Genomic DNA, 1153433 nt, shown 5'->3' on the forward strand with positions numbered 1-1153433 from the left:
GATGAAATTCATGAGCAGAGGTAGGGAGTTGGGTAGTGGCTACAGCCCTCACCATCACTCTATCAGCTCACCCAGCGAGAGAACAAAACCAAAGCTTAATTTCTCAGACCTATTTTGGCCCTCACCAGTAGAAGCTGCATGTCTGGTATTCAAATCATCTTTCTACATAGCATACTAATTTTAGCTGAGCTATTTCTTTGAAAATGTGCTTTAAAAAATTAAAGCTTCTATACAAAGACATGGGAGTGAGATGGGGGGAAAAAAAGGCTGTGGTTGATGAAATGCAAATGAAGCTTGGCTCAGACAGCTGGCTGCTTTGGGATGACATGGGTGATAAATGGTTCTTAAAACATGAGCAGGCATCAGCCTCCTGATTCTGTGTCAGCCCAGCAAAAACAGCAGTATTACTAGATGCTTCCTTTAATTAATGCAACACGGCTGCATTAGTCCGGACACTGCCGATAAATGGGAAAGAACTGATATCAAAGGTAATATCAGAAATCTTTCAACCTTGAAGCTGGGCTCTGTTGGCCAAAAGCTGATGTATCGTAAGAGGCTTAATTGTATTTGTAATGTACCAGTGCACCATGACAAAAATGGGGAGATAGTGTAGTCGGGACCGGGAAAGGCTGTGATAAATGAGAAAGAATGAGTGATTACACAGCTTGTAGGAGTGCAAAAACAGACAAAGAACAAGCAAATGGTTTGGGGAAGCAGCCACCACTGTCATCTGAATGGCAACAACTAGACAAACTTTGAAACGAGGACAGCAATTACTTGGTTCTTTGAGATGTGCCAGGACTGGAGAATGCACACAACAGATAATAAATGCTTTATAGTAATGTATGTACTCTATTCTAGATCGAAACCTATTAGCTATTGGGACAAAGGCTAAGAAATACTTTTAAATATGCACGTGCGCATGTGCATGTGCACACACACACACACACACACACACACAATGGGAGCAGTGAAAAGGGTCTTTAAACACACACACATACAATGGGATCAGTGAAAAGGGTCTTTAAACACACAGAGAGTATACAGACTAGCATGTATATTATCTACATCTATCTATCATCTGTCTATCTATCTATCTATCTATCTATCTATCTATCTATCTATCATCTATCTATCTACCTATCTACATTATCTATATATAGACATTGTCTAATTATCTATTGGGAGAACAATAAATATCTTTAAAAATACATGCTGACATTCACATACCAGGCATTTTACACAAAATAAATTCAGGCTTGGCTAACTTTCAAGAATGCCCCATTTTTCTTGTCTCAAATTTCTACCTACAAATCAAGTTAAAAATTTTCAGATGGCATTAATTTTATAAAATATCATGTGTCAAAATCAGGTTTGATCAAGTCAAGGTAGCTATTAAACAGTATTCTGAGGCTAGCAAATGACAGAATCAATGGCCTCAACTTTCAAATGGGATGGGAGTGAAAATCCCCAGATGTCGTGTTTCCTTTCCCATTTTAATCTACAAATACAACCCAAACTGCAATGCAACCTTCATTCCACCTTCTCTTGATACAGCTGTATGTTCCTACTCCTTTCTAATCCTAATTCATAGGCCACACCCCTATTCACAGCATTTAGACCAGTGCTTCTCAACTTTCCTAATACTGCAACCCTTTAATACAGTTCCTCAGGTTGTGGTGACCCTTAACCATAAAATTATTTTTGTTTCTACTTCATAACTGTAATTATGTTATTGTCATGAATCATATGTAATAATGTATATATGTGTTTTCTGATGGTTTTAGGAGACCACCCCTGCCCCCACAAAATGGAAATTATCCCGTAAGCGGTTGCAACCCACAGGTTGAGAACCACCACTGATTTCAAGCAAGGATTAGCAAACATTTTCTAGATAGGGGTGTTTATGTTTATAAGATCTTTCTTATAAGATGTTTATAATGTATTTCATCTCTGTACATGACTAACTGTAGAGCCAAAGAAGCAATCTACAGTGCGTGATGAATAGATATGTGTTCAGTTATTTGCAACAATATAATAAACAGTTGACTAAATTTGGTCATAGGAAGGTACTCACCAATTCTTATTGGAACATTCACACTTCCCATGGTTGAGTCCAGCCCATCATTATGCCTCTTTCAGCTTCTTTCAGTGCTTACAAAAGAGGGACAGACTAAAGAGTATGATGAGATAGCCATATTCATCAGTGTATCAATGAGTCAATGTGTTAAGAAAGGACTTCAGACTGCACTCTTCCCTTCAGCTCTGTTCTCAAACTAACATAGAGCAGAAAGTACTGTTTTCAGATGCAGAAATCATTAAACCACCTTCATACAGCCAATCTTGCCTCTCAAGATAAGTATTGAACTTCTTATATCCCCAAATAGCAGACACATCAACCTGCCTTAAGTTCCTCTTATATGCATTTTGGATGCAGGGGAATGAGCTAGTTTTGTCTTGATTATTAATTGCAAGCACATCAAAATACTCCACCCTATAAAGCATCATTCATTTATCCTTTCATCCCACACATCTATAAACATCTCACACACAGTTGGTCTAGGCTGAACTTGGGTGAACTTGAGTGAATTTGTTCATCTGTAGTTTGCTGGCAGGTAGACATGTTGTTCTTTACCTCCTTACTTTGGACAGCAGATCTGGCAATGACAGAAGGAAAACAGTCCAGATCCCACTGTGCAAACTCAATTCTGGCCTTGATGGTGTCACATCTTCAAAAACTCCATTGATTGAAGCAAGTCCCATGTGAAAAGGAAGGTCACTTTATTAACTACTTTTTCAATCACTATAATAAAACACCATGACCAGGGCAACTTACAGAAGGAAGAGTTTATTTGGGCTTTTGATACCAGAGGAATAAGAGTCCATCATGGCAGCAGGAGGAGAAGCTGAAAAGTGCACATCTTCAAATGCAATCAAAAAGCACGAGAGCAGACTAAAGAGGAGGGGCCTTAAGCTCTCCAAACTCACTGCCCAGTGATATACTTCCTCTAACAATGCCTCTTAACCCTCCCTCAAATAGCACCACTTACCTGACTGGGAGACTAGGTATTCAAAAATATGAATCTATAGAAGACATTCTCATTCAAATTAAAAAGTGATAGTAGGAAGGCACTTGACAAGTTAAATCTCAAGAAGTATGAAGACTGTAATCTAAATATGCAACCAAAGATTGTGAATTAGACAAAATTGGTTTTAAGTATCAGCCTAACCCAATACCACCTATAAACTCTTGAGCTCTCTGATTTTCAGCGATAAAATTTGTGAGGGGATGGCCACTATGTAAGATTATTGTGCACACTTAGCACACTGAATGGAGATAACATGAAATGTATAACATTGAACAGTAAATTAATGTTCTTATAGCAGTTTTGCCTTATAGGAAGTTTGGCTTTCTCCACCTTCAGTTATTCATAATCAACTGATAACACCCAAATGTATTGTCACATGTCAATAAAGCCTAATGCTATGTTCACTGCCAGTGCCACTTAGCTCACTTCAGGATACTGTCATTGTCTCATGTCACATGCACACATGGAGAGAGAAGATGAGGATGATATAAAGAGACAAAGGGGGAAGGGGGCTACATTTATAGAATTTTCAGTATCAAAAATGCTATTATAATTCCGTTTTTGATTAGTTATATCATTAGTATGCTACTGTATTTAGTGTATGAACTAAACATAATCATAAGTAAGTATGTCCAGAAAAAATTAGTATGCATGGGGTTAAGTACAATGTGCAGTTTCAAGTATCCACTGGGCACTTGGAACACAGCACCCACTCACACGTGTTCTTTCATTAGTAAAATGTGTGATCAGAAACATATCATTTCTAATATAATGAAGACTGTAGATATGCAATTCTTAAAACTATAATAAAAATATGCACATTTTGGCGAGCCTGTCGCTATTCATCAGGATACAGTAGACTTGAATGCCATGCCCTATGTAATAGAAATTTATGCCAATTTAATCTGCATAAAGTTCAGAATAACTGATCTTCTGTAGCAGGTTAAGTTTAGGGATTGATAGTTTACATATTACTCTTTTGTGGAAATAACAATTGAACTTGGCCATCTATTCAGGAATCCATTAGCTTAAAAAGTAATTTTGTGGTCTTTAATAAAACAGTGATCAATTTTTGTTCAACCAACAATTGATTCTTTCCCAACAACTTTTAATTGGTAGCCTTACACTTCAATGGTAAAGTTCTTCCTTAGTGATCTGGAATGAAATGTCTGAATTCTCATATAGATTTTATGTAACTGTGAAGTGTTCAATGGGTCCAGACACATAATGCATTATCCTTAATTCTTTGCCTTCTAATGACCATGATTAATTAAATACATAGAAAAAAATTATTAACTCTCTTTCCATGAGTTTAAGACTCACATCTATTGCTTAGATTTCAATTAACAACCCTGATTTTAGAGTTAAATGCCTTATTCCTGACATGGAGTCATTATGGGTCTCTAGCTTACAGCTAGCTGTTTCATACACTCATGCTGCCAGGATCAGGCAAAGATCACTATTTCTTGAGAACATTTCTGTGAAGCTTTAAAACTTATTTCAGGGTGTTGGAAGGCTTGCACTGCCCCACCACCTTCTTTAGATGGCTCTTCAAGGAAGACAGATTGGACAAGGATAGGTAATGATTCTTTGCTCTACAATGTCCATGACATGCACTAATGAAAATTTTCACCTTTATGTTCCTCTTGATTATAACCAAGAGCTTTGATGCTACATAGACATAAATTTTTGCTTCCTGATTGGAAAAGGGCAGAATGGTTGTGGGTGTAACTGCTGAAAGATGGTTTGAAGAACTAAAGGTCATTACAAAGTTATAATTTTCTCCCATATCTTTACAAATAGCTAAAATGTCACTTTTTAAATGAGAAGTTAAACTTTATTTTCTGAGGTTACCTCATCCATTCAGATTTTCTGGAATGCTCAAACCATCATGAATTGAGCACACAGGTGAAAGGTAAACAATGAACACCCTGGGCAGGAATAAGGTCACCAACAAAAAAATACAATTCTACTCTTTAGGAAAAACAAAATCGAGCAAGTGTTTTCACTCTTCTGCTCTTGAAAATGATGCAGTAACAGCAGAAGATACCAGCAAGATGGTTAGAGACTCAGAAAAACCACCAGTCCTGAGAGTTAGTTTTGACTGTCAGCCTTATGTGAGTGGGAATCTCCGTGAATATATACCTCTCAGTGTGTCTATGATGTGTTTCCAGAAAGGTTTAATGGAGCAGAAAGCCCCACCCTGAATGTGAGCAATTCTATCCCATGCACTGGTGTCACAGTTAATACAAAGGAAAACACAAGGTGAGCAACATTTTTCCTCTCTCTGCTCTTGATTGCAGATGCTTCTGCCCCTGCAACAGTGACTTCCATGCCATAATGGACTGTATCCTCAAACTTGGGGCTGAAATAAGTCTTCTGCTTTCTTTAAAGAATTTAATTTATAAACTAAACTTTATCATGCATGTGTTTCTTTCTTTCTGTCTGTCTTTCTTTCTTTCATTCTTTCTTTTTCTTTTTCGTTTTTTGAGACATGGTTTCACTGTGTAGTTTTGGTGCCTGTCCTGGATCTCATTCTGTAGACCAGGCTGGCCTTGAACTCACAGAGACCTGCCTGGCTCTGTCTCCCGAGTGCTGGGATTAAAGGCATGTACCACCGCCACCTGGCATGTGCTTCTTTCTTTCTTTCTTTCTTTATTTTAGTCAGATATTTTGTCAAAATAACTAGAAAAATAAATGATCAGCCAGTATTTACTTATTTACTCTTGTCAAAATAAAACATTGCTGCAAACATTCAGATCATTTGTAATTACAATCAAGATGGAATCAATTGTATAAAAAGCCAGAATTATAATAGCTATATAATAGCCATTTATCCTCTAATGGTGTGTGTGTCTCTGTGTGTGTGTGTGTGTGTGTGTGTGTGTGTGTGTGTGTGTGTGTGTACATACATAATGCTATTGATTGGTGATCCCAGCCTAAGTCTTAATTCGCCATGTTTAAAAATCTTTAAATGAGTTTCTTTATGAGTGTCTCTAATGTAAGGAATAAAAGTTTTCTTCTGAAGACTGGATCAAAATACAATGTTTATTACATTCATCTCCTATGACAAGGAAGGTGACATAGGATGTAGTTGACTCACCTCTTAGAAGTGGAGAGTGCTGTCCCAGCATTCTTACTTCCCTGTCGTATTCTATGATGTTACAGAGACTGTGAGAGGTAACATTTTTCTGTAACTGGAGAGATCACAGATGTCAGACAGAGGGAAGATTTTTGGTCATTTTAATGATACAATTGAAAGGTCACTGTTTCTCTGATTTAATAAATCTCAGTGACTTCAAACACAAAATGAAGAGGGAAATGAAGATATATTTGGATTTGAGATATTTGCAAATTATCTAGTACCTTTCCTGGGATAAGATACAGGCCCACTAAGTTATAACTATCCTTACTATCAATATTTGAAAATGGAAGATTTGATCTAACTAAAGAGTCATAATATAAGGAATTTCTAGATACAGACAATATTCAAAAATAAGACAAGTTCCCATAAGATTACCATGTTTCTTATTTTGAAGTAGAAATCTAGGCAGCTACTAGATATAAAGGGAAAGGAATGTGAGAGAGATTTGGGGAATATATGGGAAGCCTATTTTTTTCTTAATTCTTTATTTATCCATCAGGCCAGTCAGAGTACAAATAATAGGAAACAAGCTGAACAGTCTGGTGATGACTGCATAGACACTACCAAGGTGTGGAGGGAGGGGCTGATGCTGTGGGCAGGCACACTCCTGTGGCTCAGTCTAGGACCACCAGTATCCAATAAAGGAATAAATCCACCCCATGTCGATAACATGTGATTTTATATAATTTTATAAAGAAATGTTATGGACATTTAGTACCTCAAGACACACATGCAATATGTTTAAATATTATATCAACATTTAAAGCTCTGAGTATAGATGCAGCCCAATATCAGCATTATCACTCATTACTTGTTTTTTATGAGTCATGCTTTTACTATTGCCATCCCTTGGGATTAAATATCTTTCTTAAAATATTTGTTCAGCTCTGGTCACTTTTTCAAACCTCAACTCAAACTTAGTTCTTTTATGAAATTTTTTCAGTGTTCTCCATCACTTCAGTCATCTTTTCCTCTGAGCCTCCATGGAGCTTACACTGTAACACTCAATTGAGCACCCACCCCATCTTTAATCTTGTCAAATTGTGTTAACCTTGTCGTTCCATTAAGCTTATGAGCACAGACTACAATGAATAGTAGAATTGTACCTCAGCCTTCACTCTATGTCTTTCCAAACTGAACATATTCACAAACCTATAAATGTCCTTACCTCTTTGTGAAGAACTCTAGGTGAAGAATCAGAAGGCTAAGATTCTTCTAAGTAGACTTCCTTGCCCTAGGTCTTCAGAGTAATACTAAAGCAGAGGCCAGTTTCTTGAGTCTGGCACCTCAGCCATCCTGACACTTCAGAGGCCAGTTTCTTGCACCGTCCTAGCTATGCTGATAAACATGTAGCCATGTGGCATTTTCTGGCATTTATATGTCTGCTCCCATTCTCCACCTTTCCAGGTGTTTGGACCCACCAGTAACAAAAGCAGCAGTGTGAATTTTTCCCCCTCAGTCTCTCCCATCGATCTGTAGAACTATTTTAATTCACAGTAGTGGTGATGATCTCCAAGTCTACAGTCCCATAAAGGCCCATTCTGGGCAGTGCACTTGGGTTTCCCAATATATATTTAAGCATCAATTTCCAATAATGAAAACTCCCCTAGCTAATTTTTTCCTGTAGCACTTTCTATTTTGATGAATGAGTCTCAACTGATTCAGAGGTTAGGTTGTAATTGTATACTCTGTCATTATCTCTGTCCAAATCTTATAGAAAGAAGAAAATCTGGTGAAAAATTGATGAGTACTTGGTGATTGTATTAGTTGTTAAATGCCATGTAACAAATAATTCAAAACTTACAACCTAAAAGAAGACACATTTATGATATCAAGCAATATACAATGATCAGGGATCAGTGTGTTTTACCTAGACAGTTTATGCTCCAAATAGCCAAAAAGGCCACACAATTTGGAGAGGTCAGGAGAGCTTGAATGTAACAGAAGGACCCATTTCTGGATGTACTTGTAGTATACTTATTTCCTAGAACCTGCAAATCACATGGATTCATTCCTCCATACTAAGTTCTCTCTGGGTTAAGTCTCTTATGACAGAAGAGCTGGCTGTCTCTGGAGTAAATGATAGGAAGAAACCAGAGAAGAAGGGAAAGAGGGAGAAAGAGAGAAGAGGAAAGGGTCCAAGCATCAAAGTGAAAGTCACACTGTCATTTATAATCTGTCTCAGAAATGCAATACCATCTTTTCTAATCTATGCTATTTGTCACAGAGGCTATCCCAGTTAAAACATAGGGAGGAGGGCCATAAAATAATCCAAATTTCAAGACACTTCACTAGTGGCAACCAAATTAAAGCCTAATGACTATTATCTACCCTCTTCCCAGCAATAAAATCTGCTTGCGTGTGAATGTCTCCCCTATACACAAATACTCCTAAAGCTCATCCCCATCCAACTGCAGTGTGCTAGTCATAATTTCCCTACCCACACTAAATCTGGGTGGATGGAAATATGTGTAGAGTTACCATAGAGAAAATCCCTCAGGGGCAGAGCTTCTTATTCTGAAAACTTTGGAGCAAAAGAGACAAGTGCTGGTTGCCCAGACAATTTCACCTAAATGCACAAAACGAATGATGAGGCAAGGTAAGGCTTTCTGTTTGAGTAGAAATGCCTATAAAAAGTGGGGAACTAAGAGGTGCACCCAGGACTGAAATACTTTCAGGCTCACATTGAAACTTCCGTTATTAGGACTGAGTCCCATTCCTGGCTGCAAACGTCTTATGGTTTGGACTTCTCTCTCTAGGATCTTTGTTCCGTCCTGAGTCATCTTTTCTTTTTCAGAGCAGTCTGAGATCAAATCAGATACATTGTCTAGTGAGCCCATTTTCTGGTTCATAAAAGGTACTTTAGAGCTTTTTCCTCATATGATCTAGCTAATAATTCTCAGGGATCTCTTTTGGAAAGGGACTAATCCCTTCTATGAAGTCCCTGCCATCATAGCTTACTAATTACCATAAAGTTATATAAAGTTCCTAATGTCATTACTTTGAGGTGAGTTATATAGATTGTATGCTATAGTGTATGCATTGGGAGAGGGGTGCAATTATTTAGACCATCACCCTCAGGAAAGAGTCAATGCTATATGTCACGTCTTAAGGCTATCTACTGTAAGATTTGTCTTGCTTCAAGGAGATCAGTTTTGTGTTCTGTTGACCTTACTAGTGACCCCAACAATATACACTGTGTTAGGGCAATGTGCTTTATTTAAAATGTACCAGTTTAAATATAAATCTAACATTTAAAGACCTTCACATAAACAGCTAAAATGTTTGGCTAAAGTTTACACATCATGCCCAGAAAACCTGACATATTAGATATCCTGTCAGATCATATGTGTTTATGTTCATATTTAAGAAGCTGAGATATGACATTTTGACATGATGAGTAAAAGATTTTCCCATACTCATATCTGTCCATATAAACAGATTTTCCTTTCATCAGGGCTCAGTCTAATTTCAGAGATGCTTGAAAGGGCAATTGTCAATCATGTTCAAATTATGGAAAGTTAGTATATAGTTGTGAGTACTGTGTGAACACAACCATTTATTTTATCACAGATTGAGGAAAGTAAAGAGAAGCAAGATTTTAAGAAAGTCAGGAAGACCTCAAAAATAATTTTCATAAGAGAAAAAAGATTTTAGACTATCTGCCCTCTTACCTACAATATGTAGCCACACATCAGAGAGTAGCATATTCATAAACAGTGGTATGTTGTACAGACATAACAATGCACTGCCCTCTGAACCTCTAAAGTTAGGTCTAAACACTGAGGAGAAAAAAAACTGGATAAATGAAGACAAAGAGCTCTTTCAGTTTAGAATCATAGGAGCACTATGTCTAGAATACAAGTAACCAGAGAAATGTTTCCCTTTTGCAAGTGACTACTATCTTCACTGAAACTGAGAAGTAAAGAATCTAGTATCCTATGTAATATATTAAGCAAATAATTTCATTCAATTTTCATGACAGAAAGTTTCTGCAGACAAAATGATTTTATTAGTCCTATCTTTGAAATATAAATTCAAAGAATTATATGAAAGTATAAAATCATGCCTGGTACTGGTATCCTAGCCAACTACCTAGGCTTAGTGTAGTCATGGATCTTGGAGGAGCCTCTACAACCACCACTAACCAAGCACAATCCCTAATTCCTTTTTAAGTATCTATCCTTCTATCCACACACAAATGTAGCTCTCAACCCACACCAAGGAACAGGAAGCTTGCTGTAATATTGAGTCCCCTACACTTGTCAAAAGCTACTCCCATGAAATCTCAACAACATGGCTGTTAACATGACGTGAACAAGTGTGACATCAATGGACATGGGAAATGAGGAGGAACTCGTGAGGTATTCTCAGCCTTAGATAAAATCTACAGGCAACCAAGGAATACTGATAGCAGGAGAAATAATGTTCTCCAGGGAAGAACACACTAATTGGTTATCCAATACTAAATGATCATCCCTGATAAAACACATATACAAGTGATATTACATATAATACGGATTGAGCAGGTTGTATTTTTGTATTTAGGAGTGTGTGTATGTGTGTGTGTGTGTGTGTGTGTGTGTGTGTGTGTGTGTGTGTGTGTGTGTGTTTTAACAACAATAAAAGAAAAAGAGGGCATGATTTTTCAAAATAGCAACTTAGGGTATGTGAAAGGGTTTGGAAAGAGGAAAAGGGAGGGGGAAATGCTGCAATTATACTATAATATCAGAAAATACTTTTAAAAATTAGGTAAAGCCTCTGTGTGATATGGTGTTGAAGGGGGATTTCAGTGGGTAGCTAAACTCAAGTCAAAAGCCAAACTCAGTGTTGCCCTTCAGTTTATAACTTAGAAGTGGGACAGTCTGGGGCTGAGTACAAGGACACACCTGCAGTTTCATGACACTATCTATTATGTTTAGTGAGGCCCTGGGGTTGTTTATTTGCCAGTTCTGCTTTTTTTCACTTATGGCACATATTTAGGATGTGGATTCTTAATGCATAAATATAGCCTGCTCTAATGAGGTAAATTTCCTAAGCAAAAAAGGAGAAAAGGGATCGATTAATAAATATTTAGCCTTTTTGCACACATTGCTCTGTTGTAATGATTACTCTGACATTTTGTCAGAAAAGTAGCAGAAATTACACTAACCATGGGTGTTTTCCAATGGAAACTTGTTACATTAGCCATCATAGAGCAGTATTTGTCACCCATATGTTACCAATCCCTGATTTAAGCTATTAAAAAAATACTTTGTTGAGAATGACTAAATTGTGTAAAGAAGCCTCCTTTTTGACATTTTATGACAATTTCTTTTACAAGTAAAAACATATCAATCTATGTAGATAGGTAAATAGAGACAGAAATTACATTGTGTCTCATTTTTCACCATGAATGTCATTAGTATTTTTCACCTTATATATTATGGTTCTATGTTAAAAATACAAGAATACACATTGAATAAAGATGCATTATCTATACTGCCCCTCAATGAAATAATTGTGAATTTGCCGGGCAGTAGTGGTGCACGCCTTTAATCCCAGCACTCAGGAGGCTGAGCCAAGTGGATTTCTGAGAGTTCAAGGCCTGCCTGGTCTACAGAGCGAGATCCAGGACAGGCACAAAACAACACAGAGAAACCCTGTCTCAAAAAAAAAAAAAAGAAATAATTGTAAATTTAACATACCTTTTACTTTAATATAATTTAAATGCATGGCTACAGGAATATAATCACACCACAACACACACACACACACACACACACACACACACACACACACACACACACACACACATACACACACACACACATTATGGTGTGTATATGAAATAACCTTATTGGCTCACATTTTGGATGCCAACTGATAAGCTCTTGAGAAGACATTAGAACTTCAGGGCTCTAACCTAATCAATGCATCAATCCCTTGATGGACTTTTGCTTTAAGAAACTTATTGGGAAGTGGTGAAATATAAGCATGGGGCCTACAGCAGAAAGGAGTTCACTGATGATGTGTCCCTGGGAACCATCTTGTTCCTGACCCTTTCCTGCCTCTCAGACTTCTGCTTTTGTTATCATGCTGTGAGAAGACATTGTGACATTCTCCTGGCCCCAGGATGGCCTGCCTTACCTCAGACCTTGGTGGAGCTGAGATCTATGCACTGAAGTCTATGAAACCATGACCAAAATAAATGTCATTGTCATCTTGAGTAGTTTCTAGTAGTTATTTTTTCACAATAATGGAAAGTCTAAGTTTATGCATATATAGTGATTTTACTTGTCATATGGACATAGTCATCTTCCATTCATTTTGGTTTTTGCTATACTAAGCATGCTTCCACCAGTAGTTTATAAAGGCACTTGTTTCTCCACATTTCTAGTAAATATTTAACATTGTCTTTACCATTTCAATGAGTAAAATAAATTCATTTTTAAGCTTTGCCCATTCAGTGGTTTTTCTTCATTCAATTCTAATTTAAGTTAATCAACATTTTATGGTTATAGATGAGTTTAAACTAATTATGCTAAGTTTATTAGTTATGATAGGCAGGCATAATATGGTCTGGTCCCCAAATATATCCATAACTTATATTAAAGAAACTATGTGCATGTTATCTTACATTAAAGAAAAAAATGTAGAGGTGTCACTAGTATCAAAGCCCTCCTGATTATCTTTGTTTTCCATCTAGTCACAGGGACTCTTACAAAAAATCAAAATTTCCATAAGAATCAGAGATATCCAATGCAAGAAAGTTCACCTCTATTTCTGATGGCTTTGAGGGGGATTGAAGGAGAATGCATATAACCAGAGGAATGTGGACCTTTGAATCTGAGACTCTGTTTATAATCTACAATAAAAAATATCTACCCCTATCATTTATTTCTTGATTTGCTTACAGTTCTCTTGATATATTGATGTCTATAATTTAATGGCATGAAGTTGGCTATAATATCTTCTTTACAGTTCATGCTTTAGTCATCTTAAGAAAACACTTTATTGGTGTGCAACATAGAGCCTTGATTATCCCATAGGGCCAGAGAAAGCTTTTAAAATGTTACAAAAAATGCTAACATGGAGCCAGACATGGCTTCCTTGTCCCACAGTCTCTTGGGCGGGCAGCAGCATACAGACACACAGCTCCTGTCCATCTCCTGCGGGCTTGAGCCAGCCGGCACCATTGCTAAGCTGAGCTGCTGACATGACAGTTTAAGATTTGTCTCAGGCAGTCAGAGGATGCTGAAGGCACAGCATTCCTAGAAAACCTTTAAACAAATACAGTAAAAAAAAAATAGGTATAGACAGTCATAGAAAAAAATAGTTTAAAAATAATAAAGTCTTTAAGGAAAGAATGAAGTAATATAAAAAGAATAAGCCACGTAAAGATGGGAAATGCACAGGGAATCTGGATCCTGTATGGTACTTTGTCGACTTTGAATTTTTTAAATGCTAATATGCCAAAAACAATAGCTGCTGAGAGATATGGGTTAATGAAAACTGCTAAAATAAATCAACCTATATACTTTAAGAATGTCCTAACTTAAAAATAAAAGTCAACAGACATGGTGCATTGGGGGAGGAAACAAAGATATGGTTCTATTCAAAATTAATGAAGACAAAATTTAATTGGAGAAGACCTCTTGAAAATCTTGGCTATAAACATGAAGAAAGAAATGAACTGTTGTTGATATATATATATATATATATCTATATATATTTGACTCAATTGCCCTTTGGGGACCTGCCATCCAGCTCCAAAATAAATAGTATTATTTATGAATGCCCAGCCTTAGCTTGGCTTGTTTCTAGTCACCTTTTCTTAACTTAAATTATCCCATCTATCTTTTGCCTCTGGGCTTTTACCTTTCTCTATTTCTGTATACCTTCTTTTCTTCTTATTCCTTGTCTGGATATTTGGCTGGGTGGCTGGCCCCTTCTTTTCTTGCTCCTCCATCTCTCTTCCTAGATTTCTCCTTCTGTTTATTTCCTTCACCTGCCAGGCTGCTTCTCCTTTCACTATTGGCTAGTCAGCTCTTTATTAGACCAATCAGTTGTTTTAAACAGGCACAGTAACACAGCATCATAGAGTTAAACAAATGCAACATAAAAGAATACAACACATTTTTGCATCATTAAACAAAAATCCCACAGAATAAACAAATGTAACACATTTTAAAATAATATTCCACAACAACAAAGAAAGACTACAGGACAGGTGATGTATATTCTGACCCTCTGCTATGGGAAAAGCTCTGAGACTAGATGAGACATGATAAATCTTGTTGGCTACAGGATCCTCATGTATTATTATTACATATCATCCTTTTATATGGCGTGGATAGAGGTTTAGTTACACAGTCCAAACAAACTTATAAAGTCAGCATATGCCTTTTACATGCTCAAACATAAAACAAAAAAAATAACCTTTACTGACTTGTGTATACCACAATTCCATATTTGTGTTAATATATATATATAACCTTTATGAGTTTATGTGTTTTCAGAACAAAAGGACCAGACACCAATGAAGACAAGTAACCCAGGTGACCCAGCCTCTCAGAATGCCTCTGTTGCAATTTCCTCAACATTCTACATCCAGAACAACTTCAAAGCTGCTACCTGAGATGGTCCAGCCTCACACACTGTTCCAGACAGGACTTCAGTTAAGCCCTGAACTTCCCCATTACACAGAGACTAGAGAGAAATGATACAGCTATTTTTCCCAGGACTTGACCACTATCTTAATTTTCTCAGTGTTCCCTAAAGGTGCCATTGCCCCCAGGCAACGGGAAGTAATTTTAAGAACATGATGCCCACATTCCCAAGAGGTGGAGTGGGTAATTTTTGGTTATTTGGTAGGATATAGATGTTTGTCACAATTTAGGGGGGTTCATTGCAAATTGTTACTGGTCATGGTTAGGAAAGAAGCTAAACAAGGGAGGTTGGATTCAAGGATCATTTTCTGAAAAGAAAAAAGGGGATATGTGAATGATAGGATAAAAGGGTAGATAATTGAATTGAATTTTAGGCTAAAAAGTAGCTACTAGTCTATTTTTACATTGGTATGGATTTTTGTATATTAATACAAAATTAAGGTTATTTTTGTTATAACATACTGTATATATGTTTCTATTCTTGTTTAAGGTATTGTACCTATGCAACTCATTTAAAAAATATAATATAAAGTTCTAGTCCTTGAAAACTATTATTATAAACCATTTAGGATAATTAAGAAACACAGGTTAGTAGTTAGTCATCTGTAACAATCAAATTTGTAGTTATGTCAGGTATATTTTCAAGGTCATACAAAGATTTATTTAAGAAAGATATGATCTTCAAACACTTCAGAGAGACCTACAGAATATAGCAATTAAGGTGTTTTAATAACATAAGGTTTTTCATGACCATGAGACATGCTGCTTATAGCAGCATCAATCTACCTAAAAACCAATGATGGACATTGAAGAACCTCCATATGTAGTTTGCTTTAATTGTGACAAAGTTAGCCACTGGGCAAGAAACTACCCTTGCCTTGATTGCTGATAGTATGCTGTTCAAATTGGACATGGAGGATACAAAAAAATTGACTACTAAACTTCGTCAAGACAAAGTAGGACAGTCCTTCAAAATGCTGCTTCACAGAAAAGTATGTCAAATATTCTAGTTCTTTAGGCCAAAGATGGATGCTCCATTTTTGCAGAGGAAACTTGGGTGATTCTTCAGACAGTTAGCTGTTTCTGCTGTTTGTATAGTTTTGGAACTTGCTTGCTCTGCATTTCCTGTATACTTGGGTAATATATCTTTCTTGGATCTTTGATGGTATTAAAGACTAGATAGTTATAATTTTACAGTTACTATCTAGTTTTATAGTTTTTCTTGTTACCAAATTTAGAAAAGAAGTTTACATAAGAGATGTAATGTGTTTAAGGTTGAGAGACATAAAAGCTTAAATTGTTTATCTAAGAAAGTGTTTTGAGATCTAAAAAAATAGTTTTAGGATGGTAAAACAAGTTATGATAAAAGACGGTTTAGGTATAGAACTTTAAGTTCATCAATGTAAGATGGATAATAGAATATTTTCTTCAAATATGCCAAATACAAATGGACTGGACTTTCTGAATGTAATTCTTAACTGACAATTGCTATTATTGTATATAGTTTTACTATGTTAGAGTTAAAACTTTTCCTTTTTATTTAGACAAAAAGGGAGAAATGTGGGATGTTTGTACACTATGTGAGGATACATTGCTCTGATTGGTTTAATTGTATATAGTTTATTGTATATTGTTTATTGTATATAGTTTTACTATGTTAGAGATAAAACTTTTCCTTTTTATTTAGACAAAAAGGGGGAAATGTGGGATATTTGTCCACTATGTAAAGATACATTGCTATGATTGATTTAATAAAGAGCTGAACAGTCAATAGTTAGGCAGGAGGTATAGATGGTACTTCTCCGCAGGAGGAGTGGGGAGATGGATGCAAAGAGATATGGGGGAAGCAGGATGGATGGTAAGTGACAGAACCTAGATTAATAAAAATGGGTTAATTTAGGTTATAAGAGCTAGTTAAAAACAAGCCTAAGCTAAGGCTAAGCTCTCATAATTAACAAGTCTCTGTGTCATTATATGGGGGTTGGCTGGTGGGACAGAGAAAGAGTTACTACATTCTCTCTTTGATTATGAAGTAAAGACCAGACCACATGCTGAATTGATCAGTAAGGAGATTTTTATAATTTCAGGGCTGATAATGTTAATTGTTTACTTTTAGTCAAGTATAGTAATAGTCAGAAAAAAGAGATAAACAAAAGCTTACATTTTAGATTGTACAGTTCCCATTATAACATAGCTTCTATTTTATTATTATAAAGAAAAATGATATGCTTTGCTCAAAGCACCAGAATATTTTCATGATTCCACATGTATAACCTGTGACAAATTGTCTCAATTGCTTGATAGACTTTGTCAGTGTCCATACCTTTTACAAAGGATAGCCTATAATTAGAATTCTTACATTACAGTTTAACCGTTTCAAAACTTATTAGAAAAATTACAAAAATAAGTTGTAAAATTACCATAAAAGGTTTGCGGGAAAAATGCACACCACTATAACATGACTGAAAGACGTGTGCATTTCTTCCTTGACCTTGCATTTCAGAACCCTGAAGCAGACTAGACTTCATAGAAGGAGAAAAGCACTCTGCTTTGCTCAGCTTTCTCTCTTAAATCACATTTACGTATTACTACCATTACACAATTTTTGTAGTTTTTCCATAACAACTCACTGAGGGTCCTACTATATTCCTCAGCATATGACTCTTTATGATAGTTTTTGCTTGACGGTCTTGCAAGGTATCACAAGATCTCTGGAGTTCATGTTAGGGTAGCATTTAATGGCATCATCTTTTTTCTCTTGTATAGGACGCCAGCTGTCTTTACTTGAAAACTGACTTTGAAATGTTTTCCTATATTTCTTGATTCTGCTCAGTTCCTTCCATAATTGAAATCAGGCAAAGAGAGGAGCTAAATCCAAACAATAAACTTTGTCAACAATCCAGTAGAGATGACTTCAAGTTTCGTTTGAATATTACGCAATGTAATTGTGAGTTTGAAAATGTAAATATAATTTCTGTACCTAGTACAAGCTTTTCTATATTAAACCAGTGGGAGGTGAGGCTACAGAGGGCTTTCTGTATTTAATGAAGTTCTTCAATGTCTAGGGATGTGATATAGGAAACACCTAATGCATTTTCTTTAAAACTCAAATATTGTGGTGGCATATGGGATTAGTCAAGGAATACCCAGAAGCCAATTTCTTTCTAAAGAAATAATAATGATGATGAATATTGTTATTATAATGATTTATTTCATCATAACTTTAAGTATTTTACAAACAACAGTTACAACTTGGTATAATTTCAGTGTAGAAATGAATCTATTTTCCCCCCTATGGAAAGACAAGGATTTCTATTTCAAGAATAAAGATGATATTAATAATCCATTTCTTCCATAATTTGGAAAAAAGAAAAGTAAAGCAGAATGTACACAGAAACCAGAGTATGAGCCTTTTATTTAAGATAGTTTAACATCAGTCTAGCTGAATACAATTTCATGTATTCACTGGTGAATATCAGTGCCTCATGAAAGCCTTGAAACCTCATGAGTAAATTGAGAAACATGTACATTTTTATCATACTGCATGTTCTGTAGAAACTTACTCTTAAGGATCCTGAAGGAAAAAGAAATCACATAATTGCATATTTTGAATCTTTGAATCTCTCTGTCTCTCTCTTTACCCTCACATGACACATATAGAGACATACTACATTACTATTTTAAAGATATTGAGAATTGTGGTAAATAAATCAGTCTGGGTTTGGGGTGTAGCTGGCTGGTAGAGTGTATAGTACATGTGTTTAAAGGTCCCAGAATTCAATTGCTAACACAAAGAAGGAGGCAAAAGAGGAAGAAGTGGAGATAGAGGGGAAAGGGGGAAAGAGAAGAAAGAGGAAGGAAGGAAGAAATGAAGAGCAGGAGGAGAAAGAAAGAAAGATGATCATGTGTTTTTTTTTTCTTTGAGTTTGTTTATACGGAGGCATTCAGGCAGTGGGACCGGGTCCTGTGCTCAGCGCATGAGTTGGCTGTTTGAAACCTGGGGCTTATGCAGGGATGCTTGGCTCAGCCTGGGAGGAGGGGACTGGACCTGCCTGGACTGAGTCTACCAGGTTGATCTCAATCCTCGGGGGAGGCTTTGCCCTGGAGGAGATGGGAATGGGGGGTGGGCTGGGGGGAAGGGGAGGGGGGCAGGAGGGGGGAGAACAAGGGAATCTGTGGCTGATATGTAGAACTAAATTATATTGTAAAATAAAATAAAATAATAAAAAAAGAAAATAATTCACTACAAAAAAGAGAAAGAAAGAAAAAGAAGAAACAAAAATTCATTTGGATCACAAAGATCCAAATAACATCTTCCTTCTTAAAAAGAAAAAGAAATAGGGAGGGTGCAATATTCCTCACCTCTTTATGAATTATGCATAGCAGTGAGTCATTCTTTTCCTGTAAACAACAGAATTAATAATATATAAAACAATATATTTCTGCTTTTAATTAGGCATCTGTACTCTGCCAGAATATTCTTAAGTTTATTTTTATTAATGTTATGATCAGGTTTCCTAAGTCATTATATATATATATATATATATATATATATATATATATATATATATATATATATATATACATACATACATATATATATACACACACACATATATATATTGCTATCTATTTTTTTTGGTAAAATCAGATTTGAAAATCTATTTGAGTGGATGCCAGATACTTAAAAAGGACTTTTTATATATGCAACTATCATTATCAACATTCAGTAACCAGCCTGTCTTCAGATTACAGAGTTAAATTGTGGAAGAAACTGATTCAGTCTTTTTCAATGAATGAAGTCATATTTTCAAAGAGTTCAAAAGCATAACACATAAGGAATTAATAAAGAAAATTTTTTTATTCATTCAAAAACTACTTATTAAAGTATAAGCACAAAAATGCTTGTTTCAAGGTTTAGATAAAAGTCCAATTTTATACAAAGAGTAGCCAAATCCTAGATTTTAATATCAATATGCAGCTATAAAGATGTGGGTTGTATCCAAAGAGTGTCCTTAATATGGAAGACTCTTTAGGGGAATCTTAAAGATGGACCCTGACATTTGCTTAGATTTTTTTTCTCTTACAATCTAAACTTAATCAATCATGACTTCAGTTGAAAGTTAGAAAAAGACTAGCATGCACATTTAAAATATCATCTTGGTCCTTAAAATATATCTTTAAGTTGACAGGAGAATTGGCTCAGCAGTTGAGAGTATGTGTAGTTTTTTTTCAGAAGACTCTAGTTCAATTGCTCACATTCACATGGTAGTTCACAGCCATCTATGTCTCCAGTTCCATAGCATCTGACATGCTCTTGTGATCTCTGTGAGCACATCACATAAGTGGTGCATATACATACGTGCAAGCAAAAGACATGCAAAGGAAATAAAATAAATGCATCTTTAAAAATTAAATTAAAATTACCCTTTAAGAGGTAGTAGATTTAGTCAATTTTTTTTAAGCACAAGTGTAGCATGAATCTTAAAAAAAAAAAAAAAAAAAAAAAAAAAAAAAACATGGAGCCAGAAATAGGGTTGAAAATCTGACAGAGATCAGAGAAATCAGAACAGCCACCAGCTAACCTTACCTCACCATGCCACAGCTTCCAAAGTGCCTTCTACTTCCTGTCTTGCCCGCGACTTTATTGCCTTGCTTTTCTTCCCTCTCCTTGGCTATCTTAGCCCAGCTACCTCACTTCCTTGCCACTTACTGCCTGTACAGACCTTCAGGTCTCTGGGATAAAAGGCGTGTGTCCCCACACTTGGCTCTGTTCCCTAGTACGGCCTTGAACACACAGGATCCAGACAGATTAAGGGCATGTGCTAATATTGTATGACTTCTGTTTTTACTAATAGTGGCTGACCTTTATCCTCTGATCCTCAGATAAATTTTATTGGGAGACACAGATAAATTATCACCACATTTCCCCTTTTTGTCTAATAAAAATTAAAAAAATAAAGAAAAAATATATACAATTAGTACAATAACTATATACAATGTATACAAGCAATAAATACATCAACAATGTCTAGTCCATTTGCATTTGACAAATTTAGAGAAAATATTCCATTATCTATCCTATTTTGGTAAGTCCAAAATGTACCTAATTCACTTTCTGTCCTAACTTGTATTACCAACAGAAAACTATCTTATGATGTCTTTCAAACTTATACACACTTAACACCTCTTAGTGAGTTTCTTTTCTGAATTTCTTAAGAAGGAAAACTGTAACTATAACTATCTATTCTTCAACTCCCTCAATGACACAAGAGGGAAATAATATTACCTAGTAAAACATGAAGTGCAAACAAGCAACTTCCAAAAAAATAAATGTGAGTTGACAGAAATAGCCAGCTACCTGGACAGTCACCCTTGATTTCTCCGCAATGTTGGGGCATCATCTTTAGCCTACAGGCTTAGCATATGTGACAGACTCATTTGTGAAGCAGGATGTATGCAAGATCTACAGATAGACCTCACATTTGGTGGGAATATTCCATGTACCAGATAAACTTGAATTCCACCAGTGTCCTGTCATGATTCAGGATTTTAAATTCTGAAAATTGCTATCTCTGGTGATAAAAAAATAATAGTAATTTACCATCTGAGGTAGGCAGGCATGTTTGATACTAATAACATTCTTATAAACTTAGCTTTCTGTATTAAGTATTCATTTAAGTCTTTAATCTTGGAAGTCAATTATCCTTATTAAAAACCCTTACATTATTACAGAAGTCTCATTTATATTTCCGTAGATACACTTAAAATTTAGAATTGTAATGGCAATGCACAAAATACATATGGGTTAATATAAGTCATAGACAATTCCCTTAGCCTTTTCCCATATCCACGTGAACAAAAACCCATTACTAATCTAGACCTTTTTATGTTCAAAATAATTGGTATCTTCTTAAAATTTCTGACACTAGAGATCTCTCGATTGCAATCAAGAAACAGTTAAAGATACTTGACAATTCTGAGATTTAATTTTATAGTACTTACTCCAGTACACAGAATATGAATTATCCTCAAATGTCAAGTAGATAAACTGTCTGTATCAAGGAAGTATGCTAACGGGACAAGAGCCTAAGTAAATCTTAGTATATTTTCACAAGTTGTTGGGTAGTTAATTAACACAAACCAAGCCAAGAATCTAGACAGTAAGTGTAAGGATAAAGTTAAAAACAAGAACCTACTGATGAATGGGGTTTCTGTAAGTACTGGGATGGATATATGGAAGGAAAAATATTATAATTCACTCAGTATAAAACATCTAATTAGCATAACATACTTTCTTTCCTAATTAATGGTCTCTGATTGTTCAATATTAGCCCTAGTTCTTATCGATTTGGCAGAGTCAAAGCAAACATCTAGATGATAAAATAAAAGGCATTTCCTTTCCCTAATCTGCCTCTCTCCACAACATCTACACTTTAAAATGCCTATATACTAGAGAGAGCAATAGAGGAGTGTGTGTGTAGAGAGGCCAACTCTGGAGGATATTATCGACTGAACTGATAATTTCAAAGCATTTTTATTTTCTAATGTTGAATGAGGAAAGAACCTATGAACCACAGAACTTAACCATTCAGAAATAATGCAAATAGACTAGCTTGTTTATCTCTTAGCTTACACTTTTAAGGCATCACTGTAAATCTAAGTTTGCTACTATACACAGTTGATATGGGAAGAAATTATACCTTCTACAGGGGACATTTCTCCAATGTTGACACCATTATATGAATCCATGTCATGCTTCTGAGTTGAAAACCACATTTCTTTTTACTCAGATTTAAGTGACAGTATTTTCTGAGCATTGTGGTACCCTCTGTGTAATTCATGTGACAATTTTTAATAGAAAAATAAAGTAGTGCACATAGTTCACATGGAAAGAAAGTTGGCAAGAGCTGCCCTGGGAACCTGGTCCACTGGTGATTCAAAACTGGAGCAAGATCACAGATGTTTGCTCTCTGATAAGAACAAGGTGCCCGTTATAATTTGCCTGTGGTGACCTTTTAAATAATGTCAAGTCCCAAAGATCTACCACCATCTGGTTGGTTGCTGGCTCTAAGACAGGGCAGAGAGAGGAAAACAGTTATTTTAAACAGTGAAAACTGATACTAATTTTTCATAATCATTTGTTGTGTCTGATTTAGCCCCATTACTCACTCTCTCCATGTGGTTCCTAGTTTTCTGAGTCATAGTAAACATATAGTTACTTTCATCACAAACCAACTTACAGAAAACAAGTAGAATAAGGCTCTCCCTAGTTTCTAGCCAAAAATCTTTTTGAGGAAATAATTCTGTCTGTGGAATGACTATTGCATGTCATGTAAAATAGAAAATCACATGATTAATTTTCTGCTATACCTAGAACACATGGCTCAAACACATGGGCTTAAAGAACCACTTTATACATAATAATACCACCTACAATACTGTTCCTGATTCAGAACTGGCTGCAGACCCTGTTGTTCTACAACTATGCATTCCTGCATTTCTTTTGCTTGTTCTATTTCAGTTTTATTGCTTTACAGAGTGGTACCTGAATTCACAATATAAGAAATATATTGGACTTGTGAGCCTGACTAAAATTTCAAGCCTTATTAGATAAACTCACATTGTGTTCTTGACTCACCTCCCTACATCAGTCCTAAACACAAACAGAAGTCAAGACATGCCCAGTTCTTCCCATTTCTACCTGATTCTTTCCTCATACTTGCTTGCACACCAACATTCTTATTTTATTCTTTTGTGTATTGACAATCCATTTCATAGATAGAGATTACTTCAATCTTTTCTGCCTTTTGTAAGTAAAATCAATGAGATCATCTCAAAACATATTCAGTTATAAGCAGGGTGGTAGTGGTTCATACCTTTAATTCCAGCACTTGGTAGGCAGAGGCAGATGGAACTCTGAGTTCAAGGCCATCCTTCTCTCTTGAGCAAGTTCCAGGACATCCAAGGCTACACAAAGAAATATTGTTTTGAAAGATTACATATATATATATATATATATATATATATGTATATAAATTAATATATATTAGAATTAATTTAGTCTTTAAATATTAGTAATTTTTGTTGTCATGTTAATGTTCTGAAACACACAATTGAATATAAAGTAGACTATAAATTATCAGGGATATATTCCATAATTGAATCAGACTATTTCCTCAAAGCATAGTGACTACTCAGCTACTGAAATCTGTGTAATTTAAAAATGTAGACTCGAGGACAAAGTAGTGTTACTACGATTATGTACCATATATAAATACATTAACTTCATTTCCCAAGTGATTGACTTAGTACTTGGGTTCTCCTTGTTGCCTTTGACCTTTCACCCATATCCCTTTCAATACCTAAATGTAGAATTCATTGCTTTGCGGCCACACTGCTACATGGAGAGATATAGATTCCAAAAGATTTATTTACTGAAAGAGTTAAAGGAAAGTATACCTGTGCTCTACAGATAATAATACAGCATTATGATGGACATTATTCTTATCTTAGGGAGTCACTCTCTCTGAGCATAGAGAGGATTGAGAAAAATGCTAAAATGAAAACATGGTGCTGTTAATACCTGTGAACACACACACACACACACACACACACACACACACACACACACACATACACACACAACTTTCCCCTCCTCAAAGGAGAAAAGAAATAGTTGATTCTCTTGACATTAAAGTCAAATATGAGTGACTATGGCCAAAGGAAGACATATTTAGGTTATTTCAGATTCTTAGGTGGAAGCCATTTCAAGAAGGATTTATAGTAACAACAATTAAAATCTCAAGTAAAGACACTGTCCAAGTGCAATAGTGGAAACATTAGGTAGGTGGGATAAAGCAAAGTGGGAGACCTATATTACCTATATTATAGGTCTCAGAAGCTATCTGATAGTATTCATACCGTTTGTTTGTTTGAGAAACCAGTGCTCTATTTGTAAGGATGAAATTCCAAAGGAAAATCAGTGCAGTGTTTATACATTGCCAAAGATTTTCTCAATGGTAGCACAGATGGTAGGTGAGGTACAAAGGAGAGCAATAAGTAACTATTAAGAGGACTTAAGATAGTCCATGATAATCTGACTGAGTATTTGTAAACTCCCACATATCCACAATCATCAGAATGCTAGTAAGTTAGTTGGCCTTGGAGAAGTTTCAGCTGAACGTGTAGCTTCTTTCCAGAATATATATATGGACATACATGCTATATATGTATCTATGTATACATAGATAGATACATATACTCATTTATATGTAAAAGAATAAAGGTAGATCTATCTCTTCCCCCAACACAAAACTCAACTCAAGATTGATAAAGATCCTTATCCTAAGACTGGATATTTTGAAACAGGAAACAGCAGGAGTGTACTGCAACATGTAGGCAGAGGCATGGACTTTTGGACAACACTCTAGTAGCGCAAGAGTTAAGACCAAGACATAACAAATGAGATCTCACACACGAGGAATTTCTGAAAAGCAAAGGTAACACTTGATCAAGTGTCAGAGCAGCACAAAGGAAAGGACATGTTTGTGAGTTTTAGTGCCAACAGAAGATGTCTAGAATACACAAAGAACTCAAAAAACTAAAACATCAAGAAAACAAACAACTCAATCAAAATAGGTTATGGATCTGAACAGAGCATCCTCAAAAGAAAAAATACAAATGTCTCATCCACCCTTTAAAACATGCTCAATATCATTAGCTATAAGAGAGAACAAATTATCATATTCTGTCTCATCAGAATGAGAAAAGGTGTTATCAAGGAATTAAAGGGCAGGAAATACTGATGAGAATGTGGGCAAAGGGGAATCCTTATTCACTGCTGATGGGAGTACAAAGTGGTACACGGTGGATATCTTTGAGGAGGTTCCTCAAAAAGCTGGAAATAGAACTTCTACTTGACTTAACTATACAATTCCTGAACATACCCTCAGAGGTGAGTCTATCCTATGACAGAGGTACTTGCTCCTCCATATTCATTCCTGCTTTATTCACAATAGCTAGGAAATGGAATCAGTTAGATGTTCACCAACTGATGAATAGATAATGAAAATGTGGTGCATATAAGCAATGAAATTCTATTCAGCTGCAAAGGAAAATGAAATCAAGAAATTATTAGGAAAATGAATAGGACTAAAAAAAAAAAATGTACTGCGTGAGGTGACCAGATCAAGAAAGACAACCACATTTTTCTTTCATAGGTGAATCTTGTCACCAGACTATTGGATGAGGAGTCCACGGAACAAATTCATTCATTTTTGCTCAACTCCTGAACACTGATGGATTCTGGGGGAGGGTTGATTATTTTGATCAATTATAAACCCACTGAGGATCCCTCCTGCTACAATGTGTGGCTTCAAAAACATTGTTACACAAATAGACCTACTTAAACTCAATTGGCCTCACAACAACAAAAAGATATGATTTTGGAAAAGGACTAATAGGGAAATTGGGGGTATTAGGAATGTAACATATTCATATATAAAATAACTAAATAAATTTAATAGAAGTCTAAAAATAAATAATTTCTTAAAAGAAGTAACTATTCATAGACATTAGTACTCTGTTGATAAGTTGGGGCATCCAGAATATGATTTATTTTCAGTATAGTTCCACAAATATAGACATTAAAAGTGGCTGGGAAAACTCATTCTATGAGTCACAGCATTTGTGATTTGTACCTTGAACTTTTTCTCAATTAAAACTGTGGTCATTTGGGTATGTTATAAATCAGCCTTTAACGGCTGCCAATCGATTGGGTATTGTTGGGACAAAGAAAACAAAAAACAACAACAACAAAAAAGAATGAGCAGTTATTGGAAATTGCTTGCAACGGTGACAATCCCCAAATAGCGAACTATGATAAGTGTTAAGAAGTCCAGAGGGGAAAACAAAAAAAAAAAATTTTTTTATGTGAAGGTGACCAGAAAAATGGGATCTAAAAATAAATAACAAGCCCCATTATGAAGTCAGTAGATAGTGAGTTAAAGAGTTTGGTCTTAAACTTAAGCTTATTGCATAAGATTTTGATAAGCTTTGATAATTTAGATGATGGTTCTGATTAGATTAGCAATAGGAAAAAATCATTTGGGCCAGAAGGAGGACATGAATTTGAAGTGACAGTGTCATAAAAGGGAATGTTAACTAACTAGAAAACTACCGAATATCTTATTTATTTATTTTTATGGGTAGGAGTGTTTTGCCTATATATATGTCTGTGTATGACCTGTGTGTCTGGTTTCCCCTAACTGATTCCAGATCTGTGGAAGAGAAACAAGTGTTCTTAAACTGCTGAGGCATCTTTCCAGCACACTCCTACTGAAGAGTTATGAATAGTAAATTCATAGAATTAATTAGTTTACTGGTAGTGGGAAAGGATGGAACAAAAATTAGATGCCAATTAGCTTTAACAATGCAGTATCAAAGTTTGATGGCAAGGATACCAGTTTATTAGTTGTCTGTTTTTAGTCTCAACAAAATTAAGCATTAAATTAAAATTAAGCATACTTTTGATGGTGGTGAAACTCCATTCAGGACAGAAGTGAGACTAGCTAGCTTAAGTACCAAGATTCTAAGAAGAGCTAAAATCAACATTCAACTGTTCCTTATGAAGTCAGAATCATTAACTTTATGAACTCGTTTGCTTTGAGGCTGGTATCAATTGTGCATTTTAACTACCTGTTGACAACTTGTGTAGATTTCCTAAAATTTTCTGACTACTGCCCATAGGAGTTGTCATAGTGTCTTTTCTCTCAGTAGAAGCAAACATATAGTATGTGCATCCTGTTTCCTCAAAATTAAGATGGTATCTTTCTTAGTTAATTAAGATGGTATCTGTTAGAATCCTGCCCTCACTCCAGCTGCATGACTGCACATGAACAGTTCAGGAGTTAAGCAAAGGGTCTTGCATCTTATGTCATCAATGTGCACTGGTGACTACCTGTGAGTGGCATGGTCATGCAATCAGCCCATGCATGGTGTAGCTCCATAAGCCTGCCTATGCATGTGCACTAGGAACCCATAAAAAGCTGGACACAGGCCAGGCAGTGGTGGCGCATGCCTTTAATCCCAGCACTTGGGAGGCAGAGCCAGCTGGATCTCTGTGAGTTCCAGGCCAGCCTGTTCTACAGAGCAAGATCCAAAGACAGGCATCAAAACTACACAGAGAAACCCTGTCTCGAAAAACAAAACAAAACAAAACAAACAAACAAAAAGCCAGACACAGGCAACACCCTCTCTCTGTTCTGCTCCTTCTTCCCCCCACCATCTTTCCCTCTCTCTGCATGTGCTCCTTTCCCAGGCCTGGTTCTTCTCCACCCCCTCCACTTCCTCCTAATAAAGCTCTCTGCTACTAGGTAGTTGTGGCTGTGCCTCATGACCTTTCCACATGGTAACCAGCACCGATAACCAGTGCCGTTTATCATTCATTTCAGTATCTTTCTTAGTTAATAGCAAGTAATCAGAAAAACAACTAATCTCAAAGGTCCATTATGTTGAACTCATAGTTCTTCTCCCTTATCTAACTAAGCATAATATATTCTTGCAGATTGCACTGGAAATACAAGCATAGGAAATCATCTTTAATTTGATATTACATATTGGCTCTTCAAAAATATTTTCAGCACGATCCTGCTGCCATAGTCTCTCTAAATCCCAAGTCATTACTATAATGCATCATTTCATCATATTACAAAAAACGAAACAAAAACACCAAATTTAGATAAAGTGTCAGTAATCTAGACACAATATTAAGTTTGTAGATAATTAAGATATAATTGAATTTCACAGTTGACTAGAATCTGAAGACAAAAATTAATGAAGGTTAATATCAAGACTTGTTAGACAGAATTATAGCCTCCAAGGATGGTTTTGTACTCATGTTGCTTAATGATGGAGATTCAGAGAAATATGGCATTAGGTGATGATCATTTTGTAAACAGTAAGCTTACACAAACCTAACTGGAAGGGATCGATCAGTTAACATGGTTTCTTAAAGCAGTCTACAGATTCATGTATGAGAGTGCTGATAGCACAATGTGTCATGATGCTACACAGTAAACTATTGTGTGATATTTTGTTTCTGTTCTGACACATAAAGCTTGCTTGGAGTCAGAGGGTGGAGATAGCCACTAGTTAACCATAGAGGTCTGGAGGTCTATACAGACAGGAGACAGGAAATGATAAGATGGGGCAGAGAAAGGAAGTGATAAGGTGAGGCAGAGACAGGATCTGAACCCTTTTGGTTGGAGGTTCCAGAGAGGTAAGAAGTGACTGTGGCTGCTCCCTTGCTTCTCAGATCTTTCAGGTTTTACCCTGATTTCTGATTCCTGGTTTTCATTGAAAAGATTAACTAGATTTATGCTTCAATAAACCATTTTTGTGCATAATTAGGAGGATCCAATACTAAATATAAAAACACACTGTAGGCCGGGTGGCGGTGGCCCACGCCATTAATTGCAGCACTCAGGAGGCAGAGCCAGGTGAATCTCTTTGAGTTCAAGGGCCAGCCTGGTCTACAGAGTGAGCTCCAGGACAGGCAACAAAATAACACAGAGAAACCCTGTTTCAAAAACCAAACAAAAATCAACAACAAAAAACACTGTAGTAAATAAATAAAATAATACTGTTCATTATTATGATATACATAATTGTGTTTCATATAATTATTTGTACTATATATTTGTGTGATTGTTGTACAGTAGACTGGTCCCTACTGATATCACCATGAATATGTGAATAAAGTATTATACACAACATAATGCATTGGAATGGCTATGGCATCACCAAGCCTTTTTGATGTCTTGGAACTCCAGTCTTCTGCATAGTTCATTATTGATTAAAATGTCCTTGTAAAGACCAAATTTATATTTGCATCCTCAGAAATCATAAATGTTATTTTACACAAAGTAAAATAGATTTTTTTTTTTGTATGTGACTGAAGGATTTTGAGACAGCAAAATTTTTTATTTTTTTAATTTAATTTAATTTTATTTTACAATACAATTCAGTTCTACATATCAGTCACGGATTCCTTTGTTCTCCCCCCTCCCACCCCCCTCCCCTTCCCCCCAGCCTACCCCCTATTCCCACCTCCTCCAGTTCAAAGCCTCCCCTGAGGACTGAGATCAACCTGGTAGACTCAGTCCAGGCAGGTCCAGTCCCCTCCTCCCAGGCTGAGCCAAGCGACCCTGTATAAGCCCCAGGTTTCAAACAGCCAACTCATGCAATGAGCACAGGACCCAGTCCCACTGCCAGGCCCTCTGAATGGGTGAGATAGTCGATTGGCTTGATTTTTTATTTTTGCCATTTGAGTGTGACTAATACAATCACAAATGTCTTAATGACCTCTTGAGTAGAGGAAAAAGAGGAATTTGATGCAGCACAGAAGGATGGCTGCAGACGTGATATGAATGATATGATTCTGGAGCTTAGAAGTGGCAAAGAATCAACCCTTCCTGGAGTCTGTGGAAAGAATCACACATTCTAATTTACTGATGTTAGGAAAATACTTACTTGGAACTTCTGACATTCAGAACTCCCAGAAAATACATATTGTCTCTTTCAAGCTACAGATTCTGTGGTAATTCCTTAGGATCATCAAGGGGAAATACCACATATATTGATAACTGGACATGAAGTGCTACTATAGCAAATACCCAAAACTGTGTAAATAGATTTGTGATTTAGTAATAGAAAAATAATGGAAGAAAGATTTATAAAATACATAACTGAAAAAAATCCATTGTTCTGTTCAAATTATTAGTACAAATATATTTGCTAATTATTCTGGAGTGAGAAATCATTTAAGTAGGAGGAATTTCTATATATTTAGAGTAGTCATACTGAAGCTGTGAAGCTTCACATTGGAATTTACACTTTGCTCATCAAAAATGTATTTTTATACACTACTCATTGAGAAGTATAGATTTTGGTCTGGTTTATTTCAGCATGCAATTTTTTTATTTGCAAGTTATTTATATGCTAGCATGAATTCCTTCACAGCCTGAGATTTTTAAAAAGGGTTTAGCTGTGTACAACCTTATAACACAGGCTCTGTGGGAGGAGGCAAGAGGGCCTCAGGAACTTGCTGGATATCCACCTAGATCTAGATTCAGTGAGAGACCTTGTTTCAAAAGAATAAAGTGGAGAGTGATTGAGCATGATATCTATGCCATCGTCTGGTATCCAAGAATGCACACTCAAACAAATATACATATACCACACAGGTGCACACACACACACACACACACACACACACACACACACAACATACATTTACACATTCATAGACAGTCAGCCAGGGGGAGTGAGAAAGAAAGAAAGAAAGAAAGAAAGAAAGAAAGAAAGAAAGAAAGGAAAGGAAGGAAGGAAGGAAGGAAGGAAGGAAGGAAGGAAGGAAGAAAGAAAGAAAGAAAGAAAGAAAGAAAGAAAGAAAGAAAGAAAGAAAGAAAGAAAGGAAGGAAGAAAGGAAGAAAGAAAGAAAGAATCTCCCATAAATTCCATAAACTCAAAATATGTGATTAAAATCACCCAATTAGGGATTAGTAATGCTATTGCTATCCCACAGGAAGTTTCCTTTCCATTTGTGGACATTCACGTTAATTTAGGCTTCACATTTCTTTTTAAACTTTTAATCAGGTAACTTGGTAGTGATGTTTTGTAACAGCATTTAGAAATTAATAAACAAGCTTTAAAATATTTTAAAATTTTGATGTTATCATGTGATGATCTGTCCAAATGTTTCAAAGGTAGGTATTAGTTATAAGGGAGATTTACCCAAAATTGTTATTGATATTTTTGCAGGTTAATTTTTATGGCAATACAGTTGAAATTCTCATAGGTTGGTAGGAAGTAAGAAAAGTCATTTTGTCTGGTATAATATATTTTCATCCTTGTTTGAATGAAAAATTAGGTTATCCTTTTAATTCTAATCACACTATATTCATTTAGATCAAAAGCCTTAGGCATGTTGCTTAAATTCTTTGATGCTTAAGTTATAAATGTACATAGGAAGTATGGTGATGGCACCTGACTTATGACTTAACTATGTACCCAAAATGATGTTTGAAAATTCTAAAATAATAATAATGTTAATACTTTATCAAATGGACCTTAATTTTATATTTTCATTATTTTAATATGTGTTTAAATCTTTTTATGATAAGATGTAAGAAAGGAAAAAAACTTCATTTTTATATCAGGATTTGTTTATTCTAGATATAAAGTAAATAGGTGAAATATTTTCGTCTTCCAAAATTGTTTTAAATTTTAATGAATAAAGATGAAACTATTTACATATGAATTGACAATTGAGGTTAGATTTTCAAGTATTTCTTATTTTAAGAAAATCTCCTTTTTTGATATCATATATCTACATATTTTATTACACAGAGTTTTTTGTTTTTGTTTTGTTTTGTTTAAGAAAGGAATTGAACAAGGTCACCTTTGAATTATGAAAATAAAAATTTTTCATTTAAATATAACATGTCTATAACATGATACTTACAGATATTTAATCTAGAAAGATAATCCTCTGGAATAGAATTTATTTTCTCTCTATATATGAATTTTTTAACTTTAAGAATGGTCTGTAAAGTGTACAGCAGTTATATTTAGCTCATAATGAATATTCATAAGGATGCATGCATGTTATTAATAATCTCGGAGTTTGCTTTATATTTCTGAAGTTTCTTTATTTATAGCATTAACAATTTCAGCACCCATTTTTATAAATTTCTTACCTTAAATTAGAGAGAATATGTTTAAGATTATTCATTTTCATTTTATTTTCAATTTAAAGCAAATCTATTAAATAAATTATATATGATGAACTTTCACAGATTCTAGCAGCCCTATCTCAAATAATGACATGGTTGTAGTAAAATTAAAGTTCTCTCTCAGTTAAGTTACTGCTTCATGATTATTAATGCATAGTTCGGAAAATGCCAGAATATTGCAAACACAGGGTCATGTAGATGAGATTAAGGCTACAAAAATGTATGCTTTTTGATGAGGTCATAATCAGTTAAAGTTTTTACTTACTTTAATCATTCATGTGGTATATGAATTTGTCTTAACACATCTAGTTTATATATTTAAAAGGCACATTTATAAAATTCTAAGTATTCACTTCTCGAAAACATACCAAACTGGGGAAGTGGCATTTATATTTTCCTTTCATAGACAGTATGACCTTCCTTCCTTCCCACAATTTGGTTTTTGTTTTTTTTTTTCGAGGTAAGAGTCAGACATGTACACACATGTGCTCATGTGCGTGAACACAGACACACATACACATGCGCACACACACACACTTAACTTCAGATTTATTTTTCATGAATTCAAGCATCCACAGTCAAAAATACTTAAATAAAGAAAAGGAGGGCACAGTAACAACTTTAGGACAATGTATTGTCATTATTATTTAATTTTACCATATACATTGTTGTTAACTTACTATGCCTAATTTATTTATTAAATATCCCAAAGTTATTTATGTAAATGAAAAACATACGTCAGGGATTTGGGATGTGGTGGTTGGTTGGTTGGTTGTTTTTTTCAAAACGGGATCTCACTATGTAGCTGTAACTGTCCTGAAACTCATTATGTAGACCTGTCTGGCTTCGAACCTTGAACTCACAGAGATCTGCCCAACTCTACCTCCCAAGTGTTAGGATTAAAGGTGTGTTCCACTGAGCTGGCTCTTATGTAAAGCTTTAATGGTTAACTTGTTAACTTGACTGAATCTAGAATCCCCTGGGAGACAACTCTCTGACCATGCCTATAAGAGATTATCTTAATTGGGCTGAGTCTGGAAGACCTAGCCAAAATTAGGAAGCATCATTTCTTGGGCTGCTGTAGAATAAAAAGTGGAAAGCTAACTGAGCATGCGCAGTAGTGACTCCTAGTTGCCAAGTGTGGATACAATGTGATTATCCAGCCTCGTGGCATGTGCATGCCTTCACTGCCTGCTGCACATTCCTGGCATCATGAACTGTGTTCTGTCTTCCTGGAAGAACAAGCTAAAGCAAACTTTCTTCATGAAGTTGCTTTGGCAGAGTGTTTTATTACAGCCATGATAAACTAAATAAGATGAAGTTTGGGTGCTATTTGTAGTTTTAGAGTCTGTCTTCCATGGATAAAGGGAAATACCTTTGTATATGCAACCAAAGTATAGCACTCACTGCAATATTAGAATGGATATAGTATTGACATTCAACAGGATCTGACATTATCAAGATAATGTCACCACATCTGACTAACTTTATTTTTAAAGTTATTTAAAGTTAACAAATCACTTGACTTTGAAAAAATTCCTAAAAGCATTCTAACTTTTTTTTTGTAAATTATGAACTTGGAAGTCTTTCCTTGTCATCTTCATTAATTATATATAATTTTATCACTACTGAATGTTAAGTAATATTAACATAATAAACCACCCTATATTTAGTCTTGCTGTGTCCTCATTTTTATTCATGGTTATGATAGAACATCTGCTTGGTTGACATTTTAAAGGTGCTTTCACTGAAATAGGCTAACAAATGTTACTCAAAACTGCATATAACTGAAATTAATAAATCTCAAAATGTATAACAACAAAGGGTGATATTTACATCACTACATAAATTCCCTAAGTGATATGAATATAATTCATCATTAAAGATCTTTATAAATCTTTACATATGACATGTAAATACTTTTAGCCAATCACAGAACTGGGATATAAAAATGATCCATCCTTAGTGTACATGGCAAAATACATTATTTCAGAAAAGGTGCATTACAAGATATAACAAGAATTTTCCCAATAAATAAAAGATGATGGTTCTTCTGGATAGTATAAATTACTTAAATTCCACTTTTCTATTAAGTGACAAAATTTGTGTACACAAGAACAATTTCATTTTTAAAGTCTCTCTCCCTTCCTTCTTTTTAATTTTGGTTTTTGTTTTTGAGAGAGAATTTGGCTTTGTATCCCAGGCTGGCTGTGAATTTACTGTGAAGTCCAGGCTGTTCTTTTACTCATAACAATCCTACTGCCCCAACTTCCTTATTACTGAAGAACTATAAGTATTGGCCACTCTGCTCTGCTAATGTCATGCTATATCAAAGTAAAGTAACTATATACATAGACTTAATACATTATTGACAGACTTTTGTGATGTGTTTTATGCTTGGTAATACATTGTCACATAGATTTTATTCTACCTGCTTTTATCTGCCCAGGCACATCATAAGACAGATTTTTTTTGTACTATATGTTATAAGTTCAAAGGTTTTGTATTCTGGAAGGTTCTCATGTATGAAGAAGAGGAAGCTTGAAATTGATTTTGATATTTTGGGGGCCAAGTTCCCCATTTTAGATCTTTGAGACAATTGTTCAGTAATATTGCAACACATTTACACACAATCACAAAGCAACAACACGATTCTTGTCAGAATACGTTTTCTCAAGAAGGTAAGCCATGTTTAGATTCAAAGGTATTCTAATGAAATGGTACCATGCTGACAAAGTATGAATTGAGAGGGAAGGTATAGCATCCCACAGATGGAGCTTTTACTGAAAGTCAAAATGGAGACCATTGCTTGATTAGTGCCCATATACTTCCTACAACTGACTCCTGAATCAGAAAGACATAACTCCAGAGATTTCTGAAGCCCTTGACCACTGCCAGCCTTCCTCCATTGCCAGAGCCTCTGCTTGTAACTTGGTGGCATGGCTTTGCTGAATAGCGTATTCTATAAAAGACAGAAGTGTCAGGGTTTCCAGATTTTTCCAATGCAAAAAATTAGATGAATGAGAAGGAAAAGTGTGTGTTAAGAGCATTAACTATTGGAGTTCTGCACTAAATGGGGGAAACTTATTGAGGAAGAAATGTTTCTTCTCTACAAAACTCAGTAGGTTCAGTGAGTGGCACTCACATGTTTGTGGAAACCAGTAACTGTCTAATTGTACTCAAGGCCTACTCAAAAGAAGGAGGATCATGCCTTGTACTTGAAACTAGCTTCCTGGGGCTAGTGAGGTCATGGACCTTAGAAAAGAATCTGCTACTGCCACTTTGTTAGACCAGCATAATTCTGTACTATAATTACAAATCTTCCCCTTATACCCACAGGTAAGTGTAGCTAATGCCCCTTGTCAAAGAAGCCTCTCTAGGCAGCAAATGGAGACCATCACAGAAAACACAACCAGACACAACGCAGAGATGAACCAATGATTGGGATCCCCAAACTCTAACTCATTGATACATATCACATTTCCTGAATCTGTGACTCAGGGAACGTTGCGGAAGAGAGGGAAGAAATTTTGTATGAGCAAGGAAACTGGGAAGTTTGCTGTGAAACAGAATGCCTTAAAATGGCTGCATTAACAAGACCAGAAAAAAATAGGAGAAAAACTCACCCTCGGAAGTTTTCTCCTGACACAGAGAAAGGGTGTGCAATTATACTGATCTGTCACTACTGAGGGTGCGATCTACAAGCTGGCTGAGCAGTTTTGGACTCTACTCCAACTAAACTGAATTAGCATCTGTAGTGCAATTCAGATGCACGTGAATTGAAGAAGCACATTAATTAATCCCCAAATACACAGGTTTGGTATGCATTTGATATCCACACCATGCCAAAATCAGAAAGAAACGTTAAAGGAATTCAGAAAATAATTCTTTTATATTGTTTTAAACAGTGCAGAATCCACACCTGGGACATGAGATACAGTTATTCTTGATTCACCTCAGCAAATATTGGAACTGATGGAGGTCTAAATAACCGAAAATGACAACAATAGCAACAATCTATCTGAAGGAAAGAAGAGAGAAGGGGCTAAAGGCCCTGTCGACCTGCAGACGGCAAGTGGGAGATAAAGCTACAGTGATCAAAGTGTATAAAATTCTGCAAGCTGGAATACGCGCTCACATCAGCATCACAGAACCGCCTATGCTGGAGGGAATACGTCTGCCCTCCACTCTGACATATGGAAATTCAGTGTCTGCCACTGAGACAGAAAACCACCTGTTTGTTGTGATCAAGGGCTTTCCTCCAAGTGGGATTCGGTCAGAACTGAACCCGGCGCAAGCTGGAGGACAGTGAAGGCGAAGAATATATTGCCAAGACAGTGAGTGACCTGGCTCTGGGTCAAGCTCTCCTTAAACAATCTCTCCACACGAACCATCTTTCCTCTTTATCCCTCCAGTCTGACTCCTCACATTATTTTTGCTACCTGGCGGCAGTGTCAAATTATTTAGCTAGACTTTGTGCAAGCTTTCTCCATTTGCCCACTGGAGTGGATGTTTGCCTGATGCCTTTTGCTTATCTGATCTGTGACGGACAACTGCCTGAACTCCCTCAGCTTATCAGCAGCTCACATTCCCTCAGGTCACCTCAACTCTTGCTACCAGGTGACCCAGGGTTATTACTTAGAAGGAACTCCTTGGACTTTGAAGCACTGGCCTCACTTGATTATTTTTTTAAGGGAGTATTTTTTCATATAATAGTAAATTTTGACGATGGGAGACTACAGAGCTATAAATAGATTCAGGAAGGTTATTTGGCTTTATGCCTGTCCTTTAGGTGCTAAAATTCATGGAAAAACATCAAGAATCAGAGAAGACTTAAAGCACTCCTGATTAATATAGTGGGGGACCTTCTGTGAAACAGCAGTCAGCTGTCAGACAGAACCCTGGAAAGATGGACCATTCTTCCATCCGAGGTGGTGTCTTTCTGCTGGACTTAGAAGTCAACAATTTCTACTTATGGTCTATGACTAAGATTGAGGAAGAGGGACAGAGTGAAATTCCATGCTAATGTTATATTTTTTTCTCATTTATTTCTAAAAGTTTAGGGTAAAATTTTACTTTGCCATTTATTCCTTATTTCAGCATTCTTTAATGCTGTCTACTAAAATGAAAATCCTTCTGTATTTTTCAACATATAGGAAACAGATGGATTGACAAACCTACGTAGACATCTGCAATACAGTGTGGTTATACAACAGGACATTTATAGAATTGAATTTACAGGCAATCAAGGAATATAGTTCAGACTGGTATAAAAAAGAGAAAAGGGGGGAGCAAAGAAGGTTAGCATTTGCTGGATATCTGTTACTGTATTCATGCCTTAAAATATTAGATCCCTAAACAACACAGGCTGATGTTAGGACAGAAGGTCGCTGTCTGAAAAGTGACAGCAAAACTGAGGACAGCATCCACACAGCTCAGTGAGCTAGAGAGGTAGAGTCAGTGCCTGCATGAAGCCTTCACCCCTACATTCTAGTCTCTTTGGTGCAATAAGGTACTCTGCAGGCTATGGAAAGAGAAACCTGGACACCGACCCAGCCACAAAACCTTCCACCTACAGTCGGTCCTGTCTGCAAGATGTGCTGGAGCAATGGTGGCATAGAACTTGTGGGAGTGGGCAAACAATGTTTAGTTTAACTTGAGGCCCACACTGTGAGAGGGAGTTCATGCCCTCCACCACTTGGATGGCCAGGAACTGCAGACTGGATAGCCCAGAGATCTAGGGTAGAAACAAACACAACTGCCCCCCATCCCCCTAAAAAAGAAAATCAATGAAATGATTCCTAATGATATTCTACTATACTCATAGATCGGTGCCTTGTCTTCAAATTTTCTAGCCTATGGAAGGCCCAGCTGATTGAAATATTACTTGGGGAATTTTGAATTTTAACATGATAATGCATGATACTTTTTAAAACAAGATAAAAAGGATATCTACTTATTATCTGAGACTATTAAAACACTGGCCTCTGGGTGTCTTCACATGGAGGAATAAAAAAGAAAACAAGAGTGTTATTGTTCTCTTTAGTCCTGGGGAGCCTAACTCATTAACTAGGTTGCATGCTATCTCTAAGCCAACCAACAGTAAATTTATGCCAATCACCAGGCATCCAGTAACTGTGTTTTCTTATTACACAAAACGTGTGCTTTCTAATGAATCTATTACAAACCCCCACCCCAATTTTTTGCCTAAATTCCTCACTGGTTCTCCCATATAGAACTTTAGTCAACTAATAATGAGCTACACATACAAAATTACTCTTTTGCATTATTTTCCTTTTTGATTGCTTGATTGTTTTAGTCTTATTGGAGATTAAACCCAGAGCCTTGCACATACTAGACAGGCACTCTACCAACTGACCCACAGGCCTGGCCCACAACTGTCTTGAATCTTAATTTGACCACCAGAATATACTGCCTATTTTATATCTAGTCATCTAGATGAACATAACATTTTATGACTGTTAGTAAATATAAAAAGTTTAGGATGTTAGAGAAAAGAACCAGTGTTTCTCACTACAATGAGTATACTCAAAGGAAGCAACAGCTAGTTCCATATTGTGCAAAACTGTGTTAGCATCTTCACACTGTGATTATGTAGCTAAGTGTAAGAAGGAAGAGGTTTTTTTTTATTGTATTTTAGAGTTTTTCAGTTCATGATCACTTGGCTTAATTGTTTTTGTTCAGTTACAAGACAGTATATTGTCATGGGAATGTATGGCAGATGAACCTTCTCACTTCTTCTCATCTGAAGTCCCAATAATGCTTTCAAGAGTGTGGACCCAATAACATGACTATGTCTCACTAGACCTATTGGATTGATGTTGTACCACTGCCCAATAGACATAGATGTATTAAACTCATTTAACACAGAGGGCATTCAATATCCAAAATTTAGCAGGAGAAACAAGCAAGGTGGCTATTTTATGTAGAAGGCTCAGTGTGCACAGAGCACATGAATTTTCAAAGTCTATCTATGGAATAACAAGTTCATCTAGTGGAGAATGAGAAGAATATCTCAAACAGCTCTTTGTGGTTGAGGTAAGTAAAATAACTGGGAAAGTAAGGTAAGAAACATTGCTCTTGGACTAATGAACTCACAGCAGCTATGAATACCAACACAAGAACTGCCAAGACTAGAGTTTGGGACCATCAACACTCCATCATAGGTAGGGCAGTAGTTCGTGAAGCTACACCTCTCCCTGAGAAGTTGTTGGCACTTAATGGTTTGGGAAGGTGGTTAGACATCATTGTCTTCAGTGGTGTAGCCATGGGTATGTTGCACATCCTCCAATAAACGATTCCACTCAACGCTTAGTCAATGACCCTAATTAAACTGAGCAAGTAACAAAAATAAACTACAAGTCAGGAAAGTAGAAAGGATACTTATTGGGAAGAAGGGGCACAGGAAGAGTAAAAGGAAGGTAAGAAGAGAAATGGGGGTGAACATAATCAAAACACATTCTATACATCCATAAAGTTATCAATGAATAAATTCAAAGCAATTAATAAAAAGAAACATTGAGCTAGAGGAACTGGTGAGAACCACACAGACTTCTATCTGCATTGTCACTTTGAACTAATTTTAGAATTACAAAAAAACTTGCAAAAATGGTATGAAGAGTTTGTGTGTATCCCACACCCAATATTGTCTAAAACTACATTGAACATAAATATATTAAAATGAGGGACACCAGACAGTTACACTGACAAGACATTATTAATTAAAAACTTCATTTAATTTCACAAGTTTTGACATAAGTGCCCTTTATCTAGAATCACACACTTAATTATTTCACCTAATCTCCTTAGCCTAGGATGAGTTTACTCCCTAGAACAACTGGTCAACATCTATAGATATTGGTCATGACAACTGGTAAATGTAACTAGTATATGTTGGATAATGGCTGGAGATCCATCAAAAAACCATACTGTGCAAAGGCCTGTGCCATACAGTAGTGAATGATTAATTGCATCATGTAAGTATTATGAGATGAGAAAGAGTTATCTGCACATAGGTGTGAAAGGCATGCAGCCGGGTTTAACAGAATGCTTATTTGACCAGGGTAAGAATTAGAGCTGATTTGTTGGAGGAAGATGCCCCAGAAAATAGTGGTCTTAGAAATGTATTATGAAGACATCTAGAGAAAGAGTTTGAGTGTAGTCCTCTCAGGTTGAAGCCTTCTTTGAATAATGATGTAATGTGTATAATAATAGTAGTTGTACTGTTGTGGTGTGGCCTTTTCTCTGGAGTGATAGTGAAGCATCACTCTTCATTGCTATCCCTGTGATGCACTGCATCTTCTCATGCTAGAGAAGCCAAATGGAAGTATCCCTTTCTCATCTTGTACTAATGGTGCCCTGCAGCACCAATAGCAATATCCTAGACAATACATTCCTGCTAAAATACAGTTATTGTACTTGCAGGAAAGCCTTCTTTACTGACCTTCCCCCATGCATCTTTCAAATCGAGTACTCCAGACTTACATTAAGTCTGAAATTACATTCAATTTTCCTTGCTGGAAAACTAGGATTGATTTCTGAGCCTGCAGTCAAGAGCCCAGACTCATATGGTGGGGTCAAGACCTAAGATTTACCAGAAAAAGACAGACACCATTGTAACTCAACATTAGGCCATTCACTTTGGCTTCAATTTGTAGCATGGATAGAGAAAAAAAAAAAGATGGTAGGACTAGAGGTTGCAAAAGAAATATACTAGGATGGTTTTGACAAATCGTAATGAATTCTGTGTTTGAATCACAATGGGGGTGGAGAAGGAAATAAACACAATATGGTTGTGGAGATATAACTGACGAATGTCTATGGTTTGGAGATTGCATATGCTGTATGCAAGGGAGGAGTGATAGGGAAGAGGAAACAGTCAGTGACCTTTCAGACAGGAAGATGAATGAAACAGTGGTTCTACTACAGCACAGCAATGCTGTGGTCTAGAATGGGACATGGTGATACTACATTTCAAAAAGTGCGAGTTTGGGGAAAGACATTTGGATCTGTTTTGGAAACACTGTATCTAAGAAATCAGCATACCTCTGCTTAATATACTTACCTGTCTTTTGTTTACTATCAGTATCAATTTCAAGCCCCAAAATAGTAATAATCCATATAATACTAATTTCAAAAATAAATGCATAAAATAATTTTCAATTATTGAAACATTAGAGAATTTGAAGTAATCATGTCAAAAGTTGTAAATACATATGGAAAAAGTTGACTATACAAAGCAGTTCTGATCAGAATTTCTACTAAATTCAGAATATTGGTAATAGGTTATCATTTTAAGTAATAGGTCAGTGACTATCTCAGTATACTTTAATATATTAATAATGTAAGCTGCAGTAAATGTAATTTAATGAAACCAAGTTAGATAGATAAAAATATACCATTTTATAGTCTGTCTCTGTCTCTGTCTCTGTCTCTCTCTCTCTCTCTCTCTTTCTTTCTTTTGGTTTTTTGAGGCAGGGTTTCACAGTACATCCCTGGATGTCCTGGAACTCAGTCTGTAGATCAGGCTGGCTTTGAACTCACAAAGATCTGCCGGCCTCTGCCACCCAGGTATTGAGATGAAAGACATGTGCCTCCATAACCTGGAAGATTATTCTTGTATTAAACAAATCATGTACCTCATTTGCTAAGACATAAACATATTTCCTTTAACCTAAACTTCTTCCTTTGGTTATATTCCTTTCTCATCCTCACCCAATGGAGAGGGCATTAATGAACAAAAAAGCATCTGGGAAATCACTGAACTAAGACAAAATATTTGTAAAAATAAATTGATCATTCACATGAATAATTTCACTATTCTACAAATAAAGCAAAATATATCCTCAGGTTGAGATAAAGTCATTATAGTAAAAATTTATTTTATATGAATCTGGGTTTTTTTTCAAACTAAGTATATCATTCTAAGGAGAGAACAGTAGCTCTAAAAATTGTATCAAGGAAAATATTGTTCTGATTATATAAACTATTAAATAATGAATGCCAGTGCTTAATGACTCTCAGACTCATTTAATAAAGTGGACTTTTGCTTATTATTTTCTCTTGGAGCTTGTAATTCCTCTTTCTCTCATTCCATCATAAGAAATCTGCAAAGTCTATAAAGCTCATCATTTCAAAATGAGCAAGTCAAAATAAGCATGAACAACATAGGTACAAATGATTTTTAATTTTCCTTCCATTTTCTTCTCCGTTCCATTCTTAATCAGAGCTGATAGAAATCGAGCCTGTGTATGATTCTCATAGTGAGAAAGGAAACAATTTCTTGATTTAATAACATCTCTGACATATCTATATTGTGGATAAGATACATGTAGAGAATATTTTATGCTGCAAATGTTAAACTCTTTCTGTAGACACCCTGTTGGACTGCTCCAATTTCCATCACCATCAAATTCTCCCAACATCCTTGGACTTTTCTGGAGCTTCTCTCTACTCTCATCCCTATTGAGAAGCAGACATGAACGAGACAGCAAATGCATGATAACCTAAGTCAGAGACTAAGCAAAAAAAAAAAAAAAAAGAAGAAATTTAGAGCAAAGTATAAATAAGAGAAACAAAGGAGAAAGAAACAGTGTTTGGGGCGGGCAAAGAATGAGACCCAAATGAATGCAGTCTTTTGAATACAAGCCATCTGCACAGTAGCATTGTTTCCAAGAGTAAAACTGATGTGCAAGTGGCTAGTGACTAAGGCCCTGGGACTGACAGAAGGCCCACCACACCACCACACCACAGAACTTACTGTGAGACTTATAATATTAAGAAGATATCCTTGAAGAAAAGTAATGTTTTTGTTTTACAATTTCATTCTTATAATGAAAGTATTTCTCATAGACTCCCTTGACTAAGACTACATTTTGTGGATGACAGTCTGATATTTTAATGGGTGGTACAATATTTAACTGTGTTTTCATCAACCTGTGTCATAGAACCAAACCTAGTAATGTTCCTGAACTTGGGGTCTCAGTGTGTACGCCAAAAGCCAAATTCAAAAGCCTGTCATCTACAAGCCAATTAAACAGCCAGAGTAAGAGTAAAAAGCAGAAAAAAAAAAAGACTTATCGAGTGTGACCACATTAGGAAGAGGTGCAAAGAGATCCAGTGACCACCTCACCAAATCTGTGGAGGCCTGAAGTGGAGGTACCACATGTAGGAGGCAAGTTATGAACATCTAGGCAGCCAAGGTCATGGCATAGAGCTGTGCACTATTGATCAATCACTTTCTGGGTGCCAGTATCTGTAGCAAGATGATCAGACAAGATGTCTGCAGTGGGAGAACTCTCTTTGGAGAAGATATTTCCACCACTACCACCCTCAACACCTTTGGTTAGTACTGTTTCAGCCTTTTCCTTCTCTCAGTGTGAGATTCCTGGGGAGCAGGGATATTCTATCTTCCTGGGGTCCATTTTCCAAAAGTTTGCTAATCAGATTGAGTGATGCACATAGCTCTTTAGAATATATTCATTTCTACAAGGCTAGTTACAGTAATACATTACCATGACAACTAAAATGTTAGTGTAAAGAGTATAGAAGTTGACCTAGATTTTGCTGTGTGTTTATTAAACATTTACAACACACCAAATATTTGCCCAGATATCCTAAGCATTTTGACAGAAATAACAGTGGGCAGTAAAACTTGGTACTATATTATAGTTTCATAGTTTTCTGTGCATGACAATGGGCAATAAGGGGCAATGACAGAGCTTAACATATCACACTGTGGTGATCAAGAAGCAGAAAGAGAGAGAGAGAGAGAGAGAGACAGACAGAGAGAGAGAGAGAGAGAGAGAGAGAGAGAGAGAGAGAGAGAGACAGAGAGAGACAGAGAGAGACAGAGAGACAGAGAGACAGAGAGAGAAGAGAGACTGTTTTGGGTCATACTCCTCCTTTGCCTACACAACTTTTATGGTGTAGTGGGGTAGTATCACCCTCATTTAGGGTTAGTCTTCTCTTCATAGTTAATTCTCTCTGAAAATGCCCTTGCTGATAGATCTGGACATGTGCTCTACAAATCTCTTAGATGCTTCACAATGGAGTCAAGTGGACAATCTGAATGAACTACTCATGAGTGAGAAAGAGGAAATTCAACTTGATCTTCAACCACAGAATAATACAACAGTTAGAACAAGAGATCTGCATCTCAAGGAAATTGACAAAAGTAGTCCCCATGCCAGTCCTGGAGAAAGAAGAAGAGGAAGAAAGGTTCTGTAAAACCACAGCTAGGACCAAATTTTTAAATGGAATTTTGAATGAAGTTACATCGCTTCTTGGGGAAAGAGAGCAGCTCCACAGAGAAAATTTCTTCAAGAAACCTAGCATATGCCCATCTCTATTAGGAGCTATTTAATCAATTCTGTACGCATTATCAAAGCACCATGGACTGGCTGGTTTATAAACAACATTATTTTATCTTTACCTCTCTCTCTTGTGGTAGGTAGGTGGCCTATGATAAGCACTGTAACATGATCAGGTTTTGATGAGACTTCATGTCTGGGTATCAAGTGACAACTTATTTTATACTTACAAAATAAAAAAAGAAAACTTTCTAGGGCCACCTTTATATAAAAGCTACACCTCCGTAATCTAATCAACTCCTAAACATCCAGTCTTTTAATATGCTCATTTTTGGAATTTAGGCTTCTACATGTAAAAGTTAAGGCTATACAAAAACCGAGGCTATAGTAGTGTCTAGACCAATGGTCAGAGACTGACAAGATAGAGCCTCTTGTTTGGGGGTATAACAGTGTTCTACAAGTGTGATGGTCAGCTTTTTTTTATCAATATCATAAAATTCTTAAAATAAACAAATTAATCAGAGTAAAGCTTTATTATGGCTCATGGTTTCTGAAGGTGTGATCTATGGTTTGTCGATCTATGGGGAGACAGAGTCATAGCAGGGAAAAGAAACTGGAACATGTTGCTCACTTCATGGTAGCTTGGAAGTAGAGAAGGATAGACCAGAAGGACCTAGGGAAAGGTGTAACTTCCAAAGTTATCCCAATAGTGGTCTACTCTCTTATATACATCCAGTCGGCCCAGTACGAATTCATCAATGCATTAAACACTGAAGAAGTTACTGACCTTTTGATATACTCACCACTCAATAGCACCACAACCTGAGGACTGGGTTTTCAATACATGAGCTCTTAAGGGGCTTCTCATACTTAAACCACAATAATGATGTGAGACCTGTACCAAAAGTTCATAAAAGAGCAAAGTAGTTGCAGAACTTAAAATTCCCTGCCCAAATCCATGCCCCACTTTTGCTGGTAATCACTGAATTCAATCAATGCTGCTCAAATGCACTTGATTTGGACAAAAGATGGTTCCCAGCTGTTTGTTCTTGGTCACTGGCAGGCCTCTTAATAACCACAGTATATCCCATAAAACATATAAATTCTCCACTTGTGAATAAAGCAGAATATTTTCCATTGGCTTTTGAATGTCCCAGTCTATCTAAATTTTGAGCAAAAGAAACATTGAAAGTTGTTTACTGTGTGGAAATGCTTCATTTGGTAAGTATGAAAGGGTGCTAGTCAGCTACTGATCCCCCAAAAAAACAACTAGAAAGATTAAATTGAACAATGAAAATATGTTGAACAACAGTGCTCATAGAAGAAAACTAGCATGGATTTTCCTAGTCTGTATCCACTAGGCACCTAAATGTAATACTCTATTTACTTCACTCTGCAAATCTTGGTGCTGAGGTAGGAGTTCCTGTTCACATTTAAATGTCTGTTTATAGAGGGAAAATTTCAATCAAAACTGAGCAGTTAGAACAAAATTAATAGAAAATATGATTTTTAAACATTCATCATCCAGCATTTTTAAAAGCCAGAATTTATTTAATTACCATTTGATATTTATGATGAATAACATTTACCATCAAGCAGCATTTTTCCTTGAAGATAAATGCTAAAAATAAAAACAGTGAGAATATCTCATAAGCAGAATATATTAATCAAATAATTTAAAAATATTCCTATCTAAAATTCCAAACTAAAATTATACCCACCAGCACTGTACATATGTTGGTTATCAAGATGCTAAATGTGAAGTGCTAAATAATAGATACATGAAATACAGACAGAAACTAAACAGAAATGAATTTAGGGATATGTGTCTTTGAATGTTGGCTTTAACTTATAATAAAGTAACTGTCTTGGACATGCCAAGCAGTAAAAATGTCTAGGATGTATCACTACCTCTGCAACAAATCTTCCTCTACTTGAAGAGAAGGACCAGAAGATCCTTCCTTTGCATGTACACAACCAGTCTAGGGAGAATCAACATGATCCTCTTATTCCAAAACAGTTGACAGATGCCTATTAGTCAAGAAGGGAAACCTGAAAACTAAATTGGAGTGGAGATAATTGATTCTGTTTAGTTATACAAATATGGGTGTACTGATAGCCACACAACATTCTGAAAAAGTGGGAAGTTTGATTTTATGTATATGGGGTGTTGTGGATAGAGCTTAGGACTTTGTGCAATAGAAACAAACATTCTACCACTGAGCTATAACCCAGGTTGTCAACCTGAAATAAATACCTGAAGTGGAATTTTGATATCTTTACTTGTAGAGGTAACCGTCTTATTCAATAAGAAACACAGAATTACTTCTACATTTACTTTTGATTATCTGGAAAACTGCAGCTGTTTGGTGGGGAGTTGTCTTTTCACTATGACTTCCCTTGTGTATTGAATTAATGCCTGTGTGCAGGGAAAGGAAATCACATCATACACTGAGAGCAAAACAAAACTCTGAGGGCTAAGAAAGGCATTCCTCATGACATTGCATCTACAGAAGACTGGGAAAATCCAGACACACTGCTGGTACCCATAATCCAGGCTGGTTCTCCACTCTCCCTAGGTTTTAACAATATGGTGATAAAGAAATGTAATCCTTGGTGACATTTTATTTGTGAACCCCAATAAAGCTTATCTGAAAATCAGAGGAAAAAACACTATATTACACATAAAAGCCAGGCAATGGTAGCACATGCATTTAATCCTAGCATTCGGGAGGCAGACATCCATCTAGATCTCTGTGAGTTCAAGGCCACACTGGGAACAGAGCCAGGCAAGGTGGCACATGCCTTTAATCCCAGCACTAACCATGGAGGTCTGGAGGTCTGTACAGACAGACAGGAAGTGATGTAGCTGGGCAGAGAGAGGAAGTAAAAGGGCGGGGACAGAAAGACATATAGGTCTGGGTATACAGGAACTAGGTCTCCTTCAGGCTGAAGGTTTCTTAGGCTAAGAGCTTGTGGCTCTGGCTTGCTCTGCTCCTTGACTTTCACCCCAATATCTGGCTCCAGGTTTTTTTTTTATTAATAAGACCATTTAGCGATTTGTCTTACAGTAATCTTCTAATGACTTGCAAGACTTTACAAGGACAGGCAAAGGGACTGATTTGCTCAAAATAAACTCTAAGGGACATTTGAGAGTATGCCAGGGAGAGAAGCCCAGGGCCAGATGAGATTCTGTCAATTCCCCAGATGGTGACTATAAGCCATAGTGCCTTTATATGAAACGGTACATGATTCTATAAGGACTCTGAAGCTGGCAAAGCCAGACACATTAGTTCTCACAAAATCTTTTGTAAATCGCAACCGCTTAGTCATGAGCTCTCTCCCTGATTCTGATCATAGGGCTTTGAGGGCCCTAATTTTATTGCACCTTGCCTGCAGAAGAAAAGGAGCAAGCAAAGCCTATGTATTACTTTTAAGACTTACTTGAACAAACATGGTATTTTTCTCCTTCAAAATGGCATTCTAAGTACGTTCTGAACTGGGCCTGACACTTAGGTAATCCCTTACAAGCCCACCAGGCCTATTATAAAGGAATCTTGCTCTATCATAAGGAGATAGTTTTGCCAGAGGGAGGCAGTTTGGCCACTTAGCTTCAAAGCCAACTTACTTACACTCCACTAGTTCTAATTCTTAGTATATTGTAGCCTTTGGCAAAAAAGCTTTAGCAAGAAATAAGGAAATGAAATAAAGAACAAAATCATGAGGGGTAAGGAAAACAGCCTTTTGAACTGTCATTTATGGTTTTTTTCCTCAGACTAAAAAAATTATAACCCTTACCAGTCTATTCTCCCGATCAGTTTCCATTCAACTAGTTAATAGCATGAAAGAGACGCAATGGAGCTCATCACCATCAAACACAGGTTTCCTATTACATGTGTAAGTATCTTTTTTTTTTGCTTCAATATTCAATACATAAAGTGAGCCAGTTGACAAGTCCAGCTGTATTTGTTGTCATAAGTAAGGCTGGAGTGCATTTTCCCAGGATCTTGTCATATCATTAACTTAGAGTATAAGGTGGCAGATATGGCTTACTGTTAAAAAGTAATGTCATAGCAATATTGATTCTTAGACCAACCATGATAAAAAGAGTCAGAACAAGTTCTCACTTCTCATTAAACAGAAAAGATAGAGGACTTGCTAGTGAACTCCAGCAAATAGACAGGCTCAATCAAGTGGGCGCTTGCTGGCCTTTTTATCCTATTTAGCACTGCATGTTGAGATTTATCTGTTAGTTTTCCACCTTTGAAAAATGTTGTTCAGCTGCAATATTCTACAATTTTAGTCAGATGATCTCAGTAATAGGGCCAACCATCATAGAAAATAGTATACAATGTAGTCGGAGTCTCTCCTATTTAAATGATTCTGTATTCTCTATCAGGTCTAGCTAACTGCTGAATTTATTTTCTGGAAAGGCAATCATTGTTATTCAGATGTACTTTTAAGAGAATATATATATATATATATATATATGCATATATATACATATATAAGTGTGTGTGTGTGTGTGTGTGTGTGTGTGTGTGTGTGTGTATACTTTGTAAGGAAGAATTACCAAGAAGTGTAGAAAGTAAGAGTTCCTGTTATAGGCAGTTTAATAAATTGCTTGAGCTCAGAAATGCAGAAGACTTTCCATCAACTGGAGAATTGTGGTTATTAAAATGATCTGTCAATAGAAACAAAGGAGTGTTGAGGTGATGAATCGCTAGGAGCTGCACCCTTACTGTGTAGTCAGGAATTTATAATGAGTTTAGGTACTTTCCTCTTCTTTTTACTCTTTTTCAGTAAACAGGGAATGCTTAAAGAAAATTCGTGATGAGACTCTGTAATGGATTTCATTACAGGGTTAGAAAATGACATAAACATATTTACTCTCATAGGGAAATTTCTAGAGTATATTAATATATTAATATCTCCTCTGTCCACATTGTCTGTACCACAACACCACTAAAAGCAGTCCAAGAAGCGTAAGGAAACTTACAACAGATGGAAATAGTGTCCATGGGTCAAGAAAGGCTTTTTAGAACAAGAATTATATGTAATGAATTCTAATTCATAGACTAAACCAATGACATATTTTGAAAGCAGATAAGGCATAAAAATTTCCCTTTCATCCTCCCCTTCTCTGTCCCCATACACACACACACACACACACACACACACACACACACACACACACACACACACACACAGACACACTGTGTGTGTGTATTTTATCACAGAATTGACATTAGAATAAAATATACAAGCAAATGTAACATGATTTCTAGATCATTCATTTTTCAAAGACCATTTTAATCTTAATTCTCTATCACTACAGGGTAAATGAACTAACCAAGTAAAGCACTCCTGCTTTTTACACTTCTTAGTAATTGGATACATTTCCTACTTGCCTACAGTTATCTTTCTCGCTTCCTGTCCTCCGGCTTTCAGAACACTGCACATAAGGCTGTTTAACTTCAGGATTCACTCTTCGGAAGGCTCTTGAACAAAGGCTAATTCAGTCATGTTTAACATCTGCCACGATCACAGCAGCAGTGCAGTTCATTTGTTCAAGCATGCTCCTTCTCCGAATTGTTCTTGTTAGTCGTGAAGCCCATTGTCCAACACTGACAGGGAACGTAAATGTCACGTAACAGAGTTGGAATTATTAGTCTCCTGAAAGTTGGGATTTCACAGCTACTGAGGGAGCACTTGGGCACAGGGAGGTAGGAGAAGAGGGTTTGTTGTGTAGTGTAGGTTCTTGCTGGCTGTTTCTGAGAGGAACGTGAAAGTGAGTGCTCCTTTGGGAGATGTGTGTATTAAAAAGTCTGCAGATGAGTACTTCAGGAGTACAAAACAAACAAACCAACCAATACCAATACTTTTTCATATTGCTGTGGCCTCGGGCATGATTTCATCAGAACTTTTTTTTTTCCTGATTCAGCATCCTCAAGTTCATTGGAAAGTGTTTAGTATTCCTTTAACAACATAGAAGTCCCATCAACATTAGGAATAGTTTTGATTTTCACAGGCTGTCTTTCTAAGGAAGTCCCTTCTACAAATCTCAAGGTCTTTCTAGGGCTCACAGGCTTCCCCAACCTCCTTTTCTGATCAGTTGTACTATTCTTCTGGGACGCTTTGACATCTCAATCCACACTGCCAAGGAACCTGCCAAGGCTTTGGGAGTTCTGAAACAAGCTCTGTCTTACTCGGGTCTACATGGGCTTCTGCTGCCCAGCTGTGTCACTTGCTAGGTCATCAGGCTGCAGTCACTTCCCTTGCAGCACATTATGATGGGCAACTCTGCCTCAGGTGCCTGCTTCAGGGACTGGTCCCCAATTTGCTCCTTTGTCATCTCCTTGGGTTGATGTTTCTCTCTTGTGAAACCACAAACACTAGAGCACAAAGGATGGGGAGGGAGAGGAGGGGAGGGGAGGAGGTGGGAGGAGAGAAGAGGGAAAGGCAGGAAAAGAGGCAGACTGCAGGGGAAGGAAGGGAAAGAGGGAAGAGAAAGAGAAGAAAGAGGAGAGGGAAAGGGAAGGGTTGAAAGGAAAAGGAGGTAATAAATACAGGAAAAGAGAAGAAATTGAAGGGGAGGGGAGTAGAGGAAAGGAGACAGAAAGTTGAAAAATGTTCAAAACCAACTTTTCTTTTGGCTTCTGCAGATTAAAAATACATGCTACAATAAATGACAGTTTATAATTATTTGTTTTCTTTAAATAAGGAAATCAACCTGAAGTAATTATGACAATGGAAGAATTTCTTATTTCAAAATGAAACCAATATAGTTTGTGTCTTGATGTTCTATTGCTGTGAAGAGACACTATGGCAACTCTAACAAAAGGAAGCTTTTAAATGCAGCCTTGCTTACAGTTTCAGAGGCTTGGTCAATTATCATCTAGGTAGAGATCATGGAGACACACAGGCCAGCATGGTCCTGGAGAAGTAGCAGAGAGCAGTAGAGTACAGCCTATAGTACAGCAGGAGAGAGAGACAGAGAGAGACAAAGACAGAGAGACTGGGCATGCCATAGGCTTTCGAAACCTCAAAGTCCTCCATCAGTGACTCACCTATTCCAATAAGGACAAACCTATTCCTTCCCAATAGTTCACCAATTGGGACCCAAGCATTCAAATGGATGAGCCTATGGGGGCCATTCTCATTCAACTACCACAGGTTGTATTTGAGCTCTGTTGTGTGATTAACAATACGATACAAGAAAGTAATATCCTTTTTGTTTCTTGATTTGTTTTGAATACATAAACAAATGTAAATAATTCGAACTCATAAGACTGTTGATGTGTTAAGTTTATATTTTAGCACAAAATACTTTGCCTTTGGACCCTTTTTAAAAGATTTTTTAAATTTATGTTTAATAGTATCAGCTTTCATGAGTATATGTGAACCATGTATGTGCCTAGTGCCCACAGAGACTGAAAGAGATTAGAGGAACTCCTGGAATGGGAGCTATAGGTAGTTGAGTTGAAAGCCACCACCAAGTGAGTTCTGAGAACCAAGCCCAGGTTCTTTACAGTGGCTTTAAACACTTAGTGGTTGAATCATTTCTCCAGGCCTCTCTTGTTTATTTTTAAATGAAAGAAATAACGTCCCCTTAGCAAAAAAAAAAAAAAAAAAAAAAAACTGAAGCCAGTATAAATTTTTTACTAGAGCCAGGCGGTGGTGGCACACGCCTTTAATCCCAGCACTGGAAGGCAGAGGCAGGAGGATCTCTATGAGTTCGAGGCCAGCCTGGTCTACAAAGTGAGTTCCAGGAAAGGTGCAAAACTACATAGAGAAACCCTGTGTCGAAAAAAAAAAAAATTATTACGAGAGAGTTTTCTAGAAAAAAACAGTGTAAAACTTTTAAGATTTACTGTTAAATGGATTTTAAGTTAATGCAATTGAACTGGAATATATGATGACAAGAATGAGAATAATTCAGTATCGTCATTTCTGAGGTAACATAACTAGTCTGCAGATATGAGTCACAGTGAGAGTGTGGTGTTGATGCTATTCCTAAGTGCCATTGTTACTTAGGCCATTGTTTAAATCATTTGTGATATTGCAATTTACATGTGCCTAGAGGCCTTAAATTTAAGTGCACATTATAAATCAAAGAGATAAAAAAGAAAGGCCTCACTCATTATTACCAAATATGACTATTATCTTACTAACTTTTAAGCCTGTGCATATATAAAATACGTTATTATTTCACTTTCCTGAGACATTTCCTATAACCCTGCATTTTAAATCACTCACTGTTGCTTAATGTATGTCATAAAAATACTGGAATATATTGTCACCATACACAGCAGTGATTTAAATGAGGCATTTTCTATCTACTCCACATATACATATACATTTATGTATATATGTAGGTATGTAAATATATATATTTCTAGTTGCAAACATATAAAATGTCACTTCCTTGGGTAGATAAGGTGACAGTTTTCTGAGCTCTGCTAAGCAAGTCCTCAGCAGGCCTGAACTCCTTCATGTTGACTTCAATTTGTTTACACAATTTCATTTTCTTATCGGCCAATTCACCCCGTCCCTAAGCATCCAAACAGATGCCTTCTATTGTGTGTCGTGCCTTTATCAAATTCCAGCATGCATTCTCCACCTAACATTCTTTAAAATTAACTTTAAATCTTTGCCTAAGGGGATTTTTTTTTCTGCCTTCCAATTTTCCACTTCTGTGGTCTTCTCTTTGCATCCACATATTCAGAAACGTGTGCAGCTGATAGGAACACATTGGAATGGCGGTGCCAAGGAACAGTCCTCACACTGAGTTTCCAGGTGACTGCTCCGCTTTCATGTGGGAAGGAGTCTGCCTTGGTGACTTCTGTCTAAAAAGGCAGTGCCTTAGCCTGTATTTCAGGTATCTCTCCATTCCAAAGGAGAGTCCTTCCTTTGTTTTTTAACACCGAGACTTGTCGCAGGGGAAATGAATTTTAAATAACAGTCACAAAATCTCTTCAACATGGATGACATAAAAGGCACTTACGAAAGTAAATCATATCTTGGCAACTTAATGTCTTGTAGTAATGAGAAAATTTGAAGTCATTCCTGGGGACAATAGATCATGTGGCTATGTTCTCAACAGAAGCTTAAGATAAAATGAAGGGGGAAAAAAAGCAATATCCATTAATATAAGAAACAGCTATGAAAATAAAACACACATGAAGGAATACTAAATCAAAGATTTATACAGCTTAAAATTGCACTCTTAAAAAATGGAAAGCATTTTTCGGCATAGCAAAAGTCTTTTTGAAAAGGGATTGTGGTTCAGTAATCTTCAAACTCAGCTTTGTCCCAAGCAAGGCCAGTGGCAGGCAGTGAGCCTGTATGAAGCTGCTCAGGCAGAGGAGCCTGACCCGAAAGAGACTCTGAAAATTGCTTTCTCTGGTTAGTAGTTCTTCCAGTGAAAGACAGGAGTCAGCATAGTCATCAGTAAATGCTTTGGAAGTGACTTGGTCACCCCTAGATGTTATCAAGTCACAAGATACAACCAGACTCAAAGGCCTGATTAAACATAACAAATTTCTAGGAGACTGGAAATTAAAGTTGGAGGCCGATTTATTAATTCCATACATGCATGGGAAGAAAGTAATAATTTTCCATTTCTCCCTCTTAATTTCAGCGTATAATTTTTCTTCATGTGGAAAACCTAGGAAATACAGGGAAGCCAAAAAATGAAAAAAAAAAAACAAAACACTGTTACATTCCAGCTTCTTAAAAAGTAATATTTTTATTTTTGATATTATAATTACCTTATTTCTGTCTTCCCAATCCTCTCTCTAAGCCCTCCCATGTAATTACCAACTCTTAACTTATAAATTCATGGCCTATTTTCATATACATAAAATTTCTATGTATATCACATATATATTATGTATTTAGGTATAGATATCTCTATATTCCTGTGCACATAAATACAGCCTACTCTGTCCTTCTATGTTGTTTGTGTGTATATATTAAGGGTTGACCATTTGGTGTTAGGTAACCAATTGGTGTGTTCTCCCCTGAGGAAGTCTATTTCTCCCTCAGCATTTCTTAGTTGCCTGTATTTTTTTGTTTAATTATTTCTTATATTTGAGACTGTAATTTAATTACAAAATTTCTCCCTTCTCTTTCCTCTCTTAAAACCTTCCCATATACCCCTCTCTGCTCTCCTTCAAATTCATTACCTCTTTTCCATCGATTGTTATTGCATGCATATATATAATCCTAAATATAACCAGTTGAGTCTATATGTTACTTGTATGTATGTTTTCAGGGCTGACCATTTGGCATTGGACAGCCAATTGATGTCCTCTTCTCTGGGGAGGACCACCTCTCCTGTTTTGACCTTTATTTAGTTGCCTATGATTCTTTGCCTAGGGTTCAGGTCTCATGAGCTTTCCACCTTCCATGTTAGCATGTCTGTTAGCATCATCCTTCTTCAGGCAATGTTTAGGCACTCATGCTGTTGATACTTCATGAGTGTAGCTTCTGACATATCTAGAAAAAAATCACAATCTCAGAGCAAACACCCTATTCCTCTGACGCTTACAATCTTTCTGCTTCCTTTTCTGCATATTCCTTGAGTTGTGTTGTAGATGTATCAGTTGGGACTGGGCTCCACTACTCTGGGTTTTCAATGGTTTTGTTTTTATCTAATGTTTTCCATCTGTTCCAAAGAGACATTTCCTTGATGTAACCTGAAGAACTACACTTATCAGTGTGTTTAAGAATAAATATTTAGAATATATTTAAGGACTATGCTACTTCTGTAAAGTGGCTATTATAGGTTTTGCTATAAGACCCATGAATTCACTAACCCTGTCTATTAAGTACTAGCCCTTACTATTACCTGTCATTACTACCCTTCCCTCAAAGTGTGGAAAGTAAGTCCTTATTGCTGAAGATGCTGTGCACTTCAGACACAGGATCCAGACCAGCGTAGATCTGACCTGAAAGCTTCTTCATTGAGGGAAAGTTAAACTCAGTGTTGTAGTGGTAGGTTTTAATTGTCAACATGGTGTAATCTAGAATGAGCTTGGAAGAGTCTCAATGGATAGCTGTCAAAATTAGGTTGGATTTGGGCATTCCTGTGAATGATTTTCTTAACTGCAATAATAAAGTGTAAGTACTTGCCCTGAGTGTGGGCAGCAATATTTGATAAACTGGGTCATGGACTGAATGAAAAGGAGAAGGAGCTGGACACTATGTATAATTAGTTCTTTCCTCTCTGCTTCTCAGTTATGGATGTGACATGACCATCTGTCTCGATTTCCAAGTGCAGTGACTTCCCAGCAACCATGAACTATAACCTGGAATTGTAAGCTAAAATAAACTGTTCCCCGGCAAAATGCTTATATCAGGGTATTTTATCAAAGCAAATGGAAATCAAACTAAGATAGTACTTGGTTGTACATTAGAGGCTAGGTAGTCTTTCTGTCTCTGTCTTGCATTCTCACTAAATCTGGCCCTTGCTTGTGGAGTACCTTGGTGCAAAGATATGCAAATTGATACTGTTGAGTGGGGAACAAGTGTCATGTTCTGGGTTCAATATAATCTGACTATAGTTTCTGATGCTATCACGGTCTTTGCAAAGACACATCAGTGTCCTGTGGCTTTTAGAATTTCCCTAGCTCTTATTTTTTGGGGGAAGTTTGTAGTTGGAGGGCTTCTGTGAGAATAAAGTGCTGAATTCGAAAGACATTTTATGTCTCATTCTGAGAAGCATGGCTGAATGGCCTCCTGCTCTTGTGCATCAATTTCAGGTTCCAAATTCTTTGTGGGTTATCTTTTCTGACATCCTACAATTGTCAGTGGGAAAGGAGAAGGTGACTTCCAGACTCTTCTATCGCCCCCCCCCCTTTAATTGAAAATAGATGGCTTTAAATAAAATCTCTCCTGACTAAGGTTGCCCTCCCTCTACTCCTCCCAATTCTTCCCTACCTCTTCTCTTATCTAGATCCACCCCCTTTTTGTGTCTCATAAGAAAATAATCAGGTTTCTAAGGGAAAATAATAAAATAAAATAAACTATAGCAAGATAAAAGCAAAACTGGAACATCAAAACAGGACAAAACAAAAAAGAAGAACATAGCCCACGAAAAGGCAAAAGAAACAAATACAGATGCAGAGACCCACTCATTCTCACACTCAGAAATTCCACAAAAACACAAAACAGGAAGCCATGATTTATATGCAAAGAAGCTGTAGAGCAGGAGAAAGTCAGAGGTGACTCTCTCTATATATGTGGAGAGAGAGAGAGAAAGAAATCCCCTCACATTTCAGGGAGCCCTGTAGAAGAGGAGACAGAGTGTAAAAGCCAAAGGGGATAGATAACACCAAGGAAACAAGGCCCTCAATATCAACAGGATGGATTGATATGTGAACTCACAAAGAGTAAGGCGGTATGCACAGGGTCTCCTAGAACTGAAACTGGCCTCCCTTCTGGTCTCCTGTCTTGGTAGGTGTCTGTGTATATTGTATATGTATGCAATTGATCATTACAATTTTTATTATATTTCATAGGTTCAATTATTAAATGTTGAGGACAAAAAGAAAATATTCTCTCTCTTTAAAAATACTCAGAGTCAATTATTTGCTTTGTATTTTTATATAAACATTTTTCTGTTTGTAATAGCTAGATTGGCTTCCTATTATTGTGATAAAGATTACTGAACTAGAAAATATAAAATTAGCTTTTCAAGGCCAGCACTTAATATGTCATGTAGTTTCAAGTTTAGAATAATTACTGTGCAGCTTGAAATTTTAAGCTGGTAGAGCGTATTTTCCTTAAACATATTTGCCCATGTATTTATGCCGAGGAAAGCTATGCAAGACTCATGTTCCATGGAAGACTGAGAGAGGTTTTCGTGTTTCTCCAATGCTCCTGCCACCAGAAACGTGGGATTTTACATGTTCTTCATTTTCTGAAAATCATTAGTGATGTTTTTCTGGACTTCAAGGGAAAAACCTAAACAATTTGATATAAAGTAAGATAGATTTTTAACATCTCGTTGCTGCCTTTGAACATCTCACAGCCCTCCATTCCCCACTAGTTAATTCCACATTATTTGAACTCTTTGTAGATGCCAGAGGATCCCTGGTTCCTCTACTCTCTTTTTTCAATACACTGTCCAAGATTCTCTTCTCTTGAGTGAAAAACTTTAAAACTCTCAAATCAAATACTATACTCTGTGACTTTAAACTTGACACCTCCAGGCAAATTTAGATGCCTCTTCTCTCTTAGTGGCACTTACTAAAGACATAATCAAAGCAATTACAGTTACCATGGCTTACTGAAAGTGTCCCTCTGCAATGGTCTGTAGCTCCTTGAGGGCTTCACTGGCATTTTGCTACTTATATATGTCATTAATGCCAGAAGAAACCCTGAGTACATTTCTTTGCAAAATCATCTCTTCTGACTCCATTAGCCTTTGAATGAAGTGTCCAGATTCAACCTGAGGGACAGAGTTGTTTACTGTGTTCAAAGTCTTCAGCATATGGGCTCAATGTCAAGAAAGGATAGGAAAAAACTGATTAGCACTACTTAACTTCTGCTACCCTGTGGCACTGCTACCCAGTGCTCTTGGGAGCTTTTCTTTAGTTTAATTATTTATCCTTTCATGTATTTCTGGAGTCTATCTGAGTCCCTTGAAGAAGTTTGTTCTTCAGTTCCTATCTCTTTTTTCTCTAATTTCATCCTCCATTGTCCAGCTTTTCCTTTGGTCTACTTTATTTTCTTAGAAGATAGTTGGAAAGCCTTAAATCTTTGTGAGTCAAGAACATATTGAAGACAATTATGATTAGAGTCCAAATCAACATCACTAGACTATGAGCCATTCTTTTTGCTAGGAGAAATCTTTTCCTAGCAAAATTACTGTGTTGTCGATCAGGAAGAGACTTTCTTTGTCCTCTCTTCCTCTGGGATAAGGGAATACAGTTTTATTTTCTATTCATATTATGATGGTTTGAAAGAAAATGGCCCCCAAAGGGAGTGGCATTAATGAGAGGTGTAGTCTTTTTGGAGGAAGTGTGTCACTGAGAGGGTAGGCTTTGAGGTTTCCTATGCTCAAGCTATACACAGTGAAACAGACCACTTTCTTTTGCCTGTTGATCAAGATGTAGGACTCTTAACTGCTTCTCCAGCTCCGTGTTTGCCTACATGCCACTATGTTAGACCATAATGATAATGGACTAAACTTCTGAAAATGTAAGCCACCCCAATTAAATGTTTTTCATTTTAAGAATTGCCGTGGTCATGGTGTCTCTTCATAGCAATAGAAACCCTAACTAAGACAGAATGTTGGTACCAGGGAGTGGAGTATAGTTGTGGTAGGCCTGATTATGCTTTTGTTCAGAGGAATTTAGACTTTGGTGCTTTGGGTTAGCAAAGCAGTGGAATGCTTTAAGCACTGCTTAATAGGCCATACTAGGAGAAGCATGGAAGACTATGGTGCTGAGAATGGTCTGAACTGTGGGAGATTGGCTCAAGAGGATTCAGAAGAAAGAATTTTAAATATATTGCCTAGAGATCATTCTTGTGATACTTTGGTGAAGAAGTAACTGTTTTTTGCCCTTGTCCAAAGAGTCTGCCTGAGGCTAAAGTGAAGAGATTTGGATTAATCCCCTTGGCAGGGGAAATCTCATAACAACTTAGTATAGACTCTGTTGTGTGGTTACTAGTGTTTATCATTACAAAGATTTATAATGAAAAGGAGCAAGCTGAGGAGAAAAGGAGCACCAGGAAATGGAATGGAGCTAAGTCCTGTGTTCAAGGAGATACACAGATTAAGAAATGGAATAAAGGGAGTGGTGACCTCAGGATAAGATCTCACCCACCTAAATTTTAAACTTGAGAAAAGGAATTAAAGAAAAACTTAGAGCTAGGTGCTGGTGGTACATGCCTTTAATCAAGGCAGAGGCTTATGGATCTCTGAGTTTGAAGCCAGCCTGGTCAACAGAGCAAGTTCAAGGACAGTCAGGCTTAAGTAGTGAAGGAAACAATGGAAGACAGAAAGCTAGTGAGGATGTCATTGAACAAGGGTCCTTGTTCCATCCCCAGCAAGCAGCAGAACTTGGCAGCTTCAGCTGATTCTGGCTTTAAAGTTAAGGAAAGAAGAAAGGGACTATGGAATTTGCCTCTGTGACGAAGGAAAACAGCTCAAGTCAGGCACATGTCAGAGGTGTCCCTGAATGTAGGCTTAGAGAGACCATTTCATGAAGCTCTGAAATTGCAGCCTGGATTGCCTTGAAGATCCCAATATGCTAGAGATGCCAGAGTCATGGAATACCTGCCAAGGGAAGCTAACAGGGAGTGGAATCAGTCCAAGAGAAAGAAGTGTGTTGCAGTCAACAAAGCTGAAATGAGTTGGAAATCTGAAGAGCATTTTGACATCAACCATGGAGATGCAGAGTTTGGAGTTTGCCCAGCTGGTTTTTAGTCTTGCTTTGGTCCAGTATTTCTTCACTATGCTTCCTTCCCTATGTTTTGGAATGGTAATGTATATTCTGTGCCATTACATGTTAGAAGTATGTGATATGCATTTTGATTTTAATTTTACAGGGAATTACAGTTAAGAGATTGCATGAATATCAGAAGAGACTTTGAACTTCAGACTTTTAACTAAGAGAACTTGAGACTGTTATAGTCTATGGAGACTTTTGAAATTAGACTGAACACATTTTTTCATTATGATATGGCTACAAGCTTTTTGGGGCCAGGGAGTGGAATGTTGTGGTTTGAAAGAAAATGTCCCTGAAAGGGAGTGAAACTAATGGGAGATGTGGCCTTGTTAGAGGAAATGTGTCACTGTGGGGGTGGCCTTTGAGGTCTCCTATGCTCAAGCTACACCCTCCTGTTGCCTGCTCATCAAGGTGTAGGACTCTCAGCCACTTCTCCAGTTCCATGTTTACCTGCATGTCACCATATCACACCATTATGATACTGGACTAAACCTCTGAAAGTGTGAGTAACCCCAATTAAATGTTTTTCCTTTAGAAGAGTGGCCATGGTCATGGGGTCTCTTCACAGCAATAGAAACCCTAATTAAGACACATATACATACTAGAAGGAAAGGGTCAGTTTTATTCAGAATGTTTGTTACTATTAAAGAATAGACCATCTTCTGTAAAATTTGAATCCTCGTCATCTCCTAGAGTGAAGACAATACTGCATACATAAAAGCATGCAAATGTATATATGTATATGTCATTTCAGTTACCAAAAACATAAACAAATGGCTGGCACTCTTAAATGAGGAATTTAAGCTTATTAACAAAGTCTGAACCAACAGAGAAATGATTATAAAGTCTAGCAATTTCCCAGAGCAAACGTGTGGGTCATTCTGGCTCACTGCTTTGTTCTCCAAGGAATAGAAAATGGGAAAGAAATGAATGCTATTGCCTTGATTTGGTTTTTATTTTGAAAATTAAAAAGGCAGACATGACAGTGTAGTGATGGAAAAGTCTCTTTGGTGAGCAAATACCAAGAGTCTGGAAAGAAAGGGTGTTAGTGACTAAGGAAAACAGCCCCCTGAAGGGCAAGCACTTTATTAAATTAACTCACAGTCAAGAGTCATTTATTACTTTGTTTGGTTTTAGCTAACATGTTGTAGACAAAACTGAGCATGCCAACAACTTTTTTCTCTTCACCGTCTTTATGATCCAAGCAAAGAAAGCCCGAAGATGTCTGTTTTGTTACGTCTTGACTGGTGAACTTAAACTAAGTATGCTTAGGAGTATGGTTAGTTGAACTGCGCCTGTTCTCTGGAGTGCTTTCCTGACTGAATATGCATATATTCTCTGAATAAGATCCCTAGGCCTCTTCTTTTTGAAGAAGGCACTGTTTTAGAAATAACTCCCATGTTCTTTTTTCTTACTGTAGTTAGTAATATTTTTTTTCCTATTCATATGTCTGTCTATGTCTTAGGCCTTGTATTCACCAAGATATAAACTTGCTATATTTCATTAGAAAGGAACCTATTATAAAACCATATTCCTGATGAATGTAAAAGTAAACTCATTTTGAGTAATCATAAAATGATTCAGTTTGTGTAAGAGGCCACTTCTGTCTTTAAGATGTAGACACAGGTGTTAGAGAGGCAGAAAGGAGAAAAACAGGTTTGAGAGGGAGGTTAATACAAAGAGAGAAGAAGGCAGAAAAGACAAGGATAACTGAAGAAACCATAGGAGAAAATATTTCAGCCAACAAAGATAATTTATACGTGTGTGTGTGTGTGTGTGTGTGTGTATGTATGTGTGTAAGTGTGTGTGTGTGTGTATTTTAAATGAAGCTATGACATGTGGTGTGCTAATGCTCCCCCAACTCCCTAAGAGCAGTAGACTACCTAATAAGAACCTCAGTGACAGACGTGAGAATCATCCCTGCAAGTTGCTGGTCAGTGGGATCCAAGAGATGCACAAAATCATGTAGACTATTTCTATGGCCCTTGGTTCCTTCCCAGAAATCTGGATTCAAACCCAATTGCTGAAGACACCACACACTTTTGACACAGAACTTTGAGAAATTGTCTGGATTTGAATTGGAAGCCTCCTTCCTGAGGAATAACTCTCACATATTATCAGGTTCTAATGCAATCAGCCAAGGGAGAAAAAACAATCAATGGTACTACCCAGATGTGAAGTTTATGAACTCCAACAACGACTGAACAGGGATAACCAACTACCATCTAATTAAACATAAGGCCTCTTTAATAAGAGAGAATGTATAGGTGGTACTGTAAACCTACTCAACTTCCTTTTGCTGTAGAAGTAATAGATCTCAGCAGAGACCTTCCTATTGCCGTTTTCCTAAGACAATATAATTTCTAACAGTAGTCTAAATAATAATCCTTACATGCACAGGTAAGTGTATTTCTGACCCTTCATCAAAGAAGCTTTTTTTTGCGGTGGATAGTGGTCACTACCGAGAGAGACAATTTGTCAATTTGCAGATGATAAGTGACCAGCATTTCCTAGGCCCAATCGGTACATCTACAACATGACCGCCACACCTAAGACTCGAAGGAATATCACAGAGGGGAAGAAAGATCTTAAGAGCCAGAGGATCAAGATGCCTGTTGCTAAATAGTGTTGTCTAGACATGACAGAGATTCTGTATCCATGGAATCTCAACAATATGGTTGCCCAAATAAGATCTGCACAATAACACTAGTCAACACGCCAGTATAGATAGGAGAAATTTCATAAGGCCTCACCTAGGATGAAGAGCTATAGGCAATGACTAGGGGCTGAGAAGGAAGAATCCGTTTTCTAGGAGGAGCCCCTGAAGAAGTTACCTAATCCCAAGTGGTCAGCCTTAAACACAGTTACATAAAAACAACAATAATTGGGCTCAGTAGGTTTCATGATGTGTGTGTTTATTAAATAAAAATAACTATAAAAAAGAGATCAATGAGGAGGGAGTGAGAGGGAATGTGATGAGGTAGAATGGGTAGAGGAGGGTACAGATGATGGAAATAGATTTATATGCACATATACAATGTATTATGAAATTATCTGCTCTCACTACCTCCTTCCAACTTCCCCAGGACCACCAACCCACTCCATTATTTTTTATTATTATTATTATTATTATTATTATTATTATTATTATTATTATTACTATTACTATTATCATCATCATCATCACCATTATTGGTGGCAGCAGTGGCAGTGGGCCCTAAGTCCAATTAGTCCTGACCATATAGGAATAGGCATGGCGTCATTCAATGGGGCATGGGGAACCTATTAGTGGCTACATCCTGCCCCAAAGTGACTTTTTCTCCTTCAGCAGTCATCCACTACCAAAAGCTGCTCAACTAAGAAAATTTAAAATTTCAAATCTCCCCAGTGAATATACTAAATGGCCTCTTGATTTCCTTCCTCCTCCCTCATTATTAGAGCAAAAAAGACATTAAATTTAAAAAACTCTGGCTCCAACAAATAATCCCACTATTTAAAATCTTTCCACGTGGGCCCTCTTGTTGAAAGCATTCAAATGATTAACATTTTTATATTCATATATTAGATACACACACAAACCATCAATAGCATGAATTTTAAATAAATACACAGACGTTGTTTTCTGACTCTGATGCATGCCTATCATTCTAAAAATAAAATATGAAAATTTAGAGCTGCTTCTATTTTGGGGAATCACAATGTGATTAATATTCAAGTGATATAGTTTGTTTCTATTTTTTATTACCATACTAATTATCTGACTTCTACACATGCCAGATCCTCAGTAGCACTGAGCACATAATAAATGAGAATCAGTCCATCCCCCCCTGTGCGTGAGTCTTGTGTCTTCCTTTGTCTTCAACACTACTCGCCAATGTTCAAGTCACTGTAAAACGAGCTGGTCCTGAATTGTTCTTATGCATGTCCTGGGTCTTACATGGAACCAGTTAGAAGTGGTAACTGGGACTCAGGACATATTTCATCAATAGATAGCACCTTGGCATATGAGAAAACAGAAGCATATTAATGGCTATCTTCTGCCTTTCTCTTATTTATTTCTCTAAAATAAATCATAAGACCTCCATTCCAGAGTGCCTCAGAAGATGCAGACATAATTGGCACAAGGAGTCCTTGTGAAGCTCCCATCAGGTGCATGTCTATAGATTAGGGACTCTTTGACCAACCATTCTTAGCCAGACTCTCCATGCTTCATCATAACTAAGCATTAAATTACTGTCCTAGCTTGCTTTGCTGTTGCTGTTATAAAATACGACCAAGGAAACATGAGGAGGAAAGGATTGATTTCCTTCTATAATTCCCAGGTCACCATCTGTCACTGAAGGCAATCAGGGAGAGAACTCAAGGCAGGAAACTGAAGGGGCAACAAGTACATACTGGCTTGCTTCCTCTGGTTGGCTCAGTTTTTTTTTTCTTTTTCTAATTTAAAGTTTGATTTTTAGTTTTTGAGAGTTATATACATTGTACTGTGTTTATATCATTTCAACTCTTGCCTCTCTTTTCCTCCAATTCCTCCTGTGCTCCTCCCTCATCAAATTCATGACCTCTTTTTCTTTAATTATTATTGTTACATATGTCTACATATGTATATGCAGCTCTGGCTCAGCTATCCAGGGATGGCACTGTGCAGAGTGGGCAGGGCCCTCCTGCATCAATTAGAAATAAAAAATAAAAAACATGCCCAGAGGCTGGTATCAAGGAGGCAATTCCTCAATTGAGATTCCCTTTTCCAAGTAATGAGCACAAGCACACTGCATTATTTTTCTTTATTTTTGTAACTTTTGGTTTTCCTGAGTCTTTATTTGTGAATGCTCAGATGTCATGAAAATGTTCCATGAAATAGATATGTGGGATTTTTGTGGTTGTTAATCTTTTAAAAAAAAATCAATGTATTTATTTATTTTACTTTCTAGACACAGTTTGCTCTCCCTTCTCTCCTCCCAGTTCCTCCTCACACTCCATCTTTGTTCCCACTTCTCCATTTCTGTTTCAGAAAGGGCAGATCTCCCAAGAGCATCAACAAAGCATGGCATGTCAACTTGCAGTAAGACTAAGTACCCCCCCCCCCCCGATAAAGACTGGGCAAGGCAACCCAGTCTGAGGAGTAGGGCCCCCAAATCCAGTAAAAGACTGGGAGACAGTCCCTGTTCCCATGTTCCCACTGTTAGGAGTCCCACAAGAGGACCAAGCTACACAACTATAATATATACACAGAGGGCCTAGGTCAGTATCATGCAGGTTCCCTGGTTGTCGATTGAGTCTCTGTGGGGCCAGGTTAGTTGATTCTGTGAGTATTCTTGGAACCTCACCCATGGGCACAGTGATAGAAGAGAAAAAAAAAACATCATTTAACTCTTATAACCTTTCCTCAGTAACTGGAATCCCATAGTTAAAGCCTGTGGACATTATTCTTTCAAAGTTCTAGTAGAGATCACGGTTATGAGTAAATCACAAAGGAAGTCATTCCAGTCACCAGAGGACTGCTGAATTGAGTGGCTTGCTAGCTAACTTGATCTGCTGCTTAGAGACCTGAGCTGAGGAGCTGAGTGTAAACGTCACATTCAGTCTCTCGTTTCTCAGTAGTACCAATGAGTGTGGTTCAGGGAGCCTGGGTAACAAAGGAAGAAATGTTGCAGGAACTCAAAGTCCATTTAGAATGATTGCTACCCAAACACTTTGAAAATAATAATTAATAAATGAATGTCAGCCCCCTTTGTCACTTATCTGCCAGGAGAGCTGGAGGGAGAGGCCATTAAAAGAAGGAAGTCTCTATTGTTTATCAGTGGTGTATAGAAAACAAAGTCAAGTACTTGATAGAAAACCTCCCTTTGCTTTTCTAACAGGGAACCTTAGTCTTTTTTAGGCACATTTCTTATAGCTGGGTGCTAGTTTCCCTTCTTGGCCATTCTTTTTCCCCATCATGCTTTGCCTTGGCTCCTTTGGATCTTTCCATACCTTCCAGAAGGGTCCTGTTTCTAGGCAGAGATGTTAATAAATGGCTGGCAGCCATCACATGTAAAAGCTACTTCTCCAGATTCCTGAAATGGAGTAACTCTTTCTCGACTAGGATACTTCTATACTAAGATATACCCATGTCAACCTGTCATGACTGTGGTTTTTAACTGCCTCCTGATCTGACAGCTCTGCCCTGAATCTCTGGATGGGTTGCTGCCTCCCCATTGGCTCTGTATAGCTGCTGGAAAGATATCCAGTAGAGCAAACAGCCTCTAAGCCCAGCATCCCTTCTTGAAGGAAAGAAATGTACAAAGCTTCCTGTGGGAGAGAAAGTAACCACTCTGGGAGAAGCTTAGTCTGTTTTACCTGCACTATGTTATTATTGATGCCTTCTATAAATTACTGCTCAGATCTTAAAGCCTTTCAGAGAGTAACAAACATAGAAGTAAGCATTTTGATAATCCACCCACCCCCCCACTGGGAATTCTGGCTTGACAGTAATCAGATGTATTTACTTTTAAGGGACTCAGAAGGGCCCCTTTGTATTTTCCCCTTTTTTTCTGCTTTTGGTAAGTGCTTTACGAAATTAATTTACATACCAGTTTAAACAAATCATATCTACAAGAGCCTCCCCTACATTTACTCTCCCCTTTGGAGACAGTACTATCTGGCCCAGTGAGCTAGTCACTAAACACCACAACTTCAGATGTCCAGTTCCTTCAAAATGCCTGTCCCTCCTCTGTTGTCTTCATGTCCCTGATAGTCACGAGGATCTCAGCCAGTGAAAATCAAGTGTCTCAAATGGTCTATATGAGTCTATCCATCAAGGCTTGAGTTCCCTCATTTTGCCTCAGATTATTCAGTCTTTGTCTTAGGAGAAAGTGTGTATCTTATTCAGTTCTTTGCTGCCATAGCACTCAGCCTGATTCCATCCATCTTTAAGTCTCACGATCTCATAAACGGCCCTATGAGAGGTTCTTTCATTCTTATTTAAAAGTCATTTCCAGCCGGGCGGTGGTGGCGCACGCCTTTAATCCCAGCACTCGGGAGGCAGAGCCAGGCGGATCTCTGTGAGTTCGAGGCCAGCCTGGACTACCAAGTGAGTTCCAGGAAAGGCGCAAAGCTACACAGAGAAACCCTGTCTCGAAAAACCAAAAAAAAAAAAAAAAAAAAAAAAAAAAAAAAAGTCATTTCCAATTCTAGTAGCTCCAAGTCCTCTGTAATATAGTTTTCCATACTGTGCCATTCTATCAGGCCTCATCTGCATATTTTCTCATGGGTTCCCTCCCCCCTTTATACTAAAGGTCAGACATAAGGAGTGTCTTGTATCCCTTCTACCTCACTCTAATCCTCCTCCCCGCCTGATTCTTTCCATCAGTCCTAAATTTTGGCATCCCAGGAAGAGCTCTTTAGCAGAAATCCAATTTGTCTACTCTTCCTCTTCCTCTCCCCAACTACAAGAAATGACAAGCTACCACTTACATCTCATTTATTCTCCATTTTTTCTGCCCACTTTGCCTGACAGCTTAGTGGCTAGCGAGTAGGACAGTGTCTTTTTCTCATAATTCCTCCAGGCAAGTTCTTTCTGGGCAGACAGCTGAGCATCAATTGAATGTCTTATTGCACAAAGTTAAGGGCCAAGTAACTGATGCCACAGCCTGCTTCTAATCAATCTTATACCATGTGGTGCTATTTTCAAGGACTGTAATGATATTCTCTATTCTCTCGGCTATTTTAAGGATGTCCCCTCAGTCAAACGGCAGATCAAGGAGATGTGCCAATTCATACCACAGAATGGAGGACAGCATCTCTGAAACTGTCTCCATAGTACCTTCAGAGTTGTCTTAGTCACATGTCCTTTTACCCATAACAAATGCAATGCAGCTGCCAATGCAGCAAGAAGACATACCGTTCCATCCCACATAAGGAACACTAGCCATACCTCTTGTCTTAGTTAGGGTTTCTATTGTGTGACGAGATACCATGACCATGGCAATTCTTCTGAAGGAAAACATTTTAATTGGGACTGGCTTACAGTTCACAGGTTTAGTACGTTATGGTCCTGGCAGAAGCATAGCATCATGAAGACAGACATTGATGCTGGAGAGGGAACTAAGTGTTCTACATCTAGATTAGCAGGCAGCAGGAAGAGAGAGATACTGGGTCTGGCTTGAGCATTTGAAACCTCCAAGCCCACCCCCACACTTACTCCTACAAAAACACACCTACTCCAACAAGGCCAGACCTCCGTAGAGTGCTACTCACTATGAGCCCACTGGGGCCATTTTCATTTAAGCCACCACATCTGTAGTTCCCCTGTGGATACACTACCTTCAGACAGCTTAGCTTCAGATGCATGTCTTGTACCTCACAGCAGAAACAATGCACGTAGTCTTTTCAAACTCATCTGTGATTCTGTTGAGCTCCAAGTGTAATAGGAATGACTCTTGGGTGTATAAAGAAGCATATGTTCACCCCAAATAAGGGCCCCATAACAACTGAAAAAAAGATGTAAAAAAAAAAAAGTCAGAAGTTTTTCTGTGTCCTGCCCGGTCCCACAGTCACTGGTCCCACAGGCACCAGTTCAAGTAAACACATAGAAACATATATTACTTAGAAACTGTATGGCCTATGAGTCAGTCTTCTTGCTAGCTAGCTCTTATAACTTAACTCAACCCATTGCTGTTAATCTGTATGTTGCCACATGGCCATGGCATTACTGGTCTGCTGGCATCTTGTTGCTCCTTGGGAGGCAGGCTGACTTCCACCTCGACTCCACCCTTTTTGTCTTCAATTTAAATGTGCCACTTAACCTTATCATGCCCTGCCATAGGCCAACGCAGCTTTATTTATTGTCCAATAAGAGCCACACATATTCACAGCATACAGAAAGATATCCCCCAGCAAACAAATCTAGCCATTGATGAAGTGATGAGATAATTAGGGTCGCTGATAGGAGCCACGGCAGAGAAATGCTCTACAGTATTGTGGGAAACTTCAAGGTGAGTAAACCACTAAAGAAAATTCCTGTCAGAAACTGTTCCTTTGTGGAGGAGTGGGACTATCTGAGCCCCTTGCCTTGCCCAGGAAGGATCATTAATGGGATCTTGGGTGAGTCTACTGAAGGTAATCATAGCTCCTAAGAGTTCAAAAGGGAAATGGCAATGTATTACCCCCAAAATGTCATTCTATAAATAATAGCATTTCTTAAGGAATCTAATGATTTCTTGTAGAAACTTACCTTGAGGAATTAGATTATATGTTTGCTGTGGGATGTCTTTCTATATGCTGTGAATATGTGTTGCTCTGATGTTTAGGATCTAATTCCTAAAAGAATATAAAATAATACCCATGCATCATTGATGCAGTTGTATAATACCTGTCCCTTGAAAAATCATGCACCATATTCTGCTTCTGAACGTGTTGTATGTGAACTATCAAGGATAATCCTCTCCAAGAAATAGTTTTCTGGCTCAAGGAAGTGTTGTAGCCAGTTACTGATGCTAAACTCAAATATGTTCAGGGGTGACGTAGTGACAGGGCTGGAGGTGACACTTGGTTGTCTACACTGAAAATCGAGGGGACGTTGAGTCTAAGTTCAATTCTCCAGTGGATGTTAGAAGAACTCCAAGATGTCAATCTAAGAAATGAGAACAGATGATAAGTACTCATTCTAGGTCAGGCCCACAACTGAGAAGAACCCAGTGTCCATAGTCACAGAGCCCTTCTTCCAGACAGCAGTTTGCTCTAGGCTTTGGCTATGTGTCTGTCTGTCTTTCTATAAGGCACAAACTGTCTAGGAAAGGAGGCAGGTTTTGTGTGTGTGTGTGCGTGTGCGTGTGTGTGTGTGTTTCTATATTGAATTCAGTCTGTAAGTCAGACAAAAACAGACAACAAAAATTTCAGATGTATTAACTAAGGAAAGTTGGTTTTGTGGTGTGTGTGTGTGTGTGTGTGTGTGTGTGTGTGTGTGTGTGTGTGTGAGTTTCTGTAAAACAATGACCAGAAAAATTGATTTTATGTTGAAAATGTTTTCAGATTGATAGATTGTGTTATAACTTAGAACATTATTTAGGATTAAACTTATAAACGGAAGTTAAAGGATATTGATCATAGATAAGCATGAGACTTATTATCTTCCTAAAAATGGGGCATATTTGGTGCTTTTTGTTTCATCATTTTAGGTGGCAATCCTTTTCTACACATTAGAATCCATTTCTATGATGGCCACCATCTATATGCTTAATCATATCATTGTTCTGATAAAGTATTTATTTTCATAGGTTTCCTATTAGTTCATTTTTTACTACAAAAATAAAAATAGTATGACAGAGCATGTGAATTCTGCTTTGCATATTAGGCCACTAAAACTCAAGAAATGGAATGGACTGAGTCATACAGTGAATTAGAAATTATACAGCAGCTCTAACTTCACTACTGTGACCCTAAACTTCATAGTTATACTTTTTACTTTTTGTTTTAGTTTAGGTATACGAAGGTCCTTTCATATTGCTTTATGTTATTTATTGGTAAAGTAAAAAAAAAAGAAAGAAAGCTTACCAAAATTGTGTCTCTAATAGTATGTTTGAGATCCAGTGTGTGAATCATGGAATCATGTAGTAGCCTGCTGTACTGGTTGGTTTTGTGTCTCAACTTAACACAAGCTATACTCATCAGAAGAAGGAGCCTCAGATGAGGAAATGCCTCCATGAAATCCAGCTGTTGTAGTATGAATCTTAAAAAGTCTTATTAATAAAAACAAACCTGGAGCCAGGTATTGGGGTGAATGCTGGAAGATCAGAGAAGCAGAGCAAGTCACAGCCACCTCACCACGCCGGTTCCTCAGCTGATCCTGTTTCCTCAGACTGGAAGCCTCTGAGTCCTCATCCAAATGGATCTCAGCTGAACTGCTGCTCAAAAGCCTAAAAGCTTAAAAAGGCCTCTAGTTCCTGGTCCTCATGCCTTATATACCTTTCTGCTTCCTGCCATCACTTCCTGGGATTAAAGTCATGTGTCACCATGTCTGGCTGTTTCCAGTGTGCATTTGAACTCACAGAGATCCAGATGGATCTCTGCCTTCAGAATGCTAGGGTTAAAGGTGTGAGTGCCACCATTTTCTGGTCTCTATATCTAGTGGCTGTTCTGTTCTCTGACCCCAGATAAGTTTATTAGTGTGCACAATATATTAGGGAACACAATAGCACCACTCTTGAGGAGCTCCTGGGTTTGGTTTCCAGCCCCCATATCTGCTGGTTCACAACTATACACAACTCCAGTTCCAGTGATATCTGTTTTCCAATGTCTTTGTCTTCTTTAGGTACCTTCACTCATGTGCACATCCACTCTCTCATTCACGTGCACATACACGTAATGAAAAATAACTTCTAAAAGAAATGCTTATTATGAATTGGATTTGTTAATAGCATATGAGTGATAATGAACAGGTGAAACAGAATGTGAAGAACACTTCCTCTCCATAGCATCATCTCTGCCATAAAAAGTAGGGAATTCTTCATGACTCATTCACTCATTCAGCCACTATTTTTCGAGTGTCTAATTTGTATGACACATTGTTCTGACTTCTGATAACAAGTATTGGCATCAGTAAAATATATGCCTGCCTCTAAAGATACTGTGTCTACCAAGATCTGACTTTTAGCCTGTACCAAATAACCATTCATGCCAGTAGAATGTTCAGTGTTTCTCATCTTCTTAGTGTTTGTGTCATGATTCCACATAGCCCTCTCCATCATACCTTCAAAGCATTATCAACATTACTCAAGGACATATACATACACTTTAGTATTTAACTCCTTTACACACATACTGTCATTGCTGATGCTTAATGCAGTAATTATTTCTATTTGATAGTTACAACTATCTTTCATTAGAGAGACTATTACTTTATCTCTTCAATACTGTAAAAAACTAACCTTCCCCAAAATGCACTTGCATTTATTAATGTCACATATCATCTAGTTTCCTATAATTATGACTGGAACCACATGCAGAAAAAAACACATAAAAAAGCAAAGACTTGCCTACCTCAGCTGTCCAAATTCAACCAACAATTAATATTTGCAGATGCTAGGGAATTTACTCAGCCAGTTGCTGCCAGGGCACACCTTGATCTACCCTTGGGGCATGCATGGCATTAGGCCTCCAAGTACATAATTCAGCAAGGAATTAAGCAGGTGTGAAAAGAACCCACAGATGAACAGCCAAATGTCTAGTTTTAAACTTTTTTGATTCTGAAAACAATGTTCGATCTGGCTTGCAATAACTTTTGATGAGATCTTGGTTAGAAATAAACACTAAAATATATTATGGAAGCCAGGGACATTTAACAAAACTGACACAGTCTCGAAAGAACATGAATTGTCATGCTGTCTTTACCTCACCTAGAAGCACTCTCTCCCCTACTCATGCAAAGATGATATATTAAATACTAATAATGACATATATGGGTACAAAAACAAGTAAATTTTTTCTGGAATATTCTTTCTATTTAAGTAGTGGTTGTGGAGCTTGGATGCCTACAAGTGGTGGAATGTTCAAGAATTTTAATTCCTCTTAAAATGCGGCTTGCAGAGCCATCTCGTTGACAGCAACTTTAGTAGCTGCGTATATAACAATAATTCCTTCACAGTAAGGTCATAAAATAAGCTATAACCCCCAGAGTTAAGACTGCTTTAGAGCAGCTTAAAGAATGTAATTTGGAAAAAGAAGGACCTATTTTTGTAAATTTCTTCCAATTTTTACATTGAACTTCAAGGACACTGGGAGGAGATGATAGAAGTGACCTGGGTGTGAACAAGGCCTGAGCCCTCACTGTTTTACAGCAGTGATGGACTGGTGGTTTTGCGTTCTTATTTTCCATGCAATTATTTGAATCTTCCTTCCTTCCTTCCTTCCTTCCTTCCTTCCTTCCTTCCTTCCTTCCTTCCTTCCTTCCTTCTTTCCTTCCTTCCTTCCTTCTTTCCTCCCTCCCTCCCTCCCTCCCTCCCTCTCTCCCTCCCTCCCTTCCTTCCTTCCTTCCCTCCCTCCTTCCTTCCTTCCTTTCTTCCTTCCTTCCTCCCTTTCTTTCTTTTTTGTCTGTTTGTTTCACTAGTCCCCAAACTTGCTCTGGGCTATGAACCACCTTGCTAACATTGACCAGTATTAGACCTATGAAAGTAAAAGTGGGGTTTCTTTTAGTGTACCCCTACTTTAGAGCTGCAGTGTGTTATAGCCCAGTATATGCACTATATATGAACATTGCACATTACTGCTTCTGTGAGAATTTTCTCCATCACATGAGGTTCATAATTTTCCCACCAAGTCTGAAATACTTTAGAATAGAACTTTAAGAATTAGTTGTGTCAGGTGGTGGTGGTACACACCTTTAATCCCAGCACTTGGGAGGCAGAGGCAGGCGGATCTCTGTGAGTTCGAGGCCAGCCTGGACTACAGAGTGAGTTCTAGGAAAGGCACAAAGCTACACAAAAGAAACCCTGTCTTGAAAAACCAAAAAAAAAAAAAAAAGAATTAGTTGTGTCTTGTTGGTAGATGTGTTCTTAAAGATAAAAACAGTACTTATCATCCCTGTTTTTTGTTGATAAAGAAAGGTGCAAATTGTGCTAAATTCTGAAACAAAGAACATGTCTAATATAGCAAGGAATTAAGATAAAAGGCAACAATGACTTGCTTATGGACCTGGTACATTTTTCCGTAACACAATACTGATAAATTTAAAATAAAATCAATTCTAGATCATAAGCCAATGTTTCCATAGTGCTGAACTGGATGAATCTGTAGGGATCTATTTATTGCTCTTCCTGACAGAGATGTAGGCTCATCTCTTGGAGTTTTGATCCTGTGCATTAGAAAAAGGGTCCCAGAATCTGTACTTATTAACAACTAGTTCCTAGGGAGAAAAACTTGCCATGCTTGACAGCCCTGCCTCCAGTGTGGTTTCTTGGATCATTCCACAAAGGCTGGTTACCAACTCTCCACACATTTTAATTCAACTCAACAAAATATCTCCAATTTAAATACTACTCTTGAAGCTTTGATGTAGGATGGATTGGTAGAAGAGTCTATATCATAAGTAGGACTTATCTAAACTAGGAAGGAAGTTTTAGATGCAGCATAGCGTATAGGAATACAAGCCTGGGAATGAGGCTGAGTTGGTAGAGTGCTTGCCTACCATGCAAAAAGGCCTGTGATTTAATTCCCCAGCATTGCCTAAACTGGGCTGGTGCATGCCTGTTATTTCAACACTCTGGAAGTGAATGGAATTCCATAAGGAGTTCACCACCATTTTGGCCCATACAAAGGAATTCTGACCCAGTCTGAGCAATATGAGACCCTGCCCAGGAAAAAAAAAAAACCAAAAAAACAAAACAACTATTTTGTTGGTGTTGGTGTTTTTGTTTTTGTTTTTATATTCTTTTTGGTTACACAAATAATTTTCATCTTTTTGTTTTCTTTTTTCTTTGAGTTGTGGTCTCACTGGATCCCCAGCTGTTTTTGGAACTTGCTATGGAAACCAGGCTTGTCTTGAACACACAGAGATCTCTCTCTGTCTCCCAAGTGCCAGGATTAAAGGCATATGCCTTCAAGCCTGGAGACTTTCATTTTACAAATGACACATACCTAGTCAAAATCAAAATTAACTGTGGTATTTTCTTCCTTTAGGAAAGCTGGCAACAGCCTTTAATGGATGGGGCAGACATGTTTCTCTTAGCTGAAAGCTATAAGGGGAGAGGGAGAGCAGGTCCTCAGGGAATGTCCTGCCAGCAACACTGGATCATGTGCAGCGCCATATCAGAATTCTGCCTAAGGATCACAAAACGCACCGTCAGCCATCAAAACGACACTCCCGAGCTTCAATATTGATAGTATTAGGATCGTGAGGGATAGATTAGCACACTTTTTATGAATATTATGATTACAGTTCTCAACTGTCCACGTTCAGCAAGAATGAAGATCATATTTTCGTGTCAGCTTGTTTTGTGTTTAAGAGACTGGTTCTCGGAGAGGACCGATCGACGCGTAGTATTGAAGTTTGATTGACAAAAACAAAGTGCTCGTGTCTGTCTACATGCAAGCCGAGGCCTAAGTTTTCTCATTTCAAGCCTGAGTAATTTAGATCATCTTGAAGGCTCCTGGGCTACAAGGCCACACATTCAAGTCAGTGTCAGTTGCCTCTGTACAGTAGACAATCAAGCAAGGCACACTGTAATTTTTCTTTTATGTTTCAAAGAGTTGTGGTTTTTTTTTTTTTTTCAAAGATTGTATTCTTGCCTTATATTTCCATTGCCACAGCTGGCGGCTCACTTCTCAATGGTACATTAGGGCCCTCAAGCACTTGATGTCTATCTTCTCTCCCTTGACTGACACAGTGTGTGTCAGATGTAAATAGTCTAATGCGGAAAGCACATGGGTTCAAGGAGAAACTCCCAAACTGTTTCAGGAATGGCTCTGAGGGGCTGTATTTTTGAGTGTCTTCAGCATGTGACCTTGCAGCCGTCTGTAATGCTAAGCTGCTGCATTTAGAAAGCTGTGCTAATGACCATGCTGATCTGAAACCACAGACGATGCAGAGCTGCTCTGTTTCCTCTGCTTGAACACACAGCACTTTTCTGTGCTGATCTAAAGCAGACTGTTCACAGCTTGCTGCAGAGCCCTGCAATTCCTTAAAGTCAAATTAAATTAAACTCACTTCGGATTCTTTCCTCTGATTATTAAGGAATGGCGGGACTCATTTTTAGCACCCTACCCTAATGAGAATTCTGTTAATGGAATTGTTAGACATCGATAATCCCATCTGCATTTAACCTCTGCACTCAGATACGGTCTTGGAATGTTAGAGATGGTTGAGACTTAAAGGTTTGGGGACTGTTTAGTTCTACATCTCCTTCACTTGTGATAGATATGGCCTTCAGAGTCTGAGTCACACATGGCTAATTCTGTACCTAGGCCATGGTTTGCATTTTCAAATTCTGTTCCTAGCTGCCACAAAGTTACTTCCCCACAAAGAAAGATATAGATCCTTCTGTGTGTCCTGGAGAGGGAGTGAGCTGGCCTCCATGGATGAAATGCCAGCCCCAGGTTTGGGATTCACTCTTTCCTCTCCTCTTCACTTCCCATATTTATTGAGAGCCAGTCTTTCCAAGTACTGAGCTAAGAACAGAGGTTTGGAGGTGAGAAAATGATTGGGTTCGACAAATTAACAACTAGATAATTGTAATCATGCATGGGTCAATCATAAGGTAATGGGAAAGAAAAAATTATCAGTTTCTTCAAATCTTCACAGAAATGGAGCTTGTCCTGTAGCTGGAGTTTTCCTGCCTGGCCCACAGTCAGGACAAATCTCTCTCACCCGCCAGTCCCAAGCCGCTCAAACCCGATCAAGTAAACACAGAAACTTATATTGGTTACAAACTGTATGGCCATGGCAGGCTTCTTGCTAACTCTTCTTACAGCTTAAATTAATCCATTTCTATTAATCTATACCTTGCCACGTGGCTTGTGGCTTACCGGTACTTTACATCTTCCTTATCCTGATGGTGGCTGGCAGTGTCTCTCTGACTCAGCCTTCCACTTCCCAGGTTTATTCTCCTCCTTGTCCCACCTACACTTCCTGCCTAGCCAATGGCCAATCAGTATTTTATTTATTGACTAATCAGCAACACATTTGCCATACAGAACATCCCACAGCACTTCCCCCATTTTTTTTTTTTTCAAAAAGGAAGGTTTTAACCTTAGCAAAGTAAAGCAACATGTAATTTGGGAATTTGGGCGTAGCTTCTCTTACTACTTCCTGCTGGAGGGGGGCGCTGTATCTTATGGGGACATAAAGAAAATTTTAGGATTATGGAATAGTCCATGAGGGTGTATTGTCTGAGCCAGTTGCCTTGAAACAGTTCTGGATGTTGGATCATCTGGGCCATGGTGTCATTGGAGACTTTTCAGGTGGTCTTGGCTGGTCAAACCTGATGTGTCTTAATCTGGAACAAATCCATAGCCTCTGGCTTTCTGTGGAAACAAAAGCAGAGTCTCCTTTCCAAAGTAATATATCCTTATATCTAAATTTTGAAGTCAAGGTACCTTTAAAATATGCATATTGGTTTAACTCAGCTTCCTTTACAATCAAATATCTCTCTGTAGTTAAGAATTCCAAAGACAACACAATCCAGATTCACTGTGTAATATCCATTTTTACATGGCTTATTTTTTATACTACCTTTACTGTCTCTTTAAAGACTTTATTTTTTAAAACTATGTATTTGTTTCTATAACTCTATATATCACCTTTTTTTGTCTCTTTCAAGCCTACGTATCTTTTACACACACTGTAAACTATTACATCTGAATCTGTCTTATTGTGAATCTATTGCCTTAAACTGCAGCAGCTGTGGCTGCTGGCTCCGCCCACCTCAGCTTCCCAACATGGTGGTGGTTTACCACCAGCTCTGGGAGCTATCGTGGGTCTAGGCTTTTAGCCAAGCAGCGTGTAGCCCAGAAACCTCTTTTTTTGTTTTGTACTAGCAAAGTCTAAATCCACCATGCAGCTTAATGTGCCACTTGCAGAGGTCTTATTCCCGCCATACTACAGGTTGAGCGCACACTCCAGGAACCCACCAGTAGCTCAAACTGGCAGCTGCCGCTCATTTGAGAGAGACAATTAGGAAGCTGTGTTTAGTTCCATTTTAGAATCTTTTCTCAGGTTTTAGGTGGAAACTCTTGCCACCACGTTGGACGCCATTGTCCCAGATGGCAGACTGAAGAAATGGAAAGTGAATAAAAATGTATGAATACACACACACACACACACACACACACACACACACACACACACACACACACATATGCTGAGAGAGACACACAGGAGACACTTAGAAGGTAAAGAATTCTCAGAGGGTTGCTTAGAATTCTGACTGATAAGACATCTTCAGCAAAGACCGGAAGTGTTTTAGAGAGATGGCAAGACCAAAGAAAAGGTATTTGAATTGTTGGCAAACAATCTGTGGGGAGGCAGATAAAGATTCCTTAGTCAAGTTGGCTGATGCAGATTTCTCCCGGCATGTTTAGGCAATCGTCTAGAGTTGTCTCTGGTGTTTATGTTTCGTCTTTGTGAATCTATGTGCTTTAAGCACATAGAGGGCAGGTAGCTTTTCTTTTTCTGCTGTTTTAAAATTACCTGTGATCTCAGCAGTTTCTTATATTTGGAGGAAGGCATAGTCAATGCTCCCATAAAAATAAGTACTAAATTGTTAGGATGGAAAAGGAAGACTGACTCGTAGAATGACGAAATCCCTTAGCTTGCTTCTCCAGCCAGGTGAAATGGAGCCCCTTTCTTCTTGGAGCATTCCTGGAAAACCTCCCAGAGGCCATGGGTCTCTCCACCTCTCACCCCTTCCCTGTTTCATGATTGTAAATATAATAAACAAAAAGATTGGCAACATGCTCTGCCTTTGTCCTCCTCTCCCTCTTCCTAGTCCTCTCCCTGTCCCTCTAATTAAATGCTCCTTCTGCAGAATTACAGTATATACATTGCATGAATAATAAAGACCACACTGTACAGGATGTAGTTTTTCTTCTTTTTCCTTCAGGTTTGAGTCTCACGTTTTTTTCAAGTAGGTTTCATGACAACTTAAGCCCACTTCAAATGATAAATATGGTTCAGGTTCACAAAGGAGAGGGCTATCTGCTTACATCGCTGTTCTGTAGACACATTCTTATACGGAACATACAAGTTTCTAAATCATGTGGTTATAATTGTCTTCTGCTAAAGCCTACGTACTTCTACTTATGTTTCAATTTGGTTTTGTTTTTTATGTTTGCATAGAGTGTGTGTTTGTTTCCAAGCAAAGGGAATCAGTTACACTACAAAATCAGAACAAAATATTCACAAGGAAAGTCCTTAGATTGAGCTTACTATTCATTGTTTCCTTTTGGTTGGGGCAATGGCATTGATGGCAGATTTTGATCATTTTGTATCAACTCTTCTTACTATTGTTCTTAAAACTTTAACCTCATTTACAGTTCTGGGATCTATTGTTGGAACAATGGAAATGAAAAATATACTGGTAGGATCCAATAGTAAGCAGTCACTTCATCATTTCATAGAACTTGGTTGTTTCTTAGTTTGGTAGTTTAATACACTCATTTCCACATCAACAATATGAAAAAATAATTTGTTTTTATTTGTATAGCATTTTGACTGTCAAGCCATTTGAATTATTTCATCCCCACTCTCCATGAGAAGGTGCAATTAAGAATGGGTACAAAATTGTCATAACCACAAAATGATACATCATTAGTGTTTCTCAGGTAGCAGCAATGCAAAGCCTACTTTATAAACATGCTCAATAAGAATCTGTGGAATGTAAGTTATATGGTCCTTCTGAACACTGAACTAACAGCAGAGCCCAGCTATGTCACATGGAATGATCAACACTCAGGAAATCAATACGTATGCAAGGCTATTTTCATGTATGTGCCTGACACCTAGTTTTTGCCAGCCAAGAGTGCGGAGTGCGCATGAGTGATGGACATTCATAGATAATAACAGACTTCTGCCCCTGGAAGGGTTTGCCCTTTATCCCTAAGGAAGCTTTTGCCCTGATCGCTACCTAGAAGGGGAAATTGGCTGCTCTTTCTTCTTGGTCTTTAACTCCCATCTCAGCATGTGGCCACGAGGCTCCCCTCCAGGAGTTTGTGTAGCATCTCCACTGGAGGTCATCTTTTTTTCATCACCATCTGGAGGTCTTTTCTGAGGCCCTTTCGTTCCTTCTCCACCTGATTACAATATCCCACTGATCCTGTTTTGCACTCTCTGCTTCTTAACAGGATCTCTCTTTGGTGTCCCAACACCAGAGAGAACTTAATAATGTATAATGAGCCCGGACATCAATAGTTTGAACTGTAGTGGACAAAAAAATCACTTCTCTTTCATGGCACCATGAAGCAGGGTCTGATCATAGGGTCCCTGAATTCCCATGTCATCAACACAAACTGACACGTGAATACAATGCGAACATTCACAGTAAGAACATGAGCATCCGCACCAGCAAACGCGCCTCTCTCCCTCATCCTATTCATCTGGGGGGGAAAATGATAGTTTTACATCTGTCCTTGCAAAACTGGCAACTAATAGTCTGGAAAAAAACTACCTTTGTCATGTAAAATGTGCAATATGATCTTTGTCATTTTCACATAAATCTAGGTTGTCTTTCATCGCACTTGGTTTTGTGTTCCTTACTAAAATTATGATTAGCATGCCTAACCACACTTAAAAGAAATATCTATTTCTCTTCTGAATACAGGAGAGGTATGATTAGGTATGTCAAAAGCTTCTGAAGTGATACATTCTTTTTCTTCCCCTTTAGTCCATTAATAGAAAGAAATCAGCTCTATGAAGTGTTTGGAAAAAATAAAACACATACATACACAAAATACTCTTTGTTAAAATGGAAATGCCAGTGAAAGAACCATTTAAAAACAACCTGGAAATATGGACAAAACGGTTGATTTGGGGAGAGAACAAGAAGTTGAGGCAATTTGGGATCAGTGTTTGCTCCAATGAGTGTAATTATTGTGTAAATTGTAGCTCTTGACAAAAAATCTCTGAGTCCTGTTGAGATGTTGTTAATGCCCCAGGAAGAAGCCTGCCTTCTGTAGTGTGATTGCTTACAAAGATGCCGCCGCCTCCTTCCTGCTTTTCCCACAGGAGATGGGCAATTTGCCAGTATTTCATTTTCAAGTGCCATTGTTCACCTAGAGGTTTAGGACAAGCTCTTTCCTTTCCATTGTTAATCCGATCCTAAGTGATGATCTTTTTTCTTTTTAATCCTCTAATATTTTATAACAAATTTATTAGCCACTAACATTCACCACTGTGGCACAAATAACTGTCACTATTTTTAAAAACTTAAAAAAATTAAGTAATGTATACAAACCTCAGAATCATTTTATTAGTATGTGGAATCTGTTTTTAATGAGTTATCTATGGGATGAAATATAAACCTAGACCTGTTTCTATTTTACCTTTTCAACATCCAGGCATTAGTTATAATTCTCCCAGCAAAGTAGCATGATGAAGTTTATATATTATGGGATACATTCCTTTAGCAGCATATCGCACAATGCTGAAAATGAAAGGTCCAATTGTCCCATAAAGGCATAAGACGCATTTATTCATTAAATACATTAAGGAATAGGTTAAAGATGTTAATGGTTATCAAATGTGAGCTCGTGCTGGGACCTTCTGTGAATCAGGTTTGGCAGGCTTGGATTAATTCTTCATTTTTAGCATATACCATACAGTCAAGGGGAAGAGTAATTTCCTGAGTTTTATCAGAAAAATGGAAGCATGTTCAAAATGTATGCCAGAATTTGAAATAGTTATATGCAAAAATGCAAAGCAGACAATCTTTGCAATTATCATCTCTTCTAATGGTGCTTTTAGACTGCTTTCCTAGAAGTCTCGGTTGTCAGGTCCTGTCCAACGCTCAGTCCTTGTGATCTGTCACTTGTCCAAGGCCCTCATTGTGACAGCATCCTTACACTCACAAACTTACCCATTTTCAGTTCCAGAGTCCCTTCAGTCTCACGATCTTGTAGAGTCCCGTCTAGTCTGGAGAACAAGAACATTGATTTGTGTTTAGGAGTTAATAGCTGGTACTAGCTATTAATGTGCTGCCTTTTCCAAGATAATTTGCATTTAAACAGCTGCCTTACAGAAAAGAGCTGTAGAATGCTGAGGGTTTCAGAATCTGAGGCAGGGCCAAGGAGATTTATTTTGGTTATCAAGTCATTGCCAGTCCTCCTCAGGTGCTGAGTTTGACTATGAGACAGGAGGAGGGAGAAAAGCCAACAAGGTTTTGATTTTGTTCTGTGCTCTGACAATTAGTAGCTGTGTGTCCTTGGGCTAAATCTTTGGTATCCTCAACAATAACATAGGACTAACAAGATTTTATGAGGGGTAAATGAGTAGGATGTCTGCAACTCTAAAAAGGTCAGGTATTATAAGAATGCCAGTGGCAAGTCACTGGGGTAGAGGTGACAGAAATTGACAGATACTCTGATACAGTGTGGAGATATGCATTTTTTTAGCAAGTAAATCAAAGAATTCTGAAAATTGAATCAAACTTTGGGAAAATCATAAGTCTCAGAGTCCAAGCAGTACTCTATAGGCATAAAAAATGAAAGGCAGGAGATGAAAGAATATGTAATGTCCCAGATATAAAATAATCAAAGGGCCAAGCAGCGGTGGCTCATGCCTTTAATCCCAGCACTAGGGAGGCAGAGCCAGGAGGATCTCGGTGAGTTCGAGACTAGCCTGGTGTACAGAGTGAGATCCAGGACAGACACCAAAACTACACAAAGAAACCCTGTCTCAAAACCCTCCCCACCTCCAAAAACAAAAACAAAAACAAAAACAAAACAACAACAACATAAAGGTAAAGATGGTATTCCCTGTAAGCCAAGGAGAGTAGAGACTGAAATCACAAAAGTCATACCTCAAGTAAATACAAAATTATTCAATGAACTTTCATGTACTCAGAATAATCATTGAAATTGGAATGAGGTTTAAAATGAATATTTAAAAAAACCAGGTGAAATATTTGTACCACTCATTAGTAACTTGAAATATAAAAGATTATAAAGTCTGGACATTGAAAAGCAATGGAAAATTGTTGTCCCTGGTAAAGTACTTGCTGTACAAGCATAAGGACCCGAGTTGTAATGCTAATTACTCATAGAAGATGGGTGGAGGGCAAGACAGGTAGCCCTTGTTGTTCACTGCAGTCAGTCCAGCCAAATCAATCAACTCCATTGACTCTTTGAGATCCAGTCAATGAGCTCCAGGTTCAGTGAGACAACTTGTCTCAAAAATAAGGTAAAGAGAGGAGAAAGGCATTAAGCTGTACACACACACACACACACACACACACACACACACACACACACACACACACACAACACACACAACACACACACACAGGTATACCACAAACACTCCCCTCCCATACAAACACAATGTTGTCTCATGTTTTTAAAGAACTACAATGTGAATTCTTTCAAGTATCGAGTAATGAGCATTCATTCCAATCTCAAGAGGTATAGAAAGAATGTTGATTGAAAGATTTTTAAGGACATAATGGTATTAATATCACATGTAACTCACAGAGAACAAATATTAGTTTAGTAGGTTAGATTCCACTTATTGTTGATAGTATTATCATATTGATAAGTTTTAAATAACAAGATAAAATTGAGCATACAATTTCAAATCTCTATGAATTTACTATGAAAAAGGATAAAGAGAATAAGTAATTGTTAGAGAGAAAAAGCTCCTCATTTTTAAGTTGATTTATTGGAGTCTATGGGTTAACCCAACGAAAGTAGATCATCCAAAGAAACAGATGTCTGAAAGTCTCAGAAGTACCTAGACTTAGGGTTATATAAAGCATTTTATTAAAATGGAGGACTGAATTTCATGAGTGATAAAACATTGGCAAGTGTCTAAGCATTTGTAGCTAGAGTTTTCCTGCCTGGCCCACAGTCAGGACAAATCTCTGTCACCCACCAGTTCCACAGCCACTCAGACACAACCAAGTAAACACAGGGACTTATATTGCTTACAAACTTTATGGTCATGGCAGGCTTCTTGCTAACTGTTCTTATAGCTTAAATTAATCCATTTCCATAAATCTATACCTTGCCACATGGCTTGTGGCTTACTGGCATCTTCACATGCTGCTTGTCATGGCGGCGGCTGGCAGTCTCTACCTCCGCCTTCCTGTTCTCTCTTTTCTCCTTTCTGTTAGTCCTGCCTATACTTCCTGCCTGGCCACTGGCCAATCAGTGTTTTATTTATTGACCAATCAGAGCAATTTGACATACAGATCATCCCACAGAACTTCCCCTTTTCTTTTTCTTTTTCTTTTCTTTCTTTTTTTTTTTTTTTTTAAGAGGAAGGTTTTAACTTTTACACATTTCCAAAGCCAGCTTGGTATATTTGGGAATTTGGGCATAGCTTCTCTTACTACTTCCTGCTGGAGGGGGGTGCTGTATCTTATGGGGACACAAAGAAAATTTTAGAATTATGGAGTAGTCCATGAGGGTGTATCGTCTGAGCCAGTTGCCTTGAAACAGTTCTGGATGTTGGATCATCTGAGCCTTGGTGTCATTGGAGACCTTTCAGGGGGTCTTGGCTGGTCAAACCTGATGTATCTTAATCTGGAACAAATCCATAACCTCTGGCTTTCTGTGGAAACGAAAACAGAGCCTCCTTTCCAAAGCAACATATCCTTACATGCAAATTTTGAAGTCAAGGTACCTTTAAAATATACATTTTGGCAAAACTCAACAGCTTTTGCAATCAAATGTTTTTCTTCAGTTACTAATATCAAAGAGAACATAATCCAGATTCTCTGTGTGGTAGCCATCTTTATGTGGCTTATTTTTTATATTACCTTGAGCCTATTGCTTTAAACTGCAGCATTCTAAGACTGAAACGGAGCTGTGGCTGCTGCCTCTGCCCACTTCAGCTTCCCAACATGGCAGTGGTACATTTTCTGCCAGCTCTGGGAGCCATCAACACTCAGAAATAGTGGGTCTATGCTTCTATCAAAGCAGCGTGTAGCCCAGAAACCTCTTTTTGTTTTGTACTAGCAAAGGCTAAATCCACCATGCAACTTAATGTGCCACTTTCAGAGGCCTCATTCCCACCATACTGTAGGTCGAGCGTGCATGCAGGAACCCACCATAGTAGATAGTCTGCTGCTAACTTGAAAGAGACAACTAGGAACTGTTTTTAGCTCCATTTTAGAATCTTTTTAGTCAGGTTTTAGGTGGAAACTCTTGCCCCATGCTGGGCGCCAAATGTAAAAGTAACCATCTTATTAAATAAGAAACACAGAGCCAATGCAAAGATGAAAGCCCAAGAGGTCAGAGATAAGAGCCTCCCCCTTCACTGCTGCAGCTATCCTCTTCAGCCAAGAGACCTAATTCCTGTGTGTTTGTCTTTATATAGACTTTCTGTTCTGCCTTCTCATTGGTTGTAAACCCAACCACACGACCTCTTCGTCACTGCCCGTCTGTACAGACCTCCAGGTCTTCTATGGTTGGTATTGAGATTAAAGGCATGTGTCTCCATGCTGGCTGTATCCTTGAACATACAGAGATCCGCCCAGCTCTGCCTCCCAAGAGCTGGGATTAAAGGTGTGTGCCACCACTGCCTGGTTCTCTTTTCTGTCCTAGACTAAGTCAATCTCATATAGTCCAGGGTGGGTTTGAACTCACAGAGATCCAGATGGACCTCTGCCTCCCAAGTGCTAGAATTAAAGGTGTGTGCCACCACTGCCTGGCCTCTATGTTTAATCAAGTGTCTTGTTCTGTTCTCTGATATTTTTGCAAATTTTCTTAGGGTACACAACATATCACTACATTTCATGAATTCAAATGTTAAAGAAATTAATAAAAACATGAAAGAGGACATCTTTCTCACTAATTTCTTATTATGTTTCTTTATGGTGATATTTTATTTGTACTGAAAAGTGATTTTATTTGTATGTTAATAAAAAAGTTGCCTGGGGTCAGAGCTAAGAGCAAGTCATAGCAGACCCAGGCACATGGTGGCACATGCCTTTAATCCCAGGAAGTGATGGCTGGGTGGAGAAAGGTATATAAGGAGTGAGGAGACAGGAACTAGAGGCTTTTTCAGCTTCCCTTTCAGCTACAGGCTTTTTCAACTGGAGCCTTTTGGGTAAGGACTCAGAGGATTTCAGTCAGAGGATTCATAAAATTGGTGAAGTGAGACGTGGCAGTGACTTGTTCCTTTGTCTCTCTGATATTTCATCATTTACCCCAGTATCTGGTACCAGGTTTTTTTTTTTTTTTATTATAAGACAGATTTAAGATTTGAGCAACAATGGAGCATGTCTGCATTCTCACATCAGCTCTATTCTGATGTCATTTTGACATTAAAGCTTCCATGTAACCATGTAACCCAATGTCTGTATAACATTTTTCTCTCTTAGCAGATTTGGATTTTGAGTCATTTTATCAGTCCTTGGATAGTTGCAGGTAGCTGAAAGATGTGCAAATTCTATCTTTTTTTGATAGAAGTTCCAATGTCTTCCCCTGCACTCTGTGGAATAAAACGGATTTGTCATCATTTGCCATTCATATCTACATTTCTTTTTTCCGTATAAATAAACTTTTTTGACTCATTTTTTAAGCCAACCCTGTTCATGCCTACTGTCTCATTTAATGACTAGCAGAAGATCAAAAATTCATCACCATTTCAGACCCAAAGGGAAGCCATAGTCTTACCTCTAAACTATTTTGTACAATGGTATTGATTCAACTTGACTGTATATACCTGGAAGAATGAAGAACAAAGAGGAAAATGCTGACTCCTTTCCCCTGTTCCCTGCCCCTTCTCTCTCTGTGTCTCCTGTCTTTGTCTCTTATTCCCTGATTTCTGTCCATCTGGAGCAAATACATCTCCTTTGTGATGAGAACTTGGTCTTGAGGTGTCTTGAGCCGACTTTGAGGTTCTCTACATTGAGCAGAGCAAATCAAGTACATTGTGCCAGTTGAAAAAAAAGTCTAATTCTAAATTTTCATTAGGTTCATAGCATTGCATATTACTCATATTTTAAATTGCCTGAATATAGAGGTTTCGTTTACTGCAAAATAGAAATATAGATTTCTTGATGTTTGTATAATTAGCCTGTCTTCGGAATACCATCTGTTAAATCATCCATATACAAAATTAGCTCTGTCACATACCTAGTATCTCTATAGAAGGGTCTTTAGGTTTTTAAATGTGATCTGTTCATCTATTTCTATTTCTTTTCACATGACTTTTTAGTTTAAACAATTACTTCTGCTTTCATTTATGTGTATGTGTTGTGTGTGTTTGTGTGAGTATATGCTACGTGTGTGTGTATGCCCAAATTTGCCAAAAAGATGGTGTTGGATCCTCTGGAACTGGGGTTATAGCTAGTTATGAGCCACCCATCATGGATGTTTGAACTGAACATGCAGAGCTTCCAGAAAAGTATTCTTAACAGCTGAGCCATCTCTCCAGCACTGTATGCCATTTTATTTTTGCAAATTTTCAGTAATAGCCATTCTTTAATGAATAATAGATATCAGTTATTATGTATTATTATGGAAAGTGTCATGACAGACATTCCTTAGAAGCAACAAGCACATGATGTGTAAGGGTGAAGTCACTGAGGAGTGAGGGAAGGAAAGAAGAACATAGAAGGTGGCAGGAAAGAGCAAACAGCCATACTCAAAAGCTTACTAATTCTCAAAGTAAAATTATCGTTATCATTTTAAGACAGTTCTCCATGAGGCTGACCACACATGATATTCAGAGAGCTAGTATAACCCATTGCTAATCTATGTTACATATTAGTGTCCATTAGCAATGTACAACGTGATCGTTCATAACAAACCCCAAGGAATTAGACATCACAACATGAACATTTTCAACGTGGCCGGGATGCCCCAGTGTCACACTGGCAGATGGAATATGCAGACTGTGTCACCCTCACCTTTCCCCAGCTTGGTTGTAGAGCAGCGATAAGAAACGGTGAATGAAGACTTGGACAAAAGAAACTAAATCACTCCAAAAATGTAAATAAGCTGGGATCAGCTTTAGAGGTGACACAATTCTGTATCTGCACTGTTATCTCTAGACAACATTTCGGAAATGTATCTCCCTCTGTCTGCTTCTCATAGTGAAATTGTTCGTTACCCTGGATTTTCATAAGAATCCTGGAGGATTTGTGGAAGGCCAATTAATCAATGCCATAGTGGATAATGATTTATGACCAGACTGCAAATAGGAATGCATACCTTTCATTGTGATCTCTTCTCTCCATTGACCAGATTTCCCCCTTTTTCTTGTCTTTCCTCTTTTTCTCTCTCTTTTTTTTTTCATTTTTCTTGGAATGTTTCCAAACATCTTGCTGTCAAAGAGGGTGTATTTTTTTTTTTGAGATATCAAAGTTGTTCGCAGAGCGACTGAGTTCAGTTGGCTTTAGTAGCTCTGACAGTCCAAGGAAAATAGGACAGAAAACCTCAGTGTAAATCTTTGAATATGGAGCAATGCATTAGCTAGTTGGACAATCAGAGAATGAGCCTTGGAGTGCACACACTGTATATAAGGCATATGTCTATCTGTCTGCCCTAATATGTGTGGATAGTCTCTCCCAATCAAAGCACTTGCTCTATGTGGTCACATTTGCACCTAGGAATTTTGACAGGATTGCTGACTTCCCCTCCCCATCAAAACAAAATAGCTGGATTGTTTTCCTCCTTGCCTTTTACTTTTATCTTTCCAGATGTCTGGTTTAAATATTCAATCGGATTTTATCATGTTTTGTTTCTAAGTCATAAAATGCTTAACAAACAACGTACTGCTGTTGGGACTCATCACAGGATGAGATACTATCTGTTACGAGTGGCTATAGTATAGTACTTTGATAATGCTCGGATTGATGTTAGTGATTTCAATAGTAGTTTCTGTGGGATGGTGAAAGGCACAATAATAATGCTGGCAAGCTGTGTCTAATGTCTGAAACAGAAGTCTGCCTTATGCAAACAGACATTGACTGTGAGTCTTGTAATTCTGGAATCCAAACACTAGTATGTGTCCTCTACATGACCCAATGTGATTAGTAAGATTGAGTGAAGACCACGGGTAGAGAGGGCAAGGACTAGGAAGGAAAACAGTATTGTTGCATGTAGATGTTTGTTAAAGGTCATTGCCTATTAATGAAAGGAATCGAGGAATGAAACTCCTGCTAAATTATAATCTCAGTAATAAAAGAGGAGAGAATTCTTGTTATTATTGTCTCTTTTGCAACAATGGGGGTTAATTAACATCTAACACTGTGATTGGTGCAGAGTAAACAGATGGTTTCCTTTTATTCTGCTGTAAATATGGAAAGTGCCTCTTTTGTGGGAAAGGATAGCAAACATCTTTAAGAGAACTATGCTTTACAGGCTTGACCTGTTTACACACCCTGCTTCCATGTGAGTACCAGGGCCCAAGGTTGATTATGAACCATATGGAAGAAGTTACTGGTTTTGTATTGAAACCAGCATAATCAAGTTTTGGTTATCTATGGTTTGGTTTGTCTAATTAGCTTCTAGAATTTCTTCTATTTATAATTTTCTCTAGAGTGGTCATGTTAGGGGACCCACTTTCTAAGCACTATTGGTGCAGGTGTGAGAACATGGACCAACATGATAAAATAGTACATATATATATATATATATATATATATATATATATATATATATATATACACACACACACACACACATGTATACACACAAACAGAAACAATAGAGAAAGACAGAGACAGACAGACACACAGACAGACACACAGACAGTCAGATAGACATGGATGATTCCAGTTTCACAACTTGACCATACTAGATTAATCAAGATGAACTCATTAAAAATAGTTAAAATTTTAAGATGAGAACCAGAGTAATGATTCTGCTATATAGAAAAAGCTTTATAACATATATTGGAAGACATAATGTGAGTTAATAACTGAAAACTTAATACATATTCAGTGAAAGTCTGAGTCTTCCATGTATTGTTTTTAGATTTTTCCTTACCCTAATCTCACCTCTGTCTTTCCTAGGATATTCCTCAGTTCTTTGTATTCCTTGAGTTGAAATACTCTCTGGTTTATCTCATTAATTCAAATGAGTTTTTTGTTACTTGCAACCAGAAGTCCGAATTATTATAACTTCTGAAACTAGTGATAATCAGGTACTCTGGAAATAATCACTATTGTACAGGACAATAATGTTTGCAAAAACTACAAGGCAAACTTTATGTCTAGAATTGTCCTAAATATCTTTTCATTAATGAGATCACTTAAAAAGGTAAATAATCTCTGAGGCTACCATACAGTTAATGTTACATAAATGAGAACAAATATAATGTAATCCTATTAAATATGATTATGTCAAATAGATTATACGTAATCATTACTACTTTGTTCTAGCTTACCCCACAAAGTGCAGATTTTCCAAACACAGATGAGTGCAAACTTGGCTGGATGAACACTAATTAAAAAATAAACATGTCAAATTAAAATTGGACAGAGAGGAATTGTTTACTTCTTTGCAAAACAAGATCTAAGTTCTCTCCAGCTTAAATCCGTCCACATTTAGAGGACTGCTACTATGTTGGAGGCACGACAAAGGGACCTGCAATTGCAGGAGAGGACAACACAATGCAGTTGATTGCAAATGGCAGACTCAACGGCAGACAGACCAACTGTGAGCTTCTTCAGTCCTGAGTTACAAAGCTGTACTTTGAGTGAGGCTTGCGCAATGGTAGATTCAGTCCTAGGGCTAGATGTATGACCCTTGAACACCTATTTTCAACAGTTTACACTGAACCACAGTTGACTAATAGACACTCTGTGACTGGCATGTGCATACAACATTCCTTTACTTGGAGTTTTGGGATGGTATATTACTTGGCCTGGGAGACAGTCAGCAAATATTGACTATACTGTTGTTGACTAGTTGTTTTTAACCATAGCAATTGCTACAAAGAGATTGAATATGATGCTGAGAAGAGAGCTGCCACCCTCCAAAGTCTACCAAAGAAGTTAAACACAAGTAAGTAGATTTTATACACATGAAAAATATCCAAGAAATAATCATATGCTACTAATGTATCTAGTAAAGAAATAAGGGAGAGATTCATTAACTTGAAGCAAGAAAAATAAAATCATTGAATTTGTTTACATATTGTAAGATTATTATGGCTGGTACTAGAAATCAAACCCCAGGCCTTATGCATGCTAAGTAAGTTACTTAGCAAGCATATGAGATACTGCTGAGTAATATCCCAAATGACAATTACCCAAGATTTTAAATGCTGTTTCAGGAAAAGTATAATAAGCAGTGACAATTTCCAAACCTTCTTCTGAGCAGAAGTCAAAATATGAATGTAATTTTTCTCTTTCTTTATGGTACTAAGTGGATTCTGCTCATTTTCAACTCTGATTTTTAATTACTAATCTTCCATTTCAACCATATTTCTTACTCATTACATATGTTTTAAGCTTACCCAACTCATAGATCTGGAAAAAAAAAACCCTCCATTTTCCATAAGGAGCAAGAGTGGTAGGAATATTTATATCAGAGACTTTGGATTTAACTTTGTCTCTGTGACCCCTAAAGACACAGAGGAGGAAAGAGGTTACAGGAGAAAAGTTGTAAGGGAGTGGAAGAGGAATGGGGGTGGGGAAGAGGGAGAGAAGTAAAAAGAGCTGTTGGAATTATCCAGTAAAATGAATGGAAGAGAAATCCGGACAAGTCTCTTATAAGGGAATGGTCTACTCCTTGCATGTTGGGTGTGGATGTGGTATTTCCTCATGCTAGGCCATTCTTCACATTCATGTTGCTGTGGCTCTTCATGCATATCAACCTTGACTACATCCTCTCCACCTTTCTCAGCTCTATAAATGCATCCACAGATTTCCTTCCTGTGCAGACTCAGTTTACCCAACTTTCCTAAATTAATTCCAGTTGAACTCAAATATTTCCCAGCAACAAGTCTCTCAGTATCTTGCTAATTCTAATCTAACTGGGGGTGGGGTTGAGGGGCTTAGAATTGTTGTGCATGCATGCTTATCACTTAGGGTTCAAGCATTATTTCTTCCTCAAGTGTCCCTTACTATATTTTCTGTTCAGCAGAAATAACACAAACCATGGGACTGCTGTAAATGGAAAATTAAAAGGGAAGAGTCAGTATTAGGAGATGCCCTTCAGAGCACATATACAGACATACATTTCCTCCAACAAAGTACTGCTTTCCACAGTTTTACTACCCTAAACTGTATATTGTAGTTTCAATTTTGTCAGTGGGTTAAATTATTTATTCATTTAGGCTCCAACTTCTTGCTCTCATTGGTCTAGAAAAGCCCTCACAAACAACCCCAAAAGTATGCTTGCTAACTAGGCATGTTTGTAGCTAGAGTTTTCCTGCCTGGCCCACAGTCAGGGCAAATCTCTCTCACCTGCCAGTCCCACAGCCGTCAGACCCGACCAAGTAAACACAGAGACTTGTATTGGTTTCAAACTGTATGGCCATGGCAGGCTTCTTGCTAACTGTTCTTTCAGCTTAAATTAATCCATTTTTATAAATCTATACCTTGCCACATGGCTCGTGGCTTACCGGCATCTTCACATGCTGTTTCTCATCCTGGCGGCTGGCAGTGTCTCTCTCACCAGCTTCCTGTTCTCTCAATTTTCCTCTCTGTTAGTCCCGCCTATACTTCCTGCCTGGCCACTGCCAATCAGTGATTTATTCATTGACCAATCAGCAGCACATTTGACATACAGACCATCCCACAGCACCTCCCCTTTTCTTTTCTTAAAAAGGAAGGTTTTAACCTTTACACATCTCCAAAGTCAGCTTGGTATATTTGGGAATTTGGGCGTAGCTTCTCTTACTACTTCCTGCTGGAGGGGGGCGCTGTATCTTCTGGGGAAACAAAGAAAATTTTAGGATCATGGAGTAGTCCGTGAGGCTGTATCGTCTGAGCCAGTTGCCTTGAAACGGTTCTGGATGTTGGATCATCTGGGCCATGGTGTCATCGGAGACCTTTCAGGGGGTCTTGGCTGGTCAAACCTGATGTATCTTACTCTGGAACAAATCCATAGCCTCTTGCTTTCTGTGGAAACAAAAGAGACTCTTTTCCAAAGCAACATATCCTTACATCCAAATTTTGAAGTCAAAGTATCCTTAAAATATACGTACTGGTTTAACTCAGCTTCCTTTACAATCAAACATCTCTCTGTAGTTAAGAATCCCAAAGACAACACAATCCAGACTCTCTGTGTAATAGTCATCTCTACGTGGCTTATTTTTTATATTAATTTTACTGTCTCTTTAAAGACTTTATTTTTTAAAACCATGTATTTGTTTCTATACTGTATATATCACCTTTTTTTGTCTCTTTCAAGCCTACGTATATTTTACACACATTTTAAACTATTACATCTGAATCTGTCTTATTGTGAATCTATTGCCTTAAGCTGCAGCAGCTGTGGCTGCTGGCTCCGCCCACCGCAGCTTCCCAACATGGCGTGGTACTTTACCACCAGCTCTGGGAGCTATCGTGGGTCTATGCTTTTATCCAAGCAGCGTGTAGCCCAGAAACCTCTTTTTTTTTTTTTTTGTACTAGCAAAGGCTAAATCCACAATGTAGCTTAATGTGTCACTTGCAGAGGCCTCATTCCCGCCATACTGCAGGTCGAGCGCACACGCTAGGAACCCGCCAGTAGCTCAAACCGGCAGCTGCCGCTCATTTGAGAGAGACAATTAGGAAGCTGTTTTTCGCTCCGTTTTAGAATCTTTTTTCTCAGGTTTTAGGTGGAAACTCTTGCCACCACGTTGGACGCCATTTGTTGCTTGAGTTTTCCTGCCTGGCCCACAGTCAGGGCAAATCTCTCTCACCTGCCAGTCCCACAGCCGTCAGACCCGACCAAGTAAACACAGAGACTTGTATTGGTTTCAAACTGTATGGCCATGGCAGGCTTCTTGCTAACTGTTCTTTCAGCTTAAATTAATCCATTTTTATAAATCTATACCTTGCCACATGGCTCGTGGCTTACCGGCATCTTCACATGCTGTTTCTCATCCTGGCGGCTGGCAGTGTCTCTCTCACCAGCTTCCTGTTCTCTCAATTTTCCTCTCTGTTAGTCCCGCCTATACTTCCTGCCTGGCCACTGCCAATCAGTGATTTATTCATTGACCAATCAGCAACACATTTGACATACAGACCATCCCACAGCACATGTTTTAGTTCTCTCAGGTTAACAATTAAGATGAATTATCACTGTGCGTAATAATGTGGAATTAAGTCTTGGGTGTTTAGAGTTGAAATGGCATTTACAAGTAATATCACTTACCCCCCAAAAGAAGTAAGGCTGTCTTGTTAGGTTTTTCAAGTCGAGTGGTAACAATCCCCATTGTTAAGAATTATACAGTAGGGGAAAAGACTGACACACAATTCAGAGAATAAAGTTATAAAGTGATGCATATCATTCGCGTGTGTGCGTGTGCATGTGTGTATGTGTGTGCGTGTGTGACTGATGAAGAATATTTATGATCATACATCATATAGGACACTCTGGCAGATATGGTAACATACTATCTGCACACAAAAGACATATGGACATACATTATCAAGTGTAGCATATTCTGGAACTTCACAGTGCAGTAAAATGGACCCATGTTTAGAAGTCTAGAAATCTGGCTATTAAGTGCTCCAACACAGAACTCTAAATCCTCTTATGCTATTATCTTATTTCATCTAATGACATAGGTACAGTTACTAGTCCCATTATACACGAGTTGTTTCAAAGGTACTGAGATTTACTCAAATGAATTAATGATATACTCCAAATTTCAACTCAATCTAATTCCATAATATGAACTCTAAGATGGAAATAATGGCTATGCCAAGAATAAGAAGTGCCATTTCAGAATGGCTGAACACAATGATGGGATCTTTCCTAAGAGTGGCTTCACAAAGAGAGAACAGAAATTCGGTTTGAATGGAGATGGTAAAGCACAGTCGTGATATGGGGAACCGTGGGAGGTGGAGGCGCCAGTCTGAATTTCACTTGATGGGAACAAGGAAGAGGAAAGAGATGCACTTCACGTTCTTTTCCATTATTCAAATTGTTTGTTTTTAGCCTACTTCCAGTTGCATTATTATGTGTTTTTATTATGTTTTTACTGCATTGCTATTTTCTGAATAAATGGTACCCCCCCCCAATAATACAAGCTGAAGTCTAAGGAGATCTTGACATCTTCCATTCAGTCATAGGACCTTTAAATTTTTCAGTGGGTCTGAGGTCTATCATCAATTCATCCTTAGTCTGTCCATGATTGGTCAAATTCTGATGCCTTCACCCTCACATGAATTATCACCATTGTTTACCTTCAGTGGCCTCCTCTCTTCTGAATTTGTCCTTCCACATCTGTACCCAGGAGCTCCTTCTTCCAAAATATCTCATGAAGTATAATGCTAAAATCTCTTCAATGGTGTTCTGCCTCTTTCAGAATAAACTCTCAAATACTCAACATGGGAGAGATGATTGACCTTGAGCATGAAAGAGAGAAAAGAATTGTCTAATGGAGTCACTGGAAACAATGGACAACTCCACTTCAGCCTTCATCCTACCATGACTGCAAACCCACTCTAGCTATGGGAAATGTTGTAAAAAGCTATTGATCAAATGCACATAGCACAGCTGAGGCAATCTTCTAAACTAGTAAGTGTTATGTAACTTTACTGGGCTTATCAGTTGCCATTGCACTATTCTTTCTGTTTGCCAGGCTTTGGGTGACACACAAAATAGTACAGCTGATAATTTCTTAAGTACATGTTCAATGTTACCCTCACTTTTCTCTAAACTGTGTCCTTTGGTCTAAAGAATGTTACATAGGATAAAATGACATTCAGGCATATGGTAAGCATTACATAATACACCAAGACAATATTAGATAAGGAAAACCCGTATGAGCATATCTATAAATTACCTTCCATTCCAGGGAAGAGGGGATCCAGTGTAATCAACTTGCCACCAAGTAGCTGATTCCCCTGGAGAGTTGATAACAGAGCAAAGACACAACATCTATCTGTGCTGCTGACAAGTCAAATATTTTGCAATGATAGTCACTGTATCAGCATTGTTAGAATGAAACCATGCTTTTCAATCTATGCTTAGGCAGCATTTTTTTCTTTACCATGAATACTCAATTGCTCTCTCTGAACACTGGCATTGATGAGTGCCAGGGATGGAGACTTATACTAGTGAGGCATCTTGTCTCCTTATTTTTTCAGTAATTCCTAGGCAGTACACTTTCTTTAGGTTGGAAGCAATATAAAATACCAAGATCTGCAAATTGAACATCAGTCTCAGGTGTTATTACCACTTTGTCCTTTACAACCCAACAATGAAATCACCAGTCCACTTTCCATTGGCCAGAAATATTCTTTCTTGACTTGAACTGTAGGATACTATTCAAAGCCTATAGTTCCTGCTGGCAAATTATCTATGTCCTCTCCCTGTGATCATACTTTACAGGAGAATATCTTAAGATTTGACACTAGATATTAGTATCTTTGAGAGGGAGAGTGCCCTTCAGGGAAGATTCACCGTAATCTATAAGCAAAGATTTAGGAAACAGGATGTGGCTATGCTCAAGCAGAGTTAATTGGTCACTTTTTAAATGACAGCGAACTGACTGTCAACAATCTTCAATTCAATGGATTCAAGCCCGTTCACCCAAGCATCCCCATGTGTGGTATCAGAATGTCATTCTTTTCTTGGTTTAATTTTAGAGACTGCCTCTCTGAATTAGCATTCTTCTCACTCTGATAGATTCATCGCCTCATTCTCAGTCTGTTTCTCCATGTGTTCTAATCTCTGGTTGTAAGTCTCTGTGTGTGTCGCCAGAAACACCATCTCACTTTCACATCATGACCTCAGCTCGTCATTTTCTTGCTTCAGCACAGTGATACTTACCATAAATCAATCATCCTCACGACTCTAAAGTAAGCCACTTCCCTGTATTGCTCAAGTGGAAGAGACATTACATGAGCTAAACTACCACTTCCTGTCTTCATACAAAACCAGTTTGCCACAGGGAAAGACTGTACACATACTACACAAGGAATTATTATCTAATGTTCATAAACAATTCTGCTCACACTGACACCAGGCAGCTAAATGACCCCACTCCAGGATTCTATCCCATCTGTCAATTTTCTAGAACCACCTTTGTTAACTCAGATTGAATTCCTTTAAATAAAATTTACAGAAGAACGCGTATGACATGGCTTTATGAGACTATGCCCCTTTGCAGGATGGGGGAGATATAGAAATGGGGAGATCTGAATTGGAGAGAATAGAAGTTGTGATGGTCTGAATCATTTCTCTTGAAAATGTAACTGTTACCCATATACTGTTAGTAAAATGTAAGGTTGTTAAGAAGTGATTAAGGCATAAGCATTTCTCCTTTATGAGCAGTATTAAGTTTCTCATAAAGATGCCAGCTCTTCCATAATTACATGGCCTTACACATGATTACAAATTGTTCTTTCCTCTAGAGGATGCACTTTCTATAGACAACTATACAAGCCTCAAACCTGGGCTTGCAGGCCTCTAGTTTTGTGGAAAATACATCTTTATTCTTTATAAATCACCCAGTCAGTAATCTTTTGACATGGCAACACAGACAAATACAAAGGCTGAGAAGAACGTAAGATCATGAAAAGTCCCACAGACATATTGGTTCAGTTGATATGTAACTAATTATCACATTTAGTAACAAAAAGTACTCATTTTTGAGCTCAACTTTATGAGTTAAGAATCCAGGAAATTTAAGCTGTATCTCTGGTTATATATCACACAGTCAAAATGAACTATCACACACTGAGTGAATATCTTCAAAGTCCATTCAAAGGGCTGATAGGATACAGTGTCTTGGAATTGTAGGACTGGAGCCCCTGTTGGATGCTGCCCTGAAGTTACTCACAGCTATTCAAAGTCATCAGTGAAGCTTCACATGCCTCCTCTATCATCAAAGTCAAGTGTGGCTCCTTGAATCATTTGTATGCTTTTTATCTTTCTGGCTTTCTCTTCTACTACTCACCAGAGAAAATCCCCTGGTTTTAAAAGGCTTGATTAGGTTAGGCCCACCTAGATAATCTCCCTATATTGAGGTCAACTAATTAGAAACCTTAATTAAATCTACAAAATCCTTTTGTCATGTAACAGTCAGGGGAGGGACAATGTGGGTCAGAGATCACAAGGGCTGTCTTAGAATTCTAACCACTGCTTTGGCTACAATGCTGCTATGTGGTAATACAAGTGAATTAATTTATTAGAGCTTCCCATCTATAAAATAACTCAGTGGATTGTTACAATGATTAAAAGTGAAAGTCTAAAGAAAATAAAGGTGCCTACCATTTGTGATGGCTTGACTTAAAAGTCTCTAGTTTATGAATATGTGAAATCAAGATATAGTCATTAGAATATAGAGTTAAATGTTGGATTTTGATCTTTCCCTGGGTTATTCTCCTGTAATATTTGGCAGGGACCTGGAGTCACATCTTTCCAGAAACCACATGACCACAAAGGTATACAACCTGTGCTCCATAGTGCACTGGGCACTGCTGGCTTGCTTTCGATATCCTGTAGTGTTTCTGCAAATTCTGTATCCATATTCATCTATCACATATTATCCCTTTGTTATAAAACAGATATTAGCTAGGCGATGTTTGCCCAAATGTAGGATAATGGAAGTGTTATGAGCACATTTAAGGTTGACTAGGTGCTGTGGGATGGTCTGTATGTCAAATGTGTTGCTGATTGGTCAATGAATAAATCACTGATTGGCAGTGGCCAGGCAGGAAGTATAGGCGGGACTAACAGAGAGGAGAATTGGGAGAACAGGAAGCTGGGTGAGAGAGAGACACTACGAGCCGCCATCAGGATAAGGAAGATGTAAAGTACCGGTAAGCCACAAGCCACGTGGCAAGGTATAGATTAATAGAAATGGATTAATTTAAGCTGTAAGAAGAGTTGCAAGAAGCCTGCCATGGCCATACAGTTTGTAACCAATATAAGTCTCTGTGTTTACTTGATCGGGTTTGAGCGGCTTGGGACTGGCGGGTGAGAGAGATTTGTCCTGACTGTGGGCCAGGCAGGAAAACTTTAGCTACAACTAGTTAAAACTTTTTTTTTATTATTTTGTAGGATCAGGAGTTAAGTGCATTCTTAATCAATAATGTTATTGACTTCCAGCCAATTTATTAGGACACAATCGCATCATATCTGAAGAAGCTTCTGATGTAAAATGGTACCTAGCTCACAGTGCACTGCTAGACTTCCTTCGGCTATAGTACTAGCAAGACTCTTAGAGCTCTTCTGTACGGTGGACCTCAGACCATCATGTTTCCCAATATCGGTGTCCTTGTATAATTCTCTTGCCTTCATTCCAGTTTGAAACTATATTGTATTGGCAATAAAGTTTATGAGATCAGTAATGATAACTGATATTTGATGGGCTATCGTGAGAACTCTTACAGTGTCTCCCTTAGTGTCTTGGAAACCCTTGCTACAGGGAAATCCAGCATGTTGAAAAAGTCTAACTAGCCACGTGATGTGGTAAGCGTGGGGATGCCCAGGGAGCCAGGGACTGTTTCATCTTAGGTGGATGTTTGTCAGATGATGAAAGGAGATATCTTGCAGGCTAAGCTAGTTAAATCATGAAACTTCTGTCTTCAGATCTTGTTTATACCTTATGGGAGACTCACTGAATCAGTAGAGATGATCAGTTACACTTCCAAACTAATTTGAAAGCCTTTTAGGCAATAACTGAAAGAGGAGTTTTGATGAAGTTATTAAACTCTCATGGTAGGATGTGCTCCTGGTACCAACTCACATCCTTTTCCAAGTTCTTACATGATTTTGAGGCTTGATATAAAGCCTCTCGCCAATCGGTATGGGGGATACCAGCCCTTCATTTAGTTTAAGAGGCCTTATTTATGGAATATTCTCCCATTCCTTGACCATCTGTAGTAAATATTAGTATCTGTGCACAGTCAAACTGCAAATGAAATCTGGCATAGATACCAAGTGGTTGGAGTTCATTTGTTCTCCCTTGGCTCCCACTTACTATAGAAGGACTTGCTCATTTAAGGCTTTCAAACACACATTGCTATAGTTGGAAACCATTACATGTTGATAGTTATCTGTGCTGACATTCACTAGTCTTGATGTGCCAGGGAATTTTAAATGGAACTGAGAAACAAAGGAAATGCAGTTATGCAGACACTGGAATGTGAAATAACACTCTGGTGGCTTTAAGAAATGGGATCAACATAGCCCTAATAAAATATGAAGGCTTTCCAGTCCCAGATCCTATTATCTCCAGCAATAGTCTAGTTGCCTGTCTGTTCAATGTGCAGATGCAATCCAGTTAGAGAAATGTCACAGCTATACAGTATCAACAGCTTGCTCTACTCTCACAGTAATAAAGATTTCCTTCTTCAGTGAGCATTCTTGTCTATAGTCCCCAGAGCTGAGAAGTATTTCCCAAATTCACAGAATCGGTACACTTGACAAGTAGTTTGTTCTCACTTGCAATAGAAGTAAATATATTCTTTAACTTTAGTAATTTAACGAAGTGAAATAAAGAAGATTGTCCAAGAAGAGCCTTCCACAGCATTGTCTGAATGCCAGTGGAATGGCCTGGCTTGACATTTCTGTCCAGTAGAGTGTTGACATGAACCATCATTCGGGGCTTATTGATGATAAATGACAGCAAGGTCATCATTTCCCTGAACCCAATTGCAAAAACCTCCTCAATCTTATACGCACAGTCATGCCTGAATGGCATTTAAAGATATTTGTGACTGTCTAGAAACATGAAGGCCATAGCTTCAAGCTTAATGAACAGCCATGTCCTCTGAAAGAAACAAGGGAATTACCCAACAACCTAAGACTTCAAAAATTTTGACAGTGAAATAAGAGACAGAATTCACAGTGGTTTAGGAATTGTAATGGGCCAGGGAAAGGTTATCCAATAGGTTCCATTATGGTTATGTTGCTGCATGTAACAAAGACTATAAATCTAGCCAAGGTAGAGATCTATATATCTAATAAAGGAAGGCTTGTTTTTGCCTTGATTTTTTTCCTCATTAAATGTCACTCTGTCAATCTTTGAAAATATGGCTGTGGTGGATGTGCATGCTGAGAGGGAGAGATGGAAATAAATCAATCAGTAATCACAGGACTACAAGGGACTCCATAATTTTGGTAGCTCAACACTATTTTTCTGCTGGTTCTAAATGATATTAACCTATGCAAGGAGTAGAATGAGACCACAGAATCTCTCTGAGAGTTAGGACTTGTAAAGGAGTCCTGTCTTATGTTCCTCCCAAGGCTGCTCCTTGATGCTAGGTAAAAAAAAGGGTGAGGTCTTTCTTGTATAGCACTTTCTGTGCATTACACGTGTCTTGAAGGGACGGCAGTCACAACAGAAACTGAGGAAAGAGAAGAAAAAGCTCCACGTACATTGAGTTCCAGGGGATACATGGTTAAGCAAGCAGTTTGTAATCCTGAAAAGTATTCTAACAAGTGAAGACATTATATATAATTTTATTGATTGCTAACAAGGGACTACAAAGGATATTACGTTTTTTTTAAAAAAAAAAAAAAAAAAAAAACTCAAATCAAAAGACAAGAACTCAAAGCCTGAAGAGATCATGGCTCAGTGACTAAAAGAATCATCCATTGCTCCTAGAGAACACTACACTGGGTTATGTTCCCAGCACCCACATGGTGGCTTGCAACTACCTGTAACTACAGTTCTGGTGTGTGGTCCTGATACCCCTTCTAAATGTCTGCAGGCACCAGGCACATGCAAGGCACACACACACACACACACACACACACACACACACACATTTGCAGATAAAACATACATACACTCAGGGAAAACACTCATACATGTAAAAGAAATGAAGAACCTAAAGACTAATGTCAAGGTCATTGCCTGACTTTTCAACTCATTTTTGATGTTCCTTCCTTCCATATCGATATCCACAGACTGACTGTACATAGTTGCACATGTTATTTCTTCCTAGTTTCTGTTGAGGCATCCATTAATTGTTAGCAGGATTCTCTGTGGGGGTTTAGCAATTTATCAGCATTTCTCAGTTACATGTTTGTCCACTTCCTTATGCTGGAGAGCAGAGGGTAGCTGGAGCATGACCACATATACCTCTACCAGTGTAAGCTCTTATGGAAGTCATGGGAGATGACTCTAGAAAAACCTTACCTTTCCAGATGAAACACTATGTCTGTCATGGGCTTTGTGTGTTTTTCTCTTCCTTCGACTTGAAGTATATGTATAGTGTCTGAAGCTATGGCAGTCATCACATTACCAGGAAGTGGTTGATGATTCTAGGACACATTTCCAATAGTAACTTTTTGTGGGCCTTTTTCTTATGTAAAAAAAATGATACTCTTCAGTGTTTAAGTTACTGTCTTCAGGTCTTCTGTTTTTTGCAATTGGCTATATTTTTTTTATTTTGCCATGTTTTTTTCATGTTCTAACTAATGGCAATTAACATCTCTTTCCCTATAAGTCTTTTACTTTGCCTCCAAGGAAGTATTTAATCTACATTTTAAGTTATTAATCCCACATGTTTATGCATTCTCCAAGCTATTTGCATGACATTCAGTAGATTTATTTTATCTTTTATTTACACTTGATGATATAATGCATATGTCCCTATTCAGGCTCCATAGGCTCAGGTTTTTAATAATCCTGACATTAATTTCTCTGCCTTAGCTTTCTCTATATTCATAGAGATGACTTCTGGAAAGTCAGTCTTCTATCACATCCACCAAGCTAATAGTTTAGGCACGATACATTTAAAAGAGCTTGTCTGTAGGTATGGCCACCCTAGCTTCATGCCACTACTGCTGACAGGCAGAGTCTTCTGGTCATTTATTGAATTATCTTGCTTGTTGCCTCTGCTTGCCATAAATCTCTGTCTTCTAGGGAAAATAATGTTTTGTTTGCTCTTGGATCAGATAACTAGGGCAGCCCAAAACGAAAAGAGCTCTAAAACAAAAATAATTTCATTCCACTCCCAAGAGAAAGCATCAAAATGGGCTGTGGAATGTCCTCTGGTTGCCTTGCGAATACAGTCATGCAGTTGTTGGGGAAGGGAGATGTCATTACAGCATAGCTCTTCCTCCATATTCCTGTCATCTCCTGGCCACAGATTTTCTTTTCACTGTGGTTGTATCCTTGATGCTTTCTTGAGATAGACTCTGTCCACATGCCCTGGGTGGCCTGGAATTTACCAGGCCTCATTTGTAAGCCTCAAATCCACAGTGATTCTTCTGTCTCTGCATGTAGAATGCTGGTTACAGAAATGATACACTACTTCCTGATCCTTTCATAAGTCATGTGACCCCCTTCTTGATTATTAATGAAGAATGAGCAAGGTGTGTATACCTGTAGTACTAGCCACCCACCACACACTTCATATATAGGCAGGCTGTGAGCTCCAGGTTTAAGGCCACCCAAGACATTAATATTTTTATCTTTTGTCTTTTCCTTTCACAAAGTTATAATTTCTTCTGGAATATGGAATTGAATTCTCTTGATTTTTGTGTTGGCTTATTTGTTAGTTTTCATTTTCTATCTGTCTGTACAACATTTGGATATAGTGTATCTTTTATATGATAAATCTGTAGGATATTTATAGGCTTGAGAGGCCATATGATACTATCCCATGCTGTCCAAATAGTTAGTGTCAGAGAGAACCTGAAGTTTCTTTGGATTCTAACTCCACACTCTTTATTCTTCAGTGAAATGTTAATGAAAATTTTTGTAACACAAGTGGGTTTGATTCTTTCTAAATGACAATGTCTCTGTGCAGCTAAATCTCGGACTTGTATTTTTAAAGAGGAGTGTGTCGTTGCCTGTGTGTGGTTTGTGCTTTGTTTCCTAGATCTAGATGAGTGCACGGACCTCTGAAAATGATCCTAGAAAACACTACTCATCATAGCTCTGCTTCTGTTGAAACTATAATGTACAAGAGAAGTTAGTGGTTTGTTATGTTCACCAGGATGAGGAAAACAGATAAACAAGCAAGCAAGGAGAGGTTAAGTGTAGAGCACAGAAAATTATTTCATGCTCCTATGTGCACCTCAACTACCTCCCTGCCCCCCGCAAGCACGTACATTTTACTTCCCTATAAATACATCTTAGCAAACTCAGGAGATAAAGGAAGCTAACAGAAGCAAAATGACAGCAATCAATACTTGGGTTACCCTGGCAACTGGTGGTTGGGAAGTATGCTACTGCCAAATGATGCGTATGGTGACAATAGTCTTCACTGAGCGTCCTGCAATGGCACCATTAGCCATCTGGCCTGAAAAACAGGAGTGAACAGCAGTGCCAAAGCAATGCACTATTTTATTCATGATTCTTCCTACTCTCCAAGCCTGGCTTCTGACCTAAGCTGATAACAGAGACAATAACAAAAAATAAAAAATAAAAACCAAAACCCACCTTGAGTGGGTGAAGCATAAGGAAGTAAGATTTGTTCTTCTCTGCCCATCCTCTAAGTTTTAAAATGCAACTTTGATTATTAACTCAAACCATCAGGACAAAAGCAATAAGCAAATAAGCAGAAACTGACTCCATACGTGAAACCATAGGAATCTGGTCCCAGAGAGGAGTCTCAGATCAAATTCTGCAGGGCCATTTCTGAGGAGAAGCCCCATTCTGGTTTCTCCTCGCTGCCTTGATGCTCTCTCATACGGACTCTGATTATTTGCCATAAACATAGGAACAAAAGATTCTTCTTCCCCCCCCCCATATAATTTTTGAGGATTTCAATACCAAACCCAGGCCCCTGTGCCAGACAAACAAGAACTCTCCCTGTCAACTACATTCCCGGCTGTCTCCTCCTCCTCTTATAATAAGTTTATCTAATTAGTGCTCCATCTGCCTTGCCTCATTGAACCCTCATTGTCTCCTGGAGTTTAGTCTCCACATACAGGAGCATTGATTCTTGCAGCTTCAACGTGTGAATTTCTGGGAGACATAATTTAGCGTATAGCATTATGCTTCTTTTGTGTGTGTGTGTGTGTGTGTGTGTGTGTGTGTGTGTGTGTGTGTGCATGTGTGACACATGGAGGCAATCGGTAGCAAGAGGATAACCTTGATTGCTTTTCCTCAGCGTATGTCTAACTTTTTTTTTTTGGAGGGGGGTGTTTGTTTTTGTTGTTTAATTGAGACGGAATCTCTCATTGGCCTGGAACTCACTGAGTCAGCTAAGAAGCTAAGACAGCTAAGAGTCCCCCACAGACCCTCTCATTTCCATTTCTTTCTCCAACTCTACCTCCCTTCCCCCACAGTCTTTAGGATTAAAAATACAAACCACCATGCCTGGATTTGGATATTTATTGTTGTTTGTTTGTTTGTTTTTCTTATTGAAGATCAAACTCAGGTTCCCCTCACATCTTACTGATATGGAAAGTGTATTTATTTTAAAGTGGCAGCCACCAAATTCCAGCTCCACTCTGGGATCAATTGACTCAAATTTAAAGTCTCATCAAATATCAGTTAAATATCCTAAGGTGCAATTCCTCTCTAGTCATGAAATGGTGAAATCAGAGAAGCTGTCTTTCCAGACTACATTATCTGGATAAGCATCCATCAGACACTCATGTTCTGAAAGGAAGAAAGCCAAAAGAAGGGCACTGAGTACTCAGCAAGTCTGAAGACTGTTGGACCATCTCCCATTCCATTTTATTTATTTAATGTTGTTTATTTCATTTGCCTATTTATTTTATTCAATGGGACTCTGCAGGTTAAAGTGTCACTCTGTGTAGAGTGTTGTGGAACCTCCTGCCCCACTAAAATAGAGGCAGAAACTCTCTTGCTCTCGGGCATAAGACTCCTGCTGAATTCCAAACCACTTTTTAGGGTGATGTCTAACAGGCTCAAAGCCTTTCTATACCCCACCTTACATTCTCTGCTTGTCCCTTTTAGTCTGGCTGAGACAATCCCAGGTAATTCAACAGATGTATTATATCACACATTCATAAGTACCTGGATGGAAAGTCTTAGATGCACTCATTCCACTGACAAGTTGTTTTGTCCTTTTTACTGTATGTTGGATAACATCCGGTGAGTTCAACAGATTTTTGAAACACTTGGTGCATAGCATGACTGCAATTTGTGTGGTTGGTTGGTTTATTTGGAAAATGCTGAGAAATGATCTTACCATGGAGGTGATAATGGCCTCAACTCTCTGATTCTTTTACTTCAGTCTCATGAGGGCTGGCAGACACAAGTGTGTGATACCCACATCTGATTTGGTATTGTTTTGGAAGGAATTCTTCAGTGCCAGCCCATGCAGGAACAATTTTAAAGTGAAAGGTTAATTCCCCCGTTAAACAAAGAATTCAGCCAAGAGAGTGTCTAAAGAGCTTCACAAGAAAGTCTTGACTCTGTGCTCCTTTCTTTAAAAAATCAACCTCCAGAGGTAAAATATATCAATATATTAAGTTTTCAATCCTATCAAAACATTGCATTGGATACAGTAATGTATACTGAGACTGCACTCTTAGTTTTTACAAAGGATCAATATTCTTAAGTTATTCTATTTGAAAAATGAAGTCTAATTTTGGCAACACTGTAGATGATGATGCTATTTTCTTACCCATTATTTATTTATAAAAAAATCACCTGTTAAAAATTATTTGCTTTGAAGATGACTAGACTGTTACTCACAACTCCAGGGAGGCTACCTAGAAAACAGGACTCCAAGAAAGACACAGGGATCGCCCAATGACAGAGAAATGGATGAGATCTACATGAACAACATGGACATGAGTCGGGGTAATGAAGGGCAAGGGTCAAGGGAAAAAGAGCTTAGGGGAGCAGGAGATCCCAGCTGGATCAAGAACAGAGAGGGAGAACAAGGAATAGGAGACCATGATAAATGAAGACCACGTGAGAATAGGAAGAAGCAAAGTGCTAGAGGGGCCCACAGAAATCCACAAAGATATCCCCACAATAGACTACTGGCAATGGTCGAGAGACAGCCCGAACTGACCTACTCTGGTGTTAGGATGGCCAAACACCCTAATTGTCGTACTAGAAACCCCATCCAATGACTGAGGGAACTGGATGCAGAGATCCACGACCAGGCCCCAGGTGGAGCTCCAGGAGTCCAATTGGCGAGAAAGAGGAGGTTTTGTATGAGTGAGAATTGTTGAGACCAAGGTTGGATAAAGCACAAGGACAAATAGGCAAAGGAATGGAAACACATGAACTATGAAGCAATAGCTGAGGAGGCCCTAACTGGATCAGGCCCTCTGGATAAGTAGGACAGTTGATTAGCTTGATCTGTTTGGGAGGCATCCAGGCAGTGGGACTGGGTCCTATATTCAGTGCATGAGTTGGCTGTTTGAAACCTGGCACTTATACAGGGACGCTTTGCTCAGCCTGGGAAGAGGGGACTGGACCTGCCTGGACTGAATCTACCAGGTTGAACTCAATCCTCAGGGGAGTCTTTGCCCTGGAGGAGATGGGAATGGGGGTTGGGCTGGGTGGAAGTTGTGGGGAGAACAAGGGAATCCACGGCTGATATGTAAAATTAAATTAAATTATAAAATTAAAAAAAATTGCTTTGAATTTCATAACATTTGCTTCCTCAAATGAATTCATATGCACTTGAGAATATGAAGTAAAATAATGTTTTAAGATTATTTGCACAGTTTATATTAATTAAAGCCCCAAATGCGGTCTTCATCAACCAATTGACTCGGAGCTGCTGAAGGTATTTGATGTGCACTATTCTGTTTCTGATATTAATTTGATTGTCCAGCAATCTGCTCATACTGGAAACTCTTACATAGGATGTTTTGTGAATGCCAGAACAGACACTTTGACAAATGGGGTCACCATTTTAGGCAACTCCATTTAGTAAAAGTATTCAGCGGGTACTAGTATTTTCAAATCAACTCAGTATTTACACAGCCCCATGATTCAGTATTTTGCCAGAAGCTGCCTGTTGAAAAGGTAGGAAAAGACTTGGCATTTTAGTGCCTGTGATGGTTTGAAAGAAAAGTGGTTTCCATGGGCTCACAGGGAGTGACACTATTAGGAGGAGTGGCCTTGCTGGAGTAGGTGTGGCTTCGTTGGAGGAAGTGTGTCACTGAGAGTGGCCTTTGAGGGCTCAGATGCTCAAGGCAACTGGTGGCTCATAGTCTCTTCCTGCTGCCTGTGGATCCAGATGTAGAACTCCCAGTTCCTTCTCCAGCACCTTGTCTGGTTGTACACCACCATGGTAATGACTAAACCTCTAAAACTGTAATCCAGCCCCAAAATGAAATGTTTTCATTTATAAGAGTTGCCATGGTCATGGTGTCTCTTTGCAGCAATAAAATCCTAACTAGAACAGGACTGCACATTTTTAATAATCCACCATCTTTACTTATAATGCCTTTCCAAACCTACAGTGGCTGGGAAAATAAACTGACATGACTTTAAAGAAAAAAACAAACAAACAAGTAACCCTCTTTTTTTTTAACAACACAGAATTTCAACATGGTAAACATGAAGTTTCCAATAATAAACTATAGTGAAAGAAAAAAGAGAGGAGAGAGAAAGAGAGAGAGAGAGAGAGAGAGAGAGAGAGAGAGAGAGAGAGAGAGAGAGAGAGAGAGAGGAGGAGGAGGAGGAGGAGGAGGAGGAGGAGGAGGAGGAGGAGGAGGAGGAAAGAGAGCAAGCAAATAAAGAGTGAACAGGTACATTTTTTACCTGGAGAACTATTCTAACAAACCCACGTCCAAATGTGTGTTGATTATTTCCCTAAGATTTATAGGAAGTTTCTACTGCTAGACAGTAGGGTTTTTTTTTTTATGTGTGTGTGTGTGTGTGTGTGTGTGTGGTGTTCATGCATGTGAGTGTGTAAGGACATCATAAAACTAAATTTCTCCTGCATTTTATAACTGTAGAGTCCTTTTAGAAAAGATATTTTCAGGGAATGGATGATTAATTGTATCTTGCCACTTCATAATTACCCATAGTTAGTCCTATACTCTAATTATTTTTCCTGTTTCCAAGTCTTTCTGTTGCTGGTCTTTAATAAGAGATAATCAACAACTCATTATGGTCTTGGAGGAGGATGTGACAGGAGGGAGGTAAAGAGAAAGACCACATTTTGTTTTCCATTCCATTTTTCTCTTGAAGTTTTATTGCCCACCATTATCTCTGCTGTCACTCATCAGGTCTTTCCAGGCTATAGCTTTATTTGTCTGTCTTCCTTTTGTGGTTGATCCTCAGGCAGATTACTGCAAGATTTATCTTCATTGTCTTTTGTTCTTAATTTTCTCTAATGAAGTTCCTAGTTGAGCCTTGGGGTCTGTTTTGCTTCTGCTTCATTCAACAGCGCATGTGTAAAAAGTCACTCTGACTCTATCTGTGCTCATCAGAGTCAGTCCCACGATGCTTTTGTCAGGCATTTCCTGCTGATGTTTCTATGCAAGTGTCCTAAATACAAATATCGCAGAAACCATTTTATTTATGCTACATATTTTGTTGACAGATTTAGGCTTTCCTAGTACTTTGCCTTTTGAGTCCTACCACATGAATAGCAAGTTTGACTACATAGGAGTTGAAGATGAAATTGACTCTTTGTTTTCCAAAAGCTAGAAAATCTCTTCTGAGCATTGAGGATGGGGTGTCTTTCTCTCCCCAGACAGAGAAAACAAGGAAGTGAAGTGGACAGGCCAGACTCTATGTGCACCCTCTCAGGTGTTCAGTGATTCCAGACACTAATGTTACCCTCTCAGTAGCCCATTTACCACTGACTCCCGCTACATCACCTAGCTATATTCCGCTGTTATCTGACAACTGTGCTGTACCATTAGCTTTCTCTTTTACTATTTTCTATCCTACATTTATTCTGTATTTAACATCCTAGGCGACCTCATGGATTGGGGCTTTTACATTGGGAAAATGAAGCCCCCATTAAGTCTCTTGTTCTAAGAAAGAGAGCTCCAGAGGGCATTAGTCCATCTGAGATCCTTGGCTTGACTCCTGGTGCCTAAAGAAGATGTTTCTTTTCCTTGCTCTGTGGAGCACCCTATTATGTATTTACCATAGATTAGAGTCCACCAAGTGCACATGCTGGCACCTATAACTTGTTCCCTCCCTAGAGTGCGTTTCCTATCGCTTAACGCAGTGTGCTGTTTGCTTCCTCTCCCCTGAGATACCTCCTGTCAGTTCTGTCCACTCAGTGCTAAGCTCAGGTTACATCCAGTTGGATCACAGCTGTTTCACCTGGTACACCAACCCTCCTTCTTTCCTGGACTCCCTGTTCACCTTTACTATCACTTATTGACGTACAAATATTAGTTCAGCCTCATTTGTCATCTTAGATGTTTTACTTCACTCTCTCCTTCTATGCCAGTGGTAGTACCATGTCTGTATCATGATATCATTATATGTTTAACTGCACTATTAAAAGTCTCTAAGCACAAAACTTTGTGCAGAATATTTGTTTATTCATTTAAAATAATGTTTTGTCATTTAAGCATCAACTATCTTTACTTCATATGCATGATATATATGAGAGGGATATTTGTGTAAATAAGTACATGTATGTATGTATGTAAGTATGTATGTATGTATGTGTGTGTGTCTTTATGATGAACAGATTATTTAAAGCATGACTTGTCCTGTTGTCTTAACCACCATAGGATTTGGATTTAGGCCTTTTGTCATCCCCTTGAGTATCTCCATCCTCACTTGGGTTTGAATGACTTAAAGTTCTTCTCTTTATTTCATCAAAAATTTATTTCATCATATATTTTGATCATATTCTTTCCCCTTCCCCAAGTCCTACAAAATTCTTCTCACCTGCCTCTCCATCCAGCTTTGTGTTCTTTCTCCTTCTCACTCTCCCCCAAACAAATGAAGCAGTGACCCCCCCCAAACAAAAGAAAAGTTAAAAAGACAAAAACACAAATCCACAACCTCCATACACACACACACACACACACACACACACACACACACACACACACACACACACACACACATGAAATCTGTTGCTCAACTACTGAGTATGAGGCCTGCCTGGAGTGTGGCTGATATATTCTGAATCACTCTATTGGAAAAATAACTGATTTTTTTGCTCTCCCAGAACGTATTAATTACACTTATTTTCTTGATTGTAAATAGAAACTTGTGTGCACTTTCCCATCTCTGTGTGGAGATTTTTTTGGCTTCATTTTTTTACAGGTTTTTTGTGCATGTTATTACAGTTCCTGGGAGTTCACATGTGCATCAATCCTGTAATGTCCAGAAGGTACTATTTCCCTGAAGTCATCTACCACTTCTGCTCTGAAAATGTTTTTGCCCCATCTTCCTATAGTATTGTGCACATATATATTTATGTATATATGTATATATTTGTGTTTTTACTTCATTCATTGACTATGCCATACATTTTAGGGATTATGTTTACTTTACATGAAATATTGGAAATAAACACCATATTTTCAATTTGATTATCATTGAAGAAAATGACTCTTTATCCTCATTGTGCATTTTCAACTTTCCTCTGAATTCTGGAAACTAAAAAGAAGTAGCTCTCTTGAACACTACAAACATGCTCTAACTCTAATTTATGTAAAATTTATACGGCATGTAAAATTTAAACACATTCATAATGGACTCAAGTAAAATTTGAATTCCTTGCCATTTTCTTTTTTTCTCTAAAAATTTTTTTTTATTAATTTTACATATCAACCACAAATCCCCCTCTCATCTCGGTTCCCCCACCAATCTTCCCCCCAACCCACCACCCATCCCCTCCTCCAAAAGAGTAAATCCTCCCATGGGGGACCAGCAAAGCCTGGTACATTCAGTTGAGGCAGGACCAAGCTCCTCCCTTCTGCATCAAGGGTGAGCAAGGTGTCCGACCATAGGTAATGGGATCCAGAAAGCCAGCTCATGCACCAGGGATAGATCCTGATCCCATTGCCAGGGGCCCCTCAAACAGACCCAGCTACACAACTGTCTCCCGTATGCAGAGGGTTTAGTCCAGTCCCATGCAGGTTCCACAGCTATTGGTCTAAGGCTCGTGAGTTCCTATGAGCTTGTTTCAGTTGTCTCTGTAGATTTCCCCTGTCATGATCTTGACTCCCCTTAGTTCATATAATCCCTCTTCCCTCTCTTCGACTGGATTCCCTGAGCTCAGCATGGTGCTAGACTGTGGATGGCTGCATCTGCTTCTATCAGTTACTAGATGAAGACTCTATCATGACAGGGTATTCACTGATCCGGTTACTGGGGTAAGCCAGTTGAGGCACCCTCTCCACTATTGCTAGTAATCTAATCTGGGGTCGTCCTTGTGGATTTCTGGGAATTTCCCTAGCACCAGGTTTCTCCCTTACCCCATAATAACTCTAGATATCTTTTTTATTGCTCTTTCACTCCGTCCCTCCCCCAGCTCGACCATCCCATTCCCATCTCATGTTCTCCAGCTCATGTTCTCATCCTTCATCCCCTCCCCTCTATTGCCTACCACACCCTCACACAATGGAGTATTACTCAGGTGTAAAAAACAATGGCATCATGAAATTTGCAGGCAAATGGTTAGAACTAGAAAATATCATCCTGAGTGAGGTGACCCAAACTCAGAAAGACAAACATGGTATGTACTCACTCATAAGTGGATACTAGGTGTTAAGCAAAGAATTATTAGACTACAACCATAGCTCCAGAGAAGCTAGGAAACAAGGAGGACCCTATGAAGGACTCATGGATTGCCTTGGGAAGAGGAAACAGAGATCTCCTTTTCATTTTCAACCATGGATCTTCACTCTGTTATCTTATTTCATTTTAAATTGTCTGCTAGCATTTCGTAGGCTTTTTTTTTCTCCTTCTGGAAAGTGGGTAAGAATGTAATGCTTTCACAGTTACCGAAACATTCTTAGTCTCTTTTTTCTTATGTTCATGACTCATTACTCTCATGCATCTTCCCCACCCCTCCACCCCGAGGCTGTTTTCATTTCCCTTACCCATACTCTCATCAGAATAATAGTTACCTAATAGCATCTATTTTTTCCAAATCATATTCATTTGAATATTTTAATCTATTTGTTGCACTGATCTGTTGCTTTCTAAATTGGGTAAATTCACATAAATATACTCACAATTCTACTTTTATTTAGTATGCTGTCATTTTGTACTCATGGCCAAAGTCCATAATAGTCAATTTTCTCTTCTGTGCTTCTGTGTTTGCACATTTCTTAGTATTTCAATTTCTGTCATTACTAGCTTATTCTTTTACAAATTTTGCTGAGACTTAGCTGTGTTTATCTTGCTGAGATAAACATCATGGCCCTAAATTTTATGCTGCCTACTATTATTTTTAGCAAAGTTCCACTTGACACATAGCCTGGGAATGAAAAAAACATATCCTGTTGGGGGAACTCTGATTTGAACTTTGTGAAAGATAATGGATGTACTTCAATGATTGAACAGCAGCCTAATGATTTCGAAGGTCCAGAGCATTCAAAGGCATTTTGGACATCTAAAGAACACTGTGCCATCATTAAACCAAAGGTGGGAGAACAGCAGTTTCAGTTCTGGAAACAACTTAAAGAATTCCTTTCCCACTGAATATGATTTTCTGTCATCTCCACATAACAGCTGGTATTTGCATGGTTTTATACTCTCATGTCTTAATGTTTGCTATAAAATAAAAAAAAGGGCAAGGGATGGCATGCAATGGGTGACTTTGGCACTCGAAGGTAAAGTCCGTGGTCATGAACAATAGGCAATTCCTAGATTATTTTTTCAAGGTGGGTTTCACATACACCAGTGTCATAAGATACTCATGGAAAAAGAGTCCTTTGTCATGGAAGATTCGAATAGCATCACTGGGGAGACTGCTTCTTTGGAAATGGGTACTCTGACAATCCAGGTTTCTTCCACGGAGCTACATGGTAGAAAGAGAGAAGTGGCCACCTCCAGTTGTCTTCTGTCCTTTACATACATTTTGTGGTGTGTATACACACATACACACACACATACACACACACACACACACACACACACACACACACACACACACAAACTAAATAAATGCAATTTCAAAATATCTTTTAAAAGATTTAAATGCCTTTGTAAAGAAGTCAAGTAGTATAGAAATATTTATACCTTGTGTTCTGTATTTTTAAGTATTCACGAATATTCCATAGACTATTTTGAGAATGACTAGGAACATGGTTCATATGAGGGTAGTGGGAGATGTGAATAAAGCTGGCATAGAGTTTATTGCCTAGGAATGTAGTTGAAAGCTTTGTTTATTGGTCTTTCCTCTTAGCACAAACCATTAATCAAATGATGCTTTCCTAGAAACCAGGGCAAGATTTAACCGAAGATATTAATCTATTTCTGAAGATAAAGGTTACTTTTCTTTCAAGTACTCAGTATGTTTAATTTAAGTTCAGAATCACTATTCTTGCTTTCAAGTGGAATTTGTGAACAAACAGTAAATGAATCAGATTAGTCAGATGCAAACTACTGAAAAATATTGCCTAGAAAAACATCAGAATAAATTGTCTAGAAAAATGTCATCTTTTACTTAAAGAGTAGATCTAGCTAGGCATTCAGTTTAGGTAAAGGGTATGGTGGTGTTATTGTTTCAGGGAGAGGACAGTTGCAATGGCCTGAGATAAATGTAGTCTTAGCTCAAAGTTGTAGTATTTGAATGCAATGTATCTTTGATGGTGATTATAATGCACTCATTCAAATATATAACATACAAATAAGGCATATATATATATATATATATATATATATATATATATATATATATAATAGCACATGCCTGAGTATATAATCAAATACCTTGGTAACATAATATATCCTGGAAATATACAATACTGTATGTCTATTCACACACACACACACACACACACACACACACACACACACACACACACATTTTCCCATAGTTTTCTACTGCAAAACCAAAATGTGTTGACTAGATAATGCAAAGGTAAGCTACCCTCCTAATTCTTTTTAAATAATACATATAGTTATAGAACTAAATAGAGCTATGACAGACCCATCCTCCAATTCCTTGCATGTTTCTATGAGGCTGAAGACTAAGCTCTATAGTGCACATGTGTGTATCTGTGTGTGCTTTGACCCTACTAGCTAAACTTTTTAATTTGTCTTTCCTTTTTAACTCTTAAAATCTTCTTGTTGTTAGTATCTGGTATTATTTCACATTTCTTCTGGTAAGTAATTTTAGCCTGCTGCTCTCTTATCTGAACAAAATAAAGTACGTTTTCATAAGCTGAAGGTACACAGTATTACATTTTGCATGAGCTTTCTTGTAACCATGACATAGCTTTTCTTGAGCTTGTATATGCAATAATTAAGAAAGCATGTATGAACTGTTTTGATACTTTTGCACATTTTCCTTGTCTTGGTGTTTCCACAATAGAGATTCAATAAAGCAGCGATGGTTTTCTCATTCCCCTATCATTTGACACACAGGTAACTGATATATTTCATTTTTAATTTATATGTATATATATATATATTTTCATTGTACTGTGTACATTATTTATAATTAGTCTCATAGTATCTTATTCCCTCCTAATTTAGTTAAAATAAATGGAAGTGAATTGCACAGTCCTTTTACTATATGCTCCTTAAGATATTTTTAAATGAACACTTCAGTGTTAAATTATTCTCCCATTTTTTCTCTTCATTTTTATTGTTACTGTCATTATTAAGAAACACAAATACTTTTTTTTTATTTTTGGCAAGAATCAAGCCCTATAATTGTACTTTTTAATTAAAAAGAATGAAATATTCATGAAGTACAACAAAAGAGATTAGTTTTCTTTTCTACTCATTCTCTGAGTTGATGCATCAATCTTCCATGTCCTCACAGAGATGCATCATTAACTTTCTAAAACAAACAAACAAACAAAAAGGACCACTTGCTTCCAGTTTCATTTACTTACCTTTCAAAATAACAGTACAGTAATTCTGCTGATCAAATCATTTTGTTCAGTTTACTGCCTATCTAAACATCATTATTGGGGAGTCAATAGATCTGGAAATTAGTGCTAACAGAGAAGGATGTAGAATTCTAAATACTTGTAGTCTTTATTGGTGTCTTTTAATTATGACTACCTAGTCAACACTGTTTCCTACTTGGCACTTCTGATCTCTCTCTGAATTACAAAAAGAAATATAAATAGGGCCACAAAATATTCATAGAGTTCTAAAAGTGAGACAATGATCTATTTTTGGTTTGTCCACAGACAAATTTCTTTTACATAAATGGCTTTTTTTACAAAATTGAAATGTGAATATATTTTTATTTTTCCCAGTGAATACACAATACACAATTTTTTGACAATACTATGAATCAATTTATGCCAATTTCTTTGCTGATCTAACAATATCAAATGAAACACAATAAGGTTTGGGATATTGTTTGTTGACTCAAATAAACTACAATGAAAAAAATCCATCTATAAAACAAAGTATAAAAAGTCTACCCACGGCCACAAAATCCCTTGTCTTGTAACACTTTAAAATCACAATGAACATTTTTAAAATTATGAGAGTAAAAAATATTTGTAAATTGCATGTCATTTAAAAAATGTATGGTGTTTCATTTGAAGTACGCATTATGACAAAGCAAAGTAAAAAATCATTTCACCTCTCAGGTAATGTGTAAAGACAGGTTCATTTTTTTTTTTTGCACAATATACAGAAGTAGATGAATAAACTAACAGTAGTGAATGTTATGTTTCTGCATATCTTCAATACTGACAAGATCACTTCTCAGGGGAAGTGATCTGCAGTTGGGAGCTCATTGATGTGGTAATTGTATTGTCATCAATGAAAATTGCATAATTTCATTAAGTAGAACTTGGTTGTATTCCATGAAATCACATACAAACTTGCAACTTAAATCCCATTAAAAATGTATTTAAATATGTAGAGCATTATACTATAACATAGAATATACTAAATCTGTTTTCTTAGTCAGAGTAAGTAAATTTGGAAGGTTTTACTTCACTTTGGTTGTGTGATGCCTTACCCATTGGTCTTGACTTTCCTATATACTTCCTTGAGCTGCTCCAAATCCTATGATGGAGTTCATTGTTTCCATAGTTCTGTCCTCACCTAAGTTACTTTTGTAAAATGACATGAAAAGGGTAGGCAGACTCTACTGCTTATACTTGCATACCTGAGTTTGGGTACTGATATTGCATTCCCTAAGGAGACTTTGCCTGTTCTGAAAGAAGCTGTGCTTGGGTCTGGCCTGACTACACAGCAGTATTGCTGATGATCAAAAAATGAGGTTTCATTCCCACCCAGATTTCCTTCTGATGGCTTATGCAGGTTTCTGTTCAGACTCACAGAAAAGTGAGCTCAGTAGATTTCCCATCACATTCAATCAGCTACAAAAGGGGAAGACATGGGACTCTCAGGAGGTATGTGTTCCTCAGTCGACAATCCGAATGTTAACGGTGAATGGATTTGTATAAATACCTAGATGATGAAGGTTTTCTGTTGTTGATAGTATGCCTGAATTCAAATCACCATAGCATGTTATCTTGTCTTCATGGCAGATATTGGGTACAAGATTTTGTAGTAATCACGGTCTGTAATCTGTATGGATCACAATCTAACTGCTTATGATTCTATACTGAAGGCAATTGGGACGATATGGTGCTATAATCCCAAATCATTCTTCAAGTTATCATGTGATCTGCAGATATCATTTCTTGTGACTTGGGTTGATAATAATCTGCAAATGTCAGTTACCATACATATGATATACTATTTTACACTAAATTATATTATTCATGAACATAAAGTGATAATTGAACTAAATATATTTCTTAAAAGGTCTTATGCTTTTAAATAGAGGACATGGAATAAGGAACTGTGTAAATGCAAAATTAAATTCATCGCATCTTGGAATTGACAATAATTACATAATCCATTTTGTTTTTCACAGAAACTGTTCAACTTTTCCCATTTCCTTGTACCAGAGACATCAAATTTCAGTAAAACTCAGGCACTGATGCTAAGAAGTTGTTAAACGGTGTGTCAGAATTTTTTGTCCCTTCAGTGAAGAAAGTTAACTATATGGCACTAAGAAAATTTTGAGACCCATGAATAACATCACACTCTATGCTTGCCTGTGGTACAGTAGCCTTGGAACCATGTACTAATGTATTTTATATAATAAGGTCATAAAAGTTGGCATCTGAGCCAATAATACACAGTGTGTTATGTCAATCAAAATGTCCGCTACTTGAAAATTGAATATTTTGACCATCACATTGAATATTTTTCAAGATACCATCTATTGAACATATCATAAGAAAAAGATAATACAAAATATTGTTTGGACTAGAATTTAAGATTGTGTAGATAGCACATGGGAAAATGTCATCAGTGGTAATTTCAGGAAGGCTATCATCTACTTGACTTACATACATGTACAGTATCTAACATACATTTCAAAGTCACATTTATCTTGAGCATACATAATTGATGTCCAGAAACTCCTTGTTCTCAAGGTCGTTAAAACAAATGAGGCAGGACACTGTTATTAATGTCCACTTACAAGATTTGGTTTTATTTAAAAAGTGTATAAACATGCATTTTTCTCCCTTTGACTGTTCTTTCCAATTTACTCATTCAAAATGGGTCAAACAGATTTTCGTTGGTAGCCAATTTCTGAGAATGTACCAGAAAATATTTAGTCCAATATATCTACTAATTGTAAACTGAACATACTGTGAGCACTGCCTTTAAGCACTTACAACTTGGCTATACATTTGGTGGCATCAATTTCACTTTTTAATCAAATGAAACACAAAATTGTATGTAGAATGCATTAGGTTTTTTTTTTAAGTAATGAACTTAAGTGATGTGGCTACATCCTCTAGTATGTACTGTACATGTATTAGAAAGATGAGCAAGATATCGCAATATTCAAGAGTAGCCCGAGTATGCCCTAATAATAAGTTGCTTCTTTAACTATTTGCTAGATTTCTAGAGTTCATTTTCTTTGTTTCCTTGGGGAACTTCATTTTATACTCTGACTTAATGAGTTGGAAAGATTAATTATGGTAATTCAAAAATGCTGTTTTTTAAAAGCTGTAATATAAATACAGATCTCTTCAAACAACCTTGATTTCATTTTTCTCATTGTAATTCTCAGTTGGGTCAATTACAATGGCAAGTAAAGTTGCTTCTAAATAAAATTTTAATTATATTTTTAAAGCAAGTTAGTACATCTTTGCTACCAGCATACGTTAACCCATATTCTGTGTAGACTTAAGCTTCCTTCTTTTGACCCCTGCTTTTTTCAATAGTAAAAGCCATCTTTCTGCTTCTTAAAATGACTTAATATCTGATTTTTCAAGAAGACTTTGCCAACACCATCATTCCTTCCAATCTTCCTATTTCTACACCCCCAAATGAAAACCATCTCACAGGATTGGTTACACCAGCATTACTCAACCTAACTTACAGTACAGAAAACTCCCTTCACATTCAATCTTTTCTTCATGTCATGAGGAGTAGAGATTTGTGCTTATCACCAAATAAAATTGCAGTGCAAAATTTAAACATAAAAAGTTACACAATTAAAAGTTAATATATGGCACCACAGCCCATTAATTCACATATAGTACAACAGACCAATAAGGACAGACAATAATATGAACAGAGCTAAAAAGAGTGAGCTTGCATAGCAATGCAAAAAAAGAAATTATATACAGAGGAAAATCCTTTTTTTTCCTGGAGGGTGAGTTTACGTTCTTTCTTTTTCTTATATACTCCTGACAAGAAAGAGTTAAGGTAGGTGGTGTAATTAAGAGGAGAACACAAGAAAATAACTGTGGGATATGTGTGGCTGTGTGTTTTTACATTGCATTTACAGTTTTGTTAATAGTACATAAATAAAGAAATTGTTCATTGCACTGTTAAATGTTATCACTTCCATGAGTTCAGACCTGATGGTCTTCAGAGCATCTTTGTATGTCCCCTCTCAGTTACTCTGAAAAACAAACAAAAAAATCATAAATATAACGTTCTAATATGTTCAATAGTCTTCTATCCCAACTAGTGATAAAAATCAAAGCAATCAGAGAATAACTAAAGATTTTTAGCTAAGTATTGCATTTATGAGTTAAAGTCACTTCCTTTGAAGATTGACAGGGGACAGGGAAGTACCAGGAAGCTTGAAGATTTGTGATGCACATGGAGGTTTTCTTGCAGTACGTATCAGACTGCAGATATCATAAAGCAAGTTAAAAAACAATCCATGCATATGTGAGTCAAAACAAAAGCTATAAAGGAACCAGGAACCATGATAACAAACTTGGAATTAGCTGGTGTCATAACTCAGATTCCTACTTCACAGTTGTTTTATCAGGTTTTGCTTGCATCCCGGGATGAACTATCTCCCAACCTGATGCAAAACTACTAGAAAACCAATATTTCACCTGAGGAAGAAGTCAGTTTAGAAAGAATTTATGTTCTTTTTATTTTTAAGAATAAAGTAGAGACCAACTCAAGTAATGGGAACTGCTAAAAAGGTTCATGAAATCTACCAAGAGGAGTAAGATCATCTCAGTGCTAAAAAGTAGACATGACAGTCAGCTCCCATCACAATAAACAAACACAATACCAAGTGGGCAATTTGCTTCCTTTCCTTTATTGTATTCCAAATTGTACTCAAAAAGGGCAAAGCAGCCCCTGCCAAGTGGATTATATTTAACTTGTAAGTATTAAGATTAATTATCAGCATTAAAAACAAAAGGTATACAGTTTAAATAAACTTGAACTATCAATGAAATGTTTGCATCACTGACTACTACTGTAAACAGTTATTCTTGAATGTATTGCCAATCCTGAAGGAAATAATGGAATTTGGTTATTTTTTTATTTAGCAGAGGAAATTTTCTATCATTCAGAAATTTGTTTAATGTAGCGATTCCATCAGGCCAATATTCTTCCCAGATTATAATGGCCTTTAAAATAACCCCAAAGACTTACACAATTCACCTGTAAACTGTCCTTGACTATTTGAGCCCACATATCCAATGTCCAGAAGGTCACTGGCATTCCGCTGGTGGCCGCCCCTCAATACTTCGGCCTTCCGAGGGCCAGTAGACCCTTTAGAGGAGGATGTTCCCGAAGAGCTGTGCCCACCTGGAGATGGGAAGCTGGGCTTGCTGTAGGGGACCAAGGACTCCTCTAAAAAAGAAAACAAAGCATAAGAGACTAAATTGAACTATTACATGGGGCCAAACACAAACCCAATCATTTTTTCATTTTTGAGCAAAATTAAAATTATGAAGTTTAATCAGTCCCAGATAGTAAACGTATTTCCACATACAGGCAACATTTCCTACAACAGACACTGAAAGGGGTTAAATTAAAAGATCTTGGGATAAGTTCAGAACAGTGTTTTCAAGGTTTAAATTCATTGCAATAGAACATTGCTTAAAAGAGCCCTTGTTTTGCCTAACAAAAATAATAACTGAGAACAATTTCTGGAGTTCAGTGAAGCCCAATTTAATTTTTCCCAGTAAGACTGGAAAAAGATGGGTTTTGTTTTAGTTTAAATTATGGCAATATTCTCTCAATCAGTTGAGAAATGGAACTATGTATTAGTGACTTAAAACAGCATCTTAAATTTCTGTTTATTTCTTGAGCCAGAAATCCATTGTTTGAAAGGTTCTATGTTTCATTAAAAGAGAACAAAACATTAATTATAATATATTAATGCTCTTTTTAGATATTGACTCTCCAAAAATAAATTAGGTGTTACAATCAGTATGTTGATGCTTAGAACTCCTCTTCTCATTATTCCAATCATTTCCCATTTCCCATCCCTTCCAATCCCACTGTTATTTCTTTGAGTTTTCTGGGTATATGTCATTATTAAGTGAATGAAAACTGCTGGTTGAATTTACCAGTTCACCGCTTAGCTAGTCTCTAATAAGAAGGGGCAGGTAGTATTTCTTTTACAGATGGTAACCTTCTAAAATGTTTCATTAAATCTAAATATTGCAATTGTCATTTTCTGGCCCTTTCACCAAAGAACTTTCCAAGACTTGAGCATCACATGATGACAAAATATAATTATGGAAAATGCATGGGCAAACACATACTTAGACAAGACTGAGTACAAATTAATATTGAATAGCTAAAGGGATGCTTTTTTTGAAGTGTGTGTTTGTGTGTTCATTCCTAGTAGATACTAAGCACAGTGGATGCTCCCCCCAAACATATATTTGTGTAACAAATTTACCTCCCCCCAAATAATATCCATGCAGTAATTATGAGGTTTATGATGTGTGAAACATTCAGGAATTTTTTTTTCTCATAAGCAAGACTCTTCCCATCCAGATGTTAACACTGAACTTCATTTAGTCTGTTGGAGAGTGTATGAGTTTGGTTCCACCTTTTCTGACTTTATGATACCTGATGGGGCAGCTACTTGCAGTGCTGTGAGCTGAGTTAAATCTCCATTTTGAAACATGAGCTCCCTCTCAAATGAATGACTACCTCAATCAATCAGTTGAAGGTAGAGATGAAGTTGACCCAAAAGAAGAAATTTAGTGTTCTTAAAACTACTCACTATAGACATTAAAGGATATCAACATTAAACTATTTTCTGAGCACTCCACATGAAACCTGGAGCTTTCTAAGTTCAAAGACCTTATACAGGGTTAACTTGTGTAATACGCCCCACTGAATGTGTGCTGTTAAGCTCTGCTGAAGAACCAGTTTGAACAGATTTAAGGCAAATGTGTTCCAGATGCCATTCCTAAAGTACCTGGTAGGGGGAGAAAGTGGTAACAGTCACACTTTCTTGGGACTGTGCAGCACACACCTGATCCAACCCCTTGTTTGTGTGGGGCTTTCCGTGTATCTTCTTGGCGGTCTGTAGAGTTTATCCAGTCCTGGGTTGGACGCTGCCACTCTAGGGCGGTTTTAGCTGGACAATCCAGTGAGCTCTTTGTGTCTTCTAAGTTGGCAGCCTGTTGTCTCTCTAGGGAGCTTCCTTTTCTCTCTGTTGAATTTTCCACGTGACCAGAATGCTGGCTCAGGCCTATCTGCTGTCTTAAACCCTGACTTGGTGGGGGATCTGGTGCTGGGGGAAGATCTAAAAATTTTGAATAATGTTTAGAAAGAACTATGATTTAATGAAAATACAAGTTTAAGTTCAAGTTGAAAAATGGAAAAAAAATCCAAAAACAAAAACCCCTTGCCCTCTTACAAGTATTAATCATGCAAAGATATTTATGGAAAATAAAAGTCAATTAATGGCTATTCAAAATGCATGCTATTGATCTATCTTCTATCTTCTTGCCATAGCATCTTCGAGATAAAAATTGATCCTTTTCATCCTTTCATCAACTCATTCACGTGTTCAACAGGGAACATATTTTCAACAACATACTATGGGCTAACATTCAAAGTAAAGGATGGTTTGTGGTTTACATTCAATTTCCCTCTCTTCAAGACAGAAATACTATGAGGGAAAAATCACTATAGATTCTAACAGCTGTCCTAGTAAAAGTCCCTGAGCAAAAAAAGCTCTTTGAATAAACTCCACTGGAAAGATCATGCTCCAGAAGTTAGGGACTACAGGCTGTATCATATGCAGCCTATGACTGCCTCTGAGCAAGTGTGTGCCATGTTGAGCAAGAGTCAAAGGGTTAAACTAACTTTATTAAATGCAATTAACATTCTGCCTAACAACTGATCCTGCCTGTTCGTTTCATGAGTTAGCTAATGAGTTACAACTAATACACTCTAATCTTCCCTTGTATTAATTTTAATAAGTAATAACTGATATTCAGAGCACAGATTGAATATGCTAAATGGTGAGTAGGGTAGACAATGTATTGTAGAAATTAGTGATGGAGTGGAAAAGATAAGTTTTTGAAAGAACTTTTTAGAGGAGTTTGGATATACCCAGGGTTGTTTGACTGTACACTGAAAGAGCTTTTAAATTAAACTTTGGAAATGAAGAAAAACTAAAAGTTGAGTATGAGCTAATTTTTCATTTTCCTTTGCTATCTCTTCAGATTTTCATCTTTATATTTTGAATGTTTTCAATTATAAAATTACATTTCTCTTTATATCTTTCTAGTATTATGTCTGAAATGACATGATTAAGGATTTTGAAATCTTTTAAACATTCATTTGTATCTGGATCTTCCTATTTTTCTTATATACTATTGTAAATTTCTTGGCTCAATTTAAGATTAGGCAATTATGTTGCTTATTTATAAAACTTATATATCATACAATATACAGTTATTACATGAATAAATGATATTCCACTTAGTGTGAGCCATTATTTTTCATTCCTTTTTTTTCATAAATACGTTTTTGCTTCTAATGATACTTTATGAAATCAAAATGGTAAAACCAAATGCCTTATACACAAGAAGCCCCTCTCTTAAAAAGTGCTCAAATGTCCACTCCAAGGCCTTCTTTAAAAGCTTTACTCTGTTTTATGAGAAAACTTTAGTATCTTCCATTGGAAAGATAATAATGGTTTATTGAGCATTTGTTCTTGAGGTTTGAAGATTAAGTAGCATTCTCAGCTCTCATGAATGTCTTCATGTCAGATTACAAGCTACTAATAATTAATGAGAAAAGGGATGCTGTCTGGGTGAATAGAATTGCATTTTGAACATTTCTTCCAAAATGAAGAGCTAATGCAATAATGCACTATCTGTTTGCATGATAAACTAATGAGTTTTGTGTTTCCTTTACATTCAATACTAGCTTCCTTTGCTGTATGTTATTATGAATGCAAATTAATTATTTCATTTGAGTTATTAGACTTAGTCTGTCACTGAGGGGAAAGGATTGTATTGGCTTCTAAAATAACATATCTTGTCATTGATTTTTATTCTCCATCTGAGCTGTTTAATTTCTAAAATGGCCAAAATGGCATTTGCTTATGGCAGCTAAAATTCTGATGCCTATTTAATTTGACTTGAAATTATAGAGCTTTGTAATTATATAATATCCTTGGAGATTTTATCTTCTAAGAATAAAGGACATTGCATGCACATTGAAATAAACTGGAAAGAGATGGAATTACAGATGATTGTGAAAAAATAAAGGTATATAATACAATACATTTACTTAAATTAAATTCATTATTCAATTCTTTGTGGAATTATTTCAAGTAAGTCAATTCACTAGAGTATCTCGCTGGCCCACTGTGGGTTAGCTATTGTCAAGCAATGACAGTCCAATGACATAGGTACCTTATTATTCTCATTTATTTTTCAGGTAAATGGATGGGGGTGGAACACAAAGAAATCAAGCATCTCCAGCCTTAATCTCTCTTTTCATAAGATCCAACTCGTGAAATTGCGTTCATAGGGTACAGCTCAGCTCAGATGTCTGCAAAGTACCTCAAACTTAATACTTCAACACAGCTTTGCATCATCCAAACATAAAGACATAGGTTTCTGCTAGTGCGTTTCTCCTCTCAGTCAGTTACAGTTCCATTCTGCTCATTCCCCAAACCATGAAATAGTCTTTGAATCCCCTTCTACTCAAAATGGTGGCCTATATTATTTTATATTTACAAATCCCATTAGTTCCATCTCCAATATCTTACCTTTTTTATGCTTTCACTGATCTCATCTTGGCATGAACCGCCCTTAGTTACTGCTTCTATGGTCTCTAATTATCTCTAGTTTTACACTTTTGGGCCATTTAATTCTTTGCTATACAAAATTCAGACTGACTTTTTAATATTAAAATATATATTATCTTTTTATATTAAAAACATAAAATTATGCCACCATCTTACCTTAAATATATAAACATGCATTTATGGGGACACACACACACACACACACACACACACACACACACACACAAACACACACACACACACACACACAACCTTCCAGGAATTTCCCATTGAAAATATTATAAAAATCCATGAAAGTTCCTAAACAAACAGGTCCTTAAACATTGCCCCTTGCTCGCATACCTGGCATCAAATTCTTTCTTATTTGCTCCAGTTATACTACTTGCCTTCCTTAAAAATATAATCAAATACGCACCAGGATTTCAATTGCTGTATCAACTTCTAAGGAGGACCTTTCCTTGAATATAAGCATTGTTCTTTTCCTGATATTTTTCCTGTCTTTTCTCATATGTCAAGCTGTTGTTGAGGCTTTCCCCAAAGACCCCCTATATTAAAATACTTCCCCCTAAAAACTTCACAATTTCCTGTTGTTTCTTTCTCCATGGCAACAGCCACCATTTACACACTTCATACATTTATATTGGTCTGACCCTCTGTTTGTTAGTTTTACTAGATATAAGGTGAGGGAGATTAAGGAATCATATCTATAATATATGCTCACTAAATGTTTAAATGGAAGGACCAATGAGCTCATTTATATGCAGAAAGCCACATTGTGGCAGATACAGGGAAGAACTCTTTTTCTTTTTTTTTTTAATTTTTTTTTTATTTTGCAATACAATTCAGTTCTACATATCAGCCACGGATTCCCTTGTTCTCCCACCTCCCGCCCCCCTCACCTTCCCCCCAGTCCACCCCCCATTCCCACCTCCTCCAGGGCAAAGCCTCCCCCGCAGACTGAGATCAACCTGGTAGACTCAGTCCAGGTAGGTCTTACCTGGGAATTGAAGACTAGGGGAAAGACAGAACAGTTTGAGAGAAAATAATCTCAGGAGAACACATTGATGGGGAACCAACCATCTACCATCATTGGGCCAGAATTGGTCAGGATATTTCCTTCAAGCGACAGAAGACTTATATGCAACAACCCTTGCTTAGAAGAGACATTCCACAAGAGAAACAAGCATGTCCATAACTGTGTATGGGCTTTTACATAGCCTTTGGGACAGAAACTGACATTTCTTATTATTCCAAATTCCTCTCACTGGACCCAGAGAAAATGACTTCCTTTCCTCAGAAGGTAATTTGACACAGGGAGACAGCAATCTTGACAATGACATATGAATAGTGGGATGTGCCTCTTGCTATTAGGACATTCTACTATCAACAACAATCTGTCATTCTATCTTCAAAATCCACAAAGTCCAACTCTAAAATTGGTATTACTGAAGACTGGAGAGATGGGTGAGTGGGTAATATGCCTGCTCTGTATGAAGAGCTTATTTCAGTCCTCCAGTATCCATATTAAAAAAAAAAAAAAAAGCCAGGTGCTATGATGGGCTCCCAGTGCTGGGGAGGAACAGACAAGAGTATCCTCGGAGCTTGCTAGCCAACCAGTATGGACAAGGTTTGAACTCCAAAAACAGTGAACTACCCTATCTCGAAAAGAAAAAAACATAGAGTTGTTTAAAAAGATATCCATCATTAGCTTCTACTTTAAACATGCATGCGGCAAGCTCATATCCCTCAAAATATACACATGAACATAAACACACACACACACACACACACACACACACACACACACACACACACACACACACGCACGCACACACACACACACACACACACAGAGGGAGAGAGAGAGAGAGGTGATATCTCAGTCTCTCCAAATCCTAAAGCCTATGTAACTGTTTAAAGGAAAGTCACTTGACCTTGAAAGATAACTGTGTCAATGAGAATAAGATTGTTATTGTGCTAAGATGCTGAAGGTTAAATATTTGAGAAAACAGCCAACAATAATTACCTCAATTTATGTGCTCATAAAGACTATTATAAAATCTATAATTCAAAAGTTTCAGTGTGAAACGCTTATACAGTAAATGCTACTAAGCAATGACCTTCTGCAACAGAATGATTTGATCAGAAATACTTATTAATTTTGGGATTTAAAATGAGCATATCAGTGAAAGAAGTTCATATGTTGAGAGAATGAGATCAATGTGACACACAAAGCGATCAACAAATCCCCCAGAGAATCAGAAACAGAAAGGAAATGGTGATCGTTTTTTTGTTTGTACATCTTGGGACAGCAAATCACACACATGTGATTACAGCTGTGTTCTTAACTTTCATATTCCAGGACAACACTTCCCCAAGAAACACAGTGAGGCATTGAAACAGACACGCTTGGTGTTCTAAGTCTTAGCATGATAAGATTCAAAGAAAGTATAGTGGTGGCTGCTGGTTTCCTCGCCCACAACCATAAAGAACAAAACCATTATTCTTTTCAGGCTAAGGTTTAACCCCATACTTGTAAGTCTGAGGCCTAATGACTGGGTCTGGTTAGTGTGGGATAACCAATCTAGGGCTTCATGCTCATGCTAGGCAAGCATTCTACAAACTGAGCCATCCCACAGTTACATTTTAAAATTTATTTTTCGGTAGGTAAACTCACTCAACAAGGAGAGGATTTAGAACATAAAACCCCTGCTCCACAAAGCCAAAAGTATTTACTATTTACACATTAACAGAAAACAAAACAAATATTGAGCCTTTATTATGGGTGGAATCATTATCCTCTAAAATTCATATATTGAAGTTAATCCTATTATTTGTTGGTATGGTATTAGGAATTGAGACCTCTGTGAGGTCGTTTGATATGAAGTTGGCTCAGGGCCCTTATCAAAAACACCAGAGAGGCTCCTTCTTTCATGTGAGGTCACAATGAGAAGGCATCATCTACAACCATAAAAGAGTCTCTCAACTGGCACCAACAGTTGGACATTCCAGACTTGAAAACTGAGAAACAAATTTCCATTTTTCATCTTTTCTACTATTTATGAGATTGTGATCACATACTGCAGCACCACCACCAAAGAAAGTCTTCATATCCATGGCCTATGGCTGCCTTCTAGTCCTGAAACTGATGAACCCCAAACCTTAGTAAATCACTCCACAGACTGATCTAAAGGAAAAGGAGGCCCCAAAAGAGACTAATGTAGGATTGTAGGTGTCCTGATCCAGTAACAATGTACATGCTGCTGACAGTCTCCTTCCTACACTTAAAAATGAGATGCTGGAAATTTCCAGAAGTGCTGAAACTTTGAAAAGGAGCATTCTAGATCTTTCTTGAGGCATGATAAAAGTAATAATAATAATGATAATAATAATAATAATAATAATAATAATAATAATAATAATAATAATAGATTCCACATGATTGTAAAAGAGTGTGTTTTATTTAAACACGGCATGTTGCCAAGTGGTTCCTATAGTGGCAACACCTAAGTTACAATAGCTTCTTTGCTGAAAGTTAATGATAACATCAAGCACACTTCTTCATGAGGAAATGAAACTTAAGACAAGAAACCTACCATCTGGCATCCCTTCTCTCCGATGAGGTAACACTGGCTGTGTGTCCATCCGCCCTCCCTTATGTTTTTTGGTGGGCCGAGGCCGCTGGCTTGGATTCAGGGCAGCGCTGGTGTTACTGTCGGTAGAAAATGGGCTGGTGGGCCGCGGCCTTTGAGAGGAGGTAAAGGCTTTTCCTGAAACGAAAACCAAGGGAGTGGACATAGAGAACTCTACTATAACACTCTATTTTTGTCTTGCCTTGTGTCTCTGCTCTTACTAGACTACCTAGTGAATGTACCTACAGATGTTCAAAGACACAAAACCCACAACTTATCTGCACAAGATGCATGAACTGCTGCTTATAATTCATCCAATTGTTAATAAGCTAAGAACACCCTACCCAACAAAAACACACTTCAAGCAAATGAACCTGAAATAAATCCACCAACGAAAAGCTTCACATTGCTTGATCATAGTTTTATGTAATCTTAACAATCTTCATAATATTTTCTAAAAACTGCATGCCACATTTACTTCTCAAAATAAGAAAGAGGGTTTTTTTAAATTAATTGTCGACTGTTTTATTTGATTAGTCATGTTTTACTCTTAGCATCTTAAACACTGTCTTAGAATTACAATTGAAATTTTACATGAAGGGTCTGTTGAGATGTATGTGTAACCTTACCACTTAATGTTCATACACAATGACTTCTACCTCTTTTAGCAGAATTAAATAAGATCAATGTAGAAGCTAGCAAGTTATAGTCTTGGTGTCTATCCAAAATGTGATAGCTGTATTCTGAGCATATTATTATATCTAAACAGACCCTACACTTTAATTTTTAAATGAATTGCACTATTTTCTTTTTGATAGTTTAGAATATATGAATGCAATTTTTCTGGGAAAAAGGTCAGCTAATATATTTTCTACAACAAATTATTTTAGTACTGAGTATATTATATAAGAGAGGACTGGTTTATGTGCACATATTTATTCTCTTGTGCATATTTTCATTTTTATAACATTATCATGTGTAGTCGCACTGTCCTAAGTCATTGTGACTTGATATTGCTTAATGCTTTATTAGCGATTAGCATACATGCTGCTAGTGCACTAATGCCTTCTAATTTATTAGCTCCCTGGCACCTTCTCTCTTCTCTCCCTATAGCAAATGCCACAAAAAGCACTCAGGCAACATAAAGATTCTGACATACCTTATGAAGCAAGAAAATCCAAATAACAGTTATATTGCGACCTATTTTAGTTTGGATGCTATATAAAAATAAACCTTTGCAATGCCTAAGAAATTCTCCCATTTTGTTTGAAGAATGCTTAATGCACACTTGAAAGAAATATTGACGGTAAAACTTAAAGACAATGTCCACGACATAATTTTATGACCTGAAAGTGTAGCAAAGGTTCAAAGTAATTTTTCTTTACTATTTGAGCACCATTAAATTTAAGAGTGCATTTGATATTTCTTGAGTTTATTTTGTTAAGGCAGCATAGGAAATGCACATATTATATTCCTAGTATGCAGCTTAGAAGTATATATATGTGTTTAAGGGCTGTTTTTCAAAAAAACTCATGGTTACAAATTACTGATAAATTACCAGAGTTAATCTTACATAACTCCCCCCCCCCCCACCGGCATGAGACACACCTAACAATTATATAATTTGACTTTGATGCTATTATTTATTGCTCTTTGAAATCAAAAAGAATTTTCATAAAAGAGCGATACACATGTACATATTATCTTATTGAACTCACAAATGCATTGGGTGTATCTTTAGTTAGCATCCTCTAAAACAAATAATAAATTACTGTATTAAAATCTTAGTCAAACAATTAGGACCATCAGCCAAGTGAACTATTAGATAGTAGTCTTAGACCCTTCACCCCATGCTGAGGAAGCCTTCCCAGAAAGTGCCTCTGTAGAAGGAAATGGGGCAAGGTAACGTAGTGGAGATAAAAGCAGAATAATTTTAATCACCAGGTTTGTTATTGATTTTGTGAGGACTTTGCAATGTGTGAGTTACTGAAAGTTTAATGACAATCTTAGTTTTGGCTTTGTTGTAATATGAAAAGGAAGCACACTGCAATTAGCCAGCAGAGCCGTGAAGAGAAAGGATGGATGAGATGCAACGTAGTGAGTAGGAGCTTATTTTTGGCTCTGCAATATTAGCATCAAAGGAGAATTCTGGTAACATAGCATCCATCCAACTGTGTTCATGCATATTTTAAAAAGGCCGTGGTTAGATTCACTGAGAAGAACAGAAGGAAAGGTCAGTGTCCAGAAGACAGGATTCTCTCATGCAAAGAGTGTTGACTTGGAGTCTACCAACCTGTTCTTGTAAGACTGGTTCCATCCAGCCTAAAACCAGCTTTATCTGCTGCTGCCACCAAGGCTTGTGCAAAGCTGACGCTGGCAAAGATGGAGCCATCTGAGGAGCTACCTACACTAGATCTATGACTAGAAAAGTTACGATCCTCATCAGATGCAGAGCCCCATCCATTTACCATTGAACCTAAAAACAAATGTAGTGGTCCAGTAAGTTGGATATATCAGATAGTTCATCTGCTGTAACACAGTGTATAATGAGCAAGCTGGCTATTTCATTTCCTCACCGCTCCTTTAAAGTTTCATTGTGAGTTCTTTACCCCCACTATCATCCATGTCTCCCACATTCTAAGTACTGAAGAACGAAGGTCATTTAAAATCTGTATCTGTTTGTAGCCCATTGACAAAACACAATCAAATAAGTTCAATGCTTACATTGATTAAATTATCACATGATCATTTCTTCATAAGGATTGCTATGTATATCTAACTTCCTATGCATCAAGAAAGAACAGTCTGACTGAAACAACTTAGTGGATTGCATCAGAAGAAATAGGTTGAAAAAAGTAGTGTGAATATAATTTAAAGTTAGTTCAGACTCCATCAACTATAGCAAGAATTTAAAATAAAAGTTACCCCTAAAAATAATAAAAACTCATACACAAAGTATCTAAACAATGTCAAATCAATATAGAACATAAGGAAAATTATGTTTTACTCAATTTCTATTTATGACAATGTTTGTTATGTATTCTTTAATTTTTAATTATCTTAATAACTCCAGTTTCTTTCGAATGATAATAGTTCCTTTAAAAAATAATCATAAGAATGTCATGAACATTAGTGTTGGTTTTTCTGCAAAATGAAACACAGTGTTAGTGGAAAAATTGCGACTTTATGTGTTAATAATATTAAGTACTTTGAAGATACTACAAGTAACATTTTCTTAAGGTTCTAGAAAAAAGTCAGTTTTCATTTTGTTTCCTCAAATAAAATCACAGTGGGAATTTAACCAACTATTTACTGTAATTAATATGATATTTATTTAAGTTGTTATACAATTAGTTCATAACACAATAAACTACCAAGTAGTGCTTACCCTAATATATTTAGAAAGAAACACAAACATGTGTTTATAAAATCCATGTTAGGTTTTCTAATGGACACAATAATATTTACAACAAATTGGTAAAATCTAATATTGTAGTGTTTTTCTTTTTTCTCCTCTTTTCAGGACAATAGTGTAGTTAAGAGCTTGAAGTACTTGAATTGTTAATGAAAGGGCCCAGCAACAGAGCACACCCATTTTCAACAGAGAGAAAACAGAACTGGAAAGGTGTAAAATAATCTGAGAAGTTAAAATAGTGTTAGGTGGAGCAGAGTAAGACATCTTGGGCAAAAGCACCCAGACATACTGGTTACATTCCAAGCAAATCCCCTGCAGCAGGCCACTGTAAGGAAGCTAAGATAACACCAGCAACTCAGCCTCCTCTGAAAGATTCATTTCTGGGCAGAGGATCATTGTCAAGGACCACTAGGCCACAAGCGAAGAAGGAACTATGCAAAGGACTGTGTGGTGTAATGCCATAGGAGATAAGGAAAAATTCCACAGTTGGTCAGTGAGGGGTCACCAAAGACTGTGGAATCACAGCTGAGAGTAGGCTTACAGAATCTGAGACCTCACATCTGTCCCTTCCTGAGGATATTGCTTTCACTGTCAAAATAGGTATGACCTTATTCTCTCACTCACATTTCATCTTTTAACTCTCTCCAACTGATACCTCCTGTTTTCCTTATGGTTGTCTAAATGGTCTTTCTCAAGAACTTACCCACTTTGATGTCTCAGTTGAAAGATCTCTAGACTACCTACATCAGAGCCATATCCTTACTAGGCTTCTGAGTCACTGGGTCCTTTGAACATGGAGTCCTGCCTATCTCTGCACTGTCTGTAGTCATACATTTCCCTCCGCCACTTAAGGATACCTCAGCATTGCTGCCACCTCTATTTTCCAGTGCCTAAGTGAAACACTAGCCCTTGGGTGACCTGGTTCTGTTCCATCTTCAGGCTTGTATTAGAATCAGTCCCAGCTCCTTGGTTGCCTAAGTACCATGCATATAAGTGTGCATTGGTGCCTCCCTTGATGGTTGCTGTTGCATAGACATTCACTAGGAAGCAGAGTTTTAGAGATAAAGAGCTACCTGTTATTCATTCCCATATATGTTATACAGAGATATTGAAGATCAGAAATTCAATAAAGATGGACATATTGCATAAAATGCATTGGGCATTTTCATTCTTCATGGTAAATTCCATGCGTGAGTCAATGTGATGTATAATGTCTTCTTTTTTGTTTGTTTATTTGTTTGTTTGTTTCTCAAGACAGGGTTTCTCTGTGTAGCCCTGGTTATCCTGGAACTTGCTCTGTAGAACAGTATGGCCTCAAACTCAGATCTGCTTGCTTCTGCCTCCCAAGTGCTGGGGTTAAAGGCGTGCACTGCAACTGCCCAGCTAACGTCTTAGCAATTACTTTATTTTACTTGCAAAAAAAGTCTCTATAAGCATTCCTAGAAAATTTAGTAACTTAATGCTTTCTAAATAAAATACTCGTGAATTCTTGTTGATTATTTAGAGACATGGAAAATAATATGTAATTGTCTAAAATAGCAACACAAAATGCTAACATATATGATTTTAATTACATAATAGCATGCATATTATGTAATAAGATGCATCTTATACATATATATACATACATATGTGTGTTGGTTATGCTTTGCTACCTTATGAAGTGGTAATTCATGGTGTTTTTAGTTAATGTAAAGTGATAGATTTACTTCAAGTCACAATTTACTTTTTGACTGTGACTTAGTCAAATTCATACATATTAATACATTTTATCTGGCAGTTTGTTTTTCCAAATCTTTTCCCCAATCCAAGCAACCCAAACTGCGTGTGTCTATTGTGTTTGTGTCTGCTCTGTGGTTCTACAACTGGTTCTCAGACACTCTGAAACGCCGAGGGGAAAGTCCCATGTCCCAGCAGCATCACTCGTGGCATTCTGGCTAGCCTCCTAACAGAAAGTCAACCCTTTGCTTTCCTCCAAAATGACCCCGGTTTATTTCTTCAGAGCAGTGAGTCCTCCATGTGAATTTCTGTGCCTATATGTGCCACACCCTAAAAACAAAGACTGCCTTTAACCTCCCCCCTTTCCCCACAAAGTTCTTCCTTGATCTATTTCCCCCTTTCTCTGGGAAGAGTGAGGAGCAGAACGACAGGGCTTCCCATGCTTGTCAGACAGCAGAGAGGCACTGGAGCTGATGGATCTGCATAGATGACTTCAGAGCTGAAGAGACACACACCATGGTCATGACCCCTCATTAGGCCTTGAGAAGCCTGATGATATAAAATGAAGTCTATGGAAGCCAGTTTGCTGTCTTTGCCCCTTGACAATGTAGAAAAAGGAGCATAAAGCATAGAAAAGTAAGACTTGCCCATCATACCTTTTCTCTAACAAACACTACCCTGGACCAGGGGTAAGATCAATAATATGGATATACATAGGTGGGGCTTTAATCACACTGTGTGTTATATTTTTTTCCATGGAATTCTGAAAATGTATTTGTTAGGTATTGGTTTTGAGCCTCAGTGGCTACTGTTCTCCCTTAGATATAAACATTAAGCAATTATTTACTTAAATAATTGCAAAGGGGCAAAGGTCTGTGTGTGTATATGTGTGTGCATGAGAAAGAGACAGAGACAGACAGACAGACAGAGATTAAAAGAAAAGCATTAAGCCAGGCAGTGGTGGCGCACGCCTTTAATCCCAGTACTTGGGAGGCAGAGGCAGGCAGATCTCTGTGAGTTCCAGGAAAGACACAAAGCTACATGGAGAAACCCTGTCTCGAAAAACAAAACAAAACAAAAAAAAAAAAAAAAGAAAGAAAAGAAAAGCATTAACTGGTAGACTAAAGAGTATGCCATTTTTATGATAACTGTGTCTTTTATACCTATGGACACAAGTGTGAAAATTCGAGATCACCAGATAAGAAGAACTTGGCTGGAGAATCTTTACAAATTGCAAGCAATACATACTCATCTGACACATTATAGTCACAAATATAATCAATACATATTTAAGCATTTAATGAAAAATGAATTTATGCCACAAAGCCAAATTTATTAGTGTTTACAGCTTCAATCTTTCCAAACTCTTCAGCATAAAAACCATGAAAGGCCAGGGGAAAAAAATGAAATTAATTCAGGCTGATGAAGAAGAATCTCACATAGGACATTAAGTTGCTTAAATGTTACTGAGCATAAAATGCCATGATAAAGTGGCATCTTGCTGTGTCTCTATTACATCTTCAGCACTAAAATTAATTTATGATCAGTCGTCAATTCATTTACATGTCAATTTATGCTAAATCCTTCCTTGCTGACAAATGCTTATCCTTAGATCCATTAAGCTGGAGTAAAGTCTGTGCTCTCTAATACGACCCTGCTAATTGGTGCATTACCATTTTTATGAGCTACAAAAACTTATGGCCACCCATTTTTTGAGCCAATATTTAATCCAGGAACTCTATTAGATAGCAGGGTTTGTCTAACTACTTGCTAAGTCAAATCTTCTACTATAATTGTCTTTGGTCAAATTATTCCAAATATTGACCTTTTCTAGATGCAGAAAAAAAAGGGAAGATATGTGGAAAATGCTTCTGATACTCTAAGATTTGGATGCGCAACAAATCAACTTCTCCAGGTATGTGAATATTGTGTGTGTGTGTGTGTGTGTGTGTGTGTGTGTGTGTGTGTGTGTGTGTAAAACATACAGGAAAACCAAAAGGAATAATTAGATAGTCTTTTCCTTAAGTTGCATAACATCTGTTAACTTGTTTCACTCAGATTAAAATCATATATAGATATAAAACATCTACCCTTTCATCTGCCAAATTTTGGCATCTAATTTGTCTTAAAGGTCCTAGAGCTGTTGAAGTAGCCTACGGCAATAAATTTGTCACTTGTAGGATTTATCAGAAATGTTCCTTCATACTAAAAAAAAACAAACAAAAAAATTGTAAAGAATTTTTGCAGCAGAGGGAAAACCTCAGGCGAAATATTTTAATGGCCAACTTCTCCAAAAACACGAGCAGCAAATTAGATGTGGGGGCTGTCAAGTGCTGTGTTTTCACACTGCTCTGGTAAGCAAGTTCTCGAAAACAAAAATTAAACTCTCCCAAAACAAGAAAAAAAGCAGTGCCAGAATTTCCGTTTAGTCACCCTGTGCATGTGGGCTCCAACATTCAGGGCAGTCTCTACATCGCTTAACAGCACTCATCATTGACCTTCATTCTGTCACTGGGCAGTTAGAACCTCAACTGTACGTTAAGGACACCCCTTTCCATCCCTCTCCCCTTCTGCCTTTTATAATTTTCTTTTCCTGGTGGAATTAAATCTAGGAAATGTTTTGCCCTGCCTTCTACCATGCCTGTTGGAAAAGAAATGCTGAATTCTGACTCCCTCTAGTACCCTAACATGATGGGTTGATGTTTAGGTGGAAATCTCACTAGCTTATTTCTGAAAATGGAAGCTTTTCAGTGTTTCTTTCCCAACCTACAACAAGGACACACTGCAACACAAAACTATTTTTGTGCTTTGTGACAATCAAATAGATGTGCAGGAAAAGTTAGATGCACAGATTACTAAAAAATGATAAAAATGATAATTCCTTTAAAAATGCTGACAGAGCCGGGCGGTGGTGGCGCACGCCTTTAATCCCAGCACTCGGGAGGCAGAGCCAGGCGGATGTCTGTGAGTTCGAGGCCAGCCTGGGCTACCGAGTGAGTTCCAGGAAAGGCGCAAAGCTACACAGAGAAACCCTGTCTCAAAAACCAAAAAAAAAAAAAAAAAAAAAAAAAAAAAAATGCTGACAGATAAATGTTGACAGTCTGCTGTAACTGAATATAGAACCAAACATGAGAAAAATAAATGTTTCATCTGAAAACTCACATCATGATCTTGATCAAGTAAGCACACAGTTAGGGTTAGTGTGTCCATATAACTTTATGTGGTTTCTTTTTTAGAAATACATATTTATCCACCTATATCTATACAGAATAAAAAGCCTCATGTTGGGTAACAAACCAGTCATCATTTTCTTATTACATAAGATTAAGTTCAGAGATAAATGTTAGGCACTCCCAAAGCAGGGGTGACAGTCATTTTAATGAGCAAAAGACTGATTTTTGTATATATTTGTTAACCACTTAAGGTAGATGAAGTGTTGTGATTTATCTGTGACCTGGTTTCCTTATTATAAAATTATAACATCAGCAATCATACAGTCTTGAGAGTTAAGTGAACTGCAACCTAGGATAGATCTGAGAACAGGGGTCAGGACACATCTTCCAAGTTCCAGATACTCAGTACTCCAGACTTCTAAAACACAGTCATCCATTCTTTTCTGTCTTTGTGGTTCTTTCCTTCCTCTGAAGATTCTTTCTCTCTTTATCTCTTGTTTATCTCTTGTTTCCTTGCTATGCTTTTAAAATGTGAAAAAACAAGTCTGCCTGTGGTAGTGCACACATTTAATTCTTGCATGCAAAAATCATCCTGGTCTATACAGTAAGTTCCAAGACAGCAGTGCTACATAGTAAGAACCTGTCACAAGAAGAAAAAAATAGTAGAGAATCATTCTTAAATCTATGGGCCATTCAAAAAGCAGCCACTTCTGTGCTTAGAAGAATGTTCTGCATTTATTATGGTGCTTTTTCTTCTTCCTCTTCTTATTATTATTATTACAATTATTATTATTGAATCTAAATTCCTGATCTAATGTTTATAAGTAAGGGACACAGAATAAATGCTTGTTTGGGCAATAATTATATGAAGTCATAGGTTTGTCAATACATGCTTTTTGTTACCAAGTTCAGATAATTTGGAACCATTGATAATTTCTGCTCCTGACTTTTTCTCAAATGAATGTTCATTTCAGAATTTAAGGAGCTCCACGGGTTATTCAATTGTTCTGAACATATTCTGAACTAATGTACTTCTTTACAAAGGAGAACTCTGATTTTATAATAATTTTATTTATTTGTTTGTTTTTATAGGCATTTTGCCTGAATGTATGTCTGTGCACTATTTGGGCATTGTGCTTGCAAAAGGTTGAGAGGATATCATGATTAACATATACGTGGACCTCAGGGAATATCCTCAAAATGCATGTACGTTTGCAGCATTCTCCCATGCACTCCCCTCTGCTAGCTCACAAAAGAATCTACACATATACATTCACATATTCTTTCTATATATACTCACTCATTTTATACACTCACATAAATTTATGTACTCACAATCTCTATATACATGCCTATGTATATTCTAATGTATGCACTCCCCCAATATATTCACCCACACTCCCTGTGCATGCACACTCTCTACATGACTCATGTACTCTCCATATACACTCAAAATCTAATCTACATTCACACACATTTTATACTTCCACATTCAACTGCAGATGAAATTCTAAACAGTCTTATTAAATAAGAAACACAGAGCCAAATACAGAGGTAATAGCCAAAGAGATCAGAGAGCCATGACTACCTTATCTTACCACCTCTCTGCCATCACTTCCCCAGAGAGAGCTTCTTCCTGTCTGACTTGTGTTTTTATTGCCTTTATGTTCTGCTTTCTCATTGGCGCTAAGCCCAGCCACATGACTTCCTCATCACTGCCTGTCTATACAGACCTCCAGGTCTATATGGTTGGTACTGGGATTAAAGGCTCGTGTCACCACGCTTGGCTGTGTCCTTGACCTCACAGAGACTCTGTCTGCCATGTGATTGGATTAAGGGTGTGTGCTACCACTGCTGGACTTCTGCTTAATGGCTATTTGACCTCTGATCTTCAGGCAATTTTGTTTATTAACATGCAAATAAAATATCACATTTCATCACAAATAAAATATCACCACATTCAACACAATAAGTACATTCAACACAATAAGTACACTCTATTATGCTCATATACAACTTTTGTCAAACACATATTTGTGCTTGTATGTGCATGTATGCACACACACACACACACACACACACACACACACACACACACACACACACAACCTAGAAGGTAAATTAAACTTCTGATTAAACTTTCTCCTCTGAGTTACAGGTACAAGAAAGAACAAAACAATAGAAGTTCTTATTTAGCTAGTGTAGTGAAAGGCACATTACTCGGGAGATGGATTTTCATGGGATATATTCACTATGGAGAAATACATATCTAGATGTCCCGAGGTTTTTATATAGGGCAACAATTAAGCAATGAATTCAAGTATCAAAGGAAACTTTGTTTTCTTGGCCATGAAAGTTTTCTCTGGCATGAACATGGAATTAGTTCCAGGAAAAGTGCAGATTGTTCAACTATCCTCACCTAAAACTGCCTAACTAGATACTAGCAGTTGAGTATGTAAAGGGTAAAACGGGGTTCTGCTAACTTAGGGAGGTACATATTGTCTCTGGCATTATAACATTTAATAAGGAACTTCCGCAGCTCTAGTTGACTTTTGCCATTATTCTTGGAACTTTCATTGCATTCTTAATGGGAAACAGTGTGGTATTACTAGTAAAATATGCAAAGATATTCAGAATTTTGCCCTAAAGTAGATTATGCTAGAAATCCAGGCAAAGGGGCTTAACATAATAGTGTACTAATAAGTCAGGTCTCACAGCATTCAAAAATTTTAACTTTTGCTCTGTCCTCTTCAATTCGATCTATGTTTCCAATCCCAGGAATATATTTCTGGTTTTAAAATCTTAATTAGCTTCGTAAGGAGCTCAGCCTCCAGGCAAAGAGACAAACTGAAAATTCGATCCAAGCCTCAGATGCTGAGAATCACAAAAAGGAAGACAGAGGTTCTGATGTGTCCTCTGTACTATCGCATACCAAGGTCCACCAGTGCTTGCAGATCTGCCGGGCAGCCCCAGTTCTACAGAGCATAAAGAAGTCAGGGAGATTGATCAAAGCCTTTTTAGGATGAGAGGAGTCATCCAAGTGAACATAGATATAGGTGGTCTGAGATGACTCAACAGAAAGCAGAAACCAGAATTAGGTTTGGAGTAGCTATGTCCTCATTATCCAGTAAGGAGCACGTTTGTGAGTCAAGGGGTAGAAAACTCAGGGAAAGACAGAAATTCGACTCTTGCTGCTTCCTTTGTGTGTATATGAGATTTCAATTGTACAATTTTAAATCATTGGAAAATGGGCTGTTTCTCAGTCCTAGAGTCATCATAGGCATGCACCAACTGAAGCCTTTGCTTATTGAACATGAAAAAAAATGGGGAGGGGCTAAGCAATAAACAGTCAAAATAACTACACTTCTTGGCAGAAGACTAGTGATTAGATTCAGCAATGTGAAATGCATAAATGTATTGCTTATCTCCCTATACACGTTTCCACTCCAAAAATAGTACCATGTGCAACCTAAGAGAGAGGCTCCTTCTGAAGACTTGCTTATTTTCATCAGTGAATGATTTTACAGAGTAAAATATCAAGAAGTATTTTTAAGATCTCATTCACTTTGTATGTTGCTCCCGATATACAAATTATGTCATTTCGAAAAGGAAAGGTTTTTCATATAATAGACTTGGTTCCCTAGCAGAGTGAACTTTTCATGAAAGCCTGGGATATAATTGAGTTTTCTTTCATGTCTTTAAAGCTTTTTAAAATTCATGAATTTCCTTATCATTTTAGCAGCAAAGCCAAAGTATTTCTAAATCCTTTTTGAATTTGGTGTTTAACATTAACATATTTAAAATGTTACAAAAATAGATGGAGTGGAATACATCTTACATAAGGAAGCATTTGATTTCTGATACATTTTAATGTTACAAATAGGTCACTTATTCTCTCTCATTCTATCCGTTTCGTTACCTGTCACAGAGCTGTCTAGATTGTCCATACTGGATCCAGGAGTCTGGTCTAGTGCTCTGAGGGGCCTGGGGATTTCTATCGGTTCCTCTTCATCATCAGCATCCTCATCTGGAACATCTGTTTCCAAATCAGAAATCAAGGCCCCGGACACATAACCTAATGGTGGGACTGGGGGCTGTGGAGGTGGAGTATTGCTTTGAATGTGCCTGGAATTTAAATGGAAAGAAACGAAACACGAGAAGCAATTCATTAACATTCAACAAAACTGTAGTTCATGTCAAATGGTATGTTATGGTAATTCATACTGTCTTCCATATTTACTAATGCACAGAACTTTCTTTCACTTCAGTAAAGACACTGTGATATGGATGCATGCCTTACCAAATAGCATAAACTACCAAAGTTCTTGTTTGGATGTTTATAAGGCAACACACAGAGATGAAAATGTATACCAAGTATTTTTATATCAACAAATTATTCATAAGAGAATAGAGAAATTTGTTACCAATCATTTTTACACCCCCTCCCCAATAACCAAAGTTATTTGATTTCCAGGTTAGTTTTAACCTATGCAGCATGTTTGAAGGAAGTTTGTCAGGTGGGGGCCTGATTGCCCTGACCCTGCCTCTGGCACACTTCCTGTCCTGTGAGGATTGCTTTTGGTATGATTCCCATCACATCAGGCTGAACAGCTGTTCCATTATCCCAATGTAGATTAGATACAAATACTTTGTGCTCTCTAGGTATTTGCAATGTATCTCAAGAACTAAGTCTTAAGGGGAGGGACTGAATTTATAACATAAGGCATGTTCAGTAACTTCTTTTGGAATGAGTGAAGAAGTCTAATCCCAACATTATAAAATTAACAGACCATGCAGGGCCATTTGCTGATTAGAAAATATTTAAGGAAAGCCTGAGTGACTTGGTTCTCATTTTATGATTAACACAATGTGGAACTGGATCCTGAGGTCCACTTGCTGTGCTGTGAGACCATTAAATATTTCCTCCTAACCTATAAAATGCTCAGTTTGAGGCAACTCATGATTATTTGTAACTGTCAATAAAGAGTGAATGTGTTCCAAGTCTGAACATTTTTTATTGACTTCCTACAGAAGTATTCGAAAGGCCCCTCCCATGTAAGAGTTGTTGCAGATAAGTACAATACATTTTCTTTTTTTGCCACTGGCTTTTAAAAAAGTTGAAGGATTATTTCTGTTCTCATTTGCAATCTTTTGAGAAAATGTTTCCTTTTCTAAAATTTGTTTAATATTCCCCTGTGAATTACATCTGTGAATTTACAAATAATTGTAAAATTAACAGTATTCTAAATCCTTCAATGATAAAAAGTCCAAGAATGTTACTTCTGGACATCACTTCAATGTGGCCAGATTTAATCTCTAATGTTACAGAACAGGTATTTGAGCCAGCATGCAACCCCTTGGCGTACATCACAACCCACTCATCTATACTTAGGAAAGAAAAGCAAGTTTTACTAAACTCTGTTAGACTGAATATTGAGCTTTGACAGGCTCACTTTGCTATACATGTGGTATCACATTCAGTTTGTAAATTGAGGAAAGAGATCACTACATGACAAATAAGAGGATATCAAGCAGAGTGACATATGTTGTTCATTTCACTATAATGCTATAGATTTGGGGGATGGGTTGGGATAGAACAGACCAACACTGTAATCCTATATATAGCTGTTGGAATGTCTTGATGGGAAAAATTACAAAGGAATGAAAAAATGTATTCATCAATTTAAGCAGAATTAGAAGTTAATCTGAAATATGAGATTAAAGTATACAGGATTTTTAACTATCTTCTAGTAATAGGAATTGTTTTGAACATTTCATCAGTTAGTATGAAGAGCATCCCTGGAGATGAAGCTGGGAGCTTTTATATTTAGAGTTCTGTGAATGTGATATGTAACCTAAAGTAGGAGGCACTTCCAAATCACAAGAGCAAGCAAGGTACTTTTTGGGTAAATAATGAATTACTACCCTCATATGCATATCTGCATCATTCAGAATATTGTAGATTGTGTAGGAACATTCTCAAGGCAAGAAACACGGTCTAGTGTATAGGTATGTTGAAGATATGGAAATGACTTAGTTCATTCACCCATTCAGGAGATACCTATGAAGCAATTAGTCAATGGAAGATTTTAAGTGTGACAAGACATCAGGAACCAATTCAGGTAAAAGTCCAACCCCTTCTAAACGTTTTCAGAAATTAGAATAGAGACAGGTAGTTTGCTAAGGGCCATGAAATGTGCAAACATTTAAATCTTAAACCAAACATAAGCCGGATAGCTTCACCATAACTAAAAAGGTGTAGACTTTGTTTTCTAAAACCTAGTTGTCGTCTCTACTCTCCTAAGCGTGTTCTTTCTGGTACAAGAGTCTGTGGACTTGGAAACCTTGGTTTACACAATATTTAACAGGAGAAGTCATCAGAGGGCTTCTACTCACAAAGAAGTAGCTTCATCTCTCAGTGATCGGACTACTGAGGTCAGCCATGAGAGAAGACAACTTCAATAGACCCAAGGCCATGTCTCTAGCTCTGCTCCCATGTGCTTCTTGGCTTAGTAATACTCCCTGCATTTTGCTAGTGCTGGGTAAACAGGGCTACCTGAAACTCCAATGAGAGATCTCTGCCTTTCAAATTCTTCAGAATTTTGTACCACATCTCTTCTCTTGGCTTATTTGAATTCATTGTATTTTATGAGAATAATTTGTAACTTTGATTATAGAAGATCCAGTGAATTCTTAAAACTGTTTTAGCGTGTTCTAAAACTTCAGAGTGATTTTGGGGACTTTGTGATCATATACTTAATCATAATTTAGGGTATTATTAGGAAGGTCCCTTCCAAATTCATATGGAAGCTAGTTATTAGCATCACTATCATTTTATATATAGCAGAAGTATACATATACATGACATATTTACCCAAGTCATACATCTGTAAGACCCATCGGTCTTTATGGAAGTGGGTCTAGACTTGGCTCTCCTCCATGGAATTCCATACTAAGCAATCAAAATCCACTTGGAGGTAGGATCTAGGTATTATTGTATATTAATTTGTCCAGGTGATTCTAATATGAATCAGAGCCGTGTTTAAAGTATAAGTAACAAGATTGCATGACTTCATAAGTCAACATAAGGAAATCCTATGTCTCATCAATCAATTGTTTTAAACTTAGTTGTATTTTGTACAAAGGAGCCTTATGTAAAACAATATTGTTTAAGAATAAGCATGTTTGACTATTGAGAATATATCTGTTGATTATGAAAAAATAAAGGGCTTCTGCTCCTCAGCCAAAAACATGTTTGTGACAGCATGGAGTGTTTTTCCCTATTTGGGTATCTTCTCAAATATATACTTAGGTGTATTTTAAAAATAAGCTGCTCATAAACACCAAAAATGATGAATATTTCACTATGAATACGTCTCAGTAAATAGAGCTAGCCAAAAAACGGAAAATCTTCCATCTCACCTTCAAGTATAATATAAATCAACAGAATATACTTTTTGATAGGTCATATACACTGACATGTAGATCAGTATTGAAGAAAAACAAAAATTCTCTAAAAATCATGATGCTTAGTCCTGTTTCTGTTTCTGCCGTATTTTCACAGAACGCCTAACAGACTTCCATCTGTGATTCATGGATTTGCAGTTTTATTAGGAAAAAAATTTAAAGTGTTCCTGCATTTCTGTTGAAGCATTTACTGTTTTTATTTTTATTATTTTTCTAATCCACTTAATTCAGTTCAAACAGGGTCTTTTAATAACTGACACTGTCCATAGTAATTTTCAGAAGCATGCATTTACATAGTCACAACCACATACAGAATTAACCACAGGCACTTTAAAGAATGTGAAAGGAGTCCTTTATTGTGGCATTCAAAACAAGTTCAAGGATAAAATAATTGGAGCTGGTTTGTGAGTGAGAAAGGATTCTGTCATTGTCAAAAGCACTTCAGTCTGAATCCCTACTTCATTCATTCTCTAACTAGCCTAGTGATGTTGGTCAGGTTATTTAAATTTCTGTCACCAGTTTCTGTATATAGATAACTAATACATATTCTAAACCACTTTTCATCCCACCCACATAGATTTATGAGCATCTCTGCTTAATATACTTCCCAAAACATTTACATATGTAGAAAGTATGGGGCCTGTGGCTAACAAGGAATATTTACCATGTTTGTTTTGCTATATCAAACTGATAGGCCCTTGTTAACTCATCCAAGTGAGCCTGAAGCATGGGTTGCATCTCTTCCCGTGGGGATGGAGTAAGAGTGGCAGTGGACTGCTGTCCAAAGGAGATAGCAGGTGAAGAGGCCACACCGCGAACAGGAGGTGTTGGGACCCTATCATCATCTTCTTCCAGCTCATCTTCCATACCCTGGTGCAGATATGTTTGCACTGGTAACGGTGGGCACCAGCTGTCACTGTCATAGCTGAAATTAAACAAGGAAATATGTTCACTGACACACACACCCATAAATGTACAATTATAATAGCAATAAATAACAACCAAATGGTGTCTAAAAGGTTTCAAAAGTCTTTGTCTTCCTTATCACATTAGTGAGGCTATCATAGTAAATCACCTGACTATTGTTTTAGTTCTTATTCTCAATTATATCTACTATCTCAAAATGTCTCAACTTATTCTTAAAAATACCTTATTAGCTAATTGTTACCACACAGTTAAAATTGGCAATCACTTCCCACCAAAGTTACTCATGTGGAAACACCGATTTGCTAATTAAAGACAATTAATGAAGACAATGCTTGGAGATGCATCCACCTCCTTTTCTTGGGCATCGTTGTGCACAAACAGAATATGCCAATGATGCTGACTGACCATCTAACACATGTTTAGGAATTATATTTACTCTTCCACACCTATGGCAATCTATCATTCCATATAATATACCTGTCATCAATGCTTGGTGATAAAACCATCAATAATCTTTTATTTCATTAAATTTATCAATAGAAACTCACATCATGTTTATCTCAACATATAGTTCCAAAAATTTTGTAAAAAAAGTATTTATCTAATTTCAATAAAAATTATTTGGCACAAAATCTATCATTTTATACATTTTCAGTTTATAAAATTTACTTTGAAGAGTTAGATGGCATATCAAAGCTATTTCAGAAGGTATTCTGGGTCAAGAATATAGACTAGTAATACATTAAATTCTAAATAACAGTTCTATTTACGCCAACTCCATAGTCCTAGTATTTCCAGCAAACAAATAAATCATAAGATACTTAAAAAAATAAAAGACTTTTCAAAAGCTGTGCTTGCCAAAAGGCTAAACCAGTAATTATAGTTTAGATGAAAGAGAGGCTCACGGAGCCATGCTTGGCACAAGGGAGCTGTGGCTTCTAGAAGACAGGAAGCTGTTGTCTTCAGTGATGTAGCTACAGGGGAGTTATTCAGGCACCAGTGGACAGACTCACGCCATGCCCATGTTAAAATTCTGGTTAAACACAAGCAAAAGTCAAACAGAAAGACATATGAATAAGAATAACTCGCCATAGGCTCATAGATTTGAATGTTTGGTCACCAGGTAAGGGCTATTAGGAGGTGTGCCCTTCTTGGAAGAAGTGTGTCACTGGAGGTGAACTTTGAGGTTTTAGAATGCTCAAGCCAGAACCAGTGTCTCTCTCTGTCTTTCTCTGTCTCTCTCTCGGTGTCTCTCTCTCTGTCTCTCTCTGTCTCTGTCTCTCTCTCTCTCTCTCTCTCTCTCTCTCTCTCTCTCTCTCTCTCTCCCCTGACAATCTGGATATAGAATTCTCAGCTACTTCTCTAGTCTGCCTATATATCATCATGCTTCCTACCATCACCATCCTGATAACTGACTAAACCTCTGAACTGTAAGCCAGCCCCAATTAAATGCTTTCCTATATAAGAGCTGCTGGGGTCATAGTGTCTTTTCACAGCAATAGAACATTGGATAAGACAACATGGAAGGGGGTAGAACCTTGGTAAGAGGAATGGAGGAAGTTGGTAAGTGTATGATAAGATAAGAGGATGGAAGGATGACTGTGCAAAGTAGAATCAGCTGATGCGACTCACCAGCAAAAGAGACCACTGTAGAAATAGAAACCTGGAGAGCTCAAAATGTCTGGGGTCTGGCAAGGCTCTGTTGGCCAATAGCAACAGGAATATGTTAAGTTACATATGTGCCAACCCAGAGGCAGGTACTGAAGAGCTCAGTTTCCAAAAGAGATAAGGAGAGAAAAATATTAGGCATAAGTAAGAAGAGGAAGGAATGTGTCAGTTCCATAGGACCTCATCACTTCCAGGGAGCTTGGAACAGTGTCACCTCTACCTGTCCAGTCTCATTGGATCCCTAAAATCTTATTTCCACAAACAAAATATTCTCCATGTAAAGTTAGTTTTACCTATGGCTCCTTTGTTTTGTGTCTGTGGTCACTTACTTTTTCCTTGCTGAGGCTACATCAATGCTTTTATGTTTCAGGGAGCTGAAACTGAAAGGCCCGCTTTGGGAGCACAGTTTGGAAGGGATGGCTGTCCCTAAATGTCTTTTATACTATTGTGAACAGCAGACACATTGCAGTGTGTTATCTCTCCAAGAAAATGCTATGGGCTAAATCTGTATTCCTATTTATTAATTATAAATATGTGCCAGTCTGTACTGAAAAAAAAATACATTTCCTAGCACATTGTCATTTTAATTTGTTTTATGGAGATCACAGTTTTCATTTGAAGAAAGAGTTCCATTGCTCTAAAGTCTGTAGCCAGCATCCTTTGTTGCACTTAATGCTCTAAGGTTTTCAAATCCAATCAATCCTGCTGACTATTTACAAATTTATCTATGAAGACATCAGAACAGTGTAAGGGGGCCATTTACTTCTCTTCATTCTATTATGTTCATTTAACATAGTTAAGCTTCAACGTATTTTTTAGTCTGAGTACATCATTTGTCAGCAAGACTCTCAAACTGAAACTAAATGGCTTTGTTTCCTTTTTTCTTTACAATTTTGTAGCCTGGTATATTTGGCCATAGAAACAAACCTATTTCAAACAAGCTTCCCCTCTCCAGGTTCTCTATTCTAATCTTACAAGCCTTCAAGCTAAATTCTAAATTTATAATTTGTAAAACTTACTGACAGCGCTAATCAGTGCTCGAGTAGTATATCACAGATTTGGGACTGGCAATCTTATTGAACATTGATCTGAAAATGGATTTTAGAATTCCATTGTTGATTCTTTTACTCATTCAGTTTAATATTTAGCTTTTCATATGTTTATAGTATCTTTTCTTCAAGGAGATTTAGTTCCCTTATAGCTGGCCAAAATCATATTTATTGACATGGAAAGAGCTTCATTAAAAGAAAGTTTAAGTTTCTTTACATGACTTATTTATTTGAGTTTGAGTGCTACATTGAGGTAAGAAATACATATTTAGATCCTAATAAAATTATTGCCCGTTTTCAGTATAGAACGTGTTTACTGTTAACCATTACTAATAGTGAAAATCAAGTTTACTCTGAAAAGTTTGTTAAAAAAAACCAATACATTTTGTAGCAGAAATTAATAGTTGTATTTTCAGTATTTACCTTGGCACAATTCCAAAGCCATTATACAAAGTACTATATATTTAGTATTTCAAATAGGAATAGCCCATTAGTATTAAAAGTATTCCTGCCGGGCGGTGGTGGTGCACGCCTTTAATCCCAGCACTCGGGAGGCAGAGCCAGGCGGATCTCTGTGAGTTCGAGGCCAGCCTGGTCTCCAAAGCGAGTTCCAGGAAAGGCGTAAAGCTACGTATTCCTACTTGATGAACAATAGGCAATTCTTTAAACAATCTAAATGATGTATAAATTTAGAATATACCATGAGTAAGACAAGTGAGAGAAGCATGTGCTATATACATTATTTGCAATGATAAAGTGAAAAGCTTTAGAGTAAATTATACTTGATTCATTTTTTTATTCAAGTAATACTGGACAAAGGAGAGGCTATTTAAAAACTTTGATATTATGGAAAACTGTAATAGTAGGTAAATAAATTACATAGTATGCTATGTTACTTAAACCAATTTTATTAATCTTTCATTAAAGTAGGGTGGATGCTATCATCAATATTCCTCTATATTCTCTGCAAAGACAATTGGAACCACAGTGAATAAACTTGATCACCCTTCATGGACAAGGAAGTCTGGAAAAAAGTGCATTATTCAATGTGGTTTCTACCAATGGAAGAAAAAATAAAAAGTGGAAAAAAATATCCCAAAGAGTTGGAGACTAACAAGAGTGAATGAAGGAAGCCAAGTCAGGATGTAGTTCATATCATGTTATGCAGAGAACTTCTCATCACCTCCCTGGTATTCATATCTGAATCCACTCCTGAGGGCTAGATGGAAAGTTTTAGTGCTGTTACCAAAGAAAGAAGAGAAGGGAGCAGGTGACTATGGATATATATATATAATCTCTGTTTAATGGTTTCCTTCATATTTTATACCATCCACTTGGTTCAGGTGGATAATGCTGGGAATGTTCCAGCAAAATGGCCAATATGAAAATGAAAAGGGATGAAAACAAGGCAGTGATGGTGGGCATAAGGAAGAAGGCTAGAGTCAGGAGAAAGCCCTGGTTGGGAACAGCAATAATGTTGAAAAATATAGTCTCTGGTTACTAATAGCAATTTGTAGGATTGCATGTCTTATTTAAGCCATACGCTTCTGATATTTTTTGCAGTAACCTACAAAGTTTACAAAAATACTCCCAACGGACAATCAGAGCTCTTTTGTCCAACGTTCCCAAGGCAAGTCCTTGTTGCCTGACATTCTGATAGCCAAGTATGAAGCATCCTATTATCTGTCTTTCCTAATGAGTAATGATCAAAATGACAGCAAATCAATGCAGCATGTGAACTAACTTATTAAAGGCCAGATATAAATACCAAATTACTAATAAAAATACAATAACGTTCAACTCCGGCAGAAGCTTGCCAATCTCTAATTGCAAGAACAAAGCAAAGTGCCTATTTAATTACTATTGAATTCTTCCATGCAGCCTATGACTATAATAAATATATTGCAGTCAGAGCTAGGCCCTAATACATTTTAACACATTGCCTTTTTCAAACAGAAGAAGCATATTAAGAAGGCAAAACATTTGCACCATGGCTACATGATTGAATTAACATTCAAATATCATTTCATTTGAACAATGATTGAATAACTCCTGTTATTTTGTGCTGTGAAGAAAGAAACTGGCCATGGAAGGCTTAGAAGGCCCTTAAGAAGCAATACTACAAATCATAATTAGTAACTAGATACTATATTTTCAACATTATTGTTAATCCCAGCTAAGACTCTCTCCTGACTATCCTTCTTCCTCATGCCCACCATCACTTGCTTTTAACCTATTCCATTTCCATGTTTTCTGGCTACAATTGTCAACTAATAATCCTGTAATAACCCTTTTGATGAAATATGTAGCTCTTGTTTTTTCATGAGATTGTGAGATATTTATATCACTGGTGTGAATTAAGATCATAGTCACAATTTAATTTTTAAGCCAGGATAAGAAAGGGTGGGCTCTTGACTGCTAATTTCAAATGGAAACATTTTGATTAGTTAAATAATCATTATTTGCATATATATGAGCACTATTTCCCAGAGAAACAAATGAAGTCTATTGGAGAGATAGAGAGATGGAGGAAAGATTTGTTTGTTTTGGTATATGAGAAGACAATATACATATATATGCTATATTATGTACATATATACAAAGACAAAAAAATAAGCAAATGCATATGATATTTACATGATTTGAACAAATATAAACCATAATCCACTATGTAATTAAATTACATTTAATATGTTAATACTTCTGTGTAAAACAAAATTTCTGAAGAAAAAATTCTCCATATATTTTGTATTCTTGGTTTGCATACAAGCCTAGTCAAAATACTAATTTGCAAATTGAAAGCAATACACAGCATTTAGAAATATTAATTTAGGTAAAATATTTCATTTGATTTTGTTTTTGTAATAAAAACATTATCCATGCCTTTGTGTTTCAAATCAATCACCACTCAAACTAACAGGAAACTAACTCATGGGATATTTGAGAAAGAATAGAGAAACATCACATTTAAGGACCATCAAAAGAAATTGTCTAACTTAAAAAGACTTTGCTATAGAGTGTGCATTGACTTGAATCTCTTATTGTTCTGTTCCCTAAATTCCCATCAAAGCTGATGATTAAAGTTCTACCCACTGGTCAGGTCCCCACAATTATCCCATTGTGATGCTGCTCTCCTGGTGGCGCCCTGCTACGGCCAGACATCAAGTCATTAGGAAGCTGCACGGGATGATGAAGAAGGTTACTTTAATTCCCTTTCAGCCCTTCTCCGGAGTGCCTCTTTCGTTCACAGAGCTGTGGGTCCTTGCTTTCAAACTAACAAGCAATATTATAAATGGAGGCTGATTATCATGATTGCAGACAATCTAAAGCACTTGAGGGCCAAGGATTCTCACTCCTCAATACGGGCTGTTTTATATTTATCAGCTGAAAATATAGAGAGAGTGCAAACAGTAAGGGAGAATGCAATGAGCATGGAGGGAGGGGGCCAGTCAAATGATTAAGAAGTACACAGCAAAAATGGACAGAGATGCAAGTGCAGCCTTGGCCATGTTGTCAGAATACCCCACCTTCTTACCCATTTTCCTGCTGTTCTGCAGCATAGTGCCCCAGCTCTGTCCCAGGAAGGGGCTGGACTGGAGGAGGAGGTAGAGGGACATTAGCCCAAGTCGATCCGTTGTTTTTCTGTCCTTTAGAAGAATTCTTGTTTTTCTTCTTTTTTCCACCTTTCCCACCTGAAAGCAATAAACACATGTATTCAGAGAGGCTGATTATCCAAAGAAACAGAGTGTATCAGCTGCCAGGATGTGTTAATGTTTTCAAAACCAGAATCAGTATGTTAGACACGATTTAAAAAAAAAAAATCTAAGCAATGAAATGAGACGATCAGGAAGAGAAAAACATTTTTCTATGGATTCCACCAGTGGCGTTGTTTCTCCTAATTCATTATCTGCAGAAGTGAATGAACCAAAAAACATGGCCACTGTATTAAGAGCACATTTATTGATTTATTCACCTCTGCTACTTCCACATTTCTATTGTTAGACAAAATAATGGTTCATAGCAAATTCTTTTAAATGACACATTTTACTGTGTTTATAATGCTCCTTTACATAATCTGTCTCAATGGACAATTCAGTGTCTAAGGATACAAGCTAAACTTTTCCATTAGAATTTATTCAATTTAATTAATCCAGAGGAGTAATGTTCTCTCAAAAGCCACGGGTAAAAAAAAAAAAATCAATCAACTACAATCTGGAGAATATCTATAAATGCCTCACCAAGGTACATTTCATAGACTTTTTGTTTAATGAATAGCAGCATTATTTGTGTATATCATGTTAAAAACTCTCAACCATTTTAATTTTAATATTTCATAAAATTCAAAATGAATGGAATATCATGGAAATAGAATAATTAGGTTCTGTACATAATTTTTGTAATACAAATGAACTCATGCACAAATATAAGTAAGCCAGCAGTGTATGAACCATATTTGAGAGTACATGAAAATTAATGAACTATGAAAAGAAAACATCATTTGAATTATGCTATATATTTCATTTTTCCAATATTAAATAAATATAACTTCTTCATTAACAAGGATGGTACCAAGGTTGATTCAAGGATGAATATTCTTTGAGCAAAGAAGCAAAAGATGTTTCAAGCGTACCTAAGCATCTTATATGACTCCTATATCAGCTTATATGCATGTGCCAACAGTGGTATTGACTCCTTGCACTGAATCTTTATTAAAGTAAATGTTGTGAGTGTAAGGTATTTATAGCATTGCTATCTAGTCATACAGATGAAGCTCATCCATTTTTCTTTCTCCTATCTATTACTAATCTGAGTTAGCAAAGTCAGATTATATACTATATTAATAATATATTGGAAGCCTAGCAACAGATAACACTGTTACACTAGATATGCACATTATTGCACATTTTCTACATGCCATGCATGCCTACATTCCTATCCATTATATAGTCCCAGTACACAGTATTTTCACTTTTTGTTTTAATTCTCTGATGGAAGAAAAGGCCTGACAGGGAATGAGAACAGGCATCTTCTACACTCAGCCTGTATGGGTAAGAGCTTGATTTCTGGACTTGAGGGTTAATTCCTTTATGATGTCATAGGTCAGTCAGTAGGTGTCATCTCAATTTCCATCTACAGAAAATGGATGTTTCTAGTTCCTTGAACTATCTTTAGAAATACAAAAGACATTGCATGAAAAATATTAAGTACAGAGTACCAGTCATCATTACTCTCTTCCATCTCCTCTCTCATTTAAGAAGAAGAAGAAGAAGAAGAAGAAGAAGAAGAAGAAGAAGAAGAAGAAGAAGAAGAAGAAAAGAATCCATTTTCTAGCCACCTCTGCAATATTATCCAACTTTTCCAGGCTCAGTGAGTATGCCAGAAACAGACTGAGTTTCTAATAAAGCAAAGAGTTTACTGCTGAATAGATCTTTATTTTTTCATTGTGAAATGAATCTTTGAATCCTTAAGCCGCTGAAATCATACACAAAGACCAAAGACTACATCATTTTTCATAAAATTGGAATGCAAATTTACTATTTCAAAAGGAATAGCTTGAGCAACTCATCTTTCCTTGCTACCCCCTAGCTGTACTTTGCCTTTTGTCTTTGATGAGGACCGTCTGCACGAATTCCCACAGTCCTTTTTGAATTGTCATGTGGACACCAAGAGAACTGAGTGATGAAAGTGGGGAAGATTTTATGTGTCCATTTTAAAGGTGAGATACTGTGGTTCTCAGGGAGTGCTCCAGGGTCAACTCTCAGATTCTCGTAGAGAGAAATCTGCATTCACCGGGCAGCAGCTTGCCAAGGGCCAGCGGTTTGCCTGGTGTCTAACCCAACTGTCCTTCAGTCCTTACATAAATCCAAAGTGAAATTCTTACTAAAATTCCAGAAAGCAATTCAGCACCTACTGTTGTAAACAACAGGCATTAAAATGTGCTTTGGAAGTAGCTGATTCTTGAAGGGAATTTCCAAGGGCCTACCACAAAACATCTGTTTCCTCCTTTTCTAGAAATGTACAGTTATCTCTTTTCTCATTTTGAATAATCAGGAGTCCTCATCAACATGACTGTGTGTGTGTTAGTTCTGAGCTAAGTGATGTGATTCTATGACAGTGGCGAGCATATGACCTAACCTAGTAATTAAAGTTGTTTCTGAGTTCTGGATCTATAGTGGAATGAACCACCACCTACTGCCACAACCTGCAAATAAAAGCTCCATCATTTTGAGTGAGAATTTCTTTCACTATGTTTTTGAGGCTTTGCCCAAATATTTGACCTCTCTCTTCAAGTCAAACTGTAAATATTTATATTATTTGTATATCTAACAAATGATCACTATGGAAGGAAAACTATGAAAACAATTTATTTTAGAAATAAATGAATAAAGAGAGGGAAGGAAATGAGTAGTAGAACAGTTGCCGAGGATGCATGAGGTCCTGACTTTGACCTCATCACCACCCCAAAATATATTGTATATAAATTATAATATATATTAAATTGAATGTATACTCTTTTTTTTTTTTTTTTTTTTGGTTTTTCGAGACAGGGTTTCTCTGTGTAGCTTTGCGCCTTTCCTGGAACTCACTTGGTAGTCCAGGCTGGCCTCGAACTCACAGAGATCCGCCTGGCTCTGCCTCCCAAGTGCTGGGATTAAAGGCGTGCGCCACCACCGCCCGGCTGAATGTATACTCTTTTTGAAAGTTGGTACATTGAAAAAATTCAGTAATTTTCACATATATATTATACATACAGGATTATTATTTCTGTTATTTTTTTTTTACAAAACATCTCAGTATTACATTTTTAATAATAAGACTTTTTTTTCTTGGTTTTTTTTTTTTTTTTGGTTTTTCGAGACAGGGTTTCTCTGTATAGCTTTGCGCCTTTCCTGGAACTCTCTTTGGAGACCAGGCTGGCCTCGAACTCACAGAGATCCGCCTGGCTCTGCCTCCCGAGTGCTGGGATTAAAGGCGTGCGCCACCACCGCCCGGCTTAATAATAAGACTTTTAACAGAAGTTTTAGAACTTCTAAAAGGGACATATTGTAAATTATTTTAAAGAATGAAATGTATTCACTCAAATAAGTCAGAAATGAAAGTTTCTTAATCTTTGTGATTTTAAAAACATATTAACATCATTATGAACAGATCATTTACAAATGCTAAATCATGATAGGATCAGCTAGTCATAGGGCAGTTTAGTCTTACATCTGAATATTAGGAAACACCCTTATGAAGCAGAACAGAAACACTGAACTCCATTTGAGTTTTAACTGAACAGTAACCTAAAAAAGGGATAATCAAAATTTCAATCTCAGCTACTGAAAGTGCTCTCTGTCTCTAATTTAAGTAATTTTATATTCAAATGTAGATGAAGTATTTATCATAACTCCTAGACCTGTACATTCATGTCATATGGGATGTTACAGGGCTCAACAATGCAGCAAGCACTACTGCTTAGAATTACTTAAGAAATAACTTTTAAAAGCTGGTGACAATTGACCTATACCAAATATGTGCTGGCTCCCATGTCTATAGACCCCATGGCTTATGGTATGCAGTGTTCTTTATATACAGTGCTTGATATTTACATATCTTTAATGAACTGAAAAGGAAGCTTCAGCAAAATTACTTTTTAATTATACAGAACAATTGTGGAACTAATTATACAGAAATGACAGCAAAAATGACATATAAGGTCATTCCTAAAGTTCCCCTGTATTATTCAGTCACTTTAAATTCATAACAGATGTTTAATTTTTTTCATATTCTATAACGTATCTAATCCTACCAATAAGCAAGAAGAGCAATAACTCTTTTTGGAGGAAAAAGAGGGCATTAACATTTCGGTCTAAGAGGATTCTATTTCCTGAGGAAAAGTAATTTGGTAAATGTAATCCTAGTGGTAGTGAAAGTTAACTATTCATGCTCTTGAAGTCCATGGGAACTTCAACACTCTATAATCCTTTACTATTTATATGTATTTGAAAGACTTCATGTAAATGGCATATCATTGATCTGAAGAGATAAAACAAGTTGGGTGGCATGATCAATTAGAAATATATAGATAAAATCAACAGTCACATGGTGTGAATAAAATTGAAAAGTAACATATGTCTACCACAATGTCTTCCTGCTACGGGTGAAGAGTCTCATGGTAGAACTATCACTGTTACATGTTAGGGTAGAAACGCATTTTACCATAACAAAATGTATTTCCACCTCTGTGTTGGATTGTCTGCATCACAATTAGTTCAGCCCATTTCTTTCAAATACATGCTCAAATTTACAATATAAAAACAAGAAGCCACATAAAATATTATATGCACAGCTTTTAAATTGAGTGTTGATAATTTACCATGTTAATATTTCATATTTAGTACAGAGTCACATTGACAGACAAAAAAGCCTCTCATTTGATATTTTAAAAAAACTGATACAAAATTATGAGACTGCATTGTTCAAACATTAGTATAAGGCTCTACAATAATTTTATTTCCATCATGTCTATTTTCTAGAATCAATGACCTGGAACTGAATAACATGTATAACCTTTTCATTATAAAGTTCTCTTGACTCATAAATAGGGCTCAGGACAGACAAAATGCATCTGTTCTTCATGAGTTGTCTTTATGAAGATGGCTCTATTTTGCCTCAAGTACATCACTGTACAGTTCACAAAAGGGTGACAGCAATTCTATCCCTCCTCCTCCCACAATCAAAGTACAACTTCACTATGATCAACGACTATCATTTGATAGATAAATGCCTGCTACTGGGTTGTGATTCAATATTTCTTCAATGGTAGCTAGGAACACAGGTCATATGCTCTTGACAAACAAATATTTCTCCTTACTGTGATCAGACCAACCTGAGAGACTGCCACTCCTTTCTGAGCTGTTGTGAGAGCTGGTGGTGCTGAAATCCTGTGACTGGTTGTGTGGCATTCTATTAGACAATCCCTCAGCCAATCGGTAGTCAGGGATGTAAAGTAAGGCTAAGGGTTAAAGGGCAGAGGTCATAGTGGCATCATGTGATTAGTTCACAGCACAAGCCCATGCAGAACATGCAGTTAGCAACTCAGAAGCAGATGTTGTGGGAGAGAAGAGGAATGCTTTATCTATCCTTTCCTAATGGAAGTAGAGATGGATTGCTGGATATTATACTGAAAAATGCTAAAAGAATGAAACCAGTTGGTGTTGGTGTGTGATGGTGAATTCAGCAGTAGTGGTGGCAGTGGTAGTGATTATTTAAGGTGCTGGATACATACATGCCAGGAGAACATTTTAGCTTAGTTAGTAAACCTTGTAATGGATCACGAAATTGAACATTGAACAATAAATACAAATTTCTATCTCATGCATAAATGATGTGAAATTAATTTCTCAAGGTACAAGAAACTGACTCACCATTGTTACCCTTGTTCTGATCAGGTAGTGAATAGCCAAAGCCCATCAGGTCTGTCTTTTGTTGAATTGAGCTTTTCCACTGTGGATCAGGAAGATCAACTGCCAGTTCGTGGATGCTGTTGGAATGCAGGATCTGGGTCGTGGCATATGGGGTGGCCTGTGTTATTTGGCTGGAACTGTTGTAAGTGGTTTTGGTAGTGAAGTCAATGCTGCTGTAAATGGCTCCATCTGAAAGCATCGTTGCGGTTTTATCCCCTTGGCCTGGAACTGGAGGCAGCACGTCTGCAATGAACAGAGGGAGACGAAACTATTGAATGATGCACGGGAACCCAAACTATTGGGATGGAAGATGAAAAATAAATGTGTCACACTGCACGTCTGCACTGTGCAGAGATGGGCTTCATGAGCCAATGAAGGGGAGATGATATACAACCATCGTCAGACCATCAACCCCAGTGACAGGCGGGCTCAACTCACATCCTTCACGTCTCACTGCTTACTACATCTCTTCCCCATTTTCTTCGAGCACGAATTAGAAATTTGAGATGTTCCACTCCTGAGAAACACACTCAGTTGTTCACTTGCTTTTACAAGCAAAGAAACTGTTAGCATTTTATGGAAATGTTTCTAAGAGGGAATATACAAACTAGAGATGAAAACATCTCTTTGCACTTTATCACAAGAGACAAAAATTGTAGCTGTGGTACAGTTAAAAATGGTCCAAAATAATACTATCCTCACTATGAAATTAACACTTTTTCTGAAGTTTTAACTTGCCATTTATATTGCTTTATTTCACAGTATTGGAAATGGAGAATAAATGAAAGAAAACGGATTTCTTTTTGGTGGATAACAAAGGAAAGTTTCCACGTATAAGTTATTTTCACAATACAGAGGATTCAACTCAGAAAAAAAGGAGTCTTGGTGATCAGTGGGTGTAATAATGTATGCTAGCAGCTTTGAGAAGCAGAGGATTAGAGTTTCACACCGTACAACAGCAAAAGTAAAATTAAACTGTAGGAACAACAATGAATATCAGTCAGCCCATTCATCATTGGGGGATGTGAACTATCTTGGCATGATGCATTATTTTCAGACCTGTCATCTCTCTCCTGAGCTCATTTTCTTTTTTCCAAAGGACTCGACTCGGCTAGCACTGGTTTTAGATATTTAGAATTAATATCAATCTGATTATATACCCCCCGATAACATGTGCTCTACAAACCTTGCACCCTAGGACTTGACGTCATCATACCACTTGATTTGTTCATTACACAAAACTTTCCAACGGCTTAAAACTTAGACTTGACAACTCTCAACAGCTCAGCCTGGGAGGAGGGGACTGGACCTGCCTGGACTGAATCTACCAGGTTGAACTCAATCCTCAGGGGAGTCTTTGCCCTGGAGGAGATGGAAATGGGGGGTGGGCTGGGGGGAAGGAGGGGAAGGTGCGGGAGGGGGAGAACAAGGGAATCCACGGCTGATATGTAAAATTAAATTAAATTATAAAATTAAAAAAAGAATTAGTTTTGCCTTTGTAACTTATGATAGCTAGAGAATTTGTCTTCATAACATAAAATTTATAACTTTGTACACCAAAAAGTTTTCAGTTTCAAAAGATTCTGAGTCCAGAACTCCTCCAATCTGTTTACAATGAAGTAGATTTTACTTTGCTAAAGTAAATATCTCAAATGAAGATCAGTGTGATCATTAATTATATTCAAGCTTATAACATTTCATTGGGTCATATAAGCAAGTAAATTTTTTTTTTCGGTTTTTTGAGACAGGGTTTCTCTGTGTAGCTTTGTGTCTTTCCTGGAACTCACTTTGGAGACCAGGCTGGCCTCGAACTCACAGAGATCCTCCTGCCTTTGCTTCCCGAGTGCTGGGATTAAAGGCGTGAGCCACCACCACTCAGCCAAATTTTTTTTCAGATTACAGAATTGCCCTACTTTCTTATCCTTAGTTTTTAACTGTAAACTAATTAAAATTTAAATGCTAGTATACTTTTACTCTTAAAAATCTTCATGTTTGATAATATTAGTTAGTGAAAATATTCCCATCAATGAGTTTTCAGACTTTTTTCTGCTTTCTCTTCCCTGCCATTCATTTAGGAACATTAGTTAGGTAGAATATCTCACCATCATGGACTTAGTTTTCCATATCTTGCATCTAAACTTCTCCAATGTTTTAGACTTAGATTATAGGACAGTTTATTTGTAAACACTTGAAATGTTTTTATGGGGAAGTCCAAAAGGTTAAATGGGGGAGGAGAAGAGTAATCAAAAACATAACCATAGGTAACAATACGCTGTTACCACACTGACTATGACTTCGGACACAAACTTGCTCCCTGCTCGGTTAAATTATAGTCAGTCTACAAGTGAAATTGTACCTATATTGATTTTGGCAGCTGCATATTGTCTTGATCACTATCACATTTCAATAGTAAATAGAATCATACCCTAATTTTGAAACATTGGAAGATTATTCACGAATATTTGTATGTGGAAGGGAGTCTAGTACTATGAGATGGTTGGGAGCTCTGTGCCAGCTCGGTTCCCAACAGACTGCATCTGAAGGGGCATCACCATAGTGAGGCTGCACTTCCCACTTTCCATTTCTCCTGATTCCCAACAACCACTCCTTAATGATTTAGTCTGTATGGAGCTTGTTAATATTGTGTTTGAAATCGATGAATTAAAGGATGACTACTCTGCAGTTTGCATTTGCAATGCAGCTTAGGACATCTTGGTTGTACTTGGATTTATGAATTCACTTAGATTTTGCTTCATTATTTGTGTGAATGACTCTCTTCTTCACTGCATCTTCAGTTACTTATGGAAAAGTTATTTTTTTTGAGATTTATGTCTTCATTTCAGTAATTCCACAATCCAATGACATGAAAAGAGAAAACATTTGTTAATGAAATAGCCTAATAAATTTTTATTTTTGTCTTGACAAAAGGGCAAATTATTTGCTAGTGGTTCACTTTATTATTTGAATTACTCATTCATCTATATATCAAATGTGTTGTCATCACATTATTGATGGGAAAATCTTAGTGTCTGTGGTAGTTCTTGTACATACTATGATTATATAGTCATACATGTAAATCCACTTGAAGAAAAGAACATAGTGTAGATAAAACATTGAAGGCTTTAAAACTTGATTGGAACTGCTTTCTCCAACCAGATCCCAAGTTACTCATCTTGATTAAACTTATTTTCTTAACTTTCTAAACTATAAATATTGTTACCTATTTTATAACTTTATAAAATATTAATAATTATGAAAAGTGCCATGTGCTCCTTTTCATGCATAAATAGTGAATGCTTAAAATCTAACATGCTGAAAAGAAATACAGAAAAACCTGCAAACTCTTTGTATTGACCTCAATATGCATCTGTGAAGCATTCCAATTCACAAAAATGAAATAGTCATAAAGAAAACCTTTGCAAATCTACATGTATATATTTTGGTTAAACAGGAATAAGACATCTGAGAAGTTAATGTAGCTTGCCTAACAAAGTCATGATAGTCTTTATGTATGTATTTATTGAACATAGCATGTTGTGGTGTTCTGATACAAATACAAGTAAAAGAGAAAGCTAATCCTGGTTGGGTGAGAGCTTTGGAAACCAAATTTATTTTTACAAAGTGGGTTGTGGAATAGCGGAGAGGACAGACTGGGGAGAGGGTATTTGGATAATGTTCAGCACAAACATTTCCTATGCTACTTTACATGGTATCCCCTGGAGCTGAAGTTATAGGTGGCTGTGCAATGTGAGTATTGGTAACTAAACTTGGGTCCTCTGAGAGACCATTACGCCATTTTTCCCACTGAGTCACCCACCCGGTCCTGAAAGAGATATTTTTAACGTGTTATTTTAAAATTCTGAAGTCGGCAAGGTGGCTCAGAGGGTACTGGCCCTTCCACCAAGCTTGATGACTTGAGTTTGATCTCTGGGGCCCATACAGTCGAGGAAGAGAACTGCATTGTGCAAGCTTCCCTCTAGCTTTCCCATGTGTGTTTGTAACCCCATATTTGGTGATCTACATACAACACATAAATGTAAAATGCTTAGAAGAAAACTAAGCTAAAATTAAAATTCCAGAACACCAAACTAAAAATAGACACCCAAATAACAGATAATATTATTTTGAAACACAGAACTTACCTCCGCGCCCAAAATTTCCAATTTCATTTGGGCCACTATTGCTATTGTTTACTGGCAAACTCGTGGCTGGCCATGAATCAGCAAGCCATGGATAATTGGGATCCCCAGCATTTAGAAGACCTGGACGGCTGAAACAGAAATGAAATGGAGATTAGCCTGTGGGGCTCAGTGAGGGAATTTGACATCTTCCTTACACTCGATAAAGGGTAAGGAGATATAAGATTTTAATTGACTTCAAATTAAATTGCAAGTGCTCTTAAGAAATAAAGGAACTTTAGTAGTTCATTAAAGCTATACATAGATCTTCTCTGTCAGTGGAAGCAAAAAGGCTTTGCCTGGGATTCTGCCCACATGCAAATGACATCAGTTGTCCACCCTGAAACTGTTGGGAAACAGGGGGCATAGCAGCATCATGAGACCAAGTTTTATGGTAAGTTGACATCTCAAGGGAACAATTTCTCTGAGTAGCTGCTCCATATCTGCCATTTCCAAAGAACTAAAGTATTCAGTCCTCATTTTTTGTACTCCCTAACTGGATCTGTTTTCTCTAGGTTGTCACCCTTACACAGAGCCCTAAGACTTGATTGGAGGCATATAGCTTGAGACAAATTAATGAACATTTCTTATACTTTTCTACCAATAGTACATTTCCAGGCTCCTCACATTGCCAAATAAAAGGGCTAGTTAAGGGTTTAAGGCAGTAAAAGATCCAGTTATATGACTCAACATCTACCAAAGCCTATGAAGAAAACTTCTTTCCTATCACATTAATAAGGAGTTTCATTATTTAATGTAAAGATGTGATTTTGATTCCTTTTCAGAATATTAGCATACTTACAAAGAAATAGATCACCTATAATTGTTGTACTTTTTTTTTGATAGACCCCTTCTGGTATAATCCCTAAGAGAAACGTGTGTTTCTATGGAAACTGCAATAAGAAGATTCAATTGCTTCTTGGTGTATCTGCTAGCTCTCATTAGACTTAATCTCTTTTTGCTAAAATATTGATTAAATGGGAGATTGGAAGTTATTACCAGAGCCTAATTACAATCTCCATATTGGCAAAGGGAAAAATAGATGAGGATATATGGGTTTGTTATCAGCTTTTATCAATTTCAATTGAGTATCCAAAGTTGTGGAATCCAGTCCTATCAATCTAAAGCCTATTCATCATCCATGAATCATTTACTTTGTGATCGATTATGTGTAATTGTTCACTCACAGCAATTTAGTGAGAGCCAATAAGGAGTCTTAAACAACAGCAACTTCATTTGCTAATGTCTAATTAATGCAATAAACATCCTGCTAACAAATGAACACATTCCTTGTGATATTTACTACTAATTTCTTCAGGGGCATCTGGGAGATATGAAACATCTGGACTTGATTCCTCTAAAGTGCACAACAGATAGATCATTAAACCTTGTGGTAAGCCATTCAATTCCTCCTAGAATTCTCAGACTTATAAGTGATCATTTATTACAATAATAGCTGCTCACTACAGAATTTCCCCAGTACTGATTAAAAATAATAATAAAAGAAACTCCTTAGCATACCTCCCATTGCTCATTAGTCCTCCATCTCCTCTTTGAAATGTTACTGTAATAAAGGAAAGACATACACACATAGTAGTCAGTATTAATCACAATTAATAACAGCTACCTATTGGGCCTCAGTTTAGAGATGAAGACTGGGAATTCCAACACAGTATAATTAATGGAATTATATAGGTAGTGACAAGCAATGGCTTGGTTCAGTGCAAAGTCATCATTTGCTCTGAATTAAATAAGTTGCTTCAAGTTTCTTCAAGCAAAATGAACCATTAGAGTAGTCACATGTATTTAAATCTCAAAACTGTTACAAGTAATGTATATGCAGTATTACTAGTAGGATGATACAGAATTAATGTGGAATTACCAAATGTAGTCATTTATTCATAACAAGAAAATGTCTAATTTGAAGGAATAATACAAAAACACACATTGAAGAGAACTAGCATTATTCCATATGGTAATATGCTTCCAATAGAGTAACAGCAAGTATTGATTATGTACTTCTCACCATCAAAGATCATTCATACTTAAAAGCATTATGCATTGAATGGTTACAATTACAGTAGACATATACTACTATTAATATGGAATACTATTCTCATGACAATATAGTTTGTGAATAGTTGATACTGAATGGATTCCAGTTATGTGTAAACATCTGAAATTTTCTCTAATACTAGGGAGCTTATTAAAGAAAACTCCAAGAAATGTCTAGTAAAAACAACTGTATGATTCTACTTTTCCAATATCTTGTTTCCACTTCACAAACCAGAAACATGAAAGTAGACCAATGGACCTTCCAACGAATTTAAACATCAGTTCAGATCCAGCATCCCTTTCCAAAATCTATTAGGTAAAATTTATTTGAGCTTCTCAGTGGTTTGTACCTAAGGGGTGTTACATTCCTCACAAAGGATGAAAGGGATCTAAGGCTGAGTGTACTCAATACTACCTACTATTTCTGCAACAAAAATGAATAGGCAAGCATAGTGGAATAGCATACATACATAGTTGCAAGTTTATTTGGATAAAATTTTGTCACTAAATTATCACACTCAATTTTTATGTAAAAGATATCTGATATTTAAAAGTTCCAGAATGCAGAATTGTTAGGATCTTACAGTTTGGACCCAAATCATTACAAATCAGCTAAAGTGATTACAGGGAATGATAGGGTTAAAATGAACACCATATTCTGTCTTTAGATGACAGCAAATTAAGTGTTCTATGATTTGTTTGTTACAGATAAATGTAAAAATAAATAAATTGTTTAAAGAACTAACTCATTTTAAATAAGATACATTCTCCAAATGTTCAGATAACTATTAATTTGAACATTTTCCATGACTCATCATTTGTTTGTTTCAGATACCAAGGCTAAATACTCTTGAAATTTGGCAATTTCCTAATACAGTGCATCAGTCTCTTCATTATCTAGTAGTTAAATTTTCTCTATAACATCATCATTAGGTAATACATCCTTAATTCCAAGGGTCTACAGCACTTAAAGACCAATATGCAGCTCCCAGAAATGTCGTGTAGGGACCCCACATATACTGCCATCACAACGTTTCAATAGCCTCTCAAATGTGCTATCAAACAATCCTGACACAACATTTACATCTGCCCATAACTAGTTATAGACATCTACTCAAAGAAGATGATACCAATCATTGCTCCACTTAAGGGCTTAAAATTTGGTATCAGTAGTGCAACTCTGTCCTACTGTGCCCATTTGATAACTGGTTTTTAACATAAATGAATTAAACTGTAACAATCAATGTAAACAAATGAGCAGTGATTAGTGGGGGTATTAGATAAAAGGCTAACACATACAAACATATGTGAGCACACTCAAGCACACAGACAGAAAACGGGAACACAGTACAGATGATTACTAGCCACTCATCTCATGGATCTTACTAGCTATGTGTTTCTAATAGAACACTAAGTGCTAAAATAAAGTCAAGACAATGCTGCAACACTGTAAGTATTCAAAAAGGCAGTCTTTGATGGGCTACACTTCAAAACCTGATGCTTAAGAGATGGGTATGATGTATTAAGCATCTTCTTAATACAGATGCTCTTTCTTCTCATCCAAACTTTTGTTATTACCAGATCATAAATATAAGAGAAAAAAGCGACAGCCGAATCAGAGGCACTAAAATTGGCCAATGGCAAATTTGTAGTAAAATACAAAGTATTATGATATACCACTTAAATTTTAACCAGAAAGATACCATTAATTAAAGCTAATATTCAGTGTTTGAATGCTGTTTATATTTTAATTATAACATTTAACATTATAAATGTTTATATTTTCTAATAGGGAATCAAAGGTTAAAGTATGAAAGGATTTGACATTCCAGGTGACTTAGAGGGTATATTCAGAAAATGTTTATTTTCTCTTTGTATCTCAATCCTCATTCAAATCTTTCTAAAATTGGTCTAGATTGACAGCAGGCTGTCAAAGATTTCACAAAGGCATGCGTCTCTGTCTTTGTCTAGCAACTACAAAAAAAAAATAAAAATCCACAGCACATTATGTAATTATTTATGTAACGTAAAATGTCCACCATACACAAAATCTGGTAGACATGAGACTCTTTCAATTGTGAATCCTCCTTTCAAAAGAATGAAGAAGAAAGGAAGAGGAAATGGAGACAGATACACCTACCCCTCTTATCGTAGCAATATTGATTACTTGTCCTGTTGGCACAGAAGCCTGCCTCATTGTGTAGACCAGGCTGACCTCTGCTCAGACATCAGCCTGGCTCTGCCTCCCGAGTGCTGGGATTAAAGGCGTGCGCCACCACCGCCCGGCCCCTGGTTGTTCTTTTTAAAGGACGGTGGAAAGAGAACAATAAATTTCTTTTATACCCTGCGCTGAAACTTGAAAGTAGAACAAAAGTACAAGCTCTAGTCGAACCACCAAATAAAAGCAAATGACAAATTATGAACAATTAGAATTTATACAAAGGAAATTGTGTCTGATCTTTCAATAGAATTTTTAGGAGTCATTCAGAGAGAATTGCAGAAAAATAATGACATTGCCAGCCGAGAGCTGTTTTGAGGCAGCTCTCATTTCAAAGAAATATTTGCCTTGATGTGGAAAGAACCTGGGATCAGGAAGGAGAATTCATGATGATCTCCATGTCACTGGTTTTCTAAGCACAGGCCAGTGACTTTGTGTTTATCAGAGATAAAACTGAAAGGACCTTGACTTTGAATCAGTAATTTCCTCTAGCATCTCAGCATAAGAACTTCTGGGAGCAATCCATAGAAGCTTCAGACATGAACATCTAAAATGTAGAATTGCATTAAATATTTGAACTTATTTTGCTTTTTATGAAAGTCAGGAGGGAAAGAGATTTTCCCAGTTTGTCCCAGATACAGAGTAATTCTATGCATCTAATATCACCTGTCAGAATTAATCCTGTGGCCTGTCTGCTAGAACGGGAGGGCAGAGGGAAGAAATGTAACTATGAAGCAAATTGACATTTTGAAGTAAAGAAGCTTCCAGAGTGTCTATCTCTAGTTGGTCACATTTTTCTACTCCAAATGGAAACTTTAATGTGGCAGCCAAGGCTTCTTCCCTTTCTGATAAGCTCTTACTGAAATATGAATGTATTAATTCCTTTTTAATAAGTACTAACCAAGCCCAGATTATCAGACTCTAAAAATTCCATCAAATCACTGAGCTGCCTTTACATACTTCTGTCAAATGATTTCGATTTCACCAACATTTTTAAAAATCCATGCATGGAGTATTTTCCATGTTATAATGCCCACAATCAAGTTAAATTATTGATGTGTGCCAAGCTTCCTAAAATATTGTCCTTATCGATAATAGTTACATAATATAACCACCCCTTTAAAAGTAAACAGAAGCTCACTTTCATCAAAATTTGATTATTCCAACAATTACAAATTAAAAAAAAAAAAGTAGATTCTGGAGAGGTGGCTCCATGGTTAAGAACACTGGCTGTTCTTCCAAAGATCACTAGTTCAATTTCTAGCACCTACATGGCAGCTCACAACTATCTGTAACTCCAGTCACAGAGAATCTCAGGCCCTATTTGGCTTCCACAGGAGCCCATGACACATATGAAGAACAGACATCCATACAGACAATAAATACCCATACACTAATATAAATAAATAAAAAATTACAAAAAATGAAAAAATAATACTGAAGTTATATGTAATATTGACAAACATTATCCAGTTATATATGTACAAATAATATATGATATATTTAAATCTAATTCTAATGGAACTACTTAGATTTGTTTCAAATTTTAATTGTGCACAATTTAGCTATGAAAACTATTATAATTGTGACCATATATTTACTTTGTATTATAAAATAAAAAAATACTTTCTTTGTAAATCTCTTCTCAAATCTCTCTCACTTTCTAGCACCTGAAGTTGTGAATTTTTCCTGTAATCAGAACCCCCCAACAAAAGGACAAGGAAATTGTTCTCCTCAGTGAAAATGAAGGTAAATGCAATTACCTGTTCTACAGACATGAAAAGCCACTCCACATAGAATGTGAGATAGAAGGATCTATTGAACAACAATTGTCACTTGTGGGTTTACATTACACAGAGAGCCATGGGCAAAACTATGCTGTGTATTTGTATCTGAGAATTTAAGTATGAGAAAAATATGGAAAGAAAGTTGACAAAATGAGGATCAATTCTGCCCCTGCTTTTGGCTGTGAACAGTGACAAAAACCTGTTAAGGCCAGATTCTCCTCCAAGACGATTTGAATGCATTAACTTGTATTTGATTCTGGATATGTGCTTCTACAATGGAGGTTTTTGTCCATTAGTTTACTCTGGTAAACATGTTAATTTTGCTGGTGCCCAAAGAAAATTATCAGCACCAACTAACAGAGTTTTGTTTTTTGTTTGGTTTTTCTCTTTTCAAATTTTACCAATACTGTTTTTGTAATAAAAATAAGTTTCATTTTAGATATAATGAGACACAGTGGGTGTTTTGCCTATATAGTGTGAATGGAAGGCATCCTGTCAGACTTACTGTCTCACCCTGCAAGCTATTTCTGTCTCTCCACTAATTAATATCTTCCTATTTCTTACTTCTAGACACTAAGAATAGACTTGGGACAAGGGTGTAGGGAGAGTGCTTCAGTCAAACTTAACTTGCTCTATAATCCTATTTCTTATCAATTTAGCTTTATTCAAAATCTATATGCTTAACAGAGGGATTACATCAAACTTTTAACTGTATTTTAGTTGGAATTTTTAAAATTTTTATATAATGATCTAATTAGTGGTTCTAAATTGACTTGACTTATTGAAGCTCATGACTTCCATCATAAGCAAATTATTAGAGATTAGAAAAACATAAACCTGAAAGATTACAGCATCAGCGTCGCATAGTGGTGAAACAATAGAAACTTCAGAAACATCATCTTGTTATTGAAGTTACATTGCTTTAATTCTACCTGATCTTGTATTTATAATGGTAAAATAACAAATTTCTAAGAGAATTTTTGATGAAAAATATAAAAAAAGATCAAGACAGCCTATTTACTCTATAATTATTTTAAAATACTTTCAAAAAAAATAGTCCATCATTAACTCTGTGCTTTTACAATGGGACATCAGCCCAGTCATAGGAACTGTAACTATAAACTTCTAAGAAGATGTGCATCATTGTCCATTCCTAATTAACATTCCATATCCCCCAGCTTCTGTAGAGGCAAAAATGTTAAAATCCAAGGTAGAAGGTAGGTAAGTAGGAAAGAAAATACAGAGACACTATCACAACCCAGATAGAAAAGGCTGCTTTCCTGGGGTTTGGCAACATTTTCATCTGCTTCCCACCTAGGAGAGCACAGAGAGAAGGCTAGTGACAAGGAGAAAAGACATCTATCCTCAGAGTCAGCCATCTATCAATTAAGTATTAGAGTTTTGAAAGGCTTCTCTCTGGCTTGGCCTTCTTCCAAATATCTGAAGGGCAAAGCACATTCTGAGTTAGCAACCCTTCTCCAAGCTCACGGACATCAATCATAATGAGTCATGACAGTACCAAATGGACAATCCTTGTCAAGCTCCAAGACCACCAGATATTTTCAAGTTAAGTGCATAGGTTTTTGCAAAGAATTGCTGTGAGAGACAGGAAGAGATGTCTGTCTGTCTGTCTGATATAACTACACTAAAAGGGCAAACTACAGGCTGTCAGAGCTATTGTACTACTCAGGCACGAGTGAATAAAGAAAGATGGAGGTTTCAAAGGTACCATTCCACAAGTGAATTTATTGGGACTTTTCATTAAAGTGACTTCCGTGCTTTATCTTCCACTATTATCACTAAGTCAATTGAAGTAATAAGCCTAAAATTGTCCTTGAGCTAAATTGGGCTTGCCTTATGTTTCCTATGATTGGTATGAGCATGTCACAGGGAAGACATATGGATTAGTAACTGATGAAATCAATCGGCCGATTGACAATATCTACAGGGGTGAAGGTACAGAGGGCTGGGCTCCAAAAACGTCGTTGAAATACTGTTGAAGTTCAAGACTTTGCCACCCACTAGTTGTCATCAACCACCCCTTTCTGGGAAGGATCTCTAATTGGTGCAGTGATTTAACACCTAGATGACAAAGAATAGGGAAGCAGACAGCGGTGACCACTGTAAAGTGAGAATGGGAAACTTCTTGTCAATGGATATGATAGGCTTCTTTTTCTAAACCCATTAGTAATTAATACTATGCATTTCAAGTGCTACAGACATAAGGACAATGCTAGAGTCAAGTTACCATATTTAACGCTGTAACATAACAAGCAAGACAACCAAGTGGATGCCATTGTTTGCATTTTTTTTTTTTTACTGTTAAGACACTGTATTCAATTTCCATTTAGAGCAGACATGTTCTAATAACTGATTTAGACAGACAATTTATTAGTTATTAGAAGATTAAACACAATATCTCAAAACATTTCAAGTGTTCATAGGATGGAATTAAAATTGCTCTTTAAAATTCTACTGAGCACGTGCTATTGGGAGTTAGTATCCTTTCACCGCTGTTAGGGAAATAATTAAAAGTAACTGCAATTTAAACTGTAATAGAATATAGCTTCAGTACTGACATCCTTCCTTCAGTCACTATGATTTTAGTGTCTCTCCCCCACTTCCAGACTCTATCTCTCTTTTCCTTTCAGTCTCAGTCCCCAACCCATCTATCTTTCTTTCTCTTTTGCAGATGTTTAAATGTATAACGTCTGACACCCTTGAGATGCTCTCTTTCGTTTTACAAGGACACTAATTTTGGAAATGCTGTAGATCATCTCTGGTCTCTTTCATTTCTCCTGCAGCTATTTCTGCTTCTTTCCTCTTCCTTTTGCTTCCTTCTGTCCCTCCTTCTGAAAATGCTGCTTGTTCACACTGAAATAGGCACCCATTTAAGTGAACAGTAAACCAGTTCATTCATGCCTCATCAGTTTTATTAATTCTGGTGAGATTTTTTGCTTGTTTGTCTTTTTCTTTCCATCTGGGACATTTCCCAGTGTAATCTTCATTGTGACATACTAAAAGCTGATTTTTCAAAGCTTTCCTTCTTTTCTGAGCATTTTAATAACTTTCTGGCCTAAACACACTTCTCAAAAGATGTCTTTATAGCAGGCAAGCTCTGCGTGTGTGGTTTTGAAGAACTAGTTGAGAAAAATAGTTGAGCATTTTATCAGTGTCTACTCTTGCTATGCTTCACTGGAGATACAAGCAGAAAGATTGCCTGTGGTCATAAAACGATATGGTCAAGAGCAATGCACTGAAGCATGTTGCTTATAATTGCATTTTACAGAGCGGGTTTTTATAACAAGCCCAAATCATCCATTTGTTATTCCATTCCATTTCTTCCTCTCATCGCATTACATTCCAAAAGATAAGAGGTTTTTATAGCTGAAAATAGTCTCTTACCAGCATAATTGCTGAGTCCCTTTCTCTTCTTTCTTCTCCAATACAACCAGATGCTAAAACCCATCAAAATTACCCAGCAGGCACCACCAATGCCAGCAATAAACGCTGGTTGCTTCACAACATCAGTTATTTGCTCAGTTATGCTGTTATTGTTTTCAGTAATAACAACTTCGTTACGTCCCCCTATGGAAGGAACAATGGTGTCAGTAAACATAAAGACAAATAATAGCAGAAATACAAACACATTATACCATAGGCACAGACATGTCCTTTTAAAGCTCAGCTGATATTTGTTTTGTCCTGAGGTTGTCAAAATTACTGATAAGAACATTTTAAGTTTAAAAAGAAGTACTGAATCATGTGTTTATAAGTGTCATTCAGAAGGTTATTCTCTTTTAGTTTGTCAGGGACAGCTTCTAAGCCACTTACAGATTGATAATATTGTAAATAATCAGTTGAACAACTACTAGGAACTGAAATGACAAATTCTTTTCTCAAACCAGCTAAAGTGATTCTTTATCAAAGTTTCCATAACATAAGTATTTGTGCATTACTTTCCTGCTACTGTCTTGCCTATTTTCCAGTGAACATAATTCACAAGATTATATAATTTCATATGGCCATCAATATTCTCCCAAGAAGTTATGTATAGATACACTTTGATTTTTGATGAAGCATGAAATTCTCTGCATAGAACAATAGCAATTATGATAACATTAATTCATGGATATCAGTATGTATAATTATAACATTAAGAGATTCTAAAACTTATGCACTCCCTATGAGCAGTTAAAAGTAATTTTACAATTGAACATTGAATCAAGATGTTTTATGTTGAGAAATTTTAGTCCTCTGAAAATCAGTTAAGCAAACCCCAATCCATACTTAATAGGTGGTGGCCCTGGAGAATCATAATGACATTGGACAACAAAGACTTAAGATGTATTTAAAAGATTTAAAAACTTAGAAAATGAGAATCAAGTGAATCTAATGTCAATATCATTTCTAGTCAGTATTTAATTAAGGACATTTGAAAGGCAAATTGCAAGCAAAATGTAAAAGGGGCGGTCCAGTAGACCACATCACAGGAATGCTTTTCATTGCTTTAGTGAATGCAGCACTGGTGTATGTTAGAGAGAGCATGGCCTTTGACATCCTGAATAGGTACACTCTCTCTATCACTTATTAGACAGTAAATTCTAGGCTTGTGTCAGGAACTTAATCTGTTTGCCCCTGACTCAGATTGTTGACAATGTTACTGTCTTTTTCATGTATTTTGGATTCATTGTGGTGATCTTTCCTTCTTTATTCCTTCCTTCCCTCCTCCCTTCCTTCCTTCCTTCCTCTCTCCCTCCCTTCCTTCCTTCCTTTATTCATTCCTCCCTTCCTTCCTTCTTTTTATGAGAATGTTGTCTTTATTACTCTAAAATGCAGTTGCATATTCAACCCTTAGACAAGTAATTTTTAAAGGAATCTTCCTTCTCTTAGAGACATATGTCAAATCTCGAGATATCTGGGGTTGTCTTAATTGACCTGTGTTAGAAAATGGGAGTGTTGCTGGTATCTAGCAAGTGGAAACCATTGACTGTACAACTCCCCATGCATAGAACCATTACCAATCCAAGTATGGTCAAAAATCCAAAATTGCAGAAATTGAGACATTTGCTAGAATGAGAACACAAGAGCCTATGGGATGCTTCTAAAGAAACTAAGATTTTGTCCCATGTGATATAAAGAGTTACGTTATGGAATGTGACCTAGCATGTGTAAGATGAAATAAAACCATTCCTCCCCTGCCCTCCCCCCCCAAAAAAATAGAGCTCCGTTAAGAGTCTTTCAGTGGTTTTTCAGACTGTCACGTGAATTGCTTAGGTTTGGGGATCCTGGAAATGTCAAGGACCCATTATCAACCCTGCTTATCTTTGCTTCCAGGACAGAAAATTAACACACATTCCTGAGCTTTCTCTGCCATCCAGTGACTGAATGTGAGCCCATGGTCTGTAGACAGGAATGACTCCATTTTCTTTGGCTCTGCCCCCAACACTCTGTGACAGGTCTCAATCTTTTTTCTCTTTTCTTGTGTATTAGAAACCAATATGTGTTGGAGGACATCATGTCTTTAAAAGATAGAAAAGCTCTTGCTTGGAAAAATATAAATTGCTGAATGACTATGTAATAGAAATCCCAGGCACCATTCTTCTAATGCTTGTTAAACTGAACTATGAATAAGAAACAAAACATTTTTTTATTAAATAAACCAAACTCTGCAGGCTTATATATTATAACTGATAGAATTTTCTTACACACACACACATACACACACACACACACACACACACACACACACACACACACACACACACAAACATATATGAACACACACACATTACTGAAAAGCATTTTGTGCTTTTTCAGATTTAAAATAATTTATGCAATAAATCTTTCTTGTCTGAAATATATGCACCTTTAGATGCTATTTGTATAAAAGTAAAAAAGTGTATTTTGTTGACATATTTTCAATACGTTATTTAGTGACTCTTTTCACTACTAGTAGTTATTAAAAGACCCCGCAATATAAAATAAGCAAACAAAACAACAACAACAAACCTGAAACCCCTGATTGATTATAGAGCAAAGAGTAAGAGAAGATTTGCAATATTTTAATGGGAGTTCTTAAAATGTTTTATTTAATATTGCACAACATTTTTGTGAGCCATGGTGTATTATTTCTTCTTATGCTTATAATTTTTGCAACAATGTTGCCAATTGTCCTGAAAAGAACACAGACAAGTGTGGTGTGACCTACCATGCTCTATTGTTCTTGCAGACAAAAAAATGTAATGAAATGTAGTATCTTCCTCCCATTGGAGAGTAATGAAGAACAAAAGCAATTTGTTGGAAAAAAATTTAATTAGACACATCAGATTCAATTGTATCTATTTCTGTGAAAGTTTGTAGTTGTACTGAAGATCATCAACTCTCCAGGTTAGACTATGAAATATGAATAATTTTAAAAATACTTCTATTATAAAGAAGATTATTGTTATTTGATATACTGTTTGGTATGGTTAAATTTCTTTCATGCTTTTGTCTGTTGGCTTTACTCCACAGTTTCATGTGAAACCCACTTTCACATAGAAAATTAATTAAAAAAAACCCTCAAATTTCAATCTGTATAAGGTTATGCATCCCATTTTACAGTATTTAAGTCACTTGTTTCTTCACAACATTAAGATAGAATAATTGAAACTTTACACAGCCTGGCATAACAGCAATATAAAATTATGAACCATAAACTGCATCAAATGCCAAGGCATGACTTAATTAGCAAAGGGAAAAGCAGGTAAGCTTGAGTCACTTTTCATGCCGTTTCCAGTATGGACTATACAATAGGGAAGCATAAATTGAAACAGAAAAGGAGATTAGCCATCATTAAGTCACTATTCAACTGAGAAGTCGCAGTTGTGTACAAAGCCTTATCAGACAAGATGTGAAGCTTGATACGGAAGGATAATTAAAGAAACAATTAGGAAGTGTCTCAGGACAGCAGTAGATATTAAAAAGAAAAGGATCTCTGGAGGACACTTCTTTTCTGGGTCAAACTGGACTTACACATGTGCATGTCCTCATTTCTGTTTCTACAGTGCCGTGTTCGTGATTACCTTTTAAACATGGCATATTCTAATTACCTGAGTAGGATACAGGAAAGGCATTGATTTCATTGTTTTGTTTCTAGAAAAATTTGAACACTTGTATGATATACTAAGATAGAGTAATAGGTGCTCAAAATCCAGTTAGAGACTCAGTCTTCTAGAAATAATAGAGTTTGGTAAAACTTTGCAATTTATTTAAAATCATCTAAATGAAATCCATTATGTTGCCACACTGTCACTGCTCTGAGAAGAACTGTGCTTGTCATAGCATAGCATTGATTTCTTGTTCCAGGAGAATCAGATCTCCAAAATACTGTGAGACAGACAACCTCTAGGAAAAGAGAAGAAAATGTCCATTGCTTTAAATAACATTTTATTTACTAACTATAATAGAAAAACAAGACACAAGAGGGGAATGCAGTTATTTGGCAATCCTACTTATCTTCAGTAAGAAATACTACATTCAGTAAATCCAGTTCATATGCATTTCCTTTTTAGGAGTTTTCAGGGAGCATTGTCCTTCTCGTTTCTTTTAAAGCAAAGTATTCTCATCGGTCAACAATAATGAATTAGAATTAAAATATACAGTGAGCAGAAATATGCTTATATATATTTTTGCTTTATTTTGTCTGTTTTGAGACAGAGTCTCCACATGTAGCTCCAGCTGGCCTTGAGTTCATGGTGCTAGCCTCAAACTCTTTACTATTTTCTGCAGCCTCCCTGACACTGAGATTGCAGTGTACATGCATGGGGCACGACACCTGGACCCTCATAGTCTTAAAGAAAAAAAATTAAGTAAAAGGCTTATGTCTAAATTTAAATACTTTAAATAAAATGTGTATTTGTACATACACATGTATGTGAATATATATTTAAATCATTTTGGGTACACCTATATTTCTTCCTTATTCCAATTTATTTCAGAAAAATCTCAGAAGGGTAAGATTGTAGGTTTCCCTCAGGTTAAGGAATTAATTCAGTCTGAACAACTAATTAAGAAGGGAAAGGCAATTTAGATAAAAGATAATACTTTAACTTTTTTCTTCAATGCTATTCATTTAGCAAACAAAGAAAAGTTGGGAAGTCTAAAACATTTAACATTATGACCAAATATAAAGTCTGTCTCTATGCAGAAGAAGAAATGATCACCAAGGAATTGGTGATATCCTGTCTGCATATCATTTCATCATATTGGAAAATAGAGACAAAATGGAGTTTTATGAACTTTGATGAATATTTTTGATATATGTATACTCTTTTTTTTTTAATTTGTCGTCACTATGATGCCAAGAAGAGTGAAGAGAAGGGTTTAATGACAAGATCTATAGAGAAGAGAAATCTTTATTGACAAGCTTTGGCTTCCTTTAGTGAGATCCTCAAACCATGCAGTATAAGCAAGTTGGTGCCGCACTGATAAACCCCAATGTCATTTATATGATATGTCAGCGTTCACAGCTTAGGGATGCTTGAATGATAGAGAACTTAAGGGAAATCCACAACTACAGGGAGTCATTTGATAGTAATGTTCACTAAGTAGCAAGCAATCACCCCTGGTATCCTAGGGTGAACACTCAACTTTGCATTGAGGACTAATGCAAAGATCTGGTGTGAAGCAAAGGATGAAAGACAAGAGAGGAGAGGATGTCCAGCTAATACCCAGTTCAGAGAAGTGAACTCTTGATATTTGAGTTCCGTTCAGTTAGGGGCACCACAGAGACATCCTAATATTTTTATTGAAATTTCCCAATGGACTTACCTTAGATTGAACATCAAACTGAGGTTGTAGTCCAAGAAAAAGGACAAGACCAAAAACCTCCCATACAAACACCATGAAAAGGAGTAAGACATGGTCAATTCAAGGTAAAAATCCAGTAGGACAAACACAAACATTCTTTCAATGACCACAAGCCTTTATAATATGTCATCACAAAGTCCAGGATCGAGTAAAATATAACCAGCCATATAAAGATAGACAAGTAGATAAAAAAAAAACAAAACAAAACAACAGTCAACACAATATGAACAAAGGACAAGAAAAGAAAAGCAATTAGTGGAAGTAGACCATTCAACAACACAGGTTTTGGAATCAGAAAGAAAATATTTTATATATTGTATTTTAGATAAATTTGTTACATTTATATGTAACTTTACTTTTACTTAGTGTGTGGCCGGGACACACTCATACACATGTGTGAAAGTTAAGAACAGCTTGTGGTAGTTGGTTCTCTCTACTAGGTGAGTCTCGGGGATGAAATGCAGGTTATGGCTCCTTACAGACTGAGGGATGGAGAGATGGCTCCATAAAGACTGAGCAACGGGGAGATGGCTCCCTACAGATTAAGGGATGCGGAGATGGCTCCTTACAGACTGAGGGCTGTGGAAATAGATGGCTCCTTATAGACTAATGACTGGGGAGATGGCTCCTTACAGACTAAGGGATGAAGAGATGGCTCCTTACAGACTGATGGATGAAGAGATGGTTCTTTACAGACTGAGGGCTGATGAGATGGCTCCTTACAGGCTGAGGGCTGGGAAGATGGTTTCTTACAGACTGAGGGATGTGGAGATGGTTCCTTACAGACAGGGATGTGGAGATGGCTCCTTACAGATTGAGGGATGGAGAGTTGGTTCTACAGGTAATGATCTTTCTGCACAAGAGAGAAGACTAGAGTTCGGATCCTGAGAACCAATATAAATGTTGGGTGAACATGGAAACCACTCTGTAATTCTAGCACAAAGAAGGTGCAGACAGGGTAGCCCCAGAGACTATCCTTATCGTACTGGCATATTTTGGATATGATTGAGAGATCATACTTCAAAGAATAAGAAAGAAGAGTTATTAAGAATTCTGAACATCAATCTCAGGACTACACACAGAGAGACCTGTACAAAACACACAAATATGTACCACTTACACTTATCTATAAAGAAGAAAAGACCAAAAAAAGAGTAAAAAAATGGAGTTCTAAACTTAAAAGGAGATGTATAATTCCATAATTATCACCTATTTCTAGATTCATTTTTTGCTTGACATTTGTAGAAGAGAATCTTATTTTTAATTTCATATGCATAAACCACCATTCACTAAAATTAAATCTCCACACTTTCTCTTTGCATGGATATCACTGCTAAGTTAATAAATAATTAAGGAAGAGACAACATGAGTACTATCAAAACTCCTGAAGAATAAATATAGAGAAGAAAGGAAGAAAGGAAGACTTCCCATCGATGTTGAAAAGCCATTCACCCTCATCCCAAAACCTGACCAAGAGATAAAGAGATAGAAAGACATGAGAAGGAAAAGAATAACCAATCAGCATCCTTCATGAACGTAAATTCAAAATTCTTTACTACATGATACTAAACTAAATCCAGCAACAGACACAAAGAACACAATAATGACCAAGTAGAATGCACAACCAGGAATGGAAAGATGATTTACCTCTTAAAACTATTCAGTAGAATCTAACATGTCAACAACAACAACAAAACAGAGAAAGAAAATTTAAGATTGAGTTCACATATAATATAAATCAATAAGAAAAACAGATTCCAAATAACAAGTCAAACAATTCAACAACAGTGTGAAACCCATATCAAACACTCAGGAAGTATATCAGCAAAACACATAAAAGATCACACACTGAAAACTACAAAATACTGTTGCAGAGTAGTAAAGAAGATTTCTATAATGAAAACATGTATTATGTTCCTGGGAAAGACTCACTGTTATCCTTACTCAGTTTGACAAAGAGATTCACTGCCTTTTCAATTGCAATTCCTTGACACTTTTGTACAAACTGACAATCTGATTTGAAAAGTATGTGAAAAGTGAAAATAGCCACAACAATTTTGTAGAAGAAAATGATGACATTTTCACATTACCCAATTTTAAAGACCACTGTAAACCACAGTAATGAAAACATTGTAGTTTGGCACATAACAAAATACAGACATTAGGAACTCTGAAAGGGATTCACATACATTTATTTTATTAGGGGAGGGTTCAACAGATGCTCAACAATTCAATTTGATAAATTTATAGAATATGTACATCTCAGCCTTTCAACTTCATGCAATTACCTGAAGATGAATTATAGACTTAGGTATAAAGGCCAAAATTATAAAGTTTCCAGAATAAATTTAAAATGTCCTTCATGTAGATATAACACAATTTCTCCTAAAACAATATATATATATAAAAGAAAAAATATTAAATTGTATTTCATTAAAATTTAGCACTTATTAAAAGACACTATTAAAATAAAGAGAGAACTCATGGACTAGAAGAAAATTCTCTCATTGCCCCACTCTCCTGTGTGTGTGTGTGTGTGTGTGTGTGTGTGTGTGTGTGTGTATAACCAAGAACTTCATACAATATGCAAAAGGACAAGAAATTAGCATAGATAAAGTTGTTTTACATCATTAACATGCAAGAAATTTGAATCTAAAATCATAAAGATACACAGTTTACATCCACTGGAATGTCTCCTGTTACAGACCGGCAATACCAAATGGTGGTGGTGATGCAAAGAAACTGGAAGTCCTTTTTCTGGTTTCTAGGAATCCTAAATTTTACAATTTGCAAATTGTTTAGAAGCTTCAAGTAATGTTAAAAATACATAATCCTATTATCTGTAAATTCTACCTCCAAGAACTTCTTCAAAGAAATGCAGGCATGTGTTCTTGCAAAGGCTTAAAGAAGAATGCACATTCTCTAAAGAGAAAATCAGGTAAACAAAATAGAGCATATTCATAGGATTCAATACCATTCGGTAACCAAGCATTTAAATTGCGTTAAAATACATGAAGGAATCTCAGGAAATGTTGCTTGAGTCAAAAGGCAGACACAAAATTACCATGTTCTAGATAATTCCATTCATATACTTTTCAAGAACAGACAAACTTCACCAACAGTAAAAGAAACACTTTTATTAAATTATGTGAGTAGATTTAGCATGAATTTCTTCTCTCATATGCGTTATCAAGTTCTTTCGGGCTGCTTCTCATTTTGACATATTCTAGCTCAAATGAGGCATATAGCTTATACTCTCCAGTGATTACCTTATTTTTCTATATTTTCATTGAACCACAATTATTAGTAGATCTATTGAGTACCAATAATTTTCTAGTCATGTAGCCAACTTTTAATAATAAAACTCAATGGTTATAGCTATTAGATATAGGACACATATACAACTATTTGTGTGAACTATTTGTAAGAACTGTCAATTTACCTACATGCCTGTATACCCATACAGGGTGTACTATAGGCGTCTCTCAAAATAAGTGGCCATGGTCAAGATGAACACTCAAAAACACAATCTACCTTGCTGGAGAGATACTGAAGTCCAGGCTGTTACTCACCAATTATTATTGGCTGTGGTTCACTTTTTACTCCAACCCCTGCACTTGTGCTGGCGGCCACTTCTACCCGGTATTGAATTCCAGGGAATAAGCCACCTATTACCACAGAACGGATGGCTGCATCCACAGTTTTGTTAATATGGAATCGTGTTTCATTTCCCAGACACCAGATCTATAGAAAAGGGAGAGTAAAAAGAGGTAATATGATGTCTCCATTCTGGCAATTCAACTATTATAATTGAATGCATACACAAAACAGACTAATCTATTTTTGTAGTTATATAAAATTGTTTATAAATGACATTTATAGCCATCCCTTGTGCTTTATGTATATTCACGTGCATTTGAGAGTGAGCAATATGACAAGCTGAAACTCTGTCATGTTTCTTCACATCTCACTATTGTCATGTGAGTTTACACTGAGCAATTTAGAAGGCACGGTGACCCTTGAAATAACAGGTAAGTGATGGGCATTTTAAATTTGATATTTGTGTACATAAAATCTTATCATTTTCTCTGCTTAATTTATCAAAAAAAATCTTTTATACATAATCCAATATAAATTTGGTGACTGTGTATTGTGTTATGTCAATGGTCTTTAAGTATACAGCTGAATAATTCATATTTCATTCAATAAAATATCACTTTAGGAAGTAGTTAACAGGATTAATTGATCTCAGTTACAGGAATTGATCAAAATGAAATTAAAGTCAATATATACAAAGATATAAATAAATCTTAGTGTTGATCAAAATATATCCACACATTACACATGCTTGAAACAAAATGGCAAGAAGGGTTCAGACACAAATGTTGAAGTAGCTGGGTTGTTATTTCAATATAAATTAAACTCTATGGCATGTTTTCATTGGAGATACAGAAATTGTTACTGTAAAATGGTTATGAAAGTTCTCAAGTATCTACATTTTTTTCTTATTATACAATGTTTCATAAAAAATGTGTATGAATACATAACATTTGTTTCTGAAACAGGGAAGCTCTTGGAACATTTTTAGCAAGAGAAATCCTGTAAATGGTATATTTCATTTAAATAAGATATCTGTTTTACTGATGGAGGTATATTTAGCCCTTATCTGAATGTATACCACTCTACCTAAATATGATAAATATATAATAGGTGAGAAATATCATGCTGTAACCTATTATTGCTATTTAATTAAGCTCAAGTTTAGAGTTTTTAGCCTTGGATGGCATAAAAACAAATCTTTATCTTCATTTACAAACATGTAAGGAGTGCTTAACTTTGTAATATTAGTACTGTCAGTCACACTGTATGACTTTAGAATTGACTTAGTTCTGTTACTATAAGGACTTTTATCCTTCTTAAGCATGTTTGCTTAAAATATGATGGGGTGATTAAACAAAAATATCTAATTAGCATATCCGTTTGCTTCAGTGAGTTGACCAGTAATGTGACAAAGGTTTAGTTTTTACTATCTTTTAGGAATAAAGCCGGGCGGTGGTGGCGCACGCCTTTAATCCCAGCACTCGGGAGGCAGAGCCAGGCGGATCTCTGTGAGTTCGAGGCCAGCCTGGGCTACCAAGTGAGTTCCAGGAAAGGTGCAAAGCTACACAGAGAAACCCTGTCTCGAAAAACAAAACAAAACAAAACAAAAATGAATAAAATTCAATCTGCATAGTTTAGCATGAAATTATTCTTCTATTTTTCCATTCTGCCTATTTTTCCACACCAGGATTGAATTTCTGAAGTAAGGTGAAATCTCTAGTTACTGATACTCGCTCTACCTGGCATGCTACATTCCAAATCCTAGAAATATATGCAAATATAAAAAAAAAAACATTGCTTTGAAAGAAATTGAATGAAAAAATAAATTCCAAAGTTTAATATATAATCATATCATGATTCAGCCAAATTTATTATAAAAAGTTAGACACACTTAGTGTCTTGAACATCAGCGATAGTCATGGAACAACAAGAAAGTGTTTTTTTTTCCCTTTAGATTCCATCAATTCAAATATGAGATAATTATTTCTTGCTATGCTATCAAAAATTTGTTTCAATGGTCATCCCAAGGGAAACTTCAATGTGAGTTGGTACAGCAGTCTTGTTCCCTCCCCATCCATTTTAACTTTCCTAGTCGTCAGTTCATCTCTCCTTGACAATTCGGGTGAACTTGGTTTCAGTATAATCCTTACTTCTACCTCAAGCCCCTCCTTCCATCATTCCTGAATCTCATTATACTGAAAACCATTCCACTCTCCATTGTCCAACTGAGTTCTACATCTCCGACCTTGATGCTAGGTTCTCGTTCGCTATGCTTTCTCACCCTTTCCTATTACACATCTCACTTTCCAATTGAGCATTTAGAGAAAGGCTCTGTTGAAGTAGTACTCAGATCTCCTGGGGTAGCTTGTCTGTGGGCCTCCCTTTGTTAGCCGGGCTTACCTTATATTCCTGAATAATTCCGTTCTGGTGGTCTGGGGGTGGAGGATCCCAGGATACACTAATGCTTGTGCTGTTGTGGCTTCCAACCGTCAGCACAGTCACAGACTGGGGAGGGGCACTGGGGGCTGCAGAGGAAATAGACTGAGTATAAACAGCAAGTTCTTGGTATGCACATGCTTACAACACATGAAAGCAAAGACATGACCTTTAAGGTTCTATGTTGCAGAGAAACCTCAGGTGACTGTCCAGGAAGCTGGCTGTTTCTGTCATAACTCACATTTTTGGAAGTCGCTTGTTTGCACTTTCTGTTTTACTAGGTAATATTATTTCCTTCTGGGGTGTCTGAGAGAGTTGAAGATTAGATAGTTGTAGTTACAGTTTTCCTCGTTAAGAAATTCAGAAAAGAAGCTCATTAAGAGGTGTTAAGTGTGGAAGTTTGTAAGACATCATGAGATAGTTTTCTGTTGGTAATACAAGATAGGATAGAAAGTGAATTAGGTACATTTTGGACTAACCAAGATAGGATAGATAATGGAATATTTTCTCTGAATTTGTCAAACACAAATGGACTAGATATTGTTGATATATTTATTGCTTGTATATATTGTATATAGTTATTTTACTAATTGTATATAGTTTTTCTTATATTAGTTTTAATTTTTTATTATTTTTTATTAGACAAAAGGGGAAATGTTGTGGTACTTTATTTGTGCTTTAATAAATAAAGATTGCCTAATAAATAAATAAAGCCATTGTAAGTAAACACAAAAGTCATGCCATGTTAGCACACAGCTTTAATCCTATCACTTGGCAGATAGGGATCTGTCTGTATCTCTGTGAGTTCAAAGCCACACTGGAAACAGAGCCAGGTGTGGTGGCACAAGCCTTAAATTCCAACACTAGTCAACCATGGAGGTCTGGAGATCTGTACAGACAGACAGGAAGTGACAGAGCTGGACAGGAAGAGGAACTGATATAGTTGGACAGAGAGCAAATCAGATGGCAGAACAGCAAGGCATACAGGTGTGGATAGACAGGAAGTATCTCACATTTGTTAGCTGCAGATTTGGTGAGTTAAGGTTAGCTGTGGCTTTCCCTATTTTCCTGATCTCTCAGGTTCTCACTCCTATATCTGGCTCTGTGTTTTTTATTTAATAAGACCATTTAGAAATTTGCCCGGGCGGTGGTGGCGCATGCCTTTAATCCCAGCACTCGGGAGGCAGAGACAGGCGGATCTCTGTGAGTTCGAGGCTAGCCTGGGCTGCCAAGTGAGTTCCAGGAAAGGCACAAAGCTACACAGAGAAACCCTGTCTCGAAAAACCAAAAAAAAAAAAAAAAAAAAAAAAAAAAGAAAAGAAAAAAAAGAAATTCGTCTGAAGTTCTGCCTTCTAGTCACCCAGAATCTGCATATAGTATTTGACCAGTGACAGCTTGTTCAAAATCAGGCTTTGAATTTAATGTGTATTTTAAAGTGGTGTAATCAGTGCGAGTACTATACAGTCAATAACAAACTAAACAGCTATACTCAGGGTGTTTTTCTATGTTAGCTATTCGGTGTGCTGCTAGTTTCCAATCTTTCCAAGGACCTCAGAAAGTGGAAACAACTCCTAGCTCAGTTTTGAGTAAGGGGGCCATATTGGAAGATTTTACTGAGGTCAACCTGTAAGTCAGAATTTAAAACCAGAATATTTTATTCTAAGAAGTTTGCATTCTTTTATCTTTAATGCTTTTTTTGATTTGTTTTTTGTTTTGTTTTGTTTTTTTGAGACAGGGTTTCTCTGTGTAGTTTTGGTGCCTGTCCTGGATCTCGCTCTGTAGACCAGGCTGGCCTCAAACTCACAGAGATTCATCTGGCTCTGCCTCCCGAGTGCTGGGATCAAAGGCACGTGCCACCACTGCCCGGCCTCTTTAATACTTTCTAATGGCTATGTTTCTAGAAGAATTCATAATAATACTTGAACCAAAAGTATTTTCAGATGATTTATCCCAAAATGCAAACAAGCATTATTTTCTAAACCGAGGGTTTTTTGGTATTGTTTGAGAAAAGTAAAATAGAAACGCAATTATAAATCTCAACAACGAAAACAATGCTTTTCTTTCCATACTGGGAAAATTAATTGACTATTCGGAACTGTCTTATAATTTAAAATTTAAAACATATTTTATGTGGCAGGGTAAGAGACTCTGCTAATAAAATTGAAAATGGGCTCATGTTGGGTCACACGTGAAATGGAGGTTTTTTTGAGTTCTGGGAGTCATTTCCTTCCTTTATAGCTTCTTCTATAACTAACTACAGCCATGCTGAGAAGCGATGAGTGAGAAACAGTTCCTGAATTTAGATTGCAGGGTCTCCCATTCAGGGGTTCCCAGAGCTAGGAAACACTAACTGTGCAGAACTCAGTCATTTTCAGCGACCCTCACAACTTAACTCAACAGTAGGAAGAGAAACGTTGGAACATTTAGATGATGCTAAAAATCTGTCTAGAGATTTAAAACAAAGAATTGGGGACCACGAAAAGATTTCTATAAAACCATACATGCTTCATAGAGCCACAATTTACACTCCTTACAAATATCCTAAACCACCTTTCACAGGCCAGCTAAGGTGTCCCATATTTGGTAAATTTGTCATGGCCTATTTCATTGGCATGACGTATTTGCATTGAGATACAAGACACGGAGAGACAGCTGCTAATACAGTTTGCTCCTGAATGTCCCCCTGTGTGACAGTACTGCTCCAGAATGTGGCACCGTGACATAAATCTGACCACTTGTCTACCAGCCTTGCAGTTATTAAGTAAGTAGACTGCACTGGAAACTAGCGCTTGGAAGCCGGCTTTCCCTTCTTGTTGCTGGCTAGGCGAGAACTCCAGGCCTGCTCCCTGACAGCTCAATTATTCTGCTACTCCACTCGCCTTTCTGCAGATTTGAAAGAACTTGAATCTCTGCTCATTGCTCCCAGACTTAGTCCAGCTGAGTCCATTTGTTACATTTACCAGGCCCCAGAAAACTGAGATAAATGTAGACTGAATGCTGACAAATGCCTAATCCACTGGAAAAGGAAAAGTCCACTGTAGTGAAAGTGATTTTTGGAACAAGGCTTAAAGTTATCCTAAATTATAATTACTTGTGCCATTCACTGGTGGGACAAGTTTTTAGCATACATCAAGTAAGAGAGAAAAAAAATATTAATGTTAGTATTTTTCTTGTTTTTATATTTACTGAAAGTAGTACGGTTTCAAATATATTCAATTTTGTCCATGTTGATGGACTGATCTCACTGCAAATCAATGTGAAGTTAATATTTTTATTTTGTATTAAATTATAGGAAATGTGTGACTTCAAAGCTATTTGGTTGAGCACAGACATATGCCTGTTAGTATTTGTAGTTTGTTTTCAAAAGGCTGTTTCTTGTATCATTTGACACAAACCATTTTTAGAAAAAAGACTTATATAGGAAGTGTGGCCACAAAGTCCATACACAAGCTGAATTGGGGTGGGGGCTCAGAGTACTGTAGTCTCGCCTTTTTACTCTAAGGGCAGCATGTACTAAAAGCCTTTCATTTACTGAAAGTAAAAAGACTGGCGAAAATCTACATTCATCTCAGGGTCACCAAAGGTTGACTTTAAAGTATCTGTGGGTAAAAAATGTTCCAAATATGGGGGAAGGGGATGAAACTCTTTGAGAGAAGTTGGCTATAGCAAGTGTGCAAACGGCATTCCAAAGGAGAAATCATGGCTCTGACTGACAGTCCCTACAAAGAAAAAGAACTGATAGATGTCAGGCTTGGCTATGTCCCCAAACAGTGGTCACCTCAAATAAGCCTGTTCTGTGTGCTTGAGTATCTTAGAGAATGGCTTCTGAAGCTAAATGAGCTAGAGATCCTCATTAAAATACAGAAATACATTATAATCAGTTCAAATGTACTGAAACAAGGTTTAGGACAAAGTGTAAGAAAAGATTAGATTCTGATTTTTTTCTTCTTTTTCTTTATTTCCCTTTGTTCTTCTTGTCAGATATACATTCTGACTTCACACACACACACACACACACACACACACACACACACACACACAAACACACATGCTCATACACCTCACACAATCCTTACACACACATCTCTCATTTACATGTTTCCACCTTTTTACATATATATGTGTGTGTATACATATTATATATATTCTTCCTATATTCTCAGAATATAAGGAGAAAATTACCCTCCCTAGATTCAACTCTTAGATGATCTTTTTTCTGGTCTTCCAATTAATAGAAGTAAGAACTATATAGAAAACGGCTTAAATAAAATTTTTGTTTACATTAGAAACCTTTACTGACCTTCCTCAGTAGTACGGACCGTTTTTGATTCACTGTCCATTCCTTGGAACTCATTAAAATATGGTCTGACTTTAATTTCGTAAGTCACCCCCTTTTTCAGATTTGCTAGGACAGCACTCCTCTCAGTGGGGACTTTGGCATCTAGATTTTGCCATGCAGTTGAAGCTTGTAGGCCAGAAGTCTGACGATACATCACTCTGTAGCCCTGAATAAACTGGGGTTGCCGATCCACCTGAAAAACAGCATGGGATAATTGATGGAAAAAGGGATGAAGTCACTGAGGAACTGGCCCATCTTTGCCCTCATCATAGCCACCTGATTGATGCTAGGGCCTTCTCATTCATTTCCCTTCCTCTAATAATGTCCTTCAATTGCAAGTACACATTGCTACTTTAAAATCTTTCTTAAATGATGAGTAGACCAAACGTCTCCTTGTCTGAAAATATCTCACACTAAGCTAGCCACACATGCTCTACCAACGTCAGAGTTTATCAAGTTTCATTTCTCATTTGCTTTCTATTTTCCCATATTCAACAACTCCCATTTTCCTGGTTTTCATAAGTAATATGCCATTTGTTAACATCAATTCATTAATAACTTCTCCTCTATAACCTCTGTTGTTGTTCTTACTGATAGGTGCCAAGAACTTTGCTGACTTCTGAGTGTGAAAATGGACAATGAAGGTGGATCCTTATTCTTTTTACATTCCATGTGGAATTCGGCCTGGGAGGAGGGGACTAGACCTACCTGGACTGAGTCTACCAGGTTGACCTCAGTCTGTGGGGAAGGCTTTGCCCTGGAGGAGATGGGAATGGGGGGGGGTGTTGAGGGGAAGGTGAGGGGGACGGGAGGGGGGGGAGAACAAGGGAATCCGTGGCTGATATGTAGAACTGAATTGTATTGCAAAATAAATTAATAAAAAAAAAAAAAAAAAAGAAATGAAAGTTAGTAGTTAGACATTACAATAGAAGTTGTAGTCATATTAGATATGTTTTAAAAATTGAGCAGATATATTTTAGACAGGTCATCTTCAAACCCTTCGGAGATCTACAGAATATGGCATTTAAAATGTTTTAATAACTTAGAAAATTTTTCTTTTTTGTTATGATTATGAGACATGTCGGCTCCTGGCAGTACCAATCTACTTCAGAGAAAATATGGGCATTGAAGAAACTGCATATGGAGTTAACTTTCATTGTGGCAAAAGTTAGCCACTGGACAACAAAGTATCCTTGAATCAACTGCTGACAAAATGGACAGACAGGACATGAAACAAAGGACTACTGATTCTTGCCAAAACGAGTGTGGTTATGGCTTTATCAAAAGGCATCTTCTGAGGCCAGGACAATATGGCACCATCCCTGAAGTGGCCTTCGCAATTTGGAAAAGGTACAGTGCCCTTTTCTTCGAAGGCAGCTGAATAGGCAGTGGGCCGATGGCTTCTGATGTGCAATGGAACAGCAGCTGAAACAGTTATTCTTGAAGAGTAACTAAGCTCACGCCTCGCAATAGTAAACTGGCATTTGACAGAGGGATGTGGAGAAGAACGGGATGTTAAGATGAAGCCATATATACACAGCCAAGAATGGACAGCTGAATTAAAAAATCAACAACAATTTCCAGAATTTAAAATCCTGAATCATGACATGACACTAGTGGAATTCAGGTGTTTCTGGTACATGGACTGCTCTCACCCAATGTGAGGTTGAACTGTCGACCTTGTGTACATCCTACTTCACAAATGAGTCTGTCAGATATGCTAAGCCTATAGGCTGAAGATGATGCCCCAACACTGTGGAGAAACCTCAGGTGACTGTCCAGGCAGCTGGCTGTTTCTGTCAACTCACAAATTTTTTGGAAGTTGCTTGCATGCACTTTCTGTTTTTATTTTTGTTAGCTAATATTATTTCCTTCTTGGGTCTCTGAGGGAGTTGAAGATTAGTTAGTTATAGTTGAAGGTTAGTTAGTTATAGTTGAAGATTAATTAGGATAGAAAGTGAATTAGATACATTTTGGACTTAACAAAATAGGATAGATAATGAAATTATTTTCTCTGAATTTGTCAAATACAAATGGACTAGAAAAAAAAAAAAAAAAAAAAAAATAATTATTCAAATAATTTTAAAGTTGCCATAACACATAACCATAAGCAAAGGCTCTGAATGTGATGCCCTGGGAATTAAAATGTCTCGTGGGGAGAGGAAGCACAGTTAGAGGGCAGATAATCTGAATGAAAGAGTGGAGGTCACCCAAGAGATAAAGCAAAGGATAAGATTGCTTACACCCCCGTGTCTGGATAAGCTGCAGGAGAAATGGAAGCTGTGATCCCATCATGTTTAAAGTATATGATCACTTATCCCTGTTAACAGTATCTAACTCTAAGTACATCATTTCAGCAGCCTCTTCTTCCTCTAATGGTCTACAGGTTTTGACAGCTTCCATGTCTCTTCCTGTATTAAATAGAAGTTTTTTTTTTTTAAACTAGAAGTCTGAGATTTTGAATGTGACTATCAAAATCTTCTTTTTAATTTATGACACCTGGGAGAAGGCTCAGTTGGAAAACTGCCAGCCTTCTGAGCTTAAAAACCCTGAGTTAAGAGTCTAGAACCCACATTAACACAACTACAAGACAAGACAAGTTTTGCTGATGTATTCTTAGCTTTGGAGAGGGGAGACCGTGGGCTCATTGGCCAGTCAGCCATAGCCCATTTGGCAAATTCCAGAGCACTGACAGATACTAAGGGGTGCTAAGAATAATGCCAGATGGATATCAACTGATACATAGGCTTTCCCTCATTCCTTCTCTCTAAAAATCCCAAAGGTTGTTTTTTTTTTTCTTTTTTTTCTTTTGAAGAGAAACATTTAAAAATGTTTATTAGTTCTTCAAGAGTTTCATTCTATGTGTTTTGATTATATTCATACCTCCCCCAACTCTTTCTGGATTAACATCTCTTCCCTTCCTACCCAACATGATATACTTTTCTATTTTTAAATCCTTTAAGACAAATTTGTACTGCCCAAATATTCTTGGATGTATGGTCTTGTACCAGAGAGTGGTCAACTTATCAATGGCTACCTACATACACTCATATAGAAAACTCTTTCTCCTTCCCAGCTGCTAGCAATTGCCAATAACACCACGGTTTGGGGTGGGATTGTGTGCCCAATTCCTGTCTCCATGCTGGAATTTGTTTTGGCTTGGGTTTGCACAGGATTGGTACAAGCTGTCTCAACTGCTCCTCTTCTTAAGAGGTTTTATAGTTGCCTAAGTTACAGGGGAAAATGCCTTTTAGGTTTTAACAAAAATAACAAAAAGATGTCAAATCATTTTACTAGTTTACCTTGCTTCATAAATGAACAATTTGAACATAAACTACTGCAGCTGCTTCTCCAATCAATACCCCAGATTACAGCTTGGTAGCCATAGGCTCAGAAATGCAAAGCCAGCCATTTCATTATGAAAGTGTAATGATTAGTGAACAAGAAATGAAACGACCTCATTTTAAGACAGCCACGGAGAAATAAAATAAGAATATGAGGTTTTACTAGGGCTTAAAATTTCAATTATCAGAATGCTATAAACAAAAGGGTTTTCTTGTATATATTAACTTCTAATCTTTATTGTTTAGTTGTAGTATGACATATTTTTGAGAGAAAGAAACAAATGGATGAATAACAGATCACATTATTGTTTTCACAAAGTAAAAAAAAAATGCAAAATTTCAGTTAAAACAGAATAAACAAAGGAACTGTTTCTCTTTAGAATGCTCTAGCTAGAAGCTTTGAAAATTCATGGATTTCTTACAAGTAAACCTTCAGCTGATAAATGAGTCTCAAAAACTAGAAATTCCTTCTTTTAGTTGACAGATTTTAACCCCTAAAGATTCTCTGGAATTAGAGTCACACTTTTATGAGGCTATATCAAGAAAAATTAAGCTCAAGCCTAACGTGGAACCTCATGCATGACCTTAGAATGCTCAGCCATGCTACCAATTTGTGTTTGTAACAGACTGACGTAATTTTTGAAAGCAGAAGTTGCACTAACATAAAATTAAGCAACCAAGGAACAAAATTTAAATTCATGAGAACCAGAGAGAATTGCCTTTCATCAAAACTGCCAGAGTTTACAAAAAAAATCCTTGCTGCGTATGTTAAAACAACATTAAGCTTACGTTTTATAAACTTCTCTGAATTCCCTTTAAGTGAATTTATATACTGAAAGAAAGACATAACTCACAATAATAGCTTGTTAATACTGAAAGAAGCAAGCTGTGTTTTTAAGAAGAACATTAAACAGCTGTTTGGAGATGAAGGGAGTCTGTAAATCAGGGCAAATTGGTTTTATCCATGTTTGGATTTCATTAATTAAGTGTTTTAGGTACTTTATGAAGCTAATGTTTACTACACAGCATTGCTCTCTCACTCCAGTGAGCACTGCCATCAACCAGTGGCTAGTAATGGTCTCCTTAATAACAAGAGTTTAACTTAATCTTGTGCAGTTGGGAGGCACTGCTTAGAGGGAGGGAAAATGTTATTACAGGTGACAGCAGAAAGGGAAATGCCGAAAGTGGACCTGAAAAACCGATGAGCATTGAGTGAGCAGAGGCTCTATCCTATTCACTCTAGCTCATCTTGACAGGTGATCATTTCCAACCTATGTCTTATGCTTGCTTCTAATGTTATTAATAGACAGGTTAGTCTATGGATGCTCTGTTAGTATTTATTCTAATCAATGTCTAGTCACACATTCTTGTGGTTTAAAGCCCTAAGCTAAAAAAATGGCACTTATGACAGATTAACAAAGCATTTGTGTTCAGGAGGAAATAGAGAGCCATAGAGAACGCCTGTCGCCCAGCTGTGTCACCTGATGATGTCCACCTTCACCTGTTTGACTCTCTGAGCTTAAGAATGCTTCCTTTCTTCAGCTAGCACATGGCACGGGGGCAGGAAAGAGTGAAATCATGAATGGAAGTGAATGAACCCTGGAGTTTGTGGAGATGAGCATTTACAGAGCATTTTTGTCAAAAAAAAAAAAAGACATGCTAAAAAAGGAAAGAATCCACATTTTTACTGAACTGCTAAAAGCTATGTTCACTATATATAGCTTCACTTGAGAGAGAGAGAGAGAGAGAGAGAGAGAGAGAGAGAGAGAGAGAGAGAGAACAGCATTCTCCATCCTCCACCTGAATAGGAAATCCAAAAGAGTTTTCTTTGGTGAGCCAGTTGGTAAGCGGGTAAGCGCTCTAGCTTGTTTTAGTGGGGTTCTGGAAAGCAACTTTGACAATCACTCATTGCAGGCCAAGTATCATGGTGCTAAACAAGGGGTCTTTAATTCTTCCTTTCCTTGAACCACAACACCACCACCATAAAATCATCCTTTTTTCAAAGCAAGTATTTTTTTTCTACTTCCTCTGTAGAACAGTTTTTAAAATTAATTTCATCTACCCTTATTATATCACCGGTCAATTTTAGCAAAAGGTCCCTGCTAATTATTTGGCATTCACATTAGCCTTCGGTATAGCTTGGGAGGTGAATGGATTTTTCCAGCACAAAAGTCATGTACATTTTTTTTATTGATACCTGAAGGCCGTTGTGAGCCACTTCAGGTGGCCTTACCACTAAACAGGAACTAAAATATTCTTGGCCTCACACCCTAGCACACCTGACTCTAAAATACTGTAAGTACAGTAACTTAAGTAAGCTATACAAACTCTCTCTGTGTTCTTTTATAATAAATTGCTGCTTGACTAAATAGTATTTAAATATTATTTCAGTGGCTCCTGTGCTAATATATAATGCCTCTACAGTTCCCAATCTAGATGTATATTAAATTAATGCTATGATATTTTTTGGTGTATAATATACTTAAACAACTCTTTGACTGAATTTTTGGTGAATTTCAACTGGCTTTGTTCCCCTACAGTGGCACTCAAGGTCTGGAATACACTTTGTACTGAAAAAATGGACTTGAATTGGACTTGTTCAGTGTAATTAATATTAACAGGGAAACCAAACAACTTTTATTTTGTTTTACATTCTCAAATAATTCTACTAAGTAATTAATAAAAATAAATATTTTTTGTCTCAACCTGATTAGTTGAAAAAGTTAGTCTAAGGTGTGATAAAATTGTTTCTCTCGAATGATCTGGAAGCCAAGAGGTGAAATACTAGTTTAGTTTTTAAAACTTATTTAGTTAATTCCGAAACAATGACCGCAGATGCATACAGTTAAATATATCCTAAGTAGTAATTAAAAAAATGAAAGTTGGAATCATAATGATGCGTCCCTGAATAGCCACTAGAATGTCAAGTTTTGATGAATGGGAGAAAAACTGGAAAGAATTTGGAAGAGACCAGTACACCCTGACTTTACTAGCTGGAATATACCAACGTTTAGAAAATATTCAGCAAGTTCGCTAGAATGTTTAGTGTCAAGTTGACACATTGTTCAAAAATCCATAGGAATAAGCCAAAGGTAAGTGAAAATGTCTGCATTAAAAACTATCCACAAAGAGCTGTGAAAACATTATTCATAGTAGCCAACAAAATGAAACATTTCAAAGGTTTACCAAGTAAACCTATACTTATACCCAGGATAAGAGGAGAATATGGACTGTGCATAAAAGAAAATATTATTTATGACTACTTCACATGGAAACAATTAGATATAATAGATTTTTATATAGGTACACTGCCAGGAATAAAGTAATAATACTTATCATAATATGAGAGCAACTCAACAACAAGGTGCTGGATGAAGCCAGATACAAAATGATCTCTATGATTCCTTACACAGTAACACTCCATGATGCGTAAATCTATAGGAATGTAGCATTTATTGGGTGAAGAGGGGTAAGGATGAGTGTGGAAGGGAATGGTCACTAATGGTCACAGGGTTTCATTCTGGGATGATTTCACCATTCTAAAAATTAGTTTTGGTGATGATCTCAGAACACTCATCATGCGAGAAGTATTCACTTATACCCTACAACTTTGGTATGTTAACTTCAGTTCTGTAAAGCTCTTAGAAGTAAGGATAGGGAAGGTCTTATTTCTATTACAATGTACTTATTACTCTTCATACAGTTTCATCTACTGAATATTTTCTTTGTTTTCCTTGATTGCATCTTGATTTAAAATGGTGAGTGTTTTAAATTTTGTTTTAGGTTTATCTGCCTTCTTTTTTTCCTTGAAAAAAATTCCAAATACGTTTTGTGGCGGTACATAGAGACTAATCTAATTTCTGAATACTTACCGTCCATGTGACTTGAACAGTTGTAGGTGTCAGAACAACTGGAGTATGGAGACGAACGATGACATCCCCTAGTTCTTTCTGTACTTGTCTGTGGTCCACTCCCTGTGCTGGGGGGCTGATATCTGTAGTTAGAGGAGAAAACCATTCCTAATTTCAAAATTCATTATTAAACTCCAGTGCATTTGCTATAATCCAATTTAGAACTAACTGCCAGATGGATTAAAATATCTCATGACAGTGGGGCAGCAGTAGCGCACACCTTTAATCCCAGCACCCGGGAGGTAGAGCCAGGAAGATGTCTGTGAGTTCGAGGCCAGCCTGATCTACAGAGTGAGATTCAGGAAAGGCGCAAAGCTACACAGAGAAACCCTGTCTTAAAAACTAAAAAGTCTCATGACAAGTCAATTTAAGTCAATTTGGCATACAAATATAAACACGTGTATATAAAAGTGAATGGATGTGTGTGTGTGTGTGTGTGTGTGTGTGTGTGTGTGTGTGTGTGTATGTGTGTGTGTATTTCATGTTGGTATGGAATATTTGTTATGTTTATCTTTATCAAAAATTTCTATTTACAAAAGAATCTTTGTAACTCTGCATTCCCACATAGATGTATTGTTTTTGGAAGATCACTAGATTATGGGTTAGACTCAAGTCTGTGCCCTAATAACCTGTCTAGAAAGATCATTTCTATACAGATGTTAGGGCACTGAAGTATTTTCAAGTTGTATTTTAAAACATATCTGAAACTGCATATCAGAGGCTTTTTTTTCATTTCTTGGCCTGATCGGCAGGTTGTGTTTTCTTACCTATTGTGACCTATTTTCATTTGAGTCATAGATTGAAAAAACTGAGAGCCTGAGGAAGTGAATTCAGTCATTAATGGAACAGAGTGAGATTGAGAATAAAACAAATGGATATTTTGCAATACTGAAAAACTTATACTGGTAAAATATTCCCCAAATATCAGTTTGGGCCAGAATTCCATCACCTAGAAAGAGATCCTACAGCTGCTTTGGTGGAGCAAGAGAGAAAAATAATATGCTCCCATGAATGACACATACTCAGCCCTAAATTACTATTTTCTTATACCCCCTTTACCTAAAAAGCATCCTATTACTGCATTCAATGATAAAATATACATCCTAAAGTCTTTATGAAAATAATTAAAAATTACATGCATTCAAACCCATCAATTTGATCTCAAACATTAAAAGTTACTCATATGCAAATAAGCTCTTTAACCAACACACTTCAATGTCAAGGTAACGTTTTCCCTAAAACTATTTGATTTCAATAAGGATGTCCAATTCTAAATGATTTATTTAAGAAATTATTCCTTAATTTCTTCTGTCTTTTCCTCAGTTTATAATGCAACATTCTCGAAAAAGTGCAAGGTGTAACTTAAGTTGAGTGCACTAACTTTCACTGGGACATAAATAATTAGGAACCACATAATGTGCTTTTCTTTATTTTCTACATTTTTTCATCTTCAGCATTAACAACAAAGTAAAACATGAATTGATTTAGAACAATACGTTCCTTTATCTGAATGCTATTAACCTTTGCTGATGTATGTATGGCCTACTGTGATATTTACCTAAAAGTATTTAGGAGGTTTAATGAAGTAAATGATTTTCAAAGTACATGGTCATGAAAGCCTTTGAAAACTCAGACCTCAAAAGCCAATACGTTCTTTGAAAAGGAGTGCTGTGCAGATTTCCAAACAGCTGAATGTGTGACATCAAAAATGAGGCTGACATTCAGACACAAGACATGGGTTTTCCTATTAAGTATCTGTTAAGAGAATATAGGTCTTCATCTCTTTGAAGTTTCTCAGCTGGAACAAGCAAGCTCACAAAAGAACTTCATTAATCTTTGTTGATCTTTTCACTGAGAGTTTTATTTTGAATCAAGTTTTAGTGACTGGTACAGTTACTGAATATCATGAGGGTGTGCTGCCCTCTGTCACACCAGAGGTTTCCCAACCTTGTTCCTCTTCTACCTCCAACTGCAGCTGCACACACAATGACCACAATGACCGCTAACCACATAGGTGGCGCTAACGGACATTCTCAAATTTCTTGACTTAAAAAAATCACACATCTCTTCTCTTTCACAATCAGTCATTTAATTTACTCATTCAATCCAGACACATTAAAAAGCGGTTGCATAGGGATGAGGCAAAATGTAACGACTTTCAGGCCTTCAAAGTCTTTGTTGTGCTTTTTCTCTCTCTGGAGACAGGTTCTTTACCTACACACCCTTCATCATCATGGAAAATTAAGCACACTATGGTGGGAAGAACAAAAGCAAAGTATCATCCCCTCCTCCCTCAACTGTCATTATGTCAGCCACGTTACCATCACGTGGTGACTTTATTTGACTTCATTCCTTTACTGCACCCTTCTCTGTGATAATGGCATGCTCGTCACTACCTCTGAACTACATTGTAATTATAATAATATTTTATGGCGGCATGGTGCTTTTCATAGCATAAAAATACTACTTTGAATTATATCTCGTTCAAAAGCTCTTACAAATAAGAAATAATTAACCCTCTCAAGAACCCTGTAGGGAGTTGGTTGTGACATACAATAAAGGTCCCCTTTTCTATTGTACTAATGCCTTCTTTTAGTCGTAGGATAGGAAAGGATAATATAGTATTCTGGATTAAACCCACACTTTACTGACTCAGTAGCAAAGGACAGGTTACAAAAAAGGAGAAGAAAACTTCCATTTTGAAATTAATCATTTTAATATTCTAGGAGATGTAGTGGCATGTTAGTAAGAAAAATCACCTGTACTAAGAAAAAAGGTTTATTTATTCTTTTCTGAAATAAAAATCTCCTTGAAATGACTGATGTTAAAAAAATCAAAGACAATATGGGGTGGTTGTTAAACATTGGCACCATACCACATAGAAGGCATGCTAACCTAACTCAGGGCCTGGAGTGCCTCCCCTCTTTGGACTTGAAGCCTGAAAATCTGTGTCTAACAGATTCAGGGTCATTGGTACTCCTACTAAAAATCTACACTGCAAAAGCCATTTTCCTGTTAAAACAAAACAAACAAACACAGAACCCAGAAACAGGAAAAGGAATTCTGGCACTCTTGTTCGGCATCTGTTTTTTAAAGGGTTTATTATTTTTTCTATTGTATAATAGAGAATGAGGAACTTTTTCTTCTTCATTCAGAGACTCTCATTTACTACCCATGTATCCAACTGTTTGTTTTACTTACATAGAAACTGAGAGCTCTGAAAGGATACCTCATAGTAATGCAGGGACAGACCCCAGAGAATCATGCACAAATTAGCATGTACACATTCTCTTTGCTCATGCAATCTCCATTGTCCTAAGTTGATATACCATCCCAATGCCATCATTTTTAGCAGCTACTGAAATTACCTTGTGTACGTACAGGATCCGACATAGGGCTTGGGTCACTGAGACCTTGGGGGTTGATTGCTCTGACCATGAACAAGTAGATTGTATTGGGCCTCAGCCCTCTTACAGTATAGAGAGTTGTCTTGACGTGGTTTGCCACTGTCTGCCAGCTATTGCTCACTGACTGGCTGAAATAGGAACAGAAACTGATTTTAAAAACTATTCATAATACTGTAACAAATGGAGTTGAGTGTCAATGACAAAGGTCAATGGCTGAAAATTAAACACATACACACACAACACTTGAAGTGTTCAGCCCAATAATGAAACATTTGGATGAATTCATTTTTATTCAACAACAAAGCCGAGCCCACCTAACGGAGTGCCATGCACAACAAAATTAAACTCAGCCCAGAAGATGTGACAGCCCTTTGCTAAATGCACAGCAGCCCACTAAATGAATACCTGTAAAAGGAACAGAGGCCAAAATCACAACATCAAATTTATACAATAAATATGGTCCTCATAGATGCATATGTATATACCTTGCAAAGAATTAACCTGCAGAAAGAATAAATGGGCTACAGAGTAATTTATGCCAATACATTTTCCTGTAACAAGGTGTGTTTTCTTTTGCATCAATTCCACATGCAATTTTATAATAGAGCCTTCTAAAACTACATATCTGTAAAAGAAGAAAGGAAGCATATAATGAATATTTTCCCTTGGTTACATTTTTAATAAAATTGTACATTACACGGTATTGTGATCTCTCATCTCTAAATGATGAAGTATCAGATTCTGTGTATGGACCCTTCTACAACTTGCTATAATGGATGCCATGTTAGATGCACTGTACCTAAGGTCAAGTGCTATTTTGCTAAAATTAATAAGAAAATGTGATTTTTTAGGTCCTTTTATTTTAGCATCAAACAATATCTTTAGGCATCAAACATAAAGAATAATGAAAATTACAATTTGAAAATATGTATCTGCCATTAACTTAAAAATGGAACAGAAAAGCTTAACACAAAAAGATATCATTTGTCCTGATAGTGATAAAAGACAGTGGCTGTCTTTCAAACTGTGGAAAATCAAACAAAATCATAGTGAAACTGAATATAAAAATACAGTTTATACAGTTTGTACATTTTTCTATTTGTACTTTATCGAGTTTAGATCAAACAATGTAGTAAAAGGCAATGATTTATCAACCATACCTCTGTAGTCAAGAAAACTATTTCACATATCACATTGAAGTGTTTTTTCATTCAATAACTAGAAGCACAAGGAATTGATTTCTTAACAAGTATAGAGAAAAATGAAATTACGAAATCACCAGAAAGTAGATGGATCTAGAAAGAATATTATTAAGCAAGGTGACTCACACTGAGAAAAAAAATACCTACAATTTTCCCTCAAATATGGAGCCTATCCTCTAATGTGTGTGTGTGTGTGTGTGTGTGTGTGTGTGTGTGTGTGTGTGTGTGTGTGTGTGTGTGTACAATGGTCAGGTGAAAAAATGATGGAGCAAATGTTACAAAATACCTCTTTATAGACATAAGAATAGACAATGAATTTTATTTTTAATCTTATTATTAAATGATTAATGAAAATTTATATCCAATTTTTAATAAAGTCAAAAAAATAAGTGAATTTCTTTAAGTACATGAACTTGTTCTTGTCATAAAGCATCAGGGTTGATCAGGTGAAATTGGAGATACCGTAACTAAGACAAAAGTCTAATGGAGTAATGAAACAGGAATTGTCTCATACCTGAAAGCTTCAATGATATATGCACTTGCTGGAAGAACTCCAGGTGTACCTGGTTGCCAGGATAAGGTAACACTGTTCTTAGTAACATCAGTGACCTGTGGTTTGGATGGTGGCCCCGGCAGGTCATTTATATCATAATTTTTACTGATTGTTGCTCCAGATTCTGTAGAGGACAAACAGGGTAGACTTTGTTCCTGATTTTGTAAGCAGACAAGAATGCTTGAAAGAAGGAAACATTAAAGAAATTGACTTGACAGTGTGCAATTCATCTTCATAAATCAGATGGTTGTAAGCTATTAGCTGGTTTTCCAACATGCTAATAAATATAGTCTTCCCTTTCATGGATAATCAGTGTAATCACTTGCATTTCAGAAGAAATCAAGCAACAAGGTTATGAGTTACAAATGCAGGGAGCTCTCCAGATGCCATGCTATGTGCCAACTAATGTTCAAATCTAAAATTGACATTGAATGTGACGAATTAGATTTACATCCAGTGCATGTAAAATCGTGATCTATCATTACATTAAATATGACTCTCATTAAGCACTCACCTGTTACATCCAGCACTGCACTCCAGGAAGTCTCTCCACTTGAACTTGTAGCCACACAAGTGTAAGTGCCAGTATCAGAGATCTAGCACACATGGAAAGAAAGAATTCAATTGTGATCAACTTGTAATCACTCAGTCTTGATGAGGCATTAGAGTCAATCGTGTGTGTGTGTGTGTGTGTGTGTGTGTGTGTGTGTGTGTGTGTGTGTGCATGTTTGGCACTAAAGCAACCTTTTGTTACAACATTGATGAAAAGTTTTTCAAAGTGATATGTATGCAACTAAATGTAATTTGTCTGATAAACTTTATTAAGTTCCCTGCCTCCATGGTAATATGTGCATTTTAACTTCATTTTCTTGTGGGACTTCATTGTGATAGCATCAGATATAAATAAGCCAAAATAGAATAATTCATGCAGAATTCTACATAGATGCAACGATTCATGAATGCAATGCTGGCTTTTCTTTCTTAAGAAATTATATTTCAACAGATAAAAGTACCTAGGACTAAATAGATAATGAGACTTTCACACCTCTGAGAAGCCAAATGCTTTTTAAAATATTTTTTTTCATTTAAGGAATGCATTCTCTACTTATAAATAAATGCCATCAGGGTGGTGTCCAATAACAAAGTGGTATAATCTTCAAACCAAAAAAAAAAGCCTAAAAGGAAAAAATGCCTATGGAGCCTTGTCATTTTGAAATAAACACAATCAGAAATAGAACTAAATATGCAGAACTTTCTTTAAACACATTTAAAACATCCAAATTTATAGATCATTTAAAATGTCTTTGTTGCTCATTGAAGAATGGACAAGGACTTTAAAATAGTTGAAAATATGATCAAAAGTTGTCTTTTACAAATGTAAACGTGAAAAAAGAGAAAGAAAGAAAAGAAAATCTTGACCAAAAAATACCTTGAAGATCAATAAAATATATTCAACGATCCTCCTGGTGTTTGGGTTCTAGGAGTTTGCAGTACTGACATTGACTGCCAATGAACTTGTCTGGTAGGCAAAGTGGATGTAAGTAAAAACCAATGAACAGAGTTTAAGGCAAGCAAAAGATGCAGTTCTATGTTAAGCATGGGTCTTTTCATGAAATGTGGGAAGATTATAGAATACTATACCTTCAGGTTCAAAATTAATCCATGACTGAAAGAGTCATTATTGATTCTCAGATAAATCATTAGGATATGAAGTTACCGCCACGTTACCATTTTAATTGATTTTAAAGTCATTATGTATTTAACTAAAGTTTGAAATTGCTCTAGCCTGTCACTCTTTTCTGTATTATCTCGGTACAATTGTCTTCTGTCTTGCAGGGATGATGGGAGTAGCCATTGTGGAATAAGCTATCTTTTCAAATGTGGCTGCTAGTGCATTATAGTCATTAGGAATCTTTGCATTTAAGAAGCATCACTCAGAAGCTAAATATAATGAGCTGAAGTTGGATTTTAATGGGATATTCATTTGAATATGGACTGTGAACGTGTAAAAGAATTTGCATTTTATTATAGCTGTTGAACTAAAATGTAGCACTTGTTATTCTGTGTAAAAAGAAGAGTATGTAGGTAATGTGTCTTAACTGCATCCCCCTGACATTGTGCGGAGATATGAGCCTGACATTAACTGTGGTAGGTAGGTTTTAATGAGTATTGGAATATTCAACTTCTCAAAAGATACAGATTCAGATACCAATTAGCTGGACCAGGAAAACTTAGCATCCATCATGTTATTTTGTTCTCTTGCCTTATGCATTGAAAAAAGAAATCATGAGACACAAAGGATCTGACCTATAGGAAACCTCTCGACTATACCAGTGAAGTGGTAAAGCCTGACTTAATCCTCCTTTAGCAGCATCCATTGTACAGAAAAAGAACAATGTGCTCAATTTGGAACCGATCAAAAGCCCAAATAGCTTCTGAGCCTCACTTTTGTGTTGCTATGATCACCATCACTGTGTTCTTTCTTTGGGCTTTAACTTTAGATAGGACGTTTTCTGATCAAGAGTGCTTCACTTTCTTTCTCTCCTTATCCTTTCATCCTTGACTGATTTCTTTAAAAGGAAATGAATAGGGTTAGCACTCTATGTCCCCCCTTTTCTCCTTGGACCGTTAGCTACAAACAAGCCTCCTGGGGATGGCATCTCAGAGATGCTACTCAAAGACCTGTGCAAGGAGTGAGTCAAAGCTTGCTTGACATCACCAAGCATCTACCTTTAATTACTTCTCTCTTCCATTCCTAGAGATCTTGACTATCCATGCACACACATCCTTTAATGCAACAATACAGTGAAAAAGCATTAACCTTCATGGCCCAAGTCTGCCTTTATCTCAGAATGAGGTTAAAATGTTTATGCAAGGAGAGCTGTTATGAATTTTTTTTAATAACTTCCATTTGGTTCAAAGAAAGTTAGCTAATTCATGGAGAATTTTAAAAAGCATATTAAAAAGAGCCCATGTTAATTTATTTTCCTTTGACAGAACTTGGCAATATTTTTCACCTACACAACTATATCCACCTAATCTTTAATAAATGTGTCAAAAACATACATTGGAGAAAGGACAGCCTCTTTAAAATTATGGAAATCATTGCAGTAAGCAAAATAAGCCAGACTCAGACAATTACTCCATATTTTCTTTCATATGTGGAACCTAGATTTAAATTTGTCTATATGTGTGTGTATGTGTGAGGGGGAAAAGAGATTTTAAGGGAGGAGTAATTACTTTTTTGTTAATAACATTAAGATTATATATATAAATGTATTAAAGTTTATGATTATTCTACCATTTTGCAAATATATGTATAAGTACACTGATAACTTACCATATAGATGTGTAATTGGAAATACCTTGCATCCTAAGAAAAGGATCCCCTTCACTTGAAAATGTGCAGCAAAATATTTTACCTTTTGCCCTGGCTTCTGAACATGGATTTTCAAGATTCAGCAAATTTGTATCATCTTCATTCTATCTGTCTATCTATCTATCTATCTATCTATCTATCTATCTATCTATCTATCTATCTACCTACCTACCTACATATGAGTGTGTGTGTATGTATATCACCTATCTATATATCATCTATTTAACTATCTAATTACCATCAACCAATCTATCTATCTATCTATCATCTATCCATCTATCATCTATCTACTATCTATTTATTATCTATCCATCTATCATCTATCTAAGTATCTATCATCCATCTCTTTTATGTATATGATATATGTATGCCCAGGCTCTTGTTGGGAGGTCATAGGAAACTTACCAGCTTCAGTTCTTTCCTCTTCTTTATCTATGTGGGTCTTAGGGACTGAACTCGAGTCATCAGTCATGGTGGTAGGTGTTTTCACCCACGGAATCATCTCACCTGCTGGCTCTGTTACATTTTCTGTTTGTTTGTTGGTTTTTCATTGTCTTGATTTCTGAGTTCTTGACCAAGTGCCAAATTTTACTAATTGTTCTTCCACTAAATGATTATCTATATTTTTATATATTGCCTTTTTACCTATCTCACATCTGGCTTCCATCACCAGGACTGTGATTATTTTAAAAGGTTGCTCTACTACCACCTCTGCTAACTGTGGCAGTGGGAGTGGGTGGCTTTACTATACGTAGTTGAGTGAGTGGGCTTTGTTAGCAGTGGACAGGTAACCCTCCTAATAACAGATCCCAGGGTATCACTTTTTATGTAATCCTTCACCTCACTAATGTGGAGATGAGACCTGCGGACTGGTTTCTGGTCAGTCGCATATCTGAAGGTTTCAGATATCATGTCTGAGATTTAGTGCCATGAAATTCACCTTCGTTGGCAGCTTTCATGCTTCCTACGAAGATACAAGCACTCACATCAGGAAGACCCAGAAAGCAAGAGCCTAGAGGCTCCCATCAGACAATGCTCAAAGAAGGTGGATAGTTAATCTATTCATCCCAAGCAACTCTAGGCAACCAACAGTCACACCACATTGCTTGGAAGTAAATCAATCTTCCCTTGGTATCCTGGCAAGCCCCTAATCCTAATTGACTATCACAGAACTATAACACTTGGAGCAGAAGTGCTAGCTAAGTCATGCCATTCTTTTAATTCATTTTTTATCAGAAATTGTGAGAAAATAACTGTGGATTGCTTTAAACCACTGCTTTTGCGAAAATGCTGTTAAATATTAGAAATTCAAACAACATTTAGAATCACAGACTGTTTTCGGTCACCTTTGATGTAGATCCAACTTAGCTCACTTTGAGGAACTGTCATTCTTTTCATGGACATTCAGTGAAAATACCAGTGACTCATTTTCATCTAGAGGTGTAAATGTAAAATCTGTAGCAACCTAAATAAAAACTAAGGACTTTGTTCAACTATCCAAATATCTCTTATTAAACAGTCTCATTCTTTTATTCCTTTCTTGAAATTATTGGCTGAGCCAATTTACCCATACAATCTCACAGTCTTCCTTGATAGTGAGAGTAAACTTAGCAGCATTACTTACTGTCAAATGATTTCAGTTACCTGCTACTATCCTGAACTTTCTGTTCAAGATTTGTAGCCCTGGCTGGAGAGATGGCTTAGAGGTTAAGAGCACTGGCTGCTCTTCCAGAGGTCTTGAGTTCAATTCCGAGCAACCACAGGGTGACTCACAATGGTCGACAGTGGGATCTGATGCATTTTTCTGCTGTAAAGTTGTACATGTAGACAGAGCACTCATGTGTACATAAAATAAATAAATAAATCTTTAAAAAAATGTAGTCCTGGCTGGGCGACGGTGGCATATGCCTTTAATCCCAGCACTTGGGAGGCAGAGACAGGCAGGTCTCTGTGAGTTGGAGGCCAGCCTTGTCTATAGAGAAAGATCCAAGACAGGCACCAAAACTACCCAGAAAAAACCTGTCTCTAAAAAAAAAAATTGTAGTCCCAATATTGGAAAGAGTGCTAAGTCAATAAGTGCTTGCTTTGCAGGCATGAATATCTGAGTTGTACTCCCAAAACCACTTAAAAATCTAGAAATGGTGTTGTGCATCTGTAATCCCAGCATTGAGAAGATGGAGAAGAGCAGTTACCTGGGGCTCTTCTCTACTAACTAAGTTCAAGTCCCAAGAGAGACCCTATCCATTCCCCACACTCTCTGTCCAAAGGAATACCATGGTGGGAGTGTTTTGAAGAAGGCACAAAGTTGTCCTCTAACTTCTAAGTGCACACATAAAGATATGCACACATTCAAACACACATATAGCAAGAGTTAAAGTAATACATAGAATTTTTAATTTCACTGAGGACATGCATATGGATGCACAAGTGAAAGGTTTCTAGGTATAATGTGAAATGGTTAATAACAGAAGGACAACGATTTCAACTAATCATTGTTAAGCCAAGAAATAATATGACCTATCATAAAATGTACAGCAATCATGTAGGGATGTCAGAATTTTTTCAGTAGACTGTGCAAGTTTTCTTGAGAGCAAAGCTGTTGATAAGATGAAGAGTCAATAAGAAGCCAAATCCTACGTACCCGTAAATTCTTAATCTGCAGTGTTCCTTGTTCCAGGATTGTTGCTCTTGGATCTCTACCCAGGAAAGTAAAGCCCTCCTTTAGCCAGCTAATTACAGGAAGAGGGTCTCCAGTGGCTTTACATTTCAGTAGCGCTGTACCATCTACTGCAAGTGTTTGGTTGATTGGTCCTTGCAGGATTATGGGTGGAGGTCTATCTGTCAAAACTAAAAGGTAAACACATATTCAGGAAATTTAGAGTTCTATGACACTCAGTAGTCTTGATATGTTGACATTGGATAGTAATAATAAATACCTAAAGCATTTTACTGTTATTTATAATATATTTTACCTTGTAAATATCTAGTTTATTTTCCATCTATATACATTGAACATACACCTACATATACTGCACAAAGACCATACTATTATTTTAACTTGCTGTGCATTCATTATAATTAAAATGACTTGAGGATATATTTTGACATTTTAGAAAGGTTGAATTGTATTGAAGAGCTTAGTCACATTGAAATTAAAATAAAAATACAGATAGCTTCTAGCTGTTAATCATAAATTGTTCATTTATTGCTCATAGAGATATATTTTTTTAAAAAAATCTGTGATGTAGTGCATGTAAAGCTAACCTCCATCTTTGCCCTTTGCTTTAAATACATGTGGATTATATAACTTACTACTTACTCATAGAAGCTATTGGATGCTCTGTTTACATAGGCTGATGTGTTTTTGTCCATGAAAAATATTAAACCTTAAATAATTTATATATAAAACTGTGACATTCAATCTTTAAACTACAGCCATGCCATTTCAATGAGTTTATTGAGTAGGTGAACACAGCTAAGAAAAATGAACTAGTCAACTAGAATACACAGCATGACTAAATTCAAATTTTACTCACAATCAGTGTTTACATTCAAGATAATTTCACAAAGTTCTAGCACAGTATGCCTTTTTGCTTATGGAACACCATCCTATATCAAAGTAGTCCATGTTTTAAGAAATATTTTAAATGATTTAAAAAATATAATGATTTAAAATGACATTATATAAATGATTCGAAGAAAAAAAATAGTTGAATATTGTGTTTCATTAAGAATTCACCAGATTACCCCAAAATCAAACTGATAAGCTCAAGTTAAAAAAATTAACTTTTAACAAGAAAGTACTTTGGTTGTGAGCCTATCCTTTAACGGCTGAGTCATCTCTCCAGCCATTTTTTTTTGGGGGGGGGGGGTTTCGAGACAGGGTTTCTCTGTGCAGCTTTGCGCCTTTCCTGGAACTAGCTTTGTAGACCAGGCTGGCCTCGAACTCACAGAGATCCGCCTGCCTCTGCCTTCCGAGTGCTGGGATTAAAGGCGTGTGCCACCATCCAGGAAAGGTACAAAGCTACACAGAGAAGTCCTGTCTCAAAATCCCCCCCCCAAAAAAAAACAAGGAAATGTCTATAGTAGGGTAGACATCAAAGATTTTTGTTTAATTGTGAAAAGTTTGTATACTTTATTTTTCTATATTGTACATGTAAACATGCATGTGTATCTAGATGTATATAAAATATATGTATGTAATGCATGTATCTTACTTAAATTATACTAAATACATTATATATGTAAGTACTTGATAAGAATCAAACAGTTGTAATTTAACTAAAGGCAGGACATAGGTCCCTGCAAATGAGGATGCTCTGACCCCTGAGCAACTGAATCTATGATTCCAATTACTAAAATCCTACTAGAAATCAGAACACAATGTTCTGCTTGGCACAAACCAAAATTACAACATCTTGTTTTAGTATTTTTTCTTATGTTTAGAAGTAAATAAAATAATTTAATTGAATAAGGGTGTAGAGCATTATAGATATTGTAACAAATCTGGCAATAACTGGACAAATGAAAGCTTAAAGGAAAGGCTTATGGGTTTTCAAGATAAATCCAAGCCATAAAACATTATAAATAATTTTATAATTGCGGGAGAAAATGTGTCCTCATTACCTGAGTAAAAATGTGTTCATCTAATTTGTAATGTTGTGGCATATATGTTTCAAGTAAAACAGCTATGTAGAATTCCAGTAATTTCTTATAACCTGCTTTTATTGTCCTATGTCTACCATCATTAGACACAACTAAAGGTCAACTAATTAGAATTTACCCCCTCCCTTTGTTTCACTACCTAAATAAGTAGCTCATTGCCTTTTGAATGACTCCAATCAATAAGGTAATTGAAAAGCTCCTGGCTAGAAGGCATTTCAGTTCTGGGGATGTTATGTCTGGAAGATGACCACAGCTTTCCATGACACTGAAGTCAAAGGTTAAATGAACATTTAGGATTTTCACTGATCTGTGAACAAGTCTGTGGTCTTCTTTAACTACATGTTATAAATCCTTAATAAAACATTCAGATAAGACCACAGGGTGGCATTTATTGTCAACATAAGGTGCAAAATATGTTTTATTTCTATAGGCTTTTTAAATGCTATTGTCTCTTCTCATTGAGTGGTCATTACATTTTTTTTTTAATTTTGAGGAAAAAAGTTGGAGAATCAGAGAAAAAATGAACTTTGTGTACATTAATGACATTTTTAAAGATATAAATATATTTAGTATATATTTTTAAAAGAATATATTGAATAATCTGGTCCAAATATCTTATTTACCAAAAATATGTGTGTAGACATTTACTCTGGTACAAAACATGAGAACTTTAAAAATCATTATCTTTTATTCTGCTAAAGAACTATGGGGGCCCAGAGAATCAACGTTCTTGCCAACTAGGGAAGCCTTGCTCATAATCGTTACCCTTGAATTGGGCTTCTCCTTCAGTTTGATAGCAGCAAATTCTCTGCAGCACCAGCAGGTATGCAGCCCATAGCCTCAGCATCTCCTTAGACAGTGTCTGTCTGTGCTACCCAGACATACACCATTCCTGACACAGTGCTAAACTGAGCCTTGCCATAGACAGATATTAAAAGATATTATCTTTCTATTCATCTCAAATGGCCTTTTAATCGTCATGTGAATCTGGAATATAGGAAAGGACAGTGACTTTCACCAGTAAAAAAGTAAGAAAATCTGAGAGCATGTAGATCAAAGACCCTGTATCTCAGAAACTATGCTTAAGAAGAAAAAAGACCAAAAAGAAAGTTAAAACTCACAAAAATACAACAAAAATGAATAATTCTTAATTGAAGACCTCAAAAACAGGGGAAAAAATTCATGCTCACAGATCACACATTATCTAAATCCCCCAAGCTGTGAAGTGCAATAAATAAACTACTGATGAAAAAAAAATCAGACCCTTTTCAACTGTTACTAGAAATTAAAATTCAAAGTACATATGTGCAAGTAAAAAAATAATAATTTTAGCATTCATCACTACTTCAGAATGTACTTAATTAATTTAACTTAGTGAATATATAATTAAAGTTGGAAGAATGTCATAATGTGATTAGCTAACTAAAATCTCATTTCTGTTTCAGTGATGATATTTAAAGATGATATTTCCTACTCCTCTAGTCAAATAAAATATTAATATCTATTAGAAGCAGTCATGCCAGGAAAACACTCACTGAAAACATACAGATTACATTTGTAAACACAATGATTTATATCATTTGTTTAAAATAATGCACAACTGTAAATTTAATGATCTAAATAGCTGTCTTTGAGGTTCTATTTTGCAGGGGATGGGTGGTCTGAAATCAGAGAGAATTAGAAACTATTAACACATATTGCTTTCCTTATGCAAATGCAATATATTTACTTAGGCAAAGGTATTATATAGGCATTGATGCAAATGATTCAACAAATCAAAAATTTCCCCAAACCTGATGTGTGTATGGAAATAAAATTTATTATTTTCATGAAAGAACTCAAGTGATGAAATCTCACCATCGGTAACCTCCAACTGCGCTTTAGCTAAGATGCTCCCTGCCACCGTTAAGGCCTGGCAGATGTAGTACCCCGCATCTGAACGCTGGATGTTGGTGATGGTCAGGTCCCCGGAGGGAGACACCGAACACCGGCTAGTGGGTTGCTGAGGTTGGTTTGGAAAAAGTAGGTTCTGTGGAGGAAAAAATGATAATACAGTCTCCTCAGTGTTTTTCCATCCACAAGGAAAATCGCATTAACAACAACTATAACCACTATGGGAATATGGTTGGAAAAATAAAATCTATAGATTTAAAAACACATGGTATTGAAATGATTATATGCATCACAGTGGGTTTGACTGGGAAATATTTTCCTAGTCATAGTTTGTGAGCTACAAAGTCAGCATGTTCTAGCTGGAGGAACAATTGTCTGTACTTCTTAAAATTCAGCACTTTTTACATTTAAATTTGGATTTGGACATAATTCTTACAGATTTATAGTTCCACAGTATCATATTTTAACACACAGATCTTCAAGATATTGACCAAATCGGGGTCATGAACATAACTATATATATATCAACCATTTACTCCCTAATGTTGACTAATTATATATTTCAGCTTTGAAATTTAGCTACCATTTCTTTAAAATAAACAGGTAAAATACTACTCCTGTGACCGGGCCCCCAGGCACTGTAAGGACATTGACTGTAATGGTAAGTAGAGAGATAGCTTAAGCTAGACAGTGACAAGCAATGCCACTGGTCATTGGTGTTGACCAACTTGAATATTTCAGGACAAGTCCCAAACAGTGTATAATGCAGACTGATCAAGGCTAACTTCATTTTTTTTATTATAAGTTCTCTGTGTAAGCCATAGCAGCTTCAAAAGAGCTATGAAAAAAGGATACAACTTAAGCAAGGTTAAGTAAGTTGTTTAAAATAATAGATGCTATAGCATGACTCTGAAAGTACACATGAACCTCTAAGACCTTCACAGTATTACTTTCTTTTAAAAACAGTTTACTACGCTCTCCATTAAAGCCTGTCACACACCTCAGACAACCCAAACACAAGTCCTTAAGGTTCTTCTATGAGAACAGGATCATTAATTTGGATGACCTATGATGTTTTACTGTTGTTCAATTAAGAAAAACATGTGGATACAATAAATCATACTGAGGTATGTTACTAGTTGCATTATAAACAAGGACATATCAATTTTTGTGTTGTATTTACTTACAAAAAAGAACATTCGAATGCTCTGGGATCTGTTTTGCAATATAGTAATTAATTTTCCAGGTTTGTAATTAAACAATTTCAATAAGTTGAAATCAGGAGGTAATAACATTCAATTAAAGGCACAAGACACATTTTCACCTTAAAATATTTTTACCCTTGAAGTAATGCCAGTAGAAGAGGATAAAATAGGGCATTAACACTTTTCAATGACGCTAAATGACTTTAATCCAGCAAATGATGTCCTACTTTAATTAGAAGCTCTTCTCTTTATTGCAACATGATGGATGTCCACTTTATTAGATTCAAGTGTGACACTATACGCCCACTTTACATAAACATTACCATGCTATTAAATGCTGTCTAAAAGGAGCAATGTTTGCTAGCATGTCAGCAATATAATTTCAAAATGCTATTGCCCTCTTCCCAAAGTTATATTACTACACAACACTAGGCATTTTCATACACTTGAAAGGTAATCTGAGAATAAACCAAATCTCCTGTGGAATCCAAATATATTGCAGATATAAAACATATACAAGAGAAGGGCCTAAAATTTAAGGGCAATTGAAAATGATCCAATGTGCACTTTCCCACAATTAGCCATTAGACTACTAATTTACATTGCACTAATCCATCAGATGGGCTAATTGTCCCCAGGATCTCTTCCTCTTCAGTGTAATATCATTCCACCTTCTAAATGATTCATTGACATGAAAAGTGGCATTTGATTGAGTTTAATCCATCATCTATATTCCCAGGTTATATGACATAGACAAAAGAAATGGATTACAAGCCAAGCCCAGGAACTCTGCAGAGCCCTGGAAATGTTTGAGCATCCTATTAATACTTATTGGCATTACCAGCATATATTGAGGAATATGGACCATTAAGTCTAGGCTCTTGGCTCTTTCTATGGACGGATAGAGACAGATCACCGTAAAAGTCGGATACTAGAAGGAGGAAAATGGAACTATTTTAATATATCTCAATTCATTGAATAGAAATTTACGGTTTGAGCCAGGCGGTGGTGGTGCACGCCTTTAATCCCAGCACTCGGGAGGCAGAGCCAGGCGGATCTCTGTGAGTTCAAGGCCAGCCTGGGCTACCAAGTGAGTTCCAGGAAAAGGCGCAAAGCTACACAGAGAAACCCTGTCTCGAAAAACCAAAAAAAAAAAAAAAAAAAGAAATTTAAGGTTTGTTCAAATATTTCACTGTTATTATTAATCTTTTATTCTCTCTTTCTTCACTCCCATGGAAGAGATATTGGTGAAAGAAATAAAATTATATCTAATACTATAAGCAAATCAATATACCTAAAAAGAAATTTATGTAACATTATTAACAATCTCTGGAACAACATTTCACTTTGTCAAACAATATAGGAGGAATACTGAAATTCTCTCAATAATTACTTTTCAAAACCATTGATGATTGTGTTAAATACTCTCTGTTCATGGACCAGACTACCAGTGTATATTTTGACTCGTCCTGGAGCTATATTATAGAATATATATAGAGAATGTATGTGTGTGAAATTATCTTAACTTATAGTTATCTTTAATCAATAAAAAGACATGTTTTCTTATACTATGCTTTATAATTCAACCTGAAATAAACTTTTTTTATTTCTGAATAACTGAAATAAAATAAAAAATAAATAAAATATAAATATAAAAATAAAAAACAAACTGAAATGAACTCCTAGGAGAAATTCACCTCTTGCAGCTTTCAGAAAGCATGTCAATATCAACTGTTGACATTTAGATATCTTCCATTACCTATCCACCCCCCGAATTTCTTTTAGAAGTTGGAGTAGCAAGAGAACATGCTGAGGAAAGGAACTCAATGCTTCTTTTTGAGAAGTGCGTGCCTTGTTATTTGTAGAGCCTTCAGAATGAACACATAGCTCATTTCACAAGGTATGTGCAGACATGTTGTTAGTTAAGTTTCCTAATTTCCCATATACTTCAAGATGGAAATTCGTATTGTCTCAACCTAGAAGCGAAGCACTTGTCCACATTGATCCAAGGTTTACTTGAGAAAATTAATGTGTCCAGTTGAGTTTTCAGAAACACCTTGAGAGATGTTTCTGCCCAGAAGGGTCACAGCCAAAACAAGATAGTTGTTTCCTGTATAAAATGTCCTTTTTCCTGTCCAATCTTATTATGAAGCAATCCAGAAGGGGAAAGGGGAAGAAAAGAGTTCCTCCACCTTTAAATGGAAGTGTGCATAAGTTTATGATCTTTTTATACTGCCCAAGACAGGGGGGCTTGAAATTGTATTCTGTGACCACTAATACAGAATTTTCAAAAAGCCATTTCATTTCTTATGTGCCAAGGATGATGCTGGGCACTTTAGATGAGATACTTCATTTAATCATACCATACAACCAAATGCAAGAAAGCAACATGACCTTTGCCATCAGAAATCTTAAATACCAGTGTAGGTTGGGGTTCAAACTATTTTATTTCTACTTTATGTTAGATACAGGGTTTTAAAAATAACACTGGCAAATAAAGAGTGCTGTGTTGGAACACTTGACATCCAGTTATTTTAGAATCATTTCTTTCTCAGAAATAACATACAGTGAGCACTGATAGCAGGGGAGATGAGGCATGCTCTGAGGGTCACTGAGAAGCCAGGTTCAGAGCTGTCAGAAAAGCAGTTATGCCCCTACTCACCTGGCTGCCTTCTTTCTGCCAAAAAACAGCTGGCTGTGGGTTTCCTTTAGTTTCACAGGGGAATGTCACTGTCCGGCCCTGAGCAACAATCTGATCTCTTGGCCTAACCACAAACTGTGGAGGAGCTAGAATTTGAAAGGAGAGAAAGTGTAAATATCAACCTTTGACAACAATGAAAAAGATATCAAAGAGAAAATCTGGTCCTGGGTGGGAAGTTCAGAGGTGGAGCAAGGCTCCATGTCTTTACTTACTTTAACGGATTTCTCACAACATAAAGGAAAAGAAAGAGCACACTCTCAAACATGAGGAAAGAAGTGAGGTTATTAGCAGACATACTTTAAATACTGTGCATCAATATCCTATGTCTTAAATACTTGCTTAGGAAAATAGCTTCTTCATATTCTAACATTCTCAAGATAAAATGTAGCTTCCCATTTAGATCTGCATTTTGAATAGGTCAAGATGAAACAGGGTCAGTATCTTAAGCAACTATTTCCTTCCTCAAAAGTCAATGTATCAGCACACACAAATTTATCTATAATGTTTTTAGGATATTGTATGAGACACTGAAATAACTAGAAGGTACACAATGTGATCCTGATTTTCATCAAGCATTTTAACAATCAAGTCTTGTAACATTAAAAGCATTGAAATACTCGAGAAATGGGGATTACATATGAAGTTAACTACTAATATGAATAAACGCTTCACTGTTTGTCCACTCTGATTAACTTCAGTTCAGTAAACAGTGGTCAGGCAATTGGTATGTTCTCCTACTGGGCACTATAAAGTAAGAAATGAAAGGCACAAGAAGCTCATGGCCTTGTGGAAAAAAAATAACAATAAATATAGTAATGATGATACAAACAAAACACACCTAACAATGATGAAGAATGTGGTGAATACAGAAGGGGGCTTCTCAGAGCACCATAGAAGAACACTTCAATCACACTGAATATGGCAAATATGCATACTGCATATAGCAAACCTAAGAGTGGAGTCTCCTGTAGTAGGGCAGCTTCGAATGGGAAATGAACACTATAAGAATTTTGATCGAAGAGCAGCATTTGAACAGTGGAATGATGAACACTTTCCAAGTCAAGTGCTCACTGAAGAAGGTTGAAGCAAAATCAGATCTACCCCAACAATGTGTAGTAAGGGAAGAAAGAAAGGTTAAAATTATTAACATAGTGTAGAAATGAAGGAGCACGAAATGCTGCCAACTTTACTGTGGATATTTCTAATCTGCATGACAGCTGCAAAGTAAACTCTCCAGAGGCTTCAGCATTTGTATGAAGATGGTAATGTTGGCATGGGGGAACATTTACTCAGTAGAATAATGCATATGGTAAGAGGCTAGTAGAATGGTATAGGTAAAGATAGATAATAATCCAAAGAATGAGTGACTCCATTAGAAAAGAAAGGGATGGGAATAAAAATCCTAATGATGCTCAGAATTAAAAGGGGTCTAATGACAGGAAACTGAGTAGCAGTAGAGAATATCCAGACACCTCCACAAGGGCATCTTCACACCATGCACTTTCAGGGAAAATATTGTCCTTATCCAAGGACTTATAGAATAACTACTTTAAATAGTTCTTTAGGTTAGAAACTTAAAACCAATAAAACAGTTTTAAACCAGCTTTAATTTGTAGAATCTGGTACATACAGAAAAAAAAATCCTAAAAACTGAAGTCTGGAGAGTTATAACAAAATGAAATGTCTAATAAGCACAACATCCAAAGGGGTGTTAGAACATGATAGCCCCACATAAACATACAGCCTAGTATATACCTAACACAAATTCTACCACTGTATAAACAGCATCATTTCCTCAAAGGGGAAAAAAAATTAATGATATTTGTTTGGGCTTAAATTTTTGTATTCTATTATAGTTCCTCTCTATTCAACCCATCTAACACTTTGTTTGGAGACTGAAGGAAATAAATTTCCTAAGTTAGATATCTCTTTATAATTATAGACAGTGGAAGACTCATTCCCACAGCATGGAGAAATTAGATCTATAGACCTATCTGAGTAGTGTGGTTGATGTTGCCTTCTAGTTTTCTGGAGATTACCTGATTCTTAAAATTTCTTGTAATTTCTACACAATTATACTGAATTGGCAGATGCTTTGAAAAGGAAAAATAGCATAAATCAATATTACATAATTATGGCAGGAAAACATTAAAAACACAGCAGTGCCCACTTTTATTTTATTTTTTTTTTTTTCGTTTTTTCGAGACAGGGTTTCTCTGTGTAGCTTTGCGCCTTTCCTGGGACTCGCTTGGTAGCCCAGGCTGGCCTCGACTCACAGAGATCCACCTGGCTCTGCCTCCCGAGTGCTGGGATTAAAGGCGTGCGCCACCACCGCCCGGCATCCCACTTTTATTTTTTGATTTTTGTTTTTGTGTTTTTGAGAAAGGGTTTCTTTCTGTAGCTTCAGCTGTCCTAGAACTCATTTTGTAGATCAGACTGGGCTCGAACTCAGAGATCCACCTGCCTCTGCCTCCCAAGTGCTGGGATTAAAGGTGTGTGTTACCACACCTGGCTTCAGAAGTGTCTAGTTTTTGGTAGATATGAAATTACAAGATGTTTTCTGTGAAAAAAATAACATTGTTCTGGATTTTCTATGTTTTGCAATTTTCTATAATAAATATATATTTTAAGAAATATGTAATAATCAGTCTACACATATTTGCCTCTGTCAACCCAAGAAGGAAAAAAATAGTCCAACAAGCATATTACCTTCATGAGAAGTGTAATGTAATTTAGCCTGCACATTCTCCTCAAACTTTAAAAACTCATTTCAATCAAAATCAGTAACTTAACACTCAAACAAAAGCCACATATTCAGCACATTGGGTCATGTGACTTGATAGATGTGAGAAAGACTAAATACTAGAAGATAAGTCCTAGAAGCTTGCTGCTGTAGGAGTTCTAACTAGTACTGCTTTATTTAGTTTTTAAATTAAAATAACCAATATAATATATAATAGTATTATCAAATAAGAATATCCAAAAGCATATTCTATTGTATAATTTACTTATTTTGATAAAATTACTATATGTACTTGAGGTATTTTTATAAATTTCACTTCCCAAATTTTTAAAAATCTTTCTTTTTTCAAGACAGGGCTTCCCTGTGTAAGAGTTCTGGCTGTCCTAGAACTCGATTTTTAGACCAAGCTGGTCTCAAATTCACAGAGATCTACCTGCCTTTGCCTCCCAGGTGCTGAGATTAAAGGCATATATGCCACCACCACACAACTTAAAAATCTTTTTAAAGATGTATTTTATTTTATTTTTGTGCATATGCATGTGCTGCTTAAATTTTTATGAATATGTATTCATATATCCATGGAAGGTGCAGGCCAGAGAGGATATCAGGTCCTTTCCAACTAGAGTTACAGATAATTTTAAGCCACCAGATGTGGGTGCAGGGGACAAATTGGGTTCTTTTGTTTGTTTGCTTGTTTGTTTGATGAATGATTTTCTAAAATATTTTAACTCTATATCCTACAACTTGGTCACAGCTTCTTAAACTTAATTTCCCAAATAAGGGCAAGCAAATGACCATACCATACATTTACTTTCTGAAAACATATGAGCTACATTTTTATTCATTCTACCTCTTTGACTGGCTACAAATTATAAGATATCCTGCTTAGTACACAGGATGGGAAGTAAATCATAAAATGACCCTTGGACAATGGCCTTGACACTAAGTAAACATACAAATAAACATTGCAGACTATGATTCATGAAGCAGTTGTTGTTTAGCTTTGCCTTGTTTGTTTTGTTTTGTTTTGTTTTGTTTTGTTTTATGCTGTACTTAGGAGGTGGAGGCACATTGATGTCTGTAAGTTTGAGGACAGCCTGGTCTATATAGAGAGTTCCAGGACAGTCAAGGTGACATAGTGAGACTCTGTCTAAAAACCAAAAACACAGACGATACTTGGAGAAAAGATCAGAGAAGAACCAAAGGAGAACATGTAAGTAGGAAAGAAGAGTCGTGCCACAGGCGATCCTGTGAGCTGTGTTCCAGGCCTGATGGGCAGCAGTGAGGTCACTGGGCATGGAGCGAATCATCATTGCAGGCAGGGAACTGTGGAATTACAATTTTTGGAGGAGACAGGGCTTTAAGAAACAGACACAGCATACTGATTTGAATACAGATATGACTAGATTCTTTATGCTAAAGTAGTTTAATATTTTGCCCTGAAAAAAAGACCTACTCAAAAATATTTTTACAAGGAATAAATCGGATTTGCCTTTCAGAATGACTGTTCTGGAAGCAATATGAATGATAATTGGAGACACTGATTGGAAAAGCAGAGAGAGACAAAGGACTAGAAAACCGGAGAAAGTGGGGACAGAACCTCTAGGTGGGAATCGCACTGTATGGAGGCACCTAAGGAGAACACGCTATCACTTAAACAGAAATATCCTCCCGCACTAGAGCACAATAGTTATTCCTGATGCTGTGATCTAAAAAGAACAGGAAATGATAATTTCCTGAACTTTTATTCTAACTCTATAAAAGATGAATACCAAGTGATTTATTGGTACTATTTATAAAACATGCCTTGCATGAGATATTTACTCATGATGCATTTTTCCTTCTCAGTCACTATGTAAGTATGCTACGTTTCTAAAGATTCGAATCACTTCTTGTTGCTAGAATTCGATTCATTGCTTTCAGTAGATATGCCATTGTCTTAATGGATCTGCCATTGTCTTAGCATTATCTTATCTTATAAAATGTTAAAGCATTCAACACAGCAAGATTCAAGGAATTCTTGAGTCTTTGAAAATGTCTGACCTACTGTCACCTGAAGTCTGGACAACAGGGAAAATGAGAACAATCACTTTTTCTTTGGTAGACTTCCTGCCAAAGATCTATATTGCAATCTCTGTGAGGGAAGATTGGTTGCAGAAATTTATTTGGGGGGTGGGGGGCGCTAAAATGAAAAACGACATCAATAATTCTTCTGGTAACACTACAGTATCAGTATTTCTGCCAGGTGGTATTGAAAATGGTTTGAAAAAAGTGCTTGGGTGATGGTACCAATGGGAGGGAGCAGCTAGAGGAGGCATTCCATCAACAGAGCACAATAGTGCAAAGTGTGCTGTATATGAAATGGATTCCTGAGAGGGCTCTCATTAAATATAGGAAACAGACTTAGGCTCTCAAGATGGCCATTCAAAACCTACATTTAAACCCAAAGCAAATTAGAAAAATTGAGTTGTATACTCCAGAAGAATTGGCTCATTAGAGAAATGGCAATTCTGCTATATGTCTCTAAGACAAAAACTATAAACTACATATTTGTAATCTCTAAAACCTGGAAACATTTGACAAATCACTTGCAATTATGATGTACTAATCTACTTGCTCAAACTACCAGGTGATTATATCTTATTGCGGTGTCTGTAAGAGGAGCTATAAGGAAGCCCAGTTCAACAATTCAGTGTTTAATCAGAACATGTTAAAAAAAAAAAAAATAGCTCTCTAAGAAAAGTACATTGTATGAATTCCAGAGAAGCACACTCTCATATCAAAAGGTCAATTAAAATTGCAGGTCTGGGATAGTTCAGTTGAAACTGTGTTTTGAGAATTTAAATAAAACGCACAGTAAATTAGATTTGATTTCCGCTAATTTATGCTTCAATACTGCAGTCAGCCCAAGCTTGCTTCAATCAAAGTCATGGTACAGCACTCTTATGCTAATGCCTGCTGGTGAGCCAGAGTGGGTGGAATGGAAATCAGAAGCTGAACATGAGTAGGAAGCATAGGCCATGCTCGAGGTGGGCTTCGAGACGAGGGGAGGGGGACCTTAAAGGTTAATCACATCATGTTCAAGTTGTTTCTACAGGAAAATATGACTTTCTATGGCAACCATTAACATGGAGATAGTCATGCAGCAGTTAGGTACATTTTAGATGGGAAATGCAGTGGTTACAGTCACACTCAGCTACTCTTTCTATTATAATTTTGTACCTGAATGAATCAACTTTGGATTCTGAAATAAACACTTTGAACTTACTAACTCAAGTGGAAAACACTTTTTTGTGATTTAATGTATTTTGCTTATTAAATGTGTATATATTCTGTAAGGATATTTTAAAAGCAATCTCCTCCATCAGTTGCTTGAGTTACAGATTTGTGTGGTCACAACTTCCTTAACACAATGGCAAAATTAACAAAAACTGAGTACTAACCAATTGGCAAGGATGAAGTTAAACTATCCACAGGCATTAGTTTATTTCAAATGCAAAATTTTGCATGTCTATTTTTATATAGAGACCAGTGAGTTGAACCTTTTGAAGAATGCATCAATTATTATGTAAAAATGTTATACTGGGGAATAAATTTGATATTTGGTTTATTTCAATGTTCTATTAAATGGACCAATTAGATATTAAACTCCTAATTTAAATTGATTCACATCAGATAATGACACAATTAAACATATAATTTTTCATGCTTGTAATCAACCAAAACACTAAGAATTTAAGGTTATAATTTCTATTATGGTATAATATGTGAAAGATTACATGATGCTTTCATTGAATAATTGTTATTACTAATGTAGCATAAAACCATAATCTTATTCTTGTGAATTACCAGCCAATATAACCCTCCTTAGGTATACTTCCCACAATTCTCTGTTGATACAACCATTCAAGGCTTTTTAATCTGTGGCAATGAAGTCTTACAGTGTTTATTTCTGTAATGTGTGCAAATTATTCTCTTCCATGTAGCATTGTGGCTTCTGTAAGGCAACTGAGGGTTGTATCTCTCTGCCCTTCATATCTGTCAACTAGCTGTAGAAATTCAAAATGCTTGTACTCCTTGTCACTTGCATGGTTAGGTGTCTGTTCTTGTGTTCACCAGGCCCTGGTATCCATTATCCTAACCTTATTGACATGGGTGAACCTGAACATTTTTTGACTATGCACTTGCTATGCCATCTCAGTATAAGGAACATGCTTTGACTCAATGTGTGATGTTTCTTTATTTTTCCCCCTATGTATGTGTTTTGTCTCCTGAAATAAGTTGTAACTTCTCTGCATTGAAATGTTGTCCTTTTTTCGCTCTAGGACATTTTCAAGTTGTGAATTCTAAACGAACGCCTAGAAGGTTTTTTAAATGACTATAAAGAAAATATTCAACATTTTCCCACTTCATTATATTTTAAGCTTCTGATACATTCTTTCCACTGACTGTAATAGTTTGGGGAAGGAAAGTCAAACAGAAAACGAACTTTGAAAAAAGGACAATATCCTGGGCCATTCTGAAATTCCTACACAGAATGCAGTAGAGAGTGCTCTACACCAAAGTAACAAGACCACAACACTCACGATCTCAGAGAAACCAAAACACAGGAACAAATATAGACATTTTGTAGCACAGAAGCCTGGTATTTCCTGAATATCAGTTAAGTTTAGCCAACCAAGGAAAACAGTGAGAACTGACTTCGGTACAGTAGGACAGATGCCAGCAGCAAGACATGGATGCTCATTTAAATGATAAATGAATTCTAATTCATAAATGATTAGTTCTTCAGCTCATTTAATTGTATTTTTTCCACTGTTTGACATTTTACTTGATTTCACAATAAGTTGTTAGTACTGGAATTGAATACATAATGTCTTAAAATATATTTGACTTTGAAGCACATCAAGACATAATTTATCTACAAAGATGAAATTTATTTGTAAGGGAAAACACAAATCAATGATACAGGATGCATTATAATGACTTTTGTAAACCCTGTGTAACTAATTTTTTTCATTTTTACCATTTCCAAGGAATTATAAATTATCAAATTGCTAAATTATATAACTTGTGTATTAAATTTTTTGTGTCCACAGAAATTATTCTTCCAGAGGAGATATATGGTTTATTTCCAAGCCTGCAACTCTGTTAATATTTAAAACTTCTTATTCCATGTAAAATATTCATATCATTACCTTTCTTTCAACAAATATCAATTACCTCTATCTGCTTTTTCAGTGTTAAAATATTTTTTAAAAAGGAAAGTACTAAATAGGTCACTGTTCCTCATAAATGTGAAGTATATGAAATAGTCAAGGGAATAGTACAGTTACGGTTAATCAATGCCCATAGACTCTACATCTATTTATATTTTATATTCTACTATTTTTGACCAGAGATCTTATATACATATACAACTGCATCAATCATTGTATGACTAAAGTGTTGTTGCCAAGCAGTATCTCTCTATAGAGTTTTGAATCACCATTATATAATGCACTGATTGCAAGAAGACTAATTTTAGAGGTGTGTGTAATACTTGAGATCTTCCCTAATTATTGTCTAAAACTTAAAATCTTAGGGCTAGTAACAGGAAATAAAGTTGGCCAGTGATTTTTTTTTTATCAAGTATGACCACAAAATAAGAAAGGTGATTTCTAAATTGCTACAGAGAGCAAGAGTGGATGTGATTCTGGGAAGAGCGAAAGGAGGGAAGGCTTGACCTGGAAAAAGGAAAGGTGAAGGCAATCCTCACACAGTGAGCAATGCCCACTGTCAATACACCCATCCATAGCCACACATGCTTTCTTTGTTGCCAATGGCAGTTTATTTCATTCTCTCCTTTTTGTGGTTTTGATAAACTGAAAGATTATGTGAGTGGGGTTGTACAATTTTCTAAGTAAATGGTCTTTATTTAGGAAATTTCCATTAATTTTCTAATGTCATTAAATATTTCTACATTATGATGAATATAATAATTAACTCAAAACCAAGACAGACATGTTTATGGAAAACTTAAAACTTTATTAGATTTCAGCTTCCTAAAGCAGATTTACTGTCAATTATAGGTAAGCAGAGGAAGTCATGTAAGCAAAATAAATTATTCTGTGTTTTAATAGGCAAGTGTCACAGAACTTCTGATAATATAAAAGTCACAAGATGAAAACTCCTGTGAAAAATATGCCAATATTTTTAACATACCATTTTAAATCTCATTTTTCCATGTTGTTTTGTCTTATAAAAATATGTACCTTTGTCCTTTTAAAAAATATATTATTTTTGGATTCATTGGCTTTAAAATTTTTTCCACATAATATGTTTTTATCATATTATCTCCTCATTATCTGTTTTCTTGATTAAGATAGTGGTAATAAAACAGTGAGATTTTGATTTTTAATGATACTGATAATTTGCAAGGGAAATTATTTTATTTTTAAAAACATATTTATTTAATGAAAGCCTAACCACATTAATTCTAAGGACAATGTCATTTTTAAGCCAACAAAAAGAAGAATAAAGGGGGCTAGAAAGTAAACCCTAAATTGGCCTAAAAACTCTTAAGTTGGGAAGGGTGCAGTCCTCATATGTGGAGCAGAAGGCATTGGAATATTGGGAAAGTGGAGGGGGAAAACAAAGCTTAGAGGTAATTCTTCAAGTAAACGGTAAGACAAGACATCCATTTTTACTCACTTAACCTGTCAACTTGCCATAACTGTCACGTCAGCAGTCTAGCTACACCAAGAAGGCTGCTCACGTCCCATTATCTCATTTTTTGAGAAAGATTGCACAAGATGCCAATCAGAAAAAGCAGGAGCAAAAGCAAAAAAAAGAAAAAGAAAAAAATCTTGCAACCAAGGAACAAATGTCCTGAAACAGAAGGGTTGCTTAGTTAGCAGAATTTTAATATGCAATTGCAATGTTTCTTAATAACATTAATTACACGCTTAGTAAGGCACCATCCTAATTCATTACTGCTTTCTTTCTGTTGCATTTTATCTCCTACCAACAGAATGGGTGGGGGATATAAAACTGGCCTGTTACTATAAATATTGCTTGATCTTTTTATAGCACTATTTAAAGCTGCTTGCATAAACCATTACATATATGTGCATATGTGCATATCTAGTAACTGTACCAACACTTGACATGCTCCTAGAACATGCTCAGTGTTATGCTACAATTGGAGACAGCAGAAAGATGACAATAAGGACTTTCTGGTAAAGCACTAAGATTTCTGTACAGTATATGAAAATCACATTAACCATAAGTTTCAGAAATAATACTGGCCGAAAGAGTTTAAAATATGCTCAGAACTATTTAATTCGAAATTTAATTAATTTTACTAGTTTATATATTTAAAGAATATAATTATGGACCAGTCACCTGAGCAACCTAAAGTATGTAAATAAGTTCTGTAGTAATTCAAATGCCACATGTAATATTTATGTGCAATGTGCATTATAGAATTGTTAATGTCACTATCTCCTGACAATACTGTCTGAAATTACCATTATTTCTGAAAATAAAATTTTTATGCTTTTATAAGGTATACCTCATATGGTAATATGATATATTCATCTTATAGCAGTTTGGAAATGATCACTTAAACTTTAAGAGATCTGATATAGTTCTTTAAGTACAAAATTAAAACATATTGCTTTTATTCATATTATTCATATATGGAGATACTACAAAAATTTAAACTTTTGATATCTAGTGTCTATAATGGAATAAAGCTTGTTCTTCCATTTCCTGCTATCTTGTTATTGCACAGATGAAAGGAAGTTAATAATATGAGAATTCTCCCATAACCCCAAACCACAAATTTTAAAATATTCTGCTTAGCAGTCAAGTGTAGTCAAAAATGAGAATCCATTCTGGATACCTTTATATCACAGCTCTGTCCTCTTTCAAGTCTGACTTTACAGAAATATCTTTCAGTATCACAAAAGGCTATTCTTTGATTCTTGGATTGTGACCTGCAGTCAAGTGTGACACCTAGCAAATAAGTCACCACTGTGCAGGACAGTAATTAAGATTCAGGAGGCAGACAAGAACTTACAGAAAGAGGCACGTCTACTGTGATTGACTGGGTAGTAAATGGTCCACATAACCTTCACTTCCTGATGCTCTTTCCAGGAATATGGTATGGCACACGATGTGTTTTCTAAAGATGTTATTAAAGTTACTAATTAGTTGACTTTAACAACATTATACTAATCAGGTGAGCCTAAATGATCATGTAAGATTTTTAAAGGACACTGCTTCTAAACAAGTAGCTGTTCCCAGTTGGTCAAATCAGAGAAGTATTATATAACATGTTTGTGGTAGTTTGAATAAGATTGGCCCCCATAGTATCTCATGTATGAATGCTTGGTTCCCTGTAAGCGAAACTCTTTGGGAAGGATTAAAAGGCATGGCTTTGTTGGATGTATGAACTGAGGGTGGGTGTTGTAGTTTCAAAAGCTCACATCCTTCCCAGTTAGTGCTCTCTGCCTTGCGCTTGTAGATCATGATGCAAGCTCTCAGCTACTACTTCAGACTCATGCCAGCTACTACACTCCTCTCCACAATATCCAGTCATATACTGCAATCCTCAGAAATCATGAGTCAAATTAAACACTTGCTTTTATGAGTCACCTTGATCATAGTGTCTTATCACAACAGAAAAGTCTCTAATACAACACAGTAAGGATCTGAGGTCCAGGCATTAAAGTGTAGTGGATGGCCTCTAAAACTAGCCAGCATCTATGCCAATAAACACTTCAGAAATACACACCCCAAAATTCTGAGAATATACACAAATAAGCCTGGAAGTAGGGTATCACTCCTCCCCTCAATTGTGTGTCCATTTGGAAGTTGTATTTACAAAACTTTCTCATAAGAAATGGATGTCATTCTAAATCATCAAATTTGTGGCAATTGTTTGTGCAGCAACAGAACCGCATATATCTGAAGGTCATCTTGCTCATGAAGCAGGGGATCAAATGAAAATGGGTGGGCGTTCTCATGTGAAAATCCCTGTATCTCATCAGTTCTACTGCTTACGTACAGGTACTAAGCACAACAAAGGATGGGTTCTGATAGAAAGATAAGAAAACTTTCTAAGTAGGGATACTGAATGACCCTGATACAAATTCCATTTTTCAAAATAAGGAAGCCTTATTCTTCTTCATTTAACTAGATAGTTAAACAGTGAGAGACGAAAACAGGATCTAAGTTAATTAGAGCAGTATATCAACCAATTACCCATTTAATTAATGACAAAAGGAATATAGTAATAAATGTGAAATAATGAACCCATAACTTCCAAAACTACCTAAGGAAAAAAAACCACAATTTAGAAATCTGCCCATTGTCTAAATGAGCAGCTATATACAGAACAAATCTCTGTAAAAGTATGCCCATCAAAAATATAATAAATAAGCAAATTGGCCAAGTGCCACAAAGAAATAGGTGATTGAAACGTGAAGTTTAATAGGGAATGGCACTATTGAGAGGTTTGGCTTTGTTGGAGTAGGCATGGCCTTGTTGGAGGAAGTGTGTCACTGAGGAGGCAGGCTTTGAGGTCTCAAGACATGCCCCGTGTTTGAGAGCACTTCTGCCTGCCTATCAAGATGTAGAACTCTCAGCTCTAGTACCAGCTCTGCCTGTATGCCACAATGTTGCACCATGATGATAATAGCCTAAACCTCTGAAAATGTAAGCCACCCCAATTAAATGCTTTTCCTTAAAAAATAAAAGCTGTTAGACCACTAGCAAATCTTTTATTATATTGATAATGGAATCTATTTCTAAACCATAGGTTTGTTTATTTTGCTGATGACTTTATTTTAGTAAAATTTGGTTTCTTTTGTCAAAAAAAAATGTGAAGTTTAACAAGGAAATGAGGGAAACAGAAAAAATAAAGAAGTAAAATATATTTAAATAACAAGAAATACTTCATAACTGTAACTGAAAGGGGGAAGTTGTCAGGTGACATTAAAACACATGTTAAAATGTATTATAAAACTGATGTCTTAGATAGTATTGCAGAGAAGTTGGTAAATCTGGAATGTTGAGAGAGAGAAGCCAACAAAACTAATGCATTTGAGGAAATGAAAATATTAGAGAAGAAAATATTCTTAAAACAAAGCTAATAAGTCATGATCTTTAGATTCAGGGGTTTTATTGTATCTCAGAAAAGCTAGACATCAGATACATCAAAACCATAGGAAGAAAGAACATGAACAATCTTGCAGTAATATAAAACCTCTCAAAGGTGAAAATTTTTCTGGAAGCTTCATAATTCAGTAAGGTGCTATTCAATAAAATGGCCAAAGAATCTCTTTCCCAGATTCAAGGAATAATGAAAAAGGATTTGTATAATAAGTTTAAAAGCAATTTTTGCTTTAGTAGAGGTAATGTACATACAGCAACTTACACAAGCTGAAATCAATGCAGTATGAGAAAGAACACATGATTGCATTTCACATTAAAAATTAGCCTAGCTAAAGATATTCCAAATGTTTCACATGATGAAAACAGAATTGAAATTTTAAGATGTAATGATTTTTAATGTAATCAATACATTAGGGAAAATGTGCACAGTAATAATTAATGGGAACTCTACAAAAACCAGCATCTAAGTGCCTGGTACAGAAAACATAGCTCTTATAAGCAGAAGATAACCACCTCGGGTCATGTGAGGAACGGCTTTTCTGAGGGAGGAGTAATGCTGTGACTCAAACCACAGATCTGCTTGCAAAACACACTCAAGAAATCTTTAGGAGATATTTCAAGACGAAGTGTAAGAATTATGCATTTTCTTATTTTAAAAGTAACTGAAACAGACACCGTATTAAGTTATGTACAAACATTCAATTTTAAGCTTGATTTTTGGAATGTGAAGGAGTTAGGACTATTTGACATCTTATGCTCTAAGTCAGGTCTGAATTATAATTTTCCCTAAAGAAAATTTTCATTCATTGTCTCTTTCATTAAAATTTTTGCTGACTTCAAGAATAAAATTATTTAGATCATGCTATAATTAAATTCTATGCCAATGTGTAAATAGAACTAGCTAATGTGTGGATATAAATATGCCAATAAAGATTTGTTTAAAATAATGGCTCTTTCTTTCTTCTTTAGAAAAGTATAATTTATATATATATATATATATATATATATATATATATATATATATACACACACACACCTATATAATTTTTTTTAGTTCTTCAGGTGTGTATAGTGCCCATGGAGGTCAGAAATGGATGTGGATCCCCATAAATTGGAGTTACAGATGGTTGTGAACGGCCATGTGGGTGCTGCAAGTGCTCTTAACCACTGAGACATTTCTTTAGCACTGTTTCTTTAAAAATAAATCATTTAATATTGCTTTTGCAATAACCTGTCATTCTGAAGTACTTATAAGTACTTGCACTGGCACATTCTATCAAAATATAACAAACATTTTTGTAACTAAATTGGTTAAATGCCTATGAAGTTACATATGGAGTCTGCTGTTGATGATTTCCAGAAGTTTCACCTGATCCACTCAGCTTTTCCTCTCTATGGTTGAGGCAATCAGCAGCTAGCATATGGTACATAAGACACAAAACGGAAGAGAGCTCAACTTCACAGGCAAGGCAGCTGGTAGATTTGACAGTTCTTTTCCAAATTGCTCATCATGTTTTGAATTACTGCTACGAAAAAAAAAATGTGTTGCCCATCTCCAAAATAGATGTTCATTTTTATTTTTATGCTGGAGAAAGGCTTCCAATAGGAAAATAAACCAGATGGTTATAGGAACAGGGGGAGGTTCCCTACTGTGATCGTTTTCTTATTGTCAGGTCTCTGGTTAGAAGATATTTCCATAAACAAATTAATACTTCACTAGTCACAGCTAGCTTTGCCCTCAGATGCATTTTTGCCTTTTCCTATGAATGATGCCTTTGGAACAATGTCAAAAGTAAAGCAGGAAAGCCTGGTGAGTTCATTATAAAGAAGCATGGATCTAGATTTAGTGCTAACCCAAAATATAACAGACAGACAAGTGGGCTCCTTCTGCGACACTGGTGACATTACAAATGAGAAACAGTAACATGGAAAATACTTTCCTCAAATGAGGATAAAATTGATGACTTTCAAAATTATTTTCTACAGCAGAAATCTAATCAAATTTATATTGAATCTCAAAATACAGTTAAGAGTGTGTGTAATTCCAATTGTGACCTGCATGGTGTAGTAAATTTGTCTCTTTTAAATTCAGCTGAATCTTCTAAGTTGTCTGTTTGGACAAATTTCACTATGAAGTTTGCAATAATTTCCAAATTTAGCTTTCTACACAGACCACAGAAAAGCTTCGTATGGAATAACAAAGTGATTGTTTTCTGAATCTTTAAGTACTCCAAAATCTCAATTTGATTTATACTGTTCTTTTAAAATCCTTTCATAGGAAAAATCCAGAAACTTTTTTCTAAACTATGTATTAGTTTGAAAATATGTTCCCTTATTTAGACTAGAATTAGAAAGAAATTTTCTCACCTCTTTATGATTAGCTTTTAGAATACTCTTTATGATAGTTCTAAGATCTTCAAAGTTGAAAATACTTGTGTTTGAATCCCCTAAAAAACTGAGTTTTTCAATGATGTGTTTAATTGATTATTTCAACTGGTGTCTTCCTTTTAGCCTTATAAAAGTTTCAATGTCTATATTTAATGTATCAAAAGTCATTTTAAGAGCTAATTCAGGGGCACAGCAGTCTAATCTCTTCTTTGTCAGCCTTTTCTTTACTAATCCAATGAAAACGTATCTAACTTTCAATTTCCCAAGTTCACGGCAGTTGTCACATTTGAAGTATAGTTCTTCATACTTCTGAGCACTGTCATAAGTCATTCAAGACAGATTTATGAAATGACAGACTTTCTAAGATAAAGTATAATGTGTCAAAAAGCTATTCTTTATTTCCAGTTCAATGGGAATTTAAGAAATTGTTTCAAACAAGGATAAATTTGGAAATAACTTTTGAAATTCACTGCTGGTGACAGCTACATCTCAGGGCACCGAACACACCATGTTGTTTTAACCAGTGCTCTAATACATTCTATAAATGTATTAGACATTATTAACATTGTCATATAATCTAAAAACTTATTAAATGAGGTGTATACATAAGAGGTGCATGAACATTTTGTTTCTAGCTACCAAAATCTGTAAATTGAATCTGTTTATTTTCTGTTTACTTGAAATGTGTTTGTTATAATTACAATATCTGAAGAGTTCTTTCTGAAATTTTTTTTCATTGACAAGTGTTCTCATCTAATCATATATTTTAACATCAACAATGAGAATCATAGATTTACTCCCTTAAAATAAATTAAAATTTATAAATTTGTAAAGTTGTTGCTGCCTAAGACTTCCAAAAAGGTTAGATTTTTTTCTTTCCAATTACTATGTCTTGAGTTTTATTATATGTAATTTTTGCATACATATCTTTACTAATACATTTTAGTACATAATAAGTTTCAATAATGAATTTAATATTTGTTACATAAATAGGTCTCTCTACCTAGTTAAGAGATGATGAGAGAGGAACTCTAATGAAATGGTCATCTATCAGATGCTGTGGAACAATCTTTTTGTACACTGTGAATATTTGTTGTTCTCATTGGTTTAATAAAGGGCTAACTGGCAAGTAGCTAGGCAGGTAGAGGTTAGGAGGGATTTTTAGACAAAAAGAGAGTGTTGGATAGAAGAAGGGGAATCACCAGAAGATCTGGAGAGAAACAAGATGAACATGGCATGCTGAAAAAAGGTACTATGGAAAAAGCAGAGCATAAATAAGAAATATGGATTAAGTTGTAAGATCTTGTTAGTATCAAGCCTAAGCTATCGGCCAAGTACTTGCAATGAATATTAAGTCTCTGAATGTTTATTTTGGGAGTGTGCTGGTGGGACAGAGCTGACTGGTGGGATGGAGAAACTCCACCTACAACCAGAGCATTAGTTCTTGAATGGTCAGAAGAGACCATCAGTCCTCAAATGAATTTAGAGCAAAGTGATGTATCTAGAGTGATCAGATAATAGACTATCAGCTCTAGAATGATGTTAGAACAAAGCACGGTTCTAAAATGACAAGGAATATAGTTCCAGGTGTAGAACAGTGATGTTACAGGAAAGCAGCTCTCTTTTCCTAGTCTATGCCATTTTATTCTTCCTCATTCTCTTATTTTTAAGACGCCCTCAATTGTAATGTAGTTGTTATTAAATGAATTATTGAAAATTCAAACAATGAGCTTTAAAATTATAGTATTACTGTCCTCAAATTTAAAAAATCAATCCTGAAAAGTATGATTGGTTAAATTATTATGCTTCAAGAAAAAAAATTGCAACTTATATTTAAATTATTTAAGTCTTAAGTACATTTCAAAATGTTACTATGCTAAACAATAAGTGTATTAAAACTAGACCCAGAAGTTAGACAACAGATGTTTTGTTTTGTTTTGTTTTGTTTTTCAAGACAAGGTTTCTCTGTGTAGCTTTGCACCTTTCCTGTAACTCACTCTGTTGCCCAGGCTGGCCTCGAACTCACAGAGATCCACCTGGCTCTGCCTCCCAAGTGCTGGATTAAAAGTGTGTACCACCACTTTTCTGAGACAATAGAGGTTTACAGAAACATTGTATGCATGGCCCAATGACCCACTTATGCTCAGGTCATTCATGCAGACCTCCTGCACTTATTTGACACAGAGGAGTAAGAATATTAACATGTGAATAAAAAAAAGAGTGCTAATATAATGCATATGAGAACTCCTAATTTTGAAACCAAATTTTATTGACTATACTTGCTATTGACATAAGAACAAACTATATGATAAGAGTATGTGTGTATCACAAACAAGGAAGAAAAAATAATATGAGTTTAGGTCAATTCACATCAAATGGCAAAATGTCAGGTCAGTATATTAAGAAGAGTTTTCAAGCTAGATGAACAATTTCTGAAACAGTGAAAGCTGAATAAGTTATTAAAATAGTTTGAGGTTTATTTTTTTAAAAAATGTACTGGAACAATTCATTTATCCTCATATTTATGCATCCATATATTCATCTCACAAAATTTCTTCTATCTAAACATACTCATGGGTAAGTTATTCTAAACTTGATGTTACTAATTAAGTGAATTTAAAAATATTTCATCCTTAAAATAGTCACAAATAATCAGCAGTTAAATTTCTATAAGCGCATGCTATTCATTTTTTGCAAAGCCAAAGCAATGATGAGATATTAAGCCACAAACACTGTTTTCATGCCAAAGTATCTCCCAACTCTCCCAAACTAATGTTAAGAATCCACTTAACACAACATATAGCAGATTCCTATTAAATTTTCCCTATGTAGAAATGCAGATGAGCAGGAAGAGAGAAATATCCCTAAAAAACGAGGAGTCTGACTGGCTTAAAATGAAGCAGGTGAATAAGAAATAAACATCTTAATTTAATGCATAGACTTCTCTCTTGAGTAATATCAAACATAGCCTATTATTTTATACATATAATACAAAATAAAGTATTGTATCATCCTACTTAGGAAAAGTTAGGGGTTTATAACATTAACAATATGTTATTTTATCTGAAAATTGACACCAACTCCTTGCTGTGTTGAGAAAGTAAATACTAAAATTGTTTACCAAAGCAATTGAAAAGCCGTGAGCAACTATTATAGCAGATAGTTCCTCGAGAAGCATTTTAACATGGGCAAATAAATATACTTAATTCTGCAAAGGCTACTATGCATGAATTATGAAGTACTGTGCAAAGCCATGCCAAATGGATAGAATGATGACTACTTACCAACAGGGCGAACTGTAGACATTACAATGGTGTGGTGAGAACATAAAAAAGAAATTAAAAAAAAAGAAAAGAAAAATTATCAGAATGCATGATGTGTAATGCTACATTTAAGTATGGACAATAGAGTGATTTCTATTCTCATAATTCAATTATGAACAGGGTGCCTAAGTCTGAGACAACTGAAAGATATAAACATAATTCTACGGAAAAAGTTCTTTTGAACCATAAGACTAACTCCAAGGATTTGAAGGTACACTGTAGGTTTAGTCTTATCATCAGTACTTACTTCAGTTTTTACTTCAAAGACATCAAGTTAAAGAGCCTTATGCTACTCCCAAGTTAAGAACAGACTGATCAACTACTCAAGTCAATATGTAGCAAACATAATGTCTGCAAATAAGGCCTCACTACCTAAACTAAACAGCAATTGGATTTTAAGCATGGCTTCTCAGAACCATCTCAAGGAATATAAACAAGCTCCTAATGCAGCTTTTCAGTAGGCAATAATTTAGGTCTACTTTGCTTTCATCCATGGAAATCATCTATGTGTTTCATGTAACAATATAGGTTGAGTTATGCCTGCAGATCTCAACTCTGTAGCTCCCTAACCATTATTGAACCTATTGCTTCTTCTGGCATAGGTGATGAACCAGTGACTGGCGTGTTGATTCCTTCTCTCACTGAGCATAGCTTCAAATTGATGCTTCAGCAAAGATAACATTTTTTATGTTACCATAACATTTGGTTACTAAGATCCATAGTAGTAGGCTGACATTCTCTTAATGACTGAAATTTTAAGATACATACATAAGCTAAATATTTTCTTTAAAAATAGTTTCAAATCATTATGGATAAACAACCATTTAAAAGCAAAAAATAAGCAATATAAAACATAGTTTTCCTTTTTCCAGAAGAAGAAACCTGTTTAGAAGAGCTAACTATATAAAACTGAACAATTAAAATATAAATTTTTCCATCCAATAGGTCTATATCCATCCATATCCCAGCGTATATAACCCTAGTGAATAATAATGCATTTCTAAAACAAGGTATGAATAGTTCTTGCTGATGTTGATCATGATGTTGATCTTGATGTTGGGCTTGAAAAGATAAATACAACATTTGGAACATGCTTTATACTTGAGCATTTAATCAGCCTGTCCATTATTATTCTGAATTTGTGTAATCCCTAAAACTAAGAGTATAGTTAGATATATCTGAAAGAGAGTTGTCTTTTATAATAGTAGTATTTATAATTAGGATAATAAAACTATGATGATTGTAGTAACAGTAGGAAAATTCTGTGTCACTGGCATAAGTACTTTATGGTATGTTTATTGTAGAAAAGCATTGAGAAGTTGCCTGATGACCCATTTTATCCTTTTTGTAAAGGGATGAATAGAAAGACCCAAGACTAATAACCAAGTAAAGATGTAAGATTGACATCATAAATTCTTTCTTTACTCTCACTAACAATTTCTCTCAGTTGTTTCAGTTTCTAATAGGAAAAAGAAATCAATATTGAAATTCGTGCTAATTTAGCTGCAACATAATATTGGTTTTCAAATATACTTCCCTAAGAAATATTACATCTTCTAAGGTTGTGACATGAAGGAGAAAGAAGAGACTATAGTTTATAATTAGGATAATAAAACTATGATGATTGTAGTAACAGTAGGAAAATCATGTTGAAATAAATAATATATTTTGCATTCACTTTATACTAGTTGAAAAAATTGTTTAATATACTGCCTTGGAAGACAGCACTTCCAATGAGATACTTCTATATCAAGAGAATGAAAAACACTGGGAATGAGGAAAATTGTTTGCATAAATGAAGCTGCTGTTTTGATATCTCTTTCAAGAATCATTTTACAGATTACTTAATAAGTTTTTTGATTTGATTATTATGGATGCAGTTCTTTTAGTAGTTTTTTTCTTTTTTAATTTTGTTTGCCAAGGCAGATAATAAATCTCCTTGATGGCAAGCTTCACTTGATAACCTTGTTTGTTGCCATGCTTTTGAAATTAAAAAACAATCAAACAAAAAATATACCGAAGAGACTTTGGTTTCAAGTGTTGATTATAAAACTCCGTAAAGTATCCCCAATGTGCTAACATTCACATAATGATACAATTTCTGTATAAATATCACAATAAAACTGCGTGTCTTTGTTCCATAGCAACATTTCATCATGAAAATCAGCAGGTGGATGTTTTCAAAATCAGCAAATTAAACTCAACTGTGTTCCAGAATTAAATGGACTAAAATGGACATAACCTCTTGGGTCAGTTGACCTCATTCTAATAAAACAACCAAGAGAAAGGCTGAACCTTTCATTTATGTGCATAATGAGATAGACACAGAAAATAAAAGTCATAATTTTACCCCCATTAACCTTATAATGTGAGCTATCCCAACTGCATGTCTAAATGGTAAAACATGTTTTTCAATAATAATTTACTGTACATTACATCATTCTACAGAGATTTATTAATAATATTTAACCCTTATTTTGAAGTTGCAATCTTAGATGAATGACAAATTCATACCATGGGGACACAAACACTCTAATTCATCTGCATGCTACAAATCAGAGAAGAAACAATTTAAGGTTTACTGGTTTTTTTACATATATAATATTTTATTATATTATATAATAAATATATAATAATTTATATTATTATAAAAAGAAAAAAGAATAAATGTATCTAAATAAAAAGAATAAATGTATCTAATATATTTTATTATATTCTATATATTTATTATATATATATATAATTTTTTTAAACAATGCTTTGTAAGTTTTTGTAGGTTTGCTTCCAATAAAATGCTGAACCTGAAACTTTTGACAAATTATGAAAACAATTAGCTGAGAATGTTCTCAAAGCAAACAGAACACTCCATGTCTCCTTGGGTCAAGCACTCAAGTGTAAACACAAATCTGTTTTCTCTACAAACAAACAGCTCCTCACATGTTGTTAACGTTTGTTTAGTCAGCAAACAGTTTTTGAATGGAATATTTTGGGGTTGGTTATATAATTTTTGTCTCATTCATTTCAATCCCCCCAACATAACTTAGAGATGATTTGGTCTAGCTGAATTACCTATTTAAGAATAAATCTTCTGCATATATGCTACATTGTTGGCTTGGTATTTTGGGGGTACTCCTGACAGTGGGAGTGGGGGGGTGTCTCTGACTCCTTCCCTTGTTCTTGGGATCCTCTTCCTCCTACTGCATTGCCTCGACCTGTCTTGATGTGAGGGTTTATGCCTGGTCTTAAAGAATCTTGTACCTTGTGTGGTTGATATCCCTGGGAAGCCTGCTCTTTTCTGGGAGGAGAGGGGGAAGGAGTGAATCTGGGGGAGAAGGGAGATGTTTGGGACGGGAACTGGACGGAAAAAAAAAGAATAAATGTATCTAAAACTATCTTCGGTGTATGTAGGTGAGAGTGCACAGTTTTATTTGCATGAGTTGCTCTATTTTTGTCATATACAATCAATAAATATATTTGGGTGGTAAATAATCAAAGCCATTTATGACTTAATAATGAAGCATGTCAATGCTGATAAGCAAGTGCTACCAACTTGGTCTAAATTGTTTTGATCTATGTTTACATGAAAATGAATGTAAGAGAAAACAAATGGGTTGGGAGAATAAGAACAGGGTCATTGGGGAAAAAAAGAGAAAGCACCTTCACTCTCAGAGGTACAGATGCTTGCTTCCTGCTAGCTACCTGGAGACAAATGAGTGTTGTGGCATAATTTCTTTTTTATCAGATCAAAGATTCACCTAAGGATCCCTGACTTATTTCCTTCAACTTCAAACTCCTTCAAACCCTTTTCCTAACTTATAAATTCTTGTGGGAGCAAAGCTGTGCAAGGGTAAAGGTGAGGTGCAATTGAGCCACTGCCAGCATCCTTCTATGGAGAGATGAGAGGAAGCATCTCATCTCAGGCATGGTGGGCAGGAAGTTCAAGACTGGTGAGTTTCAACAGTACTATAACAATGTCTACTCAGGAAGCAAAAATGTCCTGTATCTTTGTGACTCTATTCTGTACCTGGGAATACATAACTTAAGCTCTTAGGATAACCATATTCCAGCAGGAACACTGCTAATTCACTCTAGAGAACCTTAGGTTTAGTAGTGCTTTCTGTTACTATAAACAATTCTACTGAGTCTAGAAATAAACATGATTCCATAACTGGGAGAGTACATAACTCTCAGAAAGCTCATGTTATAAAAGAATGTCCCTGTCTACCTCTATTATTTAAGGCCAGAGAACTTCATGAACTGTTCTCCAAATCAGTTTATCGGGAGATTGGCTTTTCTGTTAACACCTTTGAAACATGACTAGTTATTCCCTTCCCTTAAATTGGTGTTTTGAATATGGAAACAAACAAACAGATTTCCATAATTTTAAACAGAGTTCTACCAGTACAAAGGGGTATGCTAGCAGAAAGCAAACATTTCAAAGCTGACAGCATTTAACAGCAGTAAGTCACTGAAAGAAACAGAAACAGAAAAACTGATTTATATCCTCACAATTTTTTGGGGATGAACTCTTCAGCTATGTGAACTAGTTAGTCAACCTGTTACTGTTAATTATATAAGAAAACTGGACTGGAGAGATGGCTCAGCAGTTAAGTGCACTGGCTGCACTTCTAGAGGTCCTGAGTTCAATTCCCAACAAACACATGTTGTCTCACAACCATCTATAATGGGGTCTGATGCCTTCTGGTGTGTGCAGATGAGCATGCAGAGTACTCATATACATGAAAGAGTAAATAAATATATAAGTAGTAATATCATATTTTACAACCTCCATCTACTCCACCCTTACCATTTGAATTATTATATATTAGAATCAGTGATACTCAAAAACAGCAATGTTTGTTTGCTTCGTTGATTGGGTTTTGCTTGTTTTAAAACACAGTTTCACTATGTAGCCTGCACTGGCCTGAAATTCAATGTAACTCAGGCTGGCCTCCAATTCACTACAGTCCCTCTGTCTCAGTGTCTCACATGCTAAAATTACAGGCACAGATCTTTATGTCCCTCTTGGGATGACAATATTAATGTCACTGAAAAGATACAAACAACAATTTTAAACCCTTATTTTGAGCTGTTGAACTTTCTATTGTCCCGTGATTACTCTCAACAGTTTTATGAACGAGATACTTTCTTAGCCTGAGATGTCTTAAATGTACATGTAAAAGGACAGTGTTGAATATAGAAGAATTTGAAAGCTTCCATAAACTTTCAGAGACCACATATATACCAGTGAGTAGAATGTTCAAGTTATTTCAAAAATATGTTTTGACTAGACTTATCACCTGAAATTAGATTACAGAAGGTATGAGTGAAGGTATGATAAAAATTTGCTAGCTATCCAAGGCTCTCATAGATGAAGATCTTTAACTTATTGTGGCTGTGTTTGTCAGTATATGAACTAACTACAAATTCAAAGAACATTGTACAAACAGGAGATTCAGAGTGAGGAGTCCCTTAAACAGTTAAACCAACCCTACTGCTTCATGGCAGCCCATGTCCAGGACTATTTTTAAGGGAATGTCCTTGCTGTAGAGAAGGACAAACGCCAGGCATACTCAGTGTACTTTTAGAAAACAGCCAAGACTGGGAAGAATCCTGGAAACTGGATTGTACCAGGGGAGGCCTCTCCAGTTTGGGTTCATTCACCATTAGCCGATAATGCATGTAACTCTATAAAATGATTTTACCTACATGACAAGGCCAGAGCGTTGCCCCATGATGGGAGAAAAGTGAATGCTTGCTTTCATTTCTCCACAGATCAGTAGTATGACCCTAGACAGTGCCCTTCACCTTGTTCTACTTGCTCTGTCTGTTAAATGAGTAGGTAGCACCAGGCAAATGCTTAGGCGCCGCCTGGTATTGGATCCTCACAACACAGCCCTGAGACAAATGGGATATCTTTTAATATCTTCTGTTGTAAAAACTTCAGAGACAGAGATCATAGACAGCTTGATATATTTAAATGATGGAGATCTCGAAGAGCTACAACTAAATGTGAATCTTGAAAAAAAAAAAGCAGTAATTGTTGGTCTTAGCAAACTGAAAGATACTCTCATGTACAAAGGTACTGAACTCCTTAATCCTGCAATGTAGGGGGATGAGATTCACACAGTCTCCCATGGAGCCATTGGTTTCAATAGCACCTGCAGGCAAGTGGATAGAGAAGCATCAAACTGAGAAGTAATTGCTTAAAACCTCCCTAGCAACCATAAGCCCGAAGTGAAGACAAGTTGAGACAATGCAGCTTGAAAACAGGCACATGCATATGTTATTTGTGGTTAGAGAATGGATCCTTTGTATTCCCAAGTTCAAACTGACATGTGAAGAGAAATGTAAGTCAGTCTCTACCAGCAGTTTTGGCAACCATCTCCAAGCAAGAAGGGAAAAGCGAGGTTGCCCCGGGTCTGAGGCAATTGTTGGCATTTTCTATCTGGAAGTGTGTCTATCACCTGTGAGGAAGGTCACTCATGTTCACTGTTTATCAGAGGTAGTAAACCATCTAGCAGACTGAACTGGCTACTGTCTGAATTAGTTTATTATCATATTAACTGAGATTAAACTGAACACTAGTTCAGAGCTGGTCAGTGCATTTGGAAATCAAATTCTTTTATGTATTCTGTGAAAAAAAAAGAAAGGAAAAAAGGAAAGAGAGAGAGAGAGAGAGAGAGAGAGAGAGAGAGAGAGAGAGAGAACCATTTAAGCAACTATTTTATTTCAATTAATGATTTGGAAGGCAAAAACACCGGAGTTATTTATTATAATACTAAAACTGTATAATATATTCCTTTACTCTGAAACATTTTGCTATAAAGACCAGCCTGGCTTCCCATTTGTGATCCCTCTGTGACTGCTTCTTGTGTGTTAGGATAACAGGTGTGGGCTACCATGCCCAGCAGTTCCTACTAATTTGAGCAGTCATGAACTTACCAACTGATCAAAATATTAGGCTCCTGGTTCAATTTTCTTTGACGCTTCAAGTCTCTTACCTCGGACAGTGAGAGTAGCAGAGGCTTCCACTTTCCCTACCCGATTCTCAGCGATACACATATAGGTACCTTCATCTGTACTCAAGGCCTTTTTAATTCTCAGGGTATAGTCATCTTTGATATCGTACCTGTGTAGAATAGGAACCAGCATTATTAAACAGCATCAGTCATATAGCTATTGCATATAGATAGTGATCCTCATTCATCCCTTTTTATACTGCATTTTATATACACAAACATCTAGATACATATTACACTCATTCAGACTAAAATTACTAAAAATAAGATCACTAATTTTATAACTGATCACTAGTTGCTTGTCAGTTACCCATTCATTTTACATTGTGCAATTTTTTATGCTTTGAAACTATCAAAGACAGGCTTTCCAATTTGTCCTATCCTTGATGACTCTCCACAAATAAGGAAAATATTATACATTTTTGCTTTGGGTCACTTGTGTTTTATTATTAGGTAAGTTAATCATACCATATTTAATATGATTTTTAGGCATTATGAATATAAGAAACTTAAAATATATTAAAAGAGGAAATATTTGTCTTCTATACTGAGAAGTTGACAAAGTGAACATTAATTAAAAGAATAAATAAGTGAAGTGTTAATTTGTATTTTCGGGGTTTTTTTTTCCAACTCCCTATATGGACATTTGAAATGAACTTGAAGCAGCTTTTGGAATGTGTAGCCCAAGTTCATTCACAATGATTCATTTCTTAAATTTAGAGAATAAAAAACAATTTCAAAATAAGTTTACAAAATACAACATTAACATGATTTACCAGAGTTGGTGCCTTGCAATGGGACGATATTCCTGTACAACTCTAAGTTTTCAATTAGACAAACCAGAAAATAATACTATCACATTTCCACTCTTATGACCTTTCCTCTCAATTTTCACTAATGTTTTCCAAACAGTTTTTTCTGGTAGTTTATGATAGTTTACACTGCTTTCCTTTTTTCACATGCTGCACAGTTATTTCAATGTTCCCGAAAAATTGTTTTAGATGATTCTGCATGTTGGATCCTCATTGGAACACTTTGTTGTTTTAAGAATTGATCCAGATTTCTAGCCTTGATCTCTCTCCTTCCCTTGGTTTTTTGTTTGTTTGTTTGATTGGTTGATTGATTCCTTTTTGACAGGCTCTCATGTAGCCCAGGCTCTCAAACTCACTGAGTCACTGGGGGTGACTGGACTCCTGATAATTCTTCTTGAGCTTCTTAAGTGTTAAATGACCCCCCCAACCCTGTCCAGCTGGTTTCAAAGAGCTCTGTAATTAGTTGTGTTCTACTTCTAACATTAGTTTTAAAAACAAAACAAATAAAAAATAATAACAGCAACAACAAAAATGCCTTGTCTCTACCGTGACAGTTCTATTTTATATATACACTGGCATGACCAAAAGCAATGTCTGTCTACCAAGCATGTCAGTGGCTTGGGCCTCCCAAGCTCCTCTGTCTTTAATCATGGTATTGACTTCTCTGATTATATATTCACCTTGATTTTTTTTTTCTATTCACCATGGTTTAAGACTTAAGAAGGCCTTATTCACTATCTGTGTTTGAAACCTTCCATAACTGCACCAAAAAGAAATATAGCTACTCCCCTCTTGGAATGCAGACACATGTTAATGATTCTGTACTACTTAGAACTATTAGAGTTTTAGAGTTTTCATGGTTGTCTTTTTCCAAGAAGGTGGTCATCTTGTCTGTTTCACCAAATGCCCTCAGCATACTATTAGTAGCAGAACTTCTAAAATTTATACAAGTCACTTAAAGCACAGACTTAGGAACCTATTAGCCAAATTTTAACAACAAGGTCACCCTGTTTCTAACAGTGGACAAGTGTTTAAATCCTTTGGGTATGAATTATCCCATTAACAAAATTGTTCTAATCACAATGTCGGTTCAATAGAAGGAATGCCAGCTATAGCTGTGAAATAAGTAAAAACAGCACAGTCAGAAGAAAGCATAATTCATAATGGCTATTTATGATACATACAAAGAACTCAAGAGATGAACAATCAATGCCTTGTTTCCTGCTAATATGAGTTCTATGTAAATGTGAATGGCTTCAGGGATGGTAGATTACCATGTTTATCTATAAGGATGGCTTATGTTTACAGTTTAAGATAAGTCCCAAGCTAAGAAAGTATGAAAGAGTAATGATATTGGGGAAGAGTTGCTGATTAAATGTATTGTATAATAATTTAAAAATTAATGTATAAATATAGAGAACTCTAAATCTCAGAAGTATCCTTCTGCTACATTATTGAGCAAAATCATACATCACAGATAATCTCACGTGCAAAAGAAATTAGTTATGTTTTCTGCTAAGCATTCACTTTATGTAGGCAATAATATAAAGTGTTTATTTTGACTCAAAATTTCAGGCTACGGTCCATCAGCATCATAGGAAGGCAGTCACAGAAGCAGGAGAGGAACTGGTCATGTTACACCCATAGTCAGAAGAGAGCCATTGCTGTAAGCATGCCAAAGATCAGTTTGTCACTCCTTTGCATTTACGCCACAAATGATGATTGGGCAGTTCTTCCTACTTCAGTTAACGTAAAATCAAACAATCCCCACTACAAGCCCACAGGCCAACCTGGTGAAGACCATCCTTCAGTGAGGGTTTCTTCCCAGGTGATTCTCAACTGTATCAAGCTGACGATAAAAACCTAACTATCATACTTCCATTTAAGTTCTTTACAGTGTATAATGTGATTCCACATGTGACATCAAAATGATAAACAACCTGTAGAAAATGCCTATTTCCTGATGCAATTTTAAATAAAAAGCTGATTATATAGTTGTCTGGGTATATAAAGGGACTATAAGCCACTATCAGTACATTTCTTTATTATAATAGAAAAGGCCCACCTTTATGTTGGATATGTTTGCTGTTTCTTACACATGTCTATCAGGTAAAGTATTGTGTTGATTATTCTGTATCCATACTTTTTGACAATCAGAACGATAGGAGCCTCATGACTATTTATCAATCTACATATAAGTTAATTATATGTAATTAATTTCTTTTATCACAGCTAATTCAATTTGTTTTTAACTGTCTTTACTTAGTCTAAAGTAAATTATAAATGAGTAGAGCATGCTTTTATACAAAATCACTTATCAGCATAGTGAAATTTTATATATGTGTGGCATATAGTAGCACTGCTTATTTTAATTAAAAACAGAAAATGAAACAGAGGAAGAATATTTCTGATGGGGCAATTTTACTACAAACGAGATGATTTTCATTGTGAAATCTCCTTGACTTGGACTTGTACGAAGGAAGCCATTGTTGCCAGGTTTGATTAATGACAGTTGTGTTATCCCGGGCTGTCAGTTGCTACCCTCGGTGTACCTTCTTTCTTTTGATGTGAACCACCGCCGAAAAATACAGCCCAATCAGATTTGGCCCCTGGACAACATGTGCGATCATCACTGTACCATGAATTCAGATTGATTGGTGACCAGCTGTGACGATGTAGGCCCAGAAACTGTTTTACTGTATTATTTTTACCCCAAAGGTGGGGGTGGGGGAGTTAAAAAAAAGGGAAGAGCAATTCAATTGTGTCAAAACCATTACCATCTGTTCAGCTAAACAATAAACAAAACAAAGTGAATTTACTTTAAAAATTATAATAACAGCTTGTCTAGAAGGTACTGTCCATGTGTTTTGATATTTGATGAATAATACTAAAAATGTCTCAAAAGAGAAATATTACTACTGATTATTTTAGGAAATAAAATGCTACATTCTAAAAATCATTTCTCACTTTATATAAGGAAATTTATTATATTTCTTTATATAGTCCTGCTATACATAGCAAACTTGCTATCATACATAGTAGGAAGAAAATTTCTATAAATCAAAATTAATTGAAATATCAGGCAATACTTGAAAATTTTGTAACATTACCTAGTTTTCTCAATTCCTATTGTGCAAATTTCAAATTGGATCCATATGATAGAAAGTTACTACAGTTTTCTGACTCTTCTGAATATATTAAAATAGGGGCTTCATGCCTTTGATGATGGGTATAGAATTGCAGAGGACCAATAAAAGGAATATAAACTAAATTTTATGATAATCTAGAAATTTCCCATGTTGAAAGCCTGTGTCTCTCCTCAACTTGTTTGGATTATATAAGGATTCCATAAAACTTCCTGAATGATAATTCCCATCATAAAAGCATCTGTTTTCATAGAAGAAAACTTATTTCTTCAACGTCTTTTACTTTTTAAAAACCATTTACAACTTAATCTAAGATTTCTGGCTGATTTTCTAGAGCAAGTGTTTGTATTAACACTCACAACTTTTAGTATGCATCTGCTTTACTGAAAGTTAAGATAGTCAGTCATGAAACTATGCATTGCAATGAACTAAACATTATTATGAACTCTGCATTACTAAGAACTATGAATTATTATGAGGCAGGAATTATTCAATGTCTATGAAAGTAAATATTATTAGTTTAAAGTCTGTTTATTTTCCATTATGTATAAGTTTCTGAGCATATAGTGGGTATGTATATGTGATTATGGTGTCCAAGGAGATGAGAGGTATCTGACTCTTGTGGAGTTAGAGTTATAGGATGTTATAAGCCACCCAAGGCGGATGTTAGGACCCAAATTCTGGTTGCTGGCAAGAGCAGTATGTGCCTCTCTCCAGCCCTGGGTTTTTTTGTTTTTTGTAATTAAGAAAATTTGAAAGTTTTTTTCAAGTTGTATTATATTTCCATGAATCCAAAGAACTAAAAATAGCCTTATTTATTTTGGATTGTTTTAAAATTGAAAAGCCTGTAATAATAGGTCTTTCACCTTCAGTAAAATTTCACTATGGACCTTTATAAACTAAAAACCTACCAAATGGCCTAATGGTCTATTGCCTGGCTCTCAACACAAGGATATTTTTATTATATAAATCCTTTATTAATCTTATGAGATTATTAACTGATTAATATGACTCATTCAAAAACATGTCTTTGTAGAGTGTATATGTCACAGACATAGAAAACAACTATTTAAAAATAAGGGGCAGGGCTGGAGGATACTTGTATGTCCAAGGTCCAGAGTTTGATTACCCACAGTACTGCCCCTTTTTCTCCTAAAAGAAAAAAAAAAACATAAACCTCTCAATAAGGTTATCAACTCCCTACAAACTATAGTCGTAGCATTTATCTTCACCACTCTTTCCTGGAAAAAGTTACCCCCTTATTAATCTTGAATGAAAAACAGATTGTGTACTTTTCCTAAATTAATACTATTAATAGCTAAATTAGTAATATTTCCTAAATTCTTTCATGGATAAGACTTGAACATATTAAAATCATGTAATTATTTCTAGAAAACTAAATCCTGAGCAATACTTAATCTGTAATATCCAAGGTGTATCTTAAAGGCAATATCTTAGATCACATGACTAACACAGAACTTCTATTTGGTGGCCAAAGATTGAGCCACTTTCTATAAGGCAAATGATGTCATGGACATTTGATTTACAATTATTATTCATGCTTTGTTTAGAATTTGGGTAAGTGAATCTTGCTATTCATTCAGGAATTATCACAATCAATTCTGGACAAATAACCCATGAAAATATGAAGAATGGCTACTCTTACCATAGAATTAATTGCAAAAGGTAATTCAAACTGCAGTTTTACTCAAATACATAGTGAAATTTTAAAATACAAAGTCACTCATGATTGAACTTTCTATTTTGTTCTCAAATCTCCAGCAGGGGTATCTAATCTTCAGCCTACAGGCCATGTGTTCCTCAGAATAGCTATTAATCTGCTTCAACAAAAAAATGGCAACCTTTGAATATTATGAGATTTCTTAGCTCTTAAAGGACTTTGTGGTTCTCAAATATAAACTTGGTAGAATACAACATGGTGTCACTATGTCCCGAGGCTGGATATGCAGACACAGAAATGCCTATGAAACACAAAACTTAAAATCTTACTTATCCAATTAACCAAGTTATATTTTAACTAACATTTAAAGCTAGGAAATTTTTCTAAAAGCTACCTTTGTCTCTTCCTACCTTTGCCACTTACAAATCTAGGCTTGGCTGATTTCCTCTATCAACATTAACCAGGGATGGAGGATCCCTATTTAAAAAGTACCCTTTATTCATGGCTTCCACTTTCACAGTTTCATTTATGATGATCCTTGGCCTGAAACGTATTGTTTATTTTTAATCAGAAGGATGTAGAAAGGATGAAGATAGATAGATAGATAGATAGATGATAGATAGATAGATAGATAGATAGATAGATAGATAGATAAATGATAGATAGGTAGATAGACAGACAGACAGACAGACAGATAGATAGAGAGAGAGAGAGAGAGAGAGAGAGAGGGATAGATAGATTGATAGATGGGGATGGATAGATAGATGATAGATACATAGATGGATGATAGATAGATAGATGATAGATAGATAGATAGATAGATAAGAGAAGAGAAAAAGAAGAGAGAAAAGTAAATCACTTTTATTAGCTTGTGTTATGGTAGTTCTTTTTATTATTAGTAGTTTTTAATCTCTTACTGTTCCTTATTCCTAAATTTAACTTTACCAAGAGTGTACTTGCATAGACAAACACAGTGCACGAAGAATTCCTTGTTACTTATGTTTTCAGACATACAAATAAGGGAGGCCTCTAATACTGCGTTCTCTTTTGCACAGCCAGGAGAAGCAAGGCATTTTCAAACTACAAAGCTGGGAGAAAATAAACAAGACACAATGTTTAAAACATCCATTCTGAGAAACTACAGTTGACTATCTGACAAAGAGCAGATTTCAGCTCGCAGTCTAACAAGGTCAAATAGAGCAGGCATTGTGCAACTGTCAAGGATCCTGGGTTTGGACCACTTACAAGATGCATTCTCTCTCTCTCTCTCTCTCTCTCTCTCTCTCTCTCTCTCTCTCTCTCTCTCTCTCTCTCTCTCTCTCTCTCTGCAATTAAGCTATATCACAGCTGGGACTTTCCCAATGGCCAAACCATGCGGTCAGCCTAAACAAGAACTCCCTAAACATTTTGTTTTCTCTGGTGAGAATTGAACTCAGAGATTCAAGCATGCTAGGGAAGTATCTCCAATGGAACTAATCCCAAATCCTCTTGCTGGACATCTTAATCTGTGTAGTCTGTGGCTGCATTCCGGGTCCTTGCCTCTCAGTGTTCTGATACAACAATAGATGCTGAAGAGTCTTCTAGGCATCAATTTTCAGTGTAAGTTTGTGGTTAACTACTAGGTTCACAGCCTGCAGTTCTCAGCAATCACTGTCCATCTTCTTGTCATCTTGCTCTTATTTTTGACCACCTCTAAAAGATGTAACACCACTGTAAAAACTCCTCTGATTTCTAAGCACCCTCCAACCCTGTCTATAAAACTTATTTCTCTCCCACTTACCCAGATATTTATTCCCAATGCCATACAGGAAGTCTAGCTCTTTCTTAATGGCTGGCTCTCTGGCAAGGGGTAGATAAGAAAAGTGAAGAGTGACCCACCTCAGACATTCCAGACAACCTCAGTGTCTGACACAAAGTACTAACAAATATTTTTTAATGAAATACTGTACTGCATCATATAAAATAACAAAGTAGAACAAAACATAATTTGATTTCATTGAAGCTCATGTTACCCAGTTTTCTAAATGACTGTGGATTTTCGTCCTCTTTAGGATAATTAATACAATAATTAACAGTGCCTATTTCACAGGACTATTGAAATTTTACTGTAAAAAATGACAAATATTTCACAATTAGGAAAGCATGTTGAAACAAAGTTGTGGAAGCGGGTTCAATTATCCTTTCATTTAGAAATAATTATTCAATTGGCTTAGGTTCTCGCAAGGTAATTTGATTTTACAATAAGACTAGAATTGAAATATCATACTTGGAACATTGGATATATCTCACAGTCAGATATTTGGCAAGAAATTAACCTTGACTCTCAAATCTTTTAGAAGAGGATCTCAGGTATTAATTCCACAAGAATCCATAGGCTCACACATCTGTTTTGATATTCAGGTTCTATGCTTGCAGTCTCTGAGATGGGAGTAATAGATAAGCTTTACAAGTGAGCATAGCTGAGCTAAAGAGGGTGTGGCATTGTCACTTGGGGATGTTTAGTCTGAGAAATGCTCTGGAAAACCAAAGAGGCTCTCTTAACTTTTTCTTTTGTCCTAGAAATACCTTCATAAAATATGACTGTGGAATACTTTGGAACTTTAATGCATCCTAAAGGGGGTACTTCTGACAACTAGTTGTATCAAGTAACTTGTTGCTTAGCAAATCTGATTGAAAAATGCAGGTTTAGAGCTGCATCTACATAGGGTGACTAGTTTCATCAACTCAGCAATAATTCAATGAACAGAGAAAAACTTTGCCTTATGTATTCTAGAAAATATTCCAAATACATTTGTTTCATAGCATTAGTGAAGCAACGTACTTGCTAGTAGATAGTGTTTTCTAGTCATGAAAAGGAAGCTGTATCCATGAGCTATCAACAATATGGCTTCCTGAACAAGACCTGTATCATGACAGCATTGTCTGATGGGCCAATATGGAAGATGAAAATTTCATGAGATCCCACCCTAGAGGAACTAAACTGCTGAAAGAGGGGAAATTAGTTTTCTCTAGAGACAAGAACCCTAACAATTTATTCAATTCCAAGTGGTAACCCTTAAGCATGTACATGTAAGCAACAATAAATGAGCTCAGTAAGTTGTAGGTATATATTTATCATATATGTATGTATATATAAACATACATATAAACACATACATATATACATAACAATAATAATGAAGTCATGAATTTGAAAGGGTGTTAGAAAGTACATGGGAAAAAGTGAAGGGAATAAAGGAGGAATGATAATTGTACAAATATATTAATCATGCCTAATATTCTCAAAACATTAAAAAAAAGCAATTAAGGAAAACAAAATATGCAAAAATCCATTCATTCTTTAGCATTAGCGAACCAAAACGTCTTCATGTGTTAAGTAGCGATATGTTTAGGTTAAATCCTACAATAGTTTTATTTGTCCATCTCAAATGACACAGGCTTCATATGTAAGGAAGAGAGAAAAGATCATTATGTTTGGAATATGCTCACTTGAATTATAGTACATCATTTCTGCCCTAAATATAAAATAGAAGTCAACTCAGCATGGTGGCATAAACTGTAATCCCAAGAATTCACAAGTTGAGATGAATTATGAGTTAAAGGTTACTCTCAGCTTCACAATAAACTACAGGCCAAGCTATTCTGTTTTTGAGACTCTGCCTCAAATACAAAACAAAACAAATATTTAAATAATATCATTTGATCAATGCCTATTTCATATTTCCCACTATCTTAGATTTCCTTGACTTTAGAACTATTGGTATTTTAGCTTATCCTTTGCAGTGGTATTCCCTGTTCCTAGAAGACATTTTCAAAGCACTCTTGGCCTCTACTCATGAAATGCTGAGAGCAACCAATGGAAGTTCATCCTAAAGCATTATGCAATGGCACCTGGGGAGTGGGAGAAACAAATTTCCCCCAGTTGAGAAACTGCTGCACTGAAATGTAGAGCTAAATATCAGCTGTCAGTCATCGGCTAGGATACTCATGATTTCTGATGAATATATCAAAGTTAGTTGGGCACATAGAGAAAAAAGATATAGTGTAACACGAATTCTAATAGGTCTTTCAATACAAACCTGGAGCCAGAATATTGGGGTAAATGATGAAAGATCAGAGAGACAAAGGAACAAGCCACTGCCATGTCTCACCTCACCAATTCCACAAATCCACTGACTGAAATTCTCTGAGTCCTCACCCGAAAGTCTCCAGCCGAAAAAGCCTCTAGCTGAAAAGGACACTTCAGCCAAAAAGCCTTTAGTTCCTGTCTCCTCACGCCTTATATACCTTTCTCTGTCCAGCCATCACTTCCTGGGATTAAAAGGCATGTGTGCTTCCCAGTACTGGGATTAAATGCGTGTGCCACCACTACCTGGCTCTGTTTTCTCTCCTAGGCTGAGTCAATCTCATGTAGTCCAGGGTGGCTTTGAACTCACAAAGACACAGATGGATCTCTGCCTCCTGAGTGCTAGGATTAGAGGTGTGTGCCACCACTGCCTGGCCTCCATGTTTAATCTAGTGGCTTGTTCTGTTCTCTGATCTTCAGGAAAAGTTTATTAGGGTACACAATATATCACCACAATACAGTAATGAGTTCAACCTTATTTCCTTTTAGTAATAAGTGAAAGTCAAAACTAAAGAACATCAGCAGCTGCTGATTGAAGCGTGGAATGCACATTCTTCCACTTACCAAGTGAAGAATGAGTACATGTTTTTATCATCAGAGATAACAGGGCCTTTTCAACTTGGCCACATGTTGGACCTGCAACCTTGAGCATATTTTTCACTGTCTCTAAGCTTCGGGGCTTTCTTCGTCAAGGCTGTTCAAAGCATTAATTCTATGCTTCACAATTCTCAGTGCAAAACCAGTAGGCCCTCAAAAACTTTAATTTTAATTAGTAGGTTCTTTGATTTTAAAATTATGTATGCTCCATAATATATTACTGTATATAGTGGTTAAGAGAGTGGACTTTGGAACTGATGATTCTGCATTCCAGATCTCTTACTATCAATTAATTTTACACCTCCATTTTTCATTTGTAAATTATGGATGGCAACACATACTTGCTGCTTGAGGTAATTCTGAAAGATAAATGAACTACTCCTATGTAAAGCACTTGTAAATATTAAGTAATACTCCTATAGTTAGTAAATTACAAGATGTCTATTTGTCACATTCTAACTTCTCTGAAATTAAGAAGTCATCTCACCAAGTATGACATACCATGATCAAGTTGCTACATTTTTCTTCCTTAATAAAGCAACTATTTCCAACTCAAGTCAACTCCACCATGAATTTTAAAACATATATTACTGCTATAGGGTTAAAAATGGTTAGACTAAAAGTTATAATGGTTAATTATGATTGCCCAATTGACTGGACTTCAAATCACTAAAGAGTCCAAGGCCATGTCTGGGGAGAACTTGCCAGATTAGTTTAACAGAAGTGAGAACCCCATTCTAAATGTTGGGAGCAGCATGCCATGGGTTGATGTCCAGAATAAACAGTAGGAAGTGATCTATGGGCCAGCATTCCTCTCTCTTCACTTCCTGACTGTAAGTGTAATGTGATTGGCTGCCTTACACTCCCACTGCTGAGACTTCTCCCCATGATGGGCCAGATCCTCAAACTCTGAGCCCAAATCAACACTTCCTTCTTACGTTGCTTTTGTTCAATAGTTTGTCAGAACAACAACAACTGTAATTAATCCAACAGTCATTTGGCCTCTCTGTTTAAACATAAAAATTGGACTCAGTTACACATACATAAATAAAAGTGGTTTTCTTAAAAGCAGATCAAAATGCATTTCACTATGTATGGTTTTCATTAAAACTCATCAAGGAAATATCAAAAAATACTTTCAAAAAATTCAAAGGTGTCTTGAGTACTATGTTGGAACGTGAAGAAGGAAGGAGGAACTGTAAACTCTTAATGTTCAATCTCTCAGACTTTGTGATTCTTTTAGTTATTATTTCTTTGACACCTAATGGTTTCTGGTGATTTCTTTTGTCTATTTCTGGAAACAATGTTGGAAAGAACAAATAATCATATTAGCAAAAAAAAAATTAAAAGGATAAATTTATTCTAAATTGTGCACATAACAATTTTAGAAGATGTGTGTTTATCATAGACTGATGATATATCATTACTGTAGGAGCAAAATTATATCCAGTGAATGCTTTGTTACCCACAGATTTTTGTGACTCTCTGACAAGCAGTATACATCAAGGCCAAGAAGTTCTACATTGTGTCTTCCTAGTCTTTAAGACCAAATAAGAAATGGAAAAGACTCAACACCTCCAGATACTGTTCAAATGTGTGGACTTAGGAATAAAAAATCCAAAGTCTCTTATAGCAGTATGTTTTAGAAAATTTATTGTCATTGTGTCTATGTTATCACATTTATACAGATAGTAATATTTATTGCATAGAATTATGATGAGAATAATCAAGTCAAATCAAGTAAATCTGTGTTTAAGCAATAACAGTGCAAGCAAAATTTATCATCATCATTATATACATATGTATATTGGTTTTTTGAGACAGGGTTTCTCTGTGTAGCTTTATGCCTTTCCTGGAACTCACTTGGTAGCCCAGGCTGGCCTCAAACTCACAGAGATCTGCCTGCCTCTGCCTCCCGAGTGCTGGGATTAAAGGCGTGCACCACCACCGCCTGGCTTTATTATTATATTTTATGGGAAAGAAAAATGTAATAAAAATGGTTTTGATCTTTATTGGGATTTTTCTATAGAAGACTATGTAAACAGTAAGTAGCAAGAAAAATTCTTTATGTTCCTTATTGCTACTTGCACAGGACCTGCACACATACAACAAAACAAACACGAAAATAGGAAGTAAACTAGTTGGCAGGAGGCAGAGGATGAGTAGGATTGAAAAAAGGGAAAGAGAGGATAGTGGGGGTGAATATGATATCTATATCTTATATACATATATGAAATTTGTAAAATAAAAAATTAATAATAAAAAGAAACAAACAATAGAAAGACCAATTCTGAATTTAAATTATTTAAAAACATAGAAATTGGGAAAGTTGTATATAAGACATAAATACTGGTAGCCATTGGATGGTAGATGTGCAAGTAACTTAATTTTTGCATACTTATTCATTTCACCTTTCTTATTTTTTGTTTTTTTTTAATTGAAGAAAAAAGCAGCACCCTACTTTCCTAATTATTTTTAGCTTTTGCCATGGAATTAGGCTATTTATGGATTTAAACATATCACAGAAAATGTCCCATTTAACGTACATATTTCAAGAGATGGCTGCTTGCATTTATTATTACAAGTTATCATCTCCCAAAAATCTACACTTTAGATTCATGTCATAATTCAAATTATATAAAACAATAACAGAAATAAGAAATATATCTTAAGAAAAGCCCTAGGGATATTTATTACAAGTCATTCAAGTGATTCTAACCATAAATTACCTTTGGAGGATTTGTGTTAAAAATATCTTTTTTTAATTCAACAATGTTTTTTTCTTTTAATGTTGTTTACAGTTAAGAAAATAACACAAGAACCTGGGAAAGCATCTCTACCAGAAAAGAGCAATTCACCTGTAGTACTAAGTATTTCCTGATAAACTGCAGTCACTATCGAGCCTTGGCTATGGTCCTTGTCTTGTTACCCCCAACCCCATGTCAGACAGTCTGAAGGCTCTGAAGGCTCTGATGCTTTGATGGAAGAAGCACACCTACTGTGGCTTCCATGATGGGTAATATACACATGCCAATGACAGGTGGCACTCAGACAGATCCTTTTGCCCTGAGAACTGGCACCTGGTCTTGGCTCAACCCACACACAGCACAAGAGCTGCCAGTTAATGGGCGTCAGAGTTTCTCTTGACTTCAGTGCACTTCATATCCTGAGTTTGTTCCGGATTGAGAGTTGACAGCTGGCCAAAGCAAAGATTGGATGCCAGGTCCAGCGTTGGTCCTATGCTGAGATTCTCAACAGATGGGCCAGTGTGGTCATAGGACCAGCCACCATGATCTCCCACCCTAGGTGGCAATTAGTTTTATGTTGACACTAACTATTAGCACCTATTTGATGAAAACACAGGAAAAGTTCCATCCTGGCAACAATGGAAGCTTCCAATTAGTCCAGTATGTAAACAAAATATCGAGCTTCAGTTCCCAAAATCATGTGCACTATTCCAAGTTTGAGTTTTCCATGGAGCCAAATATTTATTTGTAGCTTTATAAACTTCTCTAAAAATCACCTCAAGTGTTTCACTATATATCTACATATCTACTACATCAATATATATTTATATATGAAATTTAAACCAATTACCTAATTTTATACACAATATAAAATTTTAATTGGGTTGAGTTCATAAACAATTACTAATCCAAAAAATATGAAAACTAGTTTAGAATACTGATCTCATGTTGGGAAGATTGTAAACTTATTTCTGTCACTAATATGAATGCATGATGTTGGAAACTAAATTACCATAAATACGTGTCTCTATATCTCTCAAATGAGAGTCATATTATGCTGTGACAACATCCCTTAACATGACATCATTGTGGTAAGAAAGGAGGTTTAGTAGTGCTTATGGCAACTGGCAAGTTCTCTTAAGTATTCTTAATGGGGTGTCACCATTCTCATTACAGGCAAAAAAACAGCAATTCACTGGAACACCTGGGAGATTGTGATCCCACCTTAAAATCTGATGGCACTGGGGCTGGGACCTAGTACTGGAGGAGGTACAATTTCCCAGACAGAGAAAAAACAGGTAGTGATTTCCAGATCTGACAAACTGGCTGGTAATATTTACCAATGAGTCTATATTAATTCAAAGCAAAGGTGGTATCTGTTAAATAAGCAATACTTAATATTTCTATAGATACTGTTTAGCCAGATAAAAAAGAATGTGAAATTAACCCAAATTGAATGTTCCTTATTTTTCATCATTAATCCTCTACTCCTGAACTCAGTAAATGGTATTAATAGCACTTTCCGTGTTTACTGACTGACTGCATAGTGTTCATGGTGCTTTGAAATAATTATATCATTTCATAACCTCTCAGTTAGAACCTGCCAAAGCAGAGGGTAGTCACTAACCACATCACACTCTTGTTCTATATCTTCAGGATGTAAAACACACAGAGTTTAAATAGTTTCTCCAGGGTCATAGTCCTTCTTACTGGTAAAGAAATCTGTCAAACATCCTTGTTAGAAGATAGAGGTCGAAGCAGACACACACAATCAAACAGTGTCAGAACAAGGCCTCCACACCAACAACCTGAACAATAGGCTACATACTTATGCTGCTGGCATTGGCACAAAATTATTCCCTACTAATTGCCCTTGCGGTTTCTAAGGTTTTTTTTTTTTTTTTTTCCTAGAAAGAAATAGGTAAAATACTTATTTAACATCTAAGACAATTTTGATTTATACTTTTCCTTGTTTGGCTCATGGGGATAGAAGCCTTTTTGGACAATGTTTGAAATATATTGCTTTTCCCATGTTCTTAGTAGTCCTTGTCTTTTTCTAAAATTGTTTTAATTGACCCATCTCCACTAGCCAATCTAATCAAAGTGGGTATTTATCAGGAGCACAAATTACCACGTCCTTGAGGCGCACACTGAACATGAGGACAGCAGTTCTCTGCAGCAGGGTAGCTGAGCGCCTGTTCAGCATCCCCTGCATCCGAGGGGCACACGTTCTAAACAATAGAGCTTCCAGACAATTAACACAGGAACATTTTTCCAGGGCTAACTGTAAAGAGCCACTTTGTTCAAAATTGCACACAAAGGGGGCTCTAAGTGGTTCTATTCAGGTTCTCTTCTGAGAGAATCATCTATTTCTGTGAAACTCCTATTCCATGGAACTGAGAACCTTGGAAAGTCTCACTTAAAATAGACTTCAGAAAAGGAACTTGTCAGTGGGCTGAGGAAAATTGATAGAATTTTGCACTGTATTTCATAAAATGCTTATTCTCTAGGCCCTTTTCTGTTTTATGAAATATTCATGAATTACCTACACTATATGGAAGCCATCAACTGCATTTAGAAGTGGCAGTCATATATAAGAATGTAAATGGCATATTTTATTTCTTTTCTCCCCCCACAGAAAAGCTATTATGAACATTCTACTCTACTATAGATCCTTATTGAGGAAGTTAGTGTCACTTTAGAGTTAGTTTAGAAAACAAAATAAATAAAAATGAAACAAAATTTGTGGCACTAACTCCTGGTGACATCGTGAAAAATCAAATGAATGATGAAATATACTGAATGTTCAATTTACATTTGTTTGCTAACAACTTGAAACACAGACTGTACTTTAATGTTTAGAGATGAGATCATAATTAGAATAATCTTCCATCCTTTTACCCAAGTTTTAAGGAGCTTTTTAAATTCTCCATCCCACTGTTAGATTGAATAGAATATTGTAGTAAATGCTAGTCAGTTTTGATCTTATTGCTTTGTACATAATCATGTAATATTTGCTCCTTTGTTGGCTTATAATATACTAATAGAGTTTGCAGCATATGAATTTTTGATGTACTCTTTTTGATAATCTCTTTATCTTATGGCACAAGATGACACAGAATAATGTACTGCCCTCTTCATTACAATGTCTAGCAATTTCTATCACATGAAATACTGTGTGAAAACATATATTAAATCATCTGATCATCAAAGAATACTAATAAGAACAAGGTCTAAGGTCACCTGACATTCGGGGAGGATACAGCACTGAGAAGAAAGAGTTCTACCTCAGCTTTTTGTCTTTGATGTATTCAGTATGTAAATGGTTATCTATATTCTTGTCTCGTTAACCTACAATTCAAAGAAGACAAAAGGCACCACTTGTACTTTGCTTTAAATAATTACTTTTGAAACTGGTGAAGAGAACTGAGAACTTACAATAAATTGTTGCTTCTATATAAACTACATAGCTAAAAATGGGTTATTAAGAAATGAAAACCCTTACATAGTCTGACGTACCTTCCTTTTTTTAACCTTCTCATTTCTTTTTTTTTTTTTTTGTATTTATGTATAAATTTTTTTTCTTGACCAGGCTGGCTTCGAACTCACAGAGATCTACCTGGCTCTGCCTCTCGAGTGCTGGGATTAAAGGCATGTGCCACCACCACTCAGCCAAATTTTGTCAATAAAATAAAAGAAAGTACTCAGGTGTATTGGTACATGCCTGTAACACCAGCCCTGGAGAGGTAAAGGCAGGATGGTTACAAGTTCAAGGCCGGCCTTTGCTAACTGGTGAATTTTAAAAAGTCAACGTGGGCTGTATGAGACTTTTCTTTAAAAATACTATTTTTACTCTTTATTTGTGTGTGTGTGTGTGTGTGTGTGTGTGTGTGTGTGTGTGTGTGTGTAAATGTCTGTGGAAGCCAGAGATATTTTCAGATCCCTTGAAGCTAGAGTTACAATTGGTTATCATCCAGTGTGGGTGACTGAACCGAGGCCATCTGGAAAAGCAATCACCAAAGCCATCTTTCTGGCCTTATGGTATTGTTTTCTTTCAACTCATTATTGTAACCCTCTTGAAAAACATACACTGTTGATTTTTATAGTCACAAAAAAGCAGTGGAATTCTTTTCTTCTGATTTTCAGTCATGATCTAGTTTCTTTAGACGCTTCTCCAAGAAATTACTACACTCTGCTTAACAGACACAATGTAAGTCATCTTTTCATTTTGACTCTGTGGAAAATGATAGCATTAAATAGCATTTCTCTGTTTGGGCATAGGATTGTTGTTAGACTTTCCATGTCTTCTGTCTCAATCAGACATTCTAGTTGTAAAAAATAATAAGAATAATAATTCAGCTCCACAAAAAGAGAAAGCTTAGGAGGCTAAAACTAAACAAAATAAATGGACACACTGTTACTATTTTAAAATTACGTTCACTAGGATGAATGAAGCTAAGGAAAAGACCCTCCCTGACTTCATCTTTTCCACTGAAAGGTTGGCACAAACAGCTTCTTCTGTGTTGAAGGTTCCAGTAGCTATCACAGCATTTTGTCAATTTAAACATGAATTGAAAAGCTTCCCTAACCTCCAAAAGAAAAATAGTCACATATTACTTACATAGTAATTACAGGCTATGCAGCTGCCCTACAAAGCTTTACTATAAATGTTAAGCCTGAACCACTACACAAACTACATTCAGATTTCATTAAACATTAAGCCAAATAAATGTCATTCTCCACACCAATTACATATAAAAGAACAATGGTCATCTTCCTTGTCTGAGACATAAAAACAAAATGGAATCGATGTTGTTGATCTAGTGTGTGGCTTGCTGAAAAGCATTACTGTTATCCTTCCCCAAGTAGAGAGGTCTCTTTGCCTTTCATGTTCAAGTAAGACTTATGCTAATAGGCACAAATCAAGACTGAATTAGCTTCTTTGAAACATCATTGGAGTCTAAGAAGTGAAGAAAAAGTGCCTGGCTTCCATCAGGATAAAAGTATTCATCAATTTGCATACTTAGCCTCTCTAACATTATGATTTAACGCCAACACTTCCATTTGGCTAATGGATTAAAAATATTTAACTAGTCCAACAAGTAATGTAATAGTATAATCCCGGTAGCAAAAGACTAGAGGCCAAAAATATGGAAACATTTTGCAAAAAGTACTATGAGTTTTTTTCATATTTAACTGTACCCCCTGCAAATGTAGTTTATATAGCACTTTTGATTTTTCACAAGTAACCTGAACTTTAAAGCAAATGACTTTTACAAAACTTGGGAAATAGTGGAGAAGCTAATGTTGTCACATTTATCACTTAACATGTAATAAAATGGGAAAATAAAAGCAGTCTTAAATTATACATTAGGTTTTTTTCATTCAAATAAAGGCACATTAAAATTGAATATTGTCTCATAACTTTCTAGCATGTATTTTTTTATCTCAACTTGATTTTACTTAACAATTAGAGTACACACGTAGGAAAGCAAAAGAATAAATTGAATATATAAAGTTAACATATGAAGTAAAAATAAAATTTAACAAAACTCAACAAGACCAAGGCAGGCATAGTGTCTACCACAGTCTATCTTCTCAGCCCTTGAATGGACTGGGAGATTTATAATGCTCATCAAAAACGTCTCTGTTATGCCCAGATCATGGGCACCCCCCAAAAGACCACCACAGAGAATACCATATGTAAAAGCAAGGAGCCTTTATTTATCTTGATAGAGCTTGGTCTCTCTATCTGTCCAACGCAGTGGTGAGAGCAGAGAGCCCCGAGCTCAGGTGGGGTGGGTTTTTTTGTCATAGCAAAGGTTGGGGTGAGGGGATTTTCAGGGTTCAGGATCCTGATTGGGGGACAATTGTCTAGGAGTTGTCTATAAAACAAAAACAGGTGTGTGCTAGACTCAGGGACATCTTATTTACTGGTTGGAATGTTTGGGATGTCAGGTACTTCCTCAGCCCTGGGTGGATCCCTGGGTGGTATCAGCTTAAGGCTTTTCTTGGATCTGGGTGTTGCCTGACAGTAAGCCTGTCACAGAAGCTGTGTCTGGGCCCTTAAGCCTGTCATGGCTGCTGTGTGGTCAAGCTGTTCTGGGGTGCTCTACAGTCTCAACAAACAATGGAGCAGGCTAATAGTCTGTGTCCTTGACTCATGAGCCTCTGATACAGTGTAAGCGATGCTGGCCACCTCTGAGGTCTTCTCCGCACCCCCCCCCCACAAAACCCCTAAAAACCAAAAACATACAACTACTCTACACACACCCATGTGAAAAAGACATGTAAACATAGGGTCAGATATCCTGTGGCATATCTGGCTAGTATTCCTCTTCAAGAATACAAGGCCAGCAATACTAAAGAGCACAGTGAACCTGTCAAAGACCAAAGATGATTGGAAAACATTCAACTGAACCCCAAAGTCTACAATTCCCAACTAAATACATTTCTTGGATTGCTCTCTTGAGCAGAAAAAGACACTAGTAAAAATGGATTAAATCCAAAAAAATATTTATCTTGTATTTTAATTATTTCAACATTTTTCATCACCTGTGACAAATATTTCATAGATGTTAGAAATAAGTGAAAGTGGGTTCAAGATGTACAGGCAACCCTGTATACATTTTGTTATTTTTATAAATCAAAATATCCCCAAATTAAAACTCAATTTTTAAAATTACAGAATCTTTATAGTCTCAGCAATTTTGTTGTTGTTATTGTTGTTGTTTTGAGACAAGGTCCTTCTATGCAGTAGTGGCTTTCCTAAGCCTCACTATGTAGACCAGGCTGGCCTCAAAATCACAGAGACCTGTCTGCCTCTGCCTTCAAGGTGCTGGGATTAAAGGTGCGAAGCACCAAATCCAGTTTACAGTCTCGGTAATTTAAAACTAACCATTGCCAGTATTTCTTTAACTTCTGTTAACATTTAAAAAAATGTATGTAATTTGGCCGGGCGGTGGTGGCGCACGCCTTTAATCCCAGCACTCGGGAGGCAGAGCCAGGCGGATCTCTGTGAGTTCGAGGCCAGCCTGGGCTACCAAGTGAGTTCCAGGAGAGGCGCAAAGCTACACAGAGAAACCCTGTCTCGAAAAACCAAAAAAAAAAAAAAAAAGTATGTAATTTGGTCTCTAATTGGATGAAAAATCTAATTATACATATTGATGTAGGTACCAACAATCAAATTATCTAACCCCACCTGTGTGTGGTGTGTGTGTGTGTGTGTGTGTGTGGTGGAGTAGGGATGGGGTTTCTGGTGCAAGGTTATGTGAGTATCCATGGGCCATAGGAAAACCTTGGCTATAATCCTCAGGTGTTGTCTAACTTTAACTTTCTTGCTTGCTTGAAACTCACCCTGCAGTGTAGGCTGGTTGGTTACGCAGGGAGCCCAAGAAATGCACCTATTTCCACTTCTCTGTGATTAGGGGATAAATGTGCATGTGTTACCATACCCAGCTTTTTCACTTGCATTCTTAAAGGGAACTCAGTTCCTTGTGTTTTCAGGGCAAGTTCTTTCTCTAGCCCTCTGGAATTTTAACTTGATTCTCTAATGAACAAGCATGAGGACTCTCACAGTTACAAGACCCTTCTGATAGTGACATTTATTTATAGGCAGATAAATATCAGATGATAGCAAAGCGACAAAAACCAAACAAAGAGTTGACTTCCTGGGCTATTTAGTTATTTGATTTGAGTGTATTTAGCCAGTTTGTTGAGTAACTACTTCAGTTGAGATTTACATCGGATGCATAACTATAGATTACCAAGAGGCTCTCAATACTCTTTAAATGCCTGGTCCCTTTAAACCCAGTGTTATTGAGGATATGAATTTAGAAAGAAGGCACATTTTTATAGCCCCACAGAGTTCAAAAATTGAGATTTTTTTTAAAGTTAACGTGCAAATTTCACAGAGTTTCTTTAGTGGCAGAGACTATGTATAAAAACATTCAGCTTCTGTAAAAGCCTGTTCAACTTCAAGCTGTTGAGTGAAATCAAGCACCTCTAGACGGAGACCCTTGAGAAACTACACACTGTGCAATTGTATGCAGACAATGATTGCATAGGTGTGTGTCAGTGGGTAGAAATGAGGGGAAGGCAAGGGAAACAAAAGCAGAGCTAGTGCTGTATAAGGAGAGAAAAGTAGAATAGCTTCTTTGATAACAGATAGAAAGGTATTTGTTTATTTATTTACTTATTTATTTATTTATTTACTTACTTACTTACTTATTTTATGTCTCCCTATCATTGAGATGAAGGCTTGGCCTACCACACCTGCCTGGAAAGATCTTCAACTAACAGAAAAATTTAGAAAATGCCAACAATCCAGTTGTTCATATAAAATATGGGCCGGGCGGTGGTGGCGCACGCCTTTAATCCCAGCACTCGGGAGGCAGAGCCAGGCGGATCTCTTTGAGTTCGAGGCCAGCCTGGACTACCAAGTGAGTTCCAGGAAAGGCGCAAAGCTACACAGAGAAACCCTGTCTCGAAAAACCAAAAAAAAAAAAAATAAATAAATAAATAAAATAAAATATGATAAGAACTTTTGGAGATTTGGGAAATGGTGTGGTGGAGAAACTGTGATTGGTAAAAGAAAAATGATACTAATGGAGGAGAACCTGTCTCCAAGGGAGTGAGTGCCAGGAACTCCCTGAGGACAACCCACCTGGGAGGTCATCTTTCTAATGCAGACTCAGCTTGTGGCTCTCTGGCTTACATAAGTCCCTAATGTCAACTGTACCAGCAGTCCTTTGTTATAGATACTCTGGGCATTCAAGGAAGGCATTTCAGGTTAAATACCATAAAAACAGGGCACACAATGGGGGACAATGGTGCACAGGTGGCCATGAATTCAGGGAGCCATTAACAAACATACAAATAGCCCTGAGAAAGATAATACCTCAGGAATGTGCGGTATTTGGCCATGATAGGTAGAGTGAAGGATTAGGCATTATTGTGGATTTCCATTGAATGAGTGACATGGTAAGTCTAAAAGACTGTGATATGCACACAGTAGGCATGACCCCCAAAATAAAAATCACATGTCTGAAAGCTATCCAAGATGAAAGAGTTTTTGATGGTGGAACCATGAATGTTGGTGATCCAAACACTCTTTCAGGTGATAAACTTACCTTCCTCTTGGCAAGTCTGCATCATCCTTTTTCCACCTCACAGTTGGCTGTGGATCTCCCTGGACCTGACAACGGAATTCTACCGCCTCTTCTTCTAGCACCACCTGGTTAATTGGCCTCCTGAGAAATGTGGGTCGTTCTTGGGGAGGAAAAAAAGGAAAAAGACACAAAGTAGTAAATCAGATGAGGCATGCATGATTTATGAAAAAAAATTGAAAAAATTCAAAAGATATATAGTTTATTCATAGAACACACAGACTGAACTGTTTATCACCCATATATTGATAAGGACTTATCAATCTAATATAATTAAACTGAAAGACTTGTTTGAACATAAGAATCAATATGGTTTCTGTATAAGACTGTTTAACTTCCTGGGAAAGATATAAAGTTGATATTCAATGAATCCCTGAACCAAAATAGGTGAAATTACCATTAAAAACAACCAAACAAACACTAAATTACAAACAGAGTTTAAATGATTACTCTTTCTCAACTGTGAGTCTGTAGTCATCGATAGTACTGCAAAAGTAGCTTCTGTTAGGTACAGTTTCTTAATCCAATCCAGGTGTCAAGGCTATGGCTAATCTTGCTCCAGTCTCTGACTTTCATTGCTAGAATTAAAGAAGAGACTCAGTCTCCATGTACATGGGCATATATGTGAATCTGGGGACTTCTAAGCACTGAGCCATCTCCCTAGCCCCAACTTTTTCCTTTTAAATGGTGGGAACAATGTGTCTCAGCTCTGTATTTTAAGCATAATGATGCTGTGTTATTGTTTCTGCAGTAATTAGACAATAGGATTAGTATATCTTTATAAGTGTTCCAAATGTTAATACTACATTAGCATAGGAAGTGAGATGGGCATTTCCTATGCTGTTGGATGCATTCATCCAGAGCCTGTATTAACCCCCTGCCAACAGAGAGGAAACCACTAATAACATCACTTGAGACTGAAAAGTGATATTTCAAGAGGAGACCTCTTCTGTTCCTCTGATGTTAATGGGGGCATTGTACCATAACCTGGCCGATAGAGGAACAAACTACAGCACTATTTTCAATCATTAGGCAAATGTGAATGTGGCCTCTACTACCCCAGGCTCCAAGCTTAATGGCTTGTAAATAACAGGCAGCTTTGTTTCATGAAGAAAATGGTGGGGAATGAAGCTAGCCATAGAGTCAGGGCCATGGCTGTGAAGGGCATGTGGAACAGCTCGAAGAGGATGACAAGCTGACAGAAGGAGAACTGTTGATGGACTCTTATGTGCCCTAGCAGAACCCTTCAAAAAGCAAAGGACAAGGATTGCATTGGCAGATCCACGATAGGTCAAACAGAAGGAAAAAATGAAATACGTCCAAGGGTTACTGAGTAAAATTATTTCATTACAAACTGGCAGAGATTCTGAAGTTTTAATAAAGACAGTAGACTTAAGAGATCCAAAATGAATTTTCCATCAGATGAGCAGGAGGGAATATAAAGTATAGAAGGATTTTTAACCAATTGAACATATTGGTAAATAGGGTGTGTTTGTCAGTATAAATTCTTATGAGAAAATAATCCTCGCGTTAAGTAGGGTTTATGTTCCTTGAAGTCAAACTAACTTTGAATCAATTGTTAAAGGACGTAGCATATGCAATAGTAAAAGAAAATAAACACAAATATGGTAATTTAGTCTGTAGCTACAGCACTTAAGCTAAAACAATAGCTAAATAAGGAACCAAAAGTACAATTTTATGCATGATAAAGATTCCCGTCAAAAATCAAATGCAGCTGGGTGGTGGTGGCACACACCGTTAATCCCAGCACTTGGGAGGAAGAGCCAGGCAGATCTCTGTGAGTTCAAGGCCAGCCTGGTCTACAGAGCGAGAGCCAGGACAGGCACCAAAACTACAGAGAAACCCTGTCTCGAAAAAAAAAAAAAATTAAATGCCAGTTCATTTTAGAAGGTAAGATGTTAACATCATGTTCACTGACATTGGATAGAGGGTCTTCTCCACATGAATAGTCAGAAAGAATGAGAAAGTGAGGACATAACCTAATGAAGAAGAGTCAACACTCCTAATACTGGAAGATATCCTTAAATTCATCAGAAGACAGAATGATATAAAAAAAATATTTACAAAGATGGCAGCATTGCTAGCAACACTGCAAAGTAAGAGGGTTTATGGTGATATTTTATTTGTATTAAAATGTTATTTGTATGTTAATAAATAAAGTTGCCCGGGGGTCAGAGCTATTAGCAAGCCATAGGAAAGCAGGGCAGTGGTAGCGTACGCTTGTAATTCCAGCACTTGGTAGGCAGAGCTGGGTAAGTCTCTGTGTGTTCAGGGATACAGCCATTATTGGATACACATGCCTTTAATCTTAATACCAATCATGGAAAACCTGGAGGCCTATACAGACAGGCTGTGAGGAGGCGGTCATGTGGTTGGGTTTACAACCAATGAGAAGGCAGGACAGGAACTCTATATAAAGACTTTAACACAGGGGTAGCTCTGGTTCGGAGAGGTAGGACCACCGCAGGAGGAAGGGTAAGGTTTTAGCTCTTAGCTCTGACCTCTTGGCTTTCTTCTTTGCATTGGTTCTGTGTTTATTATTTAATAAGAAGGTTGGATACATCTACAAGGGTTTGTATAAATTATTATAAATTAATATGCTAAAAATCCATTGACACTGGAATCAGCTATAGTGCTAGAGAATGCTAGAATATGTTGTAAAGACAGCTAGGCACCTCATGTCAGATTTTTATAACATTATGCTGAGTATGAATTACAAAGCAGTTCCACACATGTTTATTAGAACACGACACTAGTTCTATTAAGGAACATAAATATTCCTCCCAGGCAAATCTTTGAATGTTTTCCTTAACAGGTTCCAATCACAGCATTGTAATATATATTTAATATAAAAGGCAGAGTTTATATTATAAACATTTCTATTATTAGTTTATATTATATCACAGAACATGGGACATAGGTTTCTTAAATACTTTTGGTTACCATACATGGAGGAAAACCCGTCATTTTTTATGGTGATGTGGGGAAGCACCTGAGTTATAATTTCAAGGAGAAGGCCAGATAGGTATCCCCTGATGCTTTTCTGATTTACCTCACAGGAGTAGATACCTTCATACAGATCTCCCTCTTTACTTCTGCCTTCAAGCGGAGTCCAGCTGCTATGTAAATAGATAATCACAGGAAAGCAAGTTGCATACAAATTTGAAAAGTCTGATATTGGACACTGATACACTACAATTCAATTGACAGGGGAAAAAATGGAGGCCAAGAATAACTAAGATGAAAGTCACTTGCCTATCTATAACATAGCCAGATGGGTTTTTTGCTTCAGTATCTCAGTTTACCTGCCTTCCTACAATATAATGCAACAATTTATTGATATATTGGACTTTGTTCATAAATTTATAAAAATTTATTACTCTGAGAATTCCCATAGCAATATTCAAATAAGCGCTTCTAATCTGTATTATTCATCATTATAATTGTATTATATTAATTTTTCTGTACCTACTTTCTGATTTGTGGTACATATAATTGTCTATGGAAATAATGATTAAAAATTGCAGGTTTCATTAGCATAGCATATATTTAAAGAAAATTTGGGGAAGAAATACTTCTCTTTTCCATTAACTAAGTTTTATTTTTCTGGATATATATGAAACAGAAACATCAATATTAAAGACTAAAAAATTGCATTCAAAATGAAAATTCATTTTTAGACATTTTACATTGCTTTTTTGCTATTATTATCAAAGTAACTCCTCTTTAGATACAAACTACAAAGCCAAATAGACGTGTCTAAGGTTTCTCTTTTTGCACTAAAATAATCTGAGGGGGATTAAAAAAAAAAAAAAAAGGAAAGCCAGGGGAGTAAGGGTGAGTTGATAATAGTATAATCTAGTGAGAAATAAGGATAACATTTGATATCCACTAATGTCCACAGAGATTTTACCCATGAAACTCTGAACAATTAAAATAAACATGTGTGGAAATCTTGATCTATTGAACAAGCCAACTTAATTTTAAGACATGTCAAAATGAGGCTACTGATTTTTCCATGGTATCCCCTTACGTCTGACCACATATTGAAAAAGCAGGGGGAGAAACCTCTAGAGCCATCTGTGGACTGCTTATCAATTAGATTCAAGTCCTCCTATGTCCGCTGATCCCTAATTATATAACTATGCCATGATCAGAGGCAACTTCTTTGCCAATGCAATTAACTTTTCTTTTTTTTTTTTTTCTGTGAGATTAACTGGATTTGAATCACCTGCATAACTTGCTTGCAAGGTTAATCTCTCTGGAGATAACAGTGTTGTTTGCCAGTGTGTTACTCTGTAGAATACAGCTCTCAAATAGCCCTGTTAACCTAGTTCCAAATCGGCATTGTAGAAAACCCAACTTTACATGCAGCTATAATTAAATCTAATGTCTAGTCTCACTGCAGTCATGCCAACATTATTCAGAGAGAAAAATATTCAACTTTACACAAAATACCTTGAATCCAATAGGCCTTTGAATAATCTTTTCTTGTTTTTATGCTACAGCAAAGAAGAAATTAAGTATCCAGGTAACACATTCTCCATTTCAGCTGTACGTAGTCATTGAGAGTGGCTGTAAAGTTCCCAATGACTGTGCCATGACAGTTATTTCCTGGATGACCTTAGCAATTTTAAGCTAAAATTCACTTGACATTGTAAAAGCAGTACTGTGGCTATAATTGCATAGGTGAGGTTGTTTAAGTCCTGGAAGAAGAAAACTATGTAATAAAAGGACATTAGAGCTAACTACTGCTTGTAAACCTTGCCTTGACTTTATCTGCCCTAGCAAGAACTGCCTCGGAACAGTGCCTGTAAAGTATAAGGAAGTCATCAGATGGTTAGCTTCACAGGCCTCCTTTGACTTAACAGTGTATGTCTAATGGGAGGGAAGCTCGATAACCATTGGATGCTATTACTGTGCCCTTCCACAAAACTTGGTGATAACCCTCAGGCTCCCTGGATGTGATAATATAAATTCTGACCAAATTCATTTATTTTTGACAATAATTTTCACTCTCGGAAGCAAAAACCAAAAATAGATAAAATTTGGAGGAGAAAATTCTTGCGTTTTAAAAACAATTATTTCATGTTATTCTTGATATAGAATGTGAGGGGCCATTATAGAATATGCTTCCTGTGAGCAAATTTCATCACTGTCCTGAAGCACAAGAAAGTACTACATTGCTTCTATCAATCAGGATAGTTTGAACCATATAGTTTGAATTCTTACATGAAATCTGCAGCATATATATATATATATATATATATATTTTAAGTTTTTGTTTTAATAAGTGTAAGTGTTTTTCCTGCATGCATGTCAGTGTACCATGTGTACCTGGTTACCTGAGGAGGTCAGGGGAGGAGATCCCCTGGGACTGGAGTTACAGACAATTGTAAAGTGCCATATGGGTACTGGAAATCAAACCCAGGTCCTCTAGAAGAACAATCAGTATTCTTAAGCCCTGAGCCATCTCTCCAGCCCCAAGATATAGATATTTCCTAAGGTTTTTGAGATAGCATTATTATTAACTTTATCTCTTGTGTTTCAGCTCCTTTCAACATATGAGCCAATTTTCTCATCTTTTAATGGTTGGATGTCAATACATGATATGCTATTTGAAGAAAGCCTTCTTTGTCAAATCAGAGGCATGGAGAGAAGAAGAAGAGGAATGTGGAGAGGAATTATGAGTAAAGAGAGGTAAATTAATACCACAAAGAAACATCTATAATTCAAGTGGTGTTATTTAGAATTGTGGCAGGCAAAGCCAGCATAGTGGTGTCTGCCTGCCATCCCCAAAATGGAAGACAGGGATGGGAGGATCGTGACTTTGAAGACACCTTGAGCCACGGAGTAAGACCTTGTCTCAGAAAGAAAAAGAAGCAAACTTTGTGTCAGACAGAAAGAAACACATGGAGCAAGCACAGATTACTATCAACAGGATAAACAGAAAAGGAAAGATCCAGAATTTTAACATGTACATCGTAAATACATGCTTCACAGAAACCAAACAAAGTCCAAAAAATTGAATAGAGTTATTTTGGTTGAGAGATTTCTGATTTAGACTTTTTTTGACTAGCATATAAATAAATGAGGTTGTGGAGGAACGTCAAATCAAAGCATACCCTTGCAATGTGTCAGAACAGTGATCTAAGGACACACTGCTAAGAGTTTGGGGGAAAAATAAGTAAATCCAAAGACCCTGACTAGATGCAAAAGTATGCCAACACAGTCACAATAGACTAAACAGCTTTGGAAAGGCACTTTCATCAGAAAATTAAACAATTTTGACACTACGATTTTGCAACTTAAATTTCACATAGAGTAAAGGCATATGGATTTGGGATGTGTCCTGAGCTCCAGTCAAGCAGAAAGCAATAGAGAATTACTTCTGTAAACAGGAAGTAAAGAAACAGATACAGGATGCTTGGCATACAGAATCTAGCATCAAAGCAGAGGAGGCAAAAATCAAGTTGGAGATTCTGGAGCAGAAAGGAATGGACAGGGAGTCTAGGATGTCCAGGACAGCTATTATGGGAGAGTACATATTGTTGAGTTGTGAAAAATAGAATGTAGTCTTTACCATTTCGAAACAACCAGAGGAGAAAATGAATCACAATGCAGTAATATTTAGTTCACAGGTCATAATATCTACATGGTTAAAAATAACTGTGTATAACAAGTGTTTATGTATGTGCATGTACATGTTGGTATTTGGGGCACCAGGGTACCCATGGCACACACATAGAATTCAGAGGATAACTTTGGGTGTCAGTTCTCACAACCCATCTTGTTTGATACAAGATAGATCAGGCCAGCTGGCCTGGATGCTTCAGTGGATTCTGTCTCCTTTCCATCTTGCTATAGAGAGATTGGAGATATGAGCTACTCTGCCTGTTTTTCATGCATTTGGGGGATTTGAAATCAGATCCTTATGTTTGCATGATAAACGCATTATTCACTGAGGCATCTCTCTAGCTATCCAAATTTCAACATTAGTAGCATGAATGATTCTAAAGAGAATATACTAGAAAGAGGTAGATAAAAAGAAGGGTTGTAAGGGAGTTATAAATTGATCAAATTCTTATTTTCTAAAATAGAATATAGAGCAATGTCATAAATAATATATAAGACATATACTAGAAAAATACTAAATAAAAAATATTAAAATGAGTACCCAAAGGGGGAAGGGAATAAAAGAAACTTGCAAAAGTAATCAAAGATGAAAAATGTGTATGTACTTCTTTGTGTGTGTGTTTGTGTGTGTGTGTGTGTGTGTGTGTGTGTGTGTGTGTGTGTGTGTGTGTGTGTATGCATACATGTATTCATGTACATCCACGTGCATGTGAAGGATTCTTAAGGAAGCTGTAAATCAAAACATTTCAGCATATTATTTTGGTTTGTAATACCTATGATACATAGTAAAATTGTAATACTCAAAACTTATTTTGTATATTATTTTGATACATTTAAAAATCATTTAGAAAACATATGCTTTACTATTAGCTATTTTTTAATAAATCATTTTCAGCTTATAGGTTGTATGCTTCCATTCTAGTTTCTCTGAGCATGTTTAGGATCTTCAGGGCTTAACATAAGCATTAATGATCTACAGAATGGGGAGTAGGGATGTTCTTTATGAAACGCCTAGAGTTTGTCATAGAGGACAGTGTCATTTCAGATCTGATTTTTAGATTTGATAATGGGCACATTCTGACATTTAGACTTGATAAAGTGCACTTGAGGAGGAGGTTAAGTCATAAACAAAAAAATGATTGCTGATGAACAAATAGAATAGACCACTCATCTGGTACTTAAAATCAGTTTACTGTGATCACACCTTTGTGAAAACAGCACACATTAAAATGAAATGCCCAAACTACATTTCCTAGAACAAGTCCAGTCATTGAAGAATAAAAACACTGAAAATTTAATAGATACTTTTTGCAGTAATGTTGATGACTATTGAATAAGAAAAGAACCTTTATATTTTCTTTGCTCTCCTTGTAAGTTATAAGTGAATGATATTTCTTGAACAGTCAACATCACCAATTACTTTTTCTGTAGAACCTCTTGAGTAGAGCTAGCATTCCATAGCTGGAGAAGGACAATGGTAGCCAAAGACCTCAAGGTGATCATGCAGCTACGCGAAAACTGAGCAGGTGGACTGGGTAATGTAAGCCAGGTTTACAAACTTAATTCCAAAATTAAAATATTCAATAATGTTGAAATAAAAGGCAGTTCATGTTTTAATGTTCTTGAGGTAAGGGATTCAAATGTAATAAATGAGATAGGTTCCACTGTTTACTTTTTTTTCTCTAAAATTAGGAGTCATGGCACGGCAAAGATCTCTCACACAGGACTCACAGCTTTGATCAGTCCAACATTTCCCTATTCTATTTTTTTCTTTCTTTTCCTCAATCATTTAAAAATTATATATAAAATTTCCCCTTTGCCAACTTCCTCCAGATAACCCCCTCCCCCAATAGTTTCAGTCTCTGTCTGTCTGTCTGTCTGTCTGTCTGTCTCTCTCTCTCTCTCTGTGTCTGTCTGTCTTTCTTTGTCTCTTTGGTTTGTCTGTCTCTCTCTTTCCTGTGTTTCTTGATTTGTGGTGTTGTTTCGTTGTACATAATGGGATTTCAGTTTTCCTTTAACTTATTGTATATAAAACCCCTCAGGTCAGTTTACACCATCAGATAACTGTTTCTCAGCTCCCTAAATCAATTCTTCCACAGGAACTGCCTCTAGATAAATTTAATCTCTTGGGTTGATAGCTATTTTTAAAATAATTTAGAATTTGTACCACAATTCTTGACAGGCTTAGAGGTCTCTTGCAGTTCCCATAATGTCTTTTGGGAAAGTAGGGTAAATATTTCATAATACAGACACATTACTGGTAGATCTAATTGCTCGGGTAATGACATTGAACCCTTTCAATTTTCCTCTGAAGACAGTCTATACTGCTATAATGCAATGTTTTTCTACTCAAGAGCTTGTGGTAGCTACAAAAAAAAAAATAGCAATGAGTGTTTCTTTAAATAGAAGAGCTATACTTGTGGGCTTTCAATGCTGATGATAATCAGTGGCCACTAATTTTATATCTTACCAGACAAAACTGTATTTTTTTTTTGATTATAATTTCTTTTTTTTTTTTTTATTAATTTATTTTGCAATACAATTCAGTTCTACATATCAGCCACGGATTCCCTTGTTCTCCCCCCCCTCCCGTCCCCCTCACCTTCCCCCCAACCCCCCCCCCCCCCCCCATTCCCATCTCCTCCAGGGCAAAGCCTTCCCCACAGACTGAGGTCAACCTGGTAGACTCAGTCCAGGTAGGTCTAGTCCCCTCCTCCCAGGCCGAGCCCCACAACAGACTGCTGGCAGTGGTCGAGAGACAGCCCGAACTGACCTACTCTGGTGATGGGATGGCCAAACACCCTAATTGTTGTGCTAGAAACCTCATCCAACTACTGAGGGATCTGGATGCAGAGATCCATGACTAGGCCCCGGGTGGATCTCTGGGAGTCCAATTAGCGAGAATGAGGAGGGTTTATATGAGCGAGAATTGTTGAGACCAAGGTTGGATAAAGCACAGGGACAAATAGCCAAATGAATGGAAACACATGAACTATGAACCAATGGCTGAGGGGTCCCCACTGGATCAGGCCCTCTGAATGGATGAGACAGTTGATTGGCTTGATCTGTTTGGGAGGCATCCAGGCAGTGGGACCAGATCTTGTGTTCAAAACTGTATTTTTTTCATTACTGTGTAGAGGGAGTTTTGAGACTCTGAGAGATGACTGCATACAATTTAGATACAAACTTAGATTTATCTGGACTAGGTGAATGGAAGTCTACAAACCTACATTGAGCAGAGTTATATTTACTCATTTCTTTAATGAATTATGGGATATTTCCTGCCTTTCTCATTTGAGACTTCATGTGGGAGAGTTATCAAAGGGAGTATTATCAGAGATTATTTAGCATGCAAAATGTTTAAAAAGAGGCCTTGAGCCTCCGTTGAAAAAATATAGCAAAAGGGGCATCATAATATCTGTTTCTATCATGATGCGCCTATTCTAAGACTGGATGGTACCTCTCAAGCTGCAGAAGATGCTCCATTGGAGACCTATGTCAGACTTCAACAGTGTGCTTGGGCATGTCCTAGAATAATGACCATAAGTAGGGACCTTGCCATAACATGCAAAGAATTAGAAGAGATATTTTACTGTCAGAGAAAAATAATTTAACAATTTACATATTCTCTTAAATTTTAGGGTATTATGATATCAGAATGAGTAAAAATATCTGTTAATATGTATTTAAATCCATGTACAAGTACACATTGTATGTATATTATATAACATATATAAATGTATCTAACACCTGATAAATATATCAAAAGAATGAATGATGAGCACTGGACAGGTTTATTATTTCAAATTGTCTTAGAAATAGTGTAGCTTTTAACATTTTGATGACAGACAATATCTTAAATGCATAAATAAAGTAGATATATTGATGTTTCCTTTTAAATTTGACATTAAAGTTTTCATCATAAAGCCCCCCCAAATCCCAATTCTAATCTCTGTTAACTATTCCAGTTAATGAGTAATTGTTAGTATATGTCCTATATTTCAGTGTTTACAAAATTGTAGCTATTAACAGTTTGTGAGGACTAATATTGTCAGTCTTACAGGATGTAGAGTTATTGATAAGACCAACTTTGAGCTTGCTCGTGAGGGAGCTTTCAGATTAGGTTAACTGAGGTAGGAAGACCTCCCCTAAATATGTAAAATATCATCTTATGGAGTGTGGTCCTGGGCTGAGTTTAAAGGAAACATGGTAACCAAACAGCAGTGTTCATGTCTCCTTACTTCCTGACTTTAGATGCAATATAAGCAACCAGCTGCACTACAGTATTGCAAGTAGGACTTCTCTGCCACTGTCGTGTGCTGTGCGGCCCCCGGAAAAATGCTCCTTTGTTCAGCTGCTTCTTGTCAAGTATTTGGCCACAGAAACAGGAAAAGTAACTAATAATTTAGAAGAGGGTTTTACCAAAGACAGTCAGCTCTGCGGGGTCGCTGTCTCTTTCTCCCACCATATTGGTTCCCACACAGGTATACATCCCTGCATCGCTTTTCCTGGTATTTGAGATCATCAGTTTCCCACCACGGATCTATACAAAATAAACAAAAGAAAAGGAAACAAAAAAGAAAGAGGCTCTACTTAATCATTTTGAATATTTAAGATCAGCCAAATTTATTGCTGAAAAAAAAATAGAAGTTTTATTTTTCATAGAATTTAGATTATAAGTAAAATGGCTTGTATAAACCATTGAATTTTGAGATGGTTTGATAAGTAGCAAAGGTCAAAGGATATATTTTCAAAAGAACGTACTCAACACAAAACCTTTAACTAAAGACCAAATTCTCATTGGTGTGGTAACCCTTCATAATAATGATAAAGGCAGAAACATGAGTATATATTGCAGTCTCTACCTGCCATTTATATTTTGTGAAATATTGTCATCTCAATGTTTACATGGCATGAATTCACATTTATAAAAAGTATATACTTAAATATAATAGATAACACATATGATTTTTTTGGTTGAAATGATGTTGTGGGATAATCTTTTTGAACACTGTGAAGATGTGTCTTTGCCAAAGTGCCTTCTGATTGGTTTAATAAAGAGCTAAATGGGCATCATCTAGGCAGGAGAGGATAGGCAGCATTTCTGGGAAGAGAGAGGAAGAGGAGATGAATCTAGGTGCAATGTGACACCAGCAATACATGGACCAAGTTGGTTGTACACAATGCTGCAGAGGTAAAAAAGCCATGTAGTAGAATGTAGATTGATAGAAGCAGGTTAATTTAAGTTATTAGAGCTAGTTGGGGACAAGCCTATACTAAAGGCCAAGCTTTCATAATTAATAAGAAGTCTCTGTGTCATTATTTGTGAGCTGGTGGTCCTAAAAGAAAGTCAAACAAAATAACATTTGTCCAGTCAAATGAAACATTTATTTTTAACACAATTCATTAATTCTCAGTCACTGTATTTTATCTAAATGAGGAATTACTGAATAATATCAAATGTAAATTTTATTTCAGTGAAGTTGTCCTCATCTCCTTTTTTTTTTTTTTTTTTTTTTGTTTGTTTGTTTTTTGAGACAGGGTTTCTCTGTGTAGCTTTGCGCCTTTCCTGGAACTCACTTGGTAGCCCAGGCTGGCCTCGAACTCACAGAGATCCGCCTGGCTCTGCCTCCCGAGTGCTGGGATTAGAGGCGTGCGCCACCACCGCCCGGCTTCTCATCTCCTTTTATAATACTGAATCTAGTATAAAATGAGAGGTAGCTAATAAGCTTAATGGCTACCATGTATATTTATATATCAATGTATAAAGCATAAATGACTGGTAGAAATCTCTAGAGAAAGAATATATTACTATTACACTATATAATCACAATTACATATTCAAATTGGTGCAATTATTAGTATAACATAAACATTTATGATTGTCTTATGGAGTGTCATCCAAAATTCAGTATGTTATATATGGGAAGTTAGCATTTAGATCCAATTTTGTTATTAAGATGTTAACAGAATTCGTTCAGATGTGAAACGCAGTATTTCTAGACCTTTCTTGCAAATGGACTCACACTAATTCTTTCTTCCTTGTCATCAATTCGGACTTTGTCTTTCTTCCAGTAGATGGTGGGTTCTGGGTGTCCCCGCGGGGGCTGGCACTCCAGGATTGCAGGCTCTCCAGCAGCCACTACCACATCTGTGGGGTTTTGCCGGAAGTCATCTCGCAATACTGAAGAAAAATTAAAACAGTTAAAAATACTCTTAATAATAATATTCTATTTTGTCTTGCCAAAATTAACTTTAAGCCTTACCCACATGATAGATGCTAGGTATTTCCAGTGCACATAGTCACACCCATCAGAAAAATAGGTCAAACCCAACCTAAGTGTCCACTGATGGAGAAAGAGCTATTAGTTACATATATATAGGTTCTAAAATCCAGGTTTAAAAATGAGATGTCAAAGAGCAATGAAATAAGACATTTATGATATAGCTCTGAGCTATAATAAGCAAGCAAGGTATGGAACATTTCACATAATGTGGATCTATCTACTTTCTATTAAGAAAAGCATATATGCATATGTGTTCATAAGTGCATTATAAGATAAACCAAACCCTGAAGCAAGCTGTACACATGCAGCTTATGAGCCTGTGTACACATGGGTCTATGATAGATGTGAAGTGAGAACTCTGAGAAGCTGTCTTTCTTGGGACATGAATGTGGACACACCACACAGCTATCCACACTTCAGTAAGCAGACTCAGTTGTTGACTTTCGCAATGCACTAGCACCCACGTACAACGGTTTCATTTTTATTCTCTCTGTATCCCCACCTGCCAAGTGACATCTGGGTAGCGTGACATGCGCAGCAGAGATACCCTTTACAGCCCTGTTGCAGCCTGAATCATCCCTCTTTTCATTAGTAAGGAGAACAGCAGGTTGGACCTCTGATACAACCTCCAAAAATCTGGCATGTGTCAGATGTCCAAATGTCACATATCTATCAGTACGATCATTTCTTCTGCTGGCAAGATGGGAATCTACATGCCCTATCAGATTGAAGAGAAGTGAGTGTATTTGGCAAATAGTGGCCATAACTATTTTAGTAAAAACATTCAAAATAGGAGTTGAGATTGGCTGACATGATGTTTACCTTCACTGTCTTTTGTTTCCCAACTATGTTCATTTTCCTTTTCTTTGACATCCCAACCCTCACAAGCTTTATTTTGTCTTATACAATTAGTTTTGTGTTCTTTGAGACAGCCTCACTATGTAGCCTAGGCTGGCCTCAAACCAATGATCTTATGATCCTTCTGCTTGTCAATTATTGAGATTTCAGGCATATAGTATAATCTAGCAAACAAGGTTTAATTTAAAGTATGTAAAGGTAAAATTTCTATCTATCTATGTATCATCTATCTATCTATCTATCTATCTATCTGCATACACTGTTCCCTTATATATAATACATGTATACATGTGGAGGTATGTCTGTTTCTATATGAATGTGAATGTCCATACAGATGCATAAATGTGTCTAAATATATATATATATATATATATATATATATATATATATAATGGACTACATACATATAGTCACTAAATAGCCTCATATAGTCTGTTAGATAAAACAACTATTGGCAATGTGGATTATTTTGAGTCAGTTGCCTTCCCTATCCTATTATGAGACCCATCTCAGCCTCTGTATCTTTCTTTGTTCTGTAGAGTCTCTAGGTTCATTTTCATTCTGCAAATAAATAAATAAAAAAATTTCTACCCTGAAAATAGCCCCAGAGAAACAAGTGAGTAACTTTTCAGGTTTTTCTTCTCTTCTTTTCTCATAACACATCTTTTAACACAGCTTCTCATCTTAATGAAGTCATTGCCATGTAAGAGAGAACCTTGTTTCCTATTGAAGGAGCAGTAGCAAAAGATTCTCCTCCAAACTGTTCACTGTCAACTTAGAAACAGATTTATTTAGTGCTTTTCTGTTAAGGACAGGTATTACACATTAGCTCTGAGAAGTGCACAGGTTTTTTATTTATTTATTTATTTTTGTTGTTGTTTGTTTTTTCCTTTTCTAACTGGCAAAGGACACGTGATATTTATGCATAAGAACTAGCTTCTGAACGAGGAGAGGGAGGTGTACATTTTAACATTCATGCAAGGGATGAGAAGGGTTAACCCTGGGGTTCCCTCTTGTAGGTATATCCTCCAGGGAGAGCAAGCTGGTGACTAATTTATATTCAAAATAGAGAACAGCTGCCTATTTATGCAATGCTAAGAAGTGCAAAAATATGGTAACAGGGTGATGAATACCCTATGATATCCGGTCCTGGCAACAAATGGTATTTTGGCAGACCCTCAATCTGTTCCAAAATGGCACATCTGGCCATTTGAGGGCCCTTCACCAGATCTTGTCTCCTAACAAATGGCATGCCAAGGAGCCTTAGCTCAAATGGTCCTAAAGGCCATCGCAAATCATTCTGAGAATCAATCTTACATGGATTTGCAACAATCTAAATTTTGTAAAACAGTCCTTTGACATGGTGAACAAAATGAAGAAAATATCATAACAAACTATAAGGACTGCTCCTCTGAAACAATATAACATGTGTTTATGCATTCAAAAAAAAAAAAAGGAAAATGACTCCCATTTGCACATGAAGCCAAGAAATCTAACATCATCTGTAATTTTAGGCTTTCAGACTGTTCACTCAGAGAGTAGGGTGAGATAATGGTATAATTGGTACTGTACCCTCTTCAACTTGTAATCTGCTCTTTGGGGTTTCCCTATAATGCAGCTAACTGGTGTGCTCCCGGTCACACCAGTTCATTTGCACTGAGTTGTGGGGTAAAAATGGGGTAAAACGTGTCTCCTCTATCTCACTCAAAACTTAAAGTGGCTGCATATTAACATCTGACAGAGCATCCTAACAGACTGAAATTTTCATTTTTTCCCTTCTTTCTCTGTCAGTGGAGGTGTGCTTTGCAAAGCTGTTCCACCAACATGTTCTATGCTGGAGGAGGACTCCTTAAGTCTTTTTTTCTTTGGAAATGAATAAAACTCACAAGGTTCATGAAGTAAGTAATTTTTTTTAATACTTTTGTTATTTTTTTGAGATTATAATTACATTATTTCCTGCTTCCTTTTCCACCTTCCAAACCCTGTCATATATCCCTCTTTGATCTTTTTCAAATGTGTGGCCTCTTTTTATTTAATTGTTGTTTTACACACACACACACACACACACACACACACACACACACACACACACACACACAAAGTAAAACCTGCTCAGTCTGTATTATATTTCTTGTATGCTTTTTTCATGGCTGACCATTTGGTATTAAAAACCAATTGGATGTGGTTAAAAATAGGTGGCCTCAATCCTACACAAAGAACTAAGGAATGCTGAAAAAAGGAAAAAAAAACCCTCTAACTCACAAATTTTTAAGAAATGCTTGAAAATTGTAAGATTCACAAGGCTCCCTCTAATTTTATAAAATCTGGGGAAAGAAGATGCTCCAGGATGCTGATCTACCTCATATAAGGAGCTCCAGGGATGCAGCTTTCTTGAATATTTAACCATGCTGGGGTGAACTTTTTGGTGATGTAGCTTTTTTAAATTTTATTTTATAATTTTTATGTAAAAATAAATTCTTTTCTTTTACATACCCACCCCCTGTTCCCCCTTCCTCCTCTCCTCCCACCCCCCTACACCTGCCCCATTCCCACTCCCATCCCCTCCTCATAGAGAGAAGGCTTCCCTTAGGTAGTCAACATGGGCTGGCATACCAAGTTGGGGCTGGACCTTAGTCACTCACACTCCTGTAAGAAACCCTATAATCTCACTGGTTCACTAAGATAGACTTGAGCAGACTCTTTTCTTTTATCTATTGTCAATGTGCCATCTGGGGTGATTTACATCTCCCCAGTACAAGTCTATCAATAGTTTGTTTGCCTCCATTTTTCTCTTTTCATACACTCCACATTCACTGGTGGTCAGAGTTGCTTAAAGCAGGCAGAGGACAGCTTCTTTCCATTCATCAGCAAGAAAAGAGATTCTCAGTCTTACAACACTTGAAGACTCAAATTGCTATTAAATTCTGTTGTAATTTGTATACAATAGTAGGTTACCCTTATAATACCTTATACATGTTTTGTGGTCAGTTTATAATTTCAATTTTCTTTCTTTCTTTCTTTCTTTCTTTCTTTCTTTCTTTCTTTCTTTCTTTCTTTCTTTCTTTCTTTCTTTCTTTTTTTTTAAAGATTTATTTTATTAAGTATACAGTGTTCTGCCTACATGTATTCCTGCAGGTCAGAAGAGGGCGCCAGATCTCATTACAGATGGCTGTGAGCCACCACGTGGTTGCTAGGAATTGAACTCAGGACCTCGACCAACTAGTGTTCTTAACCTCTGAGGCATCTCTCCAGCCCAGTTTATAATTTTAGATATTGCATATTTGACTTCTCTGTCTCACATCTCCATTTTTTTTCCACTAATCACCTCTTTTCCCTTTTGTCTTAAGTAATCAGTTCTCTGGTCTTTATTTTATAACCCCAGTTAGAGCAAATCATCACTTAAATATTTCTATCTTAGGTCATTAAAATAAGTTAGCAATAATAATGTGAACCTAAACAATAAATGGACTTTTGAGAGATACATTAATGAAACAGTGCACTGAGGATCCCCAGTGAGGTCATTAGCAATGTAAAGCCTGAAAACATCATTGATAGAAGTAGTCATGCACAGCAGTGAATAAAGAAAACCACTGCAAACAAACAAAATTGCTCATGAGAAAGGTAATCTAAAATGGAATTATAATGATAAGCTTGAATAATGGCGGTCTCAAGCTAAAGGCAAGTAAGAGAACACTTAACCTGTGGTCCAGGCACGTAGAACGTCACTTGGTGTGTGCATTTTACAAGAGCTGTGAGACTTGTGCCACAGCCATCCCTAATTTCTCTATAGAAACCTGAACTCAAGTTCCAAGCACACAGTTGAAATTTCCAATAGGAAATCTCAGTGAACCATAACACTTTGAAAGACAGAGCTTTCTGTCTTGCATAGAACCAAACAGGAAATGATGGGTTGTTTTGCCATTTTTAATGCTGGGAATGGAACTCAGGACCTCACACATGCTAATGATAACTCAGCTACAACTCCAGCCTCTAGGATATTCTTTAGTGTAAAAACATTATATTTTACTAGCATATGTTCATTATATATAGTTGTGCCTGCATTCCTGCTGAGCTGCACCTGGCCTGGCTCCAGAAAGCAGCACCTAGCTCTAATCCATCTTTTGTTTCCCTTGTTGCCCTCTATGTGAATCTTGTCTCAGAGTTTCCCAAGGATACAAAGGCCTATGCAAAATTTGGTTCAGGAAACCCAGAGAAATTGAGGAATTTGCACTTGGCATTGCATTGTTGGGAACTCCTTTCAGGTTGTTTTGAGCATATGGAATTTAACTGGCTAAAACTGTAGTGGAGAGAAATAAATACATGCTAGGTGAAGGGATAGGGCTTCAGTCCTTCGGAGGCTGGACCCCCTGCAGACACAAAAGGCTATATTCATTCTTAAGATGCCTCTGAGTCTTCTTTCCATAGACCTGCATGAACCCACACACCTGTGTCGCGACACACAGCAACATATAATAATGGGCTTCATTAGAATATTTTAGTATCTGTACTTAATGTATTCACTTTGTCCATTACCCTGTCTCTTCCATTTCCTTCTCCCAATAATCCCCTTCCATTACTCAACTAGTTCCCCTCCTGCTTTCATGTCTTTGGGTGTAGGTTTGCCTGGGAGTGCATATGCAAAGTCTGTGTGTGTGTGTGTGTGTGTGTGTGTGTGTGTGTGTGTGTGTGAGAGAGAGAGAGAGAGAGAGAGAGAGAGAGAGAGAGAGAGAGAGAGAGAATGTATGTGTGCATGAACATGTGCATGGCACCCAATGACCTTCATTATTGTTATTTACAATTTACAATTATTGTTTGTTCACAGAAGTATTGGTACCTCACCGGTGGCTACAACATTGCAGAAATTCTCTTCCTTCCACCACCCATTGACTATGTATAAATCTTCAGTGAATTGTGAGCCCCATCCCCTATGGGACAGCTCTTCTGTAACTGGATGCTGGTGGAACCAATCTTGTGCAGACTATTGCAGTCAGTCACACCGGGATAAGTGTTCAACAACCACGATTTGCTCAGAATTCAGTGTTCTGTACTGCTACCACTTTTGTGGATTAGGGAAAAGAACCACAGGAAGATAATTTATATTTTCATATTGCTTATTTTAAAGATAGCTCACCAACAGTAATAGCTACAATTTGTTGAAGACAATTTACCATGGCATTCTATTTTCCTTTAGGTCATGTGAACATGTGTTAAATATGTGCAGGGTTCACATCTAGTGTGTCTGATACTAGAATTTTGACAGTCATCAGAGTAACTAATTTCTCACACCATATGCTCTACTTCTAGTATCCCCATTACTGTCATTCAGAAGGCCTTATATCTTCCTTAATTCACCACAAACATATCTGATGTCTTTAAATTCTTCATTGTAGCTATTACAGGTTTTCTAAAATGAAAAGGTCACATCAACGTTTGTTCACTTTTTAGAGGTTTTTCTTCATCACTGTTCTATTGACGCAAAGAGACACCATGACCAAGGCCACTCTTAGAAGACAAAGTATTTAACTGGGGGCTGGCTTGCCGTTTCAGGGGCTTAGTTCATTATCATCATGGCAGGGAGCATAACAGCACATAAATATATGCAGGAGCAGTATCTGAGATCTTTCCATTGTGATCACAGGCAGAGAGAGAGAGAGATCTTGGTCTGGTGAGAGCTTTTTCAAAGCCCACTCCCACTGATACAATTCCTCTAACCAGGCCACGCCTCTCAATCCTTCCAATCCTTTCAAACAGTTCCTCTCCCTGGTGACTAAACACTCAAATATATGAACTTATGAGATTGATTCTGATTCAAACCACCATAAGGTTAAAGTAAAATTCTCTCCTTAATACAATTTCAGGTATTACTTAGAACTATGTTTCTAATTATATCTCTAGGCATGCAGCAAATGTATCTATAACTCTCCTACCCTAGATATACAGAGGAACAACTAAGTATCAGTTTACATTAGAGCACGAAGCTCTTTCTGCCAGAAGTATCTCTTGGCTACCTCTTGGTTCTCTGACTTTTGCTTATTCATTTTTCATGAATGTAAGTGATCTGTGATTGTCAGTTTCCAACTCATTCACAAGAAAATTATTTTTATACTTATAAATTGGAGAAGGTATTCTTCCAAAACTCCCTTCTTCAAGGGCCACACAAGAATTAATAAAGTATCATTCATTGGTTCAATGACTCATGAATCCCCAGATGAATACTGCAGTCTTTTTTTACTATTTAGCATAGACCACAATGTTTTCATTTTAATTTTAAAGTGGCATTTCAAAGAAAAGCTTTAGTTGCTTGGATTTAATGGATGGTGTTTTTGTTTCGACTCCTCACTTGTCTAATATAAAATCCAGACAGTTTGAGATGTTAAGAAGACAGTAGATTTTGTACAAGTACCAAAAATGGTGACATAGATTATCGTATAGAACAGCAAACCTCAATCAACTATAGAAAACATAAGGAATAGCCACTAGTAAAATGAGGCATACTCTTTCCTTAATCCTGCCAACACCATATTCCCACCAAAGTATCAGGGTTACTTCCAATACGTGTGAAACACTGGGTTCTCCTTACATCTGTGAGGAAAGCATGCTGTTTCTCCGTGGTCACTGCTGGCAGCCATGCTGTGAGCCTGGTTCGGAAGCTCCACATAGGACGAAGCTTGTGCAGAAGCTAGGAAGATAGTGCTGCTTGATGGCATGCCTGGGCAAATCAACCCTGAACAGAGCACCAACACCGAACTCTCTGGTTAAGTTTCCTTTCATGTTAAAGCCAGTTTTCCTTTACAACAGAAAGCTTCCCACTATAATACAGCACACAGTGATTCTTTTTCTTATGCTTGACTGTATTAAAAACAAACCTTCAAAGGAATTGTCATTTTAAACGTATTTCATTATATTCAACATAGTAATATAAAATATGACTGGAAAGGACAAGTCAGCTACCAGCTATATACAGAATGCAAACTTATATTTGGGGAACAAATTATAAGTGGCTTCTCATGCACAGAAGGGGAATGGGAAAGAAATTGCTCAGTAGGGAAACATCCTGTTACTGCTGTGCAAGCTGATGCCCTGGCACCCCTGGAGCAAGCTAACAATTCCAGCTCCCCCCCACCCCCCAGAAATACGCCTTGTATAAGCAAATTCACTCAGCAAATGATGCAGATAAAGCAGCAATATGAATTGGAGCATGTTGAATAAACAAGGATGCCCTGTGACTTGCTCATTTTCAAGTCCTAGCACTTTGTGAAGCCTGGAATTCTACTGGGAATAAAATACACAAACACACAATTCACGCAAGAGGAATGGCCAGCTCCAAGCTTCTAGCCAAGTCTTTATTCTCAAGTCCTTTTTTTAGCCCTGCTCTGTCCTCACCCACAGTATAATTTGAAGTCTTGCTAAGAGTGCCAAGTCTTCCTTAATGTTTTCCATTAATGTTTAAAACTTGCTGAAGGATTCTTAGAAATTGCATGGAAACATTGTGCTCTCTGTAATTTGTATCCGTAACCTCTGTAATGCATATGTTCTCCTTGGGGACCAAGTGTTGAGATCATTCATAAACTCTTGGATCACATGTGGCACTGCAAACTGGTGACATCTGACCATGGCAGACTCCAGGCCTGTCTCTGGCAATCATTTCCTTTGCTGTGCTGTGAAGGAGCCAGCACTTGGCATACCTTCAACACTTGGAAGTCCTATTTTTGGAAAAGCCTAGCATCTGATATTTGACAAGGATCTGCATACCCTACCCATGAGCTTATGAGGAAGTTGTGGCTTGATGCTAATTAACATTTAATCAGTTTTTCTCCTTTTCTTCATTAGAGAACCTGTGTCTAAAAAATTGTTCATGAGGTATGGATGTTCACATATCACAGGAAGTTCTAAATAAAAAAAATGACACATTAGAAATTATGCTAGATACATTGTGTTGAGAGGAATATAACATATAGAGGTATTGGTTTTAAGCAAAATGGATTTGTGATGATACATTTCTTCAGAACAAAATTTACATCCTATTAAAATATCTGTTCTCCTCCCAGAGTGACTGTGTCTGAGCACTTCTCCACAGAGGACTGTGTGCAACAAAAATACCAATAGCTCTGAGCACTACAAAATAAGAGTTTTTCTTAATTGAAAATCTATAACTACACAGACATTCTGAGCATCAAATAAGACTGCTCAATATGGTCCCCAAAGGAGAGTCCAGCTTTTTTGGCACTTCTTACAGTGCCTATCACTTTTATAAGATGTGGGATTGGGAAGAAATAAATAAATGAGGAAGGAAACAAACTAGTTTTTTATGGAATTTACATTGACAGGGTTATTACAAGTGGCCATCTGTCTGATATGAGTCTTTCAACCTGGTTTCTAGCCCATGAGCCTCAAGTCTTCTGCCAATGCAGAGAAGAAGTGGGTGCCAGAATGACTGCTTGCAGGCTGATGGTAGGCTCTATTCTATGCCCACTACTTCTGCATTTCTCTCTACCACTCCCCATTTACCCTTTGACCACAGAAAATAAAACAAAAAAAAAAAATATGAGGGACTCAATTATCATGTATGCATATTTATAAAAATTTAACTCAATAGAGTTTTTTAAATATGACTTTAAGTTTCAAATGTACATAAGTAATATGTTTAAATTTGAAGTTCAGGATTCTTTTGTCTCCTCTCATCTGTCCCCTTTGAATGAAGGGAAGGCAGAGCAGTGTCAAGTAAATATTAATGGGCTGTTTTATGCAGGATACCAATAGGTCATGTCTGCCCTCCCACATTGTTGGTCCTAACTGAAAGCATTAGCTTTTACAGCATCCCGACATTGCTCAGTTCACAGAGGTACACAGCCTTGGTAGCATCTCCCTGTCATTCTAGCCTATCTCGGCAGCATCAAGACATTATTGCTCTGATATTTCTCTCTCCTGGTGCATTCTGATGTGCATGATCTCCATGAATTACAATGCCAAGTAACTGCCAGATGTCATGAGTTATAAACTCAATAGTCTAAGGATTATTACACATTAGGGCACCCTACAGTGCAAGGGTGTCCTGGAATTTATGTGTTATTTATCACCTATTGGCAGGGTCTCAAAGTAATCTCGCCCCTGCTGATGAAATGAGGGTTGAAAAGAGAAGGTCAAGGTTAACCTTCTTTGTCAAGAACCCATGTTACTTTAAACTACTCTTGCTTTATCTTTTCACCTGCACAGGAGACTTAACTGATTTTGAATAAGAGAGACAATGCTATAATGCCTCTTTGCACTTTCAGCTTGAATATTCCTGATTGATAACATCTATTGCTTCATGAGTTTTTAACAAAGTATTTTATAATAACTGTCTCAAAGTCTGCTAATGAGAAGTCACATGAGGAACATTATTATCCTTTTATTTGAAAGTACAAATTTTGGGAGTAGACTGGCTAGTTTTGTCTTTTATACAAAAAAAAGGAACTACATCAAACTGTATTGGATTAGGTTTGAATTTTTAATACTTTAAGAATCAAGTGCCACATGTCTGCAGTCTTGAGTATGACCCATCCAATATTGAGATTTGCATAAGTCCACACTGGAAAATAGCATTACTCTCCACTCTCATGGCTCTCATGAATGTTGCTGAAACAGATGTAATCTGACATCTCAGATTCTTCAGGAAATGTACAATTTGACGACTACATGACAAGGAGCTGGACGTGTTTCCTAACTCAGAATGTACCATGTTTATTTTTAAATTGGCTGGTGAAAAAAAAAAAGAAAAAAGCTCTTACACAGCTCAACTATATACCAACGACTTACAGACCCTCTTTTTTTTTTCCCTCTACCAAATGATTTCTGAATGCCACAGTTAACACTCAGGAGTCTCACTCCTCATCTGCTGCAAATCCCCCAAAGCATCACCGTGTTTTGACAGCTAAACAGGAAAAGTGAAGAACGGAGCATAGCTCAGCACTTTCTATGAATGCAGATGTCTAGAAGACCACACTCTAATTACTACAGAACACTGATATTACCTCGCCACAGTGACTGAAACACAATGTGCTTGACAACTTTTGTTTACCTATGAAAAGCAGAATTTCTCCCTGTGTTGATGGTGAGTCCACCCTCCCCACAAGCCTCTCCCTTTATTCTGTGAAAACAAACTGATACTAGATGCAAATATTATCTTCTCAAAGCATAATGTATATGGAGTACACCAATGAAAGTGTCATGTGTTTTTACAAAAGTCAGTAAGTATTTTTTTAAAGTAAATGTGTGTTTTAATTAAAAAAGCTGTATTTTTTTTCTGAATATGAGATTTATTACTGAACATAATTTGGTGAGGTACAGGACAGCAGAGTAGAACCCCTCACGAGTTCAGGTCAAGTATTTGCCCAGGGGACCACAAGTGGAGATCTATTTGCCTCCCTCAGCCATCAGGGATATGCCACTTCTCAGCTACCACATTTTCAAATTCCCCTATATTAAACTTGGTGAAGCTCACTTCTTTGAGACATGGATTGTCTGGTGGTTCTAAGTAGGGCTCAATCATATTTTCCTTATTTTGCAGTTTAGTGTGGATAAAAATGACGATCTGAGACATGTGATAGCATTTACCCTTGAAAGTAGGTACTTTTTAAAGTGAGAAGGAGGTCCTTAGCCATTACAGGTTGAACATTGGAACAAAGAGCTCAAAGATGAAGTGGTAGACATGTCTAAAGCATAGAGTTACTTAGATCGGTCAGTGGATACTGTTCGGGTTGAGTTTCTCCAAATGCCATGCAATTACTAACAGAAGATAATAATTATTACAAATAACTCTTATGAGAACTTGCATTGATCTGTGAAATATAATTTAGGTCAAGACATTCACATGATTATTTACATTGCAAGGTACTAAAGAAACAGAATTTCAGTAGTTCCTTAAACCAAAAGTATATCTTTTTCTCAACAGGTTACAAACAGGTTAATTTCTAAAAAATGATTTTTGTATAATATTTAATTTAACTTTGGTTAATTGGATACCAAATAGATAGTATATTCATTATCTTATTTTCAAACAGTTCGAGTTGTAGTCTTTATGTTAGATAAGAGAAATATTTTATTATTTAATCATTTACTTTCGTTATTCAACAGCTATAGACTGCACATTCTATTGATTCTAAACACCTTATAGCATATTTGGGGATATGAAATATTTTTAAAAGATATTGTCTTTTTACCATGTTTATGATGTACAGAAAAATTTCTATCTAGAACTCAGAAAGCACAACCAGAAAAAAGTTTGAATTATCTGAGAACAAATACAAAGAAGAGAAATGCTGCCAGACACAACTCTTTAGAAGTGGGGGGAACTCAGTGTGGGGTGTGAAATTGTGTTAATAAAGGGCAAGAAGAAAATAAACATGCTGGAATGTGCTTGCATGTACATAAAACTTAGGAAGACACAGAAGAATCTAGTAATAACACATTCCTTCATAGAAATAAAAATACTGGGAAACAAAGAATGAGAGCGAAAGATTTCACCACATCTGCTTTGCCTTTTCTTCTTCCTTTTAAGCCTTGCAAGTGCATTTATTAATTATAAATATGTGTTGTTGATGTTGTATAAATACAATTAAGTGGAAAAAAGTATATTGACTAAGGGTGTTTTAAAGTCATTTATCCCAGCTGGATTTAAGCCATACGGCTATGACAAGGGTGTGGAAACCCAACTTCTTACAAGAGTCACTTGGTAGGACAAAATGTAACTTTACAGAACAGTTGGTCCACTCACTATAGAGGTCAATACAACATATTTGCGATGATGCACACAACCTTTCCACAAGCCTGATCATGATGAACTTTATTTGATCATTATAAGACAGAATGCAAATTCACATGGTTTCTTGATAAGTTCTTTTCATGTAACATCAGTAAAGGGCCTCTGTGGGTAGACAACAGAAGAAGGCAGCATACTGAGATGGCCAGGATTACCATATTACTAAAATACTAAAACATTTTCATGGAGCATTTCTCTTTAAATACCTTAACAATAACATTAAAGTTGAATTAGACTCCCACACAGTACAAGAGAGTTGCATCAGTGATTATCCTAGATCTCTTTTACCACAACTACAATTATTTGTGAGATTCAGGAGTCTGTTGGCAATTGAAATTATCTATGACTGATTTACCATGCAGGCATAATTATTTCACATATTTCTTCTCTCATGCCTGAGTCCTGTAATCTCCTGGCCACTGGAATTATCACGCCCAAACTTTCTATCATCCATTTTGTCTTCCCATCACACAGTCTTCCATGCTAAAATCATTACCATTAAAGCACTGGATAAAATATACCTTTTTAAAGCTGTGCATTTCTTACTGTGTCTTCTAGAATACTTTCTATATTTTATTCCCACTAGCCATTACTCAGTGGTATACAGCACCTGAAACTTCCTAGTCTCAAGACATAGTCAATTCACTCAAAATGAGTATCCCAGGTATACATTTTTCTTTTCACTTAATGACTTCTACCTCTGCCTTCATACTGATAATCCAAGAAAGACATGCTCCAGCACCAAGCCCTTCCAGGACTTTAGCCCTGCATTTACATTCCTACCTCATACTGATGCTTTCATATCTTAGATTTAATATGACTAATATTAAGGTCTTATTTTTGTCACAAAAGTCTCCTTGTCTTTAATCTTTCATGACATCATATAAAAATTCTTCAAGGAGTCATTTTTCGTCCATTTCTAACACACGCGCGTGTGCGCGCGCGCGCGCACACAAACACACCCCCCCCCCCCCCTACTTATATCAGATAGTGCACTAGCAAGGACCTCTAATGGTGACATGCATCCTGATTCCACTCTTTGCCTCCATTCGTTTTATATTGTTTAAGACACCATCACATCTGCTGGACGGCAGTTGACTTAAGACCCTTCCTTTGGATCTGGGTCATCCTATATTCATTCCATTCTCCACTCAGCAGATGTTAAACAAAGCTAGTTACTCTGCTTTGCAAAACTTTGCAAAGCATTCCTCAGCACATTTTAAAGAAAATTAGAATCTGTGCTGCCCTAGAGTTCATTTTGAGATGTGCCCTCTCATTTATAGTAACTCTCTCCCCTGCTTCATTCTCCAGTGCACAGAATTTTCTCTTCTAGCAAGACAAGTGACTTTTTGGATCTGCTTTCTAGTCTCTTCATTCAGCCTAGCAAATAGTTGGTCCCGCCAATCTTTACATTACTTTCTTTCAGTAAAATCTCACGTTTACCGCTGATTACCCTTTCAAAACTCCCAAATCTGAAGATGATGAAAGAACAATGTGTTGCATCCATGCTTTCTCCCTCAGCTGCATACAACTTGTTTCTCTGTGAACTTATTAATATTTTTGGCTCATAACCTACCTGCTTTAAATGAAATAAAAGCTAGTTCCAGAAATAGAGGAAGAAATTTCAATTTTTACTGTTAAATTCCCAAACTTGAGATAGCCATCCTTGGCATATAACAGGTACAAAGCACATTTTTATTGAATAAAGAGATGAATAACCAATTTCAATTTTTCTTATTAAATGTGATAGAGTTATTATGCATCCATAGCAGAAAGTTTCCCTGTAGTTCCAAGTTTCATTCACTCAATACATGAGAAATATCTGTTTTATCAATGAAAATAGTGTTCATAAAAAGGGATAATTATGGAAGAGTCTTCCATGGAATGTCAGTAGTTTCTTATTTTAATTTAATACCTAATTATATAAAATTTTAAATAATTCACATAGTCCTGGAAATTTAGGATCTCTTACTGCTTATCATATTAAAAAGAAAAAATTTTAAAGACTACTTACTCACCCTCTATTTTAAATATTTTGGTTTTCTAGTGAATGAAGTAGACACACGCCTATTACATGACTAAGTTGTCCCACCTAAAATGTGAAGGGAATATAATAATGATCTTGTAAGGAAGAAAACTTTATGAATGAAAAGACATAAATTTCAAGAGTCCTAATTTTATTTTGTTAATATGAATGAAGAGGAGGCAGGACTAAAAATAGATCATTTTTATTCTAGAAAACACTTTAAAAATATTGTGATGGAAAATTAGATGAAATGGATATATTTTATGAATCTGTAACCTAATAATCAAAGTGCATTAAAGATAATTTAACTTGGTGACTAAGGTCTTCATTATAATCAGTATTGTATCATACTATGAGATGGTGATTTTGAACATTAGGCTAAGTCTATTTTTAATTCAAAATTTATGATGAACATTCCTATGTGAATAAATTTCTAATATGAGTTTGATTCGGTAGAGTGCATTTCTTCGTAAGAAAAAAAATAACAAAAGCCAAAGTAGAATATGTTGATGGTCATAATGATACTGCTCTCTTTCCTTGTAATAAGTACTGCTGCAATATTAATGTATGATCCTTTAACCCACAAAACTGAGGTCTTCTCTCTTCTTTCCCTACTTAAACTAATTTCTTCTTTTGGCTACTGTAAACCTTCAAATCATTTTAATTTTTTTCTCTCTCTCTTTTCATTTGCAATTATTACAAATCTAGAAAGTATGTATAGCCACACTGGAACTGGTTCACACACAAAGTAAATTTTTATAGGTTTTTGCAATTACAAATAAGGAAAGAATATTGCCTGTTCACCTATTCTTATCTCTTTGTAATTTATTCTTTCACAATTTCCTACATGTATAGAATATATTTACATTAAATCTATCTTTCACTCATCCTTTATCTCATCTAGAATACCTCTCCTGACACAGACACACATCTTCCTCCCAAATTAATGTCATTTTCTTCTTCCTTTTTTGAAAAATAGTTTACTGAGCTTAATTAATGCTGCCCATCCATGCATGGGTATAGACCTGTTCATTGGAGCACAGGTAACCTTCCATAGGCCACACCTCTGAAGAAAACTGTCTCTCCTCTCTCCAGGAACTATCAACTGCTAAAACCTCCTGCAGCTAGGATGGGACTCATGAGTGCCCTCCAATAAACACGTTGGATATTTGACTGGCTTAGTCTTGCTCAGGTCTTGAGCAGGTAATCACAGCTTCTGTCAAATTATATGTGCAACAATTGTGCTGTTCTTTTTCCTCTAAAGATAAGCCTAAATACTATCATGATGAAAGTATTCTATTTTCTGGGCATGGTGGCTCATGCCTTTAATACCAGCATTCAGAAAGCAGAGAGAGGAGGATCTCTTTGAATTTGTGGTCAGACTGGTCAACATAGTGATTTTTAGGTCAGTCAGGGCTATACAGTGAGACCCTGTTTCAAAGAAAATTAATTAATCAATGAATCAGTTAACTAATTAATAATATAGTTTAAAACTGGCATCATTTGTCTTCTCAAAGTTTCTACCTCTTCGTCTTCAAAATAGGAATTATTTTATCTAGTGTTTAAGATGTCAAAAAGTACTTTTGGGATTTATGGCACACTGTGCCAAGAGCAAATATCCATTCATTCTCATGGTTTTGCCTAATCAAACAGAAGGAGATGAATAAAATTTTTATATCATTTCTTATAAAGTATATTTCTTTCCACAATAATAATTCTATTGATTGACTATATAAATATATAGGAACATTCTTAGATTGACCACATTAAAATGGAAATATTGTCATGGTTCAATACTTTGCTGATACAATAATATTCATGGTTTGCACCAGAAAAATAAGTAGACTTGACTAATATAGCTAAAACATGTTTAAATAAGTTTATAAAGTATTTGGTACATTAATTTTGATTTTGATTAATTTAGAAAAATAACCTAGTCATCTATTTTTGATAGAATTTCTCAGTAATAACATGTGAAACAAGAGGGTTAAGCGTCTTAAACAAAAAACTAGTCATTGGAGCTGAAGAGATGGCTTAGTGATTAAGAGCACTGGCTGCTCTTCCAGAGAATCCAGAATCAATATCCAGCATCCATATGACAGCTCACAACTGTCTGTAACTCCAGTTCCAGAAGATCTGACACTCTCACACAGACAGACATGCAAGTAAAACAACAACAAAATAAATAAATACTTAAAAAATTTTGTCAATGATACAAATGTAAAAAAATAACTTTAATCTAACAATAAGCCACATTGTACCTAATTCTTATGTAACAGTAAGTATTTTGTACAATTTATAGACTCTAATACTAACAATAGTTGTTCCCAACTCTTAGTGAACATTTTATCTTTTATTGAATACAGATAGTTTTGAAAACAATCTTATTTTTAAATTATTTTATTGATGTATCTTGCCTGCATGTATGTATGTGCACCACATGCATGCTTGGTGACCATGGAGGCCAGAAGATGTTGGGTCCTCTGAAACCAATGTTACAGAGTTACAGATGGTTGGGAGCTAAGGTGTTGGCACTGGGAATGGAACCCAGGTCCTTTGGAAGCACATCCCATGCTGTTAAGAACTGATATGTCTCTTGAGCCCCTATACATTTTCTTAATGCATCATTTTATTCTGCCTAGTCTTACATGGTTTTTTTTTTTTCTCCTTGGAGTTTTAACTTACTAAAGGAATATTTACATAGCTTACAATGCTTAGCTGTGTAACATTGTTGTGAGAATCTGAAAAAAAAAATGTTTAAGATAATAGAAAGAACAATTACAAAAAAAGGTGAAATAATGTGAAGGAAAAAAATAAAAGTAAGTCATGGACCTACTGGTTTTTAGAGAACCATAATTAACCTGTTAATGACAGTTTTGTTGTTTCATCATCAAATGACTGTTAGTTAAAAAAAAAAAAAAAAAAAAAAAAAAAAGAATCAGTCCAGCCCACCCTCTGCCATCTTTAATTGATTTCCTGGAGAGTGTCATCAAGGGCTATTCAAGCAGGGCTAATAGAGCCTACAGACTGCACACACATGGCAAAGCAGGGTGTAATGGACTCCACCAAGAGTAGAGGGCAATGCGATCTCTACTCAGTGTGGGAGCAAGTACCAAGGGTTATCTGGAAAGCAACAAACATCTGTCAACACTCTTGACACAGAACCATGTGTAATGGGGAAGTAGGGAGTTCAATGCTCAGACACAGAGTTTCCCAGCATGCCTTCTGTCACCACATTTCAGTGGTAACCCAGACTTTTGTGTGCTGATGAGACAAGAAAAGACACCTGCCTACAGAACCTTATTCGAACAGTTCATGTTTATTCTTCAGGGAGCACACTCCTCCATGATGAGCTCTCTCATGTGAAGATGAAGAAGGATGGTCTGGACAAATTAAAGCCAGCCCAGTCATTTTAGCTATGTTCCAAACATCACCCCGCCCTCTTAGGAAGAGCCCCACATCTGGTGCCTAAGATCTGCTTGGATTGCTGCCTTGGATCATTGAGATGAGGTTGACTTTCTCTCTCTCTCTCTCTCTCTCTCTCTCTCTCTCTCTCTCTCTCTCTCTCTCTCTCTCTCTCTCTCTCTCTCTCTCTCTCTTTTGCATTTGCCACCGAATTTCTCACTTTGGCCCATTACAAAACGGCATTGAATCAGAACAGAATGAAAATTCTGCACACTGCTTTCAGCAATTGCATATCTTTCTTGATTTTGTGGAAACATCCTAGAAATATTATCATGCAGATGAGTGTTAATCGAGCCCAAGACTGTACACACACCCTATCAGCAAAACATAAATAACCATGTTTCAGGTCTACAGGCTGCATGTCTTCTTCAGCTTTAGTTTTGGATCTTCAATTTCTGTCTTTTATTTGCCTTCTGTCCTAAACTATGAAAAAGTTCACAAGTAAAACACTGACAGAGTTTCCAACAGGATTGCATTGTAGTAGTTGGTATCCAGTCACATTCTATTTAATAGTACCTGTAGTATTATATACATTATTCTGTAATATTATGATATGATTTTACCCTAGGGTACTGAAATTGGGTGCTCAGAATTCAGAGGAAGAAAGAAAACGTTCTCTGCATAATTTATCTCCCCATGACAAGAAGTCACAGCCTCGTTACCCATGTTTGCTTTAACTTGAATAAGAGGAAAGTAAACACAAATTTGTTTTCCCATTGTATGCTCCTTCTCCACCTATGAGCAGTTCATTAAAGAAGTGTCTCAGTTTTACGAAGCTTAAGGACACTTACTATAAAGAGAAGCAAGAAAATTGGCAAATAGGATCGTATATGCGTGCATATATTTACATAAGTGCATTTAATGATGGACTTTGGGACTTATTTTCTATTTCTTTGCATCAAGTTTTTCTTTTTCCTTCTCCTCCTCCTCCTCCTCTTCTTCTTCTTCTTTATCTTCTCACTACGAACCTCAAGTTGGCCTCAAACTTAGGATCTTCTTGCTGGGACTACAGTGTGCACCATCATTATTGACTCACACTGTTATTTATTAAATGAATGACACAAGTTTATCAACTATCATTTCTACTGGTTTTTTTAAGAAAAACTTGTATTTAAGTTTCAGGCACAACCACTTTCCCTTTCAGTATGTTCACAATGTCCGCTTTTTTTTTTTTTTTTTTTTAGTTGTTCCTACACATTCTTTCCCTCTGGTGTAACTGCAAAAGGAAAAATTTCTATAGTAATTATAACTGTTTCCTACAATTTTTCACAGTTGCTTTAATGATCCAGTGTCCCCTTTTCAACAAACTGAGAAAACGCTCTGTCATTAATCATGTATGTAAGCTTTGCTAATTACGGTGGTGACTGCCTTATTGGAACAGCAGGTAAATTGGCTCCTTCTTCTAGAAACATTAGAGGCTCATCCTTCTTTCTGGTCTCCTTAGATTACTTTACCTTTCAGAGAAGGCAGTGAATAAGAATATCTCCTTTACATCAGCAACAGTGAATTACTCATCCATTTTCTCTTGCCACCTCCCAGCTTTAAGTCACTTTTGCTCAATCAGGGCATGGCAGACTAAATTACGGATGGAGCCTCGGCCTAGGAATGCGTGTCTTATCAAGAGAAGGTAACTGCTCCAAACTAGGATGAAGTATACGCTTCCCCTTTCAGTGTATTTAGCAGTAGATCAACATCCACTGCAAATGAATGGATAGGGGGGAAGAGGGAATATAAATAATTAGAAAAGGAGGCATATAAAGCTCAAATTAAGTGAAATCAACTGTAGTGAAAATCATAGTCTCAAGAGTTCATGAAGAATAAACTTCAGAGTAAATGAAACATTGAAAGGAAATGCCTCTCATATTTCCAGGCTGTGAAATGTTACAAGTCAGATATGCTATGGATGAATGTATGTCTTTATATACACAAAGCAATAATATGTTTGAAGCAATATCACACAATAAATAGGAAATTAAATATTTACAGTTTCCTGCCTCACTATATATTGGAATAAGTAAACAGAAAGGCCTCAGTCTCCTGGCTTGTAAGCAAGGGAGGCTGAGTTCTAAGGAAGCTTGTGGCTTAGTCTAGGAGCATGACCCATGTGATGACAATGGACAAATATGGAAAGTGATGATGCATGCCAGAGAAAGCTACATTTAGCAAGGTCAAAGCCCAGAAAATACAAAGACAAAAACCCTAATTGAATGCTTACCTTCTTTTTTTCAAAGACAATTATGTTTATATTGGTAAGCAACAGAGGACAAGTGGACATACACATCAATGTGACAGACAAGGCTAAAAACACAAAAGGAATGTACCAGTGTGTATTTATACCATAAAGGGGCAACATTCTGAAATTATATTATTGAAAAGGCCTAATTAAGATTTTTCACATTCTTTCCTCCTCCTCCTCCTCCTCCTCCTCCTCCTCCTCCTCCTCCTCCTCTTCCTCCTCCCCTTTTTTCATTTGAGTGAGGGGAGCTTGTCTAGTTGCAACCACTGAAGGGAAAGGAAGGTCTAGAGTGAATGCACTGATTGGATAGACCATCCAAAAGAAAGGCATGCATTTGTGAGATACGTTCACAATTTGCTTTCTAGTGACTACAATTTTCTTCATGAAGGCTCATATTACGAAAAGCTGAGTTTGATTTTAGCCTTTCATTTGAATAGATAATGGCTCAAAACTAATCAAAGTGATTGCTAAAATACTATTCCATGCCACATACACAAAAGGACCGTAAGAAGTAATGGCTAATGTTTCAATGTAAAGGCTAAGTTTTTACCTTCTAGGATCTGGAAGTCTAGTGTGAACTATGACTAAAATGAAAATATTTATTGATTTTCAGAATTAATGGAGAATATTAATACATTTTAGAACTAATCAGGGATATCAACTAAAGTTTATACACTTCACTATAATGATTCCTTGGTAATAGGAAGTCTCTAATTACTTAAAACTCAACTCACGTTCATAAATTATGGCAAGATTGAGTTATCTGCAATTCTTTCTAATACTTGCATCCTCTAATAGAAATAAAATAACAATGGAAAAAAAACATGAATGCTGAATAACAAAGTGTAATTGTGGGTATGGCATGTAATTTCAATTACAGTAAATTAAAGATTGCAGCCCATACATTAGGAAGTTAGCCCATTACATGAGGGGACACTGGGCTGTATTCAATTATCCACCCTTAAAATAAAAAACAGTGAACAGGAAGGTGCTTAGTAAATACTCACTACATGATAGATGACAGAGAATATCTTTTTTTTTTTTTTTTTTGGCTAGGGCAAGTATACTATTTTTAATTTCTTTCTAAAGTTGAGCAGTGTAATAGATAAAGTACTAAATCACCCAAGGCAAATGAGAAGATAAAGTAAGCTGTCTTCAAGACTTCTAGGTGATAAAATTGTCTAAGTGGTAATATAAGTATGATCTGTATGCACATAAGTATGCCTACATATTTTATACATCTTCAGTGTCCAAGCTACAGATGTGTTTTAGAAATGTCAGGAACAGGAGTAATGGGGAGGCACAAGATTAGGAGATATCATCCAAGGAGCTTGCAGAGGTCCTGAAGACTAAAGCACCAATTTTGAGGCTAAGCCAAAAATAAAACAAAAGGAAAACTGTCAAACTCTGTCTCTGTCTCTCTCTGTCTCTCTCTCTCTCTGTAGTGGATGTTCCCCTAAAAATTTACCTCTGGAAATGATGTAAATTTTGAACTGATTTCTATAGTTTTTTTTTTTTTTTTTTTTGAGGGCAGTGTGGGGATATAGGAAAGTGGAAAGGAAAAGTCTAAGAAGAAAATGTGTGTAAGGGTAAAATGAGAAGGAATTTTAGTAGGCTTCATAATGGCTAATGCCAGAAGAATATTTAAATTTCAAAGCATGAGATCCTACAATTATCTGCTCACTTCTTCATTTAATAAACATTCAGTGCATCCAACTTTAAGCAGTAGTTACCCTCATAGCTGAGGATGCAGTGCTGATCCCAACACACAGGACCCCAAGGGATTCTGTCTTGTTTCTAACACTGTGAGAAAATTAAGACAAAAGTCTATGATCTGAGGAGTTCAAAGGAAAGAGTTATGAGATCATAATAACTCAGGAAAGAGCAGGGATAATAAGGACATGGAAGAATATTTCAGAAAAAGAAAGAAAATTAATACAGTTTAGAGAGAGAGAAAGCATCTCTAGGTGGTTTGGAGACTTTAGAATACATCAACTAACAATCTTGGCTTTACATTAATTGGGTCACATTTAGGACCCTAAAATAAGTTTATAGGAAGACCTAGGCGTTGTTAATGTTACTTAGTGCAAATTGCCTGTACTGAATTTTAAGCTATCGACGATTTTTTTTAATAACTGAATAGAAAACATTTATGTAACACCTGTTCTGAGTTCTTTTGAGACTTATGAGCATTCTCAATGGACTGACGGCTCTGAATATATATATATATGAATAGATGAGACAATCTATTCCCTATCGTTAACAAAGGATATATATATATATATATATATATATATATATATGGCTCTGAGTATATATATATATATATGTATATATATATATATATCAGTTTAAATGAATATAGCTACTGACACTGACTAATGAATGTAATATACCATGAAAGAATATTGTGGTATGGGGGGCATGTTTCTCAGTTTAGTAAGGGTTCAAACCTGAGTTAAAAGAATGTCTCACTCAGCATTCCAATAAAGGCTTCATTTTAGTTCTCTTGTGCCTAGGCTTACATGTGTCTGACTATTTAAAAAACTGGTTTTAAATATAGCATAAAGCAACAATATTAGCCTTTCTCTGCTTGTGAATTTACCTTGTCTCAGCTTGTTAATACCACAGACAAATGTCCAATATTTCTGAAGAGCAAAGACTTTAGAATTATTCTAAAGATTCTATAGTCCTGATATTCACAAGGCAAAAGTGTCAGGTACAAGTAACTGAGAACAGTAGTATTTTTAAAAATGTATTAACTAATTGTATTTAATGAAGAAAAATATTTATTAAATGTGTAAGTTCTAATAATAGTGATTATTGCACTTGGGGACACTGTCACTCTGTGGGTACTACAGTGAACATATACTCTCTAAAACTCATCACTTTTCAAAAGGTTATTATGCATTTTAAAGATGTATGTTTTTGATTTCGGAAAGTGAATTTCCAGAGATCAGATAGCCTAGAGATGAAAATCCAGGGATCTTTGTTTCATAAACCATGCCCTCTTTTCACATCCCTTAGAAAGTGGCTTCTCTTAGTGCCAGTAGCATCCTCCATATTCTTTGTTAACGATAGGGAATAGATTGTCTCATCTTATTCACAGCAAACTGAACAAAGATTTAAACAGCTTAACAACTGCACACTCAAGTCTAGATAAGAAACTACAAACTTTATAATGTAAGCATTGAGAAAATCTCCCAGAGGAGTACAGAGAGTACCTCAATGTTCAAAATTCAGGCATACAGAGAACTCTAGACATTTTTTTCTGTTTACAGAAGTTTGGTAACTTTTATTTTACCTAGAACTGAAACGGTAGGCTTAAACAGAATAAAGCTTTACAAAATGCTGAGCTTCATTATTTTTATTTTAGGATCGGTTACATATGAGGAGCCTGTAATGCTTCCCGCAAAGGTTTCTGCAGTGATGTTAATACAGTCCAGTTCTCCTGCTATTAATTGGTAGCTGATCCCCCACTCCCCCTCCAATGACTGACTTTGCTCACTGGGAGACACACCACCTTTTTTTTTTTCACTTGAATAATTTTGTATAAATAAACTCAGATTTTGCTAGCTAAGCACGTGGAAGTCATATAAAGCACACCTAATCACACAGTTGAAGCATTCAAAATGTACCCTATTGCAAAAGCTGCAGCGCCGTTTCTGTCAAAACCTGTCACCTGGTGCATAAAATGGCTGGTTTTATGAGTCTTTTCTCAGTGAACTCTAATGGAAACATGGCTAGATGGAGATCTGAATGAAAGACACAGGTTTCTTTCTTCCCTTTGTTGAACAAAACTCAATCCCCCCAAAAGGACCTCTTTATGATTAAAATTAACACGTTTTGTTAAATAGGGAACATTTCTGTAATGTATTTCACACTTTACAGATTGACAGCATGTTACACTACCCCTTCATAGCCCGAAAAACATTTGCCAACTGCATGTCTGTCTACCTGGCCGACTTTCATTTGTGTGGCTGTAATGCAACCCTTGACCAAAAGGCACCCAGGTGAAGGATTTATCCAGCTTAGCGTTCCAAGTTACAGGAAATCATTGAAGGTTTAATTTTCATTTGATAACTTAAAGTTTGTAGACCTTAGCTATTTGCTATTACACTTATTTATTTATTTATTTATTTATTTATTTATTTATTTATTTATTGTGTGTGTGTGTGTGTATGTGTGTGTTTGTATGTGTGTGTGTGTGTGGTGTTTATGCATGAGTGCCATTGTGTGCAAGTGGAGATCTGGGAACAATATGGGAGAATCAATTCTCGTCTTCTACCATGTAGGTCCTAGGAATCAAACTCAAGACTTTATCCCTGGAGCCCACACATATTGAATGGGGGCACACTGTGGAGAGGGAGTAATTAAACGCTTATGAGCAGGGCTGTGGATGTAGCTCAGCAGTACAGAATGGGATTATCATGTACAAGTCTTAATTCCCAGCGTAAGTGCACACACAGACATCACATAGGCGCGCGCGCACGCGCACACACACACACACACACACACACACACACACGCCCACACACATACACATACAGAAGCCTAGTGTACTAATTTTTAATACAGTGTATGATATAATTTTTTCCAGGTATGGTCACTCCCACATATAATCCCAGAACTTGGGAGGCTGAGGCAGGATGGCTTACATAATAAATTCCAGGACAATCTGAGTTTCTGCATGAGACAGTCTTAAAATATAAACCTTTCAGTCTTTAAAGTTCCCCTAATGTTCTTAGGATAGGCATTTACAATCCAATAGTGACACAGAAGAGAAACTGCTTCATTATTAGTGGACAGAAAAAAAAATGAACCTAAGAAATGGATGCTCTAACATATGGCATGTTATTTGTTAATTTTTGTGGCTTCAGTGATTGAACTTAAGCTCAACTTGAGTTGAAGTGGACTTGTTTTATGAAGATGTTCTTGGTGTGGGATGTCCACGGACTTAGCCTCAGCCTCAGCTTGTCTCTAGCAAAGGCCCTAGGTGGATGGCATCATAATGGTAAGTGATTTCACAAGAAGAGCATTACGAGGAAGGGAGCCAAAGAAGCTGGGGAGGGTCCAGCTGGTTTCTTTTTTAACAATCCTTTTCAAACAAACAACAAACAAAAGTAATAACTAACCAAGGGAATCCTATAAGAATAAATTTAATCTTTCCCAAGGGCACACTCTCAAACCTACAGACTCTTCAATAGACTCCAACTCTATTTAAATTTTTTTTTATTTAAGAATTTTTTTTAATTCATTTTACATACCAACCACAGACCCCTGTCTCATCCCTCCTCCTGCTCCCCATAGCTTTCCCATTTCCCTCATTCCCTCCTCCAGAAAGGTAAGGCCACCCATGGGGAGTCAGCAAAGCCTGGTATAGTCAGTTGAGGCAGGTCCAAGCCCCTCACTCCTGCATCAAGGCAGAGCAAGACATCCCACCATAGATAATGGGCTTCAAACAGCCAGCTCATGAACCAGGGACAGATCTTGATCCCCCTGCCAGGGGTTCCTCAAGCAGACCAAGCTACACAACTGTCTCCCGTAAGCAGAGGGCCTAGTCCGGTTCCATGCAGGCTCCACAGCTGTCGTTCTAAAGTTCATGAGTTCCTACAAGCTCAGTTCAGTTACCTCTGTAGATTTCCCCATCATGATCTTGACCCCCCCCTTGCTCATAGAATTCCCTCTTCTCTCTCTGACTGGACTCCTGGAGCTTGACCTGGTACTTGGCTGTGGATCTCTACATCTGTTTCCATCAGTTACAAGATGAAGGTTCTATGATGACAGTTAGGGTATTCCCTAATCTAATTACTGGGATAGGCCAGTTGAGGTTCCCTCTCCACTATTGTTCGTATAGACTCCAGCTCTTAACATCACCTTTTGGGTATCAAGTCTGAAACACAAGTTCCCTTGGGCGTGTGGGGGTTAATAAAAAATCCCATTGATACCACAGCACATAGACATATGAATACCATGTTTCTCAATGCATTGAGTTTAGTCCTGCTAATGTTGCCTTGTTGCTGTGCATATGGAGCACATATTCATGGCCTAGCAGTTTACAAAGCATCTTGCTACTATTAGCTGCTGCTATGAAACATTGTTGGACATAGTATCAAGTGACTCAATATACATCTAAGAATACTGCCTAAATAGTGGCAGTTTATAAGTAAAATTTCCTTTCTCAGACTTTGATGTCATGCTTCCTTAAAGAAACTTGACTTTCCAGGAAAGTAAATTGTAGCATAAATCTTAGAAGGTCTTATTAATAAAAATAAACCTGGAGCCAGGTATTGTGGTGAACACCAAAAGATCAGAGGAACAGAACAGGCCACAGCTAACCTCACCTCGCCATCTTCTCAGCTGATCCTGTTTCTTCAAACTGGAAGCCTCTGTGTCCTCATCTGGAATGAATCTCAGCTGAACTGCTGCTAAAAGCCTAAAAGCTTAACAGGCTCTAGTTCCTGGTCCTCATGCCTTATATACCTTTCCGATTCCTGCCATCACTTCCTGGAATTAAAGGCATGTGTCACCAGGCCTGGCTATTTCCAGTGTGACATTGAACTCACAGAGAGCCAAGTGGATCTCTGCCTCCGGAATGCTAGGATTAAAGGTGTGTGCGCCACCATTTTCTGGCCTCTATATCTAGTGGCTGTTCTGTTCTCTGACCCCAGATAAGTTTATTAGGGTGCACAATATATTGGGGAACACAATATCACCACAGTAAATGGCAGCTGATTGACTTGCTTTCACTTCCTCATTTCCCCCAAACAGTTTTGCTTCATTGGCTGCATTCTGTCACAGGGTAAATGATATGGGGATTCATTCTGCTCTAACAGATGTCAAAGATGAGGTACATTGGTTTAACAACTATTTAGAGGCCATGAGAGGAATGAATTTTACCATGTAAAATCCTATTGTGTATATGCGAAAGATTCTTGTTTGTTTGCCCCCCCCCTCCCCGCACAGCTATATTTCAATAAATTCAGTAAAGCCCAACTATTGAGCAACAGTTTTGGGCATGAGTGCAGAGAAATGACTGACATCTTTCATTTAAAATACTCTGATAGTGCATTGTAGAAGTTGATACATTGGAAACATTTACTTTACTAGAAATAGCATGTAAGCTTTGAATTTCTATATACATAAGGTTGAGTGTGAAGATGGATAGGTGCAGTTTGAATACGGGTAGGTGCCCATTTTTGTTGTACATTTTATAGTATAATGCCTGGAGTGCCATGCTTAGCATCTAAATCAGGCACAGATAGATCTATGACACAGTACCATTAATATCCTTTCAAATTATTATTGGTTTCAAGTTATGTGATATACATTTTAAGATGTTACCATGTGAAGTGAGGAAGTGTGAATGAGAATGTTAATAACTACCTATGCCATCATATCATCTGTGCTTGGACCTGGATGTGCAACTTTGATGCTACAATTTCACCTAAGTAAGTGAATCTTTTTGACAATTAGATGGTGCTAGAAACTATTTAGTGACCTGAAGTATGGTGCTATTAACATCAGGTAGAGAGAGAAGAAAAATCAATACAAATTTTGCTCACAATTAGCAAATAATTCAATGATTTCTTGCAGGCTCTCTACAGGGAAGAGGTGTGGAATCCTTATATTCAAAGCAAGATACTCTGGATTTAATTCTACAGAAAACTTATCTCACAACCTTGATGAATAAAGGCATAAGTCTAAATGAGTCGATGCCTCAGCGTAATTGGAGTTACAGACCCAATTACTGCATGTCATCCTTGGTAATTATTTCACCTATGCAGTACATCAGACATAGTTTCAAATAGCTTTCATATTTTGCTTATTTTAAATAAAAGCTCTTCTTGATATTGAAAATTAGCAAAACCATTGGCAATTGTTAAGAAACACTATTTCTTTTCAGGATAGTATAGAAAATTTTATAAAGGACATATTTTTTATTATTTTAAATGACCTAGGAATTTCTGAATTTCATGAAATCTTTAACATTGAAAATAAAGCTATTTGTAATTTCAATTATCATTTCATTCAGCTCAAATCTCAAAAAGAAAAGTCAATGCATTTAAACAGACGTAGTCACTGGTGTGCTTCAAAATACACACACACACACACACACACACACACACACACACACACACACACACACGCAGGTTCCCCAGCTGTCAGTCCAGAGTCCGTGAGCTCCAAGTAGCTCAGGTCAGCTGTCTCTGAGGGTTTCCCCATCATGATCTTGACCCCTTTGCTTATATAATCGCTCCTCCCTCTCTTAGACTGGACTCTAGGAACTCCACCCAGTGCTTAGCTGTCTGAGGAGTGGATGGGGGTGGAGTGGGGTAGGAGGAAGGTGGGCAGTGAGTGGGAAAAGGGGTGAGAGGAGGAACTGTGGTTGTATGTAAAATGGAAACAAAAAACTTTTAAAGAAAAAAATATGTGATACACTAAAAATATTAGAGCTGTTTGAAGTCGCTATAAAGCACATATTCTTGTTCCTCTACTCCAATATTCTATTGATTATCATATTTTCTTACTTGGAAATTTATGAAATAAACCACCGTTTGATACCACATGGTCATCGTTGAATGTATATTTATCGTGGGTAGCTGTTCCAGCTTTGACCTGGAAGTATTACCCCCATTGAGGCTTCGGTAACTATCACGCCTACAAGGCAGGGCCGAGACTGAAGCCCTTGAGACCCGAGATCTGGATGTGCCAGCTCTCTTGGTTCCTGGATCCTGGACGCTGGAGGTAGATTGAGCAGAGTTTTCCAGAGAACACTGTTGGACTGTACTACACCTTTCCTGGACACTGTAACCTATCCCTTTACTTGTAAGTTACCCCACAAAATAAACCTCCCTTTTAACTACGTGGAGTTGCCTTAATACTACAACCAATGTATTTTTAAGGATTTAGGGGCAAAGGAGTATAATCATTGGAGTAGGGCATCTTTTGCAAGAACATGTTTTAGTGTATATCCCACTGAATTAGAGATTGGTGAAAATTATTAAACATCACATCTTAACTCATTGTAAGCAATTGATAGTCTTGATGTTCTTTCCAACATTTCCTTTCAGTTAGTAAAAAGTTAATTATTTATACTGTATCTTTGTACTCTTAGTGGCTATGGCTGCTAGTGTATTGGTCATCTCCCCAAAACAGTGAATTATTTGAACCTTCCAAGGGCTGCATGAGAGAAAGCAGCAGACTGTATCAGCAATATGCAAGGCATATTGGTGGAGGTATACACCAGTTACTTTCTAATTTAAAAAAAAAAAGCAACAACAACAACAAAAAAATCACCACACACACAATATGCCATGTAAAGAATGAATGAGAATAATAAAGCAATTCAGATTTGTGGACTGGAAAAGTATGAATACAATTGTCAACCTGGATCAGCTTAATATATGGTAGAGGTGTCTCCTGACATTGCAAACATACATGACACCTTTGAGTGTCTGCTGGCTACACTAACAGGAGCTTGGCTTGATCTTGCACAGGTCTTCTGTAGGAAGACACAGCTGCTGTGAGTTCAAGAGTGCAATTGTTTTGTCGTGCTCAGAAGATACTGCTTTAGTCTGGTGCTCCCTGACCTCTGGCTCTTAAAACCTTCCCATCTCCCTTTCCATGATGGTCCCTGAGTCTTCAAGGGTCGGGGGTTAGATGTCTCCTTTCAGCCAGGCACTTTATTGACACTGCTTCTCCTCGCTTTGATCAATTGTGAGCTTAGGTATTACACATCACTATGTTTGTCTAAAGAGAGAAAGGAATGGAGAGAGGGAAGACAGGAAACAGGGAAAGAAAGAAGGCAGAGAGGAGAGAGAGAAATGAGCAGAGCGAAGAGAAGCAGAAAGAGGAAGAGAGTATCCCTGTATATCACGAGCCAATCAGGGCTGGTAGGTCATACGGTTTGGGTCAAAAACTGAGTGTACAAAGGAGGAGTGAGGCATACTGAGTGCACTCAAATCTCAAACAGAAAAGTCATTCAATTAAACCAAAGCAGTGACTGGGTTATTGCAAAGTACATACATACAATAAACTTGTTTTTTTGTTTGTTTGTTTGTTTGCTTGCTTTTTTTTTTTCGTTTTTCGAGACAGGGTTTCTCTGTATAGTTTTGGTGCCTGTCCTGGATCTCGCTCTGAAGACCAGGCTGACCTTGAACTCACAGAGATCCTCCTGGCTCTGCCTCCCAAGTTCTGGGATTAAAGGCATGCGCCACCAGCTCCTGGCTCATACAATAAACTTAATGCTAACAATGTTTTAAGTTGCTAAAAAACATGAATCCTTATCGCTCTACTGTAATACTGTACCAATCATCAAAGTTTCACATACTTTAGTAACTGAGCTGAGGACAAATTCAACCCTGGCCTGCAATTATTTAAGTATTCAGAATAGGCATGGCCTGACCAGAGCAGTATGTATTTCATTTACACAGGCCTGTCATGATTTACTACAAGCAGTTTTTCAAGAGCTTTTTATTTTGTTGTTGTTGTTTTGTAGTTTTTTAGGAAGAAATTTGAGAAAGTAGTTATAATTATTAATTCAAAACAACAGCCAGTTTCTATGCTACATTGTAACAACAATATCCATTTGTAAAGTTTATCTCTAAAGTTGTAGTGAATGATATAACAAATAAAGGACAATTCTAGTTTTATTTCACTTAGAAAGTTATTTTTCATCTGTATAAAATTGTTTTAGCAGTAAGTACAAGAAAGAAACTCTCTAAAATTAGAACATTTAGAAGGTGGTGCTTAAAATCTGTTAACTTATAAATAATGTGATTAATATTCTTTATTTTATCACTACTTCTATTTAAATAACCTGTCCCTTCTAATACTATTTAAGATTGCAACTATATGAACCAAGGGACATAGAAATTTCAGCCTCTGAGTATGGGCTTTATTATAAAACACAAACATTTTGAACTTATTTCAAGTGGTACAGATTCTTTTTATAATGTATTTTGAATGAAAATTTAAAATGTGAAAAAATCAATACATTATTAAATAGTGATTTCACTGATGACTGAGTGAATATCGAATCAAGCTTATGATATTACATAGACAGTGCTACTTCAGTGGTTTAGAAAGAATCATCTTTCAAGGAAAGATTATAAATGGCAATGTTTGGATTCTGCCAGGCATTCAGGAACATATTTTCTTCTCCTACATGAAGTTGCCGTGTAATAATCTCTTTGTTGGCCTGAGTCAGGTAAGGTACGCACAATAGAAAACCATGTATGTACAAATGCCCCAGTTGCTGTTTACCAGGGTTCACATCTATCAACAATGAGCTCTGTTGTATAAACAAAGTCAGAATGTGCAGGCTATTTCTCCCATAGCTACTGAGCTTTTAGGCTGTCAGATATATCCTCTGGACATAAGTCACTATGGTTTCTTTGTTTTTCTTTTAATCATGTGTTCAAGTAGAAATCCCAATTGGTTTCAAAACAACCAACATCTAACTAAAGATTCTATCTCTCTCTGTAAATAAGTGTGTGCATGGATATATAGGAAATAATATTTTGATTTTTGACATTATTTTTAAACACAATTTTATTTGAATCCAGCAATTCTATACATAAATTAGTTTCTCTTCCTTTCATCTCATTGCAGAAGGTCACATCTGACCATATTAGAATCCTCAAAAATCCCCCAAAGACATGCTAACTTGAATAATTCATAAAACAGAGTATTTTTTACAGTAGCAATGTTGACATAGGCCAGCACTTAGGTTTCCTCCTAAAATGTAACAAGTTCCAGAAAATGAAACCTGGAGAGAAGAAAAAATAAATGAAGAAAACTGTTGATAGACGATTTCTCCCACACTGTAATGGCACAATTAACCTCCTCTGGTATTCAATGCTATAGATATGATCATACAAAGGGATTTTTTATATGCATATATTTTAGTATAGCTTGTTAATTTTTATTCCATAGGGTGGAGAAGCTGACAACCTGATGAATTACTATTTTGTGATTATGCCAGGAAATATTTCTCCCGTCTCAAAACCTCTCATCAGCTCAGCATGATACATCTGAGTTTTAAATCTAAAGTGTAAGAAAATCTGCAAATGATGTAAAACATGGATTGGAGAACCTAAGAAGTAACTATGTTTTAAATCATACACCTTCAGCTCTGATGCACTAGGCAAGGCTGCAGGTAATATTAGTCTGAGAATTAAACCCAAACTTAAGAGTTCATACACTATGCTCAAATTAACAAAAGAAAAAAAAACAGGATTCAAAAATGAAAATTTGTAAAGGGCTAATCAAATTATGAACTAAACTATTCTGTCTGGAAATGGGTCAATCCAATGGAAGCAAAATCCATGAAATCACAACTAATCATGTCATTATATGGTTCCTGTTAATTGTGGTTTTTAATTTGAGTGAGCATATTATTATTCAAGTCAAAATCTGAAAATAACCGAAAGGCAAACATACCCCCTTCTCCCCAAAGGATTATATAGGTTAGCCACTGGGTTCTAAACCAAGCCCAAGAGGCAGGTGTAGAGAAATATGGACTTTGGGACATTTGAGTTCTGATAAGTATTTGATAGAGGAGAATGTAATGGAAATAAGCCTCAAACAGAGAAGACATCACATGTTAAATAAGAGAAGGACTGAGACCATCCCATGTCTTCATTTTCTAAATTCACTAAAAAAGTTATTCTTAAACAGATGAGTAGTAATTTCTTCATCGTTTCTCCCAAGACTCTAAGGTAGTAGTACTTCCCCCATTAAATATTTAAGTGGTGGTCTTTTTTATGCATTTGATTATAGAATTCCTTGATGAGTGCCTCTCAGGGAAGCTTCAAGTGAGGCTCCTTTCATAGTCTTCCTTAATCTTGGCTACCATGTTCCTCTCAAGACCCGTGTCTGCCCTGTTTGATTCTTCCAGCTTTGGGCTGCACACGCACACAGATGTGTAGACACAGCACGGGCAGGGGAAATCAATAGAGCATTCCTTTGGCGTTGAGACTGGTTCTTGCTTAGTTTACTTTCATTTTTTTTTTTTTTTTTAGTAGATCAATAGTGCTAAACGAATGCACTACAAATTGGGGGTACAATTAGTGTCTGTCTTTTGGCTGGTTGATGTGGGAATAGAGCTTGATAGGTAGAAGTTGTGTGGGAAACTCTGTTGAAATTGTATGTATTCAGACTTGCTCCTAGAATATGGATGTTTTAAATATAAATTTCTCCAGAAAAACAGCCTCTTCTTACATTTCTTAGTACTTGGTTTAAAAAAGAGCATCTTAATTATATTAGCTTCTTAATGTGAAATGATATAAAACTTGCCATTATATCAGGTAGAGTTTTTTATCTACAATGTCTAATATAAGAAGAAAAATAAGCTCAACACACGTAGATATATTAATTTAAAACTAATTTTGTAGAACACACAGACTTACTTGATTATTTCTGAGAAAATGTGCATATCTAGTCTAAAATCTTTAAAGAATGTTCAATGAAGATTTTATACATACACAGTTGCTTGGGCACTGTCTCTTGCTGATTCTGAGTTACAATTGTCACATCTCATGGCGACGAAAGTCCAGTCAGAATATTGATTATTTGAGTAATTAGAGGCCAATATTAAACAATAGACCTTGTCTTTCGAGAGATCCCATTCTAGTAATGCTCAAAGAATTCTCACATATTCATTTTCTTGGCTATGGTCATGACAGGTGAAGTACGAGCTTCTCATCTAGTCAGGTCATCCCTGAAAGGTTTAATGTGAAGGATATGAGGTAACTTCAGCCGATTAGGAAGTTGTTCAGTGATAAAGAAACCAAAGGAACATGTTCAAATACAGGGAGAATTCCATTCTGACGGAAGAACAGCCAGAATGGGAGCTATGCCATAGTCATGCAGGGCTTTGCAGAGAGCAACCGCTTCAGATAGCAATGTGAAATGAAGGCTGAGAATGGTCCTGGATGGACTATGCAAGGAGGGAGGTATTTGGTATTCCAAGGAAGAGATGTGGTAACTTTGGTTGGGATAGTGACAGCATTAGCAGGAAACAGAAAATGGATCTGCAGTGGTAATTAGGAGAGAGAACGCTGGAGTGAGTGATTACTCACAGAAGATAAGAGAAAAAGGGGGAATGAGATTGTCACAAGAGTCAGTGAACTGAGAATTTCATGAAAGGCAGATATATTTGCAAAGATAGGCTCTGATGAAGCAGTAGGATAAGCAGACCCTGCATGAGCAGAGTGGAAATGTCGTCAAGTAGGCAGAGTGATATACAGATCCGAAGCTCTGAAATTGGGTTCTAGAGAAGATTATACATTTGAAGCCATGTGGTGGCTGTGATTTTCAAGGGAGATAAAATAGAAAAGTGATTAAGAGAAAGCACAGCTAGGTCTAGAGGAACTCAATTATGTGAAGATTGGGTGAAAGAGGGTTACATCTGAGTAAATGGAGGAATTGTCAACAGAGAAAGGGGAAGATCTTGAGTGCGTGACATGGGGAATGTTGATCATCTTGCCTGTTTCACAATAAACACCATATAAGTAACATTTAGCAGTGATAACAATAGAGCACAATACAGATTAATTTTAGTATATAATGCTTGGCACACACACATATCACATATGTGTGTGTTGTATTAAATATTAAACTATTTCAAATATCACGTAGTTAGAAAGTCTGTTTTCCACCTGTATATTTTTCTCTCTCTTCTTCTTGTTCCATTGGCTCCTGCCTGCAATTAAAGCCTTTAAAATGTATTTTATTTTAGAGATTTACTTAATTACATCATTTTTTCCTTGTCTTTCTTCCCTCTAAGTCCTTTAACTTTTAACTCCTATCCATAACTTGAGCTGAGGTCAAGGTGCAGAGAGGCTAGTGGTGTGATCAGTAGGACAAAAAAGAGAGATGGAAGAGACAAAAATCTGTGAGTGATTCCTTCAATACAGCCCTCAAAGAAAAGCAATGTCCCCAAGTCAAATCAGAGGTCCTCCAGTGGATTTGCAAAAAAAACAGAGGCAATCACCCGACACTTAGAGACCGGCCCCCAGCTCCCATCCTGCCCCCGGACTTCCCTTCTGGCCAAGAGGTGAGTGTCTGGGCTCAGCCTAGATCCCATACCTGGGCACCAGCCACTCCAGGGAAGACCTGCCCAACTTGGCCCCAGGTTCTGGCCACAAGGCAGGATCCCTTCTAGCCCTACCGGGAAGGTTCCCCTTCTCCAAGACCCCCAGCAGACCCTGCAATCTCCATGCTGTGCCCCCACGCCCATCTGCCCGAGACCCCAGCCACTTCCTGAGACTTAGAGACCGGCCCCCAGCTCCCATCCTGCCCTTGGACTTCCCTTCTGGACAAGAACGCCCATCCTGCCCCAGACTTCCTGTCTGGCAAGAGCTCCCATCCTGCCCCGGAGTTCCCATTTGGACAAGAGAGCTCCCATCTGGATAAGAGAGAGACTTCCTGAATCTGTCAGCTCTGTCTGGACCAAGTGCTCTGATAAGACCAAAAACGAACCACAAGGAGATGGGCAGACGTCAAGGCAGAAGTACATAAAACAAAACAGAGGCAATCATCCAGCTGCACTCATATCTCTAGCCCATCCTACAGGGTGCAAAGTGGCTGCAGCCATCATTTTCTGAAGGTGCAGGTTAATTTGAGAAGTAGAGACACAATAAACTGTTTGAGGGGATAAGATGCATCTTCAAATGATAGCCTGGCAAAACTCTTCAAGAATTTCCCTGCGTGTCGTTCATTTTTGTGACCTTCAAGAAGTGCTGAAGAATAAGCGGCTTTTTTTTTCTATAAAAGTTTAGTTTTATAGACCAGAAGGTCTGTGTTGTAAAACACTTGGGTTTTGTTGTTTGTTTATTTTGTATTTCCATGGTGATTTGAAGTCAGCCAAGGAGAATATACTGATGCATAAGCAAATTTGTACGTCAAGAACACTTTTTCTTACAAAATCAAGAGTGGGTCACATTTGCCAAACTCTAAACGGAAATCTCATTAGTTCCTTCATAGACTCCTGGCTGCTGAGATAAATCAGTTTGTGGACTGACAAGAGGATAACTAGGAACTACATTCAACATGGCTTCCTTGAGAACACTATTTCATGTTTCAAACAATTGCATAAAAATGAATTTTGGGATCAGAGTCAATTCACAAATGATATTCTGCATTACTCAGGCAAAACTCATTTTATGAATACAAGAGTATTTAAAAACCTGCATATAAACTGTCATTTCCTATAAACCAACTGTGTTGCTGCTTCTACAGAAGATTTTCCATTTCTAATCATCTCTTTGGTTTTATTCTTACTGGGTTTATTAAGAAAGCATGAATCTAAACAAATCCTCCCAAATTTTATTCCAAACTTAACGTGTATGTCAGAGACACATGGTACATGCATTGTATAGTATACCAGAGACTGTCTTGCTTCATTTTACTAAATATTTACTGATAAATAAATGCCCAATGCTAGTTTTTTTATCCTCATCCTTGGTTCCAGGAAATCATATCCCTATGTACATGATTTTGGAAAGCATCATGTTCCTATGTACATGAGTGCTGGACTTTTCACCCTGGAGACAGGGAAATACCAATGTCATGAAACATAATTTTTTGTTGACTCTTCTTCCTAGACTTCCTTATGACTGAGAGTCTGCCCTGGGATTTCAAAAGATCCAAAAATAGCCTCCCCAAATTAATTGCTGGTCAACACCTTCTCTGGGCCTGACAAAGTCTAAAGACTGTCCCTTTTCATCACTGACTAGCCTTCTCTTTTATGACACCAACCACAGATCACTGACTCTAACTCAACCCATATTTATTGAACAGTGTGAGCCAAACATGAAGCTAGATTCTGGGAATGCTGGAGGGGAAATGTAACAGATTCTGGTTGGGAGGCCTCAGAATCCAAGGAAAGAAGCATTTCAGGAAGAGTGTGCAGTGGGGTCATCACTAAAAGCTGAAGAGAGATGCTTCATTTAGCAGAAATCAATAATTATTTACATCTATTTTTCAACTGTGGGTCACTTCAACAATTAATTAGAAAATTATGTTATGAACCATACAGAAGGATTAGCTTTGCTTCAGACATATTTTTCTTCCATAAATATCACTGAATGGGTGATACCTATGTCCTTTCTCTATTTTATGTATTTATAAAGGATTTTCCCAAATATAAATTATTGAGGCATTCTTTAGCTTTCATTCTCAGTCAAATCCCAGGAGTTATTTTGCAGATTATCCCAGACGCAACCTTATTTTGAGTTGGCATTGGAAGTGGTTGTCCTCATCTTTTTCACACAGAGCACCCCATGCAGGAGCCAGGACACACTAGGTCACAAAAGCCACTTGCTAGCCTTTCTGGTATTTGTGCGTCTATTGATGAAGGATTCTAACTTGGAATTGATACTGTTGCTGGAAAAGTTAATAGCGTAAACAATGTAACTTAAAGGAGGGTGAGAAAGACTATAATAGGAGATGGGGACTTGATTGAATGAAAGTTTACCAATCAAGAAAAGAGCGAGCAAGTTTGGGGGCAATTCTTACAAAATCATGGTTGAACCATAGGTTGTCCACAGACACAAACATGTCTGACATGTATGACAATATTCTGAGATAATCAACTAGCTCCAGAAAATGCAGGATGGATACATATGCATATCTTAATCTGGGATAGTACATCAAAATACCCAATGTAGTATAACTTAGAGATTGTTTTCTACAATCCCAGAAACCTGGTAAGTCCCAGAGCAAGAGGCTAGCATATCAGTGAAGGCCTATCATCTCACAGAGTTCTTCTAGCCTTGTCCTCTAATGAAAGAGTGTTCAGGGCACCATTCAGAGCTCTGTTTACACTGGCCTTTGTGAGGACTTTCCTTCAGCATCTCTGGGGAAAAGTCCCACCTATACCCTAATATGATATCACCTTCAGGGTTAGGATTTCAGTGTATCTATTTTAGGGACACAACATTCAGTCCTGGACAATCTATTTCATGATTATTTGTATAGAGAGTTTCTACTTACAGTAAGGAAAATTTTAATAACTCAATATATGGACACATAGTTCTATGGCAAAGGAGTTTTTTCACAGGAAACAATCCTCTGCCATTTATCCATCTCCAAAAGCCTTCCCTCAGGCCTTCCACGCAGGCTTCTCTAACCAACTCATTGACTCCAGACACCCCTCTTCCTCCCAGTTACCACTTACCGATGTTTTCTAAACTCCGTCCTCTGTTCATTTGATCCCCTTAATCTGTTACTCTTTCTTCCTTTATGTCCATCTCTTTCTGCTCTGTACCTCACTGCCCCCACAGATTGCTCCAGAGTAGAATCAATTGATGGGTTAATTGCATAATGGGGGAACTTTCCTTTGAGTTTGAAGAAAGAAAAATAGAATTCTACTTCATTACAATCAGGTTTTCAGAAAAGCTGTGTAACAGTTGAGGCTTAACATGTGTGTCAAAAAGTAGATAAACAAATCTGGGGCACCTAAGGAATGGTGATAAAATGTAGTTTCTAACCCTTTCCCAGAATAAATGAAAGGAAATATAAAATATAAAAGAGAGATTAGGCTGTAGCCTTCCATTTTTTCCCCCATTCAAGAACGGTCACTGATCTACTTAATTTCAAACTTTGCATATGAATATCTGCTTTGCTTCATGCTATTTTATAATTCTAAAGCAGATGTTTCTAATATTTACAGATTATGCAAAGAAAATATTTTGTAGATAGAACTTTCTTAACTTGTACAACTTTAGAATGACATTAATCATTCATTTAGTTACAATCTAAAATAAATCAAATGCTACAGTGTTGTTCTGGCTTTCTCTTCAGCAGCTAGTTTTGATGTAATATATCATTCTCACACTGTTCCTGTAAAAATAGTCAATTTAAACCTTCTTGAGGCCATGCATATATGCATTATGCAATATAATTCTATTGCAATAGATCACTATGACCACAGACAACAGAATTTCTTCTTGTAACAACTTTGTCTAACCATAGCAGAAGTGTAAACATGAATTAAGAGGTATGAAGACTGGACACTGTTCTGACGCCCATTCAAATGAACATTACAGCTAACCTAGCAGCTGAGCTTTGACAAAAGGCCTCAAATATAAAGTGTTCCCATTGTTACACACCACAAATCATCCGTGTTTATACTACTGCCAATGTTTTACTCCTGCCGATAAAAGTAAATCACATACTTTCCATAGTTGTAAAGGAAAAAGAGACTGAGCTTCAAATTAATAGACATGAAGAGTGCTTGCATCTTGGTTGAAGATTTGGGTGGTGTGTGTATTTGTGATTGTGTGTGTATGCACACATATGAGTGTGTGATTGTGTGTGTATGCACACATATGAGTGTGTGCTTGTGGAGGTCAGAGGTTAACATCTAAATCTTTTTTTTGCTCACCACTTTTTTTTTTTTTTTTAAAGACAAGTTCTCTCACTGGATCTGGAGCTCACGGATTAGCAAACCCTAGGCATCCCTCTTGTCCCTACCTCCCCAGTGCTGGAACAAGGAGCCCATCTTTTAAAATAGGTGCCAAGTCCGAACTCACATCGTCGTGTTTGCACACCCAGGAGTTTACAGCCTGCGCAATCCCTCCAGCCTTAGTATTTCCATAATGGCACCGAAGCTGCTTGCTTCAGAGTTCTGTTGCACTGACTTTCGCTAAAAGGTGCCATTTGTCTTGTTGTGCTTTCTTGGTAAGTCACAATATTTTTCTGTCCCGGGAAGAAGATATCACAGTAAGAATTCGATGAGAAGATGAATGCTGTTTTTAAAGGAAAAAAAAAAAACCAGCTCAGCTCAACTCTACAAAAAAAATATGTAACATAGCAGTGCCTGCAAGCTTAAAAATAGAATATAAAATTAATCTTTTTATATGAAGGATCAATGTGAGCTGAGTCGTCAAAATGACTTCTCCTATTAACCACATCTCTAATGATTGATCGCATCCCTTATTGATGCTTTAAATTGTTCTAGTGAGAGGCAATTAGCAGTCCTTGCAAACACAATGAAGCTGACTGAATGATTCAGGTGAGGTGAGTCAGCAACGCAGCAGGTGCAGGAACTGCGAGCCTTGCACTTGAGATCACGCTTTATGAAGTAATGGCTGATTCCTTTTCACCTCTTTCTCTTCTTGCTAGGGAGAGCCAGCAGGCTGTTCATTCCATGTGATAGCCAGATTTCCCACCCTCTCTGCTGGGAATCCCTTTTCTCCCTAACCATTCATCCCGCCCTATAAATGTTTGCAATGTCGATTTTTACTGAATAGGGGCTCAAGTCCTATGTGTCTTTCGAGCTGTTTAAATGTACACAAATATTTAAGCTCACAAAGCTCATATCAATACTTCATTTATAATATAGATAAAAATAACGTAATCAGTTTAAGAATATTTCTGGTATTTCAGTTGGATAATATATAAGTGCCTACTACAGTGACAGGAACAATGTAAGTAAAACACATACTACATAGAAGTCTGGCAATACTTCCATCAGAGAGTAGCAATAGCTACTCTGAAATCCAGAAGTTTTAATATTACATTCACCCTTTTTTCCAATGTCTCTATATATCCATAAGTCAATCCCCATATGCTTCATATATCCTCACCAGGAAAATTTCCATGTCCCTGTGGCATTTCTAGAGAGTTTAGATCAGTAGAAACTTTGGAAATTTTCCATTCACCAACAGCAAAGGAAATGGGGCTCTTACAAGATAAAATACATTTATATATATTTGGATTTTCAAAACACATCCTACCTCTACATAAACTGTGGAGAATGAGTAATTTTTATTCATACTTTAATTACTTTCTTTATACATAATCTGTTGAGGAATAAAATAAGCTCAGTTATTTAATGATCTTGTCTTTCTTCCCTCTTTTCCTCCCTTTGTTTCTATTACTCATATTACAACTTTTACACTCTTCATTTTAAATGTGCATATCTACATGAGTATATGAATACTTATATTTTATATAGAAATATTTGTGTTATTCACAACATTTTCAAGTAGGGAATTTTTTTTCTTCAGTGATTAAGAACATAATAATTTTATAACTTTGATTACTGATATTTTTCCTTTGTCTAAGTCCCTGCCTTCACCTAAATGTTATCCCTGATTTCTGAGCAGTCAGAACATCCCAAATGCCATAAAAAAGATGCCTTGAACTAAGCATACAAAGCTGAGATCATCCCATCTCTATGAAAGTCTCCCCCAACCCATCTATCCATTAAAATCATAAACTCTCTCTGAACACGTTCTTTCCATCAAATCACAAAACTGTCCCTCAAATCTTTTAGACTATATCTCCAAAGTACTTCTATATTCGCTTCACTTGATTTTCACCTTGTTATGATTTGAGTCCTAAATGTTCCAGAAAAGTCATGTGTTGAAGGTCCAGTGGCCAGCCTAAGTGCCTATGGGAAATGCTGGAACCTTTAACAGGTGGAACCACGTGGAATGAGTCAGTTCCCACAGAGAGTGTGCCTGAAGGGGACATTGGCACTTTTGACTCTTTCTACCTCTTCTTTTCAACCCTCTTCTCACTGCCCACTACTTCTCCTCTGTCTCCACACCTTGAGGTTTTCAGATTTGGTCTACCAGCCACTTCCAATGTGATACTCTTCAATGGTCTTAAAATAATGAAGCCACAGAATAGTGAACTGGGCCCCCCACCCCAGGCTATAAACCAGAGTGAAGCCTTTCTGTTTCTTTGTTTGCCTTGGGTCTTTTTACAGCAATGGAAACCTGACTAAAATGACTCCCACCACCTGGTTGAGTCCACCTCATTTCTACTCTGTGTAAATGAGTAACTGCTTATCTCTCTCTTCCCGGGTCAGCTTCTCCTCAACATAGTGATGACAGGGCTATTTGAAGGCTATGCCAAGGAGTCAAGCCACCTTGAACACTTTCCTGTTTTGTACTTCCAACTAAAATAGGCGTTGAATCCTCAGCTCAATGTACATCTGTCTGGATAGTCTCACTGCTCCTGGTTAGCTTTCTGGCCTTCTTCCTCACATTCTACAATTTCTCATACTTAGAATCTCCTTCTACTTGTCTCAACCACAGCTTTCTCTTCCTCTGGGCTACAAGGTCTGTTTCATGACCTCTATACACCCAATTTCTCCTTTCCATCTGACACTTTCTTCCTGGATTTTATGTAGCTGACTCCATTATTTCTTCAAGCCTCAAGACTCACTTTATATGGATCCACTACTGCCTACTCTGGGGGTATATCTCTGGCCACACTCAACAAAGTGAGACTTGTAAAAACCTAGATTTTTATCAGTCACCTATTTATTTTCCTCACAATGCCTTTGGAAATTTGTAATTCTTGCATTTGCTCTTTAATTATCAACCTTATTCAGAGCTCTGAAGAGCAGAGACCACATCTATCTTTATTTACCATTGTGTCAAAGGGAAGTGGTACAATGTTAGACTCAGTAAGAATTCAATAAGAAGTTGTTGAATGACTGGATAGTGATTTCTCCAGATTCATAAATATATCCTTTGTTCCAACTCAGAATAATTAGAAGAAAGAGAATCAAGGTAAACTATAGTGTGGTGATATTTTGTTTGTGCTCTAACAAATAAAGCTTGCCAGGAGATCAGAGTGTCATGCTAGCCACTGGAGGTCAGGCAGTGGTGGCACACACCTTTAATCCCAGCACTTGGGATCTCATGCCTTTCATCCTAGTCGTTGGAAGGAGGAAACAGGAAGTGATATGGCTGGGTAGAGAGAGGAAGTGATAAGGTGGAGTGGAGACAGGAGCTCCACCCCCTTTTGGTCTGAGGATTTGGTAGAGGTAAAAAGTGGCTGTGGCTTGCTCCTTTCAGCATTGACTCCTATTTCTGACTCTGGGTTTTTATTATTAAGACCAATTAGAATTTGTGCTACACTATACGAATAAATATTTATATTATTTATAGATATCATACCATGCAGAGATAAAATATAGAAAAGAATGCCCAGAACCCTAGATGATGTGGGCACAGGGATTATTTCCACTACTTTACCCACAACCCTCCTCTTTATGACTTCACTATAAATACACACAGATACAGTATTTATATATAAAAAGAGAGGCAGGCACTACAACTAAATTTCTTCATTTTTTAAGTGTATGGAAATAACTTAGTAGATTTAAAAAGCCAAAAAATAAGGAGATTAAAAAAATTAAACATTTGTATTACTAAATATGTGAACTCTGCTGTTAGCAAACTAGATTATATTTATATATAAAGAAGATTTCAAAGTTTGAGATTATAATTAATATTCAATAGTGTTATAACATATAGAATAATTTTTAATTTTTAATTTTTATTTGTTCTTCTCTCATATATTACATCCCCATTGTAGTTTCCCCTTCTCCTTCTCCTCCCAGTACCTCCCCCACATCCTGCCTGTTCCCAACCACCCCCCATCCACTCCTTAGTTTCTCTTTAGGATAGGGCCGGTTTTCCATTAATATCAACAAAACGTGGCATATCAAGTTGCAGTAAGACTAAGCACCTCTCCATGTATTAATGCTGGACAAGGCCACCCAGTATGAGAGTGGGGTCTCAAAAGCCAGTAAAAGAGTCAGAGCCAGCCCCTGCTCCCATTGTTAGGAGTCCCACAAGAGGAACAAACCACACAACAGTAACATATATGCAGAGGGCCTAGGTCAGTCCCATGCAGGCTCCCTGGTTGTCAGTTCAGCCTTTATGAGCCCCTATGAGCCCAGGTTAGTTGATTCTGTGAGGGTTTTTTTTTTTTATGGTGTCCTTAGCCCCTCTGTCTCCTACAATCCTTTCTTCCCCTCTTCTTCAGGATTCCCTGAGGTCCACCTAGTGTTTGCCTGTGGGTCTCTGCATCTGTTTACAGTGACTGAATGAAGCCTCTCTGATGACAATTGGACTAGGGACCAATCTGTGAGTATAGTGGAATATCATTAGGAATCATTATATGGGCTTCCCCACCCCCCAGTTATGTTTGGTTCTATCCTAAGTCTCTGGGATATCTAGCCTCTTGTTCCTGACCCTCCAGGCAGTGTCAGGCATGGGCTATGCCTACATGGAACAACCAACTCTTGAATTCCACACACAAAGTATCTTCAGAATCATAATGCCCAAGTATATATCTCATGTTCCTATGGCTAAAGCCATGTACCTGGAAAGATATCACAATTGCTGATGCTTTAACATTCTCTTTGCTCACTTAACTCTGAATATTCTAGGCTTTTCTCCCTCAGTTTCTGGCTTGTTATCTCACTCATGTCTCATTTTCTGTGCCTACCCGAATATCGTCTTCAAGATCCAATAAAAATCCATTCTTCTGCATAGCATTCTCCAATCTTAGTTGCTTCAAGTTACCTCACAGCTGTGCTATTTCTTTGATAGAATACCTGTGCCAATTGTTACCCATAATAACTTTAGATGCTTTTAAATACTTTTATACTGTCCTCTAATAACATTTACAAAGCAATAGTAACCCAAGTCTTTGCTGCCTCATTTACCAAATGAAGAGATAAAAGTGGGAACATCCAAGATCTCTTGTAATGCAAAATAATTTAGTGGCTTATTAATATGTTCATTAATTCAGGACTCACTTAGCTCTTGTCATATCCCAGTCACCCTAATAAGCTCAGTATATACAGATATAGTATGCCAATACCATCAAAGACACAAATAAGTCGTGGCATGGTCCTGGAGGAATTATTCTTCCTAGAGCACTAGAATAGAGCTAAGGGTTTATAAGATCACACAGTAAAGATGGTCACATCCTGAAAATATTCAATGTAAAAAAAAACATATACTAGCCCTAATATCAAGGAAAACCCTGAATACATACAGGGCTCCAACTGAGACTGAACAGGGGAAAGTATTCATTTCAGACTAAGCTAGACAGGGCATTTCAGTTAATGGATGAATAATAAAAACCTAGGGAATGAAGTTGAACAAGTACAAGATGCTAAGTAAAATTATAATAAAATTGCATATTAAGTCAAAATTCATGAAAGTTGACAGTTTTCTGGATTTCTATCATGCTACTATATTAAAAGTTGTTTGAAATCTCTTCCTTGATTTTGTTTTGTTATTTGAGATAAGGTCTTACTTACCCCAACTGGCCTAGAACGCAGGCCTATAGCCCAGGGCAGCCTTACACTTGTTTTCCTTCTGCCTCTGCCACAAAAGTGCTGCGACTTTCGGCAGGTACCCCCATGCCAGGCATGAAATATTTACTTATATTTGTTGTTCCCTATTTTACACTTATGCCAGGAATCTTAGATTACTTTGAAAATGCAATGCAGAAAGAACTATTATTGATATAAGCATGACATTAAATGGAACCCAGAGGGCACCTCATAAAGACTAGATATTAAGAACTAATAATACCTAATATTTAATAATTGTACACCATGAGGAATTATTTGGTTCTTTAAAGTGCTTCTGAATATCATCTTAGGGACCAAATAGTAATATTTTAAGGTTTATTTTTATTAATATGTGTGAGTGTGTGTCTACGTATATGTAAGAAGAAGCATGTGCTAATGCTCAGACTCCCAAAGAGGGTAGATGATCTCCTGGAGTTGAAATTTTAAGAGGCTGTGAACAACTGGACATGGTTGCTGGGATTTGAATCTATGTCTCTGGAAGGACAGCAAGTTCTCTTAAACACCAACTGTCTAGCCATCTCTTCAGCCCACAAATAACAATTTTTTTTTTAAAAAAAGGAAATGTTTCCTTTATATGCTGGCTAAAAGTATCAGATTTTCATTTCTATAACCATTATATATTTTAGTGTGTTGTGTCTAATAAGTAGTGAGAATTCAAACAGCAGTTATTTATATCTGCATAGTAATACATTGCCTCTAATCTAAAAAAATCTTCCTTTTAAGAGCATTTAACTCCTAGACTCTACAACCTTGACTGCCATGGAGAATATGCTAACACTGTATATGGGCCAACTGGGAATTGGTAAATAATGAGAAATAGTAATTTACATAAAAGACCCAATGATTGCCTCTTGGTACTATAGCATATCTCAGAGGCCCAGCAAAGTGCTTTATTCAAAGGTGCTTGAGTATTCATAAAATGAGGGGTACATTATTTCCTAAGCATTCTATGCCTTTATAAAAAGTCATATAATTATATAAACACAGTCTGACACATCCATAAAAACTAGGTGCAAACCATTGCATCCATCCAGGCAGTGGTGCTGCTGTAAGCAATAAAGATAGATCATTTCGGCTATGAGAGGTCATTAAATGTAAAGAGATATATTAATTTTGTTTTTTAAGCAAAACACTTAGTAACTTTAAAATCCACGCTTGGAATGCAGCTCTCTTTAAATAATTCTATGGTTCACTATCACTGAATCGTTTCTATTTGAGAAAACTGCAACACTGGAAAAGAGTAATCCCACAGACATGCTTACATCTCAAGAGGGCATGGGAAAGACATGTTTTTCAGAATGTCTATTGGATGGTCACTGTTTGCAACAATTTGTGCCAGGAGCAATGCGGAGTGGAAAGATAACCAAACTATATTGTTATGTAGGGCAGAAAGTTACATGGAAGCTTCTTAGCAATCATGTCTGTAGTGAAGAAGATTCTTTGGACAGCAAAAATACATCACTTAATGTAGGGCTATAAAATAAGGAAAATTTAGGGAAGTTAAATATGAAAAATAACATCAAAACCAGTTATTTTTTTTTCCTTCCACACTGACTGGATTTTCTCATTCAGGTACCAGTACCATGAACTCTGGGGCTGCTTATGCAGTCAGACTGACACTGTAATTAGGTGAATGGCTTCATGACTAATATGCCAGTGTTGGCATTTTCTATGGTGCTGCCTCAGCACTCAAACTTACCAGAAGAGAATAAAGCAGATAGTCCATTAGTGTAAGAATGCACATCAGCACATGAATTGAATTTTTCATATTACTTCTAATTCATTTGAATAAATTTTGATGAACTTCAAATTAAAGGAGTCAAGTTAATTACACTACATTGTGGGAGATAGCATTTTGAATTCTTTAATCAAAATTACTTAAGGACTGTATACTTTCTACTGCACTAAAAAAAATCAATCTATGGATTGAAAATAAGAGAATCAGTGAATGACTAAGTCCTATTCATGCATTCTTGTCTTTATAATTTGTCTGTGTTCCCTTTTAATCTACTTCAGTTAAATTCTTTCTATGGGGGCTTTTAACAGTATTTAGTTCATTGACAGTGGTCCCTGGCTCAAGGATTTTGTCCATTAAGGTCTCTTGGGGGAAAAAGCAATGCTACAAATAGTCAGATTGATCAAGCAGCAGGAAAAAAAAAAAAAAAAACAAAAAAAAAACAACCAACAAACAAAAAAAAAACTTCCCTTGGTGCTTCTCAGGAAGCAGTGACTGGTAGAATAATCAGTTACTCAAATCAAATTCAAATATATCAAAATATTTTAAAAACTGGACGTTCCTAGATTATATTAAAAACAGACTCTTTGAGAACATTTCTAGATGCTTTCCATCCATAAATAATTATATTTCACAAATTAAAGAATTATTGAGGTTTCAGGTCATGCCTGAAAGGAGAGCCATGGTCAAAGCTATCCCTCTCTCCCAATGTGATTTTTCCCGTGTTACCATTTTGGTACATTTTACTCAGTCCTGACTTCAAAAAAATTTAAAGGGTTACAGAGAAAATGAGCTGGGGACAGGGATGAGCTGAAAACTGCTGTAGAATTGAATATATAATTAGTAGGGTTGCTAGAACATATAATCACATGTTACAGCAAATTGTCAACGTAGACAAAAATGTGCCTGAGTGAGCTCATCTTAGAAAGTTCAATCAAATAGCATGTGATAAAAGAAATAGTCTAGAATGTTTTATTTTCTCATTTATGTCTCATGAACTGTCCACGTCCAATTCCACAGACCCGGTCACCTGAGAGGAACTTCAGACACCACAGGAGGTAACCACTGACACATATTTTCTCTATGAATGTATGACAAGTTTGATTCCCTTTAAGAAACTGAATCAGAGTGACAGACTCCACATTTGGTAAGGCTTCAGCCCTGTCTGCTTGGCTGGAATCATTAGAGGAGCAGGTGGCTTTCATTCTGTTGAACGCTTCCCAGTTGTACAGCTGCTAAGTGGGAAGTAAAGAGAGCAGCCACTCCCAAAAGGATAGATGCCCAGGAAATTTGGCCCAGTTGGTAAAGCCAGATTCACTGAATATGAAAACAAGCTTCCTTTTGAATGGGAGGAGACAGCACAAAATCTACTCTATCATTTTATTATTTTATGAGACCCAAGAATACATAGCATTTGGATAAATATATCCAGGTTTATTACCAACAATTTACCAATGGATAATGGCTTCCCAAAACATACATGTTTGATTAAGAACAAAGTGACCTATATATATATATATAACTATATAACTCAAATAACTATTTACAAATATGAAACTTCTTTGGAGTGGGAATGTATAAAACTACTGTAGAGTAATTCACACATTCATTTTCTGATCTTCTCTTTTAATACAGTCATTTTATACAAAGTTTAAGTTCAAGAAAATGATTGGAGAGAAGAATGTTATTTAAACCTAGATCAAAGATTCTTGGGTGTTTACTATTATAGAACTATCCAACAAACCATACACATGGTCAAGCAATCCTCTAATGCAGCTTTGCTGGATAAAGCAAGCTCAGATCTCACTAGGAAACCTTTGTGGGCCTCCAGACCTGTTTGGAAGTTAAAATGACTCACCTCTTTCCCAAGACCTGCTTTCAGAAAGTATGGGTTTGGTAGGCATGGCCAGATGACTTATTGGGTTGGATGCATTTGCAGCCAAGTCCAAGGACCTGAGTTCAATGCCCAGAGTCTGCATGGTAGAAGTAAACTAACTCCTGCAAATTGTTGTCTGATCTCCATATGCATATCATGGCATGAGCATGTGTGCACACACACACACACACACACACACACAGAGAGAGAGAGAGAGAGAGAGAGAGAGAGAGAGAGAGAGAGAGAGAGAGAGAGAGTGAATAAAATAAAAAAGAAATATGGATGTGCATACAATAATCCTAGTTTTTAAATATTCCCACATTCCCACACCCATTCTCAGGAATTCCACATGATGACTTTGCTTGGGAATCACATCCCTGAGAAGTTGAATCAAAGACTTCATGCTCTTCCAGTATAGGAATAAAGTCACTTTATAGAAGTTATTGGGGTTTGCTTGCTTTTAATCAAATATCCATATGTATAATAACACTTTGTAGTAAATTTTACTTTATTGGAGAAAGTTTATATCTCCAACATTCAAAGCTATGTGAATGTATCTTTTATTTTTATTGTCACTTTCAATAATCACATAACATTTTTATGCTACATAAATAATTTTGCTGCAGGAGGCAGAAGCAATATAATGGAAATTAAAGTACTTGAAAATTTGAGGTCAATTTTTCATATATCATGCTATATCATAATTTTACTATTTATGCTTTTGTACTTTTTCAATATTTATAGAAAGGCATGATCCCTTGTTCAATTTATCTTGTAATTACTCTGCTTATCACACAGAAATATGTACAGATACTAGAGTACACTCACATCTTTAAGCCTTGTTTTTCTTATCTCTACCAAGAACATGCAGGTATTTCTATTAAGGTAAATGTTAAATGGCATATGCAGGTAAAATGCTTTTCTGTGTTCTATACATAATAGCCACTATTAACATTCTTATTCTTATTCTTATTCTATCAGATAGACCAATGTATTTCTGTAAACTGATAACATGATTCAAGACTTTTATAGTAGAATTTTCCTAAAAGCATGAATATAAATTTATGATTAGGGACACCTTTATGTATATTTCAATATAGATAAATACCAGTGATATTTTTGTGTGTGTTTGAGTAGACATGGGATGGTCTTCCCCATTCTTCCATAAGGAATTAGACTTAGGAGAGTGGTACATTTCTATTGACAGCTCCCCAGTTTAATCTTGTTTTTATGACAGTCCCATCAAACAAAGCACCCGTTATCTGTTTCTTCCCCCTGCATTCTGTAAACAGCTCTCTTCTTGTTTCTATGCCCGGGAAGTGCCAGCCTCAGCCAGGCTTCCTTGATTTCCTCTGAATTTCCTTTTAGTTCCTGAAAGTGTTAATATACAAATTTTTAAAGTTCAATAATATCTTGATACACCAGAGGGGAACAAATAAATAGGTCCCTTGTGGATTGGTCAAATGAGCATGATGATATTGGTGTTTAATTAACAACTTAGTGTAATAGGGAGAATAGTGCATTTACTATATGGCTTATTGAATGTTCTGAATATCATAAAATTATACCCCAAAGTGTCTTCAAGTGGACATTTATGTATGAAATATGTATAAAAGGAGTGTCTTCAACAGAGTCAGTCCATTTCTCTATAGCATATAGTTCCTTCAAATAAATTTTCTGGGTTTGTGGATAGGTTTTTTTTTCCTTTGTCAAGAAATTAATTTAATGTTACCATGTATACAAGAAAACAAACAAACAAACAAACAAAAATTTCTTATAACTCACACCACCCAAAATTACTTTGAGTCAAAAATCATGTTACTGAGAACACACGGTCTTTCTAAGTATTTCACTATGTATTAATATTGTCTGTTAGCATTCAGTATTATTTGTACCATTTTAATTGCACTTCATCCTCCCAGTTTCTATTTTCTTCTGCTTCTTTTAAGTTTAGGTGATAAATGCCTTGTCCCTTAAAGGAAGGAGAAGATACCTATTGAAAACAAAAGAGGTCCAGCCCCATTTGTTTTCTCCCAGGGTCCTTGGAAGAATCTAACAACCAGCTGAGGATCTAAACTTAATAATGAAAGAATCTAAGTTCTTTAGTCCATTTACTTTATTCTTCTAAAGCAATTCTATGTACACAGCTTCTTCTCTGTTCTCATACTTAGCTTCTTTCTGTCCCTTCTGCTGTTCTGTCATTATTCTACCTAGTTCTTTCCATCTTTGTTCCTCTCTTTGTTCCCCCAAGCATATATATATATATGTGTGTGTGTGTGTGTGTGTGTGTGTGTGTGTGTGTGTGTTCATATATATATATATGTTCATATATATATGTGTGTATATATATATATATATATATATATATATATATATATATATATATTCATTAACAACTTGTTAGTAAAAACTACAAAGTAAACTCCCAGGGACAAGTATTCTGATAAGAGTCATACTTGGCAAAGACTTGGTCATCTTAATTGGTGACTGACAACAGCTGTAGGTTGTAAAAAGTTCTGGCTATCTCTTAAAGGATAGCTACAAGGGTTACAAGGAAAGAAATTACACCAATGAGAGATTTAAGGAAAGGCAAAGAATACATATACTATTACTATTTTATGTGATTAATAATATTCAGATATGATTAGTCAGTTAACTTCCTTTTTCTGATAATCACCTGAATCTCAGGACATATACGTAATTAGTCTACTGAGCCTAAAATCTTGTACTGAAAACTGGCGTAGAAATAAATACAAAGTGTTAATTGTTTTTTGAATCAGAGTGGGGAGGTTCCTGTGGAAGAAGCTTAGGGCAGCATAGGTGCTATTGATCTCTTGAAGGACCAAGGCCAAACACCTGCACTATCACTTCTATTTTGCTATAATTCTGAGCAGTTTTGATCCAACAAGGCCAGGCACCTGAAATTCTGCTCTTTGAAAGTCCTATGAGGACACTTAGTCTGGCCAATTTTGCTTTGTCAGTCACTAAGGATGGAAAACAAGACCTCTAAGTGTCTACAGTCCACATGGAACAATAGACCTAGTATGAAGCATATTTTGGTACATTTCCATTCATAAAAAAATGTACAGTTAAATAAGAAACCAACTTCTAGACTATCCACAATTATCTGTGCCCATAAGACTGTGATGTAATCATGAGATTACATGTACACATTAATGGGAAATGCACGGTAAATGGGGGAGATATCACAGCTGTTATTGCACAACAAGTTTACAAGAAACAGCTAATTCATTCAAAGGCAGTAATTTCATAATGCCTTGCGTGATGATTTTCTCCAACAGAATCCTTGGTTCTGATAGGTTGACCTTCTGAACACTAGTTGTCACCTGCTGTATACTCCCATGGTCTTTTGCTACCAGCAGGTCTCAACAGATGTAAAAGAAACAAACCCCAGATTTCCCAGCTGCCTCAACTGACCTCACCCTGAACATGCATATACCAAGGTCACTATATCTGCTCTCCTCCTGGCCAGCAGCATTCACCTTGGGCATCATCATCTTGACAAATGATATAAAAGTGTGCCTTTTCCCACAAACAAAACGATAGAATGCTCATTGTTATGGCTACATTTTCTTCTGCTAGCCAGTGACTATCAAAATCCTATTTACCTCTCCAAAAACAAACATATTGAGGATCAATTTCTACTACTGAGAGCTACTGCTCTTGACACATCCTGGTTAGACTTCTCAGTTTACAAGTAGAGGAAAGCTAATACTTCTTGTTCTGCAAATGGCTAGTATCTTACACAGACCCGCCAAATTTATCTTCCTAAAATACATATATATTATGTGATCCTTAACATTGATAGGACACTGTCTATGCTGCTTTGATAATTTTCATTCAATAAAAGCCCTCATCTACCTACGCAGTCTTTGCTTGTTTCTCTCATTGGCTCTCAGCAGTTTTGAAGTCTTAACATTGTCTCCCATACCTTTAAGGCAAAGCTGAACATTCATTCTTCACTCTCCTACAACACTGTTTCTCTACTTCAGCACATTCAAACATCTGACACTAATTACACTAATGCAGAACACATGCCATGTGCATTCCTAGATGGCCTCAGTGCTAAATAACCTCTCTCATTGGAAGACTGGAGATGAGCAACCTTGATTTTACCTAGAAAATATAATGTACTTCTGAGCTTGCCCCACCAGATAGGCAGCTTCCTGAAGGGAAGGGTGGAGTCTTCATGTCCATGAGCAAACATATCTTCATTGTTCCATTAAATCAAACTGGAGAAGGGATTCTTTATTTGTACAAACTGGTTATAAAAGGAGCCACATGTAAAAGATTAGCTGAGACCTCAACACTGTCTGGAAATCTGTTCCCTTTCAACACATTTCACTGTTCTACTAAACAATGAAAGCTAGTGTTCCTATTTAAAAGGGAGAAAAATGTGAATGTGAAAAACACAAGCATGTTGTGAGTTGCATCTGAGGAAGGCTAAAGATATGTGAGTGTCTACCCTTTCCTCGTGGCTCACTGTCTACAGCCTCTCATGCAATGATCTCACTTTGCCGACATCACTTCCATCCCGTGTCGAGCTGTAATCCCCATGTATCAACTCAAGCACTTTGCTGCAGCAATTTTCCCTTCTCTGCTGTGTCTTCGATGAGTCCCATAAGCATACTGGCAAGCCTTTATGGACTCCACTTAAGGCAAAACTAAAGCACACTGTATTGTCCTCATATTCCTTTGCAGATCATCTCTGTTTCTTTTCTGGCCTACAGGAAACTAGAAATGCCATTATTACTTGCTATCTCTAATTTCTCCTTTCTATTTTCTCTTGAACTTTGTGTAATAAAGACTTTCCCCTTTCTACTCCAACAAAATTACCTTCATAACAGAGTTCAGAGGTCTCCAAATTACTCTTTCCAATGGTCAGTTCATATTGGTAGCATCTGATGAAATGGAACTTTAAATATAGACTGCATTTGGCCTACATAACAATACTTTTCTTGTATTTTTTTTGTCTGCCATCAAAGTTTTCTCTGCAGTCTTTGCTAGGATTTCATCATTTTAATGAAGCAGTTTAAAGATATCTTCTTCCTCCATATAGCTGCTTGTGCTCTCATCAAATCTCACAAGTTCACTGTATGTATCCTAAGATTTCAAATTAACCTGTTGAAGCTCTTCCTGGGACTCATATACTCTACCACTATCAATATTGTGAAATATTAAATAAAAACTGCACACTTGATTTAGCCAAAATATCTGGCACCTTTCACAATCTGTTAATGTCAATGATAATAAACATTTTTTCCAGTTAGACCAAAACTATTGAGTTTCCCATTATTCTACTCCTTCTATCCTAACCTCACAGAAAATAATCCAATGCAGATGACACTGATTTTAAAATACACCTAGGTCCTAGGGAGTTCTCACCACCTCTGCTGCCTCATGGAACAAAAAAAACCTCTCTCTTTTTGTTTGGTCTTGTCACCATTTTGGAAGCAATCGCCAAAGAGCTAGAGCACTTTAATATAGCAGATCATCTCTTTTACAACTCCCCAACGGATTCATATTTCCCTCTGCATTAGAGATAAGTGCTGCATGAACACATGGTCTGGCCTCCACTCACTCTTCTTACCTTGTCTCATCCTATGCCTAAGCCTTGAGCGCACACACACACACACACACACACACACACACACACACACACACACTATTCTATCCATGTTGGACTCCTGGCTCTTCCTAACTTGGCCTTATTTATATTCATTCTCTATTGTCCCAGAACACTTTTCTTTTCAATTCTCATATTTATTACCAAATAGCTAGCTAAATATTTGATTTTCATTACCTCCCTCAATTTTCACTTTTTCAAGAGGGCCTTCCTTAGTAACAATTTTTAATCTCTGTCTCTCTCTGTCTCTCTGTTTCTCTCATACACACACACACACACACACACACACACACACACACACACACACACACACCATAGACACACACACATACTTGTGCTCTCTATGCTCCCTAACTACCCACACATTATTTTTATTCCCATTCCATATGTCTTCTCTTGCTGATACTTTATTACTCAATTAATCAGAGTTGTCTTATTAGTTCTCTGACTCCATTTCCAGGATGGAAGCTTCATGGGATATTTTAGTGTCTTTTGTTCTTTTCTGAATCTCCAGGGTCCAAAAAGTGTCAGGCTCAAAGTCTGTGTTCAATAGCTACTTTCAAAAGAATAAATGGATTGAGTTGAGCAAATCCACTACATTGACTCATCCCAAACGCTAAGAGCCATTAGTTAGGGTGGGACAGGGACACAGTTAGTAGCCCAGTGCCTTAGGGCAGACCCACACTGTCACTGTAAAACAGGATGTGTGGGCTGACTTCACAGTAAGCAGAGAGCCCCAGGAAACGTATTAGGAAAACATTTTAGGGATCCATCCTGGCAGGATGGAGCTCTGCAGCACTTAGTAAAGTCTTTCAGATCTTTAACTCAGAGAACCCTGTCCTTGGCAGCTATAGAGATTGCCGAAGGCTTGGGTGTTCCATGAACAAAATTGGCCTGGATTGAGTTCCCACTCTAACCAGATGCTCTGATCAAAGAAGCAGCCCTATGAGGAGTGTTGATCATGGAGTGGCCCTGCTCAAACTGGGGGTCTTTTTCCATGTCTGAAGGGAGAGACAGCCCTAGCATCTTATTCTTTTTAGTAGATGTTCCAAAAAAATATCACATACAATGTGAGACTTTTATGGCATACACATCATAATCACACTTTGTGATATACTGGCTTGGAGTTCACCTTGCAGGTTTCAACAGGCCATTTTCCCTGGAGCACCCTAGGCATCAATTCCAGCTAGAATCTGCTGTAAAGTGACAGTGACTCCTTGGTCCTTTTGTCAGGATGTATAGAAATGGGTCACTTTGGCCTGTTGGCCTCTCTTTTGCCAAATGACTCTGAGAGCAGTGTTTGGGAAGTCCATTAAGAACTGCCTACTATTAACCTAGGAGATTTCATTTGAGATCCTAACACCCCTGTTCTAAATGGGAAGCCTATCTGGGAGGTATGAGAATCCCTCTCACGTGACTATTTCATATAGACTGTCCTAAACTTATAATACGAACAACTGTAGTAATGGAAGTCTTATAGTAAGGACAATGTTTTAAATACTTACATGCATATGAAAAACTTGAATTCAAGAAAACATATTCCACAGACAAATGTACTAACACACCTGTCATTTCTCAAGAATTGAAAAGTTCTTCATGTTGCTATTAACTCAAAATTTCAATTTACTACTAGCTGATTTAAAGTGATCAAACAGTTAACTTTTCAAAAGGGTATGAAAATTAGTTATTGCATACAATGTACTGATGATTCAGAAGATAACCCAATTGAGAAAGTGAACATTAGCAGATACTAATCTAAATGGCATCATTGTTTCCATTTTACTGACTGTGTGCTCCTCTAAAGGTGAACACCGCTGAACTTGAACTTATTCTGAATAAAAGACAGTTCTGTTATGAAAATCAGTGCTTGAGAACTTGTGTTTATTCCTTGCTATTTATTCTGATCATTCATTTGGCCTGAGAATTGGGAAAACTAACTACAGACATTTTGGAGTGGGCTCTGTGGCTTTATCCAAATCAATTGAGCTGCCAGGACATTTTTAATGCTACTTGAGCCCACTAATGGCAAAGAGTCATTTGCTTACTCACGGTCCAGTCTTTCTTCTGTGAAAATTACTGGTCGTGAATCTGGTGAACATTTACAGGAATCTGCAAATGAAACAGCTAAATCCTTCATGACAGGGAGCCTCATAAAGGCGGCTCATTTATTCTCCCGGGGCACTCATCCCTGCCACTGGGATCAATAGAAAATCTCATCTGATATATTTGTAAATGCCAGGGTGCAAATGTTCTCCTTGCAATTTTGCAGGAGAAAAGCCCTACTTTCATTCTGAGAAACTGACCCCAAACTCACTAAATAACCACAAACAATTCTGCCCTAGGTTTCCTCTCATTTTTAAACCTTCAGAATAAATTGATTTTTTTCTCTCATTATCCAAAAATGAAAGACTCAGATGTTTGAAGGTCTTCAAGATGACTGTGAAATAATTGTTTTGATATGGCCACACGTGCATCCTGGTAAATATTAACGACTTCAGATTCTTAGACAGAAGGAATGGTGAACAATGATGAGTTGACTTTTCATTTTTCTATAGTCTTCATTGGTTTACTATGTAAAAGTAATTTATCCCCAATAAAATATATTATACAACGTATGTCTGTACATCTAGGATATGTAAGCATTAACACTTTTTTTTCTAAAAGCATATTTAAAGAGATGGGAAAGAGGAAATCTGTAGGCTAAATAGAATAGAGATAAAACTCGTCATCAGTAGAAAACAAGCAAAAACTCAAACTTGTAATGATATGAGTCTTAGCCTTGGGCTTGAGAGGATGTTGCAAAATATAATGGAAGAGGTATTAATTTCCTAAATCTCCTCTTTTATGAATGACAGGACTGCATACCTGGGTAATAAATTACCAGGGAGTGTCCTCAGCTCTAAAATATAGTAATATCCTAATGAAATAGTTTTTGGAAAGGGGGCCAATTCTATGTCCTTGGTAAATTAGAAAGCTACAGATTCTTGGATGAGGTTTCTAGCATGATTGAGGGAACCGGATGCAGAGATCCACAGCCAGGCCCCAGGTGGAGCTCCAGGAGTCCAATTGGTGAGAAAGAGGAGAGTTTGTATGAGTGAGAATTGTTGAGACCAAGCTTGGAAAAAGCACAGGGACAAATAGCCAAACTAATGGAAACACATGAACTATGAACCAATAGCTGAGGAGCCCCCAACTGGATCAGGCCCTCTAAATAAGTGAGACAGTTGATTAGTTTGATCTGTTTGGGAGGCATCCAGGCAGTGGGACCAGGTCCTGTACTCAGTGCATGTGCTGGCTGTTTGGAACCTGGGGCTTATGCAGGGACACTTGCCTCAGCCTGGGAGGAGGGGACTGGACTTGCCTGGACTGAATCTACCAAGTTGAACTCAATCCCCAGGGAAGTCTTTGCCATGGAGGAATGGGAATGGGGGGTGGGATGGGGGGAAGGCGGGGAGGGGGAGGGGGGAGAACAAGGGAATCCGTGGCTGATATGTAAAATTAAATTAAATTGTAAAATAAAATTAAAAAAAGAAAGCTACAGATTTCGTAAGGATCACATGACTTTTACTCAACTTAAATAACTTTTCCAATGATAGCAACTTGTAGTAGTTTTTTCTGCCATCTTGAAAGCCAAAACAAAACAAAACAAGACAGTACACACACACATACACATACACAAAACAGAACAGTCCTAGATGCATGTACTCTAAATTCAACAAGTCATTTACTACATAACAGAGACATTGTTTGCAGTGTTGATTGAGGAATATACCCAAAGTATAAAACAGTGACAAAGATTTCAGGGAAGATTTGTTTTTTCATTTCTCCCTCCTTTCAATCACTATTGTACAATTATAGACAAATCCATAATGAATGCAGCACTCTTGTGAGGGACATTGTCTTCTAGTACACTGAAATTGGAAGATTTATATTAATACAAATTACATTTGACTTGTTATGAAATGAGCAACTGTAAACCCTGTTATCCTGTCCTTGGTCAACTGTGTATTAAAATAAGTCTTGCTTTTTGTTTTAACTGAAACTCAAGGAGAAGTTGATGAAAACATGTTGGTTTGTTTTATGTGAAGATCCTATTTAAAAGAAACAGTAACAGCCATGAAGAGTTAGGAATATGGATGAAATACTCTTGGGTGTCACTTCTTGAAAGCTGATGAAAATAGTTTGGTTTAGCCAATGGCCTAGGAGGCAACAGGCCAGCAGGAGACCATGAGGATTAGCCCTAATTACCTCATGTTTCACCTGAATTAACTCCGGATACAAAAAGTAATCGCTGCAGAAATGGTGGGGAGACCTTAGACTGGTACTGAGCTATCTAAGCTCTTTGTTTGCCCATGATAATCGTTCTTTTGAATTTCCCCTAATTCTACAAGCTCAACTGATGGGCACTGACTGCACCATGATTAGCTGTACTACAGGGATATACTGCTCCTTGCCAGATTTGTCTTGCAACAGAAACCACATTCTCAACAGTAAAAATATGTCCAATACTGGACAATCTTGAGTATATTTGATTATAAAAGTCTATGAATAAGTAAAGAAGCTATTCTGAATGAAGGGAAAAACTAGGCAGTGGTGATTTACTTCAGAAAATTTTAACCAGTCTGCTAATAAATTATTTAATTCACCAAAAGAACTATTTCACATAACTTTGCATCAAGCATTCATTAAAATCATGAACAGGACCTGGAAGTTGGTTTAGCTATTGAGGCTGTTTGCCACACAATCATTGAGGAATGGAGTTCAGATCCCCAGTACACCTTTTTGTGCGTTGTTGGAGTGGATTCACACAGAATCCCAAACATTACAGACTTAAAGTACTTTTGAATATGGATGTATCTTGGAAGCCTCTAGAGAAGTAGGTCTCCATATACATTTTGCAAAAGGTCTTTAGTGTTAGCTATCCTTCCCCATATACCTTCCTCTACCCTTCCTCCCCCATCTCCTACCCCATTTAATACTTCTTGGTTTATTGTTCACCTTCCTTATTTATAATACTATATTCTTTCCATTGGGGCTCTTTAAAGAAGTGGGGTCAGAAGTATTTTAAGAGCTAGAGACGGCAGATCACTTCAAGGAAACAGTGTTTTCTAGATCATGGAAATTGTACATATGAACTCAGAGTAATTGTGATATTATGCATATAAGTATGACTTAAACCAAACAAAATCCCATCATGGAAGCAGGAAGATAGGCATGATATCCTACCTAAGTATAAGGGCTATCGGATTCTAATAGTTTCTGGAAGAGGGATAGTTTTTTTTGTTTGTTTGTTTTATTAATTGTGTGACCCCTGGTATATACACTGCACTCAAGGTCAGATTTCACAGCCCAAAGTAGTTAGACAACACAAACTGTACTTCAATCGATTTATAAATAAACCAATAAATAAAACAGGGCATGATGCTGGGTGGATAGGGATGGAAGGTGGTTATAGGGGGAGGTAGGATTGAAGGAGTGAAAATGATCAAATCATATTTTTATTAAACTTCTTAATATGGAGAGCAACCAAAGCAAACCACATGACCCTTGTCTACCACATCCACGTACATGCGCATCCGACACACCAAGATAAGCACACACAGAGACAAGCACACACACTATCACCACCACCACCATCACCACTACCGCATCACACAAATGGCATCCCAAGGTTCTGGATGAAAACCTCATGACTTTAAACATCTACTTTTTTGTCATTCTTGGTACACGAAAGCTAGTAAGCTTAATGTAAACAACAAGACAGTAAATGCTTTGCTGAATTTCACCCTTGAAATATGCCTGCTGACTTCTGAACCATTAAGTCATATTTCCTACATTCCAGTGTTACCATTTTCTTCCATTCCTATTAAAAACTGACTAAGAATCTTTACTTTATAGGCTGACCTGATAAAATTGAAAAATTCCACAAGTGCAAATTATTTATAATGATATGTGTACCTACATTTAAAACTAAGACATGCTAGACTGAATAATTATAATTCTGACTGCATTACATTCAAAGTTAACTTTTACTTACAGTAGAACATGGCTGCACACTCACTGAACTGCTCTTTAAGGCTTAATCAAAAATAGAATGTGAAGAAATAAATGTTAGTTACTGTGGCAATTCAGACCTTCTGTAAATGAAACACATCTCCATTTACTGATTCAACTTAAATACTTCATACAGAGAAAGGTGGAAGAGTCTATTTTTTTTATTTTCATGAAAAGAATAAGTTTGACATTCTCTTGTAATTAAAAAGGAAAATCTCAAAGTCAGTAAACATCTGCACAACATATATACACTAACATATTCATCATTCAACTATTTTTTTTTCATAGTCTTATTGTTCATATGCTGTGACCTTTCTGGCCTGATATACCACAGTAAGAAACTAGGCATTCTGTGATATAGAAACCTCTACTGGTGATGCAAAAGCATGTGAACAAAAACCTCCCAGCTAGGTAGGACAGGTGGTAAGCAAGTGATTCTGGGCAGTTTGCTCTTGGAGAAGTCTGTGCCTGCACATGAGTTACAAAGTACACCAGGGTGAGGAGCTTCACCCAGGGAGATTACAAATAAATTTCTAGGAAAAAAGATGGCACCCCTCAAGTGTTCCTCCGCACACACTGAAATATGTACTCAAAAGTCAGTTCCCAAACCCAGGGTGTGTCTTCTTTCATGTTATTAGTTGAATGCAGCTAATTTCTATTGATGGAAATTACTGACATTTTATTTGTGGGCTTTTTTAAAACTTGAAACAAATACAATTTAAACAAAAGACAGTAAATGAATATTTCACTTCCATTTTGCCAAATTTCTCATAATTGATTCCAGGTAAGTCTCCCTTCCCCCAATAAATTTAAGAGTATCCATATGTTCGCTGCAAAATGTTACACTAATCGTTTGGAGATAATTTTCTTTCTTTCACATTTCATTTGAACATATGCAAAGAATGACATGCTTTGAACTGCAAAAGGCACTTTTTCATTTTATTAAAAGCAAGCAGGATTGCTTGCTGATGCTGTGCCATTTTTTTCTGACCTTTACGTTTTCTTGTTATTTATATGTTGATTTCTACACTGATTACTAAGTTTAATTATGGCATCTGTATGCTCTTAAAATGTCTGGGCTTGTTGTCCAACAACTGCAAGAAAAAAAAATGTTGTAAATGACACAGAATAAGAAATGTAATCACAAAATTATCTGTTCCACATAAACAACCAAAGTAGGGTTTGTCTACTTACATATTATACATACACACTTCATGTTTATACAGTGGGACTATGCACATAAGCTAGCTTACTTATGAGATATTATACTACATAAGGCTTTTCTCCATTTTAATGATTTCCCTATGTCTATTGCTTATTTTAAAATCAAGTTCCCATTAGGAATGATATTCTATATAGAAACTGTATTTGTTTCAATCTCAGTATACTAAAGTATTTATTTTATTTTATTAGTTCTTTGTTTATAGTCATGAGGGGGTTCTGTTAACTTTGCTTTTTAATTGGATTCATCTGCTTGCTAGAGTTTTTTTTTTTCATTCTAACAAATGTCAATTTTAAAAGTCAACCATTTTGAAACTGTAGTGCCAACACGGAATCCTTAACTTCTACAGGTAATCTAAGAAAGAAGTAAAAAATCCTTATTCACTCAGTCTGATTTAAACTCTAGTCTTTCTCAAATTCATTGTAAAACAGAAATCTTTGGTACCATACTGAACTGGATCATACCCTAACAAAAGCAGTCAGTAGTTGAAAAGGTATTTCATCTCATATTCAGTTGTAGTCTATTTGTAATGGGCAAAAGGTGAATATATAGATATGTAATAATCATTGGATGAATAAAGGAAATGTGATATCTGTGCTAGTGTGTTTCTCTCTCTCTCTCTCTCTCTCTCTCTCTCTCTCTCTCTCTCTCTCTCTCTCTCTCTCTCTCTGTGTGTGTGTGTGTGTGTGTGTGTGTGTGTGTGTGTGTGTGTGTGTGTGTAATTCAGCTTTGAAAAAGGAAGGAGTTCTATTTTTTGTGGTAGCATGCATGAATAGATGAACCCGGTGGTTGCATTGTAGGCTAAATGAAGAAATCTAGGCACACAACCACCAATATGGCATGATCTTGCTTATATGAAGGATTTAGAGAGTCAAACTCATACAATGACAGTAGAATAGGCTATGTTGTGGGAAGGATCACAAAACTGTTGGCCAGATGCTACCAAATTTCTCCGAGATAGCTGAAATTTGTTTCAGAGATCTTTTTGTACAACATGGTGACGCTAGTTAATGTATTGCATACTTTAAAACATTTGAAGTAGACTTGTGTACTTACTACAGAAAATAAGTATCTGCAACTCATTTAATTGTTCTACAATGTGTACATTTTCAAAACTTCATGTTACTTTCTAGAATATGTTCAATTTTTATTTGTCACTTTTTGTTTAGTATTTTAAGAACATTTGTTCTACCATTGCCTAGTAATTGCACAGACTGTCCTTAAGCACTCTCACCCCATAACGCAAACTTCTCTGATGGCTTCAAGGCTCAAGTGCACACCCCTCTATGTGGCCAGTGAATTCACATCTTCCTGCTTGCAGGGATATGGTCGTTTTCAAAATGGATGATGTGTGAAATCTAATTTACTCAGCCTTTGGTAAAGTTCTGAATTGTATACAGCATATGCATAAAGCAATATAAATATATATTGCCTCTGTTTTGAAAATGTTTAAAGTCTCGCCTTGGATTTATGAAAAAAGATATACTGCGTAAAGGCAACAAAAAGAAGGTATTTTTTCCCTGTGAGTGGTTAGAATCTTCTCCTTGGATTAAACAGTGCAAATACCTCTGAAACAGCATATAACCAAAAGAAATTAAGTGAAATATAAAACTCACAATCCATTCAAAGTTGGATTTTTTTTCAATAAACTACAGAGTTTGATGCAACAATCTAAGCAAAGACATGAAGTGTCTAGAACAGTTTACTCACTTCTAAAATACATGTATTTCTGTCATGTGCTTGGCTTATATGAAAAAAAAATGGCTAAGAATTGATATTGTTGCACAGACTCTTCTGTGAGAGACAAGAAAACTTCTAAACTGTCCAAGCATGTTAACAATCTGGACAGAAAACAAACCTTATAGATTAACAGTAGAGACTTTGCAATTAGGAAAACAGTCTAACTTAATTAGGATATCAGGAAACAGAGGATGTGAGCACTCAGTTAAAGTCTCCTTTTTTTTTTTTTCATGTATAAAAAGAAGATCTCAATACATTCTTCCTAGAGTTTGGAGAAGGATTAAAAACATGCATTCAGCTGACTTATCCATGCACTCTCAGTCTTCTAACTACCAGGAAAATGTTCTTAAACTGCAAAAAAAGCAAGCACTATATCAAACAAACATTCTTCCCACTAAAAGTTAAAGATAATTTTTGCTTAAAAACAGACATGCATTTTAAACATTTTCATTATTACTCTTATTGTAGAGTAGATCCCCTTATCCTTGGAAGATGCATTCTAAGGTCCCAAGGGATTATTTGAAACCTTAAAGAGTAACAAGCTCTCAATACTGTAATTCTGTAATAGTCAGTCAGATAACATGGCTGCTAATGGCTAGCATTGTATGCTGCAGGATACTTTGGACACCGGATAATTTATGAACAAAGAGCAAGGTGTGATATCATTGGGCTACTTGGAACAGTGTGTAGCCTCAAACATATAAAATGTTCATTTCTGGATCTTTACCTTGTATTATTTGGAGCCACATTTGACTAAGTTCAACAAAAAGCACAGGAAAAAAAAAAACACAGCTAAAGGGCAGATGCAATATGTTTAAAGCAATACATTACAAAGAACAAACTCCACAGGGTGATTCATAGTCTTCAAAGTGAATTTATTGACCTATTTTTAAGCATTATGTGCCCCAATATTTGATTTATTTAATGAGGCCTTCTCTAGGACTCAAGAAGAATGCCTGGTTGAGTTGATACTATTAATCATTTATAAGAGCTATGGACAAGACACAAACAGCTCATTAATTTCATCTATAATTATTCAAGATGTATTTAGAGTAATGGAATCATTTTAATAATTTTGGTTGACTAGTTAGAAGTTGCCATATCAGATAATTCTCAAAATGCATTGAAATACCTTTAAGTAAAGACTATCATTTTGGAAAAGAAGGAATATTTTTAAAAGCCAGGCTGTATCATTACAGTGACCACAAATAAAAATACTAGGAAACAGACATTAAAAATCAATTTCAAGGGGTTGGAGAGATGGCTCCCTGATTAACAGTGCTTGCTGCTTTCTAAAGGACACAAGGTAGGCTTTCAGCATCCACACATCTCCAGAGCATCCAACATCCTCTTCTGGTTTCTACCAGCATAAACACACAAAAGTAAAAATACAAAATCAACCTTTGTAATAGTATATTTCAGTACTTCAAGCCTCGTTACATCATTTTGGTACCTACATAGCCACTTCCCCTCTGACATGAACATACACTCTCGCTTCTCCCTGTCTTGCTATCCAATCCACACACACACAGGCCACTACCAGACCCAAAAGCAGTTAACCACCAGTTTGAAGACATCCTCATTGCAATCCCTAGAGATATGGGATTGTGGCAGGCTACCTTGGGCTTCTGAGCCTTGGATTTGGGGGAACAACATAGATACACAGACATATGAAGTACTTTTAATGATGACAGTGTTCATGACTAAACATTTGTACTTTTTTTTTTTTTTTTTTAGGAAAAGCAAGGGAGACTGAGATACACATGCTTCCAGCATGTATAGTCTTATTCTTAAAGGAATGTATGGACTCTATTTAGAATCATTACATGCTCTATAAATGTCACTCACTGCCATGGCCATTTAAATCAATCCATATGTGGATAAGTGGTCTGAATCTCATGAAAGACTGACTAACTTATACTCAAAGATCTTGAGAAACTTAACATTTGCTTGGACTGAAGTGTTAATAGGCAAAACTTGAAATTAATGCTAGAAAAGCAGATTTCAGATTTTGATATTGAAATTGAAATGAATTGTGAATTGAAAGAATCAAAAAAAATTATTTCTTTGTTCATATGTTATATATAGAAATTTCCAGAAAACTTCCATAAAGTGTTTCCTGACTACAAGGGCAAGATAAAAATAATCAATCATGGAATAATATGTCCTTTGGGGCACTGCACGGGCTGAGATTTTCCAGAGAATGTTAAGTACTAAGCAAATCAATGTACTCAAAATAAATGTATATCAGCATCATTCACTTAAAGGATGTAGCTGCATCATTTTAAGTTAACCATTTTACCTGATTTCTAAAAACCCTGAATACTGTTAAGTCACATACCCTTTTCATTTGCCCTCCCTCCTACCCTCTTCATCCACTTCCATTCCTTCTTTTCACATTTCTGTTTTTATTTTCTTTATTTTTGGTCTCACCAAGTATCTCAGCTAGACCATGAAATCATTATCCCCCAACCTTAGCCTCTTGAGTGCTGGGATTCTAGACTTGCACACAACTTCAAGCATTTCCTTGCTGTCTATATCTAATGAGAGCTTAAAGAACAGAAATACAGAAAAAGAATCAAACTAGTGATTTATGTTCTCAAGGAAGCCCTTGAGCAATGTTTAAACACTCAACTCCAAAGAGGCTGTAAATAGGTTTTGTTAATTTCTGAAACAAGACCTTGAATAATATTAATTTTTCCAAGGGAAAAAAAAACTTTTATTAATTCTAGCTACTTTTGCAAGAGCTGTCTTTAATAAGAGTCATTAGAAAGAGGTCTAATGAAAATAAACACCTGCAAATTTGGCACAAGGAAATCAAGGGAAGTTCTTTGTAAAGGTAATGTTTTTTCAGTAAGTAATTTTAAACTAGAAAAATATAAATTACACAATAAATGTGCACACTCTATCATTTTCTCTTCTTCTCCCCCGTCTCTCTCTCTTCACACTAAATTTATGGTACAAAATACATTCATTGTCAAATGAATACAATAAGGACTTAGGTCCTCAGCCTGGCATAACTCTCAGAATATACTGATTGTACTAAAACTCAGTTCTTTCCATTCAACATCCTGGACTTCCTAACTCATCTGTCTTCCTGGAAAATCCTGTGTTGTAGTTTACCCCACCTTAATGCAAAGGTCATGCAGTTCATTTAAGAATTTATCCTTATCCCATTTTTAGAATTAATAATAATTTGTACCTAAAATATATTACATGTGTGATGATGGCACACACTCATACATTACAGTTCTCATATTATGAAGCATATAGACTACTTTAGTCTTTCCCTAACTGTTAAAGACTTCCTATTCAATATTAGGATTAAAATTATTAGAACTTTCTCTTTTTTTTTCATCTTCTATGTCTCATTCAGTCTCTCGGCCCCATCCATTTGTTATTTAGCACTAATTTTGATGAAAGTATTATGTACTATAAAATGAAACAGATCTTTAAGAAGGATTATGAGCCCAAAGTATGTAACAGCTCTTTTTCCTATTCTAAAATAGCATAGAATTCCATAACACTAGAACTAGAATTATGGAAGTGAAAAGAAGAAAAGAAAGGAGGAAAACGAGGAAGAGGATAGAGAAAGATGGGTGGTTGGGAAAAATAGTAAGATTTTGAATACTTTTACAAACTACAATTTATTATAACAGGTATTTTTTTACAAGTACTAAATATCCACAGCAACTTGTTTTAAGCAAGAGTCATACATTTACAAATGGAAGTCATCTATATTTTCTAGGTGACATACTAATAAAGAAATACTTAGGTGGGCATGAAAAAATTCTCTTATTCAGAATTTATTTAAGTCAAAATAACTACCTATATTCCCACAAACCAAATCCCACTTCCCCACTGAGCCGATAAACAGGTAATGGACATCTCTCTCTAGGTCAGTGTGGACATGATGATGGAGCTCACAAAGATGAGTCTATTACAGAGAATCCCTCCTCTACAGAAATTACCACCTCTGGTTATTATGACCATATGGATAACTTAAATGCATTCTTTGAAGATTGCTACATAGTTTTATTCTCAGAATCTCTTCATCAATTAGGGTACTACAGATGCATATATAAATATGTATAATACACACACACACATATACGTTTAAGACAGGGGCTTATTACGTACTACTGATTGGCCTAGAATTCCTTATGCAATGAAGTCATAGAAATCTACCTGCTTCTTCCTCTGAGTACTGGCATTAAAGGCATGTGCCTTCATGCCCTGCCTAAAACCAGTGCATTTTTCACAAAAAATTATATTCATTCTAAGCCTGTCAGTTTTTTTTTAACATGCATTCACTTTTCATGTTGAACTCAAAAGATGAACTCATCAACTGTTACTCAGAGAAAACTAATAAACTTTCCAGTATAATGGAACATGTTGACCAAATAAGCATACTTCTTTGTTTGCCCAATAATATAAAATGAAATTGACAAGATAAAACATAACATATTTTGTTGACGAATAATAAGACTTAAATGCTCCATCCTCATTGGGAGTTGATAGATTAAGATAAGTGATACCCTCAATGCCAGTTACCTAACTAAAGCAAATCTGAGATGGTTGTCTCTAAAAAATTTTTAGTACTGTAGCAAAAGTATTAACAACACTAACCTAGAAAGAGATGCAAGATCTAAGTGCAAGAAACTGAGGATCAGCCGGACAGTGGTGGCGCACACCTTTAATCCCAGCACTCGGGAGGCTGAGGCAGGCGGATCTTTGTGAGTTCAAGGCCAGCCTGGTCTACAGAGTGAGATCCAGGAAAGGCACAAAGCTACACAGAGAAACCCTGTCTCGAAAAAACACAAAAAAAAAAAAAGAAAAAAAAAAAAAGAAAGAAACTGAGGATCAATGGTTCTGCATAATTGCCCCCAATTAGACTCTGGATGCTCTAGATGCAACTATAACAATAATACAAGTAAAGTTGCCAATAATTTTGAAGATCAGTGTTTCATGTATTCAGTCTTTTGTCACAACATTGTGGTTGAAAGTTAATTAGGAGGCTTTGAGTAATCTGATTAATTAAGAGATGAAAGAAATTAAACCTAGTAAGGAATAACAATAGTAAAATGAACAGCAGACTGTATATTCTTGAACTTTCAATTTGTGTTTTAGAATTTTCCCATACATTAAGACTTGTTTAATTAAGACACGAAAATATATACAACCACACAGAAGGTAATCCTGATAGCAAATGAGAAAATATTCCAGCTTTATAGTGAGGAGATGGATGAATTAAAATAAAAATGGCTGACAGGTTTCTCTTTAACTTTCTCTGGTTTCACTTTAAAATTTATTGTTAGATTTGAAAATATTATTGATCACTTATATCACAAATATTTTGCTTTAATAAGGAATGATTTATTACTGATTTAAAATGTCAGCATTTTTTCAAAATGAATTGAAAAAAAGAATTCAAAACTTTGCCAAAAACTCAATAATTTCAAAGCTATGGATTATATATATCTCAGAAACTATGAAACATATTTGGTGTCCATAAAGAAACCTGAAAGAATCTATACAACATATAATGCACAAACCTTAAAATGATATAAACAAATACTAGATAAGTTTTCATGTATCATAGACTAAATTTCTTTAAAATGCTACTAATAATTAAGTAATCTAGTCATCAGAATCATCTATACACTTACAAGGAACAGTAATATGTTATTGTAAGTATGTTACATTTAAACACTACAAAAATTTAAACAGGTGCCTTTGGATGCAAAGACTAGAAAAAAACTTGTTGAATGCATTATGGAATGTAGCAATTATTTTATATGTAAATGGTCTTTAAGTATTTCATGAGTCCAGACACACCTAAAATTTGACTTAAATAAATACTAGTTATAAACACCAGCAAAGCTTGATTCTGAATGGTGAACCTGCCCAACTCAAATTCTCACTCTTTCAAATTTCTACTTACAATCTAAAGGATCATTCTCCTCCTACTCCGTCCAAAATGTTCAATTTTTAATAAAGTAACATCTGGTTTGGGAATGGGGCTATGCTACCTGCTGTTCCTCACCCCTCCGGGAAAGGGGAAAAGCAAGCAGTTATTCAATATCATTTTTGTTATCCTAGCAACAGCTGCGGTTTTTAACAGAAATAAAGCAGGAGAAATGAAAAGTGTACTTGAACGCTGTGGATGGAATTCACTATGATACACACACAGTTTTATTAAAGTCAATGTATCTTAATGGAAAATTAGACTATGGGAATATTATATAGAGAAAACAGAATGCAAGACACCAAAAAAAAAAAAAATCCGGATTACAGCATAAAAAACTTACTATTTCCATATGTAAGTCTATGAAAGTTACAATGGCACATTATTGAAAGTGTTAACAATCCCGTGTTTAAGAGAGACAGAGAAGTAAAGAAAGATATTAGTGTAAAGGGGTGGTCAGAATAAAAAGCAGATGAAACCAATATGAAAAGAGGTAGAGTCATTTTCTCTTGCATCTTTGAAAGGCTATTTCTAAAATGCTGCCAAAAGAAAAAAAGAAATGGAGAAGCAAAACTCCACGAAGCACTAATGGGAACCAGTGAAGTCGGCTCCATTGTTTTCCTAAGACTCAGCATATATGTTTTCATTGGTGTTTTTAACAGTGGTTCCACACTTTGCACATCTTTTAACTGGTGTTTCTTCTTTCCTTTATTATCTTTAATATATTCCACTGAGACTTTTCTTTCACTTCAAGAATAGGGATGCGACCAGCCAACAGCAGCTCCCTCCCAGAAGCCACTATGGTGAAAACCTGCACACTAATCAGAAGTGGGTCAAATGGTCTTCACATGAAAGCATCTAACAAGGTCCCCAAGGAAGCCCTTCTAAGTGGCAGAAGGGAAAAGCAAGATTGCTTTTTTATGGAAGACGGAAGGCAGCCTCTATTGGCTCATCTTAAAGTGCAGATGCTTGCTGCTTTGAAGTTACAATAATCACAATTGCTTTTGAAACACTAGTACTGTGTTGGAAAGAAATTCTCTCAGAGTTAGGATTCAACGAAGCTATGAGGGTTTACTATATGGTTCAAAACTGTAGCTGTGATGTTTTTTCCACCGTTTGTGAAATACACACTTGCAACTTTCCATTTCTCAGGTTCTAACTGTAAGTATTTATATTAAGTATAAGGTTTTCAAAATCAATGACTTAGATAGAAATAAACCAACAGGTATTTATCTAAGATTTGGTAACCATGGGGTAGTAAAAAAGAAACTCCAAATTCAGTTACAAGTGGTGACCAAAATGTTTCTATTACATTCTGAACAGTTAGTAATTCTGCAGTAAGTGAAGTTATATGGAACGACAATATGTGATATTTGATCAGGCTACAGACAATGCAAAAATTATAATAAATTTCCCCAAATATGAAATATTATGAAATACTTGAAGTCCTGGCAAATGGGCAGCCATCAACACAGATGTATGCCTTGGAACATGATATTGAAGTTATTTATAAACCAGCTTACATAAACTAGTTCAATAATTCGAGTTATTTTTCATTTCACAGTTACTCTTGCCATGAAGCAATTTTTTTCTTCTTCTATCTTTGAGAAACAATCTGCATAGTCAGGATAAAACAGTATTTACACTTATGGCCTATCATCTGGCCATATAGCTTATTTTGCTTGCCAGTGTTTGGAGGTCTAATATTTGCTTTTACAAAAATGTCATTTTAGATAAACCTTGTCATCCTGCTTAGCATGGCTTTGACTGTCAGGAGAGAGTGAGAAGAGAGACTGACATATCAATCAATGTCTATAGGTCAACCAAATGAAGATTTGTTAACTGATAGCATGTCAATGAACAAAGTAAAATTAAAAGGAGATTTCACTTGGAAAATTTGAAAAAATTCAAATGTATTATTGGCCTTTGTTTGACATAGAACTATACAAAGTTCTTTTCAACACAGACAATATGAAAATGAAATTAATAAAAAGGTACTTTAATTTACATTAAAGTTTGTATTAAAACCTATTATTTAGGCATACTTAATATCAGAACAAAATGAGGTCAAATTTTAGTTACAACACAAAGTTGTTTCGCCCAAGATTTGCTTTGTGTGTATAACATGAAACAGACCAAAGTTACTGATGCTTCAGCAAATTCAGAAGCAAGAAGACAAAGGGGTAGGCTCCTTTAGGAATAAAAAAAACAGAATGATGTTTAAATCCCACAAAATTAATGTTTAGCTCAAGGATTTGCTCTTCATCTCAGAACCCTTCAAGCCCGAGGCGGGATTAGGTCGGACTCATGTTCGAACAACTGGAGGAAATCAATGGATTTCACTTTATTAATAATTAAAAAGCTAATACAGACTGGCAAGTGATTAAAAATTTGCAGAACACATATTTATTACTGCAATGCCACATACCTCTGCAATATATAATTTTTAATTGGGTCATCCTAGAAAGAAAGAGATTATAGTTGAGTCAGAACAATGAAAGAAAGACGAGGCGAGCACTCTTGCATGTCTTGTAGAGTCAGCAAAGTTTGTGCCTGAAGCAGGAGAAGCAAAGCGCATAACTAGTTTGGATCCATGGCAGAATGCAGGCTGCGGCTGCAGCTTCTTCTGTCACCCATAACTAAATTAATCCCAATTAGGATCTGTCAAGGGTGACAGCAACCGAATTGGCACAGGGAAGGACATTAAAGCCCTTCTGACAGAGTCAAATACATGTTGAGCTGCGGTGGCACTACCTCATTTCTGTAATCCCTGAGAACTGCATTATTATAGCCACAACTGGTTTAGATATGATTAATGCAGTCAAAGAAGAGAGGACTAAGTTTCTAAACTCAAACACCAACTTCAGTGTGACATCAAGGTTCCTGACCTCTTGCTGTTTATCTTTTGACAGCTCTGATTTCAGATGCTAGTTTGTTCTGTAGGAGTCAAAACTGTGTTATTCATGGCCCAGCTACAATTAATATTATGAAAACTTTGCTGTGGGGTCGAAGCAACATAGAAAGTGTTCTCAGAAATATCCAATAGTATCTCAGAATATCCAATAGTATCTAAGGTGCCTGTGAGTCTCACTTTATCAAAAAAGGGGGGGTGTTTTTGTTTTAACATCTAAAACTTGTGTTATAATGTAAATTATTATGAATGGTATGCTAGAAATTTTTTTGTGTTATCCCTCACCATTTAATTTCTACTAAGACCTCTGTCACTACAAATGAATTAATTTACAGTTCTCCTTTATAAGCTTAGACCCTCTGTGTTCAATATAGAGGAAAACTCTGGAAGTAAGACCAATGCTTTATACTGGGACACTGCCTCAGGATTATGGGATTCAGAATGGTGAGGATCTGTATGTCTAGAGATGCCTGGGACAAAAAGTAACTTGACATCCCAGAACATCCCAGAAGAGAAGAAAAATATATTCATTTTTCTAGTTATAAGAGGTTCCAATGAGAGGCAGAAACTGAAGCCATGTTTCTCTCAATTTCTATTCTCCAGGATGAGACAAAAGCTTTTGCAACGCCTCATGCTTCACACTATGATAACCTTCCTCAAAGTAGTCTCGGTGGGGTCTACTGATCATGGACTGCAAAGTTCACAACATGAGCCTCAGTAAACATTTCCTTTTCAGAAACAGATTTCTCAGATATTTAGTATAGTAATGGGAAATACCATTATATTCTATTATTTTTAAAAAACAATAACTTTCTCATGTGCTGTGTATGCTGTGTATGTGCATGTGTGCGTGTGCGTGTGCGTGTGTGTGTGTGTGTGTGTGTGTGTGTACAGTTCTGGCAGCTTATACTTGTAAGAGTTATAAGTAATTAAGAAATAAACAGATGAACATGTGGCATACGTAGTTATTAGGACAAATTATTAACATTTGTTATAACAAAACTTAAAAAATACACTTCATTTGACCTTGAAGTTTTCCCAATTCCATTACACAAAGCTAATTTACAAAAGATGTATCTATCTAAAAGAACCTGTTTCTGCATCTGATAGTCCACACACTAAATTGAATAAACTATCCTATCATTCGAAAACACTACTAAAACAGGCTGATGTATCACTAACAGAAATGCTGCTCTGCTGCCATGGCTCCGTAGCTGGACTTTCTGTGGTGCCAACTGTAATCAAACAAATTATATCATGTGCTTAAAAGTTCTAAAACTATTAATAGTTTCATGTACTTTGAAAATTAAGAGCCATCGCCATGTGCACACTTTCTCTTTCTTTTCTTCCCTCCCTTGTCAAAGAGGAGGAAATATGTTGGTACACATCTGTTACTGTTTAAGTTAGTCTTGAAGACACTATAAATTGGAATTATTCAGATTATGAGAACAAGCACTGAAGTTAGATTTGAATCATTTCAGTTAGGTCATCCACAAGCTAACAAAGTATTTAACTTTTATAAAGTCTTATTTATATAATTTCCAAAATGGAGATAATATTAATACATACTTCTGAGATATCCTATAAAGGTAGCAAAATAAAATACAAGTACAATGCTTTTCACAAATTACAGTGTTTGTCACTAAGACATACTTACCGAACCTTAGCTATTGATGGAGTAATAAATTAATATTGTCATCACAGTTTCACTTTACAGGAAAAAGTTTTCTTCATTAGACTTGACATTTAAAGTCAGGATTCAAAGTGAAATTATAAGAGTCAATGGACGGGACCTCATCACTTGAGTCCTTGGTTGGCTCTGTACTCACTTAAATGAGGGTTTTCTAAGTTATGTAACTCTCCAACAAAATGTTAAGGCTTAGAGGAGACCATCAAGGCCTTTCCCAGGGTATAGAACTTCAGGTAAGATAGAGCTAGATTTACCTAACCACATCTGGGCAATTCCCTCTGACCACCCTACAGATGAAAGTCATGGACAAAGGTGTTGGACACAGGCATGAACATTATCTGTGGGCGGTCTTGGAACACACCTAGTAGACTTCAGGGCACCTCATAAATACTAAATTTCATCTCAAAAATTATTTATCTCTGCACACACCTTCTACAATCTTGTACTGTCATAAAAGTTACATGAATAACATTACAATGTGGTAGTGAAAATACTCTTAATTGTAACAATAATGGATCCATTCAAACAACAAAACAATTCTAATGGAAGTGATAAAGATTCTTAGATAGATATTAAAACAAACAAACAAAAACAATAAAACAAACTTCATACTTGAAACCACAAAGCCAGGATACTAACATGGTAGGTTTTTCTACTTTCCATAGAACTAATTACCTCCAAGAAAGACACAGAGTTTGAAATTGTTGAAAAGGGAAGAAGGGAAGGAAGGAAGGAAAAAAAAACAAAGGAAGGAAGGATGGAAGCAAGACCATAAGTAAGGAAGGAGAAGGAAGAAGGCTTAGACTTGTAAATTTTTGCTTATAAATGAAATCTATAGTCATTTCCTCAGGTCAGTATTTCTAATCTGTACTATTCAAATAATATATAGTGATTCTGCAATATGGAAAATGTGATATAGATGTTTTCAGTGGGGTATGTTTGCTCATTTTTGGTTGTGAGCCTAGCCTTTAACGGCTGAGCCATCTCTCCAGCCCATTTGCTCATTTTTAAAATGATGATATTTATTGCATATACCTTTTGTTTCAGGCAAAGTATTTAGACCTATGAGTCATAGCATATGACTTAAGGAAGCTTGTAGCCTTCTATGTAATGGGGACAAAAAGACAATCAGTAAATTGTTTCTGTAAGTTGAAGAGTACAATGCATTCATTCATTTTCTTGTTCAAATAAAAGACCACCAAAGAGATAGGTCTAAGAAACCCTTCTAGTATTGATCTTTTTTTCTTAAGAAAATCTCTGAATAAAAGTGGTTGAAGCAAAGCCCCATGGATTGCAACATGGGACTAGAGACCACTGATGTGTCAAGACACTTAGGTTAACAACTTTAGTGCAAACCAATGCACTGTCAGCAAGACCAATGTTTAGCTGAGTATGTAGGAGATACTCAATAAAACCCTCATATTGCCTTACTAAGCAACCTATTAACTGTGTCAAGGAAATCATCATTTTGCTGACTAAATGTTTAAAGAGCATATATTAAAAGTAAGAACAATATTCCACACTTAGCCATAGTTTTGCTATACATGATTACAATTTCCCATAGCCAAGGAGTAAATAAAACATTACAGAAACAAATAATTTGTGTTTAAAGTGATATCTATTGCAGTAGTTTATTTTAATTTTCTAATTTTATTATATTTGCCATTATTCTAGTGAATAATTTATTTATCTCTATCATACAGCAAGAATAGATGTACATGAGTATACACACACACAGAGACATAAATATATATATATATATATATACATATATATATTCACATATATGTATAAAACTTGATTCCTTCCATATTGCCAGAGCATATTGAAATGAACACTCTGCAGGTAAAGAAGGAATATTGTACAATTCTTGTTCACTTTATGGAAAAAAATGTTGTGCAAGTGTTCACATGGGAAATTTTCCAGTCATCATGTATTATTTTTGTCAATTTGTCATCAATTTTGAGTACTTCTCATGTTTTTCATAGGACTCTTTGCATGTTCTAAACGTCGTGCCTTTCCTTTCATACAAGTAAATCTCTACATTGAGTGATTTATGTAGAGCCATCTTTGTAAGTTTGCTGAAACTAACATAATAGAACGCCTGTGAAACAGGCTGAGGTAACATTAGGGAAGAAGATACAACAAGGAGTCTAAGATCCACGGGTCAGAGAGAAGGAGAGGAAAAAAAGTGTCTTACAGATGAGATGGGGCCACTGCTCTCTCGTGAACTCACAGCAGTCACGGCAGCTTGAACAAAGTCTGAGCAAGATCAATCCAGTCAACATTCCAGCTTGGAGGGGGAAGAGCATTTTAATGCCTGGCCCTCTAACTGAGGCACCAAGGACAGCTGATGACTTCTGGGGACTGGGATTCAGTTTTTCTTTTTTCTGTCTTTTTTTTTTCAAGGCCCAGGGAACATTTCAAAGGAAGGGGCAGAAAGATTGAAAGAGCAGTGATGTTTCTGTGGGGTTGTGTCTCCTAGCTAGTAATATCGGAAGCTACACCCATCATGACTGCCCAAATGTGAGCTGAACCAGGATGACACCAATGAACCTGCCAAACTGGACTGGCAGAAGGCCATAAGGTCTCAAATCTACACAGAATTATAGGCAGCTGCTAAAAGTTGAGAGTGAAAAATTGCCTTTCCTACTGGACACCAGTTGGCTGCCCAGTGCCCCGTGGTAAGTCCTGAAAACATACATACAGGTAGCATGATATAGACTCAACAGGTTATATTTAGTAATACACACACACACACACACACACACACACACACACACACACACACACACACATATGTATGCAATAACAGTTAACAGTTGATGAATAAAGAGGCATGGATTTGAAAGACATTGGGGAGGGATATATAGCAGAGTTTGGAGGGAGGAAAGGAAAGGGAGAAATGTAATTCAATTACAACCTCAAAAATAAACAACAAAAAAGCCTTATTTCATGTATTTTTGTGGGTAAGTTTACTGAGTGAGTCGCTAAAATATCCAACCCCCTCCAGGCATTTTGAATTTTCTGCCAAGCATCCAGAACAGACTTTTCTTGAGAAGTCCCCACATGTTACTGGGGGAGAGGGGGTGAACTTAAAATATTCACTCTCCTAGACTCTCCTCACATTTCTCTCTAGAAACATAGAACTTTATGTCCAATTTTTATTCAGTGTTCAGTAACATTAACTGTCACCCTTCTTCACCCTTCATCACAACAGAAAATCTTTATGATGAATTTCTTCCAATTCTAAAACAAAAATGAAAAGGAACATCCAAATTAACACTGAAGGAAAGGCATGTGAGTGAAAAGCAATCGCTTCCACATGCAGATATGTGCAGGGTTGGTTGCTGAGATTGTTTACGATATGTTGACAAGTGCTCTTGCTTATAGTCATTTTTCTTCTCCTGAGCCCAAGTCCTCACAAATATCTAAACTTGTGATTATCTAAGCATGGGTAATGTGTGTACTATAATATATGCCCCAAGGGAAATGCGAATGTCAGGAGATGGAAAAATAGCCAGAGTGTGAAATCATCAAAGGGATACTGAAAGTTTAGAAGCTGTAAGATTTAAAAAGCCCTTCATGCAGAGTTCTTCTGTTAAAAATGGTCCTGCATTGCATCTCTGAAGATCTAAGCTAGGCTCCAGAGACCCAGAATCTGATAATGGTTTCATGGGCTAACAGGGTATCCTCGGTACTTTAGACTTTCTATAGATTCCATGGAAACAGGAAAGGTATAAACATTGTCTTGATGATTATAAATGTGAACATTAGGAAAAAAGCACGGGGAAGCCTCAGTCTCTTCAAGGGGAAAAGGGAAAGGAACACTGTGGCTGTACCCCCTTTTATCTGGTGCTAGGGTGTGGGGCAGGAAGGACATCAAAGATTGAGGTTTTTAACTGGTCATTTGACACTGTACTCGTCAATGGAGAAAATTAAAGGAATGCACAGATACAAGGATTCACCACTGAAATAGTCTCCAGAAAACTCATGTGATAAAAATGAGACAAAGGGAAGGAGGGAGGGAAGAAGAAAAGAAGGGAGATGAGAAGGAGGGGAGGAGGGGAAGGGGGCAGGAGGGGAGTGAGGGAACTTCGAGAAAACACTACCAATTCTGTTCACTTGTGAATTCTAAAGTGATCCACCAGCTACCATTTTTATCATTACCTTTTGATTTTCATTTTTCGTCTTTTAGATTTATTCTTACTCATTGAAACAATGCTTGAATACGATGATTCACTTTGGTTGTCTTTTTAATCTTTCCCTATGTCTTTCCATTCTCCATATTCCCTGCCACCACCAGCAGAAATAATGAGCCTGCATTCTACAAAGTCAGTACAAGTAGGCCAATGCTGATATTTCCAGCAGGAGACAGAATCAGCAAGATGTTTAACAGCACATTTTGCTAGTGTGTTTGATCTCCCATAGGAAATTTATATATATATATATATATATATATATATATATATATATATATATATATATATATATATATATATATAATTTTTATTTCTTTCAAATGTACATTATCTTTTTGAAATGGAGCTGGTTACAAAAAACGAAGGAAATACAAGTAGCTCATTGATGATATTAATTCTGATGAGTTCCTTGTTCTATACATACACTCACTTTTCTAACTACAGAGGTATAAAGGGAAACTGTTGAAATAGAGTATTTGAGAAGTGACTATCCATTAAGTCCTTCCTGAGTGTTTTAGGGCAACCCAAATATCTTTGCTCCTCCTTAGGGGATAAAAAGACAGATGATCTGCCACTATTCAGTGAGCTGAGAGGTAGAGGGTGAAAGCTAACAACTGAATTGACACAGGAATGAGATGCTCTCCAGGGACTCAGAAAGGCCAACAGAGGCCAGAGCTGGCTGTCAGTTAAGAGATTAGTTGAGAGCATTGGTGCTGGGAAAGGGCTGTGAGCTGGAACACCGAGAACCTGCTAAAGCCAAGAGTGGCATCTGCCTATGTGAAGAGAGTGAAGGCCCGGAGCTGCAACAAATGAGTGTCATAGATCATGTAATAGCACACAAAGGTGGTTTTCAGGAGCAATTGTTAACTTGATTTCTGCCATATGCTAAGTGGGAAGGTGTGGCTTGGGAATGCATCATTGAAGGCATAAAAGTTAAACAAATCTTAAATACACATTTTTTCAAACATCTATGTAAACTACAACTGCAAGTACAAATGGCAACCACAGTGTCCACCAGGACATGGAAATATACAAAGTTCAATGAGTCCAATATCGCTTCAGTGAAGGCTTCAGAAATGTCACTTATCTCAATAAAACACAACAAATTTCAAATACTTTATCTATATGTCTTTGTGTGTGTGTGTGTGTGTGTGCATGTGTTTCCAACTGTATTTCCATCTCTTTACTGATAACCTACCTATCGTGTGTCTATCATCTATATATCATCTATCTATAAATAACCATATATCAATGTAGATGAGAATTGTGTTCAAATTCTATACTTCTATGTAGCATATTTTTGGCTTAATTTTTTTAAACATGAGTTTTATCTTTCAGGAGCTACATAAGTTCAGTAGAAGAAAGTAGTGTCACTGGAGACCAAATTTCTCTCTTTTTTTTTTTTTTTTCTCAATTCTGGCTTCTCTGTGTCCTACTTCCACGGTTGACCTGAGTAACTTTATAAGTTCTCAATTTATTTTTTTCTATAGACTAAGAACAATTAAGGGATCTACCTCATAGGTACTCAAACCATTAGCATGCACGAATTTCTTAAATTAGTAGCTGGTGAAAAGAAAATTCTCATTCAGTACTAATGCATGCAAACCAGGGAGACTTATACCAGGTATGGTTCTGTGATAAGAGATTTGTGATTTTCAGAAATGTTACTTCCCTTCTAACTTAGAATAAAGACTAAGTCTTGCCTATGCTATCATCGAAAACAAGCACACAGTTTACTTTCATCTTTCCAACAATCTATTTTTAAGTACTGGATATACCTGGTGCTACCATGTAAAGAATACAACAGATAAATCCTTTTAATGTAGCCATGACCTAAGTTATTGTAAAGAGGAAAATTCCAGGCAGCCCCACCAGAGAAAATAATTCTCCCTCACCAACAGAATACACTTGATTGTATCTCACTGATTAGTTCTGAATTTCTTTATTTTGCTGCAACACTAGAGAACTGTTGCCATTAGTCACTGGTATTAAGTGTTGTTACGTTCAAACTAATGGCAAGTAGCAGGGGTAAGATACATAAAGGATTAAACTCCAAAACTCTCAGGCTTTTGTTTGAAATGGATATGACCAACTGAATCAGATACCAGACTCCCATTACAGTAAGTTAATAACCTTCAGTCACTTAAACAACATAGTATGATGGCCAGACATGACTAACATAGATCATGGCCTGACAGCTTTCATATGGTCTTGGGAACATTATTGACTTGTGTATAAATGTCTGTTGGAATTTTATTCCACTAGTGAAATGTAGCAAACAATATTCAGGTTGTATACAGTATATAATTGAATACTTATCTATCCATAAAACTGAATGAGGATGCTCTCTGCAGCAAATAGAGATGCATCATTATAAAATATCAATTGAAAAGGTCTCCAAAACTCACCTAAATTATAATCATGTTAGTTTAAAAGGAGTAGTTCTAACATACATCTTATATTTGTGACAGTTGTGCTAATTAAGTAAAAAGAATTACTGAGAATCACCCCTCTACCATGGGAGAAGTGACTTCACCCATGTTGGTCCATTTTCTCCCTCCAGTTTGTACCTCCTTTACTCTCAATATGTTTCTTCTTTTTTCTTTCCCTTACTTTTGCTTTTGTTTAGTTTGTTTTTGTTGTCACGTTGTTTTGTTTTTAGACAGAGTCTTGCTATCTAGCCCAGGCTGCCTCAGAACCTTAGATTCTCCTGTATCACTCTCCCTGAGTGCTGGCATTAGAGGTATATACCATCATGCCTGGATTTCCATGACATGTTTAAAATCTACACCCCACATAGGAAAGAAGATAAAATGGTAGGTGTCTTTCTGAATCTGGCTTATTTGGTCCATCATGGTGTTATTTCCTTCCATAAAATGACCTCACTTTGCCCTCTTTAAGGATGAGTAGATCCTGGTCTGAGTATATGCCATATTTATTTCCTCCCTTCATATGTTGTTGGTTGCTGTGGGATGGTCTGTATGTCAAATATATTGCTGATTGGTCAATAAATAAATCACTGATTGGCCCGTGGCCAGGCAGGAAGTATAGACGGGACAAGGAGGAGAATAGAGCTGGGAAGTGGAAGGCTGAGTCAGAGAGACACCGCCAGCCGCCATGATGAGAAACAGCATGTGAAGATGCCGGTAAGCCACGAGCCATGTGGCAAGGTATAGATTAATAGAAATGGATTAATTTAAGCTGTAAGAACAGTTAACAAAAAGCCTGCCACGGCCATACAGTTTGTAAGCTATATAAGTCTCTGTGTTTACTTGAACGGGTTTGAGCGGCTTGGGACTGGCAGGTGAGAGAGATTTGTCCTGACTGTGGGCCAGACAGGAAAACTTTAGCAACAGTTGGTAGACATTTATTATTCTATAACTTGGCTATAGTAAACAGTCCCATAACAAAAATAGGTCCAAAGGTTAAAAGATGTATTATTCTTTTTATATATTTATATTTTGACTCACTATCTTATGTTTAACAATAAAAATAAACAAAGATATCATTTTCTGAAATAATAGAGAGAATATTTTTAGTAAATAAAAACTTTATCATATATCATATATGTATATATATATATATATATATATATATATATATATATATATATATATATATATATATGCCAGGATGATTTTAGACAGCATATGTAATATATATTAGCTTAGAAGTAAAAACAATTGGATTTAGGCTTTAGTTCTCAATAGCAATGAGAAAATAATTTTGGGTGACATTTTTGCCTAAATACAGGAAGATTCATTATAGGAAGAGATGACATTTAAGTTAAAATAATTCAGTCAAGTAGAATGGTATTAATTGAATGACAGAAGTGGCTGTTATGTGAACAGGAGTTGGCAATTTTGGTATCCAAAGGCAAGATTTGTCTACAGAGATTAAGGTAGATTACTGTTGAGTATTGCTCAGGAAACTGTCCTGTGGGCAGTGGCACAATGAAAGGGATGTAAAATACATAGATTATTTAACTTCAGTAAGATGAGACAATTAAGCTTCTGGCTTTTCCATGTGCATCCAGGAGAATCATGGCAGCCAGCCATGGGCAACAGGAACGATTCTGCTGGGAAGTCACCATTCCATGGGCTTCCAGGCCTGAGTGGGTGGGCCACTTTAATAAAGCCTTGTTGTCTTAACTCTGATGTAAATCATGAGGAGTTTGTCATGTGCACATAACTTTTACAAAACAGAAGTTAAATTATGTCTATTGACATTGTTTGTCTAATACAGTAAGATTGATAACACAATCGGCTGTCAGTGGCTGCAAGGAAAATTTCCTAGGAGAACTGTATTTGCCCATCCCAATTCAACAGAATTTTAAGGAGTCTTTCCTCAGAGGGGTCAGTTGCAGCTGGCCCTTCAGGACTTTGTGACTCCTAATACAAAGTCTGAGCTGATGGAGCACCTCAGAACTGCCACTGCTTTTGTTTGTTTGTTTTCGTTGCTGTTATTGTTTGGCTTACGACAGGGTCTCACTATATGACAAGGCTGGTCTTAATTTGAGAGATCCACCTACCTCTGCTTCCCAAGTACTGGCATTAGAGGCATGTGCCACACACACACCATATTTGTACATGTGCCCAATAATGCCACAAGAGGGTGTAGGAGTCCTTGGATATCGAGTTGCTGGAGAATATTAGCAGCGTAACGTGGTGCTGGGTACTGAACTTGGGTCATATGAAAGAGCAGCAAGTGCTCTGGACTGCTGAGACATGTCTCCAGAACCTCTTAAATGCTGATGAAATACTATTTTGCTGGCTAAAAATGGAGCTTACTGATAGAAAGATTGCGCAGTATGTTTAAGGCCTAAGCTCAATAAACAGCACCACAAGAAATAACCAAGTAATTGTACATGAATAAAGAAAATATTCTTTAATATTGAGTTCTAAGGAATGAAACAAGAAATTACTGTGTCAAAGATTGTTGCTTACTCTTAGCTTAGAAAAAGAAGTTTATAGCCAGCACACTCATCATGAAAAAGTTCAAAGATACTAGTAGTAATTAATGTGGTAAATAAATAATATATTCAATTTTCAGCAAGGTATATTCAAAAAATCTTATGTCAAACACTTAAAAGTAATCAATAATAAAGAATGAATTGAATATTAGGAAAAATTGAAAACCTCAACTAAGTAAACCCAGAGCAAAGGAAAGGTGGCAACTGTTCCAGTGAACACAGTACTTTGACCCTGAAAAGCAACAGCACCTTTGTAGTGGGTAGCTGTTCCAGCTTTGACCTGGAAGTACCACCCCTAGTGAGGCTTCTGGTAACTGCCACGCCTACCTATGACCTGTACCCGGGGCAGTGCCAAGACAGGAGCCCTTAAGACCCAGGATCTGGACATACTGGGGCTCGTGATCCTGGATGTTGGATGGCAGAGCGAGTCAGAGTTCCCTCTCCTGGATCCTGTAACCAACCCCTTCACTGGCTGTAAGTTACCCCCAAATAAACCTCCTTTTTAACTACATGGAGTTGCCTTGATAAGTCCCCACATTACACCTTAATCAAAAACTAGTAAGTTGCTTAAATTGTAATCAACTGCATTTTAAGCACAGTGTCCTTCTTAAGCACAATATATTTCCTAAGGAAAATCCATTTCTTCCCTTCACTAAAACTGTTTGGTCCTTCCAACTCCCTAGTTTATCATTCATTTAAACCCAGATTTCTAGACTTCTGTGTTTCTTAAAACCTCAAGAAGTAGAAGACATAATAAAATAAAATAAAGAGTTCTCCAGTTCATCAACACATAGCCCCTATCATTTCCAGATTCTTTGGTGGAAGGTGGCTGCAGAATCAATTCCGGGAAAGGGGATGAGGGAAGGACAAGGCAGGTGCATAAGCCTGTCTCCTGTCTTTGGATAAACCTGCACTGTGGAATTTGTAGAGAGCACTGCTGTCAGCCACAACTCTCTTACCCACAAAATCACAATGTGTGTTTTCTTCCATTCCCCTTCACACCATCAGGCAGCTGTCCCAGAGAAAACTAACTCACTAGATGTGGTTCTCACTGTGATACCATGATGCTGATATTAACACTTATTTTTAAGAAGTTTAACCACTATATATGTGAGGAAATGCTTCCAATGAAAATATGATATTAATTCTAGGGGGCAGGGAGAACTAAGCCTTTTTCATATAAGTAAAATTAAGTCAAATACTAGCTAGGAGCTGGGTAGCTAGGCAGAGTTATACATGCATGTAGTTGCGCAGAACTATTTCAGTTCAATAGAGGCTAAAATTCACCCAGAAGCAGTCTCATTTCTACCTGTTTGCTTCATTGCAAATATATATAGAGATAGATAGATAGATAGATAGATAGATAGATAGATAGATAGAGATAGATAGATAGATAGATCAACAGATAGACAGATAGATCTTTAAGATGGGCTAATACACAAGGAAAGATGTAATTAAAAATGTCTTGGTAACAACTACAATTTTTCCTATAATCCATACTATCCTATTTTAAGAAATCTAAAATTGAAAGACTTTGCTTCAATTATAAGTTTGTTATATTAAACTCATATAAGCCATGGTTTTATCATAGTTCTGTAGGTTGAACACATACATGCTAGCTCCACTTCCATTAAACACAGAGTTTTAATAGTTCTTACTAAAGTACACATACATTTTGAGCTGACACCTGTCAAAAACACCATTAATAAATAAGAGAGCAGGCATTATTCATGAGAAAGAGAGGCTTAGCTTAAAGCCCCTTTAGTAATATGACCTTAATCCCTGCCAATCATATGACCATAAGGAGACGTTCATTTAAACAAATCCAAAGATAAGAACTTTTGCCCAAACTACTAGCACCCAGGAGGAGATTTCCACTATGCATTTCCATTTTATGCAGAAAATAGTCAAGTTTAAATTATGTTTTATGAAAGAATGATATATTGCCCTTTGTGTGAATAAACACATTTTATAAATTCACTAATAATAGTTATATTTTAGGTACTGAGACAGGATTATCTATTTTCCAAGAGAATACAAATTGTTCTCTTTAATATGGGACCACAATACTTCTTTTCTCCTTTCCAAGGACTTTGATAAAAATGAAAGTATAGTTGAAATTTCATATAGAAAAAACATACAGAACATTAACATGCTTGAAAATTTTAAGCTAAGTCCCTAAATCTTGTGAACAGAATACACACAATAGAAAAACACTTGATACACGAACAGTTAACCCTCTAAGAAATGTTTAAATGAAATGAAAATTGTGTCAAGACAGATAATACCAAGCTATGCGCTTAAAATGTACAGTTCCTCTATAATCACATTGAGTATTGTTCTTGGGTATAAGAAAAGCTAACTTTCTGTAAACTAAACTATAAGGTTTAAACTAATTAGCTAACTATCAACATAAAGGCCAAATGGATGCATGAGACACAAGGAAGGTTCAGTTTTCTAAGACAATGAGAATACAATTCCTAGGAGTGGGTGAATGGATGAACAGAATAAATGTCTAGAAGCTGGAGGTAATATTTCAACCACAAGTTTATTACATGCAGTTTCATTGCTACACACGATACATCCCACAGACCCAGAGTAAATTACTATTGCCTGTTCCTGAGGATTGAGACACTTCATCTGCCCCTATCTCTCTATGGTTAAGTGACTATGTCTCTTGCCATCTTCACAACACTGTTAAATTTTCATGCTGAGTTCCTTCTTTATTACATTTCTACAAGGAAAAAAAAAACTATCAAGGGCTCAACTATCAACCTTACTGAGTCAGAATTATTTCTGAAGTATAAAAGTTTCTCAGTAAGTTCTAGAAAATAACAATTAAACAGGTGAGAGAGAAGGATCAGAAAGGCTGCATGCCAAGGATGCTTAAATACAGAATACTGATCCAGTTATCTCCTTCCTCCACCTCCCTTTGTGCATGAGCAACATTTCACTTTAGTTAATTGCCATTTCAGCAGGATTTAGACTTCTTGCTCTCATTGTTATGGTACAGATTCACAGATGAAGACAATCATACTGGCCTTAGTATTCCTTCAGTTCCAAAATCTAATGTGTACAATAGTGAGTGCTAGGGTTGTGTAGGAAGTAGAAGAAGCAGTGCTTCAAGGCAGGGTTCTGCATCTCTTTAAACTTCTATAGCAAAATACTATACACTGGACAGTTTTAATCAACAATTGGAACAGAGAGATGGCCCCCTTGACAAAGTGCTTGCCACACAAGCATGAGGTCCTTAGTTTCATCCCCAACATCCATATTAAAAGCTCACGTGATAGTGATTATTTATAGGTCTAGGGTTGAGAAGGCAGAGACAAGAGAAGCAGGCTTTTTATGTGAAGTACATTTTACATGCATGCATGCCTCTTCAGCATGTGCAGGCCCAAAGACCACACAGGCCAGAAAAGTGCATCCAATCTTCTAAAAATAGAGTTGGAGCCAGTTGTGAGCCAGCAATGTGGGTAGTGGGAATCAACCCTGGTCCCTCTAGGTGAGCAGCCACTGTTTACAATCCTTGGGCCAACTCTTGAACCCCAACATTCTGTTTGTTTTTATGCTGAAACATCTGGGCAGTGGCTTGTTACTTGTGACTGAATCTCTTGCCCTCAACAGAGTTCCTCTGCGTAGACCACATTATAAGTTTGTCATGGACACCTCTACAGAAGTTGGTGTCAACACAGTTAAAATCCCCAAATACTAACTGATGCCTACTCCAAGAAGAAGCAACTGCACAAGCCCAGGTACCAGGAGGGCGGGATCTGATCAGAAAACTGTGGCCTGTCAGATTTTAACAACAATCAAAGCTGTTCCTTGGCTCGAGAGCTACCTGTGTGATCTAAGTTCTTTCTGATGAATGGGATGTATCCTCACAAACTGGTTTTCTAAATTGCTAACAACCTAATTAAACAGCTTCATATGTTAAAACAAACAAACAAACAAAAAATACATTGCCTAAAATTTAGTGTGCAGTTTCCACCCATACCCCATTCCCTGGAACACACTATAATAAAGGTATTTTATTTGACTATGAGCAATATTATGGGATCATCCACAGATCACACAGAAACATTAGAATAATTCACTTTGATTTTTGTAACTGTCCTTATAAATAGGTTGCTCATAGTCAGGAAATCTAAAATGGCCCCATCCAGTACACCTTCACTGATCATACACAAAAGGAGTGTACACAGAGCGATGGGTCCTGAGAACAAGAGGTAATCCACTCCACCCGAGTGGTAGTGATGAGACAGCTACCTAGACAAAGACATATTATAGTCACTGAGAGGAACAACATCCAGTGGATTTCTATAAAGCTCAATTTAAACTGAAAACATTTTAATGAGGTACATTTGCAGAAAGAAAACAGCAAACATAATACCCTTATCCAAACTTCAGCTGAGTCCCTAATCCCACTTGAAAACACAGAGGTCTTGTCCCATTCGTTTATCTGTAGCTAGTTTATCTACACTCCCTGACTACTTAGTCTAAATTAGTAGGAAAATTGTCTTTCCAATGACACATTTGAAATTACAAATGTTGTCTCTTCAAACAGTCTCAAAAACATCAAGTCCATATTTTCAACATTCCTTGTCTGATGATCACTAAGTTGAAGCTTATTGTCTGATTCTCATGACCAGCTCAATGGTAGAACCACTTTTCTGATCACAAATGACTCCTTTGCCAATATTCTTTCCCATGCCCAGGTAGACTCACTTCATTCTTATGACTCCTACTTTCTGTTTATCAGCCCTGCCAAGGAAAATGCAAGAGGCTACACTACGAGAGACCAGAGAAGCCCCTGGCAGCTCTAAATGACAACTGTGGCCAGCTGTCCAAAGCCCCATCAAACTTCTGTATGGTGATATTTTATTTGTATTAAAATGTTATTTGTATGTTAATAAATAAAGTTGCCTGGGGGTCAGAGCTATTAGCAAGCCATAGGAAAGCAGGGCAGTGGTGGCGTACGCTTGTAATACCAGCACTTGGTAGGCAGAGCTAGGTAAGTCTCTGTGTGTTCAGGGATACAGCCATTATTGGATACACATGCCTTTAATCTCAATACCAATCATGGAAAACCTGGAGGTCTATACAGACAGGCCATGACGAGGCGGTCATGTGGTTGGGTTTACAACCAATGAGAAGGCAGAACAGAAATTCTATATAAGGACTTTAACACAGAAAGTAGCTCTGGTTCGGAGAGGTGGGACCACCGCAGGAGGAAGGGTAAAGTTTTAGCTCTTAGCTCTGACCTCTTGGCTTTCTTCTTTGCATTGGTTCTGTGTTTCTTATTTAATAAGAAGGTTGGATACATCTACACTTCTGCCCGTTATTTTAAGTCTTTTTTTTTTTTTTTTTTTTTTTTTTTTTTTTTTTTTTTTGGTTTTTCGAGACAGGGTTTCTCTGTGTAGCTTTGCGCCTTTTTCCTGGAACTCACTTGGTAGCCCAGGCTGGCCTCGAACTCACAGAGATCCGCCTGGCTCTGCCTCCCGAGTGCTGGGATTAAAGGCGTGCGCCACCACCGCCCGGCCTATTTTAAGTCTTAATGTGACCTCTCTGAAAGTTCATGTATCCTGGCAAGGACACTCTGCTGTACATGAATATCACAAAGCTCAGAGCTCACTTGGTGATGGTCAACACAATATGGACAATCATCATGTAAACACACACACACACACACACACACACACACACACACATAAATGCACACACTATAAAATGAATTTGAATATTTAAGATGTGAAGAAATTTATAAAACCTACCCAAACAAAAAGGTTCTGTATCTGTAGCACGAATCTTGAAAGGTCTTATTAATAAAATCAAACCCAGAGCCAGGTATTGGATTAAAGTTGGAAGATCAGAGAAGCAGAACAAGCCAATCACCTTGCCAGTTTCTCAGGTGATCCTGTTTCCTCAGACTGGAAGCCTCTGTGTCCTCATCCAAAATGGATCTCAGCTGAACTGCTGTTAAAAGCCTAAAAGCTTAACCAGGCTCTAAATTCCTGGTCCTCATGCCTTATATACCTTTCTGCTTCCTGCCATCACTTACTGGGATTAAAGGCATGTGTCACCAAGCCTGGCTGTTTCCAGTGTGGCTTTGAACTCACAGAGATCCAGATGGATCTCTGTCTTCGGAATGCTAGAGTTAAAGGCATGTGTGCCACCATTTTCTGGCCTCTATATCTAGTGGCTGTTCTGTTCTCTGACCCCAGGTAAGTTTATTAGGGTGCACGATATTTTGGGGAATACAATATCACCACATGTATCCACTTTGGGAAAAAGTTATAGACATTAGCCATTATATCTTTTAGATACTGAATAATGTATGACTGAATAGACATGACTATTAGTTTTAAGATTATATTTATTCTTATTTTATGTGTATGACTGTTTTGTCTGTCTGTCTGTCTGTATGTATGTATGTATGTATGCCATGTACGTGCAGCCCCCAAGGAGGCCAGAAGAAGTTATTGGATTGCCTGGAACTGGAGTTACAGATGGCTGTACACTGCCTGAAGGTGCTAAGAACCAAATTTGGATTTTCTACAAGAGCATAGAGGCTTTTAACCCCTGTGCTGTCTGTTCAGTCCCAGGCTCTCACTTTGGGTTTGAGCTCAGAGATTTCCTAATTGCTATTCAATATCACCACACATATGTCTCAGTAATATACTAAAATCCAGTATCTCCTAACTCATGATTTCTTCTTCAAATTCTGTCTCAGAGAATTTTAAAAGCATCAATCTGCCCACTTTTCTAATCAGAAACTGAGACAGTTATCCCTTTACCCTTTGTGAACACTTCTCTTTCTCTTTAGAATTGCAATAGGAAGTGATCTGAGACTCTGGGCATGGCTTAGGCATATATGAGACTTCAAAGCCTGCCTCCACAGTGACATACTTCCTCCAACAAAGCCACACTGCCTAATAGTGCCACTCCTAATGAGCTTATGGGAGCCAATTACATTCAAACTACCACAGGTAGCTAGAGAGATATTAGCTGGTATAGAGGCCAGTAAGGATAGAACATTCCTTTCTGGTTTTTTGGTAACAGTAGATGGAAGTACCACAATTCTCCCCTTTACACTACCATGCATGTGATGAGAGAGTCAGAAACTTGCTGAGGCCCATTAGCACAAACCTGCTTCTTCCTGACTGGAAAATAGAATCTTAGCTCTACCTCTCTGGCCTTGGGTGGAGATCTGACATTCTACCACACACAAAACACTACATATTATACAGTCCCCTCCTTTTTAACAGTTAATCCAACTGGGCCTGTCAATCAACACCCCAGGGAATCTGGTTCACCTAAAGACATGCTAAGGAGAGGGGAGGACTAATTATCCCCTAATGAAATGTGAATTTACCCTTTCACAGAATACACGTTCCTGATGCTACTGCTTGCAATAATTTATCAGGTGGCTTTGTGAAGTCGGTCTACTTTTCTGATTCTTAGCTCAAACAAATGCAGCTTTTTCTTTTCTTGAATCTGCCCCTTTCTCTTTTTGATACTAGCCCCAAACCCTGGGTATTAAACTCCTGACATTCTAGACTCTCTCAACCCTTCTACAAGAGAATCCCCATTTCCCTCCCCTTCCACCATGAGTCTGCACACTGAGCTCCCCTGCAAAAGCACAAGGCTTTCCTTTATCCTCTTCTCCACCTCCTGACCACTCCTGAGACTTTAAGTTGCCTGTCTTGTTTCTCTCCAGAACAAATAAAATCATCCTTAAGCATTCTGGGTCTGCTCCTAAATTATTTTATTAATGAGGCTAAGAACTCAAAAAGGATCCCAGCTTCAACTTAGATTTAACTGTAGCTCTATTTAGATTATGTGCTCCTCTAGTAAAATAAAGCCTAGGTTTGATCCCTCAACAACCAATATAAAATAACAAAAAATGAAGAAACAAAAGGCCCCGCAAATATTCAATACTCCAAACTCATCCAACAATTAAAACATGAGTGGCCATTATCATAGAAAAAAATCCCCACACTAAAACTTTTTACATTTTGAATATATTTTAATAAAAATATTCCTATATTATGTCATATGACATGATAATACAGTAAAGGTTTTGGTAGTAATAATATTGCATTGGATCACAACAACACTTAGTCATTTACATTCAGCCTACTTGGGAGGTGCTTTTGTGTTACAGGACAGAGTTATGCAAGAAATCTATGGCCCCCAAATCCTCAGACTTTGACTATCTAGCCCTGCACCCATGCCAACTATGGATTTATACAGATACACATGATCTTCAGCTACAGCAATGTACAGACCACCCAGAAAAGGTCCCATAAACCTCTATGGTCATTAATCCATGTTCTTTTAAGTTTCCAGATTCATCTTTTCAAATGCAAATCTTGTCCCTCTTTGAACTCTTCCTACTATTATTTTTTGTTAATGCACATCACCATGCCCTGTGGGTCCAGCTTTCTGTTGTAAACTTTCTTTAGAGAGGACTTTTAGTCCTGAGCTGGGGTCAACTTTCAGTTCTTTTTGCTCCCAATGCTCCATCTTTATGCAAATCCTCCACCAGCTCCTTGTCTAACTTTGTCAACTTTAGGATTTGGGTTCAATCCAAAGAGTCTTTGTGTTACCAAACTTTAGATTCCTTTTCCTGGACTGATGCCTTCACTTTCTTATAAAATTCAGTGTTAGCTTGAGTCTCTATCCTTGGTGCCTATTCCCCTGAGAATTTTATCAGGGACCCCATTGTCCACCATGCCCCCAGATACTATCTAATCACTCCAAGCTGTTTTCAGTAAAAATCCTGTTGGGTTGGTTTAGGTAGAATCCTCTTCGCACCCTACATTTCCTCTGAGCAATTTGCCATCTACTGATCCTGCTTTGCTCCTTGGTTGCAAATTCCTACTTGCCCAGACTGTGCTGAGAGTTGATTTCAACATATCCCCACATTGCCATGATCTTTACCTACAGTGACTGTCCTGTGTAAAGTCTCCGTCACAAACTTTAAAGGATGCCACTGTGTGCTTTTGTTGTTGGTACTGTTTAATAGTTCAAATTGCAGTCCCTTCAGGCAATTTGAACGGAATCTCCAGCCTTAACACACTGTTGCCCCACCAGTGTGTCTAACAGTATACTTTTCTGGTTTTCTAATTACAGGGCACCACGTATTTGTTGAGATTGCTTGATTAATGTTCTTTTTTAAGTTCAAAATTCCATTAAGGCAAGGATTGTGCTCCTTTTGCTCATCCATTAAGGACAAACATTTTAGGCATTCAGCAAATATTTGTGAAATAAATGAATGAGTCATTACTAAGATCTTAAACTTGCATTTACCCTCCCAACAAGCACTAAAGAGGAATCTTCTAATGAGCTCCACGGAAAATTGTCTTCTGCTCCCCTTCTTCGTCACCTTGCCACTTACTCCTAACCCTTTAAAAAGCCCCACCTAGCTAGTTCAAAGGAAAACTATATTTGTGCAAACTACCATGGAACATGTTTATTACCCTACAGAGAAGCCATCAGTTGGTCTGAAAAGCAAATGTAGGTGCTGGCCCTGGGTGGTGGAGATCCGTTGCTATGGTCTACAGAGGAAAACCAATGTCTGCAAGTACACAGATGAGGACAACCCCACTCAGCTTCCCTGCCCATTGTGATGCTGCACTCTCTTTTCTTCCTCCTACTCTTTCTTGTCCCCCGACTCCATGCACTCACAGATTTAAAAGTACGTTCCAATATCTTAGTATAGTGTGTCTGAATCAACCCGATTCCTACTATTGCTTATCTCAAAAGGATTGTTACTTCAGTGTTGTGAAGTCCAGAAATTTGATTCAGTAACCATTTGAGAAATTGTTCGCGTTTCCAAAGGTAGTGGTTTGGAGTGAAGGCTTACTGTTTCCTCCTGCGTTATTATATTGCATACAACCCCCAACACTACCAAGTTAAGAGGTATGCTCAGTGAGTTCCCTGAAAAAGCCATACCTATATTGTAGATTCTGCAGACTGGCTTATAAGTGAGGTGTTCAAGATTGTGGAGAGTTGGCATGTGGCAAAGTGAGAGTCAAATGTTCTTTGGTTATCTTTAGTCTTGCAATAGACGATCATTTTTTAACTTTGTTGCTGATCTGTCATTTGATTTACTATCAGCTTAAAAAATATAATATATTCACTTAGAGGATCAATAGTACCCACCGCCCGGAGGCCAAGAACATCCTTGGATAGCATCTGAAGCCTGTAGCAGAGACTTGACTACTTTCCTGTAGCAACCTCCCTGCTATCCACACCAATGTGTGTGAAAACGCACTGATTTATGACTGCTTTGTTCTGTGACTGTGAAAGTTTGGGTAATCACTCAGCAATAGAACATGTCATTCAAAGCAACCTGAATCTGTCTTTCTGGGCCATAGTAACAGAGATTGGATTCAGAATTAATTACCTCTTATTCCTTTTTTTTTTTTTTTTGTAAGTGTTGTGTGCTATGTCCACAGAGGTACAGCCTTCAAGAAGCGATTAGCTCACTTTCAGAGACATGACTAGGAGTATTGAAAATTAAACCCCTACCTCTTGGTCTCTCCAGACTCACTCTCCTTCCTTTCCCCTGGGAAGACCAGAGAAGTTGGACTGACTTTGTCACTGCTGGATTTGAAATGCCACAGGAAAAGGTGGTAATGTTAGGATTTTTTGAAGCCCCTTAAGGGGGAGCTGTGTCCTGGCTGCTGAGATGGCTCGGCAGGTAAAGGCCCTAGCTGTCAAACCTGACGATCTGAGTTCGAATGCTGGGACACAGATGGTGGAAGGACAGAATCAGCTCCTGAACGCTGTTCTCTGAAGACTACATGCCTATCACAGCTTGAGCCTCATGTGCCCCCCACCACCTCTCTCTCTCTCTCTCTCTCTCTCTCTCTCTCTCTCTCTCTCTCTCTCTCTCTCTCTCTCTCTCACACACACACACACACACACACACACACACACACACACACCCATGAGTAAGTAAGGTAATATTATTTTTAAAGATAACTACTTCTTCCTGGTTCAAAAGAACAAAGTCTACCTTTAGCTGTAGACAGAGACCTGACATTCTAATCTGCTCCAAAAATCATAACATTATATACTATTGTCTCCTCCATTAAGAGTTAATCTGTCTGACCTGCCAATCACCTGGCCAGAAAGGCTGATTTACCTGGTGACTTGCTTAGAAAACAGGGCGAATACTTATCCCTTGAGTGAGAAAATACATTTACTCTTCCAGGAAGTCCCTCCCCAGTGTACTCACAGATTTTCTATAGTGTAGAACTGGAAATAAAAAAAAAATGGTTTTATTTTTATTTCTAACTCAAAACAAGCATTTTTTTTCTTTTTTTCCTCCTTTTAATCTCAGTTCAGATACTAACCAAAAGACTTGGCATGCTTTTCCTGACAGTCTGAGTTTGCTCTGTCTGGAGGCCTCCTTCCCTATCAACTTATGGATGCTTGCCAACCTCCATTGCTGAACACAACGGGAGTCTCAAATCCTAACTTTCAAAGGTATAGCTTTTTCTCTTCCTTTTCTCCATGTTCTTTCTCCTGCTAGCTGCTGAGACCTACAGCTTGCCTCTTCAGTAGTTTCATTTCAAATTTGAATAAAATGGGACATCCTTCAGACTCTACTTCTAAATTCTTTTATTAATGTAACTAGAACCCCAAAGGGAACTCCTACTTCCCTGTAACATCATCATAGCTGTACCTCATAAAAGAGGTCCCAGGGAGCTTGTTCTTCCTACCTGTGCCACGTGAGGATGTGAGGAAGCCACCACCTTTGTGACAGATAATACTAGGTAGGCACCAAATCTGCTATTGTGTTGGTACTATCTGTTAAGCTTCTATTTTGATTGTAAATTATTCATTTTGAGATATTTTGGTATTTTAGCTCAACTGCAATGCAATAGATGTTTTCATCTACAGCTTATGTTTATCTCATAACTTTCCACATATTTACTTCTTTTCATGGAGCTTTTTAGCCGGTAAATGGATTTCAGATGAACAAAAAATTCTTTCCAGTACAGGTATATTCTATGCAAAGAATTATATCCTAATACAAAAGAAAATATCTTTGTCTGAAGTGCAAATTTAATTGGGTGTCCCATAACCTGCTTTTAATCTGAAGGCCTAGCAAAAAGTGATTTCTAATAAAAATACATTAACACATTTGATGAGGTTAGAGAGGTCTCATTAGTTATTAGCATTAATGTTTATAAAGTTATCAAAGAAGATGGCTGACAGAGATTGACAAATGTCATCTTTTAAGCTGTGTGTGCATATGGGTGTGTGCTGGGGGCGGGGTGGTGGTGAGGATATGTCACAGCGTGTGGAGCACCTTAGTGAGCCAACTCTCTCCTTCCACCTTTACAGGGTTTTGAGGATTTAAGTCAGGCTGCTCTTTTACCCACTGAGCGATGATGCAGTATTAAAAACTGATGGTGCTTTTCTTTTAATAGAATCATAAAGAAAGTCATATTCTTAGAAATAAGACACACATCTGAATTTTAAAATCCTACAATAATCAACACACTAGTCTAAAGCTGGGAGGGGGAGGAATAAGGGAGGGGCAGGACAGGAGGACACGCTGATGAAATGCCTACAGACTTGCAGACTGAGGGCTTTGATTTCCCCACAAGCTTCAGCTTCTGCGTCTCAGTGAACTTTCCCTGGAGGAGGGGAGAAAGCTCGGGTCCTCCTCTCCTTTTCATCTTTTTTTACCCCCAAGATCACAGCAGGAGCACAGAATCCCTACGGAAACATTTGGCTCCTCCCCAAATTATACAATGTGGTAAGATAAAAGTGCAAGGCATTCATCTGAGAACCAGGGTGGGGCCACAGGCTCAACAATTTGGTTGGAAAACGGAAGAGGGGAAGAGGGTGAGGCTACTGAATTCGGCACACAGAGTCACTTTGTTTCTTAGGATATGTGCAGAGATTTCAGTTAAAGCTAATAGAAGACCACAGGTGCTAGTGTTTAGTCTCCACTAAAAAAAAAAAAAAAAAAAGGTCAGTCAGTAACAAACAAATGGAATCTTCCAGAATCCCCCATGCTGTTGCAAGGCTAATGATAAACTATCACCCTATCATGGAGGAATTTATTGATGAAACACTGACACTTGCTATTGTCTGGGTGAGTCAAAGTTAGCACAGTGTGTGTGTGTGTGTGTGTGTGTGTGTGTGTGTGTGTGTGTGTGTCTATGGTTGCCTGTGTGGGTGTGCACATGTGTGTACAGATGAAAGTGTATACATATGTGTGCTTGCTGAGGTCAGAGGACAACATTAGGTGTACATAGGCATCTCCCACGTCTTATTAAGGACAGAGTCATTGTCCTGGGATTTCACAAGCAAGCTTGGTAGCTGGCCAGGGTCTGCCTCCCTTATCACCACTGTCTCTGGGAAAAGGAATGCACCTTGGTGCTGGCCTTTTAATGTGAGTTCTCGGGACTGGCTGTAAGGCCAGCAAGCACTTCACTGATGGAGCTCCAAACTTCACAGGTAACAAGGAATGATGAGGGATTTTTGATCAGTTTTACCAATTTTCAATCACCGCTATGGATTCACTCTGTACTTCCTGCCTCTTTATTCTCTGTATCACACACATAAAACGTTATAATGAAAATTTAACACAAAATCATTTTCGTTTTTAATATTAACTTTTTTCTTTCTTTTTTTTTTAAGTCTCTTTTTTAGTTTTCTCTTTTGAGGCACAGTCTGGTCTAGAACTGTATGGACCAGGCTCACCAACTCATAGACAACCACACTCTTATGCCCCACAAGTACAGGCATTAAAGGCCTATGCCACCATTGTCTGATTTATTATTAACTTATTTACTTACTATAGAAAATAATGAATTTATTATGACATTTTCATATATTAATATACACTTCATACATATTGATGTATGTGGTACAAATTTACCCTTGAACTGTTTTTCATTTCCTATTCTCCACATCTCTTGCTGGTCCCTTCTTCCTATGGAGAGTCCCTTACTGACTTAATGCCGAGTGACTCTGTGCGTGCATGCGTGCGTGTGTGTGTGTGTGTGTGTGTGTGTGTGTGTGTGTGTGTGTGTGTGCAGAGGCGGGGGGGGGGTGAAGGATATGGATGTGGGTGTGTATAAACAATTTGTTGCTGTTATAAAGTTTATAGATATTTATGAGTAAAATTAACTATGCTGGGGCATCGATCATCATATCTTGTTAGGAATCCTGGCAAATCAGTGTGTCTGTAAGCAGCTCAGTGCTCTACTCCCTGCAGATGATAATGGAGTAGAGGTCAGGCTGCAGGATCCTCAAAATCATGACCAGAAGCACTCATTTAGGAACTCCAAGGGTTCTGTCCCTGGCAGTGTGAGGGCAGCTGAGATTCAGGACTTGAGGAACATGCTGAATAACAATGTAGTTCCGCATTGCTCAGATGAAGAAACTCTTTTCTGAACAGTATATAGGTGCCTTTATACAATCTAATGCAGGGAGCAACAAGACCCATTACTCAATCATACTGCTAATAGTGGTCTTTGATTTTTAAAGGTTTGCTATATTGCAAAAAAATCTGAGTAGATACACAAGGCACATTCTGCTGCCCCTACATCAGCACAGGGCAATTTTCTATCTGAAAATAGATACTTTCTACCCAATAGGACAGACACAGGTTCATCTGCCTTTCTACCTATTATTTCTATGCTCTATGGTCCTGAAATAATCTTCCTCTTTTGAATTTCCCTCGATCACACTTGAACCACTTTGTATAATACTCCCAGCCCCCTAAGCTGATGCAGACATGCATGCCCATTACGGCTCACATGCCTGCTTGCCCAGGCCGATTTTCCAAGGTGCCTCGGCTTTTGCAGTTCATTGACTGTGTCCCGGAGAAGCCAATGAATTCCGTTTGTTTTCTTGTTTCCTTTGCATCATTTTCTAAGAACAGTTGATTCCTTTTTAGATATTCCTGCCTTGCTTTCTATTCAAGAAAGAGGCACACAGTCAGGCCAAGAGATGGTGCTTATTGTTTCACAAAGGAAAAGCCATCCTACTTCCATTTAAACTTGTAGCCAGAAAGGAAAGCAAAACAAGAAGAAGCATGTTTCTGTTTGCTTGTTTGTTTGTTTTTGTTGTTGTTGTTGCTTTAAAAGAGAAATATAAAACATAGTAAGCTTAGGCTTCAGATTTTCCTATAATGATTTTGCTTCTTGTGCAACTAATACAACAGTTTACCTTTTTAAAAATAGGGCATTTGGACACTAACTTGTTTTACTTGAATACTATGTAAGTTACAACAAGGATTTCAGAAAAGAGAATGTTATTTTATATGGTAATTGTTTCTATATTGAAGTGATATTTTAAAATCTTTCAAAGACATTATGATCCAAATATCAAATATGAACATATAAAATAAATACCAATCACATAGTCCATGGGCTATTTAGAAATTAATGAGATACATGGACATATGTAGATATCTATGCATAGTATTTATATATTTAACATAATTTTAACTTAAAAATATTCAATATTTATCAAATCTAAGAATGCACTCAAATTCATAATGACAGAATCATATTGTTTCTCTGGTAGTCTGGGTCAAACTGTGTCCCAAAGAGAGTTACACAAAGTCTTCACCTTGGTAGTTCAGATTGTGATTTATCTGAAAGTTTACTCCAGGTAGGATAATGACATACTCAAGTGGAGAGAGCACTATATAAAGATCAATGTCATTATAGAATCAGAACTTGATACATAAGGAAAGAACATAGTGGAACACATTGATGTTAAGAGCTAGACTCCAAGGAATTCTGGGATTGATAGTGACTTATCTCAAATAAGGTGAGACGAGAAAGCAATTTACCCAGTATCAGAAGGGTGTGCCTCTGTTGTGACCCTGACTTCAGTATTCAATACTTCCACTGGGGATAGAGCTTCTATAATCTAATGACCTTATAACTGCCCCCATGATCTAATGACCTTATAAAGTGCCCTCCTCAGTCCTCTTCTTCTTTTTATAATTAGGTGTGTGTTGTGGTATGTACATGTGAGTATGGATGTCTCAGAATTCCAGAGTTGTTGGGTCCCCTAGATCTGGAGTTACAAGTAATTCTGAGCTCCCCAACATGGGTGCTGGGAAGTCAGGACCTCTGCCAGAGCAGCATATACCCTTAAACTCGGGGCCACCTCTCTACCCAAAGGCTCACTTATTAATGTACCTACAATGACAAATTTCTAATGGGATGGTCAATGAGGAGAAGATTCAATTGGTGAACTGATTGCTCTGGCAACATAAGGTTCTGAGTTCACATTCCTAGCACTCAGGTACAAGGCAGGCGTGACAGTACTTGCCTGTGAACCAGCACTGGGCAGGTGAAGATGGGAGCATGCTGGAGGTTTGCTGGTCAGTTTAGTCTAGTCAATTGCTGGGATCCAGGATCAGTGAGATAGCTCAGTCTAAATAGGGGATAAGTGATCAAGTATGTAGACCTACATGGAATACGAATCTTAAAAAGTCTTATTAATAAAAATAAACCTGGAGTCAGGTATTGGGGTGAATGCTGGAAGATCAGAGAAGCAGAACAAGCCACATTCAATTTCACCTCACCAATTCCTCAGCTGATCCTGTTTCCTCAGACTGGAAGCCTCTGTGTCTTCATATGAATGGATCTCAGCTGAACTGCTGCTAAAAGCCTAAAAGCTTGACAAGCCTACTTCCTGATCCTCAGGAAACTTATATACCTTTCTGCTTCCTGCCATCACTTTATGGGATTAAAGGTATGTGTCTTTGCCAAGCAATCCATGAGATCTTGAGTCCTGGGATTAAAGGTGTGTGTCACCATTCCTGGCTCTGTTTCCAGTGTGGCCTTGAACTCACAGAGATCCAGATAGATCTCTGCCTCCCAAGTGATACGATTAAAGGTGTGTGTGCCACCATTTTCTTGCCTCTATGTCTGTCTAGTGACTGTTCTGTTCTCTGACCCCAGATAAGTTTATTAGGGTACACAATATATTAGGGGACACAACATCACCACACCTACATCCACACATGCACACACGTGCACATTCATCTATACATGCATATGTACATGAACACAAACACACACACACACACACACACACACACACACACACACACACACACACACATTCTACCTTACTTTTTGAGTGGGCAAGCATTCAAAGCATAACAGATAAACAGATAGATGCCTGAACAAACTATATCTATTGTTCTAAGACTATGAGCATATAAACACCAATAATTACAGCAATGTGTGGGAAAACATTATTTTAAATTTTAAAAGTAGTCATTTTATAAAGCGGATAAATGAAAAAAAAGTGGAAGACTTTCTTTAAAATCATACCTGATGGGGTATTAGGTGGACTACTCCCAGGTATTTTTAGCTAGAGACATTTGAGAAAATCATATGGACCAACTGTCCTTCAGACCCTTTACTCAACCCTTCTCCCCTAATGGAACTCATAGACCTGGGATGGCGAATCTCTGACTTTCTCTGTGTCAGCACATCATAAGAAATCCACAGAGTAGGTGTCCCCCAACACACACACTGGAAAGAAAACATTTTGCTTGTTTGTTCTTTGGTCTCCACAGGAGCAGGAGCACAGGGGAAAACCTGAGCAAGCAGCTTTTGATCCTGCCCTCCATTAGATCATCTTTGCATTCCTACCTTCCCATGACTGGCCCTTCATCACTCCTAAGCATAAAGACACACAGGTCTCTCTGCAGGGAGGGTTTATTTTTCGGAAGTCCTCATTACTGTATAAACTTAAATAAACTAAGTTGGTATGGTTTTTATCTTATTCTCATTGTCTATATGTGCTTGACTTGTAAAGCAGCACTCTGTGGAGGCTAGCATTTCTTTCTGCTCCATACTCAGCCCAAACTCATTATCACCTGTGGGTATGAACTGCTATTCATTCTTTTGTTGTTGTTGTTGTTTGGTACACAGCCAAATGGATTCACATTACTTCTCCCTCTTCTCCACATCTCCCTATCTCTTCCATACTGTCCCCTCTCCTCCATGTCTCACTGTTTTCTTCATTTTCTATGTATCTTAGCTTCTCATTTGTTTCGTTCATTTCCCCAATTGTTCTCTCTCATCCATACATAGCTGCAAACTTCTTGGGTCGAATTAACCATCAGTTGAATCCTGCTGAGCAAACTGCTTTGCAATTTTGTCATTTAGCATAGAACTTTACGTGATCTAGGCTCATTCATTTTTAATGAGATCTAGCTCATTCTTTTGTTACAGATCTAGCTCATTATTTTTAATGGCTGCATAATATTTGATCGTGCCAATGAAGTAAAATTTACATATTTATTTCCCCATTGATGCAAAACAATCCATGCCTACATACATAAGTATTCCTTACTATAGAATGGATTCCCAGATGTAGAACTGCTGAACGAAATACCAATTCCAATGAGCATCTTTTTATATGGATATTGGACATTTGTATTTCTTCAGCAAAATTGTGTCTTTTGCTTTGCCTATTTTTCTTCAGGCTGGTTGTCACAGAATTTTATATCTACTCACAGTGTCTGTATCCATATTCAATTATATATGCTACAAATGTCTCACCCTTGCTAGAATTAGTTATACAATTTTGAGACTGGTAACACTCTACTTTAAATTTTTTTCCAATTCTTAAGATCTACTATGCTCAAATTTTCTTAAGTTATCCTTCCTTCTAAACTTATATTAAAGACTCCTAGAACTCATTTAACATTTTCATTGTTTTTAATATTTAACTCTTTGACTTATTTGAAATAATCTTTTTGTAAGTGGATATTCCTCATTAACATTCATATCTAAGCTCTCTTTTCTGCTCAGTTTCCCACTGTTTCTTCTATCAACCACACTCATACTTCTACTGCTCTGTATGAATCACCAGCAACCCTGTAGGCATCTTTACGCTGTACTCATGTCTTCTCAAGCATGGTATAGTTCTCATCACAAAAATAAGCATGTGGTTCCACCCAAAACCTTTGACTTACACACATAGCATAAATGAATAGCAAAAATATTTTTGCTCAGTGATAGAGGTTTAACTCAAAGGTTGCAAGGTTTCATAGTGTCTCTTCTTATTTTAGTTTTTAAAAAGGCAACAGCACATGGCCAGAGAACCCAGTCACAGCTGCAGGGAACAGATGTAGGAGGATGAGTTGGGGGACCTTCACGGAGTGACCGAAATGTTTGATGTGTGAGTGTGGACATAATTCTAGCACTCCGTGTGCTTGTCAGACTCAGGAAACACTCACTAAAAGGAAATTTTATTCTTTGCTCATTTTTCTAAATCTTACTTAAAGAGCCTGGTGGCCTTCTTATTGTAGCTTTTTGGGGAAAAAAATCCAAAATCTTATCGCTATTTAGAAAGTGCTTATGCATACCCTTTTCTTTTACCTCATTCCGAGATGGCCATGCTTGGATAATTGCCCTCTCAGAGCTGTGCTGAGCCTGAATCCTTTCCGAGCACTGACACTCACACTTTGCTCGACCTGCAGTGCTATCTGTTCTTTGGTAACACACATTACAACGACCTTCTTCTGCCAAGTACCCATGCTAGGGGTATTATCATGAGTGTCTGAATTCATTCAACAGACCTTTTCATCTCTGGGGACTTCATGGCTTTACCAGGCCATTTTAATGACAATCTTCAACATTACTTAAGGCCAGACCTTTGTCTTACAAGAGGTAAACTAATTTTAATAATTAAGTTTCTTTGCTTTTTCATTCTCTGCCTTTTCCTAAAGACTTTCCATATAACAAAGCAAACAAAATTAAGTCAACAGATTCAATGCAAGGTAGTGAATTAGTATACAAAAGATCAGAAGAACTATGAAGTGATGAAAGAGACAACAATCAGAGCCTGTAACACTCCAACCTAGGAATGATGTCCTCAGTTCCTAGTATATGCTAATCCAGGTAGTCATGGAAAAAACAGGCCATTCTATCCTTGTGTATGTCCATAGGACCAACAAGCACTTGTTCTGGAACCAGAAGACTATTCCTGGCATTGCCTCATGAGAAATTTTTCTCCTGGGAGTTTTCCCACAGGGCCATGCAGACAACAACATCCTCCACAAAATTCTAACAGTAAATAAAGTAATGAGTTTCTTTGGGCTGTTTCTTCTAATGATCCTCAATGTGACCCAAGGGTGTGCTTCGCAAGGAGAGTTCTGTAAAAACAACTCAGGGCAAGCAGTTACATGTGAAATGGTGGTGGGAACAGGCAGTAATTAATGGTATTCATTTACACTTTTAGAGTTTAATCCATGAAGAGATTTTATAATACCTAGAGAAATATGCCCTGTCTTCTGATTAGAATTAATCATACTTGATTCTTTTAAAGACACTCTGAATAAGTGATATTTTAATGGGACACCATAGAATTCAACGTCAAACACTATCTATTAATATTTTTGTTTCAGAAATATTATTTATTCAGATAAAATAAATGTGCACAAAAATGAATACACTATTATGCTAGCCATATTTCCACCACTAAAACAAAAAGCTGGATAATCAACTTATAGAGAGTAAAAGTTTGCTTCCATGCACAATCTGGGAAGTTATAGACCAAAATTGGTTATCCCATTGTTCTTAGGCCTATGGTGAAGAAGTACATCAGGGTGACAACTTATACTGAAACAAACTTACCACCTTGTGCTGGAAAAAACAAAGGAAATGAAAGTCTGGGATTCCTCAACCCTTTTTGAAGGCTTCCTCAGTGGTAAAAAGATCCCCTATGGGAAGCTCTGTCTTAATTTTCCACCAGCTTCCAAAAGCACCAAGTCAGGGACTAAGCCTCTGACATGTAGGTCTTCAGGGTACACCCTCAGTTTTCGTCAAAGTAGTGATGCTGTCTGGTCTTCATTCGTCTTCATAAATATTATCTCCTTAGGTCATACCTTCTCTAGAATGTGATCCTGCCATCTTTTTACAGGCAGTGAGCACTTTAATATCATTAACACAGATTTCTGTGTACAGATTCTACAGCACTGTGTCATCTGGGTTAATTGATGGCAAGAGGACATCTTAGAGAAGGGGCTACAAATTTTAGGTGTGATCTAAGCCCAGAGATCATAAAAGTTATTTTTTCTAGCAGCAACAAAATTGAATGTTGACAATGCCCTGTGACAAGCCTGAGCCAGTTACAATTGGCTCCTTCATTGGAGTATTTAAACAATCTAAAAGAAGTCTACTATGAGAGTTAATGAAACAAAAGCAATGATCCAGATTAATAGGTCTCTTGAGATAAATATAAACTACTTGGATTTTGTGAGGAACAATCTGCAAAATCGATTAAAGCAAGAAAATTCATCCTAGGCATTTTACTGATCTAGCTGTACAGCCGCCACCTTGGCATAGAAAGAACATTTCCCACACAGACTACTTCAACAAAAAGATTTATGCCTAATGGAGACTTGATGGCTGATGGCTCCAGTGCAACTAAAGATAAACTCTCAAACAAGTGGAATAAAGGCAAACATCAATGATAGCAGAAACAAGTTTTTAGCATTTCTGGTATCACTCAGCCTTTACCACACTTTTTTTCCCCATAAAAATATCATGAGGACTGAGAAGATGATTCAGTGGATAGAGCGTACAACTCACAAGGATGATCACTAGAGTTACGATGCCAGCAGCCATGTAAATACCTCAGCACTCAGAGGTGTGGGCTCCATAGGAAGCTAATGTACAAGCTAATGTACAAGCTCTGGATTCAAGTCAGAGACCCTTTATCAATGTATAAGGTGGAGAGTGTTTGAGGAAGATAATCAACTTAACTTCTGGCCCCCACAATCATACATAGGCACATGTGCCCTTGTAACTGCACATACATAGGGATACATATGCGCGGGAACAGATATACATGTGTACACCACAAACATGCATGAAAAAGGAAAGAAATAATATAACATAACATAATGTAACATAACCTATTTTTTTTTCAATAGCTTATCCAAAGTGCAAAGAAAACAATTTAATGGCCTTGCAGTTAGTACTATCAGAATGTACTACCATTAGAATGTCACTAATTTTCAGTGGTACTATTTTTATCATTGATGTATCTCATTTTGGTGGCATTGTTATGTGCAGGTACATGATGACAGGCATCTAACTTGAGAATATCTATAAAGAGCGTGAAAGATTCTTGCAGCCCTTGACATTACCTTGGGAGGCACAAAGATGGTAGCATCTTTTTGTTAGTCCTGTGTGTTCAAATTCCATAATTTTCCATGTCTTTTGCAGGAAATAAAAAGACTATGTTTTTCTTTACACAGCTTTGAAGTTATTTGCACTAAGTTTGGAATGTAAATTTAAATGCTGATGCCTGCCTGGTCTGATGCTAAAGTCCCACACACCATGTTGTAATCTCTTCCCTTACCATGTTAACAGTCTATGTTCTTTCTGGTTCACTTCTAGCAACTTTAGGCAGGTTATAAACCATAGAGAATTATTGACTTGGTTTTACTGGGTACTTGTATGAGCTCCTGATGTATAAGGCAGTGATTGGCTCTGTATTTCAACTTCTCTCATCATGTTAAGGTAAATACTCATGGTGGCAATAAGGTTGTATGTGTGTGGGGGGGAGGGGTATGAGTGTGTGTGTTTATGTGAATTTGTGTTTGGGCTGCATGTATGTCTGTGTGAGAGTGTCAGATCTTGGAGTTCCAGACAGTTGTGAGCTGCCATGTGGGTGCTGTAAATTGAACCTGGGTCCTTTGAAATAGCAGTCAGTGATCTTCACCACTGAGCTATCATCTTTAGCCCCCACCTTAATTTTCTTAACTACTGAACCTTTTATCTCAGGTTGTTCCCTGGTTCTTGCTAGTCCTCCATTCCTAGATTTGAGGACCTTCCTTTTCCTCATAATCAATCAACTCAGCTGTCTTTGTAGTTTTTTCATAAAAATAATGGAATCCTTTTCCTTCATACTTTCAATCATTCATTCTTCATTTCTGTTATAACCACATGCTTTCTTGATTTGCAAGAGTAATTTTTGGCTATTGAACTAAAAATTCATGTATCATTGGATTAAAATTCCAGGACAGTTTGATATGTTCATGTTGTTCCTTGTTCCCTGAAATTAAATATTCAGATCTAGCTTTGCCACAATAGAAATTTGAAGTTGTCATAATAGTCCTTTACTATCTAATGTGAAATAAATTTAAAAGACAAATCATAAGAAGAAAGAAAATTTTTTTGTAAGAGAATATTTGCCTTGAATGATTTGTTCCTTATTACTCAGTTATTTAAAAAGGAGAAACCACTAGAATGTCATTTACCAAAGCATAAATGATTTATAAATGCAGGCATTTGCTGTGGATATCACTCTGCATGCTGTGAATGTGTTGCTCTGATTTGTTAATGTGCTGATTGACCAGTAGCCAGGCAGGAAGTATAAGTGGGACAAAGAGAGAGGAGAATTCTGGGAACAGGAAGGCTGAGTCAGGAGTCGCCAGCCAGACACAGAGGAAGCAAGATGTGAAGGCAGAACTGGGAAAAGGTACCAAGCCACGTGGCTAAACATAAATAAGAATTATGGGTTAATTTAAGATGTAAGATCTAGCTAGCAAGAAGCCTGAGCCATTAGGTCATACAGTTTTAATTAATACAAGCCTCTGGGTGTTTATTTGGATCTGAGCGGCTGCTGGCCCCTGGTGGGCTGGAAAAAACTCCAGCTACAGGCGTTAAAACTATTTTTTGGTGCCAGCAGTGGTGGCACATGCCTTTAATCCCAGTACACAGGAGGCAGAAGCAGGTGGATCTCTGTGAGTCTGAGGCCAGTCTGGTCTACAGAGTGAGATCCAGGATAGCCAGTGTTACACAGAGAAACCCTGTGTCATTATATCTATGCAACAGTGGCTTGGTATATCAAAAAGTGAGCAAATATATGTTCACTTCCTACTCTGACTAAGAAACTTGATTTGTTTTGTTGCAAGTCAACAAAACTGACAAATCCCCCCCCCCAGGGTTTCTCTGTGCCCTTTCCCAAGCAGCTGCTCCTCAAGACGCATTCCAGTGCTTGACCCCGCAGGCCCCCAGGCTTTCCCCAGTGTCTGGACAAAACTCCAAACTGCAAAGCAACAACCAACACAGAAACAAAGGCCTACAATGCTGAACTCAGCTCACACTTCCTTCTAGAGTCATGCTCAGAAAAAAGGTCTGCTCTGTCTTTGTATTGGGTGGGGTTTGTCCCAGCAGGTTTATGTACTTGAAGTATGAACCCCTTAAAGGTGGATCCGTTAAGAGTAAGGACTGTTGAAGATAATTAAGCAATGGAATATCTGTCTAGGAAATGATTAATGTCTGTCTTGCCAGATGGGTTAAATACATATATACATACATATACATATATATGTAAAATATTAACATTAAATATATAAAAGTATATATTAAAATTAGATATTAAATATATTAATTTCAAAATTAAATATACATGTGAATGTGTGTGTGTGTGTGTGTGTGTGTGTGTGAGTGTGTGTGTATGTATCTGCCTGTCTGTCTGTCTGTCTGTCTGTGTGTTAGTTAACAGGAGAGGGCATTTTATTAATAAAGTGAGTCTACCATAGGTATGTTTGACCTATCTCCTCTATTCGTTCAGCTCTTCATTTTCTCTGCCATGGAATGCAGGTCCTTGCTAGATGCTGCTACTATGCTGATTGCACTCATGATTCTCATGAGTCAAAGCACTTCTTTACATGGAACCTACCATCAGATACTCTGCTGTAATTCAGAATGAAATTTAACCCCACAAAATTGCCGTGTATCTGAACTCTCCCAGAGCCTTCTCACACCTAGATTTTCAAGTAGAAACTGATCTTAGAAGCTTTGGCTTCTTTTCCTTCTGTATTCTGTGTAAATGGAGTGAAGTGTGGAATATACTCACACCTAGTTTACTAACTTGGGGAAGTTCCTGCAGAAAATGACAAGTCAGTAGATTTAAAAAATCTTCAGAATATAATAATCAAAAAGACTGGAATACACTTCTTAGCGAAATCAGTATTTCTGCTCTTCTACTGCGTGCTTTATAGAGGGCAAGTCATAATCAGAAATGTGTTCATTTTCAATTAAATTGGCTAACATCAATAAGAAATGACTCATATCAGATAGAGTATACACTGTCTGGACCTGTAATGAAATCAATTATCAACCATAAGAGGTTTGTTTATCATGGAATCAGAAAAAAAATGATTTAGTTAGATGAAATGCGTCAATTGTTTATTGGCAAGGGCTGTGCAAGACTGATATATTAATGGACAAAAGTTCTGGAGTTCTTGAATGTCACTGACCACTAGAAATATCTGTCTAGCTTTGGTTTGGTTTGATGCGCTTCTCAGTCTCCCTTTTCTTATTAACATTTTCTTTCTTTGGAAATCTTTAGCTATTTAATCAGTAATGGTCCCTTCGGTTTAAAAGTGATTCTAGTTCTTTCCAGTGACTGATTCATTATCTGTCGATTTCATAGTAGAATTCTCAGAAGGCATCTTATTTCTTTATCTACAGGTTCTTGGGGGACTCGGCACTGAAGCTCCCAAGAACAGACAACATTATATTTTTAGCACCTATTGTAGTGGGATAAAAACCAGGTTAGGAATCAAGAGAGTTGAGTTTGGGTTTAATATCTGACACTTAACTAGTTTTGTGACCTTGGGTGAGACCTCTAATTGTGTTCATTTGAAAAATTAAGAAAATAACACCTGTGCTGTCTAAGCCAAAGAGTTACATTATCACAGAGTTATACTATGTATCAATGCACTTCCTTATGTTCCTCCTACATTTCCTTATCATTAAATACTTACTACTTACTGTATTATAGAGTCTGAAATTGGTATGACTGAGGCGGGGGGGGGGGGGGGGAAATGCAAGTGAAAGCTATCTACCCATACAGACTGTAGAATCTAGGTGAAAAGAAAGATAAAATGGGAGAGGCTAAGAATGGGAGACAGAACACATTAGGGTAGAGATAGAGGGACTGCAGTTTAAACAGGTCTGAACAGGAGAGAGTGTCCCTGATAAAAATCTTTGAGAAGAAAAAAATTGAATGAAATCAAATTATTTTAGGCTCTCTCTAGGCTTCTTCTGTCCTTACTCCATATATCTAACATCTTGGTGACCATTAGTAAAATCCTTTGGAATGTACAGACGGACACATAGCTCCCACCAACCTATAATAAAGACTAACAATTTTTTCAACAGATAACATTGCAGACCTAAAATAGAGGTTTCTCAACTTTGATTAAATCCACCTACATAATGCTTCCATGTAAATATTTAAAACATGGCTTGATTTATGACTTTGTTCTGTTACTACAAAACTGTCAACAAACTATTAAAACATTGCAGTCTAAAATTTGCTATAGCCTAATTCTGTGTTCCTAAGCTATCAGCATTCATTACTGGCTCCAGAGCAAACGCTCTTCTCCCCTTTAAGTCAAGGCAAGAGCTGTACTTTGGTATTGACATATGGGACATATGGGTAAATAGCAGAGGTGTTGGGGGAAAAGATGGCACTGTCAACTCCATCAGGGAATAGCCGGGAACAAAGGCAAGGTGGAGTTCTGCAAGTCTAGTGAAGGCAGTATATAAGAAGGGTCAGGGTCCAGTGGACAGTACAAAAGTTAAGTAAGGGAATACTGAGAAAACATGCATGATGTGATGGTAAATTGTTATTGTCCACTTAATAGATGGAGAAACAGACATAATATTTAGCAAAGTACACCTCTAATGTACCTTAAGCACTTAATTACACAGCCTGAAAGTATGGCTGAACGCAGTACAGGGTGGCTGGTTTAGTTTTAGTGAATCAGGATATGATGAAGTTGGTAATAAAATTATCACAATATTAACAAAGTACATTAATATACACTGGCCAGAGAAACAACCAACAATTTGTGCAATTTCAGTGTACCAACTCTCAGCCACTGTTAGAATGGTGTAATTAACATTTAACCCTCATTAACAGGCAAATAATATGACTAACATCTTAACATAACTAAACAAATTGACTGTTAATTGGATGAAAAGATTATTACTGTAATAAATGGGACAGTATACTGGAAAATAATCACCATCAATTATGCTGGACAGAGTCTTGATAATTTATTCTAGGAATATATTTTCACCTTTTGATATATGAATTTCTTTAACATCATTATTCCATTAAATATAGGTAATTTAAAAACAGATTGGAAGATATCATTATATAAATGTGTACTTTGAGAAACTAAATACAGATATTAATGTTCAAAAACAACCATGTCAACTGCTAATTGGAAGCATTAAATTAATACAGATTTTAAAACATTAACTTAGTGGGTAATATAATGTGACTATTGGTTTAATTACTAAATAAATTATTTTTTCTATAGTAGCTAGTCACCAAAGTGTCAATAAATTAGTTCGACTTCCTGGTATTCATGTGTGATACACTTTCCCATATTTGATAGGACTTAACTCTGAGACCAAAATATAGGACAGAGTGTATGACTGTCTTATTTACACTTTCCTTTCTTATTGAAGAACCCTGAGGCAAACTTTGAGGATGTACAAGCAGTTCCATGGATAGACCATGGACAGACAACTTCAACAGGGATGAACCAGCACCTGCAAGAAGCATCAACTTTCCATGTAAATCAACTATTTGGCTATTGATTTGCATGGCTTAGATATGATTTGAAAGTGTCAGTGAAAGGCCAAGTGCTGGGAACTCAGTGTGGTAACATAAAGGTCAAGCTTAAAAAGGTAGAGATTGCTAGTATGTTACTAGGATTTCTGCCCACAAAGGACAAAGGTATTCTCCATGGGAACTTGAGCTAGTTTTCATGGGAGTTTTATAAAGAGGTAAAACATGGTCCATCCACCCCCCTTTTATTCTAACTCTCCTGTGATAAAATTTCCCCTTCTTTCTACATATTCCTTCTATGGTTATTATGATGTCAACTGTTACGAGGCCCTCACAACCACCCCACAAAAACTAATAATATGCCCCAAAGTCTTCAAAACCATGAGTATGCTCAAAGTCTTTCTTTATAAAGTGATAGAGACTCAGGAATTCCATTATAGTAACAGAAAACAGAGTAATCATATGTGTTCCACCTAAACGAGCTAGTTCATAAGTTGACTAAAATCTCTAGAGTTCTTTTTTTATTCTTTCTTGTTTTGTTATATTTATTTATTTATTTTGATAAAACAGCCTTAACCTAGAACCCCAAATTCATAACCTACTTAAACTTTGGTAGATATGGAATGTTTTATGTTGTAGCTTCTAAGCTTTGGATACTGCAAAAGATACTGATTTTCTCCCCCATCAAATATAACACTTCATGTTAACCTAATAAGAAAGGAAAAAAAGCACCAAAAAAGATGTATAGTAAAAATAAGGAGGGAAAATAGTTTTATGCTAGTGAATATAGTATTGGAAAAATATTTAAATCTTTAAATATGTGCATTGTGATATGTTCATGAAATTAAAGAAGTCTTTATCAATTCCCAAGAACCTCTCACCCCTTTATAACAATTGTCCAATGCCTTAATGATATACCTCCATCTCCCATCTCATTTTATGAGGTCATTTCTTTCATTTGGATTTGAGACTCTCTCCTACTCCTTGGCTCTAGATCAGCATCTCTCAGCCTGTAGGGCGCAACCCCTTTGTGTGTGTGTGTGTGTGTGTGTGTGTGTGTGTGTGTGTGTGTGTGTGTGTGTGTGTGTGTAGGCGTGGGGGGGGGACACAAATGACCCTTTCACAGGGGTTGCCTAAGGCTGTTGGAAAACACAGATATCTACATCATGATTCCTAACAGTAGCAAAACTACAGCTATGAAGTAGCAATGAAATAATGTTATGGTTGCGGTCACCACCACAAGAGGAACGATATTAAAGGGTTGCAGCATTAGGAAGGTTGAGAACCACTGCTCTAGATGGTTTCAACTATCTAAAATCAAAGGATCCTCCCACCACAGTTACCTTTGTCAGGAATGCAGGAGTGAAGCAGCTGGAGATTTTGTTTGCCCATCTTACTCTGTCTGCACTACTATAACAACGGTATTCTAGGCTAGTAGGATTTCAGTTGCATCCATTTATTTCTAGCAGGTCGGGAGGCTGCAAAATTGAACATCAAAGCGATAGACAGTGTGGAATGTGATGAAGGCCTTTTACGGCATTCATAGACAACATATCCTCAACGTCTTCGCACAACAGAGGGGACTAGGGAACTTTTTTTGACCACTTGTATTAAGACATTAATCTCCTAGTCTAGTCAGCTTCCATTGGGCCCTCCTCCTACTGCTATCACTGGGAAGCAGTATTTCAGTGTACGGTTTTGGAGGGCATAAATATCCATCATAGTCTCTCAACTTTTAAATGCATGTTTTAAAACAAAGTCCATTTCTAATTTCATCACTTTAAAAAAAAAATCGCCGGGCGGTGGTGGCGCACGCCTTTAATCCCAGCACTCGGGAGGCAGAGCCAGGCGGATCTCTGTGAGTTCGAGGCCAGCCTGGGCTACCAAGTGAGTCCCAGGAAAGGCACAAAGCTACACAGAGAAACCCTGTCTCGAAAAACCAAAAAAAAAAAAAAAAAAAAAAAAAAATGATTTCTGATACACTAAGGAAAATGTGCCTCTCACTTGGAGCTTTTCCTAACTGGTTCCTGTAACACAATTTTAACTCACTATCACCTTCTAGTCACCTTCTTGGGTGACCTCTGTAGTCACTAAAGAATGGATACTATTTCTTACTCTGCCATCTCATGGCAGATATTATATTTATACATAATTAAATATTATATTTAATATACTTTTTTACATTCTAAGATTTAGGTAATATATTTACTTAACTGTTAATTAACTCTATTCTCAGCCTAAGAATGTCAGCTTAAAAACAGTGATTTTATTTCAGTTTACCTATCTATAAAACTTGGAACCTGACTCATTCCAGGAGCTCAACAAAAACAAGTAAAAATACAAAACTCAAATATATTCTGTTTTCCTCATTTTCCCCATCAGATATAATTTATAGACTTACTCACCCTAGTGTTTACTTTCTAATCTACCCCTTGCCTGGAATTGATTCTCTTTTATCCTGACAAACACCGTCTCACAACCACATGTTACCCACCATTGAAAATGCCATAATTTACAAACAGCTGTAATAATAAAACAAAATAATGAAAGTTCTTTATTTTTAATTCAATAGCAAACCTTGTTATGCACTGTGAACCCATCTTTTTCTCTTATTATGAACCCATACAGACTAGAATGTTTCCTGAGTGTGACTTAGGTCCAGTGTGTCTCAGGTTCTGTGTAAGGCTAGGTACTTTATTATTGTGAAGTATAGTTGAGCAAATTCATAAATGATTACTGTAATGAGTGTTGAAAAATATAGTGGGATTTTAAGATTATCTTTAAAAGAAGGGACGAGAACTAGAACACAGGCCACTTTCTGATATTTGAAGCACACTTCATAATTATCCAGATTTAGTACAAACATAAGACACACAAAGCTCTAATCCATGCAAAATGATACAGGTCTCCAAGCCTTCAGAGACTGTTTACAGCTCCATATGAGGATAACGTGCATCTGTTTTGCTCACCTATCATAATTCAATTGTTATGAAAAGGCACTAGGGACTCAACCTTGTTTTTTTGTTTTTGTTTCCAAATTCATATGTTAACACCTTAGCCTACAGTGTAACCATACCTAGAGATAGGACCTGTAGTTGGTAGTCAAGATTAAATAAAGTCATAAAGGTAGAGCCCATAGTCAATAATACAGGGGCCATAAGAGTAGACTCTCTTATTCTTTCTCTTTCATGCACACCTCTCTCAGTCTGTTTCTCTCTGTCATTGCAAGACACACACAGAGAAAAAAAGTCATGTGTCAGTCTAAATCTACTTCTTGCAGCAGTGGAAATTAACCCAGAGACCCACAACGGAAAAATGTGCAGAGAGTGAGAGACTTAGAAGCACGAAGTCCTAAATGGGATGTTTTCATCAACTCCCCCCCTCAGGGCTCAGGCATCTATGTGGAAGAGGAAGAGGGCAGACTCTAAGAGCCAGAGGTGGTAGATAACTTCTAGAAAACAACATCTTCCAGAAACAACAGGACTGGGGCACATATGAACTCACAGAAACAGACAGCACACATAAGAGCTGATAGGTTCAAGCATGTTGGGGTCCCAACAATGAGACAGAGAAGTGGAAGTTACAGTCCCACCCCTAACCAAGGAGCTATTTCCAATTCATGCCTGCTTACAAAGGGGAAGTCAGATTTTTCCAATACAGTATCCGTATATCAAGTACATGGGCCCCATGCCCAGGAGTAGTTGGCCAACACAAAATAAACTCCATGTTCATTTTGTTTTGTTTTGCATGTGTACCTTTTTTTTTTCATTGTTTGTCTTTTTTTGTTTTGTTGGTTTTTCGAGACAGTGTTTCTCTGTGTAGCTTTGCACCTTTCTTGGGACTCGCTTTGTAGACCAGGCTAGCCTCAAACTCACAGAGATCTGCCTGCCTCTGCCTCTAGAGTGCTGGGATTAAAGGCGTGCACCACCACCACCCAGGTCATTGTTTTTCTTACTGGTCATTTGTTTGCTTGTTTTAATTTTAATTTTGGTTTTGGTTTTAGTTTAGTTTTGAGAGATAGATAGATCAAGTTGGATGGAGAGGGACGTGAAGAGGTCCATTGAGGAGATGGAGAGGGGAAAACATGATCAAAATAGATTACATGAAAAATAATTAAATAATAACTTAAAAAAGAACCCGGAATAGAGGAATATGGTACACATCTACAATTCCAGAATTCTGGAGACAGACACAGTGGGTCTTGATTCTGAAGGATAGCCATCATTACACAGCAAATCATTTTCTCAACAACAGAAAAAAAAAAGAATCAAATTGTGAAGATATAATAATACTATATCTCAGACATCTGTCATTCAGAACAGTGAGAATATGAATTTCTATTGCTACACAATCTAGCCATTTTGTTAAGGTAGTCAGAGGATACTAACAAGGCATTTTAAGGCACTAACAATGGAGAGACAGCGATGGGATTTGGTGGAGTATAAGAAGATCTACACTAGAATGGACTACAAAGAGGAACAAAATGATTATACCAATTTGAAAATGTATGTGAGAAATGTTAAGTAAAAATGGTTCATCAAAGAGGGTAAACAGGTAGCCTTCGTGTGTGTTATGAATGGGACAACAGGTCCAGTGAAGGGTATCAAGGGTATCAAGCCTAATGACCAGCGTTCAACCCTGAGGATCCACCTGGTGGAAATAGAGAACCAACTCCAGCAAATTGTCCTCCGACTTCCATACCCGCATGTGTCGCTAATTCCCCCTGCCCTGCACACTCACCTATACACACAAAACAAATGCATAAATGCAATTCTTAAAGAAGTGTGACACCGTAAGAGCCAGGAAGTGGATAGCTTTCTTGGTCTTTGTCAAGCGGGCACCTCCTTAGTGCCACCTAAGGCACAGGAGAAAAGGTAGAGAGCTGCAATATTACAGAACACATATTCACATAGATATATATGTCCATGTCCACCCATGCAACTGTCTCATAACAAAGAATCACCAGCCCTACAACAATTATGGGCGATTTTATTTTGAAATTGAACTGCTATATTCCAAGCAGAGCAGGCATTCTGTTCTCAGTGACCTCTCAGTGAGCTATCCATCCAGGTGTTGAGAGAAAGGCACTGACACTTCCTAGGCATTCGAGACTTGAATGATGCTCAGAGCTTTCATATCCTTTTACACACTGACAATGGCAAACATGGGCTCCGTATGTACAACATAAAACCTAATAAAATATCCAGCTGTTCCTTCCCTGGTGACTGCTGCTGTTTCTGTCTGAGGTGCTGTAATGTCAAATTTTCATGAAAATGCTTAGAAAACATACAGTATAAATGTACGAGGCTAGAAGATCCATGGTATGTTTGCCTTTTTCTTTGTGCCTGTCATCATATATCAAGTGCAGGCGAGGAAGCTTTATTTCCCAGTGGTCTAAACCTAGAGGATAATGCATATTCTTAATAACCAGTCATTTCTACATTGCTGTCTCCTGCAATATTCCAAGAATACACTTTCTTTGTTCTCTCTCTTTCTCTTTCTAACCCCAATTGAGAATGTATCCATTTCTGGAAAATGTAGATGCAGAAAAAAAATAGAAATGCATCTGTAGTTAAGTTTGATTTTCTTAATTAAAGTGCATAGAATCACCCCAATTCCATGTTGGCTCCTGAAAATTCTGCAAAATCAATTTCATAAAGCACAACCTTGCTTACTTGGGGCATCAGAGGTACTAAACTAGGTAACAATATTCAGCATCGAACTTTTATGTGTAGATTTGTATGCAATTCAGAATAGCCACTGTCTACAGGATTTTCCTATTTTCTTATGTTATACAGAACCTCAAGAGTTTTATAAGAATGTTTAAGGAAATGCTTTTCATTACAGTTGCAATTCCACCAGCCACAAAATGCCACTTCCCTACTTGCCATAAACCACTTGATTTTGAATGTGCATAGACAAACTCAGAAACAGATCAGGATAAAATTAATTAGATTCAATGGGTTGAATACTAAGTGATAAAGTGATATGAGAAATACAGCTATGTAAAAGAATGTTCCAGGAACATTTAAATCTGATGTCAAGATTTGCTCTTCCATGTGACTTGATATGGTCATTTTTGATATGGTAGGGTCCCACATGACCTTGTGGAAGAGGCCAGGTGTATGATGATCTCACTGCTGTTCTTATCAGTAGATATAAAGTGAGTAGTTTTTAGCAATTAACCTCTTAAATCCTAGCACTCAAAGTAGTCCCAGAAGACTTACTCCCATATGGGTCAGAACACAGATACCAGAGGATTTGGGGGCCTAATGGTTACCACATGAAAGTACAAACAATGTAAGAGGACCAAACATGATGCTGTTACAACAAAATCTGTGTTCCAGACATTAACATTGAAAGTTTGCATATGATTCCATTGCAAAGCATAATTCCTTTTATATTTGTCAAGCACCAAGACATGTAAATTACATTCTGTAAATCATAGCGGGCCAGATTTGGCCTCCAAACTGTAGTTTTCTAATTTTACCTCTATAATGAACAACACCCTCAAATCTAAGGCTGGAATTCTGTTTTAACATATATACCATTGGGATTGCCAAAATTGTTAGCTATGGCCTGATGGCCATACTGTCACCATCTGCTGGAAAGTCTACATTTTTATATCTAAATAAGCAAGATTAGGATTAGGAATTTATTTCTGGAAGAGATCTAAGAGAGTATTTTCAAAAGACTAGGCAACAAAGCAGGTTTCATCTGAATTTCGAACATGTGGATCCTATAAACAGCAATACCACTGAATATTCATGTTAATCCATGCCCTATGCCCATTATTGTTAAAGCACCTCAGGCATGCATCTGTCTTCCTATACTTAATTTTTACCTCATTTTGCAAGAATACTCAAGAAGATAAATTAGCACCAAGAAATGATTGTAAACTACAACCATGGATGTTTAAGAATATGGAAGAATGAGAAACACTTACCTGAAGGAGAAACCAAGGGCCAAGTCATTAGGAATCAAGCAGCAATCATCATTTCCCAATTCATGTGAGGAGGCATGAAAAAGAGCAGAGAAGAAAAAGAAACAAAATGATTCACTTGTATATTCAGAGAGGTGAGTCTATATAATCATAAGGCTAATTCTATTGCTAAGAATCTGCAAAGGTTTGGAAATCCCACTGGAGGCATTTCTTTGTTATTCCCTTTACCACTCATTACAAAGAAATGCTGCTGGCAATATGAAAACCTGCGAGGCACGTGTGTGATAGCTAATACACAGTGAACAATCTGACCACTTAGGATAGTCGGCAACCCAGGACAGTTTTGAAAATGATTTGAATGAAGTCTTTATCTGAATATCAGCAGGCAAGGGGCCAGGGCGGAAATTATACAATGAGAACAGAATTGAACAATTCAGATATGTTTATAGAAAGCTTGCAACTTGGGGCATCTCATTTGCCATCAAATAAAGTTGTTATTCATGATGTGCACCAACAATAAAAACTAGCTGTCATGTATACAATTTTGCTGGCAGGGCACATTCAGGCAAATAAACATTTTCCAAATAAATGCATTGAAGTAGAAAGGGAAAAAAATCTCTATAAAATGTTTGCATGTCACTTTTCTGCCTCTTCAACGCCTCCTTTAGTATATATTATGATGCCTAGAGCCAGTAATTTATGAAAATATCATCATTTTCCATAAATATGTATTTTAGTTCTAAGAAAAAGCCATAGCAATAAAGGCATCCAAAACACAAAGCCATCCGAAGTTAAAAATGACATAGATTTCAAAAAGCTACTCAAAGATCCAGGGGAGACAAGCAAAGTTTTTGTTTGTTTGGTCTTGTTGTTGCTATTGGTTTGTTTTTCTTCATATGAGTTGGCTACTTTAATCATCTACTGGAGCAGATCTGTCCCAGGGCTGGAGGCCCATTAATGTGATTCACAGATTGAAGCTTTAGTTGACTTCTTTTTAGCACATCAATCCTCTTCCCAAGTGGTCTTTTTGAGCAGTGTGAGATTCAATTACTTAAAACATGTTTCCACATGACAATATGTTGAACCTTTCATTCACATAACCCTTCATTATCTCAGATTCTCAAAATCTTATTGGCACAGCCAAATAAAACAAAATGGGCTCATGCTCAGACTCCTTATATCACCTTCAACATTTCCCAGGCTGATAGCAGATAACACCTATTTCTAAGTTGATCTTGACTATGGCTGCATTAACAATAAAATCCCTCTCCATGTTTTAAAATCTGTTTATTTTTAAAGATATTGAATGTTTTTTATTTGTATTTTTATTATTTGCTAAAGAATAAAAAAAAAGAAAACTTGTTTTCATGTCCTCATTCTGTCCAGAAAATCAACAACAATGGAAAAGAGGAAATTAATTTGAAAGAGAGCAGGGAGAGGTATACGTAAAGGCTTGGCGACAGGGGTATGTATGATGTCATTTTAGTATAATCTCAAAAAATAAAAAGTAATAAACTATTACATCATAAGAAATGAAGTAACCACATCGAAAACAATTTGAATAAAGTACTTTTTATCTGAAGAAGTGATTTGTTAGTCATTCTTCCAGGACACTCTAACATAGAAAATTAACCAAGCATCTGTGGATGGTATCCGGAACTCACTTACAGAGCTGTTGGCATCATTAGGTACGCAATTCCAAAACCAACCAATTCTGCATACAAATTGGCACTTACTTTAGTCTCACACATCCAACATGGAATCAGCTAAGTATTTAAACAATTTACTCAAAACCAAGGTCAACAGCACACTATTATCTTCTTGTTCATCTGCCGTGCTCACATGGCTTGTTGTCTACATATTATTTTTTAGAGTAATTTGTCATAAAACCAGGGTTCCTAGTCTTTATGACCCTCATCTGCTCCTCAGTCAACTGCTCTCTGGTGAGATCATGGCTGACAAGTCTGAGATCACATGAACAATTCCAGAGCACCCAGATATGAATGTGTGATGAAGAAAACTAGGGTGGGGCAGATGTCATCATAAAAATTTACAAAGTACATGTTCCATAACAATATGTAAATTAGTAAGGGAAAAAAAAGCTCATTCCAGAGACTCTAAAATTTAAAAAAAATTCTCAAAAAATTATTTTAAGGTTTTCCAGTTCCTCTAACTACCACAAAAAAAAAAAAAAAATACAAGCTCCAACTTAAACTGGATGTCAAGGTCTGTGATGCCCTTCTCTGATACTCAATTTCTACACATCAGTTTTTGAAATAGTAAAGGGCCATGTATATCTCAGTAGTATATATGTCTATCATATCCAAGGCTCCTGATTCAACTCATAGTCTGTCAAATCCAAATAAAAATCAGAAAGAGTATGACTTGTCTCATTTGCTGGGAGCAAGCATAATATTACTAACCATAATTGTTTACCAGAAGTATTAAAGTTCAGTACAAAATTTTAGAGATAGTGGGGTTTAACTTCAATCATATTGACTAGTTCACTATGTGGTTTAAAGAAAATTGGATATGATTGTACCATGGAGCCAGGGTTGAATGATTTCTGCCAAAGGAACCAAAATTTTACTTATTATTTGTGATAAACCATTTTCACTGATTATGCATACATTAAAACACTACTAGACTTCATAGAATAAAGTAATAAAATACACCTGTTCCTTAACTTCTTATATTTTTGGTTGTGAGCCTAGCCTTTAACGGCTGAGCCATCTCTCCAGCCCTTCCTTAACTTCTTAAAGGTATTAATAAAAAAAATGCCAAGGTTAATGAATGCTTATAGGATAATAGAAGCTAATCTTATTAATGTTTTATGTGTGAGTAAAGAAAAAACTTATTAACTATCAAATCCAGATAAACCAGCAATATAGGAAATCTGTATAATTCCCCCTCAGATAAATATTTTGTTGTTGTACTACTGTTTTAGAAAATGTGAAACTCAAGTTCAGATAGCATATTCAATATAAAACTGAATATTTCAAGAAGAGATTTAAAGCATTTTGAACTTGAGTAGCCTTTAAAGAAAACAAATCCCTATTTTCCTTGTAGCTAACAACCATGAGCAGAATTAGCTGTCTCTTATTGGCTTAATATTTTGGAGTCTAGTCTTGGAAAGAGATATTATGCTTTTAGAGGAAATTTTACCTTCTAGTGAAGGAAGTCATAAGTCCATTGTCAACTGTCCTTGGCCAATGGATGGGAAAGCCAACAGCAGCAAACACAACAAAACATTTGAAACTTCCAAACTGATCTCCATGACAAGTATCACTTTAGATATACTAGATGACTTTGTAATAGTTGCAGATTGTTGGTATTTATTCAGAAAGGAAATCATTAATTCCTTACTGATATGCAACGTAAACATCTTTTGGAAACCTTCTCTCTTACCTAACTCTAGAAGAATATTTCTAAATATTTATTGAGTGCGGACATAACCTCATTTGGTGGCACATCAAATTAGCAGAAGGCAAAATGGAATTTGTTTATTGCAATGTTTTTCCTTTACAATCTTCCCACACACCCTTCCTTTTTGACCTTGTTAAAAGAGAAAACATCAGGAACTGATTCAAATTGAAAGAAGAAAGCATGCTTTCATTTACTGGTACTGTTTTTCAAACAGCATTTCACAGTTGGATTCCTTGGTCCTGGAATGAGTTTCATTCACTGGGTATGATGGGGGGAAAGGGCCCTCTTTGCTCTTTAAGGTGTGAGTGTGAAGAACACACACACACACACACACACACACACACACACGCACGCACACACCCCACACACACCTTTTGCAGATATCTTTAAATTGTCTCTGAAAGTTTGATCTCCTTTTTATCTGTGACTGGTCCCTTTGAAGTAGGTCCAGTTTCTCACCTTGTGCCATCAAGTTGACAGTGTCAAATGTCCTGAGGGAGACGACCTTAAAAAACAGTTATCTTCTTGCCTCTATGGTCTACAGGGAATTCCCTTATGGGCCGAATAGATTTCAGGACTGTGAGTTAAGCTGAGTTATAGGACCTAATAATTGCCATATTAGCTTCAGGTTTGTGTCTCACTAGAACACACACCATCAAAAACCAATTTCTGAAAAATAGCTTGTGCTTTTTTTTTTTTTTCCGTTCTTTCTTTCAGGCATAAAAGCATCTCTGTCTGCTCTGAGCACAAGATCTATTGCCATGTCCTCTGCTAGAGAAACTGTTGCAAAGTAAGCAGGACTCCAGAGCTGGGGATGTACCTTTACAAGCAGGGAAAGAGAAAGAGAGGTAAAACAGAAGTGTAAACCTAAAGGGTGGGTAAGAACAGCCAATGGTTCATCTTACCCTGGGTCTGAGAAAAAAAAAATTTTCCTTCAGGCCTAGAAAACTTAGGTAGACATTTAATGGATTGTATCAGACAAAGAAAAATATTATTTCCCAAGGCTAAGCACAATAAGTAAACAAAACAAAAACACCAAAACTGCCCCTGAAGACTATACTCAGTTTCACATATGAGATGGGGGGACACAGACAGAATGACACAGATGATGTGGTTTCCATCTTCTCTAACTTTCTGAGGGTCCTCTGTGTCCTCATGACTCCCACATACAGTCTTTCTCCTTTGCTACTCATAGACTCACAGTACACTTGGAGGTTCTGAAATCACCACTTGCTCTTATCTATCAAAACTTCCACTCCTCCAAGATGGCTGGAGTTCTTCTAGGCATTACAAAGAAAAGCCTTGTTGATTTGGATTAAAATAATTTATCCTAATGTGTTGGTGTGCACAGGGAAATGCACATTATGCTTTTGTCCTTATTCTTCAGGTGCTTACAAAATCCAGATGAATATAACAGTATAGCACTTGGGAACAATATTCTCATCAGAAAATCTTCTTGGCCCACTAGCCTGTGCAGACTTAATTCCCTTTCCATCAGCATTCCAGAAAGAAATCATGCCTACCCTGTCTCAGCCACAGGTAATTACTCTACAAAACACAACGTGATGCTTTTCATTAGGTAAGCAAGTAAATGACTACAGAAATTAGTCTTTGTTTTACATAGCATATTTGATTACAGATGGTTATAATAACACAGTGGACACATTTTTCTAAAAATCAAGGCATATATGTGATTGATTGAGATACAGCTCAGTTCCAGGTTTGTTCCTGAGTGGTGTGAGCAAAGGCTTCTTGCTGATTATCTTAACAAACTGCACTTCTCTTATAAACAAACGTGGCTCAAGTTCAATCACTTAAAACAAACATGGGGGGATGTTTTAATTCACACCTATCTTTCCTATAACAGCCTCGATACTTTCATTCTCTTCATGGTGATCATTCTAATAAACTAAAGCCTAGGGCTTTTACCGTTTCAATTACACTAGAGCAGAAAGTGATCCTTCTAAGGGTAAAATGATAAGAATGGGTTGGGGGAGGCCGCAGAAATTTAGGAAGAGCCAGGTTTAATTAAGGTCCCAGGGATACTGTCTTACTAATGTGTGATTGAATCAACACATCTAGAGCCACTCTTAATAAAATGGCTGAAGCTGGAATATAATCAAGCCTCAGTGGAATCCATGATAATAAACTGGCTTAAGCTAGCATAACAGAATCGCAGGCATTGTATCCTGTCCAATACCTTTTGTTCTTCCCTAGGAGAAGGAAGGTGTCTGAACAGACTGGGGAGAAGAAGAGCCAGAGAGCAAGGATTTAGGAGATTCCTATGACTGTCAAGTACAGCCAGGGAAGAGTCAATCATCAGAAACTCATTCCTTGTTAAAGTGGAGAAAGGTGCTCAAGTTACTCATTGTCTGTATGACTCTGTACTAAGATTCTCCATCAGGCATTTTCTGTTTTGAGATAGTTTCCAATAAGCATGTTCAGATGACAAAGCTCTATTAAGACTAACACTCATACAGTCATCTGGTAAGGGTCACTAGTCCTGTGTCTTCAATGGAAGCCAAGAGAATTACAAATATTGTATATTTTCATTATCATAAAATCTCAAGAAGTTGTATATGGAGAGAAATCTGGGGAGCTGACTCAGTAGGCAAAGGGCATGACATACAAGCCTGAGGGTCTGAGTTCAATCCCCAATGCCCAGATAAAAACCTGGTTAAGGCATATATGATTATAGTCCCCGAACTAAGGAAGCAGAGATGATATCCAGAGCTTGGTTGCCATTCAGTGTAGCCAAAGCTACAAATGAGCTCCAAGTTCTCTGAGAGGCCCAAGAGAGAGAGAGAGAGAGAGAGAAGAGAGAGAGAGAGAGAGAGAGAGAGAGAGAGAGAGAGAGAGAGAGAGAGAGAGAGAGAGAGAGAAATCCTAGGTGGAGAGCAATTAAGGAAGATACCTCTGGCCTCCACACATATATGCAGTTATTTGCATGCATGCTTACACACTGCATACATGCACACATACACACACACACACACACACACACACACACACACACACACACACACACACAGAGAGAGAGAGAGAGAGAGAGAGAGAGAGAGAGAGAGAGAATTCAATCGGATTTAATTTACAGCTAAGACCCAATGTATAAATATGTCTTGGACTACACTAAGAAACTCATAAGGATGCATTCAAGGCTAGTGCTACCAATGCTAGAACTAATAAGCACCCATTCTATTACAGAATATCATGAAGAGGTATTCCTATAGCTGAGTGTCAGTCCAGACCTGGAAGTTACAGTGACACTTGTTCACACAGACACACAAGGTTGCCTACTTCCTATCACATCTTTGGCCACTCTTTTTTTTAATCAATTCTATGACTACAAGGGGCTCACAAAAACTTCCAAGTGGAAATAGCAGCACAAGAAAATATATTATCTTTTCCTTTCCTTTTAAAAGTATGGGGTAAAATTCATAATGTCTGTGAATACAATATGCCACAAATAAATCTATATGAGAATAGCACTGCCAATTCGAAGCCTTTCTACAAGTTCTAAATACAGTCAACAAACAGTATGCAGTCACATCAATTTTATGTCTCCCCAGAAAAGTGAATGAGTGTTACTAACCTTCAGCTTAACTGAGTCAATGGTAAAATTAATAGTCCTTGATCCTAAGAAAGATTCCAATCTCAGACATGCAAATTATACTATCTTTCAAAGAGATAAATGAATCCATTTGTTAGATTTTGCTTATTGTATTTGAACATTTCCTTATTATAAGTAGAAATTGATAAGATAAAATTGGATATAACATATGGCCATGTATAAAGCACCTTCAAGGAAACACCCGGTGGTATTGTGTTTCAGTCTACCCAAGTGCAAGTGTCCTCAAAATGTCATCAACAATAAACTGTAAAAGGCTTCACATCTACTCATTAAACAGCCTCCCTAAGGCACTGGCATGCAAACAGAAATTGGCTTCTCTCTAAAACAACAACTCTTACGAATTCAGACATAGACAGCATTTTTACTAGACATGAAAGTTTATGCTTCGAGTCTTGTTTATGTTATAATCAGTACAGGGGGTGGAACCAAAGAAATCGCCTAGGTAATTTCCATATTAATAGATTTAATATTTTCCTGCCCTACCCCAAGTGTCTGGTGCACATTTTAGAATCTAGTTTAGAGAATGTGTATTTTGGATGCCCTGGAGCTCTTTCGTTAGATTCAAAAATGAACTATCAAATGATGAAACAAAAAGCAAACATCTTGACACTGAGAATGTCACAATCAACATGATACAAGTTACTCTGTGAATTAGCTTTACTCCCCCCAAATCATATACATACAAATAACACTGAGTGGACGGAGAAGGGGGTGTTCATATATGTATATGTGTGTGCACGTCTGTCTGTAAAAGACAATGAAAGAAAGAGAGACAATGAATTTGAGAGGGAGAAGAGGGGAGCATAGCAGGGGTTAGAGAGAGGAAAGAGAAAGAATAATTGATATGAGCATGTTTTAATTAAAAAAAAACTATTTTTTAAATGGGTGAATCACCTTAATCAAATATTGACAAACATAGTTACTGAGATGTTTACTTTTTATTGGCATTTAGATTTGTATGACAATTTGCCAAATAAAGAAAAGAGATAAAAAACATATTCTTTGAAAAATAAAATGTAAGATTTGTGCTTTTATGGACAACATTTCAACACCTTCTTTGATTTTCTTTTCTCTCCAGCCTGAGGGACTCTACTCTAGAACATTCTACGCTAACTGATCCTTGGAAAACCCCAAACAGGTCCCAGGAACACCCATGTTTGTTCACTATCTAGATAGGCTTTTCAACTACACATTTATAATGGCTATTCAAATATAAATATGATCCTAAATAGCATGCTGTGATTATAAGGTAAAGTACATACAGTGTTCTAACTCTTTCTCTAATGTATATTAGACCACAAATAATAATTAACAGTACTCAGTGCTATGCTTTACAATTGACCTTTGAATTAAAGAGGAAGAACCAATAGCTTAATTTGCATAGGGTGGTTTAAAAAGATTGCAAACATAGCCAAATTACTAAATTTGCATTTGTTTAATGCAAAGTTCATACATTTTGGCCTCCTGAATATCTATCACCTCTAGGAATTAGGATTAGGATTCTAAATTTAGAACTATGGATACTGAATAAGAAAATATTTTGTATAAAATGCAGTAAAGGCCCACATCATATACTAGCTGTTATCGCTTCTGTTATTGCAACTCCCCTCAAAAAAGACTGAATGTATGGACAGTTTCTAATCAGGTTGATATCATCACTGAACAGCACCAAACTCTGTGTTCTCTTGAGCACTCAGCTCGACCACACAATGTACATGAAAGTAGACCTCGAAGGCTTTCAGAAAGTGCACATGCTGTGCAAGGTGCAGAGCTGCAGAGCATCACAAAGCCAGGACCCTAGCAAAACTGGGTCAGAACATTGTGTCATCTCAACTACATTGAGCTTGCTTTTTCAATTGCTCTTCACTCTAATTGTTGGCAAAAGTAGCCAGGAAAATGCTAATGATTTGCACATGCCACAGAATCCCTTGTATAAAGGGATCCTGATCAATAAGCTTAACTGTTACTCCATTGGTATGATAATGAGAACAGGAGCATGTGTGTGGTCATTTGAAAAACAATGGCCCCCATAGACTTACTTATTTGAATGCTTAGTCATCAGTGAGTAGTGCTTTTTTTGAGAAGGATTAGGTGTGGCCATGTTGGAGGAGGTGTGGCCTTGGAGGATGTGTCACTGGCTTTGGGCTTTGAGGTTTCAAAAGCCCAGGCCAGACCCAGGGTCCTTTTCTCTTCCCACTGCCTGCAGACATGGATGTAGAATTGCCAGCTACTTCTCCAGCACCATGTCTTCCTGTGTACCACCATGCTCCCCATAAGGATGATTATGGATTAAACTTCTAAAACTGTAAGCAAGCCCCAATTAAATACTTTCTTTTATAAGAGTTGTTGTGGCTATGGTGTCTCTTCACAGCAATAGAACAGTGACTAAGATAATGTGTTAAGTTTTACTATGCAGCGAGGAGTAGATCTTAAATTCTTAAGGAAAAAAATAGACATTCCAAAAGGTTTTGTAGTCTCTCTTCAATACTATGTTATACAACTGGTTCAGATTATTTTTATCCTTAAAAGAAAGATGCTACAAGGCCATCAACATCAGGTCATTAAGGAGTCGGGGAAATGCCACTGTCCATCTCTGGTTAGATACTAACAGGTATGTCTTAGGGAAGAGTGGTTCAACACATAAGAAAGCTATACAGCGTCAGGATTCTAGCAGGTTTGACAGGAGAAGAAAAGAAAAGGAAAAAAAAATAATAAAGTAGAGTTCCGCCATTGTTCCTGCAATTACTGCCAGACTCTCGCAGATTTCAGCAGTTTATGAAAACAGTATTTTGTGTTTTCAAATATGCACTTACATTTTTCACGGGATGGATCAGATGGGATGCATTCTTGTCATTTTTGGAAAATGTGGAGCAAACAGGCATGCCAAGCCTAAGCACAGCATGTGGGAATAACACTTTATATGTTATTTTTATGCCACTTTCTAGTTTTTTCCCCCTCCAGAAGTTAAAGTGTTGTGAAATATTAACAGGGACAATGAAATGTTAAAAGGTTTTAAACTATATATCTATCTCCTTTATTGCAGTGAGATACCCTGTTACATTTTTAGCATATGCCATTATTATGAATGCCAGCCCATAACCATTACTATAAATTAAATAGCAGATCAATTGCCACATAACAGTGCAGCAAAGGGATATAGAGAAATGATGAAATGCTGGCAGGTGATCCATATAAAAGCTCCAGATTAAAACTTTAGATTTGTACAGAGTCTGGCAGTCAATAAATTCCAGCCTGCTAGGAGTGCCTTACAGAATATTAGCTTGTATACTGTTGTTCAAGCTTCTAAAAATTTACATAGAAAAATGTATTCTGTGCATTAAAATATTAATTCCCTTCCGATTATAGCCTGGATTTTATTAGTAAACTCAATGGTGCATTGGGTTAATTCTTAAGCTTAGTAAGTCCCTATAATAGCCTAGTATGAGCCCCCTACCATCGAAGTATTATGGGTGTATCAGAGAGGAATATACTTGCTGCAATTTTGGCAGGGATAGGGAAGTGTGGGAGACAGAGACATTTTGAAGCAGTGGGGAAGGAAGAGAGTGGGATGGATGCAACAGGAATACTTTCAAGCTTTTACATTTTGGCACAATGGCTAAGGAAAGCTATTTAGGGTTACTTCATGGCTCTGTGTGCATCTGAAACTCAGGAGCCTGGATTCTGCTTGATCTTGTCAAGCTAGTACTTTTCTTTCTTTGTGTATTATTTCAAGTATGTCTTTCCATTCCCTCTCTTGCCTTGACACATGGTGAGCACTTACTCTTCTCTTTTACCATCCTGTGCCCTGCTCTAAAGGCATGCTTTCAAACTGCACAACAGGATTGTGGTCATAAGGATTACATGGGGAAATAAGGAATATCTTAACCTCTATCTCTTTGTATATCTAGTTCTCTCTCTTTCTTCTGTGTCAAACATTTGACCCCCAGAGGGTACAAAAGTCCCTGTCTGCCTGATCTCATAGGCTGAAGGAAATGTATCTGTGGGCATTATCAAGGAAGGAAAAATGTTTTGCTTGCAAACACTAGTCCAGATCACAGAGAGTAGTCTCAAAGCTCTGCTATGACAAGAAAAGGGATGTCTTTCCCATAGTACTACTTATAAGACATTCAGTAATGTTATTTATCAAACTGGCCTTGGAGGACTCAGGAGGAAATCTCAGCTTTTGTAAGTTTCCACCACATGTCAAGAAAACTGGCTTCTTGCAAGTTCCTATGGAACAGTGCTTTTATGGGAGAATACCTTTTATGACTGATTTACCAGGCATCTAGAAAAGCATTCAATTGTAAATTCTCAATCCCTTGTATTCTCTTCCTGTATAGCAAATGTACATTTTACAGAATCAGTTAAAACAAAGGTTAAACATTGGGTCTTGGGGAAGAAAATGAGTATGAAATTTTTGAAAGCTGGATTCACATTGAAGAGGAGTTTGAGTAGCATCTAATAAGCAGGGAAACAGCAGATGAGGGTGTGTCCCTCAGTACAGCCAGGGAGACTTTGCAGGAATTAGCTTGTGTTGTGTTAGCTCTTATCCCCAAAGAGGCTCTGCTAAGTAAGTAAGCTCTTTGAAGCTGCTTTCTCAGAGGGATTATCTCCTTCAATCTGTTTTAATCACAACTAAATGCTTTCAATTGGTATATACTGAAAAAGAATTAGAAAGTCAGAGTTCCCCTAGATCTTTGTGATTTGGTTGGGAAGAAATGAAAGACACAGACATAAAAAAATGCTTTCGAGAAACTGTATTTTTACCTGCCATTGTTTGCATTAATCATGAAATATAAAGGGATTACGTCTTCTATTCCACCTCAAATATAAAACACTAAAGTGAATATTCTTTAGAGAGTGAGTGTGATTCCCAGAAACAAGGAAATACACTCATTAGAATGCAGCTAACACGTCAAAAATCGGTATCCTTAAACACATCATCCCACCGAGCCAGATAATTATTTCTTCCTTTGCAAGCTTTTCAGGTTCTTTATTACTAAGGTGTTTTAAATTATTCCTCACAGAATTCCTACTTTTATTTTCTAACTTACACATTTTCAATGAATTCTCTCAAAACATGTTAATTTAATTTTCACAACAAGAGTCATGTAACCAATTCTATTTGTACTATTATTCTCCCATTACAGCCATTCTTACTCAAAATAGTTACCAGGATGATAAAGAAAAGTCCATCATTCACACAGTATTGGTTGGATCATACAAGCTCTTAATTGCTATCTTCTTTTTCTTAAATTAAAATTAGTAAGACTCAATGGTGTCAAGGTGAAAGAATTCCATCAATCTAGAATCTTTCATGAAAGGGGGGAAAAAGTAACTCAAAGAGTACTACGGACCTTGGAAGTAGAGTGCTTGCACTTGAATCCTAATTCAACCATCTTCCAGGAATTCAATCTACTTTATCAAATAAGGATCAAACAAATCCTATTTATCTTAAAACTGTTCCTAGGATTTGATGATAGTGCTGTCTAATGAGTGTTGCCAGTATGCACCCTGTAAAGGGTGATGACTCATACACATGTGGATCAATTTCAAACAAAGGCCACAAAGTAACAAACCGAGTGAATTTTTATTTTTAATTATCTCCAAACCCAATTCTGAGCCTTTGGTTGTTATTTTATAGACATCAATAGATTCACATTTTGCCCAAGATGTAGACCTATCAAATATTTTTATGCTGACATCAGTTGCCTCCTGACAGCTCCAAGATAAGAAATAACAAGCAGTCACTGGGAGCCCTCCTAAATCATGCCCAAGGGCCCCCATTGCACCAGACAGCAGCAGCTTGTTACTGCTAAGGAAATGTCAGTCCAGTCAAAGTGTGGCAGGGCTGTCAAGTCCCCTGTTGCCTCTGCCCCTTGTAACTAACACACTATGAGGTAGCATCCATAAAGATGTTGTTATTTTGCCCCAACCCTCAAGCAGAACAACAAAGGTAGCTCTCAGAGTTCAAGAAGTTGTTTGACCTCCTCCATCACAGAGATTAATGTGCCTCCAGCAGACAGATTCATTGTCTTGCCTCTGTGTCTGGGCACAACTGAGGATCAGAGAATGTCTGTTCACTCTCAGAATGCTCTAAGTATTTCTATAGTGACAGACATCATCTGACTTGATAACTGACTTTAAATCATATTCACAAAGAAGGGCATATGAACACCTCTTTGTAAACACCCTTGTTTACAAAGTTCCATCCACCACTTTATATCACAACTGAACTATAATTCCTTCTCAGCAATTACTCTGATGTTCTTATTACCACCCTTACACACAACAGCTTTACAGTGCCATGTATCTCTTGCTTTTAACATTTTGTTTTGTTTTGTTTTGTTTTTTGTTTTTCATCAACTTGACACAAACTTGGGAAGGGGAAATCTCAACTTAAAAAATCCCTCCAAGATACTGGCCTGCAGCAAGTGTGTGTGGGCATTTTCTTGATTAATGATTGATAATGTCACAGGGCCGGGTTTACTGTGGGCAGAACCACTCCTGAGAAGGTGGTTCCTGAGTATATAACAAAGCAAACTGAACAAGCTATTGAGGAGAAAGGCAGTAAGTGGCATTCCTCTCTGGTTTCTGCTTCAGTTCCTGTTGCCAGCTTCCTCCCCTAAGTTTCCGCTTTGGCTTCCTTCCCTTGAAGGTGGATAACTTTAAGCTGAAATAAACCTTTTCTTCCAAAAGTTGCTTTTGGTCATGTTTTTGTTTTTCGGTCATAAAAACACAACTAAGAGAGTGTTGATCATGATTTTGTATTTGTATTTAATGTGGACAGTAATTTCCAGATGGCATATATTCTGATTTAAAGGATTCATTTTGTGTTCTCCTTGTAAAGTGTGGTAGTGATTAAACTTATGTTTCAACTTTCTGAATAGCTATCCTACTTCTGTACTCTCAATCACACAGGCATACACACACACACACACACACACACACACACACACACACACACACACACGCACACACAGTGTGTGTTGTCAGTTGTCAGTCATATGCTGGTAGTATCATTGCTATGGTCCAAGATTTCACCACAGTTATCAAATACTTCTATCAGCATTGAAGGGCTTCCTTCCACAGTGCTGTGCAACTACCAGTAGACAGACAGACATTCCACCTTTTGATCTCATGCCAGGAACATACTTCCTTCATCATATTGTAGCACTCAGACAAGTCCTTTGCTGACACTGATAGACAACCCGTGTGACTTTCTTTCTCATGAAGCCAGTATTGGGGTTAGGACTGGGGTGTGGTCCGTGATGTCTCATTAATCTGAAGTCTCACCTCAGAACAAATTATGAGTCACTCACACCCTGTTCACACAGCAGTCTCAAAGGAAAACTTACATTTTTGTATATAAATCAATGTGAATATATAGTCACAGAAATGAACATATGGGTTAAATTTCCTTAAAATTACACATGGTTATAAAAATTGACCAGAAAAAAAAGGACTTGGAAAAACACGTTTGGGGTTTGATTGGACAAAAATATTTTAAAGTATCTCAGCTGTTTGGCAAAGCTCAAGAAATACCAAGTGATTGCCAAGCCTACTCTCAATGCTTTGTCTGACACATGAGCTTTTCTAAGTATAAAAGTGTGTGTATGTGTGTGTGTGTGTGTAATGATTTTGTATTTGTATTTAATACAAATTTAATTTATATTGAATTATTAATTTTTATAATAGAATTTTTATAAATAATTAAATTTAATTTAATACTATAAACCTAGTAATCAATATCAAAAAGTTCCCTCTAAAATATTTAAAAAAAATGATGCTAGCTCAATTGTCTGAAAAATGTATCAGTATTACAAACATTTATCAGTTACTGTTTTAGCTCTGTTAACAAGCAGGACTCCAAGGCAGGTACTTTACCAGATTAAATAAAGCCAACATTACTTAACAGGTATGCTCCTAATCAAATGGCACCATTTTTCGGAGCAATTTATCCCTTCTAATTAATTTTATTTTTGAAGAAGGCAAAGACACAATGAGAATGTAGCACTCTAATAGTGTGGAGTATTTCCTCCTAGTATATACTTTGCCTCAGGTAATTGAGAAAGCAATGGCTAAGACAGAGTCAGTCTCCACTCATCAGAGCAGGTTGAAAAATCAGCATCCTGCTACTTGTGTATATAGTCTTGAACAATTAAGAGATTCTGGAGCAGATGACTGTGGGAGGAAGTATGAGTGATATCCAGGGTAGGGAATATGCTCATGTGTGGTGGAATATTATTGTAACAGGGCAAAGATGTGTTACATTTGTTTATGCTGCATTTGTTTAATTATGTAAAGATGTGTTGCATTTGTTTCACCTTGCCTGTCTAAGGCACCTGAGTGGTCTAATAAAGAGCTGAAAGGCCAATAGCTAGGTAGGAGAAAGGATAGGCAGGACTGGCAAAAAAAGAGAATAAACAGAAGGAGAAATCTAGCCTCAAGGAAGGAACAAGACAAGGGGAAAGGAGAATGAGAGAGAAAGAGAGGGGTGTACCCTGGACAAGAAGCCAGGCAGCTGCCAGCCAGCCAGATGCCAGAAGCAATGAAAGTATGATATACTGAAGGGAAGGAAAGGAAAAAGCAGTGTGGCAAAAGGTAGACAAACAGATTAATTGAAATTAAAAGAGCTAGTCAGAAAACGTGCCTAAGCTAGGCTGAGAATTCAAACTAATAAGACGTCTCCATGTCATGATTTGGGAGCTGGTTGGTGGCCCCAAAGCAAAAGCCTGGTACACTTATGGACATGGGGAATGAAATATCATTCAATGCAAGTAGCTATACTTAACTATAACTCTAAAGACATGTTTTCTATCAAAAACTTATGATTTATTAAGCATATTTTATATATCAATCATATATTAACCCTTACATTTATGACTAGGCCTGACTCATAATAAATATATTTGAGATTCTATAATATTTAAATTTTAAGATATCTAAAATATGTATTTAATATAACCCACCTGCAGAGACATACATGTTGAATCATATTGCCTATATATGGAATTTAAAGCAGTCCTCTTCACAGTGATTGCCAGGGTCGGTGGGATGAGGATGGAGAGGGGATACAGGCCTTTGACAATGGGCAAACATTTCGTCACATGTAAGATAAATTCTTGTGTTCTATTGCACAGAAAGACTACTGTAGCTAATAGCATTGTAGTATATGATTTAAAAACATCTAAAAGATTTTAAACTTTCTCACCACAAAGAAATGATCATTGATAGGATAGGTACAAAGAACTTTGATTTGATCATTTTTTAATTTTTGAATGCATCCTATGCCTCATAAACTATACAATGACTAATTGTGAACAAAGATGAAAAAACTAAAAATATTTGCTATATAATAAATTAAATATTATTCAAGTAACTTAATTATTTTGCAATTTTAAACATACTTATTTTTTAGTTACATTGTGTAAATGTTTTGTTTGTATTGTATGTGTGCTATGAGCATGCTTGGCACCCATGGGGGACAAAAGAGGATGTCATATCCCCTGGAAATAAAATTGCATATGGGTGTGTATGTTACTATGTGGGTGCTGGGAACAGAACCCCATGCTCTATAAAATTGATAAGTGTTTTTAACTGCTGAGCCATCTCCAGCCTCTCTGCTCATCGTGTTCTGTGATATTTTTAAAACTCTGATGGCCAATTTGCTGCTTCTGTATTTGTCTTTGGGGTTCAATTCTTCATTTAGATAATTAATGCAAAATTTAGACACACTCTCACATGCAATCATATATATAGATATAGATATACACACACATACATGTATATATATATACACACATACATATGTACACACATATATACATACATAACATGTATATATACACACACATAGTGGATGTACACACACACACGCACGCACGCACGCACAGTAGATGGCTAAAATTACTATTCCAATCTATAAGTGAAGTACCATTTCTCACCACTAGAGGGAAGCTACTTTCAAACTCAGACCTTCAGGTTTGTGATTCAGGTCATAACCCTCCCTTGTCCAGATAGGCATCTGGTCAACACACTAGTCAAGCCTCCTCTTGAACAATAAACATAATGACAATATTTAATTAAACAAGATCGTTCTTTTTCCTTAAGAGCTACAAAGACTTCCCCCAGTAACTGGCAGCTGTAATTTGTATCCCTCTAGAGGCAAAAGAAAATCTATAAAGTGCCTTGAGAACAGAGATCAAGAGGCAAAGCCAGAAGCCGAGCACCAAAGTGCAGTCTTATCCCTTTACCATCTGTCACAATTGCTGTCATTCCCCAAAGGCCATGTTTAAAACTGAGACAGGAAAAAGCCACTTAGAACTTGAAAGATGGTAAGAGTTCTGAATCACACTGAAGTATTAAAACTCGACAATTGGGGATGCTAACTGCTCGAGAGATCAAGAGGGAAAGGGCCTTCAGAATATACTTATGGCAAGATTCAACAGAGGGGGAAAAAAGAATGGATCTGAAATATGTTTGCGGACATAAGTTTCATAGAAGATGGTGTCATGTATGTACTGAGGTATAGTAACTGGTGTTTTGAATAAAATGTATAGACACATTTGTAATAGTTATTATACTATCAGTTTTGAATAAAATCATTGGCCTGTGATAACTCGTAGGACTTAGCATTTATGACCATGGGACAATTGCTACACATCACAGGCATACTGCTTAAGCAGTTTCTTTTTCCTGTGTTATCTTACTTAGTAATTGAGTGTCTGAAGTAGATGCTACTATTATTTTAAAGTTGAGAATAGTCAGGTTTAAATATATTGACTGATTTACTCAGATGAAGGTGTTCTGTTTTGAATCTAATTTAGTTTTACATCCATTAATTAATTTTTTTATTTACTTTAAAAGTAAGATCTCATTTTGGAGTACACACTGTACTGGGATTTATTATGTATACCAGGGTGAACTCAAACCCATGGTAATTCTCCTGCCTCAGGCTCCTGAGAACAAGAGATACAGGCATGAGCCTCCTCACTCAGCACTCAGTTTTACTTTAGAGTGTATAATTTTAGCTTACTGGTCTAATAGCTATAATTCTGGTTTACTGATAATAAAAAATATAAGTAAGACAAATTCTTTATCCATAAAGAATTTAAAATTTGTTGAATTGGCCTTTAAGGCATGTTTGATTGTTGTAATATTTCTATCGTCCATTTTTTTCTCTTTTAACAATGCAAGTCTAGATTAGGGATGCATGATACAATAAGCCACAAAATACATTGCATAACCTTCCATAAAACATGGAGCCTTGTGATAAAATACCAGATAAAAAGTTACAGACTAGAAATACTGTTCTTTGTAAAAGAGGGGACAAACTAGGAGCCGTTTCTCTTTCACTCTCTCCCTCTTCCCCCATCTCTCTCTCTCTCTCTCTCTCTCTCTCTCTCTCTCTCTCTCTCTCTCTCTCTCTCTCTCTGTGTGTGTGTGTGTGTGTGTGTGTGTGTGTGTGTATGTGTGTACACTTGAGTGTTTGAATATGTGTATTTGAATGTATGCTGTACTAATGTGCCTGAGTACAAAGGCCAGGGGAAGACATCATCTGTCCTGCTCCATAACCTAAGCATCTGTTTTCTTTTCTTGAAATTTGGTTTCTCAATGAGCCTGGAGTTCACTGTTGCGCAGTTCATCTGAGTCCAGCAAGCCCCAGCAGTCTTCCATGTGAGTGCTCCATTGCCCCAGCACCAGAGTTATAGGCATGTGAGGCCACATCTAGTTTTTCATTGGAGTGCCACAGATCTAAACTAAGAGTCTCATGCTTGTGACACCAGCGTTTTTATCCACCAAGTGATCTTCCCAGCTTCATATTTTACTTTTATCATTCTCATTATTTTATGAATAAGATACTGTCTAAACATTCTTGGAAAACATGGAGGCAATTATGAGAGGAAGGCCAAGGGAATTATCAAAAACATTGGATGCATAAATCCATAATTTGTATATGGCATTAGCTAGAGGTGAACAGAGTCCCTAACTGATATCAACCCAGTTTTATAAAATGTATATGAAGGGATATGAAGATATAAGTTCAAAGCCATTTCTAGCTCTAAATTTTATTATTTTATTTGATTAAGCATTTCAAAGATAAGACAAAAAGTACAAATCAACTTCACAAACTTTTACTGTATGGTCCAGCACTGTCAAATTTGATTAAGTAAAGCCCAGGGTTGTTGGAATCCACCCCAGAATGCCATTCTCCACAAGATCCTGTAACTTCTATACCCGAGCAGCCTGATCAGATAAAGCAATGGAGTTAGAATTACAAAGTTTAATTTCCATAGAAAATCATGTGGCGGTTTATAAACAGCCATATATATCACACTTCTCTTCATGCAGTATGTTAACTGTGGTCTGTAAACAAGACCTTTGTGTGCTCACAGTTCGTTTTATTAGTATAGGAAAGGTTGATTTGGTTTACTCTATTCCACAGAAGGAGATAGTGAGTGAACTTTGGGAATCACACTGATGCACCCCAGAACACTTCTCCTACTTTACAGTGTCTTATCCATATTCAGATTAACCAGAAAAATGCAAACACATTGAATTGGCCAACCAGATAAATATAATGTTTCCACATTGATTCATTTAAAAGTTGTTGTAAGAGATAAAATACACTACTGAAATTTAATCGAAAAGACTCCCATATTGGCTTATTTTTAATAAACAAACCCCAGGTGCATTCCTTACAGCAGTGTTATATGTTAGCCTTGCTCTCCAAAGTATGGAAAACAACTTTGAGAAAGCCTTTTTTTTTTGGTTTTTTTCGAGACAGGGTTTCTCTGTGTAGCTTTGTGCCTTTCCTGGATCTCGCTCTGTAGACCAGGCTGGCCTCGAACTCACAGAGATCCGCCTGCCTCTGCCTCCCGAGTGCTGGGATTAAAGGCGTGCGCCACCACCACCCGGCTTTGAGAAAGCCTTTTCTGTGTCTGTTTCAGTGAGCCTGTTTCATTCTGGCTAGGCATGGGCATGACCTATCATGGAGCAGAGATTATATTGGTGGCCCCAAGAATACCTAGGATCACAGTCCTGATAACTAAGCAAAGTGAGGTGAGGCCTATGGTGATGGTAATGAGGATGTTAACACTCTCTCACAGAAGGGGTATGAAATGATCTCCATCCACCATTTTGGATTCCTTCCACCAATCCCTCCTGCCATCAGGTACTCATAATCCTGGGGCGCTAGAGCATATAGGAAGTGGAGGGTTGACTTAGGGGTGGGACTGCAGAGAGGCAGCTTTCCTGAGTCATCACCCATGATGGGGAACAACCTTGAATTGACAAAACCCTTATAATGAACTCCAGCAAACATATTTGTCCATCAAGATGGACTTCAGTGAAGTCATTTCTCTGATCTGTTCAAGCTCATCTAGGTAAATAGATATTTTCTTCACATATCCTCACTAAAGGTAATATAACATTATGTCTGTTGCTATTACAGGTTTATGTCGATATGGCAACCGCTGTCTCTCCCGTCTCTCTGTTATTATCCCCAGAACGATGCTTTGGCATGATTGCAGTAGGTCTGCAGACCATGGACAGATCATCATCTTCCTTTATTTTTTCAATTTGAAAACCTTGAAAATTCTGAGTCAGTTTGCAGTCTCTAATTCAGTGGTTCCCAACCTTCCTAGTGCTGTGATTCTTTAGTACAGTTCCTCATGTTGTGGTAACTTACAATCATAAAATTCATTTTTGTTGCTACTTTATAACTGTACTTTTGCTGCTGATATGAATCATAACATAAATATCTGATATGCAGGATATCTGATATGTAACTCCTGTGAAAGGGCTGTTTGACCCCCAGGTGGAGAATTACTGCTCAACTATCATAGTTGATGTTATAAAAAGTTGTTCCTGAAGTAATACACATATACTATGTACACCTGTCTTTTTGTGCTTCTTTAATCTTCATAAGATGGAGGGTGGAGTAGGAGGCATCATTTTCATAGAAGAGGCACTTTTCCTTTTGAATAGCAGCTGTTGGTTTCAATTAGACACTTTTCTTTTTAAGATGAAGATGAGCCTTGTACTGTCAGCTGTGAAATTAAGCATGACTCTGAAAGCCATTGGGCAAGGTGGATAAATGTCAGAGATTTATAGATTTGATGATAATTAAGATTTCTGAATTTTAAAAATGTGTGTGCTGACTGATTTAAATGAGCAACTTCACATTTGATTCTGATGTGCGTTTTTCTATTGACGCCTCACGGTAGAGGAAGGGATGTTTTTGTTTCTTCAAGGTAGAGATTTTTTATTCATCAACTCTGCAACAATTTATGTTCCTTTTCCACTAAAGACTATGAAGGTTTAAGCTAAGAAAATAAGCAATCATTTAAATTCTCAGTGTGTACAAGAAATCTATGCTCCTTTATGGCCAGAGAACAAAACAAAATGATGAATTATTTGACTGCTTAAATCATACTCAAATATCTTAGATAAATTTCTACCACACCCTGTAATATATTAGTAATTCTGGGTTAGCACAGCAAAAACAAACAAACAAACAAACCAAAACCAAAACCACCCCTCCCCTAAAAAAAAAAAAAACTTTCTCTTATTTCCTGGGCTAGAGGCAAGCGTTGGAGTTTATCCCCACTCCAAAAGCATCTATAGAACTGTATTGATATAACCTTTCAAGACAATATAGGTGAAGTTCACCACCTGCCCAGCATACATGCATAATAGGGCACACAATGGAGATCAAAATGACTAGTCAGTTGTTTTTAAAAAAATCATTTGCCTATGGAATAACAAAAATTCAATAAATACAACATTCAATGGCTTGATTTTTTTCTTCTTGTTGAGTGCCAATTATTGTATAAAGAATCAAAAAGAGCAGCAATATGCCAGCCCTTCCTTTATGTGAATAATTGTCCAAGTAGGAGCAGACATTTACAAACTTTAAAAGTTTTCTCATCATAAAAGATAACTATGGGAGATGACTGGAATTGGGGAGCGTTTGTGGGGGTGATGTAGAAACCTAGTGTAGTGGAAACTCCCTGGAATCCATGAGAGTGACCCTAGTGAAGTCTCCTAATCATGACGGATACAGAGCCTGAACTGGCCATTTTCTATAACCAGGCAAGGCTCCTAGCAGCGAAACTGGGACATCAACCCAGCTACAAAACTCCACCTAAAATCCATCCCATCTGCAAGATGTGCTGGGGCAATGCCAATGCAGAACTTCTGGGACTGGCCAACCCATAACTGGCCCAACTTGAGACCCATACCATGAGAGGGAACCCAACCCTGACACTGCCTGGAATGTCAAGATCCAGAGGCTGGCCAGCCCTGAGACCCAGGAACAACCAAACATGACTGGCAAAATAGATAGGTAGATAGGTAGGTAGATAGACAGATAGACAGATAGACAGATAGACAGATAGACAGATAGACAGATAGACAGATAGATAGATAGATAGATAGATAGATAGATAGATAGATAGATAGATAGATAATGTCAATGTAATGATTCCCAATGATATTCTGCTATAGTCATGGATCTATGCCTAGCCCAGTTGTCATCAGAAGGGTGCCATCTAGTAACCAATGGGAACAAATAAGAGAAACACAGCCAAACACTTGGTGGAGCCAGGGGAATCACACAAAAGAGGGGGAGAAGGATTGTAGGAGCCAGAGGGTAAGAGGATACCAGGAGAACACAGCCCACAGAAATAACTGGGCTCATAGGAGCTCACAGAAATGCAAGTGACAAACACGGACCCTTTATAGGTCTGAGCTGGGTCCTCTGCATATAGCTTATGGTTGTGTAGCTATGTGTTCTTGTAGGACTTCTAACAATGGGAGTTGGGGGTGGCTCTGACTCTTACCTGCCTTTGGGACTCATTTCCTCTCACAGTGATGTGGTGTGTGCCGGTCTCATTACATCTTGTTAGGCTATGTTCAGCCTATATCCCTAGGAGACATGCTCTCCACTCCCCCCCCCCGCACCTTTTTTTTCTTTTGAAGGGAAACAGGAAGAGTTGATCTGGGGGAGAAAGAAGGTGGGGGAGGAACTAGAAGGCGTGGTGGGAGGGGAAAACAGTCGTGACATCACGTATGAGAGAAGAATAAGTTAAAAAATAAAAAAGGTAACTGCAGAGGTCAGAAATAGTTGTTTGTAGAAAACGAATGTAAAAGCAAAATAGTTTGTGGTCTCAATAAAGCCTATCTTATTATCTAACGTAGACCATGAGCTCTGAGGAACTGAGAAGTTAAATGGTTTTACTGAAGGAAACTACAGGAAGTCTCACTTATTATAGCCAATAACGATGGCCATGATGTTTGCTGTTTGGTGGTTTTTTTATTAAATACCAGAATCATTTTGTTAATGATAACTGACCAAATGCCTTCAAATTGTAGTAATTATACTCTTACCAAAACATCATGATTATTTTCCCCAGGGGAATGGTGAGGAGGCAGGGTCTAGCTATGTGGATCTCATTGTCCTATAAAGCTTTGATTTCGCTAGAACTGACAATGATACCACTTTTTAGTCTCCCAAGTACTGGAATTACAGTTGTAAACTAACACAATCTAGTCATTACAAGCTTAGCTGATAGCATAGATGAGTTAACAACAAACAGTAAAATTCCATTTACTTAGCCACATGTATTTCTCTTTCTTTCTTATAAAATTCAGTTGCATAAAAACTAAATTCTCATTTGTGAATTAACTAATCATTTCAAAGTAATGATCAGAGTTAATACCTAACAGTTAGTAACAGCACTGGGATAATTCTATTGTCTGAACAGTAGCTGTTGGGCCTACCAGAAACACAATACTTGTGTTACCTCTGCCACACCCAAAAGACAAACTTACAAAGAATAATTGTGCTAATCATAGGTCAGTAAACCAATGAAAAAAGAAAGAACATTTCAAATGAATATACATATTGGAGTAGATTTTCATAATACCAATTGATTTTTTAATGCATCTTAAATTTTGTTTTGATTAAATAAATTAGATGAGTCAGAAAATGAATTTAAGTCTATCCCCAAAAATTTCATAATAAAATGTATAGTGAATTGCTTCTGCTATGACATTTCAATTCACTCATCAGAAGACATCTGATTACTCATGAGTGCTTCTATTACATTAGCCTCTTCACTCATGAGAAAGACTATACCAGACCTAATCCATTATGGGTGGGACTTTCTATTTTTACCCTTTGACTGGAAGCTCACCATGTCTAACTACATAGAATCTCTTATTTAAATGGGATATTGAATTGGTAAATATTGCTCATAAATTATTTTCTCTCCAAAGTAATTGGTTAACTATTCTGAAATACAGAGCTTGCCTCTTTCATGAAACAAGATTGTATATACACTTATATAACATTGAAATGTAAGACATATCGACTGGGAAGAAATGCATAATTGTTCAGAAAGATGCTATCGATTTCTTTGGAAATTAGTATTTTAATAAATTTTATTTAATTCACAATTTAACTTTACTTTTTTATAAAACAATATTAGAATCGATAAGTAAGTCAAACCTGTGAGAAATCCTTCTCCTATATTCTCCACTCTAGAAATTTCATATTCTAAATAGAATGAGTCATGTTTTGCTATTGTATCTGCTTCAGTTCTCAAGACACAAAATAGATTTATTTCTTCTAAAAGCAATCTCAAAAATAATTTCTCAGTTTTTCATATGTTACCATCAAATGCTATCACTTGGAGAGAGTTTGCTTTAAATCTTGTATTTGTTTTCTTTTCTGTGATCCATTTGGACAATTTTACAAAAGTAAACACTTTCTTCTCTTAGTTACATGAATCTCAGGAAAAGCTGCCTTCCCTAATGAAGAATATCTAGATGGCTAATACTTAGATTAGTGCTTACTAAGACTTATGCTAGTGTTTTCTAATACTTCAATTAGTACTTACAAGTACTAAGACTAGACTAGTACTTACTAATACTTAGACTAGTGTTTATTAATACCTAGACTAGTACTTACTAATACTTAGGATAGTGCTTACTAATACTTAGTATAGTACTTATCAATATTTAGACTAGTATTTACTAATACTTAGACTAGTTCTTACTAATACTTAAGATAGTACTTACTAATACTTAGAAGACAAACATGAAATCTTAAGATCTAGTGCTAAAATATAACTTTTCCTTCATTTTGATATATTCAAAATAGTCAGCAGAACATTATTCTATAAAAGAATGAAGGAAATAACTTTTGTTACTAACTCCCTTCAAGTTTCAGGGAAGCTTCAGAAATCAGTCATTTTCCTGTAGAAACTTCAGTGGAATTATGGACACAAATGTGCTCATCACTGGTATAGTTGTTTAATGGCTCCTGAATTGAAGCCAAAGTCTGTAGAGATGAGAAAACTGCTATTTTATATTTACACAGAGTGTGGTGGACTTCTGTCCTTGGAGGAGGAAGGCTAAAACACTGGTTCACTCAGTTGAAAGCAAAGAGTTTAGCAGTATGGCTTCAGGTATTTAATACTAATATTTGTCCTTTTTAGACTTAGTGGTGCTAAACTTCCTTCACTAGCCAGTGGCTTCCATTGAGTACATATGAAAGAAGCATATTGCAATAAGCATGAAGACACACTACAATCTGTAGAAGTTCTTTTCTTTAATCTTTTCTAGATTAAAACACAAATATCCAGCAGGGGAAAAAAAAACAACTAAAAAAAGAAACTTCCCTCCCACATTTTCTTCTAATCAGCACCACATTTTGACTTTCCTCTGGATTCCATAAATTTGTTTTGAGGATGGATAAATAAGTACAGAAATTGCATTCATGTGAATAATGAATATGTAAATGTGTGGCTTAATACCACTAAGCCTTCATTAAGGCATATATGAAAGCCATATGAAAGACTATTAAATTTTGACTTTTCACACTCAAAGCCATCCGTTACCAGTTCTAGCAACAAATTGGTGTTACTTAGGACAACATAAAAACACAAGCAAAGAACAACAAACAGAAACAGCATACTATAGAATTATACTGTAGGTATCTATATTCACAGTAGAAAAGAAAGAATTAGGACCCATTGTTAATTTATTCTCATATTTATGATGGAAAAACATATCAAACCCAAAGCCTAGAGAACAGAGAAAAAATTGTAGATGAAATATTCTGCATAAATAGCCACAGGATTAGTATTTAAATATCTCTAGATCTGAGAACTATAAAATTTCAAAATTACACACCAGTTTTCAACAGAAAGAAGAGAAATGATGCATTAATTTGTAAACATAGACATTTTAATTAACACCATTTTAGAAGTTCATGGTCCTAACAACTTACTGTGGTTGATTGTATACAAATTTTGTATTAGACTCACCAAAATAGGATAAATAATGAAATTTTTGTCTGAATTTGTCAAGTGTTAATAGACTGGACGTTGTTAATTTATATAGTAGAGTTTTTTGTCTGAATCTGTCAAATGTGAATGGACTAGACAGTGTTAATGTAATTCTTGACTATATATATTATACATACTTATTGTATATACCTTTTTCTTATATTTTTATAACTTTTTTATTCTAAACAAAAAAGGGGAAATGTGGTTGATATATTGTACACCCCAATAAACTTATCTGGGGGTCAGAGAACAGAACATCCACAATATTAAAAATAGAGGTTATACAGTGGTAGCACAAGCCTTTAATCCCAGTACCAACCATAGAGACCTAGAGGTCTGTACAGACAGGCAATGACAAGGAAGTGAGATAGCTGGGCTAAGAGCCAATGAGGGGGTAGAACAGCAAGGCAATAAAGGCGCAAGTTAGACAGGAAGTCGTGGCATTTGGAAGCTATAGAGTTGGTGAGTTATGGTTGCCTGGTGGCTATTCTTGTTTCCCTGATCTCCAGGGCTTTCGCCCCTATATTTGGCTCCATATTTTTTATTTAATAAGACCACTTAGAAATTTGGCTACAACTTACATAAATGGACAAAGAGTAATAATCTTTATGTGTTTCTAAAAGCTCCCTACAGTTACAAACCATCACCACCTCACACACATGAACACAAAGACACACTCACACAAATATTACTAGAGTTAGTCCTCTGTATCCACACCTTCAACATCTATGACACAACTAAATGTAGCCTGAAATTTTCTGAAAAACCAAAACCTCCAGAGAGTTAGAAAGATCAAAACTAGATGTTTATTTGTTCTAAATACTACATGAACATTATGTAGATTAAAAATGTTTAGGCACCTTTCTACATATTTAGTAATTGGTAATTGACCTAATAAATTACCTACAAGGATGTATGTAAATGCATGTAAGTTACCTGCCAAAAGGATATCACTTTTTATACATGAGACTTAGGAAACTGTACATGTGTATTTATAGAATCCTATAATGAAGCCACTAAGGAGATTAAAGAATGACTGTATTTAAATCCTGCTTCATACACTTTAGTAACTATATCTAGCATGTAGTATGTAGATGGTTTTCTTTCTCTCCCTCAGGTTCTCAGAGACTGGCCAGTTTGATGTTTTCAGTATTGATAGAACTGCTTTAGATACCGAGAGCCTTTTTAGATTCATTTTCCCCCTCAAAGAAGTTTCCAGTCTCTTCTGAACTCTGTACTATGTCCTGCTGTTTAGGTTTTACTGTATTTGAGTTCCTATTTTACCACAAGGATAAAGATGACAATGTGAATCAGAATTCAAAGGAAACTGTGAATTTTAAAATTTCATAGCTACATAGAAAATATTTGGTTTAGATTTCTTACCTGTCACATTATATTTTCCAAAAATTTTCAAATTCATATTTAACTTTTTAAATCTGCACAATGAATATATTTATACTTAATAAAGTATAATTTAATCAAACACCGAAAAAGCTTCCTTTTCATCAAGTTAAAAGTGTATCCACCCAACTCATACAGTTTCAGTAGTTTTGAAATTATATGAGTTGGGTGGAGTTTTTAAAAAAAAGAGATTCATAATTTTTAGATTGGACAAAAATATTTCCAGTTCATTTTTTTAAAAAAGCCTAATAAGTATTTTAAGGAGTGATTAGACTCTGATGAAATAAATCAGAAGTGGGAGTCTTGGGTAAGGTTCCGAGTAGTGTTTACTGAAAAGACATCTTCAGTGTTGGCCTGACTACATGAACGTCTTTAGTTCTTTCCTGTATGCTTTGGGTTTTACCATCCCTTCGCCAATATATTAAGTTCTTTTCTGAAGCAGCTGGCTCAACTCTAGAGAAATTTTTCTACTTTATAATTTCATAATATTAAAGAGTACTATTAGAGTTGGGTTACACTGTTTCAATAATATTATTAACTTTACTTGGAGAAAAAGAGCTCATCTGCTTAGCATCACCCCATCATCCTTTCACACCACCTCTCAATCCAATGGACTGGATTCACTAAGCTGGAGTAATCTTACTCACCCACTGAAGTTTTTTGATCATAATTGAGAGGAGTACATGCTTTGGAGACAGCTAGATTATGGACATTGATGGTCGCAAATTTTTGTAAAACAATCTAAAAGTGATAAATTATCTGTATTTCTATGGGAGTGACTTGAATGCACTATTGAACATTTAAAAAAAAAAACCTAGGATGTAAGTAGCATTTTATACCATCAATTATAGAGATAATGTATTTTATACATGCTTTATGATTGTATATACCTTAAAGCCTAATCATCAATGTGTCATTTTATTTACTAGCTTTCCAAACAGTGAGGTGATTTTCATAAGAAAGGCTCTAGAATGATATGAGCCCCTGGATTCAACACTAGGCTGTGAGATACCAATGAGTGTGTGTGTGTGTGTGTGTGTGTGTGTGTGGTACTTTGGTGATATATTGGCATACTTGTAGCTGTCTTTACTATTAGCATATTAATAATCATACTTTACATATTTAAGCATACACACACATATATACATATCATGAGATACAAAATGCATGAGATATTATTGACTTAAATTCACTTTGGAGCAAATTTCAAAACGAATCTTAAAAATACCTTTGTTTCAATTCAATTTGTATATGATGCAGCTATTTGTATTGCTAGCATGTAAGTGAAAGAATAAAATAGACTATCCTGATTATTTTCTCATAGGAAAAAAAAACCACTTTCATGTCCTGTGAATTTAATTTTTCTTTAACAAGAATAAAAACATCACTGAAGTTAAATATGTACATATAAAATCAAGAGCAAAAACTCCCATTCACATACACTGTTCCTTGTACAGATGTTCAGGCACATCTTATGCAAATGTTATCAAGCTAACGTCATATTCCAGGTGACAAACGTTGCAGAATTTTAGTTTTTGAGGATGGTTTTAACATAAAAGAACTATAATGGTCCTTAAAACTCAAAATAATTTTTTTTATAGTTATTGTTCCTTTCCCCCTTTTTTTTTTCACTTCTTGAGCTCTTGGCAAAAGATGTAAGAGGGGCTAAACTTGGAGCAAAGGCATTATTCTTTAAACTGGGAAGGGTTATCTTCAAACAGCATTAACTTAAGTTTGATATTACCCATCCTAACATGAGCAGTATCTCAGATTTCAATGTAATGTTTCTGAGTGGAAGACAAAGGGAGACACAGACAACATCTGCTGAACCCCATGGGTTTCACTCTCTTACCCTTTTTACACCCCACCTGAGAATACCATCTCGAGTTGTAGCTTCTAGTCCTGATGTATGGCTGTGCATTGCACATTCTGGGATTTGGTGTGTAGGCAACCTACAGCTTTACAGTCTCATACTAAACAAACAAACAAACAAAAAAAAACAAACAAACAAAGGGTGATTTACTAGATAACCAAGTGAAAAATGCTACCAAAATAGAAATCACTTCCTTCATCATTTTTATGAATGTAACTACAGTATTCTGAAAAAATCCGTATCAGTAATGTAATGTTTTAAAAATACATCTTCACAGAAAAATTAAAGATTATTTATGTTTTACAAATATTGAAATGAAATAAACCAAAACCATAGTCATCTTATGGATCATCTTTAAAAATGTTAGTGTGCTTCTATTAACTCGTTGCTGAAGAGAGACTACCAGCAACCTCACTGAAGGGGTCAGAGAGCTAGAAAGGTAGACCCTTAAACAGCAGGAACAACCAAATCTAAGAAAATGGATAATGTAATGTAGAGAATGACATATCATCACTGGAGTGTGGAACAGTGCCGTTTCACAAATGCATTTAACCCAAACCACAGTTTACCTATGTATCCTCTTTGTGTATGACATATTATAAGCCAATTTCTTCCTCTCAAGGAGCAATCTGCTGAGCACCGTACACAGGCAAACACACTATATTTATCACACTGTTACTCGATGAGAAAGCATCAGATTTTCTGGTACAAATGAAGTGAAAATGGTTCTTTCAATTTAAGGTCCATAAAACACTTATTAAAGATAAAAGCAGGTTATTTAGCAATATTGAACTTGGTGACTTCCAGTATGTGCAAGACGATGAAATAGAAATTTTAGTGATGGCAAACCATCCTCCTTTCCACTCCCCAGTATAATAACATTTTAAATCATGTTTGACATTTGTAAGTAGAGTGATATGGCAGCCCTGTAAAGCTTATGTGGTGAAGCGTGTCTGTGTGTGTGTGTGTATGTGTGTCTGTGTACTATACATATATGCATACATACATACATACATACACACACACACACACACTATATATATACACATATATATATATATATACCCCTTTCTGGAGCAGAAATCTCACTGCTGTGTCTTAACTGCTCTCACTTCATGGTGCTGGCAGGACCCCAAGAGACTTATTTGGCTCTGCCTTTCCCAAGTCACCGGTTGCTAATGTTCCTTATTATGAGGAAATCAGAAATGTGCCTTCAGGCAATGGCCACTGGGCTAGAGGTCCTATGCCAGCCAACCTTCTGCTGAGTTGTATTGTTCTCACTGTTACATATGCACATGTATTGTGTAAGGCAGGTTCTTTGTGCTCCATCATACAAAAATGATAGCGCTATTTGCTTGGCTCCAATTGCTAATCTGACAGGCTCCAGCTGGTGAGCAGACCCTTATCTTCTCATCACCCCACTCTCTAAGGAAAGTGGACACTAGTGGCATATGTCTGTGGCTGGCCTTTGTGCTTAACGAGGTAGTATATGTATAGGTGGAATCTTTGAGGACACCAAAGAAATGGGTTTCTTGGTGTCAGAGTAAAACTCTGTTACAAGGTCCATTTTCTGTTTCCTGGAAACAAAGTCCCAAAATAAAAACTTCTTACGAAAGCCAGTCCAAATTGAGTTCTTAGACACTTAGTGACAGTGAAGTGTCATGTTACTGACTTTGGAGAAATGTCTAAAGTGCCTGTATATTTCTAACACATCTCTATGTGTCAGTGAGTGTGTGTGTGTGTGTGTGTGTGTGTATGTATGTGTGTGTGCGTGTGTGCATGCGTGTGTGTGTGTGTACATGCACACAGAGAGACAGCACATGTGTACATATATACATTGATATACACAGAAGTATATACAGTGTACACACACACACACACACACACACACACACACACACACACATACACACACACACAGACACACACATTTCTATGATAGGAATGGAGACAGCATCTCATCCTGTAGCTCAGTTGGTCTTAGAGTTTGTTATTTAGCCCAGACTGGCCTGAAACTCACAATAATTCTTCTGCCTTAACTTGTAGAATTACAGGGATAAACTACCATATTCTGCTCTGCATACATTTACTTGGAATATTTAGCCAAAATAAAGAGTGAATATTTTAAAGATACAAAACATAACTTGATATGTGTTTGTGATAATTAACATCATCAAATTAATTAACACAACCACAACTGCCCATCTTAAAAATATGGCCACAGGGTATAAGCTATTAGTTATAAGATATCTAAGATGTCTGCCCTTATAGTTCAACCAATTTTTTTACTTCTCTTTTCCCATATTATCATCATAAAGGCCAGAATTGTAGACTATATAATTTGGTATGGCAGATTATTTATAGCATTAGCTGCATGAATAAATGTATACATATACATTTGGATGGAAACACAGAGTATTTATATTTACCATTGGAATACATATGCTATCAAAAGCAATCTGATCTTACTGTGTACTCCATATGCATGCAGGTCCTCACCAATGCCAGAGAGTGGCATATCCACAGAGGTGGAGATATAGGTGGTAGTGAGCCAACTGATATCTGTGCTGGGATCTGATGTGTAGCCAGTCCTCTTAACTGCTGAGCAAATTTACCAAGTTCAGGATTGGTTAGTTTTACCTTTCACAGTTTATGAAAGAGAATTAAAAATTCCAGATTAATATTAAATTAATACAGTGTGATTTCTAGAGCATTGGATCTATGTGCAAAGAATGTGGCATGGAAGTACACTGGCATGTTCATGTGCAGAAGCAAATATGTTCTTTTAGGGAGCTAGCCAGGTTTGTCTTTGATTTGGTGGGACATAAAGCCTTATCAAGCACAATTATATAGGGATTATAATTATTAATGATTTCCTCTTTTAAAGAAATACGTGTGTGTGTGTTTCTATCCGAAGCTGTTAAAAATTATGAGCAGCAAAAGGAAAACACCCCCTTCCCCAATTTGTATTTTATATACAACCTAAAGCCAACTTTATCCTATGAGATTTAAAGGCATCCGAGACTTTGGTTGAGAAGCGGGAAGAAATAAATGATGAAATTTCCGTGGCCATTTTCTGGGTCACTTTCTCAATAAAAAGGTCACAGCCAGCTGGTGCTGCTGCATTCCAAGTACATATTTCAGATATATTAATGTATTCTTCTGCCTTTTATCACTGAGAAATTAGTTAATTTATTTTCCAATAGTTATCTGAAATTATGGATGACTGTAAAATTGCACACAATAGGAGAATAAATGGGAATATGGTAGAGAAGAGATTTCAATATTTGGTATTAGTGCCTAAATTTTATACCAAAAAAAATCGTACATTTTATACATTTCTAGTCTAAAATGTAAATTAAATATACAGAATTGATTATATGTGTTTATCTAGTATGGGCCACAATTATTTAGTGGGAATACTGAAATAAAAATTTCAAATCTGATGCTCATATAAACTCAGTAAAAAGAAGTTATGAATTAGTCAGAAGTACAATAGTTAAGCTAATATTAGAAGCTTACTACTAATCAAGCACTGTTCTAAGTAATGTAGAACATTAATAATGCAATTAATTTCTAAAATTGCACTATGAGGTAGACACTATTATTATCGTAATTTTATTAATAGGGCAACTGTGATGAAGAGAGGTCAAGTAACTTGCATGGTTATATGGACTATGCCACAAAATTGGGCACTTTAACTCTTTAGGCATGTATCAAATGACCGTTCCATGTCTCCAGAGAGAGAACTATAATACTTTAAGATCCCTCCCCCGTCATAAAAACTTTACTGACTATAATACCTGTAATAATACCTTTCATTCTTTAGAAACTCTATGGAAAGGATGAATAGAGTTGTTCTCAGAAATGTTTGCTACTCTTTGAAATCACTCCCACATCACGGTAATATTAAAAAGCCATTTGTCAGGATCAGGGAGTTGGCTGTGAGATTGAGTCTCCTCCTAATGTCAGAAGCTACACTTTTAAAGTGTCACCCGTATGATTGCCTAGACATGAACTGAAAAAAGATGACACCAACAAATAGGTTAAGCTGGACTAGCCAGAGCCCATGAGGTCACAACCCCCCACAAAGAACTACAGGAAACTAAGTAACACTGGGAATAGGAGAGGTGACCCTTCCCAGGGAAGAGGACACCGAAATACATAGAATTAAGTTTTATGAACGAAACATGTTATATTTGGGAATATATATGTACACACATATGCAAACACACACATATGCATGCAAGAACACTTAATGGAAAAAGAGGCCATGGATTTGAAAGAGAGCAGGGAGGCTTATGGGGAAAAATTTGGAGGGAGGAAAGAGAAGGGAGAAATATTGTAATTAAATTATAATCTCAAAAATAAACAAAAAATACACTACTTAAAATGCCATGTATTATTGCAACTTAATACAGTTCCCCTCAATAATCCCATCTTAGCCATATTTTACTCCTTAATCCTCGCTATAAAGGGATTTTCATTATTTGCAATGTAAAGATTTTAACAAACAAAACGAAGCAAAGTAAGTAAAAATTAACATGGTTTATTTCGACTGGAGCATCATGAAAACAAATTTCACACGTAGATGGAATTCCTCCTAAGCAGGAACACAGCAGGGTCTGTTATTACATCGAATTTTCCAATGCTCGGATCAACAAAACTATTTTCTTCTTCTTTCAGCCTGCTGCTGTCATTAGTTTTGTAACATGATAGAGACGGAAGTAAAATTTGCAAAAAAACAAACACAAAAATAACACGTTCAAAATTAGCAGAGAGAACAGATGGGTTGGGCTACTACATTTATGCACTCTCCATTGTACTAAATCAAGTCAGAAAAAAATACAAATATGTCTCTGGGTCCCTGCTTAACCATCCACTGAGAACTTAAATTGAAAGCCACTATTGATTCTATTGGCTCTAAGACTAAATCAACTTTCTCAGAATATATATATATATATATATATAATATATATATATTATATATTATATATTATATATTATATATTATATATATTGCAACTTACCAAAAGGCATTACAAATGAAAAATAAAATTCTAGGCAACTAATGTTGTGTGCTGATATATCAACTGTAAAGTTTATTCAGTTTGATCAATTTTTTTTTACTCTGCACCTTTGAAACTAAAGTGGCGTCATTTGCATGGTTCTATTTTTTCCATATTCAGTGCATTATGTGTCTTGCAAATTTGTATATTTAGAGGGGACAAAAAATAGGCATTGCTTTTTAAATATAAGAATGTGGTGAGTATTCAGGAAAGAGTTACAATCTGTATTTATTTTCATTATTCTAGTCTTCACATGCCCAGGTTCAGAGACCCTGAAGATTAAATTGCTGTCTCATTTCCTTCTTTATGCTTTCTGTCTCTTAGGCAGAACTTGTCAATCATTTTCTACTATACCTTCCATCTGTGTTATAATCTTTATTCATATGGCCTTTTCTCTAAGCTCCATTTGCAGTTAGTCTGACCTAACTGAAGCTCTCATTTGTATGTCATGTTAAATATATTAAGCTAAATATTTCAGACTTAATGTTTTAAGATACAAGAAGAATGCCATCTTCCCAGTTTTCCTTGCAAACATGTTTTCTATCCAAACAACAGTCATTCTGTTTATTTGGACCTTTCTTGTCTTGCTTCCTTAGTTATTTTCTTCATATTGTTCATTATATATAGTCTACTTATCATGTGGCATATAGAACATATCCTATTTTTCCCAGAAAATACCCTTGATTTTAGCAATTCAATCTTCTCAAGAGATGAAGGTAACTTCTCCATCTACAGATATCCCCTGATGCTGACTTGTAATAGATTTCATTATACTTTTTTTTTTTTTTTTTTTTTTGGTTTTTCGATACAGGGTTTCTCTGTGTAGCTTTGCGCCTTTCCTGGAACTCGCTTTGGAGACCAGGCTGGCCTCGAACTCACAGAGATCCGCCTGGCTCTGCCTCCCGAGTGCTGGGATTAAAGGCGTGCGCCACCACCGCCCGGCTTCATTACACTTTTTATAATCAAAGTTTCCTTACAATCATATGCTCATCTTTATACCAAGAATATGCACTTTAAGGACACAGTCTACTCTATTATTTCTAACAGAGTGCTAAGCATATGTGGGAGGTATCCATAAAAGGATGAATGAATAGTGAATATTTCTCCAGTAGAGGAATTTGAACATGAGTCTGAAATCCCAACAAAATGGTTCTATTTATTCACTCTTCTACTTGTGGCAGATGATGTTAGTCAGTAGAGACTGCTAGGGGACACCTAGGACAAGACTGCATACTACCACTATCAATAACCCTCCTGGCTCGTTTTTTGACTGAGTTCTCTACCTTGCCACACCTCTAATTCAACCTCCTAATATTTTGCCTTGCTCTGTGGGCATCATACCCAAACGAGAAGACAGGACGCTTGTCAGGAAGAAGATCTCTATCCAAGGCTCAGCTTGAAAACATTTTCTCGGTTTGGCAAATCACTTTGCTTAAATTTCCTTGTTTACTAAATTTGATATTTGAATTGGATCACCTGGGGATCTTTTCCAGTTCAGAAATTTAGTGGAAATGAAAAATAAAATCTGTGAATTTTGGCCTAATCAGTAAAATCATTTCATCCATGTCAGAGCCCTCTGAATTCCCATGGAATTCTACACCTAAGAGGTCTCATTTCCCTATGGAACGCTCTGATGCTCCTAATGCCATTCATTATTTGGTTGAAGAAGCTTTACTGAATAATGACTTAATGCCCTGCCTCCTTAGGTAGCTTGTCCATTGACAGATTCATTCATTTGCTACATGGTTTGTAAGTTCCTTGGCATTTGTCCAACGCCTCTTCTCATTCTTCCTAATTTCCATAACCAAGCCTCTTCCTGTTACTGAACCTGCTCTCCAGGTCATGGTCAGATGTTCTCCTTTTATCCCCACGTTGAGGGTCTGCATCCCTCTCTTTTTATTATGTACAAACTTCTATCACATCCTTCTTTTGTTTGTTGATTCCATTGTCTTCCCTTAAATGTATAGACTGTGTACGCTATCTGACACCTACAATTAAAGAAGTGTTGAAAAGATGTGTGGACTGGGCTCAAATGATGAAGACAACAGATCCTAAACACAGAAGAGCAATTTTCCAAATTCAGATCCTAGATGGCAGACTATTCCAACACAAGATGACAAAAGAGACACTGTCTATGACACACCTCCAAAAGAGGCAGGGCATTCTATCATTTTATGACCTACCTTCAGGAGGCTGCTTCCTCTGACATGCTGTGCCTGGAAAAGGCTTCCTCCAAGTGTAAGTTGATACACTGAGATTGCTCAATTTAACTTCCCTTTCTTTCCAAATGAAGAGATTGCAAATTGATCCTAGGATTAATGTCGCCAAATTTAACTGCCTCTTAAGAGCTTTGCCAAGTAGATATGTGATTATTAAGTCTGGCTGGACATGAGAGTCACAAACTATGTTTAGGCATCATCCCTAAATTGAATATGTTTTAGCCTGGATACTACTATGCACAAAACACTCCTAGGTGATTATGTACAGTTGAGGTGAAAACGCATTGTGTCTTGAACAACTGAGGGACCCAAAGGTCTATGGGTCATTTATTTTGTGACATTCAAAGAACTATCTTAATATTTTACACATCTGCCAACTTTGTGATAATTCCAGTGTGTGTGTGTGTGAGAGGGTATTATTGAAGGATTTGGAGCTTGATCTAAAAAGACTCCTATTCATTTAAGAGATAAATACAGGTCATCACATCGAAATATGCAAGAAATTTAATGGCATTTATATTTTCTATGAAAAATGATCATGTGGGGATATCCTGTTCATGAAAGCCTTCAACAGCTCCCTGGTATTATTCAGCAAATCCCCAAATCCATCCTAGGCCTCCTGGCACTTAGGTCTCATGTTGCACAGGCATCTTTCCAGCTCCATCCTATTTTTACCTCAGGGGAGCAGCAACTAACCTTTAGCTTTAAGATTTAGCCATGGTTCACCTCATCACAAGTCTTTTCCCATCTGTTCAGACTATGACTTTCTCTTTCCAATCTGAGCAGTAAAGTGTCTAGGGATATTCTAACACCCCTCAAGCTGAAATTCCTAAGCTGAAATAGAGCCTGAGCCATTAACAGTAAATTTCTAGTGTTAAGACCCATATAATTATATAGGAAACAAACATAAAATCTCTGATAGCAAAATATGTATGTAATCCAGTGTCCTAAGCCTCATAAGTTCACTTGTGTGTTTGCTGAGATCAGCCTATGCTCTACCTTAAATTATTTCATGGTATATGAAACAGTGGTTTTTTGAAGTTGTGCTTTGCCCTTGAAGACTTTATTTATAAGTAGCTTTTGACTCCATTTTGAGGGAGCAAGATGAATTCAACCCCTAGGTAGATCCAGCAACTGCACCATCTGTCAATCATCACCCATCCAGCACAGACTGATCAATGATTTATCCCTGGAAAGAGAAAGGGACTCATTTTCCCATACACTTGCTGTGTTGAAGTGAAATCAGAGGTACATGCATGTATTATAATCACATCAAAGAAACCAGGAACTAACTAGACATGCCAGACCACAGAAAGTATATCTCCCTCAATGGATTCCACAAAGTGATAGACATCGTGTGATGGATGGCCCCACTTGAACCTATCATTGGGTAATGGTGTGTGCAGTAATGACCTGGGACTCATCATTCTCCCTTTCTTTTAATACAACCGACTCAACTTCCCTTCTGTCCACCTGTTAACCCATATGGACTTGGATCTGAACCATTATTTCCTACTTCTAACCCATTCCATGCTCCTCACTCAGTTCAGCCTTTGACCTTGCAGATAAACACTGACTCCAGTACCTGTTCCAATTCCAGCTCTCTCCCAGTACTGGTCCAGTTTGTTACGTTATCAATACAGACTCTTTCTCAGTCTGCTTTTGAAACCTCTTGAACTCTGCTGCAGCCCTTTAACTTACATTCATTCTGTAATCCATATATATATATATATATATATATATATATATATATATATATATATATATGGAGACATATAGATATATTTGCTGTGGGATATAACAGTTAATGTTAGCAGCAAAGATGGTTTTTATGACAAATTGCTGCCATTAAAATTATTAAACCCACTGAATTTATTGTTATTCAATAAATTCTGACGTTGTATAAGATAAAAACGTATTTATCATTTCTAGTATAGAACACTCATTTAGTTTGTTTTTTTCTCAATATTCATTCTGTAAACAAGCTTTTATTTAATTTATATTACAATCACATAACATACCTCTACTGACAACCGCATATGATCAGCTGTCTTTCCTCTATATCCTATTGTTAACTGTCTATCAATCTGCAGAGCCTGTACTGTCTTCCCCTAACTTCAGCAATTTGACAATACAACCCATCATCCAAATGGGCTATGATCATGTCTGGTTTTGTAAGCACACTATCCCTATCCAACTCAAGGAAAAACAAAGCAAGCAAAAAATCACCAATGACCAGACTCTTCAATTTATAACATGTGCATGTTAAATAATTAGTCAACACACAGGTTCATAATGATGATATAGATATATTGACAACTTTGTTTTGAACTTTCAATGATCATACTTTACTATATCTGATTACCTTGGCAAATGATATTTTCTCTGTGGGAATACATTACAATTAGCCCTCTAAATCCTTGACCCACGGTATAATCATTTGCATGCATATGCTTGCATAGTCTCCAGTCTCCTTTATTTTCTCAACCAGTACAAATTAATGCAAACCACTAATTGTAGAGCACTATAACACATTCTGTTCTTGCAGTTGTTCAGAAAAGTGTGATTACATTTCTGTTTGGGTGTGTTTTGTTAAAAAAAAAAAATCTGCCATGTTGAAAATTTCCTCAGCTGTTGGCTCACAGAGGGTGTCAGACCTGTGGGCTGTCACATGATCCCATAAGAAAGGCAGTACAACAGGCATGTTAATTAGTATTGCATAAGCACAGCCATAATGAAGTCTAATTGCTTGGCAGTAGCAGTTACTAGGAGACACAAAACCTACAGCACTCTTCCAAGTTTATGTCCAAAAAAAAAAAAAAATCAGAAAAATCATGGGTTTCTTTTTCCAAATGTGCACTTTCCGACACACCAGCATAACAGATAGAAATGCTTCACAGGGATGTACCTGTCAGTGATTTTTCTTTATCAATACTGCAGTGTCTTCATTACTGTCCATTACCAGTATCCTTTCCATGCACAATTTTACTAACAACTTTTTCTCTGATTCTTGCAATCTGGACTAGCTCACTCAATTTCTAAAAGCAATTTTACGCTTACTCAGTTTTGCAGTCTGTATTAGATCTTAGTATAAAAAGAGAAAGTACAAAATTCATCACTACCCACAGCACAAAGATAGGCTCTCCTAAAACAAAAAACAAGAAGTAAGTCAGGCAGCGAAGAGTTTTTCATGAACTTGAATTACTGTACACTGAGATAGCCACCTTTAATCCACCTGGGAGTCATTCAGTAAGGATCTAATAGCCAAACAATGGTTCTACACATAATATTGTTGCTGAGCTTAAGTGGGGGGCATATATATGGTTATTTTTTTCATTTCCATTCATGCTTATATTCTTTTAATTCAAATTTTTCTTAGAATAATGGCCATTAATTCTATTAAGTACTATTCTATGGACAATCCTTCAACACAAAAATAAAAATAAAATGAATTAAAATAAAATAATGTTAAATAGCCGGGCGGTGGTGGCGCACGCCTTTAATCCCAGCACTCGGGAGGCAGAGCCAGGCGGATCTCTGTGAGTTCGAGGCCAGTCTGGTCTCCAAAGCGAGTTCCAGGAAAGGCGCAAAGCTACACAGAGAAACCCTGTCTCGAAAAACCAAAAAAAAAAAAAAAAAAAAAAAAAAAAAAAAATAATGTTAAATAAAAAATTAAATTTAAAAAATTTTCAATTTAAAATCTAAAAAAGAAAATAAAAATAAATAAGGCAACAAATCACATCAGTGACCCTAACAGCTAAAGTTGTTAAATGTCATCTTAAGGAAGGTGGAGAGCATTGGAATCTATGACAATCTTCAGCTACTCAAAATGCAGTCAAGTCTATCACCCTGGTATACAGCATTGGATGGATTGCTCCTTGCAATTTATTCTCACATTCATGAACAGTTTGAAATGTGATGGTCTGGAGATGTGAAATAAATATCATACCTTGATATTTGTGGAAGGAAAATAAATATAAGTATTTATTCTTATTATTTATAGGGATGATATGCTTCAAACATTATTCAAGTGTTTTTCACATTTTTATGCAAAAATTATACCATATCATGAGACCATTGTGAATTAAAAAATATAGGTATAAGCTTGAAGAACTATCAGCAGTTTAGTCAGAAATCTGCAAAAGACAGCAAATCTTAAAATAATCATTGATTTCAGTAGTTGTAAAAGTTTGCTGCAATTCCATTGAAAGGGTACTAGTCTCTAATGGGAGCATGTATACACATGACACACATACACACACACAGAGTGTGTGTGTGTATAAGCTAGCACGTGTACTAGTGTGCGTGTGTAATCCTCTGTAACAAATTCTCATGGGTTTATTTAAGAGTAGAAGGGATTGTATGATGGATCAGTTTCATAAAACAATGGCTTATGAACTCCAAGCATAGGCTTTTGCACTTTATCTAATAAGCAGAGGGATTTGTCATAGAGAACCTTCCTTTTGAAAGCGGCCTAAGATGGCAACCTCCACTTTTAATCTCTTTAGAATTTCAAGTTGTCTTTCATGTGTACAAAGGATTCAAGGGTGAAGCCTTCTGTGTGGACATCTCAGCAGTGTATGACTCAACACCAGGCCTAAGTTCTGAAATACAAAGTTTCCAATCCCAAGCCCGGAGTGTAGCAAACACAGGAAAAGTGGGAATGCTTTGCATATTTTTTTCAAAGCAGACTTCAAGAACAACAGACTAAATATTTATTCAATACAGTTATGTGAAGGATAAAGAAAGCCTTAGCAGACAAATCGGAAAACAGTTTTCAGTATAGGCCAAAACATAAATATAGATGAAAAGAAATCTCTCTTGAGGTTATAAAAATGACTAACAAATCAGCTCATCCTGAAGATACGGAGGAGACGTTCTTCACAGTGTCTGGAAAGCTATTTAGAAAAAGGGTTGCTCCGTTGTCTCCTGTTTCTGCTGCTGTCACTTCTGTGAGCATTTCTAATCCATTTTATTACTCAGCATGGAAGATGTTCGAGATGTATGGTTAGTGTGAGGAAATAGAAGAGAATATTGGTGACAAGGCACCATTTTATAGAGCACAAAGCTATACACACATGAGCATATTATTCACAGTTTTGAATAACCATTGTTAGATAAAGTCAGAAGGGGTAGGGGAAAGTTTTGTTTGTTTTCATGGGAGTTAGAGTTTGGAGGAAGTTTAATTTTCTACTTCTAACTTTGATTCATTTTGGTCTTGTACTATATAGAACATGATCTAAAAGAGAAAAGTTAAAATTTAAAATGTAATACATTTTAAAATTTCAATGGAAGGACATTTCCCACTTCCCTTTCCTCTCTCTAAACTTTCTCATGCAGTTCCTCTCAAATTTATGACCTCTTTCTTTAACTATTGTTACAAACACACACACACACACACACACACACACACACACACACACACACACACACATATATATATATACATTACAGATATGTATATGTATACTACTAAAAACAGAAATACAACATGCTTAGTCTGTCAGGTGTCACTGTCTATTGTCACATGTATATATTAGGGCTAACTACTTGGTATTGGACAATCAATTTGGAATCTCCTCCTCCTATCCCTCCTGCTCTCAGCATTCCTCTCTTGCTGGTATGTAGTTCTTTGACAAGGGTTGAGGCCCCACACTTGATAGTAAAGCCAGTTCACTAAGACAGTTTTTCCCTTATGTTCATTCTGCATGCAAAATGCCCAGGAAAACAGTGATGCACACGTGAAAGACAAACTACACTCTCTTCACAGCAATGAGTGCCTCTAATGTTATGGATATGATCTGTGTGTCCGAAGATGGTAAAAAAATACTTGAACACCCAAGAAAAGACCTCATGTAAAAATGAAAAGAGATGGTATTTTTTTTCTTTTCAATATGCGAGGTCTTCATTTATGTAACAGCAACCACTGGTGAGATATGTTTCCCTAGTTCCAAACACCTGCTAGTTTGCAAGGACAGTAAGAAAACAGACTGGTCATGGAATCCCACAGGACTGTCAGGATTGCATGGAACCTTCCCATGACCACTGCTGACAGTGAACAAAGGGAGGGGAGGGAACAGCATACCAAGGGAAGAAAGTGGGAGGACCAAGATTCTTTAATTAAAACAAACAAACAATACTTCTTCAAAAAAAAAAGGTGGGTTGACCCACCTGAGTCCCATATTCATTAAAGAATGAATTTATATATATTCGGTCATATGTGTATACAAGGGTATAGTCAATTGTATACTGCTGAGGGGAGATGTGAGTTTAAGTGTAAGAGTGATGTGTATGAGTCAGAGAAGAGGGATTTTATGTATGATTTTGAGAGCAAGATACACACAAGATACATGGTTGAAATGATTTGCTTTTCTAATTTTCTTTCCTTCTCTCTTTTTCCTTTCATTGTGGCTCTCTCTCTCTCTCTCTGTCTCTCTCTCTCTCTCTCTCTCTCTCTCTCTCTCTCTCTCTCTCTCTCTCTCTCTCTCTCTGTGTGTGTATGTGTGTGTGTGTGTGTGTGTGTGTGTGTGTGTGTGTGTGTGTGTGTGTGTGTGTGTGTGCAGTTGTTCTCTTGAGTGAGTGTGTGGAAATAAGCATGCATCTGTGTGTGACATCACAGGTGGTTGCCTCAATTACTCTCCACCTTACTTTTTAAAAATCTTATTATTATTATTTCTTGAGACAGTCTCTCACTGCACCTCCATCTAGCAGCTAGATTCTAGATGATTTGGCTAGACCAGCTATCCAGCAAGCCCTAGGGATTTATAAGCATCAATGGACATAAGGCACATATAGTGATACTTGACTTTTTGTGTGTGTGCTAGAGACCCATATTCAAATCCTCGTGCTTAGGTGGTAAGCAGTATATTGACTGAGTGATCTCCCCATCCTACTAAAGTCATTTTTAAGATACCATAGAGATAGACCTATAGTGAACTTTACAAAGCTTAAGTGCTCAGGTGAGTAAATCTGCATGAAGTGAAGAGATGCATGTAACCCTAGATGTATGGGTCCCCTGCTGTAAAATGATCTTTTTATTGTCCTACTCAGCAACATACCCACAAGAGATAACTACTTTTATTTTTCTCCTATAAAAATTATATTTCAGGTGGAAGAAATATAAGGGAAGCCACTGTTCTGCCCTTCAGTCACTGTGCCTGGAAGAGTCATCCATGATAATACATGGTAGAAATACTTGATGTAAAGGGGAAATTTTGATACCTCAAGGCTAAGTAATTTCACATGTCTATGACACAAACTTGGAAGAATCGTAGTGAAGTATTTTGAATAATGTATGAAAGCCTTTGATTTACACTTTCAATTTTTTCCTATTTCTCTTTAATTGGCCCTTTAAAGTGATGCAAGCTAAATTGAGTATATTTTCACATTAACATTATTAATGTTACCTTTTCAGATAAAGAATGGAAGATGAAAGGCTGAGAGTTACCACTGTTCACTAAATGTGTTCTTTCTATAGGAACTAAGAAAGGAAAATGTCCTTTATCATAGTCTGTGGGCATCTAGCCTCAAAGTTCACCACCATCAGGATCCCCAAACCACAAAAATCCATTTCTCAGTTTATTAGTTACCTGTTTTATTGCTGTAAATAAGGGACTATGGCAAAGCAACTTTAAGAAGGAAGAGGATTTTGGTTTTGGGTTTTTGTTGGTTTGGTTTGTGTGTGTTGTTTGTATTTTGGCTCCCAGTTTGAAGGTATAGTCCATCATGGCAGTACACTTGTGGACAGTCCGGGTGGCAGGGACTTAAGGCAGCTGGTCACATTGAATTTCTAGTGAGGAAGTGGAGAGTTATAAATGCTCTCACAGCTACCTTTCTCCTTGTATTTATTCTGGGTCCTAGCCCTTCTAAAAATGCCAGTCACAGTTAATGTGGGTGCCCCCATCACAGGTAACCTAATCTAGATAATTCCTCAAGAGTCTCCTCTTAAATTTGCCTGTAGTTGAATCTAGATACTGTCCAGTTGACAATATGAACCATGACTTAGCTATACCTTAGAAAATAAGGGAACTGATGGTAATGTTGGATAATGCTTGTATTGCCCTATTTTGAGCCAGAGTTTTAGAGACTGTATTAACACACTTAACACAAAGTCATGTACCTACATTGTAACTGTCACCTTGAATAATGATCATCTCTGTTCATCATATATACATATTTATGGATAGGAATAATCATTATGCCTACTTTATAGAATAAACTAATGCTCAGAAAGTTAAGAACACTTGCTCAAGTTCATATAATACCACTATTTCAAGATTGGATAATTTTTGTAAAGACCCAGTAGTAAATAATTTAGTATTTATAATCCATATTGTCTTTTGTGATTATTTAGGTTTATCATTTTGGTATAAAGCATCCATAGATAACAAATACATAAATGAGCAAAAGTATCCAGTCACTAAGTCAGACTTTGCCCTTTAATTGTAGTTTCCCGTTTTGTGGCATGTATATGGAGAGAGAGAGAGAGAGAGAGAGAGAGAGAGAGAGAGAGAGAGAGAGAGAGAGAAAGGAATAAAATACTGAAAATTCCAAATAAAATACACATCATAGGTGAAGTTGTAGAACCATCTAGAGCATATAAAAGTGAAGATATCTTGATATATATATATATATATATATATATATATATATATATATATATCTCACAGAATATCTATTAATCAAGAAGACTCTATGTATGAGAACTAGCTATTCTATAGTAGTGACCTGGACATCTCAATGAGAAAACAAAATTTGATCTGAATTGAACGACAAGTGAAAATTTTCTAAACACAAAGATAACCTCAACATTTTTTATTTGAAATTTGTTATGCATATGGAGCAAGTCGTATTCAAGGACTTGAAAGATCAGAGTTCAGAAAATTCTTACACTGGGTGAAGACTAGATTTTCTTCATTTATTGGGGGCAGTCAGGTAGGTACAAAAGCTGCAAATGAATGCAGCAAAATTAAAATATATGCAGATTGTGATCATGAGTAAAATAATTTATAGATTAGCTGACGTTTATATTTCCATCTTAGAGACAAAGATTTGTGTTTGCTAGTATTTTTAAATATAAAAAAGCTTTTCAAGTTGTAGACTTTGCTTGTCCTTTGCTCAGAAGCCAGCCTATTTTTGAAACAAACCTTCTGAAAGTCATTGATATCCCATTCAGCAATCCATCTGCTCCAATGCAAATGCTTCAGAGGTGGCTTGTGATGTTGTGTGAGAGCAATTAATGAAGTTTTGAATTTCTTTTGCTCTTTCATGCTCTGCTAAATGGTAAAAGGGGGTTATCATCTTCAATTCCCTTGCTTAACCATATACACAATTAGATATTTTCATGCATTTTTCATTTCCTATTCACATACATATATTATAGATGTTTTTCTGGTTGTTCCAGGTACAGCTCAAAACTCACCATTGATTTTCAGCAGGGATCAATAAATTCATATATAGTAGATATTATATGAATACCACTTTAAAACTGAAAATTATAAAAAGAAATCACTTCAACCTGCCCTAATTATAATCTAAAATATCTTGAGTTTAAAGCAACAACTTAAAGAAACAAAGACAGAGAACCTCCCCACTACAACACAGTTTAATGGTAAGTCTTTACTTACTAAATATTTATTCTGTTTTATTTAAGATTTTCCAAAGCTTTTAGTTGTACACTAGTAGTCATTTTTATTAGTTAAATGACATTTCACGGGACGTTTATAAATTAATTGCTATCTAGGTTTCCAATATTTCTGATTACCACATCATACTTTAAAGTTAAGGATGACTCAGATCAAATTATGCTATAATAAAGTATTGGATTTAGGTTTATTCTTTGCCAGCACTGATATATGCTGCTTTTCCTAAGTGCATTATGGATTTACTTGTTTGGCACCAAAGATATTTGTATGAAGTATGGATATTTTAGGATAGTTGTATGACCATCACATTTGTTTTCCCTAACCTTTCAAATTTTGTAAGCGTAAACCACAGAAAGAAATTTGTTATCATTATTAATACACATTTGTATCTGAAATAAGAATTTTGAAAGCCTGGACAAAGTTGGAGACCAAATAATAAACTCTCTGCAAAAAGAGTACATAGAATAACCTTTGTCAGTCAAACAACTTACTGAAATTTCATCTCCATTGCTACTTAGTTATCAGCCAACAACTCTCTTACAGTCTAAAGAACATAAGATGTTACTGAAAATCATATTGGCATGGATTAACTAAATTACTTAAAAATAATTTAGGCAAAAATAGTTAAAGAGAATGACTGGAAATAATGAACAGTTGACTTTAAGATCCTACAAAATTTAAATAGATGCACTTCTAAAGTGATTTTGATATGTATTTTCCTTTGTACTCATATTTAATACAAAGTAAACATTAATATAGAGACTTAGAAAATATATGAGCTCACCAGAATCTTACTGCATTTCCGTCAGAACAAAATTATTCTAAAATAAAATATGATAGAATATTGGTCCTATTGCTTATATGAAACTACTATTTTCTGAGACATCAAAGATTGAAGATGACAAATCAAGCAAGATTGACATTTTGTTGTTGTTGTTGTTTGTTTTTTGTTTTTGGAGAGAGGGTTTCTCTGTGTAGCTTTGGAGCCTGTCCTGGAACTCACTTTGTAGACCAGGCTGGCCTCAAACTCACAGAGATTAGCCTGGCTCTGCCTCCCGAGTGCTGGAATTGGGCATGCGCCACCACGCCTGGCTCAAGATTGACAGTTTTTAAGGCAGCCAAACTAAAGTAGCAAACGAATCTAATATTGATAACATAAGCCACTCATATCACTGCCTTATAGTGAAAACAGTTATTTAGGAGAATGAGTAATTGTAATTATCTTCAAGGAGGGTTGGCTATGCAGCTACTGGCCCACCACTTTTTCTCATTGGAAACTGTCAGCATGGACTGAGGGCTGCTCTGACACCTGCTAGTCCAGCCAACAGCCTTCCCAGCAGCCGATAATCTCAGCATTCCTCCTGAGTTCCTCACTGGCACAAATTCTTCTCTGCTTTGGCATACTTTGTGCCATGTATCTCAGTCTTCTCATCAACTGCATTCCACTCTGTCCACAGTGTTCATCAGTTAACCCTGTGGTATTTGGAAATGCTCTTGGGTATCACCCTTCTTGGTGCTTGAATGCTTTGTTTACCAATTAATTTTAAAAAAAATTATTTTACTATTTTTTTGACTTATTTTTATTCTCTCTCTCTCTCTCTCTCTCTCTCTCTGTGTGTGTGTGTGTGTGTGCGTTTGTCTGTGTCTGTGTGTGTGTGCATGTGTGTATGTACCCTAGGAGTCTAGAATAGGGCATGAGATCCCCTGGAGCTGGAATTACAGGAAGTTGAGTCACCCAGCGTGGGTGCTAGAAACCAAATTTCAGTCTTCATAAGAACAGTAAGTGGCCTTAACTGCTGAACCATCTCTCCATTCTTTTATCTTCTCTTTTTCTCTCTTTCTTTCTTTCTTTCTTTTTCTTTCTTTCTTTCTTTCTTTCTTTCTCTCTCTCTCTCTCTCTCTCTCTCTCTCTCTCTCTCTTTTCTTTCTTTCCTTCCTTCTTTCTTTCTTAATTTTTAAGCAGAGTGAATGTAGACTTCTTAAGGAAAAGCAACAATAAAAACCTCTGAGAATGGGAATGGCTCCAAAGGAGAAATATTTTCAAAATTGTATTCAATTGTGTTTGAGCCAAAGTACTGTCAACAAATTAAAAAGAAAGACAGACAGACAGACAAATAGAAAGATGCAAACACACCAAAAGGAAATGAACAACACATAAATTTTAAGTTATTATCTGACTATGATGATGGCAAAGTGTGGGAACCTTATAAACATAAAATCATAGGATTTGTGAGGTTCTTCATTGTATTACTTCATTATCTTCTATTATACAACATGGTTATAACCAAACTAGTGTGGAAAATATTTACCACTCTGTCAGAACTATAGGTCTGATCATTGCTTTTGTCGACTTGGTAAAGGGGCCTTTGCTCCCAGAAATGAAGTCTAGCCACGTACTCTGTTCTTGGCTGCTTCATGGGTCTTGTAGGCTGAAGGAACAATAGACTATCTGGTTTCTCTTCCCTAGGTGAAAAGACAATGATTCAAAGATTTATCTACTATCCATCGATTTAACTTGGCTAGAACCTGTGGACAGCTGTTTGGTAGGGAATGTAACCAACTAGAAATAAAGCATGAACTCAACCATGGAAAACTCTATGTGACCTGAATGAGTCAATTAATGTCATATGGCTAAAGTACTGTTCATCTAAGCATTTGGATGGTGTTTGAGAAGAGTTTAATCATCATGAAGCTATATAGATCAGATGAGAATTGGAACTCATGACTAGTGAGAGAAATGTTCTCAATTGGAGACTTAAGATCATATATGGTAATTAACCAAGACTTTGTAAATTCCTTAGAGAGGGAAAGGGCATGATCTACATGAAGAAACAGTCAAAAAAATATACTTCACATTGAACAAAATACATAACAGTTTTCTTTAAGTAATCATAGTTATTTTTGAACAGTTTAGTGTCTGCATGTGTACTTCTATAGAGCAAGTTCATATAAATGTTAACAAAGTATCAACTCCAAAATTCTGACACCCAGTATATATTCCAATAGAAAAAATGTTGATATTCTGATTATTTTTTCTGTGTTTTGTTTAAAATCATACTGAAATAATGATAAATAGATATATATAATTTTGTGTTCTTAAGAATACTTAGGAAGATACTTCATCAGAGCAAAGAGGGCTCCACTGCAAATATTGATATGTATATTCAGGAAAATTACACATAATTTTAGTACTTTACTAAAGCTATATATATAGTTTTAGTAAATATATATGGTTTCAGTAAAGAGAGAGAGAACTGGCTAGAACTAGGCTAGACCATGAAGTCTTCAAATATTTACATGTTAATAGATGTGTATGCCTGAGTTCTGAAATAATCATTTTGAACACACCCCACAAGTTAAGCAGAATTTTCTACTATACATATTCAAAATATCTTTTTCAAATGCTAATTTGCTAATTACAAACTTTTCTCAAGCTTAAGGAAGCTCATAGGCTTCATTTGAATCATTTGCATAAATTGCTTCTCATATAGGCACTGCCATCATTAAGTCCCTAAAACATATTCAAAGAAAGAGGTAGATTTTCTTAAACTTATCACAATTAAATTCATTGATTTAGAAAGTTATATTAGAAAATATATAAACTTTTGAAAAATTAAGCCCTTAAAAAATAAATGGCATGCTCATTTTACCTTGTGATAATTATTTACATGAATAAAAGGTCTCCAGTTTTCATAGGACACAATTTAATTATCCTTCACACATCTCACACCAACAAATAATCAAAAGCATCACAAATAAAACATCCGAGTCTAGAGTCTAGCAAATGTGATTAGCATTCTGACCCTTTGTCTCCTCTCCAGTGAAATAATAGTGGTTCTCTGAAGGTGATGATGATTTAGTAAGCAGTTAACTAATGCCAGCTGTTATGGCAATTACAATTATGACAGTTGGTAGGCTTGAAACAGCCAATTTGAGCGTTCCAAGTTTGCCATGTTTCTTGTTTGTCTTTTTTAATCCTGGTGGCTATTTTCTATATTAACTACTTCCACTTCCACAAGAGAAGTAGAAAGGAAAAGACATTTAAAATGCAAAATGCAAATAAGTCAATGCTTACTTTTATAAGGATATAGTCATCCTCAATACTTGCTTTAAATCCAATCTTTAATACGCAGTTTAGCAATATTCTATCTGCACTCTATTTATTGGCACAGGTAGAATTAAAATGTCTGTGCAAAGTTCATAGCTATATTTATTTTAGTAAACACATAACCATTTATGTTATTATTGCCACTCATTCATCCCTATCCACATAAATTAGCCTACATTGTAAAATTATTGTATATTTTATTATATTTATTTCATAATAATTCTAGCCATGAGATCAAGATAATGAGTTAGGGACAGCAGTGGATGAATGTAGAAAACTCAGGCTATCATTAACTTAGTGGATGTCCACAGGAACTACTGGAGTTGATAAAGACTAGGGCAATTTTATGATATACATGCATGGTCTTTTATGCAAGCAACCAATGTTATCTATAACTATGGCAATGATAAGAACCCAAATGGAAATCCTCTGTCTAGAAGGGAAAAGGCTAACTTCTTCTTGTCACTTCTCATCCTCCATGCTCTATCTGGAAAGGACAGAGAAGGCTAGTTCGCCTGCGTGATAAAGAATCATTTGTTAAAACTCTCAGGTGGAGGTTGTAAGGGGAAATACAGAACAGGAGAGAGGTAGAAAAGAGAGGGAGAATCAGAGGCAACAGGGGAGGAAAAGAAGAAGAAGAATGGAGGGGAGGAGGGAAAGAAGGAAGGAGGGAGGGGGATTCCTGTGAATGGAAATCTCACTATATTTACATTCTGTATGGTCACAACTTGCATTCTCAGTGGAATGCAAAGGTATCAGCTACAAGGGGGTCAAACCAGACCAAAATAAGGACCTGAGGAAAAGAGAAAATAGTGAGAAAAACATGGAGAGAGAGAGAGAAAGAGAGAGAGAGAGAGAGAGAGAGAGAGAGAGAGAGAGAGAGAGAGAGAGAGAGAGAGAGAGAGAGAGAGAGAGGGAAATGAGAAGTAATTAAGAATGCTACATGACTGCTACCAGGAAAGAATTTTAAAAATTAATCTATTTATTAAATTTCAATAACACACCAAGAAAGGAGGTATAAAAATGAAATGTCCACAAGAGTAGAGTAGAGTCTACACATATGTTACATAAGAGGGTTAGAAATGTCATCATCTCTCATGAACTTTGAAAGGCACCCAAACTGCATAATGGATAAACAATAAAAAAATACATCTGTAAATTTCTCAAACTATTCCCATAATGTAGTATAAAATAGGAAAGCAACTTTATTTCAGGAGTTTGGAATTGTGAGTTTTAATTTAACAGGATGATGTAGAAAGAGGGAAACATTCCGTGGTAGGAAGATAATCCTACCCCCTTCTGATCAACATCTCTTCTACCACTTCATCAATAGTTAATGAAAAATAATTTAGGACATATTTGATATTTCAAGGCCCCAAAATGACTTTGAAAATCTCTCGTAAGTGTTTTTGGTACTTCACAGTATTAAACTCCACCTATTCCTCCCATATATACTTAAGAACTATAATTTCAGTACGTAACCATGGGAGGGTTGCTAATGTTTAATAAAACAGGAATAATATAGAAAAAGAGAAACATGAAAACAGTGAAACTTGCAGGCATAGCCAATAATATATAGCCAATTAGATTTTTCTTCAGCACTGCCTTTCTTCCTATTAGACACATTAGAAAGATAAACTGAGAGGCAGGGTCCAGAGCTGTCATGTTACAGAGGCACATAGGACAAATACGTTGCTCCACACAAAGTAACTGTTTTTCAGACCCATGCTTAGTATAGTTTGTAGACGATCTGCACAGATTCCCATTTCCCAGGAGCTGCTAGAGTTCTGTTGAAGTTTTACCTACAGGGGTAGAGTGCTGACTAGTACATGTGAGGATACCGTAAGTTCAATTCCCCAAATGAGAGAAAACAGGAACAAGTGAATGACAACACAGTTGCACCTAAAATTTTTGGATGTGTAACAGTTTTGAATGCCAGACGGTTCAATTTCAACTTTATTTTTATAACCTGTGTCTTTGAAACTAGGACTAAAAGACTGACTTTCAATATCAAGCAAGGTCTCAGAATATATTATGCATATATGCTGATTTATTTCTACACTTGTTCCCACTTAAACTCATGCATTGAGTGATGCGATATATTTTCACATTTCAGATAAAACACTCAGTATGTCAAAATGTTCCTTATAAGATGAATCATAATCACCTCCCTGTCTGCAAACACAAACCTAAGTGATGCAGCAGGAATTCAGATAGCTAAAAAGTATGCTTGTCTCATCGAAATGATTTAAAACATGTAAATATTACCATTCTTTATTTCTCTAGATTCCTAATATCAATTTCTCATGGATAAATACATATATACAATTTTTAAATAGCTCTTTATTTTTGATATTATAATATCATTACATCATGTCCCCTTTCATTTTCCTTCTTTCAAGACCTCCAATGTACCCATTCCCTTGCTTTTTTATATTCATGGCTTCTTTTTCTTTAATTGTTGTTACATATAGGTATTGGACGTAACCTATGAAGTGTCTAATTGACCCTTTCGATGCATGTATCTGGCTCAGTTTACTAATGCAAAAACTGATGCTTGAAGAGTAGCCACAAGCACAGATAGATATTCAAAGGATTTTTTTGTTAAATTTTTATTTTTTCTGTTTACTGGTGGTTTGCCTGCTAGTGTGGCTATGCAACAAGTGCAAAAGGGGGTCACGGAAGGGTGTAGGGTCCCCTGAAATGGGAGGTACAAATGGTTGAGAGCCAGCCACCATGTGCGTGCTGGGGATCCAGGACAGACCCTCTGGAAGAGCAGTCACTGTCCTTAGCTGCCTAGCCAGATCCACAGCCCTCTACAAGAACTTATTTTTAAACTGGTTATGGATATATATATATATATATATATATATATAGATATATATATAGATATAGATATAGATATAGATATATATTTACAAATTTGATTTTTACCCAGTTAGGAAAAGATGGCCAAACCTCACATTCTCCTCTCCATTTCAGTAAGTCCTTACATTGAGGCTCTACTTTCTAAGATGTAGAACTTATCAAAGCATCCTTAAAAATCCTGAGTATCAGAATATTCACCAGGCAGACATCCATGCTGCCACAAATTTCAAAGTGATTTTGAAGTGACAGGTACAGTTGTTACTCAACTCTGTGACAGATAGATTTTTGTTGATTTTAAATGCCAATTCTCAAAATTTTATTTTCATGAATAAATATAAACCATTCTAACAACATATACAAGTGTAATTTTAATAAATGGCTAGAAGCTCCCATCTACCTGACAGTAAAAGCCACTAAAAAGAGTCAAACTAAAAGAATCATGCCAGGTTATTTGGATTTAGCATTTCTTAGACAATAAAAAAGGAAAAGACCATACGGTTTCTAATTTCCCCACAGCACTTTATATGCAAATTTGTACACGAGACACATGTATTTTATGTGCACTTGTGTGATGAATGTTTCTTGGGGAAAAAAAGATTTTTAGTTTCGGTTAAATTTTTCTCTTCAATTTATTGTGCTTAGATGCTTACATAGCATCTGCAGATAAAGTGAACTCCAATGAGGAATATATTAGTGTTTTAAGTGGTTCTCCTGACAATTTCATTAATTTTCTTCTTTAACTCACAGAAAAAAAAATTAGGAAAAGAATTGATTTTGATAAGCTTCATATAAAAATGAAACAAAAGATAAATCTTTGGGGGGTAATTTTTTTATGCAATAAGCTTCAGAAATTAATAAACGACGAGGTGAGTTTTGAAATATGGAAGTAGTAATAGCCACATTACTATGTCAAGTATTCATGACACAGATAGAGCACACTTCTTTTGCACGAGAGAGTTCTTTCTGTTCTCAGCCGCTAATCAGTTCTGTCAGCCTCAGTCCACAGGAACCACTGATCAATTATTATCCACTGAGTCAGTGTTACCTCTTCTAAAGACCTGGTAAATCAGTTGTCCATTGCCAGTTGATATAGCTACAACACAAGTTCCTCACCTAAGGCTCAGGGAACGTCTCAAAGGAGGGATAGGGCAAGATAGTGAACCAGGATCTGTGCTTACAGGTTGTGTCATCTAGATGGGAAAAGAGAGGTACACTCATGATTTTAACAGTTCAGTTGTTAAACAAAATCTGAACGATGACAATGTGGTCGGGGGAAATCTCACAGAACCCTGAGTAACATGAAGAGCCATGGACTATCAATGTCTGCTAGGAGGGAGAATCAGTCTTTTCCAAGGAAAATCCCAAGTGCTCATCCCTAAACACATATACATACCAGTATCACAAAATGGACTCAGCAGGTTATAGTTATATAAGTTAATTTATATATACATATGCACAAATATACATATAAAATAATAATAAATTTTAAAAAGAGGCTGTGGATTTTAGAGGGAGTAGAGAGCATGTGGAAGATTTAGAGATGAGAGGGAAATGGGAAATGATGTAAATACAGAACACATGTGAAACTTATCAAAAGGCATATGGGTTTGAAATTGCTTTCTATTAAATAATGTTAAAAAACTTCCATGTTACTATACTGTACTGGTGCATTCTGTTTATTGTTGTGTATTATTTCATTGCAAATATATGCCCTGATTTATTTGTGTTTTAGCATTTATAGTCATATTTAAATTATTGCTAGTTTTATTTTCCCCTATGATTTATTATGTCTCTTATGACAATATTACTAAAATACTTGTATATGTATAATTTTACTTCATATAGTCCAATAGGCAACGATCTAAGGGTGCATTGTTCCATCATATGAAATGTGTGCAACTTTATATGAGTTTACAAATTCTTTAATTGAATATACCATTATGCCTTTGCATTAACAAAGGGTTAGATATAAAGTTGTTCCAAATTCTCATCAATGATTAAAATAATCATCTTTTTAATTTTATACTAGTCAAGTTACTAAATATTTCAATGCAATTTAATTACATTTCTTTTGCCCAAAAAAAGACAATGAAACTCTTTCATTTGCTCATGATATCTTCAGTGGAATTTAATTTTAATTTTTAAAATTTTGAGGTTGAGTGACACATTTTCTTATTTGGCTACAGCAATCATTTGCATATTCTGCATACACCCTTTATTGGACATGATTTTAAAACTACTGAAGAGTAAAATAACTTAATACATGAAGATTAATTTATATGTTGTTTTAAAATGATTTCTAAGGACTCTTTGCTGTTAGTTGATTTATTATATCTGCTTTTTGAAATATTATAAAGTTAACTTCTTTTACTGAAATATAATTTAGGTTGGATAACAAAAGTGAAGGCACCTGCTTAGAGTTCATATTCATTCATTCATTTGCCTTTACAACATTATTTATTTAAAAAATGTGTTTCTTACATTGAATTGCCATTAAGTAGATGCAAAAATATTAATTGATTTGTGGGTATAAATCTGTTTCTCAATTTTATTCCATTTTCTTTATGGCTATCAGTACATTACTGCTTCACAGGTCTATTCAAGTATTAGAATGTCTGAAATCCTGAAATATAAGTTTCAATCAGTTGATTTCCAAATGGGTAGATATAGAATTCTTTGATGGCCTTACAAATATCATCAACCTAGAGAGTGGGTCAGCAGGAAAAAAAAGTGTTTGCCATGCAAGCCTGGCGACTGGAAATCCATTCCCAGAAATGACACAAAGGTAGAAGAAGGGAATAGAAACCACAGATGTCTCCATCCTCCACATGGCATGCTCACTCCCACTCCACTCCACAGATCCTATGCACATGCAATAATAATAATAATAATAAAACAATATTCTACAAGAACAAACTCTGACTTAAAATTGACAAAGAATACATCTTAAGTAGGAACTGCTTTTTAGAAACACAATTCCTTCCTCCAGTAATCAAACTGACAGACTAAGATAAAGATCTACTTGCAACAGATAATAGTGGACAGTGTTGCCACTTGTACGTGAACTTGACTCCTGTGTTTAGGAACTGCTTGTCTTCACTAACAATTTTACATGTTGATTACACACAATTTAGACTGGCTTTTGCAGAGACCTTAAAGCTGGTGATCATTTTAAGCATCACATGCTCCAACTCCCCGTTTTACAGGTTGAAAACATCCAAACAAGCAGGAAAGGAAAACAGTCTTTTTCTTCACGTGGTGTAAAATTGTGGCCACCTGTGTTATGTTTGCAGAGCTCCTAACGCAAATGAAAGGCCCAAGAGTAAGTGCTTCCTTTTATACTCTGCAGGGAAGTATGTCCAGACAGCAGGCAAAAATCCCCAGTCATTCTCCACTCACAGAGGCATGCTAAAAATAACCGCCGAAGCCACTTGCTGTAAGAACTTGTGTGGAAGATGAAAAGGCGGTTGGTTAACCGTAAGAAAAAATAATCTTAAAATGATAAAACAACATAACAAGGTAAAGTCAGGGCCTATGGGGAGGGACATCTAACTTTGCTTCTAATGGCTTATCAGTAATAGACAGTCTTAGGTCTCTCCAATACCAGGGAAGACCACCACAGTACACTTCAGTAGCACTCAGAAGTGCATAGTTCTTATAGTTAGTTGTATTTCCTTTTACTTTGTTATCTGTTGTACAGGAAAAATTATTATCAGTGTCATTAAGAAGTCTACCTGTGACTGACTTTGTGGTGGGTAAGTAGATAGGAAAGCACACTATGGAAGATCCTGTCAGTTATTCAAATCATCTTCATCAGTGTTGAAGATATTTTAGTCCTTCAGCTCTTTCTTCTAAATACTTTTTATTAATGCCTGAAAAACTCACTTCTCTCAGGGCATGCAATGTTACGAAATAATCTTTTGGTGCACTGTGAAGATATGTCTTTGCCAAGGCGCCTTCTGATTGGTTTAATAAAAGAGCTGACTGGCCAGTATGCCAGGCAGGAGGTATAGGTGTGAGAGTAATACAGAGGATGCTAGGAAGAAGGGCAGAGTCTCAGAAGTCATAAACAGACATAAAAAGAAGAAGGCCAGGCGGTGGTGGCGCACGCCTTTAATCCCAGCACTCGGGAGGCAGAGCCAGGCGGATCTCTGTGAGTTCGAGGCCAGCCTGGGCTACCAAGTGAGTTCCAGGAAAAGGCGCAAAGCTACACAGAGAAACCCTGTCTCGAAAAACAAAAACAAAAACAAACAAAAAAAAAAAAAAAAAAAAAAAAAAGAAGCAAGATGAAGATGCTGTGTTGAAAGAAGGTACCACTACGTGGCAGAGAGTAGATAAGCAATATGGGTTAATTTAAAATGTAAGAGTTAGCTAGTAAAAAGCTGGAGCTATAAGTTGAGCATTTATAATTAATATTGACTCTCCATGTAGTTTATTTGAGACCTGGTAGGCAGGGAAAAAATGTCTGCCTACAATGCTGGCATGTTTTTAAAGTATTATAAAGACCTGCTTGGTGGTGTATGTCTTTCATCCTAGTGCTTTAGAGGTAGAGATAGAAACAGGTCTGTGAGTAAGAGATCAGCCTCATTTACATAAGAAGTTCCAGTCCCATGGGGCCACATGTGAGACCCCCATCTAAAAAATATATATCACATAAAACAAATAGGATCATGTAAACTTTTTTGTGTTCCCCAATTATTTTATACCATCTAGTTTGGTTTTAGCAATGTATTTCTTTCTCTTTTTAGAAATTTTCCCATGATGGGTTTTTTTTTTTGGGGGGGGGGGGGGACTAGTAGAGAAATATTGAAGATGTTCAATAAAATATTTCAGTATACATACCCTAGGATTATTCAAGGCAGAAAACATAATTTGGCTCAATGTTGTTGCTCCAACATCTATGCAAAGCAGGTGTTCAGAAAATATCTGATGAGTTATTGTGTCAAATAAAGGACCAATATTACTACTACATTACAGAGCACTGGCTCAAAGAATACAAAATTCTGAAAAATAAAAAAATCTGTTTGTGTTTATGTGTGTCTATGTGTGTAAAAAAAAAACAAAATCATTGCATTCAATAATGACCAAAAAACTATTTTAAGAAATTATTTTTCATTTCATGCAGATCTTAAATTACTACTCTGCATTTTCTGGAACTTTTGTCATATTCACAAAATAAATATTATACTTATTTACTATAAAAATCAATAGCAATCTTCATATGTCAGTTAATGACTATGTCTTATCTGCATCCCCTGTTGTTTAAACTCTTGAAACTAACACTGAAGAATTATAATTAACGTGTTGAATACTATAACTCAATGGAAAGTCAGGAAAATATTGAATGGGAAGATGCAAACCGTACTGCCTAGAAAGGGGCAAACACTGAAGACTTCACTATTTTCTTATTGACAGTTATACTGCCAAATGCATCAGCATACCACACTGGTGGTAACTAGCTAGCTGGTAGTTTTTAGGTCACACAGTAGAAAACATTGACCTACTGACATGTACCTGTTTAATTTGAGCCAAGGAATTTCATTAATAACATGCGACTGAGGTGAACTACATTTTCTTACATGAAAAGTTAGTGTGTTGGCTGCTTCTAAGGGATGCATGAACACAACCTGAAGAACTAGTTAAGGGCAAATGATCTGAAGCTTGTATCAAAGGGAGAAAAGAGATTTCTTAATCTTCATTTCTTTCAAGTCAAGTTGATAAATGCAACAGATGTATTATTTCCTATTTTGAAATGTTTCAGGTATCAATGACTGTTAAATTTAAATTTTAAATAGAGTACTTTTTAAAACAAACAATAATTTTTTCCATGTAGCTTATTTTTTAAGAAGAAACAATTTAGGCTGCTGAATTTAATTTTGGAAACAAACATCATATCCTTCTAGGATATGTGTGTTCTGAAAATTATCACATCTTTCTCTTGATCAACCCAGAGTCAAGATACCATCAATTCAGTCTAGGTTGTTATCTACTCCAGATACACATATTGTACATGGTTGTCTCTTGCACTTTCTACAGTCATTCAAACTAGCACTTTATGGTTTAAACTGTTCTTTTTATTAGCATATATACTGACCCCTTATCTTAGAAAAGCCTTTGTCATCCAAGGTTTCATTGGATTCCTAAAATTAAGGAACAGTTACCTCAAAGTATTGTGTTAGAGATTTCTGGGCACTCTGTTTTCTTGTGACTTGCAGATGACTTCTCAATGAATGCTTGAGTGCCCAATGTCAAAGAAAAGCCCATGTGGTAAGTGATGTATCAAAGCCTAAAGGATTCATGTTTAAATTACTGCCACTCATTTGTGAATGCATGGTTTGTTTGTGCTGGTTTCCTCTGGCTGCCTTGTATGGGCTAAATTTATTGGGTTTAAGAAGTGAAAAGAGGATTTCACCTTTTGCATATTTTCAATATTAGTTGTCCTTGTTGATAAGACCAGTGATTCAAAAAGGAAAAATGTTAACACAGATTATGTGTAAGCCAACCTTCCTGTCACTTCTTTTTAATGGCCCCCAAAAGCTGGGGCTTTATTATAATAGGTGGAAATTATCATTAATTAGAAGAAAAAAATTGAAATCTATTTTTTTATATTTTATTATTAAGAAAAATTTTATTCGGTTTACACACCAAAGATCCCTTTCTTCCCTCCTCCTGCCCCTCCAGCCTCCCCCTCCCAACACACACCCCATTCCCTCCTACAAGAAGGTAAGGCCTCCCGTGGGGAGGTACATTTAGTAGAGGCAAGTCCAAGTCCCCCTGGCTCAAGGCTGTACAAGGTCTGCTCATGCACCAGGGATGGATTCTGATCCTACTGCCAGGGGACCCCTTAAACAGATCATCATACACAACTGTCTCACTATGCAGAGGGCCTAGTCCAGTCCCATGCCGGCTGTACAGCTGTTGATCTAAATTTCACAAAGCCACAAAAGTCGTACCACAAAATGTCTAGGAAATCTGACATCTATTTTATACAAATGAAATAGAATGAAAACTGGTTAAAATGAAGTATTTAAAACATGCTAAAAATGATCATCAAGGCTACTATATGAAATAAAACATGGATTCATAATTGAATTCCACCAGTGACTGTTATTCCCAGCCCACAATAAATAGTAGAGAAGCATGCTATACAGAAGATGATTTTTTTTTTTTTTAAAATGGGAAGCTGGCAAACACAAAGCATAAAAAATACACATCTCTTACTTCTATTTGTGCCTGTGTGTTATGCCTGGAAAAACCAAGTCCCAGCCTAGGGTGTGCCACTCTTAAATTTTCTATACAAATTGATACACCTTTGACTATTGTCAAACCTTCCAAGTACCCAAAAACAGAGAAAAGAAAGGGACAAGAAAGTGGTTACTCAACAGATATTAAGTGACAGACAGGAGAGTTCTTGTGCACAACCACACAGGGCGGCCAATTAACATATGAAAACATTATATGTTGAAAAATTTAACAGAAAAGCATTGTTTCACAATAAGAAGACACAAGTGTTTGATGACACACCATATGTGCATTAATTTAAACATGGCATATAGTATACTTGTGTCAATAGTATGTAATACTCTATAGATACGTATTATTTTTTAAATACCCAAGTAACTCTACTCTTAATGCCATAACTACTATTTCAGGTGGCTTATAGGACTCAGCCTACCTGACAAGGTGACCTCAGTGTTGCAGTTGATAATTACTTCTCTCTCTCTCTCTCTCTCTCTCTCTCTCTATATATATATATATATATATATATATATATATATATGTTATTTATTTTACATCCAAGCCACAGTTTCCTCTCCCTTCTCTGCTCCTAGTCCCTCCACTCCACTCCCCTGTTCCCACCCCTCAATCCACTCTTCCTCCATTTAGGAAGGGGCAGGTCTCCCTTGAGTAACAACAAAACATGGCATATCAAGTTGCAGTAAAACTAAGCACCTCCCCATGTATTAAGGCTGGACAAGGTGACCCAGTATGAGGAGTAGGATTCAAAAGCCAGTAAAAGAGTCAGAGACAGCCCCTGTTCTTACTGTTAGGACTCCCACAAGAGGAACAAGTTCTCCAATTGTAACATGTCAGCAGAGGGCCTAGGTCAGTCCCATATATGCTCCCTGGTTCTTAGTTCAGTTTCTTTGAGCTCCTATATCTCCAGGTGAGTTGATTCTGTGAGTTTTGTTGTGGTGTCCCTGACCCCTCTGGCTCCTAATGCAAAGCCTTTGTGTGCAATTCACTGTTGGAAAATCAGGGTGCAGTGGGTATTTAAAATAAATTGTTTTTATATATTCTTCTATAGAAATGCCCTAATACTTCTATCTTCTATAAATAATGTCTACATAAAACAGAAATATATGTTTTTGGTTTTTTGTGTTTTTTTTTTGAGACAGGGTTTCTCTGTGTAGCTTTGCACCTTTCCTGGAACTTGCTTTGTAGACCAGGCTGGCCTCGAACTCACAGAGATCCACCTGCCTCTGCCTCCCAAGTGCTGGGATTAAAGGTGTGCACCACCACCGCCCGGCTGAAATATATGTATTTCTATTGAGTGTGTGCTTTCTATTGCATGAATAAAAGAAGAACCCCACAAAAAAATCTTGTGAAAAAGCACTAAATGTTTTCCCAGTATGGTGTACTAACAACGTTTAATGATTATGTTATAAGAGTAAACTCTCATTTTAACTTGGTGCAATAATGACAATATAATTCACCAACCCCAAAGCCACCTTACTATGCCCAAATCCAGTGACTACCCAGTGGGATTTACAACAATTTGCTTGCCTATTCTATAAGGCCATATCATATGTATCTTTTTATTTTAGTGAATGTGATCATGATGCAAAATCATGTGCTCTGTTGTGTAGAAAGGGTTAAGTTGTGGCCTCTGTGAGCCATTAGTTGGAGATTTATTGGGGGAGTTAGGAAGTCTATAGTTCAATATGTGGTGATTGAACAAGGCCCATAGGTGCAGAGACAGAGAGAGGAAGAGAGCTGAGGCAAATGACCCCCCTAGGGCTTTACAACATATGGCCCATCAGTCAAGGGTCAAGCCCCCTCACAAATTGCATGCACTTTACATAGCCATCTGCATCAATAAATTACTACTCTCTTGTAGCCAAGCACTAATGCACGAGCTAGAGGGATCAGTCCCACTTACAAATAAACTGTCTTATTTATCCTTGTTCACTTCTGCCCCAGAAGGCGACCCATCTTTTCCACACTAGAATTTCCTCCCACAGTTGGGCCAACCCACTCATAAAAATGCTAATTCTTGCAAATATGCATTTCTCTTTTTTTTCTGAACTGAACTATGTTCTAGATACAAATCGAAGCATAAGTGGGGCTCCTCAGAGTGCTCATGAGAAACGGAACTGGGAACATAAAACTTTGAAAGCATTTTAAGAATTCGTCGTTTCTGTTACATTTCCCTTTGATGCCCTAGCAGCGGGTTTGCTAGAAAAAAAATGTTCTAGAATATTCTTTTTGGGGATCTTTAAATGTTCTTCATTTATTAACTAGGACTCTAGGCACCAAAGCATTGGTATTCTTTTAACCCCCATGAGGATAAATAGAGAATTTTTAAAATGAATTCCAAGACACATTTGAGCTGTATACAAAACTGACTCCGGTTCATATGCTTTGTGTTTCAGCTTCATCGTCATAGTCAGTGTATAATTTCTTAGGTTTACACATCAGTGTCCTTGCAGGAAACTCTAAAGCACGGCGAATTTAACAAAGAAGTTCCTAAAAGGTGACAGACAATATGTGCAACAATATGTTATATAACAAGAAGTATCCTCATTAGAGAGAAAAAAATAACTATGGAAAAATACAACAGCTTTTAACCATATGATTGGCTAATGGAACACTTAAACAATTAAAAATATTTGCTCAAAGGTAGGCTTTGGTTAAAGGAGAAACAAGCAGAAAAAGGCATAATACGTTGTTAATGAGTACATTAAGTTAATAAAATGTTTGAATGTGTACTTTAGACAGGGTACTGTGACCTTTCCCTACATCACTTCATTGATTTCTTAGAGTAATCTTCTGATGCAGGTCACCATTATCAGTATTTTATGGAAATAAAAATTAAGGATTAGGCAAGATAATTAGGGATTTATCGATGAAAAACAATGAGAAAAGGAGGAATGGCAACTTCTACACAACTTATGCCTGGTCTAAAGTTTACCATCACTCAACATTTCTAGAAAGATGATGTGGAGAGGAAAGAAAACTGTAAGATCGTAGGGCAGATGCACAGTCTTGGAATTGACAGTGGAGAACGTTCTTCACTGTGGGCTTGGATAGAGCCCTCTCAGCCACCCCAGCTTCATCTGTACCGGCAAGTCCTTGCCAGCAGGTTTGGTGATGCAGGGGCAGACAGAGCAGTAGTATAGTTCAAAAAGAAAAAGAATATACATGTGTAAGAAAAGGGTTGCAGAGATAAAGACACTCCTGAAGTTTGGAATGGCAGAGTCTTTGAGGATCCATGCCAAGGAGAGTTTTCTACCAACATGCTGTCTAGGTATCAAGAATAGCAACATTCCACAGATGAGTGGAGAAGGCGATGGTAAAAGAAATCCGTGTGTCTAAGGAGTTGTCCTTTGATTTGTCTGGAAAACTGGCTGAAACTTCAGCATTTTGCACAGTGTATGAGACTAAATCGGGTAGATTTTGGACAATATCCTGATTATGCAAATCTTGTTGAAGGTAGAAAAAAAAGCTAAATATGAAGAAATTTCTCTTTGGAGTTGATATGCAGTGAAAGGGCAAACACAGATTCCCATAAATCCTGTGTGTTTCTTTAAATACTCTAAAGTAGCCTATCGATGTAAAACTTAATTAGTTACCTTTTAAATTGAGAGCAAATAGGCACCCACATGATTTAGTATGAGAAACACAGATGCGTACTTCACTTCTGAGATTGGACTCCAGTTCCTGAAACTTATTAGACTGGACACAAGACTGAATTCTTTTGATTTAGATGGAAAGCATACAGTAAGATTTGCATTGTAATGGATCTGTTGACCCCTGGTCACGATGGAATTGTCAATAGAAGTGTCTTATGTATAGTATGAATCATATCTAATGGTTCTATTAACATCATATTGAGATTGAAGTCTCCAGGAGCATGACTTAGAATAATGGAAATGGAAGTAGGCTTTATTTATTATTTTCATTTCATTTATGTAAGTGTATTTTTCTACTTTTATATCTTCTCTCACAATGAAAAGCAAGGAATGATACACTTATTAAAATTATATCAGAGCACATGAACTTGTAAAAAGCATCCAATATTAAAACGGATGATATTTTTTCTACAAGATCAATTCCCTAATGGCCTACACCTCATGGAGTCAGGAGACTGGAGACTAATGGAAAGAAGAGTGGATGTGAGCAAACAGTCCTGTTTGTCTACTTCTCTCATACTGTGCAGTCTAGGCAAAGGACTTTTATTTTCTCACTCAGAATATACAACTGTAGAACACATTGTCTACCCTTTTTCATGCCAAAGATAAAGAAGGAATCATAAATAAATTTTTGGAACACATTAGAAGAAATTGATTTTTGAGTTACAATAGTTAGTGATACCTTAGTCCAACACCATCAGAATAAGTAGTCATATTCAACATGTAAGTGGAAACATGGACAATCATCAATCTAGATGATTTTCTATTGGTTCAAGATATTCCTTGAAGAACAGGAATAAACAGATTTTACAGTTGTATACCTGAAGAAATAGTGTAACTTCTCAGCCATTTTAGTATAAGATATGCTGACCATTTAAAACTCTTCATTTATTAATATTTAACTGGGCAGGGTATTTTCTATTCCTACCTCTCAAATGTGCTAACCAAGTTAAAAAACATATCAAAGACACATAGAGTATTAGAGGAGTAAAGGATAAAATTCTTTTCTATTATTGTATATGTAACTATATGTTGAAAATAACTAGAGTAAAAATATGTGATTCTAAAAGACTATCCATGATGATGGAAAATCTTGACCACACAAACACACATTCTTCTGCCAGGATCCGTTTGAGCGACCTGAAGAATATTTCTCTTCCCATTTGACACAGGCCTTCTCAAAATGGGAAAATCTAAAGTACAAAGTTAGCATTCTTTTGATGGATGAGGGCAATTCTGAATGAGATCAGATGACTCTATAAGGACATTACTGCTATTTTCAAAATACATACAAGCAAACAGTGGGATGTACTCAGTTGTTCTTGGGAAAGAGCAGTTGCACAGAATGGATTTGGTATGGATGAGAACACTTTTCTCTTTATAACAACATTTAAGAATTTTGGAAATTTGTTGAGGGAAATAAATTAGTAGACTAATTCTGCTAGTTACAAGGACTGAATTTTAGCTTCGTGACATCTAATCTCAGGAACAGGCTTAAAAGTTTGAGATGAGGCTCTTTAAGCCTTGCCTATTTGGTGTGGTACATTTTTATAACACTATGGTCCACATTTTTAAAATCATACATGATCTGATGACTGCATAAGCCATTTTTCAACTTCTCCCACTGAGTTCCATGGAATTCCACTATAATTTTGAAAAGAGAATCTTCCATTTAGTTGAAGTACTATCTTAGACAAGTTAGTCTTCGCTTTGTATATAAAGTGGGGATAATGAACAAGTGATGTGAGGTTTCAATGAATGAATCACTGGAATACAGAGAGCACCACTTGATTCAGAGCTAAGACAAAAGAAAGGCTAGCTATCACCTTCATCATCATCATCATTGGCAATGTGACCACCATCCACCTCACCTCATCTCCAAAGATTTATTAAGATCCCTGGGAGCTGAAGACAGACCAGAACTATTTATTTTATGATCTCCTAACTGTGATTTATTGTGCTAAATCACAATGATTAACATATGTATGAGGTTCCACATTGCTTTTAAGGATTTTCAACAATATTTTTGTCTGAATATTTTAATATACTTTAGATAGTGTGTGTTTTTATGGAGGGGGCATACTTAATCTACTTCCAGTGTGTGTGTTATGCTTACACTGTCTCCAGGTTCAACTTAAAGCTAGCTTCTCCATAAGTGTCCTGAGGGATCTCTTATATAGCAATATATTACTTACAGGGATGCACAGCCAAGGTCCATGTAAAAATTCTCCTGAAGAGAATGCACTCTTGCTATGAATGCAGAACTCCCAGAACAGCTATCAACAGAAGCACCCATTTGTAAGTACTTTATGCAATAAAAAAAACTGACTCCAATTGATCATTTAACTCACTACTTGTATCTTCCCTTGTAAGTCTCGAGCAATTTAAGCCCCTCAATAGTGCTATTTTCTCAATCTGCAAAACATAGATTTGAAAACACAGCAAAATAGAAGCATCTCATATGTTTTTCAGTTTTCATCTTTTCTAGTTTAACCTATGGTTTCACTCGAAAGACATATGTTTGAGCCTCATCTCAAGGACACCCTCTGGTTACCATATAGAGTGACAGAGTTGGCATTATATTTGTGCCTACCTTCAGCACTGTTTAGAATATTTGTTTTTCAAAAAGAAAACACTTATATAAACTCAAAGTTCAATAATCCCTAAGTGGGCTGCTCTAAGCTAGTGCTTTCCAAGGGATTTAAGAACAAGTCCCCAATTTTCAGGTCATTTCATAGTACGTTAAACTTCCTCTTTTCTTATTTTCCTAAGTGATAAAATCAGAAATGTCTTCTTTTACCTATGAAAGAGGCAAACACTTTTACTACAGTTATATGGACTTTCTTCCCAAAGTAATAAGTTCATGAAAACCACACACACAGCACACATAGAGATGCATGAGCACATACATGCTTGTACTTTTGATCACACATGTTTGTATATTTAGGTATTCAACTGTCAGCATATGAATAATAATTGTATCATGCGTCTTAATTAAACTATATCTTCATATATAAAACACAAGCTTGGGGCTATAGAGATGAGAGAGATCTCTCAGCCACTAATGGCAATTTTGACTCTTGGAGAGGACCCATGTTCAAGTCTCTATACCCAGTTAGGCTGTTTACAACCTGTAACTCCAGTTCCTGGGGGGCTGAAGCTCTCTTCTGTCTTTCCTGTATACAGACACACACCTGGTACATAGACTTATGGAGAGTCACACATAAACATATACACTGGAAATAAAAATAAGTAAGTCCTTTAAGAAAAAAAAGGCATGAAACCACAATAATGGAGATATACAACAAAACGTCATTTTTGTGTTATTTCCTTAGAGAACCAACAACAGATTATAGGAATATATTTTGTTCTGCCCAAGACAAAACATTAATTAAGGGCCTACTGTACATAAAATCTGTAAGTACCTCCTTCCTACTTAAAATGTTGTTGTATTTGTGTCTCCTAGGAATGTCTGAAGTTAAAGTCTCGCCAACATAACTGCCTAAGCATGAGCCCAAAAAGGACAATATCAACAGACATGCTAGAATGGGTTGAGCAAAGAACTACAGGTAACCAAGACATGCTTAGAGCAAGAGAAATAGTCTTCCCAAGGGAAGAACACATCAATTGGCTATCCAACACCAAGGGGTCAGCTGGGAAAACATATTTACAAGTAATATTATGCAGACTGAGAAGAATATATTTATGAATATATATGCATATATACATATATGTATGTACCAAAAGTTAATGAGAAAAGTCCATGATTGTGAAAGAGATCAAGGAAAGGTCTTTGAGAAGGCTTGGAGGGAGAAAACGGAGGGAGAAATGATGCAATTATATTATAATATAAAAAAATGACTTTGGAAAGAATATTGTCTTTTCCTTGGATCTAACTGTGGCTGTCTTTTAAGTCACCGGACAACCTGGCCCACAGCTTCTCCAGACCCCCGTGGCATTTCCTACTCTGGCACTGGCACCCATCACAGCCGCTTCACCTGTCTCTTTACCAGCACTTGCCGTAAAGCAAGGCATCTCAGTTCTACCGCTGACCTACAAAACAAAGTGAGGAGATGAAGGGAACTGCCTTCCCAGAGGCTCTCTTAATTCTGAAATATCACCCTGTAGATGCGATAGGCCTAGTAGGAACACTGTGCCTGGGAGCACCTCATGCTGTCACTAGTTCTGAGCTGGTCATATCTTATATCTCATCATCTCAGCCAACAAGGAGACACCTCTCTCAGTCATACTTGACTGCAGTCCTGCCCCACACCCCTACCCAAAGCCATCCCCAAAGGGTGAGAACATTGTCGAGGCACGGAGTCTACTCAATTCTTATATCATTCCATTTATCTAGGAACTCAATTCTCAGGGCTGACTCTCCTATCATGAGCATAAGTCACCAAATAATCACATAAAACTCATTTCCCTTTGACTCCGAAGCTGTGTGCTCGGTGACCTTGGAAAAGCCAATAAAACTCCCAGAGCCATTTCTCCTTTCTGGATCTAACAGGCTAAATTATTGATTGATCTGAACCTGAATTCTTTGTGCTACATTGCTTCATTAATAAAAAGCGGCCTATTGCAGTTCAAAGTAGTAAAACTCCTTGACTTGCTTTTGTAAAATGTCTTAAATCATGGTTCTAAAGATCACAAATGCTCTATCCTAAGTTGTGAGTGAATCTTCAAACAACTTAGCCCATTGATTGCCTAGACTACCCCCCTTCGACCCCCAGGCTTTACAGTTTCACAGGAACTTGCTATTTGTGATGTGGAGAATTATAACCTTAATTATAGATCAGTATGCTATTTTGATATGTTGGGTAGAAAATAGGGTATTACTTCTATTCCAATGATGCATATGCAAAACAGTAGAAAGTATAAAGCATTCATATTTCCTCTAAATCCACAGATGGAGTGCTTAATGACATCCTAACCATCAGTGTGAAAACAGCTCTCCTTTTTTCCCCTGGTTTCAATGGCCACCTCTTTTATTGCCTTTGCAGGACACTGCAGATGTATCAGAAGGAAAAAGTTAATAGCAGGCAAGTCATTTCAAGGCGAGTTTTAACCAGAACAAGAGGATCTCATAAAGAGCCCGACCCTCTGCATGTCCCACAGGTAGTACCAAGGCCCAGCAAAGCTATTAGTGTAAACATTCAAGAGACAATAAAGAAGGCTGGCCAGAGCCCCAGATGGTGCTGCCGTAAAAACACATTCCAAGGCTTGGCATCTGGATGTTGCAGCTGCCATGCATGGCCCATATGTGGCAATAAATATTGGTTCTGGGGTTGGAATCGCTGGAGGTTGGGGTCAAATGGAACCATCTGAAACATCACAACGGAGCAACCAGACAGAGCAGGGAAGTGATTGTGGAACGGCATGTGATTTTTCATACCTCTTAGTCCTTTTATTATTCTCGGCTGCTGAAATGCTAAGGTAAACTTTCAGAGGACAGAGTCATTTGTAGAAGCAAGCAGCCAGTGTGCAAGCACCTATTTTTGGTGTTCCTTCTCTTTAGTTTATTTGCTTCTCAATACTAACCTTTAGTTATTCTCTATTTTTTGTTATCAGCTAAAATTTTAATCCTTCCATTCAGCTACAGGTATCATCTGTACACAGTCTTTAGCAACTACTTTCATTTAAAATGCATTCCATTTTTTAGTCAACCAGCACTTTCTTAAATCTTTATTGAAGACTAGGCATTGTCCCAGAAATAGGAGACATACAAAATATAGTCCATGTTTACATTCTATGAGAGGGGCAATCCTATATTTATTCATGAATATTTGCTGAGCCCTGACGACATATAATTCTCATTTCAAAAAAGGTGAGGCTGGTCAAGGGAACAGGCAAAAGTGCAGGAGATAAGTGTGGAGACTGCTGACCAGAAGAACAGAGAGTTTATGATAACTCCGAGAAGAATCGTGAAATCGTATGTGAATATGAAGAGAGTGTCAGTGATCTCCTTTGGAAGGAAGTAAAGTCCCCATTGAGAACTGAAGGCTTATCAGAAACTACCCAAGGGAATAAACAGGTTAGCGGAGCTGGAGTGTAAAGTGGGGGTGAACTAGGGAACGAGAGAGAGAGAGAGAGAGAGAGAGAGAGAGAGAGAGAGAGAGAGAGAGAGAGAGAATGGGCATTAAGATCCCTTTGTTCAGAGCAATGCGCATAAGGGAACCCCTTACACTTTGGATTAATAGAAAATTTGTCCTGAAAGCAATTTGATCAAAGTAATTAGATAACTGACTAAATGCAGACGCTCACAAACAACCAGCCTTGGACATTGAGAAGAGAGCGTGAGCTTATTCATATAGATTGAAGGTCATTGAAAAATCCCCTGATATATTTTGATGACAAATAGAATTTTAAAGAAGTTCATGGTCGATTCACCAAAGGAGAAACCCAAAATGCTTAACATTCTTGCTTGTGCATTTAAAATGTCCTCTGAGAAAAGTGATTACCAAGTCTCAACTTCTAAGGTTCAGAAAACCAAGAAACATTTTAGTGCATAAAAGCTAACCAACTTAAGCTTCTGTGGGGACATTGCCCCCTCTCTCCAGCTCCTTCACACATCGCTTTGCTCATATCACACCCCAGCAGTAATTCTGCTTCCAACTTCAAGGTTAAGCTAAAATTCCCTGCTACGCTTCCACTTGAACACACACCAGGGAAGCTGACCTACATCCCTCTTTCTGCTCACTTACAGAAACTTTCTGTGGCAGTTTCTCTATGACATGCTGGGACACTGTCATTCACAGGTGCTATATCACATACAGGTCATCACATCAATGCCATTTTCCAAAGGCTACACTATAAGACATTATACACAGTGATATTTCCCCCAGATTCTTCTCAAGACATTTTAACAAAATAAATGCCTAAAAGGAAGAACAGGAAAGCATTTTATTTATTAGAATAATTCACATCATTTTCCTGTATCCTGACATAAAATCCAAAGCATTTTATGGCATCATTATTTATTAGCACCTATTATTTTTCATACATCTTACTGGTCTTAGCTCATAATATCACTGATGAATACTGAAAACAATAAACCAAGATGTATATCTATTCTTTTATCCTGTAAGCGGGAATTAGAAAAAAAAATCTTGAATTTGTATAAATAATTAGAGTAGTTGGACAGTCTTTCTTCTCCTGGGCTAGCATTAATGAAAAATCCCAGTATTATCAATTGTATGCTATTTACATATAGACTACACTGACTCCATGTTTTTAATGAGCACTTATAGGTCTTTTGCTGACACTGGGGACTGAACTTATAGACACACACACACACACACACACACACACACACACACACACACACACACACACAGGAAGAGCACCACCATGGAGCTCCATCTATAGTCTAAGAGCTACCATTATTTTAATTTCATATTTCTTCTTTCTCAACATATAGTGATTTCTTCCTCTGTCTAGCAATCATCACATTTGAAACAGAGTTCTAGTTCCCAGCTAATGTCTGAAACACATGCCTGTTTTCATGCTTTCTACATTTGATTACAACAGCTTGCCAATTAAATCATGCCAGGTCCCCTCATCTTGGTGTTCAAAAGAACTTCTAAAAGCTCCACCTGCTCTGTGAAGCATCCCAGGCGTAAAGGCCATTCCCAGGCCCACACCTGCTCTGCCTGGCTCATGCCTGCTGTGCTAGCTCCTAAGCATTTGGGCTACACCCTGCTTGATGAAAATCCAGGCTTTGCCAGATAGGGTCTGCTTAGGCCCTTGCTTTTGCACCTTGTCTTTCTAAATAATAAAACAGAAGCTGGGATCACAGGGCCCCTCATTTCAGATTACCAAGTGTAAATTATCCAAGTGTTTTGATAGCTCTTAATTATCGACAACAGACAGTCTCCAAGAGGAGTGTGCAGAAACAACACACCTAAGTAATATGAACCCTCCCTCTGGTCCTTGGCAGGCACGTCTCTGCTGCAATATGGGGGATGGGGGTGGAGAGGGTGAACTGCCAGGTGTCCAGCAAGAAGGATAGAAATGGTGGATTAGCACAAACCATGAGGGCTAGTGAGTGGCTCTTTTAGGAAGGGTTTCGTTTTGAGAGCTGTGTTAAAGCATGTATCAGTTATCATATCTCAAAGCAGGCTCTGAAATTTGCCTAGGAAATCATCAAGTCTACCATGCAAACGATTCAGATAAAAATCTCTGGTTTATTCTGCCCTCCCCAGAGTTGGTTGCTTTTGCCGTTCTCTGGAGTCTTGCCTCCATCCTCTCAGTTGACAGCTCTGGTAACTTTAGTTTCCCCCCTTTGCAACTTTGTCCACTGATATTCTCCATATGCACAGCACTCTATTAGACTAATGGTAATGCCTCCTACCATCTTTAATGTAAATGAGATGTAAGATGTCAAGATGTTTCTGCTGAACAGAATAAATACTTTGTCTATTTTCACACAGAGCGTTATTGAGAAGGACATGCAGCCTTGACTGCTGTTATCCGTTTTTATTCTTCCTGATGTTGCCATCATGCTCATCACGCAAAACAAGACTACAAATTCTTCACCAGTTACCTACCTGTCTTTGGTAGACATATGGTTGTAGCACAATATGTGTCATAAACATTCTGGGTTATTAAAAACCAGTTCCTAAATACCATTTTAAATAGTAGCATGCTGATTCAATATGCACCATTTCCCTCTGCCTGTTGTCATTATGGTAGGACTGGCATCTGTCTGCCCCACCTCTGATAGTAGAATTAATACAGCATGGCTACCGGTACCTAGAGACCAACAGCCTAAAAACAGAGTTCTGATCAGCTGTGCCCATTGGATGACTTCCTCTAAATGAGCTGATAGACAGAGAACTTTATGCACATGCAGAACTTCAGTAACAGATCAAGTTGGAAACATAAACATGAGTTAACGTGACCATCTAACCTGAATCTCAATGCTGACAACAATGCTGATTTACAACATAAAATACTTCTATTCTTTCTAGGAAAAAAAAAAACTGTTTGTGATGAGGTTTACAAAAGTGTCACAAATTAAACGGAAGCTATGGCTCTCTCCCACTTTAGGGCTTCCTTTAGCAAAGCTATCTATATCTCTTGGTGGTAAGGATCCCTTTCAACCCAGCTTGTCTTCTGTCATTAACACAAAGGATTCTGGGATGAGATTCAGTTCTACTCTTATTCAGTTATCAACTTGGGTTGTCTGTGTAATGACTTTGGTTTCCAAATATGAGGAATCCATGAATTAATAACATAAGAACTTTAAAGGATGTGAAGAAGATGGATATCATGTTCCTCAAACATATCTAGTACTTAAGTTCAGAAATTAAGAGTTTAACCATCAACAGATCATCTTTTGTCCAGTAATTCACAGGTTAATTTTCTCAGCGTCTGTGTCCAAATTATGTATATCCCCACAAGGTGGCAGTAGAGATTTGTGGTCACATGGTCAGGGGGCACCCCTCCTCCCCCAGCTAGACCATGGGGATTAAATATATTCATTGTCTAAAATGTCTATCTACTTGTCAAATTGTTTTTAAGATATGTAATGTTTTGGAAGTCTTGCTTTACAAAAAAAAATTAATAAATAAAAAATACTCCCTTAATGTTGTCAATTCTTGGCTTTCTCAACTCTTTAGATTCTTATAAAGTAGATTTGATTCCAAATATCCATATTTTCTGTGATCCTAGATTTATATTCCACTGTGAGAAATTTCCATTCCTGTTTCCTTATGAACAGAAAACTCCAAACTTCCAGTGTTGATTGTAACCTAAATGTGACTTCCCTGCACCCTTGGAAATGTTTTCTCTTTAATGGTGCACTTTAAACTTTGCATTTCAGCATACTTTAATTAACACACACACATTAATCTGCATATTATGTGTACAATATTGACAGTTGACATTTAGTGGAAAGTTATAGACATTCTGAGTGAAGATAGGGGACTATGTTCTTATTCTGTCATTATTTATTTATTTATTTATGGCAATTAAGACACTTAACACTTTAACCTTCAGTTTCCTCTCTGGTCAAAGGGTAATATTAGTAACATAGGGAACCAGGGGACAAATATTAAAAGCAAGTAAGTTTCTAGAACAGAGTGGTATACAACTGTTAAGCTGGGGTTCCTTTAATTTTTACTGCTTGGCAATGGACAAGGAAATGATTAAGAATTAAAAACTATTTCTCACAAAACTAAATGTTTAAATGTAGAACAGTACTCTTGTCTTTTGTAACAACTCTAAAGGCTATTCAATATCAACATCATGTATAAGCCTACACTCAAAGCTTTGAGGCTTTAGTTTTCAGATTTCAAGTGATCAGGAATTCAAAAAGGCAAAATAGACAAGTTTTAATGTCTTAGTCCATCGAAGACTTAGTCCCCTTTTTACTTACTGGAAAAATATCTATTATATTAGATGAATTAAGCTTCGTATTGAACCAAATAAAATATGAATATATCGATTGATGGTAGCAGCCACTGCTCACTACAGGAACTAAAGTTTCTCTTTTAGGCAGTAAGTAATGGAATACTTTCATAATGAATAGCAACAAGATCAAAAAAGGACTATCTGGCTGGAGTTTCCTGAAGTATGGTAACTTGGCAATATACAAAAGCAAAGGATCATGCTCCAATGAAATATTTTAAATATTTCAGAGTAGAGGTTTTCAAATAGTCAATTTGTACTCATGGTTCTGATTCATTCCTTTATTATTTCCAGTTTATTTCATCATCTAGATCTCAGGGTTTCCTCTGTCTGTGAAAATCCCAATCTTTCTTCATGGAAACAGTAGGAATATTTATTTAGACGGAAAAGTGTGTTATCATCAGTCTAGTGACATCTGTTGGTTTTTCTCATTGGCAAACAAGAGTGTCTTCAAGATCAGTTTCAACAGACGCAGACATGCTGCTCACACTGTGTGATCTTCATGGCCCAACTAAGTCTAGATTCCGTCTAGCTGCAGAGAACTCTGGGTTCATATTTGGATACTCATCTCTTAATGAAAAATTCTAAAGACAAAATTTAAAGAAAAAAATTTCTGGAATGGAGCTGTTCACTGAACACTAAATTTGTCTCTACAGTTTATATAATGTGTTTTTTAGGTGAATTATTTCCCAAAGAGTTTATTTTCTTCAGTCCATTGGATTTTAAATACCCATTGTACATATATATGAAACCTCAACTTATAGAAATATTTGGTTGGCCTCCTTGTGAGTTTTTAGCATTGATTTCTAAATTTCCCATGATAAAATATTCCCCGGGGATAACCTTTTAAATATTTTCATTAAAGTCAGAATTTTAGCATGAGGACTATGGGCTTCAGGTGCACTACACTTTGGACAGGATGCAATGTACGCATCTGTTGTCCACCTGGAGGACCTTTGAGAGGTGCCCTCTGAGGACTTGGAGCCTGGACTTACTACCCACAAGGCTGTTTTCTGCACTTCCAAGTTGTAAACTTGGATCATAGGATGCTTGTGCACACTAACATCACCAACATGATTAGATGTCCCCTCTGTTGAATATAATAGTCATCTTGGTCAAGTTCTTTAACATGGTTGATCTCTGTGTCTCCTTAAACACTGCATGTTTCTAAGAAAAGACAGGAATATAGTTCTGCTTTTAAAAAGAACTTATTAAATATTCATGCAATAAAAATTCCCTTTCATCTTATTTTTAAATAAAATAGAAAATGTTTATCTTTCAAAAGAAGAGTATTTAAAGTGAATTAATTGGTATGCTTGACCTTAAACTTTTAATCTTTAGTTTATTATGAAGTTCTCTTTGTGTTATTGTTGTTAACATTATTTTAAGAACAATTTTAGATTTATAGAAAACTTATCAGAAAAGACAGTATTCCCAAGTAACCCTTCTCTCTTTGTGCCTGGGACCTCAGCTTCCTCATGATGAGCTGCATACAGAAGTGACAACATTATTATTAACAAAAGACTCCCTGGTTTACACGAGAGTTCACTGTCTGGGTTGTGCATTCTATGGCTTTGACTGATGTATGCTGGCATATCCACAGTTACAGTATTATGCAGAACAGTTTTACCCTCCTGAACAGCCATGCTGTTCCACCTACTCATTTCTACTCTCCCCCTTCAACCCCAGACAGCCACTTATCTTTTCGCTGTCTTTAGAGTCTTGTCTTTCCAGAACGCTGTAAAGTTGAGATCACTGACTACTTAAGTCATGGATGTTTCAAGCTGTTCTGGACAGACAGGGTGGAGGCCTTCCTGATCCACTTCTTAGTGATAGATAATGTGATACCAAGTTCCATAATATCTTTCCATAGATCATTCTTTAGTGCCCACTATATGGACATGAAATAGTTTGATGAAAATTGATTTAATTTTATTTATTTAAGATTTTTAGGACAGGGTCTCACTACCCACCCCAGGATGGCCTGGTATACCTATGCAGAACAAGCAGGCTTTAAAGTCAGAGATCTGCCTGCCCCTGTCTCCCAAGTCCTGGGATTAAGGGCCAGCTTTATGATAAATTAATTTTAAGTAAACCTTACACATATGTGTTACTCTTTGAATCTTGGACTTTTCCTGTATTGCTTTTCCTTTGTTTTTGAGACATGTCAGACTATGCAGGAGGACCTTGAACCCTAGAACATTCTGTCAAAGCCTCCAAATATAACTGGAAAGGACCTTACACTCCATAGTCAGTATCTGGACAGTTGACTATTGCTTTCTGGGGTGAGAGACAGAGGCCTTCAAATAATAACAATGCAGAGCAGCTGCCCTCTATTTTCTATAATGGAAGAGAGAATTTTAGGGCTCATGAGATGGCCCATCAGGGGAAACTGCCTGCTGTGAAGGCCTACCTCCAGAATTGTTACAGGAACTCATGATGGAAAATGCAGCCCTCAAGTTTTGTTCCCTAACTTCTGCACACACACAGAGACTACACACATACCCTGGCATACACATATCTGCATCCACACACACATACACACACACACACACACACACACACACACACTCCACTCACATCATATATATATATATATATATATATATATATATATATATGTATGTATGTATGTATCTGTAGTTTCTAAAAGGAAAAATTAAGAAAAAGTTTACTGTTGATATTTACATGTAAATATGGATTGAGAAGTGTATAATGAGATTTACCTTTCAAATGTTTATGCCCCTCCTCAGTGTGAAAATTTTCAATATAATAGAAATTAAATGATATAACTTTTAAATTCACATTAATGAGATTATTTTAATGAGATGGATACTATTCAGCTGAAACTAAAGGACCACTTTCAACACAGAGAGGAGACTAAATGTAAGGAAGAGCTGAGCATGTTTTCCAGCTACAGGCAGTTCCCCTGTGATAACTGAGCACTCTACAATGACAATTCCTGCAAACACTTTGCTTCCATAGAACACCAGGGTGTTACAGCTTTCGAGCTTTTCAGTATTAGGTAGGTGTGAATCTTTGCCTCTTTCTCATTACACCACAAAGTTAAAGAAATATTATCTGGAACAAAAGCCATCATAAATACATGTTGACAAAATATTTCATCCTAAGTTAGTTTCTGGGTAATTCAGGAAAAGGTATTAGTTTCTACTTCTTTTAATTTTTATGGATGATTTAGCTTTTACATAAAATATAAAAAAATGTGTGTATTAATAATGCAATACAATCCAGGAAGTGGTGGCACACACCTTTATCCCAGCGCTCAGAAGGCAGAGGCAGACAGATCTCTGTGAGTTTGAGGCCAGTATGTTCTAGAGTGTTTTCCAGGACAGTCAAGGCTACACAGAGAAACCCTCTCTTAAAAACAAAAATAAAATGCAATACAATGTTTAACACATTAAACATTATGTAATGTTCAATAAGCAATTGTTTCTATTTTCTCAAATATTTAACATGTCTTCATGCAGAAAACTATTTTTTTTTAAATCTTGGAAAGAACATTTATATATAAGAAAACAATGCTAATCTTAAGTTCTAGAAACATACATAATCAAGTGTTTTTCCAAATCCATAGTATTGAGTACTTTTTTCTCTTAAGATTCTTAACAAAGTGATATCACTAATAGAATATCATGCCTTTACTCACTTAATTTAAGTCAGTCAGATGCATTAGATGCTGAGAGAGAAGGCCTAAAATATTGAAAATCTCAAAGGCCAGCAATAAAGCCTGTAATTTTTCAGATTCTTCTATATACCATCTTTCTGTCAGGATGATACAGGTTCTTAGAATTCCTGACAGTAGGAAAACTGTGCAATCAGTAGCACACTTCCTCTTAGTAAAGAGAGAAAGAGATCTAAGTATTTGGGAATAAATAATTGAAAGGGATGGCAACTGATTTCTGATTTGAGATTAAAATATGGAAATGCTTAAAATCACTATTAAACAATGCATAGAACCTGTGTGTCTAGTGAACAAGGGTGAAGCAAAGTCTGCCCACAGTGCAGGTTAATTCTAAATGTTTACAGGACTGAGACCATCTTATTTCTCTTTAGACAGAAACAGAATGACAGTTCTCCAACAGCTCCATGACAACCTACTCATGCCACTACGCGGAAAAAAGATGAGACTCCAAGCTTGGGAACTATTCCATGCCGTTCATGAGAATACATAAATTCCATACCGGGATCCATTGTGAAACATTTAAGATGAACACAGCATTTATCAGCACAGAATACTTACAGACTTGAACTGAAGCTTTTGGTCTGTTTGGAATACTTTATCACTTGGTAGACAACCACTAACTAATGAATACATTTCCTTTAAAGGGTGGTATATTTTAAAAGTTGCTCTGATCTATTTTTTTCTTTGAAAAATTTATCTATATCTTTCTTTAAATTTAATATGGTCTATCTACCCCAACACTGGATGTCAATAACCAGTTAAGTAATAAAGTGTCTAGGAATCAAACATTTCGATTAAACACCTGAAAACTCTGCCTACATCTTTGACTGAAGAATTTATCCTCCTAGCAGATAACCTGTGAAAACTCAGAGGAAGTTCAGCTGTAATCAAAAAGTGCATTATCTTTAAGGAATGGTGTTTGTTTAAATTAAATTCATTTTCTACAAAAAAACATTGTTTCTTGATAAACTAAGAATATTTTAAGAGACTTAAAATATGGAGTTTCATGAGAAAGTAAAGTAAAATGTACACTGTTGATTGTGAAAAAAAAAAAAAAAAAAACCAGCTGAGTTCCCATGATGCATGTTTACTCAGGAATGCTGAAGCTTATGACACTTTGAAATAGTTCCCGATACTTACCTGTTAAAATTTTCTACTCTTATAAAAGTATCTTTCACACAACCCAGGAATGAGCCAGCCAATACACTATGTTTTATTGTGCATGTGGTCATACAATCTCAGAATGAAGTTTCCTATAATCATTTTCTCTATCCTTACCTACCAACACACACACACACACACACACACACACACACACACACACACACACACACACACACACACACATACACACACACACATTTCAGACCAAAATCAACCCTCAGTCCTATTTTTTTTTTTTTTTTTTTTTTTTTTTTTGGTTTTTCGAGACAGGGTTTCTCTGTGTAGCTTTGCGCCTTTCCTGGAACTCGCTTTGGAGACCAGGCTGGCCTCGAACTCACAGAGCTCCGCCTGCCTCTGCCTCCCGAGTGCTGGGACTAAAGGCGTGTGCCACCACCGCCCCCCTCAGTCCTATTTTAAAGGTGTGACATTAAAAAAAAAAATATGATTATATTCTTTGTACCTAAGAAGAAACAAAATCATTAAAAAGTTTAATTTTTGTTTTTTTTTCTTTAATCCAAGAGACAGGAGATCCCAAGTATTAAAGGTAGGAGCTTTCTACATACACATTATTACTCTTTGCATTTACTAATAGGATAGCATTATTAACTGGTTAGTTTTAATTGTCAATTTTACACAAACTGGAGTTGTCTGGGAAATAAAGCCCCTTCCTCCTCAAGTTGTTCTTGGCCATTGCATTTAGCACAGAAACAGAAAGCAAACTGCTAAGAATCTTCCAAGTTTAACTCACTTCTTACCAGTCATTAAAGAAAAATAGCTCTAAATTATCCTTTAATAGTAAAATGTTTGAAATGGCAATCCCAGTTAGCCTAGTGGCTTATTAATTTAAAGGAATACAATGTATTTTTACATATCAGAGCTGTTGGTTTACCAAGTTTCTAATTTTTTTAATAACTAAAAAAAAAAAAAATAGCAAGATTATTCTGTGATACCACTCCAGGGTTACTTAAAATTCCTTAAAGTACTGGGGTTCCATTTAAACTGTGAACATATAAATGTAATCATACATACGTATGCATGTTCACAGCTGCAATCACATGTATATGGTTCATCTCTTGGTAGTCGATCAGTAACATAGTAATTGTTAGAAAAAGGATATTCCTGTTTAAACTAGTTACATGGTTAAACATCCACCCAAAGAAAGCAGCAGAAAATGGCAGTGTCTCCTGCTCATGGCTGAGAACCGAAGCCATTATGCTTGGCGGTGTCTCTGAATCTCCATTGTGTTCGCACACCCTCATCCTATGGAGGGTTGAGCTAAATGAGCCAGTATGTTAATTATGTGCTCAGGGAGCACAAAGAAGAAATAAAGCAGTTATTACCTTCCCGAGATCCTCAGGTAATGAGACCTGCTTCTGGAAATATGTGGCACGGTACCAGAATCTATCATGACAACGAGCTTTGCGGAAAAGCACCCAGAATTAATTTGTTAATGAAAATCCTCCACTGGTTCTCTGCGTCACATCCACCTGACACATGTCACTGGGCAATGTCATTACCAGTTAACCAGCACAAGGTCTTTGGAACAGATGGTATAGCCATGTCTTTTCAGAACCGAGACCGGCTAATTTCAGCCACCCCCTCACCCCAAACCATGAAAAGGAAATAAAATAAAATTGGTTCCATGTCACTCAAACATGACAGTACTTTGGATTTTCCCCCATGATGTTTTTTAGCCTTGAGGCAGATATGACAGGTGCCTTATTAAATTCCAAAAATAAATGTGGAACAAGAAGGCAGTGCATTCCAATGAGACACCCAACTTGTTAAAAATGCAAGACACATAAAACTTGGCTCATTTTATTTTTAGTTATCATCCTCATCATTTAAATCAAAATGGAAATTCAATAATTTTTAGCATGAGCCAAGTAAAAATAGTTCAAAGACACCTGCCTTTGTTTGATAAAAAATTAGCTATTCAATTGTTTACACATACTTAAGCACGGATTTTCTAAGACATTTCCATCAATGCCTTGATGTTAGGTTAAGGTATATAGACAAAATTCATACAGCTCTTCTCACTCTACACTCATGCTACAATGTAGCACCTTCCATCCAACTCTTAATAGTTCCTTAGATAAACCCACTGATATTTAGGGATCCCTCCCACATGCATCCCAATCATGTCCTGTTTTCTTGGGATGTGTTGTCTCTCAAATTAACATGTTACCTAGTCCCTTGGTTTGATTTCTAACATATTTCCTGGCACTTAACCCTCATCATTCACGCCTTCTTCAGCAGCCAATTTTATAATATATCTTGAACATCATATGCTAATACCTCAAATAGAAACATGTTTTTATTAAATAGTAGTTTATTTAGAAAAAAAAAAGGAGTTTCTATTTACCCTCACTTAATCCATAGCACCCAGACTAAGACTTTGCACATTTCTGTAACTGGATTAAGATGTTAAAAAGAACATAGCCAATGGCACATGTTAAAATTTTGCAGTTGATACTGTTCCTTCACTGTCTTACCACAGTCATACATTAGTTATTTTCTTTTCTCATTGCAGAACCACAATATCTGACCAAAACAACTTAAGTGGGGAAGTTCTGATCTGTCTCACACTTTGGGGGTGGGCCAGCAGAAGCATAAGGCCGTTGAACACCTTGCACCTACAGTCAGTGAGTACAAAGCAATCAATGCTTAGCTTTTCTTTTTTTCCTTTCTATTCTGTCTAGAACTCTAGCCCATGGAATGATGCCACCCATATCCAGGGTGCATCCCTCCACTTCAGTTCAACTTTCTGGCAATATTTTCACTGACACCCTCCGAGGTTTACTTCCCATGGGCTTCCAAGTCCCATCAAGGTGACAAACAATATCAAGTGCTCGGAGTGTCCTGGTTTTGATTGGGAATGCCCCCTCCCCCCATAGGCTCTTATATTTGAATGTTTGGTTCCCGGTGGTAAACTGTTAAGGAAGGGTTAGGAGGTGTGGCCTTGATCTGAGTGTTTGGTTCTGAATGTTTGGTAGATGGTTAAGGAGGGATTAGGAGGTGTGGCCTTGATGGCAGAGGTATGTCAATGTGAATAGGCTTTGAGGTTTGAAAAAGCCACACCCCTCCCTGCCTCACATGCTCTCATTATGCTTGCTGCTTGCATCCATGCTCGACTGCTTGCCTGCTGCCATCACAATCCCAACCATGGACATGGACAAACCCTCTCAAACTATAAGAAGCCCCCAATTAAATATTTTATTTTAAAAGTTGCCTCTCGATCAGGGTGTTTGGTCATAGTGACAGTAATCTAACTAAAAAAGGCAAACTTCAGGGAACTTTGATACAAAGTATCAAAAGATAGTCAACACTGGAGTTTCAAAATGTATATATTGTATACTATAAAAAACATAAAATTTCAGAACCTGATCATTTTCTTCAAGGAGCACAGCCCTGGTGTTTGATCTAGTTTCAGGGACAGTGCTAGATAAACTTACACACCCCACACCCAAAAGTAGTGAAAGAGTCATCTTTGGGTGGATAGTATGTAGAGTACCTTAAAAAAAATACTTCATATAAAGAATTACAGGCAAATAAAGAGTACTGAGAGTTGGAGAAATAGTCACCCACACTAATTTGTTAACCAATGCCAAATGGTCAGCTCTGAAAAACTACATACAGGTAAGAGCACAACAGACTGAACTGCTAAATATCTAGAAATACATATATGAATGTAGTAACAAGTAATGAAAAAAGAGACTGAATTTGAAAGAGAACAGGGGTGGGTACATAGGAAGCCCTAGCGGGAAGAAAGGATGTTTGTAATTATATTTCAAAAGGAAGAGAAAGCAATTACGCTAACTTATCTCTTAAATGCATTTACACGCATGTGTGTGCTCACGCGCACTCCGAAGAAGATAACCTGTGGGAGTCAGCTCTCCCCGCTGTGTGGGGCCTGGAAAGAGTTTACAGGCTTGGTGGCAATTACCTTACTGATTAGATGAGCCATCTTACCAAGCCTGGAGTATTTTTCACACAAAGTTAGTGCACATACCTATCAAGGAGGCAGCATTAATTTTAGAGAGGTTATAAAACTTCTGTAAGATCCCACACATACACAAATACACACACACACATATATATGTGTGTATATATATATATGTATATATATGTATATATACATATATATATACATATATACATATATACATATATATATGTGTGTGTGTATATATATATATATACTAGTGTTTGACCTCTTGTATTTTGCCGCCAAGGCCCAGGACCACAATTCTTCACTTATTCCACGGTTTCACAAAGTTGTGACATGCCCGACATAGAAAGTAGACGAGTCTGAAATAGCAAAATTCGGGCCATGCACACAGTATGCTGCAACATGTTGGAACAATTGCTCCTAAAACTTTCCCATCTAAGAGAGACAATGGTGTAGGGCTTTAAGCAGTAGCAGGGTACTATCGGCAATTATAATCTAAACAATGATTCTGAAGACTAGCGTTAGCTCACTTTGTTTTTGCCTAGGGCTGTTGTCCTGAACAAAGTTTCTCACAAAAGGAGCAAATTAATATTTTGCAATAAATGGTCAGGTAAGTTCTGAAATGTGTTGTGCAAACTATTGTTATTTCTAGCAAAAAGAAATATGGTTGAAATCAGATGAGAGAGACAAGGAAGGAGTTGCTAGCTGTAACTGTAATTTCTTCACTGTGACTATTGCAACATCCAAGATCAGTCAGTTGAAAAAGACAGGTTGGATCAGGCATTAAGGGTCTCCTTCTGCCTTCCCAGCCTACCCTGTCTACTTCTCTCCTCCTCCCTGTCATCTCCTCTCCCTCCTCCTTTCTTAGTAGTATTTTTTCCTGTTAAATAAATCTGAAACAAGGAGACGACTTCTGCTCAGGACACGCCGATAAACAACCTTCCACGAAAAGACCACCCACAGGTCAGAGGCTCTTCATTAGACATGAAGAAGAAAGCGCTAGGCTTGTACATCAAAGCAAAATGAACACTAAGCATCTTGACACATCAGCTAGTCAGGGCATCATTGTTCATAACTTTCCTCCCAGTGCTCAAGTAGGCAGAGACAGGCAGCTCTCCTTCAATTCGAGGCCAGCCTGACCCCACATTGTGAATTTCAGAGCTAGAAGACACCATCAATAGCGGCTCTTTTGCTCTTTTGTCAGCCGAACTCAACATGTGACAGATTATCTCCGCCCCTTCCTCTACACTTCCTCGTTTTGCTGTTTAAGTTCAACAAGAAAGCCGTGTTAGGAAGAACATGTGTTGTTTATCCTACCCTCAAAGCCAAGTCACTGTTGAAGCCATGTCATGTTCAGAAAATGGCAAAGGGAATATATAGAGCAGCATCTCTTTTACACCCATTCAAATTGCTCTATATCATTACTCTTCTCCTTCTGGAGAATACATCCAAATAGAATATTCCCCAAAACACTGTTTGGCAAGATTTGGTTGAGTTTACTTTTTGAAAATGTTAAACACTAAACAAACGAATAAATAAATAGTATCTCCAGTGAAGGGTGTTGCTCTCCATTCCTCCACATACCTTAATTTTGCCTTTTTGGTTACATTCTCCAGTTTTGAATTCTATTATTTCACTTTCTGAGATAGATATAAATATACCAAATTTTGTTTGAAATGTGTGAATCCTTAACACCAGCAGCCTATGCCAATGTGATTCATAAGGCAGCACACCCTTCCACACAGATCCAGTGCTTTCTTAGCAGGACAAAAATAAAAGAGAGTCAAAGTAAATTGCTGTAAGAAAGGGTCGATTTTCCCACGTGTTGACAAAACACACACAAAGTGTGGTATTTCACACTTTGAGCTCGGTAAATTCTCTTGTTTTTTTCATCAAATCAAATAATAAGAGAAAAATCTGTTCACCAGTCACTGAGATTGCCATCGTTTCTGATCCTCATTCAGTATGCACTTGGTGTTTGAGATTCTAGCCACATAAGGGAAAGACAGATACAAATGGGTGATCTTCGCCTGATACTTGGTTGGCTTCCTGGTATTGATTAATCATAGCACAGTGGTGGGAAAGCCCTGGATTGCAGGTCAGAAGACTGATGATTTTATTCCAGCTCAGCATCTCTCTATTTCCTTTAGGAGCCTGCCAACCTGATTTAACTTGTCTGTTCTCCAATTCTCTCCTTTGTCATTAGGGATCTGCAATGATGTGCATCTGTCCTATTTGAAAGCCGGGGTAGCTCTCTCTACTTTTGAATATTAGTGCCGTCCTTTCAAAAAAAGTGAATGCCATAAAGATACTTAATGTGTAAAATTTTATTGAAGATAGGGTTATCATTAAGCACTAGAGACTAAATCTAAATGAAGTCATATAAAATTAGCATTGGCTGTCTTAAAAAACTATAATTAGCTCAATTCTCTGTGCACTCTGGATGATTTGAGTCAAAACTCTGTAAGGAGGTCTGAGAAAAACTGTAAATTATGAGGCCATTCTCAAAAGTGTAAGTTTCCAGGGTGCTTTACGTTCATCGGATAGAGGCAATAGTGCAGCTAGAACTTGATTTGTAAGAATGGAGAATTTTTAGAGTAATTTTTCACATGTAGCATTGGGGAATTTTTAAAATTTAATTAATTTATTTTACATCCCACTTCAGTTTCCTCTCCCTCCTCTCCTCCCATTCCCTCCCCCGCCACTTCCCCTCTGGCCCTCGCCCAATCCACTCCTCCTCTATGTCTGTTCAGAAAGGGACAGACTTACTATGGGCATCAACGAAGTATGGCATATCAAGTTGTGGTAAGAATAAGCATCTCCTCTTGTATCAAAGCTGGACAAGACAATCGAGTGTGAGGAATAGGTTCCCAAGAGCCAGCCAAAGTGTTAGGGACAGCCCCTGCTCCTATAGGTAGGAGTTGCATTGAGGATTTTTTAAAGAAAGATTTATTCTAGTCTTTTAACTGTGTGTATTCTGTATGTCTGTGGGTAGGTGTGTGCATGTGGGTGTAGGTGTTTGTAGAAGCCAGAGGCATTGGCTTACATTAGAGCTGGACTTACAGGCTACTGAGAGTGACTCAACATGGGTGCTGGGAACCCTGGAACCCTCCAAAGGAACAGTAACTGCTCTTAACTGCTGAGCCATCTCCGAAGCCCTACCTTACACATGAAGGTATCTACTTTGCTCTACAGCAACCTGCCATGTTGGTATCTAATCCAGTTCCACAGGAGTAAGAAATTACCCTAAGAGAATTAACCCAGTTTTACAAGAAAGCAATACAATATTTTAATTATTTTAATTTTACTTTTATTTATGTGTATGGGCTGCAAAGGCCAAAAGAGGGTCAGGTCCCTGGATTTTGAGTTAGTGGCATTTGTCTGTTAGTTGACCAATGTGGGTTCTGCAAACTGAACAAGTCCTAGAAAGAGCAGCACACATATTCAATTGAGCCATCTCTCCACCTCACCTTTGACACTTTGATAATATTATCTTGTTAACTATGAATAAATTTGGTCAATTTATCTCCTTATAGACTGTCAAGAGATGAACAATGATCAAGCAGATAAAAAATACAGAGACTGTGTATATATGTGTGTGTGTGTGTGTGTGTGTGTATATATATATATGTATATATATACATATACATATATATATATATAAAACTTCATTTACTCATCAAAACTGTTTATCAAGAGACATTTAGGTGGAGTTGTTTTCAATTGAATACTCAAATCTGTCAGTCATTCCCAATCAATCAGCTATTCATCAGGGAAAAATAAAAGTCAAAGAAAAGTTGTAAATACATATGTTGCTGTAATTCTAAATGACTAGATTTCGGTGGTGTGTAGTGGGGCATGCCTGTAATTCCAGCTCCTCTGGAAGCCCAGTTAGAAGATCAAGAGACCCAAGCCAATCCAGAGAAGCCCCATCTTAGAAAAACTCAAATGTAGGAGAATATAAACCATGAAGCTTTTTTCTTGACTGGCTATAATGTACATTTTAATGGTGACTTGTTATATTTTAAATTTGTAGAAAGTCAACTTTGAGAGTAAGAAGGTCCTTCCTGAAACAGATTCCTACTTGTTTATTTCAAGTATTTTCCAAAATGTCCTCTGAAACAGCACTTCTTGGTCTAGGCTGCTCTCCCAATTCTGTGATGTGAAAAAAAATAAAAAGAGCAAACAGCCCAACAGTAAAAACATGGTGCCCTTGAGAGCAGCTAGAAGGTAAAGTATTCCTATCCAAGGTTATCATTGTTTATCTCATAACATTAAACTGTCTGCAGTGGCAAAGAGAAGTCAGGGTTTCATGGGCAGACAATGGTCTGCTCAGAAGTTTTGATGAGGAACTCCAGTGGAGTTGAGAATGGCTTCCTCCTTCTATGTCTGTAGGCTGATTGCAAGAGCCTGATTAAATGTGTTGTCTGTCTTCTGCTATCCGTTCTTTTCCTCAGAAGGCTCATTCAAGGGCTTCCTCTATTCTACATGGGCTTCTCAGTTGGGAACTCCAGCTGGCCACCTCAGTGTACCTTTCCCAGCTACTTTCTGTTCTGTGTTTGTAAGCCCCTGAGTTGAGGATGATTCCTCATGTTTACTCCCTCAATTGGGATGCTCCAGCTGTCTCTGAGGAATGTTGTGAGCACTTGTTGTATAGTATTTTGCTATTTGCTGCTTCTATCTATCTGGTAATTACTACATATTCTTTCACTAGCTACATGCTGCGTAAACTAATCTCACTCATTCAAAACTGAAAGTAAGCCAGGACTTGTGTAACCCCATCACTCAAGACACAGAAACGAGTAGATCTCTGAGAATTCAAGGTTAGTTGCATCTACAGAGGAAGTTCAAGGCTCAATCAAGGTCAGTCATGGCTACATAGTGAGACCATCCTTCAAAACCAAGGCAACAGAAAACAACAAAAAAATCTGACTTTCTTGAATCATTCTCTGAACTGTACATATATTGACTCCTTAAAGAGTTTCAAAATCTAATAAAATGGCCAGTCTAATGTTAATTTGGATTTCTTTGTTTTTAAGTTCATGTGAGGCAAAGGTAGCCCGCACCATTAGACTGTGCATTTCCCTTTACATGTCCATCCATGTCAACTCCTGTTACATGTGCACAGCTTCCAGCTGTTGGTCACCACCACTAAGCATGTCTGTCTTTCCTAAGCCTGTAAATGCACATAAAATACAATCAAATAATTGAACCTTTATGAACATTGAGAAAAATCATGGAAATGTTTGGAATATCAGCTCATTCCTCTATCAGAAGGCAGAAGGGAAAATAAAATACATTCATGGAAAAAAATTGTCATCCTGGAGACAGACTTCAGTCGGTACAGTGTTTGATCAAACCATAAAACATGAAGCTTTTGCCTATAAAAGTTGAGGACACATAATCATAGTAAAACATGCACATAAATTGTTACAGTAGCTTTTTTCAGAATTGTCCAAAATTTAGGAGCAACCAAAGTGTCCTTCAAGAGATGAATAGTTAAATGGGTATATCCAGAAAATGAGGTATTTTTCAGAACTAAAAAGAAACAATCTATCAAAACATGCAACAATATTGATGGAACTTAAATCCATCACACAAACTGAAAGAAACCAATCTAAAAAGGCACATAGTATATGATCCCATAATTCAAGTCTATGGATAAAATAGAAAGATGAATGCTTGCCAAGGGTTAAAGGAGAGGAAGGAATGAGGGGAAGAAGATGAGGGAATTTTCTTGACAGTGGATTTACTCTTCAGGCCACCAGTGTGCTATGTACACATCATTGCATATTGTTCATATCCATAGGATATTCACTACCAAGAGAGAACCTGACAAAAACTGTATCTTTTGGTGACGACGATGATGTATGAGTTTATCAGTTGAAACAAATATACAAACTTGTTTGTATGATGGTGAGAGAGGCATCAGTAAAATCACTACACTGTATTAATATGGCTGTGAGCCTAAAATTGTTCTAAATATAGTCTACTATTTTAGATAAAGGTATGGAATGCTGTATCACATTATTGTAGCAGAAGAAATGAAATTAGTTGAATGCTTTCAGATCACATTTTGCTTTTGGCAGAAGGCACGATAGAAACATTTGAAAATAAATATTCAAAATTCTCTGAGACTTTTGCTTTATCATATTCCTGAACTGATTACTCTGCTGAAGCCTCATATCACAAATTTGGGCATTGCATATCAGCAACTGTAAGAGCATATATAAAATTGTCCCTAATCCACATTCATAGTTTATGGTTAAATAGGTTGTATACCAATTTTTGTTATCTTTTTGCTCATTTTACAGAAGTCAAGTATTTTACAGTTTAATGAGAAATTTTGAATTACATAATATTTATTTGATTTTACAAATTAAAAAAATAGAGTTTAAGCTGGGTGGTGGTGGTAGCACATGCCTTTAAATCCCAGCACTTGAGAGGCAGAGGCAGGCGAATCTCAGTGAGTTCGAAGCCAGCCTGGGCTACAAAGTGAGTTCCAGGACTGTTATACAGAGAACCTTGTTTTGAAAAAAATAAAAAAAAATAAATTTTAGTCTTATCTTCCTTTGACGATTATGCAGCATTCTGTGCATATTTTCTCCCAAATACACTTTATGTTTTAATAAATGGTATTCATAATAGTTTATATACTTTAAATAAATGTAAAAGTCACTGTTTCTCTATTCTTTACTTTTTATAGGAAAGTAGAATATCTATTATCATTTGCCTGATTGAGATATTGAGCCTTTTCTAATTCATATTTAAATCTTATAGAGGGCGGTATTACAATGTATACATAGACATACAAAATATATACATACACACACACACAATATTTAAGTATGATGCAACCACTAGAAACCCCCAGAATTAAAGCTACATGATTGCCTCCCTTGACACTGACATCACTCACCTTGGCATTAATGAACCAATCTCAAAAATCCCCGACCAATAACCACAAAAGCCAAAACCCTGAGAAGATAAGCCCCAAAGAGACACTATTTGAATTCCTGTCATTGCATTTTTCATTCTGTTTCCTTTTCAATAAACTCCTCTCATCTGATGCCCCAGAAAGAGTGAGTGCTCCATGGACAAGGCACTTACACAGGTCAACACGAAAAATACAAAGGGAGGGAGGATAAAGAGATTGCAATTTAATTGTAAAATATTAATAAAAGTCCTTCCTTTTAAGTAGTTCCCTTCCCTCCTTGGGGGATAAGTGTCTCTTTCATGTATCAGAAAGCTTTAAATAGGTGCATCTTTCATTTCACAGAATGCCATAGTGTGTCTCTGCGATTCGCCTAATTGTATTCTTTCCTGTCTACTTTCATATGAAGTGATTGCAGTCTGTAATTCCTGACGTCTGAAGAAATTCACTGCCTGAAAAGTAATAAAAGGCATCCAGGCATGATTAGTGTTCAAATATTTGACTTCTCTCTCCTAGAACCCTAATCTCACTTCATTTTAATAGGAACAACCAGCCTAGGGTGCCCTGAGATGGTAATGATGTCACCATCCCAAGGGCAGGCTTGTGTGTGGATCGGTGTGTGAAGGGGAAGAGTCAGGTTTGATTTCAATAGACAATATGACTCGTTGCTCTTCTGTGAATTTTGACATTGCCCTGGAATGAAGAAAAGATCCTGTTTTAAGCCAGCCTAGACAAAGCAATATTAAATATTTAATTTCCAAAGGCAAAGCCTGAGGTCCCTAAGTGCCAGCATGGCTAATGGCCTACTCTCTAGTTAGGCTTCATGGAGCAAATGCCACACTCAGAACTAATTTGGCTATAAAATAGAAGGAATCTCTTCAGGAATATTTATAAATGCAAGGTTATACAAACGCAATATGTGCAGTTTTTAAAATGTGGAAATATTCACATACATGTATTTATATGCTATGATGATTGACTAGTGGGTGTCTTGCTGTTAATATAGATGATATGAATCAAATCAATCATAGTTTCATGTGCTTTTGCTCCAAAGAGCAAGGTAAATAAGTTAAGTAGAAGGAATTCATTGTTCACATTTTCTTTTCTAACTATAATCTGTCTCTATATCTAGGTATCTATCTAGTCAGATAGAATATTCATTCATGAGAATTATGCAAGTATATATTAAATTAAAAAACATTTTTAAAATCTACACTAGTTTCAACATGATAATATAGGCAGTCTCTACCTAATAAAAGTCCGTGTGCACATAGAAAAGTCCTCGTTTTTTAATCCTTCAAGGCAGATGTCATTTTTGTCCCTGTCATCTGAACTAAGTCGTGTAATTTTATGATCTACACTGGCTTTCCCAATGCACATGTTACCTACATGCCACAGAACCACGGAAGACAAAAAAAAAAGTGCAATTAATTCTTTCACATTCTACGAACCACAGCCTAAAAATAATATAAACACACTACTTTAGTGACATTGTGAAAGTATGCATAGTTTAGTAATGAGAAATTATCAGAAATGTTAATAGCTAAGACAGCAACCTTCCTGTTAGGTATGCAGAGATCAAAACTGATCAAGAGAGTGTGTGGAAGACTATTATACGATCGTGTAGTTGTTTCTCATTTATGAATGGAATGAATGCATTCTGCTTGTTTATACACCCAAACCAAGCTCAGGTATAACAACCCAGATTCATAATGAGTTCAGCATGGGTCAGATGAAACAGGTGTTGGTCATTTAAAGGGCATTCTTTAAATCAAAGAAAACATGTCGTTTGAGAATAGCATGGACCTAGAAGCATTTTGCAAAGAATGAGATGATGCAGACACACTAGAGCCCTGTTTTGCTGGGAAAGGAGCTGACTACTGAGACAAAGAAGGTAAGAGATTAGCCTTAGTCCATCACCCTGGATGTGCCTCATCTCAGAAGAAGAAAGAAGGTATTTGGCATTCATGATCAATCATCAGTCATAGACACACACAGAATTCACCAAGTTACAATTAAGATAGACCTGTCACATTATGCAAAGGGAAAAAAAATAATTTGAAAAAAAATGAGAAGTTCAAAAAAATATGATCATAAAGGAAAGGATATGAGGTAAAATCTAGAAAGCGTGAAGAAAGAGAATGAGGCAAATACTAAAGAGAAATTTCTGGCGGACTCTGTGACCAGACTGACAAATGAGAAACCAGAGTCACCCAAGCTATAAAGATATTTATGGATATCCTGAATGTCAGATAATGAAACTTATCTTGCCTGGTAAGTTTTGAAATTAGACATTGATAGATGATGAAGAAAAGGGCAGATATTAAAAACTCATAAAAAGTAAAATAGATCAAATTTAACAATTAATTCCAGAGACATGACTATGAATGAATCTTCTAGTTTAGATTTCAGAAGGGATGGAAATGTCTTTGATTGAATTGGTTTGTATGTAAGTAATAGCGATAAAAGAATGGCTAAATGTTTCTACCCTACACCACAATGGACTGAGTGGGGTCAAAAGACACCCACACAGGCTCAGGGTGGACCACCCTGGGCTCTGAGGAGATAGCATATTCCTATCCAGCATCATGAATGAGCAAGGCCAAGAGACCCCACACACAGGCCTCCCTGGGTTTCACGGAGAAAACACAGGCCTGGGTGGCAGGCAGACAGGGCACTATTATGGTGAGCAATGTATGGTGTATTATGGGAGAGCGTGAGTGAGTGACTGACAGAATGGTTCTGTTCATCTGGACAGAGACATACCTGAAGAGGTGAAAGTGGTGAGGAGCAGGCCGAGGTGGGTGGCTTGCTTGCCACTCCGGGCCATGGTAATGTCTGGGCCTGAGCTGCTGCTACCACACATGTCTAGGTTTCTAGGTTCATGGCCCTGATGTAGCCATGGTCTGTGTTGACGTCCAAGGCTCTTGATACCAAAGGCAAAGAGGTTAGGACTGTACAGAGTTGGCCTCGCCCCTCACTGTCTGCAACACTAGGCAGAACAACAGGTCCTGCCCCTCACCAGCTGAAACACTCAGGAGAGAGGGTCCTGTACCTCACTTGGGCAGCACAACAGAGCTGACCCTATTGACAAGGGTGTGGGTGAACTGTCCAAAGAACACGAGCATCGGAGATCTGGCCTCCATCCTCATCAGCCATATGGTAGTGTGGGCGGGGGAGAGATACCCACTTATCCCCATAACCCCAAGCCCCACCCCCACCCACTGCTGCCAGTAGCAGGTAAGAGAGCTGGCCCTGAGGTCATAAGAGCAGGAGACTGGTCCTTGCCCCTCACAGCTGTAGTAGCACTTGGGAGAGGGGCCCCTATACCTTGCCAGGGCAACACAGGAGACCTAGCCCTGAAGGTTTTAGTGTGGGAGAGCCAACTTTATGACTATGAAAGCAGGAGACCTAGCCCCACCCCTTGCTCATCACCCTGCAAGGGGTGAACTAGCCAGGGCAATGCTGGAGAGCTCACTCTGGTGGTGAAGGCAGTGGAGAGTTGGTGTGCTGCCCAAGCCTGCAACTACCCAAGCACAGACCCAGGGTTATGATTTGGTCCACCTCAACATCCACCCTATCTGTGATCAGCATGTGAAGGGACTGGTCCTGCTGATCTAAAGCTGCAGGATTTCCACAACACAGGGCAAGAAGAGGATATCCGAGAGAAGTCCCAGTGAGAGTCCAGCATTGATAGTGTAGGAGAAACCAGAGGCCTTGAACCAGATCCTGACTCTTTGCAATGAACACTTACACATAAAGACATATGGATGGGTAAATGTGTTTGGATATGGGTTGCAAGGGCAGAGGGTGAATTTGAAGGGATGGGAAATGAATGGTATTGAGATGCATTTGGTGAAAGACACAAAGAATAACTAAAAGAAAATTAAAAAAAAAGAATGGCTAAAAAAAATGGCTGAATCACCTGATGGTTAATTATCTATAACATGTATATATTAGGATACTCACATGAAAGTGCAGATGTGTATACTGAATTCCCAGATAAAGATAGCTAAGTTACAGGGGCTAATTAACATGACATAATCATCAAATACTACATCCAGTTTGTGATCTTCTTACTTAGGGCATTTTTTTAAAAAGATGTTTTATGGAATCTACCCTTAAGAAAATAAATGAGAAAAACTAAATTATAACCCAAAATAAAATAAAAGGAAGAAAATGTTGCATAGTAAGATAATATACTATGTCACTGAAAATAATAGAATTCATAAAATTAGGAAACAGCAACATTGAGATGCAGGGAAATAAGAATTGTTTATATTAGCTTGCATCAAACTTCTGAAGTATGGTACAAAGTTCAGTTATAGCCACAGATTGTGAGAAAAGGCCTTGAAAGGAATTCATCTCCAGGACAGGGAGACAATGTTTTAGTCTCCTGCCAATGTAAAGTTGGGAAATCTGTTTTATGAAGTTATCCAGTGTAGGCACATAGATGGATCGAAGGAATGAAGGCAGGAACAATGAAAATGATCTGCGCAGCAGTGCAGATCAGAACTTATGAATGCACAATCAAAGAAAGAGTCCACAGGAGAGAAGACAGAGGTGAAGCAAATCATCAAGACCTTGGCTTGTAGGCTTTGGACAGCACAGGAAGTATAAATGGGTGTTGATAAAAAAAAAAAAAAAAATCAGTGGCTAGGCTGGAGAGAAAGTTCAGCAAGCAGAAATCCTTGCTGTGGAAGCCTGATGACCCGAGTTCAATTCTCAGGAATCTAAGGTGAACACTGAGAACTGATGTTGGAAGGTTGTTCACTGACATCCACACATGGACTGTTGTATACTTGTGCTGTGCTCACACCCACATATCTACACACACACACACACACACACACACACACACACACTCCCCTCATTTTTTTTAAAAATGAAAAACCTGAATCTTCTTAAAGAGTCTGGATCACAAATAGAAGAAGATTGGTGGTTCTGTTAAACAGAATCAACAGAATGGAAAATATTAGGAAGGGGAGGCGGAATGGACAGAACAACGGTGTCAATGGGACCTTAAGTTCACGTTTTAGAAACTTAATCCTTAAAGTGACAACATTAGGAGGTAGGGCTAACAGTCATGAAGGCTCTGACCTCATGCAAATCTTTTAATAGCAGAGACTCAAGAGATCATGGCAGCTGCTCTCTAGACTCGTGGCCCTTTTGCCTTCCACCATGTGATGATACATCATGTGTGGCTTCAGCTTATACAAAACATACTCATCACACAGAACCTCTTAGGGCCTTGAGTATAGATGTCTCAGCCATTAACCTAAAACTCAAAATATTACCCAGTCTGTGGTTTTTGCTTATCTTAAAATGGACTAAGATACAACAACCTCAACAGAAACTCATTGGAAACATTGGATCAAATGTGAAAAAGAGATCGCTTATGCACATACCAGGACACAAGAGTTAGATATGGGACTTTAGGACACTGGTAAGCATATTATTTAAGATGAGAAACCAAAGACCCCTTGCCTAGCTGTCATTCCGGCCAACAATTACCATTCCTCTTCTTCACACTCAAACCTAAATAAGTCTAGATTGAATATAGATACATTACACCATCCTGTTAAAAAAGAAATCTCATGGCCGGGCGGTGGTGGCACACGCCTTTAATCCCAGCACTCGGGAGGCAGAGCCAGGCGGATCTCTGTGAGTTCGAGGCCAGCCTGGGCTACCAAGTGAGTCCCAGGAAAGGCGCAAAGCTACACAGAGAAACCCTGTCTCGAAAAACCAAAAAAAAAAAAAAAAAAAAAAGAAATCTCATATCTTTGTTCATCAGAGCCAATTTTTGGGAGACATTTATGGTAATTTTCTTCACTTGTACATTTGCCAGTGCCCCAAACCCTTTCTTTTTAAAATTTGGTTTCTGGTTTTGTATTTATTTGTAAATATAGGTGGGTGTTTTGTCTCCATGTATTTATATTGCATGCATTGTCTGATGCCCACAGTAGCAGAAGAGGACATTGATCTCCTAGAACTGAAGGTACAGACAATTGTGAGCCACTATATGGGTGCTGAGGATCAAACCGAGGTTCTCTGGAAGAGCAGACAGTGAGCTGAACCACTGTGCCGTCTCTCCAGCCCTCACCAACACGCTCTTAACATCATAGGAACATCATAGAAACTACTTTTCTTAATTCACCACTCTTAACTCTGGTCCTTTTTCCTTGTTTTTTTCCCCTCTTCTTCAAGTCCTATTAGACTCTTGTCTTTGTTGAGCACGCTCTAGAAAAAGGTCTCTGTTTGACTGTCACCTGCTAAAAAGAACATTCCAAGTGTGGCCAGCTAAAAGGCTCTCCCTGCTGCAGCCGCTGCATAAGCTGCTCCACTGGGCTTTCCCTCAGGATTTAGCCATCAATTTACCTTCTATTATTTATGTGCTCTCTAATTTATTTCCTCTGTTTGACCACAAGCATGTGCCTTCATAACAACTGAGATTTCTTTTCCACCCCACCCCCCCCTGCTTGCCATCACTTTTATGTTCTCACTTGCTCAAAAAGAGCATGGCTCATACAAGCATGTCATACAGAATAATTTTAAAAGTACATAGTGCGTATGTTCACAGAGCTCCGGTCTCTTCCTCTTAGTGCTGTGGGCCTGGAGGTCTGTGTGGAGTGGTGATTGTAGGGTTTTGGTTTGTAGAATGGGGTTTGTGAATGTTGTCAAGTATGAGGCCCACTAAGAGAGAGAAAGAGGCGATGAAAGGGAAAAATGGACAAGTATGCTTGGAAACGAAGGGTGATCCAGGATGACAAAGGTCAGATCGCTCATCTCCATTTAGAAGGGGATACGATAGTTTGCACAGCATATGCACATAAATACCAAAATAAGAGAAAGTTGGCCTGACAAATTATGTTACAGACCATTGTACCAGCCTGTTATGGCCTGAAGGTTTCTCAATCAGTTTGGTATGCACAAGGTCCTACTCTAGGGCTGAGTTAGGAGGATTTCATAGACCTTGAGTTCAAGACTAGCTTGTGCAATATGGCGCAATGTTCAGGTCTGTAATTGTAATGAATCAGTAAGATAAAAAAATGTGATCATGAATCTACTTAGCTTGCTTTTGTTGACAGAAAATTAATTAGCACAGCAAATATGTTAGAAGTTTGTTACAAATAAAACTTTAAATCTAAATCTAGATACTGTTCCCCTACAAATGGCCACTTTAGTAAAGGTAAGAACATGACACTTTTGCATTCAAAATTCTAATTTTAAGAAAAAAAAATAGAGAAGTATTCTATTTTCAGTATTTTTATAATCAACCTTTTAAAGTTCTTCATGATTTAAAACCTGGCCTGTTCATGTTCATCCTCACTACCACAAATCAAAAACCATGTACTTTAGAGTGAGAGTGAGTTAACTTTCTCTTTAGAGTTCACGAAGTAGCCAGTGTTCCATTCTTTCAGAAAGTAAATTAGCAAAAGAAGCCAGAGTTACACAAGTACATTAGGATTCGCTTAAAAGACTCTAATAGAAAAGTAACATAATGTAAATACAATGTATTCTAAAAACTAGTTTCCATTTATTATGCATACATGGCCAGGTCTAGTGACAATATGCTTTTAATTTTTTCTCCTTTTCCCTTTGACACATCCTATTATTTTCATTTATTTTCCTCAAAGAGATTTAGGTTATTATTACATTTCTAGAGCACATTCTGTTTATCTTCTCTTGGCTATGAAAGAGCAGTCTAGTATAGATAACTGAAGGGACATGCCTAATATTCTTTGAGAGTCATAAGAAAATACTACCCACATCGGGGTGATGGCATCCATTAAGTTCAAGTATTTTAATCACCAGATTTAAAAATTACTTTTATGTAAACTATCTTATATTTTCACCATTAAGCCTAAATAAACCAAGTTGAACTGTTTTATATTTTTAGTGCCTCTACAGTGTCAATGTTACCTCAGAGAGTGAGTGCTGAGCACAAACTGTTAGGGAAAATAACAGCCTCCTGGTTCAAGTGGGCTGAAATGGATGTCTCTGAAGAGGAACAATACTATACCAGAAAAGAGACTAAGCCAATAATGATAATTGTATTTCTGATGAGCTAATCCAAAAGTGGTTCCTTATTTTCTCTGCTAAGTTACCAGTTCTTTATCTACTCAGAAGCTCTAGTGATGTCTATGGTGCTTATCTCGGGGGACAGTTCTGAAGATCAAACTAGGTAATGTACATAAAACAATAGTGCAATTATATACATCTTTATGGCATAAATTGGTATTGAATCTCACTTTGTTTCCAATAGCTGGTAGGCACAACCATGTTATCATCTGTTATTTGTGAGGCTGATGGTATTGAATCCATGGTACAGACTAAGAAATGAACAGTCAGCTCTTATTGATGAAAATAGCCCCTTAAAGATTAAGTTCATTGATTTGGCAGGTATCTTACTAACTAAACATGCCAAATAGTCTAGCAGTCTGGATGTGGAGCCTCAGAGGGAAGTTTCCATATGACTAAAGCTGAGTAATACAGCTGCTTTGCCTTTTCCTGTCTCTTTATCATTTATTCTGGCATACTTGATCTCAAAGTCATGCCAAGAGAGTAGCTTCCTCAAAAGACTAGGGAATTCTGTGTCTCCTTATAGATGTGGTAGAGTGATATTGGGATTTGTGAAATTTGTAGTAAATTTAAAATTAGACATATGTTTGCTGGTGTGAAGTAAATATTTAATGCAAGCCTAATAATTTCTCAAAATATTGTTAGCTTGGATCCAAAATTAGAGGGAATATACTGCTGAGGGTTTATGTAAAGATGTGTATTTATGTATGCTTCCCAGTTATTTGAATATTTCAAGTAATGACTTCAATATTAGATATACAATATTGGATTGAATTTGTCTCCTTCTTTATCAATCCACACCTGTAAATATTTGTGACATTTGTATCTAGTTTTCAGCACACAGATCATAGTATTTGTTATGTCTGTGTTTGTAAAGGCGAAGTAAGCACATTCAAAACACAAAGCTCTGTGTATATGTAAATACTAGTTTCATTATTTGGATTGGCTTGACAGCCAATGACAGGGTGAGGCAGTTGAAAGAACCACTGGGTAATCTGATTGATCAGAGTGTATGGCAGAACTTGCTCACTCCCACTCATCCATGGCAGTCTCCCACATCAACTATATCTAACCTGTCAGTCAAAGCCATCACGCACAGACAAGTTTGGACTTGCAGACATTAGCTCTGGGAGAGTTACTGAGTGCCTTTTTAAAGGAAAAAAGAATCAACATGATAGAAACTCAACCTCACTTTATATTATCATTCATTATCATCTTTCCTTAGAAATAGACTGTATGCCGATATTACTTTCAGAGCACTTGGAATTCTAATATCAAATTTTAATTGTTTTATCAGAATTTCAATGTTGTGGATCAAAGTATCTTACAGTCAAGTGTATATTTCCCCAAAACTCTTCTCCAAACTCATATATGTCAGAAAATTAATCTGTTTGAAGTGGTATTCCTTAACTGTCACAGATGGCATTAGAGAAATAAGAAAAATTGATGAAGTTCATGATGATACGTCTGAAATTTATATGGATATTTTAAAGACCTCCTTTAACTGAATATTATGCCCCCAAATGTCATGTTTATCAATAATTCCTGATAAAGTAGCAAAATATGCTTATTGTTTCTTCCATTTTTACTTCCATTGTGAGAGTGGTAAATACTTTTCTGGAAAGACTACCTTTCCGCACCTCAAAAGTCATTCAGGGTCTACATTTGCCACTATTATGGAAAATCATCAATCTAAATTTTGTTTTTCAGAAAAACAAAAATACAGGATAGAAGTTTTTCCATTATATAGAAGGTCAAGGGTGTGTTGATGAAACTAATATTTACCATAATGCAACTGGAGCTAAGTCAGTTTGGTTAGTATCTATCATTCTACTTTAACTGAGTAATCATGTCCCTCCTGGTCAAGTCCTGTAAGGACTCAAAATAGCACTAATGGAGCGATTCTATTTCATTTTGTAGCTCCTTGGTGATGTCTGTGCAGGAATGTGTATGCCAAAATCCACAAGGCTTTCTAAGCTGTAGAGGTGGGGTGAAGATCACACAGACAGTTGAAAGAAAGGAAAAGAAGGGGCTAAGGGAAGTGAGGAACTGGAGAATGAGAAAACTACTACAATCTAGTGAAATCCAGCACGATTTCACAAGCACGACAGGGAAAATAAGTAAAACAAAGAGAAAGAAAACAGATTTAATGCTCCTTTATAACTGTCATTGTTTTCCTAGTGGTAGTCCCTAGCTAGTATGTCGGCAGGCTCATGTGTTCTAAATTAAAACAAATGCTTCTAGTCAAAAATGCTTTAATGGGATGTTTTTTGCCGTTTTAAAAACATATTTCAATGTTTTCTTGAATACAACAACTAAAACATTTCTATTTTTACTTGCATGGAACAGAATTGTCACCATTTTTTCCCATCTATTCCCCAGATGGTCAGGAACACAGAAATATATCCTGGGTACTTAAATGAGACTCAAGATGTGCTCTGAATCATATTGTCCAGAGTTGTGAGTACATGAGAAATACTACTCTAACTCACACATCTTGAAGAGCTTCTCTTGATGACATTGCACAGTGTGAACTCATATGGAAACATGTCTCTGGCCAAACATGAAGGACTTTGCTTCAGTGTTTCTTGTTTTTGAATGCTACCATATGCTTACAAGTATTAATTGATTTCAATGGGTTGTTTTTTTTACATTGTTTTGTGAATCTTAATACAATATTTTTGATGGCAAATATACTTATACTTGTCCTAGAAGCATGTAGTATATCCAATTTATATCTCCTTAGTAAATCAGGTTGTTCTTTTTTTTTTTTTTTTTTTTGGTTTTTCGAGACAGGGTTTCTCTGTGTAGCTTTGCGCCTTTTCCTGGAACTCACTTGGGTAGCCCAGGCTGGCCTCGAACTCACAGAGATCCGCCTGCCTCTGCCTCCCGAGCGCTGGGATTAAAGGCGTGCGCCACCACCGCCCGGCAGGTTGTTCTTAAATCAGAGTAATCAAAACTTTCTGCTTACTATTGAGTTTATAAAATAAAATCTCACGCAATGCCTGGTGACGTGTATTCATAGTGAAGAGAGGTGGTGAAAGTAATCAGAGTATATTACACACACACACACACACACACACACACACACACACACACACACACGCGCACACACACACACACACACACAAACATACATGCATGAAAGTGCCAAAAGATAAAAGTTATAAAAATAAGAATAATCTGAACTTGAACTTGGACTCTACAAGTCTACATACTACTTTTGCATGTTGTTGCTACAGAAGTCCTCTTGTCAATAAATCCATAGGCTGTTGAAGGGAGAGGGAGCTTCATAGAAAATAGCTGCATGAGAGTGAGTGGATGATAGCAAAGGGGGAAATATCCTTAAAAAAAAAAAAAACAAAAAAACCTCTTCTCTGTTTTCCATACAATGAAAAACATGAAGTTAGTAGCCCCAGTTACTTGATATTTAAGTGTATAATAAACTGCATTATCTTTACAAAGGGACATTTATCTTTATTTTTAGAGAATTTGGTGAAGTATCTAGTGGTGAAATGAAATACTTTAATATTGTTCAGAGTGAAGAGAAAAGTGAAGACATTATGTCAAAACATTTATTATGTCCTGGTTTTATAGATTGTCATTATACTCTCTCCTATTTATACATACTTGAACTACTTCACAACAAAGACTAAAATCAGAAAGTTGTATAGTATCACATTAGGCTGTTGTGTTAAATTTGTCATAAAAATGAAAAGTTTCCACATACTTGATAAACAGTTTTAAAACCAAATATTCCTAATCAGTCTATGTATCCTATCGGGAATATCCCCGATGGAAAAATAAATATCCAATGCCATGAAATGTAATTTATCTTTAATCAATAAAGCTATGCATATCACACCAATAGGAATTTTCTTTCCCCTTCCTGAAAATGGTCCTTCTAATCATGATAGGTGAAACATAAATGTAAATATAAGTAAATTCATACCAGGAGTTTATTTTAAAGATATACTTCTCCTGATTGACTAAATGATAAAACAAAATTTGAGATAATTCCATGGGAATATATTTATCTAATTCTATAATACAGCATATACAGAGAGAGAGATCACTAATTGCCAAAGTATTAAACACTATCTATATTTTTAATGCACTTTTGTATGAAAAATGGTGTTTCATTACTAACTGCTAAGCTAAGAATGCCATTCAGTACAGTCTGAAATTGGCTCCTTTTCCCAAAGTAATCCAAGAATATTGTGAAACACAGAAATTCATGGGGTTGGAGAGATGGCTCAGGGGTTAAGAGCACTGGCTGCTCGTCCAGAGGACTGGGGTTCCAATCCAAGCATCTACATGGCAGTTCACAACAGCCTATAACTCCAGTTCTAGGGGACCTGATACCCTCTGCTAAGGCCTTTGCACTCACCAAGCATACATGTGGTGCAAATACATACATGTGAACAAAACACTCACACACGTAAAAAATTTTTCAAAAATTCAGAAATCCTACAGCTTTGTTCTTGAACCATGTCTTTTGTAAAAATAAAAAAAATGTTCAGAATCTGTGGATTGGGATTATAAAATGCATAAATTCAGGGCTCACACTCACCTAACTTTTCTCCAGTGAACAGTATTCTCCTAGATGTCACTGTGGTTGGAAGTGCACTTACCAAGGTCAGAGAAATGCTTTATAATTAGTGCTCAAACTGAGCCCTGTTACTTTCACCATCATGTGTTACTAACACTCTAAGTACAACAGAATATCTTAAGACATAAAAGAAACACAGCTTCTTTTATACACTTTTAGAAGAATAGCACTTCTAATAACAAAAGTAGACATTTCCCTCCCTGAAAATAATTGAACAGAATTTTAGGTTGATATGAGCAGATATGGTATATGTGAAATATGAGAGATCCACTTATTCACAAAACAAGAATAGAAGAAAATCATATATATATGTATATATATATATATATACACTTATAATGTCACAATGATATAATTATACTGAAGTAAACAGGAAATCAAAACTAGAAGGAGTTTCCTCACTGTCCCTGTCTTATACATTGCCCTTTCTTTTCTTTGACCATATGCTCTGCACATGAACAAGTTTAGTCCCCTTTCCTCAATGTGATCACTTTTTAAATATTCAAGGTTATAAACACCAGGGTAGTTCAATAACACCAAGATGAGACAGGCACCTTACCATATTCTTTGGCAGCTAATATGCAAATTTCATTCATGAATCTACAGGGGAAGGCAGCCTTTGACCACCAATGGCTTTTGAATAGAACAGAGAGAGTGGGAATGAAAAATCAGGATGACAAAGAATTTAATCCTAGGAAATGTGGTTTGAAATATCTGGGAAGTGAACTGACAATGTTAATTCAACATCCGAAGAAAATCACAAACCTTCAATCTTTCTTCAACTCTTGTGAAAACAAGGTAACACTGGGCAGACATTCATACCCCTTTAAGTATCACTGTTTTGCACATAGAATTATCAAAATAACTGTTTAAAAACCACATAAGCTCTATCTGGTATCAAGTGTCACTGAAGGTAGTAATACTATTTTTATATTTAAACTTATTCTTAATGATTCACAGATTCACAGTTCACAGAGACATTCTTATTTTTAAGTCAAACATGGTAGCCATCAATGGAATAGATTCTGCTCAACATCCGGCTTCCATAATGGTAGGAGCTTGGATAGCAAATAAAATGGAAAGTGAAAGGTTCGGAATATCCTTCACCTCAATGTTCTTGGAACTCATTTTCCCAGGGTAGAAGGCGAAGAGGTCACACATACATTCTATTTGATTCTATTTTGACAGGGTGAAGTGGATTACCAAAACAACGTTAGTTCATACATATTTAAAGAGGAAAGAAAGCACTCCTTGGGAGCCACAGCTTTAAGTGCTGTGTATACCAGATGTCTTCGTTTTAATGGGGCTCCTTATTTAGGAAATGAAAGTGAAATTAGTAGTAGACCACATTTTCCCACAGACAAAATGATGCCTCTCACATGAAGCAAATGGACATATTGTCATTCTTTCTTATCACCAGCTTATAATGAAACAAGTTCTGCTGGGAAGAAATGGTTGAAAAAAAAAAACCTTGAAGAAAAGTTACATAGTATGTGTCACATATTAAGATAATAATTTCAAATCTGAAAAAGAAAATTTGAGAGTAATAAACCAAGAAAAATGTAGGGAAGGGAAAGCAGAATTTTTTTCACAAACCAGTTCACTTTTACTTACAGGTTCTGATACATACATACATATATATATAGTCATTAGTCTATAATTCTTATACAAACATCTCTTTTTTTCTGTCCAGTCATTGGTGCATTGACAGAAACTGAACAGAAGCTATCCCCTTTCCCCCCTCGATTGTCAATTTGTAAGCTAAATCATAAAAAGATAGATAGGGTTGTTACTTGGAGTATGAGTGGACAAAAACGAAGGCAAAATGATAGACATAAGAGCCCCCTCCCCCAAGAAAAAATAAGACTCAGTAAAGCTAGAACCAGGCTGAGGCTTAAATTTCTGGTATGTACAAGTCAGTGACTCATCTGACTAGGTATTTATTAAGACTACAAAATAATGCAAAGTAATTGCATTGAGTGTATGTTGGAGTGGAAATACAATTCGGTCTATCTTGAAACTGTTTAGACTGATGACATTTCAGATGCTAAAGACTATGGACCTAACACAGCACTGACAAAATAAGCGGCTCACAGGAAGGACTCTGCCAGGGAAATCCAAATAGTTTCCTGTTCTATTAGCTCTGAAACATTGTAATTGAAGGTTCCTTTCCAAACATGTTTAGAAGATATTACTTATGGCACACGGGAATACTCTACAATCACAGTCATGAAGACCACTGAAAATAGTGTTTAATGTTCTTTGGACCAATCATTCAGACTATATTTTTCATGATCTTACTTCGCTTTCTTACTTTTAGAGTGAAAAACCTCTGATTTCTACTCTTCTACAATATAGTGACACTTAGGAGGCAAGTTAAACAATAATCAATCTTTTTTTCCAAAAGATGAATGGGTAAATCTGCCGTGTAAGACTGCAACTTCATTAATGTCTAAATGATAAAAGAGATACTAATCTCTCTTCATTAGTCAGGCAATGTTAGTTACACCTACCATGGAAGTTTATTCATAACTTACATGATTTTAAACAGTCTTCATTGGAAGATTCAATGATTTAACTAGAAGATTAGTAAAAATATTCATTTAATCATTTTGACAGAATAATGTCCCCTTTTTAAAAGAATCATTTATAATTTTTACATAGAATCTAATTGAACTATACTAAAGTAGTGGAGACACGGATTTTTTAATATTTTATGCTTATAGAAAAATGACAGGTAAAAATTAGCAGTGTTTTAATGTATTAAAGTATTGAGTTAAAATGATTAATCCTGCACTAAATAATAGAACATGGCATATTCTTACATATTAAAACTTTTAGGACAAAGTACATCTGTAATTTAAATTTAAATTTAAAGATAATTTTGGTGTATTGTGTTATTGTCAATTTGCGAATCATATTATGCATATTTATTTAAATCATATATTATATATGATTTAAATAAAATGATGCCATTTGGCCATAATTAGAGTGATAAATATACACCAAAGAGTCATATACTATCTAACAAAATCCACAGTACAAAGTATAAAAAAATAAATAAATAAAAACACCCTCTGCTTGAGTTGTTGATCAAGGAGAAAACTGAAATAAAGGTCCTATTGTGGTGATAACACACACTTTAGACATAGGACTTGAAGGAAATGAGCCTGATCTGGCCTGGAAACCTCACCATTGTCCCTGGCTCTCATAGTATATGAAGGTTCTATGTAAGCTGCCAAGGATAAAAGCAATTAGTAGTCTTACCCAGTAGTAATATCTACAGATCTCAACAATTACCAGAATGGCAAAATATCCCCAAATGGGGAATACTTGCACTCACATGTTATGGAATAATCTTTTTGAACACTGTAACAATGTATCTCTGCCTAAAGCACCTTCTGATTGGTTTAATAAAGAACTGAATGGCCAATAGCCAGGCAGGAGAGAATAGGTGTGATTTCTGGGGAGAGAGGGGAATGCTGGGAAGAAGAGAAGTGGGAGAGACAGCAGGGAGACATGGAACAAGTCAGATGTACAGAATGGGAGTGAGGGAAAAGACAGGTGGCAGAATGTAGATTAATAGAAACAAGGTTAAATTAAGTTACAAGAGCTGGTTGGGGACAAGCCTAAGCTAAAGGCCAAGTTTTCATAATTAATAAGAATTCTCTGTGATGTTAATTTTGAGCTGGCAGTCTGAAAAGGAAGTCAGACAACACATATTTTTGAGGTACCCTATAGTCAACTCATTAGTACAATCTAAAATCACTGGCATATAAACAAAAAAGAACATGATGTTATAATAACTGAGAACATTTTGTTTCTATCAGAAAACAGAATTTCCATGAAGCCCTCAAAGATGTGTCAGAAGTAGACAATGAGAAACTAGGCCAGAGACAAAATTCAATGTAGAAGTAAGCTCATAAGGTAGATTTTAGCAAATTAAAGATGCAAGGCAGGTGGACACAGTGAAAACACTTAATGAAACTGAGATTTAAACTCCTTTGGAGAGAAAATCACTACAGCAAGTAATACTTCATTGATTTTTCTTTTTAATAAAACAAGGGTTAAGTCACATCCTCAGGTTTCCAACATAAATCCCCAAAGTTGCATAGCATAATCAAATTAATTAAAGAGAGTTCATCCAGGTTTCTAGCTCATGTGAGTGAATATCCACGAACCTGTCTCCTCCAGTTTTTGTACTACAGCTTTCCTTAAGTACCATGCTAATGAGTTCGGATCAATTATTAACTATAATTGAAGTTGAGTATAATTTAGCATTTAAATTTCAGCTCTTCAGGTATAATTCCATTAACTGCATCATGAAACTAGGACAAAATTAAGAATTATTGACAGAAGGTGACCAGAAGGAGGAAAACTTTCCATGATTTTGATCAGCCACATTGCACATTCCTAAATTATGCCCAAAGACATACTAAATATGTTTATATTGACAGAGAATCCAGGGCTACATGTTTAAACATTGGACTACAAGTTTACTTTTCTAGTTTTTCTTTGGAAAGCTTACTCCACTTGAAACTCTATGATAAATTACATCATGTACTTACTGTAGTAGACCTTTAGATCTTTAGGCTGAACATAAAAGCATCTGTTATGTGACTTCTCCTGGGGAGATATGAAAAATGTTTTTCCCTCGATAGTGCACTGATACAGACCTAAGGGAGTATAATACCCCAGTCTCACTTGGTGAGCCAGTATTATTGTTGTTCTTTACAGAGTATGGATAACTAAAAGGCAGCAAGCAGCATTACTAGAAAGCTCTCTCCACCATAGGTAAAGTCTTATGAAAACTATGTTACTGGGGTTCTCTGCACAAGCTATAGGCAGTTCAGTCAGTAGAAGAATCTTCTCTGCTCAGCAAGTTATAACACTGTACAGAAGCCTCTTGTGAATGAGGGAGGAGTTGTCTTCTGAATCTTGTAAGTTTCATTAGCTTCCTGAGTATTGCAAGTTGCCTCTTCTTCCTGGGTATTGTAATTTGATACTTTCTGAGACTTAAGACTCTTTTCTCCCTTATATTGGGAATGTTTCAATTTGGAGAAAATAGTTACACATAAGAAATCTGCAGTCAATCTTGATCATTTGATAAAGGTGACCATCTCATTAAAAATTATTAGCCTATTTTAAAGAAAATATATCAGTTGGTGTAGGGAGCACTGGAAGTCCTGAGTAGGTGTGTGCTGTTGACATGGGCACTGTCATGTCAAGGACCAGTGTCTCTGCCCAATGGGAGTAGCAAAGCTATCAACAGTTGAGGCTCATGCAAAAGCTTTCCTTCAGTCAAAGTCCAAAGTTGACCTTGTGTGCAGGAAACAGACACAGTATCTTTCTTCTCCTGCCATGTTATAGCCTGAAGACTATTTACCTACAGATACTGCCCCTACCAAGCCTGGCTAAACCTGCTTCTGAACTGACCTGGTTTAAAGGTATGTAATAAAAACAGTGAGTCTGCAGGGTCTTGCAGCCTCTCCAAGACCACTCAATCCCAGCTTTATAGTTTACATGTGTTTGCCTGTCATTTCTTTATGCCAATGTTGCCCCAGTTAGGTCAATCCCTACAGCCACACAGAGTGAGCCAAGTCTAAATAAAATATCAGTTGACATTTATTTTTCCATTGCTTTATAGACAGAAATAAAAATTGAATATTGATATATTGTATGCTAGAACCTTTAATCTCTGTTCATGTAAACCTCCATTTTGCTTCTTTTGCTTGTTTATAAACATATGATGATATCACTTGGTAATTTGTTTTCTTTACTGAATACCATATACTGAATTTTTCTGTGAGAAGGACCAAATTTTTTAATGGAAATTTTAATCATTACAAAGAGGAATATTACACATTGTTATGCCAAATTGCTTTAGATAATACTACACTTTTGGGAATAGTCAGTTTTTTGTTTCTTTTTTTTTTTTTAACTAATTCATGTTTTAAAATACACTTCATAGAACATCCTCATGGATGCAGTTTTAAATATAACTTAGAACCAACATCTAAAAGAAAATGATCCAGGGAAGCATGGAGCTAGTCTGGCCTAGCTGCCTTGAAAAGCATGGGTCATAGGCTTTTCAGATTACAGTCCATGGCTCCTCGGGTACAATGTGCCTTCCATTTCCTGAGAGACAGTTAAGCTACCTCAAGCAGTGAAGTGTTCAGGCTGCTTTGTTTTTCTCTGTATGTTCCCTTAGAAAGCAAGGAAACACGGAAGCTTGACAACTTGTCTAATTGGTCTTAGATATCAATCTGTGTACCTGTACAGCTTGCAAATTTCATTGTAACCTGGCAACTACAATTGTATTGATCTTGGCAATTGCTGTTATATTCTGTTTCTGATGAAGGTATAAAAATTCTGATTGCTCTCAATAAAATTGTCACAGCCTCAGTCTTGCTGTGGCCCCTCTAATCTGAGCCTGATTTCATTCCTTGAAGCCATATCAGGTGACCTTGGCCTGGTAAGTAAGTATGGATACTTATAAAATGTTAAGCTACAGTATATCAGAATTTTAAGGCCATTTTTCCAATCCAAATGGGAAAGCTTATATTTTAGTTACAGTAAATTGAAGTCCCATTAAGGAAAAGGTGTTATTTCCTAGTTTAAAAAAATGTAATCTACCTTTAGGTAGAGATATATAATTGTTTCTTCTCTTAAGAGCTAATCCAGATGGGCCATCCAATCAACTAAGAGACAACATCTCAGGAAAGTAGGCTCACATTACTATGCTAAAGAGATAGGAGGAATAAATAATTAGTCCTTCTGTGGGATAATATACTTTTCCTTCCTAGAATTCTGAAGCTATTCAATATAAACATGCTGTAGGTAAGTTCAGAGTGTAGTTGTAAATTGGCTTCAATTCAGTCTTTATGTTTTTAAAGATAAAAAAAACAAGAATTTGTAATAGGTAGAATTAATGAATGCATCTATAGATAATCATAGAAACTGATGAATCATACTGAAAAAATAAATTATCTGAAAAGCTAGCTTACTCAAAGAAAAATGTACTTTTATAAGTAAAGAGAAAAATATTGAAGATTTTAAATTCATAGTTATCTTTGAGTTCAAGTTGAATTAATGTTGAAGATCTTTAAGTGAATAGGCAAAGACATAGAATGAATTTATTGTCTTTTTTGCTTTTTTTTTCCTACCTGGTTTATTCATAAGGTAGGGCCTTTTCATGGTTTAGAATCATAACGAACACTAGGAATTAAACTTAGCATCACCTAATTTTAATGCACAAATCTCATACTTTACAATACAGCTGAAAGCTTAAGATAGACTCTTTCAGTCCATCTCTGCCCTCAGATATTCACAGACAATTCCCACAGTGGGAGCGAATCCATCACAAGCTCCTGGTGTGTATGAAATCAATTTTCAAGAGTCCAAAGGCATCGTTAGTGCCCACACTCATTGAAAAGCAGCATGGATCTTAAAATGTCAGCTGCATGGAAGGCATATCATTAGTAGACTTCACTTAGAGTACTAGGATGTTTAAACACAGATCCAATGAATCTGCAATGGCCTCCCATTAACCAAGGACACTCTTAACACTGTTGCACACTGACAGCCCAGGACTGCCCTTTTGTGATCACTGAAACTTTATCCCTAATTCTCTTTTGGTGAGCTGTGGATTATCCCTACTGGGTATTGAAACAGCCTTGGATATTGCACAGGCGCAGCATAAAAATGCCAAATATGAACAACAGGGGCTTTTTTTAACCTCTTTATTTGAAATTATCCCTGAGACCATAGTCCACTTAGGTATATTTCTAGATGTTTATAAGCTAAATTGTTGGTGAGGGTGAACAAATGGCAAAAACTGTCATAAAAGCACAAATTAAAGATGTGAGTTTTATTTAATTACTCTAGCATAAAATTCAGGTCAAAACAATTCTGACTAATACAAAGATTAGAGTCAGGGGAAATTTATTCTTATAATGAACCATGGGATTGTCTGAGTAGATTTTAGATCATGAAAAGTTTATAGTTTAGAGTCATTATTAGTAATGCAGTTAGGAAAGGTAATAATAATTGTTCCATTAAATCTTCTCAACTTTCAAACTAATTCTAAATTTTGAGCAAAATACATATATAAAGATATTCCTGATATTCTTTGTAACTAAAATGTTTTACTAACTACATTAAATTCTTATATACTATGTATTCTAAAATAACACTGCAAAATAGATTCTGCTTTGGTTTTATCAGTGAAAAGTATCAGTTACATCAAGGTTGAAGTACTAAAGGTCCCCAACCCAGTGATGATGACAAGAAGAACATATACCCAGCCAAGTTCTATCAATCATTCTAGGCCAACGAGTGAACATAGTACTATCATGCAACAAGATTATTGAAATGTATTTGAAAGGTATATTTTTAAAAGTGCTAAATGATAATTTATAACAAGAATACTCTGCTATAATTATTATCATGCAAGGAAGGCCAAAAATAAATGGAATCATCTCATTCCAAAATGAGTATATATTTGGTCTTTAATAACATTTAACTGTACTTCTAAAAACACTATGTTGTCTTAAAAACAAATATCTATAAACATGATCTCAGTAGTGTACACTTATAGACACAATCACATTCAATTTAATCCATTCTAGAGTAAGTTGTGTCTCTCATCCAAGCAACTCGAATCCTTCAAGGAAGAAAGAGATACTTAGTAAGACACAGATATGAAGGAAAAATGGTCATGTGAAGACAAGGCAGAGACTGGATTGAACCCTTAAACCCAGGAGAGCAGGGCAGGTTCAGGGGGAATGTCACAATGCAACTCCTAAATTTAATTTGGTCATGAAAATGGAAAAGGAAAGAACTTACAATGGATTTAACTACATATTCGGCTAAAATTAAGACAGTTGCCCTTGTTTGGATATGGAATGGTGTAGTTGGTTGTTCTTTTACTCTTTTCTCTTTGGGGGGCCTGCCACCCAGCTCCCAAATAAATACACACAGAGGGACTTATTCTTACTTACAAATGCCCAGCCTTAGGTTGGCTTGTTTCTAGCCAACTTTTCTTAAATTATCCCATCTACCTTTTGCCTCTGGGGTTTTATCTTTCTCTGTTTCTATATATCTTTCTTTACCTCTTACTCTGTGGCTTGCTGTGAGGCTGGTGGTTGGCCCTTGATGTCCTCCTCTCTTTCTTTTCTCACTCCTCTGATCTTCTCTTTTCCTTCTATTTATTTCCCCTGCCTGCCAGCCCTTCCTATCCCTCTCCTGATTAGCTATTGGTCATCCAGCTCTTTATTTGACCAATAAGGTGTTTCAGACAGGCAAAGTAACACATCTTCACAGAGTTAAACAAATGCAACATAAATGAATGCAACACATCTTTGCCTCATTAAACAAATATTTCGCATCATGAACAAATATAGCACATTTTAAAATAATATTCCACAACAGAATGACCATAAAACATTCTGTTCTAAAGGCTTACCAGCCTAAGGTGCTATGGGGAGGTGGTACAACTAACATGAGACAAGGCCCAATGGCCAAAAAGTGGGAGAATGTTTGGAGACCTTAAGTAGGTATGGGAATTTAAAGAAGTATGGCCTCAAAAGCCCATATGTTTTTGGTTTTTGGTTTTTTTTTTTTTTTTTTTTTTTTTTTTTTTTGGTTTTTCGAGACAGGGTTTCTCTGTGTAACTTTGCGCCTTTCCTGGAACTCACTGTTTTTGGTTTTGATTCCCAGTTGGTGGACTGTTTAGGAAAGATTAAGAGTGGCAGTCTTGTTGGAGAAGGTATGTCACTGGGTGTGGGTTTTAAGGTTTCATGAGCCCATGGCAGGTCTAGACTTTCTCTATCTGCCTCTATCTTCTAGATATGATGTGAGCTCTCAGCTACTGCTCTAGTACCATGTGTCTGCCTGACATCATGCTCCCAGCCATGATGGCTATGGACTAACCATTAGAGACTCTACGCCACCTCTCAATTCACTGCTTCCTTCTATATGCTGCCATGGTTATAGTGTTTCATCACAGCTAGAGAACAGTAACTATTACAGCGGGACACTGGGAACCTAACCTATTCCTCCCCCTCTTACTACCTGGTGCCATGATAGCACCTGCATAGCATTCTCCCTTCCCACAGGTTCCCAAACAATAGAGCCAATTGATCTTGGGTGGATACTTCTAAAATGGAGTCAGAAAACCTTTTCCTGTTTGAAGCTGTTTTTCTGAGGTATAAATGCATTTATAATGCTCAAGGGAAAATGTACTCATTCCTCACAGTATTGGTGTTATTATCTTCTACATCTGAGGACCCTTTTCTACAATTTATTGCAGTTTGTCTTCGCTTTAAAGTGAAGTTTACAGTAGTATTTATTTTGCTTGCATAATGAAATTGCAAAAATAATTCTTCCAGTAGCACACTTTAGTAAACTAAATAAAGAGTATATATGAATTTACTGTCTGTATGAGATATGACACATTTCTCGTGACTACCTAAAATATTTGGTTCATTAGACTAGCCAGTATTAGACATTTTAAGGAAGAAAAATAAAGATAATCTATCTTGGTTCCTATATTTTTCTCAACTTATTTACATTATGGAAAAATATTAAGTTACATGAAGTAATATCTCACAAAGCAATAAATAGTACTTTAATTTTCAAGGGGAAAAAAGAACAATTATATATCTTAGAAAAATGAACAACATTTGAATAAAATTTCAAGATACAATTTAAAACTGTGTTTTTAATGTACTTCTTTATTTGTGTATGGATATATGTGGGGTTTGCATGATTCATGTTTGTTGGGTGAAGGAATGAACATGCCACAGATGTCAGAAGACAACTTTGTGGGTTATTCCATATTTGAGGTCCATGAATTGAACTCAGGTCATCTGTCTTGAGCAGCAACTGCATCATCTCCACCTGAACCAATGTGCTGCCCCCCACCCATTTTTTACCCTTTTTCCCCCCTTTTGAAACAGAGTCAATATATGTGTCTCAAGTTTATCTCAAAATTCAAATCCTTCTGCCAACCTCCTGGGTGCTGGACTTATAGATTTGTCTTTTCATATCTTGCTTTTTAAAAGATTTCTTTTTGTTGCTAAACTATACAACAAAAAATATGGCACTTAAAGGTACAGACCCACTATCATACATGTATCCTGTAATCTATTCCCCATTTCTGTTTGGTGAAAAACTTTGCTCTAAATGCTGCATTATCTTTTACACTGAACCACAAAAACTGTATTTGAAATAAAAATAAATATCTTTGAATATGGGTATGAAATGTTTTTCTCATTAAAATATGATATACTTTGATCTATCTACTAAATAAAATTTTAAAGTTAAAATGGGAATTAATATTGAACAGTTATGGATGAGGACCAAGAGTCAAAACAGCAATTCATTTACTACTTCTCAGTTTCTAGGTACTGTCTAAAATCCTGCAGGAGCCAGATTTGGATGGGTGCCCCAACTCAGCATAGATACCCCATCTATTTTACAGATGGTATTTTGTTCAAAGAGACAGAATGGCCAAAAGATAATCTCTCTGCTTATTTAAGGTCCCTTTTCATTATAGAGGCAACCTTGTAGCATGGTTAAATGTGCAGGTTTTGGAAGCTGTTTGGCCTCGAAGACATGATTAATCCATTTATACTTTAGTCTGCTAATTCACAACACAGCAATGATTGCAGGTCCTTTCTCATATTTGGGGTGCTATGAACACTAAATGACATATACAGGTTTATCCATTCCAAGGTGGGAGCTACAGCTGCTACTACCAGCTGTCACAAAAGTACCAGAAAAGATACCTTTAATTCTCTTTCAATAGAATCTTGAGGCAGCAAAAGAAATGAAATCTATCTAAATAATAAATTGATTTTAGTTTCTTTAAAAAAGGAAACTTTGAATTAGTAACTTTTCTACAGAATGTGTACTCAAACATACAAAGCTGACATATGAAATGTCAGCACATCAGAGAATCCACACCTTAGTTACTCATTAATCTTACCCCTGTTTCCTCTTCCAAAGAGATGTGAAAGATGATTTATTTTTACCCTGTAACATCCTAGGGAAAAACTACATTCTAATGTGTTTGTGAATTCTCAAAATGCCACAGAGACTGTCACATTCTCAAGAATCAGAGGTAAGTGATTATTTCCATGATGCATTTGCACAAAGATTACTAAATCTTTTAAGTAAAGGCAGAACAGTGAGATGAGCCTCTATCAAAGAAAAATTGTTCAAATTGTATGAATCCTTCCTAGTCTAGCAGAGCATATTTATGTGCAATTGTTCTGGATTTCAGCTTGTGTGGAACTGGAGAAACTGTGGTGTGCTTTAGATGACTCTCTGGAAACAACAGGACACACACAGCACCACAAACTACAGTGTCTCAAAAGTACAGCATATCTCTCTCCAATTCTCTACTAACTTTCCAACATGCCTTGGAATTCAGGTTTCTCTGTGCCCAACCAGTTCACTGAGATTCCCATCAACAGATGAGATAGGACATTCCAAAAGGCGGTAGTGATGAAGGTAGGTCTGTTGGGAAAGGTTCAAAGGTAGAAACCATACTTGCTGAGTATGTTTTTTCCCATGCCTTGAAAGTGAGAGTAACCTGGTTTTAAGGATCTGTTATAGTCTCACAAGGGAGGAGTGGTCACTGATAGGCACTGAAGTAATTCTTTAGTGAGCAATTTATAATAATTTATAATAAATTGAGGGTTATCTTAAATATTTATTCCATTATTAATACTAAGAAAAATTAAATAATCATCAAAGAACAATTTTAAATCAGTCATGAACTTTTAAGGACAAGGATAACTTAACTTCATAATATGGTCCCCCCAAAATGATCTAAGACCTACACTAAAAACATAAAATATAGTAGTTGATGCTATTATTATCTCTTCTGAAATAGCGGTAATTTGTCTTTCTTCAAGTCATTTATTCTTTCTATATTATTCTAAATCACATATGTATCAAGATGGAATAAACTGTGATAAAAGTGTTATGAAGGAGAAATTCTTTGTACCACAGAAATAAGTCTAATGCAATTTATAGTATTTGGTCAAAACCCAGAGAAGTCCAGTGACCAGTGACTTTGCAGCCTGTCTGGTCTTTAGATGTACTATTATTCTTGACTGTTTCTATGGTATTTAAAGATGTAAATAGTTAGCTAAATGTGGAAGAATGACAGCTATTCTCTTAATTAAAAATATGATTATGCAAGAGTCCTACATGTTCCCTAGCACTATGTAGCTTGTTTTAGCCCTAGAAATCTGTGCATCATCATGATTTAAAATTTTATGCTGGTGAATTCCATTAAGCTTTACAAATTTGCTATCACTTAAGATCAAGGCCCAATTGAAAGAGAAACAGTGTATGTGAAGTTGACTGTTGACAGTTACTCCTGCTGATCCATTCACATATATTCTAGAATACTGAAGGTTTTCTTCTACGAAATATTACTAGAGACTTCTAAACCAAGATGTAGCTGCTACATTTCAGACAACTGATCCATTGGATATCCAGAGTTCAAAGCAGTACTCAGAAGGAAGACACGCAAAAAGATCTTGCAAAGGTGAACACAGATGAAACAAACTATGTGTGGTTAGATTTTAAACATAGGAAAAAGGAAAGCATTCCTTATCTTTATAAAATGTGACTTTACAAAGTTCCTTCACCCTACCCCTCAGAAGTCTCAAAGTTTAGAGTCATTATTAAACTAATTTCAGAAGCACACAAAATACTACATAAAATATAACCTTAAAACTTAGAAAAAAATAGGTAGGAACTGTCATTATATGCTCAAGCGCAAGGTAGGCAGTGAATGCTGTGATGGGGTTCTTTCCCTTGGTGATGAATCCTCCTTTCATAATATCATAATATACAAAATAAGTCTTCATGATGACATCCTGAGTCCCTGACTCACCACTTGGCCCTTATACTCCACAGTAGAACATGAGTATCTTGCCATATTAATACATGCATTTCTAAAGCACACCATTCGCATGAAATATTAAAAGTGATCTAACCCATTGGAAATGAGCCTGAACCAGACTAGGGTATAAACAGATGCATTAACTGGCCAGCAAGAGGACAATGGTCATTTTTGGCCAAGGAATCCTTAACTTAACCTTAATAAAACAGCTGAGTTGGATGTCATCATGTTTTTGGTCCCCCTGAAAGCCTAATGTTTGCTTCTTGGACATCAGCATTTCACAGTCTGCGAATGGTGTTGGCAACATCAGCAATTCACTTCACACCTCTAGCTTCCGAAGTAGGAACCAGTCAGGTTTTCTGCCTCAATTTCCCAGGGAGAAAAGTGAGACTCCCAGGGTTCAACTTTACAGTACTAAAAGCCCTCACATTAAAACACAAAAAGGAAAAGAATCCCATTTAAGACTGACAGAAGGAGCGAGAGCACCATAACAAAGAGCTGAAAACCTAGGCTCGAACCCTACAGAAGATGATAAACATAAAATACTTTTCACCAGAGGGGCTAACACTGCACTTTACCCACCACTGGATATTACCCTGCTGGGAATCATTACTATTGATTATCATGTCGTTTATATGTACTATGTTGTATTGTAATTATCTTTTACACATCTCCCTTGAGCCTGACTTACTTGAGAGTATTACCTTTAAGGTTTATTATCAGCCAAGCATTTACCATACTGTATGACTTTATACATTTCATGGTAAAAAACAGAGTGCCTTTCTCAGGCATACTGTGGGACCTGAACAAAGGGACCAGATACATCATGAACTTTTTTATTATCTTCAAACATCCTGCACAGGGTAACCATGCCCTCCCCCTCGATTACACTCCTCTAGCTCAGTTCACTCAGTCCTCTCTCAGTCCTGGGAGTCAGCTGAGTGGTTGAAGTTCCATCAGGAACTTCCAACAGCCAGAACATTTTCCTCCTGGCGACATTGTCCTTCTTATACTCACATTTCAATTTACACATTCTCCCTAGGTGCCACACACCCTAGCCAGCCTTCTGTGATACCTTCTATCAATACTTACTTTGAGCTTCTCCCCACACTAAACTCTTCTGAGGATAAATTGCTATTGTTTCACAATTCCCCCCAGAAGAATGCAAGGAACCATAAATGAGTGGGCCTTCTTGGCCTCATCTGCCCAAGAGTCACAAGCAAGGTGAGCCTAGACTAAAAACTTCCAGCCATGGGGCTTACCTCAACCTAAGGAGAAGAGATGGATTCTTCAGGCACAGGGATATATCTTCCTCACTTCATCTCTTTCTCTCACTTATCTAGATTTGTGGTGATATTGTGTTCCCCAATATATTGTGCACCTTAATAAGCAGCTCGTCCAAACCAGAATCCGTATGCAAACCAGCCTTCAAGGAACATAATCGTCTGATTAGTCTCTTCGACCCCAGCAAGGTGCTTTATAACGAGCTGCTTTTGGCACAGGTCAGATGGCCTTCAGATTGCAAATGTTCATCACATGGTAAGACAGTCAGTCTGTCCAGTACTCCTTAATAAAAAGTCCCACACATTTCAGCCAAAATTAGAATCAGTAGACATACTCATACGTGGTCCTCCTTAAAACTTTCAAACATGAAAAGCGTGAAACTGCGACCCTGGAACTTGGAGAAAACACCCTTTCTAAATGGATATGATGACACTGGTCCAGAGAAATTCTGGCCAAGAAGAATTTTCTCATAACACCACCAAGTATTTTCAGGGTCAACCCTTTGTTGAATGGAGGCTTCCACTATGCATCTGCTCTGTCTTTTTCTTCTCTTGATTCCATCTCTGTATTATCCCTTATGCATTAGGCCATTCTTTATTGACTTCTTCCAAATTTTGCTTTTATTTTTATCCTATCATTTATAGTTAGTTTACTTAATGCGTAAGTTAAATTTACCCATTAATTAGTCTAATCATTTAAATTTATTTCAGGCTTCCACCTGGCTTTGCTTAATGAAGTGCACACAGGAAATAACAGGTTTTCCTGTGTTTGCCTAAGGCATAAAACTTACCTCACCATAACTTTTAGTAGCCCTAGCTATGAATTAACTTGAACAATTTTTGTCAATATAAATTAAGGTAATAAAAAGTTCACTTATAATAGATATGCATGCCTATATGATAAATGAAATGCTAACATTAAATTTATGAATATGTTCCATTAAATTAATTCAACATATTTAAGTATATCATGATAACATATGTAATAAATTAATTTTGTACAATAATAAACACAGAAGAAGCCACATTTTCTACAGCGGGAAGAAGGATAGATAACCCTCCCATCAGATTTCTCTAACATAATACAATAAATGTTAAGTTACCTTCCCAAAGCAAAAATTTATAATTGTGCAGAACCACAAAACCAAGTTAATGATACCAAAGAGATTTGGGTTTGAAAATTGTGTTCCTTGTAACTAATTCCTTAGATTTTTTTTCCAAACAAAAGAATTGCATTTCTCCACTACACTTTAATGAAACATTCAAGTGTAGCCCTGTTTGATAAATCCAAGTACACATTTGTACCTCAGTGTATAGCAGCTGAAATTGCCCACTAGGCTTCCAAATGGATTTCCCGCGTTCCCACACAAGCAAGCCAATCTTCACGCTACCTGCCGGTGGCTCCCGTTAGCTTGCCACTGATGCTCTCCCAGCACGTTGCCAGGGAAGGCTCTAAATATATTTGATTAGTTTTAGGCTCTCATTTTTAGCGAGTCATCACCCTCTTAACAGCAGATGATGCCCCCTAGTTCGAATCAATGTGAGTGGCCCCGGTTACAATAGACTGAATTAATGATGAAAAATGTGTCGTCAGCTTAGAGGTCCTCGGACATTTATCACCCAATGGGTCTGCCAATTGGTGGGCTGGGCCTGGCTCATCACCACAGCACTTTCCCAGCCTTAAAGAGATAGCAGTCCTTTCAGATTAATTTAATGAGGTTTGGTGGGTGGAGAAGAGGGCCAGGAAGACAGCTCAGTTGGCAGGTCTGGGTTCTACATTTTTTTCTGCATTTCTATAGCAAGTGTGTTTCTTTTGTAATATATTTTTGCAAGGCAAGCATGGGCAGTTGCTCTAAGCTCTGTCTTGAAGCCTAAAACTGGTTATATTCTATTCCAAAAAAAGGTTTTATAGGAAAAGAGATAGATGTGTTATGGATACAGATATTTCAAATTGAAAAGGTCTGCTGTGAATTATATTTTCAGAAAATTCAAATGCTTGCTGGTCCACTTGATATCTATTCTTAAAAAATAATTTATGTTCTCTGTTTCTTTCCCTAGATTTCATTTTATCTCACTGTCGACTGGGAGGGGTTTTTCTTTGCTTTGAACTTGGTCATTAGTGCTTTTACTTTCATTCAGAAAATTGAAAACCAAACAAAAATTCACAGAAATACTTACAGAAATTATCCCATGTAAAAGCTTACACATCCTTCATATTCATTGATGTTTGAAATACTTCACTCTTTGTCTTTTCCTGTGTCTCTGCATCTCATCAAAATAATGGACATAGAAATCAAAATTCAAATTGTCCTGTTGTTTCAAATAAGTCCAATATAAGGACTGAAATTACAAATTGCTTGCTTGAAAAATGTAAAAGGACTGCAAGTATCATAAGAATTGTGTGCATTCTATTTGAAATTAACAAAATTCAGGTTAAAAAAAACTTGTTACTTAAATTTTTTCTTTCCTTTTACATACCAACCCCTGTTCTGCCTCCCTCCCCTTCTCCCACTCCCTTCCCACCTACGCCCATCCAACCCCCATCCCCTCCTCATAGAGAACAAGGCTTCTGTTGGGTAGTCAACACAGGCTAGCATACCAAGTTGGGACTGGACCTAGCCCCTCCTCCTTGCATCAAGGTCTGTTAGGGACTGAAAGGAAAGGGGAAAAGATGTTCACAGATTTCATTGACAGCAACAGGGCTCCTATATTTGGGACTCATTCTCCCAGGCACTATCTGAAATTTGATTTGTAAGAAATTGTAATAATTAGCATAAAAAACTCCTGTGTTACAAATGGATCCTTGTGAGTCAAAGCCTGGACTGTAATCCCTCCTTCATCTAGCATCATCTTTCTCATTTCCTAACAATGTGCTTTTACTTTTCCTATTGTCTCCTAAAACAAATCTCTCAGTTCATGGAACATGATAAAGAATACAACACATCGCAGACTTTATAAATTAATAATTATAGTTAACATTGCTTTCCAAAAATGGAGGGATTTCACTTTTCAGGTTATTTTTTAAAAACCATAAAAACAAATAATGTTTAATCAAATAATGACCTTTTGACTTGGCAGTTAGTGAATTCTCAGTAAATACTAGTTGAGTTGAATGGATTCATTCAACTTTCTGCACCCAATCACCAAAAGGTATCTTAAATATAAATGTGTCATACCTAATGAGGACATTGTAAGATATGCAGGGGATCAGAAAATACAAATGAGAGTAAGACACATCCTTAGAAAGACCTCCAAACAGGAACTAAGGAATATATTAACATTGGTACAGGAACAGTAACATTAGTACTGACATAATTAGTACGAGGCTCAGGGACCCAGGACAGCAGAACCTCAACAGTGAAAGGAACAATGTTTGGAACAGTGTTTAATTGGAGAGTCCCCCAGACAATTTAGAGTCAAGCTGTGATAACCAACTGCATTAAGCTGATGCCAAGACCACAGTCAAGTGTAACTGTAAGAACTACTATTATATCCAGGATGAATATTATCTGGATTGCTTATGAAAAAATATCCAATAAATACTCCACATCTGCATGGGATTCTCCTAAACCATCATTATACACATTATATCTTATTTTACTTTCTGTTATAATTTACTTTTGATTTTCAAAACCAGATAAGAAAATATAAGATTAACTAAATATCTGAAAATTGGAAATTCTTAAATTTCCCATTAAGAAACAAGCAAATAAACCACAAGTCAAATGTAATCAGAACTTTAGGAAAGAGCAAGAGGGGGCATACTTTATTTTACTTTTATTTTTTCTGTACTTACATATTTCTATATATTTTTTTAAAAATACAAAAGATTTTTGCAAGAGTCAAAACAAGAGCTTCTTCAAGGAAGAGCCCCTGTGGTACCAACACTCAGGCTAGGTGATGATAGAGTTGTGTGGGTCCCACTTGCTGACTAGGTCATGACCTATTTTCACCTTTTGTTACTGCAAGGTCATGGCCTAATTAATTAAATGAAGTACATTGGTATATAAGATTATTCAGTTAGACTAAGTAAATGGGTCATTCCAAAGCTCCACAAGTTAATCAAGTTCTTTAAGCTGGCTACTTCAGGCTGAGAAGAATGTCTCCCATGCAATTTCTTTGTAGAATTGCAGAACACACTTCTGAGGACATGAGTGTTTCCCTTAAAGCCAAGAAATTAACTACAATATCTATCACACGTTTCTTTGCTGAGAATCCTGTCCACTGCTTCTCTAATCTAGGTAATTCTCTCACAGTAAAAGCACAAAATCAACTTAAAGGCTCTACATCTTTTCGTTTTGGCATGCCACTCACAGATCAGGTGTCTCAGTGACTATGTTGGAGAAACATACAAAAACTCTACAGTATTTGTCAAGTTTAATGCCTGTCAGAATTGGAAAGGTATTCTTTCACAAAGAGAAGAAAACTTTAGAAGAAACTTATTCTAGAAATCCATATTTTAATCTATATAAGGAATAGAAAAAATATTTTTAAATTATCAGCAAAGAAAATTTAACCAGGAGTTCAAATTAGCGGCCAGGTTCATTGCAACACTCAGTTTCCAAAGATGACCTATCCCAAGAGCTTCTCTCACAATTTAAAGTTCCATTGACTTCACAGAATGTTCCCTGAGAGATGTGTATAGGAAAAAGAAATCATCACCAAGTTGTCAAGTTTTTAGTAATGGGAACATACATTCTCTATGAAATGAATGAAGTACATTTTAAATTTTTAGAAAAATATACTTTTCTTTGGAAAAATTTGAACCAGTATGTAAAAATATATCCATTAAGCAGAACATGCTTGTTTTTTTTTAATAACACAAGAGAGTATAGTTCAAATGATGATATGGTGGCATTAAAACTTTCTTTAAAATAATGCAACCAAGTGACACATCTTCTTGCTATTCATCAAAAATACCTTGAACAACCTTGCTAAATAATACTAAATGGTTTACTCATTCAATAAATAGTTTTTTGCTCTGTGCAGGCATTACAACTCATCCTCTCAATTGCTTCTCCAAACAGAATCTTATCCATTTTATGACCACACTGTGTACAATCTCCAATCAACTTACATTTAAAGGAAAAGTGTTATTTATAATGTTTATCATTCTTGCCAGTATACTTTTACAAGTCTTTGACATGTCAATGTGAAAAATTTATAGATATACAATAAAGCTTCATTGTAAGGATTTTCAAATAAACTAAGATGCATTTTGTGTTTGTCTAAAAGGCTCAGTAATGAAACCCGAGGGACTTGTTTATGCACCGTGTTTTCCCAGCAGGAGAACCAATATTGGTCAGTCCTCTGTCCACAGAGGCCTTTCTCACTAAATGGAACAGCATTTGCTTTGTTCTTTAACTCTAATTAACAACCAAATCATAAATTTAGTCTTTGCCCAATTAGATTAAGCTTTCCGCTGTGTTTTTACTTTTTGAAAAGTCCTGCTGTCTTGAGTTTTATTTGGTAAAAGGAAAACAAGAACAAAGTGGTAAATTCTGAAAGCAAGATGGGGGACAAGCTTAATGCATTAGCCTCTTCTCCCAAGACAGCCTGCTTCCTATCAGTCTTAGGTCACAATTTTAAAGAGTTGAATGATCAGGCTAAATCCCTCTGGAGTATTTAGGCCTTCAGCTGTGTCCCTGAACAATTCCGACTCTCTGCTCAGTTTATGGCTCTCAGCTGGACCATGCAGTGGTACAACAGGTCAAAGTGTCTGCTGCAATGGCCAACCTGTTCTCCTAGTAAATTTAATTGACCTACTAGGGCATTTCAGGACTAAGGAAAATAATACATTCAAGGCAAGGTACAAGCATTGTCACAGAGCACATCAGGAGTCCATGTAGCTAGCATGAAGACACTTATCGCCAATATTGAGACAACATCCTTCATATGTTTAAGGTGCATGTTTTCATTTTAATAACAGTGTATAGTTGGAAGGTAAGGTTATAGGTTTGGTGTAACTCTTTGTTTGCATTTGGACTTTTTCTTTCTAATGTTTGTTTGAACTATTTTCAAAGTAATCTATAGACTAACTCTACACTGATGGCTTTTTTTTTTATTGTGCACATGGAGGCCAAAGGACCATCTCTATTGTCATTCCTGAGGTGCCGTTTGGATGAAAATGAGGGTATGATAGCTCCTAGATATAGCTGAGAAGGTTTTTTATGACAGATATGAGTGAGAGAACAGCTGGAGGCATCTGGAAGAGTCAAGACTGAACATGGCCAGAAGAATAGACCAAGCCATGAGAGGAGAGAGATCAAGAGAGGAAGAGGAAAGAGAAGGATGAGAGGGGGGCCTAGGAGAGGGAGAAGAACGAAGAGAATAAGAAGGAGAGAGCCAAGAGCAGAGCCAAGGGAAGCTGGGGGGAGGGAGTGAAGCTGGGCGGGGGGGGGGGGGGGGGGTTGGGGTGGGGGTGGGGGTGAGAGGTTTAGGATACCAGTGGGTGCTGAGAGGAGCCAGGATTCTGTAACAGGAACTTGCTATGTTGAGAGAGCCTGGCACCCTTCATGGGCTTTGATATGTTAAATAGGCACCACAGTTAGCCATGTGTTTTGAGGTTCTTTGGGATCTTTCACTCACTTGGAAAATCTCACTGTGACAAGGTCTCCTGTCATTCATATGTCTCTGCCACCCCCCCCACCCCCCACCCCCCCACCCCCGCCCCGCGTCCCTGGCCCAGTCAAGTATTATTTACATGAGTTCTGAGGATCACACTCATGTCCATGTCCTAATGCTTGCAAAGCAGGCATTTTACTGACTGAGTTATCTCCCCATCTCTAATGTCTGTCTTCCAAGGGCTAAGTTTACATTATTTGCTACTGCGGCTGTCCATTTCAAGAGGATCTCAGTGTTATATCTTTCTTGTCTTGATCCTTATCTTCCACTACCTCACTTCCTCTCCCTTCATTGTTTTATTTGTTTTGTGTGTGTGTGTGTGTGTGTGTGTGTGTGTATGTGTGTGTGTGAGAGAGAGAGAGAGAGAGAGAGAGAGAGAGAGAGAGAGAGAGAGAGAGAAGAGAGGAGAGAGAGAGAAGAGAGGAGAGAGACAGAGAGAGAGAGAGAGAGAGAGAGAGAGAGAGAGAGAGAGAGAGAGAGAGAGATGTGTGTGTGTGTGTGTGTGTGTGTGTGTGTGTGTGTGTGTGTGTGTGTGTGTGTACGTACTCACGCAGCACTGGGAATTAAACTCTGGGCCTCACTCATGTCTTGTAAGAGCTCTGAGTTACACCGCAGCCTAACCATTCTGGATATCATACAGAGAACACAGACTTGTTATCATTAAAGAAGTTTGACAGATTCAGCAATATAGTGTTTTTGGATCGAGATCTCACATTCTTCACAATCTCACAATCTAATCACTGAAGAGGTGGGAAGAAAATGAAAAAAAAAAGAAATGCTTCTTTTCAAAATCTAATATTAAACAGAAAAAAAAAACAAGAAAAAGAAAAAGAAAAGAAAAAGAGAAATCATGTACTACACTAAGGACTTTAGTCAAGATTAAAGTCCGAAGTGTGTTCAACTGAAACATAGCTTTCCTTTCTGTTCCCTTCCTGCCAAGACCCCATGTGTTTTTCACAGATTATAACGCAGCATTTCAATGCTTTCTCCAAGAGGAAGTTAAATAGGTTTTATCTGTAATGAAAGTAGAGTTCATTCTTATCTGATAAACCTGAGGAATGCCGAGGGGAGGCACTCAGCTCGGGTTTGTTTATGGAGCTCTCAGAGACAAAATCTCTTACATTGAGAAACATCTGGCACAGCAGTTAGGAGTAGAGGTCAAGATTCTTGTTGGCCATTTGACACAGATAATGCCACTCTGCAGCTGGAAGTGACCACAGAACAAGAACATACTCTAAACAGCTAAACAATTCCAATAGGCATGGTAACTGTGGGGCATGAGCTGTAATCTGGTCTCTCATGAATGTTTGCCATATGATCACTGTTTCATATAGATAAGGATCTGCTTTGTAGAAATTTCATGCATCCTTCAGAAAGGAGGTCAAATTTTCCACAAGCAAAAACAGTGCCTGACTACAGAAGCAAAGCTATATCTCTGCAAATTCAATGTTGCATTCTGCAGAACTACTGTCTTTTCTTTGTAGGGATGTACAGTGCTGAGTTCAAAAGCGTGGACGAAAATGCTAACGTCCATCAAGAGCCAAGACTGAATTTTTGCTATCATAAAATTAAAAGAAAACAATTGTTTAAAAGCACCCTTATTTTCTACGTAAGATATCATTGTGGTGTAGGGCTGTAGCTATATGGCACTTTCCTGTTATGTAGAATGTCCTGGGTTTCATCCCCAGAACTTAGCGTCGCAAGTGAGAGCAAGAAGGGAAAATGGAGAGAAAAAGGACAGGAGAAGGAGTAGGCGAGAGAAGAAGGAGAAAGAGAGGGAGGGAAGGAGACATGGGCAGAAATATATCTCATGATGAGTTACCACTAGATCTGGATATCTATCACTATGCCTCACTTTTGTTTAACCTACAAGTTAGGAATAATTGCAGCCTCATCCTGAGTTAGTACTTAACAAAGCCTCTGGCTCACAGAGCATACAATCAATGTGAACAATATGTAAATGGCATAACCACATGTCCCTGTGGTATCTACATTTTTTACTCTAATATATATTTTATTTTAAATTCAAATATGCTGCACATATTCACATGCCCATTCATTTGCTAATTAAAAATTTATAGGAAAATTAACATCTCTTAAGGACCACACATATTGGGATGCAGCATTGAGAAAAGTCAGTATTTGTGGAGAAGGCGATTGGACTGAAGCTGTTTTGACACTCTCAAGGTTTGCTATTTCTTTATGTCATGGTGATGGAGTGCTTGGGAATGATGCATTTCCCAGATCCCTGATAAAGAAGGGCTCGGACATCTGCTTTAAGAACAGTTATGATGACATGTGAGGTAAATACCATCTATCATCTTTCCATGGCCACTTCTCTGAGAGTCCCTTACAAATACCATCTTCAGTGGTCTTATCTCAGCAAACTGCAGCTTCTTCACTTTCCACATAATATGCAAGAACTTAACTCTATCATTACTCTACTCTAGTTCAAACACACGGAAACAAACTACGGGATGAACATTTTATAAAACTCTCTCTTTCTCTCTATATCTCATACAAACACTACATGGATTCTTAGACACTTTATTAGGCCTGGATGAGTGTGAGAAATAAAGATTTTTTATTCAGCTAAAATGATCTGTGTCATTTTTAAACGTAATAAAATGTTTTCTTTAAATGTATGTATGGAGGGGCCAACTTGAACAACACAATCTCTAGACAAAAATACATATTTTTTATATAAAGAAAATTGCTGTGGATGATTGTTTGATAAATAAAATGCCAATTGGCTAGTAGCCAGGCAGGAAGTATAGGTGGGACAAAGAGAGAGGAGAATTGTGGGAAGTGGAAGGCTGAGGCACAGAGACGCTGCCCGCCGCCAAGAGGAGAAGCATGATGTAAGATATTGGTAAACCACGAGCCACGTGGCAAGGTATAGATTTATAGAAATGTGTTAATTTAAGATATAAGAACAGGATGGTGAGCATTTCTTTAAATGTCTTTCAGCCATTTGTGTTTCTCTTCTTTTGAGAATTCTCTGTTTAGCTCTCTAGCCCACTTTTTAATTGGATTGTTCAGTATTTTGATTCTAGTTTCTTGAGTTCTTTATATACTTTGGGGGGGACTGAATGCCTAGCATCATTCAAAAGATAAACTAACAGTAGTAATATGCAGCATTATTCATGAGACAGTGAGTGTGAGGAGACGCACTCCACAGCACACTAAAGTACAGCATACAGTCTAGCAAGTCAAAATTTTTCCCATAATTCTGACAGGTCATTTTGCACATAAAACATACCCAGATATGATTAATATTATACTTGTCCCATTTGAAAATAATATTCAACATCTCATGGTAGAAAAAAAAACAAAGGTTAGAAATTATTGAATTTTTAGCATACATTTGATGAAGCTGAATCCACGTGACCAAATGGGGGAATCCTCATGGTTTTTTATTACTTACTCTATTATTTACTTCATTTCAAATTGAAGTTGTCAACCTCTGATACTTTAACTGTCTACTAGGAAAGAAACATAATCCTATTTTTTATGACTTTGCTTTTCAGTTTAACATCAATTTAGATGTGATATACTTTATTTTCAATTACTGAAACAATTGGAAGTTTGGGATCTTTAACATCACAGAGATGATATATATTAATATATATTAATTGCTATTTATATATAATATATTAATATATATATAAATAGAAAGACTCCAAGTGCAGAAACCTGGAGGGGGGAACTGAATGTCTAGCATCATTCAAAACAAAAACTAACAGTAGTAATATGCAGCATTATTCATGAGACAGTGAGTGTGAGGAGACGCACTCCACAGCACACTGAAGTATGGCATACAGTCTAGCAAGTCATTACATTCCATCTGTCTGTCAAAACAAGATGAAAAACAACTGTACAGAGAGCTAGTGTCATTCATGTGAGAACTTTTTACCAATTACTTTCAAACCGACTTTGCTTATTTTAAAAACATTTATTTTTAAGTGGTATTTAGAGCTTTGGGGTATAATTTAGCTTTTGAATGCATGAGTCCTTTGGACATCAACCAGAACTTTTGAATGCCTAACAATGCCCAAACACAAACCTTATGCATATTTCATCTTAAACTGAAGGAAAAGGAAATTCTGTTTACACTTTGCAGAATGGCCAACAATACAAGTACATTTACATAAACACGCTTGCTTAACAATATCAAATAATAAGTTTAGATTCATCTCTTAACCTAGCTACTTTATGAAATAAATATTTTAATAGACATAGTTTAGTTAAACCCCGTTGCTAGTTTTCGCTTTTTTATAATAAAGGATGAGTCTTTTTGTTTTTACTTCATTTACCTCAAAGAGAATTTTCGTAGGGGAAACAATTGCTGTGATTACAGTTGTCACAACAATTACAGGCTACTTTCAGCCTTTCCTTCCTGCTTTGTGAATACTAAAAGTTTGGGTTTAAAATCAGCTGGTGCTGATAGATTTTCTTACAACGCATGAGTATAGAACACCACTGGATAGGAGAATAAATAAGTAAACAAACGAATGAACAAATAAATAAATAAGACAAGAGAAAAGCGTCACAAATAGACCCTAGACAAGCCAAGCTTTGAATTCTAACTCAGCACAAATAGTTGCATAGTTTGCATCACATTAGTTAATCTTACAGATGTGTGGCCTGAAAAGTCTGTACTATGGGACCAACAATATCTGCCCCAAAATACTAAAAACAGGTTGGAAGAATATCCATTAAATGCAGTTTTTCCATTGCAGGACAAAATAAAACTCTCTTTTCTCTTCCTATGATTCTTCCCTGTGCTCTGGGGAAAAGACAATTAATTGCATTGGACTCAGCAGCCACTGCTTCTGTTCAGCTTCCCACATGTCAATATGTTGGTATTGCTTGCATTTCCTCTTTCATGCTAAAGGTCCCTCTTTTCATCTTGTTGTTCCTCCCTTGTCTGTAGTATACCCACCCATTTACACCTTTCCCCTTAGAAAGTTAGAATCAAATCATTTCCCTGTAACCCTTGTTTTTTATACCACCCCAGGTAGTGTCTGCGGCAGGGCTGTCCACACTTAACTTCACGCTGAACTGTTGTCCACTTGGATGTCCTTCACCCCGATACTGACCTTAGGTGTCCATTCTATTTCCCAGACCATTTCCTTGTTCCCTTCCCTGATGCCCTGAATGGTCTCTAATGAGAACACCCATTCCCCAGAAAGCTGTTTTTAGCATCATCTACACCTTTGTACAATTTCCCCATTAGCAATTTCCCTCACCTACCACTGTAAGCAAATAACTCTTCCACTTCCTCTACATCTGCATCAAGAATGCCTGTCAGAAATTTCTGATGGTGTCTCCCAGTGTGCACATACTCTTAGGACAAACTTCATCCTGTCCCCAGTCTTCGTGGTTAGATTGTCTTATATCTCCTCACCTCCCAGTTCTAAGTCACATTTGACAGTAGTACCTATGAAAACTAACCCAACAAAAGAATATGTGGAATCGTACACTATCTGTATTCAAACATACCTTCTGGTCACAGGCTCTATGTCTATGACTACTTAGTTATTTCAGGCTGTGATCAAAATTATTTTACCAACAAGTTCTCTCGACTACTCCATACATTGTGTTGGTATCCAAAGATGTACAAATAAGCATTATATTCTTTCAGTCTTGTTTTTCCAATTACAGATACTGATATCATCGTCAGTTTTTCCTCTTTTCATGACATATACAAAAGAAGCAAAAAAAAATCTCATAGGAACTTTGTACTAAAAAATGCTAATAGTATTTCTATGTCCTATAAAATAATTTCTTTAAGCCAATCGTTAGGAATACCTAATGGAAAAATCAACTTCTGTCAATATGTTTTTGCACTCTAGTTATATGGAAGAGACATATTTCCTCACTTGTGTTTTTATTCTTCAGCTAGAAATATTGCTCACCCTACTCGCCCCATCCAAGGATGCTTAAACTTTATGACCACCCCATTTCTAGGCAGGCTACAATTACTCCTGGTTATTTGACTGAGAAATGTCTCTTACTGAATCCAATGTTTGAACACTTGTTCCTAAATTGGGTCACTGTTTAGTGAGGCTGAAGTACTTTTAGGATGAGAACCTTGCTTGAGTAAGTACCTCTCTAGTAGAGGGCTTTGAGAGTTTATAGTCTCGATCCCAATTAGTTTCTCTCTTCCTCTCTTCTTCCTTTTTCTCTCTCCTTCTCTCCATATTCCCTTTCTGCCCCCCCCCCCTCTCTCTGTGTGTGTGTGTGTGTGTGTGTGTGTGTGTGTGTGTGTGTGTGTGTGTGTGTGTGTCTGGTTAATATCTGTAGTTGAATTGTGGTCTCTCAGCTTTCTTTTCAGTCTGCCTGCTGCCTTGATTCTTGTGCCATTGTTGACTATACCTCTGAAAAACTGAGCCAAAAAAGTTTTGTCCTTGGGCTAGGACATTTTATCCCAGCAATAAAAAAGTGACTAACACAACTAACTCTCTTCCCAAGAATCACTTTCATCCCTAATGCAGAAAAGATCCTTTGAACTTGTAGCAATTTATCTGTGTCACTTCTGTACTAATATTTCTCCACCTTATCAGAGTTCATACAGCATTCCCCACTTCTAATTTATCTATTGCCTAAAATGATGTGTGGGTACAGTAACTTTTCCCCCATTGAATGTTTTCATTTAGTTAGAATTTCTGATTAAAAGACACAGTACTTCAAGAATCTTTGAACTTAAAAACTAAGGTGACGCAAAGTTTATAGGATGGAAACACACACGCTTTATAATGAGCTGAAGCCAGCTCTGGAGATTCCAGTTTGTGTTGTCCAGCACTAAGGAAATCTCCAGAGCCTTCATCACACCAATCTGATGAGCACGTTCGTCATTCAGTGGCTGTACCTATAAATATTTTTATACTAGAGCTTCAGTTGGTGTTTAATGGGCTCTAATGATGACCATGACCTGAAGGGAATAGATACTAACACTCAGTTGTAACTTGCTGTGGCAGTCATGCTGTGGAAAACACCCCTTTATACTAAAGAGATATATAGCACAGGAAGATTCAGCGGTGATAGCATAGCATAGCAGAGGGGCTTCTATGAACTGTGACACATCATGGAAAAGTACCAAAGAGTAAACATAACAGTATTTTACCTGTTGTTTATTATGTGAACATTGATATTGATCATTCTGGAGTTGAATGCGAAGTTCTAGTTGATAGGAAATATTCACACAATTGAACTAAGTATACAAACATAATCTCTATTCCCACTGTTCGCTGCGTTATTATTCTGGAGTTGTTATAACAAAATACCCTGTTCTGGATAGCTTACTGAACAAAAATGTATTGTCTCATATTTCTCAAGGCTGAAAATTCATGAATAGGTTTAAGCAGGATTGGTCCCTTTGGTGGTTTTCTTTTCTAATGGACATCTTTTCTATGTGTCTTTATGGTGAGTTTTACCTTGTGAATGTGTTGTCCTAGTTTCTTCTATGAGGAAAGGAGTCATATGAATGTTGTGCCCACCCCAATGATCTCATTTTAGCTAAACTACCTCCATATAGACCCTATCCATACACAGATGCTCCCACTTACAATAGTTCATATTTACTGCAGTGTGAAAGCAATATTCTCACAGTAGAAACTGAACCTTACATCTTAAGTTTTTCTTTTTTTTCCCCAAGCTAGCCATATGATTCCATGATATTGGGCAGTGGCAGTGAATAGCAACTCTGGTCAGATAAGCAAACATGAGCACCGACTGAAGCTCCTTCGGAAACACTGCAGTTCCATGTTACCAGTATTTGTACATACACATGCTCAATATATCACAGGAGCTATTCAACACTTGATTGCTAAACAGGCTTTACTGACTTTGTCTATAGTAGTGGTTGTCAACCTTCCAAATTCTGCAGTACTTTAATACAGTTCCTCATGTTGTGGCAATTTCCAACCATCAAATTAGTTTCATTGCTACTTCATAATTTTGCTACTATTATGATCTGTAATGCAAATACTTTTGAAGATAGAGGTTTGCCAAAGGGGTCACAGCCCACAGTATGAGAACCATTGGTCTACATGTTGGCTAGTTAAGTGTTTTGAACATATTTCACGTAGGCCCAGTTGAGCCATGATTTTCAGCACTGTGTGTGTGTGTGTGTGTGTGTGTGTGTGTGTGTGTGTGTGTGTGTGCCCGCGCGTGTAAGCACGTGCATGTGCACATACCTGTTTGTGCATGTGTATGTGTGTGCACATGCTTATGTGTGTGTGTGTGTGTGTGTGTGTGTGTGTGTATAATATTGACAAGATATTTCTCATTTATGATGACATTGTTGTTTGACTATGAAGTTCCCCTGCCATTGGCTCAAATGCAGAATGCTTAATGCCTAGCTGGTGCCATTTTGGGGGAGCTTCTGGAAACTTAGGAAATATTGTTTAACTAAAGACCCCAGGGCACTGAGTGTGTGCTCAAGGGAACTGTGCTCTGTTATTGGTTGCTTCTTCCCCCCTCTGCTTCTGTCCACCATGAGGTAAACAGATGTCGTTCCCATAGACTCTTGATGCTGTGAGTTGCTACTCAACGACATCCTAAGCCTGCACAACAACAAACCGAACTCCTTAAAACAGTGAGCCTACATATATATGTAAATTATGAATAAATAAATATTTATTTATATATATATGATTTCTTCTTATATATAAATATAATATATACATATTGTGTATATATATATATATATATATATATATATTTCTTCTTTTAACTTATGTTAGGAATTGTCACATAGTGAAAAAATTGACACCAAAGTTCATGGGATATAAGGTGATTGTAATGGGATGTGTAAGGGGTACATTCAGACTTTCTAGATCAAGAACTTCAACATATGAGTTTTTAGTTTTGATAAAGGCATTGCTTTAGGAACACATGATGGTTAATCTTAATGAACATGATGGGATTTATAATCACCCTGGAAACAAACCTGTGGGCATATCTGCGAGGAATTATCAAGAGAGGTTAACTAGGGCGAGACGACCCATCCTACACTGAGCTCACCATCCCGTAGCTCCGGACTGCCTAAGAAGCAGGTGAGTTGGCAATTCACAAGTCATCTCTCCCCTTCCTGACTGTGGATGCAATGTGAACTGCTGCCTCACTTTCCTGTCGCCACAACTTCTTCTCCATGATAGGCTGTATCCTTGAATGGTAAACCAAGAAAAAACCCACCCTCTTCTTTAAGATGCCATTGTTGGGTATTTGCTCACAGCAAAGAAGAAAGTACCTGACATAGAAAAATTAGTAAGAGGAGGCATCCATGAAATACAGTGTGAGGCAAGGACAGTCTGGAATCTATGCATAGACCATGGCTTAACATGGGAGCACAAGCAATTGGGTTTTTGTTTGAAAATTGCTTTTACATGCTGTTAATCACTCGACTCCTGAAGACTGGGGTATCGCCTCACAGAACATCTTATTTTCCTCTCCCTTTTTAAAGTATCCTTGCATTCCTGTCTTAAAGTCATGTATAGCCTAGCCATTTGCATTTCTACAAGCTTTCTTCAGCTGTAGGGCCACTTAGGGATGCTCTGCATATCAGCTCAGTGTAGTTTCAGAGATGAAGCTACCAATGGCACTGAGCCCTGATCCTGTCAGCTCGCTCTTCATTTAAGCCTGCTGGCTTTAAGTTCTGTCTTCTAGTCAGCTGATCGATAGGTTGGCAGCTCGCTGGCTAAACTACTCAATTTAGGAGGATGCACTGGTGTTGTCTCATGTATTATTCAAAAGAATGGGCTCAAACACAATCTCTTCTCTACCTAACCTCAGACAGAATTAATCACTCCTTCCGTGAGAATTACTGGTCAGGCTTGTATATATCTCGATTACAGAGCTGATCACACTGTACTCGGCCACGTTGTAATCATTTACTCACATGTTGTTCTCTCCTCCTGGGCTAGAAGTGCCTCCAAAAACTCAGACTACGTACATCTTTGTTTTCCCAAATCCAGTGCTAAGCATGGTCCTCAAAAAGTTAACCCTTGAGAGGTGGAGATGTGGCCCAGTGGGTAATTGCTTTCTACATCAGCACACAGATCTAAGTCCACATCCCAAGTCCTCACATAACAAGCTGGCCATAGTATTGAGTGTCTACTACTCCAGTGCTGGAAACAAAGAGAAAAAAAGGTAGTCCTGGGAGCTGGCTGGACAGACCTAGAATAAATAACGAGCGGCATATTCAGTGACAGACCCTGTCTGAAAAAATAATGTGGAGAGAGACAGAGGCGTACACTTGACACCAAATTCCACAGGTATATGAGTGTGTGAGTGCACAAGTGAACACATGCACATAAATGCATACATACACACACATACATGTGCACAACAGCCCTCCATGTTAAAATGTTTTATGAATGGATGAATGAATTCTGAATTGTTTGGCATTTTTCACCACCATAAATATCACTAGGAATTGCACATAGGTTTGTTTATACCTGCTACAAATTTCTAGATGTACAATACTTTAACCTCAATTATTTATGCTAAACAAGGTTTCAAAACCTGACAGATACAAATTAAGACTTCTCAACTGTATGAAACAAACCAGTATGCATGAAATAACTATCCCTACAGAATCAAGAAATGACCGACAATTTCACAGCAGTAGGATAATCCTGGAAATACTATGGTAATTTTCATGCAACATAAACAACTCAAGGGTCTACAAAGTAAATTCAATACTAGTTATATGGATGTTAATAGCAGTAACCCTCTTAATAAACCAGGTGAACTAACTTTATTAGACTTGAGAAATAGGTCATAAATTTGCATGACTTTGAATTTTATTATATTTGTATTATAATTAGATATCCAGCCAGGCGGTGGTGATGCACGCCTTTAATCCCAGCACTTGGGAGGCAGAGCCAGGTGGATCTTTGTGAGTTCAAGGCCAGCCTGGTCTACAGAGCGAGATCCAGGAAAGGCACAAAGCTACACAGAGAAACTGTCTCAAAAAACAAAAACAAAAACAAAAACAAAAAAATAGGTATCCAACAATTAATGTAACAAAGATATTTGGGCCTAACATCATTAATACATATTGAAAGGTTCAAACTCCCAATACTTTATGTATGATTCTTCTCAGAGAATGCTGTTTTCAACCTGTGTGTACTATGAGTTATTTTGTTAAGTCATATTCTTTTTTCTCTTTATTTTCTGTAAAATTTTAGGAAGAGGGTTATACTTACACACAATTAGTAAATAATAAACTTTTCTTTAGTTTTCCACCATTGTCTATGGTTGAATTTATTTACTGAGAATTCTTCAAGTAGCAAAGCAGGTCTGAGACAGGCATACCATTGTGGAAAAAAGTATGTAGAACTAAGTAATTGTCCTTCTATGTGTTTATCATATCCACAATATGTCAAACAGCCTGGTTAGGTGATTAATTGAGATTAATGGTCACTATAAACCACTTAGCTGTTAAAATGTTCCTGGCCTTACCAAAAAGACAATTCAGCTCATACTAACACAGTCTCTATAAAAGTAGATGGGAAATATTAAACATTGGCAATCAAGAGATATTTAAATAATCTATTTTTAAAAGCTATATTCATTTGGTCACATGTTTAGGGGGTAGTTTGAATTTGTGCTAGTAAGTACAAAAAAATTTAACAGGATTCCTGCTGAGTTAAAGTTTTGTAGATTTTAGACCATGAGCAACTCCTTCAAAAGTCCTTTCACTTGAATTATCACAGTTAGTATTAAAATTAAGGTGACTGTGTGATGTTTACCTTAGAGCATTTTTTATGCAGTAAGTTTCAAGGATATGTGGGAAGCATTTAGGAGGAATATTTTACTTTAGACAGAAGCATAAGGTAAGATTCTTAAAATGATAGGACTATTATATCCTTTGTGTGTTTATAAACATTCTGGTATTCCTTTGAAGTTGATTCCTTTTTTTCACTAAAGATGGCATATAGAACACATAGAAAGGATTCCTGAGGATGGACTTTTTTATTCAACATTTTTTTCTCCAACAATTATTGTTATTTGCTAAACTTTTTCTTCCAAACTTTGTTGGGTGATTCAAATGAGGTTGACTTTTCTAGGTTTAAGCATCAGCTTGGAGTGCAAAAACTCATACTCCTGTGTCTTCTCTCCTCTGTGTGGCACCACAGACCCCTTCTCAGCTTTTAGTGTTTTCAGTGGTAAACAGAAGATTAAGCTATGTGCTAGATTACGTCAACACTAAATATGGGGAGAAGGACTATGGCTCTTTTCCAGGTGGTAAATTGAAGCATCGCTCTCACTGTTACTTCAAACAATCCCTGATGTTTTTATCGACTCCCTCACTGTCTCAAACACAGTCCAGAGTCCAGTCAATACCTGTCAGTCCATGGGAGCCTTGAGCCCCACTGCGGCTGTCACTCACCCTTATCTGGTTACAAATGGACTCCTTGGGAGCCTGTCTCTTGACAGCAGACCCAGGACCTCAACCTCTTAGAGACAGTTTAACCCAACAGTAGCAGTCTAGAATCTCTTGGCCTGGAATCCTTCATAGCCTCCATCACTTCTTTATTTAATGTTTATACTTGCTTATTCACAGAGTAGTGGAAAAGCAACTACAGTTTCGCAGATTTAAATATCGGCACATGTTTTCTAAAGGGGCACTGGGAATAACTCATGTTAGATCACACTCTGCTCCTTGCCTAAGGCCCTGAGTTCAATCCCCAATGTTCAATATGCTAAATCAAACACATAAACACATAGTCACAGTTTGCTTTATGTCCCCAAACTTGGGGACTGAACATGGCATTATACACTGCTAATTTATACCCCAGTCCCTTTATTTAAATTATTTACATATTTCACTTTTGAAAGCATTCATGCTAGTTGCCTAAGCTAGCTGCAATATGCTGTCCCATTCTTTTTAATGACCTTTGTTATTATCTTGTGAGTTACAGATTTCATGTGTGACTTTCATGATGAGCTATATTGCTGATCCTAATATTTCCTTATGAATAATACTTAATATTGTCCTTATCTACCTCAGTCTTTTTAAAATATAAATCTTATCAAATAATCATGCACCTATGGACATTATTTCATAAACTATGTGAAAAATAAAATATACTTGCATGAAAATGTAGAAAATAGTTGAAAAGGAGGCATGTGCTCAAGCCTTCTACTTAACACTTTTCTTTTTCATTCCACAGGCTTGCTTAGTAAACTTTCCCACAGCAATTCAACCTCCTGAGAGGTGAAGAGCCATTAGCGAGTGACCAGAAGGCTTGAAACTTATGTTAAGGACCTAGACAAACTATATCTAAAGGCAAGTATGCAGGTGGTGACTAAATATTAAAGCTCTTTGGGTTTTGATTATGCAAGATTTTATAAAAGAGCTTTTTATTTTCAATGCTTGTAAGTAAAACACTGAGGACAGGAACCATAAAAACAACTAATTTAGAAATAAAAGAACACTCACAGTTAGTAGGCTCATATGTATGGTAATACATACCTAAGATATATTAATTATATCACAATGAATTACTTTGGAAACATTGGCAGATATCCAACTTCTCTGCCTTCATATCAGGAGTCCATAGCTATGCCGTAGTATGGAATCTAAACACAAGTAAATATTAGAGAGAAACTAGTTTCTCATCCATTTTCAAACTCACACTTGACATTGTGAAAATAGAATTCTTAGTCATAACAGGGGTCACCTTCCCTTTTTCTAAGATATTGAGGGAAAGCACTAAGTAAAATGGAAAAAGCTATGCCTCAGAGAGTGTAATCATAAGAGAACATGATTTATGTAGAACAACATGAAATATATAGTAATATGTAATTGTTTACATGATGAAGAGGGTAAACAAATATTTAAAAATATTAAAATGGCATCTATATGAAATGCTATCATTTTTAGATGCTTTTTTTTTATTTTGTTGTTTTGAGGGATTTCTCTAGTCTATTGATTAATTGGTAGTTCTGAATTCTACGTATTAGTATATGTTTGGGGTAAATGTATTTTGAAGATTTTGTTTATTTTTAGTATTACATTTATTGATTGATAATGTGAATTGGTATGTATAGGTAATCATTGGTCTAGAATAAATAATTATTTCAGTGTGTATGTTCAATAATATTCAATCCTAAGTAAAGTTTATGGTTATTTGGTAGTTTGACCCAGTGTTCAAATGTGTTTGTTATGATGAAGTAAGGAACACTATTTTTCTGTTTTAAAGAAGAAAAAAACTATGGGATTCAGAGGAGAGACATCTGAAGGTACAGTGTGAAAGTAAGAAGAAAGTAGAAAGTTAGTCTTAGGTATGAATATCAAAACAGAATCAAAAGAAAGTAAGGAAAAGGGATTTGAAAAAATCTTGAGGTAAATGGTAAACCAAATAATTTCACCAAGGAAAACCAAATAATTTCAGCAAAGAAATCCATGTTAAAGCTATAAACTAGGTATCAAATATGAATATTGCATAGAAATATGAATGATTGAGTGGAGATAAATTAACAAATAAACAGGAACCACAGCAAGTGGTGTACAAAAGCCAGCTAAAATGTACTATGCTAAATGTTTTTAATAGTAAAAATGTTTTGTAAAGACTCTTTTTCTTAGATGAGTATAACTTATATCTCCTAAATTAAAAAAAATATATTAATTATACTCTGCTTGGGGCGATGTTAATCAAAACCTAAGGTATTCATTTAAAAATCCTGACCGGCGGTATTTTTTTTTTTAATCCAACAAAACTATGGGAATGGGGTATCTATGACCCAGTTAATATCTTGGTTAAAAGGTGTTATTACTTCACCAGCTTCCCAGCCTAGGAAAACTAATTTGGGGATAGAATTACACTCTAGGGGAGACAGAGAGTGAATGGGAACAGAAGGGCTTGCAAAGCGACTCCCAGTCTTAGGGTTCTGCTGCGTTTTCATTCTTTCTTGTATTTTTGAGAAGATAAATGAAGAAGCATTTAGAGCGTCCAGGAGTCATCAAAGGTTTACCTTTTAGGAAGCCTAAAACACCGCGTGTGGCAATGCTAAGGCAGAATGTGCCAGATGGTAGGTGTTTGGAGTCAAGAGCAATTTCCCTGATGGTTAATTCTAAGAAAACAAAGGTTGCAGTTTCTAACCTCAAGGGACTAGCAGAAGATAATATTGCCTCTTCATAATTACTGGGCCTCTCAATACTTTTAGCTATAATATCTTCAGAAACAAGATATCCATTTCTAATTTATTAGATTTAATCTTCAGAAACAAGATATGATGGTTTTTAAAAAATATTTAAATATGAAAAATTAGAATTTATATAATATGCACATACATGCATTCTATGAAAAATGACACTGTCAGCTTATTTTATATCTGAAGAAATTAAGGGGCATAAAAGGTGAAGTAACTTTCACAAGATTACTCACATGATTTTTAAGTAGTTAAGTGAAAGTTACCACATGGGCTTCTAAGATTTGGAAAGTGGAAGTCTGCATTTATTATAAGTGAACTGACAAATGCATAGGAAAGACTACTATACCATTGAGAGCACTTCCTGTTTTTGAAACTATATACTTGACAGATCCTTCATTTGAGAAAGAATAATGACACAGGAAAATTTCAAGAAATAGAAGGGCTTTCCTAAGTTTGAAAAATTAAATCCACAAAGCTCTTAAAAACAAATATTTGATATCCAATCCGAACTTCTTAATGACATATTCTTAGCCTGGAGGCATAAATATACATAAAGAGTGTGACTTCTCTATCCACTCTTAAAATCCATCCACACTTTTGCAATAAGCAATTTTTCTTTCTTTAAAATTGCTCTTGCCTTCCAAAATCTTCAGTGTGATATCTGATGCCTTCTAAACTAGAGGAGGCTGTTTCTCGTGATTGATTCTGCCTTGTTGATTTACCTTGTCTATCTACCTAACATCGCCACTCCATTTAGAGTTCATTGAACACAAGCATTCTTCTGATTAATGCCTAATTTATTATTTGCCTTGCAAATGTTTATCTGCTGAGAAACGGGATAAATACTTCAGTCTTGACAAGGAGGAGGGTCACTATTCCAGGCCTGATGCAATGGTCAGTTGATGGCATCCCAGAGGACCTGGCCATGCTTTGGGTTTCTGAGACAACCTTCTGAAAATTTAAGTATCTATTTTTAATGAGTTAAATGGAAAAGCAATTAATCCTTGGTTTATGGGAAGAAATTAATGATAACTTTTGGATAGGCATCCTAGTAGCTGAATTAGAAATCCCTTCACAGGCTATCACTTGACAGTATTGGGTCCTACTTACTTAAAATAAAAAAAAAAATCAAAATCATTAGATGTATAAATTAAGATAGAAATTACCACTATTAGAAATGCTTAAATAATAGTTGTTCTTATAAACTCTTGAAACGTTACCAAAAAAAGCCAAAATAGACAACTTCGAAAATGATATTGATTTTCTTTAAACAGTAGTGCAATATGCAACTTATCATACCACTCTTCATACTTAGTCATGTTTGTCAAGCTTTAATAGTTATATACTTCTTTTTAAATTGTGTGAATTGGATTTAAAAATTATTTCTCCCAAAGGGGAAAAAACATGTAAATTGCATGATGTGACATGCAGAGTGCACAGAGAAAGATGGCCATCCATCCATTATTACTTTAATCTTTAGAGTACTCAGAGTTCCAGAAGTAAATCATCTTCAGGCAAATGAGTATCAATTTAAGCAATGCTTTCCATCAGTACTACTTCTCAGGTAGTTGACAACTTTGTTACTTTGCTTTTCTTTTTCCCCCAAGCATATTGATAACTACTATCATCTTGATGTTCTGAAAGTTGGTGGGGAGAGGCTTTTGTTTCCTGCAAAATTAAAATGTTGAAGTCTGACTATACAAACCTATCCTTGTTGTGGATTTTAGCAAATAGTGAAGTTCCAGTAGGGTGTAATGATACAAAGACTCTGCTGGATGGGAAGAGTGAGTGAAACTACCTCCCATTTGTTAACGAACACAAAGAATAGTTTCTTGCAGAGAAAGAAGATGCGGCTGTCCGGCAGTTCTGGTGTTGTAGGGGGGTCTGACTCATTCAGTTGTGAGTCTGCCTGCCTGTCAATGCAGTCATTGGAAGTCCTCGCACTTCATACTTCAACTTATTTGGCATTATTAAGCATTGAAGTAGAAAGAAATGGCTAGCACGGGACAGAAAGAAGCTTTCTAGAAAGCCAGATATATACACAGAGGACACTCCCTGCCTACACAGAGCCAACTGCAGAATTTCAAAGTTCTGTTTGGAGCAGTTCTCTTGTTATTTGTGCATTGCACATAAGCCAGTAATATGAGCCCAGGAGGAAAACTCATGGAAGTTAACTCAAGAAGAAGCATAGCACACATAACCATTCTGTGCAGCAAAAGTATCTACGTTCGAACCCAGTATCATTTCAGAAATCTCTCTTTCTTAAAAAAAAAAGGAAGAGTAAATTAAAACATTTGTTATGAGACTAACTAGGAGGAAAAAAATGATTTCAACAATTAATGCTGCCTCCCAACATTCCAAGTTAATTTTCTAAGCAGGATGAAACAGGCCCGAGGTCCCTCGGTGGGAAAGGCATTGCACTGTGGTCCTGTATTCAGTCATCATATATGTAACCAGTCCTGACAACTCCTGATTATATCTTTTTACAGGACTGCCTTCCTCTCTTTTTGTTTGCCAGTTATATCCTCTAGTGTATATGCCAATGCAGTCAATGTCCCTTTCTGGTAATTGTCACTGGGTTGTCTGTCAGAGATGAGGAGAAAAGGGTGACAGCCTTGACATCCCACCAATCATCCCTCTGGAAAATTGATATTGTCCTTCCCAGTAAACAACAACTCAAGCATCGACCAGTCTCGCTGGCACATCCCTGAACAATCAGCTTCCATTAAAGGCAGAAGCCACACATTTATCCCACCACAGTGCAATCAATAGGAAACTGACTTTTTTCCGTCCCTTTTAAGGAACCTCTGCTTGTATTTTGCACTTAATACCTCCAATTATAAACACACTGTGGTTTTAATTTGCTTCAAAATGATTCAAAATAAGATCGTAAAAACACCAATTTAGGAAAAGAAAGAAATGCCCAATATATGTTCGTTATCTAATTTTAATGCCACTAATATGCAAACATTGGCAATATATGCTTCTGTGGAAGTTGACTAGTGACTTGCTAACTTTTCCTAAGCTTTTTTGAATAACTCTTTTCCATAAGTGGAAAGATTCCATAAAGTTATTTATATAGCACATATAGTACAAAACCAAGTTGGAAAATGCTACTTTTGAGTCACATAAGTTTTGCAAAGTTGGGACTGGCTTATTACTAAAGGAATATATTCAATGCAAATACTAGCCAAGAGTTACTGACTTAGGTAAGGCTTACAGTTTCATGATGTCTAAGACATTTGCCCTTAACTGACTAATTCTTGAGACACTTAATTCATAAACCACTAAACGCAACATTGTATCAACAATTGTAAACATATTAGATCTGATTTTAAAAACATACTCATGGTCCTCAACCTCCTATGCCTTGTTTGACATATGCCATTAATTTTCTAGCCAGTGATTACCTGGGAATGCCAATTTGGAAGGCATAACTATCCCAGAATGGCAGCGATTGAATCATATAGACAGCCACCCTGGTAATTCCAGCTAGACAGAATATGAGAGTGGATAAATAAGAAAGAGGGCTCAGCTATGGTGACAGAGAATGTACACTCTTTAAAAGGTGACAGGTGTCAGTCTAGGGGGAAGGCCGTGGCTAAAGGTCCATGCCAGAGCACTTAGCGGCTGATTTATGAAGCCTCCCTGGTGTCAGGGGGAGTCTGATGTGAGTTCTTTTCATGGACCAGAGCAAGGTACAAAGAAAGGAAGCAGTCAAGGGGAGCCCATCACTGTCAGATCCAATCCCACCCCCTGAGACCCGGGAAGGACTACAGGGGGAAGGCTCCTGCTCAACTCCTCTTGTCCCCTTGTGGGAAACACTGTCTGTTTCCATTGTGACTCCCACCTTTTGGAATACTTTTAACTCATGAACCACCTTCTTGGAATGACCTTTATCTTTAGAAAAAGTAAAAAAAAAAAAAAAAATGGACATCAAGGCAGTCGTAATTTCAGCAGCTTTCCCCTATAGAACACTAAATCAGTTCCAGAAAAGGTTCTACTGAAATGGCAAAGGTAAGTAGCTGCATTTACAGGTAGGGAAGTAATTTTTAATTTACAAGCAGAAAATTATTTCCACTTACAAGGGCAAGGTGATTTTCAGAAACAATATGCATAAAATTCCCACAATATAAGCTTTTGTTCTATTTGGCATATGATAGTTTTATTAAAATATGGGAAAGTTATTTAGGCATAAAAATGAACATCTCCTACCCAGGAAGGATGATTTACAAACAACTGCCAAGTTAAGGGTCTTGTGATTGCTTTTTTAAACTTTATTTTCATTTACAGACTCTTCCTAGTAAAGTAAATGAAATGTATTCATGAAAGCTTGAAAAACTAAAAGGCAAATACTGAAACAAAGAGCTATTTTAGACAATGAAAGCTAAAATGTACCCAACTACCCAACTGAAGTTCTAAAATTAATAGAATATTAAATAACTATTTTACCTATAACATAGGCTAAGGACATCTTCATAACCTCACTTAGGAAATAAAGAAATACAGATATATATTGTGTGTATATTCTGCTTATTCATACATTGTTAGAAGCTGAAGTCTATGTACATATAGACACTATTAGAGCACTATAAAAATAAAAGGAGAAAACCTTTTCTGGACTCAGTCTTCTTTGAGTACCAAATACGAAATGACTCCTGTCCCTTAGTCCCCACTGACACTTAGGGACAAAGATAACCTTTGCTCAAAAATACCATTTTACAAACCTGAGAGGAATATTCCCAGAGACCAGACCAAGTAAAGCTCACTGAGTTGCCCAGCTTCAATACCACATCCTTTGTGCCCAATGGGGACTCAAGTTTTTCAAAATGACACAGGAAGGAATTGCACAAAGTAGAAGGCAGAAAGAGCCTTCCGTGCTGATGTTAGATGGGCTTGCTCATTTTAACATTAAAAAGAAAATCCCCAGATGAACCTCACTTTGTGGTTTATGTTCATATACTTACTAGACCTGCCAACAGTTAAAACTGCAGGGTTTGTGTTTTTGTTTTTCGAGACAGGGTTTCTCTGTGTAGCTTTGGTGCCTGTCCTGGATCTCACACTGTAGACCTGGCTGGCCTTGAGCTCACAGAGATGGTGACTCTGCCTCCCGAGTGCTGGGATTAAAGGCGTGCGCCACCACCGCCTGGCTACTGTAGTAGTTTTTTTATACTATAAACATATAACATTCTATTGAGAGGGCTAGCAAGTATCATTTCAGTGCCATCTACTTGGAATTAGCTAATTGGGGGCTTTTCACTAGAGAGGACTATTTCTCTTGTTCTCAGAATTCCTTAGTTGCCTAAAGTTTTTTATTGAGGGTTAGGCCCCATGAGATTTTTTTCCTCCTATGTTAGCATGCCTTTTGGTGTTACCCTTGTTCAGGTCACTTTTTCGGGTAGCTACTTTTAAAGCTATGTATTGGTCAATATAATTAAGTAGATCTCCATATGGAAGTCAGGCAGCTTCATAATCTAATCAGAGAGTGGCACTCCTTTAATGGTACACACTCATGAAGTGCTCATTTGTAGCAGAATTTCCCAGGACCAAGGCTGTCATCAAAATTAAGACCTCTTTTGCTTATGCTATCCTGCCTTCACCATCATGTATCTGGAGGCCATTGGAAGGTTCAATGAAATTCCTTCAGGAATGCTAACCCATTCAAGGGTTTACTGTATGTTCTTCTTTTTTAAATGGACATGATAAGTTAATGAGGATGTTTGAAATCCACCTTGTGAGCAGTAAATTAACATATAACAACACACTTTTCAAGGCGCTGCATTAATTTCATTAACCTTTCTCATTTGACTCACAGATCTCAATTCTCTGGTCAAGCTGGAAACAAGTTTTGTATTTGCATGCTCAGATTTTTACTGTGCAAATTTCACATGACCTGTGCACTGGATGAAGCAGAGACACGCCACACCGACACACTGGAAAGACAATGTAGAAATACTTTTGTGTATTCTAATTATTTGTTATCCAGGGGGATATGCATAAATACTTGACAGAGTGTTAGACAAGAGCAACAGACTTCTAGAGCTCATTAAAAATATTTGTATTTTGTCACTGGAGAATTCTTGATCTAATCTGGAAGAAATGTTTTCTATTTCTTTCTAACACTGCAATACAGTGAAGGTCTATGCTGTGTATTGACATTTAAATCTTTCTGGAGAGCATAACATATAGTGATTTGTGAAATGAAACACATACAAAAAATTAATATGCAGAGAATATGGCCACCTTAGTCTTCCCTCCTTAAGCTTGGAATTTAAGGGAAGGAGAAAAAATTCTCAAATACATGTAAAAGACACAACCAAGAATGTCTAATTTCTTTGAAGTAGTAAGCCAGCTTTTCAGAGTATGGTTCATAGCTTGAAAGTTTAAAATAGGTAAGCTGCATACAGCGTTGGCCATATTGCTTCTATAGATAATGTTCTGAAATTCTTCAGAAATCACATTTCACAAATATAAGATTATAGCATTATCTGTAGCATGAATCTTAAAAGTTCTTATTAATAAAATCAAACCTGAGCCAGGTATTGGGGTGAACATTGGAAGGTCAGAGAGACAGAACAAGCCACAGCTAACCTCACCTGGCTGATCTTGTTTCCTCAGACTGGAAGCCTCTGTGTCCTCATATCCGAATGGCTCTCAGTTGAACTGTGCTGCTCAAAACATAAAAGCTTAAACAGCCAAATGCTTAACCAGCCAAATGCTTCTAGTTTCTGGTCCTCACACCTTATTACCTTTCTGCTTTCTACCATCATTCCCTGGGATTAAAGGCTCGCTTTCTGGGATTAAAGGAGTGTGCTACCACTGCCTATCCTAAGTATCTAGTGGCTTTTCTGTTCTCTGACCCCAAATAAGTTTATTAGGGCACACAATATTTTGGGGAACACAATACCACCACATTTCCTCTCTTTTTGTCTAAAATTTTAAAAAGCTTATAACTAATACAAGAAAAACTATCTAATAAGTATATACAATATATACAGTCAAAAATTACATTAACAATGTCTAGTCCATTAACATTTGACAGATTCAGACAAAAACTCTATTATATATATTAACAATGTCCAGTCCAGTAACATTTGATAAACTCAGACAAAAAGTTTCATTACTTATCCTATTTAAAACAAGTAGTTCCTTTTTAAAAGTAGATTCCATAATCTCCTTTTTTTTTTTAATCTTACATCCATATGTTCTGCTTCTCTGATTTTCCAGCATTCACCCCAATAACTGGCCTCAGGTTTGATTTTATTAATAAGAACTGTTAAGATTCCTGCTATAATTATCTGTTACTCCAAACATGATGAAGTATTGCTGTGATTTTTGTTGTTTTTATTGTAGAAATACTAACTGGAAATAGAGCAATATGGTAAACTATCAAACATATATAATATAATATGATATGATATGATATGATATGATACGATACGATATGATATGATTTAATACTATTTTAGTAATGCAAATTGCTTCAATCATTTTATTTCAAATGTAAGATTTTAATGTATAAAGAAGCTGTCTTGATTTTTTCTCTTGCTGTGAAGAGAGACTATGTCTAAGGCAATTTATAAAAGAAAGAATATAATTGGGGGCTTGCATATAGTTTCAGAGAGAGGGTTAGAGTCATGACCCTCGTGGCAGGGAGCATGCTAGCAGGCAGAAATTGTACTGGAGCAGTAGCTGAAAAATCCTATCCTATACTCAAGTTGGAGGCACAGAAAGGGACTGGGCCAGGCGTGGGCTTTTGCAACATCAGAGCCCCACTGTGACACACCTCCTTCAATAAGATCACACCTCCTAATTTGTCCCAAAACAGTTTCCCCAACTAGAAATCAAACATTCAAACATATGACTCAACAGGCGTCATACTCATTCTAACCACCACAGAAGCCAACCAATCTGCCTGTGCGCATGCATTTTGTTATAAAATTAGAATGCGGTTAAGCTATTCTCTACCTAATCTGGACCCATTACTTGACAATATAATGATGAGAGGATAAATAAAACTGCAATACTATAATTATTGTTCTCGATTTATAACTATTTATGCCAGTCTTTAATATTCATAAGACATTCATACACAAAACAGTGAAACTGGACAATGTAAAATCTTCCATGTTACAAAACCAAAGAATTCAAGTCATTTTTTTTTTCAAATTTAAGATACAGAAAGAAAAGTGAAGATAAACAGGAATTGAGACATGGGATATGTAAAAGTAACGTACAATGCAGAATTGAGTATCCTGCCAAAAATACGTTATATATGAACCAGCAGTGAACGACAATTGATGCCAAGCCTGAGAGCATGTGTTCAATCCCCAGGACCCACATAGGAAAGAATCAATGCCCATATACTGTCCTCTGACCTCCTAACTCCCACTGAGGCATGTGCGCACACTTACACACACACACACACACACACACACACACACACACACACACACACACACACAAACATTCACATACAAGTAAATAAATACATAATGTATTCTAAAATATGTTGGAGCTGGGCGGTGGTGGCGCACACCTTTAATCCCAGCACTCGGGAGGCAGAGGCAGGCGGATCTCTGTGAGTTCGAGGCCAGCCTGGGCTACCAAGTGAGTTCCAGGAAAGGCGCAAAGCTACACAGAGAAAGCCTGTCTCGAAAAACCAAAAAAAAAAAAAAAAAAAAAGAAAATATGTTGGACATACTTGGAAAAATTTAGGGATCCTTGGATATGGATCATAAATTATACGGAATTGATAGGATATTTCTTAAGTGTGAAAATTTATAGTAACTGTATAGGAGAAGGCTCACAGTCCTAAGAGACAAAAGGTAGAATATTATGAGAAAATTGTCAATATCTACAAATAGCACTCAACTGGCACATACAAATATATACAGAGGAGTACATGAAGATATTTCAGCCAAGAAATAACAAATAAATCTACCATGTGAATGTATATAAATATTACACTACTCTCTGGACACTTGTGTGTATTTTCAATTTGTCAAAGTAGAAGAACGGCAGGAAAGGGAAGGGTCCATCTCCATACAGGTGAAGAGAGAGGCAGATGTTAAGTTGGGACACAGGCACTGAAGCATTCGAAGGCCTCTACAGTAGGTATCATGGTGAATTTCATGAAATACTCTTGTTGCAGATAAGTTCAGTATATAAAAGTAAAACATAATCCAGCTAGATATCTATAATTTTCATATTTATATGAGTCCACTAAAAATGATACAAACAGGAACTTGTGGTGTAGTTCAGTGGTATAATTGCTTTGATTAGGCACACAACCCTGGGCTCAATTCAGAGTATTGCAAAATATACAAATTGTGTATGTGTGTGTGTGTGTGTGTGTGTGTGTGTGTGTGTGTGTGTGTGTGTGAAACAATGTGGAAATTTATAAGTATGTTGTAAGATCATCACAAATATTTAAAAAATTCTCCAAGCCCAGTAAAATTCTTTAAGTATGAAAATTATAGGTGTAGAATACTCTAAGTAGAAACAATATTAAACAGAACTCTTTTGTACTTCATTTTCTACATGTGGCTCTTTTGTTATACATATGCCACTTAATTTTAGTAAAGTTCATCTTTACTAAAAGCATGTAATAAAAATAATTTTGAAGTAATTGTATATTCATATGAAGTTATATAAAAGTAGCACAGAAGGTTGAAAAGACCTCTTAGTGAGAATGTTGGTTAGTTTTTTTGTCAATTTGAACAAACAACATATCTGAAAAAAAGGGAACCAAAATTGAGAGAAGGCCTCCATCAGATTCCCTATAGGCAAGTCTATGGGGACATTTTCTTGAATGCTAATTGAGAGAGGAGGGCCAAAGCCACCAGGGGCCATGCCATCCCTTGGGAGGAGGTCCTAGGTAGTGTAAGAAAGCCTACTGGGCAAGCTATGTGGAGCAAGCCAATAAGTCACATTTCTCTGAGGTTTCTGCTTCAGGTTCTACTTGCAGGTTTCTGCCTTGCTTGAATTCCTGCGTTGGCATCCCACAGTGATGGGCCATGCCTGGGTCATGTAAACTTAATTATCCCCTTTCCTTCTCAAGTTGCTTTTGGCCATGGTGTGTTATTACAGAAATAGGAAGCAAACTAGGGCAGTAGGCAAAGGTGCTTTTCACCAAACCCAGTGACCCAAGTCCAGTACCAAGAACTCAGGTGGTGGAAAGACAGCATCAACTCCTGAAAGTTGTTGTGACCCCCCACATATTCACAATGGTGCACATGTGTGTACACAATTCAAACAAAATAAATAGACAAATATAAAAATACTTTAAAATGATGCACAGGTACTATTACATCAATGGGAATGTCTCAGTAAATCAGTACACTATCACATCCAGAATACCACAACATAGTACTTCATCTATATACTCTTTTCCTACTCTATGACACAGTGGGAAATGATGAAAAATCTAGTTGATATGCACATGCTGCAGCTTGCAAACAACATTCTATACATATTCATATAGTTACTGTGTCCATGTGTGTAGATTAGTCCTTCCACACTGCAAGAGTTCTGCAACATTATACAAGTAGCAGTAGATAGAGTCAATACTGTCTGTGTGGAAAAAAAAATGGCAGGATTGACTTTTAACTTTCTCCATAAAAATATGATGAATATTTGAGAAGAAATTTATATTTGAGCTGGATTCAAATATGAAAATTAATCAAAACATGAAAATATAATCTATAATGTATACAATAAAAATGATTTTAAAAAGTCACTCAGGATTCTGCTAGAAATGAGTATATAATACTGATTACTGCTGTAGTTTTTTTTAATGTAACTGTAAGATATTTAGTCAAGTGGTTATAAATCATGTATAATCAACACACTTTTCTTGAAGTGCATAGTCAGCACCTGAGATATGTGTAAGTATCAGGTGTAACCTGGGAAAAAAAGAGCTGCCAACCTTCTTGTGAAAACAGACATTAATCAAATAAGCACATGCAGATAATTTCAAATTATAATAAATAGTGTAATGTGAAATTGCAGGGTGATTTGAAAGAAAACACGGGAGAATCTTTAAAAGATGCTAACAATTATAGCTGACCCCTGTGATTAAGTCATTTCAAAATACAGAGCATTGTACCTGAATGGCCTAGAACACAATGTTTGTCATTAGATTTATCAATATCTGTAAGTTGAGAGTTGAATGATGGGCTGGATTACTAATAGAATCATGTAAGCCTCTGCCTAACATGAACAATTAAACACTTACCAAGTTATATTATTTAAAATAGCATTCATAAGAATCTCTACATAGATTCTTTATTCCTATAACATTGTCTAGAGGGTAAGGAAAATACATGAAATTATATACATTTTAAAAGTTAGTCAAAATCAATGATGCTTGTAAATTAAGTATTACATAGGATTCATAAAGGAAAAATGTGTAACATCAACTTTTCTGAATCCCCCAAGGAGAGAATCATTAACTGTGAGGTAGCAGGATTCTAAGTGTGCCTCCAAACACCAGTGCCAAGGCCCTTGCCCTAGTTTTATTACCTTAAGACATTATCAGGGAGAAGGGACATACATATAATCCATGAAGAAAAAGCAATTTGATTCACTTAGAAAAAAAGATGGTAGATTATTATCTTCGCTCGTTCAGTTCTAAGAGAACAAGGAGAAGGTCTGACAAAGTCAAGTATGTACCATACAGTTTCCATTAACCAAGTTTAGGAAGATTCTGAACTTGGCATCTTTAATATTTATCGGATTTTGCTCACAGAAACAGTTGTCCATTTGTTTGAAAGCTTTTTTTTTTTTTTTTTTTTTTTTTTTGGTTTTTTGAGAGAGGGTTTCTCTGTGTCTCTGTGTAGCTTTGTGCCTTTCCTGGAACTCGCTTTGTAGACCAGGCTGGCCTCGAACTCAGAGATCCACCTGACTCTGCCACCTGATGGCTGGGATTAAAGGCATGTGCCACCACCACCCGGCGAAAGCTATTTTAATTAAACAAAAAGGACAATATTAGTTGTCTTCCAAGCACTGTTGGGGAATACTATTTTAAAGTGTGTTGCTTTTGTTTATGTTGCATTTGTTTAACTCTGTGAAGCTGTGTTACTGTGCCAGTCTAAAACACCTGATGGTCTAATAAAGAGCTGAATATCCAATAATGAGGCAGGAGAGAAAAATAGGCAGCACTAGCAGGCAGAGAGAAGAAATAGGAGAAATCTGGGAGGAGAAAAAGTAACTAGAGAAGGAGTAGGACTTGAGGGGCCAGTCACCCAGCTACACAGCAAGCCATGGAGTAAGAAACAAGGAAAGATATACAAGAATAGAGAAAGATAAAAGCCCCGAGACAAAAAATAGATGGAATAATTTAAATTGAGGAAAGCTGGCTAGAAACAAGTCAAGATAAGGCCAGGCATTTATAATAAAGAATAGGCTTCTGTGTGTGATTTATTTGAGAGCTGGGTAGCAGGGCCCCCCCAAAAAAACAGAAAAAAACAAATAACAACAAGGCACAATATTTTCATATTTATTCTTGAATGGGCAACATCTAAATGTCCTGCCAATACTTGTTAAGGCAAAGTTATTAATGTCAATCTTCCAATCAATTATAAATTCAGTGCATTCAAGTACATTGCAATTACAGTCCATATCTTCATTGATAGCATGGAGATGACATCTATTCTTAGCTTTTTCACTTTTTCTTTTGAACCTTCGTGTTACACATAGCATGTTTTAATGCCATGCCCACAACTTGCATAAATTCTAAATACTGCTTGAAGAGTGGTTACAGAAACACTTAATAATATGGTAAATTATCAACTGTGATATCATAGTCAAATGAAGTCTATGATTTACTAGCTCCATACTGCTCTATATGCAAATAAAGTATCATATAAATGATGCTGAGGCTACATTTTATGCAAGATAGCACTTTGTATAACAGATGCAAAAATCCAAATATATAATTATTATTGTGTTCATAATATTTTCTTTCTCAACACATAAACAAACAACCAAATCCCTATGGGACTGAGTACCTTGGTTGGTCATACCCCATTAGATTCATCTTTCTGGGCAGGGGAGGGAGGCTATGAAGCTTACTGTAAGGGAGGGTTGTAATTAGCAACTCCTGCCAACCTACTGGAGTATTCCTTTAATCTGTTTTTGTAACCAGTTAACCATTCAGCCATAAAGGATGCTTTAATAGCACTTTACATATTTTAATTCCACAGATAATTTAGAAAATATCGTAGTAGTAGATGCTTCTTCAGGAGAGCAATCTCAAAACACGCAGTTTTAAATCAGCCTACAATTTTACAGTCAAGTTGTAGATTTTAGCTTAAAATTATAGTATCCATATTTCTCTAGGTCAACATAAACTACAGCTGCTGTGTAATTACATGCTTAGAATGCAGTATTATGTAATCAGGATCTAATTTGAAGTAGCAATACTAAACAGGAATTCAGGTGTGAGGGTCTATACCACAAGTTGCAACTATTAATATGCACACTGCATGGTAGATCATTTAGATATTCTGAACAGTTTCATCATTTTTTATTTTTTTTGTTTTTTTGAGACAGGATTTCTCTGTGTAGTTTTGGTGCCTGTCCTGGATCTCACTCTGTAGACCAGGCTGGCCTCGAATTCACAGAGATCCACCTGGCTCTGCCTCCCAAGTGCTGGGATTAAAGGCATGCTCTACCACCATCATCATGTTTATTGAACTACATTTCACATATGTGCCACATACATTTTCTTACTATGAAATAATTCAGGTAGAGAAAGGACTTCTTATTTGGTCATGTCAACAACTCTACTTGGGGAGCAAAAATCAATAAATGAGCACAGTATAGCAGGAAAATCCATGATTAGTTCATGAAGGCAATGAGAATAACTCAAAATCATGTAAAAAGAATTGCATAAATACACTTCTAGAAAAAGTTCTCCAATATTGATAAGAAAAATTGTGCTCCAAGATTAATGAAAAAATCTTTTCTTACAAATAAGTGTTAAAAATCTTTGAATTGTTTGTCTATATAGTACATACAATGGTACTATGTACAAAGCACTTTTCCTATTTAGGAAATAAATAAATTTTATACTAAGTGTCATTGAAAACTATCTTATTTTGTAGACTTTTTCTATTACTACAGGGATAATATTCATCAAAAGAAGTATAATTCACATTGAGTATGATGAATCTATATATCTGTTTCGTCTGATAAGCTTACATAATTCCCTTCATATCCTTTTCTTTTTTCATTTGCTTTGTTTTTACAGCTAACTCCCAGACTAAAACCATAAAAACATAAAAGGAGGATCATTTCTGCAAAACCAAAAGCTTCTAAAATAAGTCAAATGGTTGACAATACAGTCTTTGCATATTTACTTATACTGTTGAAAAACCTTAAAATATAGGCGATGATAGGGGAATTTGAAATGTACCTCATTAATTCTCTCATTTTAATGCTGAGCCCACACAGGAATTCTTTGCAGTTGTAAAACATAATTTATTTAGCTTAAATGCATTTATCATTTTAATATGTTTACATGAGATATGCTGAATTTACAATCTAGTTACATTATCAACATTTGCTGATAGAATACTTGGCGTGGGTTTTCTCCTTTGATTTGGATAAGTAGACATAAATCTTGATTTATTTTCCAGACAGCATTGGGAAAAATCATCTGTTCTGTCCCAAATGGGCTACTGGTGATTAAGGAAGGAAAAGTATTGGATACAAGTTCTACTAATAATACATCTACCATAGTGAAAATCCACTGGGCAAAGCCCAAGTAAGAAGTGCTGCCAAGTACACATTAGGTAAACCAGGGAACCTGCGAAAACACCCCCTAGCGCTGGGAAATTCATTACCAAAATGTAGTAATCATCTTGCAGAAGTACCAGCAGATTGCACACATTACCTCCTGCAGATTGGAATGGGAATAACTAAAAGAAAAGAGGTAATGACGGTCGGGGGAAATTGAATTTTCATGGCACTTATCTTCTGTGTCATTCTATTTGCATGAGAACAATGTTAGCCACAGACATTATAGGACCCTAATGAGAACAGGAGCTTCTCCCAATGGGCAGGAGCCAGGATGGGTGTTGATGAAATCAATCTATCAATGAGATTTTAAAATGTCCAATAGCACCAGCCTTGCCCTGAGCCCATGTGGGTGGGCTTTCCATCTAAGAAGAGAAGAAATTAAGAATGATGACTAGGGAGAGTTCAAAGCACACTCGTCTCTTTGTCAGCTGGCCCTTAATGATAACATACTACTGCTTTCCTTAAATAGCTTCATGTCTTATTCAGGGTAAATGGCCAAAATGTGGCATTTTAGAACCCATGATGTGTTTTTCTATTGACGCTGTCAGTGTGACCAGCCGCTAAAGGAAGAGGTGTGTGTCACTTCTCATTCTCTTCAGTGATTCATCAGACTGTGGCAGTTCATGCATGCAGCATAGAAGTGGAGTAAATAACGGAGCAGCTCCATGCTGAACACTCACAGATTTTATTAAGCTGCCAATCACCCAGGGGCATTTCCACATGTCAGAAGACAAACTCTTTTAGGGAGTCTCTTAGTACATACTTTACTTATCAGCTAATCCCTGGTGCGACTATTTATTGTCTCATATGAAAAACATCTCCTGAGTTGCAAGGCATAAAGGGGCATTTTATCCCTTGGCATCACTCTTTATGTTATTTGAAAACACATCATGAAAGTTATTATTAGTGTATTTGATTAGGAAAACAATCTTGTTTTCTAAAGAATTGAACTGTCCCCCACAGTATCCCCAATTACATATATTAGCTAACCTCATGTGGTAACTCATTTGTTTCACCTGAACTGAACTACACTAGTGTTTGAATGGGTATCTGAGTCATAGCTATTTAGGAATAACTAATTTATTTTAGAGAAAAATAAAAGGGCATATCCCAGGAAGGCTGCCTGGACTCCATGGATCCATTGAGAAAAGTTATAACTACATTCAAGTAGCAACACATTTCCCCAATATAGACAGAGTTGTTACTGGGTTTTGGCTTGTGACCAGCTTATGCATTGCATAATATCAATTTAAATCCCCTTCAAAGGTTTCACTTTTGGTCTTGTTTATCCCTGAGGTCAGCCTGCAGGAGACTAGCACTTGAGTATATCTTTAATGACTGTATTTAGGGACAGAGTGACTTGAACACAGTTAATTTTGTAAGAGCATTTTGAGTGTTGATTTTAATTGTTTCTCCCCAGACTTTTATTTTTTATTTATTATCCAACAGCTGATTTTTTTGTAAGCCATATACTAAAAGCAGGGGCAGCCAGGGTTGTGTTTTAGCAACTGTACTATACAGTGTTACTTATTGCCTAGGTTCCACAGTTCCTATAATAATGTTAATAAACATGCATGTACTAAAAACTAATATATAAATAGTAATCTTTTCCATTTAGGACAAAATAAAGCTACTCTCTAATATAGAAATAGTGTGTTCCAAAATTTCATTTATTATTGGTTTTGAGAAACACAATAAATTTCCTTCCAGGAAATCAAGCCATTCAAACTATAAGGAAGTGAAGCAAGGGTATCCAAAGCAACTCAATGTCAGGAGGCCAAAAACATAGGGAATTTAAAGTTCCTTCATTTCCCCTGCTCCCATGGAGCTCAGCAGACTTCCTTGTTACTTTATCCTTTCCACAGTGGTCCAAACAACTGATGTATATGGAGTTGCTTTGCTTCCATACACAAAGTAAAGCAGTCTCCAAAGATACCCTTGCGGTAGATTTCTTTCCTTTGAAAGTCAACTTGGAATTAGATAACTATTAAACTGCTAACACATCACTAAAGAAATCAAATAAAGCTTCTACCACCTGACATTGAAGTTAAATACGGTTTATTATACTGAGAAAACTTTAACATTTTTTCAGACATTTCTCTCTTGTAATTATATAGGATGGTAATTTTGGACCCTATAAGTTTTTGGTTTCATGTTTAAAGAAAATGCAAAATTACTTGGTGAATCTGTTTTGGTAGCTAGAGTTAATGTATCAAGAAACAATAAGAAAGATGTTAGATAGATGCTACATCTTTTGATTATTAGATGTATAACACTGTGGGATTCCAAATTCAGTGTAAACCAGAACCTTTGAAGGGACTTTTTACAACAACTCTACTAACTGTATTAGACTTTATCCCAATTTTCTTATTGGAAGTTTGTGATGAGGTTCAAGAATTTGTATTTCTGGACCAGCAAGATGGCCCAGAAAGTGATGATGCTCACCAACAAGTCTGACAGCCCGAGCTGGATCTTCAGAACTCAAATATTAGAAAAACAAAACTGACTCCTACAAGTTGTCCTCTGACATCCACAGATACAATTCTTTCCAACTCCCCAAAATAAATACACACATGTAATAAAGATTATAATCCCTTAGCGATATTGATGCTGCTGCTATTACAACCATGTTTTGTGAGCTACTGTTATATGAATGCAAAATCTAGAAAAGGAAAACTCTCAAGTTTGAGGGATCTGTTTTCCTTTTTACTTGTAACGATTATTTAATAAGTAGTCCTTAACATCACTATAAACTTATAAGGATACAGTGAAGTAATATCTTATTATTTTGCAAATGGAAAATGCTTGTATTATGTTGTCTAGCTGTTTCTGCTGATCTGAAAAAATCCCTTCTAGAAGGGGGTTCCTTAAAATTCAAGTGGTAAACAAATTTACAAGACTCCAGAAGCAAAAGATGCACAACTCTCAAGAAGCTCCTGAAATTTATAAGATTCACAGGGTTATCCCCCAAATTTGTGAGTATTAACAATTGCTGGGGAGAACAGACCCTATGGTTGACATGTAGGGAGATCCATACATGCAGATTTTGTGAAATGCTATGCATGATTTTCAGTGATGTAGATACCTTTGAGTCATTCACACTTCTGTAACTTTTTACCCATACCAAAAATTATTCTATATTAACCTCTTACTAGTTCACTAAGTTGAGCTCTAATGAAATAATTTTGTTGGTCTGGGATGAGTAGAAGTTTGTTCATTTCAGGACAAGAAAAGTTAGACAATAGTGATTGGAGGTTTACAATGTTAAAAAGTTATAATACATTGACTTTCAACACATGGCCAAATTTTCTTACCACTGAATAACTCATACAAATTATAGTTGTCTGAAATGACTGTAGTTCTCCAGTGCCATGAGTACATCACTACATTAAAAACTTAATCATGCAGGCATGCACTTAACTGAAATGTGTAGTTTATTTTAATTGGCATTTGACTTAAATTTAATTATTGAGATTATGCAAAATGACATTTGCAGATATCTACAATCTCGAACAACACGTTGAAAGTGAAATCAAGTCAGACTGCATTTTTGACAAGGTTTTAATATTTACAAGACTTCCTTCACCCCAAAACAGCAACTATCCATTTCCTTATCAAATGATACAGAAGGATACAGAATTTATGACATGAATCACTGAGATATCCATTCCATACTGTTTATCTTATATATTTCAAGGTCAATATTACATCAAGTGTTTAAAGGAAGTGTGAAGTCATTTCTTCACAAAACCTTCCAAAACCCCAAAGAAACATTTCTCAAAGTACTTAACAAACCAATATTTATATGAAACACAAGCTAAACAAGGCCATCACAAGGGAGTAACAACTATAAATCTATATTCCTCATGAATATAATTGTGAAAATCCTCAGTAAAATTCTAACAAACTGTATTAAGGAGCATATCAAAAGAATTATAATTCTGTTCTACACCATTACCCAAGTGAGATTTATTCTTGAAATGCAGGATTTGATTTAACATACAAAGCCAATTAAATTAATGTGCCAATTAGTATAATAAAGAAAAATAATCACATGATCAAAGTATTTGCCCAAATCCAACACCTTTTTATGCTAAAAATCATTTTCAGACAAGGAAGATAAAGGAATAACAACTTCACAATGCCATGTAAGAAAATCCCACAGTTAATGTCATACTTAATATAAAATCTTACTGTTATGAGAAATCTATTTTCTCCATAAGCAGATGGGCAAGATAATGATGTCTGATCTCATCTCTTCAGCTGATCACTGTACTAGAAGTTCTAACCATAACAATTAGGTAAGAAAGTGAATTGAAATTGATAAGGAATAAAAGGACCTGGGATTATATACATTTAACGTGTTCAGAGAGGATGTCTGTGTCACTTGCTTATAAAGACCTGTCAGGGAAGCAAAACCTTGGAGTATATATTTGCAAAATATATTGGCCACTTCCACATGTGGCTGTGGGACATGGGGCTGTGACTTGTTTGGATCAGTGTATGTATTACAAGTATGAAATAAACAATAGAATTTGGTCTCACTATGAAAAAAATAATTGATGACTCATTAATATGTATACTTATTACATAGTACATAAAATTGGATTTAACATTAATGATGATAAATTAAATTAAATTTCAGTTATTCTTTGTATTTTTAATATAGCTCCTGGAGTACATTAAATTACTCCAGTGGTTTATACTGTGTTACTGTTGACAATCATACTTTCTCAATCTCACAAAATGACATCCCTTCAAAAAACAAGAAAATATTAGCATCAAGGTATTTGGAATTCCATACGACTATGAGCGGACATTCACATTAATAGCAAACACTGTACCCTATCACATGGATGTAATTGATCAACTACAGGATTCCCTAAGATATATGACAAAACATTGAAAAGCAGAAGGCAATGCTTAAACATGCATGTTCTTAAATAATGCAGAATGACTGAAGAGTGGGACCAAGTGCAGCAGCAGCAGAATCCCTGAACTGAAGGACTGAACTCACAGACAGAACTTACAGACCTGAAGGACATCTGACCGACAGAACCTAGAGACCTGAAGCACATTTGAAAGACAGAACATAGAGACTCCCCAGTAACCAGAGGATAGCCGTGTTCCAAGACTAATTTTATGTATATGCACAACAGAAAGCACAAATGATCTTAATTTCTTCAACCTCATTTAAATATGTCATCTTCAAATGCAAATTACAATGCAAGACAGAAGAAATGCTATTTTGCGCTAAACTGGGCATGGAAATTAAGCTACAAATCTTTTTCTCCAGTTTATGGATGCGTTGGGCAAAATCAGTTAAAAGAATGTGAGAGAAAAATGAGTGTGCTCTCACAAGTTCAGTCAAAGAACGTTTAAACTGAATATCAGGGTTTTTGTGCCACAACACGGTGTATGGACAGTTGTCCATATTAAATTATGCTATGGACAGAAAGACAGGATGCTGAGAGCTCACTAGCAACCAATGGGGCAGGTGAAATCATGGAGACCACAACAAGGAAATAAACAAGGAAAGGGTCAAGGCTTAGATTTTATTTCTCTGTTCATCTTACATGGAATCAAAAGCACCTTCTCCAGTCAAAGGGTACCAATTTTGATCAAATAAATTTTCACTTGATTTCTGAGGCAATCTTTTCCTACTATTTTTTTTATCATTTGCCTTATTGCATTTGTATGAACTACTGTATTTTAGAATAATTCTCATGTTCTAACATCCCCTTATAAGGGTAATAAAGTTTTCAAGCAAATAATAAACTTCAAAACTGGAGAATTAACTTTAGTGTTAAGAACAGCAGACCTCATGATTTCTTTCTGTCCTATAGAGGGTAAACTCTAGTTTCACACTAGAGAGTCCTCTTCAGAGTGTCACTTCTTATAATAACAAAATTACGATAATACAATTTGATTTTAATTGGAAAAATAAACTATACTACAGAATTCAATTATACTTTCAGTTGGAACTGGTAACTACTATGTCTTGAAAGTGTCTGTTCACACAGTTAATTAAACTTGACTTTCACATGGTCCATCCCGCCAACTGCAGTTTCCAAATATTTTCCTTGCCTAGAGCAGTCTGCCACAGCATCACAACCACTTTTATCTTGTTTTTCTGCTTCATAGTAAAGGCCAAAGCTGTTTATTCCTGGGGAGTGCAGAGGCGGTGAACACTGTTCTGGTGAGAAAGAGAGAAAGAGAAAAGAAAGAAAGAAAGAAAGAAAGAAAGAGAGAGAGAGAGAGAGAGAGAGAGAGAGAGAGAGAGAGAGAGAGAGAGAAAGAAAGAAAGAAAGAAAGAAAGAAAGAAAGAAAGAAAGAAAGAAAGAAAGAAAGAAAGAAAGAAAGAGGGAGGGAGGGAGGGAGGGAGGGAGGGAGGGAGGAAGGAAGGAAGGAAAAGGGGAACCAAAGACATTTCACATTTAAGGATTTCAAACATGTATCCACATCAGTTTCTGATCTGTAAAGAATTTCTAGGCCAGTATTTGAAGTATGATGATCTATAAACAATTTCCTGATATTTTTGGTGGCAGGTTAAAGCATGGGGCACAGGAATTTGATTCAACAAATTCTGCTTCTCTGAGATGTAGACAAGATAATGAGCTGGCCTTTTGGAGCCCACTACCTATGGTGGGATACCTTGCGCATCCTTGATGCAGGGGGAGGGGCTTGGACCTGCCTTTACTGAATGCACCATGCTCTGTGGACTCCCCATGGGAGATTTTGCCTTGTTGGAGGAGAAAATGGGGGGTGAATTGGGGGGCAAAGGGGGGTGGGAGGAGGGAGGAAAGGGGGATCTGTGATTGGTATTTAAAATGAATAAAAAAATTCCTTAATAATAATAATATATATATATATTTCTTTTTTCTGTAAGCTGCCTGAGATAAACTGTTTCTCCTCACTTTCAGAGGGTTTTTTGCTGTTGTTTGTTTTGTTTTGTTTTCTAAAGTAACTAGCTTATTTAAACTATTTCCAAATGTGGACAAATACATATAAAATATATTTTGCTTCACATTTTACCATAAAGAGTTTTTCTTTTGTTCTAAATGCAAATGGTCACTGGTTCATTTTCTCTCGCCAGGGACAGTTATGTCACATCTCTTGACTAATACACATGCATTTGCCACTAAAAAGACATTTTAACTGAGAGCTGTCACATCCGTCTTCTCCACCCGGCCTGGTAAAAAATTTTATCTGTCTTCTTGAATTAATTTCAGCTTGTCTGAGCCCAGCAGGGGAGGTTTGAGTGGTTCAGCTAAATTCATCATTTCAAAGAGAATATTGTAGTTCCTTGTTTCGACTTTTCTCCCCCATCTAATTTCTCTTTCAATTAAAAAAAATCCATTCACTGAAATGGAAAAAAAATCATAAACAAAAATAATAATTCTATTGTGATATTTTCCCAAGGAATTTTTTTTTTACTTTTTTAACCATTTTTTCCAATAAATAATGATGAGGGAAAAGTGGATTTCAAAAATACAGAAAATGAGATCTTGCTATTTATTGGTAGTTGAATGACCAAAGGTACAGGAAAAAAAAAATGTCTAATCACCAACATATTTAGACTCTTTCATAACTAGGACACAACTGAATGGAGCCAAGCCATTCCCCTTTTTCCCTAAAGCTGTTGTTCAACAGTTTGATTTCTAGGCAGCATCGCCGCATTGGAAGGTGAGGAAGTTCAAACTGTGAGTTTGTTGGAGGGTGTGTGACACTGACTGATGCCAACAGAAGCATTTCTATCTCCCATAATCCACCACTGACCTACTGGAATACGAACTCCCTTACCAAGTTCTTGGAGCAAATGTTCAGTCCCACAGACCCTGAGTAGAGTTCTTTAAGCCTGGCAATACTTCCTAAGAAACTTTAGAAAAAGGTATACAATTTCACAAGGACTAACTTCTCAGTGTCCAATATTGTCTACCTACAGATGACTGTAATACCATTAAAATGCACTTTCTTTCTTAGCTTTTAAGTTTTAGAGTGATGATTTCCATATCATAAGTTTTGAGGCATCAGCAAAAACACTATTGTATTCTAATTTCAAAATCAACATTCTCAATTTTCTGTGTTGGGGCAGGGAGAGGGTATTTGCTAAATGTTTATAATTTAAAAAAAAACTAAGATTGAGGAAATTTAGCCATTTACCTAAGCTTAATTAGCAATTTATATTTCTCTATTAGATTTATTTTATTGACAAGGTAATGTACTGCAGTCAATATTCATTTCCCAGTTAGTGATATTCTGATAAAATATTTGCCACGTTTCATTAGATACAAATTATTTTGGGTCTGTTTAGGAAAAGTACTGTAAATGCTGCAATATTAGCAATCTCTCCTCTGTCAGAGACACTCATTGTTGTTATATTTTGAAAAATGCAGATCCATGTAGGAAAGAAAATATGAGGCTATGAAAATCTGAAATTTCTTCAAATATCTTATTTTAACTTTAGAAATAAGAACTAAGAACTTTAGAAATAGGAACTAAGAGGTTCAGTTAGCTTTTCTGACTTTTTAAATTATGAATAAGTAGTGATTAAAAAAAAAGACACAAAATCATGCAGAATTCACCAAGGGACACAGGGAAGTGTCTAGTCATAATTGGGTTTTCCTCCCTCCCTAATGCAAACCATGACAGCAGGACACACTTTGTCCTCAGACAGTCAGACTCTTCAGTGCAGTGTTAGACACGTTAAATCTTTAGGAAGGCTGAAAGTAGATAAATGAAAATGTGTAACAAAGTCGCCGATGGTCGCAAGGTGAGGAGAGAGAGGAAGCATTCATGGGGGAAATACAATGGAGTTTTCAACCTGTATCCTTAGAATTTACCAATCCGACCATCTGCCATGTTTACTGATATTATCATAAATTCGTATTTAAATGATAATAAAATCACTTGCTGACAGGAAATTAGTCATGCAAGGACCTGCAGATGCACTGCCTTCTGCCCAGGCCCTGGAACTCTGTGTGTAAAGTTCAAGGCTGTTTGTTTGCTCAAACGGCATGGGGTAAGGAGTGGGTGACAGCCTGGAGTCCTTCAAGGTGTTTCCAAATCCAACTGATCTTTTACAACTCTTAGTTTTGTTTGTTTTGTGGGGCTATGAATTCATAAAGTATAAAACTATGCAATGATATTATGTTGAATCTCCATTTTGATATTGCAGAGTTGTTTATTATACATAATAGGAAAATATTTTAATATATGAAAATGTGTTATACATACAAAATACTTCCATTATGTGGAATACTAAGATTTATAATGATAAACTTTGTTTTTCAAAGTGCTTATGAAATATATTCAGTAATAAAATTTTGGTCATTTTATTTATGAAGACCATAAGATAATTGTACAACATCAAAGCTAAAATGAGCAATACCTGATTTTATATGATACTCTGTAGTTTGAAAAATAGCACTCACAATGATTATGTCACTAAATTTTAACCCTTTGAAGCTAATTCAAGTGGGCAATGACCTTTGAGAAGTAAAGATAACTGAAGCAGATTAAATACCTGACCCAAAGTCACAGGACTAGCACACACCAAAAGCAGAAAATAGTTTCATGGTTTTCACATATAAAGCCAAGAACAATGGGTGCTCCATGACAAAAAGTTGACAAGAGTTTATTTGGCCAAACTTAAATATAGTTTAGTAAATAAGCTAAAACAGGAAGTCAGCAGTATAATATTCCTCAGAGAGAGAGAGAGAGAGAGAGAGAGAGAGAGAGAGAGAGAGAGAGAGAGAGAGAGAGAAAGAGAGAAAGAGAGAGAGAGAGAGAAAGAAAGAAAGAAAGAAAGAAAGAAAGAAAGACAACAACAACAATAACAATAACAACAACATCAAAACCAGCCTAATCTAATCTAAGCAGGTATATACTACATGGCTATTCCAAACATTAAGCCAAAGTATGTAAATTTACTAAACACTGGCTATATTTCACTTGTATGAAGGCCAGACATCCATGTTATCTCTTCAATGTTTGATGCTTTTGCTATGCCATCATTTAAAGGCTTAATGAATGATGATATAAGAAAAGACTCTGGTAATTGATTGATGATCTTATTCCTACTTCCCTATATAACCAAAGACATTGCTTTTTGACGGATATGATAACGAAAATGATGGTTAATCATTTGTATGATGATGTATCCCAGTTTCCTGCAACTGCTCTGTCTCTTCTAGGGGCAGAAAAGAACTGCTTCTGACAGAGGCATTGCCCTCCTCCATGCTGCTCCGCACCCTGCATCTATTTAAATTCAAACATGCATGGCTCATGTATAAGCAAACAGGTGCAGAGATCGGGCTGCCAAACCTTGAGCAGGCAGGAGGAACATGTGTATCTCACTGATTGTGGCATGCTACCAATAGAAGATGACGTGCCCAGACAACAGGGAGGGCAGTAGGTGGCTCTTGGATTCCTCTGGCTTCCTGGGAGGGCAGCAGGCTGGGGGGTTGGAGCCTGTAGAGGATCTAATTTCTTCCACGCTATGTATTTAACTAGTACAAGTGAAAGTTTTAACACTTTAGAGCAGACACTTCCTTATTTATTTTATGACTCTGTATGCCTGCATGTGTGTGGCATATGCATACGTGCATGTATATGTTTCTGTGTGTACATGTATATGGGAGTGTGAATACATGTGTGAGTTCGGGGATGCATATGAAGGTCAGGTGTTGAAATCCAGTATCTTCCTTAACAAATCTCCACTTTATTTTATTTTATTTTTATTTTGACACCTGGTCCCTCACCACACCTGGGGTCCATCCACTTTACTGAAGTTAGTGGCTGGAGAGTCACAGGTGTCTGTCTGCCTTCCAGCACTGGTTGCAAACATGAACCACCACTCCTGGCTTTATCCTAGGGTTCTGGGCAATCAAACTTAGGGTGCTGCGTGTGTGTGGCAAGACAAGCCCTTTACCTACTGAACCATATCCCCAGCCTGTAACTGTGATTCCTCATCACCACCTTCACAAACTAATGATACCAAGTTCCAAAACTGCCCTGGATGTTTCCCTGATGTTCACTGAACAAACAGCAATTACTTCTATGCACACAAACAAATGCAGGTAGGTCTAACATGGGGTTGTTGAAATTACTTTAAGCAATCAGAGTATATCAATTAGAATGGTATTATGTTGTTTACTATGAGAAAAGAATTGACATTTTTATCATTACCTAAACTGGCTTGTTTATGTCATATTCATTTCAGTTCCCTCCATTAATTCTCTCGTTTAGTTTTTGTGTATGAGAGAATGAAAAATTATATTCTTAGTCAAAAAAGAGTGTTCTCTTAATAAGTTGAATTAAAAAAACTTACTTGGATAAGTTTAGGCTAGTATTTATACTTCTGTCGGAATATCATAAAATGTGAAAGATTTTAAAGAATTTTTTTAAATAATGTCTTTCTTAATTAGGGCTTTAGAGTCAGAACAAATAAAGTATAGATTTTTGGTTTAAACATAAAATAATAATATTTAAATGCAAATAGTAAAAGATAATTAGAATATAGCTACTGAGGCTTCCTATCACAATCCATAATAATCCATCTAATCCAAGACTAGAATTAAAGAGAACAAATGGTTAGGGGTGTAGCTGATTTACACTTCATCATCACATTCTCTACTGAAAATCATGAGAAAGCTTTGTTTGAGGCCTGAGTGACATCTTAATTTATTCCCCAACTATTCATCATGAATTTGGTAAAAATTCAACTATTTACCTCTCCCCCTAAGAGTTAGCTCCTCGAACTTCCTACTCCTTACTGATCTTTCTTCTTATGTGAGACATTTCAATACAGTTTACTCTAATTTTCATTTGTACATCTCAATCATATTTAAATGGCTGTATTTCATTCATTTCAGTATTTCACATGATGTTGAGAAGGTATATGTAAATTGTCCTGAAGGCGTATTATATCTATGCACATTGTATTTGTTGATAGGCTCCACTCGAAATAGATAAAGTATTGTATGCTGAGGAGGAGGAAAATATATCCAGAAGAAATATCATATATGCAATATGTTCTCAAGAAATTTAAATTCTTAGATAGTCAAGATGTCAACCAATGACTCCCAGCAGAAAAAAGAGACAAACAAAAGCATTGGTTACAAAGAGTTAAAATATTTGGAACACAATGTTCATTTAGCAGGATTTCAGGTGGACTGTAAAAAAGGAGGGATTGAGCAAAGGGTTCTTACTTCGTTATCATCTTGGGTCACATTTACGACGGAAAGGAAAAAAGAATACAAGCTGCACTAACAATTAATAAAACACATAGTTTCAGCACTAAATATCAACGAAAGCATAAGATTAATGGGCTTGTTGGTGCAGAGAAAACATTTTATAGTAGAGATTATGAAAAGGAGGGCTTCATAAATAAGAGTGAATCAACTCGTGTGTAGTCAATCATTGAAGGTCATTTCTTTGTAATTTAATCTGATGGACAATATCATTCAACAACCAATGTGTCATAAAAGAAACTAAGCTTAGATTAGATTATTGGTAAAATTATAGGGTGAAAATGAACAACAGGGCACCTAGAAAGAGTAGCAGTTGAGTGACTCCTGGAAGCGTATAAATGTGACTTTCACAGGGAAGCACAGAGTGGTCACTTTGAAAAAATACTAGGAAATCATGAGTGTTAGGCAAATTCTAGAACACAACTAACAAAATTACTAGAATCTACAAGAAATATGCATCACTAGATCAAATGGAAAATAAGCTTGAGTCCTTTTCTTTATTTAGGTGAATAGCTAGTAGCTCTTTATTCTATTAGTATTAAACACAGCTGAGAGAGGATGCAGTGTGCTGATTTTATGGTAGATATAAAATATCACATGGAAAATGATGTCTGACACTTTAAATGAACAAACTTTATGGCATATGAATTAAAGCACAATAAAGCTATAGTGGAAGGGTGGCTTCTGTGGGCTAGGAAGCAAGACAGACGATAGTTTGCTTCTGTTTTTTTTTGGCTCCAGTGTCTCTGTTAAGATATCAAGTCCAGGAGAAACTCAGGTTTCTGAGTTTCAGTTAGTGGAAACTTAACTTGAGTGGTGGACTGCCTGGTTTGGTATCAACTTGACACAAGTTAGAGTCATCAGAGAGGAAGGAGCCTCAGTAGAGGAAATGCCTCCATGAGATCCACCTGGAAGGCATTCTCTCAATTAGTGATTGATGGGGGAGGGTCCTGCTCATTGTTGGTGGTGCCATCCCTGGGCTGGTGGTCCTTGCTTCTATAAGAAAGCAGGCTGATCAAGCCATGAGGAGCAAGCCAATAAGCAGTGCCCTCCATGGCCTCTGCATCACTCCTGCCTCCAGTTTCCTGCCCTGTTTGAGTTCCTGTCCTGATTTCTTTCAACAATGAACAGCAATATGGAAGTGTAAGCCAAACAAACCCTTTCCTCTCCAGCTTGCTTTTGGGTCATGGTGTTTGGTCACAGCAATAGAAACCCTAACTGCGACAAGTTGCTTAATTTGTGTTGGCCTTACTGATTAATACTTCCATTTCGTACAGAGACAGTGCATGTGCTAAGTGAAGGCTGAGAAAACAAACTTGTCACCAATAAATCAGATCACAGACACATGGTCCTGAGTCACAATATGGACTGAGCTCAGTTCTGTGTTGGAAAATACCTAGCATGGTGTCTGATTTACCCCATGTTCTTGGAAAGAGTAGTTAGTGGTCCTCCCTTCTGATGACAAATTCCAGAATGCATTCTCTACAAGCAGATGCTGAGTGAGGGGGTATGCACACACTGACAACACCCAAGTGTGAGGAGAAAGGGAAGGCAATCCTGCAGAAATCCTATGCGAAGGTTTGGGAATCAAATGGATGCTATCTGAGAAACTGATTTTGTATTCCACAGGCAGGACTCAACAGGCTCTGAAGGCAAGGGCAGTACATGTTCTGAAATCATCCAATGAAACAGTCTCATATACATTTTTTATAGCAACTTAAGCTTATCACAAATAGGTACTTTTTTAAAAAAATCATAAAACATATTTTTGCATGTGCGTATATATTTTTATCCTGTAAAAATGATTAGTTATACTTATTATACAAGAATATTTCCACTGCATAAGCAATGTGGAAAGAGTAAGAATATAAGATTTTCTCAAATACAGCAAATGTCCAACATAAGTTTTTAATCGATTATTTCTGAAAATTCATCATAAAGTCTCTAGGTCAGGCCAGTATATTGTCAGGCTCTGGATGTGTATCAAAATATGGTAATGTATAATAGGCTTTTATCAATATATAAAAGATAAAAGAGAAACAGAGAGGGTGCTTCCCGAACTTTGGCAATTTCTCTGTAGACACTTCTTGGCTGTTCAGCTTATTAGACTGCAGAAGTGTGCTGACTGGAACCTGTGCTTGGAATTGATACGTAATCCTCAGTCACTTTGAAACTACAGTCAATGACTAATTTCCACTCGCAGCGATCAGTAAACAAGAAGTTTCATCCTGGGCAGGGGAATACGGCATTGGCACAATTTGTACAATAGATTTTTACCTAAGGATGCAGCAGAGATGAAAAATCATTCAGAAAGCCTGTATGGCATGCCTCTAATTTATCACGGCTTACATCTCTTGCCTGCCAGGAGAACCGAATTCATACATTATTGTCCAAAACCTGTCACTTGCAGGACTGCTTTTTAATCTTCCTCCCTGAATTACATCCATAAAGGTCACCGCTATCCAATTAGAACCTTATCAAAGATGTACATGCAGTCCAGATTCACACTTACTGCGAATGGGTCATAAATCCACAAACTGCACATCAGAAAGTACCATTAACATAATGAATAACAGAGAAGGGTCTTTAAAAGCGACAAAACACCTGTGAGTTTGCCAGCCTTTGACTCCCTTCTTTTTTAGGAATCAAGGAAGACAGAGCACTGAAGGACAGCCAATATGGTAGATGATGGAGGTGGGAATTCAAGCAGAGATGATGGAATTCAAGTAGAGAAATCCTTCCCTTCGATGGCATTACCACCAGCAAGATGGTTTTGTCTGAAAACTGGTGTCTTCAAGGGTGATGAGTGATTATAAAACAAGCTAACTTACTCTGAACCCATTGTGATGGGTTTGACTATTTTACCTTAGTATATAAAAGAATGGCAAGTAATGTTTTGTATACTACAGTTATACATACAGTGTACTGCTTCTCTATGCAGACTTTAATTCTTAAGCATTCAGGAAATAAACACAAAAGCCTCCCAACACTTTTCTTCTTAAATATAATTATCATATTAGGTCACAACTTTCTGGAAATTAATTTTATCTCCTTTTATCTTTAGAGCAAGCATCCATTATAAAATTATCTCAGCATCCCCCCCTACATATCTTACTGTCTGACAACCATGGAATGCAATAAATAAAGTGTGATGTCAAAAAGGGAAATGTACACAGATAACAACTTACTATATTAAAGACTTTATTATTATTCCAAGAAAAAGAGGTAGAAAAATGTCTAGCTTTCCTTAAAAAAGACAGTCATGAACTAATAAATTATTTATAGTAAAATTAGACAAAGAATCTCTGAATTTTTTTTTTATTAAGGAAAGCAAACACAGAGTAGGTATCAAATTTTGTATCCTGGGCTACATTTAACTACACATTCAGATTCACCTAGTTATGGAGCTTATTGGAACGATTGGATGTATAACTTGTTAGCAGTGAAAGAGAGAAATTCTAATGCTAACTGATCGTGCTGCACAAGCAAGCACTCCATTGCTCAGTTTTGAGACACGGTGTCTTTATGATCAGGGTCCAGTACTCAGAGGGTTCAATTATGCAGACATCTGTGAATGCTTGCTCCATTCATACCAAAAAACACTGTATAAGTAAGTGGAAGTCATTACTTCAGATAATCCTACCAGTGAAAATTTACTATAAAATTTCACAATATAAATAAAATATATCTCTTTGCTGGTCAGTATTCAGATCTGAGTGTCTTAATCCCTATGACAACCAATACGAGCCACAGTTTAGTTCACTCAAAATCCAGCTAGACTTTCTTATCTTTCTTTTTATTTTCAACAGCACAATATCTATATTCTATTCCCAGTTTTATAGTATTTCATCACCATCCAAAAAGCAAATCTGGCTTCAGAAAAAAAAAAATATCATAATAAAAGACAAGACACCTTGTCATGGTATTACAAGGTCAAATTGTTGACAAAAGCCATTTACATTCTGTCAGGAGGCTCACAGTTCATGCTTAACAAGCGGAATGGAATTGTCCATTTGTGGAGCTTGAAATGACAAAAATATCCCCAGAACTGTGTGTATGCTACCAGTGACCAAGGCAGGACCATAGCCTTGGTCCTCAAAAGGACCCTCGCCCAGTCCTTTTCTGCCACTGGAATGCAGTAGGGTTTCAGCTGGACTGAGAAAAAAGAAAAGAATGTTTATTTTTTAATGTTGACAAGCATGTCATCTATAACTTAGACTTTGACATGTCCCGATATCAGGATTTGCCTTGATGGGGAAATGACTGACCTTTGTTCATAATTATCCAAACAAGGGAGGAAAGGTGACTCGAGAGACAGTTGCCACGGCTGATACCCAACATCAGAGCGAGTGGGAATGAAATGCCTTTCAAAGCCTGAGTGCTAAAGGCACAAACTGCCTAAGAGAACATGGAGCTTCATTCAGTAATATGAAGTGGTCACACAACAAGCATTCCCTTGAAATCACTGTGCTGTGAAGAAATATTGATCTTTTTAGCAAGGAACTCTTAAACTATAGAACAAGTTCCACATCAACACATTGCATATTTTATTTCAAAATCAATCAAGCAGTGCAGGATTCATGACCAAATGTTAGGCTGTAAATCAGATTTCCATGTCTAAGCTCTGGAGCTGCATGTATGTAAGGATTCAGGAGTTTTAGTATCAATACAAGCTGGATACATACTGGTTTGAAAGAATATACCAAGAACAATGCATTACTAGACTTTTAAAATAAGCAGTTTCAATATCAAAAAATAAAAATACATAAAAGCCAACATTTCATTAGTCAGTCCATATTATGCTTTGTTTTCAACATCAGGAAATTGGTTCTATGGAGTGAAAAAATTTTGCATGTGTATGTATATATGTGTGCTGTATGCATGCACATTTATATGCATGGTCACATGTGTGTGGGGACATGCTTCTGTGGCTGTGTGTGTGTGTGTGTGTGTGTGTGTGTGTGTGTGTGTGTGTCTGTTTGTGTGCATATAGAGGCACAAAACTGATAGTCAATGTCTCCATTTTGACTTATTGAGTTAGAGTCTCAAGCAGATCTCAGAGCTTACCAACTGGTCTAACTAGTCAGCTTGCCTGAAGGTTCTTTAGGGTTGGCCTCTAGGCTACTAGGATTATGTCCGACTACCATGCCTTCCTAGCTCTTACATGTGTGGTGAGCATTCAAAGTCCACTCCTCATGCTTCTCCAGCAAACATTTTATTCACAGAACCATCTCCTCAGTACCAATCCAATCTAATTTTTCCCATTGTCTTTTGTTTAAATCAGGCGGTGGCAAATGCTTGATTCTACTCTACAATGACTCTTGGGGACATTTTAAATACATATTTTCCCCTTCCATTGCTCTTTATATCTAATCTCTATATCCATATTTTCCTGTACATTTAGAGATTAGAACAGACTAGGTTGTACCTGATCACATTTCCTGTAATGAAATATTTTTTTGTTGTGAATTTTCATATTGTAAACATTTTTAAACACAGCTCTGTTACTGACCTTTGTTGTCCCTTACTAACTAAATCCTTGTACTTCCCAACATAAAGCCAGACTGTTTTTTTACCTGCCTGTTTCCATGCTGGTTATTTCAAATCCTACATTCATGGATATTCATTTGTTCCAAGCATGGAAGCCCACAGTTGGACCCACCCTCCAATGTAACTGATTTGGCCTGGAAAGTCTCTACCACGTTTTCTGACAAGATCAAAGGACTGTCAAAACAAGGACAAGCAAGCACTAAAAGATATTTCTTTTTCTTTATTAAGAAATTTTCTACTCACTAAAAGACAATTTTAAATATACTGGGATGTATTTCATTCACAATCTTTCCAACTTATGTATATAGAACAGAATCAAATGCATCCTGTCCATATTCTCTCACTGAACAAGCAACTCTTACAGATGGGTAGGCAGCCATTAAGAAAACTGTTCTAAACAAAGACTGGTCTGCCCAATAAGAATCCCTGTATAATAGAAACAGACTTTCCTTCAACATCAGTGAGAGAAGAGCCAGAGATTTCATGACTCTGTCATATTTTCATTTGTTATTTCTCAAATAGCCAAAAGTTAAGTGCAAATGAAGGAAATTCAAATATCATGCCGAGTCTGTTAATTCCAAAGCCATGGCTTTCCTTTCTTGTAAAGACAAAGAAGTAAAATGTTAGTTACTTTTAAAACGGTAGTGCGTCACTGATGATAGAAAGAAAAATAACAAAGCTTTCAATTAATTTTTATATCTAGAAAACAGCTTATTCTCTTGTCTAATTCAAGAGAAATTATCAAGATATGAATTAAAAAGAGTAACCTTAACTAATAATGAAGAGTATATTCTCAATTGAAATAAAACTAAGAAACAACTTTAGTGTTCTCTAAATGAAAATAGTATTAAATAATTAATGAGAGTCTATTCATAAAAATTCTAAGTCTGATTTAGACGAAGATAAATTTTGAATCAAAAGAAATAAATCTATTATTTTGTGAAGAAAATAATTTTAAAACATTACTGATTCATTTTTCAGTATTTTCTGTATTTTACTGCCTCCTTAGTTAAAAAAAAACACTTCACACCAGTCTACTGTTCTGTAGGATACCAATTTGTAATACTGAGTTATGTAGCATGGAGATATGAGAAAATAGACACTGAAAACTGAAACTAACTATATCATATATATATATATATATATATATATATATATATATATATATATATATATATATACACACATATACCACACACACACATATATATAAATAACCCAAAACTTCAATGCTTAAAAAGATGGAAAATAGTAAAATATCACCTTGTTTATTATCTCTCTCTCTGTGCAATGCTAAATCCCTTTCCCTCACAAAGTCAAGAAATTCGTGAATTTTTAACTAGAAAAACACTCAACAGGCTACGGAAAAAGTTCATATAAAACATTTCAGTAATCATAACCATTCTGTTGTGACAACTTTGCTTCCCTTGTTTTTTACATTAAGACAAACTACTTAGAGATGTCAAACAATGTAATGTAATGAATAAATACTTCAAAATAAAGTCAATGTCATCACATTTCCTCAGATGAGCAAGACAAAAGAACAGATGTAAGTCCCTATAACTAATATCATTAATTTAAGATATTCCTGCAAGTCTGCACTTGATTTTAGCTATATAAACCATACACATCCACCATAGGCTTCAACAATTCAGGGTCAATTAACAATTTAGGCAACATAGCACATTGCTGCTTGAATTCCACATCAACTACTGTTTCATGTTACCAAACAAGATCGCAAACATTGTTCACCTCACCTATTCTGTTTGTTACCACATTTACAATTAAAAAATCCCAAGCCAGCTGATCAGTGGTGTCACACACCTTTAATCCTGGAACTCAGGAGGCAAAGCCAGCAAATCTCTGAGTTCAAGACCAGCCTGGTCTACAGAGTGGGTTCCAGGGCTACACAGAGAAACTGCCTAAAAATCCATAACAAAAAAATATAAACAAATAAACAAGAAACTGCTGAAGGCTGACAGCAGCTCTGTCTGGACTATGTGACTGCTGGTCAAGGGAAGAAAGACTCTTAGGACTGGCTTCAAAGTTGGCCCATGGAACCACTCAATTCCACAGCTGTCACAGCACTACCAACTAGAGTCAACGGCACAGCATCCTCTCTCCAACTTGCATACCTGCCAGCCTGCAAACAAATGGACTGGCAGCTAAGGGGAAGCACAGTGAATGGCAGATAGCATATTAATCATAATCACTGTGATCCACGGTGGAAGAAAATCAATTTCTCGTAATTGAGTAGAGTGACTTATTAAGGGTTATGTGTTCTGACTGGATAACTGTACTGATTTGATTATATTCGGAGGGAAATTACCAATGGCCTCCAACACAGTCTCTTCCTTTGTCTTCTGGCTCAGGGTTCGTTATTAAATTATTATCCTATGAAAGCTTTTGGAAGATCATGCTTTGATTGAGAAGCTGCTGGGAGACAGGGTGATGAGAGGTTCTCAACAGTGTTGACAGGTAGGGATGTGAATGGTCATGAAATCCTCCTTGCAGAGATGTTGCTTGAGAAATAAAGGAGTCTACATACAGTGCATGCACAGGCCAGCATTGGACATCACTTTCCCGAAAGTGTGATTCAAAGCTCCCTCTCCTTCAGCGTCTACATCATGTTCTCAATAATCTAGTTCCTGACATCCTTTCAGATGGCATCTGGGAGGAATAGATCACAGGTAATATTCCATGTCAGTCTTTAATCTTTAAAAGTTGGTTTGGAGCCAAATCACTTTAAAAAATAAAAGCCAAATGTGTGATATTTCCAATTCCTCAAGCTTTTTAAAGACCAAAACTGATGCAAACTATATAAATCATTTGAAGAAAACAAAAACAGAAAACTTATTATCAACTCATCTATTCTTGCCTTCATGTTTCTATGAGGAAACTGTGGGGAAAGAAAACAGAACGCACTTCAAATGTTTCTCGTTCTAGTCATCTCAGTAGCTTTTGGAAGACTTTTCCATATATATATATATATATATATATATATATATATATATATATATATATATAAATACCAAATTAACTTGTGTTTCAGTAATTGTTCTCGTGGAAATGTTCATTGTCTTACAAATAGTGTCTTAAAATACAAAGAAAATTATTGGTCAAAGTTTTGCTTCTTCATGACTATTGCAAGACCCTTAGTCTATTAGAAGCACACAGTCATTTCAGAACCCTACCTGTGTGTATTATAGATGGTAGATTTCAGACATTAAAGTACTGATAGTTTTCTTGACGGTTTGGAAGTTTTTAATTTATTTTTCCCACTGGGTGAAAATTTGTCACATAAAAATTGTAACAAAGAAATGATGTAACACTTAGAACAGTCTGGGCTTCAGAGTATAATTAATCTTGAAAATTACACAATTGTATCCCTCTTTCTCTTCTCCTACTTCACCCTAGACCTTTGCTTGTCCCCCTCTCAAACTGCCTGCCTCACCACGAGCCCCTCAATATTACTTGCTAAAAAATGGAAATCTTTATTACGTAATTTTCCTTTACTATTCAGCTCTCATTTTTATGATTTTTTTTGTTTAAGCAAGATTAAAATACTAGAAGTTATATTTATATAGCACAATTGCTATACATTATCCCATTATTCATCTAAGATGTATCACAAGATTTAAGAAGGGTAAGAAGTTAAAAGTTATATCTAAGCTCCCATTTTTTATTATTTCACATGTAGTATTTTTAAAAATATTAATAATAAATCAATCTCCCACCTGCTCATCTCTCTCAACACGTTTACTTTTGTTAAGTCTTCAATTTAGCTGACACTCTAGTACAAGAACATGCTTAAAATATGTTTGATGTTAAAAAACTCAATTTTCATATTAACATATCAAACCTGCTTTAAAGAAATTAACTTATTCTTTATTATTTTCATTTATTTTTGTACTCATTTTCTATCACTACTGCATTTGAGACTTTTCATACTCTAGTGAAAAGGATCCTGTAATTGAAGTAAAAGGTGAAAAGATAGTGACAAAGTAGAACTGTTAATCCGTCTCTTGGTACTACTGCAATGTTTGAAATTCCACAGGTTCCAGTTCTCTCTGTGTTAGGAAAGTACTGTGGGTTGATAACATATAACTCAAGTGTCTACTTCATAAAAGTCCTCCATTGTTGTTAACAAGTAACTTTTAATGTAATTATAACAATCCCTCAGTCAAAAAGTCACCATGGCAGCTTTACATGAATTGAAACTCCTATAGTTTGATGATAAACTTGAATCTGATAAAATTGACACATTATGCTAAAGAGACCCTTTTAATTGGAGAGAGCTGTAGGAACATTTACCACAGCTCTCTGTAAGATCATTTTGTTGCTTATCACTCTATAATCACCAAAATGCCTTCCAGTCCTCCGTCTCCAGACTCTGAAAAATTAAAACAACAATAAATCTTCTGACATTCAGTATCCCAACATTATTAAACACCATCATTCAATACACAGGCATTAGATAAATATGACAACTCTATAAATCATATGAATTCATCAGGATTCCAGTCTGAAGACCCCCTCCTCCCACTCTCCACCCCCACATGGGTGAAGTAACTGAATACTTGGTCCCCAGATAGTGTTTGGGGAAGCCACTGAACTTTGAGAAGGTAGCCTACTGGGGTGGGGGGAAGGTTCATTCTTGAAAGTACAGCCTAACCCTGGTTTGATTGACTATGATTACTGGTTTAGCCTTAGTCAAGAATTCATAACCCCCTGCCTATGGGACCCAGCTGCCTTCTTATGCTTTGCATCCCAAGTGAACTGTACCCTCTGAAGTGTAACCAAAATAAGGTTTTGTTCCAAGAGGCGACTTATGTCAAATACTTTGTGAAAATAGCAAATGAAGTAACTAATATGTGTATTTTGTAGGTAAAAACTATAATATATGCATTTCAAATCTTGTACTTTCGTGAATGGGTTATGAAAATACATGAGATTATTTTCTAAATAAAAATAAAATTACAGTCTAGTAAACCAATATAAAATAATTATCAAAAGTCTGATTTCAAGTAATCTTAGTAATTTAGTAATCTTTTCACTATTTTTAAAGACCAAATCTTTATTATTTTTGTACAGCACAAATGCAAAATATATACTCTATCACAATTTAGTACTATTTGCTGTCCAATAAATTTAGTAATTTATTTATTAAACCATCAAAAGTGATAAAGGACTTTCCATCGATTGTTTGTCTAAAAATGGATTATAATTTAAAAATTAAAACTGCTAACCTCACTTAAATTATTGAACTGGGAACTTGGATAAAATTTATAGAAAAGCAAAGAATTAAAGTTCATTGCTGCTGCCCTTATTTATCTTCGATATTATCAATACATTATCTGTTTTATCTTATTTGTTCATTGACTGATTGGTCTGCTGGCAATTGAAAGTAGGGCTTCACACATGCTAAGTATGTGCTCTGCCACTAAGCTATGGTCCCAGTGACATTTTATAATTACTTATTTAATTAGTTTGCTTATTTGGCTTTTATTTTGAGGCAGGGTCTCACTAGATTATTCAGGTTTGTCTTGAACTCACTCAGCAGCCCAGAGGGCCTTGAACTCACAATCCTCCTGGCTCTGCCTCCTAAGTAGCTAAGATTATAGACCTGTGCTATAAAGAGCAGTCAACAGTTTGCTTTTATATTTATGGATCCTGAAGTTTGTATTTCCTCTTACGTTCTTGACAGTTGTAATAGCTCCCAAAGTATGAGCCTTTAAATCTCTTTTGAACACTAATATTTACTGTTCAGGATTCTTTGAACTACTCAGGCAGCCCTTTGGAATGCTCATACGAACAGCTACACCCAAGGTATCTCCATGAGCACAACCAGCTCCTGAAAATAAATCTGGTTCGTAACAACTGTGTAGTGCATGGACCAATAAAGGCTACCTACACTGAGCATTTTTGTTTACCCACTCTAAAATAAGACCTCCAAAGAAAAGTGCAGTGTGTGTGTGTGTGTGTGTGTGTGTGTGTGTGTGTGTGTGTGTGGTGTGTGTGTGTGTGTGTGTGTGTGTGTGTGTGTGTGTGTGTGTGTGTGTGTGTAGTAGGGGGAGATCTTTCAACAGAAGACCCAATGTCCATTTGGGGCTACCAGAAATGTGAAGGTAGAGATTAAGCTATAGAAGTTGAAATTAGAATAGCAATTACCCAAGGCCTGGAAAAGCAGAGAAGGTTACAAAAACAAAACAAACAAACAAAATTATGGTGAAGAAAAATAAATGATAAAATATTTGTGAAATGCAAATAACTAAAATGACAAGAGAAAACTACACGACACAAACACATATGCACATTTACACAAAAATTTAGACACACGAACTAGCAGTGAGATTAGTAATGTTACTCTTACCAATTTGCATTCATAGTTTTTCAATTTTCTGCACTGAATAGTTTAGTCATGAGGATGAAAATTCTAGAAAGATGTGGAATCTTTTCTGGTTCATTAAACTAATATATCCTTACACCTGCCACTGAACTTGCCATGCAATAATCATTCTGTGATCATATGCTTAAAGGAATAAAAAGCCTGTTTAATTTTTTAACATTTCCAATCTTAATGACTAATTAATGAGTCAATCATGTTTAATTACAAAATATATGTTTTAAGTGTCTCAATAAACTTACATCATCCATCACTGTAGGTGAAGAACAACCAAGACTCAAGTTCAGTAATTTGCATGAGATCACATGGTTAATGAGCTATCTGTAGTAAATGGTTCAGCTCGAACTGGAAGGAAGATATTTCTTCCCATTTTATCCTTTGGCCTTACACCTAAAATGTAACTTCTCAACTGACTGCTGTGTTCTTCATTGAGGTTCTATTATTAGGTATTAGGTCCTAAACTTTGTAATTCACTCACTAAGAGAGAGAACTCTATACTAACTTGGACAAAAAGTGTGCCAGATTTATTAGCAGACAATTGCTATTTTAGCAGATATTTATGTGGCTTTCCACAATGAAGGTCAAATCTTCTTGTATTGCCTCTGTCAGGATAGGAACATGGCAGAGTTCATGATGAAAGATAAACTGTAATCTATACATACATGGCCCTGATTATATGAAACACAAGAGACAAGTTGAGTATGCTTAAGAGTAAGGGAAAATATAAATCTAACGTGAAAGAGACAAGGACAACTGTGCATTAGATTGCACCATAAACAAGACATTACTAAAGAGAATAGCTTTGCATATGAGACAGAGTCCTACATTGCAGTCCCTGAAATAAAAATTGTTGTGTTTATGAGGATACTTATGAATGTAAGAAATTTTAGAGATGTGAAAAGAATGCAGTAGAAATGAGAGAGGAAGATGGAGCTTTTATGGTCAGTATTTCTACATCATTATTAATAATTCAAGAAAAGGGAATTTCAAAATTAGTCATACATGAAATATATCCCACAAAGATTTCAACAAGGAGAAAATAATTATGTGCCTTCATATTCCTTCTTTTTCTCTGCTACATAACTTGAAAATGTTGACAGAGTTCCCCTGAGGACTCATGCTGAAAGCCTGACATTGAACTACTAGTGAACACACAAATGAAAAGTGCTGAATAATTTATCACAAGCTGGTGATTGTGGACAGAGATGTCTAAAATAAACCAATACAGACTTAATGATCAAGAAGAAAACAGCTGAAAATATGAACTGAAATACCAAACCACAAAGGTTAGCCCCTTATCGCAGAGCTTGCTCCTGAGTCTCTCTTCCACAAATTGGATTCTGTAAATCTCATTGGTGAATTTTAAGTAGGCCAATCAGGGATGAAGCAGATGATTTCTTCATCACTTTTATAATAATACTCAAGGTAACTGATTCAAACTTATATTTAATGGCCACATATTTGCCATTAAATCATGTTGCACACAGGTTCAGGAGTGGACTACGGCACTGCTTTAATGCTGTATTGCTCCCCTCAGCTCCAAGTCATCACAATTCTGACCGTAATGAGGTTACTCTGCATCTGTCTGTCACAAATAACCTAGTAACTACTAAATGGATTGCCATCAATCTTTCAATTAGAATGCATAACTTTATTAGCACAATATTTTTTGAACTGATTGTATTACTTTGAAGAAGAGCTTTCATTTATTTTGTCATTTAGGGTCAAATGTGTTCAATCACTGGGAGCTAGATAAATAATCATAACCGGCTTTGAATTTGTAGGCTGTAGATACGGAAAACATGTTTTACTGTAATTTTGGAAGTGAAATGACTATTAGTAATATAGAAGTAAAAGAAATAACTATAGGCATGTTTCTGTGACATGTTTCGGGAACCCACTTTCTCAAAATCAACTGTAAACCAGTTTGAACTACAAGATAACTTTATGTAAACCATTACACATTAAACATCAGAAAAATGTGTGTATTAAAATCAGGTTATAGTTATGGTAGGACAAACCTTTCTTATGCTAAGTAATTTTATTTCCTCTAGCCACATGGTAACATGTTTAATTTCATACAGGGCACCTTTGATTAAGTCCACTGACCTCAGTGCCACTCTACAGTTTAGCTTGGTCAGCATCTCTTTCCTTTAGCTGTTTAGTTTGCCCTTTCTTTGTTATAAAGTGAGAGCAGCGAATGCCTTACAGTAAGCAATTTATAGAGATCTAGAGCTGAATTAACACTAATATGCTAAAATTATAGCAGCATATCCGAATAACTTATGAAGTAATTAACAACACCAACTATGATGGATGATACAAGCCCATGTAAATGTTGAAAGTTGTCATGACTGACATTTAGAGGCAAATTAATTCCTCTGATGGAATCACCTGGATTTACCTAAGCAACAATCAGAGGTGAAATCCAGAAACACTCATCTGACCAAGATATTGTGCAGACAGACCACAGCTCTCATAGTTAACATATTTTTCCACAAGCATAGAAAGCTGGCCTAAATTCTATTACAACTCCATGTTTTATTGCAAGTAAAAAAATATACTGAGAAATAGTATAATACTCCTGAAACTATCTTGGATAAATTACTTCTTATTTCAATATGCAAGTAAAAGAGACAGTCTAAATAAAATAAATACTGAGTTGTCTATCAAGTTAATGACTAAAATAAAATGTAATAGCTCCAAGTCAATATACCCTTTAGGAAACGTGAACATGATGATACTGTACACACCTGTAGTGTTTTCTATTTTATTTCATATCACAATCCATTCTTAAAAGATCTTGTAATATCATGTCATCTTGCTTTTTACGATGGCCTAAATGCACTCATTCTGACTCCTGAGTGCTTGTCAAAGAAACTCGGCTTGGCATTTGTGAATGTGACTCCCCCTAATTGCATAAGTCAGTGATGGAACTCCACTCTTGTCTCCCCAGGCTCCGATTGTCCCAAAGCACTGTTCTCTTCTGACTCAAGGTTTATGTTTTCATGAATGTTTTCTTCCTTACAGCTACACTTCTTTTTCTTGCCTTTTTAACTTTACAAAGTTTGTTCAATTAAAACAAAATCCAATAAGGAACAGGTCACTCCTTTCTCTTGCCAATAGCACACATTTGGCTCAGACTTCCTTTATTCTATGAAACTGCTTGTACCTCTTGCACCTACGTGAACTCTGAAGTTTTCAGAGAGATAGGAAATGATGATCTCTGTTTCTAATCCAACCTACAGCAAGGACATAGTGGTTTCTCACAGGATGTTATATCAAGGTGGTAGTTTGGGGGCAAGAAAGATGACTTGTTTGTGCTTAATCAATGAGCTTGAATTATTCAACAATTTGTATGTATATCATTAGAAAAATTCTTCAGTAGCTAATTGCTTGATCCCATCCAACACTTGTTTCTTCAACAATAAGATCTGTGTATAGGTTGATTTATTTTCTCCTGAAGTTGCATTTCACACTTCTTTTCCTTTAAATTCTGTAAACAAATTTGAATTTCTATTAAATATTATAGTTGGCTCAAATTATCTTAAATACTAATATTATTAGAATTTGGACTACTGAAAAAGCATGTATTAAGTTGTGTATTGTTTCATTTGCTTGTTTAGACATGTTACTATGTCTGGAAAGATACTTTTTTATTAACATAAGTTAAAAAGTTCCCCAATTCCTTATTGTCTGTTTGTGTAACCGAACTGTACTAAAAGTAAAGGATTAACTCAATGCATAAAAAAAATATAAAAATAAAAAAAAAAGAAAGATGACTTGATGTTTAAGAGCATTGGCTGTTCTTCCAGAGGATTAAAATCTCAGCATGGCATCTGACAAATGTATATAACCCTAGTCCCAAGAATCATCTGCCCTCTCCTTCCCTCTTTGGGCACTGTACACCCAAAGTGCACAAACTTATAATCTGGCAAATACTCAGATGTAAAATAAAAGTAAATGAAGTCTCGAAAAATTTTAAAAGTAGCTTTAAAAACACCTCATACCGATGTGCTATCTGTACATGTGTGTGTTGTTCTCTGTTCCTTCGTAGTTATACATATAAAGGTGTATCTTTATCTATGAATTGTTGGCCTATAACATTATTTATGTTATTCCTTCTTACCCATTACTGGGAAGTATTAACAATTTTATGTATTCACATCTTCCTTTGCAAATTAGTGTACATGAACAAAACAGGACCTCACCTAATACAAACTGAAACAGGCTACATTTGTAATAACCTCTAGGGATGATTGCATTGATTAAGTAAATAATAAATAAATTATTAAATAAACAAATAATATTTCCAAATGGTTCTAATGGAAACAATAAAAAACTGCTTTCTCAGTCTTCTGAGTTCTTTTCATTTACTTGCAGAATTATTAGTCCAATAAATCATTTTGAATTATGTAGCCAAAGGAGAGAAACTTTTGATTTATTGAAAAGTCAGACAAGAGAAAACTTCCCTAGGAAATGAAACGTTGAGTACACAAATAGCTGTCACCTTTCTTAACAGCACTGTGTATTTTTTAGGTCACGCAAAAAAGTAAAATCAAAGAACATCTAATATTTCTGCCTTCACTTTTCTAAGTGATTCTTTCAGATATACATTTATGGAATATCCACAGGTTAAACTCACCTAAGAAACACTTGCTCACATACGCAAATTAAATAATTTGACTTTTTAAATGCTTTTCAGAGTTCAGATCCTGCAAAGATTTTTTTCCTTTTATATAAACTTCATTATTTAAGAAAAACTTGCCAATAAAATAAATACCACTCGTCAAAATTAAGCAGACCCAAATTTCCATTGAACATTTATTCAGTGAGAATAGTCCTTTTGAATTTGTGGAGCTACATAGAATTTTACACTTTCGTTATAAAATATGTATTTTATGTCATTATACTCCACTAAATACAAACTCAATGATAAAAGTAGAACTAGAAAAACAATTCGTTTTGTGTCATCTTTTATAATTGATGTCCATTGCTACATTTAGATCCTTGTCAATCCTTTGTTGTTACTCTTACTTATTTTAGGGATTAAACCCAGGATTTACTACATCGAAAGTGATGTCCCCAGCTGTACCCCAACCCAAACCAAACAATATTTACAGCCTTAAATCATCCCTCCCAAGCTCTCTCAGACTTCCTAGGGGCAGCATGCTCCTTGGAGGCAGTGAATTAGAACATAGACTCAAGCACCACTGGATGCAAGGAAAAAATGAAAGGCAGGCTCTTCAGTTTGAATTTTAAACCTATCAGACACGGCTAGCCGATATTATGTCATTGGCCTGTCAGAATGAAAGAACACAAGACAAAACTCTTTTAATACTTCAGTGCTTGCAATATTACCTCCACACCACACATGAAATAGATCTGAGAAGGGAACCTTGGGGGAGGCATCACAGATTCATTTTTTATGTTGTCATCCCCATAAAAAAAAGATATCTGACTGGTCTTTACCCTCTCGGTGCACAGTCTCTATGAGTTTTCTATTAGTGTAGTAATAATATGATTTTTAATCTGATGATTCTCTTTTTTCCACACATTGTTAGTAGGGGAATGTGTAAATGAATAAGGAGCTTGCATATTTGCTATTTCAGTCCTAATGAAGGGAAAGGGACAAGGAGAGAAAGTTTAAAATCCCACACAGGGTAAGCCATGCTTGCTCATTTGCATAGCTGTCTGAATGGCTATTCAATTTTTACAGACAGCCTAAAGAGATAAGAGGCATTAGCTGAAATTAAAAAGAAAATTCTTAGAAGTCTGTAAATGTTTCAGGCAACACAGTTGGCGAGTAAGCTTCTGTTTTCTTGTTTTACCTATGCATATGGACTCACACAATTTTCAGGTTCACAAATAGTTATTTCTTTTATCCATACAGACCAATTGAATTTACACTTCCATAAAACAAGCTCTTAAACTCATACATAATCTGATTTACTGAGTGCACTTAATATGTCTTTTAGAAACAAACTCCTTCTGGTCAAGAGAAGAGTATCTCTTGACACCTCTGTCTCCCACAATCCTTTCTCTTCATCTTCTCCAGAATTCCCTGAGTTCCTCCTAGTTTTTGGATGTGGGTCTCTGTTTCTGTTTCCATCAGTTGCTGGGTGAGGCCTCTCTGATAACAGTTGGGCTAGACATAAATACACATATGTATTTTCGATTAAAAAATGTCAGGGGCTGAAGAAATGGCTCATGGGCTGAAAAAATGGCTTAGAGGTTAATAACACTGGCTGCTCTTCCAGAGGACCTAGGTTCAATTCCCACCACACACCTGGCAGCTCACAACTGTCAGTAACTCTGGTTCCAGGGGATCTGACACCCTCAGATAGAGAATATATAGGCAAAACACTGGTACACACTAAATAAATAAATCTATTTTTAAAAGTCAGAAAATATACAATGGAAAAAAAGAAAATATCTTCAACAAATGGTACTGGTCTAACTGAATGTCAAAATGTAGAAGAATGCAAATAGATTCATATCTATCACCCTGCACATAACTTAAGTTGAAGTGGATCAAAGACCTCAACATAAAACCAGATGCACTGAACGTGATAGAAGAGAAAGTGGGGAAGAGCCTTGAATGCATTGGCACAGGGGACAATTTCCATAACAGAACACCAATTACATAGGCCCTAAGATCAAACATTAATAAATGGGACCTCATGAAACTAAAAAGATTTTGTAAGGCAAATGACTTCATCAATAGGACAAAACAGCAGCCCACATCTAACACAGGGCTGATTGCTACAATATATAAAGAACTCAAGGAACTAGACACCAAAAACCCAAATAATCCAATTTAAAAATGGGGTACAGATATAAAAAGAGAATTCTCAACAAAGAAATCTCAAATGGTCGAGAAGCACTCAAAGACATGTTCAACATCTTTAGCCATCAGGGAAATGCAAATCAAAATGACTCTGAGATTCCATCTTACACCTGTCAGAATGGCTAAGATCAAAAACACAAGTGACAGCTTATGCTGGAGAGGATGTGGAGCAAAGGAAACAGTCTTCCATTGCTGGTGGGAGTGCAAACTTGTAAGCCACTTTAGAAATCAATATGGCAGTTTCTCAGAAAATTGGGAATCAACCTACCTCAAGATTTTGTTATACCATTCCAGGGCATATACCCAAAGGACACTCTGCCATATTTTTTTTAAGAAATCATTATAATATGAATTCCAGGTAAGAAGTGTAAGGTGATTTCACTTGAATCTATTAGCACATATTTTAGAAATTTCATAACTTGCTAGCTAGCTTCCTTAAAGTCTAAAACCTTTTAGATCACCAAAGAAGTAATAAGTTGTTAAATCAACATCACACACTTAAAGATTTTCCACTTATTTCCCAAATATTCTCCAGAAAGAGAAATGTCCGTATTGAAACACATTGGGATAAATGCTAGTGAAGACACAAGTTATCCAAGTTGCTTTATTTCACCCACTGATTATTATCATTGGAAGCCAAAGAAAATAGAATGCAAATAAAAAGTCTTGATGATCTTTACAAGAACAGTGATCCAATAAAATACGTGAAGAAACAACTGATATTTAATAGGGTGTACTGGAAAAAATAATCCATCACGAAAGTCATTCAAAATTACTAATTCAAATTAAGTGAAGTACAATGCAAAAGACTGTATCCTAAAACAGCCTCTTCCTCAATTATATTTAAACTCCCAAAAGTGGCTTAGGTTAATATCCTTGTGTAAAAAATCTTTACATGCCAATATGAATTCTGTAGAATGTTTAAAATGTCAAGAGGCTTTAAAAATAGATTTCTGTATATTCTTATCCTTTCTACGTCTTTTTTGACCAACTCCACAGCAATAAAATAAGTCATATTGTTAGAGTTCTTTGGAGACTAGAAAGCGTTCACATATATTACATAGCTAATTTGACAGTCTGTGTCAGCTAACTGATGATAGAACCCATTTCTATGAGGAAGTTCATGGTACAGTAACACATCATGCTCCCTTATTGAAAGAAACTTTGACACACAGAAAACTATATCAGTATCGTTTTTAATCTAAAATAATTCACTTTAAAAAATAAATGTTTACATTAATTGACTGAATAATGTTATCTTTATGATCTGCTTTTAAAAGTCATAATAATGCCTTAATACAACTCCTAGCATGAATCATATTGTTTTAAAACTAAGCACAAGGTAATTTTAATTTTCTGGGGAACTTCAAAATAGGAATATAGAGAACATTATATTGTACACACAATATATAATATTGTGTACAAGCATCAACTAGAGTAATATCTTCTTGTTAGATTAGCATTGTTAAGAAGCACTTATTCTTCTTAGAGTTCACTATAAGGAAAAGAACTGCCAGGCGGCGGTGGTGCAGCCTTTAGTCCCAGCACTCAGGAGGCAGAGCCAGGCAGACCTCTGTGAGTTTGAGGCCAGCCTGCTCTATAGAGCGAGATCCAGGACAGGTACCAGAACTACATGGAGAAAACTTGTCTCGAAAAACAAAAAGCAAAACAAAAAACTCACCCAACATAAAAATGAAAAGATAGGAGAAAGGAAGGAAGTTTTACAAATTTTATTTGAAATCTTGCCTATAATTTAAGATAATTAAAACATATAGTATTTGATGTGTGGTTTCCGTTTGGTGGTTTAGTCACTTCAATAAACCAAACTTTAAGAGTCTCAAGATTGTTATTCCTACTCATTAAGTTATTTAACCAGAGGACCAGGGAGATGGTCAGTAGGTAAAGGCATTTGAAACCAAGCATGATAACCTGAGTTGAATACCCAGGAATACCATGTTAGAAAGACAGAACAAGCTCCCTCAAGTTGCCTTTTGATCTCCACATGTGCCATGAACACTCATCCAGTCACACATGTATCTACATCCACACACAAAGGAAAGTAACTGTCATACAATTTCAAAACTACAAGTTTTAAACAGAGCAGTGAGAAATAGTCATCTTTCTATGTGCATCATTATTGCTACCATACTTCCAAGTAAATTCTTTTTCTATTACAGAATGAACCTGGTAAAGAAATGATGAAAAACAACACAAAAAAAATGAAATAAATAGAACAGTTTGGAGGCTGCCAATTGATCCCTTCCCAGGTTGAAAATGGTGGACACCACTGTGTGCTCTCAGCTTTTCAAATACAGGTGCAGAATTCATTTAATTTCTGCAGTCTCTCTTATTAATTCCAAGTAAAGTGTTTCCAATATCCATCTCTGTGATCTCACAGGTAGCTGAGCATGTTATTGTCCAGGCAAATGTGTTATGAGTCCTCAGATGATGAACTACACAGAGGCCAGATGTCAGAGGGACTGAAATTGATAATCCATCAGTAATTTTCCATCTGTCGCAATAGCTCTGACCCATTGAACTAAATAAATATGTTTAATCACTGACTGGTCAACTTATCAAATAACATAGAGGGCTAAGGGGAAGAACTTGTCAAATGTGAGACAGATAAAGCAAGAACCATAGCCATCGGCAAGAATATAAAAACTCCCTTTACCCCGTGTCTTCAATGTAACTTTGGAAAACTGACCTAAGCAGAAAGCACACTAGGAAAACAACTCAGGCTAAGGTATTGAAAGCATACCTTTCTGTAACTTCTACCTCATCTATTCTGGTCTTTGTCCACCAGTCAATTATTCATGTCTTCCCTTTAGAGCTCTAGTCTATAAAGGCCTTCCTATATTCAATGATAGGAAACAGGTGAACCAGAAACTAAAAAGAGTCAGAGTAGAATTTCTTCACAGACCTTTCAAGTCACTTGGAGACGAGAATTTGAAAATCAGGCTGCTTGGTCGTGATGATAACATTCACTGGAAATGCCCTTCCTTTATCCCGTACAAAGTATTCAACATTTCTGAATATGAACAGCTATATGACAAGCCCATGCTATACAAACATTAATCACTGCTAATGAGATAAAAGCTCTAGTAATGTGTGACATTGGGTAAGTGATAGATCAGCCAGCCTTTCATTCATTGACTGTGCCAACAGCTATGTGATTACAAAGGCCAACTGCCACCACTGTCCAGGAATGGGTCAAGCTGGGAGATTAGCTACATGACATTGAACAGAACAGGGGTGATTTCTTCAGCAGGATTCATGGCGCTGCCTAAGGCGCTTCACCAGTGTTAAATTCTCCAGGTCTTACTTTGCCACTGCCATGCACCAGCAGCTGAGGCAGAAAACTCTTGAACTTGTTTATTCACACTTATTTAATCCTGGTTCTATACACTGACTCTCAGCCTGTGGGGTTAAGAAGATGGATGAGAGGAGCAAGGGCCATGAAGAGGTCAGGGTCATGATGTCATTAGATCTCATTAAGTACATCACTCAAGCCAACAGTCACTCCAAAGGTCATACCAAGTGAGGACCATGCTATAGGTAAAAGAAGGCTAGTTGAACAATGTAAACCAATTCCTTTTTTTAGAGCTGACATTACATATGACACAAAAAGTTTCTACATGGTCATTATAATTTGAAATGTCATTTTTTAAAAAAATAAATGACTTTGAAGAATGAAGAATAAAATTCTTTTAAGTTCTCCAGAAAGCGTGTTATTCACTTTAAAGGGGTCCATACAATTCTGGTTAGTCCAGGAACTAACACTGTGCCTGCTGATTTACCATGTAAAATTATTAAGGAATGCTGAATGCAATAGTTTGGTTTCTAAAGTTGGCAGATGGGCTAATATTCAGAAAAACATCACAACTGAAAATTGAACATCAACTTTTTCTGTAGTATTGCAGAAGCATTTTATTATTATCATTATTATTATCCTATGATGTGATAAATGAAGGCTATTGCACAAGACTACCAACATACATTTTGGAAGGATTTATTAAATAAGTTTAAAAATTAAAATATATCTACTTTTAAAACATGTGATGAAGCTGGAATTTGTTTCCTAACTGTTGTTTCAAGAAATTTAAAAAATAGGGCTAAAGAGAATCTGATTTGACTGAATTAGAGTTATTTATTTACCTATGTAGTGTTTTTATCTTTTATTGAAATATTAAACAAAACTGAATCTACTCTACAGAGTACCTATGATTATTAAAACTAAGATGCTAATAACTACTGAAATCAAAATGGTATAAAAATGGTATGTATTTATGAAAATTAATTTAAGAACTTTTCTCAAGGTTACAGCATTTCTAAAATAGTATCTTAAATATGATAATCAGTATGGACTTCATACCATTTCAAAAAATTTGTGTCTGAGAGAAAACAAATATATTAGTTTAATACATGCATGCTTTTGGTATAATCATTTTATTTGGGGTTAATTCTTTGATAAATAAAAAGTATAAACTTTATTAAGTAAAATGAAAAATGTAAGTCAAATAAATAGTTTAAAACATTAATGTTATTTTATTTGGCTTCTAAGAAAAAAAACAAAAGAGAATTTAACCTATATCCTAGGAATTTATATCTGTACATATTTTGCTTCACTGGACAAGAAATATTGGCCCTAAGACATATATAATTTTTCAAAAAACAATTTACCTTAGACCTGCATGGGTGATTGGAAAAGAAAAATGACTTAATTCCATGGCCACAAGGTGAACAAGGGCTGTGCATACACGCACACATGAGCAGTTAATTCTTCAAAAGACATGTAAGATTAAGGAAAAACCTCATTTTATCCATGACATTATCAATTACTTGTTGTCAACTGGAGGGCACATGGACAAATACTGAGAAAGAAAAGAAATAGTATCCTGATAAGCAATCAAGTCTTCATAACAACTAAGGGAACAACTTCAAAAGAACTGCCGCTGAATTTCCTTGTCATGCCCTACTGGTAGCTCTCAACTTCTTGAAGGAAAATATAGTGTTGCTGTTTTGTCTTGTTTTGTGTTTTCCCCAGTACACTCAATCAGAAGCTGCATCCTGACGCTATAGAGGAGCTCACTTGATTTCCTCTTCTCTGGAGGAAAAAAATATCTAGTCCAGTCACATTATCATAAACTAAGAAAATGAATGCATGGTTAAAAGGTTGGACAAATTCACAGGAACAGTGCATCGTGGGAAGGGGCCTGAGCTGATGTCTTCAACTCACTTAATAACTATCTTACCCTCTATTGGTGACCGATTCAATCGGCTGCCTCCTTTGTAGCGGCATGTCTTTCTGTCATCCACTGTGGACTTTCTGAAGTCATTTTGTCTCATATCTATAAATCTGAATCACACAGACCTGAATGCTCTCTAAGTTTCCAACAACTTACCAGCAACTGCTTGTATGTTTTTATAGTCACCTGTATCACAAATGATGTTTCTTACCCATATCCACTGGTTTAATCCCACATTCATTTTGTATGAGGAGCTTCCATTAATGCCCCTGTAATTAACATCAAACCCAAATGGAATGAATGGGAGATTTTCTTATGCACAGGGTAAGAACCCTTAAATAAGAATGAATAATGATCATATTTCCCAGAAGACATCTATGGCAGCCCTCAAGTGTGATTAACTAGACCACTCCTCATCTCTCTTTCTCCACAGACATAGAACAGTTCATTTGCATGTCATCTGATAGAAGAAGAAAGTCTAGCATATAATGGGTTATTACCAATGGGTACTTCATTAGTAAAGCTTTTCCTTATGATGTGTCAGAAAAGGAAAAGACAAAGTGAATTGAGACTCTTACATCTTTATTAATGACATACACATTTGAAGTTAGACTCCATCAGCTTATCCAAAGAATCAACTGAGTACTCAGGAAGGCTTTCTTAAGTTGATCAATTTATAGGTAACTCCATTTAACAAGAGGCTCCTAATAGCATCTGCTTTGAAAAAGGAAATCCTATATGAATATTAAACACAACATTTTCTGCCTCTCTTTAGAAATATTCAAAGCAGACTCAGCAAGAAAGCAAAGATAAATCAGCCTTTCTATCAAGCTTCTCTTGAATATGGACATGTGGATCCTGGGCAGTTATATGTTATAAATGAAGAGATGGCCTGCAAAATGTAACTAATTTAATTGCTTATAATCTCCAAGGATTTTGAAATGAGATATGTAGGGGGCACACAATTTTCCTGAGAATTTTTCAATGACTTGTCATGAGAGATAAGAAAAAAAGAAAAAGAAAAAAAAATAAATTACTTTTACTTTGTGGAATTTCTTGTAAATAGGGAAGTAATGAGAATTATTTTGCACCTGAATAGGGCATGAGATTCTAAGCCTTGCAACATGTTTTGCTAATCCAAAGATTCAGCTCCCTTAGAGCGCATATACAAGGTGAAGTCATATCAACATCTGAATTTATACATCAAGATTTAACACTCATTACTCACAACACCCTACTGACTTTGGTTAATATTTAAGTCCTTAAGGTCTAAGAAAAGAAGCTCCACTGCACTCACCATCTACAACACTGATGTCAATCTGCAGCTTCCAACCATTGTTCCTTCTTTTTCCACTCAGGGCACAGAGAGAGCCATGTATTTTCCATTTGGCAAAAGAGTTCTTGATGTGCTTGCAAAAACTAGGGGACCTACAGATGTCTTCATCTGTCATCTTCTCAAGGATCAATAATTCTGATTCTTTCAGCTTTTTCCTATCACCTCACTTTCTTCTAGTGTGCTTCCTGTTTTAATGATGAATTTAAACAATACTCAAAAGCATGAGTAGAATCAAGCTGGTTTATGTTTCTTAATTTAAACTACAACTGTCTTAGTCAGATTTAGAGTAAGAATTCTATGGTAGTGTTTTGGTGAAATCTAATCATTATATCATATATCAGACACTATTTTGGGTTTTGGTCTCATTTTAACTTTCTCTTTTGTTAATTATGTTGTAATATCAAAGGTATGAATTTTATACAGGGCAATGGATGTGTGGAGTTCTCTTCCATTGTCACGTGTACATTAGAAGACATACCATAATAACACTGACACAGAATTATTTTCTCTTCATAGTCTCCTCTGACTAATCCTTCTAGGTCATAACCAGTCCTGCCTAACTCCCATCTTTGACTTTTCACAACCACTAATCTGTTTTCTATCACTATAATTTTGTGATCTTGAGAATATTATGTAAATGGAATTATATAGCATGTGACCTTTTGAAATGCCCTTTAAAATGCCATTTTCCACACACCACAATACCCATGAGACCCATCTGCATCATTCTGTATATCAATAATTCAATTCTTTCTATTGCTGAGTAGTATTCCATAGTGTGGATTCAGACTGCTCTGTTTAATCATTCATTTCAATGAAGGGCAGTTCAGTCCTACCTCGTCTTCTGCGATTATGAGTAGAACTGGTATTAAAAACCAAACACTAGAATTTATGTGCATGGTATGATTTCTTGGAGATAAAAGCTTAGATGTGCAGTAGGATGGTAAGTAAAATTCAGTGCCTTTAGAGCCTATTAAAATCTATTACAATGTGACTTTGGGTTTCCATCAGTAATGCAGGAAGAACCTGCATTAGGAACAGTTTCTCTGTATCCTTAAAAGAATTCTGTGATGAAAAATATGTGTATCTTTTTTTGATAGTTTCAATCTGTACTTCCCTAAGGACAGTAATGTCCTCCAGTGTGCTTATCTGCCATCCATAATATATATTAATTTGTGGCATATCTTATTTCATCCTCTGTGTATTTTTATCATTTGTTATATATCTAATGTGTACACATGTTTATATCAACATATTCTCAATCTGAAAGCAGTCTTCTTATTTTCTTATGTAGAATGGAACATTTTAGGGAATAACATTTTCTAATTTTAATGAAATCTGACTTATTAATTTTACCTATTTTGGTTTGTGTTTATAGTACCAAATCCTAGGCACTATGTTTTTGCTGTTTATATTTGTTTGGGGATGTGGTTGAGGGGGTTGCTTGTTTTTGTTTCTGTTATATTATATTTTAGTACTGTAAGTTTTGCTTGAGCCTTACATTTAAGTTTATGATCTACTTGGAATTAATTTTTGAAGCATATGTCAACCTTTATAATTTGTCTATGGATATTTAATACTTTGGGCATTTTATATCAGAAACATTGAATCATTTTCTAAATTTAAAAAAACTAAAGATGTCTAATCATTTGAAAGTCAAATTGGCCAATGTTAATAAAATTATGTACTAAACTTAAAAACTATGATGTCCAGAAGATGTATAAGTACACATGTCAACAAAATAACATCATGTGAAGATATTAATGACTCAGAAAACCCTAGAGAGACATAAGACATAGTTGCCATTATAATACTCCATTGCTTTTTTGTAAACTTGGTCAACTTCTCTTTGTATCTGAAATCACAGACGACTCATCTTATAAATTGGATTGTTAATCTTCAGGATGCTTTAGCCTCCAAACATGTCAATAACAACTGAAAGTGATGGATTTTCCTAACACTGATATTTGACAACTAGAAACTGTAAAGAGAAAATCAAATTACTGGAATAAACTAATGAGCTCTGAAATGTCAATATATAACTAAACAAACCTAGAAAAAGTATACTTTTTGTTGTTTCTTTTCTTTAATATCCTACACATCACAGAATATCAACACAAAAACAGTGCCTTCTATCTCATTTCACCTCTTCAGGGGTCATCATAGTATACACACAATTAAGTCATGGTCCCTGGATAAAATACCCAAAATCAACACTAATGATTTTTTTTCTCTCTAAGTGCCAAATGATTTTGTTTTCTTGCTTAAATTAATCAATGTGTAGGCTTAGCAGAATGATTAAGAAAACATATTTGAGAGCCAGGTCTATTTGGGTTCAATCTTATCTCTAATTTCCATATGAAAATATGCAAGCTAAGTTTATGTCTTAGATATGTAAGAAGACAACACAGGAACTTTTAGAATTTAGTGAACCACTATTGAGAAACACTTCAAACAAAAAACTTGGTGCTTGGTAGACACAAGTGATTCTTACTACTCAGCTCCCATTCAAGGCCATCAATTCTCCAGATCTGCATTCTCTTTTCTTTAGTCAACAAGACCTCTTGCTCTTTATCATTTGCAATGTATGATAGCAGTTTGTGGCCCATGCTCCTGTGACCATGTCCTATGCCATTCTACTCAAAATAACACTGTCATTAAAACTTATGGTTGGCTCTGTATTTGTTTTTGCTTCTATAATTATGATAAAAAAATATACCCCTTAAAACAGATGATCTAAACCATTTGAAGTGTAAAGTTTAATAATGTTAAGTAAAATTCAGATGGTTGTATGACTAAACCCAGTTATGTTATCCTGCCAAAGAGCATCTCTAAGTCCATTCAAAAACTCTCTTTTGATGCTTTATTTTTTACAATCTATACCTCAGCACCTATATGTATTTCTAGCATTTAGAAGGGAGTCACATGAAAACACAACATATTAAATTTATATCTTATCTGAACATGAATTCATTTAAAAAATTTCTTTCAATCTTTTGTTGAAATTCATCTCTCCTTTCCTAATATGAGCTGGTAATATGGCTCAGTGGTTAAGAACACTGGTTGTTCTTCGAGAAGACCCAGGTTCAATTCCCAGCACCCACATAGCAGCTTACAGTTCCTGGGGAACTATAGCTCCAGTTCCTGGGGATCTGACACCTACACACCAATGCACATAAAGTTAAATAAATTATTTTAAAAATTCTGTTAGGAGATAGAGCATATAAAATATGATTAGGTCTTCAGGGAGAACCTTCACCTAATTGAGTTCTATGAACCACTAAGTAGAGTTTTAGCAAAACACTCTCATATTGGCTATTTGACCGTAGACTACTCTAGAGCTATGGGAAATCAAATTCTATTGTGTACAAGACATCTCTGTCTGCCATCTTGTCACAGTAGCCTAAACCACTGAATCACCCAGAGATATTCAACTGTTGATGTCTGAAAGGGAAGGCTGTTGAGAGACAGTGAAATTCCAGAAGCTATCTCAGGCTGACACCTTAATTTTCTCTCACACAGTATAGCTTAGGAAACTATAACAAAGATGTCTATGTAACATCTAAGCAACAAAAATGCAGGGATATCGCCTAATTAAGAAACACACAACTAGGAATGCTTTTGGTTTGGAGAATTTGCTCAGAAAAACCAATTTCATTTTCAGTACTAAAAATATGTCAGTAATATAATTAACCTCAGTCCTTAGCAATTAAATTACAAGACATTATGGACTTCTATATAAAAGAAGAATTAGACTTGTAAAAATTTTTCTATTGTTTTATAAATACATACTTATAAATATATAAAAAGAAGTACAACCTACTTTAAGTAATTATAGAATGCTTGTGGGCTCTTATGGTCAGAATGGAAAGACATCTATGATAGAGTTATTAGAAAAAGAAATCCATGTATGAAAGGAGAATTGGCAACTTGCTGCTCTGCTGAATCACAGGTTTTAAGAGTATTTGAGCTATTGTACAAAATTACCTTTTCTAAGTGTTTCCATTAGTAAATGCACACAACGTGCAACTTTATAGAGACAGAGAGTCGGTAAATATTTCTTTGGGACTAAGGGAGGAGAGTTTAGGAAGAATGGGAATTGCATGATAATTGGTATTGCTTTCTTTTAAGTGTCAAAATGTTTTAGATTGGATTGTGGTGTTGATGGCGACATCACTTAAATATGTTTATTTTAAAAGCATCAAATGATAGAAATTGAATTTGTGAAAGACGTGATATATGAATAATACCTCATTAAGTAATTCTTGCCATGTGTGGTGGTATTTGACAGGCTGAGGTAGGGTGGTTGGGAGTTTGAGAGCACCCTGGAATATATAGCAAAACCATTTCTCAAAAGGAACACAAGCAAAAGGTAGATTCAAGGAGCTGTGCATTGCTTAAATTTAAATTATCTTAAATTCAAATTGCCTTAAGTCTTTATGAAGAATAAAACCACTCTTCTGGGTAAATTATTCCCATAATCAAAATAAAATCAAGCAATAAGAATCTGCATACTTACCTACTTGAAGGACTGAAGTTAACAATTTACCTTGTGTTCATTCTCAAAGCAACCTATGCCTTCTCACAGCAAAGTCCACCTACTCACATACCCACTCTTCCTTGTACAGATAAAACATCAATTTAGTCTTAGAGTTCAAACAAACAGGACTATTGTGCATGTAGAGTATCTTGCAGCTTTGTTATTCTAGCAATCTGTGACCTATAAATAATGCAGAGCCCTTTCCTTCTCTGAATTATGTTCCTGTAGCCTTAGTCTTGATACATGGAGAACACAGGGGAAAAAAAAAAGAGAGAGAGTTACTGGAAGATTGCAATAGGAAATAATGAAGCACAAACACCTTGCTTCATGGAATTCATACTCATACTCCAATTGAATTTAGGAATCATGTATGTTTTCTCTCGTGGATCAAACCAAAAGCCATCATTTGAATATATAGATTTATCTTGCATTTTTTAAATTACCAAGACAAAGGTAATTTGGAAAGTTCTGTATTTGCCTTTAAAGTAAGCAGTGGGAAAAAACAAAACAACAACAAACTGGTTTCCAAGTGCCCCCTGAACTTTGAACCACAACCTCCTGGCATTAAAATGTTCATCACCTCATTTAATCTTTCTCCTCTGCACTAGTGTCGAGACAGAGAAACTGAAAAAATAATCTGAGGACTGCATCAATTTTTCATGAATTTTCATCTAGCCCAGAACCCCCTCTTCCCTTGGTCGATAGACCAAGCTGCTGTCATATATTTATACCACCTGGGGCAACAGCTGCCATCTCTTGAGGCCACCAGGCCAGCTGCATCTCATGCAGCTATGCTGGGTCCCTGCAAAGGCCCCCTGAATGTCTGCTCTGTACACCACAGCACTTGTTGGGAACTGAAATCCTATCCTCGTGCACCTCTGTGCCTGGAGTTCCCGGGGGTCCCATTGGAAAACCACCTATTAACTTCATGAGTGCCAGACCTCTCGCTGGTAGCCTTGTGACTCTGTTTTCTTTCCATTAAAATGACTTTCTGCCTAAAGGCCTGCCTCAGATTCAAGTGAGTTGAAAGGACTTTCTGAATTACTCTTATTTTTCTCTTAAACATGCTCACAATAAAACAAAAACAAACAAACAAAAAACACACACGCAACAATAACAAAACAATAATTGGGCGACTCAACTCTCCATGGCAATACTTGGCCATGAATTTTTTTTTTCTGTTTCTCTGTATTGTCCTATTATATTTGCTGAAGGAAAGGGAGAGAGAGGGGAGAGTGAGACAGAGAGAGAAACAGAGAGAGATGGAGGGAGGGAGAGAGAGAATATGGTATAGGGACAGACAGCAGATTTCCACACAGAAAATCATGATAGATGGCTAACAGCTAAAAACAGAATTCTGACTTCCATGCTATGGCAGACACAATACTTCTCATTTAAAACAAAAATCAAGGTGAAGTAAAGGAAATCAAACATTTTCCATACTGTTTTATCAATAATCATTACACAATAAATGTGTGGCTTATCATGAGGGCTGACAGGAAGTTCTTCCATGCTATGGGCAAAGGCCAGAGCCACTGCCAAAGTCCGTTGTAGAAGAGGAGCCAATGGGATCCACACTCAGTTGTGTAGATGCTGCGATGCGAGGCTCCAGATTTCCCCTTTCTCCATGCAGAGCTTCTTTCTAGTGACACAGGCATTTGCTGATTTCTCCCCCTGTGTCCTCCCTCCATTGGTTATGTTTACTTACCACTTATTTTATTGGAAAACATGTTTTCTTGTCACGACCACATTCCCTGCCACTCTGAAACCTAGTCTTCACCATGCCTTCCGTACAACATTTCATTCTCTTTCCCATGATCAGCTAAAACCTTTCATAATGGTTCATTATTGGCAGCCTACCTGGACATCCTCCTCTACTTTTCCTTACTTCTGTGACTTCAACCTTTATTTGAAAATGACTTCTTTGCTAAATTCCAGAAGCTCTTTTTATAATGGAACGCTAAGTATTTTAACCTTGTTACCCTCATTGACATACCATAGTTGTTCCTTCTGTACATTCTAATTTTATGAATGGGGAACCTGCAGACCCAGAGACTGAGACACAAAAATATTTGAAAGACACACACCATCTTGAAAATTGGTCATAAACCAGATCAAGCCTTTCTAGGTTATTTGACAGCTTAACTCTTCACACCTTCATTCATTACCCCATAAATGTAATCACTCATTCTGTGTCAGAGACTCCCCTTGCACATGATGAAAAAGTGGAGAGACTGTGATTCAGCACATCCCACTTTTCCAACCTATTTTTTCTGAGCTCTCTGAAGCCTCGGAGGTACATATACTGTAGAATGCTTCCATTCACTATAGCAAGATGATGTTCAACTTCATTTTTCATTCAAGACATCACAAAATATTAAAATCAGAGCTCAAATGATACTTCCGCTTTTAGGATCCTTTCTCCATATTATTTATTCAGGAATGTTTAAATATTCTTCTCTATGGGTTCCCATATTATCTATTGTTTGTCCCTCTAAGGAGCTATACTTTTTCTCTATTTCATCTATTATAAAATGTTTAAATGTTGGTCCTCTGAAGGGCATCTGAACTCTGACAATAGATTGGAATGTCTTTATTCCTGTCCCTTAGCACATTAATAGAGGGGAAAGTGGGTGTTTCTGTATTCAGCATTTCAATTGTATGTTCTAACATACAGAAGAAAATAGAGAAGTCTGGCAAGCTAATGGAAAAAGATTAGCAACAAATAAATGAATATTATTTGATCTTCAGTAGCTTCAAATGTCATGATCTGTTGACATGACATTAAAAGAAAGAATTTTATTCACTAGAAAATCCAATTCAGAAGCCTTTGGATTTTTCTTTTTGAGATTTTTAAGTAATTCAAGCATTTCTTAAAGTTCATTTATTTCTAAATAAAAAAATGCAACTTTCATATTACATGGGAAAGAATCTTGCCTTAATATTTTTCTCTTAAAATAAATTCATTACTTATGATTTAATTAGGGGAGAAAATAATCCTTTCAGATGAAATAAAAGATGCATGTGTTTGAGGACCAATTTTAACAAAGCTAAGACTCAAGAACAAATGTTCATTACTCTCCTACAAAAAAATTACCAGACAATTTTGATAAATTTAATGTGTTGAAGTAAAATTAGTCATAGTAAAGTGTTTCTTGGCTGCTGAGTAGAAAAAAAAGGAAATGTTATGGAAAAAAGGAAAGCTTCTTCATTTTTATGTATCTAAAAATGTCTATTTATTTGCTGGGTTCGACGTGCAGAAGAATCCCATAAGAGCAGAAGTTAAAGGAGTCAAGAACTGTTCTTGAAATCCCCACTTGCTCATTTTCCACACCCTAGTCATTTAGCACTGAGGGGCTCCGATTCCTTAAAAAATAATGGTAGAAGGGAATCCGTGACCGATATGTAGAACTGAATTGTATTGCAAAATAAATTAAAATAAATTAAAAAAAAAAGAGAAAAAAAAAAAAAAAATAATGGTAGGACAATCCCAGCCATACTACAAAGAAATATGGAAGGTTGAATCAATAGAATTTAGCAGTGAAATATTTCAATATGCACAAAAGTTTCAGAGAAGTAATATTTTTAATGGAAAACATAGGCAGAACCTTTATATTCTTAAAGTTGTGTTTTTATATTTTATATTCTAGTAAACTATATTTAAGTACTTTTTAAAGTGTTTTATTTAAAAAAAGAAAATATTTGGTATTTGTTGGGAAAATCGCATTATTAGTAAAGGTTTTAATGTTTCTATTTTAATGTTTTTCATACATAAACTGTGGATTTTAAGAACTCCCACAAATTTTTTATTGGAGCTACATATTTCAAACATCACTTAGTTCATGGTTTCTGGAATGAAACTCTAAATCAGAGGACAGGAGGCTTGGGAGCAAGAGCTTTACCAAGACAGTTAAATAGAAAATAGTTTGATTTGATCACCAAAAGATAATGACATATTGTTGCAAGTTTCAACTCACTGTATGTAAGTGTTAAAATCTGCTGTGATACCACACAGAATGTACTGGTGTTAGCGGAAGGACCTATTATTTTCAATACTCTCCCAGTACCTTCCCTACAAATGAGCATCTGCTGTCATCTTACAGTTTACTACAGATGAAACTTTTTCTTAAAACAAGTAAGCTACTAGCAAAATATATTGTTTAAAACACAATCCCAATTCCTACGCCCAAAACAATCTATCACACACCATCTATGAAGTCAATGGAGTTTATGTTTAAATAAAAGCCAGGAACTATTGTTTTTATTACTGTCGTTGGTGGGAATGGTGAAAAAAAATCAAAAAGTGCAAAAGAGGAAGTTCCTATCTATGTGACTATCAAGATTGAGTAAAAACCAGAAACTCTGCAACGGAATGCTTATCCCTTCTTTGGTGAGGTCTACTATAAAAAAAAATAAAGTTATCATTGTAGTTGGTGGCATGTCCTCCCTTCTATACCTACTGTTCATGAATTTGTTCTATAGGAAAAAGGAGATACTATAATGTAGAGAGTAAGACAATGTGTTACTTCAAAAGTTACCCTGTAAAATATTTAGAGGTTATATATGCATTATATATATACATATATGTGTGTATACATATTTATATATGTATCAGAAACAGGTGCATTATTGAATTTATGTCTGCATTTCTGACATATTATACATGAACTTTTGATTTTAACATAAGCAACAAGTCCAAGTCCATTATGTATCTTATTAATAATTCAAATTTTCAATAAGAGTAGCATCATGTATTACCTGCTGCTTTGATATAATAGCATGGACCTTATACTAATTTGATGTAAATAAAATTGTTGCAGTCCCTACACTGATGGCTTTCTAACCATATTTCTTCAGAGAAGCAATGGTTGTGTATTATTTCAATTGTTTTACTCTATAAGTTCTACTCATCAGTGAGAAACAAGCAAACTTACTAAAGAGAAGTGGAATGAGTGTTCGGATAAAGCTCACGGTGTTTACTTACATGCCACTTCCAGAGATGCGTTCCGACTCACTGCTTCACCAAGATAGTTCCTTGCGACACAAACGTAGCTCCCTTCATCTGGTTTACTTCTGCGCCCATGCACAATTCGCAAAAAGAATAAGGATCCGCTGGGCAGAAGCATCCTATGTGACCTGGGGTCATCCTTGTCTGTTTCCACCCTCTCACCGTCCTTGTACCATTCAATGGTGGGAGTCGGCCGGCCCTCTGCCTTACAGTTCAGAGTGGTGGGCTCTCCCTTGGAGACAATGACGTCAGAAGGGTGTTCTACAATCCTGGGGGGAAAGTCTTCTTGACGAAGACGAGATCCTACAAAACATGATACAAGAAGGCAAGCTTAGCACTTTTCTTATCTGTACTGTATGTTTCATCTATATTCATACTCACAGGGTTAAACCTTTTCAAATATTTAATGGAATAACCAGACACGTGGCTTTATTTACATTTTACACATTTGGTTTTCTATACATATCTAAATCATCCCAACTCTTTTGTCCAACGAGGCCATACAACAGTAAATTAATGTTAATTTTAGCGGTCAAACTTAGCATGGTCCATAAAAAGGACAAGCAAAAGTAAAGATAACCACAAATACCGCCCCCCACCCCCGTGGGGGGATCAACATGTTGAAATGGGGACCGAGGTGAATAGGACTGACTGATTTCTTGTTCTCTCAATACTTACTGTTCAGTGAAAGAGCAAGGCAAGTGAACAAAGAACAGAGAAACCAGACAATGTACACACCACATTGTTCAATCAGAGAGGACATGATGTGGCTGGTAAAGTTTCAAGCTAGTCTGAAATATGTGACTTTCATTTAACATGCACACTGATTTTAAGGTTCAGTAACATGATCATCCATGTAATATATATATATATATTCTGTATAATAGATAGAAAACAATAGAGGCAAAATCTCTAACCTTGAGCAATGATGCTGTAGTGGAAAAGTGGAGGAAATATCTTTTTCTATCTTAATATAAATATACAGGTAGAATTTTGGTATTTCACCACAGTGTAAAATTCATAGGCCCTGCAGTTATCTGAATGTTGTCTGTCATTGAGGGTGGATGTGTTGGATGTATAGTCCCAAAGGTGGCAAAATTGAGATATCAGTGACCTATAAGACATATGGCCTGCCTAAGAATAGTTGCATGACTGTTGGTATCACCCTCGGAAGAGACTGCTGCTGTTCTCATAGACTGAGTCAGTTTGTACAAAAGTAAATTGTTATAAGACAGATAATGTGGCCTCTGAGTGTTTCTCGCTACCTGTCTTGCCTTTTGATCTATATTCACCTATCTTTATTCCACTTCCTATTCTGTCATCCAGGCAGTATGCCCTCACTCAGAACCCTGAGGTGGCTCTATGAAACTGAGAGCTAAATCATCCTCTTCTTTTATAAAGTACCCAGGTATTTTACAGTAGCTACAGTAAATATGCTGATAGAAGCACCAATGATATTCTAGTGATGCAATAAAAGTTGTGCCATGAAATGATAGAGATATAAGATCTAGGCATTTTCAAGATCAAAATTTTGCATTATATTCTATTTGGTATACAATTGAGGTTTTTTTTATTATTTATTTGATTATTTGTTGATATGTCTGTGTATGTCCTGGAGCTTAGGTTACAGGGTATTGTGAGCCACCCAACATGAGTGCTGGGGAACAAAATTTTCTCTCCTGATAGAACAGCAAATGATCTCAACCAGCTTCTAGATACTTTTGACTTTTAAACAATCACTGCTTTGGCTATCATCCTATTATATTACAGATGATATCTTCCAGATGAATCAAAAGGATATTCTAAAAACAATAGCCATGCAGAGAAAATAATGATAATGACTTTTAGTAGACCATCTTACAGTTTGCTGTTATAATTTTCCAAGCTATCACCTAAATTTGCAGATTTCTGTTCTGTGATGAGAGGTAATACATCTCAGTGTAATTCTAATCCACTTTCAAGCCAATTAAAATGCATATTTTAATTTAATAAAAATAGAACTTAATTTGGTCATGAGTTTACCTTTCCATTTTGGAAGAGAATGTATTTTTAATGGTTGCAAACTACCAGTTTCACTTCATCAGATGCAGCAAAAAGAACATATAGATTATAAGCATCAGGTGTCTACAACAAAATTTGGAGGGAAAAATTTTAAACTTGATTGAATAGATGTGATGCGTTTGGACAGGGAGGCCCAATCTGTACCAAAGCAATGCGGGCTCTATATCATAAATACTGTGTCCATAAAGTAAGTGATGTGTTACACAAAGTTTTCCTCATTTATAATTTTTTACTTTAAATGCAGTCATTAGACCTGTAACAGTTAACTAGAGCAGAAAATAAGATGGGAAAGGTCTCATCATTCAGACAAAGATAGATTAAAAGGAATATATACAAAAATAATTAATGAAGCTACAATCTCAATTTAAGGTGTAATTGTAAGTGTGAGGATTCTATATTGACACCCTTAAATTATGACAGTGCAAAGTTACATCCCTATGAGAGAGTCAATAAATAAATCTCAAGTAGCTCCATGAATTATCTGTAATTGTATATAAAAAAAAATGGTGTTTGGTGGGGACAGGAATATAGTGTAGTGTTAGTGATGGTATATGATATATCCTTCACTGCATTTTCAGAGAGGTGTGGGCCTTTAAATGAAAGGGCCTTTTATGAAAGACTGTCAATCCACTTGGTTTAAGCAAGTGACTCAGTTACGCGACAACACAGGCAAAAGCTGAGATGACATTGGAAGTCTGTGGGAATTCCATACTATACTGTGCACGGTGTGTGTGTGTGTGTGTGTGTGTGTGTGTGTGTGTGTGTGTGTGTGTGTGTGTGTGTGTGTGGTTGGGGGGAGGTGGGGAGTTGCTCATACACAGAAGACCTCAAAACACTAGAATTTACAGTTTTGATACATGCTATGGTCTCAAATACATGTGAAAGACAAAACCTAAAGATGAAGAAATCACAGAAATCAGAACATGACTGCAGATTTTCAAGGTCTATATATGCGTAGTAAACTAGATTTTTTCCTGAGATACACACACATCAAATAATGGTGGGTTCAATTTTATGTGGTCCTGAGCCAAGGATATCTTTTAAGATCCATGAGAAAAGAAAGAAGATTTGGCAGAAATAGGTGGAGTCAAAAAAGAAAAAGAAGAAGGAAGGGTAGAGAAAATGGAGGAAATGTATGAAGAAGAGAAGGAAGGGAAGGGCCATGGGCTGTGGGACTAAAAACGTTCACCATCTGCTCCTACGTAACAGTGACTGACTCTGCCCAACAATATATGTTTATTTTTCAGAACTATACCCACTTGAAATGTCTTTTATTGGTCCACAAATGCTTTTCTCCCGATTTCAAACAAACAAATTACCTTGATTTTAAAGTAGTATTAATAATACATACATAATGCGAAATATGCAAACCACTGGTTAAACAGACCGGGAAGCAAATGAAACAATAGCTATAGAATTCAGAGTGTCCTTTTAGCCAAAACCAAAACTATTATCTTTACATTTCTCAATTAGTAATTGCAGAGTCAAGTTTTATTAAACTCATCCAAGTGATTATAAAGAAAGAAATGGGAAATCTTGAAAGGTGCCCAACGAGAATGCCAAATGTGGAAAGCCATGGAACAGTCACTGTCATCTCCATAACTGAGGTGTAGGAACAGAAGAGAAACTCAAGATCATTCATGTATAATGAGCCGGACATCCTTAAAAATCAACAGGAGAGCGACAATGGCTTACACACTGGGTGTAGGGTATTTTAACAAAAATATCTAAATTTGATTTCAAAGAATTACTTAAATGCCGCTACCCATAATTAATTATTAAACATCCGCCTTGGTTTTCCAAGGTAATTCATGAGAATCACCCAGAATATCTTTGAATGTGAAATGGTTCACAAATGTGTATATCATCCATGCACTGGGCCCAAACCAATCTCTCTATCTTCCAATTTTAGTACATATGCCAATAGACAAACCTCGAGATGGTGCTTTTTTATTTAATTTTACGTATGTATGCACTGCATGTATGTACACAGATGGCTGTGGGTCCACATGTATATGTGGTGCATGTTCACATATGTTAGCATGTACTTGGGAGGGGCAGAAGTTATGAAGGTTGTATTCTTTGACTTCTTTCCTCTTTGTCTTTGAGAGGGCATCTCTCAAAGAATCTGAATTTTCCAAATTTGTCTAGACTATCTGTCTGGCTAGTGAGCTAGCTACCTTGATAGTCTTGAAAAGCACAGATCCCTAGTTTCTTCAGTGAGCAGGTAGCAGGGGATGAGGGTTAGAAGCTGCAATGTTAGGCTTCATGCCTAGACAAGAGCTTGCATTTAGATTTAGCTCTATCCAAGCATCCCATGGTCATATCAGCAGATGTGTCCAGGACCACTCACCTGAGAATCCAAATTTACATCATGAAAAATTCTCATTTCTCAGAGACCTTCTTATGTTTTAAGAAAATTTTACTTCTCTAAATTGAGTGCCCTGTTAGTTCTTTAAATATGGTGCAAGTGAAGTATAACTCATAATTCATGAATACTGTTACATTTTTCTTTATTGAGTCAATAACCACTCAGTGCACTGAGTAACTTTCATTCTCAGAAGCAATGCCAGTCATGTGACACAAGAATCAAGGATCCAGAAGTGTGTTTCTTGATTTTACTCCAAGGGTTTCTAAGTAAAATGTGCCTGCCTTGTTCTTCAGTAGAAAGGCTGTATTTCTTGGAACTAAGCCTTAGTTTTTATTCACAAAACAACCATCTCCATCAAGTATTAGAACCTCTACAGGTCATGCAATGACTCCCTAAATGTCCTGAGTTCTTCCTCATAGAGGAACTTCATTACAAATTAGAAGCAGAGTAGGAGGTTCTTTTCCTACAGCAAAATTTCCAGTTTCTACTTTTTTTCCCGTGTTAAAATATATGGGATTGTTCACTCTAGTTTTTAGTAATCATGTTGTTCAAACAAAGTAGTTTCTCATAAAATATTATACTAGTAAATTAATCCAAGAAGATGACTACAATTATGACAATGTTTGAATGAGCAGGTGAATATTGTAACATTATTTCCATCCCAGTTTGATGACTACAACAACATGACATGGATTAGTGAAGGTTGCCTGAAAGTAGAACAGGAAACTATTTCAGAAATGAAGGATAAAGGTTAATACTCAGCTATTATTAATTTTATTGCTTATCTCATTTGTGTGGTATAAATCAAATATGAACATCTCATTTAAGTTTTTCCATAGACTAAAAGAGATAGATAGATGATAGATTGCAGATAGATAATTTGATGGTAGACAGATGGTTGATAGATACATAGATAGATGAATTATAGACTAAATAGATACATACATAGATAGATGGATTATAGACTAAAGACACATATGTCATTAGAATAATAAGTAGCCATTATAGCTATTTTTTACTCTGTAAACCATTACAAATATCCTTTCTAAATTCAGTCCATAAAACACTGAGCAAATTAAAAAGAGTGTCTCTTTTCTGAGGAGAATTTTTACATTCATGTTTTATTGCTTAATATATTTAGCTCCATCCACTGATAACTTTATATTCATCTGTCAGAAAAAAAACCCAATTCAACATTTTCTTCAATGACAGAAATGTGACTCAGTGCCACATTGATCAGTGAATTGAAGTAATTAATAATAAATTGGAGTTCATGAATCACCCCATTGAATCAATCATCACAACTTTTGCTGTGTTTATTTCAGGAAGACTCAACCCCAGTGTTCTTCCCTTATTGGAGCACAAAGAATAGAAAAAGATGTCAAGATGATATTTTTCCCTGGAGATTCTTTAGTGGAGTAGAATACATGCCAAAACTTTATTATAATTAAATACTACTAAAACTCTCTCAAGACAGCATCTAGTTTGCATAAAGAAATATTTAAGATTCCCTTTACCTCTGGAAGTACATGAGTTATATTTGATGTTATCCTGTAATATACTATAACATGAAATTAAAGGTAGGCTTAATCTAGAAGCAATATCAAAATGGAGACATAGAAATATTATTTTTAAGTATGCTATTTCAACATAGACCCCAAACTAGCAACTTTTATTATTAAATGAATTGTCAACAAGTAATATGATTCTTATAATTATTTTTATCACTCAATGGAAAGCTTTAATTGGAAAGTATCCAGTTTCACAATATGGTATCCATCAGGTTCCTATACCTAGTTTTCTAGAATAACATACAAAAGATTTAGCTACCAAAGAAAAAATGGATCTCAGATCCACATTCTATAGTGGAGAACCGAGAATATAACCAAGTACAACAGCACTGAGATTTCCTCCCCCAAACTTGGGCACTCTGAGTTTCCAGGGTGACTTTTCCTCAAGTGTTCGCTGCTTTCTTAGCTCTTTGGTGACTATAAAAACCTCAAATTGCCAGGCAACGTTTAGTCCTTCATTTTGTTCTATTGACTTTGCACTGTGAGGGCCAGCCAGTGAGTTCCAGAGATCTATCAGTCTCTGTCCCATCAGCACTAGGACTTCATGCACCTGCTCCTTTGCGCAGCCCTGGATGTGACAGCTGAGGATCTGGATTCAGGATATTAGGCTCTGAGGCAAGACCTTTACCAACAGAGCCATCTCCCATGACCTCTGATTCATCTGATAAATAACTTAGCCAAAGAAAACCTGGCAATATATGGCTGCATATCTTAAAAGCAAATGTTTTATTCATGATTTTAAAAGTTAAGTGAGTAAAGGTATTCAAATTTTTCTTCTTTGGTCACAGTAAATGGATGAGAAATAAGATTCATAAAAAGTTCTCTAAATTTCTCAATTGCATTTCAGTTCCTACTGTTAATAGATATTGCTGGAAATATTAAAACTCAAATGCATTCCTTATACTGCTCTGTCATATTCAGTACCTTCATTAGGTAAGTTTTATTCTCTTATATGAATATTATATTTTTTGGCTGCTCATATTCAAGACACTGGCCTTGTCTAAGCAGGTAGTCCTGGTGACAGGTAAATAGCAACCTTCACAGCTAGAACATGCCTTCTATAACTTAGAATCAGTAACTTTAGGTGATTGAATGCAGGAGCAGACACATGGGAACATACACATCATCTATATAACATTAAAGATAAATTTTTATTTATTGATTGGAATGTATTGCAGATAATTTTAGGGGTGATATTCCTCCAGAGAAATTAACTCTCTGCTGTGGGATGTTCTCAGGGGAGGCTTTGCCCTGGAGGAGGTGGGAATGGGGGGTGGGCTGGGGGGAAGGTGAGGGGGGCGGGAGGAGGGAGAACAAAGGAATCCGTGGCTGATATGTAGAACTGAATTGTATTGCAAAATAAAAGAAAAAAAAATTCTCACACAATAAAAAAAAAATGTGTTGCTCTGATTGGTTAATAAACAAAACACTGATTGGCCAGTAGCCAGGCAGAGGTATAGGCAGGACAAGGAGAGAGGAGAATTCTGGGAAGTGGAAGGCTGAGTCAGAGAGACGCTGCCAGCTGCCCACCATGAAAAGAGAGATGTAAGGTACTGGTAAGCCATGAGCCACATGGCAATTTACAGACTAATAGATATGGGTTAATTTAAGATATAAGAACTAGATAACACGAAGCCTGCTGTGGCCATACAGATTGTAAGCCATATAAGTCTCTGTGTGTTTACTCAGTTGGGTCTAAGCTGCTGCAGGATGGCAGGTGAGAGAGATTTGTCCTGACCGTGGGCCAGGCAGGACTAGAGAAAACTCCAGCTACAACTCCCTACTTCATAAATTCATTTTTCAATAATTTCAGTGAGCAGGAAATGCATTCATCTGGATATCCATGTAGTTCAATGTCAAATCAATTCACTCCACCTTAATGGTGGAAGATATTCTTTAAAGAGTAATTTGCCACCAAATCAGAGGTCTTCATGGGTTAGGCAGACCTGCCTTATAACGACAAAAGCAATCCTTATTCCTGGAAAGATATCTTTGAAATTTAGTTCCTTATTATCATATTTATAATACTGTGTCATGGTTTAAAATTGCATCAGCTTTACAAAATATAATAGAATGAAACAATCTCAAACACATTAAATTATATAATAACATTTACTTTTCTAAAATCTATTGACACCAATTTTATGGTCACAATAAAATTGTAATGAACTGATATCATTCTAGCTTCCCATTCTACTTTCTAAGCAATATATTGTGAAAATTCTATGTCAATGACTTTAATCTCAGTGACTATAACTATAAAAGACCTGTGTTAGTGTCTAAAAATCATCATTTCCATTATCACTAACATTTTACCTCAAGTTATCACCTAAACATTTTACCTCATGAATATTTAAATATTCTTTAAATACTTAGTTTTTATAAATTTGTTTAGAGTGCTCAAATTTTTTTTCCAACTTGAACTGTTCTATCATAAAGCCAAAAATGAAATCTGACAACTTTGTTTAAAAAATTGCATACAAATTTATTTCCTTATATAATAAATGAGGCAGTTTTAAATAACAGAATTGAAAATATTATAATGCGGACAGTTCCTTGAAACAATAATGGCTCAATTATAAACAAAAAAATGATAATATTAGTTACCATGAGTTAAATGTGTTATATTCTTTAGGTTCAAGAGATGAACACACATTTGGAAACTGACTAGGGGTAGGAGCCATGGCTAAATGTGTGAAACACTTGTACTGCAAGTGTGAGGACCAGAAGACATGTAAGGTCAGACATGGTAGCATGCGTTGATAATCCCAGAAGTCTTAGAGGGAGCTGGGTAGTGAAGACTGAAAATGCCTCAGAAGCTCCCAGGCCAATTAGCCTGGCATGAACAGCAGCTTACAAAAGAAACCCTGTTGTAAGCATGGCAGATGGTGTGAGCCATCACCAAGCTTGGCCCCTCACCACACATGCACGGTATCACACACATACGCAGGCTCACAGAGAGGCACACATACTTTTAAAAATTATTTTACACTTGCTTCTCTTTAGTCAACATCCAACCCTTGAGAGAGGTGGTCTACCATGAATCTCAGTGCATTACTGTATTTTCTTCTTAACATTATACTTAAGCCAAGGAATACTTTAGAAAGGTGGTACCTAAAGATGGGGTTCAAATACACGTGGCTTTTTTGATAAATGGTAAGGTCTATCAACAGCAGTGAATCATGTTTCTCTCTAAGAATGACAAGTCAACTGAAAATGACTGTTCTTCAAATGTTGAAGAGAAGTATGGAATCCCAAGTTTCTCACTTACTCCAAACCTCGGTTTACTTGTTTTAATACACAGCAGTGTCAAGCAGATAATGTTGCTGAATATACAGTTGCTTCTCCATGTGTTGAATGCTATGTAATCAATCAGTCAGTAAATACTTTCTTTTATTGTGGTATACCATGGTTTCATTAGCATAACCTCTATCACTATACTCAGAGGAATCTGTTACTTTGTAAAGACAACAAACTATCATTTCTTAGGATATATATCCTTTTGAAACAATAACAGGTCATTCAAAATGTAGCTTGAGTGCATCTGTGCTCTATGGTGATATTTTATTTGTATTAAAATGTTATTTGTATGTTAATAAATAAAGTTGCCCGGGGGTCAGAGCTATTAACAAGCCATAGGAAAGCAGAGCAGTGGTAGCGTACGCTTGTAATTCCAGCACTTGGTAGGCAGAGCTAGGTAAGTCTCTGTGTGTTCAGGGATACAGCCATTATTGGATACACATGCCTTTAATCTTAATACCAATCATGGAAAACCTGGAGGCCTATACAGACAGGCTGTGAGGAGGCGGTCATGTGGTTGGGTTTACAACCAATGAGAAGGCAGGACAGGAACTCTATATAAAGACTTTAACACAGGGGTAGCTCTGGTTCGGAGAGGTAGGACCACTGCAGGAGGAAGGGTAAGGTTTTAGCTCTTAGCTCTGACCTCTTGGCTTTCTTCTTTGCATTGGTTCTGTGTTTCTTATTTAATAAGAAGGTTGGATACATCTACAGTGCTCTTAATTTCTACTGCTGTCTATTGCTACCTAGTGAACTAAAAGTCAACCTGAGCAACACACTTCATAGTATCCCTGAAGGGGTCAAACCTTTCTTTTTATATAACTTAATTTAATATATCAGCCACGGATTCTCTTGTCCTCCCCCTCCCGCCCCCCCACCTACCCCCCAGCCTACTCCCCATTCTGATCTTCTCCAGGGCAAAAACTCCCCTGGCGATTGAGTTCAACCTGGTAGATTCAGTCCAGGCAGGTCCAGTCCCCTCCTCCCAGGCTGAGCAAGTGTCCCTGTATAAGCCCCAGTTTCTAAACAGGCAGCTCATGCACTAAGGACAGGTCCCGGTCCCACTGCCTGGATGCCTCCCAAACAGATCAAGCTAATCAACTGTCTCACCTATTCAGAGGGCCTGATCCAGTGGGGACCCCTCAGCCATTGGTTCATAGTTCATGTGTTTCCATTCGTTTGGCTATTTGTCCCTGTGCTTTTTCTAATCTTGGTCTCAACAATTCTCGCTCATATAAACCCTCCTCTTTCTCGCCAATTGGACTCCTGGAGTTCCACCTGGGGCCTGGCCATGGATCTCTGCATCCAGATCCCTCAGTAGTTGGATGAGGTTTCTAGCACAACAATTAGGGTGTTTGGCCATCCTATCACCAGAGTAGGTCAGTTCGGGCTGTCTCTCAACCATTGCCAGCAGTCTGTTGTGTGGGTATCTTTGTGGATTTCTGTGGACCTCTCTAGCACTTTGCTTCTTCCTATTCTCATGTGGTCTTCATTTACCATGGTCTCTTACTCCTTGTTCTCCCTCTCTGTTGTTGATCCAGCTGGGATCTCCCACTTCCCTAAGTTCTCTTTCCCTCGACCCTTGCCCTTCATTACCCCCACTCATGTCCAGGTTGCTCATGTAGATCTCATCCATTTCTCTGTCATTGGGCGATCCCTGTGTCTTTCTTAGGGTCCTGTTTTCTAGGTAGCCTCCCTGGAGTTGTGAGTAGCAGTCTAGTCATCTTTGTTTTACATCTAGTATCCTCCTATGAGTGAGTACATACCATGTTTGTCTTTCTGAATCTGGGTTACCTCACTCAGGATGGTTTTTTTCTAGATCCATCCATTTGCCTGAAAACCTCATGATGTCATTGTTTTTCTCTGCTGAGTAGTATTCCATTGTGTATATGTACCACATTTTATTTATCCATTCTTCAGTTGAAGGGCATCTAGGTTGTTTCCAGGTTCTGGCTATTACAAACAATGCTGATATGAACATAGCTGAGCAAGTGCCCTTGTGGTATGATTGAGCATTCCTTGGGGCCAAACCTTTTAAGCTCAGTAAGTTGATCAATTTGGGTCATATGCTGTCTACAGGTCTAAATATGTAAGTATCATGTCTGCCATCAATATGTTACATAAATGCATTAATCAGTCAAGAATGCTCATTTCAGTAAATGTCAGAAAATTGAAATTTTGATTTAGAACATGTATAAAAGACACATAAACTATCCATTGCAGCTCACAACAAACTAGATGTACAAGTTTTTAGTAGTAAATTTATTATCTAAGAATGCCAAAGAACTTATTTGTAAGTTGTACTCATTTTCTTGTGAACAGATATTAATCTCTAGTAACATTTTGCATTTCTCTAAACTATTTTATCAAAAAAAATGTCTCCAACAACATAAATGACATTTCATGAAAAATCTGTAAAACCACCAGAGAGTTAATCCTTAAATGTCGCCTATGTCTTGGGAGAGAAGTTCAGTGAGGATCAGGTGACATCAAGCCACATTTTCTGAAGGCTCACTAGCATGATTTAAATAGCATAAAAAAAAAAGAGGAATATTATAATTCTATTTCAGTTTAGCCCTTACCAGTGATTTCAATGAATGGACAAAATGAAATTATACTTTTGTCCATTAAAGCACACTATTCCTTGAAATGTCTAAATTATAAGTGTATGACACTGTGTAGTTTAAAATAAAGCTACACTTTGTGGAAGAAATGATTCACCTCAGAGACCAACATCATGATCTCGATGGATGAAGTGTTCACAAGAATGGTGGGAGCGACTGCATTAAATTCAGATTTCTTTATATTGTATAATGGCATGTTCGGATGCTTTGCTGAAGCCGGTACATTGTCTTTGCTTATCAGGCTCAGAGTGAATGGGTTTCAAAGCTGACCAATCTGAATGAAGGCAATAGCACCATATTCCTACAGCATACAAACCCAAGTCCACATTATTTCACACAAAAGTAAACGGAAAACATTCACTACACTAAAAGCATGCTATTTTTTAATACAAAGTAGGTATGCTAAAACAGCTTCAATGGTTTTTCACATACTTATGATCCTATAGAAATAATTGGAGTTCAAATTTTCCTTGATTTTGTTTCATTTAGCACATGAAAATAATAAATATATACAATTTAAGCAATTTTCTTTGAGAAAAATCGTTTCCACAGCTTTATTTGGTAAACCACAATGACTCTGAAAAGCCACCAACAGTGAGGCTATTTGAATGGCTGGTGGAGCTTAGACTGTAAACTAGAGTTATGATAGTAGATAAAGAATATGAGTTACCTTAATGGTCAGGGCTCATTTCTTCTGGGTATCTACTTTCGTCTTAGTTTTTACTTTTAATGATATCTCTTAAAGGCTTTTAAAGTGAGCGCTTTAACAGAACTTTAAATTTCCTCCCAAGGCATGTCTACTGTTTCAGAAGAAAATGACTAGCAGATAATATCACTGCTGTGACAAAAATCTTGAGTGTTGTTTTCAAGTGAAAAGATTCAGTATGAAGGAAAAAAAAAGGGGAGCTTATTTTTCTACTGAATGGAGAAAAGCACCAAGAAAGAGTGCTTTAGATGCCTTTAAATGGTCTTTTCTCTGCTTGAATTATGTGCTATGAAACTTTAAGAGACCTAATTCTTTGGATCTCTCAAAAACATCTGCCATTTTCAGGAAACTTATTGGAGGGAACGTGGTATATCCCACTTAGTCAATTTACTTTGAAGCTTTAGCAAATGAGGGAACAGGTGAAAATGATCAGGTTAGGTTTGGGGGGTGGTTATTAACATGTGGCATGGAATTAACATCATTCAGACACTTAAAATGTTACACTTTTTTTGTTACAAAGCAAAAGGTGTAGAAAACAGAGTTGTTCTTGATTAGGCTGGAAAGAGAGAAGGCTGACAAGAAGGGAGTGAGAGCATAGAGCTGTTGTGGTGTGAAAAAAACGAGAGGCAGCTTAGGACAGGGTATCATTCGGAGACGAGGGTGTTGCCTTCACAGTCTGGTATTCAGTGCTTCAGATTCTGACCAGTGGAATTGTGTAGAAGATCAGCAAATGAAGAAATGTGAAGAAAATGGAAAGGGTGCAAACTTAAGGATAGAATTACTGTCTCTTAATAAGTCCTGTGGTTCCTTTACCAAAGAGACAACACCTGTCTATGTTGTTTGTGTGTGTGTGTGTGTGTGTGTGTGTGTGTGTGTGTGTGTGTGTATTTACATGCCTTAAAAAAGGAAAGGCACATGATATTATTTCTTATACATTTATACCATATATGGAACAAAAAGGTGAACCTCCACAATCTTTGAGTTGTGTGTAAATTATTGAACCGAGTTTATGCAGAGTTGTAATTCTGAACTTAGTTAATGGATCCCCAGGTACGTGTGACCTAATCCTCTCCCCAGTACTTCCCACGGAGCTCATTCTGTCTCACTGTGTCAGTTATTTATTATCTCTAGGACAACACCCTCAAATCTCTAGGATCTTCAGCTGAGGGAAGCTGTAGGCTTTTCCTAGGAGCTCACCTGAAGGCTCAGTGATCACGTCAAATTTTGTTCTCAAATGAATGACCTACTCCTGGCCTTGTCTCAATTCTCATCCTCCTCTCCTTCCTTTGTCTCTAGCTTTCTCCAAGTTCCTAAGTATACGCTATCCCGGTGGCTGAATTCGTCAATGGTTCCCATACCCACTTTAGCATAGATCCCTATGGAGTCTTCCTTTTGCTCAGGATGTACACCTGTCCCTCATTCCCTCTGTCACCATTGCTCTTAAAACTCAGTTCCACAATATCATGGCCCAAAGCATATAGTTTGTCTGATTTAAATGTCCTCTTTCCTTCCACTTTTTCTTTAAATTCTACAAAGATGTGTAAGAGTCTCAAAATAGCTAAGTAAAGGTTTCCTTGGAGAAAAGAAGTTTGTTAGTAAAATCTCAAACTTTATTGAACTTCCCTGAATTCTTCCATCTTCCTGGTGAATAGAAATCCATTTATCCAGCCAGCTGACTTACAAATTAGACTCTTCTAAATCCAGTTTACACAGTCAGGATTAAGCAAATTGCTCGATGAGTCTTACCATGAACTGCAAAACTCTGAACCTCAATGCCAAGGCTCAGCGTTTATTTGGACAACATTTAGTCATGTTGCCACAAAGCCTTTGTGTCACTGGTTGAGTGTCCGAGGTGCCAGAACATCCTTTACTACATTAACACTTGGCCATGTTACTCATTTTCTGAGTTTAAAAATTCATTGGCTACAAGGGACAACAGTTGAAGTGCAGAATCCTATATTTCATTGAGGTAACTTGACCCTGAGGTATTTATCGAAATGGCCCATGTTGACATGGACTCATGGGTCAGCTGCAAAAGATACAACTCCTGAAATAACAAGGCAAGCAATGACTTAACCCGGATGATTGTTTTTCCATTTGGAGGATGAGTGCTTTTAAATATATATAAAAATATTATCTACTAACTAGGGGCCTCAATTAACCTCTGCACATTATTCCTGAGATCATTAGTAGAAACAAAGACAGTTACATCAATGCAGTTGACATATGCTCATCAGCCTTGCTATTTGTGTGTCCAGCATATGGAATTTGAGCTCTAATGCACAAAAACACAGAAACAAATTTCAGAGGGAAAATATATCAATTATCTAAAGTCTATCAGCAATCAGCAAAGGAGGAGGCTTGTATCTCTGTTGTCATTAGTTTACAACCAAGTGATTACTTTAATTATCCTCATCGGGTCTCAGAAAGGTATTAAACACCCAATGATCAGTCACAGAAACAAAGGCATGAATAAGAACACATGTATAACTCCTCCAGGCTCAATGAGCTCCACCTTGATGTACTGACGGCTCTTAATGAACGACCACCACCAATTAGACAAACAACAATTAGATTGAGCACTGGAGTGTCAAAACAGGAATGAGGGGTTGACCTCTGAAGTCTAAATTATTTTTAGGTGCTATTTAATTTCTCATACAATAGCAAGAGGCAAACTTCCCTGATTTTTCTCATCATCCTGAGTCACTGGGTTTTATAACTGTATATTTTGCAGGCTTAAATTCCAGAGCCTTTCCTTCTCCTTTTCTGAATTTTGTGGCCTGCCGGTTGATACTCTTTCATTACAATCAACTGAAATCAATGAGTAGAGATTAGAAATATGAGCCTAATACAGCATTTAAATGCAGGGCCACAGAAGACAGTGTGCATACATCCAGCAGCATTCATACAGAACCTACAGTCAGGCCTGGCTCTCAGATAACACATTATCTTTGCAGGAGAAGAGGAAGGGATTTTTAAAAGGATTAGATTCTGTAGCTAAGACTGTGAACGATAAGAAAACAAATACAAGTGAGAGGACCTGGGAAGTATTACGTAGCACCCCAGTAAGCTTGTGTCGAGGATATGTGTACATAGTCATTTCTGTAGCAGGCACATTGCTGAAAGTGTCCATGACCCGTAGACTATTCTCCAACAATCCCCAGATTTTACAACACTTAATAATATGCTTTTATACAAACCATTGCCTTCCCTCACTTAACAAAAATAGAAATTCTCCCTGCTTGCACTGGCAAGCAGCCCACGTCTGTCTGTACCACGATTATTTCTGAATGACTTGGCACCACCTTTAATGCTGTGCTGCTTGCATAACAGGATTCTGTGTTCCACTTCTGTTCATCTCACTGTGAGTTGCAGTTCCCTGGTTATTATGAATGCCCACCAGCATTCTTCTATGGCTGTCCTTGGAGTTCACATATCCCCATGCTGCCTTAGAGGTGAGATCACATTGAGTCTCTACTTCCTCAGGTCCCTTGAAAGGGATCCAAGGCAGAACTGCCTTCCTTATGGCAAGTTTTACTGTTACAGTCAGAGGTATAATAATGAGATTTGATGTCAATGACCATTGTATGGTAATGGATCATATTCCCAATACGACATGAACATTTAAAATGATGCTTCATTTACTTCCAATTCAGGGAATATTTTTCTTTTACAATCAGGGTCAAACACTATGTACCCAAACAGGAGAGTTCCAGGAACCTGCAATTTTTCATAGGACAGTACAGCTAGTGAACAGACATAAAAGCCACACATGTATAGGAACCAAATTTTACTTATGTTCTCTCAAGGAAGAATCTGACACTCAGTATTAATGTCAAACATATTCTATTAAACAAAACATATGATGCTGGTGAATATCTTATAAAAATCAAAATGTATAATATCCAAATGTAACTGTATCATCTGAGTTACACACTGTTTATGCAAATGTACCTAGTCATTAATACAAAACTCCCACTAGCTATGTGTTTATGAAGAGAGAGACACAGCAAATATTTTGAAACTTGCTGCCCTGGTGCCAGAGGCAGTTGTACGCATGAGACAGAGGACACAGGTCTATCCTCACAGTCAACTGTAACTAGCTAAACTGAAAAGAGATTTTCTAATTCTTGGCAGAATAACAAATTCTGAGGCAGAGAGGGGATGGGGTGAGATTTTTTTCTCCTGTAAGTAACTTAATGAATGAAGTACTAATTAACATTATGGCATTGATAAATGGAGAGAGAGATTAGGGATGTACTCGATATTCAGACCTTCGCAGATGGACTGTCAAAGCCACATTAATTCCTATCTCATTGGAGCATCTGCTTCTCCCATAATCCACTGGCCCTTGGTACGAACAACACAAACTGTTGTGACTCAATTCGATTTATATCAATCTAATTTCTTTTAATCCAATTTGTATTCCAATCAACTACCTTCTAATCACTTAAATCTTCAGCCTCCATCTGGTAAATTTTCCCTCAAAATTAACGGAGCAGATGCCTCTGCGATTGTCTTCCACAGTCAAGCTAATCAGACCCTTGCAGTGGCCTATGGAGTCCCCTGAATAGGTACGTGACTTACAGTGGTGCCCTTCTAGTTACAAACACCATGAGGTAGGAAGACCATTTTATCTAACATTAATTGGCTCATTTGCATAACATTGCTTGGGAAGAAATGCAGGACATAAAAGCCAAGAGAGGAAAACTACCATGAGAGCAAAACCTGTTCTCTTGTCAACCAACCTTTACAGCCCAACCTGTCTTCTGTTCAGGCTAACAAAGAAGGGATGAGGATATTATTTATTACCTAAAGGGCTCCAGTTTTCTTCTGCACTCCATTAGACTACAGGAAGTTTGGTCTAATAGCCAAAATTCATATGGAGACTCAACTTTGGTTAATCAACAATTTAAAAAAAAGAATAGGCTTTTGGATTTCAGAGCTATGCACTAATTTATTCTGTAAAGCATAGGGGATATGAACAAAAGAGCCCCTGGCTAGCACTGACATTTATACCCAGGGAACTTCCACAGTGAACTGTAATTAAGGTCACAGATTGAGTGTGCCCCCATAGACCGAACAGCACTACCTGTAGAATATACATCATTGTGCCAAGAACATATTTAGCAAATAAATAAATAAAGATCCCAGGACATATAGAAGCAAAAAACACAGTAAACTACACCTCACAGCAGGCGAAATTTAGTTTCATGTAGTTACACTCATATTTGCTATGTGTCTTATTATTTTTAAATACTCTCTTTGTTTTTATAAATTTCAAGACACTGTCAAGTAAGGATATTGAAGTATTCAAGGTGGGCACATGAGGAATTAGCCTCAAGACACTTTTGCTGTTAGACAAAATGCATAAGATCAGCTAATAAACAGTAAAATTAGAATATCATCTGCTTGGAGTGAATTTTGCCTAGTGAGGCAGTCTTGTTAATTTTATGAAACAGGCAATAATAGTGTCAAAAACCCTTTATAAAGCTTAACAAATTATCAATGGATGAATTAAACCACTGAGTGTTCAATCAATCTACTCCTATTGTTCTGACGAGAGTCAGATCACAAAATGGCTTATGGGAAGCTGAGACACTGGGTCAAGATCATGATGGGAAAAACCACAGATACAGCTGACCCAAACTAGTGGATGCTCACAGACTCTGGACTGACAGCTGGGGAACCTGCACGGGACCGAACTAGACCCTCTGAATGTGGGTGACAGCTGTGAGGCCTGATCTGTTTTGGGGGGGCCCTGGCAGTGGGACCAGGACTTATATCAGATGCATAAACTGGCTTTTTGGAGCCCATCCCTCTATGGTGGGATACCTGGCTCAGCCTTGATGCAGCGGGGAAGGGCTAGGCCCTGCCTCAATTTGGTATGCCAGACTTTGTTGACTACCTAAGGGAGACCTTACTGATAGGAATTCCAGCCATGCCCCCATGGTCGTGCATGCCCTGGCAGGACACTTAGTCATTTCTGCCTAGTCATTTCCAGGTCACATGTCCCACGTAACCCATGTGTGTGTGGTCACATAAACTGGGTGCAGCGTGGCATGTGATCTATGTGCATGCATGGAGTAGCCACGTGGGCCTGTGTGCACATGTGCGGGGTGGTCCTTAAAAAAGCAGGCCCCCTGTCCTCCCACCCTGCCATTCTTCCTTCATGTGTCCTTTCACTCACCCCCTCTGAGGAGTGGGTGGGGGGAATGCACGGGGAGTGGGGAGAGCTGGGGGATGTGGAGGGAGGGGGAACTCGGGATGGGATGTAAAATGAAAAAAAATTTAATTAAAAAAAGTTAAAAGAATAAAAGGAAGCATCGTGATTGAGTTGGAGACATAAGAATGATGAATGATGCCGGGCGGTGGTGGCGCACGCCTTTAATCCCAGCACTCGGGAGGCAGAGCCAGGCGGATTTCTGTGAGTTCGAGGTCAGCCTGGGCTACCAAGTGAGTCCCAGGAAAGGCGCAAAACTACACAGAGGAAACCCTGTCTCGAAAAACAAAACAAAAAAAAAAAAAAAAGAATGATGAATGAACCTAGGCTGGTGGAAGCCTGTGGTTAGTATGTATCTCAGTCTAAAGACACTGATGGTACACAACTCTCAATGACTCAGTAAATCTACCACTTCTAAACTCATCTCTGTCTTATTAACTCTAGACTCAAGTGTGAGATGTAAGCTTGAGAGTTAGAAACTGTATGGCATTTACTCACTCTGTTGGTACCTCACCGTGACGTGGTGAGAGTCTTAGCCCGTGTTATGAGACGACAGTGACCTAACAGGCATAGTATGTTCAAATGAGTGTCTGGGACAAAATGTTCTAGAAAAATGAAGAGTCAGCTAAAAGATGAAAGCTATGACATTCTCACGTGTGTCTGGAGCTACATTACCTGTACCACAGCTAAAGGGTGGTGTCAGTTTTCTCAATGACATTTACAGTTCTCAGTGACAAAGATGTCGTAACAGTATGCTGGTTTTAGGTACTAGAATGAAGTCTATCTGTGAATGGAATCAAACGATGCTTCATAAATTACTCTTCATTAGACAAATACATTAATTTAAAGACCCACTAAGATGTAGGGAGAAAAAAATTGTACATGATTAAAGTGATATGTCTACAGAAAATATGTAGACTATATTTTGGTATTTTTATCAACATAAAGGTAAAATAATATTATTATTCTGTTCACTATTCTTCTCACCAGGAAGCTACTGAGCAACCTTCTACACTGAATATTCCTTATCCATCTTGAGACTGTTTGTATAAACAAGGACCAGAATCTCAGATAATCTCAACAGGTGAAAATCAGAAAGAACTTTGCTTTCAATTTTGGTACTTTTCTGATGTCACCAATATCCATTATTATTAAAACTGTAATTCTCCTGAAGTATCGGTTTATCAACAAGGCACTCCATATTACATGCCCTAAAATGCAGGTATGGCATGAGAAATAAAATGTTCTCCATTGGCATTAACATGAAAAACATGATGTCTAATAAACACAGCTGGCCGTTCTATACTGCTAATGTTGCTATTGACAAATATTATAATCCTAATATATAAGAGACCATACACTCTGTTACACACTGGGCAAAAGCAAGGTGGCATTTCTTCCTTCATTTTATAGCTCATTTGAATACATTTAAACTTATTTAATATATTCAGATTTCTAGCTATGAAATTGTAAGTGTTATGATAAAAATGCAAACAACAAGAGCTTTTTAGCAATAAAAAAGTTAATTTAATATTTTTTAATCTTTCCTCTAAATAATGGGCAAGAAAGAATGGCGACACATGACACATTTCTAATGAGGTTTTGGAAATCTAGCTGGGTACTTGCCCTTTCTTTGGGCACAGTTAGCTGTTCTGAAATGACATTATTTCTTCAAATGATTGTGTTTGTTCATTGATTCATCATTTATTCATTTGAAGGTAATGTTTCAGTGGTTAATACATGTCACAAACAGAGAGAAAAACAAAACATTAAAGTTGCTGCTTTCTCTAGAGACAGATACTCTAAAATTGAGAAACACAAAACTCTGAATTCACCCAGGACAATGTCTATTTTTTTTTAATTGAACTAGTGATATTAGTTCTTTCCCTGTGCTAGAGGAAACATCTGTCAGAAAACCAGCTGAACCAATAAACACCCTAATGTGCTAGGAAAGACTCTGCCTTGATTTGTTTAAAATATAATAGATGAACACAAAAGACTTTCTCAGGAATGCAGCTAATCACATTAGTAGGCATTTGTAAAGAAGCAAGACACATAAAAAAAAAATCTCATCTGTTCTTAACTACTTCTTCTGTCCTGGAGTATGGCACAGGTGGCAGTGGCCATATTTTAAAACTGAACCTCAAGGCAAAGAGAGATAAGAGCACGTGAGGTAGGTTGACACTGCAAGGTTCCATTGTAGACACAGAGACAAGAAAGCGCTTTCCCTCCACCTACTAACATGAATGAAAACAAACTGGACGGACTTGAATGTTTACGCAAATCAAAATTTAAATTTGCACCTCTAATTCAGAACTGTGCACAGTACTAGTGAGGAAAATGAAATACTATCATTATCTGTTTAATGAGGATGCTCATTTGTACTTAAAGTACCTTAATTTGTTATGCTGTGCATCTTTATGCGTGTATTAAGCATTTTTTGATAAAATGACTATGAAAATAGTAAGTTTTAAATAAGTTAAAATATATGATCTAGTCTGCAAGGCTTATGTACCTCCCCCTACCCCATTTTTTTTTTATTTTTACATCTGTTCAGGCCTTAATTCTGATTAGGGATAAGACTTTGTGGTTGTATGTTTCACATGGAAGAATAGAGAACTGCATCATGCCCATCGAAAAGCCGATTCAGTCACCTTCAGTGTGAGGGTCAAGTTGTGAATTCCCCAGAAAGTAGCAGCAAATCAGACAACTTAATAATGCACTGGGGAAGAAATCACTTAATATTCATGTTGACAGAAAAGAGCAAAGATTAATCATGAGGACTCTGGACTCGGGGAGGACTTGAGACAGCCCAAGTCTGAGCTCCAGGAAAGCTGATTGCTTTAAAGCGGTTCACAGGAACCCTGTGATGAAATGCTAAGGTTTACTGCAAATTGGCAGTGGGTGACAAACGAGGACCCTTCCTTCCTTTAACTTCAAATTAATCACGCTGCCCTGTTGATCTTCGTCTTCAGTAGCACGCAGCTTGCAACCCCACTGGTGCTCTTTTGTACGGAAAGGCAATCTTGTCCACTGAATTTCCAACAACAGTAAAGACCATGTCCCCTCATAACTGCTTCAGTCGACAGGTGATTTCAAAAGGAATGTGCTTTTTTTCACTCAGTGAGTAATGTGTTCTGATTATTCTGCTCATTTCTTATGAGGAACTATAACTTAGAAAAATAACAGCCAATGTTTACTTGGTATTCAGAGCACGGAAGTAAAAGCATCCAACCTCTTAAATACTATTTTTAATGATAGTGATTAAATGTAATTATATTTCTCTTCCCTTGAGCAATTTATTAGCCCTGTTTGGATTAAATACTTGTTTGCTATAATTTTTAAAGGGCAATTGTTTTCATATTTATTAAGTATTTCCATCATTACCTACCTACAATTCCCTCAGAAGCAGCAATATAATCATAAACATGAGAAAGGCTTAGCATTCATTTCTTATTCATGTTTTTTAAATGATTTTCTTTTAACTTTCACTAATCATGCTATTGAACAGAATGAAGATAGCCTGACAATTCCATGAGAACAAAGTGACCTTTGTTTTGGTATGTTTATAGCATATAAATATAAATGTAACTCTGGGTGGAATTAAAAATAGAACAATTTGTGGGGAAATACTCAAAGTATCTAAACTTTCAGGATGATGAAAGTTTGTAATTACTATATAATAAAAATAAGGTGTACCCAACTTAGAAACTTAAGTATAAAATATCTAAGCATGTATTTTAAAAATTGTGAAAAATGTGATAAAGTGTGAAACACGAAGACAAATCTGGATTATCTGTCAGAAAACTGTCAAAATTAAGTGACACACGGAGTCCTGAAAGATACATGGAGTTATCCACGGTTAAGAACTGGAAAAGAAGATCACTGATAGAATATACAAAACAGAATTTGAATCTCTGTATGCTGTAGAAGTGAGCTATATCAGTATAGCTAGAGAATAGCATTAAGAAGAGTCACAGAAAATGCTTTAAAAGTTAGAATCAAGATTATGTGGCAGTTTAAAAAGCCATGTGAACAATTACAATCCCACTGAAAGTGCAATATAAAGCACCAAGTAGTCTTATCCACATTTTTAAAAACTACTTTGGTACTTAAGAAGCATCAGGGGAAAGTATAGTTATCAAGGAGGTCCTTGCATCTTCTCCAACAGAAGATAATAACAGATAGGGTGTGGGGATAATGGGTAGATTCAGGACACCAGTCTACGCTGGTGTCCCTGAAGTAAGGATGCTTTATGGCCAGTGTCTTCCACAGGAGCACATATTTAAAAACAAAAACAAAAACAAAAACAAAAACAACAACAACAAAAAAAACCTTTTCTACAATGGCATAGAAAGACCCTATAAAGGGTACTGTGATAGAAGTGGATCACAAGAAAACTAAACATGCACTAGCCAGCCCAAATTCCACCTCAAATGACTACTATCAGGAGTCTCTGTAAGCCATGGACAGGATGCACAATGGCTTTGCTTATTACACCATCACATATTGCAAGGATGGGCAAGAATGAATGGTACAATCCATTCCATTATCCATTTCTGAGTTTTGTCCATTGGCAAAATTAATCTAGTTGAAAAAAATCTAAAGAAATCTTATCATTGACCATAGTTTTACCTAAACCCATGAAATTTCCATGATTCCACAATCATAAGAAATATTTATATGAAAATTATTTAATCCGAGTTCAAAGATTAATGTTTACTGTCCTGACAAGAAGCATGAAGGATACATGAAGTTCCAGGTCAAAAATCTGTATGAAGACGGAGTTGGAGATAGCACTCCTCTGCCACATGTCGAGAGCACCAGAGTGAATGAGAAGTTAGAAGGTGTGGAAGATCTATTAGCTCTCTCTATCTTCTTAACAAAATATGACAACGTGAGTGATTTAAATGTCTGAAATATATTGCAGTTCTGAAGAGCACAATTCCAAATCCAAGGTTCTGACAGAAACAGCTTCTTCTAGGGCTATGGGGGAAATCTTCCTTGTCGCTTTCTCCCAGCTTCTGATGGTTTATTGACACCTTGGCTAGTAAACAAAATGTTTCAAATTCTGCCTAATCTCCCTATGGATGCTCCCCATATCTGGCCTCTATCTTCACATTCCTCCCTTTTATAGCGATGTCAGTAATACCAGATTTGTGTCTATCCAAATGTCTTCATTTTAACTTCATTATTTCTAAAGAGATCCTATTTTCAAAGCAAGATTTCATTCTGAATGACAGGAGATTAGGATTTCAGCAACTATTTTGTGACAATAGAGTTGAACTCATATTAGTAATACATGCCCCTAGAGTCTTCAGAAAAGAAAAAATGTCCTGTGGACAGCCTGCTGATCTCCTGAAGACAATGTCTTGTCCACTCAAAAGCTCAAAAAAAAAGAAAGAAAGAAAAAAAGAAAAGAAAAAGAAAAAGACATTGGGGTAAGCATGACTATATACAGGCAAAGCACACACACACACACACACACACACACACACACACACACACACACACACGAACTACAAACTTCCTATAAGCAAACAAGTATAAAAGGCTCCAATAAAACTTTATTTTGTGGAGCTAAAATTTAGATTTGGTGAAATTTACGTATCATGAACATTTTTTTTTCTTGATTTGATTTGTATTTGCCTGTTTATAGGCAAAAAGAACATATTGTTGGAATTAGAAAAATGGTTCAGGGAGTTAAGTGTGCTGGCTGTTCTTCCGGAGATCCAGAGTTCGGTTCCCAGCACCCACTTTGGCTCACAATTACTTGCGTTACAGCTCTAGAGGAACTTCCTCTAGTCTTCATGTGCAGACACACACACACACACACACATACACACACACACACACACACACACATAAAAATAAACATTTTTAAAAGATCGTAGTACCTTACCAAACAGGTAGCAGGAAGGATTTAGCTCACATGGTTCACTGTGCCCCCATTTACTCTCTATTCTCTAAGTGTGGGTTGTACAATATGTAGTGCGACCGCCTGCATATTACATTGTGAATTTTACTGAATTTAATGTTCACAAAACATTAAAGTTTTCATTCACATATTTTCTTTCCAATTCTGTTTTCTCTCCTGCTGTTTGGATGCCGTTCTCCCTCCCTTGCAATGAATAACTAATGTGTTTGAATTATACTTTGCAGACATATTTCCCCTTAGGAGAAGTATTGCTGCTGACTCTTAAGTGACTTTTGGTAAGATGTTTCAGAAATTAGCAATAGAATAAAAACGATTATGCCTAATTCTGTATAATGCTCATGTATATAAAGAGTACTCCTGATGGGTAATCTGTTCATTCTCATTTTAAAAGAACCAAAACAAAATGACTTCCATCACTTCCCTTGGGAAATGACAGCACGACAGAAGGAAACTTCTCAGCAAAAGCAGTCTCAATTTCACTCTTTGTTTCTAACACATAAGATTTACAGCTTTCCTTCATCATGAAAATATTTTTCTCATATCGAATTAAAGTTCACACCCTTGACATAAATATTGATCAAAGAGCCTGTGCATTTTCAGTGGTAAGAGAGAACTGGCATTCCAAGCTAAAGGAAAGCATCTTTCCTCTAGCTACAACTTTATAGCAATAGCAATGGCATAAATCTAATGCATCGGGATCTTGTAAACATATCCTTGCAATTGTTCTGAGAACTAAAAAGCATCCAGAACATAAAAGGAATGACTTACAAAGAGAAATAAAAAAGAATTAAAAGGTTTTGACATATTTGAAGTTGGAGATTATATATTGAGCAGGTTACACCATGGAAGAAATTGACACACATGATTTTTTTAATCAATGCATTAATTTCTTATCAGTGAAAGAAAAATAAAACAACAAATTGACTGTACACACACACACACACACACACACACACACACACACACCCCATCATCTTTTTTTACAAAGAGATAATCTGGTAATTTTCAAAGAAACAGGACCTAATACACAACAGTTAATTTCCAGGATAGCCCCTGTTACAGCATCCATGCCATCGCTACCTGTCAGTCTGGTGTCCTCTGAAGCCAAAGATGCTACAGCGCAGGCAGTCATTACCTCAGCAGTTAGAGAAGAATTAACTTTACTGAGCTCAGCACTGGGTCTATGCCAAGGGTGTTGCTGGCGTTCTCATATATGTTACCCTGCTTAATGTTTTTCACAAAAAACTATGATGTTTTCTCCAATCTTGTTAGCCTGGCACTCAGATCTAACCAAAACCAGTTTATGTTAGAGACTTTGAATGCAAATCCTTTTTAATTCATTATGTTTGCTTAAAATACTTTCTTTTATTTTCTCCAAGTTATTCCTTGTCTTCACCTCTGTTAAATGAACACAGTCATAGAAATATTAAGGATAAGCAGAAAGTGGAGGAAGAGTATTAGTATGAATGATTTTCAACTGCATAGACACTAACTTACAAGAACACCACCCAATAAAGTTAAACTATAGATTCTGTATGTTTGAAGGATCCTTGTTTTGATTAGGGAAAGATTGCTAGACCTAAACACAAATGCAAGATATTCATCCCTGTTGCATGAGCTGGATTTTTGGAGCCCACCACGTATGGTGGGACACCTTGCACAGCCTTGATGTAGGGAGAAGGGCTTTGACTAGCCTCAACTGAATATACCAGGCTCTGCTGACACCCATGGGAGGCCTTACCTTGTTGGAGGAGGGAATGGGAAGTGGGGGTGGGGTGAAAGGCTGGGGAAGGAGTGAGAGGAGGGAAGAGAAGGGAAATCTGTGGTTGGTATGTAAAAAGAATAAAAAATTTCTTAATAAAAAAACAAAATAAAATAAAAAGAAATGCAAGATGTTTTGTGGTTCTGTCATGGTGTATCCACATTTCAGAGAAGAAATGTGGACCTGCTTTTCCTTAAAGAGGCACGTAAACCAAATAAAATATTAATAATTTTCTAACTCAAACATGGTTGGTAGATTTTAAAATTAGGAAAACTATCAGGTAGTCATTCCTTCATTTTACTTGGGTAAATAAATAATGGAATAAATGTAGTATATTTTCTTATAAATTTCCAATACAGAATGCTAAACAATTCCATTACACATTCTTTAGAGTATCTGGTTGTATTATCAAAAATTATTTTCAAACAAATGTTGTTCGTTTTGGTGGGGGTTGTTTTGTCTTGTTTTTTCAAGACAGAGTTTCTATGTGTAACAGCCCTAGCTGCCCTGGAACAAGCTCTGTAGACCAGGCTGGCCTCAAACTCACTCACAGAGATCCACCTGCCTCTGCTTCCCTAGTGCTGGGATTAAAGGCGTACACCACTACCGCCCAGCCAAATAAATGTTTTTAAAGATCACTTTGTCCAAGAAATATAACATAACTAAAATATGAGCAACCTGAAGATACTCGTTTCTTTACATTAGCTTATGTGTAATTTTTAATTATTTATTTATTATACCTACACAGTTGTATTATTTCCTAGGCATCTCTCTTGATATATATATATATTTCTGATTGATATGTTATCAACACATGTAATAAAACTGTTAAGGAATATAATTACACTATCAGCGTAGGAACCTATAAACTCAGTTTTGAAGCTATTTTCTCAACTGTAATTAACATCATTAGTGTTATTACTGTCAAGTATATTTTGGTCTCTAAGATTCTGACCAGGAAGATAAATTTCAAAGTTTATGATACATAGCAATAGCATTTAGTTCATTAGAGTATGAACTAAAAGAGCTTTAGTTCATAAAAGCAACCTCGGTTTTCCTCAACATAAATGAATGGATATAGTAATAAAACTACTGATTAGATATATGTGGTGGCCTCTTCAAAATTATTCCAACCATTTATCTTGACATTTCCCAGAGGTACATCCATCTTTGTAAATATATTAGGTTTTTACTGTGCTGTTATCAATTACCAAATTGATTATGATGAAATATAATTCTCTCTTGTCACAAGTCAACAGATACATTCTGGGCCATTTATAGAAATTTTTAAAAAATCCATGACCTATAAAAGAATTTTCCCTCATAATAAAATACACGTTTGGCTTTGATGCCAGCCAACTCCTAGGAGGATGCCAATTATGCCAATTTTGTAAAAAACAGATATATAGATATATGGTGATTTTGTGATATGGACTATTTTACACCAGGGACAAAGGCCAAACCATTCATCTCAATTTACTTAGGATAGAGGTTTAATTTGAACTCTGACCTCAGAGTGGAAAGGGCATCTGTATATCCAATAATAAATATCACAAGGCAATACTTTCAAAGTAAAACATATAGATTCACCTTCATACTGAGTTAAGTTTCTAATTAGCTATGCAAAGAACAATATTGTTCAGTAGTTTGATTGTTCCTTAAAATAACCAATTGTTAGTAATGTTTAAAATTTGGCCTATTACTAATGTAGCTAAATGTTTAGTCAATAGTATGGATGATGGCCATTGATTGGAATTCACCCATTTGAGGCATTATCAATCTTGATTGCCAATAGTCAAATGACACCTGACTAAATATTGCTAAGAATCTTGTTACTCAATGACTTTAATGGAATTTTGAAAATAAGTCATAGGAATCACCGGTAATTGAGTTTAGATAAAAAAAAAAAAATGAAAGCCGAGGAAAATGCTCCATTTTCAGAGTAAATTTTGAATAAATTTTTAATTTTCTTCATCCATTACTTATAAAGGAAAAGTCTAAATTCACCTCCCAGAAAGCAAGTTGGAATGTTTGTTGACCAACCTGTACCTGTTAGGAATATAACTGCCAGCCCTATTGAAAAGAGCTCCTCCGCAAAGAGATTTATGACTCCTTATCAGGAAGCCTCTGAGAATTAATGAGACAATGACAGGGGCTTGAGACTCCTCCAGGAAAATGCCATGATAATACTAAACGTCATTGTGATAATTACTACTATCTGTGCGTTTTCTTCAAATGATGTGGATTTTTTAATTTAGTTACTAACTTGGATTAAGTCAGTCCCACCTTGCACCAGAATTACTGCAAAAATACTTTGTAAGTACCCATATGTTTCAAAGCAAAGAAGTCATACAATTCTGGTTGATTTTCAAAATTCCTGTTCATGGTTTCAGCTGACAATTAATACTACCATTTTATCCATGACCCAATAGCTTATGGACATCAACCTCATGGAAAAAATGGGTCCTATGAACATCATATAATTATTAACAGGAACATTTTATTAGAGAAAATAATTAATTCTGGCTTTCTTCTCAGGAGAAAATCAAAACAGTTTAGTTAGAAAGCACACAACATTATTATAGAAACTGGCTATGGAGTCACACATTTTCTGTCCCAAATTTTTAAATTCTTACAAACCTCTCCATGTTTGTCTTAGAACAAATAACTTTTTATTATGTTTAAAACATCACTAGCATCCTGCTAATACCTGCATTTAAGTAAATATAATGTAAAACTTCAATTGTAAAATGATTTACTATAATTTTGTATGCTTAAAATTTGTTTTATAAACTCAAATCACTGGGCTGGAGAGATGGCTCAGCCGTTAAAGGCTAGGCTCACAACCAAAAATATAAACTCAAATCACTAGATCTTAATTTTCTTTTTTGAAACAAATACATGCAATGTAACAATATATTCTTTTTAATGTAATTAAAATAAAACTAAATGTGACAACAATATAACTGAATGAAAACAGTGATCCCGGTTAGTTAATCTCTTATTTTGACAACAGAAAATGAAAGTTTAACAAAACCAATGTCAGAATATTCATTTTTCTGCAGGTTTGTCAATTTACATGAAGGGACCATTCCTTGTCATCCACTCGAGTTCACTAAGACATACAACAGAAAGCATACATTCTGAGTTTTACCAAGAGAGAAGTAGAAGTTTTCAGTTAACTTAAGTATTTTTTATTTTTATGATTAATACACAATATGTGTTATGCATTTATGGGTCACAATGTGATGTTTTGGTTGGTATGCATATTGAGCACTGATTAGCTTATTATCATATTAAAAAATTGATTTCTTTATGCTGAAAAAGGTTAAATATTCCCTTTCTATAGAGAAATATTTTTTAAATATACAAGACTAAGAGATAGCCAAACGAAAACAAAGAACACTTAAGTTGTACATATCCAGGAAATCATTAAGAGGTTCATTTTGAATTTGTACCCATTATGGATAAATTCAGCAAAAGGAAGGGATTTTTTCCCCCTTAATCTAGAATCGGCAGAGGCAACGGGAAGTTGAAGCAGCGGAGAACTGAATGAAGGAGGTGATTTTAATGCAACTTGACAGATATTTACTGCACATATTTCTTTATGTATGTTTCTTTGCTACTCACTACAAGCAATAACAAGCAAGGCGCTAACAGCTCCTGGCATAGGGGAGCTCAGGGTAACTGTGAATCATAAAGTGCATCCATAAATTACCGACGTTGCTGCGAGTTTTAATCTAGCCCTGAGTGAGAGTTAGGAGAATCAAGAAGCTGAAAAGGACCTGTCAAGCTGTGGTTAGCTTCCCTGGGTTGCATCACTTATTTAAACATACTCCTCCTCACATCCTCCATCAGAGCCCCTCTTCAGCCACCTCCTTCCGATCCCTGTGCAGTCTCCACCGATTTTATTCCTGCCTGTCCGTTCAGTACCTTCCTGACTGACCGTGCAGAGTTTTCATAAGCAGACATCTAGACTGCTCTTCAAACTTTCTGTCTCTCCCATCTCCATCCCTCCCCCTGCCATCTGCTCTCACTCCCTCCTTTCACATCCCTTCAGCATGTCTTTCTTTGTAGTGCTAAGAATAGAACCTATGTTTGGGGGGGGGGGGTTCTATAAACAGGTACTTTCCACTGAGCTGTGTCCACAGCCTTAGCTGTTCTTTTTTTAAATATTATTTTGAGATATAATTATATCATTTTCCCCTTCTTGTTGCTCTCTCCATACTCTCCTGTGTACCCTCCCTCTTGCTCATTTTCAAATTCATGGCCTCTTTTTTTCATTAATGTTGCTACATATATATTTTTCCCCATACATAAATAACACAAGAATACACCCCACTCCCTCTGTAACATGCTTCTTATGTATGTCTTCAAGGCTGATCATCTGGTATTGGAGAACCAATTGGTGTGCTCTTCCCTGGGGAGAACGATTTCCCCTCTCGGCATTCTATAATTGCCTGTAGCTTTATGGCTAGAGTTGAGAGCACATGAGCCCGCCTTCCCTGTCAACATTAGAATGTCTATTTGTGTCCTCCTTATTAGGGCCATGTTTAAAGATCCATGTTGGTAAGAGTTAATAGACATACCCTCTGACTTTCCTATGAGACACAATCTCAAAGAAGTTCCCTGTTCCCCTGGCTTTTGCAGTCTTTCTGCCACCACGCCTCACTCTACTTCTACAATGAACCCCGGGCCTTGGGTGAAGGAGTTATGCTAGAATGTATTCACTGGGACTGGGATGCACAACTCTGGTTTGGCTGGTTGTGTTTTTCTGTTGTGGTCCTCATCGCAAAGAGAAATTTCAGCTTTTGAGATAGGTACAGAGGTTGGGAGTGGGCTATAAGTACATCTCTCCTTTGCCTCAGCAGGCTCTTCTCCATTTCTTTCTTATACCCAGAAATACTTCTATTTCTAACCAGGAAGCCTTCACCACCCTACGGAGCCCTGTAAGCTCACAACTGCTCATGCTCAGCAGTATTCAGAAATATCTGTGAGTCTCTTCTACCAGCACAGAAATTCCCTGAGGAGCATAACTACCCTCCAATGACTTGCCATTCTCTTTAGAAGAAAACCAAGAAACAACACTTGGGAACCTGTTCCTTTCACTCTAGCTTCTTTCACACTTACTTGGCCATTTCCCAGTGACATGAAGTTTACGTAAGTGTCAGGTTCTCTCATCCCAGCACTTTCTAGACTTTCCTTCTGCCTGCTGTCCCCTGCCTAGCTCCTACTCTTCCCATCCCTGTATGTTTGAAGATAAGTAGCTCTTCCCCATGAGGTGTCCAGGACTCCCAAACCAAATTCTGTTGAATCGTGAACCTATTTATGGTCCTCTATTTTCCCTTTATCATACATAACTTTAAGTTCAGGTACAAAACTACTGAGTGTGATCATGTATTATCTATATTTTCCACCAAATCAAAAACTCATGTCATGATTATAAGTATGCTTCACAGTAGAGATGTTCAGTAGACACATGGATCAGTGCATAAATGTGATTATGCACTACCGCCAATATTAATTAGAACAGCCAAAAAGGGCCGGGCAGTGGTGGCGCACGCCTTTAATCCCAGCACTCGGGAGGCAGAGCCAGGCGGATCTCTGTGAGTTCGAGGCCAGCCTGGGCTACCAAGTGAGTTCCAGGAAAGGCGCAAAGCTACACAGAGAAACCCTGTCTCAAAAAACAAAACAAAAAAAAAAAATTAACAGCAAAGAACAGCCATAAACACAGAAAGAGTAAAATCATAAATTAAAAAAGCAACTGTCCTTCATTGCCATATTCGAGATGTGTACTATTTTCTGTTGCTTTTTAATTGTACTGGCAATTTTGAGACCTTGGCTAACCTTATAAAGAGTAAGAAACTCATGCTTAGGGATATTAGGAGAAAATGGACATGCTATTTCAGATGCTACACAATGAGCTTTTGTTTTATTTTACAATAGCAATCTCATTATGAATATTGCTTACATATAGTTGCCACCTTGCTGTAACTAAACATGAAGGTCCTGTAATTTTACCAAAAATCTATATGGCTGGCCTCAAGGCAAATGAGTAAGGCCCCTTAACTATCAAGTTAAAAATATCCAAGCTATATGATTTTATTTATTCATATACTCTATTTGGGCATATTTTAAATGTTATTTTAAAAGTTATAAATTCATATCCCAATATTCTAAGTGTCTTTTAAACAAAAACTATAAATAAATAAAATTATTCTTTTTGATAGTAAATATGATACATGTAATTTCCATTACAATAATCCAATTATGTATCTTTTAAAAATGTCCTGCAGAATCTAAAATATATAGCTCACATATTACCAACTCACAGAATCGATAAGGAGATGAAAGTCTCAAAGCATTTGAACTTGATTATTTTATATGAAAGCATATGTATGCACACATGCATATACAGATGCCTTGTGCTCTTGGACATACTTGTGTATATATATGTACATATATACACACACACACACACACACACACACACACACACACACACACACATATATATGTACCTGTATATTACTCAATCTATCAACATGTTGGATGGATCACCATTATAGCTTCAATTTAGACAATTTTGCATTCATATCAGAAACAATAAGCAATATATTTTAAGACAGCATTTTTATTGCTGAATTTATAAGCCTTAACATAAATTGGAAAAACAAAAAAATTACATGTTGTGTTTGAGTTTTGAGTTGTTCATTGAAAGATATGAAATTTATATCAAATATACTTTTTTCTCTAAGTGCACTATTTCTAGTATTACCCAATATAAAGACAATAATAGGTTAATTATAGTGCACAATGAAATACCATCCAGCCCCTGTCTTTGTATGTGTAAAAGCACAATGTAAACTGATACTGACATTAAGCAGAAAGATATTTCATTCACAAAACACATCTTTATTGTGCTTATTATTTGTTGTCCCTTCTTTTTATCTCAGCAAGCAAAATTACCAAATTTACTCAGCATTACCTCTCTTGAAAAATGAAGATGCTGGGGGTGGGCTCTTGAACAAAATGGACCAAAAAAGGACAACTTCATCAAAGAATTCTTAGCTACATTAGGGGGAAATTCTAAGGATCAATGTCAGTAGCTTGTTTCTGGTTATCATCCTTCGTTCATTGTTTCCAGACTTAGTCTTGTTGGAACTTGCTTAGAATGAGTGTGGCTTCACCAAGCTACTATTCAAATATTCCAGACCTTTCAGATGATTCATTTTCCCATGGAAGGAAACATTTCTGTTTGTGTGAGGTAAATATTTAAAAAATATGTTCTAAATTGCATATTATTAGAATCTTCCAGTTATTTGCAAGGAAAGTTCAACTCTATTTATCTTTTATAATTTATTATATTTTATGACAACTTAGAAAGTTATATTTTACCATAAAATATTATTTAAGCTACCTTTCAAAATTCAAAGTGGAAAACTAAGAAATGATATGGTCGTTATATACATTAATAGAAATAAAGTGTCTGGCATCAGTTGTAATAATAAGTCATCTCCTTTTAATGTTATCCACATGGTTAAAAAGATTTATAGTTTAGTTATATTTCTTTCACACACATTTCTATCCAGTCCAATTTATATGAGGTTGCATGTGGATATTTTTTAGTTAAGTGCTTATGTGTGTACATATACATTTCTCAAACTCCTTGTAAATATTACATTGAATTAATACTGAAGGTAGTCAGAAATTCTGTGAAATGATATCATAGCATTCCTGTGCAGAGGAGAGAGACTGAGTCCTCCATATTTCTTCTGTATCACCTACAATTCTATTAACGATTCACTGTGAAATATGATTGTGAACACTGTGAAATGTGTTGCACAGTTCTAATCACTTACAGATGTCCATCATCAAAGTAGTCCTTGCTAAGTTCACAAGCCTTTATGAGAATGACAGTCCCTTTACCAATATTGTACAGTGACTGATACGATCCTCAGGAAAGGGAAATTACATATATATTACATTTATAATATATATGTAACAATATATAATATACATATACATATATATGGGCCTTGACTTTGTTACGGAAAAATGAAGACCAAAGGCATCAGGATTTAAAGTTAGTAGGAAGATGTAACTAAAATTGAATGAAAGAGGAAAAAAAACCCTTAACCTCTGATGTCTTGTACAGAAATCACAAGTGAGAGCCACAGATACTGCCTTTGCATCTAGTATTCCTTTTAAGATTTTTGAGAGGCTGGGCATCAAACCCATGGTTTTGCACATGCTAGACAAGTGGTATACTACTGTGCTACATGCCCCATCAGGATCTAATATTTCTAAAACAATAAATAATTTCTTCCTCACTTGTTTCTGTCGTTCCAAAATTAGGAAACTATTTCTTAGGGCTCTAATTTCATTGTTAATATAATATAGCTTAGCCAAACTACACACACACACACAAACACACACACACACACACACACACACACACACACACACACACACACACACACCTGCTGATATCTGTATACTTAAAGTCCTTCCCAATGGCTACACTTAAGTGTGCAAGTGCTTCTTCTGCTGTGATCCCACAACAAATTGATAATTCAAAATCAATGCAATAGTGCCAGCTGGAAATTAATGATCGCCTTCCACTAACTTTCACTACCCACTTCAACTTCTTTTGTTTCAAAACCACCTATACCAGCTCCATTCTTATTCATTCATTTTCCTCCCACCCACCCACCCTCCGCATTATCCTTCCTTTTCTCTCTTCCTATGTCTCTTTTATCTTACCATTTCTATTGTGACAGTTTGAAAGAGAATGGCCACCACAGGCTCATATACTTGAATACTTGGTCCCCAGTTAGTGGAACTGTTTAGGAAGGATTAGGAGGTGTGGCATTTTGGAGTAAGTGTAGTCTTTTTGGAGGAGAAGTGTCACTGGAGATAGACTTCAATGTCCTCCTGTTGATTTTCTTTGTTGTTGTTTTTCCAATCTAAAAAGACTGAATCTTTCTCAAGAAAATCTCTGACATTTATTTCAAGATTTCTCCTCTCTGATCCTGAATTCAACTACAAATAGCACATAATCCATGATTTAACTGGCCTTCCCATTTTGTCTCTCGAAACAAACCCACAGTTCAAATGATAATCTGTGCTTTCCTTTCTTTCTGAACACTTGGTTCTACTTATGTGTCAAATGCAGCTTTCTCACAATGTCCAGGACAGCCTTTTTAATACTCAGTGAGTACCGCAAAGCTTCATTTTTAGTGGTCATTGAGGTTAATGACCTTACTTAGGTAAGCTTAGGGTCTAAAGATCTCAATCAACGGAATGTAATTGGAGTAAACTAAGATCTGCTAAAGGGATGGAAGCAATTGGGGAGTGGGAGTGAGAAAAGCCCCACACAGATCTGCCACTCACCTACTCTAGAACATTCTTTCTCTGTTTCTTCTAGTGAATAGGGCTAGGATATATAGTCAAATGTATAGTGTAAGTTTGCTGGCCCACCCATGAGGTAAAAATTCCTTTTTAAATGGTTGGGGAAAAGAGAGAAAGCATGTTCAAGGGTGGACAGATTCCTGAACAGGTAGGAAGGCCCCTGGATAAGCATGTTGAGCTGTATACAAGTTCACAATATTGTGACAAGGAGAAGAGTGAATCAGAAAGATGGCTGGGGCTTGATGGTCACCAGCCTAGCTTCAGGCACAGTGACAGACGTTCTCTCAAAAGAATGAGGTAGAGAATGATAATGAGCAAGTTATGATGTTTCCTTCTCGACTTGGGCCTTTTGCTTCTTTAAGCATACAGAAAAGTTAATACATGCACACACACACACACACACACACACACACACACACACACACACATCACATATTTACACTCAACACACAAGATACTTTAACATATCAAAATTATAGTAAAGCATTCAAATTGTCTGTGTATAAGTAAAATTTCATTCCAACACTGTCCTGCTCACTGATTTGCATACACTGCCTATGTACATTTTCTCCCCCCATATGCAGGGTTGTATAGTGTGACTGAGAAGTAGGTCTGACTGTATCAAATGTAGATATTTCTTTGTGGTTTATGGAGAAGTTCTGATGCTAATGTACTGTAGTGCGTTTACTTTACCAACCAGCTTGGGTACCTGGAGGCTGGCCTTAAAACAAGACAGGGTTGCTAAGGGTTGTCAATCTGTTCTACATTTTTTTCTGTCTCTTGTGGTTACCATCAATGGTACAAAACATTAACCAAAGTTCAGAGACCAGCTTGTATGATATGCCTTTTAGATATCTGCAAATATTTTAAAGCAAGATAGGTTATTTTACCATTGCCATAGGGCAACACTCTGCCTTGGACTGTTCATTTAAGATAAAGGGACCAGAAGAAAAGCAGTGGAAAGGGAACTAGAACTGAGGTAGCCCATCGGAGGTGTTATTTTCCATACCTGTTACCATTGTGCAGTTATCTGTGGTGTGAGCTCTCGAGTTTTGCATGTTCTCTTACACTGCATAGCCACAAAGGGTTCATGTGCAGCTTCTCAGATCTCATTAATGTGGAAGGCATCAGGAAGATTATGTTCTGGATTCTGCTCAACTAGTTCATCTAATTACAATTCTCATGCATATAATGAGGGAGCTCATAATAGTTCATGACTTTTCCTTTGAACTATGATGGAATCTTATATTAGGCAACACGTATAGTATGAGCCAACAATAATTGACATCATAGTTTATTCACCTAAATACATTAATTTGCTTCTAAGGAGTTTGATAATAGTGTCCTAAAGGACTGCTAGCCAAATATTCTAAATATTGTCACACTGTTACTCATTTGCCCCCAATATTTAATAAGGTCTTATAGGAGTGATTTTCATATTATTCATCTGAAGTGGCAAGGACATGTAGAAACTATAAGTGTAGCTATCTCTGCTTTCAGTTGACACATCTCTTCCTAAAGAACCTCTCTCAACACTAACTTGTGTGTCTAACCTGACAAAACCTTGCTCAGGTTCTGTCCATGAAATACAGAGTAAAAGAAGAATGCCCACTGCATTCAAGCCATGTTCTCTGATGCAACACTCCAGAAATGTCCACTGATATCCTATGGCCTTTAAACTAGGATCCAGCAGCTGACTGCTCTCACTCTCTCCGAGACTCTTCTACACGTTTCCCAGGGGCCCTTTCAGTGTTATTGCTTTGCCAGCTTCTCCCTCTACTTGGATGTCTAGATTTCTGATTACTTCCCTGAAGAATTGGTTTACATTGATGTACTAAATAAAGCATTGGTTCTTACTGTGCTAAGAGTCTTTTCTTTCCTACTGATATTTTAGTAAGTCATTAGGCATGCTTTCTGGGCAAGAGGGAGGTCACAATGGTTTTCTAATGCAGAGGAATAGAGTTTCTTTATCACTTTATTCTTTATCACTAATAAAGATGTTAAATCGAACCTCACTTTAAGCTGATCTCTAGACATCACTCATCAAATCGTTACATTTCCATCTCTGATTGCCCTTGGGTATTACCATCTCTTAACAAGATATTTCACCTCTACAAAGTGAAAAAACAGCACAAGGGTGTTTGAAATGTTGCTTGTTCTCATAGTTAGACTACAGCAAGAATTTCTGGTTGTGAAAATGAATAGAAGGATTAGAAAAGGCTGCTGCTTCAAAAATAAAAATGAGAGATAAGGAAGGCATTTTCAAGAGATACCAAAGTTTGGTTTCATTTACCTTCTTTCTTCAAACAGTCTACTAGTACCAAGGTAATAGCAGCATGGGAAACACCAAATGACATGCCTCAGATGCCGCTCACAGACTTCCCAAATCGGGACAACTTCCCTACTCATGCAGTGAGTGGATCAACAAGGGTCTTAAACCTCAAGCAATTTTTATCTGAACTATGCTATATATATATTATGTAAAGAAAGATGTAAAAAAAGATGTAATGATATTTATAAATGTCTTCTATAATCATTTATGCAAAACTATCCTCTGTATAAAATATTCACATATATGTATATCCATATGAATAACAACTTTGCAAACCTCAAAGTGTCCTTTAAATCCAAGTGCTCTTGGGGAACTAACACCTGCCACCCACAGTACTTTCTCATTAGATGCTTCTCTAAACTCTCCAGAGTACTGTAATTAGTTTCTTTATCAAACAAATGGATATTGTGAATCAGACCTGCCTAAACAACACTGTGAAGAAGAGACTAACAGCAGGTTTTACTTCAATGTCATGACAAACACTGCCAAGATCTGAGACAGGCTAAATAATTTTTCTTTTCTTTCTTCCTTTTTTCTTTCTTTTTTTGCAGTACTTCTGGGGATATTTTGAATGTTTTATTTCGTTTGACAGTAGTCGCAATTAACAGTTCATAAAACACTATGCTTTGAAAGAGATTATCACAGGTATTGGACATTTAGCAACTTCGTTGTCAAAAGCTTGGACAATGTAGAAGATCTAATTTGCAAAATGGCCAAAGTAGTATGAAGACCTTTCTTGTCTGCCTTTTCCCCCCATTAAAAGCAGAAGGTATTAATCACTCTATCTCAAAGGCAGCTGACTGAAGCTATTCACTGAGTAGGGCATTCTTGCTCATGTGGCCCCATGAATAACTCTCAAGGCTTTTATTATAGCTCTGAGTGGACTCTTAACAGCACAGCCACCCTTCAGTAGCTCTTGTCGCCTCAGGCACCAGAAGGATTAAGGATAATGGCTGAAAGAAAGCATCATTGGTAAAAACAAAAGTTTTCACAGGAAAAAGAGAAAAAGTGGAACCCAAGTGGACACACTGGAGACAAGTCATGATTCATGGCCTGTGCTGTGTTCTGCCTTTTCCTCTCCCTCAATACACTCTTTAGTTTTACTGATGGGTATGAAGCAAGCAACCCAGTGCACTTCTCCTAGCAACCGATATCAGCCAGGGAAGAAGGCATGTCCTCTGCTCTAAGAGAAAAACAGAAGAATTTGGCTTCGTACAAAACAGACACATGTTCCTTTTGCATTTGATCCCCAATTGATTATCAAGAAGGATTCAGCAAATGCTAAATAATTTTGTTTTATGTGAATGTGAACAATCCATCGAACTAAATATCAGCCAGTCTGCTTGTTATGTAGTTGCCTTTCCAATGGTGGTAAAATCAATGTATTTGGATGCTCAGTTTTCATTTTTCAACACACCATCTTGGTGATCTTCTATAGCTCAAAAACTTCAACCTCCCAGCTATATCTCTTTACTTCTTGTATCATTGCAAATACAATAATTATGCACAAAACCCCAGAGCAGTCCATGTCTACAAAGCTTAGAATTGAATCCTGGCAGCATTCAGCCTATAAAAGCATTTGTCTGGCTTTCTTATTTCTGTGCTATGTTCGGTCCCTGGTTAAAAGGATTTAAATGAGAAAAGTTAACTTGGAATTTTTTTTTTTAATTTAAATTCAACATAAGAAGATGTATAACTGACACCAACGAGAATCTATAAAATTTCAAAATTTCTAATGGATAACCTTCACAGCTATTAGAATCTCACAGAAATGTACAAGAACACAACTGAACCTGGAAATTTTTCTTTTGAAAATGTAAGTGGTCTGTCAAATTATGAGAGATGGGTAGGCCTCAATAGGCTTTTATTCCTATTTTATATCCATGTGTCTTGACATAAAAAGCTATATTTACACCCCCCAAGGAGGTACCCATATACTGTGGTTTTTTTTTTTCTCTTCTATATCACATTAACATTTGACATCACCCAGGTTATCAAATCACAAAAATGGGAATGAAAACACTTGAGAGTATAATTTACTTCCAGCTCACACATTTTCATGAGAACCAGGAAAAACACTTCTGGTATACTTGTTATCATATTTCTTTTTTTAAAAAAATGATAATGTCACCAAACACACTGACCATGCCTTGAGGAGGAGAGGTCAAATGACAGCTTCAATATTTGGAAGCACAGGGCTCATGCACAGCCTGAATATTTTTGCATTGCTGGTTTTCAACTCAAAATTAAGGTTGTAAAAAATGCAGAATATGCAAGGTGCCACACGCCTTTAATCGCAGCACTCAAGAGGTTAGAGGCAGGTGGATCTCTGTGAGTTTGAGGCCATCCTGAGCTATATAGTGAGCTTCAATCCATCTTTAATCTTGAAACCCCTGTTTCTAAAAAATAACAATAAAAACAAAAACACAGTGAGAGGAAACATTTTGGCACCATCAAAGGAAATGTTCTGTTTTGTTTTTTTCTTTTCAAATTCCATTTTGCATGAAAACTGCTCATCAGTGTTATAACACCTGTCCTGCTTGCCCAGTTCCACTCCTTCCTTCCTCTCCTTCTTTTTGACAGCCAAGAACTTCTAATCTAGGTTGGCCTAAATGCCCAGTGTAATAGATGATGATGTAGAACATCCCATATTCTTGTCTCTACCTTTTCAACAAGCATATAGCACTACCCAGTTTACACTGGGAATCAAACCTGGAGTTCTATGAATGCTATGAAAGCAGTCTATCAACTGATATTCCCAGTACTGGTATTTCTTTTTATAGGGTTGCATTCTACCCAGACATGCCTGTATATCTAGTACTTTGGAGGCTAAGGCAGGAGGATCACCTTGAATTGAAGGCTTGTCTGGGCCACATATTAAGGTCTAGCCTGATTAAACAAAACCATGAAACCCTGTTTCAAAACCTAAAAGTATTAAGCAGTTAAATTCACAGATTTCTCTTTTGTATTCAGTTTCTCCTATGACCTTTAAGAAGAATGAGAAAGATAAAATGGAATTTGTTTCAGAAAAGTTCCTATTGATTGTATTTATGTGAATGTTTGAACACACAGGCTATTGTGTGCAAATATGGAAAAGTGAAATGTCTTCTCTAATTGAGTGGTTCAACAATGTCCTCGTGTGCTTGGCTTTCAGTAACTACTACACTGCTATTTGGCAACATGCAGACATTCACTTTAAAGTTCTCAAGCAAAATGGCTTGCTGCTAAATTCCCCTTAAATTCCCCTTAATTTAATGTAATTTTGAAAATTACATTCTAATTTTCACACATCTCAACAAATTATTTTAACCATATTGTACCATTTGCTAGTACTTGGGAACATATATCATAAAGCTTTAACCTCTGACCTTGATTTATAAAAATTTATACATTCTAAAAGAAAAAAGATAATGATGTCTCTAATTCAAAAGCTCTCCTATTTTCATGGTACATTTGGACATGTTAATTAGTTCTAGCATGCCAGAACTTTTGGGCAAACCCCTTATATTCCAGACTGTTTTTAAGTTGGTGGTTGTTACTGGAATTTGAATGCAGTGTAACAGAATCCCTGAGCGGTATCCCATGATCATTAGCTAATTTCTAAAAGGCTTGTGACCAAGAACAAGGGAAAGATATCACACATCAATTGTAGCCACAGAAATTTAAAAATGTCTGCTAAAACCACCGTGTTGCATAGGGTTTCAGTTCTCAAGGTCAGGAACGCTCATTGCTTTTCTTAGTTCCAATTTTAAAACTCCAGTTATTCATAAGAAAAGACTATATAAAGCCAGTTATTAATAATGAGAGAAATGAAAGAAGATGACAGATTTGGAATATTTGCCCATTTTCCACATGTATAAATGCATCACTCCATCCAAACCAAAACACAGGTATGAAATACACATAGTTTGGGCAACAGAACACAACTCTACTATATGGATGGTAAGGTTACAGTTATGGGTATTGCCTAGTCTAATTTTTCCTTCTTCAAAACCATTTAGCCTAAATGTACTCAGTCAGAAGTAAATAAAAAAATCTAAGATGGAAAGAGGACTTGGAGAATTGACAGTCAAAGCTCTTGGTTTTTGTTGTGGTTGGTTCTGCTTTTGTTTGTTTTGTAAGAATCCAAACAATTAGTAAGAGAAAAACTAGCTCAGTCCCTTCCTCAGTGGTAAAGATATTTTGTGTTATTTAGACCATCTTTTCTAACACACACAACCCGTAATTATGCAAATCTACATAGGATAACTGTAAAATGATTCTAAAATCCACATCTCTACTGCCTGAAAGATATGTGATTTAGAAAAAAAAATGGAAACTCAATGTAGAAGCTATATTTATTTAAAAATCAGTGGGTTTTTCTTCTATAAGACTTATCCCCATGGTACTTTTTAAAAACATAAATGTAGGTAAAACCATAAACAGTAGGTAAAAATATTAAAATATAAATGCAAACTGTAAATCCACATGAAACAAACAACAGTATTATACCATCATATAATATTGGTTAACAAATATTGTTGTTTGTAGGATGCCTACCTTATTTCCCCATCTCTGTCACAACACTATTCACTTGGGAATGCTAAGTATTCTGTGATCAGCAGATGATGCAATAGAAACCCATGTCATAGCATGCCTGTCACAGTTGCAGAGGTGTGGTCACAGATGAGTCCACTTAAGCAACAACAAAAATTCTCGTAAGTTGTCTGAAGGGTCATGCTACAAAAAATCTTATGAAATATATTATGAATGTGTTCACAATGAAGCTCAAAGCTAGTGTTTGAAAGCTAAAATCTTTTCAGTTATTTCCCTGTTTATATAAGTCAGGGAATAATAATATAATAATAAACTGTGATCAATTAAAGTAATATATAACACTCCAATGACTTTTATAAAATATAAGGCATCCATCAGAGCATTGCTCATATAATTTTGTTCATATGTCATTGTTCAATATATATTCATTTATTCCTCATATGAATCTATGATTGAGCTGGTCGGTGGTGGCACACTTCTTTAATCCCAGCACTTGGGAGGCAGGCAGAGGTGGATCTCTGTGAGTTCAAGGCCAGCCTGGTTTACAGAGCAAGTTCCAGGACAGCCAGGGCTACATGAGAAAGCTTGTGTTTATATTTGTTAGATCACACTAAATGGCAAGTTCACTTTTATTAACTAAATGTGTAAAAGTCCACACAGTAATTGAAGAGCACTTACAAGGCCAAAATTATAAGTAGAATTCAAAATTCAGACTACTGAATATAAGACCTTATTATAATAAAATTGTTTCACTTCAAATCTTCAAATCCAGCCCATATTGGTCATTCAATAATTCTGTTGAAATAAAACATATTTAGCTCATGCATTGCTGGTGACAATGTGGTAGTAGTAGTTCTTTGGAAATAATATCATACTTCCTCAAAAAGGTTGAGAGTGGAGTTACTGTATAACCAAGCAATTTCACTCTAGGTTAAATAAAGCATATTCATATGCAAAAATCAGTGCACATTATATAACCCAAATCTCCATCAACAAGTAAGACAAAACATAAAAATGAAGTCCTAATATATGCCACAATATGGATAACTTTTGAAAATATTATGCAAAGGGAACTAGTAATGAAATGAAAATATTATGCAATGTCATGTTCCATTGATTTCCCTGGGAGGAAAGAGGAGGAGGAGTGGATCTGGGGGAGATGGATGTGGGGGGAGGAGAGAGAGGGAGGGGAGGCTGTGGTAGAGATGTAATGTATGAGAGAAAAATAAAAAGGAAAATAATCTGGATTAAAATGTAAAATCAAAAAAAATTAAGAAATTAGTCATAAAATATTTGTGTGAGTGTGTGTGTGTGTGTGTGTGTGTGTGTGTTGTGTTCTTGTTATGTTTCAGTCTTGCTATGTAGCCCTGGATGGTGTCAAATTGACAAGGATTCTTCTGCTTCTGCCTCTTGAATGGAGGAGTGCACCTCTAGATCCAGCCCAAAACATGTTAAACATGTAGAAAACAATTCTATAGAACCAAAATGAAGAGAAATGGTTTTCTGTATTAGAAGGAGGGGCAGTATAGAAGGAAGAAGACAAAAAGGTTATTTCTAGGGTGAAAATCATTTTAAAATTAGATCCTAGTGAGGCTGTACAACTCTGAACTTACGCCTAAAATCACCAAACATTGTACTTCCATCAGAAGTTTTATGGCATATGGGAATGCATCTCTATGAGACTAATTATGGAAAATATATACAGACCAAATTTAGAGAGTATCTATTTCAGCCCTTATCTGAGATTTGAAAACGAATTTTCCAGTTAAGACTTCTTTGAAATATTTTCTTAAATCTAGACTGAGTATCAAGATGGCTCAAAAGTTAAAGGCAGTGAAGGAAAGGACTATTCCCACAGCTGTCTCCTGATCTCCACATACAAACTCTCTATACCGCATCATCTTGAAATGTGCGTACCCCCCACACACATAAACACAAATTCACACATAACTCAAAGTAATTTTTAAAATTAAATCAGTGTTTAGAGAAGGTTCTACTTGTTAAATCCCCAATCATATATCAGTTTAGCATCTATTGATAACAGGCCCTTGGTCATGGCAACTGTAAGTAAAGCAGGATAACTTGTATCATGGATGATATTACTTTTTAGCTTCTTTCAATAATCTTTTACAATTATTACAGATTATATATTTGGGGGCTAATTTTAGAATTTATCGATTTGATTCTACTTACAAATTAAAGCAATCATTTGCATTTGTTGGTAATGTTTTATAGATTTTGAAACATGTATTAAATGTACAGAAAAGTCTCAACTCTTGGACTAGATGTCATCACAAAAGTCAGAGTCCCTGGAAAGTGGTGGTGTATGGCCCTTAGTGGAATATCAGTCAGTGCTATGTTAAACAAGTCAAATATTTGACTATGTACAGTCTGTCTGTCAGTTCATGTGGGAGGAAAGGAAGAGGGCTGTGGTAATCATTGTAGAAAACACACTTTGCTTGATAGGAAAAGGGTATATTAGAGAAAATAGTTAATTCTGGATCTCTTGCCAAGCAGAAAGCATAATACTGAGTCACCAGAAATCATATCACTTCTGTCAATATGCATATTTGATAACTTTATTAGCCAGTTTCTATAGTTTACAATGTACATGTGCACATGCATGCATGCTCACACACACACACACACACACACACACACACACACACACACACACACTTCTTATTGTAAGTATTTCCTGTGTTGGGCCATGTTATAAAACTCAGCATCACAAAAGCACTCCATAAGCACATTTTCATTTACTCAACAAATATTTGACTATGCACTGTCTGTCTTCAGTGCTCTAGGCATTGAAGTCATGTACACTGGTAAACATGACAGTCAAAGCCAAGCCCCTGGCATAAGGGCTTAGTGCAGGAGTCTGATGACAAATAAGCCAATGTCTGGCTATACTTATTAACTGCTGGCAGAACAAGTTAGTGTCTCCTGTTTCTGCATGTCTTCCTTGCAGAGGCACTAACTCCTGACTTCTTCCAAACTGTATTCAAAACTATTTATTGGAAGGACATTCCTAGGCCTTAGAAGGTGCCAATGGTCTCCCATGAAGATGTAAGGTAAATGTGTTTAGAATCAATATAATGAAGATGATATCACCCTCCAGGGCAAGTCATACAAGCCATCTTATTAGCCATTATGAAATATTCAGGTTCCAAGCTCAGAGTTCTTCACAGTGGGGCTAAGCCACTATGTATGCCACATCTTTCTGGTCCCCTCCCCTAGGATTTTTAAGAACTAAGTAACAAAAAAACTTGAAATCACACACCATACCATGGCATGACTAACACAGTCCATCATCTGTGACTAGAGGACCTCACATCTTTTGAGGAATTTCCTGTAAGCATGGCACCCTTAGTTTTTAGCCTGCAGACCTGCTAAAATGTCAGGCCCATTACATTTCCTAAAATGCAGACAATTACAGACACACACACACATTCTTCTCCAACTGGAGGTGAGCTGCAGAAAACATATTTTAAGACAGGTAAAGAGGGAAGCCAAATGGTATTTCAAAAGGATAAATTTTAGATAGGGCATCCGACAACTGCAATTTAAAACTTAAACATCCTCCAAAGACCCCAAAGGGATCTGGTGGGAGCTTCTGGAGGTGGAGTCGAATGTGAGGATACTGGATGGTTTTTGTATGATGTTATAGTGGGACCTCAGAACCTTCTCTTTCTTATATTTTGCTTTCTGGTCATGACATGAGCAGTGCTGCCATCCGCCCTGTTACTCATGAAGTTCTCATTCTTACATGCCCAGAACACTGGTGCCTACCAGCCAGGATGGAAACTACCAAAATTCTAAGTCCAAAACACACCCCTTCTCTTTCTATCGTGATTATATCAGTTATTTATTTTAGTAACGGAAAAGTGTTTTTTTATATACAAATGTGTTTCCAAAGAGAAGATATTGAATAATAACATTATTAAATAATTAAGAAACTTTATCAATACTGAGATCTGGATAATGGCATTTTCTTAAGAGGAAAGATCAAATACAAAGGCCTTGAGTCAGCTGAATGACTTCCCCCAAAGTTGGGAATCTATATTCTAGATAGATAATCTGAACCATTGGCGTCCTATAGGTAGAAGACGGTCTGAACTCACAGAGTCTTGTATATCTTAGTGCTAGGCCTAGTGGAAGCCATGAGCAAAGAGCTACAGGAAAATACACATCTCATTTACATGTGTATTAAAGGTCCCATTGGTTAGGTATGGAGAATTAGGAAGGGCCAGATGAAGGGATACTTAACAAAACTGATAAGTTAGTAGGTATGTATTAAGAAAGCAGAATAATTACAGAATCAGGGTAAACTTCGATGTTCATTGAAAATTTTTTTCAACTTAGTATGCATTTAAAATGGTTCATAAGAAGTTGGGTAGGGGAAAGAAATCACAAAATCAGGCTGTTTCAATTGTTTTATAAGAAGCAAGTTGTGAGCTAAGCGAACAAGTTAACATGGTTCACTGCTTTGAGTCAACATGGTTCATTGCTTTGATCATGAAAAAAATGTAAATAATGACGCCATTTACTGAGATGGGAACAACTACAAAATGAACATGTTCTATCTTGGGCTTGAGTTTGCTCTAGTATCAGTAGTTATTAAGCCAAGATGCCACATAGTCAGAGGGACCTGGCAAGCATTGCTCCAGGCACTGGAGATACGCTGTGTACAGACACATTAAGATGAATCCTCAATGATCTCAACTCTTCTATGAAATGACTAGGCAGTTTTAGAGGCATTTTTAGAGCATAAATATGGATGAGATGAAAGATTGTAAGGAGTGGCTGAAATGAAGAAAACACTAATGACTGAGGCCCAGTGACTTCAATGCTATTTTGAATTATAGGTAGGTCGTTGGGGTTGGTATGGTACATTCCACAGATGATGTTACATACCCGTGTTTGCATAGCACCCTGCTAAAAACCTAAAAAAAAAAAAAAGTATGTGAAACTTTCTCCTAAAAAGAGAATAATCATCCAGTCATTCTTCATTCAATATTGTTTTAAGAAGAAAATTAATACCATGTCATATACTGATTGAGATTGAAAGGTCTGTACCTGGAGAAACTGTAAAAGATATGACAATTCTGTTATTTAAAAATAATTCTATAAAATGGTATATTATGTTTCCATTTCTGCTTGAACTCAGATCTGGAACTTCAGTTTGTCTGAGTTTAAAAAATATAGTATACATACATAGCAAGTTTATTTAAAATTATACAGCTTACTTAAAGAAAGGTGAGGATGTTTCAACCAAAGTTACATATACCCAAGATCAACAACTATTAATTTCACACCCTTAGATGCTGATTTGATCAATTATCATTTAATAAAGACTCTCAATCTTCTTCACTCTTCAAATATTTCTAACACCTTTATAATGTTGAAAATAGAGAGAAAAGAAGAAGGAAGGAAGGAAGGAAGGAAGGAAGGAAGGAAGGAAGGAAGGGAAGAGAAGAGAAGAAAGCAGAAGAGAATAAAAATAAGAATGAAAATAAGATGAATCAATTCCCCCCCTTTTTTCAAATATTGTTCAAAAAACTAATTGCTTATGGGAAGTAAATTTATCTCTTGCTTCATGGACTTCATAAACATATATTTCTACATACATACATACACACATACATACTCATATATACCCTGGGGGGGGAGAAAGAGAGAAGGAGGGAGACAGGGAGAGAGCCCATCTCCCACTATACACATATCCACATTTAAGTCATTTCCTTACTTATCTATATTTTTACTGTCAAAGATGCTATTTTTACAAGCTGCCCAGGAGTCAAATGACAAGAACTGGGTTTTTTTGTCTGTGTATAATCATGACTTTTACTTTAAGATTTTCTTGTTTAATGTTCAAGTAATCCTTTTTGGTTTATGGTCCACATGTTGCATAGCATCAAAGGTTATCCAAACAAAGCCAATTCAAATGTGATATTACTGCTTAGCTACAAGAACAAATTTCAGGTTACTTATATGCAATTCAAGTTCTGAAATGGGCTACATATGGCTACGATAATGAGCCCATTACTGAAAGAAGCACTTTAGCAAAACGTATAAACCTATATGAGAGTATGCATCTGCACTGTGCACATGCATTATCTTTATCTCCCCAAATACCACATGTGTCATTTCATTTAAGAATAGGTAAGGAGTAAAGAAGAGAAAATCATTATCATTGTAAAAACACCTTTCAGATTTGTAAAAATACCAAATTGATATATGGGATGGGATTATAATTTAAAATCTTGCAGTCATTCAAATTATATCCCTATAACTGACTGAAAACCACTATTATTTAAAAACTGAATCTACTAAACAAAGGCTAAACTCATTACACACTCCATATTACAGTGAGCAAAACCTCCATATGGCTATTAATGTGTTTCAAATAAAATAAAACCTTCATATTAAAGATTTTTTTAAAAAGTTCATCTGCAGTTTTCAACTAATTTAATATTTATTCTTTATGACTTGTTATAGGGAAAAGATTCTGAAAAGTCATAAATAATATTAGCACATATTTTCTATGAGGAAGCGAAACTCTAGCATTTTTTTCATGCACTATAAAAATGCACATATAAATAACCCACCAAGCAAATTTTAATGCAAATCTATGTATCATTTGTCACTGAATAAAATTAATTTCTATGTTGAACACAAGGATAGTCAGTATATCTTTGGAATGGTACAAGCTTCTCTAAATTTGAAATTCATGTGGAAAATAAGCCCACAGCTCCAAGAAGGACAAAAAGTAAATAAATATCACAGAATCCAGAAGGGCAGAGAGCTTAGAGATTCTGTACACCAGCCTCCTCATTGGATATGTGAATGCAGGGTCCCAAGCCTTGAAACAGCCTAGATGGCAGTATTGTCCACATCCCAAATTTTCAACAATCCCCATGGAAGAGCTGTCACCATTCTGAAGTACCCAAAGGCAAGTCAATGTCAAATGTATGGTTACGTGCAAATTCAGTAAGAGTGTCTATAATTGCTTTTGATTCTGACCTAGCAGATTTTATATAGATGAAATGTAACATCACCTCTTCGGTCTTAAGTGTTGTACCTGTAGGCATTTTTCATTTTATTACTACGAACTCTCTTGCAGATGGTCCACACACAAAAACTGCCTCCTTGGTTTATTATGGAAAATCAGAACAAAGGTTCTAGACACGTCTTCAGAGAAGTAAAATTAGGAGGAGGAGGAGGAGGCAGAAAGAGAATGGGGGGGGATATGCAAGAGAAAGATGGAAAGAAGAGAGAGGAGGATAAAACCAATAGAAGGGGGACAGAGGGAGTGAAGGAGGGAGGGAGAAAAGGAGGAGAGAAAACATGTCACTGCTGCTGTTCCAGCACACTGGTTAATTGCATTTGTTTCATACATCTCCAAACACCTTGGTACATTAATTACATTCTGTAACACCAAGCTTTTCAGATTCCCTCTGTCACTTCCACTAAGCAATTTAAGTGTATCCTTCCTGGAGAATCTGATCTTTTTAAATGGTGCTAATTCTATAGTCGAATGCAGAGTTTATAAATACATTGCTATAGAAAAGTCCCAATACAATAATCAAACATATTTGGAATATATAAACCTCTTTGTTAGGATGATACCCATGTATGGTAAAAGTGAGCCTGCTAGAAATGATAATGCATGGATAATGATTACAGATATGATTGTAGAAATTACCACAATGTCACTCATAGTGATCAAATCCGAAGCTTCTACTACTTTGCAGGGAAAGAGAGAAATGTGCACACACACACACAAGCACTCCTCCCAGATCTCTATCACTGGGGAGGGTGGGGGGGTCGCAAACTCATGTATTCCATTCTGCAACTGAAAACTGCCACTTGACAGTAGATAAGCTCATCTGCATTGCCTTGTGTTTATGGATAGTCTTCCTTTTGAGTCTGTTCCTAGGTTCTGTACAGTAGCTTCCAGACACAAAGTTAGCTCCTACAGATGGGCAATACTAGGCAATGTCCCAAGTAATGAAATCAAAGGAAAGTTTATGTAGCAACATGTTATCTTAATGTCTTAAATATTTGGATTAATATACCTAAGAGTCTTTATAAGCACAATAATTAGAATTGGAAATTATTTCCAAGCTCAGTTCCTGGGATGGGGGTGAGTGGCTTAGTCCACTCTTTATAAATAACATTTGCCATTGATATAAAAATGAATGTCTCTAGAAGTCAACTCCAAATATTTTCATTTTACTTTCAAAGAACAAACCCACAATATGTTCACAATTATTAACCCTTCTCATTCAAACAGCTACACAAGGATTTTGTGATAATCTCCCAAGAACCAGACATTTATTTGAGGATAGCTCCAGAAACTGAATCTGAACAAAAGACAGGAAAGCCAGAGGTAAAAAAACTGTCTGCTTGACAGAGTGGTTCAGCCTAACGGAAGACACCTACAGCACCTGTTCCAAGTCCCCATTGTGTTGGTCTACTGGGGACCTGGCTGAGGGCTCCCAGCTTGCAGCCAGCCCATAGTGGATACTGCCTCCTTCCTGGAGCCTCGCCCAGTCCCACTTGTGACAGTTTTCTCGCTGGGATCTAAATCCTTCATTCTGATTTCATGCCGGGATAGCATTCACCGCCACACAGGTGATACACTTTGAACCTTGAGATGCCCAGTCTCAAATCCCTACTCTTTGAATGCACCTGGAAGTTATCAGCTACTCTAGTTCTGCCGCTGAATGCCTAAGCCAAAGTTTAGATACCAGAACAAATACCAAATAGAGAGTGGCCACAGTCACGCTGGGCTCTTTCAAGACATTGTCTCTAACAGTTATTCTTCTAAGCGGTGAGTCCATCACTTATTGTAAAACTCCTCAATGAATTAATTACAATAACAACAATAGGTGACTATATTATGTTCCACTGGCAGCAGGTTAAAAACAAAAGACTCAGAACCTCTGCCCCCGAAGAGCTTGTGCATGGCCAAAACACACTCCCAACCACACTGACATTTTATTTAGAAGCCACAACAACCTCGGAAAGAAAGGGGGGCTTTTAACTCACCATCAATCCGAACGCAGAGAAATCCAAAGAGCAATAGTAGTGTAAACATCAGCGGACTCATTTTGACATATGAAAAAGGATCCAGATTGTTTAAGAAACCAATCCCAGAGAGCAGAAGTACAAAAATAAGTATCAAAAAAAGAGGTAGGTCCGAAGTTTAGACTTTCCTAGAGATTAATTAAGGTCAAGAAGAGCAAAATGGCAACATCAGAAGCTGTTGGTGAAGAAGAGTTCTGACACGGGACACGTTAGGAGCCATCCGAATGAACCCAAGGGACTCCAGAGCGGCTTTACTTCCACAGGCTGGCTTCCGAAATTCCCACAAATTCAGCCCAGCTGGCGGGACTATTCACGTGCATCTAGCCCTGTCTCCTTAGACTCCATTGCAATCCAAACACAAGTTCTTTCTTCAGAAGTCAAGATGACGGGGGACAAAAAAGACCTAATTCCTAGAAAGTGTTCCACAAACTTGCCAACGCGCTGCGGAACAACCATTGGCCTGCCCACCGGGTTTCCTCTGCCCGCCCCGGTCTCCTTCTCCGTAGCAGCAACACTTCGCGGAGTTTTGTTTTGTGTTGTTTTGTTTTCACTTAACTTCCATCCTAAGGATGTGTCAAAGCAGCACTTTGTGAGCCGGCCCTCTCCTCTGCCGCCCGGTCGCCTCCCTCGGAGTCTCTGGTTTCCAAAAGGCAGGAAAGGGGGGAAAGCAGGACGGCTCGGGTGGAGAATGGGAACTCCTACGTGGTGAGGGAGCGAGGAGGGAGGCGAAAAGAGGAAGCCAGGGAAGAGGGAGGGGCTGGGCTGAAGCCGCCGCCGCCACCCCCAGGGGCCGCCCCGGAGCGAGCTAGCGTCCAGCTGCTGTGGGCGAGCACCGCTAGACTAGGGATCCCCGGGTCTGGGAGCCCTGAGGATGCTAGCGTGTGGTCCAGCCTCCAAGCAGCGATCCTGCCTCCAGCCCCTTCGCGTGCAGCCGCTGCTTCGGCAGCGGAGGCTGCGCTGCGTCCGCCTCCTCCTCCAGCAGCTGCCGAGGGCTGGCAGGACTCAGAGGAGGCAGGAGAGGAGGGGAGGAAAGCGCTGCTCGGAGCAGGTCCCCGGCAGCGGGTGGAGGAAGAGGGGTGCACCCAGATCACCACCACCAATGGTCACCCTCCCTTACAAGGGGGCGACAGCTCGCCCCTGGGTCCTCAAAGCAGGGGTAATCGGGCAGGCGATGAGTCTTGGGGGGGGGGGGGGGACGGAAATGAACCAATGTGGAGCCACTGCGGGCTAGGAAGGACTGCGATTAGCCATCAACTCTTTCCCGTTCCAGGAGCCTCCCGGGTGTCCCTCTCCCTCCCTCCTCGGGAGGGGTGAGGTGGGCTTCCAGCCTCCCGCTCCTCACGCGGCCCGTTTAATGGGCAGGTAATTTTCTCGGTGAGTGATTTCATGGAAGCCCTTCCTAATTATTCATCGCTCCGTCTGCTGGAGCTGCACAAGAGCTTTTCTAGAAAAAGATGATCTTCCAGGACCCCGGGCACAGCCTCATTACCCGTTAAAAATCACACACCGACACACACACACACACACACACACACACACACACACACACACACACACACACACACACACTTTGTAGTAGAAAGGAGAAGTTGGCCAACAGGAAGGACAGGAGAGGGGGTGAAGCAGCACCTATTGGAGTAGAAAGGTTTTGTGTACCTACTTCCTATGTGGTTGTAAGTGAATCAGGCCAAAAAAAGTGTGTGTGTGTGTGTGTGTATGTGTGTGTGTGTGTGTGTGTGTGTGTGTGTGTGTGTGTGTGTGTGTGTGTGTTTGGGGATAGGGTATCTCTAACCTCTTTAGGCTTGTTTTAGCCAAGATCTATGGCTAGCAGCGGAATCCCCAAGAGGAGGAGAGAGGGTAAGGGTTGGCATCCCGCTAATGTTGCTCGGTTGCCTTCTGACCTCCCGACACTGAGCGTAATTCGGGACCTTGTGATAAAAAGAGTTCTGCAGAAGACTCTAGGAGCAGTGGAGGTCCAGGATCAAAGGACTTGGAGGAAGTGGTTTTCTAGGGCCTTCGCCCTCCCTAGCACCTCGAAAAGGAAATTCGGAAAGCAGGCTCTGATTTAAGAATGCTGATAAGCCAACAGGACTAACAGAAGCTCCAGAGCGGTGTTTCAGCCCAAACACGATAAAACGGGTACATTGCGAGCAAAAACTCCATTAGGGCTGGAAATAGTTCGGGAGCGCCACTTGAAACCAGACGGATGCCTCTGTCTAGTCTAAAGGTGCCCTGGCGTGGTCGGTGTGGCCGGGCCCACGTGTGATCACAGCCTGGCTGGTAGCTGTTTGATGCTTGTTCAGGTGACTATAAAGCTTCTGACAGGAACTCACGCGGGTCCCTGAGCAGAGCGAGCCTCTGCTTGGCGAGTCTTTAGTTCCCCCTACTGGAAAATATTAGGAAAGAGATTGTATTTGAGGACGTTTGAGGAGCCTTTTGTTTGGTGGGATGTATTTTGCTGCCTCCCCTGAACTTAGTTCTCCTTTGCTTATAATGCGAAATCGAGTGCCCCCCCCACCCCCAAATGGCCAAAGACATTTAAGCAAGCAGTTAGGGTTCTCGTGGCACTCCAGCTGCCTTGCTGAAGATAGCAGTAAAGTTGTCACAAAGGTCTGAACTAAGTCATGTTTCTCACGAAGCTTCAAAGGTCATTTCAGCAGTTTTGAACTACAGGCATTAACCATAAAGGAAAAAAGAAGAAAAAAAAAACAACTTTAGAAGGCTTAAATTAAATCACTTGAATTTCTTCAAGTATTGACTCCCAGTTAGCACCATATTGGGAAAAGAAATCATGAAGGGGAAACAAGTTTACATGATTCAATTCATCACCCCCTCCCAACTCAAAATAAATACAAGCAGAGGGGTTCTATGTTAGATAACACCAGGGCCAAGAAAAATCCCCAAATGCCCTGGGTTATCAGCTGTGATCTCTTCAGGATGCTAGAAAATAGTTGATAATTCTATAAAGCGTTCAATCAGACATTGAGCTAGGTTTTAAGTCAAGAATTGAAAAAAAAATCTTTCTTGTTCTTCTACACAAGAAACCTCTCCTCTAAACTCCCCCAGACTATATTGCTCCTGAGTACAAAACTTTTTTTTCTCCAGCAAACATAATTCCCATAATGAAATTCTTCAGGAATTCAAAATCAAATAAACTAATAAGAGTCTTAATTTTAAGAAAGATCTGGGAAAAGATATTGAGATAGATCACTGAATCTACTCTGAGGAAAAAAGATAAAGAAATAATAGGATAAATAGGTAGATCACTGAATCTACACTGAAGAAAAAGAGGAAGATATAAAAATGACAAAAGGTAGACTACTGAATCTATTATGAAAAGAAAAAAGAGAGAATATGGATATGATAAGATAAAAAAGGAGATTATGGAATCTACATTTAAAAAGGAACTACTTGTTTTAAATAAGATAAGTAATGAAAATTTTTTGGTCTGAGTTTATCAGATGTTACTGGACTGGACATTGTTAATATATATAATGGAGTTTTTATCTGAATCTGTCAAATGTTAATGGACTAGACATCGTTAATGTAATCTTGACTGTGTATATTGTATATACTTACTGGATATAATTTTTCTTGTATTAGTTATAAGCTTTTTTAAATTTTAGACAAAAAGAGAGGAAATGTGGTTTTGTATTCCCCCAAATATTGTGCATGCTAATAAATTTATCTGAGGTCAGAGACAGAGCAGCCACAATATTAAACATAAAGGATAGGCAGTGGTAGCACACGCCTTTAATCCTAGCATTCCAGAGGCAGAAATCTATCTATTCAAGGATACAGACAGGCATGGTGACTCAACATGCCTTTAATCCCAGAAAGCAAGCCTTTAATCCCAGGGAGTAGTAGTAGAAAGCAGAAAGGTATATAAGGCGTGAGGACCAGAAACTAGAAGCATTTGGCTGGTTAAGCATTTGGCTGGTTAAGCATTCAGGCTTTTGAGCAGCAATTCACCTGAGAGCCATTCACATATGAGGACACAGAGGCTTCCAGTATGAGGAAACAGGACCAGTTGAGGATCCGGCGAGGTGAGGTAGCTGTGGCTTATTCTGTCTCTCTGACCATCCAGCATTTCACCCCAATAACTGGCCCCTGGTTTGATTTTATTAATAAGATCATTTAAGATTCATGCTACAAGATATCATTGACACATTCCATTTGGAAGTTTTCTTATGTCTTTTCATTTAACTACTTTTCATTTTACTACAAGAGTTGTTCCTTAAATAACCTATAATACCACTCAAGAGTCAGGAAGAGTATGTTTGAGAACCAGAAAGAATTGGTTGGAGAACATCTACCCGATACTTATTCCTATCTTCTAGGGTAGAAATGTATCCATATAACAAGTGAACTCTACATATATATGGGACTCATTATATATTGATAGGTATTAATGACTATCTCAAAATGAATTGATTATCATCAGAAATTTCCAATTTATTTCAGAGGAATAATATTTTCTCATACTCGTCTTTCTCAGAATCTTTCTGGAGAAAGCTAGAACATAATAAAAAAGTAACGCAGAAGTAAGCAAGTCATTCTCGTCTGGTCAGGAGTTTTTACACATTGTTTTAGTCGCCTGGTGTCTTGGTGTAGGTAATGACCCATATATTTTGTTCAAATTTGGTTTGAGGGAATTGTATGCTGAGGCAATTACATTGAAAAAAAAAATGCATCTGAACAGCCTTTGACTTTAAAACTGTTTTGATAATGATCAATGAAACAATTTTCTTTTCTTTCCTTTCTCCTCCTTCCATACTTTTTCTCCTGCTCCTTTTGTGCTAAAACTGAATTTCCAACTTCTACCATAAGACTCAGGTTTTAAAGACTGTTGTTTACCTACAAAGGAAGAAAAAAAAAACCCTAGAGCAAATAATCCATTTTTTTCCATAGTTGTTGTTCACTAAAAGCACATCAAGTTTAATTGTAATGTGATCTTCCAGTTCCTGTGAAATCTTGCAGAAAGTGATGATTTGGACTTTTCTTGGCCGTGATCTAATCCATATTGAATTTCTGACTAAAGATGCCTTACTGTTGCTTATTTAGCATGCGAGTTTTGGTTATTACTCCAGTTTTTCCTTTAAATAACATTCATACAGATCCTTTGCTCTTTAGGTACATCACAGTGATGTCCAGAAGGCTATCATTAGGATCACAGCTACACATGTCCCCGTGTTGTGTAGAGAACCTGCATGACAGCACACAATAAGCATGTGTCTTGACTGAGAATATGAATGTTCCTGCTACTATGGCACAGTTCACAACAAAGTTAGCATCAAAAATCCTTTGTTCTCCAGCATGGCTGTCGATGTTAGATGACTGTTCCTTGTACCACAAGGCAGTGAATAGGAATGTTTTCTGGAGCTTTTTCTCTCTTACTATGGACATCTAAATCCAAAGGAGTCCCTGACATTGTACCTATACGCATGTATTATTTCCAGTGTTCTCAGTCGTGTCTCTCTCTCTCTCTCTCTCTCTCTCTCTCTCTCTCTCTCTCTCTCTCTCTCTCTCTCTCTCTGTGTGTGTGTGTGTGTGTGTGTGTGTAATTGTCACAGGAAGTTAGAGACCACCATTTGGTACATTAAAAAATGACCAATGGGATCAGGAAAGAAGTTGGGGGTGGAGTGAAACAAGAGCTGGATAATACTGGTGCAATCTGATACGTGTTTTTTGGAATCTCCAGGAATATGTCAGCCCTCAAGGACCCATGACCTGCTACTGCCCAGCATCAGGCTTCCCATTGCTTTGAAATTTTCCCAGTATACATCATTTTAGAAAGTATGCTGTAACAAAGTTTTGTGAAACAGAAGTTTATATTTCTAGTTTGTAAAAACTTCAAATTAATCTGAAGTCCTTCAAATCACCTAGAAGTATTTCACAGCTCTTTGGTGAGGCTTTATCTTCCCTATGTTGGAGCAAGGTTTCACACATCCCCATCACACAGTCAGCTGGTTAGGTACGAAGTCTCAGTACTTGATAAAAGTGAATAAAAAAACATTTGGTAGACAAGGCAATGACCCCCTCATAACACACATAAAGTTGCCCACTATTAAAATTACAAATGCTCTGGAAATAAAGTTTCAATCATTGACCCTGAGAGAGTAAGGAAATGTGTGCAGAGATTTCCTTCATTGTTTCCTTTCAAGATCGCAAGTCCTTATTTCAGTAGAGTGTCTAACTGAAGTGATGAATAACGATAGTTTTTCATATGCTATTTTTATAGTGCAATATCACAAAACCATGAAAATCCCTTTGATTCTTTGCCAACCTATTTCAAATCTGTCTGCTCCAATCTGGACTTCGCATCATCACATTTTAGACATACGCACTGCAATCTTAAAAGGAAAACTTATTTTGTATCCCAAACAAAATTCTGTTATTTTTAAAAAGAACAGAGTTTCAAAGGTTTAAGGAAGAACCTATCACACCCATAGATCCAAGATCTGGACAGATCTCTGATTGCAGGTTGACATTCAGAGATGTATGATAATGGATTCCTCACATTAAGAAAGTGATGCATTTCCTCCCTTATGACAATATATTGGAATTCATCCAAGGGCACATGTGATCCAATTGACCTGCCTATGGTTCTATCATAGAAGAACCAGTCTGTTTGGGGAACAGATTCTGATTTGTTTCCAGTATTCAAAGTATCTGAATTCTGCCTGATACAATGAATTTTGACTTTCTTTAAAATATTAGAATACATAATATTCTGTAGAATACATAATATGTATTTTGGTTTTAATGTTGAATTCTTGCTGGAATTTCAGCAATATAGTTTTATTTAAAATTATACATGTATATATGCATTATTTTCCTTATGGGATGACATGAAATGAAAGGAAGAAATCTCCACCACTTTTATCTATAGATGATCTTCACATGCAGTGATATGACATATGTGATACTCAATATCAAAATATTTCAATTTAGGGCTGGATGACGGCTTGGTGGGTAATCTCTTACCATACAAGCAAGAGAACCAGAGCCTGAACCTTCAGAACCCAGATAACGTAGGGTGGGATACCATGCATCTGTAATCCCAGTGTTGTCCCAGGAAGATGGAAGGTAGAGATGTGATAATCCTCCAACATTTGCAAGACACAGACTGATGGATGTAGTGAGAAGCAAAAATACCTCGTCTCAGATAAGGAGGAAGGTGAGTACTGACATCGAAAGTTGTTCCCTCACCTCCACATACTCCCTGCTTGAAGCTCTCACACACAGGAGTACTGTTATGTACTAATACGAACATAAAAACTAACAGAGGAACAAATATTAAGAATAAATGGCATCAATGCAATTTGACTTTGATACAAATTGAGTGTCTCTGTCTTCATGCCTTGTTTCCTTTTTCGTTTTCAGTGAGTAGCTGCTGATATTCACTAACAATAAAATGTAATTATACAGTATCTAATATATGATATATTGAGTGTCTAAATTTATTATTTTCAGCAATCTGCAAAACATTTCATGATATCTCTACCCTTTAATTTCTAATTTTTTTCTAAAATTACTCATTATGATCTTTTTCTTCAGTTATCTAATAAACATTAGTGTTTGAGGTATAATTGATGCAGACAAGGTCAATGAAAATTATATAGCATAATGAGCAATCGAGGGGTTTGTGTTTTATTGTTGTAGATTTTGTAGTCTGTTTCTAGATCTGGCTTAAGTCCAGGTTGTTACTTACCTTTTATGTTGTTTCTCTCATCTCTACTCCCCACCAAAAGAACACATTCAAAGGACGTTATATGATAAAGCTGAAGAAACGTTTATAGGATTTCTGATAGTCTATTTCACAGCCTTTGTTTGGAATCATCAAAAGGAGATGAAAAACTATTTCATTTTAAAGTTTTCCAGATGAGATTTCACCATACTCATAAGCAATCTCTTTACTGATCATTAGGAAACTTTAGTCTTCTCTAAACTAATGCTGATGGAACATTTCCACTCCATTGTCCCTGCAAAGAACAAGGATGACCAATGTAATCTTGAATGATATAACAACAGAGCAGGCTGGATCAAACTACAGCTTGAAATCAGATGTGCAAGGCAGATCTGCACTATCATCTTATTTCTACCATTTTAGAGTATCAGGTTAGCAATTAAACTGTTAAACAAAGGTTAGAATGCCAACTTCAATATAGGGGATTGGAATTAATGACCTTGGTGGTGGTGGGTTACTATAATGAACTTATGTTGAGATGGCAATGTTATTTGTGAGTCGAGAAGCACATCTCTTCACCAATAGAGAACTGACTAACCTTCTCAGCTTCACTTACAGTTCATTTAAACCACATGATTTGAGTTCTGGCCATTGGCATAATAGCGCTTCTTTATTCAGCCTGTGATGGTTAGTATTTATTGTCATCTTGACAAAATCTAGAATCATCTAGGGACACACCTCTGGGCATATTTGTGAGGGACTTTCTACACTGTGATAGCCGAGTTGGGAAGATACATCCTAAGCTTAGGGGGCATCTTTCCAAAAGCTCATGTTCCAGACTTGGTAGAAAGGAGAAAACAAGGTGAATGCCTGTATTCATCAACCACTGCTGTGTGACCGCTGATGCCATGTGACCAACAGTCTCAAGCTGCTGTCATCATGTTGTCCTTTCCTAATGTGGATGCAAAATGAACCCTGCTTGATGTTGCTTTAGCCAGGCATTTTGTTACAGTAATGGAACAAGTAACTAAAAGACCCCTTGAGATTCCATCTCACGTCATCCTCTTAGGAATTCTGACTGTTCTCTCATTGATTAGATTACCTCCTGAAAACATTGGGCTGCAAGATACAATACATCATCCTCAAAATGGTTGTTTACAGCTAATTCAGACCATCTTATTCTCCTTCAAAGACTTCAGACTGCAACAATTAAATTGCAGTAATACTTGCGTGTTTTTCTTAAATATGCATGGTAACAACTACAAAGCCATTTGCATTATCTAATAAAATTCTCAGAATCCATGTGTGAGTGACATTGATATTAACTTTACTTCCAAGTGTATTATCATTAACTCTGTAATTCTGAGTAGAACTAATGAAAACTCAATAGAAGAGAGCACAAGGGTCAATGTTTGTAGCTGATATTCTTAAACTCTCAACAAAGCCAACAGTATCATCTAGCTTGGGCCAGAATCTTCTGGAGCAATGTTTCCTGACATTTAAAAAAAATTTTTCATTGCCATTTTTCTAAGGAGCAGTTACATTCAGAGTGCCCATGTCCCCCTGGAAATGCATCCAAATGATATTCACAGTCAGGTGGCAAAACTCTGAGAAGGTGACCCAGTCATGAAGACAGAGTCTGCATGGTTGCTATTAATGTCTTCATTAAATAAAAAAAAAAAAAAAAAAAAAAAAAAAAAAAAAAACTGCCGAAAACCTGCACAGGCTAGCAGATGAGGACACTGTAAGAAGAGTCTGTGACTCCGAAATGAATTTCTGATACTTGGTTCTTAGAATTCCAAGCCATGAGAAGGGAAAAGTCTTGTTTAAAAGTCTTCCTGTTTGTGGTATTTTGTTCAATAGCATCCTGAACAGTCAAGAAAGGAGTGTTTTTGACCTTTCCTTGTTAATCAGATGTCCATGTAATGTCCACATGTCTTCATGTACTCTACCTATACATGGACTTAATGCATGAAAAGAGTGCCATATTTTCTGGCCCCAAGAGGCATTTTCCCATTACATGCAATAAGAAAAAAACATTGCAAAGATATAAACATCCCCACATCTCAAGCAGCAAGGATTATTTTTTGCTCAGTTATGCTTTAGCTGTGGAGCCCCACATTCCATGCTCATTCAAGCACCTAGGCTGATAGAGTACCACCTCTCCAAACAAACGGAAAATCCAAAGGCTGCAAGATTTTCTGGCTGGACACAAATTTTATGCCTTCTTATATTTCACTGTCAAAGCAAAACACATGTTTTCCTTCACCTCCCCACGCACGAGTGACATTTGGGGAGTATTTGTTATCCTCTATATTGCCACACATATCCACCTCCTGCAGACCTCTTTGCTTTTGGAAGAAATTACATAAATCTGTTGCAGCTAGCTGAGTGATTTTAATGAATGACCATCATATGTTTCTTCATTGGGTTTCACAGGGCCTCCCACCCAACCCCCTTCCCCGCATCATGTGCACTGAGAACTTCAAAATACAATGCTATATAAAAGTGTCGTTTGGGCATACATAATCATTTTGAGTTCATATTGGATCCTGATGAGCCATAAGCCACTGATCACGGAAAATAGAAATGTTGATGCAGAAAAACAGAAGCTGTGGAGAAGCCTAAGTCCTATGAAAATTGACTCAATACTGCCACAACTTAAAGAATACCAGACACTACTGGATCTTGAGGGAGACAAAGAAACACTCTGTTGAGAGCATCCTAGCGGAGCATGGCTCTACCAAACTTTTCTTTGGGGACTTTCTAATATATAAAACCTTGAAAGAATGAATTTCTCTTGTTTAAAGACACCAATGTACAACAAATTTCCTCAACAGCCCGAGAGGACCAACAGAGCCATGAGTTGTTTAGACAAATTCAAAATGAAAATATAATTTTCACTGCTGACAAAATTCATATATACTAAATTATCAGTCTTCAGAAATGATAATTAACAATTTAGATCTACTTAATAAAAGGTTGTATTACCTGTGCATCCAAGTACAGATGTATATACATATACAAAGATAATTTAAATGGAAGAAAAGTGCTAAATTAAAAAAAATAATATTAAGAGACTCTGGTGTATGATGATATTTTATTTGTACTGAAATGTGTTTTTATTTGTATGTTAATAAATAAAGTTGCCTTGGGGTCAGAGCTAATAGCAAGCCATAGCAAAAGTCTGGCAGTGGTAGCACATGCCCTTAATCCCGATCACATGACAGGCAGATCTCTGTGTGTTCAAGGATACCACCAGCATGGAGACACATGCCTTTAATCTCAATACCAACCATAGAAGACCTGGAGGTCTATATAGATGGGCAGTGACAAGGAGGTCATGTGGTTGGGTTTACAACCAATGAGAATGCAGAAAGTCTATAAGAAGACAGATACACAGGAAGTAGTATTCTTGCTGAGGAGGATAGTAGCGGCAGTGAAGGGTAAGGTTTTTATCGCTTAGCTATTACTCTGACCTCTTGGGCTTTCATCCCTGCATTGGCTCTGTGTTTCTTATTTAACACAAGATGGTTACATCTACATTCCTTGGTCCAGTGTTTTCCCTTACCACACCTTCTGCATACTCCAGAAGGAAGGGACATTCTGTTGCCATTGTTCCTTGAAGAAACATCGTTTCTAGGAATGACCTGTTTACAGTCCCTTTTCAAATGTCCTTGCTTTCCACATCCAAAACATCTGACATTCCTCAAACCTCTTGAAATTCCTTCTCCTATCTACATATTATCATGGTCGTGAGCTTCAACATTAACCGTGTCTCTAATTCAATCTTCCAAGGGTGCAGAGCTTGCCTTTAATGGCCTGATTATTCTCTTGCATGCTGCATTTGCGTTCTCAAAAGCCAAGGATTTGATTATTATCTGGCTAGCTTCTGAATTCGGGACCATTCTCTTTACTGCTGAAGTCAATCACGTAAGAAATCTGTGAAAGATTCTTTTGGGCCCTGTATAACCTTTGTAAATGACTCAGTTTTTTTTTTTTTTTTTCCTGGTTCTCAACTCTGTCCCATGCATTCAAGGCTGCCATTAGACACTGGTGTAGTCTAGTTGTGGAGTTCTTGGCCAGTGTACATAAGGCTCTTGGTACAGACAATAGCATAGCCCCCAAAATTGCATTTAAAAGTCTATTTCAAAACTGCTGAACTGAATAGTGTCTTGAAGTTCTTCTGTTACAATTACATTGTTAGATATTTGAAGAATAGGAAACCAAATTAAACTTGTAATAATAGACACTTTACTTATAAATTAATCCTTTAAACATTTATAATAACTTAACTAAGGCAATACCATTATTTATATTAAAATTCTCTATTGTGATTATCAGTGTACTGTGATGATAATTTATTTATTTTCTTAAATGTTTATTCTTATTTTAATGTTTCTTTTATGTATGTCTGGGTGTCTGATTCTATGTATGTGCAACATGTGTATGCCAGAGACCTTGGAGCTAAAAAGAGTGTGTTGGGTCCCCTGGACCTGGAGTGACAGGCAGCTATAAGCCACTATATGGACACTAGAAATGGAACCAAGGTCGTGCACAAGTACAGAAAACACCCTTAACCTCTGAGACATCTTTTCTCCCACTAAAAAACGAGTGCTACAAACTAAATTTGGTGTCCTACAAGAGCATTGTGTTCTCTTAAACACGGAGCTGTCACTCAGCCACTAAAATGTCTTTGTTTTATATTTAAACAAATACTTGGCTTTTCTGTAATTCAAATTTTAAAATAATCCTGTAACATGAACATGTTAGAGGAAAGTAACTCTAATGTCTATCTTTGTGGAAAAGAAAAATAAGAACAGTCAGTCTTGGATTTATTGATTTTTTTTTTTTTTTTTTTTTTTTTTTTTTTTTTTTTTTTTTTTTACAGCATGCCTCTTGCAAAGTGTAGTAAAGGTTATCACAGGACCAGATTTACGCAACTGCCTATGGCAGTAAAAAGCTTGCTCAAGTTGTTTCTCCTGTTGATTTATTTAATGCAGTTTTAGAGAAGAAGGCTTAACTCTCATCTTTTTATAGCTTCCTTGTTTTAAAATAAGGAAAGGAGTGAGCCAAGCCTCATGTCTGTGTCAACACCACACCAGTTTGTTTATTCTATGTACTGCAAAAAAAAAAAAAAGCAAGAAAAAGTAAATGCTCTCCATGAGTAATCCACATTGTGCTACTGTGATCATTTTTTCCCATGTGTACTAGTCCTGAGAAGAACCAACTAATCACTATAAAAATTGATAGAAAGTGATAAACATATATGCATACACACACACACACACACACACACTGGGAAGTAGACAGAGACATCCTAGGAAATTAAAGGAAGCTGAAAGAAAGACATAGTGTGGATTTCTTAATTTTTACCTAAAATGTCATTTACAGGGAAGAGTAAAACCTGCTGTAAGCTGTGCTTCTACTGATACATCCAGGAATTCCACACCAGTAGCTTGAAACAAATGCATAAAAATGTATTCCTTAGCTGTACTAATAAACTGTTCTGGGCATGGTACCAGGTGTCCTCTGCTGCACACACAATGGGAAAGGAGCAGACAGAGAAAAAGAAAAGCAGATTCTCAGTTTTGTGAAAATCACCAAGATAATGAAGAAAGAAATGACAGATATCAGATCATTTTGTTTTTCCAGAGGAAGAAAGCAGGCCTCAAACAGCCACCTGGACACACGGAGGCAAGACTGAAGTAAAGCACCAAGTCGTCTACGCACCAAGCCAGCAAAAATAAATAGCATGAAACGTCAGATGGCTTTGAGGGGTTTTGGAGGACGTAACACGGATGAGAGTTGTAGTGAGGGATTCTTATTCATTATTGCATGAACTGAGGCTCTGAGGAAATCTAAGGACAAGAGGACAAGACTAAAGCAAGCCCCGAAGCCAGAGACTGATAGCAAGTCAAATCCATTCTTCACTCCACTGTGTTAAACACTGTTCTCCTTGAAGAGTGGGTGTGCAGAACACTGCTAGGATAAGAACCATGTTGGCAGTCTTTGAGTTTGGGCTAACGGGAGCCGTTCTCCCATTTCTTTGCCACAGCAGGATTCGAAGTAGGGTGAAACAGAGCACACAGAGGAACACGGAAACTGAAGTAGGAGAAAGGAAAAGCAGGAGATGCAGAAGGAAGCAGCGGCTTGATTTCCCCGAAGTGAATGCTGAGATGTCTTCTGGTGCCGTGACACTGTCATCTCCACGGTCGTCAGAGAGACAGATAAAGGGATTATTAGCATTATCGCTTGTCAGACTCATATTATTTTTCCATGAAATACCATTGCTCCAGCTGAGAAATAAAATTATATTTGCCCATCTTCAGAAATGCTTTTAAATTAGACTTGATGTTGACTACATGTCTTTTCAGGGCTGATATCATTTAGGTTTTTTTTTTTGTAATCTGAATATTTGATAAGTAGCAGCATGAGTCTATTTTTCTAGTTAGAAATCCATTAGCACTATCCCAAAGAACTGTTGTTTTAATAATGTTTTTATACCAAACAACCTCCAAACCAATGTGCTATTTTGCATTTTGTACAAGTTGAAGATATTTCCAAGTATTCATCTCTGTTATCTATTATATGTGGGCCTGTGTCCATCATTGCTTCTGACTTCACATTCTATTAAGAATGTTACCCTGAGTGCTATGATATGAAGTCGTGTGTATTTTGTTCCTCTAGCCTTGTTGCATGTGATCCATCCCACTGTGCTTGTATTTTGTTGTTGTTTGTTTGCTTGTTTGTTGTGTGTGAATGGTGTGTATGCATGTATATGCACATATGTGGTATGTGTATGATTGCTCACATATATTTCTATGCCCCCCCCACACACAGAAGCCCAAGGAGGACATAGGATGTCTTTCCTGAATCACCTTCTGCATCATTCCCTTGACTCAGCATTTCTCAATGAACCTGAAGTCCGCTGCTACAAGATAACTTCATGCTTTGGTCCGTCTTTGTCCCCGACACTTGTTTGTAGGCACACAAAGCCACACTTGCTTCTTATGTCAGGGCCAGAGGTTTGAACTTCGTTCCTTACCCACAGACCTCACTATGCTTGCTTTTAAATGATGTTATCTGAGTCTTAGAAGCTTCTCTGTCAGGCTAAGTGTGTAGACTACAACAGGTCTTCACTCCTCATAATTGATTCTTTATATTCTTTCATGAAAACACATCGGTCTGATGCGAAAATCAAAGTATTTTATTAAAGTGTATACTATCATAAAGATTATAATGATGTAAATGTCGATATCATAAAGGTCAGAGTTCATCCCTAGAAACTAGGTGGGATACAGCAATCACATAAAGATACATTGTTCAAACTCCTAGAATGGAAGAATACACACAGCATAAGACTCATATATGTCTCTGTTATTTCTGTTGTTGTCTACCATTTTACCAAACATTTCATTTGGCTGTTGCTTTGATGATGGTGTATTGGTGAAATTCTTAAGGCCACTCCACGTAGTTAAAAGGGAGGTGAAAACTCCAGGTATAATGGTGATCACAGGGAAGGCAATCTTTTACAGTCAATCAAATGGGTGGAGATCTAGCAGTATTTTTATCTCCCTATCTAAGTGTTGAGCTTGATTTCTTATCAGGTACCTCCTAAGAAATAGAGTTGGAAAGCAGCCAAGAGCATCAGGGAAGGAAAAGTCTATGGAGGAATGATGCAGAGGTTTGTGTGGGCATTTTTGGCAAGTGCTCTAGGGATTGATACTTCTTAATCCCCAAATGCCAAGACTGTAAGACTTTCCATTATCACCTTACAGACCCATCCTAAGCCTGCTCAGCAGGAATGATACCACCCAGGAGACTTTTTCTAAGAAACTTGTAAAGCTTCCTTTTGGTCATTTGCATTTCAAAAGAAATTCACATAAATCAAGAATCTTTTGTCTGACCTTATGCCATCTCCCTTTTCGTTCAGCAGGGAGCAATTTGTCTATCTTTGGAGAAACTTGTTAGATATTATGTTAACTAAATTTCCAAGCCACTGCAGAATATAATGTTGGTTTTTGCCCTGAACAATAAATTCATATTTAAATGAGTTTCACCCCAGAAACTGGAAAGTTTTTACAAATTTAATTACTGTTGTTAATGAGGACATAATCTATTATATCTTGTTTGCAAGGTCAGGCATGGTAATAGAAGCCTTATAAAAAGAGAGAATTTTAGATGAGTGTATGATCTAATAGCAGATTTAAATGCTTCTTAGGGAAGAGAAGTCCAGATTAACAACCAAGACTCAGGAGGCAAAAGACACCAGCTGACCTCAGATGTGAAACAACAGAAGTTAGAAGAGGAAGCTTTTTCATGCCACGGAAACATTCTGTGCTCAAAGTTTATGGCTACTTTCTTTAGCTGTAACTACAGCACATTCTGAAGGGTGGTGGTCAGCACTGTGTCTCCTGGTGACATGCCTTTTACAGAAGGCACACTAAATGAATTCACATCTGAAGAACAGACCCTCTGTCAAAGAAAAAGAAAGAAAAAAGGAAAGAAAGAAAGAAAGGAAGGAAGGAAGGAAGGAAGGAAGGAAGGAAGGAAGGAAGGAAGGAGAAAAGAAAAAAGAACACTCTAACAGGCCAAAAGGGTAGAGAAAGGTTAAAAAAAGCACTACACTTCTGTGCCAATGTCATCTTTTTATGGGGTTCTTGAATTAAAAAAAAAAACAAAACATGTATTTTCCCTGCAGTATGGTGTGAATCCACAAATTCAAAAGAAAACCATACATTGCAGAACAGAAATAAATAGAAAACAAGTTCCCAGATAGTAATATAAGATTCGGGTTATAGAAAAAAGATTTAATTTAATTTTCTCCTTTTCGTTGTGTCATTTTTATTCCAAATATTATTCAGGACAAATTTACAGTGTCCAGATTCCAACATTGAATTCAATTTATCAGTGTAGAGTTCTAAGTCTTTAACTCTCACTGTTGTTAAGGCTGTTGATTCTATCAGTTTGTAATTCTGACTTTTACTTGAAGTTCATCATTCTCACCAAATGCTGGATCGTGGCATTATGTATGCTACTTATGCATATTATCAATGGTTATTTTCAGGACTCTATGTAGTTTTACCTGCAGTCAGTAAAACAACCCAGTCCTATTTCAAGAAAAAAAGCATGAGTATTTATGGCCATTGTGTGAATTGCAACAGAATGCACTGATACAAATCAAGATAAATAGTATTTCCATCTCCTTATCATTTCTTTACATTTCCAGCCTGCAAGCATCTCTTTCCAAATTTATCTGTAAACTATACAAGAGGTTATTGTGAAATATAATCACCCTTATCGTACTGTGAGACACTAGAATTTATTATTTTCTTCTAATATAAGAAGACAATGTCATATATCTTCATTTCAAAGAGGAAGCTAAAAATTGTTGATTTCAAGGTAAGATGTTGGTTTCTAGAAGCTGCTAAGTGTGGGAAAAAAGCAAGCATTGTCAAAATTGGGCAGCCATCCTCAACACAGAGTCACTGCCTGGGTTTGATACACTGGTCCCTGCCTTGGCGCTAACACTGAGAGCAAAACAAACATAATACCTAGGACTTTCCATCCTGTGTGCTTGGCAATCCACCTTACTCTTCCTGTATCCTTTTCCATCCGATCAACACTAAATCTGCCCGAGGCCATCATTTGACCTAAACTGAAATGTTAAGACAATGCTTTGGCTACCAAAACTCTGAGGTTGGTATGGAAATACCAAACCAATCTCTAAAACAGCTATTTTAGAGCAGCCATAAAACCTAAAGGAAGCAGATACACTCCAGCCAGCATGTTCCTATATGTCTAACTGTCCTGTTACTTATTTCTCACAGGTAGACATGTATATATTAAATCTGAATTTTGAGGATTGAAGGAAGTATTACATTAACACCACATTTTCTACCCTGAATATTAAAGGTATTGAATGTTACTATGAAAAATGGTGTAGGTGTTGTTAATTTTCAAAAATATAGATATAAGGCTTTTATTGCCAATTTTATATTCATTATTTAATTTACACACAATCTGAGTATTTCTGAAAATGGCTATGGTTGTGGTACAGCAGCCCAACAGGCTAACCTATTTGAGATACAAGTACTTCCCATGAGAATTTGATCACTGTAGACAGGTTATATTCCCCCCCCCCCCCAGGTTGTTTTTTGGTGTTTTGGTTTTTTTTTTTTTTTTTTTTTTTTTTTGTATTTGAAAGAAATGTTTTAGGAAAATTCTGAATTGATAAGGAGATAATTAGTTTCTTATATCTTTTAAGCAGTCTTTAATTCTTTGAACTCTAAAAATATAAAACCCATTTTAAATGTAAAATGCCAGTGATTTACTATAGACCATTATACAAACTTTGGCCAAGCATAAATATCCCAACATTTGTTGCAACTGTTAGTGCCTGTTTGACACTTTACACAGGAATTTAATTTTTAGCCACTTATTTGGTTTATTTTCTAGTACTTTCAGGGAGAAGAAAAAAAAAGAATGTTTTCTGTAATTGTACATATCCAAACCAATCTCAAGGAAGCAAACGTGTTCTGACTCCCCTTAACTAGACTTTTAGAGGGGTAGTGTATATGGATACAAAGAGGGATAGCTGTCAGAAGCCAAGAGGAACAATGGGTATTATTGTTTAATAGTCAGAGAATTTCAGCTGTGAGCGACCAGGGAAGTTCTTGATGGATAGTAGTGCAGATGGTGTAACAAAGTGCAGGGATTCAGTCCCAATGAAATGAACCCTTTTCAAAAGGATGTTTAGTACTGCTTCTCATATCATCGCTAGTAGGGTAGCTTCTCTGACTTTTTACAGAAGATGTTTAAACACTAATAAGCCTAAGGAAAAGAACTTATAGAACTTATTATTTGATATTTAAGAGATAAAAACATTCATTAAATCCATTCATTGCCATTTTCTCAGCACATTGTCCTTGTAAGCATCTCCCATTTTTCTCTATCCAGCTTTTGCCCACTTAATATTTAAACATGGTTTTTGATGATTTTATATCATAAAGTTTAGACATATGATATTTTACTTAATATTCCTTTATTGTTGGACATTTAGGTTATATTCCAGATTATTTATTGTTTTGTTGCCTGTCATAAGTAACAGTGGCTGGAGAATAATATTCCATAAACCATTGTTTAAAGTTTCCATCACTTATTAGCATTTAAGTATTTGTTTAATTAGATTGACTTACTAACTCAAATGACATGAACCCTCTTAAAGTTTTAAACATGCATTGTAAAAAATGTTTCTGAGTAAAACAAAAAAATATTTACACTCTCACCAGCTGTGAATATGGGATTCTGGCTCATGAAGGCTTTTATGTATATGAATTTCCTCCCTTACAGATAATTAGATAAATTATTCAGTGCTCTATTTTACTGCTTTGCTTGTGGCTTCAGTTTTTATATTTAACCATAAAATCAAGATGTATTTTCCATTTTAGTACAGGATACGATGAATGTCTAAGTTATTTTTTCCCAAAAATCTACTCAGTGTTCATTTCTTAAATAATTCCTCTTAGTCTTACTTCTCAAAACAGCAGAGCCTCTCTAATAGTTTTAAGTAGATTGAAAGTCATAATGACTAGAAGCAATTATTGTGCCCGAGTGTGCTGCAGTAAGCGTTTTCCTTACAGTATTTTATTTGAACTTGATGAAGACCCTTTGCAACCTCATTGTCAAGACTCCATTACACCTAATCCCCATCACCAAGCCAAACAGCTACAAGGGACCGAGTTGTGGTTCAAACACAAATCTGTTAGGCTCCAAAGTTGTAACTTCAGAAAGCAACGTGGTGACCAACCAGTGTCTTTAGGGTTCTTATGTATGTTTCTGGTGCTGGTGGCACTTTTGAGGTAAGTGGTTTCAATTTTCTAAGTTATAAATGTTTGCACAAAAAAAAAAAAAAAAAGATACAAAAAAAAGAAAAAGGAGGAGGGGGTCACTCAAAATTCATCTGAAGTAAAAGTGATCAAATCTTAAGGAACAAGGATTCCTGACTCTGGCTCATCCCGTGGGTCATTTCTTCTCTTGGAATTAGCTTCTAAAACTTTTCCTTTCCATTTCCTTGAAGACCCATCTGCTGTGACAAATGCCCTGGTATCTAGCTAACACAGAAGTCTCTGTGTTCTTTAATGCTTATGACTGAGACACTCATACAATCAGTTCCTTTTGTATCTCTCTGGAATTCACACGTTGAAATATAATCCCTAAGGTGATAGCATCAATAGGTTGATTCGATCTTGAGGATAAAGACCCCAGAAGTGAGATTTACAAAGTTTTATAGATGAGAGCCCTGTGAGGGTTGTTTTCTCCCTTACAGCTTGTGAGAACACAGGTAGTAGTTGTTATCTATACATAAGCCAACAAATCTGCTGCTGGTACTTTGATTTGGGACTTTATCATCTCCAAAACTATAAGCAGTTAGTTTCTGTTGTTTGTAATCTACCAGGCTTGTGGTATTTTGACATAATAAAGAGAATGGACTGTGCTAACTCATTTTAAATTTATAGTAACCTTTTGAGTCATAGTAGAGGATCATTGCTATGGTGTATTGATCATTGTGTAGGTGCTGAGATTGGGATGGGGATGCTGTATTTTGAGAGGATGCCCTAATAGAACTATAAAACTTAAGAAGGGGTGTGGGACTGTATCATAGAGAGGTGGAAACACTTTTCCTTGACAGTGAAGAGATATACAATCAGTTCTGACAACACACTTAGGCAGTACAAAGAAATGAAGCCAGATTTTATATATTTGTTCATTTGTTTTTTCAAGACAGGATTTCTCTGTGTGTCAGATTTTACTTACATTTGAAGAAATCTCTGTTAACTTAATTTGTATCCCAAAAAAACAAACAAACAAAAACCAAACCAAACAAACAAAAACCTCTCCAGCTTGGGAGATAGCTTAGTGGATAAAGTGCTTTCTGCATAAGCATGGGGGATGGAGTTGGATCACCAGAACCAACATAAAAAGCTTGTAATTACAGCGCTGTAGAGATGGAAGCAGGAGGATTCCTGTGGTTTGCTCAACAGTCAGTCTAGACAAAACAGTGCACAGCAGATTTAGTGAGAGACCATATCTCAAAAATGAAGGTGGAAAGACAGAGAAGACATTCAGTAAAAACCTTTCACCTCTACATGAACATGAACCTGCTCAAACATGAACACAACACAAGTGTATGGAGTTCCAAACTGAATTACTGAAAGTTACTGATAAGACAGTTAAATACCATTTCTGAATGGATAAGTCCTTATTCAATCTCATTTCCCTTGTCAAAAATACCATATTAAGTTTTTCTATATGAAAGCAATTACTTGAGATGTGGGGTGGATTTTAAAAATTCTCTTAACATAAATAAGAAAATAAATCAAAATGCTAGAAATACTGCCTCATATCTTGTAGCGATAATGCCTGCGCTACCACCACCCATTCACCATGTCCTAGTGAGGGGCTGTGGTATCGAAAAACACAGACAAAAGACAGCGGGTCATTCGCCTCAGCAGAATGCCGAATGCCCGTTTATTGAAAGAGGGAAGAAACCTTAAATACAGACTTACAGCACAATGGGAGAACCCCAGAGGGCAGAAGTTCGCTACTGATGTTTACAATCTTGCATCTAAGCTGTTAACGCCCAATATGCAGGATACACAAACAAGGAACTTCCCTTAAGCATTCAGGAGGGTGGGTACCAGCAGGGATTTAGCATAGGGAGGACATCTGGTCAAGGTCAGCAAGCAGGCAAAGGCTTTACTCAATATGGGAGGAGACCAGGGCCCTACAGGTCCCCCCTTTTTACTAAAAAATGAGCTTCTGACTTAGGTTGCGTGGGACGTCAGCAGGTCACCTTACCTGTCATGGAGACACCTGCCCAGGCCCCACAAGTGCTCTGTCTTAGGTTGGTGAGTGCCCCCAAGCATTACCCATCTCTGAATACTCATTATCATATAGGCTCAACCACATGAGCTGTAGAGTTAACTGTGGCACTGGGCTTGCAATCTGTGCAACACAGAAAAGACCAATAGAGGTCCTAACCCACCCATAGCCAGGAGGCTAAAGGCATTTGAGCCATTCCCTTCCTTCTAGCCTTATGCAAATTGGAGTCCTCGTAAGAATATCTCAAGTATCATATAATTGTTTACAGTTGTATTCATAGTATAGCTCATAAAAATAAGGAAGTTATTTTAAAAGGTTTGTTAAATACTACAGGCACTTGATAACAAATATTCAAGGACTGTGGTTTCTTTTCTAATTGATGCATCTCATTTCCCTTCCCCCTGACTTCAAGAAAATGTTTTACATTTTTTTGACAATGAAATATGATACAACATAGAAACGTTCTCAATCTGTTTTAACGTCAGCAGCTCTTTGTATGTTTTTTGAACCAGTTCTGTGAAATTACTGTGAAAGAAAAACCTGAGCTGAACTCATTCCTGTGAACTGTTTGGGGCTATCTCTGATGGACTCCAACCATCTCTTGGTAAACCAGGGTTACCTCTCTCCTCTATTTGCTTTACTTGCCTTTCACAGTGCTAAGGGTTTGTTTTGTGGTTGTTTGTTTTGATCTCATCTCCTTCCAATGGAGAAGGTGGAGGGTCATGGAATCAGAGGCTAATTATTTTTCCACTTTGCAGTTTCTGAAATTAAATGCAAAGTTCAAGGCAATGTCTTCACATCCCAGCAGCCTTCCTCTCTGGTTTCTTGACTTACACTGTTTTTACTTTACTTTAGAATTCTAGATAAAATAGAGATTTCCTGGTTTGATAAGAATTTTATATTAAGATCACCTTATGTGCACATGAGGTATGGCAGATTAAGTAAGATTGACATCTGATATTGATGAAGGTCCAGAGATTACTGAAATGTCTCCCTAAACCACACAGCTGTTATTCGGTCATAGTTCTAGTAAGTATTATAATATATGAAGCTTATTTCCAAAAGAAATACACAGTAATAGTCATGCTTCAAAATTTCATGTATACCTGAAGCTTCTTGTGGTGGTTTGAAATAAATGGTCCCCAAAGGGAGTGGCACTATTGGGAGGTATGGCCTTGTTGGAGTAGGTGTGGTCTTGTTGGAGGAAGTGTGTTACTGTAGGGGCGGGCTTTGAGATCTTTTTCTCAAGCTTCACTCAGTGTGACAGTCGGTTGATTTCCTGTTGCCTGCAAAATGTAGCACTCTCAGCTCTAGCACCACGTCTGCCTACATGCTGCCATATTCCCTCATGATGATAATGACCTCAACTTCTGAAACTGTAAGTGAGCCATCATAATTAAACGTTTTCTTTGTAAGAGCTGCCATGGTCATGGTGTCCCTTCACAGCAATAAAAACCCTAAGTAAGGCAGTTCTGCTGTGATCAACATCACGGTTTCCTCTGTATTCGTGTTATCTGAGCACATGAGATAGCATGATGTCATAGAAAAGGCATGGGAATAGAGACCAGTATGACCAACCCCCCACCACAAAGCTCCTGTCACTGTACAATGGGCGTGTTCTTTTTTGCGGACCCCAGCTTCCTCATGTACACAATGAAACCAGCAATGGGCCCTGGTGGCGGTGGCGCACGCCTTTAATCCCAGCACTCGGGAGGCAGAGCCAGGCAGATCTCTGTGAGTTCCAGGCCAGCCTGGTCTACAGTGTGAGATCCAGGACAGGCACCAAAACTACACAGAGAAACCCTGTCTGAAAAAAAACGAAAAAGAAAAGAAAAGAAAGAAATCAACAATGAGAAAGATTAGAAGCTGAATTGAGTTAAAGCACATGCAACTTCATCTATAGAATAGAAAGTTCAAATACTCACTGTTTTGATTTTGTAAGCATAGGAAGCTAGTGAAAGTACCACTATTTACAGGCAACAGAGAACATTTACCCCTCTTTAAAAAGAAATCCACATATCCATGGATGGATTTAACTCACTGTGGTAGTACCATGTGAAAAACAAATAAACGCAAAAACCAGTCAAATTCTGTGGTAGGAAACAACCTATGAGCACATTTGCAGCTGAAAGCCAGAACAGATCACAGAAAAGAGTTATATTTCCGGGAGGTAGGGGTTGGGGGACATGTTGTGCAAAGGTGGGTGAGATATGAAGATGCACTAGGCTTCATTTCTCTACCATGTGAAGGTTAGAGACAGCTGCTTGGTTTACAAACTGTGTGTCCCCACCTTTGGCAGGGAGATAACCAGGAGGCCTAACTTAGGTAACCCCTGCATGCTCTCACAGCAGATGCATTTTTAATTTTTAAAAAATCTTTTATTTTTTTTTTTCTTAACGTGTATGGGTATTTTTCCTGCATGTCTGTCTCTACACCAGCTGTTAGTGTGGGAACAGCCTTCCTTCTGGGGGCTCCTGGAACTGGAGTTACAGAGGGGTGTGAACCACTATGTGGATGCTGGAACTCAATCCTGGGTGTCTGGAAGAGCAGCCAGTGCTCTCAGAAACTCCATGCAGCGGCATTTTTAAAGCATCTGTGCAAACAGGGGTTCTTATCGGGGGAAAACACTGATTAAATACTTTAGAAATAACAGGCTTTAATGGTTAACTCAAAATTCATTGACTTTTAGGATTCTCTCAACATCAGTAAATGTCATCCCGGAATACAATTTACCTAGAACTGCATTAATAGTTGTTGGCTTTTAGTTTTGCTTTGTTTGGGGGTTTGTTTGTTTTGTTGTTGTTGTTGTTGTTATTGTTTAGGTAGGAGTTGCAAGGGTATAGACTCAAAATGGGGTGTTCCCTTAAAATATCAACTAAAGGGAAATATATATTCACTAACGTCACATTAAATTTCTGAGCCTTCTGTAAACCCATATATGTTCACAAAGACCCTTTCAGTACAGACTGGTCACACACTTTAGAACCAAGAGCACTAATAAGAACCCTAAATGATATTAATCATGTTTAAAGAAAAGGGAGTTTGCTTTAGTAAAACATTAGCCAGTGCTTGTTAAATTGATTCTGGTCATCTTAGTTAATTGATTTTAAACATTATTTCCTCAGAGCTTTTATGATGGGCTGGATGGGAGGGCAATGGCATGATTTTCTCCTGAAACGTTGGCTAGAAATGATATATTTCCTTTCTTTTTCTTAAATGAGCACTTTCTAAGAGACTTTTCATAAGTTAAAATTTTAATATGCAGGAACAAGGATATTATTGAGAAAGAAAACACCAATTTCCAAATGTAAGTTCGTGAGAATTCATTAGTATGAGGATGATCTATAACGTTCACATGATCAAACATGATAGAACAGCAATAAAAGCCAAAATGACGAGTGAAATTTTTATTTCTCTGGAAAACTCTAAAAAGCAGGAAGGCAGGTGTTGAATAACCTTCTTGCCCATTAGCCTGACTTTCTTTTTCTTCCTCTCTCTCGAAATGATCACCATCAAGTCACAGCTCATTTGCTTCCTCCTGATAATAGAGTAAAACTTAGGTGGTCTGTTGACCACCCCCAGTTCCCAGCTGCCCCATTGTTCCCTCCATTGGCAAAATCACGTCTTTTCAGATACAGTACCTCCAGTCTGACTTCAGGAGACAACTTTCCAATTTAAATAGCAATATAAGAATAATGGCAAGGCCTTCCAACTCAATGCCCCTTCCCTGGGCTCTTGCATCTTAGAAAGTCACAGCTGAAGATGCTGAATCTGGTGTCACAGAGACAGCCCCATTCAGTGTGAACTCACACAGTGTGAGTTCCTCTTGTGAATGTGGGCTCTTGCATTTTACCTAGTGAGTAGGGGTCAGAATCCAATTCAGCCAACTCTATCTGAGGAAGTACCAAATTCTCTTGCCTGCTAGCTATGGTGAGCTTAAACAGTTTTTAGCAAAACCTTCCAACAGAGAATTTAGCTAAATTCTCTGGTAGGGGGTGCGATATCAAAGAAAAGAACAGTTCATTAGGTAGTAGTATGGAGAGTGTAAACTTTGAGAGAGGGTCAATTAGTAGCCTTTAAATACTCAATGTGTTAAAAGTTTAGAGTCTGTTAGACTAAATGTTTATAATCCCTAAAATTCAGGGATAAAATGAAAAGAATGACATTTCACACAACTTTAATTATCCTGAATGGATTTGGGGCAGATGTTGCTCAAAGTACACTTACTTCTCCATGGAGAAAAACATGTTCAACAAAATACTAAATCTAGGTAACTGGCAAAACAAAATGATCTAGGTCATTTGAAATCTATCTGAAAAGCTGACAGCTTACAAACACTATTTCTGATTACATCCCCTCAAAAGTATTGTGTATTCAGAGTGGAACAAAATTCTTAAACAACACTTGCAGTTGTAACCACAGGATCTTTGAAAAAGATGGGGGCAATACTTAATAGAGATAGTGATACACTACATTGTTTCAAATAATAATGAGGCAATAATACATTTTGTCTAGTGTATTTTTCTCTAAAGAATCCACTGACTGATTACGGCCACAGCCTAAAGGCATTGGAATTGTGGTGCACTGTTCTTGATGTATTTAGATATTGTTATTTTTATTCACATCTAAAATTTGTATTCAAAAGCATGAGTTTTAAAGTAATTTCACATCACTGTGATATTTGCTTCCTTTTTAGCCTCATGACTACATTATGCTGTGTGCCTTACTCCAAGAATCCTGCCTTTCCTATAATGAGCCCATGTCAATGAGAAAATATAATTTAGTTAATAGAAATTACCTCCACAGCCAATTTTTCAGAAACACATCTATCTTATAAATTAAGATACATCTGTAATTTAATTTATTTTATCATTATTTTTCTACTCTGTCTTAAAAATGCCTCAATTCTTATTAGATTAAGGATGTGATGTTTAGTGATTACAAATTACACTAAGGCACTAATGTTAACTGACACTTAAAGATAAAAGGATTTTGTAGAAATTTATACTTCTACTTCAACATGGATTTTATCCTCAGACAACTGCATTTCTAATCCTACCACAAGATTCAACATCAAAGCAGAATCACTTCCCAGCCACAGAGAGCAGGGGATGCTATCAAAGACACTGAAATCCTTTAGCAAAATAGAATGAGTAGCAAATCTGAAAATGTCTAAGTGACTTAATAAGAAATACTACCTTTAAAGAGGGAATCTATTCTACTGGAATATGGAATATTTTAGATCTATTGAACTGAAAAAAAAAGTCAGAGAGTGTCCTCACAGAATGATTGATTACTAGAGTGAGCTGAAGCTTGGTGGAGATGAACATTGACTCCTGGGCATTTGTGTCCAAAGTTATGGGGCCAGCATCTATCAGCCATTTAGGTTTTGACTTGTCACAGGGACTGAATCTGTAGCTCAGGCTGTCCTCCAACTCATGCTTATCTTGCTGACTTGGTCACCCAGTGCTAGGATTAAAGGCTTGAGTCATCACATCTAACAACCAAATTTGAAAAGGATTGATTTACAAGATCCATTTTTTCTAATAAGAGTGCCTCACGTAGTAGTTCTACTATTTTCCTTTAATGAACTTTAATTATAATTTTTCAAATGAAACACAACCTTTCTTCTGGAAGTTTCTTAAACATTGATGTGGTGGTATTGTGTTCCCCAAAATATTGTGCACCCTAATAAACTTATCTGGGGTCAGAGATAGAACAGCCACTAGATACAAAGGCTAGAAAATGGTGGCACTCACACCTTTAATCCTAGCATTTCAGAGGTAGAAATCCCTCTGGATCTCTGTGAGTTCAAGGCCACATTGGAAACAGCCAGGCATGGTGACACACACCTTTAATCCCAGAAAGCGGGCCTTTAATCCCAGGGAGTGATGGTAGAAAGGAAAGATATATAAGGCGTGAGGGCCAGAAACTAGAAGCATTTGGCCTAGTTAAGCATTTGGCTGGTTAAACTTTTAGCTGGTTAAGCTTCAGGCTTTTGAGCAGCAGTTCAGCTGAGAGCCATTGGGATGAGGACACAGAAGCTTCCAGTCAGAGGAAACAAGACCAGCTGAGAAGTTGGCCAGGTGAGGTTAGCTGTGGCTTGTTCTGGTTCTCTGATCTCCCAGTTCACCCCAATACCTGGCTCAGGTTTGATTTTTATTAATAAGACTCTTTAAGATTGCTGCTACACATTGATATAAAAGACGACAAGCATAGGCTATAAGCTTCGAAAGACCCACTTACAGACTTCTACTCTGTGATGCTCTCTGCTCTGAGGTCACAGAGCATGTTCCACAGCTAATTCTAGGGTATGCAGTGATAAATCCTGTTATAGCCAGAGCCACAGTACTTACTTCTCAGTAGGAACAAGTTTACCTTTTATGCTTCTGTTTATATTAAAATAAGCATAACTATTCTAGCGTCAAAGATTTCCCAGAGTCATAACCCTATACATATTCATATCTGTGGCATCGTCTTCATTATCATATTAGAGAGAATGCATTTCAAGGAAATTTCATAAAGTTGTATTAAGTTAGGCATTCATATTATGTCATAGCTGTGGGTGCTCTGCAAGCATGTCCATTTTTTTCAGGGTACCATGCAGACTACAGGACCTTCAGACAATGTTGAGAAGAAAGATCCATACATTTAACTCTAACATAAGAAATGTGTCTTTTGAACATCATTCATTTTGCACACACACACACACACACACACACACACACACACACACACACACACAATCTACATAGTGATCTGCATGTAAAATGAGATGTTCTTTGGCAAGGAGATGGCTTAACAGGTAAAGGCATATGCTACCGAAGCCGGCAAACCTAAGTGTGACCCCTGGAAACTACATAGTGAAGGACAGAACTGATTTCCATGCTAGTTGTCCTCTGACTTCTGCATACATGTGTGGTGTAAATAAATACATAGATGTGTATTTAAAAGTATTCTTTTGTCTGACATAAGTTTATGGAATGCCTACTGTCTTCGTCTTAGGCGCTAAAGGTAACAAAGAAAACAAAAACACAGCATTTCTGTTGTCATGAGGGTTACATGCTTTATTTAACCAGGAAGACAGAGAGAGAAAGTGTGTGTGTGTGTGTGTGTGTGTGTGTGTATGTGTGTGTGTGTGTGTGTGTGTGTGTGTGTGTGTGTGTGTGAGAGAGAGAGAGAGAGAGAGAGAGAGAGAGAGAGAGAGAGAGAGAGAGAGAGAGGAGAAATAAAGAGAAAGGAAAGGAATGAAAAAGAAGGAAGGAAGGAAGGAAGGAAGGAAGGAAGGAAGGAAGGAAGGAAGGAACAAGCACGTATTGTAGGTTTTCTGAAGACAATAAAAATCAAACAGGAGGAACATCAGGGAGGAACTGCGGCAGGGGACTGTGCTATTGTGTAGGTTAACTGTGTTAAGAGAAGTCTCTGAAAAAAAAAAAAAAGGCCCAGAGAAGATCCATCCATTAGGCACTCTGAAGATGGTATCTCAGGAGGAAGAAACAGCACACCAATGGAGACTGGTGTTGTTAGCAAGGAGGAAACCATGAAGTCAGTGGAGGCTTATTGGAACAGATGCTGGATTTGGAAGATCTGACTTGATCACTTGTTGAACTCTGGATCCTTATGGGGAGATGGCCTTTTCTTATGAAAATAGAGAAGTCTTTGGACAGTGTTAAATAAGGACAGTGGTGATTTCATCTCATGTTTGTGTTTTGTGTGTGTTCTAATTTTCACTTTTAGGAACGCTGTATATAGTTTTCTTTCACCAGTAGAAACAGAAAGCAAGATGTCAAATCCAGCACTAGGAGCTGGACAGATGTCTCAGAAGTGAAGAGCTTCTAGGGCTCTTACAAAGGATCAGAGTTCAATTGCCAGCACCCACGTGGGACAGCTCACAAGTGCCTGTAACTCCAGTCCTGGGCGATCCAATGCCTCTGACCTCCACTGGCATCTGCACATTACCACCACAACTCCTCACCCTCATACACAAAGCACACAGACACACAATCAAAACAACAACAACACTGTGTCACTCCTCCGGGATAAACCTCATAGTGCCAACTGTGTGGGTGGACAGAGTGAATGGGATCAGGTTCACCAGCTTAGTCATATGAGCATTTTAATTGAATTGAAACTAATATGAATTTCAAAGGGTTAAGTCCCTAATTTCAAAAATTAACCAAGTTCTGTGAACACAAAATCACACCTGAAAACTGATCTTTTAAGTAAAGTTTTGGATTGCATAAACAGTTTATGACTATTAAGTATCTTGAGTTCTCCCATAGGGAGTCAGCAAAGCCTGGTACATTCAGTTGAGGCAGGTCCAAGCCCCTCTCCCTGCATCAAGGTTGTGCAAGGTGTCCCATCATAGGTAATGGGCTACAAAAAGCAAGGGGAGATGGGAGGAGGGAAGAGAGGGGGATCTGTGGTTGGTATGTAAAATGAATATAAAGTTTCTTAATAAAGAAAAAAAAGAATCTTGAGTTCACAATTAAACATTAAAGGTAAATATGTCTAAAAACCAAGGTTTAAGCAACTTCAAGAATAGTATTTTAAAATTAGTAGGGTTTAGCAAAAATAAAAATAAAACTATATAAATTATAAAATAAGTTCATTAATACACATTTTTTTTGTTCTTTAGGCTTTCTGTACTAAACCAGATTAAAAAATTGTGAAGTCCAACTGTGATCAAATAATCTGTGTCTCACCACACAGATTGGGTGGCTCATAACCCCCTGGAACTCCATCTCCGGGGCATGCAAATCCCTTCTGGTCTCTGCAGGCACTTGCACTCACATGCACTTACATATCTATAGACATACACATGTATTTACATTTTAAAAACTAATGATAAATATTTTTAAACATGAAAATAAAAATGGAAACACTATATTAGAGTTTTATTTTTATAAACAAAGTCTAAATTTGGATTCGTTTGTTGTTAAAATTTTACTCAAATGGAGATCAATTGCCCTACTCAGTTTTCTCGTAGTTAAATAAATTCTTAGGAGAGTGAATGAAAATATTCACAAACTGAACTATTGGTCTGTGTTTTAATGCTAATTAAAATATTATCAACTCTCATTATATATTATTATAAGTCAGTTATTAGATTGGGTTATCTCATTCAATCCTTTGTGAAGTGTTAATTGTTCTAAAGTATAAAATGGGGAAACTGACTACAAGATAAGCGTGCCCTATTGCCACACCTGCTGATTTTACTTACATGTTATTTATCATAACTTTGAAAGAGCCAATATCAAAAATGAAGGATAAAAAACATAAGTGAACAGTAGTCTATATAGCCACTCATCAAATATTTATTATACATCTAATTTTTGTCATGCATAATCCCATATCTTAGGAATATAGTCATGACCAAAATAAAAACTTCTCACATTTCTGCAGCTTCCCCATTAACCCCCTTCCATGTTCCCTCCAGTGTCCTTGCTATACATTTATTCTAGATGATGTCATGCAAACCTGAAACAAGGCTGTACAATGTATACCTCAACAGATGTTTTTCCATCCTATATGTCTACCTTATATGTGTCTACTGTGTACCTCAAGACAGCCTCTGTGCTGTCTCCAGGCAGGACACATTGACTCTTCAGTTACAAAGGACCTAAAGTCTCAGGCAAAGAAATCCTTTCTTCTGTATGAATGTGTCTCAAGCAATGGGCTCATTTTTCTTCCAATCACAAAGAAAAGGAACTTCGAGCAGCCTTGATATATTTCTCCCTCATCTTATCTATAATTGGGCACAGACTGTTACCATGTTACTATTTTATCTCTTATCCCTTTTGAATAGTACAATGGGAGTACTCATGCCTGAATGTCAGCAATGATGTCACATAGAAAAATAAAATTGTATAAATGAATACTTTCAATGGAAAAGCTACTCCTTTCTGCAGTAGTCTTTAAAGTCTCAGGTTTGCTTTGGCTGTTTGATAGTATACATCATATGTAGATCATTATTAACTTATTTTGAGTTTGGCTTTGTTCAATTTAGGTTAGAGTTCAAAAAAACAAATGTTCATTTTTTTGTTGTCCCTGGGTTAAGTTCTGGAAAAATGTTTAAAACATAAAAATGATGTCATTTATACATGGTGTACTTGGTTGATACACAAATCACTTGTACTTGAGATTGCTGATAGTATCTAAAATTTCCTGGTGACAATAACAAGTTATATGATATAATATTTTTAAGTTTTAATTTTAGCATAGACCACATATTCTGATAATTGTATATATCAAATTGGATTGAAATGTGCAGTGCTGAACTCCAATTAAAATAATGTTTGCATGATTCCTTGACTAGTAGACATTAACATTCTAATGCAATTAGTAAAGGGATTTAGTGTAGTACTTCTCATATCTACTAAACCAGAAAAATAACACGTGTATGTACTTAGACTAAAGGATCTGCTCTGATAGGAATAGTTCTTATAGAAATATGTATCATACTATGTTTAAAGTTGTATAGGAAATACACATGCCATACTATACAACCACTGTAAAACCAAAGTGGATTATACTCCTTTGTAGCTTTAGAAAGTAAGTAAATAAACGTGTGTGTGTGTGTGTGTGTGTGTGTGTGTGTGTGTGTGTGTGTAAATAGAGAGACAGACAATAGAAAAATTAAGAAATGTCTCCATATAGGGTGAAATCTACTGGAAGAATGGATAACGTAAAGACAGATGCTCATATTTTTAGTATCTCAAATGATAAATATTTTGTCTGATAAAAAAGAAAAATATATAATTAAAGCAAAACATAAAATGCATATGTGTGTTCAATTTTTATGACATAACAACAATAAAATCATACATGCTCTAACAAGTACAGTGAATTTAAGTCTTAATAGTTATAAAATCAAACTTCTAACATAGGCTTTCATTTGGTGCATATCTCCTTATCCAATCCCTTCAAGTATGAGTGGAGAAACACATTCTCCCCTTTCTCCCTGCTTCTATAGGGTACTGTCACTCCATTCTGCCAACAAAAATTTTTAGTGTTGATCTAGGAAAACTAGGCTTCTAGATTTGGACCCTGAATTAGTTCATTTATCTTTCTTGGTACTATAAGCAAGAAAGTCAATATATTTAAGGCATAAAAATTCTTTTTGATTTTTTCTTAAGTGTCAAATATTTTCCTCATAGTTACTAGGTAAGGTATGTTAGCTTCTAAAAGAAAAACAAAGCAATAAATATCATAGAGCATCTACTAACAATGTTTGTTGATTTATTTTCTGACATGATTTTAAAATATAACTTTCATTTTTGCTTGTCATTACATCAATTTTATGATATTACTTTAAACCTTCTTACTTATCTTTTGCATTTTTATTTCTTATGCCTTGAATTTAGACCTCTAAAGTCATTTCTCTAAATTCCATTATTTCTCTCACTACAGCAGTGATAATAAATATTTCAAGGGCGCTTTATCATTTGTAAAGTACATTCCTGGACATTTTTTTCCTACTGGAATAGTTTTACCAGGTCTATCAGATAACTGTTGCTTTGTGCATCTTCAAACAGGGAAAAAGAAGCTAAGACTCAAAGATAAATAAAATTTTAGAAAAGGTATGTACCTAATTACTATCAATACAAAAAAAAAATATCCAGCATTTTAACTGATACCATTTCCTGTCCACTTTTCCCTCCCATAATACTTTTGGTCTTTTATTTGTTTTTCATGTTGTTTTCTCTTTTACAAGTTTCCTCCTCTTTTCTTTTATTTTCCTCTTTTTCTCTGTTCTTTCTTCTTTCTTTGACATGCTCATGCTATGTGGCCCTGGATGGCTTAGAAGTTGCTAGGTAGCTCAAGCTGGCTTCAAACTCCTGATCTTCCTTCCTTTGCCAGGAGACATGGATGGTGGTACGTTGCCCATTATCTAGTAGATGACATGACTCACATGTACATGCAAAAACTAGTTGGACTCAGGTTGTTGTTAATTACAACAATAACAACAACAGCAACAAAAAGAAGATATGAAGTTGGGAGCAAGATAAGATGGGGGGCACTGGGTAATGGAGGGAATGTTAGATATGATCAAAATAGGTTTTATAAATGTACAAAAATTTTCAAAGAATAAATTAAATGGCATTAGGAAATGGCAGACACACTCAGAGCTTTTCAAATTTTTTTTTTATGAATTTTGTGGTTCTCTTGAACACATAGCATGCATGTAAATGTACCCTATCATTAAATTTCCGTCATTTGACTGGAGGTACAAGTTAGTAGTAGAGTGTGTGCTTAGCACAAATGAGGACTTAGGTTTATTTCCCAGCACACAAATATCACTAGAATATCTATCATCAACATCTAACCAGTCATATATGCATCTATCTTTGCTTTCTATATGCCTTGTAATTATGTACATATCCCGGGTTGGATAATACTTGAGTTCAAACACAGAGTGCATCTTTGCCATGGCAACAGCCAGGACAGACTGCTCAGACCACGTGGGTGACCACATAAGAGGCCGTATTTGTTTTGATGTGGTAAAGTTTAACTTCGACCAAAAGAATCTGTGGAAGGCTCAGAAGCAAATCAATTTACAGCCCAAGTAAGACTGTCTAATTTTCCTATAGGACATACAGTGTAAAGAAGCTGCTAACTGGGCCTTCCCAGAAACTACTCCTTCTAGTAAGATTGGAAAAACGTGACTAAAATGAGAATTCAGAAAGCCAGAGAAACTTGAGAAACAGACAGAATATTTACAGACTATGTCCAGCTCTGTTGGGTATGAGATTCAGGTCCCAAAAGTAATTATTACAGCCTGCTTTAAGATATATTCTTTACTGTGACTAGGGACAGTACAACTCCAGGAGCCAAGTTCTACTGTGGAACATGCTTCCTCCAATCATATGTGCCAACCATAAACTACGCTTTGCTGTGGTCAATCTGCACGATCAAATCTATCAGTTTCTAAGTCTGTCTCCCTTCAGCCTTCTGCTGTCCTTCATCATCATTTCCCTTACTCTGTATACAATTTTTATCCACCTCTTAGAGCATGTATATGTATCAATACTCCTTCAAAAATCTCCTTTAGTTTTTTCCTTTCCTATCACATTATTACAATAGTAAGTCTGCTCTGAAACACAAATTAATCCTGTGATGCTGAATAATACTAGCCTTTTTTTGCATAAACTCATTTTACTACAAGGTATGTTGAAAATCCAAGGATTTGTCTTGCTAATGGAATAGTATTGTCCCTTACGAGCATAATGAGAATAGTGAAATAAGCTCCACAAAGTGTGTTCAGTTTAGTGTCACTATATAGGTCAGCCCCATACCTCCTGAAGAGACACCGTGGCATTGGCAATGAACCCTAGGGTCAGATATTGAAAATGCGGTGTTGGGGACAGTGAAGAAGAGCAGGCAACAGATTTCAATATCCAAAGCCTTCCGCACGTGTAATTATTTGAATTGAGAACAGGCTGACACAATCTGGATAATAGACAAAAAGTACAAGCATGGGGAAATGTTTTACAAGGGACACAGTATGCCAGAAGAATGCATCATTTGAAATTTGCAAGATTAGGTTCAACTGTATAAAGAGAACTGCTGTCCATGTCTTCTCCATGGTGTTGCCTTTGATAAAAAAAGTATCTTGAAAAAAGAAATATTAACACTGGGTGTGGAGGGTTGGCTCAGGGTTAATAGCTCTGGTTACCTTGCTCTTCTAGAGGTCTGAGTTCAATTGATAGAAAGTACAAGGTGGCTTACAACCATCTATAACAGGCTCTGATGTTTTCTGGAGTATAGGCACACATGCAGACAAAGTGCTCATATACATTTAATTCATAAACAAATAAACCTTAAAAAATAAATAGTCACATCAAAACTTGGTACTGAAGAGAATATAACTTCTTCTGACGCTGCATCAAATCTTTCAGTAATTGCCACAGACCCAGAAACATGAATAGAAATATGGGAATTGTATAGTTCAAGGCAAGTGATTGACATTTCTGTTTTCAGAGGGACTAGTATATATATGGTAATAGCTGGCGCTTCAATTATAGCCTCTCCTACTTTCAGAATTGAAGGACTGCCCAACAAATTGCTAACAGAAATAACCATTACCCATGGATTCCCATTCTTTTAATTCCTTAATTTTAGGGCACCCTCAGGATTACATGCTACAAAGCTTGTATCTATATCTGAAAAATCAACAGAGTTTGAGGATTTAATTAATGTCAGTAGACATTACATGCCTAAGTTTAAGTAAGTTTCACATGACAACACAGCATTTCATCACTGATGAATATTCTAAGTGCCCCGTTTAATACCGATACACACAAAATCAAGTATTTGGATTCAGTTAAGTTTATTTTAAAGACAGAGTCTCACTATATAACCTTGCCAGGCTTAGCGCTCACTGGGTAGACCAGGCTGGCCCTACCTCACAGAGATCTGCCTGGCTCTGCTTCTAGAGTGTTGGGATTAAAGGTGTGTGCCACCACTACCAGTTTCTCTCCAAGATGTCAAAAATAGATTTGCCAGCTAAATTATTAAAGAACAGAGCATGGATTTCTGTATAAACGCACATTCTTCAGTTTGCTTTTGTATTCCCAGGCTACTAATAGCTACTCAAGTAAGTGGGGAAATTCTAAGGTAGAAATGAGGCACATTTCACGTTTTGAGAAGACACTCTCAGATCTCATTAAGGAATCTCTTCTTTGAAAAGCCATTCCTTCCCTCCATCAACCTAACTTGACAGAGAAGTGGGAACAAAGCCTGGGAACAAAGAATGACAGGAGCTGCTAATGACTGTTGCTTTACAAGCATTTAATGTATACCACACAGGATTCACGATTCAAATCAGTACTGTCTGCTTAGTGGCATGCCATGATGAGAAGATTCCCATCTCTGAAAACATTCCCTGGATGAGAAGTCTTACTTTATTGCCTGATCTAGGTCTCTCCCAGTTATGGAACGTTTATCAAGCAGCTCATATAGTCCCAGATTCATAGAGACAAATATTGGATATTCTCTGTGTAGATATGAGAGAATGGCAAAGTCAATATACTCAAGGGGCAGTGCACAGTCTCCTTTGATTCACCCAGCATTTACATGATAAAAGGTTCTTATGGGCTACTTGTGTTCTTCTCCTTTATTTACAGTGTATTTCTGGACATGCGGTCAGACATCAGGATGCTTTGATCCTGTCCTAATATATGTATGTTTGAATAGGTATTTTCCTCCCCCTTTAATGTGTGTGCTCAACATGTACAAAGTAAATATTATTATACTAATTCTCTGACTTTAATGGGTGTGACAGATCAAAAAGAAAAGCATGAAAAGGTAGCATAAACCACAGCTAAATTAATAATTATCTATGGATGGGATTTAAGGACTCAGACAAGAAAGATATGATTGGAGGCAAAATTAAATTTGAAATATTTTGCCAGTGTTTAGACAAGATTAGTAACTTTAAAGCTTAAGTGAATTTTTATATTTTTGTTATGTCTTCGCAATAACTAAAGAATTTGATTTTTTCACAATATTCTATAAGTAGAAATGTAACTATTATATTGTGATTAGACTTGGACCTCTGGATGATTTTTGGTAATTTTAACAAAAAGTCAGTTTTAGAATTTAAAATAATTTATTATAGAATAAATGATTTCCAAGTATGATGAAATCTTCATGAAAAAAATACATGATATAGTAAATGGTTCAAGAGTGATAACATTTAATTTGATGTCGAAATTAATATAAATACAAAGCACAGTAATATAGCTGGGATTAAATTGCTATCAATCTAATAATATGAGATAAAAAGATCTTTCCAAGTATTTGAAAAATATTTGGAAGGGGTTTGATTTGGACACTAAAACACTTAACAATGGTACTACTGTGGTAGAAAGGTAAGATTCATCTGAAGAGATGAATTTGTCCATAATAATGACTAAAAAAATTCAAATACATCTCTACAAGCATATTTGCCACAAAGTATCTAATGGTAGGTTTGAAAATGCTTTTAATAAAAAACAACTATTTTAAAATATTGAGTTTAAGATCTGGCTAGATGCTGTTATATACATGTGGTGAAAATTTGTAGTGAACGTACAGAAAAGATGAGATTTCTAACATACAGTATAAGCAAAAAACAAAAACAAAAACAAAAAAACCATAAACCCAACACAATATGTTGTCTAGTATTTAGCAAAAAAAAAAAAAAAATATATAGTTCTGACACTGTGAGCTCAATAGAATGAGAATTTTGATCTATATAACATTATTGTTTGAGTCCTTTGTTAATAATATCCACATTACTAACCCATTTTGAATACTATCCAGGAAGCATCGTAGATTTGATGATCATTTGTGGTGTTTTTATAAAATAGAGCATTTACTGTTTTAACGATGTGGAAAGTTTTGAAAATCCCCAGGAGAAGTTCTCAACACCCGGGTCTGGCAGTATCTATCACAAATCAGATCTGGAAAGTAGTAATGTTCTTGGAGAAAACATATTTCTACTGTTTCCATGGAGATGGGTCACAACCATTTTTTAATATTTATGGAATGGTGTGCTTCAGTCTGTTGTAAATTCAGAGCACATGTTCACCAGTGACAAGAACCAGAAGAATGCCATTCATTTTATGAACTGTTAATAAGTCCGTAAACCGATTGTTTTGTAGCCAAAACTCTGTTACTACTGGCATTGGCTGACATTCCAATTTGGATTTCTCCTTGAAAATGAGTATGTTTTAATGTCATAGGTCTGCTCTTTTATTCAAAGGGTTGTATCAGGTTTCAATGATGGAGCACAGTTTTCGGGTGTAAAAAGGTAAAGTCATGCCATTGTTTCGTTGTCCAGGGGAAAACCAGTGCTCACTGTTGTAGGACCAGTGCTTCCTTCTAGAAATTCAGCAGACACACAAAGAATGGCTCTTGGATTATCTTAAATGTTGTTCTCTTGGTTCTTTGATAACAGATGCTAAATTGGATGGTCTAAAGCCTAAGGCATGTGATGTTATGTTGTGGAAATTATGTCTGTGTCTAGAACATTGTGTTCTTTGCAAATGTATACAACAAATCAGATAGTATCTGAGAAATTCTAAATTAAAGAACACTTTGCACATGAACCATATTGTTTTATTACTGCCTTGTAATGATGTTTTGCAGATGAAGTTTTTACTCTCTTCTACTTCCTTATATCCAAAATTACTTTCGCCAGAATCACTCAACATGTTCACCAAATATTTGCTATATTAAATGAATGCAAAGCATTTCATGTAAAGATATTTAAGATATTAATCCCTCCATCAAGGAATGTTTGGGTATTGAAGATATCATACATAGAAAACGAACTAGCTATAAACACCAGCAACCTTTAAATGACTAAATATGAGAGTTTCCAAACATATGTATTGAAATCTTCCAGAAGAATGAATAACCACTCTGCCTAGTTGGAGTCTGACAGGAGACTTGGGGCCTTGAATAAGCCTAGAAGAGGAAGGGAAGCTGTTAGATTGAGAATTAGGATGCTAGGGAGAAGTCCTCAGCAATGAAGAGCATATTTGGTATTTTAATGATTTCTATAGGATCTCCAGAGAGCATCCAGGCAGATGTTTACCTGCTGTCCACTGAAGGTGTGATTGTACCTCCTGGATCAATGGAGTCCATTCACATCTGACAACAGTCCATGTGTGAAATGATTTCTCATTGGTCAATTACCAAGTGGTGGATTTTTAAATGTCCTTGTTAGGGTTTTTGATCTAAATTAAAGATTGATTTTTTTTTCCTTTTGTCTACTGAACATTAATTAGACCACTGTTTCTCAGATGGGGGAGCATAACATACCTGGAGAATTAAGTGAATGGAAATGTTGGTAATATTATAGTGAAGATAGTGTGTCATCTGCCAGGAAATGAATAATAAAAATCCCTTATAGATCATGGATTGTGCCAACAGCAAGGAAGGACATACAGCAATGAAAGCTCATTTTTAGCCTAGGTCATAAGAAAGCTATATACCAAACAGAAGAAGGACCTTTAGTTTCTTCATTACTGGAATTTCAGGAACATACTTACAACGTGGATGATCAGGTCTGTGAAATGAGGCCTGCTTGAGGAGTCTTAATGCGAGCAGAAAACACACAACTCTTTAAAAATGTATTTGATATAAATCCCAAGGGCTCCTTATGCATGTTATTAGTCTTGTCACATATTTCTTGCTAAAATGTAGGGCTTTCTGTATTTAGTCAAGAACTGGAATTCCTGTAATTATTGCCAGAGTGGGTACCATTAAATAGAATACAGTTTCTCCAGGGGATAGAACAAGATTGACATTTCTAAACTGAGGAATGTTATTTTAACAAGGCATCATGCGACAAAAGCTTTCCACTGCTCAGCTATAACTACACAGGCTTTTTTTTTTTTTTTTTAAGTAAATAACAGTGGGCAGGGTGATCATGTTTTCAATTTAAGGAATGCATATTCTAGAGGAAGGGTCTTATAGGTATGTCTAAGTTTCTGCAAGAGGATCTTTGTTGTTATTTGTCATATAAGATTCATAGCCACTCAGGCTACAGTTCACAGTGCTGGATAGTATCAACTCAATTTGAAGACCCCAGAGTACATTCCACAACACAGGCACACTGAGGTTTTTGCCTTTCTGTTTTGTTTCATTTCGTTTGTTTGTTTGTTTTCAAGATGGTTTTTCTGTGTAGCTGTCCTGGAACTCACTCTGTAGACCAGTATGGCCTTGAACTCAGAGATCAGCCTGACTCTGTCTGAACGATGGGATTAAAGGCATATGTCACCAGCACCTGGTGATTTTTATAATTTCATAAGTGAAAAAGGACCTCTTTCCCAAAACTGTTGGCTAAAAATATACTTTATTAGCAACATCATCATTTTGGGCAATGAGTCTAATCTAAACACACACACACACAGAGATACACACACACACACACACACACACACACACACACACACACACACACACACACGCACACACCCCAAGAAACAAACAGAAAATCCAAAGGGCCACTTGGAAGACAGTCAGTTGGTACTTCCACTCAGTTTCATTGACTTGATATAAATACTGATCTGAGCTTACAGTTAATTACGTATTTTTAAGTTGAAACACACTAAGATTGCTTCAGTAAGGAGATATAATTATTAAGATCTGTTAAAAAAAAAACTTTTGTAAAGCAAATAAATATGTTCCCTACAATCAAGTTTACCCCCCACCACACACTTGGCAAATCTGTCTACAGTGGGAGAAGGTTCACTTAATTCAGGTCCTCCAGGGAATTGCAAGCACACTGATTTCATTAATCACCCAACTCCTTTAGGCATAAAAATTAGTCATAGGCTAGTTGTGCATTCACTTGGGAACATCAAGATGTAAAAGAGTTTGTACTAAATTAACTGCATGAGATTTTTCGAAAAGGAAGAACCATTATGCTTAACATAATCAAGATGTACAGTGTGGTATGAGCCTCAGTTTTCACACTTATAGATTATGAGTGATAGTGTTTGTCATAGTGATTATGGTGAGCTTTATATATGTGTTGTTTTTGTCTAGTTAGGATTAAGTGTATGTGGAAGCTCCTTGAAACAAATGTTGTGGCATTTCAAGATGTTTAACATTACTTGAAACTGGGATTTGGTCTTTAAAGATTCACTCTAGATTTCTCGAAAAAAAAAAAAAGTCTCATTTTTTTTTCCCTTTTCCTCAAATTTCTTGGGTCATATCTTATGCAATTGATTTTTTTTTATTTTTGAAACTTTTTTCTCATCTTCATTTCCTATGCCCCTTCCTTTATTGACTGCCATAATTAAGAAGTACAAGTTATTAATTTTCCTAATTTTAGGAAATAGTCTTCAGGTTATTCCTAATATGTGGGTTGGTGGGCCAGAAGAGCTATTGGGGAGGCGCACTGAGCACAATTATTTGTGAAACTGTCCCATGAAGAGTGAGAATCTTTTCATTTAAGCAGGACATTCTTCTGTTCAATGTGAGTTTCATAAATGTATCAAGCTTTCAAATGCTGTGAAAATGTACTGTAAACAGAACAGAAGAATGTTTTTCTTTTTCTCATTGACATATTTACAAAACAACAATAGAAAATGAGCTCAAACCAAAAGAAAGATAGTTTTTCCTTGTCTTCAACATGTTTGTTCAAATGCAGCAGTTCAAAATATATATAGATTGTTTGGTGAGGTCATTTAGTGGCTTTGAAAAAAAAGTGTTTTCTGATGTTAGGGTCCAAGGAAGACAGAGTGGCCTTGCTCATCAAAGTGTTGGGTTCTTTTCCTGTTTAAATAGAGCCTTTGGGATGGAAACGTGATAATTAAGCCAATTCACACTGAAGTGTGAATGACTGTAAGCTCTTTTACCCAGATTGAAAAGAGATGGCTGTATTTATTTTTTTAAGGGGGTCATTAAGCCAGCTTTAGTTAGAAGAATTCCATGCCCTATGTTAAAGTCACATTAAAGGCACTATATGATGTGAGCGAAAACATTTGGGGTAGTGATCTAGAAGAAATAAAGGTTAATTTTGTATGATTTACTTGCAACTGTGTAGATATTTTAATTTTATCTCAAATTTATTGTTTTGAATTTGCAAAGTATGATTGGTATGAAGTCTAAATTATTATTTTTAATATTTTATGATATAATAAACACTGTAAGGAGTAGTTGGTCTTCTTAGTAGGTTGATAGAACAAGCATTGATCTGACATTAGGAAATTTTAAAAAATGCTTTGATGTTTTTCAGCAATTTTTTTCTATCAAGAAGCACCTCAGAGTTCTTGGTTTTTAGATGGCTAAGTGGGGCTACATTAAAAAGTGGGACCCTGCATAAAAGTCTCAAAAGTATAGGCCCTAAAGTGTAGGCAGTACCATTTTCTTGGGTCCAGTGGTGTTTGACTTGTAGGAAAAAAATAAAGTTTTCTTTCAGCACCAGAGAACTTAGACCCTGTATTCAGAAATAACATAGACTTTTCTTATTTTTAAAGAAAATTGATGTCTAGCCTAACCTTTATATCATTTGCTCTCATAAAAATTTGGTCTAAGCACATAGCAATAGTTTTTTGTTTTGTTTTGTTTTGTTTTTCCAGTAAATTATGGATTAAGAACTCAGAACATGAGATTTTCAATAGCCCACTGCTATTTTTACCAAGGTGACATTAAACTTTACTCAGAGATGTAGCTCAGCAACATGGAACACTTGCTATCATTTTGAAATGTAAAGCTTTGAGTTTATGATTTGATTTTCCTAAAGCAAAATATGCTATGTTTATAAGACTTTACATTCATGTGTACACGTACTTATTTATATGTTCATAGAGAGAGTGCCATTAGAATCATTGATAAGGTATGAGAAGAATTCATAGTGTGGAGGGAAAACAGGACACTAGGGACAGAAGCCAAGCTTCAGTTCTTTTCTGCTGTTCCTTCCCTGAGTTAGCATACGGTGACTAGATGTGCGGACTGGGTCCCTAACAATGAATAATCCATCATGTTCCCTCAACCAGGAAGTCTGTGCTATAGGTGGCCTGAATTCTATACTCAGAATCAAAACAAAATCAGCCTTGAAGACCTGGAGGTTCTAGCTAGACACGCATTTATGAGCGGGAGCCCTTTCTACTTATATATTTGTCCTCGTGGACAACAGAGTGAATATCTGATTAAAAGACTCTTAAGAAGCCCTAAGTTTGACGTTATATACATTCAAAGATGAGGTCAGCAGCCTTCCTGGAATCAAAAATAAGAACTCAGTTGTTTTGAACTCACAGTTGTTTGCTCTGAAATTAAGGTCTTTTTACTTCCACTAATGATCTGCTTACTTCATTTCTAACGGGCAATCAATAAACGTCAAGATATCCACAATGTGCATATTAATTGAGTAAAAGCATAGTAGGTTAATTTAACATCAGAGATCCATTAATATTTTCTGTGGTAAAGGCTTTTCTTTTTTTCTTTTCATTGGGTTGCCAGGTTATTCTCTCCTCAGATTCCTCAATGAATCTAATGAGAAGAAGAAAACAAAGTAAAACCAAATAGCACTGTGCAGCCATGATTTATACAACCTCCTTCAACAAACAGAAGTGCTTGGCCGATGGTGGCTATAAAAACATAGGCAACATTTCATTGTAATTGGTATTGATGACTTAAAACTATATACAGAGAGTGAAAACCAAAAAACAATGCATACTCTGGGATGATATTGCCTTTAGATTAATTACTTACATTATTTAGAATGTTATGGTACATATTATGCAAAGGCTTGAATTAACTCTTTACCATCATTTCCCACAAGAGAAAAAATGTTTCTATGATTCAGACAGCAGCACTGCTGTATTAACTGAATATCAAGACTTTAAAAGCAACCGTCATTGCTATGTAGAATTAGTTATCTTAAACTTTGGACAACTTGATGCTATTTAAACATGTTAATGCTCCTATCATGTATCATTTTGTGTGAGCAGTATGCTTCTGTCCCACATGTTGTGGGAAGAAAAAATGTAGACTAGAAAGTTACTAGCTTGAAGAATGTCAGTCTAAGACTTCTTGAGTGAGAATTTGAAAGAAAGATGAGGAATAAAATGAATGAGTGAGCTCACCACATTAATATGTGCCCTAATATTCTGTGTTGTGGTTTTGCATTTTATTTCACCTTTTATTTAGTAGGGGACAATGAGAATCTAAAGCAAAATAATTTCTCAACAAGCTTTACAAATTCAATTACATGAGTTGAAAGGAATAGTAATAGCTATAACTACTCTGAGATCCATCAGATCTCAAAAGAATAAAAGAAAGTACACAGATAAACTATTCATTAATTTAAATGCACAACTTTTTGCTAATAATAGGACTCAGGAGAAATGAAAGTGAATAAAGAATTGGCTAGATGTAAAAGAAAGGTAAGCATGCTCTAGGTAAGCATGCTCTTGTTCACACCATGTCTCCAAGTCAGTACCCATAAGTAAACTTGGACATGCACTGGTGCATGCTCTTGCACGTGCATGCGCACACACACACACACACACACACACACACACACACACACACACACACACACCACACACACAGTGTAAAAATCTGACATCGGCTATGAACCTCTCTCATTGAAATACTTTGATCCTTAAACCCTGAAGTCTTTCTCCACTTTCTTGCATTGGTGGTGTTTTACTAAATTACTAGTAGTATTAAAACATTGACAACAACACATAGTGGGAAGCATCCTATAAACAAGGTATATGTCTCGCTTAATGTTCTGCTCAACACAGTACTCAATGTGACATATATATGTGTTAAGTATTTACACAGTAGCCTAAACAAGTTTTAGCTTAAAACATGGATTGATGTTTTATTTTTATTTTTCTTTTTTGAAAAATCACTTCCAACCTGCTTTCTAACACTACTGAGGGACAGCAGAGATTATATTGCTTAGGCTTATCATGCAATGTTGTACCATATAAACTAGGCAATGATATTGCTTGGAACTATAATCAGCATGCACAGAATTGAATGCTATGTCTCATCAATCTATGCCTCTGACCAGCTAATATAATTTCTCTGAGACTCCAGTTGATGATCTATAGAGTGGGTAACATAATATTTTATGCAGAGTTCTTCATAAATGGCAAGGTTAGTGTAAGTTCTCTGTCAGTATTACACAATATTATCCCCTGTGTATAGCATCTCTCCCTGACATTGTGGAGTTTTCAGAGATTAAGTGAGGGTTTTCTCTATTGGTAAATTACCAATCCTTCTGTTGATCAGTGGAAGCAACAGTGAAATAATTTTAGTATTTGCTAATTATCATGTGAATTAAGACTTTAGGGAGATAAGGAACACAGAGATGGGACTCATATGTTCTATGAATTGTGAATTATGACATAATATTTTTTGCTCTGTCCATTCATCTTCTGAATATCACAGCAGGGCACTTGATGCTTCTATTTGGAGAGGGCCTCTGAGAGCAGCATCAGGCCAGGGCTTTTTTTTTTTTTTTTTTTTAACCCTATATGACATCTATGGAAATATAGTGCAAGGCTCCTTTGGCTAACATCTTTTGGCTTCCTGATCCTTGACTCCCAGAGCACAGGCTGCAGCTTAAAAGGGGATTTTTTTTTTTTTGTAGGCTTTGTTGTCAGAACAAAGAATCCAAAGCACAAGTGTCCTTGTTCCTCTGAAACAAAGAAAATTATTCCCCTGGGGACGGCAGGGATATTAGAAATCAGGTCTAGACTGGAGAAGCAGGGAGAAACAGTAAAGAAAGCAACAGATAAGAATGAAAGGGGTGAGGAAGAGAGGCCAACAGGGAGGGAGAGAGGGATGCAGGAAAAGAAAGGAAGGGGGCAGGGAGGGAGGGGAGGAAGGAAGGAGGGAAGGAGAGAGGATAATATTTCTTCTGGGTTCTGATTTTAATTATTGTTCTAACTCCACAATACGACCTAGGTAAATTATTGATAGAGTTTTGTGGAAAGTGCTCTCCAGCTGGACTTATGTGCATAATTGGCGCAATTCTCAATTTATTACTCCACTTCGGTGGTGGGGTGTTGGCCAAAGAGGATTGTTGGCAACTATCCATATCTTTCCTGACCTTTTCAGAATCAGGTTAGACATAGCTGGAATGACACGATTTCAAGTGTGTTTTTATTTGGTTCTTGGTGATATTGGGAAGAACAGACTTGGAATGCTACATTTGCCTTAATACAAATGAGCACTTAATAGGATTACTTTTTGAAGCGTCTACTGTTCTCAGAGTAAAGCAGACAGAAGGTGCTATAATATCAAGTCTATAAGTAGTTACATCAAATTGGAGTTTTTCTTTATTGTGAGATGCTCCAGACCCACCTATGCAGATACATTTACAAAGTAAGAAATGCATAATTTTCAAAACAGAAACACACCGTGAAAATTACTTCAGATAGTCACTTTAATATTGTTTTTAATTCTACAGTTTTATACAAGGCTAAACAACTAGAATATTAATAAAATGTTTCACATTCATTAGGTGCTTGCCATGCAAAAATTTTTTTCTTGTAAACAAAATGAAATCCATTACTTTGTAGAACTTGAAATTATTCCCAAGAGGGTAGCCATTTATGCACAAATTAACTTGGTAATTAGCAATGACACAAAGAATCTTGGGGAACTGGTGTGTCATCGTTTTTGTGTGGAGAGAATGGAAGAGAGTAATTTACTATTACTTAGTAGCTAAGCCCTAGTTGAATGTAAATTTAAATTTTGTTTAAAGGACAGAGGGGATCAGGTTAATTTTCCAAGGTATATGAATTCCTCCAGGCATTATACCCCTTGCACATTCCAATAAAATATACAAATACTTGGATTCTGCCTTGTCTTTTGATTTCTGTTTCCCAAAGCGAACAGGGGCCAAGGAAATACAGCTAGAAGGCAAGGAATTTAGCCATAAAGCCTGATGAAGATTTCAATCAAAGGCAAGTCACAGATGGAGGTTGGAGAGAGAAAATAACACTACGGCCCAAGCATTCCCCTCCTCCGCTGCATGGCAGGGTGGAACTTAAACAAAATGGATCGTGCAAATAGGTCTGTGTGGAAGCATGTTCCTCTGCAAATGGTCAAGATCTCTAGAGAGTAGTGTATTAAATTGCAGATATTATCTAGCTAAACCCCAAATCATAAAAGCATGAAATTAGTAATTGACTCAATTTGCCTCATTTATTAGTAGCTCAGACCTCTGCTTGAATTAATATTGCCCAATGGAATTTCCAGCAGTGGTGACACGGCATAACATGACAGAGATTAGCGCCTGCTTCTATTACTGTATTTCACATATCCCACCTCCTCCAATTAGGTTAGCTCTAATCTAATATGCATGCTTTGGGCACTTTCATTGTCAATCAGATGTGACACTAATTTCTTTTATAACGTCATGTTCATTTTAGGCAACGTGGAGCCGCCCAATCTACTTTAATGTGGCATTCTCCTTTCAGCTGCGTGGTGTTCATTTGCTGGTGTAGGAGTTGACATATTTTCTTTCCTATTGGCTTCAATCATATACAGTAAGTAGATGTTTCGTACTTACATGTTTCAAATGGTAATGGTTGATATTTAATATGCATATGCATGTATTTTAACTTAAAATGAAAGGTTAGCCCAGTTTTTTAAAAGCGAATTTTTTAGGATCACTAAAATAATTTGATTTTTTCTTTTTTTTATTTGACAGGACTAGACCCTCTGCATCCGGGAGACAGTTGTGTAGCTGGGTCTGTTTGCGGGGCCCCTGGCAGTGTGAGCAAGTTCTATCCCTGGTGCATGAGCTGGCTTTCTGGATCCCATTACCTATGGTCGGACACCTTGCTCACCCCTGACAAAACGGGGGAAGGGAGTGTTGATCCTGCCTCAACTCAATATACCAGGCTTAGCTGTCCCTCCATGGGAGAACTTATCCTGTTGGAGGAGAGCATGAAAGGGATGAGGGGGGAGTGGGAGGAGGGATGAGAGAGGGATCTGTGTTGGTATGCAAAATGAATAAAAAATATTAAAAGTTAGTTGAAATAATTGTTTTCATGAACAGCAGGCCTATATGACAATAAACTAAAGGAAATTTTGGGATGCTTTTTTTCCCTATCACTACCTGAAATTATTGGTTTTGATAGAAATCATGCTTTACAGAAGTCAAGTAAAGCTTAGTGCCATAACTTCACAGTGAGTGTGACCTGAGTTGTAAGAGCAGAAACATAAATCTTGAAGGCAGGGACATGGCTTCAGAAGTTTAATCCACAGGCATCAGTACAGAGCACAGTCCACGTTCTGTAACTTGGACTTCATCAGTTTCATCCCTGGCGATGAACACTGTTCCAGGAACCATCTGCATTTGTGCTTGGACTCTGTATTATATGGAACCAGCTTACTACCAAGAATACAATGTCTGCTTCTTCTGTTGCAGTGTGATAAGAAAGCAAACAATGCCAAAGTACAGAAAGCACAGGCACCATCGCAGTCTGAATCGGCTTCAAATGTGTATTATTGAGTCGTTGACTTTAAAAAAAAGAATGGTCTCAAAATTGAAAAAGGTTTAAATAAAACTCCAGCCAAAATTTGTATTACAAGAGGGGAAGAGATTGTAATGAATGTCCTTGCTCTAAGATATTTCCAGCAGAATTAATGACCACCCGGAGTTAATGGACCTGGGACCACAGGCTCTTCCAGTTGATCATTAATCCTCAGGAAATACTGGCATCGTATATGTTATTGTTGAAACTATATATAGCTAAGAGTTCTACTATGTTCTTTCATTGAAGCTTAAGCTATATCCCACCTGTTGAATCAAAGTTTAATATGTACTTACCCAGTTCCTGCATAACATAAACTATTACTGGCAATAATTATCATACTGATTTTGTCACCATATAGACAGAATTTTTTCTAACTTCTATGATAGATTACAATGTTTTCATTTCATAATTTCCTAGCCACTATTTTCTGAAAGCGCCTATCTTATTATTTTTTAATTTATGCATTTATTACTATTATTGTGTATGCCTCTGTGTGTGTGTGTGTGTGTGTGTGTGTGTGTGTGTGTGTGTGTGTGTGTGTGTGTGTGTGGTATGTATGTGTGTGAGTGTGTACTCCAGGGCCTGTGCTTAGAGGCCAGAGGATAACTTTGTGGAGACCATTTTTTCCATCCACCTTGACCTAGGTTATACGGATCAAAATCAGGTTCCATGATTACATTCAAACTACTGTTGAAATATCTTGACCAATGGCCCCAGCCAAAGCACATATTTTAAAGCCACTCAGGATAGCACATATTTTAACTGAATTCTAACATTTAATATGATTAAATATTTAATATATTTAAAATGTGAGTATTAACTAAAAGTCTAAAATTGTTCATCCTTGTCAATTCACTGAAGTAGACTCTCCATAAGTGTGAAACTAAAGTTGCAGCATTAAAAGTTTGTTTCTGCACAAACCAAGACTAGTAACAGTATTCTGTATTATAATGATGACATCATTTCTGTGTTATTTTAGTTCTATAATGGTATTCCTGAATTTATTACAGGGTCTCATAAGAAAGGAGTCCTGCAAAAGCTACAGACCAGAAGCAGCTGGAAAGTCCTTGCTCAGTAGTTCAAGTTTGGGAAGCAGAACACAGCAAGGAATGAGGCAGGAGGATACAGTCAAAAGGAAATCAACAACCATTTCCATTCTGATGGTGTAAGCCTGAATCTCAGTCCACCAGTTACACAGCTGATAATTAATTAATCCTATAATTCCTGTGAAGTCGGACGGACTCAAGAACATCCAGGAATCTTTGAGAAGAACAAAGCCACATCTGTTAGCTTTTCAGTTAAAAAAAAAAGGCAAGTTTGGAGAACCACAATTCTGGTCTAGGCATGAACCTTTGCATATCTAGGTTATAGTAATTAACTTATTAACTGATTTTTCATGACGGCATGATAATATTAAACTTGAAAAGGACAAGATGTTGAAAAACTGATGCTACAACATTGAATAGGCACACCTAAAAAGAACCAAGACCAGGCTGGATTTCTGTCTCATACCATGTACTAAAGTGAACTGAAAATGGACCACAAGCCTCAGCAAACAAGTGGGAACTCATAGAAGAAAAGGTCGTGTTAATGTTGAACGATTCTTTTTATGAATTAAGAAATAGGATCCATGATAATAAAACCCAGAAAATACAATTCATCAAGATTAAAAGAGATGATTTGCTTCTTGGGGTGGTTTCAAGAAGGTGAGAACACAGTCCACAGAACCAGAGAAAGATCTTTACACCACATTCGACCTGATTAGTGACACATGTGTAATCTATAAAAAAAATGTATCTCAGTCATTAACAACCAATTTGCCCAATTAAAAGTGGGCCAAAGATCTGAATAGACATGTTTCAATAATGATATGCATATGACCAATTGGCACAGTAAAAGATACTCAGCATCCTAGCCAACAAAGGACGGGCAAATGAAAACCATATGGAAATATGGCTTCACATCTACTAGAATACCTAGAATAAGGTGCTTTGAGAATGGGAATGCTTAGCACTGCCTGAGGCGCAGGGATCCTAAGTACAAGGCCTGCCTGGCCAACAGAGTAAGTTCAAGTCCATCCTTGACACTTGGCTCAAATTCAAATGTAAAAAGAGGGATGAGTATATAGTTCAGAAATAGAGTGCTTGTCTATCATGTATAGGGCAATCGGTTTAATTTTCATTGGGGCGGGGGAGAGGGAGGGGAGAGGGAGGAGAGAGGGAGGGGAGAGGGAGATAAATGGAGAGAGGTTAACAATTGGAACATGCCCTCCACTACCAACTGGTGGTAAGAATATAAAATGTTAAGAATATAAATATAAATAAGAGGTAAGAATATAAAATATAAAATGGTATTTCCATTTGGGAAAACCTCCTGGAAATTCCTTGAAGATTAAATACAAATTTACTCTGTGATTCAGCTACTGCACTTCAGGCATACACATGTAAACACACAAAATCATACATAAATTACTGTAGCACTACCCCTACTAATAAAATTTTTAAAATGGTCCAAACATCTATCAAGTTACGAATGGATAAACGAAATGAGTTATAATCTTTGAAGGCAACATTAGGCAATAAAAAAGAATGAAGGTCTGACAAATGCTTTGTCATGAATTCCCTCTAAAAACATGCTAAGTGAAAGACTCCAGTCTCAAAGAGTACTGTGATACATGAATATATGCATAAGAAACACTCAGGAAAGGCAACTCTCCCTCTGTTTCTGTCTCTCTCTCTCTCACTCTCTCTCTATATATATGTATATGTATACACACACACACACACACACACACACACACACACACACACATACATCACAGGCAGATATGGGATTGCCTAAGCAGAGGGAAGAAACAGATATTGAGGATGGGGAGAAGTAAGCTACCTTTTGGGTAAGGAGGTAGTTTAAATTTCTGGCAATGTTCACAGGGCAAATGCATTTGAGAACATTAAACTATATACTTTAATCCCCGAATTATTAGTGTGTGGATTTATCTCAATACATGTGATTGAGACGACGGGGAGGTGAGAGAAAGAGCAAGGGAAGAGAGGATAAGGGAGGAAAAGAAATGGAGATAAAAAAAGAGAATAAAGAAAAGGGAGGAAAAGAAACAAACAGCAATCAATGTTGTCTTTTTCGTTTGTTTGTTTTGTTTTTCGAGACAGGGTTTCTCTGTGTAGCTTTGTGCCTTTTCTAGAACCCACTCTATAGCCCATGCTGGCCTCAAACTCACAGAGATCCGCCTGGCTCTGCCTCCTGAGTGCTGGGATTAAAGGCGTGTGCCACCACCGCCAGGCCAACATTGTCATTTAATAGTAGTGTTGGAGTTGTTTCAACTGACATAACTCACTCATATATAGAAACAACAGGCTATTTACTTTCCATTCATACTGAACTTTTTTTTTTTTTATTGCTGTGGATGTAGCTCAGTGATACAATATGCATGAAGTCCTAAATTCTACGAGTGTGTGACGGGAAGGGAGATCCCTTTGTGATGCTTTGGTAATGTGACTGCAGTGTGCTGTTTTAGCTCTTCTAGCCTAATTTTCTCCAGCATTTCTCATTCGTCCGTTTTGTTAAGGCGAAAATGCCATACTTCATTTCCCGGACTCCTCTGAACTTTCAGAGCTTCTAACTCCTAGAGTACTTGATGTGTTCTATACCATGAGTGCACTGTTTCAATAGGTTTAGGAATCTTGGGGTTGGGGGTTTAGCTCAATGGTAGAGCGCTTGCCTAGCAAGTACAAGGCCCAGGGTTCGGTCCTCAGCTGAAGAAAGGGAACCTTGGCTCCCACAGCTGCCGCAGGTAAGCAAGAGATAGGCAATTTAGTTATCTCCTGCGATTACCTAGGCTGACAAAGTTTGACCACCAATGACTAAGGAGAGTCCCACGAACAAGATGTGCCCACATCACATCCACAACTTCGGAGACCAGAGAGCAGCCAAGAATCACCAAGGAATAAAACTGCCCTCCCTTTGCAGTTTTTAGTGTATTCAATGACCTTCTCATGAATCAAGGAAATGTGAGACCAGATGCGCATGCATCATTTTAGCATCTTCAAATACAACAAGGACCCCTTCTCTTTAATCTCTGAGAATATTTAAGCAGCAGGGAGCTTTCTAGAAGTTTGAGGGACACTTTTCCTTGTTCGTACTTAGGATCAACTTCTCTATAGTTATTAAACCAAAGAACATTTCTTGACCTTGTTTTTAGATATTTAAAGTTGTTGTACAGTGAATTTTCACTGAATAAAAGAGAACGCCAGAGAGGGAATATGGAATGCTTTAGGAAATGAAGAGCGTGTGTGTGTGTGTGTGTGTGTGTGTGTGTGTGTGTGTGTGTGTGTGTGTGTGTAGGGTGGGTGCTCATTTGTATGCAGATATGTGGAGGCTGAAGGTGAGCCTTGGGTGTCATTTCTGAGGCATCACTCACCTTCCTTTTAGAAGCAGCATTCTTTTCCTCACCTGGAACTTGCCAAACCATCTAGAATGCTAGTCAATGAGCCCCATGATTCTGCCTATAAGCATGTGCCACAGTCTCTGCCATTTTCAGTTGGCTTCTAGGAACTGGAACTCAGGTCACTGTGAGGCAAACACTTTACTAGAGAAACCATTTCCCCATCCCATGAGAAGACAGGATTACCTCTCTCTCTCTCTCTCTCTCTCTCTCTCTCTCTCTCTCTCTCTCTCTCTCTCTCTCTCTCTCTCTCTCTCTCTCTCTCTCTCTCTCTCTCTCTCTCTCCCTCCCTCCCTCCCCCATTCCTTTCTTTTTATATTTACGAATTCTTTGTTTATCATTACAAGATGCAATCTTAACCACTGAGCCTTCTCCCCAGCCCACAAATGCCATCTTCACAAAGACATTAATTTATTCCTAGTGGTGTTCCATGACTATCTGATAGTTTTTACCCAAATATTCACACTAAGAAAGGCCTCAGATCAAGTGCAGTACTCAACAGTGCACTAATATCATCAAAGTTTCACCTAAATCTGGTCAGGGTAGAGCTTTCCCTTATTTGAAATAAAACAGTGAAGTAAAATAATTATAGTGATGCCAGTTTGTTTTGTGTTTTTTTCAAATCCTTCATAAAAAATTCTGTTAGCCATCACATTTTTTTTTTTTTTTTTTTTTTTTTTTTTTTTTTTTTTTGGTTTTTCGAGACAGGGTTTCTCTGTGTAGCTTTGCGCCTTTCCTGGGACTCACTTGGTAGCCCAGGCTGGCCTCGAACTCACAGAGATCCGCCTGGCTCTGCCTCCCGAGTGCTGGGATTAAAGGCGTGTGCCACCACCGCCCGGCACCATCACATTTTTTTTCTTGCACCAACATTGAGCTTAATACAGCTCTCAATGAGCAAAATAGTTTTCTAACTTCCATCTGCTTATAATGATGGAAAAGGTCCTCCTTGCCCACAGTTGACTGACAATATTTTTTAAACATTTAAAAAAGTATTAACCATTCCATTCTCTCATAAAATTAATTAGGATTTCCAGAAATGATGAGGAGAACACACTATTTCTCCTTATTCAATCACTTCCTTTCCTGTAAACTTATCATTTTCAGTGTTTGTGATAGTGCCATCTATTATGGGCAGTGAATTGAACATGGTCAGAAAACAATGTCTATGCTATGAGCTGCCAGAACGATCGAGCCACACAGGGCTCGTTGGCATGGCATTAACTTGGTCGTTTAAATCTTATTAATTCAGGCACTGCTTACTCTTCCTTCTGGTATTTGGCTCTCGTTTCAAATTTGCAGGCAAGCATTTATATTTGGATGTCAGTTCCAACATGAATAGCAAATGAGAGTATCAAAATATAAAATCTGAGAAGAAATTACGTTCAGTGGCGAACACTGGTGTGTCAGTATAAAGGATATAGTATTAAAATGAACACCGAATTTATATTCATTTTAATCATTTGTTATACTTTGACTTTCTACAGGACTGTAAGATAAACTTAATAATCATTTTTTTTTACCAAGTTAAGTGTGATGTTCACATATTTTGCTTCATATAAAATTCCACTCAGTTATAGGATTCATAAAACAAAAACAGAAGATTTTCAATTTATTTTCACGTCTTAACTTTTTACGAAACATTTCTCAAATTGTCAGACAAATCCTTCATTTAAGCTGCTTGCAGGGTGGAGAAACACAATGTGCCCCGATGGAAATCAATACAAAGAGAACCATTATGTGTCCTGCCTCTGGCCAGGGGCTTCACTGGATAGACAAGGTTACTAATTGTTATAAAACGCTGCCATTCAGTCAGAGGTGAAGCAGATTATGAGCCCTCTGAATTGTTTGCAGAGGACTTAGCAGCAATACAACTGGGAGATTTGTAGGAAGTGCTAGTCACTTGGATATCACTTTAGGTGGGTTTCAGTAAGCTCCACATTTCCCGTTACATGCTTGCGGCAGAAACTATGTGGATGGTGATAAACATCTGTGAACCGTAGTGAAAATGGTACTCTATCTGAAGAGATTACTCACAGGATTGTGAAATGTGGTGACGTGAAATGGGGACTGGGGATGTAAGAATCAAAAGCAGAATAGGGAGTTCTCTGGCAGGAGGTCATGTTATTGTCCCAAAATTTAATTGTAATCTTTACAATCTATTACTTTACTTCAGAATCTATGAACTTAAATTTGTTCAGGTATTTAAGACATATTGTCTATTTAAATTCACTATGGATTTCCAGTCTCCATCCAGGGAAAACAAGAATACTTTGTCAGGTAGAGTGTCTTCAAAAAGTTAAATTCAGTAACAGACAAGTCTCTAATTGCCCACATATCCTCTTTAGGGATGTCTAGTATACTGTCTAGAGACTGTTGGAGTAAGGCAATTTGTTTTCTTCAAAAATAAATTAGGAAAAGAGAGCTCACAGAAATTAGAGAAAGAAACCTTAATGTCACACATCTTAAGTGACTGCTGCTGTGTGGTCAAAAGTGATTAAGAGCAGTGGTGTAAATCAGTCATTCCTAACATAAGGTCTGAGGCCATCTGTAGGAAGAGCTGTCATAGAGATCACAGAACACTCACCCTATGAGCACTACTGTAGAATAAAGTAGATTGCACTGGCCATCTGTGCATGTTAGGGTTTTCCAAATGTCTAGATATAAGATCAGATGCAAATTCATGTTTATGCACATCTACACCCTAGTTGTTATTTTGTGTTTAGTACTCTTTCTGGAGTATGGGTCTTTGATTTATTTTTGTAATTGAAAGAAATTCACATACATAGACTGATCTGTCACAGAAGGGGGAGAAAATGCCTTTTCACAGTACACAATTTTGTCTTTTTGAATGGTATTATTTGGCTAACCACAATAAACCATCCACATGTCACAAAGCCTTGAAGGGTTGGCTATCAATACCTGGGGAAGAGGGGCCAGAAACACGTCTGAGGATAGATGGTTCCCAAGATTAAGGACAAAAAGCACATTTTCAGCAATAAATTTGGAAAGGATACAGAAACTGAAGTCTATAGTGAAACTCAGAAAAACCAAATGAAATATCAAGAGGCTCCTGTAACAGGCAAGAGGCTCTGTCAGAGAGGAATAAATAAGTAAACAAATTGCAGAGCCTTTGAGAAACATGAGCTCAGGAACCAGAACATCTGGGTTGTAATCCTTGTGTCTCCTCCTCTGGCAACTGATCTTGACCAAATTACTTTCTTTATCTCTAAACTCGGTTTTTAAAAAAAACAAAAAACAAAAAACAAAAACAAAACCAAAAAAAACATAATATAAGCTAAAACACAGAGTTTTCAGATTTTCAAGATCACGATGCGTTTCTGCCTTTCAAACAAGACCTTGGATAATATTCTGTTTTGCTATGTTAAAAGAGATGCCGATTTGTGTGCAAGAATGATTGTTCTACAAATGAAAACCATGGCTTTCATTGGCAGATCATCAAATTAAAAACAAAACTGTTGTGGATTGTGACATGACTGTTCCTGTGACAAGCACAGCCCGACTCCCTCTTCCACCGCCATAACTCAGTGTGTCTGTCATTTGAGTCCTTGTTTGTCTCATACCCATCTACTCTGAGACACAGCTAATGGAGTTCAGCCAAAACTCCACTACAAGGTGATATGGTCGGCACAATTTTGGATTAGAGCTTCCGGTTGGGATGGAGATAACCTTCAGTCCACTGTGCATCTTTTTCTTTGTGTAATGTCTCACAGTGTTCAGACTGGAAACTGGATATGCAGAAGAAGTCATGTTGTGCCTCCTCTATGTATTTAATAAGTAGATAGGTTCCTGATCATCTTTGGTATGCTGAAATAAGTTGTCTTATTTCACATGTGATAATGCACAGAAGCCACCAGACTTCTTTCTTTACAGAAGTAACTGAAGGCTTGAATTCTATATTTAATAATAATATAAATATTATCATTATTATTTCTGTGGTATTTTCTTAATAATATAGCATATATACTATAAACTTTCACCTCTCAGGTTAAGATACAAAATTTTCATATATAATTTCAGGCAAGTAATAGATAAAATGAAGATTCCTAAGTGATTATGTAATCATTCTGCTTATCAGGTTCTGGTGCAAGAGTTTGTCATTTGGACGCAGAAAAGTTTAATTATAAAGGAGAAAAACATAAGTAAAGGAGAAAAGGAAGTGAAAGCTTGAGATGCAAATGTTAGCCTTTTAAAATTAGACTTATTTAGTTTTTTTTTAAATATATGAATGTCTTGTCTGCATATGTATATGTGCCATGTATATTCTGGGGTCAGTGAGAAGGCATCAGATACCGTGGAACTGATTTATAGATAGTTGTGAGACAACATACTGATGTTGGAACCAAACCCAGGTCCTCTTCAAGGACATCAAATGTTCTCAACATTTGTGTTATTCCAGCCCACAAATGTTGATTTTTGACACAGACACAGCTGAACTTGGATTACAACTAACTTTCCTGTCTGAGGAGCTGAATAAACTGTAGCCATAGTCCCGCATGGGCTGGAGGCCAAGACTGCTATCTACACTGTTGTTCTACACCTTGGGAATTAGAGATGCAGTTTCTATACACAATAGTACTAGATGGCCCCTAACAAAACTTTAAAGATAAGATAAACTAAAAACGAAGAATTGACTCAACAGTAATTAATTTAAGCAAAGTAACTAGGTATTGATATGTTCTGAATATCTTCTTGGGAACGATCTGGTCTCAAGTACACATTTGATATGTGTAGATTTTAGTGCAATGCAATTTTTTTTTAACATTCTAGCTGATGCATTTGCAATGCTAATTCTGAATTTCCTGCACTGACTCACTGTCTGAGCCAGGCATCAGTCCTCATGTATCCTAACTAGATTTCATTCCTGGAAAGACTGCTCGGTTGGTTCCATTTAGCCCTTTTCCAGCTTGGATGCGTAAGCCCGTGAAAATGGAAGCCAACCCCAAGGCCTGTCAGCCAGCCATCCCACAAAGCTCACTTGTATGAAGACATTAGTTCTTCATTTTGTTGAAAAGGATACTTCTAGGTCTGATTTAGCTCTGGGGTGAGGTCATTTCTCAAATATGCATTGAGTAACCAAATTCTTGCTAAAATTATCTCCTGGCAATTTTCTTTTGTTAAATAACATATTACACTTCTTTGAAAGGAATACATTGTGGTTACACAGTGGCATTTCCTCAAAATCTCCTTTCCCCAAAATAAAGGACCTGGTAGAATTTGGCTCTTGAGAACATGATTAGTCCCTGAGCTGTAGAGGAAACAAACTGACAACGTGGATAAATGCCTTGCCTTTACCCAGCGACCGAGGCTAGTCACAGTAGAAATTGTAATGAGCAGGTCTGCAGTGAAGAGTCTTCACAGCAAACCAGCAAAGCAATGGTGGGTATATAAGAAAGTGATGGCCATCCCAGAGGAATCTCCTTTCTTACAGCCCTATACTTTGATGCTTTGAATCCTGAACTTTTTTGAACTACAGTGGCTTTATCTCGTCCCTTTGCGGAGATTTGCAAGGTCCTCATATACCACTGACTGTAATCATATTCTTAAAATTAAATGATGTGATGATCTCTAAAAGAGACATTACTGCCTCAACAAAATTGTAGAAGCAGCAAACACACACTCCAATGAAGCTCTTGTCATGTGATTGGTTCTGTTACAGCTTGCCAGGGAAAGCATCCTTTGTTAGACCTCCAAAGCACCAACAATTTATAATAAAGCCTGTAAGTCATTATCAGAGGCTAGAATGTTCTTTATAACTAGGAGAAAGACATAAAGGGAAAGCTGAAGGGGCAGGAATCAAGAGAAAAACCCAGCATGTGGCCGGCCGAGGATATACAATTGAAGCTGAATGTATTCTTCAAAAGAATTATTTTTAACAAATCTCTTCTCAGTTTGATATATGATTCAGCAAATGTCCTGGTTCTTGTGTTTTGTGTCTCTTTGGTATTTAGGGGATACGGGTGTATCAGGTTCCCAAGGATAATAAGATTAGGTTATTGGAACAAATAAAGAGACTGTTGCAACAAAGATCAGTGTCTCACAGACCCTCTCTGCGCCTTGCTGTCCACTTCAATTTCTGGCTTAATGTAATGAGAGGAGCCATAGTTACACAAAAGGGGCCTGGTATTTCAATTAGTCATTAAAATTTAAGGGCTCCATATTTTCAATAAGGATTACTTTAACATTTTTATGTATTAACACATTAAACATATTGATTCTAATATCTGCAGAAATAGGGTCAAATTTCCTAGCTATATTATTGAATTCTGTTACTTTCAGTTATTTTCAAAGCTCACTGAACCATTTGACTGGTCCACCTTACAAACAGCTAAGCAAATTTATTTCCCTTGCTTCAAGTCTTTCTTTAATGAATGTATATTTCCAACTGCTGTAGTACCAGGGCTTGCCTTATCTAGATTACAATACCTGTGAATTAAAATGTGCTCTATGCTGGATGGAAGAAAACAGTCTCATTACTCAGTTATACACCTAACTATCTCTGAAATTAACTTTAAATAATATTTAATTGCAAATATCAACTCTAAAAATAGAAAATATGGAAATGAAATTTCAACAAGTAAATCTTGTAAAAAGGATAACTATACAGCGGACAATGTCACATGCTTCATAGAAAGTGGCCATTAATCATTGATGAAATTATAATATTTATGACGACTTTAGACAAACAATACAAACCTAATGGAAACTTGCATATGAAAGTCTACTGAGCTATAATTTGAAAGTGCAAATATGCATAATTTAACCTTCATGGAAACTACTAGAGTAAGGAAAGAACAAATCGGTGTGTGAGACAGACAAAATTTAAATGATTGTATTTATCACTTGTAGATGTCCATCTAGTCATTTTGTCATTTTTGTTTATGTAGACAGGATGCACAAAATGATATGTGTAACAGTAACTTCAATACCGGTCATAGACATGTTACATATCTGGTCCACAAATGAGGATATTAATGAGAACCTGGCTTGAATTCCACATTCGCACTACACCATGTTTCATATGTGAATTATGTAGGATACTAATTCTTGTGGTTTGAGTAGGAAATGCCTCCGACAATGGCACATGTATTTGAACACTGAATCCCCAGTTTTTGGTGCTGTTTGGGAAGGTTATGGAACATTTACATGGCTAAAGCTAGGTTGTGGCTTTGTGGTTTTAAACATTTACATGGCTGAAGCTAGGTTGTGGCTTTGTGGTTTTATAGTCTGGACTCACTTCTGTGTTGTCTTTCTCTCTCTCTTTGGTGTCTGGGTTCAGATGAAATATCATAACCCTGCTTCGGGGTGTCAACTGTCTGTCACACTGAGGGAAGCTTGAGCAAAAGAGACCTCAAAGCACGCCCCCACAGTGACACACTTCCTCCAACAAGGTCACCTCTCCTAATACTGACACTCCCGTTGCGGACCATTTTATTTCAAACCACCACACTATGAAACCAATTTTTTTAAACAAAGTGCCTTATTTATATATATATTTTTAAATGATTTACTTGAAACTAACATGGAATTGGTAGATATTCATTTCATTCATTATTGAATCTAGAAATATTTTTAAATATGTATATGAAACTTCAGTACCTCAGGAAATTTAGATATTCAGGTTCTCTATATACTTCCTAATTAACTCCAAGTATAGGACATCGATAAACCAAAGCAGCAAACAAAACCTCCATTAACGTGAGAGTTCCAAAACCATGATATAGAAACTTGTCCTCACCCCTGACTTCACCACTGGTGGAGACTCTTCCAATCTCATTTAAAAGGGTAAAATTATGGAGGAAAAATACGTGCAACTTTATCTGTACCTTCATCAGTATCTCCAGGTAGATAGTTGTTATGATAGCAGTAATCCATTTGACCCGAGGATTAAAATATGTGGCATCCACGGCACAGTGGTTGGGCTCTAACACATGTTTAGTGACTGGTAGCAGTAAGGTAACATTTTATTTTGCTGGCCACATAAGAGAACTTTGCTACATAGATGAACAATTTCCTAAGTCCTTGAAAATTCTTCTTTTTTTTTTTTGCTCTGCTGAAAGCATGCCCAGTATTGTATGACATCTTACTGGTTACCAGGCATTTTCTTCACATTCTCACTAGAATGTCAAGGTGGAGGTCGTATAAGTAGCTCATGTTAATGAAAAGGATGCTACCATTGAAGAGAGAAGGAAGAATTAGCTAGCTGTCACACAGGTGGTTGGGGAACTGATAGGATTTGAATGCCACCAAAGAGCGGCAACTGCACCTTGAAATTAAATTATAATCTTAGTTTTGTGGCGTCCCACTCCTAGGATGTAGATGTACTAATTTTCTCACTTATGAATGTACCCATAATTTCTTTATTACTACTCCAAAATTGGATATGTAGAGAGTAGTATAGTACATTTGTTTAAAGTGTGCTTATGGGCTTGCAAGATGGCAACGTGTTAGGCATTTGCCATCAAACCTAAACACGTGAGTTACACAAGGCAGAAGAAGAGAACAGATTCCAAAGTTATCCTTTTTTTGTTTTTGGTTTTTTTGTTTTGTTTTGTTTTTTTGAGACAGGGTTTCTTTGTGTAGCCTTTGCTGTCCTGGAACACACTCTGTAGACCATCAAACTCACAGAGATCCGCCTGACTCTGCCTCCCTAGGACAGAGATTATGGCATGAACCACCAAGCTCAGCTCACAAGTCATCTTTTGACTTCCACAGGACCACCATAGCACACATGTAATCCCTGGGATATACAAGGTGGAAGAGAGAACAGATTCCCACAAGTTAACCTTTGACTTCCACAGACCCACCATGATACACACACACACACACACATACACACACACACACATTTTTATAAATAAACTACAATCTAGTTTTTAAAGCATATGCTTGGGCACACCTCCAGCTTTGGCATTTGACTTGGAGAACTTTAACCTACCTCCACTATGACACAGTATTTCATGGCAAAATTGGAAAAAGTGAAGCAACCATAGGTATAATTGTAAACATAGTGTTTGAACCATGCTGGAAGTACGATATATATCTTATATGTGTCATTTATAACTCTATGCACAAACCATGGATTTTGTGTTTTGTCATTTCTGTGAGTCAAATAAGGGATTTGCCTATCTAACTAAATATTGAAAAGGCAAATATAGAAAGTGGGCAATGGTGTCCGCAAGAGAACAGTATTTACTATTAAATGGTTATGGAAAGGACAAATAACAACATTAACAGAGGATTGAATGGTGGCGTTGTAAAGTGTCCTTTCATAGTTCTCCTGTCCTTCTAACGGTGTAGAAAAGTTTTAAGGTTTCTATGTATGAAAGACTAAAAACTTAATGCATTTTCCTGAAAAAGTTTAGATGTAAAGATTAAAAGCAAAGGTTTGAAATACAGAGCATATAGTCTTTCCTCTACTCCAAAAAATGTTTTCCTGTGACAAACAAAGGCCCAAACAACAATACAGACCTAATTTCACTGCATAGGTAATGGCAGTTATGTAAAAGTGAAGAATAAGTGCTAGACCTTTGTAGGTGGCTAAGGCACACAAGCTATGACCACTGATTAACTAAGTGCATTTCACACATCAGTGATACTGTTGTAATCCCAGAGGTCAGTTTGCCAGGCACAGGTCCTCTTTCACAGTGCTACCCAGGCTGTAGTTGTGTTTCCCACTCTCTTTCCTGGTGAGACTGGCATCAGCGTAATGACCTGGATTCTCTGTCTCTGTTTCTGCCTCTGCTTCCGTCACTGTGTCTCTCTGTCTCTCCCTCCCCTCTGCCCTTTCTCTTCCTCTCCTCCTCCCCCTCTCCCTAACCCCGTTCTTCCCTCTCACCTGCTCTACCACTTTTCTCCAAAGTCACTCTCAGTCTCAGTCTGTTGTGGATATGTTGCTTGTATCTACCTTCTTTGGGTTCCTCTTGATGCTACCTTTGGGTTGGTGTTGCATTAGGCACTCAGATGCAAATACCAAACAATGGAACAAAAAATTACAATTGGAGAAGTATAGATCTTTAGATGTGATGTCTTTATGACAGTTAATAATAGAACAACCCATGGAAATATTTGCCAGCCATTCTGGAAGCAACTAATCTATTTTTAGGTTATACTAAAAGCTATACTTTGTGAAAAAAGTAAATATGAATTAATTGTTGCTTGTGATTTTGTGTGATGTCTATAGTGTTTTCTTTTCTCTTTTTTTGTTTTTTTTTTGTTTTTTTTTTTTTGTTTTTCGAGACAGGGTTTCTCTGTGTAGCTTTGCGCCTTTCCTGGAACTCACTCTGTAGACCAGGCTAGCCTCGAACTCACAGGGATCCGCCTGGCTCTGCCTCCCGAGTGCTGGGATTAAAGGCATGCGCCACCACTGCCCGGCTCTTTTCTCTTTTTTACTAGTATGCACTGTGAATGCATGTGTGGATGCATGTTTACATGGCTAGGTGCACACATGGCTGTGCAGTTCATGCCAACCAAAACTGTCTTCCTTGATTGCTCACTACCTTATATTAGGAGGCAGAATGTCTCACTTGAAACCAAACAAATCTTTGGCTAGTCTAGTTGTCCATCTTGTTTTGAGGGTCCTCTTTCTATGCATCTAGTGCCTTGGGAGTATAAGAGTTTTCGTTGTCCATTCTGCATTTACATGGATGTTGGAGACCCAAATGCTGAGTCTCACATTTGTGTGGGAAATACTCTATCAGCTGAGTCATCTCCTCAGGCCCTAGTGTGCTTCCAAAACAAATAAACACACTCACATATGAACAAAAACTAGAGATACTAGAAGCTGTGCTACTACATGTTGAAGCCCAAACACCTGGATGGCAAACTTAGACAAACCATGATTAGAAAGTACAAAGTATGACAGGTATAAGCTATAGCTGCCCATTTAATCAAACTTTATTATTCATTTTGATAACAATGAAGACAACACACATGATATATTCTGGGTATATTAATGTCTGTAGGGAATTTAAAAGTTCTCCCTAGTTAGGCCAATTATTAAAACCTCAAAATGAATTAAACCTATGTCATACCAACCTTACTACCACTGATTTTCCCTATAATGAGCTCACCTGAGAAGCCCAGATTGTCAGAATGTTGAAAAAAATTTCAGAACTTTCCACAATACCACATTTCATTATTTACCTAGTGGCCCTGTGGGGGAAGACTCTCTAACTTATTTATCCTCTGAGTTGAACTCTGTATTCTTTTGCTCTATTCTGTTCTCTCAGAAAGCAGTAGCCAAACTTCATTCTCTGTAATTTAATATTCTTGAAGTCTACAGGCACTGCAAGAAGGAAGACAGCAAAATAATGTGGAAAGAATTTAAAAGTTATCAAATTATCAAAATTATCAAGGTTCTCTCTGTGTGTGTGTCTCTGTCTCTGTCTCTGACTCTCTCTCTCCCTCTGTGTGTGTGGAAAACAAATGGACATATTTCCTCAGGAACTTTTACATGACTAACAATCAGCTCTTTTACTTATATATATATTCTTCATATCAATTACAAATGGCCCCAGGAAAATAATCTGCATGCATGCAATTGGCCAGGATGCCCCTGTGCCATGTTTCCTCTGATAAGAACACCGTAACATCTTTGCATACTTGTGCCTATCTGCACCCCGTGATGGGAAACTATCTTTCAGCTTTGTCCCTGAATGCTGTGTTTGCTCTGACTGTTTTCCCATGTTCACAAACGCTGTCACTTCACTACTCAATGAACCAGGCACTAAATTGGTCCTCTACAATGGATCCGGGATCAATAACTAATTTTGAAAACTGATTAGCTTGCACCAGAGTAGTAGACAGTTCCAAATTTTGCCAGAGGACATAATCAACTAGTAAATAGTGATATTAGTGCCCTGGTAATAGGGTGATAATACTGTCGAGCTCTAGCAGAAACTCCTTTCCACAGAGGGTGGTTCGAGCATTTATAAGCAACTTCACTTGCAAATTAAACTGTTTTCTTTTTTTGATGTTAAAATAAAGCTAGTTTTACTATGCTGCGTAGCTGGTTAATAAGAGTTGTTTGTAAATGAATTCTAATAAAGCCAGGAAGCTCAGCCTTGGGTGACTATTAAGGAGCCAAAGACATTTTATGCATCTTGGCTGGTGGTGAATTCCAGATGTTTCTTACATGAAAAATGTTATGTTCTAACAGTTAATGTTGTACTGCTAGCCATTCAGAAGATGTATCTTCCTATTAGATGTGAATGTTGCTATGGAGATAACTGTAAAATCTGACCTAGGAGAAGAGGTGGAGAAGGAATTGTATTAAAGAGAAGGAGAATATCAATTATGTCGATAATTGAAAGGGGAGAAAAAAAAAGGCAAACATTTTATCACAGTAAATTCTGGAAAGCAAGTGGATAGATGGTGCCCCAAAAAGATGTTTTAGTTTCTTACAGTTGCTTTGTTTTTGTGTTTCATCAGATGGCCATGTGGATGAAATCTGAGTACTCAAATGCAATATGAACCCCAGTAAATTGAACACATACCTTCAAACACTATTCCACATGCTTGAACTCGACTTTTGCAACTGGCTCGTGTTAGAGTGCAGCTTCAGGAAAGTTTAGTCAAATGTGCCCCTTTTAAAGACACTCACAGATTGATTTGGGATTTCAAAATCCGAGTACTTGCTGCTGCGCATTGGGCATCATTAAGATTGTGATTGTGACTATGTAGACCCTTGCAATCACAGGCCTCATTTTGAGGTAGGAAAGGAAGAGTCGAGAGACAAAAAAAATCATAAACACTCTTCTGAAGAGAACTCAGTTGGTTACTTCTTCTGGAAATTTGTGCTTGTTTTAATATGGGAAGAGGAGCCCTCACCATTTAGAAAATGGACTGTGAGACACAATTTCAGGTCCCACCTTGCATTTCCTCAGCAGGTTTGAGCAACCTTGGAACAAAAGGAAGACTGAATTCTAACTAGGACACTGGGCAACTTTCAGTGTGAAATATTTATTCACTGCAGTTTCAATACACTGATACACTCATTCTTAGAGTCACATTCTACCCGTAATTTCACATTTGAAGGAAGGGTCAAGTGAATAGAAGAGAAAGGGAGAAACTGAAAGAAGGAACCATTCACATGGGTTTCCTGCCTCTCAGAAGACTGTCACATGGAAACTATCTATTCTTCCAGCTAAGCTGTGGCCATAAGCACAACCTCCTTACATACGCTTAGAGTGCATATAGAGTGCAATTTCTTATCCAAAATACTTAACTCTAGCAGAATCAGAAGAAGCCAAAATCCATCCACTATTGTTAATTCTTTGTGAACTAGCTTAAAAACGTGCACAGAGAGTGCCCATCGAAATATTACAGAAATATTTCACACCGCAGTAAAACTTGTAAGAGGCATTCCACTGTTTAATTGTCTTTGTGATTGGAAACAGATTGAGGAAACTAGCAGAGTAGAGAGGGAGTCAAAAGTGGAGAAGCAAGAAGCTTCCTTATCTCTTACTATCAAACAGGAGACTATTGTAAGCAACACGGACATAGTAAAGAAATGAATTCTAGAAAACAGAGAGATTGCAGTTATTTACCTGGTAGAAACAAATTTTCATCCTTATGTTTTGCATAAAAGATGCCCAACAGTGGAGTGAAGCATTTTAGTAGTTTTCTTTAATAAAATGATCACATTTTTCAAACTGATGGTGCATTTAAATTTCGATATTAAAGATGGATGTACTGAGACATGAGATTTGAAGGAAAGGATTAAATTCTACTTTCAGGACACTATGGTAAATGTTTGGAGACTGTGCTTTAATTGGTGACATCATAATTACATAAATGATACTTATTAGAGCAGATTAATCACACACTCCACAAAGTTCTGTGGTTTCCAATCTCGTCATAAAAATGTTCTATTGCACTTGTTGAAAATGAGAATTACTTCAATTCCCCTGAGGAAGTCTTTCTGTGGTGCTGGTGAAGGGCACCATGAGAATGGTATTTGCTTTTTGGAGAACTGCTTCCCACACTATTTTGGGACAAATTTGGAAAACAACCTCTTAGAGCACATTAGTACTAATATATCATCTACTTCCAACTCTTACTTTTCATGTCATTTTTTTTATACTGACCTCAAAAACACGACTGGTTCCTCATGGAGAATTCTAATATTTGTGCAATGCCATTGTTCTGGAACAATTATCACATTAACATATATTAATGTCAGGACAATTTAATTTCACTGTTATAATGAGTATTACATGCATAGAGTTTTTACATTCTGTCCACAGAATAAAACCCGGATGTAACTGAAAGAAATGGTACTTGTTTAATTTAATCATTGAGTGTATACGTTAGTATTTGTGTGTGTGTTTTCCTGTATGTGCACACAGTGGCCAGAAGTCAATCTTGGTGTCATTCCTCAGAAACTATCTGCATTGCTCTGTGAGACAGAATCTCTCCCATGCCTGGAATTTGCCTGGTAGGCAAGGCTGGAAACTCTAATTGGCCATCATCAGTGTGCTTTGGATCAACTATTAAACATGATGAGAGTTATTTGAATATGAGCATTGTGATACTGTCATAGTTGGTCTACTTACCTCTTTGTCCTTTGTGTTAGGATTATGGGGATGTGCTACCATGCTCTGCTTTTTAATGGGGTCTCTAGGTTTTGAGCTCAAGTTCTCATGATTGTGCTGCCAATAGTCAACCAAATGAGTTATACCCAAAGCTTCCCTTTTACTTTTAGTTTAAGTTGTAAATTAAATGTAAGGAATCACAAGCTCACAAAATTTCTTTGATTTGTCCAAAACTATTACTGTTTTTGAACATTTAAGTCTAAATGGCACAGAGCAGAGAAAATATTGGCAAGATGTTCCTAAAATTTTTGCTGACACATGTACCATTTCTTTCAGTTATATCCAGGTTTTATTCTGTGGGTAGAATGTAAAAATTCTATGCAAGATAAGAGTAACTATATTCTATAAATGCATGCTTATGTCTCATTGCTACAGACTTAGATGAGAAGACTTTTTTTTTAATTTAATAAGGGCATCAGAATGCAATTCACAGATTAGGATGCATCAAGTATTCCTGAATGTTGACTAATGAGAACACAAGATATTCAACATCATTAGTGACTAGGTAAAGCAAGATCACAATTCCAATCCCAAACTCCTTTGCATATCTTTGGAATTCTATAATAGTGAAGGACCTAAGATTGAATGAACAGTTTTGTGAATATAACTGAAGCCACTGACTTACTGTATATTTAAAAGTTTAAAAAATATATATTTTAAGCTTTTAAATATACAGTAAGTATATATATATATATACATATCTATGTCTATATATATATGCTTTTGAATAGCCTAAGGAGTTTGGCATTATGTGTTTTCTTGTTATTCTTTTGTCTATCATGAAGATGTGCTACCACTAACATGCCAGATTTTAAAGACATTATTTTGCTCTTCTACCCACAACAATTAAATTGTTCTGAGAGCCAATGGGAAGTTTATGTGGGGGCAGTACTGTTTACTTAGCTTGTTCTACAGGGCTTTGTTGAACAAGAACCATAGTATTGATTGCCTTCATCACAGTTTTGTGCTGAGGCTTTATTTTTCAGAGTGCTTCAGCTTACTGGCAAAAGAGACTTTGAGAGAATATGCTGGCAAGTGTGTAGACATACATATAATTTTACACAAATGTCGCTCAGTTGATACAAATAGACTAAATCCTTGAATGGGAATAGAATCAAAATAAGATCATAGCACTGTTGGCATTATCAAATTATGCAACATGATTAATATAAAGTAGTTTCCTGTATGTTATAGTTTTTAAAGTCTTATTTCATTAGTGCTGTGTAAAAATATTCTCAGAAGTGTTTAAAATGAACTAGTGGCTGAGGAAATCCTACAGAGACTTTTAAATGTGCCCTTCTGAGGAGGACACATTGGCAGGTAAATTTTCTTATGCCTGAACTTCTTGGGTTATGTTTTATATATTGAAGAAAAGGTGGTTCCAAACTTGATAAACATTTTCCAATTTAATTCTGCTGTCTAAATATTTACTCTCTTGAATAAATAAATGAATCAGTTGGGACCTCTAAATGTCAAGTCATTGCATTTTTTCTCTCTCTTTATTATAAGTCACCCAGCATATGTAACTGAATAGATATTTGAGAATGAAAGACAGTCAAGGTTAAGGCTACTGCTATGTGCTAGTACAAAAGCCTTACAACCAAATAACCCTGGAGTACAGACTTTCTGGGATTATCTGAATGGCTCCAGCCTTTAGATGTAAAATAATTAGCATTTGTACAATTATAAAGAAGCTAATAATCATTTACATTGACCAATTGAAATTAAGGTAAGAGGGTTGTGCTGGTGTAGAATTCCAAGGACTATTTATTTTTGCTACTAAGTATATTCTTCATCTAACATAATTCAAATCAAAGTAAAGTTCAAAATTCTGTCAAGGAAAATGCCTCTTAAATCAGAGGTGTATTGAATTATATGAACTCCTGCAAGCTGCTGGCATCCTCAAACATATAAAACCAATAGCTTTTAACACTAATCCTTGCCATTCAGGCTAAAATTAAACTTATGTTAAAAGTTGCCAAGACCTGCTGTCTCCTGGAAATTCTAGGTATGTTATAGTAATACTGTGATGTTTAACACATTTCATGTCATCACTACATAGACTCATCATCTGAACCAGCACTTGATGTGTGTGGCCCATGAAAACAATTAGATTACATCACCTTTCCTTTATGACAAGGATTAGATCTCATTTCAAACTGAAATACACACCCACTTAAAGTTTGTTTTGTGGCTTTCCAGATGGGTGGCATTCGCAAGTAAGTCAACTAAGATGAGCGGTTTCAGTCTTCATTGACTTGTCTAGCAGATTATTGTGTACTTTTCCAAGTATTAAAAGATTGTGATACAGAACCAACATTTAAAAATGATGGTTCACCTTTTTTTAAAAAAGTTTTTGTTTATCAGTTTTTAAAATTCCAGTAAATTGTGATGTTTGTCTGAATGACACAGAGTGGTATTTTTTCCTCCAGGTTTTGCTATGAACACTGTCAGATATTTCTGATGTTTAATTATACTAAAATTCCAGAATACAGGCAAAGAGCAATGATAGGCACATGTGAAAATGTCAAAGAGATTCATTATTTCATATGCTTACCAAGAAATACTTACAAATTTTTAATTCTTCTTAGAAAAATGAAAATCCCTTACCATTTGATAGAGGCATATGTGATCAGTAAAAATTCTGAACATTAAATGAATCTGAAAATTTGGCCTAATTAAAATACTGCTGAATGTACTGAGGAGATAAATACAAGGCAAATGTAAAATGAGTGGTGGCATAATTATTACCTTATAATACACACACACACACACACACACACACACACCACAGTTGAGAAAGAAGAATGCACTGCCTTTTGTCGTTCTTCTAATTTTTCCATGCTTAGAAAAGCTCATCATTTCACAATTTAGATGTAAATGATTATAACATGGGTGTTGTGTTTGCAATGCCCTGATGGAAAAAATTTTCTAACCACTTGCCCTGCCAGTTGGCTTAAAAATATTAGAAGACATTGCCAATCAGAGTCTACCCATGCTTCCAGAGAATATATATTTTATAGGATGGGAAACCTGCTGAATGTCATCAATTTCATGTGGTACTAACTGGGTTTTGCAATTCTGAGAGATGAAGTACATTGCCTGCCAAACTCAACTCCAAGATATAATTTACCAATGATGTATAATCATAGACCAAACACACAAAAGAATACACTTCATAGTTTGGAAGAAGAAGTTGGAGAAATCAAGGCACTTGAAACAAAATAATTGGAGACCTGCAGAATTTCTTGGCATACGTAGAAATATATATGTAGTACTGGGCCTTGGGAAGCAAGAGAAAGATCAGAAGGAATGATGATTGCCTCTGAGAACAGTGTGAAAGCAAATAATTGAGTCCACTAATAACTTGAATCTCACAGACAAGTCAAGAACATTGTTAATACAGGCTATCTCTTCTTACAGAGGAAAATTTCAATCAACTGTAGAGGAACTCCAGTATAGGTTTGCTGCTGTCCAAGACAAATACGGTATAGAAATGATTAAATTGTTACTTCAAAGTCATAAATGAATTAAAAACAATGTTTTTGTCTCTATTCCTTCATTTTCATTTATATATGAATGTGTACATAGCTAAATATTCATAACTTAAAATTCATTTCATTTGTTTGTTTAGAGAATGGGTTTCTTCTAGTAGAATAAGTTGATCTCAAATTAGCCCTCCTCCTGCCTCAGTTTCCTACACACTGAAATTAAGAACTTTTGTGATTATAGACATGCACCAACACACCTGATTCTACTTTTTTTTTCATATTCTTACCTGTGGAGTAACTTGGTAAAGAAAATTCATGGAAATAAATTTGATTTCAAAAGTACCACCACATAGTGTTGAATGAACTTAGACTGATATAGGATGATTGAAATGTAAGAACTTCAGAAGAAAGGATGGAAGGCAATATGTATAGACCCATAGTTCATAAAATCGGGAGTGTAAGTGTGTTGACTAGAGAATATATATTGTAAGAATGCAATTTACTTCTTAAAACAGAAAAAGAAATGGGACAAAGATGTGAAATTCACATCATAACAGAGAACTAAAGCCAAGTATAGTGATGAATACTGAGAATGAAGTACTGTACACTATACTGTGCTGAAACCAAAAAAGAATGACTTGGGGTTAGCTAGAGGTAACTTCTAGATCATTGCTATTCAATGTGAGGTCCAAAAACCCCAACTATGATGAGATGAATGCAGATATTTGGTGTGTTTAGAAACTTTCACAACAAGTGGAATGGCTGGAACTTTCTAAAAGGTCGTGATTTCTCCTATAATGTAATTATATTTCATTAAACTTAGTACAAATTGAAAACGTGGGAGTTCTATCATCAAAAACAATTTGAAATTGAAAATCACTACCTTAGTAATGTGTGTTATTCAATGATTCAAATGAGACTTGTATATGCAAAATGACAAAGAAAAATGTAGACTTAATTATTCTAAGAAAAATAAGAAAGCTTTATTTGAGTGAGAGACAAAGAATTTTCCTGTGGGAAAGGATGGTCAGTGCCTTAATTATATTTGCTTCACTTTTATCTAATCATCCTGTCTCCAAATTTGACTCTGTCAAATGAATATCAATATGAAAGATTTGCACATCCAAAGTTAGGAAATTTTAAACAATTTGCTATCTAATGTATTTTTTCTATTATTTATCCACTGTTCTTGAAACTTAGGTTATTGGAAAGATAGTCAATAATCAGTCTGAAAAATCTTGGAAGATTTGTGCTCCAATAAGCAATATCAGATGTATATGCCCTGGTTGGGGATGTAGCTCAATGGTAGGGTAATTTTCTAGCATGTCTGTGTTGAACCATCAACACTTCAAGAAAATGCTTGCTAATATGTTATTGCAATGTAGCAAAGTGAAAGAAAAGAAGTTTGGTTAGAATAATGAAACAATTTATGAACAAACATATTGAGAATAAAACTATTATGTTATTGCTATGCAGCAATATAATATACTAGGAAAATACAATTTTACAATAAGCATTTATTTCATTTAATTTTTTTTTTCAGAAAAGTGAAGAACACTAAAAAAGTTTGGGTTTTGCTTGCATGGTGTTTCTTTCTTATGGCACCAGACTGAATCTGAATCAATTCTCCACTTTGGTGTCTTTTTTGACTATATATTTACTTCATTTGACTTTGAAAGGATACATATGACACAGATCCAGGAAAATACGTTTTTATAAGCAAATGAAAATGATGAATGGTGGATTCTTTTCAGAAATTATTTGAAAGTAGAATTTCTACTTCTGCCAAAGTTTCCAGATATGTGGGAAGTAGCTGGCTGCCATTCCATTCCATTTTAGGGAAGAATGATAGTAACTTAAAGAGATAAAATCCAAGACATTGATAAAGCCTTGGTGTTATCTATAGCCTTCTTGAAATCAGCCATTTTACATAATACATTTTCCAGTATATTATCCCATAAAATCCAAGGTTGAGGGCATCTTAAGCTCACACAGCATAACCACATATTTAGCCTGTTTATATTTGATTAAGAAAAAAGAGGTATGAGCTGATATAAAGACAATGAAAACACATGAAATTTAGTAAAAATATTTTATCTTTGCCATATAGCATTTGTAAATAGCTTGGGAGAAGCTATGAAAAATATAACATTATTTTGGACTGGTATTTCTGAAAAGTTTTCTCATTAAAAAACTTGGAAACAATGTATTATATAATATAATTATGATTTTTGAAGGCATATCAATCAGAGCCGAGGGAGGGAAAATGTGATAGCTTTACATAGCTGTAAGAATATCAGAGATGAATTACAGATGCTCTGAAAGAGCAAAGTACAGTTTTCCTCACAGTTTCAAAGGTTTAGTTCATGGTCACTTGGTCCCATTCCATTATGATTGTATCAGGACTGAATATACTGTTGAGGATAAATATTGGAAGAGAGCTGCTGGAGGGTATGTGTCTAGAAACAAAAATGAGAGTGGAAAGTACTCAATCCCAGGACATTCTGTAGAGGCATGCCACAGAAGATTCCATCCGACCATCCGAATTTCCCTTCCTGGAGCTTCTACCAATTCCTTACAGAACGTCAATTTGTCAATCAACTACTGGTTTATACATTAGTGAGTTTAGCTTCTTATCACAGATTTAACTCTCACTGCTGCTCTAAGGGAGGAAAATCCCAGTGTAAAAATTTTAGAAACTGATTCCAAATGCAAAACTATAACAGAAAGGTAAATCCAAAGCAATCAAAGGACCTGAGTTTGGCTCCTCAGCACACATGTAAAATGTTGGGCATATTAGGACTGGGAGAGGAGAGAGAAGAGCAAGACTGGTGGATCCTAGGAGCTCAAGACAGTCCGTGATCTCCAGCTTAACTGAAGAAACCCAGTCATAAACTGTAAGGTGTGGAGTAAAAGAAAAAAAATACCTCACGTCAATCTATGGTCTACACATGTACATACATTGGAATGGGTTGCATATTTGGTGGGACTAATAGGAAATTTTATCTCAGACTTCTTTGAAACCTCTCAGAAAATAGCCCATTAATCACTTTTAAGGGTATGTAGAAGGTAGAATTGAAAGCAAGGGGAAATACTTTGAAACAGATAAAGATTTACAAATAAAGTAAATGCATTATTACTAATCTTAAATGGAGGAGTTAAATATCAAATTACATACAACTGAAAAAGAGTACAAATTAGAATAATTAAAGGAATTTCTAGCCACAGAGTACTCAGAGAGAAAAGTTCTAAAATACATGTGGTTAAGACAAGGGAAAGCTGAGCTGCATCACAGATTTCATCAGAACACAGGGAAAATTAGTGAAAAAGAGAAGGTTAACATTGGAAAATTGCAGATTTTCTGACAGCAATAATTCTAAGCAAAGAAGAATCCAAAATAAACAAACACAACTCTTCAACCACCCCTCACACTTACTTGACTTGACATCATCAGAACCAAAGTGCAGAACAGCACTGTAGCCATAGATAAGTGGGAGATTATCTAACAAGATTGGGAATCACAGTTGCATCCACTCTTCCTTGTGAATGATGAAATCAAATTCATTTAGGTTTTACATCCATTCAGTTCCAGAAAGGAAAGAGATGTGATGCACGCAGGTGGAACTTGGAAACTATACCACCCATCAAATAAACAACCAGGTAAGTGCCTGTGTGAACCAATTCCTACCAGTGGCCTGGAAGCATCTCAATTGGCTTATAAAAAAAGCAGTTACTGGAGATCACAGGAATAGGATTAGCTATTGACTTTGTCATGGACATAGAAAGTCATACAATTTTGTGGCGATTTTGTAGATTATTCAGAAGAATTTGCTCTACAAAGGCAACAGCTGGCTGGCCTCAGAAATGTCTCTAATTCTCCTTAACAAAGCTCACTGGCTTTGCACCAAAGGATGGGGATACTTTTAAGTTACTTAACCACATCTCAATAGATACATTAAGAACTCTTATAAAAATAATAAAATACAACAAAATACCCAAATCTCCATATGTAAATTTTTTCTGTATTACCTCTAATGAAGCAATAAAGAACATCAGGAAAATATAATTCATTATTAAAAGTGGAAAATCCAAAACTAGACAATCAGGACAACCTACAAATGCAGAGGTGACAGTCTAAGTAGACAGACACATTAATGTCAGGATACTCATTGCAATTTATGTATATATTGACACTTAGGTTAAACATTATGTACAAAGATGAAAGATTTTATAAAAAGATCAAACTGAATTTGGGGAGGTGAAAATTACAATGTATGAGCTGGCAATAAAAACTAATGAAAACACTGAAGAAGTGAAGATTGTTGACCTTGAAGACACACTCATTCAACAAACAAGCAAAAAAAATGAACCATGGAAGGGAAAAATGTAACAACTACCAAAGTGTTATTAAAGACTAGAACAACTGCAAATGACTTCACAAAAATGATATTTTGTGAGACTGTGGTAGAATACATATTAAAATAATCCCCTTTAAAAATATATAAGGAAACTGTAAATTCAGAAAACCAGGAAGCTCCAAGAACCTAATCATGTTTTCATAGCATAATGAATTTTGCACATTTTCAGAGGCTTCCCTCCGTTCCACTCCTGAATCCACAAGAAATATTAGCAAGAAGGGAAGTTGAGGCACTGTTACCATACACCACAGTTAGAAGCCAACATAAAGCCTACAGGTACAAACCCAGGATGTTTGGCACAGACCTGCCTGCATCCTGTTGGTGGCAGGAAGGCTAAAGAATGCATTGCTCTTTTCTTCCTGCCTCTATTACATTGTAGTATCCACATCTCTGTTTACAGAGTTACGTTCAATGTTTAGCCACAGCCATTCAAACACAGCAGGATCATTAGTTCTTGATTCATACTACTTTGGGGACAGTTTATTTTCTGGGTTTCAAAATGCCTACAGAAGGAAAATTATGAGACTTGAATATCTATGTTCTTTCACCCTTCTCAGTCTCTTAAAACATAACATGCTTACAATTTGTGCTAAAATTTGGGGGCATATCATTTGGAATTTCACTCCAATGAAAATGTAACTATCTTTTTAGATACGAGAAAAATGTGTTCATTATTTGTTCAAAGGAAACACAGAATGAGTATTGATAGTGAAACATTGATATTCAACATTTCTCTTTGTTGATTATTCAAATTTTTGTATTTAATTTGCACTGCTATTTAAAAAAATATATCTATGTGTATGTGCGCGCACACGCACGTGTGTGTGTGTGTGTGTGTGTGTGTGTGTGTGTGTGTGTGTGTGTGTTCCATATGGTGGTCTTCAGAAAACAAATTTGAGGACTATGTGATGTTATTTCATCATATGGTTCCTGGGAATCAAATTCAGGTCATTAATTTTGGCAGCCAGAACATTTACCAGGTGAACCATCACACATGCTCCATATTGTTCTTTTTATTCCTAAAATTTGTTATGACTTCTTAGGATAAAGTTAGCATTCATCATTTCATCTTTTAAAAATATAGAGCAAAAATACAAAGGTACTTTGCTGAATGTATGCAGTGTACTTAGAAAAACATTTTAATGAACCATTGCCTATAGAGTTAAGTATTCACAATGTAATAGGGAGTTTAACAAAAATAAATCTTTTTATAAGAAAATTTATTTAACCATTAGCCTGATTCTAGTAATTTGAAGCGTACAAAATAATAACTCAGACACTCCGTACATCTCCAAACTTCTCTTTAAGTAGAAATGTTTAATAACTTTGAATGACATAATAATTGGCTAGTCTCATTATCCTCCCTGGATCTGAGACCTTTGAAGTGAGGAGATGCCACCCCCAGAGTGGGCAGGACTTCCAGGAGTGGCCTTGATAATGCAGTGCTGTGAGCCTGGCTGTCCTCTTTGCCTTTCATTTGGGGGTGCTGCTATCTCTGCTGTTGCTCCCTTTCCTTTCACTCATTAGATGCCAGCTTCAAGTGCTCACATGTACTGAAGACCCGTGAGTCTACTGGAGTTCTCTAGGCCTGCAATGCCAGACTGGGACTGTTGAGGTGGACAGCTATGCAGAATGAGCAGTGACTGGGTTCTCAAGCAGGGTGCAGGTGGTCATTGCTGGACGACCCAGTTCACAGACACAGGTCTGTGGCAAGCCACAAGAATATATTATAGAGATTCAGCTGTGTATTAAAGCTATACTTTGACTGGCCAAGGGCCTGTCAAAAGGCAAGCCATTTATTATGAATATTTGGTGATATCCAGCCTTTAATATTCCAGCTGTCTTCTACTATGAAGTTCTGGTGTGCCCAAATATTTCCAGACCTGCTGAACTTCTAGGCAACTAACTTCCCCTGCTGAGCCTAGGAGACAAGCTGGCTAGAGAAACACAGCTTTGCTTCTTGTGCAAATGAAGCTCAGACCCTCCCCCTGCCTCAAGGCCTAGCCAAATGACTGAGAACAAAAGAGGTTTTTTATATATCAAGGTGGAAGGTAGAACTTCATTCCTGAGGAGGCAGAGAACCAGTGTGGCCAGGGAAAGAAAGGACAGGCATTTTCTGTAGAGCAGACAGGATGGGGTGGCCAGAGAGCAGAAGTAGTAGAAATGAAGAACGAGGAAACAGAGGACGAACATGAGACTGGAAGCATAAGAGCTTAGTCGTTAGCAGGACTATGAGAGGGAACCGGAAGGAACTGAAGCTATGTAGACAGGATTTCATTCCAGAGAAATAAAGCAGAAGGATAATGTGCTTGGTGCATCTAGAGTTATTCCTGCCCTGAATGCCTAACGGAGCTGTAGCTGTATTGACAGAATTTTGTCCTAGAGGAATAATGTTAACAGACATAAAAGCATAATGTACGTAGATTTTTTTTTTAACCTCAAATATCCCATACCAGATGAAATATCCCACGTCAGGCATAGCGAAATCCCCCGGACCCTGGGTATTCAATACAGATCTGCACCACGAATACACATACAAATACACACACGCATGCACACAGGCACAGTTAGTTCTGTTCTTATTGTGAGATCAAAATGAGCCATCTTAGAAATAAGACCAAAATGTTTTCACCCTAAAATTAAGGCCTAAGATTTCTCCTTTTGGAATAGGTCATTAGTTACTGAAACCAGTCAGTTCAGATTCCAGAAATCAGGAAGTGTAAAAGTACAGAGTCACAAGATAATTAATAATTAATTAATTTTTCCAGCCTGATCACAGTTTCCCCTCCATTCCTTCCCCCTAGACCCTCCCGTAAACCTCCCCTCTTCTTCCCCAATCCCTATCTACTCCTTCTCCTTTCTCTTTAGAAAAGGATAGGTCTCCCATGTGTATCATCCAGCCATGCCATATCAAGTTGCAGTAAGACAAGGCATCTCCTCTCCTATTAAGACTAGACAAGGCAACCCAGTAGGAGTAAAGCGTCCCAAAAGCAGGTAATAGATTCAGAGACAGCCCCTGATACTACTGTTAGGAGTCCCACAAGAAAACCAAGATACACAACATACAACCGTAATGTATGTGCAGAGAGCCTACGTCATTACCATGCATGCTCTCTGGTTGGCTGTTCAGTCTCTGTGTGATCCTATGAGGCCAGCTTAGTTGATTCTATGGGTTTTCTTGTGGTGTCCTTGTCCCCTCTGGTTCCCAGAATCCTTCTTCTGCCTTTTCTACAGAATTTCCCAAGCTCTGCCCAGTGTTTGCCTGTGGGTCTCTGCATCTGTTTTCATCAATTGCTGGATGAAGCCTCTCTAATGACAGTTGGGCTAGGCAACAATCTATGCGTATAGCAGAGTATCATTAGGGACCATTTTATTGACTCTTTTTCCCCTAGTCTATCCTAGGTCTCTGGATCATCCTGCCTCTGTGTCCTGGATCCCTTTCATAGTATGGATCTCATGCTAGACCAGTCCTTGGTTGGCTACTCCTACAGTTTCTGTGCCACCTTTACACCAGCATATCTTGTAGGCAGGGAAAATTGTAGGTTAAAAGTTATGTGGCTGGGTTGGGGTCCCAATCCCTCCTCTGGAAGTCTTGCCTCATTACAGGAGATGGCAGTTTAGGCTCTATATCCCCCATTGCTAGGAGTCTTGCTAGGGTCATCCTCCAGATTCCTGGAGGTTTCCACTGCACTAGCTCATCCCAACAAGAATAATTTTAAAACTCTTCTTGTCAGATCTGTAGACACAGCCATTAATGCAAACATCAAGGAGTTTGATGCTCAAGATAAAGATAAAGGAAGACTCATAAAAAAAAATCCCACACATAAACACCACTCCTCTGAGGTAACTATCAATAAGCCATAGTGATGATTTCCTAGGGAAGACTAACTGGAACTTGGTTTGTCTAAGAAATAATAGAATTTTGAAAGCATATTTTGTTCCAAACACATTTAAAGATATCCCTAGCTTTCTGTTCCAGCCACGAGGGAACTGAAGGTTGAGTACTGCTTTACAATTTCCTTCTCTATGATACATTTTCCCAAGAGTTCATTTGGTAGAACAGTTGCCTAGAATGTGTGAAGCCTTGGGTTCTAGGCCCAGTTCCACCTGAACAGGGCATGCTGGCACATGCCTGCAGTCTCATCATTTGGTCAGAAGCTGAAGATCATCCTTAGTTACATGGAGAGTTCATTGCCTGCGTGGTTTCCATGAAGCCCTACCCCAAACAATAAATACAAAAAATAGTTTCCAAAATAAGGTAGGAAAAATTAATGTAATAAAAATATATACCATAAAGCTGTAAATCTTAAAGTAAACCAGGGTCTGACCTTCTAGATAGGTTTTTGTTCAATATACATTAATGAAAATTAAATGATATTTCTTTTTTCTTTATTAAGAAATTTTTTATTCATTTTACATACCAACCACAGATCCCCCCTGTCTTCCCTCCTCCCACTCCTTTCCCCAGGCTTCCCCCAATCCACACCCTAAATGTGTTATTTCAATTTCAATAAGTATTATTGTTTCTTTTTTATTTAGATGGAAAATTAGAGTAACTGAAAGCGATAGTTGGAAAAGATATTGGGACTTATCTAGATTAGTTTCATGTTTTGCATTGATGGAATTGAAATCAAGGATTAAGTGTCAAAATTAAGTTCACTAAGAGCGACTTAGGACTGGAAAAATAAATAAAACAGACCTTTGGAATCCCTGAGGCCAGTGCTTACTCTGTGACATGGGTGTGTTTCCATATGTTTGTTCTCTGGAGTCAAGGATATGAATGTGCACAAAGCAAGAATCTGATTAGGAAAAGCATGCCCCGGCAAATTGAGTAAATAGACTTCTATGAGTATGTTGTTCAGCATGTTGGGAAGTGTGGCTAACATTGTCTACACCACAGTGGGGCTTCCTTCCCATGCACAAAAATTTTAAGGTATCTAAGCAGAGTGATTTCCCTTTCTGAGCTGAAAAGAATTTAACACCAGTAACACATGTACTTCATAAGAAACCCAACTATATGAAAATACAGAATTCAGACAGTAAAGAAGCAATGGTTGTTAGGTCTGGATGAATTGCTCAGATGAGAAATTTTACTTGTAAAATTGAAATGTTTCACTTGTAAAAGTGAGGTGTGCTTGGCAAATGAAATCCAGGCATTCGATTGGGTGATAAAAATGTCAAGCTCTGTGCTGCTGTGTTGAAAGATGAAAAGGAAAACAAATCAATGAGAATTCAATAAGAAAATGTTTAAAGTAGAAACTTCTAATTACATTACATCTCATCTTTCTAAATAAATACAAATTTTCTACCTAAATAACTTTTCATATATACATATATATATATTTAATATCACAGTGAATTTTGGAAATACATGCAATTAATTTTGAGGAAAGGATATATAATATAATTTTGGGAAATAAAAATAGGTGTGAAAATCTTTCTACATAATTGAGACATCACATAATCCAACAAGATGCATTTTCCTTAGGCTAATTGTAGCAAAAATATTATTCATTTAATTTTCCATCTTTAATCACTGGTAGCTTATGCTCAATGAGAGATAATACATTTTTTAATCAGATACAATAATTTCTATGACATAAAACCACATGTTAATAAAATTTGCTTGTTATTCCAAAGGTGTGCATTGAGCAATGACTATATTTCAGACAATCGACTTGATTCAAATATGATAGTATTGATTAGTTCTGGTGTTGTGTTAACACTCTCCTAAAATCTACAGACACATGAGAAAGAGAGATCCATCCATCAGTAAGAAGCATGTCTTCTGAAACTGCAAATTACTGGGTCAAGAAGAACATTATGGCCATTTTACAGATTATATACATGAGTTAGCCAAGAGAAGGGGAGGGTTCTTCTATGGCTGTAGGATGACAGATTGTTTAAAGAACTTGGTTTAAGTAAGACCACAGTAGCATAAGGTCCTAGGGAAGAAGTGAGGGGCAGCTCATAGGGGCCTGAGGAGTGCTTTGTAGAATTTGTAGCAATCAGGTACATTGTAAGCAGTTAATGTAAACTAGTAACACAAAGCATTTTAAAATAATTTGAGATGCTTTGATGTCTTAATTAATTCATTAAAATACCCTTTATTGCTTTTGAAAAGAAAACTGTGAAAGTAGGGAGAGCAGCTGGTGATCTCCTGACATTCACAGTCTTGGTGAAATGAAATGCTGATAAGCTGGTGACAGACAGATTCAGAAGATACATTCAAGACAGTGATGGGAAGATGAACTGATGTCAATTAGTGATGAAGGTGAGGAATGTTTCGAAGATAATTTCTAGGCTTTAGACTTTAGGCAAAGGTGGCTGAAGGTAGCATTTGCTAATAAGTAAAATGCAGTCAATTAAGAAGTAAGAACAGAAAATAATTTTTTGGAGTGAGGAGCAAAGCTTTGGTTTGACCATGCTAATTTGTTTCCTTTGAGTCAACTAGGCAATGAGATCTATAAGTTCAAATTTTGGAAAAAGTTTGATGGAAGCTACAAATTTTAGTAGCTTCAATGCCTGGGAGTGGACTGTAAAGCTATTGAAATAGATGGAGTCTTTGGATCACAGAGGTAAGGAGGTCAGGGCAAGGCCTATTGAACAAATGATGCTGAGGCCCTTCAGTCTACTTTCTGATATGAGCTGGTAGCATCTAGCAGATTTATGTCAACTGTGGTAATCATGGAATGAACTGCGCTTAGATTTAATGTCAAGGCAAGATTGTTCCTCAAAATTGAACATGATTAACAAAAAATGTTCAGAAAACAGCCCATAAAGCTATGAAACAATGGCATGCATACATGAATTTTGTAGGGATTTTTTTTTAATAATAGAAATTAACCTGATTTGATCAAAATCATTTTTGGATGATTTGAGAGCAACATATTAACAAACAAAAAACATCATCCCTAGATTTAATAGACAGAGAATTCTTAAAAGCTTGTGGATTTCGTATTTTACTATGTATGTGTACTTCATGATTTGTGCATTCTCTACCACCCTCTACCACCCTTTCTTTCAAAATTACATATGTGATGTGCAAACCAATGTAGAATTTAGTGCTACATAATGGTTATTACAGATTTAGCTTATTGTAGAGTTTATTTTGGTATAACTTATATGTATGTAGCAGAAGAGTACAAAGGTATACATTTTCTCTATATGCTCACTAATATTCCTCCTTTAGAAGAAAAAATATTCCATAATTTAGAAATAATATGATTCTAAATTGATGTTAAAAAAAAAAACAATGTATAATTTGAGCTGGGTAAAATTTGAGCTGGGTGGTGGTGGCACATGCCTTTAATCCCAGCATTTGGGAGGCAGAGGCAGGCAGATCTCTGTGAGTTCGAGACCAGCCTGGTCTATAGAGTGAGTTCTAGGATAGGCTCCAAAGGTACACAAAGAACCCCTGTCTCGAAAAACTGAAAAAAACAAACAAACAAAAAAACCCGTATAATTTGTAGTCACTAGCAGTGTTAAGGTTGTTAAAAATAAAAGTTGTAATGATTCATCCCAACAACTCATTGAGTAAACATATTGGCTTTCATAGATGATGGTACAAATTTGTTTGTCTTGAAACATCTAAACAACCACAAGAAAACTTAGGAAAAATAAACATATTTTTAAAACTTTATCAGTGGTAAATATAGGGCAATTTTTCTTTTATTTATTTTTTATCATGAAGCATTTAAAGTAGAGCTGTGTACCCTTATATCCAGTCAATAAGAGATCTCTTCCAAGTCACTGCCTTATGTATCTCCCTTATTTTGGATTAAAGATTTCACCACCATTGCCTCCTCTTAAGGAAGACAATACAGGGTTATTTTTCACCTAGAGATGATCCTGAATTTAGCTATAAGTGAACAACAGTTCTAAGAAAGAGCAGAGGCCAACTGTCCAGCCACATCTAGCAAATGCTATCTCACTCACAGGTGAAGGCTATCTTGATTACTATAAACACTCAAAAACAGGAGAGCAGCCAAGAGAACCAGACTTTAGAGTTATGCCTTTGAAGAACAAGCAAGAAAAGAGGAGACAACAAGTCAAAAAAGTGCTCAGAGATGTGGAGAAGAGGGAAGAATGCATTTTCCAGCTCATGTTCTGTGACAGTCATTTGAGCTTCTTCCTATGGTGGCCCTGGTGTTTCCCAGGTGGTCACCAAGTATCACCATGACAGTCTACTCACACTTACTTGTTGGAACCTGCTCCTTTCTTTCAGTTAGAAAAAGAAATAGCACACAGACAATGCTCCTTACTATGTGTGTAGACAGAGTATTAGGGGCTATTGTATGGATAAGGATGGTGGCTAACTTCAAATTCGAAAAGTCAGCTACCCAGGATTCTGAGTAGAGGCTTGCAACTCTTGGCACTGTTGAACCATTTGGATCTGTTATCCGGCTAGCAGACACAGTGCTGTAAGAGGACTGAGGGCTATGGTTCTGATCTGTGGCCCTACCTGAGATATCTGCTTCATAGCCAGTGCCAGGCAACAAGCTTCCCTACAAACTTTCGCTGTACTGGATAGAGCCATAGCTCTCATGCTCCCTGCTGCCTGCAATGGCCTGCATTCTCTTAACATTGGCAAAAATAAATAATAAATAAATAAATAAATAAATAAATACATAAATACATAAGTAAATAAAATAAAAAAATGAATGTCTCAGGTAAGTTGCTTCTGTCTGGGGTCTGCTTATAGGAATGAGAAAAACAACTCCCACACTGGTCATTGGACTTTATGTGTAATATAACAGACTTGAAGGTATTGTGAATGCATGAATGACAGTACATTCACAAATGGAACATTAGATAACCACCATACACAGGTATAATGAGTAAGAAAGACGGAGCCTTCTTAGGTTCAAGAATTCAATATTGTAGTTTCATTGGATATGAAATAGTCAAAGCTAGGATTCTTTAGTTGATGAGCCGCATAGGCTATTTTACTTCGTGAATGATTCTTTAACTTTAAACTGCTAGAAATGAACATGCATTTTAAAATCAGACTATCAAATCATATAAGAAAAAGAAAACACATGCAAATCAAGATGAAGACCATAACAAAATATAATAATAGAATATATTATGTATAATTAACTAGAAGCATATAAACATATAGTACAAGGAAATTTTTAGTAGCGGATCAGGGATTCATTAAAATATTTTCACTATTTTGCATATCTTTTCTTTCACAATGTTTTAAAGGTAACATTTTGTGCAGATGATCCTGTATGTGGTCTGTAAGAGTTTGAATCAGATATCTATAATTATGAAAGAGTAAAATTATCCAGCTCTTTCATTGAAAACTATATATTTTGGCTGCTACTATGTTTTGTTCTGTCACCAAGATTAAATGTAACAAAAGAAACTCCTCCCCCACCCATTGTTCACTATTGATGTTTACTAAATCCAAGTAGAAAAATGGAGAATCAATCCATGTAAGTGGGTTCAAGATTAAAGGTATGGGTCAATAATAAGTAGCAGTTTATAGAGTCAAAGAAACATTATATTGAGCTAGTTGGTTAATGTGAATGTTAGTCATCAATTTAATATGAATACACCATGGCTTGCTAAATAATTATATAAAAAAATGTTGCAAAATACCAACTAAGGGACAAATAGCTTCCTACAAATATATATTTCTAGCTAGGTGTTACAATTAGTACAAAATAACTAAAATTAGAGGAGAATCTATGGGAATAGAATTGATCAAACAGCAAAAATATAATTCTTTATAGTTTAAAAAGACAGCTGATGTTTATTCTTAGAAATGTTTTTGCAACCAATGTTAAAACAATGATCATAATTTCATACCCAGTGTCATTTGTGTTTAATGGACATGAACGTTTGTAAAGGAAACCTACTAATGTCAACATGCGGTGCTCATTGTGATGTGTCGGCTCCTGCAAAGAACTATTTTATCAGACACCACTTTTAATGCTTCATAAATCCTTCACACCACACCTTCTTTGGCTGGGGGTTATAGCAACACTCTCTACAAACATTCTCATATTCTGTCATAAAGATTTTGTATGCAAAATACTTATATATATAATACTTTAAAATTTAAAATGAATTTTTTATTCAACTGCACTCTCAGGGTTTGTATACAATTAGAGGCTTCAGGGTAGAATTACTTTGATATACATACTTATCATAAATATGGGGAAGTGAAACAATTACCTTTTATGGTAATGATTCTCACATCTTGGAAGACTATCATGCAGGATGATGCCCTGAAATTTTCTCTCTGGGATGAATAATATATAGAGTAACATAAAATGCCCTGGGTGGGAGAGATGGTTACTGGAGAATAGCATTTGCAGTGTGAGCCTAATGACACAAGTTTGATGCCCAGATCTCACAGTGGGAGGAAAGAGCCAACTCCTGTGTACTCTTCCTTGATTTCTCCCTGGCCCCTGCACAGTGCACACCACAATACCCACGATTACACAGGCACATACCATAGAAACACACACAAATAATAAACTAAAAATTTCATAAGGAATAAATGTAGTCATCACATTGAAATTACAATGTATTTTGATTCTTTAAACTCTACAGAAATTTGTTTCATAGTGACTTACAAAAACTAACTTGACATTTTCTTCTGTCTACTTGTGAACTTGTGCTAAACAGTTTGTTTCCAATGCCACAATTGACTAGGTAGGAATACAGCAACAAGGCATGATGAATAAATCTATGTCGAGTATGGATGAAACTGTCATTCTGTCAATGATTTTTCTACAAAGAATTTAGAACATAACATAGGAAAAGTTGTCTAATAGTCCCTTTTAACTCTAAATACACCTTAAAGCAAATTTTATGTTGCTGAACTCAGAAAATGATGGTTGGACATTGAAATACAGACAGCATCTGAACTATTTTTATACAAAGTGTATTCCTGTAATGAGATAATTTCTTACAAAGATAGGCTTGTGTCTTTATGATAGAGACACTCATAATGACAGCGATGTCTTGGAGGTATTAGACTGTGGTTTTAATCATCACTGTAATTGTAGAAGTTCATGCTAGCTCAACTGCACATCTATTCTTCATTTGTCCCTAAACTAATTTGTTCTACATATGAATATATAACCCTCATCAATTTAAAGTGCCATCCCTTAGCTATGTGGGTCATTAAAGGGATACATAATGTATGAGTCTAAAAATGCAAACTTAGAGGGAGAAAGCTTTTTAGCCAAGTGTGAAATCATTGCTACCAAGCTGCCTTTTGAAATTTAATAAAAGTCGAGCCAGGAGCAGAAATGACCATCAATCAATTATAGTCTTACTCATATATTTTGTTTTGAACTTAGGTGTTTCATTTACAATTTTGACTTCAATATTCATCATTAGAATACTGATGTCAGCGATTTATGAGATAACATTATGAAGTTTGGAGATGTTTTCCACAGTCTATTGCTTTTCCAAAAGGCAATTTTGTGGAAGTCTTCTCCACTAGTTCACTTGCAAGGGTGTAACATGGAATAGCAAGTTAATGTACGTTTACTATGGAAAGAAATCACAAAACAAGCTAGATTGTACTTATTATAACTGCAAATACTAAGTACTGTTCATTTAGATCAATACATTCTGCTAATATGGTGTAAGAATATGATGAATTTAATAATACTTCAAAAAGGAAGTTATGCTAACGCCAGGAAATTATTCTGGAGTATTAAACATTTATTGTGTCAGTAAACACTATTTTATATTTCACTGAAGTCTAGTTTTTTAAACCTGGTTTCACTTTTAGAGTTTAAAAAATAAAAGCAAACTGTCAAAATGCATAGGCTTAGAGAATGATAAACTATTTAAGCAGAGAAATCAGAAAGTGCTTAGTGGGCTCTTATTTGTATTTTCACACGATGTGGCCAGGCTAGGTTTCACAGGTGGCATTTGAGAAAACATCTGATAGAGGTGAGGGAGAAAGCCATGAACAATACACAGTGAATATTTCATGCAGAAATGCCACATCAATGGGGAGCCATGTTTACATCACAGAAAACAGGCCACCTCACATGGCAGTCAGAGGAAGGTAATGAATCAGGAAGATAAAGATGATGGAAGGGAGACTCTGGTAGGAACATCAACTTTTACTGTGAGTGATAAGGAATGCCAAGTTTTTACTCGTTTGATGGATTATATAATAACTGATGGACTAGGACGACTTTCAGGTTTGTATTTTTCCTTACAATATATTATTCTTTATATATTTGCTTGATAATTAGCTGTTATGTTTGCTGAATAGTCTTTGGGGAGCCTTTTTTTTTTCAAAGTTTACATTTGAATTCAATCATTAAAAAATTTAAGAGCTGTTTTTAATAAAGTGTAAGGACCTTAAACGGCTTCCATTCCAACAGTTTTGCCATGCCAAAATTTATTAAAATTAGCTCAAATACGTATTTTTGGAAACAGTTCTAAACAATAGAGCATAAATGCCTGTAATTGATGAAAAATATAGAACATTTTCTTCATAGTTACAAAAGACTCCTCATTAAGTACATGTGCCTTTAAGTTCATGGGGCATGGAAGGAAAATTAGCTGACCAGGACAGGCTGGGGCATCTGGAGGGTCTTCAACCACCATGATCAACCACACCCACACAACTAAGCCAATCTGGGGAAGGCAAATAACTCAATTTATAAGAACCTGTTTGGTTGAAACACTATCATCAGTGTTTAGTGGATCCATTAATTGGTTTTAAAAGGAAATACCACAGTTCCATAATTTAATCTGGGGAGGCCAGTTAAGACACAGCCTACCTCTAGGAGAATTTGATGATGAGGTCTCTATCTTAAATGGCAAAGCAAAACATCTTCTCTGTGATTGTCCTAAGTGTGGCATGCCACTGGACTGCTAGACTAACTGCCATCTTCATTAAATAGGTGACTAGAACTCATATCTTAGAATTTCAGTTTTGTCAATGTGACTTAAATCATGTATGTCCCTCTCTTGTGAGCACCAAGATGGCACTCTGTCTGGGTCACTCAGTGGTAGGGAACTGAGTCATTGGCTACAGCTTGTACCCTCATTTGAAATAGCTTTCTAAAATTTTAGCTTTTTGTTATATACCAAGCTCCACAAGTTGCTCAAAAGGAAGATTTTATGACATCTAAACCATTGGGGAAGACACAGAAACTCATTTGTAGGCTCTAATGCTGGAACTATTTTAGAGTCCTTCTCCAGAATGACTGCATCACACCTGAGTTTTGGGAAAATCTTCGGGCGTCCATTTGGAAATTTTTATCTTAGCTTTCAATGTTCTTCAGGAAATTTTCAGGAATAAGGTATCTAAATTATTTTGTGGCAGGTATTTTCTCTAGTCAATTCTCTGAGCACTTCAAAATGTCCCACTTCTCTAGTCTATCTCATGTCTACAAGTAAAAATTACCTTTCCAGAGATGATTCATCATTTGACTTGATTATCACAGTTAATGACTCATCACTGAGCTAGGTAAATAGTCTGCATACATGTTTAAGAGATCCTTTAATGAAAAATGTAAGAAGTTAGATTGGTTTAAAATAGTCAATAGATTTAGCAACCATGGAAAAGAACTAAATAACTTATTATCCTAAATATTCAGTTGTTGAGGGCACCCAAGCTCCAAGAAACATTATTGTAATCTATTTGCAAACTCATTTTATTTAAAAATTGAAAGAGATGAATTATTTATTTCAAGTATTCACAGCCCAGTAGCAAATTATTTTTAACCTCAATTTATTGTAATAAAATCTCTTGTTGCTACTCTTTATGTCATGCTTTTTGCCAAGTTGTGGATTTATTCACAACGGTGCTTCTCAACCCTTAGATGTTATCTCATTTTGTCTTATTTTACTGAATAATGAAGATCTGTGATTCAATTTTAATAAACAACCAGCTATTTGTCATTTTGAACACAAATTATTAAATATACCACTGAATTTAATCCTTATAAAATTTGTTAGATAAAAAATATTCTTAGTCCAAGTCAGTTTTTCCTCTTGTCTTTCAAATTTTCAGAATCCCCAAATTTTTACCAATATAAGTTCTTCTGTAGTTTGTTTCCATTTCTCTGAGTTTTCACTGTTCTGTGCAGCATATCAATTTACACCCACACACGCAATCCTTGACATCTCAGATCATTTCCTAGTGGTAGATTCCTACAAGTGGAATTACTGGAACCAGATCCAGAAATATTTTTAAAATGCTTGAACATATTGTCAAGAGGCTGTCCAGGAAGGAAATACCATTTCATATCAACAGTGCATAACAATGAGTTCTTTCATTCCATACTACTTAAGTTTGCCAAAAAAAAAAAATAGAGTATATTTTAAAAAAATGACGTTTTCACAAAAATTACAGAGAAATGTGTCGACAGATATATCAAAAAATGTAACATGTGGGTCTGAGAGATGGTTCTGTGGTCACAAGAGTACTGGTTGCTCTTTGGGAAAACCCAGGTTCAAATCCCATCACCTACAGTGGATCCCAATTGTCTGTAGCTCTAGTCCCAGGGTATCTGACAACATTTTCTGGCTCCATGGGCTAGGAACTCATGTGATGAACAGACAAATAAGCAGGCAAAGTACCCATTCAAATAAAACAAATTTACACAAATGTATCATGATTATCACTGGGTTCTGAAATTAAATAACCTTTTAAATTTACTCTAGCTTTGGGTAATTAAAGAGAACAGTCTCACCATGACTGTCATTCTCTCTACCATAACTACTGTATCTCTTCACTAAGTTTCCTCTCTTTAATTTGTTGTTTAACTTGGTAAGTGTCCAAACACTCACTATCTCAAGGTCACATTTTCAAATTGTCACTGCATTTGACCCTCACATTTTTATAGCCTTCCAACTATCAATTTCCTTTGGTTCTTACTTCATACTATATATGTATGGTTCCTTTACAGTTTCTGTTTATTCTCTGACCCTCTGATGTCTCTTGTGAGCAGAGTGGCTCACTTATAATTGTGAACCATTCAAATCAACTATTAACTGGTCCTTCTGATTTTGTCCCCCCCCCCCAGCCAGTCCTCTCTCTCTCTCTCTCTCTCTCTCTCTCTCTCTCTCTCTCTCTCTCTCTCTCTCTCTCACTCTCTGTGTGTGAATTCTAGCTAAGAATGATAATACTGGTATATGTAGTAGAAGGGACAGGATCTAGTAACCAACACTGCATGTTGCATAGTTCATAGAAGACGGAGAATTCTGTGTAACGGCTCTGGAGGTGGGTTGATCCAACACAAAGACATAAACCAATATAGCAGTGTCCAATGAGGACCCATTTCATCGTTTCTAGAAGATGGCCAATTGCAATGACCTTATATCATGGAAAGAGAAGGCAAAAGGCTTGACCCTCTTTTACAAAGGCACACATTACACTTAAGAGGGCTTTATCTCTCTGATAAAATCACCACCTTCCCAAAGGGCTCAGGACTTCTTCATATGACAGTTCCAGGTTTTTAGACCACAATAGGACATATATAACCCCCTGGAAATACAAGGTAGCTGTATATTCGCTCCTAGTAGTACATACAATCTTTACATAAAATTTTATCTTGAAAGTTGACATATTTTTCTTTGAATCTTACATTTTTTTTATTCATGGAAAAGAAAAAAAGTGATGATGAATCTAAAAGTTGATAAATAAATTATTTTCCAGAGAAAGGAAAAAGAAACAACAATGTGTTAAGATTTCTTTTTGTCTCCAATTCATCCCATTTTCGAGTATTGAACAAAGCGCCAAGAAGAATGCAACATTTCCAGGTCCCACAAACTCATGTTCATGTGTTTTCTTTCACCCTTTCTGGCATTTTCCCATTTGTCTTTTGGATCTGGCTTTGAGAGAAGCACTGGAGGAAAGGCTGGGCTGTCAGAAGCATATTCAGAGTGACTCAGAAGCGGGCCTGCTTTGTTTCAGGCTATCCACACAGTAGCAGACAGGAAGCAGTACTTCTGCAATTAATCTTTATGATAAACCCATGATACTTTGCAGAACAGAATGATTACCAGTAGTTACTCGCTCTTTCCCTTCATTCTGGCCAACGATTTTGGCCAATGAGCCAGAAGAACTCTGATTGAAAAACCTAAAAGGCACTAGGGTTATTAGCATTTTTCCTCTGTTGGTACCATTGTTTCCTTCAGTTCACTGTGTTTGGATGGAGCCAATTTGATGAAAATGAGACCGCCTTATGTCTCATAGTAATCACGTACATCTATGCACCTGCTTCCATTTTAGCCATGTTGTTGTATGTTGCACTCATGACAAATGGCTGCTTATAGATTTGGGGGCCTGCTAGAACAAATTGTAGCCAAGCTTAAAACATGGGAAAAGATTGGTTTTTTCACAGCAGAAGATGTTGACCTCTGTTTTCAGAATGGATGATGATGGAGTTGGAGTTCAATGGCTGAATGGCAGGACTCTACTTCCCATGATTCTCTAGCAATGACTCATATTTTTCTAGCTCTGAGTAATCTAAGCTTTGTCCTTGTCACAGCAGCCTCTTTGATGATACCTTGATGAAGATATATAAATCCAGAAGACACAAAAAGGAATGGAGCCTATATTTTCTTCCCTTTATGCCAGCCAACAGCTGTTAAAACTAGAAACAAAAATAAACATAAAGAGCTCAATATTATTATGTGCTTCAGGAAATAAGACTTTATTTTATCGAGTTCTCTTGACAGGGGATAAAAATGAGCTCCGAGACATGAGAAGATTGAAAATATGTCCCCTTTCTGCCCTGTCAGGAAAGTTGAAGAGCTGAGCATCTATAACTAAATGTGGTAGTAATGGCTTAGTATGCACATGGCTACAAAGAGAAAACTTGAAGTCCCCCTGTGATATGTGGTGACCCCCACAATGAGTTTTGCTGCTTTGGAAAACTACTGCAATAGTTTTGGTTTATCATCATCTGGGGAAGTAACAAGGCAGAGTCTGTGGCTTCTGACTGCTGATATGGGAGATGATATGACAAGTGGGTACTCTTCTGTTCCAAGTAGGTGGAGTCCACAAATTGGTCTCAGTCTTCCATTCTGAAGGATCCTTTCCTGGTACCCTGTCTCCCTTCTTGAAATGTGTCTGCCCTATTTCAAAGTTATATCCCCTCTTTAACATTTTCCTGGTGTAAGAACAAAGATGGGGGTAGTAATTACATTGGCATTAACTTTGATCTCAACACACAAGGAAAAAACAAAAGTCCCGAGGGAGGAAAAGATTCATTTTGGCTTAATTTTTTGAGAGCTTCAGTGGTCATAACTTGGAAAGCAAGAAGCAGGAGCTGACTTGATAGTGGTCGTTGTATGTGATAGTGGCCATTCATATAACAGAGGACCAGGAAGTAATATAGGACTAGAATTAGAGGACAGGGGATAATTTTATGGCCTTCCCCTAGTGACATACATACATGCCCAGGTAGACTCTTTCTCATAACGGTTTCACAGACTCCTGAAGCAGAGCTTCCAATAAGTGGTTGAAACAATCAACAGCCGGGTCATGTAAATTCAAACACAAGGTGGGACACTTCCCATCGAGTGATGTGGTATAGTCCACAGTTTTATTTATTATGCCACAATTAGTACAAAACCATATTTAATAGTTCTCTTTTTCAGTATTAAAACTGTCAGAAAAGTAGATTTTGGACAGGAGTGATATAGTCCTATGTCTGGATTGGTTTTGTTTTTGCCCAGGTTTGGTTCCTCCACCTTCCACAGTAGGCCTTCCTCCAGGAACAGCTGCATGATTTCTTGTAACTTGTTTTTTCTTGTATTTTTTAATTTGCTCATAAGACAACCACTAAAATTTTGTTTTTGTTGTTGTTTTTCAGGAAACCATGAGACTTTATGGTTGTTCTAGTAAACTTGCATTTCAACACATCTTCAGGCAACAACAAAAACAAAAGGATAATATTCCAACTAATATTATCCCAGAATACAGATGCTATTTAACAGTTCTGCTAAAATCCTTATCTTCTTTTGAACTAAATAGAGCTATTATTCTGTTTCCATTTATTTGTTGTCTCATTTTTCACTGAAGTGTCTTGGGCAACAAGAACTATGTCTTATACATAATAACACAACTATAATTATGAAACTTTGGGGTTATGCAAAGCAAAATGAGTATAATTACAGTGGGTGGTTTCCATTTACTTTTTATTTTCAATTTACTTTTTATAATTAAACTAAATTCACAGAAGGAATTCTTGAGAGGTCAAACACACACCTTACAACACATCCTAAATCAGCTTCCATGGAGAGCATTCACTCAAGTGATGACATCAATCAATTTATTATGGATCAATTTGCAGCCAAGCATTCTCCTAAATCTGTCTAATGTTTTTGCAAGTTACTTGAAAGGACTCAGTAAAAATTTATTAGTGTAGCTTGAAATAGTTTGTGTCCCCCTCTCCATTCTCTGGCTCAACAAAGAGAATACTGTTTGCCCTCTGAACATATAGATTTTATAGTTTCACATAGAAATGCATAAGCTTGCCAAGAATCACAGCTTTAATGAGCTCTTATTAAAACCATTGCCTTGTTTGAGATTTTTCTTAAATGTATTTCATCTTCACAGACTGAGTCTATTTAAATTTGTCTCATTATTGTATCAAAGCTTAACTGAAGTAGTGATTTAGACATATACTTTGTATCACACTGTATTTTTCCAAACGATTTAAAACTAAGTGTTTCAATTACTTAGTATTTAATTTGAACATATACAAAACATTATCTTTTAAAGAAACATTTAAACATGGAAAGATTTGGAAATACTGTGGGTATGTGCTTGGTCTTATTGTATCTTGTTGCACCCTGCTCTGTTGATCTCCTGGGAAACTTGCTCATTTCTGGAGGGAGGTGGTAGAAGGGGTTGGGATGGGATGAGTGGAGGGAGGGGAAGCTGAGGTTGGGATGTATTGTATGAGTGAAGAATAAACTTAAAATGATTAAGAAAGAAACTCATTCAGATTTTAAAAGCTTTAAGTTGGTGGGATAAACAAGCAACAAAATGGGTATCTTTTCACAATATACTAGAAACTTAGGATGTTGTAGTTCATAGGGAAACTAAAAAATAAAATTCATGTTGTGACTGAGGGAAAGCAGACTTATATTGTTTGCATTTCTCTATAAAACAAAAGATATATTTTCCCACTAAGCCCAAATTGTCATTAACACATACTTTTTCCTTAATGAACTCTGATGTAAATGATAGCAATTTTGCTTATTGATAATGTTTTCATAAACTGCCCCCTTTCTAGAACATTTTGTATATAAGAAAAGTGGGGTCTTTTATATTTATATTACTTTCTAATTAGTCTGGTAACATTTATTCTCTCTTGCAATAGTCAGCATTCAACTAAATTGCCTGTATTCTATCAAAATCACAAAAACAAGAGAACAGAAAACCTCCAAAAAAAAATAGTAGAAAACCAAATTACCAGTCTTCCAGATGGCATTCCCCAGATTTGCTCCATGTTACCTACCATACAGCTTGTTTCTTTGCATGTTGAATAAGAAGCTTAAAGGTTTCACTTTGCTTGGGGCTTTGTAGAACTCCCTGACCTCTCTAATCAAGGTCTTTTATTTCTCAAATTTCTTGATGAAAATAAAGATAAAGTATGGAGATTTTCTTCTTTGTATGTCACAAAAATTTTCAGTAAATCATTGACAAATAACAGGTAATGCATGATAAAGAAATAAGGCATATCTGGGACTCATTCAGATTCTTGCAGGTGTTTGGAATGGCTGATCTATTTAGCTTTTGCAACACTGAGATATCATTAGCTACAGACTTAGGAAGAGTTGTGAACTTTAAAGGTCTGTGCATCAATGCCAAAGCCTTATTTTTGTATGAAACAAAAGCTAAAGAAGAAAACAAATTTGACATTTTTTTGTTCCCTGATGTTAAATGTGAAGAAGGGGGTTCATGGTCTTGTCATGTAAGAGATCCTAGTATTACTCCTGGAACCAATATATGAGGATGGATAGATAGAGAGATAGATAGATAGATAGATAGATAGATAGATAGATAGATAGATAGATAGAGATAGAAAGATAGATAGATAGGTAGATAGATGGAGAGGTAGATATATAATGTCTAAATGGTGTTTTGAATTGTTTCAACTCATAAAGCTAATTATAATTTCCTGCATGATGTTCCACAAGTTACAAAATAGCAAACTATCCTAAAAATGTCATTTAATAAATTTCCATTTAAAATAAAACTAGACTAATACTGAGTTGAGTGTCTTCCAGACACAAGTGGATTGATGCACAAAGACAATGGCAGCACCCACAATACCTGACCAAGTTCAAGCTAAACTGTGTACCAGCAGTGAGATATGGCAGGGGACATAGGGTCCCACCCCTAACCAAGGAGCCATTTGCAATTGACACACACTGACCAAGAGAAAATTAGCTTATTCCAAGGCAGCTTCAGTGGGTATATCGGCCACACTCCAGTGCAGGCCTCATTCCCAGAGTAGTTGATCAGTACAGAATGAACTCTGTATTGTGTGTATGTGTGTGTGTACATATATATGTATACTTTTTTTGATTATGTATTTTGTTGTTCTTTTGTTATTATTATTGGTTGCTTGTTTGTACATGAGATTTTTAGTTTGTGCTTTATTTAAAGGATAGAAAGGGAAAAAACCAAACTTGAGTGGTAGGGTGGCAGGGAGAATCCTGGAGGAGTTGGGTATTAAAATACATTGTATGAAAAAAATTGAAAAATAATTAATCAGAAATCAATATCAATATTATCACAGCTCAAAATAATTTCTATCAGCATCAAAGCAATTATAGACTCAGAAAAACACTTTGAAAATGAAAATTATTTACAATTGTTAACAAATATTTGCTAAGTGACTAACATTATGGTCAATGATTTTGTTTATGAAAATGTTGATAAAAATATACTTAGAAACCTATATAACAAAGTCACATAATAATCACATCAGAATAATCTAATAGTTGAACAATCAATATGTCACATTACAAACTATTCTTGTGTTATATAAAATTACTTTACCAAACATTATATTTTGTAAATGTGCTATGTGTAAGCCATACGAGGCTATGTTACACAAAAATAACATTTCAACATCTTTAACCCTGCTTTCTATGCATTTTGCACCAAGAGATCCATGCTTTTGTTTAGTATTGAGCACCACATCTTATGTGCTCATCTTGAATGATGTCTTATATATCCAATTTCCTGAACAACTATAAGCAGTTAAAAGGGAAAAGTGATGGGTGAGTTTGGAGGTGAACTGAAATAGATCTGGATTCAACTTGGAGATGAGTTGTTAGTCATGACTCTATAAAGGTTTTCTGTTTTATTTTCTATTATGTGTGTGTGTGTGTGTGTGTGTGTGTGTGTGTGTGTGTGTGTACCATGGTACACATATAAGGGTCAGAGGACTACTTGCTTAAGTTCATTTTCTCCTTCCACCACGCGGGCTCGGGGCATCAAATCAAACTCAGGTAGTCAGGCTAGACAGCAAGTGCCTTTACTCACTGAGTTGTCTCATAGGCTCAAGTGAATTTCTTGATTGAGTTATGTTCAGGAGGAAAGTTCATCCTAAATGGTGGTGGCACCTTCTGGTGGTAGTCCAGATAAAAGGAAATCGGAGGGAATAGAACTTAATTTTCACCTGGTGCACTTCATGCTGCCTTCCTGTCTTGCTGGCAAGGTCATCTACCCTGTCCTTGTCCTGCTCTTCAGTTCATCTACCCTGTTTACACTACTGCACAGCATCAAAACCCAGCTTCTACAGCCTTCCAACACTGAGCAAAGGAAAGAGGCTCCCTAGGAATCCTCCAGCCTTCACCAGTACACTGGCACTGTTGAGGCATCCAGTTTTGTGGATAGACCAGCTACTGGGTTCTCAGACTCTCTAGTATGAAGACAGATATTGTTGAAACACCTAGATCTAAGCCAAGCTGATGAATCTCCTTTGAATGTACATTCTCAGCATGACATCTATTCCTCTGGAGAACTGACTGACACAGGCTTCTGCTTCTCTTACTGTTTAGATGATACAGCTGTGGATTTGCTTTATCTAATCCTTCTCTTGCTTTCCCCATGTTTCTTGTCCTATCCCGTCTTTCTCATTACTCATATTTTCCTGAAAAATATAGACTATGTTTTTAGAACAAAAGCCTCAGTGTAAATAGAGGCTTTTTTCTGTCCTGCCCTGTACTGAGGCCACTTGTAATTAATCATTCAGAGGCTTAATATTACTTATAAATGCTTGGTGTATTACTCAGGCTTATTACTAACTAACTCTTACAACTGAAATTAACCCATTTCAATTAATCTCTGTATTGCCATGTGGCTATGGCATTACCCGTCTGCTGGCATCTTGCTCCTTGGGTGGTTATATGGTGTCTCTCTTGACTTTGCCCTTCTTTTTTCCTGTATTCAGTTTGGCTTTCCCATCTAGCCATATTCTTCCCTGCTGTAGGCAAAGCAGCTGTATTCATCAACCAATAAAAGCAAGGCATATTCACAGTGTACAGAAGAACATCCCACATCACCTCAGTTTGATATCTTATGGTTTTCTAGATCACCAAATACTTTTCTGCTCTATATGCCTGTCACAAACCATATACTTAATGGGTCTTTCTTTTTACCTCAATGAGAAGTTCCCATCAACATTATTTTGGCCATTTTTTTTATACAGCTGGAGAATGAGCAAAAGACACAAGTTGTTATAGAATTCCAAAACAAACTGTGCACTTCTTAAAGCACCACCTGGGGCTCTTATATATGAAGCAGGAAAATGAAATATGCAAATGATGATACTCATTTGCATAGAGCTGATTCCACTAATAGCTTTCTTGGGCTTCCTAATGTTTTCATGAATTTCTCTGTATATACTTATCAATTATTTTTTTTTCCTTGTCAGAAGGAACCTCCTGTTTTTTGAGTGTCCATGTTAAGTGTTGCCTGGGGATACCACAATTCTGAATGCTTGGTTTAGATAAGAGTTTCCTTGGACAAGTCTACAATTCTTAATGGAAAATAAGCCAGTTTTACTGAAAAAAGTAACTAGCAATGACCCCACAGCATATTGAGCAGCAGACAAGCAGACTTCTTTACTTTAATGAGACTCTTGATTGCCATATGTAGAGCATAAAAGTGAAGCAGAAACAATGTCACATCATGGATACCATGCTGCAGCTTTCTTCCCTCTGGGCTTGGACAGAGCCAAGACTGGTTTGCCACTTCTGAAAATGGTGCCTGCTGTTAATTGCCACTAATATTAAAATCTCTGCTTTCTAGGTGTACTGCATGGATTTCTGTTCAACATTTTGAGCTGATACATCTTAAAACATTGAGCTAGAAATCCTATGATGGATTCTTCAAATGGATTTCTGTTATCTTGTTTATGAACCCTTAGATCCATAAAAAAAATAGAGAAATATGAGTGACATCCATGACAGCAAGTACTGAGGCAGGACCGATTATTCTCAGTCTTGTGCAGATTTAAAGGAGCTGTTTGCATGGATTCTTCATTTTTATTTAGAGCACACTTCGAAAGCTGTCTTCCTACTTAGTTTCATTTATCCATATAAAATTCTCCCTGGAAATTACCTCACTATCAAATAGTTTTGAACATATTTAGGCTCACAAAAGTGGTTTTAATGGGAAAAATAGTACATAGCTGTAAAGTCTCTTTTGTTTCCATTTTCTAACAGTTTCACTTTTTTTCTTACAAACTTTGTTAGCCAGTGTTGAGGTGGATGGACAAATGGGTCTCATTCATGTGGAATTACCATAGAAAGGTCAGGTCAAAGGAGTATATCCTAAAGCAACTCTGTCTTCATGAAAAGCAACGAGTTTCACCAATCACAACCTTTTGTATACTATTTTCTTTCTCTTGTGGATAGATCGTGTCCTCCAAACTTCACATCTTGAATTATCTGGGAATGGTGGCAAGTATTCTCCATCAGAAGACTGCAGCAGTAGGGTTGCTTCAAGCATGATAATAGTGTGGGCTGTGTGGTAAGTTCAAGATGAGCCAAGACTGCTAGGATGCTGCCTCCTTTGCAACCCCTTGCCCCCCCAAAGAGACATACTAGCTCTCAGGAAACGGATCTTTGCCTCATCATGAGGGTTGTCAAGAATTGACCCTAACATTGCTAAGGGAGCAAGACTAGTGTCCTTAGAAGAAAAGGCAGGACTAGGGATGATTCTCAGTGTCAGAGTGCTTGGCTAGTGAATGTGAGACTCTGGATCCAGTCCCTAGATCTGATGAAAGGAAGAGACCAGAGGTACTCTTCTTTCTGATTCTGACCATGTGGATACACAAGAAAGCTTCCTGCAAATCTGGAATTGGTCCTGAGCAGAATCTGGATCTCCTGGTACCTTTACCTTAAACTTCCCTTCATTTCAGAACTGTTACAGTCACATGTCTTCCTTCTCTTTGTGTCATTCTGTTGATGATACTGTATCATCGTTTTCAGAGTTTGCAAATAGGTATCCTTCCTGTAAGCATAAACATATACAGAAATAAAAGAACAACCCCTGGGGTCATTCTTTTCATTTTTAAGCTCCTGTTCACCTGAGTACTAAGGGTGGGATCATTTCATAGTCTTGTATTAAAGATTATATGCATTTCTCTGCAGGGAAAAGACATCATTCATATATTACATACATATATTTTAAAGCAACTATTTACTTGGCATGTCTAAATGCTGGAAAGAGAGGAGTGAATGAAATACTAATCATCCCACTTCTCATAGAACTTACAGTCTTCAGGAGAGGGGTAGTGAATAAATAAACACAAAGTTATAACCCATAATGAATGTTGTGAAAGTAGGGAAAAAGGAAACACATTCATGGACCTTCAAAGAGATATTTTAAAGGTAAGAAAAGGGGAAGTTTCCCTGACCAAAAATGTCACAGATGTTTAGAAAGGTTTCTTATTCCATTTTTAGGTTGGCGTTGGTAAAGTACCATGCATACAAGTGCATGATATAGTCAGCGTGTTTCCATGCTCTTGTCTTCCACCAGCCCATTTCCATATGAACTGTTTATTCCTTCCTGTTTTTTATCCTCTAACCTGTGTACTTCTTAGCTTGTTTCATTACCAATGGAGGATGTTGACTAAAATATGTTTAATGCAATCAGTATTTTTCCCTTTTTAGAATATTAGCACAGTAATTTCAGTGCATTTAAATGCATGTCAAAGACAGCACAACATTGCTTACACACAGCTCTGTAACTGCCTTCTGTCTCCAGCAACCCTGAAAAGAGATATACACATATACATCTGCCACATGTACATATATATGTATATATGTCTCTCATGTGTGTAAGACAATATACATCACATACTTGAAATTTTATATATATAAATATACCAAAAGTAAAATAAGAACTCAAGCAACTAAGCAACAGCAGTTTTTACCAACAGATATTTCATTGCAGACTCTTCAAATCCATGAATACTCAATTAGTAGATATAGGTAGTAGTTCTCCAGAAGAAAACATAAACTGTTAGTGGAAGCCAGTATACTAAGTAAAAGCTATTCTTTTCCCTGGGCTAGTCAACCATATACGTATTTGAGCAGAGGAATCTCTATTGACATTTTAATTCTACAAGATGATATGCAACCTTTCTATGACTAACATGTGGTAAATTGAGTAGGCACTTAGCTGGGAAATGTACATCATCCTGGTACATTCAGGTAGGATAGACTTTCTTCATGCAAAATGACTTTATGTTTCAGATCTGTATGAATACACATATACCAGCATACTTGGTTATCAACTCTGAACACAAAATACTTTGGTATAAATTATCCACTTGAGCTAGTATTTTTTTTTTTTTTTTTTTTTTTTTTTTTTACAAAAATATGTCAAGAACTCACTGGGATTGCAATCTAGGTTTTGTACTTTTTTTTTTTTTTTTTTAAATCAGAAGGGGCACTGATCCTTAGAAGGTTGGCTTTTTCCTGCAGTTGTCTAATAAGCCAGGGAATGAGTTAGAGTAATTTCCATGATGCTTCTGGGCAGAAGATATTTACTGGGCCTCTACAATGCGCTCACATTACTTTCCTGAGTTAATCTGTCATAAAAGAGGTTATCATGGGCTGCAAATAGTTTGATAATTAAACCTACTTTTCGTTGAATCATTCTTAATTTTTATGGTACTACCCTAAAAAGAGATATTGTATACAAAATTCACAGTAAAGGCAGCCTCATGTCTCTGACACTAAATGGCAGATCCTATTTTTTCTGCCCTTTAATGAACACTGGAAAGTAACTGGATGCTATATCCACAGAGTGTCTGGCATATTTCTACAATCAGGGAGACTGTGACTTCCTCCTTAATGATCATCCTCAACACAGGTGACATGTCCAAAGCATAGCTCTGTTTGGCCTCTCCCTTCACCAAATTACTAACCCATACATCAGCCTAGGCAGTTTCATGGGAAGAAGCACATTCTGGAAGGAAGGTCAAGGTTTCAGATTTTAGAGCAGGAAGGCTTATCATGCCTCGCCCGTCCCTTTGTCCTCCCACCTTATTAACTAATTTTTTTTTTTTTTTTAAGATGGAGTGGCAGTAATTCGCCTTGATCTGGACCTCCACCAAGGTTTGCTATCACATTTCTTTCCTGTTTATGTTTGAGTTACTCAGCAGTTATCTGTGTGCTCTTTGGATGTAGAAGGCCTATATTTTTAGACTCCCTCTGTACAAAGTATGTAATCTTAGCTGACTGGGCTCTGGATTCTATCATTGCATTTTGCTATTTCAATTCTCACAGTAATGAGTGAGAGTAGTAATTCATCATTAATAGTCTCCTGTTCGTATTTCAGAGGGGAAAAAAAAAACTTTTGTTTTAAAGAGATTCGTTGACTGAAGCTGAATATATAGTGCCTAATTAACTTCAATTCAGTGAAACAAAAGTTTGATCTATAAATAAAACTCTTGTAAGATGATTATAAAGTTGTTTCTGATAGAATAATTTCCTGTTCTATATTTTCTGAAGTTTCATTTGAGTCATTAACCGGAGAATCACTCATTGGAACACAGAGCAATTAGCTGTTATTGATTGAGAATTATAAGAACATGGAGAAAGTTAATTGTCTACTGATTGTCATGTGTTGATAGAGTTGACAAGCTTGCAAATGATTTTATCCACCAAATGGAACTGATGCTTTCTGAACAACCTGTGTTGTTTGATGAATATTCTTGGGCATTTGTGCTTGGATATCTCTTTTATTTATTTCAAGTGCTCTAAGAGAAAAGAAAATCAAATATCATTTCCTTATGTATTTATATTATTTCTAAACGTGAATGTTTCTTATGTCATTCAAACTAAAATGTTCACACGTATGATTGAAGGATGGGATCTACTCTAGCCTGAATTCTTATTGTCCATGGGCTTTTAGGTATCATTTAGTCACTTACTTTCAATAACAGAAAGAAAAGTAAAAGCAGACAGATTAACTTGCTTAAGATCACAAAGATAATAAAAGAAAACTGTTTACTAAAGTAATTCTACTCTGATTCACTAGCTGATGACTGAACATATTTACGGGACACAAATGTCTAAGGTGAGGCTATGCCATTGCCTCTGGCTTTTTCATTGCACCACATGTGTGTGTTTGGAAAAGAGTCTTCCATCCTGTGTTCCATAGCTTTCTACTAAGTCTTTGGAATAAGTTTTTGTCTTAATTTTCATATAAGCTTTGTGGCAAATGCTATTCCTTTGAAAATTTGCAACTAATAACACACATTTGAAGCACTGCAAATATATGAAACTTATAACTAAGGTGTCTACCCATGGGTTGGAAAAGAGGCTGCATAGAAGTATTATTTTCAAACTTTATTTAAAAACAACACTTTATGTAAACAATAGCTGTCACTAGTTAGCCTCATTTTATGTCTTTTTGATTGCTTCTTCAATCCTATTCCATTCTAAGGCTTACCTGGTTGAATTCCAACCCACATATATGAAAGAAGGAGTTTCTAATTACTGTGAATACAAGGTAGCACTATTCCCACAGATATGTGAATAAATAATTATTACACAAAAAGAAAATAATTAGATCAGATCAATAAGACTTTTATGTTTAGCAGCAGACATTCTCCTACTTGTTGATAGTTATGTCTATTTCCTTCAAAAATGTCCATGCAGTAGTTACTTTTCTATTGCAGTGAAAGGACACCGTGATCAGGGCAACTTACAAAAATAACCCCTTAATTGGGATTATGATTTCAGGGGGTTCGAGTCCACGATGGCAGAGCAAAGGCAATGTGGCAGAAACAACTGAGAGCTCACATCTTTATCCTCAAGTACAAGGCAGAGACAGAGAGAACACTGAGAACGGCATAAATCTTTAGAAACCTCAAAGCCTGTGCCTAGAGAATAATCTCCCCTAACACGGATAAATTCCAGTCCTTCCCAAACCCTTCTATAACTGGGAATCAAGTCTACAGGGTTTAATCTCATTCAAAAAATCACAAGCCACCACTATGTTTTTCATTATGAATATAAAATCACCAAGAGACATCATCCTTTTTAATTAAAAAAAATATATAGTTGACTTGATGCTAAATTAATATTTTTTTTTTATCTTAGTAGTATAGCTGGTACATTGCAGAATGTTTCCAAATACCAACAAAGACATTATTTGATCCACGTTCTTTTCCTTGGGATCAAGTTAGTAGAAAAATTCTTTAAGGTATTCAGTAGAATACCTTGTAGTGGGTAGCCACTCCAGCTTTGATCTGGAAGTTCCAACCCCCATTGAGGCTTTGGTAACTGTCACGCCTACAAGGTGGGGCCAAGAGAGGACCCTGAAGACCTGTGATCCAGATGGGCAAGCTCTCTTGGTTCCTGGACCCTGGACGCTGGAGGTAGACCGAGCAGAGTTCTCCAGAGAACACCACTGGACTGCGCTACACCTTTCCCAGACCTTGTAACCTATCCCTTCACTTGTAAGTTACCCCACAAAATAAACCTCCCTTTTAACTATGTAGAGTTGCTTTAATATTTTAACCAATAGTACCTAACACATTTGGAAACAATTATAAAGATATTGTTCCTTCAATATATCTTTTAAAAATAATTATATAATTTGCTGTGACATATATTCATTGACTGTGGATATTTGCAGAATGACAATAAGGGGTTTCTAACAGTGCCTCTTCTCCTAGTAAATTAAAATGAATCTTTCAGTTTCTTTCATTCCACAAGTATATAAAAACAAACATTTAAAAGCAGCTGTTTTCTTATCTAAGTTCAACAGACTCATCTATAGTCACCAAGGATGTATCATTTTCTTTGCACACAAGGATTCCCTTTGGCAGTAATGAGCTCAGAAATAACAAACATGCTTAGATTAATGTCCCAATTAAGCCACTTGGAGCGGGATATTACAGTAAGGCATTTCTGAAGACCAGTAAGTTGTCTACTTCACAAGAAAGTTATGTCATTAGAGGAAGACATTTCTTCTCCAGATCAACAAAAATTGTATTTATTTGTGATATAAAATTTACCCCAATATTTCAGTTAGTAACTCAGAATTATGAAACCAAAATTTTGAGTAGGAAAACCTAAGTATAGAAAAATTTCCCAAAGATGCTGAAATAAAATAACTCTTAAACATCCACTCCCTAAGGATTACTGAAGAAGAAAGGACATTAAAATGAGATTAAATTTATGTGGGTTTCCCCCATTGCTTTTTATGCATTCATTTCTATCTCTCATTTTAGGAGAATCCTCTCACTATGAGTGTGTGCCTGTTTTAATATCTTTTTAGATAATACACTACAGAAGGAGCTCTTCCTGAAAGGTTTTATAGCCTGCCATTCTATTTTTAAAAAACGAAACAGTTACATTAGAAATTTTCTTAGGTATTAACACCATCTTAGCTTTTATAAAATGGTATGCACAAATCAACGATCTTGATATTGCATTAAAAAAAAGCCTTCATTTCAATGTTTACTACTTTGGGAGCTTTAATTCCCTTCAAGTTTCCTAGTAAGCAGGCTCTTCAACACTTGCATATGCATGAAACAGAATAGAATAAAAAGCTATACATACAACTTCAACATTATTTGTGATTTCTCTGATCTCTTTCCCCAAACTTAATCTTGACACTTGAAGAGCAACAGTCCTTAAAGGATTATCTAAATAAATTGCTTAATACTGTTTCCAGTATTTCCTCCAGTAAGTGACAGGAGGAAAGACAGCATAGAGCTCTTTTGATAAACATGAGCATGCTGTGGTTTTGAATATTATTCTATTTGGACACTTCATCAAACCAATCTTCTAGTTTTTTCTATGTGATGCTGCCACTCTAGTGAGTCACACATCGGCTTGTCTGCTCAGAATGCTGCAAGCTGAATTTTTCTATTTTAGACAAGACTGAAAGTTGAAAGAGTATCAGAATGTTTGAGATTCTAGGCTGGAGTGACAGATTAAATTTTCAGTCCTGATTAGTTTTCATAAGCATTATACTTTATTTAAAGTCAGAAAAGCAAAGAAATACATGGATGGTTTTCATTGTGTTTAGTCTTCACATGTTTTCTTTGACTTTAGACTTAAGCATTACACGGTATTAAAAGGCAGAGGCCACAGGCCAATTTGGGGATGGTTCTTTTCTTTTCTCATTTAATTAATATACATGTTATACATACATATAGATATTAAATTGTATACAAATTATGTAAAACTTTGTTCTTCACACTTCAGTACTGAATTGACTCTTTTTAAACTTTTTTTTTATTCTTTGAGAGTTTCTTGCATGTAGTATGTTTTGATTGAATCCATTGTCCTTTCTCTGCTTTTCAATTCCTCCCCCATTGTCCCTAACACTTTTGCCTCTCAGGTTTCTTTTTTAACATCACATTTTTAATAAATTTCATTTTTTAAAATTATGTATGTGTGTCTTCCTGCAGTATGTGAATGGGAGTGTAGGCACCCTCAGAGGCCAGATGTGTCAGATGCCCGAGAGCTGGAGTTACAGACCCTCTGAAGTGGGTCCCAGGAACCAAAGTTGGGTCCCCTGGAAAGCAAGTGCTCTTAGCTTTCCATGTTGAGGAGCTACTCAGCTAGTTTGGCGTTCATGAGCCCCTCCCACATCTAGTCTGGGAGTTTATCTGGCTTGCTTTTGTACAGGTCTGCACATACAATCACAGCTACCATGTCTTTGTGTGTGCAAAGGCACTACCACGTCCAAAAAACAATATTTTGCTGCAGTCACCAACTAGGTTTGGCTCTTATAATCTTTCCTCCCTCTCTTCTACAATGATCTCTGGGCCTTGTGGGGAAGGGGGATGATATAAATGTCCCATTTCAGAGCTGAGCCCTCCACTAGTCTCTTATTATAGGCATGTTGATCAGATGTGGAACTCTATATTAATTGTCATCTACTGAAAAAAGAAACGTCTCTAATTAGAGCTGAAAGATGTACTACTCTTTAATACTTAATAAGAAAATGATACTAAGCATTGAAAAAAAATGATCTATGTTGAATAACTCAATTTGGGAGATACGAGTACCAGAGTTTTACTGTTCTGATACAGACCAATATTTCCATGAGATAAAATTACATTTAAAAATGAATTCCTTAAGGAGTACTCAAGGCCATATTCTGATAACTCTGAGCTCATCAATGAAAGAATATGCAGAAGCTATATAAGAAGCATGCAGGGCATCATTAGTAATTCAATTTCTAACAAGAACAGCAGCACACAACATGGCAGAGTGTTCCATATGAGTTATAATCTTGACTAGTAGGATTATTATGAAGGAAAGAATAACAAAGGTAATATTTATTGCTGTGGGATGTTCTGTATGGCAAATGTGTTGCTCTGATTGGTCAATAAATAAAACACTGATTGGCCATTGGCTAGGCAGGAAGTATAGGTAGGACAAGAAGGAGAATAAAGCTGGGAAGTGGAAGGCTGAGAGAGAGAGAGAAACACTGCCAGCCACCATGACAAACAGCATGTGAAGATGCCGGTAAGCCATGAGCTACATGGCAAGGTATAGATTTATAGAAATGGATTAATTTAAGATATAAGAACAGTTAGCAAGAAGCCTTCCACGGCCATACAGTTTGTAAGCAATATAAGTCTCTGTGTTTACTTGGTCGGGTCTGAGTGGCTGTGGGACTGGTGGGTGAGAGAGATTTGTCCTGACTGTGGGCCAGGCAGGAAAACTCTAGCTAGAATTTATAAATTAGGTTATCCTTACTGATGAAGAGGATAGTGATAGGCATTATAGAAATGGTCTGAAAATATGAATTTTATTAGACTCTTCTTCTAGTTTGTTATCGGTCACTCTGTGATTTAAGTGTGAGTTAGGGCCTTATTATTTGTACTTTCTTAAATCAACACCATTTTTAAAAAGTTATCAGATACTTGACAATGTATGTATTAAAACCACTACATTTTCAAGTGCCTGACCATTACTCTACTTGCTTTTGTATGAGTCGCTTCTTTTCCCATCTTCTCTCTTTTTCTGTTCCTTTCTTCTTCCTTCCATTTCCTTAAACTCTCCCTTCTCCTACCCCTCCCCCCCATTCCCTTCCTTTCTACAGTTATCTTCTCCTCTCCCCTTCCGTACTGTCGAATCTTCTCTTCTTTTCTTCTCTGTTCTTCTTTTTCTTGGCACTAGTGTTGGCGCCAAGGCACTGGTGGACTTTAGGCAAGCATTCTACTTCCATCTCTCTCTCTCTCTCTCTCTCTCTCTCTCTCTCTCTCTCTCTCTCTCTCTCTCTCTCTCTCTCTCTCTTTTCAGAGCTGAGGACCAAACCCAGGGCCTTGTGCTTGCTAGGCAAGCGCTCTACCACTGAGCTAAATCCCCAACCTCCATATATCACTCTCAACCTTTCCTCCTCACTCTGACAATTTCCACTCCTTAGTTGGTGTGTCCCTAATATATTCCTGCCTTTGTTTCTTCTTCTTCTAGCTAACCCCTCATCAGCCAAATTGTAACTCCTCTTCTTTGCCTGTGTAGGGTGTGTGATAGTTACTAAGCAATGTGAGAAAATCTCAACCCAGCACATCAGTTGTCCTTCACATGGGTGAGCTAAAACACAGATCTCAAGTCTCCTTTTGTATTTATTTTACTCAAATCTACGCAACGTTTAAGTGACACTCTCAACTTTCAGTCCCCTCCCAAGGATGCATATGTTTTTTTTTTTTTAAAGGCAACCAATTTTCAGGTAACTTACATGTCATCCAGAGACATCATTCATCAAAAAGCACCCTGGTAGGACTCTCAAAGATCTGTGTCCTTGAGGAAAAGAGAAAAGAGATATAGAAGAATACCTTTCCTAGATTTAGTCACAAGTAAAATAAATGTGTGTCAGAAATAAAAGAGGCAACAGGAAGATGAACAGAAAAACCTCACAGATGCTCAACAATGAACAAATACTGTGCCAAAGGTGATGACAGGAAACCATGCAGAACCATGCCTACATGTCATGGAGTAAATGCAGCTAGATCAGGCAGGGGAAGAATTCAGGTCAAAGTCAGATGCATCTTGGGAATAAACAAACTCTGGGACCTAGTTTTCTACCCCAGAATCCCTAATTCAAATCAGAGAACTAAAATAATAGGCAGACGTAGTAGGGTTGTATGGAACTACTCAGCACACAAGGTTCTGTTCGAAACACCAACTGCAAAGAAGCAATGGACTATTTCACAGATGTTTTCCACCACAGAGATGTTAAACCCTAGCAAATTGTTAGGAGTGTAAAATGCCTCAAGTGTCTTGATTCAATAGGCTTGCAGGCTTACCATAAATCTAATTGGTAAATTTAGAAACATTACTAGTAGAATGTATATTAAAACAAAATTGCAAGAACAGTGTTTTCCATAACCAGCACATGTTGCTGTAGTCTGTGTGATGAGCAATTACTATTTTCCATTATTGAATATGTTTTTCCCTTCACAGAAATATGCACACATCCTGGAGGGCAAAACAAATACTGCCTTTTGATTTTCAGCATATTCTTTTTAAAGTGAATCAATTTATTAAAAATAAAATATAGTGGAATAAAAAGTACACAGTTCTTCTCTATATAAATTACTAGGTATTTGAGAAAAGAAACATAAATTTTGTAAGGTTCTATCCAAAAATAAATTTTGTATTTTTATCAAGAGACCATGTAATATTATGATGTTTATAATACTTTTATTTCTCAGTAATCTGTACATGCATATTTTCTTTTACTTGTTTTATTAAATTTGTTCTTGAAAATATAATACATATGCATATAAATATGCAGTGTATTGTAATTATTGGTACTTCTGATCCTTTCTGCATCTCCCCACAATTTCTTTTACTTCCCACTCCTTCAAGTCCTTTGCCCCAGTTTACGTCTTTTCTGTTTTGCTTTGTGACTTGCTGTGTTTAACCAGGACCATTTGTATGACCACAGGTTTGAAGCTCTCAAGTGGAGCCCACAGGGCTCATCAGTAGATATACAACTGAAAGAAGTATTTGCTCATCTCCCATAATCCATCAGCAGCCAGCAGTTAACCAGGAAACAGTACAGTATCATAAATGCCTCCCACACCAGTGATTGACTGTGGGTAGACGCAGTTTTATGCATGTCCATTGTAGGGCAGTGCAGTTGATCTGAGCTCATGATTGTATTGTTTGTCATGCCCAGATGATTAGCCTTAAGTTTTTATGGATTGTTTTATGGTAGAAGAGACAGTTATGAATGGATTTTCAAAGAAAAAAATTGAATTAATAAAAGAGTAAAAAACAAAACAAAATAAGATAAGAATTTACATGTGGAAACTTAATTAATATAGTATTCATACCAATATATTATAATATTAATGCATTTAAACAACAATTAATTAATTTTATTGATTATCCTATAGAATCTTAACAATATGATAGTGAAATTGCACTCCTTCCTTTCTTCCTCACTCTGTCCCTCCATTTCATCCCCAAAGAATAAGCATTTCTCTCTATTAAGCTAAGGGAATACAGTTTGCATAAATATGTAGGTAAACCCTTATATTCTTTTTCAGTTTTAAAGGAAGTGTCTGAAGAAGAGAAAGAAAGCACGTATAGAAAACCCAATTTGAGTCCAAGAGCTGAGATCTGAAAATGATTTTTTTGTGTGCCTATTGTTCACCAGAATTTTCCTCGTTTATCACTGTGAAAACTTGGGACTTCCTGGTTCTTGAGAAATAAAAGACGGAAACTACCTATCCTTGGTGTGAGCACATCCAAGAGACTGAATAGAAATTTGAGAGGAAAAGAAAAGGCAGCCTCTTGTAATCTGTTAACCAATATTAGGGTGCTATGGAAGATGGAGAGTGCTTATCCACCCTCATCTAAGATGCCTGAAGGGTACTCTGGAACCACATCTGAATTTTATTGAACTAAAGGACAAGGAAATATATTCAACTGACAGGCAAGAGGTGATGCTACAAGACAACTGGCTATAGGTATGTTCAGAGCCAGCAATGAGACAGCTAAAAATTCTAGTATAGAGACAAACAAAAAATTCTAAAATAGAGACCAAACAGAGATGAACATCTCAATATTGAAGGTGTTGGGCAGAAGAGAAAGGTTTCTAATTACTGTAATCCAGCCTGACTTCAAATGTGTTACAGTTGTTAATAAAAATGTCTAAAAGAAACATCGCCTTGAATAAAAGTACAAAATTTTAAATTATAAAATGCTGAAGTCTTCCCAGGTTTACTTTGGGAATATAGCATTATTTGATAATCAGATTTTGTATTTAAAAAATATGTAAGAAATTTATTGAGGATGTTAAGAAACATGATTTAAATCAAGCAACAAATAGTAATAAAAATTCTTTGAAAAAGAGATAAAAATATACATATGTTAAATTGTTATCAATATAAATAAAACAAAACATAAAATTAAGAGTAATAGAGTACTGTTTCAAATTAGTTAAGTGTATAGAACACTAAAATGGTGAACCATGGTTTATATTTTTTTTTCTGAAACAAATATTCATATTTGATTGAAATTTCAGTTAGGTCTAATCACAGTAACTTCTAAAATTTTATAAATTAAAAAGTTACCTTTGTATCAAGAAATACAGAAAACTAACAAATTTTAAAATCCTTAATACTAATACTTCCACTGGATATAAAAAGATTGATAGTTTATATGGTTATAAGGAATAAATGATTGTCAGCAAGTGTAAAATGTTACAGCTTTTATTTTTATTTCTTAAAAAGTATATAATGTAAACAACTTTCTTTATTGTGTACCAAGAAGCATGAACCAGATGTAAAGGAACTCAAACAACTAAGAAATGTCTGTAACATTTATGGTCCATGCCTAATGTATAACATTATGTAGCTTTTAAATCAGAGTAAACTTAATCTACCTCAAATATTCCCACTACTGTCCACTGAGGAAAACAATATACAAGACGTGTTCCTAATGTTTTCTTACTTTTCTGGAAAAAAAAAAAAAAGATTTTTGAATAGGTAAAAACAAGAAAGGAAGTTGTGATAGTTTGAACAAGAATGACCCCCACAGGTTCATATATCTAAATGCTTAGGGAGTGTGCTATTTGAAAGGATTAGGAGGCGTGGTCTTATTGGGGAAAGTCTGTCATTGGCTGTGAGCTTTGAGGTTTTCAAGAGACCAAGTCAGGCCCAGAGTCTCTCTGTCGCTTCTGCCTGCTGTTCCAGATGTAGAACTCTCAGCTACTTCTCCAGTACCATGCCTGCCTGTGTGCTGTCTGCCATCCTACCCACCATGAAAATGGACCAAACCTCTGAAACTGTAAGCGAGCCCCAGTTTAATGATTTCCTTTGTAAGAGCTGCCTTGTCATGGCGTCTCTGCACAGCAATAGAATGTTAGCTAAGACAGACACTTTTTTTGATTGTGAACGTGGGCACTTTGAGGTGTGTAAAATGGAGGGTAGGAGAGATCCAGTAAGAAAAGTGTCATGTATAAACCAAGAGATAGAGGAATAAAGAAGAAAGAAAAAGGTTCTTCAACATCCAAGGTAATGGATTTATTACATGTCATAACATGTCCTAGGAAATTAATTGAAATAAAAGTGTTACAAAAAGAAAATATTTTCAAGCATTTTGGGTAAAATATAGTAAAAAAATTAAGAAACTTCTTAAAACTGAGAAGGGTCTTTTGGTAAAAGAAAAAATGGAATAAGTAAATGTTATTTTATATAATAGCTACAGAATGCCATACTGTATATCAAATATAAGGAAAGAATTAATTTATTATTTTCCTAATCAGTATATGTTGAGTACCTACTCTGAGCCTTGGATTTAAAATGCAGTAAGGCCTTTCAAATCATTTCCCTTGAGATACTTATAGTTCAGTTTTTAACAAATACATTAAACAACAACAACAAAGAAAGAAAATATATTAATGGGTATATTCTGTAGTTAAAATAAACTAGGTAAATAAATTAATGAACTCTGGGAGAGTTGAAATGGAATTTAGCATGGTCAGTGAAAAACGAAAGACATGTACTGAAGCTCATACTACCGCCTGGTGGAATTATGCAGTTGCTCTTGGGTAAGTCAAGTTTAGTCCAGAATCTCAGTAATGTGAGAGATTTTCCTTGTGTGTGTTTTGTTTATGATTGGATTCTGTTTTTATTCTGTATTTAATATGTTCCTAAGCAATACTTTAGCTTCGATGGCTTAGCCGAAACACCACATGATTGTGGGTTTATTCCGCTTTTCTTCATCCCATTTTCCTTTAAATGCAACTGTGAGCTGAGATGCTGTAAAACACCAGATGGAAAAGAAGCTGCCGCCATCTTCCATACATCTGCATCGCCATGGCTCCCCGTGTCTCACTGTATGCCGGGCCTCAAAAATTCCAAGCCTCAGATGTGGTCACATGGATCTTCTGCTGACTACTACGGATTTGCCTTCAAATGAACCACAGGAATGTTTAGTAGTTAATGATGCCCAGCAGCTTCCCCTGTCATGTGCTTTCGGGCTCTCGCAAGCAGGCTTGCAGCACTGGTTGCAGTTTTTTTTGTCTCAGCTGGCAGGCTGCTGGCACGATGGTTTTTTCCAATTACTAACAATTGTTTCTTACAGTTTTGGAAGGCTGTGGGGCAAACGAGGATATCATCCAGAGTCTCGGGGCAAGTGTGATAATTCCAGGATTTATTCATATTGAAAACGGTTCCCATGACTTGGCCCAGCTTTCTTGTTTTGCAGTTTCTCACATTATAGGGTCATTCAAAATGATAAATCTTCCAGTGAGTTTTAAACAAAAGGGACTTCTCAAACCAATTTGTAATTAGAAAAAAAAATAAGGAAAATATGGAAAACAAACCATTCTTCACAGAGTGTGACAAAAATCTTCCATTAATATTGCTTCAAATAATAAGACTTTCATTTTAAAACTATAGGCTCATGAGCGTAGTCCTTAAAATATACTCATGAGAACAATACTTAATAATTAATATTCTGGTCATTTTGAGTAACTGTGTATGGGATTTAGGGTAAGAAGACTAAGAAAATTAATCACAACTCAGAAAACAAATGAAGGGTGGATCTGATGGAGACAGGGTTGTGTATTGCTCCTTGACTTTCTATATTTTAAATGGTGCATTAGCTACGTTATGGTTGATGTGATGAAACAAAATGACCAAGGCAATTTATAGAAGGAACAGTTTTGTTTTGTCTTATCCCAGAGGGATAAGACTTCATCTAAGTGGAGGCACGGTAGCAAGCAGCAGGAAGCTGAGAGTATGTCTAAACCATAAACACAATGCACAGAGAACAAACTGGATTTGGTAAGCAGTGTCACACTCTCAGCTCCTATCTCAAGTGACATCCTTTTACAGTAAGACCATATATATATTCTAAGTACCCCCAAACAGTGCCAAAGGGGAACCAAATTTATAAATTGGGGATATTTCTCAAACCACCATATGTGGTAAGAAATTAATACTGGAAAACAGCACAAGATATGTTTTGTTAACAAAGGATAGGATGCTACCTGCCTAACTTTATTAAACCTATATGAATGTCAAGGGACATTTAGTAAATTAAAGACACTTTCTATGGAAAGAAAATTGCTATCAAAGCTGAGTGATTAAAAAGGCATTGCTTAAAATTGTTAACACTACAGTATAATCATTATTAAATATTTGTGAAATTGGGTACATGCTCAAGAGAGAATGATTTTCAGCCTAAGTAGGAAGTATAGTTAACATTCAAATATTAGCTATACATACCTCTGTCATTATTCTGTGATATTTTCTTCATTTCCTTAACCATCACATATCCATATAAATCCTTATCCATATACATACTTGAGTGTCTTTTTAGCCTTGGAAGTGAATAGAGCTTTTAGTTTTCCAAGCACTGAAATACTTTCAAGGATAAATATTGAAAAGCAATTGTGAGCAGGAATTTTGAATCTGGATCAAGAGCTCTATGAAAACTGCTTCTTCTTCCACTGTTTAAAAAAAAATCTGGCTTTATTTATAGTGCTGCATAGATTGGACTCTGAAAGAGAGATCTTCCTTTTGAAGATTATGGGATGGCTACATGTATCCTGCATCTGGCTCTGGTGATTAGGGAACTGCACAGGAGGGTGTCCAATTACTACACCTCCTACTCTCCCCGGGGTTATCACAGGACCCATTCTCCTTCCTGTCCCACATGTGGGGGAAATGACTCTGCTCTTGAAGGCAATCATTTCCTAGCCAGGAGTTTTCTACCATAATTGGTAACTAATAAATACATCTTTTCTTTTTATTCTGTGAATGTTAGAGTGCGTATTTCTAAGGAATATTTACAGTACTAAAAATGTTAGGTGACTCAAATATGCTGAAAATTAAAGCTAAACACTTTTTCCATATCTCCATTCTTCTGGAGAAGATAAAAGCTTGCTTGCTCACTTTCCTCTTATCAAGGTCTGAAAAATCACCAAATTACTTGAGACTAACATCCCTCTTAAAGAGGAATTTTTGAGGGTATATTGACAGATCATTTCTGAACTCTAACTGAAAGATTTTAGTGAACTGTTAGCTGTTAATAAAATGACAAAAAATATGAGTGTCAAATAGAAATTCATATGAAGTATGTTGCCATTTCATTATTTTAAAAACATCATACTTAGTATATATAATATGAATTGTAATTTAAGGGGGTTAGTTATCACTGTCACACACATAACTTAAAAATTTCAGGCCCTTTATTAAGTAGAGGTGTTTTAGAAGTTAATAATTATTTCCTGATGAATCCACCAACTCAGATCTATAGTTATTGCTTGTCATATTATGAGAGTCACACACAATTATTTTAAAACTATATTAAAATAAAAGTACCTGAGATTATAAAATCAATAAATCAGTTTAAATATGGCCATTTAATAACACATGTATACAAACAACTCAATATATTTTATTTTACAGAAGTGTTTTGCTTTGGTTGTATTTTTGCATGAACACGTATGAGTATGGGGGTGTTCTCATGTTTATCGTCTCATGTATGTGTGCAGAGCACATGTGCATGTGGAGACTGTTCATAGACATCCGATGTCTGATTTCTCTCTGCTCACTGGGGACAAACATCTCTCAGTGGAATCAAAAGCTCTCTGATTGTGCTAGCCTTGCTAGTCAGATTGTTCCAGGGACCTTCCTGCATTTGCCTTCCAAGCACTGGGTTTCAAGCAGGCCACCATACCTGTGCAGCATTTTTCGGGGTTCTGGGGACCTGAACTCTGGTCCTCATGGTTTTTCGGAAAGCATCTCATCTATTGAGACATCTGCCTAGTTGCAAGTGATTTATTATATGAATACTCAGTGAGATACAGAAACCATAAGAATAAAATATGGGAAAATAACGAGTAATAGAAATATCAGCTATTGCTAATCCCATGAAGAAAGTTAATGAACTTGATAACCATGGTGAATGCATGCATCTTTGCTTAGACTCTTTATAGAGTAGGCTGTTGTGCCATAAGGAATGTGCTGACATGAAAATATACTTCCTAAAATCACGTAAAATAGCAACAAAGCAGGGTGTAGCTGGAGAGCTTCCCTCCGGGTCCCGCCAAGCCCCCACAGCCCACTTATAAAATAAACACACAGACACTTATATTATTTAAACTGTTTGGCCTAATGGCTCAGGATTCTAGCTATCTAGTTCTTACATCTTAAATTAACCCATTTCTAAATCTATACCTTGCCACATGGCTCATGGCTTACCAGTATCTTACATGTTGGTACTCATGGCAGCGGCTGGCAGCGTCTCCTGACTCAGCCTTCCTGTTCCCAGAATTTTCTTCTCTGCTTGTTCCACCTATACTTCCTGCCTGGGTACTGGCCAATCAGCATTTTATTTATACAGAGCGATATCCACAACAGCAGGGTGTAGGAGAATGCCCTTTTAATCATGACATTCTGGAGACAAGACAGAAGGATCTCTGTAAGTTTGAGACCAGCCTGGTCTATATTAAAAAGATACAAATATGTAACAGTTATAATGAAAAAAATAATCATACTCAGGAAGAGAATGATGCTCACAGATAAGATTGATCTGTCCCGACCCTCTTCTAATGTCCTGACACTAGTCACATTACAATCATGCTATGGAGGTCAGCCATCTGACTTTATACAGATGTCTGCACTTCCACAACTGTTTATCTGTGTGGCTGGCATTATGTCAATATTTACTGGCCATTTTACTTTGTAAGGACAAATCTCCCCTGTTTAGACAAGTTCAGGAATATAATTTCTAGGTCTCATACAAATCACCAAGGGAATAAACTATGCTGGCATGGGTCAAAGCTTTATGAAACTACTGAAACTCTCTTAAGCATAACTTAAACTCAGAATCTTTGTGTCTATAAAAGCAGCTGTTTCCTGTTATGCAGTTACACATAAGAATACAATTAATATTTAATAGGAATCTGTATTTCAATCTTATTCTAACTACCGATAGATATATCACGTGAAATGAAAATGTAAATGTCTTACCTAGTTTTATGCTTAGTATGCAAATTAGCTGGTCATATTTGGACATATAGTTTATATTTTTAGAACCTTCTCTAACTAAGAAATCTGAAAGGGCTCTGGAGGGGAAGTGCTTAATCATCACTGACAATGCTGATAACTGTACCTACTGCTGAGTGAGCTATTACTGATTATAATGTAGCACCAATCTGTCTCATGCATCAATACATTTTCACAAAAAAGATTTTCTTCTCTGTATTTGACATAGAGAGATAAAAATACTTTGTAAAGAGTACCAGAAATTCTCTCAAAGTACAAGCTATCTCAAATATTCGTCTTTGCAATCACTGGGTTCAATGACTAGAAAAGTTTAAGTCATAATAATTCTTATGTAGTGAGAACATTGGTAACTCCTAGACTCCAATACTACTAGACAGAGAAAACTGTCATCAAGTAGTTTATTTAAGACTATATTTTACAATTTTAATTCTAACTCAAAGACCTTTTAAAATTGTAATGACTGCTTTTAGCAGTTGAATTTAAAGTATTCTAAGACTTAGAAATTGAAGAGAATAACATTTAAAACATGAAGAGCTGTCGTCTGCAGTATTTGTTTGGAATTATTATTGTTACTATTAGTATTTTTCATATTTATTTATTCTTTTTCTAAAAAAAAACTTGGTTATACTCATACTACTAGAGTAAGAAAAATGATCTAAAGTCCAAAAATCAAAATAACATTATGAGCATCTCCAAGGTTGAGAGACTTCCATAATTTTGACTGAAAAGATAATATATTGGCTTTATATGTAGATGCAGTAGTTTAATCTCTTATATTCTGAGATCAAACTAACAATAAGTGACATAGTGCTATTTCTTATCCTTGAAAATTGACAGCCACACATTTATCGTAGGATATAGGAAGTTCCTACGCACTTGAGAGGTCATGAATGAGCTTTGCTCTCTGCCAGCAACAGGGGAGAGCCAACTCTTGATCACACCAAATTGGCAGTGACATTGCTACTAAAACACCGAGCTCCCTGGAGTTTGTAAAGCACAGGAAACCAGGCACAAGGCTTCCCATAGCTGCTGTGACAGACTAGATGGCATGTCAAGCTGTCCAAGGACTAAAGAGAGATTCCACTTTTCTCAAGGGCACGAGAAGGGAGAAGTGCAGTTCTGCCAACAGCGGAACATAAAGGGCAGTGTTGGGAGAATGAGTCCAAAGGAAGTTATTCCAAAACCTCCTCTCCTAAATCAGGAAAGAACAGAAGAACAATGAGAGAACAAAGCTAGAGAAAATGGAACCCTTCTAAACAGGATCCTGAAACCTCTTATACACTTGATGATGTAATCGTATTGTGAGATGAACTATTCAGAGCTCCGTATTGCAGACTTCTAGTAACTTAGTTTGTGAATGATATATCCAAAGGACAGGGCAATTTTCTTCCCTGAACATTTCCACTGCTGTTCCCAGTTACTATTAACTTTTCATGATTACTTGAACATATTTCCTAAACATATAAAATAATAACTAAAGATATCATGATTATATTATAGTAAATATATATGCTATAACAAAGTTTAACAAATGATATCCACACTATAAATTCTAGAATATATATTTAAATATATATGTATATATGTCTGTTTATATATGACATCAAATAAACAATTCCCTAATATGTTTGAACTATCACAGATATCAAATAATTTGAAAATTGACTATTTGAACACAATATATTTGAGTAGGAAAAAAATAGGAGTGAGTGTCTAAAACATGCTGTCCCGTCCGGCCTTGCTACCTTCATATCAGTGTGCTGAGCTGCAGAGATGCCTCTTTGCTGGAAGACTGAATATCTCCTGATACTCTAGAACATAAGATGGGATCTAGATTTCCAATTGGATGAGACATCTTAGGAAAAACCTACAATAGTTACTTATAATTTGGGATAAAGCAAGAAGGTTAAAGAGTGACTGTAGCCTGTGAGTAGATTTTTTTCAAGTTATATCTTCTTTATGATTTCTTATGTAAATTATCAGCTCAGAGAAAGTGGAGACGATATGTATTCTACAGGATTGAGAATGATAAAGGTGGTGAGAAATGTTCATCTTGGTAAGAAGATAGTAAATTGATTTTAAAAAAATAAAAGAATTCTTATCTCAGTTGAATATGATTTAGTCATTGCTACAGTTCAGATCTAGAATATTCACCAAAGCATCTGTATAGGTAGCTAGTGGGAAAGACAAAAGGTAGGGCTTACTGAGAGGCATTTAAATTGCTGGAGCATGCTATAAAGAGGACTTTGGCACTTTGAGGTATCTTCTCCTCCTCCTTCCTTCCCTTTCTGCTCCTCCTCCTCTTCTCTTTTCTTCTTCTTCTTCTTCTTCTTCTTCTTCTTCTTCTTCTTCTTCTTCTTCTTCTTCTTCTTCTTCTTCTCCTCCCTCCCCCTTCTACTCCTCCTCCTCCTTCTTCCTTCCTTCCTTTTCCTTCTTCTTTTTGTGCTGGGCCTTGGAGTTGAAAGGCTTTGCTTCATGTACCCCAAGGCCATGCCCTGAACCTTTACCCAAAGAACTGAGACCAACTAATCATGAATTAAAACTTCAAAACTATCAGATTTAGTCTTTTCTCTCTATACATCCCTCTATCTTGTGCATTGTTTATAGTGTCAGAAAGCTAACATAATGTTGAGTCTAAATTGAATCAGTCGGTAACGCAATTTGTAACACAAAGAAGCAATGGTGAGACAGTGGCATAGCAAAGGTGGGTTTGAAGGGATGCTGATAGCATTATCTTAGTCTGACACTTTTCAGCCAGATAAGGAAGTAAAGGTAACTGGGAATATCAATGAAGTGGAAATCTGAAATGTTAGAAGTTGTTAGCATCTGGCCAGTGGATGGAATGATCAGGGTTGATGGTAAATAACATTAAGGATATACTATTTTGATTTTGGGGTTTATAGAAATGACTATGGAATGAAGTTATGAGAAACCAAAGTAGTTTGAGTTCCAGTAGTGTAAAGGCTAGAGATGGAATGTTAAATATGTCACGTTTGTGGATATAATAATCATGGAAACCAAAGGCAGGGTTATGAATGCTAGGTATGAAACCACAATGGGAGGGGAAATTTCCATGTGCTTTTCACACTAGACTAGAGTTCCACATGCCACGTATTCTACAGGAAAATTCCTGCTCCTCTTCTCCTTTAAGGGTAAATAATGGCCTCAATATCATCATCTTCTGGTATCATCCAGTCCGGTAATTCTTTCACTTTAATTTCAATCAGAAGGTTAACTCCGAGGTCATCTTGCCCACAGACATTCTCAACTTTACTTACATGCTCACTAAATTCACATTATCCTCATCTTTAGTCTGACATTTAACCTTCTACTCTATACTACGGAACTCATTACCACCACTCACTTCCTCTGGGTCACCAAATACTCTTATCTCCAGTATTGTACTTACTCTTCTTTCTCCTCCTCCACCCCACTCACTTCCTCTTCCACTTTTTAGTTCACAAATATCTTATTGACTTTTATTTACAGCTCGTAATTGAGGTAGCCCTAATCCTGTAAGACAGAGTGAGAACACCCATGGAGCAACTATCCCAATTCTTAGATTTCCCGTGTGTTCTATCAATTCAATAATACGTTGAGATGTAGGACTAATCAGAATTCTATACCAAATTTTAGGTTTTGACAGTTCCTGTAGACCTTTATAAAACAAACCAAATTCTAAGTAATTTATCCTGCTTCAGAGAAGAGCAAATATATAGGAATATTTCCAGTATTATCAACATTTCACAAGATACCATATTCTTAATATCACCACTGGGCAGTACTGGCACAAAGGAAAACTATTGCTGAACCTGAATAATGAGCATGTAATATTGTCAGCAAAACTCTGGCAAATAAGCTCCAAATATATTGAAATAATCTATCAGGCTATGCACAAAGGTAGTCAAGTATTAGGAATTACAAGACTATACTAAATCATATTAGTAGGCAAAAGGCAAGATAATAAATGCTGAGTATTATGCTGGAAAGACCTTTGAGAACTTGCAAATCCTACTCACAACCGGAACACTGCATATAGGTTTGGAAAAAAAAGAAATATCTTCATTTGATAAGATCATCTTCCAGAAACCTTCAACAAACACCATTTTTGAATATGAATTTCATATTCAAAGTACTGGTCCCAAAATGAGCAATGAGGAAACTTATCCAGTTCAGTAGGTAATAAGAAGAAAGTGTGGCAAGTGTCAAGAACCTGTCATTATTTATTTTGAGTATCGGTTTTAACAACATGAAATAATTTATAAAAATAATTATTCATTTTATTATAGTTTTCACTAAGTCCTAGGATTATCAGGCAATATATATAGAAAAAATTAATGTACTTCTAATCACCAATAGAATATACTAGGGACCATTTAATTGTAGCAATAGACAAACGCATAAGTGTAAGAAATAATTACAAATGATTCTAAGGGAATTTCAAGCAGTGGATCCAAACCTCAGGAATGACCTCATTAGAGGAAAAGAAACATACCCTCCAAAGGACAGCCCTATGGTGGTACCAGAATTCCTACTGTGCATACATTGAAGAAGCACACTGTCTCCATAAGTATCTACCATCATATATTAATCAAAGAGGACTTATATAATTTTAAGAAATATATTTGCTACCTTCATTTCAAAATTTATATGTGTCAAATTATACTCTGTGCCATAAATTTGCACAATTATTATTTTTAAAGCTAACTCTAGTATTTTATCTGATTTTATGATAAAATGCAGCTATAAAATATGAGAATTCTTGAAAGAGAAAAATGGTTTAAATTCTGACTATGAGATTCATTATGTTCTTTATTTTGTACTTCCAAGATTTCATATCCTATCCATAAAAAATAAAGGCTAAGAACATTGATTCTTACTGAAATGTTCTTAGAATTAGATACGGCAGAAGGACTTCCTGGTGCAGTGTATGGCACATGAAGATGGTTAAACATCACCTGCCCCATCGTAGTTTGCCTGGGTTGTTAAGTGTTTTAACAGGTCTCTGTCTTCCAACATTGTGTTACGTTCCAAGTTCAGAGTAAGTATGAGAAAATGCTAAGGAGATGATATTATTTTTTGGCCCAAAATATTTAAATGATTCTCAACAGTATGGAAAATACCAGTGAAATCCTCACAATGGCTCACATTGCCATTTATATTTGGTCCAAAGTTCCCTCTACCCATCTATTTTGATTCCATTCTTGGATAATTTGCATAGTGTGTTGCCTCTCCTCTGCATTTGCCACTGTGTTGCTATCCTACCTCCTTTACCTCTGACCTTAAATGTTGTATTGCTGAGAGAACTTTCCAGAACACTTGTCTAAAACTGAAAATAAAAAGGCACAAGTGCATTAAATCACTTGTTGTAAGCACCTGGACAATAGTGTTTCTTTGTAAGGAAAAAAAAATCTGTTTTTTTTTTCAGTAATTTCTTTGTAATTGATTTCAATTTCAGATAAATATCTTTCATTGTCTTGCCAAGGGTAAACTAATCTATACAGAGAATTACATATTCTATCTTTTTCTTTTTTACTCAATTCTTTGAACAGTGCCTGGTGGTCATGCATACGTATGTGCATACACATATGTGCACATACACATGTAACTATGCACACAACCAAATAAATGTTACTTCTATATAAATGTATCTATTTTCATATTATGACCATATAATGCATTTATTTCCATGTACTGGTTATCAACTTTTAAACATTAAGAGTTTTCATCAATTTCCATCGGTATGTTTTTTTAATGATGATCTTGATGATTTTGCTCTTTATGGAGCATCTTAGTTCCTAGTCACTGTTAAGCAACCTCCTTTCTAACTGTGGTCATCCTTTCTCATGCTGAAGATGCTCCTGTTCACATATTGTATTGATTTACCTCACATACATCTTGATATCCATTTGTCATAAGATTTCATGTCATAAAAAGTTACAGTCTTTTAAATCAACAATTCTATTGAAAGTTTTCTTCCTATTAGTTTTGAGAAACAATGCCAAGACAGAAAAATCAGCCGTGGAGCCCACACTGAGTGAAGTATCACCCTCATTGCAGTAATCGATTTGGCTGAGTAGCGTTTCTATCGCAGCAAACACGAGTTAGACTCTCAACACTTATCATCACTTGAGCCCCAGGGGCACAGCTGTGGTGTGGAGAAGCTCAAAGGAATTTGAGTAGGCCCCCTTCCAATAGCAGGGCCACCGTGGTGTCTAAATAGTGTGAAGACTGGGTTTAAAAAAAAAAAAAAACTGTGAAGAACTTTATCAAAATTCTGACTAAGCAATCTGTCAACTTTTTAGGTAACTATGAGTTCCAGAAATCACTGGCTTTTATTCCTTCGAAAAAAGATAATGCTTTCTGGGGGAAGCATTGACTAGACAGGTTTCACAGTTTTAAACATTAAGTGCTTGTGAACTTTCACATCAGAAAGTGGACCAATAGTTCAGCTTCCATATCCTCTGCTGGTACTGATTAAAACCTGGAGCAAAATCATTCCAGTGGCAGGAGGCAACTGTAGGCATTTTAAAAGAGTACCGTTTAGACAGTGATTTATAAGTGGGGAAACAATCTCAATATTAAACCACAGCCCAGATAATTCTTCCCATAGATTACTCCAGTCACAGTTCTGAAGAGGTTCATACATTGCTGTGATTGATACTATAGGTTATATGCTATTTTTAATCAATTTCTCATTTGTATTTATTTGAATTCCATTCATGTTTAAATTTTTCTGTCTACTCTTTATGTACATTAGTAAGTGATTAGTAATTGGTTTTACTGATTCTATCATAACATTTAACTTTCAAACATTTCTTTATGAGCTTTATTATCCACTAAATAATCTAATTTAATTGCAGGAGAAGCAATCGAGTCAATTTGAACTTCTAAGAGCCAGATAGATGACTTCAAGTCTATTGTTAAACACTTTTAGAAAAGTTTACTTGTTATTTAATAAACCTCGTCCTGAAACACTCCTTAGATGTAATCTCCTGTAAACAGTAACCACAGGAGCATGACAAACTGCCTTAGGTTGCCTTCTCTGGCTTGATCATGTAGTATGGCTTCCTAAGGTGTGAGAAGTAAATGCATGCCATAGAGAGCACTACTTGACCTTACCCATTCTGTTTTTGCAACTGAATATTGGTTGTGATATCTTTTGTTTTTAATCTGAGAGTCTCAGGAAGTATTTTAGAGAGAACCATGTAAGGAAGAGTATTTTTGAGTACTGCAACATCAGCAATCTCAGTTTAATAAGATGTCCAAGCTGCTTTGACTGAAATCTGAAAACTGCATGGAGGAGGAGCTGTAAAGACTAGTCCACTCCTGATTGCCCCCATTTCCTGGTTGACCGTGCCACTACTCTGCCCCTTCTACATTCCCACAGCATCTAATAACTCAGGTGAAGATGTCTTCAAGAAGTTTTCTCCTATTGTTTTAAGAATAATTTTATATATTTTGAGATTATAATGATTGCATCATTTCCTACTCCCCCTTCTTCCCTCTATCCCCTCCCATGCAATCTCCTTGCTCTTTTTCAAATCCATTTCCTCTTTTTCTATAGTTGTTATTTATGTGTGTGTGTGTGTATTCTTAAACACACAATACAATCCCTAAGCCTGTAAAATGTTACTTGTATGTGTATAATCTCAGAGCTGACCACATGGAATTAAATAACCAAAGGGGAGGGGAATTTTCCTGGGGAAAACCAAATGCTTTCATCTTTTTAAATTAATGTTTACTTTATTGTACTATTATTTAATACTGGGAATCAAAACAAGTATATAATAAATTTAATGTCGTTGTTTAACAGTTGTGGGAAATGCAGTTATACCAGCTTATTTACCTAAGATACATAACTGATATTTGAACTAGAATCTAATCTCACGCTCTCTCACCACATCAGTTCTACGTAGCATTCTTCCTGAATCAAAGACAGCATAATCTTGCTAGCTGTCCAGAAATGCAAATTAATGTTGATCTTGCCTATTAAACAGGCACTTAAATACACTCAGTATTTAAAACTCTGTCAATAATTTGAAATGGTTATCTAATTAATGTAATCTTAGGCCCCTTCCCCTTCTGGATCAAATTCTGCTCAATAGAACTTTTTCTGACACTTCTCTGTCCATGACAATGGTCACCTGCCACATGAACTCTTCATGTGTTCTAACAGGACTTAGAAGGGCATGTTTTTACCTAGCTAGTGTTCTTTAAGCATCCCCAAATGGCTGGTGGCTCATGCTGGACAGTGGAGTCTGGGACCTTTTCCTTGACTCTAGTCTCCCTTCTCATTATCCCTTTCCCTGTGTGTTTTGATCATTTTTTGTTCCAGAAGGTAACTGCTGTCTCCTGTCTTCTAGTCAGTCAGCCAATCTCTTTCCCAAATCTACACTTTCCTAGCCTTTGTCAACGTTTATGCACTTTGTATGTTTTTATCACATGATGCATTTTAATATTGACATTTACTTATAATATCATGCTCTTTAGACAGCTTTCACCAGATCTGCAAAAATGGAACACTAATATCTTGTACTTTGCAAGCAGCCAGAAAACAATGCTCTGAGAACAAAATCATGAATCATGACTTAGGAGCTAGGTTTCTGCTTCCTCTTGTCTTTGAGACTGGATAGGTTTTTGTCTTATAAAAACTTCAAAGGATAATGTCTACTAAAAGTATACTTGATATCTTAACACTAATAGTTTTGATAATTATTTTATTGGTTTTTTTTTTTTACCAGTGTTACTTGAATTAAAAGAGTCTAAAAATTTTCTTATCCTCAAAGACATAGAAACTAATGAAAAATCCCATATGCTAAGGGGCTGGAGAGACGGCTCAGTGGTTAAGAGCACTTACTGCTCTTTCATGTTACCCAGGTTTGGTTCCTAGCATCCATGCCCTGAAGCTCCAGGGGATCCTCTGCACTCTTCTAGCCACCCAGTGTTACCCACGTGTGCATATGCGCGCGCGCGCACACACACACACACACACACACACACACACACACACACACACACACACACACACACTCACACACTGAAATAAATAATAAAATAAATCTTTTTTTAAAAAGCCATATGATACTATTTTATTAGGACATTCTGTTCTGACAAAGTCAGAAGAAATAAAGATAATGGATCAGAGACAGCTAAAAACCAAGGAGGTGTGATTCCAACCTTGGCGTCTTTTTATCAAGCACAGCACTTTCACCTTGAAGAGACATCATGAACTACCTACTATTCCTGTGTACCTCGGGGAAAGGGAAAAATCTTTATGCATTACTTCCATTTCTATTAGCATAGATTACTTCCATGGGTTATGGACATAGTTCTCTGCTTCTCCCTTATCAGTGTGTGCATGTAGTGGCAAAGAATATCATATCTCAGACAAAATAGGAAAACTCCAAGAAAGTGATGTGGCCAATGTGGTCTTTTGATCTAATGGCTCATTCATACCAGTTGCTTTAATACCTAAGCTGAGAGAAGAGCTCTAAACTCTTAGTGAAATCTTACTAAAAGGTTCTTAGCAAAGAGGTACCAGGCACTGTTGACAAATATCATCCACTTCCATCACCTGCTTCTTTCATGTCAGCACTCACAACTAGTTTACATGCAGCCTCTAATTTGAAGTCTATTTTTGTGATGGGGTGATTATAGACAATAATGTTCATGGATGTAAGAGCTGATAATTTTAGATAATACGCACCCAAGAAAACAGTGGGAGCTTGAGTAGTGGCTTGGCTTACTTATCAACTCTAATATTAACGAATCATGTGAAATTCACATCAGTTTTGTTTTGTAGAATTTGATCTTGAAAACCTTATGATTCCTTCATATTTTTTCTTTGTTTGAGGAGCATGCTTCCATCACCTAAAATGACATTTTGTGTTTTACAACTGATGAAATCTCACACACCCTTGAGGCAAAATTCTAGTCACCTTTTTCTCAAAAGAACTATTACATAAGAGTTCTGGTTATGTTTAAGTTCTTAGTTGCTTTTTGATGCAAAAAATGCAGGTAATAAAAATTTCATATGCACATAATTTAAATGATGTGCTAGGAACATTATTATATACAGTTTCTATAAATATATGTGAAATTCCTCGTCTTTACTAGCCACTATTTTCCAAATGGTTCCCATTCTGAGGTTAATGCTTCATTCATATATTATATCTATCATTTTTATTTTGACGTTTTCAGGCTTAATTCTAGCTATTTTTTATTTAATAGAGTTGAGGATGGTTTATTTCCACTTTCTAAATTCTCTCCAAAAGATTAACTATCTCAGCCGGGCGGTGGTGGCGCACGCCTTTAATCCCAGCACTCGGGGGGCAGAGCCAGGCGGATCTCTGTGAGTTCGAGGCCAGCCTGGTCTCCAAAGTGAGTTCCAGGAAAGGCGCAAAGCTACACAGAGAAACCCTGTCTCGAAAAACCAAAAAAAAAAAAAAAAAAAAAAAAAAAAGATTAACTATCTCACTTCTGTGCTTTTATTCCATTTTTTTTTATATATAAGGATGAAACTTAGTGTAATTAGCATTTCTATTTAGGGAAATGAGCAATCATTTTCCACAGCAGTCTCCCTCTTTGAATTGGATGTTTTATCCCCCGTGAGAGTTACTCACATTAGAATTAAAAAAAAAAATTAGAGTGATTGCAACACAATCTAATAGGAAATCATTAGAAATTTTTTTTAAAAAATGAAGAAAATGAAGTTGTCTTAACATCCAAGTAACTTGTTAAGTTAAACCACATCATCACAATGACCTGATTTTCATTGCTGATAAATGCCTTCCTAGATAGCAAAGCTAAGGAGTGAATTTCATTTTGGTCATGGTGGACGGGGATTGTTGCTTGATGGTTCTGACTTGAGATATCTGCCGGCCTTTGGAAAAATCTTCATTACGTTCTCTTGCATCTGTAACAGAGCTCTCTAATTATCGCTGGGACCACATTCACCACCGGAAGTTGATCTCTGAGTGAAGGGACTATGTTTGGTTTATCTTTGTATCCCTCTTATACAGATCAGTTTACAGGGTAATTCATCTACAAAAAAATGTTTGGATAATTGCTGCGGGCCACAGGAATATATCATAAGAACTCAGCTGGTTATGGCAAAGTCACTACATGGAGGGATCAGGGAATTCTTCCAGAGGAAGCCAAATACCAAGGAGTTTTTGGTGTTATTGGCTTGTTATATATCAGCTGTATTCTGTTATGAGAATCATGTGTGCCTTCATAGTTTTCCCAGTTGACTTTTCCCTAAGAAGGGTTAACAGTGTGGACTGATCACTCTCTGGACATACACATTCCAGGAATTTGGAGAACAGCCTCAGGAAAGGCTTTCTTTGGTATCAGATATCTCCCTTAGCCAAGTTCAAGGACTAACAGTGATAACAGTTCACGTGCTAGTCACCCGACTTAAGGTAAATTCCATAAGGAGACACCGCCTAGATCAGGTGGACTATAAGTAATAACTTTACACAATTTAGCTCGGACCCTCCCTTCATATACCGGGACTTCCAGGGCACGGGTCGGAGAAGAAAAAAGAGGATGGAAGAACTAGATGGGTAAGAACTTGAGGGGAACAAACTGGGATGGGGAAGAACTAGATTGAAGGGCTAGAAGAGAGTACTAGAGGAATGAGATGGAAGATGAGGAAGAGCCAGATGGGGAAGAACGAGATGAGGAAGAACAAGAAGAGAGAGAAAGGAGATGGGAGAGGAGCTGAGATGGGAAAGAACTAGATGGATGAGAACCTAGAAGGGGCAGAACTAAGATGAAGAAATTAAGATAGAACCTAGAGGGGACAATAGATAAATGTAAAGAGAAATTGGGCAAGAAAGGAACTTAAAATGAGAGCAGAGTATAAGCTTGTAGAAAGAAAACTGACAGAATAATAAAATGTATGGACTATGGAATTTCATGTACATAGATTCATTTCTTTTCTTCAAAGATTAACTATCAGCTGGTTGTAGATTCTTCCCGGACCTTGGGAGGGGACTATCGAGGGGCTGGACCCCCATAGTCCCCGATAGATAATAATGACAAGTAACTCATAAATGACCTAATTCTCCACATAAAATCCTATCAACACATAAATTCTCAATTTTCACATAAAATCTTTCCAACACATAGAATCTTTTCAAAATACTTGATCTCAAATAAATTTCATTATCAAATAATAAGACTAATTTCTACACATTTCACAATTATAATTGTTACATCATAAAACAATCACACTCAATTTAAACTTAATTTCAAATGAGAAGCTTTTTATCTATTTAAACAAATCAAAAAAAGATTTGCCACTTTAATGATTCATAATAGTGTTTATGCCCATACTAAGCAAGAAAAGATAATTAAACCCCCAGTGAGCTCTCATAGAGGCTTGATAAATGTTTATTAATTATTATGGATGTGCTATAGATAACAAAGGATGAAACAGAAAGGGACATTTTAAATCAGCTGATGACTAGTTGTAGAATTGAATTTTGCTCATTGCATTGCTCTACATCATGGATATATTTTCAGCTTTAGCAATTAAATTGCAGACTTGCTCTTAAGCAAAAATTTCTAATGAGATATTGCAAAAGAGCATTGTTGAACAACAGGGTCCAGTACAAACTCTGCATTAAATGATTTTAACAGTCTTCTGACAGGACCGCTTTGATAATAGCTGTTCCTGGGACATCAGAATTTAATTAGACCATCTTGTATTAGGCATTCCATAAAGTAAATGGATAGTTAGCAACCTTAGATGATATGGCATGAAATAAATCACAATACAAGATTCCTTCCACTTACTGTCTTCTACAGTATGATATTAAATTGGTTTGAGATAAATGGTTTCCATCATATGCTTCTGTTGAGGACAAAAACCAGAATATGATGCCATTAATATACTAGCGTCTCCTCATTATTCTCCATGATTAGAATAAAGAACTCAGATAACAGTCCTGTAGACTTTCTTGAGATATTGTCTTTTGCAGTGACTCAGTGACTGCAAAGTTAAAGATCATTTATATGAATCCCAAAATGTGAACAAGCTAGGAATATTGGTAAAAAAGAATATGCATCAGTTTTTTTAAAGATGTTTGCATATATGTAAATTCGTTTGCTTGATTTCAGTATGTTCTATGATTCAAATATATGGAATTAACCAACACTTTCTCATTGGATATAAGTCTTCACAAAATTAAACTTACACCTGGCATCATTAATGGGTAAGATCCTCTGGTTGGACAGGTCATAGGCCCTAGGAGAGAACCTACTATTATTATGCTGCTAAGTGGACATGGTATTAAACTGACTCCTAATGACATGCCACTATACCCATAGATCAATGCGTCTCTCAACTCTCATCAGGATAGAGAGAGACAGTTGCACCCATGAACTCAAAGTGGTTACAGAAGCAGACACAAAACCCGTGCAAGTCTAAGTAAGACCAGATCCCATCATGAAGAAGGGAGATAGGCACAAGATTTCACCCACTTAACTTAACCATGGAGCTATTGGCAATTGTTAGCTGAAGAGAGAGAGAGAGAGAGAGAGAGAGAGAGAGAGAGAGAGAGAGAGAGAGAGTTTTCTGTAATAATGTAACCTCTGATATGTCTGCCACACTCCCCTGGAACATCACTGAGCTAAGAATGTTTAAGCAGACCAAATGCTTAAGGAATTGAGAAAAACAAAGAAAAAGAAACTGAGCTATATGAGTAGGGAAGGGGGAGGTCTGGGAAAAGTTAGGGGAGGAGGAGTGAATTTGATCAAAACATATTGTATGAAACTCTTAAAGAACTAATAAATTTAAAAAACAAATGTATTGTTTGAAACAGATGTATTAAATAATAATGACTAAGTAGATGTTTTCCCCACTAAGATGTATTTTTTAAAACCATGGAGAAGTTGTAAAACTATTATTATATTAGAACTATTTGGTTTTGCTCAAGTTATTTTTGTAACTCAGGAATTTTTTTCTATGCAGGTAACAGATGCAGAAGGTGCTAAAAGCACTAATTCTATTTTCAAAGAAAAAGAAAACCAGTGTTATCAAATGCTATTTTGACACTCTGAATATATTTATAAGTCAGGGCTACAGTGGGAGTGGGTTATTCCTGAGAGAAATGATGACAAGATATTTCCAAATGTGCTAATTGTTAACTTGATGTTAATAGTCAAGCTAAGGCAAAAAAGTGAAGTTAAGCATTATATTAAACACTATGATTTTCAACACAGCACTAAAAGAGTGATAGATACTTGTTTTAACTCCTCAATGATTATTTAATAGGATTCTAACAGCAAGAAGTTCGAAGTCCATCAAGAACAAACACAAATCCTCCTCAAAAGTTCAAGCTCCCACTCCAGACATGTCCTGTGCATCCTGCTGAGTCAGGCTACATGGTAATTAGGAGGGCAGGGGAGGAAACCACCAAACAGAGTTCTACTGGATCCTGTCATCAACCTTTGCCTCTCTGCTCTTTGCCATATTCTGGGCCATACCATGAAGTTCCATCTAGATGCTACTTTTGAGTCAAAGACACACATTCAGAAATCCAAACGAACACCCAGAATAGGAGAAAAATATTGACCTAGGGACAGCTTCATTGGAGTGCTGATTTCCATTCAACATGTAATTTGTTCAGATTTGGGAAAAGAAGGAAGTGCATGGTATGTAGCTCGAAAATTGTGTGAGGTTCATTTGACCCATTTCAGCTTAACCCACTACTGAAGTGCTTGAAATGGCATAAGAAGTAAACCATAGAGCAGCAATATCCAGCCCAGGAGGCCCTGAAACACAAAAGTCATTTCTGGTCTAAGCTCTATTGCAGCCATACCTCTCTCTTTCTGAAGTTCAAAGACTTGAATATTCCCATGGACATGGAATATTTTGTTACTTGGTACACTAAACATCTTGACGAACATCTGATTTCAGATTTAAAAATGTGGGAGCGAACTATCATTCCTTGTTGCTGATATTTTAGAAACTAAAGTATCATTATGCTCATCCTAGTCCTCAGCGTCTTTCCTTAGTGCCGGTTTAATTTCTTCACTTGGTTCCAATTTAATAGGGGAGGAAGAGATACAGGGCACAGTGGTTAATTGTAGAAAATGATTGCCAATAACTATTTTCTTAGGTCTGAGAAGCCATTTGAAAAATCAAACAGTACACAAAACTAGGTACAGTGTATTGTAATTAAGCATCACAGCTAATGGCCCTCGAACAGAACTCTGCTGGAAGACACAATGATTAGAGGCACCTGCAGGTTAATAATTAGATGCATCTGAGCAGAGAAGCAATTAATATAGAGGAACACTCCCAGGAGAGAGAAAGCTGAGCAATAAACAAAATAAGAATCATTCCAAGCTCCTGCTTTAAAATATTGTGCTGATAAAGTATCACAAACTCTAAACTTCGAAGGACACACTACAGTGCCTGGTTGTCTATGCTGTAGCACATTCTATTCAACTCTCTGTACTTGTAAAAGCGTTTATTGACTTTAAGCAAAAGTGATCGTCTCACTTCCTTTACCAAATATCAAACAGATCTAAGAAACGTAAGCAATGCTCTATTAGGCAAAACAAAACATCACCAACACGGATGTCTCTCTAAATTCCTAGAATTTGTGTCTATAACATGCAAATTTTACATTTGAAACCCCGACTGTCATTCTCTAGTGCTCTGTTTATAAACTGAAATATTTTCATTTTTAATATGTGAAACTGCTTTTGTCTTCAAATGGAAGTCTGTAGCTCATCTCAGAGTGACATGTCATTTTATATTCAATAAGTAGCCATCCTTCAATATTGTAGCATGTTTAGCTCATTCACTCACTTGCTCCGGTGCTTGCTGGTCTCATTTTGATCTTTGTTATGTGAGCATATGTGAATTTCTCAATTCAGTTTTCTTACTCTAAATTCTCAAATTTGTATAAATTTTAGCAGTCTTCAGTGCATACATAATATTCAGTTAAGTCTGACTGACTATTTTGAAGCTAATTGTGCAAGTTCATGATTTTATGGGATATAGCAAAGGCTAATGTATTCCTAAGCAAAATGGAAACATAATAAACTGGGGGAGAAAGACATTAGAGGGCATTAATAGAAGCTCTGGCCATGTGACCTGATCATTAAAGAAAGACTTTGAGGGGGAAAAGTCTCCAGCATTACAGAAATAGGAATCATGAATTATGTATCATCACAACCCTTCGAATGCATGCGAAAGCCAAGCTCTAAATCACAACTTTGGGAATTATTTCTATCATCTTTTCTGTTTCATAATGAATCATTTGTAACACGATCCCCATGGGTTTATAACCCACAGCAATTTTTACAAAGTCAAATGTGAAAGATATCACACATCCAATAATTGTTGTGCTAATCTTTCTAATTGTGTCATTTCTTTTAGATTGCAATGGTTCCAGTTTCTGATAAGTACGGTCTAAGCTGACCATGATGAAACACTGTAGGCACCAAAGGTGATCCAACTATTTGTTTCAGTGTTATCTTCTGACCATTACCAGTAAACAGGTGCTTCAGGATGTCTCACCTTGGCTATCAGATTTGGTCTTTACCTGTAGCTCTCACCTCTTGTTCCCATTTGTGAGGAGGTTTCCTGCCCTAGCCCTGCAGAGCTTTCTACATTAGTTTTTTTCTGTTTGCTGACTTGACCTTATTCCTGTGTTCTAGCATTATATTTTTAATGTGATTTTTTTTCCTCTTATTTTTCTGAAAGGAGATGGTGCACTGTCTGGGATTAATTTTCTTCCGTCACCATCAGTTCTTTGCAATGTCGATGCTCCAGAGAAAGAACACACAGATTTCATCTGGGAGGTGTTAGAAATGGAGGTTCTTATATGCCCATTCTAGAATCACCAAATTTGAAATTTCATGTTAAGGAGATTTACAGGTTCTCCAAATGTGCTGTAAACACTGGGAAGTGCGAACTGAAGTCATGATCTTCCCCTCCATGTATTTCCTGCTCTATGCTTCCAATCTGAGAGCCCAAGTAAGAAAAGGCGTGGAAATACATCAAGGCCATGGAAATTTGCATCAAAGTAGAAATACAGAAATTGCCTCATTGAATCTTTGTATGAATGAGTATTTTATGACTTAGTTTAAAGAAAATTCACACAGAAACCTCTCCTTTGCCCTTCTACTCTTTAAGTTCAACATATCTTTTTAACTTTAATGTTAGAAACATTGGCATTATTATTTTTCTTTTAATCAGTCAAGACAGAAAGGTATCATGACACAGAGCATCTGTTCAGAATGAACGTTTGTCCCATTTCTACTTGCATTACTAAGATATAACTTAGCAGGATTGGGTAGTTATGCTGCAAGCCAGTCATTACAGCTCCAGTGTTTTTCTCATAGAGTCTGTGTGTGGCTGAATGACTACCACCATGGTGTGCTGAGTGAAGCCCTGCTCTATCTCCTCCAATTAGAAAGACTGTCTTCCTATGTTGAATACATGACTAAAAGCATAGAACTCCTTGGAAAAAATGTGTTGTGTTATTTTGGTATACAATTTGTAATGTTGAATTTACACTCACCTTTTCTTAATCAATATCACAAGGTAGACATTTTGCAGATGCTATTGAATGTAAAATATATCAGTACATATGCCTTTGATTTTATACTTATTTCCATGGGGAATTTTCAATGGAATTTTAAGTTCTTTCCAATTAAGGTCATTAAATAACATTAGAATAAAGATAAAAAAGAGTGAAGGAGGTATTGATGTTTTCTTACCTAAAGAAAGAAAGATGAACACTAAAAAGATGAACAGACCTCCTTTGTGTCAATTTTGTTTCTTCTTCTCTTTAAGACTAGCTACATAAGACTTTTCAAAAAAGTTTTTCAAAAACTTCAATTATTAAAATAATTCTAATAATTGTTATGTTAGAAGTAGTAAGTTTCTCTGTATATCCCCTCTATGGATATCATGAAATATTCCTAGACTAAGGAGACTTTTCAGTTTTTCCTATAAAGTACAGAATAAGTGTAGTGTGGAATGATGACCCCAGTTGATTCTCCCCAAATTAACCCTGAAAGCAACTGCATTGTCAGATGGTGCTGTGAGCTGGCAGTTGAGGTTAACAAGGTCACAAGGCTGGCATCCTAATCAGATAGGACTGGTGGTGTTATCTAAAGGGACAATTCATCTCTCTATGCATGCAGACACACTGAGGAAAGGGCAGAAGGGCAAAAGAAAACAGCAGTCAGGAAAAGGAGGCAGGCCAGGAAGAAACTGCAGCCCCCTGTCACTGGCCTCTTGGTCTTTAGTCTTCAGAACCATGAGCATGGATCTGTCCCTTAGAACACCCTTTTACAGTACTTTCTATGGCAGTAAGGACTGCAAAGACAGGCAGTTGTTTAGAAGACAGTAGCTGATATGTAGAATACCTATGATGTATCATAGAGCATTTGATATTCTAAAGTAGGGAAGGGTGATTTAGGCCAAAACAATCCTCTCCAAAGTTACTGCATACAGTGGAAAGGTGTCTAAATTGGTCTGCATCTGCTGCGATTCTTCTCTTTACCATATTTCTTTGCCATCTTCCCTCCCAATGGAGTCTCTTAGTTGTCAAACATTCATCTTCTTCCTCCCTTAGTAGTTCATACTTCAGAAATTGCACATCCTTCAAACATAGGGGACAGCAATAGCTGACTTGGTGTTCAGTTGAATAACACAATAATCTGCAGGAAAAGATCATTTAAATATGTAGGACTTGTATGTGGTTTAGACTAGCAGTGTTTAGACTGTCATTTTTGGCCAGAATCAGAATATTTGTGAGAAAAAGACATTGTGTTAACATTTATGGATCTGTATAGAGAATGGCCACATGTCTTGTTTACTGCTTTTTGAAGTTTGGAGTGAGGTGCCAGCCAAAGGAAGCAGGTAGCCTCTATCAATGATAAACTGCCATTCTTTACCAAATGGATTTGCTCTAGACTTTCTGCAAGCCACTTTGCTGACACCACAGTTTTAATACCATAGACCTCATTTCAGGCCTAGGATCTCCTGAACACAATACAATACATTTCTCCTAACATCAATAAAACCATTTTAATTGTTTGTTATCGTATTAATAGGGAGCTAAAACACTCATCATACTACTTATCTGTTAACTTGTGCTAATACAATAAAATGTTTAAGACAAGGAATTTATAAACACACACACACACACACACACACACACACACACACACACACACACACACACAGAACAAAACAAAACAAAGCAAAATAAAACAACCACAGGTCTGGTAGTTGGAAAACCTCAAATCAATAATGTTTCTTGTTTTTGTTTTTGTTTTTGGGAAGGCTCCTTTCTGCTTTGAAATGGTTTTTCAGACCACAGCCCCAAGGAGAGCATTCTCATGATAAATCCTTAGGAGTATCTCAGACAATATGAATTCTATTATGCAGGTGGTATTTGAACCAAGCATTCCACTGATCCAGGTATTCTGTGTGCTCAAAACTCTGGATTGTTTTTCGAAGCACCCTGCTCTGTCTGGACCAGACACCTCTGGTTTGCATCACACGTAAGGAATGAGACATTAACATGAAGTCCAAAACGTTCTATATCATATCCATTACTTTTAAAATACCTTTGCCCATTTATCTTCTGTTTCAACCTGAATGAATTTTAATTGTGTATACTTCAATTACAGAAATGTTGTGTTTTGAAGCAAACATATCCCCGCAATGGCCCATGTTTTTAATCCCCTGTCCCTATTGGTAGAGACATCTGGAAGCAAGTTACTGGGGAAACCTTTGAAGATAATAGATATCCCATACTGTGTTGCTCTCTGCCCCCTGATTTGACCTGATGTGAAGTTGTCATCACCATATACTTAGTTGCATCATGGGGGGCGGGGGGCAGAATCCATGAGCCTAAATAATTTTTTTTTTCCAGGAAGTTGCTTCTATATGGAGTATGGTCACATTGAGGAAAAAGTAACTAAAATAAGAAAATAAGTGAGCCAAAAATATGTGCTCAAATGACCATTGCTGAACAAGAGCTTCTGTGATGCATGATGGCAGAGATGGAGGCATCAGGGCTCCTCCTCTGAAGTACCCTCTTGCCTTGAAAACATGTGAATCAAAATACAACCATGATACATAAAATTTACCCCTATGCTTTTCTTTTTTTTTTTTTTCCAAATTAAATCAACAACCTTTAAGGTTCCTAAGGGAGTTCTCTGGTCAACAAATAAAAGGAGAAATGTTAAGAAACGATGTCAGTGTGACTCTAAAAACCTTATCCCTTGTTTGTGTTTGGAAGACGCTTGATGGATGATAAGAAGCACAGTCTGACAACAGCGGAGTTGATGGTTCTTAAGTCAAAGGCACTACTTTTCTTTGTATTGGTCTGAACACAAACAACCAGCTCTTCCCCACAGCATTTAACCTAAAGCTCTTGTTTAATCTAATGGTACTTAAACTCTTCTCCTCCTTCACTTAGATTCCCAGGGTGACTTATCTCCCGGGTCAATCAACTGTGGCTAGTTTACTAACCTGTTCCCCTCTTTAACTGGGGTGTCCCAGGGAAATTTACATTCTTTAAACTACCTCTGCCAGGCTTCTGTTTGGTTCTTTCTCCAATCTATTTATCTTAGCTAGTGCCATTCTCTCCTTCAAAGCCACCAGGGTCAATAATCAAATTTGGAGGAGCCCTAAGTCTTATCCTTCTGGGTGGGAAACTTCAGATGCTTGTAGTGCCTCTGGCAAGAGGAAACATGGGGTGGAAGCTGAAATCTAGTATCCACAGCTACTTTGCGAAATGAGCAAATTTTGTGAGACAGCTTTCAGAGTAAAATGAGTATGCAAAGTCTGGGCCGGGTCTCTGTTGCTGTAACTAGGGACATAAGGCATGTCTGTGGAATTGAGAATTGCCACATGTTTGCAGAGAGCAAATCGTTCAACTCCTTCCATAATTCAAAGAACATTTTATGAAAGAAGTCAGACATTCAAGCAGAAAGTTTTGTTAACTGTAGAAGGAGACACAGGTTTTGGAACACCTGAAATGTTCTCAGAAGTTTCTATTGATCACAGACACTCCTTAAAAACTAAAGTAATTCCTACGATTTAAAAGTCATTCAATGCACCCTTATTCCAGGTATGAAATAATTAAAATATTTAGGAAGCTTTTATTTTTTTACTTGCTGTAGAGCTTGTGAACTTTGCCTTAGAAGAAGCTTAAATATTGACTGATCCATTATAATGTGACATTTGTTAACCTTTGTAATGCAGTAAAAGTGTTCTTGCTTTAACATTATCCTTTTAAGAATAAGAAATACTTGGATTGATTTTTTAGTCAAATAAGTGTTAAAAATTTAAGTTTGACTTTTCATAAAAGTTCAAAACGTTGGAATTTCACACGAATTATTTGATACAGCAGGACATCAGTTGATATAGTATTCTTGAAGCTGTCAGCATCTAAGTTTATTTTAGAATGTTTCCATGACCTTGCTCACCTTGATGAAGTGAATGTGTTTAATTTTCTTTTTCTTTTTTTTTTATTTCAGCCACATATATGACTCTGTGATACTTGAGTCTAAACAAACTAATTACACACACACACACACACACACACACACACACACACATACACACAATTATTTAGAAAATCTTAGAAGTAAATGTGTCTATTTCACAGAAGAAATATATACTCAGACCTTAGATCTACAAAGATTAATATTTTTGTTCCATCTTGTGAGTTAAGAACACTGTTGCTCTGGCAAAGGACCTGCTTTTGATTCCCAGCACTCACATCACATCATGGTTCACAACCATCCATAATTCCAGTTCTAGGGGATCCAATGCCCTTTTCTGACCTCTGTGGACATTGCACATACCTGTAGTGCATATAATTATATACAAGTAGAACACTCAGACGTAATAAAATAAATAATCTAAAAAAATTAAAAGAAAACAGCTAGTTTTAATTTTCTTTCATCTTTAAAGGGGTATTTTTTTAATTTTAGGTGTATTTTGCATATTGAACATATTTGTCATAGTCTCCCATCATCTCCTTTCTTGCCCCTCCCCCTCCCTTTAGTCCCCTTTATTCCTTAGACAAGTGTATTTCTACATTCATGTCACATACTCATACCTAATTGTGGGAGCCTGCACCCACATTTTGAAGGGTTCTTAGGTGGAAGAGAGGGGAATGAGGAAATATCAGATAGAAAGAGAGACCAGAAAGACAGAAACACAGAAAGATAGAAACACGGGAAGGCCTGGATCAATACTCAACAGCCTCCTCCTTTATTGAAAAGGGTTTTTTATAACATGCCAAGGGGCAAGGCAAAAGACCTTCCCCTTGCAAGATCAAAGCACACCATACAGGCAACTGTAGACCCTTCCAGAACCTGGTAAACATAACTATGGTCAAATCATTCCATTATGCAGTCCTGCTGGGTAAAGCAAGTTCAGATTCTCTGACCTTGAGTAATTTGTCACTAGGAAGCATCTCTGGGCTCCCACTCATAATTTTATCTATCTATAGAAAATCTAGGAACCACACATGTGAGTGGGTAAACAAACAACTGGCAAACTTCAATGTTTCACTACTTCCATGCCGATTTTTGTCTCTCATAACTTTAAAAATATAGAAACTTTAAAGAACCAGGTAATTAGAGTCTACAATGAGGGGTCCTGTAAAAATCAAGTATTTCCAAGCTGAACTGTGAATTTAAACGAAGCATGCTGATCCTGCACATTTTGTGTATCACATGTCACACTTTTATATCTTAAAATAACTGGCAATTCAAAAGTCAGGTAAGATTCGCTTTGTACCTCATAAACTGTTTTAAGTACTTATTCCTTTTAAAATCAAGGTTGAAATAACACGAAAGAGAATATTTTTATTTGTTTAAGTTAGGATTTACCAAATGGAGACGCTGCACTAGGCGCCACGGTGACAAGGACGCATGAGATATGTTCCCAGCAGTTCAGATTCCAGTTACAGCCTAGATTCCTCGGAACATAGAGCCAGGATTAATTTACAAAGCAGTGTGTCTACTTTATGAATATTTGAGCATAACAGAAAGCATGAATTTCTGAATACATGGTTCTAGATGGTGCAAGGTATTATAAATGTGGAGTATATAAAATACATTGTAACAAAAATGGGTGTATAAAATGAGATTTCAGATGCCAAATAAGACCAAATGCATTAGACTTCAGAAATAAAATTCGAACTTGGAATTTAAAAAAAAAAATGTATCCCAGGTTGTTCTGATAAATGCCAGCTTTGTGATTAACCACACATTTCAAAAATCATCTTTCTTTTTTGGACTGTATCTAAAGAGGTCATTTCTTAAATTTAAAATTTTATTTTTTATTTATCTTTGTGTGTGTGATTGACATTTTTTGGCTTGTTTTTCACAAGAGTATACTGATATTATTGATGCTTTCACACATCTGTAGTATCACTGACTTAGATAATGGATTTTAATACATCAACAAGAAGAAATACCAATAGGTATAAGTCTCTTGAGTCTTTCAGCAAATGCTTTTTTCTAAAACTTTCTATCGTATAATCAGTGCTTTCTTTTAGGATTTGTGTGTGTGTGTGTGTGTGTATGAGGACAATATATTTTAGAAATACAATCTTTTCTCCTTTTGTTTTTCTACTCTTTCTTTCTGGAAATGCAGCAAAGGGGTTTTACATTTTAGGTATCTTATCATCCTTTATATCACACACTCAATAAACTGGGATTGGAAGGTAGCTTTTACCCTCAGCATAGTGGCATACCTTTTTCAAACACTGTTTGCTTCTGACTCTTCACAGCACTCCTTCTCTTAGCTCAAAGGAACGTCACATTTAAAAGAGGCATTGTTTAAACTTAGCACCTCATTTTTCAAAGAACTAATACCTTCCTTATTTCCTAATCATATTTATTAGGACTTCTCACCACCATCAGCAACATGCCCTAGAAAAACTTTTCTTGTTTAAAAACATAGTTACGTTCGAACATTTGATGATGCTTCTAAACAAATATATCCTTATAACGATAGCAAACACAAGCTTTGCAGACAACAGGTTATAGGTACATTTTAGGAACATTTTTCTCCTAGTCTCTTTGTCCCAGAGACACTTACATTTCAGTTTCTGGGTGTTTTAAAAGCCAAATGAACATCTGTTAAGTTTAGAGTGCTGCCTAGGTGAAGGGACTCACAGGCTGTACTTCACCTCATAATGCGGGGCGCGGCCATCATAGCACAGCTCTGAGCATTGACACCACTGAAGCCAGTTGCTCTAGGTTACACATCAGGTTTGCCCTCATTCAGGATGTCTTGTGAGGCTGAGAGGGCTATGCAAGGCTCTAGGAATTTTTGAAATTCTGTTAAATGGATACATTAATCATAAGCAAGTTGTGGGGTGACGTAACCAAAAGTCACTGAACATAAAACTCTAGTGAGAATACAACAAAAAAATGTCACATGACACCTGCGGACCAGAGTCATTTAAACTAAAGCCAACACCCCAAATTTGTGTGGCTGTCCTTTGCTCACAGGGTATGATTAAAAGCTATAATTAGCTGCATAAGGTGACAGTCTTGGTTACTATGAAACTTTTTTTTTCTTTCCAATCTGATTACAGGGAATAGAACTGATTGTTTTGGTGATGTTTTCTAGGGGATATTCTCAGTTTCATTGATAAAACCCATGATACCACAAATGAACACCTGTGCAGATTAGACAGATTATTCAACAAATGAGACACAAATGTTGATTTGCTGCAGTAAATATGTTATGTAAATTAACAGTGAAACAAAAATGCAAGTCTACATTTCCAACAACCTAGAGGTAACGAACATTTCTTGGTTTCAAATAATAATTACATCTCTTATGTCACTTAGGCATGGTAAATGATCTCTCTACCTCAGTTTCCTAATTGATATAATAAGTATGATGATTTCTATTACTCAGAACTTGGTGAGAATTAAATAATTTAATGAATATGCAAAGTCTATGAAGATGACAAAGTTTTACACAGATTAAGCATTTTTACATGTTATTTGCTTTTCTTGTCTATTTTTTTTGAGAGCCTATTTTGGTATTCTAAACTAAGATACTTTAATTTGAAAGTAAAATATTCATGCAGTCATAATATTACTAATACAAGTAATTATTTTTAGTGTTTCATGATATACCTAAGAGAAGAAACATATAATTAACTCATTGCATGTTTGTTTTCTGGCCAAGGCTTCATTTTCAGCCAATACTAGTATTTGCTACAAAAATACACTGCAAGATTTTAGAGATTTTAAAAAGACTGAACAGGTTACATTTAGGACTATATATGTATACACACTCAATAACAATTAATGAAACAAGAGGTCGTGAATCAGAAGGAGAGTAGGGAGCAGGCACAGCGGAGGGTTTGGAGGAAGGAAAGGGAAAAGATAAATGTTGTAATTATATTATAACTTCAAAAATAAAAACTAGAGTAAAATAAAATCATGGCAGTCAGAGTTTATTTACTTTCATTGTAATTGGAAAACAATTCATTATCATAAAAATAATCTACAAATTACTTTTTATTGAGGGTATTTTCCTTATGATTTTTATATTCTTCTTACTCAAGAATTTTAACAACAAAACAACTTGGAATGAGTCATATCAAAGTCTATATCCTGTATAAGTTATGATCAGAAACATAATAGTAAAAAGTATACTATTTTAAAACTAGTAGGTTGTACTTTATTATCTACAGAGTTTCTTATGTTTAAGATTTGATGTATCAGTGAACATATCAAATTTATTCTAGAGAGAGCTATTCCTCTGAGAAAGAAGCTATGTTCTTTTCTTGTTCATAAAGGAGTTTACAATGAAAGAAATCATAGACAATAATAAAGAGAGAAAAAATTTTGTTCAGAAAGATGAATAGAGGGGGACTACCACTGGGTGATGGTGGCGCACATCTTTAATTCCCCACACTCGGGAGGCAGAGCCAGGTGTATCTCTGTGAGCTCGAGGCCAGCTTGGTTTACAGAGCGAGATCCAGGACAGGCACCAAAACTACACAGAGAAACCCTGTCTTGAAAAAAAAAAACAAAAAACAAAAAACAAACAAGCAAACAAACAAAAACCAACCAACCAACTAACCAAACAAACAAGCAAACAAAAAAAAGAGGACTACCATTAAGTGAACAAAATCTAAATTTGAAATATATGAGATAAGAAATGTAGATTTTCTTTTTCAGGGAAACAAAGGTTCAGAAATAAAGTCCATTTTTGAGATGAATCCATATTAGGCAGAAAACAGACTTACAGAATTGAAATATGTATGTAATTATCATTCCTAAAAAAAAGTTAACATTTTTTGCCTTCTGCCAATAAATGTGTATACTATTATATGCAAAAGATATTTCTAAAATGAAATAAGAATATGTCATCTGACAATTTATAATAGATATTGGAAAGGGATAATGTACCCAAACCTATAGTGGCATTAAAATGTCAGTCTTTAGCCAGTGGGTCTAGTAGGTTTCTTTAGAATGCTGTGAGTGTGTCCTCTGTAATTTCATGGGTTAGAGCTATATCTCTAGTGTGACATTGCAGAGAAAGGGTGGGGTCTATAAGAGGCAGGTAGGCGGAGGATGTTTAGATAATGTGTGGGGGTGGGGCAGGTTATACAGTTCTTTAAACAAGTTGTGATAAATGCCAAGCTGGTTCTTGAATCTCTTTGACTGTTTGATGCTCATATGGTCCCTCTCCACTGCACATAGCTCTTTCCCTTTGATTCTTCTCCATGTTGGGTCATACCAAGAGGAATCCTCACAAGAGGCTGAAACGATGCCCTGCCTGATTTGGAAAATTCAGTCTCTAAGAGGTGAATTAAATCAACCTCATAGGCTTATGATAACAGAAAAGAAACCAATATGCTTGGCATGAGATATTTTGGCGGTTATTTTTACTATTAGACTCAAGTATTATAGGCAGTCCTACTTACATAACAAAAAAATCTATGGAGAAGACAGAATATTATCCTTGCCACCAGTTAAATTCCTACCCCACCCCTCAAAAAAATGTAAGGATTTTATAAGGCAGATTCAGCAACTGTTTTCCCACAAATAAGCATGACATTTATTTTCAGAATTCCTTTTTAGAAGTTCTTAATTTGAAACAGCTGATGTGCAAGACGAACAAGGACTGCTAAGACAACCTATTGGAAATCTTCTCATTTTCCACGAAAGAAATCTGGATACAGAGCCTATATTGGAAATCTTTCCATCCTGTGAAGTTTCGTATAAAAATAAGGCCCCCCCCATCACCCCAAAATTGGACTGTAGAAGTAATGAGATTTGTAAGGCTTGACTTTCCTGAGATAATTTTTTTTCTTAACTCAAAACTCTGGAAATTGAAGAGAGAAATACAAACTAAACAAGTGTTGTGCACCTTACATTGTTGGCCATTTCCTTCTGCCTTGTAAAATAATAGTTAATACTATTAATTAAGACTCTCAAACAAAAACAATGAACATCAGCCCAGGTGAACCAACTCCGGATGCTTATCATTGTCTGGTAAGCACACATTTGAGTTAAAATGTAGCTGGTCTCTGATGATAAGACAGTTCACTCCATACTCTAATTCACTCACTGACTTTACCATGCCACGAGAAATGGCTAAACAATTAACATACAGTTCATTAAATCAGAACATCAAGCCCTTGAGAAAATCCCAGGGTGCTGGGAAGTAGTGGAGAGGTGCAGGTGTGTCTACTTACAGCTCCTATGGGATGGGAAATCATTCTACTTCACACTCGTTCAGCCTGATTATGTATAAACAAGTCATCCTCATTCTTCATTTGTGTTTTGTTTGCCAAAAATAAAGTAACAAGATGAAATAAACTGGCAGTTTTGCAGCACAAAGGAATCACGATACAAGTTTGGGAGATTAAATACTAAAAACCCTTCTTGAGAATGAAACATAAAGAAACTATAAAACTGAGACATGGAGCACACTTCATTCACAAAGACAGCCCTCCAAATTTCTAAGGTTGAAGTCTTTGGAAGTCCAAACAGATCATTATCAGTTCCAAAAGGAATTCGTTTTCTCATCAATTATCAAATCCAACTTTGTAGTATGATTATTTTGCAACAACAATATTTTAATGTTCATGGTAATAAAGAGCAAAATAAGTACAAGCTACCCTAACACACAAAGTGAATGGGAAGTTTTTGCATGACTTTAGGAACATATTTATGTCAGCTCCAGGCAGTATTCTGTACATAATGCTTTAGAGTCAAACCTGAAATTAAATCTTCCTTGAAAACATAAGCATATGTATATCTCTTTATTTTTCTTTCCCACCTACTTTAATTTAAATGCACTTGTCCACATACATCAGTAAAAATACATAGAACGTTCTTTGCCACTTTGAATCTGGACGTTCTTTGAACAACTCACAGACTTTTCATTCTTTGCTCAAATTAAATGGCCGACTGAAGCCTGTGCCCTCCAGGCAATTTTTTAGATAGGAAAAGATCAAATGAAAGCAATTATACTGTAATTTGGTTGGTAAGGTTTAAAATAAGGAGCCTATTGAGAAGTGCTCTCGTACTTCAACTCCTGCACAAGTAGCCTGATTTTTATGTTTAAATTAATATAATCATGCTGAAGTACCTACTAACATACAAGGTAGCTATAATTGATTCTAAAATTCTACTTCCAGAAATAAAATGTCTCAATTTGCAACCGTATAGCAATTAAACAAGAAACAGTGTCGATTAGCCATTTCAATATAATTTTGTTAGGTAAAGCAACATATTTATTAAAACTTTTAAGATCTAATTTAACACCTAGAATTATACAGAACTCTGTCTATCTACGATATTAATCTCCAACTAGTATTACTGATACACACATAGAGTGATATTTATTTTGTAATATAGCATAAGTGGTGGCCTTAATGTTTTAAATCTGAGTATGACATTGGTGATCAACAATGTGTGAGTATGTATGTGTGTTTGAACTTGTATCATACATGTGTATTTGGGTTTGAGGGCACATTTTCAGGCCAGAGTTCACTTTGTGGTTTTTGTTGTTATTTGTTTGTGTGTAATTGTATGCTGTCTGCAGTTGTTGTTGTGTGTTTATGTGTGTGTATGTTTCATACAGTTTTCACTTTTTTAATATATATTTATTTTTAATTGACTTATTTATTAATTGTTTTTTTTTTTACATCTCAACCACAGTTTCTCCTCCCTCCTCTTTTCCCAGTCCCTCTCTCCACCTCTCCTCTGCCCCATCCCCATCCATTCCTTTCTATTCAGCAAAGGGCAGACCTCACATGGATATCAGCCGAACATGGCATGGCAAGTTGAAGTAAGACTACTCTCCTCTTATTAAGGCTGGACAAGGTGACCCAGTATGAGGAACAGGGTCCCAAAATCCATCAAAAGGGTCAGAGACAGCCCCTGCTCCCACTGTTAGGAGTCCCAGAAGAAGACCAAGCTACACAACTGCAGCATACATGCAGAGAGCCTAGGTCAGTCCCATGCATACTCACTGGTTGTCAGTTCCCAGTCTCAGAAAGACAAGCACGGTATGTATTCACTTATAAGTGCATATTAGCTGTGAAGTAAAGGATAACCATGCTATAATCCACAGACCCAGAGAAGCTAAGTAACAAGGAGGGCTCAAGAGGTGGACACTTGGATTTCCCTAGGAAGGGGAAATAGAATAGATTTCACAGGTGTACTGAGAACAGGTGGGGATGGGAACAGGAGGGATTAGGTAGATGGGGTACAGAGCAGAAGAGTACTTGAAGAGACAACTGGAAATGGGGGGGGGGAGCATTTTGGAGTGAGGTAGAAACAGAATGCAATGGAAACTCCCAGGAATGTACAAGGGTGACCCTAGCTAAGACTCCTAACAACAGGAAATATGTAGCCTGAATTTTCCACCTCTTGTAACTAGGCCAGACTTCCAGTGGAGGGACTGGAATACCAACCAAGCCACATAACCTTCGGCCTACAATTTGTCCTGCTTACAAGATATGCTGGGATAAAGGAGGCACAGAAATTGTGGGATTGTACCACCAGTGACTGGTTCAGCCTGTAACCCATTTACTAGAGGAAGCCCACCCCCGACACTACCTGGAGATCTAGGACTCAAAGGCTGGATAGCCCAGAGACCTAGGATAGAACCAAACACAACTGGAAAAAAAATGTCAATTGCTGTGGATGATTGATTGATAAATAAAACACTGATTGGTCAGTAGCCAGGCAGGAAGTATAGGTGGGACTAACAGAAGAGGAGAATTGAGAGAACAGGAAGGCAGAGAGGAGGAGACACCAGCCTGCTGTCCAGGGAACATCGTGTAGAGGCAGCAGGTAAAGCCACAGAACATGTGGTGACATATAGATTAACAGAAATGGGATAAGTGTAAGAGTAAGAGCTAGACAATTGTAGGCCTGAGCTAATGGCTGAGCAGTTTAAATAATATAAGCGTCTGTATGTTTATTTTATAAGTGGGCTATGGGACTGTCAGGACTTAGCAGGACCCAGAGAGAAAAACTCTAGCAACAGTCAATGTAATGGCACCTAATGACATTCTGCTATACTCATAGATTGGTGCCTAGCCCAATTGTCATCAGAGAGCCTTCATCTGATAGAAACAGATACATAGACCCACAGCCAAGCATTAAGAGGTAGAAGAGGGAGAAGAGGATTGTAGGAGTCAGAGGGGTCAAAACAAAACAACAACAACAAAAACCCACAGGAAAACCCACAGAATCAATTAACCTGGGCTCATAGGGGCTCACAGAGACTTAATTGAGGTTTTACTTTTTCAAACAGTTTGCACATTTTGATGAATATCATAATAAACTCGTCAAGTAGGCTATACTAACTAGACTGTGAGCCTCTGGGGAACCTACTGTCTCTCCTTTTCCATTTCCTGGATTCCAAGCACATGCTACTATACCTGCACTGTTACAAGAACTCAGTTCCCCTTGCTAGTGCCGCATGCACATTAGCAACCAAGCTTTCCCTCCATTCAGATAGTCTATACTTTAGTGCCCACAAAGGCTGTGGTAGATTAGCAAAGATGCCACGAAGACATACATTCCAGAGAGGATATCTTCTGCAGGAGTCACTCAAAGTAGGGCTCCTGGAATGGTGCAAGTTTACAAGTTGCTTGTTACTACCACTTAGTGTTAAGCATAGAACTGGAAAGTAAGCAATAATGCTAATTTCTCAGGTGCTTTGGTGAAAGTATTAAATTCACTACTACACTTGATTCTAATAAATTTAAAACCTGCTGGTCCAAATGTTTATGACTGTTGAATTTTATTTCCCTTGTAATTTGAATTCTTGTGTTTACAAAACTATCGGTTCAGAACCTTACATGAATAAAAATAACCAAAATCATATAAAAATGTAACCTATCAGTGCCAATAGTTTGAGCAGCAGTGTGGAAATAATATTACTTCATATATTTTCTGATATATTAAGAAAAGGAAGAAAAGAAAAATCACAGAGTGGAACTGGAATATTTTGTGAGATGTCCTTAGGGAAAATAAACTCCATGCTTGACATTTTTCACGATAGCTCCATTGCTCAATAATTTAAGTTCTGATTCCCTGCCATTCTAACTGCTTTCAATTTAGCTTTGCTAAATCTGTTAGTTAGACAAGTATCGTGCATTATTAAAATCTCTCTTGACCTTGAAAACCGCAATGTGTGTCCTACATTGTGTCATTTATTGCTTAATTATTTCAGTACAAATCCTCTCTTAACTTCTTTTCTAGATTGTATGGAGATAGTTTTTATGAACATGCAAATCATTATCCAGCTTCATTTTAGGTATTTAGTTTTCCAGATATGTATACATATGATAATCCATTAGACTAATTGCTGAATACCAGCACATGATTTTGTGGCTATAAGTTTAAAATTAAACAAATATATTTTTTCTTTTATTCATGACATACTGATGTTTACACTAAAGGCTTGTTCATATACCTACAGACATCCAGTAGCAAAATTTTTGAAGAGTGTCAAAATAAAGACATTTGCTACAAATAAAATGCATGATGTCAGCCTGAGTTTCAGGCAGTTCTACCCTGGAGACATAATGGATGGGACCAAAGTGAAGAAGGGATATGAAATGCAGAAACTAAGGGGTTCTCATGATTACTTCTGGGATGTCTGCTGAATAATTTTTCTATTCATCAAGATAAAGTGAAGGAAGTTGTTACCTTAACTGATATTCTGGAACAAAATGAATTGAAGTGAGAAATTACTCAGTCTACTTTCTTGCATGAAATGAGGAATATTTTACTTAAAACATAATCCAAGGGAAATATTATTAACATAAAAACAGTAGTATTTATAAACTGAAGTAGAAACCCCTAAAGTATAAACATAAAATCATAACATATTTGAACTATAGAGTTCTCATATATATTTTAAACATTTATTACTTTATTAATCCATGGCCCAGATCGTTTTAAATAAGAGCCAGTTTGGGAGAAGGACCTCATTTGATTCAATGGAGCAACTCATAACAGATTCCTCTGCCAAGCACTATCCAGGGCTCCTGGGAAATGCTCACTCACCTAGAAATGTATGTTTTCATGTTAGAAAAGCTTGTATTTCACAGTAAAACAATCCCTTTAAGTACCAGCATGATTGCAGCAATGGAAAAAAATGGGTGCACTTCCAGAGGGCAACTATTTTATTGGAAAGTAAACTCATATTCCTTAAACTGAGGTCTATGAAAACAGTCTGTGACAATTAGCATTCTTGTAAATTGAGGCACTGAATGTGGGGGTTGTTATTGTCTTTGCAGTAATAATAGACAATCTCATCATTTACATATAGTTTAATAAAGCTAATCCCTTGTGCCTAATAAGTCAATGAGTACTAGCTATTTTTTTATCTTTACCCAAGACAAAGAAAGATAGCCCAAAAGCTCAAATGCGTTTAAAGTTTGATGTAATTGAGAAGTAAAGAGATTTCTACTTGAAAGACAACAGAGCAAAACATACCATAGAATACAGTATGTATATAAGATGAAATATTCTTGGGGTTATGTCGTGGTGACAGTGGTCAACTCAAGCTGACTTTCAAAAACCAAGAAACTACCTAGGAGAACAGTTTCTGCCAAGGTTGGATCTCTAAAGGTCTGTAGAAATCTATCAGCACAAATAGGTAGGAAAATATCTCACCTGGAAGGAAGAGAATATAGAAATTCCAAGGACAGATAAATGAACAAGGACCTCAGGCAACAAGGACCACTTAGGATAAAGGCTATTTAAGTAAGTTGAGCTCTGAGTCCAGAAACTATCTTTTCTCCTTCACAGCAGGAATCAGTGATGGGATGGTATGACAAACTTAAGAAAATATAATTTTTGATGAAAAGTTATAGACTTTGGTGATTTTTTTTTTCTAGAAAGTTGACTTTATTAGGTACAGAGTCAGTTTCTTTGTATTTCCTTTCTTGGATATGACACGTTAGAGTAAGGAAATGGTGACGTCAATGACAAAGATACAAAGCTGTTAAAGTTAACGGATGATAAAAGACACTGGAGGCTGCTTAAACATCCACCTCCTGTCTTCTCTATTTGTTTTGATGGGATTGGGAACATTGTCCTTGAATATGTTGCACTGTCATTTGAGAATGCAGCCAAAGCCCCAAAGTCACTCTCCTTTACCATACCTTTGCCTCCCAAATCAGATAATAAACACTCAGGACTCTTTCCTTTCCTGAGATAAGGCCATAAGATCCATTTGAGATCCTCCCTGTCCCCACAGGAAAGAGACATTCTTATCTCTGAAGAAGTAAATGAAGAGAAAGCTCTGAACCCCCAGCCTTTCCTGTGTCCCTGGCAGTTTGCTATTAGATAGCACCTTCCACCATGTCCAATCTTTTTCCCAAGGACAGACTATTTCTTCATCAGATCAAGTATACAACTATACAACTTTAATTACTTTGCATTTTCCTTTTCATGAAATTTCTCATCTCATGTAAAAGTCATCAAATAATAATTTTTGATGGCTTTATTCTCATTTGTGTGAGTCAGTTTTCCTTTCAGACTAGATGGAAGCTTTCACATGGTTGAGAAAAACAAAACAAAACAAAAAAACAAACAAAAAAAAAAACAAAAAAAATATTTCTTCCATTTTAGTTTCTAGATGAGTATAAGGCCATCCCAAATGAAGAAGTAACTGGTGCTTTTGCCTTCATGGCAGGTGTATGGAATCATATCACTGATTTATATGTAAGAGGAGGTTAATTGTGGTGCAATCTTAGAAAATGGAGAAAATGTGCATACTGTTTTCCTGGGAAAAGAAAGGTGATATCATGGCAGGAATTTATTGTAAATTGGAAGCTTCTGCTAGCTTGCTGTTAGTTTCTACAGACCTCAGCATCATCCATCTCCTCTATGAAGTTATTTGGAGGACTGCTTGGGTATTCAAGAGGAAGAGAAATTATGTGCTAGTTTGCAAAGCCAACACTGGCAGTTGAATGTCATGAGGTAGAGTTGGCTTGGAGCAGATGGAGGGCAACTCCTCTTGTTGTAGCTAAGGCCAGTACAATATGAATATGTAAAAGACATGCACTTTTATGTATGTTCTGAGAACACTGATAAGAAGCAAAACCAAAATGGGCCTGAAGTTAAAATACTGCTACAAAAATAGTGTTGGGAAAATTGTCAGGAATTCTGCCTTTCGCCACTAGCTATGATAGGAGATTTTGATTTGAAAACTTACTTTATTTAGAATTTTGATATCTAATCACATTTAAAAGGCCCCAGCAAAACAATAATATTTTAGTGAAAATGAAATTAAAATTACCATGAACAAAGCATCTTCTCTGCAAATTTATGTTATCAAAAGAATCCCGAGTATGCTGGGTGCAGTGTTCCTCTGGGGAAATCACTTAGCCACTTTGAATCTTGTTTATTTCCTTTGTCAAATCAAGGATCGCACTCGATGATTTATATGCAACCACTTCATAAACACATGTCATCACATACAGACAAGCATGGCTTTGGGGACTCAGGAAGTGTCCTTTGCCTTGGGAAGATGAACAGCCGTAAGAACTGGTCAACCACAATCGTATCCAAATGCCGAGTACCCAATAGCGGTGCAGAGTAGACTTCCACAGATGTCACATCTGGTTCCTCAGCACGAGCACACCAGTGTGGTACAATTAACGTTTAACAGCAAGGCAGACTTAGGAAGAAAGGGGGGTGTCTAGGAGAGCATGTCTGCTGGACAGGGAAGGGTTGCCATTTGCCATCCAGCAGAACCAGGAGAAGATTTGTAGCCACCCACAGGATGAGGGTAAGATTTTGAAAGAGTTTGTGGCTGATAAAGTCTCAGTTCAGTTACGGGAAATCTTTAAGCTTTTCACGTGTGGTCTTACCACATCCTCAGTCTCCTGTGAAGGGCTTGCTGAGAGATGTAAAGTAATGGGAATGGTATGGAGGCCAACTTTTATGAGTAGGAAAAAAATGAAGTATGGAGAAAGGGGAAACCCTTGAAATAGCATGAAAAAGAAAGTGTTCCAGAAAGGTATGGCTCATGAGAGGGTCCTTAGCACATACTTCACTGGCCCTGGGACTCCTGGAGAAGCCCAGGGCTGAACCACATACGTTTTGTTCAGCACCCAGCCTCCAGGACATCCCATGTGCCATGTTCACAGTGACAATTTACACTTTCAAGTATCTGAAATTTCAGAATTTGGGGTATGAACATGTAGCTCAGTTGGTAGAATGAACACCTAACATACATGTAGCCCTGGTTTTGATGGCAAGACCTATGTAAACGGAGCCTATTGGGGCATTTCCCTAATCTCTATGCTTGGAATATAGTGAGGAAAGGATCAGAGTTCAAGTCATTCTCAATTCCACAATTGAGGGTAGTATAGACTAAAGGACATGCTGTCTCAAAAACCAAAATAATAATAATAATAATAATAATAATAATAATAAAGTTTTAGAATGTTTAAAGTTTGAGACTGGATTATGCAAAATAACCCAAAAGTCTTAGTAATCTTTACAATGTTGAAGTTGATCATTCCTTTCCTAAAAGTTCTCTCTCTCTCTTAAGATGCTAAACATGTTTTCTTTCTTTTTTGTGTCGTTCACTCCTTTGTTGTTCAAATTCCCTTCTTTTTTCTGTCTAACAAAGTGGGTGGTAACCATTTGTTTAGTTCCTTTTTAAACATAATTTCTTTGTTGATTCTTTAGGAATTTCACATCATGCATCCCAGTTCCATTCACCTCCTAGTTACCTATGCTGTGGGTGATTGATTGATAAATAAAACCGCTGATGGGCCAGTAGCCAGGCAGGAAGTATAGGCGGGACAAAGAGAGAGAAGAAGTCTGGAAGTGGAAGGCTGGAAGGAGGAGATGCCCAGGGAAGGAGGAGATGCCCAGGGAGCAGCATGTAAAGGCAACAGGTAAAGCCACGGAACATACGGCAACATATAGATTAACAGAACTGGGCTGAGTTTAAGTGTAAGAGCTAGTCAGTGGTAGGCCTGAGCTAATGGCCAAGCAGTTTAATTAATATAAGCTTCTGAGTGATTATTTTATAAGTGGTTGTGGGGTCTGTGGGGCTGGGCAGGACTGGAGAAACCTTCAGCTACACACTTACATCCTCCCCTCAGCCCTGCTGTGCCCCCACAATAGAAAATTTAAAAAATCAACCCAGAACAAAACAAATCAAATTAACAAACAAACAAAAAACAAGAACAAACCCAACAAAACCCAAAACAAACAAACAAAAAACTTGCTTCTTCTTCCGACCTCTCCACACCTCTTCATTTGCCCTGGTGGCATGGGAGTAATTGGGAACAGTGTGCCACACAGTATATCCTTTTGTCCAATCAGCTTTACCAGCAAATGTTCATTGCAATGAATCACTGGTCTGGTTCAAGGCCTCTGCTCTCTGGTACACCATCATCACTGGATCCTCACCAGAACTCCTCTGAGATATCCAGATGCCACCCAGGGTCATGGAGATCTTCCAGAGTTGTTACACAGGTCGAGTCCCTTCACGAGCTCCAGCAGGTCCTAGATGGGGTAGAAGCTAGGGTGGACCAACCCAAGGCCCTACAGTGGGCCTGGGTAGTGGCAACTGGTCAGTCTGGGTCACTGGGACCACCCACCTCAGGAGAGGGGACAGAATCAGCTCTCCTATGAGCATGTCCTCAGGGTTGGGGTCCATCCTCACCAATGGTGAGGGGTAGGGGCCATTTCTCCTGAGTGCAGGGGCCAGCTCTCTTGCTGCAGTGTCCAGCAAGCGGCAAGGCTAGCTTTTCCCAGGGCCAGCGAAGGGCCAAGCCAGCTCAGCATGGCCCTCTGATTTCATCACACCTGGTTCCTAAGGCCTCCTGAGGTGACAAAGGCCACAGACATCCACACACAGATCCCAGCTGCAGCTGGACCATGGACTTAGACATGGCCTTCGGCAGCAGCTTGGGCCCTGACAATGTCCTGGGTCTGGGTGGAAGGAATGGCCACTCAGGCAGGAATGGTCCTGGTGGCCACATGGCCCCTGGACACCACCAAAGCTTCAATTTGGAGCCCTACCCCTAGGCCGCTATGTGACCTTTGATGGCAATAGAGGACCCAGACTCCAGCACAGACCCCAGCCACGGTAGGACCACAGACCTGGACATGGTCCTTGGCAGCAGCTGGGTCTAGATGTCATCACTGCCCCAACATCAGTATGGCCCTCAGACATCAACATGGCCCTCGATCTTGGGGGGTGTGGATGGTAACAGGATCATAGGACATCAGCATAGACCCTGGCTGCAGTAGGGAAATAGGACCCTGACGTGGCCCTCAGCTGCAGCTCTGGCCCAGGTGTCATCATGATATTGAGTAGCAGCTCAGGCCATTCGGATCTGCAAGCATCCTGGGCCTTGGACATCAACCTGGCCTCAGGTGGCTGATCTGACCTTGGGCACATACTCATCCCAGGACTGGCTGTTATGGGGCCAGGACTTAGACAAGGCCCTCAGCAGCAGCCTGGGCCCCGATGACATCATGGCCCTGGGTGGCAGCACAGGCCACCCATATCTTTATATCCCCTAGCATGGCCTCGGCTGTGGTTGACCATGGACCCAGACATGGTCCTCAACAGCAGCCTGTGTCTGGTTGTCACCGTGGCCCAAGTGGCAGTGAAGGGAGCCCAGATTGGCTTGGCTCCAGTGGAAGTATGGCCCATGGACCAAAACAGGGACCCAGGAGGTGGCCCAGCCCACTGGAATCAGCATGGCACTTGATAGCAACAGGAGCCATGGCCATCAACACAGACCCTGTCTACTATCAGAACAGAGACCCAGACACAGCCCTTGGCCGCAGCCCGGCCTGGACATCACAATGGTCCAGGATGGCAAGCAGACCTCCCTGCACCCTCACTGCCTTCACCATGGCCCCAGGGGAGCAAGCAGACCTCCAACGTTTGCCCACTCCTCGTGGTGAGCATTTGTACAGCCAGCTCTCATGTCCATGCAATTCATTCAAGAAAATGAGTTGGGCCCCATAAATTCATTTATATAATTGGTATTTGTTTTTAGTTGCTTACAGATGTTTATTTTTCACAGGCCTCTTTCCAAATATGTCCTAACATGTGTGTGGTATAAATACCTGTGGCTGTACATTTGTGTGCAGATATGCATGCATGCATGTCTTGAGGCCAGAGGTTGACATTGGGTGTCTTTCTTGATGGCTCTCTACCTTATATATTGTGGCAGAGTCTCTCTCTCACTTGAACCCAGAATTTACAGATTTTGCTAGTCTAGCCAGCCTGTGGAAGGATGCTGTGTCAATTGCTCCATGAGTATTGACACCACTCAAATGTGGATATTCCTGAGCTATGATGACAGCTTAATGACATTGTCTTGCTTTTGCTATGTAATGGTTTGACACCATGCTATATTTTTACTTGAATTATTGAAAACTTTCTCTTTTCATTAACACTTAAAAACCATAAAATTCATTTGTGTGTGTGTTGTGTATTACTTTTTTCTTATTGAAGCTTGAACCTAAGAATTCACAGACATGAGTCAAGTGTTCTACACCTTATTACTGAGTTACATCCATTAAATTAAATTTTATAAAATGATGCGGTTGTCATGACATGACAGGATGATTTTTCAGAGCACAGGAATAGTATAACTAGTTCTTCATTGGGTGTGTTTGTGTGTTTAAAAGGTACAATGTCAATCCAGGCAACAGGTAATACAGACTGGAGCCATTGCAGAAAATTTCTAAAGAAGTCTATGAAAGATCTGAATTATGAAGAACAAATGATGACTGAGAAATAAAAAAAAAACAGAAATAAAAATGGTTAGGAATAGGGGATTGGGTGCTGAGAACATATATTTTTTTAGGAAATTCTAGGTTGCTTTTTGGAAGATTAAATATAAGATTTAGTAACAAAGCTAAAGCCATATTCCAGGGTTAGATTTTGATAATTTTGTGATCAATACTCAGAAGTGTATTTCTTATTTCAATGATGTTGACATATTTTAATTAGGATAATAAGAAGTGTGGTCATTCACATCAGTGTTTTATGAAGATGTATGGGGGAAAGTTAAAAGTATTGAAAAGGAATAGATGGTTGTGAAATAGAGAAGACAAGTTACAAAGCTTTGGTGTCTTCAAAGTTTGGAAAATTATCACTACCAGAAGAAAAACTTGGGCTCACTGTGACTGCTGAAAATCAATGGGTTGTGAACATTGATTTTGGTAATGAAAATAGATTGAAATTTTAAAAAGAGAATTTCAAAAGAACATGCAAACACTTTTCTAAAACATAACAATCAACATTTCACATATTGCAACCAAAAATAAATGCTCTGACTTCAATAGCAGGCCAGGGAAACACATCCTAATATCCATGACTTTTTCTTCCAATTTTTTAGATAAAATTTCATTGGTACTTGGCTTATAGGTGATTAAGATAAGAAATGCATTGATCTACGGCTATATTATATGTAGCTTTCCAATCCAAAAAAAAAAAAAAAAAAAAAAAAAAAGGTGAGCTGCTTCATAGGAGGATTTTTAAAAGACAAGCATTATTGGTCAATTTTTAATTCCTTGCCTCATAATACATACCATATGTGAATGCAGTCTTTACAGCAGGGATTGTAGTCAACACTTGCTGGGTTGAAATACTGAATGTGCATATTATGAATCCCCTTCCCCCTACACAGATTTTTGCAATCTGTCTGGAAATACAAGTTTCTTAATTAACAAAAGGTTCATCTAGGATTTTCTACATTTTAATAAAAAACAAACAGATGCACAGCACTACGCTAACATGGAAAAGCATCATCATCATTACCTACAAAGTGTTAGAAGTATCAGTTTTTACTGTGCCCCACTCCAGATGTATAGAAGAAGATGCTCCCAGGGTGTGGCCCAAAAAGTTTCATTTTACAAGCTTTCCACATGATTCACAAGTGTTCTTTAGTTAATAAGGATAGCATAAATAATCAATCTAAAGGTAGGTTTTAATAAAGTAAAGTGAATTTAGCTTTTGTGAATGCCCTGTCTTTTGAAAAATAACAAAGATCATTTTAATTATTCTGAACCCATGTTTTTACTGATTCAACTACCTATGTCATTTTGTTCATATAGCAAAGATATATAAAATATATATCCCATTAAACATCTGTCTGCAGTCCATATGGCTTCTAAACCAACAGATACGCCATCAGCCCATCCAACAGGGGACACAGTGTATAAAAGGCAGCTAGATCACAGATTTAAGAGATTGTGCCGAGTGGGTAAAGTTTCACATACAATATGCAATAAAACACAAAGAAATACTGTCTCCAATGATTGTGAGATAAATTCTTAATTACATCTTTTTCTTAATTGCACGAATACTCTTAAATAAATTAGTTATGTGATACTGATAATTACAATAAGTAAACCAGTTATTCAGTATAATGCATAATGTAGAGAAACCGATTAGAATGCATTATGAGTCAAGAAACAAAGATTTTCTTTTTCTTGATGAAAATCAAATAAAAATGTCAAACTGCTGCAATCAGACATCCCAGATATGAATATTCATTGGCAACTGTTCATGGCAGATTTATGAATTCTTTCACCTGCTGTTAGGAAGAAAAAGGAAAACACTAAGTTGCCAAATAAAGCCATTAACATAAGCTAAAAGAAAAAAATATATACACAGATGGGTGCTGATCTTAGAATTATGCAATTATATCCAAAGAGAACTATTTCTTTCATATTGTGAAAACATTTGCTTCCTACATGCAGATTGCAAAGGTCTGGAATTTGAACTCAGTAGCCATAAGCAGCATCCACTCTGGTGGATTATGGAGGACAGACATCCAAGTTCTATCACCTTCTTGAGGCTTTGTAAAGATATTCATTAGCAGTCCAAGTGATATGTAAATGTATGTTCCTTTCTTTGGATGGCATTTACATCAACATCCACACACATTGGATTATTTTGCCCTAAAGAAAAGATTTTGATTAAATTTGAGGGCCTGATTTAAATGGATGACAACTAACTACTTTGATTTGTTTGGAAGTTTTAGCAATGAAAAAACCATAGAAAACATTTGCTTAGGTCATCTAGGTTTTTTATTTCATCGTGTATGGATTTCACGTCATGTGTGAAATATGGTCTGTATGAATCTTTTTAGTACTTCCTGATCACTATCTGGGTTGGAAAACTACAAAATCATCTTTGACTGTAGCAGTTTAGCAAATTCATTTGTAAACCAAAAAATGGCACCCAGACTCAATAAGCACTACATTTTGAATTTAGATTATTGTCTCTCATGTGATATTAATCTTATTTGGTCCCACTACTCTTTGGATTGCCTTTTGACCCCAATATTGACTATTCTCATTAATTTAGTCTTTTGAGTAGAAAGGAATTTTCTCCTTTTTACCTACAGTTTAAATAGACTTTAGTAGTAATGAACAACTTTTTTTAAATGTTAGCTAATCACATACTATAGTTGCATAATTAGTAGTCCAAGATGAATCTGAATTGTATTTATTTCACAAAACATAGGCTTTTGAGTGAATATTTGACAAAGCAGTCTGTAGTTTTCTAACATATGAAACATTTGAAGAGTTGCAGAGGTCTAAAATTGGAAGCCACAAGGTTCTGTAGAACTCAAAGAACCATGAGATGAGTCTCTCCCCTTGGAGTGCTATTACCATTCCAAAGCAAAGCAGGCTTAGGCCTCAAAAGTTCTCTCACTGTTGGTAAAAGTGGGAATTGGTACCGACTCTACAAGATCATTTGCTAACACGTTTGAAAATTAAACAGGCATTTACTACGTAATTAGCAATCCCACTCATACAGATTTAACCTATATATAAATTAAACTCATTTAAAAGCCTCCATTGCATCGTAACTTGCAACAAATAATTAGGGAAGGTATGAAAACAGATTATATAAATTATGGTTCATCCTTGTAATGGATTATAGCTATTAAAAATGAACTATTACATTTCCATATGAACTGAAAACATTGATTTTCTACTGTATTTTGAAATTCAGAAAGTAAGGGGAAATTCTTTGTATAGTGTGGTACATACAACTTGGAGAGAGAGAAAGAGAAAATGAAGGGGGCAAGGAGAGAGAGAAAAATAAGGAGAGTCAGAGAGGGTCTAATTTTTCTAATTATCCATTTAACTGTGTCCCTCATCTAATTACCTACAAACAAGTTTAGGTCAGGATAGTCTCATGTTTTTAAATTCAATAAAGATCATATGCTCTTTATTTTAAATTTCTCTCTTTCACTCTCTCTCCTTCTCTCTCTCTCTGTCTCTTTCTCTCTCTCTCTCTCTCTCTCTCTCTCTCTCTCTCTCTCTCTCTCTCTCACACACACACACACACACACACACACACACACGACTGTAAAAACAGCTAGGAGACCGATTTGTCATAGCCATCCAAAAGCCTTCCAAGATGCCCAATAGTCCATGAATCTCAAGATTCAAAACAACTGATTTATATAATGACTTAAATGAAGAAACTAAATTTGCTCATACTCAGCTTCAAAACATGTATAAAGAATGACTCTACTAATCACTTTGAAAAAGATTTTAGAAATAAATCCATGTGTTGGATTGAAATGCTTGATCATTTTTTAAGCCAGACTGTGTCTTGGAAAGCAATGTATTTATGGTCCCGAGTGGCCATTGATCGAGGTCCATTTGGGTCATTTTGCTTCTTGACAACCTTTCCATCATCATGAAAAAAAAATGATTTTAAATACGAACCTAAGGGGATAAAAAAAAAAAAAACTAAATATCAAAAGTTATGTTACATACCAAAAGTTAAACAGCAGATTTAAAGGGATTATTTGCTTTTTAAAACATATATTTCAATACAAATCCATTGAAATTTAAACAGTATTATTTAAAATGTCGTCATTGAGATACTGCATCTTTGAATCTATGTAGTTGTTTTTTAAACTGTTTTAAGTTATTTAAAAATCAATGATACATTTATATGTATGTGTATATATATGCCTATAATCCTAGTGGATACCAGATAATGCTTTCACATCTGTGTGTATAGCTTAGTTCAGTATTGTATTTACCACAATCCTGACACCTTTCACAAAACCGACTCTATTATAATTGCCAAGTGAATAGGTAAAATATCTGGAAGGCATACTTGCTGAGATTAATATTGAAATGACTACAAAATGGTGAATGATACTTAACCACTCCATTGGTAGGCCACTCTTCATAATGTACTATTGTTTACCTTTCACATTCCTGTTGCTTATTTGGAAGTTTCCAGGAGTTACTGTTTTGTTGTTTTTTTTTTTTAAAATTTAACCTATTTGTTTCATTTTACATACCAGTCACAGTTCTCCATCACTTCCCTTCTCCTGCTCCTCCCCTCCCCCACTCCCATCCTCTCCTCCTCAGAGGGGGAAAGGCCTCAACTGAGTAGTCAACAAAGTCTGGCATAACAAACTGAGGCATGACCAAGGCGCTCCCACCTACATTAAGGCTGAGAAAGGTGTCCCACCACAGGGAATGGGCTCTAAACAGTCAGTTCATTCACCTGGGATCAGTCCTGATCCCACTGCCAGGGGCCCCACAAACAGATCAAGTCACACATCTCTCACCCACATTCAGAGGACCTAGTTCTGTCCCATGCAGTTACTGTTAATGGGTTTATTTGCCTGTCTCATTTTCTCTCTTAAAATACCTGAAAGATAACATCTCCTTGCTTTGATTCCCTCTGATAAATGTTACACAAATCTTAAAAGGTCTTAATAAGACCGTTGAGAATTTCATCTATAGATAAACATTCAACACTTTCCAGCATTATTTCCCTTGAGATGACATCCCAGTCTTAAACCACTCTGTTGGCAAAGCAGTGTAAAAACAGCATGTCTAGACCAAGTTGAGGCCCTTCATAGACAAGGTGGTCAATACAGCCTCTGTTGTTAAGGGCTCGGGTCTTGAGTTTAAGTAGCTCAGGACTTTAATGTCTAGGGAAGCAACATATTCTTCCTTTTCCAAATATAAAAAAAATGCTGAGCTTGGTGGCCGCTCCTCAGATAATAGGTACATATGAATATTCTGAAGCAATTATCTGGGAAGCTATGGAGTCACAAAAGGCCCCCTCCCTCAGTTTGTGAAGGAATGATGGCATTGGCAGATAGAGCAGTGTGCCACCAAGCACGTGCTCCATTTGGGATTAATGGATGTCATCATGAAATCTCAACTCAGGTTTTATGTTTAATCAGGTACGCTGGGTGACTATTGTCTCTTAAATTCTCCAGTGTCTCTCCTTCTCGCTCTTTCCTAATTCTAAACATGTTCTTAACTTCCCTGTCTTCTTTAGTCCCCATGGTAGCAGTGTCTGATACATCTGGTGACCTTCAGAATCTCAGGCCATGAAATCTTTCCATAAAATGTAACATGCCAATGATGTTAAAATGTGCACCTGGATACCTAAATGCAATCGCCTGATAGCAACTCCGTTCAATTATATATGACATTTTACTGAATTTTTGTATTTTTTTGAAAGTATGTTGTCTGAATTATTTTGATTTGTATCTACAGTGGCGATAGCAAATAAAATGTTCTTCAAGAGTAAGAACAGTGCTATATCCTAGTTGTTTTATCCAATATGGAAACCAAAGTACATGTGCACATATGGGACATGTAAAATGTGACTAATGAGAGTAGGTTATTGAATTGAAATTTGACTGCATTTTTACTAGTTCACAGTAAAAGTTCAATGTAACTAGCTTGGTGTGTACTCGACAAAATTGCTGTGAAGTTCTTTAGGATACACAGATATTTAACAAATTTTCACAAGTGAGTAAGTAGATCACATATAGAATGTTTCCCGCTTTTAAAAAAGAATTATCTACCTAAAGTTTTTCATGTTGGAAGGTATTAATGAATTATTTATAGAAGTATTAAACTCTTATTCTAAGAGTTTCTAATCAAAACACGAATCCTACAGGGAGCTGTAGACATCAACATGGAGGACAAGTGCCCTTGTTTCAGAGACTTTTTTTTTTAAAGAAACAATAACCTCTGCCGTTTAGAATTCAGGACTTTGGTTTGAGTGTTCCAGGGCTACAGATTCAGAAATTCCATATGTAGGGAACAAATACCCTCTCCCTTTATTGAGAAAAGCAGAGATTATGACAGTTCCTCAGACGTTAGCATGACTGGCGCCATGTTACAGGCAACATTCTGACCTTAAAACCCAGCACATAGGCCCCAACACCTGTCAAAACTGGAACAAAGGGAAAGTTCCTGCATGCACTAACCTTGCTTTGGGCTGCAATAGTTTCACTTCCTGCTAACTGAGGTGTACCAACAAGGATATGGATTCTGTGCATAAAAGACAAAGAGCCGTAGGGCTCAGAGCTGCATGATTAAGCAAGTTCCCTTTTTGCTGTCACCCGTAAATAAATACTTTCTTTTCAGCTTTGGAAGTGTCCATGTAGTGGTCTCTGGTGGGCTTACCACACAACATTCTAGAGGTGCCAGTGAGATCCCCAGAAACTGAGACACTGGACAACTAGGGGGTCTCGGATCATCTCTGAGGCCACAGCGCAGGAAAAAGACAGTTCCTAGTGGGTGTGCACCCTAAAATGTTTCAGGGCCCCACAAACATCTATCCTCTCCAGTCCTACCACCTCAGAGACTCCTGACACCTCCATGCTAAAACAGGAAATAACAGAAAGTTGCCAGCATATGTCACCTAGGAGGTAAGTCTGTTTATTGAGCCTTTTGAATAATACACTTAGGAGAGGCTGGGTGTGGAGCTAATTCCAGTGTTCAGGATTACAATTGGGTGACACCATGCCCAGATTATTCAGACTCATGCATGTTAGGAAAGCACCCCGCCAGCTGAACTACCTCCCTGGGCTCTGTTTCTGTTTCTTCATAGGACATTGTTCTGGTTGTTAACTTCATTATGGTCCAGTCATCAGCAGCTCTTACTTTCCAGTTTGTAATCTAGTTTTTTTTTAGATTCTTCTTGAAAGTAAATTGAAGATTAGAAGAACAAGGTGAGGACTTGAGGTCTCACAAATGTTAAATTGTGTACATAAAGATTCCAAGCACAGATTATTGGTTTTCTATGCCCATTTGCAGCCTTTTTATGTGTGTATCTCATCAAGACCTCTTTACATTTGTACTGGTAGATGGAAAAGAAATAACTGAACTCCATAATGCAAGGAGAGTCTGACCTACTTCTTGTATGACAATATCTTAATATTTAATTTATAATTCTCCCCCCCCAACTTATGTGTCTGATCTCTTCTAGAAACTGAAGGCCTATTTCATGTTTTGTTTTGCATGTTCTGGGAAGCAGACAGAAGGACCACAATGAGAACATTTTATTCAGGAGTGACATAGAACATAAGGTGGAGAAGGATTCAGGGAGGGTGAGGTGCCGCAGTCATTAAAGAATGTGACCAGAAAAACACAGGATTAGGAGGGCAAATCAATCTGGAAAAGAATATACCATTCTCTCTCTCTCTCTCTCTCTCTCTCTCTCTCTCTCTCTCTCTCTCTCTCTCTCTCCTCTCTCTTCAAATGTGAGATTCTAAGACACAATATATTCTGCATATTTACTAGGTGGGAGTTAGGCTCCATGGACTTTAAAACAGGATTCCATGTTATTTCCCCACTGGGAAATTAAATGTTCACCAAGCATAGTTAACGACTACCTAACAGTGCAGTTTTATTTACCAGAAAATAATGCATGTAAGTATTTTGTTGAAATTAAAACTACATTATGAACCACATTATGTCAAAGTCATTTTGTGGAAACACTTGGAATAAATTTGGGCTAATATATTGCTTAATGTAACAATTAAAACAACCTTCCACAATTCCTTTTCAAATATCAGGTATTTTCTCATTCTAAACATATTAGCAGTCCTTGTTACTAACTATAAAATTTTCAAGCACATCACATGACTGTAGTACGGTGTGAAGATGTGTGAACCCTCAACAATTGCATGCTTAGTCCTAATAATCAAAAATAGACTTTAGGGTATGGTAACCTTAGGGAGTAGGTAGAGCATTGTGACATAAACTTATAAGTACTTATATAAAGGGGGACCCAGAAAGCAACCTTCTCCTTATGTGAAGACAGAGAATGTAGGCACTATGCATGACTGTCTTAGTTAGGGCTTCTATTGCTGTGAAGAGACACCATGACCATGGTAACTCCTATAAAGAAAACATTTGCCGGGCGGTGGTGGCGCACGCCTTTAATCCCAGCACTCGGGAGGCAGAGGCAGGCAGATCTCTGTGAGTTCGAGGCCAGCCTGGGCTACCAAGTAAGTTCCAGGAGAGGCGCAAAGCTACACAGAGAAACCCTGTCTCGAAAAACCAAAAAAAAAAAGAAAACATTTAATTGGGGTGACTCGCTTACCAATTTCAGAGGTTTAATCCATTATCATCGTGACAGGGAGCGTGGCAGTGTGCAGGCAGATATGGTGCTGGAGCTGAGAGTCCTATATCTTGCGGGCAACAGGAAGCTGACTGATGCTCACACTGAGGAAAGCTTGAGCAAAACAGGCCTCAAGCCTCGCCCCGCAATGACACACTTCCTCCAATAAGGCCACTCCTTCTAATAGTGCCATTACCTTTAGGGATCATTTTCTTTCAAATTACCATATACCACTCTTTGGCCTCCAAAGTCTTATAGCCATATTATAATGCAAACATGTACTCAGTCTAACTTTAAAAGTCCCCATAGTCTATAACCATCTCAAACTTTGAATTTCAAAGTCTAAAGTCCAAAGTCTCTTCTGAAATGCATGGCAATCTCTTAACTGTAATCACCTGTAATAATCAAAATCAAGCAGATCACATACTGCCAACATATAATGGCATAGTACATACATTACTATTCCAAAACGAAGGGGAGGGATCATAGTAAGGAAATACTGGACCAACACAAGACTGAAAACTAGCTGGGCAAACTCCAAACTGTATCTCCATATCTGATGTAAAAACATTCTCCACATCTCCCACTGTGTTCAGTTTTGTTGAATGTAACACTCTTATTTCTCTTGGTCTGGTTCCACTCCCTGTTTGTAGGTCCCCTGGGCAGGTATCCCACAACTCTGGCATCTCTAACATCTTGGATTCTCCAAGGCAATCCAGGCTTCACCTTCTCAGCTTCACACCCCTGACACATGCCTGGCCTCAGTGGCTTTATTCCATAACTTTTTTCTTCTATCCTTAACTATAAAGCCAGAACCATGTGGCTGAAGCTGCCATGTTCTGCTGCTTTCTGGGGCTGGAACATGGTCCCCTTCCACATTTAATTACATCTTCACCAGCTTTCTGTTTCCCTTCTCTGACTAATCTTGGCTGCCCTTGAACTTGCTCTTTAGACCAAGCTGGCCTTAAACTCAGATCCACCAGCCTCTGCCTGCCCAGTGCTGGGATTAAAGGCATTCACCAACATACTTGGCTCTAAACTTTTCTTTAATTTCATCCCACAAGTTGGAAATTTACCTTGATGGGACCTTGCCTTGAGGTCACCACTTCCTTTATTTCCTGTCTTAATCTGTTTATCTCCTTGAACATAGGATTTAGCTCCATTCCACTTCCTGGTGTTCTTTTTCCTCTCAACATTTACCTTTTGTAATGTATCCTGCTCAGCTCGCTCTTTTTCATTATAAATCTTCATTAGAGTTACCACTAATATCCTTATGACAGAGTCTATATTAGGTTGTTTTGAGATTTCTTCTGCCAATGAAATTAATCAAAGAATTTTAATTTTAGTCTCCGGCAGACTCTTTAGACAAGGGCAAAAGGCAGCCACTTCTGAAGGGGTTAAACGCTCCCACTTTCACCACTGAGTTTAGGCTCCAGTTCTCTGAGAAGGACAAACAGGTGTCTTTTCCAACAAAGGGCCATTGATCTACAAGGCCCTTACATTCAGGGTCGAGGGAGAGAACAAACACAGAGAGTCTTAGTCAGCCTCACAGTATCTCACGGACAAACCCAGCAGCCCCTTCTGAGTCATATCCAAGCTTGTGCAGATGTGTCAAAAAAAAACGATAAGACTAAACCTCAGCCAATTAAAGATATACTGATGTAACGGCTGCCTGCTCAACCAATTATGTAGCTGACCCTGAAACTCCCCTCAGCTGTGCTTAAAAGGAGCAGAGCCCTCTCTGGGTTCTCGCCATTTTGTTTTAGGTGAGCAACCCCATATGTATGATGGTATAATAAACACTTAGTTCTGGTTTTTCGAGGCAGGGTTTCTCTGTGTAGCTTTGCACCTTTCCTGGAACTCACTTTGGAGACCAGGCTGGCCTCGAACTCATAGAGATCAACCTGCCTCTGCCTCCCGAGTGCTGGAATTAAAGGCGTGTGCCACTACTGCCCGGCAATAAACACTTAGTTCTTATATACTATTTGAGTCTGGGGTCTTCCTTCAGTGTTTCCTCAAACCTTACACGTCACCAAAATATCACAAGCATGATCTCCAGGCAACATACTAAAATTCTTTCTGAAACCTCTTGAGTGGGACCCTGACAGTTCAAATATCTCTTAGCACCTATCTGTCTTCCATGTTCCTACTAGTATGGCCCATTAAGCAGTGCTCAAAGCACTCCACTGCTTTCATAATCCAAAGTATCAAAGTCCAAATTCCTCCAAACTCATGGTCTGGCCTATCACAGCAATACCTCAGTCCTTGGTACCAAGTTCTGTCTTAGTTAGCATATCCATTGAAGTAAAGAGACACCATGACTATAGCAACTTTTATAGAGAAAATATTTAATTGAGGTGGCTTACTTATAGTTTCAGAGGTTCAGTCAATTGTCATCATGAGGGAGAGCATGGCAGCACACAGGCAGATGTGGTGTGAGAGCTGAGAACGCTACGTCTTGCAGACAACTGGATGTCAACTGACAGTCACACTGAGGGAAGTTTGAGCAAAGAAGACCTCAAAACCACCCCCACAGAGACACACTTCCTCCAACAAGGTCACACGAGGAGAAGTGCTTTGCAGAAAATTGGCCCAGTTGGACAGTTTCAAATGTATCTGCTCATCTCGTCCTACTTGTTCAAAGAGACCGCGTTTTGGTAGTTTGAAGTCTGTTATCAGAGTGGAATGTTCATCGGTCACAAATTAAAATGTCTATAAATTAGGTTACTTTTTCACCTTATTGAACTTTGAACACCATTTGCCACTTATTCTTATTACATAGGGATGAGCAACTGTTTCTGAACACATCAGAACTCTACTTTGATATAATACTTAATTGTAGAAGTACTTCACATATGGGGTATTTCAATAAGTTACTAAAGAAATTCTGATACAGGAGTTTTGAGTCATATAAGATTTTGTTTTAGAGAGTCACGAACTGTATGTACTTCCTGAGAAAGTAAGGTGACGATTGGTTATTTCTAAAGTGATATTTTTTACAGTGCTTAGTTTTAAATCAAGGATATCAAAAAGTCTCTTACATCTTATCAATATCGTTATTAAAACATCTCTCTCCTTAACTTGTTTCCATGATTGAAATAATATGTAAAAATTTCAAGAAGGTCATAATCTCAGAATAAATTGCAGTTCTTCTTAGGGAATAAAAATTTGCATTCTTAGTCCACTATTTTACTATGCAGCAATTAAAATGGTGCACATCACCTGGACTGATACCAGAACAGTTAATGTGCATTTTTCTTAAAAAAAAAAAAAAGTCATCAAAAAAAGAATATACTGAGAAAAAGTACTAATTAGCATGAGTAATGTAAACAAAGGAGATTGACAGGTCTAATATCCACTCACACTGGACAAGGTCAAAGCACATGAGCAATCAACTCAGGATAATTTCTCAGATTATCAGAATTCTTGACTTCCTATCAATGCCAGTAAGATAAGCTTTATATATATATATATATATATATATATATATATATATATATATAAAATAGTATTTCATTGCTTATACCGGCCTTCAAGTCAAAATCCTCCTATCTTAACCTCTCAAGTGCAGAGATTGTAGGTGTCCACCATGCCTGTCTAGAAGTAGATTTCTCACATGATGTTTTCTAAGTACAGCTTTTCTACCAAGAAAATATATAAATCTTTTACTACAAGCATATGATCTCCTTAAAAGCCACCACTCATTAAAGAGACAATATCACTCATTTATTCACCAATTTCTTGTATATACAGTTTGTTTAGCTTGATAATTCTTGGGCGTTGGTAATATGTAATTTTTTTAATGAAGAAAGGGACTGAGAACAGGTAGACTTATCCCAGTTCAGCTCAAACCACCAGTGCTGGCAGCTGTCGTTGTATTCACACTGTCCAGTGTCCATGATAATGGTGTTTCAGTTGACTAGAACTCCGGAGGTAGGTCAGATATTATGATTTATATAGACACTTATAGAAAAATTGCCAACATATTTAAATGTATAATTTGTGATTCTGAAAATATGACAAGCAGAATGTGTATTACAACATCTTATCTTTTAATCCAAGGGTTGATTGTGAGAAAGAAAAAAACATGCAACTTTTATACGGGAGAAAATCTACCAAATGCACATGTATGTTTGACATATTTAACAAAGCAGACCAACATCCCTAAATCATCCTGAATTTGCTTCTGTAAAGGAGAATTGTTATTGACATATCCAGTTGAAGGACCACTGGGAGTGAATGAGTTTATTGCTGGTCAATTATCTAATTAAGCTCCAAGAAAGATGTGAATCACAAGGTCAGTGTGTATCTGAACTGAATTACAGAAGCAGACATGTATTGGCAGGACACCTGACTACAGTGGTCACTGATAGCATACTACAGACTCACTCTCTTGTAGATGTTTTATCACGATGTAAAAAATGCACAACACTTTGTAATTCTAAACAAAAATGATGAAGAAAATAAGGGTAAGGAAGAATGAATCACTTGTTAGTTCCAGCAGGTAGACTATCTTAGTTTACTTAATCTCCAAAAAGCCAGTAAACAGCTAAAAATGATCAATTAAGAATTTTGTAGTATTGAGAATAAAAAGATGGAAAATAGCATTTCTAATAAATGGAAGTATGGGATCTTTATATTCTAGTAAAGCAAGAAAACAGAAAGGTAATTCGTCTATAGGGGCTTTACATTTCTTTAGTATTTCACTTATCTATTAAATATGTTGTCTGATGTGCCCAAATTATGAATATAATTCAGTTAATTCAAAAGGAAAGTCTGCATAGCGAAATTGGAGCAGAATGACATACTCATTGCAACCAGCAGCAAACATTTTATGTAGGAAACTTCCTTCTCAGTGCCTACTCTGTATGTGAAATAGAACTGTCCTGTTAATCATTAGTGCTTAAGAATAATGACTATGTCAATCATCAATAAGGTGAGTGCATTCCCCTCTTCTCTCTCAAACACACACACACACACACACACACACACACACACACACACATTTATGATTGATTGTCTGTATGGACAGAGTGGAAGATGTGACAAATTGAGATAAAATCAATAGCACAGATAGTTTTATTTTGTATAGGTTTCACTTTTGTACTGTATACCCCAGTCATGAATAAATTGGAATGTATTGCCTCGCTTTGACCACCATTATGGTACAGCACTGAGCTAGAGGACTTCAGAATGAGCTGTATTTGACGGACCATTGCCAAGCTCAGGTGACGTAAGTGATGTTCCACAGCGGTTGCTTCCAAACTGATTCTGAGCATTTAAATCAGGGCTTTGACGATTGAATAGTGAACATAATCATTCATTTTGAAGATAAATTTTGGGAAGCAACTTCTCTAGCACTTAAGAGAGAAGGAATGAGAATATAAAACAATCTTAGGAAATTATACCATTTGTCAGAATCAATTACGGTAAAATCCAAGAGGAACAAAGGCAGGGTATCGTGTTGACTGAACAAAATCAAGGGAGCGTAGGAGTGGAGAAAATCTTTGTGGGTTGAAGTGTGGTGAGATAAAGTGTAGGACACAACCGAAGGAGGAAGAGAAGTCAACTGTGGGTTCACAGCAGAACCCTGACCTCAAAGGAGAAAGTCTTCCTTCATGAAGATGAGGGAATTATCATATGGATTTAACATCAGACTTCATCCACATTTTCCAACTTTGGGACTTTGTACTAACCCAGGCTATTTCCTGATTGCATTTGAAAAACAAAAATCCTTTGTTTAATGAAATAAGAATTATTGGAGTACATATATAAATATCCATAGTGACTTATAAATCACTAACCTAATGCTGGTTGTTAAAATTTTTTATGAGGTGACAAAAATCTCAAATAGTAGAGAGGTTCTTGTATTTTAGAATTTGTTACATGTTTGACACAAGGTAAAATACTTCTTGAATATATCCTACTAGTAGAAAATGTTGCATGTGAATTTTTATTCCCTTAAAAAAACAAATAATACAGAAAGTTCTAGAGAGAATGTGGGAAATAAACATTTTTCAATTTCTTATTTACTTGGCAGTTATATTTTTAAACGGTAATATTTGGAGAGATTTGTCTTAAGCCAATTTCAAATCATACTATGAAAGATTCATTCTTTAAAGTTTCAACTGCCCAGCTGCTGAATTCTGATCCTACTGATAATACTCAGAAAAAGTTTAAACAAAAACCATTAGGTTATTATCTTGAAGAGGTTTTGCCATGGGTCTTTTCATTTTATTTCAGTTTTTATTGTAAATTTTTCATCCAAGCATCTTCAGTTATTTATTGTTCTTTGCATGAAATATCTAGTATTGTGTTGATTTAACTAATGCAGAATAAATCTATAGTTTTCTATTTTATGAAGGATTTGATTTTTCTATTCCCCCTTTAGTATTAGCAATAAGGTGGAAAGGAAGGGACAAAACATTAAAATGGATGTTGGGATATGGAAATAAAATCTCCCCATCTCTCTAGCTGTGAGGAACTCAGATCCCTTCAGAATCTAGTCATCCCTTAGAATCCTCCAGAAACTGTTTCCTAGACCCTCGACTGATACTTGAATTCATGGATGTATACATGCCATATAAAGGGCATGGAATTTACATAGAACTTATATATCTTCCCATATAATTTCAATTGTTGTATTGGGCTTAGTCTAATACCCAATGCAATGTGAATGCTCTATAAATACTTTTTTACTGTATTGTTTAGGAAACAGTCCCCAAAAAGTTCCTATGTGTTCAGTATAGATAAGTGAATGAAGGAAAGAAATAAAAAGGAAAGGATATGACTACTCCCAGGTCTGGTGAAGGAGAAAGGTTAATATAAATAAAAGGGAGGGCATAATCAACAGCAGAGATATCTGGGAGAGTTCAGAATGGACATGACCCTGAGCCAGGTCAGAAGACAGGGGAGGAGAAGAGGGGAACCAGGTGCAGCAGACAAGAAGGCAAAAGGTTAAAAAAAAAAAGGATGAAGGAGACCAAAATGGCAGGGTTATATAGGGGAAAGCATCTGGGGGGCAGGCAGCCCCAACTCTAGGATGGAAAGTTGGAGTAGAGGGTGGGGTATGTCAGCCACATCCTGTAAGAGGCTGGAACTGAGGAATGCTGGAAGAAACTGGTGAGCAGGTCTGCTTTGATTTGTTAAATGGGTACTTCAGCCATTTGTTCCAGGGTTTGAGACTTAACAACTCCTTTATAATATATTCCATTACAAATTATCTGAATCTAAGAACAGAGAACCCAATGGGCATTGGCCCAAGCATACAGATTTCTTTGACACAGGGTACCAACAGTACAGGTATTATTGAAATAGATTTTAATTATTGTGTTTTGAATATGTTTATGGGGGTTAAGTTCTGGTGGCATCTTAATAGAAATGAGGCTGGGTCATAGGGGTACTTAGGTAAACTCAAGGGGTCAAAAGGTGAAGGGTAGAGTATATAATTGAGGGATTTTTCTTTTAAAATAGTTCATGATTTCTTTCTAACAACTTCTCCATTATTTGAGCAGACTTGATGTGGGAAACCATTTCTCATGATGAAGCAGTTTAATTTGTATGTATGGTTTACTACGTGTGTAGATATTTCTATATATTCTAACTTATCACATGAAGTTCTTACTGATCTAGAAGAATTTAGATTAAGATGACTTTACAATGTGAAATCTGTTCAATAAGATTGGAAAACCAGATTTTATTCCCAACAGGCTATACTGTTATTTGTAACAGTTGCATCAAAATCAACTCATATTTACTCAATTGAAAACAATGTTGCAGTGGATAATTTTAACCTCAAATAAACATGGTATTTATTCAAATAATGTAAGTGTTGAGGCAACAACAGAATTGATGCCAAAGTCCCTTAGCAACAGAAATCAGAATGCTTCTAAGGAGACCTACGTCGGTTTAAGTCTCTAAACTAGCTACAGCGTGTTAAATTTAGAACTCAAATATTTAAGGATGATACAATTAGTAAACCACCAGTTTATATTGTGAAAGTTTCTTTTGTAAACTATCATTTCACGTCATAAGAATGTCCAGGTAACCTCAATCCTTAACTTTCAGCAAACGTTAAAGCTATGCTCAGCAAAATCTCAGCTTATGAAATATTAACGTAGAAACGAATCACCCAAGGATACAGTGAAAGTCAGATTCTGCTTCAGTGGGTCTAGCCTGGGGTCCTGGATTCTCTAATCCTAATAAGCTGTCACTTCTTCTTCATTCTACTATACTGGTAAGTGAACAATGTTCTGGAAAACACTAAGATGGGGTATGTTAAAAAAGTCTTTAAATTTCTACAAAATTGTTGAAATGAAAAAAATCTTGATTACCTGAAAAGACAAATAAAACATGAAGATTGTGATGGTGCCCACAAGAAGGTATTAAAAAACTCAAGTTAAGAAAAATGGCACCAACCACAGATCCTGCACCCTGTGTTCCTGTTAAGAGGTAGTAATGGTTAAAATTTTTGTTAAAAATCATAATATTTATTATTCCAAAAGTGTAACACACTATAGATGCACTGTATTATATTGATATTTTGAGTCCTATAGATGCACTCTTTCTTCTGAAAGCATATCTTGAATGGATCATAAATATATATTCATTTTATTATCATTATCATTCTGTAATTGATACTACGTAATATTTCATAAATAATACCCATGATACACATATACAACAAACCATAAAGGATCCAAATATAGGTGGTTTGATGACACTTTAGTAGGTATAACTAAATCTTAGGCACCTTCGTAAAACTTAAGTGGAAATGTAATAAACACTGATTTGAAAACAGGAGCAATCATCAGTTTTGTAAATGAGAAAACTCATAGCAAAAAATATTGTGTGTGTGAACAAAACCGCCACAAATTTCTGTAGCCTGAGTAAGAAAATTGAGGCGATGTCTCATTCATGTACAGGTAGATGATGGAAAGTCGTTGTTTCTATTAGCATTTAACTTGTAATAACTGTAGTAATGATTATATTAAAGTATTCCTGAATACCAATCTCAGGTCAAGCATGTGTGGACAGCAACATGCAAACTCACTCACTTCTCCACTTATGTCTGAAATTTAGATGGTCTGCAAGAGCAGGGACGTTTCAGATGCTTGAGGCTTCGTCCTGACATCCATCTGCAGAACTGTCACTTCGGTATAGAACTGTCCAACCCTGCCCTACACAGTCTTCCCACTACTGTGCTGTTCAAATGAACCCTTTATTGTTAGGATATGTGAAATGGCATGAATGCTGTGGGGTGGAACATGCACATAAAAAACCAAATTATGAATATTACAACATTAGTGTAATGCTTGGTCCAAAACTGGCAGATAATTGACTCTGGTCAGGACATGCCCCTGTGTGGGACTAGGAGGAAGCCCTACTTTTAAGAGCAATATTCTAAGTAAGGCTTGCCGCCTTTTACCTTTGTGATCCCCTTGGGCTGTCCTTCCCACTGCCTATGCAGTGTTTTCCACGGTGCCATTGATTGTATTAAACCAAATATTACAAAGCACTATTATGGCAAAATAAGCATTCTGTCTTTTTTGGATTCCTGGCAGAATGTTCCAAACACATCCTTCCTTTTGCTGATGCTGTTAATTGCACAAATGCTCATGTCGTCTTGTTTAGACTGTGGTTGCCTCCTGTTTTGACTATCATGTTGCCCTTATGCCGGTCTCTCTGTTGACAGACTTCAGCTGCTACACACTGTGTCTTTGGCGCCTGACCAGCCTCCGCTGAAGCAAGTAGGCAGCTTCTGCATCAGCTAACTGCCAGACACAAATGTGTATTAAACTGTAGTTCTTAATTCTCTTTAGAAATTTTTTTAGATGTATGTATGAACGATGTCCTTTCTCCTGTGTATTTAGAGATGTCAAATAAATCTTATCCCTCTTCTCTTACACGTCCAATTAGGTAGCATTAGAAAATACCAATGGCCCTTTCTATTATGTCACCAGGAGTGGCCCTTTTATAAAGCTAACATTTATCTTTTATTAGCAGTTTAAGACAGATGAAATTGGATTTATTACATGCACAGTAAAAAAGAGACGCCGTGGATGTCAGGGTTGCTAATGCTCCTTTCTCCCCTCTTCTCTCTAAAAAGGCACTCTTACAATCTTCACCCAAACAAACTCTTGGACACTGGCCAATTTATCACACATTTTTTTTTCCTACATCTGTGCCTTCCATGTCTTCCATCTTGCTTTTTCTCTTATATTTCTGGTTTTAGTTTATATGAATAATAAGGAGCAAATACTAGAGATAATAAAACAGATGAATTATTTTCTTTGTGTTGTGCATGCTTATGAAGATTCACAGTTTGCATGTGTATGAGGGTGTGTGTGGATGTGTGTTTGCATTTGTGAATGTGTGTGTGTGTGTGCGTGTGCATGTGCACATGGTATCTGTGATATCATAACATTTCCCAGTTCCTTTCTTATTACTCTCAAGCACAGTGTCTCATAGAGAGTTATGTAAGTTTTTTTTTTTTTTTTTTTTTTTTTTTTTATCTTCTAAGGTGTTTTTACATGTAGGCTGTTACAGGCCTATTTTCCCCTAGTTTTCTTTTGGAAAGCTGTATCTGCTCCAGTGTGGAGTCTCAGCACTGTGGAGATCCAGGTGTTTGCCTTCAACCATAAAAGAGAAGCTGGGCCTCTTTGGTTTACCACTCAGTCTTAATCAAGTAGAGGACTTGGATTTTGCCTATAAGATTTCCTCCAAATATTCATATTTCAAAAGGGGCATCAGAAAGTTGGAAGAGATACTTGGGAGTCTCTACTTAGATGCTACATGTAAGGATGTGTATTGGCACACATAAGTTGTGAGTTCCACCCAAACCCTGACTCATCTTCCTCTTCTATGACTGCAGAAAATATGCTCATTTCATCCCCATTTCTCTTTTTTAAAATATTTGATATCTGCCTATAATAATAACTTTCTTTTGCTTTTTTTTAAAAATAAGAATGTATTCAAAGATCTTTGGGGACATGAAAATGAGGCAGTCTGCATTGTTACCCAATTTTTCATTAGAGTGAAGGTCACATAACACCATGCAAAGTCTTTACTGCTGTGCAGTACAATGTTCAATAAAGTTCCTGTGCTTTTCTAACAAAACCCTTAGTTTTCTTGGCATTTAAGTACCATTTTGGAACAACATGTTCCAAAGAGTTATTTTGAGTGACCACCATTCCCTATTCTGCCATTTTATGTACAAGTATGTAATATGTCCGTGAAATAATATTGAGGAGGATACTAATTGCTTCTGTGATGGCTTCCCATCACAGTGCTGTGTAAACATTTAAGAAATGACCCCAAGTTGTGATTTTATAAACTGGCAGTAACAATGTTTATGGAGTGCTAGTTCGTGTCTAGAAGTGTCAGTCAGTAAGTCTCCCATAGACTGGATATGATATACATATTGAATCCCCTTGAGACCTCTCTAGGGAGACTCCATGTTTATCCCCCCATGTTACAGTGATGAAGACACTGAAATTAATGAATATGTGCTACTAAAAATAAAGTCAATTTAATAGTTAGCATTCTGCCTCTAGAACAGAAATGCTAAACAGTGATGCCTTGATGTGATTGGTACAATTTATAGATATGAACAAAGCAATGGAAACATTTAAACTTACACAGTGGTTTAAAGCTACTACTGCTCCACTGACTATAGAATGACTTCACTTAAGTGTTTGTATGAAAAATGCATTTTTTTTTAGACATGATTTCACTAGGTCCTTGCTTGCCTGGTACATGCTATATAGCCCAGAGTGGCCTCACACCCATGGCAATCCTCCTGTTGCACCTTCCCAAATTCTGGAATTTTAGTCATGTACCAGTACAATTACCTTAAGCAAAGTAATTCTGAGAGGAACTAAAATGACTGATTGCTCTTATGATGTCAATGATGCATTCCCAATGTCAAATACTCTCAATTTGATAACTGCACTTTGGCTATGAAAAATGATTGCTTTTGCTCTTAAATAATAGACCCTATGTTATTTGGAATAGGGATATATTTTGTGTAATTTTCAAAAGAATCAATGACAAAATGTTTACCCTTTCTCTCTCTTTCTCTCAAAAGAACTAGTCCCTCTTCTCTTTCAAAAGAGTTAGCTGGTTTTTTGTAAATTTTTTCATAGTTTGGGACCCTTAGAAAACAAAAAAGTTAAGAATAACTATATATATAGTAAGAACCCTGAATAAAATTGTGTAACTATTTGTGGCATAGGAGGTCTAAATAACTCTACCTCTTTAATGCAAATATTTACATTTATATGAAGGAAATATTTATATATGTAGTTGATGTATCAACAATTATCTACAAATGGCAAGAACATTATATAGAACAGTTTAATTATGAGAGACAGGAAGTTTAAAAAGGTAACAAGTATTTTGATGTGCTTTTAGTTAATTGAATTAAGTACTAAGTATGATTTTAATTGATATACTTCTTATCCTAAAATTATTTTAAAATGCATATAAATTGTATCATGAAAGTTCCCTACATATATTTATAAATCTTTGATCTAACAACCCTACTACCTCTTAAATTCTCATTTCCCCTGAACTTCTTTCCCTGGTAGTCCATTTCCTAGTTTAAGGCAACATTTGTTTAATTATTTTAACCTCTACTGAGACATTTTCTTAAACATTCCTTAATGATTAATTTGAAGTCAACATATTACTTAATGGTTTTCATATGTGATTAGGTAATGTCTTCTACAGTGTATAAACCTAAATTGCTTACATTATGGATCAATTGAAATATTTAAGGTGAAATATGAACTACCTCTTTCAATTCACATTTCTTTGGTTCTACAAAGCTTCTGTAAAATACATGACATGGCAGTATATAAGAAAATGCTGTATTAAAAATGCGCCATTTAAATATGATTCCAGCAGAGGCTAATTATTTGTAGGATATTCGACAGTCAATAACAAGAAGAATAGATATTCATTTAAACTATACAAGGAATATTTCTTGATACAGAATTATTCTGTGTCAAAACACAAGCCTAAATAAATTCAAGCAAATTTGAGACTTACATAAAACTTTTTCTGGCTATGATAGATATACATAATACATTAACCAATAAAAGAAATACATCTAGGGCATTTGCAACTATTCAAAGGTAAATTAATTTACTTCTAAATAACCCACAAATTTCATAAAAATCAAAAGGAAATTTCAGAAGAATCGTGGTAGCCAAAGAGCTTCTAAAATGTGTGGCCTGCATAAAAATAAAAACATGATTATTTATTGTTTTATCCAAAATTTTAAAAACAGAATAAAAAAGTGTAAAAATAAGGCTTGACTTGGGATGGGGCTATTGGCTTGATTTGAGATGGGGCTATTGGCAACTGAGGGCTTCTGGCAGAAGGAAACTCAGCTTTCTTTAAGAGTCTGGCCCCTCTGCTGGACCAATCATACTCCAGTGGATGCCCCAACCCCATCAGTTTATGGGAATTACAGATTGAACTAGTAGATTATTAAAAAATAAAATAAAAAAGTCACAGACTTGAGAAGGTATGGAATGGTGATGGGAAGATACCAAAGAAATTCACGAGTGGGGGAGGGGGATGTGGGTGAATATGACCTAAAGACATTGCATGCATATACCAAATTCTAAAAACGTTAATAAAATATCATATTGAAAACAGCTTACAAAATAGAAGCTAAAAATTGAAAATCGGTATGTTTTCTACTGTTAAAATTCAAGACTTTAGAAATGTTAGCATGTGTTTTAAAGTAATGAACAAAGTATTTAAGATGTGGTCATTAATACAATGTCCATATTAGTGTTTTTCATTTTTTATAATATTCTATGTACCATTTCTTGCATTGGCATGTAGGTATACGTCTGCTCAACTCCCCATTTTTTTCCCAAAATGGCATATAATGTTCTCTATCACTTAAAATATTTTATGTAAGTTTTTTCAACATGCTTGTATTAACAAATGTTCAAATTTTAGACTTTTATGATGATTTTCCAATTTCTAATGTTGTAAGTAACTTTTAAAGATTTTTGGGACATAAGGTTCAGGACCCTATAGAGAAGAAAGCATTACTTTACCATGAAGTCAGTTTAGTACTTTAGCTAAGTATTCATTCTTCAAAGGTGTTGGCATCCCATACTGACAATCATTTGAAAATACATTCTTTTATTATTTATAAAACACAATTACTTTTGAATGTATAGAATTGTGAAAATGTAAATGTGCCTTAATTTTTTAAATAAATTAAAAGTTATTTTCTAATTATTGATTCATAAGCTCTTCCTAGGCTGTAACACCAATATTTTAAGCAATATATTACATATACATCATGTAATTGTATTTAATATGCATGTTGTATATTATGTATGTATATGTATAGTGTGTGGGTGTATGTGTATATATGTATGTTGCATTATAGCAAGGATTAAAATATGAAGTGCTCTGTACATTGGAAGGTAACACACGTTTAAATAGGCATACATATTTCCTCAGTAATGTGGATTTTTAATAAATAGATTTGATAGCTATCATAATCTATAAATACTTAATAACAAGCATATATTTATATATGTTTATTATCAAGAATAAATGGTATTCTAATATATTATATGCAGACATAGTATACACTTTCAATGTATTTTGAACTAGTTGAAAATGTTTAAAATTTTATGTACTCAGAAATGTATGCCCCTACTTTTGAGTTTGTGTGTTAAAATAGAGGAAAAAGGATGGAGGGATGAGAGGAAGAGGTAAGGACAAAACCAAGAAGAAAGGAATACGGGCATTAGAAGAGCATGAAATGTAAGTCTTGGCGGAATAATACTTATGTGCACTGTGGAATACACACAAAGTCCTCTGAAATTCTCCTTTAGCTTATGTCCATCAGCATTCCAATATATGGTTGGCCCTTGTGTTATAAATATCCATAAAACTACCATCAAGATCTAGCTGAAATCTAGTGACTTGTCTCACACTCTCACATCTTCTAAGTATTACTTAAATAATTTTTTTTCACAAAGTTCTAAGAAAATTCATTCTACAGTTCCTCTCAAATATCACTTTTACTAATTTATCTAACATCTAATGGTAACAGTATACAATTATATGGTAATTTTTGTTACTGCTATTTTAAATATGTGTGATGTCATGGAAACATTGTTCCCTTTTGTACAATGAGAAAAAAGAGAAAGTAAATTATTTTTTACAGTCTGTTGTAAGACGAATTGCTAAACAGTCTTATTAATTAAAAAAAAAAACCCAGAGCCAGATATTGGGGTAAAAACTGAGAGATCAGGGAAGCAGAAAGAAGTCAGCCATGTTCTCACCACTAGAAATCCTCAGCCAAAGAGAGAGCTACTTCCTATATACCCATACCTATATGCCTGTCAATACCCATACCTCTGTCCCTGCCAATTCACTTTCTCTCTCTATTCAGCTACATCACTTCCTCTTTCTGCCCAGCTCTGTCACTTCTTATCTGTCTGTACAGTCCTCCAGATCTCCATGGTTGGTGCTGGGATTAAAGGCATGTGCCACCACACCTGGCTCTGTTCACAATGTGGCCTTGAACTCACAGAGATCTAGATGGAGCTCTGCCTCCCGAATGAATGCTAGATTAAAGGCATGTGCTACCACTGCCTGTTGTCTATGTTTAATATAGTGGCTGGCTTTTTCCTCCGATCTTCAGATAAGCTTTATTAGGGTGCCCAACATATTGGGGGACTTAATATATCACTGAAATCTGTGGCATCTTTGTCTAATGAGGTTTTAAACAAATCTTTCATTTTCCAAGCATCTGAACTGAAGGCTTAATGTCTTGTCCAAAGCCCCATGCCTTACAAGAGTTAAAAAGTCCTCACTCCATTTCTATGCTCCCTGCCTTTACAACTGCTCTTTGAATTGACCCTTCACACCGGATTAAGATACATGTATTTTTTTCCCTAGAATTTTGCTTGAACCATTTTCTTGGTTTTTTTTGCATTGTGTTACACTTGCCTGAGTTTAAGATAGACAAAGCATTTAAAGCCAGTATTGACTATACTGTTCCTCTAATAATAATGTATCAGCATCATGTCATCAACTATAACAACCCTAGGATAGTCATTCATGATGTTAAAAATAGGGAAAAGTGGGGAGGGCCTTAATATGCTTCATTTTGTGTGTGTGTGTGTGTGTGTGTGTGTGTGTGTGTGTGTGTGTGTGTGTATGTGATCTAAACTGCTTCTCTAAATATAAAGTCCATGGATTAAAACATATACATATAATAAAGATGAAAAAAAATGAAAAGAATTGATACAGCTCTGTGTTTAATCTTGAGTACCACTAAAAAAAAAGCATGTTAGTTGTATACTTCCAAAATAAGGCAATACATTTTATTCACCTTATACTTCTAAAATAGGTCACTATGTTTTAGTCACAATACAGTTTACAGTCACCCCTAACTGTGATTCTCTAAAGTTTGTCTCAAACATGGAATATCTATGCAGAGAATACTTCATTTCTATTCCTTACCAGCTCCCTGACTTGCCCCACATACATGGATGCTTTATTTCCAAAACCATTTCTACTAATTTCTCTTGATCTCTCAATGTTGAACAGATTTTCTGCCGTTTTCTACTTATCTAAAGGTACCACTTGCTACGCTTTAGACAAAGAATAGCTCCAAAGGTTCCTATGTCAATGGCATGGTCCTTACCCAGTGGCAATAACAAGGTATCATTGAACTGTATGGATGCTAGTTTCATCAACTGAGTATTCATTGAGAAGATCATATGAAACTGGCCGGCCTAGTCCCTAGAAACTTGCTTCAGCAGGATGTATCACGTCTCTCTGGTTTCGTCCTGTCTATCTCTGGCTGCCAGGAGGTGAACCCCTTTCCTCTGCCAATCCTTTCTGCTGGATGTTCTCCCTTGTCACACACGGGCAAAGAAATGGTAGAAACAAGTGTCCATGGGCTGAGCCAACAGACCAAAATCTTTAAATTGTTTTAAGGTTATTTTGCCACAGCGGCGGTGAAGAATGACAAGCAGATGCAACCCTGCCGACCTCATCTCCGTCCCCACCTAGAGCTGACAGGAAATATCCCTTTCTGGAAGAACCATTTACCTTACAATATAATTTTTATCTCCTTCAGCATTTTATGACATAATAAATGTATTATTCCTCAATTGTTTTATGCGTTTAGTTGGTGTCACCACAACAAAAGTTAAATTTTTTAGGGTAAAATCCATGGCTTAAATAAATTCTGAAATCCTTGTTACTAATAAGTGTGTCATAACTTTGTATTGATTTTTAACAGAGACCAGGAAATAGGCTGGCATAATGTCCCAGTCTTCAGATTCTATGCTTATTTAGAGGTACTTTAAACTGAAAATTAGTTCAATAAGTCTTTACTTTCTTTAAATATAACGAGGAAGTGTTTTAATTAATTCATTGATTTGTGTTAAATTTCTTCACAGTCTTATGCAGAACATTTCAGGGTAAAAGCATTAAATGAAGTCAAAGTTATTAATTAATCTTATTGGTCTTCATGGCACTTGTCTCCCTCAGATTTATTTTATTCGTTTTACCCTTTTCCCCATGTACAGTGATTAGGCAATATACAAGGGACTGAGTAGAGCCCTCACATTCTGTTTTACGGATTGCTTTGACTGGGTTTAAAAAGTAAGTACTTATTTCTATTCTGACATATTCTAGTAATACTGACCTAAGTCAAACAGTGCAAGCCTTCTATCCCTTAACTACAAAGTAAGTTTCGAGTTGGGCACATTTGGTTCAAAGGTGATTTCCCCTAGAGGAATCTTTTATTTTTGATGTATATGATCCAATAACTCTTCTAAAGTGTGATGATATTTTATTTCTGCTGAAATGTGGTGATATTTTATTTGTATGTTAATAAATAAAGCTTGCTGGAAGATCAGGGGGAAAAGGCCAGCCATTTTAAGTAAACAAGAAGTCAGGCAGCACACGCCCTTAATCCTATCACTTAGCAGGCAGGGTCTCTATGTGTTCAAGGCCACACTAGGGAACAGAGCCAAGTGTGGTGACACACACCTTTAATCCCAGTACCAACCGTAGAGACCTGGAGGTCTGTATAGAGAGACAGAAAGTGACAGAGCTGCTTAGGAAGAGGAAGTGAGGTAGCTGGGCTAAGATAGCCAATGAGAGGGCAGAACAGCAAGGCAATAAAGGCATAGGTAGACAGGAAGTAACATGCCATTTGGAAACTGCAGAGTTTGTGAGGTAAGGTTGGCTGGTGGCTCTCCTTATTTCCCTGATATTAGGCTTTCACCCCTATGTTTGGCTCCATGTTACAAGAGTCTTTATTAATAAGACCTTTTAAGATTTATGTCACACTAAAGTGTGTTCACTAATTTATGTTGGGGTTTTAATTAAATGTAATATGAAGCATCATACAATAGTTTGTCTTGGTTTTGAAAGCTTAAGAAAATAATTTTAGTTCATGTGGTGGTACATGCCTTTGATCCCAGCACTCGGAAACCATCGGCAGGTGGATCTCTGCCAGCCTGGTCTACAAGAACAAGCTCCAGGACAGCCCGGGATATACAGAGAAACCCTGTCTTGAAAAACCATAAGTAAATAAATAACAAAATAAAAATAATTTGAGAAGACATTAATGATGCTTACCTGATACAGAAATATAGATTAAAAAGACTGAAAATAGTTCACTCACATTTGTGAGCATGAAACCTGTCATAGTTGGTTACGATGGATGTATTCTTAACAAGATGACTCTTTTTTTTTTCTTTTTGTTTTTTTTTTTTTTTCAGACAGGGTTTCTCTGTGTAGTTTTGGTGCCTGTCCTGGATCTTGCTCTGTAGACCAGGCTGGCCTGGGATTCACAGAGATCTGCCTGGCTTTGCCTCCCGAGTGCTGGGATTAAAGGCATGCGTCACTACTGCCCTTAACAAGATGACTCTTGAGGGGAAAATCTGATATGTTCAACATTGTAGATGGGTTTAATGCGCTTGCAAACTAAGCCTCAAGTTTTTCTCTTTTTTATAAATGTTACGTAATGCTATGCCTAAAAATAGAATGCTGTACAAATTCACATCTTTGGTTATTTTGGTAATTTCCATAATCATTGTGTAGATGCTAAGATTCTCTTAGAGATAAGAATAAATCAGCAAATGTATTTTCAAGGTTCTTTAAATAGACAGTTGGACTCAATATGGAGTGAGTCCATTTTTCACTTGAAAATGTTCATTTTGTTATTCACCTACAGAGCATGAAACAAAGCTGTGACAAAAAAAATCAAAGTCAAACAAAACAAAAATCTAAATAACTCTGACTGACACATCAGAGTCCTTCAATCCAGAATGTTTTTAGATATATATCATCACTCTAGGTGTTATAGGAGCCAAGCAATAATTAAACAAAAATGAACTGAAAAAATTTTTAGGCATAATTAGGAACCAATGTGATATAGTGGAAATAGTTCTATTGGGGGCATGACACATTTTAGTCTCTGACTTGTAGTTTTAAATATGTTGAAGAATGACTAGGAAGTAACAGGAACAAATCCATAGAGAATAGAAACTTCTTGGGAAAAAAACTGCCTAGAGAATGTGAGATATGATAAAAATCCATACTGCAGCAAATGCGAAAAGTATTTTATTTTTGCATGTGAAAAGCAAGGAGGATCAACATGTTTTTTTGTGGAGGAGGTGAAGTTAGATTTTGCACAGCATACATTGCCATGCTGTAGTTATGAAAACGGGTGTGGTAAAGAATGGAAACCCAGAAAAGGGCTAGCATTCTGAACGAAATTGGCCATCTCAACAAAAATGATATGTAAGGATCACAAGGGATATAGGTTAGATCTTGAATCTTCCCTCTCCAAACTGTGAGTTGAAAGCTTGTTCCTTAGCCTCTGATGTTCCTTTAGAACCTGAGGAATTGGGCCCAGTGAATGGATGGGAGGTCCTCGGTGGGACATCCATAAAAGAGATCTTACAGTCCTGGCTCCTATGCTCTCCCTTCTTTCTGCTTGTAGGTTACAGAAGGTGTAAATTATTCTGTCATGTGAACGTATCATGATTCGGTGTTCCCTCTACTGAACCTTAAGCTAAAAATTGAGATGAAACTGAGGACTGAAATTTTAACACCATGAACACAAATTAAGCTTTTCTTTCTAAAGTTTATTATGTCACTTGACTGTTATATTAATGGAAGGGACAAGATACCTTCTAAGTGGCATTGGCAGGACTGAGTCTGGTGGTTGGGCTCATGAGTGAGACAAGAATGCTACAGTTACTGGTGGTTATGGCTGCAGCAGTGTTTTTTGGGTAATTAAGAAAGTGAATCCCGGAAGGAAGCCCATACAACGGGACAGGCTGAGTGGGAGGTAAGCTGGAAAAACTGTCATCTGTGCTTGAGGCTTCACAAAAGAGAGGACAGAGGTAGAAAAATAATACCCAGAAAATAAAAGGGGAGGGATGGAATGAAAAATGACTCCTTAGAAATAGTGACTAAGGAGAAAGAGAAGCAAAACCACAGTAGAAAGGATAGAGACACTGAAGGGAAAAATGAGGGGGAAGTGTTGGGCATGTTCTCCAAGGGAACATTTTCCAGAAGGAAACAGAGATGCTGTGAAACACAGCCTGGAGATGAACTCCAATGAGGCTGAGAACAAAGGAGTAAGTTAAACAAGGAGTAACATTTTTAAGAAGACATATTTCCCCTTGTAGAACAAAATGAAGATTAGTTCTGGCTGCTAATTAACTGTGAAGAAACTTCACATATGGAAAACATGAGTTTGGGGTCTTCAGAGGGGAAAACAGTACATGATTAAGGGAAGCAGGATTCAAGAGGGTCTGTAAGGTGTGTGTTGAGAAGACAAAGGGAACATGGCAATGATAAAATCCAGTTTAAGCAAAGACTCATTTAGAATAAAGTGTGGCCAGAAAAAGTAAAAGACTAAGAATCTAGCGTTGAGGATGAGTTTTCCAAAAGGAAAATCATTTTTAAAAGAAAAAGCTGATTTTTTTTCCCGAGAAAATATACCAAAAATGTCTCCACTTACTTTTGACATGGATGGCAATGTGAGACATATTAACAAGCCACCCAAGTGTTAGCTATAACACAGAGCATAAGAAACACATGAGCATATGTATGTATGTATGTATATATGTGTGTGTATATGTATGTGTATATGTATATATATGTCAAACTAAATGGATTCTGTTAGTCATAATTTATGTCAGTTATATGGAAAATTATTTGCCAATAATGTGAAATTTTATTGTGAAAGCATTTTATGAATGGTGTTTAAAAGTATTTAGAAGAGAATTTCTTAAAGACAGGACAATGAACTTAAGGACATAATTCATGAATTAATTTTCCACTGTGGCTTCTGTCTTTCACTATGAACACCCATGTTCTACTTATTTTGTTTCGTTAACAACTTTTATTTAGTGTTTGTTCTCCTTCACAACTATATAATGAACAATGTTTGTGGGAGATATGAATAATAATTATATTATATAAACACCACATATGGATACATATTTATGTGTACTTAGATTGAAGAGTAACCTAAACCAGGTGCTAATACATTAAGTACTTTAAATGCTAGATTAGCTTATCATATTATTTATTATTATAGTGTATATAATTAAATATGGAAAAAAGTATCAAAAAAATCACCCATTGAGTATCTACCATCTGTCACTGAAACACAAGATAAGGACTTCACATATTAGTTTTGTGAATCCTCTTAGCCACATTGTGGATAAAGTTAAGACTCTCAGAGTTTCACTCACTTATCTAAAGCATTAAATATCAAGATCAAGATAAGAACTCGGGTCTCCATAGAGGTTAGGGCTGGTATAGTATTATACATACATACATACATACATACATACACACATACATACATACATACATACGGACACAGACACACACACACACACACACACACACCATACATGCACACACACATACACAAACACAGATACAAACACACACAAAAATTACATATATATATATATATATATATATATATATATATATATATATACTATGAAAGTTATGTATTATTTGCTTGTCTGTGTTTACAATTCGTGAAAGAACAATTGATTCTTATCTCTTGTATACAACATTTTAATAGATTTTTAGCTCATGTCTTATTATTATTTTGCTTATTAGTTATTTCTTAATGATGTTCAGCCTTAGACTAACTTCCTTCTTGCATGCTAGTGTTTTTTTTTTTTTTTTTAAAATCTCAAGGGATCTCTGTGGTAATAAAACTGCAACAGCTTTTACTTCAAAACTCTGTACACAGCTGCTCTCCTGTCTTCCCACACTCTGGGCTGTACAATGCATTTGTGGTTGAGTCAAGCAGGAAAAATAATGCTATGCAATAAATAAATAATAAAATAATATTATGGAATTGCATAATTATGACACTCAGAGGAAGCCTGAACAAGTTCCGGTACCCTGCCTGGTAACATAGCAAAAAGAAACCCTAAGCTGAAGTGTAACATAGTTTCGTGATACAGCACTGGACTATGATGCTGGACACCAAGGACTTATTTATGACTGTCACTGTCAAATATGAGCCTGTCAGGTCCATCAAGTTTCTTAAGCTTTTCTTAGTCTGTTTCCTCAAATATACAGAAGGAAGTTAATATAACCTCAGAATTTCAAATACTTAATAAATTTGCTGGCTAAAGCTCTATTTAATCGTACCCTAAGAATAGGACTTATACACTATTTGGTTCTGTAGAGAAAACAAAGGGGGCACATTCTGTTGATTTACATGTAAAATAAATTTTCACAAAGTTAATGAGCAGAAGTCAGAAGGGAAGAGAAAAGATTTGATGCAGACTTCTATTGTTTTTCCTGATATTATGATATTTAATGCTTGATTGAACTAAATTAAATATCTAAGTTCAAAAGGATTTTTGTTTGCCAAAGAGGAACTACAGTGAAACTATCACACTAATCGCCACAGGACTTAATGTTCCAGTTCAGATGTTTTGGTTTCAAACCTCTTGTGATTTACTGTCTCAAAAAAATGTGTGAACAATACCAGTTTGACTCTACCTAACAAACAAAAGGGAAGCCACAACCTTAGATTGTCATGTTCGACAAGTTAATGTGTAGGGTTTTCTAATGTTGCCCTTTGCAAAAGCTCTGGCGTGCAAACATCAGCCTGAGTGTGTTTAAACAGCCTGTGTTTGAATTCATTCCAGACTTTCCATTTACAGCAATTTAAGACTATTTGTATTCAGGAAACAAAATAACAAGGGACAGCTGTTTCTCTGTTTTGCTCTTACTTCTAAGTTATTTGAAAACATTCAGAGAAGCTAAAAATATAAAGGAGCATCCTTTTGGTAATTTAGGATATATGTGAGTCAGGTAAAAATCACAGGAACCAGTATAAAATTAATAGTTTCTTTCTAACCTAAATTTCTATCATCAAGTTACTTTTATTGTAACATACAGTCTTGTGATAAGTTATTAAGGAGTGCTATATATTTGATCTTAACACTTAGGAAGCAGCTCATGCCATGGTAGACCCTTGCCATGGATGGTCCTAAGTGTATCTGGCCTCATATGAGCTGCCCCACAAGCTTTCCATCAGTTGATGACTTAGCATACATGAGGTCACTGCTGAGCAGTCAATAGCCGTACTCAACAGCATCAGAGAATTGTGGTTTAAAGATTCATCAGTTCATCTGCTGATTTCAGAAAGGGAATTCAGGCTAACAAGGTTATGACTACCTTGTCTCCATAGCAGCAGACAGCACTCTACCACCCAAGCTAAGCTGTCTTACATCGTTCAGCCGGACAAGGAAGGAAAAGATGATGGACAAGGGCCTAATGTGTGTCTTCCCTGAATCTATTGACACAGTACTTTGCAATATTCATGCTAGAAGAATTCAAATCTCCAGCACTGGCAGGCTGACATGCAGCTAAAAATGTTCATAGATGATTGGTGCTTATTGGAAATCTACCTTTCAGAACTCCATACATAAAGAAATTAGCTTGGAACCAAGCTCTGAATTGCTACTTTGAAAAAAAAATGTGACACTGCTTTTTTTTGTTTGTTTGTTTGTTTGTTTTGAGAGACAGGGTTTCTCTGTGCAGCTTTGGTGCCTGTCTCTCACTCTGTAGACCAGGCTGGCCTCGAACTCACAGAGATCTGCCTGGCTCTGCCTCCTGAGTGCTGGGGTTAAAGGCCGGTGCCACCACCATTATAGCTACTTGAAACACATACATGCACACATAAATTATGGACTAAATTTGCCTGAAAGAAAGCATTTGATAAAAAGTGTATCTCATCAACAGATTGTCTTATGTGCTTTCTAGGATGTGTGGGAATTGCTGTTTTTCCTCTGATCCAATGTGAATACTAACAAAAGAACAGTATCATGGAAGAAAAGCTTTTTGTTTTTCTTTAAACTCAAGGGAATGAGTGTGAGCAGTCTTAGGAATATGTTTCATTAAGGGACGGGAAGCCCATATGCATGTGATTATTTTTAGGTAAGTAAATTACCTCCTGAAAGAGCCAGATGGCTCCAGAAACACATCTGCAGCTTAGAGTTTCTTTTTCCCACTACTCACACTGATAATGACAGGGTTATGAAGACACAGCTCTGAAATAGACCCTGGCTTGTTTGGAAATGGCGGGGGGATCTAAATATTGTTTTAGCTCTTACTAAAAGGGGGTGGACTTCCATTACAGTTCAATCAATGGACCAATGTTCCTTCATGATTCCTAGACATAAGAGTACAGAACCTACTGAGGACTATAGACACACTGTGAGAAACAGGAAGAGAGATGAGCATAATAAATATTAACTACAGAATAAAAGCATTTTTGAGCTTCTGTCTATTTATTCTTAGAGAAGAATTATGACCCCTTTCATCACATTTGGTTCGAAAAAGGAGGACCTTTAATAGAGTAAAGCAACAAACACATTATGTAACATTATTCAGAGTATATCCATTGTGCTTAAACTTCTGGCCTCACATCCATCTTCCCTTTCCATATTTGATGACATAAGAACTGGACCTGTAGATATATCTCCTTTATCAGTGGGAATCATAACCAGCTTTATTGATAGAGGGTATTGGGGTACATAGATGGGGTGAAAGGGCACATATTTTTGTTCTGATGTGGCTTAAACTCTTATTACTAGTGTCTTGAGTGCTACTGGACTAGAACACTTTTTAGTCCTTGCTTCTTATGGAATTTCCCAGCACTCCCTGTGAGACACTTCCTGATGAGTTTTAGTGGTCTATCAGTGAAAAGCTTATTCCATCACGCCAGTGATCTCCACCATCCAGTGGCTCAACTCCCCTCCAACATAGGATAAAACTCAGCATTGAGACACAAGACAGGAGGAAGTTACTGTGCTCTTCCAAGTAGATTTCTTTACTGCTTCATTTCTTCTGCTCCCTGTATGACTAATTCTGAACTATTTGGACTTTCTTTATCGCTCCTTGTATCTTTCCTTGCATAAGTACCCATGCTCAAGTCACTAGAGTAGCCTTTCTCTCCTGAATGGGCTTTGACTGATAAACTTAGTGAAAATATTTAGATAACAAAGAATAATGCGTTTAATTATTTGGAAAATAATGAAGGCATGTGAAACAGGAAGGCATGAAGGAGAAGACATGGGTATGTCTCAATTCTCAGGTCTTCATGACTATCTGCATTCTTTCTGTTTGGTAATAGTATTACAGTTAGACATGTAAGTCTGTCTGTCTGTATCTTCCTGGCATTTGTTATCACATGTAGCATATGAGCCCACTTTTACAAATAGACATGTGTAGAAGTGGAATGCCATTTCCTTCTCTGCTACTTGAGATCACATATGTCTCTGATATTTTCTCCCTCTTCTGTACCTAGAACCCATATTTAGAGTGATGCTGCCTTGTCATACCCATGGTGATATTGTCCTGAATGATGATGCAACAAAAACTTGGAGAAAATGTGGCCCTGAGTGATTGTTAGGAGGAGAGTCCTGAGCCACACCTCCTCAGAATTGTTTCGAAAACATGTCTGTGTAGAGTTTTGAAGCCACTAAAGCTTAGAGTATTTTTGTTACATGAGCTTAGGTTATCAAAGTTAATGCAAATGTGTCTCACAGATATTTATTTTTCTCCAAGCTTGGGTTCTAAGTAATAACAGCACTGATACCTCGGTGAAAAATGCAGGAAAAACAAGGAATCATAGAAATGAAAGAGCAGAGCAAGTGCTGATAGCAACAGTACATGAAATAAAATATGGAGTATCACAGATTCTCTTAGTGTTAGATAAAAAATGAAAGTTTATGAGTGTTTGAGGTTATTTCAGTTTATGGTTACAGCCCATTATTATTCCAATAAAGAAAAGGTGTCTTTTCAATAGGTTCTTTGCTGGGGAACAATTTTCTTCTATACTATGAATAAATACTATTCTCATTGGTTAATAGAAAGCTGACAGGCCACTAGCTGGGCAGAAAGTTAGGTGGGAAAGCCAAACTGAGAATGCTGGGAAGGAGAAAGGCAGAGTCGGGAGTTGCCAGAAGACACAGAAGGAGCAGGGGATGAACATGCCATGCTAATATCGCAACATATTGCAGAGTGTAAATAACAAATGTGGGTTAACAAAATGTAAGAGCTAGTTAGTAATAAGCCTGAGCTATTGGCTGAGCATTTGCCAATAATATTAAGTCTCTGTGTGGTAATTTGGAAGCAGCGACCAGGATGGGGAGTGGGCAGTTTGGACAGGAAACATCCAATTACAGTTCTTCATCTAAAATATCACAAAAACATCTCTGATAAAGTATTTCTTTCCTTCTGAAACTTCGTGAACTCTACCTGCATAAACCATACCTCTCTCAACATTCTTATCTACCAAGCTCTCAGTACAATTTATTAATTTCCGAACATTCAATCCTTCCCAAATGCAACATGGTCAGGTTCATTATAGCAGTATTCCACTCTCTGCTAACAATTTTTTGTTCTAGTGTGCTTTCTGCTGCTCTGATAAACCCCATAGCCAAAAGCAAAGCAAGAAGAAAGGGTTTGTTTCCGCTTACAGTTTATAGTCAGACACAAGGGAAACCAGGAAAGAAACCTATGGTGATATTTTATTTGTATTAAAATGTTATTTGTATGTTAATAAATAAAGTTGCCCGGGGGTCAGAGCTATTAGCAAGCCATAGGAAAGCAGGGCAGTGGTAGCGTACGCTTGTAATTCCAGCACTTAGTAGGCAGAGCTGGGTAAGTCTCTGTGTGTTCAGGGATACAGCCATTATTGGATACACATGCCTTTAATCTTAATACCAATCATGGAAAACCTGGAGGCCTATACAGACAGGCTGTGAGGAGGCGGTCATGTGGTTGGGTTTACAACCAATGAGAAGGCAGGACAGGAACTCTATATAAAGACTTTAACACAGGGGTAGCTCTGGTTCGGAGAGGTAGGACCACTGCAGGAGGAAGGGTAAGGTTTTGGCTCTTGGCTCTGACCTCTTGGCTTTCTTCTTTGCATTGGTTCTGTGTTTATTGTTTGATGGGAAGGTTGGATACATCTACATTTGGCGCCCAACGTGACAAGAATTCATTAAAAACCGATTGGCTTGGCTTGGCGGCAGGTCCGGTTTCCAGCCTGGGCGGCCCGGCTGCCTAGCTTGGGCCCAGGCCTGACTGACCCGCAGCTGGAACTGCTACAAACAACTCAGACCTGCCCCGCTGAACAGGGCCCCTGCCTGTAAAGCCAAGGCTTGACTAGGCTCAAGCGGCTACACTTTCTATCTCTCTCTCTCTCTCTCTCTCTCTCTCTCTCTCTCTCTCTCTCTCTCTCTCGCTGGATTCACACCTCGAACACCAGGTGGCTGTGAAATTCCCTGGGATTCTACTGTTCTACCCAGACTTGGTAAGTCAATTAACATATCTATTTAAAAGAGAATTTTTTTCTACATTAAAAAAAAAAAATGGGCTTTATGTGTACATTGGAAGAAAATTGGGCTTTGTTTGAAATTTTAGGCACTCTGACAATGGAACAACTATATGAAAAGATTAATATTGATCGAATTATTCAGTTTATTACTTTTCTTATCCTCATTTTACTATTTAAAAAGATCGTCAACTTAAGTGCCAGGATAACAGTCTTAGAAAAACTTGTTAAACCGGTAAAAATGAATTATAGAGAAATTCAAATTCAGACAGAAGAAATAAATAGTGACGTTGTTTCAAAATTGGATCGTAAGGTTACAGAAAGAAAGCCAGTTTTCACACAATCACCCTTAATTTATCCAGTAGCCGTACAGCAGCTACCTGATGAAGAGAATGAACAAAATACTTGGGTTCCAGTTGAAATGTTAGACTTACGAAGATTTAAGGAGGCAATAGCATCTTATGGCATGCACTCCCCATATGTAAAGCAAATGTTAAACACCTGGTCAACTTGTAATAGGATTATACCAAAGGACTGGCGGGAATTGGCACAAGCTGTTCTTGAACCCGGACAAAATCTCCAGTGGAAAATGTGGTTCAGTAATGAGGCTAAAAATATAGAAAGACAATGGAGGGATAGCGGAATACAAGTCTGCCAGGATCAGCTTATTGGCGAAGGCCAATATGCTTCAGTACAAACACAATGTTCATATGATGTCCAAACCCTACTTCTATGTAAAACGGCAGCTTTGAATGCATGGGACAGAGTTGAAGAACCAGGAAAAAAAACTGAGTCATTTACAAAGGTTATACAGGGCCCCAAAGAATCTTTCACAGACTTCTTACAAAGATTGACTTCAGCAGTACAAAAAATGGTCCCGAATTCAGAGGCTAGTCAGATAATAATTGAATCTTTGGCCTTTGAGAATGCAAATGCAGCGTGCAAAAGAATAATTAGGCCGTTAAAGGCAAGATCTGCACCTTTGGAAGATTGGATTAGAGATACAGTTAATGTAGAGGCTTATGACCATGATGATATGTGGGTAGGAAAAGCAATTTCAAAAGGTTTGAGCAATGTTAGATGTTTTGGATGTGGAAAGCAAGGACATTTGAAAAGGGATTGTAAACAGGTCATTCCTAGAAATAATGTTTATTCAAGGAACACTGGCAACAGAATGCCCCTTCCTTCTGGAGTATGCAGAAGGTGTGGTAAGGGAAAACACTGGACCAATGAATGTAGATCAACAAGGGACAGACAGGGTAACCCTCTGCCTCGAGCTTCGGGAAACTCCCAGAGGGGCCTCAGGCAGGCCCCCACAGTAAATCCAGTTCAAACCTTTCCTGCAGTTGTAGAGGAAACCCCTACTCAAAGCAACTAAATAACCAAATGTCTATTGGAATAAATCATGTTAGTCGAGATGATGAAACAGAGAAAATAGGAAATACAGGAAAAAACATAAAGAAAATTTTTTGGCAAACTTCTATTAATGAACAAAGACCAAAACTAACAATAAAAATAAATGGTGTTTTGTTGTCTGGTCTGGTAGACACAGGTGCTGACATTACCATAATTGCACCAGAATTTTGGCATCCAACTTGGCCTCTTCAGGAGGTAAACATTCAACTCTTAGGAATTGGGACATTATCTAGAGTGAAACAAAGTGTAAGATGGCTTGAATGTATAGGTCCAGAAGGACAGAAAGGAAAATTAAAACCATATATGGCTAACATAGCTATGAACCTGTGGGGTCGAGACTTGTTACAACAGTGGAATACTCAGATTAATATCCCTCCAATCTCAGAAACAAATCATAAATTAGTACATGTTTCTGAGAGAAATATTAAAAGATATTATTCTAATGAGTGCTCACCAGCCATCCATGTCATACAAGAACAGGGCACAACAACTGATAATCTTCCAAAAACATTAACAGCTCTACCTTTAAAATGGTCAACAGACAAGCCTGTATGGGTTCAGCAATGGCCTTTAACAACAGAGAAACTCCAGGCTTTACAAGAGCTGGTGGAAGAACAGTTAAATGCTCATCATATTGAAGAATCAACCAGCCCTTGGAATTCTCCTGTATTTGTTATAAAAAAAAAATCTGGTAAATGGAGAATGGTAACAGACCTTAGAGCAATTAACAAAGTAATTCAGCCAATGGGCTCTTTACAATCTGGAATTCCTTTACCTACTCTGTTACCAAAAGGCTGGCCTCTCATAGTTATTGATTTAAAAGACTGTTTCTTTTCAATACCCTTACAAGAAAAAGACAGAGAAAGATTTGCTTTCACAGTGCCTACTTATAATAATTCTCAACCGGTTAAAAGATTTCAATGGAGGGTTCTCCCACAGGGAATGTTGAATAGCCCAACTTTGTGCCAATATTTTGTAAAACAGCCATTAGAAGTGGTACGTAAAAAATTTCCTAAATCTATAATTTATCATTATATGGATGACATTTTATTAGCTGATTCAAATGCAGATACTTTAGAAAGAATGTTTGAAAAAGTAAAGAAAATTTTGCCTTGCTGGGGATTACAAATTGCTTTAGAAAAGGTACAAAGAGGAGATTCTATTAATTATTTAGGATATAAAATAGAACTTCAAAAAATTAGACCTCAAAAAGTGCAAATTAGGAGAGATCGACTACAGACTCTTAATGACTTTCAAAGATTATTTGGAGACATTTCTCATCTAAGAACTGTTGTTGGGGTAAAAAATGATGAACTGAATAATTTGTTTAAAACCTTAGAAGGTGATAAGGACTTAAATAGTCCAAGAGAATTATCACCTGAAGCTGAGAAAGAATTGGCCTTGGTAGAAAAGAAAGTACATGAAGGGCACGTAGATCGTATTGATCCAAAGCTGGATTGCATTTTGGTTATTTTACCTTCTAGGCATTCCCCAACAGGAATATTAATGCAAAGGGAAGATATTATATTGGAATGGATATTTTTACCAAATAAACCAAATAAAAAATTAAAAACTTATGTGGAAAAAATCTCTGACTTGATTTGGAAAGGAAAATTGAGACTTCGTCAATTAGCAGGAATAGACCCAGCAGAAATTGTCGTACCTTTAACTAAGGAGGACATTGAAAAATTATGGATAGAAAATGAAGCTTGGCAAAAAGCTTGTAGTAATTTTTTGGGAGAAATTAACAGCAAATATCCCAAAAGCAATAGAATTGATCTTATAAAGAGAGCTGATTGGATCTTGCCTCAAATTGTGAGGAAAAAACCCATATCTGGAGTTCGTACATTTTATACAGATGCCAACAAACAAGGAAAGGCAGGTTACAAATCAGAAAATTTAAGTAAAGTGGTTCAAAGTCCTTATAATTCAGTTCAAAAATCAGAATTGTATGCTATTCTGTTGGTATTAATGGATTTTTCAGAACCTCTCAATATAGTAACTGACTCTCAGTATGCTGAAAGAGTAGTATTACATATTGAGACTGCAGAATTTATCCACGATGCTTCAGAATTAACTTCATTATTTATTCAATTACAAGATACAATCAGAAAACGGAGTCATCCTTTATATATAACTCACATCCGATCCCATACTGGTCTGCCAGGCCCTCTAGCACAAGGCAATGATGAGATTGATAAATTATTGATAGGAAATGTGCTGGAGGCCTCAGAATTTCATAAAAAACATCATGTAAATAGTAAAGGTTTAAAAAAGGATTTTTCCATAACCTGGCAACAAGCCAAAGAAATAGTAAAGAAATGTCCTACTTGTTCCTTCTACAATCAAACACCATTACCAGCAGGATGTAACCCAAAGGGTACTCAGAGGAATGAAATCTGGCAGATGGACGTGTTTCACTTTGCAGAATTTGGAAAACTGAAATATGTACACCACACTATCGATACTTATTCAGGATTTCAATGGGCAACTGCTTTGAGTTCTGAAAAAGCTGATTCTGTAATCACTCATTTGCTAGAAGTTATGGCCATTATGGGTATACCTGCACAAATCAAAACTGATAATGCTCCATCATATGTCTCTGTTAAAATGAAACAGTTTTTTGCTTATTATAATATAAACCATGTTACAGGTATACCACATAATCCTACAGGTCAAGCAGTTATAGAAAGATCAAACAGAACTCTAAAGGATATGCTAAATAAACAAAAAGGAGTAACAAAAACCCCCAGAAATAGACTACATAATGCTCTATTAACTTTGAATTTTCTCAATGCCAATGAGAAAGGAACAACAGCTGCAGAGAGACATTGGATAATAGAAAAAACTACAGAATTAAATCAACCTATATACTTTAAGGATGTGCTGACCTCAGAATGGAAACCAGGGTATGTGTTACGTTGGGGACGAGGTTTTGCTTTTATTTCTACAGGAGAAGATAAGCTGTGGGTACCATCAAAATTGATAAAGGTTCGATTTGAACAAGAGAGACCTCTTAATTAGAGGAGGTGATAGTTCATCAACTATCGTAAACATCCAATTTAAACTAACTTACACCAGTAACACATGCCTTTTCATTTAATCAGATAACTTGTCAAAAAGGAACATCCCCAAAAAACCTTGGGGAAAGGTTTTTGTTTTTGTCTTTTAGGAGAATGAAGGTTAACGAATTTGAAGAACACTGGACAAATGAGACAACTGAAGAAAAGGAACAAATCATCTATCCTAAGAAACAGAGTGAAATGGCGTATGGGTATGTTATCTAAAAAAAATTTTATGTCTTCCTAAATGTTTGTTTCTGCTTTTCTTTAAAGATTTAACACTATTTAACTTCTAATAGTCCCAGTTCAATTAAAATTTAAAGCTGACTTTGGAGTTGGAGAATGGCTCTCTCCTTCTTTAAACTCAAGCATGTTGTTAAAAGGAAAATGCAAACTCCCTGTATCATGCCAGAGGAAAAGAGCCATCTTCTGCTATGGGACAGGAGAAAAGCCAAATTAATTAAGGGACTATTCTATTACGAATCTCAACTCTTTGATTCTATTCTGATTCTTTAAACTTTTCTTAAAGTATGAATTTTATATCAAAATTTACAAGATCAATATATATAGATATATATACATTTTAAACTTTGTTAAGATATAAATGGTCATATAGAGTACTAACTAATTCTAAAAAGTCGCATATATAGTCTTTGTGTTCGAGTCTCTTATCAGTTTTTTGCAGGAAATCACGGTTAGGCCTAACATCAACTGAAGTCTCCAGGAAGAAGATGGGGCCCCACAACAACAACAATTCCACGTGGACAATAATAACATCACTAAGCTGACAAACATCATCTACAGATCAGCTTTGAACTACAAAGTGCTCAGAGCAATTTTGAGAAGAGCTAGCTGAGATGATCCAGTCTCAAAGACTACTTGAATAAGGATTTGAGATAAACCCTGAATTTTGGCATTATACACAGACTGGATAACGAAGGATATATTTTCCTTTCCTAGAATTTGACAATTAACCTAAAATTTTTCTTTCAGGATAAAGATACCTTCGCCCATACCCAGCAGGAAGCAATTTCAAGAATACGACGCCCACATTCCCAAAGAGGTGGTGTGGGGCGGTTGGTTTTTTTGGTCTTTTAATGGGTTTTGGGTCTGGGATAATTTTCATTGATTAGGGGGGGTTGGTTACAAGTTGTTGTCAAGGGTTAGGAAAAAGGCTAAGCAAAGGAGATTAGATTTAAGGTTCTTATTAAAAAAAAAAAAAGAAAGAAAGAAAGAAAAGAAAAATGTAAATACTTTACATTGGATTGGATTGCTTTATATTGTATACAAATTATATATATTGAAATTGATATTGTTAGAAAATGTTATATATATTTTTCTAATTGTACCGTTCATCTAACAATGTAATGCAATTTTCTGATCCTTGAATGTTATTACCAACTATTAGGATATAAAGAAATGAAAGTTAGTAGTTAGATATTATAATAGAACTTGTAGTTATATTAGGTATGTTTTCAAGATTGAGTAGATATATTTTAGATAGACAGGTTATCTTCAAACCCTTCAGAGATCTACAGAATATGGCATTTAAAATGTTTTAATAACTTAGAAAATTTTTCTTTTTTGTTATGACTATGAGACATGTCGACTCCTGGCAGTACCAATCTACTTCAGAGAAAATATGGGCATTGAAGAAACTGCATATGGAGTTAACTTTCATTGTGGCAAAAGTTAGCCACTGGACAACAAAGTATCCTCGAATCAACAGGACAAAATGGACAAACAGGACATAAAACAAAGGATTACTGATTCTTGCCAAAACAAGTGTGGTTATGGCTTTATCAAAAGGCATCTTCAGAAGCCAGGACAATATGGCACCATCCCTGAAGTGGCCTTCGCAATTCGAAAAAGGTACAGTGCCCTTTTCTTCGAAGGCAGCTGAACAGGCAGTGGGCCGATGGCCTCTGATGTGCAATGGACCGATGGCCTCTGATGTGCAATGGAACAGCAGCTGAAACAGTTATTCTTGAAGAGTAACTAAGCTCACGCCTCTCAATAGTAGACTGGCATTTGATGGAGGGATATGGAGAAGAATGGGATGCTGAGATGAAGCCATATATACACAGCCAGGAAGAATGGACAGCTGAGTTGGAAAACCATCAGCAATTTCCAGAATTTGAAATCCTGAATCATGACATGACACTGGTGGAATTCAGGTGTTTCTGGTACATGGACTACTCTCACTCAATGTGAGGTTGAACTGTTGACCTTGTGTACATCCTGCTTCACAAATGAGTCTGTCGGATATGCTGGGCCTATAGGCTGAAGATGATGCCCCAGCACTTCGGAGAAACCTCAGGTGACTGTCCAGACAGCTGTCTGTTTCTGTCAACTCACAAATTTTTTGGAGGTTGCTTATGTGCACTTCCTGTTTTTATTTTTGTTAGCTAATATTATTTCCTTCTTGGGTCTCTGAGGGAGTTGAAGATTAGTTAGTTATAGTTGAAGGTTAGTTAGTTATAGTTGAAGATTAATTAGGATACATTTTGGACTTACAAAAATAGGATAATGAAATTATTTTCTCTGAATTTGTCAAATACAAATGGACTAGACATTGTTTAGGTATTTATTACTTGTATATATTGTATATAGTTATTGTCCTTTTGTATATAGTTTTTCTTATATTAGTTATAAGCTTTTTCTTTTTTTTCCTTTTTATTAAAATAGAAAAGGGGAAATATGGTGATATTTTATTTGTATTAAAATGTTATTTGTATGTTAATAAATAAAGTTGCCCGGGGGTCAGAGCTATTAGCAAGCCATAGGAAAGCAGGGCAGTGGTAGCGTACGCTTGTAATTCCAGCACTTAGTAGGCAGAGCTGGGTAAGTCTCTGTGTGTTCAGGGATACAGCCATTATTGGATACACATGCCTTTAATCTTAATACCAATCATGGAAAACCTGGAGGCCTATACAGATAGGCTGTGAGGAGGCGGTCATGTGGTTGGGTTTACAACCAATGAGAAGGCAGGACAGGAACTCTATATAAAGACTTTAACACAGGGGTAGCTCTGGTTCGGAGAGGTAGGACCACTGCAGGAGGAAGGGTAAGGTTTTGGCTCTTGGCTCTGACCTCTTGGCTTTCTTCTTTGCATTGGTTCTGTGTTTATTGTTTGATGGGAAGGTTGGATACATCTACAGAAACCTAGAGGCAAGAACTGAAGCAGAGGCCACAGAGGAATGCTGCTCACTGGCTTGCTTTCCATGGCTTGTCCAAGCTGCCTTTATTATACAGCTCACACTGAGTAATGGCACCACCCACAGTGGGCAGGGCCCCCTAAAGCAATCAAAAATCAAGAAAATATGCAATAGGCATGCACACAGGTCAATATGATGGAGGTAATTCATCTACAGAGATGCCACATTTCTAGGTATGTGTCAAACTGACAAAACCTAACTATAACACAGGGATTTTATCACTGAGAAAAGAAGATATTGGCTATGGATTTAAGGATTTTTCTAGTTTAAAAACATGGCAGATATGAAATAATTAGAAGGATTTTTATATTTGAAAAAACACCCAATGCTAATCTAATTGGTGTTGTTCTTATTTATTGAAAAACTGTATTATGATTCTTGTTATGAAGTCTGCATGTAGGAAATCCTTTATCTGATAAATGATATCAAACAATTTATAAAAGTATTTGATGTCTCATGAATATAATACATAATTTAAGAATGACATAACAATTGGTCTTATTATTGTTTGCAATGGTATAGCACAGGAGACTGGAATGTTGAAGGATTGGACTTCAAAAAGATCAGTATTTTATCACATTGTTTCCAATTGTCTGTGCATCCTGACAGTAAAAAGGCAGAACAATTTTTAGTTAGTCCCTAATTTTACTGAAAACACTCAGGTCAGAATATTTCTACTGCCTACTACCAAAATATACCTTTTTATTTCCTGTTTACACCTTTAAAGATATAAGAAATAATGCAATAGAAAGTACTGATCTGTTTGAATTTTGATGCTCTATTATTAATTATTGTTCTGAAATAAGCATTGGCACTAAGCACATCGAACTATTAACTTTAAAATCCTTCACAACAATCTTTTGAAGAAAAAAAAGGATAACAATAGCATAATTTTATTTAGAAAATGATTGCTGGATAGAGCTAATGCTTTTTATCTCTGAACAAAAGTGATAGGTCAGATTGAAACATTTTTTTCTGCGATTTTACTTTGTACATTGGAATAAGAGCAACTGTAAGAAAGGGAGTTCATTTGTCTTCTCTGAAGTTCTAATTGCATTTTTATCTGCAAAGCCAACGTTTGCATTGCTGAATTATTGAAAGGAAATATAAAATCCATAGGTTTGATGAAACGATAAAAGACACACGTTTAACAAAATCATTAAAATGAAACCGTTGCTTTTATTCTGATTGTGTTTTCTGCCTTGGATGAAAACACAAAACAAAATAAAATCAACATACAGAAAACATATTCTACTTAAGGTATGGCTTTTATTTTTTGTGTTGTTTTGACCATCCATAAAAGATTATATCCCAAATTTTAAAAATTAGAAGAGATTACCTTATTATAATTCTCCCTTCTAATAAACAATTAATCAATATGATCGATTTCGGGGTGAATGCTCTGAACTTATTTTTTTTAACCAACTTGCACGCTTTCCTTCTTTTAAGTCAAACTACATATTCCTACAATCGATTGATTTCTAATTGTTGTAATTTAGGAAAGATTTTTCTGTATATTATGGGAAAACATCCCAAAGGGGGGAATTAATGAGTGGTGACCAAGTTTATACACAATTACCGGTAAGGATAGTGTGTGGTGAGTATGTATAGTGATACAGATTCACAATCACTTATCATTTGGTTCATAGCATAAATAACAACAACAATAATAATAAAAATCAGGTTTATACACTCATGCTTCATTGCACTTAAAAATCACCATCACCACCAAAAAAATAACTGAAATCCCAAACAAACAAACAAAAACTTACATTGAAAGTATATAAGTGTCGGTAACTTGGTCCCTTATCCACGGGATTTGTTTTAAATAAACAAACAGGCCAATCTCCTTTGCCCATTGCCTGAAATTTTCTATTTTGGGATGTTTATCCTTTGTTTTTATAAGCCCTGCCACAAAGAGCACAAAGTAAATTCATTTCTAAGGAAATAAAAGTGTGTGTTATATGTAGTAAATAATCTAACATGAATTGTAAGAGAAAGACAGTAACTTTATTATTGTATTAATAATGGTCTTGCCTGTCAATAAAAGACCATTTTTTGTTTTGTTTTGTTTTGAATTGATTCAGATTAATAATGGATACCTTTAGAAATTAATATCAACCAAGGGGAAACTTTATAAACATTGCTACTGTAATGAATGTGCATGTTTTTATATGTGGCAACAAGACTAAGGAACTGAGAATGCTCCAGGTGTTGACTTGGACAGAATGGAACTGGACTTGAAATTGTGATGGTTAAAAAAAAAAAAAATCTCTGTAAATAAAAATAATGGGAACACGAGACAAGTGGATCAGCACACCATCTCTAATAGCTGACATGTTAGCAAGCTAAAAATGAACCAAGATTGAGCCCAAGTCATGCTGTCCCTCGTAATTTACTCAGTTGAGCATTTTCTTTGAGAAAAAGTAAGCTATGTGTTTGAAACAGACACACAAAACAGAGCTATCAGACAGAGTGGAGATTGACTTCTTTAAAACTTCTATTGAACCAAAGCTAGTATTTATCCCCACACCCCCAACATAAGTGCTGTGACGCAGGTCCCAATTGCAGCTAGTACCATAGCTAGGTACTTTCTATTGTTCTCACTACCACAAGCAATCACACATACACAAAACATACACATACACACATAACACACAACACACACACACACACACACACACACACACACACACACACACACACTATCTATTCATAAAACTAATCGTCAAGCTAGTTAAAATATATAAATATATTCTGTACTAATCAGGGTTTAAAATAATCCTAAAGTAAGCCGGGCGATGGTGGCGCACGCCTTTAATCCCAGCACTCGGGAGGCAGAGCCAGGCGGATCTCTGTGAGTTCGAGGCCAACCTGGACTACCAAGTGAGTTCCAGGAAAGGCGCAAAGGTACACAGAGAAACCCTGTCTCGAAAGACCAAAAAAAAAAAAAATAATAATCCTAAAGTAAACAGCATCCTGGGCTTTCTTCATGAACAAGGTATGTGTGATTTTTTTTTTCTGCTAACTGTCCAGCGTTAGCCAAAATTCTCTCTTCTGTTCATTAGACTACACATGGTCATGGGTGTGGACATATTTCAGGATGCTTCAGATCGTCCTTCAATGAGGAAGGGGGTGTCTAGAGACTCCAAATGCACCTTTGAGAGCAGCATTTGTTTCAAGGTAGACAATTTACTGATAAAGCCCAGTAGCTTAAGAGAAGTTTCTGTTTAATGAGGGATCAGGGAGATAGTATTTGTGTAGGCAAAAGTATCCAAGGCGACAATAGGTGTGTTCAGAGCCTAGCATACTTCAAGCTCACTTCCTGCTTCCCTTTGTTAATATTGACTCGGGCTTCAGAACTTCTGTTAAGTGGTAAATATTATTTGGACAGGGATGTCCTCATAGATTAGGTCAACTGCCTTCCTAGACCCCTGTAACACTCCGCACTCCTAGAATAATTTCATTGTTACTTTCTATGTATGAGGCTGTCTTTGTATAGCAGCATCCCAAATGTCCAGTGCCTTGCCTAGAAAAGGCACTCAAAAATATTTGTTAAAAGAATCACTGATAAATGTTTAAAGCTGTTTTCTGTCATTCTGGGTTGAAGAGTAGCAATTTTAGGAAGGATAATTGTATCTTAGAGAATCAACATTGTATTGCATTTCTCGACTGCTTCTTGATGGTTTCTTTTCTCTTATTTAGAGTTCAAGCTCTTGGTTTGCCTTATTATTTAGAAAACAATACCCCCAATAATGCAGCAAGAGTCATAGTAATATTTAACTTAAAGTATATAAAGTATAATACCATGGATAATTTTTTTTGTCAGCTTAGTGAAGGCCCATACATAATTCCTCTCTCTTTTTTAATTTTTATTTCCAAGACGTGGATGTAGCCCCAAATTATTTTTAATAAGTTAATGGTTGCCATTTGGATAAGCACTACCCAACTCAGCATGAGAAGCATCAGATCCAAGGGGACATTAAAAATATAAACAGCTCATATGCTGTACTCAATTTGCACTTAAAAACAACAGGAGAGCAATTATGGCCGCCTAGACACGTATCCTACACTTTAGCTGACGCAATGACTAAGTAGCCTTTCCTTACACTGCTTCCTGATACTGTTCCCATACCGGCACATCCTAGGAGGTGCTCACTACTTGTCATTTAACTCATTTTGAACACTAACTAGAACTGAAAATAAATATTCATAGACATCTAAGATCACTTTCCATAATGTTTTCCAGTGCACTTACAATAACAATCTTACCCACATTTGGTGATCCAACATCAAACATCTTCTCACGACCTTCGGAACTCGGTGTTGAATGTTCAGCAGTTGCTCACCCAAATCTATTGCTCTCCCCTCTTAACTCTCTGTTAGAATACCAGAGACATTTTGAAAAAAATGTAACAACCCTCGCTATCCATGGGTGATCTGAAAAATCTCTAAGAAGAATGAACCCTTCCCCAATGGAGAAAAATAGAACTGAATACTTGGTGAAGTGCTTTGAGGAGATGGAAAGAAATGAGAAAAGCTATAAGCTGTCAAATCCTCTCGCCTAGTATGTCTGCTGTCGTATAAACAGGAGCTAATTCCAAACTGAACACTGCTTTGGAAATTTACATCCCCTCAGAGGAGTGCAGACTTGAAGAGAAAACTAATTACTAAATATGAGTAAGGAAAGGGGGCAGTGACCCAAAGCTTAAACAAATGATTATACTTGTTACAGAGGCTTCTGAGGCACTGAGGAAGAAACCAGTATGTACATGTTTGACATTTGAATATTACACCTTCATTAGCTGCTTCCTAAGCTCTGAAATGTTTGACATGTAAGTTAACTACCCAGGAGATAGGCCATTTTCTCTAGCCCGAAAAGAACAGTTATTTTTTGAAGCAGAAGTTTAGAAAAGAGATAGGAAAAAAGAAAAACAAAAAACAAAAAACAACCCCTACAGAATCATATGATTATAGTTTTAGAAAAATTGAGAACACAATGCAATTCAATGAGACTTTAAGGGTTCACCTGTATTGTTTTGCGTAGAAGTTGGGGGTTGCCTGTTGGAGTTTTTTAAGTAGTTCTCAACTTCCTTGGCTATCATTTATTGTTATTCCCTCAGGAAAGGTTCCTACACATTTAAATATTTGTGCGAATTCAAGTTTAAAGTAATCAAATTGAGCATGCTCAGAGCCTGCAACTTAATTGATGTAAATTCCACAAAGATAAGTGTGGTTTTTAAAATTATCTACCATCTCTCCAAAGAGGTCATACCTGCTGTCTCATTCGTTGCAACTATCAATATATTTGAAGTTAAAAAAAAAAAAAATCAGCTCTTGCTAGATCCTTTATGGAAAATTGCGTAGCAAATCTGTATAGCACAAAATTCTTCATTGTAAACGTCGTGGTGGTTTCGAAATAAAACCAGGAGCTTCTCTGCACTATGCAATGAGTCAAATTTAAATAAGAACCTCATATTTTCTTCTCCAGAGGAACCAGACTAAACATTTTATTTAAAAATCACCAGTAAAGAGAACAGTTGACTCCTTCAGTATAGATGGCTTTACCTGCTGGAGTCCACAACATTTACATATTTTATTATTAATTGTGTGTGTATATGTGTGCCTGTCTGGTGATAAGCGCACAGAGCACCAGTGCCTTTGCAGCCTAGAAGAATGTGTCAGTTCCCTCGGAGCTGGTGTTAGGTAGTTGCTGAGAACCAAACTCAGGTCCCCTATGAAAGCGCTCGTAACTGCTACACCATCTCTCCAGCCACCTCAGCAGCTTTCATGAAATGATTTTTTAAAAATTTCATTACTTTCTATTTTTGTGTGTCTTGCTATGGGTCAAACCAATGGTTTGTTCTCTACCACTGTGATACATGCCCAGTCCTTTGTTTTTGGGGACAAGGTCTTGCTTTATAGTTTCAGAAGGCCTTGAGATCGTTTTGCAAGCCACACAAACATTGAGCTAGTAATCCCCCTGTCTTAGCTTCCATAGTTCCAATAGTACAAGATATAACAAAAGTAAAATTATTTCTTACATAATAGATTTTTCTTTTATACATTACCCTACTTGGGAATAATAGAAGTCTATTCTGGGTACTGCTTTCAGATAACTACCTAAAATGGCCTTTGTTTCTTGAATGACATTGAACGAAATGTTTTTCTGACCTATCTTACAGTACACACTTTAAAATATGTGAAGACATGCTGAGTGGTATGTTTTGCATTGCAAATAGATAATAGACCCATGAGAAACTCATCTGACTTATATGTGCATTGTCTTACTCCTGGTAAATTTACAAAAAAAAAAAAAAAAAAAAAAAACCATGTTTTGCCAAGTGAAGTATAGCTACGTCCAGTTATTAGAGGAACTGATCATAATATAACACAGACTTTCTTTTCAAATACATAAGGTAGATTGATATTCTTCACAGTAACATCAGCTGAAGTTTTGGCTCCTTTGAAAAAATAGAGACAGGAAAGAAAGAGAGGGGGTGTAGAGAAGGATGAAAATGAGGAGGAGGAGGAGGAGGAGAGAGGGGGGGGGAGAGAGAGAGAGAGAGAGAGAGAGAGAGAGAGAGAGAGAGAGAGAGAGAGAGAGAAAAACTATAAACTATGTTCCTAGCTGCATTCAATACTTGCTTTCCACGTAGGTTTTCCACACTTCTTTAGATCATCCCTGGAAGGATTTGCTCCTTCAACTCATGGGTCTAGCTGTGTACTAACATGTGCACTGCCGAAGCTGGCGTCATTACATTGTTATCATCTATCTATATCCATTTTCACTCCCCTTAGCATCACAGGAAAACACTCATCATCTCATGAATAACTGTTTGCTTTTGTTTGTAATTTGTTAATTTAGTATAATATCTATGGTCACTTTCTGTTGTTGTTAAAGTTGAATGCTATTTGGATTTCTAGTCATTGGTATTTCGTATAAGAAAGGCTTTCTTATATTTTAGCTGAGATTTTGCTTTTTATCATTTTGAATGGTTTGTTAGTAAGATTAATATGCTATTACAACCATTATTTTGTTTATCTTTGGTTCCTTACTTATCTCCTAAATGTACTTACTTTTTAATTCAGTGTTTGTGAATCAATAAAAGCATTTTTTTTCCACTAAGAATATGTATGACACGAAATTCAGCATATAATCCCAGCATGTGGGAAATTGAGACAGAATCATACAAAACTGAAGGCCACCTCAAAAAAAAGTACCCAAAACTTTACTTTCTTTTCATCTGTGATTAACTCCATTACTGAGAATTAAAAGGAGAAAGAAAAGTCTGAGAAATGTATTTATTTGTAAGATGGTGAATGTCAACTCAGAGCTATCATGCATAAAATTACTAAGAATATTTTCATACTTTTTGGTATTTCATTAATTTTGCTAATTTGAAAAACAGTTGTCTTACATCATTTAAAAGTACAAATGTTGAACTAAATTACTATTTGTTTCTATTCATCATTTTAATGTTTTCTAAAGTCAAAAAACACAATACTTTTTAGTGAGGGAGGGAAGTATTGTTTATACAGTAAATTATCCTTTAAATTTTGACAAAAAACACTGAACAAAAACAATTACAAACATATTTGTATGATTATAAAATCTAAGGGAAATAATCCAAATTTACTAAATATATTCTAAGTCTCAGGTTTACACTATCTGCAGATTAATACATTTTATGGAACTTCAATTTCAAGTTCTTTGGCTAAGGATCAATGAAGGTTCATATTCCCCAAAAGTAATGTTGTTAAACATAGGAACTTCTTAAAAATAAAATGATTGCCGTCTCACAAATGCATATGTTCCTGTGCTGCAGGCACAATTTTATTAATGAACTATGACTATGTTTCAAAGAGTCAGTGTGCTCAGCTCATTCAAATTTCCTGTTAGGAATTGTTTTAAAGCTTTGCTACGTCCTAAACTTTGACCAGTAAGAGTGCCAGCACTAACAATGAGCTGTGTTTATTTATGCAGTTCTTTGAAGAGTCTCCTAAATAAGTGTCCTGTTCATTTGTATAAAATATGGTATTGAGAAAATATACCTATAGTAGGATGTTTTTATTATGGCGAACACATTATATTTAATTAGACATCTGACTATGACATTAACAACAATTGCCATAAAGTTCCCTCCTGTGTTAATTTTATTCTACATGTTCCATAGCTGTATTTCTTCTCTTTAAAGTGTTGACTAGTAATATATGAATATTTTATGAGCACATTTTAGAGCACTCTACTGTCTTATTTTAATTATAATCATCTTCAGTTGAGAACTTGTATTTTTATATACCATTGAATATTTTCAGGGACAGAGGGAAACAGGTCTCATGAATAATTGATTTTCTCATACACAAAAGGTAGAAAACACCATGGTCAATTCTCTCCTATTTATTTTTTCCTTTCAAGTTTTCCTGTTTTTGAAATTCAGGACAAAGGCCTTTTGCTTGACTCAAATCCTCACAAATCCTCTCCAGATCTAAAAACTGATCTGATAACTAAGGGCCAAAATGTTCAAATACCCATGATCTTTGAGGCTGTAATGACAAACTGCAAAGATATAGTTCCTTTGAAATATCAACCTTTGAAAGTCATATCAACTTTTACATTTTAATCTATAATACACTTTTTTTTGTTTCAATAAGACAAAAATACTGTAAATCACTTAGAAAATGCATTTAACAGCACAAGAGTCTAGGCTTTGAACATTATCTGCAACTGTGTCAGGTTTCTTGATCCCAAGACCAAGCTCAGAAAACTAAACAAAAACTCAGGCTGTAGAAGGGATGCAGACTTGAAGACTTGAACCTGAAACACTCTGTGCCTTTTAAACCATTTCACATGTGGCAAGATGCCATACTTCCTCTGTAGGTCTGAGGTTGTTGCTGAAAGCATTCACACAGGTGAAGATACACTACAGTTGGATTACATATGGGCAAGTTTGTCACCAGGAACCTGAATGTGATATGATCTACTGAGCACCAATCACATGACACTCAAAACCAAAGATAGAGTTCCTAACAGTTGCCAAACAAAGAGAATGCTCAAAGGATCTTGATTTTATATCAGTATTCCTGAATCTCACCATTTTTAAAGATCTGATTTAAACAATATAATTTTATTGATGAGCACGTGGAGAGCAAATACAAGAGTGACATTTCCAAAAGATTTATCTGCCCTCCCCATCCAAAATGAAGGATGAGTCTATCTGACAGTCTTTTGTTCTTGGTGGAATTGCAGGCACAACAATGGTCATGCTTTCCTGAGCAATGCCAGACTTTGCTTAAGCTGCTGCTGGACTCTGAAAACATATACCTACTCCTATACAAATCTATGACTACTATGGACCTTATTAATGAAATGCATAAAAAAAGAAAACAAAATCCTGATGTCTGCTTATTAGTCATGCAATTCTGTGAGTTTGTCCACCTCATCATGAAGACCTTATTTAGTAATGAAACGTTGATTAACAATGATTAACTGATAGATCACTGATTAAAATGATTCATTATGGAAGTAGCTTGCATCTTATTAATAAACAACCAAATTATCTTCCTCTCACAAATTCACTAAATAGTTTTTAGCATTAGAAGGAATTTCTCCATCATACTAAATCATGATTTTTAAAAAATTTCTTTATACATCTCTTAATTCCAGAATGTTGGATATTACTACATTTAAAAATTGGAATTTTAAAAACTAAACTATGTATTTTTTTTTTTAAATCCTGAGGTAAATTTGTTCTCTTTCTTACCTGAGTAAACTTACCTAATGTGCTATCCCCTCAAACTACGAAATTTTAAATAAATGATAAAATGCAGTAATTTTCCAATGTTTTGAGTTGTGTCTCTTGACCTATTTTAGTTCTAAATGATAATTGTCTTTCAATCTTTACGCATATCTTGGGGCCTCCATTTCTTCACTTTTCTAATGGAGTACCAATCTGATAAGCATATTGTCTCCATGCAAAGGACACCCAAAGCTTTTCCTGTATTGCAGCTTCTTCCACAAAGGCATTTGGGCCATCTGTGTAACACTGTTTGCTGTCTCTGTTATATTTTCTCCTTTCCCTCAGTCTCCATGGTAAGTCTCCTTATGCTACAAATTAAAATAATTTAGTTGGCACCCTGTATGTGACCTTGAGCTATTTGTGACCTTCAGGGCCATGAATATCTTCAGAATTCCTATTATTTATAAATCATGAATTATAGAGTAGAACTTCCATATCCCTCAAGAGTATGCTGCTGCTTTCTGATTAAATTTAACCCCCCCCCCATTTTTCTGTACATTTCTGTCTCTTTCCAATTTCTCATTTTGACATCATTTTTTCAATGATCTGGGTCCAATATCCACCTAAAAATTTCCTTACTAGTCTGATCCCCAAATTCTGCCTGCAAAATATATCAGCAACTGTATTGTAGTTTGATTTCTGGATTGTGACAGTTTTCCTGTCCCCCTCTTTCCTACTTTTATTGGATTGATTCATAATGATCTACATTACAATCCATTCTCTAACATGAGAAAAAAAATCTTTTCTACTTGTCTCCATTTTCTACTTTTCCATTCTTTCTTCCTCTTTCTTTAACTAAATAGTTTGTCTGTGTTTTTAAATTCTTCCAATTCTTCCTTTTGTTCCTTCTAAAATTATATAAGGCAATGCATTGCTATAAAATGAAAAATAATAGCAAAATTAGCATCATTTAATGGAGTTGCAAATGAGCTTAGACATTATCCAGGTACTTTCCAACTTCAGGCATAATGTTGTTATCAGTTTTCTAAGTTCCAAAGGTAATAGACTGACTCTAAGATGATACCCTATGAATCCTCAGTTGGAATTTCATGTCATCTCCCATTCTTTTATGTGAGTGGAAACCCTACTGCAAACTATTCGTGAAGTATGCACAGCCATGTCTGTATTTTGCTCTGTTATAAACTTCTGTCTCAACAGAGAAGAAATTGTTCTCTGTTGGTTTAAGGAATCATAGATTGCAGTGAGGGCCTTTGGGAACAAAAGTGGAGCTGGAGAAGGATGGCTAATTGGCTTATGTAGTAACTGAGAGGAAGTTCTTTTCTGACAGGCAGCAAGAAAATAATATCTTGATGCTAAATCCTCAAGGATATCAATTTTTCAACCACTCTCATGGGAGTCTGAAACAGTCTTTTCATTAAGTATATATTTGACAAAGTCAAAGCATAATGAAGACCTAAGAAAAGAACCAGCTACATCTTCATCAGATTCTGGTACCACAGACATTAAGAGATACTGAAGGGATGTTGGCTTAATGTACTATGTATCTAATAAGTTATTAAACACCATGAAAAACTAATAAATTGCTTATTGGTTGTAGTATTTTGTAGGATAACCTACAAGTGAAGAGATAGGTTACAGGGTCTGGGAAAGGTGTAGCACAGTCCAGCTGTGTTTTCTGGAAAACTCTGCTCGGTCTATTTCCAGTATCAGGATCTAGGAACCAAGAGAGCCGGCACATCCGGATCTCAGATCTTAAGGGCTCCTGTCTCAGTCCTGCCTTGTAGGTGACAGTTACCAAAGCCTCAGTGGGGGTAGTACTTCCAGGTCAAAACTGGAACAGCTATCCACTACAGTTGTTCTCTTTGTTACTTCATTTAACAGATTGCTATCTATGAGCAAATTGTTCTTGTACAAGGCAGAGATTATTCTCACCACTGTGAAAAGAATAATCTCATCTGGTATATGCGACTGAGTCATTCTCTGCATTCATTCCTAACTGTTTCCTCTACCATAACCTCTATGTTCCACCTCTTCCTATATTTTTTGTATTAAATCTATTCATTCTCCAACCACTGATAATATAGTAATTGTGGTGGTTGAACCAGAATGCTCTCCATATATCTGAATGCTTAGTCATCAAGGAGTGGCACTACTTGAGAGGGATTAGTAGACATGTCCTTGTTGGATGAAGTGCCAATTGGGGGTGGTGTTTGGGTTTTCAGAAGCCCAAGCCAGGCCCAGTGGCCCTCTCTCCTTCCTGCTGCCTATGGACGGAGATGCAGAACTCTAGGCTACTTCTCTGCATCGTGTCTGCCTGTGCTGCCATGATTCCTGCAATGATGATAATGCATTAAACCTCTGAAACTATAAGCAAGCCCCAATTGAATGTTTTATTTTATGAGTTGCCTTGTCCTGGTTGCCTTGTCATGGAGTCTCTTCACAGCAACAGAGCACTGAGTAAGGCAGTAACCACACTGCTTTGGATGTAACTTCTGTATCTAAATTCATCACTCACTGCTTTGTGTACAAATTCCTCTGGTCACATTCACTATTTACTCTAACTCTATTGCATAAGTTTAGTAGCTATATTTAATTCATACATCACTATCTTCCTTATATAAAATTAATAATTCTTATGAGAGTGGCCATTTCTATTATTTTTTCCTTGCAATTCTTTGTTATTTTAAAAATATTGTTGACAGTTTCATGCATTTATTTAATAAATTTAGTAACATCCCCCCCCCCCCCCCCCGCCACCATCATTCACCTTTCTCACCCCCTTCCTTCTCCCACGGGGACACTTCTTCTCAACAAGTCATCCTTCTGTTTTCATGTCTTTTTTGTTTGTTTGTTTTATTTGTTTCGTTTGTGGTCTATTGGGTTTGACTGCGGCTTCTTGCTTGAACATGGATGGAAAGGTAATTTACTGTAGTGGGCACTTTGGCTGGGCGCCGCAAAAATCTATGAGTGTAAACAGGAGTAATTAGAAAGCAACTTGACAACATGAATATTTAGCAAAACAGCAGTAGTAGTTTCCCACCTAGGGCTTATGACCTGCCTAGCCATGGGCTCCTGACATGGTTTACAGAAGCAGACATGAGTTCCTTCCAGTGAAGCCGACCTCAATCCAAGCAGAAAGTAGTTGGTTTCTCAACAGCAGTCATTTAACTCTTCAGATTTATAGCCTAGCAATAACATGAAGCTAGTATTACCTGGTCTAAAAGACAAGACATGTTATTACTGTTTTATATTTAGTCTAATTATCATGTTCCTTATTTTAGTTTCCATAAATGCAACAGTATTTGTGCTTGCATCACAAGTATATTCATACCTTGAATGGTACTGCTACACAGGGTGTGCTCAGAAGTACACTGGTTAAAACTAAAACTATCATTTTAAGTGTCTTTTCTTTAGTATTAAACACATAAATCTTAGCCAGTTTCATACTTTAGGTTATTTAGTTTATGAGTCTAGTGTGCCTTCTTTCATTGAAAAGAGGATAGGATTCTGTAGTAAGTACTCTCCAGACAAATCCAATGCAACTTAAGAAATATAATGCATATTTTTTGGATGCGTAAAAGGAAATATCTGGATAATTCACTTTTACATTATGACTGTAAACAGACATGCACATCCAGCGTACCCTGGAGTTACATTGAAATTAATTGTACTTCAATGACCTAGATTATACTTTCAGATATATTTATTTCACATTTATTGAATACCCATGGGCAGCGGCTTTCAACATTTTTACTTTAGTAATTTAACTGCATAATTCTCTTGTCAAGTATTAATGAGCTATAGTATAAAAATCGAATTGTTTAGGGATGAATTGTCGCAAACTGTTGAGTAAATTATTTTGTAATAAAGAGAGGTGTTTTTAGTGATAAAATCCTGATTATAATTTATTTCCCTGGTGATGTAAATGTTTTTTATATCTTAGTTTATTTTAAAGCCAGAAAAATTTGCTTAAAATTTGTACAGTTCATATTATTAAATATTATTTTTCTGAACTACGAAAGAATTTTTAAAAGCACTATGCATATGTCTTTAAATAGAACTGATGCTACAAATCTTTTATTACCCTTCTTTATTATAATTAAAATAAAAACCATAAGCATGCTCAAAATTCAATCTAATTTGTTAATAAATTAGCTCCACAGGTCAAGGAAATAATTAGAATTCAAAAGATGATGGGAAATTTTTCTAATTTTAATTACTTAATAAATTACAAAACAGGAGACTAATAAGACACACTAGTAGGTATGCTTATCAATGAAAAGCTCTACAGGGGTTCTTCCGTATTGGATTGTCAATAAGTGAAAAATGTTGAAAATGTCCCATAAACAGAAAATAGACATTTGAAAATGGATATTCAAATAGGTTAATTTTAGGCATGAACATAGTAACTGAAAGCTAATTTGTTGAGGGATCCTGAACTACATCTTCAATAACAAGCAAAGATCTGTCAAGGTGAGTTTGTTCTAAAGGAAGCTATTGTTTTATTATTTCTTTAGTTTATGGGTCAGTGTGCCTTCTTACACACAATAGGGGACAGAAATCCTTCTTACACATCTACAAAGTATGCACAATCCAGGTAAAACCAGCACAAAACAATTATTAATGTCCTAGTGGCTTTGAACTTAGATGTATTGCTCTATAGTATTTCTGAATCACCACACATATGACTACTATCCACACATCACATTTATAACTCACATTAAAAAAGAACAATACTGCCGGGCGGTGGTGGCACACGCCTTTAATCCCAGCACTTGGGAGGCAGAGCCAGGCTGATCTCTGTGAGTTCGAGTCCAGCCTGGGCTACCAAGTGAGTTCCAGGAAAAGGCGCAAAGCTACACAGAGAAACCCTGTCTCGAAAAACCAAAAAAAAAAAAAAAAAAAAAAAAAAAAGAGCAATACTTAATAAGTTACTGCAATCTCAATATAGTCAGAATTTTAAATACTTATGTCTGTTTAGGGGCCAATGCAATGCCTTATCAGGTAAAGATGCCTGCTGCCAAACTTGATGAACCCAGAGGCACATACGTTAGAAAGAAAGAACTCACTCACACAAGTTACCCTCTGACCTCCCCCTGCTTGTCATTCCATGCACCACCCCAACATATACAATAAATAAACATTCATAGAAATCTTATGTCCCAGTGTTTGAGGCACAACATGCACTCTTATTAAATTGATTAAGATATCTTTTGAAAGCATAAAAATGTCTCAAAATAACTGATTTCTTTAAATCCTGAGTGTGAAATGAGAGACTGAGTTAATCTTCTACACTTTCATCAGGTACAGAAATTAATCAGGTGGAATAGGCACAGAAACATCTTTTATATGTGTGTATATCTATCATCTATATATTCATCATCTATTATCTATTTTTTATCATCTATGAATCACTTATCTGCAACATAGAATACTGTTGACTATACTGTTCCAGCTTTGACCTGGAAGTACCATCCCCATTGAGGCTTCCAGTAACTGTCATGCCTACAAGGCAGGACTGAGACAGGAGCCCTTAAGACCCAAGATCGGGATGCACTGGCTCTCTTGGTTCCTGGATCCTGGATGCTTGAGGTAGACTGAGCAGAGTTCTCCAGAGAACACCGCTGGACTGCACTACACCTTTCCCAGAACCTGTAAACTATCCCTTTACTTGTGAGTTATTATTACAAAATAAACCTCCCTTTTAACTACATGGAGTTGCCTTAATACTTCCGCCAATAGTTTACCAACTTTATCGTTTGAGTATCAGTATGGTATCTTCGTAATTTCTATACAGAGCCTAAGCTCCTTCTCACTTAATATTGGAATTGCACCATGTATTTCAGTAGCAAGAATGCCAACCACACTGGAATCCACATCTGATGTCCCACAGTGCTTTCTTTCCTAACATGCAGCTGCCATTGAAGTCACAGTTTTCAAAACACTTTGTCTTTATTTGTTCATTTATGGTTGTGAATTTTTTTCCTTTGAAGTGCTTTCTTTGTGAAACTTGCTTAGACACCATTTGCTTAAAGGACAATTCTTTTACACATCTTGCAAAAACAGACTTTTCTTCTTTGCTGGGAGGCTACTTCTTTACTAATCTAGATATCTTAGATGGAATCCCACAGCAAAAATTGTGATTTAGACTTCTCCCCTTGATGTTTAAGATGAAAATGGAGTATCTTGAAAGGAAGAAAGTATGCTTGTATATTTGTGATCCTATACATCATATACTGATGCATGTAAACACAGACACATATCACATACACACACACACACACACACACACACACACACACACACACAAAGACAATAAGTAGGCCTAACTATGATAGCAGGATTTAAGTTCCATAAGGAATAATAATGTAGAAAAATATTTAATGTTGAGGCCAAGATAAAGGGAATTGTAGGCTGTAATTAATGAAAAGAGAAAGAGAAGGATTTCAAAAGAAACTTCAAAAGACTAATTAAAATCACCCAGATATAGGAAAGTATCCCTTCAAGCAGAACCGTGTAATGCATTAGGAACACAGACAGCAAGAGGAAGAAGACTAGATGTAATCTTAGAACAAGGGAAACAAGCCTCAGTACAAAGAAGGAAATTGATTTCCCATCAAGGGAGGTACTAGGGCCCTTTCTCTGGCCTGGAAAGAGAAGAGAAATATAAAGCAGACCTTCGGTTTAGGGAACTGATGACTCTGTCTGGATATATTCAAGACCCTGTATGAATATGGTACACCAAATGAGTGAACTGAAAAAAGATTAGAGTTTTGTTTCTAACACCAAGCCTAAAAGAAATATTAAGGAAGAAAGTGATTTAACTTTCATATAGCATTGTAGCATACCAAAAGAGTATGCTTTTTTAGGACAATTGTGGAAACTAAGACAGTATCACATTGCACAGAAAATAATTTATGAGGCTAAATATTTAGATTCTGTCTGTAAGACCTGAAGGACGCTTGTTTAGATACAAATTCTAATAGCCTCCGATTCATTTTACACACACTAATGTGGAAGTAATGCAGTAAAATTAAGGGATTTATGGTCAAGAAATAAATCTTTATAAAATACCATACCAAGTACTGCTTTTTGATCCATGCTGCAACTAAAACTGGTTACAATCGATTTCTTAAAAGCTGTGAAATCTATATACAAATTCAAGGTATTATTTTTTTAAGGATGGTAAGAAATCAGAGTGGAGGAAATAATCAAAAGCAATGATGCTTAACTCACCCTGTAAAGACGTCTTGGTGGCAGGATATACTTAAAATGATATAAAGAAAGCACTCAAGGGAAGAAGTAAAAGGAAAGCCTTTAAAGAGAAAAGGAGATATCCCCGGCTGTAATGCTGTTCAGTGGAACATGTAGTCGGGGAAAAAATAATCAAAGGTGAAGTGGAGCAGAAACAACAAAAAAGGAAAGTGCAAAGGCAAGACATTTATATTGACAGACTCAAGAGGAGAAGGAAGAGAGAAGTCAGCTGAAAATAAAGACTGGACCAGCACAAATTCTGAAGTTTATTTATTTATTCAGCAGACTGTAATTTTTGAACCTACCGGGTATGAAGTTTGAAAACTGAACAGACCGTGGTTCTAACTCCAAAACATGTTCTATGTATGTTGCGATTATGACAAAAAGGCAGTACCCTTTAAGTTCAGTATTTATCGTCATTGTTTCTCATGGGAGCTAACAGTTTTTGGAATGTCTCAGTAATTCCAAATGCTTTGCTTATTTAAATATATGGGAGTTCAGGAAATGCCTTCTCCTTTCCTCCGTGTTTCAGAAGCATGCGATGTTATCCTGGACTAATGAGTGTCAGTCAGTCATATCAGGGTTAAATGAAATCATATTAAAGCACATGCATATTCAGAGAGAGTAAATTATTGCTGCCTCATTTGTCCCTCAGAACCATCCAAGGGGGACAAACTGCTACTATCACCATCTAAATGGTAAAAAAAAAAAAAGGAAGAAGAAACATGCAGAATTCATTAATGCTCTTTAGCTGAATTGAGATTAATCTCTCAGGAATATCTATCATAAAAACCTGATATTTATATTACATTATAGTTGTCTTTTAATGTCCAAGAAGTTGGACATTGAGGTACAAGGCAATTCTTCATTATATATTAGCTGTTACTATTTTATTTTTTTTTTTGTTTTTTTTGGTTTTTCAAGACAGGGTTTCTCTGTGTAGCTTTGCGCCTTTCCTGGAACTCACTTGGTAGCCCAGGCTGGCCTCGAACTCACAGAGATCCGCCTGCCTCTGCCTCCCGAGTGCTGGGATTAAAGGCATGTGCCACCACTGCCCAGCTACTATTCTTAACAGAATGCTACTTCTTGACAATGTTTGTCCAAACCTTGGGCAAACATTGTCAAGAAGTAGCATTCTGTGTAACTGACCATGTTCAGTTGTGCCTAAAGTGCCCTATCCCTGTTTGTATGTTGCAATGCCTTAAAAAAATTATACCCTTTCATATCTTCACATTTTACGTTAGGTCTCAGCTCAGTTGTTTAGAGCTTCACGTGTGCCCTGTTGTCAATGGCACACGGGTCCACCTCCAGTGGCATCCTTTCTCGTTAGCCAGCACATATTCTTAGTATCCATCAGTCTCCCACTTGTTTACACTTACTGTCTCCATCAGAGAATGTGACCACATTCTGGCGCTCCTCTGTATCCACACAAGATAGGAGTGTAGTAAATACTTGCTGGAAGAATAAAGTAACTAGGAAGTTTCTTTATGCCCAGAATGTGCCCCATAAGTGTTACTCTTTTATTCTAATTGCCTACCCACGCACATTTAATTAGAAAAAAAAAATCTCAGTTTCCACAGATATGTTAGCTTCTTATAGCTCCCTATCCTAGTTCCCTTTCATTTATCATTTCTGAACAACTCTATTTTTCTGCTATTCTCTTAAAAGCAACTCCATTTTCTTTGATTGTTGTATTTATTTGGTCCATCCACATCTCCTCAAACTTGTTAAACTGCATTTGTAAATTTTGTTTTATGTGCCAAGACTGAAGTCAAGTATTAAAACAAGATACGACAATCTGTACATATTTAATATATTCCAGAATATACAGATCAAATTTTCTTAAACCTAAGTAAATCATACACAAGCATTTAAGAAAAAGTGGAAAATTGTTTTATATGTGTGTATTTTTTTTTGCAAATAACTTATTTTCTTTTTTTCAGCTCCCCTACCATCTTCCTCCTTCTGGTTAAGCTGAAAAGGGGAAAAAAGAAGTTTTTACCATGTGAGAAATCTCTTTTGTTTTAGACTCAAAAAATTAAGTAAAGCTAATGGCTTCCTCTACTCTTCAAAAATATGTGGAAAATTGAAGTATCTAAGATTGTAGTGTGCCTCTTATCAAGAACATGAATAATTATAAAAATATTTCTATTTATCACTTAATTAGCTGCACCTTTCAAGGGCTTATCAAACTTGCTTTTAGTAAATTACTCCACACCCTTGTCTCTTTTCCTTGTGTGTAAAAAGATCAAAGTGGGTCTCTGCATTTCAGTGTTTGTCCTTGTTCTGGAAGCTGATTTGCTGCAGACAATAAAGAAAACAACTCTGCAGAAAGGCTTCCATAAACCGCAGACTTCACAGTTGTACTTCCCACTGGCCACAGATAGCATGGAGCCTCGTCCTTCACCCATGTGGGTTATGGCTAAAAATTTACTAGGCGAAGGGACAGCAAACAGGACTGCATTGCAATGAAGGGTATTTGCTTTGCTATCAGTGCTCATTTCAAAGACATTATCTCCAGGGAGCACCTTACTGCACTGATAAAGCTTTCACCAGCCTCCGTCCTTTCTGAGACAAAGGCCAACAATGGGCAGACTAAGAGAGAAGAGTGTCAAGACAACGAATGTGCTCCTTATGCACAATAACAGTTACCCTCACTAGATTTGTCCTGGAATATTGGAAAAATACTTATAAATAATCCTTTACGATTGAGTGATTAGTTTGAGCAAAAATGATTTGAAAGTTAGAATAGAAACTATGTGAAAATACTTTCATGAAAATCTAGTAAATCAGTGTAAGGGTGTTACATTTTTAGAAAAATAGATTGGCACAGGAATTGCCACACATGATTGAGTCAGGATATATTTTATATAGCTACTCATACTTAATAAAGTTACAATAAATTCTAATGAAACATTCACTATAGGGTCAAAATGGCTTAAAACTCAATCAGAAAATGAACTGTAGAAATGAAAAAGGGTTTTCATATGTGGAAAACTATTTTAATGAAAAGAACCAATCCACCCTTTTCTCTGAAATTTCAAAGCACTTAATCTATGCCTTTTATATAGGGTAAATTTATAAGACTTTCCTAAATTTAGGAGACTTATAAAAGTTAAATAGTCTTTATTATCCCAAAAAATAAAGTTAACTGGAGGCCTATTATTAGCAAAGTGTGAAATGCAAATATTTCCAAATTTAGAATGAAGTTTACTTTAAAATTATACAACTATAAAGTCTGCCCTTTATATATAAAGTAGTTTGTTTATAATGGAAACTACTAAAACTAAATTTGGAAGTGAAATTTCCCAGGATTCTTATCAGGCAACATTGCTTCAGCCAATGTTGTATATTCTTCTTCAACATCTTTTCCCTGAAATATGAAGAAATTTATCAAGTTAACTGTTAAAATTCAAATTTTATGCAATTTTTTTTGGCTGAAATCTTTAGAACTCAGAGTAACAATAGTGAAAAAGAGGAAACTTGACAAATATCAGTCAGCAAGAAGAAATGACTAAGCCAAGTCCAGTAGGTCTGATGGAAACCCAGAAACCAGAGAGAATACACTAGCTATTGTGCATTAAAAGATGAATGGATCACAGCACACTGAGTAAAAGATGGTAACTATTGAACACTTCACACTGACTCTTTTGATACAAAAAGATGTAATTTTAACCTGCTTTTCTAGAGGTCAACATAATGGTGACCTTTGAAGAGATAAAGTGACTGGATGAGGCCAAAGATGCACTTCAAAGACTATGTGACATTATCTCTTGATTTTTATATGTGTTCATTATAAGATGTGCTCATTTTATAAACATTAAGTTGTGTTTATGATAACATATATATATATATATATATATATATATATAGAGAGAGAGAGAGAGAGAGAGAGAGAATTTGAATAGTATTTATTTATAAGAATCCCCTAGCTTTTAAAACATTATTGCTACCTTTTAAGAGGGCCATTCAAAGCATATGAACCACAGAAAAATGAATTAGAAAAGAAGCCACATGGAGTTGATTTAAAAAAAAAATTCTACAGAAAGAATTATAAAATGACAAGAAAGTCCTATATAGTAGTGCACACATATAATTCCAGCACTCAGGGGACAGAGTCAGGTGTGTCTCTGTGATTTCCAGGCCAGAATGATCTACATCATGAATTCCAGGACAGATAGAGCTACATAGAGACCTTGTCTAAAAACAAAACAAAACAACAGCAACAACAACAAAAACAAAAAGAAGACGAGGGCCAGTAATCTGCAGTAATGTGGTTTAATGTGGAGAGGCACTAGCTGCCAATTCCACAAGAGTGCTAGCTAGAAACTCCACAGGCAAGCTGTCTTCTGATTTCCACATGAACACTATGACACAAGCATGTGCCCAAGTGAAAACGAGTCAATGTAAAAAAGAACCAAGAATGATGTTCATTCTTCAAAGGGATCATATGGACTAAAGTGTTTTTTTACTCCAAAATGTTATAGTACTATAACCTCCACTTGGGAGAATTATGGATTGCATATGGGGGGTGGTGTTAGTGTAAAATTTTTTTAATGGTAATGGCAATTATCCCCCAAGTCATATGCAACTGACAGACAAGAGCTGTATGACGGGGCCACCCACCCCAATCTTTTTCTATGGGTTCCTAAGAAGAAAGTCAGATTAGAGAGAAAAGAGATGGAATAACAAAGGATGATAAAGAGAGGATTTTATCAAAATTTGAGGAATCAGTAGAAAGTAGGAATCATGAAAATTCAATCTCAGTTGTAATTCTTCTAGATTACTTACTGAACTCCCTCATCTAGAGTGTTGAATGTTCAGAAAGTCAATACCCTTAGAAATCATGTCTGTTATCTCTGCCCTTGCAAACATGAAACCTAGATGGTGTCCATGTGTCCTAATCTATTAGCATTCAGGTCCACACTAACCACCACATGAACCTTGAGTCTTGGATAGTTAATAAAATGTTAATAATAGCAGCTTCTAAGAGTATATATATATGTATATATTCTTTCAAAGTGTTACTTTATTTAATGTTATTAGAAATGTAGAATTGTAGTCCATCACAAATGTATATCTAAAGGTTTGTAAATTTTTACATATGATAGAAATTAATATAGAAATATTCCACATAAGAACTGTGAGACCTAGGAAGATGAAAATATGTTTTTTCTCTATTTTTTTATGCTTATTTAGTATTCTATGGCATTAAAAGTTTCAGCTTGGATGTGAAAATGGAAATATTTAATCACGTATGTATACAGTATGTTATTATAACTTATAAAAGACTTTATGGTCCATCTAACCTTTAGTCATTTAAGTTAATTTTGTTTGTTTTTCATATTGAACTCCAGTATAATATACTTATTTGCCATCCACAACTTTCTTCTTTCAATTTGGATTTCAAAACCCACTGACAAACTTCCTTTTCTTTTAAGCAGAACAACACAGGCTCCTGGTTCCAAACACTTGAATTGTATATTAGACACGATGAAGCAATTATGCCCCAGCTGCATTCTAAGAAAAGATTCCCAAACTTCATCCGAAGTCTTGCTTGAGAATTATTGTCCATTTTTGAAGGAACAGAATTGCTCTTAACTGCAAATAAGAACTATAGAATGTGATATAGCAGGCAATAATAGAAAACGTATTGAGAAGGCAGGTCTATTTTCACATGCAGAAAACAGCTTGTAAGTATTATCATATAATCTTCAAATCATATAATCCTCAAATTAGTAGGAACACACATATATTATTTGGGTCTATCTAGATTAAAGTCTTTCATGATACTATAGTAAAGTTACAGAGCAAGGTTCTATGGCATCTGAAGCCCCGCTGGCTAACTCATGTGATTATTAGCAAGAGTCAAGTGAGTTATTCATCAAGTGGATCACATGGGTCTCTTAATTTTCTCCATCAATGGAATTGATGGTTCAAAGAAAGATGGTAAGAAGAGAGAAAAGAGGAGATGGCCAGAGCAGGATGGAGATGAGGGATATAAGATCTTGTAAAAGCCGGGCGGCGGTGGCGCACGCCTTTAATCCCAGCACTCGGGAGGCAGAGCCAGGTGGATCTCTGTGAGTTCCAGGCCAACCTGGGCTACCAAGTAAGTTCCAGGACAGGCGCAAAGCTACACAGAGAAACCCTGTCTCGAAAAACCAAAAAAAAAAAAAAAAAGATCTCGTAAAAGTCTTTTTTTTTTTTTTTTCCAGAAGTGAGAAGCTATCCCTTCTGTCACAGTCCATTGGTCACACAGACCAACTCTGGTGTAATGCCAGAGACAATTGTCCAGCATTAAAAAAAAAAAAAAAAAGACATGGGGGCCATTGGGAATGCCAACCTGCCTCACCGGACTGTTATTTTATATCTCATAAAGTAACAAGCCTTTGTTTATGTGTACTAACTCCCGCTTATTATTCACACACATTTCATTCAAACCACTCTGCGAGTTACACTTTTGGGATAAGTTTCTTCATCAAAGTGAGAAGAATGCAGCTTGTTGCTTTTTATGTCCCAAGTGTTCATAAATTATTGAAGAGTATGGTAATGTACTTCAGATATGCTTCATTTCAAGCATAACCCTGTTAGAAACCATCATTCCCAGTGATCCTCAGAAAAATGAAAACCATTTACATTGCTTATCTGATGTCACTCACGTGGTCAACACTAGGGGAAAGGTACCTGGGGCCACAGGGTACAGCAATCAGAGGACAATTTGCAGGATTCAGTTCTCTCCTATCACATCAGTTCCAGAGACAGAACTCAGGTCCTCAGCCTTGGTGGCAAGAACTAACCCAATTTTCCTCTTTTTTTTTTTTTCAAGACAGTTTTGGTGCCTGTCCTGGGTCTCAATCTGTAGACCAGGCTGGCCTGGAACTCACAGAGGTCTGCTCTGCCTCCCGAGTGTTGGGATTGAAGATGTTCACCACTGCCGCCTGGTTATTCCTTCATTTCTTAAAGGCAGAATTGTACAGAGTGAACATCAATTTGATGATGAACTTTTTGGCTTTTTGTTTATTGGTTGAGAAACTATGTTCACTGTTTGCTTTTAAAGCAGTGACTACATTTAACTTGAGAAATGTTTATATAAAAGTTTTAGCTTAAAACAAAATCCCAATATGTTATATTGAAAAGTCCTCACTGGGTAGCAGAATACATGAAGGTTTGATTAAATTGAATTTGGGATGTATTAGGGTGGAGAGCCGGCTCAGTGATTAAGAAAGAGCACTATCTGCTCTTCCAGAGGACCTGGGTTCTATTCCTGGAACCTGCATGTCAGCTCACAGCATCAGTAGGTCAGGTTCCTAGGGATTTGATGCCTCCTTTTGTCTCCAAAGGCAACCAGGCATGAATGTGGTACATAGATATACATGCAGGAAAAACACCCATGCATATGAAATAAAATTCTAAAAACTAAAAATAATTTGGTAAGTATTTAAAATAATGGTATTGAGCTCTCCATTCTGATTTATAACATTCATCATGAATGCTGTGTTAGGTATCATATGTGCCTCACTTTCACCAGAATAGTAGCATGGGAAGATCCTTTTATCATGAAGTGTTTATATTTACCCTTTGTTTTTGTCAACAATTCAGGTCCACCAGAGAGAAAGTTTAATATGCAAGAAATGATATATCACCATGCAAACCCTAAGTGGTTTAGAACTTCTTTATAAACATGGCTTATTCATTTCTCTAGTGAACCAGTAAGTGACCAACACTGTGTCTACACAGTTTGCTTTTGTAATCAAAACATTCTCATCAATTCCCCTCATAAAGCCACCGTAAGTGAGTAGATTCTGACTAGTATATGAACAGACAAAGCAGTTATCTGAAGAAGGGATGATGCAAAGGGCCCTTTCTCAGGACACACAAGCCAGTTTACTAAGGCTTCAGCTCTTTACTCATGTTCTCTACAAAAATGGTGCCTTTAAATGTCTGTATTCCACTTACAGTGAGGTAGGAAGAAATGTGGAAAGACATTAGAGTCGGATTTTATGATTACTTGTTTGAGATATTTCCTCCAAATAAATGGACTATAGTTCAAATCATCACTACTCAAAATGAGTTTTTCTGTGGTCACTTGGGGACCTTCATTCTTTCAAACTTAAACATATAACCAGTAACTTCCTATTAGTTCATTTGGATTGGTATAAATAGTCATATTAATTCCAAAATCCCATTTGAACATAATACCTCATTCTCTTTAATTTCAAAAAACAGCTCATGAGACTAAGGAGAACCAGAGGGCAGATTTCTTTGAAGTCACTTTATTGAATAAGTTATATTAATCTATAGATTGGGTAGAAATTTTAAATAAAAATACGAGGCCAATCATGAATTATACTTAACAAATAACAAGTATCTGTTCAAATAAGTTTGCAACTTGTTGGGAAAACTTAAAAATTAATATTTGCTTGAATAATGTTATATTATGTAAAATACTGGAGTAGCAAACATGTTGTGTGGGCAAATGAGGAAACAGTTATCTACAGAGTTCTTATATACATTTAAATGTGTATAGCTGAGTGGGTTGTATACTTAAAGGCTCTGAGTTAGAACCAAATGGGTCCTCTGAGTCTCCCCCTGTGTGTGTGTGTGTGTGTGTGTGTGTGTGTGTGTGTGTGGAGAGGTGGGTGTCTGTCCCTGATTTAACATGTGATGTTTCTTATTCTTCACTTTATATTTTTTAAATCATATTTGCTGCCCTCTGACCTGGGTAGACAAATCAAGTATCATTTTCTGTTATACTTTCTGTCCTGTTTCACTTATAAACTGTATGCTGATTTTTAGGAAGGCACTGGAGCTTAAGAACTTGGGTGGCTTCTTTAAAAAAAGAAAGAAAGAAAGAAAATAAGCTGGCTTGTGAGGCCTTTTCCCTAAGCCCTTCACAAGCCAATTACAGCAGCTGTCGTACAATAGTAAGGGAGACAACTGAGCAGAGGTTAGAGGAAGCAATCAGACCACATGCCTCTGTCTGCACAACATCCTGGGAATAAGCATGCTGCCTTATCTCTACTGTGTACAGCACATAACCAGTCATTATTAACTTCTCAAGGAACCCCGCACGCAATTTGGAGTTGCTACTGTAGGCTGCCCTGTCATATAATGGCATCCTCGGCCATTAGACTGTAATTTGTATTGTTCTGCTTGGGAAAACTGAGCCCTTGAGATGTTCTTTTTAAGGAGAGACATGTAGACAATAGAGGGCCCGGGCTACTCAAAACTACTGGCAGACTCAGTGCACAGGAAAATAACTACCCCGCATCTAAGGACACCGGTTTCTTTGTGCCTTTTGACACCAAGCAAACAAGCCACACTCTAATGAGACTCTTTTCTCCAAACCAATGTGATGCCACTGACATGTGGCATGTTAGGCAGATAGATCAAAAGTGGCCTACAGTATGTACAAATGTTCAACACCCAGGTGTTCTACTTGACATTTTCTTGGTACCTAACAGCTGCCTGATTATTTAAAGATTACCAACAGTCATTGAACTTAGAGAAAGGTCCACCCGCGCTAATCACCTGCTCTAATGGGATCAGCATCCAGACCTAAGGTTCTTTTGATTAACACTGTTCAACTTTCTCTTAGGTCCCCCAGCTTGCTGGAGAAAAGGACTTACTGAACCTTGCTCTATCAAAGACCATCCCACTGAAATATTGCTGGACATTTTCGAGCACACAATAATACACACTTTCCTACATAAAGGATCAAATATTTACAAAATTTCCCACTGAATAGATAATATATATCATTTCTACTGTTATTATACTATGCTGCATAAAATGCAAATATAGAAATAACATGGAAGCAAGCTATAAAATGATATTGTGTTCTAATTTCTCATCATGAAATTAATACCAATTTGGCAATATCTACATCAATACATGTTTGTATTTGACTTTTTTATTAGGCATATAAACTCATATATGTTAAATTATCTGAGCCTCAATTTTTCCCACTTGAACAAAAGTATATAAATATATATTTTATACTACATACGTAGTATCTTTGTACTCATGAATATATAATATATAATATGTATGAATACATATATTGCATTGAAAATCATGCTTTTGTATGAGAACAGAAAACAATAAAAAAGATTCTGTATATCCAAGTGGAATAAAAGAAAATTAAAAGGCATTATGAACACTATTCTGGTAAATGAGAAGAGGAAAAGTCTGCCACTTCATGTTTTTCAAGCAGGAGCAGTTACTAGAGCATGTGCTATGTCAAGTTCAGGCACACTACTAAAGCTTCTCATTCTCTTGTGTCCCAAATACTCTCTCTCCCAAGTCTATTTTTATTATTAATATAATTTGCCTGCTCTACTCGAAGCACTCAATTCTGTGTGTCACATCTACGGAGCACTGCCATACTCAGTTCTGCCTCTGCTTTGTTAATAATAGGATTAGAACCTTCTAGGAAAAGAGAGAGAGAGAGAGTTGATGAGATCAAAGAAAAGTATGTTCTTTAGGCTATTCTCTAGACAGATTTAAACAAGAAGCTCAATGATCAATTTCTGAAGATCTAGTTGTTGCTGATATTAGATTATTTTTGACTGGTGGTCAGATCCATTTTCTGGGTGGTTAGTTATATTTCTGCTGTGTAGAAACCATGTTGATTCCATAATGGGTTGTTGTATGGGGCAAAGAAGATATGGTTTGTGAAAATACTTACTGAACTAATAACAAAATATCTTCAAATTGTTTTGAAATGCAGCTTTAACCACAATCCAAATGCCTTGGATTTTTTCTGACATTTTGATCTTTTAAAACAGATTCATTGCATATGCTATCCAAATCTCTAATTACTTTTGGCTGGCCTGCAAGTCACAGCTTTATGACTTGTGAGAGAGAAAGAAATGTGCATCTGATTTGCCATTTTTAATAAGTATTGAGTAAAACATAGCACACTTATGTTAATAAAAGAAACTTTTAAAATTATGTCACAAGAATTTATATTTCTTTGGCTTTTGAGGGTTGTGCACTATATCATTCTATATAGGATTCTTATAGCCTTTGGAAGGAATTGAAACCTTACTTCTTGGTAAGAATAAGAAAAAATATTAACAAGTATTCCAGCTTGGCCTGTGAGCTGAAGGCAACCAGCCACTTCTCATATGGCCCACAAATTAAAGATGATTGTTGGTTCTTGTTTTATTTTATTGTTTTGTATTTGAGATGGTTGAGGACTGAGAATGAAACCCAGTCTTATTGTGCCTGCTTGGCATACATAAGCAACGCCCTGGTTCTGATCCTCAGCACTGCAGTAAAAATACTATTCTTACTGCAAAGAAATAGACGAATAGTTTAGGGAGTATCACTTTGTGACATGTAAAATTATATAAAAGAAGAGGATGGGGTGGGGGAAGTAAGATCTTAAGTGACTGAAAGGAAAAGTAGATGAAAGTACATGAGACATGTAAACAAGAGTGACATTAGGCAGAGGAAGATGACCAATGGGAGTGGGCAGGAAGACACATGAGGGAATGTAGAAAAGGATACACAAAAACATACTATACATGAAAACCATTCCTTTGTGTGTTAATTTTAAGTAACTCATAAAATACTACATATAATTTCCAGATGTAATTTTGGGGGTAATATTTCTACCTGAGTTCTCTGATACATTAAACATAGCTGTTTTTATGCAACTGTCCAACTGGGTCATTATGGCATGCCAGCTTGTCAACAATCCCCTAATCTTTACAATTCCACCCTCCCTAAAAAGTTCACTGATGCCTTGCCTACAGCATCATTATGCCTTGCCTACAGCATCATTAAGAAAAAGTTAACATTCTTCTATGTCAGATAAAAGCAGAATAATTTCTATTATTATGTTTACATGGGTAAGATACAAATTGGGAAAAAAATGCATGTTAGATAAAAGAATACATGGTGAATAAAATTGTGACACTTTTGCTGTCTGATTTTGTTTAAATGAATAAAGGAGTTGGGGTCTACTTCTCTGACTCTCTTGCTAGCTAGCTCTGGCATCTTGCTAGCTAGCTCTTTGGTCTTAAATTAACCCATTTCTATTACTCTATATGTTGCTGTGTGGCTGTGGTGATACCAGTCTGCTGGCATCTTTTTGCTCCTTGGGTGGCAGGCTGGCATCTCTCTTATTCCACCTTTCTCTTTTCTGTATCTCTGCTTGGATTTCCCACCTGCCTCTAAGCTGCCTTGCCATAGGTCAAAGCAACTTATTTATTAACCAGTGGGAACAACATATATTCACAGCATGCAAAAAGACATCATCCCACAGAATATTGCAAGCACAATGACCAAGTTTTCAAAGACAACATTGGTCACTGGCCATAAAGCTCTTCTGTTATTCAAATGGCATTGTGTGATGTGAAGGGCTCCCACATAGTTTTCACTTTGTAGAATTACTTGCACCTACTGAAGTTACAAGATTGGTATGACGTTGCAGGATTAGTATTATTTGTTCAATTAAAATGTGGTTACTGGATCTCATGTATCAGAATCACACAAAAAGAGTATGGTAAACAGAGTAAGTCAAGCACAGAAAGGCAAATATGGATTGACATTTATATTAGTTACTTTTCTTCCATTAGTTACTATTGTCAAAAACACCATGAGCAAGGTAACTTATAGAAGAAAACCTTTTCTTGAGCCTGGGGTTCCATGAGGATAAGACTCCGTCTTGGTAGAAGAGAGCATATATGGTAGAAGGAACAGCTCTGAGCTCATATCTCAAACCACACGTAGGAAGCAGAGAGAACCACTGGGAATTGTGTTAGGTTTCAAACTACAAAAGCCTGCTCTAGTGTCATACGCCATCTAACAAGGTCATGCCTCCTGAGCCACCACAAGCAGCACCACCAAGTGGTGACCAAGTACTCAAATGTTTGAGACTGTGAGGGACATTTCTCATTCAAACACCATGATTCATTTATGGGAAATATGTAAAATATTTTTCATGAGTTTGGAAAGGAAAGCAGTGGCCTCCAGAGGCTGGGGAGAGCCAGTATGTAGAATGTTTGCTCAATTGGTACTAAGTCATATACAGGAATAGAGTTAGATACTGCGCAGTAGAATGACAGTAGGTAGGGATTGTTTGATGTATATCTCAAAAAGTGAGAAGAAATTATTTTGAATTATGTCTTACACTGAAGATGTGATAAATGTTTGAGAAGATACATATGCTTTACCTGACTAAGCAATACTTTCATGTATTGGGATACTTCATGGTACCCTATTAAGTGTATACAATTTTGTGATTTCATGTGTTAATTCAAATTAAATTTAAAGTGTACTTTCTCATATGCATTTGGGTATTTTGCCTCTGTTATGTCTGTGCACATATACTACCTAGTGCCTGTGGAGGCCAGAATCCCCTAGAGGGCATTGAATCCCCTAGAACTGGAGATACAAATAGTAGTGAGCCACAATGTTGGTATTGGGAATGAAACCTGCCAGTGTTGTTGTTGTTTTGTTTTTTTTTTTTTCAAGTGGATGTCAAGTGTATTCTTTGTGACTACTTTACAAAAGAAAAAAAAAACACCCACAAAACAAAACAAGCAAACAACAACAAAAGCCTCAAGTGGACTGTGAACTCTGGTTCTGGGATTGGCAGCTTCTATTCTTCCTACCAAACCACACTAAGTAGTAAAATTGCTTTATAAAACCAGGTGAAATCCAACATTTGGTAGATCTTTCTTTCTTAGGCTTACTACCATTTTAGTTTCCACCTGTTCAAGAGCACAGAGAAGGTCATTTCTGTCACTTCTCTGAATTTCACTATGACTTATCACATGACACAGTAAGTACCATTAGCATATCAATAAAGGAAAATTACTAATCAAATAGGAACAGTTTGAATCTTTTTTTAGATGACTATTAATCTGTATTTTCAGTTATATATTACATTTTTTAATTGAGCTGTATAAACACAATATCTTAAACAAGAGTAGAAATATACATACAGTATAACAAAATTGACTTTAAATTTGTATCAATAAACTAAAATCCATACCAATGTAAAATATTTTGAGATTAACAGTTGTTTTTTGGATTAAAGTAGATTCAATAATTTATCTTTTTTTCCAACATAATCTACCCTTTCCCCCATCATTTCTATATCATAACCCCTTTTTTAGAAAGAGATTGACTATGACCATTAACATTTTATAACCAACCCCCTTAAATGAAAGCAAGCATTCATAAACTATATTTTGGGATTTGGGGCATAGTTCTCTAGACTATTTCCCTTTTATTGGGGGCACTGGTAATCTTATGGGGATTCTGAGAAAATTTGAGATAAAGGCCAAGTCCTGGGAAGACCAGCTATAACCTTTGTTGATAGATATCATTTGTCAAGGTTCACGAGGTCTCCCTTGATCAAACCTGATCCATCTTAACCTGGAACGAATCCACAGCCTCTTGGTTGCTTTGAAAACAAAAGCAAAACCGCTTCTCTAAAACAGTGCATCTTTTTTCTTTCATTTTTCTTTATTAAGAAATTTTATACTCACTCCACATGCTATCCACAGATCCCTCTCCTCCCTCCTCCCACCCCCCAGCCCTCTCTCCCAAGCCACATCCCCCAAATCAGGCACCGGGTTCCAGAAGCCTGCCCATAGACCAGGGACAGATCCTTATCCCCCTGCCTGGGTGTCCCCCAAACAGTTCGAGCTAAACAACCATCTTCCGTATCCAGAGGGCCTAGTCCAGTCCCATGGGGGCTCCACAGCCACCAGTCCAGAGTTCATGGGCTTCCACTAGTGTGGCCGGTCATCTCTGCACGTCTTCCCATCATGATCTCAACATCCCTCGCCTGCAGTATCTCTCCTCTCTCTCATCAATTGGATTCCCGGAGCTCAGCCTGGTGCCTGGCCGTGGATCTCTGTATTTGCCTCCATCTCTCACTGGACAAAGGCTCTATGATGACAGCTACAACCAGTGTTCTTAACCACTGTGCTTCCTCTCCAGCCCTAAAGAATACTGCTGATCCATAAAATAAAAGGCAACTTATATATGTAAAAAATATTTCCAAGGAAAATCAGTAAGACAATCAATAAATAGTAACTATAACTACCATATTTATGTGGGTCCCTTCTTTCTATTCATACAGATAAAGATGTATATTTTATTAACATGTATATACATGTATGTGCATGTATGAATGTATACATGAACATATATTTAAGGGTATATGGGTGCTATGCTTTCTACATCAGGGAATATGGCAGATAGGAGACAACCCTCATTAATTGCTTCATACTGATGAGTCACAACCCCTTTTATGATCTTTCTCTGAGAACTCATTGTTTTCACATTAGACAAGGCATAACCTTGTCTAATACAAGGGATGCAATTATATGTAGGGAGATGCTCACACTTTACAATGGGAATTATCAAATTTGCTTGACCTAAAGTATACCTGGGGGAACCTCAAATCAATGTTTTGTAATAAGCGTTGTAATAAGGCAAATTTGAGTCACTTGGTTATAGAAAATCATATGTGTCTATTTTTCAGATTAATTTTAAGAAATAATAAGATTTAAGAAATAGCATTAACAATGTAGGATATTTAGTTAATGTATACATATGAGGTTTTGTTTTGTTTCGCTTCTACTGTCCATAACATTTCAAAGCCAGGTCTGGAAATTCTGCACAATTCAGCAGAAATCTCATATGCAGTACCTAGTATTTTAAAATTAAAGCCATTTATTCAGCAGATGAGAAATTAGAGTTATTACTTATCTCATACATAATTCTAAGTCATCCTGGTAGCAATCATTTCTCCCCATAATATCTCCTTACAAAAAGTCAATAATCTTTTCGCAGAGGATAATAACTTACACAATGAATGTGAAAAGAGTCTTCAGCCCCTTTGTGCGATCAACTCGATGTCTTTTGTTAAGTATGTATGACTTCAAATCAGTGTAAAATGGCAGGCTAGCAGTTAAACAGTGTGCATTGCTGGATCTAATTAATTCTACCATTTTATGCCAAAAATTCCATTAGTTTCCATTAAAGGTCTTGATGTAGTGCAGGTCTCTTTTATGTTTTGTAGTTAAAACAATCAAACTTCATTTCTAATTAAGGATTATATTGCAGAACTAAAGGAATGTTAGTGTGGCTCTCTAGAAATGAATACGTTATTCATGTTTAACAGGATACTCTGAACTAGTTAGCTGTAAAGTGGTTATCCTATAATACATCAACAGGATATGTAAATCCACAGGGAAAGGGCAGCTGGTAAGTGGCCGTCAGGAATCTTTCCTGAATATTATAATTTTATATTAATATTATAATTTGCTATTGGAGATGAAAGTTTCCCTAAGGTTATTGGAAATGTTGGAAGAAACAGTGTAGTCAAATTTAATATTATGATCCTCCCCCAGAATTATATCTCTGTATGTTACTCTTTTATCAATGCTATATATTAAAAATTAGGTATACACTGTAACACTCTTTCTTTGGCTTAGAAAGCAATATACTTACTTGGCATCTACTGTGTGAAAAGCATCACTCTTCCAAAGTGATGCCAAAGGAATTAGTTCTTTATATTGATCATAAGAAAAAAACTGCAAGTGCTTATTTGCATTTTTCCCTAAAGGATAGGAAGCATTCCATTCACTAGAAGGATGTTTCTAGTAGGTAGCAAGGATGCTTCCTTGCTCTACACAACTTCCATGCATGTGACTTATTTTGATCTTCCTTTTAATTGACCTGATAATCTGAGCAACACTCTTTTTTTTTCCAGGAATAATAGCAACTATAAACCATAACACAGACCATAATTTATTCTTCTTTTTATTACTATAGTAAAAACTGTCCTATCCAAATTTTAGATTTCTTTTAAGTTAGATTCTTAAGTTTCAAAAGTAATTTTAAGATGTAATGCGACTAGATAATTAAATAGACTCAATGTACTCCACAAAATGGACTTTATCAAAACATCAATAATTTCCATCAATACTTCCATCTGAAAAGATGTTAATGCTAAGTTGCAACTAAGTTACATTGATTCTGAAGAATGAAACCTGTGATATTAATAAGTTTTATATTTAGCATTTTATATACACTTATGGTAAAGCTATATTATCCATCCCTGTAGACAATCAACTTAGAAGAAAACTGAATATATAAAAAAATTTAAATTTTACATTTTACTTATAAATTTTCTGCCCAGTAATATTTTGATATTTTGTGGGCAACTTTTTAAATGTATGGAGGAAATAAGCAGGAAACTTTTTTAAAGTTTAAAATAAATAATGTTTCTTTATTGTCATCTTTATGAGCAAGTAATTGCATATAAATTCCAGATGCAGAATTGTAATAAGCCTGTCCAAAGCAATAAAGCTATTTCTATTGTCATATGTGTTTGTTTAAGTACTTGGTATTCAAAGAAATTATATACATAACCACACGTAGACATGATAAAATTTGTTTCCTAATCTAATAGCCATAATAAAATTTAGAGATTTTCTTCATTTTAAAGAAATAACGTTTGGGTGAACTTTGGGTTCTTCTGCTGTTTTATGCCATAATTTGTTCTCAGCAGCAAAACTATACCAAAGTAAGCCCATTGTATTCCAAAGATCCTTTGGATTAAATAATATCATATCTTCTCATATAAAATGGGTCTTCAGACTAAACAGTTTTTAGTAGTGAAATAGTTTTCAAAGTTATAAATTTTGTTTAACCCTAGTGTGTGTGTGTGTGCGTGTGTGCGTGTGTGTGTGTGTGTGTGTGTGTGTGTGTGTGTGTGTGTGTGTGTGTGTGTATGTGTGTGTGATGTGTAGGTATGAAGACGGGAATGCACACTCCACAGTGCGCATGTGGAGGTTAGAGGAAACGTGCTAATCCTGTTCTCCCGTTCCACTGCGGCTTCCCGGGATTCCGAACAGACTTGTGTTGCATGTGCTTTTTACCACATGAGCCATCTCACTGACACTATTCATCACATCTTCAGCCACAAGTAGAAGTATTTATGTTTATAATTACTAATTCTTAAGGGAAAAATAGGGTATTATAATATAATGCTTTCCTATTTATATTATAAATGCAAAATAAGTCAGAAATACAAATTGCCATAAAATACATTGTCTTTTGAACTTGTAAGTTGATATCAAATCAAAATAATTCTTCTTTTTTCATAACTAGATAGGTCCTTCTTCTTGTCTGCTATTAAACTGAACTCTTTTCCTGTCCCTTATTATTATTATGGATCACAACAGGAAATTTGATAGATTTTTGAGGGGCTACATAAATTTAAAATAACTATTTCAAAATAATTATTTATTCAATATTTTAAAATTTAATCAATATTTTAAAAACTTATTTTTTGAAAATAGATTTAAACTGAGATTTTTTATGAATTAAGTCAATGTATAACATATTTTTAAGAAAGAGTAATCTTTCTAAGAACTAAAATATAATCTTTCAACCAATTATGATGTTTTGGGATTCTAAACCATTTTAATAATTAAAAAGCAGACAATATAATACATTAGTTGTTCTATTAGTAACAGATTCATTTGATATGAATTACATTATTAGCACTAGTCTAATATCTGTAAAATAATTTAAAAATTCATTAAAAACCAAGAACTGATTCACAGACTCTAGAGTTACAACACAAGCTGTATGCTATAACTTGCTGTGGATATTGCTCTGTATGCTGTGAATGTATTGCTCTGATTAGTTAATAAATAAAGTGTTGATTGGCCATTAGCCAGGCAGAAAGTATAGGTGGAGTAAGCTGAGAAGAGAATTCTGGGAAGAGTCAGGGGTCACAAGCTAGACATAGAGGAAGCAAGATGTGAAGGCAGAACTAAGAAAAGGTACTAAGCCATGTGGCTAAACATAAATAAGAATTATAGGTTACTTTAAGTGTAAGAGCTAGCCAATTGTTAGCCTGAGCTAATGTCCGAGCAGTTTTAATTAATATAAGCCTCTGTGTGTTTACTTGGGTCCAAGTGGGCATAGGGCCACAGGAGGCAAGCAAGACCAGGAAAACTTCAGCTACAATACATACTGAATAAAGTTGTCTCATTTCAATGAAGAGATAATGATGTGAATTGTCTTGTGTTTTAGAATATAAATATACTTACAGATTGCTCAATTATTCAATGACTTCAAGACCTACTGAAATAACAACTAAATCATTTGTTGGGCGGTGGTGGCACATGCCTTTAATCCCAGCACTTGGGAGGCAGAGGCAGGTGGATCTCTGTGAGTTCAAGGCCAGCCTGGGCTACCAAGTGAGTTCCAGGAAAGGCGCAAAGCTACACAGAGAAACCCTGTCTCAAAAAACAAAAACAAAAAAACAAAACAAAACAAACAAAAAAAGAGTACATTTGTACCAAGCCAAGGAAACGAAATCAATATTTCTTCATACTTTCCATTAACAATATCTTTCAGTGCAAAATTCACAACCTTGGTGTTTGACTGGGAAGCACATAAGTCATGTTATTTTGTTCTCCAACTCTGAATTTCTCAGAGACTGAATAAATCCAGTTTCTTTGTATTCTTCTCCCAGTTGCAATGTTTGTTTCCTTAGAATGCTCATTTGATATATCTATTCAATCATTGTCAAAATATAACCCCCGTCATCTACAAATATCAAAATGATATATGATATTTATGTGAGACTCAGAGACAGAAGTTTCTTTCACAGAAGAAAATTCAGTGTGCCAGAAGATTTTAAAACACCATTAGTCTTGAAAAAAAATTCTCATATTGAAGCTCTTCACAGATAATGAGATCCAAATAATGATTCAGGAATGGCATATGTTAATGAAGGAGCGCAGAAGACGGAGCAGAAAGGTAAGACATCTACATATGGAAATTGTGTCATTAAGCCCAGATTTTTTTTAAAAAAGCTAATATATGGAAAGAAAGAATAAAACCTATCTAATATATCTGATGGATCAGCCTTGGGAGAATTCAAGCACATAGGCCTTCTTGAAATCACAGTTCCATTTCTCAAGAAAATAAGCAAGAAAAAAATGTAAGAAAAGAATAGAGCGTGCCTTACAATATAGACACCTTCGAGGCAGATATAATGAGGGTGTGAATAATGCTGTGTGGTCTTATTGATTGAAAGTTTTGGCCATGGCATTTCATCCATCACATTTCATTCCTCATTACATAGAAGCAGTGCGTTTTTTGTGAAGTAGATATGTGATTTTAAAAATTTGTCTTTTCTCTAAAATCTTTTTACCTTTACCATTATGTTGGTCATATGGTGTCTTATCTCTAGCAGAGTAGAGACACACAGAATTTTTTGTGTCCCAGAATGTTCACGTAGGCTGACAATGCTAGGAACTTTAGAGCAAAACAATGTGCATACAGAAACATTTCAGGCTCATCTCGTTATTGCTTTAATTTCATATTTTTTGGTCATTGGTTGATTTAAATATAAGTCATTGACTGTTAAGGACACAGATTCTTATTAGTGAAAATGGGAAATGATTGGATCCCCTGGTATTAGTGTATATTTTTCACGGGAGCTAGTAGTGCCCACTTCAGCAGATGACCATGGCATGATGATTATAACATCTCTTAGTACCTAGTAATCACAAGGCATTGGCCACTATGATCAGTGTACTACTCTGATATCTCAACAGAGCTAGAGTGAACAGAGTACAGTTAGAACGGATCTTAGAGATGAGTGTACAGAAAATTCAATTTCATTAACAAGCACTGGGTCATCTGCAGAATTGGTTAAGCAAGCAGCAGTTACACTAGTGTATTTCTAATTGGCTGAGGTTTAGTAGTATCATTTTTGGACACATATGCACAAGCTTGGACGTGACTCAGAAGGGGGCTGCTGGGTTTGTCCTTGAGATACTGTGAGGCTGATTAAGGCCCTCTGTGTTTGTTCTCTCTCTTGACCCTGAATGTAAGGGCCTTGTAGATAAATGGCCCCTTGTTGGAAAAGACACCTGTTTGTCCTTCTCAGAGAACTGGAATCTAAATCCAGTTGTGAAAATGGGAGAGTTTAACCCCTTATATGCCTTACTATACATTACTGCCTATTGACAAATGGACATAATCTTGAGAAAATGTTGTCTTTCTGTCCAAGTCATGAGCATTTTATTGTGGACTGTAAACACTACTACAAATTAAAAGCAAGAAAATTTCTAATGATAATGTGGGTATCACGGTATAGGTCCACCTATAAAGCTTAGGAATCAAGCTTACAGAACCCAAAGTACTTCTGTTGAATGCCTTGATGGTGTCTGACTCAGAAAAAAAAAAAGCTCCATTCTGGTTTTTCTAAACACCACATGCTTGGGGACAACTTTAACTGTCTGATGAGCAGAGCATGTTGAGGGCCATCTGCTGTGGGATGGTCTGTATGTCAAATGTGTTGCTGATTGGTCAATGAATAAATCACTGATTGGTCAGTGGCCAGGCAGGAAGTATAGGCGGGACTAAGAGAGAGGAGAATTGAGAGAACAGGAAGCTGGGTGAGGAGACACTGCCAGCCGCCATCAGGACAAGGAAGATGTAAAGTACTGGTAAGCCACAAGCCACGTGGCAAGGTATAGATTAATAGAAATGGATTAATTTAAGCTGTAAGAACAGTTAGCAAGAAGCCTGCCACAGCCATACAGTTTGAAACCAATATAAGTCTCTGTGTTTACTTGGTCGGGTCTGAGCAGTTGTGGGACTGGCGGGTGGCAGAGATTTATCCTGACTGTGGGCCAGGCAGGAAAACTCTAGCTACAGCCATCTGTAATATGTATGGATATGATGAATATTTACTTACTACCCTTTTAGAGTGAGGATTATGATGTTTTCCAAAGTAAGCGTTAATAGTCAGCATTGTTACATTAATCATTTTCAAGAAGTAAGAAAGTGTCTATCTATAAAATTAGTATGTCCTTTAAATTTAAAAAGATAAAGCATTTACTTATTTTGTCTATTTCCCCCCATTTCTCTTAGGCATCTTCCTGTCATTTTGTAACTTTTGTTTAAGGAAATTGAAAGGTTTACAGAAAGCACATAATGATTTTAGACAATGGCTTTGATCCATGCCAGGCCTGAGAGGAAGACAGCTCCTTTAAATTTGAATAATGCTGATACTTAAACACTTAAAAATGAAGGTAGACCTTAACTTGAACTTACATTTTATGGCTAGTAAGCATAATTTTGCCTTTTGCTTAGTTTCATTATTGAAGAACTGTGTTGGAATTCAGTCTGTTTGGGAACGAAGGCTTCAGAGTGTAAACAACAGAAAAGGAAGCAAACCTTGAATGAATCTGGAATTATAGAAGCAAAGCTATCCAAAGGAAATATGGTGTTCATTACAGATGTAATTTAAAGGTTTTTAGTGGCCACGTTGAAAAGAACCAAATAGCAAATAACATTAATTTTAACAAGATATTTAACCATAATATCTTAACTATTATCACCTAAGCATATAATCAGTTTATCAAAACACAGTCTATAAAGAAATTAAGTATTTTCACTCTATTTTTGCATCTGCACTGTTACTATTTAGTTAAATTTTACACTGCTTATTGTTTCACTGTGGACATGTAGGTACTTTATAAAATAACACAGTCTTATAGTATTGGGGAGCATATGCTGTGAATCCTACCACATGAAAGAAATCTATAATTAAAGAAAATGAGGCAGGAACATACAGGCTCTATCAAGTGGTAGCAAAAGCATCATAGTATTTGTCTACAATTGAACCACCTTCAAATGTGGAAGCATACCAAAAGAATTTTCCTCGGAAGTGGAAAGAGTTAAGAGCAAGAAAGGAGGTCAGGAATCACTGCTAAAGACACCTGAGAGAGCTGGGCAGAGGTGGCGCACGCCTTTAATCCCAGCACTCAGGAGGCAAAGCCACGCCAGCCTAATCTACAGAGCAAGATCCAGGACAGGCACCAAAACTACACAGAGAAACCCTGTCTCAAAACAATAAAAACAACCACCACCACCACCACAACAACAAGATACTTGGGAGCATCATTATAAGGGGCTTACACCCTGCACCAACTGTTGCTCTTGACTTGAGGGCATGAAATGACCTACCTCCGTTGCAATATTTCTTCTTTACAAAGCTTCCAGTTGAATGCTGTTTTCATTGTGGGGGCTAACAATTATGATTGAGATATATATTTTATCTTTTTCAATGTGCTTGTGGTGTTACTAAAAATATCTTAATTTTTCTTTATATTCTTTGTCTCATTACAACCTTTGACACATTGTCTGCTAAGTAAATAAATAAATAAATAAATAAATAAATAAATAAATAAGCAAGTAAATACATACATAAAGAAATGGGTATTGGTGGTGCATATTTATGAGAGACAGGCATGTGGGGGAAGTCAAACTGTGAAGACCACTTTACTCACAGACCTCCCTGACCCTTTGAAATACCCTCAGCTGTTCTTAAAACCACGGGAAACCTATTTGTTTATGGAAGTGTGCCAGGTGTTTCTTTCTCATAAATTCATAATTGATTAATCATCATCCTCTTGAAAAATAAGGGCACTGCCATGATGAGAGGCTGCATTTTCCATTGGCACTTTAAATGGGTAGATCTTCTGAACAACGCACAGTGAAAGGTGGGGGGTGGTGTAGATGACAATAACTCCAACTCAGATCTACGGATTTATAATCTAATGTCAGTTTGTAATGTTCAACCGACTAAGCTGCACACCTACTTAATGAACCCCCCAAATGGAGAAAATAGGAAAATGTTTTATTGTGGATTTATGTCGGGTTTATTCTTTCAGTATAATACGGATTCAGAAGCAATGAAGCAAAACATTATGTTGCAGACACGTGAAAAGATGGCTGCACCTTGGTCATAATTTCATATCACCATATTTATTATATATAACTGTGAATTAAATATAAATATGGACAATACTAAGTGGCATAAAGTCCATGTTAATAAATGACCATAACCTTCCTTGGAAGCTTCCAGTACTTATTAGAAAATGGAAGATGACCATGCCAAAAATGGAGAAGAGAATAATGGTGTTGAAACACTAGACAGTCGAAGAGATGAATGTCTTATCTAGCTGATGTTTTCTAAAGCAAGATGACATCAGGTAAAATAACATGTACCTTCTGTGCAGAGTAAGAGAGCTTATTCATCCATCAACACATAATAAAAGATCTGGGTGAATTTTTAGAGGGATTTCTCCTACTATTGCCAGGGACAACAAACGGATTACAGATGAAGAGCTTATTGTCCAGATGACGTCTTAAAGAGCATAAAGAAACTATTGAATGGAGATTATAAGCACAATAATAAATATTTGTTAACTAAAATATAGTGTTTTTTTGTCTTATGTTTAGCATCATACTTCCCTTTGCAATCATTCTGAATCATCATTTATAGTTTGTATAATAAGCCAATTCTAGATCAAGCATAGCATACTGAATTTTACAGATGACCAATGAGTTAGTCACTTTCACTAAATAAATCAAGGTCTTTGAGTAGAGTCATCATCATCATCTTCATCATTGTGATCATGATCATGTGGGAATCATCAACACAGTCTCTCACATCCTGGTTCTAACATATTTCTGAGCATCATACCATCTAATAAGCAGAGATAAATAAATAATTTGATCACCAAAAAAAGATGATTGTGTTTGTGGGTTGCTATGGAATAGTTACATAAAAACAGGGTAGAGGCCATACTTAAAGAGGAAAATGTTTCTGATGAGATTCTCATAATCCTGAGTTTTGTTGGGTGCTTTGTACCTTAGTACAGTAAATTTAGAAAAATCAATGCACTGAAAGTCAAAATTATAAATGTTATTTTTATTGAATAACTGCCAAGAATAAAGGAATACTATTTAGGTAACTTTCTTCATTTGGTCAACATATACAGATTTATTTAGTGACAAAAGTTAGTTTTGTTGTCTCTGTTTATGTTTTGCTAAGCAATCCAATTTTTATGTAAATAACATAAATTGGAATATGAATATTTAGTAATTATAATAATTTCCTAGTGTTATAACATGTGGAATTCTGCTATTTCAACTAGTTCATATATTAATATACATTGCTTGTTTCTATCAAACTTTATTTATGTAAAATTTTAGAAAGTCACTCATTCTGAAGATTTTTTCATCTCAAAGGAGAACAGAGTTTTAAGGTTAGTTGAATCATTTATAGTTTTCTAATATTGGTGGTTTGTTGTTGTTTATTTTTTTTGCCATATAACAGCATGACATGTTAAAGTGTTAGGTCACTTTTCATATAGTACATAATTTTAGAAGAAAGAAGAGCCTAAAGTCATCTTTTACTGAACATGCTTCACAACTGGAAAACAAGATGGTTAAATTCTGGAATCACTGAGAAGAAGCAGTGGGATCCATTTATCAGTGACAGGATAGGAGGACTGGATAAATCTCATCTGTAGATTTGCTGTGCATTTGCTGTGTAGAACAATTGCTTCCAAACTTTGTTCACACATCATTCTATAGAACACTGGCTTCACAAAGTTTCATTTAAAAAAAAAAAGAAATAAAGAAAAAGAAAGCATGAACTTGGAAAATAATTTAGAACATGTCTATGAGATTGCAAAGTAGTCTCAGATATTAAATTACTGGCATCACATGTTAAAATGAAGTGAACAAAACCCTATTTTAAATAACACTTCCCCTGATGAGTATCTTCTAATTTTAGCACAAAGCAAGTACTTTTATCATATAGATCTCCAACTGGGTTGAAATACGAATTATTTCTATTTTTTTTAAATTTTTTAATTTTTAAATTTTTATTTTGCAATGCAATTCAGTTCTACATATCAACCACGGATTCCCTTGTTCCCCCCCCCTCCCGCCCCTCTCACTTTCCCCCCAGCCCATCCCCCATTCCCACCTCCTCCGGGGCAAAGCCTCCCCTGCGGACTGAGATCAACCTGGTAGACTCAGTCCAGGTAGGTCCAGTCCCCTCCTCCCAGGCCGAGCCAAGTGATCCTGCATAGGCCCCAGGTTTCAAACAGCCGACTCATGCAATGAGCACAGGATCTGGTACCACTGCCTGGATGCCTCCTAAACAGATCAAGCCAATCAACTGTATCACCCATACAGAGGGCCTGATCCAGTTGGTGATACCTCAGCCATTGGTTCATAGTTCATATTTCTATTTTTGAAGTAGCATGCATGTAAAATAAATTTAGTATTTTATGAATGTCTCAATACTTGTAGATGTTTTCTTCCTTGCTAACAATAGTACTATCATTTTGGGCTTATCTTTAGAAAAATATAAAAGGTAGATTTCATGTTTCTGATGATTACTATTTTTAAATAATATTTTACTATTTGAGAAATTTATACAGTGAATTTCAATCATATTTATATATTTCCCTGTAGCTTAAGTTTTCTGCCTGGCCCACAGTCAGAACAAATCTCTCTCACCTGCCAGTCCCACAGCCGCTCAAACCCGACCAAGTAAACACAGAGACTTATATTGGTTTCAAACTGTATGGCCGTGGCAGGCTTCTTGCTAACTGTTCTTACAGCTTAAATTAATTCATTTCCATAAATCTATACCTTGCCACATGGCTCGTGGCTTACCGGCATCTTCACATGCTGTTTCTCATTGTGGCAGCTGGCAGTGTCTCTCTGACTCAGCCTTCCACTTTCCAGCTTTATTCTCCTCCTTGTCCCGCCTACACTTCCTGCCTAGCCAATGGCCAATCAGTGTTTTATTTATTGACTAATCAGCAGCACATTTGCCATACAGAACATCCCACAGCACTTCCCCCCTTTTTTTTTTCAAAAAGGAAGGTTTTAACCTTAACAAAATAAAATTACATATAATTTGGGAATTTGGGCGTAGCTTCTCTTACTACTTCCTGTTGGAGGGGGGCGCTGTATCTTATGGGGAAACAAAGAAAATTTTAGGATTATGGAATAGTCCATGAGGCTATATCGTCTGAGCCAGATGCCTTCAAACCATTCTGGATGTTGGATCATCTGGGCCATGGTGTCATCGGAGACCTTTCAGGGGGTCTTGGCTGGTCAAACCTGATGTATCTTAATCTGGAACAAATCCATAGCCTCTGGCTTTCTGTGGGAACAAAAGCAGAGTCTCCTTTCCAAAACAACATATCCTTATATTTAAATTTTGAAGTCAAGGTACCTTTAAAATATACATTTTGGCATAGCTCAACAGCTTTTACAATCAAATGTTTTTCTGCAGTTAAAAATCCCAAAGACAACACAATGCAGATTCTCTGTGTAATATCCATTTTTACGTGGCTTATTTTTTATATTACCTTTACTGTCTCTTTAAAGACTTTATTTTTTAAAACTATGTATTTGTTTCTATAACTCTATATAACATTTTTTTTCTTTCAAGCCTATGTATCTTTTACACACATTGTAAACTATTACATCTGAATCTGTCTTATTGTGAATCTATTGCCTTAAACTGCAGCAGCTGTGGCTGCTGGCTCCACCCACCTTAGTTTCACAACATGGCTACATTTACCACCAGCTCTGGGAGCTATCGTGGGTCTATGCTTTTATCCAAGCAGCATGCAGTCCAGAAACCTCTTTTTTTTGTTTTGTACTAGCAAAGTCTAAATCCACCATGCAGCTTAATGTGCCACTTGCAGAGGCCTCATTTCTGCCAAACTGCAGGTCGAGCGCACACTCCAGGAACCCACCAGTAGCTCAAACCGGCAGCTGCTGCTCATTTGAGAGAGACAATTAGGAAGCTGTTTTTAGCTCCGTTTTAGAATCTTTTTTTTTGTCAATTTTTAGGTGGAAACTCTTGCCCCACGTTGGGCGCCATTTGTAGCTTAAGTTTTCTGCCTGGCCCACAGTCAGAACAAATCTCTCTCACCTGCCAGTCCCACAGCCTCTCAAACCCAACCAAATAAACACAGAGACTTATATTGGTTTCAAACTGTATGGCCGTGGCAGGCTTCTTGCTAACTGTTCTTACAGCTTAAATTAATCCATTTCCATAAATCTATACCTTGCCACATGGCTCGTGGCTTACCGGCATCTTCACATGCTGTTTCTCATCGTGGCAGCTGGCAGTGTCTCTCTGACTCAGCCTTCCACTTTCCAGCTTTATTCTCCTCCTTGTCCTGCCTACACTTCCTGCCTAGCCAATGGCCAATCAGTGTTTTATTTATTGACTAATCAACAGCACATTTGCCATACAGAACATCCCACAGCATTTCCCCTTCACCAACTTCTCCTAGCTCAATCCCAGGTCCCTATCCAGTATATTTCATGCTTGTTTTTATGTTTTTGTTTTCCTCTCTCATCCTTTTTTAACCAGTCCAGGCCAATTTGTATTGCTCAAATACTTTTGGGTGTGGGCACACCTGGAGAATAGTTGATCTACTAGGGTCATACTCTAAAAGAAAACTGATTTCCCCTTTCCCAGTTGGTGTTAAAGCCAGTAACACCTCAGCTAGGTGTAGATCTTCAGGCTCAATTCTGAACCTCTGTGCTGTGGGAGGATCCTTCTACATGCTGTGAATATGTGTTGCTCTCATTGGTTGATAATAAAAGCTGATTTGGCCTATAGCCAAACAGAATAAGGCTGGGTTGGAAAGACAAACAGAGACACAGAGATAAGGAAGGGAAGAATCAGTAGATGCCAGCCAGCCACAGAGAAAGCAAGCCACAAACCATGTGGCAAAGCATAGATAAGAAATACAAGTTAATTTAAATGTAAGAGCTAACTAGTAATAAGCCTGAGCCATCAGTCAAAACATTTGTAATTAATACAAGCCTCTGAGTGATTATTTGGAAATGGCTGCAAGGCAGGGCGGGACAGAGAAAAGCCTCCACTTACACCTCTGTGCTATATATTCTTGCACAGGAATTGTGCATGCTGTCATAATCACTGTGAATGCATATGTATAACTTCCCTTGTGTGGCCCGAAAACACACCTTTTAATACTCTATTGTGTCTGGCTCTTAGAATCTTTCTGCTTTCTCTTCCTCTATGATCCCTGAGCCTTGGAGGAAGGGTGTGATAGGAATGTCCCATTTAGGGATATGAATTCTCGTGTTTTATTTTCTGCATGTTGACCAGTTGAGAAGACTTTGTGTTTTATTTGCCATTTGCTACAGAAAGAGCCTACTCTGATGAGGACCAAGAAATACATTCATCTATGGGAATTCTGTGCTAAATTCTAGGCTAAAAAGGGCCAAAGTAGAATTTGTAAGAAAAAGAAACACAATTTACTCTTTGCATATCTTAAAGTACATTGATTTCCATTTTTACTTCCTAATTGATAATGTTTTGTATTTTACCAACACATATCACTTCTATATTTTATGTTACAATGTTCATGATATATATTAGATTGTATTTGGAAAATGTGCTATGATAATTTATAAATCAATTTTTGTTTATAATTTTATGGGTCTACTGAAAAGCAATTCTCACCACTTTATAAAATTTTAAAACACTTATATAAATTAAATATTTTTTTTTGAATAACAGAGGGAATAAAGTGTTTGGTTGGAACCCCTGCTCCTCCCTGCACAAACTGGGAAACCCAGTCTGCTCTACTTCTCCCAACCCCACCTAAATTGAGAAAACTCTGAACAAAGGGATGGCACCCAAGTGCCCTCCCAGGGACCTAACTTTTGACCAAACTAGGGCACAATCCTAGCTTCTCCTGGCTGACAGATCATCACACCTCTCCTGAGGTCTATAAAACCTCCCTGCCTTAGCCTGCATGTGCAACTTCTCTGGCCCCATTCTTTGGGACCTGTGAACCTGCCTGGGAGCCATGCCCTGTAAACCTGCATTTATCTGTTTTTTATCTGGTCTGATCTGGCCTTATGCATGGGCAGAAACAGATCATAAGGAATCAATATCTTCTTTCCCTATAAAATAATTGAAAATATCATGCTTAATGCACAGATATCCTGAATGTGAATTATTTACTCTAAGGTTTGGCTGTAACTGTTGATTCAGAGGCTTTAATATAAAGAAAATGAAGCCAGTGTTGTGGCACATGTCTATAATAACACTTTAATTCCAACACAGCAAAGGCACAGAGGGGTGGGTCTGTGTGTTCAAGGACAGCCTGGTCTATATAGTGAGTTTCAGTAAAGCTATGGCTACATAACTAGACTGTCACAAAACAAAACAAACAAACAAAAAGGAAATGAAACAAAAAAAGAACTAGACTGTCACAAAACAAAACAAACAAACAAAAAGGAAATGAAACAAAAAAAGAACAACAATAACAACCAAAAAAAAAAAGAAAATGAGCCAGAAGATGTCTAATTTAACTATTTTAGGTATCTTTAAGCATTGTTATTCTGACATGTAGTTAATATAATTCGTTCACTATGTTTATCATGCATGTGTTCTTTGCATCTTTCTATGTATTGATCAATTAATCTTCTCATAAACTTCATAAACAATATGAAGTGTTTGTTTCACCTTGTGGAAGTCCTCCCGTTTCTCAAGCAACATGAGCTGAGTTACTTTTCTGTTGTCACTCAGCAAGTCAATACTAGATTCAAGATACATAGTCTACAGTTCTCTAGTTCTATATCTGTTCTCAGAGTGTTCAATTACCCACCAGAGAGCAATGACAAATATTAGCAGTGATTTATGGTAAATCATTAGCAATTGCTCCACTATACATTTATCCCAATGAAAGCTTGCCTATTTAGAGGTTACTACCCCCACCCCCACCTTGCTCTTAAGAAAAGATCCATTGTAGATGTCAGCATAATTGTCCTAATTCTGGGATTTCATCAGACATACTGTTAACAGTTGGGCAGTATGCATTCAGCATCACCTTTCACCTTATAGAAACAACAAGAAAAATTAGAATGCTGTCTCTTGCTCATCCATTTTTAATGGATTTCCCTATTTGAATCATGTCTTGTCTATTCATTTCTAAGGGGGCTATCTTCCTAATTTTTTTTCTGTTACACATCATAGCAATATTCTGTTTTTCACAGTTGCCAGGTGGCCTAACGCTACTTCCTCCTTTGATTCTATAGTCGGTGTGCAATAAACTTAATGTTAGAAGAGCATAAATGCACGGACTCCTAGAATTAGAGCAAGCATTCAACTTCATTGGTCTAATGTTGACTTCTCACTGTTGCTGAAAGAGGTGAGATGGATGGTTATGTAAAGATTTCTTGGTCTAAGTTTCTATGACTTACAGAATGCAGAAAGTATTTTGGGTCCAAATTCTTAACATTTGAAAACTCTCCCCTGAACCTTCAGCCTACAGTTGCAAAGGTAATGATTATCTATCTTGGAATCTCTAAGTATAAAAATATAGATGCAATCATTTTGATCTTGGAAAGTTAAGGTGTTACTACTAATTGCAACCAAGAGATTAAGATATGAAAATGGAAAGTGACTTTCTTGGATGCATGAAAACTGAGTTAGAACCAAGGTTTTGGTCCTGGCTCTAGCATTTCTTCTACCAGCCTTGCTGTGTAATAAGTTGCCTTTAAACAGAGCAACTTCAAACAACTGTTTTATATTTCCTCCCATTTTGTCAGTCAGGAATTTGGGAATTGCTTGGCTTAGCAGTTGGTGTCTCTCCCACAGTAGGAATCAAATATCAACTAATGCTGACTAAAGGTCATCACCTGAAGTTTTACAGGAATTGTCTATTCATGGTGACTCAATCAGCTGATGGTAGGACAGATGTTATCTCTGGCTGGGCACCAGTATCGCACTTACACATGACACCTTCAGTATCAAGGGCTCTAAAGGGTATCTTTTTAATGTATTTTTTTTCACAGTGAATATCCCAAGAGAGCTAGTGGCAGATTATGAAACCTTTAAGAATGGCGTTTGGAATTTATCCAGCATAATTTTCATCCCAGTATATTAGCTTCAGGATTAACAAGCATTCACAATCTTGCTCTGAATCACAGAAAAAAATGTATGAAACCCACATTTCAATATGAAATTTAAACATTTGCAATAACAGAACTCCACAAGAAATAGAAAACCCAGGAGTCAGAGTTCAGTTTGGTCTACCCCATTAAATCCTAACAGTTTTGAGAAATGTTATGAAATTCATTCCTTTCCTATGTCTTCCTTGACAAACGTATATTCATTTCTTGTAGTGAAACTAAGTGGATTGGGAAGTCTACAAGGTTTTAGATAATTGATATTTGAGCCTTAGCTGCATACTACCTATTAAAATTCAATACCGTTTAATATTTCTATAAGAAAGATCGAGTATAAGTACTGTGAATCCAGCTGTAAAAACAAAGCAACAGCAAAATCAAAACTTGTCTGCAAATTTAGGTAGAAGAACAGAAGCAGAAATCTGTGGTCAGGAATATCATCAAGTGCTGTATGTAAGTAAGGAATATGCAGGGTAAACTCCAGAAGTACCCTATTGCAAAAGAAACCAAGAGAGGGTCACAAGCTATGAAGTGAGAGGAACATCAGGAGGCACACATGATAGAGATGTGGCCATGTCTATCCCTGATTTAAGCAACAACAACCACAACAACAAAACCTCAAGGAATTTCCAAATGCACTTTTATCAAAGAAAGTAAGAAATACGAAAAGGCACTGAGTTAAATTTGGTAAGAATATTGCATGCTTAGCATATGTGTTTAAAAATATATATTCTGGAATATTAAGATCAGGAAATTAAAACCCCAACGAAGAAATTGTGTGGAGCACATACAGCATCATTAAATATTAATGATGTAACTCATATAAAGCACTCAGAATGTAAGCATTAAGAACATAAATATTTCTGGAGGGAATATTTTAAAGTAGTCGAAACTGTATGGAGCTTCAATAGAGTTTGGAGAAGAGAAAAAGCTTACTTAAGCAATCCATGTGTTCTTACTACAAAGCAAACATGAAACTCGATTGAAATCAGGTGTTGACTTAATTTAATTTCGCCATGCATGTGTTGGGTTGTGTTCCAATTGCTGAACATATGCATTTACATACAGTAATCAAGGCACACCAAGCAGCAGGGAGAACAGATTCTACGTTCTAATTCTCAAGGGACAAAACACATGGAGATCCTTTCAGTTGGATGTTGTGATTTCCTTGCCTATGAGTGAGCTAATTAAAATGAGTGAGTGTTGTCCAGATAACGATTCTTTGTTATTGAAATTACCCGAACATGCAAAACATTAGAGTTAGGGGGAAAAAAAAATTCAGATTTCTTTTTAACAGCTCCAAGTTTTAATTACTTAAGAAAAAAGAATTTTACCTATAAGAACTGGTGTGCAAAAATAATGGTTTAAAATGCACAAGCAGAGATCTGATTCAGAGCACACTCAGTTCAAGAGATCCTTGCTAGTGAGCGTGTCTGCAAAGCCGCCATATTGAATCAGCTGGGACCTTGTTAGGAATGCCCATCCTCGGGTCCCATGAGGATCCATATGGGCATTAAAATGGGGACACACGACATTGCTCGTCTGTCATTCGGTGGCATCGGTGAGGGAGAGATGCCCACCCCTCTCCTCACTCCTTGCCGCCTGTGGCAGGTATGAAAGCTGGCCCTGGGGTTATGAGAGTGGGAGAGCAGGTTCTTCCCCTCTCTGGGTTCTGCCCCTCACTGGCTGCAGCACTCAGGAGAGCAGACCCTGTACCTTGCCTGGGCAGCACGGTAGAGCTGACCATTTTGGCAGGGGTAAAGGTGAGCAGGCCCGGAGGGGTAAGAGCAGGAGCGCTGACCCCATCCCCCCTCATCTGCCATGTGGTAATATGGGTGATAAAAAGGTGCCCTCTCCCCTTCTAGCCCTTGCCACCTGCATTAGATGGGAAAGCCAGCCTTGGGAGCATGAGAGCAAGAGGGCTGGTCCTGCCCCTCACTGGCTGTAGCACTCCAGAGAGTGGGCCCTTCTCCTGGGCAACACAATAGAGCTGGATCTGGTGGGGTGGATGCAGGTGATCTGGCCCCCAGGGCATAAAAGCAGAATTGGTCAGGTCCTTTACTGCCTGCTGCATGGGGTGAGCTAACTGGGGTAGTGCTGGAGATCTCACCTTGGTGATTAGGATGAGGGAGAGCTTGTGGGCTGACCAACACTTCTATCACCCAGGCCCAGAACTAGGGCCTATGAATTGGCCCACCTCAACACCCGCTCTGTGAACTGCTGGAGCATGTGAAGGGGCCGTTCATGCAGATCCAAAGCTGTAGGATCTCCATGACACAGGGCAACAACAGGATACGCAAGAGGAATCCCAGTGAGGGCCCAGGACCTAGGGTATAGCAGAAGCCAGAGGCCTCGAACCAGACTATTGATTCATTGCAAGTAAAGGTGTGTGGACCAAAGGGTATACTGCATGACTCTCTGGGTCACACTATACCTTTTATCACAAGATATAAGGATATGTGATGATATAGTGTTCCCCAAAATATTGTTCACCCTAATAAACTTATCTGGAGTCAGAGAACAGAACAGCCACTAGATATTGAGGCCAGAAAGTGGTGGCACACACGCCTTTAATCCTATCACTTGGGAGGCAGAGATCCATCTAGATCTCTGTGAGTTCAAAGCCACACCGGAAACAGCCAGGCATGGTGACTCACGCCTTTAATCCCAGGAAGTGATGGCAGAAAGCAGAAAGGTAGATAAGGCGTGAGGACCAGGAACTAGAGCCTGGTTAAGCTTTTAGGTTTTTGAGCAGCACAGTTCAGCTGAGAAGCATCCAGTTTGAGGAAATAGGATCAGCTGAGGAATTGGTAGGGTGAGGTAGCTGTGGCTTGTTCTGCTTTTCTGATCTTCCAGCATTCATCCTAATAACTGACCTCGGGTTTGTTTTTATTAATAAGACCATTTAAGGTTCATGCTACAAGGATATGGAAGATGAATGATTTAGCTAGCTAGCTAGCTAGACAGATAGACAGACAGATATTAACCTAACATGAAAAGTTAAATGAATTAATGGATAGTAAGAAGTGTAGTCTGCTATTAAGTGTTTAAGATACGGACTGGCATGTGGTAGGCATTTGATATCAATATTAACCGAGCAAATTGCATTTTATAGTTATCACTTTATCATATAAAGTAATTTTGCATGCATTATTTCACTTTGGGTCTCACAACAACCCCCTGAAGCAGGTAGACTAGGTAGTTGGCATCATTAGACAGATGCTTTCAACTTGTCAACTTTGTCATAGCTCTTCAAATCAACAGGTCTGACAAAAGCTTTTAGTGCATGACTGCTGTTGAGAATGCTCATGCATTAAAGAGAGCACTTTCACTTGTCTCCTAAGGAGGATCCCTTTTCCATGCTTATTGCCTTTGTTTAACAAAGGCTAAAATAGCTAACTGCTATGGAAATGCAAACTTCTTAGTTACAAATTTAGCTGCTTTGATTAATCCCACAGCACTTTACATCCACCGAAGTTACTTAAAGACAGTCTGGGAAAATGTTACATAGCCCCATGGTAACTTGGGGCACCAGCCTCTCTCTCCCTAGAGCAATACATTCAGCTATTTGAGCGCTGTGTGATCTCTACAAAGACAAATACACTCAAAACTAAGACATTTCAGTGAGGGAATTCTGAAAGTGTTTAGAGGCAAAAAAGCAGCAAGGTTTACAGATTCACAGGCCAAGATCAGAACTGGAGTTCATTCCCCCATGGTGAGCCTTATTTTTAATTCCAAAGTGTGATACACGGAAAGATACATGATCTGATCCAAAGGTAGTGGTTTACAGTTACTACTAATCTAAGTCTGAAGTTTATTTTCAATACAAGTTGCCTCTTACATATGGTTTCCTAGCATTAAAAAAAAATCAAGGATGGGTTCTCTTGTATAGAAATATAAAAAAAAAATGGTATTTTTTTTAATTGAATAAATACTTCATTGATACAAAAGTACATTGGATTGTGCTTTGTATTAAATGAATGGTTATTTATTAAAGTATCCATTTCTTCTGTTGTTGAGAACAGGAAGTATTCTCAATAAATCATTTTGATGCCATACAACAATATTCTTGAAATTTGTTCATTATGAATTTGTCTAATTTATAATATTCAAAGACAATTATGTAAATAGCTGTGTAGGTATTTCCTGTTTTCAACTCCTTCATTAATTCTAATGGCCTGAAAGCTTAAAATGCATATTTATAAATGTCTGAAACAAATGCTAATCTCTAGCATGAAATACAGAAGAAACTTTTTTTTTTGGTTTTTCAAGACAGGTTTTCTCTGCCTGCTTCTCTCTCCTAAGTACTAGGGTTAAAGTGCTCTACTGCTGCTTGATTTGAAATTCAGTTTTTGTTGAACTCTCCCAAATTACTATTATTTTTTTCCTCGAGAAGGTAAAAAGGAAACTCTTCCTTTCTACCGATATTTATAATTATTTCACTATCTTAGGTGAGGAAATAATTCACATAATTACTACCATGTTTTAATCACTGGCTATATGTCAACATTATAGTACGTGCCTAACACAACACTTTAATTTCAAACCAAGATTATTATTTCCATAGTAAATGAGGGGAAATTAAAGATTAAAGAAATTAAATTCAGGGTTTGGAAGATGGCACAGTGGGTAAGTTGCTTGCAATGAAAGCATGAGAGTGTGAGTTTGAATCCCCAGATCCCACACAAAGCCAGATGTGGCAATGCCTGAGAGTAATCCCAGTGCTTCTACAGGAGACAAGAAGGAAGCAAGGGCTGATATTCATAGTTGTCTTCTGACCTCTCCATTCACGCTGTGACCTGGACCTGTCCTCATTTACATACAGGAACACATATACAAACATACACACACATACATACACACAAATTTAAAAAAAAATTTTATTCGAAATTAAACGTGAAACTAAGTTTGCCTAAAGCCACAGCTTAATCAAGTAATATACCGAATCCTGTGTTCTTCCTACCACATCACGCCAAATGCTTGTGGCATTACACAATGCCACTATTATAATAAAGCAAGGTTGGAGTTTTCAGAAACCCACATTGCTTTTCTTTCTGAAAACCCTTTTGGTAATAGAAATGACAGTGTAGTCTGGGGGAGAAGGAGAACAGGCAGACTAAGGCAATTAAGTTGAAGGGTAATGATAGACAGTCATTTTATAATTAGTTAAAACAGTCTATCTGTAAAACATTTACATGGCAAGTGCATTGGTAAGGAGGTATGTTGCCTACTTTCCAAATGAAGACCCTTTTGAAAGGGAAAACCCACGGATGGAATTGGTGCCCACATATTTAAACTGGGACTGGTACTGGGCAAATGGAGTGTGAACTTTCCCATGCACATGGGGATTAGCACCATGGGAGAACAGTGAAGGGTCAGAACAACTGAAACCAACCCCAAATCCCCACAAGAGCTGCTGATTGGGTCTTTCAGGGTTTGCATTTTATGTAATCCCACATACTTTATGGAATGTATGCCGCCCCAATATTTATTTTCAATAATGAGATCGAGAAGTACTTAGCTCAACAATGTACTGTAAGAATAAAGCACCAACAAACATTTATAATTTCTGAACCATTGGATATTTTCTTCCTTAAAGAGATAATCCAGTGAGAAATTATCTAAAGTTATTTGCATTTAACAAGTTACTCCCCTTATTTGGGGGTGATGACAAGTTATCTTTGGTGGAGCATCCCCCCTCAAAGCATTTAGACAGCTCCAAGTTGACAAAAGGAGAAGAGATACAAGGGTTGGTCAGACTTTTAAGTCTTCTTGATCCAGAAGCCGTGAAAATTTTATGCTTAAACAAACTTCATTATACTTCAATCAAGTACTGAAAATATTTTATAAGATCTAAATAAGAGATACCTGGTCAAGGAACAAAAAGGTAATACTTAAAAGTACACCTGCAAATGCCAGATACTTTTTTAATGTCTCGTCAAAAAGAACTTATACAATTCCAAACTAACCCAATTGAATTGACAATCCAATAAATGGAATTTTATATTATGTTTGTTATCAGCTAAATAATTCATTATTTCATTTTATATGCACACTCTTTAATTAACACTCTGACTCAGGGCGAAGATGATAATCCTTCATTTCCCCAAGCCTCTGACGCACAAAAAAGTATAATCACGTGCCTGAGCAAGAGCTAAAGGTTAGCCATCTCACGTGAAGGGCTGTTGATCAGAGGAGAAACAGCCAATTGAGTGCTCCGCACCTCCACCTCCACTGCTGCGGGTGCTGCCTCCTGCCCTTCTCCCACCCCCTCCTCACGCTCTTCTCTCCTTTCCTTTTCTCTTTTGCCCTTCTTCCCCCCTTCCCCTCCCCCCTTGGCTCCTCCCCTTCTTCCTCTAAGCCCAACCTGTGATTGCTGATGCTTGTCTCCTACCAGCTTTTTTTCCCTGAAATAATCAACTTGGAAGGGTGGCTAGGGGGTTATTCTTAGTGTCTTTTCCTTTTAAACACATATTTTCTTTTAAAACACAATCATATATTTTTAGCAATGGCGTGCCTATTTTAGAACAGGGTTCAAAATAATGGCTAAATTGACTACAGGTAATTGGAACCTATTTGGGGGAGAAAAAAGGAGGATCAAATGTTTGGTAATTTGGAGACAGTCTAGTACTCATATTATGGTTGATTATTTTTAAGCATTCACCCGAAGCTCATAGATTTCATTAATATTTTATTTTAAAGGGGATTACCCACATCAAATCACTGAAGGACCCCCATTAGAGAACTACTAGTGTTTATTATCTTTTCCTTGATTCACATCTCTCCACTACCACATCCTTGAACTGTGCCCACCAACTTTTTAATTCCCTCAGTCATTACTGAAGTATATTTAAGATACAATGTGACTCAGCAATCTACTGAAGAGAATTCCGAAATCTTGACTTCTAAGGCTGTGTTGTAATAACAGTGTTTGCAAACGCCAGGCGAGACAAAATTACGTAGTCAGTGTTTTGAAAAAGATCTGAGAATCCTATTGATGACAAATGTCTCAGTACACATTAAGAAATCATACACAGTACAAGAAACAACAGCCACTTAATGAAGGTGTTCACAGAAAGATTGATGATACCCATCTCACAACTTGAAGGCTAGTTATACTTTTTCAACTCCTCACAGTATGTAAAACCTTGGTCCCCCAAAACAAGATCTTTCAGAAATTACATTTACTTTTTTGTGATTTGATTAAATACTTATTTTATTTTAGTAGAGACTGTTTGATAAGCACTGTGTCCTATTAATCTGTTGTTAAAGAGCAACAAACAACTGTGTGTATCACTTCTATCACCTTTCTTACAGGCATTTTTACAACTATATGTTGCCAATTTATTCTTTCTCAGTTCCAAATCTGTATTTCTTGGCTCTTGTTTTAGGCTGTTGAAACAGGACTCTAGTATTTCCCATGCCAGCTGGCACAAGCCAAGTTTGGTCAATAGAGGGTACAGGATAAATGCTAAAAAATCAAAACAAGAAAAGACTTCTTTTCCAGGTTCAGAAGATTCTGGAGCATTTCCCAGTACATGGGGTATAAAGTTGGACCAGGTGTACCCAGTGGATTGCTTCATATGACATTCCTATGGGTCAGCTCAGTCTGCTATCACTAGGTAGATAGATTCCTGTCCCAGCATCCAGCTCTCTTGGATACAATCAAACTCTTACTATATGCAGTGACTAAGGTGTCATGCAAGCAGCTAGTGCTGGAATACCATGCTGATTCTCTTTGACCAACAGCCAAGTGTGCTTGAAATTGTACCAAAAATACATAGAAGTTAAAATTCCTGCTATAATTCTTAAAATAAGATTTCTTTACAGTTCTTAATAGAACCACACCATCAGATGGTAAAAAGTTTAAAGCAATTATGTTATGGTGGCCATTTTGTTGTTGTTGATAAGGAGAATATAAGTTCATGAGACACTAAAGTCAGCAGAGGATCTGGAAGACAAATTGGTGGCTGAGATCCTCACTACACAAATAAAACCTGAGTTAAAATCACAAGAAACCAAGTTGAGAGGCAGGACCAGCAGTCTATGCCTGCAATCCCAGAGCTGTGGGGTAGAGACAGAAGGGTCCTGGGGCTTGATGCTAGCTAGTCTAGCCAATAAAGAGCCAATCAGGGAGCTCCAGTTTCAACAGATACCCTGTCCCAGCACAAATAAAAACAGCAGATGGAGAGCAAAAGAGGGAGACACCTAATATTGACCTCTGGCTTTTATATGAGCTCACAGTTTCAGACACATGCACCTGCATACACACTTACACACACACACACACACACACACACACACACACACACACACACACCCCAAAAAGTCAATAGAACTGTTGTTATTATATTGGCAGTCACTCAGATTTTGAGGGAAGTAGCAATGAAATAGTGTCAGCAATGCAAATCCTGAAGACTAGAAAAATATAAATCCAGTTAGGAGAATCATTGTGGTTATGTGTTAGGAGAAAACAGATATAAGGTTTATGGTTTCTCTTGAGTCAGGTCATACAGAGCAGATTTTTTTTTTTTACCCTGTTTAAGGAAGTACTCTCAAACATGTCGATAAAGGGGAGGGAACACATGACAGAAAGAGAAAGTGCTAACTGGGGGTCTAACTGCAACAAGTAATATGCTCAAATCTATGAATCCTGGATTTTTAATGGAACAGTCCCCCTAAAGTCCACATCTTAATAGCACTGCACAATGAAAGGGAAACACTTTTAATAAGAAAACAGTCAAATAATCCTAAATCTGTCTCATTACAGTTTAAATGTGGAGATAAACCAAATATATCATTAAGGTAAGTGATATGGCATTTGATCAAACTTCAGATAGTGAGTATAAATAATGAGAACACATACGCCATCAAAGGTTAGAAGATGGCTTCAAATTTCAGTCTTTCTACTGATTAGCTTTGGCTCTGCCAAATCTTTTTTCTTTCCCTGCCTCACTTTCATTGCAAGATTATACTGTTGGACTCATCATTTAAAAGTCTTTCTTGCTTTAAACCATTGAGATTCAATAGAGAAAATCAAATTTATAGTTACCTGTTTAGTAAATAGTTTCCCTCCAAAAGGATAGCTCAAAGGTCACAAAACGATTTTGATCTCCATTTGAGAATAATGCACCTTCCTTATCCTTAATGCTTATGGCACAATTCTAGGGCCGGAGTCTTACAAGATGGGCAGTTTTACCTAGCACATGCACACCAGTTCCTTCAATTAGAAACAACATGGACTCACATGATCAAAGTATTTCCCATTATTCTTCAGTGTATGATCTTCCTCTTTTACAGCTGAAAATAAAACATCAATTGCTAATACCATCTGCTCCTGTGCTAACATCCTTATCAATCAAAAAGTCAGTATCAAAGCTTTGATCACCAAGGTTCCAGTTTCCCAACAGTTAGGTGAAATAACCATTACAGCAAATGAGAAGGTGATGGGTTCCTGTAGTCTTCAAGACCAAGGTTGTAAATCTGAGCTTCTTGGGAGAATTCCTGGAAGATCAAGGACATGGGTTTGTTTTTCAAAGCCTCAGAAATTTCAAGGATACTTATCTGAGGTGAGCTGTGAAGATCAGTGAGAGATCCGGAGTCACAGGAAAAAACAGAGACTATCCTGTTATAGACTTCACTACAATAGCCAGTTCTTAAGTCAGGGAAAGTTCCAGTCTGCATAGGATATCCTTCCCCTCAAATTTGTTCAATTGTAGAAATATCTAAAGAGTACTTTTCTATGGAAGTATAAGGGGCTATAAGATTAGATAACACTTATCCCACATGGAACAGATTCATTTATACCATTTTATTTGTTATGAAAAATTTGAGTCAGCTTAACAGCAGATAATATAAGCTACTTATTTATTATTGTATCAAGTTAGATTTCGTGTTGCTAATGATCATACTTTATTAAGATAGTAGAGTATAACATTGTTATTATAATAAATTGCATAATTAATCTGTGCTACACAATACACAGAATGCTGAAGATGCCATGCCTTTTAATAAATTAAAGAGGCAGAAAAGAGAAATTGAATTAATTGGATGAAATAGCTTAATATACCAGCATTGAGGTTGGTCTGGGTACACATGCTAAAGAAATCTTTCTGCAGAATACAAGAGATGATAGTTAGAGGATTTAGCCAAATTTGGAAAAGCAAGTATGGTAAAGAACTAAATACAGAGAAGGTACTACCATAGGGGAAGCTTCTGCTCTCATCTATTTGCTTTTATCATTGCAGTTCTCTCAATGGCAGCTTCCTCTTCCTCTTTTGCAAACCCTGTCTTTTTATTCAGTCTTGTTGGAAAGAGCTAACACATCCTGGCATATGACTGTGGTACAGTTTTGCAAATTGTTACATTGCTTCTCCCCTTGCTCAGTGAGCTCAGGAAGACAGCTCTCATTCAATGTGCATTTAGAATTCAGTTGTATAAGTATGTGGTTGCCATTTTTCAGATTTTTGGAGGGAGGAGGAGGTGTATTACTAATTTAATCTACAAAACTGCTTGTGAAATAGATTGAAACAAAAAAGTGCCCAACAGTTAGTGAGATAATCATCACAACAAATAAGAAGGTAATGAGTCTGCAATCTTCAATACCAATATATATCCTGTAGCCCATGGCAGCCTCAAACTCATCATGTATCCCAGAATGATCCTGATATTTTTTGCCTCTACCTCCCAAGTAATGGGTACATGGAAGTGCACTGCTCTGCTTGGTGTACTTGGTGTTGGGAGTTTAAGGTGGGGCTTTGAAAATTCTAAGCAAACACTCCTCTAAAACTGAGCTACATTGCTACCCTTGTTGCTTCAACGCAACCAACTTCAGTAAAGTCTTTTTTAACACATTTGACATGACTGAATTTTACAGAAAAGCAGAGTTTCTGCTTAAGGGTTGATTTGCTTGGGACCAAAACTTATTCTAAGTTATTATTCTAAGATAAGTTATTCTAACTTATCCCTGGGAATGACTTAACAATCATTTGGTCAGACATGCTAAGAATTTATTTCATCAACAGAGTGACTTGCTAACATAATTAGATAAAACCACCATTTATTTTCTACAAATTAATTGTTCTTAACTAGAAGTGCTGCAGATATAAGGCCAAGATGCTGTGATATACAAAATTTTCCAGAAGTCCAGGCCAGTCATTGGCAACCATTTATAACCCCATGAGAAGCCTCAAATCCTCATTTTCTTTCTTTGTTGTCTGTACAGAAAAACTAGCTCTCCAGCTTAGACAAGGCCTAGCAAAATCAAAGACCTAAGTTTCACACACCCTCTTTTTGTTTAGTACCACTGCCCAGGAATAACTTGACATTCTGTTGGGGCATGGAAGAAACATCTCTCATCCCATGTATGGAAAAGGGCAGTTCATCATGAGGTTTAGTCTAGCCAGCAGGGAGACTTTGATAATAGAAGCCAGGACAGTGGTTCTTTCTGATTCCTGAATATTTTTGAATAACATTGTAAAGTACTAAGACATAACCTTTGATATGTAAACTGCATTTTTCCTGCCATTTGAAAACCAGTTTTTTTTATTGTAGTTCACTAAATAATTGAATAAACACTACATGCAAAGTAAATAAGTATTTGCTTATTTCTTAAAATCTGCTTTACAGAAAAATTCCTTTGGTTAATAATTCAAACATGAAAAGGCATAAGAGTCGCTGGGCAGTGGTGGTGCACGCCTTTAATCCCAGCACTCGGGAGGCAGAGCCAGGCGGATCCCTGTGAGTTCAAGGTCAGCCTGGTCTACAGAGCCAGATCCAGGACAGGCACCAAAAACTACACAGAGAAACCATGTCTCAAAAAACAAACAAAAAAGATAATGAAAAGAATTTACATACTGTGAGCAACATTATTTTCACTTAAAAATTACAATGTATATAATATGGAATTTGAATTGGACACTCAGGACCAATATTTTCTCAAATTAGAATCTTAATTTCCTAAATTATCTTTTTTTTTTATTAAGGGATTTTTTTTTTATTGATTTTACATACCAACCACAGATCCTCCTCTCTTCCCTCCTCCTGACTTTCCATTCTGCCTGTGATGACCTTGGTTGTCAACCTGACTGGAGATAGGATCAAGAACATGGCAAATATTTGGACAGGACATTCCTTTCAGTGATTTTCTTGACCAGATCATTTGAATTCAGAAGATCTGTCCTGCATGTGGGCAGTGCCTTCTGGTGGCAGCCTAGATAAAAGAAGGTGGAAGAAAGGAGCTTCTCTGTGTCTACTGGGCTTTGTGTTTGCTGACAAGCTTTTCTACAGGTTTGCCAGTGTGTTTCTCCACTGATACCAGAATCCAGCTTCTGGGGCTTCTGAGGTGGAAGACAATTGGCTCTTTGGAACCACCACAACCCCTTTCAACAACAGATCGGCACTATGGAGGTATCTAGCCTCCTAGACTGAGCAATGACAGGTCCTCAGCGTCTCTGGTATTAGACAGCCCATTGCTGGACTACCCAGAACACATCGTGTATGACAATTTAATAAATCCCATATATATATATATATATATATACACACACACACACACACACACACACATTCTATTGCTTCTGTTCCTCTAGGGTAGCAGTTCTCAACATGTCACCTAAGACAATCGGAAAACACAGATATATGTTATAATTCAGAACAGTAGCAAAACTGCAGTTATGAAGTAGCCATGGAAATAATTTTATGGTTGGGGGTCACCAGAACATAAGGACTGTATTAAAGGGTTGCGACATCAGGAAAGTTTGGAACCACTGCACTAAGGGAACCCTAATAATACTGCCTATCACACAAGATTGCCAGAAGCTAATACTTGCATGTCTGTATACAATAGCAAAGGAACAAACTCCCTAGTTACTGCTGAGTTTGAATCTGACTGTGTCAAATGTATTACTCACAATAACCTTGAGGTGTCCTTCGGTAGGGTTTTGAAAAAGAAACCTAATCCAAAATACAATTTGTCACTCAGAAAGGCTTAATGATATCTGTTCAGCTGTATGTCCCTTAGTTGGGAATAATAAAAAGAGCAACATTAACATTACCACAAGTAATCCGACTTCCTTAGTTATGAAGTTATGACACTGAGACATCATAAGACATGATTTATTTAACAATTTGGAGCTTTTCCAGAAAGGCTAAGGCATAAATAAGACACAGAGCAGCAAGGCTGGAAAAATATCACAGTGTAATTTAGGAGTTGGAAAGGGGTTATGGTCTCCCGTCTCCAGTTGAGCATCTATAATACATATGGTGAAGTTAACCCTTGACAAAAGCATCACTTCTGTGCAGATTCTAATACACAGAATGTCTCCTTTGCTTTCCACATAAACCCCCAAAAGCCATTTGACACAACCGGTCTTCTGGTTTCACCAATAGCCTACTGCAAAGAATCGAGCAATTTTTAAAACTAAATTGCTCTGTATATTATTGAGAACTGCCCTAAAGAGAGTCAGTTCCATTTGAAATCACAAGGGCTGAGGAAACTCCATTCTCTTTCGCTTTCCAGCCGGTGCTATTAAAAATATACTTTATCTTTTGAACACAAAGTCTCTCATTGTCTTTCCTTTATCATATCTGTACTGATAAAATATTTATAAAGATGAACAGGAGGAAATAGCATTTTAATTAACATGTGAGGATTGCAGATATTGGAGGCTTGAAGACGAAGCATTCAGGAAAACAACAAAATTAGCTCAAACAAGACAAGGGCTGTATTTTCACAAGTGGTTCACCAACCTCAATGTACTTTAGTTACTCCAACAACTGGAGCAAAACATAATTCAACTCTGCAGAATCTTAGCTTGCCTGCTATGCTAAGAGCAGCCCCTGCTGGCTACTTCCATGAACATAAGAAAAGGGAAATCCAATGAAATAAATTAAGCTCAAACAGATGATCCTGACCATCTTTGTCTTCTGAAATTGCAATGGTCTCTGATTTGAATCTTTTTCAGTAAATGACCTGCCATGGTTGCCATGAATTACATGCAATTTATCACATACTTAAGTGTCCAAGAAACTGCCATTTTGAAGAAATTGCTTTAAAGAATGCCAAACTACCACCAAATTGACAAGGATTTTGCCCAAATCAGTCTTCAATAAAACTTAGGTTAACGGAGAAAAAAATAATAAACAAGTGCCTTTCTTGTGACTATTTATTTGTAGTTGGGCCAAGAGGACCACTTTATTGGACTCATGTGTTATTAGGTTATTACTTCTTCAATGTTAAGTAGGGACATATTAAAAGTAATAAAACAGCATATAATTCAATGGGTCTATGAATGAAATGAGGCATAAAATTTAATTTAAATTATTCTAAAGCCTTAGTCTTTTCTTTTCTTACCATTATTCTCTGTAGGAAAATAGTAACAAAAGTTAAAAAAAAAAAACATAATAATTCTGAGCTTTAAGCTCTGCTCTTGTCCCTCCTGGGCCTTCCAAAGTGTGTTGTGCCTAGTATGTTAACAACATTTCTCGGACTGTTTAAGTCTTTGGTAAAGCATCTAACTAACTACTGCGACACTCTATGTGTATTTAAATACCATATCTACCTTTTGAAATGTAAGAGATACTTTGTTGAATTATTTTGAATTAACAACCAAATTCTAAACATTTTGCATTTTGCTTGCTACTGTAATTAATTCTTCGCTGGGAACAATTCAGTTTTCTCTTTATTTACATCTTTGTATTAAAAACAAATTCTGTGGAGTCACAGCCCTATCAGATTCTATGTAAATACAAATAAATAGAGTTGCTAAAGCTTTAAATTAAAAAAAAATCTGCCAACTTTATTTTCTTAAAGTTTCTGAATCTAAACTGGTACACATCTTTTAGTAGAGAATGATGTTTACCTCTGAGTAAGGTTTTCCATACATTTTTTTTTGGAAATTACATTATCTAATTTTTACAGAAAACTTGCCAAATTATTCTTCAGTAATAGAGAGCTCATTTTGTAGAATATGGGATTAATTCTGCAAAGATGAGTACTGAAAATATTAAAGAACTCCAAAGCACTCCTAACAGTGTTATTACAACACATTCTAGAACATTCAAGGCTGGTTTTGCGACACTCTTTGTTACAGGTAAACCCATAAGCCTGAAACCTGACTCAGTCCTTATCATGTGATGATCAATAGCTCTTAGCCTTGCTACTACATTTTAGATGCATCTTTTGATGTTGTTGTTTTATACTGTGAGGGACTGAAGGCATGAACAGCAAAAAAAAAAGCATTCTCATATCTGTTATTGATTCCTCTTCCATCCAAAGTAATTTAAAAAATTTGATTCATGACACACAGCAGGACATAGATAACAATTTAATCATACTTATCAAATCTAAAAAAGAAATACAAATAGCCACAGATACTTGGAATACTTAACATTGTTAATTATTAGGGAAATGCAAATTGAAACACCAATCACATTACCCAAGTTAGAATGTCTATTGTCTAAAACAAGCAAGAAACAAATGCAGGTGAGAACTGGAGATTGAGAGAATTCTTATATAAGGCTTGCTAAAATGTAAATTAAGGGATATAAAGAACGATACAAAAGTTCCTCAAAGAACTAATAGTTTTATTGAGTGATCTAGATCTGACTTCTTTGTATAGATCTAAAGAACTAATATCAGCGGGTCCAAGAAGTGTCTACACTACTGTATTTACTGTAACACTATCGTGAATGATTAATTATGGAATTAATCTGGATGCCCATCAACAGATAAGTTGGTAAATAATATGTGGTAAAATGTACACAACAGAATTTTATTTAGGCACAAAGAAGAATGGCATTTTGTTATTTGCAACAGACAAGAGAGAATTGAAGGACATTATACTAAGTGAAATAAGTCCCACACAGAAGCATAAATAACCAAGGTTGTACTTCATATATTAACCAAAAAATAAACTGAGATGAATTTGTGATTACCAGAGGGTGAGCAGCAGGGAAGAGGCCTGTTGAATTTTATCACTTCACACTGTATGTGTCTGTTGAAGATCATCCTGAATGTCACTCATGTACAATTAATATGTCAATAAGAAATGATAATGAAAAAATAATTATCTTGATGGTTTTACATGAACTTAGAGTTTAGCTAGTACCATCTGGCCATTATTGTATTATAGTAATGTAAAACCTTTTCTACCTAAAACAATATTATTTCAAATATCCAAAATAATGTGAAAATTTTTGATTATTTAGAAAATTTAAAGTGTGATAATTTACTAAATCTTGAGGAATTTTATATATAAATATGGCTTATGTCATTGAGTATTTCCAAATCGCTATATGTATAAATAATTTTAACAAAATTACATAATACCATACATTCATTTTATATCTTATTTTTATTCCTCAGTATAGTATGATGCATTCCTTATTAAATATTCTACTATGGAACAACAACTTCATGGATAAATCAAAATATATTTTCTCATCATATATTTAAATTATAGATTTATTTAAACTTTTTCTATATTTGAAATACAATGGGACTATCCTAAGGGTTCTGAATCCATGTATCTCTAATAATCTCCTTAAACTAAATTCCTAAGATTAGAATTTTTGGTCAAATGATGTATGTATTTTAAACCATTTTAATTTACTTTGAGCACTATACATTATAAGTTTCTATTAGTCAATCATAAAACTAACAGTAAGGCTTCCCACTCTCTTATTAACACTGGGTGGTGTACTTAAACCACAGCACTAATTTATTTAATTTTGTTTTAATTACTTTTATTACCAGGGAGATTATTTCCATATTAATAATTATTTTATATATCTCATATTATTCTTTGCCATAATTGTTCATTTATAATTTTATTTTCTGAGAAACAAGTAATATATAAATATATGCACATATATTTTTAAATGTATTTATAGTCTTAAAAATCATTGATACTTAACTTAATCATTCTTCAGGACATGCAATGATTAAATCAAATTAATTTACATTTCCAGCTTTTCTAAGATTTATGAAGCTGACTTGTTGGGAGTTTGGTAACTCTTCTAGTTACTTTGAAGCCTGCAGTAAATCATAATATCCTGTGTCTACTTGGTTGTGCTGAAGGACATTAGCATTAATCATTCCTAAGTGTAGTTTAGTACTTCATACCCGGCCTCTGTGGATCCCTCCTCCATCCCTAATGTCTTTACCTCTAATAATCATTATTCTATTGTCTAATTTATAAAATGACCTACTTTAGTTCACTCAATTGCATGGTACTATTTGTCTTTATGCTCCTGACTTATTTCACTTAATGTAATATTTCCTCTCTTCTGTCTGTGTTACCACAAAGGGCAAAACTGAATAATTTTCTAGTGTGTATACTCTCTTTTCATCCACTGACCCACATAACTTCATGTTTTAGCTGTAGTACATAGTGCTTCACAAACACAAGTGTACAACTGTATTTGACACACCAATTTCACCCGTTCAAGTGTGCATTCATCAGTGGGTTGCCCCATCACAGTTCTTTTGCAGCTCTTCAAGAATACACACACTGGTTCCCTAACTGCTATAGTAATTTTTGTTTATACCAACGCTGTGTTGGATAGTTTTACGTCAACTTCACACAAGCTAGGGTTATCTGAAAGCAGGTAACCTCAGATGAGAAAATACCTCCATAAGATCCAGCTATAGGGCTGAAGCTTAGTGGGGGAAAGCCCAGCCCATTGTGGGAGGTACCATCCCTAGGCTGGTGATTCTGGGTTCTGTAAGAAAGCAGGCTGAGCAAGCCAGGAAGAGCAAGCCAATAATCAGCACCCCTCCATGGCCTCTGCATTAACTCCAGCTCCAGGTTCCTGCTCTGCTTGAGTTCTTGCCCTAAACTGCCTTCCATGAGGAATTGCGATGTGAAAGAGTAAGCCAAATAAACTCTTTCCTCCCTAGCTTGGTTTTTGTCCTAGTGTTTTATCACAGCAATAGAAACCCTAACTAAGAAAAATACTGAAGAAGTCTTTCCCTTTCTCCATACCCTCATTGTTGTTTATTATTCTGATGTCCTTTTCATATCCCAGATAAGATGTGAACATATTGTTTTGATTTGTATTTTCCTGTCGAATCATGAGGTTGAATAGATTTTAGTATACTTGGACATTGGTATAATAAAGGAAAATACAACAAATAAATTGGTTATGGAAGTTCAAATTGAGTAAATTATGTGAAATTTTATTTGATTATTTTGGAAACAAGGTCTTCCAATGTGGCCCTGTGGGCTACTGACTCTTGCTCTTCTTGATTTCATTTTTCAAGTGCTGGGATTAAAGATTTTCACTATAACAAAAGGCCCTGAATCAACGCATGGAGATATACACATTCACATTTAAAGTATTTTTGTGCATAAACCAAGATAATGTGTTTCTTTGTGATTTTATCATTTGTTAACAACATGTGATATCAGTCATGCCTTACACTATGTTCTATTACATTTAGTTTCTTTGTTTTCACACAAACAGCAACTGAATACATATTACTTAATCTTCAGCCATGGGGGTAAGAAGGGGCTATAATCTGTATGCTCCTCATTAGTGATTGTTAATTTACTAATGATAATCTATGGAAAAAGTGTGCTAGAGTATTACATTTACTTGAACTGAAGTGAATACTAAGGTTTCATAAATGACAAATGAAGCTGTAGGAGACTCCAGATGCTTCTAACTCCAGATGCTATTTAACTCATTCCTTGACAGTTCCCCCTTCCTCTGAGTGTGTGTGTGTGTGTGTGTGTGTGTGTGTGTGTGTGTGTGTGTGTGTGTGTGTGTGTGTGGAAATTAATCCATGTAAACCCAGGGACTACTTTATGCTAAGCAAGCATCCTGCCACTGAACTGCATCTGCAGTCCCAAGTGGTCTTATGGTTACCATTAACTCTATATGTTGTTGGATGAAATGGTGTTTCTAAAGCCAAGTCTCATACAGTTAGTAATTTTTCATCCTCCTCCCAATAATCAAAAATTAAATTAAACATAGGTTAAAAGTAGAACCACAATTTCTTAAGAGAGAAATGTACATACTTAGTCCACTGAAACACTCCCTGAAATATTTGAATATTTCAATTGTTTGAATTCAACTATCATTTACATGGAAAAATAAGGTCTTTGTATAGCATAGTGGAAAGGATTGAACAGATGCTTCAACACTACTTAGAAAGTTTCTAGGGTATAGTAATATTTTTGTAAAGTTCATTGACAGTAATGTAATGAGAAAATATCTATTCTGAAGAGAAGTATTCAAAGATATAGAATAAGTGTTTTTTATTTAAAACCTTTAAGTTCTTTAATTTTAATGTAATGAAACACTATCAAAATGCAGTTGCATGCATATATTCATCACAAGGTGAAAAAGTACTTTTCCCTAAGACATAATATCAACACAAATCCTCCTCCTTTTCAAACAAATGAGTCTAACTATATTAAAACTATAAAAACAGCTTTTTAAAATTTTTATGAAAGATAAATACAAATATTCATAAGAACTTTACATATACATAAACAAAGTCATTATTAAGAAAAACAGACTTGTAAGAAATAGCCATAAATATCTTCAGTAATCACTGGCTACCGTGAAATAGTCACCCACAGTGCTCTGCAATCATTTAGATTTTCAAGTAAACTAAACAGGTGTTGGGTTGTTCTTGACATACAGCTTAGAGAGAAAGAGACAGTTTGGGAAAGAGGTGAGATACATCTTAGTGGATCCACAGGGGAACTGCTCAAAGATGATGATGCAATCTGCAGAAAATGCAGAGTAAAGTCAAAGAAAATGTAACAGCTGTCCTCCGACATTGAAAGAAATGCTCTTAAGTTTATCATTTCAGCACAGGCTATAACCAGGAAAAGATAAGAAGGATATTCTCATTACCTCATTATTTGAACAACTCAGAAGAACTATGAAGTCCCTTGCTTCCCTCCCCTTCACCGTAGGAAGGAAAATCTGAATGGCCCCAAGCCATATTATTCCATCTAGCATCCAACTTCAGCTCCAAATGCTAGGAAATACATCTTTTATTACTTGTATTATTCATAATAATGGAAGACACATATCATTGAAAGTCCTGCTAACTGTTGAAATCAAAGAAGCCTGAATAGAATTAGTCACTACAATGAAAACAGTGATAGAGTTGACAATGGAGACATGATCATCTCTGTCCTTCAGTAACTAATTTTATAAACTCACATGATCCTTGAAGGATCACTCTATCATCTATTGAGAGATGAATCAGTAGACATAGAGCTTCTATTTGGGATGTCTCCATAAAATCCCACCCTTCAGACCTCAGGGAACTTTGAAAAAGAGGAGGCAGAAAGAGTGTAAGAGCCAGAGAGGATGGAAGACACCAAGAGAACCAGGTCCTCTACATCAATTGAGCACAGTTTACATGACCTCACAGAAACTCAAACAGCAAGAACAGGGCCTGCACAGATCTTCAACAAGTACTTTGCATATATTATGCTTTCAACGAAGTATTCTTATGAGTCTCCAAGTGTATGAATGAGGTGGTCTCTGATTCATTTGCCTTCTCTTGGGGCTCTTTTTCCTTCGGTTGATTTGCCTTGTCCAACATTGATGTGTAGATTTTTGCTTTAGCTTTATGTTATTTTGTTGTATTTTGTTGTTACCTCTTAGAAGCCTATTCTTTTCTAATGAGAGACAGAAGAGGAATCGATCTGTATGGGGGTTGGGAGCTGAAGAGGGAGAAACTGGGAGGAGTAGAGGGTAGGGAAACTGTAACCAGGATATACTGTATGAAAAAAGAAATTATTTTTAATAAGAGGGGAAATAGATTTAGAGATTAATTGGAATGCTGAATATTTATTTCACTTAAAATTCACCTTCACTCCAACTTGCTGGAACTCAAGATAAATGGGAACAATATTAATTCTAATGTTCACTTAAGCAAGCATGAATTGTTTTTCAACTCACATGAGCACTTTGATTCCTAATGCAGTTGTTGACCTGAATCCTTTGTCTTGTGTCAGGAGAATCTAAAAGAACACAGTAAATAATATACAATACTGGATATGTTCAGGGGGCAAAGTAACTTTTGATTAGCCTAGAATCAACACATACATTTTATATATTTCAGAAATTCAACTTAGACTAAGTACCACACTTCTCTTGAAAATATGGGATTTTCAGACAGAATTTCAATTAGAGATTTAGTTGTATTAAAAAAAAAAAGACCTCACCAGGTGGAGGTAGTGGACACCTTTAATTCCAGAACTCAGGAGGCAAAGATAGATAGATCTTCGAGTTCAAGGCCAGCATGGTCTACAGAACAAGTTCCAGGACAGCCAGGGAGAGAAACCTTGTTCCTAACCAATAAATAAATAAACAAACAAACAAATAAAATATAAAGACCTGATATTATAATTCAGCTTGTTAGTATTTTATTAAATGATCTATTCTCATTAATTTTGACTTTTTAAGGATCTTACACTTCAAAAATACAGGAACAAGATTTTCATATTAAAGAATAGGAAATAAAGCTTATAAAAATGAAGTGACGTTTCTATATATGTATAATCTAATTAATCTCTTTCCCACCTCATCCTTTGCCTCATCAAATTAATGTTTCTGTTTACATGATTCTTCATATAAAGTAGAATTGTAATTTTTTTTGTCAAATGATTACTCTAAAATTTAAAACAAATAATTAAGGTATTAAAAGCAAACTTATTTAAAACTCTGAGTTGACCTAATTCATCTCACACTTATGAGTAATGGTACTTAATTTTGATTCTGGTGGGTTTTTTAGTCCATTATTCTCTTTACCATTGTATTACATTAAGAAACAAATATATTTACAATTGGCTTGGCAAGGATTGGGTCTCCATTTGGGCTGAATTAGAACATTCCATAGACCTAGACACAGCAAAATTTGAGTGAAAGCACTTAGCAGTCCATTCTGAATGGTGTCCTGCATCTGTCTTCTCAGGTGGAGAAGAAAACAGTTTGGGCCTTGTATATCACCTGTGGCCATGCCACCTGGTCCTGCTGGTTATCATATTCTGATGCAGAGAGACTATTTTGGAAGACTTCTTAGAGAGCAATTTTTTGAAAAGACGGTGTTAGTTGTAACTGTAAAGAAATATATACTCTTTCATTAGAATATTGTTAATCATAGTGATAATTATACTTAGTATTCGTGAGAGTTTCTTCACTGTCTTCTTGGCTGGGGCTTGATTCATCTAGGGGACAGGGCTCATTGTATGTCTATAAAGGCAGTTCCAGAGAGAGGAAAGACACACCCTGAGTGTTGACAGTGTCAACCCCTGAGCTCCAGACCCAGACTGAATGAAAAGAGGAATACGAAAAGGCCCACTGAGTAATCTCATTATCCCCATTTCCCATTTTGAACCACCTCGCTGATCTAGTTCCTGCCCTGACAGGTAGAAGCTGTCCCAGGCACCATTGCTTCCCTGCCTTGATAGACTGCACCCCTTAACTGTGAGGCAAGATAAAGCTTTTCTTCTCCATTTGCTTCTCATCTTGAATTTAGCTACAGTGATGAGAAAAACAAATGACTCAGTGGTCACCCACCTCAATCCCATTACGGTGTTGAGGAAACAAAACTATTTCATTGTGCGATGAATGAAGATATGAGTCTTCCCATTTGTTGCAAAGAAATCCTTTTGTGTTTCAAAATGCATTTAAAATGAAGAGGCTAAGTTCTTATTTGACCTATTTAGTGAAATAATTTACTCAAATATTATCTGATGTCTCATTTGAGAATAAAGTGTTGAAAATAATGACTTCATCAAAAATGAGCAATGTTAATTAAATATAGTGATATCTAATTCTAAAGCACTAGGAACTGTACATTGGTAACTTCACCTCCTTTAAATAGGTTATACCTGGTTCTATCAAATCAGAAAAAAGTTCATTCACATCTAAATACCCAGAAGTATAAAACTATAATAACTGCAAAGAGAGGACAAGGAAGCAGGTGCTGTCCTAACACACAATTCTTAAGTTCCCAACTTCTACAGTAGAGGCCACATTTTTGGCAAAGTTGTGTTAATTTCTGATGGGGAGACAGTCATTCTGTAAATAAAGTAAGTAAATAAAAGTTAATACTCATAAAAATAGGTAAAAGTATGATTTCCTTTCACATCTGTTACAGTAGTTATCAATTAATTTTACCAGCAAGGGAATCTTTACTATGTTCAAAGACTTTCAAGGTTTATTTGACAACTTTATAAAGATTAGCGACATAAATATTTAAATTCTGGGCACATAAAATTAAAGTTATACAGTTTCTTTAACTGCTTTTCATAGACTACTATTTATTTAATCCTGAAGTAGAACACATTTAAGTTATTTTACTTTTTCTGTGTGACTTTTAAAATTGAAAATTTCTCTCTGGATTTGAGCTGCACACACAGCTGGACACAGTAGATAAACAAGGTTTCTCTGTTTGAGACCAAAGTGCATTTCAAATATTTCGTTAAACGTCTGCCTATAAACTGAACTCCTACCAAATAATGAGATTTAAAATGTCCTACAGGGAAGAACAGGCTAAGTGGAACCAGCTAGAACGGATTATAATAACTACCAGAGCATCTATAAAATACTATCAGAGGGAAACCAGTAGTTCTAAATATTATTCGCTAATTCAAAGAGTTATACTTCCTGAGAGTGATCAGCACCATTCAGGACAAGAAGGTTGAGCACCCAAGCAGAATAATTCATTATTGTTCATGTAATTACTTAATTACCTTTAAAAATCATAATTATTAATGCATAATACAGAATTTAAAAATTAATTCTTAGGGTCTCATGTGACATAAATTAAACTTTATGTTAGCAATAATTTTTTTTTATTTTTAGAAAGTAGTACACTTTAGTTTTTCTAAAAGCCCTAGTAATTTTGCTCTCAAAGATTTTCCTATAAAAGTTAACCTAGAAATATGGGTAAGATGCAAAATGTCACTGTCATAGCAATTAGCATCCATTAGTCATGAAAGTCAAAGCTCTTTATAAATGTAAATATGTTCCACTCTTCCAGGTCAGAAAATAAACTGACTAAAATAAAATCTAGATAAGAGAATCCAAAGCATTAGTCAAGCTTTTAAATTACAGGTCAGAGTGAGCGTGTCCTCAATTTATGTTCAGCTCTCTGGGGTGCGAATTACGGCTTTCTGAAGAAGGAGCCTTTAGTGTCCATCTCATACGGAATAACTAGGGCAGAGGCTGGCAGAAGCTAACACTGTACACACACTGCTGTCTCCAGTGTTATGATATAAAAGGGAAAGGAAGTGATTTACTTTGTTCCCAAACTTCTGTACTCACAAACACAATGAGTCACCATTTGAGGTTTTGACTGGATATTTTCTCCTTTTTATGCTATTGAATTGTACAATGTATCTTCTTTTGTATCTTTTATGGCTCAAATCAATAAAGCCATATAAAACTCTAAGCAAATTGACTTCAAGTCAAAGGCTGTATTGATTTAACAATAAAGTTGTTCCTTAACAATAATTTTCCATATACCATTCCTATTGTTTGGAATGTGGCGTTATATTGGTAAAAATATCTACAAAATATCCATCCCCCCAATTTTGAAACAAACTGTGAAATGGTGTTCTTTGTATGTACTACATATATAGTAGAAACATTTTAGAAAAATTTAAAAAATAAGTACTGCTTATGTCATATCAAGTGCATATTTCTTCAACTATAACATTTAAAAATAAAGAAATATTCTGTTTCAGGCCTCATTTTAAAATCCATGTCAGAAATCTTGAGAGCAATTTTCTAGATTCTATTCAGTTTGTTACAGTGAACACACCAAAGCCACTCCATCTTAATTCCCAAGCAAGCACTTAATAACACACAGAAGAAATCTCCTTTCAAATTGCTGGTAGAAAAGACCCAAAGTCCTTCAATACAATGTAGGCTATTTCTATTTCCCCATGTTGACTCCCAGAAGGTGGACATAGGATTTGGAGGATTTGTCTGGAACTGACCTGAAAGCTTCCTTTCTGAGGACCAGCTTTCCTAGTACTGGAAATTGATATGCAAAGTTCTAAGGGAGGAAAACCCCCAATAGTACTACCCAGCTGTGATGCCTATGAACTACAATGACGACCAGTACAACAAGGCATCCCGAAAGGTGCAACAGTGTATTCATATGTTGGTGGTAACCAACAGCTATCAACTTAGATACAAGGCCGGCTGAATAAGAGGGAAATCATGCTCGGTACTGTAAACCTAGCCAGCTATTCATTGGTAGTGAGAACACGGCTCTAAGAGGGGAGCCTGCTACCATCGCTTTCCTAAATCAGTATAATTCCTATTGCATTCTAAGTAGTCATCCTGATAATTTCAGGAAAAGGGTAGCTCTCCTCACCAAAGAAACTTCATTATTGCAGCAGCAGGACACCAAAACAACAAGCCACAAATAAAAATGGAGAGAAAAACTGACTATGGGCAAGAACCAATCAATGCATCTACAATAGAATCCCTACACTAAGGACCAAAGGAAGATGGGATGGAAAGATTTTAAGAGTCAGAGGACATGGAGGGCAGCTATAAGACTGTGCTTTCTAGATATTGCAGAGAAAACTACACCCATGGAATCTCAACAATGTGGCTGCCTAAACAAGACCCGAACAATTCCACCACTAAGTGATATCTCAGCATAAATGGAAAAAAATCTCAAGGGCCCCACCCCAAGATGAAGAACTATAAGCAATTAAAGAAAAAAAAGGAGAATTAGTCACCCCCAGGAATAAGTCTCTAGATGTTTTTATCCAACACAAAGATTTCAGCTCTAGAAACACGCATGCAGAGAACACTGAAGATACTCAGGAGGTGGTACTTACGTGTTTATTTTATATATGTATATGAAACAATGATTGAAGAAGGGAAGGTGACAGATTTAGGAGAAAACAGGTGGATTGTAGACATAGGAGGGGTAGGAAGGAGGATAGGGAGGGGGTAAATGATGTAATTATGATTTAATTAAAAAATAAAAATGAAAATGCAATACAATTAGTATCTTCTGAAAAAAATCTTTTGCAATACCTACAATCTGATACCACACTCATCTGTCTTTCTCATCTGTCTTTTTAGAGATTGGAACTATGTGTACATCCTGTTTTCCGAATCAACTAACTGCACTTAGCTGAGTCTTATTAGCACGTAGAAAGGTGAGGAGACACCATGTTTTCTCTAATTATTTTACTTAGTTATTGCTACTAATAATTTTAATAGCTCTCAGGTTTATTTATTCATACATTTATAATCATATGTTTTCTGTTTCTAAAAGACTCCTTTGTTTTTATTTCATGTGCATTGATGTTTTGCTTGCATGTATGTCTGTGAAGGTGCCAGATCCCCTGGAATTGGAGCTACAGACGGTTGTGAGTTGCCATGTGGAAGATCAGCCAATGTTCTTAACCACTGATCCATCTCTGCAGCCCTGAATCTTTTCTTATACATGAACATAATGTATATTGAACATTCTCAGCCATTCCTACACCCACCAGCTTCATCTTTGTTTCCACCAATGTGCTCCCTCAAACTTCTTTATTATAACAACAATAATTATATATAATTTTATGCAATTGGATAGTCTCACATATACACAATATATAGATTATATATACTCAGATAAATAAGTGTTATTAAATTTTTTAAAAGAAGTGAAAGCAAATAAAAAATGACAAAAAACAGTTTTCTAAGCATATCTGCCTCATTTTTGCATCCTTTATTTTTTGTCCCTTTTAGAAAATACTGTCTAGAGTATTCTTTACAGCTCTTGCTTTCTCTATCCTTCAGCCACATCCCTTAGTGCTTTTCCTAGCACCCTACATCAAACTGCTCAAGATCAGCAGCAATGACCATCTGACTGCTTCCAAGGTTGAGTTTTCTCTTTCTACTGACCTCTCCATTGGGGACAATCCTGTCTCTCTTTTTATCTTCCTCAGCAAGAGTTGTCAGTGTGCTGTGGCACTTTGGGTGGCCATATTTTAGACGGTAGGTGAAACTTGTACCTAGTAAACTGAGCTCAGAAATCTAGCAATGATCCTGCATGGCTTAGGATGAATCTCATATCCCAACTCTACCTAGTCCAAAGGCTCCATGCTGCTGATCCTGGAAAGCCTGAATGGCCTTGCCTTTTTAATAAGCTCTGCAGTGGAAATGTTTACTTATGAATTCTATTTGATCAAGAGAACATAATAATGACCAGGCCTCTCTTGACTTATTTTCCATTATTTTCTTAATGTCGGAAAGTGACATCCCATGGTGACTAATGCACTTGGGACACTGAGGAAGAAGCATTGCTGCTAGTTTAAGATCTGCATGGGAAACATAGTAAGCATTAGGCTATCTTAGACTGCAGAGTGAGATGCTGTCTCACAGCGATCAAAACAAAAATGAAAGAAAAAAAAGTAATATATTAGCTTGGTCTTATTAAAGGAATTTCTGTGTTTCCAAGAAATGTCATTTTCATATAATTGTTCTTTTAGTTATAAATCTATTTCAATGATGGACAAAAGAACAAAGAGATGAATGTCATTATTCATAATTTCCACACCTTCACCGTACACTGTTTCTAGAGTAGCGAAGGCTGAGTAATCACATCTCTTCCTTGTTTCTATTTTCATACTGGGTGATTTGAAACTCATATACAAAGCTTTATTACACTATGGAACAGACAGTGGCCAAGGGAAAATGGAACTCAAGAAGCATGAGTTGATGCCAGACAGTATCAATATTCATGAAAATACTCAATTATAACACTTAAGTTATATTGAACTTCAGAAGCTGTTCAAGACTATCATTCATCATAAAAAAAATTTGAACTGTTTGTTCAGTGTTTGATTCTTTTCAAGAAATGGTTCCCAAGTGTCAGCAATAACTTCCAAATGAAATGGCAAAACAGTTCTTTTGAATGTGGAGAAATAAATGTCTCCAGTAAAAAAAAAAAAATCACAAAAGGAGAAACTAGAGAAAGAAATCTGTGGCTGGTGGAAAGGTCACTGTGATAAATCTTGCTTCAGAGCATTAAGGTGAGTTTCATTCTTGCCACAAAACACAATTATGACTAACAATCTTTTATAATCATAACTCTTTATACTTCATTTACATGGTTGATGATGGACAAAGCATGATAATAATTGTTGTGTATAAATATTCAATAATTATTTCTAATTTCTAAACCCATGTTCAAAATCAGTTCTATCCCAGTCTCCATAGTATGCAGAAGCTGTTTCTTAGGGAGTGCACTCACTCATATCTTGGGAATGAACATAAAAACAGGATGGAGTGTGCTGTAACAATGAAATATCACCACTTCTTTCCTCCTCAAATATTTTAAATACCATTTAGTGTCAACAACACAGAAAGGTACTTTGGCTAAGCTCTAAGTTCTAAAATCCTGAGAACAGTAGTAAATAGTAATGGTTTTACTTTATATTTATCCCCAAATTGCCTAGATTCAGTGCACACATTGAATCTTTAGGGTCAAAATAAATTAAATTATATTACAGCTTTAAACAATGAAGTTCCATGACAATCTTCCTGATAAAATTCCAAAATCCAGTTTATATTAAAAGATAAGCAGGTGTTCAAAAATATACCTTTATGTTTATTTATGTATTTGCTACCTATCATTTTCAGTAATTATCAAAGTCTACCTGCATTACTGGCACAGATGCTGAAAACAAAGTAATTATTTCAAGAGAGGCTTTCCATTACTATTATTATCATCACTATTATATTATTTAGCTGGCTAAATAGCGGTTCAATGTAGAGATCACTTTGTATAACACCCTCCATCAATTCTGAATGAACTTGTAACATCATTGCTCCACCAAACCTCACAAACAGGGGTGACTCCAAAATGTAAATACCTGTCAAACTTTCCCCTGAAATATTTACAGGGGATTATTTGAAATGCTGCTCATGTTTTGTAGCTCTGACTGTTTAAAATTCTTCTTATGAGACAAGAATGTAGACGACCCATTCAATTCGCATTTTGTATGAAAACTTATTCGATCAATTTTTTTGTACTTGGGGTCAATTGTCATCTATGAAACGATATCATTTCCTAACTACTTGTCAAACTTTATTAAAAAACTAAGAGAGTAGGAGAAAGAGAGAAAAGCACAATTCCGCAGACGTGGTTTGTGCTGCCAAAATGCCTTGTCCCTGTGAAGAATGCGCAAGGCTGGGTTCTGTGAACTAGATAGAGCCCTGTGTGATAAGAAAAGACATTTTTCTGGAAGTTTCATTAAAGGCACAGTTTTCCAGATAGTCACTAAACTAATGAGCTGTGATGATGATATGTGAGAACTTTAACAAAAACCGGAAACATTTTACAAATGGGGGTACCACACCAAGTTTTCCTGATAGCATCCACACTTACACATAATTGTAATCACCAATACTATCTCTTGTCTTTTAAATATGTTTCAGTGTGGAAAGTAATTTATACAAACATTTTGCTTATTAGAAACATTCTTTTTTATTATGTAAAATAAGCCTTAATGTGCTAAAATACAAATATGTTAGTTGAATAATTATCAAAGTACCCTAGCAGTTGTTAATGTGGGTTCTTTATGGAGTGATGAATTTGTTGTCTAAAGTTCCTGTGTTAAAAATCTATTTAGTTATATCAGGAGGTGAAGACTTTAGATCATCACTAGTGTCGTAAGATTAAATTCTTAATTAATGTGATTAATGCACTCATAGAAAGAGACAAGATAGACATGTCTTCTATTCTACTCCACTTGAGGATACAGGGAGGGTTTCCAGTTTCTTCCAAGAGAGGGCACAACATGACAATGTGCAAAACAAAACCATGTCCTGACCAAACACAAGATTCACTGGCACTATGATAATTGGATTTCTAACTGTGACAAGTACTCAATACTCAAATAAGCAAACATTTGGCAACAAACAGAAATATCAATGGTACACAAGCAAAAGTGAGTATGAACTAAAATATAACCATAGGAAGTGGATTTATTAACTAATATTGGCAATCACCAAGTAGGATTGCTGAGTTTGAACTGATTACAGCATAGTTACACGGTTCAAGCATATTGAGTTCTCTGTATGTTTATTTATGCGTAAAATGGTAACAGAAACATGAGATTAAAATGAGTTAGTCATGTAAACTACTTTTATGATGTCTGGTACCTGTTATGTGCAGTGTACGATATCAGTAGTTGCTACCAAAAAGTTGATACATTATACAAATGTATACAAAATAAAAAAGATCAATCATTTAGACAACTAAACTTAAGAATTAGCTTTGGTAAATTTATTTACTAACATCTGATCTAGACTATAATACACATTTTCATGTCTTCATATTAGGGAGCTATATGACAGGCTACTGGGAATTTTTCTCACTTACATTATTCACACAGTTCTTGAGAGTCTAACAAATGTTCAGCTTTTTATATCTTCCTCTTTGGGTAGGCACATGCCATCAGGTAAGCGTTATTCACCTAATATGTTTTTCCTATTCAAATGAAAAATTTGTATTTTAATTATGACTTCCAAGACAGCCAACATCTCTTTTCTCTTTACAAGATGACTTTCTGGATGCATCTTCATAAAGTTGAGCTCATAGTATAGCTATCTTTGTTTCTATTCTCCTGCTTTGATAAACTACCCTGACAGAAGTAATTTAGGAATTAAAGGGTTTATTTGGCAGAGGGTTTAATGGACTATCTTCTTCAAGTCTCTGCTTTTTTTTTTTTTTTTTTTTTTTTTTTTTTTTTTTTTTTTTTTTTTTGGTTTTTCGAGACAGGGTTTCTCTGTGTAGCTTTGCGCCTTTCCTGGGACTCGCTTTGGAGACCAGGCTGGCCTCGAACTCACAGAGATCCGCCTGGCTCTGCCTCCCGAGTGCTGGGATTAAAGGCGTGCGCCACCACCGCCCGGCAAGTCTCTGCTTCTTTACTTCCCCATAATGATGGACTAAAACCTAGAACTGTGATCTAATTAATCCATTTCTCTTTTGAGTTGCTTTTGCCAGTGTGTTTTATTAGAGAGAGAGAAATGAAACTAAGACAATAGTGAAATTATGATTTCTGTTTTCTGGAAAACTTGTCCCTTCAGTTAATTACCATGTTGTCCACATACTAGGATGTAAGCAATTTAGGGTCACCAGGCAGAACATACAGCAACTGTTATGATCTGCTGTAACTAAGCCATTAATTTCCTCATAAACCTCGAATTTGCCTATCAAATTAGAAAAGGAGCAAAAGATATTCATTGGCAATATGGAGAGAAATAAAAATTGCTGGATGAAATTATGTTGTCAGTTTATACCCAGGCTCCATTTTCCAGACATCCAATGAACGGGTCCATGGCACTGCATCATCACAGGATGGACCCTTCACCAATGACTCTCTTCCTTTTGTCTTCCACTTCCTTCTTTGCTTTATCAGCTGTCTAATATTAGGACCTTGACATAGCAAAGAACATTACTCACTAAAATCAATAATAGGAGTTGATTCTCTAATAAATATCAAACATTGGAGGTCAGTAAAGTGTTGAGACATTTGTCAGCAAGCTCTGATTCCCATCAATGCATTCTGGCATGACCTTCATCATCATCTGGGATTTCTAAATCTCCTGTATTTAACCTGAAGCAGTTCCCCTAGAAGCCTCAAGACAGAGTCCACCATCCCATCACAGTTTATGAAGACTTCCAAACCTACTTCCTGGTTCACCTTTGCACACACTCAAGTTGGCCCCAGGATTATTCAGTTTTCCAACGTTTGTTCAGTTTTCTTCCATATCCTGTCAAACTCCTTTTACTTTTAAAATGAAGTGATATTACCTAAAAATGAATGTTGTCCCTATCCTTTGAACTTTATTGTTGTTGTAGCCACAACGTTGTCTTCCTATGTTTATTTCTGTAAATATTTTGTTTCATTTCTTCATTTTTGTTTCAATGTTGGCATGTAGTTGATGATCAATAAAGTGTGTTGAACAAATTAATAAATACCAAATATTGTATTTTCCCCGATGTCTTTAAATAAAGAATCCCCATGAACTCAAATGACATCATCTCTCCTTTCTTGATACACCTCTGGATGTACAGGCAGTTATTAAAAAGTGTCATGTTCAGCCGGGCGGTGGTGGCGCACGCCTTTAATCCCAGCACTCGGGAGGCAGAGCCAGGCGGATCTCTGTGAGTTCGAGGCCAGCCTGGTCTCCAAAGCGAGTTCCAGGAAAGGCGCAAAGCTACACAGAGAAACCATGTCTCGAAAAACCAAAAAAAAAAAAAAAAAAAAAAAAAAAAAAGTGTCATGTTCATGGTCCACACATCAGTTAATAGTGAAGAAGACTTTATTCCAAAGTTCTTTCACTGATAAACCTGAAGCTAAGGGTACCCAAGAAGCAGAAATTAAAGAGATCAACAAAGTCACCATACCAGCCAACAGAAAAAATTTCCTAACCTGATCATTCTGCGTCAGGCAAGACAGTCATAAAACCAACTAACACTGAACTTCTTTGAGAAGGCATAGAGAAATGGCTTTAAAATGTCACTGTGGTCTAGAGCACAGGGTTTATAAAAAAAAGCAAAGTGAAGTCACAAGGATATGCATGGTATGATTATCAGGGGAAAAGCTAATTAGCTATTGAGGTTTCTAATTTAACTACAGTAAGGAAAAGGGGTTCCTCACACCTACTGAGAATCCAAACTGCATGAGAACAGTACACATAAAAATAATATATGGAGAGACCTAAATGCACATTGAAAAGTCATTGCTGTAGTTAAAGTGTTAATAAATATAATTTAATGAAATAATTTGAATTATCTTTGCCATTTTAATGCCGTTAAGGCAGCTCTTATTGATAAAATGTGTTGTGCATCTCTTAGTAACAAAAAGATGGACCCAGAAGACTAGTTGAATGAGAGTTTGGAACAAAGGAGAGTTAAGGAATGGGAAAAGCTGTCAGAAGGTTCAAGGGGGTAATAGGAATAGATGGTGGAGACAAAGTTTGACACTTGAAAATATTTGTTTTACAAACTGAAAGTAAGAAAATAAGTCATTTGTCAGGTTATATGTCTCTCAAGACTGTTTTTAGAAATATATATGCACTAACACTGAAAATAATGAATATCTGAAATGTTAAATTCTAAATCTGATCATTGAAAATAAATCTGAAACTAGACCAAAGGTTTTAATTTCTATGTTGTTTCACTGTTTTGTGGCTTATAGATATGATAGCTATAACATATGGCTATATCAAAACCCAGAAATCAGGCTGCTTTATATGCTCACAGGATGATTTTAATAAACAACAGTGATTAGGGTGGGAAATGATCATGAACAGGGAGTATATTCCTGTAATGCTTTCAGAGTCAATTTCTACAATAAATTTTATTAGTACATCTTAGAATCTGTCTCCATTGTAAAACAACATACACATATTTACATGTAGACACAGTTCTTAGGATATTCTAATCAGGATCATTGATAGAGCTTATTCTGCTGAAGGGGAACTGAAAATGCTCTGGACAATGGAAAATGTACTATGAAAATCTCTGTAACGGAATGTTATGACTTAATGCATGGGGTAGATAGAACTTCTCAACAACACAATCAATGAGAGGGGCCAACATCTACCAAAAGTGATTAGGGCATAAAAACCACCAAGGAAGAAGAAAGGAGATGGAGAAGGAAACAAGGGAATGAAAAAAAAATGTTATTTAATTAGCCAAAATGGTATAAAGAAAGAATGTTTGTTTGTTTTTTAACAAAATACCTTCTAGTACAATTGTACAAGCAAATAAAGGGATTTTAAGCATATTTTCCCACAGAGTTTCTGCCTCAATTTTGTATTCACTATGTGGCCTGTAATCCAGGGTGATTAGACTGCAGCTTGCAGAGACGAACTTCTAGAAGAAGGTCGACTATAAAACCAGTTAACTGTTTTTCCGATAATTACTGGCCTCTGGGGGAACATAATTGAAATATATGTATTTCTAGCATCTTAGTTCACAGTGAAAGGGTTTTATAGAATTGATAGTGTGAATAAAATCACATACTTATGGCCCACACAGTCCTCAATTCAATGATTTGCTAATGTTTTTTAAAAAAATAAATCAACAAGGCCTGACAAGATCAGACTGGCAATCACATTCAAGGTTACAACAATTTAGTGACCAGAAACTTAGGAAAAGGTTATTTTGAAAAGCAATAGGGTAATGCACTGAAAATTTAATACACCAATTTCATATATTCTAATTTTATCATGAACCAAACACACCGTGCTTATTTTCCAAAACATGACATTACTCCATTCTTGGGGACAATAATTTGGGGGCTGCGCAGCAATGAAACATAGTTACTTTGCTGGTAGAGGATCAAGAAGTGTGTACACACATGCACAGAGTGAATATGCTCCTTAATATTCATTTTTGTAACACAGCCCTTTGTGTTTAAATTTTGTAACTTAGAGAAATAAGAATACAGGCCCACAGCTAGCCCTTTTAAAATATTTGTCTCCAGCCAGGCGGTGGTAGAGCATACCTTTAATCCCAGCACTCGGGAGGCAGAGCCAGGTGGATCTCTGTGAGTTCGAGGCCAGCCTGATCTGGAGCGCGAGATCCAGGACAGTCACCAAAACTACACAGAGAAACCCTGTCTCGAAACCCCGCCCCCTGCCCCCCGCCCCCCCCCCAAAAAAAAATTGTCTCCAGCATTGGATTATGTGTCTTTCAGATTTTATTCTCAGCACAATAGTGTCTAATATATAGTAGGGCTATGAGTGAATAAAACATAAATGGAAGCATATTGGAAAATAAAATAAAATCAGCCAGATAAAGATGAGTGGAAGAAATACATTTTTTAAGGTAGATCTGACCAGCATCAGAAACTAGTGCTGGTCCTCCAGAGGAAGATCCCTGCTCTACCAGTGCCCATGTCAGCATCCTGATACCCAGCTCAAGTTACCCTATTCTGGCCGACCCCTTCAGCGGAAGCCCTTTCTCCACCACAGGCCAGGCCAGCGCCCAGGTCCCGAGATAAACACTATTCTCATGGACCACTAAGACTCCACCAGAACATGCCCAGCCTAACCCCCAACCCCATTTCCTCTCGTTCTCACTCTATTTCAGCCCATACTTCTAGTGGAAGCCCCAGATCCACCAGAGGCCACACCAGTACTCAGAAACCCATAATACCCCTGTTCCACTAGGGGCCACACAGGCACCCAGATCCCCAGCCTTCTGCTCCATCAGAGGCGACACAGGCACCCAGAAACCCAGAGGACCCTTGGCTAGACCGGATGTCAAGCTGGCTGCCACAACTCCAGCACCCAAACTCAGGTGGAAACTCCCTTCTCTACCAGAGTCTACCCCTGCCATCAGCCTAGGAACTCGGGCAGAGACTCTCTTCAACCACAATCTACTCTGGCCAGAAGACCAGAGAGGAAACAGAAACCAAGGAACAAAACATCCATCCTACAAAGACAAATTCAGAAATCAGCTCCTAGACCTATAATCGTCCCAAGCCCAGAAACCTAGATACCAGTGTAAGGACACAGTTAACAACAGCCAGGGCAATATGACACCCTCAGAGCTTAGTCACTCTCCTACAGCAAGCCCTGAATATTCCAACACAGTGAAGCACACAAAGACGACTTTAAAACCAACTTTGCAACGATGATAGAAGTCCTTAAAGAGGAAAAGAAACTACTGCTGTCCAAATATTTAGAATTAGATACTCTCAGGTTGTGGTGATGCACACCGGATTTGCTGAAGAAGGCAGAGGCAGGAGGATCACGAGTTAGAAATAGATTCTCTCTATTTGTTTTTCCTCGATGGTTCAGAATGCATGACCTTTTGACTTTAAAATCACTTTAGAACTAAGGAGTCCTTGACAGGTAGATTTTAGCAACTACAATACCACAAATACAGAAATCACCCTCATTGGTTTCTTCTACATTAAAAAACTGGATTATTGCACTATTTGAAACAACAACAGATCGCATATGTAATATTTAAGAAAATAACATTCAGTTTTGATTTCTTTCAATTGTAAAATTAGCAAAATTTCAAACTCATAGAATATAATGACTGAATCATTGACAGTAACTGTTCCAGTTTTAAACATTGCAATGATAAATGTTTATCAGCACATATATAAATATTTATTTTACTCTCCAAAACAAAGTACCAAAAAGTGAGTAAGGCATATATGTGTGTGTGTGTGTGTGTGTGTGTGTGTGTGTGTATGAAACATCCTTTTTATGCCTGTGAACTTACCAATTTTTCTTTGGTTTTGGAGTTCTTCCCTTCATTCACCCAGAATTTTATTTCATTGTCCATTTCTAAAGAACTAGTGACTTACTGTTGCAAAGATGAGGCTTCTGGATTTGGAAAGATATAGAAATCATGTTTGGTATTTTTTGTTTTTTGTTTTTTGTTTTTCGAGACAGGGTTTCTCTGTGTAGCTTTGCGCCTTTTTCCTGGAACTCACAGAGATCCGCCTGGCTCTGCCTCCCGAGTGCTGGGATTAAAGGCGTGTGCCACCACCGCCCGGCATGTTTGGTATTTTTGACAAGTTGTTGCTTAAAGGGACTTGAGAAAGCCTTTAAGAAAATTCACATGAGTATCAGAAGACGTATGTCATAAACACATAATGTGAAACAGAGGAAAAGGCATGCCTAAAGTACAAAGAAGACTTTGGAATCTCCATGGAAGATATTCATTTGCAGACAAATTTAAGAATGAGAAATATATATATATATATACATATATATATATACATATACATATATATATATACATATATATGGTAAGTTGAGGAAGTAAAAAGTCATGATATAGTCATATACATGGTTATTATTATCTGGTATTTTTTTAGAAGGTTTTTACTGAGAGTAAAGCTTTCTGAAAATGAAAGGGTATCATAAGCAAAATGAAAATGGACAGGTTGACTGAGAAAAACATACATCATGGGAGCCATGAGTGACACCTAATACTGAGTGACAAGCACACTGTTAGACTGACTGCCTGAAACATGGCAGGAAGTGCATACAGGGAGAGAGAGAAAAAAAAAACAGTGATTTGAGTGTTTTTAAATATCTTGTGAGATAATTTACATTAATTAATTCAGGAAGAACAGATTGATGTATTTTTTCTATGGCATTCATTTCCTTGACCATATATGGATAGTTTGCTCTAATTTAGAGGAAGGATTCAAGAAAAATATTCCAGGAGTAGCTTTACAAGTAATTCATGTTTCCTCTAATCAATACCAATTTTCATTAATTAGCATCAGCTATGGGATGTTAAACAGTACTATTCATCTCAAGAGTGAAGCATGTTTAATACATACAGTTGGCTAGGAAGATTCCAGAAGACTCATTTATTTTATATGAAAACTGATGGAAACTGACAAGCCCAAGAACTCACTGTTTGGAGAGCACTATCAGAGTGGCGTTCAGGGTCTGGAAGTTGTGCTGAGGCTTACATTCACCCACTTTGTTAGAATAGAGTCTCTTGATCCAGCAGAACCTTTAGCGTCTCATAAAACAAAGTATCATAGCATTTCCCTGGGGCTGGTCCTCAAAAGAGCACCTAAAAATTAATACACTCCTGTACCCGAGGCTCACTGCCTTAGAGACATTGGAAAGACTGTAAAAACCAGAGTACCAGGGAGTTCACTGTGAGCGTGTGTCTCCTTGTAATGTCAGAAGCTAAACCTACAAAGTTTCACCAACATGGACGCTCAAGTATGAGATGAACAAGAACAATAATAGACACTCTAAAGTATAGTGAGGAAAGACCTTAACCCTACACAAAGAAGGAGAGGTATCTAAGGAAGGCATTTAATTTTCCTTATGGAAGAGCACACTGATTGGCTATCCAATAACAAATGTGTGTGTGTGTGTGTGTGTGTGTGTGTGTGTACATATATGCATGTAATAAGTATGTAAGAGGCTATGGGTTTTAAAAAGAGCAAGAAGGGGTATATAAGAGAGTTAGGAGGGAAGAAAGGAAAGAGAGAAATTTTGCAATTATAATCTCAAAAAAATTTAAAATAAGAAAAGTGGAAAGATCTTCAGAATGTGCAAGAAATGCAACAGGAATCTTCCTATTAAGTAACCATGTCTATGATTGATTCTGACTTTGTGCCTACCTTTTTTTCAGAGGCAAGAAAAAATATTTAGGAGTGAGTCTTAGAACCATTCCTACCCATTATCACAAAGTCCTCACTATTTACCAAAAGAAACAGAAATCCTGAAAGACATCCCAAGAATGTAGAATATTTGGAATGGAGGCCATTCTCACATCAAACATCATTTATGTCTCAGAAAGAACAATGTTGGTGAGTATTGATTTCACATTGAATTTTAGGGATCAAAATAAAGAAAAGCCAGTAAAAGTTTGTGTCAGTCAATTCAACAAGGGTAGAAATATGTAAAGGAGAGTCCTTGGACACAGCCCGACTTCCCTGTGGCTGCTGTAATAAATTATCACAAGCCTGGTGGTTTAAAGTGGCATAAGTCATTCCCTCACAGTTCAGTCAGTGAGAAGTATGCAGGGAACGCCAGCAGCCGAAATGGACTGTGTTGACACCATGCTCCTTCCAGAGGCTCCAGAGAAACCATTCTTCCTTCTTTCCAACTCTAGCGGCTTTGACAACTTTGGATTTGTGGTCAAGTGACTCTAGCCTCTGCCTCCATGGTCAGGTCAACGTATTCCCTGTGTCCAGCCTATGTCCTCCACCAATCCTCACAGAACCACTTACGACTATGGAGAGAGACACTGATCTCAGATATGGTGGTGTGAATAAAAATGGCTCCTTTGGGCTCACATATTTGAACACTTAATCATCAGGGATTAGCACTAAGTGAGAAGGACTAGGAGGAGGGGCACTGTTGGAGTAGGTGTGGCATTGTCAGATGAAGTGTGTCACTAGGGGTGGGCTTTGAGGTTTCAAAAGCCCAAAACAGGCCCAGTGGCTCTCTCTTTTCCCGATGCTCGTGGATCCCGATGTAGAACTCCCAGCTATCTACCCAGTGCCATGTCTGCCCGCGTACTGCCATTCTCTCCCCCATGATGATAATGGGCTAAACCATCTCTGAATCTGTAAGCAAGCAACAGTTAAATGATTTCTTTTGTAAGAATGTATGGTCTTGGTGTCTCTTCATAGCAATAGAATATTAAGACATCGGAGAAACTCCTCATTTCGAACCCTTCTATCATGTATGTAACAACCATTTCTCCGAGCTAGGAATATAGCTTATCAGCAGAGCATTTGCCTTGTATTGCGAAGCCCTAACTCAGAAAAGAAAAAACCAAAACCCCAAATCCATATAAAATTGACAGTCTCCAGGGATTACGATAGGGTATACTGGAGGTTAATATTAAGCCTAATATAGAAATTCAATTGCAAATGGCCATAAAAAATTCTAGAGGATATTCCTAGGAAATAGATGGATAATGAACTCCAATGGAAGAAAGAGGAACAGAGGATAGAATCTTGGATTAGCTAGAGGAGGGTTATTGGTGGCAGAAACTTCTAAAATGACAGCTGGGGACACTGGATACAGAGCTGATTTGCTGCTCAGCTTTTTGTTGGGGAGTGCGAAGAGCAACAGATTTAGTGGAGCAAAGACCCAAAGAACTGTAGCCATGTCTTCTAAGACCTCTTTGAGTGGCTGGATATGTGAATGAAGAAGATACCTGGTTTAGGCTGGGTTCAGGGCATAGATTTATATGATTGAAAAGATAAATGGATGCAAAGTGATGCCAAGTGCCGGACAGTGAGATTGAAGCCCAAAGATGTGGAAACACCGAGGACAAAAGTTAAAATACTATGGAAGAAAATTTTGAAAATGAGAATGTATGTTCAGTGAGTAGTTTTATCATTTCTGAGGTAAGGTATTTTATAGTGGTACATGCTGGATCATTGGTTGACCACTTGAAGACTCTAGTCACTTCCAAAGATCAGCTCCAGTCTGGAGAGTATAGGCCATATTTCCTGCAATTTGACCCTTGAGAAGCATGATAAACCTTCCTGTGAGTGAACAGATCTTGACACTTTGGGGAAGGTTTGATGGAGGCTAAGCAAACCCAATACTGAAAAGACCCTGAAAGTCAGAATATCCCCCTTAGATTCAGGGAAATCTTTCAAAGTCTGGTACTTCTGCCATGCTATCTATGGTGGTTCCCTTTTTTTATTCTTTCACTTTAAGTTTTCTCTCCTCATGTTTTCAAAATGGGTCATATGCTTTCTGCTTTCCCATATCAAGACCCGAATCATGATGTTTATAATATAGGTATTGTCCTTTATTTTTGCCTCCCACCCCAAGGCTCAGTCATGGTCCTGGTGGTTGCAAGGTTCTTTCTCCTAATCAAGCTCACTATTAAGGTGATTTCATGACTATTCTCTTCTTGAACCACTACTTTCTAACAGTGTCTATATAGATGAGCCTGACCATTCAATTATAGTTGTTAATGTCAAATAAAGTTAATGAGAAACTATCCAATTTGAATGTGTCTAATCACAGCCTTGAGAGCCAATGAAATGAGTTTTTTCTTTTGTGATTTCCACAACTGATGATTCCACATGTCTGAGGTGAGATGCATGAATTTCCCTCTTTAGCCCAGATAATTTGGACCAAGTGAGTTGAAAAGTCACATTTTGAAATCTTGCTATTAAATAAGATGTTAGAATAAGAGAAGTTTACTTTTAAAGAATCTGAATAGTATTACGGCTAAGAGAGCAAGGCTTGTCAACCAGCCATTAAAATGTCTCTCTAATGAATGACAGCATTGAGCAGCATGCTCAAGAGTGAGATACTAATTTGCATGAGATTACTGATCCCATCCCCGATGGGATGCAAGGACATACAACGATTGGCTTTATGGGAGGGCCTTCCAAAGGAACTACTGACATAAAGTGACTCACTTTATAAAATTTAAAAACATCATGTTACTTATCCAACACAGATTTCTTACATGAAAGTAAATTTTATCTCCAACTCATAGTTTATCTGTAACAGTTTTGAGTACACAAGAATTGAATACATTTAAAATTCATTTCTTCAAAAGGCTGTCATTTTATCAATTTTCAGAAACAAATTTTAATAGCATGGTTTATTAAAAATGATAAACCACGTCAATTTACATTAGAATAATACATATGTTTAAGGAGATAATTCTGACAACCAGAGATTATGTTTGTCATTCATAAGGCAAATGTTTGCAATACAAGAAAAATACATTGACATAATATGCAATTATCTTTGTCTTTAAAAGTAACCTTTTTATTTTTATATGTAAAATTAAAATCACTTTTTTCTAAATGATATTGAATATTATTAAGTAATACAAAGAAATGGAGTACAGATAAATGCTGGGGTATGTATTAAAGTCAAATAATATCATTCTTTGTAAAAGAAAGCATTTGCAACAGACCACATATGAGATGTTTCTGTTTGACGGAGTGTTTGGAGCAGACAGATCTGAAAACGGAATGTAGACAAATGGTTGCCAGGCAGAAGCATAGTGTGATGGGATGGAAAAGCACAGTTCATAATGTTTCTTTTTGTAGTTAATTTCCAAAAATAATTTCATGGTAGTGGTAAAATCCCCATAAATGTGCTAAGAACTATTGGATTGCACAGTCTAAAATCATTTATTTGTTTATATATTGACTATCTCACTAAAGGTGAATTCTGTTTGTTTGATCTTTTAATAATAGTAATAATAATAATAATAATAATAATAATAATAATAATAATAATAAAGCTCTTGACTGGAGAGATGGTTCAGTTGGTAAAGTGTGAGGATGAGAATTCAGATCCCCAGAACCTACATAAATGATAAGCAGGTGCAGCTGTGCCTAGAATTCTCAGCACTGGGGAGGCAGAGTTAGAGGATCCCTATACCCATCAGAGAGCTCCAGGTCAACTGAAAGACTGTCTCAGTGATAAACTGGAGTACTATTGAGGAAGATACTCAACATCAAAATTACAGCTTCAGGCTTCCACACCCACCTGCATAGACATGTCCACCCACACACATGTGAGCCTACATGCACTCACACACACATAAAAGAAAACTGTGTAGCTGATATCTCCACCCCACCTAAATGAATTTGTTCTTTTCTGTCTTCAGATTTCTATGGAGCCATTGCAGAAATGTTAGTTACTCAGATGTATTTCATTCAGAATGACAGAATTCACTCCTACATGCTTATTCCTTCACCCACCTAACTTGATTTCCTCACGCCAGACAGCAGAATGACTTCCGACACCTTCCCTACTCCTTGGTGATGAATAGCAGCCTCACTCTGAGCACAGTTGAAAGTTTCTGTAACATAAACCTCAAAAGACATTTTATCACACAGGGTGTCCCAAATCCTCCCAAAGATCAAAGCCTGCCTTTCCTGGATTGTTCGCATGGTTGAAATGAAAACAGCCTGCTTCCAGCATCCAGCCTTGTGATCCCGACAGTAAAAAGAAGCAGCGTGGAAGACACAGCTGTGCATTCGCAGCAAGGACAGACGTCGGCTGTAATTTTTTAAGTGACGTTTTGCATTTGAAGTTTATATTACCAAATAACTGGAGATAGTCACATCTGATGGAGAAGTGGGGCTTTGAAGATGAAAAGCCCAACAGACTCGGGTCCATCCAAATAAAAGAAAGTAAGCGAACAAATAATGCGGGCAGTGACCAGATGCAGAGTGGCCTGCCAAACACAAGTGAATAAAATAAAATCCATTTTTGAGTGGAAGTCCACCAAGGCATGAGTTCCTTGTGTTGTTGCATAAAGTCATTCAAACTGAAGAAGGAATTAAGAAAAAAACTCAGCAGAAATGAGGATTGTAATTAAGGAAAATAGATGAAAACAAGTTGAAATGGACTTCTTTTCCTTTCTGTAGACCCTCAGTTGGTGCAGCAAATTAGTTTGTTTTTAAAGACAGAGAAAGAAGACATGAGATGGGTAGATAGGAAGGTCAGGAGGATCTGTGAGGACTTTGGGGAGTGGAAACTGTGACCGGAATATATTGTATGAAAGCAAATTATTATCAATAAGAATTAGTTTAAAAAAAAGATAAAGTTGAGACCTATGTGTATAGAAGTGAGAAGACTTTCTAATATGCATTGTTTTTTGATGAATAGTGTTGGAATGACAAATCTTTTAATTTTGATTTTGGATATTAAATAAATTTGAGAATTCGTAATGATTACAAAAAGTAATGAGTGGTACCCAATGGAAGCACTCAGTTTCCTAGGTTAACTGTCAAAAAGTTTCTTAACTCACCCCTATTGATTTGAAATCTTTTAAGACACAGATAGACTTTAAAATTCTGATTTTTCACATATGTATATAAATATATAGAGATCTTTCATGAACTTCTGCTTTGATAACACTACCTGAATATTTTTTTGTGGTATGGGATACCAAAAAAAAAAAAGAGTTAATAAGGACCAAACATAACATCACAATGTGATCATTGAACTAAGAAATATGATTGATCAACTAACACTTCAGATGTAAACCTGATGGCTATCTGATTTAAGAAGCAAGCTGTACACAAAGAGGCTGAACATTAGTAGACTTCAAAATACAGCTTTGTATTCAATAATTAGATTGTAACTAAACATATTATTTTGCCAATATGACTAATTTCCACTCTATGAATTGTCTTTCATTTTAACCAAGTTTATAGTCTTTTCCAATATATTTATATAATGTAATTCATAAATTATATACATATTAAATATTATATAATACATAAATAAATATATGTGTGTAACCCAGAAATACACACACACATACACACACACACACACATATATATGTATATAACCGCTTCCTTTTTTAGAGGATTAAAAATCTAAAGTTGGGCCTTTCCCCCATGTCTTCTTTTCACGTGTGTCACCTTTAGGCTGACAGGTCCCTCTGAAATTCAGTTTCTCATGTTCCTGAGAGAGAGGACTTTTGGATTCTTCTTCCATAAATATTCATGAATGAATGAATGAATGAAAATACCAAACCAAATACCAAAGTGTTTAGCCAGTCTGTTCAGACTGTTTTAAAACACAGGATTGCATAACATAAATAATAAATCATCTCATCCTTACCTTTACAAAGTGTGGGAAGTACACGATAAAGGCTACCTCAGAGTCAGTGTCTTCTAAGAACACACTTCCAGGTTTAGAGAAGATATTGTACTACTGTGTCCTCGTGCCCCGAAGGGTGAGAGAGCCCTCGGTTCTGGCTGGGGTCACAGGGACACAGATGTACATGAGTGTGACTGCATGTGGAGGTCAGAGAAAACCTTAATCTTGGTGTCATTCATCAGGTGCTCTCACTCCCACCCCCTTTAAACACAAAAATCTCATGTGGCAATATGGTCAGCTTTTTAAAAATCAGGTTCTGGGAATTGAACTCAGGTCCTTTTTCGAATAGCCAAGAACTTGGTGGACTAAGATATGTTCCTATCCTCTGAAGTCCCCTGAATATAGAGACTAAACTGTTTCATAAAGAACTTGATTCCAGGATCTATGTCTACATCTACAAAAAGCTGCATATAATAATGCCATCATATTAAGCACCCCTTTCCTGGTCAAAGAAGATAAGTATATTTATGAACTAGGAAGGGGGAGGTCCATGCATCCATGCCTCACTGTGTACTAATTATTTATTTTGTGAAAACCCTGGCATTAGGTAAATTTCAACAGATACTGTGTTAGTAGAATTGTTACAGTTTAATTTATTGTCTCTTGTAAAAACTAGATAGCAGCTACAACAGTCATGATAAATTTTACCATGGGTTTCCTTTTTCCTCTAACCATACTCACGTTAGAATATTAAGATAAAATATCTGAAAGAGAAGATCAGTTAAAACTTGGAAAATGGATGAGAAAAATATAAAAAACATGAGTAGCTGTGTGATGACAGGGTCACTGAAGTAATACTTGCATGCATCGACGTGAACTGTCTTCTCTCTGTCGTCATCCAGTAAACAGAAATGGCATTTTCTATTAAGTTTGATATTCACTGTTTCCATTGTGTGTGCATGGAAGAGTGAAGCAAAATCCAAGGAAGGGATGTCAAAATACACTTACCCCAATTTCCTGTTCCTAAGATTACCATATCACACTTCAGTAAAGTTCCTGGTGTGCCAAGTATAAGGAATGCATAAGAGATAGAGCATGAATATTGAAATAGTTAATGAAATGATGGATAACAAAACAAAAGTAAACATGTCTGGCAAATGTATTCATATTTTGTTGAACTTGTCTGCACTGCCCAGTGTATTGTAATTTGTGTCATTTACTAGGACATTTGCCAATGGAAATAGCCAGTATTTTCTTTTTTTAATAAAAGTGAATAAAATGTTGTCAGCAACAGTTTTCAATTCTCAAGCAAATAGTGTCCATATTTGATCTTTTAAAAGCAAGGGCATTCTTCCAATGGGCATTTCGCCTCTCTCCCTTAGTAAATGTAAAGCTTTATTATCTCTATCTGTGAGACAATGTCATTCACAAATCAAAGATTCAAAGGTAACAATCTTATATTACATGCAGGATGCTTAGCTCTCTTCAAACCTGTGTCTCTAATGTGCTGGGACTACTCATAGTCAGAGAAACTTTCTAAATTTATGACATTCAAATTAGAGTTGCTGAGATGTGTGAGTCAGTTTCCCATCAATTTCTCCTTAGTAAATTATTCAAAGATGATAAACTTAGGAAAATATTGTCTATCATTCAAGCCAAGCAGAGCAGTTCTTAGCACTTTGGAGTTCTGTTAAAAGTAATGAGGTCAAAAGAAACAAATGATGGGGCCATGGTTATCATAACCACTAACATTTATTTTAGCTTAAATTAGTGGGATTTTCAATTTTACCAGGGAGGGTAATCACAACCCTAATCTATTAATTTATCTGTACATCATCTGCGCTATAGTTTATAATCCTATCCTGCATGGTAATAGTCCCTGGTGTGAAATTACTCAAACTTGTAAGTGTTCCTGGAGGCAATTAGAGGTCATAAAGTCCTTTAATTTAGAGCCATCACCACAATGTTTACATATAAAGTTAAACAGATAATACTACTTCCTGTGGATATTTATAAACAACATTCATTCACTCAGTTCTAAACATCATTCATTTGCTCAGTTCTTTAGAGAACAGTCAACAGCTATGCAATTTGAGCAGGTAATAGACTGCTGATAAAAGTAAAGGTCAGATACCCTTTCTGTTAAATCTTATGATTTCTTGAGTTGAAATAAGTTTCAGAAGTCAGAAAGAAAGGTGCATAGGATTTCAGAGCCCCTAGTAAACAATAGTTTGTGTCTACAAAGAAATCATTTGGGAAGAATTGAAACCGATCTCAATATCCTTCAAAGATACAAAACAGTAAAGTTCTTTCCTTCAGCATGTTTGGCTTTTGTTCCTCTAATTCTCAGCAGTAGTTCATTTTGCAAAGATGCTTGGGCTGGAGATGGAGCTCAGTTGGTAGAGTATTTGTCTAGCATGCACAAGGCACAGAGCTCAGTTACCCACAAAACACAAACCTGATATAGGCGCATGTCTATAATCCCAGCAGTTGACAGGGTGAAGGCAGGAAGATCAGAAATTCAAGCCAGCATGTGCTACAAAAGTCACTCTCTCAGAACAACAACGATGACGACGATGACAACAACAACAAGAACAGAAAAAGTACCTTGAAAATCTTCTACTTTATTTTGAGCTCCTGGGTTTCAGGAAAACAACAGTTCTTATCTTTGATAGTATTCCACTATTAAATAAAACTCCAGCATTTTGGTTTAATCAACTAGCTACAGCACAAAGCTCAACTGATATTCCACAAGACAAGTACCTAATACACCTATTTCTACCATCCACAGCGACGGTTAGGTTCACAGTCACAATTGATTCAAACTAGTGTACACACACACACACACACACACACACACACACACACACACACACACACACACGTCTTTGTGAATGATTTATAGAGTTCAGAATGAAACAAAATAAGTAATAACAATGTTTTGCCAGCCAGTCTTGTCTGTGGCTGTAATGTTATATATCATCCTCACATCAACACATGCAAAAAATGCAAGTAGAAAAGTATATATCTAAATTTGGGAGCAATTTCAATGTGTAATACCCTTTAAAAAAACCTACACTGTGGTGCTGGGACATTTTCAGAGCAGTAGACATGCTTTAGCACTGAAGGATGCTAATTTCTCCAAAGGATTTGCTATGGTCTAGCAGAGCAGAACAGAATTTAGCACTGGCCAAGGCATTAAGCAATTTGCAGATTCCCCATAGGGAGATTTTAGCACAGTCAACATCTAAGCTCGGTCATGGAAGTCAGAAGTGAAAACAAATTCTACACAGCATTCCACTGCCTTTGCTTTCATGATTTTTAGTGGTTAATAGACAAAGCTCAGACAGGTAGGTAAATAACTAATTTTCTAGTTGTTTGACAGTCATAGGTGGATGATTTATCAACTATTAATTCTCCTTATTTCCGTAGCACATTAGGTGATACGTACTTTCTCTCATATGTAACTTTAATCTCCAGCTATCTGAGTTGAAATTTGCTTGTATGTGTTTGTGTATGTGTATATGTATGTGCATGTGTACATGTATGTGTATGTAGATCTGTGGCATGTGGATGTATGCACATTTGCCAAGAGGCCAATGTAGGTAGATCAGAGGTTAATGTAGGGCATCTTCTTATATTCAACTCTGTCTTAATGTTTTGAGACAAGGTCTCTCACTGAACTTGGAGCTCACCATTTCAGCTAGGTTGGATAGCCAGCAACTTGAGGATCCACCTGTCTGTGCCCTTTGTGCCCCTTCTCCCTGCTGTGCTGGAGTTACAGGCTAGTGTGTTGTCATTTTGAGTTTCCATATAAGCATGAGGGGTCCAAACTCAGGTCCTCACACTTATGCAGCAAGTATTTTATCTGATATAGCGCAACCAAAACTGTCCATCGTATTTGTTATGCAAAATTTTGTGGAATCCTTACCAAATCTAGGACAAAGCTATTGTTGAAATCTTGAAAGAGCTGAAGGATGTTTGGGACTACAACATTATGTTTAGCAGACAACAAAGAAGTAAATAAGTTTTTGGAGATAGGCCAGTATTTCGAGATCTAGACATTTATGTCTTTTGGATAAGGCTGAGTATTCACTTAAACAATAATGCCCATTTTCTAATAGTAAATACTCAAGCAGTTCAGTGAGTATTTCAAAGAGACTTTTAAATAGTATTTAGTACAGAGATGACTGTAAGTAGAGGTTCAGTTTTCTGTCCCAAGTTGCTGGTTTCAAATAAACACACAAAAGCTTATATTAATTACAAATGCTAGGCTGATAACTCAGGCTTATTACTAATTAGCTCTTACATTTAAATTAACTCATTTCTATCAACCTAAGCATTGCCACGTGGCTATGGTTTTACCAATCCTCTGGCATCTTGTTTCTTGCGCAGCTGGCTTGCGTCTCTCCTGACTCCACCCTTCTTCATCTCAGTTTGATTGCCCCACCTAACTTTATCCTGACTTACTATTGACCAAGCTTAATTATTGATCAATGAAAGTAATACATATTAACAGTACACAGAAGGATCATCCCACAGCAGATGACTGCCTGAGTCTACCATTAATTTATATACTTTGATGATACACAGATGTAAAATAAATCAAACATATTTCTTAGTGCTAATGTCACAAGTTCATCTTGGCAAAAACATAAAAAGAATATAAAAAGGCATAATTCAACTGTCTTGGATTCTATTATTATAGCATCACACATGAGCCTTCTATATGAATACAATTCTGACAAAATCTTTACAAATGAAACTTCCAAAGTATAACATAGACTCTTTTGCAGTCAAAGACAATCTCAAGACTCTCTTTATTAAAGGCAGAATTTGAGAAAAAATTATTACTCTGACCATCTCTGTTTCATTTGTTGTATAGTATCTATCTTTAAGAAGAGTACTGACAGACTCGGCCAGCTCCGATTGGACCAAGATGTGAGTCTTTGTTCTCCTAGCTTATCACCCCAGTCTCTATGCTTTAGGCCCAGGGGCACAACCAGTGCCCCCACATCCCACCATTGCAGTCCCAGTTGCAGGCCAACAGACAGGGCTCCTACAGGCAGGCCTGACCACACCCTCCACAAGACCCTGTAACCTATAAATCCAAATCCACTCCCCAAATCCATCCATCCTCCTAGACCACAGCTGCTCCCTGAGACACAGACTCTACCCTCTCTGATTGGACCAAGAACTCTGATTGGACCAAGAATGGATCTCTGAAACACAGACACCAACACCATTTGTGCTAATTGGAGGAAGAAATGTGTAGACACCAGTGCAAGAATACATTCAATAACATAAAGAGCAATTTGGTACCACCAGAACTTAGTGGTTCTACTTCAGCAAGAAGTGAACAACCCAATGTAGAAGAAGCAGAAGAAAACGACCTTAAAAATGACTTTAAAAGATGATAGAGGTCTTTAAAAAGGAAATGAAAAAAAATTTCCTTAAAGAAATTGAGGAAAAGACTAACAAAAAATTGGAAGAAATCAATAAATCCCTTAAAGAAAACCAAGAATAAGTAATTAAACAGGTGAAGTGTGACAAATTTCTAAATGGTCTTATTAAATAAAAAACACAGAGCCAAATATAGGGCTCTTAGATCCCTTAGAGATCAGGGAAATAGGAAAAGCCACCAGCCAACCTTATCTCACCAACTCTACAGCCAAATGCAAGCTTATTCTTGTCTATCCATGCCTTTATATGCCTTGCTTTTCTGCCCTCTCATTGGCTCTTAGCCCAGCTACCTCACTTCCTTGTCACTGCCTGTCTGTACAGACCTCCAGGTGTCTATGGTTGGTATTGGGATTAAAGGCATGTGTCACCACACTTGGCTCTGTTCTCAGTATGACCTTGAACACACAGAGACCCTGCCTGCTAAGTGATTGTATTAAGGGCATGTGCTGTCTGAGTTTGTTTACTTAAAATGGCTGGCCTTCCCCCCTTGATCTCCAGGCAAGCTTTATTTATCAAAGCACAAATAAAATATCACCACAGTGAAGGAAACATTTCAAGACCTGAAAATTGAAATAGAAACAATGAAGAAAACACAAACTGAGGGAATGCTGGAAAAAGAGAATCTGAGTAAGTGAACAAGAACTACAGATGCTAGCATAAGCAACAGAATACAAAAGATAAAGAGAGACTCTTTGGTATGGAGGATACAATAGAGAAAGTAGATTCATCAGTCAAAGAAAATACTAAGGCCAAAAACGTCATTGCTCAAAACATCTGGGAAATCTGGGACACCATGAAAAAGCCAAACCTAAGAATAATAGGGATAGAAGGAGGAGAAAAATACTAACTCAAAGGCACAAAAAATATAATCAACTAAATCATAGAAGAACATTTTCTCAATGTAAAGAAGTAAATGCCTCTGAAGATACAAGAAGTTTACAGAACACCAAATAGACTAGACCCAAAAAAGAAGTCCCCTTGCCACATAATAATCAAACCACTAAACATACACAATAAAGAAAAAATATTAAGAGCTGCAAAGGAAAAAGGCCAAGTAACATATAAAGGCAAACCCATTAGAATCACACCTGATTTCTCAATGGAGACTCTGAAAGCCAGAAGGTCCTGGACAGACATTATATAGACACTAAGAGACCATGGATGCAAGTCCAAACTATTATACTTAGCAAAACTCTCAATTGCCATAGACTGAGTAAACAAAATATTCCATGATAAAACCAGATTTAAACAATACCTATTCATAAATCCAGCCCTACAGAAAACACTAGAAGGAAAAATTCAACCTAAGGAAGTTAGATGCACCCATAAAAACACAGGCAATAGATAATCCCAGACCAACAAATCCCAAAGAAGGGAAACACACAACACTACCACCAAAAGATAACAGGAATTAGTAATCACTCATCATTAATATACCTTAATATCAATAGGCTCAATTTGCCTATAAAACGAAATAGGCTAACAGAATGGATATGAAAACAGAATCCATCCTTTTGCTGCATACAAAAAACACACCTCAACTTCAAAGACAGACACTACCTCAGGGTGAAGGGCTGGGAAAAGTCTTTCGAGTTAAATGGACTTAATAAGTAAGCTGGTGTAGCTATCCTAATATCTAACAGAATAGACTTCAAACTAAATTAATCAAGAGAGATCAAGAAGGACATTACATACACATCACAGGAAAAATCTACCAAGATGAAGTCTCAATTCTGAACATTTATGCCCCAAATACAAGAGCACCAACATATGTAAAAGAAACATTACTAAAGCTTAAATCGCACATCACTAATAGTGGGAGACTTCAACTCCCCGCTCTCACCAATGGAGAGGTCTCCTAGACAGGAACTTAACAGAGAAATAGGGAACTAACAGACATTATGACTCAAATGGACTTAATAGACATCTACAGAACATTCACCCAAACACAAGAGAGTATACCTTCTTCTCAGCACCCCATGGAACTTGCTCTGAAATTGACTAAATACACTGTCAACAAAGCAAGAGAATCCACAAGGACAACCCCAGATTAAACTACTAGCAACAGTGGTGAGGGTGCCTGAACTGGCCTACCCTGGTAGTCAGATTGATGAATACCCTAACTGTCATCATAGAGCCTTCATCCAGTAACTGATAGAAGCAGATACAGAGATCCACAACCATGCACCAAGCTGAGCTCAGAGAGTCCCTTTGAAGAGAGGGAAAATGGATTACATGAGCAAGGTGGGGGTGGGGTGGGTGTTGGGTTAAAAGGTGTAGGTGGGCTGGGTCAAGATGGAGAAATCTACAGAGACAACTGAACTAAGCTCAAAGGAACTCAGGAACTTTAGATCAACAGCTGTGGAACCTGCATAGGACCAGACTAGACTCTCTGCATACGGGAGACAGTTGTGTAGATGGGTCTGTTTGAGGGGCCCCTGGCAGTGTGATCAAGATCTATCCCTGTGCATGAACCGACTTTCTGGATCCCATTACCTATGGTCGGACACCTTGCTTACCCTTGATGTATCAGGAGAAGACTTCGTCTTGCCTCAACTGAATGTACCAGGCTTAGCTGTCCCCCCATGGGAGAACTTACCCTGTTGGAGGAGGGGATGGGGGGTAAGTGGGAGTAATTATGGGGAGCGGAATCTGTGGTTAGCATGTAAAATGAATAAAAACAAGGAAAAAAAGAAGAAAAGTACTATATTATTTCCTATATTTCATTAACAGTGAGTAAAAAGGGCTGTGGACAGAGTTCTTTGTAAATTCTTGTTTCTGTTAAGGGTCATAAGGAAAGAAAACAATTGGATTACTATGATGCAAAAGCCAATAATTATAGAGTTTGGTTTTCTTGGTTCTCATGCCTTTTGTCCCCAGAATTTTATTACTGTATACAATGCAGCATCAGAGAGTTTTCACATGACACACTTCTAACATCTTCACAGGACACTCCTTAGGCCAAGAGCGTGGACCAAAGACAATTAGGTTTAAGTGAGGAATCGGAGGGAAAAGAGGTGTTGCAATAGATATCAAGTAATATATTGCATGTGCTAGTGAGCTAGACTTACCAAGGGTCTGCCAGCCCTTGAAACATACATTTTCCCTCCCTGTAACGTAGAAATGAGTTAGAACATCAGAATGTACTGAGTATGTTCTAATTTGTTGGTCTTGCAGGTACTTATATTAAACAAAAGCCTAATATGAAGTACCTGGGTAGATTAGCAACTTTGTAAATAGAATTTCAGCAAGGCATTTGGGAAAGATACAAATAAGATAGTGTGGGAAGGCTTTTTGTACTGAGTCTAGTCTCTAACCATTTACCAGATGGGAGAGAAATGTCTACCTCTTCAGATAAATTATGAATTGTAAAAACCATTTCATCTCTAATTGTGCATAATGAAGGGACACTTAATCTTATAAATAAAAATATATAAAAATGCTTTTCATGTTTTGGGACTGGGATGGTATCAAAATTTAAGGAATAATGTTTGCATTCTTGAAGGCACCTGTTGCACATTAATACTTACGGAATGAGGGATTTCTCCTGTCATTTATTTGTCTAGCTCACACTTGGTAGGCTCTAAAAAAGACTAGAGTTATGAACTATTAGTTAATAGTTACTAAATAGAGTCATAAATCTCTTATCTGATCCTGATTTCTCACATTTAAAACATTTACTTAAGTTTCCATGGTCTGCTCAGGAGGTAAAATGACTTACAACCGAGTCTTATGACCTGAATTCCATCACTAGGAGGCGCATTTTGGAAACAGAGAAGAGTCTCCTGCAAGTTTCTGTTTGACCTAGATACATGTGGCATAGTACTTGCACATTCATATACCTATGTGGGCGTGCACACACATACATATGCACATATACCCACATGTATATATACTAAATAGATAAAACTTAAACAAAATATAAACACACAGTTTCTAGAGTTAGTACAAAGAGCAAGAGAATTATATAATATTATGTGATAATTACACTCTTCTTAAATCAAGTGCTTATTTTGTAAATCAGCAATGTGCTGAATGTATAGTAGATCTATTCTCAAATATCTGAGAATGGCATCACCACAACGTCTATCATCATGTGTTGTGTTGTTTAAAGATCTCAGCCTTCTGAGGAGGACCCTTACTGACCGTACAACATTTCATATAAGGACATTCTGATTGCTTTTTTTTAAATAACTTAATTTAATTTTACATATCAGCCATGGATTCTCCTGTCCTCCATCCTCCTGCCCCCCCCCCCCCGCCCTCCCCAGCCCCCCCCCCATTCCCATCTCCTCCAGGGCAAGGACTCCACTGGGGATTCAGCTCAGCCTGGTAGATTCAGTCGAGGCAGGTCCAGTCCCTTCCTCCCTTCACCCAGGCTGAGCAAAGTGTCCTGCATATGTACTATGGACTGAAGTTGGAATTTCTTCTTCCAAAATGGAGTTGGTATGACTTCTAGATTTTAATTTTGACATATGTGGAGGTGAAGGAATGGTTATAGAAGAGAAAGCTAGTCCAGGATCTACCAGTGTAGGATGAGGAAAGGTCATATGGGAAGACTGAGGAACAGAAAAAGTGGTTAACAGGAGCCATGAAAGAGGATGGAGGAACAAAGTGGGAGAAGAGAGCGGCTGGAAGGGGAAAGGGATTGGTAACAGGAAATGAAAATGTGGATCAATAAAAAAAGGAGATGGTTCATTTGGTAAAATGTTCCTCTCAGATTCCTGATGGGCATAAATATGGTCCCTTAGACTTTAAAGGTCAGGTATAGTGTCTATGCATGTAGCCTCATAGATGCAGAATGCAGAGAAAGGAGAATCTCTTTGACTCCATGACTAGCCAACCTGGCATAATCTGTGAGTTCCAGTTTCCCATGAGACAGCCAGTCTCAAAAATTAATGGTGAGCAGTTCCTAAGGAAGGACATCAGAAGTTGACATGTAGCCATCACATGCACAAACACATGCAAGCACCTTCCCCAAACACATAAACACAAATATACATGACAAAGCAGGCATGGAGATTTCACAGTTGAACTCATTATAAAATACGTTAATATGGAAAGAATAACAACAAAAATAAACATAAAAAACACCATCAGTTTGTCATTCCTCTTCACTTCTGGCTAACATTTTTCCTTCTGGACTGGATAGATAGCTCCTAGGGTGTAATTTTGCTGCTAAGTCTGACAAAGAAAACTAACTCCCATAACTTCTCCTCCTCTGCCCTCTGGTCATGTATGATCACACACACACACACACACACACACACACACACACACACACACACACACATACACATGCGCATGCGCACACATACACATACACACAAATTATAAATAGAAATTTTTAATTTTACTTCTTAATCTATGAGTTCATGACAACTGTAATTAAGCTACTTTTAAATAGAAAACTCATTACCTCGATATTTGAGCTAATTAAATCCATGTTTTCATGTTCTTACAGATAAGTTATTATTTGTCATGGCTGAGTCCAACAGCTACACCTGGACACACATAAATTATGCACTTAGGAGGATGCTGCAGAAAGTTGCTGTTCCATAGAGTGCTGAGTTCCTTCAAGCAAGCTACCATGCTTCCGGACACATTATTGCTGCCTTCTCCACAGAGTTTTCTCAAGTAGTCTTTTTATAAAAAATACTTTTCTGAATAATAAGCTTTTTTTGTATGTATTTTAAAGATCTAAAGTTTTAAATCAGTCATTTAAACATTACCCCCATATAATCTAACTAATGAGTCCAGCCTTCTGACTTTTCGTTTATGGTGTCTCCTAGTCATCATGACCTACTGGTACTGGTGTTCCAATCTCACGGTGTAAATGAGAAGCAAGCCAACCTAAGTTAAAAAGGTGGAAATTTAAAAGCATGTCCTTGACTTTGAATAAAAATGACTACTTATCAGGAGTAGAAACCAAAAGAGAAAAGAATGAGGTAATTATCTCATGCAAATAAATCAACATAAAGAGAACTTACTTTTTTTTGGAAATACTGAAATTTCATAGTCTCTGTATTTAATTTCTATAACTATTTGGACAAAGGCAAGTTTTTGTTCTATTTTGTTTTGTTTTGTTTTTATAAATGAATTATTCATTTCTGACCAAACCCACATGTGTTACTAATTTAGAGCTTAAACCACATCCAAAAGTGTGTCTTGAAAATACATTATTAATGTTGACAGAGAACATTCGTTCATCAGTGGGGGAAGACAGAGTTAAGCAACAGAGATAAAAATCTGAAAAAGCTCTAGGAAGCTTTGAGAATATGCAGAGAGAAACGAATGCATGGAATGCATTGATTAAAAGTAGACTGAAATTATTTTATTCAATTCAAAAGATTCATAATTAGATCATTTATCTGAATATCAAAGTGATATTAAAATAAACTAGTTTAAAATAGGATAAAGATTTTGAAGCTCTTAATTAAAAAGTGAAACTTTCTAAAGAGTTTCTTCTTGTTGCAGAATACTTGCTCAACATTTATGAAATGAGAAAATTGTTCTGTGAGAGGTCATTTAAAAATGCACCTGTGAATCACCAATTTCACGATTGGACTGTTCATTTGTTGACTTTTAAGAAAAATGTTTTAGAAGTGTGTTATAGTTAGAATACTAAATATTTAAATAGGATCATAGATGTTTAATTTGGAAAATTTGTTTTAAAACCAGGGAACCATAAATAGATTTTTTTTAGTAGTAGATGAAAGAAGGAACGTTTTAGAACATCAGGGAGGGAGAAAGAAAGGAAGGAAAATAATGTAGAAAGGAAGAACAAACGGAAGGAAGTAAGACAGAGGAAAGGGAAGAAGAGAGGGAATTGGAAGGGAGAAAGGAAGAAAAGAAGGTGGAATAGAGTGATGGAAGAAAGTATAAAGGGAGAAGAGAAGAAAAGAGGAGGATGAGAGGATAGACAGAGGAAAGAAAAAAGGAGGGAAATAAAGGGAAATGGGGAAGAAAAAAGTGCAGAGGAAGAAATGGAGGGAGGGGTGAGGAAGGGAGGAAGGAAGGGTGTAGCTAGAGTTTTCCTGCCTGGCCTACAGTCAGGACAAATCTCTCTCACCTGCCAGTCCCACCTCCGCTCAGACCCGACCAAGTAAACACAGAGACTTATGTTGGTTACAAACTGTATGGCCGTGGCAGGCTTCTTGCTAACTGTTCTTACAGCTTAAATTAATCCATTTCCCTTAATCTATACCTTGCCACATGGCTCGTGGCTTACCGGCATCTTCACATGCTGTTTCTCATCATGGCGGCTGGCAGTGTCTCTCTGACTCAGCCTTCCACTTCCCAGCTTTATTCTCCTCCTTGTCCCGCCTACACTTCCTGCCTAGCCAATGGCCAATCAGTGTTTTATTTATTGACTAATTAGCAACACATTTGCCATACAGAACACCCCACAGCAGAAGGGCTTTATGGTACTAATGATGGTAAGGTGTTTCTGTAAGTGTATACTCTTATTTGAAAATAGGACCAATGCCATTGTTTAATTGCAGGATGGTATCCTAGATCACAAAACCACAGAAGATAAAAATCTATATAGGCGTGCCTTTCAGGGTGGGGCTGTCAAGAGGACACCCAGAACTCACAGCTTCTTTTTAGACATCCACTGTCCGTTGATTTGTGTTTTGAAAGGATATGGATGGCTCTGTTTAGACCTTAAATCCTGTCACAAATTGGATCCAACACCCCCCCAGTGAAGCATCCCCACTGCTCTTTTCTCTGCCACTCACTTCTGTAGGTTGCTTTACCTAAAATCACTTTCCCCCTCTTCTGTTCCAACTGTTTTTATAGTTCACACCACAGTCCATTTCTTTCTAGGAGTCACTACACATTTGAAAGTTCAATGTCTCATTTAAGTTGTGCTTTAATAGTTTTGAGATTTTTTTTTTTTACTGAACAGAACATATGCAGTAGACATTGTAAAATCCTCATGATGGTACATATTATACTGACTATATGCCTAATATAATCAATGTTAAAAACTTGGGTGTAATATTCAGTATTTTCTAATTCTATGTAGTATTATGTAACAGAAAATAATCCATCCAGTTAACCTGTATACTACAGTGTATAAACAAAAAAGAGTTTTTATTGTTTATTCACATAGTCAGTCAGCAATCTACTTTATACTAAAGTGTGCAGTGAGTCCTAGAAGTTTTCTGATAATTTGAACAGTGAGTGTCTGTTCTTCAGAAGTCTCCAGTCTGTGACAGCAACATGGACATGGACCAACACTCAAGACAGCACAGTGCTACAGTGATCATTATGAAGAAGACTCCATGCAGAAGGAAGAGGAAACTTACAACACTATTTGATGATGGAAATTGTGGTTCCTTCAAGGATGTGACATATGAGCTGCACTTGATCATGACAATGGGACTTCCTTAGGTGTCAAAAGACTGAAGCAAAAAGCATTTCAGACAAGTAGTGCCAAGATAAGCACGGAGACAGAGCCAGGAAATTAGAAGTGAGCTTTGGCCCATGGCCCGTAAGTCCCTAAGGTTGCTTTGTTCTGCACTTCTGTGTGGGATGCCCTGTCTGAGGAGTTCCACAGTGATGGGTAAAAAGTGACATCTCAGGATTTTTAACTTCTAATTTCAACTCATGTGGCTAACAGATTTTCCCATTTGTGTCCCTAAAACATACATAACGGTGAAGTTATAGTTCATTCTGAAATGAAGTAAAAACAGTCAACTTTGGAGTCAACGGGAGTATAAATCTAAGGGGGCCTATGTGCCATTCTCCCATTTTAGAACTGAAGCCTGCAGTTCATTTGAAGTGTCTGTAATCTCGGAAGCCTGGTATCACAAAGCAAAGATGGGATCGCCAACAGAGAACATGTTCTAGCACTTGAGCAACTGCTCTGGTTGGCCTCATTCCTCTCACTTTTTTAGACCATCAACTTGCTTGGGTATGGCCTTAGCACTCCTTTTGTCTCTTCTGTGACTTCTGCAGACCATCTTCAGTCTGTTTCTAGTAGCTCTTGAAAATGCTGACGAATATTGTCAAGTTGCTCCCTATGGGTGAAAGACCAATTCCTGACCCTTTCATTATTCCAGGTCAACCTTCCCTTTCTCGCTGCAGTCTCAATTCCCTACTGTGACCAGGTGCTTAGTACTCAGCCCACTGTGACCTGATATCTATCTCTCTAAATTGTGCTTAGTGTCACCTGCCATTCAATGACTATATCCGAAAGGTAGCATCCAGTAGATCTCAGAGTTTATTCATTGTAAATTGACCAAAACCAAATTGCTATTGGTTTACATCATCTTTTTTATTCTTTCTGAGCTGAGTGACTCCTTTCTCTGCACCTGTCAACAGGACAGGAGTTGAGAAGAAAGTCAAGTGTTAGCTATTTGCTGTAAATATTCTCATCCTTTAACTTGGTCTCAGTGCCTGTGGCTCTCTTCCACTTTCCTGGTTTATTTTGTTTCCTTCAAGATCTTGACAACAAAATGATGTAGTAATCTGGAGAAGAAAAAAACTCTACCTTTCAGCTTTGCTACACAATTTTCCCAGAAAAGTGCTAAAGGAAGTGATCATTTCTAATCTGGTTAAACTTATTGACCAACATTAAGGAATTCCCTTTCATGTCAAAATCCTGTTGCAGCCATGACAATTTGTATTAAGCATTGATTCTTCCCCGTTTATACACCCATAATCCTTACACTAGGACAATAATCCATGCAGATACATGTGTGCTTTTCTAGCTGCTTCACTGATATGTCTTGGTATGTGAAATATCATGAGCCAATACATAAAAGTAGAAAACCTCTGGGAATTCAGAGAAAAATAGCAGCTAGTAACCACTTGTTATGCTGAATTCCAGCAACTTCTTTTTATCTACCTCTCAATCATGTGTCTGCTTCCTCAGAGAGAAATGCTCTTCTCTCTATGACAGATTTATACATATCTAGTAGAATAGGCTCCAGTGTTACCAACATAAAAAAAAGTTTGTCCATTACATAAGGTAGAAAGAAAATATTTTTTGTAGACAAAGAAAGGTGGACATTGACTTAAAAGAACATGTTTGAAAGCTACAAGGTAGTTGGCTAGGTGACAATCTTCAGTCATAAAAACAAAGATGTATTTTCCCAGTGGGTCCCTTACTTCAACGTGGGCCGAAACTTGGGACCTAGTGCTTACATTCCCAGTGGTCTATATCACATCCCCAAGAATAAAACAAAGGGCAAGCAGTTCCTTCCCCCCTTTCTGAAGAAGGAAGGTAAAAAACAGCACGTAGCAGAGTCCTACGAACTTTAAGAATCATCATTTGAGGATTTTTTTTCTATACCATAAATTCCTTTGTGAACACAATAAAACAAAAACAAACAAATGAAAAACAATTGGTTCTTCGGACTTTGTCTCAGATGATACAAAAGGATCTGTGCCATGGTTCAAATGAGAACATCCCCATCTATCTGAATGGTGAGTCACCTTGTGGAATCACCTGTGGAATTGTTTGAAAATGATTAGCAGGTGTGGCATTGTTGGTATAGGCATGGACTTGTGGAGGATCTGTGCCACTTTTTTGAGGTTTCAAAAGTTCATGTTGGCTGACGTCTCTCTCTGCCTGCTGCCTGTAGATCAGGATGTAAAGTTGTCAGATGCTGCTCCATTGCCATGTCTGTCTGCTTTCCACTGTGATGATGATGGGATAACCCTCAAAAAACTGTGCAGAAGCCACTAATTAAATGCTATCTTCTGTAAGAGTCCCCTTGGTCATGGTATCTCTTCACAGCAATAAAACAGTAACTAAGACAATGTGTGAAAACAATCTGTAAATGACTCAGAAACATCAAATTTTCCTTTCAGATAATGTAAAGAAATATTTGTATTAACACTACATTGTCTTCCACCATTCCACTTGCTGATATCTCTAACAAAAAAAGAAACTGCTGCATGTTTTCCTACTAAATATTTCTCTCTAGATAAATGAGTTAGGAAATTACAAAAGTAGGTACCTATTTTTTGAGTCATAATTTATTTGCATTGTTACTATATATTGGAAATATTTACTAAGTCATTGAATAATAGGATACACAGAACATGTATTCAAGCACAATTTAATTTCTTAGAAATATTCTAAAATGCCACCAAATAAGAATATAATTGTCATCATATGTCTTTACAACCTATCATTTCTTCTACCATAAAATGTAAGTTTATGCCAAATTTGTTGGTAGCTTATTTTTATATAATATGTTTATATTATATAAATATATAACATAGGCTTTTAACATATTTATATTAAATTTCTTTATAAAACTAAAAAAACCCTGGAATCCATCAACCATATAACATTCAATAGGATTGAGATATAGGCTCACATCTGACAGTGTGAGTGGCCAGATGCAGAAATAATAACATCTTTACTTTTGTATTTTTAGTAGAAGAATGTGGAAGTTCAATAAGACGATCAAATTAGCCCTAACCAGACAGATTACTTTACAAATAAAATAGTCACTGTAACAAAGTAACTAAAAACGATGAAAGTAAGACTATTGTTGCAATGTTTTCTGTCTTCATATTGTTTCTATTTCATATTCAAGTTAAAAAGACTAGCTTGTTTTGAGAAGACTAGAAATCAAGTTGGGAACAAATTTCCCCCCTGTCAAGGTAGTTTGTATGAAATTCCTTTTAGAACACCCATTGTTATGACAGAGTAGTGAGGCCTAAATATTATCGTTAAATTTATGGCTTATCACAAAATTTTAAAGTATAGTTATATCTACAACAGAAACATTAAGTGGATGAAAGAAGTGTATTAATGAAATCCCGTTTTAAAATAACTGGATTTGCTCCTTGGGGGGAAAAAAGTCATTGATTTTGCTACATACAGATTATAAGTAAATGTGTGCTGCTCACCCTGCCGTCCTAATCATTATCGTCAGGAAGTCAATTTGAGATCACAGGTCACAGTCTTAAATTCAAATGTGGCATAGGGAATTCAATCAATATCTGTGTGTTCATTGAAGAAGGAATATCCTGAAGCAAGAAAACCTATGCATTTTAGTAATTTGTTGATATGATGTAGCTTGAATTATTCTTAAATGGGCTCTAGCAAACACACTATTTGGGATGTATCCATTTTAAAACAGTCTGTGTTCCACATAAGATTTTGTACAGTCTGTTATTGTCATTTTAGTTTCAACGAATCTACATAAACCTCATCTTAGACGGTCACTTCAAACTCCCTCAAGGCCAAATCCTGTGGATTTTTATATTTCTGTTTGTGCACTCATGTATTATTTGCTACTTTCCCTGCTACCTTCTTTCTTGGATTTATATTTTCTGTCAGAGACTAAAGTGATTTATAGACATGTGTCCCTGTACTTAGGATTTACCAAGAATATATACAGCTTTTGTCATATTGGAATCTATTCTGTAATAAAGGTAAGCCTAAAGTGAAAAAAAATTGTGAATCTGCTATGTTCCTCTAGTGTAACTCCTTCTCAAATATTGAGAATCAAGCAATTTCATATAAATAAAACTGAAGCGTACAGATTATTAATGAGTTAGACCAAGGTATGGCATACTACATCTGTGGACTACATTTAGTCTTTTGCTTATTTTTTGTAGCAAAAGTGACTTATAAAATTATTATTTGCATAGTGTCTTTGGCTGTTTTTGCATGGCAAGGGCAGAGCTGAGTAGTTGCCACAGAAACCATATGCTTTGCAAAATCTAAAATATTTGCTCTCTAGCTATGTGCAGAAACAGTCCCTAGGCCCCAAGGTGAGAGAATTAATTAACTGACCTAAAAAAGAGACCATTTATCTCCCCTGATAAAAAGAAAAGACATCACTATGGTAAAGGCTTATGCCAATGTGCTGAACTGTAATCTTCTAGAAATGCTTATTTTGACACGACCTTCAGAATTGACACATTGCTTCAAGAAAAACTGTGTTGATCCAGCAAAACTGGTCGCACAGGTAGAGTCTCTAAGACTTCATACTCTTCCCAGCACAGCTCTAACCTCAAGAGAACAAAGGTATAAAGAGCTGCACCTGAAATAAGGTTTGTTGCTCTTTCATTTGTTTGCTTCTTTTGTTGAACTAGGACCTAAGCATAGAGAGTAAAAGAAAGACTGCATCCCACAATACTACATTGTAGTATGTCCCAGTAAACTGGCTCTTCTTGATAACATGTGTATTAAAAGGCAAGCTATGCACAGGACCATGAATCTGTAGCCCCATCTACATCTGTGGAAGGTGAAGTAGGAAGATGGAACAAACAGAGGTATTTGGGACCATCTAGATAAGATATAGGTAGACTCTTATCTCAATAATAATGATAATAATAATAATAATAATAATAATAATAATAATAATAATAGGCAGGAGGAGGGATGAAAGAAAGGAGGGGAGGAAAGATGGGGGAAAAGGAAGAGAGGAAGATAAGGAGGGAAATATTGAAGTAACAGTGACTGTTGATCTACATCATCTCATGTATGCAGTATAAGAAATGCCACAAAACTTTATATATTGTCTATGTAGGTTTGGCATCCTTATAATGTAAGGATTTTAACTTAATGAGCTCAGACTGACGCCAAGAAAATTGAAGAGTCACAACACAATCTTGAATAGTTCAAGTTACATATAAGGACACATGCAATAATTAAGTGCCCCTCTAAAGTTCTGTGTAACCATGTTCGGGTTGAAACACTCATTTTCATTCACTATCTGCGATTAGATGTTCCAGATCATTACAAACTAGACATTTTATGTCATCCAACAACATAATTCTTGGTGAAGTTTCTATAGTTGAGTTTATCTGGTCAATAGGTACATTCCCTACTAAACATTTATAGAGGGCTTGGTGTTAAACTAACTTCCAAATATTGTTTATGTTTTATGTAATTACATATTTATCAAAACTTGTATTTTGAAAACTAAGGTCTAAGTGGTTATTTGAAAAATTACACTACTTAACATTATAAAACAGCCATCCATATTTTTCAGGGATCAGTGAACTCATTTCTGAAATATTTTAAGTCCATAACTAATTTCAGGCTAAATTATTTTTATTTATGAAAAGATATTTGAGATTTTTTTCAGCAATTGACATGAAGATGCATAAATATTAGGAGCAAGAAATTCCATGTCATTTACAGTTTTTTTTTCCACACACAACTAACTATGGACCATGAACAGTCAGAAAGAAACTTAGCTGTATATGAAATACATGCCACTTCAAAGGTCCTTTCAAAGCTGAAAAATTCCAGGATTGATCCTTAATGATTTGACCTACATATTTCCTGTTGATTGAAGCTTGTTACATAGAAACTCATACTTAAGTCTCTCTCTACAGAACAGTTCATCACGCTATAGGAAAATGATATGTCTCTAATTTAAGAACTGGGTAAAATGTTCTATTATTATTCTGCATTGCATATTTTAAAGTGATTTGTATAAAATGTGGTTCTTAGTTTATATGATTCCAAATATACAAATTTAAGTTACAATAATAGTTGTATTTATCAATTTGATTGTGCTAAGGGATCCTAAATAGCTGATATAACACCATTTCTGGGTGTGTCTGTGGGGATGTTTCTGGAAAAATTTAGGATTTGAATCAATACACTGAGCAATGAGTTTGCAGTCTACCATGTGTATATGCATAACACGAACAATCCACCAAAGTCCAAGGAGTAAGAAAACACAGGAAAGGCAAATTCTCGAATCCTTCCTTGAGCTGGGGTGTTTGTCTTGTCCTTTAATTAAATGTGGAAGCTCCTGCACTTGGACCTTTGGTCAGTGCACCATCACACTGTTGTCCTTTTTGACTTTCAGCAGATCAGGGGATTTCTCTGCATACATAATAACACTGTTCAAATCCTATGGTCGATGCTGTCACCATCTCAACCTTATGCACTGTTTCTCTGAAGACTTCATGCTGAAAATATCCCCAGTCCACAGTAATATGATTCAAATTTTGCCACTGCTATATATTTACTTGAAGTAAACCCATGAAGTGCAAAGTTCCTTGCTATTTCTCATTCTGCTGGTCAGTACAGAAGTAACAAATATGTTTCCTGATAAATGACAGCCCTGTCTGTTTCTCCAAAGTCTGTTTGTTACTTCACACAAGGAGAACACCTGATATTTGTGTTGAGACCTTTTCTTTCCCCAATAATTCTGTGTACGATTTTACAAAAGTGGATAATTGGTAGAGAATATTGGTTACCAAAGGTGAAATCAGTGAAAACAAGATAAAAAATGAGACTGAGAGTGATACACAGAGTTTAAGAAGCATCAGCTCTCTCTCTCTCTCTCTCTCTCTCTCTCTCTCTCTCTCTCTCTCTCTCTCTCTCTCTCTCTCTCTCTGTGTGTGTGTGTGTGTGTGTGTGTGTGTGTGTGTGTGTGTGTGTGTGTGTGTGCGTGTACACTGGAGTGCTCTGAGGGACTCTGAAAGCACACAGAGGGGAACTAAGTCAAGAAAAACTCGTTGACACACAGGATGACTTATGAAAATGATGACAGTGCCCCAGGTAAAGAGTTTCTGAATTCTGAGACATTTCATCACATTGAAAACACAAAGACTAGGTGCTGAAGATTAATACGCACTTGGAAAATAGTAGGGAAATTTGTAGGAGCAGAGTAGTATGTCTTTGGCATGCATACCACCATGTACAATTAGAAGAAAATGCAAGGAATTTCAATTCACTTTCACCAAGTATTTTTTTAATAAAGGCATTAATATTTCATTCTTAATACTTCTGATGTTCTAAATTTACATTATCAAAAATAGTATTTTATTATTTTCAAATATTTCTATTATTTATAAGAGACAATATTAGAACTTTGAATGTCTTGACCAAAGTCTGCAAGGATGACAAAAATCCCACCATTAACCTTGAAAAATCCCTGCACGGTTTCATTCCCCCCTCAATTTTCCAGTTCTGCTCCACTCAGAGGGCACAGGTAGCCTCTATTGGTTTCTGTTTGAATTGGGCCGGTATAGACCACCAAAGCTCAACACACACACTAGTTGTAAATCACTGTAGATCACTGTAAAGGTATTGATAGCTTCTGGCTAAATTTGAGCTTTTACTCATTTTCACAAAGCCCTCAACTTTCTGCGCTATATTACCTGTCTAAGGATCAGCGTCTTTTATCTTGAGCCAACATTGAAAGCTGGAAGAGCATTGGGATAGCTTTAAAATACCATCATTCAAATAACAGTAGCATTGTCAGGCTCAGGGTTAGAAAACCAGACACCAACAACAAACACAGAAGTGCAGAGGACACTTGACTTATTGACATTGCTTCATGTCAATACTTATCAAATAATGATAGCTTTATTTATTTTATTAGGGACCTCCGTCGTGTAACTCACAGTGACTATCCTAATTTCTTTTCCTAGTAAGAATGTTGATGGCTTCTTTTTTCTCCTCGTGTATACCAGCACTTTTTATACTCAGTGTTTTGAGACTAACGGTCATTTGTGGTGAGGGAGTTTCTTATCGAGGTTTGGACTTCTGTGGTTATTAGTGCTCCAGAGCGTCATTCTTTGTCAGCTGTATGTGTTTAGATTGCTTGCCTATTATATGATGTTTTTAATGTAATTCATCTGGGTGTGTATATGAACTTGGTGTATACTTATGTGTGCAAGTGCTTGCACAGCAGTACATGTATGGAGTCCAGATGTGATCATCTGTTACGCCATCTGTTGTTCTCTATCTTATTTTTGGAGACAACTTCTCTCACTGAACTAAAACACACTCTTTTTGGCTAGACTGTGTGTCCTGCCAGTCCAAAGTCTCTGCCTATCTCTGTTCCATCATACCTCCAAGTACTAAGGCTACAGATGTGGGCGGCTAGGCCCAGATTTTATGTGAGTTCTGGAGATCTGAACTCAGGTACTCATAATTGTGTACCAAGCCATCTTGCCAGCCTTACTATTGAGTTTTGTAGGCTTTTCAGTCTAACGTAATTTTTTTGTTTATTTTTATATTGTTTTCTATGTTTTGGGGTTCATCTAAAATGTCTTACCTGTATTAATATTTTGAAGTATTTTCCTCAATTTTTTAAACAATTTTATAAAATTTATAAACAGTGATTGCTCTGCTTAAGCCCTAGGCATGTTTTCTGCTTGTGAGCCATATACTTAGTCATATTTTAAATGGTCTCCTCATAGAGAGTCTTATTTATTTCAAGCTCGCTTTAAACTGGCTATGTAGCCAATGATGGCCTAGAGCCTTTGGTGTTACTTCCTCTGTCCTATGTAAATAGCATTAAATAGCAGGCGTTTACCACCAGGCCCAGTTTAGGTGGTGCTAGGTACCAAAGCTTTCTGCATGCTAGGTGAGCACTCTGCCAACTGAAGTACGTCCCTAATCCATCTAGTATCTAGCCCTTTTGCGGGGAGGGTTGATTTTTGCATGACTGATAAGTGATGGAGGATTTTCTTTCTTATAAACGTGGCTATTCCATTTTCCAGCAGTATTTGTGGAAAAAGTTGCCCTTTACCTAATGCCTGTGCTTATAGGGCATTTTTTGTTGAAATGGCAGCAAATGTGTGGCTTCTCCTCTAGTTCTTTATTCTACTTCATTGACTTCTGTGTGTTGATATGACAACATCGCAATAGCTTTTCTTATTTTGAAATGAGATGTTTCCTATTTGGAACTGTCTATTTTATTCCTCTTGATTTTTTTTAAAAACTGCTTTGACTATCAGTTTTTTTGTTGATAATTTTTATATTTAGGTTTATGGTTTCATACTCATGTTGGGGAAATATGCTTTTCTACTTCTATTAAAAATATTGGTGCTTTGATTGAGATCACATAGAAGTTGCTGATGATTTTGCGTAGCGTGATAGTTTATTTCTATTGATTCTCAACTTGACAGGACCAAGCATTACCTAGGAAAAGGCCTTCTGGGTGTGGCATCCTCATAGGCAGGATTAGGTTAATTGAGGTAGAAAGCCACCCTAAGATTAAATAGCACCATTTCACAAGCTTGGTCCTGGACTGTATAAGGAAAGGGGAACCAAGGACAGAGGGTCATTGTTTTCTTCTTCCTGACAAAAGAAACAATATAAACAGTTATATCGAATACCTGCAGCCATGACTTCTCCAGCTATGATAAACTGAACTCAAGAACTTGTGCCAAAAGAAAGCTTTTTCTCCTAAGTTGTTTTTGTCAGGGTACTTTATCACGGTAACAGCAGAAGTGACTAATACAGGCAGTATGGACATTTTAACTATAGTGACATTTTTTTCCATCCGAGAACATGTGGTATCCTTCCGATTTACCACAGCACTCTTCAAAATAGCTGCTGTGTAGCAATTTCCTCTGAGATGTAGCATTCTCTTGGAGAGGAGCCATAAGATACAAGATGTCCTACCAAGGAGAGATGAAACACTCCACCTGTCAGGAAAGCCCCATTCACTCAGGAATAAACAAGGGAATCACTTCAGGAAGCTCTGAAACTGACCAGGTTCTCTAGGTCCTTAGCTCACAGGGCATATAAAAAAGCTTAAGTACTGCTAGGAGACTCCCAAACCAGCCGAGCTGCTGGAAAGAAGCAGAGACCAAGTGCCAGGAAAGGGCACTCTCTAACCGGGTGAGCAGTCTGCACATTAGGCAGTGTGTTTCAGATTTCCAGCCTTCATGAGCTGCTACATGTATGTTCTGCTGATGCAACTAGACTTGAGTCATTTCCACTCCCATAAATAATCTCATCCATTCTCCTTTCAGTAAGCCAATAAGACTAATTGGATCAGCATGTTACAGTTTGGTGGAATCCTTATGTTGGTTCGCTGTTGATTCTATATTTGGGGTGAGCAGACGTTTGTTCACATCTCGAGGAATAGTGTCACCAAACAAGAACTAAGAAGACACAGATTGACATACCCCTTAACTGATGAATGTATGAATGTTGTAAATATACACAATGCAGGTGTATCTAGCTGTAAAAAGAATATGGTGGGCCTTTATTTGCAACAGTGTGGGTAGACCTGGAAAACAAAATCATTACAATAAGCCAGATATAAAATGACATGCACAGCATGAGCTCACTAGTATGTGAGATATGAGGTCTCAGTAATATGACTATTAAAAAGTTTATTTTATAGAAATTGAGAGTAGAATAGTCATTATCAGAGGCTAAGGATAGAGAAGAATAAGGCAAGGTTGATCAATAGATATTAAAATGCAGTATTATAAAGAGTTGAAAATTATCTAAACACTATTGTAAGATTACATATTAATACTACGAATGGCATGTATTATTAAATTACTTTGTTTCATTTTTTAATTAAATTCTAATTTAGAAAACATTGGAGTCCAAGTGTGTATATTATTTTCACATTAAGTGTTTTGCCCCAGAATTTATTCAAGTCTGATTTTCTCCTTCTTTCAAATTCATCATTTCATCATCTTTCTCCTTATATTTCTTTTCATTCTGTACATATAGTTTTCCTTAGAGTAGATCAGTCTCCTTATGATTTTTAACACAAATTGTGCTTTTGAGAAAAATGTGCATTTAATATTATCAGCATGTTACAAACCCTACATCAAGATTTTTTTTTAAAAAAAAATCAGCCTGAACTGGTTATTTCTCATACTTCCTCTCTCTTAATATGTACCATCAACACTCACGAAACAGTATGTTAACTAATGTATGTGAATGAAAGTCTGTCTTTGTACATGACCTTCATTTGATTGCTCCCCATGTTTTCACATCCCTAGAATTATGTATAGTAAATGAAACTCATTTCCCAGCATTAATTCCTTGATACTTAAATAATTCTCTTGATACACAGGTTAGAATGAGTTTAATTGCATTTATCAATCTAGGTCCAGTTCACCACAGTCTCCAAATCATACAAACATAATTGGCTTCTGAGAACATATACAATATTAATTCAAACAATCCACTCCACATGTTGGCAGTAAATTGTGCTTTTAATTTGTTAATTGAAAGGACAAAAGAATGAAAAATGCAAACTCTGAAAAGATAACTCTGACAAACATTTAAAAGTGGAGAACATTATAATGTATGGCTATATAGTCTAGGAAAACATATACCATTTATTCGCAACTGCAATTTTAAAGGAAGGCCACCCTCTATAAAAAAAAGTAGTAAAGGATAATTAGAATTAACCTAGAAACAGTTGCATTCTCTACCTTAGTTCATGTTTCTCTGGGCCTCTCAATATGTGAAAACGAAGAGGTTGGCTTTGATGATATGTTCAGTTGCTAAATACATAGAATTCTCTCAACCACTTCTTCCTCTTGTCCTAGCTTCCCTAGCTTCTAAGCACTGCTTATTTTGATTGTCCCCTTCAAATAAAATCTAAACCAAAATGATAAGGCAATATGCCTCTATCTCGTTTTCTCTGTTTTAATGCATTCCGTAAAAGAAACTGCTTTTAATCTAACAGTCTTCATTGGGCCGCATTCTATTAGAGGAAATTGGGCTAGAATTGATCTGAGTAGTGAAATTTATCATTACACACAGAAGACGGACAATGAAATGTGATTAGGCTACATGTGCCCATCATTGCTGTTCTCAAGAGTGAGCCTTGAACAGAGGAACTTGAATTCAATGAATCAATAAAAGTAAAAGCAAAATTGGAGGGCTGTCAAATCAACTTAATTCCTCTCTTCTGATCAAGAGGCATCCAATCACCTAAAGCATGATGCTAATAATCAAATTAGATTGCTTTTGACTCCTTTTATCCAGAGTCAAAATACACATCTGACTGTAGCAGTTTTTATATACTAAACTTTGAAAAGCCACTAACATGGCAATATACAGTGGAGTGAAATGCTTATTGCATTCTCAGGATGAGGCAGAGGACAAAATTACTTTTGATTATGCTCTTAAACTAAATAGAACAATTAAAATAAAAGGTTTTATTCATCTATTCAACAAATACCTTAGATGTAAAGAATGTTATCAGCATATTAATATGGTGTTTCTCCTTCAATGGTATGCGTTTTGCAAAAAGCAGGCATTTTTCACTGTTTGATGCTATGCACGACATAAATATATCATCTATTCAATGAGATCATGTGCTCTGCCACCTGGCTTCTGGGTGTCTTTCTTTCATGTTCCATTAGCAATTTAAAACATAGTCCTTACTGTATTGCATACTCATTTCCTGTGTACAATAAATTGAGAGGAATTATAACTCAATTTTTTTTTTCAAATTTTATTCCAGCACAGTGAGCTCTATAGAGTGAGTGAAGGAATAAAAATATAGCACTATGGGTAAAACTGTGAGACTGGCTTGGTTAAGAAAATATTGGCCTTTAAGTATAAAGAAAGGTATTTCTAAAGTCCTCTTCAAGAGACAATTTTTTTTTCTTTTGAATTATGTGGAGCTATAAACTGATGTGGGCTCCAGTACATTGATGTTATAGTTCGAATCTGAAATGTCCCCAGCAGATTCTTACTTTGAAGTCTTAGTCCCCCTCTGGTGATACTAATTTGGTAGTTAGTAGAGCTGTTAATAGATTTGAGCTAGGGCTAGAGAGCTGGCTCAGTGGTTAAGAGCACTGTTTGCTCTTCCAAAGGACATAGGTTCAATTCCCAGGACCCACATGTCAGCTCAAAACTGTCTATAACTCCAGTTTCAAGGAATCTGGTAAACCCCACACTGACATACATTCAGGCAAAATACTAATGCACATAAAAATAAATAAATAATATTAAAATAAAAAAGTAGGTTTGGGCTAGCTGAAGGAAGCAGCTTACTCAGGGCCTGGCTTTTGCAAGAATATTGTCCTGTTCCCTTCCTGTCTTTCTCTTCCTCTCTGCCTCTGGACTCTATATGCCAAACAGTTTGCTTTCCTGCATGCTTTTACACATGCATGTTATACCTCATCACTATCTAGGAATGAAGATCTGGCCAACCAGAATTGGAACTTTCAAAACCATGGGCCAAAATACTTCATTCTACCATTAAACTCATTTTTTAAGGCATTTTAAAGAGCAATGGAAAAGCCAATACAATTACATTATACAGATTGCTTGCTGTCAGAGTCAGGAGTAAAAAGACTTTGAATCACAATTATTTTTCCTTTAAACCCCACCTATATGTCTCCAGATCTCCAGACAATTTTTCAGTTGAGAGCCTACTTAAAGATAAGGCAGAAGAGATGTTTGTAGTTGAAGCATGCAAGTGAATAACACAGAGAAATGAGCTTTGAGAAGGACTTTGTACAATGTAGCATAAGCACATAAAATTATGAACATTAGCAAAGAGAGTCATAGATTAAAAATTAACAGCAAGAGGAATACTGCTTCCTCAACTGAGGTGTGGTGGTGGGGATGAGGGAAAAATGCCTTCACCCCTTGCACTTACCGCCTCCAGCTGGTGTGGGAGCTGAGCCTCCCCTTTACCAGCTCCAACACTCTGGAAAGCAGACCCTGCACCTCTTCTGAGCAGCACAGCAGAGCTGACCCTGTTGATGGGGGCACAGGTGAGCCAGCCCTGAAAAAGTGATAGCTGGCTCTGGCCCTCATTTACCATGTGGCTGCATGGGTGAGGGAGAGATGACTCACCCCTCCACCCCTGACCCCAGCTGCCTATAGTAGGTGGGAGAGCTGACCCTGAGGTCAAGAGAGCAGGAAAGCTGTTCTGCTCATCACCAACTGCAGCACTCTATAGCCCTATACCTTGTCTGGACAATGCAGTAGAGCTAGCCCTGAGGATGTGAAAGCAGAACTGGCCCCACCCCTTGCTCATCACCCTGCAAAGGGTGAACTAGCAAGGGTAATGCTGGAGAGCTCACCCTGGTGGTGAAGACAGGGGAGAGCTGGTGGGCTGACCAATCCTGCAACTACCCAGGCTCAGAACCAGGGTTATGAATTGGTGCACCCCAAAATGCACTCCATGTGTGATCTGCTGGAGCACGTGAAGGGGCATGTTCTGTTGACCCAAAGCTGTAGGATCTTCATGACATGGGGCAACAGCAGGGTGTCCAAGAGGAGTTCTAGTAAGGGCTCAGCATGGATAGTGTAGCAGAAACCAGAGGCCTCAAACCAGACCAATGATTCTTTGCAGTGAACACTTGCAAGTGAAGATACATGGACAAAAGGGTTTGGTACGTGACTCACTATGTTACACTACAGCTTCTGCAGTGATTTCTTTTTTTTTCCTCTTAAATTCAATTTTATTTTATTTTATTTTATTTTGGGTGGGGAGGTTGCAAGGGCAAAGGTTAGATACGAAGGGATGGAAAATGAATGGGATAGATGATGTGAAAGACATGAAGAATAAATTAAAAAAAGTTCAAAAAGTAAAAGAAATTAACAGCAAGAAAACAATGCTAAAGAGAAGAAAGCGTTCTTAGAAAACAAACGTAAAATGTAGCAGGAATCCTAATTGGCCTTAATAATAAAGACGCAGAGTCAGATACAGGGGGAAATGCTGAAAGACCCGAGAGACAGAAGAGCAAGCCACAGCCACCACCTCTTACACCTCAACAACTCCTCAGCCTGAAAGAGAGTGAGCACCTGTCTCCTCCCTTCTTATATTCCTCTCTCCATCCAGCCATATCACTTCCTGTCTCCACCTCCCTCGTGCTGGGATTAAAGGTGTGAGCTCTCAAGTGCTGGGGTCAAAGATGTGTGCCACCACTGCCTGACTCTGTTTCTCTTTTGGACTGGATCAATCTTGGGTAGCCCAGGGTGGTCTTGAACTCACAGAGATCCAGCTGCCTCTGCCTCTTGAGTGCTGGGATTAAAGGTGTGTGCCATCACCCCCTGGCCTCTATGGCTAACTAGTGGCTTAGCTCCACACTCCAGATCTTCAGGCAAGCTTTATTTGTGAGATCACAAACAATACATCACCACAGTAAAATACAAGGAGGACCAGGCATCAAAAGAGAAGCTTGGGGCAGTAGAACAGTGATGCTCAGGATGGCCTCATGCTTCTCAAGAATGACATTTTTGTTGGAAGTATATATAGGCTACCCATGTCTAGAAATGGCAATATGCATGGTTCAGGGCCCTTTCATTGTTATGACAACACGTTTCCCAAAAGTTGTTCACCTGGAAGCTACACAAGGCCGGTGGATATGATCACAGACTCTCCACAGCCCGAACCATTTTAGCAGCAACATTCCTAAGATTTAAAACAAAGCCGCAGCAGAACTAAGCACATCCTCAAGCATAAAATGCTGCAAAAAAAGTAAAGTAGAAACAGAGGCAGGAATCCGAGAGAGGAATGTCAGTGTGAGCTACAAAGATTCAGAAAATGATCAGCGGCTTTAGTGGGTGATCAACATAAACTTGCAAAGTGTGGTCTGTAAAGGCATCAATGCTTTAGGGTTATAAAACACTGAGTATTGTGTCAGGGGCTATGTGCCTTTAAAAGAAATGTAAACGGGCATTTAAACATTTACAGATGTGCCAGATGGGACACAAAAGAAAACTACGTTATTCAGATTACACCCTTTCGAAATCAGGGCCGGATCTAAAACAAAGGTCCTGGTTCAGAGCAGACTTAATACCAGCATGTGATAGTTTGTATAGATATACAAATGGGCATTGATGGGAACCAAGAAAAAAATCTGTAGATCACCAAGTCCAAATGAATGAGAACAATGTCTTGATGTGGGAACTGGGAAAGGCTGATCTGTGCAGAATGGTCCCTTCCCAGAAGTGAAGTCACTAGCAGAAAACTGAAGAATAGAGCACTTTTCTCAATTGGAACTAGGTTTTATGACAATCCTATTTGCTCAGTGAGATACAGAGATACAAGAAGCCTGAACTGAAGCTAGACTTTAAGGGTGGCTGCTGCAGGATTGTGAACAATCTTAACAAGGTAACTAAGATTCAGCTGGTAGTTGACAATCAGAACAGTTAAAACCCTCATATTTATTTCTGTTCAACCTGGCTCAAATTGACAGGCTAGAAAATAAATGTCTATAGGATTTTAGTTATCTGTATATTTGTATTTGAATTTCTGCTAAAAAATTTCAAGCTAAAAATAACAGAAAGATGCTCCTGTGAATCACAGGTTTTTGTTTTTTTTAGTTTCAGACATCTAAAAAGCGTGTGTGTGTGTGTGTGTGTGTGTGTGTGTGTGTGTGTGTGTGTATAGAGAATTAACAATTACTTTCTAGAGCAACAAACACTGGACAACAAAACTGTCATAGAAAGTTGAAATAAATCTTCCATTTATTATAAGTACAAGATATGAACAATTTCTTTTAAAAATATGTAAATTAAAACAAAGGGGCAGGTAAAATCCAAATGACTTTCCACTCTTGTTACAAATAATTTGAGGGAATTGTATTAATTATCTTTTTTCATTGCTGCAACAAAATACCTTTAAAAGTTAACTTCAGAAAGGAGGGTTTTATCTGGGACCAAAGTTCTAGCATACAGATAGACCATCATCACAAGAAAGTCATGGAGGAGTCTGAGGGAGCTTGTTACCCTGCTTCCACCCTTAGGAAACAGAGAGAGAGATGAATGCTGAATGTTTAGCTTGTTTTCTGCTTTTTGTCCCGTCTGGGATCACAGCCCATAGAATGGTTCTGCTCACATTCAGGGTGGCTCATCCTACCTCAGCTAACTCTGTCTAGAAACTGCCTCCCAGACATGCCCTGAGGCTTATCGAGTAGGCAGTTCTAAATCCTATAAAGGTGTCGGTCAATATTAACCACCACATCATCCTCACACTTGTAGACAGTGGGGACTTGTAGACATTTCAGATCGGAAGATCTTGCAAAGGTTATAAACCTGACTGGACATGTAAGATGGATTTTCTGATCTAGTGCCCCTCAATATGCAACTCTTAAGCAGGGTTCATAATGGTCGTTATCTCACTATGTTTAGGAAACATAATCTCTCCTCCAAATATACTGGGCTCTGCTCCCACTGGATCTACTCCCAAGCAGAATGTGTTTATCTCTTCCAGGTTGCTGCTTGTGCCAGCAGCTTAGTCGCTTGAAAGCATCCTTAGATATGGACATTGTCAAAAGCTATAGTCAAGGATTTTGTCCCCATCCCTATTGCCAGAAAGCTAGTTATTAAACATTTACAAGCATCCCATGATCACTATCCTGCCTCTTGCGTCTTGGGAAGTAATTAGCACTTGCAGGAAGGCTGCTGATGAGGTGGTAAGGTGCTGTGTCAGTGGCCAACGCTCATTTTCATTTTCAGAAGAAAGCTTCAGGCTACGGCAGCTTTGCTGCCTCCGTGGTAGACAGGTTCATGGAACTGACTCTACCTTGAGACGCCAAAACACAGGCTTACATGGCATAGGTGCAAACCACCACACAAAAGCCTAAAATAGCAAACCATCCTGGCACAGGGATTTGATATTTAATTCTTCACAATTTTTCATGTAATTGTTCAAATCCCGTTTCCTTTATCACTCCTCAGTACATTCAGGTTGCTGTTTGTTTTTTCTATTTGAGGTTGGTTGGGCTTCTACTGTGGTTGTGAGCATTTTGAATTACACAAAATGTCATTTTCAAGGTAAAAGTAGATAAATAAATGGTGTGATTACAGCATCTTTACACAGATCCATCTAACACAACGGTTTAATAATTTTGTACTCCACTATGTGTTTTTTGAGGACCTCAATCAGGTTCTATTCATTATTGACCCACTACTTAAAAAACGTTGACATCTGAGTACAAGTTAAATCATAACTAAGTGAATGAGACATAGAAAACAGTAAGAGGACAAAGAATGGCTTTCTGACGACCATACCCCAAATAAAATAAAATATGAATAATATTTTATTTTCTGTTTATACATTTGAACATTTGAAGATCAGGCTACAGCAACATTGTAAATATGAGGAGTTTAGGACATGACATTTTTTTTGCAGCAGAAAGTGTGGATTTATACTGTGCTTATACTAACTCATAGACAGGAACCCCTTAATATATGATAACATTCTGGTTCTAACCCAAAAATGTATATGTTAATGTGAAGTGGTAGACTTTACAACAAACATTTATATTCTTGGAATTGGCAAATAACAGTTCGATACTTTATCTCAAACTTAAACCGTTGTTCCAACAGTTACCAAATATTTATATGGAACTATAGTTTTGATTACATTCTCTCACTACCAATGTTCAGTTTCTAGCTGCGTTTGCATTTTTATAGTTTTACAGAAGAAAATTAAGTTTAGTAAAGCAAATAGGGAAGTTTGTTTCACTTTTCTAATCTAAAAATGAATGCAGATTTGTGGAGGAACTTAAGTCAGAAGAAAGGCAAGACTATTCATCTGCTCTCTCTTACAGACATTGTATTGGGGACCAAAGAAGACAAGATGATAAGCTATTCCCTGGAATTAGCTGCTAACTTATCCGTAGGTATGAGTTGTGACAGGCAGCAAAGACGGCTCAATTGTGAGCTCCCTATCTCGGTTCTGATCTGAGCTTACAGACACCAACCCTTTTTATTCTGTCACTTCATATCCTACTGTAGACACAGGGTAACAAGTTCAACTGAAACAAATGGGAGAGAAAGGTCCACTTTATCATTGGCCTCTGTGAAGGGGGCTAGGTGCGTTAAGACAGAGTTCAGGGCAGGTGTAAATGGTGTCTAATGGCTCATTAAAAGAGAGAGCCACTTAACAGAGTTTGATTTGACAGAAAGTGTCTAGAGGTAATTGCTCTGAGCAAGGAGAGAGAGAAATAAACAAATACTGCGGTTTTCTTGATCACTAGTTTAAGAACTATACACCGAGAAAATGTGCAAATATACTCTTTCCATTGCAATTCAGAGAGAGTAGCCTGTTTATTAATTATTCCCTACTGATGTTGTTAGTATATGGGCCATATATTAAAATCAAGGCATTGGGTCAGATTAAACATATGAAAAACCACACACTGTTATTTTGTAAGACATTAATAAGGGAAAGAAAAATGAAAAACTATAATTTATTCATAAGTGGATTATGCAACTATGGTTATCAAATTATGGCCTGTGAAATGCCTTGCCAATGGAAAATTTTTAATATTCAAAAGACATGAAGTTACTGAAAACACCAAAAAGTCAGTTGTTACCTCCTATCTAGACATCTACATCTCACATATAATGACGGTGCAGAACAGTGATTCAGTACTCAGCCCAAAGCCCACTGTTTGGAATCAAGTCCAGACAATAGCTATGTGATTTCCCCCAAGTTTTTGTAACATTTCTGGCCTCACCTCCAGTGTCTAAAATTGGTGGATTGAATAGGACCTCCCTCAGAACTATTATGAAGAATAATTAATTAAAATACCTACAGCTTTCAGAATAGTGCCTGCTATTTATTAATCAGTATGAAGTGTTTGCCTCTATAATAAGTACAAGAAAATGGCAAATTTATGTTACTATAAGTTATAATAAAATATAATGCAGGGAAATGAAGAGATTGCTTAGTGATTAATTATGCTACCTGCAAAGGATCCAGGGTTAGTTCCCAGCATCCTCTTGGTTCCCAACCTTGATAAATCAAATTCTAGGGAATACCATGCTCTTTTCTGCCCTTCATAGGCACTTTACTCACAGGGCAATTTACATATATGAGACAAATCTGTCATACACATAAAATAAAAAATAAATCTTTAGAAAGGAATATAATGTAGATTATTAACAACAACACTAACTACTGATTATATACAAAATTACAAATTATGTCTGTATCTTGGAAAGCAATGATACCTATTAAGTATTTCAAGTTTTAAGTATGGCTTTTATCCAGTCAGTAAACATAAAGCACTATGTGAAATAATTCAATAATTACCTGTGACTTTCTTTTTGAATACTAATGTTGCTACTGTTCTGTGGTAGAATATTTGAAGGTATGATACTTTTATTTATGTTGTATTTGTTTAACTCTGTGAATCTGTGTTACTATGCCTGTCTGAAATACCTGAGAGTCTAATAAAGAACTGGCCAATAGGAAGACAGGAGAAAGGACAGGTGGGGCTGGCAGGCAGAGAGAATATATAGAGGGAGAAATCTGGAAAAAGAGATCTAAGATCTAGGAGCCAGAGAAGGAGGAGGACTCCAGGGGCCAGCCACATAGCTATACAACCAGAAAACCATGGAGTAAGAGTAAGATTTATAGAAGTTAGAGAACAGGGAAATCCCAGAGGCAAAAAAGGTAGATGGGATAATTTAAAGAAAAGGAAAGCTGCCTAGGACAGCAGTGACACTTGCCTTTAAATACAGCACTTGGGAGGCAGAGCCAGGCGATCTCTGTGAGTTCCAGGCCAGCCTGGTCTACTGAGGAAGATCCAGGATAGGCACCAAAACTACACGGAGAAACCCTGTCTCAAAAAACCAAAACCAAAACCAACCAAACCAAATCAAACAAACAAACAAAGAGATAAGGAAAACTGGCTAGAAACTAAGCCAAGCTAAAGCCAGGCATTCATAATTAATAATAAGCCTCCATTGTGATTTATTTGGGAGCTGGGTGATGGGCCCCCCCCCCCAAAAGACCAAAGGCCAATCAACAACACTGTTCATAATTAGTATGAGGTTTCTAGAGTATATCTTCTTACAATCATATTTATCTTAGAAGTACAAGCAAGTCAAATATATGTTTAAGATCTAAGATAGTTTGGTTGTGAAATGTCATCAACATGCCCTTCTTCACTACACTATGGCCAAGAGGCAATCACTATGATTTTCCAAATACAAGGGAAGTTAATAGTTTCTTACAAGTAATAATAAAGGTGACCTAGCAACAAACAACTTTAATCAATTGTCCTGACCACTTTCAGATGGGCCTAGGAAATAGCTCTCAGAGCCCATCTCTCTGAACCTGAGGTTAAGCATCACTTGATTCCTCTGCATGGTATATCTCCACTGAAACAGAAGTACTAAGATGCTCTCAAAGATGAGTACCAAAGGTTTAGAGACTTATTACTTATGGTGGAATAGTAACCTTATTGCCTGAGGTCTCATATGAGTTACTTCCCTCATGTCAGTAACAAACCAGAAGAATAAAGGCAGGAGGGCTTTACTTGAGTTCCCAGTTTAAGGATAGTTCAAGTCAGCATTCATGGAGAAACCATGGTGGCTAGAGTTGATTGGTCCACAATGGGCATGGGGGCGGAAGGGGTGAATGCTTGCACCATGACTTGCTCATATCTTGGCATATAAGGAAGCATGGAGTAGCTGGGAACCAAGACTGAGTTATAACCTTCAAAGGCTCATCCCTAGTGAGCAGCCTGTGCCAGCTAGTCCCTATTTACTTTTATAATCATTCACAAGAGTGCTACTACCTGGGGCAAGGATTCAAACACATTGGCCTGTTGATGATATTTCACAACCAAACTTTTTCAGATCTTAAACATATATTTGACTTGCTTGTACTTCTAAGATAAATATAATTGTAAGACGATATACTCTGGAAACATACTAATTATGAACAGTAGTAATGTTAGTGTTCAAAAAGAAAATCACAGGTAATTATTGAATTATTTCACATAGTGCTTTATGTTTACTGACTGGATAAAAGCCATACTTAAAACTTGAAATATTTAATAGGTATCATTGTTTTGCAAGATACAGACATTTAGCTATGAAGCTCCTGGATTTAAGAAAAAGAAAAAAAATGAGTAGTACCTCTTGAAAATAACAGCAGATAAGGCTTGATCCCTGAGCCTCTTTTTTTTGCCCCTTTCTTATTGTTCTGCACTTGGGCACTACAAGAATAACCTCTCTTAGCTTTTTTGCACTCTTAATATATGAGTCAATGAGCTAGTTAATTTTCCTGGCACCATTTCAAGCAATTGGATTACTGCAAAATGACAGAATACACAAAGACATCACTTTCTGGGAGGCATTCTTATGGAGAGCACTTTAAGCTGCTTAAAAAAAATCTCTGGCACTGTTTTAGGATAAAAAAATGCACACTTAATTTATCACAGCAACATTCAATAGTGTGCAAATAAAAAGGAGGCAGCCGTGCTTAATCTGTGTTAACACTAGGGCAAGCCTCTGTGAGCTGTCATTTAAGCAGGAAGCCTTTCTCTTCAGATACATAGTTTAGAAAGCTTGTTTCCAAACAAGAACAACAGACAGCTTGCAGGAATTCAGGGAAGCGTAGAGAACTCCATAGACTGTGTGATGTGTCCTGGTTAGTTTTCAGCTTTACACATGCTAGAATTATCTGAGAAAAGGGAACCACACTTAAGACAATGCACCCTAAGATTGGTCTGTCATAAAGTCAGCTGGCCATTTTCTTAATTAGTGATTTATGTGGGAAGGCCCAACCAAATGTGGGTGGTGCCACCCCTGGTCAGGTGGTCCTGGGCTGTCTAAGAATGGAAGCTGAACAAGCCATGAGAAAGAAGCCAGGAAACTGCACTCTTTCATGGCTTCAGCTTCAGGTCCTGGCTCCAGGTTTCTGCCCTGTTTGAGTTGCTGTCCTGACTTCCCTCAGTGATGGACTATTACCTAGAAGTGTTAGATGGAATAAACTCTTTTTTTTTTCACCAGATTACTTTTAGTTCTGGTGTTTTATCAAAGCCAGAAAAACCCTAACTAAGACATGATAGTTCATTTTAAGTGTCAAAATGATTGGCTTGGAGGAATCCAGACAGATGTTGAAACATTACTTCTGGATAGGTCTGTGAGGGTATTTTTTTTTTCAGAAAAGATTGACATTTGAATTAGTGAAATATGGTCCATCTGTCCTCTCCCAGAATGAATAGGCACCAGCCAATCTGCTCAGAAGGTGGAATGAAAATGTATAGGAAAGGAAATGTCTTTCTACTTGGCTAGGATATTTATCTTCCTCTGCTCATGAACAGGAGAATGGCAAGTTCTCAGTCTTCCATTTCTGGGGCTTCTTATTTCTTTTCCATAGCATTTAGGCCTTTTGCATGGCACAGGTTTGACTCCACTAGCTCATAGTTCTGAAGGCTTTCCACTTAAGCTAAGCTAGATGCAGCTTCCCTGTATCTTCAGCTCATTGATAGCATAGTCTCTATAATTACATGACCCAATTCTCGTAAGAAACTTCCCATATAGCCATGTATGTGCATCTACATCTTAATCTGTACATATCCTATATCTCATACTATATCAAAATGAATGGGTATGTGTATCTATAGCTTAATCTGTACAATCTTATTTCTAATACTATACCAAAGAAAATGAATATAAAATAAAAATTCTCCCCAAAATGTAAATCTAATTGTAAAATTCAGAAAGGTGCACCTATTTATAAGTAAAATTTAGATCTTTGGCCCAACTCCCTAGGAAGGACAACAAGGTTAATTTGATCAGTATGTGATCAGTATGTGCTCTGTGACAGAGTGTGACAGTGTCAGCTAAACCTCTCAGACCCATAGAGAGGTGTCTTGCTCTTCTATACAACAGAATGCTTGTATAGAATGCTTTCCCCAGACTCTACTGTTCCATGGAAATTGCCATTTTTTCAGTTCATCCTTCAATGTCCAGGTAAATGTTCATTGCCTAAGAGAAAATTCCTTTGGTATATTTCATGTCACTGGTAGGGTCAGTGGTGGATTTCACCACCAAGTTAGATGTCAAAAGGGGAGGCAGTGCACTGCAAATGATTGCACTTCTGAGCAAAGGTCATGTACAGGCTGGGAGACAGGAGAGCAGAAGATACAGAAGTATAGAGATTGTGGGAAGGGTCTTGATTACACAAGGAGAATAGGAATCTCTACATCAGATGGAAAGGGGACTTTTAACACCGCTATATATTAGAAATGAAATTTAGAGGAAAAGGAGCTAACACAGAACTTCTAGGACACTTGCTGTATGAAGTCTCTATAATACGCTCTTCACGGGACACTAGGGACTGCATTACTTTTGAGGCTTCTCTTAGCTAATATGTGTGTGAGATGGGAGAGGAGGAGAGCGGAGTATGCAGAAATGGTTGAACACATCTCCCCTGTATTTTTAATGCTTAATACTAAATTAATCTCATTGCAATTATTTGTCCACTTATATGTCTTCTCCTTATAATGTTTAGTTCTAGGTGACCACGAATTAATATTAACTTGTCTAGCACAGTATCAGTTGCAAAAATATACACAATAAATATTAAGTGAATCAAAATCTGCTTGTTAATGCATGAGTGAACATATTGCTATGTATTTCATGAATATAATTGAATTTATCAATAACATTGTAGAGACTAACAATTCAAACATCATAACTATTGATTCAAAAACAAAAACTTAAATTAATTGTAACCATCCTTTGAGAAGGAATACAGTCTAAATGCTATTAATTTATAATTTTTATGTAAAACAAATCACTGGATTACCTTATTAACTAAAAACCAAGGGAAGCTCTGTTTTCTTCTTAGGAGCTCATATATGAATATCATAAATTGCATACTTGACAAAATACATAGTCAATAAATAGACTAATATTTTGCTTCACTATTTTTTAAAATGCAGGATGAAAAGTGATATAAATTGAAGAAAAGAGAACACTAAAAGACAATCACAAATTGAGAGATGAAGGAAAGTCAAGGAGATGGTTGTGTAGGTAACCGTGCTTTATCTTCAAGCTCGAGGGTCTGTCTGAGTTCAAATCAGCAAATCCCAAGTGAGAAGATGGATGAGACTGAACATGCCAGTAACCCCCGCACTGGAGGTAGGGACAGGTAGATGCTGAGCACTTGCCAGCCACTGAACTGGTGAGCTTCCAGTTCAGTGAGACACACAGTCTCAAGAAAGGAATGCAGAAAACAGACTTAAATCATGTACCCTGAGCATATAACACAGAGAGAGAGAGAGAGAGAGAGAGAGAGAGAGAGAGAGAGAGAGAGAGAGAGAGAGAGAGAAATGAGAGAGAGTAAAAATGAACTGAAAAACAGAAGTCGTTAAATAATGCAAAGGGAATATGGTTACAAGGAGAAAAGTAACCTACCCATAGGAAAGAATAAAGGATTACATCTTTCTTCCTTAACAGCTTAATTAATAATACTTATTTAACAAATAAATGCTTCAAAGGACTTATCCCATTGTTCTCAGCTTCTTGTGTACACAAAAGCTCTCCATTTAAAGTTAGCCTAGAACAGAAGCATGTTAAATTTCTTATATTTCTTACCTTCCTTTTGTTCCTCCTAGTGTTTAGTCATTTCAAATTTTAATGATGGTTATCAAATACTTCCATAGTTAATTTTTTTCTTGATGAGATCGAATATCTCCTGAAACACCAAAATGATTCTTGACATTTTGGTTAAATGTTGTATTAATGCTTTCCTGTTTTTTCAAGTCTGAATTCCTTTTATGCCTGTGGGACACATTAAAATCCAATGCAAAATATCACCTCAGCTATAATTTTATTTGTAACTAATGTGCATTATCCTTTTTTAATGGGTGCTGAGGCACACAATGGTTGTCAAACAGACATGATGAATAGATGCGAAAATGTCGATAATACACAAACGTTCTTTTAATATGATTGATACTTTTCCATTGTGCTGTTCGATCTTTGGATCTTCCATAGTACTCTTCAACCCTCTTGTTTATTTTATTTTTTTGTAACCCATGTACATTATTTAGAAGCCAAGAAAGAAAAATAGAGTAAATGCAACCTTAAAATTAGCATTCCTTAACTTTAGTAGAGATGAATGTATACCATCACATGAGGCATCACACACTCAGTAAGTATAAAATCACACTGTTAAAAATACTCTTTCTAAATGGCAGTATTGAAGGAAATCAGATTTTTAAACATCATTGGTCTCCTTTGTGATTCATATTAGTTACAGAAACACAGACGTACTTGATCTGTCTGGTTCTTATTTGACATTTTTCTTACATTTCATGGAAATTCTTTTCATTAAAAATTAAACTTTTTTTTCTTATTTCTAATTTGAAAGGAAAAAAACAGTAGTGTTGCCAAAAATTTTTCTTATGTTAGTCATTTCCTGCTTTTTAAAGCATTTCAAAAGAATAAAATTAAGTGTGTCCCTAATGAGTCAGTTTTATCCTAAATACACTGTCTGAATACATTCATGTATTCCGTGAGAACTTCAGATACAGCAAACCATGTGGGGTTCCATGTCATAGCCTGTTTGTTTCCTGAGAGTTTTGTTTTCTATTTGCTTGCTTTTTGATTGGTTGGTTGTGTTCTGCGGGCTTTGGTTGTTATTGTTGTTCCTTTTTCCTTTTGATTTGGAATTGATTTGATTTGGCTAAGATTGTGACACACTGATTTGATTCACGTAGGTCATCAAATTGTGGCTATCCATTGAATGTGAAGTATGGATAATGTCTCCTCGACATCTTCAATTGATGTTGACTCTATTTTACAAATGAAGAAATAGACAGGGGTGTAGAGTGTTTGCCCAGCTCCACAGGGCTAGTGAGACACAAAGGATTAGGGAGTAGGTGAATGGGCATAGTACTTGTTTTGCAAGCATGAAGAGCTGAGCTATGATCTCCAGCGCCATGTAAAGGTTGGCTAGGGATGGTATGTCTGTAATCCTTGCACCCAGGGTGCAGACACAAGAGGATCCTTGGAGCTTGCTACCTAGTCCGTCTAGCCAAAATGGTTCAAGGAGAGACCATATCTCAAAACTCCCTGAGATAGAGACCAACAGAAGATAAAAACCATTGACCTTTAGTCTCCACATGCCTATGCATGGGCTTCACATAACACATACATGTGTGCATACATATACATAACTACACAAGCACACACACACTCATATGTACATAAATACATTTTTAAAATGAAAGAATCTGTTCCCACTTATTAAGGCTGAGAACAAGTAATTTCAAGAGATCCACAAATGGCTTAAAGATATGCACAAGATGAGCACATATTAGTGTTAATCATGTGCCCAGCCAGGAAGGCTTGTATCCAGCAAGAGCATTAAGAAGTCCTCATGGGAAAGCAGCCTTACTGGGTATAGTGGTTTGGATAAGAATGACCACTATAGCCTCATATATTTGAATGTTTAGTCATCAGGCAGTGACACTATTTGAGAAGGATTAGAAGGTGTGGCCGTGCTAAAGGAAGTATGTCACAGTGGGGTGGGCGTTGAGGTTTAAAAAGTCCAACCCAGGACCAGGCTCTCTCTGTCTCTTCTAGGGACAATTTGTTATCACCTTTTATAAATAATTATTCATTTCACAATCAATGTATTTTGGTAGTGTTTTGACTATATTGACAACTGGCTAATAGTTATAACTGAAACAAACATGGAAGTTACAAATCCATCCAAATAACTAGGAATTTAGTATAATCTTAAATCTTCAGGATTAAGATCAGTATGTTCAGTGCCTTCCTCATTATTTCTTGCAGTAGATGGGAACAAATACAGAGACCCACAGCCAGATACAATGCAGTGAGTGTGAGAACCCAAAACATCCAGACCTTAGTGGGATGCCTTCATCAAATTCCTCCTCTTAGGGTCCAGGGAATCCTGGAGAAGATGAGGCAGAAAGATAATAAGAGCCAGAGGAGATGGAAACAAGGCCTTCTAAGTCAACATAGAGAATACACATATGTGTATCACAGAGATTAAGGCAGCATGCACAGGGCCTTCAAGAGTCTGCACAGGAAATGGTCTTAGAGCAGAAAGGAGAAGTGGACACATACCCCAGTCTCTAACCCAGAAGTTAAGTCCAAAATGATAACAGCTTGCAAATGAAAATTTGCTGTGGGATGTTCTGTATGTCAAATGTGTTACTGATTGGTCAATAAATAAATCACTGATTGGCCCGTGGTTAGGCAGGAAGTATAGGCGGGACAAGGAGGAGAATAGAACTGGAAAGTGGAAGGCTGAGTCAGGGAGACACTGCCAGCCGCCATCAGGACAAGGAAAATGTAAAGTACCAGTAAGCCACGAGCCATGTGGCAAGGTATAGATTAATGGAAATGGATTAATTTAAGCTGTAAGAACAGTTAGCAAGAAGCCTGCCACGGCCATACAGTTTGTAAGCAATATAAGTCTCTGTGTTTACTTGGTTGGGTCTGAGCGGTTGTGGGACTGGCGGGTGTCAGAGATTTGTCCTGACTGTGGGCCAGGCAGGAAAACTCAAGCTACAAAAATTTTCTCACTGAGGAAACAAACTACCTTTAAAGTTAGGCTACATCCCAAGCCAAAGATGCCCATCAGCAAACAAACTAAAGGCATCTTTGAAGGTTCCTTGGCTCATATGTCAGTGCTTTTGGATGTTGGGGAACAACAGTGAAGAGTAAAGGGAAGGGAACCATAATCATGATACAGTATGTGAAAACAAGTCTATTTTCAATAAAAGAAAAGAAAAATAAAACACCTGTAGGCTAAACCATGGGTCCATGGAGCTATTTAGATGACTACACGAAAATGAACCCCAAACAACTCATCCTGAAACTGAAGTCTGCATCACTCCATCCAACACCTACAGAACATCTTAGACAAAGGGGCAGAAATGCTGCCTTCTTGTCATCATGTGGCTCTTGAACTCATGAACTCACAGTGGAAGTGTTTGGCTACCTGAAAAGACCTATTCAAGATCAGGCCTTCCAACAGTCATCAGAGATGGACATGGTACTCAGGAGGTCCCACCCCTCCCTGAGGAGCGACTGGCAGGTAATGATTGCCAGGGAAGGGAGAGTCGTTTCTTCAGTGATGTGGCCACCAGTGAGCTGCCCATCCTCCAGGAAATAGCTCTCTCCCATACTTAGGCAACAGCTCGATTAACCTCTGAGTTACACACACCAAAGTCAGAAAATTAGAAGGGGATTGTTTGGGAAGCATAGGCCAGCAAGAGTGTGTGGGGTGACAAGAAAGGCAAGGAGTGGTGAATATTGTCACAATATGTTGCATACAAATATGTAATTGTCAGAAAATAAAAATATGTTACTGAAAATTATAAAATATTTACATTTACCTAGGAGTTACACACTGTTCTGCTAGAATATAATGTGGGATTTATCCCATTCTTAAAAATATCTTCCTAGGCAAATAGTGAAGCATTTATATGAGAATTTATAAAAAAAAATACTTCATAGTATAGGAATTTATTTTTCACTCCCCAATTAGAATTCAAATACTGACAAATATATTGGAATAAACTGTAGTTTTGCAAGTCTTCTCATTGGTGTGTCATGACTTACAAAGCCCTAAATTTGTAAGTTTTTTTTAATGTATTTCCTTTCATTTTTTTAAGAAGTATATAAATTTTATAAGTTAGAATTTATGAACAGGAAAATATTTGTTAATGTTTATTTTTACTTTTATGTTTGTGTGTGTGTCTGTGTTGCTGTATGTATGGCATGTGTGTTCTGGGCCCACAGAGATCAGAAGAGGGCACCTGACCCTGTGGAGGTAAAGTTCCAGGTTACTGTGAGCTATATGAGGTCGGTTCTGGAAAATAAATTCAGGTCCTCTGGAAAAGCAGTAGCTACCTTAAATAAAATATTAAGAGCATCAGTCTCTAGGTATTTAGAGACTGATACATATATATGTATATATATATATATATATACACCCCCTTTATATATATCTCATATATATATATATATATATCTCATATATATGAGAAATAACTATTTCATATATATATATATATATATATATATATATATATATATATATATATATATATCCCCTTTGGATCTCAGTCTTACTATGTCACCCAGACTGGAATTAGAAACTCTGATGCAAATGATCTTCTGCCTCAACCATATAAGTCCTGGAACTATGGGCACATACTACCCTGTCCAGCTCATGGATTCTTTTTAAGTGAAATACTATCAAACTACTTTTGCTTGTAGGTCTGGTAAACTAGAAATTTGAAGACTAACAATAGATACTAGGCTCTCTACATGACACAATAAAAATGATATAATTGGAAAATTCTCTGCGAAGTTTCGAAGCTATTGTAAGCACTTTCTTGTTCTTGCCCATGTTTTTTTCTCCTGTAAAAACACTGACTCAACCAGAAATCTAATAGAAAACCTTTGGTTGTAGCAAGTAGGTGATGACCTTGTCTTCTCAGGAAGCTAAGATCAAAGGCCCATGTCTTTGTCCTGGCTTGGGTCACTCACTTTTAGAGATAAGGGCATTGAAATCTAGATCTTTGTTGAGAAGGGACAGAGTAGATTCATTGTAGCGCTAGTTTTCTATTAACCTTTTGCTTACTCTTTCACAGATATTCTTCTACCTGTGTTCTACCAGGTTTAAGGGGGGGCGCAGAAAAGGATGGATATTTCTGGCTAAAATTTGAGAGCAATTAATTAAAAGCCAATTACAAGGCTAGGGAGATGGCTTGGGGATAATGAACATGCACTGTTCTTCCAGAGGACCCATGTTCGGTTCTCAGCATTCTCACTTGTCGGCGGCTCCAACCACTTTGATCTCCAGCCCCTGGGTGTCTGACACCCTTCTCTGGTACTGGTGAGCACCTATACACCTGGCAGACACATCCTCAAGCGCATATGCATACATATAAAGTAAAAATAATCCTTGAGCAACAAAACACCTTACTTATTATTAGTAAACATAAGATCCATGTTCATTTGCCTATATTTATGCGAGAGGCATTATTTGGGCTTCCATTATGATTTCACACACAGTTTGAATTTTCTGCTTTAGAAATGTTAAGTAACTTTCTATTATAAATAGTTCTAGTTCTATATTCTTTTACACAAACCTTACTTCCAAATTTTTTTTTTAACCAAAGGGTAAAACATCCAATTCATAAAGCCAGACAGCAAATGAGGAGGCTATAACCATATGACCAGAACTCAACATGTATTCAGAATACATTTGGAGAAGAGAGGTGCAAACTACTGACACTTTTTCCTTGTACGTCCAATGTTTTGAATGTTTTTCTTGTTTTCCCAGTAAGAAAATTTCCACTAATTTTATATAACTCTTGCTGCTTTCCTAAAAAATACCCTGTAAAACTTTAAAATATAATCTTGTATAAAAATATGAAATGTAATGTCAAAAATTAAAGAGCAGACTCTGAGAGTCTTATTGTCTATATTACCCATTACTCTTCAAAATCTCTTTGGGACCAGCCTTCTTTGCCCCAGATAACTTTTTGGTACTCATTAAGCTAAAATTACTGGGAAAAAGAGAGGGAAAACCATAAATAGTTCTATGGCTGGGTAAGGGCTGGGTGGTCTATGATTTCAAGAATTAGTTATGGTTTTACCAATTAACTTTGGAGTTTGTTCGCTACTAATTTTATTTAAAAAAAAAAACATCATTTGTAGAAACTTTTCCTTCTGAGAGTGTGGAGAGCTCTTTCTCAGGCTGGGTAGACAGTTTGTATTTGTAGTGCAAATGTTGTAATTTATTTTATATACTGTACCAAAATACGCCTGGGGTTTCTGATTCTTTTTTAACCAAATGCCATTTAAAATAAATACACTGATAGGTCATCTTCTCTACCTGGCAAGATGGCAAAGAGTAAAGAAAGATCAGTGATGTGATGCTGATGAAAAGTGACACATTTTCAAAGATTTTTTTTTTTTTGAGATATAGTAACTTTCAATTTGACAGCATGAGTTTTACTAGTGGAAGGGTATCACTATAAACCATGCTTTTTTTTTTTTAATCTTATTTATGTTTGGATAGAACTGGAGCAAAATATGTGTATATTAGTCAATGATATTCCTGGAATTCATGTCTGTTTTATTCTTTCTTTTTTTTTATTATTTTGCAATACAATTCAGTTCTACATATCAGCCACGGATTCCCTTGTTCTCCCCCCTCCCGTCCCCCTCACCTTCTCCCCAGCCTACCCCCCATTCCCACCTCCTCCAGGGCAAAACCTCCCCCGAGGACTGAGATCAACCTGGTAGACTCAGTCCAGGCAGGTCCAGTCCCCTCCTCCCAGGCCGAGACAAGCCACCCTTCATAGGCCCCAGGTTTCAAACAGCCAACTTGTGCAATGAGCACAGGACCAGGTCCCACTGCCTGGATGCCTCCCAAACAGATCAAGTCAATCAACAGTCTCACCCATTCAGAGGACCTGATCCATGCAGATCAGCATTGTTTGTAATAGCCAGAACATGGAAACAACCTAGATGCCCTTCAACTGAAGAATGGATAAACAAATTGTGGTACATATACACAATGGAATACTACTCAGCAGAGAAAAACAATGACATCATGAGGTTTGCAGGCAAATGGATGGATCTAGAAAAAAATCATCCTGATTGAGGTAACCCAGACTCAGAAAGACAAACATGGTATGTACTCATTCTTTCTTAACAAAGGATCCTTATACCTTTGCTATAATTAAAATTGTCACCAATTTAAAGCAGACTTCAAACACAAGGAATTAAGTCAAGACAACTGTCTCCCACGCTAACACAGTACTTACAGATGGCTAAACTCAACTGGCAGTGTCCTCTTTCTCCTTTCAATATCTCCACCCCTTCCTTGTATGCTTGCCACAGTATTAACTCACTTTGTACACTAGGCTTAGTGAAGCTATGGTAATAAACACCCGCAGCTTGGAATATGTACCAGCAGTCTTCCCAGCTGTGATTTTTGTCTGATTTTCTGAACCCCTGACTAGGAGATGGGGTTTCACAAGTGGAGAAAGTAGAGAGACAAATGCACAAGAGACAGAAGACAGGGAGGAAACTGGTGAGACATTTTCACAGCATGAAAGTTCAGCAAGCAGTGGGAATTGTGTTTTCTTTGCTTTTGTGTTGTGCATGTGCTTTATCTGTGTCTATACATGTGTGGGTCCATGTGTGGATGTGTGTACACAAACCTGCACATATGTGTGCCCATGTACATGCATTTGGAGGTCTTAGGTGTCTCTCTCAATTCTTCTAAACCTTATATTTTGGACAGAGTCTCTCACTGAACTGGGAAACTGGAACATATCTATTTAGCTAGATGCAATGACCAGTTAGCAAAGATCAATGCTTCCCTGCTCTCCTAGCCATGGCATTACAGTCATATGCTGCTCTGCCTGACTTTTATGTTGGTGCTCGGAATCTGGACTCAGGTCCACATGTTTGCACAAGCTCTTTATTGATTAAGTCATCTCCTCAGGCTATAGTAGGGAATTTTTACTGTTACTTTTTCCAAAGACTGATTTTCTAACTTCTCATAACCATATATTTTTTTTCTTTTATTGGAGCAATGTTTTATGATGTCTTTTTTCCCAGTCATCTTGTATAGGAATTTAAGTATAAATGATTTTGTAAAAAGTAACTTAGATTTACTAATTCTATAGAATATAACCAGCTGAAACAAAGAATCCAACAGAATTTCTTGCTTCTTTTTACGTCTTCTTATGGTGTGTATGTGATATGTGTGTAACTGTGGGTGCACACATTCCATGGCACTGTAAGTGCTGTTTATGTACCAAGTCTTCTTTGGGTTTTTTGTAAAAGAATCTCACTATGTAACCAGGGATAAATTTGAAATCACTATGTAATGGTTGGCCTTGATGTAACAGGAATCCCCCTGTCTCTTCTCTTGAGTGTTAAAATTGCAAGAGTACTCTACCATTAATGGATAAGAATTATTTTTAAATGAAAAATAAATTATAAAATATTTTAAGTGATGTGTAAATTTCAATCTAATATTGACCAATTTTTTATTTAGGATGTTATAATTTCATTATTTCTTGAATATATGTAATGAAATTGGTTAAATCCTGGTCCAATCTAATGAATCCTCTACAATCATTAGAATGGTTCACCTAAACACCCAACATTAATCTCTTTCTCTTGTTTTAAAACCCAATAAATATCAAAACAATAAAAGCCTTATAACTACTTTAAAATCCAGTTTCATAAATACAAGTCATATGGAAATGTAGAATGTGTAATGTAAATGGAATATTTGTAATTTTCTGGAGAGTGGCAAAGAAATGAATTTGAAGAAATATTTGACAAATCAAAAAATTGTAACCGACTGATGACAGTGATGATGATGATGATGATGATGATGATGTGTCTGTGGATGTACGTGCCTACAAGTGCATTTTCCAAAGTTTAATTGGGGGATTATAAATATTTTTCAGAAATATATATTAAATTAATTATATTATAATGAAGCAAGTGTAATTTTAAACTTACCACTATCCATAAAAAAATCAGCCAGCTGCAAATCCATGAAGTTACTTGTAATATTACACTAAGATGGCTTTTGACTTTAGTAGGTTGGTTCCAATTTCTCAATACATGACTTAGCTTATTTTTGAACTAATTAAATTGGTAGAAATATTTTTGTTATACCTTAATTCTATTGTCCTTAGTACTCATATTTTTTTGGTGATAATTCTTGAGTGTGCCCCCAGGATGCCACAAAATTTCTGTTGTTCATTTTCTTTGTCAAAGACATGAGACTTCACATATTTTTATGAAATACTTGTGTAGATCATTTATCCACAGCTATAGGGGGTCTCCCAAGCCTTATATCTAGACAGTCCTTTGTTGTCAAGCTGACATATCTGCCCTGCCAATCTTAAAACGTATTTAAATCCCTTCTTTGTATTATTTCCCAAATTGAGATCCTCAGTCTAGGCTGCAGTTGATTTCGCAATTGGTAGCATGGCGTGCTCTCTTAAAGGCCCTCGACTTAACATGCCAAAAAGGGAATGATAAATTTATGCCACTGCGTGTATCCTGTCCTGCTTTGCTCATCTCCACTTTTGGAATCAAATTGGATAAAGAATCTCAAGTCAAAATATACTATTGTTTTCAACAAATTAAAAGACTAAATGTTACATTAATTTGAAGTTTATGCCAAAATTATATAAAGCATATTGCTCCTATAAGCCCCCTTCTTACACATATATCATTTGTACACTGAGTATCCTGCCTGAGAGTGGTGCATGTGTTACAGCAGGCAACCTGCCATGGACACATCATGTCCCCCTAGAAGACCATCCCCAGGTGTGCATATGCTCGGCATTGTACATACTCTGAGTTTTGACAACACGTTGTCATCATCTCTGACTTCTGTTTTCCTCTTCCCATGTCTTTCCCACTTTGATCTCCTGGACAAATTTAAATTCATATTTCACAAGATTTTTCCTTTAGGAATATTTTGTAGTTTGGTATATTTTCCATGACTGTGTGTTACCTCACTTCTGAACAAGTATGCTCATCTCCAAATGACCCTCCCAACTGGGACTCATGCAGCCATACACCCAAACCCAAGAAAACGCTCTGTGGCTGCCAAACAAGTAGTTCACTCATGGACTCATGAGTTTCAAATAAAACTCAATTCCTTTCTACGGATTGTAAGAAACTAGATAATCCAGTTCTGTTATGTCTCCATAGGCCTGGTTTACTCACTTCCATCTCATCCCCCTGCCACATGGAGCCTCTTCCTAGTACAAGAACCTCTGTCCTATAAACTGCTCTAAGGTCTTTTTTTGTACAAGTCTCCTGTGGGTTCTATCACCCTGACTCTGATTATGGGGGCATGTTCTCTTCCATCCTGCAGGTCTCAGTTTAAATGTTGACTTGGTGGAAAGCTTCCATTGATCATCTCACTCCGGACAGGGTCAGAGGTCAAGCCTCTCTAATTGTGGACTAGTCTTACAAAATTGAAAACTTCTCTGAGCCCCATTTTCCCTATCCATAAAATGAATAAAATAACAAAGGGTGAGCTTTACATAACGTTTCTGTGGAAATTTACTGGCAGATATTTACCAGGTGCTTAGAGCACACTGGCTGACAGAGAATGAACCACATTTTCCTATTATCTGGCACATTCTTCTCTCCACCCTCTGTCATCATTGCGGCCATGTTTTTCTCCCTTCAATGTACTCAATCAATAGGAAAGAATAGATCATTGTACTCTGTTGCTTCAGTCATCTACTTCCCTCCCCAATTATGGAATACCCAGGGTCTGGGGGATTTCATCCCAGAGAAATAAAGTAGATGGAAAAACAGCTTGGTGTATCTACGTTTATTCTTGTCCTGAATGCCTGGCAGAGCTATAGCTGTATTGATAGAATTTTGTCTTAGAGGAATAAAGTTAACAGACATAAGAGCATAGCGTACATAGATTTTTTTCCCTCAGATATCCCACTCCGGATGTAGTGAAATCCCCTGGACCCTGGGTATTCCATACCTTGAAAAAAACCTCATTAATGTTTGATTCTACATGGCCTTTTTTTCAGTATTACCACTGAGAGTTATAGATATTAATGATTTTGTTTATTAAAAATAATCTTTTGCATTGAATAATAATATGATTTAAAAAAATCATACTTGACCATCTTTTTATTTTTTCAAACATTTCCCTTGAATTATTAAACTAAAAGAACAATGACAGTACAAAAGTATCTAAGTTACACAAAATATTGAGAACATCTTAATGTGTAGATATGAAGAGAAGAATCTAGTGGCAACTGAAATTATCTGTACAAGGCAAGTGCACTGACTCAGAGACCCTGATGATGCCCTGCCTTCATCAGTACCAGGGCATTCCCAAGGACCCTGAGATCTTAACGCTAGAAGTAAAACATAAAATGAAAAAGTCAAATTTGAGTTGATTACCCAAGAAGTAAAGAAAAAAATGTAACACAAGATAATTTACCTATGATTTAATTTCCCTGCTTTCCTTTGAAGCATTATATCCTTATTTAATGGATATAAAATAAGGATACCACATACCACCCTAAAATGCAAAGAAGATGCTAAAATGTCCAGAAAATTCTCCAGCTGTCAGAGGTAAAGCTCATCCATGTAGTAGAAAATATTAACCTCTAATATTATAGCATATTAAAAAATATTGCAGAGTGTCCTTAATCAGTGGTTCTCAGCCTGTGGGTTGTAACCACTTTGCGTGTACATGGGGCGGAGCGGGGGGGGGGGGGGCGCAAATGACCCTTTCACAGGGGTTGCCTAGGACTGTTGGAAGACGCAGATGTTTACATTATAATCCATAACAGTAGAAAAAGTAAAGTTATGAAGTAGCAACCAAAATAGTTTGATGGTTGGGGGATCACCACAACATGAGGAATTGTATTAAAGGGTCACAGCATTTGGATGGTTGAGAACCACTGCTCTGATTAGGAAAAAAATAAAATTAAATATAATGAGTGTGAGGTTTTATATGTTTGCACACAGCCCAGATTCTATTTGTATCGAAGTTTCTAATCATCCTGCTCCTTCCAATGTTTAGCTTTAATTACCTTTGAAAATATACCAACTGCACACAGCAATAACTTTATGCTTATGTTGACAAGTGCCTAACTGCACTCAGAACACCACAAAATCCATCATCTCTAATCCCAGTGGCTTTGGAAAAACAACACTAAAGAAATCTCAGCTTAATTTAAATCTGTAATAAGTCAAAGAAGGAATAAAGATAACTATCCCCAGATTAGTGCACACCCTGGCAATTCTAAGCAAATAATCACCACAACTTTCTTATGTGGAATTGATAATTTCACTAAACATAAATTGGGGTAAAGCAAAAAGAGAAAATGAATTTCACCACATAATTATATTGTGCCTTCAAGTAACAAAATCTCTAACTGTATTTCAATGCCTGCTACCCCACCAAGTGGACTAATAGTGTTATTTTTCATTGTTGTTAACAGCTTTTTAAATGAAGAATCCAATAGGTGAGGGAAGAAGATAAGCTTCCTGGGGGCGGGGAGGGGGGGGGAACAACTTGCTTCCTTCTGTTTCTGGTGTGGAGGTTTGAGCTCCTAGTAGAAATCAGCCTCCGCATTTTGGGGGGACATTTTGAAATTTTTGTAACTTCACAGTAAGTGCATACATGGCCCTCTCTGCAGCTCAGGGTTTAACACATACTCACACTGCATTGCAACCCAGATTCGAGATGTTCAGAAGGGGTTAACTAAAAACAGATATGGAAGTTTGTGAATACATGTAATACTAAAATGAGACACATCCTATGAAATTTAAAAGTGACTTAACCTGATAAAGGGAACAAAGTTTGTGCATGTGTGTATGTATGTCATGTCTCTGTGTGTGCCAGTAAACATGTGTGTAAGGGTATGAATGCATGTGCATGGATATGGAGGCCAGAGGTCAGCCTCGGTGTCTTTGCTCAGAAAGCATTCACCTTAGGTTGTTTTATTTTTGTATGTTTGGGTTTTGTTGCTTTGTTTTTATGAGTCAGGGACTCTATGTATCCCTAGTTGACTTGCAACTCAGTATGTGAAGATCATGCTGTTCTTAAATTCACAGACATCACCCTGCTTTTGTCTCCCAAGTTCTAGAACTAAAGGTTTGACAACTCATGTTATCTCAGGAGTCATAGTAGAAGAGGTGGAGGAAAGGCTGCAGGAGACAGAGGAAAGGGCGTTTGCTGTGAGATTGTGTCTCCTAGAAATGTCAGAGGAGGTACATCTATGAAGTATCACCAAAATGACTACATGAGCATGACCTGAACAAGGACACTAATAGGAAAACTCAGGCGGTCACAATCATAGACAAAGACCTACAGGTAACTACAGGAAGTGAAGAGAGGGAGAAATAGTTTTGCCCAGGGAAGAGTATATCTTATATACTCTTCCATATCTGATGGGAACTGCAAAGTCATAAAGTCAGCACACATGCTTGACAAAGAACCAGCAAAGCTGAGCCACCTAGTGGCCGCTGTGCCACTTTTGGTTTTGATTTCCACATGTTACATGCATAGGGGTAGGGTCATTTATGCCTTCTCCCAGGAAGACTGCTTCTAAGCTTCCCCAGGAAAGTCCTGAGCATACTACCCTCCCACTTTTATGGAGGTACCGTTATCTACTTGGAGGTATTCCATATGCCTTGGAGATTGTGACACACAGAAAGAAGCCAGAGGTCTCTCTATGAGATTCTGAGTTATTCTTGAAACATCTATCCATACACTTACTCAGGAATGAGATAATCAAAACAAAGTAAACTTTAAAAAGGTCAACATAATTTTGTGGGCTAGAGGAGTTGGCCACAGATCAGATTACAAGCCTCTTCCCACTATGCACTCAGTAGATTATGTGGCATATACAGCAACAAAGTTAGATTAGCTGAAGATACCTCTGCCCTACACAGAGACTTATATTTGATGGGCAAAGAATGATGTAGAAAGATGGTAAAGAATGAGGTGTCAGTGCTGTGGGATGTTCTGTATGGCAAATGTGTTGCCGATTGGTCAATAAATAAAACACTGATTGGCCATTGGCTAGGCAGGAAGTATAGGTGGGACAAGGAGGAGAATAAAGCTGGGAAGTGGAAGGCTGAGTCAGAGAGACACTGCCAGCCGCCATGATGACAAACAGCATGTGAAGATGCCGGTAAGCCACGAGCCATGTGGCAAGGTATAGATTTATAGAAATGGATTAATTTAAGCTATAAGAACAGTTAGCAAGAAGCCTGCCACTGTCATGCAGTTTGTAAGCAATATAAGTCTCTGTGTTTACTTGGTTGGGTCTGACGGCTGTGGGACTGGCGGGTGACAAAGATTTGTCCTGACTGTGGGCCAGGCAGGAAAACTCTAGCTACATGTCAGGACCTCCCTTTCTTAGAAAAGTTAGCTTGTGCAGGACTTCTATGGAGTCATATGACAAAGGCACAAAAGAATACCAGGATTAGCTGGGCAGTGGTGGCACATGCCTTTAATCCCAGCACTCAGGAGGCAGAGCCAGGTAGATCTCTGTGAGTTCGAGGCCAACCTAGTCTACAGAGTGAGGTCCAGGACAGGAACCAAAACTACATGGAGAAACCCTGTCTTGAAAGACAAAAAAAAAAAAGCCAAGATTATACATATAAATAAATTATATAAAGATATAAAATGTAAACATTGTATTATGCCATAAATTGAATTATAACTAGAACAACTTTGGCCTGAGTATTTTTTTCTTGGGCACTCTGACCATTAAGAGTTAATAATACATTGCTTGGGATATGGAAATCTGCCTGGGCTGTCATGGAGATTTTCTTTCTGCCTAGCATCCTTGAAGATGCAAAAGCTGGCCTTCTGAGAATGGGCTGTCATATGCTTCTAGATACTTAAAAATTGGGTTATAGGGTTGATGAGTAAAAAATGACTATAAGAGGTAACTGTTTATCAATAATGACTAAATGAGGAAAAATGATTGTAGAAAATAACTCTATTCTGTCAGGGCTTATCAATGATAACTAAATTTATGAGCCCAGATGTGCAAGAGAAAAAGTTCAACACATGTCAGGAGACAAAAATGATATGATCTATGTATTGGAGCAACATGAATCTATCCCTGCTTACTGAATTCTGTACAAATAAAGAAGAACTCTGATTGCTAGTCTGACAGGCTGCAAGAGTCTCTCCACCACCATGACTGGGCTCAATGATTCCCTCACCTACTCCATGTCTCCTCTCAGGCACCTGTCAATCACTGGGGCTCATCCCTGGCAGTTATCCAGCAATAACTTTTCAGCCCTGAGAAGATATACATACAAGTAACATTAGAGGAACTGAGTGCTTGCATTTGTTCACTTAAAAGCAATTAATGAAAAAGAGGCCATGAATTTGAGCGACAATGGTGGGGGTTGATATATGCACATGGGAGACTTTGGAGGAAAGAAAGGCTAGGGGGAAATGATGTATTATAATACCCCCACACAATCACACATGATTTTTAAAAAGGGGCATATTCCACCATGCCTTATTTGTTTGTTCTTTTCATTTTCTTTTCCACACAGGGTCTTTCATAGGTCTAGAGTTTTCCAAGTTGGTAGACTGGATGGCAATGAAATTCCAGGAATAATACTGCTTTGGGATTACACCTACACTGGATTTGGATTACAAGTAGTGTCATTTTGCACTCTTATGATTGAATTTAGGTTTCATGATTGCATTACAAATCACCAAATGAGAAATCCTGCCATTTTTTCTAATGTCTTAATTGGTAAATTAATTGGCCAATAATATTATTAATCAAAATAGAAAATTACAAGTGATTCACAAGTAGGAAGATGCTACTTAGGAAAAACATATAGGGGTTGGAGAGATGGCTCCTCAGTTAAGAGCAGTGAATACTCTTTTAGAAGACCTGTGTTTCATGACCAACACCCACAGGTCCAGTTTCAGGGGAAGTGTTCCAATTCCAGGGAATTCAATGCCCTTTTCTGACTTCCAGGGCACTGCACACATATGGTGCATAGGTTACATGCAAGAAAAAGAACCATAAATACACAATATGTATATTTATGTACATATATTTATATATGTATTTATGGTTCTTTTCCTTGTATATATATGCATTTACATATATATAATATATATATATATTATATATATATATGTGAAACATACAATTGAACTAAATATGGTGTAGAGGACAAGCCAAAATTTTGGAATCAGAGTATTTGGTTACAGTAAGCTAGAATTTTAGAAATTTTACCCCTGTGTGTACCCCAGGTAATCCCCTATGCCTTACGTAGTCTTAAGGGCTACGGCCTCCAGCTGCATGTCACCCAGCTACCTGTGGTTTTTCCTTCTCCTCGTTCCCACCTCTCCTCCCTTCTTTTTCCATTCTTGCTGCTCTTCATCCTGAGTTCAGTTTCTTTTTCTTCTTTTTCTACTCTTCTTCACTGTACTTTTCCTTTCAGAGAAACTAATTCGGTGGTCTGGCTTTCCCCTGACACACTTTGTGAATAATTACCAATACTTTCCCTAAAAATACAAAATCATAACATATACAATACCACGGAGAGAGATCTCGGAGAAAGGTCCTGTAACTCTAGGTCTAATTGTATGCAGTACTAATTTTTACTTTTCTTGTCAGGACTATAATTTCATTCTGATATTTCAAGGCATTAGGGTTAAATTGAATGATAGTGAACAACAGAGCAAAGGCTCAAAAGGACTCTCCAAACCCAAGAAAAGTGGTACCTTCTTATGTCCAGAATCATAGCCATAAAAGGAAGAATCCCCAGATGAGAAGAAAAGTGACGGAGATGAGGTTTGAAGCCCCCTGGGCCAAAGGTTGACTAGAATAAACGGGAATATAAAGGAATAGGGAGATGCCCTAGAGGATTAAAAAAAAAAAAAACCACAAAAGCCATACTTGCAAGTGTGAGAACTGTAGTTGAGACCCCAGAACTGATGGACATAGTGGTGAACCCCTTTAATACCAGTACCTGGGAAGCAGAGGCAAATGGAACTCTGTGAGTTGAAGGCCAGCCTGGTCTTCAATATAGAAATTACTAGGACAGCCAGAATTACAGGGAGAGATCCTGGTGTGTGTGTATGTGTGTGTGTGTGTGTGTGTGTGTGTGTGCGAGAGAGAGACAGAGAGAGAGAGAGAGAGAGAGAGAGAGAGAGAGAGAGAGAGAGAGAGAGAGAGAGAGAGAGAGCGGGGTGGGGGGGGAGGCTAGAACGCATTTTAAAACCATGCTTGGGTTTGGATCTATAAACCTGGTGCTGAGATGGATGTGCTTAGTAACTCTCTGCTTAGCAGAAAATGTTTGCTATGGGTCAAGTGAGAAACCTTGTCTTGAGGGTATAAAATGAAGAGTGCTAGAATAAGATTCTTAACGTCCTCTGCATTTGTTGGTATGCACACATGTCTCATCACACACACACACACACACACACACACACACACACACACACACACAGAAAAAGTAAAACACCAAAACGCGTTTATGTGCATGAGAAACACAAGGTGAAAAGATGCTTGGAACATGGCAGGGTGTCCAGATTTTGATGCCTGGGTGTTAAGCAGATGAGTGTTGACTAAAGTTGAAGAGAAACACACATCCCATAACACAACTCAGAAAAAGGAGAGAGAAAACAAAGCCAGCTGTATACGCTTATGGTACATATTGATGTAGCCTTTGTTTAGACCTTGCTTTTCTCTTGATCAAAACTGCAAATACAACCCACATTTTTGCTTTCTAAATTGTCCTTCTAAACACTGAATTGCACTGCACATGATGTGAACATGAAAATATGAACATAAACTTTCTGCTTCCACAGCCGATCATCTAAAATAAAATATAAAACAGCATATATTACAATTCATGATTTTATTACAAGGAGGAAAATTATTTTTTCTTAAAGAGAACCAAAACCCAAGAAAAACTCACAAAAAATAAACAAAAAACATATGCTGTACAGTATGTGGATTCCTTGAGATAGTCTCTGTTTTTCACTTAAGAATTATGGCCAAGAGCTAAGGCCACAGAGCCTCAGCTTCTTGAGTTAGCCTTTGGAAGATCAAGCAGAAAAGGTTTTGAAAATTTCCAAAGCTCCTTATTTGTAAAAAGGCCAGTGTTATCAGCCAGCCACTATACAGCATCGAGAGCAAAAATTAAAAATAATATACCAAAAAAATCCAAAAATGCTTTCTTTTTTTAATATTTTTATTTTATATTTAACTTAATTTCACATATCAGCCATGGGATTCCCTCATCCTCCCTCCTCCCAACCTCCAGCCCTCCCCCCCAACTCACCCCCCATTCCCACCTCCTCCAAGGCAAGGTCTCCCCTGGGGAGTCAGCCCAGCCTGGTAGACTCAGCCAAGGCAGGTCCAGTCCCCTCCTCCCTACACCAAGGCTGAGCAGGGTGTCCCAGCATAGGCCCCAGGCTCCAAAAAGCCACCCCATGCACCAAGGACAGGTCCTGGCTCCACTACCTGGTTACCTCACTCAAAATGCTTTCTATAGGTCTGTGAGGCAGACAAACTCTTTTTAGCTACTTTATTTGTGTATAGGAATATAATATACATATTAAATAACTATATTAGAATTAAATTTATAGAGTGAAACAGAAGAAAGGGAAATTTCAAGTTACAAAGCCTTTTCATCCCGAACATTTTTTCAATGAACTTATCTTCTAATGGGTCACTCAGACAAATGTATTCAGTGAATAGTCATGCATAATTTCTCTTGTACTGATGGCCAATGGGACTCAGAAGACAGTTCAAGGGTCACAATCACTATCTCCAAGGAATGGCACTTGTTGAATTGCTGCCTACCTACCCCCAGACCCAGTGGCAGAGTGTGTCTCTCCTGTCAGAAAGACTGGAATTGAACACTGCCGATGCTCACATGTTATTCCTTAGAGGCAGTCATTGTCCTGGGGTAGGGAGAGAGAAGATTGGGGTGGAGACAGGATGAATGTGATCAAAATAAATCATATGAAATTCTCAAAGAATGAACAAAATATTTTTAAAGTCTTTTTTTATCGACTTCTGAATTGTATTTATATTGAAATCTGAACTATAAATTGATTGTCTTAGAAAATTTGGAAGTATACAGACATTTTATGGCATGGAATTTTTGTGCAATGAAAATTTTGAAATGCAGATATATTTTAATATGTCTTATAAAACCCATAAAACCTCCTGCATTAGCTACATGCTTATTTTTCTGATATTTTCCTGAATAATCATTTTTTCTGAAAGGCATTTACATATATGAACTGCAATCCCCTTTTAAAACCCATACGTATGTGGAGATTCTACAGATAGTTTGATCAGAAACTTCCCTGACTGTAGAAAGCTAGGATGTTGCAGATTACTAGCTTTTGCCAACTCAAAGGCTAAGAATGCACTCCTCCATTAGCAGATGGTCCTGTCTGTATGCAGGAGTTAGCAAAGTGTGCGCCTAAGAGCGCCAGCTAGCAAGCAGCTGCCTCCATGGTTCCCAGCTGCAAGTTCCTTCTCGAATTCCCTCCTGACTTCTGGGAAGGACGGAGTATAACCTGCAAACTGAAACCAACCTTTGCTCCCTGCTGCTGCGTGTCAGCGCGTTTTATCTACTGAAGCAACAGAAAGGAAAGGAGAACACTAAGAAATAGAAGGACCTGCTGCTGTGAACTAAAGCATCCCAAGATGAAGTTCACGGAGGATACCTGGGTGATGCAACATGCAGGAGCAAGACGGGAGCTTCAGACTGAGCAGAGAAAATGCCACACTGATGAGGAGACAGCTGGCTCTGTCAGCCCATAGTGGACATTCTCAAGAATGGGAAGCATGGGGTGGGTATAAAACTGGGCTGAAAAATATTGAACGAGGAAGAACCATAGATCCCTAAATTTGCCTTCTTCCGTTAGCACAGATTTGCTGTTTATTCCTTGCCAAAACATGGGCACAGAGAGGAGATGAACAGTTGGATAATGTGAACACCTACAGTACTCCAGCATCCCCTCTCATTTGGTATCTATGGTTTCAATGCAGGTTGAAAGCCCCAGCAGGAGACGGGAGGGCCATCCTCAGGAGAATATGAACTACCCTAGAGTAAAGACAGGAGCATTGATGTTTGGGGAGTTTCTGCTAAGTATAGGGAAGAGGACGCTGCAATGTTCAACTCCAAACTGCACCAGGTCTCCTCCTTAATTGGATGAAACAGAAGCAGAGTGATTCAAAGTTCCAAGAGAGCAATGCATGAGACAAACATCTGAAATCTTCAGCTATAAACCAGAAAGCCACATAATAGTCTGTAAAGCACCATGTGAGACGTGCTTTTCATTTGACAAAGTGAATGTTACAACACAGTCCAGTGAAGAGCTCTGCAAGCCAGTGGGGTGTTTCAGATAACGCTTCAGTATTTAAATAAGAGGTAAATTTCTGTCTAGGTTTTATATTCCCCCAGGGGAGAAGGCAAACACTCTTGTCAGAATGCCCATAATTACCTGCTATTAGATGTCTAAAATGGCATGAGGTGAATAAAAAGCACTAAATGAGTATATGCTTAAAATAATCTGTTTTATTTTTTTCACAGTCTCTTTGCAACAGATAATTTTAGAGAAATTTTACCAAAAATCCTTAATTACAGTGTGTCCATTAGATATCGCTTTTTATTACTGTTCCTTTAGATGGATCCTCACCTTTAGGTGAGGCAGTCATGTAGTGCCTGACAATATTTCCTTTAAAGCACTGTTATTTAAGTTTCATTAATTTGTGCAGTTAAAGAATAAACTGGTACTCTGGAGATAGCTCACTGGTAAAAATGCTTGCCTAGAAGGCACGAGGCCCTGCGTCAGCTCCTAACCACACATGAAAGTGTCAGGCAAGGTAATACAAGCTTATAATCCTGGTCCTGAGGCAGAGATAGGAGGATCCCTGAACCTGCTGGCCAGTCAGTCTACCCTAACTGAAGAGTTTTAGGTCAAATCAAAGATGGTGAATAGCATTTGATATACAAGGAGGTCCCCTGGCTTGTCATGTACCCCTACACACATATGAACACACAACATGACATAACACACACATAAGAAAAATATGGATTATATTTTATGAATTACTTGTAGCATTTAAAATAGAGTAAAAATGACTTTTTAAAAAATTGATTTAAAATGAATCTTTCAACTTGGGTTTCATAAATCAAAGATACACAAGGATCAACTTTTTAAAAGCAATTAACACAAGAATAACAAAATCATTTCTGGAGACTAAATGCAACAATTGTTGCATTCAAATTAATATCCAACTAATTTATGATTATTTTAAAGAATTTTATTAAAGAATATATATAAAACAGCAACTTGTCTATATGATATAAATGTAGGACCTTTTCATAATTAATTATAAGCACTCCCTTTATCTTCAAGAAAATCGAGTCATATAGTTGAGATCAAGAAAGACATATGTCCCCTTGTCTGTCCTTTACATCAAACACATAAAATATCACTGTGGAGTAAGCATGTGTATTTTCCAGGGACTGGAAAGCTCAGCACATGCAGCCAGATAGCTTTAGCTTTGATACTTGCTAACAGAATTTTAAACAGTACTTTAGACATAGGTGACACTTTCAGCAGTCATGCAAATGCTGTTTCGTCCCTCATTCTTTACAATCTCATGTGACACAGAAGACCAAATAATCTGACCTTTCTCTGGAATAAGGTAACCAGAAAACTTATGTAAGCATCTACTGTGTTTTGTTTTTGTTTTGTTAAAAAGAAAAACAACTACCCTTGGATTTATGTGGTTCTTTAGTAAGTAATTAATTAGGCCATAGAAATTTATTAAAGAAAAACAAGTATAACCATAAATGAAAACATCAATTAAAACTAATTACATCAGCTCCAATGTTTATGTTTTCTAAAATTTATTCAAAATATTCTTTGTTATTAATGTAAAAAAGGAATTATTGAGTGCCTATAAAAGTTCTAACATAGGTAGCTTCAATATTTTTATCTCATTTAAAATATTCATTTTTTAATATCTAGGCTTAATCTTGTAAACAGATAAAAATATTTGCATTAAAACAGGAAAACATAATAGAGGGACTGTGCGGATAATTCAGTCAAGCAAGTACATGCTCTACACAGTTTCATTTTATTTCTTTTTGTAAAGTACTATTTTCTGCTTTTTAGTATCAGAAATATATATAAAAAAGTAATCTTTTCAATACAATTATGAGGCAAACAATTTTTTGTGTGTGAAAAAGTATGTTTGTATGTTCATGTGTATACGTGTTTATGTTTGTACGACCATGTGTGTGGGAGGAGTACATGTGGAGGCCAGAGAACAGACTAAAAGTCATTTCTCCTCAAGTGTCAACCTCTTTGTTTTCCTTTTTTAAAGATGTTGTCACCCACTGGACTAGCACTCAGCAATTAGTGAACCCTGGCCATTTGCCCATTGACACATTACCATCGAGAAGATGCATCCCTTCATGCCTAACTTTTCACGTATATTCAGGTGTCAAACTCAGGTCCTCATGTGTGCAAGGCAGACACTTTAATGACTTAGCTATCTCCCAGCACATATATTAAAAACCTATTTAGGGGACACCTGACTAAGAGAAATCAGATCGCCCCCAAAACCAAAAAAAAAAATAAACAAACATATTTCTAAAATAATAGTAAAATAACATCACTTAATAATGATCATCATCTGTGTTTGTTGATAGACACTATAGCCACCATATGGTTAATTCTATTAAATTGTTTTGTCTGAGTCTATCATTAGCATGTTCATTTGTGCTTTTTGTTTGAAGTCTGTTACCTAACAACCTGGCAGTCTTTGCACCAGATCTACTATGAAGGAAGACCTAGAAAGAGGTTGAGGTATAGAAACCAACACAAACTCTTGAACATTCTCTAACATTAGGTTTAGGTTTGGCTATTAACAGCTCCCTTGCCAGCAACAGCAGGAGATAGCTTTTGGGAATATTATTCGTTTTACTTGTGTTAAGTATTTCAGTTAAATTATATTCTAAGAAGTTGGTAATTTGTCTTCAGTTCTGAAGATTTCACAGTCTTCTGTCAATAACTAATCCAAAAAATCATTTCAAGTTAGAGCTGTCCTTCTTATATGATTCTAAGATCTAACTGTCCTCACCTGAAATTGCTCCTCTGGGACCATCTTCAATGAGGGAAACATGCTTTTCCACACTTCTCTCCAGAACAATGTGACAATAATAATACATACCCCTGATGTACACTATATCTAACAAATGCAAATGAATGTGTGCTTTCCTCTCAGCTAAATGCATTCTAAAATGTTATATATGATGCATCTTAAAAATGGAAGCATTATCAGAACACACATCAATACACTATTGATGGAACTCTGTCACTGCCAAGGATAATGGTCTTATAAATCATTATTAGTTATTTTTTGAACACACCGACAAGTAGACTCAAAAATAAATAGAATCAATAACACAATTAATCTTATAAGAGTGTGTTTATGAGCTGATAATAAAGTAAATAAGAAATAAACAGTTTCATTAAATTTTAGGGAAAGTAATTGAAATGAATTGAAAAGCCAGTTTGATGTGGGTGGTGGCAGTACATATTAGATATGAAATAATTGATTTGACTAAAGTTTTCACTTTTCACTAGAATGAAATCGAGGATATGCAGGTTTAAAATTAATTAACAGCATTCAATCATTGGTGCTTTCTATTTGACTTGAACTGAAGGCCTCCTACCACATTCTAAAAAAATTCATGGTTCTGCTCAGATAATCTAAATTCATTAATGCTTAAGATAAGAATCGAATTATTTTAAGCCTTTGATAATATTAAGCATGTCATGCTTGAGATAATTATTAGGTAGGACACTTGAATGACAAGCAACTGGCCTCTTAATACAGACATATTGCCTGATGAAAATCTGGCCATAGAAAACATGAATGCATAGTACAGTTGTCCTTATTTGCTCCTTATGGCTGTAATAAATAGCACAGCTGTATTAGGTAGGGTTTTTATTGCTGTGAAGAGACACCACGACCACTGCAACTTTTATAAAGGAAACCATTTAATTCAGGCTGGCTTACAGGTGTAGGGGTTTAGAACATTATCATCATGGTGAGAAGCACAGTGACAAGCAGGCAGACATGGTGCTGGAGAAGGAGCTGGGAGTTCTACATTTTGATCCACAGGGAGCAGAACAGACTGTGGGCCACACTGGGCATAGCTTGAGTATATGAGACCTCAAAGTCTGCCCCCACAGTGACACACTTCCTCCAACAAGGCTACACCTACTCCAACAAGGCCATACTTCCTAATAGTGCCACTTCCTATGGGGCAAGCTTTCAAACACATGGGGCCTTATCTTCTCAAATTACCACAATAGCCAAAAGCAGCTTAAGGAAGGGAGGGATAAATTCGCTCACATGTCTCCAGCATAGTTGATTACTGAGAGAAATTGGGGCAAAAACTCTAACTGGAGCAGAGGCAGGAACATGGAGGAAGGAACGTAAACAGGCAGGCAGGAAAAACTCTGCCTACTACCTTCCTCTCCATAGCTTGCTTGCTCAGCTTGGTGTTTTAGATGAGGAGAGAGTGCCAGAGGCACCACTCCCCAAGGTGGGCTGAAGAAAACGTCTCATGTGCCCACAGTCCAGTCTAATGGAGGCAATTCTGGAATAGAGGTTCTCTCTAGTTATGTGACTCCACTTTGTGTCAGGCTAAGAGACACTAACCAACACAATAGTAAAATAACCAGATGAAATAATTATGCTTAAGTCATTGTATCTATTATATATTAAGCACAGGAAAAGTGAATCTCACATTATTTCAAATTATATTGTGTATATATGGTTTTAAAGAGTAATAGTCATAACTAGTTACTCATTTTTCCTAATTCAAAAGACTACCTGCAACAGTTGTATTTAATATAACTACAATAGTTGAAAGAAATAGGTGCACTAATTACCTATTCTTTTTTTATATTTTATTACAATTAGACTTTTTCTCACAAAATACACCCTGATTACAGTGTCCCCTCCCTCTACTCTTCCCACTTCCTTCCCACCTCTCCATTCATCCAGAACCCTTCCCTTTCTGCCTCTCAATGGAAAGCAAATAGGCTTCTAGGAAATAATAATAAAATACAACAGAATAAAATATAAGAAAACCAAAAGTTATCAAATCGAAGTTGGCCAAAACAAACCAAGAGGAGGAAAAGAGACCAAGAGAAGGCACAGGCATCAGAGACCCCTTTGTAGACTCAGGAGTCCCATAAAAACACAAAACTGGAAGCCATAACATATACACATGACATACACAGAAGAGCAGGTGCAGACCCACATAAGACCTGTGTGTGTGCTGCTTTAGTCTGTTAGTTCATGTGAGCTTTGATCATATTGATTCAGGGGGCTTTGTTCTCCTGGTGTCCTCCATCCCCTCTGGCTATTATACTCTTTCTGCCTCCATTTCCAAGGGTTTCCTGAGTGCTGAGGGGAGAGATTTGATTGAGACACCACTTTTAGGTCTGAGTGCTCCAAGGTATACATTTCTGTATAATGTCTGGCTGTGGTTCTCTGTATTTGTTTCCATCTACTGCAGGAAGAAGGTTCTCTGATAATGGCTTATCAAGGCACTGATATCTGGGTACAGCCTAGTCATTAGGCGTCATTTTATTGCTACTTTTTTTTTTTAACAGGTAGTTAGTTCTACTCTAAGTCTCTGGGCTATCTAGTCTAAGGTTTTTGGTGACCCAAGAAGTGTTGGGTATAGGTTTCATCTTGTGGACTGGGTCTAAAGTCAAACCAGACATTGGTTGGTTGATATATAGATATAGATATAGATATAGATATAGATATAGATATAGATATATAGATATATAGATATATAGATATAGATATCCTGAGATATATATATATCTCAAGATTAGAGTATTATCATAGACAGTATAAAGATCCAAGTGCAATGAGTGAGTAACTAGCTTCCTTATAATACAGAGATGAAGCTGAGGATTCTTATTCTTAAAACTCTACAAGCAGAAAACCATACCCATCTTTATTACACACCAGGCAGTACCATTTTTACCGTGACCTCAATGCATAGCCATAAGCTGAGGGCAGCAAATCTCTATCCTACAGTCCAGATGTTTCTCATGAACCATCTATTCTAACTGGCTATTAAACAGACTATATAAACAACCTGTGAAAATATGAACTTCTATTCTTGCTCCTTGAATCTCAATATATATGTGGTCTCGAATTTCTCTTCTGGCAGTACCACTACTCAAAGCAGAAGCCAAAAGAAAATGTCAGGAGCCTTATTCTAATGATTTCAATGAATGAAAATGCATCTATCTACACTTAATTGCCTTTGAAGTGTTGTTTGGTAGTGTCACCTCCTAAAGTATCTACCTATCAAATAACACTAAAACACCTCCCCACAGCCATGGAGCCCATATGAGTGAGATGAATGTTTGCATAAAATAGCTGAGAGGAAATCTAACTAGATCTAACTAGATCTCCTCTTCCTCTCAACATCTGCACACTCAGCCAAAAGAACCATCTTCGATGCAGACAGCCAGCAAGCATTAACCACACTGCTTCTCCTGGGAACCTGGTTTGATTTTTTGCTCCCAAAACTATGAAAATTTCATTTCTATTATGTGCCATAACCTGTGTGAAGTAAGATACCTTGCACTTCCTTAACCTCTCAAATTATGCATATTTTAATGTCTTCAGTGTCTCTCAAGCCAGTCTCTGGTTTGGGCCTGCATTGTTTCAGATCTGGTGGACTAGCCATACGTCCTTTTTCTTTCCACCTCTTTAAAGTCCCCATGACTGCTATGAAGATTTATGAAAACTGAAAACTGCAACCAGTTGTTGAGGTACTAGCTTAGATTCTCCTGCAGCTCCCTATTGTATGGAACTCAGTTTCTGCAGCATAAGGAAAGAGTTCTGCAGGTCCTCCATGCTGGCCCTTTGGCTCATTCCTGTCTATCCTGCTACAAATGTCATCATCCCCGGGGGTAGACTGTGATCACCTGCTGACTCTTCACTCTGGGATCATGTTCCTTCTGGTGTGTGTCTTCTCTTCTAAATACTGCATTTTTTTTCTCCCCTGAACCTTTGTTAATATACCCATCTAAGCCACTTTATCTACTGCAGGGGACATTTTCACAACTTCCAAACTTGTCTAACTTTTCTTCCCTTGCTTCTACTTATAGTACATTATCTTTCATCTTAAACTTATTTAATACATATAATATATATATATACATATTATATATATATATCTTCTATTAAAAATAATCTAAGATATTTAAGGCTGAGGAATAAATTCTAGCTATTTTTGAACACATAGTACTACACTAAATAATACTCAGTAAGGTTTGTCAGAGGGTGGAAAGATGGGTAAGGAGAAGTCCTGACATGGTCTGCTCACTATGTGAAGAATTGTGAAGCTTCACAGCACATCTGGATGGGTATGACATCACCCCTGGGGAGGTCAAATATAATGAGTTGGGTCTATTAATTCCTTTCCAATTTAGATTGTTCAAGACATCTAATTTTTCCCAATTTAACTATCAAATCTGTGCCACTCTGTGCTAAGAACTTCCAGAAGCTGGTGTAACACTGGACCTACTTCAAAGAACTTTTCCCTTAGTCATAGTTTATACTAACCAGACAGGGTCAGTGAACATAACAGTGGAACCGATAATACAGATAACTTCGTTTTTGCAATTAAATGATGTCTGGCTACTCATTTCAGAACAATTATTTCCGTGGTCAATCAATCATTCATCATTCATTACTGTTGTTGAGAAATTTTCAGAAACTTATACCCTATGAAATGTACCATTACTTGCTTCATACTTTCATATGTATAAGAAAAGAAAGTATATGTCCTCATTCATCATCAGGCTATCTACACAAGAGAAAGCTTTAATTGATGAGTAAAATTAAGTGCTTAGAATGAATAAGTCCATAACAATTCAATAGCCCTAGAGTCTTTTTGCATGTCTAAGTGTCAAAAAGGCTTTGATTTACATAATTAAATTTACCAAATCATTAGCCCACACTATAATGACTCTTCATATTATTCAAAGGGAATACAACCGCCAAGCACTTACTGTTTGGAAATCGACTACACTACTGGAAACAATTTCCACATAGTCACTAGCAAGAGGTAAATAAAAATGATGTATTGACAATACATTTGAGTGGGTCCCAGCTTCTATAGGTCTTGCTTTACAATCGCCAATCAATGCTTCTATCTGGCATAACAAGTTTAAGAATGCCCTTGAAAATCCTTCAGCTCAGGTTGAGGGGTTTGGGGACACTCAGTTCTTAGTTCTGTGTCCAAGGTAATTATTCTATATGCCTGGAGATCCAGAGGGTAGTATTGATTTCTGGTATTCTCTTCTGAGAAGTTCAAACATTTATTTGGGAGTTTATTTCTGATTCTAGCTTACTAGTTTCCTGTAAAATATTCCTATCTGGGTTGGTTTTAGTGCTTCAAACTATTGGTGGTTAAGGATTAGTTTCTACCGTATTTAATATGTCAGACCTTTAGTAGATGCTGTTTTAATAAAAGACATGGAAAATAAGTTGTTAGGTAACAAAATAACCCAAAGGCAAAACATGCAACCAGTTTGAAGCTGCCATTATTTTAGGCAGGAACACCAACTTACATTTTAGGCAGTAACACCAACATATATTTTCCCTTGGAATAATCTCTTAACAGTACAGTACAACAATTTGTACAGCAGTTACATTATATTAGGTAATTCAAATAATTCAGACATGATTCTGTTGTAGAATATTATTTTAAAATGTGTTACTTTTGTTTATGTTGCATTTGTTTAGCTATGTGAATTTGTTACTTTTCCTGTCGAAAACACCTGATGGTCTAATAAAGAACTGGTCAATAGCAAGGCAGGAGAAAGACAGTAAGGGCTGGCAAGCAGAGACAATACGTAGGAGAAATCTTGGAGGGAAAAAAGAGAGCTAGGAGCCAGAGAAGGAGGACTCCAGGGACCAGCCATCCAGCTACATAGCAAGCCAAGGAGTATGAGTAAGATTTACAGTAGTAAGAGAATGGGAAAAGCCCAGAGGCAAAAAATGTAGGTGGAATTTGTTAAGGAAAGCTGGCAAGAAACAAGCTAAGCTAAGGTTGGGCATTCATAATTAAGAATTAGCCTCCATGTGTGATTTATGTGGAGGCTGGGTGGTGGGCCCCTCAAAAGAGCAAAAGAATAAAACAAACAACAACATGGTTCAAAGTATATTGAAAGGTGAAAAAAATTGAATGCAAATACTGAATAATTTCATATGTGAACCTTGACCATTAAAGCATTTTGCTATTTGTGAGAGATTCCATAGATTAATATTCAAAACTTTGTACTGTAGCATAGGCATTATAATATATATGTGTGCGTATAAATAAATAACATGTATAATATACATACCTTATACATATATACATATGCACATAAATGTTCATATATACATATCGTTTCATATATACTTCACACACATATTGTAGCATATATATATATATATATATATATCCACACACACATATATATATATTCACACACACTTCACACACATTCCTTGTATCCCTCTCACCACCTCCAGAAAATATATAAGATACAAATAGCATTAGATAAGAAACAAATTTGTCATTGATTATCTGAAATGAACATGTCTAATATATATCTTTATTCTGCATTTGAGGAAATTGCCTAGTTGATGTGATGCATTTATTAATGTTTGTATGAGGGCCATGAAGTGAGTTTGTTCAAAGTTTAACTTCCCTGGCACATCTGAATTATCTGTAAAGTCAGGGGCCCTAACTTTATTTTCAAGATTTTATGATTTTTAACTTTTTGTATGAGTGTCTTGCTTGCATTTATGCAATCCATTCACTACCTAAGTGCCCAGGGACTACAGAGGTTGTTAAAGTATGGAGGGTCTCCTAGAAGAGCAGCTTCATACTTGTGAACCAGCATGTGGGAATTGAACCCAGGTCCTCTGCAAGAATAGCAAGTGTCCTGTGCTAGTGGTGGCACAGGCCTATAATCCTAGTCGCTCAGGAGACTAGGGCAGAAGATTCATAGGATTAAGGGCTGTCTTGACTATATAGCAAGTTCACAGCCATCCTCAACAACTTAGTGAGAACCTACCTTGACATTAAACCTACAGTTCTGGGGCTACATCTCATTAGTGATGTGCTGGCCCTCTATTCACACCCCCCAAAAAGGAAAAACAGGCTTAGAAGAGATGGGTCATTGTAGCTTCACATGGAAAGATACAAGTCAAGATACAATTGTTTCAGCAGAGGAAGTAGCATGGGAACAAGTATCTTATACTAATCATTCAGTCCCCTAGCAGATGCATAATCACTTAGATAAATCATTAGAAAAACTTCAGGACACAGAGAAGCTGTGAAAAGGGACCAAGGCTGTGAGAAATGAGCCCCCTTGAAACTAATCCTAATGCAAGAGTGTCACCAAATGTTCATGCCACACTGGGAGTCACAGGGAAAGGGGCTTGTGGCTGAGGCTCCAAGGGCTTTCTCTTCCACAGTGCTCAGTCCAGTCCAGTTGGTGTGTCAGGCACAGAAAAGGAACAGTCAAAGGAAGTGGTACAAGGAACTTGCTAGGATAAGAAGCCCAAGATATAGCTCATTAGAATACTTGCTTAGCATGTGGAAACCTGGACATAAAATGAATAAAAAAAATTCCTTAATAAAAAAATAAATAAAATATAATAAATGCCAATAAGAAATTAATTCTCTAAGGTAAGTTGTTAAGAGTATTTTCACTTTTTTAAAATAATAATGAAGAGTTGAAAATCAAGGTCATAAGTAAGTACCCAGGTGACAGTGAAAAACAGAGGCATCTCCAGTGGGAGTCAGGAAGAAGAAAGGGAAGCAAAGAAGCACTTAGAAACTCCATCAGCATTCAAATCTTGCTTCTCCCAAGGAGCCAGTCAAAGACTTCACAGTGCAAGCACAATGTGACTTTTATTTTACATAAAATGGGAGTCCAGCCTTGAGTTAAGAGGGTGAGGGAAAAGGATTTCAAGTGATAATCCTTTTCCACTGCAGACTTCAGTGATTCCCTGATACCCTCAAGGCACAGAGCTGTGCCAACAAGTTCAAGGCTGCCAACATGTCTCAACAGTCTCAAATTTGGGGCCAGAGAAATGATAGATGGTACACCTTCAATCAGTGGCCATAAGTCACTGAAAATTTCTTCTTAAGAAAAAAAAAAGACAAAGTAAAAAGCCTTACAATTGCAGTTCATAGGCAATACCCACTTTATGTAGGAATCTGGTCACTTTCTCTTCCTAAGGGCAACTATGGCAGGCTCACTGTTTTCTAGCCAGTTTTATCCAGTTTTTATAGGTAACCCTTCAAATCAGTGACAGCATTGTACTTGGCAAAAGAAGTGATTAATAATGCTGTTGTGTATTATTCATGGATGATGGTTATGGTTTTTAGAGGCAAGTTTTCACTACATAGTATTGGTTGGCCTGGAACTCACTACTTATACGAGGATGGTCTTGAACTCACAGAAGTTTGCCTGCTCCTCCAGGCTTTGACTTAAAGTCATAAATGCCATGTCATATATATATATATATATATATATATATATATATATATATATATATATATATATGACAATGTAAAGTTTAATGGTACTGATTGCATTTTAAGGGAAAAAGAATATAATAGTTTTGATGGGAACACAAAGCATTGAATGCTTTTACTTCAGGTTTAAGTAAATATCATATTTTTTTTTCGAGACAGGGTTTCTCTGTGTAGCTTTGCGCCTTTCCTGGATCTCGCTCTGTAGACCAGGCTGGCCTTGAACTCACAGAGATCCGCCTGCCTCTGCCTCCCGAGTGCTGGGATTAAATGCGTGCGCCACCACCGCCCGGCGGCAAACTTCATATTTTTTTAAAGAAGATGTTCGGTGACTGACAGCTGTTCTAGCTAACCTCTGATGGGACTGGGAGAGGACAAAACACACAGCACAAAGCTCAAGATTTAATGCTTAGTTCAGTTCTTTGTAACATCATGATCATCATCCATGGAAAATACACCACAGCATTATTAATCACTTCTTTTGCCATGTATAATGCTGTCACTGATTTGAAGGGTTACCTATAAAAACTGGATAAAACTGGCTGGAAAACAGTGAGCCTGCCATAGTTGCCATAAGCAACTTATTATAGCCATTTTTCCAGTTTTTATTGCTCTTTGTTGCTTTTACTAAGCACCCTTAACTTGAGTCTAGGACAGGGAAATTTGTTTCATAATTAAATCATCATGATTAATCAGATGCATAAAATTCATATGTCCAACATAAAAGGAACAGGCTACCATGAAATAAGAAATGCCAATGAATTATTTGCTTTATTCTTAGAGCAAGAGACCTTTGTATGCATACAGTAGTATTACAGATCATAATCATGTTACTGTTAGTTTTGTCAAAAGTTCTGTCTAAATAATGTGACCAGCATTTTCTCTAATTTATGATATGTTTCATCATTGGTGTAGAAGCTTCCCTCCTCCCCCCCCCCATGCTCTCTCCTCACTCTTCCTTTCTCTTTTTTATCATCAATTTTAACAACATAACAAGTAGCAATACGATCATAACTTAACTCCAAACTACATAACTAAAAGCTGCCATGGATCTCTGTTCTTTAATCCCAAGAAGTCTTGTTTCCTTCCTCCAATCAAGATATCCAAGACATTGAATGTTCTCATGTCTTTTGCTTTTCCTTGTGGTAAGAAAAAGTCCACATATATTACAGGTATAAGTATTCCCAAATAAACTGCTATTTAACTATTTTTGTTAATATTATCAAATAGTTTTACTTACAAGTTTTTAATTTTTTATTCAAATTAGTTTTAAAATTAATGCATGACTCTTTCTTGTTAGCTATAATTCACATTTTCCGTTCTGTGTAATACTTCATTTTAAGTAGGCTACAGTTTATTAATGTAAAGTTGATAGACTTTTGACAATTCTATTATGAGAAAACTCTGAAAATCCACCCCTGGTGATATTAATAAGAAAAGCTCTTCCAGATGTATACCAGAAATTTCACAGCTATATTATTCATAATAGGAATGCAATCTGTGATATTCATTTCCAAGTTCAACCAAATGAACTTATTTATCAAATCTATCTAACATGCACCTTTGTGCATAATAAATAAATCAGCAGTAAGATATCTTTACCATAAATTGAACTTTCAGTTATATATGTAATTCACACACACACACATACACACACGCACATATTTGCTTATGTGTTTATTTGTAACAGGATTAGTAGTAAACTTTTTCCTCAGTGTAGCATTTTTTCTGAACTTGCACTTTCTGTTTATTCTGTTTAGTTATTTTTCTCTTGTTTTTCTAGTCAGCAGAAATCTTGCCATCCATTGATAACCCTGTGTCCAAGCAGGCTGAGGAGGGCTTCATACACACAGACTGTAAGCAAATAACTTAATAGGAAGGCATACATTCATATAGTGTTGATATATTACAACGGTCAATTATTACTTCTGAGTGTTTGAAAGTCTATGTTATTTTGGACTATGGGCACACTATTAAAGCACACTCTGTAACAACACTGTGCATAAGATTCTTATCTTGGAATCCGGAATAAAATGCAAAGGATGTGTTTCCATCATTCACGGAGTACTTCTGTAATTAACTCACCATTTCTTTTGTTCTCTGCCAAGAAAATAATAACTTCTCCGCCGGAAAATGTACAGCTCAACCCAAAATGGGACATCTATCTATTTCAGAGGCCTCTTCGTGATTACTGTGGTACTAATTAATGATGGCTTTCTAAAGTGAGAGGTAATTGCTGACATGTGTAATGGGAAGGGTTCAATGAGGAAAATGAACAGTAATGAACATTCACTTTGAAGCTTGCCTGACAGAGTGCTTACATTTCAGAAAGTTGAAGAACTCCCCTGAATATGGCTGATAAATGAAACTCCTTTCCCGACCCTCACTTCCATCAGTGCTTAAGCAATATCACTTTTAACACTTCAGTTTGGGAGCCTTGCCTCTAAAAGTCAAAGATTGATGTAGAGTGAAAAATGTCCATATTAAAAAGGTAAGGGGAAATCAGATGATATCCACTTCTGACCACTATAATTAATAGCTGAATCTTCAGTGGTAACTAATTGAATGGAGGTCAGTATGTTACCATGGTAATGTCCTAGCCAAGCAATTTTACCCATTTTCCAGTCTACTGCCCCTTTGCATAACTGAAGTTATAAAATGCTTTAATTGCAAGATTTGCAAGCGATGCAACATCTGGGCACAAATTTACATATAAAGGGAGGAGTTTAATAGTTATTAGCATATTGGTGCAAACTTCTCAATTTTCATACTTAATTATGAATTCTGCATTTTCATTGATGAACTCTGTATATAATGGAGAAAAAAAAGCATGGTATAACATGAAATTCAGTGCAAAAGACTACATGCTTATTTTCAGGAAGTTCCATTCTTGAAACACCAGTCATTGCTTTTATCTTGAGTGTTTAGAGAAAACTTGTTCAAAGACAGAAACCTGCACCATTTGCATGATACTAAAGATGTTTAAAACTATGTGCAGATGACAGATTAGAAAGTTCAACAAGGACAAATTACAAATGTGAAATCGCCTGGTTACACAGTTTCTTCAGCCTTCTAATGAGAATGCAGTTGTATTTTTATTTCATTATAGGCATATGAGAATCCTTAAGGCAATACTATCCCAAGAGAAGAGAAAACATGGATTTTATAAATTAGCTAATTCATATATAATGCAGACAGCAATAGCTCTATAATATTCCCCAAGGAAAATAATGAAAATAAGTTTATGCTAGATATAATTTGGTGTACGTAAGACAAAACAAAGCAACAATACATGGCTGGTTTTATTTTTTATACACAAAGAAAACACAATCCAAAAGAAATAAAATCCATAAACACTGTTATGAGATCTGAGATGACATTTGCTACGGATTCTGAAATGAACTTTCTCAAGGAAACTTAACAACATTTGTGACACAGATATGAGCATCCTGCATACATTTGAATCAAGGTGGCCCTCACAAAGATGGAACAATTTACATGCTCTCTATATCGACAAATTATTGAAAACTCAAAAGAACAGAGACCAAATTAAAAAGGAAACAATAGCCATAATCTTTTGCTATTTTTGTAATGTACTAGTCTTTATTTTGCAAGCATCATTGAGTTTTCGAGTATAATTTTATGCCTAGGGCCTCTTTTCCCACTAATATCATAGCTTACCATTCTGTGTTTCAGGATTCGGACACAGCTACCTCTCTGCTATCTGACCTCTAAATTTCAAAGTTCACAAGACAACAACAACAAAAAAAACTGAGTTGATTAAGCAAAAGCTAACTAAAAGTACTGAAAATATTTCTGTTTCAACATAAAGGCTAAAATTTTGTCATATATATTTTATACTATTAAATTGCACTAAATATATTCTTTTGTATATATTAAATCTCTTATTTAAAAGTATATAAACACAAACTTGTCTAAACGTACACACAGGAATACACAAAGACCAAGCACACAGAGCATGGTAACGGATAGTGGTACTCAAGTCTCAGCTCTCTCAATGGAAGCAGTAAGCCCGGCCAGTGCACCGCATCAGCAACAGCTTCTGCAGTGACAGGGTGAGATGGTTAGTGTCCATAACCATCGTTCCACAGCATTTTTACCAATGCACATGATGTCCTTAGCAAGATGCCTTATATAATAACCACTACATAATGATACCTAATAGAATTGTAATTACCCACCTCATTTGTGGGCATAGCCACTACCTCAGGGAGAAGTGACTGAAATTTGTCAGAGCAGGGTACAATCATGGCTGCCTCATAATTCTGAATTAGCCTTTGGCCTCCTAATGAGAGCTTAGTCTTTTCCTAATAGCTAATTTGTTGGAAATGAAGTTTCTCTGAAGTCTCATCTACGGCCATATTTTTTTTTTCTCACCGCTGTAGTGAATGTCTTGCTGCTGGGCTGTGTGAAATCTTGCAAGGAGAGATATCTTCCACGTGATGAAGAAGACTTAGAATATTCCCCCACTGAGAGCAGCACTCAGAAGCTGCTTGAGGGAGATTAAACAATAGCTCCAGAGAATCATAAAAAAATCAAGTGAGGAGAAAAAGTAAAAAACTAAAACAATGACTCCTGTTATAGGTGGAGTTCACCGAAAAGGAAAGGTCCACCATTACTGAACGGAACATAATACAGCTTTTAAAGGTCCACCATTATTTAGCTGAACATAATGCAACTATTAAAGGGTGTGTCTGTGAAAAAACTAAGAGTTGTGCTGAAGAGCATTATGAAGGCTTGCATTTTTAAGTATGGCCTACATTTTGCCTTTTATTATTTTATTTTTCATGTCTGCTCTGTTTACAATTGTGTAACTCAAACCAAATAGATTATTAGGGCTGGAAGGCCACTCTCTCTATACATGCTTAACTGCTATTCATATATGCCATTTAATACACATTGAAGCTAAGGGTTAATGAAATTCACACAATTCTTTCATCAAATATAATTTTAGTATCTTTCTTTTTCCTTTGTTGAGTAGGCAAAAGAAAATATGCCTGTCTCTCTGCTTCAATGACATGCACAGGCCCCTAGGAGGTGGGCTTCATCTTGGCCCACATTAGCCTAACGCCTCTTTACCACAGTAGTAGTAAAGAACATCTGATTTTCTAGATTACATTATGGAATTAAAATGCTTCAGGAGTCTCTCACCAGACTTTTGGAACTCTGGGGGATATTCTTGCCATGCTGTGGACATAGTCTTCCCAAAGACTGCAGAGATGTTAAGCTGCATTATGTGGAGCTACAGATGCGTGCATAAAGTGTTGAATAGTAGTTCTTAACCCTCCTAATGCTGTGGTCCTTTAAAACAGTTCCTCATGTTGCAGTCACCCCCAACAAGAAAATTATGCTGTTGCCACTTCACAACTGTAATTTTGCTACTGTTCTGAATCATAATGTAAATATCAGACACACAGGATATCTGTTGTGCAATCCCCCAAGGGGGGTCATGACCCACAGGTTGAGAACCACTGGTGTTGAGGGCCTTAATAGACAACTACACATAAAACCATCATATTATCAACTTTCAATTACGTGTACCTTCAACCTTTTACTTCCCACAAACTACTAAGTCACTTGATATGAGGATCTTATTCTCCCTAGTGAAGTAAGGCTTACAACTAATAAAAGCAATTTAGAATTTATGAGAGTAGAAATACACAGACACCCACAAAGTAACTTTGTGTAACAGAAGCCCTTTAACAGCTCTACTTATGAAATAGCTAATGTTCCTGTTTTTAAAATATGTTAGCTTTGATTAAAGTCTAACAGCTCAACCTTGCTCAGTTTTTTTCTGAATTCCTAAACAATCTATGTGTTCTAGAAACAATATTGCTTCACTCAATCATGTGATGCTGTTTCTTACACCTGAGCATCTTCAGGTCTTGAGAAATGCTTGCAATTTTGGTGGCTATTTCTGTCCCAGAATTCTCTTAGACACAGTTTGAAGTCACCACTTTAAACTCCATGCCTTGGTTGCTGCTGGTAAAAATAGAATTTTTGTGAGCAAAGTGCGATGGCTTGGAAAAAAACAGCTACCTGCTCGTACCTTGTGTAGCAAAACTGTCACATACTTCATCCTCTTAATTACCAGCAAATGGAGCTTAGAATTGCTTCCTAGGAATAGAAACACTTTCTCTAAGGAAAAAGAAAGAGAGACAAGAAGAGAGATGGATGAAAGAAGAGAAAGGGGATGGGGGTGGAGAGAAGGAAGTGGGAGGGAGGGGAAGAGAAGGAGGAAAGAAAGAATTTATTTGCTATACGAGTGTTACTAAATAATCAGTCAAAAATGTGGTGATATTTTATTTGTGCTGAAATGTGGTGATATTTTATTTGTATGTTAATAAATAAAGTTTGCCTGGAGATGAGAGGATTAGAAAGCAATTTTAAGTAAACACAAAAGTCAGGCAGCAGTAGCACATGCCCTTAATCTGATCACTTGACAGGCAGGGTCTCTGTGTGTTCAAGGCCATACTAGGGAACATAGCCATGCGTGGTGACACAGGTCTTTAATCCTAGTACCAACCATAGAGACCTGGAGGTCTGTGCAGACAGGCAGTGACAAGGAAGTGAGGTAGTTGGGCTAAGATAGCCAATGAGAGGGCACAACAGCAAAGCAATAAAAGCCTGGGAAGACAGGAAGTCATGGCATTTGGATGCTGCAGAGTTGGTGCGGTAAGGTTGGCTGGTGGCTATTCCTATTTCCCTGATCTCTAAGGCTTTCGCTCCTATATTTGGCTTCATGTTTTCTATTTAATAAGACCACTTAGAAATTCATCTACACAAAATGACAGCCCATATGGGAGAATTATGAAGCCAACTTTGAGAAGCTATGCAGCAAATAGTTAACTGATTCACTCTGAAAAGAGAGAAAGAAATAGAGCCTGGGCATGACCAGACAGTCCTCTTTTAAGGTGATGCAATTTTCTGTCCTTAAACAGCATGAGATACAAGCAGGTACTCATTATAGGATATTTCTAATAACCCATTCAACTCTATCTTCTATGATTACCATTACAGAAACTTATATTTCTTCATGGTATTGGTAGCATAAGTAAGAAATAAATAAAACTTCACCCATAATCCTAATTTTGAAATATTTGTGAAAATGAGTTATGTCACATAGTTCAAAGTGCACAGAAATAGTTTTAAAATATTTTACCTAGCCCTTTTTTGTAAAATTCTGTCTAATACAAATAAATATAGCTTTTCTCTTTATAAATCTACCTCAATTTAATTTTTCATAGATTTTGATGATATTCTTTCCCATCCTCCAACTCCTCCTAGATCTTCCTCATCTCACCACCCACCCAACTTCATGTTCTTCCTCACTTAAAAATAAAACAAAACCCCAAAATCAACACAAGTAAACAAAATCAGGAAAACACAAAATTCTAAACCCAAATAAAAATAAACCAAAAGCACACAAAATCGTCTAGTCATTTTATTTTAACCAGCTTCTCCTGGGCCTGGGTCCTGCCCTGGAATGTGGTTGATATGACCAGAGACATTCCATTTGAGAAAACTGATTTTTTCTCATATCGTGTAGGCTCTAAATGGCTGGAGGATTTCTCTCCTTTCTCCAGGCACATTTGATTCCCCAAGACCTGTCTACTCTTGTAAATGTAACGGTCTTATTAAATAAGAAACACAGAGCCAAATGCAGAGCTAAAAGCCCAAGAGGTCAGAGCAGTAGCTAAGAGCTAAGACTAAAACCGTCTTCTTACCCCTCACTGCTGCTGCCGTCCTTCCCCTCAGAAAGAGACCTACTTCCTGTGTATCTATCTTTTTATTGACTTTCTGTTCTGCCTTCTCATTGGTTGTAAACTCAACCACATGACCTCCTCGTCACTGCCTGTCTATATAGACCTCCAGGTCTTCTTTGGTTGGTATTGAGATTAAAGGCGTGTGTCTCCATGCTGGCTATAGACTCTGCCTGCCATGTGATTAGATTAAAGGTGTGTGCCACCACCACTGGCTTCTGCTATGGCTTGCTATTAGCTCTGACCCCCAGGCAACTTTATTAATTAACATACAAATAAAATCACATTTCAGCACACATGAAATATCACCATATACTCTCATATCCCAGAAAGAAAAACAACCATGTATAGGACAATCATACATAGCTCCATCCATGCTAAACCTCTTCCTGACTTACATATTTAGTGGAAAATGTGTTCTACATTTTTTAAAAATTAAAATGTACTTTTTTTGTTCCCATTGCATTTTAGCTCTTGGTCATCTTTGAATATTCTACTGTCTCAACTTTGCCCTTAGCCATATTTTGTTCTTTTCCAGTTGTTGACTGCGAGGTTCTGCCCATCAGAGGGAAACAAATACAAGATGGAAGAGCTGGAGGAGGAGGAAGAGCTTTGGACTTAAAATTCTTGGGACATTCTTCATTTAGTAATGGCAACATCTTAGCCCAGAATTGGCCACATGCAGTTTTTATTCCTCCAACACTTAAAATGGTCTGCACTGAGACTGTCCTAGAGATATTAGCATGAGTCTTCTAGCATTTTCTCTGAGCCCTGGATCCCAGGCTATGAGACTCCTAACTTTGTCCCTACTGGATCCTTGCTTCATCTGCACTTTTCAGTTTTTCAAACTCTAGGACCCAACACTGCATTAGTATCATACCAACCTGTGAGTCGGAGTTTTACTTCCACCATTTTTGTTACTGCAATCATAATGGCCATAGGAATATGTCAAATTGCTAACTTTGAAAGATTTTTAAATTGTTTCATTGTTTCCCAGTAAAATCTTTCTCCCTAGCTATTTTTTTATATTAAAGTTTGTTCAAATAATAGCTGTGATTATTGTGTACTAATTGGTATGATGCATGCAACCATCTTAATGACCAATATACACATTTCAAATTGGCACTCATTTCCTTTGTTAGGAAATGAGTCACCAAAGCAGCTGAGCTGAAACCCCTGTGCTGAATCACAGAAACTTTCAATATTGATTCAACATTTACTGGGTACAGGAATTTGGGAAAACACCTTACTTAAATACTTGTATTTTATCTCTGCACTCCTTTTTTTTTTTTTTTTTTTTTTTGGTTTTTGAGACAGGGTTTCTCTGTGTAGCTTTGCGCCTTTCCTGGATCTTGCTCTGTAGACCAGGCTGGCCTCGAACTCACAGAGATCCACCTGCCTCTGCCTCCCGAGTGCTGGGATTAAAGGCGTGCGCCACCACTGCCCGGCTCTGCACTCTTACTAAGAGCCAGAAAGCATTATCTTTCACATATTATGAATTAGATAAGTTATATTTAAAGACTTTAAGTAGCTGATTAGTCTATGGTGATAACTGGTAAGAAATGGCAGGATGTTAGTTTTAGAGCCTGTGTTTTTATTCCCAAGTGATAATAACCTAGACCTACCTTAACCACAGAAAATAATTTTCCAAACATCCAATATCCCCTTCAATATCTTCTCTCCCTATTAGCATTAGTGATTTATAACTATTCCCCAGACCCCTATCCAAAAAGTCTTTCTGTCTCAACAATTTAGGCTTCCAGGACCACAAAGAGACCACCATATCCATGGAAATTGTCCCTTTTTACAGCTACTCCCTAAGCTGATATGCAGTTCACACACCAGTTATCTCTAAGCTAATCACATCACTGCCTTTCTTAAAGTGATCAAAAGAATCACCTTTGATTTTTGAACCTGTTTGAAGTTCCATGCCTAGCATCTCAGCCTCTTTATAACACAGGCCTGGTTTACTCTTCCCACGGCCAACACTGCGCATCCTTCTAGGCAAACTGGTACCACAGACTCTTCTCCTGTGGGTACCAGGTTTGATATGTGAAGATATAAATGAATGAATGAAGACTAACACTCTAGTGATCACCAAATGCCATTTTAAGGTATTGTTTTTAGGGTTACATGACACTCTCTAAGTTCCCTTCCCTGGATCGTTCTCCTTCCTTACTCATAAATCCAAGCCCCTTCTTTCATTCATTCATTCGTGTGATCTACAGCTGCTCTGAATGTTTTTAAATGATCTCATTCTCCAATTTCTGTCTCTAATCCTCTAATGCTACCTCTTCCATGAAGTTGATACCAAAATCTCCAGCTCACAGTCTGCTCTATTCCTCTCTACTGAAAGTGCATTATGTTACTACCCTTCTAGCACTTACATCCATTTCTGTGGTGACTAGAAAGATTCTTCAAGCTATGGATTGTGTGTCTCACTCATGTTTAATTTTCTAAAGTGCCCTGTGTGTCACAGCATTCTTCCTAGCTTTCTGAAAAAACTCTGCTTTTGAGAGAGAGAGAGAGAGAGAGAGAGAGAGGAGAGAGAGAGAGAGAGAGAGAGAGAGAAGAGAGAGAGAGAGAGAGAGAGAGAGAGAGAGAGAGGGAGGGAGGGGAGGGAGGGAGGGAGGGAGGGAGGGAGGGGGAGGAGAGAGAGAGAGAGAGAGAGAGAGAGAGAGAGAGAGAGAGAGAGAGAGAGAGAGAGAGGAAAGTTCAGCTGGAACTAAGACATGCAGGTCCATTTAATCTTGGCTTTCAGGAGATAATAGCCTTTCTTCCTACTATCAATTCATCTTTATTAAAAAGGCTCTTCCTATTTTGTGCTTTTTTTTTTTTTTAGAAAATGTCTCCATGTGTTTCAGGCTAGCATCAAACCCATTGCACAGACAAGGTGAATGTAAACATCTGATCTTTCTGCACCTACTACCATCCAAGTGCTGCAATTACAGGCATGCTCATCATCTCTGGTTTATGTCCTGTTGGTAGTGGGAGCCTGAGCTTCATGCATGCTAGACAAACACTATATTAACCAAGCTACACCCACCATGCTCCATTGCTTTAATTAAGAAAATAGGAATATTCTAGATTTTTAGATAGCCTGTGTAGCTCATGACCACAGAAACATATATATGGATTATCAACCCATTATAGATCATCTAGAATTGGTATTGTCTGTGGTCCTCTATGCCTTTTCCTGTTCACAGAGAAACATCGAAGTAAAGATATAAACATAGATTCTGAAATCAGATGTATTTGTTTTCTAAATTCTACTGTCATTTCCTGGCACTGTGACATTGAAATATCACTGAGCACCTTTAATCTACAGCTTCCCCACAAATGAAAAAAGAAAATTGTGAGAACCCATTTCATAAGGTTGTCAAGATGATAGACTAAGAATATGTGTGTAAGAAGTTTAGTGGATGTGCCTATCCACCACCAAAAAAAAAATTTTGAGAAAAAATGATTACTAGAAAATGCTTATAGGGATGTTATAACCTCTTTCTTTTGGTGGTGGACAAAAGCATTAAAATATACTTGGTAGTGAAAGTGTAAAATTTAATGTAAAGACTTCATTCCAATTGTCTATTCTAACTGAATAGAAGTTTATTGAGCCAAACATACTTTGGGTCTTATTATTTTGTTGTGTGATGTCTATCTTTGTTTGAATTTTTAAATAATAAAGTTTAAAAGAGTGAGGAATTAACTCAATAAAAATATAAATAATACTAAAGTTTAGCCTAATATCTGAAACATAGTAAGCATTCAATTAATGTAAGCCTTTATTACTATTAACTGCCTGAGCATCTCTCTTCCACATGAAACTGCCATGTACAGCTGTGGATATGGTTAATGGGATACATAAATTCACTTCCAAAACAACGTCAGCTCGTGAATGTCAAGTGGAGAGAAACAAGACTCTATTACACTTGTGGGGTAGGATGGGTGGAAATGGATTATGTGGCTACCAAAAGTATTAATTATGGTGAGACTTCAGCTACTCCCGGGGGAAAGGTCAGCACAAGTGGGAATATGGGTTAGCGATCATGGGAAGATGGAAACACATTTATGCAGCTGGTGACACTTTGTGGGTGGCTGTAGTTATAATATATGGAGGGTCAGGCTAGCTGATGGGGGGTTCAGGGTGTGAGCCAGAGCGTTGCAGGCTGTAAGCAAATGTTCCAAGAAAAATCAGAAGTGATTGAGGGGAGAGGTGTCTGATGCATGGAAATCTAATTTTAATGTCTAACTTTTTGTTTATGTTGATTTTACAACTTGTCTTGAATTCAATGGAATGTTTGCCATGTGAAGACTTGTTTTCCAAGGGTGGATAATTCCATCTACTTCGGGGTTTTCCTGCTTAAGCTAAAGGAATGCGTGCTTGTGGTTTCTGCAGCCCTGGGAAGCAGAGGTTACAACGTCAATAATGTGGATGGCAGCTGCCATTATTGACCTTAATGGAAAAGAACAGAGGAAAAGCGTTGTTAGCCAAAGATAAGGTGAGTGGTGTCACATGTAGTTTTTAATATTTAATGAATCTATATGGGGACAATCCATTATGTGACAATTTAATTATATGACAAAAATGTTTGATAAATAATATTGTGGTAGGACATCTAATTCATTATTTAACAAAGAAATCAATACTTTATAAATCATAGCTCTCCACAGATGTTTGCTCCCCACCCCCCAAGTGTGTAAAAACTGTATTCAGAATCCATATGTAATTTATTTTCCAGTCAGGACAAGTTTGAATGGAAGTTTAATTGGGCCCAGGACAGCCATAAATTCTATTTACCTTGTTTTTAACCATTAAATGGAAAAGCTTTCATTACAAGTACTTTTCAGGAGGCCTGAACTGAATGCAGGAGGATTTTCTAAGGTGTGTTTTAAAAGCTGGAAGTAGGAGCGCCATAAATTATGTATCAAGGATTCTGAAAGCATAAACCAGTTACACAAAGCATGTTGGTATATGTTCCTTTTTCTTGGTTGAACTTCAGTAGGTTAAGAAGACGCTTTTGTATTTTGCCACTTCTCTCCCCTCTTAGATCTATAACTGTGAAGATTGTACACTCCTTTAATGCAGGCCCCTATGCCACAGCATCATAGGAGAAAATGATTTCTTTCTAATTAAAACATTTGAAATCTTGGTGATATTCTTCTAGTCTGCAACTTAAATCCAAGCAGAATGTCATAGCATAATGTATTTTCATATCATATGCTCTGATTTTTTTTTTTTGTGTGTGTGTGCTCTAATAAGGAGGCCTGTTTCTTTGGGTTGAATTGCTACATTTTTACTTACAATTCTAATGGCAAGTATTTACCAAATAGAATCCAATGGTCATGTATACATTTTATTCAAAGGCCCTGATTACTGATACAGTTAAACAAAATGCTTAAGTTTTCTGCATTATGCAAAAGGAGTAAGTTTCAAAGAACTATTTTCCAATAACAAAAATGACCCTTTTCAATACAGAAACCTAAACCAGTAATTGTCCAAAGCAAATTCTGAGCGAGAGCACAGCCACCTAAAGCCTTCTTTGAATGTACTAAAAGACATTATTAGCAATTTTTCACTTTCATTTAAGCAACTGTATGGCATTAGTAACTGTCTGTCATTATAATTTCATTTCATTATTAATGAATGAATTTTTTTTTTAGTAATGAAGCATAAAAGCCCTATGGGTGAAATTACATTTTTGAATCCAAATACTTCCATTTTGAGTTGAGTAAGGTCCAATCAATGTTTCCTGGTTGGACACTGGGCTGTAGCAAATGAATGTTTTTTTTTTTTTTTAACCTCACTTAGCTCTGAACACTGTAAAATATGAATTTATTTCCCCCAGGTTTTGTTTGACATAATGTAGTCTTTCCCTAGCATTTCAAAGCAGAATTAAGAGAAAGGAGAATTATTTCTGAATGACAGTAGCCTCTGATCGTTATAAAATCATCAAATTTAAGGTTGTGAACCAAAGACAATGTGGTCTTTTGAATGCTAGTTTTGCAATTTTCCAACTCCATGATCTTGGGTGAGTTTATGGATCTCTTTGTTCTTCATGTTCACCCTTTGTAAAATGAGAATAATTATACTTATTTTATAATTACATATAATATTATATTAACCCTAACCCTGATAATAATTATATTAACCCTAACCTATAAGGGGGGTCAGAGGACTATTTTATTGCTCCTTTATTTTGAAAATAATTTTAATGTAAAATTGTGCAAAAAATAGTGAGTCAATAAAGTCCTATATAGTTCTTTGAAAATGTTACATAGTCACAAGAGAATTATCAAAATTAAGAAGTAAAAATTACCATATTTTGTAAAATGAATAAATACACTATTAGAAATCCCCATCCCTAAATGTCTTTTTTCTTCTCCAGGACAGAATCTTGTAGCTCACGTGGAATTTATGGCCCTCTTCCATGTCTATTCAGCCTAAGGAAGTTCCAAGGTTCTCCCTTGTCCATCATGACCTTGGAACTTTTGAGAAAACCTGGTCAACTCTTTCAATTCTGAAATCTTATTTTGGGTTTATCCATCTTTTTCTAATGAGTAATTTAATTTTATATTTTTTAGTACATATTTCCCTGAGATCACATTTTGTCATCTGTGCCTTACATCGAGTACATGTGATATGATACTTCATTATTGACATAGTGACCCAAATCCTGAGCACATAGTGAAGAAGGGTTTTTCTCTCTGGAATGTTACCATTACTTAGTTTGTAATGGATTCCTAGCTTTGCATGATAATTTGAATCTAGATGTATATTCTGTTTCTTTACAAATGTTTACACAAGTATAAATAAAAATCTTCCTGATTGTGTTATCAAACTGCAGTTGTTAATAGTGTGGTTTTATCTAGTATTGTTTCTACTTTCATTCTACTATATTTATTAATTTTGAATTGTTTTTATAGGGAGTAATTGGTTATTTTGCATCTATTTGTTATTTACCCAATCATTAATTTTAATATTTAATAATTAATAGTAAGTTAATAATAATTGAACATCAATACACGTATGTGTATTAACTTTTTTATTACTTAGAAACTCAGAACATTACTATTTACTTTGCTTTGAAAACTATCTTGACTTGCGATAGGGAGCCCCTCCTGGTTAGATATGCTCTGTGATTTATACATCTTGATTCACTTTTCAATAACTTGTTTTCTTGCTTCGTAAGATGTTTTAGGTTTATATTTTCTATCATAATAACTCGAACTAGCAGCTTATCAAATGAAGCCATGATACTTTAATTCTATAATTCTAATTGAACACTTACATCAGGTGTTTGGTTTATTTACTCTACAGGATTATGATTGTTTTTGTCTCCTCTCCATCAACCTAGTCCTGCACACTTACACATTTACATTAATTTGTTTCATTCTTTAAAATCAAGTTAATAGTTTTGAGTCTAATCTAATATCATAATGGTCATTTTAACTTCTTTTCTCTTCTTTGTATTGGTTTTTCATTTGAAACACGGTTTGGATTTATGGTCCAGATTGGTCAGTATCTCATGATCCTCTTGCCTCTCCCTCATACATGTGAAGTGACAGATATGTGCTAACATCCTTGCTTTCCTTATACGTCATTCTGATGATAGTGAAAAAAATTCATCTTATTGCATGTAATGTAATCATTTACTTGTTCAATCCTAGATGCAAGAGAGTAAAATGTACCCAGACATGTTTAAACACAAAGCAGGTGTAGCCTTGTAAACTTATCACTCTGCTAGGAACAGATTTCTTTTCCAGAGCACAGTATTTCTGCATAGCTCTTCCAAGCCTTCAGGACAGCAATACATAAACAATGTGCTATTATTGAAAATTGCTTTTTAAAGTTAAGATGTATATATGTGAAGTTTACTTAAAATATCTTATTTTCATGAATCTAATCTAAGAGAAATGAGTGGTGTTGAATTTTGCCTTCCTGTACATTCAAAAGAGTTACCTGGGTAGCCAAAATCTTCCTTCTAATAAAGTCATGAAAATAAAATAAATAATAAAACCAACCCACAGACAATCAAGGACAATGTTCTGCAAGACTTGATGAGATGGGCAATGAAGAAGAGAAAGAATTAGTAATTACAGTCTATTTTCTTATCTAAGGAAGAAAATATAGTTCTTTGTCATATTTGAAGCTTTAAGACAGATGTGAGCAGAACTAGTGGCAATCAATTCTTTATATAAAATGAAGCTTTATAAATATCAAAAGATTAAAATAGAAAGGGCTGAGATTGAGATAAAGAAGAATTCAGCTCTATCATTTTGAATCTCTTATTTCTGGGAAGATATATTGAAAAACAGTTTATTCAGTGATTGAAATTTTCAGCAAATAAACAGCCTATATCCAGACACAAAAACTGACAACTGGAGGGAAAATTGACACAAATCTGATCTGTTTATTCCAAAGTAAATATTTCCCATTACTTTCCTTATTGTGTTAGTTTGAAGAGAGCCTGTTTTAGTATTCCAGTGCTGGAGTTAACAGGAATTGTAGAGGAACTATTTTTTTGAAATATTGACCAATTCTTTCTTTGAATTATTTTGCCCTTCAAATATTTTAAATATTCATGTTCAAAAATGGAATGAGCAACAAGACCATCAGATAATCAAATTACCATCTTATCAAGGCTAATGATAGGCCTGTCTCTCTCACGAATTATCAGTGATTCATTTCACACAGTCTCAAAAACATTCAAATGCATTTCTGTGGGAGCCTTCCATAATTGAATAATAATGTCAGAAGGTCACTCAGGCAGGATTCTTTTGAACCAAGTTGAAAGTTTTAGAATAGGAAGTGTCTACGTGACAATATATCCAGTCTTCCAAACACTATAACATTTTTAATCTTTTCAGTACATTTTTAGTTCCCTACACAGACAACCAAACCAAACTAGTGGGAACTCATAAACTTTAGACCAACAGCTGTGGAGCCTCCATGGGACTGAGCTAGGCTCCCTGCATAAGCGAGACAGTTGTGTAGCTTGATCTGCTTAAGGGGCTCCCTGGCAGTAGGATCAGGATCCACCCTTGGTGCATGAGCTGGCTTTTTGGAGCCCACTAGCTATGGTGGGACACTTTGCACAGCCTTGATGCAGCGGGAGGGGCTTAGACCTGCCTCAACTGAATGTACCAGGCTCTGCTGACTGCCCATGGGAGGCCTTACCTTGTTGGAGGAGAGAATGCAGGGTAGGATGGGGGAGGAAGGCTGGAGGGGTGAGAGGAGGGAAGAGAGGGAGATCTGTGGTTGATATGTAAAATGAATAAAAATTTCCCTAATAAAAACATTAAATAAATACATCTTTATATATATTTATTTAGTGTATGTGCGCACGCATGTGTATGTACAGGCGTGTTTACACCAAGATGTACCTGTGGAAGTGAGAGGTACTCTTGTGGTAATCTATTCATTCCTTCTACTGTGAGGGTAGGTCCTAGGAATCAAAATTTGTTCTTCAGGCTAGGTGGTGGGAGGCTTTAATTCCTGAAATATCTTACTAGACTACCTGGCATGTTTTTCTTTTATAAAAGTAATATGGTATTTTTAATGACATCTAATACTGTAAGGAGAGGAATTTCTTCCTAATTTAGTAAGATCATTCACAATTAACACATATATCTCCATACTTTTATACAAATACTCAATAACGTGTCAAAAAACATGTCATAGTTTTGACAAAAATCTACTCGATCACAGATCACATGTGCTGGGATTCTTCTCAGCGCTCACGTTAGTGAGGACAGAAGCTTTGCTTCCCTACATTAGTCTCAAGCTAGAAGACAACACTAACAGCTTCCTGAGGAACTTGCCAGGAAACAATACCCTTTATGTAGTAACCAAGTGAGTCCTGAGTATGTGAAAACCTCGTCTTTCTGAGAATTGTAGAAGATAGTATGCATGTACATGTGGAATATCACACCGCAGTTTAAAAATTAATAACAGCATGAAGGCTGGAAAAACGTCTGCTAGAAATGTAAACTAAAAGGCACTGAGCCCTGCCCTCCCCTGAATATTCACAGTATACTATGGTTTTGGACCAGTTCCTATGCTGGGTAAAAACATTTCTTCCTCGTAGACTCCATCCCGACCCATGTTTAATTTTTAGGAGCCTATCAAGGGAAGAAAAAAGGAACCCCTGTTTCACAAATTCTGTGCTAAGTTTCTGTTTCTATAGAAGGCATCTGTCCTTGCTGCTGCTTGTCCTTCTCTAAGTCCAGGCCAGTTTGGCTCAAAGGCTAAGGGAACGATGTGCGGCAAAGTCCCCAGGGTTTATCTCTTGCTTCCTCCTGCTGGCCGTCTCTGAGGTTGCAGCTGGCGGTCTCCTGAGCCTCTGTTGCTGCCACAACAGCCTGGGGACATAGGACACTGCACTCCGCAGCTTGACTGCATTGTTGGTCTGGAGAGAAGGGAATAGCACTGCTCTTAGAGGCCCGCCTTGGCTGCACACTCCCATGAAGCACCTGTGTGCTTCCATATTCGTCGTCTTCGATTTCTATAGCTGTGATAAAACACCACGACCGAAAGTAACCCAGGGAGAAAGGGGTTATTTTAACTTCCACACCACAGATCACAGTTCCACATCACAGATCATCAGTGAAGGAAGTCAGGACAGGAACCTGTAGGCAGTAACTGAAGCATAAACTGTAAAGATGTTGTGCTTACTGGCTTGCTCAGCCTGCTTTTTTTTTTTATACACCTTAAGATTATCAGCCCAGAGATGGTACTGCCCACAGTGAGCTGGGCCCTCCCACATCGAGTCAATCAATGAAATGCTCTACAGGCTATCCCATAGGTCAATCTGGTAGAAGCATTTTCTCAATTGAGGTTCCCTGTTTCAAAATAATTTTAGATGTATGAAGTTGACAAACAAACAACAACAAAAAGCCAACAAAAACTAGCCAACACACTCACTAAATGCCAAAGCTTCCCAGAAGTCACTGGGCTTCTCTCCCTGAAGCTTCCCTATCCTATTAACCCTCTTGCTGGTCATAACTCTGTCCTTCCTGCCTTGACCATTGATAACATCAATATCACTTCTCTATAGATTCCTCTGAAGATTTTAAATTATCTATTATCAGCATACCTGGAATGAACTGATATCCCCTGTTTTTGTATATTCTATGACTAGCATCGAAACTCCCACGCCACTGTGGCATTTTGAAAGCTTCAGTTGGGACTGCTTGTAAGACGCCTTTATGAATTTGTTCTGTCTTTTGCCAAGGGTGAATGTGGAACTTTGCTCAACAATGCTGCTTGGATCAGGTCAGTTAATAATATCATAATATAAGGATGGGTATTTACAATACCCAGTTCCTGGCTGTCAGTGGAAGTCCTATTCCTTGAAAAAAAACCTTGTTTCTGGCTCTGGTCCTACACAATTCCTCTATATAAGTCTCATTCAATGTGTGTGTGTGTGTGTGTGTGTGTGTGTGTGTGTGTGTGTGTGTGTGTGTGTGTATTCATGTGTTTCTGTGTGTGTGTGTGTATTCATGTGTTTCTCTGTGTGTGTGTGTGTGTATTCATGTGTTTCTGTGTGTGTGTGTGTATTCATGTGTTTCTCTCTGTGTGTGTGTGTGTGTGTGTGTGTGTATGTGTGTGTGTTTCTGTGTGTGTTTCTGTCTGTGTGTGCACTTGTATATAGTGTGGCAGACTGTCCTGGATCCTTGACACTGCTCTATCACTAATTACAGCGTTCTTTAAATTTGGAAATGAACAGTAAGAGCAAGACATATGAATAAAGAACACCAGCCTGTGTTATAAATGGCACAGTTGTATCGCTTTGCTTTTAAACAAAATAAATTAAGACCATCTTCCCTCCCCTCAATTTGGGAAGAATACATAATAAATTTTCCTTCTATTTCAACATCATTACTCTTTGGGGACTTTTACAATATTTCTAACTTTTAGTAGGAAATGTAAGGATAAATGATTCCAATAAATGCATGGATTTATGTGCAATATTTATTTTATGATTAAAAAGTGTGGGGCCATAATATACTCTGATGATTAAGAGGATACTTAAGTCTCCAATGTATCATTCAAAATCATCAGCATAGAAACAACATGCTGCCATCTCCTGCTGGCTGTGAGCAGCCTCAATATCAGCATTAAACCCTTTGTTCATCTTGCTGTGATCTTCAATCACCCGGTGGCCTTACCTCTCCAACGTCCAGTTCTGGAGAACATCTCCAGTCACTGTCACTGCTCTCGTCAAAATCAGAATCAGAATACAACACACCAGCATGCTAGTTTTAAAACGGGGACATTTCAGAAGCCATCCTCTTGTGTGTGATGTTGGGAGGAGGAGTCTGCATTGCTATGTGAAGTGGGCTTTGTTTTTAATTCTTAATCAAATACAAAAGACAGAGAGCCAAAGTATATACACTCTATGATGATTAGTTGATATTAATGAGGGAGATGCTGAAATAAAATATGGTAGTCCCAAGGGAAAGGGCATATCAATATGAATCTGGTAGAGTTGGGGAATGAATGGGAAGACTTCGTGGACATTGTTCATAGCACTTTTGATACAATGGGGACTTCAGGGTCACAGCAGCCCTGTGATAAAGGTATTGTTAGCCTGATTTCACTGACTGGAAGCTTATAACATCTCAAGTCCCAACAAAGGTATGAGCAACAGTGAAAAATTCATTTTAGAAGTCTTGATTTATATGGAATAAAAGTTCTGGATAACTTACACCCCAAAACTCTGGTGACTATCTGAATTGAGATATCTGGGGGTTTGCAGAGTGAGGGAACAGGTTGAAAACTCAGAGCATCCAGTCAGGACAGCATCATCCTCAGTCAGTACACACCCTGTGTAAATGCAGTAAATGGGGCTGAAGTGATGACGGCTCAGGGGGTAAAGTCCTTGCTGTGCAAACAGGAGGTCTTCGGTTTGCATCCCAGAGCTCACCTAAAAGAAGTTCTAGATACACAGACCTGTGATCTCAGTGCTCCTATAAAAAGATAGGGGTTGGAAACAGGAGAATCCTCAGAAATCTGAGGCCCCCCAGCCTTACTTATGCAGCCATAAACAGGAACAAGAGCCTGTCTCAAACACCAGGCAAGGTAAAAGGTGAGGAATGGAAGGTGAGGACTGGCACTAACAGTTTTCCTCAGAACTTTCCACACTTCCATGGCAAGCATGTCCACAATTATACAAACACACATATACACATACATCATATGCATATGTGCTCACCATACACATCTGTTATCACAGGCACACACACACATGCACAAGGATATGACTTACTTAAAGTTGCACAGTGGCAAAACCAATATAAGAACTCCTGATATAAGCCTGATTTAGTGTTTCTTACATAATGGGTTGTGAGCATTGTAGATTCTTTCTTTAGAATCTTAAACCCTAATTTGTTTAAGAGTGAACCTTCAAAAAACTATGCTAAAATTAGAGCATTAGAGTGGACCTGTAACCCAACAAAACTCGTGTTTTTAAAAACATAATAAATCTAGAAGCAAAGAATAGGGACCAAGAATACAGAAATATAGAAAAAGAGATATGTGAAGGAATTGTGAAGACTGTATTAGTGAAGGCGGCTATATTCAGACCAAGCAGGGAGCCTCAGGAAAGCCAACTTTAGTTTATTAGATTTCTACTTTTCAAAGATTTCTGCAGTTTAAACTACCTATTCTGTGATTTTTTGATATTTGATTGTGGCAAACTAATACAGCCCTTTCCCCATAACACCATTGTTTTAATTGATGACCCTATTTACAAATAATTTAATAGGTCAACATTGTGTACATTATGTCTGATCATAGATTTGTAATGAAGCCATAGTTGGCTCTACTAACCAATGCTCACCGGCTTAGAGTATGGTACAATTGTTAAGAGGCAAAGCTGTTGGCATGGAAATTATTAATACTAGGCTTGTTATTTAATACCTGCTTCTTTGGTTAAATTCTTAAATCATTTCCTGTCTACATTCTTTGCAAATCAAACAAGGTATGAATATTGCCTCACTCACTCTTAAGGTTGTTCTATCAATTAAACAATTTAATTCCTGGAAAACACTGTGTACATGACTGGCCATGCTTTTTATTTGTGTCATGGGCAAGGGAGTAGAGATTTAAAACAATAAACAACACCAAAACAAACAAGCAAAGACAAAACATTTTCAGGGGTATAGCATTTCATCAGGCCCTGTTCCTTGGTCCCTACCAGGTCATGGTCACTGCGAGTTTCCTTTAACTCTAATGTAAATATCTCCCACATTCTTTCTCCTTGCTTTTCCTTTTGGGGAATGAAGACATATTCTGTCTCTCCTACGGGCCATTTTTTGTTTCTATTTTTTCTCCATGTTTTAATCTCAAACCACATGTCTCTCACTTGTTGGAGACTCACAATAGATCCACTGATACATCAACTATGTCCTAAAATGACCAGTTTGGGCTTCTGTGGTAGTTCTCTGCCTGAACCAGGTAATCTGGAAATATTTCTTTTTAATTATTTGTGTCTTATAGCTAAAGACAACTTGTTTTGCAAACCATCCATTTAATTTCTACGTAATAGATTATTATTAAAAGGAGCCATTGATATTGACAGCTGTTCTTATCTAGTTTCAAACTCCATTCAATGAAATTCTGATTTTGCAAATGTGAGTTTAATTAAAATTATTATAATCCTGGAAACATATTGTGACATCATGCCCAATGGGCTAAACAAATAAAATCTATCTCAAAGGCTTGATGCTATGGTAAATTTTTTCTTTGGCATTTCAGAAAGCTGAGTTTAAAAATGTGTTTTCCACAACCTATTATCTGGGGCTTTTATTAACATATTTTTAATTGGAATGTTTCTATGACAGGAATGTCTTTTCCAGCAATTTAGCATAATATATGAAAGGATAGGTCATTCAAATTTGTTAGTTCTTTTAATATATGACTTGACTGAGCACATTTTAAATATATGATCCATATATTTTTAAGCTTTTAAAATGAAAATTATATTCTTCTGATTGTATTTCTGATTACAGTACTGTATAGCACAATGTGTATTAAGTCCCTTTGGATAGTTTTACTCTTAATGTGAATAGATGTATTTGTGACATATTATCTTTAGCTTTTAAGTTTTATTTATTTTGTTATTTGTTTACAAATTTTATAGAATTGACTCTACCAGTCTTGGTAAGGATAATGTTTTAAGTTATCTCACAGTGATGCTGCCTTCCTTGAATACCACTCATTAAACTTAGGTAGGTCTCTCTATCAGGGAAATGCAGAAAGAGCTAAGCCCAGGGCACTTCCTTGCTGTGTTTCAACAGGCTAATGAAGCAAAGCAAGCAAGGACTTGTGACAGCTCATCAGTGACAAAGGAACTCTGCCTGTCACTTCTCTTCAAGGTCTATTTGCCAAGTGCTCAACCAGGACTCATGGATACTCTCATTTAAAGATGAGAATACTAAAGGGTTTTGCTACGGTTAAATAACTTCTCACAGTGTTTGGTGACACTGGTAACAATTCATGTTTATAGTTCAATGTCCTAATTCGCTATTCTCTATGGAGCATTCTGAAAAACTCCAGTTTCTAGGGCTGAAAAAGTGGGTGTGCTCAATGACACATAATGAATGACACACGAATAAAGCAATTTAACATGAAGTTTTTTTTACTAAGGTATTTCCAGATAGTTACACAGCTTCGTATCTGTTCAGGAAATCACCCGCTCTTGCTAGTAGGTCCTTCTCAAAAGTTATGTATGATGTTGGTTTCACTCCTTTGCATGACAGGAGTGAAGCCTCTTCCATTCTTCCGTTCTGAGTAACTGGTTGGACAAAAGTCAAGACTCAAGAGTAACACCTTTTGGCAAACACGCAGACAGGACTAGAAAGAGAAATGTGCCCCTCAGGAAGTTCCGGTACAGTTATTCTTTTCTCTTTGGTGGACTAAAGAGACAGGGTCATTTACAGACTGTCTGAGATGTCAGAGTCAGCTACACTCAGCAGCCAACAAGAAAAGGCATCCAACACAGGGATATGGCTCTAAGTCCATGCATAGAGCAAGATTTTCTTTTCCATTATTTTTCCAAACAGTTCCTTGTTCCACAGAGATCTGTATCTGTTATTTTATCTTGTGTGGCATAGCAGCTTCCTATTTGTTTCTCTGTTTCTCATATCCAAGCCCCTTTAGTGTCCTCATAAGCATTAATCCCTGTTGTGCTCTATGCCCTTGGCATTAGGAATACATACTCTTTCTAGCAATAAATTTGACACTACGAACTCTGTCATTAATATTCTAATAAGAAAATAATCATTGGAGGTCTGTGCATTTTAATAACTATAAAAATTTTATCTTTTTTCCATAAAATGTAACAAGATGACTTCTATGCTATGTTGAGCATTGTTACATGAATGGCTTTAATACACAGCTTCTGACAGAGAGTAATTTAAATAATTAATATCATTCTGTAGAACAGAATTGAAATTAGTGGTATTATTTCCCTTAAGAATAATAAAGTATACCACAGCACACATTTTTCTCAATTATATTTATTATTTTACTTTATTTTCTAGTAATTATGGAAATCCAAAAATATTAAAATAAAAAGAGTAATCACCTATTTTCCATACAATACAGTGTTGTTAACAAATAAGCTTAGCCTCCCTGTTCTGTGGTTTCTCATCCTCTTTTTCTGGCTTATAATGAAGGATATTAAATTTAGTAAACTGAGTTCAAACATCTCTAACAGAAATGGTTTCAGGTTTATGTTTATCATTTGCCCTTTCTCTCCATTGCTTAATAAAAGAAGGGATTACTAAACAATTTTGAATTAAAGTCTTAGAGAACATGGTTTAAGAAGTGGACAATAGATTGACAGATTTGGCCAATGATATCTTTCTTGGACTCAGTTATCTTTTGTTATTAATGTTGTCTTTTGTTTGTTATTTGTTGAGTGATTTTTGTCTTCTGTTTTTGAGACTGGGTCTCATTATGTATCCCTGGACAGTCTGGCACTTTGTATGTAGACCAGGCTATCCTAGAACTCACAGAGACACTCCTGCCTCTGCCTTCTGAGTGCTAACATTAAAGTCATGGAATACTCACATTTAAATTATACAAATATTACTTCAAGATCTACTTTAACCTTTTTTGAATATTTGTCAAGATTTCTACTTATTGCTCAGGTGCCTCAGCTTAAAATCTCTTCATGTAACCAGTAAAAATGAAGGATACAAAAAATAGTCAATGACGGACATGAGAAATAACCAAACAAATTCAAAACCAGAAATATAACAGACATGCAAGCGAACAAGAGTCCTTTGGGGCATGGCATCACTTGATGCAATGAGTCAAAACTAAGAGCGAAAAGCAAGACAACACAAATAAGATACTTCAAACAGCTGTTAATAGAGAAGAATATCTTAGATAACATTAGATAAGGAACTTTTCAAATAAAGAAGAGGACATTTTCAGAGATACAAGCCATGGGACACTGGGTAACATTTATTTAGAGAATACTGAATTAGGAAAAATGATTTTTATCTTAATAACTAAAAGTATTAGCTGAGAACTGAAACAAGCACAAGAGGTTTCTCTGCTGGTACTTGAAGTAACCTCAACAAGGTGGAAAGAAACTTGCTGTGGATATCGTTCTGTATAAATAAAACACTGATTGGCCAGTGGCCAGGCAGGAAGTATAGGTGGGATAAGGAGAGAGGAGAATTCTGGCAAGTGGAAGGCTGAGGGAGACACTGCTAGCTGCTGCCATGACAAGCAGCATGTGAAGATGCCAGTAAGCCACAAGCCACGTGGCAAGGTATAGATTTATAGTAATGGATTAATTTAAGATATAAGAACAGTTAGCAAGAAGCCTGCCACAGCCATACAGTTTGTAAGCAATATAAGTCTCTGTGTTTACTTGGTTGGGTCTGAGTGGCTGTGGGACTGGCGGGTGACAGAGATTTCTCCTGACCATGGACCAGGCAGGAAAACTCTAGCTACAGAAACTTCCAATGTATGTCCTCATTTCAAGTTCAGAGATCACTAAAGGTTAAGAACGGAAGCAAAAAGCTTCATTTCCCCTGACATATTTGACTCAATTAACATGTAGAATGTTTTTCTGCCCCAAAGATGTACAACTACCCCCGCTATCATACTGTCAGAGTAGCTACTTGTGATCATTAATCATCACTGCCGTTTTGGAGCAGTCATTTATGTTTCTGGATTTAGTTTCAGGATTACAGGCCAAATCACACATGTGGGAAAAGAACAGTAAGCAAGAAAAAAAATATCCTTTAAACCACAGGAAGATTAATTTCACATTCAGAGGCAGTTGCTACACCTCCACTGCAGAGATAATTAGTGTGGACAAACAATAGAGCAACCCCTAAGACGTACTTGCTCTGTACAGTGATCTCCTGTTACATTCCTCTGCTCTCCCAAACGCAGTCTTTTAGTGCATATTATTTTTCCTTAATGTTTTTCATATCAGTTTTCCAAAAATCAAATGAAACAATCCTTCAAAGAAATTGAAGCTTAGTATATGTAAATTGTATTAGTTATGCACAGGGATTCTTAGCGATGTTTTAGCAGTTTAAGGGATTAGAGAGTTGTTTCATCTTCTTATGAATTCTCTCTGTTGGGGCATGACAGTCGAGGTGAGAAATTCCTCAGCAGACATTATCTGCATGTTAAAACCATTGCAGGCAAAATATGGCTGTCTGGGGGCATGGCTAAGCCGCTGTCTTTATTTATCCCTTCCACTGTGAATGAGCAGGGACTCTTTTACTCTCTGGCCTTGTTAAGACAAAATCCTTCTAGATTCACTCCTTGAGGTGAGCTTGGAGCTAAATAAAGATTTCATTCTTCATTGACTGAAACTCTAACGCAAAGTGTTAGGTTATAGCATAAACCCCCAAATCAGTCAGGAATTTCAAAAGAAGAATGAAACCGAGTAAGAGGAAAGAGAAGCAACTCCATTGAGGTTGCCTTTGTACCTTCACGCTGAACTCTTTACACGGATAAAATGACTAACATTTGTCCTCTAGACATTATTTTGGGCCTTTCATTCCTTGAAATAGAACCAACAAAAACTACAGGGCTAGTGAAGTGATCAGGAGGTAAGGCTCTTGCGACTAATGCTGATGACCTGAGTTCTGTTCTTGGATCTCACAATTTGAAGGAGAGATAGGACTTGACTTCCCCAAGTTGTCATTTGACCTTCACAAGCTGTTCTATGTGTGTGCCATTTGATCTAGCCTCAGCATGGGACCTGCTTGACATCTCCCTCTAGAAAACATTTTCTCCCCTTCTTCTTGATTTTCTTGGTACTCTTTCCATATCTTTCACTATTTCTCAGACTCCCAGTTATTATACATGCACCCTTATATGGTTCAGTGGTCTTACTCAGGCTCAGCTTGTACAGTTTTTGATGCTGAACTCTACGGGTTTTTAATCTCTCTCCCTTAGAAGTTTATATGTATATATCCAAATTTCTGCTCACATCATCATTTAGAAGTATAACATATACCATCCTGACTCATGAACTCCACTGTTAAAACTGGTTTCATCACAGTGGTCTCCATTTCAATAACTGGAAACCACATCCTCCCCATTGCTACGAGCGTAAGCCTTGGGATCAATCCACCCCAACTCTTTACTTTGTAAACAAACATATGAGAATTGTCATCAGTCTCTATAGGCACTACTTGACAGTGCATGTTATTTAGAATATGCCTCAAAGTCGCTACAGCACCCACACTGAATTAATGAACTAACTTCTTTCCCTGGGTCAGCGAAAACTGGGTCAATTGCCTGCTTTGGATTTCGTACATTCCTTTCAGTACTTCCACAACACAAAAGAAAAGGGGATCCTTCCAAAAGAATTGTCTCTTTTTCTGTTGAAAAGCTCAAATGTCTTCTCTTCTTTTTCTAATGAGAATACACGTTTAATACTGACGACATACTTCTGTGTGATCTAATTCCCCTTCTAGTAATTGCATAGTCCCTGCTAATGTTGCCTTCATTTATTTTCAGCCTGTTCTTATTTCCCTTTGCTCTCAAGCATATTGCTGCCTCAGAGCCTTTGCTCAGCCAGAGAAACCTTTCCTCAGAGCTGTAGGACGCCCTCTCTTGCTCTGTATGATACCTACTCAAACATCACTTCATCAATGAAGTCTTTCCCTAAGTGTGAAGTTTGTAACTTCTTGCAGCATTTTCCTACTTTCTGGATGTGTTTTGACCTTTGGTACACAATAGCAGTTGATTCAATGTGTTTATATGTTATTTGGTTGTTTCTAATATTGCAAATACACTCCACAAGAAGGGAAAATTGGGCTCTGTCACTCTTCTGTGACCGTGTCTGCAATAGAATCTCACACAATAGCGACATAAGCTAATGAATGTGTCTGCAGCAGCTTTTGACATGTATGTTATAATATGGCTTTTGTTAAACAAAAACAGTATGAATAAAATAAGTTAAAACAAAGAACCAGTGGGTTCCAGTCTGGATTAAGAGATTTATTATTTCTTTACTAAGGACCAAATTCTTTTTCATGACAGGAAATTTGATTAAAGTTTCTGTTTTATAACGAGCTTTCTGGTATCACAGAGACAAATTAGGATAGTGAATTAAAATAGAAGTTAGTCTTTTCAATTAAAAAAAAAAGGAAAAATGAGGCAGGGAGATGGATTAAGACAATTGCATTAAATGTATTAGAATAGAAGATAAATGCAAACTATCAAATAAGTACCTTTTAAAATTTGTTTTCTGGATATTACAGTGCCCCATAGTGGCATTGTAGTGGATAATTGTGATGCTTCCTTTCTGTAGGCCAGCAGTTTGCAGGTTTAGAGAAATGGCTTCGTGGTTAAGGACCCAGGCTCAGTTTGCAACACTCTTGTTAGGCAGCTTATAATTTCCTATACCTCCAGCTTAGAGTATCCAATGCTCTCTTTGATCTCTGCAAGCAAGAACATGCATGTCACACACACACACACATGCACAGACACACACACACACATATGCACAGACACAGACACAGACACACACACACACACACACACACACACACACACACACACACACACACACACAAACACACCAAAGTGGGGTCAGAGGGAGTGAGTGAGAACAGAATACAAAATTTAAAAAAAAACAAATCTTAAAAGAAAGACAATAAACTTGGCTGCATAATCACGTTGAAACTATAGTTCAAGCACGTGACTTTGGGCTACCAATAAAATAAATGGAATATTAATTTGACCTGGAAGGGAATATGCTAAGAGAGTAAGCAGCCTTTACCAAGTTATGTTCTTGGGTCAAAGACTAAATTGATAAATGCATGGTGAATGTAAGCAGTCTCTATTTCAATTTTTCTTTCTTTCTTTTTTTTTTTTTTTTCAAGACAGGGTTTCTCTGTGTAGCTTTGCACCTTTCCTGGATTTTGCTCTGTAGACCAGGCTGGCCTCGAACTCACAAAGATCCACCTGCGTCTGCCTCCCAAGTGCTGGGATTAAAGGTGTGCGCCACCACCACCCGGCAAGCTTGCCACCAGCACCAGGCAAGCTTCAATTTCTTTACTTTAGTTAAAAACATGTTGAATAAAACCACACAGTTTAACATAATGTTTGAAGAGGATAAACAAGCTAGTTTTTTCTGACATAATGATATCTATAGTCTTTCTTAGGTAAAAATATTTTCACCTTTTATTTAATAGAGAAAGGAAAGGTGTATCTGTCATGATTCTCTATACAGTCAAAGATAATTTCACAGTCTCATGTGGGTAAGTGCTGAATAGATACTTATTGACTAATTAAATAAAGTATAACAGTTATATCAAATGCAGTTTTAGTAGAAACTGAGAGGTCCTGACAACATGTCTATCCAAGACTCTGATCCATTGTCTCATAGTGTGCAGTCTTGACACTTTGAGAAAGGTAGAATCCCCAAACCTATGTTTAAAACACATGTTAAAGTTGCTGGAACCTAGTGGGGTTTTCACTCAAAGGACTGCTAGTCCTCCTCCCTCTTCTTGGGGGGAAGAGCTTCTAAAGAAGAGATTTGAAATAGACAAGCTCTGGCATTAGGAGCAAAGAGAGACACAAAGAGAAGGGCTTTTAAGAAAAAGACAACATATACCCAAGACATGGCTGTAGGCTTCATGACAGTGTGATAGAGAACAGTGGGTGTCAGGGATTTCAGAATCATCTGAGATATGGCGGACAAACAGACTTGTGTCTCTTTGACACTGCCGAGCACAGCATATTCCATCTACCTAGAAAGTTCTCTTAGAGAATGGACTGAAGAAAATGTGCCATGCAGCTGCAAATTCATAGGTAAAGCCTAATTTCCCACTGTAATTTAACAAATACATAAAAAATTGGACATGGGTATTTCTTTCTATAAGTAGGACACAATGTGTAATAGAATGCAAATTATTTAACAGCAATTTAGTCCTGATTTGCTTAGTAATAATATCTATTTCCACCAAGGTTACTCTAATTAGAACCAATGAGACTCGTTAGACCTAAAAATCAGACAAAAATATACCCAAGAACATTGGGAAGATACTTCTCCTGTGCTTATTTAAAGCAAGGAGAACAGCTTCTGCATTTTCTCCCGAGTGTGGTGTGCCCCTCGATGCACTCAGAAATGTACATAACATGTTCTAATCAATGTATGTATTTTGAAACTTTTAAATCCTGAACTTTACTTTTCATCTCCAAGCATACAGGAAGATAGAAGAAAGACCATGGCTTTATTTTCTGCCTGAAGGATTTTAGACAGTCCACGGATTGATGCTTCACTGGGTTTTCAGTGGAGAGTGAATAGCACCAGAAGAGAGAGATGAAGGGCAAGGTGGCAGGATCCGTGAAGCGTGGCAATGACGTGCCATGGTATCCAACTGGGGACAGGCTCACACATCAAAGATGACTGTCAGAAGCAATAAGACTTCAGGGCTCACTTGACATCCACATATGAGTTTCCCTTACTATCAGGATCCTGTGTGTATGTAACTTCCGAGTAGTGACTATTGAGCAAGTTTTGAAGTGTGTGCATGTTTGTGTACTATGTTTATTCCCATGTTCTTGGCTCCATAAGGAATCATGACATATGCTCCTTTCTGTTTCTATTAAAGAAAAAGTTCGGTGTATTTTTATCTCAGAAAGACTGTGGATGTATCATATATTACAAAAGGGGAGGTTTGATAAGAGTGACAGAGAAAGATTGTGGACAAAGGAAAAACACAGAAAAGGAAAACCTTAGAATTTTGAGGAAAAGTGACATGTTTGGGGAATTACCAACAGTCAATAGCTAATGTGGGAGGGCTTTAAAGCAGCAATAAAGAGTAAACCAAAAATGGAGGGTTTGGCCAGAAAACGTCATCAATCTATATCAAATATCTGGCCTTCAGTTTAATTGTTTGTTTCTTATCAATATCTCTGTTTTCGCTAAGGGGTAGGAGGGAAGCTTAGAGAATAAATGAAATGGTTAGTGTAAGTTTCTGAAAAGACAGACACATGGTGAGATTGGTTGTGATACGAAAGAACAGAATAGTAGAAAAACTGAACTAAATCAAGGGACCTCATACTGAAGTCCATGCTGCTGCCAACTGACATGTTTAAATCATCAGCCAGCACACAGATGCTTCTCTGTTGTTAGAGGGAGTATGTGTTTTTTCTATCACGTGGAACTGTGGAGTAATTTCTTTATTTTAATAAAACTATTTTATAAATTAAATTTACAATTCTCTAATTTTTAATATCTGAATTCAAACTAATAACAGTAACAGGTACTTACCTAGTAAGTTTTTCAAGCATACTGTCCTTAGTACATCATGAATATTGACTCATTTTTATATATAATATCAACCCATTTCAGTAAAGCACATTATTATTTTCATAAAAAGATGAAGATCTTAGGGAACAGAAAGGCTGAGAATTTGTGTTTTCATAGTTTGTAAGAGATGAATTTACAGCATGAACTTAGATAACTCTATATTTCAGTTCTGAACCATTAACTTGTATATAAGAAAATATGTAATGAAATAAAGTATGCCAATGTTCTTGGAGACATCTGTGATGGGCATCAGTCTAGATCTTAGAATAGACCAGATTCTTAAATTTAGTGGAGCTTGGGTAAAGCTGTTTGTAGCATGTAAATCAAAACAGAATGCAACTAACTGTGTCCTGAGTGAATGTCACTTGAGGACAATCTTAACACAAGAGGCTTGAGAAGCACATACAGCTGGAGAATTCTGTATTCTCCTAACAGTGCTTAGCCACTGCAGAATAGTCCTACAGGGCAATGTCGGGAAAGCTGATGATGCCATAGAGATCTTTAATGTACATAGCACTGTACTGAAAGTTGAAAGAAGGAAGCTCACTCAATATATATATATATATATATATATATATATATATATATATATATATATATATATATATATTACCAACAAAAGATAAACCAAGTGAACTGAGTTAAGGATACGTGTTTGAGAAGAGGACAGTGGGATGTTGGTAGACTTCCTTCTGGAACAGACGATTGTAAATTTTCACGTTTCAACTTTTCCCAGTGACCATTCAAGGGATAGACAACAAAGTAAGCCAATTTGAGAGAAAACATGAACTTTCCATGTTTGTTCTTATGCATTGTGTTTTCAATAATAGAGATTTTTCTTTCATCTTCTAAAAGAATATGAAACCACATCGGTTTAGCATTTGCATATATTTGCTACAGAACAAATACACTACTCAGGATGTAGTTATTTTCTTCCTATTATTAGTATGTACTCAAAGTATTTTGTAATTTTTATATAAATAACATGGAATTAGATCTTGTCACTAAACTATAACATTTATGAGCTATAGTAAGAGACTAGGAAGGAACTGGGAATGTATCTCAGTGGGTAAGAGTACCTGCTACATTTCCAGGAAATCTTGGTTTGACTTCCAGCACCCATATGTCAGCTCACAAATCTCTGTAACTCTAGACCCAGGGGGACTGACAATCTCTTCATGTCTCTGAAGTTACCAGGCTTCTAAGTGGTGCAGAGGCACATATGCAGGCAAAACTCCCATGCAATCAAAATAAACCATTAAAAAAACTACAAGTTTTTCCCACTGATCATTATGTGTGTTGATATATCATATGCATTTGTGAGTCAAATATTTGTTATTTTATAACTGTCTATTGCTAGCTGAAAAGAGTTCATGTAAGATAAAATTAATATTGGATAATGGTCTTGTACTTTTTTTATTAGCTTTACTTTAGTTTTGAGTTCTGTGATGAGTTAGGAGCTGAAATAATCTCAGACATGTAGAAGAGATAGTAGCTCCTACATTGTGCTGCAGATGAGTTACATCCTTGAACATTATTTTCTTGCTTTGAAACAAACCTTTTATTTAAAATGTTGTTTCATTATCCCTGGAAAATGCAAATGTTGCAAGCCAAACTCATTCAAGATTAATTTTCATTTGAGAAGTGCAAAATTTGTTGCTTTTCATTTTCACAGGCAAATATCCATAGCTTGCATTAATGTTTCATGAGAATAAATAGCATATTAAAGTCCTCTTGGAGAAATGGCATGTAGTCATATCATATACAAATACCTCTGATATTTGGTGGGACAAAGAAACATCACTTTGATATTACAGAGTGCTAGGAGTTTAAAATAAAGTGTGGTATTCCTTCTTTTGTTTCATTTAAATAGCTTCACTCAGCATTATTTATAAACACAAAATATTTAAATAATACATTTTTCAAATTTCTGTTTTACATTTGCAAGCCTTAAGCTGAGCCCCATGATATTTATTATAATCAGGCTTATTATCATTTAAGTCTTATGAGTTCTGCCTGGATTGAAGTAAGATAAAATTCCTTAGATACTTCATTAGTACTTCTATCAGGATAGAAAGAAATGTTTCTCATGAAGTAAATGACCACTGAAAGCTCAGAGTGATGTTAGGTGCCAATCATGGGATCGGAGTTCACCTCGGCTGAATGATTTATCAATTTTGAGTTATATTACCCAGGAGGGCAGTGATGTTATGAGTCTGTTCCCTCAGTAGGTTTTGCAGTCGAAACTCCTGTCTAATGGTGTGTGCTAATACATAATGATAATGTCCTTCATTGAGATGCTCTCTAATGGCCTGTGCTATTTTGTAGTGATAATATACTGGAGGTAGACAATAACTTTAATGTTTCTACTCTATTGAGAAGAATATACTTCAGATGTTGGGGTGCACATGAATGACCTCCAAAGTGGCCTTCTCGAACTGAAAACCAGAGGAAATAAAATGCATAAGAAACAAATGTACACTGAGTACCTTCTTGTTTTAATCATCATGTTATGAAAAAAGAAATTGCCTGTGGCAATTCACTGGGATAAAGACAGAATTTAAAGGGTACTAGGAAGAAACATTTTCCTTCTGTTTTCTCTCACTCTCTCTCTTAAAGCAGATGCTTGGGATTTATTGTAAAATTTATAATCCATAATTTCCAAGTGTCCCTTTATAAGAATTTTGTTTTAAAGGTGTAACAGATGTTATGAGAGTCACTGCATTGGGTTTCTCCGGAGTGAACACACTTTAGAATTTCTCATAGGATCTCTGAACATTCTATTCAGCTAATATAGTAATGTGGTGAATTATGCAATTGTGGTTTTATGCAAGAGTATTTATCAATTTATTTTCGAAAAGCCATTTACAGAAAACATCTATGTCTTGTTATCAGGCTCAGTCCTTTTATTTCTTTCTATGAGATAGGGTTTCATGTGTTGCAAACTCATACGGTTACTGAGGAGGACTGAATTTTCATTCTTCTGACTCTACTTCTTGAATGCCAGTCTTATAAGCATTGCAACCATGTAGCTTTTATGAGGGACAGAAGACCAATCCAGGACTTCCATGTGTACTTGGGAAGCACACTACAGCCTATACCCCAACCTTAGGCTAGGGACAGCAATTATAAACAAATATAATATGTTCTTACTAGATCTTTACACACAGTTGATGCTTTGAAATTTGAGGAAAACATATATAGAAGAAAACTAAAAACAAAAAGAACTATGCTCTCCCCATTGGAGATTTATTGTTGTTTGAAGACTCATATACTAAAATATAAAATGTTGTGAAAAATGCCCAAGGATACATTCATATCAAGGGGGCAAGAAGAATGGATATGTAATTAGTTTGATATAAATCTTTTCTAGATTTTATGCCCTGTTTTTTTTAGGTTAATTTTCTTTGTGTAAAAAGAATCATAGTACAAAGTAGTACTTGTGAAAATTCTATAAACAATGGGCTTGACTATTTTAACAATAATATTAAAATAAATAATAATTTTAAACAGTTATAATATGTCCTGTATGGAGAAATATTCCTGATTTAAGATTTCTCTAAACCTTCAAATATTTATTTAAAGGTCAGTGTCAGATGCTAGGTCAAAATGATCATAAGGTGAACTGAACTGAAAGCAGTTCTTTCTGCTTGCTTTTGGACAGAGTCCTTAATATAACAGGTGTTGAGGAAAATTCAGCCTCCCAGGAAGTCTTCTAAGTGGCTCAGGCTCATTTTGTCATGCTTCATGGAAGACAAGAAATAACTGTCTACCTATAGTCTTCTATCAAATTCACAGTCAAGGCTATTGACTACAAAGGCTGTTCCCACAAAAGAAAACTCCCCAGTACTCAGTCTACAATGTGCAGTAGCTGTCTATCATTAAACTATCCTTTTCCATTGCCACTTTCTACTCAGAGTAGAATGATAAGCAGGATAAAGAGAAGGGGGGAAATTAGGAAGGCATAGAAAGGAAAAACAGCCTCTCACTTTGGAGTCTTGTCCTGGAAGTCTCTTGAGAGGATCAATAATTTCAGCATTCAGTATTTGCTCTCAATCTTGCCAACATAGCATTTCTATTATATAGAAATATTTTCAAATGCCAATGTTAAAAGAATAAGGAAGCATGCTTAAGGTTTAACTGTATATGACATTCTTCCGTGCATGCATGCATGCATGCGTGCCTGTGTGTGTGTGTGTGTGTGTGTGTATGTATGTGTGCTTGTGAAGAAGTAATTGTCTAAGAATCTTATTCCAAATCTCCCTTATAGCTAAAGGAAATGTCCAAACTCTCTTGTGCTACTCCAGCAAATACTGATGTCTTCAGATTTTGTTCCTACATAAGATAGGTTGGGAGCCACCCTATGGTATCAGTTAATGAAAAGAAGAATAGACGGGGAGAGGTGGGAAGGATTAGAAACCCATCAAACAATATAAGAAACGCAAGCCTCCAAAATACTGCATACACTCACCACCAAGGCATTTAGAGTAATTCTCTGAAAAGTTCTCACTTACGTCTTTAGTTATACCAGGTTATTCCTCTGGATACATTTTTTTTTCTGTTCTGTTTATTTCAAGGCATTTTCAAATTTTTTTTTCTTTTCTTTGTTATGGGTGAAACACAAGCTAAGGAGAGTGTATGGAGGTCAGAGGAAAAACTGGGGGAGTCAGCTGTTTCCTCCTGTCTTTATGTGGGTTCCAGGGATTCAACTCATATCATAATTTTCATCATCTGGTGTTAAGTACCTGCTCCCAGTAAGCCTTCTTACTGGCTCCTTTCTTTCCATTTGTATTAAACTATCTCTGCTTCAGACCGACTAACTCAGAAATTCTTTGCTGGGACAAAACCAAGGATCTCGTTTTACCTGAGTGTAGATCCTTAAGGATCGATGCTTCTTAGGATGTCAGGGAGTCTGGGCTACTTGTCCTGCTATTGCAATTCCAACTGGTATTCTGAGACAATGGGGTACCTTTCTATAGTGTTAGAGCCATGAAGATGATGAAAATAATCAATACAAAATACAGGAGGTGAATACATGTCTACCATACAACGTTTCATGAACAGCTTTGTTGTTGTTACTGTTATTTAGATGGTAATGTAAGTCAAATACAATAAAATAAATATCAAATGAAAAGTAAACTTCAATGCAGGGTTTTCCTTATGGTGATAAGTAGAAGTAATAAACAATATGTAATAAATGAAGAACTCAGCAGACATGAAGTATTCTAACCTTGAATATTTCAGAAGGGATGCGTCCTTGATATCTATACCTTTGAATACCCTGCCAATTAGATGTCTTGTTATTTAGGCTATGGGCCATGCCAAGCAGTTCCTTCTGATGGAAACAGCATGATTTGTACTGGATACTTATGGCTTTTCTTCCTCTGAATGCTCTAAGCCACACTGAATTTTCAATCCTGAGGGTGGTAGTATAATAGAGACTTAGAAGCTAAGGTCAGCAATCAGTGATGTATGCCTCTGTGAACAATCTCCAGTTAAATCTAGATGCAGGCTTATGAAAGATGACTGACAACCTTTCATCCACGCCATCACTTACCTGTGCTTAGAGAATGAAGTACTGTTACTGTTCATCCATTCTGACTCAACAACCAGAGCTCTAGATTCCACTATAAACACTTCTCCCTTGGCCTCAAACGTTCATGCTATTAACTGTAAGGAACCCGAGTTGTGAGTCTCACAGCTTTTCAGAGTTCACCGAGTTATTTCCAGTGAATAAGTGCACTGGAGCTGTTCCTGACAAGGGTAGACGAAAGAACATGAATAGTGTACCATGGATGTCACGGGAAACACAGCTTCAGAGAAACTGGGCAGAGTTGGGTACAAAGCACTGAGCTATCAGAGAGCAAATATCAAGAACTAGTCCTCACTCCCCCAACTCTCCTGAGTTTTTTGTAGCTTCCACACTAGCTGAACTTTAAAATTCTTCCCAAGATCCAGGTGTTAAGTATGATCACAGAGCTTATCCTGAGAAAGCGGAAAGGTAAGAATGGGAAAAAGCACTAAGGCAAATTTCCTGGCTTTGTGTATGTTTCTTTAACACAATAGAGTATCAATTTCCAATTTCCTTCTGAAAAAATATCATTTTTCAAAAGAGACATTGACTTACAGTTACTGAAAATATCATGTATTAAGCATTTGTGTGGCACAGTGCATCCTAGGAGAGCTATTCAGTTTTAAGAGGCCTGGAATGTAGCCCACACTCAACAAACTGAGTTGCTAAAAAAGATTTGAATTACTCAGGACCCAGGAGAATTCATCTCAGACCCAGCCCTACTATTTGCTAGCTTTGTAAAAGAATGTGGCTGCATTCAGAGCCTCTGTCTCCTCACCCACCAAGACATGAAACTCAAAGAGATGGGATATTCAAATCTGCTCAGACACTGCAAGGCAGAATGAAAATCTATCTATTGTTTTGCTCTTGGTAATGTAACACTTTTTGTTTTATTTACCTCTTTGGATTATTGGGAGATAATATGGGATCAAGACAATAACTAGGTTAAAACAAGTGCCCCACTTAGTTGGAAGGCTCATCAAATTCCATCTACTCTACACACCCATTTTCAGTTACTCCTCAAATCTGGATAAACTTTGAAAGGCACTGGTTTGTATTCCCTTGGGATGATCATCATATTCCTCCTTTCAGTACCATTACTTGTGATGCTCCTGTACACGAGTTCCAAGAGAATAAAGGTTGTCTTGGTGATACCTGCTCAGCAGAACTGCATGGTACAGAGAAGACAAACTCAGAAATCTGTGTAGTGAACAATTCTTAGTGTGAAATCATTTGTTATTAACTGCCCAAGCAATGTACATTACGTTAATGTGTTTTAAGAGTAGGAACTCTGATAGAGCAGAATATCCCAGTCCTGACTTTCCATCTAAACACACATACTTAGGAACTTAAAAATTCAAGCAAATGTGACTGATGCAAAAACAAACAAGGAAACAAAGAAAAATATAAACAATGAAAAGAATGGAACCACTAAAATTGATTTAAAATCTATAGTGAGAAATAAAGCATTGCACTATAATAACAAATATTCTCTCAGGTAAATGTAATACACAAAGAGATCAAACAACTATTGATGTATAGCCAGAATTTTAGTTTGGTGGATATCCCAAATGTTTAAGTTGCAATATGCATTATTAAATTTATACCTTCTATGTATGAAAGCTTAATTGAATTTTGGTCTTAAGCTTCTCAACAAGATTTTTTTTTTCCAGAAAAATACCATGTCTGGCATATATATTCTGAGAAAGCTTGTTTTCACTTACATTCACCAGAAAGGGATGTATGATAGTCTCTAAATATGTCACCTCGATTTGTTACAAATTATTTATGCACAGGCATAAACAAGACATTATTTAGTACAGTTAATAACCCATGACAAGTTTCCTTAAAATAAATGGGATCTCAAAATTCAATTTTATTTATTAGCCAATTTGAATTTTTTCCTAGGCATTTATCCATCAAACATGGCACTGTTATTGCACATGCATTATGCAGCATGTCAAATTAAACCATTGTTGATAAAACAAACATTAGTTATTGAAAGGATCCAAATGCTAGCTTGAAAAGCTGTGTGGTAGCTAATAAATATGCCTGACTTTCATAGCAGAGTGGGCAAACAGGATAATTTGATCTGTATGCCTGTACTTCATAAACTTGAAAAAAAAATCCCTTACAAAGAACAAGGGTTTTGTCTTGTGTTTAGCATAGGGCAGGATCTGGCACAAGGCACTGATAGCAGTAACAAGTGTTATGAGAAACACACTTTCTCATTTTTTTTTTCTGTATCTACAAACACTTTCATTAGCTTCTTTGATGATGTGAAATTCCTTCCCAGTGTAGAACTTGCTGCTATTCTATAGGCCATACATGGCAAGACAAGGCAATAGCCTGAGACAATGGGATTTGGATACAGGAAGACACAAAGGGAAACACGTCCTATAATTTTACTACATGGTAAATGAGGTGTACATGTTAAATATGCTCCTTAAATTCCTGTTCATATGCAAATGTCAAGGCTGCTCGATTTGACTTTCCTCTGCCTTTGAGAAACAAGGATGTGCTAATGTGTTTTTAATAACGTCTCTGATAATATACCCAAGTTTTAGTAGAAAGTGAATCTAACAGTATGAATCGAACATAGCATTAGACAGAGAACCCAAATATTCACGAACTAATCTAAACATTTAGTAATTACTTATACACAATCTTGCACACACATGTTCATACACACAGCATGAAAGGATGCTTAAAAGTGATGGAAAGAAACCATCAAACCCATATTACTCCCATATTTTTTTTTTAGGAATTCCAATTAATTGCATGTATTTTTGGTACAGATGTGAAACTTTATATAATATGTCACTAATCATAAAAACTAATAATTTCCATCTTTCAAACCTTATAAAACACACCTACATCTTAAGCTGAGTGTGTTGTTACTAAACATTTAAGAGATGATCCTTTATCAGTACATTCTGTAAATGAGTCACTATTTCTAACACTGTCTTGGTGGCTTCTCATGGATGCATACATATATGGCCTTCTATTGGAGGTGCATGATGCTCTGGGCAAATGAAGAAAGCAGTAAAACTTGGAGATTTAGATTATCTGGCTATGAAAGCAACACTTTAGCAGATCCTTTCAGTTGAAAGAATGTGATAATGTGCATGTGTATAGGAGGAAGAGTGCTGTGAGCTGTGGGTGCACTTTCAGAAGATAAAGATGAGCACACAGCCTGTCTTTCAGTTTTTAATCCAGCAGAACTTTCAGAGATGATGGAGGATATATAGGTAGATATATAGATTGATAGGTAGATAGATAGATATATAGATAGACACAGAGGATATATACATATATATATATATATATATTTGCATGTTCATAAAACATTTCAAATAATTTTCAAAATAATTTAAACAAAGAGTATGTCATGATTTAGAAATGAAAATTATTTCTCTTCTTTCTCCTTATATTGCTTTCTCTTCCTCCTCCTCCTTCTTATCCTCTTCATCCTATGCTTCCTTCTTCTATTTCTTCAAATGCTGGGTTTAATCAAGTATCTTGTATATGCTAGATTAATGTTTTACAGCTTAGCTATACCACAATCCTTAAAGGATTCTTATTATTTTTAGTGTTAGTACATGGTTCTATCTACTTTGTCTTCATTGATATGTTGGACTATATAATTGTTTGATATCAACAAGGGTCATCCTAGAATTGTACAATGTTTACTGGCAACCTTTCTCTCACTAGATTCCATTAGTGCCACTAACATACAAAAATATCCAGACGCATTGTTAAAGTCTGCTATATATACAACCCCCAGATGATTGTCTGGAGCTAAATGGCTTTGGACTAGTAGAACAAAATGCAAGAGAATATATGACAGAAGATTAACCTGTAAATATGGGTACACTTAATACTTGTCAACCATTTTGTTTTAAGTCCTCTCATACTAAATCTGCAGCATTTTCTCACAGTCCAACTCTCCTTCATACTGTCTTTCTATTTCCCCCGAAGATATATTAAAGGTAAGATGTTGTGATGATTCTTCAAGTGGGGGAAGCGTCATTGCCAGTCGTTGGGGTAGAAGAGGATAACATCTATCACCTTTGTGTACTTAGCATATAGTGTCCTTTTTGCACAATGAGAAGACAGAAAGGTGAGCTATATACAGACAGTTGATTATGAACTGTGTTTGATAACACATAAATATGCTTACATGTAGCCAGAAGATTGTATATCATTATAAAGTGTTTGTAAGCAGAAAAGTTCTTTATAGAGAAAATGGTTCTGACAATTCAGTGGATTCCTAAGAGCAAAGAATAGCTGGAAATATGAGAACCAGATAACAGAATAGGTTAACAATCTTACTGAGAAAGGTTGAGGTTTAACCATTGAGCTTGTTGGTGTGTCAATGAAGAAGAGGGTATATATATATATATATATATATATATATATATATATATATATATATATAGCGAGAGAGAGATTTTTATTAGACACTATGACTATTTTCTCATCACAAATACTTTATATTGGTGAAACAGTGGGAGACATCAAGATGACCTTGAGCACCTGTGGGGTAAATTATGACATATTCACAATCCCAAAAGCAACTTCTCTGAATATTATAATTCAATAATGTTCCTCAATGTAGGGCATAAAATTTGAGGTCACAAAGCATAGCATTATGTCTTGTAAGTGATCAAGAATGAATCATAAGAAATCACAATCCTGGAGGGGCTGTGCCTATTGTGAAGAAATAGTGTACATTTGTGAAAGCATATTTCAACTTCAAAAATGACTACTTTGGTTTCACTATAGAATACAACTATGAACAAATGGTAATTTTAGTATTAAATACTATGTTTAATTTTTAAGGAAAGTAAATATTTGCCTAAGCACACTCACTAATAAAAATACTGAGATATATGTTCAAAAAACATTATTTTTAATTTGAGGTATCACCTAATAACGAAAATTTTCTAAGTTGTCACTACTTCATTTTGTTTGGGGTAATATGCATCCCTTCTTTATTTTCTTAAGTTAAATCATAGAAAACGTGTTTTTATTGAGTGCACATAAGTTTGTAGAAGAAACATAATAACAATTCTAGCTGAAAAAATAATATTTGTGTATTTTCTTTAGAGTAAGGAGAAGTCAGTCCATAATAATATAATGGAACCTCCTAGTTGAAAAGTAGAGGGTAGTATAGTGTGAAATGTTAGACCAAGTACTTATTTCTTGATTGCTATCCTTTGACAACTGTCTGTCTAGCTAGCTAGCTATTAGTTTAAAAAATACAAACAGTTAAAAGAGAGACAGCAAGAAGTTGAGTCATAGACAAACACAAGCACAAAGCTAATAGCACTATAACAGGACAATCAAAGGAGCTGCTCTGGATTTTCCTGGGATATTTTCAGCTTTCTTTAAGATAAGGGTGGGTCATATCTCTCCATTCTCTAGAGACTTTTGAAATAGTTACTTTTAGATTGCCTTTTTTTGTTGTTGTTGGTTTTTCGAGACAGAGTTTCTCGGTGTAATTTTGGTTTCTGTCCTGGATCTTGCTCTGTGGACCAGGCTGGCCTCGAACTCACCGAGATCTGCCTGGCTCTGCATCCTGAGTGCTGGGATTAAAGGTGTGTGCTACTGCCGCCTGGCCAGGTTGCTTTTTGTAATCAAGTGTCCAAAGCTGCTATCAATCTATTTGGATTCCATATAGCTTAGAAAAGCTCCATGGGTTCTTGGATGTTTTATAGAAAACATGTGGAGAAACACACAGTATAATGTTCTCTTCTGGTTTATTAGAGTCCTTGAAATGATATTAGAAGTTGTTTGGATTCTAGTTTCTAAAAAACAACCCATAGTATGTGAGGGATGTGAGGTTTCTATAGACATAGAGAAATTTAGGTTATACAGTGTAATTAAATAGTCTGTGATAACCCAGTTTATATTGAGAGGAAGAAAAGGTTACCCCCTTAAAGCAGAAAATTCCAGAAAACCATTTTATTTCTCCAGGAGAATAGGTTCTTCATTCCAAAGATCTTTTCTTTCTACCACAAAAGTAAAATTCATAGAGTGCTTACACAATACATTCCAATAACTAAATGATTAAGTTGGAAAGAAAATTACAAGATAATTAGTGGGGTCTCTCTCCAAGTAATGGAACACTGCCCATTATATCTTTGAAAGGTAATCGATCCATTTATAGAAAACCTCTATTCTTTTTTTTTTAGACCAAACCAAGTAAGACTAAGTTTTTATAGTGAAAAAAAAAATGTCATCTTTTAGTTAGTATTTTCTCCTAAGGAGTGCCAGTTAAACATAGGGGAAAAGGTATCATCACATTGTTAAAGCATATATTCAGGACGATTAGAAATCCACAAAGACACCTCCACAATAGACTACTGGCAATGGTCGAGAGACAGCCCGAACTGACCTACTCTGACAATAGGATGGCCAAACACCCTAACTTTTGTGCTAGAAATCTCATCCAATGACTGAGGGAACCGGATGTAGAGATCCACAGCCAGGCCCCAGGTGGAGCTCCAGGAGTCCAATTAGCGAGAATGAGGAGAGTTTATATGAGCGAGAATTGTTGAGACCAAGATTGGAAAAAGCACGGGGACAAATAGCCAAATGAATGGAAAGACATGAACTATGAACCAATAGCTGAGGAGTCCCCAACTGGATCAGGCCCTCTGAATGGATGAGACAGTTGATTAGCTTGATCTATTTGGGAGGCATCCAGGCAGTGGGACCAGGACCTGTCCTTAGTGCATGAGCTGGCTGTTTGGAACCTGGGGCTTATGCAGGGACACTTAGCTCAGCCTGGGAGGAGGGAAATGGACCTGCCTGAACTGAATCTACCAAGTTGAACTCAATCCCCAGGGGAGTCTTTGCCTTGGAGGAGATGGGAATGGGGGTGGGCTGGGGGAAAGGTGGGGGGGGTTGACAAGAGAATCCGTGGCTGATATGTAAAATTAAATTAAATTATAAAATAAAATTTAAAAAAAAGAAGAGAAAAGAAAGAATCAGAAGGGACAATCTATGGACTAGAAAAATTATCTGTATACCATGCATGTGATAAGGAATTCATGGCCAAAATATTTTAGAAATTCACCCAACTCAATAACACAATAAATAATCTGGTTTTAAAAAGAAAAAAAAAAACATATACTATATACAATGGTTAAGAATAGATTAGGGAGGAAATTATTTTAAAATCAGCAATATTCACAAATCACATAGGTATGTTTACGATTTTGACTTTAAAAAAGCAGGTATCATATTCCAAGTCCAGTGCTTATAAATTAATTCAGCCTTTTTATAAAGTTAAGAATTCCTAATATAAATTAAAATAGGCTTTCTTGCATTTTTGAAATCACTAGCTTAACTAACACAAAGGATCCAGTACTTAGATCTCTTTCTGAATCGTGAACTCCAAGTTTGGACAACTGAATTCAACATTTCAGCATTCCACCGTCAACATGTCTCTGAGCTCTGTAGCTCATTAATCTCTGAATGTTTAATACAGTGCACAGCACAGATACTGTGTTCTGCAATTCTGAGACAACTCATGTTGATAATAAACATCAGCATGATGTCTGCCTTAATAAACACAAAGCTTGCCTATAGATCCAAAGCATAAACAATGAAGATGTGTTTATTTCTTAAAGAGTTTGGGAAATACACACACACACACACACAGAGAGAGAGAGAGAGAGAGAGAGAGAGAGAGAGAGAGAGAGAGAGAGAGAGAGAGAGAGAGAGAGAGAGAGATTTAGAAACCTGAGAATCGTGGAAAACAACATTATGTTTAATTGATTTTTCAGTGATGAGGTTTTAACATCTTGGTGAAGGTATCACATAATCTGTAATCTTAGGAAAACCGTTTAAAATGGGAAATGGTTAGACTGGCACGAGTAATTATAATGATCCGACAACACCAGAAACTGCCCATAAATGTGTTGTGGAAACAACTAAACTAATTACAAAGAGCACCTTCGCTGCTCACTTGGAAAGAGATCAAGACCCGAACCCAGATCTCCCCTGAGCATTGAAGGTGGGAGGCCTTGGGAAAAGGTAGGAAAACTGTGAGGTTTGCTGACTAGAGAAGAGTAGACAAACTCCTCTGACCCCACTGTCCTCATCGTTGGTTAAACTCAGGTAAACATTGCAAGCTGAGAAAATACAGATGATCCTCAAAACAAGCTTTTCCCTTTCTCATCTTGGTGCATGCATGAGAACAAAGAATGCAGTCAGAATATGGTTTTTGTTTGTTTGTTTTTAAATCTGGGATTCCTTAGCTCTCCTGGATTAAAGTGCTCAGTATTCAAAAGAAAAAATACACAGTCATTTTGCCCATTTACTGAGATGGTCCTTTAGTAAGACTTCATAGGAGGTGGTAGATTTAACAGCTATCATTATAATGTCCAACACTGTACAATATCAAATCTCAGCTTGCAGCTTTACTGAAAGAACAAGCCAAAAGAATTTCTCTAAGTATATACATATCAGAAGCAATGAAGGATTTTTGTTAATTTGGTAGTGATTTAATGACTACTGACATTGACTATAGGTGAGAGTAATGAATTGTATGTTTCAAAATGCTAGAGGAGAGTATCCCAAAAAGTAATGATAAATTATTAAGGCAGTATACTATTGTTTCAATTTAGTCTTTACACACTGCTTAAGGAACTGAAATAGCATAGTGCACCTTGTAACTATGTGACGTATTTAAATATTGTTTCAATCAAAAACAAATATTGTAGTCTCCTATTGTTTGCTAGTCATCTTTCCATTGCTGTAAAAAAAATATTTAAGATACAAAGCAAAGTGGGAAAAGTCAGTACAGGCTATTGTCCTCACAAATTTCATTTCATGGTTCCTAGACTCCATCATTTGGGGGCCTATGTCTCATTGTACATTTAAAAAAAGAAAAAGAAAAATGATATGTATATTGGGGGAATTCTATTGACCTCAAAGAGACCTCACAGGAAACATGGAAGGATACAGAAAAATATTGTATGGTATCTCCTTCTTTGTTTCTTTTGAAGGACTGTGAAGCAGTCCTATTGGCAATAGCTATTCTTGCTGTTATTTCAGTAGTAATATGAATCATTAAATAGATATCGTCATTAAATAAATTATACAACTCAAATATACACTGAATGTAAACATTGTATTTAGACAAGGGGAGGTATATTAGAAATTATTTTAAATTTCCAATTATGTTCATTATGAATTCAAAATCTCTTCCAGTGTGTTTCACCCCTCAAACTATTTTCTATGTTATATAAAATATGTTAATATACTTTTCTCTATACTCTGTAGTCTTTCTTAGTTCAGACTGGTAAAACGGGTCCTGTATTTGGGATGATATCTAAACAGCAAAAGCTTCTCACTTTAGATACTGGGAAGTCTAAGATCCTGGTTCCTAGGGATAGGGGTCTAGTTAAGACACTTGGGTCTACAGGTAGCTGCTTCTTTATTGTGTCCTCACTTGTAGACTCAGTTTCAGTCTATCTCATGTCTTGTTTTACGAGGGCAAGTATCACCTTCATGAGATCCCCATCTTTATTACTTCATTTTTCTCCCAAAGTCCAAACTGCAAATATTACATGATTTAGGTTTCAAAATATCAATTTGGTGCAAACACAAATGTTTAATCTGTAGCGATTATAATAGAAATATATTTTCTATTTCCATAGAAAAGTACCCTGTTACACTTGGAATCTAGGCTGCTTACTTTTTTTTAGTAAATTAGTAATTCATAGATCAAAAGAGAGTTATATAATTCTTTAATTCTTTAGAAAAACATAATATTCATCTATCTGTCTATCTCCAAATTCTTTGCTAAGCACTTGTTGCCATATTTACATGCTAATGAGAGAGGAGGGATAGTTAAAAAGAGCCATTCAACTAAAAATGATAATACTTATGAATAAAAACAAATAAGTAGAAATACTCAGGAGCGTAGTAGATTCTATTTTAGATAGGGCCCTTGAGGGACTGTGTTAAATGTATTAGTCCATGTTGAGACTCCTTATTTCAAAAAGTTGGAGTCCAAATGTGCTTTGTACTTTGAATTTTTTTTTTTTTTTTTAGATTTTAGAACATTGTTTGTACATAAGAAAATAGTTTGGGATGTATTCCAGGGTAAAACACTGCTCCATTTCACAGACTTCATGCATAATAAACTAATAACCTTCTAAAGGTCATTTGTACAATACTTCAACAATTTTTTAATAAAATATTTCCTGGTGTGTAAGTTTCCACTTACTGCTTCTTAGAAGCTATCACACAGTTTTAGGCTTGTTTTGCATTTTCAGGCTAATACTTTCTAGTTCTAATAAATGCAGTTTACAAAACAATTAGAAACGTAGCAAAGGAATGTTTTTTACTCCATTTACGTTATCCCTCTTTTTTTTGTCCCCCCCTTTTGTGATCATTTCCTCAATGTAAAGAATGTCTTATAATTTGACCATCAGCCCAAGCTGTCACCAGTGATTAAGTTCACAATAGATTTCTTCCTTTTTTGTTAAGAAAGTAAGGGAAAATAAGACAGGAACAGGGAAAAGTAAAAATATAACCCATCTCTACTCTCAGCTAGTTCTGTAACATTAGATAATGTTTCTCAGACTATGAGCCTATACTTTTGAGAAATTAGAGCATTAGCTGCTAAATATATTTGCTTTGGACGTTTTTCATGTTCCCTCCTGTAAGTGAACTGAGGCATTAAGACAAACTAAGCAATTACCTCATTGTATGATTGCTGGTAAGATGCTTACAGCCCATGCTTACTGCAATACCATACTGCTTTGTAACTATTTCTAGCTTTCTTTTTCTCTCCTTCACTTTCTAAGTAATGATCTTTCTTTTTATTAAAAAAGTAAGTTGGTTGAATCTCAGTTTCTAATTCTCTTATTTTTGTACATTTGAACCAATGATAATAACTGTTATTATATACTTGCTTTCAAAACATTAAAATATCTAATAAGTCATCTGGAATTAAAAAAGCAAACATTTCGCTTCCACAAATATAAGAATAATCTCAATTAGACAAGTTCAAGGCTCCTTTAAAATTTTCTGAGTCATGTTGACTTATTTAGGCAGGGATTTTTTTTCAGTATCGTTGATGAAAGAAAGGATTCATCACAATAACCAACTAACTATTTTAATTTAGAAAAATCAATGGAATTAGTCAATTTTTGAAAATCATTATCAGATCAAATGATGATTAGCCCTGGCCTTATATAATTTGCATGTTCTGATTATCTATGTCAAAGTGGTTAACAAGTCATTAAGTTTTGATCAGGGTATAGGCATGTTAGAATCATCTTCCACTTTCTTGGAGATTCCATCAGGATCCTAGAAACATAACTGCTGCTATTTTTGAACTGCCTTTGGCTCTGAGCTGATGGTCTCATTTTGAAGGCATGCTTGAAATATCCCAACATCCTTTCCAGGTCATTAGCTTCTCTCAATGATCTATCAATGATTAAAGCCAACAGCTTTAGAAAGAGCTGGGATTCAAGCATCCTTAATGTCACACTCACACAAACACAAGACATAATTAATTTTGATAAAGAACTTATAGAGAAGTCTTAGTTTTGTTTTATAAAATTGCATTATTATATGCATCTTCACAGCCAGCAGTGAGAATGATACCCACTACTTTCCCGATAAATGTCAGCTGAATTATGGTAAGTAGTTTTATTACTTGAGTTTCTTGCTGATTCTGATCCTTAATTAGGATAATTTATAAAATAGACCTTTTCCAATCAGTGTTCATCCTACGTTCACTGTTGCATCTCAAAGTTAGCCACAATGATGGAAAGATCTATTATTCACAACATATTTGTTGAGGGAATTGGTGAGTGTATATAAAATAATTTCACATTATTCTCTTTTTTTTTCGGTTTATTGAGACAGGGTTTCTCTGTGTAGCTTTGGTGCCTTTCCTGGAACTCACTTGGTAGTCCAGGCTAGCCTCGAACTCACAGAGATCCGCCTGGCTCTGCCTCCCAAGTGCTGGGATTAAAGGCGTGCGCCACCACTGCCCGGCACATTATTCTCTTTTATTTGGGGTTGATAACCACAGTAAAAGCACCTCACCTCCCTGTTTCTAAGAAATGAATTCTTTCAATCCTGTGCAAGGCTGCAGATGTGGATTCCTTTCCAGAAGACCCTACAGTGCACCTCTAAAGCAAGAACATCCTGAGGGGGGCTGCTGAGTAGGGAGCCTTATGAACTTGTACTTCAATATCTGACCCACAGAACTTGTAAGTATACACTTGTAAAATACTCACTTTATGAATATTTATTGTGCTCTAATAGGAAACTGATATAGAAAATCTGAATGACCAGAGACAGAACTTTGATATTTGATATTTTATAAAATGTTTATATTTTAATGCCAGTTATATGAGAATAATAGTTGCTTGCTAAAAATCATATTAAGACTTTCAAATGTTCAATATCAATAAGATAAGTAATACACATAGATAAGCTTTTTAATCTGTTCTGATATTGAAGGGGCTAGAATGTAATTCCATTTTAGACATGGAGCAACTACATTGTACATAATGACCTATGCCTGAGTCCTGGAAGTCCTCCAGCCAAGTTTAGCCTATCAGCTGAACAGTTTCAAGCTTGGCCTTATAAAGACTGGGAGACCCAAAGTTATAAGATATGGCTGTTACTGACCATATATAACTAAAAAGCCCACAAGGGGTAAAATGGTTACTGCTCTGTCCAATCAACACGTGCCCCAATGTAACTGCTCCTTGACTGCCCAATTAAAACAGATTATCAGAGTCTGGAGATGGCTCAGCAGTTAACAGCACTGGCTGCTCTTCCAGAGGACCCAGGTTCAATTCCTAGCCCCCACATGAGAGCTCACAACTGTCTGTAACTCCAGCTCCAGAGGATCCGACATACAAGCAGACAAAGCATCAATGCACATAAAACAAAATTAAATAAATTCCTTTTTAAAAGATAAATAAGAGTTTGCTAAACAAACAAGCAAAAACAGAGATTAGTTCACCATACTTTGAATTCCCCAAGACAACTTTGAAAAGACCTGCACGTCGACATCGCCATTTTGCGATGCTGGCTCTTTCTACAGAATAAATGCTCTTTGTATTTGCATGCTATTTGAGTCTGGGGTCTTTCTTCAGTGATTCTACCACCCTTACAATATTGTTGCGAAATCTGACTTCAATTGTTAGTGAGGGCAGGTCTTGGTTTGGTCAAGGTCAATTTCCTCAGAAATATAATACCTTAAGCCTCATGGAAAACAGTTTTAAGAGTAAAAATTATCTGTGTTGATAAAATAGCTCCAAACTGGTGAATTCTAACATTTTAAATATTGGATGGGTATGTTTTTGTTTCATCTTGTAAAACATTTATTTTAATATAAGGAAAGTAATGAAAGAATTATTTAGCATACATAGGCACTTTCGCAATTTATCTTGTTTCTGTTTTCTAAAAACAAAAATGTTCTCATTTTCATTGATTCTATTCAATAAAGTGACATGCTTTCTTAAAAATATTCACAGTATCAGAAGCTATTACAGATTTCTCTATTTACCATGTATAAACACAATCAAAACACTAAACCTGCAGTGTACTCCTGCTCTGGGTCATGAGACTTCAATACTAAAGCCGATGCTGGTACTCTGTTCATTTGAATAGCATCAAGAATATTTTTAATGTCCAGAATATATTAAGTCATACATGGATAATTATTATGAAAATAATGAAAATAATTAAGATTAAAATCCCATCTAAATACAGTTCTTAAGCATTCTTCAGCATAACATTGTGTTTAGGAACAAGTCCTCAGTAAGGTTGAACAGCATCTGCTTAAAATAATGAACAATGATCATAACATGTCTGCTATAACAGACTGACTCTTGGGTTTAAGCAATTAACGTGATTGACCTGCAAAGCTTACTCCATGGTGGGTATCTTCAACCTGGACCTACAGAATATGAATGTGTACAGGTGGGACTTAGGCACTTTTTACTATGGAAAGGAAAGAATCATTCTTTTCAATAACTCCTATAAAAGTAGACAATGAAAAAGAGAGCTTTTAGTAATAACTGCACTTCAGACATCAATGATAATATTCTGCCATACTAAAAATGTTAAAGATATTGAAATATATAATTTTTATCATCATTTTGAAAGTCTTTTAGTTAATTGGTCTAACAATACAGTTGATAGCAAATTACCTGTGTATAATTATATAATAATTTGATAAACTATACTTAAATATAATTTGTGCCTGAAATTGTAGTTTTTATTAATTGAAAATGGTATTTTGAGAAGCCATTCTACACAATTCCTGAAGTGGTGGATTATCCCCATAAAACAAAATGATATGTGTTTGTTCTATGGTAATATTCCTTGATTATCATGAACACAAAATTTTGAAAGAGATGAAGGGAGGTATCATTAAAAATGTGTATGGTGTGAGTTCATAGATTTGATACATACTTCAAAAGTTGAAATACTTGTCTAAAGTAACTCAAATATTTCCCCCTGTCATTTCATTGATGTGCTGCTGTCTAAAGTGTAGATTGATGGTTGACAGCACTGATGTTATAAATTATGCATGCCAATTTAGGGAACACAATTAAACTGAGGCACTATGGGTAATTTAAATAATTACATGTATAAATAGTATTATTAGTCTTGTCAAAATCTGCACCTATACTAAATGTCAGCATTTCATATCAACAAAGAATTCTCAGGCTTCAGGATTATGAATCAATATGGTTGGAAGACCTATTTCAAGTTCAATTACTTGTAAAAATAATATTAGCATACATTTGTCAGACAACTTTTGGTTTTGACTTTTCCCTGAAGTTTGAGCAAGTGTCATTAACAAGATTTCAGTTATTTATATTAAACTTAGTTTAATGGAGAGGCTAACTAATATTGATATTTGTAGCATGTGGTACCTTACTATATATCTTAATATTATACATATTAGTTTCAATATTCATGAGAGTTTTTTAATTTTGTGTTTAAAATATTAATTATAAACCTATATTTTTCCCGACAGTGCAGAACAAACCTCGTCTTGATACTCTGTTAAGGTCATACTGTCAACTTAAAGGTAGAGGTCAAAGTATTTATTAGCCAGACTACGTTTTTGCCTGAGTACATCACAACTCTGTTTAAAGAGATTTATGCCTATGGTTCTTATTGTGATTGGCAGTGAAGCATTTGTTTAAGTTTTGTACTAGAGATTTGAGAGGTTGGCTAGGATGGTTAACATTAAGATTTAAAAATATGTCTCAGGGAATCTAAATAGACATATTTTAGTCCTGGTTTTCTGAATAAATGCTAAATTATTTCATTTTTATGCAGATTCATGAAGTGTACCTACAGGACATCAATTTCTAGGAGTTTTTTTTTTGTTTTTACTTAAGCTCAAATGGGCTCCAAAGTACTGGGGACAAGTGTTATTATTGTTATTATATGTCTATAAACTTATTTGTCATAAAACAATTTTTGTCCTCTTAGCTTTTTAAGGAACAACTGATAAGAACAATTATCTATAATTCCATTGTATATAGCAATATTTTGATATATTCATACATTGCAAAATGATTATGTGCATCAAAATAATTAACTAACTCATTACCTCAGCTAACTACTTTTCTTTTTTGGTAAATCTTTCTCTTTTATCAAATATTACATGTGTCATGCATCAAGAGTATTTAGAAGTATGTCATTCACATCAAGATTCATGATATAATAATGTTGATGTATCAAAAATATTTTGCAAATTGTTTGAAATTGATCTCAGACAATTTGGAAATTGATATATATATATATATATATATATAGGATATATATATCCTAAGCCCCACTCAATTAATATCTGCAACATTTTCCATGTGTATTTAAGAAAATTAAAAATAGAGATTATCTTTTCTTAGTAGACTACATTTTTTACCTTATGTTTTACATGCTTTCAACAAAATACTTTTTTTTACATATTTTACAATTTTAAATAATTACATAACCAGGCATAGACACAGATTACTGCTAACCTATCTTATTTACGACAATAATAGCTATGTTGATGAGAAAATTAAAATTCTGAATTACACTAAGGAAGTTAGGGAACTATTTGAAATCCAGAAAGAAATTCATTAAATGTGAATTTATTAGGCTATCCCAGAAATTATGCTTAGTAGAGACTTGCTGCAAGTTAGCTAATGTAGCAATGCATGGCAAAGTCACATCCTATTGTAAGTTTATCTGAAGTTTCCAAATGAGTGATATAGGTAGAAATTTGTAAAAGGTCTAAAGAAGAGAATGACCAAAAGTAGTTTGTAAATGTATTTGATCTTGTAGATGGGCAAAGTATGGGGAATATCAGAAGAATGTTGTTTTCTATCCAATATTCAACCATGATTTTATAGACACACACATATATCTTACACAAAGAATACACCATAAGTAATCATTCCAATAGCTGTGTGATGGAATTCATGTTAGTTATCTCTACTCGGTAATTAATGGGTATGACACACATTAGGTAAAATTGTTCAGGATGAGTGGGAGGGGGTGGGATGATTACTACACACTGCATTATCTGTTCACTGCATTATAGATGAAGAAAACTGGAAGTCCACATTTTAAAGGCATGATTTGCAGAATAGTATTACATAATGTGAAAGCACTAATGAATTTTTCTTAGAAATCATTTCATTTATTGGGCATGTACTATATGGCAGCACTTACATTAAGTAAAGTGAAGAAAATTGGAACATGAAAGAAAATATATATAATTTTGGAGCTCATGTTAAGTGGAGAGACCAACAAAAAAAAGCACAAAATTGAAGACTATGGTTTCATACAGTTGTTATAAAACAGAGGTAAAGTAGATAGATAAACCATTTACTCCTAGGACAATCTTTCCCAACTACAAGATCAACCAGATTTTCAGATTCATTTTGATCATTCTGTTTGCAATATCATCTGTATCACTCATTTGAAACCTTACACAAGCTTACAACATGGTGTGATTTTGTCATGCATTGTTACCTTCAGAAGAGTATCACTAGCTCTCCAGCCATTATGTGCAGGGAGAAGGAATGACTTTGTCATATTTGGCATTTACTACATAAATGTAAGGAGACTTCCAGCTCAAAAGTTAAAATGTTGATTCACACAGTTGAGGTCATAGTGGAGAGTTGTAGCCATTTATCAACCACTATCTGAGCCTGAGACATCAAGGTTGGTTTTCCTCAGTGGTCTTGGCCACTGTGAATCTGGCAAAGACACTACAAATTAAGAACAGTTCTTTGTATGTGTGAATGCTACACTTGTTTAGTAATGGTGCTGTTCTCATAGTCTATAATAAATGCCTATGGTGATATTTTATTTGTACTGAAATGTGATTTTATTTGTATGTTAATAAATAAAGTTGCCTGGGGGTCAGAGCTAATAGCAAGCCATAGCAGAAGCTGGGCGGTGGTGGTGCACACATTTAATCCCAGCACTTGGGAGACAGAGCTAGGCGGATCTCTGTGTTCAAGGACACTGCCATCATGGAGACACATGCCTTTAATCTCAATACTAACCATAGAAGACCTGGAGGTCTGTACAGACAGGCAGTGATGAGGAGGTCATGTGGTTGGGTTTACAACCAATGAGAAGGCAGAACAGAAAGTCTATAAAAAGACAGACACACAGGAAGTAGGTCTCTTGCTGAGAGGAAGGACAGCAGCGGCAGCGAAGGGTAAGCTCAGCTCTCAGCTACTGCTCTGACCTCTTGGGCTTTTAACTCTGCAATTGGCTCTGTGTTTCTTATTTAATAAGACTGTTCATCTACAAATGCCTGCATTGTTCTTTCATTTTAACACTAAGTGAAACAACCGCCCAGGTGATCTAACATTATCTTGTATGAGGTAATACGTACTAGCCAGGGCTAGATATTGGACATTTCTACTTCAACTAATTATATTTGTTCTATACTCCACTATTCTCGAAGACTTGATCTGAAGATAGAAGACTAGTAACATGGAAGGTACAGATACTGATTCTCATAAAAGTTATCATAGCCACTTCAAAATTGAAGCTCTTGAAGTTAATCTTATAAATTAAAAGCCTGCTAATGGCTATTCTAGTTCATTTCTATTGTTTAAATGAAATATCCTGACACAAGTCTACTTGGGGGAGGGGGAGAGGGAGACTTTGCTTCACAAGGACAGGTTACAGTCCATCCTGTGGGGCAGTCAAGGCAGAATTTCAAACAGCTACTCGCATCACATCCACTGTCAAGAGCAGAAAGAAATACACGGATACATCCTGCTTCCTTGCTTGTGCTCATATCAATTTATTACTCTCACACCAGTCAGAACTACTTATACCTAGGGAATGGTGTTACCCACAGTGGCATGGATACCAAATTGACCATTCCAATTAACTTAACTAATGAAATCTACCACAGGCATGCCCAGAGGCCAATAAAATGTAGAAATCTCTCACCGAGATTCTCTTTCCAGGTGATTCTAGGTTGTATCAAGCTAAAAATACTAATGATCACAACAAATAATTTTCACTCTATATGAACATTCCTCAGTTATCATTGCAATGCATATATTGTCATAAACATGGTTAAATTGCTAGCTGTAAATATGCTTTTGAAATAGGAATGAGGATTGTAATTAATACAAATTTCATTTTGATTTTATACTTTCTACTTAAAATATTTCTATTTCATAAGAAGTACTTTGCTCATTCTCAGATATCTCTAATTCATTATTGAATGCATCCATTTTAGGAGAGACCTGTGGATTATACTTTATACCAAGTTAAGTACACTAGGGGCAAGCTTCATGGAATATTAGTTTTCAGAAAATCTCTGTTAACATGAGAAAAAGTTAACATAATCATGCTGTTTTCCTGCAAACCAACCAAGAATTGAGGAAAGTCTTTTTTAATTAAGAAAAATCAGAACAATCCATCAGAGTCTTAAATTTGTGCATTATTTTGATGTGTGTATAATGATGAACACATATAGAGTTTTAAAACTAAAGATTAAGTTTGCTAGCTAGACTTGAAATATGAAAACTTTATGTTCCTGGCCTCCCCACCAAGCTGACCTAAGTGACTTTTGGATATGTCCCCATCATTTAAACAGCTATCAACAGTGGTATATTGTACTTTCTTCACTGAGTTATAATAGCATCTTGTCGGAATATTTGTAAGACAGCATTAGCCAACAATTATGCATTAAACGTGTTGTCCAAATATAATCCATGGATGTGATCCCCAGTAACACTTTTATCTGAAAATTTTTAAATGAAAACTTAGGTGTACTCTCTTCTTTTGCTAAGTGAAAACTGATGAGTGACACCCCAATGTAACCCTTAACAAACTTTCCAGGTGATTGTGTTTCATTCTAATGTTAAGAAGCATTGGAAATGACAAAAATTCCTAGTATGTTAAATTGTCCAAGAAATACTTTAGTTCGCTAAAACAAAATCAGGATTTTTTTCAGGTTAAATATGGAACTGAAACGCATAATCAAAATTTGAAACGTGCCTGAAGGACATCATTGTATTATCCTGGCAATAGAAAATATACGGCACAAGAAGAAAGCCCTCCCTCAATTCCCACTTTTATGATTGCCATCATTGCTGGAAGAAGAAATTGCTTAATCTTATGAATAGAAAGACAGCAAGGCTGGGGATTCTGTGTTTGGAATTGTGCCCAACACATAATTAGCACTGTATAATTGTTAGCTGTTATTGTTATTTTCATTGCTGTTTTTCCTGTTATTGTTTTCTTTGCTGGATAGCAGATTCATAAAGGGCATTCACAAGGTGATAAACGTTGCTGAATGAGAAGAAAAAAAAAAAAGAAAGGTCTGATGCTGGAATGTTTTCGTCTCTATGATACAATAGGAAACATTTTAATGGGTGGATTCAGCATAAAGTCCAGAGAATACTGAGGATTCAAATTCTCCAAGAAGATAGCTGAAATATCTTTTAAGGTGCCTTTGAAGGACAGAAGAAGACGGAGGTCCCTCCACAGATGGCCTATGATTAGCAAGCTAGGTGATTCAGAGATTGGACATGTTTGCCTGTCAGTGCAAAAACTCAGTTTGTTCTAGTCTTTGGATTACTACTCGAGTAAGTTTTCTAACCTCTCAAGCAAATATTTGATAAATACACTTAGAGGATGAATAGTTTACCTTGGCTCATAGATTCAGTCAATATTCATATGTTTCTGCAGTTTATGAGTATGTCATGGGGCTGAGCACCATGTCAGAAGGACATGATAGTGTAGATAGAGTTTTCCTGCCTGGCCCACAATCAGGGCAAATCTCTCTCACCTGCCAGTTCCACAGCCGCTCAGACCCAACCAAGTAAACACAGACTTATATTGGTTACAAACTGTATGGCCGTGGCCGGCTTCTTGCTAACTGTTCTTACAGTTTAAATTAATCCATTTCCATTAATCTATACATTGCCATATGGCTCGTGGCTTACCGGCATCTTCACATGCTGTTTGTCATCGTGGCGGCTGGCAGTGTCTCTCTGACTCAGCCTTCCACTTCCCAGCTTTATTCTCCTCCTTGTCCTGCCTACACTTCCTGCCTAGCCAATGGACAATCAATGTTTTATTTATTGACCAATCAGCAACACATTTGCCATACAGAACATCCCACAGCATGATAGGACAGAGATGCTTAGTCCATTGTGGCCAGCAAGTACAGAGACAGACTTGTCCCAGGGACAAAATGTCCTTCAAATGTACAGCCTCAGTGACATACTTCTAACTGAGGCATACTTCCTACCATTTATACATAATTTCATTGAATAAAGAAACCATGAATGAATGAATCCATTGATGAATTCAGAACCTTTATAATCCAAACCATTTCCCAGCAAGTGAACCTACCAACTGAGGACCAATTCCTCAATACATGACCCTTTTGTGAAACATTTCATATTCAAGCTCAACTGTCATTGCTTCTACACTAGGTAAGACTTCAGAATATCCAATTTTGAAAGAAGACACATCGTGAAGATACTCAACTGATCGAAGATTGGGGGAATGACAAAAATTCGGTGACATACCAAACATCCTACAACAATGTCACATTTTTATCTTTTCTGTTGAATATAATGAATCCTCAGAAAATAAAGAAGGGATTGATAGTAAACATCTCTGGGAAGTCATAGACATTAAGAATCAAAATTGGAAGAAAACAAGATAGAGGAAGGCAGGAATAAACTGAATTGAATCAAAAGGTTGTTCAAATAATACAAAGAAGAGGGGTTTATTTGAAATTGCACAAATGATTGGCTGAATCATTACCGCATGGTGATTACAATAGAGAAAAAGCATATGTAAACAGAGTATATTATATTAGGTATGCAATAGAATTAAGATTCAACATACACTTAGAAATACAGGCTAGAGACTATGTAACACGAATCTTAAAAGGTCTTATTAATGAAAAAACCCGGAATCAGGTATTGGAGTAAAAGCTAGAAGATCAAAGAGACAGAACAGCCACAACCAGCCTCACATTGCCAACTCCTCAGCTGATTTTGTTTCCATGAATCCTCAGATTGAAAACTTCTGAGTCCTCACCCTGAAGGGATCTCAGCTGAATTGCTGCTAAAAAAACTAAAAGCTTAAACCCTCCAGTTCCTGGTCCTCAGGCCTTATATACCCTTCTGCTTCCTGCCATCACTTCCTGGGATTAAAGGTGTGTGTCCTTCCCAAGCAAAGACATGTGATCTCAAGTTCTGGGATTAAAGATGTGTGCCACCATGCCTGGCTCTGTTCCCAGTGTGGCCTTGAACTCACAGAGATCCAGACGGATCTCTGCCTCCTAAGTGATAGGATTAAAGGCATGTGTGCCACCACTGCCTGACTTCTATGTCTAATCTAGTGGCTGTTCTATTCTCTGATCCCCAGACAAGTTTATTAGAGTGTACTATTAGGGTACAGAATATATTGGGGTGCACAATATATCACCACCAGGCTATAGTGGATTTTGTTGAAAACACCAGTTGAGTGTGTACTGGGAACAGGGATGATGGCAACTACCAAGCGTACTCCACAGAATGTTAGAGACAGTGGGAGACAGATCGAAAAGAAAGCACTGAAGAAAATGCTCTCTAAGAAGCAGTTATAGAAGAGATAGGGATGTGTAGACACTGAGAGGAAAGAACAGAATGGAGGCCGAAGCTATGGAAGTCTATGACGGCCAGGTAGGTCCACACCAGAAAAGGGACTACTACACAGGGTATTTTAATTCTAAGGATATGAAGGTAGGATATTCCAGAAATTACTGGTCTATGTGTGTGTGTGTCTAACGTGTATATTTATGAATAAAATCAGTGCATAGAATAAGTGAGGAAAGCTTGCATCTCATCCTTCTTTAGTTCCTTCTATACCGACGTTCAGGATTATAAACCTAACTTCTTAATTTGTTCAACCAAATACTTAGTAAGCATCTACTGTGGACAGATAATGAGACAATATCTGTAAACATCCAGTAAAGAAATTACAGCATCAATCCTCTGGGATATCTTTAAAAAATGATACACAAGCCTGTTCTGTGCTCAGCTGTGTCTCCCCGATCCCTGGGAATCAAAACTTACTTTTCACTTGTAATATTCTGCATTTTCACAAACAAGCCAGGTGGTTTTTAAATTGTTTAAAAATACCTCCCAAGGTAGGATTTTATTATAATTTGTTGTGACTCTTCCAGATATTTCAGGAACCATATTTTTCTTTCTCTGTAACAAAGGAGTTTACAAAAATAGAGTTGTCAAAACACTATCTGGCCTCTGAATAGGATCATGTGTTAGGAAAATTTTCCACCCCGTTTCTTTCTTCCTTTCTTTTTTTAATTTGAAAGTTCTATTCTTAGGACAGTATCTGCAAATAAATACATCCACCATTGCCACTGCGGAGTGAAGAGAGACACCAACTGCACCAGTGAACAGTATCATTACTGTTAACAACAAGTGGAAAATCAGAGACCTAGAATTCAAACATCTCAGACCTTGAGCTAGAAAACATTGCCAATAACAACTGAAGTAAAAAAAGGGAATCTAAGTAAACTGTTCTGGTCCAATGCTGGATTTTTTTAAGTTCCCTTTTGATTTAGATTTTTCTGTATAATTTTGGAGGATAATAGTTTTGAAAAAACATAACAAGTGCTATCATAGCCCATGAACCCTATTGTGAGTGCAAACTTTTATTTTGCAACATGATACGCTGCGTGACAATTTTCTGCTGAACAAAAAGAAACCGAATTTATTCTTTTAAGAAAAGATTTTTCCTATATAACCCAGAAGAGTTCTTTATCCTTAAATATATAGCCTTTCATAAATATTACTAGCAGGCTAAAAAGCTGGCATTTAAATGTCATTACTATAAATAAACCACAAAATGTAATGTCTGACTTTAAGGGTCAGTGCTACAGAGGAACTGGTGAGGAATTCTTTATAAAGAAGAGTAACTCTGCTACCAATCATCATTTCTTTAAGAACTCTCACTTATTAATTAATTTAATTATAAATTTCAGTGTAATTTAGTCCTCAGCAAGGGCCAGTGACACGACCAATACCACAGTCACATTAGCCAGAAACGCAGAAGTCACTATTCACTGCCTGTGACCAGGGTGTCTTTCCCTGTGACTCACTTCTGTTCAACCCTGACAGTACAGACTATGTCTATTCTATACATCAAAAAATAGTGAAAAATTGTTTATTAGACAATCACTGTAGATATTATGAAATTTTATAAATGCCTTCATTTTCTTACATACTCTTTCGTTTTTTCACTATTTTTCTCGTCTTTGAGTTGAACTGCTGAAGAATATGCAGTGGGTTCTTCTGTGCCTGAGATAAGATAATCTACCTTGGTCCAATACTTAAAGAGTTATTGACTTCATTTACAATGCCCAATGTTCGTTTCTTCTCTATTACCTTATGGCTGATATAGATTTGATTCATCCCGGCCTTTCCTTTTGTGTTCCAGACCTTCCATTCTCATTATCTGGATACATATTTTGTACAACCGAAATTCACCCTCACTCTTCTCATAAAACCATATTGTGCTTTATGAAAATAAAAGTATTCTGGAAAACAATATTGTGCTAATCTTTGCCTGTTGCATATGTTATTTTCAGTCAAATGTCAATACATGCCATACAAATTAGACTCAAGTCTTTATTTCCTTTTGGATGACTTCTGTGGTCTTTTGCATATTTACATTGTATCTTTAGCACTGAGTCTGATTCCTCCAAGTCAGTAACAACAAACACTGTCACTATGAAGTAACTCTTTTGCTGTTTGTCTTAGGAACTATGTAAAACTATTATTGAACATTTTGTATAAGCAATGCCCTCATCAAATGCCAGATCAGCTTTGCAAAATTTAGATCCTTTGAGTTACTACTGTGCTTTTGATATACTGGTATGGGGGGGCAGGAATCATGATGTTTTATACATCTGAAAATATAAAGGTTAAAAGCAAATCTGCAAACCAGAGGAAAGTGGTTCCTCGGTATCCACAGGCACTTAATTCAAGCGAATTCCTAGGGAATGTTCAAGGACATTGGACAAAATAGTGTAATATTTATATGTAATTCAAACACATATGACCACATGCCTTAAATCAATCCAGATTATTTATACTGGCTAATACCATGGGAATATTCAGCAAGTAGTATTTAATTTTGCTTATTTTTATGTTATCATGTTTGCATAGTATAATGTCAAAAATGTTTATAGATGTTCACTACAGATACACTTTTCAAATATTTTAGAGTTTTAGTTGGTTGGATTCAAGAATGGGAAATTTGCAGGTGCAGAGTCCTGAGCATAACTTACTAAAGTAAATCACCCTGGCTAATAAATCTTAGCAGAATAGTTAACAGTGTAACTGGAGAGTGTGTCACCAAGTTCACTAGCAACAGTCCTGGCGACATGAACACGTGGAACACACATACAAAGAAAAGGTTCAGTGGTAGAAATTGATTAAAATAAACCAATCCTTATAATGATAACGATATAATAATGGTTAAAAACCTTAAAATGAAATTTTAATTACACCACAGAGAGTAACACCCTCCTCCCATGCCAGTAACCAGAGAGAAGTCTCTTGTGAGCATCTGAATTCAGGAACAGAGCATTGGCAAAACTAGAGAAGATATTCAACCAGGCATGCTCAACCTTTTCCTTCTTGAGATGGAGCCCATTCAAGTGGTCCTGGGAAAGCACTCACTGATGTGAACTAACACACAGTGTCTTAAGCCTGAGAGCAAGATAATAAAGTTGGTATTGAGTTTTTACAGAGGTGTGAATGTCATATAATATCATTTTACATTACTAGAGTTAGGTATTAATATTCAAATTTTCTTGATTATAAAACCAGACTCCAAGTTTCTTCTGTAACTTTACCAAAGTCACACTGTTTTTGGAAAGCCAACAAAATTGTATGCCTTATTCTGTCAGCTTCCAAAGTTCATACATATGGCTCCAGCTGACCTCCATCTGGTATTAACAGGTAAAGAAATTAGAAATAAAATTTTCTTTCAAAAACATTCTTCATGAGGTTAAGTATTTTCCAACACATGAGCTACACTTTCATTCTTTCTTAGGAATTATTTGAAAGTTCCCCTTAAAATTTTACTCAACTTCAAAACTATTTGTTGAAGTTAACATAATATAGATATAGTGATAAAAATGTCTCTGACTATATTTTATTAGGGGTGTTTAAAAAGGGTAATCAAAATAAAAGAATAAATAAGCATATTTGAAAATTTTAAAAACTTACTTTGCAAATTAATAAGAACATCAAATAATATAAATCTAAATAGTGTAGCACAGAAATGCTATTTATCCTGTGTATACAAAATTCCATGCTAAGTTTTTGTTTTATTTTATTCCCATTGCTATAGCAGTTAGTGAAAAGATTGTGCAAGGAAAGCCAGCAGGATCTTCTCAAGAAGAAAGTATCAGAAGAGGTAGCTAGCCAAGTCAGTGAGGAAAGACAGGAAACAACTGCTGTGGTCCAGGAAGCTATCCAAGGGCTCTGAAATAAAGTGAGCACAATGATGCTAAAGAATTTATATGACCTTCTGGAAATAATGGATGAGAAAAACTGACAGATTGCAGTTAATGGAAAGGGTATTCAATAAGTAAAGATGGGTAGATAACAGGATTGGTGGAAGGGATTTGTAGTTTGGGATTAAATGTTAGGTATAAAATGTCCCAGTTGTCTATCTTCAGATTCTGTGTAGGTCCTTGCCTGTACTGATTTGTAAGTTGAGAGAGGAAAAAAAATGTGAGGACCATGCATTTATGGCTGATCTCTACAGTGATAGGACTCATAAGATGATTGAAGTAAGAGTAGAGCAAAGAGGGGTCTAAGTAGAGACAAGAGGCAGATAGGATGAAAATAATATTCTATGCGTGTTAAGAAAGTTGAGACATTCACTCTCAAACACTGCTGACACACAGGTCAATAGCAGTAATTGGAAAAGTTCCATTAACCATGGTAACAGAAGTTTACAAATGAACTTGCCAAGTCCAGATCCAGTAAAGTAGCCTGAGATGAAAGGGAGAGAGTTGGTGCAGAATGACTAAAGGGAAAAGAAAGAGTAAGCAACCTTGTCTAGACAACTGCTTTGGGAAGCTTGACCAAGAAATTGTGTAGACACAGGGCAGGAAAGAGATGCATTATAACCATAAACATTGAGGGGATACCTATGTGCCATACATCATTCTATTGATTTTTTTCTGTGAAAAATTGCTGAATAGTCACTGTAGCACTTTGAGACTGTTACTCCTGTTTCTGCAGACAAGGAAATTGCGATATAGAAGAGGATTTTTCCAAATTTCCAAGATAGGAGGAAATAGGATTTACAAAGCAGCCTCAGTTGGGTTTGTTTTCTTATTGCTCTAAATTACACTAATGCTTCAAACACAGACAAGAAATGGAAAGCTAAGAAGAGAATGGAAACAGCTTATGAATTACGTTGAAGGTGAGGAAAAGGAGGTTCAAAATTAAATGGATATTTTAAATGTTACTGTGTACAAGGCCATGTGTATTGGATTTAGAAATGTTTTAATGATGCAGGACCTGCTTTTTTGGATCTCATTATGCCTGGAAATGCTTGAGATAATGGTAAGGGCAGTAATGTATTCTCTTCAAGAGAAATATGTGAAGATTATGATATGGTTTAACATATCTTAAATAAATTTGAATTTTTTTCACTTCTAAGTAAAAGAAATGTACTGGGATTTACAGCCCTCAGTACAGATGTCTTCTCTAGTCCCCCTCATAAGTGTTAAATTACATCCCTTTTGATTTAGTGCAAAAGTGATTATGTGGTGGTGTTGGCTGTATTTCAGGTGTGGCTGCAGAGAGTGTAAAGTGCTGTTGGATACGCTAACAACTCAATGGTGTTAATTAAAGACTCCTGCTAGGATAGTGTAAACAATGGAATGTGCCCAAACACCTGAATTTTCAGAATTTATCTCAGAAAGCAAGGTTTACTGTTTTCATGGCGAAGCTATACGGAAACCCGTGGTTTACAGACCCACAAAATCCCTCAACTCCGAACATAAGCTTGAGCATAGAGAGCAGGTGAAAGAAATTAAAACAATTAAGAAGAGGGTCTTGCTCTGTATTTCTTTTTTTTTTTTTTAATTTATTTTGCAATACAATTCAGTTCTACATATCAGCCACGGATTCCCTTGTTCTCCCCCCTCCCGTCCCCCTCACCTTCCCCCCACCCCCCACCCCCATTCCCATCTCCTCCAGGGCAAAGCCTTCCCCACAGACTGAGGTCAACCTGGTAGACTCAGTCCAGGTAGGTCTAGTCCCCTCCTCCCAGGCCGAGCCAAACAATCCTGCATAGGCCCCAGGTTTCAAACAGCCAACTCATGCCATGAGCACAAGATTTGGTCCCACTGCCTGGATGCCTCCCAAACAGATCAAGCCAATCAACTGTCTCACCCATTCGGAGGGCCTGTAGGTGGAATTTTTGAACATTCATTTTCAATGTCACTACTCTATTTGCTAAAAGTGAGGAATATGTTTTTTTTTCTTTAGGCTATATAAAATAAATGGAAACTGTGCTTATATTCGGAGGTGTATTATTTGTGAGTGATTTCTTTTCCAGATGTGCCATGCTTCAACATGGAATTCCTAGAAGGTGTCCTGGATAGAGTAAAGCAACTGAAAAGTCCCAGTAGAATGCTTTTCACCTTTCCTCTTAAATGCCTTTGTCTTCCCTCTCCTTTCCTCTTTTCTTTCATTTTTTGTAAGCTTTCTTTTAAAGTGTATGCTTATTTGGTAACAATGATACATTTTAGAATTATAATGTACAGTGGAAAAAGTTAGTTTTCTTCAATGTTTTTAGATTCCTGGCATGTTAACTTTTGAGCTTCCTGTTTTCTTCTAAGGGCAATTACTACATAATGACATGGTCCCAGAATAAGATATATGACTGATCCTAACTATATGTAATAACTCTTAATGAATAACTATCAAATAAATAATATAGAAGATTTTAAAAAAGAAAAGGAGTACTCAAATTTTCTTTGTAATCTGACAGAAAAAAATTCCAATATGAAATTTTGTTCAAGATCAACTTATCAAAATTGATGATAGGCATCAAAATGGATGGGTATATGACCTGCATAATTTTCTATTGCCTAAATCAAAGATGTTATTGAAATTATTGATATTTTTAGTTCTTATTATACAGACACTCTGAAATTACCCTTTAATTAATAATAACTGACACAATGGTAATACAGTTATACTCTGAAATAAGTGAAAATATGAAAAGAATCTTTTCATAATAATGATAATAATACCATAGGAAATTAAATAGAAGGAAGAAAATATTTTCTATTCAGAGTTAAAGAACAAACTAGAAATACTGGATAATTTGATAAGGCTAAAGTAAAAAAGTATATCTTACAGAAACTAAGAATAAACGGCTTAATTATTTTTTCTTATGAGAACCTTCCTGCTGAGGAAGCCCCTTTTCCAGGAAGAACACTGAAGATAATTTGACCAAAACAGCAGTATGCTTTTTCCAACTTGGCCCAGAAACTAAACAGTCTTCCTATTTTGAAATACCCTAAATTTCTCACTTGAAAATTCATAGTACATCAGTAGCAGCCAACAGCATCAGAATATCAATAAAAAGCTTTGCTTCCAAAAGTCCCACCGTAATAGGATACTTGCCAGCCAGAGGTTGTTTCTTTTCTTTTCTTTTCTTTTTTTAATTTTATTTTATTTTATTTTACAATACAATTCAGTTCTACATATCAGCCACGATTCCTTTGTTCTCCCCCCTCTCACCCTCCTCCCCTTACCCCCATCCTACCCTCTATTCCCACCTCCTCCAGGGCAGAGGTTGTTTCTTTAATCCATGAAAGTGCTAAGTAACATCTTTAACAAAGAGGTTGGGTGTCTTGCCCGCTACCACACAAACGACTTTAAAATTTAAATCAAAGATTACTGTTATAAACATTTTAACTATAAGTCTATCTGACATTTTACCTAGTAGTAGTTGTACCCACATCAAATATGGCTAATGTCATTATAACTAAATAATCTACATATCACCATGGACCAAGATGAAAATCAATGAAAGAAGAGTATATTTCAGCCCAGGGCAAATCTCTGGGAACAGAGTCTGGTTGGATCCGTTTTCATGGAGGAGAATATAAGCTCTTGAGAGGGAAGTAAAGGAACAGACAGCGATGTGGGGAGTATTTTGTCCTGGGGTTGCCATGGGTTTTTTTCACTTTGTGTTATCTCTGTGGCTAACTACCAGGATCTATTGCTATAACAACCTTCCTCCTTTCAAGTCTTTCTCAGTTCTGTTGACAGAGTCTTCTGAAACTCAAACCCAGTCATGGATATTCCTTGTTTGATGTCTTCTTTAATAGGTCCCCGTTGCTTTGAGAATAAATCTACCAACTTATGTGCTTTGAAGTTCATTGCTTCCCCTCCTTCTTGCCAAATCTGCTTGTTTACTCCCTGGCTTCTGTGACTTCTTGGTCTTCTTCTTCTTCCAATGCCCTGTGTTAATACTGCTTCATTCTCTAACTGACACCAAGGGTTTCCTCTGTGGGATGTCTCTCTGTCACCTGTTCCTGAGCACCAGAGGTAGGTCAGAAGCACCCCTTTGTTTTTCTTCCTTATTCACCTCTAGTGTGTAACACGGATCTTAAAAGATCTTATTAATATAAACAAACCTGGAGCCAGGTATTGGGGTGAACGCTTAAATATCAGAGAAACAGAACAAGCCACAGCTAACCTCACCCTGCCAATTCCTCAACCGATCTTATTTCCTCAGACTGAAAGCCTTTGAATCCTCATCTGAATGGATCTCAGCTGAACTGCTGCTAACAGCTTAAAAAGGTTCTAGTTCCTGGTCTTCAGGCCTTATATACCTTTCTGCTTCCTGCCATTATTTCCTGGGATTAAAGGCATGTGCTACCACTGCCTAAACCTATGTTTAATATAGTGGTTATTCTGTTCTCTGACCCCCAGATAAGTTTTTTAGGGTGCACAATATTTCAACCACAGTAGTGGCCACTAGACTGTAAGCCATCTGAAAGTATCCAGGGATGTCTATCTCCCTCATGCTGTATGAATAATTTCTATCATAGTTTATCATATGTAGCACTTACACAATAATATATGAATATATGAAATTTAACATGATTTATGCTGTTAATATGAAAAAAAACACATGAAAGATACAGAGTTTTGAATCCATTTTGTTAATGACACAGATTCTCAATTTGCTTTTGGAAGCTTTCCACACCTCAGTAAAACATATGCTGTGTGATTTCTGAGTATACTAACACCACACTAGTGATATATGGTCCACTAGCAAATTGGAATGCTTTGCTGATCTAGAGAACTAGTGTAAAACCTAATAAACTTGACCACATTTCGGTGTTTTATAGTCACAGTTGCATTCAGTGACTGAATGCAGTGATGGCATTACATCATCCACACACCAGTCTCCCATGGGAAGAGGTATATGGGTGATAGCAGCCAGGCTGACACTTGTGCAGTTCATACCTCTGCAGAAAAACTCATCAATACTTGATGAGGTTAATGTATGCCGCTTCTTATTATTGGCATACTATATTTGTGTTCATTAAATAATTCAGAAGGGATTAAACATTAATTTTGCTTATCAAGACAGGTTCTTTAAAAATAGAATATTTTTTCTCCTCAAACGTATTTCATACATGTATTCAGAACGACTGCATGATTAACACACTTATGTGGTATTCTTAAAATGCTAGAATAGCAATAATATTCACCTAAATATATGTTTCTACCAATTTCAGGTTATACAAATATTTTTCTAATGTATCAAATTATTTTACATATTATAAATGTTATTAATTCTTGGACTAAAACCTTGAGAACATTTAACTCTAAAAATTAGCCATAGCATCTGTTAAATAAGAGGTAGATATTAACCTCCTCCCCTCCCTCACTGCAAACAGTTAAATAAGTTTTCTCATATATTTTACTGAGAGGCATATTATGAAAAGTATTATGTGATTGACATTTTCCAGGATAAAATATGAAATTTTAAAGAATTGCTTCCAGCATACTAACATTTGAGTTCGACAAATAAGTTACAGATATGATTAGCAAAGTAATATTTCCTTAACCTTTCAAAACAAAGATAAAGAACCTGAGAATTGCCTGTATCCACTGACGGCAACTGATGTTTGCTGGTCCAAAGAATGGAGAGAAAATTCTCTTTCACACGTTTTGTTTATTGCCTTTCACCTCTAGAGAGATGAAGTTATTTGCCTAAAACAAGTAAATTTCAGGTTTTAATTCCCTACAGTATGCATTTTCAGAACTCACAGAATCAGAAAGGAATTAGTTCGTAAGGTTTTTTTTTTAATATTATAAATATATATAGATAGAAAATTTTGAGAACTGCTAATAAAACATTACTAATTAAAATAATTATTAATAAAACTAACTTAAATGTATATGAGTTGGCCTAATAGTTTCTACTGAACTATGTATGACCTTTTGAATCGTACTGTACATTAAAGTTGAACAGAGAGGAGAGAAAAAACTAATGGTCATTAGAAACCAACCAAACCAAAATGGATGAATTTTTCAGGATTTTTTTTTAAATTTTCAGATATTAACCTCTGCAAAGCAAATAAAGCAACAACAACAAAACCCATTTTTCTCCATTTTCCAATGAGTAAGAAATACGGTAGTGGTTTGAATGAGAAAGGTGCCCACAGGCTCCTGGGTTTGACAGCGTGGTTTCCACTTGCGGTATTGTTTGAGGAGGACGTGGAACCTTCAGGAGGTAGAATTTTGCTAGAGGAAATACATCAGAAGGGGTAGGCTCTGAGAGTTTATAGACTTGTTCTACTTCTAACTTACTTTCCTTGCTTCTGGTGAATGGCTTAGATGTGATCTCTCAACTTCCTCTTGGAGCTGACTGCAGCTACGTCTACCTCACCATTATGGAGCATTAAGCTGAAATAAATTGTTTCCCTTACGTTGCTTCTGGTTGTAGGATTTCATACAGTAACCGAAAAAGTAACTAATACTTTTGAGAAGGTATTTTTTTAATATCCTGTGAAGATGGTAGAATAATAAGGGCTATTTTTTTGTTATTTCATTCTGGGTTTTTTTATTAATTTTTTTTTGTTTTTTTTTTGTTTTGGTTTTTTGAGACAGGGTTTCTCTGTGTAGCTTTGCGCCTTTTCCTGGATCTCGCTCTGTAGACCAGGCTGGCCTCGAACTCACAAAGATCCACCTGCCTCTGCCTCCCGAGTGCTGGGATTAAAGGCGTGCGCCACCACCGCCCGGCTTTTTATTAATTCTTTTTATTCATTTTACCAACCACAGATCCCCCTCTCATCCCTCCTCTCGCTTCCCCCACCTCCCCTCTCTTCCACTCCTCCAACAAGATAATGTCTCCAACGTGTGTGTATGTGTGTGGTGGTGGGGTGGGGGTGGACAGCTAAGCCTGATACATTCAGTTGAGGCAGGACCAAGCCCTCCCTGCTTTATCAGGGGTGAGCAAGGTGTCCAACCATAGGTAATGGGATCAAGAATGCCAGCTCATGCCAGGGACCCCTCAAACAGTCCCTTACGCAGAGGGTCTAGTCCGGTCCCGTGCAGGTTCCCAGCTGTCCTTCTGAAGTTCGTGAGTTCCCATGAGCTTGGTTCAGTTTTTTCTGTAGATTTCACCATCATGATCTTGACCCTCTTTGCTCATGTAATCCCTCTTCCTTCTCTTGGACTGGACTCCCGGAGATCTGCTGGGTGCATGGTTGTGGATCTCTGCATGTGTTTCATTCTGTTTTATACTGAGACAGTTTTACTCTGTGTAGTCCCAGTTGTCTCAGAATTATCTTGTATACTAGCCTAACCTCAAAACTCAGAGGGATCTGCCTGTCGCTGCCACTAAGTGCTGAAATTGAAGGTATGGATCATTTTTAAAGATTAGGTAGAAGAAAACATTAAAATGTAAAGAAAGTATTATTGTGTTAGGTATTTGTTTGTTTTTGTTTTTGAGGATTTTGTTTTTGTTTCAGAGGCAGGGTCTCAGTATGTTGCCCAGGCAGCCTTTTTGTTTGTTTGTTTGTTTGTTTGTTTTCGAGACAGAGTTTCCCTGTGTAGCTTTGTGCCTTTCCTGGAACTCTCTTGGTAGCCCAAGCTGGCCTCGAACTCACAGAGATCCTCCTGGCTCTGCCTCCCGAGTGCTGGGATTAAAGGCGTGCACCACCACTGCCCAGCTAGCCTTCTGACTTCTGAGTTCCAAAAATCTTTCTGCTCTAGTCCTTAGAGTGGTTGGAACTGCAGGCAAGTTCTACCATGGCTTCCTTAGGAACGCTGTAAAATAGTTTTATTGTTCCTTAAAATTATGGTCTGTAGACCAGCACCTGTGAGCTCGTAAGGAATGCCAAATCATGGGTGTAATCTAGACATAATAAATTAGAATCTGCATTGGCAATCAGATTCCCCATGGATCTTGATTTATATTAGTATCAGATAAGTCATATTCGCTATCACACAGGTGTATATCACACATTCCTATTTAGAGCTCAAGGAGATTTAGCACAGCTCTATGCACTGTGCCTCTCTCATGGGATGAAGTCATGCTCTCCTTTTACCAACAGAAGAAAAATCACACATAGAAGGATTGTGGTTTATCATATATTACATTTAGGGATAAATTTGCTATGTGCAGTTGATATTAAGAGTATTTCTTTATATTGTACCAAAGCTTGGATCTAGAAAGGATATACTATTTTAGGTGATAAAAGCTGGTATTTGCTCTCATTATTGACTTTTATGAAATTATTAGCTGTTTGCTTCGCAAAACTGATGTCCAGAATCATTTTGCCTTTTGTACTAATCATCTCATCATTTTGAATATGATTCACTAGAGTTTTATAAGCTTATGTGAACACAAAGTATTAAGGAGTCTTTATTTTTTTTTACATTTTACTTGTGTTTACTTAATTTTGTTATGTCTATCCTCTCAACTTTAGTAATTTACTCCAAATAAATGTTTGAATAGGTTTATTTCATAACTTTTCATGCCTGATTCTAATATGCACTGCTTTATCAGCTTGGGTAAAGCCCAGAACAGGGAATAGTGTGTATTAAATGATGAACAGGTCTCTACACTCAAATACATTCAGTTTCATCAGGGGAGTTAAGATATATACACAAATGACCATGATTAATTTCTGTGACAAAGAAAACGCTCTGGGAGCACAGTCATTGGCAGTCACTGCTGATTTGTCGAATTAGCTAAGACTTCCTGAAGGGAAAAACATTTAAACTAGGGCAAGTAGAGTAACTGGAATAGTAACAAGAGGATCAAAGGATGTGACCAAAGGATATAAAAGGGATATTTCCAATGAGGTAGGTCATTGCAAAAACAGTGCCCAAGAAAGAGGGATTTGAACATTTACTCAGCTACTTCTTGAAACATATAAAGACAAAAATCACAAAGAGGTATCTTGTAAACATATATGGCAATTTTCTAAGCTTTAAAGGTACATAAATTAATAAGTCATCAGTTAGATTTCTGGTTCAGAGTAGGATCAAATAAGCTGCTGAATTTCAAATCATGGCAGAAATCCTCTGGACCAATGTTGCGAAAAATAGTCATAAAATGTCCTAAACACCACAGGTAAGACTTGACATTTATTTTACTAATGGGCAGAAAACATTTATTACTTGTCAATCTTCTAACACTGAACATCCAACTTTGTAGTCTAGTTCCAATTGATAAATGATAAACTGAAGTTAAAATTCCCCTAGCTAATCCTAGGAGTTGATCCTAAGGGTGATCATTTGATAGTCTTCTTGTATAACTTTGGAAAGGCACTGCCTGGTAACTTTAAATTCATTTGGTAGATCTACTCTGTTTAGTAGCTACTGTTACTTCTAATTTGTAGTAGAAACTGAGATTTCCAGACTCTGGCCAAATCACATAAAAGAACTGAGATTCAAAGCTACAATTTTGTGGTTTCAAAGTTATTGAATTAATATCATACACAGAACCAAACAACAGCTAATTTGTACTTATTCTGTCCCAGACAAATTGACTATTAACAAAAACCATGAGTTGCTGGATTTTTCTACACAAAGACAGTGATATCAAAAGATGTGTGGGGGGGGAAGTGTGTTTGTTTCATTCTGTTGCTGTGACAAACACCATGACTGAAAGCTTAGGTGAGAAAATGATTCATATCAGCTTACAGCACTTCACTCCAAGAAATCTGGACCAGAACTCAAGCAGGAACTGGATATAGAAACTATGGAGGAATGCTCCTTCATTGCTCCCTGAAGCTCATGCTTATCTAGCTCTCTGACACTGTCCAAGAACACTCAGTAAATGCTGCTGCCTACAGTGGGTTAGGACCTACAGCATCAATTAGCAAGCAATACACATAGGTCAATCCAATCTGCAAAATCTCTCTATTGATACACCCTTCTCAAATGATTCTATATTATGTTGAGTTGAGAATTAAAGCTAGCAAGCACAGAAAAGAAGAACAGACAGCAGATGACAAACATCCCAGAATAATAGCTGAGTACAGAGTTCTAGGATTATAAAAAGACAACACTAGTGTCTTCTGTGGATAGACAGGACAGAGGTCATGAACAGGGGAAGTGTGGATGAAAGCTCTGATTTTAATACTTTTAAGGGACTAGAATGGATTTGCTATCCACATGTAATGATTTTGAGATTATGCATTAATCTGTGATTCTTCTTGTCTAAAGTCTACATGTAGACCAATCTTAAAAGGTCTTATTAAATAAAAAACTTGGAGCCAGACATAGGGGTGAAAACCTGAGAGATCAGAGGAATAAGAAAAGCCACAAGCTAACTTGACCTCACTGACACCTCAATCTCCAGAGAACTACTTCCTATATACCCATGCCTATATGCCTTTCTGTTCTGCTATCTCATTTGCTCTCTGTCCAGCTACATCACTTCCTCTTCCTGCCCAGCTCTGTCACTTCCTGTCTGTCTGTACAGACCTCCAGACCTCTATGGTTAGTGCTGGGATTAAAGGTGTGTGTCACCACTTTTGGCTCTGTTCCCAGTATGGCTTTGAACTTGTGGAGATCAAGACAAATCCCTGCCTCCTGAATGATCGGATTAAAGGCATGTGCTACCATTGCCTGACTAGGTTTACTCTAGTGGCTGGCTTTTTCCTCTGATCTCCAGGCAAGCTTTATTTATTAGAGCACAAATAAAATATCACCGCATCTATGAAATCTGCTATAGTTTCAGTATAGTTTTTCCTTTCGGTACACAAGTAGAAATTTAATTTTGAATGTGAGGTACAAAGAGATAGGATTAACTCAGATCTTTAGGAAGTGACCAGATTTCTCTGGTCATGAGTGGATTAACCCATTCATGAGAATAATGCTCTTGCCAAGAAAGGTGGTTTGGCACAAGGCATAGCTCAAGGCCAACCCGGTACCTGAAGGGATCCAGGCCTGTCAGCAATACGTAAAATGACTCTTAAACAACAACAACAAAAACAATTATACAAGGTCTCTCCAGTACTTCTGGTTTCTTGTCCTTGGTGCCCTAAATGACAATATCTGGCAGAGCTAGCAAAACAAAACAAAACTTCACTAGCTGTGGTACTTCAACCCCATCACTAGCTGTGGCCCTTCAACCCCATCTCTAGCTATAGACCTTCAATACTGGGCATTCTAAGTCCAAACTTTTGAACAATAAGATGAAATAAAAACTCTTTTAATTATAAATTTTCCAGTTTGTGGTACTTTGTTACTAGCAATATAGAACAGATAGGAACATAATTTTGCAAGAATTGGCAGAGATTGATACATGCTTGAAGGCAGTACTTAGGCAGAAAAATCCCAGTGTAGATGCCAGATTAATTGTCCATGTATGGTTTAAACACATAGTATAAGACAGCCAATTTTGACTAAAGGACAGAGAATAATATAAATTTTAATTTTGTCCATTTATTACAGAACCAAAAGCTTTTAGTGCAGATATTGAAACCTAAATTCATTTTTGTTTAGGAGAAAGAAAGGGGAAGGAGGAAGAGAGAGAGAGAGAGAGAGAGAGAGAGAGAGAGAGAGAGAGAGAGAGAGAGAGAGAGAAAGAAACAAAAAGTAAGGAACTTAAGCAGAGACAAATGATCATAAAAGCACTTTAAAAGGAATAGACATACTCTGAAGCTATGGTGTCCAAAGTTACATGTGAATTTTCCTAAGTCCTAACTGTGTAGCTGGAGAGTTTTCTCTCTGGGTCCTGTCAAGCTCTGACAGTCTGACAGCCCACTTATAAAATAAACATATAGACGCTTATATTATTTTAAACTGTTTGGCCTAATGGCTCAAGCTTCTAGATATCTAGTTCTTACATCTTAAATTAATCCATTTCTATAAATCTATACCTTGCCACGTGGCTCGTGACTTACCAGCATCTTCACATGCTGCTTGTCATGGCGGCGGCTGGCAGTGTCTCCCTCCGCCTTCCTGTTCTCTCAATTCTCCTCTCTGTTAGTCCTGCCTATACTTCCTGCCTGGCTACTGGCCAATCAGTGTTTTATTTATTGACCAATCAGAGCAACACATTTGACATACAGACCATCCCACAGCATAACTGTATCTGAATTTAGAGAAACTAAGTGTTTTACATTCTTATCTATAAGTTGGGAATAATGATAATACTTTCCACTTTTATTTACAATAAGTTTATATTGATAAAGTATTAACAACAGGTTAATTAACAGTAGTAAGTGCTGTACTTGCATTCATAAGTGGGGAAAAGTACACATTACTCTTTCCATTTCTCATATTAAAAACATGTAACAAACATCACTGTCATATATCCAGTGTTCTAGTTTAATTTCTGCTATTCTGATAAAATGCTCTGGCACAAAACAACTAGGTGAGAAAGGATTTATTTTAGCTAGCGATTCTAGGTTAAATCATGGTAGCAGGAACTTGAAGCAAGTAGTCATATCACATCCACAGTGAACAGCACAGAAAAATGAATGTGTACATACTTGTTTATGCTCAGATGGATTTTCCCAGGAAACTCTGCCTAGGGAATGGTGCTACCAACATTAGGCAGAGCCACTTCATATCTAGTAACTCAGTTAAGACACTCTATCACAGACATGAAAGCAGAAACCCAATGTTGTCAGTTCCTCAGATACTCTCTTCCCAAGTGATTCTACTTGTATCACATTGACCAGTAAGTTAATCACAACCCAGGTAGTTATAGTTAGCTACCATAATCAGGTAGTTATAGTTAACCATAATAATCAGGGAGTTATCATTAACAGTCACAACTAGGTAGTGGTAGTTAACCACCATAACAAGGTAGTTACAATTAACCATCATATTCAGGAAGTTATAGCACTTCTTAGTGTATTTCTATAAATGTGTTGTTGAATATATCTACCTTCAATCTGGGCCAGAAAAGTCTTTAGACTACATAAAATAAGTTCATTAATGTTTTAAAAACATCAACCTTATAGTCATTTTTCTGTTTTTAAACTGAACAATCAGCTAAAAATGTTGTCTATATGGATTCTATTAATCATGCATCACAAAATATTTCTGGAAAAATAAAAATATACTTAAAAGGTACCACATATTTCTTAATCATATTAAACTGTAAGCACATCAGTAGTGTATGTAAGCTGTATAGGCCACTACGCCATTTTTATGAGCCTTGAACAACCAGGAATTTTAATATCTGTAAGTATGTTTGTGGGAAGGTCTTGAATAAACCTATACTTTCTTTCTTAACTAATGATATTTCTTAATATTGATTTGGGAATAACTAGAAAAAAAATTTAGCTATGTATACTGAACAACTAAGCATTAACTTATTGAATTTTGTGTTTTTAATTAGAGAATTAATAATGATCTCAATTAGGGAGTTATACTTCAGTGATTCTATCTCATTGGATTAATTACTTCACTTTTACTCAATAGCTTGACACCCAAACTCCAAAGTCCCATGGTATTTCCATTGTAATAAATTTCATTGTCAATATATTTTCACTTTCCACAGTTAAGTATTGGTGGTTTGAACACACTAAGGAAAGTTATAAACATTATTTTAAGCAAACCAAAATAGAAAATTTATACATTGGCCTCAATAAATGAAACTCACATTTTCCTAATTATTTTAAAGATTTTTTTCTTTTTTATTTGTGTGTGTGTGTGTGTGTGTGAACCTGATCAGGTCCTCTGGAAACAGCAAGTAACCTATCCCCTACATTATTTCTGTTAAGGAATATTTTTCTCATAATGGCCAGCGGTGACCTACAAAATACAAATCTGCCTTTAGAGTGTTACACTTCTTGAATTTGAAGTAGTGTGAGTATTTCTTGGTCTCTTTTCCATAATACTGGATAATATTTAACATTTGTTTTACTCACACAGGAGGTACGAGTCTTTAGACATTCTAAAGATGAAAAGAATTCATGTAATTTCCCATCATTTAAGCAAACATGGAACACATGATACTTAGAGCCTTCTTTAATTTCCATCCTATAAAGTTTCAGAGTGATTTTTCTCATATTGTGCATGGTGTATTTTTGTCATACCCAGACTAGTAAGGAAATTAACAGATAATTATTGGTAAAATCTGAAGAGAAGTGAAGGTTTGCAACAAATCTTTATTTACCCACATAATGTACAACGGAGAGCTTTATTAAAGTTATGCTACAAATCTACACAAAGAAATTTAAGTAGATACAGTAGGTAATTCAAATTTCAGGCTGAAAATACTAATGTAAATATGTACATACATATGTGTTTGCACAGATTAAATATATGAATCTTTAGCCATCTGACCGGCTGTTTTTCAACCAGATTCCCTCGGATCATTTTGAGAAACATGTTCTCATTTTAACAGTAGAGGGAGCCCTACCAAAGCCTAGGAACATGAAAAGTTGATGTTTATATACAAGATTCGAAGTAAAAATTACTCAAAAATATTACTTACAAATCAATGAATTAATTTTTTAAAACCATGGGCTTTGTTAAAGGCTTTATCTGGCCCTTTGTTCACTTTTAATACATTCATGAGATTATAGGGCTCTAGACAGACAAAAGTCATCTTTGATTGTCACATGTCCCATTTCATTTATGCATGCAGTTAGTCAAATATATCCCAAATAGGTTATTTCAAAAGGCTTGTTCTCTTTTTCATATATGCTTGAGATGTATTATGAATTTGTGAAAGCCTAGACTCAAACTGTATTTCTCAAATATGTGGTTTATTTGCCCTGAAGGCACACTCAGAATTGTACTGGGGGATGGGGGAAAGCAGCTGTGAATTACAGAACCCAGGAGCTTCCAGTAGCTGACCCTAACCTTCAGGGAGCTGACACTGATGGAGGGTTTGTGGAGTAGAGTCTTAACTCTCTCTTGGGTTCATAATTAATATAAATGAATATAGCTACATGATGGGTTCTCTAGAGCAGAGAACTGTGAGGACAAGTGAAAGTTACTTAAAAATAACCCTGGGATTTAAAGAATGCTTCCACTTTCGAGCTACATATTTTACTAAGATATAATGGTTCCTGCATCTCAGGTCTGATTCAAGGATCATAAAGTAGCAAAAAACAAAACCAACCCATATTGAACTGTTCCTGAAATGTAAGTATTTATAGAACGTTCACATTTTACAGACAAATACATTAAAATTAGTAAATATATACAATCCACTTTTCCCTCCTTCCAAAATCCCAAACCACTGAAAACTGTGTTATTGCTCATCCATACAATTACCCCTTGTGTTAAACTTACTCAACTCACAGCCTTCCACTGACAAAAAGTCACATTGGCATATGTTTCCTGTTTTGGGGAATAGCGATCTTTGACTAAACATGAATATTCTTAACTCCCAAGTGCTCATCTAGGACCCCTGGGGACCTTACCTAAATTCTAATGTGTGCTTCCGGTTATTATACTAGACCATGAAAACTCTGAACCCTGACCCCCAGAGCAGTCCCCTCCAGTGTTTATAATGTTCAGGATGCTAAGGTATGTGTCCAAACTGTTTCCTATGCATGGTAATAGTTACGTTTAGTTTATGAAGTCAGAAATCCTCTGTCTGTCATGCAGATCTGAACAACTGATATTGTTTGGTTATTTCCTCCAGATTGACACAACCCTTGCCATTTGACATCAGAGCAGCTGTGAGGACCCATATGGCATATATGATCAGGCATATTACCACTCCTTTGTGGAGGGATCAAGGAAACTCATAAGGCACATAAGGTTTTCACCGGCTCTTCCTGAGGTGCTCATGGACCCTTGCTCTTCTGGAGGTTACACAAGAGGTAAGCTCTTGACAAAGGTGGGACCCTTCAGTAGCGCGGCTTCTCATAGAGCATCCAGTGAGACTTCAGTGGTACCACTGTCTGTGAGTTTCTCATAATGCAGGTTGAACCCAGGTACTGCAGCAAACTTACTTATTACCATAAATCACCTAAACTATCTCATTGGTTCACCAAGCTGGGCAGGGATGGATCTTTTATTTGTTCTGCCATCCCTTGCCCTATGTGGGACAAAAGGATATTTGTTTCTCTCTTCCCTTAAAAAGTTGGACAAAATCAGACAGGTGGATCAATGGAATCAGATCAAAGAACCAGACGTAAACCCAGACACCATTTGACACCTGATTTTCGACAAAGAGGCCAAAATTAGACAATGAAGAGGGGAATACATCTTCAACAAATGGTGCTGCTCTAACTGGATGTTGACATGTGAAAAACTGCAAATAGAGCCTATCTACCACCCTGCACAAAACTCAAGTCCAGTTGGATCAAAAACCTCAACATAAACCCAGATACACTGAGCCTGATAGAATGGAAAAAGATCTTCACCAACCTTACACCTGACAGAGGTCTGATATCCAAAATATATTAAGAAACTAGACTTAAAAAATCAAACAAATAATCCAATTAAAAAATGAGGTACAGATCTAAACAGAGAATTCTCAACAAAGGAATCTCAAATGGCCAAGACTTACTTTAAGAAATGTTCAACATCCTTAGCCACCAGGGAAATGCAAATCAAAACAACTCTGAGATTCCATCTTTTACATATCAGAATGGATAAAATCAAACACACAAGTGACAGCTCATTCTGGAGAGGATGTGGAGCAAGGAAATAATCCTCCACTGCCAGTGGGAGTGCAAACTTGTACAACCACTTTGGAAATCAATATGGTAGTTTCTCAGAAAATTGGAATTTGTTCTACCACAGAGCCTAGTTATACCACTCTTGGGCATATACACAAAGGATGCTCAATCACACCACAAGGACACTTGCTCAGCTATGTTCATAGCAGCTTTATTCACAATAGCCAGAACCTTGAAACAACCTAGATTTCCCTCAACTGAAGAACGGATAAAGAAAATGTGGACCATTTACACAATGGAGTATTTATTACTCAGCTATAATAACATCATGAAATTCTAGGGCAAATGGACAGAACTAGAATAAATCATCCAGAGTAAGATAAGTCAGACCAAAAAAGACAAACATGATACTCACTCACTTAAAAGTGGATATTAGCCTTAAAGTAAAGGATAACCATGCTGCAATCCACCGACCCAGAGAGGCTAGGTAACAAGGAGGGCTCAAGGAAAACACTCTCATCTCCCTAGGTTGGTGAAATAGAGGAGATTTCATGGGTGGACTGGGGACAGGTGGGGATGGAAACATGAGAGATTGGATGGGGATGGGGGAAAAGTACTGAAACATACCAATGGAAAGAGAGTCAGGTAGAAACCTGGTGCAAGGGAAACTCACAGGAATCTACAAGGATAACCCCAGCTAAGACTCCTAGCAACAGGGAATATGTAGCCTGACTTGGCCCTTTCTTATGACCAGGCAAGACCACCAGTGGAGGGATTGGGACACCAACCCAGCCATATAACCTTCAACCTACAAGTCTATTGAGTCTATCCTGTCTATGGGATGTGCTGGGGTAGAGGTGGCAGAGATCGTGGGAGTGGCCAACCAATGACTGATTCAGCCTGACTGGACCCGTACCATGAGAATGAACCCACCCCTGACACTGCCTGGAGTGCCAGGACTCAGGCTAAATGGCCCAGAGACCTTGGATAGAACCAAACAGGACTAGAGAAAAAAAATGTCAATGTAATGATGCCTAATGATATTCTGCTATACTCATAGATTGGTGTCTAACCCAATAGTCATCAGAGAGTCTTCGTGCAGCAACTATTGGAAACAAATTGCAGAGACCCACAGTCAAATATTAGACTGAGCTCAGGGATAGGAGGGATAGAAACCTACTGCCAGTATGCTAAATAAATAAGCGTTTTTTTTTTTTTTTTTAAGTTGAGCAAGAATAATACATCCTCAAAAGGGTCATTATAAATGAAATTTTATACATTTGGCAATTGACTGAACAATTGATACCTAAACTTATATACATCAAAAGAAACAACCAATGTGAATTCTTGATAATCACAGAGATGATCACACTTCTTTATATGATGATGGCAGCTTACTTCTTTGCAGGTTCCCCTCATCAATTCTGGTATATGTTGTCCTCTTTTCATACATTTTAGAATAGGAAGGGTCTGACTATCATGGTACACTGCAAAATGTACCATGTAAGAGATGACAAAACAAAAATAAATTATTTGTAATATTTAGATAGCTGATCATAAAATAATTTACAATAAACCAAACAGGTTTCACAAACATTCCTGGCTCCATTCTGATACTGCATTTGGTTGGTGACATGGCAGAAATGCTACAAAGTGCCATAAAAGCATCCTTATGGATGATTTACAATTCTTAAAACTGATACATAAGAAGATAAGAAAGGACTGGAGAGATGGAGCAGTGGGGGAAGGGCTTGAATTCAGATCTCTTAGAGCTCTCAACCAAATGGTAGAGTAGATCCACCAGCCCAGCGTTCCTTTGGCAAGATGGAAGGCAGACCCTGAAGAATCCTTAGAGACTCATGAGGCAGGCAGGTTGGTTTAACCAATGACAAAGAAGGTAAAGGTGAAGACCGATACTGGAAGTCGAACCCTGACCTCCACAGACATGCTGTGGCACTTTCACACCATCAGACAGACAGACAGACACACATATACACACATATGAGGATGGGGTGCAGGAAAAATGGCTAATAGGGGAGAGACAGATCCGTGATTAGGAGTACTTGATGCTCTGTCAGGGGACCCAGGTTTGGTCCCGAGCATCCACATGGCAGCCTACAACCATCTGTAACTCTAGTTCTGGGAAATATGATGCCTTCTTTTGGCCTGCATGTGGTGCACATGCATACATGAATGCAAAAATACTTATATACATAAAATAAAAATGAGTAAATCATAAAAAAATTAAAATTAGAAAAACAGAGAAATAGATGCCCATATAAGTGACCAGTTTAGACTTTAGAAGTCACAACTTTACTAGTTTAATATTATAAAAATATTCCTGTTGTCTGAATATCTTTAATTCATTTTTATTATGACAGCTTTGATAACCTATAACTCTAGCCTAAAGTACAAAAGCATAATTTTCATGTTTGGACCATAACAAATCTTTCCCTTCTGAGAACTTGTTGGTGACCAGATGAAATGCAATCCTGAATTCACAGTTTCAATTCCTATATAAAGAAAGTAACTTAAGCTATTAGTGATACTTAACACATAAAGAAGAAAACAAGGTGTATTGCCCAAATTGGGTACATGAAGCATGGGCTAGGCCTGACATGACTTTGGAAAGAACAGCTGGCCAAGGGAAATATTGAGTGAGTTAAAATGTCATCAACAGGAGTCTTATTTATCAGCAAAGCAACATGCTGGATACATATTTCCCACAAAATCACAAGCAGGGGGCTTTCTGGAAATAGAAGCAGTGTGCTAATTGCACTGCGACTTTCTTCTTCTTCTTCTTCTTCTTCTTCTTCTTCTTCTTCTTCTTCTTTTTTTTTCCAGTGATACTAGACTTCATCCTCACCTCACCGGCTTCTTGTCTCACAGCCGTAGCTGTTTTTTTGCTTGTACCAGCTTTATTTTAGTTTCCCCGCTGAGTTGGTGTTAAAACAAATTAGTCTAATATATTCTCCTAAAGGAAGCCAATTTAGTTCTTTCCCATAGAATGGATAAAGCTAGAAATGGTTTAATAAATTTGTTTTCAGGTACTTTCATTTTAGTACCTTCCTGACTTAATTCCTACTGAGGAATCCCTGCAGCCATAGTGAAGGACTTTGAAAGATTTTTCAAGAGCTGGGGTACCCTTGTTTCTCATCCCTTGTTTTCTCCCTTCCCTTTCATGGAGTCACACCTGGATGACAGTTGAGATGTTTGCACACTAATGCCTACAATAACCGGTTATAAGTAAAGCCTATGGTGTCAACACCTTATATGGATTTTAAAACCCGTTCTAAATTCTTTATTAAATACTACTTCTGTCAAAGTGAGTTTCTCAAAATACAGTGTTTTGAGCAATGGAATGTCTGGGACAGAGATTACAGGCACTGATTCAGGACGAAGGTACTCTGGAGCCTAAGGAGACCCCCAGCATATGCAGCAGGCATTGGAACTGAGAAGCACTGTGGGTTACTTACAATAAGGACTCTCCACAGTGCTTCATTCTTGCTTTTCTCTCTGCCCCTATTACAGCTCAAGTGCTGATAATTTTAGAAACTCTGTTTATTGAACCTTAGTGTTAAGAAGAACTCACTTTCTTCAGGTAAAATCAGAAAGATTCCTGAGCAAGCTACAATAAGGTAGATGTTTTGGCCATTTCCTCTAGAAGAGTAGCTCATAACCTGTGGGTTGTGACCCCTTTTGGAGGCACATATCATATACAAAAATTAAAGTTATGAAGTAGAAATGAAATAATTTTATGGCTGGGGGTCACCACAACATGAACTGTCTTAAAGGGTCATGGCATTAGGAAGGTTGAGAATCACTCCTCTGAAAGTACCATTGGTATCCATTTTTCTACTATATGAACCCTGTGAATGTTATCAGTGGTAAGACCAATTATCATTGGTCTTACCACTGATTCTACACTTGTTACTGCAAACTTTGGCTTGAAGAACTTCCTCATGGGAGGGACTGGCATTCGTTTCTGTATTTAAGTAGAATCTTCGTGGACAGAGAAAGCCTACATGGTCTTAGAAGCTTAAATTTTACTCCCAATGTGTCTGTGCAAAGTGACAATGACCTCAGTGACCTGCATAGATGTCAGTCACATGTTCTTACTGATCTGATAACAGCAGAGAAACAGGACACAGAAATGGTCTTTCCAGAGTCTTCTAAAAAGCAATACAGGAATTAATGACAGCATGTCTCAAAAGCAGAGAAGATCCTACCAGAGTTTTTGACAACCAAACTCTTGATGCCCTGAAGGAGAGGTAAAAGTAGATTAGCAGTAGGAACAAAATTAAAAGGATTATTTTAATACTTTTCATTAATAAACATTTCAGAACAAAATAAAATTCTCCCTTTTCATCCTGTGAGTTATGCTTCACAGATTAGTGAACCTTGAAGTAGATTAGAATTTAAAACTTAGTTTACCAAAGGCAAAGGTCCAGAAGAGATAGTTGTTAAGGTTTCATATTTAGCTTCCAATATAGGAAACATTTAAGGTTTCTTTGTATTTGTGAGTTTCAGTGGAATATACATGGCTATAGTTTGTGCTTTAATTACTGTGCACTTAATGCTATAGAAACTTTCCTTAAACTGAATACTATAAAACTGGAATCAAAGGTTTTTGGAATTTTGGTTGCTACCTTCACTATACATAAATGTGTATCATTTCTTCATCATTCTATGGCTTGTGTGTCCAATACTACATTGATACATATATTATTATAAATAGTTTCACATATTTTCATATATTACTAAAATATTTCTATTGAGACTGTGATCCTACAAGTATTAAAAGTAATTTATTCAATACATTATATGATTAGCTTGGGTAATAACAGATCAGAGACCTATGTGAAATTTTCCTCAGCACTATTCTAAAGCATAAAGATTGAAATCTCATTGGTATAAAGATAATGATGGAAGTGGTAGAGGAACAAGAAACCTTTATACATCTGAAGATTATGAAACTCTTCTCAGTTTCCAACATGAGCAAATGGATAAGAGGTATCTCAGCCGGCCAGTGAACATGATTAACACCTCAGTCTTTGCTTATTATCTAAATGCCCTTACTCTTCATCTCCTTCTTCAAAATTTCTCACACTGATAAAAAATCTTTTAGTCATCCAATGCATATGACATCTTCTTGTTTAAACAAAGCAAATGTGAAAGAAAGAGTGAAATAAATATGAGCAGTCTGAATAAAGGACACAATTCCATTTCATTAACTTCTCTTTGAGTCTCAGAGATTCAATCTAAGTACCACTGCGCTGAGTCATAGCTCTTATTCCAAATACCTTCAGGTAGTTCCTGAAAACATGACTGTGATCAACAGATTACAAAAGACAGATACAAACATTATAAATCTGAGGTTGGATGAGCCAATTTTTCTGATGGAGATATGCTGTGGGATGTTCTGTATGTCAAATGTGTTGCTGATTAGTCAATAATTAAAACACTGATTGGCCATTGGCTAGGCAGGAAGTGTAGGCGGGACAAGGAGGAGAATAAAGCTGGGAAGTGGAAGGCTGAGTCAGAGAGACACTGCCAGCCGCCACGATGAGAAACAGCATGTGAAGATGCCGGTAAGCCACGAGCCATGTGGCAAGGTATAGATTTATAAAAATGGATTAATTTAAGCTGAAAGAACAGTTAGCAAGAAGCCTGCCATGGCCATACAGTTTGAAACCAATACAAGTCTCTGTGTTTACTTGGTCGGGTCTGACGGCTGTGGGACTGGCAGGTGAGAGAGATTTGCCCTGACTGTGGGCCAGGCAGGAAAACTCTACCTACAAATGGCGTCCAACGTGGTGGCAAGAGTTTCCACCTAAAAACTGAGAAAAAAAAGATGCTAAAACGGAGCTAAAAACAGTTTCTAATTGTCTCTCTCAAATGAGCGGCAGCTGCTGGTTTGAGCTACTGGTGGGTTCCTAGCGTATGCGACTGACCTGCAGTATGGCGGAAATGAGACCTCTGCAAGTGACACATTAAGCTGCATTGTGGATTTAGCCTTTGCTAGTACAAAACAAAAAAGAGGTTTCTGGGCTACATGCTGCTTGGATAAAAGCATAGACCCATGATAGCTCCCAGAGCTGGTGATAAACGTAGCCATGTTGGGAAGCTGAGGTGGGCGGAGCCAGCAGCCACAGCTGCTGCAGTTTAAGGCAATAGATTCACAATAAGACATATTCAGATGTAATAGTTTACAATGTGTGTAAAAGATACGTAGGCTTGAAAGAGACAAAAAAGATGATATATAGAGTTATAGAAACAAATACATAGTTTTAAAAAATAAAGTCTTTAAAGAGACAGTAAAGGTAGTATAAAAAATAAACCACGTAAAAATGGATATTACACAGAGAATCTGCATTGTGTTGTCTTTGAGACTTTTAACTGCAGAAAAACATTTCATTGTAAAAGCTGTTGAGTTACGCCAAAATGTATATTTTAAAGGTATCTTGACTTCAAAATTTAAATATAAGGATATGTTGTTTTGGAAAGGAGACTCTGCTTTTGTTCCCACAGAAAGCCAAAGGCTATGGATTTGTTCCAGATTAAGATACATCAGGTTTGACCAGCCAAGACCCCCTGAAAGGTCTCCATTGACACCAAGGCCCAGATGATCCAACATCCAGAATGGTTTCAAGGCAACTGGCTCAGACGATACAGCCTCACGGACTATTCCATAATCCTAAAATTTTCTTTGTTTCCCCATAAGATACAGTGCCCCCCTCCAGCAGGAAGTAGTAAAAGAAGCTACGCCCAAATTCCCAAATTATATGTAATTTTACTTTGTTAAGGTTAAAACCTTCCTTTTTGAAAAAAAAAAAAAAAAGGGAAGTGCTGTGGGATGTTCTGTATGTCAAATGTGTTGCTGATTAGTCAATAATTAAAACACTGATTGGCCATTGGCTAGGCAGGAAGTGTAGGCGGGACAAGGAGGAGAATAAAGCTGGGAAGTGGAAGGCTGAGTCAGAGAGACACTGCCAGCCGCCACGATGAGAAACAGCATGTGAAGATGCCGGTAAGCCACGAGCCATGTGGCAAGGTATAGATTTATAAAAATGGATTAATTTAAGCTGAAAGAACAGTTAGCAAGAAGCCTGCCATGGCCATACAGTTTGAAACCAATACAAGTCTCTGTGTTTACTTGGTCGGGTCTGACGGCTGTGGGACTGGCAGGTGAGAGAGATTTGCCCTGACTGTGGGCCAGGCAGGAAAACTCTACCTACAGAGACACATCAGTAATCAGGAGACACACAGTTGCATTCATTGTCTATAGCATGAATGAGGAGGCAGGGTAGAAATCTCAGCAGGTTTAGGGATGAGGAATCAATGGTCAGTACTTTTTGCACATGCTGTTTTTATCTATACTCAGACCAGGGGAAGACCTTTCCATTACCCTAATCCTGAAGAATTAAAATACTTGACATGGCTGTGCTGATGTCCAAAACACACAGTCATCCCTGGGAAAACTGTTTCTCCTGCTGTCAGCATTCCTTAGTCGCCTACAGTTCTTTGTGTAAGATTGAGGTCTCATGGGTATTCCCTATTCACTTTAGAATATTTATCCTGTTTGTCTTGTTCCACTTATGTTTAGTCAGTCATATTGGTGAGACTTTATGGCTCTAGTTTCTGACATTCCTAGACAGCACAATATCACAAAAAGTTCCCTGATTCTCTGGTTCTTACAGTCTTCTGCCTACTGCCCCCATTTACAATGATGTCTGATGCCTTAGGTATACTGAGTAGTTATCCAATAACAAATATTTAGCCATGAAAACATACACATAAGTAACCTTACACAAACTGAGCAGGTTATATCAATGTATTTAGGAATATATGAGATATACGTGTGCATTTATTTGCATAACAACAATTAATGAAAAAGGAAGGTCATGAATTTGAAAGAGAGAAAGGACAGATATAAAGAAAGGTTTGGAGGGAGAAAGGAGATGGGGGAAATGATCTAATTATATTACAAATCTCAAAAAATAAAATAATAAAATACGCATTCACTCTGGACTGTATCTGGTTCCTACATGTGTCTTACGTGAATATAGCATTATTTAGAAATAGCAAGAGAGAAAAATGATCTGTTGGATTCATTTGTGCTGTGAATATAAATGGGGTTTCTGCCTTTTGGATTTTCATTGTTCTATGGTCTGTTGATTTAATACACAGGGCTCACAGTAGAAGATGCATTTCTTCTATGCAGATGTAAACTATGAAACCTGGATCTGTTCCATTCCCACCTCTGAGTTCTTAGGAGTTGAGTTTGTTGTTCAGGCCAGGGATGCTCCATTTTGTCACACTTTTCAAGGTCATGGTGTCAGGAAGCCTGAAAAGATGAACCCTGTGCTGAGAAGGTGAGCCATTAACTTCTTGCTCTTTGACTGACATGCAGGACACTGAAGAATAATTTGAATAAGAATGTGAGGGCAAAATTCTGGACCTGTGATTGTCTTTCTTGGTAAAATTATAACATGTTATCACAGGGTCATTGCAGGCTAACAGAGAAGTGGTGAATTACTGTAATAAAAAATGTACAAGGAAACCCAACTGTACATAGCAAATAAGTAGCTCTTTATTCGCAATTCTGTGTATTTTCACTAACCATAAAAGCATGCAAGAATTTTTTTTCAAGACAAATAAAAACTGTTTTTTATTAATTATTTTTTTTCAATTATTTTACATACCAACTACTTCCTTCTTCTCATCCTGTTCCCTCTCCCTACCTCCTATCTACTCTCCCATCCACTTCTCTGTCTCCACTGAGAAAGTAGCAGGTCTCCCATGGGTGTCAACAAAGCATGGCACACCAAGTTAAGGCAGGACCAAGCTCATCCCCTGCATCAAGGCTGGGCCAGGTGACCCAGTATGGGGAATAGGTTCCCAAAAGCCAGAAAACTGATTTTTCTAAGACAAAATTATCTATCTGAAAATGAAAGGACCACGTTATTAAGATGGTAGCATAACTTTCTATCATATTTAATTTTAAACAACAGATAATTGCTTGCTTATTGATTGGGATGCCACAGTCTTGCAGACTATTGTTATTAGTGCATACTTCCATTACTTTGTTTAAAAGTCAGCTATTAGTAATGCACACATTGAACATTTGCTTTCTCATTATGATAACATATATTGTGTCATGTGGAAAACTTGATAATCCTGCCTCTTAGGGACAACACCTGTCTTAACATGTTTAAATTGATCTATGGTCAACAAACCCACATCCCCAGGTAACTGATGCAGGGTCTTCAGGAACCTCTCTATCAACATTCAGAAAAGTTGATCAACAACTGACAACTAAAAAGCCGATAAGTATGCAATCCTTTTATTTCCCCATATCAACCTAAGTTCATCATGATCTAATCCAGCATTTAAAATACTTTTAGAAAGAGAAAAGATAAAACTCAATTTGCTTCTCAAAACAAATTAAGAAAAACTTTCTAAGGGCTTTTCCCAAACAACAAACAGATATTCTGACTTTCTTAACAAAGATATAGATGGTTAGTGCTCTTGAAATAGTCATAGTTAACTGCCTTCATGGAGCCTATCAATGTACTCAGCAGCACTATTAACACAGATTACTGGAGAAATTCTCACCCACAAAGAAATGATATGCAGAGTATATGATGACAGAACCAAGGTATGAACTGTGTTTCTTGATACAGAAATAAGACATTTTATTAACTAATTAACCCACTGTATCTTCCCTAAGCCTTCCATAACATTGGTGAAGTTTAATAATAGTTTTTGGACAAATGAAAGGTAGATTAAGTACCTGAAGTTATGTTAACTTTCTCCTTACTCTTAGTATACTGGTTTGGTGTTTTTATTTTTTTAAGTAAACAACTAGTCAAGATGAAGAGGATTTTAAAAGATAGGAAAAGATAGGAGGAAGCTGACTGCAGATAATCAGGTCCTTCACTGGCAAACAGTTTTTCAAAGTAAAAAAAAAAATCACATATTTTGATAAACACCTCACTTTTAGTATAGGCTATCATCAAATGATAACAATGTTAGTTTGGCTATTACACATCAGATAGCATTAACAATGGAAATTGTAGTCCATAAAATAAAGAAAGAAGGGAAGAAGGAAGGGAAAAAAGAAAGAGGGAAGGAAGGAAGGAAGGGAGAAAGGAAAGAAGGAAGAGTCTGCTTAAATGGAATCACTTAGTTTGGGGACTGCGAGTTTTATGTATCAATGAGGACGGCCTAAGAAAATGAAGGCAGTTAAATGAAAAGTGACCACGGAGCTAATGCAGGAGACTTAATGAAGTGATGGTCTATACTGTACCCATTTTGATAAGATACAATAAAGGAAATGATGAGAGGGAGAAAGACAGAGCAAGGCAATGAACGGGGAAGCAGAGACATGGAGACTGGCCAAGAAAAAACTTTCATATGAATCAAGGGGAAGTATGGGAAACGACCAGTTCTCAGGTACCTATGACTAAGAGCAGAAAGTACATTCATTTATAAATTCTAATAATATCCTTGATGAGTATTAATTATTCAGTACCTGCAGTTAGCCAAGTAGGACAGGAAGTGCTTAATACCTGTCTTTAATTTTTCTGAGAATCCAGTGAGGAGGAAATTATGGTAACTTTAGAGATAAAACAACTCTCAGAAAAGTTAAAAATGTTTTCCAAGCAAAAGAAAGAAGCAGAGACTCTGGTACTAGAAATGCTAACTCCACTGTGATGTGACTACAGTTTCCAAACAGAAAAATGCCGGTTTCCACAGATAAAGGATGTGATCAGCTCTCGAGAGGCTCACACTGGTAGAGCAAATAGCAATCACAGATGTTGACTAGTCATTGAGATATGAGAGGAAGATGCCCGTAGAGTTCTATTTCAATTTTCCTGAAAGGAGTGTGCATTATTCCAAGCTGCAGAAAAGGTCAGGCACAGTAGAGGGAAGTGAAAGTTGAATAAAATATACTGCCCAGTGAACGAACAGCAAGGAAGAAAAATACAGGTTCTTATAGAAAGGTTTATTGAAACATTCTATTTTTAAATAAGAGGAACTCTATTAAAGAGTAATAGAAATAATAGCTTAAAAGTAAATTATAAGACATTTCCAAAGCAAAGCATTAACTTTAAGAATGATCATTAACTTGATAAATGTTATTTTTCTCAGTTACAAATGCTCTGTTCTTCTAGCTGATGTACTTCCTGTGTTTGCCTCTTATTCTGCACACAAATGTTTCCATATTCATATTCTACCATTAGATGAGGCACAACACAATATAATCAGATATTATCTCATAATTTTAATATTTCTAGTTCTGCATTGATAGGCACTTAACAATAATCAATTATTTATGATGACAATAAAGAGGAAGAGCATTCTCCCTTCAGATTGATTCTGTCATGGCAAAAAGGAACCTGATATGCTTCTTAAAAGTTATGTGAATTTGAGGTAATAACAGCTGGAAGGAAAATATTATCCAGGATATTAACATTACTGTTTGACTGTCATTAAGGCAATCAGCAAGCGACTGCTTTCTTCTTTCAACTGTTCTTCAACCCCTAATGGCTGAATTCATTTATAGCAGGATTCAACCAATTATTTTATTAGTGTAGATGTGTTATAATAGACTTAAGAATGTATATTATCTAATTCATGGTAGAACTCAACAGGTGTGCCTTATATAATTTTTATTTTCTTTTAGATATATAATCTAAGGCATGTGACTTGAAGGTTTATAAAGTGAGGTATTTAAACAAAGTACTTCCATAATATCCATCAATGAAAAACAATGAGAGAACATCTGTTGATTTGGTACAAGGTCCAGAATATTTTGATACATTTAAAACAATATGTTAATAATTTGACTTCAGTACTGAAGGAAGATATGTGGGTTCAGTATCAATAATGCTTTGTTGACCATAACTTTGTATTGGGGAAATAAAATGAAGATACAACATATTTTTAAGCTATCCATAAAAGCAATGAAAAGTCTATGTCAGTATAGGGAAAAGATCAATAGCTAGCTATCCTCACTGCACCATGAGTCTGAATTATTTACACCGCTTCACAAAAGAACATTTAAGGAGCCACGGGTGCACAGGTGACTTGTTTCAGCTTCCTAGAATAGGAATTTAGAGAATTCTCTGAATATAACCCATCTCTTTGTACTGTCATCCGGTTGTTTTTTGAATCAACAGATGTTCTCTCAAGTCCTGTTGGGGAAAACAGGACTTGAAGAAAATACTTGGTGGCAGCCCAATGGCTATTGACTTAACTTGTGGAGCTCTGTCTCAGATTGAGCCAGTCCACAGTTGTGATCAAAGAGACTCAGGAGCATCATGGAACTCCTAAGAAACTAAGGAGATGGAGAGGCTCAGGAAGCTTAGGACTCATGGGTTCTCACCCCCAGAAAATAAGCAGTAAGCAAAGAATATCTGGAGGAAAGGAGACTCCTTCAGAGAGAGGACAGCTGAAGAGGAAACACAGTGATCCGGCTTTTTGTGAATCATTACCCATGCCAGGGAAGAGAGTTCTGTGAAGCCGTTCATGCTCCTGTGAGTAATTGCAAGGATTATCGTTTTACACACGTGGAGTTTGATGGGATTCCTTTTTTGTCTGTGATTAACTTCTTGATCTGGGACAAATAGAATTTTCTATGCATGTTTCCAAGAAGAGTTACACAGAAACTAATTAAAAAATTCATGAGATAATATAAGCAATGTATGGATTTGTCGTGATCTCTATTTCCAGATGCCTAACATTCCTAAGTATAGTAAAGTGTATGTATAATGCAGCATAGTCAAGTAGCATTACCAGTGACCTTTTGGCCTTCTACCTGGATTAGTGAGTGATAGAAGAGAGAGAGTTTGGAATTGGGAATGTGTAAGGACATCTACATGTAAATGTCACCTTTTTGATGCTTAGAAAGAAGAATTGAGAATGCAAACCTAGAAATGTAATCTTTAAGAGCAAAGTCATTGCTTTGTGCACAATTTTCTTTTGTAAATTGTCCAGAGTCTGGGCTTGAAAGACTATAAAATAAGTCAATTTTTATAAGCTCTACTTTGTAAATCTCTAAGCAGATTCTTGACATCCTTGATAGAACATTTTTAGAAAATAAGCTTGAGTCATATAAATGGGCTTTGACTTATTTACTCAGGAAATACACATGTAACTGTACAGCATTCATGATTATTGTTTTAAAACTGCTTTAGTATGCCTTAGAGTCAATGTGTGATGTGAAGAAATGTGATTTTTATCATACCCAATATAATTGGAAACAGTGCAATACATTCTCTATTATATTAGGAAAAGTACAGATTTTTGGAGAAAAATAAAATTATGTGTTCAATACTAGAAATTTAACTTTGTTATTTTGTATAAAGTACTACAATTATTTAAAAGAAAGGGGCTTATGAATTTATGCAAGTTTGGCTTTAATGAAGATACATCATTATTCTAATGAATTAGTGTGATACTATAGCATTAAAATACTTCAAAGTTGATATTTCCATATATTGAAAGAGCTTAAAACTTCATTATGACATGTGTTCCCAAAGTAAAGGTAAAATATATTATTTATAACTTAAAAGATTTTAAAGCCCTCAAAATAGTACTTGAGGATTTCATGCTTCTTTGAAGAAATTATGATTTTTACATTCTGAAATTATGATGAAATCATTGAAGTGTTTTAGAAAAAAAGATAAATATGTGGGAAACTATTACCAATTCATCAATTTCAGTTCACATGGATCTCTAAACTTGGCTAGCCAAATATATACCACTAATTTATGTAGCAAAGGATACTAACCATCACAAAAAAAAAGAATTGATCTTTCTTGGTTTTGTATTCTATATGTATCTTAAACTTCAGAGAAGGGAAAGATTGTTCAGTTTCTGTATTTTAGCAGGAAGTTTTATCGACTTCAACAGAAGCTAGTCAAAATAGTTGTTTACTTCCTAGTCATCAAAGTAACAACCTCTTTGAGGTTAGTGGCTCATTGAATCCTTTTGTAATAAACTAGTAGATCAATACAAGAGACTCTAGCAGTTTACATGAAAATCAGGAATGGGTATAAAATAAACCATATAACTAAGCCGGAAATGTTTTAAAAATAAATTTCATGTAGGAGTAGCAACAGATTTCACCAAAGTAGCAACAAGCTAGTGAACACCAAGGAGTAGGAGAGACTCTATGCAGAGAGAGTTTTCAGTTTATGAAGCAGTTATGTTCTGAAGAATCATTGCACAGTGGAAATATTAGAACGCAAAGAAGCATTTAAAACACATACCTGCCAAACAGAATAACATAGCCACACACTGGTTCAAAGAGTGTCTGTTTATTACTCTATTTGTATGACTCTGTGAATGATATCTGTGACATTCTGCTACTGTATACAGCATCTGTACAGTGCACTTATCATAATTCCAGGAGATAAAAGGGCAAAAATGTAAAGTACAGCTTTGATTGAATACATAGTATTTACATATCATCACAAAAGCAAATAACCTTGTCTAATCATTTTAAGTAAGGGAGTCTTAGGTCTCACTGGAAGTTCACAGTTCTGAAGCAAAGTTGGAGATATGCTTTCTTTACAATAAGAGAAAAATGGGACTGGAGAGAAGGCTCAACAGTTAGGACAGTTATTCTTCCAGGGGACCTGTTTTAGCTCCCAGCATCTATGTGGTAGCTGATAACCACTTGTGGCTCCCCTTCCAGGGTGTTCAGCGGCCTCCTTGGACTTTCTCAGGCACCAAGCCCAAGGCTCACAGAGTATTCATACATCCATTCAGGCAAAACACCCACATGCATAAAGTAAAATAAACAAATCTAATTTTTATAAAAATGGTAGCTATGACAACTTTAAAATTAAAAATACCGTGGGAAAAATCATGTGATAGAAATCAAGTTAAGTGAGGTACAGTTTAAACAAGTGATGGTATATAATGAGGCTAAATAGTATGCTTAACTTTTTGAGTAGTACTGGAATTATGGTATTGAATATTTGAAAATGATACAAAACCCTAGACTATTAACTTTATCAACAGAGGTATTATATAAATTACTAAAATTTCCTACAAATTTTTAATAACTTTAATTTTTAGAATCTTGGTAGATCAGTGGTTCTCAACTTGTGGTCAAGACCCCTTTGGGAGTTGAATGACCCTTTCACAAGGGTCTCCTAAGACCATTGGGAAATACAGATATTTACAATATAATTCATAAGAGCAGCAAAATCACACTTGCAAAGTAGCAATGAAAATAATTCTATGGTTCAGGATCACCAGAACATGAAGAACTGTATTTAATGGTTGCAGCATTAGTAAAGTTGAGAACCACTGTGTTAGATAAAGCAGAAAAATTCTTAATTAAAGATGTTCTAAAGTATAAAAGACTATCAACTCTAACAATAGAAAAATAGGAATGTATTACAAATATTTGAAAAGAAGGCAATTTTTTTTTCATAGAGTGGGAACAGGATATTAGTGGTGCAAAACACATCGAGCAGTTTCAGACACACAACTTAAGGCTGAGAGAATACAATAATTGTAGGGTTTCTGGCTTGTCATTTCTAGCTGTAAAATGAATATCAGAAAGAAAAAATATGGATATAGGAAACAAAAGCAGGTCTGCAAATATGAGATACTACTGTAAATATGCGTATTCCTCATCTTTTAAGACAAGAAATAAAAGCCTCAACAGGAAAGATCGAGGGATGTAGTTCTTTCTGTTTAAAAAGTTAAGGTTTCTGACCTAAATTTTTTTCATGCCTAAACCAGGAATTACACATAAACTGAATTTCTTCTGTAGGATCATAACTTTGAAATGCGCTGCTAATAGAAGTGACCAGAATTCCAAATAATAACCAATAATATCTCCTCAGGACCACAAGCCATGGAGTTCTTTCCTAGACGTCAAATAAACTACTTTTTCAGAAACCACAACAGAGGCCCGCTGTCATTTCTCACTCTCAGTATTCTTCAGTCGCCTGTAGTTCTTTGGGTAGGGTTGAAGATTCTTGGTGTTTTCCAGTTCCGCCTTCACATATTCCATCTTCTCTTCTACAATGATACTTGAGCTGTTGGTGCGGTAGTGTTTTGTAGATGTATAGATCGTGACTGGGCTTCACAGTCCTGCGCTGTGGTTGGGTGTGGTTTTCTCTAATGGTCTTTGTTCCAAAGAGAAGCTTCCTTGATGAGGAGTAAGGACTACACTTATCTGTGTGTACAAGGCCAAATATTTGGAATATAGTTGAGTATTATACTGGTTTAGTAAAATGAAGATTGTAAATTCTCCAAGATCCATGACTCACTAGACATGAATAGTTGCCTAGGCTTCCAAGACCAGTTATGATGGCCTTCTTGTTGAGCATATCTTAAATCCAATTACATAGTTTTTGGTTACCACCTAGGTATGCGTGACACTACTGAGCCCTTTGGGTTGTTATGTCATGCTTGTGTTGTTGGTTCATAATTGTCATTACTGGGTAGGACTCTTAGATGTATTCTTTGTAAGCTTGCTTGAAAGCTTCTGGTACTATGAAAGCTAATCCTTCGAGAAGAGGCATTCAGGTCATTTCTGCCTCAGGGGCCACTGGGCCCTGTCCCTGAAATGCCTGGTGTTTTCAACAATAAAGCTTTTCCTTCCATCTTGTGGAGGCAATCACGTATAATAACAATAGACTGTATGCTTTGGGAATCTCTTGACTAGCCCTGACCATCAATTGAGAAGAGAGATTTTCTTGCCTAGAGGGATAGTTTTTGTTAGAAGGTCTTTGACTCTTGGAGGGAGTATTGTCAGCTCAAATGAAACATTTCATGTAAAACATATAAGTATATTACACATGGAATTACATATATTGTAGTCTTTTTTTAGTTCAGTTGATAATTAATATGTGATTCCTTATGTGTTTCAGACACCCTCACTGCTGTTTATCCCTCTCTTCTCTTCTTCTGTATTTAATCTACCTCTCCCTCCCTAACTAAATTTCTCCCTTTTTTCCATTTTCCTGTTCAGATCACTTGTACACACTATTCTCCTTGATATTGTCCCCCCACCCTGACAATGGCCCCATTTTACTTTCTTGCTTTCTGCAGTTACTCGAGGATATGTACTCACGTCTAGACACTTGGATCTAGAAGCCTCCAATGAAAGAAAACATGTGAAATTTGTCTTTTAGCATCTGGGTTAATTTGCTCAATATGTTCTTTTCAAGTGTGTGTGTGTGTTTGTCTGAGTGTGGGTTTGAGCCAAAAGAGGGCATTTGATGTCTGGGAAGGGATGCCAAAGGTAATTGAGAGCCAGATGTCTGACCTGGGTGCTAGGAGTCAAAAGTTGGTTCCCTGTGAGAGCAGCACGTGCTTTTAACTGCTGAGTCATCTCTCCAGCCCCTACGTTTAAACCATTGCACTTGAGGTAATTCACCAATTAATATCACATAAATGACATACATTTTTTTTTACTCTTGTTTATGACTATTTGCAATGTAAGACAAGAGACATAACTTCCATGACATATTGGGGTACCTTTACATGATATTCTTTACAATATTAGCTTGGATATTTCATGAAGCTTGGACACATATTATTGGAACGTGTTTTGGAAATGTCACAGGCATTTTTTAAATTTAAAAATAATTATTTTATTTTATTCTTTATTGAAAATAGATTTTTTTCATATAATACATTCTGATTGCAATCTTCCCTCTGCCAGTTCCTCCCAGATCCTCCCTTCCTCACCAATCACACAAATCTATGTTCTTTCTTTCTCTTTCTCATTAGAAAACAAACAGAAATTTATGCTTTTACTTGCTTGGCATGTTCATTGAATAGCAACCAGAGTAAAGTAGGTATTTTCCCTATCACTTCATTACGTTGATTTTCTTTCTAAGAGAATTTAACAGTTCTGACCTTGATTTATTATTTGTTCATTTTGAGTAAAGATTTTTCTATAAACTAAACACTTCACACTTTTAAATATAGTTCACTTTTGCTAGTGACAATATTAGATCTAAAACACCTGCTTGTTGTGTGCAAGCAGCAACTCCAAATTCACAGTTCATCATGACTTAAGTACTCATGCCTTGGGAAGGTGCCAGACACATGCCTTTTTAAGAAATAAGATTTCACCCTGGTTCTTTATTATAGAACTGTAATTCAAGGAAGTCACTAACCTAAAGGAAACAGACACTTAGGAAAGTGCTTTTCTGATGCGAAGACACACATAAGATGAAGGCACCCCCCTCTTCATTTTTAAAATAAAATTCAGTCAATTAAATCTTCAAAGCCTATCATCATATGAAAGAAATTTCCCTGCACAGTTGTCCTCCTCATTTCAGATGAATATAGGATGATGGAGCTCAAGCAAAATGGTGCATATGGTAAAGCAGAGAGAGATGACAAGGCAGCATAGAAGTTTACCCAGTGCTTTCTGCTTTCAGCCACCCCACTGGAATGCAGGGCAGCAAAGTGGGAAGGGAGCAGTAAGCAGGGGGACTATTTCTTTGTTTAAATAAATGCATACACTCTGCAGCATATACCTTTCTTCCTATCTCTTCCTATCTTTCTTCTTGATATTGAATATATATATATATATATATTCAACATATATATATATATATATGCATAAAAGTATCTGAAATTATCAACAAAACATTTAAGGCTCATTATACACTTTATGTCCACATACCCACATTTGGGGATGCTATTATATTTTTCATATACTTGTGGTGCTGTGTGTATATAATTTCTTTTAAAGTATTAAAAAGAGCAGATGCTTGTATAAAATTTTCCTTTCTCAGTTATTTCTCTATGCCTAATGATGTAACAAATTCTTTCAAAGAAGTTCTGCTTTAAGTGGTAAAACCCTTCATCATATGACTCTATCAAAAATGCCTTGGTAACCATTTCTGCATGCAATGGCATTAGAGGAGATTTATGTATGTGTGTATAATTACAAACCATCCTAAAACAAATTCGTAGGTGTGTGTGTGTGTTCATATTTTTCCTGTATGTTATATTGGGCATAGGAAGATGCCTCATAAGGCCTCGCCTCTAGATGGAGAACTTCAGGCAATCAAGATATGCTGAGCGTGGGAGAAAAAGGATGATCACATCAATGGATTATCCAATGCCAAATGGTAAGCCATGAAAAAATATATGTAACATTATAGGTATCATATATTGTATGTATTCATGTAGTTAGGAAAACACACACACACACACACACACACACACACACACACACACACACACACACACACATATATATGCAACAACAATGAAAGAAAAAGAGGCCATGGATTCCAAAGAGAACAAGGGAAAGTATATGAGAGGGTTTGGAGGAAGAAAGGGAAGGGTGATGTGATGTAATTCCACTAGAGTCTCAAAAAAAGATAGTATTTTGAAATACATGTGTCTTTCTGGTATACATGTTTAAAACTTTACTTGATGTGTTTAATTTTTTTTAACTAACAATAAAGACAGATTTGTCCCCCTTTCAGTACCTCTTTCTTACACTCATGTTAACAATATAAAGAATTTTAATGTACGCCAGTTAGACAAAAGTTCATTGCTAAGGTGAACCAAAACGGCAAGCCTGTAATGATCTTTAAAAAGATCAGCAAGATTTAACTCAACCACTCCCACTTAATCTGTCATTATAGAGATGATAAATATTTCCAACATTTATACTGACGCACAGAGCCTATAAGGAGAAAGTCACACTGATTCACTGAAGGTCACATACTGGTCTATCTATTAAGAATTATCTTTCTTTTGGCCCTAACACTCCAATGAAACTCCAGGTTCACAATGACCTTCTAAATATTAAACTCACCAGTCTCTCCACAATTTTTTACTAAGTAAAATCCATATGAAGTGCACACCTTCCTTGCCTCTCACCAGTCCTAGCATCTATAAAATTGTGTTAGGAAGTTCTCTCTGTCTTCCTGTTTGTCCCTTACCTTTTTTCCCAATGCCTGTTCATAAAATTAACTTTTTTCCAGCAATCTTTTTTCTACTCATGTCTCTAGTGACAACCTGAAACTTGTTTCCACCCTGTCATTAAGTTGATGTGCTGCTGACCCAAATCGGTATTGTTACCCATGTTCTCTCTGCAGACCTTGAATTGTAAATGTGTGTTGGACATTTTCATATCCAGGGCTCCCTACTGAACTCATTAACTCTCTGTCTCATTACTTGATTACACTCTATCCACCAGACCTGCTGCTCACAGGATCCAAAATTGTTTTTCTGTCTTAAAAAAAATATGTACTTATTTTCATTGTATGTACATGAGTATTTACCTAATGTATGTCTGTGTACTAAATGTGTATCTGGTTTCTGCAGGAGCCAGAAAAGGAAGTCAGGTCCCCGTGAAACTGGAGTCACGGCTGAGAGCCACAAAGTGGATTCTGGGAACTGAATTCAGGTCCTCTGCAAAAGCAGCAAGTGCCCTTAACAGCTACTGCATTCCTTCTGCCCCAGAACACACTTTGTTAAATATGTTCTTACTAACAGATTTTATGGATTTTCTGTTGCCCTTCAAGCAAAGTACAATGTTAGCAACTGAGATTGAAGAAGCCTACCACAATCTGACTCTCACATAATTATAATAACTAAGCAAATGTTAGTGGGCAAATACATTCAGTGGGTTGAAATGTTCACAGTGTCATATACTTCATTTTGGTCTGAGATACCTTGTTGTCTGGAGTCCACATAAAGAGGAGACACATAGTCTACAAGGCTTACAATAAGGTTCATTAATACAGTGGTTACTAAACTGCATTTTTTTTAAATTTATTTTGCAATACAATTCAGTTCTACATATCAGCCACGGATTCCCTTGTTCTCCCCCCCTCCCGTCCCCCTCACCTTCCCCCCAACCCCCCCCCCCCCATTCCCATCTCCTCCAGGGCAAAGCCTTCCCCACAGACTGAGGTCAACCTGGTAGACTCAGTCCAGGTAGGTCTAGTCCCCTCCTCCCAGGCCGAGCCAAACAATCCTGCATAGGCCCCAGGTTTCAAACAGCCAACTCATGCAATGAGCACAAGATCTGGTCCCACTGCCTGGATGCCTCCCAAACAGATCAAGCCAATCAACTGTCTCACCCATTCAGAGGGCCTGATCCAGTGGGGACCCCTCAGCCATTGGTTCATAGTTCATGTGTTTCCATTCATTTGGCTATTTGTCCCTGTGCTTTATCCAACCTTGGTCTCAACAATTCTCGCTCATATAAACCCTCCTCATTCTCGCTAATTGGACTCCCAGAGATCCACCCAGGGCCTAGTCATGGATCTCTGCATCCAGATCCCTCAGTAGTTGGATGAGGTTTCTAGCACAACAATTAGGGTGTTTGGCCATCCCATCACCAGAGTAGGTCAGTTCGGGCTGTCTCTCGACCATTGCCAGCAGTCTGTTGTGGGGGTATCTTTGTGGATTTCTGTGGGCCTCTCTAGCACTTTGCAAATGGATGGATCTAGAAAAAATCATCCTGAGTGAGGTAACTAAACTGCATTTTAATGGTTGGTTGCCAAGATGTTTATTCCTCAATATACCAAGTCTGTAAAGATTTAATGTTCTTTTTATCTCTTTGAGGTTTGAATACTTAGTTGTGGATTAATCATATAAAAATAGGTTAAAGCTTAGCATCTTTCAGTAGTACGGATACAGATGTCTCCCTTTGTCAATCAGTTCACATCTATGGTAGGACTGTTTTAAGAACCATTTTAAAGGCCGGAGTGAATGTCCTTACTGAATATGTTCTAACCAGCACATCCTGAATGTAAATGACTCTATGCAAATTTTAATGTATTTCATGCCTAGTGGAAATATTTAAAAGGCTATCACTGAAGTGTGTTTGCTAACAATTTAAGTATTATTTTCTAATGCTGGGGATGAGTTTTTGAAAGATAATGTGCCACACTCGAAAGAGTAACACTGTTGAGAGACACTGCAGTGGCACTTTGAAAAGAAATATAGTCATTTGCTTTCCAAGTAAAATACAATAATATTCCAATTTAAATGAAATATATTTATAAATGTAAGTAAGAGCCATGAAATGATCCATTAGGCTACTTCAAAAACTTTATAACAGTTTGTTACTTTATTTATACTACATATTTGAAAAATCCTATTTTTAACTACTTAGTGTTCTAAAGAGAATATTATTAAACTATAAGGAGGGAAAGATGGAAACAAAAAAGATGATTAGAGGAAATGAATTTTATGTACCTGAGTTTTTAACGGGATTTCATGGGCAAAACTTATGAAACTTGAAACTTGCCAGATAGACAACTGACATCTAAAAGCAACAGAAGTTTGAAGAGGATGGGGGACAACAGACCCAGGAAAAATATTCCAGTTTTTGAATCCATTTGAGCATGAAATAGGTTGACACTAGAGGAGTCCACTATCTTTAATACAGTTCAGCCAGTTTCTTATGGTGATACAGCAAAATTGATGCACAGAGAATCAACTCCAGGGACGTGTTTCTTGGGGGACTATTAAGAGACCCAGAGATGTTCTCTGTTCTGTTTAGCATGCCGAAATAGCCACATTATAAAAACCACTGAGTGCGTTAATTTCAAATTTCTATCCACAAGCAGAGATTTCCAGAGAAGAGTCAATCATTTTCTTCCTTTAAGGGAGCAACCCAAGAAAAATGTTGCAGGGAATAGCATTACTGTGCCTCTCTAAAATTATATCCAAACAGGTTATAATGTTGATTATAATGTTCCATACTCACTGAAATTCTCTCACTGTAACCGAGACTATCAAAAATGATGGGTGTTCTAGCCAAAGAATGTAGAGGAAAGGTTGAATACCCATACCATAAAACTGTGGCACAGCTAAGCAAATGTGAATTGCCAGAGATCAAGCAAATTTATATTGCATTAAAACTTGCAAAATATTTTATACATAAATTGGCAAGAAATAGCCTTATTGTTGAATTGCTATTTCTCATATTTCTCCTCCAGCTTCTCCTCAAGTGCTATTTGAGATGTTAGTGATCAGCAGTCTGGTACACAGATGAAAAACATCAGACAATTAAGACAGAAATGATTGGGATGTCACTCTACCTGCCCTTGTGTAATTGTATAGCACATAAAATGTTACTTGTCCTGCCAAAATATGAATTATGTATTCATCACCATGATCTGCACCATTAATTGACAGTGGGCATTTGAGGGCAGGTGGGACTTGTTAAGAATGGCTTCTATGATCACACAGTTTTTTTCTGATTGCTTATTAATTTTTTTCTTCATGTTCCTTTGTTATTAGTGTCCTTACTAGACATCCTCACACATAATTTCTCATTCTAAATAAACACCAAAATCTTGTTTGTGACAAGTAAATAAATAGTACCTGTCTCATGCTAATCTTCACCTTCACCAGTTTCCCCTTGAATTCCCAACCAAATTTTACAGATCCTTATGTTTCCAGCAATAGAAGTGAATGGGGATGTTTTATTTCTGCATCTATTACTCAGTATTTTAATATTTAGTTCTTTTTCTGGACTTACGAAAGAACCTCTCTTCTACAGTGCACTGCTAGATATTCAGAATTCTCATTTCTTATTTCAAGTCTTCCCTTTCTCATTCTTAGATTCGGGATGCAATCTACCACCTTATTCTATCAATTTCTGTTTGTTTGTTTTTACTCTTAACATTTTACAACACAGTCCTGGAATCTATGGAAGCCATGAGTATCCAGATTCAACTAGAAAAACAAAAAGATGGAGGAGAAAGAGGAGGGAAAAGGAAGTGAAGAAGAAGAAAAAGAAGAAATATTTCCTATACTATTTCATCTTGTCAGCATACAGAAAATATCAGGCCCGTACAGCAAGCTCTCAATGAATGTTTGATGAATGAATTAAACTTGAATAAGCACTCACCATTTAACTACTGCTACTTTCCTCCTGGGAAATGGAAAAATCAATGGAAATTAAAAGAAATCTTCTGAACATCCAAATACATCATGATAAACTTACCTAGGTGGATAATAAAGTAGTGATTTTCATATGCACACCATTCTGAAGACATGAAGAGATGATTGATTTAGGAATATGGGATGCTATTTAAGAGATACTGATCTCTATCATGTGACTTGTTCCTCATGACATTAAAACAAATAATCCAATTTTAGTGGGACTGCAGTAGCAATCATATTATGTCCATCACAGAAGATGTGTGGTTCTTATCCCCATAGCAACATCTGTACTTCATATGCTAATCACTTTAAATTAACCTTGATAGGAAAAAAATAAGTGCCCTCGGGATAATGTTGCTGTTTTGGCAGTACAGTTAGTAATGTTAACTCTGTAATACGACCCTATGCTAAAAAATTAGGGTAAGAATACGATCCTGTTAGCAAATTTTCTTAATATGCACTATTTAATCCATAGCAGCAATGCTAGCATAAGGGTAACAGGAGTTATCACAGATAATGGGCAGCCTTGTTGATTAGTGTCCTCATTAATGCAGCACAGATCAAGGAAAAGAAGTTGTTTGGAGTAATTTGTCATTTGAAAACATGATCTGAAGATAACTTCAGACATTTCAATATAGACTCAGTGTTATCTTTCTCTTTTTGTACAGGTTCATTTTCATATTCAGAAGAACACTAGCTTTAGTCACCTGCACAAAATTCCATGACTTCCAAAAGAAAATTGTGCATCGCACATAAGGCAGCAGATTGGGTGAGTGGAAATGCATAGGTTTTACAGTAAAGGATCATGCTTTCTTTTGTGGTCCAATAAGATAGGATTTTAGGTCAGGCATAGTGGTGCATATCTATCAGCCCAGAACCAAGGAGACTGAAGCAGGAAAATCTAGCATTCAAGGTTAACCTGGCCTACGTGGACTATTGGAAGTGAACTCAAGCAGCTTAGCAAGACCTTGAAATAATTAAATATAGCGCTTTAGATGTAAGGAAATTTATTTGGAAGTTTAACCATAATGAGAAGTAAATGAATTTGCTTTCTGACTTTACAAAAAGATCTAAGTTTAAGAACAATTAATTTTAGTCCTTGTTAACTAGAAAATGTCCTATTAAGTGTCATTTTTATTTAAAATAAGTTAGGTGATTAATAAAATATGAAGAAATAGAGATATTTAAGTTGAACTGTAACAACCAAATTAACAAGAAAATTTCTGATTTTTGAAAATTAACCTGAATACTCTCTGTATTTCATTCTGATAATTCTCTAGAGTAATTAGGTAATTAGACTGTGTTCCTGAACTGGATTCCTTAAATATGAGGTAGCTAATTTTCACAACTGTGAATTGAAGCACCACATGGCCCAAGGGACTGGTACTTGAAAGTGAAGTTATCACCTTAACAGTAGCTTGGTCTTGGCATAGTTGGAATGCACAGCAGAGACAACTAGACAGTGTGCGAAACTTTGTGCAACTTAAAATCAAGTGATAGACATCCTTTACTGCCAAGCACTAAGATGGTTGTGATTAAAAGACCAGGTAATGCATTAATTTCCTGTTGCCACGTCAGTCTTAAATGGACCTGTTTATAATTTTGGAGATGAGAATTCCAAAAAAACTTCTAAGTTGTCTAAAATTAAGGTGTGAGAGTGCTGCAACTCTTCTGGATACTGTAGAGAGACAATCCATTTCATTATCTTCTTCAGATTTTAGAAGTCTCCTGTGGTCTGTGCTTTATGACTGGATTCTCTCATTTCTAAGCCAACAATCATAGAAGGACCCCCTTCCAGATTGTCATTTCCATCTCTCCATCTTTCTTCTATCCCCTCAGCTCTGAGCACTCACCTTTCTGACTATAGTATACCTACTAGCACAGCTTCCTTCACATTTCAGCTAACTAGCAACTGCTGTGGGATGGTCTGTATGTCAAATGTGTTGCTGATTGGTCAATGAATAAATCACTGATTGGTCAGTGGCCAGGCAGGAAGTATAGGCAGGACTAACAGAGAGGAGAATTGAGAGAACAGGAAGCTGGGTGAGAGAGACACTGCCTGCCGGCCGCCATCAGGACAAGGAAGATGTAAAGTACCAGTAAACCACAAGCCACGTGGCAAGGCATAGATTAATAGAAATGGATTAATTTAAGCTGTAAGAACAGCTAGCAAGAAGCCTGCCACGTCCATACAGTTTGTAACCAATATAAGTCTCTGTGTTTACTTGGTCGGGTCTGAGTGGCTGTGGGACTGGCAGGTGAGAGAGTTTGTCCTGACTGTGGGCCAGGCAGGAAAACTCTAGCTACAAATGGCGTCCAACGTGGTGGCAAGAGTTTCCACCTAAAACCTGAGAAAAGATTCTAAAATGGAGCTAAAAACAGCTCCTAATTGTTTCTCTCAAATGAGCGGCAGCTGCCGGCTTGAGCTACTGGCGGGTTCCTAGCGTGTGTGCATGCTCGACCTACAGTATGGTGGGAATGAGGACTCTGCAAGTGGCACATTAAGCTGTGTGGTGGATTTAGACTTTGCTAGCACAAAACAAACAAACAAAAAAAGAGTATTTTGGGCTACACGCTGCTTGGATAAAAGCATAGAGACCCACGATAGCTCCCAGAGCTGGTGGTAAACTACCACCGCCATGTTGGGAAGCTGAGGTGGGCGGAGCCAGCAGCCACAGCTGCTGCAGCTTAAAACAATAGATTCACAATAAGACAGATTCAGATGTAATAGTTTAAAATGTGTGTAAAATATACGTAGGCTTGAAAGAGACAAAAAAGGTGATATATACAGTTATATAAACAAATACATAGTTTTAAAAAATAAAGTCTTTAAAGAGACAGTAAAATTAATATAAAAAATAAGCCACGTGAAGATGAATATTACACAGAAAATCTGGATTATGTTCTCTTTGATATTTGTAACTAAAGACAAACATTTGATTACAAAAGCTGTTGAGTTATGCCAAAATGTATATTTTAAAGGTACCTTGACTTCAAAATTTGGATATAAGGATATGTTGCTTTGGAAAGGAGATTCTGCTTTTGTTCCCACAGAAAGCCAGAGGCTATGGATTTGTTCCAGATTAAGATACATCAGGTTTGACCTGCCAAGACCCCCTGAAAGGTGACACCATGGCCCAGATGATCCAACATCCAGAATGGTTTCAAGGCAACTGGCTCAGACGATACAGCCTCACGGACTACTCCATGATCCTAAAATTTTCTTTGTTTCCCCAGAAGATACAGTGCCCCCCTCCAGCAGGAAGTAGTAAGAGAAGCTACGCCCAAATTCCCAAATATACCAAGCTGACTTTGGAGATGTGTAAAGGTTAAAACCTTCCTTTTTAAGAAAAGAAAAGGGGAAGTGCTGTGGGATGGTCTGTATGTCAAATGTGTTGCTGATTGGTCAATGAATAAATCACTGATTGGTCAGTGGCCAGGCAGGAAGTATAGGTGGGACTAACAGAGAGGAGAATTGAGAGAACAGGAAGCTGGGTGAGAGAGACACTGCCAGCCGCCATCAGGACAAGGAAGATATAAAGTACCGGTAAGCCACAAGCCACGTGGCAAGGTAGATTAATAGAAATGGATTAATTTAAGCTGTAAGAACAGCTAGCAAGAAGCCTGCCATGGCCATACAGTTTGTAACCAATATAAGTTTCTGTGTTTACTTGGTCGGGTCTGAGTGGCTGTGGGACTGGCAGGTGAGAGAGTTTGTCCTGACTGTGGGCCAGGCAGGAAAACTCTAGCTACAAGCAACTAAATCTTCTACACAAATGTTGCTTCATTTGCCCATACAGCTCAATGTATTTACTGGTGTCAAAGACTAGGAATGACTATTTTATATCCCTTACAGTGATTATTACATATGGAATTGATGAAACTCATGGATTAAATAGGAGAGAATTTACTAAATCATTTGTTCAGCTTTGTGACAGAAAGCATACAAACACTTTTCTTGGACTAAATTAAATTTGTAGAATTACATTGAATCAAATATTCTAATATTAATATTGTGGTTACCCAATAATTATTTAGATTTATTATCAAAATTCTATTCGGATTTATGCCATTTGTAGCTTTTCAGATAGGCTACTCTTGTAAATATAGAATTGTGAACTTAGAATCATTTTACTATTAGACTTCTTAATACAATCAATGGTTCATAATATTTACTGTCCTTACCCTAAAATCATGTGTGGGAATTAAGCCATGGCCACTTGATTGAGTGCAAGAAGTCTAGCTCAATAAAGACAAAGACTGTCCTCTATCTAATTTTAAATTGCTTAAATCATATTTATAACACAAGAAGGTGTTAGTTTCATAATAATTTGAATCTGACATAATCCAAAAGATTTAATATACATTCCATGTGATTAAGTATTTGCATAGATATCATTATTATGTCAGTTGTAGAATTATTTATTTGAAAGAAAGGTTTTATAGTAAAACTGTACATTTTTGTGAAATATAATAGGATAAGTTAGAAAATACCAAACATACTCAACAAGAAAGCTCAGCTTAGCCTTAGATAATTGAAACCACTTTCCATTATGAATTTCAATTTATGCAGGTAGAAAGATACTTTGTAGGGATATATTTCACTAGAGCAAAATTAAGGCTGTAACAGAACACAATTATAATATAAAAAATTAACCATGTTAGGATCATTAATGGAAGGGATATTGAAGACAGCACACATAATTCTTAAGGCTCTAGGAGAATGATTTCAGTTTTGCTAGCAATTACTCATAAGCTTTATCTTAAGAAAACTTTTATAATTTCAAAGAAAATGTATATTAATTTGGCAGAAACATGAAAAACTTCTCAAACTAAAACTTAGGTTATGACTCAGCTGGCAATGGGCTTGCATTATTACGATATTTATAATGATCATACCTATGTTGAACCTGTATTTGTCCTATGTAGATAAGAATAAACCTTAAATTTTATTTTTAATGAACCACATGGACTTCAGAAAGCAATATATCGCCTAATCACTTTTCAAAGCTAAGTGCCCTAAAACAAACCAAGGATCAAATTCTGTTTTTCTGCCATTGAATTCTGGGGTGACAAATCGAAAGTGAAATAGCACATGGATTGGATCAATTAATGTTATTGTTTGACATGGTATGCATTCAAAAACATTCTATCTTCGATCTTTTTATCTTTGTAGTTTTAAGCCTCAATATTGTCATCCACTCAGTGTTTAGAGCCTCAATACTGTCATCCTCTCTCGGTGTTTAGATGTGACAGAGGCCATCATTTCTCTAGGAATTCAAGTTGTTTTAGGTGGTTTCTGTGGATTATAGAACCAGAAATGAAAGAAAACTGCCAGTGTTAATGTAAGAGTGGGGAAAAACATTTCTCACTATTTAAGAAGTCATTGTCAACTGAATTTTCATGCCGCCTACTCCAGAACTGTAAAATTTACTAATTCAGTAGCTGCCGTCCTGTGACACCCACCACTGAAGAAGCAAGGCCACAGTCGACTGAATTATTTTCCTGATATAACACAGTGGGGAACTGGTAAACCTGAGGCTTGAATCTCAAAAGTTGGATTCCAGAGTTTGTGCCCTTCATGACAGTGTGTTAAAGACAATAATAGAAACAGCATGTTTCCACAAATAAGACTGCTGCAAACTATATCAGGTCTTTTATGCTACTTAGATATGCAGAGACAGTGAAAGACAGAACACACTGGCATTATAAAATAGAAAAAAAATAGAAATGGCTAGAGGGGGAAAAATAGCTATCAATTAAACATAATACAACAAAAATCCTGTTACAAAGAAAAAAATAAGATAAAAAATAGACAAATTATTGTCTTTGGCTTTCAAAATGAGTGCAGAGTTCCTCTTTTAAAGTTGGAAGAGATTAAATGTGGATAATCCAACATAAGAGAAAGAAGTTTTGGAGTTCATTGATGTTATGATGTTATGGCTTTACCACCATATTCTGCTTGAATTGACAAGTTAAAAAACAAACAAACAAAAACTCTTGAAAGATGAGCTGCCCTGTTCTAAAGGAAGAAGCTTTGAGAGATGGAGAGGGTGCCGGTTAGCAGCTACTAACACACCTTGTTAAGCCTTGTCTTACTTTCTATGTAGCATCACATTGTCAGACATGAAGCAAAGTGGAATGAGATATTTAAAATCTTCTCCGTGATGCTAAGAAATATGCTGTAATTTCTTTTAAAAGCAGTAGTAAAATTATTAAAGGAATTGTGTTCAATGATAATTCTAGCACTTTCCTCCAGATATAGAGGGAAGGATTTATTTCTGATGATAAAGGGAATGAAATGACTTAGAGAAAAAAATGTAATAAACTGGAGACCAGGCCAATTTGATTTTCAGCATCAGAGTCCTTGGAACTAAAGTTACAGGTGGTAGTCAGTTGCCATCTCTGTGATCTGAACAGAACTTGGCTATTTGGCAAGAGCAATAAGCAATCTTAAGGAGTGAGTCATCTTTCTAGCCCTGAAAGAGAGAATTCTTACTCTTCCTCATTTCTTTGGCTTAGCTCAGAGGCCCTCCTAAGCACAGACAGGTACAGTACAGGGGCTGAAACAACAATGAATAAATAAGTCAACAAGTCTTTTCAGTGAATATGTTTTCAACAAGTCAAACAGTGAATATGTTTTATGTAAGGGGTTGAACTGACACTGAAAATAAAATTGACCTGGGGACTAGAAAATTGGACAATGCTCATTACTTCTCCTTAAGAAGGATAACAAATCAATACATCGTAAATCACCATGAATCTCAAAGATTCCCAAAGGGAATTAATTTAAAGAATACCAGAGCTTCAGCTCTTGAAGCCAGGGTGTTTGAGTTAAAATGCAGTTACCTGTAACAAGGTTAACAATGCCATACTAAACACCATAGGCTAACAAATAAAAAGCTTGCCTCACTTGAAGTTGTTTCCCAGTGAGATTTCATAGACCCCCAAACATTATAAACTATAGCTAATTCTCTAGAGTATCCTCTAGGATTTGAAGACAAGAACATATTACTGAAGATATCCCATATTTGAGTCATAAACCATGGGCATATCAAACTCTTATGAACCTGAAGAACAAGCAGCAGACTGATGGCTTCTAGTGCACAGTAGAACAGCAGCTGAAACAGTTATTCCTGAAGGAGTAACAAGGCTGACAGAGTCTAACCTCTCAATGGTAGAGTGGCATTTGATGAATGAGATGAAGCCACCCATAAGCTGAGAAGAATGGTCAGCCGAATTCCAAAAACACCAGCAATTTCCAGAAAATTCTGAATCATGACAGGACACTGGCTGAGTTCAAGTTTATCTGGTAAATGGAATATTCGTACCAAATGTGAGGTCGAAAACTTCATTCCTACTTTCTAGTACTAGTTTTCCTAGTACTAGGAGGTGCTGTGCTTGCTATTGAAAGAGAAAAGTAATCACCATACATACCCATCTGTGAGACCTAGAAGTTACAATAATGACTCATCTGACAAGACATGTCCACTGGTGCAATAGTGGCATGGACACTATGGGAGTAACTGACCACTTTCTGATTGGATTTAAGTTCTCCACAAAGATGAAACCCATACTTGGGACTATTAGTGCAGCCAAGAACCTGTAATAAGACATTTTGGGCCTAAGGGAAAACCTTCTAGTACTGTTATTCAGTCAAGTTACATAGTATTAAAGCAACTCCTAGTGACTTATTATAATCATGGTTTAATGTATGTCGTAAACCTATCAGAGAACCTTCTATTTGTAGTACATGGTAATTATCATAGAAAATCATGACTGATCAAGGAACAGATAAGAATAGACTATGGAATATCTGGAATTAAATAGAACATCTACATTGTACCACTTCCTCACAAGGGTTCAGGGAACACTGTGGAAGAGGTGGAGGAAAGAATTTAAGAGCCAGAGTCAGTGGATGATTAAAGGGAACAGTTTCTTCTGGATATAGCAGGGCAGCTACATATGTGGACACAAGCATTTGTAACACCATGAGCAAGACATGGACAATCCTAAACCAGATGAAATCCCAGAGTCAAAAGGAGAGTTGAGCACAAAGTTCCAATCCAGCATAAGAACTATTAGTAATTATCTGTTATATGTGGAAGAGTCAGCTTCTTTTTCTAAAAGAATAGAGCATTATAAGTCAACCATGCTTCAGTGGAAGACCACACATCCAACAATATATGGAGAGCAAAAAAATAGACTCAGTGTGTGGAAACAAAAAAGAGAGCATAAAGGTGCATGGGTTGAGAAGGGGAGATGAATCAGGAAGGAGCTGGGAGAGGAAGTGAATATGATCAAAATACATTGCATGTAACTTCATTAGGCCTGAGTAATTAGCTAGGTTTCTAGTATAAGCCATGATTTCCCTCTCCTTGAGCAGATCTTAAATACAATTAAGAGAGTTGTTGGTTACCACCAATGCATGTGTGCCATTACTGCATCCTCAGAGTCATTGTGTCATGCTGTTTGTTGATGTGGTTCATAATTTTCATAGCTGACTAGGACTATTGGTTGCCTATGGTGATATTTTATTTGTACTGAAATGTTATTTTATTTGTATGTTAATAAATAAAGTTGCCTGGGGGTCAGAGCTAATAATAAGCCATAGCGGAGCTGGGCGTTCATGGTGCCTGCCTTTAATCCCAGCACTTGGGAGGCAGAGCTAGGTAAATCTCTGTGTGGTCAAGGATACAGCCAGCATTGGAGACACATGCCTTTAATCTCAATACCAACCATAGAAGACCTGGAGGTCTGTACAGACAGGCAGTGATGAGGCGGTCATGTGGCTGGGTTTACAACCAATGAGAAGGCAGAACAGAAAGTCTATATAAAGACAAACACACAGGAAATAGGTCTCTCTTGGCTGAAGAGGATCGCTGAAGCAGGAAGGGTAAGGCTCTTAGCTCTGACCTCTTGGGCTTTTATCTTTACATTGGCTCTGTGTTTATTATTTAATAAGACGGTTACTTCTACAGTTGCCTACCTACTTTGGAAGCTTGAATGGTACCTCCTGACACCATGAAAGTTAATAATCATGGAAGGGCATTCTGGTCAGTTTCAGCTCAGGGGTTTGTGAGCTCTGTTTCTGAAGTGCATAGTATCTTCAGAAGAAGGGACTTTCCTTCAACCTATGTGAGAAAATCAAAAGAAAAAGAAATACTTTATCTGTATTGGGAGTCTCTTGGACAGCCCTGGATATAAACTCTAAAGAAGGATTCTCATGTCTGTTTGTTGTTGTTGTTTTGTTTTGTTTTCGGAACTAGTAAACAAATTTGAAAAAATATCCCTTATCTATTCTTGAAACAAAGGAAAAGAAGATCATACTTATCATATTCCCAGGAAAGTAGAAATCACCGGAACTTTATGTCAAGTGAAATAAGCCAGACTCCAGGAGACAAATATGTCAAACCCATAAAATTTTATGAATTAAAATGTATGTGTGTGTGTGTGTATGTGTGTGTGTGTGTGTGTAATCAAACTAGAAAATGGACCATGAAAGGAAAGGAAGAAAACCTGATGTGTGGAAGAAGAAAGAACAGTAAAGAAATACATCTGACATGAAAGCAGAAGGTGGGACTATTAAGAGGAAGAATGGTAACCTGCAGCAGAAACACAAATAGGCAATGCATATTTATTAAAAGTCTTCAGTGTGTATACTCATTAAGCAATAAAAATTAGTTACTTTGAGCTGCCACCCCAGTCCAATGGCTACCATCAAGAAATTTGACAACAAAGGTTGGAGAGGATATAGGGAAAGGGACACTTATTTACTGCTGCAGGGAGTGCAAATTAGTACAGTCACTAAAGAAATGGATAAGAAGCTGCTTAAAAAATTAAAATCATCTATCATATGAGCCAGGTATACTGTACTTGGGCATTTACCAAAAGGACTCTAAATCCCACCATAGAGATAATTGTCCAGCATGTTCATTTTTATTCCATTCACTATAGCAAAATAATGGATCATCCTAGATGTCCATTAACAAGTGAATGGATAGTGAAAATGTGGTACATATACATAATTGAGTCATATTCAACTGAAAAAATAAATGAATTATGAAATTTTCAGGAAAATGGGTGGATCAGTAATATGTGATACTAATCAATCAAGTGAATACAAACTCAGAAAGATAAAAACCAAACTTTCTTCTTCATGTATGCATCTTAGTTTGTGATTTACACACACACACACACACACACGGGGGGGGGGGCAAATCAAACCTAAAAATTCAAAAAGGAGACCAAGCAATGATTATAATATGTGATTCAGAAAGATGTGGCAGCAAAAGAATGTATGAGGTATGAAAGAAGAAAAGAGACTGGAAGGTAGGTTATAAGGAGTAATCCTCATGGGAGAGGTGTGTTGGGTTAAGGAAACTAAAATATATTGTCTTAAAATGACATAATTATATCCAAATCATTATATAGTAATTTAAATAAGATTTAAATTAAAAAGAGATCTGGTAGGACAGGCAGGGGCAGGGTTGAATAAGCACAAAGTGTACATGAAAATTCTATAATTAAATTAATTATCTTGTGTGTTAATTTATAGAAAAATGTAAAACATAAAAGTACAAAGCTGTGTAGACTACCTCATCTGTGTAATCTAATATATGAAGGTTATCCTGCAATTATTTATACAAGGGGTGCGTTCTGAGATTTATATCAACATTAATGTGAAAAAGAGGATGAGAAATTAATATATAATTACCCAATTGACTAAAATTTAATGTGTACTCAAGATATTAAAAGTAATGGACTCCAGTTTCTCCCATTATTTATGTGAGATCCACATGTAACTATCAAGTCAAAGACAACTCAAAGAGAATTATTGGTTGCATCCTAGACTACCCAGAGCATCTAATTCAAAGTTTAACACTTTTCCTCTACAAATAGTTTACAAACTGATATTTTCTAAAAATTAAAAGTGGATGTTAAATTTCCATGTTTTTAGTTGTCTATTTTTTTTAAATTTTCTTTCCATCCTACAATTTCTGCCATGTTAGCAGTTTAATAGTTGAAATGGGAAATTAATAATGGATTAGATAAGGTCAGTACATCAAACCACATCCATGCTAAGTGTGTTAGAAATTATTTCATTTTATCTACTGCATTGAGCTCTACTCCAGTTCAGTCAGCTGCACATGCCCTATCTGCTGCCTTTTCACACACACGGAAGACACCATTTTGCTCCAGTTACCAAGTGAAGTGCTGATTACCTCTTTTGGTCTCCAGATCCAGGAACACTTCTCTTGGACTTTCCTAATCCATGTTCTTGACCCCCTTTTCAAGGGTTTTGACACCTCACTTAAGTCTTATGTCTTCCACAGCCTGTCTCTGCTTCCTCATGTGTAGGTAAAAGTGTAACTTTTGGGAGTGAATAATACGATTAAAGCTTATGCTCCATCCTGGGAATGTATTTAAAAGGGAAATGCTGTATCAGAAATCTTGGCCATAATGCAAGGTTAGCTGCTCCCCAGCAGGCCCCTGAAGCTGCATACAGATCTCCTCAGGTGTGCTCAATTTTGCATGATGCTTTTCATTAGAGTTGGACATTTGCTGGAATGCCTTACACCAAATGTTCCTCTCTTCTCACCTGGAAGCAGGATTCTCCTTTCTTCTGGATCATTGGCCTGATTGCTAAAACTTGGTGAGGAAATGTGTTCTTGGTTACATTTTAATGCTCTGAGCTTTCTAACTGACATAAGGCAACAGAAAAGCTTCCATAAAGAAAGATGAGAATAGACTAGGTAAATCATGTTCCTGCCTGACCTCCTAGTCAGTCTTTATATTTAGACTTTTTTCATCTACTATTTCTAGTGAAATTCCTTTATCTCCCATTCTTTGTACAAAGAATAAAACCAGATAATACTTTCTTTCTCTCTCACGAAAGTTAAATAGCTAAACTTTTAAAAATGTACTTCTTAGATAGGATAAGTAATAGAACACAAATAGTTTCATGTGGTGGATGTACTTCTGTGAAAATGTCCCTTGATTTGTTTAGTATTGAATTTCAGAGCCTTCCCTCCAGGAAGGAAGCACACACAGATTTCTATACATCTTGGCTTCCTAACTCTTTTAATGTGGATATTAAAATGTAAAATTTAGTATTCACATTGTAAAGCTGATAATCTAGGTAAGCCAACACTACATAAAATGATAAAATATGAGGTAAAACAAATCCATAGTTTCCTTTGGAAATATAACTGATCACAGAGCTCTTCCTATGATGGAGCTTCCCCCCCAACCCACCCTGCCAGTCATCACATGCAGATGTGCTCCAGGAAAATGTACACTGTAGATATCACCTTTCTTCAAAGAAGCCTCTCTTTTTTTTGCAACAGAAATTGATCATTATAGAAGCTGCAAGTCAAAAATGAAGAAAACAACTGAGCAGAATATATAAGTCCTACTTGATTCTTCTACAATGCAAACCTTGTACCTCAGATTATGGAACACTTTGGAAGAGGGGGCAGGAAGATTGTTATATCCTGAGGACTCAAGACTCTGCTATGAGGTTGTGCCTTCTAGCTATGTATGACAGGGAGGCTACATCTTCAAAAATCTCTACAACAAGGCTTCCTAACCTGAACAATTCCAACAAATTGACTCCCCACCGCAGTGTAGGTGGAGGGAATCTCAGGAGACCCCACCTCGAAATGAAGAGCTTAGGCAACTAAAAACTACTGAGAGGAAGTTGCTAGTCTTCTTGAGAAATGAGGCCCTGGTTGGTTATTCAATACCAAACGGTCAGTCGTAGAATTGTATACATGTATGCAGTACTGAAGAGACTCCAAAGGTTATAGCTGTTTTACTTATTTGTATGTGTATGTGTATAATAATACTTAAAGAGGCCACAGGAATTTGGGAGGGAGACAGATAGTGGATACACTGGAGAGGTAGGAAGTAGGAGAGGGAAGAAGTGATGTAATTATATTTTAATTAAATAAGAACATGGAGAAAATAAACAAAGCCAGAGTAAGTATCCTCGCAGATAAGGAACAACTGAAAAGTGATATGAACTAATACATACCGGCCTCAATGTCCTATATAATTAAAATCCTAAATGGGTGGCCAATACTACTTATTCAGGAAAAACAAAACTACTGGATCAAAATTTTTGAAGCAGAGTTCTTGGAAAGATAATGATTAGAATTGTGCACAGGGAAAAGATAGGAATCTTGAGCTGCATTTTACTTACATGTAGTTGAACTGAAATCTTCTTTTTTGTCACACAAATAGATTTACATGTATGAGATCCTGCTAAAGTGTTTATGTAATTGTGACATATGTGTCTATTTCCCCTCTTGGATGCTTTAACTATACTTGTACATATATTATATTGTCCTAAGTTTCTAATCTATTAATTAGGAGATAAAACATTAACAAGAAGTGTATGCTTTTTATTCCTACACTCATGTACTCTTCATAGTTCTTAAACAAATATACATCATAAGAAAAAATAATAATTTATTCTAAGACCAATTTTTAAGAGACTTATATTGTTCCAAGTGCTAGAGATATACCAATTAGAGAAATTATCATTACAACAAAAGTATCAGAATTAAACAAAATGCACTCCTACATTTACACTGTCTGGAGTGCATAGATGTTGATTCCCATATTCCAGCTTGGCATTTCTCAACATCCATGTCTAAATTTTGTGGCATCTGAATGGGATAAAAGAGATTCATGCCTCAAAAAAGTTATTTTATGTGAAGGCATGCATAAAATTCAAAGCATGGAAATTCATTATTTAATACCTTCTCTTCTGATGAAATCCTCTGCTAGAAGATTTTGAGTAGTTCTTCAAAACGGCATTTAATATAATTCAAGATGAAAGTGACTGGATATCTTCCAGATAAATAGAATGGATTATTTTCTTTCAACTCATATCTGAAATGTGCCAATTCCTTCTTAGTTTCAAATGTGTTTGTTGTGTTGCTTCAACTATATCTTTATTCTGAACACCTTATGTAAAAATTACCCTACTGTTATCAGAGTTTAAGATGATATTCACCGAGTCACTATGATAATACTTTATATTTGATTATTTTGGCTTTCTTTCTCTGAATTATAGATGCAGAATTTGTTCCACCTCAATTTTATGAGAACACATGAAGACACCCCTCCTTAAAATATGCATCTTTTTAATGAAAGACATACTGCTTTTCCACATGTCAATCTTATCACAAAAAAGTAGTTGCCTAATTTGAGGTGAGGAAAATTACCTATCACAACTGAAAGAATGTCTGAAGACATAAGGTCATGGTGGCATCTTTTCTAGTAAGGCGAATTGTCTATATCAATGGTGAAATGTTAACATGGAACCAAAAGAAACTTTACTGGCAGTTTCTTGCAAGTTTGATCATCAAGGAAGTGTAAAATACAATGGTCACAACATATAATACAAAAGTCTTGTTCTCTCTTATCAGAATCTGGACAGTTTGCTAGAGCAAGTTTAAAAGAGCATACTTTTGTGGTGATCAGTTCCATGTGTTTAAGGCTGTTGCAACACCTGGTGTTAATAAGCTGGAAGGATCATAACTGGATGTATTATGACTGTCTGATCTCAGCTAATCCAATCTAGGGACATTTCACCAGAAGAAATACTAGCAATTTAGAAATGACTTTTCACCAAAAGAGATATTAGGATTCAGTATTAGCATTTGAATCTGGAAAACGGATTCCAGAAGACTAGAGAAAACTCCCTCAGTAAAGGAATAAAGGAAATAATTGGAAAATGGAAGAATGGAGACTGCAGATAAATACATGTTAAGTAAGCCAGAGGAGGCAGCACATGGATGAATGAAACATTTCCTCTTATTCAATAAGAAATTGGCTTCTACCAGGAGAATATTGGTTTGCCCAGTACATTTCCAGACATGGGATGATGAGCCAAACATTTCTTTGAACATTGTTTTCTATATATGGACTTTCTATATATGGACACTTCTTGGTATTTGGGCAAATAAAAATTTCTGATGGGGATATAGACCTAGTACTTAATATGGAAACAAATGCTAGTAGCATACACACACACACACACACACACACACACACACACACACACACACACACACACAGTATATATACATAGTATGCTTTAAGCATATTTAAAAGTTAGAAAATTGCTTTTTCTCAGCAATAGCATCAAGGGCCATGAAATATTACACACTAGATTTCACTGAATTACACAGGAGATGGAATAGAATGTGTCTAACGTACAAAAATTAAATACCATATAGCAAACAGAAATCCCAGAAAACAGAGTTAAAATTGATAAAACTTTACCTTTCTCAAGACATAAGTTTCACATCACACTTAACAATAATATCATAGCATAAGTTCACTGAAATTTAAGACAAAATATTTCTAAAAAATGTTTAATAAATGTTTGAGAATGTCATACAATGCATTTAGAGTCTATTCACTCCCATATCCTTCCCTAGCTCTTTCCAAATACACCACAACGCCTCCCAAATCACCCCAAAGTCATGTGTTCCTTTATTTTTAATTTTACGATTCATCTACCCCATTTGTTCTGTTCATGGACCTCTGATGTGAAGCCATCCACTGGAGGGTGTTTGAGCTACAGGGAGTCAGGAGGTCTGGCTTTGTATGTTCCCCAGATAAAGCTCACTTTTACATGAAGTACCTGAGACGCTGAGAGAAAACAAGGCTCTTAGAATCAGAGTCTCGGTGTGACCAGTATTAGAGGAAACCAGGATGGTGCAGAGGGGAAGAGGACAACACGTGGGGCACTGGAGTCGCCGCCACCTTGCAAGACAAGAGGAATGCTTTTCTGCTCAGAGTAAGAGAAGCTAGAACAGTTCCTAAGAGGAGTGACTCAGGGTTTCTGCTTGCATGCTTGGCCATGGAACTGCAATTGCAAAGTATTTACTCATGGGAAGGAAGTCTGAATGAAAGGTTGAAATGAGACAAAGTCACAAGGATCAGGGTTGTAGCTGACTCCTGCTGTTTCTTGGTGTGTGTCCTAAGAAGAAACTACTTTGCATGAAATCATTCACCATTACAGTACAACCGCCACTGCTGAACCCTCGCACTGCAGAATGCCTTGTAACCCTGAGTTGCTCTGTATCATGGTGGTCTTGTGGATCAAAGTAAGATAGATCATGTAGCATGAATCTTAAAAGGTCTTATTAATAAAATCAAACCTGAGGCCAGTTATTGGGGTGAATGCTGGAAGATCAGAGAAGCAGAACAAGCCACAGCTACCTCACCTTGCCAATTCCTCAGCTGATCCTGTTTCCTCAGGCTGGAAGCCTCTGAGTCCTCATCCAGAATAAATCTCAGCTGAACTGTGCTGCTCAAAAGCCTAAACGCTTAACCAGCCAAAAGCTTCTAGTTTCTAGTCTTCACGCCTTATATATCTTTCTTCTTTTTGCCCTCACTCATACACATGCTCATACACATGAGGAAATGTAGTAAGGAAATATACAGGTTTATTAGCAAAGGGGAGCAGGGGGGCAGAATGGTATTTGGTGGGTATATGTGATCTGAATATAGCATAGAGAAAATATGAATGAAGCCATCTGTTATGTAAAGGGTGCCAGAAGGCTCAAATAATAGACCAGAAGGTCTTAGGAAGAATAGAGGAGCTGAGCAGATCATACACAATCTATATCATTAGTAGTTGCTAGTGTGTATTTGAAAGTTGAGGAAAGATACCTTTATATATTCTACTAATGTATTAAGTTTCTGTGTATGCTAAGGTGTTTTCAGGAGAGAAAAATCAATCTGAGGAATAGCTTTAGCTTACTTGAATTAATAGGAACTATATATTCTTTTAAAAATTCCTTTGATATCTTCAATTACCAAAATAATTTTTCTTTAAGCTAATATTAGAAATGAGAACCTGATTGGATAACTTACTTATAGACAATAAAGTCCTTTTGGTTAAATATAACAGCATTTAGGAAGTTGAGCATTCATTTCCATTTTAATATATTCACAAAACAAATTTCCTTCTTATTTATCAGAATCTTTCTCTGCAGACCTTTCCCATTGGAGTTTAGTTCTGTAGCTCAGCAAGATGTTTGTTGTATTTTTATTTGTTTGCTTTTAAAACAGAATTTTAAGAAAATCTTAATGAACTTCATGCTTCCCATCAAAGGTATAGGCAAGGGATCCAATTACTCCAGTTCAGCCTGGCACACATCAAGAGCAAGGAGGTTATTTGCTTCAAATGAGCTGTCAATAATTCCCTTTTCCCCTCTCAACTCTATCAAACTGATTTAAATCAGGCTTTCAATACAACCATGACCACACTGCAAGAGCAGCAAGGTCAAGGTCATCAGTGACCTTCCCATGTGAAGTTCAATAGTTGGTTCTCAGTTTTTTTCTCAAATTTAAAGCACTTTTTTCCCACTTAACTTTCTGTATACCACACTTTCTGCTTTGTCTCTGAGTCCAACTGCAGCATGACAGTCTTTCCAGCTGTTTCCTCTCAGCTCTCCAATCTATAAAATTTTGGAGTGCCAAGGCCACAGCTATTTCTCTTGGTGATCACATCTGGCCTATGCCTTTGCATACCATCTATATGCTAATCAAAAGAGGCATTTGCAGCCAAACCTCCTTCCTGATTTCCAGAATTTTTAGATTTATGTACTTTTGCTCTTCTTCTTTTTTCAAATTGAGTATCTAACAGATTTCTTAAAGTTAACTAATCCTGAACAAATCTTTTTATGTTTCTTATTTTGTCTCTTCTTCCTGAAGTCTAGCTACTCAGTCCGACAAATGTCATCCAATGTGTTTATTCAGAAAGACAATTCGGAGTCACCTTTGACTGTGTCTGATATAGATATCACACTGTGGTCATTGGAGAGTCCGTGATGTCTATATTAAACTCCTCAGACCTTCAAGTCTGCCTTAGTTCTTCCAACCCACTGTCTCTTGCTGTGGAATAATCTTTTCGTACACTGTGAAGATTTGTCATTGGATGGATTTAAGAAAAAGCTAAATGGCCAATAGTTAGGCAGGATGTTCAGGGCAGCGAGAACACTGGGAAGAAGAAGGACTGAGTCATGAAGAGTTGCCGGCAAGACACAGAGGAAGTAGCATGGGCATTACAAAGTAAAGGCAACCCAGCCACATGAAAGAACATAGATTTAAAAAATGGGTTAATTTAAGTTGTAAGAGCTAGTTAGGAACAAACCTAAGCTATCTGCTGAGTTTTTATAATAATAAGTCTCTGTGTGGTGATTTGGGAGCTGGCTGATGGGACAGAAAATTCTGCTTACAGTCACTATCATTCTTTTTTGGGGGTATTTTGATTATTCTCAACATTTACCTATAATAGCCTCTGACCCTTGAGGAATTTGCAATTTCCATTAAATAAGTCATATTATTTCACCCTCTGTTCAAAATGGTTCTCTTTATCTCATAAAGCAAACCAAAAAACTAAGAAGTCTTAGACAAATAATAATAACATGTAAAAGTCTGGATTTAAAACAGAAGGGGCAACAACAGGAAAAGAAGGGATTTAAGGTCCACTCAATAGGAAGGAAATCGTGCCTGGTACTGAAACCCTAGATAACTATCCATGACTAGTGAGGTCATGGATCTTAACAGAGAATTTGCTATGCTAATTTACTAAATCAGAATAGTTCCTAACAGCATTTAAAAACTTATCCCTCATCAATTGGACTCCTGGAGCTCCGCCTGGGATCCAGTTGTGGATCTCTGCATCTGCTTTCATCAGTCACTAGATGAGGGTTCTATGATGACAGTTAGGATATTCAGCCATCTGATCACCAGAGTAGGCCAGCTCAGGCACCCTCTTGACTGTTACTAGTAGTCTATGGTGAAGTCATCCTTGTGGATTCCTGAGGAGTCCAATCGATGAGAGAGAGGAGGGATGCTATGAGCAAGAGATATCGAGACCATGATTGGAAGAAGTACAGAGACAACTAGCCAAACTAGTGGAAACACATGAACTGTGGACCAACAGCTGAGAAGCCCCCATGGTACTGGACTAGGCCCTCTGGATAAGTGAGACAGTTGTTTAGCTTGAACTGTTTAGGGGGCCCCCAGGCAGTGAGATCGGAACCTGTTCCTAGTGCATGAGCTGGCTTTTTGGAGTCTAGTGCCTATGGGGGGACACTTTGTGCAGCTTTGGTGCAGGGAGGAGGGGCTTCAACCTGCCTCAACTGAATGTACCAGGCTCTGCTGACTCCCCATGAGAGACCTTGCCTTGGAGGAGGTGGGAATAGGGGGTGGGTTGGGTGGGAAGGCTCGGGGGTGGGAGGAGGGAGGACAGGGGAGTCTGTGGTTGGTGTGTAAAATGAATAGAAAATCTCTTAATAAAAAAATATACCCACACATCAGGGTAGCTTTCACCACTCATTGAAAAACTTTGCCTAGCAACTGACAGAGACCATTACAGAAAACCACAAATGGTCAAAATGCAGAGAACAACTGACCCATGGAACCTTAACAAGACCTGAATAAGTACAAAACCAATTAACTTGATAACATGGTAAAAGGTTATCTAATAGGGTTCCATCATAGACAAAGAACTATAGGCAACTAATAAATGCTGGGAGTGGTTTAAATAGTCTTTCTCAGGTATGAGGCCCCTAACTGGATACCAAATTGTCAGTCCTGAAATCATATATATGCAAATAACACTAAAGGGGCAGACCAGGTTACATTTATATAATCTATGTAATTATATAATATAATGTATTTATATGCAATATACTAAGCATATATTACAAAAAAATTCATTTAAAAGCCAGGAATCTAAGAGAGAGTAGGGAAGCATGAGTATGGCTGGAGGGAGGAGAAGGAAGAGGGAAATGATGTCATTATATTGTAATTAAAAATAAAAAGAGTGACTTTAGAATTTCATAAGATAAAGTGGAATGGATGCCTCACATATTCCACCAGGCATTGCCACTAACAAATATGCAAATTTAAAGTATGTCTTACATTTAAAACTTTTCATGTGCTTTGTCTATGCACTAAAACTGAGAATGATGATCAATAAGGTAGTTCTCATCTCTGACTTGTCTTTAAATTTTATTTTCCTAACAGGTTTTTAAATGTATTCTGTGGTTTCATTTAATAGATACATATTTGTAGTTATGATTATCTAAATTGTTATGTGTTATTTTAAAGTTGTTATTTCTTGAACTAAACATTCATCAAAACAGAAATTAGCACAATTTCATTAAATTTCCCTAAGTAATGATGAGGAATAATTGAAGTCCATATGCATAGAGAGTTGAAACTTATCAGGAGAAGCAGACTCCTATTCTAGGCATTTTTTTGCAAGTCATCTAATTTATGATCCTAACGACTCATAAATTATAATTTATAAGGAGAGAATATGATAGTTTCATAGAATCCTGTCCATTGAAAAACCACTGATTGTAAGCCCCCGCCCCTGAAAAAAAAATAACCAAAAGGGGGCACATTCTCTTAACTTCCCATTATACATTCATAACATTATCTTTCAATCCAGTATCATGAAGAATTCATGGAGGACATTAATCATGTAAGACTGCTAAAGGGTTCTCATTTCTGTGGTAGTTGTATATTCATAATTGGTTTGTGTTTATTTTTAACATTTCAAAAGAGTTAATATATTTGATACCACCTCCAGCTGGACAATAAAATAAACCTAGAAAACAACAAACTGAACATAAAATATGGTTAGAAAAGTTAAAACAGCATAGAACTTTTTAGTGAGAAGGACAATGCTAATTCTGTGATGATCAGCAAAATGAATCTTGAAAAATAAAATTAATTAAGACATCATTTTCTATAATCAGTAAACCAGGAAACACTAACCCTGTCCTATATCTATATGACATGGTTGACATTGATACAAGACAATGAAGCTTATGAATGAACCAAAAGATAACATGCCAGTTGATGAAGAGAAATTTGAAGGACTGTCAATCACATGCCTTGACAAAAGAAGAAGAAAACAAAGGGTCACATTCATTCATTATGGCCTGGAAGAAATGTGTGAGAATGGCAGGTTTCCCTAATGTAATTTGTTCCAGCTCCATTAATTTTTTTGAAAACAGCAGGTTTTTTTTTTCTCATATGTGAATCGTAGTTTGTAATAAGTGTGGTGTGTATGTGTGTAAATATAGGTTTAAAAAAAGGTGCCCAGGAAAGGGGGGGTGCAAGGGGGCACAGGGGGGTGCTGCGAAAGAACATATTACATGATAGGAGAAAGATAAAGGGACAAGAAAAGGGACCTAACAAGGGAGGAGTCTGGGGCCATGAAGACATAAGCAAATGAACTATAACATACTTTGCTTGAGAATACCATTATGACACCAATGACTTTGAATGTTGATTTTTAAAAATGAATTACATTTCAAAATGAAAACCCCAAACTGCATTCTCATCTTTTGCTGTCTAAACTGGCTCCACTTCACTTGTTCAGCTTTAGCACTGGACATGTGGACTCTTCCCAGCTGTTTCCTCCACTAAGTTCAGTCATCATGGAGGCTTTGCTGTCATCCCAAGACATTTGATGCTCTAAGGAAACTTGGCTGAGACCCTTGGATGCTGTTGTTCAGAACAATGACTTGACAGTTTGTCATCTGTTTCCAGATTTCCCACCTACCTGATTAAAAATGATCGGAACAGCATCACTGAGAGAATTCCTTTTCAGCCCATGGGTACCATGACTAATGCACTGTCTGCCTCTGCTTTCTAGATGTAAATCTACTATATTTTTCCCCCTGTGGTAAAGTGTCTACTTTATGTCCACAATAAACAGCAATTGCTCTTTAATGGAAATGTTAGCTGTGACCATTATGGCACAATGTAAGAGAGAAAACCACTAACGGGAGTGATACAGTGCTAATTATAGTAAGGGTGTGAAGGCTGTGCATGAGAACTCACTCAAAGTTAAGGAAAACACTGGCTAATTCTAATTACAGTCTGTCTGGAAGAGATAAGCAAAATTAAGGCACCACCCTCCCTTTAAGTGCATTTCTACCATAACAGCCTAATTTGCCCACATTGGCTGAGAAAATACTACAAATGCAGGATTCTGGAATAAAATATTCATTTCTGTTTCTAAAAGAAAAAAAAAAAGAAAAGAAAAGTGAACTCCAGGGACAGAAAAGCATCATGAAACAAAGTTATCTTTCTTGTCTCCAAACCCAACCTGACCTACTTTGACAGCGCTCATTCATTAAACTGTCAGGCATGAATTTATATCATGGAAGTTTTGCTTTAAAAAAATGTTTTAACATCAAGTTAGGAGGAACATTTTAAAGCATAAAGTTTTGACATCCTTCCCCTGCACTTCTATATCACTTGAAATTTCAAAAGCATTTTTTTAAAATGAGCATGCAAGGTATTTTTGACACTATAAAACTTTCTATTGCTAATCATTTGTGGAGTCCTATCGAATCCTAACACCACACATATTATAAGAAGACTGGCCGGGCGGTGGTGGCGCACGCCTTTAATCCCAGCACTCGGGAGGCAGAGCCAGGCGGATCTCTGTGAGTTCGAGGCCAGCCTGGTCTACAAAGTGAGTTCCAGGAAAGGCGCAAAACTACACAGAGAAACCCTGTCTCGAAAAACCAAAAAAAAAAAAGAAGACTGATTCTCCCTAAAAGAGAACCAGCAACTTCATTATCTAATACTAAGTCATTAGCCCTGAAATCATAAGCATACAAGTAACATCATAAAAACTGAGCAGGTTATATTAATATGGTTAAGAATATATAGGTAAGTATATATACATACACACATGCATGCATACACACACACACACATATGTGTGTGTGTATCTATACATATATCTGTCACAGAAGTTAAATAAATAGAAGCAATGTATTTGACAAAGTAAATGCAGGTAAATAGGCAAATGGAAAGGGTTGGGGGAGGACAGGAAGGGAGAAATGATGCAATCATATATTTTTTGAAAATAAAAAGCATTATAAATGAAAACTAAGATAATGTTGCATCCCTTAGACATAGAAGGTTTGTAGTTTGGTAAGTCTACAACTGAATGCGACAGTTCATTTTACACCCCTGCATCTGGTAAACGCTGTCCCTTTATCATGCTTTTTTTCCCTTTAACCTCTGATGCTTTTCTCAGTTAGTTTTTGATTTGTATTGACCCCTAATTGCATTAAACTAATGTAACAGAAATCAGGGTACTAATTTATCTGATTTTACTTATATTTTAGAAATAAGAAGTTCATGGTCCTTAAGGAAACCCTGTTTTAAGGTCTGCCACATTTCAAAGTACTTTCATTTGAAAAGTGAGTTAATCATAGCACAAATAATGAATATAACAGAGTCAGAGCCTACACTTTAAAATACGCACATTATTTTGACAGATCATAAACCATGAATATTAGTATGAGGAAAAGACAAATCCACTTGTTTTTAACAAATGACAGTCCTGGCTGAAGCCATTTAAAGCCACTCAAAAGTATCCCATAATCACTAAATTGTAGGTATTAAGGTTAACCTAAACAGTTATGGCAAGTATCTTAAAACTGACCTGTCCCCTTCAAAGCATTTATCTACAACAGGCATTATAGTTTGTCAATATCTGTAGTTTCATGTTACTACAGGGCACACGTTGAACACTTGCCTCTGAAGATTATGGATCCTGGGTGCAGTTCCATTTTTATTGCATTAAGGAATTGTTCAAGTCATTTAATCTGTGCTCCTATTGAACAATAATCATATCACTTCACTACTCCTGAGTATGTCTCCAGATACAGAGTCTACCATATACTCCAGAGTATACCACATGTTCCAGAATATACCACATACCCCAGAGTACACCACACACCCCAGAGTACACCACATGCTCCAGAGTATACCACATGCTTCAGAGTATACCACACACCCCAGAGTACACCACACACCCCAGAGTACACCACACACCCCAGAGTACACCACACACCCCAGAGTACACCACATGCTCCGGAGTACACCACACACCACACACCCCAGAGTACATCACATACCCCAGAGTACCCCACACACCCCAGAGTACACCACACGCCCCAGAGTATATCACACACCCCAGAGTACACCACACACCCCAGAGTACACCACACACCCCAGAGTACACCACACAACCCAGAGTACCCCACATACCCCAGAGTACACCACACACCCCAGAGTATACCACACACCCCAGAGTATACCACACACCCCAGAGTATACCACATACCCCAGAGTACACCACATACTCCAGAGTATATCACATACCACCATTTTTCTAACATATGTAGCTCCATATTTCCTACTGTTGCTAGGTCAAACAAAATCAAAAAAGTTCCACAAAAATCCAGAGGTTCCCAAATCATTCTTTGTAATCATTTTCTGAAATACCTTTGTGCATTTTTTTCTTTTAAAATTAAATTATATTAGCAAGACTTCAAATGTGGACATGACTTTATATTTTCTCCTTTTTTTTTTCTGAGCTATATCTCTGTCACATTAAGACACATGCCCTCACATTCACCCAAACCTGCACATACATGGAGCAGACTGACTAACCGAGCATCCATACTTTCATATGCAGGCGGAGTCAATTTTCCCAGATTGCTCCCTTTTGGTGGTAAACAACTCCATCTCTGATTACATTTCTTTCGCAATGTGCCTGTTGTTTTTTTTTTTCCCCCCCTAGTAAGTGTCATGATTATAATCACTCATCATGTATTTTCAGGCCTGATGTGTTTTCTCCCTGATATCCAGGCTTTTCTGGTTAGCATTGTCGGTGTTTCTCACTGCAGCTATCTATCCCTCTAAGATACAGTTTCTCAGTAAAAACACTTTTCTGTGACATGGGAGGGGTTTAATGCAGAGGAAACTCAAAGTAATAGAGGATTGATGTTATAAACTATTTACTGGTAGATTTGTTTGGGAGATATGAAATCCCATAAAGTAGAATTTAGTTAGATTGAGAAGATCACAGTGGGAAAAATGCACTATATTTAAGTATGTCTCAGTTCAGATCTTTATGAAGTTGTTAGTACTTTATTTTTTAAAATTCAAGTTTTCCTTGGGTTACATCCAAAGAACCTTTCACCAAAAATCAAACAATTACAAATATCAAAATGAAAAGAAAATGGAGAGAGGGCAGTAAGGAGGGAGGAAGAAGTTTTGATTTTAAATGTAGATCAAGCATCTATCTGTTGAAGCTTAGTCTCTAGAGTGTCACTGGGCTGTTAGCGGCAGGGGCTAGTGCAAAGTCTTGTCCTGTAAATGAAGTCTGTCCTTGAAGTACAGTGTAGGAATGAATGTGCTCTCTTCCTCTACTTGCCTCCCTGTCCACCAGGCCAGTAGCTGTGCTCTGCTCTGTTCTCCTGGCAGGATGTGCTGTCTCATCGCAGGAGCGGAAGCAAAAGGATAAACAGGTCATACACTACTCCCTAAAAATTGAGAGCCAAAATAAGTTATTTCATGAGTCAATCACCTCAGGGACCTGTAAGTGTAACAGAAACTTGCCTAAGTCACAAGTTGAGATGATACTGAAGTATGGAGGGCACCAGGGAGGTCCACTGTGCTGCAGAGTGGGAAAACCACAGTGGTGAGTGAAACAAAGAAGAGAGGATGCCTAATAGCTGGCTGGAAAGGTGACCATGGAGATGGCAGGGGGCTGAGTCGCTCTATGTGACCTTCATATCAACCATTGAATTCCTCTCACAGTAGGCTTCTAGCTTTCTAAAATAAAACGTTCCCTGGAAAGCATTTCTAAAAGAAATAACAAAGGTAGTAAACCTAAAGAGTACCAAGTAGAATGGGAAAGAGAAAAAAAGATAAAATCAATGATAAAATGACAACAGCGGCTTAGAAGTAGAAGCCTGATTCAATTCTACAACCAATTGGTAGTCAACAAAATCTACTCCAGAAATTAAAATGTTAGGTCTTTAGTGTCTGCCTTTGAATAAACATTCTTTGTAAACATATACAGGGGAGGAGGGAGAGAGAGAAAGATATGTGTCCTAGCATTAATATATTATTTTCTCTTGGGATTCTAGAGTGGCTAGATAAATGTAGGGCTTCTGTTTCTGAGTTAGTATTATGGAGAGAATAAACAGAGTGAAACATTGGCAGGTAATACTAAGGTCTTGGCTAGGTCTAAAATAAAGAAATATGTTTTAAAAGGTGTAACTATATACAACCAAACCCAAAATGGAAGTGATAGCGATCAGACGGTTAGTGCTTATTTGATGTTTTTTTAGTTCAGTTCAGTAATTTAGGGCAAATGAGGGCACAGATAAATAATATTCTTAGAGCTCACTAGTTTATTTATGTTCACATGAAACATAGTAAAAGTCACACAGGTGGATGGTATGGTTTGTTACAGCAAAATGTATATTCAACAGAATGTTTGTTCATTATGGCTCAAACATAAAACATTTTTATCTAAACTCATAGTTTCTCTTGAGTTGCTCATACCAACATAACTTTCTACATGTTATTCCTGCAGTTCAAAACCCTGCATACTGGTCTATGGATTTGTTAACCTTTTATGAACAAGAAAAGTGCTTCATTAATTATATTTTCAGACTTGAAATTTCACTTTTACAACAGATTTAGTTTTTTATAAATTCTACTTGAGTCTTCCTTTTGGTCAGCTCTATTTCATTGAATAGACCAAGAGAGAGTGACAGACAGGCAGGCCCACGGGCCAACAGTTGGAGTTCAGAAATAAGCAATGGTGTGAATAACACCCTAAACATAGGGTAATTACAATGAAAACTTCATTTGGCTCAGAATGCACACAATGAGTTTTAGAGAATGGATTTACTTCCATAATTACTCTATGTTGTACTTGGGCCAATACTGAAATCATTTCACAGTCCCCAGGCACATACCAACTGTTGGAGTGAGTAGGAACCCATAAACCTAGAAGGTATAGAGAGAAAATTGCTTTTTGCAAATAATACACAACGCAAAATGTATTCTTATAGATTTTTTTCTGCATGAAAACAAAAATCATTCAATTTCTTTGGTATGGGGGATTTAAATAAATCTCAGGAAAAATATTATGGATTTTATTTTCATCTTCAATTGAAAAAAAAGTAAGAGTCAATTATACTGCTGAATAGATTACTTAGATCCCATTTACTAATGTATAAATATAATTAGTGAAAATAAGTTGTGTCATACTGATGAGTCTCTATGAAACAATTTGCCCTTAGAACGGATATCAATGCCAAATGAGAAATGCAGGCAAACACGGGAAAATGGTAAACACGCATGAAGCTCCTGTGTGCTCCAGTTTGTCTTCATGCTTATCTCTAGACATGGCACCCCAGTTAACGTGCAAAACAACAAAGGCCCTGACAGCTGTTGCTCTTTGGCCACTGAGGAGCCTGAGGCTCACAGAGTTAAACAAGTGCACCACAACAAGTACAGAATTAGTAAGTAAAGCTTTCAAATTTGCCTTCCGATAGATCTGTGTTTACAGCCATGCTTCTGCCTCCCACCCCATCCCCCTCCCACTGTGCTGTTCTATGCTGGCCATGTCAGGGCTGGCAGTGATGACTGGCAGGTCTGCTCTGTCTGGCCCACTGAATGGGACTTCTGGTGGAATGAGGCCACAGGCAAAACAATTAATGCTCAGCTGTTTCTTCTTATCAAGCTTCTGGACAAAATGTGGGCCTAGAAATTACCTCTAAGGAAAGAACAGACAGTAGCAATGCTTGTCTGTTATACTGAGAGCTTGGTTTATCAAAGAAGCAAAGAATACCAAATCTGAAAATTTCCATTTTGTCCCCCAAGCTAGGATTTTCTGTTTGCATTCTTATTCTTTTCTTTTCTTTCTTCTCTTATCTCCTTTCCTTCTCTCTCTCCATCCTACCTTCCTACTTTCTTTCTTTCTTTCTTTCTTTCTTTTTTTTTTTTTTTTTTTGGTTTTTCGAGACAGGGTTTCTCTGTGTAGTTTTGTGCCTTTCCTGGAACTCACTTGGTAGCCCAGGCTGGCCTCGAACTCACAGAGATCTGCCTGGCTCTGCCTCCCGAGTGCTGGGATTAAAGGTGTGTGCCACCACCGCCCGGCTCTTTCCTTTCTTAAGAGAAATACATAGTGTAGAGTCTTGAAATGTGGAGGGGCTTGTGGGTTTGTTTATTTGGCATTATTTGACTCATGTGAATTTTGTGTGTCGAAAGCAAAAATCAAAGAAAATTTAGACCTAAATTTCCCACAGTGTAGTGAGCCTGGCTCATTATACATATCATTCTGGACCTTAGTTTTCTGCAGAGCAAAATGTATAATTAGACTAGACTATTCTATATGTTCCAGTTAAGAAATCCATTCTAAGTAAACATTCAGATTCACAAACTGATTCTTTAGTCTACATGCTGTTGGCCATCGCAGAAATATAAATCCCTATGTGCTCTTGTCCAGTGGGGAAGCCTATTGAGGGTTCATCAGAGCATTCATGTATTTGAGAAAGGTAGGACAATTTCCATTCTCTCTGGAACAGTTGATGCAGATACTGAGTAGGACTGAGTTGTAGTTTTTGAGGGACCAGTGGCCCCTATGTTACTTGAAGCTTGCCTAGTATGAGTCTGCTAGTGGACTGACCTTCTGACTAAGGGGAAGAACTTTTCATTCTCCCTCTCTGTCCAAGGTGCATTGACTTTGGCAAGTGCACTGGAGCTTAAACTTTAGGGAGATTAGGATTGATCCAAAGGGCAGGTGTTAGGCCCCAAGCCATAAACTTGAAAGCAAAATGACTAAGACTTAGATGGGAATACATACCTTACAACTTGCCTTCGTCTCCCTTTCTGTTTTACCGTTTACTTCCTTATTATGTGGCCTATTATGTGAAAGATGAATGTTATGTGTGTTGCCTTAGCCTAATTGTAAATGTCTGAAGTTCAAGCTGTTGTTCATCTTCTATTCCTGTGCTACAGGAACAACAACTTTAGTTGCTGTTAAAAGGCTCAGTAGGGCCGGGCGGTGGTGGCGCACGCCTTTAATCCCAGCACTCGGGAGGCAGAGCCAGGCGGATCTCTGTGAGTTCGAGGCCAGCCTGGTCTACGGCGCGAGATCCAGGAAAGGCGCAAAGCTATGCAGAGAAACCCTGTCTCGAAAAACCAAAAAAAAAAAAAAGCTCAGTAGGTCTCATTCCACAAAACGTACTAGAGTTCCACTTTACTCCTTCACTACTGTGGGAGATAAATTTATGCTTTTTTTTTTTTTTTTTTTTTTACTCAAAGTGAACACAGAGACACAAATAAATTTATTCATTTAGGTCAACATATAAATAAAATGTCAACAACTGTCACAGCCATGAGAGGTAGGCTAAAACATAGGCTGTTAAAAGATGTCAACTATCATATAATTTCAAGGAAGACTGTACTGCTCAACTTGTCTCACAGCTAAGTACTTTAATAAGAGTAATTTTGGTCAATAACTTATGAGAAAACATATGTGGACTTAGGGTGAATATTTGGAAGCTCTGACTCAGTGATGAGGCATACTATTGTAGCATTTCCCACCTAATTTTTCTTTGAAAATGTAGGAATCACATTTGTTATGGCTTGAATGTGATCACTCATAGGTTGTTGTATTTGAACAGTACTAGTACCACTGTCTTGGAAAGTTGTAGAAATTCTACAAGATGGAATAGCAATAGAGGAAGGGGATCACTGGGGATCAGCTTGAATTTCTAAATGCCAGTTTCATTTCCCATCGGCTCTTGCTTCTGCCTGCCGATGCATTGGGACCAGCTGCCTCACACCACGGCTACGCCCTGATGTGGCTTATCGGCACGGGCTTAGTGTCGGACCCTTACTTTAATATGTCTTTACTCATCTCCTCTACCTTAGTCACTGCTCTCATGTCCCCTGGCCCATCTTCTACCTCTCAGACTTTAAACTTTTCTGCCTAATAGTGTTTCTCATGAGGTGTCTGGCCACAGCACAGAGAAAAGCGGCTAACAGTAAATAAGCCCCAGAGCAGAGAAAGTGACAAAGTACCTATGCCCTGACTTACAGTACGTTGGCCTTCTGGGCCTCATGTACAATGTCGTTCTAGAGATTTCTTTTGGGTTGCTATGACTTTTCCATTACAGAAGCCTACTTAATAATATCTAGCTCATAAAGACTCACTCCAATGGAACTTTACTAAATACACAGATGAAGACAAGTCCTTCATGAGTAATCATGAAGAACATAAAGAAAACAGGAACTCTTTCTTGAACTTTCTAAAATGACACTCATTAACTTTATTTAAATGTACTTTCAAATATTACTTTCATTTAAAAGGGAATGCAAAACCTGATCTTGGCTTTTCCTTTCAAGTACATGATAACAATTTCAATTTTCAGCAACAATTTGCCATTGCCAGGAGAATAAAATGCCAGACACTGTCTTGCACCCTTTATAGATATTAGCTGTTTTAACTCTTGGTCTTCTATTTTCTTTGGATATGACATCATCGATTATTTTGCATTTCAGATGTGCTTTATAAAATATTCCACAGTGAGGAGATAATGGAACTCACCCCGGAGGATAGGGTAGATGAGTTATTTCAAGCTAAATCTCCTGGGCACACCATTACTAGCATCAAGTATTGGTGCAAGTCAGTGTCCCCTAGTCCATTGTTCCCCTATTTGTAGAAAGTGCAACTGTTCTACACAATAGGTTCTGTGAATTAAAAAAAAAAATTAGCTAATGATTTTATTGCCACCAAATGTATTCAGGTAGGAACCCAAACCATGTCATTTTCCCTTTATGGGATTCAAGAAAATCACCTAACACATTTTTTTTTTCTGTAAGATAAAAAAAAAAAGTGTCATAGTTAGGGCATTTCTATTGCTGTGAAAAGACAGCATGACCATGGCGACTCTTACAAAGAAAACATTTAATTTAGGTGGCAGCTTACAGTTTCAGTGGTTTAGTCCATCATCATCATGATGGGGAGCATGGCAGCATGTAGACAGATGTGGTGCTGGCTACATTTTGATCCGAAGGCAGCAGGAAGTCGACTGACTGTCACACTGAGTGAAGCTTGAGTAAAAGACCTCAAACCCCCCCCACACACACACACTGACACAGACACACTTCCTCCAACAAGGCCACACCTCCTAGTAGTTCTTCTCTCTTTGGGTGCCATTTTCTTTCAAACCAGCACAATAAGTATTGACCTATTATTGTTACTGAAAAGAATAATGCAAATAAATATAATACCACCAGTCTAGTGTCGGTGCCCATAGTAAGCAAGTCAAATTTTTATTAATTTCCTCCTTAACCTTAGCTGCACTGTGTTGCTTGTATTTCCTTTTCCACATTCCTATCACCTAAGGAGGAGTTGGACTGTGAGATGGAGCAGAATTCACACAACTGGCAGACGTATTTTAAACACATTTACTTATACCTATACTCAGAGATAAAGACTCATGTGCTTATACCCAAAGATAAAGACTCATATACCTATACCTAGAGATAAAGACTCATGTACTTATACCCAAAGGTTAAAGGCATGTGCATTACATGCACTCCTGGTCCTTAGCACACACAAAACTTGCCAATCACACTGTGTGTACCTTTAATAGGCACATGGAAGAAAATCAAACAATATGTATACACACATGCATGGTACCATGTACTTATACCATTCCTTTTCTAGTACCACATAGTTAAAAGTAAAACAAATATTCCTATTAAGAAGTGATATCATGATTTATATCTTTGTTTCTTTTTTCCACTCATATATTATATCCGGACAGCACTTCCCCCTTCCTCCTCCCCTCCCAGTCCCACCATCTTGCACCTATCCTCCCATTTCCCACCCACCCCCACCTCCCCCCTGCCTCTAATCCACGCCTCCTCCTTTTTCTTCAGAAATGGCAGGCCTCCCAGGGATAACAACCCAATATGGCATATCAAGTTGCAACAAGACTAGACACCTCCCCTCATATTAAGACTTCTTAAATCACAAAGATGATGAAGAGGATGATGATAAAACAGAAAATAGAACCTGCACCTTTAGAGCAGCATTCTCTTTTAAAACAAAAAGAGAAAAACCTGAATTTGACTTGAGGATTAAGCAATTAGCTGTGTGCCTAATTACCTGTGGAGATGTGCAGATCTTTCCAGGTTATCATTCTGCCTGGGAAGCTCTCCTTTTAGCAACATTTATGTTTGTTGAGAATTCTATTTCTCAACACTTATCAAATGAAAGGAAATTGGATCTGAGTTCCAGGTCTAGCATGAATAGCTTAAAAAGCAGCCTCAGGCTCTTCTAGCTCTGCTCTGCTGTAGTTTTCTCCTTCTTGGAAATTCGTTTCCCTACAGCTGTTGAAAGTGAGAGGGAAAGAAGAGAAAGTGCAGAACGAAACATGGGGATTTTAAAGTGAGGGTGGAAACCAAATGCATAGGCATTGGAAACCAAAACATTGAAATATGTCTTACATAAAGACATGTTGTTGCTACAAACTTGTAGCTAGAGAAATGGGAGGTCAGGAATAATATGAGAATTCACTTGGGGGGCCTGATTCATATTTCACAGTGAATCATTCTATTTCTCTGAGCTGTGGAATCTGGGAAATTCAAAAGGGGTGTATATATTCCCTGCCCCTTGACCAGTCCCTGCTAGCTGGGTATGACAACAGAGTCAGGAGTTATGATGAAAAACGAGAAAGAAAACCTGACACTTTGTGGTCTATGAGATGTAGATTTCTCACAGCTCTCCTTAGTACCTAGAATCCTAATTTCTGGTTCCCTAATGCAAAGTCTACATTTATGGGCCAAAAAGTTCAGGGCCCGGAGTATCCATTCCTTACTTCACATAAACTGCACAAAATAAAATTCTGATGCTAAGGATGGAATCCTGTTAAAGTTACGAACATACTGTAGAAAGGGATCCAAACAAGTCAAGACCGAGCCGGCACCTAAATCTAGCTTTTCACATCCTGCTTTCCTCTCGCAGCTCCATAAATTCTGGACTTTGTACTTTCTTTAATGCACTGTAGCTCTCAGTACCTCATGTCACTGACCAACGTAGACCTGTTAGTGAAGCTGAAAGGAAGAGAATGTAAGTGAAGAACTGAGCAAGGAGACATGTTCCTTTGAAAACAACTTAGTGTTTCTCACTGCAAGTGACAGTTGGAACAAATTGTGCTCCTTGCTAAAAAAAGGAAGGAGCAAAAGTTTGACAGAGTGAGCTTCCCACTCCATTTTTAGCACGTTATACGATAAAAACCATTAAGGATCACAATCATTCCTCCATCCATTGTATTCTCCACTGGTGAAAAGGGGCTAGAAACAGAATATACGCAGGATACACAGTTTTGCACTTAATAAGGAGCAAGGAAAAGTTTGCAGTTTAGGTGTAAATATAGTAACAATAAAAGAAGAGTATACTGAATGTGTAGTGTTATTCAAAGTATTTGATGGGAGGTGCTGGCACACACCTTTAATCTCAGCACCTGGGAGGGAGGCAGAGGCAGGCAGATCTCTGTGAGTTCGAGGCTAGCCTGGTCTACAAAGTTTCATAATAGCCAGAGCTGTTATATAGAGAAACCCTGTCCTAAAATAATAATAATAATAATAATAATAATAATAATAATAATAATAATAATAAATATAAATAAATAAACATTTTGAATCATTTTAACATTCAACAAGGAAAACAAGTTGTAGGTACTTGAAACTTCAGTATAAAAATCAGAATCCACCGGGCGGTGGTGGCGGCGCACGCCTTTAATCCCAGCACTCAGGAGGCAGAGCCAGGCGGATCTCTGTGAGTTTGAGGCCAGCCTGGGCTACCAAGTGAGTTCCAGGAAAGGCGCAAAGCTACACAGAGAAACCCTGTCTCGAAAAACCAAAAAAAAAAAACAAAACAAAAACCAAAAAAAAGATCAGAATCCAGGTTTATTTTGAAGAGGTAGGTTGGTATTCCATTTCATTCTGTGCATATGATAGTTTGAAAATAAAGGACATACCTGATGTAACTTAGAATAAAATACTGTGCATCCAGTGAAAACAGTTCCAAAATATGGAAACAATCCGATGAACTTAATTTTCCTTTTCTTCTGAAAGCTTTGTTTGATTGCAGGGATTGTTGCACAATGGCAAGTTGCAGAGATGGAAAGTGAGAAGGTGTGAAGATAACTAAATTTAAAACTGTCTTTCGAGAGGGTATAATTAGGCACAAATGAAGGAAACCACTTATTTAAACAACCCAACAGAGAAAGAGCTGATTTCACAGAACCCAGATTAGCTATTCAACGTGTTTACTATGCAAGAACAGAAGGTCAAGGAGAGTAGAGAAGCCCAGCAAGCCACCAATTCTATAGAGAATTAGTCATGAACACTCATGAAAAGGGAGAGAGAGAGAAAAAGGTACATTTTTTTTTTTTTGCTTGTGTCTTCATTATTTTCTAGGGAAAAAGAGCCAAAGGTACCTCTTAATCTTGTGTATGGTACATTTTGTTGCTTGCTTCTTTATTATTTTCTAGGGAAAAAAAGCCAAAGGTACCTCTTAATCTTGTGTATCTCACAGTCAAGGCTGATGCAGCTGTCTGTCAGTGCTAGCAGCTGCTAGAATACACTAACAAGGAGAGAACTCAGAAAGTTTGGACATCCATTCAGATATCCATCTATCTCCAAGGTTTTCTCAGTAAAAAGCCTAAAGAAACAGCAAAGTCCTTTCATGAGAAATACAGTCCACAAGACAATCTGATGGCTGGAGAAACTGTGTTGAAAGTGAGATTTCAAGGACAACTTATATATAAAAGCACCCTCCATAAGTCACCAAAACACCTTCTGAATGCATCAAAACATTATTCCTGCTACTTGCAGTATTTTCTAAATTAGAAGAATGAGAAATTAAGAAATTATAGTCTCTAAGACACACACACACACACACACACACACACACACACACACAAAACTCTGCTTTTTGTAAGCTAAAACAAACTTTTGTGTGATAATTTCAAAGCAGTTTAAATATATAAGTATCTTCACACACAAAAGTAAGGGTGCAAAAATATACTCAGAACTTAAAAAGAATAAAATGGAACTCTAAAGTTTTTAACAACAATGTAGCATGTTTTGATAAGAAAGGCTAAATGGACTATATATACCATGATGTTTGAGCAGAGTAATTTGTTATTGAAGGGTTGTGAAAGTTAAATTATAAATGCTGTCATATATTTTTCACAAATGACCCAAATGGATACATAATTTCTATCTTATGAATAAAGCAGAAGAATATAAAGATGTTGCTAATGAACTCACAAAAAGTTAATGGCAGATTGAGATTTGAACCTTGTCCTAAAACATACTACCATATTTCATACAATATTGCATTTCTAAGACTAGACCAATGATCTGGTAGATGTTCAAGGTGTTTGGAGGATCTGGAAAAACGTGAATGAGGAGGACCCTGGGTTCATTTTGAAGGGCTTTTCTCTGATACAGTGGAATTCATATCAGTACTTGAGAATGCTCCAAATTTGTGGCTCTTCATTGTCTCAACCTAGTGACATGACTTCCTTCTCAGATGCCATCCTATAGGGTAGGCAAATGAAACTCACATTTCATTCAGCTACGATGACATCCCACAGCCTCGGGACACACTGCATTGTAATGTTTCTGTAGTCTTGTGTGTTGCTGGGAGTTTTTAAGTGTCCAAGACATTGAATTACTGAGAAGAAGAATGTTCAGAATTATGTTTACCAAGGAAGATAATGCAGAAGACATGACTTAAAGGGTTGTAATAGAGTCAGACTAGACTCTGCTACTGCGTACAGATCAAGGTTTGTTAAAAAGCAGTACACACTATGGCTTGAGTTTATCCTCCAAACTTTCCTGTTCCAGAATTCATGTTTCCAGTGGGATGCTAGGTGAAGTAGAGAACCCTCAGCAAATGTGGCATACTTGAGGCAATGGTGTCGTCACAGGGAGCATCACTAGTGGCATCACTTAATACAGTTCTTAGAGAATCTGGATAGAATCTTTTTTTTTTATTTTTCCAGAGCTGAGGACTGAACATAGGGCCTTGCGCTTGCTAGGCAAGCGCTCTACCACTGAGCTAAGTCCCCAACCCTGGATAGACTCTTAAATTAGATATTATACAGTTTGGATCCTATATACAGTTTGGATCCTAAAAGTAGCTGGCCTTTTCTGCAAAGAGCAGGCTCCATTTCTAGCCTTCTATGCTGTGATTAAAGCATATGAGGAGGCTGGCATCACAATCTGGTACACTGTGGTTTTGGACACACTCACTCCTATAACTGTGAACCCAATAAACCTATTCACTTTATAATTCACAGGTATTTTATTACAGCAACAGAAAATAGACTAAGAAACAAAGTAAGTAACAGTTTCTTCTTTTGTAAGATACAGGGGAAAACAGTGTCTACTCCACAAAATTATTGTTAGACATACATAAGTTAATATATGCAAAACACCTAAAGTCATGCCTGGCACTGAGTGCTTCTTATCTGGTAGTCACTATGATTACTTTTACTTGTAGCTTCAGTTCCTAAATATTCTATTGCATTGAATAAAAAGATAATCAGAAAAAATTCCTCTCTTTCCATTCTGGGCAAGTATTCAATTTAACATTTTTATCCTTGTTAGAAATCTAGACATATGTTTACTTCATTGACAAATATTTTATTATAAAGTACTTATGAGTATTATGATATGAGTTCACATTTAGTAAATACATAAAATACTGAGAGCTATGCACTCAGGACAATCCTTAAAAGTAATAAAATCTAATTCAGTTATATAACTAAAGCCCTAATTACGTTATTTATATTTAGGCTTTTCAAAACCTTATTATCTTCATGGAACTTGAAACAGGATTATATTTTTATTAAGCAATTCTCTAATTAAGTTATAAAGTACTTACATATGTTTAATTTATTCCTTGTACAGACATTTTTTTTTAGGTTGATTGACAATAATTGTATTAACTTATTTATGATAAAAAAAATCATGTAAACCTGTAATTTTGGATTTGGCTCAAAACAAACAGTTTATATTATTAAATTATTTGATAAATTTGCTATTCATATTTATCTGATGT

General features: G+C 36.7%; 2 protein-coding genes across 13 annotated transcripts; one reads left to right on the forward strand and one right to left on the reverse strand.

Annotated features, from left to right (window-relative positions):
- Window positions 1-116478: 116478 nt before the first annotated feature.
- On the reverse strand, window positions 116479-648176 carry Robo2 (roundabout guidance receptor 2). Of its 12 annotated transcripts, none has more exons than XM_052740998.1 (29): window positions 647348-648176; window positions 595429-595755; window positions 274682-274839; window positions 273078-273198; window positions 261963-262101; window positions 239705-239832; window positions 232662-232673; window positions 214044-214168; window positions 210141-210312; window positions 206260-206465; window positions 200754-200835; window positions 200201-200363; window positions 198446-198612; window positions 195039-195160; window positions 187784-188015; window positions 183448-183572; window positions 181020-181191; window positions 172000-172182; window positions 164056-164098; window positions 162499-162626; window positions 158318-158599; window positions 157780-157905; window positions 152443-152599; window positions 145928-146188; window positions 141716-141921; window positions 129454-129627; window positions 123059-123331; window positions 121213-121413; window positions 116479-120211 (listed from the first exon to the last, which is right to left on the reverse strand). In XM_052740998.1, coding segments are annotated over exons 1-29 (4548 nt in total). In that variant the 5' UTR covers window positions 647409-648176; the 3' UTR covers window positions 116479-120209. The 12 variants fall into 12 exon arrangements, with proteins under 12 accessions (XP_052596958.1, XP_052596959.1, XP_052596964.1 ...); XM_052740999.1 differs by having other exon boundaries at window positions 121222-121413; window positions 647348-648158; XM_052741004.1 differs by lacking the exon at window positions 123059-123331.
- On the forward strand, window positions 647769-656641 carry LOC128111442 (uncharacterized). The gene is made up of 3 exons (XM_052739711.1): window positions 647769-647904; window positions 647955-648760; window positions 654341-656641. The coding sequence occupies exons 1-2, from the start codon at window positions 647769-647771 to the stop codon at window positions 648698-648700; spliced, it is 882 nt and encodes a 293-aa protein (XP_052595671.1). The 3' UTR covers window positions 648701-648760; window positions 654341-656641.
- Window positions 656642-1153433: the final 496792 nt, after the last annotated feature.

This window comes from Peromyscus californicus, unplaced genomic scaffold (genome assembly GCF_007827085.1).
Source record: "Peromyscus californicus insignis strain IS unplaced genomic scaffold, ASM782708v3 Scaffold_16__1_contigs__length_79575227, whole genome shotgun sequence".
NCBI classification, from domain to species: domain Eukaryota; kingdom Metazoa; phylum Chordata; class Mammalia; order Rodentia; family Cricetidae; genus Peromyscus; species Peromyscus californicus.

Excerpts from the sequence above, each read along its gene's own strand:
- Robo2 (XM_052740998.1), bottom strand. The coding sequence starts at position 647,408 with ATGAGTCCGCTGATGTTTACACTACTATTGCTCTTTGGATTTCTCTGC. Across the intron at positions 274,840-595,428 it reads CGCATCTCTGGAAGTGGCAT|TATTGCGAGATGACTTCCGG; the intron begins GTAAGTAAACAC and ends ATTTTTCTTCAG. Across the intron at positions 141,922-145,927 it reads GATATAGCAAAACAAACATG|GCACATTCAAAGCAATACTC; the intron begins GTAAATATTCCT and ends TTTAAATTCCAG.
- LOC128111442 (XM_052739711.1), top strand. The coding sequence starts at position 647,769 with ATGACGGGGGACAAAAAAGACCTAATTCCTAGAAAGTGTTCCACAAAC. Across the intron at positions 647,905-647,954 it reads CTCCGTAGCAGCAACACTTC|GATGTGTCAAAGCAGCACTT; the intron begins GCGGAGTTTTGT and ends TTCCATCCTAAG.